The sequence below is a fragment of the Ochlerotatus camptorhynchus genome, unplaced genomic scaffold (genome assembly GCF_037179485.1).
Source record: "Ochlerotatus camptorhynchus isolate MF236.1 unplaced genomic scaffold, CSIRO-AGI_Acam_v1.1 ptg000222l, whole genome shotgun sequence".
NCBI classification, from domain to species: Eukaryota; Metazoa; Arthropoda; class Insecta; order Diptera; family Culicidae; genus Ochlerotatus; species Ochlerotatus camptorhynchus.
The window spans coordinates 885140-2018535 of NW_027040712.1; the positions used below are offsets into that span (position 1 = coordinate 885140).

At 39.5% G+C, this 1133396-nt stretch overlaps 38 protein-coding genes and 1 pseudogene across 43 annotated transcripts; 18 read left to right on the forward strand and 21 right to left on the reverse strand.

The window, feature by feature from the left end:
* Positions 1 to 11808: 11808 nt before the first annotated feature.
* LOC135703862 (uncharacterized) lies at positions 11809 to 21686 on the reverse strand. Its single transcript, XM_065225213.1, has 2 exons — positions 21650 to 21686; positions 11809 to 14474 (listed from the first exon to the last, which is right to left on the reverse strand). The coding sequence occupies exons 1-2, from the start codon at positions 21659 to 21661 to the stop codon at positions 12468 to 12470; spliced, it is 2019 nt and encodes a 672-aa protein (XP_065081285.1). The 5' UTR covers positions 21662 to 21686; the 3' UTR covers positions 11809 to 12467.
* A 5373-nt stretch (positions 21687 to 27059) lies between these two features.
* On the reverse strand, positions 27060 to 31177 carry LOC135703784 (uncharacterized; annotated as a pseudogene).
* Positions 31178 to 41258: 10081 nt separating this feature from the next.
* Positions 41259 to 66332, reverse strand: LOC135703874 (uncharacterized). Of its 4 annotated transcripts, none has more exons than XM_065225229.1 (9): positions 66061 to 66332; positions 52907 to 53098; positions 52612 to 52720; positions 52451 to 52550; positions 52163 to 52385; positions 51680 to 52062; positions 42939 to 43053; positions 42668 to 42880; positions 41259 to 42602 (listed from the first exon to the last, which is right to left on the reverse strand). In XM_065225229.1, the coding sequence occupies exons 2-9, from the start codon at positions 53000 to 53002 to the stop codon at positions 42378 to 42380; spliced, it is 1464 nt and encodes a 487-aa protein (XP_065081301.1). In that variant the 5' UTR covers positions 53003 to 53098; positions 66061 to 66332; the 3' UTR covers positions 41259 to 42377. The 4 variants fall into 4 exon arrangements, with proteins under 4 accessions (XP_065081301.1, XP_065081305.1, XP_065081302.1 ...); XM_065225233.1 differs by having other exon boundaries at positions 52645 to 52720; positions 52919 to 53098; positions 66061 to 66331; XM_065225230.1 differs by having other exon boundaries at positions 52919 to 53098; positions 66061 to 66331.
* A 53715-nt stretch (positions 66333 to 120047) lies between these two features.
* On the reverse strand, positions 120048 to 707837 carry Dpp10 (Dipeptidyl peptidase 10). Of its 3 annotated transcripts, none has more exons than XR_010517761.1 (17): positions 458993 to 459357; positions 277138 to 277233; positions 264485 to 264599; positions 264243 to 264337; positions 240019 to 240146; positions 208771 to 208982; positions 198580 to 198739; positions 153634 to 153747; positions 141891 to 142014; positions 140374 to 140488; positions 127547 to 127661; positions 126852 to 127472; positions 126428 to 126780; positions 126210 to 126328; positions 125207 to 125392; positions 121347 to 125131; positions 120048 to 120712 (listed from the first exon to the last, which is right to left on the reverse strand). XR_010517761.1 is itself a non-coding variant. In XM_065225206.1 (17 exons), the coding sequence occupies exons 2-17, from the start codon at positions 563007 to 563009 to the stop codon at positions 125081 to 125083; spliced, it is 2634 nt and encodes an 877-aa protein (XP_065081278.1). In that variant the 5' UTR covers positions 563010 to 563941; positions 706687 to 707837; the 3' UTR covers positions 120048 to 125080. The 3 variants fall into 3 exon arrangements, 2 of the variants coding, with proteins under 2 accessions (XP_065081278.1, XP_065081277.1); XM_065225206.1 differs by lacking the exon at positions 458993 to 459357 and adding exons at positions 562980 to 563941; positions 706687 to 707837 and having other exon boundaries at positions 120048 to 125131; XM_065225205.1 differs by having other exon boundaries at positions 120048 to 125131.
* Positions 143319 to 259265, reverse strand: LOC135703887 (putative uncharacterized protein DDB_G0286901). Its single transcript, XM_065225254.1, has 2 exons — positions 258221 to 259265; positions 143319 to 143550 (listed from the first exon to the last, which is right to left on the reverse strand). Exon 1 carries the CDS (start codon positions 259237 to 259239, stop codon positions 258316 to 258318), a length of 924 nt encoding a protein of 307 aa, XP_065081326.1. The 5' UTR covers positions 259240 to 259265; the 3' UTR covers positions 143319 to 143550; positions 258221 to 258315.
* Positions 265584 to 276812, forward strand: LOC135703778 (testis-specific serine/threonine-protein kinase 3-like). The gene is made up of 2 exons (XM_065225105.1): positions 265584 to 265640; positions 275972 to 276812. The coding sequence occupies exons 1-2, from the start codon at positions 265584 to 265586 to the stop codon at positions 276797 to 276799; spliced, it is 885 nt and encodes a 294-aa protein (XP_065081177.1). The 3' UTR covers positions 276800 to 276812.
* On the reverse strand, positions 696969 to 702284 carry LOC135703786 (uncharacterized). The gene has a single exon (XM_065225110.1). The coding sequence runs from the start codon at positions 702282 to 702284 to the stop codon at positions 696969 to 696971; it is 5316 nt and encodes a 1771-aa protein (XP_065081182.1).
* LOC135703787 (serine/threonine-protein phosphatase 6 regulatory ankyrin repeat subunit B-like) lies at positions 703603 to 739073 on the reverse strand. The gene is made up of 2 exons (XM_065225111.1): positions 735256 to 739073; positions 703603 to 703763 (listed from the first exon to the last, which is right to left on the reverse strand). The coding sequence occupies exons 1-2, from the start codon at positions 738866 to 738868 to the stop codon at positions 703603 to 703605; spliced, it is 3774 nt and encodes a 1257-aa protein (XP_065081183.1). The 5' UTR covers positions 738869 to 739073.
* Positions 739074 to 797199: 58126 nt separating this feature from the next.
* LOC135703804 (histone H2B-like) lies at positions 797200 to 797632 on the reverse strand. The gene has a single exon (XM_065225128.1). It carries the CDS (start codon positions 797612 to 797614, stop codon positions 797240 to 797242), a length of 375 nt encoding a protein of 124 aa, XP_065081200.1. The 5' UTR covers positions 797615 to 797632; the 3' UTR covers positions 797200 to 797239.
* Positions 797633 to 797998: 366 nt separating this feature from the next.
* On the forward strand, positions 797999 to 798471 carry LOC135703837 (histone H2A). Its single transcript, XM_065225163.1, has one exon. It carries the CDS (start codon positions 798054 to 798056, stop codon positions 798426 to 798428), a length of 375 nt encoding a protein of 124 aa, XP_065081235.1. The 5' UTR covers positions 797999 to 798053; the 3' UTR covers positions 798429 to 798471.
* A 1541-nt stretch (positions 798472 to 800012) lies between these two features.
* LOC135703788 (uncharacterized) lies at positions 800013 to 829333 on the reverse strand. The gene is made up of 2 exons (XM_065225112.1): positions 828897 to 829333; positions 800013 to 800521 (listed from the first exon to the last, which is right to left on the reverse strand). Exons 1-2 carry the CDS (start codon positions 829303 to 829305, stop codon positions 800058 to 800060), a joined length of 873 nt encoding a protein of 290 aa, XP_065081184.1. The 5' UTR covers positions 829306 to 829333; the 3' UTR covers positions 800013 to 800057.
* On the forward strand, positions 800653 to 801021 carry LOC135703916 (histone H4). The gene has a single exon (XM_065225285.1). The coding sequence runs from the start codon at positions 800684 to 800686 to the stop codon at positions 800993 to 800995; it is 312 nt and encodes a 103-aa protein (XP_065081357.1). The 5' UTR covers positions 800653 to 800683; the 3' UTR covers positions 800996 to 801021.
* LOC135703906 (histone H2B-like) lies at positions 811998 to 812380 on the reverse strand. The gene has a single exon (XM_065225275.1). The coding sequence runs from the start codon at positions 812374 to 812376 to the stop codon at positions 812002 to 812004; it is 375 nt and encodes a 124-aa protein (XP_065081347.1). The 5' UTR covers positions 812377 to 812380; the 3' UTR covers positions 811998 to 812001.
* On the reverse strand, positions 815144 to 815506 carry LOC135703918 (histone H4). Its single transcript, XM_065225288.1, has one exon. It carries the CDS (start codon positions 815480 to 815482, stop codon positions 815171 to 815173), a length of 312 nt encoding a protein of 103 aa, XP_065081360.1. The 5' UTR covers positions 815483 to 815506; the 3' UTR covers positions 815144 to 815170.
* On the forward strand, positions 815700 to 816147 carry LOC135703896 (histone H3). Its single transcript, XM_065225264.1, has one exon. The coding sequence runs from the start codon at positions 815729 to 815731 to the stop codon at positions 816137 to 816139; it is 411 nt and encodes a 136-aa protein (XP_065081336.1). The 5' UTR covers positions 815700 to 815728; the 3' UTR covers positions 816140 to 816147.
* Positions 817557 to 818035, reverse strand: LOC135703903 (histone H2A). The gene has a single exon (XM_065225272.1). The coding sequence runs from the start codon at positions 817980 to 817982 to the stop codon at positions 817608 to 817610; it is 375 nt and encodes a 124-aa protein (XP_065081344.1). The 5' UTR covers positions 817983 to 818035; the 3' UTR covers positions 817557 to 817607.
* LOC135703909 (histone H2B-like) lies at positions 818234 to 818629 on the forward strand. The gene has a single exon (XM_065225277.1). It carries the CDS (start codon positions 818253 to 818255, stop codon positions 818625 to 818627), a length of 375 nt encoding a protein of 124 aa, XP_065081349.1. The 5' UTR covers positions 818234 to 818252; the 3' UTR covers positions 818628 to 818629.
* LOC135703905 (histone H2B-like) lies at positions 824724 to 825103 on the reverse strand. The gene has a single exon (XM_065225274.1). It carries the CDS (start codon positions 825101 to 825103, stop codon positions 824729 to 824731), a length of 375 nt encoding a protein of 124 aa, XP_065081346.1. The 3' UTR covers positions 824724 to 824728.
* LOC135703897 (histone H2A) lies at positions 826136 to 826647 on the forward strand. The gene has a single exon (XM_065225265.1). The coding sequence runs from the start codon at positions 826189 to 826191 to the stop codon at positions 826561 to 826563; it is 375 nt and encodes a 124-aa protein (XP_065081337.1). The 5' UTR covers positions 826136 to 826188; the 3' UTR covers positions 826564 to 826647.
* Positions 829334 to 829522: 189 nt separating the features above from the next.
* On the forward strand, positions 829523 to 829881 carry LOC135703919 (histone H4). The gene has a single exon (XM_065225289.1). It carries the CDS (start codon positions 829552 to 829554, stop codon positions 829861 to 829863), a length of 312 nt encoding a protein of 103 aa, XP_065081361.1. The 5' UTR covers positions 829523 to 829551; the 3' UTR covers positions 829864 to 829881.
* A 2451-nt stretch (positions 829882 to 832332) lies between these two features.
* On the forward strand, positions 832333 to 832729 carry LOC135703904 (histone H2B-like). Its single transcript, XM_065225273.1, has one exon. The coding sequence runs from the start codon at positions 832347 to 832349 to the stop codon at positions 832719 to 832721; it is 375 nt and encodes a 124-aa protein (XP_065081345.1). The 5' UTR covers positions 832333 to 832346; the 3' UTR covers positions 832722 to 832729.
* Positions 832730 to 838024: 5295 nt separating this feature from the next.
* LOC135703917 (histone H4) lies at positions 838025 to 838410 on the reverse strand. The gene has a single exon (XM_065225286.1). It carries the CDS (start codon positions 838358 to 838360, stop codon positions 838049 to 838051), a length of 312 nt encoding a protein of 103 aa, XP_065081358.1. The 5' UTR covers positions 838361 to 838410; the 3' UTR covers positions 838025 to 838048.
* A 108-nt stretch (positions 838411 to 838518) lies between these two features.
* LOC135703789 (uncharacterized) lies at positions 838519 to 886098 on the forward strand. The gene is made up of 3 exons (XM_065225114.1): positions 838519 to 838980; positions 885113 to 885448; positions 885614 to 886098. The coding sequence occupies exons 1-3, from the start codon at positions 838576 to 838578 to the stop codon at positions 886058 to 886060; spliced, it is 1188 nt and encodes a 395-aa protein (XP_065081186.1). The 5' UTR covers positions 838519 to 838575; the 3' UTR covers positions 886061 to 886098.
* On the reverse strand, positions 840628 to 841095 carry LOC135703898 (histone H2A). Its single transcript, XM_065225266.1, has one exon. It carries the CDS (start codon positions 841038 to 841040, stop codon positions 840666 to 840668), a length of 375 nt encoding a protein of 124 aa, XP_065081338.1. The 5' UTR covers positions 841041 to 841095; the 3' UTR covers positions 840628 to 840665.
* On the forward strand, positions 841461 to 841891 carry LOC135703899 (histone H2B-like). The gene has a single exon (XM_065225267.1). It carries the CDS (start codon positions 841480 to 841482, stop codon positions 841852 to 841854), a length of 375 nt encoding a protein of 124 aa, XP_065081339.1. The 5' UTR covers positions 841461 to 841479; the 3' UTR covers positions 841855 to 841891.
* Positions 859777 to 860507, reverse strand: LOC135703888 (histone H1-like). The gene has a single exon (XM_065225255.1). The coding sequence runs from the start codon at positions 860481 to 860483 to the stop codon at positions 859806 to 859808; it is 678 nt and encodes a 225-aa protein (XP_065081327.1). The 5' UTR covers positions 860484 to 860507; the 3' UTR covers positions 859777 to 859805.
* LOC135703908 (histone H2B) lies at positions 882845 to 883228 on the reverse strand. Its single transcript, XM_065225276.1, has one exon. It carries the CDS (start codon positions 883219 to 883221, stop codon positions 882847 to 882849), a length of 375 nt encoding a protein of 124 aa, XP_065081348.1. The 5' UTR covers positions 883222 to 883228; the 3' UTR covers positions 882845 to 882846.
* Positions 886099 to 887470: 1372 nt separating the features above from the next.
* On the reverse strand, positions 887471 to 887983 carry LOC135703901 (histone H2A). Its single transcript, XM_065225270.1, has one exon. It carries the CDS (start codon positions 887930 to 887932, stop codon positions 887558 to 887560), a length of 375 nt encoding a protein of 124 aa, XP_065081342.1. The 5' UTR covers positions 887933 to 887983; the 3' UTR covers positions 887471 to 887557.
* A 219-nt stretch (positions 887984 to 888202) lies between these two features.
* On the forward strand, positions 888203 to 888577 carry LOC135703912 (histone H2B-like). The gene has a single exon (XM_065225281.1). The coding sequence runs from the start codon at positions 888203 to 888205 to the stop codon at positions 888575 to 888577; it is 375 nt and encodes a 124-aa protein (XP_065081353.1).
* A 12545-nt stretch (positions 888578 to 901122) lies between these two features.
* On the reverse strand, positions 901123 to 917624 carry LOC135703790 (uncharacterized). Its single transcript, XM_065225115.1, has 2 exons — positions 914442 to 917624; positions 901123 to 901188 (listed from the first exon to the last, which is right to left on the reverse strand). The coding sequence occupies exons 1-2, from the start codon at positions 917622 to 917624 to the stop codon at positions 901123 to 901125; spliced, it is 3249 nt and encodes a 1082-aa protein (XP_065081187.1).
* Positions 917625 to 921183: 3559 nt separating this feature from the next.
* Positions 921184 to 921572, reverse strand: LOC135703910 (histone H2B-like). Its single transcript, XM_065225278.1, has one exon. The coding sequence runs from the start codon at positions 921558 to 921560 to the stop codon at positions 921186 to 921188; it is 375 nt and encodes a 124-aa protein (XP_065081350.1). The 5' UTR covers positions 921561 to 921572; the 3' UTR covers positions 921184 to 921185.
* Positions 921573 to 921779: 207 nt separating this feature from the next.
* On the forward strand, positions 921780 to 922268 carry LOC135703902 (histone H2A). Its single transcript, XM_065225271.1, has one exon. The coding sequence runs from the start codon at positions 921831 to 921833 to the stop codon at positions 922203 to 922205; it is 375 nt and encodes a 124-aa protein (XP_065081343.1). The 5' UTR covers positions 921780 to 921830; the 3' UTR covers positions 922206 to 922268.
* A 2047-nt stretch (positions 922269 to 924315) lies between these two features.
* Positions 924316 to 924678, forward strand: LOC135703920 (histone H4). Its single transcript, XM_065225290.1, has one exon. The coding sequence runs from the start codon at positions 924344 to 924346 to the stop codon at positions 924653 to 924655; it is 312 nt and encodes a 103-aa protein (XP_065081362.1). The 5' UTR covers positions 924316 to 924343; the 3' UTR covers positions 924656 to 924678.
* A 6013-nt stretch (positions 924679 to 930691) lies between these two features.
* LOC135703911 (histone H2B) lies at positions 930692 to 931080 on the forward strand. The gene has a single exon (XM_065225280.1). It carries the CDS (start codon positions 930706 to 930708, stop codon positions 931078 to 931080), a length of 375 nt encoding a protein of 124 aa, XP_065081352.1. The 5' UTR covers positions 930692 to 930705.
* A 15521-nt stretch (positions 931081 to 946601) lies between these two features.
* On the reverse strand, positions 946602 to 947018 carry LOC135703913 (histone H2B-like). The gene has a single exon (XM_065225282.1). It carries the CDS (start codon positions 947016 to 947018, stop codon positions 946644 to 946646), a length of 375 nt encoding a protein of 124 aa, XP_065081354.1. The 3' UTR covers positions 946602 to 946643.
* Positions 947019 to 947235: 217 nt separating this feature from the next.
* LOC135703900 (histone H2A) lies at positions 947236 to 947750 on the forward strand. The gene has a single exon (XM_065225269.1). The coding sequence runs from the start codon at positions 947289 to 947291 to the stop codon at positions 947661 to 947663; it is 375 nt and encodes a 124-aa protein (XP_065081341.1). The 5' UTR covers positions 947236 to 947288; the 3' UTR covers positions 947664 to 947750.
* A 2000-nt stretch (positions 947751 to 949750) lies between these two features.
* On the forward strand, positions 949751 to 950129 carry LOC135703838 (histone H4). The gene has a single exon (XM_065225164.1). It carries the CDS (start codon positions 949775 to 949777, stop codon positions 950084 to 950086), a length of 312 nt encoding a protein of 103 aa, XP_065081236.1. The 5' UTR covers positions 949751 to 949774; the 3' UTR covers positions 950087 to 950129.
* A 2290-nt stretch (positions 950130 to 952419) lies between these two features.
* On the forward strand, positions 952420 to 952813 carry LOC135703805 (histone H2B-like). Its single transcript, XM_065225129.1, has one exon. It carries the CDS (start codon positions 952432 to 952434, stop codon positions 952804 to 952806), a length of 375 nt encoding a protein of 124 aa, XP_065081201.1. The 5' UTR covers positions 952420 to 952431; the 3' UTR covers positions 952807 to 952813.
* Positions 952814 to 1045356: 92543 nt separating this feature from the next.
* bib (big brain) lies at positions 1045357 to 1126234 on the forward strand. Its single transcript, XM_065225218.1, has 6 exons — positions 1045357 to 1045940; positions 1050960 to 1051126; positions 1064081 to 1064207; positions 1114994 to 1115201; positions 1124234 to 1124997; positions 1125082 to 1126234. The coding sequence occupies exons 1-6, from the start codon at positions 1045768 to 1045770 to the stop codon at positions 1125521 to 1125523; spliced, it is 1881 nt and encodes a 626-aa protein (XP_065081290.1). The 5' UTR covers positions 1045357 to 1045767; the 3' UTR covers positions 1125524 to 1126234.
* The last annotated feature ends 7162 nt before the right edge of the window (positions 1126235 to 1133396 follow it).

Genomic DNA, 1133396 nt, shown 5'->3' on the forward strand with positions numbered 1-1133396 from the left:
GATCGAGACACGTGAGTGGAGAGACTGATTTCCCAGGCAGTCTAACCTGGCGTACAAGAACATCAACACAAAAAAGTAGAACGACGCGAAATGTGAGAATTCTCGAAACCAAAAAATAAGTTACATGGGAAACTTAACATTGAACGGAAAAACATATATTGGGGTAAACTACTATAAAACATTTAAGTAAGTTTATTTAATTGCATAACCTAGGTTTTCATTATTCGCGTTTCTTTCTCTCTAGTTTCCCTACTGTGTGCGGATTTTGATCTAGTGATCGCTAGCTAGTTTTTCTCATCGAGCTCTTCTTCGTGGTGTGTGTGTGATGTCGTTAACGCATGCGCATGGTTAGATTAATTGTTGGGTTTACTCACGGTACCGAAATAGCTGCCTGATGAATTGGTCGGCAAAGCAGATACCGGCTGGTTTGCGGCGGTATTGTGGCTATCGCCCGAAATGCGGCGATTGGCGATGATGCTGCGGAAATTCCCAGTCGATGGATGGTCTCGAAGCTGGTACTGAACTCACGCCGAAATGGATTGGCGCTGTAGACGACGTTGGGGCGTCGATGTTTTACACGTGGCGGAAATGGAAAAATGGCCGCTCTGTCGAAACGGTTTGTTTCCTTCCGGCTTTCCCCTCAAACCGGGACTTTTGACGCAAAATCGTGGGGTCGAGAGTCGCGCTTTATCTCGAGATGCGGTGTGCCGAGCTTCGGCCGTATATCGCTAGAAGCGAATCCTAGATAAAAAGCCGTCGAACGGCTGTTCGACGCGTTAACAATAAAATTTCCACACAAACAATTATCCACGAATTACCTTTTCTCTACGTACGCACACACAAAAATTTACCGCACGTCAACTTTGACCTAACTGTTGAACTTTAGGCTACACGAAGGAAACAAAAAATAACATTAAATTCGATCACTAGACTTCTCACATTTTTATAGATACCAATTAAAACACACCGCGACACAAGAAAACTATTTCACGTACTCTCGCCTCTTCCACGGTCCAGGTCAAAACCCAACAAACAATGTGTGCTGATTAAAGGCTGAATAAGCATTTTTTTTATCTGAAGAAGCATATTTTTGACTGAATAAGCTCTTATTCCACTTACAATGTTTGTTGGGAATGGACGAGTGGACGTTCCGAAAACCCTCAGATCAAATCGTGATCATAGTCTTCGTGGCCGGAAGTACGTCAATTACCGAAGTAATTAACGACCTTTTCAAACGACAACTATCCAAGGATCCAAGGAAACGACTTCCAGCCAACCCTTTACTAATGCAAGGCTTTTGCCACAATTTCCACGTATTAGTCATTTATACCTGTATTCCGCACGCGAGGCTCATGACAGTCTCCATACAAAATAATCCGTTAGAGATAACTTCGTCAAGATACATGATTCATCCATTCATAAAAAAATAACTGCTCAATAAACAGCTGTTACATGTGAAATGCAGCGTCTCTCAAATTCTGTAAGTGTAGTTGCACGCTTGATGTGTCTAGGCATCGAATTGAAAACATTTATACCTTTGAAAAAGAATGAATTTTGTGAAGCATTATTCAAAAGATGTGGTGTTCTTACTTCATCCACGTTTCTAACAAGCAAACCGTTAACTACTTTAAAAATGAACACCATAGTCAAAAACACAATTCTTTGCTTCACTGACATGCAAAGCGTCAAGCATAAAAGTTGAGGAAGTGAATCTATTACATCTTAAAATCAAACGGATTATTTTACTCTGCAAACGCTGTAATCTCGATATTTGTATTTCATTGGCCGAAAATAAAATGGAAGGGCAAAAGTCTAGATAAGGGGAGATGATTAATTTGTATAACTGTATGTACCAATAGTTAAATCGTTTTTCAAGCGACATAGAATTCCATACTTCTTGGTAATTTTCTTGATGACATTGTCAACATGAGAATTGAACTTCATTTGTCATCAATAATCACGCAAAGATATTTAATTTCCTGAACGCGATCAATTGTCTCATCATCAATAACAACAGAGACATCATCATCTACACGATTCCGCGAAATTACCATGAATTTAGTTTTACTTACATTCGATTTCAATTGTTTATACTTCAACCATCTACTTAGAGAACGCAAATCTTCATTCAAGCGTGAAACGGCTTCTTCTAAATCTTTAGCTGCAATGAATAACACAGTATCGTCAGCAAAAAGATTAATATCACAAAACCATAAAACTCGTCGCATGTCATTAATATACATAATAAATAAAAAGGGCACTAATACACTTCCCTGAGGCACTCCAAGGTTATTGTCAACGAGACAAGATACAAAATCATTAAAAACATTCCTTTGTGTACTGTCAGATAAATAGCTTTCAAACCATTTGTATGCAGCGCCCGAAATTCCAAAGCGCTTGATTGTTCTCAACAATAAGGGCCTAGAAATTGTCTCAAAAGCAACAATCGTATCTTAATGCTCCAATTTTTTTTCTATTTAGCTAACACTAAGTTTAACGCGGTTTCACAAGAATGGCCTTCCCGGTATCCCGATTGCTCCGGTATCAACAAACAGTTACTGATTGATGTTGAACTAATTTAATCCTAAATGAACTTAAACCTACTTAACCTAAATGAACTAACTAAATCCTATAGCTAAACTTAAAGTTAAATCATAATTCTATAAATTGAAACGAATCTAAAACTAAAACGGTATCACCCTAATCCTAAACCAGAGATGATAAGAGAAATGAATAGGATGCTGCGCGCATGCGCAATACACGATAATGTCCACTTTTTTTTTCCTTGATTTGTTTTCCTTAGATCTTGTTTTCCGTGCTGAGCACCAATGCTACCGACGCCAGGGAGGCAACTCTCACACCTGGACCCTACCTATCGACCCATCAACTCATGAACCGGGGACCAACGGCTTCACTTCCCTTCCGAAGGAAGGCGTGATCAGAGATGTTATGCCTCATAACATCCCGGTGGCGCCGACTGGGATTGAACCCAGGCCTGCTGGGGTGAGAAGCAATCACGCTTACCACTACACCACCGGCGTCGCTATAGTGTCCACTTGTAGTGGTCATTTTGCTGTTTTGTATATAGATAGGAGATGAAACACATTGTAAATATAGGGTAGTACAAAATATACCGTCGGAAGCGATACTTCTCTTTTTTCTGTCCTGTTGTTCTGTCGTGGAAGAAAAAGCAAAGAAATACAATAGTTCAATTACTTAACGAATTCCTTTGTGGTCCGAAAGTGTTCCTTGGCGATTTATTAGCTTAAGTGGCTAATCAGCATAAAGCAATCCTCGAATCGCGCGCAGTGTGCACAGTGCAAACGTGCATCAGGAGCAATTTGTGTGACAAAGTGTCCGAGCAATGTGGAAGAAACGCAATCAGAATCTTCTGGGCCGTCGATATTTCACGACGGTGGAAAATCCTTCGAAAAGGAACGCGTAAGTCCCATCATTTGGTCCTTCGAACCGGATCGAAGGCAAGGTTGCAAAGACTCATTTCAGCTAAAACAATGTTTTTCTAAATTATGAAATAATTAGATGCCATGATCAAATTTTGAATTGGTAGGATACAAGAAGAGGTTGCAAAGAATGTGTTTGACATATTAAACCTGTTTATTTCACTTCATTAGAGTCACAATCAGCGATTTTTCACAAACTCACTCACTCACTCACTCACTCACTCAGCGATCAGCAAATCGCTGATTGTGACTCATAGAAAGCAAAATTTACAAGTTTTATGTTTCCAACGCATACTTTGTAACCTCTTCTTGTAAGTTACAAGTAAAACATGCCATCATACCATCTTTTGGTTTTATTATTCCGAAAAACATTATTTTAGCTGAAATGAGTCTTTGCAACCTTGATCGAAGGTTTCCCCTGACCAGAAGGGCAGGTGCGGTGAGTACACCATTTTCGTTTCTTCCATGCGCTGGCAATTGTTCGACCTGTAGTTGAGGTCAATAGCTTTGTACGGCTGACCAAAGCCAAGCTATTTGATGCCACTTGAATAGCGCAAATTGAAATACTGTGCTCCACACAGTAGCAAGTTTTTTCGACCCGTTTGCTTGGGCGAAGCAACGGTGTGTTCGACTGGAGAGATCCCAAAGAAAAATAAAGGTTGGATTGGAAATCCTAGTATCGCAAATTGATTTAGTCTTTCATTTTGCATGTGTGTATTTGGTGGTGGTGGGTGGCAAGTTGAGTCGCGTGGGTGGTACGCCCGTGTCGGGAAGGAGGTTTTACGTTCGATTTGCGTACCATCCTCGGGTATTTCGTCCGTGTAGAAAGTGGCACACCGCGACGGGAAGGAGTACACGTTCGATTTGTGTCAGTTTCCGATTCTCGCGTCGTGTAGAAAACGGTACGACGCGCCGGGAAGGAGTCCGTTAACCGATTTACGTACCGATTTTCCGATTCCGTTTCCGCGTTTTCCGAACTGTGGTGGTAGTAAAGTGGTGATTGTACAGTGAATAAGGATGTCCAGACCAGAGAAGAAGTTGGCCGAATGCTTGATGAAGCGGAAGGCACTACTCGTCGTTCATGATTCCGTTGAGGCGTTCAACAAAAAATACGACAACGAGAACGATGTGTACCAGATTCCGATCCGTCTTGAGGCGTTGGACCGTGTCTATAGTGAGTTCCAGGAGCTGCAAGCGGAGATTGAAAAGTACGATGACGCTGAGAAGTTTGAGGAGCATCTGCAAGAGCGAGCAGCGTTCGAAGCGAGATTCTGCATGGCCAAAGGATTTCTGCTGATGAAGCGTTCGACAGATCCCAACCAGACAGTGTTGAATACTTCAGTAACGGCCAATCATCACCCAATTTCATCCAGTTTCCACCTACGGTTGCCCAAGGTCGATTACCCTAGATTCGATGGAGACTTTTCTAGATGGCTTTCCTTCCGGCATACGTTCACCTCCATGATCCATTCCAACGCGGACATTCCGACTGTCGCGAAGCTGCAGTACCTTCTGCAGTCCCTGGAAGGAGAAGCTCACAAGCCATTTGAGTCGATCGACATAGTCGTGGATAATTATGCGTTAACTTGGGACGCTCTACTGAAACGCTACGATATTTATTTATTTATTTATTTGTCGTCAATCAGTGTAGACCGTTTTACAATTGTTGTCTTAAGAGCTATTAGCGGTAAATAAGCTGTATCTGAAGCGTCAACTGTTCCGAGCCCTGTATGACCTCCTGCCACTGAAGAAAGAGTCACCCCAAGAGCTGCACGACCTGGTTGATGACTACCAACGGCATGTCAAGGCCTTAGCGAAGCTGAACGAACCTGTAGTCCACTGGGACACGCCGTTGATTAACATGTTATGCTACAAACTGGATCCAGGAGTTTCACCATGTGATTCAGGCGTTCGTAATCTCCCATGAAGCGACAGTAGGTCTCTTTGGTGTCGTTTTTCGAGGTTTAGGAAACGGCGCTCGGCGATTGAAAGTGATTCACCGAGAGTGACGAGCGGGTCGTGGGTGACTGGCAAGCAGCGTTGCCAGGTCATTTTCACAAAAATCTGGACCAGTTAAAATACAAAATCTGGAAAAATCTGGAATGCTACAAAATATCCTGTTTTTAACATAATGCTATTGAAATCGAAGTGATGTGTCAATCTTCCGTAAAAATTGGTCAGTATGATCATCTGGAATTTATTTAAAGTACTAGAATGGCTATGAATTACATGTTAAAATAAATTATATATAGCAAATAACTTGTTAGCATTGCTGAATCATCCAAAAGTTGAAAAGTATTAATACAGTGTGTATTACGCAGCAGTTCAAAAATAGAATTAAATGTGGGTAAAATACTGCAGAAAATATTTTTAGAATCGTTTTTTTTTTAAATATAACTTTTTTAAAAGGAATGAGAAGCAAGAAATTAAGCAAATTTGGAGGATGGATTTTTTAAAACTAATAGTCATGTAGTCCTTACTATTTGATGCAGTACCAGAATATAAAGATTTTATTAGTTCTAAATAATTCTAATATTACCCTGAGTTTGATCAGATTTACAATTTAATTACATACAACACACAACACCCAATAGACCAGTAGGCAATTTTATTATGAAGCAAAATTCACCTGGCTGAAGTGAGAATCAAAGCCCAACATCGTGGTACTCACACAAACTTTACCTAAACTACGGGAAACTGCACTATTCGCGCATGACCATTACGAATAATTTGATGCCAATAAATAATTTTATGCCAAAACATAATTTTATTATATTACTACAATGAAATTCTGATAGCGTCATTTTTAAAGTCTCAGGATCTTAAAATGATTTTAAATTCCGGAATTTCTATTTTCCCTGGGTCCCAGATCATGAAATTTGTTGTTAGTCTGAATTTACTTGGAACTCTTCACAGGATATCTTCGCCCTTTTTTTGAGTTCCATTTGAATGATCCTAAAATTTAATCATACTTATTTTCTGGAATCCTCTAAAATAATCTTTTCCAGTAACATTCAAAGCAGAATTCATAGCATTACCTCTTTTAATATCTTATACATTACTCTACAATTCCACAATTCCCTGGACTCCCTGTGTCCAGTTTTCCCTATGAAATTCTTAAAATATTCTTAATAATTTCCTTGATGCACTCTTTAGAATTACCGTCACACTCTTCTCAGACCTATCCGATAATTCCCTTTGAACTGCTTCGTAGGTAAGGTCAGAATTATTTTGAAATCCTCTTCAGTATTTCCTAAGTACTCAAGTACTTTGCCAAAATGACCTTGAAAGTCTCCCAGAATTTGCGCATAATTCCGTTAAAATGTCTTCAAATTTTATTCAAATGAATCTCCATAGAAACATTGGACAGAAATCAATTGAAATTATTCTTACGATTCGTATCAGCATACTCCTTAAGTTGCATCATTAGAATTTTCTATGATTTTTCTTCCGGATTGTATTTCCTATATTCACAAAATCTCCATGCAATTGTCATCAGAGTTGACAAGACAATTGACACCGTCTTCAACCAGAGGTTGCACAGACTGAATATTTAACACTAAACAACGGACAACACACCACACCCAGTAGATCAGTAGAGAAATATTCTGGTTGTCTAATTTTGCACCGGCTGGAGCGGGAGTCGAGCCCTTACTTCGTGGCACTCACAATACGCCTAAACGACGGGTGACGCCGCACGACCACGAAGGCTAAAAAGATGGATGGAACTCTTCTCAGAATTAGCTTGAAGTTCTCCTTTGATTACACAAAGAAATCGCCTCACACTTCACTGTGAATTACCTACAAATTCCATTAATGTCCAACGTTGATGGCCTTTAATAATTAAAGTAGCAAGTTTGGATTTTTATTTTTTTATTAGAGGGTAAATCAATTGTAGTGATATTTTTAAAGCAACATGTTTAAAAAATCTGGGAAAATCTGGAACATATTTAAAAAATCTGGAAACATACGTGGTCTGTCTGTGTATCTGGCAAGACGACTAAAAATCTGGAAAATCCAGATAAATCTGGAATACTGGCAACGCTGCTGGCAAGGAAACGATATAACGACCCGACGAATCGCGAGTGGTGTTAGTGGCATACAGTTCTTCACAGAGATTTTCTTCTGCCGTAAACTTGGAACAGCATTCAACTGCTTCTAACTCCCAGACCTTCTGGAGGGCTTGTTCCAGATTACGGTCCACAGTGGTGAGGTGACAAACACGGGGAACTTCAGGTGATTTGATGGATACCTTTCCCGAAACAGTCCATTCGAAAGAGGTCTCGACGAATACTGGCTGCCCTTCACCGAAAGAAATCTTACTGCCAGTGTGCATTTCGTGGTACACTTCTCCACCGATAATCAGGTCGATGTCGGCTGGAATGTGAAAACTTGGATCAGCTAACGGAACATCAGGAAACTTCCACGAGGAAACATGAATCAACATTGTCGGCACCAGACAGGAAGTCATCTACATAAAAATCCTTCTGGGCTACCGTGGCTGCGGCTGGATAGTTCTCGACTGCGTCTTGCGCAATCTGGACGATAGTGCGGGTTGCCAGGAATGGAGAGGATGCAAAACCATACGTTACTGTTTGCAGCTCGTACGTAGCGATTGGTTGGTCTGGACTGGGACGCCAGAGGATCAGTTAATACCGGCGGCCACATCGGCCACGAATGCGATTTGGTGGATGCGGAATCTAATGTGGATTGACAGTAGGTCTTCCTGGACGACGGGTCCAACTAGTTGCAGGTCGTTCACGGAGAATCCAGATGACGTCTTGCACGACGCATCGAACACAACTCGAACCTTCGTGGTGGTGCTGGATTCTTTGAACACCGGATGGTGTGGGAGGTTGGCTTTCGTCTACTGGATCCAGGAGTTTCACCATGTGATTCGTCCGTTCGCCAGCGATGAGAGCTGGTATCCCAGAAGCGCCTATGCTGGAATTGCTTCCGCTCTGGACACCAAAGTAGGAATTGTACATCCAAGTACGATTGCCAAAACTGTCACCAGAAACACCATACCCTGCTGCACGAAACTTCAACCCTGAAGATACAATCCAGTCCAGTAACTATATCTGGTCAGCTGTCCCAACAACCGAATCCATCCACGTTGATTGCCGTCGAAACTTCCGGATCAGTGAATCCGAACCCCCAAGTGAGCTTGTCGGTACAGTCGTGCCAATCCTCCAGCACTTCAATTTTACAAAATTATCGTTATCGTTAACATGGTCTAAGACATTAATCACTAAACTTCCATGATCGGTTATTTTCAAATCAGCTTGAGTAACTGAACTGATAGAATCAAAATTAGAATAAACATGGTCAATCAAAGTTCTACTGTGCCGGGAAATACGCATATATTCACTTACTAATTGTTTTAAATTAAAGAAATCAGCTAATTGCTTCAGATGATTCGAATTGCTAGTATCATGCCAATTAATGTTAAAATCACCCGCAAGTATATTTAATTTACTAGAATCTAAAAATGTCTCGAGCCAGTCGAGCCCGCAATCTGATGCTATCGTAATTTTCAGCAACGTCAGGAATGCATTGAATATTACATTCGAAAAGCTGCACGTTGGTCGTTCCGCTTGTACTGTGCTATTATTTACCAACAGATCAATTTCATGAGTGTTATATTGTATCCACCTTTACCATCAATGACTTCAATACATCATAATGAATAACATTGATTGATACATATTATATTTGTTTGCTGTGTGCATATTAAAGTGATGGGCGGTTGTAGAAAGGTGATACATTATCACGTTTAAAAGCGTGTTTCCAGCAACATAAAAATCATTCAAAACAAATCCTTAAAAATAGACTGAGCTTCTGTCCTACGGATCAGTTTTTCTGCTAAATTCAATCAATACTGAACGTTTCGTAGAACCGGCATCACTGACTTGCCTTTGTTTTGTTTTTATTCTAAGAGAAGAGGTGACAATACGGGGGTGAAAATGAACCACTTTTCTGTTAAACGTGAACCAGCTCCTGATTGGCCGATTTCATGTGTGTAAGATAGAGATAGAGATAGATAAAGATAGAGATAGAGATAGAAATTAAAGAGGAAGAAGCCCACTGTCACCTCTTCCTCTTAGTTTTTATTCAACACAGCTGACGCGTTGACAGACCGAGGGAAAAGCAAGTAGTGAAAAAAATGCATAGGCGAGGGATGCTCCGGTTGCAAATCAATGCTTCGGAATGTGCAAGATAGAGGGTGCTAGTGTGTATACAAAATACGATTGACGATATTTTATGAAAAAAAAAAATCTTCTAAGAGTTGTGTATGTTTGTCTGTGGTAATATTACAATACCAGCGAAATGACCTCTGTGCTGTTTCGATGTAATATTCAACCACTTTTTTTTCTGTGTACCAACCTTGTTGAAGATCCGATTCTACCATCTTTGTTGTATTCAAAGGTTATGATTCTGAATCATCTTGGACTAGCACTTTTTTATACCAGTTGCACCAAAAACTAGATTGTGCTATTTCGTAGTTTTAGCACACAAATTATTGATTTCATATTGTCAAATTAATTATATTAAATTTAATCTTCAGGTGCAATCAGGCATGGCAAATCATTTGCATTCATTTTATACATTCATTTACATTCATTTGCCTCTAACTTTTTTCATCAACAGCATTTCGTAAAATGATGTAGGGAGCTTTTGTAGCTTTTGTTATTAGCTATAAGTTTTGATCATAACTCAAATCTGTTTCTCTTATGCATCACGAACTAGAGCATCAACACATGTCAAGCTACCTTGCTGAGCTCGTTCCTTTTTGTCCATTTTTGGTAGATAACCTTTTCGTGGTTCGTTACTGGTATAAGATCTATCGCCAAACCCTAGTCCTGACAACTTCAAACTAGGGGAACAGAATTTTGCAGTAATCAAGGGAATACATTTTGGTCGTTGTTACGAGGTTACAAGACTCGGGTAGTGGCCACCTTCGTTTATGTTCATAGAGTGCATATAAACATAATCCCTTTGTCCTTCTCCTTTTCCTTACCTTTTACTTTCCTCTTATCTTTCAGAAAGTGAGTAATGGCGCTATAACCAATGGTTATAGCGCCATTACTCACTTTCTGAAAGATTTACCATAAGCCATATAAGGCTATATATTAACCATAAGCCATATAAGGCTAGGACAACCTTTCTAGCTTACATACTTCCAACCACTAACCAATCATATAATTTCCAAAAACGGAACGTACGATACGAGATGTCCACGTTTCATCTATTGGATTCTAAAGCATCGTGTCACGATGCCAGACCCGATGTTTTCTCGATTAAACCGGCCCGATGTTTTCTCGATTAAACCGGCCCGATGTTTTCTGAATCATCTTGCCCCTTAAATGCTGCACAGGCCTGGCCGTTTTGGTATGTGTGACGCATCTTCGATGTGAAACATAGGGGAAATGGATGTAATGTCGGCCAAAGCGCCCCTAATTTGGGCCCATACATAAATTCAGCAATCAACTAAATTTTCAATAGCGACCAAAAATATCCACAAGTACCGTCCCAATGACATGTTCATCTACACACTTAGAAATACCTAATTTTACACGTGACGGAATCCATCTTTGACATAAAGGAAGAGACGTAAACAAACATGTCATGTAAAATTAGGTGCTCCGAGACTGAACAGTTCGTTACTCGACGAAAAGTACGTTTGATTGAGCTTAATTTCACGTCTATTATGACACAATTTTATGTCAAATTTGACGCTCGTATATGTCAGTCTCAGAGCACCTAAATTTACATGATTTTTTCTAAGTGTGTAGATAAAATTGATAAATAGCAGATTTTTAGCGATGGGCCCAATCTTTGATCCATAGGCCAACATTAGAGCCATTTCCCCTATATAAAATAGACAAGAAAAAATTATGCAAGTATATCAATCATTTTCCAGGATGATTTCAAGAACTACACACTTAGAAATACTTAATCTTACACGTGACGAAATCCATCTTTGACATGTAGGATGAAACGTAAACAAACATGTCATGTAAAGTTAAGTTCTCCGAGAGTGAAAAGTTCGAAAGTACGTTTGATTGAGCTGAATTTCGCGTCTATTATGACTCAAATTTATGTCAAAATTGACGCTCGTATATGTCAGTCTCAGAGCACCTAAATTTACATCAATTTTTCTAAGTGTGTAGATGTGTTGGTGTTATATAAGATTAGATGCGATAAACTGATATAGAACTGTAAATGATTATTCGGTAGGCTCCAAAATAAATACAAAGAACCTGAAGGTGGATTAAACATACTTACCACAAGGACTTCTTCTGCAGTAATGAGACAACACAAAGATCAACTACTTTCGATTTTCGTATGTATTTGCAACGATTAGCATCAATCTGCCTTACCACAAACAGTTTCTTCAATAGAAGGAAGTATAATATGTACACAAAGATTTGCTATTCGTAAGTTCTCTTTTCAAGGCGATATTCTCCTTTCCGAATGCTGCCGAAACATAAATGTGTATAAATGATGTTCAGATCTAGCTTAGATTGTTTTGCGTGTCTAATGTTTAAACGGGTATTTCTATGTGATTCCTTTTTTGATTTTTTTTGGCAGGAAAATAACGCAGCCGAGAAAAGAAAATTATCTTAATATCACGCTTACATTGATAATGAGCTTTGGTATGATTTTATCAATATTAAAACCAGCACAAGGTCAGCCAACTAGTGCCAGTCATCATCATCCGTTGGTCACTATTTAGCCTGCGGTTCTGAAGTTCAGCCGACCTTGCTAAAGAACTTAATCACTAGGGGCACTAGAAAACGATTCAACAAAAATACTATTTTACAAAAATAGATGTCCACAGACAGAGCTTAAGTTTTACAAAATACGCTAGTCAATGCCTATAAATAGTTCATAATGACGGAGGGATTCCTTCCGAATTGGTAACCGTGCAGAGGAATGGGGGTTGATTTGCAGTCTTTTTTTCACGAAGCATTCTACCACGTTGCGCGGCGGTCGAATCTATTATCTAGCGGTTGGCAGGGAGAATCCGGTGGGAGATTGGAACTGGAACGGCGAAAACTGGACGAGTTGGAAGGGCTGAGGTTGGGATTCAAGCTGCAGCGTTCCACCCGGATTGGAAGGGGCTGTGAGGGCGAATGCTTGCGGCATAGATTGGTGTGACATATCGAAGGTCAGCTGACCGGTGGCCGCCGGTGGGGTCACGATCACTTCCTGCTGAGTAGTGCCCGATCCGTAGTGATCGGCATGATTGTAGTGGTTCTCTTGGCTAGCCGCCTGCGATTGGTAGTCGTTTTGCTGAGGGAACGTCGATGGTCCGTATTTGGGCTGTTGGCTGTATTGAAGAAGCTGTTGGTTGAAGTAGTTGGTACTTTCCTGACTATTGTATTGCTGTTGTTGTTGTTGTTGTTGTTGTTGTTGTTGATGCTGTTCATGTTGTTGTTGTTGTTGTTGTTGTTGCTGTTCATGTTGTTGCTGTTGTTGTTGTTGTTGTTGTTGTTGTTGTTGTTGCTGTTCATGTTGGTACTGTTGCTGGTGTTGATAGTGTTGTTGTTGGTGCTGCTGATGATGTTGTTGCTGTTGCTGCGTGTGGGCAGGCGATGGCGGATGAGTGAAGATGGTGGTGTGCGAATAGTGGGCACCGTTCTGATGTAGCTGAGAGTTTTCCGAGCTTCCGCTAGTAGCATAAGAGCTGGACAGTCCAGAATGATTATCATTATGATCTTCAGTCACTGGTGCAGTTTGTTGCTGGGAATGTTGATGTTGTTGTTGCTGTTGCCGGTTGTCCTCATTTTTCTTGTTCTTTTTTGCCTTGTTCTTCTTGTAAGTAGTTTTGGTAGTTCTTCTATAGCCTTCCTCTCCGTTGGAGTATTCGTCGCCGTAATGCTTTACTTCATGCTGCTGCGATTCGAACGGATGCAGTTTGGTTGAAGCATATCCCATGTCCTTGTCGAATTGAAATTGGTACGAGGATGAGGACGATGCCTTCACTGGGACTGGATAGGGAACCTTCTTTTCATACGGTACATAAACCTTCACAGGGACATGAATCTTTTTCTCGACTTCCACTTTCACTGGGACAGGCACCTTTCTCTCGACTTCATATGGTACTTTCACTTCCACGGGATAGGGAACCTTCTTTTCGACAGGGTAGGGAACCGGTTTGGGTACTTCGTATGGCACCTTCACCTCGTATGGAACGTGAACCTGTTTGTAAACGGGGTACGGCTTTGGAACGTGAACTATTTTCTCTACGATCTTCTCAACCGGGTACGGTTTGTCGACGTGAACGATTTTTTCAACTGGATACGGAACCTTAACTTCTACCGGGTAGGGCTTTGCGATGTGAACTGGCTTTTCGACGATTTTCTCTACTGGGTATGGCTTGGGCACGTGAACTATCTTTTCGACAATTTTCTCCACCGGATATGGTTTTGGTACGTGGACAATCTTTTCGACCGGTACGTGAACGACCTTTTCTACAATTTTTTCCACTGGGTACGGTTTGGGGACGTGAACGATTTTTTCGACCGGCACCTGAATCACCTTTTCCACAGGATAAGGTTCCTTCTTGACAACCGTCTTCACATGATTGTGATGATGATGGTGGTGGTGGTGCTTGATCTTGATCTTCTCCTTCACGATGTTGTGCTCAGGTACCTCGTAGTGTTGGCTTTCGCCAACGGCAGCGTCTGGCGCGTCGGAAGTGGCCGATGCGGCCAGGTCTTCAGCCTTGTCCGATCGGGTTGTCAACTCTGGAGTCTTACGCGTTTGCGTTTCCGCTCCATCGCTGTCCGCGTGCTTTTTGCTGCCGGACTTTTTGCTCTTTCCACCCGATTTTCCGAGGAAAATATGAATCTTTTTTCCGGTGTGAGGCTTCTCCCGTACCTTCCATTGCCGATCTTCGGCCGGGGTCTGTTCAAGTTGCCCGTCTCGGACGGCGTAACCTGCCGGTTTGGACTCTAGTGCAAGTGTGGCCGTACAAACCACGGCCAGGGAGGCGGCTAGTATCTGCGAAGGAAGGATGGGAAAAGGTTAGCGATTCCTACAACGTGGTTATCGGAAAATGCAAATTGCAACAGTTCAAATTGTCGTATCTTCGTTGTTAGTTTGTGATATTTTATTTGGAATCTATGAAAGTACAATTTACTAATACGTTTGCCATTTATCTGTATGGGTCTATATAAGGTTAGCGTCCTATACTGATTCGAAGACCCATGCTCACCAAAAACTTTAAAGAAGTGTAGATGCCGAAAAAAAACTGACGAATGTACCAAAATGGCCTCAAAATGACGTTAATTCCCTTTAGAATCTTAAAATAGCGTTGTAAATAGGCTGATATTAACAAGCTTACGGCGTAAAATCTCATTAATGAAGAATAAAAAAAAAAACGTTTCAAATAGGGGTGAACAAATATCGATAGTATCGACATTATCGGATCATATCTATCGATACGACATCCGACCCAAACTGAAATAATGGGAACTTTCCAATTGCTTAGCAAGTTTCTGAGATTTTTACGAATTTGTGATCCAAATTGTACCAACTTTTATAAGCGCTGGAATAGGCTTTTGAAGTTTTTTTTTTATTTTGTTAGCTTCCAAAACATGGGTCTTATTTCGAAACATTATTTTAGATTTTTTTTTCTCAGGGCAGATAATCGATTAAAAATTGTTTTTGTAAATTTCACCAGATAACTCTCATGACAGGAGCGCGTGTTCTTTGATAATGCCGCCTACGGACATTTTCCAGACGGATCAAGAGCTTAAGATCGTCGTATATTATAATTGAATCGAAATTAACCTCGTATTTTGGTACTGAGACAGCTCTTGCTTCAATTATAGAAGTAGTCAAAGAATTAATTTCATCTTTGATTTGCAAAGGAATGTTTGGATCAAAGTTATATTCCATAACTGGAGGTACTGGAAGGTGATCAGAACCGAAGTCAGCATGGGTAACCAATTGGCTAAACAGTTAACATGAATCAGTTAAGACCAAATCAATAGTTGAGGGATTTTTTCCTGAAGAAATGCATGTTGAGCTGTTTGGATATTGAATAGTGTAATAACCTGCAGAACAATCATCAAACAGAATTTTGCGATTGGGATTGCTTTGAGCATTATTCCATGATCGGTGTTTTGCATTAAAAATCACCAATAATGAAGAATTTAGACCTATGACGGGTAATTTTCTGAAGGTCATCCTTGAGGAAAATCTTTTGTTGGACTACGCATTGGAATAGCAAATAGGCAGCTATAAACGTACGTTGTCCAAATTTTGTTTCGACAGATACTCCCAAAGTTTCAACAACTTTGATTTCAAATGAAGAAGGAATTTTGATATGTCTATGAACAATGATGGCATCGCCACCGCCCACTCCATCAGGACGCTAATTTCGATAAATGAAATAATTTGAATCCCTTTTAACCTTAAGGTCAGGTTCTAGGAAAGTTTCAGTTATAACGGCGGTATGCACTTAAAAAATTTAATAGCTCATCTTGATTATCTTTAAGAGGACGAGCATTCCAATTAAAAATATTTAATGATTTAAAATCTATTCATGTATTTCAAATTCATTACGATATTATTCGCAAATTTAACTCCATATTGTGTAGCGTCAAACATGATGAGCATATCAGTAATCATGTCGATACATGATTTCTCACGTAACATTTGAAAAGGGCGTATCCTTGTTGATCGATTCTCTACATCGACTTTCTCTTTGGTTTACCACACAGAAGATGATGTTAGATTGCGCCTGAAACAACACACTCAAAGTAAAATTCGTAAAAGAGAAAATCTATGAAGAGAATCGATCAACAATGATAGGCCCTTTTCTCGTGTTGCACGAGATTCCCGCCAAAATTACATTTTTGGAGAAGTAACGCTACCTAAGTCAAAATCATCAAAATTTCCGCCAGAATTTTGTTGGCTAGAATGTTGATTTCGATTTCTACCAGCTCCATTTACTTGGGGGCTGTTCATTAGCTACGTAGACCCCCCCTAAGCTGTCTACGTAGTTTATGAACAGCCCCTTGCTGAACATTGTTAGCGCCGGTGTAGATGAAGAATTTATAGTTTGTGAGCTGTTTGTATCTACGGGTACGGATATAGAATTTGTTCCTCGCTGACCGATGTTAACAGCAGAGAAATTAGTGCCTGTTTGGGAACGTGGAGCGTTTCCTACCTGTCGCTTAGAACGATATTGTAAGATCGCTTTGCGAGTCTTACATTTCCAAAAAATGGATTTGTGGTTTTCACCTTGAACAATTATATTTGTTAGGTTCTTCCTTCACAGAACATTCGTCCTTTGCGTGAGGGGAACCACCGCAATTCATGTATTTAGCTGGCATGTTCAGTGCCATCCCTGGCACTTGCGGCACTGGGTGTTGTTTAGAAAATTTTCTCCTGTCTTTCTGAAGTGTTCCCACTTCACTCGGCCATGGAGCATAAGGCTAGCATTTTCTAAGGCTTTAAGGTTGTCTAGTTCACTAGATTTGAAAATCATTAGAAATCCCATTGCGTGAATCGACAGGGCGGGATTTCATTTTTATTTTGATTACTTGGAGTGGCACAACTCCAACTAATTTTGCCAGCTAATCTTTGATCTGATCCAGGGATTCACCACTGACCAGACCTTTCAAGACAGCCTTGAACGTTCAGTTTTGGTGTCGTAAGTGAAACAATTGTGTTGCTTCTCAGTAAGATACTTGAGAAGACGTTTGAAGCCGTCCAAGGTTTCAGCCAATACACGAATTTCATCCCGACGGTCAATTCTGTAGTCAAACTTGAATTTAACGAAGTTCAAAAGTTCCGTGCGAAGAGCATGGAAATCAGAAGTGGATACCACAATAGGGGGGACCTTTTTTATTTTTGGCACTAAGCTGGGAAAGTTTATTAGAATTTATCTTGGATGATGGATCATTCTCATCATCCGTGAACATATCAAATTGATTGCTCAAATTATTTTTAATCAAATGGGGGATCAATAGATTGCCCTTTTCTTTCGCATTTAGGTGTTATGGTGGCAGAAGAAAGTTTCCAAGCAGATTACTACAAGAATCCGATGGATCGAAGACTTATTTTCCAAATCGATATACAAGGAGGATTACCTCGGGTAGGGTCCAAACAAGGTTCAAAGAGGAATAAAGATCGAAGGTAGAACATTAGCAGGTAATATTTAGTACAGAAAATTGCTGTTTAATTTTTTGTAGCTTTAGGTAGCAGCAACACTTCCTTCAGTAAAATATAAACAAGACAACAGATCTGCATAAAACATAGTAGGGCAAGTAGGCCATCGTATTACAATGCAGATGTTAGAAGAAGTGTCGAAAATGTGGAACAAAGACATGAGAAAATTCCTATTACTCATCCATTCAGTAAAATTTAACCACCTTGTTAACATTTGCGTTCCTAGAAGGGGCGACTCGTCTAAATCGAAATTCTAGATGCTCAAAAAATAATCTTCGAAAAATCAAAATCATTTCTAGCATCTACTTGCATCGCGCATCATCTTTTTGCAGGAAATCTTCAGAATCATCATCAATCTTCTTTCGATCTACTCAGCGTGCGCGCAGCTTGCCACAGCAAAACACTGTCTTTCCTGCATCGTGGATAAAGTCACCCCCAAGCTGTTTCACGTAAATAATAAGATATTGATCTTATTACGGTTTTTCACCTAAAATTACTTGACATTTTTTACCACGTAGATTTTTTCTGAAAAAAAAAAATACTTTTTCCTACAACTTTGTCATTTCGATTGGAAGTGACGTTTTTCGCGTTATGGTTTTATGAAAAATTTCGAATACACCAAGTTAATTACGAGATTAAAATGTGAATGATTGACCATAACAAAGTTTAATGCAAATCGGAGTAGGTCGAGTTTGAAATTCTCATATTTTTTTAATGTTTGTCTGTAAAAGTGCAAAAAATGTGTTCAGTGATTTTCAGTAAAATTGATAAAAAAAAACTACAAGGAACAGCCCTTGTAGCCCTATGGGGTTGTGCGTAATGGTGACGTAGGACTACGTGGTCTTACATAATAAATGTTATTTGTTAACTGCAGCAGGAGCTTGTGTTTTGTGTAGGAATAGGAATTTGAGCGGGGTTCTCTCAGTTTATACTCTTTAGTATGAGTATGATTGCCCTGAAAAGAACCTTTAGATTTGAATTTAAGTTGGGCAGTTGGGGGCAGCCTTGATAGTTAGCTGCTTGGCGGGGAGCCTTTCGTTGTGTACTGGAGAACACCACCACCCACCTCGTGGCGATTGAATAAACACCGTTCGATGAGACCGGATGGAATTCAACTTTGAAATGTTAGGGAAATCGCTTTTCGCAGGCAATCGGTGATAATTTTAATTATCATAGCAACAGTTGTACAGTCGTGCAATTTTCAGTATTGACATATTGTAAAATTATTAGGTCTTAATTTCATCAGATGAGTATATTTCTGATCGATTGCTGATAAAATTATTGAAATTGGTCCAGGGGCAGCTGAGTTATTAACGTTCAAAATCTTTCATAATTTTGTTACATGTTCCATTTTCGGTTTTCACAAAGTGTACCCCCATTTAGAAATCACAGACGTAGTCCTACGTCAAAATACTTTTATCAGAAAGAAAACTCTATGGTACGGACACTTTAACTGATTTTTTTTTAAATTTATGCCTATGTTTTCTATTAAATTTAATTTTTAGCTGATAAAGTTTTATTGAAAATTAACATTTTGTGAATAGAGGGTGGGCTCTTCTCCCCACTCATTGGGGCATCTTTGTGTTGGATAGCCTGTTAATTGACAGGTTGACAACCCGTTTTTGGTCCTTCATACAATATGAGGTTGAGTACAATGGATCAATGAAAATGCTTAGGTTTTGACAGAACTAGTGGCTACCACAGTATTTTACATTTGATCGTCCATACAGTATTTTACATCGTGGACTCAAAACTTGACCATCTAAATTGATCAATTAGAGGTTATTAAAGTTGATCAAGTCGAACAGCGAGGATAGCCCACAGTCTACCGACAGTTGTCTTGCTACAGTAAGTGGTAGTTCCATATTATCATCATCATAGTGTAGAGAACTACTTCGGCCTAATCGCCCATTTTGGGCCTATCGAGCAGAAAATTTCAAATAACTCCATGATTTCAGAGTTCACAAGTCAATTATGCGTTTGATACGATACTTTAGTTAATAAGCTACCAAACGAAGTCAATGGGAACGCGTGATATGAAGGTTTGCATCCATTATTCCCAAAAACAAAAGAAGCGCTCCGATCGAATCAATTTTTATCTTCATCCGATAGGCCGAGGTGAATTCATTGGCGTTTCAATAGCATTTCAATGCGTTAGGCCGAGTTTAGAATCCGTAGGCCGAGTTTGGCGTCAAGAAGCAGTGTTAGACTTTTGACAATATCTCAACGATTGGTTTCTCTTTATCAAATCTTACGGTACATACGGAAAGGTAAATAAATTTGGAAGCCATCAGTAATAATAACATTCTATTTGATGCTAAGCTGCGCTAGATTAAGAAGGACTAAGTGTGGGTTTTGCTTAATAGGCCGGAAATGGGGTAGTTAACCCTATCACCATTAGGTTTTATTGAAAATCATGCAATCGGTTTTGAGAAAATAGAAACAAATTAATTTTATTTAAACTGCTCTAAAAAAAGCTCAATTGATCTAGATCAAAATTATGCTTTCCATTTTCACATATTTACTTCAGGTCCTTTCGAAAGAATGTTGGGCTGTAGAGGGCTAATTAACTTAATTTTCAATTAGATTTGTCAACTCAATTTAATCAGTAATAACACATTAAGTTAAGGTAGTGTACTTACGATCATATCAAAATTAATTTTACTACTGTGCGATACAAAATTGCTTTGAAGCTTTGTATTTGATTCCAATTTAAGATCATGCGATGAATTTCATTCTCATATACGATTTAACTAAATCTGTGGTAATAAACGATTCAGACTCTGCATGCATTGTTATAAGATTTGTGATTGTGATTGTGAACGTGTAATCCAATAGAGAAAATACGTTTAATGTGCTGGAAATGACTGTTCAGTCTTTAAAAAATTAGAGCACTAGCAGAGATCCAAAAGTGTTGGCTTATGGTCGTGCTTTGTAATTTATTAGAATATATGAGGTAATATTAGCGTTGTTAGATCGTTTTCCGCAATTTTGAATTTTGCTTCTAAAACAATGCTTTTAACTAATCATCATGAATAATAAAGATAATATTTTCAAATCTGTGAAATAATAGCAATATCATGCAGTTACTTTCAATGGATAATGTTCAAGCTCATTCGATCATAAAATGAGACTCAATTTAGAAATTCAAATCGTGTATTGTCATTTAAGAAATTCTATTTGGATGATTCAGGACCCAATTTTTGCATCAGTCTATTGGGAATATATTAATTATTTCAGTAGCACTCTTTTCATCATATGCTTAACAAATTCACAATCTACGACTCAATACTGATTAGTTTATTATTATGGTTCCTGAATGGATTTGGTTTCTAACAACTGGAAGTAAATGGGAAGCGTTGCAGGCATGCATAATGAAAATACATCTTTACTATACTGCCCTACGTTTCGAATTTTCGATGAAGGCCCCAGTGAAGAGTTATAGTTATCAGATTTTGTTATATTATGTTTGACTAATGATAGTTTTGTGTCAATCTGATTTGAAATCATCGGTATGTTTTTTTTTAATTGTCCGTATGAAACCTTTCCAGGATGCTTTCTGATCCTTAATTTTCGACCAAATATATATATGTATATATCAATCAACGCGCTGAGTATCCCTTTGGTACTCAGCCCAGTCATTGCACTTGTTTAGCAAAAAACTTCACATTTTTCAATAACGTTTTTTGGTGCCAAATGTTTAGTTTTTCACTCTTTTGCGGCTACTGTTGCTTTCACTATTTTTCAACACTCTGCTGCTCAACGCTGCTATTCAATAATATAATAAACTAATGAAGTCCGTTCAGTTTTTGGTACCGATGCTCATATCGCCAAAACAGTTCACAATTGTCCTTGAACATTCACATATTTGCCCACAAAATGTCCATGAATTTCAATAACTGGCAACTCTTAATATTCTTCACCGACAGCACTGCAGAATTATTCACAGCCCACATTCTATCACCATAAAAAGCACAATCCAATCCTCAGCTTACCGTAAACTTCATTGCGATACACGTATAGATGGTTTGAGAGAAGAAAGTTTACTGGTTGCAATTTTCCAGGGCCCATATCTATTTATATATTAATTAAACAATCCAAGCATAGCGAGCGGAAATTTGTCCAGTTGCCTCCTTTTGGGCGGTGGGGTAGTTTTTCCAGCAAGGAATCAAGTTTTCGGACGATCGTTGTTCGATGGTGTGCGTGTGTGAATTCGCAATGTTGGTGTGCGTGAAAGACTTGACTGGGCGATCTGCTGGTAAAAGGTTTTAATTTTAACAAACTAATTAAGCTCTGAAGCCTCACGGGTGTACTTTCGCTTTTCTTCGGGCTTAACTACTCCGATAATTTTCTTTTTCCGGCTGAACCACGCGAGGAAACGAAATGGAAGTATGCGGATAACAGTCAGCGCAGGTTGGTTGCGAGTGGTTGGAGCCTTTCGCGTGACGACTTTGTTTTTAGTTGGTTCGGTATCTACCGTGTGTAGGTAAACAAACAATCGACCAAACTAGCTGGAAAAAAAGAGGTGCATTTTCGATTATGATGATGGCGATGATGATGCACCGATGATGTTGTTGCTGCTTTATTTTTCTTTCCACTCACGCTAGCACGTGAGGTTTGGTTGCTCATGGCGTTGAAGGGTTCGGTGTGCCTTTGGGCACCCAATAATGCTGGAGAAAAACCAGTAGCCTAGTATAAGAGGACCGTATTTTCCGACTATAATCGCTGCTTACTGTGGGGGCTAGGGATGTCACTGCGGATGAAACGTGCAGCTGGATATCAGAATTTAGGCCATCATGATTATTTTTTTCCGGTGAGCTAGAAGTAGGAACTAGATCTTCATACAGTTCCACACTTTTCATATGTTTTAGATTTCGTTATTATATCTCACCTCATACTATAATTTTCAAACTCGCTAGAAGGAGATCTGGAAAAGTTTAGAAAGTTACACCAAGTTTCCTACTACGAAATTGTTCCCCGAAAAATGTCCAAGTCCATGATAATTTATTTACTGATAAGGTAATAGCGTGACTGTTTTCTCAACCCAGTGGGTCTGTATTAAATCCCAGACGAACGGATTTGGACCTTAGGATTTTCTGAGGCGAAAACACTTCTTGTTGTATAGAGCATTCCCTATGAATTTGCAAATCGGTTTATTTTTGTATTTTTTGATTTGGTTGAAAATTTGCGGAAACGTTCCTTATGACCGACAATGCCATTTTGTATCTTCATATCACCATTTTGAAACCAGTTTTATTTTTGAAAAGGGCATATAGTTTTTTTTCATTTTTACTATTGAAGGTAATAGATGAGACTATTTGAAAAAATGTGCACTCTAAAAAAATACCCAACTTTTTTTTTAATTTCAAATAAAGTCTTGAAAACAATTTCTCTCATAAAAGCATTTTTTGTATTTTTTTTTATTTGTTGATATGTTTTAGGGAACAAAAAATACCACCTATTGCACTATAGGTCAAGATGAAGAGATGATGGACAAAAAAGTTCTGATTTTTTTAAAATACTCATTTTGGAAAAAAAAATATCTAGAACATGGTTACATTACTGTTTCGACTTTGTATAATGAAAGGACACCAAATTTACAATATACAAGCGCCTAAGTAAAATTTTGCTAAGTCACACCGTTTTCGAGATGTGGCGGTTTGAAAGTAGATATTTTTAAAATGTTGGTAGTTTTTGGCCATTTCTAAATGTATTTCGCGGTTCTCTAGTTCCGAAAATATATTTATTTTCCGAAAGATCAGAAAATTTTACAATGAAAATGCTCTTGGTGGCTCATCAATATGATCTTAATTATCCGGAATGTGTATGTTTTAAAACAATTTATTGTCTTGCAAATACATATTTCGCTCGTTAGCATATGCAAAGAACTTATAATTGCGGTTTTTCGAGAATGATTTAATTTATTTTTACATTGTTAGATTGCTATAGTTGTAATAGAAATCCATACTTTAATTCTTAGTCATATTGAAAAGTGACTGACTTCTATTTGTCTTTCAGAAATTGGAATAAATGAGTGGTATTTTTGAGTTCCTTGAATGGTTATAGCCCTTGAGTATTGTTCGTTGAGCTCGTGCTTATGAGTTTCATATTCTGCAGTATTTGCACAACAAAAGAACATTTGAGTCAGCTGATTCTCGTTTCGCTTCTGAGCCCAATCGTATAACGGGTGTTCAAATAAAAATGAGAATTTTTTCAGTCATATAGCTTAAAATTTTTTTTTTCAACGAATTCAGTATTTTTTATTAAAAACATAATGTTTATTCTTCAAAAAAAAAAAAACGTCAATGAATATGACTAAAATATATACGTACCCTAATTAACAAAGCACAAGCAATGAAAAATCTCAAATTGGTCACTAAATACTACAGGGGTGCACCAATAAAAAAAAAAAAATTTCAATAGAAATTAAGAAAAAGGCAATAAAAAAATAAAAAGCTTCTTTTAATAATTTGAATGTGAGCGGTGAAATTATTAGATCATCACATTCACATCACATTCACATCACATTCACATCACATTCACATCACATTCACATCACATTCACATCACATTCACATCACATTCACATCACATTCACATCACATTCACATCACATTCACATCACATTCACATCACATTCACATCACATTCACATCACATTCACATCACATTCACATCACATTCACATCACATTCACATCACATTCACATCACATTCACATCACATTCACATCACATTCACATCACATTCACATCACATTCACATCACATTCACATCACATTCACATCACATTCACATCACATTCACATCACATTCACATCACATTCACATCACATTCACATCACATTCACATCACATTCACATCACATTCACATCACATTCACATCACATTCACATCACATTCACATCACATTCACATCACATTCACATCACATTCACATCACATTCACATCACATTCACATCACATTCACATCACATTCACATCACATTCACATCACATTCACATCACATTCACATCACATTCACATCACATTCACATCACATTCACATCACATTCACATCACATTCACATCACATTCACATCACATTCACATCACATTCACATCACATTCACATCACATTCACATCACATTCACATCACATTCACATCACATTCACATCACATTCACATCACATTCACATCACATTCACATCACATTCACATCACATTCACATCACATTCACATCACATTCACATCACATTCACATCACATTCACATCACATTCACATCACATTCACATCACATTCACATCACATTCACATCACATTCACATCACATTCACATCACATTCACATCACATTCACATCACATTCACATCACATTCACATCACATTCACATCACATTCACATCACATTCACATCACATTCACATCACATTCACATCACATTCACATCACATTCACATCACATTCACATCACATTCACATCACATTCACATCACATTCACATCACATTCACTTCACATTCAAATTATTAAAAGAAGCTTTTTATTTGTTTATTGCTTTTTTCTTCATTTCTATTGCAACTTTTTTTTTTAGCCCTTTAGTATTTAGTGGCTGATTTGAGATTTTTTATTGCTCGTTTTGCTTTTTTATTGATGATTAATTGTGTTGCCAATGAATATTGGAGAAGGGGTCCTGGTCAGCCGTACGACGGAACTTAGTCGCGATGCTCTCACAAGAGCGCTGGACGGCACTGAAATCATTCTCATTTTTTATTGAGCACCCGTTAGGTCCCTTGCATTTTTTTCTATCGGATGTTCACGTTCTCTAGCTAGACTAGCTTCTAAAGCATCACATGGACCTTTTCCATGCGATGTTGCGAAGAAATGCCATTCAACGACGGAGTTCCATATTTATTCTTAAATTGGCAAAGACTAGATTTTTTTCCGATTTTTATACTGGAATGTGAACGATAAAATTAACATTTTCATGAAGAGTACACACACACACATTATGTGTCCCTGAACTAGTTAACAATTTACAGTTCTTAGGCCTGAGATTCGCAATGGTTGAAAACCCAACTTGTACTTCACTATTTAATTCTTTGAATCGGTTGTAGGACTCCTGTAAAGTGGTCGTCGTTAACCTTTTTTGAACTAACTGCACAACAAACAATTGCCTATATTGAAGAAATTACTTCTTGACGATTTTATTCAGCTGCATGCTTAATAATACTTGTACTATTTTTAATTATAACATCTGTTCAGGCTTTGTTCCCACAAATCTGCAGAATTTATTCAACCACAAAATCGAAATATTTGGTGTTGAATAAGGTATGTCGAGAAGCTTTTATTCTACTTACAAGTTGTAACAGAGCTTATTCGATCAAATTTTTGATTATTCAGTGTATATTAGACTTCATTACTTCCTTCCTTAAACAGTGATGGTATAAAGGTGTATTATATAGACGCTTGATTCTCATGTGAAATAGTGTTTAATTAGACGCCATTATACATTTATTAAACGATTATACAACTATGGGATAATTAATCCGAAAATAAGAACGGCCAGAGCAAGGTTGTTCTCGTTAGTGATTCTTGTGTCATTATTTCTGTCAAAACACGCATCCACCCACCACACATATACTAGAAAATTTATTACATACATACATACACACAATGTCGTTAGATGGGATTCGAACCATGACCTTCCGATCACCAGCCGCTTGCCTTGCCATCTGAGCTATCCTAGAATACATCATAAATATGCGTAGCTAAATAAGCAATAACAGCTTGAATCTGAATACCTATCAGCACTCCCAGCCGTAACTCTAGCTTATTCAAGTCATTCATAGTTGTTTTACATGAGATAAATGTTACCTCTCCATCTCTCTAATTTCGATGGAAAGGATGCTGAGCTATTCTTTTCGATAGATTGATGAATTGGTTGTTGTGAGCGATTTAAATTAATTAGGCGTAGAAAATAAATAAAAATGGATTGAGGTTGGGATCGAACTCGCGACCTTCTACTTGGCAAGCAGAAACGGTAACCACTATGCTACCAATTTAGTTTTGTTGTTAGTCGAATTAAAGCGTCAATGTATGTGCAAATTACACTTATTCAGTATGTTATTAGATCAAACTTCTGGTGTTGAATCAGGAAGACAGTCATCGTTTGTATAGCTTTTAATAAGTATAATTATCAAATCAGAGCAAACAGCGGAATAATGGCGCATCTATCGACTTCAACGAGGTTTTTTCAGCACATAATTTGACAACCCGTTTTATTCAGCAGTGTACACTGTTATAAAGCAGTTATTCAATATATATGCTTATTTGTGACTCTGAATTGTTTGTTGGGTAGGCTCTGTGGATCTCATTCGACAGTTGACTTACATCCTAATTTATTTGCTTCAGTCGGATCAGTTATGATGATTCAGGAACCGCCGGACAATACTACAGGTTCCAAGAATCACTGTTCAGTTATCTTTATAGTTCCTACTCTTCAAGGGAACTTATAAGGGTACGAGGAACAATTCCGGTCGCCGAGATTACTACCGAAACTATACGCACATCCTCCAGGTGCCACATCTGCTTCAACTCCTCCGCCAAATCGTGGTGAGGGTTACCCGCTTCATCCTTTTTCTCGTAAACCACAATGTCAGGGCGAATGGCACGAATGTGGACATCCGTAATGATCACGCGATCCCAGTACAGTTTTATGCAACTAGTTTCCAGTACCGGGTCTGGCAGGTACTTGTAGTAGGCTACGTACTGGTTAACCAAGTTGTGCTTCAGTGCAAGTTGATGGTGCACAATCTTAGCGACATCGTTGTTACGATACGCGAGATACGCTACTTCTGCCAACGCTTGGCAACCAGCAACAACATGTTCGATCGTCATTGTACTTTCTACACCGGTCTTCTACTTCTCCGTGCAATATGAACCTACGGTAGTTCTTCGTCGCAATAATCCGATCCTGGATGGCTACCATGAAACCTTCAGTCTCTGAGAAGAGTTCACCTCGCACCAGCCACGTATTCGACGCCCCTTTGTCGACATGCGCTTGTTCCAACTGATGGGGATGCGTCCCATGCAGCTCCTTCAACTTCCACGATGTGACTTTATCTTCGACAGTTTTTAGGTCGCAATTCAACTGGTAGTCTTCCTGCGCCAGATGCAGGGTGCTGAACCCGTGGTCTGCCTCACAAACAGCACGGTAGACTGGCTTTCTATGAAGTAGCTTCGCAACTGCTGAATCTGGGCAGCAAAAAGCGCTTGGATATCAGTGATGCCTCTTCTTCCTTCATTACGTGGCAAGGTGACTCTCTCGACGGCCGACTTCGGGTGATGCATGCGATGCTTAGTGAACGCCACTCGTACTGTTCGTTCTATCGCCTCCAAGTCTGTTTTGGTCCACTTGATCACCCCAAAGCTGTAGGTCAACAGGGGCACGGCAAACGTGTTTATCGTCTGTTTATCGTTGCCGGCCGACAGGAACGACCTCAGAACACGATTGATTCGATACAAGAACTTGTAGGTTTTGCCTTTAACCATATTCCGAATCTCCTCCTGTTTGTTGATGCGGAAACTGCCAGTATCCACTACTTGACCCCGACGGATATTGACTGTTCGACATTTATCGACTCCAAACTCCATCAGAATGTCATTACTGGACACCGTTACAAGCTGCAAGAGACGGTGCAGCTTCTCCACTGTTTCCGCAAACAGCTTCAAGTCATCCATGTAGAAGGTGTGGGTAACATTTGTGCTTCTTCCTCCACTTTTAAAATGGTAGCCATAGTTGCATTGATTGAGTGCTCTGCTGAGGGGGTTCATCGCAAGGCAGAACCATAGTGGACTAAAGGTATCGCCTTGGAAAATCCCCCTTCTTATGCTGATAGTTCTGGACCGTAACACCACTGCTCCGTCAGTAACGTGGAGAGATGTGCTCCACATTCCCATTGCGTACTGCATAAGCCTGATGACTCCACCGTCTACCTTGTACAACTGCAATACCTTGGGGGGTTTTCTAGTACCATATTGAAGCATTCCGTCATCCGCCCATGGATTGAGGTGAAGTTATGGTGCAGCCCAATTCCTGGTATACCGGGTAGCCTCCCGAATATCCTGAGCGGTTACAATACTTACTTACAATTCCATTACTCCTATCCTCTTCCTCTATAGTTGGATTTGTTGTTACGGATGTGGTTATAGAACTCCCTTTCGTTAGTGTTGAACATTCGATTTTCCTTCTTCCGCTTCGAACTTTCTCCATAACGTCGCATCTGTCGCATTAGCAAGAGCACTTAACCGCTGTACATGGGTGTCGAGCACCTCAGTAATGTCGGCTTCAATGAGGTCATGGAGCTCTGCGGGCTTGACAATTTCAGCATCGTGACGAACTAGCCTCGATGGCGGTTTCCCCTCTTGTACTGTGTCAACCGACCAATCTTTGCGATGATTCAGCCCTCCAGGTGTCGCATCCATGCGGGTTTTTGTGCGTTGGGACGTGTACGACTTTCGCCGTTTCCTTGCGGGTACGTCCGCAATCCCAACGTTTTTACCACGGCCATAGCTGCACAGTACACTATGAACTGCAGGTCCTCAAGGTTCTAAACGGCTTCCAAGTGCTGTGGCAAATTATCCTCGTTGAGAATGCTTACTGCACTCGTTAGTCGGTAGGAATACTGCAGTTTTGGTATCCTGTGCCGGGACATGGGGTCCGTCCCTTGGAACTGTGTAGCCGCTGCGTCAATTCGGGAAGTTTTTTTTTTTTTAAATATCTTTATTAAGGAGACTTTCTGGGCTGGTTCGTCTCCGGAACTCGGGAAGTTAACTCATCCCGTAGTTGCTGTCGTTGCTGGTCTACTACTTGTCCAGGAGCGGTTGGCTCCTCCGTTGACGTGTTTACCACTGCAATCGACTCACGTTTCTCACTTGCAAGTGATGCATCCAGCCCAACAGAACTCCTTCTCAACGTATCGCTCGATCCATTCCCTCCCCTCCATAGTTCCCTCCGCACTTCCAGCTTGATGCACTCTACCTCGGCCGGTGCGAGCAAGTTGTGTGACATGACTGCTCGTTGCATAGTATACAACTTGTTCCGGTCAAGCTGGTTGGAAAATCGAGGGAACCGCTTATTGAACATATCCAGCATCCTTGATCTGCCGGACATATCCGTCTCCAACCTCGTGCAAACGTAGTAGCAGCGCATCACGTACTGGTTCATCTCCCGTTATCCTGTTCATCTCATATAACTATTGAGTGAAGCATTTTGTTGTCTTCTAGAATAATTCTTAATTTGTTTAGTACCGTAAACAGGGGGTAAATTGATTACTGGGTGAAATTGATCGAACAAACTGCTGAAAATATTTTTTTTTTGAAAATTTAATATGACAAGGTGATTCAAATGCCCGTTTTATCAAAATTTCTCATTAAGCATGTTTTATTATTACTCATAATTCTACATTAATATTAGTTTATTTTTTGTTCTCACATATATAGTTAAAAAAAAACATTTTTTTCAAATATATGAATCATATATTTGACCTGTAATCACATCAACTAACATTTTGTAGACATACTCTAAGCCACAGTGATAATAAAATAACTGTATAAACTTTTGGAACAAGTCTCAACAATTAATAAAAAAAAATTTTTGATTAATTTCACGCACAGCAGTATTTTAGTATTTTCAAATTTCTGAACAATAATTATTCAAACTAAATCGTACGTAAATAATTTTAAAAATCAAGCTACTAGGTTTTGTTACCTGTGCACTAGTACTGAAATGAAAATAAACTACCGTGGACCCCCTGTAATCTGAACCACATTTCATACATATTAGCGGGATTTATTTTTAATTTGGATTTCTAGTAATCACATCAGTATCAGAAATGCATATTTCTGGTAGCCTTATTTGCTGTTTTGTTGTTCGGCTTGCAGATTAGCGGGGTTCAAACAAAAAAGTGTGCAGAAAAAAATGGTCAGATAACTGAGCGTCCATGGTACAAGCTAAGAGGAAGAGAAGACAACTGACTTCTTATCTAATATTATCTAATCTAATCTAACACCAACACAGCCTGTTCATGTAAGCATCCTGGAAAATGATAGATATACCTCCATCCTTTTTCTTATCTATTTGGTATATTTTGTACATCACAGATGCGCAAAATATATCAAAACGGCCTGGCCTACTGTGCAGCATTTAAGGGGCAAGGTGATTCAGAAATATCGGGCCTGTTGTTATAAATGATTGGTCGTTGGGAGCATCTAATCTAAAATAGTTAAATTATGCTCCATTTTCCTCGAGTGGTTGGGACATGAGCACTAGCTCTTATCTTAGCCCTGTATGGCTTAAGGCCCAAGCGCAATGACAGTGGAAGCGGAACGGCAGCGGCAGCGGAAAAGCCCGATCTGAGTAAGCGTATTTATCGGATTGAAAGCTAGTTAGTATCAAATTGACTTCAGTTAGACATCTTGATGTCATTTGTGACAACTGTCAAACTTTCCGTTTCCGTTCCGCTTCGGCCCACATTGCGTTTGGGTCTTTATGGTTACAGCGCCATTACTCGCTTTCTGAAAAGAAAAAAAAAAAAAATGGAATAAAAGGCCGTAGGAAAAAAGAAAAGGAGGAAGGAACCCTAGTTCTATATTCGCTTGTGTAAAAACTGAACAAAACGGGTCTCTTATCAATCTACAGGGAAAGTTCGCCAGAACTCACAATGACTCTCGAACTTTTCCTTTTGTGTGCTTCATAAAGCCTCGCAAAATTTACCAACGCTGAACACGAACAGGTGAGAGATACATTTCAGTAGAGAGCAATAGAACGAAAATGTATTATAAATTTAAAAAGCATTTAAATGAAAATAAAGGGAAGATCTCAGCAAGTGTCATTAATTTTGTACTCTTACTGTCCTGCTGCACTACTGGCACTTCCAAGACTTTTCCGCGTTATTGTGAAACTAGTTCAAAAATTCTTCAGGCAATCATGATCACAAAATGGAACTTTAAGGTACAAAACATCAAACGTCTAAAACCAGAAAAAGCACTAGGACGATTCTCTTGCCGAATGAGCCAATTGGCAAATCTATGTTGGAACTTGGCCATACCCACTCGTTCCCAACCTTTGACAATAGCGCACTCGACATTGGATTTCTCATCTAAGACAAAGTTGTAGAAACCGAAACAGATGAATATATAAACAGGAACGATCTCACCAAATGAACGATGGTTTGTCGGTGAAGCAAAAACATGGAAGACTGTTGCATCTCCTAGTTCTACCTCAATACTTCAAACCACTCTATCGGATCTTCAAAGAAAAGAGAAGACAACTGGCTTCTTACTCTTTTAGCTCTATCTCTATCTATTTCTATATCCATTAGACCAGTTCATTTTAACAGAAATGTTCGGAATGCAACGGGTCAACCAAGGTTACTGTTTGTCATGTTAATTTGAACTTCTGTGGAAATTTTCAGCAAAATCGGTGATGATTTAGAGGTGCTTCAAGTTAATTTTATGTTTTTAAGGTAACTTACGGCTTATAACATTTGTATCTCGAGACTGAAACAACAAAAACTGCTGTAACAACTTTCATTGCAAAGCTTAGTGTGTTATCTACCAACTTTGTCGCTAAAGGTTGACTATTCAAAGTGGTTTTATTGAAGTTTGACTTAGTTTCATGCTCGAAGATATCTTAAAAAGTGAAGAATTTTAAAGTATTTGTTCTACGAACTTTCCACCCATATGATATAAAAATGTGTAGTCTACGGCATATTGTTTCTCATACTGTTCTATAAATTTCGTCCATGCATAGTTTTCGTGTAGATTTCATAAATTGAGAGTTAAAAAGCAGAAAAGAGGCCGCTAAAATTCATAAGACTACAGAGCCAATAAAAGTTTCAGTTAGATTGACGGAACATAGTTGCATTGCTTTTCAACGACGACCGATGACTGTTTCATTGATAGATGACTTTTTTAGAAATATGAATCCTCAGTAGACGTGTTTTTTTTTTTATCAAAGACGAGTAAACTCGAGCCATCCAAAATGTTCGATATTTTATAAATTGCTGTTATGGCTTCATGACTTCATTAGCGAGATTTTCAATAAAAGTTTTGTTTGGATTTTTCCATTTTTTGAATGTTAAACAAAGTTGTACTTTTTTGCAGGATAAAGCAAATCGCTATACCTTCATTTTATGTCTTTACGTCCGTTTTTATATTTTTAGCACTATCTTTAAGGGGGTGTATCTTTCAGGTTAGCAGGTATTAGCAGCTAATCTCAACGTAATTTCGTTCACCAACTTAAACCCTTACTGTTACATATACAATTGATATGGATGCCTATTAAATTTCAAATAAAGTATCTCAATGTTTTGTTATGTAAAGACTGGAACGCGCAAAAATTGGTCGACAAAAAAAAGAAAGTTTTTTCAGTCAAAATTCATATCACAAAAATCAGTAGTTCAATTCATATATTTAATGGAAAAAATGTTCGTTTATTATTTATTAGTTTTTTTTTTAGATTCTGTATGACCAAGGCCCAATACCGTTCGATAGGGCGGAGTTCTGGGCTGTTGGGAGGGTTGTGGTCTTTGGGTACCACAACCATGTTGTTCGCATTGTACCACTCGATTGCCTTTTTCCCAATAGTGGCAGCTCGCCAAGTCCGGCCAAAACAGCACAGGTCTATTATGTTGCTTAATAATGGTAGCAACCGCTTTTCCAGGCACTCCTGGCCGTAGATCTCTTGATTGATGGTTCCCATAGTAATAAAAATGCCGCTTTTTAGACCACACGTGCATATGGCCTGCCCGATGAGATATTTTTTTCGGGAACTTCGATAGTTTGATGGTTTTGAAAATTTCAGCCACCTTCCTTTTTCCTGATGCGGTATAAAACTTCTACTGCTTGAAATCCGCCTTCACATAAATTTCGTCGTCCATGACGACACAGTCGAACCAACAATCAATACGAAACTAACGATTTTAAATTGGCTCACTGCTTGACTAGCCTATTGGTCCCAAGCAAACGATTAACGTAACCCATTCCAGTCGAAATTCTAGTACTACACAATATTTGTTTTGATTCGCTATGAAAGTTTGACAGATAAAATGAGGGGTTAGTGGATTTTTCTATGTTTCGAGGGGTAAATCGATTAGCTTGGGACCGAAGAGAGTACCAGAGCTGAGCCAAAAAGTTGAGCATGTTTCTTCGGGACCTTTTAGTCTTAGAGTTACCTCTATGGTCGAACTTTGTGAGCAGATTCGTATACAGCTATCGGGATCGCTGCGACGTGTTTTGCTTGTAATCTCCGTTCGCCACCTTCACCTTCTTAATCGTCGACAACCCGGTTCGTTTCTTGGCCTACTGCACAGTAGTATGGGTGAGCTTGTCAGCGACGTCACGGATGGAGAGGTTAGGATTCCAATTATATTTCACCGCCACCTTCTTCGTCGTCGCTGCCACGTTCGGATTACGATTGCCACCGCTTCCAGGCTTCCTGGTGGTCGTCAGACGCTCCCCGAACACTTTTAAAACATTTGTTACGGTCGATTTGGCCACATCCAGGAATTTTGCCAACTTGGCGTGTGAGAACGAAGGATTCTCTTGCTGCGTGAGCAAAATTTTGACACGCTGTTCCTCTTGCTTGGACGTCATTTTGAAAACTGGAGAGCAAACGGTGAAAACTCATCATAGCAACCATTGTACACTCAACTTGCAGCATTTCAGGTTTTTTTTATGCATTTTCAACAGAAATACACCAATTTTTGCGCGTTCCAGACTTTATGGGTGTTTTCATGACCATCCTCCAAGTATGTATTAAGGTGGGTCACCTGTATAACCCCCTGTTCCCCACTACTCTTTCAATGCGCATTGTGCTTTCGAACAACTGTTCAAAATTTGAACAAATTTGTTTATAATTTTTATTTGCGGGGAATTTAAAATTTTGTATGATTCGCATAATTGTTCACTAGGGGCAATGAACCAAGTTTTTGCTGGAATTCATCCATTTTGACCCACGCCTAATTTTTCAATATGGCTTATGCGATATTTTCCAATAAATTATAGCACAAAAACGGCTAATCTAATCGAAATGACGTTTTGAGACAAAGTTGTAGCAAACAGGATTTCCTTTTCTGAAAAAAATATGGATTTTATTGAAAATATTTAAATGTAGACAATTAACATCAGTTTTTCACATAACATAATTTTTATAATACGTAATCGTTCATTTAGCAAAATCTGATTTCACGGATTCTGCAACCCTAAATTAAGTAGAAATAGTATTTTCATCAAACACAGCACCAGAATAAATGCTGATTCTGATAGGATGTTTAGGAACAGTCAAAAGTTGAATATTTCCACAAAATTGTGCATTTAGAGTGGTAGTTTCAAAAGTGCTATTTAAAATTAGGTAGAAATACTAAACAAATTATCTAACAAAAATATCATGAAAAATGGATTATCGAGAAACGAAAATTTAGCGGTATAGTGATCAACTTTACCTCGTGTTACGGTACTTATCTCTTTTCCCATGTTTATTTAGAGTTTTTAAAAACATATTTTGGGGTTCTGTGATGCCTCGGAAAAATCATACCGTTTTGAACATCTCCACGGATCGTCAGCTGGTTCGTTATCATCCTGATAGCACTGAATCACATTGGATATGTAACGCTACACCTATCGCTCACAGCGATAGCCGACTATTTCTTTCTGATAATGCTTCTTCTTTCGCTATCATAATGCATCGAAACTGAACATTGCATTGTTTTTTTTCTTCTCTTCCCCCATATGGAACGGTATTGGTGCTGACGGTTTGGATGCATAATATCTCCACATATATCATAATCCGTTTCAAAACGGCTCCCCGATGTGTCTAGCTATGCCTTCTGTTACTCCGTAAAAAATAATTCAGTCAACATTTGGATAGGTTCGTTCAACTGTTTGTCGGTGAACTATACTTGAATTTACGCGCTCACTTGCATACCTTATTGTCCTCAATTTCCTTGCATTATGTTGGGGCGCACGCCGCCGAACCGTGCGTCGTGGTGAAGGTGGTACCAATGAACAAGTTTTTCAAATTTCCGTCATGTTTTGGATGGTATTGGCGCTGTAACCTACTGCTGCTGCCGCCCATCGTCGACGAACTGGCTGGCTGGCGGGCAGCAGAAACGGTTTATGTTACGTCGTTAGGTTTAGTTCCTTGTGTTTTCTGAGTGATTGTTTGTATTGTTGAATCGTTATAAGTCATTACTTTTGACGGAATTGTAGCGGAGTACTTTGTTTCATAGGCTGTTATACTTAAAGTCATCATTATTTTAGGAGTCATTTAATTTTCTGCGACAGATCGCATCGAATTCCAACTTCTCCCTTACTTTGCTATCACAAACGATTTTAACCCTATAGTAATCAACGGTATCACAATGAGAGCCAGTTTTTTTTTTATCCGAGCCGTATTAAATATGCTTCCTGCTAATTATGCTCGTACAAATGATGTAATCGAGTTAATGTGAGAAAACATGCCTCACAATTCAAATGTATGTTTCTAAGATAACATCTATGTGAGCACTTGCGCACTCGGCGTCGGTGTTTCTTCCCAGACATTACCATTCATCAATCTACCTTTCACTGTGGCTCGTTATCATGGTTTGGCATGTTCGGAATCTAGAGCAAAGAAAAGCCATGCTAAATTATACCCCATATGAAGGTTTACGGCAGCTAGGTTTACAGCTGTAATCGGTGTCTTTATCAGTAACTCAAAAACTACGCTTGTTGTTGTGGGTGGTTTAAAGGAATTGAAAGTTATGTTTCGATGATTTAAGTTTTACGGCATGAATTGACAGTCGAAATATTAATGTTTTCGAGCAACGTTCACGGCAATATAAATGTTTAGAATTTCCATGATAAATAACAGTGGAAATGCTAAAAAACACAAAGCTGAGGGTTAGTGCAAAGTTCGAGTTGAGATATGAATTACAAAATTAATGTTTATACTTAAAATGACTCCTGAATCCTGATTCATTTGCCTTTTCATAAGTACCGTAATCCGGGGGCAAATTGATCACCGGTGTGAAATTTATCACTATGGGTTGCGTTTTTAGTTGGACCGAAGAAAATGTTCAGTAATAGATATTAAGATAAATCTTGATTGCATTTCATTGTGAGACTCCAATGATTGGTTTGACAAGTTTTTCATGACAAAAAAGTTTATTTATTTTATATGTACAGTCAACAGGTGAAAACAACCCCAATGACTAACTTAAATCAAGTAACATATAAATGAAACATCAAACAGATCGTGCATTCCATAATGAGTCCTAAATCTAGCTATGTATATTGAGAAACGTATGGGAACGAACGAATGGCACGTCTGCGGATGTTCATGTTAGTAAGTCGCTAACAAAACAAGCTTTGGCTACATCTTTTTTTTATAATGCGTTTGTTTTTCTAGGCTCATTTACTGTAGCTTTGCGGAGCCGAGCTACATCTTTCTTAACGTTGAGTGAATCAAGATGAATCAACCTGCTACAATCAGCATAGTTACTTATATGATAGGGGAAATGGATGCAATGTCGGCCTAAATGGCTCTAATTTGGGCCCATAGATGAATTCAACAATCGACTAAATTTCCAATAGCGACCAAAAATATCCATTAATACCGTCCCAATGACGCGTTCATCTAGATAAAATTGATAAATAGCAGATTTTTAACGATGGGCATAATCTTAGATCCATAAGCCAACATTAGAGCAATTTCCTCTATATGACGCTTATTTTATGTGCATCATTTAGAACAGAAATTTACACTACTTTTTCGAACGGTGTAAGGTTGCAATGATTGTTGTCATTAACTTGAAAACGGTATTTTTCATTAAACAAAGTGTCGATGAATCTGAGCTATTAAAAATATATAATATATATGGTAAAATGTTTTCAAGACTAGTGTAATCTTTGAGCAAATATTCCTTTTTCGTCGATTTTTCCTTTTAATTCTACTACTTTTGTATCACTTTCACTAATTCACTATCACTAGTTCACTTTCACTATCACTTTGAACTATAACAGATGCGTATTTCGTTTACTACTTGCAAACTTCTTCAGTGTCTAGTCATAGAGTTAAAGATAAAGCATTGCTTCTATTCCTTATAAACGTGTATAGGTAGTGTGAATAAATGTGTGTTGTGTTTTCAGGTATGGTGTTTGTCATTAGGGATGTTATATATAGGACGCATTTCGCGCCAAATCGTATTCGGAGCTGGCAGCTCCCTCTCAGATTTCAATGAAACTTTTTGGATGTGTGGACCTTGACTAAATATGCCACTAGTTTTTCCAAAATTTATCTAGACTAACATTTGAGAAGGGCCAAACTTTTTCTGCCGATTTTTTTTCAAAAAAATATTATGGAAAAATGACAACTCCTACAAAAATGTGTTGTATGGATGACTTTTAGGAAATTGACCAAATTATCGAAAAAAAAAAATACTGGAAAAAATTTAATTTGTGACCTACACTGAAAATTAAAAATCGATTTTTAAAATTTAAAGTCGATTTAAAAAAAAATGGCTATGTTTGATTTGGAAGAAACTTTGCCTCAAGATAGGTAATTATGTTTACTACCAACCGTCCATGCATAGCGAGATGGGCACTATTAAGGAAAAAAAGTTTTTCTTACAAAAACTTTTTCATGTCTGAACTGAATTTTGTTTTTTGATTTGCCATTTTTACACAAAACTAAACCAGTGAAGCTCAAAATCATCTCAGAATCCAATGAAGCTCAATTTGCGATTCAATTTTGTCTAATCAGCACTTAAGTTCACTTTGATTAATCGAGAATTTCATATGAAAAGGGCTCATGATGCATTTCTCGCCAAATCGTATTTGGAATTGGCAGCACCCTCTCAGAGTTCAATAAAACTATTTGGATATGTAGACCTTGTCAAAAAATATCATTCCCTTATTCTGTTGTCTACTGCTGATGCAAAATTTGATAATATGTGAGAGAAAAAAGGCAAGATTTTTCATATATCATTTATTTATATATTTTCAATGTTTTAAACCTATTTTCATACGTGCTATTTTTTTTTACTTTTTCCAATCAAGTTAAATATGTTTGGTTCATCTTCTGAATTAGAATACCTTTTTGCCGCTACTTTGTCACCAGTTATAGGCACAAAACTGTGGAATTTCTGTGTGCCAGATATTGTCTTTGTGCTGTTATATAGTTCTTCGAGTTCTTCTGACATTTCGATGTACTGTTCAGTGGATATGTACTCGAAACGTAGTTTTGTGATATTTTTATCTGTTTGCCCAGTTATATAATTCTCGTGGAGCTGTTATGGTGTTTCCATAATCTCGAGCAAGACTAGCTCTCTTTGCCATTCACTTGAGAGTGCCACGTTGTGACCTTCCATGTGACCTTCTGAAAGCAAAATTGACAAATTTTATATGTCTTATACAAACTTTACCACCTCTTCTTGTATCTAACAAATAAAAATTGTCATTATATGTAGTATCCAATTGTTTCATAATAACGAAAAATAGCATTTTAGCTGTAATGAGCTATTGCAAGCCTGTCATTGGGTTCTGAGATGATTTTGAGCTTCACTGGTTTAGTTTTGTGTAAAAATGGTACGTTAAAAAAAACAGTTCAAACATGAAAATGTTTTTGTAAGAAAAACTTCTTTTCCTTAAAAGTGCCGCCCATCTCGCGATGTATGGACGGATGGTAGTAAACATAATTACCTATCTTGAGGCAAAGTTTCATCCAAATCAAACATGGCCATTTTTTTAAATCGACTTTAAATTTAAAAAATCGACTTTTTCAGTGTAGGTCTCACATGAAATTTTTTTCAGTGTTTTTTTTCGATAATTTGGTCAACTTCCTAAAAGTCATCCATACAACATATTTTTGTAGGAATTGTCATTTTTTTGAAAAAAATCGGCAGAAAAAGTTTGGCCCTTCTCAAATATTAGTCTAGATAAATTTTGGAAAAACTGAGTATGCAAAAGTGCTTATTTAGTCAAAGTCTACACATCCAGAAAATATTATTGAAATCTGAGAGGGTGCTGCCAGCTTCCATTCGATTTGGCGCGAAATGCGTCTAATATGTTGAACAATAATATGGGTCATAACAAATAAATAAATTTGCGGGTCATGTGTATTAAATCGTGGGAAATTCATGCCTTAAGGGGGTATTCCCGATCTTTTTTTTTCAAAAAATCAAATTTTTTTTTTCACGTTTTTTTGTACTTTAGACTATATACTTTCATCCCCCCAAGCCGTTTTCCGATCAGCGAATTCGGTGTCCAGGCATAGCTGACTAATGGTAAGAACCCCCAAATGGTTTTAACTAAAGTCAAAACTTTAAACGCGTTTTTCTCGAAACCACATTTTTTTTATCGGGCGAAGATTTTTCTCAGAAACTATAAGAGATATTGACTTGAATCTTTGCGCATTTTGTTCCTTATTAAATTCTTTGGAGCTTCTCCCACTTTCAGCCAAAAATATTAACATTTAACATTGTTTGAAGCACCTTAAAGCTGCAAAAAAGCGGGCTAAAAATCGCCTGTTTTTTCATATGGCTGCCATTTTGTTAATTTGCTAGATTTTTTGCTGCCAACGGGAGAAGCTCCAGAGAATCTTATGCAGATTATTATTTCATCACGAAATCTGTTTCAGATGAAGCCGTTCCAGAGAAAAGTCTTCGCCCGTCCAGGCGTTTGCGGCGAACAGGGGTCTGTTTGCCGCCATTTTGTGACGTCAATAATGTCTTTTTTTATGTCGAAAAAAATTTATTTGTAAACTTTAATGTTAAATAAACAAGAATCCCAAAGAGTTAGGCGCATTACTATTCATTTTCCTTGAAAAAAAAAATAATTGAAAAACAGGCCGAAAAAAGGCAAAAGATTGGGAATACCCCCTTAAAAGTGAATCAAACTTAGGTTTATCAAAGAACAACAATTATTTTGTGTGGATAAAATTTGTTTATTTAACGTTCATTTTTCAACGTTTTATGGCTCATTCTTCAAATATTTGTGGATTATTCGATAATAATTATTGCACCTTTTTTAAACAATTAAAAGTTTCTTTTTTTTATCTTTTTGTTGCTATTTTTTGACTGATGTATGGCTGGTTTTGATATTATTTATGGATTATATTCACTTTTTTTAGGGATATCCATTTGTGCATCGTGGATCATTGGGATGTTTTTTATGGATCATTTTTCATAATTTTAGGGTTAAATAAAGGATTTTAATATGCAAAACTATGTTTGCCTTCTATAAATATTTAAAAACATTTTATTAAACCATGAAACTTTTCATTTGATGTTTGTTGCATCCTATTTCGATACTAGCCTAGGCGAGCTTAAGCTTCCGTTAGGTGGCTTTTTCAACGATGGTGAATTATTATTTTTTTTATAATAAGGGTTTTTTTTTAAGAGATACCTTTACACAGACATTTTTCGAGCTCATAGAGCTGAGTCGATTGGTATAATATTATAATAATATTGGTATAGAAAATAAAGCTTTAGGATGCTAAGTATGAAATTTTCCGACTGACAAACACAGGAAAAAATCATGATGGTCATCAAATAATAAATACAGTTTTTACTTAATAGATCACGTAACTATTTATTTCCTAGAAAAAAATCTCATTATGACACATAGATGCACAAACTGCACTTAAAATACATCCACTGATTGGTTCAGAGCCCATTAAGCACATACCTACTGTGCCATTCATCATTCCTAATTGTTTTTATTTTTTTCTTCGTTAAATGACAGTGCATAGTTTCCTTCCTTTCACAGCATGTACAACCAAGTTTCTCACGTAATTATGAAATTAGTATTTCTGCTGTCTACCTTTTCCATTGTCATCAATTTTCAATCTAATTTGCTAAACCATGCATCTGAATAATAAGTTAAATAATTTAACTACCCTGAGGGCCTTTCTTATCATCACCGGCGAGGGGCCGAAGGGTTACATTACATTATAGACATGCCTTGTACAAGTGCACTGGTACCACAACACGGTACCTACATATCTAGAGCTTTCGCGGTGCGTTTTCTGATGCATAATGAAATTATCAAGTAGTGATGCAACACGAGGATGTTAGTCAGTCATTGTTTGTTTTTCATGAATTTTTAAACGTTATTTTCTATCTAATTTATGTAACAGATTCAATATTTGGGTACTCTAAACAATATAATACAGAAATGACTAGTTCATTACATTTAGATTTTTTTCCAGAGATTAGTTCCGTAATTTTCATTTTTGTTAATGTATCTAAATTTCTAAAATCGTTTCGTTTAAACACAACAGGATTAATTTCGTTTTTTTTTTAAGAAAATAATTTTCAGTTTCAGGAGTTCGTAAAAATCAATGTCCCTTAAAGCTAAAAGTTGACCATTGTTGCATTCTGTTCAAAAAGGTTAACATGACAATTACTAACTTTTCCTTTGCCTTCAAAATGTTAGTGTTTTGATGGAATGTAGTCTGATCGTGTCGTTTTTGTTTTGTAGCTTCACTTCCAGTGTGTTTCGTTCTCTTTTTCTACTGTTCGATATATTTTTTGTTCGTTTGGTTCGACGTTTTCTCCATTCTCCAACACCTGCGTCGATGCCATGGTTAGTAGATTTCAATGAATTTTGGTAGGAAACTTCGCGTGCGAAAATCAACCAGACTGGCAGTCCATCAATCCATTCGTTATCCGGTGTACACGCGCAGGTGCCATCTATTTTGATGATGGATAGTAGTACAGTACGGTGTTGCCTGGCAGTTGCCATCTGGACGCTTGAAGTTCGATCAGCTGCAACAACGTACGGCGGATGGCCGGAGCCGATGCGGATGAGTTCAGGAAAGCGTCGCGAACTCCGGCCAGCAGGGTTTCCAGTTGCTGTGGAAGATGTGTCTCCAGGTCGCGTCCAATGCAGGTCAGCACGAAGAAGAGGCATTCGATCTGAAATTTTCGGAAACAACTTTTAAGTCAGATTTGTTAAAGACATAATAAGTAATTTTCAATACCTCCGAAAGTGATCGAACAGGTGGTTTGACGCAATCCTCACAGCATTTACCTAGAACGGTCAGCAGCACGATCGGTGGTGGTACACCGTCGCATTCCGTACGAAGTTGCAGCTGACGACGCTTCAGCTGACAGAACATCTCCGTCAGGAAGGCCATAAATGCCGTGAAACGTGGTCGAGATGGATTTTTAAGATTCATCGGTGGGCCTAGGACCTACAAGCAAAGTACTTGAAACATTGAGGAACGGTTTACAGTCTGTTGTTGCAGTTACCTTGTCACGTTCTTGGTACCACTGGCGGCACGTGTTCAGCAAAGCTTCCAAAAGTGTTTCCTTTTGTTCTTTAGCAATAATCGAAATGCACAGTCGAGAAATTGGAAGTGCGTATCTATAAAGAATGGACATAAGTTTGCATAAAAATTACAAAACTGATGAGTTTGTGTTTGTGATTATGTTACAGGATGTTTTGATAAATATGGTGGCATCGTAATACAGCTGTAGCCCGTAAAAGCCCGAGACAAACTTTTTATTTTCAAAAATGTGTATCTCAGAAATGCCAAGGCCGATTAAATTGAAATTTTTTAAACATCATTTTGGTAAGTGGTTCTCACATCTGTTGTGTGGTACTTCTCCTCAGGCCCCTCCCTCATTGTTGTATATTTATGAATGCGTTAGCACGGGGGTGTTTTTTTTCAATCTTTACTTATCATTGCGACAACATATTGATTTTTTACTTGGAAATAATAGAGAACAACCATAAGAACCCATGACTACCTTAGAATCGATTCCGGATGATCCAGAATATGGTTCCATATGATCAAATTTATTATCTATCATAAATATATCGTGCGACATACCAAATCACGTCTATTCGTTGAAATATGATCAATGGCACTCCAAACTCCATCATAAATGAGAATCATATGGCTATGCCGCTTGATATGGTTAATAGAGATGTCAAATTTGACCACGTGGAACCATAATCCAGAACATCTGGAACTGGTTCTACGATGGTAATATCTATGTATGACGTTTTGCATGCCATTTATCATATTTCGTCGAGTAGATGTGATTTGATATATCGCTTGATCTGCATGGTTATGAGAGTTATCGAATTTTACCATGTAGAACCATGATCCGGAATATATAGAACTGGTTCTACGGTGACCATATGGCTCCACAGTTGTTAATTGAGTGCTTTCTAAGCCTGTGCCATTTTTGCATTCGTATAATTGTGTGGCAAGTACAATCATATTCTATGCCCAGGGAGGTTGCGAAATTGTTTCAAACGAAAAAATTCTAGGTCATACTGGGAACCGAAAACAAGCTACCTCCAGAATGGTCTTGCTTTATAACTGCGCATTTACCAACTGAGCTAATGTAGGTACCTAGGATATAATCTATTTATTTATTTATTTGGAGGGAAAAGCCCACACTAACGGGTGTTCAATAAAAATGAGAATTTTTTCAGTCATAAAGCTAGTAAAAACAAATTTTTTTCAACGAATTCAGTATTTTTTATTAAAAAAAATAATGTTTATTCTTCAAAAAACGTCAATGGATATTGGAGAAGGGGCCCTGGTCGGCCGTACGACGCAACTTAGTCGCGATGCTCTCACAAGAGCGCTGGACGGCACTGAAATCATTCTCATTTTTTATTGAACACCCGTTAGTGGGCACAAAACCTAATCATTTCAGTACCAACAGATAACATGGAATCCTACAGATTCATTTGCTTGAACTAAGTCCTAAACATATAAAAAGATATTAATGATAACTTAATTAAAATACAGAAAACAGAAACCGTCAGGAAGTTAAAAGTACATTATAAAACAGATTCTTGAGCCTAACACGGGAGATATTAAAATAAAAGCAGTTATAACATTTGCTGAAAATTTTGCTCATGCTAGTTAACGGCTCATTAGCGCCGTAGTTTATGCGAGAAGCCGGGATGTAGAAAAAATAATAAGAACGTAAATTTACGCGTCTGATATTGACATTGAACTACTGCAGAAGTGAACCGCAATTAATGTCCGATCGCAGGAGATCAGCGATAAAGGTAGCCTTAGAGACGCCTCGGCGAACACTAAGTAAGGACATCTAATAACAGTTTTTTTTACAACTAGGGAGATTGAAAGGATCACTCCAGGGTAGCCAACGAAGGGCGAAACGTACAAATCTTCGCTGAATGGCCTCAATACGAATACTACGGAACAGTACTCTAATGTGGAGCGGACTAGCGAACAATAGAGTGTTTTTAAACAGAAAATGTCCCTAAAGTCTTTGGCGAAACGAAAAATAAAACCTAGTTGAGAAGATGCCTTAGCGGAAACATAAGCCACATGATCCTTGAAGGTGAGTTGTGAATCAAGTAGTCTTTAATGGTAGATTCGCGGCTTAATATTTGTTCCTGCAGGCTGTAAGCATAACAGATAGATGATTTTTTCCTGGAAAACGTTATAATGGAACATTTAGAAGCATTTAATACCATCCTGTTATTGTCACACCAAACAGTAAAATCGTCCAGCTGCTGCTGAAGAAACAATGCATCTTTTCGATATTTGATGACAAAGTATAGTTTGAAATCGTCAGCATAAGACAGCGTCAGGCAACGGATCGAAAAGTGAACGTCATTCAGATACAATACAAATATGAACGATCGCAGATGACTGCCTTGAGGTACACCAGAAGAAACAGCGAACGGTTGAGAAAAATGATCTCCAATCTTCACTGACATATGTCGACCGGTGAGGTATGAGCGAAGACAATCAAGAAGGGAACCGTGAAAACCAAGTCGCTCTAGTTTGGCCACTGCAATCTCGTGATTGATTTTATCAAAAGCAGCAGAAAGATCGGTGTAGATAGCATCCACTTGATGACCTCTTCAATCTCGCGTATGATTGATGATGTGTATTGAACGAGATTTGTAGCGGTCGACCTCTTCGGCATAAATCCGTGTTGTTCAGTCGCGATGTAACTAGGGCATGTGTGTTTTAAATAATCTAGCACCAATAGTTCAAAAAGTTTTGAGACTGCACATAAAGCAACTGCTTATAGAGTATTTCAAAGGTACACCATAGAACTACAAGTAGTGGAGTTTTTCGCTATCCAGGTACAGTTCAGTTCAAATTTCTCACGTCACATCGCGGGAGTGTGAACACTTTTTAACTGACATGATTTGATACACTGCCTAAATAGATGGTTGTAGCAACGATGAATACTAAGATGAAACTGTCGGAAGAAAAACTTTCTATTTTAGTGTCCTCTTTCACGGTCCCTTTCATCCAATGAATACCCCCCGTATTCAAGGTAATTTGGTGGTTTTGCTGCCCCCTCGGTAGAGATGAAATTTTGCGCTCATTTTTATCAAAACAAACACACCAAAATCAGAGATGTCCCATTTTTTAATTACTCGATTAACAACTAATAGATTATTTTTTGTTCGCTGAGCTGCCATTTTTCCACCAATGAGAGTGCAGCACATGTTTGAAACGATCGGTGATGATCATCTTGAAACCGTAATGCTTATATCGGCATGATATAACCGATTACAAATATTTTACTTTTCGGTTCGTTAATCGATTTATCAATTATTCGAATGAAAATCGGCCATGACTACACAGAAACAAAATCCATTGGCAAAAATACTATATTGATGGTTTAAATTAAATACTCCCACCAATGGATTTTTGCAGAAACGAAATTCATTTAATTTTACTATTTTTTCTATCAAAACTACTATGCCGTTTGAGTAAGCATAGTAGTTTTGACAGAATGGTAGTAAATTTGATTATATTTATAGTCAACTATACTGAAATCATGGTAGATTTAACGGTTTTAAACGTAGTTATTCTGAAAATAAGTGTTTTCTGCAAAATAGTATTCCTAACTATTATCTTTGTTTCAGTGTAGATGAATGTGAAACGTCATTTCAAATATAAGGACCGTACATAAATAATGATACAATTTGAAAGGGACCGGGGCTAATCACAAATTACGTCCCCACGGTAACTGAAATAAACACGAGTGTTCACCGGTTGGTTGTAGTTTCCAACAAAGATGTCTCCAGGTGCCTATTGAATGGTGAAAAGTTTAATTCTAAGTTAATTTTTTTTTGTTATAGTCACTTTAACACTCTTGGGTCATTCGTGACTTGTCCGGGGGTGAGATTTGAACTCGTGACTTTGGCGGGAGAGGTATGGATGTTAACCACTACGCCGGGGTCGCCCCCTACTAAATTAATTAAAAAAAAAAAAAGCTGGCACTAGCCTTCTATTTAATTTCTTGTATTGTACTTTATATTGAGATCCCGATGAAATGCATGGTTATAGTCTTTAGTCAAGATACTCAGATGAACAAGAACTATTGGATGATTTAGTTGCATGTGTCACCATTTTTTTATTAGGTCTTCATTCCTTTATTTAACGTCTCTCTCTGTTCCGCAATCTAGTGCCAATCACCGACGGACATCGACTACCATCCATTGACGGCAACCGAATGTGCTGGAAGGTAGCTTCCACATCTGCCTAGGATATCGCACCCATTCAAACACACATGGGCCGGGACCAACGACTTTACTTCCCTTTCGAAGGAAGACGTGACCAGAGATTTTTATGCCTCAGAAAAATCCCACCGACCTCGACTGGGATTGAACCCAGACCCATTGGGATGAGAAAGCAGTCACGCTTACCACTACATCACCGGCGCCGGCTTTTTTTATTAGGTATTTTACTTAAGTGTCACGTGGTCCAGAATTGACAATCAATCGGATGTCATGTTTTATCAACTAAATCGTAAATCTTGAAGCATTTAGAAATGGAACAACCTTCTTCTTATTTGCATTTAAAGCTTATTGCATGCTCTCAACTTGGTGTTCTAAATGCACTTCCACAGTTATTAATTAAGAAATTTCGATGCCAATTTGTATATTGTGTGGCAAGCACAATGATACTCTATGCCCAGGGAAGTCGAGAAAATTTCCAACCCGCAAGATTCCCTCGACCGGACGGGGAATAGAACTCGTCGCCTCCAGCTTAATAATACCGTGCCTTTACTAACTAGGCTATTGTCGGTTATTACAGCGCTCCTAGTGGACGGATTCGGAAAGTTTTGACGTCTACATGTTAAGAGTAGATTTTTTTGACGTATGACTACGTCTGTGATTTCTATATGGGGGTATACTTTGTGAAAGCCGAAAATGGAACATGTAACAAAATTATGAAAGATTTTTGACGTTAATAACTCAGCTGCCCCTGGACCAATTTAAATAATTTTATCACCAATCGATCAGAAATATTTCTACGCATCTGTTAAATTTAAGGGTTTATCGCATCTGTTAAATTTAAGGCTTTCAAAATGACACTACTGCAAAATTGCACGAATGTGTAACTGTTGTTATGATAGTAAAAATTATCACCGATTGCCTGCGAAAAGCGATTTCTCTAACTCAGATTTCAAATTTAAATTCCAACCGGTCTCACCAAACGGTGTTTATTCAATCACCGCGTGGTGAGTAGTGGTGTTCTCCAGTACACAACAAAAGGCTGCCTGCAAGCAGCGAGCTGCAGCCCACATGAGAATCCATACAAGGAGGAAGAAGCCACACCGCTGTTGATCGGAATCAGTAGCTCTTCGTGAGTCGTTGTGGGCCATCTATGTCTTACTAAAGAGTATAAACAGAGAGAACCACCGACAAACCGACATGAAACTTAAACTTAACTCTTGATCGAGAATCCATAACGGCCGATTCAAATATGCAGCGATTCTATCTGTCAAAACCATAGAATTATTTTATCTAGATAAAAATAAATTGTCCGCGATAGATTAGACACGAACAAACTCATACATTTTGTACGCGTGCTCGTGGCTAGGATACACATTTTTCTTGAACACGGCGGCAGATGTCAGTTTTGTGCATTGATCAGAAATGTCATGGTAGATGAATCGAAGTATGCTTTGACCGCGAGAAGGCCGGAAATGTATCGGAAACACCACGCCGTGCCGCCGCCGGTCAGGACTCGCACAACCGTCTGCTCGGCGAAGTGGACCGCCCGTACACACCGGCAAAGAACCACATGGCGAGCAATCTGCCCATCGGAAGCGACGCCACGGATTCGGGAAAACCCAACGGTCATTCATGTCGGTTTGTCAGTGAGAGAACGCCGCTCAAATTCCTATTCCTATATAAAACACAAGCTCCTGCTGCAGTTAACATTATTTATTAGAGATTTGATTGGATGTTTCTTCTTTTCTTAAATCTTGGGTTATTATTAGTTTGGTAGGTTCCGATTCTACACGTTGTAGTTTCATGTTTATACCTGTGATCTTGACATTTTTACCTAGGGGATGAGTAATTAAGGGGGTTAGGTCTTTAGTGGGAATGACACTGACTGCACATTATAGTCGAAATACGTATCTGTCATGGATTAGCTGCGCTTTGGTCAGAGAGCGTATAGGGCGTCGTTGTGCCAATTAATCATTTTGTACAACCATTTTCCACAGAGATGGCGCTGTTCCGCTGGTAGGAAGTGATAAAAATCCCCATATAAAAATTGAGAGAAGTGGGAATAATTCGCTTTCGGTGCATATTCAGGTCAAAAAAAGTGAACGACAACCTAAATAAATGAAGCAGGGACTTTGTCGTTCAGTTTTTTTTCCCGGAAATTATTGTTAAACGAGCTACAATTAAATAAAAATGATTTTTCCCCATACAATTTTACCTGCTTTACTACCAGTCCCCAGAGAGCCAAAAAAAATTCAAATTTGAGAGAGAAATTCTCTCTCACGGCCTCAATTTCTCAACATGCCATGTATTTTGTTGACACTCTATTTGTGATTTCCCTTTCACAGATTACAAAATAGAGTACCTGACACTACACAACATGTCTGGTACCTCTATATATGCATTTGCTTTAACATTTGAAGTCCCTCCTTTTTTACATATTTTGCGCAAAAGATACTTTGTGCCCCGCCCCATACATAAAATTCGGCGAGAAATTCTGTGAGAGGTGAGCTAATTTGTGTGCAGAATGTGTAAAAAAGGAGGGACTTCGAATAATAATCTAAATGCATATATAGAGGCACCAGACATGTTTTGTACTGCAGTGTCCTCTGTGAACAATTATAGGAAAATAGATTGTGGCTAGTTTCCGATAGATGTCACAGCAAACAACAGCTGGAACATAAATGCAGAAGCTTGACAAAATGATAAATTTGGTCGTGGCACATTTCGAGTATGAGAGTATTGCAGTTTGCAGTGCCTGAGTAAAATGCAAGTATTTTCGATGATTACCAGTAGTTGTTATAGTGAAGATATACACCCATATTTTCGTTTATTTCTGGACGTGTTTGCCATACAGAAACATTTTTATTTGATTTTGTGTGGTGGATGGGTTTCGGGCGTGGACGGGCATATGGGAAAAACATTAGAAATGTATCGCTTCAGTTTGAGCACTTCACTTGGCAACCGATGAACCATTCTGACGGCCCACATTACCGTGCAGGCGTCATGTGTTGGCAGGGTCCAATATTGGACAGTTTAATGTTTATAAAGTACCATCAGTTAAAATTGTAATTTTGGGCTTTATCTCTATACATTCTTAGGTGTTTCTCAGTAGATTATCATGTTGGTGTACGCTGATTCAAAGAGTAAATGGTATTTACATTGAGCTGTCCATAGTTTGGCGTTGTTGAACTTATGGTACTTGCACAACATTTCATGTGAGTAACAAAGTAACCATATAATCACAAAAAAACTTTAAATGTAGGTTCAGAGTGAGACAATGTCACTGAGATATGGTTGGTTGGGTATTTAGATGAAACTATTACTTTAAAAAACTAATCCTTCCTGTACCTCTTTTTCGTTTGCATATAACACTATTTGATATTACTAACCACACTCAATGTTCATTCCGAGTGGTGAGCGAACCTGAAGAAGAAGAAGATGACTATACAGGGTGAGTGGTACCATGACCCCCTTCTCGGAACGAGAATATTGTTGATGGACATGGTCTGTCAGTGGGATTCTGTGATTATAAGTATCACATATAAGGTAAAATAGGTAGCATCATCTTTATCGAAATGTAAGTATTATTGACAATAACCATAACTAGATGATATGCAAATTTATACGATAGGTACATGGATCAACGTTTTTTAAACATGCGCGTTCAATCGTGACGGCATCTAATTCTGCATTACAGGTTTTTTAGAACAATTTGAATTTCTTTGACCTCATGAAATTTTAGCATATTCTACTGTAACAGAAGGTCACAACTTGTTATCAAAAGGAACCTCGCGGAATCGAATGGATTACAGTAATTCAAGGCCAACAATTGAAATTACCTTAACTTTATTTTGTAAACAAACCTTGTTTGCAAACCTAAACCACAAACGGGTAGAAGAGAATTTCCCCTACCTGTTCATTATGTTGGTTTACCTTTGCGGACTTCGGTTCGCGAGAAAATGGCCTTACAAGGTTTGTTTACAAAATGGAGTTAAGGCCATTTCAATTGTTGGTCTTGAATTACTGTAATCCATTCGATTCCGCGAGGTTCCTTTTGATAATAAGTTGCGACCTGCTGTTACAGTAGAATATGCTAAAATTTCATGAGGTCAAAGAAATTCAAATTTTTCTAAAAAACCTCACCCAACCCAAATGTCCCCAGTTTAGGCAGTTTGAGAAATGTTGTGCAGTTATGATTATGATGCTGAAGGTACATAGGTAATTCGTAAAGTGATCAAAAGCACAAGTTAGATGAAAATATAATAGTCTAGAATTAGCAATACAATCAACGAAGAAAGAGTTTTTTTTTAATTTTTCCATTGTAATTTACATCAAATCCAACATTTGAGGGAAAACAGACTCCTTAATATGTTAATTAAAATTTGATATACACGAAATTGTTGAAATCGGTATATCCAAAAAGATTCAGCAGGAAATAATCTCATTTTAAAGAGTTTGCCATAATTTAAATTAGCAAAATCTATAAATTAATCAAATCTAGTAATCTTACCTTCGCCCATCCACCGCACGATGCATCAGCTGCATGGCCAGCTCCATCAGGCAGCGAGCGTTCAACTGGTTCGGATCTTCGACCGCTTTGGCAAGGATTAGCTGTATCTCCGGCGAAAACTGACCAATGTCGTTGGCTTCCGGTCCCACGGCAAGTCCCAACCCAGCCAATCCACGCGTCAACGTGTCCGCGGACGAGAGTGACTTGGAACGCTGTAAAGGTGCAAGGTTCATGGGATTGTTGTTGTTGTTGTTGCTCTGTTGTTGATACATGGCGGATGGTGATAGTTGTTGGTTGGTGGATGTGTTGCTGTTGTTTTGTGCTTGGAAGCTGTTGTTTGCGTGTACCATAGGCTCCGGAGCGAATTTAACTCGTGGTCCAGACTGCGAACGACACAAAAGCGAAAGATAAGCAACAACGTTTTACTCTATTGGTTGATGAATGCTTGAATAAGCTGATTTGGGTTTGAATCGATTAACTCACGTGCAGAATGTTTCCGCTGGACGGCGAGTTAACCAATGGCATATGGGAGGACTGCAGCTGTACTCCGGCGTGCTGCATCGGATGGGTAGACATCATGATCGGTCCCCGTTGAGGACTGCCGATGTTGCCCAGTTGCATTTGATGTGCTCGAGGATGCATGTTCAGCGGCATGCTGGCGTTCGATTTCGAGTGCTGCAAGGAGCTGCTGTAAATGTTGAGAGATCTGGAATGGATTCAAGTAGATGAAAACACTCATTCGCGGAAGTGGTGCAGATCAAACGGACAAACCTGGAATTGTGCAACGGTATGCGACCGTCGGGTAGGTTGTTCATCTGAAACTCCTGCGCATGCACGTTGAGCTTGTTCTGAAGTCCATCCATGCGAACATCTACGGGCGGTAGAAGTTACAGATTTTTCATGAAAAGGTTACGGTTAGTAGCAAGTGTTACTTGGTGGACGATAGATTTCCATCGGTGGCTTACCACGCAACTGTTGTTGTTGGGCATGTTGCATCGCCTGGCTCTGGGTGAAGGCCAGGCTGCGTCTCTTGTTGGCGTTCTGTTAAAAATAAGCAAAGATTTACAACTAGTAGTTTGTTGTTTAAAACTTTGTGACTACATGCAGGAATAAGAATTTTAAAACAAAAATACCTCCACCAATTGCTTTTGAAGATTACGTTTTAGAAGAAAAGACGATGAATTAGTAAATATAGATGCATCTTGATAGGACAGAAAGGATTATTACCATGTCCATTACCTGCTGGTTTGAAGTTCGGATAAAGCTTCGTTCCCTGGAGATTCCCGGAGAAATGTATGTATGTTTTTGGTCGTGGTCAGCCATCTTTGGATTTTTTTTTAGTTTCCTTCAATCACACGTATTGTCTAGATTCGCATTAGTCCAGTACATGTGGATTGATGTCTATACTGAGTCTCAAATCTGGAAAAAATAATAAAATTGCATACACCGTTAGGGGAGGCTTAAACAAATTTAATGTGAAATTTAATTATCTTTTTCTTTTATGAATTTCAGTCAATAAATTATGTATTTGTATCATTTTGTATATTTCTAGCTGAGTGTGCCCGGCCTTGCTCGGGATTCAATATTAGCTTGAGTTTATACGCCGATTCCAAAAAAGCATGCTATATTTTTCAGTTTCATTTGTATGGGAGTCCCCCCTTACAGAGAAGGGAGGGGTCTCGAACCATCATAAGAACCTTTCCCGGCCCCAAAAACCCCTGCATACAAAATTTCACGCCGATCGGTTCAGTAGTTTCCGAGTCTATAAGGGTCAGGCAGACAGACAGAAATTCATTTACACATATTTAGATAACGTGCTGTTGTTTAGTAATTCCACTGACTCAAGTAGAATCTAAATAAAAGAAAGCAAATTAATAAATCAATTGTTTCATTCATACAGTAACATCCCTTATACAGTGTTTGCTTACGGTTTGCCAAGCTCCATAGCACAGATCAATCATCGCAAAATCTAAATATGTATACGATTGAACGCGTGGGCTCATCAATGCACAAAACGGAGAGCACGCTTGTCGGAAACCTCCGCCGCCGCCACCGCCTTCGCCACTCATTTGTAGTGCATTTATCAATGCATGGGCGGACTGGCCCATTATCATATGTGTCAAGTCAACCTTGAAAGTGCTTACGTCCGTCCGATTGGTGTGTTTCGAAATTGCTTCGACCACCATGTCATGGCAGAAGATAGATTCTGTTTACACACACTTGATCTGAGTCAAACAGCTGTGGAATCGGGTATTTTTCAATAACAGCTCTATCTTTCGAGGAATTACATCATGTCTTCGCTGGTTCATGAACTTCTCTAAGCAAACGGGCTTTTGGCGATGCGATGAAAAGCTAATTAATTGCTATTTACAGATAAAGATATTGTTGTGGGGAGCACTGTGTTACAGTTACTGTTGAAACCGATGTCGGTTGTTGTCCAGCTCACCCGCAATGCTTTGACTTATCTGTTTCAAGTGCGTGTCTTGATGATCAGCGAAGAATGCACTCAAATAGGGAGAAGAACAGCTTCTGCCCCCCGAGACCCTAACTATTACAAGCATGGGATAATGAATTACTTTCAATTCTCATTTTCTGATACTTCACTTTTCATAGAGCATCTTTCATTTCCGATTAACTTTCTTTGGAAAAACTCCGTGCTTAAAAAAGGGTCTCGGGGAGGCTGAAGCCGTGGTACTCACTGATTCAATTGTGAACATATGTAGAGGCATGTGTTTTGCGGTTGCTAGTGAGCTAGTCACCACGAAAGGGGTTGGAATAAGCACATTATTCGAGTGTACCCCATTAGGCATAAATACGTTAGGCATACTAGAGTGTTTCAGCTTCATATGGAAAACCGTTTGTAAGTTATGATTTGATTTAAGTAAAATAAGTAAGCGTGACTGCTTTCTCACCCCAATGGGTTTGAGTTCAATCCCAGCCGAGGTCGGTGGGATTTTTCTGAGGCATAAAAATCTCTGGTCTTCCTTCGGAAAGGAAGTAAAGCCGTTGGTCCCGACCCATGTGTGTTTGAATGGGTGCGATATCCTACGCAGGTGTGGAAGCTGCCTTCCTGCACATTCGATTGCCGTCAATGGATGGCAATCGATGTCCGTCGGTGATTGGCACTAGATTGCCGAACAGAGACCGACGTTAAATAAAGGAAAGGTAGATTTAAGTAAAATTTCCATTTGGTGCATCCTATAATGTGTAATATATGTTGTTTTTTTTGGTAATATTCTAGTGAGAAATGCCTAGTATTTTAAGACCAAATATACGATATTATCAATTTTACAGATGTTCCATGTCCTCCAGTGGTTCACGCAGTTATCACTCAGAGTCTATCATCACCCTTTGTTGTACTTGATATAGTTCTAGAGAAAATTCCATAGATTCCCTCAAACACACATTTGATGCAATTCATCTAACGGACGTTTAAGGTCTACCGGACGCACCCTCAGAGTCTATGGCCATCTAATTTCTCAAAAGCACCGTTTTGATACCTTCAATATTGTTGCAGAGTAAAATCACTCCATTCTTCAACCAAACATACAAAGCAATTAATGTTATTGCTGTTCACAATTTTGTGGAAGACTATTAGGTGAAAACCTAGAGTTTATGATATGCATTTATATCACAAAGAACAATTTTGCTATATTTCTGATGGAGTGAAATAATTATCAGCTAAAAAATTTAATGTTGCATTGAAATGTTTTAAATCGTGCCATATTGTTGTGGTTATATCACAGCCTTGCTAATAATATATATATATTTATATCTTTTCCGATACCATGGAGTCAACAAAGTAAAAGTTAATGGAGATCAGCAAAATAGAGCACATGCGATATGACAATGGAATGATGATCGGTAAGAAAATACCCGGAGATGGACACTGTCTATTTTCCGCGCTGGTGTAACTAGGCTACGCGACTAGGAACTCAAGATCATCATTCAAAGTTAATGGACTTACGTTGAAATGTCGTGGAACACATCAGTGCCAGGTTTGAAAAGAATATGTTCGAACCTGGAAGTGTGTCTTTAATACCAATATCCATTTGATAATGGTGATGCATACATGTGAGGCTTATTGTGAATAGAAGTGACCTCGCAACGGCTCTCAACTGATTGTTATAGATGCACTTCCACCTAAGCGGGAAATAGAAAGGTGACACAGTAGGAAGAAGTGTTAGTTTGTTTACTAAAATGAACTATGCCCATTTTGTTACGGCAAGTTTTGCTTTAAGAAATGCTCCTCGTGTTTATTAGCGAAATTCACATCAAAGGTTGATTAATTGCGTAGGAAATCAGTTTGGCACGGCATTTGTGACCAGCATACACCTTCCGGTCATATGAAACAGGTAAAAAACTGTTCTAATTCGTCCATAAAATTTTCTGTTTTGATTTTCTGTATGGCAAAATAGTGAACTTTCCGTGAACATTAACGGCAAAGAACTCACCAGCACTGGGAGACCGTGAGTTCCTGCCCACCTGTCATTTTCCATCTCGCACTTCCAAAGTTATTAATTGAGAGGTGACTAAGCCAACCAATGCTTAACATTGTATTTTGTGTGGCACGCACAATGATACTATTTAACCCAGGGAAGTCTGAAAATTTCCAACCCGAAATATTTCCTCGACCAGACTGGGAATTGAACAACCTGCCTCCAGCTTGGTCGTACCGTGCCTTTACTGACTAGGCAGGCCCCTGTAAATATAGCAATGCATACATTGATCAAATTTACACAGCAATCAATTTTATGGATCTTACGGGTCTTCCGGTGGGTCATTTGATGACCACTCAGAACCAATTACAAACATTTATGTAACAAAAATCACAATTTACTACATTCCATATAGTTGCATAGAAAAGTCATGGCCTACTTGGATGAAATTTACGTAGCAATTAATTTTACTTATGTTCGGGAGCTTCCGGTGGGCCATCTGGTGACCACCCGGCGCTAATGACCAGCTAATATATCAAAAATCGCAAATTTACTACATTCCATATAGTATCAGAACAAATCTAAGCATACTGTGCACAGCAAAAAAATAATTTTGATATCAATTCAATGCATGAACTGACATTAAGCTGCTTTTACTGCATTTGTTTATTTATGTGGTCATAAAAATTACATGAAATTTTCGACATGATTGTAGTGCATCCACTTTGATGTGATATCAAAATTATTTTTTTGCTGTGTGATCAAATTTACGTAGCAATCAATTTTACGGATGTTTCGGATCTTCCGGCGGTCTATCTGTTGATCACTTAGATCCAATGACCTAATATATAATATATAATAAATCACATTTTAACTGCATTTCATATATGTAGTTGCAGACACAAATAAAGGCATACTTTGATCAAATTAACACAGCAATCAATTTGACAGATTTTACGAATCTTCTGGTGAACCATTTGATGACCACTAGAAGCCAATGACCAGCTTAAAACTCAAAAATCACCATTTTACTTCATTCCATATAGTGGCAAAAAAGCAAGGTCTACTTTGATCAAATTTGCGCAACAATCAATTTTACGGATGTTCCGAATCTTTCAGCGGGTCGGGATGACCACTCAGAGCCAATGACAAGCTGATATATAAAAAATCACCATTTTACTTAATTTCATATAGCTGCAGAAGAATAATCATCGTTGATCAAAAATACACCTTAATACAAATAAATATTAAGGTTGATCCGGGTCACCAAATGGCCTTCCAGTGGGCACTCAGTATTTAGAACAAGTTTTTTTTTTCGTTGATTTGTTTTCCGTCGATCTTGTTTTCCAATGCTACAGGCGCCAGGGAGGTAGTTTCCACACCTGTACCAGGTTGTTTTGTTAAAATATTAATCAGCACTACCCATAGATGCCTGTTGCTGTGCATTTCCAGCATCACCTTGCTCTAGACGACTGGTACCTTTTCTCCCCCCGATGGCCTCTCGGAAACCCGGAATAAAACCTGAACCACTTGGCCAATCTGTTTCGATTTTCAGTAGACCATAATTTCGAACATCTTTCTACTTACTGTGAAAATTTCAGTCAATTTAATTATGAAACAAAAAAGTTATACCCATGCAAACATTGTTATTCAAATGCCTGTTCGTAAAACTAAAAACCGCACAAAATGCATTATGGTACGTTCAGACTATCATACTATAGCTGATATCATGTAATATAGGCTATCTTGATATCGAAACTCATACAAATGATTTCCAGTGAAAATTTGACGTTTGAGTGCTCATTGCAAGACAGCCTATATTACATGATATCAGCCATTGTCTGAACGTACTATTATACCTCGTTCATATTACAGCGTATATCACGTGATATACGGTGTCTTGCAATGAGTACTCATACATCTAGTTTCCACTGGAAATCCTTTGTATGAGTGCTCATTGCAAGACAGCCTATATTACATGATATCAACCATGGCCCTCCCCAAAAGTAAAGCAGGTGGTGTTCATTTGAAACGCTAATAACTTTTCGGGATTAACTCGGATTTTGAGCCAAGATGTTCCCAATACTTCAAAGATTCTACATTTTCTACACGAAGAAAATCGACCAACTACAGCGCCACCTAGAGTCACGAATGTGAAAGTGGCTTGTTCCCCACATACATTTTGTCGACGTTCCCAATACAAACTTCAAGCCCTTTGAGCGAGGGGTTCCCGTAAATCAAATAACTTCAAATTTTGGCAGGATGTTTTTGACCTAGACTAGAATTAGTTTCTTGAGCTCCTGGAGTAAAGTGTAGATAACATTAATCAGTTTAATTGTGCTGTAAAGTTCAGTGTCATAAATAGCAGCAAAAACACGTTTTAAAAAGTTTCCATAGGCAAACAAAAGTTTGAACACGCTTTTATACGGATAGACGAGGGTTATACGCGATCTTCAACCATACATACGAAGTAAATTGTGATCAAAACCAAGTGTACTTCTAATAGATATGTTACATTTGCATATTTTAATAAAATTTATGTCACCCTCCATAAGGTTTTACATTGGTCTATTTTTTATTTAATTTTAGTAAAATGAGATAACAATTTCAATCAACCATTTACATGACAGTCGTAACTATATCATTGATGAATAAATTCCCATGCTTAAAATTGTTTTATACACTAAAATGTAAAGGTTGTAAGTTAGGGCCCATTGTCACCCCCACTTATGGTACCGTAAAACGAGGTCAAATTGATCAGCGAATTGTATTTGATCACTGTTATATCTCATTAATTTTCTTGAAGAGCAATATTTTTGTTGTTTCAGAGCGTGCGAATGCATCTTTTTCTAACACCATTCGTCATTAAAACTAATATAGGGGAAATGGATGTAATGTCATCCTAAAAGCCCTTAATTTGGGCCCATAAATAAATTCAGCAATCGACTAAATTTTCAATTGAGACCAAATATATCCATTAGTACCGTCCCAACTACATAAAATTGATAAATAGCAGAACAACATCATTTGGGTCTATTTTGTATTTGAATTAACGGATTTGAAAACGGTTTTCACTCAAGTACATACTATAGGGTGTCCCAGAATGTCTAAGCACGACTTTGGAACACCCCTGCTTGTTTCAGATGACGTTTAAGCAGCTGATTATCACGCTGAATCATTGTTTACATTTCGGCCCACAGTTTCGTGTATCGCAAGTGTCGGTTCTTTACATTTCCGTGATAATGTAATGGTGCACTATCCCGAACATTTCTCTGAGTCAATTAGCGAAATTGTAAGGTGTAAGCATCGGAGCCGTTCGAAACGCGATGCGGAAGAACGGTGATGAAGCAACTTTCCAGCACAAGCAAAAATCTGGACGTAAACCGAACCCTGTTAACCGAAATCCGGACTGGAAAATCGTGCATGCTTTCACTCGCGAGAAAAGTGCTTCGGTTCGAGACGTGGCTAAAAAAGAGGGATCCTCGAAGAGTAACGTCCAGCAGGCAAAGGCAAGAATGGGTCTAAAGACGTATAAGAACGTGAAAAACAAGCCGTATCTGTCAAACCGAGGGTTCGGAAGTTATGCGACCAATTTCTGTGCGGAAAATCGGTGTGTGTGATTATGGACGATGAATCATAGGGTAAATGTTGGCTTCGGCACCCATTGACTGTTTTCGGCAACCAAAATTTAAACGTTAATTTCACTATGTTTTCCCATCAACGCACTTCCCTGAATGTGTCCAAACGATTGTTTAGCCTTTCAGCTTTAATCTGATTATATTTGAACGATCGAGCACAATCCAGTAATGCTACATTTTTCTTCAAATAAAGCATACGCACTACAAAATGGGGTTGATTTCGAGTTGCCAATAATAGAACAGCTGGTTAACACGCAGTTCTAATGGGAAGGTTGCCGAAGAAAAAGAGGCTGCCGACAATAGTCACACTCACCTGAGAAGTTTGGAGCGTTGTAAAAACGCTTTCAAAACGTTTTGAAAAATTCTGTCGATTGGAATGGATAGAGAAGCAAGCAGCAGATGAATGTAAACAAACAGACACATCATATATGTGTGTGACGCTTTGAAAATGCTAGTAGAAGTGCAGACGCAGCTTAGATTGACGAGAATACGTAAATTCCCCTACGTTAAATTTGATTACAAAACTCTTTCGGGTGATCAGTACTATACCGTTCGTGGTGGCCGCAGTGTTGACGACTCAGACAAGTCGATTTTTACCGAAAAATTATGGCTAAGGCTATAAGGCTATGGTGAGTGTGGTATGCTTTCCAAACCGTTTGTGACAACGGAGACAATGACAACCGACGTTCACGTGCGTGAGTGTTTAATCATGCGACGCACAACGGTCTCGTCCACTGTTTTGGCGATTTTATCCGACCAATTTTTCATCTGAGCTGCCATTTTGATGAGTGTACCTTTTACCTTCAGTTTCCTCTTCATAATTACCCAGTAGTTTTCAATAGGCATGAACTGGGGACAATTGGGCGGATTGAGGGTTTTCGGAACAAACTGGACTCCGTTGTAATTGTACCATTGTTGTATTTTCCAGCTGTAGTGACAAATCGCAAGATCTGGCCATCTGGATGAAGGGCAGAATTTGCTTCTGGAGACATTTGGTTTTGTAAACCTCCGAGTTCATCATTTTCTCAGTGACGCAGCTGCAAATTCCTTGCCAGATTATAGGTTTGCGTGCGAATTTATCCACAAAAACAAATTTGAATCTCCCAGGGACACGTCCTCAAGCAATCACCTTGTAAAATGTTGGTCCTGAAAACTGTCCGAAGTCAGCCTTTACATAGGTTTCATCATCCATAAGTATGCACCCACCCGACTTGGTCAGCAGGTTGTCATACAGCTTTAGAACACGGGTTATACTTACGGTATTCTGCCTGTTTGGTTGCCTACTGGCGCGGTATGCCTGTAAATCTTTGCGGTAGCGAATTCGCTGCACTGTACTACAGGCGGCATCATGCATTTTACTCAAATCGCGATCGGACATACCTGGGTTGCTTCTGATGGACCTTGCGACCTTTCCATGGAGCTGACGGTTGGCAGTTCCACTTCGGCGTTTACTTTGAGGGTTCCGATTTGTCGTCAAGGTTTCCCTGTACGTATTGAGCACGCGTCATACGGTGTTTCTACCCGACCAAAGTCTGAGATCATATTGAAATCTAAATTTGATGTTGTGATTTCGCTGATAATGATTGCTCAGGTTGCTGTCGGTTAAAATATCAAAATTGAGAGCAAAAATTTTTCCTGTGACATCACATTGAAAACTATTTCTGCTATCAGTGAGAGCAAACTGAAAACTGAATTTGATATCCATTTTTCCTGTTGATAACAAAACAAGTATTCAATTTGAAGTTATGCTAAGGCCATGAAAACAAAACCGCAACATCATATTTCTGAAAAACAAATGTACAGCAAGATGTACGTAGTAGTGTAATGCTTCACAGATTGCTTGCGGTTGCTCCACCTGATCGATAGTTTTGAAGAGTGCTGCTTTAAGAATTTTCTTTCCTTGAGTGTTCAAAAATGCAATATCATCACTTTCTAAAACCTATTGCATTCAATTATATGATCGATAGCCAACGTTTGCAGCGTGTGGACAACGTTTGTGATCTAGGAATTACACTTGATTGTGCTTCGACATTTAAGCTACGATCGATCTTGGAATTAGGTAGTAGTATGATGTCCGTATAAAATAGTTTGGATAGCGAGAATCGAGTCTGTTCAGAGGAAATTCGTTCGTTACGCTCTTTGCCACCTTCCTTGGAATGATTCAACGAACCTTCCACCCTACGAAGATCGTTGTCAACTCCTGGGTATTGAAACTCTTGAACGTAGGCGGAAGATTAACCATGCATATTTTGCAGCAAAAATGCTGATAAACTGAATCGACTATCCCAGGATTTTGACTAAATTCAAAATCTATGTACCTGAACGAGCTATACGATCGGGGAGTTTCAACTGCACACCGGAAACCTTTCGTGACCGGATTCAGCGTAGTCTGTTGGATAGATGACGATACGGTTCGACACATGCAACTGCTTTCAATCAGCAAATTGTTGCAAGACGGTGAGTAGCTGTCCATTTAATGTACATCTGCTCATTTTTGCTTCCTGTTTCTTTTTTTGTTCCCAATCATCTCTGCGATGACGCTCTCGACTTGGCTGATCCAAGGACAACTCCATGCCATAGGACGAGATAAATTTTTATGCTGAAGATTATATTATCATTATTATTTGGTGTTTATTTTTATATTTGTTCTGTTTTTGCGTCCTTTTTATATTGTTCCTTGTATGTCGAAAATATATGGGGTTTTTACGCCTATTTGCGCAAATATTTGTAAAATAGGCTTTTCCCCATCAATCTTCATTTAGACAACAAAAGTCAGATGAAGAGAATAATAAATATATAAATAAATAAATACTGGTGACAACGCTCTGATGAGAAAATGAAACCCCACCCCCAAGCTCCTCCCCTGATCATATCCTATAACTATGTACCCTTTTAACCTCGGGTAAGCCGCAAGTATTCGGCCCAACTCCTGGACATAGAATGAAGTGAATTTTGTTACAAACAATGAACAATTAATTATCGGCACCGTAAATCTAACGTGATTGAGTGAGAATAAACGAACTAGATTAAAAAAAAATATGACAGTATATTTCTTTAGTGATAATCTGTAATCCAGTATTTAATAAAAATAATTACATTGAAAATACCACATTCTGATTTATTTGTCAATCACATTGTGGTCATATCGTTGGGAATTAAGGCTGAGTGAATTGGTGCGCATAAAAACACCTGTAATTCGTGATTCAATGCGTTTAAAAAGTCCATTTATGGTTGCTTTACAATACTTTCATTAAAACTTCAAAGTTACAGCATTAGATGGTTACATTTTTCCAGTTCGAACGAAATCTCGAACCCTCCTCTCGTTGGAGCCCATCAGCGTCTGCATAGTGGAAACGGACACGGAATCAGCGCATTTCTTCCATTTTTCCCGCATTTGCTTGATGTCCTTGACTTCCCCATCGCTTCGTCGAAGCCGCCGCTTTGAAATTGCCGCGTATTTTTTGATTGGTTTAAATTCCGGGCAATTCGGAGTAGTGGCAGCTGGCCAAATCGGGCCAAAAGATGACTTTGCTTCTATGCTCGCGGATGAACGGCAATACACGCTTTTTCAGGCATTCTTCGATGTAAACTTGGGATGTTATCGTCGAGGATGTGACGAATGTTTTCGTTTTCAGGCCACAACTACAAATCGCTTGCCAAATCATGGCCTGCTTCGTGAACTTGTCAGCAAACACGAACTTGATTCTTCCCGGCCCATCCCCACGTCCAGTCGCGATGTAAAATTTTTGACCGGGAAGCTGCTTAAAATCGAGTTTGACGTATGTTTCGTCATCGATCAAAGTGCAGCCCTTGTGTTTCGTCAAAACACGGTCGTACAAAAGAACGGGGTTGGCTTTAACGCACCTCAACACCTTGCTGCGCAGCTGACGATACCTGGTTCCAGTTTTTTCGTAGGTCCGCTGATTCCTTTCCACACTCAGGGTTTCCTTGTAGGTTTTGAGCACTCGACAAACTGTTGATTTTGGCATCTTCAGCACTTTAGCCAGCTTGGAACCGAACCACTCCGGATTTTCCAGGTGTTTGTGCACAATATTTTTTCTTCTTTCGGATTCCATTTGACGTTATTTCTGAACGCTATCGACTGCTTTGATCAAACTTGCACCAGTTGTTCTTTATAGAAATGCAAACAAACCACTGTCAAAGATTTTCGATTCCCAACACTAGAAGCGTGCTAGTGGTGTGCGAGGGGCGTACCAATTTACTTTTAGTCAACCTTTATCCGTTTCGGAGCCATGCCCGGTGGCCCAAAAAGGTTGAAAATGGTTTTTGGCCTCCATACTGATCAAAAGAAACTATATAGGTATATGTGATAATTTCGGAATTTTGTCCGGGTTTTGTATGGAGTCGCCCCACAGTGGCATGCTGTGAACAACGTTTAGGGGTGCTAGTGCGTTTGAGAAAATATCATCATGTTATCAGTTTTTTTTTTGTCTTCGCGATTCTCTCTCATAGGGCTCTAGATCTGGTGATATCTAACCCTTCTCACTTAAACATAGTTCGAGCAACAGGTGGTGGCCAATATGTTCTTGGTTTCTTAATATGACAAGTAATTAGCTTGTTTTATAGTTCTAATGTTGGTTTATATGTCACATAATGGGTTTTGGCTCAAGAGTGGATCTAACCAATGTAGCCTGGGAAACTCGAAATCACTAATTCTCAACGGAAGTTCTTAAGAATACTGTTTTTGTCACCCCCTCACTATGTCCGTGTATCGGAGAACGCAGCTTTTCAAAAATCTAATTCATACCACAGGACCACAGATAGAGATCATACTTGTTTACACCATGATGGTGTTTTCCGAAACTTGACATGGGTGGCATATTAGCTATATCTTCGTTTATTGGCAAAGCTTAAGCTAGATTGAAGTCACTCAATACAATTGAGGTCACGCTCTCCATTACGGTAAAAACAGAACGACAATGGGTGTCGTTGATTTCATAGTCACGAACCCGGTCAGGAGTGATGTAAAAGTGTGTGATCACTTAGTTTGGCAGCTAATATAAATTATAGCTTTAACTTAGTCCATTTTACGAAATGGCAGGAGCCAGTTGACTATACAGAACGATGACTTTGATGGTGGTGTTTCTAATGTTTGATAATTGCCTGTTAAATTTATTGGTGATATCGATTTAATATAAGTGATTATGATAAATTGACGACAGTTTTCAGAATACTAGTTTCTCGTCTGTTAGTTAATTCCAGCATTTATTACATCGCGTAGATCATCTTTTTTAACAGTTTTATTATTTTCTCATCGTCAAAAAGTTCCACATTTCGTCACTGAAACCGTGCACCAGTTACTTTTCACCTAGTTCTACACCGCAGATTCAGTTTTCGTGTCATGCCAGCTTGCCTTCGATTCGCGTAAATTACGTTTTGTTGTTCGATCTCATCTTACATGTTGATCTTTCGAGGAGGCGGCGGTCGGAAACACACACACATACACAACATTGCCTGCGGTTTTACGGAGTTCACTGGTGCGCAGCGCTAAAATTTTGACTTCCGCTTAGTTGACTCACAAGATGAGTCATAAGAATTTTCGATTTCAAAAAACTGTCGGTGAGAATTTTGTGAAATTTCTCATTTTTCATAACTCACGCATACCGAGGGTACCACATGCATGCCATTTTCACTATTTCTCTCGCTCTCCCGATCGAACAAGTAATCACAACAATATAAATTCACCTCACGTTGCACAGATGTTTGATTTAAAAATACCGTCGAATTTCTTCCACTGCTGCCTGAGAACCAAGCGTAAATAGACTTTTATTATTAGACTGGTAGACGCACACCAGAAGAAACTAAGCTCTTCGCATTTTGCACCCAACAGCTGAAAACAGTCACATTTTTTTGGTAATTGATTTTCTCGAAAATGACATTTCGAAAACATCACTTTTTTCTCACCACACCCGGCTTTTAGTATGTTTCCGTTTTCGTAAGCGATGGTGGTAGTAGTGGTAGTGAACTTGGTGTAATTGAGATAAATCAACATGTCACTGAGCTTCGTGTGCTCTCTGTTTGCAATTTCGCTCCGCGACACTTAAACAATCGCTAATTTACGGACGACAATTCGCACAGCTTCCGCCCACCACCCTAGCGAATCACGAACCAAAGCAACGGCGGATGGAGGCGGGTGGTGAATCGTTTTTATTTTCTCACCACCTGCTCACTTCCAGTGCTAGCAACGATTTGACTTTCTTCCATTCACTTTGGTCATATTTTCTCTCAATATTACATAAATTAGCAATCATTTTGCGGGCAAATTTTCTCGAGCACACTTTACCTTTGTAACGCTTTCGTCAGAATCAGTGTTCTATTTTCTCTCTGTTTTCGTCACTCTGCAAATGGCACTCAAAACGATCGAATCTTATCTCATATATCTCATCTACTAACGAATACTACCGAGCTCGGAAACTATTTTCACCAGTATTTTGGAGAAACAATTTTCTTTTGCCAGCACAATTAAAATATTATATAAAAATCCCGTGCGTATCTGGCTCGCGAGATACACACAGCAGTGTCGTGTCGGAGTGGAGTCGAGTTACTGGCAAACGGATTCCTTCGCGAACGACGATTTGGCTCTCGTTTATTTAAAGAACGTTAGATATTTTCCACAGAAACTCAGTGACGTCTGCGGAAAGGGAGGGGCTTCTTTACCGTCAACCAACACCTCTAGAAAATCTCTGACAGTTCTATTCTGTCACCCAGGTGACATCATCCGCTACAATCGTGAAAAATTGTCACCAGAATGTGATAATCAACTCAAACGACGCCACTGGAAGCGTGATCTGCTAAGTCGATCGTCGTCGTCATAGCGCGGCTGTATCTACTCCGGCCGAAAACTGTGTGTGATGTGTGTTCTCTCAGCTCTGTTGGCTCTGTTCGGCAGGCGAGTCATTGGACTATCCGACAACTTTACGCGAACCCTCGCGATGCGCGACACTCTCACGCGGCAGCGCTTGTTCTCGAGTAAGTGTGTCGACTAATAAACTGCCATCGGGAATAGAAACACGCTATTTCAAGACTACCCACATTGGAGTGGGATCTACTCATATCGCTCAAAAGTGAAGCGACTCAAAAACGAGTAAACTAAGTTGGGATTGACAAGTTGACAAATGAACATCATCGATCGGATTCATGTTGATGTTGTCCATTTGTCAAATTGTCAATACCAACTTAGTTTACTCATTTTGACCGAAATGAGCAAATCCTACTCAAATGTGGGTAGTTTTGCAATAGCGTGACATTCGTTTACCTCATTGCATTTTTTGTGTACCTATTCAGTGGTGTGTGCTGTCGAGATCAGAAATTGCATCCACCGGGTGGTGACTTCTTTTGCTCATTCTCATATGCTTGTTTGTTGTCACAGTGCGGTTGTGTGCTGTACGGGAAGAAGCTGTTTAGATAGCAAATTATAGGTATGACTAATCATGCGAAGACTCGGCGGCAGGGTTGAATTCAATGGTGTTGTTTTAAAACGCGGTGCGGTTGAGCGGCAACCTGAGAATTTCTAAATGTTTTCAGTTGTATTTTTTTGTAATTTTGAATTAACCAGAACCTTCAAGACGTGAACCAAATAATCCTCCAAGGTCGTAGTAAGTAGTCAGAACCTTGTTGGCCGCATCCGAGGAAGTGGTCACATTCTTCTTGAACCAACACCCTCACGCGACACATCAAACTTCATCAGAATTCAAAAATAAGATCATTAGTGGCCATATTAAGTACGCAGGATTACGATGGCCACATCCAGGCATGTTCCGGGTATCCCCATGGAAGTGGTTATATTCTTCTTGAACCTACAGCCTCATGCGACTCATCAAATTACATGAGAATTAAAAAAAATATGATGATTGGTGGCCATATTAAGTACCGAAGACCACGTTAGCCAGATCCGGACATGTTCCGGGTACCCCCGGGGAAGTGGCCACATTTTTCTTGAACCTACACCCTCATGTCACACATAAATAAGATCATTGGTGACCATATTAAGTACTCAGCACCACGTTGGCCATACATGTTCCGGGTGCTCCCGGGGAGTTTAATAAATTTTCCGAAACTTTCCTGAGGCCAATGGTACGAGATGAACTAGCTAAAGAACTCAAAATCTCGCTAATAAAGCTCTAAAAAAAAAGAAATGAGGCTCATGGAACTTCTCTGGAGTTCTCGGAACATCCCTGAAATTCTATTTAGAACTACTCTGAAGGTCTCCTCAGAACTACTTTGAAGATCTCCTCAGGCTTACTCTGAAACTCTCCACAGAAATACTCTTAAGTTCTACTCAGAACTACACACTTAGTTTATTTTACCGAAATCTCAACAGCTGAACGTTCGGTAAACAGTTCGGTGAGTTTTCACAGATTTCCTGTAATTTTTCACAGATATTCGGTCAAAAATTACAGGAAATCTGTGAAAAATCGCCGAACTGTTTACCGAACGTTCAGCTGTAGAGATTTCGATAAAATTTCACAGATTTCGGTAAAATAATCTAAGTGTGTACTTTGAACTTCTCCTCCGAACTGCTCTGAAGGTCTCCTCAGAATTACTTTAAACTTCTCCTCAGAATTACTTTGAGCTTCTCCTCAGAACTACTCTGAAATTCTCCTCAGAAATACTCTGAAGTTCTCCTCAGAACTAATCTGAAATTCTCCTAAGAATTACTCTGAAGTTCTCCTCAGAACTACTTTGAAAATCTCATAAGAACTACTTTGAACTTCTCATCAGAATTGCTCTGAAGGACCCCTCAGAATTACTTTGAACTTCTCATCAGAATTACTTTCAGATTCTCCTCAGAACTACTCTGAAGTTCTCCTCAGAACTACTTTGAAGTTCTCCTCAGAACTACTTTGAACTTCTCCTCGGAACTGCTCTGAAGGTCTCCTCAGAATTACTTTAAACTTCTCCTCAGAATTACTTTGAGCTTCTCCTCAGAACTACTCTGAAGTTCTCATCAGAACTACTCTAAAATTCTCCTCAGAATTACTCTGAAGTTTTCCTCAGAACTACTTTGAAAATCTCATCAGAACTACTTTGAACTTCTCCTCAGAATTATTTTGAGCTTCTCCTTAGAACTAGTCTGAAGTTCTCATCAGAACTACTCTGAAATTCTTCTCAGAATTACTCTGAAGTTTTCCTCAGAACTACTTTGAAAGTCTCATCATAACTACTTTGAACTTCTCCTCAGAACTGTTCTGAAGGACCCTTCAGAATTACTTTGAACTTCTCCACAGAATTACTTTGAGATTCTCGTCAGAACTACTCTGAAGTTCTCCTCAGAACTAAGTTCTCGTTAGAACTACTCGTTCTGAAATGTACAAAGTTGTTGGAATATTCTCTTGAAGATCTTTAAACTTGCCCGATAGTCGAGACATCCCTTAAGATATCTTTACTCTCCAGAAGTTCTTTGAACTTCTCAATAAATTAGAGTTCTCTGGACTTCCCTAAAACTCTAGGTAATTTTCTTAAGCTCTCACAGTTTTCCTGATAATCATAACTCTTCGTGAAGCTCTCGATATTTCTCCACGGTTCATGGTACTTCTTCAATTTTTTTAATGTAGTTAATGCAAATTGAGAGATGATCACTGAATTTCGGAGAATTTCAAAGCCCGTTGGATATTTTTACAAGGATTCAGATTGATTAATTATTCAGAAGACCTTCAACTATTTAATCAGATAATCCGTCACATATTTTTTCACTATGCCAGCTGAATCAGAAATTGTACAAGTATCTAGAAAAAAGTTTAAATTTCGTGTTTTACTAGCCTTTGTCAATTTTTTAAATGTATAACTTGCACATTTGTTTGAGTTTCCGAATCAGATTGAAGTTAGATTCATTATTTCAGAAAACTCGAAAAAATACAACAATAATTTTTTGCTTGATAATTACTGACTACGAAAATTTTCATGATGCTTGATTTTTGTTGAAGGACTGAGAATTATTATTTAGATTTTAAAATTTTAAAGTATTTTGTTCTTTAAATCCCATTTGTAACTTTGATTTTTTTTTCTCTTCCATGAAACTTCAATGACTCTTAAACTTTCCCAAGAATCTGAAAATTAGCTTGTTTTCCAACAGTTTGGAACTTCAAAGATTGATAATGTTGGCTAGAATTCTAAAGAAATTTTTTGCTCGAGAGATAATTTCAATGGGTTCTTAGGGAATTTTAAAGAGAACCCTTGCAACATTCCAAGAAGAATTTTAACAAAGTTCTGAGGAAAATTTCAAGAGTGTTCTGAGGAAGGTTTCAAGAAAATTATTAGCAAACTTCAATAGCAGGTCGGAGGTGAATTTCAAAAGGTTTCTGAAAAATGCTAATTGGTAAATCTGAAGAAATTACCAAAGGAATTGTAATGAATATAACAAGAGTATTTTATACATAGAATAAACTGAAGTGCAAGGTTTCATGAGAATACCAACAATACTGTAGAGTGAAATTCAAAAAACTTCAGCAGATGGTGAAATTTGAAGAGAACTACAATTTGAATCCAAATGGTTTCTAGTGTGTCAGAAATTTTTACTTGTGAATATATATTTTTTAAATCATCACACTTGGGTGGAAAACAAAATAAAATTGTTTTTCCGACTTTCGCATTTAACTTTATTCCAGGATGGCCTAAAAACAATCATAAGTGCCATTTTTTTATATCTAACAAGCTGAGTGTGCCCGGCCTTGCTCGGGATTCAATATTAGCTTTGTGCGCCAATTGAAAACAAAAAGCATGCTATATTGTATATAGTCCCCCCCCCCCCTTTGATCTAGAGGGTACCCCATATGACCTCCACATGCCAAATTTGGTTCCATTTTCTTGATTAGTTCTCGAGTTATGCATCTCGAGACAGACAGACAGACAGACAGACAGACAGACAGACAGACAGACAGATAGACAGACAGACAGACAGACAGACAGACATACAGACAGACAGACAGACAGACAGACAGACAGACAGACAGACAGACAGACAGACAGACAGACAGGGCTACAAATGGTGAGTTGACAACCTAGCTCTGGTTCTCACAAGTTCCTACCTCACGCCTCCCCGTGGTGTAGCCTGGGCAATGTTGTCCTTCTGACAATAGCAAAGTGAGGGGGTGCGACGCGAACACTGGCGCGGTAACCATAACACGGCGATAGAGGAAATGCTTCGTCAACCCGCAGGAGTGCCAACCGGCACATTAGGATCGACGCCAGTAAGATCCTTATTACGGCATACTGGATACGGCATGGAACTATGGACACGACACGGTACAATGGATTGGATACCACGCTACAGGGCTGACAGTCGTGCTATTCTGCTCCCTAAGTAAAGAAGGGTGACACCTTCTTGAAATGGCGAGTGGGCTAATAGTGCGGCTGCCCCCGTCCCGGTAAAACCTTGGCAGGCCTCCGGATACGTTCAAAACTCGTCACCAATTGGTGATTGGTGAGTAGTAGGCTCAGGTGTAACATTCCTGACTTACGCCGATCTGGCTCTGAACACGGCCCCCATGAAGGACCGTGTCAACCCTAGCATGGCCTCCCTGCTTGCATAGATAACCATGGGATCACGATAGGAGACTACATACAACGAGTGGAGATAGCGGCCCGAAGGGGGGACCCATCAGAATGGATAAAATTGGAGAAAAAAATAAAAATGAAGAAAAAGAAAAAACCAAAAAAAATATGAAGAACGACGGCAATACGCCAGACAGTGAAAACGGAGGAGCAAACGTGTTCGCAAGGAGTGGGATATTGCAGAGATCACCAGTGTCGAACCTGGGGGTCACTGCGAGTTCCAGCAGCAGCAGTAAGTTTCAAGAAGAGCAGCCAGGCGTTGGGCTAAGCCAGATATTCACACCAATATCCAGTAGTAGCAAATCCCAAGAACTGCAGCTCGGGAGAACCAAAATGACGGAGGTCAGGAGGAAGATCGATGATCTCTATGTGTTCGTGAAGGATAAAAACAACGTACACAAAGAGATCAAGCAACTTGTGACCGGTATCAAATCCGGCATAACAGTGGCAGATCGGGAATGTCAAGAGTGGAGAAAAAGGGCCGAAAATGCCGAAAAGGCTCTGCTGGAGGCCAAGGAGAGCATAAGACTGGCTCAAGCACATGAGACTCCGAAGGGACCCACAAATCCACGTCCTGAAAAGAGAGATAGGGACACGCCAGGAGATGAGGAGGAGCCCAAAAAAACGCAGGGACGACGAGGAAGGCATCAAGGAGATGGGAGAAAATGGTGCGTTGCGTAAAGTCGAGAACCAGAAGGAGAGGAAGAAAAAACAGAAGGAAGATGAAGTGAGGAAGAAGGAAGAGGAAGCGAGGAGGAAGGAAGAAGAAGCGAGGAAGAAGGAAGAGAAGAAGAAGGAAGACAGGAAGAATAAGGAGAAGCCTAGGCCTCGTAGGGAGAGAAGCAAGGGTGACGCTCTGGTTGTTGAGGCGAAGGACAAAACGTCCTACGCAGCACTCCTCCGGAAAGTGAGAGAGGATCCGGAGTTGAAACAACTAGGCGAGAATGTGGTGAAAACCAGGCGAACCCAGAAAGGCGAGATGCTATTCGAGCTGAAAAGGGACCCTACGGTTAAGAGCTCAGCTTTTAAGGAGCTCGTCGAAAAATCTCTTGGCGAGACGGCGAACGTAAGAGCCTTATCCCAGGAGTCAGTGGTCGAGTGCAGGGATCTGGACGAGATCACAACAGAAGACGAGTTGAAAAGTGCGCTGAAGGTGCAATGCAACCTGGGAGACGTACCGATGGCAATTCGGTTGAGAAAGGCGTATGGTGGCACGCAGACGGCGTCGATACGACTTTCTTCGGACGCAGCTAACGAGCTGCTGAAGACTGGCCGAATCAAGGTTGGGTGGTCAGTGTGCCCGTTGAAAGCTATTCCTCGGGTATCTAAGAAAATGGAGAGATGCTACAAATGCATGGGCTTCGGTCACCAGGCGAGACACTGCAAAGGCCCTGACAGATCTGATCTGTGCAGGAAATGCGGAGAGAAGGGGCACGTTGCAAAAGACTGTACAAAGCAACCGAGGTGCATGCTCTGCAAAAAGGAGGACGGAAATGGCCATGTGACGGGAAGTTTCAGGTGCCCTGAGTTCAAGAAGGCGATGGTGGGCCAGCAATAATGAAGGTAACCCAAATAAATCTCAATCATTGTAACACAGCACAGCAACTGTTGTGGCAGTCAACAACGGAAACAAAGTGCGACGTTGCAATCATTGCAGAGCCATACCGAGTCCCTCTCGATAATGGTAACTGGGTGGCGGATAGAGCAGGAATGGTGGCCATACAAGTCATGGGCAGGTATCCCATACAACAAGTGGTGGCAAGCTCATATGAAGGTTTCGTGATCGCCAAAATCAATGGAATCTTTGTATGTAGTTGCTACGCACCCCCGAGATGGACAATTGAGTAGTTCCACCAGATGCTAGATGGGCTCACCGAAGAGCTCATTGGACGGAGACCAGTCGTCATCGCAGGAGACTTCAATGCTTGGGCAGTGGATTGGGGGAGCAGATGTACCAACGCAAGAGGGTATAGCCTGCTGGAAGCTCTGGCAAAGTTGAACGTCAGTCTGGCCAACGAAGGAACCATCAGCACCTTCCGCAAAGATGGTAGGGAATCCATTATCGACGTTACTTTCTGCAGTAAGTCGCTAATGGCAAATATGAACTGGACAGTGTGCGAGGAGTACACCCATAGTGACCATCAGGCGATCCGGTACAGTATCGGCGAACGAACACCGGTGGAAATGCGGAGGACGAAAGTAAGCGAGCGGAAGTGGAAGACGAAGGCATTCAATAAGGATCTCTTCATCGAAGCTCTAAGGGTAGACAACAGCGTCCCGGGCCTAAGCGCGAATGAGTTGACCGAATTATTAGCAAGGGCATGTGACACAACTAAGCCGAGAAAACTGGAGCCAACGAACAGGCGGCGTCCAGCCTACTGGTGGAACGAGGAAATTAGCACCCTCCGTGCTACTTGTCTTCTAGCCAGAAGGCGTGCTCAGAGAGCAAGAACAGAAGCAGACAGAGAGGAGCGCAGGGTGGTGTTCCGAGAGGCCAGGGCTGCACTGAAACGAAAGATAAAGCTGAGCAAGTCAAATAGTTTCAAGGAGTTGTGCCGCGATGCCGATGCCAACCCCTGGGGCAACGCATACCGAGTTGCGATGGCGAAGATCAGAGGCCCAACGATGCCGGTTGAAATGTGTCACAACAAGCTGAAAGTCATCGTGGAGGGACTTTTCCCACAGCATGACCCAACGAACTGGCCACCTACACCATATGGCGAGGTAGATGAAGACAACGTTGAACAAGTCTCCAACGAGGAACTCATAGCAGCAGCGAAAGGGTTGAAAGCGAATAAAGCTCCCGGCCCGGATGGAATTCCCAACGTGGCGTTGAAGGCGGCGATCCAGACGTTCCCGGACATGTTCAGGATGGTGCTGCAGAAATGTCTGGACGATGGTCAGTTCCCTGATAGGTGGAAGGTACAAAAGCTTGTGCTGTTGCCGAAGCCCGGAAAACCGCCGGGGGATCCTGCATCGTATAGGCCAATATGCTTGCTGGATACTGTAGGAAAGCTCTTAGAGAGGATCATCCTCAACAGGCTGACGAAATGCACGGAGAGTGTACACGGATTGTCGGAGAGACAGTTTGGATTCCGGAAAGGGAGATCGACGGTGGATGCAATTCGGACAGTGATTGACAGAGCCGAGAAAGCTTCCAAACAGAAGCGGAGAGGAAATCGATACTGCGCCGTGATTACGATCGATGTCAAGAATGCATTCAATAGCGCCAGCTGGGAGGCCATCGCCAAGGCGCTCCATAGAATGAGGGTTCCAGGCTACCTCTGCAGGATTCTAAGTAGTTATTTCCAGAACCGGGTCCTTGTCTACGTGACAGACACGGGGCAGAAATCGCTTAGAATCACGGCGGGGGTTCCCCAAGGCTCCATTCTAGGTCCCACGCTGTGGAACGGAATGTACAATGGCGTGCTGACGCTCAAGCTGCCCAAAGGAGTTGAGATCGTTGGCTTTGCGGACGATGTCGTCTTGACGGTAACCGGTGAGACGCTGGAAGAAGTGGAAATGTTGGCGGCTGAGGCGATAGATACGATTGGTAACTGGATGCAAGGAGCGAAGCTGCAGATAGCCCACCACAAAACAGAAGTGATGTTGGTCAGTAACTGCAAAGCAGTGCAGCGGGCAGAAATTACCGTTGGAGAGCACACCATTGCTTCGAAGCGCATGCTTAAGTATCTGGGAGTGATGATCGACGACCGGCTAAACTTTAATAGCCACATCGAATATGCTTGCGAGAAGGCGACGAAGGTCATCAACGCAATAGCCAGAATCATGCCGAACAATTCTGGTCCAAGCAGCAGCAAGAGACGTCTTCTGGCTAGTGTATCCTCATCAATACTAAGGTATGGAGGTCCAGCCTGGATTGAAGCGCTGAAAACGAAGCAGAACCAAAGGAAATTGAGCAGTACGTTCCGGCTCATGGCCATGCGAGTCGTGAGTGCGTACAGAACCATTTCGATGGAGGCAGTATGCGTTATCGCCGGTATGATCCCAATCGGCATCACCTTGGCGGAGGACTACGAGTGCTATATGACGAGAGAAACCAGAGGAGTACGAAAAATGGTGAGAACGGAGTCGATGGCTAAGTGGCAGCAGGAGTGGGATGCAGCAGAGAACGGTAGATGGACACACAGGCTAATACCGACTCTTTCGACCTGGGTGAACAGGAAGCATGGAGAAGTCAACTTCCACTTGACGCAGTTCCTGTCTGGTCATGGCTGCTTCAGGAAGTACCTGCATCGGTTCGGACACACAACGTCACCCTTCTGTCCGGAGTGTGGGAATGTGGAAGAATCACCAGAGCACGTGGTCTTCGAATGTCCTAGATTTGATGATGTGCGAGAGGATATGCTCGCCCTTAGCACGGAGAATGTCGTCGAAGAAATATGTCGAGAGGAGGGCACCTTTAACGCCGTCAGCAGAGCAGTAACGCAGATCATGTCAGCGCTGCAGCGAAAATGGCGGGAAGACCAACTAGAAAGTAGCAGTGATGGAATTCTCACCAAAATATCATTTTCGCTTGCGATACGTTTTCTCTTGGGAACTTTCCCTCACTAGTTTCACACTCCAATATTTCCTGAGCGAACTTTCTGGGATGAGAGAATGAGATATCGCGAACTTTTTTAACTCGAATCACCAACGTGAGGATACGAAAAATATCAGATCATTTTTTCTCTCTATCTCTTTACACCACATTCGTTCTTGAAAATTGCACTGCACATTTCACAAGGGAAAGATTATAGACAGAAAGCTATCCCGAGTAAATCAATACAATCTCTAAAGACTGATAAGTCTGGTACCTGGCTGTCTACTGGCGCCTGTTGTTTAAAATAGCCGTTATCAGGATGATGTGAACAGTTTTGTGCAACTGATTGATTGGTGCATTGGTTTCTGACAAAAAATGAATGAATCAGCACAAGTGTCAACGCGACATTAACGAGGAACGGGGAGGGTAGTGTAAGATTTTGTGACTAGCAATTTTTATATTAAAACCGTTCCTCAGGATAGGGGGTTGCGGAAGGAGGAGCGCCTAATGTATCCTCATTTTCACGAAATACAGTTAATGCATGGCTCCTCTCATCACTAGTGTTCGTAATATCGTTCCTGTAAGCTCTTATGCAATAATTATATGCAGGGGGATGGTTGGGAATATAGGTGGTGGTGAACTTTTTCACTGTGCTATTACCAGTGCTGTAAATTCTCAAAATCATGAGAAAATGAGAAAAGTAGCTATTCGCTATCAAAGGGGACCTCCTCCGAATGGGTGATATCAGTTGCTTAGTCATTTGCATGGATCATTCTCATTTGAGAAACGCTATATATCATTCGATTGAGTGTAACCTACACACAAACGGAGCTCTGGTCGACATTCCGGCGAAAAAGCTAAGCCAACCCGACACCAACCTGACTTCTATCAAACCCCAACCCGATGTTGACCCGACATTGACCCGACATAAACCCAAAATTGACCCGACATTAACACGACATTGGGTCGACATCGACCTTAAATTAGCCTTACATTGATCCGACATCGGGTCGACTTGTCTGTTCGGGACCATTTTCCTGGATTTCTTCCATACTCCACTGTCGTATATCAAATGATACTGAGTGACTCAATTGACAGTGACAATGAGCTTCGAATGAGAAAGGGGCTCTTCAAATTATGGTCATGTGAGAATTCGTTTACACAGAATTGATTGAATGGTTGTAGTGGTTCATCTTCAATCGAATGATATGAAAATTTACAGCACTGGCTATTACTGTCCTCTCCCATGACTGGGAATCCTGTAAAACAATGTAAAACTAGAAAGGGTCTAGACCCTCCCTATGTAAAACCATAAGGTATGCGGGACTGCTGCACTGCTGAACTTCAAAACGCTTTATTTGCTGACCAAGGATCTGACAAAAACATCTTTTTAGTGTGCAATTTAGGATGATAAAAAATTTAAACAGGTTATTCAATGTCCATTAAAACTGTAAAAAATATAGGCAGAAAAAAAAGAAAACAAAAAATTATTACCAGTTGGCTGGAAATGAACACAAAATTAATCAAAGTACCATGTACCTTGAGCTTTTGATATAGTGACAGATTGAGAACGATCTAAATTTTCCATTCACAAGTATTGCAAGACTTGAAATTAACAGACAATCTCAAAATACTTTCAACTTGCGAAGTGATAGATTCCCAAGTGAATACACCTGCTGAATAAAAATTATCAAGTAAACTATTTTTGTTAGAATCGATGTTTAATAGATTTTTTTTGCAGTTTGGGATCCATGAAAAAAGGTACAGTAGCTTTATGGCACCAGTGACCAGCAAATTTAATATTTTCATTCAAGGTTGTGTGGAAATTCAAGCTACCGGGCGAGCTACTGGGTTACATTGTTGCCCTCTACCTAATGCAGTCAGAAAGTTAGCAGATTAGAAATCAATTAATAACTAATTTCCTCAACGTTCAATTAAAAAGTGGTCTTTAGAAAAAAAATGTAGCTGAGAAAATTTCCTATGAGTACACAAGGCTAATTTATTGGTAGATCATTATGGCGAAATTTAAAGACGAGGTGAACAAAATAATCACTTATAAATTTTAGATGGCTATTGCAGAATGAGATCACAACCCAATAAGCTCAAATTTTGGGAGAATTATCTGGACCTGATTAAAAATCGATTGAAATTAGTGAAGCAAAGCCGATATTTTGAACCACCCTAATAAGCATGTTCTCAATGCAGTAAGACTAATCAACAGAATGCTTGCTAGCTAACACTAAACATTTCTAAGCGCCAATCTCAGTGGTCTAACTGTACTTCGCACTAATAGCATAGTTCTTCTTGTCGAAGAGTACAGCCACAAATGAAGATTTGGTCAGCAAAGATTAGACTCTTGGTGAATAGTTACAAGTATCTACTATTAGCTGGTTGCATTGAGAACTAAAACTATAAATAAATCCGGAAAACTTTGAGATTAGGGCGTAATTTCTTTTGTAAACACACACTTAATTCGCCGATTTCTCGTGAATTAAAGTTCAATCTAAAAAACTAACAACACAGACAGGTAGAGGAATGATTCATTTGGTATAGTATAGATCGCTAGATTGTGCTTTGATTCGTGAGAAATCGCTGAATGACGTGTTTGTTTACAAAAGCAATTACGCCCAAATCTCAAAGTTCTCTGGAAATGGTATTTAATGTAAAGGATGCAAAAAATATCGGAGAACGAGAAGAAAACAAACATACACTCTCGCGTGATCATCGCCTACCTTTACTCGCTGGAAAAAAAGAACAAAGCTGAGAGGATATTTGGTTGGTTCGAATCACGAGTACGAGTGAAATGATGTGAGATGGAGAGACGAAAGATCTTTCGCGATACGAAATGAAAATTTCTCTCGCTCTACGCTTTCATGAACTTTTTATCATCTCTCGTTCGCGAACTTTTTGTGAGAAGTTCCTTTGGGATTTATCTCTGCAATGAGCTGTGATAGAACTTTTTTTGAAAATGATTTTTCCAACACTGGAAAGTAGTAATGTGCTCACACAAGTGCGAACTAAAAGCCGAAGCCGGGAGAACTCTCCGTCAGAGTAGGCTGTATCCACCACCAGGGATAACCGAGTAGAACGTGACGCTGGGAGATAAATGGCTCACAAATTGGAGAGACGATCAGCGAACTGGAAGCGCCAATTAGCTGAGGTAAAGTGAGGTGCGTAATGCACGGCCCCCTCCGAAGTAATACGACAAGTGGTTCCGGGGGAAAAGGGCAAGGCGTCTAAGGAGGTTTTAGTGCGGTAAGAATCCCACACACCGTGTCACCGCGACTGTGCGCCCAGTCGTCAAGCGGTGGCACGATGGCCTTTTTGAAGGTTTCCTCCTTGCCAAAAAAAAAAAAAAAAAAAAAAAAACAGACAGACAGACAGACAGACAGACAGACAGACAGACAGACAGACAGACAGACAGACAGACAGACAGACAGACAGACAGACAGACAGACAGACAGACAGACAGACAGACAGACAGACAGACAGACAGACAGACAGACAGACAGACAGACAGACAGACAGACAGACAGACAGACAGACAGACAGACAGACAGACAGACAGACAGACAGACAGACAGACAGACAGACAGACAGACAGACAGACAGACAGACAGACAGACAGACAGACAGACAGACAGACAGACAGACAGACAGACAGACAGACAGACAGACAGACAGACAGACAGACAGACAGACAGACAGACAGACAGACAGACAGACAGACAGACAGACAGACAGACAGACAGACAGACAGACAGACAGACAGACAGACAGACAGACAGACAGACAGACAGACAGACAGACAGACAGACAGACAGACAGACAGACAGACAGACAGACAGACAGACAGACAGACAGACAGACAGACAGACAGACAGACAGACAGACAGACAGACAGACAGACAGACAGACAGACAGACAGACAGACAGACAGACAGACAGACAGACAGACAGACAGACAGACAGACAGACAGACAGACAGACAGACAGACAGACAGACAGACAGACAGACAGACAGACAGACAGACAGACAGACAGACAGACAGACAGACAGACAGACAGACAGACAGACAGACAGACAGACAGACAGACAGACAGACAGACAGACAGACAGACAGACAGACAGACAGACAGACAGACAGACAGACAGACAGACAGACAGACAGACAGACAGACAGACAGACAGACAGACAGACAGACAGACAGACAGACAGACAGACAGACAGACAGACAGACAGACAGACAGACAGACAGACAGACAGACAGACAGACAGACAGACAGACAGACAGACAGACAGACAGACAGACAGACAGACAGACAGACAGACAGACAGACAGACAGACAGACAGACAGACAGACAGACAGACAGACAGACAGACAGACAGACAGACAGACAGACAGACAGACAGACAGACAGACAGACAGACAGACAGACAGACAGACAGACAGACAGACAGACAGACAGACAGACAGACAGACAGACAGACAGACAGACAGACAGACAGACAGACAGACAGACAGACAGACAGACAGACAGACAGACAGACAGACAGACAGACAGACAGACAGACAGACAGACAGACAGACAGACAGACAGACAGACAGACAGACAGACAGACAGACAGACAGACAGACAGACAGACAGACAGACAGACAGACAGACAGACAGACAGACAGACAGACAGACAGACAGACAGACAGACAGACAGACAGACAGACAGACAGACAGACAGACAGACAGACAGACAGACAGACAGACAGACAGACAGACAGACAGACAGACAGACAGACAGACAGACAGACAGACAGACAGACAGACAGACAGACAGACAGACAGACAGACAGACAGACAGACAGACAGACAGACAGACAGACAGACAGACAGACAGACAGACAGACAGACAGACAGACAGACAGACAGACAGACAGACAGACAGACAGACAGACAGACAGACAGACAGACAGACAGACAGACAGACAGACAGACAGACAGACAGACAGACAGACAGACAGACAGACAGACAGACAGACAGACAGACAGACAGACAGACAGACAGACAGACAGACAGACAGACAGACAGACAGACAGACAGACAGACAGACAGACAGACAGACAGACAGACAGACAGACAGACAGACAGACAGACAGACAGACAGACAGACAGACAGACAGACAGACAGACAGACAGACAGACAGACAGACAGACAGACAGACAGACAGACAGACAGACAGACAGACAGACAGACAGACAGACAGACAGACAGACAGACAGACAGACAGACAGACAGACAGACAGACAGACAGACAGACAGACAGACAGACAGACAGACAGACAGACAGACAGACAGACAGACAGACAGACAGACAGACAGACAGACAGACAGACAGACAGACAGACAGACAGACAGACAGACAGACAGACAGACAGACAGACAGACAGACAGACAGACAGACAGACAGACAGACAGACAGACAGACAGACAGACAGACAGACAGACAGACAGACAGACAGACAGACAGACAGACAGACAGACAGACAGACAGACAGACAGACAGACAGACAGACAGACAGACAGACAGACAGACAGACAGACAGACAGACAGACAGACAGACAGACAGACAGACAGACAGACAGACAGACAGACAGACAGACAGACAGACAGACAGACAGACAGACAGACAGACAGACAGACAGACAGACAGACAGACAGACAGACAGACAGACAGACAGACAGACAGACAGACAGACAGACAGACAGACAGACAGACAGACAGACAGACAGACAGACAGACAGACAGACAGACAGACAGACAGACAGACAGACAGACAGACAGACAGACAGACAGACAGACAGACAGACAGACAGACAGACAGACAGACAGACAGACAGACAGACAGACAGACAGACAGACAGACAGACAGACAGACAGACAGACAGACAGACAGACAGACAGACAGACAGACAGACAGACAGACAGACAGACAGACAGACAGACAGACAGACAGACAGACAGACAGACAGACAGACAGACAGACAGACAGACAGACAGACAGACAGACAGACAGACAGACAGACAGACAGACAGACAGACAGACAGACAGACAGACAGACAGACAGACAGACAGACAGACAGACAGACAGACAGACAGACAGACAGACAGACAGACAGACAGACAGACGGACAGACCTGGTCCGACATGCCTCAGGATTGCACCTGCATCACAATGTTACGCCAATTCACTCGGTCCGTGGCTGCTTGTCTCCAATTTCTTGACCGTCCCACACTTCCTAGATCCAGCTCCACTTGGTCTAACCACCTTGCTTGCTGTGCTCCTCTTCGTCTTGTACCGGCCGGATTCGAGGCAAACACCATTTCTGCGGGATTGTTGTCCGGCATTCTTAGAACGTGTCCCGCCCATCGTACCCGTCCAGCTTTTGCAACTTTCTGGATACAGGGTTCGCCATAGAGTTGCGCCAGGTTCCAGGTCCTCCTCGACCATCGTCCACGTCTCGTGCCCGTAGAGAACTACCGGTCTTATCAGCGTCTTGTACATGGTACATTTAGTACGGAGGTGAAGTTGAGTCCAGAGTAAGCACGACTTCCGGCAATAATACGCTGACGAATTTCTCTGCTGCAATGATCCGAGGTACACAAATTCATCCACCATCTCGAACTCATCTCCGTCGATTGTCACGCTTCTGCCTATGCGAGCCCTATCCCGCTCGGTTCCTCCAGCTAACAGATACTTTGTCTTCGACGTATTCACCTTTAATCCAACCTTCTCTGCTTCACGTTTCAGCCTGGTGTACTGCTCCGCCACGGCCTGAAGCTTTCTTCCGACAATGTCCACGTCGTCAGCGAGGCAGATGAACTGGCTGGCCTTATTGAAGATCGTGCCCCGCATGTTAAAGCCCGCACGTTTCATAGCACCTTCTAGCGCAATGTTGAACAGGAGGCTGGAAAGACCATCGCCTTGTCGAAGTCCTTTGCGAGTTTCAAACGAGTCCGATAACGAACCCGATATCTTCACGCAGCACTGTGCACCATCCATCCACCATCCAGCTTCCCAGGAAAACCGTTCTCGTCAATATGTTTCCATTGCTCTTCACGGTCAATAGTATCATAAGCGGCGTTGAAATCGATGAATAGGTGGTACGTAGGGACTAGATATTCACGACACTTTTGGAGGATCTGCCGCAACTTAAAGATTTGGTCCGTTGTCGATCGCTCGTCCGCAAAACCGGCTTGATAACTTCCCACAAATCTGCTTGCTAGCGGCGATAAACGGCGAAAGATGATCTGGTAAAGCACTTTGTTAAGAATAGTGATCGCTCGATAGTTCTCACATTCTACTTTGTCGCCTTTTTTATATATTGGGCATATTACTCCATCTTTCCACTCCTCCGGTAGCTGTTCTGTATCCTAGATCCTGACTATCAGTCGGTGCAGACAAGTGGCCAACTTATCCGGGCCCATTTTGATAAGTTCCGCTCCGATACCATCCTTCCCAGCTGCTTTGTTGTTCTTAAGCTGTCGGATAGCACCTTTAACTTCACCTGGCATGTCCCCCTCATCCGCTGTACCGACGAAGCCATTCCTCCTGCCGCCTTGGTCCTCCGCCTCTGCGCCGTTCAGATGTTCATCGTAGGGCTGCTTCCACCTTTCAATCACCTCACGTTCGTCCGTTAAAATACCCCCTTCGTTATCCCGACACATTTCGGCTCGCGGCACAAAGCCTTGTCGGGATGCGTTGAGTTTCTTGTAGAACTTGTGTGTTTCTTGAGAACGATACAGCTGCTCCATTTCGTCACACTCCAGCTCTTCCAGGCGGCGCTTCTTATCCCGGAAAAGATGGGTTTCGCTTCTGTTTATATCGCTCCACACCAAATTATGACGGGTTCCTTGCTGCAGCATCGCCGCCCGTGCTGCGTTCTTCTCGTCCAAAACCGTCTGACACTTTTCGTCGATCCAATAGTTCCGTCGATTCCGCTCCACGAACCCAATGACGCCTTCAGCAGCGCTGTTAATGGCTGCTTTCACGTTGCTTCAGCAGTCCTCAATAGGAGCTTTGGTGAGCTCTCCCTAATCCGGCAACGCTGCGTCGAGGGATTGCACGTACTCAGTTGCGACTTCGGGCAGCTTCAGTCGCTCCAGATTGTATCGTGGTGGCCGTCGGTACCGAATGTTGTTGGCAACGGAAAGTTTTTGGCGCACCTTGACCATTAGGAGGTCAAATCTGAGGAAGACATGAAGAAAAAGTGGGTTTCCGTACAGAAGAAGTTAAGTGGAGTTAATAGTAATATCCATATAAACTTCAAATGGTTTGTGCCAAGTCAGTTTCTTATCAAATGAGTTTAAACTTTCGGAGGCTTATCAGGACCCGATTTGAAACCGTTTGAACACTGTGGAGCGAAAATTTCAAATTTTGCATCAGTCTAATGGTTATGGTATTGAAGTTGAATGAAATAAATATGCCAAAAGCTTACTAATGGGTTATATTTTATTGTGTGGAAGTTTGAAAAGGATCCTAGCTGACCAATCCTTTTCAAACTTCCATCGTAATTTTCTACAGCGTTTTATCGTGATACAATTTGATGTGGGACACCCTTTCAGACGTCTATAAGCGGTTAAAAAAAAACACGGTGCTCTAGGATTAGCTTCATGAATTGACTTGACTACGGATTTTCGGGGTTTTCCGGTGGACCATCCCGTGCTCCCCAGGGTCCATATTCAGGTCACAACTCCAAACTAATTCTAATATGACGTCTATGAGTGTTTTCGAAATGAAAACAGGGAGCTATAGGGTCAGTCCAGGTCTTCCGGAGGATCAGACTTGTGACTTTCAGGATGTTCAATTTTCCCATCTATCTTGTTAATAACTTTTCAGAAGATACCATCCTAATAAACAAATACCATAAACGAACGGTAACCCGGATGGTAGAACTATCCCACAAATGGTGTGGATGATACCCCAAATACGTCGTTAAGCTCTTTCTCATGGTAATTTTTATTAGGGCAGGAAGTTATCTCTTCAAATTACTCTACAATAAGAGCTTGTGTCCAATTAGCTCTAATCCCATATGGTGCGTGTATTCATTATCGCCGATTCCTATAGTACGGTCCCTATTAACCGTACTATAGGAATCCTGTCTGTATAAGTATTTCACCAGAAAATAACAACCATGCTTATTTTTGGATACCATGGATATTTTTGAAAAATCGCTTACATTTCTTTTAAGTGTACCACTCATACTGCAAAGTTACAACATTCTCACAAGTGTATTTCCCTAAACAAATAGGAACCGGTGCTAAATTCTATGATTGTATGATATGTCGCAAAATTCACGTCTCTGATGCTGGTGCTATGTATTGTTTGTTGTTTGAATTGCAGATTCTGCTATTTGCTGGATATTCAAGAAATGTGAAATTGCATTTCGTTTTGATGTTTGCTTTTCAATGAAAGTTTGAATTCATCTCTGGTGAGAACGCAAAAGCAAATTTAGTAATTTAAATTCATAACACGATTTTAAAGCCATGCCATCTCACTTCCAGCACAATAAATCGACACAATGCGTTTAATTGATATAACGATTAAACCGATTATTCCTGCTGCCATCAGTTGTGCATTGTATGTATTGTACGGCAAAGAATTATTATACGTCTTAACAGAGTGTGTAAGTCCGAGTTCATGCTGTCCGTCATCAGTTGAGTCAACAAAAAGACATTCATGGTTAAGAGTCGGGCGATTAATTTATGTGGAAAACATTTCAGACGCTTCGGAAGAGTTCGTCATTGTTTCTGCCTGCAGCTGGTCGACTTTGTAGGTGTATGAATGTGCGCGGAAGAAAAAGAAGAAAAGAGTCAGACAAAGAAAGAGAACCCTGCTCTCTGGAAGTATCCGACAATGTCCAAATTTGGAACACTTCCAATTTGGAGCCGTGCGTCGTGCGGGGGACGGATGAGCCACGCGACGCTATGGGCACCAAATAGGTAGTGGCCGGTAAGGTGAGTATAAATTGTATGTAAATTAACTATCGAATTTGGCTTTAATGCTACTATCGATGGACAGTCATTATGACGCGAGGTAAAGTAGTCGGCTGTCGGAATTGTCAAGGATTTGATTTATTCGTAAAAGTTGGAATGAAAAATGTTAATGATAGATATTTCGCAATGATTTATTATGTTAACTTATGTTACAGTTAAAGATACTAAATTGAACCAATAGTCGACTGCACATGCCAAATGAAATTTTGAGGAAATTTCACATTTATGCAGTACAATGAAATGCAACTATTCGAATCGAATTTATTTTTCTTAGCCTGCAAATCAAGCTGAACGTTGCATTAGGTCCTAAGCATGCTTGGCTTGCACGGTTGCACACACCAACTGCTATTTTGTTGAAATCAGTTTATCTTTAAACTAATTGATAGATTAGGATCATAGCGAAGACAACAAATCAAAAAGACTGGCAATTTTGCCAGAATCCTAGCGACAGATACAGTGGCGCTGCGCTTGAGTGAAGGTGGAAGCAACGCATAGAAAAATGAGCAAATACACACACTCTTCTTCTGAGGAAGTAATCTTTGCTATCAAATTCGTTCGAAGCATTTACCTTTGAGCGGCAGATGACGCGATTGTACCTGTCTCATAGCGTTCGTATGAGAAAATGGAGGAGTTGGCAGTCTTTTTGATTTGTTATTATCGATCATAGTTTACTATAGATACACAAAGAGTTGATAAATCTTAACATTTGAATCAACACCAATGAATGTTTACACTTTAAGTCCGAGATGTGTAGTGAGCATTCCTCTCTTCATTTTTGCAACGCAAAATCAAATACAGTTTATTACTTGAATTAAAATCTACTTGTTACGTACCTATAACAAGCTTAAACTTTATTCTATCTACTACTTCGTCAACTGTGTGCAAAGTTACTAGGAAATGAGCAGTTCGTGACCAAAACTGTGTATGGCAAGCATAAGTAAAATTGACATATTCTCTTAGTCGGCTTTCTCTTTGTATCCTCACGGCCAAGTAAAGACATTCCCAGATATTTTCAGCACACAGATCGACAAAACAAACTTTTGCCTAGCATCTATTACAACAAACACAACAAGAAAGGGTCATGTGCTCAAGTTATTAACGAAAGATAAAGTCGACGAAGAGAATCGATCAATGTTACTTAGGACCTAATGCAATGTTCTGCTTGAAATCTATTGAATCTCTGAATTTAACTCGGCAATTGAAACACATCCTAAATTGATTAAAAGGTTTCTGTAAGAAAGGCATTTATATTTGAAGATCCTCACGTCTTCACATTTAGTATAGAGCAGACTCTGCTTTTGAACGAACATGACGTTCGTTTTCTCATCGGAATTTTGTTTCACGTATATTTTCGGTTGCTGATCCGGTCAAAGCTACTGAAGGTTTTATTACGATTAATCTCTCTTGCTCCATTAGTCCGTCTGTGTCTATCTCGTGCTCCCGGAGCTCCTTTCAAGTGTAAAAATATATACCCAGACCCTTCTTCCTCGTGTGTGCGTTTTGTTTTTTTTTTGTTACAAGACATATAAAAACCTACATAGTTTTGCAAGTCCGTGTCATTTATAGCTCCTCACGAATTCCACGTGTCCAGAAAAAACGCAAAGTGTAGTGTATGTAGTAACCCAACTAACATTTTCAGCTTTATAAGCCACCTTTTCCAGTATTATGCTGCAAAGTAGCTGAAACAAAGCTGCAGATACAGCTACAAGCAGAAGCTTGCGAAATAGTTTTGGAGAGCGTTAACTCAACTTTTTCACAACCATTATTCAATTTGTCGGACGCACTGAATAACTTCACCCAATAAACACTAATGTAACTTCTATGCAAATATTAATCAACTTTCAAGTTGTTTCAACTCTTAGCTTCAAACAAAGCTAATAAAGCGAATATATTACTTACTTGATGGCTTCTACACAACCAACAACTCTTACTGAATAACATAAACATCAAAAGTGCTTTTTCAACAACTAAACAACCTGTACTCAACTAATTCACTGTGTTAGCACCACTTAGGAAGCTATTTTACAGTCAACTAGTGTTATTTTTAGACTTGTGCAGTTTTACAGCTTTTACTCTGCTTCTTTACAAAGCTGAATTAACTAGTCGAGAAAAGTGATTCATATGCACTATTATAAAGCCTTTTCTTCTTCTTTTCCTTTATTTAACGTCGGTCTCTGTTCCGCAAATTAGTGCCAATCACCGACGGACATCGATTGCCATCCATTGACGGCAACCGAATGTGGAGGAAGGCAGCTTCCACACCTGCGTAGGATATCGCACCCATTCACAACACACATGGGCCTCAGTAAAATCCCACCGACCTCGGCTGGAATTGAACCCAGACCCATTGGGGTGTTAGAAAACAGTCACGCGTACCACTACACCACCAGCGCTGGCATTATAAAGCATCTACTCAGCAATCTTGTTGTAGAAGGGCATGTAAATTTGTTTACGTCAGTTCAAAGTGTTGGCGTAACAAAGTTGGTAGTATCAAGGTTCGCCAATGCGGTCGTCTTGAGTTCGATTCCTGGTTCCGGTACAGTGAAAATAATTTGGAAGTGTGCTTATAAATAATTTCGATAAATTAACTCGCAGTAAAATAAACATGATATATTCCACCAACAAAAAAAAAAAAAAACTTAACAATATTTAACCTGGCATCAAGAGAAAGCTGTGTAGTGATTATTGGATAATCGGGTAAAGGTTGAGTAAGCGCCTTTCAAGTTCACACACAACTAAACAGCAGGATAATAGCTGTATAGAAGCGTAAATAGATATGCAATAAGAGCTTGTCCCAACCGTCACAACAGCCATAAGTAGCTGACTAAGTTCGCCAGATTTGCTTGTAAAGAGGTTGAGTAAAGGTTTCCTCATATTGTATAACATTTTAATACAGCTTGAGGCTGTATAAATGAAATGAGCAAAGCGTTTACATTGCGAACATTGTTAGTTGGGAAGGGGAATGGCTCTAATGTTGGCCTATGGGTCTTAGATTGGGCCCATCGCTAAAAATCTGCTATTTATCAATTTTATCTAAATGAACGCGTCATTGGTACGGTATTATGGATATTTTGGTCGCTATTTAATATTTAGTCGATTGCTGAATTTATGTATGGGTCCAAATGAGGGGCATTTAGACCGACATTACATCCATTTCCCCTATGTACCGATTGTGATATCGGGAATGACCAGAAATCGTTTGTCCATGATAAAAATTGGTGAAGATATGACGTTTTGTTAGTGTTATTTTTTAATCATTTCGGTAACGCCTGTGCGGCCGAAAGAAAATGAAATGGACAACTGTAGTTCTTTTTGTGATTTGTGGTAGTTGTTTTTTAAGTATTATCAAAGGATTTTTATAACGCTGCTGTTGGAACAAATTAAACCATTCGGCTCAAAATTTGGTGAGATCAATCCATTTAATAAAAATTAAATTTAGTCCAGTACATAACATAACCAGTACATAACATAACCAGTACATAACCAATGCTAGGGAAGCAGCTCCAACATCTGGACCCTACCTATCGATCCATAAACTCATGAACCGGGGACCAACGGCTTTACTTCCCTTCCAAAGGAAGACGTGATCAGAGATGTTATGCCTCAGAAAATCCCGGAGGCGCCGACTGGGATTGCATCCAGGCCTGCTGAGGTGAGAGGTAATCACACTTACCACTACACCACCGGCGCCGCTGCTGCGGTGGCTCTTATATTCCTTCTATCTCTAAAGTGCGAATAAGGGTGTTTTGTGTGATGATTTGCTGTACCTGTTGTGGACATTAGTACACCCTTTTCCTTAAACTTGTTGAAGACGCCTTATCTGTCCTCAAAAGTTATCCCTTTTAAAGTACTGATCGTCACAGCTTAAAGGCCACTATTACGGCGCATTAGATTTGATCAGAATAATCGCGGTTCTATTTGTCCTACGATTTGTCCCGCGTCTTCAAATCTGGCATTCTGAATTTTAGCTTAGTATAGGAAACATTTTCTTTTCTAATTCTGAATTCTCGATAAAATGTTCCAGAGTTCATCCAGCATCTTTAAGATTTTGATTCTAAATGTGTTTTGTTAGAATCAGAATCTTTAATCGTGTAGCTGTCAGCTGTGGTGCAGCTGTCAGTCTGGACAATGATTGACTGCATAGGTACAGGATCTTCCAAACCCTGTAAGCAGCTTCTAGCTTGCTACAGAAATATTTCTGCAGTAATTGTTTCAATAAGTTTAGGATAAATCATAAAATAGCTGAAGTTATTTTACCTGATTGATACCGGAGTTCATGTCCAGGGCATCTGATCGTTCTTTTTTTCTAGCGAACGGCAGCAGCAGTATGAATTCAATTTCACCACTCCATTATGTGCGGTACTTTGTATACCATTCAATACCCCCACACTACGCTTTGCATTCATACATACCGATGCACAGTAAAGCGAATAGATACCAAAAAGCATTCCCACTTTCTCTTCTTCAAAATCCTCTCCCGTACAGTCGCTCCCTTTCGCTCTGATTTCATTCCCATTTTGATTTCATTCAGGTTCCTTTTTTCGTTTTGGGTTGGGAATGTCCGAAAAAACAGCAATGAACGGCATTCATCGAGCAAAGTGGTTGGTGTGTTAGATGCTAAAAAATAATATGTTGGTTTGAAAGAACAATGTTTGGTTTTTGAATAACAACATTCAAGAATCAATATGATTTTTGTTTATCAGAATGAGAGTATTTGAATGAATCTATAGTGCCTTTTCATATAGGATTGTTTAATAAATTTTATTTTTATTAAATTGTCAACCAATTAACTTCTACCTTTTAGAAATTCATCATAAATACATTCGCACGGATTTCAGACCTTGCACTGGACAGTTTTTTAGCGGACATGTTTGGAGGCTGTCTAGCAGGTTCAAGCGGAGACCCGAAATGTATCCCAAACAAAACGCTTCCAGAACAGTTAAGTGTGTTGGATGTTGGATTGCGACAACCACACCATGTCAACGTTTGGGAGTACTGGGTACAGAAGAAAATCATGCAAAAGGATCTCTTTGAAGCAGCTGCTGTAATTTAGGCCGTTCCATCGATGCAAGTATCAGTGGAACGTGCTTTCAATGCTCTGGCGTTAACGATTTTAGATCAGCGCACATCCTTGGGTGAAAACACCCTAGAATATTTGCTCACTATCAAAATAAACCAACCAACTCAAATAATAGAAGTAATGGAATGGTGATGATTTAATGAACTTCAAGGCAACGTGCAATCATTTTTTAACAAGCAGAGACATAAAAACCTAAGTCTACTCTACTTAGGTTTTTTTATTTCTATGCTTGTTAAAAATGATTGCACGTTGCCTTGAAGTTCATTAAATCATCACCCTTCCATTACTTCTATTATTTGAGTTCAACAAGTAGTAGAGTAGATGTTTGGGGCCTCCCTTAGCTCAGTCGATAAGGAGCAGCTACAATGCAAGATCATGCTGGAAATGGCTGGGTTCGATTCCCGGTCTGGTCTAGGAATTATTCGGGTTGGAAAATTTCTCGACTTTCCTGGGCATAGAGTATGATTGGACTTGCCACATAATTATACTACTGCAAAAATGGTACAGGCATCGGAAGCGCTCAATTAATAACTGTGGAAGTGCATCTAGAACACTAAGTTGAGAGCACGAAATAAGCTAATATGCGATAAGCAATAAGCTTGAAATGCGAAGAAGAAGAAGAGTAGATGTTTGTATATTTTTTGACTTATTAATGTCATGCCGAGTTCTTATATATCATCATCGTATGACATTTGACGAGTTTAGTCACGTTAGCTCCGTAAATATTAATATTTTAATAGATTTCTTGAGTTCTAAAATGGTATCAAACATCCATTTCCGACTTCTACAAGTTACGCTGTTTCCGGAAATATCCATGTTGTATGGTATTTGCAGATTCATAGTGTTCTAGTACATCGGAAGTCGTTATCTTGTATTCCAAAATGGCGTCGAAGATCCATTTCTGGCATCTACATTCTGCACCGGTTCCAAAAATATCCATATTGTATGGTATTTGACGAGTATTCATAGTGTTCTAGCATATCGGATGTCATCATCTTGGATTTCAAAATGGCATCGAACATCCATTTCTGGTATCTACATTCCACACCGGTTCCGGAAATATCCATATTGTAAGGTTTTTGACGAGTATTTATAGTATTCTAGCATACCTGAAGTCACCATCTTGGATTCCAAAATGGCGTCAAACACCCATTTCTGGCATCTAAATTCCGCACCGGTTCCGGAAATATCCATATTGTATGGTATTTATCCAGTATTCATAGTATTCTAGAATATCGGAAGTCACCATCTTGAATTCCAAAATGGCGTCGAACATACATTTCTGGCATCTACATTCCGCACCAGTTCCGGAAATACCCATATTGCAGAATGTTTGACGAGTTTTCACAGTTTTATAGCAAACATAGGTCGCCATCTTTGATTCCAAAATGGCGTCAAACTTCCATTTCCTGCATCTACATGTCACACCGGTTCCAAAAATATTAATATTATTATTCCAATTATTCCAATACTCATATATTGTGTGGTATTTGACAAGTTTAATTGTTTGCCTAATCGTGCGGGAGTCCTTCATTTACGCGAAATCCGCGTCGCGGATCGCTGTTTTCCAACACTTAACCCGCTTAATATGACAGCCGATGTATATAAAAAAGATATCATCGAGATGAATCGTATCATACGTATATATTCCAAGCGCTGCTATTTCACACTGGAAAGGAAAATAATGTGTGTGCGAAATGCTTCCGTGCGGTAGCCGATAGGTAATCCGTCTGAATTTACAGCTCCCGCAGTTGGCGATCAACTTGACCAAAGCAGAAGGAATGAATTTAAAAATCGGCATCTGCAAAGAAACTGCACAAAGCACAATGCAGCGTAGAAAGGAAATCTGACTGTTTTTAGATCCCATTCAGTGCGACTGTTTTTTCATCAGGTTCAGTGAATGCCGATCACTGCGAATGATGAATGCGGAAAATGTACAAGTTCATGCAGTCACAGGCAGAATGCGTTCCCTCTTCAAGCCCTGTTCATGTCTGCTGGTTGACGTTGCCTTGGATGTTTTTTTCTGCAGAAACAAACAAGTGTTGCCAGTTTTTTTTTTAATTTGACATAAATTTCTGAATAGGGTGCCAACAGTACCAATGCGTCTGCCAGAGCTGTGAAAAACCTGTTGTTGGCACACTGTGTAGAGTGACCACCCCCTTAGAATAGCATAAAAAATAAAAACATTTTTGAAGCTAGTTACTGGCTTACACTCTTCATCAAATTTTAAGGCATTACTTCAGCTTACTTAACAAAAAAATAATATAAAAATAAAAAGGGTGTGTTTTGAGGAAATGGACGTTTTTTCAATTTTTATTAATTTACTGAGTTTTTTCTATCAGTGCATTTATTCTCAAAGATTAAAAAAAAAGAAGTTGTAGGTAATTTTATATTACCTACAACTTCTTTCTTTTTTCCTTGATTTTTTTTCCGTCGATCTTGTTTTCCGTGCTGGGCACTAATGTTACCGTCGCCAGGGAGGCAGCTCCCACACCTGGACCCTACCTATCGACCCATCAACTCATGAACCGAGGACCAACGGCTTTACTTCCCTTCCGAAGAGCTTTACTTCCCTTTCGAAGACCTACAACTTCTTGTCAGATGTCATTTTGATCAAATCAATAATTTTCACGTAATATATTTTCATAAATATAAATATAATTCATAACACGTCTTTTTCAAAAGCTTCTCTGGAGAAAAAAAAAAAGAATAAAAAATGCAACCATTGTTAGCAACATGCGTATGAGTAATGTTTTGTTGAAATTAGATACACTCGTGTCCAACAGGTTTGCGTTTTGGGCTGGAAATTTCCTACGCAAGTGATCAATCTGTGATTTTCGCGAATACACACGAGGAGAATTTCTTATAGAAAAGCTTGCCATACGAAACCCTCATGGTCCATTTTAGTAAACAAGCTAACATTTTTTATTTGTATGTCACCTTTGTATAAAGTGCCTCGCTCTATGTTATCCTTTGCATACTCAAGCGTTTACCTCTAAAACGCTGTACAGACTGGAGAGTTATAACATGTTATAACGGTTGTCAAATAATTGCAACACAGAAACCACCATCAAGACCATCTGTAGTCTGAACGTACTATAATAGTACGTTCAGACTACAGAGTTATAACATGTTATAGCGCTATCTTGATGGTGGTTTCTGTGTTGCAATAAGTTGACAACCGTTATAACATGTTATAACTCTCCAGTCTGGACAGCGTTTATAACGTAGAAACTACTCCCGTTTAGGTAGTTATTTATTGATCGATTTTGATAAAAAAAACCTCAAATCGATCAGGAATTTGATTTTTACTTTGGAAATTTACAACGGCCTAGTATGATTTCTGATATAATTCTAAAATATTATAAAGCGTGAGGTCAAACGTTTTTGATTAAACCGTGTTGATTGCATTAACTTTCCGCATTATTTTAACGCATCCATTACGGTCAAACTTCATCTAATGCCTTGTTCAGACTACAGAGTTATAACATGTTATAATTTTTTTTTTCCTATGGTTTGTTTTTTCCGTCGATCTTGTTTTCCGTGCTGAGCACCAATGCTACCGACGTGCCGGGAAGGCAGCTCCCACACCTGGACCCTACCTATCGACCCATCAACTCATGAACCGGGGACCAACGGCTTTACTTCCCATCCGAAGGAAGGCGTGATCAGAGATGTTATGCCTCAGAACATCCCGGCGGCGCCGACTGGGATTGAACCCAGGCCTGCTGGGGTGAGAGGTAATCACGCTTACCACTACACCACCGGCGCCGTTGACATGTTATAATGATTGTCAAATAATTGCAACAAAGAAACCATCATCACGATAGCGCTATAACATGTTATAACTCTGTAGTCTGAACGTACTATAAAACATGATTTTTTCTATCTATTGAATGCTGTTTCATAAAAATAGGTTACGAAATTACGTAATGGGATCAATATCTCATTCTTTATGTGAAAAAACTTGGGTACGCAAAAATGATCAAGGCGTTTAAATTTTATTGAATGAATAAGTTATAGGAATTTTCTAATGTCTTTATTCCACCTTCCCGGCACTTCTTCTGACATCTGCATTGTCATACGATGGCCTAATCGCCTACTATGTTCTCTTCAGCGCTGTTGTCTAGTTTTTACAAAAAAATACATCTATTCTAAAAAGAACTTGAATTTCTCAGAATTGTCCACGGATTATATGCTCCAAGGAGTTCCGACCAGTGTTGCTTCCACTCGCTTGATATAAAATATTGTTTTTCTGAATTATGAAATCATTAAATGTTATAATGATAATTAGTACTTGTAAGTTACATTAAGAGGTCTTGAAGTATGTGTTGGACTCTTAAAACCTGTCAATTTCGCTTTCTGAGCGTCGAATCAGCGATCATATGATTCGTGAGCGTTCACTCAGAGTGAGTGCTCACGATTCGTAAAATTGCTGATTGTGACGCACTGACAGGCAGGCTGTATACTACCCATAATCGCATATCAGTACCATCTTTGCTTGATTTCCTATCCAACACATACTTCACGGCCTCTTCTTGTAACATACAAGTACTAATTATCATTATAACATCTAATGATTTCATAATTCAGAAAAAAAAACAATGCTTTATAGCAAGTGAGTGGAAGCAACCCTGGTTCTGACGTATAATTTCTTCTACATATAGGGGAAATGTAGGTAATGTCGGCCTACATGTCCCTAATTTGGGCCCATCGCTAAAAGTCTGCTATTTATCAATTTTATCTAGATGAACGCGTTATTGGGACGTTACTAATGGATATTTTTGGTTGCTATTGAAAATTTAGTTGATTGCTGAATTTATGTATGGGCCCAAATTAGGGACACTTAGGCCGACATTACCTGCATTTCCCCTATCTAATATAGAATGGTGTCAGCCCTAAAACTTCTACGGTGCGATTTTGTGCGATTACGTAGACCTGATTTTTGAAAGATATGATGAATATAATGATTTTTATATAATATCTTTAAAACAAACAGAACGGAAAACAGGATGGTATTTTCAGCAAAGATTTGAATTTAAATAATAATGCTTTCGAAAAACATAAAAACTAACGCTTTTCCAGGTAAAAAACAAAGTTATGTTTGACAAAGCTGATTTGTTTACCTATTTATCTAAAAATATCAATATCCTAATCAATCAATCAATACTAATAAACACTTTTGTCTACGACACCAACTCTCTAGAATGAAAATTTAAAAACATACATTTTGAGTTGCAGTTTAGTACAAGTTTAGTACCATTCTTTTATTACTGAAAGACGGTGCTTTTTATTTCAGAAAACATTTCTCAAGATTTAAAGTAATTTAAATCACTCGTTTTGGGGTTATTAATTTTGTTCCGCCAGATTGCATCGCTGGAAAACCGTACATTGCTTACAAAACGCATGAAAACTAAGAAACAGTATATTTCCAAAATAGTATTCTTATGCACAAAACTGGTTTACTTACCCTACTGGTTAAAGTACATGGGATAGCCTGAAAGACCTCCATTTGATGCGACATGGATCTGGGAGATATTTTTATGGTATTCAAGAAATTTTAAACTTTTCTGTCATTAGTAAGTTTTGAAATGAAGATGTGATATTTCCGAAAAAAAAAGCACTAACATAATTTAATTCAGATGAAATTAATTTTATTGAACTCTTAGAATCCCCTGTCAATGCAGTATATGAACTTGAATGATATTTTTACAGTGTAAATACCATACCCGTTACGGGTATTCGTGGTTCCTCTTATTACCTCCTAGTATTTTTTATTTTCTCTTCGATCCGCATCCGCGTAGGATCTTAATTGGTAATACATACTCAAATTAACGTTATTCGCAAATGTTGTGATGCTTATTTTGATTGATTTTGTTTTAGTGTTTTATCAACTAGAAGTTTTGACCTTTCCGATCGTTGAATGGTACTTATCCGATAATGATGTGTTTTCAGGTGATAGTGTGTCTCTTTGGATTTAATTTTCTACAATAGGGATCAACGTTTGCTTTAACTTTCTTCGCTTTTGATCTGATCTTGAACTCTAGGTATGTCCTTAAAGTGCTAAAAAAATTGAAACTTTCCTGTCATTAAAGTCATTTAAATTCACTTCACTTCACAGTATTCCCGCATCTATCTGAATAATTTCTACACACATATTGGTAAATGATCATCGCTTTGGAAGTGAAGGCATTAACAGTATATTGTTGATTTTTATCAAACTTGTTTTTAGTTATTGCTAGTGTGATACTCTTTTGCTGCTAAAGAAGAATCAATTCATTATTTAATCTCTTACATTTTCGATTGTTGAGGCGATTTGATCAACACGGCCACGTGCTCTTTTCGCCTTGATTGTAACCGTCGTCGTCTCTGTTTGTGCGGTCGACGAGCAGCGAAAAGCTGATAGGTAGTTGGTTTTTGCCGAGTGAAAACGGCGAACGAAAGCTTTTTGCTTGCTTAAAAGCTTTGCTTGCATTGGAAAGGAGGCCTAATGGGTGTTTGGGGCACGATGAGCAAAGTCGGTGAAAGTTCGTTTTCAATAGTGATTTGATTGTTGAGGATGGGTAATTTTCGATTAATTTTTGAACATGTCAAAAACTAATTCGAAATTTGAATGTTAAGACAATAATGTTGTTGTTTCTGTTGTCATGTATAACTTTTAGTAATTTTCATTATGGAAAGCGATAAAGTAAACAAGGACTGTTCATAAACGACTTATACCGTTTTTGAGAGGTTTAAGACGCCATCCACGCGGACAATCATCCATACACATTTTTGAAAATTTGTATGGACTGTAGACAATAGGAAAAGTAGCAAATTTAATTAACGAACCTCTGAATTATGTCGCATTTCTGGTGTTCATTCTAGACGAAAAAAGAGGAAGGTTCTTTAAAAACGGCTGGTTGATTGCAGCTACATGAAGATTTAACATCGGATTGAACACACCGAGAGTTGAAGCGCAAATAAGATCAATCTTTTAAATTTGTCGAACCTCTTAACGGAATCCCTTCATGAAGAGCTTTGAGTGTGTTGGTTTATTTCCTTTAAATTCCGTTATAATTGCTTATCTTTTGACAGATAAGCGTATTTTGTCTACTACTTCCAGACTTCATCAGTGCCAAGTGGTGTTGAGTACTTGGCACTGATGAAGTCTGCAAGTAATAGACGAAATACCCGTATCTGTTAAAAGATAAGCAATTATAACGGAATTTAAAGGAAATAAACCAACCAAATAAAGCTTTTCAGAAAATAAGATCTTCAAATTACACAGGACCATTTGATAGCAGTCCCTCTAATTCGTTCGATGAAGGTTTGTATATATTTCATTTATATTATAACTCCCAGAATAACACAATCTATTGTCTTTCAGCCGAACAAGAAAACCGAATATGCACACGGAACATTTAAGCACCTACGGTGATGATCCGCTGCATCTTACCTTAACTAATGCTGCCCCGAGAGCTGCTGGCAGTGAATAGTCCAGTGAGGCATCTAAAATTATTAAATTTTGCGGTGAAATTTTCCGGTTTACTATGATTTTTTCTTGAACTGATCTTTTGTTGTGGAAATCTGAAGCACCTTGTCGGACCGCGACCGACACGGAAGTCTGTGTCTTTTACCGTCAATGCGGTGCGTAGTGCCCACATTAAGATAAAACATGATGTGTTTTAATTATGTTGAATTTTGTAATTTAACACACACCAAAATTTGTGTTCCCAAGAATGCTAATAGAAAGATCAATGAATGGATCACACCATTCGTGCAGTTTAAAATGACGTTTCTTACCTCTCGAATTTTGCCTTGTTTGAGTTACTTTCACTCACTTGGAATGGAAACTTGTTTTTCTGAGTTTTGAAATCATTGGAATTGATGATTAGTTCTTGTGAGTTGCGGGAAGAGGTTAAAAGCATGTGTTAGACACATCAAAACTTGTCAATGTTGCTTTCAGAGCGTCGCAATCATCGATTCTACGATTCATGAGCGCTCACTCTGAGTAAACGCTCACGAGTAGTGCAGAAACTGATTGTGACGCTCTGAAACCGAAGTTGACAAGTTCTGTGAGCCGGGCACATGGTTTGCAGCCTTTTCTTGTAACTTGCAATTACAAAGTGTCATTATGGCATCCGATGGTTTCATAATTCCGCTAATTTTTTTTTATTACAAGTGAGTGGAAGCAATCCTGATGCTCAGCTTGAAAAAAATGAATTTAATGCGTGATTTTCTTAAAATCACTGGTAGAAGGTCGTCTCAAAACTGCTCGACTATAAAATTAAAAGAATAATGTTTTCATTGAAAGTGTGGCTTCAAACCACTTAAAATGTGACCCACTTAGAATGGATCAATGAAAATGCTGAGATTTTGACAGAACTATGCTGTGGCTACCACAGTATTTTACATTTGATCGTCCATATACAGTAGCGCCAAAAGCATGTTGTGGTGGTTTCAAAACTGGATCATCAAAATTGATCAATTGGACCACACATTTTTTATTCTTACAACGACCCTAGTGGTCGGATTTGGAAGCTTTAGATGTCTATGTGTTCCCTATAACAATAACAACATCAGAAGATTTTATTCGTAGCGCAGTTCGAACGTGCTTCATAGAAATCCAACATGGAAGAAGAAAGAAGAAAACTCATTTGAAAAACTCTTCACAGTCTCCACTAGAAATACTCAGAGGGAGAGATGGGCGGAGAAAACAAATCAATTCGGCAGCAGGGATTTGTACCTAAATTATCTGCCAACCCTTGCTAGAAGCTTGCATTTCACATGACTTTTACTTTTGATTCGATTTACGTGCAAAATAATAAATGAGTGCATATTTCTTGTTGCCATTTATTAACCAAATAAGATCAATTTATCAATAGAATCGGAATATTGTTTTTGATTCCAAAAACTAGTTGAATTTGAGCAGCACACGAAACATAAAATTGATTGAATTTCTGTTCGATTGCAATACTCTCAAATTTTATGTAGTAAGAATAAGAAATCCAACGCAAAATTCTAATGGAAATGTTCGATTGGCTCAGATTTTGCCAGTTCATTTGGCTCAAAACATTCTCTCTGAGTATTTCTAGTCAAGACCTAAGCTTGCAAAAGTGTTAGATTTTCCCGGGACGGGACTTGACAATCCAGCTTCTCACTCTTCTTAATGTTTTTGATGAATGACAGTCGAAAATTAGTGCATTGTGTTTGACGGAGTTGACCAATGATGCCAGGATTGCAGAATGATTTTTCTATTTGAATTTGAATTTGATTCGGAGCTTCTACCGCAGTTTAGCACCTTGTACATCATTTTTGATTAACACAATAAAAACAACCATAAAAACAATAATATCGATCGCTTAAATCACGCGGTGGACCTTATTATCCAACTTTACTTTCACAAATATAAACAATTAACAACGCCATTGACGTCAACATTGATTCCGGCATCACTTCCAGTCAGATTGATGTGATCCCTCTGTCCTTTTTATTCCACGATTGCTACTGTCAAATCGACCAATCAGCAACTGGCTCGGATTTGACAGCAATTTGGCTCGGATTTGACAAAAAATTGGCTCGAAGTTGCTACCCGATTGTCAAGTCCCGTCCCAGGATTTTTCCAGAAATACCGTGTGGCGTGTACTGAAAAATGGATCGATGGATCGCACGCCACAAAGCAAGCGTCGGGTGGGTACTATCAACCGTCAACTGTGGAATAATGTCATCAAGACTAATAAGTCTAACCCAAACAACTCGTACCGTGATTTGGCCAAAAATATTGGTGCCGCATGCCCTACCGTGCAACGGATTCATCTCCGGGAAGGCTTCAAGTCATTCCGTGCCTGCCGACATCCAAATAGGGATCAAAAGCATAACAATGTGGCCAGAATCCGTGCCAGAAAGTTGTATGATCAGGTGTCAACGGCTGTCTCCTTCATGTCGATGATGAAACCTACGTGAAGACCGATTTCACATATTTTACTTGGCTACGGCTCGGGGAGATTTTCCTGCCAAATTCAAGTTTGTGTTGCAGATAAATTTTCACGAAAATACATGATCTGGCCGGGCATCTGTAGCTCCAGTAGGAAGACAAAGGTTTTCATCACGAAATTCAATTCAGAGCTTTACATGACTTTGCTGAAACCAACGGGATTCGATTTATTCTGAAAGAACTCAACCCAAGGGGTAATCAATTCTGCACATTGTGCCGAAACACATCGTGGCACACTGATCGTTGGGTCATGGCACACAATGACAAGTATGACGCAAAATATAATATAAAATGGCATCACTGTTTTGTGTTGACATTTTGCCAATCGTTGCTAAGGTTTAGTTCTTCGTTTACTTCAAAGTAAGGGAGAAACGGATTTTTTTGTCAGTGCCATTTTCCAGCGAAATTGTCCCTAATCATAATAAGCGATTGTATAATTGACGAGACTCTCTTTGTCCTTATGCCTTCTGGGGGATGAACCTCTACAGAAAGTCCACATGGCTTTTAAGAGATGTCCATAGTTTCAGGGAAGTCCAAACGAACTAGACAGGGTCACCACGTCCCGCAGAATAGGCCAGAATTAACTAGAATCAAGTATTAACTCGATGGCCATAGGACCCGGACTGAGAGTCAATTGTAAGGGTAAGGAGTATTGCAGCGATAATGTACGGTGTTAAAAACACCCCGGTGCCGAATGATCCTACCATTCTTCAGATGTATCTGCAATCGCAGCTGTTTCTCCCGCAGAAGACCCCGGTTCGATTGATGGTTCACTAATCAGTCAGCCGTACAGCTCATTCTATGAACTGAACTCGGATTCGAATGACTGTGGAGGACTCTCTACGATCTTTCGCAACTGTTCGTATCACCGACGGCAACAGCAACATTAAGAAAGATGCTGCTAACAGCACACCGGAGGTAACAGAGCCAATCTGAATCGCGGTCTTATTTTTTATCTAGATCGTTTATTTGTAAGGCTCAATCGCGTTAGCTTTACGAAGCCGATAATTCAATGTTCTTTGTTTGTAACAAAATTCACTTAATTCTATGTCTAGTAGGAGTTGGGCCGAATACTCGCAGCTTACCCGAGGTTAGAGGGGAACATTGTCGAAGGTTTCGTTGTCTCATCAGAGTGATGTCGCCAGTATGAACGGTAGTGTGGTTCTAGATTCGTCTGGAGTTCGATAGGCTATGATGACCAGTGGGCGACGATGAGACTCATCGAGACGGGTATATCGCGGTTTTAATGAAATCAATCGGAACTTGCAGCAGTTCCAGGGATATTAATAAGCGATTAAGGCATGACCAAGGATAGAAAAAATGAAGGAACAACAAGGTAGTCATCAAACGACTGCAACCAGTATTGAGTCAGACAAATTTAGTACCTAACTACGACTGCTGACACTGGGAAGCTGCTGCAGATCTATTGCTGCTACTACTACCGCCGGTGGGCAGTTTAGGTCGAGTCATTCCTATTTTTCAGATTGTAGCAGTGCCTGAATAGCAGTGATGGCATGATCATAAGAAAATTGATATTTTTCCGCTGTCATACGCTCTCATATATCACGCGTGATATTGAAGCAAAATATCATGCTTGATATTGATTTTACATGCTCCTTTGATATTGCGAGACTATTCACAACGTGTAAAGTTAAAGCTGAGAGTTGAATCGACGCAAACATGATTCTGTTGCACCTCGTTTTCTTAGAAAGAGAAGGTATAATAATGCTATCTCTTTTTTCTCTTCACCGATGGCAGACACGAACCGACTGCTGTCAGTCTAATGGAAGTTTTGGCTGCGTTCGGGTGTAAAGCGAAAATCATGAAACTCAATCTCACCACAGTTTGGAGAGATTTCTCGCGTCACTTTTCAAATAGACCAATGTAACATATCCACCATTTTGAGAAAATCGAAGTTGAAGTTTGACACATTATTATTTTAACTGTTTAAAAACAATACATTTTGCATTACTATTTTTAATGTAGTCAGCATATAATAACGTTGAAAATTCAGAAGAAACGGTAAAATCACAATTTTACTTTGAATTTCATGCTACAACATAGAAAAAATCACATAGGACGTTTTGACAAGTCAAGTTGTACATCGGACATGTTACATTGGACGATTTTTCTCAATGACATAATCAATGAGTGTTACATTGGACGTTTTGTCTACATGATACTGGATTCCCTTTCACAGATTTCAGAGTATAGTACCTAACTTTAGATTGGCCCCGCCTTTGGAAAATGAGCACCAATCATGTTAGGCAGTCCGAATGACCGAAGTAACAATCATTCACCCATCATTTCAAACTGTACATTGGACAATTTTTGATCAATGATTATCTTAAATAAATGAAAGTAAATTTGGATGGATGTTTTTGTATCACATACAATGGCAGAAGAGCAATAGTTTATATCGCTTAACTCGATTTGTTTATATTTGTTACATTGGTCTATTTGAAAAGTGACGCGAGATTTGCAGCTGGTGAGTTTTGTTCAGGGGCCTGGCTGGCGGTCATGTTTTTGATGCTTTCATCTGCTCTTGTCTTTCTGCTTACAACACGATTTTGCGTCCCTTTCCTTCATGTATACGTCAGGCGGGCCGTATTTAAATAAGGCCCGTGATCTTGCCTACTGTCAAACGTTTAGGATTGATATGGGGTTGCCAGTCCCCTGGTTTTGTTAGCTTTATATTTCGAGCTGCAATATCAAAGCTTATGATATCAACCGCAGTTGTTTGCTTGTTGATTTTTAGCTACGAAAATCAAGCGTGATATTGCGCTCTGGTGAGATTTGCTTTTTTGATATTTTTCCAACACTGCCGAATAGCATGATGATATTGCAGACAAGATTGATCTTCCACTTGCCGGTGGGGTACTTGGCTTTGGAAAACGTCTGCCAGAATGACGCACGGTAGAGAACTGTCTTCTCCTGGATGGAGAACTTCTGCCATCAGTCACTCTTCTCCTTCTCGCGGAGGGGCGAATCTTCGAGAGCCACTTCCTTGAAGCGGATGCCCGACAACCAGCTCGTTGAATATTATCTTGGGATTAAGTTTCACGACTTTTTTCCGTCCTTGACTTGGAAATGTAAATACACAATCACAAAAGTCATAAGTGCAGGGTTGCCAAACTCATCGGTTACTGAGACCGATAGCTTGATTGCCACACTTCGCCACGTTCGGTACAACGCTTGGGCTAGCTTTGAACACCCCTTGCTCAACCCACCTAATTGTCTCCAGCTTAGACCGATAGAGAGATTAAATGGTGGAGGTGAATGGCAGTGTCGTCAAAAACATCAATGGATTGAAAACTAAGTGGAATAAGAATGGATGCCCTTGCCAAGAAGCTCGCGTCCTCTAGAGCTGATCCACAGCGACGTCAGCGGATCGATGTCACCGGTCGAATGAAAGGGTAAGCGACAATTTATTAGACCATTATACGCATTTTATCGCTCTGTACTTGCTTCTTTGGCTACGGTGTGAACGGATACTGCTTATTGGATGGTTGAAGGATCGTAGTTGCTAGAGATGTGACCGAGGCGGTAGCATGGAATTCTTCCGCAGGTGATAGAAACTGTACTCCTAAAGCAGATCATCAGAATGTAGAGTGTCATCAGCTAACTCTATGCCTTCTTGAAAAACCAGAGCCAGATTCTCTGGAGGATGCTCCGGAATTGGAAATCGAGGACCAAGATGATCCGGTAGACCCGGCAGTACCAGTAGTAACTCGGCGTAGTCAACGAGTTTAGAAATCACCGTTACGGAGGATGTGTGCAGGATGTTTCAGGTAGTATGGAAGAGTAGCAGAAGTTGGAGGACTGACATCGACTGCATCGAAGAGGAGCGAAAAATAACACCTGATAATTAATTGCCAGATTATGGATTTGCTGATATGTACAAATTGGGCAAAGGATGTGGATGAATGCCTTACGAACCACACGAAAACAGAAGGCATTCGCTTTTTTGTCGAAGGAAACCTTAGCGGGTGGTATTTGTGAACCCATCTAGATAAGTAAGCTATTGAATGAATTAGGAATACGTGATAGGATGTCACCGGAAATCTTTGAGGTTAACCATTGCTATAGCTAAGCCCAATACACCGAAGAAGTAACTGAAGCATTGTTGCGCCATTAGGCCGAAAGGTATTAGGTTGAATTGGTCAATTTTTGAAACGTGACAGATTAACTTTAGGGATTTCTTTGTAACAATTGTCAACAATCTGAGACTTTGTAAAGCTTACAAAAATTTTATCTCTGAAGGAACATTGCCGACATAACAAAATACAATCCCAATCATAACCCTAATTTTAAGATAGTCATCTTGAAAAAAAAATCAAGATTCTGTCACTTCGATACATTTTAAGCTCCTTTGCGTGGCACATGTTTTTGGAACTCTAAAAGATCTATTAGTTCTCGCACATAGTTACATTTTCAGCTGAGAAATTTACTGTCTATGATTTTTCATAGCAAATTGTTCCTTCTTCAGGAGCAGCTTTTTGAGTTATAAAATTTGAAGATATTTGCAAATTCAATTTTTTCATAGTAGATTTATCTACTGAGCTTTCATAATACAAAGCCTTCTGCAGACCTTCTCTCTGTCCTAAAAGGCAACGTCATTTATGCCGGAGGAAGGTTGATGAAAAGAGATCAGCTATTAATATTTCAGCCTAATGACCTATTCGGCCTAATGGTATTTCCTGCGGCTGAAAATCTCCTAAATAAAGAAAATCAATCAACCCTAACGGGTTTCAGCCTAATGACCAGTCATGACTTCGCTAGGTATTCGGAGGATTCTTCCTACATCTTAGTCTTAGAATATGAACCATCACTCGATTACTGCATAAAACCACCCATCTGCTGTTTCGCTGTTTCTCAATCATAATAAATAACTTATTTCTCTTTGGCTTATTTTTTTTAAATGCATCGCATTTTTGTTCCATTTGCTTTAGAATAATTCTGTTGTGCTCCTCGTGCGCTGGATTGAACGGGTAGGGGCAGGAGCTTTTCACCCTCTCGCTTTGCTTCACAATCCAACCATTCTGTCCCTGTCGGTTGTGTAATCTCTCTCTTTGTTTTACTGAATTTCCGGGTCAAGATAATTATTTACGACCAATCGTTTTGAAAAAGTTTAAAATATATTGTCAATCAAAACGTTTGTAAATATGTAGACATTCTGCTGCACACGGTCTCCTTAGCTGACAGTGGTTTTTGCTTCTTTCGACTTTGGAGGGATGCATTATTAGTAGATATACTGTCCCCTTTCATATAAGGGAATTAGGTGTGGATAATGAACACGAGTTGTATAACAAATTATATAGATATCTCTCTTGCTGTATAGCGCTAACAAAACGAATCACAGTTTAACATTCAACTGAAAGAATCACAGTTTCGAACGAATTCATCATATTTTTTTGTAACGAGTTTCAATGTCCTGCCATTGTGAGAGTTGTTGTTATTGGTAAGATCAACACGGTTAGATCTGTTTCAATATTTACAAATTATTTCTATGTACAATATCTTCAATCCTATCGATCTATTTCCGCTAAGGAACGATGTAAAACACACACCAATCATTCGAGTTACGAACATCTAAATTGTGTAAGCATTTTTTTTCATTGCTAGCAATACAACATCTACTTATTCGGCGATGACGACATTCAGAGAACCGGTTTCTTTGCTTTCTACTTAAGTCTTGACCTAGAATTTGTTTTGGACCCCTTAATTTAGTTATTCTACTAATCTTGTGTAACTGTAAACACTACTTAGCGGTTAATGAAACTTCCTCGTTATAGCCAGACACGTTGCTTTCTTCAAATTTTGGTTGAGATTTTTGTTTTCCAGATTCATGTTCTACGTTATGTTTCACTCTATTTGGTTTTGGGTTCAATGTCTCCTCGTTTTTTTTACAAATGTACACATCTTTCGTGTGCCGGATGAACAATTTCTAAATATTGCAGCATATGCTAGCGTTTTTTTTTCAATGCATCGATTTGATATGGTGTAAACAGACTTCCGTTGAACTATTTACATTATGCGATCGAACATTCTCCATCGAAAGTAAAACATTTATCGATGTTGGATGGTTGACGAAGCTTGTTTGCTTGGACGTTTTGGGTTTCGAAGTGCTTTTGGTTGGTAGCATGAGAATTGAGCTTCAGTGTTGAGGTGAATGATGAATCGATGGGGATATGTTGTGTTTGGGAAAAATTGGAATTTTTGACACAGTCTTGTAAAAACCACAGCGTTTTGCGAAATACAAAGGTGGTAGGGTGATACGGTTCTTACATTTGTTCTGGGTTCGAGGTAGGGGAGGCAACACTAAATCAAGGTCTCATAATCATGGTTTTGTTTTCCAAATCCTGGATCTCAGGCTTGTTAAAAAATTCAAAAATCGGACAGGGATCAAAATATTTGAGTTTTTTACATTTTCACTTAAAATAATTTAAAATATTTCTGGATTATTTTTCCCAGAAAGATAATAATTTTGTTTCAGACATCATGTCGACCGGTAATTCCGTTTCCGGAATTAAAATTGAATCATTGCTCATTACAAGCAATTATGCAAAGTTTCATTAAAATCGGAGGATGTCTATGCAAAAATTCATTTCTTATTCGCTATTTGGCCTGGAGCTGCTCAATGGTAAAAAGAAGGAAATTTTCAAGCTGAACAAGTTTACAGAAGATACTACACGATAAATGCACTAGGATGTAGGCCTTGCTAAATTCCCACTGTGATATTGTGGACTCTATACAGGATGTCCTTGAAGACTTTAAATTGCCATTTGAATTCCCAAATAAATGTTGAAACTCAATGTTCAATCAAATATAAATTCCATTCAATGTTCAATCAAAGACACATTTCAGAATCACAGCATTTCGTACGGGCATATATTTTGCGACGAGATAAACTCATGACGCTCATCACTCGTAAAATTTCCTTAAATTAATCTTTGCCGTGCATATTGATGGGCTGAAAATCCATAGCCGGGCAATCAAATGCAATAACTTATCGTTTTACGACGATAAATCATACCCGTACCGACTGCTACCACAATTCAGCTGGGCCGTGGGCCCGGGACAAATGATTAAAGTTAAATGCCTCTGGTAATTCAATTTGGATCGTGAACTGAGACTGCACCGTGCTGAATGATGTTGTTTATGATTAATATTAAATTTTCTGAGCTCTGAAATCGATATTCTACCAACAAATCCTGGCTCACACAATGTGTACCAGTTAAATTGAAAATTTATTTCAAGCTTCAGAATCTTCCCTTGAAAATAAGATGTAAACTGGAAGTTAGAAATTATCGTTTTTCCCAAGTGCTGATATCGTCCCAAGGGTAAATTCTAGAGTCACCACTCTTCGGTTCTTTGGTCGTTGTTGTGCCATGTTCTTCACATCCACAGTCACAGTCTGCCATGGTTGGTTGTTCTATATTGAGAAAGAAATAAGTGCTTGGTGCTTTTTAGAGCGTGGGCGGTAATGGCTGAATGGTAGATCAACATTTAAAATAGGCGGAACAACCAAACGTAAACAATGGCTATAAACACAAATTTCTCGAGAATCAAAACATATCCAAGCAATCCAACACCAGCATCTGATCGAGCAAACTTCCTTTATCGAATGGCGTGAGTGTGTGAGTGATTCTAGAGATATTTGCATTTAAAGCCATTGTTTGCGTTTGGTTGTTCCGCCTAATTCAATTGTTGAATGGTTGGAAGCACTGTGCCTCTTACTGGTGTTGTTGTTAATTTAATGTAAAGAAGTGAATTAAAACAGTTCGAGCGAACACGCAAAGTGGTTGGCCACATTGGGTGAGCCTCGTGGATGTTGAAAGAAACTCGTTTACTTGGTCTTTCGTCGCAAAGCATGTCTGAAATAAACATTTGTTGATATTTAAGATGGCAGTTCACACGCCAATCAAGAAAAAAAAAACTCTCACTTTGGTAGAAAGGAATTCTAATAACGTTACCAAATTACAACTTCATGTTGAAAAATAAAGTCCAATGCCTTTTCCGTCAACTAACTATAAGGTACACCGGGGCAAGTGTTGTCCCATGCAGTGGGTTAGGTTTTTTTTTTCATTGATTTGTTTTCCGTTCTGAGTACCAATGCTATCGATGCCAGGTATGCAGTTACCACACCTGGACTCTACTTATCGTCCCTTTACTTTATGTACCGGGGCTTTACCACCGACGAACCGACGTGCCAGCTCATAGAAGCTACATTCGAATTCTTGCCTAAAACGCCATATTTAAAATACGTTAAACACTACCGCCATCTACTCATCCGATCGCGTCATATCGTGAGCAAGGACACGAACACACGTATAATTTATATTGACTTAGTTTGCATCTCGCCTCGTTTGACAGATCTGATCGCCCGTTTGACAGATCGAATCGCTCATTTGAGAAATATAATTGTGCTTGAAAACGAAATGCTCAAGTGGCATGTCGGTTCGTCGGTGACTTTACTTCCGAAGCAAGGCGTGATCTGACATTTTATGCCTCAGAAAATCCCAATGTCACCGACTGGGATTGAACCTTTCGAGCGAGAGGCAGTCATGCTTACCACTACACCACTGGTGCCACTACACTACTGACGCCACTACATAGAAAAAATTCTGAATTTTAACTATCGCGAAAATCTCCCTTCGTTTAATTTTGAGCTATACTTGGCATAAACAGCGAAATCGCTTGCAAGCTTGCATACAAAATTGCTAATTTATACGATATTGCGATATTATGTGCGATGTATCTCGTAGAAATTTACATGAATTTTTCGAACGGTGTAGTGATGTAAGTTGAAACACATTTATTACAAATGTTTACGATGAAAATTCTCATAAATTTTCTTCTATACCATGTATAGTCGTGTATAAAATAATCATTCGTAGAATTTATCAACCCTCGGCCGGAATAAAAGTAGCTCACGAAGAACGCCATGGGTAGTGCAGTTCATCCAGAAAAATAACCACAGCAAAAAAATCTGAATTTAAATTGTGATGTAAACATTCATTCACGTAAATTTATAATTCATTTCACGCAAAGGAACAACTTGTAACCAATGTTGTTTGCAAATATTGGCTTTTGCATACAATATTTGCAACCTTTCAATAAATGTCTCAGAACTTTCCACCATTTAGAATGTGTACATGATATGTGACGCTCCATTTATGTGCACCATTTTGAGCAGAAATTTACACTACTTGTTCGAACCTGCATGATTTTTTTTTAAATATGGCTAGACGATGAAAGGGTTTTGCTTTTCTATTTAATACCATGACAAACTTAGTGGCAAATAGGATTGCTTGTTGTTCATTTTCCTGAAAATCCAGCAAACTAAACGAATACAGTGATTATTTTTCTAGCACCACGTGACTTTGATACCTTACGAAGTTTTAAACTACTGGCAATTTAACCAAATGTACCTCAGCAAATAACACAGAAGACGGTTAGAATGACTCATAATTAAATCTTCAAATGCTATGGTCAACTTCCACTGATAACAGGTTGCATTAGATTCGGATGAAAAAGGCCTACAAAGGATTGGCACGAACACGAAGTACATAGTATGTATGATGGTCATTGGATTAAAGTATGGTGATCCAGAATAAACCACCGTTGGATAATGGGAAGCAGCGGAATTTAGAAATATTTATCACCGTTAAGTGTCTTTGTTTTATACTGGGGGAATAAACACACATGCTGTGTTATCGTGGATTGCATATTGAGCAACAAGATGTACTCAGAGTTACTCAAAATTAACTCAAATATTACTCATGATCAAAAGCTGTCTTGCCCTTAGGAATACAATAGGTGTACCGCAGAGTGTCTGTGGGTTAACATTTCATTTCTTTGTCATCATAAACTTCATATTAAAATATTAAAAACTTTCATAAACAGCTCAATCATCGCCTTTTTTTAGCTGCAGAACAGCTTAATCAGCATTTAACCAGTTGCATTGTTTTCTCGGTTAGTATGTTGGAAATAGGATTATCCACACAGTTCGAAAAAGTAGTGTAAATTTCTGTTCAGTATGATGCACATAAATAGAGCGCAAATATTCTATACAAAAGCCCATTGTTGTAAACACCATTGTTAACAAGTTACTCGGTTGCGTGAAATGAAATTCAAGTTTACGTAAATTAATGCTTACATCACTATTAAAATTCAGAATTTTTATCTGTGTATAGTTAGGATGAGTTTCTGTTTTTAACAATAACCATCACACGCAATGACTACCCAACAAACAATTTTAGCTGCAGATTAGCTTATACAGCCAAAATTTGCCTTATGCAGCTAATTTTTGCCTGTATAAGCTAAGCTGCAGCTAAAATTGTTTGTTGGGTACCGCTTCGACACAGCGTAGATGGATTGCATTTGTTTTGAAAATCTTTGTGACAGAGTGAAATGAACAAATGAGGTTCATCAACGCTTGCATTTCTAACCCAGAATTGTTGAAATCGGAAGCGGTGCTCAAATGCAATAATGTCAATGATTATTTTGAATATTGTCGATCCCAGAGCCTAATACCTCGATATTATCTATTATCATCAATTCTGCATGAGGCAATACTTTTTCATCGAGCTAAGAGTGAAAAGTAACTCAAAACGATCTGGGGCTGTTCATAAACTACGTAGACAGTTTTTTGGGATTCTCCCTCTCCCATGCGTAGACAATTGTCCATACAAAATTTTTAAAATTTGTATGGACCGTGGATAATTGCCCACCCCCTCTAAACTGTCTACGTAGTTTATGAACAGCCATTATACAACGTTAATGAACTTACTCAAAAATGGGTAAAACTGCATTTACCCAAATCTGGGTAGTCGTACTTGAGACAGAAACTGGGTAACGGTTACTCAGATGTTGATATTTGATAACTGGGAAAACTCTCTGGCGTGCACAGGAATCTTGTTGAGAAGGCGCAATTTTTTTTCTCTGGTGCATTTGATCTGGAAATGGGGAGTGCTCTAAAGTGCGTGGGAGATGGTGCTGTCCATCCATCTCTGTTTCCCTACTGTTTAATTTAGCTAATTTTATTTATTTTTCGCTCCGATGGTGATTTATCTTCTTCAATGCACACTGCTTTCAGACAGCCAATGGAAATTGACAATTTAATCCCATCGACGATGTCGAGGATGAACCGTCCCAAAGTACCGCCAGTCGGGGTGACAGAAAATGATGCCGAACATTCAACATGTTTTAAAGATGATATAAAGGACAAACCCGAATTTATTACAACGCACATAATCAGCTGTAATTTTTTAACCACGGTAACAAATGACTTGAACTTTTCAGAGAAGATTCTTAGACGAATTTTTAGTATAACAACAATAGACCAAGGTTCAATGGCAAACTAACCCACTTTTCAATTAGGGAATCCAACTTTGTACAGTTGCGAAAAAGTTCATCATCAGAATTCCTTGAGGTTCTTTTCGAAATTTTTAGAACTATATGAGCTCTTTTGAAATTCTTCTCAGAAGTCCTCTGGAACTATTTTTAGAACTCTTGTTGACTTTTATTCAGAACACATTGGAACTGAAATTCCCCTAGAGTTTCAGAAGAATTACCTAAAAAAATCCCGTAATAAGCTAGAAATTATCGGTACTCCCTTGAAATTTTCCTCAAAACCCCTTTGGAATTTAACTCAAAATTTAATTTTCTCGGTATTCTGTTCGGAGTTATCTTGGAACTATCTGCAGGATTCACTAGAAATTATACGCAGTATTTTCTTGGAATACTCCCCAGAAATCCTTTGGAACTGTCCTCAGAATTTAAAATTCTTGAGGATCATCTCGATTTTTTCTAGAACTCTCCTAAGAGCTCTTTTGAAATTCTTATCAGAAGTCCACTGGAATTATATTTAGAGCTCTTCGTGATTTTTTTTTCTCAGAACACCTTGAAACCTAGAAATTATCCTCAGAATTCGCTTAAAATTTTACTTAAAATCCCTTTGGAATTTCACTCAAAATTTGATTTTCTCGGTCTTCTTTTCGAAATTAAATATCTTGGAACTGGAATCTGCAGGAAAACTAGAAATTATTCGCAGAATTTTCATAGAATCATCCCCAGGAATCTTTTCTATAGAACTGTCCTCAGAATTCAATACCCTTGAGGTTCTTCTCGGAAGTCAACGCCAATTCACCAAAATGTTGTAATTTTTCTACCATAAATGCTCAAAAAAGCTTGCCCCACCATTCACCAGAACTGTGGAATTTTTACATCAAGAATTTTCATTTTAGCTTGCCTCTCCATGTAGCAGATTGTTGGAAATCTTACACCAGAAATTTTCAATACAAACTTGCCCCTAGAAAAAATTTACACCAGAAAATTTCAATTGATCAGAATAATGCAAATTTTCCACCGTTAATGTTCAATTAAAAATGCTTCTTCAATCTTCTGATTGGTGCAGATTTCCTTTTTTCCATTTTTCACCAGACATTTTCCAGATAGCTTGCTTCTCCTATCATCAGACTGCTGCAGGTTTTCCAACAAATATAGCTTGCCCCTATTTTCAGATTTTCCATCATCAATTTTCTGTAAAGCAGCTTTCCTTAAATCATCAGAATGGTGTAAATTTTACACCAGAAATTATTTTTAAAGTTTGTTTCTCTATTCAGCAGAAGGATGCAAATTTAATACCAAAAAATTTCCAAAAATCTTGCCCATCCGTTCACCAGAACAGTGCAGATTTTCCACCAGAAATCTTCAATATAGCTTAATTTTAAATAAAGCTTGCGCCTTCATTTACCAGACCAGTGCAAGTTTTCCACCAGAAATGTTCCGTTCATTTATTTTATCAGAGTGATGAAAATTTTGCACCCGAAATTTTCAATAAAGCATGCTCCTCCATTCACCAGAACGGTGCACCCCAAAAATTTTCAGTGAAGTTTGTTTCACCATGCACTTTTGTGGTGCAGTTTTCAGGCTTTGCTTCTTCATGCACCAGAATGCTGCAAATTTTCCACCATACATTTTCAATAAAGCTTGTATTCATCAGAACGATGCAAATTATGCACAACTCCTTACTGGCTGCAAGACTGGGTGCCATCTACTCAGTTACTGGGTATATTCGAAATAGCGTGAACAACACAGGCGATAATGATCATCCATCCACGAATGAACTAAAAAAAATGTTGAGCAGCGTTGCCAGATTGTTTTCATGATTATCGGTGTAATTGGTTTAAAAATCGGTATTTATCAGTATTTATTTAATTAATTGAAGGTGAAAATTAAAAATTTTGGGCTAAGAACGGAAAATTAATTTTCGGGGATTCTTTGAATGAGCCTTTGAAGGAAGCCGAAACTTACGAAGCTTACGGAACAATCGTAAGAAACTTCAAGGAGAAGTTGGAGAAAAATTCCGAATTGAAACAGTATGACGTCAAAGCTGCTTATTTGAACGGCACTGTGGATGAAGAACTATACACGCGCCAGCAACCGGGTTTTGCGGCAAGCGGACAGGAGGAGTTAGTGTGCAGGCTTACGAAGAGTATCTACGGTATGCGTCATCCCGCGAGCTGCTGGAACAAAGCTTTGGACAGTGTACTTCGTGATCTTCGGTTCCAGCAGTGTGATTCGGACTACTGTCTTTATGTTCGGCGTAGTGGAACGGTCACAGTGTATATATTGGTGTATGTAGACGATTTGATAATAGGTTGCACGGACGAGGACGAAATCAACCGAGTGTACAGTGATCTCCAAGGCAAATTCGACTTTACTGACCTCGGTCCAGTGCGATTTTTCTTGGGTTTTGAAGTAGAGCAAGAAGATGGCTTCTATTCGTTGCGGCTTACTTCGTATATCGAGCAGTTAGTTTCCAAGTTCGGGATGAACTATGCGGCACCAGTGAAAACTCCAATGAACCCCGGTTACATCTGTGAGGGACTGTTGGGAAGAAAAGTGAATGAGCCGAACCAAAGCGACTGGGCAGCTGCTAAACGGTTTCTCCAGTACTTGAGTTCAGTCCGGGGGAGGCCTGGAAACTGATCGGGTACTTGGACTCAGATTGGGCGGGTGACCAGCGATATTTTTTCGGATATTAGCACAATATTGTTTGAAGTCCCTTACCTATTCTAATGATCTAGCAGTTTTCATGATATTAATAAAATATCCCTGACTTTTCTGAAGATTTCGGAACTCCTCTAGCAGAACAAAAATCGCAAAACGGTTCCGGCAACTTTCATGCGACTTAATTCAGTCACAATCCAGTTGCTGCAACTTTCTGCCACAGCATTGTGCTGCTTGGGTTTTTAAGTGCTCTCACAATTTTCTTGAAATTAGTGGAACATGAGAATTGAAAGTTTGGGATCTTCCCGATTTTCTATTTTATAAAAGTTCTCGGAACTGTCATTTAAAAATTCACGGAGCTTCCTTAAATTGTTTTCTCAATTTTCTTATAACTCATGTTATTTGACCTACGTTTTATTTTCAGTTATATCCTTGTAATTAACTGATCTGTACTGATGTTCGCTGAGCTTCCCTGAATTTCTATAAATTCTCCTGAATCAAATGGAACTGTCCTGAAAACCATTAAATTTCCCTGAAATACTTTGGACTTGTGAAGTTTCCAAAATATGTCTGATGTTTTCTATAGTTTACTAGAGTTTTCTGGACTTTTCTTTAATTTCCGGGTTCACGGATTTTAACAGAAATTAATGTAACTTAGAAACTTAGAAACTTACGCTTACATATCTTAAAAATTAAAAATTTCTGAAGTATTAGGATTTTTTTTTTAAGATCCTGTGTGTTTCCTGAAGCTAATGGAACTGAAATAAAGCTCTAGAAGCATCCCTGAAATTCCGCTGAAAAAAGCTGACGAGAGAAGACGGAATTTAAATATTCAATATATATTCCGAAATTCAAAAGGATTAAAGTCTCTCGCAATAGTTTCCCCTTTCTACTAGGTAATACAAATTTCGATCATTTAAAAATATCAGTATAAATCGGTATAAAATCTAAAAAATCGGTATTCTGAGAAACCTTATCTGTGTATCGATATAAAGTTTGAAAATCGGTATATCTGGCAGCGCTGATGATGATTTCGAAATTCAGCGGTTGTCTTGATTAGAGCTGGGGGGGACGTGCTGTCAAATCAGCCTACTGATCATCTTGTATGAAACTGGTTCCAAACGTAAACAAACGCTGTAGGTTTCTTATGGCTTGTTTACGTTTAGAACCAGTTATGCGAGGTAGGCGACGATTGTTCGTATTTGACAGCCACCTCCCCCCCTTGGATTAGAGTCGGTGTATAATGAGTCACGCCAAGAGTGAAGCCAAGTCTACCTATTGAGCTGTCAAACCGGTTACCTATCGTGCAAAGTAAACAAGCATTACGATGCTATGAAAGGTCCACGAAAGGTATTGCAAAAGTGAGCATTACATTTGTCATGCGATACGTTTTTTAATGATCAGTAATGACAATTTCTACTATTTTTATTTAAGATAATTCGACAAAATCACTGATATAATGATTTACTACAGCCGTTAATTTTTTTCCTCGCTAAAAGTCATTTGAAGTTGATGCAGAAGTCTTTCGAAAACCGTGATGCGAGTTCAACTGTTTTTCTCTTGGCGTGACTCATTATACACCGACTCTAGTCTTGATCAAGAGAATGTTGTCATGTCAAAATTCAAATTCATACAGGTAGGTGGTTTATCTTTCAAGATTGCCTCGATTTTCAGCTACTTTGAGCACCGACAAACCGATATGAAACTTGAACTTAACTTTTGCTCAAAAATCTCTAACGGCTCATTCAAATGTGCAGCAAACAATACACCGGGGGACGTAAGATTTGCTTACAATTATGTGGGATTAAGCGGCGCCGGTGGTGTAGTGGTAAGCCTGATTACCTCTCACTCCAGCAGGCCTGGGTTCAATCCCAGTCGGCGCCGCCGGGATGTTCTGAAGCATAACATCTCTGATCACGCCTTCCTTCGGAAGGGAAGTGAAGCCGTTGGTCCCCGGTTCATGATTTGATGGGTCGATAGGTAGGGTCCAGGTGTGGACCATCGCAGGATGTTAGTGGAGACCACATGAATGGAGGATGGGATATACCGAGCTGTGGTCCAATGTAATCAAATTGGAGACCGAAAAATGAGCACTGTATAGTGAGAGAAATTGATTATGACGAAAAAAAGGGTGTCGACTGAACTCGAACAACGGTATTTGCTGCGGAGTGTGATAGGAAATGCAACAAACATTGACTGTAATAAATTTTTTGTTTGCGTGTAGAAATTTTTATTTAGATACAAATAATGGGTGCCGGCGCCGGTGGTGTAGTGGTAAGTGTGACTGCTTTCTCACCCCAATAGGCCTGGGTTCAATCCCAGCCGAGGTCGGTGGGATTTTTCTGAGGCATAAAAATCTCTGGTCAAGCCGTTGGTCCTGGCCCATGTGTGTTTGAATAGGTGCGATATCCTACGCAGGTATGGAAGCTGCCTTCCTACACATTCGATTGCCGTCAATGCATGGCAATCAATGTCCGTCGGTGATTGGCACTAGATTGTGGAACAGAGACCGACATTAAATAAAGGAATTTCGATCGAACAAATAATTGGTCCAGAATAGATCAAACGCCGCGTGGAATTTGGGCCAACGTGCACTGCGGTGTTTCCTGATACGCCGTGGGGCATACTTGATTCAGCCAATCTATCAGTAATGCATTTATAAAATTGCACTTAAATGATAAATGTTTGTGTTTTCAATGACATATTATCCTACCCCATGCCACATCTATATAGCCTTCCATTTAATGACCCGGTCATAAGCCACCCTTGAGGGGGTTAGCGAAAAGGGATCAGATTGCCATTTCGATTCGTATTTGGGGACCGAAAGGCGAAAGGATTTAATTGAATTTTTTACAAACCATTTCAACCACCACGGGTAACCGTCCAATTATCGGGCTGGCTACGGCGTCATGTATATACCGAAAGCATCAAACCGCGCCGATCTTAACGATCTGTGAAAAATTAGGGAAAGGTGCAAATGGGCCTCTGCCATTTTGGAAAACCGCCAATTTTATTTTATCGTTCTTCCAACGCCTCCGGCTCCGGTAACAAACCTACGACTGCGAACCCAGAAAAAAACGTGAAACACTAATTATGCACAGAATTTTCCCGGCATCACACATCAGAAACCCCCCCCCCCCACCCACGCAGGTGCGCGCCAGTTTGGCAGCAATTTCATACCCGCAGACTTAATTTGGCGTTAATGATTACGTGAAAATGGATCGAGTGATGAATGGATTTAATCTTTTGGGTGCTTATTAGAAGTCGAGTAAAAGGATATTGTCTTCGGTTAGTCGGTTCTGCCATTCGTTTGTTTGTTTTCTTCAGATAACAGTTTCCGTGGGAGACTCTATCTTCCCTCGTCACCATGTGGCGCTGCATAAGAAACGGGATTATTCATGTTTTCAAATTTACATCTCCTCCGAACCAATTTACTTAAAATTAGAATTTACAATACTTTACCATTCTTCAGCTCAGTACGATGTGGTTTGGTTGAGATTTGAGTTTTCTGTGAGGATGAAGTTTGGTATTTTTTTAGCATTCAGTTTCGACGATCTCCAGCTTCATGGTTTAGGGCCAGAGCCGTTAATTTTTTATATGTTTATTTTCATTATTCTAATGCTTTCCGTGTTCGCCGCTCGCTTCATTCATCGTTCTCTCTGTCGCCGGCTGATTTGCTTTTGCTCTTCATTCACTTGCAGATAGCCTATATCACATTTCTATTTACAATTTAAATACTTCTACGTGCTACGATTGGGTGGGAGGGAAAATTTGATCCGGCTGCTGTATATGATTAGGAATGGGGAGTTGAAAGGATTAAAATATTTTACGAGCAAATAAAATCAGAATTATCACCTCACACCCGTTCCCGTTACTACGTGCGGAATTATAATTCCAATTATTCCACTTAGGTGGGCTGTAAAATCGTTATGATTTGTGGGTATCAAATCCTATATTTTATACGGATGGTTTAGTGGTGTTCGAAACTGATGCCAAGCTTTAGCTGCGAAGAGGAGTTTGGCGTGAATACTTAAGTTTAACAGTGTTTTTTTTTACTCTGCAGTTGCTTGAATACGGATTAATGGCGTATGGCTTTAATTAATATACTTAGATTACAACAGATTTATTTTTTATGGCTTTCTCAGTCTAGGGAAATCCAAACGATCAGTTATGCATTGCCCGACGTTTCGGTCGGTTTTTGTTTCCTTTTTTTAAGAGTAAAACCATAGAGGTAAAACTGTCTACCGTCTGTCGTTAAATTGTGTTTGTTGCCACGATAAGCGTATTTAGTTTGGAGGAACTTCCTGTATGGTTCATTGAGTTGGATTTTAATTAACATGGGACACTATACGACACTTCACTATACAACGGTCCTTCCTCAAAATAACTGGCCACAATAAACGGCTGAAACAACGGGCAATGCATAATTGACCGTTTGGATTACCATAGACTGCGAAAGCCATAAAAAATAAATCTCCCTACTTACCAGTCGAACAACATATTAAAATTAGATTACAACTTATAAAATACATATTGTTTCACTAAATATATGCTTTCATTTATATTTGCATCACCAGCTTGAAAAGTATACATATGGTTCAAAGAAGACAGGTACCTATATTTCCGGTTTCGAGGTGAACAAATATTGATATTAGGTATATTAATATCAGAAAAAAAATGCGGTAGCCTTGAATAACGTAGAACTACGGAGAAGTTCCAAGATCTGTTAGGCTAAGTTCTGATAGTTTTAGGGCAGTTCTATAGGTTTCTGGAAAATTTCTAGAAGTGCAGAAAAGCTCGGGAAGTTTAGAGATCTTTACGGTAGTTTAATCAATTTCAGGCTAAATCAAGAAACACCATCAGGCGCCGCTGGGATTTTCTGAGGCATAAAATCACTGATCACACCTTCCTTCGCACAGAATTACCCAATTAACCGCCAAGCCCGATAGTAGCCTTCTAATCGCCCTTTTTGCAATATAACGTTGCTATAGGGTTTTAAAACTTTATATCAGCCTATATCAGCATTATATTGCAAAAAGGGCGATTAGCGGGCTTGTTGGTTACTTGGGTAAAGCCGTTGGTCCCCGGTCCATGAGTTGATGAGTTCATAGGTAGGGTCCTGGTGTGGGAGCTGCCTTCTTGACGTCGGTAACCATTGGTACGGAAAACAAGATTGACGGATAACAAATTAAGGAAAAAAGGGACACTATCAAAAGAGTAGGAAGAATTTCAGGAAAGATTGCTGGTTCTCAAAAATGTAGGAAGAAGTTCCAAGGAATGGAAGAACATACTGTGGATTGCGGGTAAGTTTTATGAACAGGCTGCAGGATAGTAAGGGTCTGATGTTCGAGTTTGATGTGACCATCCCCTCCTTTCCAAACAATTTCCAGCTGTGTCCCAGTTTTATTATCCTCCTGTTTCTGTGCTACTTGAGTAACTTCAGTAATGTCCAGACTTTCTGGGAAATTTAAAGATCAGTTAAGGTTAGTTTCTATAAATTAAAGACAGCACCATGAGATTCAGGATAAATTAAGAAGTTTCGAGAATATCTGGGATGTCCAAAGAATTCCTTAAAAATGTTAAAAAATCTTTCGTCATATTTTGGAACAAAGATCCAGAGATTTTTTTTTCCCTTGATTTGTTTTCCGTCGATCTTGTTTTCCGTGCTGAGCACCGACGCCAGGAAGACAGCTCCCACATCTCGACCCTATCTATCGACCCATCAACTCATGAACCGGGGACCAACGACTTTACTTCCCACGTGATCAGAGATGTTATGCTTCAGAACATCCCAGCGGCGCCGACTGGGATTGAACTGAGGCCTGCTGGGGTGAGAGGTAATCACGCTTACTACTACACCACCGGCACCGCTAAATCCAGAGATTTTCAAAGGAGTTTTAAGGTTTTTTTTGACATTTATTTCAGGGCAGTACCAAAAACCTCAGGTGACCTGCGAGAACTTCAGAATAGCATGTCAGGGAAGATCAGTTAACCTCAGGGTAGTTAAATTTACTTCAAAGAAATCGTAGAAACTTTAAAGACAGTGAATTTCCAAAAACTTTAGCCAATTTTCGAGATTTTCAGAGCAGTCCAGGGAGCTTCAAATAAATTAAAGATTTTTAGGAAGCAGTCAGGGATGTTCCGAGTATTCTTAGGAAGATCAGAAAACTTCAGAGCAGTTCCGTTAATTGAATTGAGGATTTTTCAAGAGGTGTTTAGGAATTATGGACTATTCCGAGAATTTCAGGAATGTACTAAACATTTATTGTGAGTTATTAGTTTCAGAGGAAGAAAATTGGTGGAACGTAAGAGAAGTTCAAGGAGTTCATTGAAAATTTAGGGAACTAATGAAAGAACGGAAGCTCTGAGCAAGTCTAAAGAAGCTCATGGAAGATTTGAGTTTTGGAAGTAAGTATAGAAAACTTCAGATAAATTGCGGGAGCTTCAGGATATTCAGACAAAAGAATTTGAAGGCATTATGCAAATATGCGGGAGCGTATTTCCTTGAGAAAAATCAAGGAAGCCTAGAGAACTTCGTTGAAGGTCAAAGGTCTTCAGGACAAGTCTTATTACTTCAGAAAACTCCAGGAAAGCCTAGGCTTTCGAGGATGTTGTAAAATCTTGAAGAATTAGTAATTTCATAAAAAAGTGCTGATTACAGTTTTATCGTCCAGAAATTTAGTTTTCCATCAGGTCTAGAAGTTTAAGATTGTAAAGTTTTATGCGCTGAACAAAAGACGGTTAAGGTTTATGTCTCCTGAAGCAGGCCAAGTCCAAAGAACCCAACATCGGACACAAAAGATCGTAACGTTTTGACCAGGGTGCTCTGCGAATTTATTTTGCAGACATTAAAGGAAAGACGTTTTCGAGCTATCGATTAACAAGCCTGATTTTGACCCATCGTTAAACTGAAAAGCCAGTATCCTGAAAAAGAAAAACAGTGCCTTTTTGTAAATTTTATGGCGAGCTCATTGCAGACCAGTTTTACCCGTACCTAGTTTTTATTAGAGAGAACTAAATTGTGTATACATTCTTTACTAACAAGTGTGGCCGCTCCTTAGAGCAGAGCATTGATTTGAGGAGGGTGGGGGTGCACATTTGAAATATCATTAAGCAACCAGCTCTAATTTTACCATGACAGCACTGAGCAGTATGTTCACAGACAAGTGTTCTGCATTTTAAAATTATTTCAGTTTATGGACTTTCAATTATCATACTTTTTTCCGTGTTGAGTATATTCATCAATGCTTCTTCTTCACATTTCAAGCTTATTGCATATCACATATTAGCTTATTGCGTGTTCTCAACTTAGTGTTCTAGATGCACTTCCACAATAATTAATTGAGAGCTTTCGATGCCTGTACCATTTTTGCATTGGTATAATTGTAAAGCAAGTCCAATCATGCTTATATGCTCAGGGATTGCGATAAATTTTCCAACCCGAAAAATTCCTTGAGCGGACCGGCCACCTCCAGCATGGTCTTGCTTTGTAGCTGCGCCTTTACCGACTGAGCTAAGGGAGAGCTTATGCGAACATTACTTTGATCTTTTGTGATAAATTCCCTGTTTTAATATTGATCTAGGTTTTCGTAACAGTCGAATTAGTTTGAAGTGATACGAGGGACTTGGTGGCCTAGTGGTGACCGTTTTTGCTTACTAGCCAGTAGAGTACTAGATGGTTAGTTCTGATTAGTTAGCAATTTGCTTTTAACGCAGCGGTAGTCTGAACATCCTAGAGAAAATACCTTGAAATTCTGACCAGTAACTTTCTAGACAGCTTCAGGGTGGCTTTCACTCACTTGTTATAAAAAAAATGTATTTTGATAACTAGTTCTTGTAAGTTACAAAAAGAGGTTGTAAAGTATGTGTTTAACTCATAAAACCTGTCAATATAACTTTCAGAGCGTCACAATTGCCGATTTTACGATTCGTGAGCGCTCACTCTGAGTAAACGCTCACGAATCATAAAAACGCTAATTGTCGGGCTCTGAAAGCCAAATTGACAGATTTTAAGAGTCAGATTAATACTTTACAACCCTTTCGTGTAACTTACAAGTACAACATATTATTATAAAATCTAATGATTTCATTATTCCGAAAAACATTTTTTTTTATAGCAAGTGAGTGGAAGCACGGGTTGAAACAGTTGACATTTTTTACTACACTCGCTTCGTTGTCGTGCGCGACAGTCTGTTTGTATTCGTACTCTCATGCTCTACCATCGTCTCTCTTACACAACACAAACGGTACAACAACATTCGAGAAAAAATAAAATTATCAAATAACTATCACATGACATGTGTGATTTTGTTCTAATTACTCAATTTAGTGTAAATTAAATCATTTCTGATCAGAAATGTTATAACTAGGGCATCGTTGCTTGCTATTTTCAGAATTCACACAAGCACAACATCAGCAGCTCTTATTATGAGAACAACTAAAATGCATACATTCGTGACGGTCCTCGGCGACAGTGTCGTATGACAAAACCTGTCAGATAACATTTTAGTTTGGTATTTTAATTTGATAGCTGGTTTTGCAAATGTCGGAAGCAATGGCAGTCAATTATCATGGAAAATGCGTCGACTAATGTGACCGCTTACAATACTGAATGGAAGCAACCCTGGATAGCTCTGGCGAAATTATTTGAGTAGTCATGGCCTTCCAGATGATTGGCAGTAGAGTTTGGTATTCTTTCACTACGTGACGCTGTTGTGTATTTATATATAAAAAAAAAATACTATTTTGGGTAAAGTTGTTTGAGAGACCATGCCCTTCCGTTTGGTGAACAATTTAGTTAGAATGTATGTGAACTGCTTGAGTATTTTTTTCTCTAAACCTTGGAGACCTGCTACGGATTCGGTAATTGCAAACCAAAATATTCAAGCTGTCAAAAATACCGTGTTGCCAAATATACCATAACATACGTATTTTACAAACAATCGCAGCTTGTTCTATAACCGTCAATACCAGCACAATCGTCACAGCTGTGGCACACTGCAGCACACCGAGAAAAAAGTACACCCAAGGTTGGTGTGCGGGGTGACCTACCTCTTGGGTAAACCCAATCTTGATAACCGATCCAGGTTGGAACTGAAACAAAAACAAATTCGGCAAAAGTCTTAATCATTTTTGCATTTGTAAATTGAGTGGCAAGCACAATAATAATCCAGTGAAGTCAATTAAATAATCCAAACGAACTCGCTGGCACGGAATGGCTGCACCTTAACACATAAGGCTATTATTAGGCCAAATGTCAACTCTCAAAACTTATCTTTCTCTAAAAGTATCACAGCTCTTAAGATCTCATTCAAATGTGTCGCCCTTCGGTTTTCTACTAGATTTGACGGTTTATAGTTTATAGTACACTCTAACTAAAAGAAAACGCCCAATTTGGTGCCGTTTGTCATCAGTTTCGAACACCACCATCCATTTTCTGCCATATTTTTGAGCAATAGTCGTATGAACGATGCTTACCACCTGTACAGTCCGGACAGATCGATTTTTACCGTAGCGAGGACGAACCGTGGCGGATCGATTTTCCGCGTAATCCTCTCCGAATGTGTCACAACCATGTTTTGTTCTTGATTTTCTTGTCGCTTTTGCATGCATGTTCAATAGTAATTGCTTAGTGTTATTATACTATAGATGGCTACTTCTGGTAACACTACGTGACTATCTTTGAATCCTATGTTCAAAACGGCTACAAGTTTACTGATAAAGTTTCCTACGTATTCTTTCTATTTTCCCTCAAGGCTGTTTTTCCTCTAATGGACGAGTTTTCGTTTTTGGTCTACCGACTCTTCATTTAAGATAACGTCTGCAAAAACACTACCCCACGGTTCCCATGGTTTATCCTCTGCCGCTTGTCCATCCGCCTAAGCCCACGTTCGGATAACGATAACGAGATAGAGCTCGAAAAGACATGGAACCGTGGCTATTATGAAGAAACGCCTACCATCAGAGCTCGAAAGTTGATGTTGCTACACTGCGAGTTCTAAGTCGATCGAAGAAGTAGGAAGAAACTTTTACATGAAACTTGATGCTGAGTCAGTGTTACCGAAGTAGTCGAGCAAATATTAATCACTCGAGCCACCGTTGCCGAGTCCTGCTTTCACGTCCTGGGGCACCTGGGTGGAAGAATTTCAAATAATTAATGCAAATGAGTTCGACCTATGTTGGCAAACTCCTATCCCTTTACTCACCAGCTTGCGGAAGCACTCCTCGAAGAATATCGTCATTGATCGATAGAGATGCTTTTTCACACCGAGCAGGTTGTGACCCTCATCCGGGTAGATCAGTTGCTTATACAGGGCTCCCTTCGCCGATAGTTCTTTCGAGAAAATCATCGTCTGCTGGAAGTGCACATTATCGTCCGCAGTGCCGTGAACCTTTTTCCGGGCGAAACCCAAAAGGAAGAGATATAATTTAATTTCCAACGCGCGGCTTGATAGCACTCGTATCCCTTCTTAAATGTTTTCGGGCGGCCCGAACACAACCACGCACGCATTATAGGTCAGAAGGTTTGACTGCCACGGGAGATGGGAAGCAAAGGGCAGTAGACGCCTTTTTTCGGCCGAGGGATTTTCGACTAGACTACCCCCGGACGGTGAATAATTAAATGATTTATGACTTAATATGCCCTATCCGGTGGGGTTGGTCGAGGAAGGTGTTCCGTTTCATGATTGGATTCAGTTTAGAGAGTGCGCTAGTGTGTGTGTCATTGGTGGAGCTTGAATACATTACCGGATGATTCGAAGTTTTTGTCAAGTTAGCAAAACTAAAAATAAGTAGGGTAAAAATTCAGAATCGAGTCTAACGAATTTTCGTAGAGAATTGGTGTTCAATCTACAGAAAAAATCTTGGAAGTAACTTCGGTAAAGTTCATCAACAGCGAACTGGATTTCAAATGACAAAATAAAACAGATTTTAAGAAGGAATCGCTTCTAACTACGCCTATATGATGACATCCTCACAGCATAATAATAATAAAAACCTGGTAACAAACATTCATCGCATCCCCAGCATAGGAAGTGTTGTTTTTCTTCCCACGGACGATTTGTGGTTCTCACTCCTCAGTAGAGGAAGAATCCCTCCAGCAAAATACGGCCACTCAGCATCAGTAGGGGGCTACCGGCGGCGGCCCGGGCGTACGTGCGCGTATGTGTGAGAGTGTTTAGTCGATGAAAAGCTCGCTAATGGACTCACCATAAGAAATTGCTTATCACGCAGCTTTTCAGCGTGTTTTGATAAATCGCTATCCTCGTAGCCCTTGTAATTGTCGGTCACGTTCGGTAGACCCATGTAGCGCTCCGTGTACGTTGAGTCTAGGGTGAAATGAATATATATATATATATGTTCCAGTCGGAATTAATTACGCCATGCCAGACAGTCACTCTATGGGGAATATCCGCGCGCCAACCTACCGTAAAGTTTCCAATTAGTAACGGGCGCAACACTGATACCACACTGGAACAGCGAGGTTGGGCTGGCCATTGCCTGAGCAGCTGCGTAACCACCATAGCTCCAGCCCCAAATGCCCACACGTCGTTTATCAACAAAGTGCAAACTGTCCCGCAGATACTCGGCGACCTCTAGCTGGTCGGAGACCTCAACCGTACCGAGCCTGCGGTACACCTCATGAAGAAGTTGATAGCCCTGACCGCTGGAACCCCGACCGTCGATCTGGGTAACGATATAGTCTTTCGATCCAGCCAGATAGGTGTTCCAATCGATGCGCCACTTGTCGGTCACTAGCTGTGTTCCCGGAGCGGAGTAGCTGAAATGCAAATTGATAAAGATCCACCATGTGAGATTATCTTCATGTTATTGAAATAGACTGGCACTTACACATGTACAACCATCGGGTACCGCGTGATTTCATCTTCCCGCAATCCCGGTGGCAAAAACAGACGCACCTGGGCGTGATATCCTCCGGAAATCATGACCGGAAACGATTTCACCTGTGGCAGTGCCACTTTTGAAATCCTTTCCGCTAGTGCGGTGTTGTTTTGCAAGAAGAACAAGACCTGCGTTGGACTCTTGGTCGGATCTATCAAAATCCGATATATGGCACTGAATGGCACCACTGGTCCGAGACACTCGATCAAAGCAAATTCGTTACTGTTGGGCGCAAAGATGGCCGTAAAAAATTGACACGGTGTCGGTGGGCTTGGCGGTTCTTCTGTTGGCTGTCGTTTTTTCTTCGGTGATGGAGTTGTGACGGGAATTTCAATGTACTCCTCCTCTTCCTCCTCCTCGTCACCATGCTCTTCTTCCCAATCGTCGTTCCACTGCTGTTGCACTCGGTTGGAAGCTTTCACTTTGGTCACGTGAGCATGGCCGCTGTGCTGATGGCTACAGGTCAGGCATCGAGGGGCACGTGGTGGTGTGCCCTGTTTCGGTGGCAGTGATGAGGCACGATACAGATGTTGCTGTCCGGGCGAGTGCTCGGGGATGCCCAGATAATATCTGAAGGAATACGAAAATACAAAAAATCCAATAATGATAATCCTTCTGGCAGAACTGTGCCGCAAAATACCCACACAAAATTGTTGGTCTGATCCCAGTGGAGTATTTTGTTCACCTCGAAGTGGCCATGTGTCAATGGAATAATTCGTTTTTTGCCGATGTGTACATGGACGAGATGTCGAAAATGTCCTGTAGGATAAATACAGCGAGAACAAAGAGCTCAATGAAAACAAATGGCATATATGTGTTGGCTGTCAGCTTGTGGTTGATTCGGTTCTCGCAGACTCGTTCGGGTTTATGGATACGAAAAATCATAGAGCAAACTTGTAATGGTGGGCAATACATTTGGTATGTAAAAAAACAAGTTGTATGTTCAGCAAAGATAGAGATATAGACTATTCTGAACACCTCGTCCCACCCAGAAGTTTGAACGCTGTGTTCACACCCGCTAAATTGATGGTCTGCATCGAAAAAACATGAATTTGGAATGGATAACAGACGATGCCCTGGGCACATAATGTCATTTCATAATTTTTTTTTTTTTTTTTTTCATTATAGTCACTTTAACGCTCTTGGGTCATTCGTGACTTGTCCGGGGGTGAGATTTGAACTCGTGACTTTGGCGTGAGAGGTATGGATGACCACTTCGCCGGGGTCGCCCCCATTTCATAATAATAAATAAACTTGAAATAAAAAAAGAAGGGTAGGGTAATGAATTTTGATTAAACCTATCCTATCCAATTAATTTTAAGGAATGTAGGAAATGTCGAAATTGGTATAGACGTGTTCTACAAAATTTTAACAGAAATAATTTCGGAAGAAATACCTTTGAAGAAAAAAAGACGTAACAGAAACACTCAAAATCCAGTCTGGTTTAACAGACAAATAAAAAAACTTGAAAAATCGGAAGCAAAAAGCACATAAAATTTATAAAAAACACAATAGTAGTAATAATTTATTAATTTATTTGGATCTATGCGATCAACTGAATTTAGCTATCAGTACTGCATTTGAAGAATATAATGCAAAAACTGAACGTAAAATAAAGTCCTGTCCGAAGAACTTCTTTAATTACGTAAAAACGAAATTAAAATCTGACAATTTTCCTTCAATAATGCATCTAGACGAAAATGTCGGCGATAGTTCGGAAAAAAAAACTGTAATCTATTCGCAAATTTTTTTCAAGAAATTTATACGACATTTTCTGAAGAAGATCGTGACCGCGATTATTTTGCATTTTATCCAGAATTTTCAAGGGACATTGGCCTCAATCAACTTCAAGTGCAGGACATTTTGCAGGCTTTAAAAAATTTAGATGCCTCAAAAGGTTCTGGACCTGACGGAATTCCTCCAGTATTTATTAAATGTCTAGCAATGGAACTCAATGCTCCATTGTTTTGGCTTTTTAATATGTCCCTGGAATCCGGAACCTTCCCTAAAATTTGGAAAAGCTCATTTCTAGTACCTATCTTTAAATCTGGTCGAAAATCTGACGTACGTAATTATCGTGGTATAGCCATTATCTCTTGCATTCCTAAGCTTTTCGAGTCAATTATCAACGAAAAATTATTTCTCCAAATCAAAAATAGAATTACTGACATGCAACACGGCTTTTTCAAGGGTAGTTCGACCTCGACCAACTTACTTGAATTTATAGACTATTCATTGAATGCAATGGATAATGGAAACCACGTAGAAGCTCTCTATACAGACTTTAGCAAGGCATTTGACCGCATTGACATACCAATGTTACTCTTTAAACTGCAAAACATTGGAATTAAGTCAGGGCTCCTGAAATGGCTTCAATCATATTTAACTAACCGCCAACAAATGATTAAATTCAACGGAAAGAAATCAAGCCCAATTCATGTCACTTCAGGAGTCCCCCAAGGCTCTCATTTGGGACCTCTCCTTTTTATTCTATACGTAAACGACATATCTTACATTCTCAAAAAACTTAAATTGCTTAAATTATGCCGACGACATGAAGCTGTTTTTGGAAATAAGAAATGAAGAAGACATCAATATATTCCGGAATGAAATACACATATTCTACATATGGTGCAAAAAAAGTCTACTAGAATTGAATGTAAAAAAATGTAACTTAATATCATTTAGTAGAAAAAGAACAACTTCAAACATTTCAATTGCATTAGGAAATCAAACTGTAGACAAATGTGAAAGAGTTAGGGATTTAGGAATTATCTTAGACTCTAAGCTAACTTTCATAGACCATTACAATACAATTATTCACAGGGCAAATATCAAGCGCTTTTGCTATAACTTTCAGGACCCTTACACAATTAAAACACTATATATTGCCTATGTGAGGTCAATACTGGAATATTGCAGCATTTTATGGTCTCCATTTTCAATCACGCACGAAGAAAGATTAGAATCAGTACAAAAACAATTTCTATTATACGCTCTTCGTAAATTAGGTTGGACTTCATTTCCTCTTCCATCATATGAAGCACGCTGCATGCTTATAAACATACAAACATTAAAAGAGCGTCGTGAATATGCAATGGTTTCATTTGTAAATGATATCGTTTCGCAGCGAATTGACTCAACAGAACTTTTATCAAAATTAAATTTCCATGCACCCACTCGGCAACTCCGAAATCGAAATTTATTTGCCATTTAACATCATCGCACAAATTATGCAAAATATGGGCCATTAAACCGCATGATGGCCTCTTACAATAAACACTGCGAAACCATCGACTTTACAATGTCTCGGCATAAACTAAAGCAATATTTTTATTCCATAAGAAATAACAACTCATAAAAGAAAAGACAAGAAAGCTGACACTACTTTTTTATATAAATATATATTTAAGAAAACAAAACTGTATTAGTTGTACTAGTCTACGTTGGTTGGCGAAATAAATAAATAAATAAATAAAAAAAATGAATCATGGATAGACCTATTTTTACCGGAGCTTATTTATTCCATTTATTTATTAGTAAACTTTTTCTTAAAGCTCAGAACTATAAAGAAAAAAAAATGATTTTAACGTTTAACATATATTTTATAAGAATAATTCAAATAATTTTGGTTTAAAAATAGATCATTTTAACTCATTTTCTCAACAACATGGCTCACTTTAGAGCGTTTACAAGAGGAATGTTTTATTTACATATGGGTCATTCCAGCTCAAGTGGGTACATAATTTTGAAATGTTGTGGTCGATGTCACCGATTTGAGCCAAACGATTTTATACTAAAGTGCCTAGATCCTTCTGGGCTACAACCCTGGATTTTCGAGATTTAAAAAAAAATAAATTTCAGTAGAGATTATTCCACAACCAAATAAGCTATTCGTTATAGTAGAACGTGAATTCGAATGTTTTTTTTTTTAATTTGGATTTACATAGGTGTACTCACATTTTGTTTTTGTTATAGTAACTACAGTAAACAGACTGATTACCAGCAGGTATCCAAATTGTTAAAAAATGGCCTATTTTAACCATGGGCGGGATTTTTTTATTTTTAATATTTTTGGCTAAAATTATCACCACACTTTGGAAAACTTCTGGACTGGAAATAAATAAAAATATATTAAATAGCATTGATTTTCCACCAGAAAAGCTCAAAACTACCACTCACTCATCTCGTCATATCTCAAAAACTATTTGTCCAAATCATTCGCCCTTGGAAACACATCAAGTAGAAGAGTTTTCCAATGTGTGGTGAAAATTTGAGCCCAAAATATTAAGAAATTAAAAATCCCGCCTATTGAGAAAATATGCCATTTTTTGACAATTTGGATACCTACCGGTAATCAGCTTGTTTACTGTTGCTACTACAACAAAAACAAACTGTGGGTACATTTATAAGAATCTACATTAAAAAACCTTCCAATGAACGATCTAAGATCACGAATAGCTTATTTGGTTGTGGAGTAATCTCTTCTGAAAGATAAAATTTTAAAAAATCTCAAAAAATCCAGGGTTGTAGCCGAGAGGGATCTAGGCACTTTAGAGCAAAATCAAAAATGGCGTTTGTTCAGAATGCCAAAATAAGCGTTTTGGCCAAGTTTGACTCAAATCGGTGACATCGACCACAGGTGGTGTACCCACTTGAGCTGGAATGACCCAAATTCAAAAATTTTGTTCATTATAGTACTATCAAAAGTTGTAAACTTCATGTTAGCAGACTTTTAATGCATTAATTATACTAAAAAGTTTGAATAATTGACAAAATTCCTAATTTTTATTTGTATCATGGTTGGACCTAGTTGTTTCCTGCATTGGCTGCCAGGGGCGCTTCGGTTCGTTTACAATTTCCTTCGCGCGCAGCAGATTTGAATCGATGTTATCTCGTCACGGTAGCCGTTAGCCGTTGGTCAATTGTTAAAAAGGTCTAAGGAAACAAGATATTCGAACGAATTATCTTTTCAAATCTAATGTGATTTGAGGTGTCACATAATGAGTTTTATTCGTTTGAGGTCGGAATTAGGCTCATGCCTCATATAAACCGGATCATGTTCTGGCCATATTTGTGGAACCGGTTGACCGATTACAAAAAAAACAAATCAAAAGTGACCATATTACCTTTCATTTGGTAAGCTGTTGCGTTCATTTCGGTTTAGTAGTTGCCGAGAAACATGTCACAATAAAGTTTTCCTTACACACATACATTCACACACACACATTAGCCTGATTGAACATTTGAAATTTTCACTCCACAGTGTTCAAACAGGTCCAAATCAGGTCCTGATAAGCCTCCCAAACTTTGAAATTTTTTCGTAAGGAACTGACTGGGTATAAACCATTTCAGTGCCAACATTTCAAAGGGGCGTAATTGCTTTTGTAAGCAATGGTTCCAGCTATCGATTTCTCGCAAATAAAAGCCCAGCCCTTTAAATTAATACTGCTAGCTGTTAAAGGAAACATTTATCTACCTGCTGGTGTTATTAATCTTCATGAGTAAGCTTTTATTCGCGAGAAATGGATGGCTAAAGCCATTGTTTACAAATGCAATTACGCCCCTTTGAAATGTTGATTTGAAGTTTATATGAAAATTACTAAAGGCTGACTAAAAGTAAATTGGTACGCTAGCACGCCTCTACACGGGAAAAAAGAGTTCCCATATTCGTGAACCACAGCCGTGAACCATAGTTCACGGTGTATATTTGAGACAATTTTGTTCTGGATAGCTGGCCGTGATTTTTAGTTCACGGTCCGTTCCCGTTTTCGGGAACGGATTTTTTTCCGAGTAGTGTTGGGAATTGAACATCTTGGACAGTGGTTTGTTTACACTTCTATATAAACCAACTGATGCAAGTTTGATCAAAGTAGTCGATCGCGCTTATAAATAACGTCAAATGGAACTCGAAAGAAGAAAAATAAAATACCTGGAAAATCCGGACTGTTCCGGTTTCAAGCTGGCTAAAGTGCTGAAGATGCCGAAAACAACAGTTTTTCGAGTGCCCAAAACCTACAAGAAAACCTTGGGTGTGGAAAGGAATCAGTGGACCTACGGAAAAACAGGAATCAGGGATCGTCAGCTGCGCAGCAAGGTGTTGAGGTGGGTTAAAGCTGACCCCGGTCTTTCGATCCGAGATGTGGCCAGAAGGTACAACGCCAACTTTCAAACGGTACGGAACATCCTTGCCAAGGAAGGATACAAGTCGTACAAAGCAAGTAAACATCGGAACTGGCACATGAAGCAGAATTTCGTGGCCAAAAAGCGTACAAGGCTCTTGTATGACAGTGTTTTGACGAAACACAAGGGCTGCACTTTGATCGATGACGAAACATATGATTTTAAGCAGCTTCCCGGTCAAAAGTTTTTCATCGCAAATGGACGTGGGGATGTGCCGGGAAGATTCAAGTTCGTGTTTGCCGACAAGTTTGCGAAGAAGATTATGATTTGGCAAGCGCTTTGCAGTTGAGGCCTGAAAACGGATCCATTCGTCATTCAAGTTTACATCGAAGAATTCCTGAAAAAGCGTTCATCAGCAAGGATAGGAAAAATTTACCTCCCTCTCCCCTATCGTCATGTTTTCCCTATACCTAATGCATTGCTTGTCATAAAATCTTAGACACCCCCTACCCCTTAGAGCGTGAAATAATATATGCATCAAAATTGGGGGTTATATGCTTGTTGATTAGGACATATTCAAAGATTTTCCAGCTGATTGATACTTTCGGAAAAGACTATTGGATATGTTCTCAACATTTCGTAGATTTTTTCTATTATCTTTGAACTTCCCCGAAGTACTCTGAAGTACGAAGGATTAGTTTCTGAAGTTAACAAAACTTTTCTGAAGCACGTTGAACTTCCCCGAAGTACGCAGAAGTTCTCTTCTTCCTATTTTATTTTTTATCATAAAAATGACTGATCAGCAAACAAAGCAGTCAGAGAACAGATACCACGCTTTTTCAGCAATGCAAGTCATCAAAAATATCAGAACGGATACCGCACTTCTTCGGCGGCAAAAACACTGCAGACAGCGAATCGAAAGCGAACGCAATTAAAACGGTGCAAAAACTAACGAACATCGTCGTTGGTTTGAGCACGCCCATAAGCCGCCATGCAGCTAAAATGCGGTAAATTTTCCGCCGTGAATAAATCGCGCCAGTATGGAGGAGCCTTAATACGCCGATGCACACCGCCGCCGCCGATCAAAGTCAACGGCGTCACGCAACTACGCCACCGCCGCCGAGGCAAAAATGGTTTCCACGCCGCCGCCGCCGATGTCCGGCGCACAGGTCAATTTTGTTTTGTTTATTAATTTATTTGATAAGGCTCAACCGAATTAACTTTACAGGGCCAGGGATTCTACAATACAATACATCTTAAAACTATAGTCAAAAGGTACAACACAATAAACATTTTATCTTCCGCTATCCAATAAGCCTCCTCCACTAGAACGAGAGCCGCTTCCAGTGGTTTCATTGTATGGCAGATTCGCCAATGAGGGTCAGACAGAGCGCTTCCATTGCAACAATGAACGCAAAACGTGGTCAGCACTCAATCATTCATCACGAAACGGTTGCTTTCCAAAGTCGACGCCGCATCGACTGAAAGAACTGCTGATAAAGAACAATGAGGAGAACCACACAATGGTTGCTGCCGAGTAAACAGACGATCGAGAGTGGCCTGCTTTTGTCGACAGCCGAGTGAACACTGAGGCGTACAGGTCTAGTTTTAAATATTTTATTTTTAATACAAAAAAGCGTGCTAACAAAAAGTTCGAAAATTTTACCAAAAATTCTTGTTCCACAATTTGTGTATGTTTTCAAGTGTGTATGGTTTTTTTTTAATTTTTCAAAGTTTGCATTTTTCATAGGCTTTTTAAAAAAAAGTTTTTTTTAAACCAGGCATGGAAATTTTGAGATATTTCGATTTTTTTACATTTATTTTTGAACTTTTCTTAAAATTAATAATCGAACAGTTTTTGTTTATTTGTCTCAGAAACATTTTTTCCTATGCAACTTTGTTTCAGACGTTAATTGGATCAAAAATGCCATTTCCGTGCTAATTATACGTAAAAAATGGCATTGGCGCCATTTTAAAAATTCAAAAGATCCAAGATGGCTGAATTTTTGCAAAAATGTGAATCCATAAAAACAATAGCGCAAAATTTCAGACAAATCGGAGATGGTCGATTAAAAAACATTTTTGACGTAGGACTACGTCTGTGATTTCTATATGGGGGTACACTTTGTGAAAACCAAAAATGGAACATGTAACAAAATAATTAATAACGTTAATAACTCAGCTGCCCCTGGACCAATTTCAATCATTTTATCACCAATCGATTAGATATGTTTCTGCGCATCGACAGAGAAAGAAGTTAGATTGTGACACCATCTTTGCGGAAGAGTTTTGAACTATTTGTTTATGTCAATAGATGGTCCTTTTTATGATGAGAAATTTTGCCGAAGACACCAAGTCGCGGAAATGCTTCGTTTCGGAGTTATTAATTTTGATCCGCTAGGTTGCATTCCTGACTCAGTGTGCAATGTAAGCATTAGACATTTTAAGAAATTGCGCTTGGTGTTTTTCTTGCCTGCTGTCCTCTGTCGCCATATTGTCATTATGAAAATGTCATTAGCCTTGGAATAAAATCCAAGAAATTTCAATAAAATAATGGCTAAATAAGAGATCCGAAATGATTTCCAGTGTGCATTGGTATGAATTTATGTATTTAGATCAATTTTCTGTAAAATTAAGGTGATTCCATCAAATTCATTTGATTTCTGAAACAATCTTTTTTGTTAACTTGAATTATTTTGGAGGCGCATTTATTTAACGCTCATATTATCTCAATATACACGATAACATTTCAAGCGCATATGTTTTGGAACTTCTAAAAAGTAATATATTTTCTTTAAAATTTTCACTAATGTCGCCATGAAACAAAATTGATTGCATGGTGATCTTGACACCAACACTCAAACCTATTTTTACCGCTAAAGATTTCCATTTGGAAAAAAAGTTTCAGCAGAACAGAACAACAACAAGCTAATTTATGGCGGTTGCTTTGAAGCCAATAAAAATTAAATTGGCTTTATAACTGATTTTCACCAAAGCGTAATAAAACTGCTTGGATACAATATTACTCTTATAGAGGCTATGAGAACCTTTTGTAGAGTATGAGGCTTCCTGACAAAAGGTTTTAAGACAGCTTTATTGTGATTCTCAAACATGCTTTATAAACCTTATCAAGAGTGGTCCACTAAGCTGTATGACGATCTTATAGCGGTTATCAAAAGGTTGTGCTGGAGCTATTAATTTTATTGGCGGTTTTATGAAATTGATCTCAATAACCACTAATAGAGTGCAATAAAACAAGAAATGCTACTTGGGCGGTCTCTGCTGCCTGCAAACAGCGAGCTGCAGCCCACATGAGCATCCATAGAAAGAGGAAGAAACTGCACTGCTATTGATCGGAATCAGTAGCTCTTCGTGAGTTGCTGTCGGTCATCTACATATGTCAAGCGCGTCATTCTAATGAGTATAAACAGAGAGAACCCCACGTAGTCCTACGTCACCATTGCGTATAACCCTATAGGGCTGTCCCTTGTAGTTTTCTTTTTCGCTATTTTGCCTGGAATTGCTCAGACCATCATAAAAAATGTGTGCACATGGAAAAAACATTATTCATTGAACGTTTTAAGTAATTTGGTGTAATAGATAAAAGGTTACAGCTTTTTATGTGTGTGCCTTTTATATCGAATACACCCTTTATGTAAAAAAAACATATTTTTTTAGTTAACGGAAATCGGAACCTGCTGTTTCACAAAAAGTGGTAGCAGGTTGGTTACTTCAGCAAAAACATGCGTAATTAAATTTTCTTAAAGGGTCTTTAACCCATAATTAACAACAACAACAAAAAAACATGTTGGAGAACGTTAGCTTATTTTTTTATAAGGCATTCATTTTTTCTAGGCTCATTTGCTGTAGCATTGCGGAGCCAATATTCATTGTTTAGATCACAAAATTACTTAAAACTATCATAGGTAAAGCGGGGGCAATTACTCGCGGCTATCTCGAGATTAAGGATAACAAATTGTAACAATTGGATGGCAGGGTAGAGATTGAGAACACAAGGTTTGAAGATAAATTGCTCTTGATCTCGAACTAAGCGACTTACTCCTTTTGGTTTGTTTTTTCCGTCGATCTTGTTTTCCGTGCTGAGCACCAATGCTACCGACGTGCCAGGAAGGCAGCTCCCCCACCTGGACCCTACCTATCGACCCATCAACTCATGAACCGGGGACCAACGGCTTTACTTCCCATCCGAAGGAAGGCATGATCAGAGATGTTATGCCTCAGAACATCCCGGCGGCGCCGACTGGGATTGAACCCAGGCCTGCTGGGGTGAGAGGTAATCACGCTTACCACTACACCACCGGCGCCGCTAACTAAGCGACTTACTGATGAAAAAGATAAACACGGGGGTGCACCGATGGGCAGCTAACAACTTGGGAGAACACAAGATGACACTAACTACTAAATCCTCAGATCTATACGTTTTAATAACACATAAATTAAATTCAAATAGTCGAGATCTCAGCTAGCCAAGACACAGGTGTAGGGTAAATGACCAAACAACATGCTCGTTATCGTGATTACCACGCACATAAGTTGCTGCCTGAGAGCCCAAAACGTTAGCTTAATAAAACCTATTTTCAGGAATCACTTATCAAAACTTGGCTTCAGCTTTGAAAGAGTCACAATGAGCGATTTTTAGATCGCACTTACGCGAAGAGTGAAGAATGAAGAGTGGGTGAGATAAATGACAAAGTTGCTTATTGCGGCTCTCATGTGGCAAAATTGGCAGGTATTATGTGCCAAACACAAACTTTACATCTTTTCTTGTTGTTTACATTCGGAAACTTTTTCACTAAGATGTTACATGAAAACATACATAGATTTTTTCCATCTAGTTTTTCACGTAAATTTTACGTTTTTCATATGTAGATCGATTCAAAATTTTTGAAGCCAATTCACTTTATTTTCATGTAATATCTAAGTGAAAATTACTCAAAGCAAGAAGATCTCTGCCCAATCCAATAGAAAGCAACATAGATTTTATGGTACTTTCTCAGTGAATTTCATTATATTTTCACTTGAATTTTAGTAATTTTTTTGTAGCATGCACATTGTTCTTAGGTGTTCTAAAATTATGTTTCTAAACCATACAAATAACTGGAAAGCAGATTTTATGTGGTGACGAAATCGAGGTGGTCGATGAGTTCGTGTATTTGGGCTCACTGGTGACCGCCGAAAATGATACCAGCAGAGAAATTCAAAGACGCATTATGGCAGGGAATCGTGCCTACTTTGGACTCGGGAGAACGCTCCGGTCGAATAAAAATCGCCACCGCGCGAAGCTGACTGTCTACAAGACGCTCATTAGACCGGTGGTCCTCTACGGCCACGAGACCTGGACTATGCTCGTGGAGGACCAACGCGCCTTTGGTGTTTTCGAACAGAAGGTGTTGCGTACCATCTACGGTGGAGTGCAGATGGATGACGGAATGTGGAGAAGGCGAATGAACCACGAACTGCACCAGCTGCTTTGAGAACCATCCATCATCAACATTGCAAAAATTGGGCGACTACGGTGGGCTGGGCACGTCGTAAGAATGCCGCACGATAACTAAGTGAGAATGGTTCTAGAAAGCGACCCAACAGGAACAAGAAGAAAAAGCGCGCAGCGGGCAAGGTGGATCGACCAAGTAGAAGGCGACCTGCGGACCCTTCGCAGACTACGAGGCTGGCGAAGTGTGGCTATGGATCGAGTAGAGTGGAGATGACTTCTTCGGACAGCAGAGGACAACAAGGCCTTAGCCTGATTGGTAAGGTAAGTAAGATTTTATGTCAAAAATATTTTTGTATTTATTTTATTGTTTATTAGAATACATATTATGCCTTATATATTTAAGCTATTTCTACACAGAAATAAAACTTATTGTCAATGCACCCGGGAAGCTATCAACCATTTGAATATCCATATCTGTTTTGTAGATAGTACCTTTAAATTATAGCATATTATTAATAAATTATGTATCATGTCATGTATTACTTGTCAGAAAATTTAATAATTCCAATGGAATTTGCAAATTCAGCAGCAACTTGTTAGCAAAGCACCGTTCGGACGCCATGTGAGATTTTGTTTGTGCCATCACCATTTAAAAAATTTCACACTATAAATTCATGTAAAATGTAAGTGAATTTATGTCACTTGAAATTTATCTATATTTCATCTAAATTTCAAAGCTTATCACATTGCGTTTAATATGATTTGTAATGAATGATATTAGCGTAATGTACATTACAGATTATATTTATTATCTGAAGGTTACGTGTTTTTTTTTCAGTGAAATTAATGTGACTAATTTTTGGAGTGCACACAAACAAAATTTTATCATAATGTGGATGTAATGTCGGCCTAAATGCTCCTAATTTGGGCCCATACAAAAATTCAGCAATCGACTAAATTTTCAATAGCGACCAAAAATATCCCTTAGTACAGTCCCAATGACGCGTTCATCTAGATAAAATTGATAAATAGCAGATTTTTAGCCATGGGCCCAATCTTGGATCCATAGGCCAACATTAGAGCCATTTTCCCTATCTTATTATTCCATAATTTCATAAAACATTGTTTAGCCAAAATTAATGGAAGGCACCCTGATTTCAACTGTAAATATGATATTAATATCAAAAATCATCCCAAGTGCTGGCCACATCCCTTTGAACCTAACGACTGAATACAGAAAAACAAACCGTTCTACCCTTGCCTGAGAGTTGAGTTATATGTTAAGTGTAATGGCGGCATCAGTAATTTTTCACACTGGCTCCTGTTGTTCTGACAGTTACGTTAGTACCTTTTTCAGCTCTACTTTCATGGAGCACCGTTTCGATTTTTTTCAGCGATACAAAGCAATTACCATTTATCTCAAAAAAACGGGATGTTCGACACGATGTTGGAGTATGTCCAATTAGGGCTCCCCTTCTGTGGTTGGGTAAGGTGGAAAGGTTACACCACAGACAAACGGATATAATACTCGACATACTGTTCATCGTTCAAACATTTAAGGGTTGATTTCAAATTTATTAGTTGCCCTAGTTGCCATTGGTGGCCTCGCTTTGCCAAGCGCTAGAGCGTTTGACATTTGAAAACATTGCTCGATGCAGAATGATCAACAGATGGCGGAAGAACGCATTTTTACAATAAGAACTATTCATAAGTGTTATGTTGCCTTATCTGTGGTTTCACGCTTGGTATAAATAGGTCCATTACAATCAATATACCCGTACCCGTACGTTGCACCGTAGTGGTTGTAACGAAATGTGAACCAGAGCATCGAGCACCGATAAAATTAACATTCATACGCAAACAATCCCGCGGCTACGACTACCTGCTACGTACCTGATGTTCCGTCTCGCAGCGGTGAAATGGCAATATAGGAGCTTCCGTTTTGGCTGAAGAACGGCACTGACATTTCGTCGACCCATCCTCGTCCGTCGCCACTGATGCGGTGAGTCTGGGAATGGAAAGATAACAGGAAAATCGAAATTGGGAATCGGTAGGTAAGTAGGTAGATACATGTGTGTAATTGAAACCGAAAGAGAAGCAAAAGTTGAATTGATAATCATCTTCCGAAAAATTTATTTTTACGAGTCAGTGGTGTTCACGGTCGTTTTATGAAGATGGGTTATGGAGGGTAGCATTTGGGGGGTTATACGGATCTACTTCCCTTCCGAAGAAAAACGTGATGATAAAAGATTTTTCACCTCACGATTTCGGTTGGGAGTGAACCCAATCCTACGTTCCAATGTTTGTATATTTTTAAATTTAGGGCAGCATAAAAGTGTCCAACTTCTATAAACTTCCAATCCATGAAACAAAGGGAATTTTCGGTTCCCCCATTTTCAAGTTTCATCTGTTGAATGAGCACCGACCAAGTCTTACGATTCTCAAGCTTAATGTTTCGTACGAATCTTTCCCATGCCAGCTAATGCATTGCTAGGGAATGGAGATTTATTGTTTCAATTTCACAGTTGAAAGCTCCAACGACTCCGTTTCGGTAATCTATTCCGTTGGTTTGGATTTTTGTCCACGTCCTCCATCCTAGGTCTAGAATCAAGTTCACTAGTGGCAAAAACCAGTAGACCTGCTTGCAGCACCGTTCTATACCAGTGTTGATTGGGGATGGAGAAAGTAAACTGCTAATGGATGGCGACACGTGCTAGCTACCACAACCCGGGCGAAGGGGTTGGAAGATCTCGTTGGATTTCTGACTAACTGAGATTTAATAGATGCATGGGTAATCAGTGTGCTCGTGTGACACGGGATTTCGACTGTGTGGGATTGAGTTACTTGGGACATTTTTAGTCAGTTGCAGACAGTTGTGCTGACGTTGGGAGGTCCATTTGCAAAAATGACCATTGAAATCCAGGGTTGAAATTTTTAATCCACAGTTTTGAGTCACCACATGTAACCAAGGTAATCTACTTTAATATTTCCAAATGTTTTATTGAAAATTACACAGAAAAAGATTCTGAATTTTAACTGAAATCTTCTATCGTTGAAAATTGCGATATAGTTGGCATGAACAATAAAATTGTTTGCAAGCTTGTATTCAACACTGCTGGTTTATGTGATATTGCACTTAAATTCACAAAAAATATCGTGTAAATTTACGCCAAATCTAGCGTTAACTACGTGTGCGCCACGTGACGCAGAAATTTACATGAATTTTTCAAACGGTGTATGATAAATCCCTAGAAATTAGCATGAGTGCATCCCAAGAAACATTACAAAAACTCAATTGTTATTTACAACGTTACATTTGTGTGACCTGTGACCGTCGGTTTAGCTAGCACCAGTAGCATATATCAGCTCTACTTCAACATTAAATAAAGAAGGAAAACAAGACAAATTACCTCTTGACAGTACCACATCGGACTCTTGCACAGCGTAACGACCGAGAGGTTTTGCGGTCGGTTCATCCAGACGACACTGACCTCGGTCTGGGACACCCAGGCTGCACTGGTGAAGTAGTGTTCCCTGTAACGGCAAAAAAAATAGACACAGCATAGGTAAGAAGCAATTGTGAACCTGGTACTCGTGAAAGGATATAAATTAGTTTCCCGGATCCTAACTACTGGGGTCGATCGAGTTGTAACTATTGATGAAATAAAATTGGCACCTAGGGGAGACGTTAGTTGTCGAAAGCATTCAACAACTTGTTTCCGACCAACAACAACACCGACGACATCGACATCGCTGACAAAAACGATCGGAACCAATGCGGAAAGTTTTTCCTTCGTCGGAACGGTCGATAATTGGGAACTCGGTTCGTTTGTTGTCGCACTGCATTCTCTCTTATTGCCGTCGCGTTGGGTTATAGAATTAGTTCGGTTCGGTGGAAACTTTTTAATTGTATTTTAGTTAGACATTTGCCTAGCGAGTTAAGTGATACTGTTTGGAGGGGTGGAATTTTCTGTGCAATATTTTGACGAAAAGTTTTGTTGCAAAGTTGTGAGTATCAATTTGCACAACGTGAAGTTCAGTGGAAAGTTGTTGGTTGGATGTCAGTGCTTTGGTTGGAGTTGACTAATTTCTGAACATTTTGAAACAGAAAAAAAACAGTGCTGTTATGACCAGGGATGCAATAGCACTTTGGAGCATCTTATATTTAATATAGACATTTTACGTTACATTCAGTTAAGTTGTTAGTCAATCTATCTGAAAATTGCTATTATTTACTTGTACTAGATTCGTAATTTATAAGAAGTTAGTTTCTTTTGTATTTCTTACGTCGAAAATGGTTTCTCAGCTGTTTCTGCGATCTTATTTAAACTCATTTAAACTGAAAATACATTGGCACACTCTAAACATGTATTTTGAGTCAGTTTTATTAAAATATGTTCATTGATATAAGGCATAGGTTCCCAAACTGTGTATTTCCGATTGTTCGTGAAAAAATGACACCTTCCGTATTTTTCGCTTCTATGTTAAAACATTTTTTACCCTTCTTACAAAGAAGGGTATAGATATCACTTGAAAAACCGACTATCGATCCGAGGCCCGGAGGGCCGAGTGTCATATACCATTCGACTCAGCTCGACGAGATCGGAACATGTCTGTGTGTGTGTGTGTGTATGTGTGTATGTGTGTATGTGTGTATGTGTGTGTGTATGTAACGAAATGAATGCGCTCACGTTTCTCAGCAACCGCTCAACCGATTTGGACAAACTTGGCCCCAAATGATATGTCTTGGGGTCCCATTGAATGCTATTGAACGGTTTTGGAATCGGTGAACCGGTTCCGAAGATATGGCCGGAATAAGATCCGGTGAATATGGGCCTTCACGCTGGATTTAACGGAAAACGTATTAAAACCATCATGCGACACATCAAATTACTACAAAATTCAAAAATAAGATCAATGCAAGTCGTGTTAAGTGTTCCAGACCACATTGGACACACTTGGACATGTTCCGGGTACCCCGGGGAAGTTGCTTGAATATGAATTGAATTAAAACCCATTAAATCACATTAAAATACGATGATAAGGTGATTGGTAGCCTCACCAAATAGACTACACCCGGATATATTCCGGGTACCCCCAGGCAGTGGCATAGCGTCACTGGATGACACGGGGGTGGGGGGCTTGGTCACTGATAATGACAATAAAATAAATAAACTTGAATAAGTAAGAAGGGTCTGATCACACCATAGGTGGATAAATTCGGGTTTTTAAAATTTGGTTTTTGTGAATCTTATTCTATCGAATGAGAATGCAGGATGCATTTCAATCATGTCGAAAATCTCATGTAATTTGTATGGCCACAACAATAAACAAATGCAGTAAAAGCAGCGTAATGTCCTTTCATTCGATAATTTTGTTCCTTTTGGCAAATAATTATTACACCATATTTTCGACACGATTGAAGAGTATCCACTTTGATGTGATATTAAATTATTTTTTGCTGTGTAGTTAATTCAAAAGCGGGACAATCGGAATCAAGAATAGACAGTGATTCTACAGCTTCTTCAATCTGGAATCGAGAGAGTGTTGCTTCATTCATCAAAACGAAATCCAAGATTCGCATGTTCTGATTAGGAATATAGTTTACTTGAGACAGACCATGCAAACGCCAAAATCGCGATTTTAACCTTATAACCTTTGTTACTACCGTAACATAGGTATTAGAAACGATTTTTACACGTCCTGCCGTCTGTGACCGATAGCCATCCACACAAGCTATCTCACCTGTATAAAACATTCCCAATCTATAGAACTCGGCTCGATCTGGCTCCACAGTTTGATTACGACATCGTAGAATCAAATTGAACATAAAAAAAAGACCCGGCAAGATGAAATTTGCTGATGTATGTGTGTGCGTATGTGGACGCGTTTCATCTAGGCAAGATTTTTTCGAGATGGCTTATCCGATCAACATGGTTGATACGTGCATGTCGTTTAACTCCGTTTTTTTTAAGTCAGGGGAAAGCTTAATGTTTAGTTTGGGCGTTATCATCAGAAGAAGAAATCGTACGCAAAATCGTGGAATGTACGTATTCCAATAGACCTTTTCGATGCTTAATCGTCTTTCTCTATCTATCACACATGTATAAATGTATGTGTATTTTCCCACTAATCTGTTTGCCTCTTGCTCGCACTCGTTGGATTTAAATGGTACACGGTTAGAAAAAAGTACCCAAAAGTAAGTTCTTTTCACTCATCTCGGCACTATAGTGCAGGAACCCAAAAATAGGTAAAGCGGGTCAAAGTAGTTTTCATTTACTTGTGTGCAATTCGTATGGAATTTTCCACTAGCTTTCAACGCAAAAGTAAGTTAGTTGTACCCAACAGTAGGTAAATATTATTATACTCAACGTTGGGTTCCCACACGTTACTACCCCTGTTGGGTGGTTTTGCTCCTCCGTTTTTGACAACATTAGAAGGAGAAAAGGAGACAAACTAGTCAAAAGTAGGTAAAAGTGAACTGGCCGTTGGGTACTTTTTTCTTACCGTGTACAGTAGTGTGCGCCGATTAGACGTCAAAAAGCTCTATACGACCAGTCAGATGTTGTCCCTTCAAATTTGTGCACAGCCGATAAGATCAACCCAAATAAAAACCTCAATAATCTGCTGGAAATGAGGAAAATTTACGAAAAATTTACTCAGTCTAGTAGTAGTACCAATAGTTAGAGAAATTCCAATCGTTACTGTTATCATATTCTGGAATTTTTTCCTTGAAAAAGTGCCAAAAACGCTGCAAAACATAAATCAAATTTACTCATTGCTGAATTTCTGCACTTTTTGCGATGAGTGAAGTAAAATCAAATTTGGGTTGATCTCGTTGGCCGTGTACAGCGAGTTGTTTCACCTTTCTGCACACGTTATTTCAGGCATAACATTTGATAACGGCACAAAAGCTTTTGTAAACAAACTTTCTAAGGCCCTTTACACGCGAACCAAAGTACGCCTTCGCAAACCAATACCACTTTCGGAAAGGTGAGAGTTGCCCCTATCCGATGATGTTGTTGGTTTGCGTGAGCATACTTCGATTCGCGTGTAAAGGGCCTTAAAAAGTTTGTTTACAAAAGCTTTTGTGCCGTTATCAAATGTTATGCCTGATTTCTAAACAGTCCAAATTTCAGTTAGGATCTTCTTATTTCCATTAGAAGTAGGGCTAAACAAGGTTGCAAATGCTCATTACAGCTTAAATGCTATTTTTCGGATTTACTAAGCTATGAAATATTTTAATGGTAATTCTTATTTACAAGATGCAAGAAGAGAAGGTAAAGTATTTGTATGATACATAAAACATGTTATACCCCGTTTACATTACAGTCTATATCACGTAATATAGGCTGTCTTGCAAAGAGCACTCATACATAGGATTTCCAGTGAAAACAAGATGTATGAGTGCTCATTGCAAGACAGAGGATATCACGTGATATACGCTCAAATGTGAACGGGGTATTAATTCAACTTTCAGAGGGTCACAATAGCGATTAGTTGTAACGATGAGCAACGCGATAAGCGAGCAATCAGAGATCATAAAATCGCTAGTTGTGACCTTCTGAAAGCAAAATTGATAAATTGTGTATGGCATACACAAATTTTACCACCCAGTCTTGCTTCTTACGAATAAAAATTATCATTATAGTATCATATAGTTTCATAATTCTAAAAATTGGCATTTTAGCTGTAATGAGCAATTGCAAGCCTGGGGCTAAACCCAACAAACAATCGTCTATTGAAGAAACGACTTCTTAGCCATTTTATTCAACTGCATGCTTAATAATACTTGTACTATTTTTAATAATAACTTCTGTTCAGACTTTGTTCACACAAATCTGGAGAATTTATTCAACCACAACATTGAACTACTGGGTGTTGTATAAGGTATGTCGAGAAGCTTTTATTCGACTTATATGAGTTGTAACAGAAGTTTATACGATTAAATTTTTGACTATTCAACGTTTATTAGACATCACTGCTTCTCCTTAAAAACAGTGATGCTCTGTATACGCTTGATTCTCATGTGAAGTAACGTTTAATTAGACATTATTATACATTTATTAAACGATTATTCAACTGTGGAAAAATTAACCCGAAAATAAGATGGACGGAGACAGGGAAGGGTGTGTTTCTTAAGTGTATTGTATTTCATGATTTCTGACGTGGCTCGCACCACACAGATATTAGAAAATTTATTAAATACATGTCGTTGTATGGTATGTGATTCGAACCATGTACCTTCCGATCACCAGCCGCTTGCCTTGTCATCTGAGCTATCCTAGAATTCATCATATGGGCAACTCAATAATCTATAAAAGCTTGCATGAAAGTAAATACTTATCAGCACTCCCGATTGCAACTCTAGCTCCTTCAAGGCCCTGTGGGAATGATTAATTCATTAACTGTTGTTTTAAATGAGACCAATGTTGTCTCTTCACATCTCCAAGTCGAAAGAAAGGATGCTCGGTTATATTTTAAACTAGATCAATGCATTCATTATCGTGAGTCATGTCATCGATGATTACTATTTAAATTAATTATGTTCTACACAAATAAAAAAATTGTTGAGCTTGGGATTGAACTCATGACCTTCTAATTGGAAAGCGGAAACGGTAACCACTACTCTACTGATTTCGCCTAGGTGTAAGACTGTATCAGTGTTGTCGAATAATGAATCTAATACGTCGTTTATAAAGCATTTACAAATCATGTGATTACAACATGGACGCATAGTGCTATAAGAGCAATTATGCTGACTGTATTCACCTTTATTCGACAATATTGTAAAGTAATGCAATGATATCTAATAAAGGAGCCGGAGAACATTTATTAGACGTCTAATAAAGCATGTTAATAAATCAATTAAAAAAAGTCGAATTAAACAGTCAATGTATGTAAAAATTACACTAATTCAGTTTGTTATTAGATCGAACTTCTGGTGTTGAATTGGGAAGACATTTAACACTTTTACAGCTGTTCATAAGTAAATTAATCAGATCAGAGCAAACAGTGGAATAAATGTGCATCTATCGATCTCAATGAGCTTTTTCAGCACATAATTTTACAACTCTTTTTATTCAGCATTGCACACTGTTATACAGCATTTATTCAATATATATGCTTATTTGTGACTTTGAATTGTTTGTTGGGTGGTATAAGAGCTATTTTGCTGAGTGTATTCACCTTTATACAGCAATATTGTAAAGCAATGCAATGAAATCTAATAATAGAGCTAGAAAACATTTATAAGACGTTTAATAAAGCATTTTATTCAATCAATTGAAAACAGTCGAATAAAAGCGACTATGTATATGCAAATTACACTTATTCAGTTTGTTATTAGATCAAACTTCTGGTTCTGAATAAGAAAGACAGTCAACGTTTATAAAGCTTTTAATAAGGAAATTAATCATATCAGAGCAAACGGCGGAATAAAGGCGCATCTATCGATCTCAATGAGCTTTTTTCAGCACATAATTCGACATCCTGTTTTATTCAGCATTGTACACTGTTATACAGCATTTATTCAATATGTATGCTTATTTGTGACTTTGAATTGTTTGTTGGGAAGAATATAAAGCAAACTTGATTGTAACTGACAAGATATCAAATTAACATTTGGATTTAGGTCGATGTTATTCATTCGTCATCTTGTCAGTCCCAACTTTGTTTACTCAATTTTGGTGGATATGAGTAGATCCTACTCAAATTTGGGTTGCTTGGAAATAGCGTGCATCCTGCGCTATTTTTGCCCATAGCTTTTTGACGTTTAATTGTCATAAGCACACATGGAGAACTGAGTGTTTGTTTTCCCATTATTTTGTTTCCCTCTTAAGGCCTGTATAGAGATCCAAGCGAAGCGAAAATCTCATACAAAATGCTACATTTTTCACCTGCGCGAAAAACGCAATTGGCAAATTGATTTACCACGGCAACAGAAACGAATTTCTCGCTAAGCTCACAGGACAGTTCGATAGAAGATGATATTAGCTGTATAGTCGCTATATTCATAGCCTGGGGGAGCGAATCTCGGGAACCAATTGAGCTGTCAAATAACTGTTTGACCAATTGAGCTGTCAAATCACGACCAACAACAGAAAAGAGTACATCAGCTATTGCGAACAAAACTTCCGGAACCCGTTTTCTCGTGACTTAAGGCACGCCTACGCAAACTAACACCATCTTTGGGCTGGGGAAAATTTCCCCTCTCCGATGATGTCGGTAATTTGCGTTCGATTGACGAGGAAAGATTAATCAACGTTTTGTTTATAAAACTTGATAGTACCCAACCGGGGGATGTAAGATTCGTTTACAATTATGTGGGATTCATCATCAGAGGATGTTAGTGGAGACCGCATGAACCGAGGATGCGATATACCTAGCTGCGGTCCAATGCAAGAAAATTGGAGACCGAAAAATGTAGAGTGTATTAGTGAGGTAAATTAGTTGTGTCGAAAAAAATAGGAAACATATTGCCGACTGGACTCGAACCACGAACGTTCACACTAAGATTTTGTTTTCGTGTTCGGTAAATTTTACCGAAATCAGAACAGCTGAACGTTCGGTAAAACTTTGACCTTCATTTTTAAGTCCATTGAATTAAAAAAATAATTTCAAAACATGTTAAAGGTTGACAAACGATCAAATCTTGTCATTTTAGTGTAGATTTAGTTTCAAAGTAACTGAAAAGCAATTGAATTAAATTGCATAAATTTTACCGATCAGTTCAGCTGTTCAGATTTCGGTAAAAATTACCGAAGTCGGCGAAAATTTCTAAGTGTGTTGCGATAATCAGACCTGTGCTTTCTCCACTGCTCTCTCCATGCTTCTGAATATGAATAGCCTAAAAGCAAACATGAAGCGCTCATTTTCTCGGATACTCGACTTCTCATGCTTTTTCTGCTGGAGAGATGGGAGGCAAGTGTGTGTCGTTCTACAATGTTCTACAATGTGCGTCGTTCTACAAGCTTACTGGTATAGTCGAAAGCGTAGATAGAACACGAAATAAAAAAGACAAAAAACCATTACATCGCCTGCATGGTCAATTTCTAACATTCGTTGCGATGTTCATGAACAGAGGATGATAGGAAACGGAACTAACGTTCATTGTAATAGATTTTGGTTTTCGTGTACCATTTCAATGGTTGGTCTACAATGTATTGAATTGGTTCCGCTTTTTGATAGATCGAAATTCTATCCGCCAGACTATAAAGGTAAAAAGGTAAATGAATCATAACAATGGCGATGTTCCTTAATAAGTAAACAAAATCTCCTTAAAATAGATCGGGTTGCTCCTTAAATGATTGATCAAAATGCGTTAAAAATCTTAAAATGCTCAGTAAATATTTAAAGTACGCTCCTTAAAATAGAGAAAACTGTACATTAAGCATTTGAAAATGCTCCTTAGTATGCACCGCTTTGCACCATTTTGAAGTGTAATTGTACCATATATATATCATCGGAAAAGCTGCTGTAGAAAGGTTAATAGGTACCATGAAATCAGCTGAAATGATCAGTAAAAATGCACAAATGCACACAATGATTTACTGAACATTTCAGCTGATTTCATGGTACTTATTCACCTTTCTACAGCAGCTTTTCCGATGATATATGGTACAATTACACTTCAAAATGGTGCAAAGCGGTGCACGTGAAGACATAAATCAATTGCTTATTGAATTATGATTTGAACTCCAATTCAAACTAGCGATTGCTGTTCAATTGAGCAGTGCAGAAACTGAGACCAATAAAAATAAAAATATCCATTAAGACCTCGTGCATCTATGGATAATAGAGTGATGCAAAATTTGAAATTTTTGCTCCACAGTGCTTAAACGGTTTATAATGATAAGTATCCCAAAATTTGAACTACATTAGTAAGAAACTGACTTGGCACAAACCATTTCAAGTTTTACTATGGGAAAACTTATGTTTTTGTTCATATCTTTCTAACAATTTACCACACCACTATACTTTTAAAAATGATAGCAGAGATTGTAGCAAATTTTCTCAGCTACAACTGTGTTCAAAACTGCTTTTCAATCAAATGTAAGGAACAAAAGTTATTAACGATTCATGTCACTGATGTATTATGATTATGCTCATTCAACTGTTCAGCAGGCAACATTGGTGTTTCTGGTGCGAAGAATATAGCCCAAATATCATGGCTACTATGTCACACTGCCTACAAAACAGCTGCTTGATCATGCCATAAGTTTATCAATCTCTTAAACAATTAATAACATCCTGATGAATGTGGGCGTCTTAGTGGAATACCTGTATAATGAGAGAGAGAAGGATTAGTATTTTCCATTTAATTCCACTACTTTATTTGCTTATCCTTGACAGATACGCGTATTTCGTCTACAATGTGCAGACTTCTTCAGTGTCTTGTACTAATACTCGACTGAGTTAGTACAAGACACTGAAGAAGTCTGCACATTGTAGACGAAATATGCGTATCTGTCAAGGATAAGCAAATAAAGTAGTGGAATTAAATGGAAAATACTAATCCTTCTCTCTCTCATTATTAATTAATAACAATTTAATTTGACATTTGGTAGAAAAACTATATTGGGCAAAGTTGTAGCTTAGAAAATTTCCCATAAGAATAGTTATAGAAATTTTCGAAAAAGCAATATTGAACATTTGTAGAAGACAATGAACAAAAAGTTTAGTTTTCCCATAGTAATTTCAGTATAAACTTCGAATAGTTTGTGCCAAGTCAGTTACTTATCCAATGGGTTTGAATTTTGGGAGGCTTATCAGGACCTGATTTGAAACCGTTTGAGCACTGTGGAGCGAAAATTTCAAATTTTGCATCAGTTTAATGGATAATATCAAAAACGAGATTATACTGTGTAACAAAGGTTCTATTCACCTGCCCGGTGGAAAACCAACATAACAGCAATTTATAAAATAACGAACATTTTGAATGGCTCGAGTGACACTTGCCTTTGATAAAAAAAAACACGTCTACTGAGGATTCATATTTATGAAAAAATCATATATCAATGAAACAGTCATCGGTCGTCATTGAAAAGCAATGCAACTATGTTCTGTCAATCTAATTGACTTTTATTGGTTCTGTTGTCTTGTGAATTTTAGCTAAACGGCCTCTTTTCTGATTTTTATTTCTCAATCTATGAAATATACACGAAAACTATGTTGGAACGAAACTTCTAGAACAATATGAGGAACATTATGCCGTAGACTACACATTTTATATCATATGGGTGGAAAATTTGTAGAACAAATACTTTAAAATTCTTCACTTTTTAAGATATCTTCGAGCATGAAACTAAGTCAAACTTCAATAAAATCACTTCGAATAGTCAACCTTTGGTTAAAAAGTTGATACATGACACATTAAACTTTGCTATGAAAGTTGTTACAGCAGTTTTCGTTATTTCAGTCTCGAGATACAAATATTGTAAACCGTAAATTACCTTAAAAACATAAAATTAACTTGAAGCACCTCTAAATCATCATCGATTTTGCTGAAAATTTACACAGAAGTACAAATTAACATGACGAACAGTAATCACGGTTGACCCGTTACATTCGGAACATTTCGTTTAAAATGAACAGGTCTAGTGTACACCCAGATGTTGACGAAGCCTCAGTGTCTCATCATGGATGATGATACTTACGTCAAGGCGGACTTCCGGCAGCTTCCGTGGCTATTGTTATTCATCGCCCAGCACAAGTGTGATGTTCCGGAGGAAGTAAAGAAGCAGAAACTTTTAAAGTTTGCCAAGAAATACATCATTTGGCAAGCGATCTGCTCATGTGGCAAACGGAATGCGCCGTTCGTGACTACCGGGACTGAAAACGGGGAGATCTACCTCACGGAGTGTCTGTATAAGCGTCTGCTTTCTCTGTTGAAGCAACACGAGGGCCCTACGATCTTCTGGGCGGATCTTGCTTCGTGCCGCTATTCAAATATTATCCTGGAGGGGTATGAAGCCAACGGGGTCACTTTCGTACCCAAGCACATGAACCCCCCCAACGCACCGGAGATAAGGCCCATCGAAAAAAAGAATGAAGCAGGCTCTACGGAAGCATCCCAAGGAGGTCAAATCTGAGAAAGACATGAAGAAAAAGTGGGTTTCCGCACAAAAGCAGCTGCAGCCAGATGTTGTACAGAACCTAATGAGTGGAGTTAAGCATAAGGTGCGAGCGTACGGTTATCGTATTGAAATTGTATGTAATAAATATGCCAAAAGCTTACTTATGGGTTATATTTTATTGTCTGGAAGTTTGAAAAGGATCGGTAAACTAGGTAATTTTCAACACCGTTTTTTTTCCATGATGCAATTTTATGTGAGACACCCTTTATAAAATTCAAGTCTAGCTATCAAAGGACGAAGCAGAAATCCAATTTGGCAGAACAGGTAAACCAAATTTGCAAACAAAATACATTCTTTTGTAAATTTAAACCTGGTTTTCTCAAAACTCCACGTGTTTCAAAAAAATCTGAATCATATTTGGATTCAGCGAGGCAAAATACATACATTAAATTCATTGCATTTGATCGAAGGGCGTAAAACACTGCCAACTTGTGTTATCTAACAATGTCCGGGGTGCTCTGAATTTCATTAAATATTTTAAATTCAGATATTTGTATGTAATTTTCAACGTGGTGTGAACTTTAAGATTTATTGCAAAACTATTTGATTCTTTACTTAGTTTCCACGGCCTTCACCTTCTTCATTGGCCTATTGCCATAAATCACTTTTTGCTTAAAAGATTTTCCCCATTATGCCATGATATAAATATACATGAAGTATGTATTCAACTTTGATTTCCCGCTTCTACTACTGCAGAGCCGCATCCATTATCTAACCTGAAGCATGAACCACAGTCCTTTCTACGAGTGCAAAGTGGCTCCCGGGCCCACCTCACTCTGACCTAGACACCTGGTCAGTGCAGATTAAATCTATTCAGTCCAGCAAAACTTTTACTAAATCACTTGGGAGCTTCTTGATTCTAATGTATACGTTTCACAGCAAGGAGGCACCGTCCCCGTCTATTCAACGGCTAGTGTCTTCTTCCTATAGCACAAAGCAAGGCGATACTCCGAGTGAGTCAAATAGGAAAGATCCAACCATGCAGACAAAAAAAAAAATCGTAAAAATCACTTACTGATTCACGAGGATTGGCGGTGGCGTTAGATCCCGGGTTCGTATGCTCTTGGGGTCTGCCAAATCGGCGACTTTCAGCGTGATTGTAGGATTCCTCGTTCCCGGCTTGGGATATCTGCAAGAAAACAAAAAGAAGGAATAAACGGGTTAGTGCTCAGAGAAACAGAGAAAATAAGACATCCCGGATTGGGAATTACGATTTGGATCGGTTCTGGGTAGGGGTAGTGGAGCGAGGAGCTGGGAGCGGAAAAATGCTCCGATGTCGTTTTCTGATGTCGAAGCCAGTAATAGAAGATGGTCTCATCCAATGGGTAGATTATATTGCAGTTTGCAGATGAAAGGGTTGGATAGTTTTTTGTTCAGTTTCTTTAAAGAGGACATTGGATCATCGGTGCGCGGCAAGGAGTGGTTTGTCTTGTAGAACTTTTATTTTTTTTTGAGGAACAATGGTTCTTTTGTTGGACGAGTTGAATTAACTTTTATGGGAAATTTGTCGGGCAATCTTGTTTCGCTGTATTTTATTCGAAGAAAATTGACGCTAGGATGATTCTAATAAAATACTACTGTAAAAATAACTAAGCGACGATTGATTAGGGTTCTGAACTACTTCGTTGGGTGGAGCGCAGCTTATATCATAGCGCAGCTAATTTTTTGCTGGTAAGTTGTGCTGGATCATGAAATGGCACATCTCATGGCTAAATTTAGAATGCTGGAAGGACTCGACTATCGGTAACTTAATTTTATCACTTCCATCTTCGGTTTCTCGCTAATAACAGCTTCATAATACAAATCAACACTTCCAGTTTGCTTTCAGCTATTGGCACAGCAGAAGTTGTATCTCTCGGTATCAATCGCGCTATCGACAGTTTGTTCACCCGGTCAGGCTTGTTCAGTGCATGTGCATTAGACTGATGCAAAATTTTAAATTTTTACTCCACAGTTCTCAAACGGTCCCAAATCGGGTTCTGATTAGCCTCCCAATATTTGAACACATTTGGTAAAAAAAAACTGACTTTAAACATACTATTTGAAGTCTATATGGAAATCACTATAGGAAAATAAAACTTTTTGTCCATTGTTAAAAAGCTCTATAGCAATTTTTATGGAAAATACACAGCAAAAAAATAATTTTGATATCACGTCAAAGTGGATGCACTACAATCATGTCGAAAATATGGTGTAATATTACTTGCTAAAAAGGAAAAAATTATCATTAATACAATGCATGAACTGACATTACGCTGCTTTTACTGCATTTGTTTATTTATGTGGTCATAAAAATTACATGAAATTTTCGACATGATTGTAGTGCATCCACTTTGATGTGATATCAAAAATAATTTTTTTGCTGTGTATACTCAGCTAAAACTTTGCGTAAGATCGTTTTTTATTTAAACGTCAATTTAAATAGTTATTAATTGTTTAAGAGATTGATAATCATATGGCATGATCAAGCAGCTGGGCAACACTGTACTCTACAGTGTGACATATTAGCCTTGATTTTTGTACATCAATGTTGCATTTCATGAACATTTCAGTGCCAAAATTTCAAAGGGACGTAATTGCATTTGTAAATTATTTCTCGCTAATAAAATCTCACTCATTGAAAATAATAACACCAGCGTAGAGGAATGTTTTCTCTACCAGCTAGTATTGTTATTTTTGAGAGGTATGATTTCATTCGCGAGAAATTGACGGCTAAAGCCATTGTTTACTATTATTTATTATTATAGTCTCAATAAAACACTTAAATCTAAATGTAGTCACTCATTAAAAATTAAAAATTGGCCGACAGCAAACGATGACGAAACCTGGAGGCATTGATGTCAAAGTCAAATAGGTTAGAGGCTTCGTTGAATTGATGAATCATGGCGACAAAGGAACTGTTTGCAGCATACTTTGTTGCATGTACTACTTCATGTAGCAAGGTTCTCGGACGGAGTGTTCGGGCAGGACCATACAGATTAATTTTGGTCAGTAACTCAGGAACATCATATTCAGCAAAACTTTAGCAACGTCCAATCGTCCACTCCATACTGCTTTGTAGGGATTTCAGACAACACACGCGAATTCCAGTAGTGAGCGTACCAATGAACAGTAAAGGGCTTTAAAACACAGAGGATCACGAAATTCCTTAGATATGTTGAACATGAATCCAAGCTGACGATTAGCTTTGTCGATCGTGGTTGAGAAGTGGCGAGTGTATGTGAGCTTTTCATCCAACATGACACCGAGGTCTTTAACGTGATCGCCCCTTTGAAATGTTGGCACTCATTTGATTGAGCATAATCATAAGACACCATCAACTTGAATCATAAATACCAATTCTTTACATTTGATCGAAAAGTGGTCTCCAACAAAGTTGTAGCAGTTACCATTTTTTTTTAAGTAGAGCGATATAGAGCGATATTGCAGATAGATATGATCAAAACATTTGGTTTCCCAAAGTAATTTCCATGTAAATTTCAAATAGTTTTGTGCCAAGTGAGTTTCTTGCTTAATGACATGCTTGGCATACACAGTTTTGGTCACGAACTGCTCATTTGCTAATAATTTTGCACACAGTTGACGGAACATAGTTCTTTTTGAAGCAATAGATTGAATAGAGTGTAAACTTGAAATAGATATGTAAAAAAAAAGTAGATTTTAATGCTAGTAGTAAACTGTATTTGTTTTTGCGTTGTAAAAATGAGGTGAGAAATGCTCACTACACATCTCTGAATTTAAGTTTTAAACTGATTAGTGTTGATTCAAATGTTAAGCTTTACCTGATCTTCGCATATCTATAGTAAACTATGAGTCTAATCTATCAATTACTTTAAAGAAAAATATATTTCAAAATATGAGTGAAAAGTTATTACCAAATGAGCAGTTGGTGTGTACGACTGTGCATGCCAAGCATGCTTAATGATTTTTAAATTTGAGGAGGCTAATCAGAATGTTTGAGCTCTGTGGAGGGAAAATTTCAAATTTTGCTGCTGTCTAATGTGCATTGTTCTTTGCCTGTAACTTGGTCGTTTTGTGGTTGCAATTGAAAACAAAAATTGGATGATGAGGGGTGGTGTTGAAAGTAAGAATACCTTCAAGCTTTAGTAATGAAAGTGCAAAACCCACCATGGACAAAATTGGTAATTTTTCTAAGGATGCGGATCAAGTCCAAGCAACATAAATGACAGCTCAGTAAAAATCCCTTTTCAAAAAATTTAAGTCCAAAGAATTGATGTTCCATACATTACTACTTAACACTATGTAGCAAATTTTCCATTACGGTGATGGAAAGGCAGTTGAGGTACGCTTGTCGAATGCGAGGGATTACGTTCAATATGTGCGAGTGTATGATCTGTCTCCTGAGATTCCAGACAGATAGAGATATAGCGTTGGAGCTTTGGAAATACGGAAAAATAAAGGGTGTCATCCGGGAGAAATTCCCAGCCAAGCAGGTGTACGTGATGTATATATGGATGTGAAAAAGGAAAAATCTATCGAGGGAACAAAAACATGTATTTTCTATGTAAGATAGAGGGGTACCGAATGAATTCCTACCCCAAATGGAAGACTCGGAAGCAGCCAGAGAAGCAACAACTGGACGAAAACAGGACGAAGAAAAACACGGCCAGGATGAAGAATGGGGTGAAAGCAGTTTAGTAGTTCTTAGACAGGTGTGGTAGCCAGAATCGCCAAGGTCTATTTTTTTCAAGCCCGAGAATTTCAGAGATGTACAGAGACCTTCAGAGAATTTATGAAAACTTCTGAAATATTTCAGGAATTTCTCAGAAGCCCAGAGATTTTCAGGGAAGTTTATTGGTGTTTAGTTCAGAAACGAGATCTTCAATAGAATTTAGAGTGTCATGTAAGATCCGAGAACATCACGACATATCACAGAGGGGAGTTCAATTAATTTCAAGGAATTTGCAGAAACCTTAAAGAAGTTTCAAGAATCTCAGGAAATTTCCAGAAACTTCAGCAAAGCTCCTAGAGAATCTCTGGAACGCAATAAATATTATATGCACATCCGGAAAATGTGAGAATATTTAGGGAGTGTTATATCATGTAATCTCGAAAAAAATTAAAAAAAAAAATTACGGAAATTTGGCTTACTAAGTTCCATCAATTTAAAAAAAAAAGCGAGAGTTTTTAGCCGCCACTGATATCTTTAAGTGCAGCGACTTACAAAGAGTTCCGTAGAATTATGGGATATTCAGAGAATTCTATGGTTGATCCAACATCTTCAGAAGCAAGTTTACCGAAACATTAAACAAATTTAGAGAACTTAAGCATAGAAAACATCAGCGATGTCCAGATAAGTTCAAGAGAAATTAGTGATTAAAGGCAAAGTTCCGTGAGCGTAGTTTATAAAACATTTAAGGAAAATTGTGGAAATTTCAAGGCAACACCACTAATTTCAGAAAATTGTGGGTTTATATTAAAAATACTGAGAGATTCATGGCAGTCTAGAGAACATTCTGGAAATTCAGAAATCTTTTGGGCAGTTTTAATAACATGAGGAAAGTCTAGACCAGCGCTGTTAATTTTCATATCATTCGATTGAAGATGAACCAATACAACCATTCAATCAATTCTGTGAAAGCGAATTCTCAGATGACCAAAATTTGGAAATCCCCTTTCTCAGTCGAAGCTCATCGTCACTGTCAATTGAGTCACTTTCTATCATATGATATACGACAGTGGAGTATGGAAGAAACCCAGCAAAATGGTCTCGAACGGACAAGTCGACCCGATGTCGGATCAATGTAAGACAAATTTGTCGACCCAATGTCCTGTTGTGTCAACATCGGGCTGGGGTTTGGTAGAAGTCAGCCGAGCTCCGTTTATGTGTAGGTTACACTCAATGGAATGATATCCATCGTTTCTCAAATGAGAATGATCCATGCCTTCGTCAAATGACTATGCAACTGATATCACCCATTCGAAGGAGGTACTCTTTGATAGCGGATAGCTGCTTTACTCATTTTCATCAAAAATGTTCAATTCTTCTTTCCTTTATTTGACGTCGGTCTCTGTTCCGCAATCTAGTGTCAATCACCGACGGACATCGATTGCCATCCATTGAAGGCAATCGAATGTGCAGGAAAGCAGCTTCCACACCTGCGTAGGATGTCGCACCCATTCAACACACATGGGCCGGGACCAACGGCTTAAAAATGTTCAATTGATTTTGAGAATTTACAGCACTGGCCTAGACTATTGAAGAAGCTATAAATAAACCTAAAAAAAAAAATTGAGAACTTCAATGAAAATCATTAAACTTTATTAATTATTTCTTGGGGAACCCCCTTCAGGAGTTCCCGGAGACGGACCAGCGTTCGGCTGAAAGTTCCCTTAATAAAGATAACTAACTATTAATTATTTCGTGATGGTTCCAAGAAAATTGCGGTAGCTTGAAAAAATTCCAGAAATTTCAGAAAACATCGAAAATTTCACAGAAGTGCAAACATTTCCAGAACTTCATAGAAGCCTATGGAACATAATGAGATATTCAGGAACTTACATGAACATTAGCAAAATGCGGGAGTGGATTAGTTAGTTCCAAAAATAGGGGGAATTTCCAGGGGAGTTCAGTTCAATAAGTTTCAAAAAATAAGCGGGAAATCTTAGGAAATTCCCAGATTTTCAGAGAACTTCAGAGATGTTAATAAACATTAATGAGGTCTTCACATAAGTTCAGAAGTTAACGAAAGCTTAAGCATTTTTTATGATAGTTCTATTAGGTTAAGGACAGTTCAACAAGCTTCATGAGAACTGCGATAACTTTAGAGAATTTTCGAGAACTTCAGGAAAGAACAGAGATCTTCAGAGCAGTTCCGACAACATTAGGAAAATCGCATACGTTTTAAAGAAGTATGGAGAGCTTACCCGAAGTATTAAAACTTTAGAGAAGATCCATGATCGTTAGGAATATTGAGCAAACTCCCTAAATAGTTCAGGGAATTTTAAAATGTTTATTCTTCTTCTTTTTCGCATTTCAAGCTTATTGCATATTAGCTTATTGAGTGCTCTCAACTTAGTGTTATAGATACAAATCCACATTTAATAATTGAGAGCTTTCGATGCCTGTACAATTTTTGCATCAGTATAATTATGTGGCAAGTACAATCATACACTATGCCCAGGAAAGTCGAGAAATTTTCCAACCTGAAAAAATCCAAGACTGGACCGGGAATCGAACCCTCCAGCATGGTCTTGTTTTGTAGCTACACCTTTTCCGACTGAGCTGAGTAAGGCTCCTTAAAAAATTGACCGGACTAATTTCTTTAACTTCCAAAAGAACTTCAAGGTAGTTTTATTAACTTCAGGAAAATTTTGGGAACTTTTCAGTAGTTCTGAAGAGCTCAGAATAATCCATTCCATATTCAACGGAGATGGCTTATAAAATTTCACAGCATATGCTTTGTATTCTTTCAAAACTATCATGGTGTAATTCTTAAAATTCACCTGGAATATTATATAATTAGAATACTTCTCGCAAATTCCATTGAAATATTCCTCAAAATTGAGTAGGAACTATCCTCCGAGTTCAATTTTCTTTGAAATTTCCTCGGGATTATCTTGAAGTTCTGCTCATTAAAAAACCCTTTGAAAATATAAACAGAATTTCCATAGAATTCATTTCAGGTTTCCTTTTGAATCTCTTTCCCGTGGAATTCACATTGAAAGTCTCATATGAATTCATTTGCATTTCTCCTCACAAATGCTTAAGATTTCTGCTCATAATTTGTTTGGCAAACTCTCCTGATTTTTTTTCCGAATTCTTTTGAAGATATCCTGGAGATATTCTCAGATTTAATTGAAATGCTCCTTTTAGCATTCCCCTCACCATTAAAAAAATCCAAAGACCAATGCTTCGGATTCCTTTTCTCCCACAAACTTCGTAAAATTAAAGGATGAACACGAAAAATATCCGAGCACATTTGAAACGCAGCCATTAGGTCCTATAGAAGGTTCCAGAAAGTATAAGCATACTTTCAAAATAACAAAAAAGTAATGTTTTTTAAGTTTTAATAATTTTATTTGGCAAATCATATTTGTATTTGTATTTCAAATGATATTTTACTCTCGTTTAATCAACATATTAAATCAAAGCCAAGACTCCTAACTTTTCCTCGAACATGACCCATTAGCTTCTGCACAGTGGTACTTCCCACCATTTTGACCACTTTTGGCCAATCTTTTTTGAATTTTTGGATGTCGTCCGCTGGTTTTATAAATTTTCAAAAATTTGCTTTGGTTAAAGCCCAAACAGTCTCGATTGGCCGTGCCTCCGGGCAGTTCGGCGGATTCATGTCTTTCGGCACGAAATTTTTTGACTTTTGTACCATTCTAAAGTGTCCTTTGCGTAATGACATGACGCCAAATCAGGCCAAAATACTACTTGACCTTCGTGCTGCCTGATCATCGGTAACAATCGCTTCTGGAAACATTCCTTAACGTATTTCTGAGTGTTCATCGTCTCCGTTGTGATGTACGGACTAGATGTTTTACCACACTCGCATATTGCCTGCCAAACCATAACCTTCTTACCGAATTTTTCGGTAAAAATTTCCTTCTCCGTTTCGGGGATGTCCTTGCCTTCGCTTACAGTATAGAATTGTGGTCCGGGAAGCGTTTTGTAATCTAGTTTCACGTACGTTTCGTCGTCCATTATTATACACCCAGAATTTCGACACAATAATGAATCGTAGAGTTTGCGGGCCCGTGGTTTCACGGACGCGGCCTGTTTTGGGTTCCTTTTGGGTTTTTTCTGCTTTCGGTATGTTTTTAGGAAAAGTCTTTCTTTGGCACGCATGACGTTACTCGACGAGGTCCCTAGTTTTTTCGCAACATCCCGAACGGAAGTCGCTGGTTTTTGTTTGTAGGCATCCTTGATCTTTTATCGATATCCGGACTTACAGGACCGGATTTCCGGCCACTCTTCGGCGCATCTTCAAACGTACACTGTTCTCGCAGTTCGTACCGCTCCGGCGCTTACACCCTCTTCCTTGGCCAATTTTCTCAAGGAGAGTCCGCTCACAGTGCACCATTTGTGCACGATACTTTTTCGTTCTTCCGGAATAAGACCACGCATTTTGACAGGAAACACAAAACTAAGCACTTTTTTGATGCTATGTCATTCAGAAATGAGCAAACAAAAGGACGCAGCCAAAACATGTTGAAATATTTCATTATATTCAAAGTGACCGTTAAAATAAGGTGTGCTTATACTTTATGGAACAGTCGTTATAAATAAAAGCGTTTACTTCAGGGGGAACGACACTTCAGGATCATCCCATTTTTACCCAAACCTCTCATATAATTTTCAACGTGCACAAAATTTCAATCCATCCTATCTATTCTTTCTATTCCCAACTTATCCCTTCTGCATGCACACAAATTGTCAAGCAAGCCGTGCAGTTTTTCGAAGTTTTCAGGTCGACCGCGAAGCACTCTGCCAGACTCACTGTCAATTTACAACACTCTCCACAACAAACACCACGTATGTCAGCTGGCCATGCCGGAAAACTAAAAAAAGATGACGGACCACTCGTATATAATCGGTCTCGGGGGCCAAAAACATCAAGTGCATCACGGAAGAGACGGCAACGCACATCCCGGACTCAAACCGATCGAATTCGACGGATAAGAGCCCGGGTCTCTGTGTGTTGTAGCATGGAAGTTGCCGAACAGGCGCGAAGCAACTGTTGATTTCGTTCAGCTGATTCTAGCCCCGGGAAAAGCCTTACCAATGAAACCCCCTACGACAAGCAGGTGGAAAAGAAATTCAGGTCATTTTTTCCACTCGGCCCAAGTTTTACTCGTCTCTGCTGCTGGTCAAGGGTTAATGGTGAAGTAAGACACCCACCGGCTGATGTATTTCTGTGCGAGAATATTGCGAATCAAATTCCCGTCCAAATGCAGCTGGGAATATTAACCGGAACCTTGTAATCCATCGCCATCACCCGTTCCTCCTAGTTTGCAGTTTCGACCTATTCGGTGCGGAACCATTTTCTGCACTTGAGCTGTGAGCTTTGGTTATTATAGTTGGGCGGTGTCCCGAGCGGTGTCCATTAATTCCGTTTTGCTAAAAATGAATATTTTTACCCCCCCCCCCGGTTGGAACAAAACTTTACACTGAAAATGACCCCTCTCTATTTATTACGTAACGCTCTATAAGCCCCCACCCCCGCCTTTTCATTTAATTAATTTTTGATTTCGTTTTGTAGCAAAAATCACAATTTATAAAATTAAAACAGATCCATTGCAAGATTTAGTGATGACAGCCTTCGTTGTTGTACCAAAAACGTCAAAAAGACCTGTATTTTCAAACTGTACATCAAGAAACGAAAAAAAAACAAAATGTTCTTTTTGTTACGTAACGCAAAGCTTTACTACTCCTCCCCTATGCATAATTCGTAACGATATAGGTGACCCCTCTCCCCTATAAGCGTTACGTAATTCATGGACGCTTCATTGCAGCAAATTTTTCTTCTTTTTACACCTATCCTCTTCGCGTTCAGACTCGCATCCCTCTGAAATTTTTTAACACCCCTCACATCACATCAATTGCTTGATCTATTCCCATCTATTTTTTCTATCCCTGCTCTATTTTCGTCATCACGACACACTCAAAAAAATCCCATCAATTATGTTTTTCCCCGAAAATCCCAAGTAATTACTAGACTGAAAAAATACATCCAAATGAGTGTCGTTCCCCCTGGTTTACTTTACTTTTCCCGTAAGGAAAGCTCGGGAAAGTAAAGTAAACTCTTTTTATTCAAACGGCCCATTATGATATTTTTTGAGTGACATTTTAAAAAATTCACTGAATCAAACTAAGAGTATATAGAATCACAGTAGGCATTGGTTTTCAGCTAAGAGGAAGACTGGCTTCTTACTCTTTAATCTCTATCTCTATCTCTACCTTACGCACTTCGAATCGGCCAATCACGAGCTGATTCGCGTTTGACAGAAAAGTGGTTCGTTTTCGCCCCCGTATTGTCTCCTCTTCCTCTTAGGTTTTCAGGATAAGTTCATTTGTTTACATCATTACTTCACCGGAGCAAGCACGTCGCGAATCGATCCAGCACGGTTTGTCCACTTGAGAGTTAGCAAAACTTTAGAATTTGTCGAAATCCACGGTGTGTGACGTTCTGAAACGGTTCGGGGAAAGTCTGATCGTCGCCTGGAAAACCGGAAGTGGCAGATTGGCAAAGCCAGCGGACCCTAAAACACATGCGAAAGTGGTGGAACTTTTCAAGCCGAACCCGAAGCTGTCATCGAAGGAAGCGGTGAAAAAGGAAAATGTTTCCACCACTATGTCCACAAAGTAAACAAGAAGGCTGGATTAAGAAGTTTTAATGCCCAGATTGTGCCAAACCGGAATGCCACGCGGAATATGGAGGCAAAGAAGCGCTCGAGGACACTGTACAAAAACGTGTTGACATAATGCGATTGCGTGGTTATGGATGACGAAACGTACTTCCTGGCAGTTTTCGATCAAATTCCTGGGCAGGAATTTTATACCTTGGTTGACTGGAAGAATGTAAAATTAAGTCGAAATTTCCCAAAAATTTCCTTGTCTGGCAAGCAATTTGCAATTAATCATTTTGTCAAGCTTCTGCATTCATGTTCCATCAGATGTCACAGCTGTTGTTTGCGGTGACATCTATCGGAAACTACACACAATCTGTTTTCCTATAATTGTTCACAGAGGACACTGCAGTGCAAAACATGTCTGGTACTTCTATATATGCATTTAGATTATTATTCGAAGTCCCTCCTTTTTTACGCATTCTGCACTCAAAATAGATCACCCCTCACAGAATTTCCCGTCGAATTTTATGTATGGGGCGGGGCATAAAGTATCTTTTGCGCAAAATATGTAAAAAAGGAGGGACTTCAAATGTTAAAGCAAATGCATATATAGAGGTACCAGACATGTTTTGTAGTGTCAGATACTCTGTTTTGTAATCTGTGAAAGGGAAATCACAAATCGAGTGTCAACAAAATACATGGCATGTTGAGAGATTGAGCTCGTGAGAGAGAATTTCTCTCTCAAATTTGATTTTTTTTGGCTCTCTGGGGACTGGTAGTAAAGCAGGTAAAATTGTATGGGGAAAAATCATTTTTATTTAATTGTAGCTTGTTTAGCATTAATTTCCGGGAAAAAAACTGAACGACAAAGCCTCTGACTAATTTCTTTAGGTTGCCGTTCACTTTTTTTTTGACCTGAATATGCACCGGAAGCAAATTATTCGCACTTCTCTCAATTTCTATATGGGGATTTTTATCACTTCCTACCAGCGGAACAGCGCCATCTCTGTGGACAATGGTCGAACAAAATGGTTAATTGTGGACTGAAAAGCGAACACACTTAGATTTTTTTGCCGAGATGGGCACCACCGAGCAGCTCGGCATTTTATTTTGCTGGAAATTCAGCAAAAAATATGTTTATTAGCTGAGATCTCGGCAAAATTCCCGTTTGTTAGCTGAATCTCGGCAAGTTTGTCACTGAGATCCAGCAAAATAGAATGCCGAGCTGCTCGGTGGTGCCCATCTCGGCGAAAAAATCTAAGTGTGAACCTTTCGTTACTTCTGGGACTTTGAACTAGCAAATTTACCAGGATGAGTGCCTACGGAAGAGACTACTGTCTTTTTCTGGCCTATGCTAAGAAGGGAGACTGAAACAAAGGTCTTACAATAAGCAAAAAAAAAACCTACTAATGTGTAACTGTTACATTGAACTATGAAAAATAAAAGGCATTTTTGAACCCCTACAAAATTTTCGTGCCCGGATTTTTTCGCGTCCAACCTTTATCATCAGAATGCTTTTGGAATTTCTCTCTGAAGTTCACAGGAGTTCTGCTACCAAGATTTTTTTTGAGTTTTCAATAACATTTACTTTGAATGAAATTCACGGCTTTCACGAAATTCTACTCAACAGTATCTTAGAAATCTTAAATTCTTCTGAACTAAAGATTGAGTCATTTAATACCTGGACGAAAAAAAAAATTGATGTATCTCGGAACCATCTTAATGAAATAAAAATGTCAAATACTCAAAATGAAGATCATTCATTTCACTTTAAAGAAAAAATAGCGAAAAAAAAATTATTCCGATTTGGTTTTAATGAAAACTCGAACTTTTCTTCGAATACCACTCATCATATTGTGGACAATCTGTTGACTAACTTGAGCGGTTATTTTGTTCCACCATCTCTTCATCTCTGTCGCATCCCGAGTCACCTTCCACTCTTCTTCAACTTTTGTTTGACAATTGCTTAATATTTCTCCATTGGGAAATTGAGGGCAGTTGGGTGGATTGATGTCCCTTTCACTACGTCGCTTGCTAGGATCCTGCCGATCGATAGTATACCGCTCACGGAAACGTTTGAGAACACTGCACACGGTCGATTTAGCCAAATTCAACGACTTCGCGATTTTTTAACTAGGCCACGTCGGATTTTCCAAGTGGGTGTCCAAAATTAATTTTCGGTTCGCGGCTTCCATTAAGTATAATTTCTTTTAAAACAAAATAAATGACGAACTTTTTAGCACTGAAAGAGAAAATATTTCAAAACAAATTGCTGTCAAAACATAACACATCTGACCGCTAGGAGCACTGCAGTAAAATAAACAGCGCGGCCAGATATTAAATGACTCAAGATTTATCTTGAAAGCAGATTGCATTTGATGTTTTTTTTCAAAGGTTTTTTACCCGAGGGAGTAAATGAGGTCCATAGAAACTGTAATAAAATTGAATGAGGCTTTAAAACTTGACTTGTCCGGAGATGCAGCAGCCTGCGGCTAAAAATCTCTTAAATAAAGGAAATCAAGCAATCAATTAAAACTTGACTCCAAGCCCGGAATTTAAAAAAAAAACTTGTTCAAATTTAAAATTTGTGCGAAATATGCATACTCCAGAACCAATACAAAAGCATTTCAATTTAGTAAATTTATTTGTTACTAAAAATTATTCCACTCTGGATCTACTAAGTTCAATATGTGAATGAAAATGCATTATTTTCATTATAATATCCTTTGTATTAAACTTTTTAAATTCCCTGAGTTTTCCAGGTACTTTAAGATCAAATAAAATTCCCAAATGATTCCCCATTTTCCAAGACTTTTTCAGGTAGTACACTTCTTGGCTAAAACTATGGGTTTGGACAAGTAACTTTCTATTGAATCTTTCGCTTTAACGGTTCATATTGTATATAAGTGTTTATGAGATACTAATTGAATAAGTCTAAAAAATCAACCATTTATTTGATGTGCCATCAGAATGACTATTTTTCTTCTCTTAGGTCACTTTTTAGTAACTTTTGTTACAACTATAAGTCATGGTCACCAAAATCACAGTTTTTGACTGCATTGTTCGCTACCAGGTCTGTGATTGATGCACTTCTACGTTTCTTGATTTTCCCCGAAGTTCCACGAAGTTTCTTTAACTTGTACGGATTTTCCTGAACAATTCAAAGTGCAATAAACATCATCGAAGTGCCCTGTTCTTTAAAGCTGTACGAAAATCCCGGAATTAATATGATGTTACCTGATTTTCTACAAAGTTACCTTTAAAGTAATCCATAATGTTCCCTGAACTTCAAAGAATTTTACTTAATTTCTCTAAAGTTTGCTAATTTTTTACAAAGTACTACATAGTTAACTAAACTTCTTCGAACATCGCAGATCTTCTACAGAACTGCTACATCATTTGCTCCACTTCTAGAAAGTTTCCTGAACTTCTACACACTTTTCAAATCTTCTTCTGGACGTAGACAAAGTTTACAGAAGATCTACGACGTTCGTTGAAGTTCTACAACGCTCCTTAAACAGCTTAGCTTAACGACTTTCTCAATCTTAAATACTCTAACGACTACGATGTAATCTGCCGGAGGTTTTGACAATGGCTTATGGCCTTTTTCAATGGGCAATATTGTCTGTCGTTATCGTCAATAGTTTAGTCGTTGTTGTGGTTGATTCTATTTTTTTTAAATTATCGTTGTCCAATAACAACAACGATAGAACATATTTTCCCTTGAAAAAGGTAACAACCCATGGCCAAAACATCGGGCAGATTACATCGTAGTCGAAAGAGAAAACCGTTAAACGAATTTCCCTCAAGTCCCAGTCGTCATTAGTTTTACGAAGTTTCCGGAACTACTACGAAGTTTTCTGAAAGCATGATGTTATGGGCCTTTCCTTAACTTCTGTAAAGGCTCAATTTTATAAATCTGATCAAACCCATCGATAAAGCCATATGTGAAGAATCAGTGAAGTCATGTGAAGACATGACATTGCATCTTCAGTTCATTGCAAATTTACGATGGTCCCAAGTAACCACCAAATCCCTCAATAGCCCGATAAGGGCCCCTTTTTGCAATATAAGGTCGATATAAGGCTTTACATTTCTATATTAGCCTTACATCAGTATTATATTCCACTTTTTGCATTAGTGCGCTTGATGGTTATTTGGGATCTTTCATAGAGTTTTGTCTTTCAAGATCCATTATGAAAACACTCAATTTCTTTTGCGTGTATGCATCTGTAATACGACTGTCGGCTACATACCGCTCATTATAGATTGTATAATGGTTACACACCAACTAGCAACATCTCGTCAAGCACAACAACCACTCGAGCGGATGGGTTGCCGTGTGTGACTACCATCGAATTAAACCCCAGAATTTCCAACAGCTGCACGCTGAGGTTACCAAAATGGCAAAAGTTTTAATAATCCTGTTGCGGACCAAATGGGAGACGAAAAGGAAGTCGTTACGAAAGTTTTCGATTCATATCTGCAGCAACGACGGAATAGAATTTTGCCCTTTAAAATTTTCCATCGGATGCGACTAGCATCTGCATGGCGGAGCAGTGGCGGTATCCGGCTCTCCGATGGAAAATAGTTTTAACTTCCGGTGCCTCGGTTGAAGGGAGCTAGATGATTGGGTGAAAGGTTTTGCATCGTTAACAGGGATGAATCGGTTGAACCTCGGCAGATCCGGAAAGATAAGGCCATAAATCTATTCATTATGCAGGCATACTGAAAGCAGTAAGTGCTGTGGACTCTGCTAATTATGCGACTAGTGGAAGTGAAGACAGATAGGTGGAGGTGTGTGGGAGTATTGTTTAAATTAAATTCTCCAAACTTTACCGACTAAGTAGAGTGGGCGGGAAGGAATTTGTATGAATAGTACATGTAGGATGAACTCTGGTTTTGCGATAACCTAAATAATGAATTAGCCTACGATTTATCGTCCGGTGGCGTTGTAGCAATGGGTAGAAAATTTGTTTACAACGAGGTCCAATTAGGGCTGGACAAAATTAAACAGCCATAAGCATTTTGAAGATTCCAATGATGAAAGAGATATGAGAGCAATAATTAAGTGTGCGATTTGTTTTGCTTGTATTAGGTTTAGTGTTTCGTAAAGACGTTTGAAATAAACACTGCCTAGCATAATTTGAGAGTTATTCTCCGTTGATGGATTTTGTAAACTTGCAATAAACTAAATAACAATATTTAATAGAGAACCTCCATCCAGATGCCATCGTTCTAAAGGTAAACATCAAATAGCCAGCATCAATGTAATTTATTGACCTCTTGCCGGGATCTTTTCACTTTCAGGAATCTTTCTCGTGCATTGCATAGCAGCTTCAAAGGAATAATTTTTCACTCGATAGCATCCAGGCTAACGGAAAGGAATGACTTTTCTCTCTCTCTACAATTTCATTTCTTGGACTGGATTTTTTTCACGATGGCCGGCCACGAGATCATTTTTAAGAGCATTCGTAAATAAAAACTCATCAAAATGAAGCCCTTGGATTTAAGAGATTCATTTCCAGTTCACGATACGGATTTTGATTGCGATTCCATTTGACCATTGGATCGTATGCAAAGATTCCATTCAATGGAAAACATGAAAATTCTGCGGATCCCATCATTATCCCAGGGCGCAACAACACTTCGGTATGAATAAATAAACAGCTAAGGGGTCTCAGATAACTTTGTCGGTAATGGAACGGTCTTACCAAGCCGCAGTCGAAGTTTTTCGTGTTGGGTTTTGTTTTGACTTGGCATAGATGATCATTGTGCTTGCCACATTGAAATTGACCTAGAATGCTCTCAACTAATAACTGTGGAAGTGCATCTAGAACACTAAGTTGAGAGCCAGCAAAAACGCTCGTAAAAGAAGTGCAAAAAGTGTAGAAGAAGAAAAAGGTAGGTTATTATTAGGGTGGCCCAAAAAAACACTTTGTCTGGAAACTCTCCGAATGATAGCCAAGGATGTTACAAACCGGTTTTGTATGGTGGCAACTCTGTAAAACGTGATTTAGAGGTGTATTGATGAGTTTTGAAAAAAGTCGTGTTTTCATATTCATAGCTGAACAAATATATCTAATTTATTTATTTATTTGGTAATACTATCAACAAACCACACAGGGCCCTAATGATAAAAATAATCTAGCATAACTTACTCAAATCGTCTGAAAGCAGTCACAAACTTATTCTTCAACGTTTCACGGGAAAAAAAGAAATCAAAAATACAGGTTACTCTAACTCGCAGAAACCCTTGAATTCCACAGTTTGCCCTATTATTGGTCGACGAAAAGGCAATCTTATGAATGAGTTATTTCTCAATCTACGCGCTCTTGCCTGAAGAGGTAGATGTGCCAGTAGAGTGGGACAGTCAATACGCGCACAGAGCACATCAGAAACACCGAGAGCACTGGATGTATTTCTTCTGACGCTGAGAGTGTCCAGACCTATCAGCTGATACCGATTTTCATAAGGTGGCAGCTCAAAACGATTGCGCCATAGAAGATGACGCAGGGCTCAGCGAAGAAACCTGCGTTGAACGCTTTCTATCCTGTCGGATCCATTTTGGTAGAAAGGATTCCTAACTGCTAATCCATATTCCAGAACCGATCGAACTAGTGCACAGTATAGTGATTTCAAACAGTACACGTCTTTGAAATCTTTGGTTACGCGGAAAATCAGTCCTAGGTTTCTCGAAGCTTTATCTGTTATATAAGAGACGTGTCTACTGAATGTCATTTTGGAATCCAAGATCACCATATGATCTTTTACCAGACTCTCTCTACTAATACGAACACCTGACAATAAATAGTCGAAGATAGGGTTTTTGTTCTAATTTCCGTCCTGCTAACCGCAACCTGCGCTTTACCTCTCTTTTCTGAACGAGTTTATACAAAAAATGGAATATTTCTCTCATTCAGCTTTCCATACGTACCGTTAGATTTGATAAAGAGTCACAAATTGTTAAGATATTGTTCAAAATCTAATACTGCTTCTAGGATCTAAATTCGTCCTATGAGTTTCAATTCCGTCCTATCGCATTGAAACGCCATTAGATTTTCTTCGTCCTACGGATAAACGTAGAAAAAGGGGATTCGCTAAGAGCGCTTATTTTGTTTTGAGAACAATGAGCATAAATATTCATACAATGCGCTTGATTTGTGCACGGTGAAATCATCGATATTATGGATCTTTTCTGATCGGTAGAACGGAAATGGGCGATTACGACGAAGTAGTGCTCTACCCTATGCGGACTCTGGATTCTTGTGAATAAAGTTACAGCGCATTTATTCAGGTTTACCACCATTCTGTTCAAGTTGCACCAGTTTTTTTATCTAGTTCGTTTAATTGTAAGGCTCAATCGCGTTAGCTTTATGGAGCCGATAATTCATTGTTCTTTGTTTGTAACAAAATTCACTTAATTCTATGTCTAGTAGGAGTTGGGCCGAATATTCGCGACTTACCCGAGGTTAGAGGGGTACATTGTCGAAGGATAGGAATAGGGGAGGAGCTTGGGGGTAGAGTTTCGTTGTCTCATCAGAGCGATGTCGCCAGTATGAACGGTATGCGGTTCTAGATTCGTCTGGAGTTCGACCGGCTATAAGTCGCACCAGTCGGAGGATATATGTAGCCGCCTTTGTAAGAAATTCACATCGTGTGGTTTAGATATATTCCAAAAATATTTCGAAATCGTCTACATGGGATAAACGAGGTCTTAATAGCTGCCTTGAGCAACTCCAGAAGAGGCGTTAGAGAGGCAGTCTTCAATCTTGACGTTTTAAGACACCGATCGGACAAGTAAGATTGGAACCAATCAAGAAGACAGTCGGTGAAACCAAATCTGGCGAATTTAGCAAAAGCAATTTCGTGGTTGATTTTTTTAGAAAGCTCATGACAGATCTGTGTAGATAGCGTCGGTCTGCAGTCCTTCAGACATTCCGTCAACAACGTACGTAGTGAAGCAGAGGAGATTCATAGTAGTTGATCTTTTCGGCATAAAACCATGCTGATCTTCGGAGATCAGCTGCTTGCATTTGACAAAAATAGGGTCCAGCACCACTAGTTCAAATAACTTCGATACTGCACACAGCACAGAAATACCCCGGTAATTGTTAACGTTAGTTTTGTCACCCTTTTTTGTGGACAGGGAACATATGTAGTGAGAGTTGAAACATGTGACGTAGAGGTGTGAGTAAATTATCGATGCACTTCTTCGTCAGAATAGCAGGAATTCCATTGGGTCCAAGTGAAGTCGAAGATTTCAATTTAGAAGCAGCATCGAGCTTCATGGAGTCATGTTTGAAGCAGCTTCGGTAATCTGTTGTGGCTGCAGCAACTCGTTTGAAAAAACACCTGCGAATTTCGTAGATTTCCGGTTCACTCGAAGCTCCAGCGTCATTCAACTTCATCGTCGATGGCAAACCATTCTCTTTCCTCTGACTTCGAACATAGTTCCAAAAGGACTTCGGATTAGACTTCATGGATGCTTAAATGTTACCCTTGTAAGCAGAAAAGCAAGCTTTACTCATTTTTGGTAACGGTGGTTGATTCGCAAATAGTGCTGTTTCAGAAGAAGTTTTTTGTGCTTCGAAAATGTCCGAAAAGCAGATCTTTTATTTGTTTTTAGATGGCGCAATTCGCGTGATAGCCATAGCGGGTACTTAGATGATTTAGCAGTCTTCTGCATCGATAATTAATGCAACCCAACCCTTGATATTTTTTTTACACTTTCCTTGAGTCCCTATTATATGAGAAAATATTGTCACGGTCTGCTAGATGCTCCATTCTTTCATGACAATTTAGTCAATTCTCTGAAGTCGTGATTTTTTTGGTGCATAATGTCATTCGATCATCAAAAGTGAGAATCAACATAAGATGTATAGTTGATTTAATACTGTTGAAAGATAGGAAATTTCATGGCAAAATCTTTTCCGAAGAAGGTTTAGCCTCTTGTTGATCGTTATAAAGGAGAAAGGGGACATCATTGATTTTCACAAACTCAAAATCTATTTTTTTATCAAAATCAAATTACGTTCATGAACATGAACACTGCATTCAACTTGCCTTTTCATTAACAGAATTTCGGTTTAGTCGATAAAACTGGTTTTGAAATTAGGAAAAAAAATATTCACGTGTTTTTTGGAAAGGATTTTCATATTTTTGCTATTTGCTTTAAAATCTTTATATAGGGGCTGTAATGTTGGCCTATGGATCAAAGATTGAGCCCAACGCTAAAAATCTGCTGTTTATCAATTGTATCTAGATGAACGCGTCATTGGAACGATACTAAAGGATATTTTTGGTCGCTATAGAAAATTTAGTCGATTGCTGAATTTATGTATTGGCCCAAATTAGGGGCATTAAGGCCGACATAACATCCATTTCCCCTATTTGAAATGTCATACGAAAACGCTCAATAAATAATTTTCATTTGGAAAAATAATCGTTTAACAATCAAAATAGAATTTTTCTAAGAGTTATTCAAATGTATGGTGCATATAAATATCAGTGTGTATATCAATCTCATTCAAGAGTAGTTCGTCTTCTCGTGGTGTGCCCTGGAAACGCTAATTATCGAACCCAAGGGAGATATATTGCGGCTAAACGAACTACTGCAGAGTAGGGACGCTGAAACCCCATCCAGCTCGTCCCAGGAGGTTGAGAAGCCCTGCACAAACCCTCGTTGTGCAAAGGCAGGAGTGACGCCGGGTTCTTAGAGTGCTTAGCACACGCAGCTGGTAAGCGGTCACATCTGTCCTAAGCTGCCCTGTTGGACAGTTGGCTGGCTATCACGTCTGCTCTAGAACTCGGGCGAACAACGAACAGCGAACAACAAGAGGAAGGCCCTGCACAGCTGCTCACTGTGCAGTAGCGAGTGTCACGTCGGACACAACACCAAGTGATGCGCCATAGCGCAACCGGCCCCCTCCCATGACGTAATGCTTTCGGGCGGTTCCGGGGAGGGCAAGGGCCTAGAGCACAGGGTAAGGTTTAGTGGGTCGGGAGAGCTATTTCTCCCATCCCCACACCCTGAGTTATCTTCTTAGGAGTCTGGGAGCAGATTCCACTCTGTATATAAAAAAAGAGAGTCTAGCTTATCCAAAGTACAAAAAAAAATCATGTTCGCCCCCCACTTGCTTTATTCAGATCTTTAAAGTATAGAAATTTGCAATCAAAAATGTTATATAAGAGATAATGCTATGATAGAAAGATAATAGTAATAGTTAGTAGATTATTGTAAGTTTAGGGGTTGTGCAATAGTTTAATTTAAAGTTATCTAAGATATTTCGACGAATCACAAGTGGCAAACAATACTTTTCAAAAACACCACCAAATCATCGATAGTGGATCATCTTTTTACGTATACAATGTTTGTATACACACTTAGAAATACCTAATTTTACACGTGACGGAATCCATCTTTGACATAAAGGATGAGACGTAAACAAACATGTCATGTAAAATTAAGTGCTCCGAGACTGAAAAGTTCGTTACTCGACGAAAAGTACGTTTGATTGAGCTGAGTTTTACGTCTATTACGACTCAATTTTGTGTCAAAAATGACGCTCGTATATGTCAGTCTCAGAGCACCTAAATTTACATGATTTTTTTTAAGTGTGTACTTTTAAAGGGTGTATGGCCATTCGGCTGAATGCCATGAGGTCGAATTTGGAATAGCGATAGGTTGAACGCAGAATCTTTTTTATAACACTCTTGAATACTCTGGCTGTGGGACTTCTCGAATTTTATCAAGATCTCTATTCTAGAAGGGATATGTAAGACATTACCATATCTTGAACTTTGAAACAAATTTCTAGCATCTGAATTCTCATCATCAATCAATGTATTAAAAAACTTCAAAATCAAGGAAAAAATGATCGTATACTCGATTCAAAATACAAATTAATCTCCTTATTTACATAGTAAGCACAAAATATACTTTCTAAGTCGCGCCTCATTCATAAAAACGGCGCGAAATCCATTTAGGGGTGGGGCTTAGAAAGTATTTTTTGTGCAGAATATACAAATAGGAGGGACTTCGAATGTTTGTTTGTGTATGTACCTACCCTACCAGCCATACTGATGTACACTACACAAACAGGTGCCGCTGGTAGTGGAATAAATGTATCGTTTTCAGTGTATTGTATCCATTTTCATTGTCCATAAAAGCAATAGTTCGTATGCCTCTGCCATGGCAGGACGGCCAGACAATCGTCCGTCTTTTGATTTATAAAATAACACAACGTACACACTTAGAAATACATAATCTTACATGTGAGGGAATCCATCTTTGGCATAAAGACGTAAACAAACATGTCATGTAAAATTAAGTGCTCCGAGACTGAAAAGATCGAAAGTACGTTTGATTGAGCTGAATTTCGCGTCTATTATGACTCAATTTTATGTCAAAATTGAAGCTCGTATATGTCAGTCTCAGAACACTCAGTGTGTAGGAAAAGGTCCTGCCCGCGCGCGATCATAATAACTAATCATGTGCTAATTTATTAGCTAGAGAATGGCCTGAAGAGAGTAGGTTGGTAGTTCCACTAGAGTAAAGGGCGAACACGAAATTATTGCGACACATTCAACAGGGCATAACTTTTTTACCATTGGGTAAAAATCAACCAAATTTTGCACACTTTCTCATTGATGTGTATTGTGTACATGCTGTCAAACTCGAAGTCGTGTTTTTCGATTCAACGAAAATGGAGGTGAACCAACGCGAGTTGAGAGAACAAATTCTTTCCAAACACCTGGAATTTCCTGACCTGTCGCACCGGCAGTTGGGAAAAATGTTGAACATTCACCATTCAACCGTCTCCAGAGTGTTGAAGCGGTTCCAGGAGCGGTTGACGTTGGACCACGGCAAAGGAGCTGGAAGAAAACCGGGACCGGAGAACAAAAAGACGGAGGGAAAGGTGAAGCGGATGATTAAAGCAAATCCCAACGTCTCAAGCCGTGATTTGGCTAAAAAGATCGGCATGTCGCAGAGCTACGTCCAGAATGCAAAGCAGAGAGCTGGACTACATACATACAAGGTACAGAACTTCCCAAACCGCGATGAGCGGCAACAATCGACGGCTAAAACTCGGGCACGGAAGCTCTACGGGAAGATGCTGACAAAATATGGCTGCTGTGTGATGGACGAAGAAACGTATATAAAAGCCGATTTTAAGCAAATTCCGGGGTTGGAGTTTTTCACCGGCAAGAGCAAGTTCGATGTGGACGACAAATTTAAGAAGAAGAAAATGTCGAAGTTCGCCTCCAAATATCTCATTTGGCAGGCCATCTGCTCTTGCGGACTGAGAAGTGAGCCTTTCGTGACAAAGGGCACAGTAAATGGCGAGATCTACAAATCTGAGTGCCTCGAGAAGCGCCTTTTGCCGTTCTTGCAGCAGCACGACGAAGCTCCGCTATTTTGGCCAGATTTGGCATCATGCCACTATTCTAAAAGTGTCCTGGAGTGGTATGAGGCCAATTCTGTCCATTTTGTTCCAAAGGACATGAATCCACCAAACTGTCCGGAGCTGCACCCGGTGGAGCAGTACTGGGCAATAATGATGCGGGAACTTCGGAAGAGCAAGAAGACAGTCAAAAACGAGAAGGACATGTTAAGAAAATGGAAAAAAAAAACTGAGAAACTGGTACCGGATGACACTGTAAAGACTTTGATGGAGGGCATCAAGCGAAAATGCGTTCAATTTTGCACTCAAGGCTCCATCGATTAACTTTTCTTTTGATTTTTGAAGTAAATATATGTATAAAACTACCCTAAAATTTTGGTTTGATTCTAAACATTATAAGAAAATTGGCATGACATTTTCGGTGTCGCAATAATTTCGTGTTCGCCCTTTACGGCAATATGAAAATTGAATAGAAGTTCTTCTTATTTTCTTTATTTAACGTCGGTCTCTGTTCCGCAATCTAGTGCCAATCACCGACGAACATCGATTGCCATCCATTGACGGAAATCGAATGTGCAAGAAGGCAGCTTCCACACCTGCGTAGGATATCGCACTCATTCAACACACATGGGCCGCTACCAACGGCTTTACTTCCCTTCTGAAGGAAGACGTGGCCAGAGATTTTTATGCCTCAGAAAAGTCCCACCGACCTCGGCTGGGATTGAACCCAGACCCAGTCACGCTTACCACTACACCACCGGCACCGACCGTTGAATAGAAGTTGAACAAGAGAAAATAGTTCTAGCGACGTGTCATCACTACCCTAAGCAGTGATGAAACGTCGCTAGAACTATTCCACAGCCGCAGTCAAACGCACACTTTTTTGCCTGTAGATTTGAAGAAATACTTCAAGTCTCCTCATCCATTTATGTATGAGTTAGGTAAAGAAGTGTACGTTTAACTAGTACTGTCGCATTAATAGCCCTTCGCTCATTTTTAACTTCTATTCAATTTGCATACTGCCGTACTCTAGCGGAACTATCAACTTACTCTCTACAGACCTTTCTCTAGCTAATAAATTATCACTCTAAAGCTTCATCACAGAAAAACAGACATCACTCTTAGAAGAAAATTGTACAAAAAATATCGTCAAGCGTATTAGCACCCTCTATCATAGACACACGGAGAACAAATTATAGCAGACGCAATTATTTTTCCGGTCAAAATAACTATATTGTTCAATTGTTTTAGAGATAACCCGAAACTATAGTTGATTAGACTATATATAGAGGACAACAACTATAATCCATTGTTGGCTCCTCGGTTGGCTCAACTATATTTTTCAGTAGATGAACAAACGTCAAACTTCAAATACAAGTATGCTTTAGTTGATTCAAGAAAACTATTGTTAGGGATGCAAAATTTTACAATGTTTATTAAACGAACTGCTCTTCATTACTGACATATTAAGGAAGTTTGTTTTGCTTCTTTATCGACCTCTAAAACACAACTGCAAAATCATTAAAAAAGTGGACAAGAACATTCAACTTAGATTTGAACCGTGTTCATCTGCGTGATAGCCAGCTTCTTATCGCCTGCTTTACGCATCACAAGTTAAAAGTATGTGGATTTATGATGATCACTTGAAACCAAATAATATAAATAAATTACATTTGATGGTTGATATAATTGATCAAAGTTATAGTTGAATTGAGTATAAGATGAACAGTTGAATCTATTAGGTAGATATGATTGAGTTGACGATAAAATTAATGTTGGAATAACTATGGGTTTCTTTCAAACAACAATATTTTTCCATGTGAAAGTAAATATTAGGATTGTTACCTTAACTTAACGAATTTGTTCTCCGTGCATTCCCAAGCATTGATTTGAAACCCTCGTTAATGCATTTTTGTTTTCACTAGTTGCTGTTCCCTCGTTCTGTCAACACGTCAGCTGTGTTGAATACAAACAAAATAGATGCAAGTTAATGATGTCAGATCCGTAGCAGATATTCACAGAATCTCAGTCATTTTTGAAGGGATTTGTTTTATTTGCTTGGTGTAATTTTTCTTTTGCTGGAAACAAGTTTTTAAACGTGGTAATGCATGACTAATGAGTGCTCTTTCTACAACCGCTAATCATTTTAAAGTGTACAGAGTAAACAAATATAATATGTATCAATCAATGTTATTCATGATGATGTACTGGTAAAAGTAGATACAATATTACACTCATCAAAATGATTTGTACTCAAATTCTGTGTGCATCGTACAGCGTAATGTTACGCAATAAACGAATTTCCCAATATGCTGCTGTTTGGATCTAAAATTCAACAACTTTTTTCTGTATTCTTAAGATTAGTATGTGGTACGTGTCTCCAGTGCCTTGGCCCCCCTTATCATTTTCAAGAGCTGACTAATAAATTGACCTGAAAAAGAACTGGCACCACTGATAAGTTAGAAATGTGCTGGCTTGCTTAACGCTTCAGTGAGGTCACCATGACAAATGCGAGTACATTCCCAGCGTGTTTTAGATTCTAAACAAACAGCAACAATTGGGAATAAATGCAGCGCCTAACAGGTGAACATTTTCCGCATATATAGTAATGTGTAAACACTATATTGGGGTTGGGTTGGGCAGCACTAAATTTTGATGCATTAGAAATATTTCTTCAGCTATGACTATGATAAATCAGCTCTTTTTTTTAAATTCTATGATATCATGTTTTTCAGAGTTGCCGCCAAACAAAAGTTTATTTTTCATCTGAAGGGTGAGTTCCCAAATGACAAAATGTTATTTTGAGCTACCCTAATAACTTTTTTTTTATCCTAAGATTTTCCTGAAATCATTGATTACGATGGGTTGTTGATAGAATGTAACATTTTTCGATGAATTTACTTGCGACGACGACGAAGATGCTGTTGACGTTCGACGGTAGTGCTCTGCTCAATGTTCAGCCAAGCGTGGGACTGACGTTGAAAACACAAAGTGCTTACGGTACTTTCATAGTCAGCAACGACAGCAGCTGGAGATTTGAATATGAAAGGAAAATCATAATGCGGAAAGTGATTCCCTTTTTGTGCTATGGATATTTTTGCTGATCCACCGGTGGTGGATCAGAAAAAAGAACAAGAATGAATTGAGCGCATGTTTTTGGGGAGTGATCACAATCCGGGTGGATTCAAAAGGCAATATATTATAATCGACGTCAAAGGCATGGGCTTTACTTCGAAAGGTTGGATAGGATTTGATGCTCAAAAACTTCTTTGTATTTTTATGACGAGGGTTGTCTGTTTTCATTTCATGTATTATTTTTATAGCAATAGCAATGAACAATACAAAATGTCGTATTTTATAAATTCCTTTATTTATAAATGAATCGTATACATTCATCACCGTACTAAGTTGATGCTGGTCGGCTCTTCCCAACCAATTGCATACATTGGAGGAAAAATTGCATATTTTCACAAATTAAAGTATAGTTTCTGATAAGATACGCATCAACACGCAATGAAATTAATTTGCATGTGCTTTGCCAATTCGGTTTGGTACTGAAGCGACAATATTTAAATATTTCTTAACAGTACCAAAATAAATAAGTTTGATCAAAGCTCAATGAAGCTGATTCACCCTGCTGCAACAAACCATCAGGCAGAACTTTACAACCGGTAAAGTATCTGCAGACATTGGTAATCCTTGCACTGATGGTGGGTTCCATTCGCATCACATCACATCACATCACATCACATCACAACAAGAGAGTAAGTGAGAGGCATCAACTTAAAAGTAAGTTTAAAGAACTCAACCGTTGGGTAGTTTTGGTTCTCCGTGTAGTGCCAATCACCGACGGACATCGATTGCCATTGACGGCAATCGCAGCTTCCACACCTGCGTAGGAATATCGCACCCATTCAAACACACATGGGCCGGGACCAACAGCTTTACTTCCTGTTTATGCCTCAGAAAAATCCCACCGACTTCGGCTGAGATTGAACCCAGGCCCATTGGGGTGAAAAAGCAGTCACGCTTACCACTACACCACCGGCGCTGGCAGCCAACAAACGGGGGGTCGTGTACATGTACAATCAAAACAAACGGCGGAGATAGAGAATGGGAAAAATGTCGCAACCCATTATTTTTCAAATAGTTTGTTATAACTAAATTTTAGCTGCAAGCTTATGTGTGACAGTAAATTATCCACTTCCTTATTAAGGCATAATTAGTACCCGGACCACCACTGCCCAGTAGAATAGGAAACCAAGCAAAGATGTGACTGTTATGCTCTTATGAGCAGTGTATTAATCTAACCCAAGTATCAACTCAAGCTGAACAGTAAGAACAGAAGCTGATTATCTGTTGATTTAAGGTGTACAAAGCTGATTAACAGCAGGCTGAATGTATAGCCTGCTGAATGTCTTTAGCTGATCTAAAGATTGAACAAGCCTTATTTTAGCTTAACAATACTCCACAAATCAGCAATGCACTACAAATATTTTGATAACTTGATTTGTCCAGTAAGTGTCACTCGTTGCATTTCCGGCATTTTAGTTCTTCTAAATTCACTACCTATTTTTTATAATCCCAAGCACCGACAGCAGTAGATCGTCTATAGGTCTCAGCTCAACGGCCATTTATGGATGGCTCAGAGCACCGTCACTCAATCATAAGTCACAGTTATATTTTTCACAAAATCAAAGCGATATGCCTTCAATCAACGCGCTTCCAGTTCACATTCATTAGCAGCAATTAAAGTGATGACATTTCATCGTTTGACCATTCCGCATCATCGCATTTGAACTTTTTACCCTTCTTCACCTCCAATAGTCGAGGTTAATTTACGTTTGCGCTCATTTTGTTTTTTGCCAACTCTCATCGAAAAAAATGATTTGGTTTCAGTTTAATTAGCATCCAACCCGGCATCGCCCTCTCTCGACCGTGACCGGTCACCGGAATGTCCGAAATTCTTCACATTCGTTCTGATTGAGATTGATGGTTTTTCCCACATTTATTCTCGGCCCTTCATTCAATAAAGTTCGGTGGTTCGTGAAAAGTTGATGAACAATTTGCAATTTAATTTATTTTTTATCCTGCCAGAGCCAGCCAGAGGGGGTACAAATCGAGGCCCGTATTCTAGCGCGTACTTTTCACTTCCCATGTGAAAAATGCATACTTGCTGTATTTCGGTTGATGAAATGCGCACCCACAGCAGCAGGGATCAGCTCGGAAAATATCAGGTGTACAGAAAAAATTAATCACCTTTCGTAAATTGAATGCAGTGATTGGAAAAAAATCCATATCAGTGGACCCGTTGGAAAGTGGTATTGACAATTTTCACTGTGACAGAAATTGACAAACACGCCTTTCATTTATAGCAACAATTTGCGGAAATATTTTGCTGCTGATTCCATCGGAATACAAATATCAATCGTTTTGTCGTTATTGGCATAGCTATTTGCTTTTATATCGTATGTTTCAAGCGGGTATGAAAAAAAAAAAAAAAAAAATTAATGATTCTACTGCAAATTATTTCTTTCCAAATTCAACTACCTTTCCATATGTACCATGGGATTTCATAAACGTCACACATTTTTGAGATATTGTTAAAAATCTAACACTGCTTCATGATTCCAAATGCGTTCTACGTGTTTCAATTCCGTTCTAACGCATTAAAACCAATGCGCAAAACAGTCAAGTTCAATGAGTCATTTTCATATGAATATGAACTGCCATCTGCCTCATCATTCACTGCCTCGTGAGAATCTAAATGATTGAGAAGTAAACGAGTCACTGACAGTCGAGCACTCAGTCAGTAGCTCAGTCAGCACATTTATTCTTCCGGGATGGTACCCAATACTTGTTTTGAATGGCTGAGCATACATTTTCTATGGAAAAATGCCTCAATTACATGCTGTGTGAGCGAAGGGAAGTGGTGTGAGTCACCTGTTCGTGAGTGACTGAATGTTTTTGTTGGCTCTTTCCTTGCCTCGTCCTTTAAGCTGGGTTTAGACAGGGCAAGTCAATTTATCAAGTCAGTTGAATTCAACTGACTTGAACGCGAATTGAACGTGTAAACCATGCCATTCGACTGACTTAATCAACTCACTTGAATTCAAAAAAGTTGAACCAGGCTCAACTTTTCAAGCCAATTGAATTCAACTGAGATGATCATTTGACTTGCCTAGTCTAAACCAAGCTTTACCGTTTGGTACCAACGGTCTGCATAGAGCAATGGTTTGAATAGTGCAGTGCTTTCACACTCAGCCTAGGCAGTCGAAAAATTTTCGCTCTGAACGCCATAGCGCACGCCGGTTTCCTTCGTTCTTTTGTTTTGGGAACAATGATTGTAAAAATTAATACAAAGCGTTCGTACAGGCTTTGTTTGGTAGTTTATCAGCTAATGCATCGATGCATTCGTATTATTGATTTGTGCACGATGAAATAATTAATATTATTGTTGTTTTCTGCACGATAGAGCGGAAATAGGCAATTTTGAATAAATAGTGTTTTACAACACCCAACTGGGTAATGAAAGATTTGATTACAATTATGTAGGATTTATCATCACAGAATGTTAGTGGAGACCGCATGAACGGAGGATGAGATTTAAAATTGGAGACCGAAAAATGTAGAGTGTATAGGGTGGGTGAGCCAGTAGTGGAGGTACTAAGTCATTTTATTAATAAAAAATAAATATACGATGTACACACAATTGCTATACGTCGATCTATAGTAGCTGTGGTAGTTGCTAACTTTGGTTCCTATAATAGTGGAATGCTGTAACAAGTATGCCAAGCGTACGTTACATTCTTGGTTGTAAATAGCAAATCAATTAAATTCAAACATTAGTAGGAAAGGTTTCGATTTGAACAGATCATCATCACTGTCATACCAAACTGGATCGGGATAAAACCATAGAGGTAACTCTAAGGCTAGAAGGTCCCAAAAAAACGTGCTCAACTTTTTGGCTCAGCTCTGGTACTCTCTTCGGTCCCAAGCTAATCGATTCACCCCTCGAAACATAGGAAAAACCAATAACCCCTCATTTTATCTGTCAAACTTTCATAGCGAATCAAAACAAACATTGCGTAGTACTAGAATTTCGACTAGAATGGAGTACGTTAATCGCTTGCTTGGGACCAATAGGCTAGTCAAGTAGTGAGCCAATTTAAAATCGTTACTTTCGTATTGATTGTTGATAAAACCCTTAAAAGTATTTGCACCATTAACTAGGCAACACCACAGGACAGGACGTTACGCACTACGTTTCGCGAGGTCAAGTATAGAAATGCTCTCACGCAATTATTTCGGATCAAAATTCGTAATTCTTCGTGTCCGTGAAAATCGTGGGAAAGTGGAAGGGCAAGATCTAATGCAGCCTGTAAAAGCGAGATACATGACACTCGAACGAATCAAGTTCAACGGCTTTGTCAAGGCATTCGGGTGTGACGTATTTCCTGTAGCCAGATTCCTTATGTTATTTATCGGAGGACTCGAGTTTTTCTCGTCCATTTACCTGGAAACTCGATATAGTGTAGGAAGTATGGCTGTGCCTGTTTTTCGCGGTAATCGAAGTACGAATTTGAAGCCTCAGAAATCTTTCATGTGCTAATTAGTTGTGTTTAATTACAGTGATCTGAAAACAGTAAATTTAGTGCTAGGATTTTTACGGTAGAGAGTGAGAAAGACATAAAAGAAAGGTAAAAGATTCGATTGTGCGTGAGGTGCGTTGTCTAACTGTCCGTTGTCAAACAGCCGTTCGATGGCTTTCTATTCCCAGTTTTTTAAAAGTCAGTCGATCAGCCGTCGCCGCATTTTTCCTTCGGGTTATCCGTTGGCAAATTCATTGGCCAACCGTCAAACCGGCCAGCAGGGACCGCACCATACACATCGCGGCCACAAGACACCATTCGGCGAAGTAGTCGAAGTAGAAGGTGAAGCAAGTAATTCCACCGTTCCCGGGATTGTTTTCGCCCTGCTAGGTGGCTTAGTACAGCACTAGCAGCGGCAACGCGCGCAGTAGTGAGTAGCAAACTCGACATCACCACTTCATCACTTCACCAACTCATCACCTCATCACCTCACCTCCGAGCTTTCGGATCGCCTAAGTTCACCTCGTTGAGTCACCGTAAGCAAAAACCAGGCCTTTTGTCCTTGTGCACATGTGACCGCCCAAGCAACATTGCTAGTTTTATCGAGGTTTTAAAGCATTCTTCAAGCCTAAATCATTGTCAACAGAACCCTCATAAAACCAGAAATGTTACTTGGGCGGCGACCGATAATTGGCGTCCTCGATGTACGCTCCAATTTAAGTTGGTGTCATCGACTTGCCTGTGGGCTATTTGCAAGCGCTTTTGTTTTTTTGTTGACAATGGTCCGGACCGAACAGAGTTAGACACGCACAGAAGATAGAGATAACCAAATAGAAATTAGAATAATTAAAATGCATTTGTGTAATGGAAAACCTTTCGGAATTTTGAATATAAACCTTATTAGATTCCCCAGTCACTGATAATGATTCATGGTAATTAGTTCCCTAAAAGATTTCCCTTTGCGCGCGCTGTTTTAAAATTGGCATCGATGCAGTCTTGTGCTTGTGCTTCCAATAATAATAATAATAATAATAATAATAATAATAATAGTTTACTGTATGAAGGCAAAGTCCCCTTTCGTGACGGTGTCGCTTTCTAGCGTGAATAGCGGAAACTTCCAATGATGATAAGTGAAAGCTTTGAAGGAGAACTTTGCTGGCCGTATGCTTAGGGTAGAGTTTGAGATGTTGGTTGTTCGGGAGTGATGAGATCTATGAGACTGGAGCGGGTGAAGTTGGGGATAGCCGGACCGTTTTCCGACCCTTTTCCAGGAACAAACTGAGCCTACCTGTAGTAAGGGCAAACTAAACATTGACGATCGGTCCTCATTAGAGGTGGCGCATAAGCCGTTCGTTTAACAAAATCGGATGCGAAACGGTAGTCCCTGGTGGTTTCTTTGTGGATAAGTCCTTTATTTTGGAAGAAGAACGCCAATCATCTCTGGACGATTTTGGGCGTGCTACAATGCGTTGGCTTCTTATGGGTTCCACTATTAAAGGAACACTACCGCAACTATAGGTGCAAAGGAGTGAAAATCTTAAGGAAAATTAATGATTTTCCGTTATTTTTGGGTTAATTTTAAGTTTGAAATATGCAAATATGCTTTATTTTAGGACAGCTACCGATAAAAAATAATCTTATCCGGGTCCTCCTCACTATTCCGGCACAACCTCCATACTAAAGGTACACCACTATTACTGGAACACCTACCCTAAAGGCCCACGCACATTAGATCCGGATCGGACGCGTTGCGGCAAAGTGACAGCTAAATCTATTGTCTAACTGTCAAATTTACGTCAACGCAACGCAAACGGATCTAATGTGGGTGGCCCTTAAGTGCGAGAAACGAAATATGGCGAAAAATAAAAACGGTGCCGCGACTGAACTGGAACGACAAACATAGGAGTGAAAATTTATCTGAGGTATACCTGGGAGTCATTGATGAAAAAGACTATGATTGGTGTTTACCTGTCATGTTTAGTGTACAAGATGGCGACGAATGAAAAACACTTGCGTGAGCGGATTTTGAACGGACGTAATTCAAATCCTGACTTGTCAATACGGGAACTTGCAAAAAAGTTGGATTTACCTAAATTCACTATTCACGGCGTGCTCAAATCATTTTCAGAACGTTTGAAGGTCGAGAGGAAACCGAGAAGTGATACAAACATTCGGCGTGCTGATCCTGTCATGGACCGATAGGTTCGGACGGAGACTCTTAAAATAGGAATGAAATAAATAGATAAAATAAATAAAATGAATTTTTGGCGACCATTATTGTGTATCTCACTTTGCTCGAATACAGTCTTTATTTAGTTATCAAACCTCGATATCCGGGTATCAGAACTTGTTATCAATTTGGAATAAAACTTTACTCGGGTAAACGGTTAAAATACTTTGGCTGAGCAAATAGCTGCGAACACACACATACGTGATAAAAATCATTGACATCTAATGCCCAAAGCCTCGATTCGAATACTAATGTAACCCATTTATCGTACATGCATCCAACCAATCCGGATGTTGAGAGTGGTCCCCATGCTACATATTCCGTTGAATCAAACAGGTCTCAAAAATCGCACACCCTCGTTTGTGTAGCTAAGCCTCTACAAACGATGAAATGTGGCCTGCAAAAAAAAAGCAAACCAAAATCCAATGGATACCGCAAAATGTTTTTCCTTTTTGCAGCTTCCACCAGCAACAATAACAGCGAGGGATGAAGGGACGTGCTTCAGAAGGGAAATGGTTTTTCGGTCCAATACCGCACACAATCAATTCGCGCTCGCGCGTCCGGTGGGCGGAAGTGGGAATAAGCGACCCATTTTTTGCCCAGTTCGATGACTTCCTGAAAAGGTCAATTTCACCATACGGCCAGCGGGAATAAGAAATTAGAAAACATTAGCCGCAATATTGAGGAGGTCCTACTGGGCTGAGATCAGGCCACTAAATATTTAGCCACAAGGCAATCAAAGGTGTACCGCTGGCACAAGTGTGGGTTCGTTGTAGCCGCACACTAAAGGAAGGATTTTTGGAAACTGAAGTCAAAAAATGAATAAATACTGTAAACATTCCAAAAATGGCCACGAAAGGCAGAAATGAGTTTTCAAAACGTCCTGGCATCCGTCAAAATAATATTGAAATTGTGCAATTACTGTATTGACATCAAAACACACAAAAATAGCCACACAATCGTGAAATTCTAGCAGCGCCGGTGGTGTAGTGGTAAGCGTGATTACCTCTCACGCCAGCAGGCCTAGGTTCAATTTCAGTTGGCGCCGCCGGGATGTTCTGAGGCATAACATCTCTGATCACGCCTTCCTTCGGAAGGGAAGTAAAGCCGTTGGTCCCCGGTTCATGAGTTGATGGGTCGATAGGTAGGATCCAGGTGTGGGAGCTGCCTCCATGGCGTCGGTAGCATTGGTGCTCAGCACGGAAAACAAAATCGATGGAAAAAAAAGGTGTGATTCGTGTTTAAGGGTTCGCTTTGGCTCAGTTTCTCTTCACTGATGTCAGTCTCCGGGGTCGTTACGTCAATTTCTGTCATTTCTTCTTCAAGCACTTCTTCTGAAGATTTTTGTTTTCCGACGATGCACCTCCGGTTACTACAGCTGCTTAAGTACGCTACCGCTCTATTCTTAATCCTGTCGATGCTTCTCTGGTTGCTTCTAAGCCTTCCGTTTAGGACAAGAAATCAACTGGTGCCCGTCCGCCTTGCCAAAAAAAAAAATTGTCCTTATTACCGACATAAAATATATTCCCCTTCTGATGTGGCCATGTGGGAATTTTCTTTTTCACACCCATGTACACCCCACGTACATGTGTATACATGCCGATGCACAGCTCAGCTGGAAATTTCTCCCACTTCAATTCCCATATTTCCACAGCACTAGCGCTAGCTCATGGTTAGGAGTGTCACCTTCGTGGAACCGGAGGAAGGACAGCAGGCGCTTCTGGAGACATTCTTCTTTATATATTTGGCCGTTGATGGTCGTTATGTACGGCTTGCTGAATTTGCCGCACCAACAGATCGCCTGCCACACTAACTACTTCTTGGCAAATTTGTCAACTTCTTCTTCCGGAACTTCTCCGGAAAATCCACGCGGGACTTGTCGACGAAAAAATCCAGGCCAGGGATCTGCTTGGCGTCCGCTTTAATGTACGTCTCGTCGTCCATTACGATGCATTTTGCCAACCACTCGCGGTACAGCTTCCTGGCGCGGGATTTGGCCACCGTATTATGTTCATCGGTTCGGTTAGGTGCCTTCCATATCTTGAAGACATGAAGACCGGCCCGTTTAACTGACTGCTGAACGAACCAGACGGAAGAATTGATCTTCTTGGCCACGTCCCGAATCGAAAGGTTCGGATTGCGTTCAAGGGGTCGGTCGCCTTCGCTTTTCTTCCACTGCCAGCTCACCGCTGGGTCGTGTGGGTCTCTTTGAATGATTTTACCACACGGGACACGGTCGAATTGTCGATTCAAAACTGTTTCGCGATTCACTTGTGGGACTGGCCTGGATTTTTCACGACCGTTCCCATAATTTTTTGTCGAAGCACTTCTTGCTTGGAAGCCATTTCGATAACCACTTGACAGATTGTGAAGAGATTTTTAACAAGTAAAAATTGCACTCTAAACAGGTTTTACTCAAAATTTCATCAAGTTTTAACCATGCAACTTAAAAAGCTATACACAAAAGAATGCGTTGCATTTTTTTCGAGTACAATCTTTATACGAAAATATAGGATGATTGACCAATTTCATGGGGGACTAAACTCAGACCATAGACGATTTCAATACAAACAAGTTGCAGAAAATCATCGGCCCTTTGCCACGAAAGTAATTAACAATTCTGGATAAGCAAACATAATCAAATTCCAGTAGCAGTAGTTTCTGGAACATAGGATCACCAAATACAAATATTTGCTTAGATACATTCTCCTACCTCAACTCTGCTCTAGCCAAATATGCCCATTCCCACAATCATTGTATGTTTCAATTTCAAACCATTTGGGTAAATCGACGCCACACAGGAGGAAGACGAGATTGTTACAAGGAATGCAATACACCCCCGTTATTCATTTCCGCTATACAAAGCAACCTCCGAAATTGTTGCAACAATGTCCGGGTAATCATTTGGATAGCTTCGAATACAGCGCGTGAAAAGGGCTTCTCTGTTTCCCTAAAGCGGTCAAATAAAGAACCAGATTGTATCCTTTGAATGGCATCGTATTGTAGTTTGTGCTATGCATTTACATAGTTTCAATTGGGCTGTGATTGCCCTATAGCTACCCGTATGTAGTAGAACGACTACTTCTATCGCGGCTAGCATTGCCGCCCGTTTGTGGTTGCGGCATATGAATGAAAATTTTAACCAAACCACAAAAGACGAATCCACTGACTGGATTGTGAAGGTTCCCTCTGCGCAAACAAGTCGGCAATATCGCTGTTGTTGTTTGCTATTGTTGCTTGTTTCGGTACACAAAATATCCCCATTCACACAAAACCGGGTGGTTTGCTGCTGCACACAAAACACGGGAAAAGGGCTCCAGAAAATAGTAGGTTGCCCATTTCCCGCTCCTTCTCGAAGCCACTTACAGCCTTACTCGTATTAAGCAGAGACTTGGCTTGCGGGTACGCTTTGTGGTGTAGGTCAAGCAGAAGAAGATTCTTGAATAATCATTTGGAGAAGGACACACAGAGCATCAACACTCCAGGGGAGGGGAAGATTGTTCTCTGTTATGTAAATAAGTGGGCTTTAGTCGAGCTGGAGCCTCTGATGTAAGGTATGTGTATTTGCGTATTATCTATACCTAACTTATCTGCCTTGAAATTGTGCCCTCAGAGGGATGTGAATATTTAATGCTTGAGAGGGAGTGTAATCTCTTGAGTCGATAAGATCATACCGTTCGATAAGGTCAACTTATCTCTTGTACTGGCATTTGTAGTAATTATACACCGATTAAAATGGGGTGAACTACATTACCTAAATGTATGGACTAAAATTGAAAGTCGTGATTCTATCGATGCTGCTGTGACTGTAACTCGGTAAAACATAAATCTTCGGATAACATTTGCTAGGATCGTAGAAGGTTGATAAGGTCCATCTGGTTAGAACTGTATTTCTTTGTAGTACAGATCTAATTGAAGATTACGCGTATGCTTCCTCGATGGAGTTGTGATACTAACATAATCTCGAATAAACTGAAATGCGATGCCGTCTTCCACCCGAGACAAACACTGTTGGACCGCAACTAGCGTCAAGAACAAAATTAGCATATTACATTTTTGCAAAGGGTCAGACATCTTAAGTCAACATAATCAGACATCTTAGTCCTACATTCTCATTATGCATTAACATTACCAACAATAGAAGTGTTTGAAGGACACCAGGTTGACATAAGTAATTTTAAAATTATTTGTGTCCCCCTAGAGTTATAAATCGATTTAGGTTCAAATTAATATAGCGGAAAATCAACCTCACACAGCCAGACAGTGGCAGGCCCGCGCTGAGCGTAGCTGGTCAGCATTTATTTTTTCATGGCTTATTGCATATATAACATTTTTGTCAGATTTTCAGATAAATTTTTGCTTCAAATGCAAAATTTCAGGATAATTTGACATGAATTGATTTTTTTTTGCATAAAGTTGATGATGAAAATTCGTTGAAAAACTAAGTATGATTGACCATGGGATGACACTCGAATAACAAAACATTCAAAAATTATGTTGGTTGTGATATAAAACAAATAATTTTATTATGACCGGTTTTTACAAGGAGTCACCCTAGTGTGAAGCGGTTGGGTTTTATTTTTTCCTTGATTTGTTTTCAGTCTATCTTGTTTTCCGTGCTGAGCACCAATGCTATCGACGCCAGGGAGGCAGCTCCCACACCTGGACCCTACCTATCGATCCATCAACTCATGATCCGGGGACCAACGTCTTTACTTTTCTTCCGAAGGAAGACGTGATCAGAGATGTTATGTCTCAGAACATCCCGGCGGCGCCGAATGGGATTGAACCCAGGCCTGCTGGGGTGAGAGGTAATCACGCTTACCACTAAATCACCGGTGCCGCTAAGCGGTTGGCTGACATTACATAAGTACTTCCCAACCGGAATTATCCCGCCATACAGCGGGATTTATTCTATTTTTTAATTTTTTAAATGATGATTAGGGATACACTGAAAAGTCACGGGCTGCCCTCAGTTTGGTCGCTAAAATTCTCACAACTTGGGGATATATAGCCTCGAAGTAAATTAACACCATCTGAATTGTATATAAGTTCGCATAAATAATTGTTCATTAGAAGCAATAAACCAAGTTTGTGCTGGAATTCGGCCATTTTGACTCTAGCCTAAATTTTCAAAAATCTAATCCAAATGACGTTTGAGACAAAGGCGTACGAAAATTAATTTCCTTTTTAGAAACAAATCCACTTTGAATTAAATCATAAATTTTCATCCAAAAAAATATATCAAGCGTAACTATTCAGATCGACGTATCTGCTTTTGTAAACAATCAATTTAATCTACGATAGGGGAATCTTTCCCCTACTAGCTGGTGTTGTTAGTTTCTGTGAGCAAGCTTGCTTACTTACCTTATTAATCAGGCTAAGGCCTTGTTGTCCTCTGCTGTCCGAAGAAGTCGTCTCCACTCTACTCGATCTATGGCCACACTTCGCCAGCCTTGTAGTCTGCGAAGGGTCCGCATGTCGCCTTCTACTTGGTCGATCCACCTTTCCCGCTGAACGCCTCTTCTTCTTGTTCCTGTTAGGTCGCTTTCTAGAACCATTTTCACTGGGTCATCGTGCGGCATTCTTACAACGTGCCTAGCCCACCGTAGTCGCCCAATTTTTGCAATGTGGACGATGGATGGTTCTCCCAGCAGCTAGTGCAATTCGTGGTTCATTCGCCTCCTCCACATTCCGTCATCCATCTGCACTCCACCGTAGATAGTACGCAACACCTTCCGTTCGAAAACATCACAAGCATAGTCCAGGTCTCGTGGCCGTAGAGGACCACCGGCCTAATCAGAGTCTTGTAGACAGTCAACTTCGTGCGGTGGCGAATTTTATTCGACCGGAGCGTCCTCCGGAGTCCAAAGTAGGCATGATTCCCTGCCATAATGCGTCTTTGAATTTCTCTGCTGGTATCATTTTCGGCGGTCGCCAGTGAGTCCAAATACACGAACTCATCGACCACCTCGATTTCGTCACCGTCAATATGAACTCGGGGTGGGAGGCTAACATTGTCTTCCCTAGAACCACTTCCTTTCATGTATTTTGTCTTTGATGCGTTGATGGCAAGTCCAATCCGCCAAGCATCAGCATTCAATCTGATGTACGTTTCCGCCATCGTCTCAAAGTTCCGTGCCATGATGTCAATGTCATCGGCGAAGCCAAGAAGCTAGATGGACTTCCTGAAGATCGTGCCACTCGTGCCACACCTTCTAACGCGATGTTGAATAGCAGACACGAAAGTCCATCACCTTGCCGTAACCGTGAGATTCAAAGGGACTCGAGAGTGTCCCCGATACTCGAACAACGCACATCACTCGATCCATCGTCGCCTTGACCAATCGCGTTAGTTTATCCGGAAATCCGTACTCGTGCATAATCTGCCATGGCTGATCTCGATCGATTGTGTCGTATGCGGATTTGAAATCGATGAACAAATGATGTGTGGGTACGTTGTATTCGCGGCATTTCTACAGAACCTGCCGAATCGCGAAAATTTGGTCCGTGGTAGTGCGGGCACCCATGAATCTCGCCTGGTATTGCCCCACGAACTCTCTTGCAAATGGTGACAGGCGGTGGCATAGAATTTGGGAGAGTACCTTGTAGGTGGCGCTCAGCAGTGTGATCGCGCGGTAGTAGCAGCATTCCAACTTATCGCCCTTTTTGTAGATTGGGCATACGACACCTTCCATACACTCCTCCGGTAATATCTCCTCCTCTCAAATCTTGGCAATTACCCAGTGCAGCGCTCTAGCCAGTGCTTCACCACCGTATTTTAATAGCTCACTTGGTAGTTGATCTACACCAGTTGCTTTGTTGTTCTTCAGCTGATCGATCTCCTCCTCAACTTCTTGAAGATCAGGGGCCGGTAGGCTGTTGTCTGTTCTGCGCTTGTCTGTATCGCTCCACATTCAATCTCGTGCGGTGTTGCAGCATTCTCGCCCGTACTGCATTCTTCTCCTCTACTAACAGTTTGCATTCGCCGTCAAACCAGTCATTTCATTGACGTCCCGTTGCGAACAGCCGTCGTACACCTGCTCCAGCTGCGCATATAACGCTTCTTTCTCGTCATCGGGTCTCCCTTCGTGTGGGCAGTGCACCTTGATGATGCTGTAGTTGAAGTAACGGCCCTTAATCCTCAACTTGCACATCCTCGCGTTGATCGGCTGCCAACCAATCACGCATTGGCGCATCTTACTCAGCACTACAAAACCTGTTCCCAGCTCGTTGGTGGTGCCACAGCTCTGGTAGAAAGTAGCCGCTCGATGCCCGCTTTTCCATACCTTTTGTCCCGTCCAGCAAAGTTCCTGCAGTGCTACGACTTCGAAGTTGCGTGGTTGAAGTTCGTCATAGATTAACGTATCGCAGCCCGGGAAGCCGAGCGATTTGCAGTTCCATGTTCCGAGTTTCCAATCGTAGTCCTTATTTCGTCGCGTAGGTCTGTGCCGATTGTTCCGGTCCGTATTTCTTTCTTCAGTATTTGCAACTTTATGTTTTTTCCAGGGCGGCTTGTTGGGCCTGCCCCAACCCCTGTCTCACCGGGGGACCCATCGTGCACAATTCTGTTTAGAGTCCCACACTGGCACTAGGACGGTGATCAGCCGCTCCTAACATGGAGAACAGACGCCGTTTTGAGCCGCCCCTCCATGGTGAACAGACGCTCGGGTTTGGTGAAGCATTTCCTCTATCACCGTACTATGGTTACCGCGCCAGTGTTCGCGTAAAATTCACCTCCTAGCTGGAATTCAGACATTAGAAGACCTGAGAGCAGTGCGCAAAACAGTCAGGTTCATTGAGTCATTTTGATATGAATATGAACTGCCATTTGCCTCATCATTCACTGCCTCGTGAGAGTCTGAATGATTGAGAGATAAACGAGTCACTGACAGCCGAGCACTCAGTCAGTAGCTCAGTCAACACGTTTATTCTGCCGTGATGGTACCCAATATTTGATTTGAATGACTGAGCGTATATTTTCTATGGAAAAATGACTCATCACATGCTGTGTGAGCGAAGGCAAGCGGTGTGCGTCGCCTGCTCGTGAGTGACTGAATGTTTTTGTTGGCTCTTTCATTGCCTCGTCCTTTACCGTTTGGTACAAACGGTCTGCACAGAGAAATGGATTGAATAGTGCAGTGCTTTCACACTCAGCCTAGGCAGTCAATAATTTTACGCTCTGCCTGAGAGTATTCATCCTGGAAAGGTTCAGAGACACCTGTCTGCGATCAAATAATCAGATCATACGTGATCTAGCACGTTAGGTTAAGTTATACTCGTAGTTAGGTAGGTTTTCACTTTATCAATTCAAACATAACACATCCCCCAAGGGGTATTTTGTAGACTAGTAGAAAAACGTGAATACGTAAATTAGAATAACAAATGAAACAAAGATGAAAAGCCTGATATGCTAATCAATTAAAATGTTAAAACAATGTAAAATCATAATTATCAGAAATAAACGTAATTTTACTACTTACTACTACAAATAATGAAAGATCGATGTGTAGCCATCGCTCCCACGGCTCCGACGCAAATTCTTCTTTGTTATGTACTTCTACACCTCCTATGCATGCAGTCGTGGTAAGCGAAGTCTGCAAAGAACTCAAAGAAGACATGAGCGCTTCTTGTATTATATTTGCTCCCTGCGCCGCACGGAGTGTACCGCTCATTTTGTGCATCGCTTTCTCAAAGATTAGTTGGAAAAGAGTGTTAAAAGCAAATGAGAGAACCACACACTGTTTGTCGGGTGTTGTGAGATGCATGCACAATAGACTGATGCAAAATTTGAAATTTTCGCTCCACAGTGCTTAAACGGTTCCAAATTGGGTCCTGCTTAGTCTCCCAAAATTTGAACTAGTTTAGTAAGAAACTGACTTGGCACAAACCATTTCATGTTTATATGGGAACTACTATGGGAAAACTTATGTTTTTGTTCGTATCTATCTAACAATTCACCACATCACTATGCTTTTAAAAAATGATAGTTGTGATTGTAGCAAATTTTCCCAGCTACAACTTTGTTAAAAACCACTTTTCAATCAAATGTAAGTAACAAAAGTTATTAATGATTTAAGTCACTGATGTCTTATGATTATGCTCATTCAACTGTTCATCAGGCAACATTGGTGTTTCTGGTGCGAAGAATAGAGCACAAATCACGGGGGCAACAATCACGAATTTCGGCGGAGCTCACATCAATGTGATTAATATAGTGGGTAAGAAGGATGACTGCAACAGACTACTCTTTCTAGCATTCAGCACTGCAATGCGAGTGTGAAAGAGTAAGCTGTCTTGTTCTGTCGTGCCTCCGTCAGTATGTCCAAAAGTGTCAGATTTTCCAAAAATGTCAAGATCATGTGAGCTATGGTGCATCTATATGCGGTTGACAGGGATAGGGTCCCCCTGGCACAAATATCATGGCTACTATGTCACACTGCAGAATACAGTGTTGCCTACAGAACAGCTACTTGATCATGCCATAAGATTATCAATCTCTTAAACAATTAATAACAATTTAATTTGACATTTGGCTGAAAAACGATATTGCGCAAAGTTGTAGCTTAGAAAATTTTCCGTTATAATAGTTATAGAAATTTTCGAAAAAGTTATATGGAAAATGGGCAGAAGACAACGAACAAAAAGCTTTGTTTTTCCATAGTAATTCCATATAAACTTCGAATGATTTGTGCCAAGTCAGTTTCTAACCAAATGAGTTTAAATTTTGGTAGGCTAATCAGGACCTGATTTGAAACCGTTTTTGCATCAGTCTTATGCACAATGTTGCTATGCAAACGCTTTCCAGCTCTTGTGACAAATATCGCAAAGCAATGGCGACAATTTTTATATAAAGAATTCTGAAATAAATTTCAAAAAAAAAGTGTGATAAGAATTCGAAAGGAATCTGAATCTGAAGTTAATTCGATTCCAAAGGAGTTTTAGGGAAAATTTAATATTCTCGATATCGCCAAGCTGCAAGAAGTTCAAACTCACAACATCGGAGGACAGTGTCATGGGAGTATCGAGAAGAATTTAACAGAAGTATAACATATTTGTAACGGAGCTTTGGGATAATGCGATCGAAATTTTGGGACAATTATAACGATTATAATGTGGAGATACGAGGGGAATTAAAAAAAAACATGCGGCAATAATTCTGAGAATGGAAAAGAAAAAAAAGTTTTTATGAGAATTTCAGGGAAATCCTGACAAAAATCCAAGGGCATCCTAAAGAGAGTATCCAAGCAAATATTAAAGAGGATTTAAGGACAAGCGAGCCCCGTAACGTGGGTAGATCACCTTTTCGTAGTACGTTACGGGATGTAAGATCTACCACCGAATCTTAGTCTTGACTACTTCAAACTAGGGGTACAGGATTTTTCAGTAATCAAAGGAACACATCTTAGTCCTTGTTACTTTTTATGCCTTGTTGATAGTGATAAGTCCTCGGGTTGCCTGTACCGAGGATGATCTTGAAACAAGGAAAAAATGAGTTAGTTAGTCTTCAAGTCTTCATCTATGTGATTCCTAATCTTCTATTCATTGTTCTCTAGTTTGAAGTGGTTAAGACTAGGGTTCTGATGCATGGTCATTATCGGTGTCATTGCTTATTTTTATTGCTAAGGAATCCCATTTAGACTGACAAAGGGGCGCGCCTTTGGAGGGTATTCCAACACTCCGAAGGGTATAAATAGCGGGACCTTTCATTTAGAATCGATTCCTTGCGATGAAGGCAAGAATGACAACTGTATCAACACCGAATACTTCATCATTTCTCAATAGTGATGGAGTAATACGACATGCACTAAACTAAGGACACGGGCTATACTACAATAGATCAAATTACTGGTCGCAGTAGTGTTATGTCCCGAACAAAGGAAAAAAAAAAGGACAAGCGAGGTGTTCCTAGGCAATAAACAGGAAAATTCTGTGGAAAATTCAAAGTTCATTTTAGGTATAATGACTTTTAAATTTCAAAACACATTAAGTACCAAACATTTCACGGTTCGTCTGCGGCTATACATTTCACAATCTGAAAGCTATCCGCGGGACATCCAGAAGACAGGCCGTAAGATGAGCAACACTGTTTCAGATGAATCCTAAGCAGAATCAAATATTTGAGCTCAATGCTTAGGAGTCTATAATGTGACTTTGAACATATAAACACCACCATATTATAGCTTGGATTCAACTGAGCTGAGTTATTTTCAACGCACTTAATTGTATGCCACACAAATTCAAATCAGAACATATTTTCTGATTCTAATCATAAATCATTCCCACTAGTCCACGGTTCGCTCTACGGTTTAGTTTGCAATTGAAAAACTAGTAAAACCCCGCTATATTTGTTTCCCCACTTTCAACGATCGTATGCATAGAAAATTGGTCCAGGTGTATGCACCTAAGGCAGGTTCATTTTGCATAATTATGCAAATATTTACCACGACATATGTATGGAAGCTATGTCAACACCGATTCGTTGATACCCTTAATACTACCACACCATAGTCCGCGTGCGGGTATGGTAATAATTTAAAATAAATTCTGATTAATACATGACGTTCAAACAAATAAGCAATTTCCGTTGCACTCCATTCAACGTGTTCATATAATAGCATATAATCAGGTAACTAATTGCTGTATGATTATTTGGAGCACACGCATTGCTTCAGTATTGTTTCACCATTGATTTAATAGAATCCGTTCTCTCTTGAATGCCTAGCTTCATCATCATCAGTTTTGCGGTTTCGAAGAATTGAAACAATAATAAATTCCATTTTATGAAGAGTTTTTCGGAATATAGTGTTTATTCAACGGAGAAAAAGTTCCGCTTGTTTTATCGAGACAAAATACAAAATTGTTTACCAAGCCTTGTTAAGGACAAGGTTGATAGAATCCAAAAATGGCCGTTGTCTTGGCTGATTTGCCTTATAGCACCCATTTGCGGATTTTTTTTTAAGGGGAACGTTATTATTATTTGGAAATTCATACGCAGTTTTTTCGTTTAAAACCGAAATTTTTCCATGAAAATGTGCTCACAGCGTTCCGGTAGGAAAGTAGAATGTAGTGAACACAATTTCATGGACGGCAGCGAATAAACTTCTTTTGAATTTTTGAATAATCTTCACCTTACACACTTCCTCTTTCTGCTGACGGCATATTCTGATTCAAGCTATCACGTTGTCCGCATTGGAGAGCTTTCCAAAACGCTACCCATCGGCCAACGGAACGGAAAGCAAAACTTTCATGTGTGTTTAATCGACCCGAGGGAAGTTTTGTCATCCTACAGCCAGATCCACAAGATGTTATGCCACAATGAACGGGGATACTTTATCGTTCTCATTAGGAGAAGACCAAAGTTTACTCCATCGTCAAAACCAGCGAACAGTGGTGGTAGATATACTTACCTTAACGAGCGGATCTCTGGGTAGAGATTGATATCACCGTTGGTCATGCCGTACCAGGAGAACTGTTGCTCCTGCACCAGCGAGTCGTTGAAGGTGCTGTACAGCATCAGGTGGCCGTCATTCGATAGCCAAATCGCCTTGTTGCTCTGCAGAATTTCCTCTGATGGGAGGTGCAGAATCACCGCGGCGGATAGAGTTGAGCCAGCATGGCACGCGATGATCCATATGTGAGCGAGAGGTTTGCGGTCCCGTTTCCAATGGGTGTTGGTAGATGGAGCAAAAAAGGGGAGAAATGTGAAAGGAAAACGTTAATTAATTGAAAAATAATTAAAATGTTCGGCATGCAGCGCAGCTGGCACGGCATTCAATTGCGGTAAGAATATAAATAAGTGACCAACGTACACGATGCACAGATTGCACGTTAAGCAGAATGTTTTAATTGCAAGAAATTGATTTCAGCGCTTCGATGTCTTGTTTAGCATTGTAGTGCATAACCTCGAGTATGCCACGAGTATTCGGTCTCGGTTCTACCAACTTTAGGTATACGAAATTTTGATAATTTATATTAAATTACGGCTCCGCAAAGTTATCAGAATTGAGCCTTAAAAATTAATGATTTATAATGGATTATTAAAAAAAAGTTTCGCAAAAAATGTCGTTATTGTAATTAATGCATTTTTCTGGTATTATCCGTACAGTTAAATACCGGAATAACCCTCTAGCGACAATTAATTTTACTCTCGTTCTGTACATTGGACATAGTGTCGGAAATAGTGCGCTGTATAGCGTATCATTGTGAGATTACAGCGCACTACTTCTGGCACTATGTTTCATGTACAGAACGAGAGTAAAATCAATTGTTGCTAGCGCGGTTAGTTCGGTTTTCAACTGTACCGATAACAGCTAACTCACAAAAGATCAATATATTGTTCTAGAGATAATCTGGATTTGCAGTGAAAGTGGGCTTGTCATGTAAACTGACTAGTATACTAACATTGTTTTGACCATTTTATGAAGCACCAGGTTAATTATTTAAAGTAGTGGCCATAAACTAATCCTCTAGATAACATCTGGAACGGTCGATAATGTGACCATGTTCTGGCAAAATTATGTATCGAGAAAATGGTTTTTGCAATATTAAAACATAGAAATTTTAAACCTTTGAAAATGCTCTTTATTACTGCGTAGCTCATCAGATTCACTGTCCCGCCCGCCGTGTCATACGATTACGTCTTTCGGCAATATATTGCGGGTACAATTTCAAAAAACAAAAATCAACCCCGTTGCGAAAAGTGGTTAGGTTTCGACCACTTATAACTCTGTCAATAGAGGATGGATTTTATTTCTAAACAAGCCAATCGATTGGAAATTTTTCTACAAATCTACTGAAATGAACACTTCATCAATTTTCAATAGGTCACTATTGAAAATTACACAAATATGCAACTGTTGCAATGGTGATCAAATTTATCACCGATCGCCTGCAAAAAGCGCTTTCACTACCACAGTTTTCAAAATTGAGATTATCGGGTCTCGCCGAACGGTGCTTATTCAATCACCGTCCGTGGTGATGTCCGGTCGGTTGTCATCAGTAGTACTTTCGGCGCGTGGCGTTGAACATTGTTCTCCAGTACACATCGAAAGGCTGCCCGCAAGTAGCGAGCTGCAGCCCACATGAGCGTCCATTCACCGAAGAAGGCGGAAGAAGCCGCACCGCTACTGATCGGATTCAGTAGCTCTTGGTGAGTCGATGTGAGCCATCTATGCCAAGTGCGTCACCCTCGTTCCAAACAACATACAGCTCGCCAGCCTCATCCGTGTTGAACACCCTAATAGCTCAGCATTACTCAACCATCACGACAACACGGTTCTTTTCAGGGCCACTACAAATTATTGTTGATTAAATTTTCGAATTTTTTTATCATCTATTGAATAAACCAAAACATCCGTGCGTTTTGTAAATGCCATATTTTGTCATCAGAAAACGAGGCGTTTCCGTGATGGGTTAAGTGGATTCCCTAACACAATCGCCTAATATTGATCCCAAGCACGTAGTCCTATGGTCTATGGTATCTATGGTCGTGCCTTGGATATATATTTTTTTTTTAGTCAGGGGAGCAGAGCGATGGGCTAGAATCTAGAATAAGCTTCATCATCCAGATTGCCATTGGTACATTTACCAGTTTGCAATGCACACTGAACCAGGAACCGAAATTAGCGAGACAAAACCTCTAGCGCATTGGGTTCGCATTATATTGAATTGGTGTCTTTGGCAAAGTTTCTCGCTTTAACAAAAAATTACTTCCAATTTTCTCCGCATAGATGGTGCTGCGATATTAACTTTCTTATTTCACATGGTAGAGGTTAGCTTAAAAGTTAAAAATGACGCAGGGCTCAAACTTCTAGGTCTTCAAATAACAAAGATATAGTGAATATTGTAAAATTTAACTGAAATTTACGTTTGTTGTACTATTTTCAATACAAACGACAAATCCTTCATTTTTAACGCCGTGTATCTTTTAAGTCGGATAATTTGTAAGTTTTAAGGAAGAGTTCCCAATGTTTTGGGTCGATACAAGCGAAATTTTAGTCAAAATAGTGAAAATTACTTTCCGGTTTCTCGAAAAGTAGCAAGTATTAGCAAAAAGTCATCTACTTTCTGAAATGTACCATTTATCATCAATCAAAGGTGAAAGTTTGCAGGACATAATGTTATATATTTGAGATATCTGAATTCATAGACTACAATGTTTATTCAAGCAGCGTTCGCCAAATGATGAGACATCTTTGAGTGATTTCGGAAAATCAGAAGAGCTCTAGGATCAGTTTCATCAATTTACCCCTTTTAGGGATGATTTTGATCCTCTGGAGCGCCATTCCGTAGACCTAAGAATAAATTTACCGAACACAACTCCGAGTTCCTATTGATAAGATGTCAATGAGCTGTTAAAAAAAAGTGGAGCTCTAGTATCAGTTTCAAGAATTGACCACTTTAACAGATGTCCCGGATCTTCCGGTGAACCATCCCGTGATTCATATTCCGGTCACAATTATGAATTCATTCTGATAAGATGTCTTTAAGAGGTTTCGAAAAAAACCCACGGAGATCTAGGACCAGTTTCATGCATTGACTTTTACGGATGCTCCGGATCTACCGGTGAACCATCCCATAGTCCTAAGGGTTTATATTCTGGTCACAACTCCGAATTAATTCTAATAAGACGTCTATGAGTGGTTTTACTCAATCCACGGAGCTCTAGGATCAGTTTCACGAATTGACCACTTTTTCAGATGTTCCGGATCTACCAGCAAATCATCCTGTGGTCCCACAGGTTTATATTCCGACGTCTTTGAGCGGTTGAAAAAAAAAAAAAACCCCAGAGCTACAGGTCGACCATTACGTGATCCCCAGGGTCCATATTCCGATCACAACTCCGAATTATTTCTAATAAAACGTTTATGAGTTGTTTTGAAAAAACATGGAGCTCTAGAATCAGTTTCATGAATTGACCACTTTTAAAGATGTTCCGGATCTACCGGTGAACCATCCCATGCTCCACAGGATTCATATTGCGGTCACAAATCTGAATTCATTCTGATAAGACGTATATAACGATAAAACGTATACCAACTTAGTGGTTTAGAAAAAAAACTACGGAGCTACAGGATCAGTTTCATCAATTTGCCACTTTTACGGATGTCCCGGATCTTCTATTGGACCATCCCATAGTTCCCAGCGTCCATATTTCGTTCACAACATCGAATTCATTCTGATAAGACGTCGATGAGTGGTTGCGGTAGTCCTCAGAGTCCTAATTCAGGACTCCAAGTTAATTGCAATAAGACGTACACGCAAACCAAAAATTTATTACAATGAATGTTAGTTCCATTTCCTATCATCCTCTGTTCATGAACATCGCAGCGAATGTTAGAAGTTGACCTTGCAGGCGATGTAATGGTTTTTTGCCTTTTTTATTTCGTGTTCTGTCTGTGCTTTCATCTACACAAGCAAGCATTTGCCTTGATTTTTATGTATAAGATGGCAGAACGACGCACACACTTGCCTCGAATCTCTCCAGCAGAAAAAGCATACGAAGTCAAGTGTGAGATGAAATGAGTGCTTCTTGTTTGCTTTTAGTACATGGAGAGATCAGTGGAGAAAGCACAGGTCTGATAATCACAACGTTCGTGGTTCGAGTCCCAGTCGGCAACCTTTTTCCAATTTTTTTCGACATAATTCATTTCACTCACTAATACACTCCACATTTTTCGGTCTTCAATTCTCTTGCATTGGGCCACAGCTAGGTATATTGCATCCTCAGTTCATGCGGTCTCCACTAACATCCTCTGATAATGAATCCCACATAATTGTAAGCGAATCTTACATCCACCGGTTGGGTGTATGTGAGCGGTTTCGATAAAAACCATGGAGCTCTAGGATTAGTTTCATGAATTGACCACTTTTACGGATGTTCTAGATCTTCTAGTGGACCATTCCGTAGCTTTCATCGTCCATATTCCGTCCACAACTTCTAATTTTCTTATAAGACGTCTATGAGTAATTTAAAAAAAAATTCACGGAGTTTTAGGATCAGTTTTATGAATTGACCACTTTTACCGATGTTCCGGATCTTCCGGTGGACCGTCCTGTAGTTCCCTGAGTCCAAATTCCGGTCATAGCTCCGAATTAATTGTAATAAGAAGTCTATGAACGGTCTCGAAAAAAAAAAAAACTGCAAGGGGCAGCCCAATGGGGTTGTACGCAATGGTGACGTAGGACTACGTGGTCTTATATAATAAATGTTATTTTTTTAACTGCAGCAGCCGCTTGTGTTTTGTGTAGGAATAGGAATTTGAGCGGGGTTCTCTCTGTTTATACTCTTTAGTATGACGCACTTCACATAGATGGCTCACAGCGACTCACGAAGAGCTACTGATTCCGATCAATAGCGGTGCGGCTTCTTCCTCCTTCCATGAATGCTCATTAGACTGATGCAAAATTTGACTTTTTCGCTAAACAGTGCTTAAATGGTTTCAAATTGGGTCCTGATAAGCCTCCCAAAGTTACAACTCATTTGGTTAGAAACAGACTTCGCACAAGCCATTTGAAGTTTACATGTAAATTACTATGGGAAATCTCAACTTTTTGTTTATTACCTTCTAGTCTTTTTACATATTGAGCAGCGAAACAGTTCGAAAGCTATTATTATAGAAAATTTTCTCAGCAACAACTTTGCTGAAGATCGTTTCTATGTAAAAAGAGACAGGAAAAAGTTAATAATTATTTAAGAGATTGGTAAACTTATGACATGATCAAGCAGCTGCTCTGTAGGCAACAGTGTATTTTGCAGTGTGACATAGTAGCAATGATTTTTGTGTCCTATTCAACGCCCCATAAACACCAATGTTGCCTGCTGAGCAGTTGTTTGAGCATGATCATAAGACATCAGCGCATTGAACCATTGATAACTTTCGATCCTTGCATTTAATCAAAAAGTGATCTTCAACAAAGTTGTAGCATGGAAAATTTCCTACCAGTACAACTGAAAGTTTTAGAAGCAGACCGATATGGTGAATTATTAGATAGACATGAACAAAAATCTTGGTTTTCCCATAGTTATTCCCATACAAACTTCAAATGGTTTGTGCCATCTCAGTTTCTCACCAAAGGGGTTAAAATTTTGAGAGGTTAGTCAGGATCTGATTTGGAATCGTTAAAGTATTGTGGAGCGAAAATTTCAAATTTTGCATCACTCTAATGCTCATGTGGGCTGCAGCTCGCTGCTTGCGGGGAGCTTTTCGTTGTGTACTGGAGAACACCACCACTCACCACGCGGTGATTTAATAAACACCTTTTGGGGAGACCGGATGAATTCAACTTTGAAATCTGTGTTAGGGAAATCGCTTTTCACAGGCAATCGGTTATAATTTTAACTATCATAGCAACAGTTGCACATTCGTGCAATTTTCAGTAGAGTCATTTTGAAAAATGACAGTCTTAATCCAGATTCGTAGAAAATATTCCTATCGATTGGCGTATTAAGAATTAAAATACATCATCTCTGGATCAAAATCTGACCACTTTAATGCCACAACCGCCTTTGGTTTTTGAAATTGCACCCCCAATGTTAACTTCAAGAACATGGCATGTTAGATTTAAACATATCTAGATAGAGCTGGAATTAGGAGTAGCAACTTTTGTAAACAATGACTTCTCTCGATGATTTTTAGGAATTCAAGACTCGCTCACGCAAACCATTATCACCGTCGGATAGGGGAAGTCTGACCCTACCTGTGATATTGTTTTGTGTGGGCGAGCCTTGACTTTCAAGACATCATCGAAAGAAGTCATTGTTTACAAAAGCTGTTACGCCCTAATTCCAGCTCTATCTTGATATGGGAACTGCCATTCGATTGATGACCTTGACAAATGTCCAAAAATACTCTTTTACAAATTTATGGTGATCCTCAACAGGACCATTTTGTCGTGATGGTTGAGTAATGCTGAGCTATTTGGGTGTTAAACACATATGAGGCTGGTGAGCTGTATGTTGTTTGGCATAAGGCTGACGCACTTGGCATAGATGGCCCACAGCGACTCACGAAGAGCTACTGATTCCAATCAATAGCGGTGTGGCTTCTCCCTCCTTCTATGGATGATCATGTGGGCTGCAGCTCGCCGAAAGCACTGCTGCTGCTGCAGCTGGCATCAGCCAACGACCGGACACCGTGTGTGGTGGTGATTGGAACTGAATCCGATCAGCGGTTGAGGGCAGACTTGATAGCTAGCTGCTTGCGGGGAGCCTTTCGTTGTGTACTGGAGAACACCACCACTCACCACGCGGTGATTGAATAAACACCGTTTGGTGAGACCGGATAGAATTCAACTTTGAAATCTGTGTTGGAGAAATCGTTTTTAGCAGGCAATCGGTGATAGCAACAGTTGCACATTCGTGCAATTTTCAATGGTAACATATTGAAAAATGATAAATTCTTAGAAATATTTCTGATCGATTGGTGATAAAATTATTGAAATTGGTCCAGGGGCAGCTGAGTTAATAATGATCAAAATCTTTCATAATTACGTTACATGTTCCATTTTCGGTTTTCACAAAGTGTACCCCCATATAGAAATCACAGACGTAGTCCTACATCAAAAAACGGAGCTCTAGGAACAGTTTCATGTTTCAGTCTTCCAGAGAACCAAACATTTGAATTTCTTGATGCAAAATTTTCACAAAAGGAGGTCATATATCTTGTTAACAACTTTTCAGAAGACACCAGGAAGTTATCTCTTCAAGTTACCCTACAATAAGTGTTGGTCCGCAATTAGCTCTAATCCCATATGCTACGTGTATTCGTTAATGCCGGTTCTTATTGTGCGGTTCCTATTAACCTACTATAGGAATCTTGACTGTATATATAAATAAAGTTCTTTGAGGTGATATTGAGATATTGAGGTGTTGATCATATTTATCTTATCTTATACCTTATGGAACAGTTTTCATACAAGCGTTCAATCGAGAAAAAACAACGCTTCTTTTCGACTTCACCAATGCGGTCTTTGAACTCCATACCCATCACTATCCCTCCTCAACGGTGGTGTTTGGTAAAGGGGATGATCAACCCAATTCTTAACTTCCACAAACTTTTCCTTTGCGACTTTCTATCAACAATATTCACACTGCTGTACTATAACGGAACTATGAACTCTGTACTTTCATTTGACGTTAAGCATCTCCAACTAATTAATAACTTGATGAATAGAACCATTGTTGAAAAGTATTCATGAGCAGGGTCTTCGGTCTGGGTCAATGTCTGCGTTAACGTCGGAAATGCAAATTAACCATTTCAGACGTTTACGACGATTATCGATTAACAACCCTGTTCATAAACAGTTAATTTTGTGAATCAATAAATGCTTTTCGTTGAAATCAGATCACATTTCCAGTACAGTCAAGTCTCATTCTCTTCAACATGATGTTCTCCCTAACTGGGTGGAAATCTAAGCCTTTTCAACAAAATTTCCCATGCAAAATTATAAAATTTACCTTTATTTCGCTTTTTTTTTGCCTTTCTTTCTCTTTCTCTCCATTTTCTCTCTCATTCTCTCTTGTTTTATCTCATTTTCATATTTGGTTACTGCATCTATCACCATAAGGATGCTGATTGCGATACAATATGTAAGCGTAATCCTATACACGGAAATATCTCTATGCCATATACCTCAAGAAAGAGTGAAAATATCGTAAAAGGAAAGAAGAAATTCGACCTTTAGGATTACAAAATCACAAGTTTACTTATAGATTCAAATGTTTTATTTGAAAAAGCTTATCGTTTGACGTTTTAGACATCTTGCGCCATCTCTAAATGTCAACGTGAAATGCTCAATTTTTTTACTTTAGTTACTTAATTAGTCCCAATAATCATTTTCCACTTGGAAAAACATGTCCCCGAACGATTTTTAAAAATAAGTCCCACCACCCTAATGTACCTTAAGAAAATTTCAAAGATTGTTTGTATGTGTCCCACATATGATTTTTTGTAATGTGATCAACAAATGATATCTATGTGTCCGACACATACTTAATATGTGTACACATAAAAGCCATGTGTGACCGCTCATACTATTCATTTGACACACAAATTTCATGTGTACTTCTGTTTATGTGTGGTCACATGAAAATAATGCTTAATTTCACATGGAAATTCGTCAATAAAAATGTGGTAAATTTTTTGAGTGTCGGTTTTAATGGAAGCATCAGTGTCTGTCTTTATCAATTACCATCGCAAGCCATGACTAGCGCTTCAACCCAGTTTGGATGAATTGCGTTTGTTAAAAAAATCTTCATTTTTTTTTTATATATCAACGCTCGAGTAACATTGTCGAAATTTAAAGTGATTCTCAAGTGATGCTCAATAGCAAAAAAAAAAAGAATCTAGATGAAATGGCTCTAATGTTGGCCTATGGATCTAAGATTGAGCCCATCGCTTAAAATCTGCTTTTTATCAATTTTATCTATGAACGCGTCATTGGGACGGTACTAATGGATATTTTTGGTCGCTATTGAAAATGTAGTCGGTTGCTGAATATATAGGGGAATTTAGGCCGACATTACATCCATTTCCCCTATTTCGTTTTGGGAAAAATTATTTTGAATAATCAAAATCCTCAATATTATCATCAATTCAGCATGAGGTAATAATTATCCATCGATCTGAGTGTGAAAAACAACACATCACGTTTGATAGCGCTATATTTGTGTGAAATGATAATAATGATTTTGATATTGACTACAACACAGGCGATAATGAACATCCCTCCACGATTGAACAAAAACAGATGTTGGCTTCAAAACTCAGCGGTTGCCTTGATCAAGAGAATGATGTCATGTCAAAATTCAAATTAATGCAGGTAGTTGGTCCATCTTTTAGGGTAGTCTTCATTATTAGATAATTTGAGTGTGGAAGAAATGATTTTTATCAGCACTGGAGAGCATCACTGACGCAAGGTGGAGTATGGAACACAATTCAAATTTGGCTTGTCGTCACATTTGACCAAGTGACTCATTCGGTCTTATGAGATTCTCTTCTAATCCGCTCTTTTCTTAAGTTGATTTGACATTTAATAAATTTTCTTAAAACTAAACCGATATGAAACCAATGTGACGTGTGCAAACATTCAGTCAACGTAACAATAACATAACTTTTCATCATTCCAACAAATAGCACCCTTTTCGTTTATTGCCCCAAAGCAGTGGGTATCCAACTTGGGTCAAACACGTGCGAATTTCGATCCCTTTTCTTCTTTCCCAACCTAGGGGTGATGCATATATTATGGCACGCTCTAATGGGGAGAGGGTGGTGGGTTGCATAATTTTTTGACAAGCAATGCATTAGGCATTGGAAAAACGTGACAACAGGTGGGAGGGGGGTAATTTTGTCCTCAATTTAGCATGACGTAATTAATGGGTGGCCCAAAATGGGCGCTCATCGCCCGTAGGTATTTAATAGTAGCCACCCGTCTGGCACCGCAACGGAACGTGCCAGATTGAATTGTAATTCTTCGGTTATGGCTGGCGGTTGTTGTATTCCGCGGTATGTAGGTAACGACGACAGTACGTGCCTCAACCATTCTCTCCCATATACATGCATGCCACTACACAGCAGGACTGGTTCATTTTTAATTACCCTCATAAAGCCAATCCGGAACGCCATTGTAGATGATGCCCGGGATTGCGGTTCTCGTGAGCCGATACGTTTGGGTGGCTCGTGCCGACGGTTTGTAGTAGATGTCGTACGTGTGCACCAGTACTATCGCCTGGCCCTTGGGGGTGAACTCGGCGTGCAGCAGAAATGGCCACTCGTCACTGTCCGCCTTCAGGGTTAGCTGGATCGTTTCGCTGAAATGGAATACGGAGAGAGAAAAAGTGAAGAAGGAAACAATCAATGCTATGCTAAAATGAATGGTAATTTGGTGGGGAACGGATTTATGATTATGTGGTTAGCTGTAATGTGGACGTTTGCAGGACACAATATACAAGTGTTGCGCTCATGTTTCATTTCGTCCATTAGTTGGAAAATCACAGTTATTTTTTGCCAGGGAAAATGGCTTTCAATGGTATTGTGATCAACCCTTTGAAGTCGGTTCTCTCTAATTGACGATTAATCGAAATTGATATCTTTTCTAAGTTGTCTGGAAGTCCTCTAACAGCCGATCATTCTCCGGGCCATCAAGTTCCGCTGACCAAACCCATTCAAAACCGTTTAAGACTGGAGGCATTATCGTATCGTTTTACGAGCCTCTTTAGCCCATCAAACCATTATCCTTGAATTGAGAAACTGTCCACCGTGTCTCCTGCCTGCTGTGCGAAGCATTGTGATCAATGCTTTCGCAAACAATGAGCGGGAGAGCTCGGTAAATGCCTGTCATTACTATTTTAATGGTTTCATAATTGTACCATGCTGCGGAACGGTGCGAACCGTGAGTGTCTAGGATTCGCTTCGTTGGAAAGTCATTTTCATCCCTCCAAAGTTGGGTGCCATTTGGTCGTCTGACTGTTCACCAGCAAATGGTTCGAATAATGATGAAAACCTACCGCCGGAAATGTTGCTCAGTTGTGATTGAATACGGGTAGGTTCGGGCCCAACTTTGCTTAGCGTTTAGTGGTCCCATTTGCAGCTCCAGGTTCCCCTATAAACTAGGCTTTGTTTTCCTTTTTAATGAGTCATTAAATCTCAAATGTCTGCCCAGCGGTTTTCCTTTGCTTTGTGCGGTTGAGCATTTTCTAGCTCACGTGGATCGCTGAGCGTTTCCTCAGTGGAAGATGGAGAGTATTCAGCGTTAAGACCGATTGGAGTAAGAGAACGGCGGTGGTGAGTAAGCTTCCACGGAGCCCTAATCATTGTCTGTCATCCTGCTAGCCGGGGAGTACCATGGAAACATGGAAGACGGCAGTGGTGAGATTTGTCAGGATTACGATATTATTTACATTATTGGCGGGCTTTTTGTGTCCATCTGGCGTTGTGAGCTTCTTAGAAATGAAACTTTTTGCCGTTCCCTGGTTGGCTGGTTGCGGTGCTCATTGAGCCATGAAGAAAGTTGAGGCCAAGGTCAAGGTTGAAGCAAACCTTGAAACTGCTGTGCTGTCGCCAGTGAGTATTGGTAGCGCCCCTGACAAACCATGAAATTACTCCCCTTGGCAAATGTTTTTTTTTTGACGTAAGAGTGTTTCATATAAGGCCGGAACAAATATCAAGCTTTTCTTTTGTCAACCTCCCCCCCCCCCCTTCAAAATTTTAAAATATCACCAAGGGGGAAATAAAATAAAACGTGCAGTGTATATTTATTTTTTGCAAATTAAAAAAAAAATGGGTATGGATACTCGCTTTGCTAGATTTTATTATGTTGTTGTTGTTGTTGTTGTATCACCTTGTTCTTTTAAAGAATTTTCACAAAAATTGGCACTTGACCAGTACGGCATGACAGGTCCTTGAAATCGGATCAGCCGGTTCCAGTTGTTGAAAACGGATTTCATCGAACATCATTCCTAATCTTGTTTGGCAACTCACTAGGTAAGCCACCTTCAATCTGATCGATCCCTTTTGTTCGTTGCGCACATCTTCGTCTTGTTCCAGTCAGATCACTACCAAGCACCATTTTCATTGGGTCGTTATCCGACATTATTACGATGTGCCCAGCCCACCGTATTCGCCAGATTTTTGCATTCGATCTAAATTTCTCAACTTACAAACTTTCTTCAAAGAAACTTAGTGATTCACTTCTTTTCTACAGTGATTCAACAATTTCCGAGCTAATTCGAATCTTTTCAAAATTGGTTTAAAATTTTTAGAAGTGAGAAATCAGAAACTATTCAGGAAATTCCTAACTTCCTAAATTCGAATAAGTTATCAATATTTTTCTAACTGAGTCAAAACTTTTCTGTTATGTTATTCAACCCTTTTTTAAGTTGTCAAAGCTTTCCTGAAGTGATTCAACATATACCGAATCCAAGCATTAAATAATTAGTTTTGCTTTTTCTGAAGTGAGGCAACATTAGCTGATTAATCCTTTTCCTAAATAAATCCAAGGTTTCCTGTATTGATTCAACTTTTTCCGAACTGAAACCAAACTTGTCAGAGCGGGTTTGACATTTTCCTAAGTGAGCTCCAGATTTTTGTTAACTGCTTTGACATTTGGCAATCTTGCTTAGTGAAAGTGTAGAAATTTTTCTGAAGTGAACCGACAATTTGTTTAGCTTAAATTTTCCAAATGGTGTCCAACCTTTTCTGAAGTGGTTCAAAACCTTCCTTAGGGAGTCCAAACTTTTCTGTTGAGTGATTGAATTATAATGAATGTTAGTCTGAGCTTTCCTGAAGTGATTTTAACATAGCTTCCGCTCCCTAAGATCCCTTCCTCGTTCTTGTGAGATTGAAATCCTTTGAAAATTAGGCTGAGATTTTAAAGAATGGACCTTCGTGTGTTCATACCTGATGGTAGATTTTTTTTTAAGCAAGCACAATTGTTGAGAAAACTGGCTTTACATCATCAACAGTACGTATTTTTATAGAAATTTGGGTTTCTTGATCAGCCAAGTTGGATTTTGGCTCCATCCTTTGAAAAACAGGCTTGGATGTTATAGAATAGACCTTTGAGTTCATACGTGATGGTAGATTTTTTGAATCCATTTGTCTGTTTTGCCGAACTGAATTTTGGCTTCTATATTTGAAAAATAAGCTTGTATTTTAATAGATGTTGCTGAATCCATTAGTGAGGGTTGAATTTCTTCAATTTTTGAGAATACCGAGTTTAAATTCACGAAATTACGTATTTTCACAAAAACTTTGATTTTCTGTTCTGCCAAGTTGAATTTCGACTCCGATCTTTGAAAATTGACTTGAAATACGTGATGGTAAATTTTTTGAAGCATTCACAATTTTGTAGAAAACTGGGTTTGAATTCTCAAAAGTACGTATTTTTATTGAGGGGGAGAGGTAGCTCATCGATTCTTCCGGTTCGCCTCCTAGCATCGTGCTATAAGGTACCAGGCGATAACCAGGGTAGTTGATCGATAGCTCGATGACGTCATTTCGTTGGCGTCTGCAATGGGGAATTCTCATAGCAGGCGTTGACGATGGGACGTTGTCGAGTTGTTGAATAGCAACTATCGTGGTAACTCACCGATTACCTGTCGATCTGCCAAATTTGGAAAGACGTCTGCATTGAATTGTCTCATATAATAATATTCCGCCCACTATATCACAAGAAATTGCGAGTAGCTGAGTGGAATGTAGATAAGTTAAGCATTGGGTACAGGACCAAGTTTCCCCTGGGTGGTGCCAAAAGATGAGCGCAATAGAATCATCAAGTTGCCATAAGGCACGGAATGAGACTATTGCATGGCTGGGTAGTCACAGTCTGCCATTCGTTAGTCATTTCAGGTGGATTAGAACAGGTTTAGGTGGGCGTTGGCCAGATTTGGATTTTTCAGATGTGATCCTGGATAGGACCCTGTCATTGAACGTCGCGTGAAAGTGGAACTTAATGAAGGCCTAAGTACTTTTTCGTAGTTTTTAGTTTTCGGATTTGAAAGATCGTCGGTTACAGTGGCCTGCTTACTGAGCAGAAAAACGCGGTCCCAGGTCCTTACATATCAAAGAGATTTATGGTAAAATCGCTTGTGTATCGTGTATTTTGCGAAACTCGTTGTTGTCGTTGGTTCCGGGTTTGAATGGATACACAAATTTGACCAACGGTATTATGTGATATGAGGGGCTCGGTGGCCTTAGAGCAACCGTTTTTGCTTACTGAGCAGAACATCATGAGTCTAATCTCAGGCCAATCCACATTCAAGATTCGTCAATCGTTTTATTTGTTAATATGACTACATGGTAATAACAGCAACTCGGTGATTAAAAAGGTGCTCGTCTGCCTAGTGGCAAACGTTTTTGCTTACTGAGCAGAAGACCGTGGGTTTAGTCCAAGCTCCTTCGCGTTATATGATCGTTAGGACATCAATTCAGCTTATCGTTTACCAAAACGAACCCTGCTGCAAACCCAACCCTCTTATCCAACATCCCAGTGATTCCTCGTGGAAGTGCAGAGGTGTTCTCGGCTTCCATCAAAGCGAGTGTCATGTCAACACAATCCTTCCCATTCCTTTCTTGACCTGTGTTCGGGCGCGGCCGGCGCTGGTATTGCCTAATTTAAGATCACCAGTTTTTACACATTGAGGATGATTGCTAGTCCCAAGCATCGTCTATTGGTTCTCTGTGTAATTACAGCTGATCTGGCAGTAACAGAGTAGCAACCGTGGGCGGTCAATCAAGCTCAAGCTCAAGCTCAAGCTCAAAAGTACGTATTTTTATTGAAATTTGGGTTTCTCGTTTAGCCAAGTTGAATTTCGGCTCCTTCCTTTGAAAAATAGGAGTGGATTTTACTGAATTGCTGAATCCATCCGTATTTTCATAGAAATTTGATTTTTCGGTTCTGCCAAATTGCATTATCTGCTTGCTCATATCTTTGAAGAATAGGCTTGTATTTTTTAGAATGGAGCTTGCTGAATCCATACGTGAAGGTTGAACCGGGTTTGTAATTCGAAAAGATTTTTGTTTTGTTTTTCTTTTTTGTTAAGTTGGATTTTGATACTGTCCTTTGAAAGTTATGCTTAGATTTTATAGAATTGACCTTGCTGGATTCATATGTGATGATTTTTTAAGCACACACAATGCCAGGTTTAAGTTGACAAAACTACGTATTTTTGATGAAATTTGGTTTTTATGTTCAGCCAAGATGGATTTTGGCTCCTTCCTTTAAATATTACGCTTGGATTTGGTTGAATAGACCTTCCTGAATCCATACGTTAAGTTAGATTTTTTGAAGCACGCACAATTGTTGAGAAAACTGAGTTATATTTGGATAGGGATGAACTATCAAATACAGAAGAACTGTTACGTTTGTGGTATTCCGCTTGGTGAATAATCCGGAATTTATCAATACCCAAAAATCAATTGCTTTGATCCTATTCATCTACATTATTACCAATGTTCTTCCTTGAAAGGATACAAAAACTTATGCGCGAAATGTCTTGTTGATAACTCGAGTGTTAAACATAATAAAGTCAACATTTGTGGCATTAGTGTCAAAAATCACGGCTTCAAAGATGTATAAGGCTAAAGCGAAGGCTAAGAAAAATGTTAGCGTTTGAAATATACGGTTTAGATATAATGTAAAACGAATTTCAAATGTTTTATTTTTTTTATCCCCCCCTCCCCCCTCGACTGGTAAGAGCATCTAGTAACAAAAGAAAAACTTGTGATTTGTTCCGGCCTAACTAATTAAAAAAATATTTAATCTACATCAATGAATGTTTATTATTTCGCATATAAGTTTGTGATATGTCGACATGTCATCAAAATCAATTCAAAATATAGCCGCCATGGTATCCAAATCAAGTTTTCGAAGCGATTCCTTTACTATCGAAAAAACAGCTAAGCCAGAAACTCTGTCTTGACTCATTTTGGAATGTAGGTATTTAAAAAAAAATATTTTCAGCTTAATGAAGCAACATTCACACAATGCCACTGTAACTGGAAGCGTCAACAAAAAAAAAATCGTAGAGCTGTTTCGATGTTAGGACAAACTGCTTCGGAAGATTATCCAAGGATACAGTTAAAGATGTCTAAAGGAGTCGAAGAGCTCGGTCAGGTAATAGCTCTTTAGTCTGTGTTTTAAATGCTTGCACCTCAGATACAAGCTCCACTGTATCAATGTCAGAATAATACTTTAGCCTGAAGTCTGCCGTGATCTTCTTCAATTCTTCCATAGTCATAGATGTCAGTCCGTGTCCTGTTAAAAATTGAAAACTTCGACGCTATATCCGCCATTGCTTCTCCACACTGTTACATCTGTTGGAGTATTTTGTCAAATATGGAACTTATATCCTGTTGAAAGCTGTCTTCACTCGATCTTTAAAGTTGCTGTCAACACCAAGCTCAATGGATCTGTTCGGTAAGAACGGAAAAGAAGGAGCAAATTGATCTTTTTAGAGCTGAAACTGCTTGTTGACCATCATCTTTTCTTACCTTCTTGTGTGTGTGTTTCTTGAAAATGTGTTCATTGCATTGTACTTGCCTACCGGATAGCTGTCTTCCACACATTTTCATTGACAGAAATTCGGTTTTAAACGAAACAACAGTTGTTGAATTTCCAAAAAACTAAAGATGCCCCGAACACTCAAACACGTAGTTGAACAATTGAAATATTTGAACATTTTTTTTACAGTTCCAAAGAAGGTAATCATTGTAGGTGAAGTATGATTTGGACTCAGTGCAATCCACCTTCTGCAGCGAATCATCATGGAAAAACTCTGGTTCCTTCCAGTTGGCTTAGAGGCGTTTTATTCGTCGGTAGAAGGAATCCTTATCGAGCACTATATTAGAAATTTTCGGAGCCGTTCAATTATCGCATCCAACGGTTTTCGTAGCGGGGACACTTCCGGTTGCTCTCCGGCTTTATTTCTTTGTTGTGTCATGTTGGGCGGCTGAGACCGCTCATGGCCCATCTCGCCAACATGTCTCCTCGGTTTTCGCTAGACCAGGCCAGTGACAAGACCTACACACTTAGAAATAACTACTTTTACCCGAGACGTAATCCATAGAATAAATCATAGAACGTAAACAAACATTTCATGTAAAATTAAGCGTTCTCAAACCGAAACATCAGCTAGCCGACGAAGAGAACGTTTGATTGAATTGATTTTCACGTTTCTTTCAACTAATTCTTATGTCAGAGGGCCCTTTTACATGTTTCGGTCTCAGGGAACCGAAATTTACATGATTTTTTCTAAGTGTGTATACTAACAGCATGTCTCGGGTTCAAATAATTTATTTTGCAGTGCTGGGCCCACTGTCACTGTATAACATGTTGCCTACGCGCCTGCCACTGGGTTGCGCTTGACCGATGTTATCCTTGCGATTGCAAACCAAAACATTCAAGCTGTCAGAAATACCGGGTTGCCAAATATACCATAATATTCGTATTTTACAAAAAAACTCAGCTTGCTCTATGACCGGCACTGCCGGCACAATCGGCAAACTTGAATGTACACTGAGAAAAATGTTGGCCCAAGATTGGTGTGCGGAGTGACCTACCCCTTGTTTTGACTATGGGCAGCGCCGAGGGCAGCGCAAAGAACAAAACGGGTTAGATTGTTAATTTGGTCAATCTTGGCCAGTGCTCTATTTTTTACAATTCTTACTTAAACGCTAGTGGTTACAATTTACTCCCAGTGCTTGCATAACATCTATATTTTATTATTCATGCCTAGCTAACCTTGTGAAGAAAGTTTTTTCAAGCGTACTTTTATTCATTGTTATGTCAATTGATTCACACTATGTATTATACCCATGGAATCAAAAATATCTCCAAATGACAATATGACAAGCGATCAACGAACCGAATGATAACGCTATGTAGTGGAAAGCAATAATGATATAATCTTCTTCCTTTTTTTCATGACAAGCAGCCCGTGTGACACAGCTCACTCAGGGCGGTAGAAGGAAACGAGCAAATTGTTGGCAAGCTGTTTCACGAAATAAAGCCGAAGATGATACACGTGTGTTAATGGGATTTTTTTTGTTTTGTCTTTTCTCGATTCAGATCAAGCTATGTCTTCATCAATGTATATTGCAACAAAGCAGGCAAGCAATATATCATTATCCTTCTACCGCTCCGATCGAGTTGTGTTACAGAGCGAGTTTGTCATGGTAGTCGTAGCAACCGTTTTGTCTGTATCGTTGGTTGCTTTATGTGTTTGGATTCGCTGATTATACCAATACATCATCGTATTCAAGCGGAAATCTGTCGTTTTTCAGTTTTCGCAAAATATCTTTAGAAAAGGAGGTTCCAGTGTTCTCGGCTGTGTTGATAAAATTGATGGAGCATTATTTGATCTGGCATTTACCTTCGGATCAGTGATGGCATAATCATTGGCAAATTCTGTGATATTGACATGTTTAACTAGGGGATGAGTACTTAAGAGGGTTAGATTTTGATAAGTTCTTTAGTGGGAATGACGCTGATGCTGCATTCCCGGCCGATGCAATGATTATTTCACGCCGACCAACCTATCCATCGGATAGAGGAAGTCTTTCCCTACCCGATGAGGATGTTGGTTCGCGTGGGCGAGCCTTGAATTTCTAGAAATCATCCAGAGAAGTCATTGTTTACAAAAGCTGTTAGGCCCTAACTCGAGCTCTATCTAGAAATAGTATCACAGTAAAAATGGGAACCCAGTTTGGCACGGGTTCGCTTTTATCGACTCTATTCTTGTTAGCACATCAACTACTCTATCTGAAAATACTATTGATGCCCATCTCGCTTTTTTGACTGGACGAGGGTTCGTGGATTTGGCAGTCCCTTGTCACGTGATTACAGATGGCCTTCTGGTTGTTTTTTCTTCCAAAGGTCTTCAATGAAGCTGACAACAAACCATCAGGCAGAACTTTACATAATCCAAAAATAACTACTTTCAAACCGCTACATATCATTCCTCGCCGATAGCTTGAAGTAGCCGGACGTAGTTTGTTCGTGTCTCCGTTGCGGGTATTGGTTTCGTAGCCGGTGGAGTTTTTTTTCCCACCATAGTGGTTTTTTTATATCGCGCGTTTTACCTACCGTGGACGAAGTTCAGTGCCCAAGGCAACCGCAGTCAGCAGAGGAAGTAGCCACCTTTAGCGACGCTATAGGTGGACTATCATCTCACCGTCATCGTCTCATCACCACTCCAAAGCAGCAAGCAACAACAACAAAGCAGCAAACGGAGTGGCTGCACCAGCTCACACAGCCGGCAACGGCCGGTGTTAAGTATACTATACAATAGTCTTCTCTAGCCCATTGCCGCGCTTTTGTTATAGAATTTTGCGCGTGGCTTTGCCCTCTCCCCTGATAGGGTTGTGAGGGCTATAGTGGTGCAACTTCTTGCAACTAGTAAAAAGTTTTTTTTTTTTTTTTTGGTAATTTTGTTTTTGTTTTGCTTGGTTGTTCATACACTGGGCAACAAAATATTAACAACTAGTAGTTAAGTAGATTAATTGGTGAAGGTTTTTTGAAGTATTTTTTTTTTCCTTTTTAAGCGGTTGTGCACCGCGTTTGCGCAACACTTATGGCGTCTTCAGATACCTACGTTGCGCGAACTAGATACTATCAACCGTCTTCAAAAGGACCATGGGTTGTCTTTTTTCGGCCTAAAAATAAACCTTTGAAAACTCTCGACATTTCAAGAGACTTGCTGCGTAAGTATCCGGGAATCTTGGTACACAAAGAAAGATTCAATAAACTGCGTGTAGAAGCACCGACTTATGATGTGGCAAATAAAATTGCTGAACATGAGCTGTTTAGTGTTGAGTACAACATCTACATCCCTTCTCGAGATGTGGAGATAGAAGGTGTGGTCTCCGACGCGAGTCTGAGTGTCGCGGACTTAAAACGAGCATCGGGTTGCTTCAAAAACTCGAAAATCGGAGATCAGGTACAGATACTGGATGTCAGGCAACTGCATTCAGTATCTTTGCAAGATGGCATAAAAGTTTATCAGCATTCAGACTCGTTTCGGGTGACTTTCGCTGGTTCAGTTCTCCCAAACTTTGTTAAAGTTGATGGTGCTTTTTTTCCGGTGCGGTTGTTTGTACAGAGGGTATATAATTGTACCAACTGCAAAAGGCTGGGACACTCGGCCAGCCATTGCGGCAACAAAACTCGTTGTGGCAAATGTGGTGAAAACCACAAAGAGGATTCTTGCCACAAAGAATCAGTAAAATGCGCTTATTGTGGCGAGAATCCTCACCCCTTGCAGGAGTGCCCGATGTACAAGCAGCACTCCGATAAAGTGCAGCGTTCAATCTCTGGACGCTCCAAGCAGTCATATGCACAAATGGTGAAGGCTGCATCAGCCGTCCAAGATGAAAATCAATTTTCGATTTTGTCAGCTGAAGAATCGGACTCTGACTCATCCGATGAGGGTGACTCTACGGTGGTACACGCACCTTTGAAAACGAACGGATCCTCAAAACGAAAATGCTCCTCCCCGAAAGTGCGCCGTAAGAAAACTAAAGTCACTCCCAGAGGATTGCAAAATTCCCAGGGTAATGGGGATGAAAAAATTAAATCGAAGGCTCCTACTGCTCCACTTCTTGGCTGCAGTAAGGATTTTCCGCCATTACCCAACAAAGATAAGAAAAACAAAAAAGCTGCTCCTCAAACTTCTCAAAAGAAATCCAAGTCCGAACGCGGTTTGCTAGCTTTTTCGGACATTGTGGAATTCATAATAAATATGTTCAACATACAAGACCCTCTTAGAAGCTTAGTTTCTGCCTTGCTTCCAACACTAGAATCATATCTTAAGCAATTGACTGTTTCATGGCCCCTCCTTGCATCAATCATATCTTTCGATGGATAATTCGTCGAACGAGGTTGAAGATATGATCACTGTGCTACAGTGGAACTGCCGTAGTCTAGTGCCTAAGCTAGACTCGTTCAAATTTTTACTTCACAATTCTGATTGTGATATATTTGCTCTCTGTGAAACATGGCTTTCTTCCGATAAAGAACTCAACTTCCACGATTTTAACATTATACGCCTGGATAGAGACGATTCTTATGGAGGAGTACTTTTAGGGATCAAAAAGTGCTACCCTTTCTACAAAATTTCCCTTCCTGCTCTATCCGGCGTCGAAATCGTTGTTGCCAAATAAATGTGAAGAACAAAGATCTTTGCATAGCTTCAGTATACGCTCCACCAAGAACCTCCGTTAGCCGTAGTCAACTCTGGAATCTAGTTTCGATTCTTCCATCCCCAGTATTATTTCTGGGTGATATGAACTCCCATGGTACTGGGTGGGGCGATCTATATGATGACAATAGAGCGGCTATTTTTTACGATTTATGCGACGATTTCAACTTGACTATTTTGAACACTGGTGAAGCGACACGTATAGCAAAACCTCCGGCTCGAGAAAGTCGACTCGACTTATCTTTGTGTTCAAGATCGCTATCACTGGATTGTCTGTGGAAGGTTATCAATGATCCCCATGGTAGCGATCATTTGCCAATCATCATTTCAATTAAGTGTGCCCCTCACTCTGCAGAACCATCTCGAGTTCCATTTGATCTTACAAGGAACATAGATTGGCATAAATATGCAACGGCGGTGACAATCGGTGTCGAATCAATAGATACGCTTCCACCATTGGAAGAATATCGATTCCTCGCCGATTTGATATACAAAAGTTCACTGGAAGCACAAAAAAGAAAAGTTCCAAGTGCGCCCTTCAAAAGGAGACCAGCCACACCTGGATGGGACGAAGAATGCACAAAATTGTATGTAGAAAAATCTGATGCTTTCAAAGCTTTTCGTAGACACAAAACTTCCACATATTTCGAGGAATATTCAAAGCTTGAGACAAAGCTGAAACAATTAGTCAAAGAAAAGAAACGCGGTTATTGGCGCAATTTCGTCGAGGGACTCTCACGAGAAACCTCAATGAACACCTTGTGGAGGGTGGCTCGGAACATGCGTAACCGCTCATCTTCTAATGAGAGTGAAGAATACTCCAACCGATGGATATTCGATTTCGCTAAAAAGGTCTGTCCGGACTCAGCTCCAGCACAACACATTCTTCGAGAAGCGTCTCCGAGCGGCAGCTCTCTGGATAGACCATTCACAATGCTGGAATTCTCTATGGCTCTTCTTTCATCGAACAACTCCTCACCGGGAAGCGATATGATTAAATTCAATCTTCTGAAAAATCTCCCAGATATCGCTAAAAGACGCTTGCTAGACTTATTCAATTCCTTACTAGAAAACAACATTATACCGCCTGAATGGAGACAGGTCAAAGTAATAGCCATTCGAAAACCTGGCAAACCAGCGTCTGACCATAACTCATACCGTCCGATTGCGATGCTTTCGTGCATTAGGAAATTGTTGGAGAAAATGATCCTTCGGAGACTCGATCGCTGGGTCGAATCAAATAACTTGCTATCAAATACACAGTTTGGGTTCCGCAAGAGCAAAGGAACAAACGATTGTCTAGCGCTGCTTTCCTCAGATATTCAACTGGCCTTTGCGCACAAGGAGCAATTGGCTTCAGTATTCTTGGACATTAAGGGGGCTTTTGATTCAGTTTCCATTGAAATTCTGTCAGACAATCTGCACAGATGTGGACTTTCTGGAATTTTAAATAATTTCTTGTACAATTTGTTGTCAGAAAAGCAAATGAACTTTTCCCTTGGACAACTGACAACTTCCAGAATTAGCTACATGGGCCTACCCCAAGGCTCATGTCTCAGCCCTCTTCTTTATAACTTTTATGTCAAAGATATCGACAACTGTTTGGCAGAACAATGCACGCTAAGACAACTTGCAGATGACGGTGTGGTTTCCGTAAGAGGTCCACATGCCATGGACTTGCAAGGACCATTGCAAAGTTCCTTAGATAACTTGTCTTCTTGGGCTAGGAATCTAGGGATCGAATTCTCGCCGCAGAAAACTGAACTGGTAGTGTTTACTCGAAAGCGGTACCCAGCCCAAATGCAACTTAATCTTTTGGGCAGAAACATTACTCAATCATTGTCTTTCAAGTACCTTGGGGTCTGGTTTGATTCAAAGTGCACTTGGAATACCCATATTACGTATTTGAAGCAAAAATGTCAGCAGAGGATCAACTTTCTCCGTTCAATTTGCGGCACATGGTGGGGTGCTCATCCGGGAGACCTCATAACGCTTTATAAAACAACAATTCTCTCTGTTCTAGAGTACGGCTCTTTCTGCTTTCTCTCGGCAAGAAAATGCCACCTTATAAAATTGGAACGAATTCAATATCGTTGTCTGCGTATTGCTCTTGGCTGTATGCATTCAACGCATAACATGAGTCTCGAGGTTCTGGCAGGAGTAAAACCCCTCCAGAACCGTTTCTGGGAGCTCTCTCTCAGAATACTAATCAAATGCGGAGTGACGAACACACTTATAATTGCAAATTTTGAAGAAATTTTTGAGCTGAACACACAATCTCGATTTATGAGAATCTACCACCACTACATATCCTCGGATATGTGTCTTCCTTGTTATACTCCAGACCGTGCTCACTTCACCAATCGCAGTTCCTCAATTGACTATGATCTATCCATGAAACAAGTGATTCACGGGATTCCAGATCAACTTCGAACTATTATTATCCCACGTATTTTTACTGAAAAGTACCAACACGTCAATTGCGTGAACAGATATTTTACAGACGGGTCTCGTCTCAGTGGATCCACTGGCTTCGGTGTCTTCAATGAAAACTCTAGCGCCTTCCGCAAACTTCAGGAACCTTGTTCCGTTTATGTTGCTGAGCTGGCAGCAACCAACTTCGCTTTGGGGATGATTTCCAACATGCCCGCAGACCATTACTTCATCTTCTCGGATAGTCTCAGTTCTATTGAGGCTATTCGGTCGATGAAACCAAGTAGGCACTCATCTTATTTCCTTTCAAAGGTAAGGGAGCAGATGAGTGTGCTGGTCGAAAGATCATATATGATTACCTTTGTATGGGTCCCCTCACATTGCTCAATCCCAGGCAATGAGAAGGCGGACTCTCTCGCAAAGGTGGGCGCGCAGGAAGGCGAATTTTATGACAGGCAAATTTCACACGATGAATTTTACCATTTAGTGCGTCAGAGTACCCTTTCGAGTTGGCAAACCGATTGGGACAATGGAAATCTTGGACGGTGGTTACATTCAATTATTCCTAATGTTTCTTCGAGAGCGTGGTTTAAAGGCTTGGGCTTAAGTCGTGACTTCATTCGCGTGATGAGTAGACTTATGTCCAACCACTACTCGCTAGATGCGCATCTCAATAGAATAAACCTCGTGGACAGCAACATATGTCGGTGTGGAAACGGTTACGACGACATCGATCACGTAGTTTGGCAATGTACGGATAATGACGCCGCCAGAGAGCGACTTTTGAATACCCTCGAGGCCCAAGGAAGACAACCCTATATTCCTATCAGAGACGTGTTGGGTACCCGCGATCTCTGCTATATGCAGTCGATTTATGTGTTTCTGCAAATGTCTAGTATAAGAATTTAATTCGTTTGTCTTTTGTCTCTCTTTATTAGTTTTTGTTTGTCTTGTCCCCCGTCTCGATGAGTCTCATCGTCGCCCACTGGTCACCATAGCCGGTCGAACTCCAGACGAATCTAGAACCACACTACCGTTCATACTGGCGACATCACTCTGATGAGACAACGAAACCCTACCCAAGCTCCTCCCCTTTTCCTATCCTTCGACAATGTACCCCTCTAACCTCGAGTAAGCCGCGAGTAATCGGCCCAACTCCTACTAGACATAGAATTAAGTGAATTTTGTTACAAACAAAGAACAATGAATTATCGGCTCCGTAAAGCTAACGCGATTGAGCCTTACAAATAAACGAACTAGATAAAAAAAAAAAAAAAAACCGCTACATATCGACAACGGTGTGACTGAGAAAAAAATAACTTGAGTGTTTTTTTTTTATTGTGGATTTGATGAACTTTCATTACATAAAGTCGAAAAAGTAATTGGACCAAGTTTTGAATATTTTCCAAAAATTGGAGTTTTTTTTTTAATATTACTACTTTTTTGTCCATCATTTCTCCATCTTGACCTATAGTGCAATAGATGTCATTTTTTGTCCTATAAAACACATCAAAAAAAAAAAAAAAAATAAATCCTTTTTGAGAAAAAAAATGTTTCTAAGATTTCATTTGAAATTAATAAAAGAGATGGGTAATTTTCCCTCCCCTTGGCTAGTTTTTGCACCTTGCTGTTGGTGGGCGGGCTTAATTTCATGCTTTATAGTGGAGTGTTGGAGACGGTAGGTTTGGAGCTGGCGTTGCTGGCTCATGCCGCGATAGAATGGCGTCATGGGCTGGCAATGGGGATTACTCAGCTTCCCCTCTCTGATAAACCACTGCATGAGAGAACCAAAGATCTAGTCTAGCAGTGATAGTATCACACTTGTTACTCCTTTAATTAAGAGCTGCGTCGTAGTACGCTTACGTATAGGCACTGACGTTGGTTGTGATAAAGGGTGTCCACGATGAAATTGCCACACTATGAAATTGCTCTAACTTTTTAACCGTTGGGTAGAATTTAATGAAAATTTGGGTGAATTTAGTTCATAGTGCATTATTTACATCCTGCAAGTTTTAAAGTCCTGTGATCAAAACTCGCGGAAATGGAGTCGAAAGAACAGCTCGTGCGTGATAAAATCTTGCGCATTCATCACGAGAACAAGGATCTCTCGCATCGTTCCATCGTTAAAACGTTGGGAATCGCGAATTCCACGGTGTCGCGAGTGATTAAGCGGTTCGAGGAACGGTTGACCACCGATCGGAAGCCCAGAAGTGAAGGAAAAAGTATTCCGTACAACACCAAAAATCACAACCGCGTAGTTGGGGCCTTCAACCGAAATCCAAACGCCTCCGTTGGGGATGTGGCTAAGAAGCTGCACCTAAGCCGAAGTTTTGTCCAGAAGGCCAAAACTAAGGCTGGGCTTCGAACGTTCAAGGTACAAAAGGCCCCTAATCGCGACGAGAAGCAGAACAAGTCCGCCAAAACTGGCAGGTTTTGCCGCAAATCACTCTTATTTTATTTATTTTTACGCAGATAGATTTATTTGGGTTTGCAAGGGAATTATACTATTGAAATATTTCAGAAAGTGCCGAACGGTGCTTCTTCTATTTGCGTGACAAGCTTTCATTGTTGTTTTCATTGAAGTATTACTCAGGAAACAATGTTAAACACCATTTTTGTACATGGTATTGTAACTAATCTTATATGTGCTTCATTTTGATTTGGGATAAGTGTGGCGTGCTTCTATTGTGACATATCCATACGTCATTTTGTGGGACGACATAGTGGAAGCGTGTGAGCATAGTTGGAGCATATACCCTATATAATTTAAAAATCAGCTTGGAAACTAACTTCAAAATGAAGCATTTTAGTCACATGAAGGTGTTACCTGGGTCGAACTAAGATATAATAAATAGGTATAGGTCAAAATCAAAAGTACTTGATACACGTTTAATTTTAGATTACAAGCACAAGTGCAGGTACTTCATAAAGCATGGGCTATGATTGATTAGGTGAATTAGAGCTTTTAATAATTTATTAAATTAGACTAATGAGATATCATAATCATCAAATGAACTTAAAGAAGAAATTTCAGAAAGTCTAATGAAATTAAGTAAATTAACGAAAGAATTAGGATGCGGGGGTTCCGCTTAGGAAGGCAACTAACCTTTAAAGTTGTAGAATAAATCTTCTTATTTAGTCTTGAACTTTAAAAAGAAAACGCAGGCAGACCAATAGCATTAAGCAGGAGAGGAATAGTTTAGGAAATAAGTAAAAGTAGAGGTATGTGACAATTAATAGCTTTTAAACATTTGGAAGTATTGTATTCCCTTGAGTTTGTTGTACTCGATTACTATATAATTCTCTCAATACGCGAAATCTCTTATATATGCGGTTAAAGCATTTGAGTTAACTTATTTCTTAGTGTTCAAGTACTTACATTTGTAAACAGCAGTCAATGTTAATCAATGAACTAAACCATACGTAAAATTGATCTTTCCTTATGTGGTATTGATGCATGTTTAACTTTTCGCGGCTGTCGGAATCAACGCGCCTACGTCTACGGAGCTTACGCAGAAGTGATTCGCAATGCGGTAGAGCTCACCAAAAGTTTTTTTTGAGCTTATGTAGTATAGAATTTGTTCGGTACGGTCGCGAAATCTTGAAATGATTGATACGTGCGGTAAAATAACTAAATTGAAACAAAGCTCAACAGTAAAATAAGTAGAATATTTAGGGAGGAAACCAAAATTAATCAACTTGCCAACATAGGCTATCACATTTATTTTGGTGGCACTCTTTAAATGATAATAAGCCTTTTTTCTCGCTTCGGTTGTCTCGCACGGCTTTCGGAATTCGCGCGGTTTTCGTAACTTACACAATTTAGATATTTCGTTCGAAACGGATTTACTTATTCAATCGGTTTACTACGCGGATGTATCTACGCGCACCCGTCACTGCATTATTTCTATAACTATCTTGAAACTATACATACGGAATCCAGTGTTCAAGTGGCCAACAAAGGCTAGTCCTTCTGCTGTATTGTCAAAGATAGAAGCAAAATTTATTCAAATGGGTCAAGTCTTGAAAATTAAGCTGTCACGCAGCTCCAGCTTGATACCCAATAAAAAAAAAATAAATAAAAGAGATGGGTAATTTTTTTAGAGTGCATATTTTGACAAATAATCTCATCCATTATCTGCAATATTGACGAAGACACCAAACTGATCGGGCAAATAGTTTTCGAGTAAAAATTTTCTGAAGATAAACTTGATATATTTCTATATGCCCTATTCAAAAATAAGGCTGGATTCAAAATGGCGATATGAAGATGCAAAATGGCATTTTCGGTCATAAGGAACGTTTCTGCAAATTTTCAACCAAATAAAAAAAAAAATACAAACTATTAACAACGTGTAAAGTTGAAGCTGAAAGTTGAATCGACGGAAAAATGATTCCGTTGCACCTCGTTTTCTTAGAAAGAGAAGGTATAATAATGCTTTCTCGTTTTCCTCTCCACCGATGGCAGACCCAAAGCGACTGCTGTCAGCCGGTATGGAAGTTTCGGTAGCGTCCAGGTGTAAAGCAAATTGGAAACTCAATTGGAAGATTGCCTCAAAAGCTCAACGCAGATGTCGCCACTGCATGATGATGATAATGTTGACAGACTGCATATACAATTCGTGAAAATTAGCATTAAATCATAATTTTCATCAAGCCTGCGTGAAATCCTTCCAATATAACATTCGAATTGAAGAAGAAAACGTTTTTACGATCAGACTGAATGGCAGCTTTGACTTTTCCAGGTGAACTTTCATAAGATATATTCATTTCATTTCACGGCTCCATCAATGCTGTATCGTAAATATGATGGTAAACAGAAGTAAATTGCTCAATTACTCAAAATAAAGATGATTTGTCATCTTGTTATCACTTTGAAGACCATCTAGCACCATTGCATAGTATGGTGCGTGTTGAGTAAATCAAGCTCCGGTTCGTTTTTCGTCAAAAATTGTGAGTATCAATATGTTTGCTTAAAAAAGGCCAAAATGGGCATTTATTGAATTTTGGCGTCCTATACAACCAATTCTCTATTACCACCAGCATGATACAACCTCTCCTAAGTAAATTCACTTAATTTCCACTTTAATCTTAGTGAAAATCGCACATGTTTACCATTTTCTGAAAAATGCAGCTGCGCAGGAGATAACCTCTCCCTGTGGGTGCCAACTTGTTATGTATAATTTGCCATGAAAACATCTCCGATCCATACCGAAATAATAACAAATAGTTTTCAAACACATTTTCTTACGCGATTCAAGCAAAAGTTTCCACGGGAAATTATTAGTTTTTCTTTATGGACCGATTTGCCCCAAAAAGCGTCTGTTTTACTTGGAAAATTTGGAAACTATCCTCTTTCTAGTAGTTCTCACTTCGAAATGTAGGTGGCGAAAGCTTGGAAAAGTTTCACTGCAAGACGCCAATCTCTCCAACGTTTGGTGAGATTTGCAGCTGGTGAGTTTTGTCAGTTTGATATTCCGAGCTGCGATATCACAGCTTATAATATAAAACGCAGATGTTTGCTTTTTGATTTTTGAAGCACAGGAGCACAATAAAAAAAAATTGAAAAATATTTGACTCGTTTCACTTTTTGCAATACGTACCCATTATGAGGATAAGCTTGTTTTGTAAAGTTTATCACAAAAAATCTTGGATTTTGGTGCCCCTGTAGCTCGTTGCCCCTGGTGGAGGTCACTTTAACCCCCCCCCCCCCTCACTACGCCTCTGGCTGTCGCACCGCGATTGACGATGGAAGGAGCGAAACGGCTATAGAATGTAATGAGTGCTAATGAGAATTTGACCGGCGGGAGGTTTTGGTTCCGCTACCCACTGGGAACAATGTGGGTAAGTTGAAATAAATGACGTAAATTATCGCTTCGAGGAAAGTTGGATCGATACTGTGGGAATGTAACAAGTGAGTGAAATATAGCTTTGATGTGAATTTGATAGATGTTTTATAATTACAGAATGGCAAAACATTGGCTTAATTTTTCTGTTTATTCTGCGATTATATGGTAGTTACGTTGGCAACATACAGGAAGATTTTTTTTGTAAGCTTTAAGCATGCCAAAAGTGGCAAATTACGTCTAATTTGAAGCATTTCGATTGAATTGAATCTAAACTATAATTGAATTGGATTCGACAGCGCATTTATTTTCGATAATTATCAAGCTAAGAGTGTACACAGTAGGCATTGGTTGTCAGCGTTTCCTGGCAGTTACAATGCCAATGGTAATTTTCAGTTTGTTAATTTTCCTGCAAGTTTTGACATTATTCAAGATCCAAACAGCCCCACATCTTCATCAAGAAATCCTACAACTATTGATATAGTCTTAACTGATTCATGCCTTCTTTGTAGCCAATTGGTTACCCATGCTGACTTCGGTTCATATCACCTTCCAGTAACTTTAAAAATATCCCCAGAAATAATTTCAAATTCCAACAGCTCTACTTTCCATTACCATAGAGCTGATTAGGAACAACAGCGAACATTTATGGAATCCAAATATTCCTTTGCAAACCAAAGATGAAATTAATAATGCTTTTGAATCTCTGACTACTTATATAGTTGAAGCAAGAGTAGCCTCAGCACCAAAATGCGAGATTAAATTCGATTCATTCGATTATAATAGACGACGATCGTCAGCTCTTGATCCGTCTGAAAAATGTCCTTAGGCGGCAATATCAAAGAATACGCGATCCTGCCATGAAACTTATCTGGCGGGATTTGCAGAAACAAATTAAAAACGATTCTCTGTCCTGAGGAACAAAACTTTTGAAAATAAGGTTGCGATATTAGACCCGAGTTCCACACCCTTTTGGAAGCTCACAACATTTTTGAAAAATGCTCAAAAGTCTATTCCAGTGCTTAAAAAAGGTGGTAAAATTTTGATCACAAATTCGGAAAAAGCCCAGAAACTTGCTAAGCAATTCGAGAGTTCCTATAATTTCAGTTTGGGTCTTACTAGTCCTACTGAGACTCAGGTTGCTCGGGATTATCTGAATATCTTCTCTCGGGAAAACATGTTTGATGATTCCTGGGGGACTGATTTGGACGAAGTAAGATCTTTAACTTTAAATATGAAAGCACCAGGGGATGATGGAATTTTCTCCCACGCTGTTTCGAGTGCTTAAAAATAGGCATTTTTGTTGGAGACCAATGCTTTGTCCACTTTATTGTCCAAGTAACATCACAAATCTGGTTTAGATCGGGAGAGTGAAGAGATCATTTGAGTGTTCTGAACCGGTAAGATTTGAAGAACGCAGTTGTTTTCTTGGCTTTATATTTAGGATCGTTGTCCTGTTGAAAAATGTTGTTGGATTCCAGGCTAGTTTTCAAAACTCCCGAACGCTCCCCAAATCGTCTTTTGAATGTTTCTTAAGTGCGTCACCGGTACTGCGTCATACTCTTGATCGCCGTTTCTGTCCAAACGACTCATCCGTCCACAGAACTCTTTTACAGAAGTTTACAGAAGCGGTCGGTGGTGTAGTGGTAAGCGTGATTATCTCTCACCCCAGCAGGCCTGGGTTCAACCCCAGTCGATGTCCCCGGTTCATGAGTTGATGGGTAGGGTCCAGGTGTTGAAGCTGCCTCCCTGGCATCGGTAGCATTGGTGATCAGCACGGAAAACAAATCAAATAAACAAATGGTTCCGCTTGCTGAAAGGACGCTTCGATGTCAAACAGCTCTTTAAACCTCTGTAATTGAGCTGCCAGCGAACAGTACGTCGACTTACATTGAGATCTATCGATTTCACAATATCGCTCAATGAAAACTTTGGATTTTGTTTAGCCATTCGAATAATCCTGACGTCATCATACGATGGCTCGTCACACGATGACGTCCTTGTCCGGATACATTTTTCATTATTCCTTACGTTTCGTATTTGTTCCATATGTTCTGTACAGCTCCAATTGAAATCGAGTAATTTCCTTTCTGGAAAGGAATTCCCTTTTCACGATCGCGAATCACAAAATTTCTCACATCGAGCGAAATCTGTTTTCCTTTTCAAATGAGGCAAACAAAAGACAATGGTAAGATGCGTTAGCTCCTCGACGTAAGAACTGTCAAAGGTGATGCAGTGATGCCAGATTTTCAGAGATGATCTCATTGGCATGGTCATTAAATGTGATATTTGGCGTGTATCTCATCAAAAATCAACTGATGTAGATTTTATTTTCTAACCGAAATATCGCACAATGAAAGCACTTGAACTTTTTCGAATAGACCATTTGCAATTATTTGAAATATAACGAAAATATCATCCAAAATGCATTTTTGGTGTGAGCGCATTATTTATTTTTGTCTAGTACTGTATTAAATCTTTCTTTCTTTTATACATGCTCTGTTCTTTAGAAAGCATTCGAAAAACTGAGCTAAGATCATAGATTCTCATATTTTTTGGATTTTTTTTTATTAGGGCAGAGCTTGAATGTTTTAAATATTAATACAATTTAATCTTCCTTAAATAACACTCATCCTTCCAAAAAATAAATAATTTAGTTTGGGGATTTTGACCTTTTGTATTGATGAAATGGTTGTAGTGGAAAAAGGTTATCTTCCATTTAATTCCACTCAATTAATTTTGGTATCGATGACAGATACTTATTGCGACTACAATGTGCAGTAGAGTGATGCAAAATTTAAAATTTTCGCTCCACAATACTTAAACGACTTCAAATCGGATCCTGACTAACCTCTCAAAACTTGAAACTGAGATGGCACAAACTATTTGAAGTTTGTATGGGAATTACTATGGTAAAACCAAGATTTTTGTTCATGTCTATCTAATAATTCACCATATCGGTCTGCTTCAAAAACTTTCAACTGTTCTTGTAGGAAATTTTCCCAGCTACAACATTGCTGAGGACCACTTTTTGATTAAATGCAAGAATCGAAAGTTATCAATGGCTCAATGCGCTGATGTCTTATGATCATGCTCAATCAACTGCTCAGCAGGCAACATTGGTGTTTCTGGGGCGTTGAATAGGACACCAAAATCATGGCTACTATGTCACACTGCAAAATACAGTGTTGCCTACAGAGCAGCTGCTTGATCATGTCATAAGTTTACCAATCTCTTAAATAATTAATAATTAATAAATTAATAACTTTTTCCTGTCTCATTTTACATAGAAATAATCTTCAGCAGAAGAAAATTTTCTATAAGAATGGCTATCGAACTGTTTCGCAGCTCAATATGGAAAAAGACTAGAAGGCAATGAACAAAAAGTTGAGATTTCCCATAGTAATTTACATGTAAACTTCAAATGGCTTGTGCGAAGTCTGTTTCTAACCAAATAAGTTGTAACTTTGGGAGGCTAATCAGGACCCGATTTGAAACCATTCAAGCACTGTGGAGCGAAAAAAGTCAAATTTTGCATCAGTCTAATGTGCAGTCTTCATCATTGTTATTCCCACTAAAGACTAATCAAAAACTAACCCCCTTAAGTACGTATCATCTCGATAAAAATGTCAAGATCACAGGTATAAAAATGAAACTACAACGTGTAGAATCGGAACCTACCTAACTAATAATAACCAAAGATTTAGTTAAAGTAAAGGAGTCAAATCTATTCAAATCTCTAATAATGAAAAATTCCCAAAGGCTTGGTAGCCATCATAATGAAGTTGTCGGGGACCGTCCCGACCGATTGATGGTGACTTCTACTTGCCCTTGAACTTTCCTTTCGAGTCCGTATCCTTCCTTGCTCCAACCAAATCCCGAGCCAAATCCTTCGTCATCCGTAGACCAATCCCTTTTTCTCGCATGCAGAACACAACACGTCTTATCCACAAAATACCGTTTATTACAAGAACACTCCATTGATTTTGTTAACAACAACACTACATTTATTCTTACTAAAACTAAACATAAATTTCGTACGGGGTTCGTCCCCGGTCGACTACTCGCGACGGTGTACCTTTTAGACTAATTTTAATTTCCTAATGTTTACATTTCTATTACTTATTCCTACTCCAACACTGTACGAAGACGATCTCTCTCCCTCTCCGTGCAGCTCGTGCGTAGTAGTGAGTGACCGCAGCGAATCGGTTCACTACCACTAGCCACCACACTCAACCGATTGGTAGCACCGTGGAGTACCTAAATCCCAGTCAGGGCGTTTACAACTGGCTGCATCCGCTGTTATTCTAGTTGCTCGCAAACAGAAGTAATAAATTTGGTTGTTAGCGGAATGCTTAAATAAAACAGTAAAAAAAAGGACGAATACGGGCCTAGCGTAAATGGTTAACAGCCATGCTTCTAACGCTGAAAGACTTGAGCTCAAATCTCACCTCAGGCATGTCGTGAATTACCTGAAATGTGTTAAACAAAACAATTAACGATTATTAGTTCAACTTCAGATGAATTTAAATTTAATTTTAAACAAGACGTTAACAGCAGAACTTCACGTTATGTTGCTTTTATTTAAAATGTCTTGACTGCATCATGGAAGCACAATATGATAACAGACTTCTGTCGCGACAATGAAAATTAAAATAAGTTTTCATTATGATAGGAACTGCAAACTTTAATATCGATTTGCTTTCATTTTGTTAACCGACTTTGCTCGGGAAGTGCATGTTAGGTAGTTTCGTCTATAGTCGCTATATTCATAGCCTGGCGGATAAAATCTCGGGAACCAATTGAGCTGTCAAATAGCGGAGCCAATCAAGCAAATCACGACCAACTACAGAAAAGAGCTCATCAGCTATTGCGGACAAAACTTCGGAAACCCTTTTCTCGTGACTCAAGGCTGGCCTACGCAAACTAACACCATCTTTGCGTTGGGGAAAGTCTCCTCCATCCGATGATGCTGGTAATTTGCGTTCGATTGACAACGGCGAAAGAATAATCAACGTTGTGTTTATAAAAGTTGATAGTAGCTTTTAAATTGTTGGTCTACAATACATTGAATTGGTTCCGCTTTTTTATGGATCGAAATTCTGTACGCCAGACTATAAATATAGCGATTATCAAGCTTTCCATGCTCGGTAAAAGCGGTCTGTTTGTATGAATAAATGTATCCTTCACTGTGCTTTTTGACACTATCTGGATTTTCGGATTTTGCAAGGGGGGGGGGGGAGATGGCTGTCAAATACGAACACCCGTCGCCTACCTCGCTTAACTGGTTCCAAACGTAAACAAGCCATAAGAAACCTACAGGGTTTGTTTACATTTGGAACCAATTTCATACAAGAATGATCAGTAGGCTGATTTGACAGCACATCCCACCCCAGGGATTTTGACCACTCCGTTTCCCTCTCCCAGGAACAGAAGAAAATGGAACAACATACTAATGTCATAAAGCACAGTGCTTTTAACATTTATTCATACAAACAGGCCGCCATTACCGAGCATGGAAAGCTGGATAGTTTCGCCTCGTGCTGTTTTCTCATTATCAAATGACGGCCGTGACATTTACCAAGTCATTAGCCAAATTTCCCGTGGCATAATTGGGTTTTAATACATCATCTGAAAGAATTTCGTTTTCAGAGCATATCGATATTTTTTTCGATCCCATAGACTTTCACCTCGATTTTTGAATCAAGATTTGTTGGCGGTCAAGTTGGACACTGGAAAACCTCACCCATTGCATTCGGTTTCACCAACAATCAATACGAAAATAACGATTTGAAATTGGCTCACCACTTTAGTAGCCTATTGGTCCCAAGCAAACGATTAACGTACCCTATTCTAGTTGAAATTCTATTACTACACTATGTTTGTTTTGATTCGCTATGAAAGTTTGACAGATAACATCAGGGGTGTGTGGATTCATGCAGAACATGCAGGGGTGAGTGAAATAACTTGGGACTGCTTGGGACCGTTGTTCTGGTACTGAGTGAGTCAAAAATAATAATGATTTTCTTCGGGACCCAGTGGTCTTAGAGTTACCTCTATGGTTTTACCATAGAGGTAACTCTAAGACCAGAAGGTCCCGAAGAAACGTACTCAACTTTTTGGCTCAGCTCTGGTACCCTCTTCGGTCCCAAGCTAATCGATTCACCCCTCGAAACAAAGGAAAATCCACTAACCCCTCATTTTATCTGTCAAACTTTCATAGCGAATCAAAACAAACATTGTGTAGTACTAGAATTTCGACTAGAATGGGGTACGTTAATCGTTTGCTTGGGGCCAATAGGCTAGGCAAGTAGAGAGCCAATTTAAAATCGTTAGTTTCGTATTGATTGTTGGTTTCACTTTCGTTCTGTACGTTAAACATGGCCATGGCTGACACTATGTTTAACATAAAGGGTGATACGGTCAAAATTTGGTCAATATCAACTTGACGTATTTCTTTCAATTTTGCATTTAAAAAACCTGAACACCCCTCATTTTGAAGGTGTGTGTGTGTTGATTTTGGAATTCACTCTTCAGTTGTCAAAATGCCGTCCAAGCAAGAAGAGCAGCGTATCAAAATTATGCTCGCGCATCGCGAAAATCCGAGCTACTCGCACGCAAAGTTGGCAAAATCGCTAAAAGTTGCCAAATCAACCGTTACAAATGTAATTAAAGTGTTTGGGGAACGTTTGTCGACAGCCAGGAAGTCTGGATCGGGGGGAAATCGAAAACCGGAAGCCGCTGAGACGACAAAGAGAGTTGCTGGTAGTTTCAAGCGAAACCCTAACCTCTCTCTCCGAGATGCCGCAAATAAGCTGGGTGTATCGTCTACAACCGTGCATCGAGCCAAAAAACGAGCCGGACTATCGACTTACAAGAAGGTAGTGACTCCAAATCGCGATGATAAACAAAATACGACGGCCAAAGCGCGATCCCGGAGGCTGTACACGACGATGCTGACGAAGTTTGACTGCGTGGTAATGGACGACGAAACCTACGTCAAAGCCGACTACAAGCAGCTTCCGGGACAGGAGTTTTATACGGCAAAAGGAAGGGGAAAGGTAGCAGATGTTTTCAAGCACATGAAACTGTCAAAGTTCGCAAAGAAATATCTGGTTTGGCAAGCCATCTGTACCTGTGGCTTGAAAAGCAGCATTTTCATAGCTTCCGGGACTGTCAACCAAGAAATTTACGTGAAAGAGTGTTTGAATAAACGTCTGCTGCCTTTCCTGAAGAAACACGGTTGTTCCGTACTGTTTTGGCCGGATTTGGCATCTTGCCATTACGGTAAAAAGGCCATGGAGTGGTACGCCGCCAACAACGTGCAGGTGGTTCCCAAGGACAAGAACCCTCCCAACACGCCAGAGCTCCGCCCAATTGAGAAATACTGGGCTATTGTCAAGCGGAACCTAAAGAAGACCAAAAAACTGCTAAGGGCGAGCAGCAGTTCAAGGCAAACTGGCTTTCTGCGGCGAAGAAGGTGGACAAGGTGGCTGTACAAAATCTGATGGCAGGGGTCAAGCGTAAGGCCCGGCAATTCGGATTTGGAAAAGCGGAAGCCTAACTGAATATTTTTCCTGAATTTTATACTAATTGAACTTGAAAAAGAAATTTAATTTGATTTTTTAAATAAACGATTTCACCGATTTACACGCGTTTTCCCTTGACCAAATTTTGACCGTATCACCCTTTACAGAACAAGAGTAAAATAAATTTTCGCGTGTGGGGTTTTCTGGTTTTCAACTATACCCTTAATATTTTGACCCTAAATTTGTTAGTTGACAGCTTGCTCCCATACAAAGTCGCAACGAGGAGCGCTAGGATGGTTATTTTTGCTAATGTAATTGCACTGATTTAAAATAGTTCCAGTGCACAAAAATTGATGAAATTTTGTTTAAAATTCATACATCGCACTATATGTTGATAGAAGGATAAGGAACTCCATTTGTTTTCAATTTAAAGCAGCCATGGACGTGAAAATGGAGGTTGGTAACATAAATGAGTATATATTCTTGTGTTACCATTTAGGAGCTGAAATCTCTCCGAGCTAATGAAACATTTATTTTTCGCTATATTATAGAGGTACAAAGGAACAATGTCAGGGCTTAAAAGCATCACTTGGTCTCCAGAAGAGCTGGAACTAAAAGTTGCGTGTCAGCTGTGATTAATTTTTGTGACAAATGTAAGGTTAAGGTAAAGGGAGAGATATTTCAATTTAAGTCAGCTAAGTTGAAGGATATAAATATAAACATATTTTTTTTTTATAATTACTTTATTTTACTAGGCACAATTGAATAAATTTTACAGTGCCAAGATTTCTAGTTCACTATACAATTCATCTTAAAACTATAGTCATGAGCAGGCATGGAAAATCATTTGCATTCATTTCATACATTCATTTAGATTCATTTGCCTCTAACTTTTTTCATCAACAGCATTCCGCAAAACGATGCATAGAGCTTTTGTAGGTTTTGTTATTGGTACAATATAAAAAAAAAACAATTTATCTTCAGAAATTCAAAAATCATCCTCCATCATAACAGGATTCACTTCTAGTGGTTTCAAGGTATGGCAACATCGCCAAAGGGGGACATAGCGCTTCCACTGCAAAAATGGATCCAAATCGTGGTCTTCACTCACACACTCATCAAGAAACAGTTGCTTTTCAAGGTCGACGACCCATCGACCGAAAGAACAGCAGATAAAGAACAATGAGCACCATGATGATGATGATGGTCCGATCTCTTACCCCTACAAAAGGTTTGAGCTGGACGATTTATCTTTAAGATAATTAAATATGACATTTTAACCAGGTTGGCACACAATGGTTGCTGCCGAGTATACACACGACCGCGTGATACACGATCGTGCTCGTCTCGAAAGCTTAGAGAACACTGAAGGTTATAAATATATGTAGTACTGTAAAGTTCCGATTTTGTCAGCCCCCATGTTGCAAATCTTTTCTAATGTTCTACGAAATCCATGCGCTGTTTCAGTGGCCTTATTATTGCTTTTGAATTACGGTTATGTGAAATTATTGAAATACAAAAATCTGATGCTTGGAGGGGCTGACAAAATCGGATCATTACTCTCTATCTATAACATACTGATCTCAACGATTCATGCAAGCGTTCAAGCGTACTGACCACTTTCTTAAATGACAGTTACTACGAATCACCAATTAAATGTGTTGTGTTTCAAAGATTTTCTTTTAAACATATTTAAGAGAAAATAATTTTTATTTATACTAGTATACTTTGGTTGACGAAATTAATCTGAATTTGAATCTGAAACCGCAGGGGATTACTGGATTCAAGCTGGATGACAGATTTTTCATTCTCTTTCTAAAATTTTGTCAGTAGTTTTGTAAAATTGGCTTACGCAAACAAAATTGTAGCAATATTATTTACAAAGCACAACATCTAAACGTTTTTTAAAGGTTTGAGTGACGTAGTGAATAAAATCCAAATTTCAAAAATGGTTTTCTCTGAGACATCAGTTCATATTGAAAAAAAAAAGCTCTAGTTGTTTTGTGTGAAATAATAAAAGGAAAACATCGACGAGAGCTTTTTGCAATCTGAAGTGATGTCTCATAGAAAACCATGTTTGAAATTTTTATCTACTCACTATGTCGCTTTCATCTTTAAAAAAAACGTTTTGACGCGGCCGGTGTTGTCATGCTTGGCATACACAGGTTTCTTCACGAACTGCTCATTTGCTAATAACTTTGCACACAGTTGACAAAACCTATTTCTATTTGAAGCAGTAGTTAGAATAAAGTTTAAGCTTGTCATAGGTACGTAAAAAAAAAGAAGATTTCAATTCTAGTAATCAGTGTTGGCAAAATCAGAAATCAATTGATATTTTTTTCCGCTCTCATGCGCTCGCAATATCGCGCGTGATATTGGAACAAAATATCATGCTTGATATTGATTTTACAAGCTCCTTTGATATTGCGAGATTATTCACAACGTGCAAAAATCAACCTGAGAGTTGACTCGACACAAAAATGATTCCATTGCACATCGTTTTTTTAGAAAGAAAAAGCATACTTCGCTATCTCTTTTTAATCGTCACCGATGGCAAACGCGAAGGGACTGCTGCAAGCCGTTATGGAAGTTTCGGTTGCATTTGGGTGTACACACAAAATCACGGCCTCCCTGTTCGGTAATTTTTTACTGGGTTTTTGAACAGCTGAAAAAGTCAGTAAACTTAAAAAAATAGTAAAAAATTGTATAAAAGTGATTTTTTCTTGAAATTTATACAGACTGTGTTCTTATTACATTTATTTGATGATAAAAATAAAATATGTTAAAATTGTTCGTTGCATTACGTGTGACCGTTATTTTTAGTTTACTGACTTTTTCAGCTGTTTGAAAACCCAGTAAAAAATTACTGACCCCAGTAAAATAATCTCTGTGTGTAAAGCAAAAATCATTAAACTCAATCTCACCACAGTTTGGTGAGATTTGCAGTTGGTGAGTTTTGTTAGCTTGATATTCCGAGCTGCGATATCCCAGCTTACAAAATCAACCGCAGTTGTTTCCCAGACAACCAGTAGTCGTATAACAATGTGCAGACAGTATCGTAAATTGCTACAGTTTAAGTCAAAATCGCATATAAGAATGGCATACATCGCATTATGTTTAATTTAAATCGTATAGAATGCAAATTTCCGACCTATATGCGATGATTCATTTTTCCGTCGTACTGTATCACAAATCAAATCGGGTTACATCGTAAGACTTTTCAAAGTGAATTTGTTATTACAGATTAAATCGTATATGATGTTAAATCAACTCGTTTAAAATTAAATTTAAATTTGCACGTATATGGCCTCCACTTTTGTACGTATGAGCCATTTCTTTGCATTCTATACGATTTGTCGGTTTGTATATATGTTTGTATATCACGAAAACAACTTTGAATATACGTGCATTCTGGTTGTCTGGGTTGCTTGTTGATTTTTGGCTACGAAAATAAAGCGTGATCTTGGGCGTTGGTGAGAATTGATTTTTTGATATTTTCCCAACACTGCTAGTAATCTAGTAATATTTGTTTTTGCGTTGTAAAAATCAAGTGAGCAATGCTCGCTGCACATCTCGGACTTTAAACATAAAAATTCATTGGTGTTGATTCAAATGTTAAGATTTACATACTCTTTGCATATCTATAGTAAGCTATGATCCTAATCTATCAATTACTTTAAAGAAAAACAAATTTCAACAACCGAGTGAAAAGTTATTAACAAATGAGCAGTTGGTGTGTACAACTGTGCATGTCAAGCATGGGTGTTGTAGTGGAAAGCGTGACTGCTTTCTCACTCAGTGTGTCTGGGAACAATCTAAAGCGAAACATCTCTGGGCTCGTCTTCCTTCAGAAGGGAAGCAAACCCGTTGGTCCCGGACCATATGTTGATAGTGTGGAAGCCGGCTCCCTGGCCATTCGATTAGCGTTAATGGATGGTAATCGATGTCCGTCGGTTATTGCCTCTAATTGTGAAACAGAGAACAACTTTAAATAATGGATTCAAGAAGAAGGAAAAGAAGGAGGACAACGTTGATAGAAGCCTGCAATATCCGTTGCCATAGCTGATTTAACTTGTAAAATCTTCTCATTATTATTTTTTCGTTTCATTATCAGCTACCATCAAGCAAAACATACTCACCAAATAGAACTCATGAATTCAAGATTTATTTGATCAGACATCCCTGTTTTGCTCAACAAAGAGAAAGTTGCGTAATTATTCAATTTTTCCACAAGTCATTCCTTTGGCAAAGATTGGGATCGTTCGGACTTGGAATTGATAGCACCCATTAATCGTACACACCTGCGAAACGAACTCGGAGAAATATTTACATAGAACTCACCTGGTTGTTACATCGTAGATGGTGTACTGCGCAAGAAAGGAGTGACGAAAAAGTTTCTTCACGTTCTGTGCCAGTAGCAGAAACTTCCGGTCCGCCGAGATGGAAAATTTGGTCGGTGCCAGTGTTTTCTGTAACGAAATTAGGATGGAAATAATTATTTGTGTTAAACGGGTGGTGGCTAGATTTTATTGCTGATTATGAATGTCGTATAAGTGACAAGGAAACTCATAATATCCTTCTCATCTATCTTGCAAATTAAACCCTAGCGTGATTGTTTTTTTTTTCGCGTCAACGCTCATGAGTATTTTGTGCTTAACGATATATATCTCATGCTTGGCAGGAAAAAGTAATATAAAACCAATATGAACGTCATAAATTCCTTATCGTTTTCCATTTAACCAGTGGCAGCAGCCAAGGCCCAATAAAACTCCTGTTGAACAAGAAACATAATCATGATACTGCCATGTGCACGGGTCCTCCCAGTTCCAAACATAGGAATAGAACAAGACCACAGCTACCAAGCAGGATGGCGATGAGGGGCTAACGAATTATGGTAGTCATAAATTAGTGACCGAACAAATTGCACCCGGGTTGCAGAAGGGGTGTTTTTAAGACGAAAGATGACGGCGAAATAGAGAGGTGGGTACGGCAAATTAAGTCTACTGTAGTTGGGAGGCCTTATTCAATGCAAGGATTTTCTTCATAAAAGTCAATTCAGTTAAAATATGCTCTTAGACGTGGAGATTACAAGCCTAGCCGGTATAGACGCTGGAAATATTCTAAATTTCCCTGGGCAGGCATAAATTCCAGTTGGATCACTATCAACCAAGAAGAAGATGTGATTAATACTGCTACAGTAAGCGACGAAAGACATTGTTTTCCCCCCGCTTGGGATACGATCCTTTCACTGATTAAGACGTAAATCACCCCACGTTGTATGCCACCTAGTAGAAGGTGCAAAAGTTGTCGCTGCTAGGTGGTTTGCTTAGTGTTGTGTACACCTTGAAATGAATTAGTTTATGCATTTTACACTCTGAAACCCAGCTTTCCTGATTACTCGGTCGTTGATTGTCGGTTCCGGATGACTTCTTGGTTTGTTATATCAGATGTATCAAGAGAGTTTTAATGCCTTTTTAGAGACAATAGAAAGACTGTGATCTCAGCCTGAATGGTCGGGAGTGGTTTTCAGGCTGAAAAGTCAAAACTCATGTCACAGTAAGAAGATTTTTTTGATTTTTAATTAAACTCGTTTACAATGCAATGCAATAGACAGAAGAAATAAAATTCCAGATTACATAACATTCGGTGCATAAAATTAGCGGAAAATTCAAAACAAAATGCCAACGGTTACATAGCTTTGTACAGTCAACTCTCCCTAACACGATATTGAAGGGATATCGAGTTGCAGAGGTACATTTTCGAAATTTGTATGCGAAAAGTATTCGACGTAGCCTGGATTTCCATCGAGTTAGGGAAAGATCGAGTAAGGGAGAGTTCACTGTGCGCCTTCTGATAGAGTTTGGCATGACCCTTCCCAACAGAACGCCGTAGCCCGTGAAATCCACTTCTGCTTGCCTGAGCGTTGTTTACTATATAATTGAGAAAGTTATTAAATTCGCTTCTCGTTCGCCTCCAAGGGCACTTTCCCAGGCAGTGTACTAACTGAGTCCAAGTTCATCACGTTACCACCCTTCGTACTTTGTTTTACCGCATGGACCTTTCGTTGCTTGCATCCAGACAAAACTTACCATCGTTGTATCAGCACCAGGTCTTGTTCGTGGTCCGTAGGTTCATTAGTGTTGATGATCCGTCATTTGTTCCCGTTGATTTTCTCTAATCGCAATTAGTTAAAATCTCAAGTTTTTTTTTTTATTTCGACGAGATAAGGGAATTTTTTTTTTGATTCGGATCATCAAAACTGAATTTTACCTTCCGAGTAGAGGGCACAGGAAAGCGACGATGGAACAAATATTTTAACCGAAGCACCCTCAACTGTGCCACCTGTTCAAATCTGAGCCGTTGTCTGATGGGATTTAGATTATTTTGAATCTAATTATTGCTGATGTTCCGCATTAACACCTCATACACTCAATCACCATGGGTGGAAATCTTCATTTTCCAGTAGGGTGCCGTATTGGGGTGAGCGGTGCTATAAGATATCATGGGATTGTCGGTCTGCTGGAGTATTTTGAGCAATTGTAAAATTGATCTATTTTATCCTAAAACGCATAATCTTAACTGACCAGCATACAGCCAAAGCATGTTTTTTAATACTTTATTAAAGCTATTTTTTATCCTGAGGTTAGTTCATCACTAGAAAAAAAGATTTATGTCTTAATTAATATTAATTTTAAAAAACCAAAGGTAATATTTCATACTTCATTAGACATATTATAGATGAATCTATGTCAAGGATAAAAGGTCGAAAAACAAAAGGTCGAAAGGGACACACGCTATGTCTAAAGGCACTATTTTTGCAACATTCATGTACCTCAGATTTTTCTTCACAGGATGTTAGTGTTGATCCTAACAAACAAATCTGAGATGGTTTCAAAATATTTCATCTTGGGTTTTTTGAGAAAACGTTTTTTGAAGTTTACAGAGCCGATTATGAAGACGCATATGGAATTAAAAAAAGCAGGTAAATAAGGTTAAAAAATTGATTGAATTGATCTAAATGGCAAAAAAAAGAAGTTCTCTTTGTAAGTAATATCCATATTGATTATGACGACGTTGCGCAAAATCATTTTATATTTATTGGTAGCACAACATCTTATTTAATTTCTCTTTCCTCATGAGAGTAAAAGAAAAAGAAACGAGCAGGACAGTCCGTGACAGCCACGTATTAATAGTAGGCATTGGTTTTCGTCCTGTTTCGAGTGTTTTTTTTTATATAGATGTATCGTGTAGAAAGTCTGGAAGAGCTATAAAACCTCATGAAGAAAATAGATAGTTCGCTTGATGTGCTTCGAAAAAGCGACTCTGTAAAAACAAAAAAATCATAACAGACAATAGCGACGATCGTGGAAAGATTTATACCGGAGTTTAATAAAGGATATGTCAGGTATCTGGAAGTTTTGTGTCCCATGCAGGTGGCGAAGGTGGCACTTGTCACTAACACATCCTGAAGGGTGGAAAATTTTCTTGGTTTTTTAAAAACAAATAGAGTTGTTTGACTCAACGGTGAGATCGAAAATAAATTCTGGCAACCATGACGAATTTGTTTGAAAATCGTTTATCCGATAATGACATAATACAGGAATGAAACTCACATGAGATTGGATACTCTTGCTCCGTGAGTTTAGGTAACCGTTGGTCCCCGGTTCATGAGTTGATGGGTCGATAGGTAGGGTCCAGGTGTGGGAGCTGCCTTCCTGGCACGTCGGTAGCATTGGTGCTCAGCACGGAAAACAAGATCGACAGAAAAAACAAACCAAAGGAAAAAAAAAACAACTTTCCGAGAAGTTTATTGAGCTTCAGGGAAGCTCTACAAACTTCTGGAAAATTCTTCAAACTTGAAAGATGTGCTTCGATCTTCAGAGGAGAAGTTCTATAAACTTCAAGAAAATTATGCGTGAGCTTCAGGGGAGTTCAATGTCCTCCTGATAAGTTTAACGAACTTTAAGACAGTTCTGTGAACTATTGCAACATATATACTTCATATACATACAACATATGAACTTCAATAATGCTCTGCAAAAAGTTCTATAAACATGAGGAAAATTTTGCAAACTTTAAGATGGTCTGTGAACAACAGGGAACATTTAATAACATTAAGAAAGGTCCGTTAACTTTAAGAAATATCTGAGAATTTCAAGAAAAAAAAAATTCCAACTCAGAGACGTTCAAAGAACATCAGGAACGTTTGAAGAATTTCATCGAAGTTCAACGAAATCAAGGAAAAACTTATGAACAGGGCATTGGATTTGAATGTAACTTCCATTAGCTGTCTCATCAGGTCGTTGGTGAAACAACTCTCACTTCATGTCTTAGAAACCAGGTATAATAGAGAGAATTTCGTGCGATACCTATTTCTCTTTTACGCTTTCCTTGAGAAATGTGATCGAGGGCATGAGCAAAACAATCAATGTTTTTCATTTTTTTTAGTATCTTTAAATGTTTTCTAACAGTCTTTTCTTTTAACATTTCATTTAGTATTTTGATCTTTGAAATCGGATTAGTGGTTCAAAAGTTATAATTTTTTGAAAAAAGTCATTTTTGAAAAAATAAAGTCGATTTTTTGGACGTTGAAATAGTCCCCCTAATGACAAAATAAATAAAAATTGTGATGAGAAACAAAACTAAAATTTTAACCATATTCTGAGAACCACAATGTCGTTTTGCTATGGAATGGCGGAATAATAGTAAATTTTGGGACTAAAAAATTGTTTAATTGTTATTTAATTTAAACATTATGAGATCCTGACTAAGCTACGATATCTGACGGTACCGAAGAAGAAATCTTACTGTATCATTGAAACTTAACTATTTCAATTCCCCTTGTGAATCATTTTCTGCTGAGTTTATTTCGATACGTAACAGTTTTGTATCGTCAATAGTCCATATACGCCTTCATAAACGGCTAAATGTACTTCGAAATACTTTTTCTCAAAAAACCCAAGATGAACTATTTTAAAACCTTCACAGATTTGATTGTTAGGATCAATACTAACTTCCTGGGAAGATAAAACTGAGGTACATGAAAGTTGCAAAACAAGTGCCTTCAGACAAAGCGTGGGACAAAGGTCGAATGTACAAAAGGTGCTAACGTGAACAAGAACCACATAGATTTTTCGAAGACGAGTTATCCAACGACCTGCTGAAGCTAGGTAAATATAAACGAAAGATGAAGTTCATTCAAAAATAGCTTTCTTTCCATGAGTTATAAACTGGTTAAAACTGATATAAAAGAGTTATATCGTAAAAACTGGTATAGACGACTGCACCGATGGATTTGAGTCCATGCACTAATGGAAATTTGACAGGAGAGTGGGGAAATGTTCCTTAATAATGAACATTTAGTGAACATTGCCGCGGTCTCCTGTCAAATTTTCGTCAGTGCATGAACTCAAATTCATCGGTGCACTCGTCCATGAAGCCAACGTTATCGGATGCTATAGGGTGTCCTAGAAAGTATAAGCACACTTTCAATTCGCCACCATTTCTACCCCGATGAAGTTTAACGCTTGTCAAACCATGGCCTTCTTACCAAATTTTTCGGTAAAAATTGACCTATCGGCACCGTCAACTTCCTGACCATCACGGACTGTGTAGTATTGACCAATGCACGGAATCAACTCACGAAAAAATTTGACGCTTGAGCGGTGCCGTGTTTACTAAAAATGAACACATGACTTAGTGCGCGCGAAAGTTTCGAAATGGTCTATCAACATTTATAAACAACTTGTTAAGCCATTTTCATGCGAAAAGAAGGTCGCCCACGCAAACCAACAACACCATCGGGTAGGGTAAATGTTTTCCCCTTCCCGATAGTGCTCTGGGTTTGCGTGGCCCTTTTCTAATGTTACGCAAGCATTACGTAGCACCGCTCAAACGTCAAGTTTTTTTCTTGAGTTCATTACGTGCATTGGTCAATCAGTCCGTGATGGTCAGGAAGTTGACGGTGCCGATAAGTCAATTTTTACCGAACAATTTTGGTAAGAAGGCCATGGTTTGGCAAGCGATATGTGAATGTGGCAAGTTGTCAAAGCCATTTGTGACGAAGGAGACGATGAACACTGAAATTTATGTTCGGGAATGTGTGAATCGGCGTCTGCCGCCCATGATCTGTCAACATGATGGCCCAGTACTATTTTGGTCCGATTAGGTGTCAATGCACTACTCGAAAGACACGGTAACTTGGTACGAAGTAAACAATGTAAGGGCAGTGCCAAAGATATGAAATTTCTGAATTGTCCGGAGGCCCGGTCAATTGAAACTTTTTGGCTCCTTTCAAGGAATAACTCCGGAAATACTTTAAGGTACCGAATTCAATCGAATAATTTGAAAAAAAGAAGACTGAAAAAGTGGCCAACATTATCGCCAAGGAATCTGTGCTGAAGCTCATGGGCAGCGGCAAATCAAAAGTTCGCTCCTTGGCACACGATTAAAGGAACCGCGGATTATTTTTATCCAATTGAAAGATAATACTATAGAGAAAATACCTATATCAAATAAAAATTTGAGCTCATTAACATAATGTTGTTTGATTCCAATAATAAACTGTGCTTATACTTTTTGGGACACCCTATAGGAGAGTTTATTTGATCACATTTCTCGATCATTTGCTCTAAAATTACATCATCTCTCTCCGATAAAAGCAAAAATCTTATTTTAAGAAAACTGGCTACTAAGGCTGACATTTGTCAAATTTTTAGTATTAATACTTTTCTCAAGCTTCAATATTGCATCAAAGCATTATTTTTTGGAATTAAATATGTTTTAAGCAACTTGCAATTTTTTCCGGGATTTTTCCAGACCCAGTAAACACGACCCTCTAATTACTACTACTAAATTTAGGCTAAGAACGGAGTGTCCTATGCTGTAGAGCTGGGCGATCTACTCCCGAGCTGTTCTAAAGACCCGATTTACTAAAGTGAGCTGATGGCCTGTGGTTCATTTTTGAGGAATGTGATCTCATGTCGGCATCTTATTGCATGCACTCAGACAAAGCTCTTGCGCGTGGCATCGTACAGAAAGTATCTGGGATATTGGAACGCTAGTGGCGCTGCTCAACATCAATATATGATTTCGATACCTGAGACCTCCTACCAGATTTGCCAGTATTCCAGATTTATCTTCATTTTCCAGATTTTTAGTCGTCTTGCCAAATACACAGACAGACCACGGATATTTCCAGATTTTTTAAATATGTTCCAGATTTTCCCAGATTTTTTGAACATGTTGCTTTAAAATATCACTGCAATTGATTTACTCTCCAATAAAAAAAATAAAAAGCCAAACTTGCTACTTTAATTATTAAAGGCCATCTACGTTGGACATTATTGGAATTTTAAGGTAATTCTGAAAATAGTTCATAGTTAAGTGTTAGGCGAATTCTTTCTGAAATCATAGGAACATTTCTTTGATGAAACTTAAGGAGTATGTTGATATGAACCGTGAGAATAATTTCAATGGAATTCTGTCCAATGTTTCTATGGAGATTAATTTTAATAAAATTTTAAGCGCAATTCCTGGGAGACTTTCAAAACCATTTTGGCAAAGTACTTGAGTACTTAGGTAAGGTCAAACAAATTCTAACCTTACCTACAAAGTAGTATAATAAGTCTGAGAAGAGTGTGATGGTCATTCTGAAGAGTGTTCCAAGGAAATTGTTAAGAATATTTTAAGAATTTCATAGAGAAAAATGGACACAAAATTGAGCTAATTCTTGGGAATTATTACCAATTTAAGGGATTTGTGGAATTGGAGAGTGATTTATAAGAGATTTCAAGATGTAATGCTAAGAACTCTTAGAATTTTACAGGAAAAGTTTAGATATTTTCAAGATTATTTTAGGGGAAATATAGAAAAGAAATATGATGGAATTCTAGGATGATTCAAATTGAACTAAAAAAGAAGCGAAGATATCCTGTGGGGCCTCCCTTAGCTCAGTTGGTAAAGGCGCAGCTCAAAGCAAGACCATGCTGGAGGTGGCTGGGTTCAATTCCTGGTCCGGTCTAGGAATTTTTCGGGTTGGACAATTTCTCGACTTTCCTGGGCATAGAAGTATGATTGGACTTGCCACATAATCATATCAATGCAAAAATGGTACAGGCATCGAAAGCTCTCAATTAATAACTATGGAAATGCATCTAGAAAACTAAGTTGAGAGCACGCAATAAGCTAATATGCGAAATGCAATAAGCTTGAAATGAGAAGAAGAAGAAGAAGAAGAAGAAGAAGAAGAAGAAGAAGAAGAAGAAGAAGAAGATATCCTGTAAAGAGTTCCCAGTAAATTCAGACTAAAAAAAATAATAATAATAATGCCGGCGCCGGTGGTGTAGTGGAAGCGTGACTGCTTTCTAACACCCCAATTGGTCTGGGTTCAATCCCAGCCGAGGTCGGTGGGATTTTTCTGAGGCATAAAAATCTCTGGTCACGTCTTCCTTCGGAAGGGAAGTAAAGCCGTTGGTCCCGGCCCATGTGTGTTGTTGTGAATGGGTGCGATATCCTACGCAGGTGTGGAAGCTGCCTTCCTGCACATTCGGTTGCCGTCAATGGATGGCAATCGATGTCCTTCTGTGATTGGCACTAGATTGCGGAACAGAGACCGACGTTAAATAAAGGAAAAGAAAAAAAAATAAAGGGTTGTGTCTTAGACACGACCGCAGAACCACGACCGCAGCGGGGCAGAACGTTACTTTTGTACAGAATATGAAAAAAGGATGGACTTTGTATGTTAATATAATTTCATGTATAGAGGTACCAGATATGTTTTACAGTCAGTTGTGTGTAATTCACCAACATAATATCATCGAATATGTCTTGTTTTTACTAATAATTGTGGTTTGTTTAAAATTTATTTCCCGTATAAAAGTGATCGTCAAAGTCCATGTCGGGTTATTGTGGAGGGAGGCGGGGGAGAGGTTGTTGTGAAGGGAGGAGGGGGTTTACATACATTGCTTTTCCTTATTCCTCATTGCGTCGCATTCTTCATTGTGGTCACGCCGTGATCCACCTTTAGCCACTGACTTGGTCCTACTTGCTGATGTTACACAATGAGCAAAAGCACGACAGCAGCGCTGTTTTATATCTTTTCAGGTTCAAGCAGAACGATGTGCAACCGAACCTGATAGGATTTCCCGTCGTTTTTTATGAATGGGGTGTAGCAAAAAGTTTCTTTTGTGCAGAATATGTAAAAAAGGATGGACTTTGGATGTTAATGTAATAGGATATACAGAGATACCAGATATGTTTTACAGTCAGTTGTTGGTAATTCATCGAGTGTATGTCTCCTGTTAAGCAATTTTTTTTTTTAAATTTTGGCTCTGCATGTAAAAAATTAATTGTTTATACATAATTGTGGTTTGCTTAAAATTTATTTCCGGGAAAAAAATGATCGTCAAAGTCCATGTCTTTTTCGGGCTATGTTAAGGGGGGAGGGGGAGAGGTTGTTAAGAAGGAGGGGGTTTTACATGTACGTTTTTTCAAGTCTCATTCCTCATTGTGGTGGACACACCGTGATCCACCTTTGGCAGTTGACATGGTCTTGCTTGCTGCAGGGCCTAGTGTCACGCCGTTCGAAGCGGTAATGAGCAGAGGCAGGAGAGCAGCGCTGATTTATATCTTTTCAGGTTCAAGTAGAATGATGTGCAACCAAATGGTATTCGTTTATGATGGTTGGGTTTGGGAAAAAGGCTTATTTCATGAAAACAGTGATAAAATTATCATTTGTACATTTTCAAAAGTTTAATTACAGAAAAATTGAAAAAAAAATTATTTCAGCAGGTTTGTAATGTAATATTCTATCGATTGGCGTATTTGGATTTAAATTTCATCTATAAATGACAAAGTTACAAGCGTTCAAAACCTAACACTCCTTTACCACAGATATTTTTTGATTTGCACCCCAGTATAGTCGACAAAGACGTAGTTCTACGCCAAAAACATGATCTGTGACCTTTGGCGGCGAACCAGCCCAAGGCTGAAAGCCTCCCTAATAAAGATAAATTAATTAATTAATGATCTGGGACGCAGGATAAATATAAATTCCGGAATTTAGAATCATTGCAAGATCCTGAGATTTCAAAAATGAAACTATCTGACTTTCATTTTAGTAATATAATAAAATTATTCTTTGACATAATAGTCATGCGAATAGTGGAGTTATCCATAGCTTAGGTAAACTGTGTGTGAGGTCCACGATGTTAGGCTATGATTCCCACTTCAGCCAGGTGAGTTTTGCTTCAAAATAAAATTGCCTACTGGTCTGCTGGGTGTTGTGTGTTGTATGATGTCAATAATTAAACTGTAAATCTGATCAACCTCAGAATAATATTACAATTATTTAGAACTAATAAAATCTTTAAATTCTGGTACTGCATCAAATAGTAAGCGCTACATCGACCATTAGTTCAAAAAATCCATCCCACCAAATTTCCTTGATTCTTTGCTTCTCGTTCTTTTTAAAAAAATTAAAGTTCTCTCTCGATCTCGTGCGTATACAAACTTTGGTCAGAAACGGTTTACTTTTATAGGTCCAGACAAATTTAACAACCTACCCAGAGATATTCAGATGCTAACAAATCGTTCATCATTTAAATCTAACATTAAAAGTTATTTACGATCGCAAATACCACAACTATTAATTTAAGCTTAATTATATTTTCTTTCTTTTTATTATTATATTTTAACCGTCATCAAACATTTAAGTATTAATTATTTGTGCATCTTTCCTTAGTATGCATATAAATATTAATTTTGTAATGTTTTAAATACATGCGCTTCTTTAAAAGGATACTTTATCCACTAGAAGCGCATAAATTGTTTTGTTCGTAATAGTATCTCCTTTTTGTAGAATTGTAAATTAAAATATGCTCAGCCATTTTATATGTAGTGTTTTGTATTTATGATGTTGCCTATGGCTGAGTTTTTGAGTGTCCACTACCAGGGGGCTCAAAATGGAGCTTTTTGGTGTGGGGGAGAGTGGAGGGTACTCAAAAAAAAAAAGTTGAAAAAAGAATTCTGAAGTTTCAGTTTCAAAACAATTCTTTTCTGCTGGTTTTTACCCACATTTAACTCAATTTTTGAAATGCTGCGTGATAGATATTTGAACTTTTTGGGCACACTGTGTCAATACTTTTCAACTTCTGGATGATTTTAGCAATGCTAACAAGTTATTTGCTTTATATAATTTATTCAAACATTTAATTTATAACCATTCTAGTACTTTAAATAAGTTCCAGATGATCATACTGACCTTTTTACGGGAGATTGGCACATCGCTTTGATTTCAATAGCATTATGGCGCGCGTTCGTCAAACAGTGTGTATATACAGAGAGCGAGAGAAGTCCCCATCATGGCCACATAGGCCTAGGTGTGTGGGCTTCTCTTTTCTGCATTAAGTCGCCTGGCGCCTAAAAGTATGCAATGTGTACCAATAGCACAACAATAGTCAATAGTCAAACAGGTAGTCTTGGAACAAAATTCACCCATCAGTCAATCTCTTTTTTCCTTTATATAACGTCGGTCTCTGTTCCGCAATCAAGTGCCAATCACAGACAGACATCGATTGCCATCCATTAACGGCAATCGAATGTGCAGGAAGGCAGCTTCCACACCTGCGTAGGATATCGCACCCATTTAACACACATTACTTCCCTGACGAAGAAAGTCATGACGAGAGATTTTTATGCCTCAGAAAAATCGCACCGGCCTCGACTGGGATTGAACCTAGACCCCATTGGAGTGAGAAAGCAATCCCGTTTACCACTACACTGCCACTGGAAGCATAATTGTCCCATGTGTATATGAAACTCCATAGCACATGGGACAATTATGCTTCCACCGGCACCGGCTTTACCATCTCTCAATTTTAATATTGGCCGTCAAGTGCCACACAGACAGCAGCAGTCAATCGGTCGGGAGGAATGGAAATAAAAAAATATACACAAAAAGCTGCTCGATATGTCATCAATAAACAACCTTTATCCCACATAAAAGAAATTAATTTAAACTTATGCAAACCAACAGAAATTGAGCAACAGTAGACATAATACTTTAATGCATGTTCGAAGACGAGCCAGCCAACGGCTGAAAGTCTCCTTAATAAAGATATATATATAAAAAAAAACTTTAATGCATTTTTAAAATCTGTAATAAGTGTGATAAGTGTATTATTTAGTTTTTTGCAAACGTATCTTGCTATAATAATAATTATTTTTATCCAAATACCTATGTTGACTGAAGTAAATTAAAAATTTTATCTTGTAAAATACCAATTTTAGTCAGTTGAAGCAAATACAATTTAAAAAAATTAAGTATTCTAGAAATTGTTTTGAAAAATTACACATAGAAACTCTATGAAATATATATTTTGATTTTTAAATACAATTTAGAGCTATCGAAATATCATAAAATTGACACATGAAGATCTAATAGCAAAATAAGCTATTGCTATTTTATTGAGTTGATTTGCTGAAGAAGATACCAATAACTTAATAAGATATGATATTTTCTTCCTTGCATTTGAAGCTTACCCAAGTAACCACAAGTTCTGATTAAAGGCTATTTGTGGCTTAAACAACTTGGTTGAAGGTGGTGTATAGAATTACAAACAGCCTCATTTTTAAGTCGTTATAAGAACTTGAACGGGACTTTTTGAAAATAAGAAAAAGTTAATGTTAAAGAATGGTTTTTGTCCTCTTTCATCAATTTATTTTTAGTTCGCACTTTTATGAAAGTTAATTCTAAAGTCAGGTCTTATGAAAGTTATTTTTAAATGCAGGTTTGAACGTGTATTGATTTATCAGAATTAGTAGTAGTATCGGAGCAGCTTGAAGAATTTAACCCAGTCCTTCTGCGTGAGAGCCCCAGGACGAACCGCTACGTCATCTGAAATATATTCAAGTGAGCTGTTGTTCCGCCTACTGTATTCAGTGCCAGCTGACTGACTTGAGTACGAAACACAACACCTTGATGAATTTTAAATTGATGCTTGTCTACTTGGTATTCCAACACACTTGTTGTGCAGTGGTTAGCTTTCGTAGTTCGCATGCTGAATACACGGGTTTGAATCAAAGAAATTCTTTTTTAATTTTTTTTATGTTAGGATAGAATATTGATGCACTGCATAAATATAAAAATTATGATTTGTTTTATCCACTGATCATTTCACATAAACGTACATAAAATTTTGTTTCCAATTGCTTCATGTGGGCTATGACGGACCTTTTTATAAACTTTCAGGTTGCTATGAAGTACCGTAGTGAAATTTTAAGGTACTTTAAAGTTGCTAAGAACTTCCGCTGGAAATTTGTTCGGAACTTTGTTGTGGCCATGTTTTCAGCCTTGCTTGAAGGTCCTATGAAGTGCTTAGGACTGCTTTTCGGATTTTTTTTGAACTTCAAGTTGATAGGAGTACGCATCGGAACTTTTTGGAGCCTTACTTCCGCGTGTGCTTTCTATAGCTTCTAAAGTAGCCAGAAAGTTCTGTGGGAACTTTATATGTACTTTATGGAACTTGCAAGTGAGTTTCATCGTTGAATGCGGAACTTTTGGTTGCGAGGATATTGCTTATCGCATATTAGTTTATTGATACTAGATGTATTTCCACAGTTATTAATTGAGAGCATTCGATGTCTGTATCATTTTTGTGTGGCAAGTACAATCATACTCTATGCCCAGGGAAGTCGAGAAATTTTCCAACCCGAAAACTTCCTAGATGGTACTAGGAATCAACCCAGCCATCTCCAGCATGGTCTTACTTTGTAGCTGCACCTTTGCCGGCTGATCTAAGGGAGGACCCACTTTTTACAGCTGATGAAATATTGTAACGGTTGTTGTTAATATTTGTAACTTAGATTTTATATAAATTTAAATGTATATAACTCTCCTGCTAAGGGTTATACAATTTCCCGGGATCGGGAAGGTCAAGTTCATAGGACGGTCTTGAGAAATGGGGAGGAGAATGTGAAGGTCGCCTTAACGAGTACTGGTGGGAGCGAAGGGTTACAGTCAGAAAAACAATATGAAAATCCGACTCGCTTGATCTTGCCGGTGCGAAAACTGAGTTAGGGTAGGGTTGAGGTGAGTTGGATCGTTCTGCAAACCGTTCGTCAGGACCTTCATATGACCTTTCTTCGACGAGTCTCATCCCAGGCAATCCATGATCTGAGCGAGTGGTACCCAACCGTTGTTCTTTGGGGACTTGAATGAGGTTTTTTTTGAAGCGCCTCAGCAATCCTTGGAAGGATATACCGTGCTGCTACCATATGCTAAAATTTGCATTTGAATTTATTGGTTTTAACATTTCAGCTAATAAACTGTGTTAGCGCTGTTTTGTAAGCACAGCGGCGCCGGTGGTGTAGTGGTAAGCGTAATTGCCTCTCACCCCAAAATGCCTGGGTTCAATTCCAATCGGCGCCACCGGGATTTTCTGAATCATAACATCTCTGATCACGCCTTCCTTAGGAAGGGAAGTAAAGCCGGTTCATGAGTTGATCTGATCGGTCGATGGGTGGTATGGTTCAGGTGTATAGCTGGAAGCATTTTTACAGTCAACTATGGTTAATTTTAGATGTGTGTAATTTTACAGCTTTTATTTTGCTTCTTTACAAAGCTGAAGTAATAAGTCGAGAAAAGTGATTCATGTGCACTATTATAAAGCCTCTACTCAGCGATCTTGTAATCTGCGTAGCCAGGGGCAGCTCTGCCACAATTTTTTTTAGATTTCATGAGTGTAACGGGTGTTAAATAAAAAATGAGAATTTTTTCAACAAATTCCGAATTTTCAATTAAAAACATAATTTTTTTTCTTCAAAACACGTTAATGAATATTGGAGAAGGGGCCCTGGTCAGCCGTACGACGCAACTTAGTCGCGATGCTCCCACAAGGGCGCTGGACGGCTTTGAAATCATTCTCATTTTTTATTAAACACCCGTTAGAAAAAAATTTAAATTTTTAGTTTAACTAGCTTTTGCCAACTTTTTTCTAATGTTTATCTTACACATTTGTTTGAGTTTCCGAATCAGATTGAAGTTAAATTAATTTTTTCAGTGAACTCGAAAAAAACAACATTTTTTTTCTTGATAATTACACGCTCGAAAATTCTTATAATTCTTGGTGTTTGTTGAAGGACGGAATATTATTATTCAGATTTTAAAATTTTAAAATATTTTGTTATTTAAATCCAATTTGTAGCTTTGAATTTTTTCTCTTGTATGAAACTCCAATGACTCTAAAACTTTCCCAAGAATCTGACATATTGGAATATTTTAAAAGTTCTTATAATAAGCTTGTTTTTCAACAGTCTGACACTTCAAAGATTGACAATGTTCACTAGAATTCTAAAGAAATGTTTAGCCCTAGAGATAATTTCAATTCTTAAAACCAATTTATCGCTTTTCCACTCTGGTTAATAATTAATTCTGGTTTTATTCCTAATGTTATTTATTTATTTATTTATTAGTCGTCAATCAGTGTAGACCGTTTTACAGTTTTACTTAAACGCTAATTGTTACAATTTTACTTCAATTACTTGCATAGCATTTATATTTTATTATTGATGCCTAGCTAACCTCGTGAAGAAAGTTTTTTTAAGCGTACTTTTATTCATTGTTATGTCAATATATTCACAGTATGTATTATAGCAAGACATCATTCTATTCAATGGGCTTTTTTTGGCATAGTCTGTTCTTTGATTGTTGATGCTAAACAAATTTCTATTCCGCAGTGAGCGAGTGGGAGCATAAAAATTGATATTTTCCAAAATCTCTGGACTGTTAACTCTTTGCGAAATCACATCGTTTATAAAAGCAATCATTGCGAACTCTCTTCGCTTTTTGAGCTCATCTAAATTAATTAGCATACAACGCGATTCATAAGATGGAAGTGGAAAACTCGTCCAACCCAACTTTCTTAGAGCGAACAACAAGAACTGCTTTTGAACTGATTCAATGCGGTTTACATGTGTATCATGATATGGAGCCCAAACTATGCTACAATATTCGAGAAGAGGCCTCACATATGCTACGTAAAGTGTTTTGATTGTGTAGGGATCATTGAAGTGCAAACTAAATCTTTTAATGAACCCGAGCATGTTGCTTGCTTTGTAGATAATGTTATTGTAGTGATCAGCAAAAGTTAACTTGGAGTCGAGGATAACACCTAAGTCTCTGACTTGATAGGATCTTTGGATTGTTTTCTGGCCAAGAGTAATTGTGTCGTGTATTACAGCTTGCTTTCTTGTGAACGATATAGAATTGCATTTATTAATATTTAGTTCTAATAAATTTTTCTTACACCATGTGTAAAAAACGTCAATTTCTTGTTGAAATATTTGAAGATCAGGTGCTTTAGATATCTCCATGAAAAGTTTCATGTCATCAGCATATATAGAAACATGAAGAAATTTAAAAATATGTTCTATATCGTTGACAAATAAAATAAACAGTAATGGACCAAGATGTGAACCTTGTGGCACACCAGATGTTACATTAACTATGGTGGACAGATTTCCTTCAAATCTTACCTTTTGCGTCTGCCTTGATAAGTACGACTCGATCCATTTCAGTAGCCTAGGACTGAAGCCTAATTTGGATAGCTTAAAAAGCAAGAGTGGTATATCAACTCTGTCAAATGCTTTACTGAAATCAGTATATAGCGTTTCTACATAATTTCCTTTATCCATTGAGTTTAAACAGTATGACACAAAATGTATCAAGTTGGTAGTTGTAGATCGTCCTTTAACAAATCCGTGCTGTTTGCTAGTAATTACCGACCTAATCTGTAAGAATACATTGTCATTAATGATGGATTCGAATAATTTAGGAATGCTTGATAATATAGCAACTCCACGGTAATTTTTTACATCAGACTTTTTACCACTTTTAAAAATTGGAATTAAAAATGATTCCTTCCAAATCGGAGGAAGTACACTCGACTCCAAGGATAAATTAAACAGCCAGAACAAAGGTTTTGCTAGCTCCTTCGAAAGTGACTTTAAAAAAATAGGTGGTAAACCATCCGGTCCAGCACCTTTTGAAGCATCCAAGGTTTCAAGACCACGTATAATTTCCTTGAGAGTTAAATTATCCACTGCGATGTTCTTCATTGGCTCGGGGAGATACGAAAAATATTGATAATCTCGCTCATTCTCATCATGAATTGTATAAACGTCCTGAAAGAAGTCAGCAAATAAGTTACTAATCTGACTAGGAGTATTGCCCAACTTACTGTCTAATTGCATTTTGGATGGAAAGCTCTTGGATTTTTGCCTTTCTTTAACATAGTTAAAAAAGGATTTTGGGTCTGACTTAATGTTAGTTTCAATCTTTCTATTGTGCTCTTCATATGCATTTTCAATTTCTAAATTAAGTTGGTCACAAATAGTAAGATAATAGGTAAAATTTTCATCATTTTTGTTTCTCTTGTACGCTTTATGAGCTTTCTGCTTTCTGTTTCTAAGATTTATTATCTGTCTATTGTACCATATTGGTGTTTTTGCATTGGCTTTTTTCTTTTGCTTCATGGGCACTGTCTGTTCTAGAATAGAATAAATAATCTGATAGAATACATCAACTGCATGTTCTGTATCATGACTACGGATTACAAGTTGCCAATCTATACTGTTCAATTTATTTTTGATAGCTCCATAGTCTGCCTTACTGAAATCGAAATAGGGGTCTGACAAATTATTATCCACCATTGCGGTTTTTTCAAGTATCATTATGGAATATTCAATAGCAGTGTGGAACACTTCATTTTTCCAAAGAGGAGAAGGTGACTCTGATACGCAAAAATCGTCAGTCATGGTAGTAAATAGCAAATCTAAATAGCAGTTATTTTGATTTTTTATATGATTTACTTGATTCAATCCAATTTCTGCGCATTTTTCAATCAAAGTATGAAGTGTTTCATTTTCCCCCATAATCGGAATCAAAATGGATTCATTTTCGTCATCTACAATAAAATTAGCTACCCGTTGATTAAAATCTCCGTATATGTGAACGTTTGCTTCAGCCTCGAATTCCGACATAATACTGCTAGCAAGACCAAAAAATTTTTCAAATGTTTTTTTTTTAGCATGTTCTGGTGGAAAATACACAACCGCGAAAATATGAACACGATCACCAATAATTAATTTGACCCATACATGGTCAAACTCCTTGTTCTTGCAAGATGAAATTTGCTCAGATTCATACTCCACGCTAACTGCTATTAACACACCTCCACCGCATTTTTTGTTGGATAATAATTTATCGCGATCATCTCTATAAACATTAAAACGATCGCCAAAAACTTCTTCGTTATTAATACTAGAATCCCAACTTGTTTCTGTTCCTAAAATCACAGGAAAAGTGCAAGCATTAACTTTCTTGTAAATCTCATTCACTTTGGTGGCGCTTCTCATTCTATTAAAATTCTGACAGTAAATGACCAACTCCTTACTTTCATCATTACTGAACTGGCATTCGATGCAATTCCAAATTTTGTGCTTCAGTACTAGGCGGCAAACTAAAACTATTTAAATTAATTACCTCTCCTTCCTGCTGTCGAGAGGTCGTCAAATCGTGAAAGTTGTCCAGTTCTTCAAAAACATTGTCATCGTTGGGACTTTCCTCTAGATGACTCGTCAATTTAGTCGAAAACACGAATGCCTGCATGAACTTGAACATGCCTCACATGCAGTAGCTGAAATCATCCGGTTAGGCGCAGGAATGGTACATGGAGATTCGCTCTCCGGATATGGGTTTAGAATTTCACCTCGATGAAATTGCATCGTTGGACGATAATTAGTCGGTGGCCTGGAGAAGCGATCTTTCGCTACTGCAAGAAGCTCTCTATCAGACGGAAGTAAGTGGGCGCGATTCAGTCCAATGTTTCTGCGATTGATGTCACTATTATCCCTGTTACGACTGTTGTTGTAGAAGTAAACATCGTAGTTGTCGTTTCTGCTTTGATTTTGGTGCTGGTTGTTGATTTTGTTATTGTTGTAGTTGTTGTTGTTGTTGCTGTTGTTGTTGTTGTTGTTGTTGTTGTTGTTGTTGTTGTTGTTGTTGTTGTTGTTGTTGTTGTTGTTGTTGTTGTTGTTGTTGTTGTTGTTGTTATTACGGATGTTGTTGTTACGGATGTTGTAGCCTAAATTTTGACGTGATGTGTTCTGCTTCCTCCATTTTTTAGCCTTGTCAGCCAATTTTTGCTGACTCAAGCGGCGCGATACACGAGCGTCGTAGTCCGTCCAATCTGGTCTCCACACCTTCCGGGTACCAAGAAGTCTCCATCCTGAGTCAGTGGCATCATTATTGTTGTTATTTTTATTTGTATTGTTTATTTCTGAGTCCAGGCTGGGACACAAATCCGGAGACAGAGTCAAAGGTGCAGTACTATGTACTGTCATAATGTTTGCTGATAATGACTTCAGCTCGTCCAGAATGTCCAACTCTAACATTGGATTATTGCGCATTGGAGCACTAGTTGTCAGGTCCATAGTGAGACTTGAGATTTTATTAACTTCATCGCTTAAACATCTCAAGTCACTTGATATACCTAACGTCATCGCTTGTAATGACGTCGATATGCTTTTATTGGATGCCTGCATTGCCATATCATTTAGAGATGTCATATGGTTCTTAATGGCAATAACATTTCCAGTAGAACCGCTGCTTTTATTCGCTGCCAGCTCTTTTTTATGTTGGTGAGCAGAGTGTCGAGGTGATCGATCGCTTTATGCACAACATCAACATTATTTTGCTGAGCGGAGCGATGTGTGACTTCTGAGTTATTATTTATTATTTCGGTTAGTTTCGCCTGCTGATCGATTAGCAATTTGAAGTCAAAGTTCATTGTAACTAGCACTTGACACGAACTGCAGCACGGTATGACATAAGATTGAGTGTCAATCTTTTTGTCATTTTTACGAAGCGAACCACGTTTTACAGGCACTCCCACGCAGGCGGCATGAAATGTGCGCGTACATCCGACGCATTCCCACATTACCGTTTCGACGGAGGAATCAAGTGAGCAAATTTCACAACTCATTTTGAACAAAAACAGTACACAAGACTAAAAGCGTAGCGTATGCAAAAATAAATACCACGAAAACGCACGTGGTTAAGAGCGAATTGAAAACGCGACTGCACTGATTGACGACACGATATACAGCCTGAGCATGATTCCCGTCATCTTTATCAATAATTTGAATGAGATAACTTTAAACTTGATACTAAGAAAATTCTTGGAAAAATTAAAAAAAAATGTTGTTAGGGGTTTCTAGGGAAATTAAATAGATCCAAGAGTGGAAAATCAGATGATGTAAGACTTAAAATTAACTTAATTTAAAAACGACTAGAAAAAAAAACTTGAAACTTGAAGGCAAATTTGAAAGGTTCTGGCACCCTCGATACTTTATTTATAAACATGTTGTATTGTTATACAAATTTCAAAAATACCGATGACATATGCCGAACTATGTCTGAAAATGCAGTTTCGGTTAAACGACAATCGACCTAATAATCGATACGGTATAATGGTGTTCAGCTAATCAGCGTTTAACCTAATTCTAGTTAATTATTTTTTTTATTATTTGTTTTTCGTCGATTTTGTTTTCCATACTGAGTACCAATGCTACCGACGCCAGGACACCTGGACCCTCCCTACCTATCGACCCATCAACTCATGAACCGAGGACCAACGGCTTTACTAGGTGCTTAGGCGTGATCAGAGATTTTATGCCTCAGAAAATCCTTGCAGCGCCGACTGGGGTGAGAGGCAATCACGCTCACCACTACACCACCGGCATCACTACACTCAAAAAATTCCAAACGTCATCATCATGTGTCTCATACTTAATTTTGCGCTTATTGAGATACACCTCCATTTCATGTGTGAATCTTATGCTATGAATCATGCCTGAACACTATGAATTTGAATTGTGACACACTTGGATTCTATGTGTCTCATTTGGTGATATCAATAGCTTTGCACATCATAGTTCAATATTCTACAACTTTATTGACTTCTACTTTACCGACTCTAAAAATGAATCGACAAATGGGGGGAGGGGGGGGGGAGAGGTAGCTCATCGATTCTTCCGGTTCGCCTCCTAGCATCGTGCTATAAGGTACCAGGTGATAACCAGGGTAGTTAATCGATAGCTCGATGACGTCATTTCGTTGGCGTCTGCAATGGGAAATTCTCATAGCAGGCGTTGCCGATGGGACGTTGTCGAGTTGTTGAATAGCAACTATCGTGGTAACTCACCGATTACCTGTCGATCTGCCAAATTTGGAAAGACGTCTGCATTGAATTGTCTCATATAATAATATTCCGCCCACTATATCACAAGAAATTGCGAGTAGCTGAGTGGAATGGAGATAAGTTAAGCATTGGGTAGAGGACCAAGTCACCTCTGGGTGGTGCCAAAAGATGAGCGCAATAGAATCATCAAGTTGCCATAAGGCACGGAATCAGACTATTGCATGGCTGGGTAGTCAAAGTCTTCCATTCGTTAGTCATTTCAGGTGGATTAGAACAGGTTTAGGTTTCGGGTGGGCGTTGGCCAGATTTGGATTTTTCAGATGTAATCCTGGATAGGACCCTGTAATTGAACGTCGCGTGAAAGTGGAACTTAATGAAGGCCTAAGTACTTTTTCGTAGTTTTTAGTTTTCGGATTTGCAAGATCGTCGGTTACAGTGGCCTGCTTACTGAGCAGAAAAAGGCGGTCCCAGGTCCTTACATATCAAAGAGATTTATGGTAAAATCGCTTGTGTATCGTGTATTTTGCGAAACTCGTTGTTGTCGTTGGTTTCGGGCTTGAATGGATACACAAATTTGAGCAACGGTATTATGTGATATGAGGGACTCGGTGGCCTTAGAGCAACCGTTTTTGCTTACTGAGCAGAACATCATGAGTCTAATCTCAGGCCCATCCACATACAAGATTCGTCAATTGTTTTATTTGTTAATATGACTACATGGTAATAACAGCAACTCGGTGATTAAAAAGGAGCTCGTCTGCCTAGTGGCAAACGTTTTTGCTTACTGAGCAGAAGACCGTGGGTTTAGTCCCAAGCTCCTTCGCGTTATATGATTGTTAGGACATCAATTCAGCTTATCGTTTACCAAAACGAACCCTGCTGCAAACCCAACCCTCTTATCCAACATCCCAGTGATTCCTCGTGGAAGTGCAGAGGTGTTCTCGGCTTCCATCAAAGCGAGTGTCATGTCAACACAATCTTTCCCATTCCTTTCTTGACCTGTGTTCGGGCGCGGCCGGCGCTGGTATTGCCTAATTTAAGATCACCAGTTTTTACACATTGAGGATGATTGCTAGTCCCAAGCATCGTCTATTGGTTCGCTGTGTAATTACAGCTGATCTGGCAGTAACAGAGTAGCAACCCTGGGCGGTCAATCAAGCTCAAGCTCAAGCTCAAGCTCTAAAAATGAATCGACAAATCAGTGTCAACATTTCAAAGAGGCGTAATTGTATTTGTAAACAATGACTTTAGCCGTCGATTTCTCGTGAACTAAAACATACTCATGAAGATTACTGACACCAGCAGGTAGATGAATGTTTCCTTTACTAGCTAGCATTGTTAATTTGGAGGAATGGACTTTTATTTGCGAGAAATCGATAGCTAAAGCCATTGTTTACAAAACCAATTACGCCACTTTAAAATGTTGCCACTGAAATATATAAACAAAACTGCCAGAGGCCAGAGCTTTGATATATTTTTTTAATGGTTCTGATTTGGGATTCGATCAAGGATAGTTGGGATGTGCTGCTGCCGGAGTCTTCGTTCGATCTCACTGTGCCACGGTTGTTTGCATATATGAGGCGGGTTGATAGGATAAAGTCACAAGTCTTGTTTTCAACGTTTACCTTTCTGAGCAAGCATTTCACATCGTATTGAAATGCAAAACACTTTAAATCCATCTGTTTTTAACAGTAGTGTGATTCAATGTGCAATACACTTGAATAGATAGTGAAAGATTTTCAACATTTCAAAGTTTGAAACACTACATTAACGTGTGTAACACATTGAACCAAGGTGAAATACACTTAAAGTAAACGAGATTGTGCATTTAAAAAATCAAGTGTTTGAACATTTCGATCAAAGGTGTGGAATTTTTTGAGTGTATACTGTAAATAGTATTTCTAGACTAACATTTGAAAAGGGCGTAATCCAAAATGTAAACAAACCATATCATGCCACATATAGAGAGAACAGTTCACAAACCACTCGATAAACACGAAAAAGTAGAAGAAAATATCACTTCAAATCATCAAAAACGATTCTTCTTACATGGCGTATTTCCAACTTTGGGCCTGTTCATAAACTACGTAGACAGTTTATTTAGATTCTTGACCCCCCTCCCCCTGCGTAGACAATTGTCCATAAAAAAAAAAATTAAAATTTGTATGGGCCGTCCCCCCCCCTCCTGTCTACGTAGTTCATGGACAGCCTTTTTCAACTCTATGATGCCTTGCACCAGAACTAGGAATTATATTGTTTTAATATGCCAAACGTACTGATTCTGTAGTATCTAGTCACGTCCGATTAATTTGCATCTGATTGATATTTCACGTGTAAACAACGACCAAAAAGAAGACCAAAAAAAAAATCTCCGGACGTTATTCCACTCTCACAAATTTTGCGAACGAAGAACCAAGACGAAACGCTTGACAAAGACAAAAAATCCCAAGGGTGTATTTCCACGGCGTATCACCAGTGTTGGTAGTTCAAACGATGAAAGATCCGGAGGTAACAACATGTATGAAATTCTCAGGGCGTACTGACTCTTGTTTTGAGTTTTTAGTGATGCATGATGATAGATTACACTATTAACTATATGTCAAGCTTATAAACTCATCCAGACAATGGATTAATGTTTAGGTCATCAAAATTCGGAAGCGATTTTCTCGATATGGTCATTTTGGAGTTACGCCCTTTTCAAATGTTAGTCTAGATTCACCCGGCTTCAAGAGAAAGCTGTGTAGTGGTTATTGAATAACCGGAAAAAGGTTGAATAAGTGCCTTTCAAGTTAAGTTCACTCACAACTAAACAACAGAATGACAGCTGTATAGAGGCATAAATGGATATGCAATAAGAGCTTATCCCAACCGTTCCAACAGCCATAAGTACTAAGTTCGCCAGGTTTGCTTGTATAAAGGTTGAGTGAAGGTTGCCTCTTATCGTATACCGTTTGAATACAGCTTGAGGCTAAATAAATGAAATGAGTAAAGCGTTTACATTGCGAAAATTGTTAGTTGGAATGTGTAAAAATTCGAAACTATGATGTGAGACGATGCTGTACGTAGGGATTTACAGTTATAAGAAATTGTTTGGATGAAAAATTCTACGTTCCTCCATCGATTCGCAACCTAGGGATCGCGAAGCTCCATCAAGCAAAAAGCACGAGAAAAGAAGCTATGTATAATGAGCGAGCTTGGCCGTGGGATCGATGATGTAATCTATTAATGTTTCGGTTTAAAAGTTTTGAATATTTGATAGATTGCAACGAACTCAAAACTATCACTAGCTCGAGCTTCACTCACCAGTGTCGTATTGGACATCAGTATTCGCTCGGAAAGATTGTTCATGTTGAGCAAACTGATTTCTCCCCAGTGGTTTTGGTACAGGAACTCGTCCGCTGCAAGAGAAATGAAAATAAAATATAACGGTAAGTAGGAACAAACTCCAAGTTAAGATAGCATCGGATTATGTCTGATGATGCTATGAGGTGGTACGTTTGCAGCGAGAAAGTACAAATAGGTACATGTGTACCATCAAAACTTACGCCCAATCCAGCTTCCGTTAAGCTTCTTGGGAACATATTCCCCGTCGATGATATCCTGCAGTTTGATTCGTTGTCCTTTCACCCGGGGACCTTCGTCTGGCGGAGTGAGCAGAACCTGGAAAGAAAGAGGTGGGTTTTGAGTTTTGCTGTATTCAATTTTATCATGCTCGAAAATCTCTAATTAAATACAGTTCGAGCTTCGTAGCTTCTAATTTTGTGAAATGATCTATAAAGTGAACAATTCTGCAGTCATAAAAGTGCCATATAGCCAAATTGCGACAAAGTTGAAGCAACACTTTATTATTTCCCATCTGCAGCACAGCGTCATAAAAGAATACTTGAGTCAAAAAGTGCTGAATGCTGGTAGAGTTGGAAATTTTATTTCGTTTCCCCCGAAGCCACATGCCTTGAGCGACATTCACAAAAGTTTCCCCCGGAAAAAAAACCGCACACTCTTCAAAGCGGAAATTAAACGTTTCCTGGTGGGCGACACTTCTTCGCAGACTGCCAGAGTAGCGTGACAATCTACACCACAGGCAACAGAAGAAAACTACGGGAGTCACTAGGGCTGCAAAAAAAAAAAAGTGTCAAGTCTAGAATCAAATTTCCCTAACGAACTTCTGTCAAAAGAAATTGGGAAGAACAGTCGTACTCGGCACAAGAAAATATTAAAATGTTTGCTATCCTTTAGCCGACATCTTCCACTTGGTTCTAGCCAGTTTAGGTCGCGTTTTATTATTTCGTTAATTGAGCTCGTATGATTTTCATTAACTCAGTGTAGATACCCAGTAGAGTCATGAACAAGACACGATTTTTATTTCAATGATCTTATCAAACGGAGCGTGCGATGGAAACCGATGAAATCGCATGGTTAGAGCCAGTAAAGGCAGTGCCAACGATTGTGACGGGAGGGTGGGTTAAAATTAAATTTTCAACCACATTTGCCAGAAAACTTTCGCAACACGTTGGAACCGCCAACTGGTGCGATGGCTCTTTCTTCGCCCGTTTTCAAGTCACGTGTCGCTTGTTGATCGTTAGATGGTGAACATTTTCTTAACTGAAGATACTACGGCAGCTAATAATTGCTCTTTTGGTGCTAATGAGGATATTTTTCAGACATATCGGTTGTATTACTTCCGTACCGGAGGAAGAGGATGTAAGTTTTACGAGAAGAATTTGACAAAAAGGTGTTCATCTTATATGACGACACACCATAAGCCATTTATATGTTAGGCATACACCCAACCGGGGGATGTAAGATTCGCTAACAATTATGTGGGATTCATCATCAGGATGTTAGTGGAGACCGCATGAACCGAGGATGCGATATACCTAGCTGTGGTCCAATGCAAGAAAATTTGTGACCGAAAAATGTAGAGTGTATTAGTGAGTGAAATTAGTTATGTCGAAAAAAAAAATAGGAAACAGATTGCCGACTTTCTCCACTGCTCTCTCCATGCTTCTGAATATGAATAGCTGTTGGCAAGACGGGCCAGCACTTTCCCGCAGGAATCAATGCGACCAAAGTGACATTCCTTGACAGACAACGACAATGACATAGTAGGGTAACGATAGAACGAAACACAAAACAGTACAAGTGAACCAGCTAACACGTTAAAATCTTATGTCGTTTTCGTTTTTGCGGTGTAGCTACACCGGTGCTACACTGCCGAACACCGAAAAAATTTAGGGTGTAGCTATCGGTTGCACCTTTGTTTACAAACAAATGATGATGAACTGTCAATGACTCGCACTTATTGCTGCTTACACTACACCGGTGTAGTGTAGTAAAAACGAAAACGACATTAAGCACATATTATTCGTAGTGAAATTATACGTTTATTTCTTTCTTTCCACATAATTGTAAGTACAATAATTGAATTAATCCTAATAAACAAGGGAAACATAAAATATACTCATTATAGCTACTACAAAGACACATTTGTTACGATACGACGGAGAACGTACACGTGGAAAACTTGTATTGTAAGTAAACACCCTTGTAAAACATTTAAAACATGCACCTCTATTCCCGTTTTCGTACGAACCGGATTCGTTCGAAACGAAAGCATTTTCCCATTCCCGTTTTCGTTCCAAGCAATTCTAACTTTCGAACATCGTTCGTTCGAACGATGTTGTGCTATTCTCATTTTCGTACGAATGCGTTTTTTTGTCCGCTTGTCAAACGTCACTCCAAACTCGCGAATCGCGAGACAGCCAGGGGATAAAAACTTTGAATTTTTTTGTTAATAAATAAAAATGTTATGGTTAATTTGCTTAACGAGGGGTATCATCCAAACTGTTTGCGGAATAGTTCAATCATTTGGGTTATCGTTCGTGTATGGTATTTTTTTTTTTAATTTGGGATGGCCTTAGTGTACAAAAAAATCTACAACTCAATTTTTGGTGTTTGATTGTAATAATTTTACTTAAAATTACGTGAAGTTAAAGATCTCATATGGAAATTGAATGAAAAATCATTGAGATGAAAAATCTAATTTAGAAATAAAAATTTTAAAACTTATTTTTATTATTAGAAAATTTTGGACAAAGGCATTTCTGTAACAGATTACATAACAAATATGTATGTATTTAATTATGACTCCAAAACATTGCCATAGCCATATACAGTCAAGATTCCTATAGTGCGGATTCGTTCTTGCCGGATTCCTATAGTACTGATGCCACTGGATTCCTATCCAGCATTTTACGAGCGCTGATGGCCACCACAATCTGGCTGAGTTTTTGCTAGGGAACGTATGATTTGACGTTTGGGTTGTGTCTTTTGACGTGTAAACCTTCAAATTTGGTCGTTTACACGTCAAACGACACAAGTCAAACTTCAAATCTTATGTTCCCTATCAGAAACTCAGCCAGATTGTGGCGGCCATTAGCGATCGTAAAATACTGGATAGTACGGTCGATCCCGCATTAACGAATACGCTTAGCATATGGGATTAGAGCTAATTGGGACCGGGAAGATCCGGAACATCCGTAAAAGTAGTCAATTCATGAAATTAATCCTAGAATTCCGCGGATTTCTTGAAACCACTCATAGACGTCTTATCACAATAAATTCGGAGTTTTGTTTGGAAAATGTACTCTGGGGACCATGAGATGGTTCACCGGAAGATCCGGAACATCCTGAAAAGTGGTTAATTCATTAAACATCCGCCGTGGCCATTGAGCTCCGTGTTTTTTTCGAAACCGCTCATGGACGTCTTATCACAATTAATTCGGAGTTTTGACTGGAATATGGACTCTGGGGACTACAAGATGGTCCACGGGAAGATCCGGAACATCCGTAAAAGTGGTAAAGTCATGAAACTCATCCTAGAACTCCGTGAATTTTCCGAAAACACTCTTATTAATTCAGAGTTGTGACCTGAATATTGACTGTGGGGACCACAGGATGGTTCAAAAGAAAATCCGGAACATCCGTAAAAGTGGTCAATTCATGTATCTGATCCTAGAGCTCGACTAGAATTTGGACTCTGGGGACTACAGGATGGTTCACCGAAAGATCCGGAACATCCGCAAAAGTTGTCAATTCATGAGACTGATTCTATAGCTCCATGAGTTTGCAAAACCACTCATAAAAGTTTTATCAGAATGAATTTGGAGTTGTGACCGGAATATGAACGCTTAGACGGAAAATGGACCTTTGGGACCATGAGATGGTTCTCCAGGAAGATCCTGAACATTCATAAAAGCCGTATTTATGAAGACAAAATATTAGCGCCAAAACCATCACTTTTTGGTATCTGGTGTCTTGGGGAAAGCTTATTCGTATTTTTTAGCCGATTTGAAATTAGGGTGGTCCTTAAAATTGGTGAATTGAAAATTCAACCTTTTTTTATTACTTGAGATAGACTAATGCAGTTTTTTAAAAAGTTGTAGAACAATCAATTTGAACCAACTTTGCTCATGGCCTCAATTTTTTATCTCTTATTTCATGACTTATGGTTATTTTAAACAAGTAGGTTGGAGTGGCCCCTAGAAAATCTTTCTTTAAATCTTTTTTTTATTGGTGATCAACGTTTAAACAATATTTAAAGAAAACCGATTTTCTAGGGGTCACCCTAACCTCTCGTAAAAACATTGTTCTAAATACTTTTAGAACTTTTTATGACGCATATTTTCGCAAAAGTCACTAATTTGAATCTCCTGTATTTAAAAGTTATGGCTAGTTTTTGATAAAAAAAAGATTTTTTAAATTAAATTAAATACTTTAAACAAAAAACGCTCTCACAGTTTTTCCACAAATACTGAAAAAAAAACACGATTTTTTAATTGAAATCGAAAGTTTGAAAATCGGTTTGCTCCATTTAGAGACATTGTCATTTTAATAGAACCATTTTTTCGAAGAAAATCTCCATTAGTTTTCTAATAATAAAAAAAGATAGCAGCCTGGTTGCTTCAGCAAAAATATGCGTCATCATAAGTTCTTAATGTAACCAAAACAAGGTTTTTAAGAGAAATGAACTTATGCAAAGATATTCGAAGAAATCTGTTTTTTATGGGCCATTCTAACCTGCTTGTTTCAAAAATCATAACTCATGAACCATAAGAGAAAGAAATTTGCTTCGAATTGATTATTCTACAACTTTTAGAACATTGCATTGGTCTTTCTCAAATAATTAAAAAAAGTATGTATTTTCAAATCTCCAATTTTATGGACCACCCTAATTTCACTAACATAAAAAGATCGGCCAAACAATATGAAGAAACTTTCCCGAAGACACTTTATACCTTAAGCTGACGGTTTGGGCGCAAACATTTTTGTCTTCCTAAATACGGCTTTGGGACTATTGTGCAGTGGATGGTCCTCCGAAAGATCAGAAACATCGGTAAAAAGGCTCAATCCATGGAACTGATCCAAGAACTCCGTTTTTTTTCGTAATCTCTCATAGACGTCTTATAATTATGACTTCGGAGTTATGATCGGAAAACAGACCCTGGAGACCATGAACGCTCCTCTAGAAAATAATAGACAACTCATCAGAATGAACTCGGAGTTGTGACTGGAAAATGGACCCCAGGGTCCATTGGATGGTTCTTCGGAATATCCGGAACATCCATTAAAGTGGATAGGTCAAGAAAACTGATCTAAGCACTCTATGTTTTTTTTAGAACTGCTCATAGACACATTTTTGTTATTTATTATCATGGATGATTTCTAGGTGGTATTTAAGTAATTAATAATTTCTAGACACTTTAAATGGAAGTTTTGAATATTATTCCTTGGACTTAATGGACTTATTTCCTTCGACTTCTTGGAAAAGTTTCATTTGAATTTCAAGTTAACGAGGGACTAGCTTCAACGTTTATATTTTCAATCCATCACATCAAAATTTAATCAATAAGCCATTTGAAAACATCGTCTTATTGAGTTATTATTAATATTAATTTATGAGTGGTTTTGAAAAAAAAAAAAACAACCGTGGAGCTCTAGGATCAGTTTCATGAATTAAACATTTGCAATGATCTTCCGGATCTTTTAATGGACCATCCCGTGGTCTCCAGTATAAACTGTCTGGTCAAAACTCCGATTTTATTGTTATAAGATGTCTATGAGTGTTTTCTAAAAAATCGTGGAGCTTAAGGATCAATTTCATGAATTGAGCACTTTTAGGGATGTTCCGGATCTTCCAGTGGACCATCCTGTAGTCTCCATATTCTTTATTCTGAACACAACTCCGCATACATTCCGACAAGACGTATATGACTGGTTTTGAAAAAAACCGCGTAGCTCTATGATCAGTTTTATGCATTGACCACTTTTACGGATGTTCCAGATCTTCCGGTGGACCAGCATGTAGTCCCCAGAGTCCAAATTAGGGTCATAACTCCAAATACATTCTGATAAGACGTCTATAAGTGGTTTGAAAAATCCGCGGGGCTCTAGGATCAGTTTCATGAATTGACCACTTTTTCTGATGTTCCGGTTCTTTTAGTGTACCATCCTGTAGTCCCCAGTGTCCATATTTCGGTCACAACTCCGAATTAATTCTGATTAGACGTTTATGAGTGGTTTCTAAAAAACGCGGAGTTCTAGGATCAGTTTCATGAATTGAAACTGAATCGTCCCAAAAGGTGGCCAACTTTTTGCTTAACAACTTCTCAGAAGACATCAGGAAGTTATCTCTTCAAATTGCCCGACAATCAGTGTTTGGTCCCAATAAGCTCTAATCCCATATGCTACGTGTATTCGTTAATGCCGGTTCCCATAGTGCGGTTCCTATTAACCGTACTATAGCAATATATGTGGACGTAGGTAATTCAAAACCAACCCACTTGGTACCATGAATTGCTTAGCAATAGGTAGCATGCTAGCATTTTAGCAACAAGTGTATACCTATGAGGTGCATGAAAAAAGGTCGCATTGTTTTATTTTTAATTTAATATATTGATGAGCCACCAAGAGCATTTTGAATGTAAAATTTTCTGTTCTTTCCGAAACAAATATTGTCAGAACTATAGAACCGTGAAATACGTTTCAAAATGGCCAAAACTACCAACATATAATATCTACTTTTAAACCGCTACATTTCGAAAACGGTGTGACTTAGATTTTTTTTACTTTGGTGCTTTTTTATTGTAAATTTGGTGTAATTGGACCAATTTTTGGAAAACTTGAGTTTTTTTTTAAATCAGAACTTTTTTGTCCATTATTTCTCAACCTTGACATTTAGTGCAGAAGATGACATTTTTTGTCCCCTAAAACATTTCAACAAATAAAAAAAATAAAAAAATCCGTTTTTGAGAAAAAATGTTTTCAAAATTTTATTAGAAATTAAAAAAAAAATTGGGTATTTTTTAGAGTGCATATTTTTTTTTCAAATAGTCTCATCCATTATCTGCAATATTGCCCAGTAACCAACCAGTAATTAAGTAAGTAATTAACAGTAGTTAACCGGTAATCAACCAAAAAATTTCAACAATGTTATTGTTTTGTTGACATCGTTTGACAGTCCACTTGACCGAAAAATGTCAATTTCGTGCGCGGTCTATGCTTCGAATTGTTAAGAAATGTCAAAGGGCATCTGGTACCACAAACACTGTTTATTTTCGAAAAAGCTTGCGTTACGAACAGTGGTGGCACGAATCCTGGAGTTTAACATTTTTTCCTTAACATTTGATACTTTTTGCGATAACCATTTTGACGACACACAAAAACAAACTGGCAAGCGGCAAAAATGTCATGACATTTCTAAACTGTTTTTTGCCAGCGACAGAACATTTTCGCACAAAAAAGCAGACAAGACCGGCGGCACGCGCGACATAAATTTATGTCGTGTAGAATTTTGCTGATTTCTGGCTAAATACTGCATTTATTTGATGTTTATTGCATGGAATTAAAAGATAAGAATGAAGACTAACCAGTCATAAGCATTGATGTTAAAATTATGCGTAAATAAGGGAGTTGGTAATTTACTGTCACACGCAAGCCTGCAGCTAAAATTTCATTACAATAAACTGTTTGGAAAAATCAAGCTGCGAGATTTTATTTATTCTCTATCTCCGCTGTTCGCTTGGAATGTAGTTATAAACGGCCGCCCGTGTGCTGGCTGTTTTGTTTCGCTCTGGACGATAGCTTTTCAAAAAATGTACTGTTGCCACCTCTGGTTACGAAAACCAGAATGCCGTTTTCGAACTCGTTCGAATCGAGTCGTTCGTACGAACGAACGATTCGTACGAAAACGGGAATAGAGGTGATGAGCTATATGCTATTAAATTATAGCTTAAAGCCATACTCAACCACAGTACAACGAGTTCGCTGCAGGAAAGTCCGAAACAACTCCGCTCCCGTAACAATAGCCTAAAAGCAAACACCAAGAGCTCATTTTCCCGCATACTCGACTTCGTATGCTTTTTCTGCTGGAGAGATTCGAGGCAAGTGTGTGCGTCGTTCTAAAATGTTCTACAATGTGCGTCGTTCTACAAGCTTACTGGTATCGTCAAAAGCGTAGATAGAACACGAAATAAAAAAGACAAAAAACCATTACATCGCCTGCATGGTCAATTTCTAACATTCGTTGCGATGTTCATGAACAGAGGATGATAGGAAACGGAACTAACATTCATTGTAATAGATTTTTGGTTTGCGTGTACGATGCTAGGATTTTTCTTCTCGTCTGTAGAGCCAACTGCGTCTATTACTTAGGAATATTGTTGTTTGATCCATATTTAATGTGGTGCTAGTCGCATATCTTGTCACAATTAAGATGTGATAGACATTGGTTGACGTAGCATGCAGTACAACCTAGGCTCAACTCGTTTTATAAAGTCTTATACCCTGACTAGACTCTAGACCTTTTTCAAATATTGACATTCGTTGATTAAACAGTGCTCCGCAATTGCAGAGTATATGTTCAGCTTTTTCGTTTTCAAAATGACAAAAACGAAAAACGCTAAACTGAATTTCTCCAATTTCATTTAAGTGATATTTAGTGGTACCGGTAAGCGTGATTACCCCTCAATCCCAGTCGGCGCCGCCGGGATGTTCTGAGGCATAACATCTCCGATTCGGAAGGGCCGTTAGTCCCCGTTTTATGAATTGATGGGTTGATATGTAGGGTCCAGGTGTGGGAGCTGCCTCCGTGGCGTTGGTAGCATTGGTGCTCAATACGGAAAACAAGATCGACGGAAAACAAAACCAAGGAAATTTTGTTGTAGTGGTCAGTGACCAGTCATTAGACCAGTTATTACCCGAAAATCTGCTTTCCTAAGATCAAGTAAGATCAGAGCTTTGGCAGCACTCGGTGTTATAAATCTTGTGGCTTGTCTGGATGTATCCGTGGCATTCCAATTATATTCTACCATAGACGTTTCCAAAGTTCTTAGTTCCATCATCAGAACTCCACAAAATGATTCTAGACCGAAGAAGCTCGATGCAGAAGCTTGTCTTGCTAGACTGTCGGCATTTTCATTTCCTTCAATGTCACAATGACCGGACACTCAGTATAATGTATCTTCGTTCCTTCGGTCAATTGTTTTAAAGAAAGAATGCATTCCTACACTACCTTTGATCGACATGTGCCTTAAGCGCATTAAGAGCTGAATGGCGATACTTTCAAAGTTTGGATGGGAGTAGGCTGTGGGCTTTGCCGTTTTTGAAAATTGGGAAAAAAATAAATTAATATTTTATGTGTGCTAATCTGTCTCGTAATTGGAGCACATTTTCCGCGATTCAAAATTCCAGTGATTAACTGTTTAAATTAAATGGCGTTGTTCGGTGTTATATTTATACTTGGGTGCTGATCCAGTCAACAACTATCCTAAATGATCCTGGATTTGATTGCCCGGTTCTAGGTCGCCACCAAAGCCGAAATTCAAGATGTTATTTTCACGTGCAGATCAATTCCTACACCCAACCGGGGGATGTAAGATTCGCTTACAATTATGTGGAATTCGTCATATGAGGATGTTAGTGGAGACCGCATTAACCGAGGATGCGATATACCTAGCTGCGGTCCAATGCAAGAAAATTGGAGACCGAAAAATGTGGAGTGTATTAGTGAGAGAAATTAGTTATGTCGAAAAAAATAGAAAACAGGTTGCGAGAACTGGACTCGAACCACGAACGTTGCGCGGTTATCAGACCTGTGCGTTCTCCATTGCTTCCTCCATGCTTCTGAATACAAGAAGCGCTCATTTCCTCCAGGCTTGATGGAGCCTCACTCGCGAAGTTGAAATGAGCCGAGCGTAGCATTTTTCTGAGGAGTAGAATGCCTATTGCCAAATCATTCCACTGAGCTTCAGAGCTTGTGAGTGAGGTTTGCTGCCATTCATGATCATGTTTTCAATCACACGCTCTTACTCTCACTCTGGGTGAAAACTGAGCTTCTTGCGTCGAACAAAAAAGTCATCCGGAGTCTCGAAAAGCGCCCCTCGCGTCAAATCATCCTCTTGCTGAAGTTCACTCTCCCTTTCTCTCGAGGAGTTTTTGTTTACTTCTTCCATATTCCAGCCGCCACTCACTCGACGTGAGGGCTGGCTAAACTCGCACGACGAGAGTGTTTTAAAACCTGCAGTAAGTTTGAGGAGTTTCAGCAAGCCTGATTTCCTCCCATACTCTACGTGTGTGCGTCGTTCTACAATGTTATAAAAAAAGCTTACTGGTGTAGTCGAAAGCGTAGATAGAACACGAAAAAAAAGGTCTGCAAGGTCAAGTTCTAACATTCGTTGCGATGTTCATGAACAGAGGATGATAGGAAACGGAACTAACATTCATTGTAATAGATTTTTGGTTTGCGTGTTCATAGGATTGTCCAATTAAATATTGTCAACAAATAGTGGTGGTGTAGTGGTGAGCGTGATTACCTCTCATCCCAGCATGCCTGGGTTCATTCCCAGTCAGCGCCGCTAGGATGTTCTGAGGCATAACAACTCTGATCGCGCCTTCTTTCTGAAGGAAAGTAAAGCCGTTGGTCCCCGGTTCATGAGTGGATGGGTTGATATGTAGGGTCCCAGGTGTGTGGGAGCTGCCTTCCTGGCGTCGGTGGCATTGGTACTCAGCACGGAAAACAAGATCGACGGAAAACAAATCAAGTAAAAAAAAATAATACATTTCTCGAACATAATAGAACACAAATACAGCTCCACCTAGCAGCATTTTCTATAAACTAGATATGCTAGATATTTGAACCAGAGTTGATAATAGAATAGTTAAGCACTGAGCAGTTATAACATGTTATAACGGTTGTCAAATAATTGCAGCACAGAAACCACCATCAACATAGCGCGATAACATGTTATAACTGATCCTACTATTACGCAGAGTAAAGCTTGCAACACTGGTGTCGATAAATAGGGTTTTTTTGTGTTGGCAACCTTTGTTTTTGTTTACACTTCGGATGACTTCACCTGGGATGTGAAAGTTTCCTCTAGGTTCGATAACAATACTTCCCACGCAACAGAGTCAGTTTGTCTACTATGGACGATAGGGGACTGTTCTATAAGTAAATTTTGGTTTCAGTCTGCGTAATGCCGTGGATACACTTGTATGACAAACTATGAACATAACCATGATGTTGTTGTTTTCTATTATCAATTCTGATTTGAACTATATACATACACAACCAAAACAGCACGGCAGCACACAGTTGTTTCGAGGTTAACATTAAAAATAAATGAAGAGAAATCGGCAATTGACGTGTTTGTTTCAAAAGCAATTACGCCCAAATCTCAAATCACTCCGGATTTGTCTTCGAAGCACATGCAGTAGGCCACGTTGGAGCAATGACAGTCCATTTTAAATAAACAAAATCCCAAAACTCGTAAAAAAAATTCCAAATCATCCCGTGTCATTTGAAGAAAAAATGGAAAGTCCTCAAAAACAGTCTTCAAAAGTCTCAATTTCTCTGGGAAAAGCCTTAGTTACGGATAGCGGATGGAATCGCAAAGAGGTATTCGGTGTGGCAGTTATATTTAAGACAGTCACGTGTTCTTCATAAACTTAATCCCATTTTTCGTGCTTCAAAGGTGAAAAAGCAACTCTTGGAGCGAGGTTATCTTATCGGCCAAGCCATCGGAGAAGGATCCTACTCGAAGGTTTACTACTCGGAGTTTCGTAAACCCGGTCATCAGTTCCCGGAACGAAGAGCCTGTAAAATCATCAACCGGAAGCAAAGTTCAATGGAGTATTCGCAGTTCCTTCCGAGAGAGATCAAAACGATGATAGCCCTGTCGCATCCCAATATTGTTTCGGTTTATGCGGTGTTTAAATTTGGTCCGTATGTTTGTATCTTCATGGATTACTGTCAGTGCGGAGATTTGCTGCAGAGAATCCAGACTCGAGGTAAGCTGTCCGAGGCAAAAGGTCGTCTGTTGTTCCGGCAGTTGGCCTCGGCCGTGTGCTACATGCACTCCAGGGGCTTTTGTCACCGGGACATAAAGTGCGAGAACGTCCTGCTCTCGAGTGCAACGCATGTCAAGCTGTCAGATTTCACATTTGCCAAGAAGTGTTCCTGCGAGAAAGCTTCCCAACAGCTCAGTGCGACTTTCTGCGGATCGGTAGCATATGCGGCACCCGAAATTCTCAAGGGAATCCGCTACGACCCGAAACGGTACGACATGTGGTCGCTGGGCTGTGTGCTGTTCATTATGGTAACCGGGACGATGCCATTCGATGAGAGCAACATTCCGGAAACGATTGAGCGACAGGAACGGAAGCTCTACTTCTACCCGGAAGGGGTGAAGCCGAATCCGACAATTATCGAACTGATTGACAGCCTGATCGAACCGGACGTAAACGTGAGAGCTAGCATCGAACAGGTCGTTGATTGTCCATGGCTGCAGGAGGTGGAGTAGTTGAAGGGCAAGGTGCTGTTGTTGATGGGTTTCATCCCGAGCGTTTGAGGCGGACATTTTCGATTGAGCTACGCGATGGATTATTTTTTATTATATCACAATAAAATCAAAATGTATTGAAAATGGTAGGATTTCATTCTTATCCGGAGGCTCAATATTCAAGTTTATAGGTTATACGGTCTTCAGAAAATAGGACAGGGATATTCTAACCAATGGTTCAATTGAAAGTGGGGACTTGGGTGATGTCTCCGGAATTCTTTGCTACTGTCATACTTTAAATGTGCTGTACCTAAACAAAATTGCAAACATTTCGCTTTATTCATCTAGTAGATACTTACGACAGATGTCACAATCAGCGCGAGGACGATGATGATTACAAACAGAGCGATGAAAATTCCTCGCCAGTTGCGTTGATTCGGATTTGCCGAAACCAGCTGGAAAAAATGGAGACAGAAAAAGAAAAGAAAAAGAATGTCAATCATTGTGCAAACATTCTGGTTTGGTTGTTTTGTCTTCTGACTGCGACAGTAAGTTGTCGAATAATTTGAAGCTTTTGTTTGCCTGTTGTCGTTTGAAAATGGTCTACATAAAAGTATAACTGTCCCATCTTTGCTTGATTTCCTATTCGTATGGAACAGTTAAGCTTTCATAGGTTGGGTATCGGGACGTTTTGAAGAAAAACATTGCACATCTATTGTATTCCTTATTTTACATAACACATTGTGAGGTTAATATTTTCGAAAACTAATTTCAAATGAAAAGTAAAAGTTGGGCTTCGTGTCAGAGTTTCCGATTTGTTCATGCTGTTATATTTGTTCATTATCAACAAACTTTATATCAAAGATTAATGCCCATTTCAAGTTTACAAACCTTTTTTTATCTCATTTCGGCGGGACGTCTTTTAACCCAAACTTCATCATTCAAAACAAATTGCTTGTAAGTCTAATCTGTCAACAGACTACCCGAACCCTCGTTTATTGAACCAATGTTATCGCATTAGGGGATCGCTCTCTCTCTCTTTCTCTCTCTATGTGCCTCTTCAATGCAGCAGCGGAGGAGGTGTTTTCCGCGAAAACAAGATGTGCTTTTGAATTCCATTACATCTGGCCATGTCACGAGCCAGATGATTTTTTTGGCTTTCCTTGACGCGGTGAGCGATGTCTCCGTTATTCTTTTTATGTCTTTATTCTCTTTGGATCGGAGAAAAGAGACATTTGGATGGAAAATTGAAACACACACGCTCAGTAGAGCCATTCAGTGATGAAGAACAGCGGAAAATAAAAGGTGACGCATTTCATCTTTTCAAAACATTTGCAAAACACGGAGCTTTGTTGGAAATTTTGGCGAGTTGTTTGTGATAAAAAAAAGTCCAACTAAACATCTATCAGTACGAGGATGAAAGCGAAGATGGTAGGTGGTTGGGTGGAGCACCCATTTCAGAAATTATTCAACATTTAATCCTTCTCACTGCACGATTTCTATAAATGCAACATTAATCATTTTTTTTGTTCTTATGTTAATAATTGTCATTATTCTTTTTTTCATACTGCCAATGCGTTATCAAAAGACTCGTTGATTGTTTGTTGTTTTGTTGTGTTGAAATATAGGGGAAATGGATGTAATGGGTGGGGTGAAAAGTAACCTCCTTAGGCATGTTTTTTTTTAAATGTTTTTATTTTATTTTATTCAATATAGTCCCTTTTTAGCTCGATATACTTATTCCAGCGATTTTCCAATTTCATGATTCCGTCCGAAAAGTAATTTCCAGAAGGTCTGCAAAATACTCCTCCGCAGCGTCGATAATTTCCTTATGCAAGCTGATTTTTTTTTATTGATTAGCCATCTTTTGAGGTTTGGGAAGAGATAATAGTCTGAGGAAGCCAAATCGGGCGAATACGGTGGGTGCAGAAGCAATTGGAGTCGTTAGTCGTTGATTTTAGCCGTGGTTGCGATGCTCTTGTGCGCCGGTGCATTATCTTGCAAAAACAAATTTTCGCTTCATGTGAGGCCGTTTTGCAGCGATTTCGGCCTTCAATCGCTCCAATAATGCACAGTAATACCATAGAGGTAACTCTAAGACCACTGGGTCCCGAAGAAAATCATTATTATTTTTGGCTCACTCAGTACCAGAACAACGGTCCCAAGCAGTCCCAAGCTATTTCACTCACCCCTGCATGTTCTGCATGAATCCACATACCCCTGATGTTATCTGTCAAACTTTCATAGTGAATCAAAACAAACATAGTGTAGTAATAGAATTTCAACTAGAATAGGGTACGTTAATCGTTTGCTTGGGACCAATAGGCTACTAAAGTGGTGAGCCAATTTAAAATCGTTAGTTTCGTATTGATTGTTGGTATAACCAACAATCAATACGAAACTAACGATTTTAAATTGGCTCACTACTTGACTAGCCTATTGGTCCCAAGCAAACGATTAACGTACCCCATTCTAGTCGAAATTCTAGTACTACTCAATGTTTGTTTTGATTCGCTATGAAAGTTTGGCAGATAAAATGAGGGGTTATTGGTTTTTCCTATGTTTCGAGAGGTGATTCGACAAGCTTGGGACCGAAGATAGTACCAGAGGTGAGCCAAAAAGTTGAGCACGTTTCTTCGGGACCTACTTGTCTTAGAGTTACCTCTATGGTAATACCAACCGGTGGAAACTAACGATTTTAAATTGGCTCACTACTTAACTAGCCTATTGGTCCCAAGAAAATCGATTAACGTACCCCATTCTAGTCGAGATTCTAGTACTACACTATGTTTGTTTTGATTTTTTATGAGAGTTTGACAGATAAAATGAGGGGTTCGTGGATTTTCCTATGTTTCGAGGGGTGCATTGATTAGCTTGGGACCGAAGATAGTACCAGAGCTGAGCCAAAAAGTTGAGCTCGTTTCTTCGGGACCTTCTAGTCTTAGAGTTACCTCTATGGTAATACCATAGAGGTAACTCTAAGACCACTGGGTCCCGAAGAAAATCATTATTATTTTTGGCTCACTCAGTACCAGAACAACGGTCCTAAGCAGTCCCAAGCTATTTCACTTACCCCTGCATGTTCTGCATGAATCCACACACCCCTGATGTTATCTGTCAAACTTTCATAGCGAATCAAAACAAACATAGTGTAGTAATAGAATTTCAACTAGAATAGGGTACGTTAATCGTTTGCTTGGGACCAATAGGCTACTAAAGTGGTGAGCCAATTTAAAATCGTTAGTTTCGTATTGATTGTTGGTAATACTCGTTGTTGATGGTTTTTCCTTTTTCGAGCTAGTCCACGAAGAGTATGCCATGACAATCCCAGAAAACCGACGCCATAACCTTTCCGACCCATCGAGCCTCCCTCGGCTGCTTCGGAGCACTCGTGGCGGCTTCAGTCCATTGTCGGGCGCTCATTTTGTTCTCTGAAAAAATAAACTAGTATTGAGCCATTGGTTCGTAGCTGTGCTTCCATCTATTAACGTCCTTTTAAACAATCCACCTTGAAAAGGTGGATATAGTTCATTCAGGACGGCCAAGTCGTAACCAGACCGAGCCGGTTAGCATCCCCAGGTAGCGATAATCTTGGGCTACTTCGAGAGTTGGCAATAACCTTATTGCTCTGTCATCGTCATCACGGGCACTACCGATAATTGACAGAAGTGCTTTGGTGACAACGATGATCCCCCGTTCTTGTTCGCATTACTGACGGCAAATATCACCGCCAGCAATCCCACCGGGCACCGCGTGGAGGTAAGAATCGGAGTTCAGGTGCACAGAGGTCGCAAATCGCCGGTCAGGGCAGAACCCAACAACCATTGATAGGCGTTCTTATGCACCTGCTTTACCCGGCTTCGTAGCTGTGGTTCCTCTCGTACTGCACAGCAATTCCGTTAAGATAGCACAGTCGATCCAGGTTTCATCAACAGTTACCAATCGACGCCAAAAGTCCGCCCGATTCCGCACCAGCAAGTCCAAACACTCTTTCGAAGTGTTCTCGTGTTTGTGTTTTTGGTCAGTAGTGACCTTGCGCGGCACCCAGCGGCAGGATAACTTTTTCATATGCAGAATCTCACCCAAAATATGGCGTGTGCGCTCAGTACTAATCTTTGCGGCATCTACTAGCTCGCGCACCTTCACTTTCCGGTCAGCCAACACCATTTCATGTATTTTGTTGACATTGTCCTCTGTAACCGCATTGGAGGGCCTGCCGCTGCGGACTTAGTCGGTAGTGGAGTTGCAGGCAAGCACGAAACTCTCGAAACCAATATTTGACGGTGTAATCTGGCGGAGAATTAGCCCCATAATATTTATCCAACTTTCCTTTTGTTTCCTTCGCCGATTTGCCTCTAAAAATAATATTTTATGAGAGAACGAAAATCGTTTTTATCCATACAACATGATGGTAAACACGTTAACAAGTTGTTGTAAGTTGTCAGAACAAAACTAAGGACAGTATCGCACTGAAATTTGGCATGTTTAGCTAAATATGAACGAACTACAAGGCACTTTAACCTTTTTTGCAGAAGCAGCGTATTCTGGCGGTCAAGGAGGTTACTACCTAGTACATAAATCCAGCAATCGACTAAATTTTCAATAGCGACCAAAAATATCCATTAGTACCGTCCCAATGGCGCGTTCATATAGATAAAATTGATAAATATCAGATTTTTAGCGATGGGCCCAATCCATAGTAGACTGGCCCTCAAAAATAAAAGTTCTAATTTTTCACCAACCATATGTCGTTTTCGTTTTTGCGGTGTAGCACTGGTGTAGTGTAAGCAGGAATAAGCGCAAGTCTTTGACAGCTCACCATCATTTATTTGTAAACAAAGGTGCATCCTATATCTACACCCTAAAATATTTCGGTGTACGGCAGTGTAGCACCGGTGTAGCTACACCGCAAAAACGAAAACGACAATAGATTTGTGTCATTAGGTGAGAAAACCACTCTCTGAAAATTCAAACTCATTCGGATGTCTTGCATGTCGCGAGCTGGCGCTTTTAGTTTGAATTTTGTATGGGGAATTTGGATAAAATACATGAAAAATGACTTTTCAGATCAATAAATCGTCATCTGTCCGAATGTCTAGTTGCATTTTTTTTTATTAAGTATTCTTGGATTTTCATAATAATTAAAACTTTTCTTTTTGGGCTGGTTGTTATAAGTATATTGAAAACTGCGAAAATCTAAAAATAATTTGATCAGTGGCGTCGCGTCCACATGTGCAACCAGTGCACGACACAGGTGTAAATGCGTTTAGATTTTTACAGATTTTATGGCCACATTATAGCTGTACTTCTTTACTCCAGACTACAAGTGACCATGAATACACTATTTTATAGTGCTCAATTGAATCTTCGACTTTGGTTTGCTTCAAAAAGGATTAAATTCAGTTCGGATGGTCTGCCCAATCCCTAATGCATTGATTTCTAAGCATGTCGATATCACTACCATGACAAAACTCGTTAAATAGTGCTCCTAAAAGCGAGCTTTTTTGGGTGGCGGGTGGCAAGTTTGTGAATGGTCAAATGCCTGATGTAAGCCAAGCAGACCTTCTATCACCTCTTGAAATATACCACAAATTTTCCACAAGACATGGTGGTTTGCACCAATAGTTGTAATTGAATCTTTCAGCAGTCACGTGTCAAACGGAAGCAACACGGAAACAGCAGTCTGGTACGCTTTGGACGTGTATCATACTTGCAGACCGGTATGAATGTGTGAGTTTAAATTAGATGAACATTTGTGATGTATGGGTGCCTAAAGCGTGCATTTCTTGCTGAGCACTTGGATATCTGATTGTAGGCAAAGAGAGTAATGGAGAAAGAGAACGCAAAAGCTTGATCTCACTCTCTTGTCAGTTGTAAATCTCTCAATCAATCTCTCCGATGGTTGCGCCGGTGAACCTGTCAAAGCTTATAAGCTTCCCTGGTCCATTCTGATAGTGTTGTTCTGATGAATAAAGAGTTGATTAATTCAAGTTTGATACCCAGGGGACTTCATGAGTTTTCTCTAGATTTTGACACTGTTTTGTATCAAAAAATGTTTTCGGAAGTGTTTGACGGATATTCTTCATTATGCTTCAGTCGAAAGATAACTAAGACTTCCTTGCAGAGTTGCGACCTATCACAATCACGATCGTCAAACAGCTGATGGTAGTAACGTTTTGTACATTCCTATCAATGTGCTCGTCGATCTCGGCGCCTAATACATAGGTGCCACAGTCGGAAGAAGTGTTAGTTTGTTTACTAAAATGAACCATGCCCATTTTGTTATGGCATGTTTGCTATAAGAAATGCGCCTCGTGTTTATTAGCGAATTACACATCAAAGATTGATTAATTGAGTAGGAAATCAGTTTGGCACGGCATTTGTGACCAGCATACACCTTCCGGTAGTATGAAACAAGTCAAAAACTGTTCAAATCCGCAGATAAAAATTTTTGTTTTGAATTTCTGTATAGCAAAATAGTGAACTTTTCGTGAACATTAACGGCAAAGAACTCACCAACACTTGGAGACCGTGAGTTCCTGCCAACCTGTCATAAAACCGTCTTGCTCGTCGATGCTCTCTCCATGACCACGATGGAAAATGAACAGGTGGGCAGGAACTCACAGTCTCCCAGTGTTGGTGAGTTCTTTGCCGTTAATGTTCACGAAAAGTTCACTATTTTGCTATACAGAAATTCAAAACAAAAATTTTATCTGCGGATTTGAACAGTTTTTGACCTGTTTCATACTACCGGAAGGTGTATGCTGGTCACAAATGCCGTGCCAAACTGATTTCCTACTCAATTAATCAATCTTTGATGTGAAATTCGCTAATAAACACGAGGCGCATTTCTTATAGCAAACATGCCATAAGAAAATGGGCATGGTTCATTTAAGTAAACAAACTAACACTTCTTCCGACTGTTACACCTATGTATTAGCCGTCTCGCTCCATGACCATCCATCAAGTTGACGAAAGAAGTAAAAAGCAACATGTGAATGTCGTCTTCGGTTGTGATCCATCACCGATCTGGTCATTCCCGACCAGTGTTGCCAGTATTCCAAATTTATCTGGATTTTCCAGATTTTCGGGCATCCGGTCAGATACACAGACAGATCACGTATATTTCCAGATTTTTAAAATATGTTCCAGATTTTTCCAGATTTTTCAAACATGTTGCTTTAAAAATATAATTTGAATTGATTTACAATCTAATAAAAAAAAAATTAAAACTGCTTCTTTAATTGTTGAAGGCCATCAACATTGGAAATTATTGCAACATGAAATTGTACACGAACTTGTTGCAACATTTTTGCAAGTTATTGGGTTGCATAATCATGAAAATGGAGAAATTTTTTAAAGATTATTTGCGGAAAAAATCTTCAAACTTTAAAAAATATCGGGCCTTAATGTTTGTTTGAATTTTAATTTAGATTTGTTCTATATTTAAAATAACAATCAAAGTTTTAGCATGGAGGAATTTTCATAATATTTTAATTTAGAGAAATCGAAAACTTTTCAGGTTTGAAAACAATAAATTGAGCCTTGGAAAATTTGGCTTTTGAATCTAGACAACCACCAGGACTTTGAAGTATGTTTGTGAGATTTTTGAGGATAATTCATAAGGAAAATTTGAAAGGCATCTGGTAATTTTTAGCATTTTTTTAAGTACCTGTGAATATTGAGTTACAGCAGTCTGAATTTCTTCAGCATTCTAAATTACCGTAGAATTTCAGAATTGTACGGTTATTTTGAAAATAGTTTACAGTGAAGTGTGCGAATTCTTTGCGAAACCAAAGGAGTGAAGGTTCGATTCCCGCTCCAACCAGTGGAACTTTTCGCAACCTAAAAATTTCCCTACTGGTCTACTGCGTGTGGTGTGTTGCATGGACATTTTGTGAAGAATAGAAATAGAATTCGGAAGAGAAATCAAAGAAAATTCTTAAGATGAAACTAAGGAGTATACGAATCCTGAGAATATTTTCAATGGAATTTTAATCGGAATTATGCCAAATGGCAATTTCTGGGAGACTTTCAATGCCATTTTGGCGAAGTATTTGAGTACTTATCAAATACTGAAGAGGATTTCAAAACAATTATGACCTTACCTACAAAGCAGCTCAAAGGAAATTATTGGATAAATCTGAAAATAGTGTGAGGGTCATTCTGAAGAGTGTGCCAAGGAAATTATTAAGAATATTCTAATGGAATTTCACAAAGAAAAATGAAAACAACATTGTGCCAATGCTTGGAAATTATTGCTAGTTCGAGGGAATTATGGAATCGGAGAGTGATTTATAAGAGATTTCAAGAGAACTCTTAGAATATTACTGAAAAAGTTTGGAAATTATCAAGATTATTGCAGCGAAATTCAGAAAATGTATAATTGGATTCTAGGATGATTCAAATGGAACTCTGAAAAAAGAATGAAGATATCCTGTAAAGAGTTCCAAGTAAAATCAGACTAACAAACAATTTCATGATCTGAGACCCAGGAAATATATAAATTCCGCTTTCAGACTTTCATTTTAGTTATATAATTTAAAAAATCTATATGGTAATGCAAACTGTTGAGTTACCTGTAGTTTAGGTAAACTGTGTGTGAGTACCACGATGTTAGGCTTTGATTACCACTGCAGCCTGGTGAATTTTACTTTAAAATAAAATTGCCTACTGCCTACTATGATGTCAAGAATTACAATGAAAATCTGACCAACCTCAGGGTAATAATAGAATTAACTAGAACTATTAAAATTTTTAAGGCATATTTTGGCACTGCATCAAAAAGTAACGACTAAATCGAATATTAGTTTTAAAAATCCATCCCATCAAAGTTGCTTGATTCTTTGCTTCTCATTCTTCTTTAAAAAAAGATACAGCTTAAAAAGCAATTCTAAAAATATTTTCTGAAGTATTTTAACAACGATTTAATTCAATTTTTGAAATGCTGTGTAATGGATATTTAAACTTTTTGTCACACTGTGCCAATACTTTTCTTAATTTTTGGATGATTTAAGCAATGCCAACAAGTTATATGTGTTTTTTTTTTATAATTTATTTAAACGTGTAATTAATAAACATTTTGGTACTTTGAATAAATTTCAGATGATCATATTGACCGATTTTTAGGGAAGATTGGCACATCACTTTGATTTCAATAGCATTATTTTAAAAACAGGATTTTTTGGAGCCTTCCAGATTTTTCCAGATTTTATATTTCAACTGGTCCAGATTTTTCTCAAAATGACCTGGCACGCTGTTCCCGACAATCACGACATTCATCTGTGCTCGTTTTGAAGCAGTTCCTGCGTTGCTTACATATGTGAGTGTGTTGGTGAGTGAGCCCATCAGCTTCCGTTTAATGTTGCCTGCTTTGTTTGAAACTCACACAGTCGCGCCTGCCGAGACGAACTTGGAATGCGTAGGCATTGTTTTCATTTTCTTCTGTCGTTTCGCTTTTTCTGATGATCGTACTGCAGAAGCCTTCACTGGTTTCGTTGTGCTTTTCATCATCAGCAGCAAGTGTAACATTTTGCTTGTGAGCAGCGACCAGTACTGGTGATTGTTGTTTGCCATGGCTCTACCTGTCACTTCGTGACAAAACGTTCTGTCAGCGATAGTCGGTTGATGCGTAGACGAGTGTCACGATATTTTGCATCACTGCTTCCTTGTGATAACAACGAGAACTAGTTAAGTTTTGCTATTCCTCCTACTTCGGTTATCGCGAAAAAGGCCAAACGTTTTGTTTACACTAGATGGGCCAAATGTTACCTTAGGTAGTGATTAATATAGTAATAGAAAAAAACAAAAACTAATATGTGGTGGTAAACTATAACGAACAAAGTTTGGTGCACAGGTAAATAAATGAGGCACGCGACGCCTCTGAATTTGATACCTTGTATTGTATAAATGAATTAAAGAATACTTAATTAAAACGTAGACAACCGTGGTGTAGTGGTAAGCGTGACTGATTTCTCACCCCAATGGGTCTGAGTTCAATCCCAGCCGAGGTAGGTGGGATATTTCTGAGATATAACAATCTCTGGTCACGTCTTCCTTCGGAAGGGAAGTAAAGCCGTTGGTCCCGGCCCATGTGTGTTGTTGAATGGGTGCGATATCCTATGCAGGTGTGGAAGCTGCCATCCTGCACATTCGATTGCCGTCAATGGATGGCAATCGATGTCCGTCGGTGATTGGCACTAGATTGCGGAACAGACGTTAAATAAAGGAAAAAAGAATCCACATAGACAGCTTTGGCATACATAACAATCATTCTAGTTTTGGCGGAGGTAATGCCTTGTTCAGACTTGAGAGTTATAACATGTTATAACGGTTGTCAAATAATTGCAACACAGAATATAGCACAGATAGCGCTATAACGTGTTATAACTCTGTGGTCTGAACGTACTATAACTCGTAGCCGAGGTTCATAGCCTACACAGCATAAACTTCTGAATTTTAATTGAGATGTAAACATTCAATCACGTAAACTTTTAATTCATTTCACGCAAAGGAATAATTTGTAAGCAATGTTGTTTGCAAAGATTGGCTTTTGCATACAATAATTGCAACCTTTCATGAAACGTCACAGAACTTTACACGATTTAGAATGTAAACTTATATGATATGTGACGCTCCATTTATGTGCATCATTTTGAACAGAAATTTTCACTACTTTTTCGAAACCGTATATTTATTCTCTGCAAGATTCCCAATTCATATGGGACAGTCATGGACAGTTAATTTTATGTTTGGTTTACTTAAACATGCTCTGCTTAAACATTCTTTTGATAAAATTTTACTGGACATTATGCAAAGGTTAAAAAAGAGGACAAGCCCGCCAAAAGCGTACCACAGCAGTCGTCACCCTACCTAGGATGGATTTTGCTATTATCACAGCATTTACAGTATCCATGTATGAGGACATTTTTCATTCTAATCCCATCTGGCAAATGACATGGTGCATGTGCAAAATATTTTCCAAATCCTCATGAGTATACCGCTGAAACTTGTTGTCAGTAGTTAAATGGGAAGCTTGTTTACAATTTTCATCGCTAAAAACTTTTACGACGGGTTTACCCAAAAGGCATATCATACTCCAGACACGAGCATTGCATTGCCCGAATGGTAGGAACGAGCGAACGGGTGGAGGATGCTTTTTGTGGTCTCCATCAATCGTCGGCTTCGAAACAACACAACAACCCGTTACGACGACGGCGAATGCGACAGATTTTGTAAAAAATAAACTTTTCATTGCAGATCGCTCAAATGGAAGAATGTTGTAAATCTGGGAAAGTTTTGCAATCATTCCGGGTGACGGCAGTCGGGTCTACCGATAGGTTGTTGCGTCTTGCATCGGGCTATGTACAAAAGTACAGGAACCTCATGAAAAAAATGTAAATTTCTGCACACACTTTATTTTTTGCTCTTTGGTTTGATTGGCTGGATTCCACCAAATACCATTGGAAAATAGCTCAAGAAAATATACAGCCTTCTCTTCTCCATCTGGACATTTCAATTTTAAGAGACTGCCTTTAGGGCTCAATCTGATGAACATTGCAATGGCTGGGTTAGCCCCAGAATGTGCTTTTGTGTACACTGACGACATCGTAGTGGTCGTATGTTCAGTCAATCACCATTTGCAAAATTTATCAAAAGTTTTTGAGACACTACAATCTCAAACTTAACCCCATGAAGTGCAGTTTTTTAAACTGAAGTAACATGTCATGACATATCTGGGACACAAAATAAGCGATCGCTTTTTTTTTAATTTATGGTGATTTGTAGCATTCTGTAATTATTATCGCAAGTTTATACCGAAATTTGCAGAAATTACTAAACCCCTTAATGATTATTTAAATAAACAATCTTAGTTTACTTGGGTTGCTCTACATAATAAACGTTTTAACAACTTAAAAAAATTCTAATGGCTTCAATAATCATGCGCTACCTAGATTTTTCAAAAGAATTTATTTTGACAACAGACGCGTCAAATGTAGCATGTGGAGCTGTTCTTTCACAACATTATCAAAATGGTGATTTTCCTATTGCATTCGCCAGTAGAACTTTTTCAAAGGGTAAAGAAGAAAAATAAACCTGTAATTGAGAAAGAGCTAACTGCCATGCATTGGGCAATTAACTATTTTAAATCATATCTTTATGGTCGAATGTTCAAGGTTCGTACAGACCATCGACCACTAGTCTTTTTATTTGGTATGAAGAATCCTACCTCTAAATTGACTAAAATGAGACTTGAATTGGAAGAATTTGACTTTGACATCGAATTTGTTCGTGATAAAGACAACGTATGTTACAAAATAATCAACAACATTTGACACCCAAAGAATTATCGGAACCAGAAAGTAAGACTGATCACCTTACAATTGGGAAGCCGATAGTCCTTCAGAAGTAAGAAAACTCCTTAAAGTTAACACACTTTGGCTTAAAGTTTTTAATATAATTACAAGAAAATTTTGGGACCGACAAGTATCCCTATTTCGAACAAAAATGGAGGTCAAGCATTCGAGTTTGCACTCCAACAACTATCAACACTCATGAGTAATTACAAAACAGATAAGCTAGCAATGTCAAGGGAGGATAACATTTTCAATCATATCTCTTTACATACATAGAAGGAAATCGCTAATATTGCCGTTTCCAAATACCACATAATACTTTTCAAACCCCCCAAAATTTTAACAAACGAAGAAGAAATCCAGGATATCCTAAAGCAATATCATATTTGCAGAATGCATCGCTAGATTTGGCGCACATTTACCCGATACTTCATCTAAATTTGAAGCGCTATACTGCATTAATCAGCAATGTTCGAGGGGTTTCTACCAGCGGTAATTACCGGCCAGTACCAGTCAGATTACCAAAAATTACTCTGATTACTTTTCAATAAAATAAAATTACTTTATTGCTTTGAAATTACTTTCACTATCCTCGATCACCGAAATTACTACGATTACTTGATTAATTTTTGAATTACTTTGGAATTACTCAATTATTCAATGACTTACAATGTTTTTAACGATGGCATTGTTAGAGAAATGCGACGACATCCAAGCTCGATTAATGAAAATGAGCTGCATTGCAAAAAACAAAATTGGAATCATGTTAAACTCATATTTCAATTTAAGTTGAAAAAAAGTTTCATTGAAAAATCGGAATTTTGAAGTTTTACTATAAATACTGTAATTTAATATAGCGAGGCTCGTCTGTTGCTATTGCTTTCATTTGGATTTAGACATTTATGCGCGCTGATGCAAATGTCAACAAAATTGGCAAACAAATCTCCATAGACCTTTTTGACGTTTAATCGTCTTTCTCTATCTAGAACACAAGGATGAATGGATGGGTTGTTTTCCCACTAATCTGTTTCCCTCTTGCTCGCACTCCTTCAATTTAAATCATGCATTAGTGTGCGCCGATTAAACGTCAAAAAGCTCTATTAGAACGTTGTCGAAATCAACAATTTCAGATTTTTCGTGATTTTCGTAGTTTAGATTCACGTGCTTTCGTGTACTTAAGTGACTCGAAGTTTGTTGTGGTAAGGGAAATCAAATTATTATAACTAAAATGGTAAGTTCTGATTACTACAAGGATTACGACGCTTGGCAGATTCATAACTCTTCTCTGAAATCGTCACCTCAAGCTGCACTTGGTGACGTCGAAACCTGATCGTCCACTGATTTCATTCTGGAATGTCCTGGAAACTCACGGTCCAATACCTTATCCAGTACAAAAGTTCCTGCGTGATACCGGTTATGACAGCTAGCGAATTCGTTTATTATTCTGTTCCAACCTGGATCGGGTATCAAGGTTGGGTCTTCTTGTTTTCTAACAAACGTCAGTTTGCTCTTTTGTTTTCAAAACCCAGCTCAGGTTGAGGTTCGCACTGACAAAAGGTTCGGTTTCGCTATTTATCAGATGATGATTTAAAAGAAGTCTACACAGTTTCTCCCAGGCCACCGAGCTGCTTTGATTGGCTATTGGAATCTTGTACAGTCCAGTGACTGGGGAAGTCTTGTCCGAAAAGCAAGTAAAATTTCTTACATTTTCAGAATCCGATCATCCGCAGGGGAATAGAAAGGAGGATCGCAAATTGAGCATGCAAATCTCTGAATAGAAAAGCCCCAAATAATTTTCAAAGACAACGATTTGAAAAACGCCTTTCCCGACTCAACAGCACAATCGATGTGAAGCAACCCTTTATATACCGATATCTCGAAAACTTACCTGCAACGTGCTCTGTGACAAATCCAGGGGGGGGGGGGGGTGGTTTGAGTTTTGATGAGTTGCGCCTACCGATCGTCATCGCCAAGTCAAACGTCAATCTCGTTTGTTTATCTCTTCTGTTGCGTTTGTTTTGATCGGCAGTTCGGTCAGTTCGGTTGATATTTTGTGAAATTCAGTATTTTTATACGTAATTGTTAACGTTACAATGCATTGTCCGTTTGATTCGCCTGATAAAACTTATCATGCGATGCTCAATTTTCTCGTACTTAACTGATATGCATTGGCGGAAAGAGTTAACTGGCACATCTTCACATAGGTACGATAAAAAGATTTCGGTTTTACCTTACGAAATGTTTCGTTGTAGATTTCCCAAGAAACCTGAGCATATCAACGGTGGATAGAAGCTCTTTCACGGGCGGGTTCCAATTATATCAGTTTTAGCAATGCAAGGATCTGCTCACTGCACTTCAAAGAAAGCGATTTTCGGAAAAACAACGGAAAGTGAACATTAAAGAAAAATGCTGTGCCATGTTTGAACCTGGTAGAAGAAACAGGAAAAGCATCCGCTAACCAAACAAACATAACTGGAGATGCCCACACAGTTGGAAGCAGAGTACCGTTTGGCGAAATCCATAACACAATTCCTGAACGCCTTCAAGTCGTGTCTTCATCAACTGCATTACACAAAAGACATCAAATTGCGGTGATCGACATTAACTTCGTTTCACAAGCCGTCGATAATGTGATGACTAACCAACAAACATAACTGGTGATGCCCGCACAGTTGGAAGCAGAGTTTCGTTTGGCGAAATCCATAACACAACGCCCGAACGCCGCTAAATCGTGTCTTCATCAACTGCATTAAACACACGCCGTCCATAATGTGATGAATACTTCCCGACATCTATTCGAATTGCCTAAGATTCCTGTCGAGCTTCCTGAGAAGTCCAATGCTCAAACTCAAACCGAAAATGAACAAGTAATTGAAAGCATCTATGTACGTGAACCAGCCTCCTCGATAGACTCTTCATCGGCGGTAACTAGTACATCTTCCAAAGAAAAGCGGTTAGTTTGCGATACGACTTAATTTCTCTTATTGCTGATTGCATCTGAAACTGAACTACCCCAAAAATGTAAAAAGTGTGATAAAAGTGCCCGTTTCCATCAAATCGTTTTGGTGTCTTCGGAGAACTTATTGCTTGCATCATAAGGAATAAGTGCACTGAATACAGCAAGACTATTAGACGGAAACTCAAACTTTTTATCATGCTTTTTGATAAATTAAAACGAGCCTATTTGTTCAGTTTGGTGTGAAATGTGCGATACTGAACTATTTTTTTTTTCATCTTGTAGAATAAGATATGCTGGTGACATCAAGGATGTTTCCTCATTGTCCACGAAGGCCTCAAAAGAAGCACTACCAAAGGTTTTACTACAATTACAACGATCACAGAAACGTACGCAACGATTGAAACAACAACACATGTTGCACCGCAAAAATGCTAGACATTTTACTAATATTATGACTGAGCTGAAGGAAAAAAAAACTAATCACTTCAAAAGGGGAAGTGCTACTTCAGGTAAGCAATTCAACAGATAACTACGTTTACCACCAGCTTACAATGTATTTATTGAAGTTTTTTGTTCATTGATATTTTAATAAATACAGAAATACGAAACACATTCTGAACTTATAAAAGAACTGAGGAACGTGCATCATAGAGGGCGGTATAGTGAGACGGTGCGTACCTTTCCTACAACGCTGCACTTTTATTCTCACGAAGCATATCGGTTTGTTCGATATGCTTTTAATAATGCCCTTCCTAATGATAAGACGGTAACCAAATGGTACCGAGGGCTAGATGGTGAGCCGGGAATCACTGCTGAAGCTTTGAGCGTCCTGGAATCAAAATCAAAAGCTATGGCTTCTGAAGGACGGCTGTTGATGGTAGGCTTATCAATTTATGAAGTAGCGATCCGGCAACTCGTTGAATGGAATCCTCATAAGAAAAAAGTCGATGGAGTTGTAAGCTATGGAGATTCGTTGTCATTTTTGTGCTAGAAAGATAAGCTGGTACCTGCTAAGGAAGCAATTGTTTTCATGGTGTCGTCAGTTGAAGAAGACTGGAAAATACCAGTAGCATATTTTTTGATCTGCGGACTGAAAACATACGAAAAAAAGCTAATAATTGAATTGCTTTGGAAGACGTTGGCGTTGAAGTTGTCGGTTACACATTCGACGGTACTTCAACCAATTTTTCTGTTACTAATGACCTTGGCTGTAACTTGAAAATTAATGCTGCACCGATCGTATTGCATTTCCAGCATCCTTCTGGCACGCATCTATTTATATGTTTTACTTGATGCGTTTCAAATGCTGAAGTTGGTTAGAAACATATTGGAATCTCAGTATGTTCTACGCACCATGAATGGAGAGGCAAAATGGGAGTACATAAAAAAGCTGAACGACTTTCAGAACCTTACCGGTTTGGAATTAGCTCCAAAATTATCAGACCATCATATTAACTTTCAAAACCAAAAAATGAAGGTTGTGCTGGCTACACAAACACTAAGCAAAAGTGTTTCCGACGCTTTGAGATTGCTAAAGCAACAGGATCCTGCCTTCAGTGGTTCAGACGCTACCGCAGAGTTAGTAGGTCTGATCAATAATTTGTTCGAGATAATGAACAGCAAGGATATCCAAGCTACAGGTTTCAAGAAACCGGTTAGCAAAGACAATTTTGATGAAATTGAAGCAGTTTTTCGGTACGCCGATACATTTATCAGATCAATCCAACTGTTGACTGGCCAATCAATTGTCCTAGAAAAAAAAATGTCCGAGCAAAAGGTGGCTCTAACAACAATCCTAGTGCAGGCCAATTTAAAGCAGCATACAAACGTCTACTCACTTACAATAATGTAACTACTCCTCCTAAATCGAACTGTCAACATTTTGGTGATTCCACAATCCTTACTGTGGCCTCAGATAGCAGCCGAACTAGAGATACTTCAGTAACGGAACACTGTGAAGTTTTTGAAGACATTGAACAAATGCTGGCAGACGAAATAGAACCGGTGGATGATTTTGTGGACGAGAGCGTAAAAGATTCAGCATTGCAGCAAACTGTGGAATTTATTCGAAAGGAGGTTGTGCGAACTGTCAAATGTAAGAACAGTCTAAATTTCATGAAGTATTACTATACATGTACTAGTATGATTCGTGCATTTTATGAAGTATTTGAACTACAGTTTAACACGTTGGTAAATTACAAAAAAGATTTTAATGTTGCAAAATATTACAGTTTACTTGTTGATTCAAGCGTTCAAAAGCTTCAAACCTCATTTGTTTTGAATGAATTAAAAAAGCATTCTTGTAATGACGGCGATGTTTTAACTGATCATAAATCCGTTTTCATCAAGCATATTGTGGAAATATGTTTGAACATGCGCCTCAAAATATATTGTAAAACTTTTCGCCCATTTAAGGAATCTACGCGCAGTAAGTATACAAAGCTGTTTTGTTTGAAGGTCATTAGAAAAGAAAATCTCAGTTTGTATACGAGGGCTAGAATCATTGAGGGCAGTTAAGAAAGTCTGTATTTGTGAAAAACTCTGTTATCCATTAAAATAAATATTTCAATAAATCAAATGTATGTTACTCATTTATAACGACTTACTGGAAAATCACTTGTGGCCTTTAGACTGATTTAAATAAATTCAAGAAAATCAAAACTATTTGACGAACATCAATACTGATGCTAAAAAATTAATGAATTTATTCGACATATTTGCTACATTCGTTACATTAGTTTCACGTTCAAGTGATACCTTTTACTTAATTATGATTTATTAACACTTGTTTCGTCCATCGTGAACATCTGAAATTGTAAAATTCATATAACACTCTCAACTAGTCCAAGATAGTCTAAAGGGAAGTAAGAACTTGCAGCAATCTGAAATATGTGGTTCATAATTGCTACGGCGTGTACATTTTACCAATTGGCTCTATATTACTAAATCCGAATGTTTTATCAAATTAATAACTAGGTACCATTGTTTTGCCGTAAGATTTGAGCACTTTCGAAAGAGTTATTTGGTGGAAAAGTGTAAATAATGGTTGGAAAATTATACTAGTAATCAAACTTACCCAGCAATTAAATATTTTTTCGTTGATTTTTCCATCTTAGCTTTGTTTTTTTTTATTTCCAAATCGCGATCAGAACACTGTTTCTTCGGTAAGAACGATGATCAATGTTTACAAATGGAACCAATTTTCATTGCTTGCAACGCTTGCAATGTTTACGAATGGATTCAATTGTACATCCAAGAAGGGCGAGCGAAAGCTGTTCGTATTTGACAGTCACCTCCCCCCCCAGGACAAATCAGCTTAGACCTACTTCATCGACCGATGTTCAAAACCAATCTGAGTTAGAGGAAGCTCGAGATGAAAGCAACTTGCACTAAAATCGTGATGATGATGCTTTATTTAAAAAAAATGATTGGAAATAGGGTAGAGCGCTACTTCGTCGTAATCGCCCATTTCCGTTCTATCGATCAGAAAAGATCAATAATATCAATGATCTCACCGTGCACAAATCAATAATAGGTATGTGCCGATGCGTTAGTTCATTAGCTACAACATAAATCCTATTAGAGCGCATTGTATGAATATTTACGCTCATTGTTTTCAAAACAAAAGAAACGCTCCTAGCGAATTCCCTTTTTCTACGTTTATCCGTAGGACGAAGAAAATCTAATGGCATTTCAATGCGTTAGGACGGATTTGAAACTCGTAGAACGGATTTAGAATCAAGAAGCAGTGTTAGATTTTAGACAATATCTCAATAATTTGTGACTCTTTATCAAATCCAATGGTACGTATGGAAAGGTGAATAAATTTGCAAGTCATCTTTGACAGAAATATTCCCCTTTTTGTTTAAACTCGTTCAGAAAAGAGAGATAAAGCGTGGGTTGTGCTTAGTACGACGGAAATTAGATCAAAAACCCTACATAAGATGAAGCAAGAAGGCAAGAAAATTGACAATGTCAAACGATATTCAATGCGCGTTTTCATAACCGGAGCTAGGTCGAACTACATGCAGTTCATGAAGTGCCCGCCATTACCCAAACCATCGACTTGATTATCACAATATCCGTGGTTCGAATCCGGTTTGTACCTATTTTTAATTTTTTTTTACATTATTTATTGCTTCCAACGATCATCATTGTTTTTTTATCAAACATCACGGAACGGCTGACTAAAACGTGAAGTTTTTAATCATCTCCGAGTAACCGACAGATCTGAGAGAGAGAGAGAACGTACTGAGATAGTTTTTTTTTACGACGCAAATGAAATATGCCTGTCTTCATACGGAATTTGTCATGGTGTGTTTGGCGTGCGACGAAGATAGTAACACAATAATTCTCATCACTGACTTTACTCTCTCTACAATGATGCAAGACAGCCCTGCTACCAATTACTAATTAAACAAGCTATCCGTCTAGCAGGCTTGCAATTGGTCATTAGAGCTAAAATTGTATTAGTTGGAGTACTATGAGATATTATAATAATAATTTTGATATGTAATACCCCGTTCACATTGCAGCCTATATCACGTAATATAGGCTGTCTTGCATTGTGCACTCATACATAGGATTTCCAGTGAAAACTAGATGTATGAGTGCATCGGTTTTTTGTCAGTGGTGGCGGGGGGGGGGGGGGGGGGGGGACACCCCTCACCATCCCTCTCCAAAGGGGGAGTTTGGTAAAGAGAGATGAAAAAACCGATTTGTACCTTCCTTAAAAGTTGTCCTAGCTCGCTTGTCTAATATCTATATACAATCTTCACACTGCCGTACTCTAACGGAACTATCAACTCTATGCTTTCATCTACTCCATCTATCGTATAAAAATTACCACTACAGTCTGTTATTTGAAATTAGCATCTTCAACTAAATTTTTTTGTTTTATGAAGGTTCTGTAGATCGTGTTTTAGACTTGTAGCATGCGAGGTTTTACGATAAAACTTGCAATGTTACTTGGGATAACACCTGTCAATTTTGCTTCTGAGAGTCATAATTAACGATTTTAGCTGTAATGAACAATCACGATGAGTGAGTGCTCATTGTTATATCTAAACGCTAATTGTGGCACTCTGGAAGCAAAAATGAAAGATTTAATGTGTGATATACAGCGGCGCCGGTGGTGTAGTGGTAAACGTGATTAACTCTCACACCAGCAGGTCTGGGTTCAATCCCAGTCGGCGCCGCCGGGATGTTCTCAGGCATAACATCTCTGATCACGGCTTCCTTTGGAAGGGAAGTAAAGTCGTTGGTCCCCGGTTCATGAGTTGATGGGTCGATAGGTAGAGTCCAGGTGTGGGAGCTGCCTCCCTGGCGTTGGTAGCATTGGTGCTCAGCACGGAAAACAAGATCGGCGGAAAACAAATCAAGGAAAAAAAATGTGTAATACACAAACTTCATCTCCTCTTCCTACATCTTATAAATAAATAATATCGTTTTAATATCTCATAGTTTTATAAAGAGTGTCCACAGTTAAATTGCATCACTTTCAAATAGCTGTAGCATTTGCACATTTTGTTGGAAATCCCACAATCTCCTGATTCTCGTGTCATACGTTTCGGAGAACGTTTAACTGTCGATCGGAAGCAAGTAAGTGCAAGAAAACGCGTTCCGAACTGCGTTGCAGATCACAAGCGAGTGGTTGCTGCCTTCAAACGCAAACCCAACTATTCCGTTCGGGATATCGCGAAAAAACTGCACCTGGCAAAAAGTTTCGTGCAGAAAGCCAAGAAACGAGTAGGACTACGTTCATTCCAGGTTCAGAAAGCACCAAACCGCAATGAACGACATAATAGGACAGCTAGAACGCGGGCACCTAAGCTGTACACACAAATGTTGACAAAACCACACTGCTGTATCGGACGATGAAACATAGCGGACTTCAAACAAATTTCGGGAAACCAGTATGTGATTACGAAAGACAAGTCCCTTTGGTAACAGCAAGTGTCGAAGTTTCCCAAAAAAATTTTCGTGGGGAAAACGGAGCAAGCCTTTCGTAACAACTACAACCGTAAATTGGCCGGATCTAGTCTCTTGTTACTACTCATAGGACGTTCTAGAGTGGTACAAGACGAATGGGGTCAATTTCGTGTCGAAGGAGCTCAATCCCCCAAACACACCGGAGTTGCAGTCAATCGAAAGATACTGGGTGAATCACAAGCTTCGTAAGCATCCTAAAGTTGTCACTATGGAGCAGGAAGTGTTGAAATTAACCGTTGTACAAAACCTTATGATTGAAATTAAGAAGGAAGTTCGGGCATTTGGATTTGGTAAAAAAATAGAGTAAAATAAAGATACATAAACCAAGTTTATGGACATTTGTTGGCAATCAGTTAGGAGACTTATTTTTGGCGAGTACTGCTAAGTGATGCAATTTATCTGTGGACACCCTTTACAGAAAAAAAAGCAGCTGGTGATGTTGACCAGCAGCTTGTGCAGAAATTGATGGCACGTATTAAACCCAAAGTTCGCAAAACCCATATTGTATCTTTAAACTACAATAAATACATAACATTTTCTACTACTAACGTTTTATTCTTAAACAAACAGATTGTGAGATACATTCGATTGAAAGCGTACCGATTCTTAATTGGCAGGGCATTAGTTCAAAAGTTGAAATTTTCGCCTTCAAATACGGCAAAAATATAAAATTAATTGAAATAGTAAATACCGATAAATATCGATTTTTATAAGCTTTGATACCGATAAGCTTGAAAACAATCTGACAACACTCCCTAGCAGCGCACTTGGCACTGAACAATTGTGGTTACTTGTGTGCAACTTATTCCAGTCCCAATCAAGTTGCAACAACTTGTTTCGATGGGAGTGTGCTACTCGGGCTGACTCTAGAACCCAACTAAGCCACATACACACTCACCCAACTGCACTCACCAAACACATTCGACACACGATGGTAATAAACATGGAAAACTTTGCACGTATCAGAACTTTCCAGCTGAATAGCTTCCAGCCCGATTATAAACACGACTCGGTGCAGAGGAAAACTGGAGGAAATGAAGATAGACAGTTGTTGCAGTTTCATTCGATCCATTTGTTACGATTTTGTGGGTGGTATGGTGGTAAGACACGAAAAGATAACTTTTGCCATCTTTCGACGCGTTCCGTTGTCTATTGACTGTGAGAACAGAAATTGGACAAATGTCAAGAAAACTATGTTTTTGTCTTCATTCAGTGTGTGTGGTTCGGGCGATCAATCGATTGAGTCTACCGATAGGACATAGGATGGTAGCGATGGAAGAGCTTCCTTTCCAATATCCTTGATGGTGGTTTCTTCGCCATTGGAGAAAAAGCTTGAATGGGTAAAAGATTGCTCAAATTACTGTTTGATTAGGATAGGGACGATATTGAACTCGGGAAATTTATCGTTACGGTCGGCCAGCTACTCTAATGGCTTTGCTTGATTTTGATTGGTTGTCGGCTGAGGATGCCTACCGGGAATATCCTCACGAGGATGGTGATGATGATTTAATATATTGACAAATTTTAGAGGTTATCAAGCGGTTATCACATGGAGGTGGAATGAGGCAATTTGGGTTTTTGAATCATTTGAGTGAACATAAAATTGCTTAAGCTGCTTCATAAGATTTGCATAGCTAATTCAATTGCAAACAACCACTTCCGAAGCTATCGAAAGCATCTGTCTAGTTGTTGATTCTATCCCAGAAAAGTAAAGACACCAAAAGTGATGAATGCGATTATATGAGTGCTCCGCTGCTCCTCTTCACTTCCCGTTGCTCAAGCATCCCGATGCCGATGTAGTTGATGGATTGTGTGAGCAATTTTTCATCTTATGATCTATCCGGTGGTGTGCACAACCGAACAAAAGATGATGGATTGAGTACACCGAAAATTAAGAGAATGCTTTTATTTTATATGGCTTGATTGTTTCGCAAAACTTTCATAACTCAATCAAAAAGTTTTCGTGTTAACAGATATTGTGCGTATGTATGAGATGATGTGGGATAATTATGGTTAAAAGGAAAGTACGGTAAAATTTAATAAGTAATGCTGTGTTATTATGTGGATTCTAGTTCCTCTTTTCTCTTATATAATGATTAAAAAAAACTTTTCTCAATTATCTAGAATCTAGGTCTAGTAGAAGTAAGACCATACGTTGTGGCTAACGCCAATTTGTCAGCTTAAAGGATCTTTTACTTGCTAGGGACATCTTCTCGTGCCGTTGTGATTTTTTTTTTGTTTCGCCAATTTTTACATTTTTTCGATTTTTGGAGCTTCGAAATGAATTTTCTTCTCACGTCTTCCACCCGACTTAGCTTTTTAAAATCGGCACTAATCGTAATGAAACATTCTGCACTGCAAGAGGAACTTTTTCAAAACAAACTGCTGTCAAAGTATTCCAGAACAACCACTTGGAGCACTGCTATGAAACAAATCCGGCGTCCAGATTCTAAGCTTTATTTGAATTATACTAGTTGATTTGAATTCGTTTGTTTAGTAAAGCTTATATCTCGCGTAAAATTTGAAAACGACACAAAAGCTTTTGTAAACAATAGTTCAATCATTTGGGTTATCGTTCGGGTATGGCCATAAAAAATTAATATTATTTTCAAAAATTCCATTATTCCGAAGGCACATCAAAGAAAAGCTGATCAGATATCATTCAGAAAATATTCCTGGATATCCCTTGAACGCTTTCTGGTTGGTCATGACCAACGTACCAAACTGAAATTTACTTTTAGGTAGAACTTACCAATGATTAAAATTAAAATTAATGTTGTTTAAAAAAATCCATTTTAACGAAGGTACATTAGAGAAAACCTGATCAAATTATCAGATATCATTCTGGAAATATTTCTGAATGTCCCTGAACACTTTATTATCGATCATTACCAATGTACTTAACTGAAATTTACTTTCTAGCCAAGCTTACCAATGATTAAAAAAAAAAATTAATATTGCTTTCATAAATTCCATGAAATCGAAGGTATATGAAATAAAACTTGATCAAATGTATGACCAACCATATCTCGTTAGGATAACATTAATTTTTATTTAAATCACTGGTAAGTTCTATCAAAAAGAGAATTACAGTTAGGTTCATTACACGCTATTTCGAGGCTACTCAGTGACTGGGTAGATCGCACTCATTTTTGCAAGCTGTATGGAGTTGTCAAAAATGAGTTAACTGGTTTTGCTCCGATGAGTGGAATTAACCCAGATTCTGGGTAAATGGTTCTGATATCATTTTTTCCTAAATTAAAAATGGCGCACTTAGTTGTGAACAAACGATTTTTGCGCAGTGAGTTTAAAATTAGTTTTTAGAAGTGAAGCAGTTACGTCATTACCTGGATGGGGAAAGCTATAAGCAGCTTGTTGGTAAGATATATAACTCTAACAAATAGTTCGTTGGTATCAATAAATACAGAATTATCATTTACATAAGGTTTTTTTTTTTAATATTATTCCTGGACGAAACAATTGATATATAAAGCATTCATGGGGAATTCATTCGTTTTTACCGAAATGGGTAAGGTTAACTCAGTTGACAAATGTCATAACCTGAGTAATCGTTACCCACGTGCCCATATACGTTTACTCAAATTTGAGTAAAAGCATGTTTACTCATTTTTGAGTGACTCTTCTTTTGGCTGGGCTGAGGGATTTTCGTCTCAAAAATGATTAGCCTCAAAATAGCGTGTTGTCATGACCTATCAGAAAGTGTTGCAAGAATGTCCAGTAATATTTTTTGAAAGATATCTGATTATTTGATCAGGTTTTCACTAATCTACCTTGGATGGAATATTTGAAAATAATATTTTTTTTTAAATCACTGGTAAGTTCTATCAGAAAGTGAATTTCATTTGAGTACGTTGGCATGACCGATAAAAAAGTGTTCAACGGATACCTTACAAATTGTTACAATGGAGCTTCCAAAAAGCACCATGTGCCTCCATAATGATTTACAATTGATCAGCTTCTGCATTCATGTTCCATCAGATGTCACAGCTGTTGTTTGCGGTGACATATATCGGAAACTAGACACAATCTGTTTTCCTATAATTGTTCACAGAGGACACTGCAGTGCAAAACATGTCTGGTACCTCTATATATGCATTTAAATTATTATTCAAAGTCCCTCCTTTTTAACACATTCTGCAAAAAAATAGCTCACCCCTCACAGAATTTTATGTATTGGGAGGGGCATAAAGTATCTTTTGTGCGCAGAATATGTGAAAAAGGAGGGACTTCAAATATTAAAGTAAATGCATATATAGGGGTACCAGACATGTTTTGTAGTGTCAGGTACTCTATTTTGTAATCTGTGAAAGGGAAATCACAAATCGAGTGCCATCAATATACATGACATGTTGAGAGATTGAGCTCGTGAGAGAGAATTTTCTCTCTCAAATTTGAATTTTTTGGCTCTCTGGGGACTGGTAGTAAATCAGGTTAAACTGTATGGGGAAAAATCATTTTATTTAATTGTAGCTTATTTAATAATAATTTCCGAGAAAAATCTGAACAAAGTCCCTGATTAATTTCTTTAGGTTGTCGTTCACTTTTTTTGACCAGAATATGCACCGGAAGCGAATTATTCCCACTTCTCTCAATTTCTATAAGGGATTTTTATCACTTCCTGCCAGCGGAACAGCGCTATCTCTGTGGAAAATGGTCGCACAAAATGATTTATTTTAAAGTTTTTGCTCGAAATGAGCATATTTTTAAGGGATTTAAAGATTAAAAGAAAATGTTTTTGGTTTTCAAATGTGGTAGCATGCAAGGTTAATGTTTTTGTTTTTTTTTTATATGAAATCGGGCAAAAAATTTCTGAGGAATCAAATTCCGTGGTAAGAATTTATTTATAAACTGGTTTGAAAAGTTTACTATAAGTATTTTAATGAAAAAAGAGGTACGTTAAAAACTTATTATATTTTGCTGGAAATCTGGTCGATCCACGCGGTCATTGCCGAAATCGTATGTCTATCCAGCGGGACACGGGTTTTCGAGGAAGCATTGAGGTATGTCATTCAATAGCAAAACGATATAGTGGTTCTCAGAATTTCGCAACAATTGGTAGTTTTGTTCCCGATTTTTTTTTATTTTCTCATTAGGGTGGTCCAAAATATCGATTAATTTTTTTTTCTATTTTTTTCTAAAAATGGCTTTTTTTCAAATCATAACTGTTGAACTATTGAATCGATTTGAATGATCAAAATATCAAGAGAAAGGTTATTAAAAATACTTTTCAGAAAAAAAAATATGTATTTTTTTTTAAATTTGAGTTTTGTATAGAAGAATTTTGATTGTATTTGTTTTTTATGGTTTCCATGGTTTGTAGATAATGGGCGTAGCATGTTATTATATATATTTTTTTTTTAAATTTAGGCTTTTCTATCGATGTATTTTTTTTTCAACGGCGCCGGTGGTGTAGTGGTAAGCGTGATTACCTCTCACCCCAGCAGGCCTGGGTTCAATCCCAGTCGGCGCCGTCGGGATGTTCTGAGGCATAACATCTCTGATCACGCCTTCCTTCGGATGGGAAGTCGATAGGTAGGGTCCAGGTGTGGGAGCTGCCTTCCTGGCACGTCGGTAGCATTGGTGCTCAGCACGGAAAACAAGATCGACGGAAAAACAAACCAAAGGAAAAAAAATCGATGTATTTTTCTTCGTTTTTGAGTTACGATTTTTTTAAATTATCATGTTTAGAAATACCCTGCGTCTCCATTGATACATATCGAATGTAACATGGTTACATTACTTACTTATTTCAATTTCTGATCCTAGACTACCATGACATTCATAGAAACTTGAATCAAATTTATTGGGTTATGTGTAAATAATAATTACTACAGTAATTCGTAGCATAGAAATTCAAATAGACTATTTTTATATTAAATTTGGGTAGTACATCTTTCACGGACTGGTTGGAACTCCATATCTAGTCCATATTCGGACTAGAATCAATGCTTTGATAAGCCAATCTTCTGTTTTTTTTTTTAAATTCTTTGCAAAAAAAAAAATTCTTTGCACCAACCCCACAGAACAGTGTTGGTTAAAAATGTGTGAACATTGCCCAGGTATACAAAATTTGACTTCAGAAATGGTTACTATCCTGACCGATGAAATTGTGGAATCCTTACAATTTGAACAATGGTGGCAAGCTTACCGTTGTATCATGGATTTAGTGGAGTTGGAAACTCAAGAGTTTATAGACATGTTTTTGGAAAAGTTATCCGATTTATCACCACATAATTTCATAGCTGAACAACAAGGTAAATACTTGAAATATGTCAAAAGTAATTTGAAAGTAACGGAATATATATATATATATATTGAATAAATGCTGTACAACAGTGTATAATGCTGAATAAAACGGGTTGTCGAATTATGTGCTGAAAAAAGCTCATTGAGATCGATAGATGCACCTTTATTCTGCTGTTTGCTCCTATCTGATTAATTAACTTTTTAAAAGCTTGATAAAAGTTGCTGTCTTCTCGATTCAACACCAGAAGTTCGATCTAATAATAAACTTAATAAAGGTAATTTTCACATACATTGACGCTTTAATTCGACTGTATTCAATTGATTTTATAACAAGAATTATTACACGTATAATTAATGATTTATAGCTCCATTATTAGATTTCATTGCATTGCTTTACAATATTGCTGAATAAAGGTAGATACAGTCAGCATAATAGCTGTTATAGCACTATGCGTCTTTGCTGTTATCGTATGCTTCGTAAATGCTTTATAAACAAAGTATTAGATTCATTATTCCACAACACTGGTTCAGTCTAACAACAAGGAGAAATCAGTACAGTAGTGGTTACCGTTTCTGATTTCCAAGTAGAAGGTCGTGAGTTCAATCCCCAGCTCAACTCTTTTTATTTTGCGTTATTCGTCAATTAATTTAAATCTTAATCGTCATCATCGATGAGTGATGTGTCACGACATTGAATTAATTGATCTAGTTTAAAACATAGCCGAGAATCATTTCCTTGGAAATGGATCAATTTAGATAGTCAAGTTTTGAACCCACCCCGGCATGCTTTAGGCGCTACTGTATATGGACGATCTAATGTAAAATACTGTGGTAGCCACAGCATAGTTCTGTCAAAACCTCAGCATTTTCATTGATCGATTGGAAGGTGAAGTGGTAACGTTTGACTCATGTGAAACAACGTTAAATCGTTCCCACATGACCTTGATGTAGCTAGAGTTGCAATCGGGAGAGCTGATAGATATTCAGTTCCAAGCAAGCTTTTATTGATTATCGAGCTGCCCATATGATGTATTCTAGCATAGCTCAGATGGCAAGGCAAGTGGATTGTGATCGGAAGGTACATGGTTCGAATCCCCATTCAACGACCATGTATCAAACACATTTTCTAATATTCTGTGTGGTGCGTGCTTCGTTATGAAAATAATCATCACTAAAGGGGAAACCAATCCAACCACAAATGCCATCCTGTCTGTCTATCGTTCATAATTTCATGTTAAATTTCCCGCAGTTTGATTAATCGTTTGATAAATGTATAATAGTGTCTAATTAAACGTAACTTCACATGGGAATCAAGTAATATATACAGCATCGCTGTTGAAGGAAGCAATGATGTATAGATATGATGTCTAATAAACGCTGAATAATCAAAAAAGTGATTGAATATGCTCTTTTACAACTCATGCAATTCGAATAAAAGCTTCTGGAAATACTTAATACAACTACAACACCATAGTAGTTGTTCAATGTTGTGGTTGACTAAATTCTCCAGATTTGTATGAACAAAGCAGAAGTTATTGTTAAAAATAGTACAAGTATTAATAAAGTATTATAAAGTTATAAAAATTGTTGTTGAGAAAATCGATTTTTAAGTTTTTATTTTAATTTAAAAAAAAAAATTGTGACATTTGTATTAGAGTACATTTTTTTCCAAATAGATGAATTAGAGCGAAAAGAATGATTTCCCATGCCTGGTTGATGTTCCCTAAAACCAGGCATGGTAAATCATTCTGTTCGTTCTGGTTCATCATGCATAAGAGATGCAGATTTGATTTGAGAGAGATGATTTTGCGGAATTATGTTCATGATTAAAGTTACAGGCGAATGAATGTAAATGAATGCACGAAATGAATGTACATGATTTTCCATGCCTGCCTACAACATTGTCGAAGGTACCAAACCCATTGGACAAACATTTTTCGCGTTACAGTTTTCTGAAGATAAGCTGAACATTTTTCGATAGGTCCTTTTCAAAATTAAGGCTCGATTGAGAATGGTGATTTGAAGATGAAAAATGGCATCATGAAGAACGTTTCTGAAAATTTTCAGCCAAATAAAAAATACGAATATTAATGGATCTGCGAATTAGTCTGGAATAACTCTATAACTTCACAAGGGATGCACATAGCCACATACTGTTTTGATCAAAAACATGTAGTTTTACTTTTTTAAATTTTTCCAGATCATTAATTGCTTAAAAAATATAATGTAAAAACTTTATGATTAAAAATTAAATTTAAAGGGGTAACCATAGAAAACGGTCCATATATCCAAAACTATTAGACTTAGAAAATTGTTATCTTCAACATTGTTTCATTTCGATATTGTTGACAATATTTAACTGAACAATTCCTATGAATACACTTTTTTGATTAAGTCAATAGTTTATACACAATTCAATTATGTTCCTAATTTTTTCCATCTCCGACCACTGTGCCTTGGTACCCCGTCACGCGCATGACGGTTAAATTGGTATAGAGCTAAACTAGCAAAACGCTAAAGCCTGAAAGTCTCTTAAATAAAGAAACCAACTAACTGACCAACTAGCAAAACGCCTTTTTTTTACAATGCATGAGAAGCAATAACATGTTTTTGTGATAACCTTTTTTGCTGATTAATTCCCGATTATGAGGTAGTTTCTCTTCTACACTTTTTATATTTAGCTACTGGAGCGCAAAACACTTGCTCATAACAGGATCATCATAATATGAGGCAGCTTTCCGAGCAGCTTTCCGATGTATGGCATCGCTTGGGAGATATCCAATGCCTATTCTCTCATTCTCATCCGATTAATCGCCAGTAGGAAGCACAGCAGCATTCATTATGGATACCCACAAGTTGAAGATAACCCATAAAACGAGATCCCCTATCAAATTATTATCCCATAACAAAAATCCAATGGCTTCCGCTTTCCGTAGTTTCGCATCGACGCGATGGAATTTCTCATCTCTTGCTATTGTGGTAGATAGGTAGGGCAAGTGTACCAGTTATGACACTAGCGGTCCTTTGGTTGGCCTGAAACCTCAACATTTCTCGATTAGTTTTTCGAAGGGACGTATCAGATTTTGTAAACAATGCACTAAATTTTCCCCTTCCTGATAGTGTGTTAGTGTGCGAGTGCGAGGTACCAGTTACGCCAAACTAACGATCAAATGCATTGTTTACAAAAACTTATCAGCGTCCTTTCGAAAAACTAATCGAGATTTTAACTCAAAATTTCCTTAACAGGATGTTAATTTCAATGCTGTTCTGCATGCCTACGATGAAAACATTGGAAGACCTTAATTTGAATTTGATTGAGGCCGTATGGCCAATTAGGGGGCACTAGTTCCTTAACTGGCGCACTTCCCCTATATCTAGTGATAGTTTGCGGTGGCCATTGGAGAGGAGAAGGAAAACAACAGAAAACTATCGGAAAAACTTTTGCTCGACGATATTCTTTTCAATGGCAATCGTGATGCTTGTCAAGAGGAACCGGGAGGCTAGCTAGCCCGGGAAAAGATAAAGTTTGACAGCAATAAATTGTTATCACAATTCACGTCGAATCAAGGTCTGGTCGAGTGCGGCAAACTTGTCAAATTATGGTTATAGCCAATTGCTTCGCTATTTTGTCAGTGCATAGTAAACTTGTTAAATTTGTTTGTTAGCGCTTGTGATGATGGTGGCTCAATGTTTTTTTTTGTAAACTGCTAGTAATGTTTACTAAAGAGGGGGGCTAACCTGAACACTATTGCTATGGTCACCAAAATGTGACCTTATTTGGATTAAAACTGACTTTGCATCATTCCAATTTCAGATGGAAATTACTATGGGAAAACAAACTTCTCGTTCCTGTTCTCTACCCTTCACCTCATCATATTGATCTTGACAAACAATTCCGTCGGATGATGATCGCGGGGAGTACAACCGATGGGTTCGATGTGTAGGGCCCCCCTAGCATCGGAGATTGGCACACAGCAAAAAAAAAGTAATATGCCTCAACGTAATGATGCTAACGTATCAAGAAACTAGATGTAATTGTGATAAATATATGCAAATTAACACCAATTCGATGTAATATCATATCGCGCTTCGAATTACGCAGAAACAAAATTACTATTTTTCATTCCGTCACATGTGTGTATTCACATATAAATAACATAACTATTACACAGAAACAGCTGCACATAGGTCATTCAACAAATAGTTGTGTAATATTACACTAATATTATGCGATATGACATATAATTACTATGCGATATTAAATCTCGCACACTGCCAAGTTTATCGCTCTGATGCGGATCTACCTGACGTTTGAGACGACAAACCGCCATTGTACTCTCCAACCTCCTTCAGCTATTCAGGTACTTTAGGTTTCTATCCTAGTCCATTAGCGGTACAGTCTGTATTCAAATTTCCAAGTAGGTTTATTTTATGATTTATTAATTTTAATTCCATTGGAACGTTTATCATATTTCTAGAACCCATAGAAGAACCTCCTAGGCATACGACACCAGCACCTGTGCCTTATTGTCCATTGGAAGTCAACACCGATGAACCACATTCGCCAAAGAAACTGGATTCCAAGTTTGCATATATCAATGTCCTGAATAGCCCTCGCAAGCGGATACGAACTGAATCGATAACTTCCAAAAAAACCATCTCGGATGTCGGTTTAAAGTCTCGCAAAAATATCAAACAGGAGGAATCACAGAAAACATCGGACGCAAAACGGGATCTTCGGAAAGTTTGAACAACATTCAGAACATCGACAAAAAATCTCTTACTATGTTCGACATGATCTACTACAATCCGGTTAAGAATCCGATGAACAGTTCTGCACTCAGCAAGAAAGGTTCGTTGGAAAACATTCCGCGCATGGTTGATCGGGTAGCACGAAGCGTGAGTTAATCTCGTTCACCGACTCCGGCTCCGATGATGCCGCCATCGGAAACCTCGAGTGTATCGTCAACGCAGCCGACACCGCAGATCAAGATGGGACCCAACGGAGAAATGATCTTGGTGATTGAAAACGAACGCGAGATGCACTCATGGTATCCATATATTGAATAAAAGTCCTGTCTTTTGAACATTTTTATCGTCACTTTTGCCTTTGCAAGGTCGTTGAATCCAGCTGGGTGGCATGCCGCCATGTTATTGAAACCAACATCTGAAACGTCACAATTCCAGTGTGAACTGCAAAAATGGCGTGACTGAATTGTCTTATTTTTATCAAATGAAATTATTTTCCCTTTTATGCCATATAAATGGTTGACTTCGTGGTAGAAAATCAGAAAATAATATTTTATGAGTCCTAAGTTTATTTTTCACAAAATGTAAGCAAAAATATTAAGAATATCCATAATATCAGTCACGCCTTTTTTGAAATTCTGGCTTGAATCTTCTATTTGTTTACAAATTATGAGCTGTCAGTGGGGCCCGCAATTCGCGGGTCCGCAGCGATGTTAGCTCTTTTCAAGGCAAGGCAAACAAGATAGGGATGCCACCTAGCTGGTTGAATCTTGCTCAGTGACTGTGATTTCTGTGAGAGAAAGAGATTGCTATTAATTTTTGCTCAGCCAGTGAGTAACATTGAACGGCCGTGTACATCGTTTTGGCATTACATCCAATTGTATACATCGCTTCGTGTACGTCAAATTTATTACATCGGGAAAATTACATCGGTTTTGTATATTGTATCAAAGGCCCTCGAGTACATCGCTCATCGTAATATTACACTGCCGATGGATTGACCTATGTGCAGCTGTTTCGATGTAATATTCAACAACTTTTTTTGCTGTGCACTTTCGTGTGGAACCACGGGGGCAGCAATCCAGAAATTTCGTCGTAGCCAGGGTTGTGAAAATCACTTGTATCACAAATATCACGCAAACCAAATATCAGCTCTGATTAAAACTCATTTAATATTTTTAAATATGCCACTCATTTGAGTTATTGACAACCCAAGTAATGCAACATTACAACACAGCACTCGCTTATTCTTGTCTTTTTTCACTCTCGAAGGATGACCATGCACTTTCCATTCAATGAAACGAAATACACAAACGTTTCGTTTTAAGTACACTGTGCGCCAGCTACCACTCAGCCAATAGTACATTCTATATGCGCGAGTATTGCTGTTCCAAAAGTGAGGATAAAAATAACAATAACAAACCACCCGCATAATCAAAAACTATTTATGAAGTGGTTCATACTATAGAAATGATTTAAGTCATGCCGTTACTTCTTGAGTTATCATTCATTTATACTTTTACTGTAAGCTCTTATCGGTAACGTATGGTAAAACATTTTATGTTGTCAATACTACATATTCTTAAAATATGGTATACCATCCAATGATAAGTATTTATTTTCCCTTTGACAAAACCCTCATTCAAAAAATGCTATAATATTCTAACTGAACTGTCACAGGCATGGTTATGATACGGTATATAATCCAAATACTATCATTAATCATCTTCCATTAATCACAATAGATCGAAATTACACGCACACTGGGATCTATTGAATCCTAATATGATGATAAAATGATAAGTGGAATAATTTATGTACTTGTATTAGTGAACAAGTTTACCCTATTTTAGTTTTGCTCCAGTTGCTTCACGCCATGTTGATTTGAAAATCTAGAGTGTAAAACAAAAGTGTTTTACTTAATTCAATTATGAACAAATTATTATCTTCAATAAATTATGTTGTCTTCAGTATGAAGTGACTCCCGGGAAGATCAACCAAGGCTGGTGAATAAATGTACAAGGTAAAAAGCTATTCTATCATAAGCATACATTTTTCTTACGCAAAATTGATCCTTTGCAGTTACTGTGAATTGCTTTACCGGAAGACCTCATTGGTGGCAGCTACTGCTGCTGGATGGCAACCGTGAGATATTCGGCACCCGTTTGGCGCTGTTCGGTGACTTCTTGGGACCTTACTCGTTTTTTTTTGTGGTGGCCGTTTCAAGTTGAGTAAATAGTACTGGCAGTGCTTGCAGCTGATTGACGCAGTTGCGGCCGTGACCCGGTAATACCGGTGTGAAACCACTAGCGATGGTCCGTTAAGATCGGCACGGACCGAGTATACTTATATTATGTTATGTTTTATATAGCGTGTTCTGTGCACAATAGTGCCATTTGATATGTTATATGAAAATGAATTGCTATTGTTTGTTGCGTTTAATGTAAAGCTTGTTACTTTTGTTTTGTTTTATTGAAGGTAGATTTTTCTTAAGAATAAATTAGTTTTTACACAAAACTGAATCGTTAGCCTAAGGCTGAATTCGATCTCACATCTACTGTCAACATGGTACCACTATACTAGCAGTTCATTTAAATAATGGTATCATGCTGTCAGTACTTGTAAGATTAAGGTCAGTCATAATCCCTGTTCTTGGATCATACTAATGAATACTAACTATATGGAATATAGTAAGTGCTTATCGAATTTAATCGTTTGAATATACCACGAAAATACACCATAATGTTAAATTACCTAAATGAACTATTAACACAGTATAACGTTTACTTTCCTTTTTAAAACCAAATTTAATAATCCAAATATTCCAGAATGTTATGACTTATAGTTTTATGATTTTAAAATTGATTATACAAAAGCTATATGTCTTGTATTACACCTGAAATTTTGTTCTGAAATATCGACCTTATTGAATGGTAATTATACTTAACCGCCTTTATCCCATATAGTTGTTTTGCATAATACAATATATGGTATCCTAAGGACAATTTATGGTATTGTATGCTTATCATTTTTATACACGCCGACTAGAATCGTACATATATACTTATTTATGGTACATAATGATACTGTGAATCATCCCTTTATTGTTTACGATTATGCGGGCAATATATTTGACTGGAGCGAAAGTGAGGATAACAAACTTCTTACTTGAAAATGGGATTACTCAAGGTTGCATTTGAAAAAAAAAACTGCCAAAACGACCGACCAGCAGACTGTTTTGACGTTTAATGATCTTTCTCTATCTAGCACACGGATATTAATGGATTCATTGTTTTCCCACTAATCTGTTCCCCTCTTGCTTGCACTTTTTCGATTTAGATGGTTGATTAAACGTCAAAATGCTCCATAATCGGAACCTAGCGCCTATGTTCATATAAACAGGTCGTGCGTTCTAAATTTACCGCCTCTTTGTTTCCAAAGTTGTTCTTATGGAACGTTTGCGTGACATCACAACAACATTCTATAAGAGTAAAAAGAAAAAAAAAATACATTTCAAATTCATGTTGCACCACTTTTTTTTCCGCTATTCCTTGCAAGATGACACTAATTTTCCTCTTAGCCTCTTAGATCTCTGCGTTGCGCGTTGCTCCATTTTAAAGATTTTTTCATAAAAGTAGCAGACCAGTAGATTAAGACATTTGAGAACACTGAAAATATCATAATGACAGAAAGCATAGCCAATGAACTCACGGTTGATTCAAAAGCCGTGCGGGTGAGAGTGTTATAAGTAGAGTGACAGAAAATCTCACGTGAGTTTTTATTATGACTCAAGCAAGTTTTTTTTTATCATTTGAGATTGTAAGGATTGATGTGTTGAGTGAGTTACCATTGCATATCACAAGTGATAGCGGATCTATTGTAAGAGAAAATTGATATTTTTTGAATCATGAGTGGAACAACACTGATCGTAGCTCACATCAATGTGATGAAAATAGGGGTTAAGCAAACCCCACACGCATCAATATATTGACGCGAAGGGGAATTATTGACAATAAAATTGATGATGTGAATTTAGAAATATTGTCAATCTCGATGTGTTGACGTCGATATAGAATGTATTGACAATACGATTATTGTCATTAAAAGCAATCGTGAAGGGTCCACTTTAGGATGACTGCAACTGACTACTCTGTTAAACATTCAGCACTGCGATCAGCGTTGCCAGAATGTGTTAAAGCTTATCGGTATCAAAGGTTTAACTATTTTAATTAATTTTATTTTTTTTTGCCGTTTTTTAAAGCGAAAGCTTAAACTTTTGGACTATGATCGGAAAATTCCAGAAGAAAACTTCGGGAAATGTTTGAGCTAGCTTCTGGAGGAAGCTGAAAACAACATCCAGAGAAATAAGAAAGACGCTCTCTTGAAGGAAATTTAAGGAAGTTCTGAGAAAAGTCGGAAAAACATCCGCGGAACTTCCAAGACATAAATTGAGGAACTTCTGGCAAAAATTTAAACCAGTTTTCAGAAAAAAAATCGGATTTCACATTCAAAGGAAGGCAGAAAAGTTTCGGAAATCAGAAGTAAATTCCAGAAGTAGCCATTTCTAGGGGAAGCCATAAGAAGCTCGGAAAAACCTTCCAATAGAAGTAAAAAAAAGAATTGGGCAAAATTCCAGAACTAGACGAAAGAAATTTCTGGGAGAAGTTTAATTGAACTTCCTGGAGACGCTGGCAGAAACTTCCAAAAGTAGATTGGAAAAAAAATTCAGGAGGAAGTCGGATTCCAGAGCGCTAACGGAACAGTCGAAAGAAACAAGGACATAATTCCGGAAGAAAGAGCTCTTGGAGGATGTTTTATATAATGAGTTTTTAATGAGCGAAAATTCACTAAATGGTCATAAAACATCCCTGAAGACCCCGCAATGCCCCTGAAGTTTTCGGAACATTCCTGATATGCAATTTTCCTTAAGTTATTTTCCTTAAGTTAATAGGGCTGTCTTGGAGTAATCTGATCATTTTTGAAATACTTGGAACTTCCCTGATTATAATGAGAATACCGGAATATCTCTAATCAACTTTGAAGGTCTCTAGACTTTCTTGAAGATTACGAAATTTCTTAAGGGTTCTCACAATTTTCTTTCTTTCTATTGTAACATCAGCATTGAAGTTCTATGATCTTTCCGATTTTTCTAATTTTTAAAAGTTATCAACACTGCTATTAATAAGCACGGAACTTCCCATAAAATTTTCTCACAATGTGCTAATGTTCATGTAACTTCCCTTAAGTTTCTTAAATTTGCATGAGCCTTTCGGAACATTGTTGAAGTTTTTGAAAATTGCCTGAATTTCTCGGAAGTCCTTTAAAATTTCAGCGATTTCATTGAAATTTATTGATCTGCCCTGATGTTCTCGGAGCTTCCTAAAATTCTCTCAATTCTCCTGAAACTGAACTGTCCTGAAAACCAATAAATTTTCCAGAAGTTCTTTGGACTTGTGAAGTATCCAAAATATTTATGATGTTTCCTTAAGTTCACTGGAGTTTCCTCGACAGGGTTTTAGAATTTTAGAAGAAATTATTGAAACATTATTTAGTTTATCGAAACTTACTCATAAGTCTGGATTTTTCTGAAGTTTCAGAACTTTTTAAAAGTGTGGATCCGCAATCCAAATCTGGTTGCATCGCTGAAGTTCCGGGAAAGTTGAAAAAACTGGCGGGAGAAGTCGAATTAAGTTTCCGAGAGGAATTGAAAAATAATTTACGATGTAAGGTCAATGAAAATTCCAGGGGAAAGTTAGAAGAAGGAAGTTAAATAATGTTTTAAAAGTATTTCCCGATTCCCCTGGAATCACCAGAAAGAGCCATCGACAGTTTATCGATTCATGGGTAGCCAAAAATGGTGAGGAAATTGAAACATTAATCGACCGATGAATCCATAAGACATTTTTGAGGATGATTTTTTTTAGAATTTTAAGGGCTCAAAAAAATTGAGATGTTCAAAAAGATACATGTCTCTCATAATAATTTTCTCCGAAATTCTGAGCACGGGCAGGCAATATTCATTTTAAATATTTAAAAAAAAAAAAATCGGTATAAATCGGTATAAAACCTCAAAAATCGGTATTCTGAGGAACCTTATCTGTATATCGGTATCTAGTTCGGAAATCGGTATAAATACCGATAAATCGGTATATCTGGCAACGCTGACTGCGATGCAAGGGTGAAAGTGTAAGCTATTTTGTTCTGTCATACCTTCGTCAGTTTGCCCAAAAATGTCAAAATCATGTGAGCTACAGTGCATCTATATGTTGTTGACAGGGATAGAGTTCCCCTGTGTGGAACAGATACCGGCGAAAAATAACCGAATAACAGTCTTTTACTGTATGACAAACAATAAATTGCTTCAGAGCGACTTATGAATTCCCCTTCCGTGAACTTTTAACCTTTAAGCTCAATCAATCTCATCTTACTCAAGTAGAACATTTTAATAAATCTTTTCTAATCGCATCCGCTCATCGAACCCAAGAAAATGATTGCATTATTTTGTTTTGCCTTTTGACGATGTATTTATAGAACATGCCGCCAATCAAAAAAACGAACCTTTCCGTAAAAGGACAACTTCGTCCTGCTTCCACGTACAGCGACAGCGAGCGAATTGACAAAAACACGAGAGAGGAATCACGCTCAATCGCTTTTGCCACAAATTGATGCCTAGGCGTACGGAAACGACCTGCTTCCCTGGATCACTGTAACCTGGAGAAAAAGACGACAGGATCTAATCGTCAATCCGCACGTCATCGTCTTCGTCGTCGTTGGTGGATTTCCTAATTCGTTTTGGTCTGGCGCTACAGTAGAGATCCAAGTTGGCAGGAAAAAAGTCTTTAATTATTCATAACCCTCACGGTTCCCCAGACCAGAAGCTTGTGGCAGCAGTGGCACTACCACGTGGAACGTTTACCTTCTCTAAATGGTTTTGGAGTTTTATGATGCATGGACTTTATAAACTCAACCTTGGTTCGAGTCGAGGTAACCGACCGTCGTCGTGGGAAGTCAGTGCAACGAAAAGAGGGCATTGAGAACTTTCCCTGTTACGACAGTCACTCATTAATTTTTCATGGCACATTCGCTTGGACTGGATTCACTTGTTGAGTTTAGCTGGTCCAAACGGTTCCTTGCTTCAATGCACCGTATATTATGGCCTAGTTCTTGCTGCTGCTTGCCTATATTCAATATCATGGCAAAACGCAATTTTCAACTCTCATCACTTATTCATCGCTCATGCAGAGTTGCTATATAAATCAATACTTGCTACCTGAGAGCATCATACAAGCACATTTATGTATACCTACATACATAAAACTTACGCAAGCAGACCACATTTTCGTTAGCGTACCTGTAAAAGCACATATGTGCACTCTGGTGTGAGCAGTCCGGTGGAAAGGGGGCGAATACATACTGATCAGCTATAAAACCACCGATAAACCGACATGAATGAACATAGAAATTACCATGAAACTTCTGTCTCCGTATTGGTGGAAAACGTTTATCCAAGCCACGAACATGGGTGCAAAACTTATGAGATGGTTGATATCTGATCTATTCTGGTCAAGTTATAGATTTTCGTTAGTTCAAATCTCATCCCCGAATAATTTAAGTGTTTGAGTGACAATGATAAAATGAAAGTTGAATATTTTCTCAATTTCTCTGGGCATTGCCTTGCCCAGCTCTTGATTAATAACTGTTCTTCTACTTTGGCAAGATTACGTCCACACAGGGATTTTACGCCGATTCTCAACTTAGTGTTCTTTGACCACTTCCAAAGTTGTCAATTGAGAGCTTTCTAAGCCCGTACCATTTTAGTGTTATTGTGTGATAAGTACAATCATACTCTATGCCCAGGGAAGTCGAGAATTGTTTCGACTCGAAAAATTCCAAGACCGATCGTGAATCGAACCCAGCTGCCTTCTGCATTATCTTGCTTTATAGCTGCGCCTGTATCGATTGAGCTAAGGGAGGCCCCTAATTTAAACAACTGTGTAAATGCGCAATAGTTTAGAGCAGGCATGCGTTCTGACAAGACAAAAACAAGACGATTCTATTTTTTGCTAATATTCTATCCACCTATATGGGCACCATATGAACTTGTGATCATATGGAATTCATTCCCGTATAAAGAGCTACAAAATTCTCATAATACATTTGACAATTTCAATGTCAATCTTGTAAAACTATTTTTGTTTTATTTTTTTTTTGTAATTACTTTATTTGTACAGGCTAAATTGAATAAACTTCACAGAGCCGAGTTATCCTTTGCGTTATACATTATTGCTGTCTTATATTTAAAGGTAAAGGAACTGGGCCGAGTACTCGCGGTCGTCTCGAGGTTAGTGGAGATTTACAATTTTTTGGATGGGAAAAGGGAAGAAGGAGGTTTTAAATGTGGTTTACGATATAACTATTTAATTAATCCTAAAGCATGAAATTATTTCTATTCATCTTGAAAACAAACATTGAAAAAAAATAAACCCCAGACGTACAAAACACAAACTAAACACAAGGTTAATCAAACTTACAATCTAAGGTTAATATCCTTAAAGTAAACATATATGAGTTGCATAAACTCCAGATCGCGTCTAGCCAAAATATCCCGAACTGGAACATTAGGTTGTCTACCTCGAGCCCGAAGGGAATCATAAAAATGTGATCTGACTCCACGATACTCCGCACAAGACCAAAGGATGTGATCAGCGTCCTGGTAACCTTGTCCACATTCACAGAGATTGCTGTCTCCCAACCCCACACGGAACAAGTGAGCGTTTAGACAATAGTGATTGGACATGAGACGAGACATCACGCGTATGAAGTCTCGACTCAAGTCCAACCCTTTGAACCATGCAAACTTCGACACCTTAGGGATAATTAAATGTAGCTCCCTTCACTCCATTGATGTTGCCAGCTAACGAGCGACTGCTGACGATAAATAGAGAAAAAATCACTATAGGCGATCTGTCGCTCATAAATGTCGCCTTCCATAGCGCCCACCTTCGCAAGTGAATCCGCCTTCTCATTGCCCAAAATTGAGCAATGCGAAGGAACCCACGCGAAGGTGATGATGAAAGAGCGCACGGATAAAGCACTAAGCAGTTCTCGTATTTTCAAGAGAAAATACGAGAAGTGCTTTACCGACCTAATGGAACGGATAGCCTCGACAGAACTGAGACTATCCTTAAAAATTAAGTAGTGGTCTGGAAGAAGTGAAGCAATAGTTTCCAAAGTGCCACATGCACAGAACAAGGAGCTTCAAGTTTTCGAGAGGTGCTATGAAATTCATTAAATACACCAAAACCAGCGGACTCCTCTATTAGAGATCCATCTGTGAAAAACGTTCTTGCAGAATCAACATGGCCAAACTTTGCAGAGTATAATGGCGGAGCAATCATAGGACGATGATGCTCTGGAATTCCGCGGATTTCCTGCGTCATTTGGGAATATTTCTTGAAGGGCTGACATCCTGTGTTAAATATAGGTAGTACAAAGTCATAAAACATGTTTGAGGATTTAGCTCCAGAAGCTTCTCAAAATTTTCGATCACCAGTGGGTTCATTACTTCGCAACGGGTGAGGAGCCTCAGAGATAACTCTGAAAAACGGACGGATAGTGGCAACATGCCCACCAGCACTTCGAGACTCATAGTATGAGTCGAGTGCATGCATCCTAACGCGATACGAAGACAACGATACTGGATCCGTTCCAGCTTGATGATGTGCGTTTTAGCTGCCGACTGGAAGCAAAAACTACCGTACTCTAAACCCGATAAAATCGTTGTCCGGTACAACGTCAGAAGATCTTGTGGATGGGCTCCTATTTTTGTTTTATGATATAATGCGATTCGTCACGGAGCTCCACATTTTTTTGCAGATTGACGTGATATAGAAGCATGCATAGAACACATAGCCTTCCATGACTCTATGGGGAATCTTAGATATGTGATGTGATAAGCTTTCGCGGAACTCTCCGAACTCTTTCTAAGAGTCTCTCTAACAAATAAAAAAAAAAATCTCTTCGGACTCGTACTAGTTTTTTAAGGATTGTCCAGGATAAAAATTAAATAAAGGCAAACAGCTGTGACTTTTAACCTTGAAACCATGGCTTAAAATTCTTGAGTTCTGGTCAAGAAAAAAATATTTAAAGATCATGAAACTTTAAATTGTGATTAAAATTCCTATTTTTGCATAGTTTGAAAGGATTTCATTTTCATGTGCTTTGAGAGTGTTTGAAAACGAAATCAATTGCACCACCGAAGTGCATTCCACTACGAAAGCGCCTTGGTCACTCATCATTTGATGACCTAATAATGAAGATAGCAAATAATAAAGGTCTAGTTAATAACCAATCAAACTAACATTGCTCAATGTGGGGGCGACCCCGGCGTAGTGGTTAACATCTATTCCTCTCACGCCAAAGTCACGAGTTAAAATCTTACCCTCGGACAAGTCACGAATGACCCAAGAGTGTTAAAGTGACTATAATAAAAAAAACATTGCTCAACAGCTTTATCCCTCAATTGGAATTGAATTCTTCTTTAAAACATTAGCAGTAGATTGATCAAAAATTTGAAATTTCCGCTTCACAATGCTCAAACGGCTGCAAATCGGGTTCTGATTAGCTTCCTAAAATTTGAACTCAAAACTAATGGCCTTCCGACCACAATCAAATGGTGAGCCTGGCATTGAGAACTGTACCCAGAGATGTATTGGAGATTGGAAATTTAGCTTTCACTGAACAAAACGTCTTTGATGCTATTCAGAAACTGAAATCTTCCCCAGCTGCTGGACCTGATGGAATTCCATTAATTGACCCAGAAGAGATGTGCTAACTCCATTGTTGTTCCGTTGACAATTATTATAAATAAGTCACTATCGCAGACAAAGTTTCCAGAGCTGTGGAAAGAATGCATAATGCTACCTTTCCACAAAAAAGGGGACAAGCGTGATGTCACTGGGCGGTTGCTTTTTGGTACAGTGAAATCTAGAGAGGGTCTAGTATAAGAGAGGAGCGGATTCAAAACAAACTCTCTTGGCAACCTATGTCTAGATTATATCTAGCAACACTGCCAATGCAATCAAGATAGGCTCTGCTGGCTTTGACAGTTCGTTTGGCTCAAAACCAGCCAGGAAGGTCAATCGACACTAATCTCGTAGAGTTTTCGTCAAACTGCATCAAGGCTATTGAGGATGGGGATCAAATTGACACAGTCTACACAGACCTTAAAGCAGCTTTTGACCGTGTAGATTATCATCTACTGCTAGCTAAGATCAGGCGGCTAGGAGCTTCTTCACTCTTCACTGGTTGGCTGCAGTCTTATTTGCTGAACAGACAACTCACTGTCAAGCTTGGATTATCGCAGCCCTACATCTTCTCTAACAGTTTAGGCGTTCCCCAAGGAAGTAATATAGGCCTATTACTAATCTCAATATTTTTCAACGATGTTTGTCTACTCATACCACCAGGGTGTAAACTTGTATATGTGAACGACCTTAAGTTATTTACTATCGTTAAATCAACTGACGATCAGCGTACAAAAGTGTAGTGTCATCTCCTTCACACGAAAGAAATCTCCAATTCACTGGATTTATTAGATTTGTGGTTTCATGATCAAGAGAGTTAGCGTGATGAAGGATCTTGGAGTTCTGCTAGACTCGCAGCTTTCAATCAGAGATCATCACTCGAGCATTATTGCCAAAGTTAACAGGAATTTGGGCTTTATAAAGATTGTACTCGAAAAAAATGCAACACTTGCTTTTGTGTATAGCGCTTTGATGCATGGGTAAAAATTGATGTAATTTTAATTATAACTAGTTTAGAGTGAAATGTTTAAATGTGAAAAATCTCATCACAATCTTTAAAAAAAAATATTGGATCGGTCGTGAAAAATCCAGGCCAGTCCTAGGTGTATCGCGCAACAGTTTGGAATGGACAATTCGACGTGTGGTAAAATCAAAGATGAATACTAAGATGAAACTGTCGGAAGAAAAACTTTTTATTTTAGTGTCCTCTTTCACGGTCCCTTTCATCCAATGAATACCCCCCGTATTCAAGGTAATTTTGTGGTTTTGCTGCCCCCTCGGTAGAGATGAAATTTTGCGCTCATTTTTATCAAAACAATCACACCAAAATCAGAGATGTCCCATTTTTTAATTACTCGATTAACAACTAATCGATTATTTTTTGTTAGCTGTGCTGCCATTTTTCCACCAATGAGAGTACAGCACATGTTTTAAACGATCGGTGATGATCCTCTGGAGATGTTAATGCTTATATCGGCATGATATAACCGATTACAAATATTTTACTTTTCGGTTCGTTTATCGATTAACCGATTATTCGAATGAAAATTGGTCATCACTAGATGAACGTGAAATGTCATTTCAAATATAAGGGCCGTACGCAAATAATGATACAATTTGAAAGGGACCGGGGTTAATCACAAATTACGTCCCATGGTAACTGAAATAAACACGAGTGTTCACCGGTTGGTAAAATCGTTCAAGGAGACCCAGACAACCCAGCGGATAGCTAACAGTGGAAGAAAAGCGAAGACGACCGACCCCGTGAACGCAAGGAAGGTGAGCGATTACTTCAAGTGCAATCCGAACCTTTCAATTCGGGACGTGGCCAAGAAGGGCTATTCTTTCGTCTGGTTCATCCAGCAGACAATTAAGCGGGCCGGACTTCATGTCTTCAACGTAAGGAAGGTGCCTATCCGAACCGATAAACAGAATACATTAAAGCGGACGTCAAGTAGTTCCCTGGCCTGGAGTTTTTCGTCGGGAAGTCCTGCCTAGATGTTCCGGAAGAAGACGGTCGACAAATTTGCCAAGAAGCGCCTGCTGTACTTCCTCCGGTCCCACGATGGTGACACTTTGTTTTGGCCGGATCTGGCATCGTGCCATTACGCGAAACAGGTGATGGAGTGGTGCGAAACAAATGATGTTGTTTTTGTGCCGATGGAACCAAATCCACCAAACTCACCAGAACTTCGCCCAAGCTCGCAAGCTCCAGAAAACAGGGAAGGCCTTCAAAAACTACAAGGATTTCAAGAAAGAGTTGATGAAAGTGAGTAAGAAAGATGGCGTAAGTGTTGCACAGGATTTGATGGGTACCGTTAAGTCCAAGGTGCGGGCATTTAGCTTAGAAGAGGAGGTTTTTAATTAAAACAACTTTGGGGCTGTTCATAAACTACGTAGACAGTTTTTTAGGATTCTTAACCCCTCCCCCTGCGTAAACAATTGCCCATAACTTTTTTTAAAATTTGTATGGGCTGGGGATAATTGTCAACCCCTCCCCCCCCCAACCAAACTGTCTACGTAGTTTATGAACAGTTCCTTTGCAAAAACATAGCTAATATGTGTTTTTTTCCCTGAGAGTTTAAAAACTATCCGACTTAAAATGAATTCCCGGTGATCATTTTTGCCTGTTGAATTTTTTTCGAGTACAGTCTTTATAAAGAGCTGCCAACGGTTTTCGAGATCCCTACTGCCTTCGATCACTGTATTACCATAGAGGTAATTCTAAGACTAGTAGGTCCCGAAGAAACGTGCTCAACTTTTTGGCTCAGCTCAGGTACTTTCTTCGATCATAAGCTAATCGATGCACCCCTCGAAACAGAGGAAAATCCACGAACCCCTCATTTTATGTGTCAAACTTTCATAGCGAATCAAAACAAATATGGTTTAGTACTAGAATTTCGACTGGAAAGGGGTACGTTAATCGATTTGTTGGGACCAATAGGCTAGTCAAGTAGTGAGCCAATTTAAAATCGTTAGTTTCCACCGGTTGGTATTACGCTCTAGTTCGTTCGGCTCTGGAAGCTGTTTCAATCGTATGGAGATGTACACACCTAGATTAACAGGCTTGAAGCAATCCATTGCCGGTTTATTAAATTTGCGCTGAGATATCTTCTTTGGTGCCATATAAAGATTGTTGTAGGTTACTCGCAATGGAAACGCTTCAACAACGACGAGAATCCGCCAGAGCTTTGTTTGTTGCTAAGCTGCTACTTGAATATGTGGATTCATCCCAAACTCTTGGACAGGTCAATCTGAACGTGCTAGCAGTTTTTTTTATAAGAGCGAGAGAATTTTTAAGACTTTGTTTTAGGAGAACGGACTACGGGCATAATGAGCCGGTTCAAGCAATGAGTCGGGAATTCAACTTTAGGTATCATACACACCAAAAAATTATGAATTTTAATGTTGATGTAAATATCCATGCATGCTAAAATTGATGCATGTAAACTTCCTTTTTACGTAAACTAGCAACTTGCAAGAATTATTGCTTACAAAGACCGATGGTTGAATACAATATTTAGAATATTTCATTAAATGACTCATAAATTTTCACGATATGTATGATATGTGTGCATCATAGTGACAGAAATTTATGTGCATCATAGTGACAGAAATTTACACTACTTTTTCGAACTGTGTATGTTTGATTTTTGGCATTCTGCTAGTGTTTTTAAAAAGCGTTTGAAAGTCTTAAACTTGTCTGTGTAAGATGTATTTTGTTTGTTAACTGTTTGGGATTAGTTAAGTTTAAAATAGATAAATAAATAAATAAAGCTCATGGAGTTGACTACTTCTATCATGAGCAGTACTTAGACAGATAAAAACGAATGAATAAACCAACTTGCATACTCAACAGTAATTTTTCGCTCATGAAATTGATACCTTATTTAAATCATGAGCAGTTCTTTGACCAAAAAAAGTCTTTCAAATCTGAAGATTTTCAGTTCTACACAGAAAAAAATCTGAATTTTAACTATCGCGTAAAATCTCCCTTCGTTTAATGTTGAGCTATACTTGGCATAAACAGCGAAATCGTTTACAAACTTGCATACAATATTGCTAATTTATACGATATTGCGCTTAAATCTACACAAAATATCGCGTTATGCCAAATCTTGCGTTAATTTTATGTGCGCTATATTTCGCAGAAATTTACATGAATTTTTCGAACGGTGTATTGTTAAATAGCTTTTATCGGTAAAAACAGCTCATGTCTTAAACAAGCAGTCAACTCCAAAAAAAATACATTTCATTTGGATTGGCTAAAGGCTTTTATCTAACAAAGAACTGTTCATGTTTTAAAGAAGGAGTGAACTGAATTCGACAGTGAGCTTGCATAAGGGCGTAACCGCGATGATCGATTCTCTTTGTCGATTTACTCTTTTGTTATTAAATCGCTTGAACTAATAGTTTTGGGTGCGGTTTTCGGGTTTTGTTGCTTTTGAAAGCAAATACAACCTGTTACAGCACAAAATTCAGGAAATTGCTTTCCTAAGCTCTAGAAATTAAAAGAGAAAATCGACGAAGAGAATCGATCATCGCAGTTAGGCTTTTATGCATGCTCACTGTACATTTTTTTTTTTTTTTTTTTTTTTTATTTTCATTAAGGAGACTTTCAGCCGTTGGCTGGCTCCCTGTCCAATTGAAATGTTCAATCGATGTTATCTGTCTGAGAACCGCTCATGATTAAAAGAAGGAGTAATCCTCAAGAGAGAGAAATGTCTTTCGAGGATTTCCAGTTCAGCTTTAGACTACATTATTTTACTTGACAACTTGATGAAACGTTGTTAAAAATTTATTTAAAATTGATTCCATTTTAAAAACTTATTGGAGTGACAGGGCTGTCATCTGATCACTCAATGCGCACAATGTACTGATTTTCTGAAATATACAAAGTGAGAATCAAGCAAACACAAAATTGGCTTGTTTTTCACCCTGCGCAAGTGTAAAGCAGTGGAGAAGAGAAGACGGACACACACCCAGAAATAACGAAAGCTCAATGTGTAGCCATCGCTTGCAAATGGGTTGCAAATGGGAAACACAGCAAAAAGACAAAATTCTTTCTGTTATGCCTTTTTTCATCTTCTATGCATGCAGTCGTGGTAAGCAAAGTCTGCAAAGAATTCACAGAAAACATTAGCGCTTGTTGTATTATATTCGCTCCCTGCGCCGCACGGAGTGTACCGCTCATTGTGTGGATCGCTTTCTCACAGATTAGTTGGAAAAGAGTTTGCGAAGTAAATGGGAACAATAATAACAATAATGTGGACATTTTGTCTTTTTTTTAATATTTTAGGGCCATTTTGGTGACCATATTAGCTTTTAAAATTGTTTGGAATTCTTAGACATATCTTTGGTATTCTTATGGTTGTTTTGACACTTTTAAGGTTAGTTTGGAGTTTCAAGGTTATTTTGAGTAGTCTGACATTTGAATGCTTGATGTTATTTTTTCAATTTCGTTGGTAATTTTGGCATTTTTTAAACCATATTAACAGCATTCCCCGGTTTATGACTTTTTCCGTACCAAGATGACCCGGAATTAGCTGCTTTTCAAACATTTTATAGTTTTATGACAACGATATAACCAACATGAAATCATTGGTGATCTTTTTAATAAGACATCCAAATGCCTTTGGCAAACCTTCCGCGCGTGAAACAAGACCCAACATCTTCTCCCTGTACATGCCAGTGTGGACCTAGAGAAAAGTGCAGGAAGCAATGGTTTTCAGGACCGTTTTAACGCCCGTTCTCGGTTGTGAATCCACATGAGAGAAAGCAAACGTTGCACGTTTAAATAATAAATTTTGCTGAATTTATGATTTTTCGATTCGGTCTGAAGATTATTATTAAATAAATATTCCGCTCCCCATGGGATTTCGCTTTTTTCAGTAATGATGATGAACGGACGCTGGAGAAGCTCGGAAAATGTGGAACTACCTAACATTCTCAATGATAAAGGTTTGGGGAATTTTACCCATCATACCATCGCGTGGATTCCTATCACCCGTTTCGTGTAATACCGTCATGTACCGAATACCAGATGGTCGTTAATCCGGTCATTTCAATTTTATTATATAATACGTCTTTTTAGCCACCTAATTGAAATGTGTGATGATTCAGAACGATACATTATACAAATACATACATACATGGCATTGATTATAAATTTTTAAATGCATCTGGATTTGTGCACCATATATCCGGATTTCAACGCTTTACGGTATCCCGGATAGATGTTTTCACCCAATATTAGATTTCCCGCTGAAATAATTTTAAACGAAAATTTGCAAGTGACAGAAGCCAACAGAAGAGTCTAGGTAGCTGCGCAGGATAAAAGTCTGTTTCCAAACTAAAAAGATGGAAATTCCCATCCCATCACCGAAGGATATTATATTAGAAGTTCAAGTTGCGTTTTTTTACAAGCGGCGTTCTCTGTCTTCACATTTTCTGCTTCTTACACAGGATCTAGATAGGTATCTACCTATCTTAGGGAATCTTGTTATTAAAATAGCACAACGGAGCGCGCGTTTCAAGTGGGATGTTGTTTTCCAACGCAGTGGATATTTATGTCTTTGTCCGTATTTTGATCATCATCTTCATTCTGTTCAACAGAGCAGCCGTACCTACATTGCTGGATTTATGTTGTGATACTGATGCCATCAGGAAAAGCAACAATACAGATCATCGTACACGAAGCAAGATGATACCCCTTTGTTTATTTTGATACCGACATTTGTTATTTAAAAATCTAGTTATTGAAAAAGGAATCCTGTTTGCTAATGTATTGCTATTGGAAATACAAAAGGGTCTCAAGGGATGCCACATGGGCCATCGTGTTGATGAGGTGAAACGGAAAAGTGCGTGCCATGTAAAGGACATCTGACAAATGTCAGAGGTGAGGAGTCAAAGTAAAGCAAATCATAGTCATTCTTTGCTGAAATTGTATTGTCCGTGTCTCCTTGGGGGAGCTTTTGCTATTGTTCTAACCTATCGGTAGAATTACCCATGGCATTGCTGTCCAATAACGGAAAGATTGGCCGTTTTGGACAACCTGTCACCATGGTGGAACGTGCTGCCAGTGTTTGCGATTTTCGAAAGAAAAGGAAATGTTTTGTTCCAATGAATTCTTGTTAATAAGCATCAGCTATGCGGACAGCCGTTTAAGAATTAACGTATATTCAAAGAAGTGACAGCAATGATAGGTTACGGTGGAAAAATAAGTCTTGGTTTGAAACGACTATTCCTCTTTCCTGCCACCCACAATCTTTTAACTGAGTATCATGAAAGACTGCACTCGACCGTGCGTGTAAATGGGCCTATTATTTAAGAATACAATTAACATCGTCTTCAACCAGAGGTTTTCGCAGACTAAACACTAGGGTGCTTAATTTTGAAAAAAAAAAAGTTCAATTCATAGCCCGGAAATAAGGGGTGTAATGATCAAAATTTTGTCGGCCTAAACTTGTCGTATTTCTTTTAATCGAACATTTAAAAAAAACCTTAATGTTGTAGGTGAGTGCTCGTCAGTTATCAAAATGGCGTCCAAGCAAGAGGAGCAACGCATCAAAATTTTGCATGCAAATCACAAAAATCCCAACCACTCGCACGCCGAGTTAGCGAAATCTTTAAATGTGGCCAAATCAACTGTCACCAACGTAATAAAAGTGTTTCAGAGTTGGTTGGAAATGCTATCTAACATGAAGCTTTAGTGTGATAATTTATTAGCTAGAGAATGGTCTTAGAAGAGAGTATGTAGATAGTTCCGCTAGAGTACGGCAGTATGGACATTGAATAGAAGTTGAAAATGAGCGAAGGGCCGTTAATGCGACAGTACTAGTCAAATGCACACTTCCTTACCTAACTAATACACGAATGGATGGGGAGACTTGAACTATTTCTTCAAATCTAACCAACCAACCAACTCTGAAAATCGTAAACTTCACGTAGTAATATAAAAACATGAAATAAATGCGTTCGGGGAACGTTTGTTCACGATCCAGGAAGCCTGGATCGTGGGAAAATCGAAAGCCAGAAGCCGCAGCGACGACAAAAAGAGTGGTCAGCGGTTTAAAGCGGAACCTCATCATCTCTACAACCGTGCATGGAACTAAAAACGCACCGGACTTATAAGAAGGTAATGACTCCAAATCGTGACGATAAACAAAACAAGACGGTCAAAACAAGATCCCGGGAACTGTACACGACGATACTGACGAAGTTCGATTGCGTGGTAATGGACGACGAAACCTTCGTCAAGGCAGACTTCAAACAGCTTCCTGGACAAGAGTTTTATACGTCAACCGGAAAGGGGAAAGGTGGCAGACAGTTTCAAACATATGAATCTGTCGAACAGCGTTGCCAGATATACCGATTTATCGGTATTTCTACCGATTTATCGGTATTTCTACCGATTTCCGAACTAGATACCGATATACAGATAAGGTTTTTCAGAATACCGATTTTTTAAGATTTTATACCGATTTATACCGATTTTTTGTAAGTAATAAAAATTATTATTGCCTGCCCGCGCTCGAACTTCGGAGAAAATTTTTGTGAGAGACTTGTATCTTTTTGAATACCTCATATTTTTTGAGCCTACAAAATTCTAAAAAATCATCTCTAAAGATGCCTTATGCTTGATACTCTTTTGACTAATGTTTGCATTTCCTTCTGTTGATTGACTACTCATCAATCGAGAAATAGTCGATGGCTCTTTCCGGTAATCTCGAGGGAATCGAGAAAAATTTTTTAAAAATCATTTAACTTCCGGAAGTTTTATTCATTTTTTTACTTCCTGAAGATTCATCCAACTTTCCCTGAAATTTTCTTCCACCTTACATTGGAAGCTTCTTCAGCCTTCGCTCGAATGATTCTTTCATCTTCTCCCACCAGTTTTTCAACTTTCCCTGAACTTTAAGGATGCTATCAGATTTTTATTATGGATCCACACTAGCTGCAGGAACATTTAAGAAGTTCTGAAGCATCAGAAAAGTCCAGACTTAGGTGTAAGTTTCGATAAATTAATGACAGTTTCATAAACTTCTGTTAAAATTCGAAAACCCGGAAATTTCAGAAAAGTCCAGCTAACTCCAGTGAACTTAAGGAAACATCATAAATATTTTGGAAACTTCACAAGTTCAAAGAACTTCAGGGAAATTTAAGGGTTTTCAGGAACTTTAGTGAAGCTCAGAGAACATCAGGACAGATCAATGAATTTCAGTGAAATTGTTGAAATTATAAAGGAGTTCCGAAAACTTTAGCAATGTCCTGAGGGGCTCATGAAAATTTAGGAAACGTGAGGGAAGTTACATGAACATTAGATCATTGTGAGATATATGGGAAGTTCTATGCTTTTTAATGGCATAACTGTAGATAACTATAAAAAATTAAAAACATCGGGAAGATCAGAGAACTTCAATGCTGATGTTACAATAAATTCAAGAAAATTGTGAGAGCACCTAAGAGATTTTGTAACCTCCAAGAAAGTCCAGATACCTTCGAAGATGATTAGAGATATTCCGGTAGTCTTATTATAAATTATAATATATTATAATTATAATAAATTATAATCAGGGAAGTTCCAAGCGAGAGAACTCCAAAATAGCCCCCAATTTCAGGAAAATTACAAGAACTTTTAAGGAATTTCGAACAATTATGGAATATTCCAAAGTGAATTTCAGGAATGTTCCAAAATCTTCAGGGATGTTTTATGAATATCAGGAAATTTTTCTGGATCATTAGAACATCCCCCAGGAATCTCTTTCTTCCGGAATTATGTCCTTGTCACTAGCGTGCAAAGGAATCTTGTGAAGGAGGGGCAATTGTTTTTTTTTCCTACGGTGCATTTAATCTTGGGATGGAGAGTACTCCAAAGTGCGTGGGAGATGGTGATGTTCACCCACCACTGATACCCTACTGTTCAATTTAGCTAATTTTATTTAATTTTTACTGCGGCGGTGGTTTATCTCCTTCAATGGAAACTGGTTTCAGACAGCCAATGGAATTGGCAATTTAATCCCATCGACAATGTTGATGATGATCAGTTCGTCAACTGGTTGCAATAGTAGGGCTTTAACCGAAATGATACATTTGCTGCAATGTTGTTGCCTTGGTGGTTGGATTCAGCTGAAGTCACTTCAGATGGAGGTGATAGCACCGACAAACCGACATGAATGACCAATAAGAATCGCATTCTTCTTTCGCATGCACACTACGTCGACAAGTACAAGGTTCAAACAGTTCGCATAGCAGTGAACAAACAGTATATTGCTCTTGATCAATCCAATCTTGATCAGTGGTGATAAGTACTTGGCACTGTTGAAGTCTGCAAGTAGTAGACAAAATACGCGTATCTGTCAAAAGAAAATAAACCAACACACTCAAAGCTCTTCATAAAAGTATATTGCTATTTTCGTCCTTGCACTTGGCTTGTACTGCAGCAGTGCTGCCAGCCATTAGGCTGGCCCCGTCAAAATATACTGCCAACACCTGCTCCTAAAAAATTTGCATCGCTGTCAGGACCTAAGCAATCGTATTGAAGATGGTCGTCGCGTCTGTTTTCAATGTTTGCGTCGGCCGATCATTATCAATATACCTGATGACAATCGCCAACTGCTCATGGTGCCCACAATCGCTCGTCTCATCTGTAATGATTACCACTGGTTTTCCTCGCAAGGATTTCGCAATGTTCCGCAATATTACATTGTGCAACGATGTAATCATGTCATTTTGAATGCGGTTACTTGTGTACTGGCAATTTTTGGTACCTTCCGCCAAGTGTTTTTCCAGCACAGGATCGTAGTTAGCCACCAACTGGGTGGCACACTTTCCGCTCCTTCCGAATGTTCACGAAGTGGTCGGCCACCTTTGCAAAGTATGCGCATAATATCGATGAAACGTTCCATTATATAGCGATTTTGTAGCCGCTTTGCCTTACTAGCAGTAATCATACCTCTTTTTTTGGTGGTCCAGTTCTTCATACTACCAACATGGGTATCACTGCGATTGTGTTTGCCCAGCATCTCGGTCCCTTTCTTCAAATTTCTGAACCCTGAAGGAATCGTTGTAATAATGTTTTGCGGCATGTTCTTCTTTACAGGTTAAAATTATAAACCAAAGAAAATATATTCTTCAAGGTACTGGTATCATCTTTTATGCAGTTACCTTTCTGAAATTTTGTGCAGTACGTTTTTGTATATTTTGAAGGTGTCGTTACGGTTTATGTTTGACTATTTCAAGGTTTTGTAAGCCCTTATATGCTGTTGTAGTTACACTTTACTATTACCGTTGCGAGTACGTTGCACTTGGTCATTTTCAGTGAAAATTGTAGCTCTAGTTTTTTTTTCCAAATTTTGAACTTAATATCAAGGCTAATACGATCATTGAAGAGGTTTAACAAATATGTAACGACTGGAACAAACGCGCACAAAACTATTTTGACAAGCGAGTACATGATTCTTAGCGGTATGACGACTTGTGCGAAGGATTAAGCATGTCAACCCTGTCCCAAAGTAGCCAGTCGGGGTGACAAAAAATGATGCCGAACATTCAACATGTTTTAAAGATGATATAAAGGACAAACAAAAAATTATTGCAACCGCACATAAACAGCTGTAACTTTTTAACCACGGTAACAAATAAGGGAATCCAAAAGCTGCCTTTAGAATTTGTACAGTTGCGAAAACGTCCATCCTCAGAATTCCTTGAGGTTCTTTTCGAAATTTTTAGAACTATATGAGCTTTTTTGAAATTCTTCTCAGAAGTCCTCTGGAATTATTTTTAGAACTCTTCTTGACTTTTACTCAGAACACCCTGGAACTAAAATTCCCTTGGAGTTTCAGAAGAATTTCCTCAGTATAATCCAGAGATTATTCTCGGAATGAGCTTGAAATTATCGTTACTCTCTTGAAATTTTCCTCAAAATCCCTTTAGAATTTCATTCAAAATTTAATTTTCTCGGTATTCTTTTCGGAATTATGTTGGAACTATCTGCAGGATTCACTAGAAATTGTGCACAGAGTTTTCTTGAAACACTCCCCAGAAATCCTTTGGAACTGTCCTCAGAATTCAATATCCTTGAGGTTCTTTGCGGATTTTTTTAGAGCTCTTTTGATATTCTTCTCAGAAGTCCACTGGAATGATGCTTAGAACTCTTCATGATTTTTTCTCAGAACACCTTGGAACTCAAAAAACTTTAGAGTTTCAGAATTTTTTCCCGGAATAAGCTAGAAATTTTGTTTGAAATCCCTTTGGAATTTTACTCAAAATTTGATTTTCTCGGTATTCTTTTCGAAATTATCTTGGAACTATCTGCAGGGCGCACTAGAAATTATCCGTAGAATTTTCTTGGAATTCTTCCCAGAAATATTTTGGAACTGTTTTAAGAATTCAATATATATTAGGTTCTTCTCGGAATATTTTAGAGCTTTTTTTTTCTCAGAACACTTCGGAGCTGAAATTCCCCTTAAGTTTCAGAAGAATTTCCTCTGTATTCTCCATAAATTCTTCCCAAAATTAGCTTGAAATTATCCTCAGAATTCTCTTGAAATTTTCCTCAACATCTCTTTGGAATTTCATTCAAAATTTGATTCTCTCGGTATTCTTTTCGAAATTATCTTGGATCTATCTGTAGGATTCATTAGAAATTATTCGTACAATTTTCATGAAATCATTCCCAGAAATTTTTTCTTTTGGAACTGTCCTCAGAATGCAATACCCTTTAGGTTCTTCTCGGAAATCAAGTTTAATTTGTCCGTTCATTCACCAAAACGTTGTAGTTTTTCTACCAGAAATGTTCAATAAAGCTTGCCCCTCCATTCACCAGAACTGTGCAATTTTTAGATCAGGAATTTTCAATTCAGCTTGCCCCTCCATGCAGCAGAATGTTACAAATCATACATCAGAAATTTTCAATACAAACTTGCCCCAGATAATTTTACACCAGAAAATTTGAATTGACCAGAACTATGCAAATTTTCCACCGTTAATTCAATTAAAATTGATTAGCGGCGCCGGTGGTGTAGTGGTAAGCGTGATTACCTCTCACCCCAGCAGGCCTGGGTTCAATTCCAGTCAGCGCCGCCGGGATGTTCTGAGGCATAACATCTCTGATCACACCTTCCTTCGGAAGGGAAGTAAAGCCGTTGGTCCCCGGTTCATGAGTTGATGGGTCGATAGGTAAAGTCCAGGTGTGGAAGCTGCCTTTCTGGCGTCGGTAGCATTGGTGCTCAGCACGGAAAACAAGATAGACGGAAAACAAATCCAAGGAAAAAAAAATTAAATTGCTTCTCCAATCTTCTACTTGGTGCCGATTTCCTTTTTCCATTTTCCACCAGATATTTTCAAATAAAGCTTGCCCCTATTTCCATATTTTTCATCATAAATTTTCACTAGAGCAGCTTCCCTACAATCAACAGAATGTGCACCTCCAAATTTTTAGCGCGATTCAATTTTAGAACCAGAGTTATTCATTTTGATTAGTTCCTCCATGCACCACCAGATGATATTGTTACACCAGAAATATTAAATAAAAAGCTTTTGCTTCGATTTACCACCACGAAGGTGAATTTTTTTAACCTTAAATTCAACCTTGAAAAAAAAAATCACACCAGAAATTTTTTGTATTTACCAATGTGGTGCAATTTTTTGACCGAAAAATTTAATTGAAGTTTGTCCCTTCATGCACCTTTGGTGCAATTTTCAGAAGGGTTTCAATTTTACCTTCAAATCAAGTTATCAAGAATTCTAGATATTTTTTATCATAGCTTTGTAAACGTCGGAATAAAAATCTTATTTATAAAAGGTGGGGCAATTGCTCCACCTTGCCCCACCCTGTGTACGCCAGTGGTCCTTGTTTCTGTCGACTTATTTTTTTGCGTTGATTAACGGCTTTCTCAGTCTTAAAACACTTCAACGACTACGATGTAATTTGCCCGACATTTCGTCCATGGGTTGTGGCCTTTTTCAAGGGAAAATATTGTTTGTCATTACTGTCAATAGTTTAGTCGTTGTTGTGGCTGATTTTCCATATTTTGGTTTCATTTAAAGAAATTTAATTGAAAAAACTACTTAGTCACCATTTTGATCACCACTTGAAGACAACGATAATTTTAAAAGTCGTAACCATCGTTAGAATTTTCGCTTTCAAAAACGGCAAAAATATAAAATTAAATAAATAGTTACTACCGATAAATACCGTAAGTAATGAAATTAGGTTGTTAGCGGTAGCCACAACTTGAATGCCTTTTCCGATTGAAAGTTGTTGGGTTTCATGCTTGAATCGAAAGTACCTGATGACGGCCAACTCCGACGGCAAACGGTTTCTAGTCTTGTCTAGTCTAGTCTACACATTCACAGTCAGTACTTGAAAACTCCGACGGCAAACGGTTTCTGGGCAAAAACTTCCTCGCAATACCGGTGATGAGATTCGATTTGAGCTTGGTTTTTGGTGACATGATTTTATTTTTTGGTTCTGCTTGCTACGGCAATCAAATTGAAACTAATAAATTGTGTGATCTCTCTCCGCTCATATACCCAAGTAACAATTTCGGTTTTATAAGGGTTCTGTAAACCATGATTTACACTTGTAGCATGCTTTAAAACCTCCATAAAACTTGCAAAGTCCTATTGAATTCTAGAAACTTCGAAACAAATGTTATCAAGTGATTTGCAACAAAGTAGGTGATTTGTATTTATCGATTTCAATGATAGTTTGATTTGCTTGTGGACATACTGCAAGTTTTGAAATTCTGAACTTTTCTTTCCACAGTAAATCACGAATAACTTTTTAACGGTTAAAAATGAGGTTAAAGTGTCTTCGGCAAAGTTTGCTTATAAAATTTCCCATATTTCTGTTGCATTTGATTGATAATAGCGCTATGTTTGATACCCACTTTTGATGATTGAATGCAGTGATGTACAACAAAAAACATCATTTAAGAGGATTTGAAAAATTGTAACTAACAAATTGGACACAGAACATGCCGTAGCAATTTTTTCTCTTTTAGTTTTGACCCTTGGAAATCTGCGAAAAATATAAAAGGGTGAGTTTCACTGAAATTTAAAGAACAAAAAATATTTATTGGATAATAGCTATGAAAAATGGACTTTTTTCAAAAATCTCGCCAGGGCGACCTCTAAACAACATTTCCCAGAGTTGCCGCCATACAAAAGTTTGTTTGTAACACTTTTAGCTATCATTTTGAGGGTGAGTCCCCAGATTTCCAGACATAGTGCAATTTTGGGACACCCTAGTCTATATCCACAATAATTCAGACACATCAAATCTTAATTAAAACACAATTTTGCATTATATTTCAATTGTAGTTGTATATTGCAAATTCATGGGATATGAATTGAAAATTCACGAAGTCTAAACATAGTTATTCGGTATGTGCATAAACTTTTCGAGCTTTGCGTTTAACTTCATCCATTAGGGTTTGTACCCCAGATACCGTGGTGACCGTCGTTGTCCAAATGTGTTGAAAGTCACACACCACTGCGTCCTAGCAAGAAGTACGGTCGACTTGTTACGCGCTCCGTTAATTTGGAAGTTTTCTCGCTATTATCTGACGTAAATAATCAGTTTTTCTCGCTCAGTGATTCCTGGCATAATTCCCGATAAATTTATCAAAAAGTGAGTTTTTTTTCTGAGAAGAAAGTGTGTTTTCGGCATCATCGAAAATTGTTTTTGCGATTGGCAATTCGCCAATCATTTTGCGCACCATCGGTGCGTGGTCACGCATATCTGTGCACACGGATCATCGTCATCGAGTGTCAGCATCTGCCTCCACATTCAAACCGCTCATCCATCATCGTGTGTGCAGCTGAGTGCCGAGCTTCATACAAGCACACATCAACGAAGACCGCCCGCACACGCGGATCGAAGATCATCAAAGCTGCGCATCGCTCCGCTGCTGCTGTGTAAACGCTCGGTGATAGTAGTATAGGATTATCAGATAAGTTTTTGTTCTTGTTTCTTTCTTTCTTTCTTTCTTTCTTTCTTTCTTTCTGTTAAATTTTAAGTTTGTGTTTCTGTGTTAGTATTTTTTTTTCTTCGTGTATTGTGTCCGAGTAATTTTGATTATCGTTGCAGTGGTAGAGCGTTTTTCGCTCCCACTAGTACGGCAAAATGGACATTTTGTCGGAAGATGACACCACTTTGCCACGCGATAGCAAGAAGGGTCGAAAACGTCTGTCATCCCAGAAATCAGATGATGCCATCCCTGCTTCGTCATCTCAGTCTGGTAATGGACAGGGACAGATAAGCCCCCGATCGCGAGCCTACCCAGAAGACTCGACTGGCCCATGGGTTGTTTACTTTCAGCCCCAAAAGAAACCTTTGAATGTAATGCGAATTACTAATGATCTGACGAAGCGGTTCTCGGCCGTTACCGAAATCTCGAAGGTGAGGTACAATAAACTTCGCGTTGTCGTCTCTAACCTGAAACAAGCTAACGAGATTGCTGCCTCCCAGCTCTTTACACTCGAGTATAGAGTGTACATCCCAGCTCGTAATGTGGAGATCGAAGGTGTGGTCACCGAAGCGAGTCTGACCCCCGAGATCTTGGCGAAGCAAGCGGTTGGCCGTTTCAAGAACCCCTTGCTTCCCACGGTTGAGATACTGGAAGTCCAGAAGCTGAACTCAGTATCTTTCAGCGAGGGTAAAAAGAGCTTTACCCCCACAGACTCGTTTCGGGTGACCTTTTCTGGTTCAGCCCTTCCTCACTACATCGAGTTGGGAAAACTTCGGCTACCTGTGCGTTTGTTTGTTCCTCGGGTCATGAACTGCCAAAACTGCAAACAGTTGGGACATACGGCCTCTCACTGTGGCAGCAAGGCACGCTGTTCCAAATGCGGGGAGAAGCACGAGGATGGCGCCTGCACAGTCACTGCACCAAAATGCGTGTACTGTAAGGGAACTCCTCATGGTCTCTCGTCGTGCCCGGCGTACAAACAACGCGGGGAGAAACTAGAACGCTCTCTTAAGGAGCGTTCCAGGCAGTCTTTTGCAGCAATGCTAAAGACAGCCACACCATCAACCAACGACAAAAATCCCTTTGCTGTTTTGTCTGATGACGAGTCTGACTCTGACTTGGCTGAGGAGGGAGTTTCTTTCAGTTTTCCGGAAGGTTCTGCACGGAAACGAAAACGCATCCGTTCGCGGAAAGTTGCAGATAAGGAACTCCAAATCAGCTTGCCCAATTCAAGGAGTGATGGAAAAAAGGAAGTTTCAACTCCTCCTGGTTTCCGCAGAACTGACTATAACCAGAACTTTCCATCTCTCCCGGGGACATCAAAAACCTTTGATGGCCCATTTTTAAGAACAGAAGCCCCTTCTTCATCCGGGTTGTTCTCATTTGATAAAATTGTGGACGATATTCTCAAGTACCTCAATATTTCTGATCCTCTCAAGAGCATTGTTCTGGCAATGCTTCCTTCTGTGAAGACCCTCTTGAAGCAATTGACATTGAAGTGGCCCCTCATTGCAGCAATCATTTCCTTCGATGGATAATTTTACAAACGAGGTCGGGGATTTGATCACTGTTCTACAGTGGAATTGTCGAAGTCTCATTCCTAAATTAGATTCTTTTAAGTTTTTAGTTCACAATAATGATTGTGATGCATTTGCTGTTTGTGAAACTTGGCTCTCTTCAGATATCGATCTTCCTTTTTATGATTTTAACATTATTCGACTGGATCGTGAGGATTCGCGTGGAGGAGGAGTACTTTTGGGGATCAAAAAGTGCCATTCCTTCTATAGAGTGAATCTTCCACAATTTCCAGGTATTGAAGTTGTCGCATGTCAGGCTATTATTAAAGGTAAGAGCCTTTGTATTGCTTCTGTTTATATTCCTCCTAGAGCCGTTGTTAATCGAAAACAACTTTCAGATATCTGTTCGGTACTTCCTGCTCCACGGTTGATTATGAAAGATTTTAATTCCCACGGTACAGGCTGGGGGGAACTGTATGATGACAACCGTTCTACTTTGATATATGACCTCTGCGACAGCTTTAATATGACAATTCTTAACAATGGAGAAGTAATACGTTTGGCTGACCCATCCTCGAATGGAAGTAGATTAGACCTCACACTTTGCTCTAACTCATTATCGTTGGATTGCACGTGGAATGTGATCCAGCATCCCCACGGTAGTGATCACTTGCCGATCAAAATTTCGATTGCCAGTGGGTTCAATCCGTCAGAATCCGTTAACGTCGCGTACGACCTCACCCGTAATATCGATTGGACAACGTTCAAGACCGCGATAGAGAAAGCCGTGTCGTCGGTAGAAGGGCTTCCACCGTTGGAGGAATATAACTTCCTCTCCAATCTGATCTTGGACAGCGCGCTTCGAGCTCAAACTCGGCCGGTTTCAGGAACGTCTTTCCGTACGAAACCTCCTTCCCCTTGGTGGGACCAGCAATGCGTTGAGATTTATCGTAAAAAGTCCGACGCGTTTAAGCTTTTCCGGAAACGTGGAACACCCGTACATTTCGAAGCGTACTCGGCTCTTGAACGCGAACTCAAGAGCCTCATCAAAGCCAAGAAACGCGGATACTGGCGGCAATTCGTGGACGGATTATCGCGCGAAACGTCGATGAATACGCTTTGGAATGCGGCGCGAAGGATGCGTAACCGGTCTTCGAACAACGAGAGCGAGGAGTACTCAGATCGTTGGATTCTCAAGTTCGCGCGAAAAATATGTCCTGATTCTGTGCCGGCACAGATGATTCCTCGCGAAACGACGAATTCGGTAGACGAGATCAGCCAGCCTTTTTCAATGCTGGAGCTCTCACTCGCGCTCCTTTCGTGTGGCAATTCGGCTCCGGGGGCTGATAGAATCAAGTTCAACTTGTTGATGAACCTCCCAGACGTCGCTAAGAGGCGCATGTTGAACTTGTTTGGTCAGTTCTTGGAGCTTAATATTGTTCCGGATGATTGGAGGCGGGTGAGAGTTATAGCCATTAAAAAGCCTGGAAAACCCGCGTCAGATCACAACTCGTATCGTCCCATTGCGATGTTATCGTGTATTCGAAAATTGTTGGAGAAAATGATCCTTTTTCGCTTGGACAAATGGGTTGAGTTGAACCACCTACTCTCAGATACTCAATTTGGTTTCCGTAGGGGCAAGGGAACGAACGACTGTCTCGCGTTGCTTTCCACTGAAATTCAGTTGGCTTTTGCTAATAAAGAGCAAATGGCTTCTGTCTTCTTGGATATTAAGGGGGCTTTTGATTCAGTATCGGTTGAAGTCCTTTCAGACAAACTCCACGCTTGTGGCCTTTCTCCATTAATTAATAACTTTTTGTACAATTTGCTGTCAGAGAAACATATGAGCTTTTCTCATGGAAACTCTACAGCTTCACGATTTAGCTACATGGGTCTCCCCCAGGGCTCATGTTTAAGCCCCCTTCTGTATAATTTCTACGTCAGAGAAATTGACAATTGTCTAAGGGACAACTGCACGTTGAGACAACTTGCAGATGACGGAGTAGTGTCTATGACAGGACCCAGAGAGGCCGACCTGCAAGGACCCTTACAGGATACCTTAGACAATTTGTCTACTTGGGCTATCCAGCTAGGTATCGAATTCTCCACGGAGAAAACTGAGTTGGTCGTTTTTTCTAGGAAGCATAGCCCAGCACAACCGAAGCTTCAACTTTTGGGTAAGCCGATCACTCATTCCATGTCTTTCAAATATCTTGGGGTCTGGTTCGATTCAAAATGCACCTGGATATCCCACATTGAGTATCTGAAGCGGAAATGCCAACAAAGGATCAATTTTCTCCGAACAATTACCGGAACGTGGTGGGGAGCCCATCCGCAAGATCTTCTAACGTAGTACCGGACAACGATTTTATCGGTTTTAGAGTACGGTAGTTTTTGCTTCCAGTCGGCGGCTAAAACGCACATCATCAAACTGGAACGTATCCAGTATCGCTGTCTTCGTATCGCGTTAGGATGCATGCACTCGACTCATACGATGAGTCTCGAAGTGTTAGCGGGCATGTTGCCACTCTCTGATCGGTTTTCGGAATTATCCCTCAGGCTCCTCACCCGTTGTGAAATTATGAACCCACTGGTAATCGAAAACTTTGAGAAGCTTCTTGAGCTAAACCCTCAAACTCGTTTTATGTCATTGTACTACGTGTACATAACACAGGATGTCAGCCCTTCGCAGCATAATCCCTATCGTGTTTGCTTCTCCGACTTCGACAGTTCTGTTCATTTTGAATTATCAATGACGCAAGAGATTCGCGGAATCCCAGAGCATCATCGTTCCATGATTGCTCCGTCAATTTTCGCTGCAAAGTTTGGCCAAGTTGATTCCGCAAGATCGTTCTTCACAGATGGATCACTAATAGAGGCGTCCGCTGGTTTTGGTATTTATAACGAATTTCATAGCGCCTCTCGAATGCTTCAAGCTCCTTGTTCCGTATATGTTGCTGAGCTGGCGGCAATACATTGTACGCTAGAAACGATCGCCTCACTTGCATCAGATCATTATTTTATTTTTACGGATAGTCTCAGTTCTGTCGAGGCTATTCGCTCCATGAGGCCGGTAAAGCACTCCTCGTATTTTCTCATGAAAATACGAGAGCTTCTAAGTGCTTTATCTTTAAGATCTTTTGTCATCACCTTTGCATGGGTCCCATCTCATTGCTCGATTCCGGGCAATGAGAAGGCGGACTCGCTTGCAAAGGTGGGCGCTATGGAAGGCGATATTTACGATCGACAAATCGCCTACGACGAATTTTTCTTCATTTATCGTCAACAGTCCTTCGCCAGCTGGCAAAGTAAATGGAGTGAAGGGAGTTTGGGACGATGGTTATATTCAATCATCCCTAAGGTGTCGAAGTGTCCTTGGTTCAAGGGGTTGGATGTGGGTCGAGACTTCATTCGTATGATGTCTCGCCTTATGTCCAATCACTACTCGTTAAACGCTCACTTGTTCCGTGTTGGGCTGGGGGACAGTAATCTCTGTGAATGTGGACAAGGTTACCAGGACGCAGATCACATTATTTGGTCATGTGCTGAGCACCGTGGAGTCAGATCCGAGTTGTACGATTCCCTTCGGGCTCGAGGTAGACAACCTAATGTTCCAGTTCGGGATATTTTGGCTAGACGCGATCTGGAGTTTATGCAACTCATATATGTTTTCTTGAAGAATATTAACCATAGATTGTAAGTTTAATTAACCTTGTGTTTAGTTTGTGTTTTGTATGTGTGTGTGTATTTTTTTTTGTAGATTTGTTTCTGTAATAATTGTATAATTACAGAGTTGATATAACGTCGATAGGATTAAGTATTTGTTTTAGAAATAGTGAAATTTTTGAAACATAAATCATATTCCAAATCTCCTTTTCCCTCTCCCGATCCAAACAATTGTCATCCACTAACCTCGAGAAGACCGCGAGTAATCGGTTCCAATCCTTTAATTTTAGATTTAAGACATTTATAATGTATAAAGAAAATGATAACTTGGCTCTGTAAAGTTTATTCGAATGAGCCTGTACAAATAAAGTAATTAACAAAAAAAAAAAAAACTAACGTGCTCATGTGCTCTACTTGTCCATGTGTGTGACGTCACTTTATCGGCAACTCAGCTCCAAACGAGTCTGCGCTCCTGGTGACAACGACGTTGGCATTGAAAAACGTTACGTTTCAAAGGCGGGAATGCCACATCACGAGTTCCGGAAAAGCGTGTCACGGAAACTCGGCGCTACTCGCTCATCAGTCTTAGACTGGCAAAAAATCACTCCGTTGCGCCCTCGCCGGACGCCACACTCCAAAAATAGAAAAAGGCTTGACTCACCAGATGATGTTAACTTACGTGATGTTCTCAGTCGATGACCTATCGACGGGTTCTACGCACTCTTTAGTGATCGTCGATGGTGATCCGATGAATGGAGGTGCTTCGCTGACAATGGCGTTTCACACGCCGATGCGATGGCAGTTACTTAGCCGTGCCGGTAGGTTGACGAACCGGCGGGTGGACCGTGTCCACGTGGAGATCCCCTGAGTCTCCTCAGACCGATTATGTAACGGATCCGTCCGCTTCCGGCCGGTTGGCGATTGCCGGGAAATTCCGTCCGTTGGGGAGAAGTTGCTGCGTTTGGGCACGGTGAATTGCTGCGAACGATTTAACAACACGACTACACCAGAACAGTGAGCACAAGCACGAGCACGGACATGGACAGCGCATCAAAAATTACCTGTATTTCGCTAGCCTTTCTCCTGATCGCACACAATTTTCTACACGCACACTTATTCTACTAGCTAAAGGAACGAACAAAAATCTTTAATTAATTTTAAACACTAGACATCACTTTAAATTAATACTTTAACTAGGAAAAACGACCACGAACAAACGCGCACACTTCAAGAACGTTGGGAAGTCACGGACAAAATGATCGAGACCGTGAATCCTCATATAAAGAAAAGTAAAACTCGGACGAACCGGAAGTCCATCATTTCCCGAAACCCTTCGTGTCCTATCGTGAATCTAAAGACACGAAAGATAACTTGACTCGTTTAATTGTGCGACTGTCCCTTTCCTACCTTGTCCATAAATTAAATGGACCCGCCTTAGGAAAGATTTCAGCAAAAATGCTTGTGTCTTCCTACTGCCTATCCTAAGGAATTTCATTCAAACAATTTAACCTTATCAAATTTTATACAAATTTATACAAAATTCCTGATCGTTACAACACTTCAACGACTACGATGTAATCTGCCCGACATTTCGGCCATGGGTTGTGGCCTTTTTCAAGGGAAAATATTGTTTGTCGTTACTTTCAATAGTTTAGTCGTTTTTGTGGCTGATTTTCCATATTTTGGTTTAATTTAAAGATATTTAATTGAAAAAACTACTTAGTCACAATTTTGATCACCACTTGAGGACAACGATTATTAAAAAAAAAACGTAACCATCGTTAGAATTTTCGCTTTCAAAAACGGCAAAAATATAAAATTAAATAAATAGTTACTACTGATAAATACCGATTTTTAATACCTTCGATACCGATAAGCTTTAAAACAATCTGGCAACGCTGTAGTAGTATGCCACCAACAACGTGCACGTGGTACCCAAGGACATGAACCCTCCCAACACGCCAGAGCTCCACCTAATCGACAAATATTGGGCCATCGTCAAGCGGAACCTTAAGAAGTCCCAACTAACTGTTGGAAGCGAGAAGCAGTTTAAGGTGGCTGTACAGAATCTGATGGCTGGAGTTAAACGACAAGCCCGGCAATTCGGTTTCGGTCAACCAGAAGTTTAGCTGAATATTTTTTTTCTGTATTTTATACCACTTGTGAAGAACCGCAATTTTATTTAAAAAAAAATAATAAAAAATAATCAATTAACACGCATTCTTGTTTGACCAAATTTTAATCCCTTTAACATTACATGTTTATGATTGATTTATATTCACTAGTTGGATGTATAGAAACCTTTAAGAAATTCTTCCTTGTTTTGAACATGAGTAGTTCTTTCGAATTTTAAGGGTTTCATCCTTTTTGACACTGGAATGTAATTGTTATCATCAGATTCGGTATTGTTGTTGATTCGGTATTTTCCCAACTTTTGATAATAAGCTGTTCTTTCATGCTTTTAACCAGAACATGATCAAAAAGCAGTTATAAGGTCTTTATCCACAATAATTCAGACACATCAAATCTTAATTAAAACACAATTTTGCATTATATGTCAATTGTAGTTATATATTGCAAATTCTTGGGATATGATTAAAAAATTCACGAAATCTAGACATAGTTATTCGATATTTGTATAAAATTTTCGAGCTTTGCGTTTAACTTCATCAATTAGGGTTGGTACGACACCCCAGATACCATGGTGGCCGTCCTTGTCCAAATTTGTTGAAAGTGTTTGATATCGTCGATTCTTTGTTTCGTTCCAGAAAGCTTCCGCTTCATCAGAGCCCAATATCTCTCGATTGGACGTAACTCTGGACGGTTTTTGGTACAATATTCACTTGATTTGCTTCGTACTTCTCCATCACAGTTTTAGCATAATGGCATGATGCCAAATCGGGCCAGAACAAGGGGTTTTCTTTGTGGCTTTTGATGAAGGGTAGCAAATGCTTTTGCAGGCACTCTTTCTGGTAAATCTCCTTGTTGATTGTGCCTGTAGTGACGAAAGATTTACTCTTTCGACTACACGTGCAAATTGCTTGTCAAGTAAGGTATTTTTTGGGAAATTTTGATGCCTTCTTCGCCCTGAAATACTGAGCTGTAACATTTTTGGCCATAGCAGAACAGAAAGCCAGCCCTGGAAGCTGCTTGAAATCTTCCAGGACATACATTTCATCGTCCATAACAACGCATGAAAACTTCGTCAAATATTCGCAGTACAAACGTCGAGCCCGTGATTTTGCTGTCAAATTCTGTTTGTCGTTGCGATTTGGAACTATTTTAACATTATACGACATCAGTCCTAAACGCTGTTTTGATTTTTGGACAAAACTAGGTGACATTCTTATTTTACGAGCCACCGTTCGAACAGAGAGATTCGGGTTTTCCTTCAATATCCTCTTCACCTTTCGGTCCATGACAGGATCAGCACGTCCAACGCTTTTATCACTTCTCGCTTACCTCTCAACCACAAAAAACGTCCCGAAAATGATTTGAGCACACCATGCACAGTGGACTTAGGTAAATCCAATTTTTTTGTAAGTTCTCGTATTGACAGGATTTGATTTACGTCCGTAGAAAATCCGCACGCGCATGTGGTTTTTTGTTCGACGTCATCTCGAACACCAAATATGGAATGTAAACACCAATCATAATCTTTTTCATCAATGATTCCCAGCTATATCTCAGCGAAACTTTTATCTTTTACGTGTAATATTTCAAAAGTTACAATGATTTGAAGTACGACCAAACATCATTTAATTGGGAAAATTGCATTGAAAACCATAAATATAAATAATAGGAATGCTTCCATGCAAACGGGTTCTTGTAGTTTAGAATTTAACGACACGTAGGAAATGCTCTAACGGCCAGTAAGGTTCAATTTCTACATACATACATGCTGAAATCAACATTCAAGAGCCAGAAATATTCACATTTATCATTTATATCTGCTGGTAGCAATATTCAACAAAGCTCCGGATCTAAAACAATAAACATTTTTCGGAAATGGATTATTTCGAGGTAATGACTTTCGAGGTAGTGTACCATTCCGGGTAGTGCCATTCCGGGTAATCTCGTAGAGTCATATTATCGTGACATACTGGATAGTTGAAGTCCTAGCCCAAGTAGCATTTCTTGTTTTATTGCACTCTATTAGTGGTTATTGAGATCAATTTCATGAAACCGCCAATAAAATTAATAGCTCCAGCACAACCTTTTGATAACCGCTATAAGATCGTCATACAGCTTAGTGGACCACTCTGATAAGGTTTATAAAGCATGTTTGAGAATCACAATAAAGCTGTCTTAAAAGAACACCAAAATATACCTCTCTCAAATTTTGATATTTTGTTTATCGAGTATTGCTTAATTTTTGCTGAAAATCTCAGGTTGCAATTTTTTGCGCTTTGGGAGATGTTAATGTTCAAAAATTGTGTTTTTTTCTCGTTTTTTCAACAATATCTTTGAAATTTGAAGCTTAATCCAGTATGTTTCTTCACAAAAGCTATTTATTTAATGTATTTGCATAAGAGAAAAATATAACATTATAAAGCTGTAAGCAAAAAAACTGAAACAGAAAAAAAACCATATTTTCGACATTTTTTTATTTAACTCCATATAACTTGAAACCAGTAGACTGTGGAAATTTTACGTCTTTGAAAGAGCTGTTCATTTTGTCAAGATAAACAACTTTGCCCAAGACATCAAGTTTCCAAAACGTCAGAGAAAGAAGTTAGATTGTGACACCATCTTTGCGGAAGAGTTTTGAACTATTTGTTTATGTCAATAGATGGTCCTTATTATGACGAGAAATTTTGCCGAAGACACCAAGTCGCGGAAATGCTTCGTTTCGGAGTTATTAATTTTGCTTAGCTAGGTTGCATTCCTGACCCAGTGTGCATGGGATGAAAGCAGAACAGAAAAGCATAATGCATGATTTTATTACGAGAACTATTTTCTTTTTACAAGAGCAATTCAAGCTGAACTTTGCATTAGGTCCTAAGTAACATTGATCGATTCTCTTCGTCGACTTTCTCTTTCGTTAATAACTTATTCATAGAACCGTTTCTTGATGTGTTTGTCGTATTGGATGCTAGATAAAAGCTTCTTTTATCGATTTATGTGCTGAAAATACCTGGGAATGTCTTTACATGACCGTGGGGATCCAAAGAGAAAGTTGACGAAGCGAATCTGTCAATAATACTTAGGACCTAATGCAATGTTCAGCTTGAATTATTTTTTTTATTTGAGGGCAAATGTATATTCCTATTCTATGGGTGCAACCGATGAATTTTACAAACATTTAGAAAAGTTTTGAATGGTACATTAACCTTTATGAAAAGTTATGCGTGATTTCAACCTTTTTGCCCTAGGACTGTCACCATTCCATGTATTTTGACCAAGATTCGACCGTGTCACCCCATGTATATGCGAGCGAGAACGGAAGAATCATAGAGATTGCTGACGTTTTTCTTACGCACACTACGTCGCGTATACGTATACACGAAATGTTTTCATGCTCATGCTAACAATTTTGTTGTTTTTCTTTGCGCTCCGCTTGGAAGTACCGGAAAGTTTTGATTCTTTTCTATGTTGTAAAAATAAACCACCTATTTACATTTCTGACAAGTTGCAACTGAATGCTTATAATTGTTTTAAAATAACTGTTTCATGGCCAACTAGTTTATTTGCGCTTACTTATAAAGCAACGAAAGGATTTATTTTTTGGTTTTATAAGGGCAATTCATATTACTGTTGCATATCTAGATATAATAATATCGATCATATCGTTTATACCGAATCCCTACTGTTGGGCTTGGCAAAGGTCAAATCTGACAATCCTCTATACATGTAAAACAGTGCACTATATAAGAGCTCCCCACTATTGTTAAACCCTCTTTTATCGTTCAACTATCGAGCTATCAAGAACTGTAAGTAATTTTAATAAAGTATAAACCTAACCTCTGTGTTAATTTAGTGCCCACGCAATCCGAAAACGATAACAATTACTTTTTTGTATACTTCAAAGCAATCATAAAACCTTTCATAAGTGAAAATAGCATAAACATAAGTTGGTTTTTAAATTAGCTTTATAGGGGTTTTGTAGATAGCTATAAGAATGTTTCATTGTATATCACCGTGATAAAGCTGTAGGTAATGGTTGCAGCTGCAATAAAACCTTTATAAGTTTTGAATATAGCCAAGCAGCTCTAGATTTGTTACTTGGGAGATGTTGTTATTTTCAGTAAAGTTCACGTACCCAAAGCCTTCCAAGTAATTGTGATGTTGATTAAATTGCCTGTTCCTGCCTGGGCATTTAAGATGGTGACCCTAGGTGACCATTTTAGTACGAAGGGCTCACTTAACATAGCTCTAGTGTGCATGTGACCTTGCTCCACACAGTAATATGTAGGTTCCATGATTAGAGTGGCCTCCGGAGTGTGAACACCCTTCAATCCCCTATGGCGCATGTAACCCTACATGCTAAAAACCTGATCCACGATACTGTCTTCAGATTTGAGAACATGTGCTTCCGAAACCCTACCACATACAAGTCCGTAAGTCGATATCAGGTAGCCAATGTAAAACAATGCAATAAAGAAAGATTTCATTACCCGAAGATTAAATTTTCTTGAATCCAATTTCCATTGGATATCCCATCTGCCGGAGAGGTGTGTTGGAAATTATTCAAGCTCTTCTTCAAACAGAATCACAATTACCATTCTTAGCCACTTCTCGAAGGGTCCAATTTGGCTCCGACCGAACCGTAGGTAGGCTAGCAGGGTGAGCGGATGGATTTTAATTTCAATATCCTTCCGCAGTCTAACTTTCCCATCCGCTTTTGCGATACCTGTCTGCAGGCGTCCTAGCCAGAAGGCACGATGGAAAGCCATAGATTATCGATGCATTTCCCTATTTCATCGATGCACTTTTCTGCTGCTGCTATCTTCCTCTACCGATCGGAATCGAGAGCACGCCACTTACCTATAAGACGTCACGTACAAACCGACCCGAAAGGGCTTGAAAGCCGGGTCTGCACCAGCAACAGCCTTGGGTGTGAACGTGGTGAGATTTATTGACTTCAAATGTGTTTTAAATTCACTCAAATCGGAATTGCTCTCAAATGGTACCTTCTGAATGCAAATGAGGAATCGTGTGGAATGCGGTAACTCTTCCCAATTGGTATTCAATTTATTCTCGCATTATTGATTCCGGTGTGGTTTAACTTGGCTGGCGTCAGGGCAGGTTCCATTTATTTGAGTTGTGTAACCGACATCCTGGCCGGTGCAGAGTGGGAGAGTGTTTTCAATTGCTTCCTGAAGAACGGTAATAAATTCCCGGAATTGAAAACCGAAAAATTGAAAACAAATGCACCACAGTTGCCAGACGTAAACCGAAGGTGGTTATTTTGATGACACTACGCTACGATTCCTGCAAGCCAAATGGCCATCCGGTAATCTTACTGTGCAAACAAACAAAACCGTGCAGCGCCACAATTTACAGCGTCGTTAAATTCCACCAAGAAAGAACTTTAATTTAAAGAGCTGTGCCTCTTGCGGAGAATCCTATTTTGGAAGCATCTTTTGAAACATGGATGGTGATGACATTTTATGTTGCTGCTGCTGCTGCTGCTGGAATGAAAAGCATGTCCCATCCATGCCCTCTGTCTGTCTGAGAGAAAGCGTGCAGCTGCAGGCTATTTGTGTGCGATAAAGATCCATTTTGCTAATTTGGGTAAAATTAATCAGCTCTGTTACCAAGGCAGAGATTTCTCGTGAATGTTAAGGATATTCCCTGCGGGAGTTTTGTAACGGAAAAAATAAACTTTTTGTGTAGCTACTAATGCTGGTGATGGAAGCAGCTTTTGGGGTTTTGCCATCGTTTGGGCATCGTTTCTGAATATCTCCGGGAGGGATTGTTATGTTTAAATGAGTTTCAGATGACATTGTTGCCGACTAGAGTTTATGAGAGGGTTTATCAAGACAGAAACAGAAGTAATTGCAATCTTCCTGGAAGGAAGTTTGAATGTTAAATGTATGCTAACTAGTGTTTCAAAATATCCTTTGGGAACATTCATGAATGACGTAGCATTTGGGGGGAGAGTGGGGGGGGGGGGTCAAAAGTTGTGACCAGCAATGTTGTTGATATAGCAGGGGGATGGGAGGGGCCTGAAATTGGTAAACAATATGCTACGTCATTTACGGATCGTTGTGGACATCGTCATCATTGTGGAAATGTTTTCTGCGAAGGTTTATCTTATCTAATAGCTGGGTTGGTATCGATACTGTCAAAATAGCTGTTTTGGTGACCATTTTGAAGAAATAAGTGACCAAATTGCGACTTATAGTTGTAAAAAAGTGGCTAGAAAGTGACCATAGAGAAGAAAAATTGTCGTTCAGATGGCACACCAAATAAATGTTTGATGTTCTAGACTTATTCAAGTAGTATCTCATAAACACTTTTTTACTATATGATCCTTTAAAGCAAAAGATTCAATAGAAAGTGTATGACCAAACCCACGGTATAAGCCAGGGTGTCTACTAGCTGGAAAAACCTGAAAAACTGGTTATACCGGGAATCCTCTAAGAATTTCTATCGCACTGAAAATACCTGGATGTCTCAGGAGATCTAATAATTACTCAGGAAATTTAATAATTATCTTACAAGGGATATATTAAACAAAATAAAGCATTTAAAAAACAATAATTTAATTTACCTCGTTATTTTAATTCACACATAGCACTTTATAGATTCAGAATGGATTAATCTTCAGTAAAACATAATTTTTTTGGTCCTAGAATTTGCATGTTTCTCAAAAAATTTTAAATCAAATAATTCTTCAAAGAATTTTCTTGAATCTGAAGTCAAATTCCTGGAAAAGTTTCAAATGCCTACGTAATTTAATTATTATTTCTAAGGACCCCAGGTAATTCATTCAAAACATCAAGTGAAATCTCCAAGGTAGTTCTGAAGAATTTTAGATTTTTTTTATAGTCACTTTAACACTCTTAGGTCATTTGTGACTTGTCCGGGGGTGAGATTTGAACTCGTGACTTTAGCGTGAGAGGTAAGGATGTGAACCACTATGCCGGGGTCGCCCCCAAAAGAATTTTAGCTTTTATGTGAAACCTGAGATAATTTTGAGTAGAATTTAATGAAAACCCTGAAATGAAAATAAAGTATATTTTAATGAAAACTCATAGGAATTTCAGCGGAGCAGAACTCTTGTGAACTTTAGGGGGAAATTCCAAGGGCATTCTGAGGATAATTTAATGATGTTTGTTAGAGAAAACGAATAATGCGCATTTTTTTTTTTCAATACTTAGGAGGTGAGAGGGATGCTAAAAGAAGGATTAAAAATAAATCTTAGAATAACTCCAGGCGATCTTTAAAGGAATTCGGAAAACAATTCCAAGAGAGTTTTCCAAACAAATTATGAAGATAAATCAAAGGACTTTGTGAGGAGAAATGCAAATAAATTTTCATGATAATTTCAATTTGAGTAGAATTCCAAGCAAAGGAGTGACATTCAAATGGAAATCTGAAACTAATTCATTGAAAATCCAAAGGGCTGCTTATAGAGGATAATTTCACGCCAATTCAAATGAAAATTCAAAGAGAATTGTATTGTTACATGTTCTAACGAATAAATATTCCAAGTATATTCGGGTGATATTTTTTAGAGAATTCAGAGAAACGTTAAACGTGAATTCCTAGAATCATGAGAGTTTCAGGAGAATACAAAGCGAATACTGGAGAGAACTTCATGTGAATTTTCATGAGAATTGTTGAATATGGAATGGACTCGCATGGGGTCTTTAGAGGTCCCGGTCCATGTGGTTGATGGGTGCGATATCTACCCAGGTTTGGAAGCTGCCTTCCAGGCTATTCTCTGCCGTCATTGATAGCAATCGGTGTTCGTCGATTATTGGCACTCGATTGCGGAACAAAAACCGACGATAAATAAAGTAATTAATAAGAAGAAGTCTTTAGAACTACTTGAAAGTTCCCATATTTTTTTCTGAAGTTATTGAAACTGCCTTGAAGATCTTTTGTAGTTTGAGAAACTAGCCTGACGCTCACAATGCTTCTCATCAAATTTTTAAACTTCCTTGAATTTTTCCGGACTTCTTAAAGTTTCCTCAACTTTCCTAACAATCTCTATTTAAAAAAAATCGCTAAGCTTCTCGAATCTTCTCTAAAACTAATGTGATGCCTCTCATGCCGATGGAACTGCTCTGAGGTTCTCAGTATTTTCCTGAAATTCGTGAAACTTCTCTAAAGTTGTTGCAGTTCTCATGAAACCTGTTGAACAGTCCTAAATTTAATTGAAATGTTCTAAACATGTTTAAGCTTCTGTCAACTTCTGAACGTATGTTAAGACCTCAATAATTTTGCTAACATATCTGAAGTTATCTGAAAATCTGCGAACTTCTTAAATTTTCCCGCTAATTTTCTGAAACTGATGGAACTGAACTCTCCCTGAGAATTTTTTTAGCTTACTTAACTTCTTAGAAATGCTCCCGCATTTTGCAAATTTTGATGAGAGTTCTAGCAATTCCCGAATCTTTTCTTTAAGCTCGATTCAAAGTAAATCTGGACGCACGGTTTAATACACCACCGCGCCCCTGGTGGTTGGAACAAAAAACGTTTGACAGGCATTTGTTGACGTTTCATTGACGAAAAAATTGGTGAAAGTTTTTCTCGATTGATCGACGCATCCCGAAATTACGGATCATGGAACTAGAGAAAAGAAAATTAATTGTGCACAAATATCTAGAGAACCCTTCCTGGTCTGCCTCAAAAAAAGCAAAAAGGTTAAAATTCCTAAAGTCAACGGTGAGTCTTATAATCAAACGTTATAAGGATACTCTGAGTGTGGATAGAGCACAGCGCATCTATCTAAAAATGGCACTAGGGACAAAGAGCTGAGGAGAAAGGTGTTGAGGTACGTGAAAAGCAACCCAGGTGTCTCCATACGTGATTTGGCAAAGAAATACGATTCCAACTTTTTCATCGCGCGTAACATCCTTTCAAGAGAAGGATATAAGTCTTTTTGTGCCAGTAAACAACCGAATCGCTCCCTGAAACAAAATTTGGTCGCCAAAAAGCGAACACGATTACTATACGAACGAGTTTTGATGAAATTTGATGGCTGTATTTTAATGGATGACGAAACATATGTCAAAATGGATTATAAACAAATCCCCGGACGAAAATTTTACCTGGGTCGTGGGGATGTCCCTTCCGGTTATAAATTTATTTGATTTGGCAAGGAATTTGCAGTTGTTGCCTTAAAACCAAGGTTTTCATCACATCTCGCACAATGACGTCTAAAGAGTGTCGGAAAAAGTGGATTTTACCCTTCATTCGGCAACGCAAGACCAACGTTATGTTTGGCCGGATCTAGCCAGCTGCCACTACTCTAAGGAGGTACTAGAATGGTATGCTGCAAACAATGTTAATTTCGTCGCCAAAGAGGTTAATCCTCCGAATTGCCCTGAGTTCAGACCGATTGAAAAATATTGGGCAATTGTCGAGCGAAAACTTCGAGGATGCGGTAAAGAAGTGACAAATGCACAACAAATGCGTTTAAAGTGGAATAAGTTCGCCGGTACAGTGTCACCAGCGACTGTGCAGATCATGATGGCATCGATCACAAGTAAACGTAGACAGTTCGTTCGAAAAGGTGAAAAGTAATAACTTGTTATATATCGTTTGATAGCTGAATAAATACCCTTTTGTTTGACGTTTTGATCAACCGTGTATGTTGTTTAATTCTTGAGTTAGGATCACTTGAATGCGTCCAAATTTACTTTGAATCGGGCTTTAAGTTCCATATACTTTTGTTATGCACTTGAAATATTTCTGAATATCTCTGCACTTCTGCGAAGTTTTTGAAGTTTTCTGAAATATCTGGAGCTTATTTAATTAATTAATAATGAGTTGGTTGGATATGCTATCTCATATGAAGATTTTAGTGTGATAATTTATTAGCTAGAGAATGATCTTTGGAAGAGGGTATGTGGATAGTTCCGTTAGAGTACGGCAGTATGAAAATTGAATAGAAGTTGAAAATGAGCAAAGGGCCATTAATGCGACAGTACAAAGTCAAACGCACACCTTTTTCCTAACCCGTACGGTGTACGCGGAGATTTGAAGTATGTCTTCAAATCTACAGGCAAAAAGTGTGCACCCGCCTTTGCTCATTACTGTCTGCGGCTGTGGAATAGTTCTAGCGACATTTCATCACTACCTAAAGCCCCACGTTGCGAGAGCATTTTCAGTCGATGGTGTGTTATAATGCAATTCTTCTTTACCCAACTATTGTGATGCTCCTCTCGTCATGACCAACGTGGTCATCTCGGAGGGAAAGCAATAGGGTGGTTGTTGCGTGCTGTACCATCATCAGCATTGTTGACGGCCACTCCCACCTTAAGTTGTTGCATTCAAAGTGTTTTTATGTTACTAACGGAACTATCCACCTACTCCCTTCTAAAGATCATTCTCTAGCTAATAAATTATCACAGTAAAAGCTTCATATTAGATAGGATTTCCAACCAACTCTGAAAATCGCAAACTTTGCGTATGAAGTAACAGAAAAACATTTTTTTTTAATAATCCATTTATTTGTCAAGGCTCAAATGCGTTAGCTTTGCGGAGCCGAATATTTTTTACATTATTGTGTGTGAATATCATTTTCTTACAACTAATGTTAGTAGAACGGGGGCCGATTACTCGCGGTTTACTCGAGATTAGGGATTACATTTATTGATCATTTGGAGGGAGGACAAGGGAAAGCATTTTGAACTAATTTAAAACTTAAACGTAAAGGATGACTAAACACAAAACACTAAACACATACATCAACAGCTTTAAGAAAGTCGTAAATAAGCTTCATAATGTCGATATCACGGCAAGCCAAGACGTCTCTAATTGGCTTAAAGGGTTGTTTTCCTCGGACCCTAAGGGAATCACACAGAACGGATCTCGCCTCATAATGCAAGGAGCAGGACCAAACAACATGCTCGATGTCGTGATAACCGTTTCCACAGGTACACAAATTGCTGTCGGCGAGCGTAATACGGAAGAGGTGGGCGTTTAACGAACAGTGATTGGACATGAGCCTGGACATTACACGAATAAAATCACGACTCATATCCAACCCTTTGAACCAGGGTTTGATCGACACCTGTGGGACAATAGAATGTAGCCATCTTCCCAGATCACCATCATTCCACTTTTGTTGCCAGTTGGCGAGGACTTGCTGACGAGAAATCGTGAAAAATTCGTGGTAGGCGATTTGTCGCTCGTAAATATCGCCTTCCATAGCGCCCACCTTGGCCAGCGAGTCCGCTTTCTCATTGCCCGGGATAGAGCAATGAGAAGGGACCCATACCAAGGTGATGACATGTGAGCTGTTTGATAAAGCACTCAATGACGATCGTATTTCCTGGAGGAAATACGCCGAGTGCTTCATCGGCCTCATTGAACGCATAGCCTCCAGGGAGCTTAGGCTATCCGTAAAAATGAAATAATGGTCAGGTGGAAGTGAGGCAATACGCAACGTATACCGAACACGGCTTTTGAAGCTTGTATGAGGCGCTATGAAGATCGTGGAATACTCCAAAACCAGTGGACGCATTTATCACCGACCCATCTGTGAAAAATCTCTTCTCGGTGGGGACGTGGCGGTATTTGTTCGCAAAAATAGTAGGGACAATCAGGGCACGGTGAGGCTCTGGAATTCCTTGAATCTCCTGCCTCATTGTGAGATCGAATCTCACGGAAGAACCACTGAAATGATGGGAGACAGCGCGATTGGGGTTGAACGAGGAGGGGCCGATGTCCAGAGTCATGTACTCGTAGTACAAGCTCATGAATCGTGTTTGAGGATTCCGCTCTAGCAGCTTCTCAAAGTTTTCGATCACCAGCGGGTTCATGACTTCACAGCGGATGAGGAACCGGAACGATAAATCCGCAAAACGATTTGTTAAGGGGAGGACGCCCGCAAGAACTTCAAGACTCATGGTATGCGTCGATTGCATACAACCTAGTGCGATTCGAATGCAACGATATTGAATCCTTTGGAGCTTCAATATGTGCGTCCTCGCCGCCGATTGAAAGCAAAAGCTACCGTACTCCAAAATCGAGAGAATGGTGGTCTTGTAGAGTCTTATCAGATCTTCCGGATGGGCTCCCCATGAAGTGCCGGTAATGGAACGAAGGCAATTGATTCGCTGTTGGCATCTCTGACTCAGATACGCTATGTGTTTTCCCCAAGTGCACTTGGAATCGAACCAGACACCTAAATACTTAAACGACATGCTGTGAGTGATTGTTCTACCCATAAGTTGAAGCTGAAACTGTGCTGGATAAAGCTTCCTAGAAAAAACAACCATCTCTGTTTTCTCCGGAGAGAATTCGATACCCAGATTCATTGCCCAAGTAGACAAATTATCCAAGGTATCTTGCAATGGTCCTTGCAGGTCCGGTGCTGTTGGTCCAACCATGGAAACCACGCCGTCATCTGCAAGCTGCCTTAGCGTGCAATTTTCGGCCAGACATTCATCAATGTCTTTGACATAGAAGTTGTACAGGAGGGGACTTAAACATGAGCCTTGTGGAAGACCCAAGTAGCTGATTCGTGCAATTTCCGTGTTGCCATGAGAGAAGCTCATTCGTTTCTCGGACAACAAATTAAACAGGAAATTGTTAATAATCGGAGAAAGCCCACTCGCATGGAGTTTTTCCGAAAGGATGTCGATGCAAACAGAATCAAACGCCATTTTAATGTCCAACAAAACTGAACCCATCTGCTGTTTTTCAGCATAGGCTAATTGGATTTCAGTTGAAAGCAACGCAAGGCAGTCGTTCTTCCCTTTGCCCCTACGGAATCCAAATTGCGTATCTGAGAGTAAGCCATTCGCCTCGACCCACTTGTCCAGACGAAGAAGAATCATTTTTTCTAACAGCTTCCGAATACACGACAGCATCGCGATGGGACGGTACGAATTATGATCCGAAGCGGGTTTACCGGGCTTCTGGATGGCGATAACTCTCACTTGTCTCCAATCATCCGGAACAACGTTGAGCTCAAGTAATCGATTGAACAAGTTCAACATTCGCCTCTTTGTGACTTCTGGGAGGTTCTTGAGCAGGTTGAACTTGATTCGATCAATTCCCGGAGCTGAGTTATTGCATGAAAGAAGAGCAATTGAGAATTCTACCATCGAAAACGGGGAGTCCATGTCATCGTTTTCCAGCGGCGGATCGCGAGTGTTGCATCGGACCGGAACCGAATCGGGACAAACCTTACGCGCGAAGTCAAAAATCCACTTGTTAGAGTAGTCCTTGCCCTCGTTGACCGACGATGCCGCGTTACGCATTCTCCTGCCGACATTCCGGAGCGTTTGCATGGAAGTCTCTCGCGATAGCCCTTCGACGAACCGACACCAGTAACCTCTTAAACTTTTCCTCTAGCTCCGTATAGCGCTCAACGTATTCGCGGGAACCGTATTTACGAAACTGTTTAAACGCGGTAGACTTCTCGTTATTCACGTCGGTGCATTCCTGGTCCCACCACACAGTGGGAGGACGTTTGCGAATGGTAGTGCCAGGAACAGGCTTCGTTTGTGTTTGAAGCACGCAATCCACTATGAGCCGCGATAGGAAGGAGTACTCATCCAACGGAGAGAGAACGTCGACCGATTATGAGCCGTCATGGACCGCGTTCGCTTATTCTTCCCAATTGATGTTTCTCGTGAGATCGTACGCGATGTTGATTGGACACTGTGAAGATGAACCGTTGGAAATCGAAATTTTGATAGGCAAATGATCACTACCATAGGGGTCTTGGATTACCTCCCACACGCAACCCAATGATAGTGAGTTCGAACAGAGTGATAAGTCTAGTCTGCTCTCTAGAAAAACATTTTGAATGTAATTAATATAGTTCTATGATTTTCTCAAAAATTCTCATAATTTTTCTGAAGTTCATGGAGCTGTCCTTGAAATATCGACACTGATACATAACTTCTTAAACTGCCCAACATATTTCTGAATTTCTAGACTGCCCTGATTTTTTTCAGTATTTTCTAGACAAGCCGTCAATTTTACTGAAATTATTTGAATTTCTTTGAAGATTCCACAATTTTAATTACGTTTATAAAGTTTATAAAAGCACACGGAACTTTGCCTTAGATCACTAATTTTCCCTGTACTGCTGGATATCCCCGAGGTTTTCTATGCTTACCTGAAGTTCTCTAAATTTGTTTATTGTTCCGGAAAATTTTTTGATATTCATAATTCTCAAACGTTTCTGAAGCTTTTGGATCAATCATAGCATTCTGGGCCATAATTCCACGGAACTCCTTGTAAGTCACTGAAAATTTCCTAAAATTAATGGGATTGGTTTGAAGTTATCTGATCGTCCTCGCAGTACTCGGAACTTTGCTGATGAAACTATCCAAAAATATCTAAATTTCTTAGAAGTCTCTAGAATATATTGAAGCAAGCCTTGCTTGCTGAAAGTTCTCGTATTTTATTAACTCTAATAAACTTAGCTATATTTTCGTATTTTTTTTTAAACATCTTGAAATTTCCATGAGAAAACATCCTTAACTCTGTGGTTTGTGTGCCTCCTGTATCATTTCATGAAGACCTTTCTGAGCGTGACTTTTTCGTCGAGGGGATTATGATAACTTGAATGAACTGCTGTCGCAAGTTGATTGGTCTGAAGTATACCAAGCATAGGTGCTACTTGGACCTGTAACATCTTTTTGTAAGAGAGAATGACAAAAATGTTATACAATGATAACATAAAAGTAACAGTGAAATATATGCATTTACATATCAAGTCAACATGAAGTTACTTCATGACTTTCTAAGTAACAGGTCATTGGTAACTTCATAGTCAGATTGTCACAATGTTGAGATAAAATGCAACTTATCTGGTCTCAATGATGACTTGACACCAGTATCGACTATGCCGTCCACCCGAAAGCGACCGACGACATCCACCGGTGTCTGCGCTCTATCGATGAAGCGATTTCCCGAGCCAGGGAGTAACATATTCCAGTATCCAGACAGGTGAGTAATACTCTGAACCTTGACAGGCCCACTAAAAACCTCATTAGACTCCGCAACACGATTCGTAGGCAGTACCAGCGTACTGGGCTGCCTAACCTGAAGACCAATTGCAACCGTTTGAACAAAATCATCCAAGCCAGGATGGTAGTTCTCAGAAATTTCGATTTTGCAAACACGATTTGCTATCTCCCAGATTATGCTAAGCCATTCTGGAAAATGGCAAAGATTTTAAAAACTAAGCCGAGGCCCATCCCTTCCCTTTCCTCTCCTAATCAGAATTCGGATCCATCCTTACTCATAACCCCAGTGGAAAAAGCCAATGCTCTTGGTCAACACTTTGTGAATTCGCATAACCTTGGCCAAGCCATGTTGAGTCCCTACGAGCCTGCAGTATTGGAGGCAATGTCTAGAGTCGCTGACACCCCCGTAGTTGTCCGTGACGAAAGTAGAATATCGGCTGATGAGCAGCGACTAAATCAATCAAGAACATGAAGGTCGCCCTGTGTCGATGGAGTGGTCAACCTCGAGTTGAAAAACTTGAGTGTTGACTTCTTCGAGCACCTTGCAGCGGTCTTCAATAAGTGTTTGGTGCTTGGCTACTTCCCTGCATGCTGGAAGCTAGCCAAAGTCATTCCAATCCACAAGCCTGGCAAAGACCCTACCAGTGCCAAAAGTGCTCCATCTCGAAGCTTTTCGAAAAGATGATACTCAGCCGCCTGCTGGTGTTTTCAAATGATAATAACATCTTTCTCAAAGAGCAATGCGGGTTTAGGAATGGCCACTCTACCATCCACCAACTCGCCCAGGTTACTTTCGTGGACATCGTGGACGTTCGTGGTCGAGTCCCGTCGGCACTATTTTTTTTTTCGACATAATTCATTTCACTCCACATTTTTCAGTCTCCAATTTTCATGCATTGGACCGCAGCTCGGTGTATCGCATCCTCTGTTCATGCGGTCTCCACTAACATCCTGCGATGATGAATCCCACATAATTGTAAGCAAATCTTTCATCTCCCGGTTGGGTTTACAGTCATATTTACAATTCCAATGCGCCGTTAATTTGCAAATCCAAATTAATCCAATCAGCTGAATTTTCCAATTCCAATTTCCATCACCAGCGCAAACTAGTCTTTCTCTGCAACATCAAATTGGAATTCATAATCGTGCAATTTCAGCCAAACACGTAAGCGAAGGTTCTGCATTCGATAGCTTTTGATCCGTTGCCATTCCGCGCTTAAAAATTGATCCAATCAGCATCAAAGCATATCCAAGAGAATGACATTCCATCCGTCGAAGATACGAACTTGAATGAATATTCAAACATGATCTGAAAGCTTATTTGCACAGTCACAACGCATCGTAACCAGTTTCTCTGTTTGATGGAATCACCGGGCGCTTTTCTCCCGTTTCAAAATAACATCATCATCGTCATCGCTTTGGCCCGACACGCCAAACAATAGCAATATCGTCAGCAGCAGCTAGCTAGCACATCAAACAGAGTTTGCATTAGTTATGTAGATCTGGAGTCGTACCTTTGCCGATATTGTTGCTTTGTAACATAATAATAACACACCTTGAGGAGCATTTTGTCCTGCCACCCCCATCATACGTGATTCCATTTCCATCCATCAGAGCATTGGAAGGGTATAAATTCTGCGTGGCTCATTAGCATACGTCGATGATGGACGGCGAACGAGGGTGCTCGTGCAATGCTCTAAGTTTAGAATAAGCCTATTTTGTCGCCTCAAGCTCCCAAACACTCACATCCAGTCACTCGATCGTAGTTGAGTCAAGTCAAATTCTTCACTCTGAAGACTCGAATGGACGATATGGTAAAACAGCACTCACCACGTTCGATTGAGACCAACGACGACGACGACGACGGGGTGGCTCATGCAAATAACCTTCTCGGAAGAACGCTTTAGATCTTTAGAACAACAACTCATACAATTGAAATGCGGCTGAAATCGGTGTCGGTCGGCACGTTGAGTGTATTGTAGAGTAGCCGGAAAAGCATCAACATGATGCTGTCAGGGATGGGATTCAACATGATTCCCCGGTATTTGTGTATATTTTGCATCTTCTTCATCCAAGATTACTACATTTCTTTTGCGAGCATTTTGCCGGCTCTCAGCTTAGTGTTGGGAGCATTGTATTCCAACCAATGCATTAATTTGTAATGGGGGAATCGAACCCACCGCTTCCGGCTTGTTAATGCCGTGCCTTGACAGACTAGGCAATCTGAGACCTCATGTATATTTGGCTGCGAGCGATGAATTCCAATCGACGATGGTTGCCAAAGGTGATAAGGGTGATCGTGAAGTGTGTTATTTAAGCTTGATTCTGCCCGTTTGCTGTCACGTTTGATAAAAGGGATTTATACAATGAAGACTGGAATTCAGGATAGAGCTCGTAAAAGTTCGATATATACGAAATATTTTCGTACATAAATCGATAGCCAACTGCGATTATATTTTCATACTCTTTATATTGTTGTTATTACCATGTATGTATGTTATTTCATGGATATTCTAATCTATTTCGTTGCTGCAAAGAACTAGATGGTTTTAGAAAATTTCTGCAATTTAATTGAAAAAAAAAAAATGTCTTCATCGTCACTTTTTAACTTGATGAGTTGGGGTGGGACCCACATTCCCTCCACGATTATCCAGGTTTTTTAAGATATCACTAGATCCTGATTATTGACCAATAGGCTGTCCATAAACTACGTAGACAGCTTAGGGGGAGAGCTTTGTAAAGGCCGACTAAAAGTAAATTGGTACGCCCCTCGCGCGTCGCTAGCACGTCTGTAGTCTTGGGAATCGAAAATCTTTGACAATTGTTTGTTTACGCTTCTATAGAGAACAACTGGAGCAAGTTTTATCAAAGTAGTCGATCGCGTTCAGAAATAACGTCAAATGGAACTCGAAAGAAGAAAAATATTGTGCACAAACAGCTGGAAAATCTGGAGTGGTCCGGTTCGAAGCTGGCTAAAGAACTGAAGATGCCGAAAATAACAGTTTGTCGAGTGCTCAAAACCTACAAGGAAACCCTGAGTGTGGAAAGGAAACAGCGGACCTACGGAAAAACTGGAACCAGGGTTCATCAGCTGCTCAGCAAGGTGTTGAGGTGCGTTAAAGCCAACCCCGGTCTTTTGATCCGAGATGTGGCTAGAAGGTACAACGGAAATTTTCAAACGGTGTGGAACATCCTTGTCAGGGAAGGACACTAGTCGTACAAAGCCAGTAAACATCCGAACCGGCATATGAAGCAGTATACCGTGGCCAAGAAGCGTGCAAGGCTTTTGTACAGGGCTGCACTTTGATCGATGACGAAACATGCGTCAAACTCGATTTTAAGCAGCTTTCCGGTACGTTTGGGGATGTGCAGGGAAGATTCAAGTTCGTGTTTGACGACAAGTTCACGAAGGAGGCCATGATTTGGCAAGCGATTTGCAGTTGTGGCCTGAAAACGAAGCATTTCCTCGACGATGACATCCCAAGATTACATCAAAGAATGCCTGAAAAAGCGTGTATTGCCGTTCATCCGCAAGCATAGGGGCAAAGCAATCTTTTGGTCCGATTTAGCCAGCTGTCACTACTCCAAAGTGATTCTGGATCGATTTTGTCCCCAAGCTAATGAATCCTCCGAATTGCCCGGAATTTAGACCAATCGAAAAATACTGGGCAATTTCAAAGCAGCGACTTCAACGAAGCGGCGGGGCAGTCAAGAACATCCAGCAAGTGCGGGCAAAATGGAAGAAATGCGCTGATTCCGTGTCCGTGTCTACTGTGCAGGCGCTGATGCGCAAGAGGAAGGTTCGAGATTTCGTTCGAACTGGAGAAGTGTAACCATCTAATGCTGTAACTTTGAAATTTAAATAAAAGTTCTGTAAAACAACCATTAATGGACTGTTTAAACTTATTGAATCACGAACTACAGGCCTTTTTGTGCGTTTCAATTTACTTTTAGTTAGCCTTTTTTTCTATGCAGGGGTAAGGTTTGAACTCTCTTAGAAACTGTCTACGTACTATATGGACTTAAGATCACAGTAAATTGTCTTAAGCTAGTTATTCTCATTTTTTAGAATCATTTTTATGCTATAACGTGACCTAAATGGGTGATTAAGCAGATTTTATTGGTCAAAATGGATTCGCAATTATTTTAGAAAATTTGAACAAACAGGGCTACGGGATGTAATGTCAGCCTATCACCTCGCTTAGGCCTATTAACTCATTTATTCAGGAATAATTCACAATAGTAATGCAAAACTAATACCTCATCTGCTATGGAATTGTAATCCTCAGATGAATTGCTTAATTTGTCTCCAGAATTGGGGACATTGATCTTTTTTTATAGAAAAAGTTGAATGGAATTTTCATATTTATCGATTTATAGGTGCCATGATCTGGCAGTATTATTGAACTAACAAAAATACACTGCGGTAGTCATCAAAATACCTGATACTTTAATGAATTGAAAGAACTTTCCGTTTTGTAGCATGCTAGCCCAATGAATCAATATGACAGCTTTCATTGTAAAATTCATTGGAAGTGCATGTCAACGCGCCAAAACTGTCCATGTTTCATAAATATCAACTGGTATGGTGAGGAAAGTTTAACCATCTATTTTCTTCCTTCATTTCACTACAACAGTAAATGTGACCTCACACTACCTAGTGCACAAGGACAGGTAGACAAAAATCATATTACTAGACCTCGCTGTATGAAATTATGTTCACACCCCTGATGGTGGTAAGCTCCAACCGGTATTATCCTCGGGTCAAATCCTGATCACGAATGTCAAGCTGCTATGGTGTCGATGTTGATGTTAATCAATACGACCCTTAACAAACATTTGGCACATCCTTCAATCAGGACCGGTATGAAATGTTGATCCGAGCTATGGATGTTGATTGGAAAGCGAATTACAGGTTACGTGCACTGCTGCCATCTGTCCTGTTAGTGTTTAATTCAATCTTCTGTGACTTTTTTAATTGAACCGGTAAAATGTCTAAAATGGTCGTTTATGTATTATTTATTCAGTTTTTGATAGTTATGCACCATTAAATACATTCACTCATCTATGTTAATTTCGCAATAACTTGTTTTAATAAACGTTAATTCATTGCTAGAGGTAAAACATCTGTTTCAATGATAATTTCACGATTGCTAGCAAAGCATTAAGGTAGAAATGGTTTTCTTTGTGATAAATTTTATTCACCAAGAGTTTTGGGGCTTCCCTTAGCTCAGTCGGTAAAGGCGCAGCTACAAAGCAAAACCATGCTGGAGGTGGCTGGGTTCGATTCCCGGTCCGGTCAAGGAATTTTTCGGGTTGGAAAATTTCTCGACTTCCCTGGGCATAGAAGTATGATTGGACTTGCCACACATTAATACCAATGCAAAAATGGTACAGGCATCGAAAGCTCTCAATTAATAACTGTGGAAGTGCATCTAGAACACTAAGTTGAGAGCACGCAATAAGCTAATATGCGATATGCAATAAGCTTGAAATGCGAAGAACAAGAAGAAGAAGAAGAAGAGTTTTGTGAAGCAGTCATTTTGAGTTTCGTGTATTCGACTACGTTTAATTGTGCTATACTACTGTGCTATAACACAAGTAAGTAAATACAGTGAATGTGTTTTACCCAGGAAATTTTCGATCTAAAATCATGAAATACATGTTTAAAGCTTTCGTATTCCTTATGTTTGCATGTATGTGTAAACTAATGATGATGATTTAATTATATTTAAAAAAGAAGAAGAACACAAAATTACTTACCCTTTGTAGAACATTAAAGCATTTTTTGAACATTTTTTTCAAAGTTCCACTGACTCAAACTAAGAGTAGAAATAGTCACAGTAGGCATTGGTTGTCAGGATAAGTTCATTTGTTTACATCATGGCTTCTCCGGAGTAAGCTTGTAGCGATTCGATCCTGCACGCTCGAAACAAAAATGCCGGTCTATCCGCTCCTACCAGTTCTCGATCCCGGGTTTTTTCCGTTGATCTTGTTTTCCGTGCTGAGCACCAATGCTACCGACGTGCCAGGAAGGCAGCTCTCACACCTGGACCCTACCTATCGACCCATCAACTCATGAACCGGGGACCAACGGCTTTACTTCCCATCCGAAAGAAGGTGTGATCAGAGATGTTATGCCTCAGAACATCCCGGCGGCGCCGACTGGGATTGAACCCAGGCCTGCTGGGGTGAGAGGTAATCACGCTTACCACTACACCACCGGCGCCGTTGTAAAGTGCAAAAGATGATGGGCCATGTACGAAGAAAAGTTCGAGCAACGGCCTATGGTACTAAGGAAGACTGAAACAATGGCCTTAAGCTAAGCATAATACCTATTAATGTATAACTGTTACATGGAACTATGAAAAATAAAATTCATTTTTAAACCCCAACTAGATTTTCTTTGATTAAAAAATGATGTCTGGCATCGATATTTGGCCTCTACACGTCGTTCCGTTTCCGAAAATACGCATATTGTAGGGTATTTGACAGCTTTCTTGAATCAATGGTCGCCATCTTAGATTCTAAAATGGCCCCTGGAATCGATATCTTCTTGAACTGATGGTCGCCATCTTGGATTCCAAAATGTCGTCCGAAATAGATTTCCGGCCTCTACACATCATCCCATCTCACATTGCACAGCAACATCTTATATGGATAAGCTTTCGAGACATAACGTATTAAGGAAGTTCATATGCACACTAGCGCGGCGTAGTGACAGAGTTCTGAATTAATATGACCACCTTTCGAAAGGACTTGGTCACCTACACAACTTTGCTAAAGACAGCAACTTTCTACGTATCGCCCTTGGCTGTATGCATTCAACACATAATATGAGCCTAGAGGTTCTAGCGGGAGTAAAACCTCTGCAGAACCGTTTCTGGGAGCTCTCATTAAGAATATTGATTAAATGTAGTGTCAGTAACAACCTTGTGATTGAAAACTTCGAAGAAATGCTCGAATTGAGCATCCAGTCTAGATTCTTGCGAATCTATCCTAATTATATGTCATCGGATATTAGCCTTCGGTGCTATAGCCCCCCTCGTGTATGCTTTACTAACTACAGTTCCCCCATTGACTATGATCTCTCTATGAAACAGGCTATTCAAGGAGTTCCAGATCAACTTCGACCTATCTCAATTCCCCGTATTTTCACTGAAAAGTACCAACAAGTCAATTGCAATAGAAGATTTTTCACTGATGGATCACGCATTGATGGATCCACTGGCTTCGACGTCTTCAATGAAAACTCAACCGCCTTTCGGTAACTTCAGGAATCTTGTTCCGTTTATGTTGCTGAGCTAGCAGCAATCAACTTCGCATTGGGGATGATTTCCGACATGCCCATAGACCATTACTCTATCTTCTCGGATAGTCTCAGTTCGATTGAGGCTATTCGGTCGATGGAACAAGGTAGGCACAGCTTATTTCCTTTCAAAGGTAAGGGAGCAGTTTTGTTTGCTGGTCGAAAAATCATATATGATTACCTTTGTATGGGTCCTCTCACATTGCTCAATCCCAGACAAATAGGATAGTCTCAGTTCGATTGAGGCTATTCGGTCGATGGAACAAGGTAGGCACTCAGCTTATTTCCTTTCAAAGGTAAGGGAGCAGTTTTGTTTGCTGGTCGAAAAATCATATATGATTACCTTTGTATGGGTCCTCTCACATTGCTCAATCCCAGACAAAGAGAAGGCAGACTCTCTCGCAAAGGTGGGCGCACAACAAGGCGAGATTTATGATAGAAGAATTTCACATGATGATTTTTTTCCATTAGTACATCAGAGTTCCTTAAGTTGGCAAAACGATTGGACAAGTAATTCCAGTTACATTCCAGACAGTTACATTCCATTATTCCAAATGTTTCTTCGAGAGCGTGGTTCAAAGGTCTGGACGTAAGTCGGGGATTCATTCGCGTGATGTCAAGACTTATGTTCAACCACTACTCGCTAGACGCACATCTCTACAGAATAAACCTCGTTGACAGCAATGTATGTAGGTGCAAAACCGGCTATGATGACATCGATCACGCAGTTAGGTATTGCCCGGGTAATGACGCCTCCAGAGCGCGACTGTTGGATACCCTTGTTACCCGAGGTAGACAACCCTTCCGTGAAGTAAGAGATGTATTGGGTACCCGTGATCTTACCAACATGCAGGTGATCTACGAATTCCTTTGTTTGTCTGATGTTAAAGTTTGATGTGACCACCCCCTCCTTTCCAAACAATTTTCAGCCATTGTGTCTAAGTCTTATTATCCTTCTGTTTCTGTGCTACTTGACCCTGCCCAGCCAGGTTTTGGTCAACCATACAAGAGTTCTGAAGGGGGCTTCAGAAACCAGTTTCCTACCTAGCTCCTTCCAATCGAAATTGTTACCCATTTACCTCGAGTCCGCCACGAGTAATTGGTACCCAATACTAACCTAGAACTACTGCTGTTTAAAATGTTAATTCAAGCATTACTGATTTTTGGCTCCGCAAAGTGTCACACACGACTGAGCCTAGTAAATTAACGAACTAGTTTAAAAAAAAGTTTCTTTATGGCCAGGCTCCCGAGATACAGTTTATATAGGAAGTTCACATGCACACAAGCGCTGCGTGGTGAGAGAGTTCTGAACTAATATGACCACTATCCAAAAGGACATGATCCCTGAACAACTATGCTGAAGACAGTAACCTTCTATATGGTCAGAATTTTGAGATACAAGAAACTCAAGTGCACACTAGCGCTGCCTAATGAAAGAGTTCTGAGCTAATATGGTCACATGAACAACTTTGCTGAAGACAGCAACATTCTGAATGGCCAGGATCACGAAATATTGTATGTTGAACCCAAGCTCCATATATTATAGCGCCCGTCATAAGTAACATAAAAGTTCCCGATTAAGCTTGAACCCAATGACGACACAGGCTTGTTAGTACAACAACTTTGTAGAAGACAGTATAGCTTCATATATTGAAACAAATGAGATAATGCACCTCAGCCCCAATTAGTGAAAATCCCATAAACTGTGGATATCCTTATTCGCGGATAGCCCGGAAATAAGGGATACCGGCAATAAGGGACACCGGCAATAAGGATTCCTGACTGTATATTAATTTTGGGTACCGTAGTCGCGCTTTCAGGAAACGCCCGTCTCCATCAGCTGATTGCTGCGTCAAGCTTACGATGGGTGGGCGCTTAGGGTGTTGAATTTGGCTGCAGAAGTGTTGACGGAGCGGTGTTTTCTGTTGGTGGCGATTCCGTCTTGTTGTTGTGTTGTGCCTGCTTTTCTGTTCGGTATTGGTTGATGTTTTCACCCTTCCTGAAGTTGATGAATGTTGGGACCCGTGAGGGCAGCAATTGGGTTGTCGGTGGCTGATGGTGGGCCGGCAAATTGTACTTTTGCTGTGGCTAGTAGTTGCTTGTCCGATCCCTTGGTGCGGCTGTATTCATTGGCTTGGATGATGTTTTTGGCTTTGTTGGCAAAGTGTTCACTACTAGTGTAGATTTGCTGTTGTTTTCGTCGTGTTCTGCTGCGTTTGGCTTTTAAAATCAACTTTTTTCCAGCAGCCTACGAGTTCGTTGTTTGGCGTCAAATTGAAACCAGTCTTGTATCCAGTTCCACAGTTGTTGACTGGAGGACTTTCAGACAATTCTTCCTCCAAGGTCTTCTAATGAGGTGTTATGTTTGCTGCAGCATTTATCTGAAGGCTAGAAACAGCCACAGGCATAAATTTCACTTCTTAGAGAATTTCCAGAAGTTTTGAATCTGGACGGATTATTCGTCAGATATTATAATTTATCGAAATTATTTATTAATTCTTTATTTGTAGAACATTTTTGAGGTATTATTTGTGGTATTTTAGCTCTTATGTCAGATTCGTCAATACGATATTTAGGTTGCCAGTTATGCTGTAATCACAGACAAACAGACATAACACTTGCATGCCCAAGGCAGTATATTCAACAGACATCGGTAGTGTTTTAATGACGATTTTTTACAGTGAAATGTATACAATGCGTTATGTCTGTTTGTCTGTGCTGTAATCATACCTAAATTTGGTATTCTTAAGTTATTTGCTCCTGGCCGGGTACTCCATCCTCCCGTATCGTTCAAGCATAAAATCCATCTGAATAGACAAAAAGAAACGCTACCTCACCGATCAGTCTCTCTAATTTGATAAAATATCATCACGTCAACGATTCCCATCTTGAGCCTTAAAAAGAATACAAACAAAAAACCCTCAATCAGCATCATTTTTCTTCCCACAGGCATGAACAACGGAAGACTGTAATTGAGAAAATGCGAACAATAAATCACTGTGCTTCCGAAGCCCACCCGTCCGCTGTTATGCCACCGCGACAACATCATTCTAGTGAACTTGACAAACAATGTGTCTTGCAGCCTGTAACAATAATGTAGCAGCACTTTTAGGCTTGATTCTTCTCCCGGAAGACCTCTAAGGACAATACAAGCAATGTCTTGTCTTGAGCGTCAATATTTATTGGAAAAATCATCTCTCATTCCCTGCAGCACACTTGAGACAAGGTTGAGTGTAGCAGTAGCAACTGAAAGATTCTGCCTGTGTGGTTGTTTTGGGGAACGTCTCGCTCTTCATCAGCTCCCAAAAGCCTCGCTCTTGTCCTGAATGGTCCTTCTGCAATATCCTTGAAGTAATTTTCTATCCCTCACTCATGAAATACGCGCGTTTCGATGATATTCAATGATGGTTGATGGGCTGAGTAAGTGCGGCCACAATGTGTGCGTGTGTGTGTGGGTGTTTAGTAAAGCACAAACGGCTGAATTGAAGCCATATTTGGAAAACTTATACTATGGAGCTCGATTTCGTCAGGTCTCAACTCAACTCTGACATACGGACATGTGTGTGTGTGGGCATGGAATGAATTAGCACCATGATGATCCTTAACGCAATCAAAGTGAACTCTACTTTAGTGAAGGGGCTCAGGGAAACTGTTTGCCATAAGGGATGCTTTTTATGAGCGGTAGGTGTGCACATGGGAGTGGATACGGAGGAAATAAGGTTGTGTGAAGTTAGTTGTAGAGAGGAAGCTCTCGGAAAAAAAAGAGATAAAGGGAATAAATGAGAGGTGGCACACGATGATGTATTTTGTGTCAGCGAAAAAAGTACGTTAGGATTGTCAATTGAGAATGCGCCATCTTGACCCGAAAAGCCATGTGAAGTAACAGTTCTGTTTGTAGGAAAATAAAGAATAGCAAATGATTTGTTAATGCATGATGATTCCACTCATATAGGAAACGAGAAATTCTAGTTTTATCAGTTTGTTTACCACATGTCTTAATTTTATGGTTAAGCTTTAGGCTTGATGGCACACATTTCCTGCAATTAATATTATATTCTATGCAGCAATCTAACGATTGTGTGTCAGTTGATGCAATAGAACAATGACCATATTTCCGGGTTGCAACGAGTCGTTGATGGAACACAACGTTGATGTCTTCTGCCTTCCTCATCTGTATTCACCATCCAAAGGATGTCATCTTAGAACAACCCGATTGCCCTACTGACACTTCAGACGGAAGAAGCTAAGTATATTTACTCATTCATCATTGCCCAACACCACCATCAAGATCTGTGCGACGTCGTTTGGGAGGAGATTTTCCTTGATTGGACTTGTGTTTCTACCCATTGCATTCAACTTGCATTCACTCAACAAGTGGCCTACGTCAAGATAGTGTGAGTGGGCAAAGTTTGACTTACGGAAGAATCATGACGTTGTTTCACAAGCAAATCGTTCGCTCCCCTCAGTAGCATCAATACGTGACATGAATCAGCACAATTGGCTAAAGTAAAAAAATATTGCGCCGTTTGTCTCGCACTCCTCGAGGGAACCCGCAATAAAGCAATCAAATGTATGGCTGGCTCTGACATTATTGGATTAATTTTTAAAATTTATGATCCCTCCAATGTGGAAAACGTGACCCGAACGAGTCTGCAGAATTTTTCTTGCATGTCGTTGCTATTTTAAGGATATTTGCTTAAGAAAGGGTAATCAAAAAACGAGATGATGGTGTTCTAGATACCAACACAAAAATATTGTTTATGATAATTTTGAGTAGTGTTTTTCATTTATTCTTTATTAAAATTTGTAATAATTTGATTTTTTTTGTTTGAAGTTCAACAACTACATACTCTTCATGACATTATGAGTGCCTCAAAATCGTAGTCATAACATCGCGCATTACTTCATTGAATCTGTAGAACATCTAAACTTCAGGATGATTTTGAGAAGCAACGATATTTTGTTATCGCTTCTTTATTTAAGTTCTTTTTTTTCAAATCCTACTCTATTTGGGCTTCCATCAATTTAATGTCCGTTAAACGATTTAATTTGATTGCTACCGATTTTGCTTACATCTCGATTCTCGCTTCTCGCTTCTCGCTTCTCGCTTCTCGCTTCTCGCTTCTCGCTTCTCGCTTCTCGCTTCTCGCTTCTCGCTTCTCGCTTCTCGCTTCTCGCTTCTCGCTTCTCGCTTCTCGCTTCTCGATTCTCGATTCTCGATTCTCGATTCTCGATTCTCGATTCTCGATTCTCGATTCCCGCTTCTCGCTTCTCGCTTCTCGCTTCTCGCTTCTCGCTTCTCGCTTCTCGCTTCTCGCTTCTCGCTTCTCGCTTCTCGCTTCTCGCTTCTCGCTTCTCGCTTCTCGCTTCTCGCTTCTCGCTTCTCGCTTCTCGCTTCTCGCTTCTCGCTTCTCGCTTCTCGCTTCTCGCTTCTCGCTTCTCGCTTCTCGCTTCTCGCTTCTCGCTTCTCGCTTCTCGCTTCTCGCTTCTCGCTTCTCGCTTCTCGCTTCTCGCTTCTCGCTTCTCGCTTCTCGCTTCTCGCTTCTCGCTTCTCGCTTCTCGCTTCTCGCTTCTCGCTTCTCGCTTCTCGCTTCTCGCTTCTCGCTTCTCGCTTCTCGCTTCTCGCTTCTCGCTTCTCGCTTCTCGCTTCTCGCTTCTCGCTTCTCGCTTCTCGCTTCTCGCTTCTCGCTTCTCGCTTCTCGCTTCTCGCTTCTCGCTTCTCGCTTCTCGCTTCTCGCTTCTCGCTTCTCGCTTCTCGCTTCTCGCTTCTCGCTTCTCGCTTCTCGTTTCTCGCTTCTCGCTTCTCGCTTCTCGCTTCTCGCTTCTCGCTTCTCGCTTCTCGCTTCTCGCTTCTCGCTTCTCGCTTCTCGCTTCTCGCTTCTCGCTTCTCGCTTCTCGCTTCTCGCTTCTCGCTTCTCGATTCTCGATTCTCGATTCTCGATTCTCGATTCTCGATTCTCGATTCTCGATTCTCGATTCTCAATTGTCGATTCTCAATTGTCGATACTCAATTCATAATTCTCCATTCTCAATAATCAATTCTTGATTCACGATTCTCGATTCAGGATTCGTGATACCCAATTTACGATTCTAGATTGATTTTTAATTTGTGATTCTCGGTGAATGATTCTCAATTTCAGATTCTTGATTCACGATCATTGAGCTCTCGATTTGTTAATCAATTTTTGATTTTCCCCAGACGAGTCATATAGCATTGTACAGATATAATCGTAAATTGCTTCTAATAAAATAAACATCGCATATAAGAATGTGATACGTTCTTTTATATTTCATTTTTGAATCATACTAGAAGGAATGCTTTTCCCCTCAAGGGAGAAATATTCTGGTTTGAGCTCACTAGACTTAAGTATGATTCGTAGAAGATTTGATTTAGGTACTCTAATTGTCTCTTTTCTCTCTTAATTTATCTCTTCCTCTCTTCTCCACTTGCTCCGTAAATTTAAGAGTTCATTGAGAAGGTGCTCAAAAGGTTGAATGACAAATGGTCGAAGGCCAATAGGTCGAATGTACAAAAGATCGAAGTTACAAGAGGTTGAAGGAACGAAAGGTCGAATCATTTAAAAAAATAGTACAAAAGGTCGAAAGGAAATTGAATCAAAAATAAACTAATTGGATAATAGGTCAAAAGGGCAAAAGGTCGAAGGGACAAAAGGTCAAAGCGACAAAAGGTCGAAGGGACAAAAGGTCAAAGAGACAAATGCTCTTAGGAACAAAAGGTCGAAGGGAAAAAAGGTAGAATCATGAAAAACAATAGAACAAAAGGTCGATAGAACAAATGGTCCAAGGGATAAAACGGTCAAATCATCAAAAAACTAATAGGATAATATGTTGAAAGGTCAAAAGGTCAAGGAGTTGAAGAGACAAAAGGTCGAATGGACAAAAGGTCGAAAGTAAAAGTGGTCGAAGGGAGAAAAGGTCAAAGGGGAAAATGGTTTAAACTGTAAAGAATTATCGCGAAATTTTAGCAATCAATCCGACCCGTAATATATGTTTCTCCCTTTTGGAGTTGACTTCTTTTTTGAAACATAAGCCTTTGATAGATAAAATAAAATGATCAATTCAACCGATAAAGCTCAAATTCCATTGGGCCTTCAAGAAAATAACTCCTTATTTCAAACATGAGCAGTTCTTTGATAGATGAAATCAAATGAAAAATCCAATTGAAAATGCTTAAAATCCCTTGAGTCTTTAAGGAGTTGACTCCTTCTTTCAAACACGAACAGTTCTTTGATAAATCATTCATCCCTTCGACCTTTTGTCCTATTTTTTTTACTATTGATTCGACCTTTTGTCTCTTCGACCGTTTCCCTTCGACCTTATGTTATTTCGACCATTTCTGCTATTAATTTTTACAAGATTTGACCATTTGTCTCTTCGATCATTTGTCTCTTCGATCTTCTGTTTTATTGTTTTTAACATAATTCGACCTTTTCTCTCTTCGACCTTTTATCCATCCGATCTTTTGTCCATCCTACCTTTTGTCCTTTAGTCCTTTTGGTCTGTTGGTTTTTTGATGATTCGACCATTTGCCCTCTCGACCTTTTGTTCTATTGTTTTTTTTTTTCATGATTTTACCTTTTGTATTTTCGGCCTTTTATCCATCCGATCTTTTGCCCATCCGACCTTTTGTCCTTTGTCCTTTTGTCCTATTGTTTTTTTTTTATGATTCGACCTTTTGTCTTTCGACCTTTTGTCCTTCGACACATACATTCATAATACATACACATACACAAAAGCATTATATTCAGTTAACATCGTTTACCAAACGTATCGTATCCTATGGTTTTACCTTCCGCACTAAACTCCTGTAACACTTATGAGAGATCGTTGGAATCTACACAAAAGGTCGAAGGACAAAAAGTCGAATAGGCAAAAGGCTGAAGGGACAAAATTTCGAATGAAAATAACGCTGGGACAAAAGGTCGAATTGCATATAGAAGGAAAAAAGGTCGAATGGATAAGAGGTCGAAATGTTTAAATGGTCGAAACAGACAAAACATCAAAAGGGACAAATGGTCAAATGGATAAAAGCTCGAATAGACAAATGGTCGAAATGGAAAAAAGGTCAAAATGAACAAAAGGTTAAAATGGACAAAAGGTCGAAATGGTTAATAAAGCGAAGTCAGCAAAAGTGAAAAAAAAAATCAAAATTAACAAAGTTTGATAAGAAAACTTTCGCTAAGAGTTTACAAGATCTTTTGAAAAAAAAACTCCCAAAGAACAGCTCATGATTAAAGAAGGACTATATTCTAGACAAAAGCAGTTAATTGTCTCTTAAATTTCTGAGAGATGCACAGTAACTATTTGTGTAATTTTCCAATGAACTGCTCTTGATTTGAAGAAGGAAACATAGTTGAGGGAGAGCCACCGATTTTATTCTCCATCAATTTGATTTTTGTCCATTTCGACCTTTTGTCCATTTTGATTTTTTGTCCACTTCAATGATTCCAAGCAACACAACTTGTCATAAATGTGTTTACATAATGAGTTTCAATTCGATTTGAAAATTCTTCCTTTCATACTTTTATACAACTGAAAGAGCGCAAGTTTCAAAGCGTTATAACACATATATTTTTATTTGTGATCTCTGTGGATAGCATGCATTTATTTTGTGTCCATTGTCGAATGCCCAATGACTTATGTCCAAATGTACATTCACCTCGTTATCGCTCTAGGCACAAAGTTTACAAGTACCCTCTCCGAAAACCTACTCATCAAAGAAGAATGAAAACAGGGGATGAACGATGTGTAAAATTTTTATGAGTTTCTTGATAATGCTTTTCCCATTACTCGGATCTTTGCGTAGTTTCCGAAACCAACGGCAACGAACGACGACGACGACGACGACGTATGCCATGTAAAAGAGCTTCCGTATTTGCAACTCATCGTCGTCATCCTTTTCAGTTCATGGTGCTAAGTGACACCGCGCAAAAAATATAGTTGTAACAGGAACTTAAAATGTCTTCCTCGCATTTTCTTTCTACCCCTTGTACCTATGCCCTACATCGACAAGACCCGTTGAACTGGGAATAAATCAATTCCTTTGTGAGCCATGTGTCGGGATTCGCAGCAGCAGCATCAGGGGAAAAAAACTGCCAATCTCATCCAGGTCGCGGTGATTGTTCGCTGATACCATGTAGGGCGAAAAAAAAACCTGACAGAAGCCAGAAAAGATTTTCCAACCCATTGTTACCGGTTGACAGGTTGGCCGACGAAACTCGAGCGTGAAAAACCAGCAGCTATCGCATGTCAGCCGGAAGACGAAACGAAAATCTCGAAAAGCTTTTCTCCTCCCGTTTGTTGGCTTCAATTGAAATAGGTGTCATCATCTTTCACCAGGATGGAGTGACAGGAGATGCTTCTTTTTCTATTAGGTACCCACCTTCGGCATACTAATGGTTTTCTGATCATTCCACTCACCTGAAACAAGAGAAATAAGAGGAAAAATCGGTTAATGATCTGACGCACGGACTACAATCGCATAGTGCTTTGGATGTACATAATGTTATCATAAAGCTACTCCAACTGCATCCATCTACCCTTGAGCGTAATCTGTGCTAGCCTAATGATTCTTTTCTGCTTGTCTTTGAATGTAGAATCTCCAAGGAAAACTTTCCTTTCTGAGAGAACTCTTGTCCACTCGGCTACTCAACGTGCAGCGTTTTTCTTTCAACTCTGGCAAGCGGAAAATTAAAGCAATTAAACTACCGCCACACGAGAAGGGAGCAATGTATACGGAACGAGACGACGAGAAGGACTTTCTAGCACGGTTGAAGAGCTGGAAAGGTGAACTATTGCCCATTAGCCTTGCTAAATGGGCTTTCATCTCGACCAGTGCCTTTCCAGTGCCAGGTAGCGGAGAAGTCCATGCGTTTGAACTTTTGCTCCGGTTGCACGGTGCATGGAAATGCACCTTGTTTCATAGAGTGACATCCTTCGTTCCAGTACTGGCGATGAATACTACGGTTGATGGTGCCTCTAGCTTTGATTAGAGCGCGGGGATGTCATGTATGAGCAAGTGATTCACGGTCGACGTGACGATGCAGGAAATTATCCAAGCTTCGGTTTGGAGTCATGAGTACATAACATCATTAGCATTTTTTTTTATAGTTTTATGTTCATCTTCGTTAAATTGTTCAAGCAATGGATAAAATTACGTTGAAGTAGAGGAAAAACGTAAACAGCAATAATCTACACTAGAATGATCTCTGAATGCTTCGTAGAGCTGCTGGACGAAGTTTTGATGCCATTGACGTGGGCAAGGAGTCAAAACCATATTTTTTATTGCAAAATGTCCAGTTTTTGAACTAGGCAGCATCACATAACATATGTGGAACTCTATCATCAAACATTGATCCTATTTCAGTGATTTCAAATGATATTTATAGGGGAAAATGACGGCTTCGGCATGACAGACTATTTTCGGCAACCCAAATTGAATCGCTAATTTCATTGGATTTTCTCACATTAACACTTCCCTGAATGCATTCAAACGATTATTTAGGCTTTCAGCTTCAATTTGATTATATGTTTACCACTGAGAAGAAGCAATCTAGCAGGGTTTTCTTGAAATGAAACACACGCACTACAAAATGCTGCTGATTTCAAATTGCCGATAAAAGCACAGATGTTTAACACGTAGCTCAAATAGAAAGGTTGCCGAATAAAAAGGTGTAGCCCACAATAGTCGCTCTCACTAGAGAAGTGTGGAGCTTTGTAAAAGCGTTTCAAAACTGTTTTTGATAATTATTTCGGCTAAAATTGTTAAAGCAGCTGACAGCAAAAGATTGTAAACAAACCAATACTGCATATGTGTGCGTTCCTAAAAAGGCTATAGAAAGATGGTTGCTGCTTAGGTTGTCGAGAATACGTAAATTCCCCTAGTAGGACATGGATCTGTAAAACTGATAATGCCAGCTGTTAAATGAGAAGGGGGATCAAGGGAGTAGTCAATTCTATTAAAATAATTCTAACGTGATTTATATTTCAGTGTCTTCTTAGCACTCATGAGTTCAGGAGTTTGTATTTCCTCCTTTTCTATGCAATCTTCTTTTAGAAGCTTATTCTAGTAGCTCTGCGCATCTGAATAAAAAAAGGGCATGACAGTAAATTTAAACGTCGTCCCGTTCTGAAAATAGCCATATGTGGGGTATAACTTCCTGAGTCTCCCTTAGCTCGGACGGTAAAAGTTCAGCTTTCAAGCAAAAATTTTTCAGGTTGGAAATTTCTGGACTTCCCTGGGAATAGGGTATGATTGTACTTGCCACACAATCATACTAATGCCAAAATGGTACTGGCATCGAAAGCTCTCAATTAATAACTGTGGAAGTGCTTCTTGAACACAAATTGAAAGCATTCAATAAGCTAATACATATGTGATAAACAAAAAGCTTGAAATGCGAAGACCCACACAACCAGACTGCACGTATATTCAAAGTTGTTTTGTGATATACAAACATATATACAAACCAACAAATCGTATAGAATGCAAAGAAATGGCTTATACGTACAAAAGTGGAGGCCATATACGTGCAAATTTTAATTTAATTTTAAACAAGTAGATTTAACATCATATACGATTTAATCTGCAATAACAAGTTCACTTTGAAAAGTCTTACGATGGAATCCGATTTGATTTGTGATACAGTACGACGGAAAATTGAATCATCGCAAATAGGTCGGAAATTTACATTCTATACGATTTAACTTAAACATAATGCGATGCATGCCATTCTTATATGCGATTTTGACTTTAACTGTAGCAATTTACGATACTGTCTGCACATTGTTATACGACTGGTTGTCTGGGGAAGAAGGGGTATGACACTTTTCTAAAATCCATTATATTAGATTTAAAATGGCGTCAACAATCGACACCGACCTCTACACCTCTATGACCCAGTTCCGAAAATACCCATACTGTGGGGTATTTGACAGTGTTTCATAAGCCAGAAGCCACCATCTTGGATTCCAAACTGGCGTTAATCATCGATTTCCAGCTCCTGCCGGTAAATGAATAACCGTTCCATATCTGCTAGATTTCCTATTCATAAAAAGAATAGTTATGCTTTAATGGGCAGTACACGTCCATACTCCAAAGGGCATTGGAAAGTTTTTCCAAGCAAGAAATTGGAAGCTGCCATCTGGAGTCAAAAAATGGCGTCAACCATCGTTTTTTTTTTCGGAACAGTAAACGACCAGTAATTTGATCTATTGTAGCATATCCCGTGTCCTTAGGTTACCCAAGTAACCAACAAACCTGATAATTCACCTTTTTGCAATATAAGGCTAATATGCGGCTAATACAAAGCTTAGCATGCCCTATGTCCGCCGTGTATCAGGTTTACATTGCAAAAAGCCGAATTAGCGGGCTTGTTGGTTACTTGGGTAGTGCGTGTCATATTACTCCATGACTGTTGAGAAATGATGAAGTATTAGGTTTAGATACAGTTGTCATTCTTATCTTCGTCGCAAGGAATCGATTCTAATTGAAAGGTCCCGGTATAAATAATACCTTTCGAAGAGTGAGAAGACTCTTCAAATGCGCGCCCCTGTGCCAGTCAAAATTGGATTCCTTAGCAACAAAAATAAGCAATCACACCGATTATTACCATGAGTTATAACCCTAATCTTAACCACTTAAAACTAGAGAACAACGAATTGAATACACAGAAAAAATATTAATTTTAACTGTTGCGTAAAATGTCTTCTTGTTTAATTTGGAGCTATAGTTAGCATAAACAAGGAAATTGTTTACAAGCTTGCATACACAATTGATGATTTATGCGATATTTCACATAAATTTACATTACATATCGTGTAAATTTACGCCAAATCTAGCGTTAAAACTTGCGCGCTTTATATATTTTCATACGGTGTAGATAATGTTTTATTTATTAATTTATTTGAAAAGGCTCAATCAAATTAACTTTACAGAGCGGACAATTCTTGTTCACTTACAATAAAGACATCTTAAAATTATAGTCAATAGGTACAACATAACAAACACTTTATCTTCCGCTATCCAATAAGCTTCCTTCACCAGAACGGGAGCCGCTTCCAGTGGTTTCGTTGTATTGCAGTATCGCAAACGGGGAGCAGGGCGCTTCCTTTGCAGCAATGGACGCAAAACGTGGTCAGCACTCACACACTCATCACGAAACGGTTTCTTACCAAAGTCGACGACGCATCAACCGAAAGGACTGCTGATGAAGAACAATGAAGAGGACCACTACTACCTCTTCTTCCAGGATCTCAATCGCTTCCTCGTTTGGCGATGCACCTCCAGTATACGCAAAGGTTTCAAAGGTCATTCCGTTGTTGGTTTTCTTCTTCCATTCGTTGTTGTACTGGCTGGTTTCAATCCTTCCGCTTGGGGCAGGAATTCATCCGATGCCCCACGGTCTTACAAAGGAAACATGATTTTTTGTTCCCTTGGTAGAATATGTTCCCCTTCCGATTGAGGAAATGTAGCGAGACCGGAATCTCCTTTTTCACATCCTTGCAAACCTGTAAGCACATTGTGGTCAGGTTGTTTAGCAAACAATAAAGCATCGAATCCTCTGCTTGGAACTTGATGCACATACAATTTTCCTTCGCTATGCGATATGTAGCGATCATATGAGTAGGATCCGCATCAAGTGATTTAAAAAAAAATCGTAATGTCTTCCATTGATGGTTTCCCCGATCCATGTGGGAAGCTGAATCTGATCGTCAGTTTTACTTCCACCGACATCTCCACTAGTTGTTTGCTTCCAGCGAAGTAACAGCAAAAACAAACAAACTTCAAACAATGAGCAAGCACCGCAACCACACAGCTTAAAGAGCGAACACGAAATTATTGCAACACTTACAACTGACTGTATCTTTATTCGTATCACTGTGTTACCTGACTTATAACGAATATACGTTGTACACGAGTACCCCAAATACAACGTATGACTCGTCTAATTTTGCATAGCATTTGCAATGTAAAATTAGACGAGCTATACGTTGTATTAGGGGTACTCGTATATAACGTATATTCGTTGTAAGTCAGGCGGAAATTAAGGCGCAGTAGGCGGAAATTAATCAAACATTGCATAGTTTTTTTTTCTTTTAAGTGAATAGTTTACATCCTGTAAATTGCGTTATTGTCTGTTTTGATGTGGCTAAGATGGAAGCGAGTCAAGTGAAGACGCGTGAAAATATTGTGTACGCTCACATAGAAAATCCGGAGCTGTCCCATCGTGCTTTAGGGAAAATACTGTATATCAATAATTCATCCGTATCAATAGTTACCTTAGTTACGTGCAGAAGGTCAAGGCAAGAGTTGGATTACATGCATTCAAGGTTCAAAACTTCCCAAACCACGATTGACGCCAGTAAACTGTTGCCAAAACCCACACGGAAATGTTAACCAGATACAGTTGCTGTGTGATGGATGATGAAACATACGTCAAAGCTGACTTCCAACACATACCAGGACAGGAGTTTTATACCGGAAAAGATAAGTTCAAAGTAGATGATCGTTTCAAGAAAAATAAAATGTCGAAATAGGGGAATTTACGTATTCTCGGCAATCTAATACCCCGTATAGACTATGGCTTATATCATGTCTTGCAATGAGCACTCATACATAGGATTTCCAGTGAAAACTAGATGTTTGAGTGCTCATTGCAAAACAGCCATATAAGACATGGTCTGTACGGGGTATAAGGAATGGTTTGAATACATTCAGCGAAGTGTTTTGGCGAAAAAATACAGCGAAATTAACGTTTAAATTTTGGTTGCCGAAAACAGTCAATGGGTACCAAAGCCGACAGTTACCCTACCTTATTAAGCAGGCTTTCTGTACCTGTGGAAACAGTAGTTGAATATTCTTCACAGAGGGCACCATCAATGGTGAAATTTACAAAAATGAACGCCTCCAACAACGTCTGCTGCCATTTTTGAGGCAGCATAGTGAAAAAACATTGTTTTGGCTGGACTTAGCTTCATGTTCCTATTCTAAAAGCATGCTGGAATTGTATGAGGCTAATTCAGTGCATTTTCCCCCAAAGGACATGAATTCACGAAACACTCTAGAACTACGCCCAATCGAATCCTATTGGACCATGCTGAAGCGGGAACTCAGAAAGACCACGAAGAAAGTAAAGGATGCAAATGACATGCACAGCAAAAAAATAAATTTTAATATTACATCCAAGAGGATACACTTCAATCATGTCGAAAATCTCATGTAATATTTATGGCCACAGAAATAATCAAAAGCAGTAAAAGCAACGTAATGTCAGTTCATGCACTGTATTCATGATAATTTTGTCCTTTTTGGCAAGTAATATGTCACCACATTTTTGTCACGATTGAAGTGCATCCACTTTGATGTGATATTAAAATTAATTTTTTGCTGTGTGGAGGAAATGGGTAAAAAATGAGAAAAGGGTACCAGATACAACTGTACAAGCTCTTATGGATGGCGTGAAGCAAAAGTGTCGGGCATTTTACCAAAAATCTATCCAATTTATGTACAGTGTATCTCAAAATTGATCGTTCAGCTGTATTTAAATTTTAGAAAAAACGGTTTTAGAGCACAAGTTAAAAAGATACCTCCCTGAATTTTTGGTAGCTGAATCAGCATACATTTATCAATTATTGTCTCAGTATTAGGCATATTTGGTTAATTTTACAAAAAGTTAGAGCAATTTAAGAAAAATGCCTTTTTCTTGAAAAACCTTATTTTTTTTAAATAAAATGATCATAACTTCTCGAAACTTTGTTAATTTTTAATCGTAGTAAAGATCACTCTTATACTACTAGTTTTACTAAAATTTGTCCACTAGGTAAAAAGTTGAAAAACGAGCGTTTTACTAAAATACATCTATTCACCATCTTTCAAAAACATGTCCTCTAAGGTACACTGTATACTGAGTTTAATACATGTATAGAACCACCCTACAAATTTGGTTTTTTATCTGATAAATACGTGACATTTGGGAGCAAATCAAATGTGGTGCAATAATTTCGTATTCGCCCATTACATACTTGAACCTAATCATTGTGCTGTTTATTGTAAGGGTTCGAATTTTCAGAAATGATTCAACCAATTCAAGAAACAAAAAAAAAACGAGTATTCATACTCAAAATGGGTTACCGCAAAATATTATCTCAGAAAGACGTTATTTAATAACCACCACAAGCTTTCACGAAACCGCTCACCCCTAGGATGTAAGAAGAAATGGTAATCCAATTTCCACCCAGTAAACAAACAAATAAATTCAATCTAGAAATATTTTCGTTTCTGCTCATTGCAACCTTTTGCCGTAGGGTTAGTGACCCAATAGTGGAGGAACAAACTTGTATTATTGATATACCATTAAGAAATCATTCCTCCTAGCATAGCAATCCAACTATTTATTTTTGTTCTCTATTTAACGGGGAAAATGTTCATTTTAAAGTTGAACTTACCATTTTTGATATAAATGCACCTATATTTGCATCACTTTTTTACCTTGATTTGTGTTTGAAACTTATAGTAAGTTTTGTTTTACTTATATATATATTGAATTACTTATTATTAGTTTTAAGCTGGACACCCTAGCATAACTATTATACATTCAACACTGATAAGAGGCACTCACCATCTACGTATACACGACTATCACAAATAAATACAGAATACCAATGCATAAAGAACACATAATATGTCCACACAATAGCCAAAGAGATAACAAGAGGTTGTTGATCAGTAGCCAATATATAGCCGAGGAATAAAGTTAAAAAATCGATCCGCGCGGGTTCGTAAAAAACATAAAAATAAAAGTTTAATCTAGGAACAGGAATAAAGCGTTATTACTAACGTGAATTGATATTTGGTGAAATTTAGAGGAAGAACGACCAGGATTCGGAAAGGACAAAAAGGAAAGAAATACAACGAAATACTATATGGAACTGGAAAGAACACCCTTGCACAGTTTATCATCACGGATAAACCACAAACGAAACAAAACAATACACAACGTAGGTCCTAAATAGTAGGTAATTTGCTCAACCCGCGAACCGCCACACCCCAACATTAGTGACCAGGATTCGCGGTTGAGTTGGAAAGGTCGTTTGCCCAGAGGACAATCGGGCTATTGAAGCATTGTTCTGGGAAATTGGATGGCGCCAAGCCCATTTTTGCTGGCAGTTTCTCATATGCGTGGATAAGTGCAGCGAAATATTTCAACGACATTTAATACTGATCGCCATCGTACCACCCAACAAATCTCAGCGCGCAATTTTAGAGGAGGTTGGATGCAACATTTTTTGAGTTGCGCTTCTGGCAGACGTCGATGTAGCAGTAGTCATATAAAATACAAGGCCTAATCGAATTAGGCCACAGGTGAGTGGTATTCCTATTCGATTAGCTTCTTTGTACGGTGCTACGTGGGTCGTTTTTGTCCATTCCTATGAAAGGTACGATCGATTGAACTTGCTTCAACGAGTGATATTTGAATCCTGCATTACCTCTGGAAACGTAGAGCGGTAAACGACAGTCGTTACAGTCATAACGGTGTCTATCGGATTTGGCTGGTGTCAGTTTTGGCTACGCTAAGGATTTGTAAAACGATCACGGAGGATCGGCAGGTGCAATCGCATAGTAGCACGGCTGTTGATTTGGTAGATCCTGCATTACTTATGATTTAAGGCCTATTGTTGACAAGCCTCAGGTGAGTGCCCGTCTAATCCATTACATCTCTCTGTTTGGTGCTATTTGGTTCTTTTTATCCTTCTAAAGGGTTATACGGTCAAAATGTGGTCAAGGGAAAACGCGTGTAAATCGGTGAAATCGTTTATTTAAAAAATCAAATTAAATTTCTTTTTCAAGTTCAATTAGTATAAAATTCAGGAAAAATATTCAGTTAGGCTTCCGCTTTTCCAAATCCGAATTGCCGGGCCTTACGCTTGACCCCTGCCATCAGATTTTGTACAGCCACCTTGTCCACCTTCTTCGCCGCAGAAAGCTAGTTTGCCTTGAACTGCTGCTCGCCCTTAGCAGTTTTTTTGGTCTTCTTTAGGTTCCGCTTGACAATAGCCCAGTATTTCTCAATTGGGTGGAGCTCTGGCGTGTAGGGAGGGTTCTTGTCCTTGGGAACCACCTGCACGTTGTTGGCGGCGTACCACTCCATGGCCTTTTTACCGTAATGGCAAGATGCCAAATCCGGCCAAAACAGTACGGAACAACCGTGTTTCTTCAGGAAAGGCAGCAGACGTTTATTCAAACACTCTTTCACGTAAATTTCTTGGTTGACAGTCCCGGAAGCTATGAAAATGCTGCTTTTCAAGCCACAGGTACAGATGGCTTGCCAAACCAGATATTTCTTTGCGAACTTTGACAGTTTCATGTGCTTGAAAACATCTGCTACCTTTCCCCTTCCTTTTGCCGTATAAAACTCCTGTCCCGGAAGCTGCTTGTAGTCGGCTTTGACGTAGGTTTCGTCGTCCATTACCACGCAGTCAAACTTCGTCAGCATCGTCGTGTACAGCCTCCGGGATCGCGCTTTGGCCGTCGTATTTTGTTTATCATCGCGATTTGGAGTCACTACCTTCTTGTAAGTCGATAGTCCGGCTCGTTTTTTGGCTCGATGCACGGTTGTAGACGATACACCCAGCTTATTTGCGGCATCTCGGAGAGAGAGGTTAGGGTTTCGCTTGAAACTACCGGCAACTCTCTTTGTCGTCTCAGCGGCTTCCGGTTTTCGATTTCCCCCCGATCCAGACTTCCTGGCTGTCGACAAACGTTCCCCAAACACTTTAATTACATTGGTAACGGTTGATTTGGCAACTTTTAGCGATTTTGCCAACTTTGCGTGCGAGTAGCTCGGATTTTCGCGATGCGCGAGCAAAATTTTGATACGCTGCTCTTCTTGCTTGGACGGCATTTTGACAACTGAAGAGTGAATTCCAAAATCAAAATAGGAGCAACATTCTACACACACACACCTTCAAAATGAGGGGTGTTCAGGTTTTTGACGTAGGACTACGTCTTTGATTTCTATATGGGGGTACACTTTGTGAAAACCGAAAATGGAACATGTAACAAATTAAGAAAGATTTTGAACGTTAATAACTCAGCTGCCCCTGGTCCAATTTCAATAACTTTATCACCAATCGATCAGTAATATGGCTACGCATTGATAAAAATGCTTCCGAATGTTGATTTTCAACAAGAAACTATTGAAAAACTGGTAAATGTTCAGCATTGTCCAAAAGCGTCGAATTAACTAACAAATCCACCAATTACCTACATGCATATGCTGCTTCCCCAGCACAGTCGTCAGAGAGTAGTAAGTAGACGAAACAAGTCGAAGTGGCATTCGCCTCCGATCCTCGGGCGCGTGCGAATAGGGAGGATGGAAATGCATAATATTTTGCGCACTCATCGCCATATTCAGAAACAAACGCAAATTCTTCGAGATAACCACCATCCGTCGTCTGGCTCGCCGTGGCGGTGTCTGACATATCTCCGGTCTGATTTACGAGGTGTGCTGAAGGTGTTCCTGAAAAATTAGATCCGTGATGCTGTCACCTACACTAAATACGCCAAGCGTAAGCGACCATGAATGTCATCTACGTTTTGAAGTGACAGAGACGCACTCTGTTTGGTTTCGGAGGTTAAATCATCACCAACTTTGGAAACAAAACGGCTCTTTTCAGGGCCACCAAGCTTATTACAGTAAAGAGTAGGAATAGAATTCATCTGCCTGTTTGTCCATATTCAGAACCAACGATCACACAAAATGCTCATGTAATCAAACTGGAAGCAGGGGTACAAATTATTTTGATCAACCTTGATCAACTTTGAATCGCCACGGCCGGATATTTTCGATGGAAGAAGCAACAATCTAGCATCTAATTCGACGAAGACGGCAGGAAACATTTCTGGATCAACAATAGAATAGGGCCCATCAGCATTTGTAAACAAACCGTTCCAAAGCCTCACAAATCGAAGGCCGCTCACACAAACCAACACCAACATCTTGTAGGTAGAAGTTTCCCCTATCCGATGATGGTGTTGGTTCGTGTGGGTGGCCTTCGCTTTGTGAGTAAAGGGCTTTGGAACGGTTTGTTTACAAATGCTGATGGGCTCTTTTCTATTGTTGATCCACATTTGTGAAGCCGAATATTTACGAAAGAGAGTGTCGATGAAGAGAATCGATCAATGTAGATAGGACCTATTGAAAAGTGACGCGAGATTAGTTTTCCGTACTGAGCTCTAATGCTACCGACGCCAGGGAGGCAGCTCTCAGAGATGTTATGCCTTAGAACATGCCGGTGGCGCCGACTGAGATTGGACCCAGGCCTGCTAGGGTGAGAGGTAATCACGCTAACCACAGACGCCGATATCTATCACGGCGAATAAGAACGACCCAAATTTGAGTTTAGTTATCTCATAATCGCCAAAAGTGCAGGAACTCAGCGATGAGTAAGTTTGGCCTATTTTTCCCCAGGTTTTTCCAGGATTTTACAGGGAAAAATTCCCGAATTTGAGAAAAGTAAAGATTGGATTCACTCAGTCTATTGGTACTACTCCGAGACTGAATAAAATTTTCGTCAATTTCCTCATTTTCTGGCAGATTTCTTAGGTTTCCACACGAAATCATGAGACAAATTTACTCATCGCTGAGTTCCTACACTTTTGGCGATTATGAGTGAACTAAACTCAAATTTGGGTCGTTCTCATTCGCCGTGTACGCAAAAAGAAAATAGCCAGTGTCGCTACTTGATAGCAAACTACTCATAATGGGAGGAGTCTTTGTAGCTTTTATACCACTTGGTTGCACATCATTCTGCTTTAACCTAAAAAGATATAAAGCAGCGCTGCTGTCTGGTATCAGCTCAAAACATCATTCGCTGCCAGACTGTTGAGCAGTTCAGTCGATTTGAATTCTCTCTAGTTTCGTTCGTTCGTTCGCAAGTCGAATTAGCTCCGCGTTGTATAGTGACGCTCTCGCTGACCCAGCCATGGGTAAGAAATCGCGCGGTAACGCGAGTGCCGGCTTACCGGGAAAACAGACTCTCCCAGGAGACGGCGCGACCACCGAGCCAGCTCAGAAGAAGCAGAAGAAAACCCCATTGCCCGTCCCGACAGGCGTTGCGGACCCGCAGCCGGGGCCTCCCGGAACTAAACGACCCAGACCTGAAGACATCAGCGCCACCGCATCGGCAGCAAAAAAGCTGCTGAGCAACAATCCGTTCTCCGCCCTGCAGAACGGAGCCCAGCCGCAGTCGGACCCTGAGACGGTGCCGAAAAAAGTTAAGTTGCCACCCTTCTATGTGAAGGGCTTCCCTCCCGGGCTATGGGAGCAGCTGGATTTCTACATTAAGCAGGGCCTTCGCTGCACCATTCAACGGTGCACGGAAGGCTACAAACTGATGGTCTCGGCCGAAAATCACTACAACGCAGTCCAGGCCCTCTTGGACAGGATGAAGCTGGAGTACTTCTCCCACGACGTCGAGGCCACCAAGCCGCTGAAAGTGGTGCTGCGCGGGCTCCACGACATGGACACCACCACCTTAATGGACGAGATTAAGGCGAACGGCCTCAAGCCGGTCGAAATCCACAAGATGACCCGCAGCAAGGCCATCAAGTATCGTGACCAGCTCTACTTGGTCCATCTGCAGAAGAACTCCACAACCGTGAAGGATCTCCATACGACACGCACACTGTTCCACATCGTAGTGAAGTGGGAGCGGTATAAGCCAACCCACCGTGGCGTCACTCAGTGCTCGAACTGCCTATTGTTCGGGCACGGCACCAGGAACTGCCGCATGGCCAGCCGCTGCATCAAATGCGGCAAAAACCACAAGATCGACGACTGCGACAGCATCGAGGAAGCCGCTCCCACATGCGCCAACTGCGGTGCTGCCCACAAGGCCACGAGTAAGGCCTGTCCGAAGCGGGCCGAATACGCCGAGATCCGGAAGAAGGCCTCGTCCAACAACCAGCCCGGTCGCAAGAAGGTCCCGGAAAACAACGCGCAGAACTTTCCTCCGTTATCACCGGTCCAACCACGGCCAATTCCAGTGTTGGCGCCGCTCCCGCTCAACCAACAGTTGGCTGCTGCCCAGTCGGCTGCCGCTGCAGTACCCAGTCAAGCCTCCGGCCCATCGACGGATCCCCCTGCTCCGGGATTGGCCGGTACAACCGGTGAAGCTACAGACGATTCTCCGCTGTCAACGGATGAGATCGTCACACTGTTGGCCCAGGCCATCATCATCAAGCGCACCTGCGCAACAAGAACACAACAGCTCCAAGCTATCATCTCCTTCGTCGCTAATTATGGACCGTGAACCCATAAAGATCGCCAACTGGAACGCTCGCTCCGTAGGGGCGAAAAACATTGAGCTTGCAGACTTCCTCCGCAAGCACGACATCGACGTGGGCCTCCTCACCGAGACCCACCTCAAGACCGGTGACAGCTTCTGGCTGCCTGACCACAGCATTGTCCGGCTTGATCGCACCAGCTCCAGGGGGGGCGGTGTCGCGGTCATCATCAAGAAAGGCATCAAGTACTGCACCCTACCCCACTACCGCACTTCCATCATCGAGGCCGTCGGCGTAGAGGTGGAAACATCGACCGGAAACATCCGGTTCATCGCCGCCTACTGTCCCCGGCAATGTACCGTTAGCAATGGTACAGCACAGCAGTTCAAGAACGACCTTGCCATCATAACCCGCACCAATGCCCGCTTCGTAATCGGAGGGGACCTGAACGCCCGGCACGAGGCCTGGCGGAACTACCAGCAGAACCAGAACGGCCGCCTGCTATTCGACCATTCCCAGCATGGTCTCTATTCCGTCTGGTTTCCGGACGAACCAACCTTCACATCACCGACGGGCAACCCATCGACGCTGGACCTGTTCTTGGCAAACACCAGATTAGCCAAGCCGGTTGCCGTCAACGACCTGAGTTCGGACCACCAACCGGTGCTGACCGAGCTGGGCTACAACGTGGCCCCTGCACCGTGCCAGCGGAAGGACTACCAACGAGTCAACTGGGTCCAGTTTCGACGCGTGGTCGACCGCCACATCGACGACAACCCACCGCTCGACACAGTGGAGGACATCGACCGGGCCCTGGAGGGTCTCCATCAAGCCATATCCGTGGCTGACGAAGAGTGCGTTCGACGAGTTCCTGTGAGGGGTAAGTTTCAAGCAATTGATTCCCACACCAAACTCTTGATTCGGCTCAGAAATGTTCGTAGACGCCAGTTTCAGCGGACTGGGGATCTGCAGCGTAAATACGAAATGGTCGATCTGAATCGGCAGATCGCTTCCAGAATGGTCTCAATCCGGAACGAGAGTTTCGGGCGGCTCGTTCAGAACCTGGACGACCGTTCCAGACCATTCTGGAAGGTTGCCAAGGTGCTGAAGTCTCACCCCAAGCCCATTCCACCACTTAGAGTCAATGACGAACGGCTTATCACCAACGAAGAGAAGGCCAATGCGATTGGGGAGCACATTGCCCAGTCGCATTTGCTTGGCTCTAAAATCCCAAGTCCACTCGAGAACCAGGTTGCGCAGTGCGTCCTGACGTTAGATGCCTCCCCTTGTGCCGTCCCTCCAGAAGAACGGATTACAGAGGAACAAATTTGCTCAGCGCTGAAATACAGTAAGAACATGAAGGCTCCCGGGTTTGACGGAATATTCAACCTAGCGTTGAAAAATCTCAGCCCGAGGGTGCACTCGCTGCTAGCTGCCACCTTCAACAGATGCTTGGAGCTGCACTACTTTCCAAGCATCTGGAAGGTGGCAAAAATCATCCCGATCCGCAAACCTGGGAAAGACCCTTCACTACCGTCAAGCTACAGACCGATTAGCCTGCTCTCAGCGCTGAGCAAGCTGTTCGAAAAATTGATCCTCAGCCGACTAAACAAGTTTGTGGAGGAACATGACATTCTTCTTCCGGAACAGTTCGGGTTCCGTAAGGGGCATTCCACCAATCATCAGCTAGTGCGGGTGATGAATAACATCCGGAGTAACAAAGCTGTATCCAAGTCCACAGCCATGGCCTTGTTAGACGTCGAAAAGGCGTTTGACAATGTCTGGCACGACGGACTTATATACAAGCTTTGTAACTCCAACTTTCCACCATACCTTGTGAAAATCACCCGTAACTATCTCCAGCAAAGGTCGTTCAGGGTGTCGTTGAATAGTTCCCTTTCGGGACAATTTCCGATCCCAGCAGGTGTTCCGCAAGGGAGTCTGCTGGGACCACTGCTTTACAGCATCTACACGTCGGACATCCCTCCTCTAGGAGACGGTTGCGTGTTCTTTCTGTTTGCAGATGACACCGCGATAGCCGTCAAAGGTAGGATGCCTCGTGAAATTACGAACAAGCTCCAACGATGCCTTGACACCTTTACTGATTATGCCACCACGTGGAAAATCAAAATCAACGCCTCGAAAACCCAAGCGATCATGTTCCTTCACAGACAATCATTAAAACTTAAACCGTCTCCCTCCTGTACCGTAATAATGGATGGTACAAGGGTCGAGTGGTCCACTGATGTTACTTATCTCGGGATGTTGTTCGATGAGAAGCTCCTGTTCCGCTCGCACATAGAGAAAACCCTAGTTAAGTGCTCCGCCTTGGTTAGGTGTTTGTATCCGCTCATTTGCCGCAGATCCCGCCTCTCAAGGCAAAACAAACTGGCTGTTTACAAACAGATCATAGCCCCCGCGATCTTCTATGCCGCCCCGGTGTGGGAATCGTGCGCTCAGACCCACAGGAACAAAATCCAGGTTGCACAGAATAGAGTGTTGAGGATGATCCTAGATCGTCCATTCGACACAAGAATAGCAGACCTCCATCAAGAGGCAGAAATTCCCAAAGTAGATTCCAAAATTGATGATATGACAACTAAATTTATTCAAAAATGCAATCTTTCTGAACATGCTTTAATAAGCAATTTGTACATAGTAGGTTAAGTGTATATAGTAGAGTAGGTTTTAAGCTGTAAATAGTAGTATTAAGTAGTTTCTCTTTAAATTCTAAAATTCTTTTTTTGCTGTTTTATTAAAACAAACCAATCCCACCAAGGTGGTCGACCGTGTACTAAGTCTAGGACTAATTCTGTAAAACAAATTTTGAATTTTGCCCATACCTAAAGATGAAGAAAGCAATTGAATCACTTAGTAAAAAATTTATATGGTAATCGTCCAAGTTAAACTAAAATAAAGATCATTTAAACAACCAAATAAACTGGTATCAGCTCATTTTCGCTTCGGACGGCGTGGTAAGCAATAGCAGCAGTAGGTCGTGGCAAAGGAGGTGCCAATCGTCATCGCAAATTCTTCGAGATAACCACCATCCGTCGTCTGGCTCGCCGTGGCAGTGCCTGACGTATCTCCGGTCTGATCTACGAGGTGTGCTGAAGGTGTTCGTGGAAAATGAGGTCCGTGATGCTGTCACCTACTCTAAACACGCCAAGCGTAAGTGGCCATGGATGTCCTCTTCAATAAAACGGCCCTTTTCAGGGCCATCAAGCTTACTCAGTAAAGAGTTGGAATAGAATTTATCTGTGCTTGTTTGTCCATATTCAGAACCACAAGCCCCCAACGACCACACAAACTTGGAAGCAGGGGTGCAATTGATTTGGATTGATTCTCGTAATCAACTTTCTTTTTGAAAAAGATCACTACAAATTTGGATCGCCTACAATTCAAAAACGGAAAGAGTTGAGATAATAGATATTTCAGGCATAACATATGATAACGGCACAAAAGCATTTGTAAACAAACCTTCTAAGGCCCTTTACACGCAAACCAAAGTACGCCCACGCAAACCAACAACATCATTCGCGTGTAAAGGGCCTAAGAATGTTTGTTTACAAATGCTTTTGTGCCGTTATCAAATGTTATGCCTGATTTGATCAATTAAAAGAACTTAATGCTCTTCACATTTATTCCGTCCACTAGCGGTCCTACGTCAAGCTTCCGTTCGTGCCCCTAGGCACAGACCCTTCTACTTTTTAAATGCAAAATTGAAAGAAATACGTCAAGTTGATATTGACCAAATTTTGACCGTATCACCCTTTATGTGACAACTGGACGGAGTCACAGGTGAATAGTCCACACTTCGGACTGTTTACAGCGGATCGGACACAGACGAGAACGTACAATTTCGTCTAGGAGGATTAATCTATACACGGCTGTTTACTTTCTACATCCACTCACGTAGAAAGGGTTTGGCTCGGACGAGAGGCGGTAAGCGATATCTTGGAAGATTTTGTAAGTTTGAAGTTCGTTTAGTATTGCGCATTGTCATACTTAATATTGGGGCGGTGTGAGGAGAAAATTAAATCGAATTCAAGGCCTGTTGTTGACAGGCTACAGGTTAGTAGCTGTCCAACATTTCCATATATGATTTGGAGGTGCTGGGTTAGATTTCTTGTTCTTTTGTTGCTTCATCGATCGGCCGCGTTGCATTTCTGAGAAGGAGCTTGATAGATTGGTTGGATTTACGCACTTGAAGGCAGACAGCACAGCAAAGGAAACGATTTGGTTATGGTGGCCGGAGTCTAGCAGTCTTAAAATTATATACAAAGCCTGAACTAGACAAGTCACAGGTGAGTGACTGTCCATTGACTTGCTAGTGTTGTTGGCTGTACTTCCTGGGTCGCTTTTGTTTCTCGTTTCCGATATTTTGCTGCAGCGTAGGGTATGGCTGGAGGGATCAAACACAAAATTAAGAAACGCGAGCGTCTGTTTGCAGCTATGCGTCGGCAAATACTGTTTCTGGAAATCTTCGATCCTGAAACAAAAAAGGGGCAAGTTCAACCAAGTTGAACTTGCCAGAGGAAATCTGGGATGATTTTGGGGCGTTGTACGATGAAATAGTTGAGCTTGGTATAAAATCTGAATTCGAGGAGGAAACGGACGATGCATACGCAGCATTCGAACAGCAGTATTATGAGCTTCGTGCTGCTTTGTTGGGAAAATTAATACCGGTTCAGGAGGCGCCTAATCTGGATACTACCATGGGACGGAACAACAGTGCGTTAGGAATGCACACGGGAGTTCGTCTACCGCAAATCTCATTACCGGAGTTTGACGGAGACTACAAGGCTTGGCTACACACTCAATTTTGAAATCAAGTTCCAGCAAAACAAATTGCTGAACAGCTTCCAGCAAAAACATGTTCTGCTGTATGTTCAGTAATTTGTAATATTTTGCTGGATGCTCAGTAACGTGTGTGCTCTCAAGCTCTTAAGCTCTCAAACTATCACCCTTCACTTTCCCGCGTATTCTGTTTTGCAATTTCAACAGTGCCAGCTATCATTAATTACAGGTAAAAACAATGAGAATAATTGCAAATTTATTGTGAACTCTACATTTAATTTAAAATCTTATTCGTAATATTTCTATTCTCTGCTTTAATGTAGCTGCAACAATTGCCGGATAAGACAGTCAATGAGTATCGTCCAGTGTACGATAGATCAAAGCGGATCAAAGGAAAATATTTACCTTTTTTTTAATTATGAACAACAGTTATCTAAAGGGTGATACGGTCAAAATTTGGTCAAGGGAAAACGCGTGTAAATAGGTGAAATCGTTTATTTAAAAAATCAAATTAAATTTCTTTTTCAAGTTCAATTAGTATAAAATTCAGGAAAAATATTCAGTTAGGCTTCCGCTTTTCCAAATCCGAATTGCCGGGCCTTACGCTTGACCCCTGCCATCAGATTTTGTATAGCCACCTTGTCCACCTTCTTCGCCGCAGAAAGCCAGTTTGCCTTGAACTGCTGCTCGCCCTTAGCAGTTTTTTTGGTCTTCTTTAGGTTCCGCTTGACAATAGCCCAGTATTTCTCAATTGGGCGGAGCTCTGGCGTGTTGGGAGGGTTCTTGTCCTTGGGAACCACCTGCACGTTGTTGGCGGCGTACCACTCCATGGCCTTTTTACCGTAATGGCAAGATGCCAAATCCGGCCAAAACAGTACGGAACAACCGTGTTTCTTCAGGAAAGGCAGCAGACGTTTATTCAAACACTCTTTCACGTAAATTTCTTGGTTGACAGTCCCGGAAGCTATGAAAATGCTGCTTTTCAAGCCACAGGTACAGATGGCTTGCCAAACCAGATATTTCTTTGCGAACTTTGACAGTTTCATGTGCTTGAAAACATCTGCTACCTTTCCCCTTCCTTTTGCCGTATAAAACTCCTGTCCCGGAAGCTGCTTGTAGTCGGCTTTGACGTAGGTTTCGTCGTCCATTACCACGCAGTCAAACTTCGTCAGCATCGTCGTGTACAGCCTCCGGGATCGCGCTTTGGCCGTCGTATTTTGTTTATCATCCCGATTTGGAGTCACTACCTTCTTGTAAGTCGATAGTCCGGCTCGTTTTTTGGCTCGATGCACGGTTGTAGACGATACACCCAGCTTATTTGCGGCATCTCGGAGAGAGAGGTTAGGGTTTCGCTTGAAACTACCGGCAACTCTCTTTGTCGTCTCAGCGGCTTCCGGTTTTCGATTTCCCCCCGATCCAGACTTCCTGGCTGTCGACAAATGTTCCCCAAACACTTTAATTACATTTGTAACGGTTGATTTGGCAACTTTTAGCGATTTTGCCAACTTTGCGTGCGAGTAGCTCGGATTTTCGCGATGCGCGAGCAAAATTTTGATACGCTGCTCTTCTTGCTTGGACGGCATTTCGACAACTGAAGAGTGAATTCCAAAATCAAAATAGGAGCAACATTCTACACACACACACACCTTCAAAATGAGGGGTGTTCAGGTTTTTTAAATGCAAAATTGAAAGAAATACGTCAAGTTGATATTGACCAAATTTTGACCGTATCACCCTTTAGCTAGTTAGTCTATGTGTAATTTTTATGCGAAATTTAAAAGTGCGTAGGATAATACCACATTAGATTGTGTTTTATTTCATTTTAAATGCAATTCCAATTCAATCGTATTACAACAAATTACTGATCTTTTAGCAAAATCATTGCCTCTCGGGTTTGTTGGATATCCAGTAAATATTGCTGATGTTTCAGTAACCAGCTGTCACTTTTACGTCGGGTCATTTTGCTGGTCGTTCAGCAATAATATTTTGCTGGAAGAATTGTTGATTTTACAGCTCGGCAAAATCCAGCAAAACTTTGCTGGTTTCCAGCAAAATAAAAATAGTGTGTATCCTTCAAGTCAACGTTCGTTTCACTGATTCATGCGTCCACTGAACTCAGTGAAGTACAAAAGTTTCATTAGGGGAAACGCTCCTATAGTTGCGGTACGATAGAAGCGTTAGGTTCCTATAGTTGTGTATGGAGTCTCCATACACAACTATAGGAACCTAACGCTTCTAACGTACCGCAACTATAGGAGCGTTTACCCTACCTAAAATCAGCATTGAAAGGGGAGACAGCTAAGTTGATAGAATCTTTAACGATCACCAACGAGAACTATGCGATAGCGGCTGATAGGAGACCATCACGAGGCGATCGTCGACAGCAAGCGGCTGTGCAGCGACGTGCGAACCGTCACACCCATATTGTTTTCAGTCGATCTTGTTTTCCGTACTAAGTAACAATGTTTCCTTGGTTTTCTTTGCAAGCACGTAACCTATAGCTCATACCGTAGTAGGCTGTGTATAAAATAAAATGATTTACTTAGTTTGACAGTTGCACCATGACAAAGTGGCAGCGTATTCGTGATTTGTCCCACGCGCAAATGTCGCAAAAAGGCATTTCAATCACCGTGGGAGTGTCCCGGTGGACCGTCACAAGGGTTTTAAACCGAGAAAAGAAAGGACAACTATCCGCGAAGGTGGCCACAGGTCGTCTGAGGTCAGCTCGTGTTCCGAGGGTTATATCACTGCTATCAAATTCGGGTGAATACAGTGCGCTCAATAAGGAAAATGGCAAAGGGATCAGTGACTTTACGGCACGGAAGATCGTAAAGGAAGATTGCGGGGCGAAGTCGAGAGTACGGAAAAAAAACTCATATGATTACCAACCGCATCCGGGAGCTACGAGTCGAACGATGGAAGAAAATCTTGAACTTCCTTAAACGAAAAAATCCGGTAATCCTGTTCACCGATAAGAGCATATTTACCGTCGATCCCGTATCAAATTCCGACCGGTATATTAGTTCTCTTTTGTAAAAGACGTGGCCGACCCAAGGTGGTCATACTTTAAAATAGGCCTGATAGGACTAGAAACTGTAAATAATAATTAAAATCTCACTGTACTAAAGTTGAAAAGACGCATCTGTGTCACTTGAAAAATGCATACATGTAAACCACACAAACACAAGAAATAAAGATCATTTAACTGCAACAAAGACGTGGCCGACGAGCACAAGAACGTGTATCTGACCAAGCATCCTGATAGCGTTATGGCGTTTGGATTGGTGGCTTCCGATGGCAAAAAAATGGACCCGGTGTTCATTCCAGAAGGCGACAAGGTCAACACGGAGGTCTACATCGGGATTTTAAGTAAGTATGTTCTTCCGTGGATCAAAGAACAGTACGGTCCGAAACCAAATGTTGTATTTCAACAAGATGGGGCTCCATGCCACACCTCGAACCGCACTCAGAAGTGGCTGCAGGAACATCTTCCGTTCTGGGCGAAGGATATGTGGCCGCCATCCAGCCCCGATCTTAATTCGCTGGGTTACTCAATATGGCGCGTCATGAAGGCCAAAGCGTTTTATAAACGCCACCCGAGTACAGCAAGTCTCAGACAAACATTGACCCGTACCTGGAGAGAAATGGATCCAGACTATACTATTAGAACCTGCATTCCGGAAGCGTTTGGAGCCGTAATTGTAGCAAGTGGAAACTCGATCGATCATTAACATAGTTTAAGACTCTGATCCCCTCTTTGAATAAATAAAAAAAAGAAAACGAAATTTTTGAGAATTTTTTTTTAATTTGGCATTGCTCAATGGTGCAAACATTATCACGCATACGGTAGGTGCAAAGGCAACGAAGTTTTGAGGAAATCCCTTTATTATTAATTTATTTTAAATAATTTAACGACTGGGATAAGTAACGGATCAAAAATGCCTGTTACGCCATTCATATAAGAAATCAGCATTAATCCCAGTACCAAACCTATAGGAGCACGTGCAACTAAGCGAGCGTTTACCCTTTCTCAATCTCGTATGTGTGTTTTTTTGAAACCTTTTTTGGAACGTACAAGAAATCTATGGCATTTACTTTTGCAGTGTATGAAGCCAAAATTGAAATCCACCATATAGACAGTGAACGAAGAATCTTGCCGAAGAATCTTCTTGTGTTTACCGGTCGAGATTTATCGATGGAAGACGCCTTTGTGTTTCTGCTTGAAGGCCAATAGAGCCACAAAGCAGACAACGAAAATGTAGAGCACCTTGATTCTTCATTTGTTAGCTGCGGGTGGAAAGATATGCTAAATAAAACTTATGTTGCTCTAGGCTCAACCGAGCACATATGATTCCAGGAGAGGGGTAGGAAACATTCAACTTATTAAAAAACGTTGCCGAAAACCCAAGACTGAACGTGAAAGCGAAGACACCCTACATGCCAATTTTGTTTTTAACCTGAAGCAGAAGAAACTATGCAGCGGAAGCATTTCCTTACGCTATCTTTCGGAGGGGAGTTTGTCTTTCCCCTTCCGGTCAGAGGAACGGGTACTGCTAGGTTGGCATATTTTTGCATAAATTTTCGCTTGAGGAGTGAAAGCGGTTCGCTGGTCGGACGGTAACTGACCAAAGTGTGTCGTCATCTTTGACCAAAGTGAGGTTGATGTTTTCGGTTTACCACATTTCGCAAAGCGTAGTAGGATGTTGGTAGATTTGCCATTCGATTTGGTTCATGATTTGGGCGAAATCTGTTGTGACGTTAGCAGTTTTAGTTTGATTGCAGTTTAGGTAATCTCTGATATTTTCTAGAGTCAACGGAAAAAATGTTCAGCATTCCAAGCAACTTGTTAATCATGCTGGGCAAACTTGTGTCATTCTTTGAAACAGATAGTTTTTTTTTTCTGTATCAATCTTAATCTGCTATCTATGTACCGTGCCACACCGAAATCCAAATCCGTACATCTCATACAATTTTCGATTCACGGTGTTCAACGTCGTTAACAATAAATCCGGTGTGAAATGAGATCAGAGAAAACTGCTTTTGTTTACAATGACTAATACTAACTAATAACAAAATCAGATAGGCAAATGACTCCTCTACAATTTTTTATAGTTTTTGTTTACTCGGGTGAGCTTTTGTTCACGAAAAATCAGCGATTGAAATCACAGTATACAAAAGCAGTGTCACCCTTATACTCCGGAATCCGTGGCAAAGTTGCCTCCGCTGACCAAAGAAAGAGGCAATTGCAAATTTATCCACGCTCCTAACTTAATTACTGTGCTTAATGTACCATGAAACAAATTACATTTTGCAGCATAACGAATAAAATCGTACTTTCATGCTCGAACAAAGGGACGAACGAACAGCCAGAGTGAACCTAGCTTCCAATGCCATCGTACAGAGGCATGCCGTATTCCAGCGAAATTAATTGCAAAATTAGACCAAATTAGATAATTAACTGTGCCAATCTTAAAATCTGCCTCACCCGATTTGGGTCCTCGACTGGACCCCGTCTGCCTGCCTTGCCTGGATGTTTGTTCAGAAGGGCTGCATGTGAAATCCATTGAGAGGTTATTATCATCACACCAGGCGGTCGCCACCGACAAGATTTTTACACTTAAACACCCTCCGAAGAAAATTGGCTTTTCCTTGAATGGTTGAATGCTTGAAAGATCTTATCCCTAGTAAAACCAAATACTCGGGATGCTTTTTTATTCGACCGTTGTGAGCTGAAAAAGTCTGCGGGAAGCGCTAGTACAAATTGTATTTGCAAACAACTCACCAACTCCATGCCGCCTGTTGAAAGCTTCACAATCTTCAAGAGGACAGGTCTCTGAATCTCGTCTCCATCTGGATGCAACCCCAGTTCAGAGTAAATTTAATTCCACCTAACACCCGTTCAATAGAACCAGTTTGATGTCATTTTAACATTCAATCCAATTTCAAACCAACTCTGGAATTCCGTACGGTGGTTGGTAAGTGTATAAAGCTTCCTGTGTGGATAGCATTTTATTTTGAGGTGATGTAGTAGAGATGGAGATGTGTTTCTTTTGGGCTTACTATGTGAAGTAAACTTGCTTGTGGATGGTTGGCAGATTTAGGTAAAGAAAGAGGCACTATCTCGGAATAGGGTTATCATGCTGTTTGTAGGGTAAACTTTGTACGCTTCCATTCCCGATTGGCTTTGCCTAAAGTTTTCGATTTATTTCAGGGTTTAAATAAAGGGTTTTTCATTAAGTGTTTCCTATCTTCAAAGTAGACAAAACAAACTGTGTGTGAGATATTGACGAGATTCTTTTACGATTGAAAGTCGATATTCTAGTACTACACTATGTTCGTTTTGATTTGCTATGGAAGTTTGACAGATAAAATAAGGGGTTAGTGGATTTTCCTATGTTTCGAGGGGTGTATCGATTAGCTTGGGACTGAAGATAGTACCAGAGCTGAGTCAAAGAGTTGAGCACGATTCTTCAGAACCTGCTGGTCTTAGAGTAACCTCTATGATATGATATTTGTTCAAATGGCCGCCTCGGCTCCGCTTGGTGGCGTGCATCCGAGAGGTCCAATTTTCCATTACTCTGGCTCACAAATCGGGCTGAATCTCGTTGATGGCTTGAGTAATGTTGGCTTTGAGAGCATCGGTGGTTTGCGGCTTATTGGCATAGACCTGCGACTTAACATAACCTCTCTATAAAAAGTCTAGCGGGGTTAAACCATAGAGGTAACTCTAAGACTAGTAGGTCCCGAAGAAACGTGCTCAATTTTTTGGCTCTGCTCTGGTACTTTCTTCGGGAGCTTGGGAGCTAATCGATTCACCCCTCGAAACATAGGAAAATCCACTGAGCCCTCGTTTATCTGTCAAACTTTCATAGCGAATCAAAACATACATTGCGTGGTACTAGAATTTCGACTAGAATGGGATACGTTAATCGTTTGTTTGGAACCAATAGGCTAGTCAAGTAGTGAGCCAAGTTAAAATCGTTAGTTTCGTATTGATTGTTGGATCAACCACACGATCTTGGTGCCCAGTTGACATCGCCTCCGCGCGAAATAACCATGCCCGGAAATCGCTCATGCAGACTATCGATTGTTTCGTGCGTCCGTTCTGTTGGAACCACATATCGTTCACATTCATATCGTCCACTTTAGGCCAGAAGAAGTCGATAATTATCGATGCTCTCCGATGACGGTGAATGCCTCGTCAGCGTCGTTTTCGAATAATTACGGACCGACGAAGCCTCTGGCCCAAAATACACACCAAACAGTGACTTTCTGGGGATGCATTGCCATTTGGTGGACCTCGTGTGGATTGGCCTTGTCCCAAATTCAACAATTCTGCTTGTTCGCATACCCGTTCATCCAGAAAAGGGCCTCGTCGCTGAAGAAGATTTTTCGGGTAAAATCGGGGTCTGTTTCCAACTGCTCCAAAACCTAATCAGCGAACACACGACGCTGTCTATGATCGTTAAGCTTGAGCTCCTGGGTCAATTGGATCTTGTATGGGTGCAGACCCGAGTCTCGACGCAGAATTCACCAAGTTGAAGCCTGCGAGAGGCCCAGTTCTTGTGCGCGGAACGGAAACGACTGCCGCGGGTTCTCCTGCACCCTTTCACGTACAGCGGCGATATTCCCGGCAAAATTAGCGTTCCGTTGACGTGCGGGAGGTGATTTAGCGTTCACCTAACCAGTTTTATTGAATTTGTTCACCACATTGCGAATAGTCCTCTCGGTGTCGGTAGGACCATAGAGGTAAGACTAGAAGGTCCCGAAATAACGTGCTCAACTTTTTGGCTCAGCTCTGGTACTCTTTTCGGTCCCAAGCTAATCGATTCACTGCTCGAAACATAGGAAAATCCACTAATCGCTCATTTTATCTGTCAAACTTTCATAGCGAATCAAAACAAACATTGTGTAGTAATAGAATTTAGACTAGAATGGGGTAAGTTAATCGTTTGTTTGGGACCAATACGCTTGTCAAGTAGTGAGCCAATTTAAAATCGTTAGTTTCGTATTGATTATTGGTAGGACGATTATTGCGACCCTAAAATGGGCCAAGCGCTTGGAACATTGCTCGCAAAGAACACTTACTTTGATACAACAATTTGATCATTTGCACGTGCTGATGGGCGCTATAACTCTCCATAGTAATTTTACAAGACACACTGAATAAATGACGTCAAATTGACACTTGCAGCTTCAACAATATGGCCGCAATGAGCTGTCAAAGTTAGGAAATCCCTTTTCCACAAAAGATTCGTTTGCAAATAAAAAAAAAACATAGGATGAGTTCTACCCAAGTAACCACAAAGCCCAATTAGCCCGATTTTATATCAGCCGTATATCAGCTTTATATTGAAAAAGGACCCATATCGGACCTGTCGATTACTTAGGTGGGATACCCTGAGCGAAACTTTACCTTATGCGAATCTAGATTTTTCAATCTTCTCTCAAACAATTTGTCACATTAATTTTATTGAAAAAAAACACGTAACCTTCGGATATTAAAAAATATCTGAAAAGTATATGACGTTAATAAAATTCATAACTAATCATATAAGGAGCAATGTGATAAGCTTTGAAACTTAGATGAAATATATATAAATTTGAAGGGAGTTTCACGTAAGTTAATTCCACTTAGATTCTACTTGAATTTATAGTTTGAAAATTTCTGAGTGGTGATGGCAAAAACAAAACCTAGCATGGAGTCCGAACGGTACATTGCTGACGACCTTTTGTTAGATTTGCAAATACCATTGGATTTGTTTAATTTTCTGACAAGCAAGGTTGCAAAGACTCATTTCAGCTAAAACAATGTTTTTCTAAATTATGAAATAATTAGATGCCATGATCAAATTTTGAATTGGTAGGATACAAGAAGAGGTTGCAAAGAATGTGTTTGACATATTAAACCTTTTTTATTTCACTTCATGAGAGTCACAATCAGAGATTTTTCACAAACTCACTCACTCACTCACTCACTCACTCAGCGATCAGCAAATCGCTGATTGTGACTCATAGAAAGCAAAATTTACAGGTTTTATATTTCCAACGCATACTTTGTAACCTCTTCTTGTAAGTTACAAGTAAAACATGCCATCATACCATCTTTTGGTTTTATTATTCCGAAAAACATTATTTTAGCTGAAATGAGTCTTCCCAACAAACAATTTGAGTTGTTCAACAGCAGATTAAGCTTGTTTTTGCCTGAATAAGCTCTTGTTCAACATTCAATGTATGTTGGGTTTGCAACCTTGCTGACAAGTAAGTTGTTTTATTTTCGTCATCATACGCAATTTACTAATCATATATCCATCATATATACCATCTCACGCGAAAAATTGGCAGAGGAAGTGCAGCTGGCGGCTGGAATACGCAAAAAATTTACAGTCAGCTTTCTGCCTGGAGAGCTTCCCAGTTGCATAACATTGGATTGACAATAAATTTTTTTTTTCTTGTGAAAAAGATGTAAATAGTGCAAATAGAAAGAAACCATCTGTATTAAGCTGAACAATAAAATAAGTAAACAAATATCTATCCAGTTATGTTTGTTATTCCGAAAAATAATTTAAGAGTACCTAACAACAGTTTGGATGCTACGATGAAATTTACTAAAATTTAAGTGAAATTATAATAAAATTCACTAAGAAAGTACTATAAAATCTATGTTGCTTTCTAGTTGAAGATCTTTTTATTTAAATGTTACATAAAATTAAAGTGAAATTTACTTCAAAAGCCGATATTACAGTTTTATTTGAGACACGAATGTCACAGAAGTGATAAAGTGTCACTAATAAATAATAATAATATTAATAATAACAGTTTTATTTGGATTGAAATTAAAACTTTCAAACCGATCTACATATGAAAAACGTAAAATTTACGTGAAAAACTAGATGGAAAAATCTTTATATGTTTTCATGTAACATCTAAGCGAAAAAAATTTCTGAGTGTACTTAAGGGGTTACGCCACCCTAGGATTTTCAAAAAATCGATTTTTATTACATAAAAAGATACTCTGAAGTGTCAAGAATAAGAGACAATTGGTTCCATGTCGAACAAATTAAAATTCCGAAAGTTATAAGCAAAATCACAAAACTTTGCATCACGCACCTGAATCTGTACCTCAAACTTCAACCGCGTTTTTTTCGATACAACATTTCTCTCCGCGGCCCACATGATAGCATCTGCAGCATATCATTTTGACTCAATTTGATCTAGACTTTGACGATTGCATTCTCTGATTAATTATCTAGAGAAGTACATACGAACTTTTCAATTGATCAAAAAATGCAATTGTGGTTAACAATTTTAGAAACAAATTTCAGGCGAAAAAACTGATTTTTTGCAAAAACAAGTCCCATTTGCGTAAAATTCAAAAAAATTTCATCTCCGTATGTACTTCTGTAGGTATTCTTATATAAAATAAGAAAAACCACTCGTTTTTGTTCTAGGTTCATATTTACGACGAAGAAAGTGTGGGCCGCGTAACACTACACGGGAAGCAGTGCCAGGAACTCGCAGTGCTGCCAACTGCCACACATGGTATCCCCTTATGAAAAAAATACTGTAAGCACCCCTAATTATGTGTACTATAAGCCCATATAAGATAATTTAGTATGTGACTTTATTAAATAACAAAAAAAAAATTAATGAAGTTGGTGCATTTTTCTGTATTCTAGGGTGGCGTAACCCCTTAAGACCTCTTTGGCACAATGGTCCCAAAGTCGTATTTAGTAAGACAGAAAGGTTTGCGCTTCAACCGTTTGTTTTAGATGTTTTGTGTCTTGGGAAAAGTTGTCATATATTTTTTCGACAATATTTTTTTAGTTAAGTGACATTAGGGTGGTCCCTATGGTTAAGGAGTTTGTAATATATTTTTATTAATAATTTGAGGTAGACCATCGTAATGCTCTACAAAGATGTAGAACATTTGATTTGAAGAAACTTTGCTGAATATATTTATTCAACTTAAACAGGTAGAAAATAAATTGCATCAGCAAAAATGCGCACCATTCATAACTCTTAAAGCGTTTGGAATAAATAATTTGCGAGAAATCAATGTAAAAAAGTTCTTTGACTATATGTTCAGTATTACTTCTGCTTGAAGTCAACGATTTACATAGTTGAAGATGCTAATTTCGAATAACTGATTGAAGTGGTAATTTTTAAACGATAGATGAGGAGGAGATGAAAGTATAGAATTGATAGTTCCGTTTAGATTACGGCAGTGTGAAAATTGCATATAGAGAGTAGATAGCGAGCTAGGACAACTTTTAATGAAGGTTCAAATCGGTTTTATCATCTCTTTTTACCAAACTCCCCCTTTGGAGAGGGATGGTGAGGGGTGTCCCCCCCGCCACCATTTAGCATCTTCAACTATGTTAAAAAGTTATTTATGAAATCCTGATTTTTTAGGGAACACTCTAAATTATTTATAAAAATCAGTATAAAATGTGTACCGAAATAGATACAATATTTCTTTCTTGAGAAAAGTTGCTTAAAACAAACAGTTCTACAACTTTTTCCAACATTAATGGCGCTGGTTGTGTAGTGGTAAGCGTGACTACCTCTCACTTTAAAGGGTCTGATTTCAATCCCAGTCAGCGCCGCCGGGATGTTCTGAGCAGGCTTGCCAAAAGCTCCATCAAGAGTCATCAATAAGCTGATCTCCAGCATATTTTGATGATGATATATTTTGCTCTCACAGAGCTATACTTGATGCTCAAGCTGGGCTCTTGCAAACCCGCATCGCTGAGAGGGATGCGGAGCTCGTTCTCGAGTGTACATCGACAGTGTACATAGCGGATCATCTCTTGTGTTGAAAACTAAAATCGCAATTGAGATGCAAGAGATATTGGGCTATGCCGGGAATACATACATAGAGACGGAGATAGAAACTTCTACGCGTCTTATGAGTTGCACATTGCAAATTTAATGTTATGCTGAATTTATAGGTAGAGTAAATGCATTTTTAACCCAGATGATTATTTAAAATGTTAATCGATGAACGTGTGATAATTATATTACCTATAATTATCACGCGTTCATTGAATAACGTTTCAATTAACATTGATTTAAATTTCTTTTCAAATTAAAGTTTTGTTTTATTTTTTTTTATTTTTTTCACAAGATTTACACTCAAATTCACCATCTACTGAATCTCCTAACTTGTTGAAGAGCAGAACCGTACCAAAATTTGATTTGCGTTTCTGTGACATCAACAACGACATGCGACAACGCTAACCAACAATTGAAATAGGCGGAACAACCAAACGTAAATAATAGTTTTTAACACAAATTCCTCGAAAATCAAAGCACATCCAAACAATCTAATACCATCATCTGATAGAGCAAACTTCCTATATCGAATGTCAATTTTAGTTTACGTGGTATTGTTTTGATTCTCGAGAATTATTTGTTTAAAACCATTGCTTACGTTGGGTTGTTCAGCCTATTTCAATTGTTGGTTCAGAAAGATTTCCGAGCTACCGTGCGTGCAGCGAGAGTAGCGAATTAAATGAATGAACATGTTAAAAGGCAACAGGAGAATACGAAAACACCACCAAGGGATAATCCATAAACGTAGTAATTAGTACTTTTACTAGTTTTTCCCTCGTACATTCTAAGTCAGAAATATAATTTCGTTTATCCTCTCATAAAGCACTTAGCGGACAAAACGATCAAAGATTTTTGTGACTGAGTTTGAGTAACCCAAAAAGAGGTCCCCAAGTTTAAAAAACATCAATCTCTCAAAATGTTACGTTCTCTGGGAATGGTCCATAGGACCATGGGTTCTTTGAATTTATTGTTGTGTTGTTGTGTAGGGTAATTGATTCTGGTTGGACCTATCGAAAAACTGATGATGGTTGGACCTATTTTTCAATCGCTAGTTTAGTCAATCTTCGCTATTTTTTTTTTCAAAGACCATTTTACTATCATATAAAAACTCTTTTTCTTCAATTTGCATGAGTGTTTTATAGAAAAAAAAATCAAAACAATTGAGTTTCAATGTGTTTTCAAAACAGTTCACTTTCCACGCCTTTGCTCGTCATCATGCCTTACTTTCAAACATACATAAATAGAATATTTTTTACATTTATTTTTATTTTCATGCAGTAAAACACTGCTTTAAGGTATAAACAACACGTTAGTAGGCCATTTATCCATTGGTTTAACTAAAATGTTTGAATAATTGACGAAATTCGAATAGATAAATATGATCATGGTTGGACCTACGCATGATGATGGTTGGACCTATGTGTTTCCTAAGACGGCCGCTAGGTGCGCTTCGGTTTATCTACATCCTTCATGCGCAGCTGATTTGAAATTCGATTTCGTTTTGGCCGAGTGATCAGTTTCTTCGATTGAAAAAAAATGGCTAAAGAAAAGAGTTCTATGGTCGAAAATTTTCAAGAGGCTGTTCTTTTAGTGAGAAATAAAGCACTTACCGCGTACTAGGCACATAAAAGGTACAATATTCCGAAAACGACACTTCACGCAAAAATTAAGGGAAGCCACGGCAAGAAATATGGAAGGGAAATAGTGTTGAGTGTTGATTTGGGGATTGGGTTTGTATGTGCGCTCCTACTGGCTGTGCCAAGACGGCCAAAAATATCTGGGAAGCTGCTAGTTGGGCGTAAATTTAAAGGAGGAATTCCATCATCAGGTTGGCTGAAAGGGTAACCACCGATTTCCGAACTACCACGAAAGCGCCGAAAGAATCTGTTAATATGAATTTACATTAAGCACTTCTCATACACATTCTATGTGTGAATTAATTTGAAATAAAATGTTAACAAACTAAAAATTGCTAACTGAAACATATTTCTGGAAAAAAAAAACTCATAGGAGAAAAAAGAACTATAAAACCGGAATTAAGTTCTGATATTCTGTCATTTTAAGCCCCTAAATTCCCCGGGGGCACCCAAAAAATGCCCGGAAGTGGCCAATGTGGTCCAAGGCACTCAATTTTGTTATTGATATTGTTATCGAATGATAGGTTTTATTCCTTCCTCGTCAAAATTAGGTCCATGTTCCATATACCCTGGAACTTGTTTCGGCCATATCTCCGGAACCAGTTGACCGATTCCAAAAATATTCGATAGCTTTCAATGGGACCACAATACCTATAGTTTGACGCTTAAAATTTTCAAAATCGCGTCAATGATTTTCCGAGAACATGAGCCATGATGAATAGCTAATGCGAGGAAAGTGAACTTTTTGAAAAACCAAGTTAAACTCAAATTTCTTGATTTTTTTAAATAGCAAATTCATAAAAACTGTATAAAAAGGGTTTTTTTTTTATGATACCAATAAGCTCTAAACAAAGTTTTTGAACAAATATGGGCTAAACTAGCATTTGCAAAAGTAGGTCCAACCATCATCATTTTTTAGGTCCAACCAAGATCAGTATAGGTCCAACCAACATCATAATTCTTTGCTGAATAAAAACCTTTTATAAAATCATTTGTTCATAATATTTAACTTTTTATGTTATTATTAGAAACAAGAAAAGTAGATCTTTCCCCTAATCACGCATTTTTTATAATTAAATGTTGAATTCATAAAACAAATACGACATGAATGTTGACGTTGTGTGAAACCGGCCTAAATAGGTCCAACCATCATCAGTTACCCTATCATAATATTGAATGGAAGAACCGTGCATCAATCAAAGGCCGTGCGTGCTCTCTCCGAAAGCATAACGAAGCTCACCGTTTCACCGAGTCCATCCCGAAGTTCAAAATGTTGTTTGGTGAGCGGAGCCGATGTAAATCATTCCTCATCCAAGAACGACCCCGCATCACTCATCGTGATGCGTGTTTGTGAAAGTCCAGCTTGAGCATCAATCTGAGCTCGAGCTCCTTTGCGCTCTTTGGATTTGACATCATTGCTCTTTATATGTGAGGGATGAAATAGCTCACGATAAATGAGCATCTATACGGCATAATCTGAGTTCGAGGAGTTTAGGCAAGCCTGAGAAGTTCTGAAGGCATAACATCTCTGATCACGCCTTCCTTCGGAAGGGAAGTAAAGCCGTTGGTAGCCGGTCCATGAGTTTATGAGTCGATAGGTAGGGTCCAGGTAATAAGAGAGATGCCACCCTGGTGTCGGTAGCGTTGGTGCTCATCACGGAAAACAAATCATGAAAAAAAGTAAAAGGTTGTATCCAAGACAAGACACGACTGTAGATTTGACGTAGGATTACGTTCTCGGTATTAATATTCGGCGACTGTGTTAGGGAAACCACTCTTTCCCATCACGGAAACGCCTCGTTTTCTGATGATAAAATTGCGCATTTTCGTGCACAAAACGAACGAAAGTTTAGGTTTATTCAATAGATAATAAAAAAAAACCAAAAATTGATTCGAGGAATTTCTTGCTAAAATTTTCCAGTCGCGAGATATTCGCGATCAATCGTATACATTTGAGATTTGTTTTCGCTTTTTTGTAACGTCGTGAAGAAAACCCTATCTTAATTTGAAGTGTTTTTGATTAATTGACAAAGTCATGTGGATTCGGTCCTTGCGAGAATTTTTATGTACTACTTCAATAATGTTACGCATTTGACCACAAACGTTTGGTTGCTGGGTACATTATCAAAGAGCTTTGAGAGTGATGTGGCTGGCAGCAAGGCGAGGGAACGTTCAATGAAAATTAACTCTTAAACAACAATAATCTATGGTTATCCATAGATTAACCGTTTTGTCATGTTGGTTGAGTAATGCTGAGCTATTAGGGTGTTCAACACGGATGAGGCTGGCGAGTTGTATGTTGTTTGGAACTAGGGTGACGCGTTTAGCATAGATTGCATATAGTGGGTGCCGACGGGCACCTGAATCCGATCAGTAGCGGTGCGGCTTCTTCCTCCTTCTTCGGTGAATCGAGGGATCTTGAGGGCAGCCCTGATAGCTAGCTGCTTGCGGGGAACCTTTCGTTGTGTACTGGAGAAAAACACCGACCGGGCACCACCACTCACCACACGCGGTAATTAAAAAAAAAACACCGTTCGGCGAGACCGGATGGAATTTAATTTTAAAATCTGTGTTAGGGAAAGCGCATTTATCAGGCAATCGGCGATAATTTTATTTATCACAGCAACAGTTGCACATTCGTGAAATTTTCAATAGTGACCAATAGTGGTCTTAATTTTAACAGATTCGTAGCAACATTAACAATCGATTGGCGTATTAATTATTAAAATCCATCATCTCTGGATCAAAAGCAAACCACTTTCATGCCGCGACCGACTTCGGTTTTTGAAATTGCACCCCCAATGTTGCCATAAAAATACATGGTATGTGAGATTTAAACTTATGGGAACTGACATCCGATTGATGACCTAGACAAATGTCCAGAAAATACTCTTTAGCAAATTTATGGTGGTCCTGAAAAGGACCATTTTGTCGTGAAGGTTGAGTGATGCTGAGCTATAAGGATGTTCAAGACAGATGAGGCTGGTGATCTGTATGTTGTTTGGAACGAGGGTGTCGCACTTGGCATAGATGGTCCACAGCGACTTACAAAGAGCTACTGAATCCGATCAGTAGCGGTGCGGCTTCTTCCTCCTTCTTCGGTGAATGGACGATTGTGTGGGCTGTAGCTCACTGCTTGCGGGCAACCTTTCGTTATGTACTGGAGAACAATCTTCAACGCCACGTGCCGAAAGCACTGCTGCTGGTGCTGCTGATGATTATGACCCTGGCTGTGATGCCACATTTTTTTTTAATTTCAATTTGTGTTTTCTTCGCCAAAAATCTTTTTAATCTGTATCAGGCTGACAAAAATCTGTATAACTTCTTTATTACGGTCTCAGTGCGGATATGCGTAAATCTCCAATGAGTACGTTCATAGATCAGAAGGAGTTTGTACAATGTTAAGAATCTTGAAAAATGACTACATTTTGCTTTCTAAAGATTTTTTTAAATCTTGATATCCTACAATCTTGATTTTTTTGAGAGATTGGTATCGTTTCTACAAGTCTGAAAATAAAAAAACATTATGTTCCAGTAGTGAGAGAAAAATCTGGTTTCGCCTGAAACTTTCCTGGGTTTACTAAAATGGCTATAACTAAAATACTAAAATAACCATCGTAGCTATCACCATGTGACATGGTTAATTAAACAAAAAGAAAAGGAAACTAATATCAACGATCAATAGGAAACTATCGATTTTAAATTGGCTCACTACTTGACTAGCCTATTGGTCCCAAGCAAATCGATTGACGTACACCATTCTAGTCGAAATTCTAGTACCATGTTTGTTTTGATTTGCTATGAAAGTTTGACAGATAAAATGAGGAGTTCGTGGATTTTCTTATGTTTCGAGGGGTGCATCGATTAGCTTGGGACCGAAGACAGTACCAGAGTTGAGTTGGAAAGTTGAGCACGTTTTTTCGGGACCTACTAGTCTTAGAGTTACCTCTATGCTAATATCCCTTCCAACGAAAAATTTGAACATCTGAACATCAGAAGTCAATTCAAATTTGAAGTCCATTCAAAGATAAAACAATAATATTTTATTTAGCGTAAAATAAGATTTGGGTTTGATGCTGAAAGATTGCATTCAAACTGCTCAAAAGGAAAAAAAAAGCGACTGCATCACTGCCCACCGGATACAACCACACGTTGATTGAATAAGCACCGTTCGGCGAGACCGTATGGCATTCGATTTTGAAATCGGTGTTAGTTAGGGAAAGCGCTTTTTGTAGGCGGTGATAATTTTGATCACCATTGCAACAGTTGGAAATTTGTCTAATTTTCAATAGTAACCTTTTGAAAATTGATAAAGTGTTAATTTATGCAAATTCGTATAAAAATTTCCAATCGATTGGCTGGTTAGAATGAAAGCCCATCCGATATTGTCAGAGTTATAAGTGGTCAAAACCTGACCACTTTTCGAAACGCGGTGGATTTGGGTTTTTTTGAAAATGTACCCCCAATATGCGGCTGAAAGACGTAATCCTATGTCAAAACCTTGTCAAACATTCTGTTGGTCTATCTCAAATATATGAAAAGTTGATATTTTGAACTTAACAATCTGTTTGTGCAAACGTCCACTACCTGTGTTCCTACCCTACCAGATGTGTGTTGTATTGTATCCCTATACACTATCAATAAATAGAGTAGTATCATGAATACCTCCGCCATGGCAGGACGGTGAAGCAAACTGTGTCTTTTATTCATACATCCCTAAATAAACACAACGTAGGAAAAGTTCTGCCCGTGCGCGATCATAATGGTGCCGAGACCAGCCGTTCGATACCCGCGGGCAACGTTTTATCGAATTTCGATGTGATTGTCCTTTCCGTTGCAATTCCGGAGAAACACTTCTTAGTGCATCAGCATCAACTCTGAGGATTCTGCTTCCCTCCCGGCTACGATGGTGTGGCCACCAAGGTAGCCATCTAGCAGAGCATGTTCGCTCTTGGCTCATCGTGAACCGCAGGATTCTTGGCCGAGAAACATGCTCAATTCAACGGCAAGTGCGTTTTCCGGATTCTTGAGCAGTTATATGTGATCACTATAGTGTCATCAGTTTATTGTACGGACGAACAATACATCGAACCAGCAAAAGAAAGATCACAACAGAAGCCGTTTCACGCAGGTTGCTTACGCTGTGGCAATATTGATGATTTATTGCCCCCGACAATGCATTGACAAATGTTTTAGAATAATTGAAGTCATTTTTTTAATATCATGTGTACAGTATAAAACCGTTGGTTTTGGGGGGGAGTATGTTTGTGCAAACGTCCACTACCTGTGTTCCTACCCTACCAGCTGTGTGTTGTATTGTATCCCTATACACTATCAATAAATAGAGTAGTATCTTGAATACCTCCGCCATGGCAGGACTGTGAAGCAAACTGTGTCTTTTATTCATACATCCCTAAATAAACACAACGTAGGAAAGGTTCTGCCCGTGCGCGATCACAATCATTAGGCCCACCCTAGTATTTATTTAAAATTTCAATTTAGGTTAGCGACTGAAAGTCAATTTTTATTTTGTTATATGCGACAGTTAGAAGATACTGAGAGGTTAGCACATATCATCGGCAAGAGACGTGCGTGTGAGAAAATTTGCGAAAAAATCTAAGGGCACCGGTAGGATTCGAACCCACAATTCCCATTCAGTACACGGGTGCATTGCCAATTATACAACGGTGGACCTATGGTCTACGGATGTATTTGGTTAATGACATATGAGTTTCGAATCCGTTTCCCTCCCTTAGTCTTTTTGCGCAAGCGTTCTCAATACACAACAATCGTCTATTACCGACGATATGTGCTTGTACCGCAACCACTCAGTATCGGTTTAAAATTTCAGATAGACCAACACAATGTTTTACTAACCATGTGACCATCAAAAAAGGTAGTTTCTGTTAGCATTATTTGCTGTTTTGTTTTGATTCTGCGTTTCGTTTCACATCGTTTCATTTCGCTTTTCTCCATTCCATGTGCTAAATGTCGCATGAGCAATAATTTGCACGGCGTGCAGATCAGTGCTCAGATTAAAACCGGTCAGATTACCGGGAGTCCATGGTATTATTTTTTTGAAGATTTGACCTTGTTTGTGTTTTATTATGAGCAATGGTTGGCGAGAAATGCGTCTTTCAAAATTTTAAAGTATAAAAAATATTACATGACGGTGTCTCAAAAATCATCATGGCGGCACGTCGACTCATAATTGTCGGCGGTGGTGCGGCGCAGCGGCACACAGGACTAAATTCACAGTGCTGAGACCAAAGAGACCCTAGTTTTTTTTTTATATATGTTTTATGAAAACTTATACTTTTTTACTTAACATACCAAAAGGAAGGCTTTTTTTCTGTTTTTGAGATATTGTTTTTTTTTTATATTAAGTCTTATGTTTTTGCTTCAAAGCATTTCAACGCTGGGTATAAAAGCAAACATGTCGAAAGGGTGAAATAAAAAATACGAATCAAAAATTATTTGATAAGGAACAAATTTACAAGGTTGGAGCAAAATTGGAGCAAGATTTTATCGCTAGTTTTTTTTTCTGATCAAAATATAGAATACTGCTATTTAATATTGCACGTAAAAGGCAATTGACAACGGTAGGTAGATTAATCAGGGCTTTGGACATATCTTCGGATCCGGACGCTTAACTGGGTAGAAATTCAATACGGTTCTATGGTAGATTAAAACAAACAAAATGGAAATAGAAAATCAAGTGAGAATTATTGTTTTATCGCAAAATATCAATATTTTGGGTATATATCTGGAACAGAACGTCCAATCGAGATGAATTTCAAGGAACATAAAGAACAACTATTCAAGGTTTGAGTGCAATTGGTGCAATTTTTTTAGATAGTCCTTTTTTCATAGAGTAACTGGAAACTATTACATGGCAATTCAATATAACTCAAGACATGTGTGACTTTTGAGTAACGTTGTGTAGAACTTTTATTAATTAGTTTGACGTTAACGTTGGGTCAAAAAAGTTCAAGAATAGGTTCATTGTTTACGGGGCTTATTACGGATGTCACTTCACGGTGAAAACTTGTCACTTGTTGTCACGGTGAAGTGATTCCCATTTGGTTTGTACGGCAATCACGGCTCTTATTCTGAGTATCACTTCCTTATCACCGTGTAGTGACACCCCTAATAAAGCCCTACATGTGGGGCGATGTATGAATTATGTCACGCTAAATTTATGCAACATTAACCACCCCTCCCCCTATCGACACGTTTTTTTCTATATGAATTGCTTGTCACAAAATCTGAAAATATCCCCCTCTTATGGCGTTACATGATATATGCATCACCCCTGAGATCGAATTGTAAATTCTTATACTCTTGAGGTCCCACACGCAACCTGAAGGTTGGCAAATCTTTCCTAACCTAATGTTGATGTTAGTTAACGTGAGGGCAGATAGTATGTTTCAAAAATGTGACGTTTACAGGAGCAGTTATGGGTTTACAGGAGCAGTTATGGGTATATGACGGTTGCATTTGACCTAATTTACTTCTAGGTTACAATCTATTCATATGTATTCATTTCTTTTCACCAAGAAATGGATACCCCTAGAGAACATATATTGTGTGTCGCATATTGGCAACACGCTGACATGCCACAGGTACACCTGCAATGGACACCAGAATATTTACAATACGAATCATTGTATTTTAAATGAATAAATGTTTTCAGTGATTTTTCTTTTATAAATTGACCAATTATAAGTTATCTCTATCGTTTTATTTTGTATAAATAGCTGTCATTACGGCTTTTTAATAATTATTGTAACACTGCAAAAACTATTTTATTCGCTACGATGGTGATGATAGATTTTTTATGTTTGATTTAATAGTAGTAGTTTAAAATGTTTTTTGTTTTATTTCAAAGGCATGCTTGGCATACACAGTTTTGGTCAGCATCTGCACATTTAATAACATTGTACACAGTTGACGGAACATAGTTCTTTTTGAAGTAGTAGATAGAATAGAGTGTAAGCTTGTTATAGATATGTGAAAAAAAAGTAGATTTTAATGCTAGTAGTAAACTGTATTTGTTTTTGCGTTGTTAAATGAGGTGAGAAATGCTCACTACACATCTCGGAATTTAAGTGTTAAATTGATTAGTGTTGATTCAAATGTTAAACTTTACCTCATCTTCGCATATCTATAGTAAACTATGAGTCTAATCTATCAATTACCTTAAAGAAAAATAAATTTCAACATCTGAGTGAAAAGTTATTTCTAAATGAGCAGTTGGTGTGTACAACTGTGCATGCCAAGCATGTTCAAAGGTTTGAGCCTCGCGTGCGTATTACGGATATAGAGAACTGAATTTAACATTTGATAAATATTTGATTTTTCACATTTATATCGCTGTGAAGCAATTGTTAACTCTAAAGGGAATTTATATGTATTTGTAATTGTAACCAGCTCGTTTTTGTGCAATACAAATCGGAAGGGCAGTGGATAAGAGGGCGTTGTGATCCACCATACAAGCTTAACCCACCCTAATAATGTACATATCAGGAGTTCTAATCATTGCTTAAATAACATAAACATGCGCTGTTAATAGAAAAAAAAAAATCATTTGTCCTAAATGCCCATAAGTGTATAGTTGTTGAGTCGCACTCTCCTTGCTAGAAGTACTTTCGTATTCAAATAAATACACTTTCTAGCGACAATGCTCTCGCTGAGATACCCCCGCGATATGCTAATGCAAAGGAAATTTATGGGCCCTGACATCCGCCCCCCAAACAGAGTCTCGAGTCAGCAGTTGTAATGCATGAAGTGCACTCCGTTTCCTTCCTACAATGGTCAACGATAGTCAGTGCAAATATGCTGTGTAATGTGCTTTCCGCTGCTCGGAAGCTCCATAAAATGAGTGTTCTTAGGAAAGTAATGTAGTGCAACGTAATGTTTACGGTGTCAGGAAACAATTTAAAGAATGCACTCTCTTGATCGCGTATTTAGCAACCGAGTAATGTTGTTACGGCCAGGCACAATGTAATAATTGCATTGCATCTTTTGAATGCCATTTTTCTCTATGAGAACATGCTTATTATACACACATAATAAGACGGTTGCAAGATTGTCTGGACTGTTTTCAACAATGTCCGGAACAACTAGTATCGCATTCTTGCTTTCCTTGTCCATTTACCAACCATCATGCTATAACTAAACTCAACAGTTTCATTACATCGTGATGGTCGTGCTTCAAACGGGAATATGCATCCGGTTGTCATGTGAAGTCGTGAGGAGAATTGTATTACACTGCTGCTTTCGACCTCCTACTGTGTGATCTAGCATGTTCACTGTCTCTGAGATGGAATGCTTCGAGCAGAATTGGACTCTCCCGACAGAAAAAGATCTGCCAGGGTGGTCTGTGATTCAATTTAAAATACATTAAATAGATATGATTTATGTGCTTCCCACCCATTAATACTTTAAATACAAAATCAGGTCTAATTCCTATGGAATCGCTTTCAACTACCTTTGTATGCTAGCAGCAGAGTGCGCCAATATAAATTAAATTGATTTCCTAATGGCATATTTGTGATTTATTCCGCGGAAAGATCTATTCAAGAGTGTAGCTTTGTGCTGATTCTGTTATTGCGATTGGAATGGCACGTGCGGTGACTGAATATCAAAAGCAATTTCGATTTAAATATTTTTCGATGGAGGTTTCCTTTAACACGTTTGATTATTTTCCAAGGTGGAAGACAAGTTTCAACATCATTAACATCAAAATTTTAGGATTTCTTACATCCGTTGAATATGTTGCTTATAACTAATGGTAGTACTTACAAGACAATACTTACGCTAATCTAATCTAAACTAATTTTATCTAATCTCATACTAACGCAGCTAATTCTTGAAAGTATCCTGGAAAACAGTGATGGCATGATCATTAGCAAATTGATATTTTTCCAGTCTCATACGCTCTCAATATCACGCGTGATATTGGACCAACATATAATGCTTGATATTGATTTGACAAGCTCCTTTGATATTGCGGGACTATTCACAATGTGCAAAGTTGATGCTGTGAGATGGATCGAGGCAAAAATGATTCCGTGCCCCTCGTTTTCTTAGAAAGAGAAGGTATAATAATGCTACATCTTTTTTTCTCTTCACCGATAACAGATACGAAACGACTGCTGCTAGCCGTTGGGGAAGTTTCGGTTGCGTTCTGGTGTAAAGCAAAAATCATGAAACTCAATCTCACCACAGTTTGGAGAGATTTGCAGCTGGTGAGTTTTGTTAGTTTGATATTTCGAGCTGCGACATCACAGTTTTCAGTATCAACCGCAGTTGAGTGCTTGTTGATATTTGTCTTCGATGATCTTGAGCTTTGGTGAGCTTCAAAATGGGTTTGGAACTCGGGTCTTGTTTTGAAGCAATATTTTCTAAAGTTTTATTCTTCAGGGCAGAGAATCGCTTTTAATTTGTTTTTGCAAATCCCACCAGATAAATTTCATGACAGGATCACGTGTTCTTTGATATTGCCTCCTACGATAATTTTTCAGACCGATTTAGAGCTGAAGTTCCTCGTCCATTATGATTGAATCGAATTTAGCCTTCCATTTTGGTCCTGAGGTTGTTCTTTCTTCAACTATAGATGTAGTCAGAGATTCAAGAGCATTAATAATGTCATCTTTGGTTTGCAAAATTTATATTCCACCTTTGTTCGAATTTTCCCAATCAGGTTATCGGAAGTAAAATTGTTGGGATTAGAAATTATTTCTTAGAATCTTTAAAAAGTTACGGGAAGGTGATCAGAACCGAAGTCAGCATTGGTAGCCAATTGACTACAAAGTTGACATGAATCAGTTAAGACCAAATCAATAGTTGAGGGATTTTTTGCTGAAGAACAGCATGGATAATGAATAGTGTAAAAACCTACAGAACAATCATCAAACTGAATATTCCATGAGTGATGTTGTGCATTAAAATCACCAATAATAACGAATTTAGACCTATGATGGGTAAGTTTCTGAAGGTCACGCTTGAGAAAATTCTTATGCTGGCCTATGCATTGGAATGGCAAATAGGCAAAATATATACGTAAGTTGTCCAAATATTGTTTCGACAGAAAATCCAAGAGTTCCAAAACCTTTGGATTCAAATGAAAATAACTGAAATAATTTGCGTCCCTCCAAACCTTATAGTCAGGTTTGAGAGACGTTTCAGTTATAACGGCGATATGCACGTTATGAACTTACAAAAAGTTAAATAGCTCGTCTTCATTATCGGTTCGAGCTTTCCAATTGAAAATATTTAATGATTAAAATCCATTTTTGAATTTTTAAGCCATGACAATATTGTTATCAAAAATTATTCCAAATAATTAAAATTTCCGTTAGAATTGTGTTTGCAAGAATTTTGATTTCGATTTATACCTGCTGCAAAACCAGCATAGGCAGCTCCATTTACTTGCATAAAATTATAAGCAGTAGATATAGATGAAGAATTTGAAGCAGGGGATCTGTTTGTACCTACTGGTACGAATGTAGAATTTTTTCCTCGTTGGCCGTTGTTAACAGCAGAAGAATTATTACCTGGTCGAAAATGAGGAGCGTATCCTGAGCAAAGTCTGAGATCAAATTGAAATCCAAATTAGATGTTGGTGTTTCGCTGATAATGATTACTCAGGTCGCTGTCGTTATAACGGTTAAATAATCAAAATTCAGAGCAAAAAAAAATCTTCCTGTGACATCACATAGAAAACTTTTTCTGCTATCAGTGAGAGTAAACTGAAAATTCAATTTGATATCAATTTTTCCTGTTGATAACAAAACAAGTATTTAATTTGATGTAATGCTAAGGCAATGAAAACAAACCCGCAACAACATATTTCTGAAGAGCAAATGTTTGGTATCAAATTTGTCAATTGCGTAAACTGAAATCAATTTGATTTGAGTTTGATGTTGATATCAAAACTTGATTTCGATTTGCTGTCAGTTTGATGCTGGGCTTTGCTCGGGTTCTTTCCTGTCGCAATCCTAACGAGATTGCAGGATTGCTTTGCATGTCTTACATCCTCAAAACTGGCTTTGCGGTTTCCACCAAAATTTGAACATTTAAATTTCTAGCTAGCTTTTACTAAGACCTTAAGGTTGTTTAGTTCACTACACTTGAAGTGAGCTAAATAAAAATCATTAGAAATCCCGTTGCGCGAATCGCCAAGACAGGATTTCGTTTTGATTACTTGGACTGGCGCAACTTTAAGTAATTTTGATAATTCATACTTGATCTGATCCAGAGATTCACCATTGAGCAGACCTTTCAAGTTTGGTGTCGTTATTGAAGAATTTGTGATACTTGAGAAGACGTTTGAATCCGTCCAAGGTTTCAGCCGATACACGCTACTCACCCTGACGGCCAATTTGCAGTGAAAACTTAAATTTCACGAAGTTCAAAAGATCCGTGCTCTTCGGAAATCGGAAGTGGTCACCACAATTGGGGGAATCTTTTCATTTTTGGCATTAAGCCGGGAATGTTTAATGGTATTTTGCCTGGATGATGAATCATTCTCATCATCCGTGAGCATATAAACTTGATTGTTCAATTGAATTTCATCAGAAGGAGGATCAAGTGAATGCACTTTTTTGCGCTTAGGCGCCATGGCTCCAAATCGACTTCCTAACAGATTACTATAAGATCGAAGAGGAATATTCCAAATCGTTGACCAAGCAGGATTCCCTCGGGTAGAGTTTAAACAAGGTTTGAAGAAGAATAAGAGTCAAACAAGTTAGAAATGTTACTGGTAAATTGAGTACTGAAAAGTGCTGTTTAAATGTTTTGTAGCTTTACGTAGCAATAACACTTCCTTCAGCAAAAAGCACATAGATCAGCACGGCAAGAGAGCACGATGCGGACTGATGGGAAAACTTTTCTATTATACACCCGTATTCTCGTTTTCCTTTGAGCCGGTTTTCACATAAAAAAGTTTCATAGCGTTTATCTCCTTATATGCGGCCTAAATCGTGATTTGAGGGATTGGGTGTTTGAAATCTTTAACCGCGTTTATCTATTTAATTAGAGCCTATCAAAGAAGAGGTGTTCAGGGGTTCGAAACCTTAAATCGTGTATATCTCCATAATTATGGTCTTAATTGCGATTTGTACATCGAGTCAATGAAGGGTGTAAGTTTTAATGCCTGAATTTTTGAAATTTAAACTTTTTTTTTTAAATTTGTTTATATATATTTTAAGCGGTGAACTCTGAAGAGTGATTGATTTTAAGCTTATGGAGCATGGAGAGCGGCTTATTACAGATCATTCGGATGATATCCTTTCCAGTTATTTGTTCCAAAAAATAATTAAGGAACACGGCTAGCTGGATGAATGGAAGATCATATGTTTAAGACGTATTTATCGGAAATCTCAAATCCTTCTTAAGAGCAGTTGTTGTCGTCGTTTGTGAGGTCACTGACAGAAACGCAATCTAGTAACAGCAAGATGAACGAGAACTCGTAATTTGTTTGTGATATATGGAGCTCGGTGGCCTAGTGGTAAACAATTTTGATTATTGAGCACAAAATAATGGGTTCAATCTCAAACTCCTTCACATGATAGAATTTCAATGTGAATCAGATTTCATCTTAATATGAGACAAAGCGTATTGAAATTCGGTTGGAGGTACGAGTCCGTAATAGAAATAATATTCGAGTCTTAGGAAAGACATTTTCGTTGAAAATCTATGACAAATCCCTCTCAAGAGTAGTTTTCATCGTAGTAACAGCAAGTTGAACAGAAACTACGTCGTAAATAAGGAGCTCGGTAGCCGTTTGGCGACAAATTTTGCTTACTGAGCAGAAAATCATGGGTTCATGCCCGAGCTCCTTCACATTATAGAGTTATACTTTAAATCGACTTTGTTTCATAATATGATGTAAAGCGTAACGAAATTCGGTTGGAGGGTCCGGTACGTAAAAGAAGAAAAATGTGACTTTTAGGAAAAACGTGTTGATTGGAGATCCATATCGAATCCTTCTCAAGAGCAGTTGTTGTCATCGTCGGTAAGGTCGCCACCGGGATGATAAAAATATGAACGGAAACTTTTTCGAATTGTTTTGTAATATAAGGAGCTCGGTGGCCTTGTGGCGACTGATTTTGCTTACTGAGCAGAAAACCACGCTATTGAATCATTAGGGCATCTATTCAGTATTCGTTTACCAAAATGAATTCTGCTGCAATCCTAGCCATTTTATCCAACATCCCAGTGATTTCTCGTGGAAGTGCAGAGGTGTTCTCGACTATCATTAAACCGAGTATTACGTCAACATATTCCTACCCATTTCTTTCTTGACCTGCATTCGGACGTAGCCGGCGATCATTATTAACAACTAGTTTTAGATCACTAGTATTTACACATTGAGGATGATTGCTAGTCCCAAGTAACGTCTATTGGTTCTCTGTGTAATCACAGCTAATCTGGCAGTAACGGAGTTGCATCCACGAGCCGGCAATCATGCTCATCATGCTATATGGATCGTGAAAGTTATAGTCAGCGCTGCCGGGATTTTCTGAGGTATAAAATCTCTGATCACGCCTTCCCGAGCAGGAGAAAATAACTAATGAATACCTAATTCTGACGTTATACCAAAGATTGGTATGGATCAGCATCCCGAGCAGGAAAAAATAGCTAACGAATACCCAATTCTGGCCTGATACAAAAATTTGGTATTGGCCAGCATGACATAAGAGGTAAAATATGAAAGAATAATACCAAAAACATTCATGCAAAATACTTTGCGAATAACAAAAATTGATATCTGGATACCAAAATAATACCTCTGTGGTATTGTTTTGGTATTGTATTATCATAATATGGTATTGCTATGGTAGTGTGCAATAATTTCTTTGGTATTATTTTTGGTATTTTACCTCTTATGTCAGGCTCATCCATACCAATTAAAGGTATCGAGATATTCGTTCCTGCTGGGGAACAACCACAACCACATATTCAACAGGTCTTTTAATACTAATCCAATAACTCTTTTCAGTGTTAGTGTCTCGAAACTGAAAGATCACGTTATGTTATTTTAGCATTTATTTGATATTTAACAAAATATTTCGATAACTGACAGCAAAACAGGGCTTTTTTGAGGTAAAATAATGTATCATACCTAATTAAGAAATTCATATGTTATCGGTTGGCTCCCCGAGCAGGAACCAATATCTCGATACCTTAATAAATTGGTATGCATGAGCCTGACATAAGAGGTAAAATACCAAAAAGTAATACCAAAAAAGAATGTTTCCACAATACCATCCCAATACTAAATTATGATAATGCAATACCAAAACAATACCACACAGGTATTCTTTTGGTAGCCAAATATCAATTTTTGTTATTTAAAAAGTATTTTGCATGCTATTTTTTGGTATTATGCTTTGGTATTTTACCTCTTATGTCATGCTGGTCAATACAAATGTTGTTATCAGGTCAGAATTAGGTATTCATTAGTTTTGTTCTCCTGCTCGGGTCTCGGTTCTTGCTCGGGTAGGAATCTTTTCAAATTAGTTTTCAGTATAATTATCATCGCCCATTTCTTCCAGAATGCTAAAAATAAGTCCAAACTGCATCACAAATTTCCTCATCCCTCTGCTGCACCAAACCCGTGTTAAGGTCAACTCAGCCAGCACACAGTGGCGGATGAAGCAGGGTAATTTAAAATTCATAGAATTTTCAATTCACTTGAAATTACTCTCCTCGGTGTTCGCACTATACTCCAGCGGGCTCTGCCATACGGCTACAGATTCGAATAGTCCATACATAGGTCCTACTGTTTGAGTGTTGTAGGTACGTGTAGCTTTTCCATTTCCTTTCCAATCATGAATGGCCTTCCGACGACCGACGACCGACGACGATGGTTGAAAAGCTGTCGATAATGAGAGAGACAGAGAACGTCTAACCATTTCCGGTCATTTGTAGGCAGCTGTGTCTTTGCGCTCAGCCTATCTTTTCTCATCCCGAAAAAGAACAGAAAAGTAGTTGAACGGAACAACGTTAAGCCTACTTACCGAGGAGACTTTTTCGGGAAAGCATTGGTACGTAATTGGGTTGTGGAGGAGGGATCCCCTCCTGGCCAGGGTGTTAAATTCGGAAAGGAAAAGGAAGGGCGAAATGAATTTCATCTTCCTCATCCGGTGTCGGAAATAGAAATCTCTTCCTGCTTTCCTTTTGTGATTTTTGTGTGTGTGAGTGTTTTATGGCAGCAATTTCGATCTTTGTTCTAACACTGAAAAGCACTGGACGACCGTGTGAAACAATAAGATTGCACGCCTAATGACATTAATGGCAATGGCGAAATTGTTCTTCATTCCACTAGGTTTCGTTTGAATGGGAATGAAAGGATGAATTTTTCCTGTGCAGTTAGCGAAGGTTGAGCGATTCTCTTTAAGTGGTGGCGAGGGTTTAATTTATTTGCCGTTGTATTGTTTTAAGCCTTTCGGAATTGTATTGCTTGGTTTGATTGGATGACGATCAACGCGTGTGGTAAGTTGCTAATAAATCAACACGGCCATTAACGCTTTTAACGATTGCACAAAAATAGCAAACCGAAAAACGAGCTCATCCACAACATAAATGGTCACCAACCGAAAGACAAACCATTAAATTAATTACTGTCGTGCCCACTGGAGTCTGCAATTAAATTAAGCCTTCCGTAAATCCAATCAATTAAGCTTCACGTGAAATTCGATTACGCGATAGATTGATCGAGACGTGGGTGAATGAATGAATGGAAAACTTCGAGCAAAATCCACGGAAACCGTTGTTTACATTTAATTTATCACTCATGTTATTGAATTTTGCTACCGGTGACGGGGATTTTGTTTTTGCGGGTTTCAATTATCGGGGCTGATAGCAGTGTTAAGCAATAAAAATGGCTTTTTCAGCACTCATTACTGAAAAGTGGCACTTTTCAACACTGTTTTAATTAATATAATGGCCTACTTTTCATAACTAAAATAAAAGTGTCGAAAAGTATTACTTTTCAGCATACAGTGTCGAACATTTCTACTTTTCGACACACTTTTTAGTGCAAAAAATGTTGAATGCAACTCGTTGCAAAATTTTATTTTGTCTAGACTCGTCGTAACTATCCAACGAGGCTTGCCTATTTTTTCATCATGCGGCAAAGTACCGTAACGGCCTACTTTTCCTAACTATAATAAGTGTGCGAAAATAACTATTTATGCAACAAGTAACAAAAAGAAGATTTATTTAACAAGAGTCGCAACGAGGATTGCCGAGTTGGATAATTACGACGAGTGTTGAAAAAATCGGTTGTTAATGAATTATCCATGAATTTCTAGAAATTTTGACCTGCTCAATGACTAGTTTTTGATGAAATTTGAGGTTGGCCACAACCTAGTGGGCTTGCAGAACCTGTTCCAGGGACATTAGGTGGACATTATAAATCCAGATAATTGACATGGTCTCTAAAGCCATGTCCATTAAATTCTGAGAATTTTGATATGCCGCACGCCTGGTTTTCTTAAAATCATTGATTGGCCACATCCTCTGGGGCATCCGGAACCTGTTGCAGGGAAATTGGGTGATCATTCTCTCTCTTGTCAATTCGTATGATCTTTGATGACACGTCCATAACATTCTGAAAATATTGATATGCCGCATGACTAGTTTTTGTTGAAATTAGAGGTTGGCCACATCCTCCAGGGCTTCCGCAACCTGTTCCAGGGACATTGGATGGTCATTGTTACTCTTTTCAATTGGCATGGTCTCTGATGACATGTCCATATATTTTTTTTTATTTTACTTTATTCGTACAGGCTCAAACGAATAAACTTTACAGAGCCAAGTTATCATTTGCGTTATACATAATTAATGTCTTAAATCTAGAGTTAAAGGAATTGAACCGATTACTTGCGGTCGTCTCGGACACACGAACAAAACAAAAAATAATCACAAGATTAGTCAAACTTATAATCTAAGACTAATAATATTTAAAAAATGTCCACATAATTTTGAAAATGTTGATGGATTCGAAAATCTTTCACAGTGGTTTGTTTACACTTCTATAGAGAACAACTGGTGCATGTTTGATCGAAGTAGTCGATCGTGTTCAGAAATAACGTCAAATGGAACTCGAAGGTAGAAAAAATATTGTGCACAAACACCTGGAAAATTCGGAGTGGTCCGGATCCAAGCTGGCGAAAGTGCTGAAGATGCCGAAAACAACAATTTGTCGAGTGCTCAAAACCAACAAGGAAACCCTGAGTGTGGAATGAAATCAGTGGACCTACGAAAAACTGGAACCAGGTATCGTCAGCTGCGTAGCAAGGTGTTGAGGAGCGTTAAAAGCAACCCCGGTCTTTCGATCCGAGATGTGGCCAGAAGGTACAACGCCAACTTTCAAACAGTGCGGAACGTCCTTGCCAGGGAAAGAAACAAGTCGTGCAAGGTTCTTGTACGACCGTGTTTTGACGAAACACAAAGGCTGCACTTTGATCGATGACGAAACATATGTCAAACTCGATTTTAAGCAGCTTCCCGGTGAAAAGTTTAACATCGCGCCTGGACGTGGGGATTTGCCGCGAAGATTCAAGTTCGTGTTTGCCGACAAGTCCGCAAAGAAAGCCATGATTTTGCAAGCGATTTGCAGTTGTGGCATGAAAACGGAATCATTCGTCACATCCTCGACGATGACATCGCAAGTTTACAACGAAGGATATCTGAAAAAGCGTGTATTGCCGTTCATCCGCAAGCATAGGGGCCAGCTGCCACTACTCCAAGATGGTTCTGGAGTGATATGCTGCGAACAAGATCGATTTTGTCCCCAAGCTAATGAATCCTCCGAATTGCCTGGAATCTCGACCATTCGAAAATTACTGGGCAATATCAAAGCAGCGACTTTGACGAAGCGGCGGAGCAGTCAAGGACATCCAGCAAATGCGGGGAAAATGGAAGAAATGCGCTGATTCCGTTTCCGTTTCCACTGTGCGGACGCTGATGGGCTCCATTAATGCTGTAACAGTGAAGTTTTAATAAAATTACTGTAATACCCAATTCAGTGTATATCATGTGATATACGCTGTCTTGCAATGAGCACTCATACATCTAGTTTTCACTGTAAATCCTATGTATGAGTGCTCATTGCAAGACAGCCTATATTACGTGATATAGGCTGCAATGTGAACGGGGTATAAAGCAACCATTAACGACTTATTGAATCATGAATTACAGTTCTTTTTGTGCGTACGAATTTACTTTTAGTCAGCCTTTATGCCACATGACTAGCTTTTGGTGAAATTAGAGGTTGTCCACATCCTTCAGGGCTTCCGGAAACTGTTCCAGGGACATTGGGTGGCCATTGTCACTCTAGTAAATTAGCATGGTGTCTAATGGCAGGTTCATCTGGTTCTGTTGAAATCAAAGTTTGGCCACTTCCTCCTAGGTTTCTGGAACCTGTACCAGGGACTTTGGGTGGTCAATTCTGGAATTCATGTACGCCATATTTCAGTTCTTATCTAAACCTACAACTTTGCAGAACATTGCTTGGATCTCTCTTATTGACTGATCTTCGTAAAAAGAATGGGTACCTGGGTACTTGGGTACCCCGTAACCCGTTTAAGGGGTAAAAATAGTATATAGCCCCTGATAAGCCCCTTCTTCACCCAAATTTCTTGAAATTTCACCAGATCGTTTGTGTTAGCATTTTACAAGATGTCAGAAAGCTTCATAGCGGTAAACATCACGTACATGATAATTTCTATTCAAACATCAAAATGGGCACCCGGGTACCCCGTCATCCACATTAGGGTTAAGGAGCAAACGACATTTTCAGCTGCCGCTGCCGTTTCGCTTTCGTTGTCATTGAGCTTGTACCATTTAGTCTTGAATCTGCGTTCTATACAGATAAACATTAGTGTATTTTTTAAAATTGCAAAAATTGTTGTATGCATCTCGTTGCAAAACTAGATTTTGTTAGCACTCGTCAAAATTATCCAAATCTGCAAGCCTCGTTGGATAAATGTACGACTCGGGCAGACAAAACTTCATTTTGCAACCTGTTGCATACATAACTTTTTCTTATGATAAATCTAAAGGCACATTTTAGTCACTTTTCAGTTCTTTCTTAAATTGATTTTGGACACTGAAATCAAAATCAAAAGTAAGTCATGAAAACGGATTTGGTTTAAGCAGGGGGTTTGAATCTAGGATTATCCGATGCACTTTTCAGTAAAAAAGGCTAAACATAGATTTTCTATCTGTACGCATCTGTGATGCCAGATTTGAAGACATTTGGAATACTGTGAATACATCTTATGTTTTGTTTGATTGAAGAAGACGTTTGAAGAATTTTTTTAAATTTTACGCTTTTACTCCTTTTTGATAATATTGATTACTAATAATGTTATCAAAATTGTTTTTTTTATAATACTAGAACGAATGTATATGTTAAGGTTAAGGTTAGATTGATCAAAAATTGATTAAACATACAAAGCACTCAGCTGTAGGTGTCATTAGAAAAAGCCAGGTTTTATGAGTCAAACATATGCTTTACATTCTCTTCTTGTTACTTATAAGTACAACACATTATTATATCATCTAGTGATTGTATAATTCCGAAAAACATTTTTTTATAGCTAGTAAGTGGAAGCAACCCTGGAAACAGCACTTTTCAGGAGAAAAGGCTAAACATTGATTTTACTATCTGTACGCATCAGTGATGCCAGATTTTAAGACATTTGGAGTTCTGTGAATACATCTTACTCAGAAAAAAATTCTGAATTTTACTGGTGATGTAAACATCCATGTATTCAAACATTCATGCATGTAAACATCCTTTCCCAATAAACTAGAAGCTTGCAAGAAATGTTGCTTGCAAAGAAAGGCATTTGCATACAATATTCGGAATATTTCATGAAATGTCTCATAACTTCTATAATATAAATATCAATGATGTATGACGCTCCATTTATGTGCATCATAGTGAGAGAAATTTACATTACTTTTTCGAACTGTGTATGTTTTGTTGAATTGAAGAATACGTTTGAAGGCCTATTTTTAATTTGACGCAGACATGATATGATAGAAAAAAAAAAATGATTTTGAATACACTTTACTTTACTAAATATTGATTACGAATAATGTAATCAAAATCGTATTTTTTAATAATACTAGAATGAATAAATATGTTAAAGTTAAGGTTCGATCAAGGGGTTGGCTACTCTACACAGTGTGCCAATATCAAACTTGGACACATCCGAGCGCAGTCAATCTTTTGTAACGTTGGCGGAATTCAGTAGCAAAAATACCTTCCTCTCCACAGGCATGGGCACGTTACTGATCTCGAGGATTCGAGAAGAATACCCGGAGCGCATCATGAACCCGTTCTACGTCGTTCAAAGTCTCTCCCACCGTTTTTTTTTACCGTCCTCAAAAACTTCCGGAAATCACCCAACCAACGCTCAATATAATTTAATACCTTGAATTTCACCCTCACCTTGCTTAGCATCTCTTCCACCTGCAGACGGAACAGATTTGAGTGGTAGAAATATTCCGTTTCCTTCAACCGATTGATTTACTCTACCGTCGGCGGTTTGTACAGCTGCTTCATGGCTTTGAACTTCCGTTGGTGTTCTTCGTCTGTTCGTCGCTTGGAATGGCTTTGCGCTTAGCGCCTTTCGATTCCGAAGATCCGACAGTCGTAACTAGCACAAAGTATCCACCACTTTCTTGACCGCTGTCACTTTTCGGCTCCGGTCGCCCAAAATCGTTATCGTAAATTGAGTTCTCAGGTTTCGAAAAACAAAACAAAATCAAGAGTTGTCAAAATACCGGGCAAACAAAAGTCAGTTCAATTACTTCTTGGCACTGCCGTACCAGCTGCGGCACAGTGAGGTACACTGAGAAAAAAGTTGGCGCAAAACAAGTGTGTAGAGTGACCATCCTTTGGGTTAGATTGATCAAAAAATTGATGAAACATCCAAGGCACTCAGCTGTAGATGGCATTTATAACTTGTTATTTTTCTTTCTTTCTTTTTTTTTATTATAAAATCACATGAAAATCTTGCAATCATAGAATACAAAAAACATGATTAATGCCTTGAGGAGTACAAGCATAGAGGTAACTAAGACTAGAAGGTCCCGAAGAAACGTGCTCAATTTTTGGCTCAGCTCCGGTTCTCTCTTCAGTCCCAAGCTAATCGATGCACCCCTCGAAACATAGGAAAATTCACGAACCCCTTATTTTATCTGTCAAACTTTCACAGCGAATCAAAACAAACATAGGGTAGTACTAGAAATTCGACTAGAATAGGGTGCGTTAATCGATTTGCTTGGGACCAATAGGCTAGTCAAGTAGAGAGCCAATTTGAAATCATTAGTTTCCACTGGTTGGTACAAGTTTGAGATGTAAGGGATTTTAGTTAATTTTGCACTAGATACAAATATTGAAAAAAAAACTGCTGCTGGGTGCTTCTTGCCCAATCAATAAAAACTATATCGGGCTTGCGGATGAATGGCAATTCACGCTTTTTCAGGCATCCTTCGATGTAAACTTGCGATGTCATCGTCGAGGATGTGACGAATGGTTCCGTTTTCAGGTCAAAACTGCACATCGCTTGCCAAATCATAGCCTTCTTCGCAAACTTTTCGGCAAACATGAACTTGAATCTTCGCGACACGTTCAGTCACATTGTAAAACTTTTGACCGGGAAGCTGCTTAAAATCGAGTTTGACATATGTTTCGTCGTCAATCAAAGTGCAGCCCTTGTGTTTCGTCAAAACACGGTCGTACAGGAGCCTTGCCGGTCCGGATGTTTTCTGGCTTTGTACGACTTTTATCCTTCCCTGGCAAGGATGTTCCGCACTATTCGAAAGCTGGCGTAGTACCATCTGACCACATCTCGGATCGAAAGACCGGGGTTGGCTTTAACGAACCTCAACACCTTGCTGCACAGCTGACGACCCAAGGTTCCAGTTTTTTTTTCGTAGGTCCGCTGATTCCTTTCCATACTCAGGGTTTTCTTGTAGGTTTTGAGCACTCGACAAACTGTTGTTTTCGGCATCTTCAGCACTTTAGCCAGCTTGAAACCGGACCACTCCGGAATTTGCAGGTGTTTGTGCGTTATTTAGGAACGCGATCGACTACTTTGATCAAAAGTGCACCAGTTATTCTCTATAGAAGTGTAAACAAACCTTTAGTCTGCATCTATGTGATTCTTAATCTTCTATTCGATCTTCCTTAGTTTGAAGTGGTTAAGACTAGAGTTCTGATGCATCGGCATTATTGGTGTCATTGCTTAATTTTGTTGCGAAGGAATCCAATTTTGACTGACAAAGGGAATAACAACTGATTCCTTGCGATGAAGGAAAAAATAAGAACTGTATCAAAACCGAATACTTCATCATTTCTACGATTAATGCACCATGCACTAACTAAAAAAAGGACACGGGATGTACTATAATAGATAAAATTACTGGTCACAGAGGTTTTATGTCCCATACAGAGAAAAAATACTACATCACTTTTTAATCCATTATGTTTATAAAGTAATTCAATGAAAATCAGCAAACAGACTCCCGCTTTTCTAAATAAATCAACACAACTTGAAGTCGCTGTTGCGAGAAAATGCAGGAAATGATATAAAATTTTCATAAACCCAAAGACATAAATTCTCCCTTGATTATAATTACTCATTTCCAGCTGATTCGCCTGCTACCAGCAATCATTTGCCTGGACCGCCCAGATCCATGCTCCAGCAGAGAAAGCAATAAACCTTAGTAATGCAATGTGGCCCCCAACTGGGATACAGCTTCAGCCAGCAGCCTTTCGCAGGACTTTAAACAGTTACCAGGATCGGTCAGGATGCTGCTGCTGCTGCAACTACTGTTCGCTTGCTGGTCGATGATGATAATTTTTATCGTTCGTCCTTATCTCGTGTCTGCATGACATTTTCATTCGCTCGTCGCCATTACCGCCGCCAACTGCTGAAATAGGACACCGGGGGCCGTTCAATAATTACGTAGGGTGTTAGAAATGTCCAAACGTTCACTCCGTGTAGGAAGGCGGACTCAGGTATATCTTACTTAAGCATGAACAAGTGATACACACGGGAACAAAGTATGGTTTTATTGATCCCGAGTTTCTTGGTTTGAATCCAGTCTGATAGTCTGATGCCTTATGCTATTTCTTTACATGTTTGGTTTAAAATCTAAAAGTTAAATTCATGTATTTCATTCCCGATTTCTACATGGATGATTCATAATTTTGAGAATCTTGGCTGCGTTACGCAAAAATTGCTGGCTATAATAGCCGGCATGGTGTATTTTCAAAACATGAAAACACACTATCTTCATGAAATGAGTAATTTTTCTCATTTTGGAGATTGGATTTGTTCCCATGTACAGATCATACAAAGATAGGTCCCCTTACCTAATATTATATATTCTTTAGTCTTACAATGTAAGATAGGGGGGGTTCAGAATCCCAAATAGAAGTGAATACGTAACTATCGCATGACCCCCCGGCTGATGTACATTTCAGAAAGGCATTATAGCCGGCTTGGGTGCTTTCATTTTTCCTATGGACCGGAGCTTCCGGGGCTCACAACAGCCTTGGCCAGATTTATCAATCACTCAGATGATGGTACTGCTTGGGTACTATATATAGGGGACTTGTGTTTCGCAACGTCACTAGGACTGGGCTAAGTGAATCGATGAATAAAAACCCTTACTTGGAGGCACGTAAATGGCTTTGTGATGGATCTTATTGTAGTGATTGCGGTTTAAGCAGGATTTAAGGTTTTCTTCTTAATTGGAGTGCCGTAAAAAGCTCTCTTAACCAGTGGAGAAATATATCTTCCGGTGTCTCTGGTAGGATAACATTATTAAAAAAAAAATCAGTATCGCTGTGACACCCACCATACAAAATCTTAAATGTCCTTCTTTCGTTTGAGGCTAGCTTGAGGCTTGAAAAATTTCTATCGGGGTTCATTTTCCATCAATTTTTTTTTTGGGCTTCTATTTTGTTTCCTTTGGTTTGTTTTCCGTCGATCTTGTTTTTCGTGCTGAGCACCAATGCTACCGACGCCAGGAAGGTAGCTCCCACACCTGGACCCTACCTATCGACCCATCAACTCATGAACCGGGGACCAACGGCTTTACTTCCCATCCGAGGGAAGGCGTGATCAGAGATGTTATGCCTCAGAACATCCCGCGCCCACTGGGATTGAACCCAGGCGCGCTTACCACTAAACTACCGGCGCCATTTTGGGCTTCAATTGTCGAGAGAGTTAATTTATGGACGTTTATCGTTATAATGCTTTCTGACACCTTGTAAAAAAAATAGGGGGCGACCCCGGTGTAGTGGTTAGCATCCATACCTCTCACGCCAAAGTCACGAGTTCAAATCTCACCCCCGGACAAGTCACGAATGACCCAAGAGCGTTAAAGTGACTATAATAAAAAAAAAAAAACCTTGTAAAATACTAAGATAAACAATCTAGTGAAATTTAAATTTGATCGTAACACCCTTCATGTCATTATATTCCATGCCAATGCAACGAATTGAAAATGTCTACCCAAATAGGGAAGTCCCGGAGGAAGTGGCAAATCTCTGATTTCTTCAAAAATTGACAGTCACTCACTCTGAGTGAACGTTCACGAATCATAACATCGCTTATTGTGATACTCTGAAAGCAAAATTAACAATTTTCATGTGTCAAACAAATACTTTACTACCTCTTATTTTAACTAACAATATCATAATAACAACTAATGAATTTAATAATTCCAAAAACCATTTTTTTATACCAAGTGAGTGGAAGCAACCGTGGTCATAAGGCATATCAAAGATTTTAGAAATTTGTAGACAATTCATTGGACTCTCTAACAATTGAGCAGCCACCCTGTGTCCCTGGAATAGGTTCCAGATGCACTCGAGAAAGTGGTCAATCTATGTTTTTAACAAAAACTAGTCATTCGTGACTATGCCAATTGAGTCGAGAGACAATGGCCTCCCAATGGCAGTGGATCTGGAACAGGTTCCGGAATATCAAAATATTCAAAATTGTATAGACTTGTCATGAGAAGTCATGCCAATTGAGCAGAGTTACATTTTATTTAACGATCCTGCGCACCTCCAGGGGTGCAAAGGGCCTTTGTGAAAGATTTCCATCCTGGGCGATTACGAGCTTTGGCCTTGACCTGTGCCCAAGCCAAATTTCGGTCAACGTTCTTAATTTCACTGTTTAGGCTCCGCCGCAACGAGCCTCTGGGTCTGCCTCTGCTGCGATGTCCTGCTGGATTCCAGTCCAGTGCTTGCTTGCAGATTTCATTTCCGCTCTGTCGTAGTGTGTGGCCGAACCACCTCCACTTCCGTTAACGAATTCCTGTCGCTATCGGCTTCTGATGGCACAAACGATGAAGCTCGGAATTTGAGATTCAATTGTGGGGCCACCAGGCACGAATTATGTACCGCATTCATCGCTCTTGGTGCCGCCGTCCGACACTATCTGGCTGCCAAGATATTGGAAGCTTTCGAATTTCTCCACTGCCTGCCCAGCTACCGTGAAATTGGAACGGTTTTCCGTGTTGACATCCAATGATTTGGTCTTGTTGACATTGATGGTTAGACCTGCTTCAGAGGAGCGTTCCACAAGGTCGTCGAGCTTACTCTGCATGTCAGAGCGCCGTTGTGCTAATAACGCAACATCATCAGCCAAATTGAAGTCGTTGAGATGCTCCATAGTAATAGGCCGACCCCCGGGGCTTCGTTGGACTTCATACTTGGTTGACCGTTGAAACTTCGAGAAGTTGTTCTAAGTGCTCAAACCAACGTTTCAACTGGTCAGTGGGGTCGGTGAGTAACTGTCCACTCTCGTTTTTCACAGGCATCCTTGGGTTCATCCTTGTCCCGCTCAGGCGCGTCGTGAAACATCATAGTGGAGGCGGATATCGCCAGTTGCTGCGGCTTTCTCCTCTTCATCAGCCAGGGAATCCACCCACGCTCGCTTGTCCCGTATACAGGAACGCTTAACTTCCCTCTCTAGAGCCGAACACCGCTGACGGGCCTCGTTCTTGGCTCCTCGGGTCCTTGCTCGCACTATCGCGGCTTTTGCTTCTATCCGCGGAGCATCGTTTCATGCAGTTTGCGCCAAAGTTGATGAACCATCCGATGGATGCACGAAGCTTTTTTAGAGTGCACACTTTCGGTGCATGATAACTGGATTTGACGAGAATATTTCAGTCATGACAACAGCCATACAATCTGTGCCGGCTGAAATCGAAAAGCTTCATTCAAGTCTGAACACATTATCGGCGAAAGTGGATGCCTACCGCTAATCGTATCAACCGTTCTGCTAAGTCAGCCAAACGCCTCCGTGATACTGATGGTAATTTAATCCATATTGATGATGGTTCTACCAAGACGGGTACGAAATTAGCTAATGCGAGTTCCACCATTCGCCTCGTTCCCCGCTCCAATAATGATTCAGCATGGATCTACCTGTCTGCCTTCCATCCGTCTACGTCTGAAAGTCAAATTGCTTCGTTTGTCATCGAATGCCTGGAACTTGTTGCCGACGTGGATCTTAAAGTGGTAAAATTGGTCCGTAGAGGGAAGACTTAATTACGTGTCGTTTAAAATCGGTATGAGCAAGCAGTATATGGATAAAGCGCTTTCCTGTTAATCATGGCCCGAACACGTTCATTTTATGCAGCAAAAAACTTTACCGAGAGTCGCCAGCATGTCCTCTACTACAGCAAGGGAAAATCTGGAACCGTCTAATATGGATGTATAGGGAATTAGCATTATGGGGACTCTTTCGACCCCGTAGATGTTGAGTCAATCTCCATAGCTGTTTCCGATAATGCAACCTTATCTGTTTCCTGTCATCTTCGCCGTCCTGGTTCTGTTCACGGTGGTTTGGAAGGGGTCTCTCAGCCTGCATTTTGAGGTAAGTATGCGTGCTTTATCAGACCTTCCCTCTGTGATGAGTTTCAAAATTACAGCCCACTCTTCGCCGGGAGCTCCTGTGACGTGAAATCAGCGTCTACTGAATGCAACAAATCTAAATATTCATCTGCTTCATCACCGGGCTGCACCGAAGAAAGTCTCGTGGAAGCTCCCAGCCTACATTGAGACGAAATCAAAAAATAGTGGTACATTGCTATTTGATGGTCATCTATGGAAACATTGTAGATTAAGTCATTTTAAGAAACTTTGTCCAAGGCGTTAATTTTCTATCTCTCAAGTGGACAAGATTATAGAGTGAAAATGGAGGACAAACGGTAGTAACCACCTTAAAAATTAGTTTGAATTTTTCAATTTTTTCAATGTTCTACAAAGTTGTAAGTGCTCTAAAAATGCACATTTTTGTACAATGAAACAAATCGCTATCTCTTCATGTAAAGCATTTACATCCGTATTTATAATGTTTCAACACTAACTTTAAAGGGATGTATCTTGCAGGTTAGTAAGTATTAGCAGCTAAATTAAACGTAATTTTTTTCGTCAACTTATACCCTACTGTAACATACACGGTAACCAGCGTAAACACATTAATATGTAAAATTTCACACATTTCGTGAAAAAGGGGCCTACTCATAAAATGTGTAAACCCAGTAAACGTCAATAGAAATGTATTTTTTACACATTTTTCAAGAACGGTTTTCACAGCAAAATCTGTAAAAAGTAATCATTTCTAGAACTTAAATATAATGGGTGCGCATGGTTTTTTATTAACTTCGGAATTTTTTTTATTTGTGTCAATGATAAAATTAAGATTGCTCGAAGGGAAGTAAAGCCATTGGTCCCCGGTTCATGAGTTGATGGATCGATAGAAAGGATCCAGGTGTTGGAGCTGCCTTCCTTTCGTCAGTAGCATTGGTGCTCAGCACAGAAAAACAAATCAAGGAAAAAAACAAAAATCAGTATGAAGCAAGCTAGCGAGACACCGGACATTGAATGATTTTTTTTTCTAAAACTTAATTATGAAAATAATATAAATCACCTACCGTCTAGTATGTCCATCGATGCACTGTCCAGCTTGGACCATTTTCCGTTCAACAGGAAATATATACAAATGGCGTCTTGTTTACGCAGGATACAGCAAAGTTTGAAGTTTTTTTTTACCCATTAATGAGTATAAAAATACACATTTTTTGACTTGTACTTCATTCTTAAAATGTGTATTATTTTACACATTTTAAGATCTCCAAATTCACACATTTTTTGACAGCTGCATATAAATATAAAATATGTGTATTTTTTTACTCATTAATGTGTTTACGCTGGTTACAATGTACACCATCCAAACCGGCACATGAAGCAGAATTCCGTGGCCAAAAAGCGTGCAAGGCTCTTGTACAACCGTGTTTTGACGAAACACGAGGGCTGCACTTTGATCGTTGACGAAACATGCGTCAAACTCGATTTTAAGCAGCTTCCTGGTCAAAAGTTTTACATTTACTGGACGTGGGTTTTTTCAGAATCAAGTTCATGTTTGCCGACAAGTTCGCGAAGAAGTTGGACTGAAAACGAAACCATTCGACGATGCAGCATCGACGATGACATCCCAAGTTTACATCGAAGAATGCCTGAAAAAACGTGTATTGCCGTTCATCCGCAAGCAGATGGGCAAAGTCATCTTTTGGCACGATTTGACCATCTGCCACTACTCCAATGTAGTAAAGATCTAAGCAGACCGCACTGCGAAAATGACGTGTTTTTGTTTTGCTGCGTCGTTTTTGTTCTAGTGAAAATGTTATATATTTACAATTTTCATTTAAAAAAGTGTTAATTTGAAAGTAAAGAGTTGATGTTGAAAAGTGCATTAAGTGAAAATTTTCAAATTCCTATCCGTTGCAAGTGGTGCCGACTGTTCTAACCTACGCTCAACTAAGCTTATTTACCTTTTCGTTCCTCTGTCCTCGATAGGAAGTATCCATCTAATTCATGACGATTGTTTCAAAACTTTCTGAATACGTCTCAATCAAGTATTGCACTACTGATTGATTGAAAGTTTCAGTACATTATCAATGGAGTATATTTGCATCGATAATGTATTGGAACGGGGCTTAACATGTGTGAAGATAGCTTCGGGATGCTTGCGTTCTTAAAATGGGCTATTGTAGCTGCGGTAGAGCTGTCACCTTCTAACTCCCGGGTTCAAGCTTCTTTGCATTCATAAGAAATTATTGCAGGCAGATTTTATCCATAATACCATAATAAGTATTGCACTACTGATTGATTGAAAGTTTCAGTACATTATCAATGGAGTATATTTGCATCGATAATGTATTGGAACGGGGCTTAACATGTGTGAAGATAGCTTCGGGATGCTTGCGTTCTTAAAATGGGCTATTGTAGCTGCGGTAGAGCTGTCACCTTCTAACTCCCGGGTTCAAGCTTCTTTGCATTCATAAGAAATTATTGCAGGCAGATTTTATCCATAATACCACTGCCAGACAGTGGGAGTTAAGCAACCCCTTAAGCAAAAAAAATTACCAGTGCAATAAAGTATTTAAAAATTGAAGAAACATTCTAGAAGTCACCAAATGCTACACTCAATAGTTTCTTCGCAAATGGCCATGTCACTCTTTTTTTATTTTGTCCCACTGTGCGGCCCTTCGGACCCAGTCGAGCCATTCGCAGCCGCCGTTCTTCTTAGCTGTCCTGGTCCTACAGACCGTTGTGGTGCGGGGGTCTTCCAATCTGTTACCCCAAGCGAGTATTCCTGCTGTACTAGTGACGATCCCTCGTTACCTTTTTCATCAAATTCCAGTAATTCCATCTTTCGGACGAATACTACCCTGTCCAGTCAGGTTTTTGGACCCGAATACGGTGGTCCTAGGAATAGCCGTAAGTCTACGGGTGGCGGTGTTCTTGTCGCAGTGAAGTTTTCTGAAGGCCGAAGATATTGCAACGACGCATGAGGTAGCGTCGAACAGGTGTGGGTGCTTGTCCAGTTTGACAACCACAGCCTGCTCCTGTGTCGAATTTACATACCTTTCGGTCCATTAATCGAAATCTATTCACAGTCAATTATGTCTGCGATCGAATTGGCTACGGCTACGGATGAAATTATCGTTATGGATGATTTGAACTTGCCTGGAATAAGTGGCTATAAGTCACTCTAATAAAGAAAAAAATAACTTGCCAGGAATCTCATGGAAACAATCCAGTAATGGCTGTTCTTTACCCCGATCTTGATCGGTCTCTATTGCATGGCGGTGCTTTCCGGCTTCTCGATTGCTACAGTACGGCTACATTGCGATAAATCAATCATGTGACTAACGAGTACTGTCGCAGTTTAGATCTCTGCTTCGTTAGCACCAAGGATTCTGCTTTATCGTATCGAATGCTTCTTCGCCACTAGTCAACCACATTAGGCATCACCCTCCGCTAGTGCTTACAATCAACGATCATCAGATTACGATGTATTTAGTTGAGTCGACCACCTCTGTGTCATACGATTTTCGGAATGCCGATCAACAAAGCATTATCGAATTACTCTCTGCCATTGACTGGGACGATGATGAACATGATGTTGACATCGCTGCAATGACTCTCTCGCACATTCTCGGGCATGTGATTGAAAGACATATTCCTAAGAAAGCCTATGCATCACTCAACCAACCGTGGCAGACACGTGAGCTTTGTAAATTGAAGACCGTCGAATATGAAGGAGTGACAGCTGCAACACCTAGTGAATCTGCAACTCTATTCGCTGACTTTCTCAAAAGTGTGTTCAGTACTTCTCCACCGATTCCTCTTCCCGGAAGTTTCCAGCGAGTGCCATCGTACGACGTGAACCTGCCTACTGTATGTATCTCTCCAGAGGAGGTACTGAAATTATTGAACGACCTGGATGTTTCGAAGGGAGCAGGTGTAGACGGATTGCCTCCTTCCATTATCAAAGCTTGTGCATTAAAACTAGTGACGCCCGTAACCTTGATATTTAACCAATCGCTATCAAAAGGTGAATTTCCAACCATGTGGAAAACTGCTAAAATGGTGCCAATCCACAAAACTGGCAATCTAAATCGAGTAGAAAATTACAGAGGCATTTCGATACTTTGCTGCCTCGGTAAGGTTTTCGAGAAACTGGTGCACCAGTTTTTGTACAATGCATCTAGACCGTTAATATGCGAGTTCCAGCATGGTTTCGTGGAACGGCGATCAACAACGACCAATTTGATGTGCTACACAAACACTCTGTTCCACGAAGTCGAGGCTCGTAGTCAGGTTGACTCAGTCTACGTGGACTTCTCTAAAGCATTTGACACCGTACCACACATCCATATCACTGAGAAACTTCTGCACATGGGCTTCCCGATTTGGATCATTGAGTGGCTCAAATCTTATCTAACAAATCGCAAAGCTTTTGTTCAAATCGAGACTGAAGAGTCATCAGTTTTCGACGTAACCTCTGGAGTACCTCAAGGAAGTGTGCTAGGACCACTTATTTTCATTCTGTACATCAATGACCTTGGTCCCCGCTTATCGTCTGGCAAATCTTTCTTCGCAGACGATTTTAAACTATTCAGGGTAATTGCATCGGTCTTGGACTGTGCTGCCATACAAAACGACATTGACGAATTGTTGAAATGGTGCGAAGAGAACGGGATGAACGTTAACATAAAAAAATGTAAAGCGATTTCATTCACACGTTGCCGCACTGTGTTGAAATACAGCTATAAGATCGGGCCCTCTACCCTGGAACGTGTAGATTCTATTCGTGACTTAGGTGTTATATTTGACAGCAAACTGAGATTCAACGAACAAATCTCTACAACAGCTGCAAAGGCCTTTGCTGTCCTAGGATACATTCGACGCCATGCAGCCTTCATCACCGACGCTTATGCTTTGAAGGCGTTATTTTGCTCATTGGTACGAAGCATACTTGAATACGCCGCACCTGTTTGGACACCGTATCAATCTACACTAGCCAGCAAATTAGAACGAGTTCAGAAATACTTCGTTCGGTTTGCTCTCCGCCACCTACCATGGAACAATGAAACACACCTGCATCCATATACCTCACGCTGCTTATTACTTGACTTGGAAACGCTGTCTGCCAGACGCCTGAAATTGCAGCGTATCTTCATCTTCGACATTCTTACGGATCGCATCGACTGCCCTGCGCTGCGTCAGCTTGTCAACTTCAACGCTCCATCTCGTTCACTTCGAACTCACGCTGCGCTTTACGTACCTCATCACAGAACAAGCTATGGACATAACAACCCTCTGAGTACCTGTATACGTGCTTTCAACACTGTTTATGATCAGTTTGACTTTAACATTAGCAAAAATGTGTTTAGTACTAGAATTAGAAATTTAGATTAAGTTGCAGTCTGAACGAGTATATCGAAGACGAAGGAATAAATAAATAAATAAATAAAAGAGCTGCTCTTAGACGTTATTACAAATATCGTCCGTTTTCGTAACGTGAGCATTATAAGAGGTTGAACACCGTTATCAACGTTAGGCTTCAGCCGGTATCACCGACGCATCCAACAAAATTTGAAGATGAGACCGAAATCATTTTGGAGGTACGTGAACGAACAAAGGAAGAAGTCCGGCGTCCCTTCGACCATGATTTCGAATGGCGAAGCTTTTTGCCGAGAAGTTCACGAACACTTTCTGGTGGAAGATACTTGGGTCACTCTCGTCGTCGATGATGCTATGATCTCCAGCGTCGCCTCTCAGTTGAAATCATCGATGAAATCGGGTCCAGATGGCATTCCGTCAGCTTTTTTGAAGAGGCATACTGAACATCTGCTCACTACTATTCGGCATGTGTTTGACTTGTCACTGACTAGGGGAGTGTTTCCGTCCATATGGAAAACTGCCGTTATGTTTCCCGTATATAAGAAAGGCGATCAGAAAGACGTTAACATCTATCGTGGAATCACGTGTGCCATCTCTAAACTGTTCGAGCTAGTGGTTGCTATCTCAGTGTAAGCAACACTATGCCTTACGTCATACGTTACTGATAGTCTAACTGTATGTATGCTATATATGATAATTGTCTATAACTCATTGTAGCACGAAAACTAAGTCCGATAGCAGTGGGCGATGTATGAAAGGTTTAGTCGATCGATAGGTAAATTCACCTGTACGTCTCCACGAGATGGTAGAGAATCTCCTTCCAGCCACATGATCATACAATTCAAGCACAACATGCGAAAAGGGCATAGAAGCTTTTTGTAAACAAACCTTCTTATGCCCTTTTTTCGCCACCCATATGACACCAATGCAATCCTTTAACATCACCGGGTAGGGGAAACTTTCCCCTTTTCGATGAAATTGCTGGTTTGCGTGGGCGACCCTCGGTTGGCGAGAAAAGGGCCTACAAAGGTTTGTTTACAAAAAGCTTGTTTGCCCTTTTCACATGTGGCTCTTGAATTGGTAAAAAACCGAGCCATCCGACAGAAGGATACCACAATGAGTGTGGAGAAGAGCCAGCCTTTTTTCCACGAGATGTTAACAACAGGGAGTTGACAATTTCACTCTCCTCATTCAAATCGCTTCAATCAGGGCCCTGATGGTCCCTTTAAATCGCAGTATTGTTTTGTATTTATGAGCAAGTCCTTCTCGACATCACTGCAAGTCGCTACTAGTCTCCCATGTTATTTCTGATGTGTTCTATGTTATTTAGACGTCCATTATCTTTGTACGATGATCTTGATTTCCTAGTTGCATCTTATAAAACCGTAAAACATATGCGGAAAATAGACAGGGTCTCTGGGTTTTTTCTTTCTTAACGAGCATCACTCCATTTTCGTATCGCATGTGGTCCATTTTGCAGATCTTCTTTCACTTTTACTTTGTTGACTCTATGGAACCAGAAAAAATAAAGATTTATAAATTATTAGCAATGATGTGATATAACCACCACGGGGCGGCCGTTCAGAATAATTCAACGGATGTGAAATGAGGGAACATTTACATTTAATACGACTTAAAGTATTTCAATGCAACAATACAACTATCCACTAACAATCAACACATTTTTCAATATGTTATCTTAACTTATTTCTGGTTGAGTTTACTTGTATTTAATACAATTATTACACTAGTTTACAAAACAACATAAAAAGTGTGAACTTTAGTGGTTGACCAACGTTTCTAATGCAAAATCCTACGCTGAATTCAATGCCGTGGTCAGAAAAAATTATAGTAGAGCCATTTTTGAGATATACAAAAATTTTGATTTTTTGAATTTTGGACAAAAGTACGATTGCTAAAATGTCAATATCTTTGGAACTAGTGCACCAATTTTAAATCTTTTTTTATAAAAGTGAAGCTCAATAAATTTGCTATTGTTCACTTGAATATTATGTCTTAATTAAAAATTTAATTTTGAAGTCATTTAAAAATTTACAGCATGTTTTTTTTTATTTTTCCTGTGAATTTTCCATAAAAATCTTGTTTTAATCAACATTTTTAATGGGATTAAAAGATTCAAAAAATCATTCCATAATTTATTCTTAAAGTCCATTAAAAACTGGAGAAAATGAGCCTTTAATGGATGAAATCGGTTGGAAATTGTCGAAGTTATGAAATTTTTTGTAAAATCAAATTGAATGTTCCAAGATTGGCCGTTGTCCCGCTCCTAGGTTCATGCACCACTTCCAGTAAGCCTTTCTGCGGACGTGTACGCATACGGTGCATTTCACTAACTCTACCAGCTGTCACGCAAAATTAAATTGGATATTTTCAACAATATAATAATTTACGCTAGTGTTTGTGAGACCGCTCGCCGAGAACCTAACGCAACCAACTCAATTTGACAGCTTTCTTTCTTTAACATTGCTTAACGATGTATACGACAAAACGTGAATTCAAGTGTAAAAATGATCCTCAAAAGTTTTGTTACGCGTGGCAACTATGTATTTACAAAATCGGTCAATTTCACTGCTTCGTTGCAAACTGCATACAGGCTTTATTTTAAAATTGATCCTGGAGACTTTGACGAACCGTGGATTCCAAAAGTATTATGTAGTTCGTGCAAAACGTGCTTGACTAGGTGGATGTCAGGCGCAAGGTAAATTGATTTTTTGAATAACTTTCATATAAACAATTTATGTACAGCTTTGTTCTTTCCTGATCGACATTATCTTACTTTGATAAATGTTAATGTCTTACTTACTAACTCACTTATTTGTTATCTGTCAGTCGCTATTTGTCCTTTGACATGCCCACCATATGGCGTCGACCGTTTTGTCATGCAACGGATTGTTATTTCTGCTTGACAAAAGTTAAGCAACAAGGACGTCACAAAACAGTTGAGTATCCACAAGTGGCTTCTATGACAAAACCTGTTCCACATTCAAGTTCGGTCCCGTATCATGTTTATCCAAAGCGGAAACGAGCGCTCTCTGTTGAATCGACCGTTATAAAAAGTGAGGAGGAATTCAAGGAGGAATGCGAGGAAGACTTCGAGGTGGAATTGGAAAGAAACCCATAACTGTTTACACAATCCGAATTTAATGATTTGGTGCGAGATCTCGACTTATCGAAGGAGAAATCCGAATTGCTGGCATCACGCTTGAAAGAACACAACATGCTGAGCAAGGAGGTCAAAATTTCTTGTCACAGGAATCGTCACAAGAAATTTGACAAATATTATTCTACAAAGGACAAGGCATGTTTTTGCCATGAAGTGAACGGCTTGTTTGAAGAGTTTGGTGAGCCATATGATCCAGCTGAATGGCGTTTATTCATCGATAGCAGCAAGTTGAGCTTGAAAGCCGTTTTACTGCATCAAGGGAATGAGAAACCTTCTATTCCATTAGCTCATGCCGTTAATATGAAGGAAATGTATGAATCAATGGCTCTATTGCTCAATTTGATAAATTACAATTGGAAAATTTGTTCCGATCTTAAAGTGGTTGCCATGTTGACTGGATTGCAACAGGGATACACAAAATATATGAGTTTTTGTGTAAATGGGACAGTCGTAAGGAACACTACGTCCGAAAAGATTGGCCAAAACGGGATAATTTCACAATTGGTAAAGACAACGTTAAAAATGATCCTCTTGTGGTAAAAGAACGAATAATACTTCCACCACTACATATAAAACTTGGGCTATTCAAAAATTTTGTCAAAGCGTTGCAAAAAGAAGGGCCGGCATTCCAGTACTTGAAATCAGTATTTCCAAATTTATCTGACGCAAAGATGAAGGAAGGTGTATTTGTTGGCCCACAGATCAAAAAACTGCTCAATGATTCCGCATTCAATACAGTTTTGGCACCAGATGAGGAAGAAGCGTGGAAATCGTTCCAGCGTGTTGTCACAACCTTTTTAGGAAATTTCAGAAGCCCAGATTATGAGGAAGCCGTCGATGAATTGCTCAAAAATTATGAGAAAATAGGTATAAATCAAAAATATTGTGTTTGTTACATATGATTAATTTCAAATCCTTTTATTCCACTGAACACAGGTGTGAATATGTCTTTGAAGATACATTTCCTACATTCTCACATGGATTTTTTCCCGGAAAATCTTGTTGACGAGAGCGATGAGCACGGCGAACGTTTTCACCAACAAATGAAGATGATGGAACGTCGTTACCAAGGGTTTTGGGATGAAGCAATGATGGGTGACTATTGTTGGTTTCTGATTCGAGAAACAAGTTCAAAACATCGAAGACATAGTCACTCGATTCTCAATCATTTTTAATAAAACCTAAATAAATTTCTTTTGTATCAACTCGGTTTTAAATCCTGATATGCCTTAATCAAATTGATATGTAAAGAAAAGAATCTCGCATGAAAACTTTACATGCGATTTGGATGCTTACAACGACACCTAGAAAAGGAACTCTAAAGCTGTTGTATTTTAGCAACATTTTTAAGTGTTTTACAAAAATGCTCATAACTTCGACAATTTCCAACCGATTTCATCCATTAAAGGCTCATTTTCTCCGGTTTTGACTTTAAGAATAAATTATGGAATGATTTTTTGAATCTTTTTGTCCCATTAAAAATGTTGATTAAAACAAGATTTTTTGGAAAATTCGCAGGAAAAATAAAAAAAAATGCGGTAAATTTTTAAATGACTTCAAAATTAAATTTTTAATTAAGACATAATATTTTAGTGAACAATAGCAAATTGATTTAGCTTCATTTTCATAAAAAAGATTTAAAATTGGTGCACTAGTTCCAAAGATATTGACATTTTAGTAATCGTACTTTTGTCCAAAATTCAAAAAATCAAAATTTTTGTATATCTCAAAAATGGCTCTACTTTATTTTTTTCTGACCACGGAATTGAATTCAGCGTAGGATTTTGCATTGGAAATGATCATCACCTTACCGAGTTCAAAAATGCTGTAAACTAGTGTTATCAATGTTCCGTCATATCGTATCTTCAAGTGATCTTCGCAAGCGTCACATTTTTTTCAGGCTCTTTGGAACTATATGTGATGAAATATGTGACGAACCTTTCAAAGCGCATTGCACATAACAATATTCATTACATTCAAAGTGTTTTAATGTTACTTCATACGCAAAGTTTGCGATTTTCAGAGTTGGTTGGTCATGTGCTATCTAACATGAAGCTTTAGTGTGATTATTTATTAGCTAGAGAATGGTCTTAGAAGAGGGTAGGTAGATAGTTCCGTTAGAGTACGGCAGTATGAAAATTGAATAGATGTTGAAAATGAGCGAAGGGCCATTAATACGACAGTGCAAGTGTGAGTTTGATTTGCACTGTCGCATTAATGTCCCTTCGCTCATTTTCAACTTCTTTTCAATTTTCATACTGTCGTTAAAAAGGAATAATGTCAGTTAAAAAGGAATATCACAAGGGCCATGGTTGTAGTGGACACTTTCCAGGGAAGAATCGACTGTCCTGCTATTCTTGAGTCGGTTGACTTGAACGTTCGTCTGATGCTGAGGCTACTTTTTCGTTCGCGATGCTGAGGCTACTTTTCCGACGAACAAATGGCGGACAACATAGTGCTTTGATCGGTGTACAATGAGTGTTCAACAGGATACCCAAGTAACCAAAAGTTCTGATAAAAGGCTATTTGTTGCTTAAGCAGCTTGGTTGATGGTGGTCTTTAGAATTCTAAGCAGCCTCATTTTTAAGTCGTTATAAGAACTTGAAAGTTCCGGTACCATAATTGGAGAACATTCTAAGCAGCTTCTGGTGGAACTTGAACGGAACTTTTAGAAAATAAATTAAAATAGGTTTTTGTACTCTACACCAATTCTATATTTAGTTCGCACTTTTATGAAAGTTATTTCTAAAGGCAGGTATTAATGTGTATTGATTGATTTATCAGCATTACTAGTAGAATTGGAGCTGTTTGAAGAATTAAACCCAGTTTTTCTGCGTGAGAGCCACAGTATGAACCGCTACGTAATCTGAGATATATTAAAGTGAGCTGTTGTCCCGCCTACTGTTGGAGCTTTCAGTGGCAGCTGACTGACTTGAATATGAAACACAACATCTTGATGAATTTTAAATTGGTGTTTGCCTGCATGGTATCTCAATACACTTGTGGCGCAGTGGTTAGCAATCGTAGATCGTATGCCGAATACACGGGTTCGAATCCAGAAAATTACTCTTAGTTTTTTTTTTTATGTTTGGATAGAATGTTGATGCACTTCATAAATATAAAAATTATGATTTATTCGGGCCACTGATCATTTCATATTTACGTGCATTAAATTTTGTAACTAATAAAGACTTGTGCGGATTGCTTCATGTGGCTTAAAAGTTCTGTCGGAACTTTATTGGAAGTTTATGGAACTTGAAAGTCCTATCAGAACTTTATTCGAACTTTATGGAACTTGAAAGTTCTGTCAAAGCTTGATTTGAACTTTATGGAACTTGAAAGTGCTGTCGGAACTTTATTTGAACTTTATGGAACTTGAAAGTTCTGTCGAGACTTTGTTCAAACTTTATGGAACTTGATAGTTCTGTCAGAATTTTATTTGAACTTTATGGAACTTGGAAGTGATTTTAATCGTTGAATGTGGAACTTTTGGTTACTTGGGTGGCTCCCGTTTTCGAATTCCACCTATCCTAACAAACGGTTCGCTGAAAGTTTCCGGAAATTTTAGTTTAGACGATTGATTAGTATTTAAAAGTATTTGTGAATGACTATTGTTTTTATTTTTGTACATTTCACTTAAATCGACTGCTTCTTTATTAAGTTAATTTAAACATAATTAAGGTTCTTTGTTGTCTGTTGGTGTTCTGTTTTAATAAATAAATAAATAAACACTGTACAGTACACAATGTTTTGCTGAAATCTATCCTGCATAGAATACAGGACAAGATCGTCGTGACTCTTCGATGGTTGCAGGCATTTATTCCATGCGGGACCTCGTGTGAACCATATTCAGCAGTTCCACGCCAAATGATGAATCGATCTGACGCGACCTTATCCGATTTGCATGAAACTTTGCATAATTGCAAAAATCGAAATGACGTGTGAGGCAAAGTTGTTGGAAAAAATATTCTTTTTCAGGAAAGATACACATGCGAAAAATAACAAATAATTTGGCAAACATATCCATAAAATCGACTAAAATTTAAATAACAATAAATTTCCCTCTTAAGTATTATTTCAATAGATTTATTTGAAAAGCTTATGCAAAATGCTCATTCTGTGAAGTTTTCAAGCAAAAATCATAGAACAACTACACATCTGGACATATTTTTTTAACTGTTTCTTTATACAATTTTTTTTTTTTAATTTTGCTCTATTATATTTTTTTGCACTCAATGTTGAAAAATGTACCTTTTCGATACTGTTTTCAATAACATAATGGCATACTTTTCCTAACTTAAATAACAGTGCCGAAAACTTCAAAACAACGCAACTGAGCTTGTTTACTTCTAAAGGGCGAATACGAAGCTATTGCAACACATTTAATTTGCTGTCAAACTTTATGTATTTATCAGATAAAAACCATATTTGCAAGGTGGTTCTATACATGTATTTAGCTCGGTATACATATATTGGATACATTTTTAGGGGTTGTTTGGTAAAATGCCCGACAATTTTGCTTCACGTCATCCATCAGAGCTTGTACAGTCGTATCTGGTACCTTTTTCTCATTTTTTATCCACTTCCTCCGCATGTCATTTGCATCCTTTACTTTCTCCTTGGCATTTCTCTGAGTTCCCGCTTCATCATGGCCTAATGGATTACGATTGGGCGTAGTTCTGGACAGTTCGGTTTATTCATGTCCTTGGAGACAAATTGCACCGAATTAGTCTCATCCCATTCCAGCACGCTTTTAGAATAGTGACATGAAGCTAGTTTGGCCAATACAATGGTTTTTTACTGTGCTGCCAAAAAATGGCAGCAGATGTTTTTTGGAGGCATTAATTTTTGTAAATTTCACCTTTGATGGTGGCCTTTGTGACGAATATTGTACTTCATTTTCCACAGGTGCAGATAGCCTGCCAAATAAGGTATTGTGATGCAAATTTCGACATTTTATTTTTCTTGAAGCGATCATCCAATTGAAACTTATCTTTTCTGGTGTAAACCTCCTGTCCTGGTATTTGTTGGCAGTCAGCTTTGACGTATGTTTCATCATCCATCACACAGTAACTGCATCTGGTCAACATTTCCGTGTAGATTTTGTTGGGATTTCGGGTGAAATTACCCTACACCTTTCCCCTCCGTATTCCTACATGTTGCGTTCCTTTCTGCTCCGTGCTTGGTATCCAATGTCACCCGGTCCTTGAACTTGTTTAGTGTTGCAATAATTTCGTGTTCGCCCTTTATCATTCATAATCGTTGATGTTGACCTTTCTATACGTTCATCAATAATCGAGTTTTTTGGAGGTAACCCTATTCTTAAAAAGATCGACATTGCAAGGAAATCAGGAAGTACAATTTATTATGAATCTTTGCTAAGGGATACGCCACTCGAAAAACGTTGAGAACCGCTGCATTACCACGATCGTTTTACACCACCACTATGGCATTAGATGGATCCAGTTAATCTAATCTGCCATCATGTGTTAACTCTGTCAATCACTTGTAGGTAGAGCTGGAATTAGGGCGAAACAGCTTTTGTAAGAAATGACTTCTCTCAATGATTTCTAGAGAATCAAGGCTTCCTTACACTAATCAACATTACCATCGGGTAGGGGAATACTTCCCCTACACGGTGGCTATGTTGAGTTGTGCGGGCGTGCCTTAAATTCCTAGAAATCACAGAGAGAAGTCATTGTTAATAATAGCTGTTACGCTCTAATTCCAGCTCTATCTAGACTTGGTAATTTATGATAACGACACTCATCACAGTTACCACCGCCAATAGAACCGGTAACAATGTTCCACAACTGTCAGCTCATAGGTTTTACACCTATTTGAAACTAATTTGACCGCAATGTCGTGGCTATGACTGCTCTCATATTAGAAAGCCGCACATTCACCGAACGGTCTTATTCATCTGCACGTAAAGCAAACTATTCGTAATCCAACCCTCCGCTCAACATAATAGTCACGTAAGTAGGGTAGAGAACTATTTCGGCCTAATCGCCCATTTTGGGCCTATCGAGCAGAAAACATCAAATAAATCCATGATTTCAGAGTTAACAAATCAATTATGCGTTTGGTACGATACTTTAGTTAATAAGCTACCGAACGAAGTCAATGAGAATGCGTGGTATGAAGGTTTGCACCTATTATTCCCAAAAACAAAAGAAGCGCTCCGACCGGATCAATTTTTAGCATCATCCGATAGGCCGAAGTGAATTCAGTGGCGTTTCAATGCGTTAGGCCGAGTTTAGAATCCGTAGGCCGAGTTTGACGTCAAGAAGCAGTGTTAGACTTTTGACAATATCTCAACGATTGGTTTCTTTCAAATTTTACGGTACGAACGGAAAGGTAAATAAATTTGGAAGACATCAGTGATAATAACATTCCGTTTGGTGCTAAACTGGGCTAGATTAAGAAAGACTAAGAGCGGGTTGTGTTTGATAGGTTAGAAATGGGGTAGTTAACCCTATATATATATTTTCTCTAACAACCAACCTGTGCTTGCACTCACACACTTTACCTCTGTTTACCATTTTATGAAGCAGAAAACGTGATGCACACGAAAATCGGATCAACACCACTACTGGCCTACCTAATCCACCCAGAAGCTCATAGAGCACAATGTACTATGGGTCAAAAGCCGTATTTATGTAGGTGGAATAAATTATTTGTTCCTAAATCATTAGTTTTTGATAGGAGATGTGTGACAGTTGTGTCACTAGTGCTCCCCTAATTGTCCACACGGCCTAAGTCAACTTTAAACTTTGTCGTACATTATGCTGATATATCTTGAATATCTAAAAAGTTGATATTTAGTACTCATCAACCCTATGCACCAATATTACCGAAATCTTAACAGCTGAATGTTTGGCAAACAGTTCGGGGATATTTCACAGATTTTCTGTAATTTTTCACAGGTATCAAAAAAAGTTGTAGAAGATGTTCTTTGAAACAACCTTTTTTGAAGAAAGCTATGACCTATCTCTCATTGTTGTCTAACCACAAATAAAAGCAAGTACTAGCTTCCAAATACAACCAATAGCATAATAATCCATTTGCGCCATTTTTATACATGGTCATATGAAAATTACGTAGGGGAAATGACATCTTCGGCATGCCAGACTATTTTCGGCAACCCAAATTGCAACACTATTTTCACTGGATTTTCTTCCGAAAACACTTCGCTGAATGCATGCAAACGATTCTTTATGCTTTCAGCTTCAATTTGACTATACTTTTACCACTGGTTAAGGTTTTCTTGAAATGAAACACACGCACTACAAATTGTAGCTGATTTCGAGTTGCCGATAATAGAACAGCAGATTTACATGCAGTTCAAATGGAACGGTTGCCGAAGAAAAACTGGTTGCCGACAATACTCGCTCTCACTAGAGAAGATTGGAGCTTTGTAAAAGCGTTTCAAAACAGTTTTTGACAATTCTTTCGACTGAAATTGTTAGAGAAGCTGACAGCAAAAGATTGTAAACAAACCAATACTACATATGTGCGCGTTTCATAGAGAAAAAGGCTATAGAAAGAAGGTCGCTGCTTAGGTTGCCGAGAATACGTAAATTCCCCTATTTTGAAATTAAAATCGTTTTAACTATCCAATATGAATATGATTTCCCTGCCATTGACGAGAACATCACAGATAGTAAGCCTAAAGCTATGCCCAAGCAAACAAGATGTTCCGCATTCCACGATAAAAACCACTTTCAAGTTCGATAAAGTGCATATAGATTCCAACAGAACTTTCTGGCTGGTTTAGAAGCTAAAGAAAGCATACGAGGAACTACGTGCTCCAAAAAGTTCCGATGCGTACTCTTAGCAAGTTTAAGTTGAAAAAAAGTTACAAAAAGCATCCCTACACGGAGAACAAATTCGTTAAGTTAAGATAACAATCCTAATAGCTACTTTCACATGGAAAAATATTGTTGTTTGAAAGAAACCTATAGTTATTCCAACATTCATTTGACCGTCAACTCAATCATATCTACCTAATAGATTCAACTGTTCATCTTATCCTCAATTCAACTATAACTTTGATCAATTATAACAACCGTCAAATGTAATTTATTGATATAATTTGGTTTCAAGTGATCGTCATAAATCCACATACTTTTAACTTGTGATGCGTAGAGCAGGCGATAAGATAGCTGGCTCTCACGCAGATGAACACGATTCAAATCTAAGTTCTTGTTCTTGTTCACCTTTTAATGATTTTGCAGTTGTGTTTTTGAGATCGATAAAGAAGCAAAACAAACTTCCTTAATATGTCGATAATGAAGAGCAGTTCGTTTAATGAACATTGTAAAATTTCGCTTTCCTAACAATAGTTTTCTTGAATCAACTAAAACATAGTTGTATTTTGAAGTTTAACGTTTGTTCATCTACTCAAAAATATAGTTGAGCCAACCGAGGAGCCAACTGTGGACTATAGTTGTTGCCCTCTATATATAGTCAAATCAACTATAGTTTCGGGTTATCTCTAAAACAATTGAACTATATAGTTATTTTTACCGGAAAAAATAATTGCGTCTGCTATAATTTATTCTCCGTGTAAGCCCTTCATAGGAACTTCAGGTAGGGTTGAAAACATGGTCACAGCAAAGTTCCGACCAAGTTCCCAGCGCAGCGGCACCAGTGGTGTAGTGGTAAGCGTGATTACCTCTCACCCCAGCAGGCCTGGGTTCAATCCCAGTCGGCGCCGCCGGGATGTTCTGAGGCATAACATCTCTGATCACGCCTTCCTTCGGAAGGGAAGTAAAGCCGTTGATCCCCGGTTCATGAGTTGATGGGTCGATAGGGAGCTGCCTTCCTGGCGTCGGTAGCATTGCTGCTCAGCACGGAAAACAAGATCCGACGGAAAACAATCCAAGAAAAAAAAAATCATTCTTTCCATCGCCAACGCCTGTTTGCTGCACTTGAATACGAACGATGTTTTTTAAACGCTGAAGCAAACGATGTGCGGACAAAACCGTTGTTGAGGTGTGTGTATGAGAGAATGCTTACGAAATGCACATCAGTGAAGTTGGTGAAGTGGTTGAGACAGGGTACTGATGCATGGTCAATATCGGTGTCATTTTTTTTTTGATTTTGTTACTCAGGAATCCGATTTTAACTGACAAACGAGCGTGCCTTTAGAGGGTGCTCTAACTCTTTGAATGGTCATTTCAATTAAAATCGGTTCCTTGCTATGAAAACAAGAATGACCGTAGCAAAACCGAATGATCCATTATTTTTTAATAGTAATGAAGTTAAACGATATGCAGAGGGAACAAAAAGTGGGGAGGGGCCTTACATGATAAGTATGAAAAAATGCGTGACATAAGAGGGGGGTTAACAATTTGAAAATATTGTGCACGACATATTTGAAACGTCCTCTGTACTAAACGTCAAAGTTCGTCCACTTCTTTTTGCAATGTTTAGTAGAAAATTATTTATTGAATTATTTAATGAACCAAATTACCCAATTCATATAATTGTGAAACACAACATGAAATAACCAGTACGAGAATTATTTAGGGGTTTTGTTGAAATTTACTTATGGCAGCTGATAGCTGCACAGTTCGAAAAAGTAAGTATAAATTTCTGTTCGATATGATGCACATAAATAGAGCGTCACATATCATATACGTTTACATTAGATATCATGTAAATTTCTGACACTTCCTTCCAATAATAGATGTTCGGATAAAAATTTGTTTTACACCACGCTGAAAATTTATCGCGTTTGCCAGTCACACAATAACAACGGAAAGCAAAGCTGAGTCCAAAAACTAGCGGCGGGTTGCTGCGCTTGAGTACGAACGATATTTTTCAAACGCTGAAGCAAGCGATGTTGAACGTAAACATTGCACTCATGCTGAGGTGCAAGATCATTTTCCTGAGGTAAGTGCAAAAACCTTGAAGACTGCTTAAAAATGAGGCTGCTTAGAATTCTATCTTCAACCAAGCTGCTTAAGCCTCAAATAACCTGTTATCAGAACTTTTGATTACTTTGGTGATCAGACTAGCCAGTTTCTCTGTCTCAGTTTATCTGCCACTGTCAATACTGTTTGATAAATTTCTGGCAACGTGATGACCTACAGTTTATGTGACTCAAATTTGACTGTCCTCATTCCTTCATTCCTTTTGTTTAACGTCGGTCTCTGTTCCGCAATCTAGTGCCGATCACCGACGGACATCGATTGCCACCCATTGACGGCAATCGAATGTGCAGGAAGGCAACTTCCACACCTGCGCAAGACATCGCACCCATTCATCAACACACATGGTCCGGGACCAACGGCTTTACTTCCCTTCCGAAGGAAGACATGACCAGGGGTGAAAAAGCAGTCACGCTTACCACTACACCACTGTGACTGTGACATACTTTGTAAGCCTTTCTGTATGGTGATTACACTGCACACTGGGCCAGGAATGCAATCTAGCGGATCAAAATTAACAACTCCGAAACGAAGGAAAGTTTCTCATCATAATAAGGACCATCACAAAGATGGCACCACAATCTAACTTCTTTCTCTGTCTTGTTGTTGTCTTGTCAAAGTTGTTTATCTGGAAAAATAAACAACTCTTTTGAAGACTTAATATTTCCACAGCTTTGAAGAAAACAAAAAAAAAAAATGCAAAAATTTGAATGTTCCTTCTATTGCGGTTTTTTGCTGACAAACAAATAATGTTATGTTTATCTCTTATGCAGATGCATTAAATAAAGAATTTTTTGAAGAAACTCACTGATTTAAGCTTCAAATTTTAAAGATATTGTTGAAAAAAAAAACATCAGCTGACAGCAGATTTCTGAACGTTAATATCTATCAAAGCGCAGAAAGGCACAACCTGACATTTTCAGCAAAAATTAAGCAATGCTTGATAAACAAAATATCAACATTTGAAAGAGGTATATTTTGATGTTTTTGAGATTTCTTCATTTTAGTGGAACATGTGTTTTTTCTGACGTCCTAGACAAAGTTGTTTATCTTGATAAAATAAACAACTCTTCTGAAGACGTCAAACCTCCACCGCCTACTGTTTTCGAATTATTTGGAATTACAGAAAAAAAAAATGTGAAAAGTATTTAAATTTTAAATATATTGTTTAAATGCATTTAACTCGAAAACAGTATGCTGTGGAGTTTTGACGTCTTCAGAAGATAAACAACTTTGCCTTAGACGTCATGTCTTCAAATCGCAATTTCAATTAATGCATTGAAAATGCAAAAGTTTTAGAAAAAAAAAACATGTTCCACTAAAATGAAGAAATTTCAAAATTACCTAAATATATTTAGCGGCGCCGGTGGTGTAGTGGTAAACGTAATTGCCCCTCACCCCAGCAGGCCTGGGTTCAATCCCAGTCGGCGCCGCCGGGATGTTCTGAGGCATAACATCTCTGATCACGTCTTCCTTCGGATGGGAAGTAAAGCCGTTGGTCCCCGGTTCATGAGTTGATGGGTCGATAAGTAGGGTCCAGGTGCGGGAGCTGCTTCCCTGGCGTCGGTAGCATTGGTGCTCAGCACGGAAAACAAGATCGACGGAAAACAAATAAAGAAAAAAAAAAACCTTAATATACTACTCTTAAATTTTTATATTTTGTTTATGGAGTATTGCATAATTTTTGCTTGAACCAGAATGTTTTTAGACAACAGTTTTTTATTTAATGCATTTTCATAAGAGAATAATATAACATTATTTGGTTGTAAGCAAAAAAACCGAAACAGAAGGAAAAAAAAAAAGTAAGAGGTTGCATCCAAGACTCGACCATAGATTTGACGTAGGATTACGTGCTCGGTATCAATATTTGGCGACTAAGTTAGGGAAACCACATATTGCAGGCAATCGGCGATAATTTTGATCAGTTGGACATTTGTAAAATTGTTAAAGTATTCATTTTCGTTGCTTTGCAGTAAAATTACCAATCGATTTGCTTGTTTAGAATTAAAATCCATCCGTTATTGACAGAGTTATATGTGGTCAAAACCTGACCACTTTTCGCAACGCGGTCGATTTTGATTTTTTTAAATAGCACTCCCAATATGTTGCCAAAAGACGTAATCCTACGTTAAAATATATATTCTATATTTTATCTTTAACTCTATATAACTTGGATTCCTTAGGCTGTGGAAATTTGACGTCTTCAAAAGAATTGTTTATTTTGTCAAGATAAACAACTTTTCTGAAGACATTAAGTCTCCAATAGTAGCATGCAGAAGTAGCTAAGCTGCACACTCTTTCATCTAAATAGCACTGCAGCTGAGCTGCGCGTGCAATGAATTAAAAGGGATATCGACTTATTACAACTACCTACTTCTCTCCCTTCCGCACTCAGGATTCGCCGATTCGGTGTCTTTCGTTGGGTGTTCTACTAAAATTACGCCTAAATCACGAATCACTCCGGCAGTCTTGCAGTATCTACCTATTTTGTATGTTGTCAATTAATCATTTTCCCAAGCTTCTGCATTCATGTTCCATCAGATGGCACTGCTGTTGTTTGCGGTGACATCTATCGAAAACTACGCACAATATGTTTTTCGTTAATTGTTCACAGAGGACACTGCAGTGCAAAACATGTCTGGTACCTCTGCATTTAGATTAACATTCGAAGTCCCTCCTTTTTTACACATTCTGCACACAAAATAGCTCACTCCTTACAGAATTTCCCACCGAATTTCATGTATGGGGCGGGACATAAAGTATCTTTTGCGCAGAATATGTAAAAAAGGAGGGATTTCAAATGTTAAAGTAATTGCATTTATAGAGGTACCAGACATGTTTTGTAGTGTCAGGTACTCTATTTTGTAATCTGTGAAAGGGAAATCACAAATCGACTGTCAAAAAATACATGGCATGTTGAGTGATTGAGGTCGTGAGAGCAAATTTTCTTTCTCAAATTTGAATTTTTTGGCTCTCTGGGAACTGGTAGTAAAGCAGGTAAAACTGTATGGGGAAATATCATTTTTAATTAATTGTAGCTTGTTTAACAATAATTTCCGGGCGAAAACTGAACGACAAAGTCCCTGATTAATTTCTTTAGGTTGTCGTTCACTTTTTTTCACCTGAATATGCACCGAAAGCGAATTATTCCCACTTCTCTCAATTTCTATATGGGGATTTTTATCACTTCCTACCAGCGGAACAGCGCCATCTCTGTGAAAAATTGTCGAACAAAATGATTAATTCTCGTTCTCTTCGGCCGATGCTATGCAGAGATAGTGAGAGAGCAAGTATTTCCGCCAAGCGGAGCTAGAAAAATATCGTCAAGAACGTATTTTTTGAAGCCCGCTGTGGAGTGGTACACTGAACCAAAACATCCGCAATACTTTGAATGATTATTGCATTGCTCGAGCCCTTTAACAATATGCATTCGAATTTCGGATGATTTTCTTATGGTTGAATTCGTCGTCAGATGATAAACATCCATATGACTGTCATCCAAATACAGGATGATTTTCGTTTGAAAATAAGCTATAAAACATACGGCACTCAGAGGACAAACGTTTAAGAATAGTGTGACATGCAAGTGCTTTTAATTAGATTTATAATTTGATTATGTACAATTCCATACTGAATAGCCACAATAAGCCATTCCATCATGGATAAAAAAAAGTCGTGGTGGAGAAAACCTCCTCTACCACGAATTAGCCAAACATTGGTTTTCATCCTTTACCTTTGTTCGTAAAAGCTCTGATAGCGATGCATATGCTTCCATCTCGTTTGTCAGCTCAGATCAGCAAATGACGTTCGATAGAATTATTTACATCATCGTTTTGAATGATTTGCGTTATGGGGCTGAACCAATACCATATGCATTTCCATTTAGTATGACAGTCATTCTACAAAGATCATTACGCATTTCAACTGAAGGCCCTATCCCTTCTCATAACAAGTTTCATTCAGTATTCGAGAGGAAAATCATTTGATTTCAAAACAACCGTCATCCGGTTGCAGCTATCATTCGAAAAAGCGATTTCGGTCTTTTGTTTGGAATGGTCTGAGGTTTCATTCGATCAGAAGATGATGTTTGTGTACAGTGTAGCAAAAAATCCATCTTTATAGAGCCGAGCGCAACCCGAATACCCGAAGTCCGCTCCGCTACTCTCGCTCTCGCTCAAGTATGAATACACCTTGAAGCAACCAACGATACAGACAAAACGGTTGCTACGACTCGCTCTGTTAGGACAATGATATATTGCTTGCCTGCTTTGTTGCAATATACACGGTTGAGGGCATAGCTTGATCTGAATCGAGAAAAGGCAATGTAAAAAAATTCCCATTAACACACGTGTATCATCTTCGACTTCGCAAAGTGAAGCAGCTTGATAACAATTTGCTCGTTTCCTTCTACCGAGTGAGATGTGTGGCACGGGCTGCTTGTCATGAAAAAAAAAGAAGAAGATTATATCATTATTGCTTTCTACTTCTTTATCATTCGGTTCGTTAATCGCTTGTCATTTTGTCATTTGGAGATATTTTTGATTCCTTACTCATCGCAAAAACCAAATAATGTGGTTGAGTCACACTGGCAGCAAAGGGATGTGAGAGCGCACCAAAGAAATACATAGGTAAAACATCTGCACAAATCTTTCCAATTCAAATTATCGTGCCCGGGACACAAAACTAATGAAATGCGACCACCGATAAACTCCATGCCAGCAGAAAAAACTGCCCAAACTCAAAATAAAAAAAAATATCAAATTATGTAGCATAGCAAAAAAACACAACCGTTCTCGACCGACTTTCAAAGCGAACTTCATAAATAATTTTTCAAAATGCTGGTAAGATGATGGTGAGATGTTTAATTTTGACTATTTTTTTTTATTTTGTGAACTTGTATTTGGTATTTGGTATACAACTTAACAGAAAAAAAATCTGAATATTCCTGGTGATGTTAACATCCATGCGCAAAAACTTGTAGTTCTTTACACGTAGCAATGGCCTCCCTTAGCTCAGTTGGTAAAGACGCAACTATAAAGCAAAACCATGCTGGAGGCGGCTGAGTTCAATTTCTGGTACGGTCTGGGAATTTTTCTAGTTTCTAGTCGACCCTGGGCAAAGAACATGATTATTCCTACACAGATAAAAAAAGTGTAAACTTCCGTTACTATGATCCACATAAATGGAGCGTTTTTTTTTTCTTTTTTATAGAGATTTTTAGCCATCTCTTATAAATAAATGGAGCGTCATATATCATACATATTTACATTTTAGATCGTGTAAAAGTATGAGACATGTCATGCAGTATTCCATATATTGTATGCAACTGCCCATCTTTGCTTGCAACATTTCTTGCAAGCTGCTAGTTTACGTGAAAAGGAAGTTTACTTGCAGGAATGTTTTCATGCATGGATGTTTACATCACCAGTAAAATTCAGATTTTTTTCTGTGATGCCAAAAAATTGTACTAATGCACAAAGAACTCAATTAGCAACTCTGGAAGTGCTCAAAGAACACTAAGTTGGGAGCAAGCACAAAGTTCCAGTAGTGACGTAATGATGCCAAACAAGTAGAAAAAGCAATGTGAATGATGAATTCGTTTGAAACATTTCGTCTAAATCTTTTTTTTTGTGAATCTCCACGAACCCGTAAACACGAAGTGTGCGAACGGTTCTACATTAATAATTCCTCCAATTTACCAATTCGCTGTTGCGGTGTCTATCATGAACCTAACATTCGATTCGGTGCGGGGTACGGTGGCACTAGAGCCTTAACCATTCATCGTCATCCATTGGCCACCCGACGTGACGCCCAATAGGTGTCGGGCGTAGGTACTTCTGAAACGTTCACTACGTGGAATCACCAACCAACGACGGCGCTAGCTGACTGGCTGCCCGAGCAAAGCAAATCGAAATCAAATTTTGATGTTAACTTCAAATTGAAATCATAATTTGATTTCAGTTCACGATTGACAAATATGATATCAACTTTTGTTTTCATTTTGCAGTTCTTTTGATCTACATCTTATTTTTTGTTTTGTTTTCAGTAGTGTCTTTTGACAGAACTGAGAATGAACATCAAAATGGATACTCAACAGGAAAAATGTACAACATATTGAATTTTCAGTTTGCCTTCACTAATTGAGAGCACTATCAAAATGAAAGCAACCTGAGTAATCATTGTCAGCATCATCACAACATCAAATTTATTTTTCACTTTGATCTCAGACTTTGCTCGGGTGGCGTGCGGGATGCTTATGATAACGAATGTAAATGAGTTTTCCGAATTGATCACAATTCATGTACTACCAACAAACACACCTGGGGACTTGAGCTGTAGCAACACGCGGCAAGTGGTTTTGATATTCATTCTTCGAGCAATCACATTGAAACCATTTTCGGTTAGTTCAAATTTGCTTGCCATGTAAATTTTCTCTCTATTCAAAATAATTAGCGACATAATTGACACGGTAAACATACCTGTAAATCCAGCTGATGTTGAACTCTAAAATAGTCCATACCTTCAGACTACTAATACACACCACTTAATCCCTTTAGCATTGCATTCACCGCATCCACAAAACGATTTGGGTTATATTTGCGCTTCCTGACAACTGTTGAAACATTCAAAACACTACATTGACCATGGTCCTTAAATTGACATTAATTGCAGCTCACATCAGCCGAATTTTGTTTTCCCTCATGAATTGTACCGTTATTACAGGAGTTATAGGTTTTCGAGAGGAAACGTGGACGGGAAAGCAGCCACTTTCCTCCTGAATGCGATAGTTTCCTTTTGCAAAAACGGATGCTTTTCGACTGAATGGACGATGCAACAAAAAACTAACATGCAGTCGAATGAGCTGGTGGGAAACAAAAATGCAAATTGCAGTGTGGGAGGATTAGAACAGCACATGGAACTGCTGCTGCCGACCACCATCGTTCCATCGTTGGCGCGATACATTTGTCGTACTTTCACCATAATGTGGGATTTTTTTTCTCGTTATGCTTTGTCTGCTTAGTAGGGAAAATTTACCCACATGAGTGCAAAATGCAGTTTTCAGAAATAGCTCAAGCACGCGAGCTACAGGTATTCACGTGCAACAATTATCGACCATGGGTAGCAGCTACAAGTGCTACACCAGCGCAATATGCGGAGGATGAGAAAGTACGTGCAGGGAGTTTCAAGGTTGATGTGCAATGCTTTCTAGGCTGAGGGATGCGTTTTCGCTTCGAGTTATGTTGATGTGTTTGTAGGCAAATTATTTATTTTTATGAAGTTAAATTTTGCCTAGGAAACAAGATCAACGGATCATTATAATATGTGGAAGATTTCAAAGCAAACTCTTCATCCAGAATAACCGAATTGATTGTTTACCTATCTAAATGAAAGCAATTTTTTGCAAAGAATAATTAAGGTTTGCTCATGCGAACTCAAAAAAAAAAAATACGCTACCAAGTTTGTACGGCATTGAAGGAACGATTCCTCACAATGATGAAGTTCCCCGAGGGAATTCTTCTTCATTTTTCATTCAAGCATCTTATCCTTTGGAAGCAAGCATCACAAACGTTGCTACTGTTACGTTACGGTTTACCGTGCTTAAAATTATTTCATTCATCTCTTTTATTCCCATACGTACAGACATTTCCGAAAGCAATCTGCTACTCCAATGGATTCTTTTAAGCGAAATATTGGGTTGGTGAATGAAAAGATTTTTTTTTTTGGGGTTTTCGTTAATTCGTTTTTTGTTATTTGCCAAGGCTTAATTGCTTTAGCTTTGCGGAGCCGTAGTTCAATGTACATTAACAAGATTTCTTATGACTAAAGCTAGTAGAACGCCGATCGAATACTCGTGGCTTACACGAGGTGAAGGAATACCATTTTTTGAAACAAGTTGGTCGTTAAATACGGAAAAGTTGCATGGAGCTAAATTATTGTCATTTTAAACTCCGTCGCCACTGTATCGATGAATGAACGTGAGAGCAGCGCCGTGTCCTAAGTGGCGGATTATTTAACATTCATGTACCTCGGATTTTTCTTCACCAAAGCCAGTTTGGATGCTTTCATTAAAAAATCGGTAGCCAGTTGCCAAGAAGCGTGCTTGTTCAAAACATTTTCCAAGAACTTAGCACCCTTAGAGTTCTGTCTGTTTAAGATTAAACTTGTTATGTTTATTGATGTCCTACCTTCTAGTTCCTACCTCCTAGTTCTTACTCCGATCTAGCAGTCCACTAAATAGTCAAGCAAATTGACAAAGTAGGATATTGATGTGTTGCGCCGAATTTTAATCATGAAGCCATATAGAATTAAAATTAATTTGGAGCGCATTTAAATAATAGATATTTGTGGATTATTTAGAAAATTCCAAAATCAGTACTTTTCGATAGAACTACTCATTTAAACAGGACGAATTCGTTTAAATCATAAATATCTATTATTTAGATAATAACAAAATCAGCACAACTCGTAAGAACCAGACATGTTTGAAAGAAGGAAACATTTCTACAAATACATTGATTATTTAAAAAAAAATTCAAAAAAAAAATTGTTCAAAAGAAGGAAGCATTACATATGAATAGCGTGCCAGGTTGAAAAAATCGAACCTTCTTATTCGAGACTGGTTTCAAAATTTACTGAGCTTTGAGAAAAGTTCAAAACCGTAGCAAATGGCTTGCTCTTCGATGAAATGACCCATTCGGTGCAATGACCTTCGGCAAAATAACCAATTCGGCAAAACGTTCTTTGCCGAAACGTCCTTTGGAGAAATGTCCAGCTCCTGTTGCTAATACTGATTTTATGTAGGGTTCAAGATGTAAGGAACAGGTATAAGAATATTGCTTTTACATAGTTTTACCAAGACAGACAAGCTACTCTCTGGGAGTTTTTTTCGATGAACATAAAAAAAAAATCCGCCATAACATTGAGCTTTCATATTTTGAATTTTTTTAGCTATAGATTTTAGATGATTTTAGCAGTAATCATCAACAATATTTTCCCGATAGAACCTGATAATCAATAGGACTAGTAAGACCCAAACTGAAATTTAGGTAATTCTCGAATTGCTTAGCAAGTTTATGAGCTTTTTCCGAATTTGTGATCAAAATTATTCCACATTTTTTAAGCGCTGGAAAGGCTTTTGAGCTTTAACTACACTCAGGTCTTTTTTTAAAGGGAGATACGTACCGTGTGAAAAAAAAACGTGTAAAAAAACCTACGAGATTTTAACATTTCACATGTTTAAATGTTTTTTTAAAAATCGGATTTTGATGCCATTTGTAATTATAGCATGCTATGGTCCATATAGACCAATTCCACGCCAAATCGGTTAGTCACCAAACTTGACCATCTTTGATCTGGATGATACATGGCACATATTTTCAGTATGATAGACCAAGTATTTTCCGCAGGAGAGGAGACCCTTTTGACTCAAGGGTAATTTTTGAAAAGGGCCTATGTGTTTTTGCACACATACTTTAAAAAAATGTAGTTCGAAAACAGTTGGTTGTAGAAAAAAAAATTACTAAGAAGGAGCTGTAGGAAACTAATAAGGCTTTATAAAAAAAAATATACACGGAATTTTATTTTCGTTTTTTTACAAAAAAAAAATTTAAATAAACCTCAAAATTCAAAAAACAAAAAAAAACGTATGTTTGATTTTTTTATATATATTGTATAAAAACTTTAATAGAAAGCAGAAGTCTTGAAAACAACTCTAGGATGAACAAACTTTTAATAAAAAAGTTTTTCAAAGAGAAACTTTTAAGGCATTTTTGAAACTTGCATTATTTACGGCAAAATGCTCAGTTTGATGTCAGTATATAATTATAAAAATCATTTCAAACGATAATGCTCATGCCAATAAACTTCCTATATGTAACAGTTTTCGAGATATTTCAAATTTACTTTCATCATAATCAATTTTTTTTAGAAAATATGCCCTTTTCATAAGTTATATGTGATTGTCCATCAAATATGATAAGTTTTGCAAGATATGCATGTACTTACCTTCAGCTTACCCTCGCACCAATAGACTATTGGAAAATTGGTTTTAAACTTATAAGATAAATAAGATAAATAAATGAAATACCCATGCGTTTTTATTTGCATCTTACATTTATTACTTTCGATCGTCTTTAATAATAATAATTTGTACATAAACCTTTTCATTGGATATATTTTTATTTGATGAATTTTTGATTGGCATGTTTTACCCTTCTTACAAAGAAGGGTATAGATATCACTTGAAAAACCGACTATCGATCCGAGGCCCGGAGGGCCGAGTGTCATATACCATTCGACTCAGCTCAACGAGATCGGAACATGTCTGTGTGTGTGTGTGTATGTGTGTATGTGTGTATGTGTGTATGTAACGAAATGAATGCGCTCACGTTTCTCAGCAACCGCTCAACCGATTTGGACAAACTTGGCGCCAAATGATAGGTCTTGGGGTCCCATTGAATGCTATTGAACGGTGTTGGAATTGGTGAACCGGTTTCGGAGATATGGCCGGAATAAGATCCGGTGAATATGGGCCTTCACGCTGGATTTAACGGAAAAGGTATTAAATCCATCATGCGACACATCAAATTACTACAGAATTCAAATATAAGATCAATGCAAGTCGTGTTAAGTGTTCCAGACCACATTGGACACACTTGGACATGTTCCCCGGGAAGTTGCTTGAATATGAATTGAATTGAAACCCATTAAATCACATTCAAATACGGTGATAAGGTGATTGGTAGCCTCGCCAAATAGACTACACCCGGATATATTCCGGGTACCCCCAGGCAGTGGCGTAGCGTCACTGGATGACATGGGGGTGGGGGGCTTGGTCACTGATAATGACAATAAAATAAATAAACTTGAATAAGTAAGAAGGGTCTGATCACACCATAGGTGGATAAATTCGGGTTTTTATATGTTATGAATGGTGCGTTCTTCGTCATTTGAAAATAGTTTCGCTGATATTTTATTTTCGGAAATCGGAACAATACAGTGATATTTTCTTGTACCTGGGATCGTTTTGGCCTTTTCAAACATGCTTTTCCATTCTGCAGCCCCCTGTTCGTATTCCTTTTGTGGCACAAAACAAAATGACATTTTTGTTAAATAATCATTCTTCTGGTTAGCCCATGCATATAACTCTGCTGCACTTGTGATTGGATGTTCGTGTTCTGCAGCCACACTTGCGTTCCTTGTCATTCGTTTTAATGTGCCACCAATCGCGTCACATGGTCCCTTGCCATGCGAAGTTGCAAAAAAGTGCCATTCAACATCAATATTGTACTTCGTTTTAAATTTACAAAGACTTGCAAAATTTTTGCAATTTTTATATTGGGATGCAGCTCCATCAGACATAAACATCGCTTTTTTTACTTGTATTTTTGTAATTAATTTTGAAATAAATACTTGCACCGCAATTGTATCGTGTTTTAAAACTTCAGAGATTACGTTCAAACTTAAATTTTTAATTATACCTGATTCTGAATAATAAATGCAAAAAGGATGAATAGTAGTTTTTTGATTATTCCAGTAACTACTTTGGGCAGCATCTTGAAGAACAAATGAATAATTTTCGGAAAAATCACAAATTATGTCAACTTCTCCATTTTAAGAGTATTTTTTGTATTTCTCAAGAAACTAGACTGCTGAGTTTTAATATAATCATGGGATACCAGTTTATCCAACTTTTCGCAAAAATAACGAACAAATCCATCTACTGGTTTTACAAGTTTCTCTAAACTACATCGATCAGTTGAAACCCATTGTTCAAAACATATTTCAGACATACCCTGTTCCTTGCAATGCTTTGGTTTTAGTGCTGCAAATGAACTAAATCCAAAGCTATTTTTACTAACTTCTTGAAATTTAATAAAAGCTTCTCGCAATGTACAAACTAAAAGTTGCTTTTGAATATGAATCTTCTTACCTTCCTTCTTCACTGAAACGTAATCGTTTAGTCCTGGCGTGGCTCTGCTTATCTGGTCGCTTTCGAAGAACTGCAATACCTCGTTTTTAATTTCGGGATCCAAACCGTGTCCTAACCTTTTGTTGGGGGTGGCCAATACTCCTTTCCCGTTTGCCAAGCATCGAGCTTGCAATAGAATGTATTTCTTTGTTTCAAACTCGTCCATTACCGTTTGCGTTGACCAAGATTTCGGCAAAATCGTCAGAATCCTTATTTGATCGTCTCTCGATGAACCTGGATCAGAAAATCTCTCCTTCAGTTGTCCGATCATCTCATTGTGTTCCGCAGCTTTCAATTTTAGTTGCTCCAGGTCATCTTCTTCCGCTTGAAAACCGAAGATGCGTTTCTTAATGCCATTGGTAATGTCCATATACTTTCTCCGGGGATAGTTAACATTCTGGAATTCTTTTGTCGATATTGGCGATACGTTGATACCAGCTATGCCCTTGTTGAATAGCTCAATATTATGCGTCCTGGAAAATTGTTGCTCTTCACTATCCTGAGATGATGCTGTTGTTATTGACGTAGTTGATAGTATTTCTTCGAGGCCATGTCGAGATTTAGATGGCTGCGGCTCCGCGATGTCCATGACTGACGGTTGCACTACTAGTTCCAGATTTTCAGCACATGGTTCGATTCTATTTAAATTCAAGCGACACGTATCACAGATTGATAGAGATGTATCCAAATTAAATTTCCACTCTAGGAACTTATGTTTTTCAATCAAATTTTCGGATAATTTACGAAGCTTTGACGAACACCGGCTTAGGAAACGGCTTGCAACACTCGACCTTCTTGAATTCCATATTCAAATTATACTTGTTCACTCAAAAAGATTTTTTTAGTGATGTCTGTTTTCAAAAGGATGGTCATGCTTATATACAAACGTAGGTACCATTTTGGATATTCAGGTATAAATATTGTTTTGGTATTGAAGCTACTCTAACAGAGAAGCTTTTTTGGAATGCCATGGAAGACATTATAATGTACCTAAAATAATAAGATGGATAGGTACATCAATATTACCAACTTAAATAGGATGAAACTACGCTTGATAATGAAAATAAGTGCAACTTAACTTGTGTTGGTTTCTATATTTAAAATAATAGTGTTTTCATTTCACCTGTAAATTCTAAACGGGTTGTCTGATCGTTCAATCGTCAAAAGACAAATTGAAGGTAAATATATGTGTATCTTGCTAAACTTATCAATGCTGATGGAGAATCATGATTAACTTATGGAAATGGCTTATTTTCTACAAAAAAATGATTTTGATGAAAGTAAATTTGAAATATCTCGAAAACGGTTATATTTAGGAAGTTTATCGATATGAGCACTATCTTTTGAAATGATTTTTATAATCATATACTAAACACAAAAACACATAGGCCCCTTTCAAAAATTATCCTTGAGTCAAAAGGGTCTCCTCTCCTGCGGAAAATACTTGGTCTATCATACTAAAAATATGGGCAAAGTATCATTCAAATCGAAGAGGGTCGAGCACGATTTAAGGTTTTTTCAGCTCATTCTGGATGGAATCCCTCATATGCGTCTTCATAATCGGCTCTGTAAACTTCAAAACACGTTTTCTCAAAAAACCCAAGATAAAATATTTTAAAACCATCTCAGATTTGTTTGTTCGGATCAACACTAACATCCTGTGAAGAAAAATCTGAGGTACATGAATGTTGCAAAAAACTGCCTTTAGACATAGCGTGGGATGCTTCCGTAGTGCCTGATTCATAATAGCCCAGTATTTTTTCGATGGGCTTTACTTGCGGTGCGTTGGGCAGATTCATGTCCTTGGGTACGAAAGTTGGCTACGTACCACTCCAGGACAACATTTGAATAGTGACACGAAGCTAGATCCGGCCAGAAGATCGTAAGGCCCTCGTGTTGCTTCAACAGAGAAAGTAGACGCTTCTGTATACACTTCTTGAGGTAGATCTCCCCGTTTACAGTCCCGGTAGTAACAAACAGTGCACTCCGTTTGCCACATGAGCAGATCGCTTGCCAAATCATGTATTTCTTGGCAAACTTTGAAACTTTCTGCTTATATTACATTTTACCAGCATGTGGTTTAGTATACTAACAAAGATAAATACGAGAAAACTCATTGAATATCATGGTGACAAATTTTATATTAAATTATTATTAAATTATTTCCAAAAATTCAGCATCTCTGTATATGAACTATGAGATTTTCCATAGGAGTATAGAGCAATAGTAATACCGTCAACAACAATAACTTGAGAATGCTACTGTTCGCTGCTAGCATTTTGCTTGCAAACTGTCTGCAAGGCTCTTGCAATTCACATTTCGAAAAAAAAAATCAATTGAATACTGCATCACTTTGAAAAGTTTAGCATCACCCAAAGAGAATACTAATACGTGGGGTGTCTTTTCAAGGTAATGCCAATATTCAATATGAGTTTTGCAATACTATTTTAATCGATTCCATACTTTTGACGGGTAGTGTAAGTCACACATAACTGATGTTATAAATAAAAACCCTGTTTTTGAACGCTGGATAAATGTGACAGGCAAACATTAATCACATTTTTGTAACATGACAAATCTGTTCAAAACTCAAATTGCGTCAATGCCATACAATGCCAGTAGCATATCATACAAATAGCATTTACCCATTCGGCAAACATCAACCTTCTTCTCATGGGCGGAATTGTCCTCTGAGAATGTATGTTTGAGCTAAGTGTAAACACCCTTGAAGTGGATGAATTATTATGCCAGCCAGGTAGGTAGCTATTCTCATTCAGTCTGAGTGGGTGTCGCTTTTGAATCAGCGAGTGAAAGGCGAGATTCTTCCCGTGGTTGCCGCGGGCTGGATCGTCTCGCGTAGCATTAGGTGGCCGCATGGAACCGGTATTCCACCGAGATTTCCCGGAATGTAAGAGAATCGTACGTGTGACCCTTGGTATGTAGACAGGTCGACTCTATGGCCTCTTGTGCCCACGTGTATATTCTAATAACGGTATTTCATTTTGTTTATCACTGCAAAGAAAGGAAGAGGGTAGCTTGTTTTGCTGCTTCGTGAAAGCTTTTGTTCCGCATATGCCATCAATCAGAGTAAATGGAGGATTACAGTCGGGTTTCCTACCGAGCGTATTCTGCTCTTGAAAAATGACGTCTGCTTAGGAATGGTCGGCAATACATTGCTTCAGTTTCGTACGTATATTTTTATCCGATTCCGTTTACTTTGGAATCATTCAAGGCTGACAACTTGAACACACACACCGACTGTTTGTCTTTTTGTACGTACGGAAGTGATGTATTGATCTTTCCTTTACGAATAGAAACATATTTAGTAGAAGTGGCAGCGGACGGTATCGATTTTACCGTCTGCCTGTCAGCACACGTCAAGTTCAATGCGAATCGTTTCTTTGGTTCTTCCTTTAGCTCAATAATACGTTTGCGAGGTTTCCTTCATCCTACTGGTGCAGTTATGTTTCGTTTATTTCATTTTTAGCAATCTACTTTACTTTTATCTGTTGCCATAATCGGGATATTTATTTTTGCCAACATTTATTTCAAATGTCAAGATATAGGGTAGGAGTGTATAAAACGCCCCACCAGGGCAAAACACTCGCCTTGAATATAACGTTTATTGAAATGGTACAATGATGGACAATCCTAGTAATTAGTGAGAGAACTCTACTATGCAAGTTTGACAGGTGTCAAGTGTCTAGAATTTATAATTAATAAATAAGTTTGTCGTTGCGATAAGCATTAACGCGATTATAAAGCTAGTCGGTGAGGAATTGTAGGCCTGAATGTATTGGAGCACATCGTTTTTCACTCGGCCCTCCGCTTCGCACGAATCGTTTCTTTCGCTCACTCAATCACCCTTGTAGTGACGTCATAACGATTGTTTCGATCGGCGCTTGCATAGGAAATTCAATATGGATTATAGAATTTATATATGTTTCCAAAATTTATGAATGGTCTGCCACTAAATGTTTAGATAATTGATTGATTATTTAATTATCACACTGTATGCCATGAAACATCAACCTGATTTTGAGTTTTTCCCTGTTTTCAAGTAAGGAGGTATCATACAAAAACAAATCGGTAGCTGATATTTCCCAGCAACTAACAAAAGAATACTATCAAGCAATATCATCATGCAAATTAGCTAGGATTTGTTTTACTTCTTATTTCGCAATTTTGCTTTCGAGTGTTATAACGTCGTCACCATCGTCTCCCGAAAAGTTATTTTTCCCTCTACCAACACATACAACAGGGCTTTCTTCACCTTGTATATACCAGGGTGAGTCGGACCGGGTTGTTCTATTTATTGTAATGCATAAAGTGAAGTTAAAAAAAAATGGCACGAAATGTTAAATGTGCTATAAAACTATTAATTTCTTATTTTGGTTCACCCACGGGTAATTTGCCCCACTTGCAACGAGGCGATATGTCCCATTGTTTAGTAAAGAGCATACGGTTGATGCTGTTTCTCAACTTGATGCTTTTTGTAACTTCTATGTTAACTGCCGCCTCAGGAAGAAATGATTACAAGTTATTCCTAAAATCGAAAGCGAATAATCAATTTTATCCCCCTTCAACATAAATAGATACAAATTCAGTTACTTTATCAAAAACATGCGCCAGCAAAAGTTCTTAATTAGCTTAATTATTTGCGGGATATTTATGTAAAAAAACTGATTATATATTGGTCACCTTTAGTGACCTTTTGAAAACCAGTATTAAACGAGAACCATTCGACATACAGGATGTTCAATAAGTTCGAATACACTTTGTGTAAATATGAGTAAAAAAATGAAATTAAAAGATATTCTTTTCATAGTCAATTTTTATTGAAGAAATGTTTATTAAGAACCTTTTCGACATATTAGCTGGGAGCACAACCTCCTCCCCTCCCCTTTGTGCTATATGACGAGCTTGAGACGTTTTTCAAAAGAATCGCACATGGTACGCACCTGGTCGATCGGCATCTCGTCCCAGATCTTGGAAATTAGCTTCTTAAATTGGTCCATAGTGCTCACTTGATGTTCGTTCTGCTTGGCCATCATATACGACCATAGATAAAAGTCCAGGAGAATAAGGTCCGGAGTGCTGCGAGGCCACAAAGTCTTATCGAGAAAATCAGTCAAATTCTCCCGACACCACGCTTGGACGATATTCGCCGTGTGGACCGCAGCGCCGTCCTGTTGAAAGACGTAATGATCCTTCCCATAGAGGTCCCGAAGTATCGGGGCCACAACATTCTCCAGAACCTCGGTCTAATAGTACACGGCGTTGATTTTCATGTTTTCTCGCCTTCCCACGCCTGGATACCCCCCCCCCCCCCCGACGGGGGGATGCAGGCCAACGTCGGCGCTCACAGCCGATCATTTTGGATATTGTGCGGCTGTTACAAGACAAAGAGTTTCTCATCAGAAAACACGAACTCTGAGCTGCGTGCCGCGAAAGTATCAGTTTGGCTCTGTCCAGCCTCTTCTTCGTTGTAGCCTCCGCTACCCCGTGAACCTTGCGTTTTTTTTGTACGGCTTGTATCCCACGTCCTTCGTCATGATGGTGTGGGCAGTCTCGATCGACACATCCAGGTCAGCAGCGGTCTTCCGGATCGAGCGGTTCATTTTTCGTCGAACCCGCTCCCTCACCACCTTGATGACCTCGCCGAACGCGGCCGCCCGGATCTCGCACGGTCCTTGGTCGAGCCCGTCTCCTGGTACTGACAGATGGTGGTATCGATGAAATTCAGCTTCACCCCGTGGGATTTCAACCGCCGGGATATATCGCCGGGTCGTTTACTCTCGCAAACAACTTTACTACGACGTCGCGGTACTCCTTCATCGTGCGTGGTAAATAAACCACAAATGACAGCAAGTCGACACCGTGCGCGTTGGTTAGCCTATATATGAGGCTAAAGCTGACACCAATACCAATACTCAGACTGCACATGGTGCGCACCTACACAACGATGAAAAGTTGTAATCGAACTTATTGAACACCCTTTAGAACACTTCAACAACGTTACTTTAAATAACATCGAACATCAAAAGATGGCCAACAAATATACAAAAACCTTCTCGAAGACTCCATTTACCTAAATCTTATGACTTAAGCTCAAACATTTTTATCTAGCCAAATACGCCTTTTTGACCATACGAGGCTTCCCGGAACCGGTTCAGGATATTAGGAAAATGGCCGAATCTGCCATTTTGGATTTTTTCATACTTCTTGCGTTCAGTCTAAGTAGTAAGTAGTTCCATAATTTTTATTGTATTGTCATGCTCAGCAACAAGGATCCATTTGGATTATTAATTATCCAAAATACACGGCTGAATAATCCCAACCACTTCTGACGACAATGCAAATGAGGATCAGTTACAGTTATGGTGATTCCTTGTAGCGTTCACAAATGGCCACCACGTAGGCTATAAATACACTTCCACCTGTAATTTTCAATTACACAAATCACCTGAAATTGCTACTGCATGTATGCTGTAGCGCAGCAAACGGGAGTAACATTGTGGTACGTGTCGTGGAAGCTGATATGTATGCACTTAAAGGTTCGAAGTGGTAGCGAGAATAAGGATCTCACAGCGAAAGAAAACTGATTTTTTCGCTTTGAACAAATATCCGGTGGCCACTTGGGTTCAATCTGGACCGCTTCAGAGCAAATCAAAGAAGATTAGTAGGGTAGGATAGAGCACATCGCACCGTTTGAGCAAGAAAAAAGTAATTGAGTAATGGAACAAACTATTTTGCTTATAACATAGCTCCTAGTGGTCGTTTTCGGAATCTTTTGACGTATATTTATTGAAAACAAAGATAATAATAACATTGTATTCATAAAACGTTCTTATTTTGGAGATGGACATCATGCAAGAGGAGCGTCACCTGGAAAATCCATCGTGGTCCGCGTCCAAGCTGGCTAAAGTGTTGAATTTTCCTAAAAACACCATATGGAGCGTGCTCAACACGTACAGGGAAACCTTGATGACTAATCGGAAGCCTCAAAGCAAACGCTGGAGTGGAACTGCCAAACGGCTGCTCCATGGAAAGGTCGTGAGGCAACCCGGGTATGACCGATCGCGATTTGAGTAAAAAGTATGATACCGCCCGCAAAGGCTTACAGGCATATCGCGCCAGTAGGCAACCAAATCGATCACTCAAGCAGACTACCGTAGATAGAACCCGTGCTCTAAAGCTGTATGACAACCTGCTGACCAAGTCCGGTGGGTGCATACTTATGGATGATGAAACCTATGTAAAGGCTGACTTCGGACAGCTTTCAGGACCAACATTTTACAAGGCGAAGGCTCGAGGAGGTGTCCTTGGCAGATTCAAACTTGTTTTTGTGGATAAATTCACACTCAAATATATGATCTGTTAGGGAATTTGCAGCTGCGGCCAGAAGACAAAGATTTTCGTTACTGAGAAAATTATGAACTCAGAGGTTTACAAAATCACAAGTGTATTCAGAAGCCAATTCTGCCCTTCATCCAGTCTGGCCCGGTGACATTTTGGCCGGATCTTGCGAGTTGTCACTACAGCCGGGAAGTTTGTTCCGAAAATCTTCAATCCACCCAATTGTCCCCAGCTGCGTCCGTTGAAAACTACTATGCAATGATGAAGAGGAAACTGAAGTTGACAGGTACAGTCATCAGCAGCTCAGATGAAAAATTGATGGGATAAAATCGCCAAAACAGTGGACGAGACCGTTGTGCGTTGATGGGTCGTATAAAGGGAAAAGTTCGAGAATTCTTTCGAAATTGCAACGAATAATTCGTTTCGTTTTTTTTTTTCTTAAAATATTATTTTCGAAACGGGGACGCTCAACAAACAATTTGTGCTGATTAAAGGCTGAATAAGTAATTTATTAGCTGAAGAAGTATATTTTTGCCTGAATAAGCTCATATTCTGCTTCCAATGTTTGTTGGGCGACGTGTAGATGTCAAAAATTAATGTCCGACGTCATTTTGAAATCCAATATGGCAGTCATTGGGTTCAGATAAAGTAGTAAATACCCTAATATATGGGTATTTTTGGAACGGGGACGGCATGTAGATACCAGTAATTGATATCTAAAGCCATTTTGGAATCATTGAGTTCAGAAAAAGTGGTATACCCTACAATATGGGTATTTTCGACATTTACACGTCGTCTTTGTTCTGAAAACACATTTTGATGAGTATTTGTCAGTTTTTCCCACTTTTATGAAACTGGAAGCCATCATCTTGGATTTCAAAATTGCGTCGGATATATATTTCCAGGCTCTTGACATCAACATAATTTCAAAAATACCCATATTTATGGATGTTTGACAGTATTTTCCACTTTTTATGAAACCGGAAGCCACCATTTTGGATTTCAAAATGGCGTTGGATATCAAAATCCAGACTCTAGATATCACCCGATTTCAAAAATACCCATATTGATAGGTATTTGACAGTATTTTCCAATTTTTATGACACCGGAAGCCTGGTAAAAGAGGTACGGTCTGCGGCGGAACGGCGGAGAAAACTGGAAAACATCTTCAACATCTCGCACTTTTTGAGTACCTACTACCGACGACGCATATGCATAACACACAACATTATTCCTCCATCATCATCTACACCTACCAGAAGTAAAGGGGCATCTCTCGGACATATTCGCATTTGCGTGCTAACGAGTGAGAAAGACAAGGAACAAGGCAAATAGTTCAGTGTTTAAAGGGACATAAACGAGTTCCGTACATGTGAAAATAAATTTGGTGCTGGAAATTGAGATTGTTTGCGATTCTGGCGGAAGAGTTTAACCAGCGGAAAATGGAAGCCGATTACGATAACATCTATCTTAACAAGCTGCCGATCACGGCGGCCACGGGGGACAGCGCCTGGAACCATTATGCACTGGTGGAAAGTAAATTCTGCTCAAGATTATAGTGTTTAGCCCGATCTACAACACTCCGTTGAGTTTCCTGAGTGAGATCGAACACGAAGTTCTCCAGCAAACGGCGATTCGACTGGTGAAGATTATGGAAGACTTTCTAACCGAGACAAAGGTGGCTCTCTGCACCGATTGAGGTTCATCGGGATTCAGCTACTCGGTAGAGGATAACAATTTCGTCTGGCGAAAGTTGGGTGGCTCACTGACCGTTACCTACGACTCGGTGATTCTACTTAGATCGCCCTGCCTGCTGTCGGATGTCCTCCAGAACTCGATCAACGTCCAGAGTCATCTTCGAGGTGTCATTCAACTGAGGAACCAGATACTGCTGGAGCTGAAAGAGGAACATGAAGAACTTCTCGAATTTCAACGCCAACAATAAGAAGATAACCGCTTGTACGAAATCGAACTTATCACAAAGTGTATCACTATTCTAAACGAACAGAAGGATGTCATAAATCACATGAAGAAACAGCTGGCCGATAACGATTATAAAGACATGGATCAGTTACTGCGTCAATCAGCTGCTACAAAACGGTAATGTAATTTCTTTAAAAAGTTTTCCGAATATTCTGGATTTAAACACGGCTTCGGATATCAATTTCCGGCCTCCAACCATATCCTTGATTAAAAAAAATACCCATTTTGGTGGGCATTTGACAGTATTTCCCACTTTTAATGAAACTGGAAGCTTCCAACTTGGATTTCAAAATGGCTTCGGGTATCAATTTTTGGCCTTTAAACATCACTACGATTTAAAAAAATATCCATATTTACTTTCCACTTTTATGAAATCGGAAGCTGCCATCTTGGATTTCAAAATGGCTTCGGATATCAATTTTCGGCCTCTAGGCCATTACCCCGATTCCAAAAATACTCATATTGATATTTGATACATACATACATATATGATATCAAACATCCCTACTCTAAACATAAACTGTGCGGTATACAGCAGGTACTAACTGGATTGAAAAATAATGGATAGGGGAAATAGATGTAATTTCGGCCTAAATGACCCTAATTGTGGCCCATACATAAACTCAGCAATCAACTAAATTATCAATAGCGACCAAAACTATCCATAAGTATCGTCCCAATGGCGCGTTCATCTAGATAAAATTGATGAATAGCAGATTTTTAGCGATGGGCCCTAACTTAGATCCATATGCCAATATTAGAGCCATTTCCCCTATTATCCTTATCCACTTTTTTGTCTAAAGGGTGTCCTGCATTAAATTGCATCACGGAAAAAACGCTGTTACCTAATTGACAACATCTGGTCTTAGCTTGTTCTGAACGGAAACCCACATTTTCTTCATGTCTTCCTCAGATTTGACCTCCTTGTGATGCTTCCGTAGTGCCTGCTTCATATTAGCCCAGTATTTTTCAATGTACCTTAGTTCCTTGGGTATGAAAATGACTCCGTTGGCTTTTTACTACTCCAGGACAACATTTGAATTGTGGCACGAAGCTAGATCCGGCCAAAAGGTCGTAGGGCCCTCATGTTGCTTCAATAGGAGACGCTTCTGTAGATACTCTTTGAGATAGATCTCCCCGTTTACAGTCCCGGTAGTCACGAACGTGATCCCTTAGCTCAGTCGGTAAAGGCGCAGCTACAGCTGGGTTCGATTCCCGGGCCGGTCTAGGAATTTTTCGGGTTGGAAAATGTCTCGACTTCCCTGGGTATAGAAGTATGATTGGGCTTGCCACACAATTATACACCCAACCGGTGGATGTAAGATTCGCTTACAATTATGTGGGATTCATCATCAGAGGATGTAAGTGGAGACCGCATGAACCGAGGATGCGATATACCTAGCTGCGGTCCGATGTAAGAAAATTGGAGACCGAAAAATGTGGAGTGTATTAGTGAGTGAAATTAATTATGTCGAAAAAAATAGCAAAAAGGTTGCCGACTGGACTCGAACCACGGACGTTGCGACTATCAGACCTGTGCTTTCTCCACTGCTCTCTCTATGCTTCTGAATATGGTCAGCCTTAAAGCAAACATGAAGCGCTCATTTTCTCGCATGCTCGACTTCGTATGCTTTTTCTGCTGGAGAGATTCGAGTTAAGTGTGTGCGTCGTTCTACAATGTTCTACAATGTGCGTTGTTCTACAAGCTTACTGGTATCGTCGAAAGCGTATAGATTGAACCCGAAATAAAAATGCTCGACTTCGTATGCTTTTTCTGCTGGAGAGATTCGAGACAAGTGTGTGCGTCGTTCTACAATGTTCTACAATGTACGTCGTTCTACAAGCTTACTGGTATAGTCGAAAGCGTACATGGAACACGAAATAAAAAAAGACAAAAAACCATTACATCGCCTGCATGGTCAATTTCTAACATTCTTTGCGATGTTCATGAACAGAGGATGATAGGAAACGGAACTAACATTCATTGTAATAGATTTTTGGTTTGCGTGTACCAATGCAAAAATGGTACAGGCATCGAAAGCTCTCAATTAATAACTGTGGAAGTGCACCTAGAACACTAAGTTGAGAGCACGCAATAAGATAATATGCGATATGCAATAAGCTTGAAATGCGAAGAAGAAGAAGAAGTCACGAACGGCGCACTCCGTTTGCCACATGAGCAGATCGCTTACCAAATCATGTATTTCTTGGCAAACTTTGAAAGTTTCTGCTTCCTTACTTCCTCTGGAACAACAAACTTGTGCTGGGCGGTGTAGAACAGTAGCCCGGAAAGCTTCAGGAAGTCCGCCAATGAGCCTTCGTCAGCATCGGGGTGTACAGTTTCCAGGCCCACAACTTTCCCACCACATTTTGTCGTTCGTCACGATTTGGAGTCTTATGCACTGTGTACGTTATGCAGTCCCTCACGGTCCTTGTCTCTCTGAACGAAATACTTGGACAGATTCAACTTTTTGGCCACATCCCTGACCGAAGCATTGGGATTCCGCTTAAACGCTTTCACGACACGCTTGTGATCCTGGTCACTAATAGAACATCCATTCTGACCGCATTTCTCCTTCCGTTTGATGCTCAGAGTTTCGTAGTAACGTTTAATCACACGACTCACCATTGACACGATTTCGAGTTGTTTTCCGATGTCCTGATGAGAGAGTTGAGGATTTTCCAGGTGCTTGCGCAAAATTAGTTCGCGACGTTGCTTTTTGGGTGACTCCATTTTTTTTCAACTTTCGAAAAACTGATAGCGATAAAAAATACAATGTAAACAATACACTCTAAACTACTTCTACCCAAATTTTCTACAGCGTTTTTTCTGTGATATCAACACTTATCCGGATAATTTTAAATTTGTAAAACTATCCGGATACGGATAGGGATTATATCCAACTGTGTTGTTAAATTACACAAATTACATTTTTTTTTATTGAATCAGTATGTCAATATATGATTGCATAATCAGGAATTATTTGTGAAATCTAATTTGAGGAAAAGCTATAGTTGTTTTTTTTTATAAGCGGAAATTTTACCCCAGGGGTGCATTATGGCCTGTTCTCTCCTATAGTAGTTGTAACTAGTTTCATCAAATTTGGATATGAATTGGATTTTTGAGGAGCAAAACAAAACACGTGTTACCTATCCCAAGCAACATTGCAAGTTTTGTCGAGGTTTTAGAAGTCTAAATCATGGTCTTCAGGCCTGTCACAAAACCAGAAATTTTTCTTGGGATTGGCGCTGGAGGAATAAACAGTTTTTTAGATTATATACAACAAATAACTTCAATATCTTTCCTGAAAAGGAATGAGTGTTCTTACAACTTTGTCTCAGAAGTCATTTCGATAAGAAGTTTTCGAGTTATGATTTCTCGCCTCACTTTCCAAATAAACCAATCAACATAGATCGATCCTCTTCATCGACTCTCTCTTTCGTTAATAACTCGGCTCCAAAAACATGTTCAGATGTTCCTATCGTCCAATACGCTTAAAAATACTTCATTTTAACAGACTAAAGAAAAATTAGCCCAAAATATGAAAGCAACAAATGTGAATGATTGCAAATAGGAGAAGGTCGACCTTCAAATTCAATTCATGTTTGCTATTTGACCTGGTAATGCTCCCCACGAGTGCATTTTGGACTGTTTATCCCAACCACAAGGATCGAAACAGATCCTAGATAGCATTTGCTTCTTAAAAGAGCAAGGCAACAGAACATGAAAACCGAAATGGTTTACCATGTTGTGCCACTACTGTGCTGTGTATGAGTAGAAATTCAGTTCACAGCACCATGTATTATTAAGAAGTGCTTTTATTCCGTTCGATTTCATGCAGAGATGCACTTTGGTTTTGGGGGAAAACTCATATCCTCGTTTTGCAATATAAGGCACACAAGCATACAGTGTCATCATGTAGTGCCTTGACATCCAGTTTTCAAATAATCATTGCAAACATGCATTGCTGAGGCTAAGGGAGAAATGCTGGTTGCAGGTTCCTATGCATGGTGAGTTGTAGATCTAGGATATTTTCCTGTGAATAAAATTGTCTTCACCCTGCCATACCAACCAAGTACCTACGAACTAGAAACTCTTTCAAATTTCGTCATTACCCCAATGGCTGTCAAAAGCGAAGCTATGCAAGACGGCTGCTATAAAGCAAGAACTGCACATACAACTCTCGCCCGAAGTGGGAATTCCGTTCGGATCAATACACAATTAACACAGCTGGGGAAGATTGGTTACTGTTTAGTCGTGTCCCTCGAGGCTCGCTATGTATTTTCGCTTCCAAAAAATATTGCAATCTATTCGTGCTTTTATTTGGTGGATGCCGAAGCGGGTTCAGTCCAGCCCAAACGAGCTCTTTGGTACTTCCATTAAAATCGAATATCTTGTTATTTTACTCTTTGTTTCTCTGTTTTCGACGGTCCTATTTGCTCCGGACCAATATTCCTCCTACCTACATATCTACTGTTACGTTGTGAGCAAAGTGAAAGACAAGCACCATGTTGCCGTCAAGCAAGCATTTCAAACCAGATGAGCTGGCATCTACAGCAGTAGCCAAAGCAACTTGGGTATGCTCTAAATTGCATAGCCAATGAAAAACATCCAATCGCAACGGATTTGATTGCTGAACGCTCCAGGCAGGGGTGTACCTTGGAACCCTGGATTCAAACCAAGCGTAACATTCATTGAATGTTATGTGTTATTTTGTTTGAAATTAGCGAATACTTTTCTATTCGCAATGTGTATGGTATTGTGGGTTGCATTGGCGAAAGTTGGCGATAATTCAGGAAACTTACGCAGAATGCACCCATTTCGTAAGACGGTAGAAGACCGTCGATTTCTGTTTTCTACAAGACCTCCTACAAATCATGCGGAACGTGAGGAAGAACCTTTGGATCGTTCACCTTTTTATCGAATTTAATGCAGTCGGCTTCAAAATATTCGCCAGCTCGTTGCTTACTGCAGTCTTGCCACATATTTTTTGACCAAAAGACGACTGCACCGATGAATTTGAGTTCATGCACTGACGAAAATTTGAGAGTAGAGGGGCTCAAAGTTTACAAAAAATTAACACTAAATGTTCATTATTAATGAACATTGTTCCGCTTTCCTATCAAATTTCAATCAGTACATGAACTCAAATCATCGGTGCAGTCGTCTTTTGGTCAATACCGCTCACAAATAGGTGCCTTTTTTCCAGAGCAAAATTGAAAATCGTTCGTGGCTTTCTCATAATTGAATTACAATTACTTGATTGAGCCATTATTTTGTAAAATTCGAAATAAGCTTCAGAATATTGATCAAGTAAGAAACTGATCAATATCAAGTCACACTGTCGAATATGCTTTTGCTGCATTCCCTTAGACCCGTTTTTAAATTTTAAGTTTTCTTTGTTGAGGATGCTTATTGTAAGTAATGTCTATTGCAATGAATTTATCGTACTTTCTCACTGGTATGAATAAATTTGGCTAGGCTTGTTTTATTACCTTACGATTGATTTTAAGGATAAAATTGTGAGTGTTGATCCTAATACTTAATCTTTCTAACTAATATGTTTAAGAGGCGTAAGAGTTGGTGTTGGTCCTGATAGTTGTATTTTGACAACCATTTCAAGTGACTTCGCACCACTCAGATACTCATGGCCTTCATGCCATTTGTTTGAATGAACACACATTCATCCGATCCGCTAGTCATGTTGTTCATTGAGCTCTTCTTTTTTCAGATGAACAGGACAGTCTTTCAATTGAACTAGTGACCAGGGCTCAATTGAACTTCTCGTAGAGCTAATCGGAACCCAAAATGGAAGGAGAAAAACGGAAAAGTGAAAACACTGAAGGGCCACCCACATTAGATCCGTTTGCGTTGCGTTGACGTAAATTTGACAATTAGACAATAGATTTAGCTGTCACTCTGATCCGGATCTAATGTGCGTGGGCCTTAACAGCGGTAAGCTCCATCGAGGATAATACGCCAATCTCGAATTATCTTCGATTTTGCTAAGCACCTTGCTAAGTATTAATTAAAATCAATTATAATCTCGCATGTAACTTTAATACGCTGATATCAGCGTATTAGAGGAAATCTCGGATTTTCAAAAAGCTGCTTTCTCCGCTCTCACACACACATATACACGAGCATCAAGTATATTTTTTCTGCTTAAGGTCTTTTACACAATTTTCCGGGCACATCAAAATTTAAGTTGAACACTTATTTCGCTTTTGATTTAAATTGTAGTTATTTATTTCAGATTCATTGGAAATGATTAAAAATTCAAGAAGTCAAGAATAGTCATTCGGTATTTGCATAAAATGTTCGAACCTTGCACTTAACTCCATTCAATAGGGTTTGTACATACTCCACAGATACCATGGTGGCCGCCTTTGTTCAAATTTGTTGGAAGTGTTTGATATCTTTGATTCCTTGTTTCTTTCCAGAAAGCTTCCGCTTCATCAGAGCGCAATATCTCTCGATTGGACGTAGCTCTGGACAATTTGGTGGATTTCAGGTTTTTGGTTTATTTGCTTCGTACTACTTTATCACAGTTTTAGAATAATGGCATGATGCGGAATCGGACCAGAAAAAAGAGTTTTCTTTGTGGCTTTCGATGAAGGGTAGCAATCGCATCTGCAGGCACTCTTTCGGGTTAATCTCCCTGTTGATTGTGCTTGTAGTGACGAAAGATTTACTCACACACGTTTAAATTGCTGCCAAAAACGGGTTTTTTGTTAGAAATTTTTATGCCTTTTCGTCCTGATATACTCAACTGTAGCATTTTTGGCCATAGCATAATAGAAAGCCAGCCCTCGAAGCTGCTTGAAATCCTCCAGGATATAAGTTTCATCGTCCATGAAATCTTCGACAAATATTCGCAGTACAAACGTCGAGTCCGTTATTTTGCTGTCAAATTCTGTTTGTCGTTGCGATTTGAAACTGATTTTACATTATACGACTTGAGCCCAAACGCTGTTTTTATTTTTGGACAAAACCAGGTGACATTCCGATTTTACGAGCACAGAGATTCGGGTTTTCCTTCAATATCCTCTTCACCTTTCGGTCCATGACAGGATCAGCACGTCCAATGTTTTTATAACTTCTCGGTTTCCTCTCAACCGTCGACGTTCCGAAAATGATTTGAGCATACCGTGAACAGTGGATTTAGTTAAATTAATTTTTTTTTGTAAGTTTCCGTGTTGAAAATTCAGGATTTGCATTACGTCCGTACAAAATCCGCTCGCACACGTGTTTTTCATTCGTCGCCATCTTGAACACTAAGCATGGAATGTAAACACTTATCATAGTCTTTTTCATCAATGGCTCCCAGCGAAATTTTTCACTCTTACGTGCAATATTTCAAAAGTTACAGTGATTTGAAGGTGTCTGTATTAATGTGGATACAGACCTTATGTTTGCGGAATACGATTCGTTGCATCTGTTCTGGCCGCAGCTACCAACAATTTTGTTACGGCTTGGTCCCAAAAGAAACGTTCTTACGTGGGTCACATTTCTTTTTATCTTCTTGATCATATTCCTGCACTATCCGATCGGATGTAGCAAATGAATTTGGATAAGCTATAGGGGAAAAGTTGGCTTCGGCAATACCTTAACCTATTATCGTCAAGGGGGTAAACAACGTCCTTAAGAGCTCAATTTTGGCATGCGGATACATTGTGTTTCAGAGCAAGTATTGGTCAAATTTGAGTGCTCTTTTTTTGTTTACCCCCCTGACGATAATAGGTTAAGGTATTGCCGAAGCCAACTTTTCCCCTACGCATTTTGTTTAGAAGGAAGCAGCAAGATTGAAAGTTTTGGCAAGAACATGGAATCCCACAACGGACTTTTCCGCAACATCATATTACTCCTATTTCATGTTCCATGTTTGCCAAGAAACTTGTTGTTTATTCGGGATGGATTATGCTTCTGGTTATGCTGCTCTTCTGGATTAACTTCTCGTTGGAAGTACTGTGAATTTCTAATAGGAAGTTCTCGGAATTTATCGTCGGAAGTTCGCTGCATTTCTCCTCGGAAGTTCTCTGATCTTCTTGTCGGAAGTTATGTGAAGTTCACATCGGCGGATGTTCTCAGAAGTTCTCTGAACTTCTCCTCGGATGTTCACTGAATTTCTTCTCGGAAGCTTTGAACTTCTCCATGGAAGATCTTTGAATTTCTCACCGGAAGTTCTCTGATCTTCTCCTAGGGAGTTCTCTGAACCTCTACTTGACAGTTCTCTGAACTTCTAATCGGAAGTCTTCTGGACTTCTTGTTGAAAGTTCTGTGAAATTCTCCTCGGAAATTTTTTTGAACTTCTGCTCGCAAGTTCTATGAACTTCTCGTTGGACGTACTATGAACATCTGGTCAGAAGTACTACAAGCTTATTTTCGGACATTCCCTGAATTCTTCGTCAGAAGTTCTCATAACCTCTCATCAGATAATCTCAGAATATTTCTCATCGGAAGTTTTTGGACTTCTCCTCGGAAATTTTATGAACTTCTCGTCGGAAGATCTCTGAACTTAGTGTTGTAAAATTTTCGTCGGAAGTTCTCTGCATTTTTCTGTGAACTTTTCGTCGGAAGTTCAATGAACATCTCGTCGGAAATTCGCTGAACTTATTATCGAAATATCTTTAAACTTCTCGACGGCAATACTCTGAATTTCTCGTTGGAACTTCAGGCAGCTTTAATAAAGTTCTGTGAAATTTTCTTCAAAAGTTCTGGAGTATTCTGAACTTTTCGTTGGAAGTTATCTAAACTTTTCGTAGGAAAATTCAAGGAAATTCTTTGAACCTTTCATCGGAAGTTTTCTGAGCTTCTGATTGAAAATTTCTTGCACTTCTCGTTGGAAGATCTCTGAACTTCTCATCAGTAGTTCTCTGAACTGATTGTTGGAAGATTTCTGAACTTCTGTTCGGAAGTTCTCTAAACTTCTTGTCAGAACTTCAAGGAAATTCTCTGAAGTTCTCGTCGAAGTGTGATTGACTTAAGGATGAGAACATGTTAGTGACTTAAGGGTGAGTGTTTTGGACTGATTGCTAAATTGCTGAGGCTCGTTGAAGAGTACGCAAGGGAGGTGCCACATGACAATGCAAGTCTGTTTGATTAATAAGACGTCGATGTTTTATAGATGATTGGAAATGTCGGGACTATGATGGTCCGGGAGAGCTTATCCTGCTTAATAATGAAACAGCCCTACTTTGTCAGGTGGCACCTCTCCTGCGTGGTCTTCAACAAGACCCAGTGATTTGCCGACATTCGCGATTCGTCGGATTATGCTGACGATGAGAAGCGTGATCCTTGATCAATCCGCAGTACAGTATCTTTGAAATAATCTTCTTACAGGACGTCACAAGATCCAGCTGCCTCGGAAATTTATTATACTTTATCCAGCAACCTAAAATACATCGCCATGATCAAAGTTAATCACCTGTTGGACCAGTCACCAGTCACTCCAGAGTTTTACACAGATAGAAATTCTGAATTTTAATTGTGATGTAAACATTCATTCACGTAGACTTGTATTTCATTTCACGCAACCGAGCAACTTGCAAACAATGTTGTTTACAAAGATGGGCTTTTGTATACAATATTTACTACATTGCATGAAATGTGTCAGAACTTTACATGATATAATGTAAACGTATATGATATGTGACGCTCCATTTATGTGCATCATATTGAACAGAAATTTACACTACTTTTTCGAACTGTGTATATTTCTTGGATAGCATCATCGTCCTGGAATGCATTGGCTTCAAATTGCACAGCCTTCGTTGATGGGGTGTTTACATCTGTGTGGATTTGCTAGCGTTAGTGTATTAACCAACTAACACGAATTTCAGCTGCTCCTGAAATCTCATGCTGGTAGACGCTGATGCCCTGTTTACATTATGCTGGCTACTTTTTTGCACAGTGCTAGTACACTACCATTAGCAAATCCACACAAATGTTAACACACCATGCACAAGATAGCAGTATAACCATAGAGGTAACTCTAAGACCACTGGGTCCCGAAGAAAATCATTATTATTTTTGGCTCACTCAGTACCAGAACAACGGTCCCAAGCAGTCCCAAGCTATTTCACTCACCCCTGCATGTTCTGCATGAATCCACACACCCCTGATGTTATCTGTCAAACTTTCATAGCGAATCAAAACAAACATAGTGAAGTAATAGAATTTCAACTAGAATAGGGTACGTTAATCGTTTGCTTGGGACCAATAGGCTATTAAAGTGGTGAGCCAATTTAAAATCGTTAGTTTCGTATTGATTGTTGGTATAACTATAGATTTTTGAAGACGACTTCCAACGTCGATGGCAGATCCGGACAGAGCAAAAAAAAACCGTATGAAATGGCTTTAAACGCAAATTTCTCGAGAATTAAGACACATCCATGCAATCTTACACCAGTATCTGAGAGAATAGACTTCCTTCATCCGAAGTCATTGTTAGTTTGCGTAGGTGTGTTTTTATTATTGAGAATTTAGCGTTCAAAGCTATCTATGTTTATGTTTGGTTGTTCCACTTATTTCCATTGTTGGTCTAGTACTCTTCTTTCACCTTGACGCTCTTTCTTTTGCGAGAGAGAATGGCTGCGTGCTTTATTTGTTTTATCCAGAGACTTTGATAGAGACGCGCAAGGAAAATTTCTTTCAAAAAAGCAGCACGGTTTTTGAGGAATCTTTTGGCAATGTCACTGGCAACCATGTTTCTTCGAGTGGCTTCAAATGACTTTTACACAGTGCCGCAATGCTGTTGAGAAAATTTGAACGTTCGACCGGAACTTAATAAAAATGAAGTGCGCGGCAACATTTTGCAAAAACAAAGCGAAGACGAGAGATGACAGTCGCTCCATGAAAGTATAACTTTTGTCATTTTTTTCTGTTTTGCTTGCAGCGCAATCATTTGTATTACCATAAAACTAAATGAAACGTTTCGATTCGAATTTTTTTTATCACTAATAAATGTTGTATTTAAGTGAATCAACAATAAATAAATAAATAAAATATTTCGTGAAAATAATTAAACACTTTTTTCATCATTCAGAACAATACTCCTTTCGGATGAATTGAGCGAACAGTAATGTTTATTTACTTTGCTCGTTTGGTTCAGCGTTTGATGGTTCGTTTGGTTCTTCTTGCTTCAGTCTATCCGTGTCTCTATTCAACGTCTCTGGTTTTATCCTCTCTTGGTGCTTGCCAAATGGAATATTGAAATTAAATCTAGATTGTTTAAAATCTGAATTTAACCACACCGGTGCCGTTGGTGTAGTGGTAAGCGTGACTACTTTTTCACCCCAATGGGTCTGGGTTCAATCCCAGCTAAGGTCGGTGGGATTTTTCTGAGGCATAAAAATCTCTGGTCACGTCTTCCTTCGGAAGGGAAGTAAAGCCGTTGGTCCCGGCCCATGTCATGTGTGTTGAATGGGTGCGATATCCTACGCAGGTGTGGAAGCTGCCTTCCTGCACATTCGATTGCCGTCAATGGATGGCAATCGATGTCCGTCGGTGATTGGCACTAGATTGCGGAAAAGAGACCGACGTTAAATAAAGGAAAGAAGAAGACGAATTTAACCACGTATTATTTTCGATGGAGCTTACCGCCATAAATGTGTTTACGAAATCGTAGCACAATTTGTGCGTAAGGAAGGAGCATTCTGCCGGATTGAAGAAAACGATGATTGCACATTCATTCAAATCGAAGTATTAAAAATTTCATCTTTTTTTTTCAAGAAAAGGCATTCAATTCAATATCTCATAATTCCGTTGGGCCTCATAGCCTACACAGATAAAAATTCTGAATTTTAATAATGATGTACATTCATTCACGTAAACTTTCATTTCATTTCACGCAACTGATCAACTTGTAAACAATGTTGTTTACAACAATGGGCTTTTTTATGCAATATTTGCTACATTGCATGAAATGTCTCAGAAATTTACATGATATATATGGAGACAAACCAGCCCAAGGCTGAAAGTCTCTTTAATAAAGAAAAAAAAATTACATGATATATAATGTAAACTTATATGATATGTGAGGCGGCGGGTTCGATTCCCGGTCCGGTCGAGGAAATCTTTCGGATTGGAAATTTTCTCGACTTCCCCGGGCATAGAGTATCATTATGCTTGCCACACAATATACAAATTCATGCATTGGTAATGCAACAATTAAGGCTGGTAAGTAAGTGTAGTAACTGGAGCACCTAGGTTAAAAATGAAATGTAATTTATTTTGAATTTGGAACAAATAAAGAGTTAAAAGAAATAAAAAAAAAAATGCATTGGTAATTGGCATAGAAAGCTCTCAATTAATAACAGAGGAAGTGCATTTAGATCAGTAAGTTGAGAGCATGCAATTAGCTAATAAACATTAAGCAATAAGCTTGAAATGCGAGTAATAATAAGAAGAAGATGATGGCATATTATACATCAAAAGATTTTTGACGAAAAATCGAATGCCTAGATGTTTGGTCAAGGCACGAATAAATATTTTTACCATATTTTTAGAGCTTTTAAATTGTGTTATGGTTGATTACTTTGTGAAATGCCAATCGATTTTTACAAAACCAGTTTAATTTGAAAGTTAAGATCATTCTTCATAATCGTATGTATGCGTCTCCTTAATAAAGATAAAAAAAAAAATTATCGTATGTATCAAATTGAAAATGATACAAATTAAACATATATGAAAAAAAAATAGATTTGGTTAGGTATTCCAATTTTAAACTAAATAAACCATTCCTAAACAAAGGAATCGAATGAAAGAGGTTTAATATAGTTTAAAATACGGGAAGTTGGGCTTTTAATGGATTTGTCCCTGAAGTCCCCTAACAGTAAATAACTAAAAGAATGTTAAGTCCTCTTTTCAATTTGATGCATACTATTATGAAAAAACGATCTAAGCTTTTAAATGAAACTAATTTTGCAAAAATCGATTTTCATTTCACATAGTAATCAACCGTAAAATGAACAATAGGGTAAAAATCTATGTTTCCCCAAAACTTGTATTGTACTGGTAACAAAAATACCACTGTGCAATGTACGAATTTGAATATTTTGTCACACAATGATACTATAAACCCAGAGAAGTCGAGAAAATTTCCAAACCGAAAAAATGTTGGCTTGGTAATCCGTGCCTTTACTGACTGAACAATCTCAGGGCCAAATTGCCAGACAATGCTTCGTCCATATTGAAAACGTTGAGGATTACCTTCGTACCGAAGGGGCTTCGATGATCCTCATCTCATCTTTAGCACATGGGTTGCGAGATAAGGTGCACAATGGATGGATACACTTAGGTATTCTCTCCGCATAACGTATATCATGGAATCCTCCAGTTGATAACGATTCCGAGAAAGGAAGGCTGCCCGATTGGGCGGACAAACAAAACATCAAAAAGCTACAGTTGAGAACTCCCTTCCCCTAGGATAAACCAGTTCCAAGTTCTTAGTACCGTTTTGAAGCTCATTTCATCACAAATAAACCGTAAAATCCATTACTAAATTCCTCCACGTTCCCCAAAAACCTCAGATATCAATTTTCAAACCCATCATCAGTAACAACTGGCTTTCGATATGGCAAACTGTAGAAATCAATCATCGTCTCACAAATCAACTCGCTCGCTCCATCCCAGCACAAACAACGGAAATGGAACCACTCGATGGGTGGTTCATTTTTAAGTACTCTCTTCTCGAAATGCAATATGCTGCTTTCCTTGTACGACTAGCCTTCTGTTTACTATTCCCCTGCAAGTCCTGCCTCATGAAAGGAAACCAATCGCTCCGACCCGTTGGAATCATCATTTTTCAAACCAGACGTTCCCGTTTGCTGCGCGTTGATGAATGTTTGGCAATATTTCAGCTGAACTGGAATGGTGCACTCTTTCCTTTCACGTCATAGAAGGGAAAAAGCAGATTAGATACACCATTATGGCAAGCTTTCACGAGCCACTTTCGCCCTCTCGATGCCTCTGATGGACAATGATCAATTGCTGTTTACTGTGCTTCATCAAGGAAAAGTGATTTGTTTTTCATTTTGCCACGATTTTTTTTTCGGATGAAAAAATTTATTGATAAATGCCACTAAATCCGTTTTACGTTGTTTGAAGTGAGTGACTTTGGACAGGTAGACGTATTTAGATATGATGGTGGCCGGTAAGCATCAATCCAAAAGCAATAGCCCTAATCAATCATCATCACCCGTCTCACGCGCACAAACGCACACCCGATAGGCATTAGGAAGCCCCTTAAGCGAATGCTATCGATCAGTAATTTCCTGGGAAAGTTGAGTTTTTTAGCATAATTTTTTTCATATCGTTTTCATTTAAGGTGGTTTGCTGTGAGATCCTTATTCTCGCTACCACTTCGAAACTTTAAGTGCACAAATATCAGCTTCCACGACACGTACTACAATGAAACTGTTACTCTACGTTTGCTGCGCTGCAACATACATGCAGTAGCAATTTCAGGTGAAATGGAACTCTAATTTCCGAGATGTGTGTAATTGAAAATTCGAGGTGGAAATGCATTTATAGCCTACGTGGTGGCCATTTGTGGACTCTACAAGGAATCACCTTAAACGGTTGATCTGTAACCTCAATTGAATTTCGAGCAACGAAATAATTTATCGCAGTGCGGGTTTTGTGTGTTTACTGAACCTGAATCCATCATAACATTATTTAGCGTCCAATAAAAATACAACCAACGAATTAAAAAAAAACTATCAAACGAGTATGGTGACGAGTATGGAATAAAAAAAAGTAGAAGGGTCTGTGCCTAGGGGCACGAACGGAAGCTTGACGTAGGACCGCTAGTGGACGGAAAAAATGTGAACATTTAGTTCTTTTAATTGATCAATCATCAATTATCTTAACTCTTTCTGTTTTTTATTTGTAAGCGTATCAAATTTGTAGTATTTATTTCAAAGAGAAAGTTGATGAAGAGAATCCAAGAGACTTGAGTATTTTCGATTCATCTACCCGTCTTTAAAAGGTGTATTTTGATTTTTTGTTATTTATGAATTTTTAAGTTTTGTGCATTTTGGTATTAAAGTGTATTCAATTCACCCCTCACAGGATTTCTTTCCGAATTATATAATGGGGCGGGGCGGAAAGTATCGTTTGTGCAGAATATGTAAAAATGGAGGGACTTCGAGAGATTGAACTCGTGAGAGCTAATTTTCTCACAAATTTGATTTTATTGGCTTACTGGGGACTGAATATACACCCAAAGCGAATTATTCCCACTTCTCTCAAATTCTATATGGATTTTTAACGCTTCCTACCAGCGTGTTCTGGAAAATGGTCGGACAATAATTAATCTCACCAGTACATTCGGGCCTACAATTACACACCTTATATAGAGGCCAGGTTGAGCCTTGATAGCTAGCTGCTTGCGGGAACTGATGACCTTGACAAATGTCCAAATAATACTCTTAACAAATTTATGGTGGTCCTGAAGAGGACCATTTTGTAGTGATGGTTGAGTAATGCTGAGCTGAGCATGACGAGCTATTGATTCCGATCCTAGCCTAGCGGTGGGACTTCTTCCTACTTCTCTATGGTTGCTCATATGAGCTCTGCAGCTCGCTGCTTGCAGGCAGCCTTTCGTTGTTGTTGTTGTTGAAAGCACTCCTGCTGCTGCTACTGCTGCTGCTGGACTGGACACCACTACTTACGGTGATTGAACTGGGACCGCATCGAATCCGATTTTTAAGTCTGTGTTAGGGAATGCGCTGTTTTCAGACATTCGGTGATAATTGTGATCACCATTGCTAGAGTTGGACATTTGGTATTTTTCAATAGTGACCAATTGAAAAATATCTAAGTGTTCATTTTAGCAGATTGGTAGATACATTTCCAATCGTTTGGATTGTTTAGAATTAAAATCTATCTGCTATTGGTCGAAACCTGACCTCTTCTCGTAATGATGTGCATTTTGGTTTTTTGAAATTGCGTGGATTCGATCCTGTGGAGATCTATATACCCGAGCAAAGCTGGAGATCATACTGAAATCAAAATTTTCTGTTACAATGTAAATTATTTTGAATACTCCAGTTGATCTTATTTTGGTTGACTTAACGGTTAACACAGCAAAAATGAGAGTAAAATTTTACACTGTTAAATCAAACGGACAACTAATCCTGCTTTCAATGAAATCAATTTGGTATGCATGGTAAGCATCCATGCTTCTCACACTGAAAGACTTGAGTTCAAATCTCACCCCGGGCAAATTACGAATTACCTAAAATGTATGAAACAAAATAAATGAACAATAATTGTTCGTCGTTGACAGATGAACTTAAATTGAATTTTAAAACAAGATTTTAACAGCAGAAATTCATGTTAAGTTGCTTTAATTTAAAAAGTCTTGACTGCAAAATGCAAGCACAGTGTGATATTAGACTTCTGTCGCAAACATTGAAATCAAAATTAGTTTTTTTTTTTTTTTTTTTTTTTTTTTTTTTTTTTTTTTTTAACGGCGCCGGTGGTGTAGTGGTAAGCGTGATTACCTCGCACCCCAGCAGGCCTGTGTTCAATCCCAGTCGGCGCCGCCGGGATGTTCTGAGGCATAACATCTCTGATCACGCCTTCCTTCGGATGGGAAGTAAAGCCGTTGGTCCCCGGTTCATGAGTTGATGGGTCGATAGGTAGGGTCCAGGTGTGGGAGCTGCCTTTCTGGCACGTCGGTAGTATTGGTGCTCAGCACGGAAAACAAGATCGACGGAAAAAACAAACCAAAAGAAAAAAAAAAAAAAAAAAAAAAAAAAATTAGTTTTCATTATGATATGAACTTCAAACTTTAATATCGATTTGCTTTCATTTTGTTAACCGACTTTGGTCGGGTAGCCCTGATGTATGTGTTGGTAGAGGGAAAAATGTAAACTTTGCGGGAGACGATGTCTTAACACTCGAAAGCAATTTTGTGAAATATGAAGTAAAACAAATCCTAGCTAGTTCTGCATGATGATTTTGTTTGATTTTATTTAATTGTAAAGTCGCCGGGAAATACCAGCTGGCGATTTGTTTTTTATGATAACTCCTTATTTGAAAACAGAAAAAAACTAACAGGCTGCTTTTTCATGGTATACAGTGTGATAATTCAATAATCAATAAATTATCTCTACATGTATCGGCAAACCATTCATACATTTTGGTAACATACAAAAAATTCTATAATCCACATTAAATTTCATGTGTAAGCGCCGATTGAAACAATCTTTTCGACGGCACTACAAGGGTGATTTATTAAACGAAGGAAACAAATCGTGCGGAATGAAAGCCGAGGAAAAACTAATTGCACCAATATATTCTCCGAGTAGCACACTTCCGTTAAGAAAAGTTGTAGCAACTTGTTTATGACTGAAATAAGTCGTAAAGAAGTTTCTACAACCGATATGTGACAAGCGTGCTACTAGGGTCAAGCCTACAATTCCACACCTTCTATAGACAGGTTGCGCCTTGATAGCTAGCTGCTTGCGGGAACTGATGACCTTGACAAATGTCCAAATAATACTCTTAACAAATTTTTGGTGGCCCTGAAAAGGACCGTTTTGTAGTGATGGTTGAGTTCTGAGCTGGGTGCTCAACACGGATGAGGCTGTCGAGCTGTATGTCGTTTGGAGCGAGGGTGACACGCTTGGCATAGATGACCGACCCGCAGCGACTCACGAAGAGCTACTGATTCCTATCCATAGCATAGCGGTGCAGCTTCCTCCTCCTTTGATGGTTGCTTATGTGGGCTCTGCAGCTCGCTGCTTGCAGACAGCCTTTCGTTGTTACTGGAGAACAATTTTCAACGCCACACGCCGAAAGCAATGCTACTGCTGCTACTGCTGCTACTAATTTCGACGACCGAAAACCACCACACAGTGGTGTGGTCGTTGGGAGCGTGTGGTTCTGAGTATGGCGATGAGTGTGCAAAATATTACGCAATTCCATCCTCCCTATTCGCACGCGCCCGAGGATCGGAATCGAATGCCACTTCGACTTGTTTCGTCTACTTACTACTCTCTGACGACTGTGCTGGGGAAGCAGCATATGCATGAAGCAAATTGGTGGATTTGTTAGTTAATTCGACGCTTTTGGACAATGCTGGACATTTACCAGTTTTTCAATAGTTTCTTGTTGAAAATCAACATTGTTATCGATGCGTAGCCATATTTCTGATCGATTGGTGATAAAATTATTGAAATTGGACCAGGGGCAGCTGAGTTTTTAACGTTCAAAATCTTTCTTAATTTGTTACATCTTCCATTTTCGGTTTTTACAAAGTGTACCCCCATATAGAAATCAAAGACGTAGTCCTACGTCAAAAGAACGGTTTAAAGATTGGCCTGTGTGTTAAGATAGCCATAAATATTGCACGTATCATCGTAATTTTGAATGTTTGAAACCAATAAACTTTTTATTTCAAAGGATTATCTGCCAAATTTACAAATTTGCTACTTTGTTAAGCTCCGTCGATCTTGTTTTCCGTGCTGAGCACCAATGCTACCGACGCCAGGGAAGCAGCTTCCATACCTGGACCCCACAAATCGACCCATCAACCCATGGACCGGGGACCAACGGCTTTACTTCACTTCCGAAGGAAGGCGTGATCAGAGATGTTACTCCGAAGCATCATCTGTTGGTTCTCTGGGTAATTACAGCTGATCTGGCAATAATGGAGTAGCAACCGCAGGCGGTCTATCATGCTCTTGCTCATGCTCTAGCTATGGTTGTTCTTTCTCTTTTCATTAGTTGCATTACGCTGTGACCATTCCTGTATACCAGACATACTAAATCCACCAAGCTGACGTTCTCTTTCCACAGAACACAGCAGTGACTGATGGATAGCCAGTATTGATAATCCTAGGTTCGCTGAGATGTGGCACTTGCTCCATCTGTTCAGATATACCACCCATCATTCATCTATTCCATCCATTCGGTGGTTGCAAAAGCTTTTCCAATCACAACAATGCCACCACTGTACTCGATGTATGAGGGCAAAAAATAGATGATTTAGTGAAACTTCAATTCTCGCTCTCTATGTACAGCGGAGAATAGAACGATTCTGCTGACATTGGTCATTTTTGAAGCACAACAGAACCACGGAAAATATCAGCTGCAAAAAAAAAGAAGCACGTCCCATGATCCTCCATGGATGCGTTGGTGATGATAATTGAGCGATTAGGTCCTTGTTCAGCCATGATTGGATGGGATACATTCCAGTATAGAACGAAAACTAACATTCATTTACTGCACACAGCTTGCTATCAACATGAGTAATTTAAATTTTACTCTGGAAAGCAGTATTTCACAATCTCTCGTTGCTTTTGATCAAAGGACAGAAGTCCTACTGTTTATTTTTCTTTCCATCATTATAATCCTCTTTCAATATGCATAATGTGTTGATTTTCTACCGATCTCCACTGGGCACTTTGGATTGGGAATGCGCGTTCTGTTTCCAACCGATCCTACCTCCATGGGATCCTGGTGCAGGGTTGTTTGTAGTGATGACGTAAATCATTTGCAATTATTTTTTCTGCAGGTTTAACATTCACTTTAAACATGCTTTACGATAAACACTCTCATTAATGTTCATGGAATAATTAAATACACGTCCACCCTACCCTCTCGTACTCCTGAGTCGCATTGTTTGATCTGACAGGTACTGTGCACGGGTTATGCTGAAGTGTGAAAGCAGTGCACGCACATGTAACATACATTAAAGCAGGGTGTAAATTCTACTACCCCTCTGACGACAAGCGTCAATAGCACGCAACGTACGTTTTGAAAAAGCGTTCTCCCCGCAGGTAGTCTGATGTTGTAGAATGGAGACATCTTTTTGATGGTAAACGAAACGAGAAACTGGAACTGTTTTTTTTTCTCCCGCTAACGAGCTTTCTGTAAAGGGCGTCAACGGAAAGCATCGTGTCGTGTGCAATATAATCCACTTCAGTTTGTCGCTAGAATCAACGTATGGCAGGAATCTGCTGCACTTTGCTCGGCTGAAGACGGGAGTATAATGCACGCTGAATAATTCATACCTGGATGGCGCACGACTGGGGGGAGGAAACTATATTAATTTAAAATTTATAACGTTTGCAATTTGGCTGTGGCCTCTGTTGTGACTGTGTAGAGCATTCGGCACTCTGGAGGTAGTGTTGCGAACTGCTGTTTGGTGCAGTTTTACAGCTGAGCTTTTCCCTCGTCGTTCCGAGATACGAAAGGGTAACATTAATGGAGATTTGCTGGCTGTTTACTGAGGTTGGCTCTGAGGATTTCGATTTATGGCAAGTAAATTGAATTTTGATGCAAGTTGTGATGGAATTTTACCGTTGCTGATTTTGGCCGTAAAAATCTAAAAAACTATTCAGTTGAGAATTACTGTCAAAGTAAGGTGATATAGTTTGATCTATTGGGTTGGTCATCTGTTGTTGTGAAGCTTTGGAGTGTCGGCATGCGTTCAGGTTTACCTGCAATGAAAAGAGAATTTATGCATTAGAAAACCAATATTTCTGTAATATGCTACTGAAGGTTTCTTACAACCTCTGTTTATGATTCATATGATAAATGTAATGGCAGTACTTCAGAACGCAGGCTCAGGTGACACGTTCCACTACAGATGGGTAATGTGTGCCTCATAATAATTTAAGGTAACCAGCTCTGTTAAATAATTAAGCTAACAAGAAGCCAATCATGTCATACATGCACGTTCTATTTGACTAAAATAGAGTAACTTCTAGTCAGTTTCGTAATATCATGCTAAATGTCAAAAACTGAGTAGCATTAAATAAGAAAAGTGAGTAACTTCTCCTCTGTTTTTCTTAAATTAATTCTTACTCACTTTTGAGTAATCTCACACACATTTTGCTCACCGTATTTTGTCAGGCTTGCAAACTCTACACTTCCTTTGCGTCCTGTTTACACTGTATTTTGAAATATTTAGTTAAAAGTGCACTTGTGAATCAAATTACCTGAAAATTAAGCTGAAATTCCATTACAACAAATCCAGAAACCTACGATTGAAAGCTGGCAGCCGAACAAAATCCAGAGCCGTGACATACCCTGGAATTTACAGTTGAAGGTGGCTTGGGATTTGTCACATCCGAGGAGAAGGTTGGAGTCTAGCGGATGAAGATGGCAAATGATTTTCGACTAAACCGAGCTACCGATACACCCCAAACCGTTGCACCGTTTCGTGTTCTCTAATTAACTGATGGCTGTAGGGCGGATCTATCTCTCTAATTTGGTAGTCATTATATGGAATACTACCAAATTAGAGAGATAACCATCCTACAGCCATCGATTAATTTCTTGGAACTATTCCATCCCATCGCCAATTAACAAGCACAATGTAAGTATGTCTCTCAACTGATTCCGTGGAAGTGTAGATAGATCAAATTCCCTTCCATTTCAGGAGTACCAATTTCCAGTCTGCGGGAGGGTTTTAACAAGATGTTTTTCAATCCGGAAAGTGGACATATTACATTTAATTTGCATTACCATGATAAATGCTATAGCGTGATTAGTTTTGAATAAAACTCGTTTGATATATTTATGTTCCTAACATTGTATTAAATGACAAACCCAAGTACACATTTTCAAATATATTAATTTTACAAGAACTGAGTAACATTAATTCAGTTTTGCTTGTTTTTCCAAATACAGAACTGAGTAGCCGTTACTCTAAATTTGACAAATTCATTAATTACTCAAAAGTGAGTACCTATGGGTTTTCTCACTTTAGATAAGTTCCACTTTTAACGGAAGCAAGTGGATTTTTACTCATTTTTGAGTTTCATTTATTTTATTTTATATTATTTTATTTTTATTTAATACATCCATCTCACAATAAGTCTTAATGAACCAGAAGCCATAACAAATACTAAATGTATCTGGAGTTAATAATACGTCTCTGGAATTGAGCAGCAGGTTCCCCAAACTCGAACAACTCTTCAACTGTAGAAAACGTGCGAATCATACTCGTAACAGGTTCATGTTGTCCAAAAGAAGAGCGGTGTGAGTCTTGACGCAATAGGAACGTTGAGCGTAGAAATCTGCTTGGCGCACGAAAGTTCAAGCAAGAGAGTAAGTGGGTAGAGTCAATTTCACCACTTAATAACTTCGCGACGAATGTTGCCTGTTGAATTTGTCGCTGTCGTTGTAACGTGTCCATGCTTAGCAAGCGACATCTCTCAGCATACGGAGGTAAGTTTAGTGGATCTCTCCAAGGAAGTTGTCTTAATGCTCGACGAATGAATGTTTTTTGGATACGTTCTATTCTGATGTTCCAGGAAAGTTGGTAGGGAGTCCAAACAACAGATGCAGCCTCGATAATCGGACGAACGAGTGAACAGTACAGTGCTTTTAAACAGTACGGATCCGAAAAATCTCTTGAGATTCTTGATATAAAACCAAGCTGACGATTAGCCTTAGTGATTACCATTGAACGGTGTAAGTCAAACGTAAGTTTAGGGTCCAGCATTACACCTAGGTCGCTTACTTGTTCTACTCTTTCTAGTACAAATCCCTCAATTGAGTAATCGAATACGATTGGCGTTCTTGTGCGATTAAATGTCATGACCACACATTTTGATATACTGACGGAAAGCTTGTTTAAGCGGCACCAATCAACAAATTGGTCTAACATTGCTTGGAGCTGACGGCAATCCTCGACGTTCTTGACAACAATGTATAGTTTGAGATCATCGGCGTATATGAGCACACAACCACTCGGCAAGAGGAGCGTCACATCGTTGAAGAAGATTGTGAACAGCAATGGTCCTAAATTGCTGCCCTGGGGAACACCGGAGGTTGCAGCAAATGGTGATGAAGTGCACGAACCCAGCTTGACACGAAGTGTTCTGTTGGAAAGATATGATTTCAGCCAATCAACCAAACCATCCGAAATTCCCAGGCGAGACATTTTCCATGATCGATGCACTCGAATGCCGCTTTCAGATCGGTATAAACGGTATCTACTTGAGCCCTATTTTCCAAGTGATTTATACATGTTGAGGTGAACTCCAGCAAATTTGATGTAACTGAGCGTCCTGGCATAAATCCGTGTTGCGTTGCTGAAATGTAGCTCTTGACATGAAAGAAGATAGCATCGTTCACAATGATCTCGAATAATTTTGAAGCTGCAGATAGACTTGTTATGCCACGATAATTTGTCACGTCACGTTTGTCGCCCTTCTTATGGACAGGGAACATAGAGGAATGTCTCCATATTTCGGGGAAAACTCCTTGGTGCAACGAAGCGGTAAAGATGCGAGCTAGGGGATCAGCTAAAACAGCAACACAGCGGCAAAATATGATTGCAGGTACACCATCAGGACCCGGTGAAACAGATTTCTTCAACTTCCTAACAGCTTTAACGACATACATATTGCTAACCACAAATGTACGCAAATCGATGAGACCCTCAGGAACATTGCAAGCCGCTCTTTCTACTTCATCTGCGTTGGCGGCTGAATCCGAAAAAACAGAACTGAAGTGGCGGGAAAATAGATCACACGATTCGAGCATAGAAGTAGACTCCAAATCGCCAAAAAATACGGATGAAGGAATACTCGACGATTTTCGCTTGGAGTTCACAAACTTCCAGAAGCTCTTGGGATTTCTACGTAAATTGGTCTGGACACGCAAGACATATGACTTGTATAGGGTTGAATTAAGCTTACGATAGGCGTTGCAAGCGCGATGAAAGTTGCGTTTCGTTTCAGAAGTTCGATGTCGGCGAAGTTTACGCTGCCAGGAATTTTTATCACTTTTCAAAAGCCGCAGGAGAGGAGAACTCCAAGCAGGAGATATAGGAGGTTTTCGTCTTGGAGTGTTATCGGTGAGCCAATTGCAAATTATGTTGCAAAATTGTGCTGCCATATCGTTGACGTCATTTGTTGCCAGAATACTGCTCCAATCACAGCTCATCAGGAACTCGTTGAGCATGACGAAGTCGATTTTTGAGTAGTCGAGCGTATGTTCACCAGCATCAAGGGATTCCACACGGTCAACACAATCGGATTGAGTTGGTAAGGAGAATAAAATCGGTGGATGATGCAAATCAATAGCCAGCAATGGGGACACCGCTTCGTTAACTACAATGTTGCAATCGGAATCACAGAAAACCAAATCTAGGATGCGCCCCAGGTGATTGCGAATAGAGTTGTATTGCCGGATATTCAGGAAGCTCGTTCCATCCATCAGAGCAGCACTGGCAGCAGACGTCGTGGAAGGATCAAGGTTTAAGATTCCATCATCAAGACAATCCCATGCTATGTGTGGTTGATTGTAGTCACCACAAGGAAGCAAAAGGTCACCATCTGGAGTTGCATCACGTAATTCACGAAGAGTAGCTAAATGGGCATCGATAACACCTACGTCCCGACTACGATCTGGAGGAATATATACAGCGCAAAGCACGAACCGCTTTCCGCGAATACAGGCAGACACACTTACTTGTTCCAGGTTACTACCATTAATAGTCTTTATCTCAACAGACTTGTAAACGCTGGCCACGGCAATAAGCACTCCTCCAAACTTCGCTTTCTGGCTATTACGAGCACTGCGATCGCAGCGAAATACATTAAAGTCAGTACCAAAAAGTTGCAGTGAGTTGATGCTGTCGTCAAGGCCCGTTTCTATCAATATGATGACATCGTAATTGCAATCACATACCGCTACAACCAGGTCGTCAATTTTGGTTCTTAGACCACGTACGTTTTCTTTGGAAGTAAAGCCAAACATCGTTGTCACCAGCAATTCCACAACTGTTGTCACGAGATGCCGGCGTGTAGGAATTTTCGGCGCGTCTCGACATAGGTAGGGGACGTTCAAGGCGTTGTCCATGTTGGCTGGAGGTACTCCCGGCAGAACAAGTTGGTGATCTGAGGAGGGAATCATCATCAGGCAGGAAATTATGAAAATTATGTTGATACTTGCCTAGACAAGCAAGCTGGAAGACCTCTTCTCGCACATCAGACACAGGGCCGGGACGACTTCGACTGCATTCACCATTTATCGGCGCGACTGTGCTGAGTGGATAAGAGGCTTCCAAAATGCTTATTTTGACGAGTGTATAGGTCTTGTCCAGGTGAATCTGAATTCACTGAACACAGAAACCTGCTTTCTGGTCGTGCTGTCCCTAACACAGATTTCTCAAATCGAATTCTCTCCGGTCTGGCCGAACGGTGCTTATTCAATCACCGTTCGTGGTGGTGTCCGGTCGGTCATTATTTCGGTGCGTGGCGTTGCACATTGTTCTATAGTACACAACGAAGCAAGCAGCAAGCTGTAGCCCACATGAGCGTCCATTGGCGTTTCCGTGATGGAAAAAAGTGATTTTCCTAACACAGTCGCCGAATATACCAAGCACGTACTCCTACGTCAAATCTACGGTCGTGTCTAGGATACAACCTCTTACTTTTTACTAGCTGAGATGGATAACTACACTGATGAAGAATCTTACTTTCGCTGAAGTTGACACTCTTTGAGATAGATCTCCCCGTTTACAGTCCCGGTAGTCACGAACGACGCACTTCGTTTGCCACATGAGCAGATCGCTTGCCAAATCATGTATTTCTTGGCAAGCTTCGAAAGTTTCTGCTTCCTTACTTCCTACCGGACATCAAACTTGTGCTGGGCGGTGAAGAACAGTAGCTTGGAAGCTGCCGGAAGTCCGCCATGACGTAAGTATCATCATCCATGATGAGACAATGAGGCTTCGTCAGCATCTGGGTGTACAGTTTCCGGGCCCGTGACTTTCTCACCGTATTTTGCCGTTTGTCACGATTTGGAGCCTTCTGCACTTTGTATGTATGCAGTCCCTCCGGGTCCTTGGCTCTTTGAATGAAAGACTTGGACAGATTCAACTTTTTGCCACATCCCTTAAACGCTTACACGAAACGCTTGTGTTCCTAGTCACTAATAGAACATCAATTCTGACCGCATTTCTCCTTCCGCTCTATGCTCAGAGTTTCGTAGTAACGTTTTATCACACGACTCACCATTTACTGCACGATTTCGAGTTGTTGAGGGTTGTCCAGGTGGTTACGCAAAATCAATACGCGACGTTGCTTATCGGGTGACGCCATTTTTTTCCAACTTTCGAAAAACTGACAGCGATAAAAATACAGTGTAAAAAATACACTCTAAACTACTTCCACCCAAATTTTCAAGAGAAAATACCCTATGGGTAATTTTTTACTACGTTTTTTTTGCGTGATGCAATTTGATGTGGGACACCTTTATTCCCTCTTTGGACCATTCGTCCTTTTGTTACCATTCGAGGTTTTAGTCTATTTGACTTTTGTTAGTCTTTGGGCCTTTAGTTAGTTCAGTTTTAGGTAGTGACCAGCGTTTTGTTGAAGTTTTAGAGAACTGGCTCGAGACATTCCTTGATATCGGGTTTATACTATTTAATCCGACTGGCAATACTAAAAATCAAAACAAACTGACAGCATGCTGTAGTAGAGTTAGTGTTGAATAAATAATGAGTAGAATCAAGTGAGCGTGAAGCGTGATAGTTCGTATGTAAACAGAATCTCATTGGTTAGAGAATGTTGATAGGTTAGCAGGTATAAATATGAAGTACCTAAGCTCGTTGAAGTGATCATTCTTTGCTCGACTGTCGAGCTGTTCAGTCCGTATTTTCACTCGAGTTCTCGATTCGATTTTGTTTCGTTTTGTGCTGTCGCGTTGCGCCGTGGAAGTGTCGCCACCTTCTCGCGTTCTGGCAAGTTTAATTGAACTTGCAAACACGAAACAAATGGTGCGTAAACGTGCCAATGAGCCAGCAGCGGGCCCTTCAAAGAAGGTGCTAATCAAGCCCAGCGCGTCGCAGGATGACGCCGGAAAACGAGTACTGCAAGCCAACCAGTATGCAGTACTCCCGGAAGAAAATGGCGATGGTGACGCTGTTCTCATTGCAAGACGAGAGCGGATTCCCCCGCTTTTCACGCCGGTGAAGGATGTTGCCAAGCTGGGTGCCGAACTGGCAAAACACAAGCTGCTGCCTCGCTTCAAGCTTTGCAGCATCGGTACAAAAATCATGTGCTCCAGCTTGGAGGAGTACAAACAAATAGGAAGTTTCCTGAAGAACAACAACGTGGACTTATTCACGCATGATCTGCCATCGAGCAAGCCACTGAAGGTGGTTTTGCGTGGATTACCGTCGTTCGAGGCTGCTGCGGTGAAGTCCGAGCTGGAGCGGCTTGGGCTCCAACCTGAAGCCGTGTTCCAGATGAACCGGCGTCCCAACCAAAACACCAGCTTCCGTGATCAGTTGTTCCTGGTGCATTTCACGAAGGGATGTCGCTCGTGGCCGATGTCATCATCATCATGCGTACCTGCAAGACTCGATCTGAACAGCTTCATGCTGCCTTGTCACTCGTCACCAAGTATGGACCGTGAAGCTATAAAAAATGCAAATTGGAACGCTTGCTCACTGACGAACAAGCATAGAGAGCTACTCGATTTCCTCAACGCCAAGGAGGTCGACATTGCTATCATCACCGAGACGCATCTGAAGCCCGAACTGAACGTATTCCTTCCCGACTTCCGGCTCGTCAGACTTGATCGCACCTGCTCTGGAGGTGGATGAGTGGCCATCGCTGCAAGACGGAACATCAGTTGCCGGCTGCTACCAAACTTCCAGCTGAAAACAATTGAAGCCATCGGAGTGGAGGTGAGCACATCACTTGGCCCAATCACCATCATCGCGGCCTACTGCCCCAAGCAAACCAACATCAGGGACGGGTCGTCAGTGGCCCTCCGCAAAGACACCATCAAACTCACCCGGAGGAGCGGGAACTTTATCATCGCTGGCGATCTGAGCGCAAAACATCAAGCTAGGGGGAAACGGTCGGAGCAATAGAAACGGCATCATCCTCAATGAAGACCTGCAAGAGGGTCACTATACCATCTTGGCCCCGGACTCTCCCACCCGGTTGAGTCGGTCTGGGGTCCATGCGACCATCGACATCTTCGTAAGCAACATGGGACACAACGTCTCGCAACCTGTGGCATTCCAGGAGCTGAGCTCGGACCACTACCCGGTGGTGGCTGAAGTTGGATCCTCGGTAAACCGATTCGAAGCTTCCCGGCGCAACTACCATCGAGTCAACTGGGCGCAATATCAACACTGCGTCGACACAACCATCGACTACGATGACCAACCGGGGACATTGGAAGATGTTGACCGGTGTCTACAAACCATCGAGGAGGCGATTTCCCGGGCCAGGGAACAACACGTGCCAGTATCCAGACAGGTGAGTAACACTCTGAACCTTGACAGCCCTACCAAAGATCTCATTAGACTCTGTAACACCATTCGTAGGCAGTACCAGCGTACTGGCCTGCCTAACTTGAAGACCAATTGTAATCGATTAACAAAGATCATTCAGGCCAGAATGGTGGATCTCAGAAATAACGATTTTGCAAGTAAGATCCGCTCTCTCCCAGATTGTGCTAAGCCCTTCTGGAAACTTACAAAAATTCTTTAAAACAAGCCTAGGCCCATTCCCCCACTGACCCCACTGGATCGTCCCGGCGACCCAGTGGTTCATCTGATAACTCCTGAAGAGAAGGCTGCCGCGATAGGTCAACACTTCGTCAGCTCCCATAATCTCGGACAAAACATCGTCAGCCCTCATGAATCTGAGGTTGCTGAAAATGCAACCAATCTTCTTCAGATTCCTAACATTTTTCCAGAGGAATCCGAGATTACGGCTGACGAACTGTTGGCCTATATCAAATCATCTAAAAACATGAAGGCCCCAGGTTTTGACAACATCCTGAATCTGGAACTCAAACACTTGAGTTCCAGATTCTACAACCATCTGGCACTGATTTTTAATCAGTGCCTCAGACTTGGCTACTTCCCCTCGTGTTGGAAGTCAGCTAAAGTCATACCCATCCGGAAACCTGGGAAGGATCCGTCCTCTCCTTCAAGTTATCGACCAATCAGCCTTCTCTCAGGGTTATCAAAACTGTTCGAAAGAGCACTGTACCACCGGCTCCTAACATCTGCCGATGAAAACAACTTGTTACTCGAGGAACAGTTTGGTTTTCGGAAAGGTCGTTCGACCGTCCACCAGCTGACTCGAGTAACAAACATTCTCAGACGGAACAAGTCTGTTTCGAAAACATCTGCCATGGCGTTGTTGGACGTTTAAAAAGCATTCGACAATGTCTGGCATGATGGCCTGGTGTTCAAATTGCAGCAGTACGGTCTTCCAATCTTCCTAGTGAAGATTATAAAAAACTATCTATCAGACAGGACGTTCCGAGTCTCTCTGAATGGCATCTCATCGGATGCTTTCAACATCGGTGCCGGGGTTCCACAAGGAAGCATTCTTGGCCCCATCCTATTCAACCTGTTCACCTCCGATATGCCGGCTCTCCCTGATGGTGGATCGTTGTCTCTGTTCGCAGATGACACATCCATCGTCTACAAGGGTAGGGTCATCGGAGCTCTGACTGCCAAACTTCAGAGAGGCCTGGACGTTCTGTCTGAATACTTCAACAGCTGGAAGATCCGTATCAACGCGGCAAAGACCCAGGTCATTATCATTCTACATTCTAAATCTCCTAGACTTGTTCAGTCGGAGAATAACAAGAAATGCCTGAACGGCACAGTGGTGGAATGGTCCAAAGAGGTCGTGTGCCTCGGGCTAACACTACACACTAAGATTTTTTTACAGGGGTCAGTATTTTTTTAACTGGGTTTTTGAATTGCTGAAAAAGTCGGTAAAAATTCAAATGACCGTTATCCGTAAGGAATCAATGAAATCGACCAATTTTATTTTCTATCATGAAATGGGGTTAACAGAACTAAGTAGGTACAAGTTCAGAACAAATTTTCTCATTAATAAATTTTACACAGATTTTTAAACTTTTACCGAACAGTTCCGCAATTCAAAAACTCAGTAAAACCGTACTGACTCGATTAGTGTGTAGACAGCAAGCTTCTTTTCAGGGAGCACGTTGACAAAACAAAAACCAAGTGCAACATCTTGATAAGATCGTTGTATCCACTTACCAACAGGAAGTCAACCCTGTCCCTGAAAAATAAGCTTGCTGTCTACAAACAAATCATCCTTCCTGTAATCGAGTACAGTATGCCAATCTGGGAGAGTTGCGCAAAATGCCATCACCTTAAACTCCAAAGGATCCAGAACAAGATCCTTAGGATGGTCCTAAACAGTCCCCCACGGACTAGAAATTCTGAGATCCACTTCCTGGCTGGAATTCAAACATTAGAAGAACGGAGAGTATTCATCCTGGAAAGGTTCAGAGACACCTGTCTGAGATCAAATCATCAGATCATACGTGATCTAGCACGTTAGGTTAAGTTATACTCGTAGTTAGGTAGGTTACCACTTTTTTCAATTCAAATAAAACACATCCCCAAAGGGATATTCTGTAAACTAGTTGAAAAACGCAAATATTAAATAAGAATATCAAATTAAACAAAGATGAAGAGCCAAGTAGGCTAATCAATTAAAATGATAAATCAATGTACTACCATAATCAACAGAAATAAACATAATTTTACTACTACTACTCGTTGAAGTGATTCTTGTAACGAATTTTGGAGGTGACGGACCACCAGCAGCAGCAGAAACAGCAGCAACAGAAACCTCAGTAGCAGAAACAGCAGCAGCAGCAGCAATAGAAGCATCCGCACCCGTGGGAGCTGCATCGCTAATTCGTGTTGCCGTGGCCGAGGCTGGAAACCTCGGTCCGGTCACGACACATGCTTACAGCATAAATCTGAAAACTGAAGGCAGATTGCATTCCAATGTGGGTTAATATTTTTCAATCCGGCATTTTCCGGATTACCGGGGTACATATTTTCGAGATGTCGGATTGTCGAGTGTCGAATAAGCTATCGTTGGATCGTTAGGATTTAGGATTCTAGTAGAATTGGAAGTATTTGGCCACTCGGCATTCTACCAAACGACCCGTCCTGGCACTGCGGAAGCTTATATACGTGTAAATCCCAGGTCACGTGTAAATGGAAGTATTGTCGAGGAGTATACTTGGACTCTTGATAACTGGTTACACCTGTGAATTGATTTTGCCAATAGCATATTTAACAGGGAATTTATAACTGTAATTGTAACCAACTCAATTTTGTTTGCAAACCTGGTTAAAATGTTGATATTTAATTATCTTAGAGATAACTCGTCCACCTCAAACCGTTGTAGGGGTAAGAGGTGAAACCATCATCATCAACAACTGCTTCCACGAACTGGCAGAGTCCCTCTGAGCAAATAATTCGTTGACCAGCACACTCTGACTCAGTCTTTGAGATTAATACAGCATGGAACTGGACGATTCGGCTGCCGGCGCCGGTGATATAGTGGTAAGCGTGACTTCTTTCTCATCCCAATGGGTCTGGGTTCGATCCCAACCGAGGTCGGAGGGATTTTTCTGAGGCATAAAAATCTCTGGTCACGTCTTACTTCGGAAGGGAAGTAAAGCAGTTGGTCCTGGCCCATGTATGTGTTTTAATGGGTGCGATATCCTACGCAGGTGTGGAGGCTGCTTTCCTGCACATTCGATTGCCGTCAATGAATGGCAATCGATGTCCGTCGGTGATTGACACTAGATTGTGGAACACGTGGAACGACGTTCAATAAAGGAAAGAAGATGGTCGATTCGGCTCAATGATTGTGAGAAAGAGAGCAGAATTAAATATTCTTATTCTTAGCATTAGCGCTCTGAGTTTAGTCGCCTTATCGTTGATATCACCACAGTCCTACTCGTACTGAGAGGCTAGTAGGGAAATACGCAAAGTTTCATACAAATCGGAGAAGGGCGAAAAAATTTTTTCGCTGTATTGCCTGGAACTACTCTACAGCAAGCGACCAGCAACGTTGAAATAAAACCAAACCACACGCTCGACCGAACCCTTTTGGAAACGTGATAGTCACAACATTTTAAACCACACTGTCTGATGTCATAGAAAGAAAAAAACTTCACCCGGTCTGTCGTGACAGGTAACATTGTATCTCATAAATATACAGCATAAAAATCCCCTCCGGAGCATCCCGCGCCGGCAAGACCCATCAAAAGCAGCCATCCGTTTCCGATTCCCTCGACAACGTACCTATGTACGTATGAGTCGCAAGCTCGTGCCCGAAAACGTGAGAAAAGCACCGCTCCCAGAACGTGATTTCGGTCATGCAGCATGAATCCTTCTGATAATCGGATGATCCAATATACATTGTACTTTATTCGATATTCCTATATATCTATGTTTGCAATATTTCACCGTCAGTGATTTTCCTTTTTTTTTTGTTCGTATATTCTCAGATGTCGCATCACTTTATCTGCACGTTGTGCCTCTTCTGCTTTGCCTGACTGCTGGAAGCACCACCGGGCACGCATCCAGTTTTGTCAGTTTATAACGATAAATGTATGAATGCTTCGATCTTGGCAACCAGCAGAGAAATAAAAATGCGATAAGGCCACTCGAAACGAGTCGGTCACAGACAAAAGCTTTCATTCAGTTGACGACCGATTCACTGTGATTGACGAATATTGGCAATTTTCTATAATTCTATTAGCATTCACTAAGGTGGGGGATGATTTAATTTTTTCCTTTTTTTCTTATCAAATCTGAAGATGGATGCACTTTAGAAAATCGAAAAAAAAAAAAATATCACAGGGCAAGAAAAAAAATCTACTATCATCAATCATGTTTGATTAAACTTCCGCTGAAGTAAAGGATCCACTTAGCCGAATGAAACATATAAATCGCAACCCCCGAGTACAGCCAGCGTCGTAAAGATGGATTCAATCACTCTCGAAGCGAAATCGTGTACACAATAGTAGATATGTAGATCGTTTATGAAAATTGATTGCAATCAGTTTGATCTCAAAAAGGGCAAACATTTGCTCCGTTTTGGTGAATGCGGTAATCTTACTCGGAACAAGCTTCCATTATGCTGTCGGAGCTCATCCCTCACTCTGCGATACCCAGTCGAAAATAGTGAAGTGAAGGAGGACATCTAGACGATATGATTGCGATAAGACATCGGAAAAGTGCTTCTGGTTTATCCACACAGCCATAGACGGAAATGGGATAGATATGTAGGAGACGTTTTACAGCGTCGTAAAAGTTTCCATGGAGACGATGACGACGTCCGACAGTTTCATGCTGCAGGGGAAAGGTGCACGGGAGAAATGAAATTTGGTAATTTATTCCTCCCTGGCAAAAGGGTAATATTACGCTTGGGTTGGCTTATGCAGCATTTCTGGCTCAATTCATTACTTGGGTAATTGGTTTGGCCTGAACTTATGGCATTGAGTAAAGTAATGGTCGTTGGATTAACTTATTGATTTAAGGATGAGGGCCTTAAATTTTGAAGGTTTACGCGATTCAGAGATCCGTGTTGGAAACTTATAAAACAATTTTGCTCATATTTAGATCCCAGCGCAAGCAAAAAATAAAATCGATGACGTGTTACGATTAGCAATGAGCGATCTTGGATCAACACACGAAAGATCGATTCTTTTGGTTCGATTAATCAATCTTTTGAATCAATCTCAACTCAAGCACGACAAAAATCGACTGGATCGATCCATTTCATTCGATTTTTGTTCCGATTAAAAAAAATCAGTGCATTTGCACTTGCACTTTAATGTTGATTTATTTTTGTCTTCACCTTTGCATAACGCTTCCATTGTGTGTTACATTCGCGTTAACATTGTGTCCGCTAAAAGTTATTTTTAATTCGTTTGACTGTAGTTTTTAATCATTTTTTCAACGTTGACGTATCATCTGGACCTGCTTTCATCGCTAAATTGTGGGGTTGATTTGTGAATTTGCTGTTTTGGACGATTCCGAAGGATTTAATTTTCAACCACATTCCTGTATTCGGGCTAACGCTATCATTTGTTGCTGTTCACTGAGTTTTGTTTTGTTCGCTGTAAGGATGGAGAAAAAACAATGCGGAGAATGCCAGTTGGAAATCAACGAAATCGAGCCGTTGCACTGCGGCTTTTGTGAGGTTTACTTCCACATCAGCATGCAATGTTGTGGTTTCAACCTCAGTCGTGCGAGCAAAGACCTATTCTCGCAAGGCAAGGCTGTATTCGTTTGTTCAAATTGCCGGGATAAAATGAATGGCAGAAGTGTGAAACAGTATTTTACTGATGAGCTCACACACGACACGACTCCGTCACCTGATGGCTTACCGGCTTAGGTTCAACAACTATTCAACTTGGTGGAATCGCTGAGTGATAAAGTTGACAAGTGCATTTCCATGGATATTCCTGCTGAGCGACCATCGAATCGATCAAGGAAGGGAAATGCCTGGCCCAGACTTGGTGTTAAACGTCGTCGTGGTAATGAAGGTGGACCGATTGGCACTTCTTCTGTGCGTGGGATCAATGCAATTGATCTCAGTGACTTGTCTGTACCGTGTCTAACACCACCGATCTCCCCTCCATAGTTCTGGCTCTACCTGTCCGGATTACACCCGTTAATAACTGCTGAGGACATTCAAAAAATTACTTCTCACTGCTTGGATCTAACAACACCTGCTGACGTCGTGCGTCTCGTTCAAGGAAGTGGATATGACGAAGCTGACTTTCATTTCCTTCAAAGTTGGCTTGGATCCATCGCTGAAAGAACTAGCTCTCGACGCTTCTACGTGGCCTGATGGGATATTATTCCGTGAATTCACCGACTACTAAAAAAACCAGTCTGGATCCAACGGCAATCCACTGACAAATACTTAAGGCTCTATCATGTGGACGGTGGAAACCCTAGGGTTAGCACCATTATCAATAATCATTCTTTGCGACATTCTGTGGACGGTGGATACCCTAGGGTTTCCACCAGAGGTGAGTATCTGTACCATTCACCAAATATTCCCGCGCCAAATATTTCCATGTTGCAGAACACGACCCGTGACGCTAGTCGTTTATGGGTTTATTACCAAAACGTACGTGGACTGCGCACCAAGATCAACGACTTTTACTGCAACGTCCTGGAGTGCAATTTTGACGTCATCATTTTAATCGAGACGGGGCTTAACGAGGCTATCAATTCGACGCAGCTTTTCGGAAGCAACTACAATGTGTACCGATGTGACCAAAGCCATATAAATAGCAGCAAATCTCGTTTCGGAGGGGTTCTAATTGCCGTACATCATCGTTTCATCAGTAGCAGTGTCGTTGCAACGAGCGGAGAAACGATAGAACAAGTGTGTGTATCGACGAGGATTGGATCCAAGCGACTATTGCTGTGTGCAATTTGCGTTCCTCCAGACAAGAGCAAGGATCTCAGCGTTTTGAGTGGGCATATTGAATCGATCCAAGAGCTTTGTAACAGTGGCTCTGACAGCGATTGCTTGCTGGTATGCGGTGACTACAATCAACCTGGGATATCCTGGAGTTGGGCTGATGGCGAGATTCGACCTGTGAACTCTGTTCCTTTACCAGTTGCTAGCTCATTCTTGATTGATGGCATGGATTTCCACAACCTGCATCAGAGAAATCTCGAGCGCAACCACTTAGGACGCATCCTGGATTTGTTCTTTTGCCATACGGACTTTCCTGTGGAAATCTCGAGATCTGTTTCACCACTCTTGCCAGTTGATCTTCGTCATCCGCCACTAGTCGTCTGCTTACCATCTCTAGTTGATGACGGTGCACTGCTGCTGAATGCGAGTGATGAGCTTGCGTTAGACTATAGCAAGATTGATTTTGATGTTCTAATGGACTTCCTTTCCGTCACTGACTGGGATCTTCTTTTCGATGGACTGAATGCTGATGAAATGGCTGAAACGTTGTGTGCTGTGCTAAATAATTGGATGGATACAAACGTACCGATTCGTCGGCCTGCTGTTTCTCCTGCGTGGAGCACCGTTTTGCTACGAAAACTAAAACGAAAAAGAAATGCTTCGCAACGTAGACTTCGGCGATACCGTTCCCTGGCAAATAAGCGTAGTTTTCACTTGGCGTGTAACGAGAACCGTAATCTAAACTCTTCGCTCTACAAATCTTACGTTTTACGAGTGCAAACTAATTTAAGGCGAAACCCCAAGAGCTTTTGGAGCTATGTAAACTCGAAGAGGAAAAATTCAACAATGCCTGCAAGCGTTTTTTTTCAATGACGTTGAATCGTCGATAGGCGGGGTGAAATGTGAGCTTTTTGCTGCTCATTTTTCGTCGGTTTTTGCCGCAGCATCCATCACCTCGACTGAACTTGTCTCGGCTGTTTCGGATGTGCCTTCAAACCTTGTTGACATAAACACTTTTGAAATAACGCCCGTTATGGTAACTAATGTCGCCAAGAAAATGAAATGTACCTTTTCGCCTGGACCAGATGGCATTTCTTCTGCAGTGTATTGTCGTACCATTGGAGCGCTTGTTGAACCGCTTTGCAGAATCTTCAACAAATCTTTTGTAGAGTCGAAATTTCCTGCAATCTGGAAAGAGTCATTTATGGTTCCAGTACACAAGAAAGGAGATAAACGTGACGTTAAAAACTACAGAGGAATTACTAATCTCTCTGCAGCATCAAAACTGTTTGAGATAATTGTGAGTGGTTTCATTCTTGAGCACACCAAATACTATATCTCTAGTGACCAACATGGCTTCATGCCTGGACGATCGGTTACCACCAATCTTCTAGATTTTACCACGACATGTTTTGAGCAACTGGAAAATGGGGCACAAATAGACGTCATCTACACTGATCTAAAAGCAGCGTTTGATACGATCAACCATTACATTATGTTGGCAAAGCTATCCAAACTCGGTGCGTCGGACCTTTTTGACTTCGTGGTTGTGCTCTACTTGACTGACAGGTCTCTGCGAGTGAAACTCGATTCCAGTACTTCCTCGTATTTCACGAACTCGTCAGGTGTACCACAGGGTAGCAATCTTGGCCCGTTGCTTTTTTGTTGTACATCAGCGACGCACTTCTTCTACTTGGAGATGGCTGTAAGCTTGCGTATGCCGATGACCTAAAGCAGTACTTCGTGGTGCGGACTGCTGAGGATTGCATTCGTCTTCAATCGGTATTGGATCTGTTCGTTGATTGGTGTCGTCGGAATAAGCTTACCCTCAGCATTCCTAAATGTATGGTAATGTCGTATTACAGCATCAGGCAGCCGATTGTTTTTGACTATGCCATCAACGGTGTGGTTCTTCAAAGAACCGACCAGTTCAGCGAACTTGGTGTTCTACTGGACCATAAGTTGACGTTCAACCTCCACCGCTCTGCTCTGATCACAAAGGCGAATCGCCAGCTAGGTTTTGTGTCGAAAATATCGAAGGAATTCATTGACCCACACTGCCTGAAAGCTCTCTATTGCTCACTTGTGCGACCAATCCTGGAAAATGCCTCCTTGGTCTGGTTTCCTCATCAGTTGACTTGGAGCTTGAGGATCGAAAGTGTTCAGCGCAAGTTTATCAGGATAGCATTACGTAATCTACCATGCCGTGATCCGCAAAATCTCCCGCCGTATTCTGATCGCTGCAATCCGCTGAGCTAGGATACTCTGGAATGCCGACGGAAAAATCAGCAAGCAGTTTTTGTTGCCAAGCTATTGAATGGTGAGGTCAACTGCTCGAGGCTTCTCTCGCTGTTGGATATCCGAGTACCACCGAGAACATTACGAAGTGGTACCCTTCTCCAACCGCGGTACCATCGAACGGCGTTCGGTTACAACGAACCACTAACAACTATGATGCGTACGTTAACGGATGTCGAAGAATTATTCGAATTTGGGGAATCTTCATCTCGCTTTTTGGCACGGATTAGAAATACTTGAATTGTTTTAGCTTTAAGGTTGTTTCTTGTAGACAGTAGTCCGATGAATAAAATTAAATAATAATAATGATAATAATAATATCACTTGCCTTGAACATGGATTCTGAAAACAACCAGTGTGACATTTCAGTACGCAAGAACGAGAAAGAGAATTTTCACATTTTCAAAGGAGTTTTCACTGTCGACGGTAAATTCATCCTTGATTTAAAGTTTGGAAATGGCAATATCAGGATATAGTTCCAAAATATAAATCTTCATGATGGTAGTGAAAGACCAGGACAAGGGGATGATGGCAACTATCGAAAGACCCATGTAGGCACTGGCGATGACAAGATGATCGTAGCATTGACGAAATCCCAGGACCAAGTGGTGAAAAAAAAACGTAATGCTTCTGGCCACACAACAAATAGGGTTAACTACCCCATTTCCGGCCTATTAAGCACAAACCGCACTTAGTCTTTCTTGATCTGGCGTAGTTTAGCACCAAACGGAAGGTTATTATTACTTATGGCTTTCAAATTTACCAAAATACCTTTACGTACATACCGTAAGATTTGATAAAAAGAAACACATTGTTGAGATGTTGATAAAAGTCTAACATTGCTTCTTGACGCCAAACTCGGCCTACGGATTCAAAACTCGGCCTAACGTATTGAAACGCCATTGAAACACCAATGAATTCACTTCGGTCTATCGAATGAAGATAAAGATTGATTCGGTCGGAGCGCTTCATTTGTATTTGAGAATATTGGGTGTAAACATTCATATCACGCGTTCTTATTGACTTCGTTCGGTAGCATTTGAACTAAAGTATAGGCCTAAAATAGGCGCCTAGGCCGCAGTAGTTTTCTACCCTATAGTCGGTGACAAAAGAAAAGAAAAAAAAAAATACACCACAAAAACGTGGATAGAAGCCAGGATACAGAATTATAACGCCCAAGCAGAAAATAATCCAAATAAGGGGAACCGCAAAACCAATGTTGGGGAACGCATGCGAGTGGCGAACAACAACAAGGAGATCGAAGTAGGTCGCGCTGGAAAGTTGACACGTTTTTAATTTTGCTGCTGATTTTCATTTAGTGATTTTAATCATTTTAATCATGTTAATCTAGTGGTTAAACAAACTTCCGATTGTTCAATTGTTCATGAGTGGATGAGTGGATGACAAGTTAAAAAAGAAAAAGGAAAAAAAGGAAGATCCAGGAGCGGTGTTTGTTGGGAGCTGTCTTAGCTGATGGGCAACGAAGATCCCAAGATGATCACGATGGTGTGAATCCAGCAGGCTTATAGTGGTACCGAGAGATGCTGGACTGTTGCATTTGAGGCATCCCATTCCGAGGGCTGGCAACGAGTAGCGGTTTTCCTTAATCAAGATCCAAGAAACATTTCTGAACTGTACTCGGGAGCTTCAAGGATTATTCGGGTGAGATCCTTCCTTTTTTATTTATTAAGTTCGTAACATTATGCTCCATATAAATTTCACTAATACAGTACTAAGAAAACAAATTGAGGAATTCGGCTAGCTTAGCGGCTGCTGCGTTTGCTTACTGTGCATAAGATCGTGGGTTTATTATCAAATTCCTCAAAATAAAAAATCAATCATGTGCTTTTGGTTGTTTCACCTGGTGGGAGCGTATCCTGACTTAATACCGTACCGAATACTCCAACTCCGTAGTACTAATGAGGGTGTCACTAATTTGGTGACCTCTCGTTGAGTATGTACTACATCAACATTTCCTTTCATATCCCTAGTTACGGTAAATATAGAATATAGGCACACAAAAGGAAAAGTTCGCGAGTCATTGTGAGTTTCGCGAACTTTTCCTGTAGATTGATTAGATACCCGTTTTTTCAGTTATAAACAAGGGAAGATAGAACTAGGGTTCCTTCCTCCTTTTACTTTCTACTACGGCCTTTTATTCCATTTTTCAGAAAGCGAGTAATTGCGCTATAACTACAAGCCATATAGGGCCAAGACAAGTGCTAGTGCTCATGTCCCAACCACTCGAGGAAAATGGAGCATCATTTAACTTTTTAGGATTAGATTCTCCCAACGACCAATCATTTATATCAACGGAACGTACGGTACGAGATGTCCACGTTTCATCCATTTATTGGATTCTGAACCATCGTGTTTAAATCTTTGATTTAAACAGGCCCGATGTTTCTGAATCATCTTGCCCCTTAAATGCTGCACAGTAGGCCTGGCCGTTTTGATATATTTTGCGCATCTCTGATGTACAAAATATACCAAATAGACAAGAAAAAGGATGGAGGTATATCTATCATTTTCCAGGATGCTTTCATGAACTGGCTGTGTTGGTGTTAGATTAGATTAGATTAGCATGCGAGCGGCGAACAACAACAACTTCAACAACACTAAAATCAAATTTGTGTATGTGAACTTTCACCATGTGAAGGGAGCAACTTAAAGGTTCACAGAGAGAAAACTGGACATTGCTCTTATCCAGGAGCCATGGACAAATAAAATTAGAACATTAGGAGTTCCTACGACATCTTGTAAGTTAATTTACGATGAAGAGCAATTAGCTCCAAGAGCAGCAATTTTAGTAAATGAAGTAGTAAATTTAGTTCCTATTACAGAATTTAAAAAAAAGATACATTGTTGCAGTCATGACGGAGGTTTCAACAACTTGTAGCCGTCACTGGTCGATCTCGGGTAAGCATGCGACTTAAGCGCCACTCCGGTAAAAGAGACCGCATGCCATGTTAAGTTAGTCCGGATGAGACTGCCGAGTCCAAGTGTAATCTTCCTAAAAAGGAAAGATCGAGCAAGCTTCAATACCACCGAAATCGATCGGGTAGAAACCCTTATTGCAAAAATAGCACAACCTCTCACAACCCCGAAATATTTTCACGAAGATCACGGTAAGAGAGCACACAAAAAACGTAACACGTCAAGTTTTCCTCATCGGTAGTTCCACTTGTTTCCGTCAGAGGCGCAGCTACAGCAAAAGAGGTACGCAACATAAAAGTCAAATTCAGGCCACGCGGAAGACAACAACAGAATTACACGGACCCGAAACAACGCACAGTGGTTCTGTTGATTACATATTTTCCCTAAGAAACCATTTATCTAAAACTGAAGGCTTGGGCACAAACATTTTTGTCTTCCTAAATACGGCTTTGGGACCATTGTGCATTAGTTTTGGTTCTACTACATGTACTCCTTTTTGTGACGTATTGACTGTCAAGTTTTCCTCATGCATCTAAAAAACATATATTTCAACTGTTTTTTGCCTATTTGCATCAATTTTGAGGTTTTGGCCAACTTTTGTTCTAAGGGGAACCACTGTGCATTATTTGGACTGATCAACAACATTATATCGAAGGCAAATCAACTTTTTATAACTTATTTCAGTAACAGAAAACGGTTTTAGGTTTATTGAAAACTAAATCATGCTTTTATGGATTTGTATTCGATTGCTTGTATATTCTGCTCCTCTTTTTCTATTTCTCTACGTAGTCCAACACTGAAAAAAGTTTTCACTTAGTTTCTATTAGGAACGCATTTAATATTTTTCCCATAGCAAAAATAATGAGTTTTATCTGAATATCACATAGCATAAGAAATTCTCATATATAATATGGGTCATTCCAGCTCAAGTGGGTACACCACCTGTGATTGATGTCTCTTATTTGAGCCAAACTTGGCCAAAACGCTTATTTTGGCATTCTGAACAAACACCTTTTTTGATTTTGATCTCAGCTACAACCTTGGATTTTCGAGATTTAAAAAAAAATCTTTCAGAACAGATTACTCCTTATTAAAATAGGGGAAATGACGGCTTCGGCATGACAGACTATTTTGGCAACCCAAATTGAAACGCAAATTTCACAAGATTTTCTTACGAAAACACTTCGCTGAATGCATTCAAACGATTATTTAGGCTTTCAGCTTCAATGTGCTAATATTTGTACCACTGAGAAAAAGCAATCTAGCAAGGTTTTCTTAAAATGAAACACACGCTCTACAAAATGCTACTGATTTCGAGTTGCCGATGAAAGCACAGCTGTTTAACACGCAGCTTATATAGAGAGGTTGCCGAATAAAAAGATGTTACCCACAATAGTCGCTCTCACTAGAGTAGATTGGAGCTTTGTAAAAGCGTTTCAAAACAGTGTTTGACAATTATTTCGACTGAAATTGTTAGAGCAGCTGGCAGCAAAAGATTGTAAACAAACCAATACTGCAAATGTGTGCGTTCCTTAGAGAAAAAGGTTATAGAAAGATGGTCGCTGCTTAGGTTGCCGAGAATACGTAAATTCCCTTAAGCTATTTGTGATCTTAGAACGTCAATTTGATTAGATTCTTATAGGTGTATCCACATTTTGTTTTTGGTATAGTAACTAAAGTAAACAGACTGATTACCGGCAGGTGTCCAAATTGTCAAAAAATAGCCAATTTTCACCATGGACGGAATTTTTTTATTTTTAATATTTTGGGCTCAAATTTTCACCACATTTTGGAAAACTCTTCAACTTGATGTGTTTCTAAGGGTAAATGATTTGGATAAATAGTTTTAAGATATGAGCATATGAGTGAGTGGTTGTTTTCAGCTTTTCTGATGGAAAATCAAGCCTTTTTTAATGAATTCCTTCATAAGTGCAGGATCGCCGAAATTTTTCCCCTGCTTTCAAATATCTGATGACATCGACGATGGAGCTCGGCATTCGAGATCCAGTTGTGACGCCACCATGCACGAATTATATATCGCAGGCATCGGTTGATGAAGACCTGCAGCTTTTGAGTGTTCTCCGCTGATACACACCACATCTTGCTTGCGTATAACAACACAGATTTCACGTTCGAGTTGAAAATTAGGATTTTGGTGCCTTGACTTATCTGGTTGGATCTCCATACGTTTCGTAAACTCGCAAAGGCAGCCCTAGCCTTCTTGATTCGTGCACCTATGTCGCTCTTGGTCCCGCCGTCCGACGCTATTTGGCTGCCAAGATATTGGAAACTTTCGACCTTCTCCACTGCTTGCCCCGCTACCGTAAAGTTGAAAGGGTTGCCCGTGTTGATATCCAACGATTTGGTCTTGTTGACGTTGATGGTGAGACCCGCTGCAGAGGAGCGTTCGGTTAGGTCATTGAGCTTACTCTGCATATCAGAGCGCCGTTGTGCTAGTAGAGCAACATCATCAGCCATATCGAAGTCGTTGAGATGCTCCATGGTGATAGGCTGCCAAAGCAGCCCACGGTTCGGTACACGGTCAATTGCACCTACCATGATCTCGTCGATAACGATGAGAAATAGTAGCGGTGATAGTATACATCCTTGTCTCACACCAGCGACTACCCGGATAGGGTCGGACAAGGCTCCGTTTTGCAGAACTCTGCACGTGAAAGCCTCATACTGCGCTTCGATCCGGGACTCTCTTGCGTCTCAGGGCGCCCCACAGATTATCGTGATTGAGACGGTCGAAAGTTTTTTCGTAGTCAATGAATACCAAATAAAGGGACTCTTGGAATTCATTGACCTGCTCCAGGATGATGCGGAGCGTGACAATATGGCCCACACAAGATCTTCCGGCACGGAATCCTGCCTGCTGCCGTCGGAGAGTCGCGTCGATCTTCTCCTGTATCCGATTCAGGATAACTTTGCACAGAAATTTGAGAACAATACACAGTAACATGATGCCTCGCCAATTGTCACACACAGTCAGATCCCTCTTCTTTGGGACCTTCACTAAGATGCCCTGCATCCAGTCGGCCGGAAAAGTCGCGGTGTCCCAGATATTACAGAATAGTTGATGCAACATATGTGCGGATAGCATGGGGTCAGCTTTGAGCATCTCTGCTGATATGCGATCGACCCCTGGATCCTTGTTGGATTTCATGCTTCGGATAGCTGCTTCAATCTCCTGCAGTGATGGGGCCTCGGAATTGACGCGAGTGGTGCGCCGCACCCTAGGCGGATCATGCCGAGATGTTGATGGCTGGTTGGCCATCGAAACTTGAAGAAGTTGTTCGAAGTGCTCAAACCAGCGTTTCAGCTGGTCAGTGGGGTCGGTAAGCAATTGTCCAGTCGTGTCCTTCACTGGCATCCTCGGGTTCATCCTTGCTCCACTCAGGCGTCGTGAGATATCGTAGAGGAGGCGTATATCGCCAGTGTTTGCGGCTTTCTCCCCTTCGTCGGCCAGGGAGTTCACCCACGCTCGCTTGTCCCGTCTGCAAGAGCGCTTGACTTCCTTCTCTAGAGTCGAGTACCGTTGACGGGCTTCGTTCTTGGCTCCTCTGGTTCTCGCCCGCTCTATCGCGGCTTTTCCTTATCTACGCTCCTCAATCTTCCGCCAGGTTTCATCTGTGATCCACTCTTTCCTCTGGGTGCGCAGCTCACCCAAGTTGTTCTCGCTTGTTTATATAAAGGCATTCTTGATGGCCGTCTATTGTTCTTCTACGCTGCCACTTTCTGGAATGTCCGCAGATCGGGTCTCAAGTTCTTCAACAAAAGACCTTTTTACCGCTGGATCTTCAAGTCGGCGTGTGTTGAACCACCACCCGAGTCTCTCCTGCCGTCGCTGGATCCACGCCATGCGTAGACGGATTTCACCGATTAGAAGGTGATGGTCGCTGCGTTTATTCCGGACATCAAGAAGGCTCCGTCTCCATTTTTGGCTGATGCAGATGTGGTCGATCTGATTTTCGGTATGTCCATCACGGGAAACCCACGTGACTTTGTGCACTGGCCTATGGGGGAAGAGCGAGCCCCCGATCACCATGTCGTTATTGCCACAACATTCTGCGAACAACTCACCGTTCTCGCTCATTTCGCCGAGACCATGGCGTCCCATGACACGTTCATAGTCCGTGTTGTCGGAGCCGATCTTCGCATTGAAGTCGCCAGTGTAGATCTTGATGTCACTCTTTGGAACCTTACCCACGACGGCATTCAGTTGACTGTAAAAATTCTCCTTGTCCTGTAGCTCGGCAGCATCGGTTGGCGCATAACATTGGATTATGGTAAGGTTACGACCCCGTGTTCTAAAGCTGGCAACGATTATCTTCTCATTAACAGGCTTCCACTTGATGAGCGCAGCACTTGCCTGGACGCTAAGTAGGAGACCAACTCCACGATGGCGGTTTGATATCCTTGGATATCCTACAATTTGGCGCGCGCAAACACTAGACTTTTTTATCGAGTTAAAGGATTAACGCGCGCACATACCGAATCACATACGGGACTTTCTCAACTTTAGTGAGCCTAGCTGGGAGAACCAGTAGTAGGGTCGCAAAGAGAATACTAGCTTCTTATTTTGTGAAGTTATTCGATAAGCCTACAGTGAAGTCGGGTCGAGCTTCAGACTAAGCTGAATTTGAAATGCATTTTCCTTTTATACAGTTTTAGTTACATTGATTCATGAATGTTGAAAAGAGTCATTTGGGAAAAAGAGTGAGACGAATGGAGTGAAACCAAAAATGCGCATCCTAGCAATATCGGAAATAATGGTTATATTTTGGTTGAGCGCCTGGCGTTGTCATTCGAAACCTTTCTTGCTGCGCCAACAACATTGGCCCACCCAGGAAGGGTGGAAGAGGACGAGGGAGCGCTGCAGTTCTAGTGACGAGTGACAAACATATGGGTCGTGTAATGCATAATTGCATTCTTGCCCGAGCGATGGCTCGGTGCCTGGAGTGGATAATTTATTAGCATGGTTCATATTGATTGGGGTTTTGTTAGCTATGTGAGAATGGTATACAGCGGAGAGCGTTTTCACCTCGAATACCAGAGTATAGTAGTACCTGTCCCGACGGCAGTTTGTGTTCTTCAAAGTTTGGCCAACGAACTTCACTCAGTCCCAGGATTTCTAGCTTCAATGCTGGGCTAACGTCAATACATTCCATGATCCAATTGTCTTTCTCTGTTGGTTTCTGTAACAATTGTAAAGGTTTCAGAGACAGTAGGTGGTTGGCCTAAGGTCTCCTATCGGCCGTGATGGGGCTGCCATCTTAGGTGTAGCTTCCGGGGAAGAGCATTTCTTATTCAGCCGCTGGATGCCAGTCAGACACTGTTTGAGCCGCACCTCCATGGTGAACAGACGTTCGGGTTGGCGAAGCATTTTCTCTATCACCGTGTTATGACTACCGCGCCAGTGTTCGCGTCGCACCTCCTCACTCTGCTATTGTCGGATTGACAACATTGCCCAGGCTACGCCAACCAGCAGTGTCCATGTTTCAGCTGGTAGTCTTTTGTGATCATATGACTCGTGGAGGCGTGAGGTAGGAATTTGTGAGGACCGGAGCTAGGTATATCGCTCCTTCCAGATTGTCACTCATCATTTTGTAACCCGAACATTTTATCTCGAAGGACCAAAATGGGTGATTAGGCCGAAGTAATGCTCTACTCTACTCTTAGATCGTTTGAAAACCATTCTGACCAAGGCCTGGGATGATATATCTGTAGAGGAACGAATGTCCATCGCCGATCAACCTACCTTAACGGATGAAGGCGTGTGTGGCAGCCAAATGAGGACGCTACGTGACATCCTTGTAGATTTTACGAAGTACGTTAGTGTATTCACTGTTCCCTAAATATATTAAGATGTAATAATACTAGTAATAAAATTTATAAAATTATGATTGGAGGCGGATTATTGTTTCTCACTGCGACAAGCATATACATAGGGATGGTATCGAGGTACAGAGAACATGATGTATGACACTAGGAACGGACCGCCAATTTCATCGAGATAGGAAGGATTGTCACGATTCAGATTACGGAGAGTTTCCTGTGAAATTAATTCAATATTAATTAGTAATTTAATTACTGACCCCCGATGTTGGTTATGTGGTTTAACCATACGCACAAATGAACACACACATCCTTGTATGTAGGCAAACATTTCACTGTAATGGATTGTGAGTGCTTTTACCAATTAGCATTGTTGGGAAAGGAGAAATCGCCATGGGTTTAAATTATAAATAGATACATATATAGAAGAGGTAATTGCTGCTTGTCACGATATGTATCATTTCGCTTACCGTGCATTCGAACGTAAACCGATCATTATCGAACACGAACCTTCATGATAAACGCAAACCGACAACGAAATTTATCGCTACTCATCATGCCCAGCTGAATGTAACGATCCGAACCATGATGAATGGGTAGGATGTACCACTGACCATTCCCCAAGATTGGTGACAAGGCGGAGTCAAATTAATCAAATGTATCGCTTTTCCCCATAGCGAACCATCCTGCGTCGTTATCTGCTTATCGGTCACACTTAGCTCCACGCAACACAAAGAACCACCTCAGCAATTTTCCCGTGCTCTTTCCATCCCATTAGGCATTTCGATGGGAAAGTCGGTGCAAGCGATTGAAAAACTTTTCAATTGCTTTCTATACTCCGCAGTCAAGTGTCAACTGGGAAAAAGAGCAACAGAGATAGGGAAAGTGAACATCTTGCAAGAAGAGTCTCAAGCCGTAGCAGAAAAGAGTACTATAAACATGCTCCACTGCTGGATGATAAATTGATTCGTAATTAATTTTACCCGTGACAGCAACCACTCGCAGCACGAGTGGAAAAGTTTTGCTCCTTGTGCTGAAGCTAGCAAGCACCCTTTTCACCATCCAACAGAGTGAAGAAGTATGGTGCTGCTTATGTTGCTGTTTAAGAGATCCTCATAATCACGTTCTCAAATTCGTTGACAGCAACGATGTTTGCTTACTGTCACCATTTAAGCTTAATTTTGTCAAAGTATGTTGCAACTTTTGTAAACGAATCGGTTACGATAACCAGATTTTTTTAAAACAAATTAATTACTCTGGCACCGTTTAACAAAATGTCATAATCAGTCATATGCTAGCATTGCTTTTGATGACCAAGATCCCTATGTGGAAGTCTCGAAAATAACACGACAATCAGGTAGCTACCAAACAATGACTTAAATTTAAATACTCTAAAATGAATAAGGTCTAATTTAACCTACTGGCTAGATAGAAGTGCAGCTAAACAGCAAGATCGTGGGCTCGATTCCAGGTCCAAGTTGTACACATTTATCGACTTAATGGAGCATTATTGGCTTACAGAGATTTCGATACAGCTGTTCAGACAAGTGTAAACTTCCAGCCAAGAAATAAAAAAAAAATCTATAGAACGCTTCGTAGGTACTTTCTGATGGCGCCACCCATTCGAACTTCAACACACCTTGACACGTTATCTTAACAATACTCAGACATTTGAGTGGGGTGGCGAAGCAAGTGCTAAAAGGCAAACCACCTGTGTGAATAAATTTTCAGTGCGCCTTCGTTTCACGGGTCACTTCCATTGGCACTTTGTTTTTCAGCTTGGTCGTATTTTCCGCTTTGGTAAGTACACACTTAAACCATTTGACTTCAATTCTGAGGGAAACGTTTTCGATAAGTTTTAACGACATAAATCAGTATGTAACCGTTCGATTTTTCTTTCAGCGGGGTGATTAAAAGATCTTTTAAAAATACCATCAACTAAAGTTGAGAAACAAGCAAATTGACTGTGTACACCGTTTTTGGTACGTGCCGGAGAAGCAGAAGAAAATCTTACATGTAAGTAAATATAGCAATCATTGGCACCCCGCATCCGAGTGGCAGTGAACTAGCCGAGCTGTAGACCAATGGTATATGGATAATGCTAATTTAAGAGCGATAATGGTATTTATTTACAAACGGATCCATCGCTTTCCTGCACACGATGACTGTTTATTTACGAAAGAATAATCGTAAATTTGAGGGGTGTTTGTGTGAACATGGGGCTGGATTGAATTAAACTCCCCTAAGCTCAGCACGGTTGCACTCATTAACGAAATGGCTAGCTGGCGGCTGTGTATGGTTCTATTCAATGTCGATTTTCGATTGATTGTTCACATTTATCAGCGGGAGGTGGGAGCACAGATGCCCGGAATTGAAGACATAAAGTGCTCTGCACAGTTGAGCTCAATTAGCTGCTACTGCTCAGTAGCACTCACGAGGCAATGAAAGCTGTACTGACGAACAGTTTATCTTAAAAATGATGATTGACTTTCGGGGCCATTGTTATCTACAATTGCTCAAAGCATTCTAAGTCTGCAAAGCTAATGGGTTAATGACAGGAAAATTGATTTTGAAACCATTTTTTTCTCTATTATTCAACTACGAAGATCACATGGCCCCAAAGCCGTATTTAGGAAAAAAAAAATGTTTGCACTCAAACCGTCAGTTTAAGTTATATAGTGTCTTCGGGAAAGTTTCATTTTTATGTTTGTGAAATTAGGGTGGTCTATAACATTTTTCATTCCTTTATTGAACGTCGATCTCTGTTCCACAATCTAGTGCCAATCACCGACGGACATCGATTGCCATCCATTGACGGCAATCGAATGTGCAGGAAGGCAGCTTCCACACTTGCGTAGGATATCGCACCCATTCATCAACACACATGGGCCGGGACCAACGGCTTTACTTTTCTACCGAAGGAAAACGTGAACAGAGATTTTTATGCCCCAGAAAAATTCCACCGAACACGGCTGGGATTGAACCCAATCCCAACGCAGTTACACTTTCCACTACACCACCGGCGCCGGCTATCTATAAAATTAATTAATTGAAAATACAAACTTTATTATTATTTGAGGACTGTCCATTAAAGATAGTGGACACCTTTTTATCAATGGTTTAGGGTTAAAACGTAACGAAAAGTTGTGAATTATAGCTCAGCGTGTAAAAACATTGTTTATTTGCCACACTTAAAAAAATAAAAAAAGTGAGAAATTTCGAACGACGGGTTGGATCAGCTTATCAACTCGCAGACTAGTTCTGCAAAAATGGTTTTCCGAAAAGTTGCCGTTTCGAGAATTGGCAAAAAGCGTGAAGTGCAGTAAACCTACAGTGTTCAAGATTGTTAAAAAGTTTGGAAAAACGTGTTTTCTTGAAGATTTACTGAAATCTGGGAATTTTTACAGAAATCATTTATGACATGATTTCTGATATGCTTAAATCTAACTTAATGTTTTATGCTATTCAACATGTAAATTTTGCAAACAATATTGTCTTGACTTTGAATTTCAGTAGTGGATTTTAAAGCAATAGATATTTTAAATTGGAATGCTCGATCTATTAAAGATAATGAAGACGAGCTATTTAAATTTTTGAGAGTTCATAACGTGCATATTGCCGTTATAACTGAAACGTTCCTTAAACCTGACCATAAGGTTAAGAGGGATGCAAATTATTTCATTCATAGAAATGATCGTCTTGATGGACCCTGTGGTGGCGTTGCCATAATTTTTCATAGACGAAACAAACATAAAATTCTTTCTTTTCGGAAACCAAAGTTTTTGAAACTTTCCCTATTTGCCATTCCAATGCGTAAGCTAGCAAAAAAATTTGCTCAAGGGTGACCTTCAGAAACTTACCCGTCATAGGTCTAAATTATTCACTATTTGTGTTTTTAATGCAAAACACCGCTCATGGAATAATGCTCAAAGCAATCCCAATGGTAATATTCTGTTTGATGATTGTTCTGCAGGTTATTACACTATTCAATATCCAAACAGCCCAACATGCTTTTCTTCAGCAAGAAATCCCTCAACTTAACTGATTCATGCCAACTTTGTAGCCAATTGGTTACTCATACTGACTTCGGTTCTGATCATCTTCCAGTAACTTTTGAAATATCCCAAGAAATAATTTCTTATCCCAACAGCTCTACTTTCAATTACCATAGAGCTGATTGGGAGCAATATCGAACATTTATGGAATATAACTTCGATTCAAACATTCCTTTGCAAACCAAATATGAAATTAATTATGCTCTTGAATCTCTTACTACTTCTATAGTTGAAGCAAGAGCTGCCTCAGTTCCAGAATGCGAGGTTAAATTCGATTCAATTATAATACACGACGATCTTCAGCTCTTGATCCGTCTTAAAAATGTCCGTAGGAGACAATGTCAAGGAAAACGCGATCCTGCCATGAAAGTTATCTGGCGGGATTTGCAAAAACAAATTAAAAAGCGATTCTCTGCCCTGAGGAACAAAACTTTTGAAAATAATGTTTCAAAATTAGACCCGAGTTCCAAATCCTTTTGGAAACTCACAAAAATTTTGAAAAAACCTCAAAAGCCTATTCCAGCGCTTAAAGAAGGTGGTAAAATTTTGATCACAAATTAGGAAAAAAGCTCAGAAACTTGCTGAGCCATTCCAGAGTTCTCATAATTTCAGTTTTGTGTCTAACTAGTCCTATTGAGAATCAGGTTGCTCGGGATTTTCTGAATATTTTCTCTTGGGAAAATATTTTTGATGATTCCTGGGGGACTGATTTGGACGAAGTAAGGTCTATAACTAAAAAGTTTCAAAATATGAAAGCTCCAGGTGAGGATGGAATTTTCTATATCCTCATCAAAAAACTACCAGAGAGTACCTTGTCTTTCTTGGTAAAATTATTTAACAGATGTTTCCATTTGGCATACTTTCCTGATAAATGGAAAAATGCAAAAGTTGTTCCAATTTTGAAGCCGGATAAAAATCCGGCTGAAGCCTCTAACTACCGTTCAATAAGTTTGCTTTCTTGACTGATGGGCAATGGAACCAACCGGTGCGCACCGTGTGCTGGTTCGTGCAACAAAATACACCCGGGGTTTTGTAAGCGTGTACCTTGGTTCGGTTGAGTTTTCGTGTACCAGTGTGTTCTAAATCAAAACCGACTGCCGGTTTTCAAGTTGATGTTCAAAACCGTAGCTTGGAAACAGAAACCCGGTGTGCTAGAATTTTGGTTTTGGTTCACGAAATCTGAACCGTATGCATGGTTCAATTACATGTAACCAAAACCGGGTTTACCGTTCTTGGTTCAGAACATTGGCAAGCATTAAATAGCAGTGCTCCCAAAAAGGCGAGTAAAATGTTTGTACCAGGCGACAGTTGTTAATTTCAATTGTCAAATATTTTGATAGACAATATTGGTAGCGAAGGAACTGGAAATCATGTTGAAGTCTGACAAATACCCTTAGATATGGGTATGTTTGGATTCCGGGTGACGCCTATAGTCTGGAAGTCTACCTTCTTGAAATCCAATTTGGTGCACATTTAAACAGAGACCCTGAGTTCGGTAAAAAAAATACCGTCTTAGATCGGTAATTCTAAAAATTACAGATGTTTCGCTAGTTTCTCGCTTTATTGCTGAAAACTGTAAATGAATTGACCGAATTTAGGTAGGGGAATTTACGTATTCTCGGCAACCTAAGCAGCGACCTTCTTTCTATTGCCTTTTTCTCTAAAGAACGCACACATATGCAGTATTGGTTTGTTTACAATCTTTTGCTGCCAGCTGCTCTAACAATTTCAGTCGAAAGAATTGCCAAAAACTGTTTTGAAACGCTTTTACAAAGCTCCAATCTTCTCTAGTGAGAGCGAGTATTGTCGGCAACCAGTTTTTCTTCGGCAACCGTTCCATTTGAACTGCATGTAAATCTGCTGTTCTATTATCGGCAACTCGAAATCAGCTACAATTTGTAGCACGTGTATTTCATTTCAAGAAAACCTTGCTAGATTGCTTTTTCTCAGTGGTAAAAATATAGTCAAATTGAAGCTGAAAGCATAAAGAATCGTTTGCATGCATTCAGCGAAGTGTTTTCGTAAGAAAATCTAGTGAAAATAGTGTTTCAATTTGGGTTGCCGAAAATAGTCCGGCATGCCGAAGCCGTCATTTCCCCTAATTTCATTTTAATTTAACGAAAACGGTAAACATTTTTACCGGCAGGTCTGTAAATCAACTTCATCACTGACTTCGGTGAAATATTTTACTGAAGTTTCGGTAAACATTACTGAGATTGGTAACGGTCTCGGTAAACGTCAAATCCACAATATTGTGATTTATGATCGACTTTAAAAACGTTCGTGTTTGTGAAAAATAAAAAGGTGAAATTATGGAGGCGAATCGTAGATATTTTCCGTAAGTAATTAATTTTCGTTATCTACATAAATACCAATTACAGATGGTCGATGTTGTCGCTTGTTTTTTTTTTTCTGTCGGTCCATGTTCCATTTCCGTCTGCGACGATCTGAAAACAGCATTTGGAATTTTCATCCAATGCCTCCCTGTTTTCAGTGTAGCGCCGAATCCTTCCGACAAAAACTTGTTTTTGTTCTTTGGTGCAGCAATTTACAACACTAACACATTGATCACGACTGCAGCCAAATGTTTGCATGGGTTGCAGTGCCACCTTTTTACAATATTAAAGCAAACTACAGTTGAGTCGGCTACCTTCTTAAAAAATTACAGATCTCTCGGTAATTTTCGATTTGCATATGATAATCAAAATTACAGATCTCCGGTAAAGTCGACTACAAATCAAGCAACGCACATCGGTAAACGTTACCGATCGTTCGGTAAATTTGACAGCTAATTTTGCTGATCCAGTTTATAGATTTTTCGGTAATGTTCTCGATTACCGACCGTTCAGCTGTTGAGAATTCGGTAAATGAATTACCGAAGTCGGTGATTTTTTCTAAGTGTGTGGCTTCCGGTTGCAAATAAACTGAGAAATACTGTCAAATACTCTTCAATATGGGTATTTTTGGAATCGGGATGACGTATGAAGACCGGAAATCAATGTCTGACGCCATCTTGAAATCCAATATGGCGGCTTCTGGTTGAAGAAAACTGGGAAATTCTGTCAAATACTCTTCGATATGGGTATTACCGGAATCGGGGTGACGTCTAGAGACCAGAAATCAATGTCTAACGCCATTTTGAAAACCAAGATGGTGGCTTCCGGTTGTTGGAAAACTAGGAAATACTAGGAAATAACCTTCAATAACCATATTTTCGGAATCAGGATGATGTATATAGACCGGATATCAATGCCAGACACCATATTGAAATCCAATATGGTGGCTTCCGGTTATAAAAAAAAAACTGGGAAATAATGTCAAATATCCTTCAAAATGGGAATTTTTGGAATCGGGATGACGTATAAAGACCGGAAATCAATGTCAGATGCCATCTTGAAATCCAATATGGCAGCTTTCGGTTTCAAAATGGCGTCATACATTGATTTCCAGTGTCATCCTGATTAAAAAAATACCCATTTTGGAGGATATTTAACATTATTTCCTAGTTTTTTTCTTTACAAGAATCCGCCATCTTTGATTTCAAAATGACGTCAGTTATTGATTACCGGTATATATACGTCATCCTGATTCCAAAACTACCTCTATTGAAGGATATTGGCATTATTTCCCTGTTTTCCTATAACCGGAAGCCGCCATCTTGCATTTGAAAATGGCGTCAGATATTGATTTCCGGTATACATACGTCATCCTGATTCTAAAAATACCCATTTTGAAGGATATTTGGCATTATTTTTCAGTTTTCCTATAACCTGAAGCAGCAATCTTGGATTTCAAAATGGTGTCAGACATTGATTTCCGGTATTAATACATCATCCTGATTCCAAAAATACGCATATTGAAAGGTATTTGACAGTGTTTCAATTTTTTTCTATAACCGGAAACCGCCATCTTGGATTTCAAGATGGCGTTGGTCGACGATTTCCGGTCTCCACGTCACCCCGATTCTGGAAATACCCACATTGCATAGTACATCTTTTTAATTCACAGTTTTTCTGTATTCAAAAACCGCTATTTCGACTACTTCGAACCGACAGCAGCACCAAACACTTGGTACAACAGATCAGCACATTGGTTATGATTTAGAAATCCGTACCGGTGCTGTACCGGTGTTTTGCCCATCACTGCTTTCTTCAATAAGTAAACTTTTTGAAAAGATAATTTTGAATAGAATAATGCTTCACATCAATACGAACTCAGTTTTTGCTGACGAGCAGTTTGGATTTCGCCATGGGCATTCAACTACTCATCAATTCTTAAAAGTTACCAATTTAATTCGTTCATACAAATCTGAAGGCCACTCAACTGGAGTTGCTCTTCTAGACATAGAAAAAGCATTCGACAGTGTTTGGCATGAAGGTTTGATTGCTAAATTGAAAAAGTTTAATTTTCCACTTTATATTATGAAATTAGTTCAAAATTATTTAACTGACAGAGCTCTGCAGGTAAATTATCAAAATTCAAAATTTAATCGACTACCTGTTAGAGCAGGAGTTCCTCAGGGTAGCATTCTTGGGCCTATATTGTATAACATTTTCACTTCGGACCTTCCTGATTTGCCTCAGGGATGCCACAAATCTTTGTTCGCCGATGGCACAGGCATTCCCGCTAAAGGAAGAAGTCTTCGTATTATTTGCAGCAGACTGCAGAAAAGTTTAGATATTTTCTCTTCTTATTTACAAAAATGGAAGATTTCTCCCAACGCTTCCAAAATTCAACTTATATTATTTCCACATAAGCCTAGAGCTTCGTTTTTGAAACCTAGTAATAGTTACATAGTCACTATGAACGGAGTTCCAATTCCCTGGTCAAACCAAGTGAAATATTTTGAATTAGTACTTGACCAAAAATTAACTTTTAAAGATCACATTGAGGGCATTCAAGCCAAATGTAACAAATATATTAAAAGTTTGTATCCTCTTATAAACAGGAAATCCAAACTTTGCCTAAGAAAAGAACTTCTAATATTTAAACAAGTTTTTAGACCGTCCATGCTTTACGCTGTGCCAATATGGTCTAGTTGTTGCACTACCAGAAAAAAGCACTTCAAAGGATTCAGAACAAAGCTCTGAAGATGATTTTGAAGTGGCCTCCCTGGTACAGTACTACCGAGGTACATAGAATTTCGAGTGTTGAGACTTTAGAACAAATTTCCAACAAAATAATTAATAATTTCAGGCAAAAATCGTTGCAATCGTCAATTGCAACGAATAACTCCCTTTGTCGTACTCTAACGGAACTATCAACTCTATTCTTTCATCTCCTCATCCATCGTATAAAAATTACCGCTGTAGTCGGTTATTCAAAATTTGCATTTTCAACTATGCCAACGATGTTGTTTTTGTATCGAAGGAGGCACATCCGCGAAACTAAACCCAATACACAAATTCTGGGCGATTATGAAGGGCAATTTCTGGAAATTAGGGAAGGTTTTCAAAAACGAAAAGGATTTGAAAAAAGAGTGGATGAAAGATGGCGCAAGTGTTGCACAGGATTTGATTGGTAGCGTTAAGTCCACGGTGCGGGCATTTAGCCTAGAAGAAGAGGTTGAAGTAACAAACTTTGCAAATACATAACTAGCATGTGTTTATTTATTCCCTGAGAGTCAAATGAATTTTTGGTGATCATTTTTGTCTGTTGTATGTTTTTAGTACAGTCTTTAATATAACATATAACAATACTTTGCTTTTTAAATTAAAAATAATTTGTAAATAAACGGTCTTCCGAAGCACATATCACATTAGATTTAATGTGTCACTTTAAAATCGACCACAATATGAGAACTGTTTCGATAATTTTGGTACCCTAATAGCACGCTTGTTACAAATCAATTGTAGAAACTTATATACGACTTATTTCAGTCATAAACAAGTTGCTGTAACTTATTGTGATGAAAGTGTGCTACTCGGGTAATTCTTTCACTTTAATGATGAGGACATTCCTGAAGATTTTTGACAGACTCATTTTCGAACATTGAATTTGGCAAGATCAGATAATATTTTTGTATCCCTTTTCATCTTGATTGATGCTTTATTTTTAGTGCGTTTAGCAAGCGTCAAAGGCAAATGGCACAAGTATTGATGCCAAATGGATTTTTTGTAGTTTTAATAAGCATTTCAAATGGTTCTCTCTCTTTTTGCAGCAAATCACCCAAGTAACAATTTAGCAGCCTTTTGGCTTTCACACTGATTTTGTTGTTGTTTTGTAATGGCAATAAGCAATCTGTTTTAGTTTAAATACAGCATTTAAAAGTGCAACACATTCTTGGTCAGTAGTTCAGCATTTTGCTGTTTTGAAAACCTTTTAAAGGAGTAGAGGCTCGGTGCAATGATCGCGCATCAAAACTATCGAAATGTAAACGAATTTTAACGTTTAACTTTTTCTAGGCACTATTAATGCCATCATAAAGCTAAACGGAATAAGATCAAGGAAAATGAGCTCAGTTAAATATAATTCAGACTGCAAATTATCTTCATTAAAGCCAAATTAATACGTTTTGCATTTGTTAGCGATTTCATGAAAGCAAAATAACTTTTTCACAATTGGCCTATGGAAAATCAAATTTAATGCCACCGCCATATTGCTATTATAACATTTGTTCTTTATTCTATTATCTTCGTTTTTCAAATAACTTGAAAATAACTTTAATCTCATAAATTCAACGATGTGAAGTAATAGAGATTACGAAAATCATTAAATTATCTCGGCTGGACGCAATGATTGATATAAAACATAAAAAATAAAAATAATAAGTAAAATCAACGATTTCCGAAGGCAGACTTATTTTTTTTTTTGAGCTTCCAAAGCGCATTTCACATAAGATTTATTCTGTCACCGCAAAATAGGCCACAATATTCATTTTTGAACAATTAATTTGGCAAGATCTGAGGATATTTGTGTATCCCTTCTTATCTTGATTGATACTTTATTTTCAGTGCGGTTAGCAAGCGTCAAAAACAAATGGCACAAGTATTGATGCCAAATGGCTTTTATTGTAGTTTTGATAAGGATTCAAAAAAAAAAAAATCAAATGGTTTTCAATGCTTTAGTCGGATAACCTTTTTGCAGTAAATCAATTTTTTTTTTTCGTGGACGATGACAGGAGCACATATCGTGGTAGGGGTAAACAATAGTTGCAATTTCCAAACCTACGACTGGATGCCTTCCTTCAAATAACAACTGAAGTGCGGTAAAAATCGGTAGAACTGTTCCAAACACAGCGGGTCGGTTTTCATCTCTTTTTGCCAGTGGTGGCGGGGGGGGGGGGACACCCCTCACCATCCCTCTCCAAAGGGGGAGTTTGGTAAAGAGAGATGAAAAAACCGATTTGTACCTTCCTTAAAAGTTGTTCTAGCTCGCTATTCTAATATCTATATGCAATCTTCACACTGCCGTACTCTAACGGAACTATCAACTCTATGCTTTCATCTACTCCATCTATCGTTTAAAAAATACCACTACAGTCTGTTATTTGAAAATTAGCATCTTCAACTAAGTAAATCAATCTTTGGAAATATTTCCTTCAAAACCTTCTTCGGGGTGGGCGAACTAGACATATTCTAGTCTTAATAAGGTTTTAGTGGATGTAAAAAAGGCAGAGCCGTCTTGACCAGGGTTTTATGAATGTTGTTTTATAGCAGCCTTGCAGTATTTTATAAAAACGTAAACTGTTACTTGGGCAATCTTGAAGTGCCTTAAAACCTTCTCCAGCGTGGACCAACTAGAATCTGTCTAGTCTTAAAGAGGTTATGGTGGATGTAATCAAGGCAAAAGTGTCTTGACCGGGGTTTTATGAATGTTGTTTTATAATAGCCTTGTAGTGCTTCATAAAAAGTTAACTGTTACTTGGGAAGATTAGTCAAGGTTTGAGGACTGAATATCAATAACCTTCAAAATTGTCATTTCAGATAATTGATCAAAATGTCAGCAAAAATGGGACGTCTAGCATTTTTCATTAGTGTATGTGATTAGGAATCCAAGGAATGTGCAACAAATATTGAAGATGTGGGTTTCAGTAAGTTTCAATGAATTATAAAATTTAGATTTTAGCCATGACTTTGGAAAAAATACTCAATCGTACCTGTAAATCATGTTCTCCAGAATGACCACCATACAAAAACATTTTTTTGTAACACCCTTAGAAACCATTTGGAGAGTTTTCTGACAAAGTGTAATTTTATGCTTCGCTAATGCTTTGTTACCATATGATGCTTCTACATATTTTCATAATGCGTGTCATCAAAATACATGTGAAGGTAGCCCAGTTTCTAAGAACATATAGTCCCCGGGTTTGGAAGTGCAACACAATTGAACACAGTAGGGAAAAAAACATTAAAGTATGAAATAATACAGTTCACTGAAAAGGACAGCATATCCAGACAGAGTTCTACCTGGTGAAGCTCAAGCATCTAGGAATCCGATTAAAGGAATACGAACAAAAAAAACATCTGGGAAAATGGATAGCCGACTGCACCTCTCACTTGATAGTATAATAGAATAAAACCTCTGGTAAAAATCCGTAAATCCAAAAACTCACAACACTTTCTGCATCCCTTTTCCAACAATGTCCACATAAGCGGGGTTTTCATCTTATTTTGCTTGACCAGTCATGCATGAAATAGCAGCATCAGCATTGGCATCATCTTCCTACCTCATGTTGGCCAAAGCTTATGCTATTCTGCAGGACTAGCGTTGCACCATGCTGCACCGCACTCACACACAAACATACACACACCCACAAAAGAGGTAGAAGCTTTTCCATCGTAGAAAGAACACGGTCCAATGCTTTATTTACGACCTGCAAATATGCGTTGGAGAGCGTCACGTCCGTTCAATCGCCGCACCTACCGTCACGGAGCGCACCGATTGGTTCGGAATTTATTGTCATGGCTGTCGAAGAGGACTCTGCGCTCTGGTCAACTGCAACGTGATAGCATCAAGAGCAGCCGGATGACTCCCTTGGTATCAATTTCAGAAATTTTTGGCTACGTTGTTCTGCACGTGACCACCGACCGGTCATGAACGGTGTGCTATACAAAGGCGGTAGTGGATTCTCTGACCTGCAACCGTCGATGTGCGAACCATATGCTTCGAGTGTTTTATAGGTGTTTGTAGGATTTTAAGCGGACTATAATGGATGTTTATTGAGCGGTCTTCCCAGGAAATTCTATTTTTTACACTGGTTTCTGGATTTGCGGATTAGATGCTGTTGTATCTAGATTTGATTTTTAACACCTATAGTGGGGTACCCGAGCAAAGCCTAGCATCCAAATAAGCCCGGGCTCTACTGGAAGATGCGGAATATCTGTAAAAGTGGTAAATTCATGACACAAGGTTTGGTCTCCTTCTTCAATCACACCCAAAGAAAGAATAGAGTCCGTTCAAAATCAGAATCTGTTGTATGCACTCCGCAAGTTAGCTGTCATCTTACACAGCTCAATGTATGCTCATAAATATCCAAGCATTAAAAGAGCGTCGTGAATTTGCTATCATTTTATTTGTAAACGCTATCATCACATTGATTCAAGGAACTATTGTCATCCTTAAATTTGGAGACACCATCTAGGCATTTATGAAATAGAAATATATTTGCTACAAACCGCCATCGTACCAATTATGCCAAATTTGCACCCTTGAACCAAATGATGGACTATGTGTTTGTGATGGAGTGAGTTGATCAAGTCAGTTTAATTGAATGGTTTACACGTTCAATTCGCGTTCAAGTCAGATCAATTCAACTGACTTGATCAATTGACGTGCCCTGTCTAAACCCAGCTGTATAAAATTTGCTTGAGGACAGGTTCGGTCGAGGTTGTAAATTTCCCCGACTTCGCATACGCCATATGCCAGAAGCGAAAAAAGACTTAATGAAGAATGGGAAGAAGGAGCAGTCAGCATGCATCCAAGTCAATCGGTTGTTTCATCTGAAGAGAAATGCTAGGTGCTACTTCATACTACACTTACTCTGACAGGGATGGCTTGAGTGCTTATATTATGATCATCGCAAAGGCTCATAGGTATGAGCAGAGGAAGAAAGTCAACACACACTTTAAGCGTTAATCATAAAAATGTTCTGACAAGCATGACAAAATGAATTTTATTGGTTAATAAAATCAAGTCATAATCATGTACAGTTTCATCATCGTCATCACTGTTGTCGCCGTTCTGCTCGTGCTTTTGAAATCAATGATAGACGCACAGATTCTCCATCACTCAAGCACCGTATCGTACAACACCAATTGCCATCCACCTCCATCGAGCCAGCAACACACCATTCCCTGTGGAGTAAGATAAAACTGCCGTCAGAGTGGTTGGCATGGTCCTCGAAAACCCCCTCTCTCACTGTGTAGTTTTACAGCAGTTTTAAATAAATTGGATTATCGCAACTATGATGGGCAGTGGAGTGGTGGCGAGTACTGTTGCAGTTTGAAACACTTGCCGCTGCTTTTCAACGTTTCTCTTTCGCCACCACACAAAGTAGTTCTGTATAAGTGGAAACAGGCATCCTCTCAGAAAATGCTGTCCACAACTACTGTGCTGCTGTGCAGTGTACACGTATTTTGCATTTTCCTGAGCACTATGATTTCCAGTAATATCAGCCTCTGGTAAACTGTTGGAACGGAACAGCTGCGCTCAATCGGGCGTCGTCCCGATGGTTCCTTTTCTATGGCCATGGCACAGTCAGTAGAACAAAAATGCCGCAGCAAAATCAGCAAAAGTGAATAACTAGCTCAGCACGGATGAAAATTAAATAGTTGAAAGTAAATATGCATATTATGATTATCACCACTATGAAGATGAGCAGTATTATCCGAAGGAGGAAGGATCAGTTAATCCAATAGAATTTTCCATCGGATAATCGACGAAGAGGATAATCTGGAAAAGCTCCAGTTAAAGAAGTTCAAATTGATAATAATCATCAATTACATTTTCTTTCATCCATTCAAAGTTTTACGTGTCTTACTTGCTTGCTTACTAGCGCCAACCAAACAGTAATGTAAGCAACATTTTTGTTGTTGTGCGACAGCAAGATTTGGCAGACTTCCAGAATACATTTCTTTCCTCGACACCAGGAAGAAAAGAAAAAAACGGGGTTGAACTTCTGACGTGTTTTGGACACAAGTGTGCTTAGGAGTTGTTGACTCAGATTGGATGGATTTATGGAAGATTGTGCCGCTCGAGATCATCATGTTGTCAATGTCACTTTTATGATTTAAACATTTAGCACAATGGTCTACAACCACTGATGATCGGTTGTTATGAATTGTTCATTCAGTATGACATGTACTCGTAATAAAACAATCACGATAGACTCTGTCGCAAAGCGAGGATGGCCTGAGGTTGAATAATTGTTGGTGTTCCCTGAAGAAGAAAGGTTTGTGGCGACCAAGCCCCCAGTTAGTGATATCCGTTTCCATGCCACCAGGCTTTAGCGATCGTAAGTCGTAATGGTGTGTTGTGATGAAAGTAGCTCGATGGCTTAGCATCGACCGATTTTGCTTACTGAGCATAATATTTTGGATTCAATCCCATTTTTTGGATCATTCCTATAATTTTTAAAGCGTAAACTTGATTTTCTATTGATCTTTTTCATTAGTTTAAGGTTGTTGAACGTTCTATGGATCATTTGCAATATATTTATAGGTAATTGGTACAATTTCAATGCTCAATATTTGGAAATTAGGAGGTACATTTTAACAATTGTCTTGCTAAATTTTACCAAACATTATAAATTAACAATATCGTACACTTCCCGTATTCCCATTTGTTTCTGAAAAAAAAGTAACAGGTGGGAAAGATTTTTTATATTTATATTCAAGAGCAAAGGTGAGAAAGGCGATTTAAACCATTCGTGACAATATTATTTAAGCGTATAATCAATTCATAAGTTTAGTAAAATAAAAGCTGTGGTAGACAGTATTAGTTTTCTCATGCATTTACGTGATATCAGCTATAGTCTGAATTACAATGAGCTTAAAAGTTGCTCTCTTACCGTGCGGATCTATTTGCTTTATTATGAAGGAAGTGTTACTGCTATCTAAAGCTACAACAAATTTAATCAGCTCTTTCAGTGCTCAACCTGTAAAATTTCTAACTTGTTTGACTCTTATTCCTCTTCGATCCATGTTTGGACCCTACCCGAGGTAATTCTGCTTGGCCATCGACTTGGGAAATTCCTCTTCGATCCTTCGGATTCTTATAGTACCCTGCTTAGAAGTCGATTTGGGGAAACTTGGTTCTGCCCAGGGATGGAAAATCATTTACATTCATTTCGTGCATTCATTTACATTCATTTGCAACTTTTTTCATCAACAGAATTCCGTAAAATAATGTTTTAAGTTTTTGTAGGCTTTTATATTAGCTACATTTTTTTTGTAAACAACTCAAATCTGTATCTCTTATGCATGCTGAATCAGTGCGATAAGAACCCACCATTGTTTTTCAGTGAATGTAAATTGCATTCACTGAAAAACAACAACATGTTCTGCCAGCTCTATTTCATCATGCAAAAGAAATTCAGATTTTAGTTATTTACAAATGTTGTAGTTAATATCAAAAGCTACAAAAATTTCATACATCATTTAACGGTATTCTGTTGATGAAAAAAGTTAGAGGCAAATGAATGTAAATGAATGCACGAAATGAATGTAAATGATTTTCCATCCCTGTCTGCCCCCGGCACCTAAGCGCAAAAGAAAAGGGTAATCGCTTGATCCATTTTCAGATGAAATTCAATTGAGCAATCAATTTGATATGCGTACGGATGATGAAAATAATCCATCATCCAGGCCAAAATCCATTAAACATTCCCGGCTTAATGCCAAAAAGGAAAAGATTCCCCCTATTGTTGTAACCACTTCCGATTTCCATGCTCTTTTTGAACTTTTGAACTTCATTAAATTTAAGTTTTCACTTCAGATTGGCCGTCGGGGTGAATGCCGTGTATTGGCTGAAACCTTGGACGGATTCAAACGTACCTTACAGAGAAGCAACACACACTTTTTACTTATGACACCAACACTGAACGTCTGTTCAAGGTTATCTTGAAAGGTCTGCCCAGTGATGAATCCTTGGATCAGATCAAAGATGAAATGAGAAAATTACTTGGAGTTGAGCCTTTCCAAGTGCTCAAAATGACAATGAAATCCCGTTCTGGCGATTCACGAAACAGGATTTCGAATGAGTTTTATTTAGTTCACTTTAAGTTTAGTGAACTAAACAACCTTAAGGCCTTATAGCTAGTCTTACGCTTCATGTCTGGACTGGAGGAAATTTCCAAAACCTCTCCCAGTGCCGTAAAGGCCGACCCACATTAGATCCGGTTAGCAATGCGGATTTTTGACAGCTGATTTAAATACATGGGATTATATGGGATAACGTACATTGCATCCGGAGCGACTTTGCGGCTCAGTACTAAAAAGTACTAAACGCAAACTCGACCGCAAGCCTTTCGCGAGATTTGACACCGCTCAAATTTTGCGGATGACTTTGCGGGAAAGAGTATGAAAACACCGTCATTTCTCATTTTTTTTTTTTTTTTTTCCTTTGGTTTGTTTTTTCCGTCGATTTTGTTTTCCGTGCTGAGTACCAATGCTACCGACGTGCCAGGAAGGCAGCTCCCACACCTGGACCCTACCTATCGACCCATCAACTCATGAACCGGGGACCAACGGCTTTACTTCCCATCCGAAGGAAGGCGTGATCAGAGATGTTATGCCTCAGAACATCCCGGCGGCGCCGACTGGTATTGAACCCAGGCCTGCTGGGGTGAGAGGAAATCACGCTTACCACTACACCAGTCATTTCTCATTTGTTGTCATTCGTTCAGACACCGGTTTTCTTTAATTTAGTGTTTTTTCAATTATTTATAATTGTTTATTTGTAAATTTAGCTTCCAATACAGAAGCATCAACTGCTGCGTGTGAAGTGTTTTCACCTGGAAGATTATTCAGGTGAGTTTTAGCAAAGCCTTCAGCAAAAAGTCTCGCTTTTTCTGCAGGGGAGACGACAAGGGTTTTTCCAGCTTTGAGGAAGTCAAGAAATTTGGTTATGTTTCATATTCCAGATAAATTCCAGAATCTAGATGTTTCACCGAATTTCTATGTTCGGCAACTTCCGGACCTTTTATTGTGGCCAAAAACAATACTCCCGGTTGGACAGGAACCTGAAGCTTTATAAAATTTCATCGTTTTTGAAAGTTGATGCTACCATTCCAATGCGTGAGGTTTAATAGCCTTCGTTATTGATTCTTTGGTCTTTTCAGTTCATCCACTAGGATCGAAAATTTTGTTTTGTTTCTAAATGAACCATGCCTAACATATTTAAAGCATGATTATCTTCCAGGTAACCTCTAAAGTCCGACAGTCATAAGTTGGAAGATACCCAGAATAATGTGATTAAAATCCTGTCAATACATTTATGAATTAATAATGTTTATTTATGTTTATTTTTATAGCAGGAGGAATTAAGAAATGTCAACGAACAGATTATTAAGTTTTGTTTGACAAAAGTATGCGAGCCTACAAGAACAGCAATGCTCGCCATAAGCTTTGGGTGGAGCTGGCATTGCAATTGAATATGGATGGTAAGTTTTTTTTATTAACTAACATAGCTTAACTTAAGGTAAATCGCTGTGAAAACTTTATCTCTGATTAACAGATAACATCAAGCCAGATTTAACCACTTGATATGTTATCTCTACTTTCTAGTGAAATCCGTTATCACACGGTGGAAATCCTTGAGGGATCGATATGTAAAGGAACCTAAAATCCAAGATCTAGTCCAACTGTCAGGAGCAGAGGCAGTAGAAGAAGACGTTTGGGAGTTCCTGGATGAAATGAGTTTTATAAGACAACATCTCATTAAAATAAAGTGAGTACTTTTCATTTCATTTTGACCATATGATCACAAATTTATAAGCCTGTTAACTCTTTTCTCACTCACTTCGTATACCATCCTAAGCGTCATGCACCCCACTTGCTCCAGAATATTTAAAAATAAATAAATAAGTCTGATATCTTGAAAAGGTGTAACACTAAACTAAACTTTTGTGTAAAAAAAAGCTTTTGTGCCGTTATCAAATGTTACGCCTGATGATTAAATTATGCATTAACGCTCCACGTTCCCAAACAGGTACAATTTGTTTTGCTGCATCAAATTTTTCATCTATACCTGCTCCCCTCGCTACTAACAATGTTCAGAGAGCAAATGGAGCTACCTATGATGCTATTCCAGCTGGTAAAAATCATAATTCTAGCCAACATAATTCAAACGGAAATTTTGATAATTTTGACTTTGGAAGCATGACTGCTGCTAAAATGGATTTTTAGAGAAATCATTAATTGACATGATTGCTGATAAGCTGAAAAAGAAATTCTGGTTTGATCCTATTCAAACTATAGTTAAATTTGCAAACAATATTGTAGTGACTTTGCAATTTAGTTATGGATTTTATATCATTAAATATTTTGAATTGGAATGCTCGATCTCTTAAAGAAAATGAATTCGAGCTATTTATCTGTTTGAGGGTTCAAAACGTGCATATTACCGCTATAACTGAAACGTTTCTTAAACCTGACCATAACGTTAAAAGATACGCAAATTATTTTACTTATCGAGATGATCGTCTTGATGGAGCCTGTGGTGGCGTAGCCATCAATGTTCATAGACTTATCATCAAATTCGTTCCTCATTTGAAACCAAAGTTTTTGAAACTTTGGGAGTTTCTGCCGAAACAAAATTTGGACAACTTACTTTCAAAGCTGATTATTTGCCATTCCAATGCGTAGGTCAGCACAAAACATTTTTCAAGGGTGACCTTCAGAAAATTTCCCGTCATAGGTCTAAATTCTTCATTATTGGTGGTTTTAATGCAAAACACCGCCCATGGAATAAGGCTCATAAAATTCCAATGGTAATATTCTGGTTTATGATTGTTTTGCAGGTTATTACAATATTCAATATCCAAATAGCGCAACATGCTTTTCTTCAGCCAGAAATCCCTCAACTATTGATTTGATCTGAACTGATTCATGTTAAATTTGTAGACAATTGGTCACTGTTGAAGAACTTAATAAGTAGGTGAACACTATTGAAATTTGTATCCCGAATTAGAACCCCATTAAAAAATTGTATTGTTATACCTCCAATCCATAATGAGCCAAACGATAAGATACAAGAGTAGGTAGACTAGCTTATCACTCTATATCATTATCTTCTTTAGATCCGATCGCTTCACGATCGTACCTAATAAACCCCGAACACAAGCTAGGGAAGATAATGATCGGTTGGCTTCGATCCAAACATCCCTTTGCAAACCAAATATGATGTTAATTATACTCTTTAATATCTGACTACTTCTATAGTTGAAGTAAGAGCTTCTACCAAAATGCGAAGTTAAATTCGATTCAATTATAATAGACGACGATCTCCAGCTCTTGATCCGTCTGAAAAATGTCCATAGCAGGCAATATCAAAGAACACGTGATCCTGCCATGAAAGTTATCTAGCGGGATTTGCAAAAACAAATCAAGCGATTCTCTGCCCTGAGGAACAAAACTTTTGAAAATAATGTTTCGAAATTAGACCCGAGTTCCAAACCCTTTTGGAAACTCACAAAATTTTTGAAAAAAAAACCTCAAAAGCCTATTCCAGCGCTTAAAGAAGGTGGTAAAATTTTGATCACAAATTCGGTAAAAGGTCAGAAGGTTGCTAAGAAATTCTAGAATTCACATAATTTCAGTTTGAGTCTTACTAGTCCTATTGAGAATCAGGTTGCTCAGGATTATCTGAATGTTTTCTCTCGGGAAAATATTTTTGATGATTCCTGGGGGACTGATTTGGATGAAGTAAGATTTATAACTAAAAAGTTTCGAAATATGAAAACACCTTTCTTGGTAAAATTATTAAACAGATGTTTCCATTTCGCATATTTTCCTAATAAATGGGAAAATGCAAAAAATGTTCCAATTTTTAAGTAGGATAAAAAATTCAGCTGAAGCTTTCAGCTACCGTCCAATAAATTTGCTTTTTTCAATAAGTAAACTTTTTGAATAGATAACTTTGAAAAGAATAATGCTTCACAACAATACGAACTCCATTTTTGCAGATGAGCAGTTTGCATTTCGCTATGGGCATTCAACTACTCATCAACTCCTAAGAGTTGTCAATTTAATTCGTTCAAACAAATTTGAAGGCTGCTCAACTGGAGTTGCTCTTCTTAATATAGAAATGCATTCGACAGTGTTTGGCATGAAGGTTTTATTGTAAAATTGATAAAGTTTTATTTTTACTCTATATTATGAAATTAGTTCAAAATTATGTAAAGACTGTACTCGAAAAAAAAAATCCCACAGACCAATATGATCATCAAAAATTCATTTGAAATCGGATATTTTTAAACTCTGACGGAATAAATAAACACATATTAGCTATGTTTTTGCAAAGTTGGTTTATTCAACCCCTTTCCTAGGCTAAATGCCCGCACCTTGAACTTAACGCTACCCATCAAGCCTTGTGCAGCACTTGCGTCATCTTTTTTACACACTTACATCCACTCTTTCTTCAAGGTTAGGTTAGGTTATCTTTATTAGCGATACTTTCAGCCAGAGGCTGGTTCATCTCTTTTCTTTCTTCAAATCCTTCTCATTTTTGAAGACCTTCCCTGTTTTCCGGAGCTTGTTCTTTATAATCGCTCAGAATTTTTCTATTTTTTTTTCCTTTGATTTGTTTTCCGTCGATCTTGTTTTCCGTGCTGAGCACCAATGCTACCGACGCCAGGAAGGCAACTCCCACACCTGGACCCTACCTATCGATCCATCAACTCATGAACCGGGGACCAACGGCTTTGCTTCCCTTCCGAAGGAAGACGTGACCAGAGATATTATGCCTCAGAACATCCCGGCGGTGCCGACTGGGATTGAGCCCAGGCCTACTGGATTGAGAGGTAATCACGCTTACCACTACACTACCGGCGCCGCTTGGAATTTTTCTATTGGGCGAAGTTCTGGCGAGTTCGGTGGATTTGCCTCCTTCGGCACGAAAACAACATCGTTGGCTTCGTACCACTCCATCACCGGTTTCATGTAATGGCACGATGCCAGATCCGGCCAAAACAGAGTGTCACCTTCGTGGGACCGGAGGAAGGATAGCAGGCGCTTCTGGAGGCATTCTTATTTATATATTTGGCCGTTGGTAGTGCCGGTCGTTATGTACGGCTTGCTGAATTTGTCGCACTCACAGATCGCCTACCACACTTAGTAAATCTTCTTCTTCCGGAACTTCTCCGGAACATCCAAGCGGGACTTGCCGACGAAAAACTGCTTGGCGTCCACTTTAATGTACGTCTCATCGTCCATTACGTTGCATTCCAGCTGCACCAACCACTCGCGGCAAAGCTTCCTGGCGCGGGATTTGGGTACCGTATTCAGTTTATCGGTTCGGTTAGGCGCCTTCCTTACCTTAAAGACATGAAGTCCGGCCCGCTTCATTGTCTGCTGGACGAACCAGACGGAAGAAGTGACCATCTTGGCCACGTCCCGAATCGAAAGGTTCGGATTGCGCTCGAATTAATCCCTCACCTTCTTTGCGTTCACGGGGTCGTTTGTCTTCGCTTTTCTTCCGCTGCCTCTGGGTCTTCTTGAACGATTTTATCACTCCGAATACGGTGGGTAAAATACTTACTTATACTACGAAACCTACGAAAAGCGTGTAACAACAAGTTTGCAATGACATAAATTAGCCATTTTTTGATGAATTTCAAAAAATTGTGGTACCTCTAGATTTCCTAGGCTCTGAAGATTATTTTAATTGCAGAAAGATTGAAAATAGGGTCGTCTACTTTTTTTTAAAGGCGAAAAGAGTCGTTACACTTTTTTTTTAAAGAAGTGATTATGGGTTTTGCAAGTGGCTTAAGATCCATAATTAAGATTAATCGGCACAAATGTTCATAATTATGGAGGCCTTAAAGCTTAGTTAGTACACACAAAAAATATCGTTAATAGAATTGAAAAAAAAAAAACATTGTTAGAATTAAAAGTTATCATTGGTTCTTTTTGGTAGAAAGTACAGAGCTTTCAAAATAAAAAGCTGAAACTTGTAAAAAAAAGTCTCCCTCATTGTTAATTTTAAAAGTTGCAGCTTTTAAATCAAATTGTAGAACCGTCAAAATAAAAACCAAGGTTTTTAAAAAGACATATGAATTGTTTCACTTCAAAAGATGCCGTTTTCATAGTAGTAATATTTATTTTTTATCATAAAATGAAATTCTTTTCAAATTTAGAGTTCTTAAACTTAAAAATAAAGTATTGAATACTCATACTCACAACTCATATTCTTATCATTTCTAATTATTATGTATATTCATCATATAAATCAATAAATAAAAATCACTATTTTATTCGTTTGCCATTCATCGCATCGTCAAATGCCATTTATGATATAAAGGAAGTGACACTTTGACAAACGGAGCCTTTTCAACAAATTCCCAGCACCACTCCAGGGTAGCGTAGTACATGTTCCGTGTGAATCTGGCGCCCTACTAGGGAAATTCAATTTTGAATCGAGGATCGTTTGAAGTCCAAATTAGGCTTTTCCGGCGGAACAACCACAGCTGATGCAGTGAGCTTACTCCATCAGATCCGCCGGTTGTGGACGATGGGATGGAGGAAACTGTTTCGGGAAAACAGTGATGACCTTCAGTGTTTTCCCAATAAAGAGATTCATTAAACCAACAATAACTTCAACGATTCACAAATTGACTTACTTTTAAAAATGTGTTGTCCCAAATTTCTGCAGCAGACCGCTGACCAAATTTCCACTATCGGAAATGGCGGCAAGTGAGAGTTCAGTGCTGCCAGTAAAAACGACCTCTAAAGATGTATTTTTGACAGTTGTACAACTTTACTTTCAAAAAATGAACTTTTAAATTTACTAGTCGGAAGTGAAAGAAAAACTTTTAAGGCGAAAAGATAAATGTTATGTTCAATATTTTCGCAGTTGAAACTATGGATTTTGGGAAACTTTTAATTTGAAAATGCATTATATTTATTGATACAATTTTAGTTTTTTGTGTGTAAAGGCACGGTATAACCAAGCTGGAGGCGGCGGGTTCGATTCCCGATCCGGTCGAGGGAATCTTTCAGGTTGGAAATTTTCTCGACTTCCCTGGAAATAGAATTTCATTGAGCTTGCCACACAATATACAAATTCATACATTGGTATTGGCATCAAAAGCACTCAATTAATAACTGTGGAAGTGCATTTAGCATACTAAGTTGAGAGCACGCAATAGGCTAATATGCGCTAAGCAATAAGCTTGAAAATGCGAGCAAGAAGAAGAAGAAGATGTTTATAATTTTGCCAAAATACAGTCATGGTTCCTATTTATGGAACCTGGAGATAACGGAACGGTCCTCAAAAGATCCGGAAATTCCGTAAAAGTGGTCTATCCATAAACCCCTCATGGAACTCCGCGTTTTTTTCGAAACCATTAGGAACTGTTATATAAGAAAGAATTTGGGTTCATGACATAAACATGGACCTGTATGGCCATAAGACCGTCCTCCGGAAGATCCGAAACATCCGTAAAAGTGATCAATTCATGAAACTGATCCTAGAGCTCCGCAGTTTTAGAAAAAAAAACTAGGGGCTGTGACGATAGAATGAATTTGGGGTCGTGACAAACATGGACCCTGATAGCTATGAGACTGTCCTCCGAAAGAAGGGATTAAAAAAACTGCTGAGCTCTTTAATCAGTGTCATGGATAAACCAATTTTACCGATGCTCCGAATCTTTTGAAGGACGGTTTCATAGCCATCCGGGTCCATGTTAATGTCACGACTCCAAATTCTTTCTTATATCACAGTTCCAAGTTTTTTCGAAAAAAAAAAAAAAACCGGGGGGCTCTAGGATTAGTTTCATGGATTGACCACTTTTACAGATGTTTCGTTTCGTCCTGAGCACGCTCTTATGGCCATCCAGGTCCGTGTTTATGTCATGTACCCAAATTCTTTTTTATATCACAGCTCCTAGTGTTTTCGAAAAAAACCGCGGAGCTCTAGGATCAGTTTCGTGGATTGACCAATTTTACGGATGTTCCGAATCTTCCGAAGGACCGTTCCGTTGTCTCCGGGATCCATATTTAGGAACCATGACTGTATTCTGGCTAATTATGAACAGTTGTGCCCATTAATCTAATTTATAGATCTTAGGCCACTTGCAAAACCCATAAACACTCCCTAAAACAAAAAAAAAAGTGTAACGGCTCTTTTCAATAAATTACACGACCCTATTTTTAATCTTCTACAATCAAAATAATCTACAGAACCTAGAAATTCTAGAAGTACTATATTTTTTTTTAATTATTCAAGAAATGGCTAAGTTATGCTATTGCAAACTTGCCGTTACACGTTTTTCGGAGGCATCGTATTCGGAGTGTTAACACACGGGACACGGTCGAATTGTCGATGAAAAACTGTTTCGTGATCCACCTGTGGGACTGGCCACGACCGCTCGCATAATGTTTTGTCGAAGCACACATTGATAACCACTTGACAGATTGTTTCGAGATTTTTCACATGCAAACATTACACTCTAAACTAGTTTTACTCAAAACTTCATAAATTTTAACCCATGCAATAAAAAGCTATACACAAAAGAAAGTGTTGCATTTTTTTTCGAGTACAATCTTTAACTGACAGAACTCTGCAGGTAAATTATCAAAATTTCAAATCTTAACTACCTGTCGTGTCATAATATTTCCACATAAGCCTAGAGCTTCCTTTCTGAAACCTTGTAGTATTCACATAGTCACTGTGAACGGAGTTCCAATTTCCTGGTCAAACCAAGTGAAATATCTTGGATTAGTACTGGATCAAACCTTAGCTTTTAAAGATCACATTTAGGACATTCAAGCCTAATGTAACTAATGCATCAAATTAGGGTATCCTCTTATAAACAGGAAATTAATTTTTGCCTGAAGAATATACTACTAATAAATCAGTAAAAAAGATATCTTACATTTAATTCAACTTAATTAGTTTTGGTTTGCATGACAATGAATAGATTTTTCTCCTTTAGTTTACTTAAATCTTTGTTTTTTTTTTATTTAGGTAGGTTCCAATTCTACACGTTGTAGTTTCATTTTTAAACAAGTGATCTTGACATTTTTTACATAGAGGATGAGTACTTAAGGTGGTTGGATTTTGATAAGTTCATTAGAGGGAATGACACTGATGAAGACTGCACATTGTAGTCGAAATACGTATCTGCCATGGATACCAAAACCAATTAAGTGAAATTAAATGGAAGCTGTTTTATTTAAGCTTACAACCCAATTTCATTATTTCAAACTTCTAATGTTTATACAACTTTTTAGACCGGCCATGCTTCACGCTGTCCCAATATGGTCTAGTTGTTGCACTACCAGGAAAATAGCACTTCAAAGGATTCAGAACAAAGTTCTGAAGACGATTTTGAAGTTTCCCCGTTGCAATCCTCAATTGCAACGATTAATTCCCTTTATACGTAGTTAAGATTTAGTTTTAGTTTCAAGATGTCAATTGTTATACTGACATGCAGGTTTAGAAAACCTGCTTAAAATACTGAATTTCTAAGGCAGAAGCAATGTAGAAACACTTAGTTATATATCATAACAATTAAGGCTGACAAGTTACTGTAGTAGCTGGAGCAGGGTTAAATGATATGTAATTTAGTTTAAAAGTGGAACAAATTAAGAGTTAAAAAATTATATATTGAATGACAAACACAATGATACTCTATGTCCAAGAAAGTCGAGAATATTTCCAAGGTGAAAGATGAGCTAAACACGAACCTTCCCCGGACTTATCCTCTGGAGGGCCGCCTGACGCAGCTAAAGGAGTATGCGCCCGCATTGAGATAGCACAGTCAGCACCAACGCAGCAGGATGACATCGGACACCTTGCCAGGCCCAGGAATTCCAGCCAGTCGGACAACGTGACGATCGGACCATCGTTGCTAGGTGCCAAGTTAGCACTTTTAGGGCAAAAGGCAGGGCAGTTAGGTCTTTGATTAAAACTGAATAAATCAGTTCGTATCCAGTAGTCAGACCGTGTAGTTCGTGTGTTCTTTTTTAAAAAGAACCTCCCGATAGATGAAAACTTAAGTGATGTATGTACCATCTTCTCCTGATTATTTGCCCTCCACGGTGCACGTCAGTGTAGCGTTGCTACTGTTGGCATCGAAACTAATTGAACTGGAAAATGAACAAAGTTCTACACGAGACATAAAAATAACATTTTTTTGAGGACAGTAGGGGAAAAAGTTGCATGCCTTCCTGGAAGGAAGTGAGTCAAGAGGATGCTATTTTATCGTGATGTGGTATGTTGTGTGTTTAGTAGAGGTGTTTTTTATTCCGAAAAAAACTAAATGTTCAAGGAGGTTTGTTTTAAGGAAACGAAAGAGGCATTCGAAATTTCCGGGGTAAGATAACGAATTCAAACGGGTTATTCAGTGCAAGACTTCACACAGTCGGACAAAATATACCAAGTTTTTATTTTTTCTTTCCAAGAATTCCCATAAATCTTCAAACGAAACTATGTAATTCAAGAAGTCAAAAGCTTATCCAAGATGATGCCACTTGTTCGGTTTTGAAATAGCAATTGATTGAGCTTAGCGATAAAATCGATGAATCAATCTAGCTAACAACCTTCTTTTTACAGCTGACAAAAGCGGTTCATCAATCGAACGTGATGAAAGTCCTCATTCTAAAACACCAACCACCCCTCATCTATCAAGCGGTAATCCATTAAATCGCTTTCAACAAGATGTAAAATAAATATCGGAAAACCTTCACCAGCACGTAAATCCATCAACAGAGCCGACGACGAAGTCCGCGTCAATTTTTGATCGCTTCGTCAAGTGGCCATCTCTCTGTTGCGTGTAGGATTTTCTTCTCGCCTTTTTGAAGTTCTCCATCCATACGAATACGAGCTGACCGTTCGTTGTTTGCTAGGTCAATGTTCTATAAATATTTTCATGGCAAATAAAATTGTTTGAAATTAGATGGAATGACATGCCGGATTAACCACAACTGGTTGCCGTTTAAGAGTATGGGAATAGAAGGTGAGAACTGTATCATTGAATTTATTTTGCCCTTGGTTAGTTGGAGATTTGCCTTTATCGATGAGTTTGGTATTGTAGAAACTAAGGACTTATTCAGTGGTCACAACCTTTCTGTATTCTCAAATCGAAGAAACATTCCGTCCAAAAACAGCCATCGTATGAAGACTATCATCGCATAAACCCTCAAACTTTGCAGATGCAAAACACCTTCTTCAATTCCCATGATAATATTGCTTAGCATAATGAAGACTGAGCAAGTGGTGAGAAAACATTCGAAATTTACCTCCGAAAGATCAAATTTACCACCACAGCACACACGCTTGACAAACCCCAACGAACGCAAGCTGCTTTCAGAAGGACTGATTAATCCTTTTATTCAAATTTCTTGCCATGCTTCCAAGGCAAAATATCAACTTAGTACGACATGTTAATTAGAAGCCCAGGTACGGAGAACCAAACGATATTTTTAGCAGCAATAATTCCCCTTGGTTTATTTTCGGGCCAATTTAAATTCTTAACGACGATTTGTTATTAATTCTAATTTTCAAACATAGCCCACAATTTTACTCCCAAAAAACCCTTATCCCGTACTGGTTCAAGAAATCCAAAGCTCACCAAAATTGCAATTTAATATTCACCATGAGTCGGAGGTTCTGTTTATCGAACCGAAATGAGTGCGGGTATTATAAATTGATTAAATCGCGATGACACGAAGCCGGCGTTTGGTCAGCTTTGGCATTTGAGAGCGTGACTGGGCCGATTTTTCACCACCTTCAAACAAACGCCGTGGGCCAGTTCGAGCCGAGCGCTGGGCGTATATTTCACTAATCAAAAGGCATTTTCTCCGCCTGAAAGGCAGTCTCTGGGTTGATCCAGACTAGGCTTCCGATATGCGAGAAAAGCAGACAAAAGAAACAATGTTGATGATCAAAGTGGATTTTCCAAGTTTCAATCAAGTCACGCTTCGCTCATTTAGATGAAAGCATATAGAGCTGGAAACGAACACTGTTGCTGATGCCTGCTATTAAGTTTTGATGAGTTCCTTTCGCCTACTGCTGGCAAGTGAGTAGGTAGAAAGAACGGTTCAAAGAGTGTATCAAAACGGAACTTTTGGATAGAGATGGGCGAACGCTCACGAGCCGATTATTTGATCCGGGTCGTCAAAAAGAACGAACGAGCCACGGCGCTATGAAATTGAGCCGTGGCTCTCAAATGAACGTTCGCTTTCGGCGGCTCACTACGAAAATGACGCACGAACACGAATCACAAACAGCTCTAGCAAATTGAGCTGCCGAAACTTTGTTTTTCCAGAAAAATGTCACTATGTCCTGACATTGTATTCCCATATAATTTCAATGAAATTTACCAACTCTGGCGTAGTCACGGAGTGTGTAAGGAGGAACTTTATATAACTATAAATAAGCATCGCTTAATCTTTCACCGCTTGAAAAAATAGCTTTTTACCTTTCATTTGGCATCTGTTTGAAAAAAAAATCCACCGAGGGAACTCAGGCGATAAAGTAAAGAAAAAAACATATGTAGGGTAACTGGGTAGGGTAACTGATGGTTGGACCTATTTAGGCCGGTTTCAAACGACGTTAACATTCATGTCGTATTTTTATGAATTCAACATATAATTATAAAAATGCCTGATTAGGGGAAAGATCTACCTTTCTTGTTTCTAATAATAACATAAAAAGTTAAATATTATGAACCAATGATTTTATAAAACGTTTTTATTCAGCAAAGAATTATGATGTTGGTTGGACCTAAACTGATCTTGGTTGGACCTGAAAATGATGATGGTAGGACTTTTGCAAATGCATATATATTAGACTGATCAGTGCAAAATTTGAAATTTTCGCTCCACAGTGCTCAAACGGTCCCAAAATTTGAACTCATTTAGTGAAAAACTGACTTGACACAAACCATTTAAAGTTTATATGGGTGAAGCGCCATACTCCGTTGCGCATCCATGTTTCACTCCCGTGTTGAAGCGCCCAACGGAGAGCAACAACTCGCGTGGTCTTTCTTTTTTCATAAAATGAAAGACAGTGCAATTCCATTTCTACTGTATGGAAAAAGCTCTTTGATGAAACAGTTATCCTGAGGTTGGAACTGTGCTTGTCCGCACCAAGCAAACCTCGGATAATAAACTCATCAGAACAACTGCCCCGATTCAAATGATATTGGAATTTGAGGCCTTTGCATGGGAATTACTATGGAGAAACTATAATTTTGGTTCATATCGATCTCAAAATTCACCAGTTCACTCTACTTTAGAAAATGATAGCTGAGCTTGTTGAAAATTTTCTCAGCTACAACTTTGACCACTTTTAGGTCAAATGTAAGGAACAACAATTATTAATGATTCAAGTCACTGATGTCTTATGATTGTGCTCAATCAACTGTTCAGCAGGTAACATTGGTGTTTATGGCGCGTAGAATAGAGGATAAAAATCATGGCTACTTTGTCATACTGCAGAATACAGTGTTGCCCACAATACAGTTGCTTAATCTTGCCATAAGATTATCAATCTCTTAAACAATTAATAACTATTTAATTTGACGTTTGGCAGAAAAACGAGTTGTAGCTGATAAAAAATCCATATGAATAGTAATTGAATTTTTTAACAGTACAATATGTGAAAAGAATAGAAGACAATGAACAAAAAAATTTGTTTTCCCATAGTAATTTACATATAAACTTCAAATGGTTTGTGCCAAGTCAGTTTTTTATCAAATGAGTTTAAACTTTCGGAGGCTAATCAGGACCCGATTTAAAACCATTTGAACACTGTGGAGCGAAAATTTTAAAATTTTGCATCAGTCTAATATATATGCCCATAAATGTTCAAAAACTTTGTTTAGAGCTTATTGGTATCATGAAAAAACCCTTTTTATACAATTTTTATGAATTTGCTATTAAAAAAAAAATCAAGACATTTGAGTTTAACTTCGTTTTTAAAAAAAGTTCACTTTCCACGCATTAGCTATTCATCATGGCTCATTTTCTCGGAAATCATTTGGAAATTTTTTAACGTCAAACTATAGGTATTGTGGTCCCATTGAAAGCTACCGAATATTTTTGGAATCGGTCAACTGGTTCCGAAGATATGGCCGGAACAAGTTCCAGGGTATATGGAACATGGGCCTAATTTTGACATGGAAGGAATAAAACTTATCATGCGACACTTCACAATACTTCCAAATTCTATAACAAGATTAATAACAAAATTGAGTGCCTTGGACCACATTAGCCACTTCCGGGCATGTTCTGGGTGCTCCGGGGAATTTAGGCGCTTAAAATGACCGAATATCATTCTGGTGTTATAGTTCTTTTTCTCCTAGTTAAGCTTCAATTAGCAATTTTTAGTTTGTTAACATTTTATTCCAAGTTAATTCACACACAGAAAATGTATGAGAAGTGCTTAATGTAAATTCATATTAACAGATTCGGTGGTTACACTTTCAGCCAAACTGACGATGGAATTCCTCCTTTAAATTTACGCCCAACTAGTGAGGCAAGATCTTTAGCAGCTGCCAGAAGCAGCTGGTTCTCCAAATCAACACTCAACACTATTTCCCTTCCATATTTCTTGCCGTGGCTTCCCTTAATTTTTGCGTGAAGTTTCGTTTTCGGAACATGGTACCTTTTCTGTGCCTGATACGCGGTAAGTGATTTATTTCTTACTGAAAGAACAGCCTCTTGAAGATTTTCGACCCTATAACTCTTTTCTTTAGCCATTTCTTCAATCGAAGAAACTCATCACTCGGCCAAAACGAAACCGAATTTCAAATCAGCTGCGCTTGAAGGATGTAGACAAACCGAACCGCACCTAGCGGCCGTCTTAGGAAACACATAGGTCCAAGCATCATCATGCGTAGGTCCAGCCATGATCATATTTATCTATTCGAATTTCGTCAATTATTCAAACATTTTAGTGAAACCAATGGATAAATGGCGTACTTACGTGTTGTTTACACCTTAAAGCAGTATTTTACTGCATGAAAATAAAAATAATTTCAAAACCATTCCTTTTTTGTCTGTTTGAAAGTAAGGCATGATGACTAGCTAATGCGTGCAAAGTGAACTGATTTGAAAACACATTGAAACTCAATTGTTTCGCTGTTTTTTTTTTTTCAATAAAACACCCATGCGAATTAAAGAAAAAGAGTTTTTATATGATAGTAAAGTCACAGACAAACAGACGTAAACCTTCATTGTGTATCTTCGTTCACGCATTTAACGGTTGATTTGAATATTATCAGTTCCGCAAACTACTCTTCGCAGCGCTGGCATCGGATCACTTTGACGTTTCTATACATTCTTTAAAACTTTTATGCAATATTTTTTGCAAGTTAGCGAGCTTGTTTTCCGCGAGAAGCCCGAGAGATGTCGTTACTGAAGTCCAATGTTTTGAGATACTATGTTTTCAAGAAAAACCTTTTCAAAGAGTTACTTCTGTTTGTCTGTGGTAAAGTGATTTGAAAAAAAAAATAACGAGGATTGACTAAACTAGCGATTGAAAAAATAGTCCAACCATCATCAGTTTTTGGATAGGTCCAACCAGAATCAATTACCCTACAACCATTCCATAGCAAAACGATATAGTGGTTTTCAGAATTTCGTAAAAATTGGTAGTTTTGATCCTTATCGCAAAACATTAGAACCGTTTTTTTTGTCATTAGGGTGACCATTCTCATGGTTCCATTCCACTCGGCTGATTTATTTATTTACTATACAATACATCTTAAAACCAAGGTTACTGATACTCGCATCGTACGACTCAAAAGCGCTTACCGTCTCCGAACACGTTTGGAACAACGAAAGCAAAGCATGCATTCTGAACGAACCGAACGGTGTCATTAACGTGAGTCTCCGTGAGTGACCTGTGTGCGAAGAGTATTCGTGCTGCCTGTCATTCATTCTCGTTCTATTCTCATCGTTCTTTACGAACTGGTGTGATCGGATAAGGGTAGGCCTCAATGAACGTTCACGGCGAGTCAGTTTAATACTCGCTTCGAGTGCTACGAGTTTCCGATATGAGCATGACGAATCATGGAAATTTCAAAAGAAAGATAAGTGACGCTGACACCACTAGGGTTGATGTGTTCCTGGGTACGTTTCACATGGAAACAAAGCACAACCTTCCCCTATAATGGGATGGTTCCAATTTGCTTTGGGAGCCCCTGTGGAAGGCGTGCGGTCTGAAAATCTCCCGGAATACTCTGCCTCCGTTAGTTCACAGAGGCGTTGAAATAATGCGGCAAATTGTGTCCGCAAAATTTTGGCAGAAGGTGATTTGCCTAAAAGTTGATGAAGTTTTTTAGTTGTTACCGCGAGGATTACCGAAAAACTAATGGCCAGTCAAAGACACCACTCTGAAATTATCACCATTGAAAGGTAAGAAGTTCTCAATGACAAAAATCATTTGAAAAAAAATTCATCACTTTATCTTTGCTATCCAAAAGGCCTCCTCCATCAGAACTGGAGTCGCTTCCAGAGGTTTCATTGGATGGAAGTTAGCCATCGTGGGGCAAAGCGCTTCCATTGCAGCAATGGACGCAAAACGTGGTCAATACTCACATACTCATCACGAAACGTTTGCTTTCCAAAGTCGACGACGCATCGACCGAAAGAACTGCTGATGAAGAACAATGAGGAGGACCACACAATGGTTGCTGCTGAGTAAACAGACGATCGCGTGGTATACATCGAGAGTGGCTTGCTTTTGTCGACAGTCGAGTGAACACTCACTCGGCCGATTTCAAAGATCAAAAAATCAAATGAATGGTTATTATAATTACTTTTAAGGAAAAATATTATTATTTAAATTGTGATTTTGTATTGAAAACCATTGATTGTATTTGTTTTTTTTAGGGTTTTGATGGTTTGCAGATAGAAGCCGCAATATGTTTTTACCCTTTTTACAAAGAAGGGTATAGATATCACTTGAAAAACCGACTATCGATCCGAGGCCCCGAGGGCTGAGTGTCATATACCATTCGACTCAGCTCGACGAGATCGGAATATGTGTGTGTGTGTGTGTGTGTGTGTGTGTGTGTGTGTGTGTGTGTGTGTGTGTGTGTGTGTGTGTGTGTGTGTGTGTGTACGTGTGTATGTGTGTATGTGTGTGTGTATGTAACGAAATGAATGCGCTCACGTTTCTCAGCAACCGCTCAACCGATTTCGACAAACTCGGCGCCAAATGATAGGTCTTAGGGTCCCATTAAACGCTATTGAACGGTTTTGGAATCGGTGAACTGGTTCCGGAGATATGGCCGGAATAAAATCCGGTGAATATGGGCCTTCACGCTGGATTTAACGGAAAACGTATCAAAACCATCATGCGACACATCAAATTACTACAGAATTCAAAAATAAGATCAATGCAAGTCGTGTTAAGTGTTCCAGACCACATTGGACACACTTGGCCATGTTCCGGGTACCCCTGGGAAGTTGCTTGAATATAAATTGAATTAAAACCCATTAAATCACATTAAAATACGATGATAAGGTGATTGGTAGCCTCACCAAATAGACTACACCCGGATATATTCCGGGTACCCCCAGGCAGTGGCGTAGCGTCACTGGATGACACGGGGGTGGGGGGCTTGGACACTGATAATGACAATAAAATAAATAAACTTGAATAAGTAAGAAGGGTCTGATCACACCATAGGTGGATAAATTCGGGTTTTTTTTTATATATTTTTCCTTGTAAATTGAGACTTTTTTACACATTATATCACAAGATCGTCCAAAGAGAGATTTTTTGGAACTTTAACTAATAAAGCAATCAAAGGTCCCAGTGTTGAACTTCATCTTCTAAAATTGATATCAGACCTCTTAAAATTAAGCAAAATATAATTCAATAATAATGTCGGCCTAAATGCCCCTAATTCTGCATGCATGCATAAATTTAGCAATTGACTAAATATTCAATAGCGACCAAAAATATCCATTAGTACCGTCCCAATGACGCGTTCGTCTAGATAAAATTGATAAATAGCAGATTTTTAGCGATGGGCCCAATCTTAGATCTGAGGAGTATGTACAGCCCAAGGTTCGCACATTTTATACAAATACCAAATAACTTTGTTTTGACTTCGTGAATTTTTAAATCAATTCCTATGAATCTGAAATAAACAACTACAATTGAAATATAATGTTTTGATGTGTCCGGATTATCGTGGATACAGATCTTATATTGTACTACATTTCTTTTTCAATTCGTTTATTTACCGGAGCTTTACGAAGCCGATAATTCTACTTGAAAGCATTACAAATATCACATAAATCTACGTCTCTACTGATGGGACCGATTATTACTGACAATTCATTCGAGGTTTACATTGGTCAAGCTCTGAAATTGGGATTTTTTGTCTTATCAGAAAATTGTCGCAAGTCATTGTTGCGGTTCTGATTTCTGATACTGATCCAGATTCCAACCACGACGTGTAACCATGTTCCTTCTGGCCAGGCCTGAGTCAGTTTAGGCCAGTTTCATGTTAAATATTAACGTTGAGGTATTGTAAGGACTGTATTTGCCTGTAGATTATGTATGTATTATGTATTTATTGCTTTTTTCCTTAAATACTGCTTGTATTGATTTTCGCAACCGAATTCACTATTTCTTAAAAAGTGTCATTGGGCCACTTAAATGAGCTGGTTCGTTCAATTCAACACAAGGCTCTGAGCAGCTTACTGAAATGAACCGTTTTGCTCATCTCTACTTTTGGATGATGAGTGAAGGAAGAAGCTGCTGGAAATATATGTTTGTCATTAATCAACGCATCGCTCTCTGCTTTTGGATGACATTGCAATCATTGAACTTTTTAAACGGATGATCAATTTTAGTGACAGAGAAAACTGACTGTACGGTGGAAATCTGAAAGTCGAAACAAAAGCTGCCGCACATCCTCGGTTATGCTACATTCTATGGAGACGCATGGTTAATCTTTCGAGATTGAGGCTCTAAAATCCTAACAGCTGAGTACACTGAACGCAAACATCCGCAATACTTCGAATGATTATTGCATTGCTCGAGCCCTTCAACAATAGGCTTTCGAATTTCGGATGATTGCGTTATAGTTGAATTCGCCATAAGCTAATGAGCATTCATATGACTGTCAGCCAAACAAAGGATGATATTTATTTGAATATTGGCTGTAAAACATGCAGCGCTCAGAGAACAACAATTTATTATAAGATAACTTGCAAACGCTTTAAATAAGACTTATAATTCGATTTTTTACATTTCCATAATGAATAGCCATGAACAGCAATTTCTCCATGGATACAAAAATCGTTTGTTGGTAGAGGAAACTTCCTCCACCACGAAATTGACATTATTCGGTTTCCACGCTTTACCAATGTAAGTACCACCTCTGATAGCGATGGCTATGTTTCCACCTCGTTTGACAGTTCAGATCAGGAAATGACGTTCGATAGAATTATTTACATCATCGTTTTGGATGATTATGGACTGAAAAAATACCACACATTTAGAATAATTAATTTTACACGTGACGGAATCCATTTTTGACATAAATGATGAGACGTAAATAATCATTTCATGTAAAATTAAGCGCTCCAAGATTGGAAAAAAATCATTACTCCTCGAAAAGAACGATTGATTGAGCTGAATTTTGCGTCTGCTATTACTGAATTCTACGTCAAAATTGTATTCGTATATGTCAGTCTCAGAGCACCTAAATTTACCAGAATTTTTCTAAGGGTGCATAATAGGATGGGTCATAATGATCATTTTATCAGAAAAATGTATTTTTGGTTCTATTTGGAGTCCACATCACATCACCATATCGCATCCCGCTGGAGTACCGCACCTACATACCGTTTAATCAGCCAAATTCATCGATTTACCGTCTCAACGTACACTACGTGTGATCCGCCATAGTAACAATTAAAACTGTGTGTTTCTCTTGTGCCAGAAGTCAAGCCAAAGCTGATGAAATTATGTGCAATGGATTTTGCAAGTCGTCGTTCCATCTGAAATGCGTTCATCAGACCCCGGCTACTCGTGATAACATTGCAGCTTGTTCCCAACTATTTTGGATGTGCAAAGCTTGCACCAAAATGATGGCGAACGCTTCCTTTCGACAAGCAATTGCGTCCACCAATACTGCAATGCATGTTTGGTTGAAGATCAAAACAAGGTATTGAATGAACTGAGGAACGAGATCGCTCAAAACACTACCATAATCAACACAATTCTCGAACAATCAGCAACGCGTAACGAACAAACCCAGCGAACACCGATAACTTCTGGCAACGACACACGACAACAAACAGAGTCTACTGGGATGATACAAATAGAACCCGGGGTTACCATCCCACTTGTAACAGCTAAAAAGCAAAAGAAGTTTTGGCTGTACTTGTCCGGTTTCGACCCTTCAGCATCAGCAACTCAAATCGAAAAGCTCGCCAAGGATAATCTCGACACTGATGATGACATTGAAGTAACTAAGTTAGTTCCCAAAGGCAAAAATCTTAACGAACTTACTTTTGTTTCCTTCAAAGTCGAAATTGGTTTGCAGCTGCAGGAACAAGCCCTCTTTGGATCGACGTGGCAACAAGGAATAGTATTTCGTCCATTCGATTCCAAGCAATCATCGTCGGATCGGCCTATTTTTCGCTTCGGACCCACAACACAGTAGTTCACTGGGCGCCCTAGATATCGGTGCAGACTCACAGATGATCAGCTGTTCAACTGATATGGCAATAACCACAACAACATAGTCCCGAAACACAACCACTCCTTTACATCCAGACTCCACTGATAGACAGCAGCAATTCACTAACAATATAGATTGTACGTCCACGCTGTACTACCAGAATGTACGTGGGTTACGCACCAAAACAAACCAAGTACTGCAAGCACTATCCCAATCTGACTACGATGTGATAACTTTCACCGAAACCTGGCTCGGTGCTGATATTTCAAATTCTGAATTATCACACAACTATACAATCTATCGCTGTGATCGCAACACCACAACAAGCCAATTTCGACAAGATGGTGGTGTTTTGGTCGGCATCCGTAATGCATTGAACAGTGCCGCTGTTTCGATTGCTCGTACCGAGTGTCTGGAGCAAATAATCGTTCGGATCAAGCTGCCTACATTTGAACTCTTCGTCTGTTGTATTTATCTCCCTCCCAACAGCGACAATGCATTGTATGAACAGCACTGTTCATGTGTTCAAAGACTGATGGATCAAGCAGGTGATCGTGGTTTGGTTGTTGTTGTTGGTGACTACAATCTACCCTTCTTGAATTGGGACCATGATGATGAATTGCGATGTTTGCTACCTACAAATACGTCTTATGAGCAGGAGTTCACTGTGGTTGAATCGTTCATCGCTAATGGTCTGCATCAGTTGAATCATTATGGTATTGCGAATGGAAGGATACTAGATTTGGTTTTCTCTACTGATATCAATGTACTCGAGCTTGTGGAGCCTCCGTCGACGCTACTGCGTGTTGATGAACATCATAAGCCATTGGTGCTTGTGAGCAGTTTTGAGCTCAATGATTTCGGACGTTGGATGGGTGAATCTTCTAATTGGTTGCAGTGTCGACGAAGCGGTATCGATATTCTACGACAAGCTTTATGGAATCATCAGTGAAGTTGTGCCTCTAAAACAACGGATCGACACCCACAGGAAGAAACAACCATGGTGGAACAAAATGAACTGCAACGGCTGCGAAATCGTCTCCGCAGGGCAAGGAAGCGTTACTTTCGGTCTAGGAATGAACAGCATAAGGCTGAGCTGCGTGACTTAGAGAGCGAATATAACTCTTTGTATGCACAATGCTTTCGCTGCTACATTCATCGTACTGAAGCAAGTTTGAAACAGGACCCCCAACATTCTGGCAATATGTGAAGACCCGTAAGCGATCCAAAGGAATGCCTCGACATCTTCGTTACCAAGGTGAGGCAGCTGAATCTCCATCAGAATCTGCAAATCTGTTCTCGGCGTTCTTTCGAAGTGTGCAAAGTAATAACCAACCACCTTTGACTGAATCGTACCTGAGCAATTAGCCGCCCTACAACTTGAACGTGACCGTCTACAACTTCTCTCGGCAAGATGTTTTTGCTAAGCTGGTTTCTATCGACACTTCGAAAGGAGCAGGTCCAGATCGTCTATCACCTTTCTTCATCAATCGGTGTGCGGAGTCAATCGCTTTGACTGTGAGTCTACTCTTCAACAGATCTCTTTCGGAGGGCATATTTCCCAACAAATGGAAAACTGCAGCCATCACTCCCATTCATAAAAGTAGTAATGTTAATGACGTCGAAAATTATCGTGCAATTTCGATTTTGAGTTGCTTTCCTAAAGTCTTGGAGAGTCTTGTCCATGATTCTTTGTATCGTAACGTTCAACATGTGATATCAGAGAGTCAGCATGGATTTGTCAGGAAGCGGTCAACAACAACCAACCTGATGTGCTAAGTTTCTTCTCTTGTGGACAGCCTTGAAAAGCGACAACAGGTCGATGCAGTTTATGTCGACTTTTCTAAAGCATTCGACAAAGTGCCGCATGCACTGGCAGTGGAAAAACTCAAACGCATGGGATTCCCTCAGTGGCTTACTCAATGGATTGAATCGTACTTGTCTGAGCGTTGGGCTTTTGTACGCCTCGGTGGAACCTCATCTGAAACGTTCTCAATTACTTCCGGGGTTCCCCAAGGAATTCATTTGGGACCATTACTTTTCGTGCTGTTTGTTAACGATCTGTGCGGATTCATCAGATCACCGAAGTACATGTTCGCTGATGACCTGAAATTCTTCCGCCTGATAACCTCCATGGTCGATTGTTGCGCTCTTCAGATGGATATCGACTCGCTTCTTGAATGGTGCTCATTAAACGGAATGGAAGTGAATATTCGTAAATGTAACATCATCTCGTTCAACCGATCTAGGAAAACTGCCATTTTCGATTATAAGATGAACGCTTCAAGTGTCAACCGTGTGTCATCAATCAAGGATCTTGGATTAATACTCGACAGTAAGCTGAAATTCACCGAGCACATTGCAACAACCACCGCCAAAGCATATGCGATACTAAAGTTCATCAAGCGCAACACGCAGCAATTTGAGAATGTATACTGTCTAAAAACATAGTATTGTTCGCTAGTGCGTAGCGTACTGGAATATGGCGTTCTAGTATGGGCACCGTATCACGTCACGCTTTGCTTTCGCATTGAAAAGATTCAACGTAACTTTGTCCGCTACGCTCTACGACTGTTACCATGGAACGATCCGGTTGTTCTTCCGCCGTACTAGGATCGCTGTGCTTTAATTCGTCTTTCAACATTGGCTGATAGAAGGATTCTTCTGCAACGGCTGTTCATATTCGACATTCTGGACAACAATGTAGATTGTGCTGAACTTCTAGGGAAAATCCAGTTCAATGCACCGGCTAGGCAGACGCGACAAAATGACCTTCTCCGTATTCCTCAGCATCGTACAGTCTACGTTCAAAACAATCCACTGGATGTTTGCTGCCGTCGTTTCAACGAATCGCGTGAAGATTATGATTTTAATATTTCGAAAACCAGGAATAAAAATAGGATTAGTTCTTTAACTAGACATTAATAATTCTGTCTGTGCATTTTTATTATACGAAGTCAAGTAAATAAATAAATAAATAAATAAACAACTGCGCAAAATTTGGGGACGATTGATTGAAACCCGGTTTTCCGCATTGCGTTTGAAATTTGTATGGAAATTAGTATGGGAAAACCTACTTTTTTGCTTTTTTATTACTAGGGACCACAACTCTGAACAAACCACGCATCTAAATACGTTAAAGTATAGCCCAAGAAGTGCCTAATAACTTTGCTAAAGAATGTACGGTGCTAGAATGTATCTAAAAACAGTTATAGCTGTTCAAAGATCAATGGTTCGAACTAAATGCCGAAAATCCCTTTTTCTGCCAACACTGCCGGTGTACCAATGAAAGTCTGACTCCAAACTGAAATAGCTGCGGAGTTTCTTATCTTATCGATTTGGAATGATCAGATGAATTATTCAAAAACAATTTTTCAATATCATATGCATATTAAGAGATGGGAGGGCTAACTATACCCCCGCCCCTCACTCATTTAAATGGAAGGAAAGCTTCAAACTGCAATAAATCCGGTGTTTCTGATCAAAAACAAAAACATGTGCTCCATTTAATAGGCGTAGTTCGATAAGGGGGGGGAGGGGGGTTACTGTTTGCTTTCTGGTCCTCACTTAAAACAATGAAAGTAAAGATAAAGACTAACATAACTTCGGAGTTTCCCATCTCTCGAGTTGTTCGGATGGGTTATTAAAAACATTTGCTCAATCTCATAAGAGTAGTTGTAAAGCGAGTACCCCCAGTCCCTTGCTGTTGAACTAGGTCTCGAGTGGATTTCTTTATAAGTCAAAAATTAGCTACACCCCTCATTCACCCATATCGTTGACGACCATCAAGGAAGCAACTCGTTGTACCGCATGTACTTAATCTGTATCATTACTCCGCTCGTTTGCCGGTTTTTGCATGAAGCCGGTCGAAATTTCGAAAAGGAATCAGCACTGTTAGAAATGACATTTGACTTGGCAGCCCAACTGAAACGTAGCTCACTTAGAGATAGCCCAACAAGTGAAATTCGACTGTACCTGTGTTTGAGACGAAACTGGTGAAGACAGTTTTCGTTTTCTCCTGTTTTATGTTTTATTTTTGATGTTCGACTACTTCTGTGTTTTCTATATGCGGGTGGCCCTAATGGCAGTTTAATATTTCAAATAAAAGCTTAATATAGAAATTTAAAATTTTCCAACTGCTTATAATTCAAACAACATCTCCTCACTAACAAATGAACGGACAAGTGGATATTAAATATTTACACTACAACGTGATTTTTGAATAATTCATCTGAACATGCCAAATCAGTAGGATAAGAAACTCCAAAATTATTTCAGTTTGGAATCTGACTCCCATTGGTACACCGGCAGTGTTGGCAGAAAATGGGATTTTTGGTGTTTAATTCAAACCATAAATATTTGAATTGTTATAACTTTTTTTAGATACATTCTAGCACCGTAATTCTTTTGGCAAAGTTGTTAAGCACTTCCTCGACTACATTTGTGCTTACTTAGTTGCACTGGTCATGCTAAATTGTGGTATCTAGGGATACAAATGCAAAAAAGTATTCCCATACTAATTTACATAGAAATTTCAAACGTATTGCGGAAAGCCGAGTTACAACCAATCGTCCCTAAATTTTACACTGTTGTTTGAGACTCCAAATGGAACCAAAAAAGGGTTGTTCTCGATTGATGAGGTAAAGTTTGCGTTTTTTGGGAAGACAATCATTCTACAGTGAGCATTACGTAGTTCAACTATGGTACGTTCGCTTCTCGTATGAATGTTCATCCTGCATTTGAGTGGAGCATCATCTGATTATAAAACAACCGGTTGCAGCTATCATTCGAAAAAAGCGATTTCGATTTTTTTGATTTGAATGGTCACAGGTTTTCGTTTCAACAGAGGTTGGGCTAGAGCGATTTTTATTTTATTTTGATGATTCTATCAAAATCCGCTTAGGACCAAATCATAATATTGTCGTAGTCCCAATTCATAATAAACTTACCTCATCATCATAGTTGTCGGCCTCCGTCATTTTGTCGTCGGTGGTCGTAATCTTGCAGCAGTTACTCCTCGAACACCAGCCAACGGTGGTGAACTACTAACAACAAACGCGTGACGCACCGCTTCTTTCTTCCCTAAAAAACACGTTATTTTCCACTCACAAATGGAAAGCCTTAATTTGGTCACCGAATATTTTCCACTCTTCTATTTACATTTTCAGGCATCGGACGTAAAACCTAAACAGCACTCCCGTTTATATCGCACTAAACAGCCGCTTTTTGAAACCGCTCTTCCCGACGCACAAAAATCACGAGAAAAACGACGATCCAAAATTAGTTCCACACAGTCAATCAATCGCGAGTGCGGGTGCCCTTCGATGACCACTGAGTTAACTTTGCTGCTCACTCGGTGACCGGTCACCGTCGATTTCTTCGTCGTCTCTTGGCCTTGGTCGTTGTCGAACACGCGTCGATATCGAACTTAATGTGTTTGGCTATTAATATGGTTTTGTTTGTATTCTCCGCTGCTGGTCACTTTTCCGTCGCTCCCCAATGAGAGCGAGAGAGATGAACAGACGCTACCGTTCGGAGCAAACAAAAGCCAATTGATGGGGTAAGGAAAAACGCTTCCAGCTCCGGTGTCTTCTTGTTTCGATTCTGTTTTGCTTCCGTCGCTTTAACGAATTAGGGAGCTTTTGTTGAGGATGGTCAGAGCTGGAAAAGCAATCTCGAACTTCCTGCTTTTTGTCCGTTTTCACTTCCCGCCAAGTGTCGAGTTTCAAGTTCGCTTCAAATGTGATAAGAAGCTCCGTCGTGTCCGTTTTCGGAGGGGAGTGCCCAGATTTGTTTGCCACTTTCGATGGGATGTATCGTTTTATTGTGCTCTGGTCAGGGTTTGTGTGGAAACAGAGATCCACTATCTAGACTTGGGCGATATTAGACGACAGATGTTTTTCATCTGTAGCTGTAAAGGAAAATGAAAATAAATAACGGGGTTAATTATTTGGACTCTCAAATGCTCGTTCAGCTGTGTAATTAACGGGAAACTAGCCGCCAAAAAAATGTTTCATGACCGTTTAAATTTTTTTTTAACCGGTTCGATTTTACCCCAAGCAACATTTCTGGTCACATTCATTCTCAGCCTTATACACCTCTTTAAAACCATGGTAAAACCAAACTTGTAACTTGATGCGGGGTCATATATAGCCCTTACTCAAAATAGGCTGTCCAAAATCACTGTTTGAAGATAATCATATAGCAACATTGTTCAAAACTACTTCAGCTATTAAAAAAAAAACTATAATCTGGGATATTCATGAACACTTTGACGGCCTGGAAAAATAATAAATCATCATAAATTTGCAGATTTTTCTTAAAATAACGAGCAAATATGTTGTAGCAGTAAGATCAGAAAGATATATCAATATTGGAGACATAATCAGAATCGTGGTAATATAAGTTATCCAGATCATCTTGAAGATTCGATCTTGAAGTGCTACAGGTTCAAACGAGTATTATACGTGAACGCTCGCGAATCATAAAAACGCTGATTGTGACGCACTGAAAGCAAAATTGACAGGTTTTATGTGTCAAATACATATTTTCGAACCTCTTCATGTATCTGACAAGTTCAAAATATCATTATAGCATCCAATGATTCCATAAAATCGAAACACATTTTTTATAGCGAAGTGAGTGGAAGTAACCCTGGTTGTGAACTCTCCCAAATTGGCATACCGTACTCGACTACGGGAAGGATGATTTGCTTGTAGACAGTAAGCTTGTTTTTCAGGGACAGGGTTCCTGTTGATGAGCGAATACAGGGATCTCATCAGGATGATGCATTTGGTTTTTGTTTTGTCAACGTGTTCCCGGAAAAGTAGCCTGCTGTCGAGTGTAAGGCCGAGGTAGACTACCTCTTTGGACCATTCCACCACTGTGCCGTTCAAGTTGATCTTATTATTCTCAAACGGAACAAGTCTGGGAGATTTGGAATGAGGCAAAATGATGACCTGGGTCTTTGCCACGTCTATGTGGATCTACCAGCTGTTGAAATAATCAGACAGGATATCCAGTCCTCTCTGAAGTTTGCCAGTCAGAGCTCCGATGATCCTACCCTTATAGATGATGGATGTGTCATCTGCAAACAGGAACTACGATCCACCATCAGAGAGAGCCGGTATATCGGAGGTTTACAGGTTGAATAAGGATGGGTCCGAGGATGCTTCCTTGTGGAACACCCGCACCCGAATTAGAGGCCATTCAGAGAGACTTGGAATGTCCTGTCCGAGAGATAGTTTTTTATGATCTTCACAAGGAAGATTGGAAGACCGTATTGCTGCAATTTGTAGATCTGGTCATCGTACCATACATTATCGATCGCTTTTTCAACGTCCAAGAATGCCATGGCAGATGTTTTGGATACAGACTTGTTTCGTCTGAGAATGTTTGTCACCCGAGTCAGTTGTTGAACAGTCGAGCGATCTTTACGGATGCCAAACTGTTCTTCGAGCAGAAAGTTGATTTCATCGGCAGATGCTAGGAACCGGTGGTAGACTGCCCTTTCAAACAACTTAGATAACGGTAACTTAAAGGAGAGGACGGATCCTACCCAGGTTTCCAGATGGGGATGACCTTAGCTTACTTCCAGCACGAAGGGAAGTAGCCAAGTCTAAGGCACTGATTTTAAATCATATAGTTGGTTGAAGAATCTGGAACTCAAGTGTTTGAGTTCTAGATTCAGAATTTGGTCGAAACATGGGGCCTTCATGTTTTTAGATGATTTGATATAGGCCAATAGCTCGTCAGCCATAATCTCGGATTCCACAAGAAAATTGTTGGGAATTTGATGTAGTTTGGCTGAATTTTAAGCAACTGCAGTATGAACTTGCAATGTTCAGTCCGAGATTATTAAAATTAAAAAATAGGTATAGTAGTAAGGCTGTACATGTTAGTAGAAATGTGTAAACTGTCAATCAAACATGTTATTAGGTTAGTAGACAATTTGAATTTTATACAAAACAAGTGAGCTGAATCGCATGCAAGCCAGTGGATGCAACAACTAAAGGATAACGGCCGAATAGGAGAGTAGACCAGCAGACGAAGTGAACCAAAATCCAAAGATGGTGATAACAAACCCCTCCCCCCCCCCCCCCAACCCAACAAGCATCAACAAAGAAGCTACAATGGGGTCCAAGCGAATAAGGAGGAGCGCCATTGCTCATAAAGTTACGCATAAAATCCAACTAAATCTAGCTTACTACTAATGCATAGAAGATTAGTACGGCTTTTATAATACCTCCCACTACCCTTACAGGGCCTTTTGTATTAACCTATTAATTCGACGGTAAGTCGCCATTTTGTCTGGTCAGGGGCTCCAGCCGTAGTAGACTTCGGTTTGCTACGTCTATCTTTTTTTTTATATTAATTTATTTGTACAGGCTCAATCGAATAAACTTTACAGAGCCGAGTTATCATTTGCATTATACATGATTAATGTCTTAAATCTAGAGTTAAAGGAATTGAACCGATTACTCGCGGTCGTCTCGAGGTTAGTGGAGATTTACAATTTTTTGGATGGGAAAAGGGAGAAGGAGGTTTGAAATATGATTTATTATACAAATATTTAATTAATCCTAAAACATGAACTTATTTCTATTCATCTTGAAAACAAACATTAAAAAAAAACTACACGCACAATACACAAACTAAACACAAGGTTAATCAAAAAATTCATTGTAGGCGATTTGTTGATCGTAAATATCGCCTTGCATAGCGCCCACCTTAGCAAGTGAGTCCGCCTTCTCATTGCCCGGAATCGAGCAATGAGATGGGACCCATGCAAAGGTGATGACAAATGATCTTAAAGATAAAGCACTCAGAAGCTCTCGTATTTTCATGAGAAAATACGAGGAGTGCTTTACCGGCCTCATGGATCGAATAGCCTCGACAGAACTGAGACTATCCGTAAAAATAAAATAGTGATCTGGTGCAAGTGAGGCGATCGTTTCTAGCGTAAAGTGTATTGCCGCCAGTTTAGCAACATATACGGAACAAGGAGCTTGAAACATTCGAGAGGCGCTATGAAATTCGTTAAAAATACCAAAACCAGCGGACGACTCTATTAGTGATCCATCTGTGAAGAACGATCTTGCGGAATCAACTTGGCCAAACTTTGCAGCGTAAATTGACGGAACAATCATGGAACGATGATGTTCTGGGATTCCACGAATCTCCCGCGTCATAGATAAATCAAAACTAACTGAATTGCCGAAGTCGGAGAAGCAATACTACGTCTATCTGTAAAGGACCATTTCCAACATCTGGTTCTCGAACCGTATAAGAGCATTTCCCTCTTGACACGGTCACTCCGGTATCTTCATGGGCCGTGCCAATCTCCGTCAACGAGGGTGGATGCCTGAAAGACTAACACAGCCATACACGATCGACAATCCTCGCAAACCATTGCATCGTGCGGTTTAATGATCATTCGCCTTTTTTGTGGCACCGCCCTATTGGTTATCGTATATGTATAGTGTTTATAGTACTACATATCTTTCATTATTGACTTTACATCATTTAATATTATTTTAAATTACATTTTATTATGCTTAATTCTTAATGTTAGCTGTTATGAGCGGCTCCAGGGAAGCATAGTGCCAGCTTGAAAAGAAATCTGAATCGTTCATTATCTGTTTTGTAAAAATCTTGTGTTTATTGTATCTTGTTACATGGCATTATACGCATTTTCCATATTACATTACATTTAAATGAGTATTAACCCGGTTACACACATTTCAGGTCATCCAGGTCTTAAATAAGATGGGATCCGTTCCTTTTATCAACAGTTGTGATATTACATCATATGCTGAAAATATATGAATTATCCCGTATTTCTGTTGTTAATTAAATACCAGGTGAGGGCTTAATCATGTTTTGCCGTGGATTGTTTTGGTTTTGAGATGCTCGATAACCTTAGAGGTATCGGTTTTGCTTAATGAGCAGAATATCATGGGTTTAATCCCAAGCTCTCCCACAACATAACACAACACAAACATATCAAGTATCATTCTAGCTAAAAATATTTATTTGCATAATATAACCGGGAAATTTCAGGGTTATATCTTCCTTATTGGGAGCTGAGGAGACATAGAGCTGCATCATATTCTATGTAAAATAATTATTATTTTCATTGCGGAATACCAGTTTTATTTTATCCATATAAATGTATTTTCATTATTACGTATTTTAATGTTCTGATATATTTCATTTCTCCATTACATAGGGGAAATGACGGCTTCGGCATGCCAGACTATTTTCGGCAACCCAAATTGAAACACTATTTTCACTGGATTTTCCCACGAAAACACTTCGCTGAATGCATGCAAACGATTCTTTATGCTTTCAGCTTCAATTTGACTATACTTTTACCACTGAGAAAAAGCAATCTAGCAAGGTTTTCTTGAAATGAAACACACGTACTACAAATTGTAGCTGATTTCGAGTTGCTGATAATAGAACAGCAGATTTACATGCAGTTCAAATGGAACGGTTGCCGAAGAAAAACTGGTTGCCGACAATACTCGCTCTCACTAGAGAAGATTGGAGCTTTGTATAAGCGTTTCAAAACAGTTTTTGACAATTCTTTCGACTGAAACTGTTAGAGCAGCTGGCAGCAAAATATTGTAAACAAACCAATACTGCATATGTGTGCGTTCCTTAGAGAAAAGGGCTATAGAAAGAAGGTCTCTGCTTAGGTTGCCGAGAATACGTAAATTCCCCTATGTTTACTATATATATATAAATAAATACTGGGTTGGGAGGGAGCATCAGGGTATCATTTGACCTGTAACTGGACGATTGGAGTGGTATGACAACCGGAGTCTAGGAGGGAATAAGCACTATCATTTTCTTTATCTTACCGATTCGATTGTGATGGTGTGAATTCTACTCCAACAGTTTCATGGAGATTGACGCGCCTTCTTAACAAACCATCCTGTAGGAAGCTTAATAAGTATTGCGAATTGTGTTATTCGATTTGTTGGATCGTATCATTGGAACGAGATTCTTAAATTCCCGTGGATTTCGCGTAAGTGCCTCTGCTTACGGGTTCACCCCACCGTTTTTGGCCCTTCATACAGCGATATTGTGAATTCAAATCGGTAGCTCAAATTGATCTTGCTATTAAGTGGAGCTGCATACAAGACAAGATCTTCGAAGGGATGGTGGCTACATTACATACATACATTCGCCTTTTTTGTGGCACCGCCAGCCACTATTATTCATCAGCAACAGCAGCATCAATCGTTCGCAGGCCGTTTTCAGATCGTCGACGTAAGCAGCAAAGAGCAGTGGTACGTACCGATGGAAATAGTTAATTTTACCCACACCCACAAACAGAACAATAGACTGAAGTTAACTAACCCAATCCCACCAATATACCAATTAGCTAAATAAAAAACCATTGTTTCTCGTCTAGTCTTTCTAGTCAGGTGACCGTACGCTGCAAATCTTATCCGCGAAGCTTCTCGTGATTATCTAGTAGTAAGCCGACCCTGAGACCCAGCTCTAAGGGTCTCTTGCTACTGAACTTGCCGGGAAAAACAAACAGTTACACCTGTCTAGATACTGGTACGCGTTGTTTACTGGCCCTCCTCGATAGATTGTAGACACCGGTCAACGTCTTCGGACGTCTCCGGTTGGACATCGTAGTCGATGGTTGTGTCGGCGCAGTGTTGATATTGGTCCCAGTTGACACGATGCTAGTTGCGCCGGGAAGTTTCGGAACCAACTTCGGCCACCACCGGATAGTGGTTCGAGCTGAGTTCCTGGTAGGTGATAGGTTGCGAGATGTTGTTGCCCATGTTGTTGATGAAAATATCAATGGTAGCGTGATCACCAGACCGACTCAACCGGGTGAGAGTGTCCAGACTGAAGATGTTGTACTGCGCTTCCTGCAGGTCGTTGTTTAGGATGGTGCGGTTTTGATTGCACCGACTGTTGCCCCAAGCTTGATGTTTGGTGTTCAGGTCTGCTGCCGATCCGTCCCTGATGTTGACTTGTTTGGGGTAGTAAGCCGCAACGATGGTGATAGGGCCGACAGAAGTAGAAACTTCCACCCCTACGGCTTTGATGGGCTACAGCTGAAAGCTCGGCAGCAGCCGACAGCATATGTTTCTCCTTAGAGGGACGGCCACTTCTACTCCCCCAGAACACTGGTTCGATCTAGCCTCACGAGCCGGAAATCGGGAAGGTAGACGTTAATTCAGGGCTTCAGGTGGGTTTCAGTTATTACGGCAATGTCGATGTTTCGTTCATTGAGAAACTCAACGAACTCGTTGCTCTTGCTCTTGAGCGAGCAAGCGCTTTACTTGACTAGCTTCAATACTTCAGAGGTCATACTCGATGACAAAAAGGCCCAGAGTGTAAATCTGGTCGTAACGGGTTTTGCAACTGCGCAAACGTGTGGCAAGCTGGGTGAATACGAAGATCAGTTGCTCCGCTGTGTTTTCGTTCGATGATGATGGTGCATCATCCTGACGCCTGAATAGGGAGGGATCCTGACGCCTGGAGGGGGGGAGGTACTGTGGGATGCAACGGTTACCGCATACGTTTGACGATTCGTGTATACCGGAGAGTTGTGGACCCTAGCAGTTGACGAGATTGATGCAGCAGCAGCGGTTGTCGATTGGAAGCACCGGAATTTAACGCCATTGGTGAATGGCAGAAAACTTCAGCCCATTGTTCTACGGTACCTTTTTGCGGCCTGGTTGGTTCTGCGTGGAGGACCTTTTGCGGATTACAATGAACTCCGCACGTTTTGGGCACGACTTGTTAGTTGCCCGATGAACAGCCTCACAATTGGTGCATGTTGCGTCGGCGTTCTCCATCATCTCACAGGCATCGAGCGAGTGCTGCTTACCGCAATCGTTGCAACGGTAGGCCATATGTCAATTGTTCGTGCCATGCCCGAACAGGAGGCAGTTGGAGCATTGGGTGGGGCTTGGGAAGGCACGGCGGACGGGCTTGTACAGATCCCATTTCACCACGATGCGGAACAGGGCTCGAATATTGTGTAGATCCTTGAGGCACGTGGAATTTTTCTCAAGGTGGACCAGATACAGCTGGTCACAATACATGGCAACACTGTCGATTCATCTTGAAAACATGGATTGGCTTGAGTCTGTTCACCTTCAATTCATCCGACAGTGGGTTGGTTGTCATGTCCGGAAGTCCATGCAGGACCACCTTGAACGGCTTACTCACCTCAATATTGTGGGATAAGTACTCCACGTTTTCTTTTTTCAGCAGTGTATCAACGGCCTTGTAGTGTTTCAACGCTGGAACCATCAGCTTGAAGCTTTAAGTGCAAAGGCGGATGGTACAGTTGAAACCTTTACCGATGTAATAGTCTATTTTCTCCACTGGGCAGGAACCCCTTCACGAAGAAAGGCGAAAGTTTCTCTTTATTTTCCAATGCCATTTTCCAGAACGGTGCAGCGGTTGTTCGCCAGCAGCTTCTTCGATGCCAACTGAATGTCGGCGATGTCTGATTGGGTTCGTTTTCCGGTCGTAATGGTAGCCGCGTCACCACGCGGCGGTTTCCCCATGCTTCACTAAACATCGTGAAAGAAAAGCGCGAACACTATCACAACCAACTATGCGAATAACTCGAAAGATCGGGCAAAAACCGAACTGAATTGCTTGAAGATCAAGCTGGGAACGGGCCACAATGGTCGATATTTCCGGGGCAAGATGGTAGAAACTTTCAGAGAAAGTTTAGAGAATGTTTCACAAGGATTCAGCAGACACTTCCAGGGCAAGTCAGCAAGTCTTCGTAAGAATTGTCCGGTATCAGGCTGAAAAAAAAAAAATCAGAACAAGTATGGAAAACAACCCGAAATTTCCAGGAGAAGTTGCAGGAATCTTCCAGTAGAAGTTAGAATAAATTTCCAGGAGTAGTTAGAAAAACCTTCCAGAGAGTCGCAAAAATCATTCTAATAAACCTGGATCAAGCTTCAACGGAAAGAAGGAAAAATATTCCGGGGAAAATTCCAAGAAAATTCCGGATTTATTTTCGAATCTCCGGGAGTAGTTTTAAGACACTTTGAGGGGATTACAGAAACAAACTTAAGTTGGTAGAATCTTCTGGAGGAAGCTTAGAAAAAACTTCCGGGGATGTCTAGAGGATATTTAAAAAGAAATGAAACGAAACTTCCGGAGGTAGTTAATTTAAACTCCTGAAGGAAGTCAGAAGAAATCAGGTAGAATTATGGAAAAGTCGGATGACGCTTCCTGGAGCAGTTAGATGCAAATTTGGGAACACATAGAAAAGAAAAACTACAAGGAGGACAGCCCTATGGGGTTGTACCCAATGGTGACGTAGAACTACGTGGTCTTATATAATAAATCTTATTTGTTAACTACAACAGGAGCTTGTATTTTGTGTAGGAATAGGAATTTGAATGGGGTTCTCTCTGTTTATACTCTTTAGTATGACGCGCTTGACGTAAATGGTCCACAGCGACTCACGAAGAGCTACTGATTCCGATCAATAACGGTGCGGCTGCTTCCTCCTTCTATGGATGCTCTTGTGGGCAGCAGCTCACTGCTTGCAGGCAGTCTTTTGTTGTGTACTGGAGAACACTACCACTCACCACGTGGTGGTTTAATAAACGTGAGACCAGATGGAATTCAACTTTGAAATCTGAGTTAGGGAAATCGCTTTTCGCAGGTGATAATTTTAACTATCATAGCAACAGTTGCAGATTCGTGCAATTTTCAATAGTGACATTTTTAAAAATAATAAAGTCTTAAATTCATCAGATGCGTAGAAATATTTCTGATCGATTGGTGATAAAATTATTGGAATTTAACCAGGGACAGCGGAGTTATAAACGTTTAAAATATTTCATAATTTTGTTGCATGTTCCATTTTCGGTTTTCACAAAGTGTACCCCCATATAGAAATCACAGACGTAGTCCTACGTCAAAACTTGCAGAAATATCGGAAGAAATGTATGGGGAGAATTCAAAAACATCATCCCGGGTTGATCGATGTATCAATATTGAATTGCTAAATTTATTAATTGCGCATCTTGCTCCAAAGTAGACTCCTGTGCTGAAAATAATCCCTCGGATTTTGTTTGATTAAGGCCAGTAAACATTAAAATATGCAATTCTCAATGCATTTTTGTTGTTGTTGATTACTTACTTGATCAGACTCAATTGAATGAGCCAAGTTCTCTTGTTCACTATACAATACAATACAATATAATCTAAAAATTATAGTCAAGAAGCTCAATTCCATGAACACCTTATTCTCATCAAATATCCAATTTCAACCATCAGAACGAAATAACTTCCAATGGTTTCACAAATATGCCATACTCATCAAAGGGGGCATAGCGCTTCTGTTGGAGGAATGGACGCAAACCATGTTCTTCATTTGTACACTCATCGCGAAATGTTTGATTCCAAGGTCGACAACAATAGGATTGGCCGAACAAAGCACATCAAACAGTAGCTGCTATCGAGTGTACAAATGATCGTGTGATACACATCGAGAGTGATACACACTAGAATATCAACATACTACCGGTGATGGGGGCCTCCCTTAGCTCAGTCGGTAAAGGCGCAGCTACAAAGCAAGACCATGCTGGAGGTTGCTGGGTTCGATTCCCGGTCCGGTCTAGGAATTTTTCGGGTTGGAAAATTTCTCGGCTTCCCTGGGCATAGAAGTATGATTAGACTTGCCACACAATCATATCAATGCAAAAATGGTACAGGCATCGAAAGCTCTTAATTAATAACTGTGGAAATGCATCAAGAACACTAAGTTGAGAGCAAGCCATAAGCTAATATGCGATATGCAATAAGCTTGAAATGCGAAGAAGAAGAAGAAGACCGGTGATGGAACTTTGAAAATTGATTGATTGATTGGTACACATTTTTCATGGGTATTTTTCATACAGTAGGATTGAACAAAAAAAAAAAACACTTAAATTGATCCGCATCAACTACTTATGAGTGAGTGTTAAAGTTGACCCATATCTTGCATAAAAACTACAAGGGACAGCCCTATGGGGTTGTATGCAATGGTGATGTAGAACTACGTGGTCTTATATAATAAATCGTATTTGTTAACTGCAGCAGGAGCTTGTGTTTTGTGTAAGAATAGGAATATGTTTACACTCTTCAGTATGACGCACTTGACATAGATGGCCCACAAAGACTCACGAAGAGCTACTGATTCCGATCAATAGTGGTGCGGCTTCTTCCTCCTTCTATGGATGATCATGTGGGCTGCAGCTCGCTGCTTGCAGGCAGCCTTCCATTGTGTACTGGAGAACAATGTTCAATGCCACGTGCCGAAAGCACTGCTACTGCTGCTGATGCCGACGACCAGCCACCACCAATCACGGTGATTGGAACTGAATCCGATCTGCGGTTGAGGCCAGCCTTGATAGCTAGCTGCTTGCGGGGAGCCTTTCGTTGTGTACCGGAGAACACCACCCCTCACCTCGTGGTGATTGAATAAACATCGTTTGGTAATACCGGATGGAATTCAACTTTGAAATTTGTGTTAGGGAAATCGATTTTTACCGGCAATCGGTGAAAATCTTATGTGAATTTTTTTCAATAGTGACATTTTAAAAAATGATAAAGTCTCAAATTTAACAGATACGAAGGAATATTTCTAATCGATTGATGATAAATTATTGAAATTGGTCCAGGGACAGCTGAGTTATTAACGTTCAAAATCTTTCATAATTTTGTTACACATTCAATTTTCGGTTTTCACAAAGTGTACCCCCATATAGAAACCACAGACGTAGTCCTACGTCAAAACTAAATTTTATATTTGCCTCAAGACTCAGGGGGGATGTTGACCCCCGTCCCTTTGATGTGTCAGTGGTTCTTATTACTGCTCAGTTTTTGCTTCTACGAACCATAGGAGGTCATTTCACGACCATTGAAAAGTCGGGCGTAAGAGAAAATTGCTATAGAATGTTTAATTTATTGCAATGATTGTGAGAGCTGATTAAAAGAAATATATTTAAATCGTTTACTGCACCTCAAAATAAATAAGTCTGTCTTGTTCCTGTGGATGAAACAAAATGAGAATAAAAGGAATAGTTCAAAAGTCATCCACTCTATGGTGCCCCAAATGCACCACAGTATTTATACTGAACAAACTACAATATGAACGTGTATGCGACCAAATAAATCACACTAGAAACCTAGCGCAGGGTTGCTGAAAACAAAACGAATCCACGAACAAATGATTTTCATTAAATGATTTATGGCTATATCCCAGCCTGGTTTGCATGATCATGAAAAGCTCGCATTGTCCTCTCGACAATTTATCGGGTTTTCGGAACACTATTAAAATTAATATATTGATACCTTTATAGAATCCAAATTATTCTCATGACCAAACTGACTTCAAAAGCTGATCGAGAATTGAGCAATCGTTCAATACCTCCGCATTGAACGGAATGGAAATAATTTTGAACAAGATTGAATTTTGTGTTCGGATGGGGCAGGAAGAACTCTTCCATATTCCAATTTTGGCATGCATTTATTGAACGCCGCTGCACAAAGCACAGAGAAAACCACAGTCTGCTGCATTCTCCATGTTGGGACTGTTGATTGGAGAGACGGAAGCAGGACAACCAGGGTAACAAGGCAAACTCATAGGGTTTTGTTTCCAAACCATATCTGCAAACATGCAGTCCCGGCAGCTGAGCGCACTAGAGCGATGAGATAGACTCACATGCTCCTCGGTGGTAATCATAAATAACATTTTGAGGGAAAGCATCACTAATTCTCGACTGGCAGGCTAATCACAGTATATGATTGTATACGTATAGTAGAAACATCAAACCACACTGCACAAACAGCGTCGAGGCACAAACTGGTGACAAATTGCTCCGGTCTTGGTTGAAGCGGTTATCCTCCTATCAGCTGGAGACATAACCGAGTGCGACCGAAAATAAATGTTTGTTCTTGAACAAGGTGCACTGGTGTACCATAGGTTAGTGCTTATTGCTACAATCCTTTGCTAGCACGTGTGGGACCGGTGCTCAAAGCTGCACCGATTTGTTAATTCGTAAAAGCAGTGGAGTTGCATGGTTTTTGACAATTTGAGGCGCATCTGAAAATTCCAAACACTCAAAATGACACCAGGAAGCTTCCGACATTACCATTATTGCTCGTTATTTGTCAGAATACATTTAGCCTATAGAGGAGCTTCCCTTTTGTCACTGCATCGACTTCCTTTCATCCTCATATAGGTGTTTTATCACGATTCCCATCTCTTGGCAGAAATCCACCATTAGGTACTAGCAGTGGCAGCCAGCAAGCAAATATCGGTACAGTTTTGACATGTCACCTACTTTCCTTCCTTTTATTGCTGCGCTGTTTTACGGTCATACTGTTGAATTTTATCACACTGCTATCTTCCTTCAGTACAAACATTGTTCGTATAGGTACATCCAGGTCACTGGCTGTGCTAGTTTGGAGAAAATGTTCTTCAAATAGCCTGTGTTGGAGATTGGACAAAAACAATAGCAATGCTTCCTTTGTTTTGAAATACAATTATTTTCTATTGTTCTATGCCTATCAAGATGGAAGAATTCAGGCATCAGTTTGTACTTTGGAAGGTGAAGGAATTGTGTTGTACATGGCATAATTTGCAATATAGTTGAAAGATGATTATATCGATTACTGTAGGTATACTATAAATGCAGCGTTGCTTTAATCACTGGTCATGACCTGCAGGTCTTCATTAACCGATGCCTGCGCTTTATAATTCATGCCTGGTGACTAGACTGGCCAAAAAAAAAAAAAGTTCCAATATTCCACGAGGCAACCCCTTGGATTGTGCTTTTGGGTGAGAAAACTACTCTCTGAAAGTTTCAGCTCATTTTGTTGCAAGATGAGCTGGCATTTTTAGTTTAAATTTGGTAGGGAAAGTTTGGTTAAAATACTTGAAGAAGTAACACCCCTTTACTCTTTACTTTTTTCATAAAAAAGTTTTCATATTCTCGAATTGACTCGGATTTTCAAAACTTGTAGTTCAAAGAATGACTAACAAATCTATTGAAGACTGCACCATGAATCCAGTGAATTTTATTGAGATATTCGCATTTGAATGTATATGAGCATTTTATATATGAAAATTTCATCAAAATCCCATGTATAAACATTAAACCTAAATCTCCAGCCTGTGTTACGTCAAAAACAGCTGAAACTTTCAGAGAGTGGTTATCTCACCTACTGACACGAGTCAGGATGTTGGTCTGTAGAAAATATGAACTTTTTAGTTTTTAGTGGTCATCTAGTTGCCTGAATGTTATTACAATATACATACAAAATGCACATATAAATTTTTAAAAAATATCTCAATAACTAACTTAAATCGTGATGCTGCCTTCAGCAAAGTTGTTCCTAATAGCTTAAGCACCATGTGCTAAAATTATGAGCTTAATCTAGTTTACTGAACCAGTTCAATGCAGGAAAGAGTGTTATGTCTGTTTGTCTGTGGTTCACTATTCGTGTTTTCGTTTCTAGGATAGAGAAAACTGAATGAACACACTCTGGATTCAGTTGGGACGGGTAGAAATTCCGATTTATCGGTATTTATACCGATTTCCAAACTAGATACCGATATACAGATAAGGTTCCTCAGAATACCGATTTTTAAGATTTTATGCCGATTTATACCGTTTTTTAATAATCAAAATTATTATTGCCTGCTCGTGCTCGAATTTCGGAGAAATTTTTTGTGATAGACTTGTATCTCTTTGAATACCTCATATTTTTTGAGCCTTCAAAATTCTAAAGAATCATCTCTAAAGATGCCTTATGCTTGATACTCTTTCGACTAATGTTTGCATTTCCTCGCCGTTTTCGGCTACCCATCAATCGAGTAATAGTCGATGGATCTTTCCGGTAATTCCTAGGGAATCGAGAAATATTTTTTTAAACATTGTTCTACATATTTCCGGAAATTGGTATTCATTTTTTACTTCCTGAAGTTTTATCCAACTTTCCCTGGAATTTTCTTCCACCTTACCTTGGAATCATCTTCAGCCTTCACTCGAATGATTTTTTCATCTTCTCCCGTCAGTTTTTTCAACTTTCCCGGAACATCAAGGATGCTATCAGATTTTTATTGCGGATCCACACTAGATGCAGGCACATTTAAGAAGTTCTGAAACTTCAGAAAAGTCCAGAATTTTGTATAAGTTTCGATTAATTAAAGACAGTTCATTAACTTCTGTTAAAATTCGAAAACCCGGGAGTTTCAGAAAAGTCCAGCGAACTCCAGTGAACTTAAGGAAATATCATAAATATTTTGGAAACTTCACAAGTCCAAAAACTTTCAGGGAATTTAATGGTTTTCAGGAACTTTAGTAAAGCTCAGAGAATTCCGAGAGACTCAGGCAATTTACGAAAACTCCAGCAATGTCCTGAGGAGCTCATGAAATTTAGGAAACGTAAGGGAAGTTACATGAACATTAGAACATTGGTAGAACATTTTATGGGAAGTTCTATGCTTTTAAATGGCAGTGTCGATAACTTTTAAAAATTAAAAAAATCGAGAAGATCAGAGAACTTCAATCAACAATCAATACGAAACTATCGATTTTAAATTGGCTCACTACTTGACTAGCCTATTGGTCCCAAGCAAATCGATTAACGTACCCCATAATAGTCGAAATTCTAGTACTACACTATGTTTGTTTTGATTCGCTTTGAAAGTTTGACAGATAAAATGAGGGGTACGTGGGTTTTCCTATGTTTCGAGGGATGCACCGATTAGCTTGGGACCGAAGATAGTACCAGAGCTGAGCCAAACAGTTTCATCGGGACCTTCTGGTCTTAGAGTTACTTTTATGTTTCAATGCTGTTACAATCAATTTAAGAAAATTGTGAGAGCACTTAAGAGATTTCGTAATCTTAAGGAAAGTCCAGAGACCTTCAAAGATGATTAGAGATATTCTAGAAGTATTATTATAATCAGGGAAGTTCCGAGCACTTTGAGGATGACCGGAGAACTCCTAAACAGTCCCTAATTTCAGGAAAATTACAAAAACTTTTATGGAATTTCGATGAGTTATGGAATATTCCTAAGTTCATTTCAAGAATGTTCCGAAAACTTCAGGCATATTGCGTAGTCTTCAGGGATGTTTTATGAATATCAGGAAAATTCTCTGGATCATTAGAACATCCCCCAGGAATCTCTTTTTTCCGGAATTAAGTTCCATTTTCTTTCCACCGTTCCGTAAGCACTCTGGCTTCCGACTTTCTTAAGATGTTTCTTCCAATTTACCTTAGGAAGTTTCTGCCAGCGTCTCCAGGAAGTTTCTTTCGTCTTCTTCAGGAAGTTCAATTTATTCTCCCAGAAATTTATTTCGTCTTCTTCTGGAAGTTTGACCATACGCCAAAAGTTTTTTTTTTGTTCTACTTCTATTGGAAGGTTTTTCCAAGCTTCTTCGGGCTTTCCCTGGAAATGGCTACTCCTGTTTACTTCCAGTTTCCGAAACTTTTTCTGGCTTCCTTTAAATGTGACATCCGATTTTTTACCGATAGTTTATTTAAATTTTCGCCACAAGTTTCTCAATTCGTGTCTTGGAAGTTTCCCGGATGTTTTTCCAACTTTTCTTAGAACTTTCCTCGAACTTCATCCAAGAGAGTTTCTTTCGGCTTTCTCTGGATGTTTTTTGACTTGGTTCAGAAGCTAATTCAAACATTCCCCCGAGTTTTCTTCCGGAATTTTCCGATGATTGCATTTGATGATATTTAAATGAAAAACTAATTTCGCACAATTTTGATCACCACTTGAGAACAACGATAATTTAAAAAAAAAAATTAAAAAAAATTAAAGACTGTTTTAAGACTGAGAAAGCCGATAAACAAAGCAATTTCCCTCAAGTCCCCGTCGTCACCATCGTTAAATTTTCGCTTTCAGAAACGGCAAAAATATAAAACTAATTGAAAATAGTAAATACCGATAAATACCGATTTTTTAATACCTTTGATACCGATAAGCTTTAAAACAGTCTGGCAACGCTGGGGCAGACTGCGATCGACTGAAGAGGGAAGGAGATACTTTTATCATATCGGTAGGGAGTTGCCACGTCACCAGTGCACTCCGGCTAGCATCCACCAAGCCATCATCCACTGACTGAGTCGGCTAACCGTCACCAGGATCGGTTTACGTGCGTGAACTTAATACGCCCGTGCACGAATCGCAAACACAAGCTCCGATGGAGACAGCTACCACCGCCGGCCGTTGCATCGACCAGATAGAAGTCCGCAAAAGCACAACGTAAGCTTGGAAGCCAACCGTGAGTAGCGAACACCACTTGCATGCAAGACCGTCTGCACGGACACACTTCGTGCAGACACAATAGGCGAATAGTAGTATCGATCGCACAAGATAAGAAGCTAGAGGGGAACAAAGGTAGACCGGCCAAGCTTAAAAACATTTATAATAAAATCTAGGTTATCAAAAATTACTGAATAAATGTAGCTAGTGAACTTTTCCGTCCCCAAAGTCAATCGGGTCCAGTGTTAGAAAGTTTTGTTTAAGAGTCTGAAGGTCTATATTATGTCTATTTGTCAGTTCATTGGATTGGTTGTGTGTTCGTCTTCTAGATCAGCAAAGGATTAATGATTAAGATGAATTGCTGCCAGTGATGATAAGGCCTGTACTCGAAAAAAAAAATGCACCAGACAAAAGTGTTCGCCAAAAATTAATTTTAATTCAGATTTTCTTAAAACTTTCAGGGAATGAACTAATACATATGGATTATGTTTCGGCATAATTACTTTATTCAACTTCCTTTCCATCGCTGAAAGCCCGCACCTTTCCCTTAAGACCCCTCATTACATTGTGTGCAATGGTGGAGCCGACCTTTTTGGTCACTTTCAACAATTCTTTCTTCAACTCCAGCTCGTTCTTAAACACCTTGGACGATTTTCGAACTTTGGCCTTCATTTTGGCCCAAAATCTTTCCATCTTTCCATCTCTGGTGAATTTGAGGGGTTGGAGGTTTTTGGTACAAAAACAACGTTATTGTCTCTATACCAACCAACGTCGATCGCGTGTACTGGCATGATGCCAGGTCCGGCCAAAATAATGTCTCGCCTCCGTGGGACCGCAGGAAGGGCAACAGACGCTTCTGGAGGCACTCGGTGCGGTAAATTTCGCTGTTGATGGTACCCATTGTGATTTACGGTTTACTCAGTTTACCGCATTGGCATATGGCCTGCCAGAGCAAGTATTTTTTGGCGAATTTGTCCACTTTCTTCTTCCTTATGTCTTCCGGAACATCAAACCGTGATTTGGCAACGTAGAACTCCAGCCCCGGTATCTGCTTTGCGTCTGCCTTGATGTAGGTTTCGTCATCCATAACCACATACATCGGTTTCGTTAACCACTATCGATACAGCTTCCTTGCGCGGGATTTGGCCGCCGTGTTTTGTTGATCACGCCGGTTCGGTGTCTTCCGGACCTTGAATACACGAAGCCCAGCTCGTTTCATGGTTTGCTGAACCAAGCGGAACACTTTGCCTTCAGAGCCGCATCGCGAATCAAAAGGTTTGGATTACGCTTGAAAGAATCCAACACCTTCCGGGCCTTCACAGGGTCAGCTGTCTTCGATTTTCTACTTCCAGCCCGCCGCTCGGTCGTCTAGGACTCCTTAAACGATTTTACCACCCGAAACACAGTTGTATGGGTGATTCCTAGTTGTCTTCCGATCCATCTCATGGTCGCAGTCGGATTTTCCATGACGGCGCGCAAAATTCTCCGGCGATTTTCTTCTTGTTTCGATGACATCTCATTAACCACTGAACCGATTGTTATGAAATTTTGCACATGTAAACAATTCACTCCAAACTAGTTATACTCAGATCTTCATCAATTTTTACCCACGGATAAAAAAGTTACACACGGATAAAAATGGTGCATTTTGTTCGAGTACAAGCAAGTGGATCAGTTTGTGGGGTTTCAGATTTTGGGGTTTCAGTGGGTATGTTAGCTTTCTTTTTGAGTCGCTCGAGTCTGTTAGGGTACGGCCAGGGTAGACGCGATTCGCGACGCGACGCGACCAATTCAAAAGAATCTTGTTATTTATTATTATTCCTTGCGTGAGTCGCATCGCGTCGCGTCGCGTGTCGCGTCTACCCTGGCCACGGCCTTAGTCTTATTCCCGACGCTGGTAACTAATTTCAGAGCTGGCTCATTTGGCCAGTGTCAAGCCGGGCATCGTGAAGCAGGATGGGTGGTCATCTTCGGAGGTGGTGCATAAGCTACCCGTTTAATAAAACCAACCGGGAAAAAGCAGCAAAACCGTTGCTGCCGCGGGGCCGCTACAACACTGCTTAGATTGACGAGAATACGTAAAATCCCCTACTTCGAAATTGAACGAGCGCTACATTATGATAATGGGAAACCATGGCCGCTGAATTGAGACGTCCGGGTATTCATGGCGTAGCTTTTATGACAAATGGGTGACTGGGCCCAGCCTTGCGGTGAGTATTTCCATTCGTTGACCGCGAATTTTCTGGGGAATTTAGAGAAGCTCATTAACTTGTGTTCAAATCTTGGAAGAGGAAGCGTGAATGTAAAATTTACCTATTTTATCGTAATTTGTGAATCTGCTTGATCCTGTAATTTTCATGTTCGTGCACATTTTAAGCTAGTTGGATGAATGATTGAGACTCACAAGTGAAGCTAGTAGAGGGCACAGTTATAATGCTTTTGGTGGTACGCATTATTAATGCACCCTTTACAGGCTTTGCTAACGGGAAAGAGTCTCAATCGGATATTCAACTGGCTTAAAATGTGCACGAACAACAAAATTACGAAATCAACAAGATATTAACTCCTCGAATAATCCAGCAGCTGCACCCACTCAAAACGATTGTCGCGTTGGTTCTTTGAAAAGAATACAGAGTTCATTACAACTTTGAAGCCCCGTAACGTGGGTAGATCACCTTTTCATGGTACGTTACGGGATGTAAGATCTACCACCGATTTCTAGTCCTGACTACTTCAAACTAAGGGAACAGGATTTTTCAGAAATTGCGCTTGGTGTTTTTCTTGCCTGCTGTCCTCTGTCGCCATATTGTCATTATGAAAATGCCATTAGCCTTGGAATAAAATCCAAGAAATTTCAATAAAATAATGGCTTTATTAGATATCCGAAATGATTTCCTGTGTGCATTGGTATGAATTTATTTATTGAGATCTATTTTCTGTAAAATTAAGATAATTCCATCAAATTAATTTGATTTCTGAAACAATATTTTTTGATTACTTGAATTATTTTGGAGGCGCATTTATTTAACGCTCATATTATCCCAATATACACTATAAAATTTCAAGCGCATATGTTTTGGAACTTCTAAAAAGTCACATATTTTCTTTAAGATTTTCACTAATGTCGCCATAAAACAAAATTGATTGCATGGTGATCTTGACACCAACACTCAAACCTATTTTTACCGCTAAAGATTTCCATTTGGAAAAAAAAAAGTTTCAGCAGAACAGAACAACAACAAGCTAATTTATGGCGGTTGCTTTGAAGCAAATATAAATTAAATTGGTTATCAAAAGGTTGTCCTGGAGCTATTAATTTTATTGATGGTTTTATAAAATTGATCTCAAAAACCACTAATAGAGTGCAATAAAACAAGAAATGCTACTTGGGTTGGGCATTTAAAATTGTAAAAATACTAGCGGCAAAAAAACCGTGGAAGAAAACCGAGTCGTTGATGGAGAACTTTCTATATCTATCGTTGCATGACTTTGTAAATTTTGTGACGGTGCCTTGTTTGTATACCCAAGAAAGACGAGAAAATTTCCCATCCTCGGTACAGTCGTAACTTTATTCACGCTGATGAGCCGACCAAACTTTAAGAAGATGTAAAAAAAGCAGTAAAAAGCTTTCCAAACGCGTCTGCTTTCGTCCACGTGGACATGACTATGCACCTCTTGGCCTCTGAGGTTTAAATTTGAACAAAACCTCTCAGAAAGCCAGGGATGGATCGCTCTTTGGAGCATCGTTCATTACTTTGAATACAGAATGCTAAGGTTAAGTCCAAGTAAATGTTCAGTTCAGCCCTCTTAAAATAGATAGATTAAAGCTAACCCTCAAAATTTCGCACCTTTGAGCCACACTCCGTGTTTTCACTGATGATTCACTAGGATGCACCATTAATGAAAATACGAAGTGGTGCGAAAGTTTTGATATTTTGATCGGATGAATACTAGCATTAACCTATCTATTTTGGATAAGCTATGATGGACTAGCCGAAATTTCAATTGAAAGACTGTTTTTGATATTAAAAAAGTAATGAACGATGCTCCAAAGAGAAATACCTCCCTGCGAGAAAGCTTTTCTTACCAGATGTGCCCCTAAGGATTCGTTGCAAAATGAAAAAATAAAAACAAATCTCGCTGATGGAGTGTGCTGAAAAATGTTATGCATAAGCTTCGCAATGCGAAGACTTTTTTCCTCGTCTAAAAGAAGTAGGTTCGCCAGATTTTAATGAAATTTACAGTTTACTGTTTATTTGCAGCTTGAAGAAGAAATACTGCTGCCCAAATGCTTAAGGACGACGATGGGGTGGGAGGGTGTCGTTAAATTCACTATCCCCTCGACCGTTTCTCTTATTAGCGATGGACGAACCGAATTTCGATGTTCATATGGGGTCGTAAAACCGGATTCGCGATACACGCGAGCCTGCAGCGGAGGAATATTGATCGGCACATGGAAGCCGTGAAAAAGTTTATCGCCCAATAAATGTAATAACGTCGGTGGGAATTATTTTGATGGGTACTCTTTTTGGCAAACGTGAGATGAATGTGCCAAGGAAAGCAATGGGGATATGATAACAATACTTTGCAGCTTAAGTAGGGATGGTGGGGGTTAAACGGGAAACTTAAGGAGATTGATGTTTTTTTTAATGCGTTTATTTTTTCAGGCTCATTTGCCGTACCTTTGCGGAGCCGATATTCATCGTTTGGGTTACAAAATTACTTAAAACTAACGTTAGTAAAGCGGGGGCCGATTACTCGCGGCTATCTCGAGGTTAGGGGTAACATATTGTAACAAATGGATGGCAGGGTACACGGCTAAAAAAAAATTAGTGTAAATTTCCGTTACTATGATGCACATAAATGGAGCGTCATATATCATACAAGATTATAGATAGTGTAAATTTATGAGACATGTCATGCAATATCCCATATATTGTATGCAACTGTCCACTTTTGTTTGCAACATTTCTTGCAAGCTGCTAGTTTACGTGAAAAGAAAGTTTACATGTTTGAATGTTTGCATGCTTGGAAGTCTACATCGCCATTAAAATTCAGAATTTTTTGGTGTGTAGGGATTGAGAACACAAGGTTTTTTTTCGAGCAATGTGCTCTTAATCTAGAACTAAGCGACATACTGGAGCAAAAGACGAACATGGGTGTACACCGATGGGGACCTTGTAACTTGAGAGAACACAAGATAACACTAACTACTAAATCCTCAGATCGATCAGTTTTAAAAACACATAAATTATAATGCAATAGTCAAGATCTCGGCTCGCCAAGATGTCTCGAACGGGCCGCATAGGTTGTTTTCCACTGGCCCTGAGGGATGCGGATAACTCGGAGCTAGCAACACAATGGAGGGTGCATGACCAAAGCACGTGGTCGATATCGTGATAACCACTACCACAAGCGCACAAATTGCTGCCTGCGAGCCCGATTCGGAAGAAATGCGAGTCTAACGAGTAGTGATTGGACATGAGCCTTGACATGACACGTATAAAGTCACGGCTCATGTTCAATCCTTTGAACCATGACTTGTTCGATACCTGTGGGAGAATAGAATGTAACCATCTTCCCAGATCACTCTCATTCCATTTTTGTTGCCAGTTGGTGAGGACTTACTGACGGGTAATTGAGAAAAATTCCGCAAAGGTCATTTTTCGATCAAAAATATCGCCTTCCATAGCACCCATCTTAGCTAGCGAGTCCGCTTTCTCATTACCTGGAATTGAGCAATGAGATGGGACCCAAACTAAGGTGATAGTATAGGAGCAGTTAGATAAAGTACTCAATTTAGCTCGGATTTCGATCAGGAAATACGAGGAGTGCTTCATCGGCCTCATTGATCGAATAGCCTCCAACGAGCTAAGGCTATCAGTAAATATAGAATAGTGATCAGATGGTAGTGAGGCAATTTGCTCTACTGCGAAGAATATGGCTGCTAGTACCGCAACGTATACGGAACAGGGTTTTTGCAGTTGATATGAGGCGCTATGAAATTCGTTGAATACTCCAAATCCAGTGGAAGCGTTTATAGTTGACCCATCTGTGAAAAAACTCCAATTGTTACTGACATGGTGGTACTTGTTTGCAAAAATTAAGGGAACAACCATCGACCGATGGTGATCTGGTATTCCGTGGATTTCTTGCAACATGGTCAGATCAAAATTTACAGAGGAACTATAAAAGTCTTGGAGGCAAACACGAGAGGAATTGAATGAAGAAGGGCCAATCTCCAGCGTCATGTACTCGTAATAGAGACTCATGAATCTTGTTTGAGGATTTCTGTCGAGCAGCTTCTCAAAGTTTTCTATTACTAATGGGTTCATTACTTCACAACGGATAAGAAACCGGAAGGACAGTTCCGCGAAACGATCTGTCAGTGGGAGAACACCCGCGAGTACTTCGAGGCTTATCGTATGTGTCGAGTGCAAACAGCCAAGCGCGATTCGGAGGCAACGGTATTGAACCCGTTGCAGCTGCAGGATATGTGTGTTTGCCGCGGATTGAAAGCAGAAGCTACCTTACTCTAGAACCGACAAGATGGTTGTTCGATACAACCTGATCAGATCTTCCGGGTGTGCTCCCCACCAAGTTCCAGTAATTGTATGAAGAAAATTGATTCTTTGCTGGCATTTTTGTTTCACATACGCAATATGTATTCCCACGTGCTTTTGGAATCGAACCAGACACCTAAATACTTGAAAGATATACTTTGAGTGATTGTTCTACCCTTTAGTTGAAGCTGTAACTGTGCAGGATGATGCTTCCTTAAGATTGATGTTGTTTATATTAAAAATAAGTGTATTCTCAGTGTCTAGTTACACACTAAGATTATTTTACCGAAATCTGTTAAATTTTACCAAAATCTCAACGACTGAATGTTCGGTGATTTTCATAGATTTTCTGTGATTTTTTACAGATATTCGTTGCTATTTACCAAGCGTTCGGTTGTTGAGATTTTGGTTAAATTTCACTGATTTCGGTAAAATAATCTTAGTATGTAGACAAAATGCTAATTTAAGTGTTCTTTGGTAGCAAATACAGCTATTAACTTAAAAATATTATATTGCTCATTTTTAAATAAAAATAAAAATCGCTTACTTGTTAAATTTTATTTTGGAGGTGGGTGCAAAACCTGTTAAACGGATAAGCGTAACCAGATGCTATGGGAAGTTGAAGTTACAAAGTTTGTACACAAGACCGTCATGCCAGACAACGTTTTTCCGTCGAAACAAATAACCTCTTTAATAGCCACGTGAGCGTTAAATTCTTCTTGCTAGCTGTTGTACTCTTGCTGGCTTCTTCGGCCCGAAATTTATCGATGCTGAAATCAGGGACCGGTACAAGCTGACCCCAAGTGCCGTCTATCGGATGACAAGAAGAGAAGGGAACACTTCCAGAAGGGAACGGTAACGCTCAACGCGCTGAAAGCCATCCGCACCATCAATTCCATCATCGTCCGCTGGGAGCCATACCGTGGCGGCCTTCGCGATCTGACTCAGTGCTAACGGTGTCTGAACTTCGGACACGGCACCCGCAACTGCAACATTAAACCACGCTGCGGCAATTGCGCTCAAGACCACCCTACTTCCGACAGCCCTGCGGATGGCGCCGTGGCGTTTAAATGCGGCAACTGTGGTGGTGCACACCAAGGATCCGACAAGCAGTGCCTTAAACGCGTCGATTTCAAGCGCATCCGAAAACAGGCGTCCACCAACAATCAATCAGGAAGACTTTCCGCCTCTTCATGGACAAGCGAATCCAAGGGTGCGAACCGCCCCCCTCTGGATCTTCTGCTGGACAAAGCTCTCCATCCCCCCTGGATTCTGGAGACAACCAACAGCTCAACCAAATAATCCCGATCTGTTCACAGCGGATGACATTTTCGTCAACATGACCGGTGCTCTTCGTAAGTGCCGCAATAAGCCCGAACAGATCCAAGTGCTCGGTAAGTTCATCATCCAGTATGGTGTCTAAACCGTAAACCATAGCTACCTGGAATGCTTGCTCTGTAAGAGCTAAACAGTGTAGCGAGTACCATATTTTTAATTGCATTTTGAACAATATTTTCATTTGTCACAAGTTTTAAATAAACCTAATAAATAATTATTGAACGGCCCCTCAACAGGCGCGTGAATTCCATTACTATGCAATGAATTGATCATTTTGTCAAGCTTCTGCATTCTTGTTCCATCAGATGTCACAGCTGTTGTTTGCGGTGACATCTATCGGAAAGTAGACACAATCTGTTTTCCTATAATTGTTCACAGAGGACACTGCAGTGCAAAACATGTCTGGTACCTCAATATACGCATTTAGATTAATATTCGAAGTCCCTCCTTTTTATCACATTCTGCACACAAAATAGCTCACCCCTCACAGAATTTCCCGCCGATATTTATGTATGGGGCGGGGCATAAAGTATGTTTTGCGCAGCATAAAGGGTGATACGGTCAAAATTTGGTCAAGGGAAAACGCGTGTAAATCGGTGAAATCGTTTATTTAAAAAATCAAATTAAATTTCTTTTTCAAGTTCAATTAGTATAAAATTCAGGAAAAATATTCAGTTAGGCTTCCGCTTTTCCAAATCCGAATTGCCGGGCCTTACGCTTGACCCCTGCCATCAGATTTTGTACAGCCACCTTGTCCACCTTCTTCGCCGCAGAAAGCCAGTTTGCCTTGAACTGCTGCTCGCCCTTAGCAGTTTTTTTGGTCTTCTTTAGGTTCCGCTTGACAATAGCCCAGTATTTCTCAATTGGGCGGAGCTCTGGCGTGTTGGGAGGGTTCTTGTCCTTGGGAACCACCTGCACGTTGTTGGCGGCGTACCACTCCATGGCCTTTTTACCGTAATGGCAAGATGCCAAATCCGGCCAAAACAGTACGGAACAACCGTGTTTCTTCAGGAAAGGCAGCAGACGTTTATTCAAACACTCTTTCACGTAAATTTCTTGGTTGACAGTCCCGGAAGCTATGAAAATGCTGCTTTTCAAGCCACAGGTACAGATGGCTTGCCAAACCAGATATTTCTTTGCGAACTTTGACAGTTTCATGTGCTTGAAAACATCTGCTGCCTTTCCCCTTCCTTTTGCCGTATAAAACTCCTGTCCCGGAAGCTGCTTGTAGTCGGCTTTGACGTAGGTTTCGTCGTCCATTACCACGCAGTCAAACTTCCTCAGCATCGTCGTGTACAGCCTCCGGGATCGCGCTTTGGCCGTCGTATTTTGTTTATCATCGCGATTTGGAGTCACTACCTTCTTGTAAGTCGATAGTCCGGCTCGTTTTTTGGCTCGATGCACGGTTGTAGACGATACACCCAGCTTATTTGCGGCATCTCGGAGAGAGAGGTTAGGGTTTCGCTTGAAACTACCGGCAACTCTCTTTGTCGTCTCAGCGGCTTCCGGTTTTCGATTTCCCCCCGATCCAGACTTCCTGGCTGTCGACAAACGTTCCCCAAACACTTTAATTACATTTGTAACGGTTGATTTGGCAACTTTTAGCGATTTTGCCAACTTTGCGTGCGAGTAGCTCGGATTTTCGCGATGCGCGAGCAAAATTTTGACACGCTGCTCTTCTTGCTTGGACGGCATTTTGACAACTGAAGAGTGAATTCCAAAATCAAAATAGGAGCAACATTCTACACACACACACCTTCAAAATGAGGGGTGTTCAGGTTTTTTAAATGCAAAATTGAAAGAAATACGTCAAGTTGATATTGACCAAATTTTGACCGTATCACCCTTTATGTAAAAAAGGAGGGACTTCAAATGTTTAAGCAAATGCATATATAGAGGTACCAGACATGTTTTGTACTGTCAGGTACTCTATTTTGTAATCTGTGAAAGGGAAATCACAAATCGAGTGTCAACAAAATACATGGCATGTTGAGAGATTGAGGTCGTGAGAGCAAATTTTCTCTCTTAAATTTGATTTTTTTGGCTCTCTGGGAACTGGTAGTAAAGCAGGTAAAACTGTATGGGGAAAAATTATTTTTAATTAATTGTAGCTTGTTTAACAATAATTTCCGGGAAAAAACTGAACGACAAAGTCCCTGATTAATTTCTTTAGGTTGTCGTTCACTTTTTTTTGACCTGAATATGCACCGAAAGCGAATTATTCCCACTTCTCTCAATTTCTATATGGGGATTTTTATCACTTCCTACCAGCGGAACAGCGCCATCTCTGTGGAAAATGGTCGAACAAAATGATTAATTCAAGAGTGAATTAGTAGCCTACCACTTGGCATAATAAACAATAAATGAGTCTAATTCAGTAGTGAGTGCCTGGGTGGTATTCATCCCCGTTTTGCTGCAAATAGGCGGTAGGTTGCTCGATCGTGGCGTTAGCGTGACGTACATCGACCCGGTACAAATCCTTTGAAGATTTGTTGACCTTTTCCGATTTTCTTTCCTTAACTGCTTGGGCCGAACAGTCAGTTGTATGATTAAACCTGTTCGTTAAAATGAGATGCCGATAGCGAAAGATGCAATTGACGAGAGAGTGAGGATAATTTTCGGAATATCACGAAAATCTAACTTCGTTTGATTTACTTGATTTTCAGTGCTGCAAATTGCGATAATGCGTTTAATCTGAGGATTTGCAAGACTGTCTCGTTTACTTTGGTCAGATCAGTGGAAGAGGCAGGAGTGGTCCACCCGTAGTCTTGCGCCGTGGTGTGTTTTCCTAGGTACAAGTGACATGAGGTTTCCTAATTAGTGCAGCATTTTAAAAACCCTTTCCCGCTAGTTTTCGTTAGGCAATAGTGGATCTTTTCCGAGCGATGTGTAAGCGTGTAAAGTGATTTGGAGAAGCAGGTAAAGAATGTGTTAGATTCTAGTGTGTGCGATAGTAGAGTAACGCGTGCATGTGCAACGGTTTCTTTCTGTACAGATTCTTGGCAAAGGCTGTACATGCCCGACACACCATCCGAACCATTAGTGACCATTTCTGATCCCACGGTCAGTTTCCAAGGAGACCCGGAGTACGCCGGACGAGGGCCGCGAGCGTTACAAACGCGCCCTAGGCAGAGCAATACGGCCGCGATAGCGCTAAATCAGCAATCAACATTTTGGGGACGACCAAAACGCGATCGACGATCGTACCGCGTCACGCAAGCCACGTGTCGACACTACATTCATCAGCTCATTCAGCAAGTCATCTGTAGCATTTTCTGCCTATTTCCGCCGAGGAAAGGCAACCGGATGGTTCACCGCCACCCCGTTCTGTTCATCCACCACATCATCTTCATCCGAACAACAGCATAAAAGGTCGTGAGTAGAAAATGAATCCCTGTTAGTAATTTGTCCATGCGCATGTTGACTTGAGAACCCGCTGCCGTAGCACTTTCCCGGTTTTGCGAGGCGTATAGAACCATTTGAACCGTTTGCACGGAAACCCAATACGCTTACGGAGCAAGCGTGAGACCCATGCAGCACGCACAATGAAGACGAACTACACCAGAACATAACCACACACACTCGATAGACAGGTAGATAGGAGGGGAAAGGTAAAAGGCAATGAAGAAGCTATGTAGATGAAGCTGTTGTGAACATGAACTGTCGCGCCTATAGGTAGACTAGACAATAAACCAATATGGAATAAAGACTTTTCTTTTGGAATTTCAAAGGCAATGTTTGAATAAAACCGTATAATAGTTTACACAAATGTTTGTTTTAGATTTGCCTTGATGAGTAGAAAGTGAATCTGGTTGGGGAATGTTCATGTCACCCGGTTTTCCGTTTTAACTTTTCTTTTGTGGATGTTTTACTGGTGAGTTTGGCCCCGAAACCAACTGGAAAACTGCCGAATCAGACACGGGTCGGTTCGAGGTGAATGGAACGTCTTGGCCAGTGATGATAACCGTTCGCGTTGGTTAATCTTAGTACTGACCGTCAATTGCGTTCATTCACTCATCTTTTACATCTTTTTCGCTATTTTGTTGCATTTTTTTTTTGTAATTGGATAGCTCTAGTCAGCCAACTCGCTTCCCGCCTAAACATTTGGGAAAAATAGGAACCTCAAACCTGGAAGGTCTCATACGGTCGGGCAACCTCAACCTTGGTAAATGGTCTCCCTCGGGAGTGGTGCTTAAGCCATTGTACTTGCAACGGGAAACTCGTGAGGCTGACGGGTTACAACAGATTGAGCTTTCTGACTTCCTCCGCAAGCACAGCATCGACGTGGGTCTTTTAACCGAGACCCATCTAAAGTCCGGTGACAGCTTCTGGTTGCCTGACCACAACATTATCCGGCATGATTGCACCAGCTCCAGGGGTGGTGTAGCGGTCATCGTCAGAAAGGGAATCAAGTTTTGCACTCTGCCCCACATCCGAACTTCTATCATCGAGGCCGTTAGTGTGGAGGTGGAATCACCAACTGGAAACGTCCGGTTTATCGCTGTTTACTGCCCACGCCAGTGTACCGCAAGCAACGGACTAGGAATCCAATTCAAGAAAGACCTGACCACCATTACTCATACTAGCTCCCCATTCATCAATGAGGGCGACCGGAATGCCCGCCATGAAGCTTGGCGGAACTACCAGCGGAACCGGAACGGATGGCTATTGTTCGACCACGCACAACATGGACTATACACTGTGGAGTTTCCGGACGATCCAACTTTTATCTCTCTGGTGGGAAATCCCTCCATCCTGCACTTTTTCCTGTCGAACATCGGACTATCCTAGCCGGAGGCGCACAACGATCTCAGCTCCGACCACCAACCGGTGGTGACTGAAGTCGGTGTCAACGTGGTTCCTGCTAGAAGCTGTCTGCGTAAAGACTACCACCATGTCGACTGGATGCAGTACGGACTAATGATGGACAGATGACATCAACCGGGTATTAGAAGGTCTCCAACAGGCCATAGCCGTGATCAACGAGGCATGCGTTCGACAAGTTCCTGTGAGGGGTAAGTTTGTTGGCATTGATTCCCACACCCAACTCTTGATTCGCCTGAGAAATGTTCGTAGACGCCAGTTTAAGAGGACAGGAGAACAGGTAGATTGCTTCCAGAATGGACTCACTCCGAAATGAAAGTTTCGGGCGTGTTGTCCAGAATCTGGACGACCGCTCCAGACCATTCTGGAAGGTAGCCAAGGTCCTGAAAACTCATCCCAAACCCGTTCCACCTCGTAGAATCGAAAATTACGACGATCGGCTTTTAATCACTCCACACGAGACAGCAAATGCGATCGGTGAGCATGTCGCTTCATCGCATTTGCTTGGCTCGACTATCCAAAGTCCGCTCGATGATCAGGTTGCGCAATGCGTTCAAAACCTAGATGTCTCCCCTTGTGTCGTGCCTCCGGTGGATATGATTACAGTACAACAGATTTGTTCAGCGCTATGCACCAAGAACATGAAGGCTCCCGGGTTTGACGGTATATTCAACTTGATTTTGAAGAGACTCAACATGAATGTGCAGAATCTTTTTTTTAACTAGTTAGTTTATGTTTAAGCCTCAATCGTGATAGCTTTACGGAGCCGATAATTCATTGTTCTTTGTTTGTAACAAAATTCACTTAATTCTATGTCTAGTAGGAGATGGGCCGAATACTCGCGGCTTACTCGAGGTTAGAGAGGTACATTGTTGAAGGATAGGAAAAGGGGAGGAGCTTGAGGGTAGGGTTTTGTTGTCTCATCAGAGCGATGTCGCCAGTATGAACGGTAGTGTGGTTCTAGATTCGTCTGGAATTCGACCGGCAGTGGGCAACGATGAGACCCATCGAGACGGGGTACAAGACAAACAAAAACTAATAAAGAGATACAGTGCAGTATCTTCTGACCACTATCTTTCAGATGTTTGGAACTGCACTACTTTTCAAGCGTCTGGAAGGTAGCAAAAATCATACCTATCCACAAACCTGGTAAGGATCCAACATTGCCTTCAAGTTTAAGCTACAGACCAATCAGCCTCCTTTCAGCGCTGAGCAAATTGATCGAGAAACTCATTCTCAATCGTTTGCTCAAATTTGTCAAGGAAATCAACATCTCCTTCCGGAACAGTATAACATCTGGTTAAAATCACCCGTAACTACCTCCAGCAAAGGTCGTTTAAGGTATCGTTGAATGGTTGTCTTTCAGACACGTTTTCCATCCCAACAGGAGTCCCGCAAGGCAGTCTGCTGGGCCCCTTGCTTTACAGCCTTCACACTTGCGACATTCCTCCCTTGGAGACGGTTGCGTGTTTGTCCTGTTCGCAGATGATACCGCCAAAGAACTAAAGTTGAAAAGACGCATCTGTGTCATTTGATAAGTAATACATGTAAACCACACAAATTGAAGAAATAGAGATCATTTAAAATAAAAAAAAATAAAAAAGAAACAAGTACCTGCCCATTTTAGCCCAACTTTCCATTTTGCCCCCACCTTCCCCCACTATATATGAAATGGTAATGATCCATTTGGAAGATCCATAGTCCATGATTACTCGCGCCACTTTTCAAATAGACCAATGTAACAAATGTAAACAATTCCATTTACTCGATACAAACAATTGCTCTTCTGTTATTGTATGTGATACAAAAACACCCATTCAAATTAACTTTCATTTATTTAAGATAATCATAGGTCAAAAAATGTCCAATGTATAGTGTGAAATGGTTTGTACGTGATTGTTTCTTCGAACTTTTGGACTGCCTTAAATATTTGGTGCTCATTTTATAAAGGCAGGGCATGGAAAGGTTGAAATCTGTGAAAGAGAATCTAGTATCATGTAGAACAAAACATCCAATGTAACACTCATTGATTATGTCATTGTGAAAAATCGTCTAATGTAACATGTCCGATGTTAAACTTGACTAGTCAAAACGACCTATTGGATTTTTTTTTCTAGCATTAAATGCAAAGTAAAATTGAGATTTCACCGTTTCTACTGAATTTTCAACGTTATTATTCACTGCATGCAGTAAAAATAGTATTGCAAAATGTATTGTTTCTAAATAGTTAAAATAATAATCTGCCGAACTTCAACTACGGTTTTCTCTAAACGGTGGATATTTGAAAAGTGACGCGAAATTTTCTTCCGTTGTTTCAGTCATTAAAAAGAACATATAATATATATTATGGTACTGTTTATTTTAGTGTTCGTTGAGCTTGTTGGACAAATCAGTAAAATTCGGAAGAATTCCGAACATGGAGAAATTCGCAACACCTAGATGGACTCGATCAACCAACACTGAATTGCTTCCACTAAATTCGATATCTATAGCAAATAAGAAGTTCCCGGCACATTCCGACAAGATTGACATCATTTGCCCACTTTCACTAATTACTCACACGTGATTCAATGAGCTTCCATCCGTGCTTGGCTAGGTGCCTCTTTTCAGTAGCTCGGTCGCATCCACTTAAGCGACTTCCACTCATATATGATAACTGCTGCAGCCCCATGAGCGACGAGTCCTCCTACACATTCTACGTGTGCTGCGCTGCTTTGGTGCCACGATAAGACAAAAGCAAACGTTCGAGCTACATGTTTACATTCTGGATCAGAAGTAGGGAGCGGGGATGGGGGAGATGTGGAGCAGGAATCATTCGCACAGGATGGCAACCGTTTGTCTTCAGTATCTCGTCGTCGGTAACGATGACGATGATGATGGTGGCCAGAAACAGACATGGCATGGTGCTGCTGAGAAAGCAAAGGAAAATGTCAACCTCGTCCTGGTGGCTGGCAATCGTCGTGATGACGACTGAGCTATGGTGCACTGGAATTTTAATGAATTGCCGACGCTCGAGTGCTGACAGAATGATAAGGTGACCTGTGGAGAAGAGGTTTCGGGAGGGGTTGTATGACTTGTTTGAGTGAGTTCTAGTAGTGCCAGTGGGCAGAATGTGGAAGATCAGGAAACAGAACGACATACCTGCGCCGGCACTTACGCTGTAGGAAGAGGTACAAGGTTGGTGTTCCTATTTTGGATCTGTCATTCTATTATGGACCTGTTGGCAAATCTTTACCAACCAGCATAAAAGCTACGGACAAAAGTAGGAACGGTCTCTCTACATCAGCATGCATCCGTTGTGCTGTCCACGGGAAAGGATATTTATATATAACCTACTTCTGTTTACTCCCCCCGGCGGATGTTGACCCAGATGGAGATCACGATAGTCTAGGCAGGGAAGTAAACGGAACAGGTGAATTTATTTTTCGCGAAGTGCAAATTTACCAAATGGATTATAGGATTTGTGCATTGTAGACAATTATGCTTCAATAACTGCGGCTACAGGGCAACAACGATGTTAACTGCATAAAGCTATGTTCACTTCTAGCGAATTCGTTTATTATTAAGCTCCAACTTGGATGGGGTATTAAGATTGGGTCTGTTTGTTTTCTGGTGGTGGTGCTGCTCCAAAAGCAGCCAAAACTTCACACGGCTTCAGACCCCAAGTGTCTAGCGGAATATTAAGGGGTTACATGTATGCAAAAAAAAAAACGATTTTTCAAAAATGGTGCAATTCGATTAGTACACGTATTCGCATTATTAAACACGTGTTGAGGTGAAATGTTGCTGTTTGTAAATAATTGAGGTCTAAAGTTGGATCGGCATAAAGGTATTCGACTTTGATTTACGGGTCCCACGATATTTCAGGACTGGATTAACCAAATTGGCTGAAATTTGAGGTAAAGACTTACATACAAGATGTATCCCGTGTGCATGACGAAGCCGGGTTTTTTAAATTTCTTTTTTTTTAATCCAAATAAATAAAAACAAACGATTTTCTATATGAAAAACATACAAATAATTTCCTCTCTTTTTTTAAATTCACTTTCCAAACATCAGCCTTCGTTATGCACACGGGGCCTGTTTTTTAACGAGTGTACCCCATTAGGCATAAAAACTTTAGGCATACGGACGTTAGGCATAATGGACGTTAGGCATAAAGCCATTAGGCATAATGGACGTTAGGCATAAAATAACTTGCTGCTATGCAACTCTAGAAACCTGTTTCGAGCATGGTAAACAATACTTAAATTCGGCTAAGCGTTGAATAAAAGATGATACAAGTTATACAAACATAGTTTATTTAATAAGCACAGTTTGGAATCCATTATTTATCATATCATAAGTGACGTAGCTACATATTTACTTAGATCCAAGATTAGTAGTGGTAGCAGTTAAGTAATCTGGCAATAAATGCTCAGCATAGTTTTGAACTATATTTTGAAATCAATCGCATCAAGAAATAAAATATCAATTGTTGTAATATATTCTTACAAACAACTTGCAATTGTCAAAGAAGAAAAGGTTTTCCGCAAAGAACAGCTCATAAAATAAAGAATAGAGAATTCTGTGATTTTTCATTCAATAACAACAAACAGCTAAGGTTGAATAAAATATGATGCCAAAAAACAGTGCCGGAAATGAAAAATGGTGAATTCTGTGGTTTTTCATTCAATAACAAAAAACATACCTGCTGTTTGAAGGATTTACTCTCATACTTTTCGATACAACGTTTTCGTTGTCATCAAAATGAAAACTAGCTGGAACCGTCTGCGGATGTGAGAGAGCGATCCTTCCATGAACAAACAAGGAACTGTGGCAAAGGTACCATCTGCAACCAAATACTTTGCCTGTCCAAGACGTCACAAGTTTTCATGAGTCCCAAAACTTAAGGCTCTTTCATTATTGTCACCGATGTCAGCAATCAATAGACGGTCCCCATTATCATGCTTCTGGAATTCATCAGGTAGATTATGCCTAGCGTCTTTTATGCCGAACGTCCACTATGCCTATCGTACATTATGCCAAACGTCCGTATGCCTAACGTCCGTATGCCTAACGTACGTATGCCTAACGTCGTGTACCCCTGTTTAACGAGTCTTTGCCCCAATAATGAGCCGATTTGGTCAAAGCAGTGAAGAGATATCGTTGGACCCGTTTTTTTTTAAAACCACTAACTTCAAATAAGAATATCTCAGCAATTTTGTTTCCAAATATCTTTATATGAATTTTGTGTACAGTTGAAAATGTATATTTTAATGCCCTGAAAACAAGTTCAAAAAATAAAATAAAATGGGTGCTTATACCGGGAGCCACACATTATACATTACACGTCCTACACGTTTTACGATTTTTCCAGCGATCCAGCTCCAGTTGTTGCCTTGGTGAACTTGTGCATACACCTTGTCCTGCACATTAAAGTTCTTCTCCTTCGAACTATGTTTTGTGTTGCATTGACGGTCTTGCTTGCTGTTTTCATGCTTGGTGAACTTGCTGGGTGGACGAAGGAGTTCCAAAGAGGTGCGCATGAGGATTTCAGCAGGTGATTTCCCACCAGGCGTATTACCACAGAGTGTTGATGCTTCGTCCAGGTCTTCCCCTCCAGCCTGATTTTTTTTTTGACTTTAAATGATCTTTATTTCTTGAATTTGTGTGTTTTACTTGTTTTACTTATTAAGTGACACAGATGCGTCTTTTCAACTTTAGTTCTATTGAATTTAAATTTTTATTAATTACAGTTCCTAGTCCTATCAGGCCTGTTTTAAGAATGACCACCTTGGTGGGATTGGTTTGATTTAAATATGAAAAATGAGACTTCTTAAAACTCTTACTTACAACTACAACTAACCTACAATTACTATATACACCTAATCTACTGTATACAAATTGCTTATCAAAGCATGCTCTGATAAAATACATTTTTGTGCTAATTTAATCTAAATTTCGTTAATTCTGCAATCTATTTTGGCAATGTGTAAATTTGTTATTCAAGTGTCGAAAGGACGATCAAGTACCATCCTCAGCACTCTATTCTAAGTGACCTGGATTTTGTTCCTGTGAGTCTGTGCACATGATTCCCACACCGGAGCTGTGTAGAGGATCGCAGGTGCTATGATTTGTTTGTAGACAGCCAGTTTGCTCACCCTTGAGAGGCAGGATCTGCGGCAAATCAGCGGATACAGACACCTAACCAAGACAGAACACTTGACTACTGTTTTCTCTACATGCGAACGGAATAGGAGCTTTTCATTAAACAACAACTCGAGATAGTTTACTTCGGCAGACCACTCAACCCTAACGGCGCCGGTGGTGTAGTGGTAAGCGTGATTACCTCTCACCCCAACAGGCCTGGGTTCAATCCCAGTCGGCGCCGCCGGGATGTTCTGAGGCATAACATCTCTGATCAAACCTTCCTTCGGATGGGAAGTAAAGCCGTTGGTCCCCAGTTCATGAGTTGATGGGTCGATAGGAGTAGGGCCCAGGTGTGGGAGCTGCCTTCCTGGCACGTCGGTAGCATTGGTGCTCAGCACGGAAAACAAGATCGACGGAAAAAACAACCCAAAGGAAAAAAAAGACCACTCAACCCTTGTGCCAACCATGATTACAGTACAAGATGGAGCCGGTTTCAGTTTGGGCGATTGCCGATGGAGGAACATGATCGCTTGTGTTTTGGAGGGATTGATTTTAACACTACTTTTTCGAACTGTGTGGACTTGGATACAGCTTTGTTACTTCGGATGTTATTCATCACCCGTACTAGCTGGTGATTGGTGGAGTGCCCCCCTTTCTGAACCCAAACTGTTCCGGAAGGAGAATGTTATTTTCCTCGACAAACTTGAGCAAACGATTGAGAATGAGATTCTCGAACAATTTGCTCAGTGCTGAAAGGAGGCTGATTGGTCTGTAGCTTGAAGGCAATGTTGGATCCTTACCGGGCTTGCGGATTCTGGACAACACGTTCTGGAGTTCATTCTGGAAGCAATTTGCCAGTTCAGATCGGCCATTTCACGTTTTTTGCCCAGATCTTCAGTCCTCTGAAACTGGCGTATACGAACATTTCTCAGGCGAATCAAGAGTTGGGTGTGGGAATCAATGGCAACAAACTTATCCCTCACAGGAACTCGTCGGACACACGCCTCGTTAGCCACGGTTATGGCTTGGTGGAGTCCCTCCAACGCTCGGTCGATGTCCTCCACGGTGCGGTGTCAAGCGGCGGGTTATCGATGATGTGCCTGTCTACCACGCGTTCAAACTGAGCCCAGTTTACGCGGTGGTAGTCCTTGTGCAGACTTGTAGCAGGGGCCACGTTGTAGCCCAGTTCAGCCACCACCGGTTGGTGGTCAGAGCTAAGTTCGTTTAAGGCTACCGGCTTGGATAAGCCGGAATTTGTTAGGAACAGGTCCAGCGTCGATGAATTGCCCGCCGGTGAGATGAATGTTGGCTCATTAGAAAACCAAACGGAGTACAGCCCATGTTGCGAATGGCCGAACAGCAGACGACCGTTCTGGTTCTTCTGGTAGTTCCACCAGGCCGCATGGCGAGCATTTAGATCTCCTCCAACTACGAAGCGGGAACCGTTACGGGTGATGGTTGGCAGGTCCATCTTGAATTTAGCCACTAGTTCACTGCTGGCGGCACACTGTCTAGGGCAGTAGACGGCGATGAACTGGACGTATCCAGTCGACGACTCCACCTCCACACCAAGGGTCTCGATGATAGAGGTGCGGATATGGGACAGAGTGTGGTATTTTATTCCTTTCTTGACGACGACCGCAACAACCCCCCCCCCCCCCCCCCTGGAGCTGGTGCGATCAAGCCGAATAATAATGTGGTCAGGCAACCAGAAGCTGTCGCCGGACTTTAGATGGGTCTCGGTTAGAAGGCCCACGTCGGTGTGTGCTTGGAAGTCGGCAAGCTCAATCTCTTTTGCTCTTACAGAGCAAGCATTCCAGGTGACGATAGATAGCGGTTTAGACGCCATACTAGATGCTGAACTTACCGAGAACTTGGATCTGTTCGGGCTTATTGCGGCACTTACGAAGAGCACCGGACATGTTGACGAAAATTTCCATCAGTTCGTCCGCTGAGAACAGATCGGTGTTGTTCGTGGAGAATTTTCTGCTGCAACTTCTTCGGGACTACGATCTGGTCACTGTACATCAGGACTTTGTGGGTAGCATGCAGTAAATCTTGATGTGCAAAGATCTGCTGGACTGGAGAGAGACTTTTGTACGAAATCCATGACTTTCTGCAATTTCCGATCCTGGCAGGTCTTATTCGCTATCGTCTTGTATGAGATGGGAAGATGCTCGATGGACTGGCTGACGATGTTGCAGATGACAGTTTTAAACTCAATCCACGCAATGATGTAGTCCTCGTCTGGCTTATGTGAGTTGATTAGGCGGATAAGGATGTCTGCATGTCCGAAATGGTCAGTGCAAATATACTCGATCCGGAAGTCATACAGAAGCATAGTGAGGGCCCACCTTTGATGCCGGTTAGCTGTGTACGGAGGTACTCGACGCTTTAAACCGAAAATCGCTAGCAGCGGTTTTGGTCGGTCTGAAGAACAAACTGTCTTCCGTAGATCATTCTGTTGAATTTTGTGACCGCATACACCAGAACCAAGGCTTCCTTCTCTATCTGGCTGTACCGGGACTCAACTGGCGTCGGTTTCGGGAGCATGATAAATAGCCTTCTCTGATCCGTCTGGAAATCGGTGTGCAGTGCAAACACCAATGCTCACATTCGACGCATCTGCAGACACAACTATTTCAAGGCGAGGATTACAGTGCGTCAGCATGAGCAGTGACCGAAAGATTTCCTTGAAACGATCAAATGAAATTCGGACCACTGGTAGTTGGAACCCTCCTTGAGCAGCTCATCCAGTGGTTGGCGTAGTGTAAGCATTTTCCGAATGTATTCGGGTCCCAAATATGTTTATCGCATCTAAGAAAGAACGAGGCATGTTGATGATTGCTTTCAATTTGTCCGGGTCCAGACGAATGCCCTCCGTATCTAGAAGCTGGTCCAAGTATTTCACCTGGTGCATGAAGAATCGGTACTTTTCGTATTTTACCATGAATCTGTAATTTTGAAGACGCTGTAGAACGACCATCGACAAGAATGTCGTCGAGATATGGAGATGTACACGGGAGTCCATTTAGCATGGCATCCATGATCTGCTGGAAAGCGCCGGGTGCACACTTGACACCGGGGGAAAGCCGATTGAAACGGTAAAGCCCCTAGCGGGTGTTGATGGTTGAAGCTTCCTGCTTTCCTCGTCGATCTCAACTTGTAGATAAGCATCCGAAAAATCTATGTGGCTAAACATCGTGCAATTTGCTATCCAATTGAATATGTCTTCTGGGAGTGGAAGCGGGTAGCTGTTTGATTCGAGCGCATTTTTCAATCCGGTGGAGAAATCCGCACAAATGCGCACGGAGCGATCTGGTTTGCGGACCACTACGATGGGAGCTGCCCAATCTGCACAAGTCACTGGTGTGATGATACCCAAATATTCAAGCCACTTCAGCTCGTCTTCAACTGTAGCCTTATTTTTGTACGAAACTGGCCGCATGGGCTTCAATACTGACTGAGCATCCGACCTGAAAGTGAGATGCACTTGTGTTTTAGACTGTGGACACATCGGGGAAATTGGCCTTCAATTCGACTACTTGCTGATCTGGTTGTTGGCTACCAACCAACTTCTTCTTCTTCTTCTTCTTCTTCTTCTTCTTCTTCTTCTTCTTCTTCTTCTTCTTCTTCTTCTTCGCATTTCAAGCTTATTGCATATCGCATACTAGCTTATTACGTGCTCTCAACTTAGTGTTCTAGATGCACTTCCACAGTTATTAATTGAGAGCTTTCGATGCCTGTACCATTTTTGCATTGGTATAATTGTGTGGCAAGTCCAATCATACTTCTATGCCCAGGGAAGTCGAGAAATTTTCCAACCCGAAAAATTCCTAGACCGGACCGGGAATCGAACCCAGCCACCTCCAGCATGGTCTTGCTTTGTAGCTGCGCCTTTACCGACTGAGCTAAGGGAGGCTCCCAACTAGCTTGCAGAATGATGAAAATGGTACGTCCCAGAGCCCAAACACATCCATTAGATTACCTTCCTTATGAGTTCCGCCGATAGTGTAAGTTGCTCGGAACATGCCCTCGATGTTTAGTCTGTCTCTGGAAGCTGTTTGCACTTGACAGTCCGGTGGAGATGTTTGAGGTGCCCCGACATTGATCCAGTTCTGCCTGGATATAATGTTTATGTCCGAACCCAAGTCCAGCCGCATTTCAACCGAAACTCCGTTGATCGCCGTCTCCACATAATGCCGGCTGTGCATCACGTTCTTTGCGGCTACAATCTTGGATGGCGTGGTGGTTTTTGTTTTTCTGCTTCCCCTTGAACTCGGCTTGGATGCGAAACAGGAACAGTAGCCCTCTTTATGACCGGTGCGGCCACAATCACGGCCCTTGTGATTCTCGAAATTGCATTGGCTAGAGAAATGCATGCCGCCGCAAGACCAACATGGTGTCTTCTGTGTGTCGGATTTGTTACCGCCAAACTTCTTCTTGTGACGGTTGTCGTGGGGGGATTATGCTCGAACGGCTTGCGAAGCAACAGTGCCAGCAGCGGTGGCAAACTGACTGCCGATTAGCGAAGCGTCTTTGTTCAAGCTAATCATGCTTTTGCACTCCTCCACTATCTCTTCCAGTGTGAAGTCCTGCGTTTCGTTAATCTTCTACAGCAAGCGCATCCGGATGTCCTTAGATGATCTTAATCCACACACGAAAGTAAGGGACTTAAACTGGTCCTCTTTGAGCTCCTGCAGCTTGAAATTGACGCAAGCTCTGTTAACCCTACAGGAGTAGGTAGTTAAATCTTAATTTTCCTCCTTCGCTGTCTGGAGGCACTGACACCGACGATGGAAGGTGGAAACCGGACTGCCAAAAATGGTTTTCAATTGGGCAATTGTCTGCTCGAAGGTGAATTCCTTGGAGAGTTTGGGTCTCTCCGGCCTTTAGGTCTTAAGCCTTAGGAAGAATGAATAAAGTGTACCTTTCGTGTGCTGCGGGGTTGCGTTTTCGAAGCAGTAGCCGTACCTTCGCGCCGTCGTCCAATTTGAAAGCGTCCTTTGTGAGTGTAGGGCAATAGAGTCGCACTCCAACGATAAGTAGCAGCACGATGCAGTCATTCGCAACCCGTGAATTTCATGATAGCACCAACACCCGGAAAAAAAGACGCAGAATTAGCAGTGGAATCAACACGACAATATTGGCGACGACGGTAACTTAACACCACTTAGAAACAGAGTAGCAAGCACCAAGCGTTAGGCATTGCATATAAGTAATTCTGATCTGATCTGATGTAAGCACCTTTGATTATATACAGCTCTTTAGTAAAATGAGGCAATAAAAATCATTCTAGTGTCAATCATAATAGTGAGAAGTTCGTATTAAAAAAAAAGGTTTTCATGAAGGCCCAAGGGAAAAATAGGCGAGGTGATTAGTTCCATAAACCTACAATTTTTGCGCCGAAACGGATCTCAGCTTATACATATTACGCCACAGCATTCTCTGAATTTACAAAAGGAAATCTTGATCATCTTTCCTTAATTAGAACTTATTCGGGTGCAAAAATTAAAACTGGCCCTTTGAAGTTTGTATGAACATAACTATGAGATAACGCATATTTAAGTTCAACTCGTAGAGACATTTCACCTTGGTGCTGTTTCTCAGCTTAAAAATAATAAAAAAAATTCGAGCCACTCTTATATCTCATCTCCTAGGCAACCACGTCCCCATTCAATTAGTCCAGTAGACAAACAGCAAGAGTAGAACATTTTCTCGCGAATATCGCATTTCCCTTCTCAGCTGTGTATCTATTTCAACGATATTTTAATTATAAATGTTCACTCTCTTCAATTCTTTCGCTCGGCTAGGACAACTTTGCCAACCAGTTTGCTACCAAACAGTCAGTGGGGATGTACGGTGACGGCCGGTTCAAATACAAAACACTTCTACTCCTCTAGCTAGCAGTGCCTTTACGGCTCGCTACCCGAGCAAAGTCGGTTAACAAAATTAAAGCAAACCGATATTAAAGTTTGTTGTTCCTATCATAATGAAAGCTTTATTTTGATTTCAATGGTTCAGCGCCCAACTGAACAATATTAACTTAACTTCAAGTTTTTCTGTTAATGACTTGTTGACAATTGAATTAAATTGAATTGAATTAAATTCACGCTGATAGACGCAAAACTTTTTCCGTTAATCCATACAAAACGAGATCAACTAGAGTAATAAAAAAAAAACACAAAGTTTCATCATAACGGAAAATTTTGATTTCAATTTGTACTCCAGCTTTACTCGGGTAGCCACCCACAACGTTGGAGATATTTTTGCGCTCTCATCTTTCAACTGGTGCAAAGTGTGGCAAAAGCTGGCGGTTTGGCATAATTCAACTGATTCCTCCAACCTCCGGACAGATCCCGACTATCTCACAACCGGCTGGCGGGGCTGGTTCAGCATAAACACTTTTACTCGCACAACGATTTCTTTTGCAATGCTAATGGTCCCATGCTATGTGCATTTATTTTGCAACAGCGAAATGCAAAGACTTTTCAAAACTTGAATGAAGTTTCGAAGTGTGCTACGAGGTGGGAGAGCGAAAGATTCAGGACGGGTGAAATTATTCAGCAAACTCTACGGTGAACGGGAAGTTTCTTCTTTCAATTTTCCAAGAACACTAAGAGAAACTTTTGGATGGTTTCAGTTCAGGAGGGAGAAAAGGAGTAAAAAACTGAATAACTGACCACTTTAATTTTGCATTCAATCATCATCATTTTGTTTATTCACTCTTGTGCAAAGGGGTTTCTGTTCATGAAAATGCTGGGTCAAGTTTTTCAATTTGTTTGCTGAATAGGACAAGGCCTATCTGCGAACCATTGCCATTTTAGTGAATAATTATCTCCTTCTGATCCATCACGTGCGGAGATCGATTTTTCTTCCGCCTCGCTAAATGTCCTAATCTGGTTTGTGGAAGTAGACCTTCTATGCCATAAAGATGTTAATCTATATCATTTCTCATCCACCACTACCAGCACTCTACAGCATGGTGTTGGCAGTTGGAAGCTGTATGGAGAATTCAGAACTACGACGAAAGCTTGACGTGCGATACGGGAATATTCCGAAGTTGTCACTCCTTATCACGTTGGCATCTGGCAATGTTGTAGCACATTCTTTCTCCGGTAACACACATCACATTTCCATGCGAATGGCTGTGGGACGGTGGTAGCGCTTTTGATGGAAGCAATGAACGGCAGATTCCATTTTTGTCATTCTGAAAAACCGTAGGCTTTTGCTTGTGACAAGGATAAACAACAGCAGATCATATACAAACACACACCATCGAGTTCTTCTTGTTTTCATCCTTGATTAATGTGAATGTGCGTGCTCGGCGTGGAAAGAAGAAAGATCCGCTTGGAGAATTTCAGTGCCAAAGTGGATACCTATGGTGGGGATTAAGGATTTTATACTCAAAACATTAATTTCAACTGAAACTGAACTGAGTTTTCATTCCAACGTGTGACAGTTTACAACATATGTGTCATTTCATCATCTGAAATGATGGCTTCGGCAACCGGAATAAGTATGTCAATTTTGTTGGATACTGTAACTGAATTAATTCTAACGATTTATTTGCATGTATCAGTTTATAATAATAATTATTGTTATTGAGATTAAACATAAGTACCTTGGATTAACGAGAATCAGTGGATGCACGAGTACTGGTTTTTATCATTTGTTATTTAAAATATGATGCTTTTCGCAATGACCATAGTGAAGACACACACAAAACTCAGGCAAGCGGCAAAAATGTCGTGACATTTCTGAACTGATTTTTACCAGCGACAGAATATTTTCGCACAAAGAAACAGACAAGACCAGTGGCCATAAATTTATCTCATGTAGAATTCTGCTGACTTCTGGCTTATTACTGCATATATTTGAAGTTTATAGAATTAATACATACATAAACATAGATGTTGAAATCAGGCGTGAAAAAGAAAGTTGATAATTTACTGTCACATGCAAGCTAACAGCTCTGAGGTAAAAATACTTAAGAATTTCATAATGCTCGACTTATGAACAATACAATTGAGCTTCATAAGCGTGACTTATAAATGATTTTCGGGCAACATGAGCAGGGTGGCCAGACCTACCGATTTTTCACTTTTCCTACCGAGAATCACAGATTTTAAGGCTGTGTTCCATTTGGTGAATTTTCACTTAAGCTTTACACTTCGAAAATAAATTATAGGTCTCGACAATCCTTCTGTTGTTGATCGTCCGATTTTTGAGAAGGTGTTTGCCAAGATTGATTCCTGATCGGTCAGAAATAAGTCTGCTGGAATAGCAGGTTTATTTGGAATTTTTACATCTGTCAAATTTAGGTGAAAATTTACCATTGGAGCACAACCTTAGTAATCTTGAAAAATGTTCAAACCCTACCTATGTTTTGTTTTCCATGTAGTTTGATCGAACGCGATGTGTTTTGCAACATCAATCCAAGGGTAAGAAAAAAAAGCACCCAAAAGTAAGTTCTTTTCACTCATCTCGGCAATAAGGTGCAGGAACCAAAAAGTAGGTACAGCGGGTCAAAGGAATGAAGTAATGAAATTGGGTTGAAAGCGGAATGCCTAAATAAAACAGCAAAAGAGGTTATCTTCCATTTAATTCTACTTAATTAATGTTGGTATCCATGACATACGTATTTCGACTACAATGCAATGTAATTAATGGGGTTAGGTTTTTGATAAGTCTTTAGTGGGAAACGACACTGATGAAGAATTCTCATTGAAGTTGAAATACGTATCTATCATGGATACCCTACACACTAAGAAAAAATTATGTAAATTTAGGTGCTCTAAGAGTGACATATAGGGGAAATGCAGGTAATGTTCGGCCAAAGTGTCCCTAATTTGGGCCCATACATAAATTCAGCAATCGACTAAATTTTCAATAGCAACCAAAAATATCCATTAGTAACGTCCCAATAACGCGTTTATCTAGATAACATTGATAAATAGCAGATTTTTAAGGGTGGGCCCAATATTAGATGCATAGGCCAACAATTAGAGACATTTCCCCTACGAGCGTCAATTTGGACATAAATTTGAGTCATAACAGACGCGAAATATAGCTCAATCTAACGTACTTGTCGTCGAACAACAAACTTTTCAGTCTCGTAGCACTTAATATTACATGACATGTTTCATTTACTTGTGTAGAATTCGTATGGAATTTTACACTAGATTTCAACCCAAAAGTAAGTTAGTTGTACCCAAAAGTATGGTTGCCCCTATACCCACTCTAAACTTTATATTTCTCGCTTTATACTCAGAAAGTTCTTACAAATACCTAAGATACTTGGAAATACTTAAAAATAATTAACCTATATTTTACATAAGCTTGTTGACAACGTTGCTAAACACATTTCAGTTGTTTTTTTTATCGGATGTCGTCAAGGATTTTGTGTGAATATTTGAAAACTGCAGTGTTAATATTTTAAGCTTTAACACCTATCTTAAATGTTTCTCTTTGTTGTGTACCAAGATTTGATCTTTGAATAAGAGAAGAATCGTCAACGGTGGAAAAAAACAGCCGCTGATTATTTCTCCACTTTAGAAACGAATTGCATCATTTCCGCATTATACTGCACTATTACATACGTCTCACTTTGATGCGCATTTAGCATGATCCGTTCGACATGTTACAGGAAGAAGTCAGGTTGATAATCATGGAACCTTCCCCTCGTTGTTTGTTTGGTTTTATCGATCGTTGCGTTATAAGATTAGGTACATTTAGACCGTTATGATTTGGCCATATAACACTAACTTAAGACTCTTAGGACTATCGAAGAAGTTGTGAAGGTTTTTCACACCATTCGTATTGTACATTTTGCCGAGCTTGTGGCATCTGGAGAGTCGCATCTTGTAGCTTCCCACCGAACGTGTTTATTCTGCCGTAAAGTGTCATAATTAAATAATTCCGGGCTTTTTTGAAAATTTCTAAATTAATTAGAAATGGTATATAATTTGAATTTAATTGAACATGATGGTAGTAGGTATAATCTTCTTGTGCATGGTAAAAATATAAATTTAGATACAACTGTAAAATACTGCAAAATTTTGGCGAAATGCATGGAATTAGGTGCTCCGCAGAATTATGACACTTCGCTGTACATAGTCAGCATGTTGTAAATATGAACTACATTTTCTCGGATTTGGAACCGTCAATTCTCATCTGTTAAACTTATATTAAAGCTGGACATGATTCATAAACCATATATTCTATGTGTTGATGTCGAATCCATTTTTTAATTGATTCTATCAGCTGACAGCAACAATTGTTAAACTTAAATTTAATCAATTTATTTTGACACATAACATGTGGATAAATAAGTATTGATTGTTCAAACTTTTTACTAAAAATAACCAACCAATCAACTTATTTTACGTCTCGCGTTCTGGAACGATCGATTCGAGAAACGAGCTGTATAAGTCTCTCTCAACAGGGATAATCTAATTGCCACTACTTATCAGAATGATAACGATGCTAGTGTTTTTGCAATCCTCAATCACCAGCACCTTGTCGTTGGTGATTCTAATTACTAAAACTGGGAAATTTATGTTCAAATGAAAACATCGACTACTAGCAAAATGTTAATTAAACTACTTTATCAGCCTAAAGTAACTTCGTTTTCCGTTGTATGTTCCCCGAAAAGCTTATTGCAATCAGAACAATTTCCTATTGTAAAAGGTTCGTCGTAGTTTGACAGGCAAATGCGCAGCGTAGTCCTGGTATCCTTGACCTTGGTATAGCCAAGAGCTTATTCTTCTTCATACTTGCACAGCTTGTGCTAACACTCTTGGTTACATTCTTGAGTCTGCCATGTCAATCGATGGTTCCTTATTTTTATGGGAATCTGGAACAGCTCTGTAAAGGAGTGCAAATTCATGATAGTGCACTGGAAAGTCTGCTCAAAACTAGAGGTGTTCTAGAACCTCTGTACTTTCGACCATCAGTAATTCGAACAACGAACGATTTTTACACTATTAGATAACGGAACCAAACACCCTGTATATATATACCAATTATCATGATTTTATTGCAATTAAAATTGATTAAAACAAAATTAATTTGATTTCAAACGCTACGAAAACTATCAAATTGATGGGGCTCCACAACAAACAATATCACTAGCAACCGGTAACCACGATGGAAATTATGCAAGATTAAAAATACTTTAAATTAAAAATTTAAGCATATTTAATGTATAATAGTACTAAAATGTGGAGTGGGATGCCTCTAGATTAACACCTAGGAAATCGTACATGGGAAGTACACCAGTATTAAACAGTTTATGTACACCGATGATTATGATTTTTTTTTAATCTAGTTCGTTTATTTGTAAGGCTCAATCGCGTTAGCTTTACGGAGCCGATAATTCATTGTTCACTGTGTGTAACAAACTTCACTTAATTCTATGTCTAGTAGGAGTTGGGCCGATTACTCGCGGCTTACTCGAGGTTAGAAGGGTACATTTTCGAAGGATAGGATCAGGGGAGGAGCTTGGGGTAGGGTTTCGTTGTCTCATCAGAGCGTTGTCGCCAGTATGAACGGTAGTGCTGTTCTAGCTTCGTCCGGAGTTCGACCGGCTATGGTGGGTGACCAGTGGGCGACGATGAGACTCATCGAGACGGGGGGACAAGACAAAAAAAAAAACTAATAAAGAGAGACAAAAGACAAAAGGAATTAAATTCTTATACTAGACATTTGAAGAAAAACATAAACGGACTGCATATAGCAAAGATCACGGGTTGCCAACACGTCTCTGATAGGAACATAGGGTTGCCTTCCTTGGGCCTCGAGGGTATTCAAAAGTCGCTCTCTGGCGGCGTCATTATCCGTACATTGCCAAACTGCGTGTTCGATGTCATCGTAACCGTTTCCACACCGACAGATGTTGCTGTCCCTGAGGTTTATTCTATTGAGATGAGCATCTAGCAAGTAATGGTTGGACATAAGTCTACTCATCACGCGAATGAAGTCACGACTTAAGCCCAAGCCTTTAAACCACGCTCTCGAAGAAACATTAGGAATAATTGAATGTAACCACCGTCCAAGATTTCCAGTGTCCCAATCGGTTTGCCAACTCGAAAAGGTACTCTGACGCACTAAATGGTAAAATTCATCGTGTGAAATTTGCCTGTCATACAATTCGCCTTCCTGCGCGCCCACCTTTGCGAGAGAGTCCGCCTTCTCATTGCCTGGGATTGAGCAATGTGAGGGGACCCATACAAAGGTAATCATATATGATCTTTCGACCAGCACACACATCTGCTCCCTTACCTTTGAAAGGAAATAAGATGAGTGCCTACCTTGTTTCATCGACCGAATAGCCTCAATCGAACTGAGACTATCCGTGAAGATGAAGTAATGGTCTGCGGGCATGTTGGAAATCATCCCCAATGCGAAGTTGATTGCTGCCAGCTCAGCAACAAAAACGGAACAAGGTTCCTGAAGTTTGCGGAAGGCGCTAGAGTTTTCATTGAAGACACCGAAGCCAGTGGATCCATTGAGACGGGACCCGTCTGTAAAATATCTTTTCATGCAATTGACTTGTTGGTACTTTTCAGTAAAAATACGCGGAATAATAATAGGTCGAAGTTGATCGGGAATCCCATGAGTTGCTTGTTTCATGGTCAGATCATATTCAATTGAGGAACTGCGATTGGTGAAGTGAACACGGTCTGGAGTATAACAAGGAAGACACATATCTGATGATATGTAGTGGTGGTAGATTCTCATAAATCGAGATTGTGTGTTCAGCCCAAGAATTTCTTCAAAATTTGCAATTATAAGTGTGTTCGTCACTTCGCATTTGATTAGTATTCTGAGAGAGAGCTCCCAGAAACGGTTCTGGAGAGGTGTTACTCCTGCCAGAACCTCGAGACTCATGTTATGCGTTGAGTGCATACAGCCTAGAGCAATACACAGACAACGATATTGAATTCGTTCCAATTTTATTAGGTAATATGGGCATTCCAAGTGCACTTTGAATCAAACCAGACCCCAAGGTACTTGAAAGACAATGATTGGGTAATGTTTCTGCCCAAAAGATTAAGCTGCATTTGGGCTGGGTACCGCTTTCGAGTAAACACTACCAGTTCAGTTTTCTGCGGCGAGAATTCGATCCCTAGATTCATAGCCCAAGAAGACAAGTTATCTAAGGAATTTTGCAATGGTCCTTGCAAGTCCACGGCATGTGGACCTCTTACGGAAACCACACCGTCATCTGCAAGTTGTCTTAGCGTGCATTGTTCTGCCAAACAGTTGTCGATATCTTTGACATAAAAGTTATAAAGAAGAGGGCTGAGACATGAGCCTTGGGGCAGGCCCATGTAACTAATTCTGGAAGTTGTCAGTTGTCCAAGAGAAAAGTTCATTTGCTTTTCTGACAACAAATTGTACAAGAAATTATTTAAAATTCCAGAAAGTCCACATCTGTGCAGATTGTCTGACAGAATTTCGATGGAAACTGAATCAAAAGCCCCCTTAATGTCCAAGAATACTGAAGCCAAATGCTCCTTGTGCGCAAAGGCCAGTTGAATATCTGTGGAAAGCAGCGCTAGACAATCGTTTGTTCCTTTGCTCTTGCGGAACCCAAACTGTGTATTTGATAGCAAGTTTTTTGATTCGACCCAGTGATCGAGTCTCCGAAGGATCATTTTCTCCAACAATTTCCTAATGCACGAAAGTATAGCAATCGGACGGTATGAGTTATGGTCGGACGCTGATTTGCCAGGTTTTTTAATGGCTATTACTTTGACCTGTCTCCATTCAGGCGGTACAATGTTGTTTTCTATCAAGGAATTGAATAAATCTAGCAAGCGTCTTTTAGCGATATCTGGGAGATTTTTCAGAAGATTGAATTTAATCATATCGCTTCCCGGTGAGGAGTTGTTCGATGAAAGAAGAGCCATAGAGAAATCCAGCATTGAGATTATGATTTGTACCAACAAACTGAGCGCAACTTAACATCTCAAAATTGTAAACAACGTGAAATATCGTCAAAAGGTGGCCAAAATAGGAACATACCAATACTGGTGCGTTCACCCTATTCAAAAAACATCGGTTCGAAAGTCCGAAATTGCACGCCCCCCCCCCCCTCCGCTCACAAAGGTTTGAAGTTTCGGGAAAGCCTTCGGCCTATCGATAACTACCGATAAAAGTTTTGAGAACCTACCGATAATTTAAAAAAAAATAATCTGGCCACCCTGAACAATGTTCAGGCAGACAAAAAAATTCCACGCGTTTGATCGAAGTGTTCGAACGCTTGATTTTTCAAATGTCCAATCACATTTACTTTAAGTGTATTTCACCTTGGTGCAAATACACGTTATTTCATAGTGTTTCAAACTTTGGAATGTTGAAAATTTTTCACTATATGTTCAAGTGTATTGCACATTTAATCACAATACTATTGAAAACAGATGGATTTAAAGTATTTTGCACTTCAATTCGATGTGAATTGCTTGCTCAGAAAGGTAAACATCGAAAACAAGACTGGTGACTTAATCCTATCAACCCACCTCATATATGAGAACAACCGTGGCACAGTGAGATCGAACGAAAACTCCGGCAGCAGCACTCCCCAACAGTCCATGATCGAATCCCAAATCAGACCCATTAAACAGATATGTGAAAGCTCTGGCCTCTGGCAAATTTGTTTATATATTTATCGATTCATTTTTAGAGTCTTTAAAGTAGAAGTCGATAAAGTAGAATATTGTAGAATATTAAACTATGATGATGATATATCACCAAATGAGGCACATATAATCCAAGTGTGTCACAATCCTAATCCATAGTGTTTAGGCATGATTCATAGCATAAGATTCATACATGAAATGGATGTGTTTCACAATTAACGCAAAATTAAGTGTGAGACACATGATGATGTTGTGTGGAATTTTTTGAGTGTAGCTTTTATACGCCATTGCATTTTCTCAAGCGTTGAAAAACGAGTGGTCAACACGCGGTCCCCGTAATATCTTGGTTATGTTCCAGTCTGCTACGGTTTATTATTTTTTTTACCAACATTATTTTTCATAAGGCAAATCAATGAAATTCATTCGGATTTATTTTGGTTAAAATTCATAAGTGTTTCTTATGGACTTCTTAAGTTCTTTTGCCTCAGCGTAATAAACTGTTTGAAAAATAATTGGCTGTAACAATTTTCCTATTCTCTATCTCCATCGCACTATCAGATATCAGGCGGTTAAAAATCAAAAAATCGACTTTCACTAATCCTTATTTTGTTATTTTTGGTCGATAGTAAACATTTCAACTAAGAGAATCTGAATGTTTCAAGCTTCTAGCAGTTTTAGTTTCTGAGATATCGGATGTCGAATTCAAAAAAGAGTAAGAAAAGTACAAATTTTGCCGCAAAAATACACTACCACTCAAATAAAATTTCATCCACTATTTATCATATAACTACCACATCATTATACATCGTTGGAAAGATAATTTAATAAGCTTTCCGAAAATAAAATCCATTTGGAAATTTGATGCAGACAAAAAAAATAATTGAAAATTAATGAAAATTTAACTTTATTGATCACAAACTTTCGAGTCTCGCACATTCCCAGGCTAATTCTCAGCTCTGAATGAAGTTTTGAGCGTACTCTAACAAGTACTGAAGAGTTTGCCTGCCCCAACCTACCCCATTGGAAATATAAGCGATTTGAAGATTTTCGGTTATTATGGGAGATTTCAAATTGTACAAGAGTCGGCTTGGAAACAAACTTTTTCAACAATTATTTTGCAACTTTTGGAGTTATATTCGGTTAGTATAGTCGAAATATATTGTTAAAGAACATTTTCTAATATTTCATGACCAACTTTTAAAAAGGGCTTAAGCTTTTGTACAAAAAGAAGTCATCATTATCATAAAGTTCACTGTTGGATGAACGTAAAACTACATTCGTTTATGCTTTATTCTAAAGTAAGTACCTGGATTATGACGATTATAGAAGAATATGCGTAAGTATATACCTACGCATATGCGCGGATGAGTTTAATTTATACCTAAGTCTGTACTCAACCTACTTTAGTGTCAATTTGAAGCCATAGTGTATTTTGTGTAGCTTTTATTTAAACTACTACAGTGTAATTCAAATTTACGGTTGAGACCAAGTGTGAGCATGGATAATAGAACCATTATAAATCTATTAGACGCAAAATTAAGCCATAGTGACAATGTTCACAGAGCCATTGAATTCATTTGTGAAAATTATAACATCTCGGTGGAAAAACGTAAACGTCTCGATGAAAAGATCCATAAAATCGTTACTAAATACATCAACAAATGGCATGAAGCTAATCGCACGAAAGAGCGATTTGAGTCGTATTTTCAGAATTGGCTTGATGGAGAATTTGGCATCGAGGAATTCATCGAACAGGAGCAATGTGAACGCCAGTGAAAATTGAACTCTCAAACGACAAGTTTATACTTGTTGATTTTGATTTTGTCCTCAGTATGATAGACGGAAAAGTCTTAAATTATATCACTGGAAATTCGTCGATGCAGAATTGTCCAATATGTGGGGCAACACCAAGTGTAATGAATGATGCAGAGAAATTCGAGGAAGGATTTATATCAAACGAAGAAGCCTTGCATTACGGCATATCTCCACTTCATGCTTGGATAAGATTTTTCGAATGCCTTTTGCATATTGCATACAGAATGGATATCAAAAAATGGAAGGTAACGAAACCGTTCAAAGAACTATATGAACAAAGAAAAAAACATGTGACGACACACCCTAATAAAAAAATACCATAAACGAACGATAACCCAAATTGTCGAACTTTTCCACAAATGGTTTGGATGATACCCCAAACACGTCAATAAGCAAAATAACCATACAAATTTTATTAGGGCAGCTTTACGAAAAAATTGGAGTAAGAGTAGATCAACCACGATCGGGTGGAGCAGGTACCAGTACTACAGGAAACGTTTGTCGAAGAGCATTTGGAAATCCCAAGCTTTTAAGCTCCGTGCTGAACATTGATGAAGAGTTAATTTTCAGATTCCGGAATATATTAATTGCTATTAACTGACAAGAGCCAATAAACCCGGAAAAAATTGATGCATATTGCAAGGAAACATATATGCTCTATCTTAAATTGTATGATTGGTACAAAATTCCTGCAACCATGCATAAAGTTCACGCTCATGCCGGAGAAATAATCATACATTCACCAGCACCACTTGGTTCATTAGCGGAAGAGGCAGCAGAAAGTCAACATAAACAATTGAAAAAATATCGAACCCATCATGCAAGAAAACGATCAAGAGTAGAAAATTTACATGATGTCTTTATTCGTGCCATTAATGAATCGGACCCACTGATCAGTTCCATTTGGATGGCAAAAAGACGACAGAAAAAAGTATCCCTGGATTATCCCGACATCGTGAAAAGTTTCATGATATTTGAAAATTCTGTAAGTGATTCAGTAGTCGATACTAATAACTTCAATGCCTTGGAGGAACTTATGAAAGCAGTCGATGAAATTGAAGAAGAATTTGTTCATGATGATATTGTAACAGAGGAATAAAAAGAAATTCGTTGAAACATGTTTGATTTTGATTATTGTATCATGGCTTTTTGTATTTTTTTTACAGAAGATTTGTTGAAAAAAATAAACATATTCCAAAAAAAAAGGTTTATTTTTTTATTTTTACGGTGTTCCTCCCAATAAAACCATGGTAGGTTGTCTTTGTTCAATAGATTTTATTCTCTGAAAACAAGCTTGAAACTGTAACCGTTATAAAATCGTAAAAATTAAATTTTAATTAATCAAAAGTTAGACCCTTTTCAAAAGTTGGTCGTGAAAATGTTGAAAAGTGATAACGCACACCTTATATTGATGAAACAAAGCAAGAATAATAGCAGAAATTGTGAAAAAATGATAGAAATATTTTTGACCACCTGGTTGTATGAAAATGCCCCATAGTGCACCGTTCGCTTCAAATGTGCATACATACACGACCACCCGTGTGCTGGCTGTTCTATTTCGCTCTGGACGATGGTTTTTCAAAAAAAAAAATGTACATTTTCCACCACTGCCGATAATACGTAAAATATTCTATTTAATGAGGAAAAAAAATCAATTCGTAGCTACCCTTCAAGTTCCAGCAATCAAAGAATCTGCAGCCAAATAATAAATTCAAACTTATTGCCCACATATAAAGCTGCTGCTTAGGATCGAGGTTTTACTCTTCGAACCGGAATGAAACTTTATTGCAAATAACACACGACATCCTTGTCATAGGCAGTGAATAGGGAAATACGCCACGTTCCTCATAAGCTTTAAGGTACACCGGGGCAACTGAGAATACGGGGTAAGTGAGGACGGTGGATGTAACTCTTTCAAACAGGAATTTCTAGAGCCAACCCAAGTTTAGTTAAGGCTACAATTGAATGGATAGAAATAATTCTTTCATAAAAAGTTCCCGATGGCATGAAATCTGTTCATCCTCCAAAAACTGCGAATACGAAGTTTGGTAAAAATTGTCTGAAATTCACGATTAGTATTATGTTTTGTTAAATCGTTCACATGAGCACTTTTATAATTTTTAATCGATTGGTTTCGGTACCTCTTCCCTGCTCTCCACCCATACGAAGAAGAAACCGTACCGAAGAGCCGTACTGTTTTGGTTGGTGCCATGTTAAAGTTGTTCGGTGCCAAGGTACCGTGCCTGATGATTTTGTTTGAGCTTTTACGTGAGAAAGTGAAGGATGGAATATGTTTTGCTTTTTTTTTTCACACACACGTAAATGAAAAACATCGTTGGAGTACCGATAGTTTCCTGGCTGAGAGATAATCGTATACGCCAATGGGGGTAGGATGGATGTCTCTCTCTTTCTCTAACTCTTGACTACCAAGCATTGGTAAAAAAGAGACTTTCGTCATATACGGGTAAATTGGCCCACAAACAAAAAAGTTCTAATTTTCCACGAGCCAACCTCTAGATTTGTGCCTTTAGGTGAGAAAACCATTCTCTGAAAGCTTTACCATATACGTGATAATGTTTGCACCATCGTACAAATAAGGTTCCCGTTTCACCTGTGCATAGAATGCCTTGGTTTTCTTTGCATGCTCGTAACCTATAGCTCATACCGTAGTAGGCTGTGTATAAAAGAAAATGATTTACTTAGTTTGACAGTTGCACCATGACGAAGTGGCAGCGTATTCGTGATTTTTCCCACGCGCAAATGTCGCAAAAAGCCATTTCAATCGCCGTGGGAGTGTCCCGGTGGACCATCAAAAGGGTTTTAGACCGAAAAAAGAAAGGACAACTATCCGCGAAGGTGGCCACAGGTCGTCCGAGGTCAGCTCGGGTTCCGAGGGATATCGCTGCTATCAAAAGGAAGATTCGGGTGAATCCAGTGCGTTCAATAAGGAAAATAAGGAACACGGGATCAGTGACTTTACGGCAAGGAAGATCTTAAAGGAATATTGTGGAGCGAAGTCGAGGGCACGGAAAAAAAACTCACATGATTACCAACCGCATCCGGGAGCTACGAGTCGAACGATGCAAGAAAATCTTGAACTTCCTTGAGCGAAAAAATCCGGTAATCCTGTTCACCAACGAGAGCACGTTTACCGTCGATCCCGTATCAAATTCCAGAACCGACCAGTATATTAGTTCTCTTCCAGTACAAGACGTGGCCGACGAGCGCAAGAACGTGTATCTGTCCAAGCATCCTACTAGCGTTATAGAGTTTGGATTGGTGGCTTCCGATGGCAAAAAATGGACCCGGTGTTCATTCCAGAAGGCGACAAGGTCAACACGGAGGTCTACATCGGGATTTTAAGTAAGTATGTTCTTCCATGGATCAAAGAACAGTACGGTCCGAAGCCAAATGTTGTATTTCAAAAAGATGGGGCTCCGTGCCACTTCTCGAACCGCACTCAGAAGTGGTTGCAGGAACATCTTCCGTTCTGGGCGAAGGATATGTAGCCGCCATCCAGCCCCGATCTTAATCCGCTGGATTACTCAATATGGCGCGTCATGAAGGCCAAAGCGTTTTATAAAACGCCACCCGAGTACAGCAAGCCTCAGACAAACATTGACCCGTACCTGGAGAGAAATGGATCCAAACTACATTATTAGAACCTGCCGTGCATTCCGGAAGCGTGTGGAGATCATAATTGCAGTAAGTGGAAACTCGATCGATGATTAACATAGTTTAAGACTCTGAGAAACATCCCCCCTTTGAAAAAATAAAAAAAAACTCGAAAAAGAAATTTTTGAGAATTTTTTAATTTTGGCATTGGTGGTACAAACATTATCACGCATACGGTAGATCATTTGGTTGTAAAGTGAGCTGGTGGTTTTAGTTTGAATTTTGTATGGGGATTTTGGATCAAATACATGAAAACATGACACTCATACACGCCATCATTAATGATCGAAAGTTTCCTTATTCTCGATTTGATTCAGATTTTCAAAACTTGTAGTTCAATTAATAAGTAAAAACTTTGCTGAAGATTGTATCATGAATCTAGTTTGAGTTTCTGGCAGTTGAATCATCATAAAATTATCAATTATTGGTACAGTGTTGGGCTTATTTGGTTGCGTTTATTAAAAGTAAGAGCTAATTAAGAAAAACCTTAATAGCTTGAAATATAATGAACTAAACTTTTAAAATTTTTGCTCATTTTTAGTCATAATTAAATTGATTCATGTTCCACTAATTTTACTACGTCCACTATGTAAAAAGTTGAAAATCGTGCGTTTTACCAAAATAAATCTAACTTCATATAGGTTATTCCAATAAAGTCCAAAACTTAAACGATAAATCAATGAACATTTGTTTAACCACCAGCCAAGATTTAAAACAAATATATCTATTCAGAATGTTTTAAAATATGTTCTACTAGGGTGTACGCTCAATTTTGCGATACACTGTATATTATCCGATGAACCCACTCAAAGTATATTTCCAAGTTTGTTGTTGGCTTAGTCCGTTCCTCAGAAAACACTTATAAGTTTTTAGCTCTTTGATCGTGTTATTTTAAAAGTCGTCGTGGAAAAAAACGTGTAAAATGACTTGAGTTTATTTGGGTTTTTATGTGCGCACGCTTGTGCAGGGATGCCAATAATTACTTTGATTTTGAAAATAGAAAATATTGGCTATTGTAGATTGAACAATCACATAAAATGTTTGGAGCCCACACGCCCCGGTGTAAAAGGCGAACACGAAATTATTGCGACACATTCAACAGGGCATAACTTTTTTACCATTGGGTAAAAATCAACCAAATTTTGCACACTTTCTCATTGATGTGTATTGTGTACATGCTGTCAAACTCGAAGTCGTGTTTTTCGATTCAACGAAAATGGAGGTGAACCAACGCGAGTTGAGAGAACAAATTCTTTCCAAACACCTGGAATTTCCTGACCTGTCGCACCGGCAGTTGGGAAAAATGTTGAACATTCACCATTCAACCGTCTCCAGAGTGTTGAAGCGGTTCCAGGAGCGGTTGACGTTGGACCACGGCAAAAGAGCTGGAAGAAAACCGGGACCGGAGAACAAAAAGACGGAGGGAAAGGTGAAGCGGATGATTAAAGCAAATCCCAACGTCTCAAGCCGTGATTTGGCTAAAAAGATCGGCATGTCACAGAGCTACGTCCAGAATGCAAAGAAGAGAGCTGGACTACATACATACAAGGTACAGAACTTCCCAAACCGCGATGAGCGACAACAATCGACGGCTAAAACTCGGGCACGGAAGCTCTACGAGAAGGTGCTGACAAAATATGGTTGCTGTGTGATGGACGACGAAACGTATATAAAAGCCGATTTTAAGCAAATTCCGGGGTTGGAGTTTTTCACCGGCAGGAGCAAGTTCGATGTGGACGACAAATTTAAGAAGAAGAAAATGTCGAAGTTCGCCTCCAAATATCTCATTTGGCAAGCCATTTGCTCTTGCGGACTGATGAGTGAGCCTTTCGTGACAAAGGGCACAGTAAATGGCGAGATCTACAAATCTGAGTGCCTCGAGAAGCGCCTTTTGCCGTTCTTGCAGCAGCACGACGAAGCTCCGCTATTTTGGCCAGATTTGGTATCATGCCATTATTCTAAAAGTGTCCTGGAGTGGTATGAGGCCAATTCTGTCCATTTTGTTCCAAAGGACATGAATCCGCCAAACTGTCCGGAGCTGCGCTCGGTGGAGCAGTACTGGGCAATAATGAAGCGGGAACTTTGGAAGAGCAAGAAGACAGTCAAAGACGAGAAGGACATGTTAAGAAAATGGAAAAAAAACTGAGAAACTGGTACCGGATGACACTGTAAAGACTTTGATGGAGGGCATCAAGCGAAAATGCGTTCAATTTTACACTCAAGGCTCCATCGATTAACTTTTCTTTTGATTTTTGAAGTAAATATATGTATAAAACTACCCTAAAATTTTGGTTTGATTCTAAACATTATAAGAAAATTGGCATGACATTTTCGGTGTCGCAATAATTTCGTGTTCGCCCTTTACCTTACCTCAACTACGTGCGGTATTTCAGACAAAGTCCACCGTTACCGTACTCGGTAATTGTGTATGTCATCCATACAAGTAGGTACGAGTCGCTCCAGATTAAATTTATTTTTGCAACGGAATACTTCCCAGTGGATTTCCGTTTCGTCATTGATGCCTCTGTACAAACGTCCTTCCTCAGTGACTCCCAAACTAGTTTCGGAAATGCTGTATGAACCAGCGAGCTTTCGTCAAGTTGGGGGAACACTGTTCCCACCTTGCATTGTTATGCGGGCATTTGGCAGTCATTTGTTGTCGGTACAGAGTGTGCGTGGTAGGCAGGGTTGCCTCCACTCACTTTGCTATTAGAAATGTTTTTTTGATAATATGAAATCATTTGATGTTATAATGATATTTTGTACTTCTTGTATGTTAGAAGAAGGGGCTGTGGAAAACGCAGGTTCATTCTTCCAATTTTCTTTTTCTGTGATGAAGTTAGAATGTTTTTGTTCATTCCGTATTGTTGTTGGATTTTTATTTCTGATTTATGACACTAGTTCCATCAAGCTTGGTTTTATTTGAACATCGGAAAAATTAAATACGACCGCGTAGAAATGAGTTGAGTGCAGGACTCTCATATAATCTCTCAATGCACGCTGATTTTCTGCAACCCAGTAAGTTCGAATCAATCAAACACAAAGTTTGTTAGCCTTTCACCCACCGTAAGTGAAGCAGCAGAGAAGAAAAGAAAGCCACACACTCCGAAATAACAAAAACTCAATGTGTAGTCATCGCTCCGTCGGCTCCGACGCAACATTCTTCTTTGTTGTGCACTTCTGCATCTGCTATGCATACTATCGTGGTAAGCCAAGAACGAAAAGAACTCAAGGAAGACGTTAGCTGCTTTTTGTATTACTTTCGTCACTCCCTGCGCCGCACGGAGTATACCGCTCATTGTGTGGATGGCTTTCTCAAAGATAAGTTGGAATAGATTGTGCGAAGCAAATGAGAAATCTACACACTTTTTGTCGAATGTTGTACGATGCATGCACAAAGTTGCTTTGCAATCGCTTTGAGGCACTTTCCAGCCTGGTTGAGTATACGCGTTCAGAAAGTCACAATCAGCGATTTCACGTTTCGTGAGCGTTGACGCAAAGTGCGAGAAACACTAACTTCTCAACCTCGTTTTATAACTTGCGAGAACAAAACATCATTATAACATCGAATGATTTCATAATTCCGGAAAACATTTTCTATAGCGAAGTGAGTCGAAGCAACCTTGAAGGAAAGGAATAGAAAGACGGTGCGGGACCGTCATAAAATCTTTTGATCGAAATCATCACCATTGCCACGTCAATAAACAATGGTACAATATGTTGCATTGTCCCGAAATTCGTTCGAAGATGGTTGAATGTTTCACACTTGTTCGTTTGCTTGTATTAATATTTCGCCAGTTGTAATGCGTGCTTTTGATGGCTGGGAACCTTTGTGTCGTTATCGTTTGTCATCGTTTGAAAATTCATATGGAAAACTTGACCTGAATGTTACCTGCAGACCCCACAATAGACGATGTGCTCTTAATGGATCATTCCGCTCCAATATGGTGCACAAAGAATAGATCAATTTTTTTAATTCCAGAACAACATGTGAAAAGGGCATACAAGCTTTTTGTAAACAAACCTTCTTATGCCCTTTTCTCGCCACCCATATGACACCAACGCAAACCTTTAACATCATCGGGTAGGGGACACTTTCCCCTTCTCGATGATATTGCTAGTTTGCGTGGGCGACCCTCGGTTGGTGAGAAAAGGGCCTACAAAGGTTTGTTTACAAAAAGCTTGTATGCCCTTTTCACATGTTGTTCTGGAATTGTCCTCCATAGAGTCACGGACAGAAATGAGTGTCGAGTTTAAAACAACCAAAAATATCGATGAAGTTCAAACTGAATTCTTTGTTGACTACACGTCATTGTTGGTTGTTATGATTCCGGAATTTTGATTGAAACGAACGGCTTTTTAAATTATATTATAACCCACAAAGCCATATTGCTTCGAAATGAAGTTAGGCTGAGTCAAGCTAACATTTTAGGTATTTCAAACCAAATACAACTTTGTTTTAACTAAATCTTATGTCGTTAGAATCGGCTCATGCAAAATAAAATCAAATGGAAAATTTACACTCATAAAATAAAACACACAAACAGTGGAAAATATGCATGGGAATTTCACATAACTTTCATATGATCCAATAAAGGGTGTTCCACATCAAATTGCATCACGGAAAAAAACGATATAGAAAATTACCCATTGGGTATTTTCTCTTGAAAATTTGGGTAGAAGTAGTTGAGAGTGTATTGTTAACACTGTATTTTTATCGCTGTCAGTTTTTCGAAAGTTGGAAAAAATGGCGTCACCTGTAAAGTAACGCCGCGAATTGATTTTGCGCAAGCACCTGGAAAATCCTCAACTCTCTCATCGGGACATCGGAAAATAACTCGGAATCGTGCAGTCAACGGTGAGTCGTGTGATTAAACATTACTACTAAACTCTGAGCATCGAACGGAAGGAGAAATGCGGTCAGAATGGATGTTCTATTAGTGATCAGGATCACAAGCGTGCCGTGAAAGCGTTTAAGCGGAATTCCAATGCTTCGGTCAGGGATGTGACCAAAATGATGAATCTGTCCACGTCGTTCGTTCAGAGAGCCAAGGACCAGGAGGGACTGCATTTCATCTACTTTGGTTTTAACGCTTTTGCAGACATTTTTGAAAATTCCCAGACACTTCAAATTTTTTACCGCAGACTTTGAAACCAGTCATATGGCATCCTAGTACTTGTTCTGAGTAAAAAGTGTTGAACTTTGAACGTTTGCTAATCTGACACCAAAAAAACAAAAATATTTAACATCATCAAATATCCAAATGACTCAAACGGCAATGCTGGCCATCAAAGCGAAGCAAAGCTATCGTCGAACCGAAAAGAAAAAGTTTTCCTTTAATCCCCACATGGAAACCAAAAGCCCGAAGGTTAAGCTTTCGATCCACGTGAGTGTTCTCTGTTTACCTGCTTTATCAAAATTCAGAGAGAAGGAGAGTGAAAAACATTCCCTAGACGAACGTTAGCAACACACATATAAGCATCAGGGCGTAGCTAGGGCCATTGCCGTCGAATGACTATATCAAAACTTTCCATTTTGTATGATACTCCCTCCAATCACAAAGTGGGTTCATACGTCGGAAATGAAGGGCTGTAATCTCTGGTCACGGAAGGAATGCAAAGCATGAAATGTATAAAATTGTTGTACTATAGTAGCTATACATTTATGAATGCTGTTCAACCGGAGAATTGGACATACTGCGATGAAGAACCACTTCAGTCGAAAGTCACCAAGCACCAATGACGACGACGACGACCGGTTTGATGGACGAAAACGAGTTGAAAGGGTATACCCATTCTTGTAATGCGGCTCATAAAAATAAGGAAAACTTTTCATCAGGCAAAAGTTTTTGCATCCGTGGGTTCGTTTGCTTTTGGAGAGCAAGTCCTGGGAAGCGAAATGGAGTGGCAATATACACACAGTGATGAGATATTGTGCCATTCGCTGTGCTTAGACAAAACCTGAGAATCGGTAATGGAACAACTTTTCAGCACCCCACATCAGTATCGGGCAATTTGACTCTTTCGGCAATAAGGCTTGATGCCGAGACTTTTCCACGATTTTATCGATTGCATGCTCGCACGTTATACCCGGTGTTCAATACCGCATACTGTAATTTGTTGCCCGGGACAAAAGGTAGTTGCGTAATAATTTATTGTGTTGCGAGTGATTTGTTGCTGTGAGTTAAGTTTTTGCTGAGATTGAGTAAGCACGATACTAAAGGTCATTGGAACGCTTGAAGGGATTTGTTTTCAATTTGAGAACGCTGATACGATCAGTAGGGCTTGAAATGGTAAATTGGCCGTAGTTTCACGAGAATTAACAAAGCAGAATTGATTCCATTCATATCTTTTGAACAGTGCTATTCTTTATTCTCAGAATATCAATATTTCATTTTCTGATGACAGAGAATTTCCTATTGTTCCTTATTTATTCTTTGCTCAAGCAATAGGTCCAATATATAGCACACAAATGGAAAGAATGCAGAACTGCAGTTTTTGGAAGTCGTCTTAACCTTATATTTATTAGAGCATGATTTATATTCTTCAGAAATTGAACGTGTAATGCTCCAATGGGTCCACTTAAGAACATCAAATGTGAAATTCCACTTTTTTATCGAATCATATTGTTACGTGTGTCTGCATAGCGGAAAACTTCAGGCATACTTGGCAGGAAGCATGTGCCAACGGAAAATAAAAATGATTTCATATAGACATACAAACGGAGCAAAGCAGTGATTCATGCTAGCCAGCATAACAGCTCTGAAACGATACATCATCATTAAAATTGTAGGCAATTTATGCTTGTAGGCTGATCCACTGTTCCATGAAGGAACATCTACCTAGTTACTGTACCGAAGCTTCCTAAATTGCGTGATAGAGCTCATGAAGTCAAATTTCATATTATTTATACGTTTTCGACCTTCCCGGCAAAATCGCGTGCACGGTATGAACATACTGTATGCCAAATTATATTCCCTCTGCTGCTGTCTGGTTTGGTTCAATTTCCATCGTTCTTTAAAAAGGGTTCTGAATAATCAAATACAGGAGTCCTTCGAAAAATGCGGTTGGTGGTAGAGGAAGACGGATCCGCTTAGTTGAGCACTTATTTTTCGTTTTTTCGGATCCAGCTCAGACATTTTACTTTCACCTACATCATCCTGGACCTACTTTGCACAGTGGTCCAAACGGCGAAAAACATGATCGTGTGAGATTACGCAAAATCCTTTGACTTTAGGTATAGTGTCTTCAGAGAAGTTTTAAGGCATAATTGGCGCCATCTTTTGACGGTAGCCATTTTGTGATCAATCCCCCTAAAAGTGGGAACCAACACTCATTTTTTTTATAAAGTTGAGATAGAAGGTTTGTGTATTCAGCAAAGTTGTACATTATGTAAATACAAACAACTTTGCTGAAGACATGAACCTTCATCTTTTTGCTCAATTGATCTATTAAGCGTTTTTTGTGGACGTGCCCCTTAAATCATATTTTTTTACCATAACTTTTTCTATGTAATTTTTACAGGTTTGCAATGTTCTAAGGACTTCTTTGAATTGTTAAAATGTTTTTGTAGAGCATTGTTTCTCGCTATTTCCTAAATACTTGGAGATATTTGGGATTTTTCAATAAAATTTGCCTATTTTTTCAAATAATTCATAAGGTGGCAAATAGTGGCAGATCAAACAACTTACATTTGAAAGTACAACAAAAATGCTGCAAAATCATGCCAGAGTTGTCTACATCGGACTACATCCGGAAAAGTTACAGCTGTTTTAAGAAGGGATCAAAATCAAATGTCTCCTATTAAATATTTGATCTCATTCGAATGGCAACATTCAGCTATTAAATTTTCTTTCCCGTAAGGATTGCCATGAATACAAAAAAGAAAAAGAAAAATACATCTCTTGAGTTAATGAAATACGAAACCAAATGTGATGCCATGTTTGCAAAAAGTTAAATAGAGTTTGCTGCACCCATTGTAAAAAGCTATGACAGAAGCATGTCGCCATACTTTTTCTGGTCGGTCTGTCAGTTTCTAAGATGATCACAAAACTGAGCGAAGATTTCCCAGTTGGAAAAAGTGCTCATTACCGAACCGCCATGTACTGGCAAGTTCACATCAACCCGACAGCACCTTCGGTGGCTCGTTTATGAGCAATATTTCTGCAGGGAAAGTGTTTTAGGTTGATCACAAACCACGTGTCGGCTACGTTTGTGGTGGTAAGAGAGCTGTCAGCAATCTCTATTGTTTAGATTTTTATTGGTTTAGTTTGATGTGTATAAAAAGCATCTCACGCACACTTGTTCGATTATCACGGCTTGAAGGTCACTTTGGAAGGAGCTTTCATCCGTAGTGCTCGGAAGTGTTTTTTGTGAAGTGCTCTAAGTTAACTTAAATTCAGCCGAAATAACTTTTTAACTATCCGGTAAATATATTATAATGATTCTTCAGATATTTTCTTCTATTCTGGCGTTCAGCATAATTTGAATGCTTTCCAATAACATTAATATGGTAACACATTATTTACTTATATTATACTAAAATGTTCTATCAGTATCTGCAGGAGAAATGGATTATCGTCAGGTGTTTCTGCTTTGGAAAAATGCGGAAGGTGACAAAAAAACCAAATTGGGTTTTTTGGTTAAAGAAATAACACGATGTCTTGAAATAGATGCAGAACTTGTTGATGTTATGTCAGAGATTGAAAATTACTTCGATAACATTTGCAAATATTTCAGCCAGCTGTGGCAGAGGCATAACCGCACAATGGCTAGAGTTCTGGAAAATAAAGTTGCTTATTTTGACAAACCATTTTGTTTATCGCAACATATCCTTAAAAACATTCCATCAACGTCCAATGTTAAACACAAAATAATTAAAGCGTTTGTCGAAACCTCAGACTGTGTGAAAAGACGTAGAACAGCGGTGCTTCGCTCAGCTCATAATGCTGATGAGTTGACCTATGCTGCACAAATGTCATTGCGTTCAACTGGGCAAAATGATGCTGCTTCTATTGTCAAAGAAACCACACAAACTTCCCCAACTCGAGCGACAAAAATTTTAAAATCCTGGAAAACATCGAAACTTTTGGAAATAGTTCCATTCTCTAACTCGGGAGGATTTGACAAAATCTCAATACATCAACATTCGAAAGGGTGCAAGATTGAGAAATGCGCAATTGTGATCGTGAAATAGCAGATCTCGTTCCATTCAAAACGAGCATAAATGGGAAAACTGTGATTGTGGAATACAGCATGGTTTTAACAATGATTGACGGGAAAGTTTGTAATGCTATCACATCTACAGCTTCCTCTCAAAGATGTTACGTTTGTGGTGCAACTCCGAAACAGATGAACCAAATTGAAGATGTTCAAAAGCGCGTTGGTGATGAAACAACGTTCCAATTCGGACTATCGACTCTTCACGCCTGGATTCAATTTATGGAATTTTTTCTACATGTTTCGTATAAGCTTGATATAGAAAAATGGCGAATTCAAGGAGTTGAAATTGAAAAGATGAAAGAACGGAAGAAGACAATACAGAATCGGTTCAAAAGGGAACTTGGATTAATAATCGACAAACCGCGTTAGACTGGGGCAGGAACGTCAAACGACGGTAACACAGCTCGTCAATTTTTCAGAGATACAGAAAAGTCTGCAGAAATCTTAGGTAAATATACATCAGTTTATGCTTTTCTTTATTCCAGCACGCATTTTTCATTATCTAGGTCTAGACTTACATGTGATTCAGCGATACAGTGGTACAATTTTGCAAGTTCTGGCTTCTGATCGTACAGTAAATGTGGAAAAATTCAATATTTACTGTATAGAAACAGCACAAAAACTAGTTCACCTGTATCCGTGGTTCTACTTGCCTGCCTCTGTGCAAAAAATCCTGTTACATGGTTCGAGAATCATCAACCAATTTATGGTGCCCATTGGTCAACTTTCCGAGGATGCACAAGAATCGATGAATAAAGTCATCCGACAGGCACGAGTGTTCCATTCAGGAAAATTTCTCAGGTGGCAACGAATTCCGATCTGCTGCATCGATTGCTTGAGTTGTCTGATCCGTTCATTACAATGAATAGGATTAGTACGTGCAAGCCAAATATGTTATTTTCTAATGATGCTCGATTTCTTCTAGATATGAACGACTCAAGTACTGGGTCTGATTCTGACGATACTGATAGCGAATAAAGCAACATAAAAAGCGGGTTTTATTTTTTTATTTTAATTCAAAAGAGAGTGTCATTAACGCAATATACAAGAATGTTCATAAAGCTTTGGAAAATGATCTAACGAAGAATTAAGATCTTTATAAACATACCGGACAGATAGTCACAGTATCTCGATTGTCGCCTTTTGAATGAGATCAAATATTTAATAGGAGACATTTGATTTTGATCCCTTCTTAAAACAGCTGTAACTTTTCCGGATGTAGTCCGATGTAGACAACTCCGGCATGATTTTGCAGCATTTTTATTGTACTTTCAAATGTAAGTTGTTTGATCTGCCACCATTTGCTACCTTATGAAATATTTGAGTTCAAAAATAGGCCAATTTTATTGAAAATCCCAAATATCTCCAAGTATATAGGAAATAGCGAGAAACAATGTTCTACAATAACATGTATTTTAACAATACAAAGAAGTCCTTAGAACATTGCAAACCTGTAAAAATTACATAGAAAAAGTTATGGTAAAAAAATATGATATAAGGGGCACGTCCACAAAAAACACTTTATAGATCATTTGAGCAAAAATATAGAAGGTTCATGTCTTCAGCAAAGTTGTTTGTATTTACATAATGTACAACTTTGCTGAATACACAAACCTTCTATCTCAACTTAAAAAAAAAAATGAATTTTGGATCCCACTTTTAGGGAGATTGATCACAAAATGGCTGCCGTCAAAAGATTGCGCCAAGTATGCCTTAAAACTTCTCTGAAGACACTATATACCTCAAGTCAAAGGATTTTGCGTAATCTCACACGATCACGTTTTTCGCCGTTTGGACCACTGTGCTTTGGACTCCGGAGGACGCTCCGGTCGAATAAAATTCGCCGCCGCACAAAGTTGACTGTATACAAGACGATGATTAAACCGGCCACGAGACCTGGACTATGCCCGTGGAGGACCAACGCGCCCTTGGTGTTTTCGAACGGAAGGTGTTGCGTACCATCTACGGTGGAGTGCAGATGGATGACAGAACGTGGAGGAGGCGAGTGAACCACGAATTGCACCAGCTGCTGGGAGAACCATCCATCGTCCACATTGCAAAAATTGGGCGACTACGGTGGGCTGGGCACGTCGTAAGAATGCCACACGGCGACCCAGTGAAAATGGTTCTAGAAAGTGACCCAACAGGAACAAGAAGAAGAGGCGCGCAGCGGGCAAGGTGGATCGACCAAGTAGAAGACGACCCTTCGCAGACTACGAGGCTGGCGAAGTGTGGCCATGGATCGAGTAGAGTGGAGACGACTTCTTTGGACAGCAGAGGACAACAAGGCCTTAGCCTGATTGATAAGGTAAGGTACATCATCCTGGAGACCAGCGAAAACGTTACTCACCGCGATATCCGTTCTCTTACTCCCTGAAGCTGCTTGGATCATTCTCACGTCCCGCTCACTGCTCTGAGAAATACCAGCGTCGGATGAACCCTTGCTCACGACCGACGTACCATTCTTGTTGAATTTCGGTGAAACGTTCACCCAGCCACTACTACCAGCAGACACAGCATCTCCGCTTGCATCCGTTTGCACATCATCGATCTTAATTCCGTTCTCCGTATCTGCGTTCGACATTTCGTGATCACCACTATATTGTTCAGGCGTGCTATTGTTGCCCCCCACCTCTGGCTGACTTGTCTTCGGTTTCAACAGATCGTTGAGGTTAGTAAAGTTAAGACTATCCTCCGCCTTCTTGACCCTTTCCCTAGGACAAAGTTTCTTATCAGAGCCTGCAGCACTATGTGGGCAATCAGGCTTCAAATGGTCCGTTGCTTTGCACACTAAGCACTTTTCCTGCATACCAGAGTAAAACACGCGACATCTGTAATTACAAATGTACACCTGTGGTGGTATTTCCTTGGTCACATCCCCTGAGAAGCAATTGAAACCCGCCGCCATAGATCGTTTTTCGTGCACAATTTTTTCCACCAATCCGAATTTCTTGAAAAACTCCGCGATCTCCCACTCTGGAACCTCTGGTGGAAGGTAAAACAGTCTCAGATATTTTATCTCTTCATTCCCGTCCGTAATCATGACCTTCGTATACTGTCCATTCGAATAACCGAATGACTTTTCACCCACGTGCTGTTCGAGACACATCTTCATCAATGTTTCACTGGCAAACTTCACAACTATGCACTTTTCGTATGGATCATGATACAAATAAGACACTTGTTCTGGTTTAACTCCCATATTTCTGACAACAAACGTGACCATTTCGCCATCGGATGGAGATCTGGTTTGATCTCACAATTGAACTTTGACCGTATTTTTCCTTGCGTACTCCATTGCACTGATGATAATTCCCTTTCAAATAATAGAAGCTATTGTTTCCGCAGAAACAAAATAACGAGGAAAAACTCTGACTGCGCCTCAGAAACACATCCGACTACCTCGAGTTTCAAGTCAAAACTGGTTTGAAAGTGTTTCGATCACTTCTGACTTGTAGTTTTTAAATTGATTTTTTTTTTAATAAAAGTTGTTCAGTTATCAAAAATACCTCTTCATAGTAAATCAAAAAATATATGTGGTGAAGTAATGTTAGGTTTTGAACGCTTGTAACTTTGTCATTTATAGATGAAATTAAAATCCAAATACGCCAATCGATAGGTTTGCATTACAAACCTGCTGAAATAAAAACTTTTCCAATTTTTCTGTAATAAAACTTTTGAAAAATGTACAAATGATAATTTTATCACTGTTTATGAAATAAGCGCTTTTCCCAAACCCAGTCATCGAGTTACCCTTGGTTGCACATCGTTCTGAAAAGATATAAAACAGCACTGCTTTCACGCTTCTGCTCATTACCGCTTCGGACGGCTTGGCGCTTGGTCCTGCAGTGAGCAGGAGCAAGTCAGTGGTTAAAGGTGGCTTGGGTCCCGTTCAACTAAGGGGCTGTTCATTAACTACTAGGGGGTTTGGGAGGGAGGGGGCAAGAATCCCAAAAAAATGGCTGCGTAGTTAATGAACAGCCCTCCCCTTTAACGACGGGAAATAATTGTTAAGCAAACTAAAAAAAGTTTAATTCCGTTAATCTTTTTACCCAACTACTGCCCAGAGAGCTTCGAATTTGAATTGATAAATTGGAGCACTGGAACTATTTTCGATAAGTGCGATTACATGAGCAAATATCACCATCTTAGCCCCCTCAGTGGGACTTTGTATGGGAGTGAGCTGTCAATTTGTTAGTTTGGTGTCAAACAGTGAAGTTAATATTTTGCTTTAAACTTTGATTTAAAAATCGAGATGAAAGTCTACGACTTCGAAAAAAATCGTTGAGCTCACAAAACGAAGCTCTTTCAGATGATGTATCAAAATCGACACACTTTTTTATTAAATTAATGCACCCAATTAGCGCAATTACTCAGGAATGCTTGTGTGATTACGAGCCCGCGTTTCAATCAAATCCTATTTTGAGAACATTGATCATTTTTTAGTATTATTAGAAACTAGAAAGTTAGACTTTTTCACCAAACACACATTTTTCATGTCGATATGTAATATTCATAGAAAAAAAACATGGCATACATTTAAACGCAGTGCGAAAATGACATGAATAGTTCCAACCAAAATCCATTACCCTACACCGGGGCAAGTAGAAACGCGTGGGAAAGTTGAAACGGCAGATGTAGCTCTTAGCGGAAGTGAATAATCACTTAGATTATTTCTAATAGTTGTTTGCGGTAGTACACAATGCCTCTCAAAAATAATTACAGTGAATATTTACTTCCTAAAAGATATACGTACTGTTTCAACTTGCACCGGTGTACCTTAATTATGATGTTTACTATCAAAATATTAAACAAGTGGAGAACCTGTATACAAGCTTTTGCTCTGACTTTGAAATTAAATAGCTGAATCCCCTAATTTTCAATTAATGTTGTAGTAAGCACCTACTTATTGGAAACCAAACGTTTAATTTGAGGACAGTCACAGTATTCTATTTTGCAAACATTCTACGAACACGCTGTAAAGTACATTATGATGATGCATGGTAATTTTATGTTAGGGTTGTCCTCCAAATCGGAGAACAAAGAGGTGCTTAAACCCCATATGATTGTTATACCCCTTCCTCCCTTACTTCGTTGACATATGAACCAACATTTTGTTCAATATTTAAAGTACCGTCTTCTGACAGGTAAAACAACTGCCTGTTGCGTTATCATAAAATTCAATCTTCACTTTCTTCTCTGCTTCAGAAACCTAACTTAAGCCGAAGACAACAAATCAAGAAGACTGGCAACTTTGCCAGAATCCAAGTGACAGAAACAATGGCACTGCGCTTGAGTGAAGGTGGAAGCAACGCATAGAAAAAGGAGCAAATACACAAACCCTTCTTCTGATCAAATTTGTTCGAAGAATTTAACTTTGAGCGGCAGATTACGCAATTGTACCTGTCTCATAGCGTTCGTATGAGAAAATGTAAGAGTTGGCAGTCTTCTCGATTTGTTGTCTTCGCTTAAACCTAATGATGGACCTACTGAAGCAAATTAATGTAGTTTTTTGGCAATTGTTTTATCCCACAACATGCATGGCATTTTTGTGTACTATACTGAGGTGCAAATCAATAAAAAATGTGTGACGAAATAATGTCAGTTCATATTGTAGTCGATGTCGATGTAAAATTTAGTGTACATTGATCACAGCAAAATAACTCAACATTGATCAACTCAAGGTAGTTATGTAGGTGAAATTCTGTCAATTCTTAACCATTACATTATCTCATGCGTAAGATGAACCGTGGTCTGATTATGCTAACATGAATTGTCGCGAGTTTTGAACCATAACCGAAACATTGAAATACTTTAAAAATTTAAGATAAAGTATAATAATCAAACATTCATGACATACATCAATTTTGCGTAGTTCTACGTCATACTGCGGTCGTGTCTAGGACACAACCCTTTTTTTTTAGAAATGATGATTTTGTGTGTGTAGTGAATTTGTTTGAAACTTAAAATTATGTTTTTCCAGATCAAGTATTAAGTGACATTTCTACTTGTTTCGTCTAGAAATTATTCTCTGATGATTGTGTTTGGGAAGCAGCATATGCATGCACGTAATTGGTGGCTTTGCTAGTTATTTCGAAGCTTCTGGACAATGCTTGACATTTACCACTTTTTCAATAGTTTGTTGTTGAAAATCAACAGTCAAGGCGTGCATTGCTATCAATGCGTAGATATATTTCTGATCGATTGGTGATATTTTTTTTGATTTTTTTTTTCATAATTTCGTTACATGTTCCATTGTTGGTTTTCACAAGGTGTACTTCAATATAGAAATCCCAGACGTAGGTCCTACGTCGAAAACCGCTTCAAAATAATTTCGCCTACTAGTGTAACATAAAAATGTTCGGCACTCATTAGATATAAAATGTGTGGCACTGAGCAGATACAAACAGATTTATATGGGCCACCTTATGCATGCTCACATGCTCATGGGAAGAAGACATGTATCTTTACTACCCATAATCGCATATCAGTCCTATCTTTCCTTGATTTCCTATCCATATGGGACTGATATGCGATTATGGGTAGTATATCTACAAATGAGTTCAGAAATTTATGGATGCCAATTATAACTAGGCGCTTAGTTTGTCATGAAAAATGTTCCACAAAGGTCGATTGAACTGGTCGGATGTTATACGTTTGTTTTTGTGCTACACAGCAAGATAAATTGTAATGTTGATCAATTCAAACTGGAATATTGATGTAATTATCAAAAATTAGATAGAATATCGAGGGATGCGAGTGAGTTTGTTCGCAAATTATGTGTGTGTATTAGACTGATGCAAAATTTGAAATTTTCGCTCCACAGTGCTCAAACGGTGCCAAATCGGGTCCTGATTAGCCTCCAAAAGTGAAAACTCATGGCTACTATGTCACACTGCAGAATACAGTGTTGCCCACAATACAGTTGCTTAATCTTGCCATAAGATTATCAATCTCTTAAAAAATTTATAACTATTTAATTTGACGTTTGGTTGAAAAATGATCTTCTGCAAAGTTGTAGCTGATAAATTTGTTAACAGTACAATATGTAAAAAGGCTAGAAGACAATGAACAAAAAGTTTTATTTTCCCATAGCAATTCAAATGGTTTGTGCCAAGTCAGTTTCTAACTAAATGAGTTCAAATTTTGGGAGGCTAATCAGGGCCCAATTTGGAACCATGTGAGCACTGTGGAGCGAAAATTTCAAATTTTGCATCAGTCTAGTGTGTATCTTCCATAGGACCTTCCAGTGAACCCCATGGCCCAGCTTCTGCTCACATCTCAGAGTTCATATTGAAATAGACTTCCATAAATAGTTTCTAAAAAATCATTATATAATGTTTAATGAATTTACCACTTTAACGGATGTTCAGGATCTTCCGGTGGACCATTAGGTGGTCCCCAGAGTCTATATTCTGGTGAAAACTCCAAATGCATTCTGATAAGACGTTTACGAGAGGTTTCGAAACAAATGTGGAGTTCTAGGATTAGTTTAATGAATTGTCCACTTGACAGATGCTCTGGATCTTCCAAAGGACCATCCTGTTGTCCCGTACGTTCATATTGCGGTCCTTGACTCTGAATTCATTCTGATAGGCCTTCTTTAAGAGGTATCGCCAAAACACGAAGCTCTTGGATCAGTTTCATGAATTGACCACTTTTACGGAAGTCCCGGATCTTCCAGAGGTACATTACGTGATCCTCATGGTCCATATTCCAGTCTCAACTCCGAATTCATGCCGATAAGACGTCTATGAGTGGTTTCAAAAAACCGCGGAGTTCTAGGATCAGTTTCATGAACTGACCACTTTTACGGATATTCCGGATCTTTCGGTGAACCATTACGTGGTCCCCAGAGTCTATATTCTGGTCAAACCATCTCTGGTGGACCATCCCGTAGTCCGCAGAGTATATATTCCCATCACATCTCCGTACTCATTCTGATAAGACGTTTATGAGTGGTTTCAAAAAAACCGCGGAGTTGTAACATCCGTTTCATGAATTGACCACTTTTTGGATATTCCGGATCTTCCGGAGAACCATCATGTTGTCCCGAGCGTTCATACTCCGGTCATAAACTCTAAATTCATTCTGATAAGACATCTTCAAGATTTTCATGAATGGACCACTTTTATCACTAGAGATCCATTCCGTGATCAATATTCCGTTAACAACTCCAAATTCATTCCAATAAGACTTCTAAAGGGTGATACGGTCGAAATTTGGTCAAGGGAAAACGCGTGTAAATCGGTGAAATCGTTTATTTAAAAAATCAAATTAAATTTCTTTTTCAAGTTCAATTAGTATAAAATTCAGGAAAAATATTCAGTTAGGCTTCCGCTTTTCCAAATCCGAATTGCCGGGCCTTACGCTTGACCCCTGCCATCAGATTTTGTACAGCCACCTTGTCCACCTTCTTCGCCGCAGAAAGCCAGTTTGCCTTGAACTGCTGCTCGCCCTTAGCAGTTTTTTTGGTCTTCTTTAGGTTCCGCTTGACAATAGTCCAGTATTTCTCAATTGGGCGGAGCTCTGGCGTGTTGGGAGGGTTCTTGTCCTTGGGAACCACCTGTACGTTGTTGGCGGCGTACCACTCCATGGCCTTTTTACCGTAATGGCAAGATGCCAAATCCGGCCAAAACAGTACGGAACAACCGTGTTTCTTCAGGAAAGCCAGCAGACGTTTATTCAAACACTCTTTCACGTAAATTTCTTGGTTGACAGTCCCGGAAGCTATGAAAATGCTGCTTTTCAAGCCACAGGTACAGATGGCTTGCCAAACCAGATATTTCTTTGCGAACTTTGACAGTTTCATGTGCTTGAAAACATCTGCTACCTTTCCCCTTTTGCCGTATAAAACTCCTGTCCTGGAAGCTGCTTGTAGTCGGCTTTGACGTAGGTTTCGTCGTCCATTACCACGCAGTCAAACTTCGTCAGCATCGTCGTGTACAGCCTCCGGGATCGCGCTTTGGCCGTCGTATTTTGTTTATCATCGCGATTTGGAGTCACTACCTTCTTGTAAGTCCATAGTCCGGCTCGTTTTTTGGCTCGATGCACGGTTGTAGACGATACACCCAGCTTATTTGCGGCATCTCGAAGAGAGAGGTTAGGGTTTCGCTTGAAACTACCGGCAACTCTCTTTGTCGTCTCAGCGGCTTCCGGTTTTCGATTTCCCCCGATCCAGACTTCCTGGCTGTCGACAAACGTTCCCCAAACACTTTAATTACATTTGTAACGGTTGATTTGGCAACTTTTAGCGATTTTGCCAACTTTGCGTGCGAGTAGCTCGGATTTTCGCGATGCGCGAGCAAAATTTTGATACGCTGCTCTTCTTGCTTGGACGGCATTTTGACAACTGAAGAGTGAATTCCAAAATCAAAATAGGAGCAACATTCTACACACACACACCTTCAAAATGAGGGGTGGTCAGGTTTTTTAAATGCAAAATTGAAAGAAATACGTCAAGTTGATATTGACCAAATTTTGACCGTATCACCCTTTATGTCGGATCGTGCTCATACGGATGTCATTTATACTGACTTATCTGCTGCCTTCGATAAATTTAATCACCGCATATCAATCGTTAAACTGGACAGGCTTGGTATCCACAGCTGCCTTTTGCAATGGTTTCAGTCGTACCTCACCGATCGCTATCTTACTGTTGTCATTGGTGATCACCAGTCCCGTACGTTCACTGCCACATCCGGCATACCTCAGGGTAGTCACCTGGGACCGCTGATTTTCCTGATTTATTTCAACGACGTGAATCTGGTAATTGAGGGACCACAATTATCTTACGCAGATGACCTTTAACTCTACATCCGAATTCACTCAATTGAAGACTGTTGCTTCCTTCAACGTCAGCTGAATTATTTTGCTGATTGGTGTATTCTGAATCGTATGGAGGTTAACCCGTCCAAATGCTCGGTTATCTCTTTTTCGCGCAAGAAAGAGGCTATTATGTTCAAGCATGTTTTGTTAGGCACTGAAATTAAGTGCGTCAGCCAAATTAAGGACCTAGGCGTGATTCTGGATACAAAACTCTCTTTCAAGCAGCACATCTCGCACGCCGTCGACAAAGCTTCCAGAATTCTAGGGTTTATCTTCAGGATTGCCAAAGACTTCACGGATATTTACTGCTCCTTGTCTCGCTCCATATTAGAATACTGCTCGGTTGTCTGGACTCCTCACTGCAACAACGGTGTCGAAAGAGTTGAGTCTGTTCAGCGACGGTTCCTGAGATATGCGCTACGTAAACTGCCGTGGACGGATCCCTTCCGATTGCCTAGCTACGAAAGTCGTTTGCAACTGATCCATCTGGAGCGCCTGTCGGTCCGAAGAGATACAGCAAGGGCATTTCTAATTGTGGATATTTTGCAAGGACGCACTGATTGCCCTGTCCTCCTTGAGCAAATTGACATCAATGCTCAACCCCGAGCCCTACGGAATAATTCAATGCTGCGCCTGCCCGTCAGAACTGGAATCGCTTCCAGTGGTTTCATTGTATGGCAGTTACGCCATCGTGAGGCAAATCGCTTCCATTGCAGCAATGAACGCAACATGTGGTCAACACTCACACACTCATCACGAAACGGTTGCTTTACAAAGTCGACGACGCATCGACCGAAAGAACTGCTGATGAAGAACAATGAGGAAGACCACACAATGGATGCTGCCGAGAAAACAGACGGGGGCACGCAATACAAAGAACCGGTGCGTTGAAGTTAAAATGCAATCAAAAGTACTTTATGTAATTAATGCGTTTTGAAGTAGTACTGACGTGGCACACATCGAGAGTGGCCTGCGTGGCACACATCGAGAGTGGCCTGCTTTTGTCGACAGCTGAGTGAACACTGATGATTTTGCATTTGAGTTGAAAATTTTGATTTTGATGAGTTGATTCGTCTGGTTTGATCTCCGGACATCCTTCACTTTCGATTTTAACGAGTATTCCATGAGATTTCAACATTTATGCGGATTGATAAATGAGCAATTTTTCTGGAGAAGGGTAGCTTGTTGATTCGATTTTTTGTTGGATGAGTTGCCTTGTAAATAGTATGCGTACCTGAAATTAGAGATAAAAAAGTTTCTTAATGAACCTTTCTAAAGGCGTCGACGAAAGATATTGTAATTTTTTCTAATTATTGTTGTGGCTTTAATTGATGGATGGAGTCTGAATAATGAGCTTAAATGATGGAAGGAATCGAAACAAAAAAATCGTTGTTGGATGAAATCAATTATGAAGTGTTCTGCCTATAATCCCATATCAGACCAATAGGGTAGAGCGCTACTTCGTCGTAATCGCCCATTTCCATTCTATCAATCAGAAAAGGTCAATAACATCAATGATTTAACCGTGCAGAAATCAATGATAGGTTTGTTCCGATGCGTTAGTTCATTAGCTACAACATGTACCATGTCAGAGCGCATTTTATGAATATTTACGCTCATTGTTCTCAAAACAAAAGAAGCGCTCCTAACGAATCCTCTTTTTCTATGTTTATCCGTAGGACGAAAAAAATCTAATTGCGTTTCAATGCGTTAGGACGAAATTGAATCTCGTAGAACTAATTTAGAATCAAGAAGCAGTATTAGATTTTAAACAATATCTCAACAACTTGTGGCTCTTTATCAAATCCAACAGTACGTATGGAAAGGTGAATAAATTTAGAAGTGATCTTTGATAGAAATAAAATATTCCATTTTTTGTTTAAACTCATTCAGAAAAGATAGGTAAAGCGCGAGTTATGCTTAGTAGGACGAAAATTAGATCAAAAACCCTATGGAAAAAAGAAGGCATTAAAAACATGGCAGTCGAAGTTACGGAGTATGATTTTCATGTAAATATATGTAAAATCATACTAAATTTATTAATAATGCTTTGTTATATAAGCGAAAAATATGGTGATTCAAAAAACAGATCTGTGACTTGACCCCTGGACGATTGAATTTCAGGATGTGACTGATATGCGATTAATGTCTGTCCACGTTAAATTTCTGACCCTTTTCTTGAAATATTTTACAAACCGCTGAAACGTTTCACTTATATGACAGCTGAAGCTTTTCACTTTATTTCGTGGAACAACATGTTTACATTCTGGATCAGTTTGGTAAAATGGCGTCGAATCAAGTGAAAGTACGCAAACACATTTTGTACGAACGGCAGCAAAATCCATCGTTGTCGGTACGCGATCTCGCCAAAAAGCTAAAACTGCCGAAGAGTACCGTGTTTAGTGTGTGTAAATCGTTTGATCAGGGCTCAACTTTGGATCGGAAGGTTGGAAGTGGAACAGATCAAAAAGTATGCTCTCAACAGATGGACCAGAAGGTGGAAGCCATTATTAAGGGGTTACGCCACCCTAGGATTTTCAAAAATTCGATTTTTTTTTTCATAAAAAGGTACTCTGAAGTGTCAAGAATAAGAGACAATTGGTTTCATGTCGAACAAATTAAAATCCCGAAAGTTATAATCGAAATTACAAAACTGCATCACGCACCTGAACGGTTCGGGCCGCCAGGGCCGAGTTTTTTTTTCGATACAACATTTCTCCCGCGGCCCACACGATAGCATCTGCAATTTTGACTCAATTTGATCTAGACTTTGACGATTGCATTCTCTGATTAATTATCTAGATAAGTACATACGAACTTTTCAATTGATCAAAAAATGCAATTGTGGTAAACAATTTTAGAAACAAATTTCAGGCGAAAAAACTGATTATTTGCAAAAACAAGTCCCATTTGCGTAAAATTCAAAAAAATTTCATCTCCGTATGTACTTCTCTAGGTATTCTTATATAAAATAAGAAAAACCACTCGTTTTTGTTCTAGGTTCATATTTACGACGAAGAAAGTGTGGACCGCGTAACACTACACGGGAAGCAGTGCCAGGAACTCGCAGTGCTGCCAACTGCCACACATGGTTTCCCCTTATGAAAAAATACTGTAAGCACCCCTTATTATGTGTACTATAAGCCCATATAAGTTAATTTAGTATGTGACTTTATTAAATAACAAAAAAAAAATTTAATGAAGTTGGTGCATTTTTCTGTATTCTAGGGTGGCGTAACCCCTTAAGAAACATCCAAACGTCCAAAAGTGAGGCAGAGGCATGGGTTGGAGGGGTACTACGTGAAAAAAAGCTTAAACGTAATGATAAGCAAAGTTTCATAATGGACGACGAAACATACGTGCTCCAAGACTTTCATCAGCTTCCGGGCTTGGCTTTTTCTACTGCAATGCAAAGGAATGCCGTTGTCGAGTGTCGAGATTCCCCGAAAAGTATTTGGTTTGGCAGGCCATATGTAGTTGCGGTTGGAAATTCAAAAGTTTCATCTCTATCGGCACTATCAACAAAGATCATTTTCGGGCTGTATGTTCACCCATCAATATGGGTATTTTTACAATCGGGGTGTCGTCTAAAGATTGACTATCGATATACAACACCATTTTAAAATCCAAGATGGTGGCTTACAGTCAGTGTCTGTTTTTATCATTTATCATCACATGCAAGGAGTATCGCTTCAACCCAGTGTCGATGAATTGCGTTTGTTTTGAACATATTCGTAGTTACGAAACGAGCGAAATGAACAAATGAGTTTATTATACATCAGCGAATACGCGTTTGTTGATATCCACCAGTGCTCGATTATCAAACCCAAAATTGTCAAAATCAGAAGTGATCCTCAAAAGCAAAATAATCAACGACATTTTGGGCAAAATGATTATTTTGAATATTGTCGACCACACTGCCTAAATCATCGATATTACACTAGTTTACAAAACAACATAAAAAGTGTGAACTTTAGTGGTTGACCAACGTTTCTAATGCAAAATCCTACGCTGAATTCAATGCCGTGGTCAGAAAAAATTAAAGTAGAGCCATTTTTGAGATATACAAAAATTTTGATTTTTTGAATTTTGGACAAAAGTACGATTACTAAAATGTCAATATCTTTGGAACTAGTGCACCAATTTTAAATCTTTTTTTATGAAAGTGAAGCTAAATAAATTTGCTATCGTTCACTAGAATACTATGTCTTAATTAAAAATTTAGTTTTGAAGTCATTTAAAAATTTACAGCATTTTTTTTTATTTTTCCTGCGAATTTTCCATAAAAATCTTGTTTTAATCAACATTTTTAATGGGATCATAAGATTCAAAAAATCATTCCATAATTTATTCTTAAAGTCCATTAAAAACTGGAGAAAATGAGCCTTGAATGGATGAAATCGGTTGGAAATTGTCGAAGTTATGAAATTTTTTGTAAAATCATGGAAATTGAATGTTCCAAGATTGGCCGTTGTCCCGCTCCTAGGTTCATGCACCACTTCCAGTAAGCCTTTCTGCGGACGTGTACGCATACGGTGCATTTCACTAACACTACCAGCTGTCACGCAAAATTAAATAGGATATTTTCAACAATATAATTTACGCTAGTGTTTGTGAGACCGCTCGGCGAGAACCTAACGCAACCAACTCAATTTGACAGCTTTCTTTCTTTAACATTGCTTAACGATGTATACGACAAAACGTGAATTCAAGTGTAAAAATGATCCTCAAAAGTTTTGTTACGCGTGTGGCAACTATATATTTACAAAATCGGTCAATTTCACTGCTTCGTTGCAAACTGCATACAGGCTTTATTTTAAAATTGATCCTGGAGGCTTTGACGAACCGTGGATTCCAAAAGTATTATGTAGTTCGTGCAAAACGTGCTTGGCTAGGTCGATGTCAGGCGCAAGATAAATTGATTTTTTGAATAACTTTCATATAAACAATTTATGTACAGCATGGTAGTGCTTTGTTCTTTCCTGATCGACATTATCTTACTTCATCTATTTTTGATAAGTGTTAAAGTGATAAATTACAATCAACACAATTGGAAAATTTGTTCCGATCTTAAAGTGGTTGCCATGTTGACTGGATTGCAACAGGGATACACAAAATATATGTGTTTTTTGTGTAAATGGGACAGTCGAGCTCGTAAGGAACACTACGTCCGAAAAGATTGGCCAAAACGGGATAATTTCACAATTGGTAAAGACAACGTTAAAAATGATCCTCTTGTGGTAAAAGAACGCATAATACTTCCACCACTACATATAAAACTTGGGCTATTCAAAAATTTCGTCAAAGCGTTGCAAAAAGAAGGGCCGGCATTCCAGTACTTGAAATCAGTATTTCCAAATTTATCTGACACAAAGATAAAGGAAGGTGTATTTGTTGGCCCACAGATCAAAAAACTGCTCAATGATTCCGCATTCAATACAGTTTTGACACCAGATGAGGAAGAAGCGTGGAAATCGTTCCAGCGTGTTGTCACAACCTTTTTAGGAAATTTCAGAAGCCCAGATTATGAGGAAGCCGTCGATGCATTGCTCAAAAATTATGAGAAAATAGGTTTGAATCAAACATATTGTGTTTGTTACATATAATTAATTTAAAATCCTTTTATTTCACTGAACACAGGTGTGAATATGTCTTTGAAGATACATTTCCTACATTCTCACATGGATTTTTTCCCGGAAAATCTTGGTGACGAGAGTGATGAGCACGGCGAACGTTTTCACCAACAAATGAAGATGATGGAACGTCGTAACCAAGGGTTTTGGGATGAAGCAATGATAGGTGACTATTGTTGGTTCCTGATTCGAGAAACAAGTTCAAAACATCGAAGACAAAGTCATTCGATTCTCAATCATTTTTAATAAAACCTAAATAAATTTCTTTTGTATCAACTCGGTTTTAAATCCTGATATGCCTTAATCAAATTGATATGTAGAGAAAAGAATCTCCCATGAAAACTTTACATGCGATTTGGATGCTTACAACGACACCTAGAAAAGGAACTCTAAAGCTGTTGTATTTCAGCAACATTTTTAAGTGTTTTACAAAAATGCTCATAACTTCGACAATTTCCAACCGATGTCATCCATTAAAGGCTCATTTTCTCCGGTTTTGAATGGACTTTAAGAATAAATTATGGAATGATTTTTTGAATCTTTTAATCCCATTAAAAATGTTGATTAAAACAAGATTTTTATGGAAAATTCGCAGGAAAAATAAAAAATAAATGCTGTAAATTTTTAATTGACTTCAAAATTAAATTTTTAATTAAGACATAATATTCTAGTGAACGATAGTAAATTTATTTAGCTTCATTTTCATAAAAAAAAGGTTTAAAATTGGTGCACTAGTTCCAAAGATATTGACATTTTAGTAATCGTACTTTTGTCCAAAATTCAAAAAATCAAAATTTTTGTATATCTCAAAAATGGCTCTACTTTAATTTTTTCTGACCACGGCATTGAATTCAGCGTAGGATTTTGCATTGGAAATGATCATCACCTTACCGAGTTCAAAAATGCTGTAAACTAGTGTTATCATCAGTTCAGCTTGAGGCAATAATTTTCCGTCGACTTTTGTCTAAAAACCACTTTCTTCAGCGCTATATTTGTTTAAAATGAAAATAATCATTTTGCATTTGATCCTCAATATCATCCCGACCAAGATGAAGACGAATATCAATATTTACAACAACAGAGGCGATAATGAGAATCCAGTTACGAATGAGAAAAACAAATGTTATTTTTGATACTCAGAGGTTGCCTAGATCAAGGGAATTTTATTTATATCAAAATTCAAATTCATGCAGGTAGTTGGTCTATCTGTTAAGGTTTTCTTCATTTTCAGCTAAATTGAGTGTAGAAGAAAGGATTTTTATCAGCACTGCTTACAGTTAAAAAAGTGGAAAATACTGTCAAATACCCATTCATATAGGTATTTTTGGAATCGCGATGACATCTGGAGGATGAAAATCGATATTCGACGCCATTTTTAAATCCAAGGTGGTGCATTCCGATTTCAGAAAAGGTGGAAATACTGTAAAAACCCATCAATATTGGCACTTTTTCTGAAGCCTGATGGTCACCACCTTGGACTTCAAAATAGAGTCGAATATCAAGTTTTCATCTATGTGTCGTCTACGTTCCGAAAATAACTTTTGAAAACGTGGAAAATACTGTAAAATAATCAACAATATTGACACGTTTCTCAAACCAAATGGCCTGTTCCGAAAATACCCATGTGTAAGATATGGATATTTGACATTTTTTACCACCTTGGATTAAAAAATGGCGTCGAAAATCGATTGCCATATTGATTTTCTGCATCTATGCGTCGTTCCGTTGTGAAAATACCCATATCTTAGGGTATTTAACACTTTTCTGAAACCCGATGGCCACCATATTGGTTTCCAAAATGGCGTCGAATGTCGAGCTTCAGCATCTAGGCGTCGTCTAGGTTCCAAAAATATCTATATCTTAGGGTATTTTACACCTTTTTTTTCTGAAAACCGATGACCGCCATCTTGGATTTCAAAATGGCGTCCAATATCGATTATCGACATCTTGCGTCGTCTACATTCCAAAAAATACCCATATCTTAGGGTATTTGTCTCGTTTTCTGAAAACCGATATCCGCCATCTTGGATTTCAAAATGGCGTCGAATATCGATCTTTGACCTCTACGCGTCGTTCACGCTTTGAAAATATCCAGCTGAGACAAATGGCCGCCATCTTTAATTCCAAAATAGCGTCGGACATCAATTTTTGGCACCTTCGCGTCGATCCCGTTCCAAAAATACCCATATTTTAGGATATTTGAGATTAATGGCCGCCATCTTGGACTTCAGAATGGCCTCGTTGATTTAATTTTTGTTCAATATAAAATAACAATTTATTACTACATATAATGCCAGGATGCCATCCCTATCGGCAACCGATATTGTGCGGATACCATCCGGATACTATATGATGATGCCTGACAACGTGATGCGCGACAGGTCGAATGAGTCCCGAATTGAAGTGACAGTGGAAGAAACGAAGGGAGCACTTTTCGAGTCTTTCATTGCGTCAATTAAAACAAGTATTTGCTTCAAATGAAATGAACCGATGATCTTGACGAACGAAACAAGCGATAGCCAAGTTATGTTTGACAGGAGGCATTTTCATCGTGACTCGATAACAAAAAATACAGTGACTTACACGAAAATGATATTGCTCGAAATGAAGCGATTCTGCGGAAAGTTCATTTTCTCTCCTTTGTTTCGTAAATGTAAAACCCAGCTCTGTTTTGACCTAATTTGTCCTCTTGTCACAATGAAAAATTCGTCCTGGAATGGTATAATGCACAAGAGGTTAAATACGTGCAAAAAACAGCCAATCCGCCAAACTGTCCAAAATTTCGCCCAATAGAAAGGTAGAAACTAATCGAAACAAAGAGGAAAGCAAATGGCATCAATGATTTCAAGAGAAGATGGAGGCATGCCGCCATTAAGATGTCTGAGGATACTGTACGGACTCTGATGGCGGGAATCCCACAGAAAGTTCGAGAATTTTACAGACAAAAGTATCAACATTCAAATAAGCTACGTTTGGAATCGATAACAGTCAACATTACTGAAATAAATAATCGGTTTTGCTGTAAGTAGGTAGGTAGTAGGTAGTTTTATCGATGAAAGTAGGTGCCAATGAAAGTAGGTGCCAATTATTGATAGTGGAAAGCGTTGTTATCTCAAAATTGACGTAAATCCATATGGGACTGATATGCGATTATAGACAGTGTAGGTTACACTCCAAACGTAACATATCTTCATTATGTAAATTCAAACTAAGGGCAACCAATTAATGAAATCGATGGCTGTTTTGAGGCAAATTTACCAGCAGAAGGGGGAAAATTCCTTCTATGAAATTGGGGATAATAATAAATATTCGGGGGAATGGGTTTTTAGAGGTCATGTTTAAGGTATTCAAAAATACTTCCGGGGGGACCTGCATTGTTCAAAAATATGCTACGACATTTTAGTATTCCATCTAACGCTTTTCTTAACCATTTCTCTTAAAAACTCAAATTATAATCATTGGTTCTAGTTCTTTGGAACATAAACGTGCAATGAAGAAGTTTCATATCCCTCAGCAGTCATATTCCTATTCCAAAAGCACTCCAACCCTCAAAAGTTTAAAATCCACAGCGGTTTTATCGTTCCCTTCAGGCACCAGTCCCCGGTTTCCTTTTCCTTGCCATTGATTCACTCCAAGATTGGCATGAATTTTCAGCTTCAGCTTCAGTTATAATAAATACCAGGCAGCTTGGAAACTGCCACCGGAATTCAGTAGTCACTCTTATCTTGTTCGTCCCACTCCTCACCCTAAGCTGCCTAGCATAAAAAGGGGGGAAGCCAAAGTTTCTTCGAGTCCTCATCCTACCTGAGAATGAAGGAAGACTTGTTTTTTTTATAGTTTAGCACTTCTTTATGACTTCGTCTTATTGTTGGGAGGTCCGCTGTTGCTTATCTTTGGCACGTTCGCACTTTTAGCCAACCCGAAACGGGAGATCTCATACACATGCATGATCTACGACACGATTAAATAAGTTTTATTTTTTGTCAGTTGCCCCACACCATTCAAGGAGAGCCACTTCCTTCAAGTTTGTCTTACGAAATGGGTGAAACACTTGAATGAAAGAAAACTAACGCAAAGCTTTTCGCTTATAGTGTTCTCACCCCCAATAGAGGAGCCTTCAAGCGGTCGATCACACAAATCGGACTGTCATGGCTTTTGATGGAAATGGAACCGTTTCACGCAATCTGCCATCTCTAGCCGACGCAAACGGGAGTGAAGTGAATATCGTCTTTGTTGGGCTATCAAAAGCAGCCATTCACTTGTGCCTACCACGGTCCCCATTCTATGCTGGAAATGATATGCCATTTATTAGGTGTAGTAAATACGAGCCATTAGACGCGTGTCTAGAGAATTATGGCAAACGATTAGTGCAACTGACTTGGCTATTAAAGTCGGCCATTGACCGTTTCCCTAATATCAGGACCAGAGGTAGTAGGGGAAGGTCTGAACGATTACTATCAGAACAATTGAGCAGTTAATGACTGGATGGCATGCTAGGGTATGGTCGTTCCGGAAGTAATTTTGGTGTGTGAATTTACTTCTTTTGCGTTGGAAGATCATTGTTAACTACGCTTAAGTATCATAATGTAAATAGCACTTATCAGCTTAGGCTTGAAAAAACCTTCATAAACAAGTCACGATGTTGACCGACACAACACGCCACCCTTGCTCAATCAGAAGAACAACATCCAACAAGTAATTTGTGTCACCAACTCGTGGAGAGCACTGCCCTTTTGGTATAATTCTCCAATTTCTACTCAGGACAACAAATCTTGACCAGTGGTCACCCGGTCGTCGTCTAGCGACAAGCTGTAAAGGGAGTACATCATCATTGGAGCAATGTACTTTGGTCACACGTGTACGCAAATTTCGGAAAGGAAAGAAACTGTAGGTTGGTTGTCAAGTGCCTGCCGTTCGAACTTAATTCTCTCACTATAGTCTTTATGGCCAACCAACTTCGAATGGTGGTCAGAAAAATAAAACGAATGCGGAAACTAAATTGACCCATGAATATGGAACGTCAAGCGATTTTAGTTTCTTGTGAATTTTGTTTTCCCTGATTAGGAATTTCCAAGCACTGCTTAGAAATGTGGGTGGATTGGGGGAAACTTGATGTTGCTTCGTCACTTTGTGTTTGAAATACATGATGTTTCTTGAGTTACAGAGCCTGGATCCGGTCCCATTTAAGGTTCCATGAAAGAATCATGAGGTACCGTTGTTTGCGGATGGTGTTTTAGTCGGTATTTTTTTTCTGTCTGGAATGCTTGATATCAGGTTTTTGGTTATAAAGATAACATTTGCGGTCAGTATTCTTACTTCCGAAGATTAAGCAGCTAGGCATTGGGCAAAAGAAATACCAACTAAAACTCCATTCGCATACAACGGCTGTCAACAACTCTAGGAGTGGACGTCATTTTTGGCAGAACTGGGAAACCAAATTTCTATGTAAAACCCATATTGATCCATCGGGCAGGAGTATAGAACCATTGTTACCGAGGACAATTTCGTTTTCGATATTATCTAGAAAAACATTAGGCCCTTAGGCCGGAACAAATCACAAGTTTTTCTTTTGTCACTCGATGCTCTTACCTGTCGAGGGGGGGGATAAAAAATAAACAAAAAAAAATAAAACATTTGAAATTCGTTTTACATTATATGTAAACCGTATATTTCAAACGCTAAAAACGAAGTATTTGAAGTATATAATGTTCTGAATAATCTTAAAACAGTAAAAACACATGTATTTGTAGAAGACCGTTAGTCTCTACAATAATGCATTGCAAAGTTATAGCTTATTTTAACTTTATTTTGCTTTATTTTTTTGTTTATATGGGAGAATGTGGCAATGGGAACACAACATCATCTAGCCTTCTTGAAGCCCAAGTACCAAAAAGCTATACAGATTCAACTTCACCCTCCCCTCCTCCTATTTGAGTACGACAAGTTTACGCTGTTGCATATTTTCTTGTTTTTATAGAAAACTTAATATATTGAACATTCGCTGCAATAAAATTAAAGCTCAAAAATAATACACCATGTATTATTTTTGAGCTATACGCGAATAGCATAACAGTTTGTGTTGCTGATATTTAGGTAACCCTAATTTTTGAGGTATAATTTTATTGCAGCGAATGTTCAATATATTAAGATTTCTATAAAAAACAAGAAAATATGTAACAGCGTAAAATTGTCACACTCAAATAGGAGGAGGGGAGGGTGAAGTTGAATCTGTATAGCTTTTTGGTACTTGGGCTTCAAGAAGGCTAGATGATGTTGTGTTCCCATTGCCACATTCTCCCATATAAACAAAAAAATAAAGCTAAATAAAGAAAGAATAAGCTATAACTTTGCAATGCATTATTGTAGAGACTAACGGTCTTCTACAAATACACGTGTTTTTACTGTTTTAAGATTATTTAGAACATTATATACTTCAAATATTAAAGATTAAAAAATTATGTATAAAAAACCTAAAAAAGAAAGTGAAAAATATATGAAAAACCATAAATAATAAGGTTATTGTACTCAAATTTGGGAAGGGAGCGACAAATGAAACCTTCTCAACTTTATAGTACTTGAGCTAAGCTTCAAGAAAAAAAAGTTGGTTTTGTGTCCTCACTTGCCCCATTCTCTCCTAAAAGCTTATGAAGAAATGGAAAAATAAAGATAAAAGTTGTTATAACTTTACAAGGAGTAATTGTAATGATTCATGATCTTCAGCAAAAATGTGTATTTTGATTGTTTGAATAATTGTCTCGAACATTGTATACCGTTCCGATTCAAATTTCGGACGATTCAAATTTCGGACACTTTCATTTTTAATTAAATATTACATCCAGTTAGAAACAAAGTAATAATGTTAGATGATCGTGGAGGGCACTAGTCAAAAAAATTTAAAATTTACAAGACATGTGGATCATATTCGACCGAGATAATCAACTTTTAAAAGTGTCCGAAATTCGAGTTTAAGTGTCCGAAATTTGAATCGGCACGGTACTTGAAAAATGAAATTTAAAGAAGTTAAGTATGAAAAACTAAATTTAAGGGAACTTCCATAGAAAAAGCTCCATAACTCTGAAAATACAGGATTTAGAATTTTGACGTATTGAATGAAGTTGCTTGTTTTTACATTGTCTACAACTTTGCTGGAGACATCGTTCCCCTATATCCTCAAAGAAAAAAGTTAGAGTTTTTATTTTTTGCATAGTAAGACATGACTAATTTTTGACAGTTTTATATTATGTAAGATATTTATACAAACATTTTTTTCCGAAGACACTATATGGCTAAAATGTAAAGGCTAGGCTCTAGGAATAAAGTTCCACTTTTTGCCGTTTTGGACCACAGTGCGATGTTGGGAATACCAACCCAGTCCCGGTGAAGCGGACGAAAAAGAGGAAGAAGAATCAAGGACAGTCCGATGGTACGAGCGGACGCGACGATGTTACCGCGACGAACGCCAGCGACATTGGTGATTTCGGCGACGCCGTCGAAACCGAGAATTCTGCCGGCCCGAGTGCGGCGTAAGTCAAGCTTCCTCCACTGGTGGTGAAGGTAGTGCCTCTCAAGACGCTCATTGGCGATTTCGCATCGCTAGGCGTTGCAGCTGAGTTTAAGCTCGGCAGGATCGACACCAAGGTGATGCTCCGTACGAAAGTGGAGTACGAGGTAGCCGTGAAATAACTGAAGGATTCCAAGGCGGAATTCTTCACGCATGACATCCCCGGTGAGAAGCCCTTCAAGGTAGTCATCAGGGGTCTACCGGATGTTGATCCCAAGGCGATCGAAGAAGAACTCAAGGACCGGTACAAGCTGGCCCCAACCGCTGTCTTGCGGATGACGAGGAGAGACGAAAACGTGAAGACGTACCCGGATTGTCTTTTCCTGGTGCACTTCCAGAAGGGATCGGTGACGCTGAATGCGCTGCAGGCTATTCGCTCAATGTACTCCATCATCGTACGATGGGAGCCGTACCGTGGAGACCATCGCGATGTGACCCAGTGCCAACGATGTCTGAACTTTGGACACGGCACTCGCAACTGCAACATCAAGCCACGCTGCAGCAACTGCGCTCACGAACACGCCACTTCTGACTGCCCTGCGGATGGAGCCGTGGCGTTAAAATGCGCCAACTGTGGTGGTGCACATCAAGGTTCTGACAGACAGTGCTCCAAACGCGAGGACTTCAAACGCATCCGAAAACAGGCGGCAACTAATAACCAACCAGGACGCAAGAAGGATAAAGTCCCGGCATTTCGGACGGAGGATTTCCCGCCTCTTCGTGCTCCTCAGAAAAGGCAAGCGAATCCGCGGGTGCATCCCACTCAAGCAACTTCCGGTGATTCTGCTGGCCAAAGCTCTCCATCCCCCCCTGGATTCTGGAGACAACCAACAGCGCAAAACAACAACCCCGATCTGTTCTCAGCGGATGTACTGATGGAAATTTTCGTCAACATGCCCCGGTGCTCTTCGTAAGTGCCGCAATAAGCCCGAACAGATCCAAGTGCTCGGTAAGTTCATCATCCAGTATAGCGTCTAAACCGCTAACTATCGTCACCTGGAATGCTTGCTCTGTAAGAGCAAAAAAGATTGAGCTTGCCGACTTCCTCCGCAAGCACAGCATCGACGTGGTTCTTCTAACCGAGACCCATCTAAAGTCCGACGACAGCTTCTGGTTGCCTGACCACATCATTATCCGGCTTGATTGCACCAGCTCCAGGGGGGGGGGGGGTGGTGTTGCGGTCGTCGTCAAGAAAGGAATAAAATACCACACTCTGTCCCATATCCGCACCTCTATCATCGAGGCCCTTGGGGTGGAGGTGGAGTCGTCGACTGGATACATCCAGTTCATTGCCGTCTACTGCCCTCGACAGTGTGCCGCCAGCAGTGGACTAGCGGCTAAATTCAAGAAGGACTTGACCACCATCACCCGTACCGGTTCCCGCTTCGTAATCGGAGGAGATCTAAATGCTCGCCATGAGGCCTGGCGGAACTACCAGCAGAACCAGAACGGTCGTCTGCTGTTCGACCACTCGCAGCATGGGCTGTACTCCGTTTGGTTTTCGAATGAGCCAACATTCATCTCTCTGGCGGGCAACCCATCAACGCTAGACCTGCTCCTGTCAAATACCAGCTTGTCCAACCCGGTAGCCCTAAACGAACTCAGCTCCGACCACCAACCGGTGGTGGCTGAACTGGGCTACAATGTGGGCCCTGCTCCAAGTCTGCACAAGGACTACCACCGCGTAAACTGGGCCCAGTTTGGACCGTGGTAGACAGACACATCATCGACAACCCGCCGCTTAACACCGTGGAGGGCATCAACCGAGCGTTGGAGGGACTCCACCAAGCCATAACCGTAGCTGACGAGACGTGCTTCCGACGAGTTCCTGTGAGGGGTAAGTTTATTGCTATTGATTCCCACACCCAACTTTTGATTCGCCTGAGAAATGTTCGTAGACGCCAGTTTCAGAGGACTGGAGATCTGGGCAAAAAACGTGAAATGGCCGATCTGAACAAGCAGATTGCTTCTAGAATGGACTCACTCCGAAATGAAAGTTTCGGGCGTGTTGTCCAGAATCTGGACGACCGCTCCAGACCATTCTGGAAGGTAGCCAAGGTCCTGAAAAATCGTCCCAAACCCATTCCACCTCTCAGAGTCGAAAATGATGACGATCGGCTTTTAATCACCCCACAGGAGAAAGCAAATGCGGTCGGGAAGCATGTTGCTTCATCGCATTTGCTTGGCTCGACTATCCAAAGTCCGCTCGAAAACCAGGTTGCGCAATGCGTTCAAAACCTAGATGCCTCCCCTTGTGTCGTGCCTCCGGCGGATATGATTACAGTACATCAAATTTGCTCAGCGCTGAAATGCACCAAGAACATGAAGGCTCCCGGGTTTGACGGTATATTCAATTTGATCTTGAAGAGACTCAGCATGAAAGTGCAGTCTCTTCTAACCGCTATCTTCAACAGATGTTTGGAACTGCACTACTTTCCAAGCATCTGGAAAGTAGCTAAAATCATACCAATCCGCAAACCCGGTAAGGATCCAACATTGCCTTCAAGCTACAGACCCATCAGCCTCCTTTCAGCGCTGAGCAAATTGTTCGAGAAACTCATTCTCAATCGTTAGCTCAAGTTTGTGGAGGAAAGCAACATTCTCCTTCCGAAACAGTTTGGATTCAGAAAGGGGCACTCCACCAATCACCAGCTAGTACGGGTGATGAATAACATCCGAAGTAACAAAGCTGTATCCAAGTCCACAGCCATGGCATTGTTAGACGTTGAAAAGGCGTTTGACAATGTTTGGCATGATGGACTTGTGCACAAGCTTTGTAACTTCAACTTTTCTTTACATCTTATTAAAATCACCCGTAACTACCTCCAGCAAAGGTCGTTTAAGGTATCGTTGAATGGTTGTCTTTGAGACACGTTTTCCATCCCAGCAGGTGTCCCATCTGCAATCGCCCAAACTGAAACCGGCTCCATCTTGTACTGTAATGATGGATGGCACAAGGGTTGAGTGGTCTGCCGAAGTTACCTATCTCGGGATGTTGTTAGATGAAAAGCTCCTCTTCCGTTCGCATGTGGAGAAAACTGTAGTCAAGTGTTCTGCCTTGCCGCCTCTCAAGGGTGAACAAACTGGCCGTCTACAAACAAATCATAGCACCTGCGATCCTCTACGCAGTTCCGGTGTGGGAATCATGTGCACAGACTCACAGGAACACAATTCAGGTCACTCAGAATAGAGTGCTGAGGATGGTTCTTGATCGTCCTTTCGACACTAGAATAACAAATTTACACGAAGAGGCAGGCATTGCCAAAATAGATTCCAAAATTAACGAAATTAGCACTAAATTTACACAAAAATGTATTTTATCAGAACATGCCTTGATAAGCAATTTGTATATAGTAGATTAGGTGTATATAGTAGTTGTAGTTGTAAATAGTAGTTATAAGTAGTCTCCTTTTTTTCAAATTTTAAACAAACCAATCCCACCAAGGTGATCATTCTTAAAACAGGCCTGATAGGACTAGGAACTGTAATTAATAATAATTTAAATTGAAAAAGAACTAAAGCTGAAAAGACGCATCTGTGTCACTTGATAAGTTATACATGTAAACCACACAACACAAGAAATAAAGATCATTTAAGTCAAAAAAAAAAAGTCAATCCCTCTTGGCTGAACATAAAAACCAAATTTCAAAAAAATACGTAGTTTTGTCATCTTAAACCTGGCTTTGTGTGTGCATAAAAAATAATCATCACATATGAATTCAGCAAGGTCAATTCTATAAAATCTAAGCATAACTTTCAAAGGACAGTATCAAAATACAACTTAGCAGAAAAGGAAAACAAAAAAAAAAAAACCTTTTCGAATTACAAACCCGGTTCAACCTTCACGTATGGATTCAGCAAGGTCCATTCTAAAAAAAATACAATCCTATTCTTCAAAGATATGAGCCAAAATGCAATTTGGCAGAACCGAAAAACCAAATTTCTTTGAAAATACGTATGGATTCAACAATTCGGTAAAATCCACTCCTATTCTTCAAAGGAAGGAGCCGAAATTCAACTTGGCTAAACAAGAAACCCAAATTTCTATAAAAATACGTACTTTTGATAATTCAAACCCAGTTTTCTAAAAAATTGTGCATGCTTCAATAAATTTACCATCACGAATTGATTCAGCAAAGTTCATTTTATAAAACTCAAGTCTATTTTCAAAGATCTAAGCCGAAATTCAACTTGGCAGAACAGAAAATCAAAGTTTTTGTGAAAATAAGTAATTTCGTGAATTTAAACTCGGTATTCTCAAAAATTGAAGAAATTCAACCCTCACTTATGGATTCAGCAACATCTATTAAAATACAAGCTTATTTTTCAAAGAAAGAAGCCAAAATTCAGTTCGGCAAAACAGAAAAATGGCTTCAAAAAAATCTACCATCACGTATGAACTCACTAAGGTCTATTCTATAACATCCAAGCCTGTTTTTCAAAGGACGGAACCAAAATCCAACTTGGCTGATCAAAAAACCCAAATTTCTATAAAAATACGTACTTTTTGTGGATGTAAACCCAGTTTTCTCAACAATTGTGCTTACTTAAAAAATCTACCATCAGGTATGAACACACGTAAGTCCATTCTTTAAAATCTCAGCCTAATTTTCAACGGATGTGAATCTCACAAGAACGAGGAAGGGATCTAAGGGAGCGGAATCTACGTTAAAAGTTAAGTAAATCACTTCAGGAAAGCTCAGACTAACATTCAATATAATTCAATCACTCAACAGAAAAGTTTGGACTCCCTAAGGAAGGTTTTGAACCACTTCAGAAAAGGTTGGACACCATTTGGATCATTTTCACTAAGCAAGATTGTGTCCTTGCCAAATGCCAAAGCAGTTAACAAAAATCTGGAGCTCACTTAGGAAAATGTCAAACCCGCTCTGACACGTTTGGTTTCAGTTCGGAAAAAGTTGAATCAATGCAGGAAACCTAGGATTCATTTAGGAAAAGGATTAATCAGCTAATGTTGCCTCACTTCAGAAAAAAAGCAAAACTAATTATTTAAAGCTTGGATTCGGTACATGTTGAATCACTTCCTGAAAGCTTTGACAACTTAAAAAAGGATTGAATAACATAACAGAAAAGTTTAGACTCAGTTACAATAATATTGATGACTTATTCGAAAGTTTGAACTTACTTCAAAAAAGTTTAGACTCAGTTTTGAATCTGTTTTAAAAAGTGTCACCTCAGTTAGGAATTTCCTGAATCGTTTCTGATTTGGTCTCACTTCTAAAAATTTTAAACTAATTTTGAAAAGATTCGGTTTAGCTCGGAAATTGTTGAATCACTGTAGAAAAGAAGTGAATCACTAAGTTTCATTGCAGAAGGTTTGTAAGTTGATCGGTTTATTTGTTTAGATCGGATGCAAAAATCTGGCGAATACGGTGGGCTGGGCACATCGTAATAATGTCGGATACCGACCCAATGAAAATGGTTCTTGGTAGTGATCTGACTGGAACCAGGCGAAGATGTGGCTTACCTAGTGAGTTGTCAAACAAGATTAGGAATGATGTTCGATGAAATCCGTTTTCAACAACTGAAACCGGCTGATCCGATTTCAAGGACCTGTCATGCCGTACTAGTCAAGTACCAATTTATGTGAAAATTCTTTAAAAGAACAAGGTGATACAACAACAACAACAACATAATAAAATCTAGCAAAGCGAGTATCCATACCCAAATGAATTTGCGAAAAATAAATATAAAATGAGAGTTTTATTTTATTTCCCCCTTGGTGATATTCCAAAATTTTGAAGGGGGGGTTGACAAAAGAAAAAACTTGATATTTGTTCCGGCCTTATTGTTTTTTTTTTTTTGTCTCACAGGACAATCTCGTTTGTGATATTATCTTGAAAACAAAATTAGGCATTTATTTTTTAGGGAATTGTTTTATCTCTGAATATTCATGGCGGAGAAGTTCAAAAATGAAGGTAGGGAACATTTTTATATTTCGTCACATATAGTCCTATTTTAACATATATATCTGATTGCAATTTAAGAATCAAATGTAAAAGACTATGTTTTCGCATTCTTATGAGTTCCTAAATTTGGTCTAGTTTTACTAACTATGAAATCTAAAATATTTACATAAGACCGATTTGGTTACTTCCGAGGGGTTTCTACCAAGCTTTCAATCAAAAATTACCACAAATTATTATAATAATTTATAAATTTTGAATTACTTAGTAATTTCAAAGAAAAAAAATTATTGTGGGTACACACTACTAAAAAGTCATGTAAATTTCGGTTCCCTGTGATCGACACATGTAAGCAGGCCTTTTGGCATAAGATTCAGTTGAAAGAAACGTGAAAATCAATTCAATCAAACGTTCTCTTCGTCGACTAGCTGATGTTTCGGTTTGAGAACACTTAATTTTACATGAAATTTTTGTTTACGTTCTATGATTTACGTCCAATATGGATTACGTCTCGTGTAAAAGTAGTTATTTCTAAGTGTGTAGCTTATGGGTAATTCACACTACTTGGGATAAAATTTGGTAATTTAAAGGTAATTAAACAAAAATTCGAATAATTTCATAAATATGTGGACTCTGGATTTACGGTAGAGAACTACTTCAACCTAATCGTCCGTTTTGGGCCTAACGAGCAGCAAACTTCAAATAAATCAATGATTTCGGCGTTAACAAGTCAATTATGCGTTTGGTACGATACTATAGCTAATAAGCTACCGAACAAAGATTTGCAAAGTGAAAGATTTGCACCCATTATTCCTAAAAAAAAAAAGGAGCGCTAAAACCGAATCAATTTTTATCTTCATCCGATAGGCCGAAGTAAATTCAATGGCTTCAATGGCGTTTCAATGCATTAGGCCGAGTTTAGAATCCGTAGGCGGAGTTTGGCGTCAAGAATTAGTGTTAGACTTTTGACAATATCTCAACCATTGGTTTTTCTTTATCAAATCTTACGGTACGTACGGAAAGGTAAATAAATTTGAAAGCTATCAGTAATAATAACATTCCGTTTCGTGCTTAACTGCGCTAGATTAAGAAAGACTAAGTGCGGGTTGTGCATAATAGGCTGGAAATGGGATAGTAAACCCTAATACATAATTGAAAATTTAAAAAAAAACCTGGTCTGAAATGAAACATTCCTCGATCATCATGAAAAACGAAACCCACATTTCCATCCAGTGCTCTGTCTGGCATACTATGCATAAGCGCCAAAGCAGGAGCTCGCAAAATCACACAAGTAGTATTGCTTTCCTCGCCATTCCATAAACAACTGTGGAGAAGGAAATATTTATGGCCTCATGAAGCTTATTAGTATACATTTAATCTGATCGATATATGCAAATCCAATCGAGATTTCGGCCAGCCGTGGAACTCCCCTACTAGACAGGGACTGGCGCAAGGACCAAACTCGACTGTAGACGACTGCCAAAGTTGTGCGAACGGAAGGAATGTGACTTTTATGAAAATGAACAAAATCAAGAGCAAGGCCTGAATTTCGAAGGGTAATGCCATGAAAATTGCCTTCGGTCTTTTTTTTTCATTTAAACGCTGGTAGCTGGTGGGAAAAATGGGCGAGCCGCTATTTCTCTGCCGTCTCCATTTTCTCGTTATTTCAATGGTTCATGTTCGGTTTTGGTGGTTGATCAGATTTGCCTTTTTCCCATTGGGTCCTGCTAACTAAAGCGACAACCAACGATGGAAAAAGGCGAGAAAAAACTAGAAAGAAAAAGTGTAAATATTGTTGTATGTGAATCTATGCCCTGCGGGAGATATCATAAAATTGGAACTAGTCGACCAGCAGCGACATCTAGATGGCGATACCATAACTCCATGTTTAACGAGCAAATATAATGCCTTTGTTTGGCCATAGTCGGACAGTTACGCATGTTTTCGGCTGGCGTGTATTTGTTTGGTGAGGTCGGATAAATATATTTGGCTTTTGCGCTCGTGCTGTGATCTGATGAGCACAGTTCAACAAAGATTTTCAAAAAATTTTGGTGGTATGTACGTAAGGGGTCAAGTCTACCTTCGAGGCAAAAAAAATCAGTTTTCACACATTTATTGTTCTTACATTCGTCTTCGAAAATCACTATAGTAGGGGAAATGTCTCTTATGTTAGCCTATGGATCTAAGATTGGGCCCATCGCTAAAAATCTGCTATTTATCAATTTTATCTAGATGAACGCGTTATTGGGACGTTACTAATGGATATTTTTGGTTGCTATTGAAAAATTAGTCGATTGCTGAATCTATGTATGGGCCCAAATTAGGGACTCTAAGGCCGACATTACCTGCATTTCCTCTATATGTTTGTTGGTGGTGGCGCTCTCAGGAGGAAGCCTTTTTAAAAAGACGTTATTACGAAATTATCTGAAATCAAAAATTTCAAATAACGGCACCGATGGTAAATGTGACTGCCTCTCATTCCAAAAAGCCTGGGGTCAATACCAGTCGGCGCCGTCAGGATTTTCTGAGGTATAAAATCTCTGATCACGCCTCCCTTCGGAACGGAAGGTCCCCGGTCTATGAGTTGATGGGTCGATGGGTCCAGGTGTGGGAGTTGGCTCTCTGGCGTCGCACAGTGGGGCGATATGAAAAATAGTGGGACATGGGATTCAAAGAAAATTGTAATGAAAGTTCAATGGCAATTCAGCGATGAGGAAATTCAAATGCAAATCCATTGAAAGTCTCAGAATCTTTACCATTTTTGATAATCTTGGGTCTTAAATTTCTATGCATGGAATCAAAAACTTCCAGGAAATGCATGGAAACTTATTCCAGGATATATTTGCACATTAATCAAGGATTTGCTGGGATCATTTAAAAATGTCTTCATAGTAACTTTCAGGATTCCAATAAAAAATCTAATGGGTTTAACTGGTAGTCGATAAAAATTTTCTTCATTAAAGTCTGAATTTTGTGCAGAGCACTTTAGGAATTCCTCCAGAAACTCTTGAAATTATCTCTCCATTTATCTTTCTATTCTTCAATCTCGTGAGAAATTGTTTTAATGCATCATATCGTCAGGCCATTTTCCACGGAGATTTCCACGCTGCTGTGAAGTAATATGAATCGCATTATAGAAATTGAGTGCAGTGGGAATAATTCGCGTTCGATGCCTATTTAGGATAAAAATACTGAAGAAATCATGCATAGACTTTGTCGTTCTTATATTTCCCGGAAAGTATTGTTAAACAAGCTAGTAGTAGTAACATTTACGTTCATTTTCTGGATTTTTTAAGTTTCAACATTTGGTTAGCCTTTGGCTCTTGAATTTTTTTCTAGTTAATTGGTTATTCTAATGTGATTTGTAATTTAGCGCTAATTTACAGGATACTCTTTTATGGGATTGATTTCGTTTGAATTTAAAAATTTGATAACCTACCTACTTTAGTACAGGAGTCTACATAACTACTTAAACTAGGCGCACAGGCAGATAAGCTACTCTGAACCTTTCCAGCGTGGAAGTCTTTCGCTCATCGAGTGTTTGAAGACCGGCCAGGTGGTGAATATCAGAATTACAAGTTCGCGGCGGACTGTTAAGGATCATTATAATGATCTTGTTTTGGATTCTCTTAAGCTTTAGGTGGTGGCAATTAGCATAACTCTCCCAGATTGGCATACCATACTAAATAGCCGACAGAATGATCTGCTTGTGGATAGCAAGCTTGTTTTTGAGGGACAGGGTGGACTTTCTGTTTATCAGAGGGTAGAACGACCTGATCAAGATGTTACACTTGGTGGATGCATTGTCCACATGGGATAGGAAAAGCAATGTGCTATCGAGGGTGTGAGCAAGGTAGATTACTTCACTCGACCATTCAATGGGATTGCTATCAAGATGGACCTTGACGTTAGCAGGTGAAACAAGCCGAGGTGAATTCGAGTGTGGAAACAGGATGGTTTGTGTTTTAGCTGCATTGATTCAAATCTTCCAGCTCTTGACTTGAAATAGTCGGACAGAAAATCCAGGCCTGATTGTAGTTTACTCGCCAGAGCACGGATCACTCGACCCTTATAGAAGGAGGTGACATCTGCGAACATTGACAGGATACCACCACCCGGCAGAGGAGGAACGTCTGACGTGAAAATGTTGAATAGGATAGGTCCAAACAAGCTGCAATTAATTTATCTCTTTATTAGTTTTTGAGTCACATCGTCGCTCACTGATCACCATAGCCGGTCGAACTCCAGACAAATCTAGAACCGGACTACCGTTCATAAATACTGGCGACAGCGCTCTGATGAGACAAGGAAACCTTACCACCAAGCTCCTCTCCTTATCTTATCCTTCGAAAATGGACGCATTTTAGGAATGTGAATCATTGCCCATAAACAATTATGCACAAGTTTCATGAAAATCGAAGAAGTGGAATTGCTGTATACTGTTTTTATGAAACCTGAAAAAAAAGGGAATATAATTTCTTAAATTCAATGGCCACCCTGTGCCACGAGCTAAGGAGGATCGCGATTATGTGGAGAATTGAGATTATGTGGAGAATTCCAGATGAACTTTTTAATGAGAACTCCAAGGTACCTGTGAGTAGAATTCCAAGAAAAAGAAGATAATTCAAGGAGAATTATGATAAAAAATCATAATAAAGAAAAATAAATTATTTTATAAAGAATTCTTAAGAGTTTTCCCAAAGAATTTTAAGAAGAGTTTTAAAGTAATGTCGAAGAAAATTTCAATTAAATTAAATTCCGTGAAGATTTTCTACAAATTTTTGAAAACAAAAAGTAATAATGGGAATACATCGGAGAGTTCAAGGAAACTGTGAGGTGCATTTCAAAGTTATACAAGAGAATTTTAAGCAGAATTGATTTGCAAATTATATGCAAATACCACAGATAGATAAATCTTAATTCTTTTTTTTCCTTTGTTTAGTTTTTTCCGTCGATCTTGTTTTCCGTGCTGAGCACCAATGCTACCGACGTGCCAGGAAGGCAGCTCCCACACCTGGCAGCTCCCACACCTGGACCCTACCTATCGACCCATCAACTCATGAACCGGGGACCAACGGCTTTACTTCCCATCCGAAGGAAGGCGTGATCAGAGATGTTATGCCTCAGAACATCCCGGCGGCGCCGACTGGGATTGAACCCAGGCCTGCTGAGGTGAGAGGTAATCACGCTTACCACTACACCACTGCTGCCGTCAAATCTTAATTCTTGAGAGGAAATATTAATGAAATCATGTGACGAGTTTCTATTGATTCAATATGATTCATAGCTAATGATAAGGCAAAGGCCGAACATGAACACTATTTCGTGGAAATTATGTTGACCACCGCGGATAACCCACTCCCCCTCCCTCCCCTCCCCTCACCATAGTCAAAATGCAGAGTCCCTTTCACTATCTATATAGGCTATATTTGGCTTCTGCACACAGCTGATCAACATCCAGACGGTGCGAAACAATAGTTTTACCGTTCTGAGACGTTTCCACAGTTCACAAATCAGGGTACAGCTGGTAGATCAAGACACTGTACTCCTCACATGCTACCCCCAATTCCACCACATCAGTAGAGCAGCAGCAGCAGCGGCAGCAGAAATTGAAAAGTAATTGGAATAGTTCGATAGTTGACCGCCGAACCAAACGGTCCACCGTCTGCACAGACGGGCTCTGTGCAGATTGCACGCGCTCGCTCGCTCGTCGCACCCCTAGCCCACAGATCGGGAATGGGTGCAGTAATTTGTATAGGGTAGAGCGCTACTTCGTCGTAATCGCCCATTTCCGTTCTATTGTTCAGAAAAGATAAATAATATCAATGATTTCACCGTGCACAAATCTATAATAGGTTTGTTTCGATGCGTTAGTTCATTAGCTACAACATAAATCCTATTAGAGCGCATACTATGAATATGTACGCTCACTGTCCTCAAAACAAAAGAAGCGCTCCTAGCGAATCCCCCTTTTCTACGTTTATCCGTAGGACGAAGAAAATCTAATGGCGTTTCAATGCGTTAAGATGGAATTGAAACTCGTAGGACGAATTTAGAATCAAGAAGCAGTATTAGATTTTGGACAATATCTCATCAATGTGTGGTTCTTTATCAAATCCAACAGTACGTATTGAAAGGTGAATACATTTAGAAGTCATCTTTGACAGAAACATTCCATTTTTTGTTCAAACCCGTTCAAAAAAGAGAGGTTAAGCGGGGGTTGTGCTTAGTAAGACGGAAATTAGATCAAAAACCCTATACGTTGTAAATAAAGTCAGGACAATTTGTACTGTAAATTTGTCTCTTTTTTGCACCCCGGCCCTGAGTGTCGGCCAGTCTATCACGGCGTCAACAGTAGTCATATCATCATGAAGTTGGAGGTATGGAGAAATTTCTTAAAACTGCAGGAACTCAGCGCTGAGTATCTGCAGTTTTTATAAATGTATCATACAACTGATTAGAAGTGTCTCTCGCTCTTAGTTATTCTCATAGTCCTCTCCAGGCGGGTTAGTATTGATGCGATTTGCGTGTGTTAGTGAGATGAAATTTTTTATTAGCTGTGAGAAATTTTTTGTTGGCTGTAAGAACTGTCATTCTAAAGTAAAAATAAACAACAAAACGAAAACAAACCCTACGCTTGCACGGTAACAGTCAAATACTCTTTTATGAGTAAAAGTTAACCCATTTTTAATAAAAGTGGCTTTACTCATTAATGAGTAAATTATTTTAACAACAATGGGTTTCTGCTAACAGTAGCTAACTAGTAACTACTTAATTGGCATAATAAATTACTCATTAATTAGTAGTGCCACTTTAAATGACAATGGGTTCACTTTTACTCATAAATGGTTGTTTGATTCTTACCGTGCACATGACAATATACGCTAGTGTGTGTAAAATTTTGTTATTATTGTAGTGTTCGTGAGATCCTGCTTGGAGAACTCAATTGACCATGTTGACTTTATCGACCGCAGGGTTGGCATGTAGAATTTTTCACACAACTTGCTCATTTGTTGATAACTTTGCACTCACTTGACGCAACATTGAAGCAGTCGATAAAAAAAGTGTTCGAGGTTTTTAAAGGTACGTAAAACACAGACTGAAAGCTGTTCTTATATATCTATCATCTGTTTAAAGTAAAACCACAGACAAACAGACATAACACATTGAATATGTCTCACTGAAAACCATCGTCGCTAAAACATTACCGCCATCTGTTGAGTACACTGTGGTGGGTAGTACGCTGAACAGATGGCGATAGTGTGTAAACGTCAAACCCAAGTGAAATGACTATGCGCGCCACAGGTGGCGGTACTACCAACTACTATACTTTTAAATTGACAATTTGCGAGTTTATGTCTGTTTGTCTGTGGTAAAACCAAATTTCATGAAGTGAACTCAGTGAACAGTTATTAACAAAAGAGCAATTAAAAAAAATGAGCATGCCAACCCTGATGGTTACTTACTTTACCAATCAGGCTAAGGGCTTGTTGCCCTCTGCTGTCCAAACAAGTCGTCTCCACTCCACTCGATCCATGGCCACAGCCTCGTAGTCTACGAAGGGTCCGCAGGTCGCCTTCCACTTGACCGATCCACCTGGCCCGCTGCACGCCTCTTCTTCTTGTTACTGTTGGGTCACTTTCTAGAACCATTTTCACTGGGTCGTCGTGCGGCATTCTTACGACGTGCCCAGCCCACCGTAGTCGCATCATTTTTGCAATGTGGACGATGGATGGTTCTCCCAGCAGCTGGTGCAATTCGTGATTCATTCGCCTCCTTCACGTTCCGTCATCCATCTGCACTCCACCGTAGATGGTACGCAACACCTTCCGTTCGAAAACACCAAGCGTTGGTCCTCCAGCATAGTCCAGGTCTCGTAGCCGTAGATGACCACAAGTCTAATCAGCGTCTAGTAGATAGTCAACTTCGTGCGGTGGGGAATTATATTCGACCGGAGCGTCCTCCGGAGTCCAAAGTACGCACGATTTCCTGCCATAATGCGTCTTTGATGGTATCATTTTCGGCAATCACCAGTGTACCCAAATACACGAACTCGTCAACCACCTCAATTTCGGCACTGTTAATCTGAACTCGGGGTGCGAGGCTAACATTGTCTTCCCTAGAACCTCTTCCTCTCATGTATGTCTTCGATGTGTCCAATCCGCCTTCAGTCTGATGTACGTTTTCGCCATCGTCTCAAAGTTCCGTGCCATGATGTCGATGTGGTCGGTGAAGCCAAGAAGCTGGATGGACTTCCTGAAGATCGTGCCACTCGTGTCAATCCCACCTCTTCAGATCACACCTTCTAATGGGATGTTGAATAGCAGACACGAAAGTTCGTCACCTTGCCGTAGCTCTTTTCGCGATTCAAAGGACTCGAGAGTGTCCCCGATACTCGAACAACGCACATCACTCGATCCATCGTCGCCTTGATCAATCGCGTCAGTTTATCAGAAAATCCTTACTCGTGCATAATCTGCCATAGCTGATCTCGATCGATTGTATCGTATGCGGATTTGAAATCGATGAACAAATGATGTGTGGGCACGTTGTATTCGCAGCATTTCTGCAGAACCTGCCGAATCGCGAAAATTTGATCCGTGGTAGCGAAGGCACCCATGAATCCCGCCTGGTATTGCCTCTGGTACTTTCTTGCAAATGGGGACAGGCGGCGGCATAGCATTTGCGAGAGTATCTTGTAGGTGGCGCTCAGTAGTGTGATCGTGCGGTAGTTGCAGCAATCCAATTTGTCGCTCTTTTTGTAGAGTGGGCATACGACACCTTCCATCCACTCCTCCGGTAATATCTCCTCCTCTCAAATCTTGGCAATTACCCAGTGCTTCACCACCGTATTTTAATAGCTCACTTGGTAGTTGATCTACACCAGTTGCTTTGTTGTTCTTCAGCCGACCGATCTCCTCCTCAACTTCTTGAAGATCAGGCGCTGATACCCTGTCGTCTTCTGCGCGTGCTCCAAGGTCTGTTGCCGTGCCACCTTCGTTTTCTGCTGCATCACCGTTTAGGTGCTCGTCATAGTACTGCTTCCACCTCTCAATCACCTCAGACTCGTTCGTGAGAAGGTTATCGTCCAAGTCCTTGCACATATCGGCTTGCGGCACGTAGCCTTTGCGCGAACTATTTAGCTTCTCGTAGAACTTCCGTGTGTCGTTTACGCGGTACAGATTTTCCATCGCCTCGCGATCTCGGTCTTCCTGCTGACACTTCTTCTTTCGGAAAACCGAGTTTTGTCTGTTCCGCGCTTGTCTGTATGGCTCCACATTCAATCTCGTGCGGTGTTGCAGCATTCTCGCCCGTGTTGCATTCTTCTCCTCTACTAACAGTTTGCATTCGCCGTCAAACCAGTCATTTCTTCGGTTCAGGATCTTAGTGACAGTACCTAGTGCCGCTGGAGCAGTGTTACCAACAATCAATACAAAACTAACGATTTCAAATTGGCTCACTACTTGACTAGCCTATTGGTCCCAAGCAAATCGATTAATGTACCCCATTCTAGTATAAATTCCAGTGTGTGTTTTCATTTGCTATGAAAGTTTGACAGATAAAATGAGAGGTGCGTGGATTTTCCTATGTTTTTAGGGGTGCATCGATTAGCCTGGACCAAAGATAGTACCTGAGCTGAGCCAAAAAGTTGAGCACATTTCTTCGAGAGTTTCTAGTCTTAGCGTTACCTCTGTAGTATCATAGACTGATGCAAATTTGAAATTCTCGCTCCACGGTGCTCAAGCGTTTCCAAATTGGATACTGATTAGCCTCCCAAAATTTTAACTAGTTTATTACGAAACTGACTTGGTACAAACCTTACGAAGTTTATATGGAAATTACTATAAGAAAACCAAATGTTTTGTTCATACTTCTAAAAATGCACAATGTCACGCTGCTTTAAAAAATAATAGCTTTGCTTATACAAAATTTTCTCAGCTACAACTTTGTGCAATGTCACTTTTCGATCAAATGTAAGCAACAAAAGATATTCATGATTCAAGTCACTGATGTATTATGATTATGCTCAATGAACTGTTTAGCAGGCAAAATTGGTCTCTCTGTAGCGTAGAATAGAGCACAAAAATCATGGCTTCTATGTCACACTGCACAATACAGTGTTGCACACAAAACAGCTGCTTGATCTTGCCATAAGATCATCAATCTCTTAAACAATTAATGAATATTTAATTTGCGCCAAGCTACTCTTCCGTGGGTTGTACAGCTTCCAGCTGCTGCGCATAATCCTGGGCAGCTCCGGCTTCCCGTAATTGCTCAATGTTGGGTTGCGGTGTTCGACTTCGACGGGTGTTATGCACCTTCGAGAGTTTTGAGCGCATGAATACTGCAACTAAGTAGTGATCGGAATCTCTGTTCGCACTGCGGTACGTGCGGATGTTTATAATGTCGGAGACGAATTTCCCGTCGATTAGAACGTGATCGATTTGGTTTTCTATGTGTTGGTCAGGTGATCTCCAGGTGGTTTTGTGGATATCCTTGCGAGGGAAAAGGTACTTCGGACTATCATACCACGGGAGGCTGCAAAGTTCACGCATCGATGGCCGTTGTCGTTCTGTACATTGCCTCCCGTCCTACCTGAACGTTCATGTCGCCGATGACCATTTTGACGTCCCGTTGTTACACCTGCTCCAGCTGCGCATAGAACGCTATTTTCTCCTGATGGACGGTTATCTATTAACAACCCCGGTCAATGGACTTCTTCGATTGCAAAAACATTCATTCCTGCCATGTTTTCTTCGCTTCCTTCGTTTTTGTATGGCTACCAATGGTACGTCACCGAAAGGGTTAATCAAATAACATTGAGTTTTTTTTTGTTTTTCTCATGAACCAACTCGGAAAAGGAAATTCCATGCATAATTCAATGGACGGATTTGAATAACACGTTTCTTTTTTGTTCATGAACTTACGGAAGGGTAAAATTTCATCTGTTTATGTTCGTATCACAATGCACACCAGTGCCAGTGGCAGGGTCAATCTACTTTTTGTTTTTATGGAAAATTGTAGGTTCCTCGTATCGATATACGCATAAATATGTTTAGGCGATTTAAGGAGCAAAGCACGAAATTTTCTCACAGCCCAGGCAGGATGCGAAACTAACCCTGAAATAGAAACAAAGTGATGAATGTTTGTTTATATTTCAGGGATACCATAGACACGAGATTGAAAAAATGTCTTCCCGTGTCTTCAATAGAACTTTCAGCTTGGTGTAATAGGGTTTCCGTCCTACTAATAACAATCCGCGTTTTACCTCTCTTTTCTGAACGAGTTTAAACAAAAAAGTGGAATTTTCCAAGTTTCCAAATAGACCCTTCGAAAAACTATCAAGCCGAGCAATGCATTAGGTCCTAAGTATCATTGATCGATTCTCAACGTCGACTTTCTTTTTCGTTAATAACTTGGCTACAAAACCGTTTCTTACCTTGTTTGCAGAATTAGAAAAGGGCTCAACTTTTTGGCTCAGCTCTGGTACTCTCTTCGGTTCCAAGCTAATCAATGCACACCTCGAAACATAGGAAAATACACGAACCCCTAGTTTTAACGGTCAAACTTTCATATCGAATCAAAACAAACATAATGTAGTACTAGAATGTCGACTAGAATTGGGTACGTTCATCGATGTACTTGGGACCGATAGACTAGGAAGTCCAGTGTGAGCCAATTTAAAATCGTTATTTTCCACCGGTTGATAATAGTGTGTGTGGCAGGATAATTTCTCAAAATGGGATTGTACCATCTGTTTTCTTTTTATGGCGCCTTCGAAAATTAAACAAAAATCGATGTACTTCAGAGTGCCACCTATCGGTAGAAATTACGCTTTTATTTAAATATTGATAGTATTATATCAGTTTTAATGACAGGTACAAGTACAGCTTGACTGCTGACGCATTTCACGCCAAATCGTAATAGGAATTAGCAGTAAACTTTCAGAATTAAATTAAACTTTCAGGACATGTAGACCTGAGGCAAAATCTGATAATATGTGAGAGAAGAAAGGCAAGATTTTCCATATTTCATTTATTTATATACGTATACATATCTAATATAATACACAAAATGTGTTGAACCTATTTTCAAACATGCCATTCTTTTCCCTTTTCCAATCAAGGTAAATATTTTTCGTTCATCTTCTGAAATAGAAAAGCAAAAAGTTAGCTTACTACACTTCAAAAGTAGTAAAATTCTTCTTCATTTGTTATTTGTTACGTGGTTTATAATTGCTAATATAAGGCAAGAGGTTACTGGTGTAATGTTTTACAATTCTCTTCTTGTGAAGAATGTTTGATTTAAATGTTTCAATTTACTATTCTACCTACTTAACCTAACTTAGCTTAACCTAACTTAGCTTAACCTAACCTAACGTGCCAGATCCCTGATGATATGTTGATCTACAGCAATCTCTGAACCTTACGATGGAGTCAGCTCTCCGTAGCTCCAGTGTCTGAATACCAGGTAGACTGTGGACTCAGAGTTTCTAGTCCGTGACGATCATTCTCAGGATATTAATCTGGATCTTTTGTAATTTGAGATGGTGGCTTTTTGCGCAACTCTCCCAGATTGGCATCCCGTAGCAAGCTTATATTTCAGGCACAGGGTATACCTCCTGTTGATGAGTGGATGCAATGATCTTATCAAGATTTTGCACATGTTTTTGGTTTTGTGAACGTGCTCCCTGAAAATCAGCTTGCTGTCTAATGTTAGGCCCAGGTAGATTTCCTCTTTCCACTATTGTGCCGTTCAGGCAGACATTATTATTTTCCGACGAAACAAGTCTGGGAGATTTAGAGTGTGGAAAGATGATGACCTGGGTCTTTGCCACGTTGATACGGATCTTCCTGCTGTTAAAATATTCAGACAGAGCGCCCAGGCCTCTCTGAAGTTTGGCAGAGCTCCGATGACCCTACCCATGTAGACGATGGATGTGTAATCAGCGAACAGAGACAACAATCAGGGAGACCCGGCATATCAGAGGTAAACAGGTTGAATAGAATGGGGCCAAGGATGCTTCCTTGTGAAACCCCGGCTCCGATGTTGAAAGCATCCGATGTGATACTATTCAGAGAGACGTTCCTATCTTGCCAATAGATAGTTGTTTATTATCTTCACTAGGAAGATTGGAAGACCGTAGTGCTGCAATTTGAACACCAAGCCATCATGTCAGACATTGTCGAACGCTTTTTCAACGTCCAATAACGCCATGGCAGATGTTTTCGAAACAGACTTGTTCCGTCTGTGAATATTTGTTACTCGAGTCAGCTGGTGGACGGTCGAACGACCTTTCCGAAAACCAAACTGTTCCTCGAGTAACAAGTTGTTTTCATCAGCAGATGTTAGGAGCCGGTGGTACAGTGCTCTTTCGAACAGTTTTGATAACCCTGAGAGAAGGCTGATTGGTCGATAACTTGAAGGAGCAGCCCCGAGCAACACACTTCCATCAAATAAGTTTCTGCAACTTGATTCTGACGGGAATAAGTTGCATACAAGCTACCACGACTTTTCAGTGACAAGTGTGCTGCTAGGGACGGATTCTTCCCAGGTTTCCGGATGGGTATGACTTAAGCTGACTTCCACCACGAGGGGAAGTAGCCAAGTCTGAGGCACAGATTAAAAATCAGTGCCAGATGGTTGTAGAGTCTAGAACTCAAGTCTTGAGATCCAGATTCAGGATGTTGTCAAAACCTGGTGCCTTCATGTTTTTAGATGATTTGATAAAGGCCAACAGTTCGTCAGCCGTAATCTTGGATTCCTGTGGAAAAAATGTTAGGAATCTGATGAAGGTTGGTTGCATTTTCAGCAACCTCAGATTCATGAGGGCTGACGATGTTTTGTCCGAGATTATGGTAGCTGATGAAGTGTTGACCTATCGCGGCAGCCTTCTCTTCAGGGATTATCAGATGAACCACTGGGTTGCCGTAACAATCCAGTGGGGTCAGTGGTGGAATGGGTCTGGGCTTATTTTTTAAGAATTTTGGTTAGTTTCCAAAAGGGCTTTGTACAATCTGGGAGAGAGCGGATCCTGTTAGCAAAGTCCTGGTTTATGAGGTCCACCATCCTGGCTTGGATGGTTTTTGTTAGACTATTACAGTGGGCCTTAAGGACAGGCAGACCAGAGCGTTGGTACTGCCTTCGGATGGTGTTACGGAGTCTTATAAGGTCTTTGGTAGATCTGTCAAGGTTCAGAGTATTGCTCACCTGTCTGGATACTGGCACGTGTTGTTCCCTGGCCCGGGATATCCCCTCCTCAATGGAACGCAGACACCGGTCAACGTCTTCGGGCGTCTCCGGAAGGACACCGTAGTCGACAGTGGAGTCAACACAGTGTTGGAACTGCTTCCAGCTGATACGATGGTAGTTGCGTCGGGAAGCTTGGAATCGGTTGACGGATGAGCCCACATCGGCCACCGCCAGATAGTGGTCCAAACTCAGCTCCTGGTGGGTCACAGGTAGCTAGATGTTGTCTCCCATGTTTCTGATGAGTATGTCGATGTTGTTCAGGATTGTACCGTTACATATACTGCGACCGTGCCCCAAGCCTGGTGTTTGGCGTTCAAGTCGCCCGCGAAGATGTACTTTTCGCGCCGTCGAGTTATTTTGATAATGACCTTCCGTACGTCTGCTGCCCACCCGTCCCTGATGGTGACTTGCTTGGGGCAGTAGGTCGCAATGATGGTGATAGGGCCGACAGGAGCGGAGACTTCTACCCCTAAAGCTTTGATGGTTTTCAACTGAATGCTCGGCAGAAGCCGACAGCAGATGTTTCTCCTTACAGCAATAGCCACTCCTCCTCCCTCGAAGCTGGTTCGATCAAGTCTTAGAAGCCGGAGGTCAGGAAGGTAGACGTTTATCTCCGGTTTCAGGTGGGTTTCAGCACATAACATATGTGGAACTGCATGCAAAATAACCTTCTAAAAGTTGACCCCTTTTTTGTGTTGCCTCAGTAGTATAACTGGTATAGTTGGCCATCGATCTGTCAAAACAAAATTGTCGGGATATCGACACTGTGCGTTCAAAAAGACAAATGTCGGAAAATGTAAACAATGGCTTCTTTCGCATATTTCTTGTAGTTCAAAGTCATTCCATGCAGTGATGGCATAATTCTCACTCAAATGATTTTGTTTCGCTCTCAAGGGCTCCCAATATCACGCATGATATTGGAATAAAATATCAAGCACGATATTGTTTTTACAAGCTCCTTTGATATTGCGAGACTATTCAGAACATGAACAAATTGCAGCCACGAGTTGACTTACCACAAAATTGATTCCTTTGCACATCGTTTTCTTAGAAAGAGAAAGCATAGTTTGCTATCTTTCTTTACGCTTCACAGATGGCAGACACGAAGTTACTGCTGCCAGCAGTGATGGAAGTTTCGTTTCGTGTTCGGATGTACAGCAAAAATCTTGAAGCTCAAACTCAACACAGTTTGGTGAGAATTGTAGCCGGGGAGTTTTGCTAGCATGATATCATAGCAACCGTATCACAGCTTGTAATATCATCGGCTGTTGTTTGCGTGTTGAGTTTTTGGTCTACGATACTCAAATGAGATTATGCACATTGGTGAGATTAGATCTTTTGATATTTTCACAACCCTGATTCCATGTAAGCCATCAATTCCATCGGATAGGGGGAGTCTCCCTCTATACAGTTTACATTTAGTTGACTTGAATGTTTTTTTATTCTCGGGAAATTCGCAGAAAAAGTTTACGTTTGCGACATTAACTCTTATGAAAGAAAAGCAGATACATGGTTGCATGCTCAGTAAGCATTGACGTTGACAATGACCCTGCAACTCTTTACTCGTTGGTAAAATCCCATATGCATTTGAAAATATGTGCATGAAATCTAGCGGACTTTGTCTTATCTCTTCATTCCACCATAGAACCAGCGAGCCACACAAAGCTTGATAGTATCTTATGCGATTTTCATAGGAGTGCCAGCTTTCACGAACAGACTGACGATTGCGGATGGGATTTTACCATAAGAGTAAAGAGATATAGAATGAAGGTGAATTGTAAATTGCCAGGGTAATGCGCGATGTCAATCATACAAGGTCTGGCCCAACTGACTTATTGGTATTACACAGTTGAATGTGGAAGGTGGTGTTCGTATTTCACCTAAGAGTCTATCTTTTTACACGAAACAGCTGTTGCCTATGATGTCACGTCTGCTGTTCGCAGTATGGAATTTTGTGCTGACGTAACGTCGTCATTCGCATTCGTTTACAACATTTCTGTTTCTAACACCAGCAAGCTACCTGCTGTTATAGACCTTGTATGATTGACATCGGATAATGCGGCCTTTCTTTTTTCGACCAGCTCTACAGGGGGCTTATCAATGGTTTTTTAACTAGCATTTTCAAGCCGGTCAGAAGCCAATCAAAAGCGTTATTAACCAGTAAAATTGCATATTTACAGATGCAATATTTCGTAGTCTCTTTGACCTGATTGAATTCCATTCGATTCATTGCGTAATTTACGATAGTTGAAAGTAATTAATTATATGATTTGAGTAGTAGCTATACTGAAGATCCGAGAGATGACGCCCCTTCAGTGGTAGGAAAATCATTTTTGCAGTATGGAGAATATCAGAGAATCCACGATTTGTGACTAACATGCTTTCACAGAAGGAAACAAATAAACGAGTGTTTACCTTATCACTATAGTAATGTACTCGTGCAATTTTTGAAAATGTTCATGCATTTTCAAATGGTTTCCTACCATTCCCATACATTCGAAAGTGACTGGCCCTCTGGATGTGGAAGATGTCAAAAACAATAAAACATGATTAATGGAATGCATAAAATTCGAAGATTTTATGTTTGCGTTGAATAGGTGTAATTAAACATTTTATATGAATAATATTGTTCACTGTGCTATTAGTAAGTCAACTTATGAGTGTCATGAAATATTCGGTTGACATTTATAAAAAGTTGAAATTTTTCTAACAAATCTAGAAACATGACTAGGTTATGTGTTCCAGTTTTAGGCCCTCAAAACATTTTCAATTGGCCGCAGCCTCGGCCGCAGCTGAGAAGCATATGGAAGGATGAGTACTTGGGTATTACAGGTATCGATAAGCACTCGATTTGATTTATCGGTCTGCTTACGAAATTCTTGCGAATGGAACGATGGTCAGTTCAAAACAGTGCATAATTTCCGCATAAACCGGGACACTTAATGCAAAATGATACTGCTTCTCTTTGGACTTCAAAATGTATACAGTTAACTCCTAATTTTCAGGGTCGTATTTTTCCTCCTACGAATCCAAAATGAAATCAAAGGTTGATGCAATTGGCTCCAAACATTTAAAAAAAAAAGTTTAACGAAAAAAGAGGTACATACATTTTTCTTCTAAGTATACAAAAATATTTAAGATAAGAAGAAGTATTGGCGTGGAGTTTCCCCACTTTTTGCCATAACAGAAAAACAATACGTATGGTTTACAATGACATTTCAGGATTAATCGTTGGTTGGCAGGTCATTGCACACAAAATCGGTGAAAAATTTATACTTTTTTGATTGCAAACGTCAATATATTTGTTCGCTGCGTGACGCGAGGTGAGGAGCTAGCTATATGGTTATAAATAAAGGACGTAAATAGTTAAGAAAAAACCAAGACCTAAGTTCAAAAGTTCTAAGAAGACAGAGAATTATAAAACACGCTATAATTATTTTAATGGATTTGACTACCCCCTTGATCCCCTTTCTCATTTTACAACTGGTATAATCAATTTGACAGATCGATGTCTTTCTATACCACTTGAAATCACTGAAATGGGGTCGATTTTTGATTATCGAGTTTCACATATGTTATGTGGTTTCAGTGACGACGGCAGTGTCGATGTTTCATTCGTTGAGGAAGTCAACGAACTCGATGTTCTTGCTCTTGAGCGAGCAAGCGTTCCAGTTGGCGATCTTGATGGCTTCACGGTCCATAATTGTCGATGAAACGTGATGCAGTAATAATCTGCTCGGTTCTGGTTCTGCAGGAGCGCTTGATGACGCAGAAGCAATTGCCATGATGGTTATGAGTTCCTCTGTTGTGAGCAGCTCTTCATTTTCGTTCAATGGTGGGGCGTCATCTCGACGCCACGATAGTCTCGGGGGAGGGGACAAAACCATTACCGCATAGGACTGACGGCTCGGACTAGCCGAAGGGTTTGTCACCTCAGCAGATGGCGGGACCGATGCAGCAGCAGCAGCCAAACTGTTGTTGAGCGGAAGTTGCCGTTGGCTAATGGCGGGGAAATTCTGCTCATTGCGTGCCGGAACCTTTTTCCGACCCGACTGGTTTTGCGTGGAGGCCCTTTTGCAGATTTCCATGAATTCCGCACGCTTTGTACAAGGCTTGCTGGTAGCTCGATATGCTGGACCACAGTTGGCACAATGTGGATCGGCATTCTCCATCCTGTCGCATGCTTCAGGTCCGTGCTGCTTGCCACATTCGTTGCAGCGAGGCAGTTTGTTTTGGTTGGTAGCGTTCCCACTTAACACACTGTAGGTCCTTCAAACACGTTGTGTTTCGTTCGAGGTGGACCAAATACAACTGGTCACGGTACTTACGGGAGGCGTCGTGCCGATTCATCTTAAAGACTTGCGAAGGCTTTAGGCCGTTCTTCTTCAGCTCATCCGACAGCGTGGCGATTTACATGTCTGGCAGACCACGTAGGACAACCTTAAGCGGCTAGTCTTCCTCGACATCGTGAGAGAAATATTCCTATTTTTCCCGCTTCAGCAGCTCTTCGACGGCCTTGTAGTACTTCCTTGCTGGTACCATCAGCATGATGCCTTCAGTGCACTTGAGCATGGTACACTTCAAGCCTTGCTCGATGCAGTATTCGATGTTTTCCCGAAGCTCAGGCGGAAATCCTTTGACGAAGAAGGGTGGTAGCTTCTCCTTTTTTTATTTCCGGTTCATTACCATTTTCGAGAATAGCGTACCGGTTGTTTGGCAGCAGCTTTTTCAGAGCCGACTGAGCGTTGCCGATTTCCTACTGGGGACGCTTCCCGGACGGTCTTGCGACCGCATCACCACGCGGCCGTGTTTGCATGCTGGGATCGAACGATGTTTCGCTTAATGTGGTGTTTACACTTATGCTATTTCACTAGCGCTAATGAGCTAGCTGCTAGCAAAAAAGCTAACTAGCACAATGAAAACAGGGCATCAGCGTCTACCAGCATGAAATTTCAGGGGCAATTGAAATTCATGCTAGTTGGCGAGTACACTTGCGCGAGTAAATCCGCACAGATGTAAACCCAAGTAACAAGTTTGGTTTTATGGGGGTTCTGTAGACAATGATTTAGACTTGTAGCATGCATTAAAACCACGTTAAAACTTGCAATGTTACTTGGGAACACCCCATAACACCGCGAAAGGGAGACGCGGACATTATCGGACAAAAACGAATGCTCTACAGAGAGAGAGCGGACGAAACCGGACTGCCCAAGTAAAATTGCAAGATTTATTATAGTTTTAAAGCATTCTACAAGTTTAATTCATGGTCTTCAGAACCCTCATAAAACTCAAATTGTTACTTGGGTGTTTGACGATCAATCAAAGAATGTTGTATAACTTTTTGTCTCTCCTCTGTCACTAGTTATAGGCACAGAATTGTAGAATTTGTGTGTACCAGATATTATTTTTGTGCAAATATAAAGTTCTTATCGATCTTCTGACATTTAGATGTACTGTTCAGTGGATATGTTACCAATATGAAGTTTTGTGATATTTTTATCTGTTTGTTCACCTGCCCAGTTACATAATTCTCGTGGAGTTGTTATGGTGATTCCATAATCTTGAGCAAAACTAGCTCTCTTAGCACCACCAATGGCATCATAGGGACCTTTTCCATGAGACGTTGCAACGAAAAATGTCATTCTGTTTTTAATCCATGCTTTGACAGAAATCTACACAGACTAGCAAAGTTTGTTTTATTTTTGTATTGTGATCTTGTCCCATCTGACATAAAAAGTATTTTAATTGAACAACTGAGCTGCAACTGCAACGTGATTGATTACTTTTGATGTGATAATGAAGCTAACCTTTTCAAATTTATTGCTTTACTTATAATAAACTTCAAATGGATGTATTGTTGCTTGAGGTTTGATTAATTTTTGGAAAAATTACAAATTGCTAGAATTTCGCTTTCCTTTAATGATTCTTTTTTATTTCATAGAAAGGATGACTTGATTATTAATAAAGTCATGAGTTATAAGTTTGTGAATGTTATCAACGAGATACGGAACAAGCTCTTCAATATGCTCAATAATCGTTTCCAAATCACACAAATGCTCACCGTTTCATCAATTTCGTGGTTAAATCCCATAAAATGTATTTTTTTATACAATCGTTGACGATTTGGCCCGTTACTTATTTCGGTTGCATATTTCTTTTTTATTATTTGTTTTCCGTCGATCTTGTTTTCCGTGCTGAGCACCAATTCTACCGACGTCAGGGAGGCAGCTACTTCCCTTCCGAAGGAAGGCGTGATCAGAGATGTTATGCCTCAGAACATCCCGGCGGCGCCAACTGAGATTGAACCCAGGCCTGCTGGGGTGAGAGGTTATCATGCTTACCACTACACCACCAACACCGCTTTCGGTTGCATCTCGTATTGTTTATATTTTCTCAGCATTTCAGTGCTATGAGCCTTGATTTACTACTTTGGTCCATTATAAAAAATTTACTGAAACTTGTCTTCACAACTTTCGTTGCTGCTGCTAGTACGAATTCAACCTTAGTTTTATAGTGCCCATAGGTAAAATGAAACAGTAGGTGTATAATGTAAATGGTTTTGGTATAAATAACAGAAGGACATATAGAAATATGACGCCATAGGTTGACTTCCCACATTGTTGTTGATACGAAGGAAGATCTCCAATTAAATTTTATTCATACCTAATTCCTTATGGATACTTTTAGCAAAGAATGTTAAGTTGCTATAGTAGTATCGAATAAGCCTTTTTCATATGTTATTCTCGGTTATTTAACGTGAACTTAGCTGCTGATCAGGTAACATTGACACGAAAATTGAGCTTCATTGGATTCTTTGATGATTATAATTGACTAGGGGGCGACCCCGGCGTAGTGGTTAACATCCATACCTCTCATGCCAAAGTCACGAGTTCAAATCCCACCCTCAGACAAGTCACGAATGACCCAAGAGTGTTAAAGTGACTATAATTAAAAAAAAAAAATGATTATGACTTTCACTGGTTTAGTTTTGGATGAAAATGGCACCTTTCAACAATTTCAGTTCAGACGTGAACAACTATCTAAACATGCAAGTTGACAGTGAAATACCGGTTGCAGCTCAACTATTAAATAAAATATGACAAAAAATGTAATTGATGGCTTCATATTAAACCGCCCTGCCGATCATATTGGCTTTCATAGGGAATGTAATTTCCAAACCGTTCTACTTTTGCACTGTAATGAAGAAATCAATTGTCCCGTGTTTTGCGAAAGGGCTTCCTCCAAACTTAACCCTAATGAACGCTTAGCTCTCTCTAAGCCAAGCCAAGTTCAAAGCCATCAATGTTTTCCAATTTCTTAATTAACTTGGGTTCCCAATCTGTACCTTGTAAATATGATGCTCGCTTCACCACTTGATGATGAAAACGTGCCGAAACAACACGTATTTACAAACGAAAGAGGCCTATAAACTCACCTATGGAGGGAAATGTCGGCACACATGAGAAAGCCTCCGGCTACTGAAAGCAACCGAATGCCTTCTGATGTTTGCTGAGGAAATTATAATTCTTCCATTCTGCTTTGGGAGGTTCATGGAAGGTTGTTCCAAACACGTTTACGGTTACCCTGAAACGATGTTCGTTTCAACGTAGATGAAAATGCTTTCAGGGTGAGATATAAACTTTGTTACTTAACATTTTCCTTTTTATTTGCTCCAATAAAGGTTCAGGTACTAATCATTGCTTTCAAATCCAAATAAGTATCAAACGAATACATTCACTAATCATAACTGGACACATTGTCACGTGCCGGAGCACCCCAAAAAATCTATCTAAAAGAATGAAAGTAGCCGAAAAAGCAACAACGGAATCAGCCGTAGTCCAATCATCATCCAAGTCAGACTTATCAGAGCATACTCAATGCATCCTTGTCTGCCTGGCGAGTCCTTGACGGTCCGATAATGCTAATTTAGTGCCCTTGGGATGTTTCGCCCGGATGGTTGGCAAAAGGACAGTCATCCTTGTGTTGAGTATCAGTAATGGTGGAAGTAGAACTCATCATGGTGGGACACATTTTTCTGAGACGCTATGCACACTGGGCCAGGAACCGAAATTAGCAAGACAAAACCTCTAGCGCATTGGGTTTGCATTATATTGAAATGGTGTCTTTGGCAAAGTTTCTCAGTTTAACATGCGCCTTCATCTGGTAATGCAAATTAGTTCCAAATTTATCCGCATAGATGGTGCTGCGGTACTAACTTTCTTATCTCACATGCTAGAGGTTTTGTGTCTTGGGCAAAGTTGTATAACATTGAAAAATATAAAAAAAATACTCAAGAACTCAAAGCTCTAGGTCTTCAAACAACAAAGATATAGTGAATATTGTAAAATTTAACTGAAATTTACGTTTTTTGTACTTTTTTCCATACAAACGACAAATCCTTCATTTTTAACGCAGTGTATCGTTTAAGTCGGATAATTTGCAAGTTTCAAGGAAGAGTTCTCAATGTTTTGGGTCGATGCAAGCGAAATATTAGCCAAAATAGTGAAAATTACCATGATTTTCATAATCTGGTTTCTCGAAAAGTAGCAAGTTTCAGCAAAAAGTCATTTACTTTCTAAAATGTACCATTTATCATCAATCAAAGGTAAAAGTTTGCCGGACATATAATTTTATATATTTGAGATATCTGAATTCATAGACTACAATGTTTATTCAAGCAGCGTTCGCCAACGCACGGCTTGCTGGCTGCATGCGATGGAAACGATGGAATATGTCTCTTATGCTTCGCTAGCTGCACGTTGGCGAACGCTGTACTAATGTATGCATAAAGCTTCTTCATGTATATTCTCGAACATGTGTGCTTGTGTGATGAGATATTTTTTTTTAACTCTAACAACTACCTTTTATCTTGCATTGTCGATTATTGCAACAGCATTTGCACGGGTCCTGGAAATTGCTTTTTCTTGGTCTGAGGAAACTGTTTCTGCACTGTCATCACCGGGTCAGAGGTCAGCAAAAGTCGATGGAATACATCCTCGATTTTTGCAAGACGACTGAATTGTCGAGAATGGTACTCCCGATATTTTCTGATGGATTTGTTTAGTCGCTCTTGCGCCTCTTCGTATAATAAACCAACCGGAATATCACAATGGCTTATAATTGTCGAGCCATGCACCAAGACCCTGTGTACCGTAGGTGGCAAAGTGTAAAAACTATAATAATGGACAAGCTTCTAGTCTCTTCTGCGTAGGTTTCGAATGCCTTTACGTCGATTTCAAGCTTGCTAGATAGCGCACACAGAATTGTAACAAATCAACGAAGGATATCCTTCTCAATTCCTGTAATTCTTGCCGTTATTTCTGGATTCTGAAATAATCTTCTGGCGGTGTTGCCATCATCTTATCTTTCTTTTTTAAAGAGACTTTCAGCCATCGGCTGGTTCATCTCTGGTTGCCATCATTACTATTACCTGATGAAATGAAAATGTGTTCGTAATGTAAGGTAACAAGACGATAAAATGAAATTACCTCCAGATGGTAAAGGTACACTTATTCTCAGTCGTATTTTCCTGATGAATGTGGGCGTCTTAGTGGAATACCTGTATAATGAGAGAGAGAAGGATTAGTATTTTCCATTTAATTCCACTACTTTATTTGCTTATCCTTGACAGATTCTGATAAGCAAATAAAGTAGTGGAATTAAATGGAAAATACTAATCCTTCTCTCTCTCATAATAGTCGTATTTTCTTGAACTCTTCTTTTATTGTAAGATCATTTTCGCACAAAAAATCGCAAAGCATCGTCAGTTGTAAATCGTTCGATCTCTGGTTTGGCACTTGATTGGGCTTTTAACCTTGTTCTTTGGTTATCTTCACAAAAAGATTTTTTTTGGTCTTCCACCTACATTTTTCTTTTGGCTATCATCCTGAGCTTTGAAGTGGGAATCCAGTCATTTTGTATATTTTGGGAAAAACAAACGCTTGTGTCGGCAGGACTTGGCATAACGTGAATCAAAGTCTGCTTTTAGAAATCGAAGCGATTTGTGAAAGGACTGTTCAAAGGCTTCACTTTCGGGACAAATAATTTTTTTTTTCACATGCGATGCCAGATCAACGAGCGATATTTTTTTGAAAAATAATGTTACGATTTCCCGAACACTCACGCTGCATACTTTTATTTTCAATAATGAAATTAATACCTTCTGAACAATTAAAAATAACCTACCTTCTGCCATAATTATCAGTTATATACTTCAAAATAACACAAATTATAATCCACCGGAAGAGTCAACATTACTTCAAAATAACAGAGCTTCCGTTTTCGTACTTACATTTTCAGTTAGTCAATCAGTAAGTAGTACATGTGTATTCTCATTTCAACATTAGATCAGTGCACGAAGATTTGCTTGCACTCTTCTCTCATCCGTAAATGTTGACAGTTTTGGGTGGTTTGTTTTGGCTTCCATTCGTTGCCATCTCTTCTACTCAGAGACAAAATTTTTGTAACTAAAAAGTGAGGTTAGGGACCGTGCACTGCTCTATCAACTATCATCATCGACTTTTGTCACACGCACGCATGTTCTAGAATGAACATGAACATGAAGAAACTTTGTGCATACATTAGTACAGCGTTAGCCAACGTGCAGCTAGCGAAGCATAAGAGACATATTCTATCGTTTCCATCGCATGCAGCCAGCAAGCCGTGCGTTGGCAAACGCTGCTTGAATAAACATTGTAGTCTATGAATTCAGATATCTCAAATCTGTCCGGCAAACTTTCACCTTTGATTGATGATAAATGGTACATTTCAGAAAGTAAATGACTCTGAGAACTCTTCCTTGAAACTTGCAAATTATCCGACTTAATAGATACACGGCGTTAAAAATGAAGGATTTGTCGTTTGTATGGAAAATAGTACAAAAAACGTAAATTTCAGTTAAATTTTACAATATTCACTATATCTTTGTTGTTTGAAGACATAGAGCTTTGAGTTCTTGAGCATTTTTTTTTTTATATTTTTCAATGTTCTACAACTTTGCCCAAGACACAAAACCTCTAGCATGTGAGATAAGAAAGTTAGTATCGCAGCACCATCTATGCGGATAAATTTGGAACTAATTTGCATTACCAGATGAAGGCGTATGTTAAACTGAGAAACTTTGCCAAAGACACCATTTCAATATAATGCAAACCCAATGAGCTAGAGGTTTTGTCTTGCTAATTACGGTTCCTGGCCCAGTGTGCAATGGTACCATTGAACGAGAACATCGGTGAATGGCAACGGTGGCAAATAAGATGGAAAGTGTCAAGTCAGTAATGGCTGGAACGGTGTTGTTTGTCACAGGGGGGAACTTGGTTGCGACAAGGAATGCGGCACACGCACATAGTGAATGTAGGCCAACGATGGATTTGCATCTTTGGGAGTCTGAGATTTTATGTTTAGAAGTGATCTCCGTCCAGATTACCGCTCAGACGAGAAAGCGTTCTATCCTTCTTTAAGTAAAATTTTTCAAAATTTCATTGGATCAAGCTAAGAGTGTAGAGTGTGAATTACAGTAGGCATTGGTTTGCATGATAAGTTAATTTGTTTCAGCAAATTCATCAGGAGGAGTTCCTACGAAAAAGACTACTGCCTTTTCTTGATCAGCATGAGGTGGATTGCTTATTTTAGCCGGTCTTGGAAAGCTGTCACTACTCAAATTCCACCAAACAGTGGTACAGCGAAAATGATGTCACAGTGCCAGGAGATGAATCCGGCCAACAATCCGAAACTAAGGCCAATTGAGGAATACTGGTTAATTGCGAAGCATATACTGAAGAAAAGGGTGAAACTGCAATTGACCTGAAGGATTTCAAGCGGGAATGGAATTTGGCAGCCAAACAAGGGGAACAGGGCTCGTGCAAAAGATGATGGGCTGCACGGTGTCCAAATCACGATTATTATCGAACTTGCATGCACTTCGGATTTTCTTTTACAGAAAGATAGTCAAAAGCATTGGAAAGCTATAAAATATTTTATCAGCAACTCTCGTTTTAGAGTAAGTTTTCGGAGTTGACTTAGGGTGTTCGTGGAAAAAAATAGTTTTTTATCACTACCTTTTTTATTTCAAATTTCTCATGAAAGTCCTTTTCTAGAGACTTTTAAAGCTCTTTAAAAAAAATGTTTAATCTAACTTTTTCATATTATTGAGAGTAACATACGTCCTTTCTAATGCCGTTAAAACTTTTTTTTTATTGCTCCAACCAGAGATATTAACATTTAAAAAGGGCATATTTTTAGTAGAAAAACGACAATAACTCTTTATCGGCGAAAGATATTGAAAAGCTCCGTGAAGCAAAAATTTGCGCCTTCTAAAGATCTAAAAGTTATATCAGAACATCTTTGCTGAGAAATTTGAAATAAGAAAACTTGAACAAAACAACTGTTTTTTTTTTCAGAAACACCCTAACTCAATTCAAGAAAATAGCTCTATATCGGTCAAATTAAGAGATACAAAAAAGTTTTATGTAACAAAGTTGCTTGCAATTAGCACAGCTACAACTTTGCACTAAAATGTATACCTTAATTTCTACAAACAAAAAAGTTAGATTTTTGATTTCAATGAAAATAAGAACCACCCAGTAAGAATTCATCGTCATACGAATGAGGGCTCAACTATAACGAACAACTTTGTAGAAGAAACTTTTAGTCTAACGTTTCAATTCCAGGCTCAAAATATATCCTTCCACCTAAATCTGCATTCTGGACCACTGTGCGCTGCACGGGGTATCGGAAAATTAATATTATCGAACTTGCATGAATCTTCATCAATAGTTGGTCAATAGGGTTAAAAACAATCTGTGCAAGTTTGAAACAAGGTTGCAAAGACTCATTTCAGCTAAAATAATGTTTTTCGGAATAATAAAACCAAAATATGGTATGATGGCATGTTTTACTTGTAACTTACAAGAAGAGGTTACAATTACAATTACAGGTTAAATTTTGCTTTCTATGAGTCACAATCAGTGATTTGCTGATCGCTGAGTGAGTGAGTGAGTTTGTGAAAAATCGCTGATTGTGACTCTCATGAAGTGAAATAAACAGGTTTAATATGTCAAACACATTCTTTGCAACCTCTTCTTGTATCCTACCAATTCAAAATTTGATCATGGCATCTAATTATTTCATAATTTAGAAAAACATTGTTTTAGCTGAAATGAGTCTTTGCAACCTTGGTTTGAAAATATTTCATCGGTGAAAACTTGAAAAAAAAAGGATTTGAGTATTTCACCCTGTTGGAGCAGGTTCGTGATTTCTAATGAACGGTAATAATTCTGTTAAAAAATTAACCGGCGGGAAAATCCAATGTGCACTGTAACTATATGTGAATATCGGTTAACACTCCAGTTGATTCTTGCACCGAACTTTAGGGTTTGCGCCTAACCGCCACTAGGAGTCACTTCTTCTGTTTAAACGAAACACTTTGCAACCTTGGATTTGGATTTATAGCGTTAGCGTTGTTATGATATGTACTTCGTAGATTGGATACTAGCGACACTCACGTCTCTTCTGAAATTCTCAGTTAGACTACTTTCAGGAATAATGCTGAGGAGTAAACATTGGTTCCAATCTAAACAAGAGTAACAGAAGCATGACTGTCGCTATTCCCGGCCACGCCCATCTTTACCATAACTAGGGATAGGGAAGGAAATGTTGATGTAGTACTTACTTAACGAGAAGCCACCGACTTAGCGACACCCTCATAAGTGCTACGGAGTTGGAGGGTTCGGTAGGGTATTCGGTTAGGATTCACTTCAAGTTGGCGATGCAACCAAAAGTATGTATTGTTTATTTGTTGTTTATTTAATCTCTCGATAGCCGGCTATCGAAAGAACATATTAATTTTGTTTAGTGATAATGAATTTTAAGAGTCATGATGGAGAGCTTGGGATTAAACCCATGATTTTCTGCTCAGTAAACAAAAACGATCCCTTCAGGGTCATCGAGCATCTCAGAATCATAACGCTTCGCGACAATACAGGGCTACGTTTTCGCTTGATATGCAAATAGTTTCCGAGGTTAATATTCAATATCAAATCTACAAATAATGGTGGCGATTTATTGTGCTGTGAAAGAGGTTGGGGTTAAATCCATAATTTTCTGCTTAGTAAGCAAAATCGATCCCTCCAGGGTCATCGAGCATCTCATAATCCACAGCGCTTCGCGTCAAAGTACGAATATATGGATGAACTATCTATTATTGAATAACTATTATTTACGTGAATTACATGAAAGAAATAAAATAGAAACTACAAACAAAACGTGACTACTAAAATCTCAAAAAGATATTCTCACAAATATATTTCACGCAACCAGGAATTTTAAAACCATAAGACACTATAATGATACTCTGTACATGTTAGACACAAGAAGAGGCCAAAAAGCAAGCGGCCGACACATAAAACCCGCCAAATCCACTTGCAGTCACAATCAATGATTCTACGAATCGCGAGCGCTCACGAATGATAAAACCACTGACTGTGACACTCTGAAAGCGAAATTGACAGGCTCTATGCGTTAAACACCCGCTCTCCAATCTCCTCCCGCATCCAACAACACAAATCTCCATTACAACATCTAACGAATTCAAAACTCCGAAAATCACTCATCTATAGCAAGTGAGTGGAAGCAACCCTGCATGCAACCATTCTTCATGATACACTTTTTCTGCCTATCTTTCTATTGGGCCTGTGGACATGCGTTAGCTTAGAAACTTCCAACCAAACTGGGAAAATTTTCAGATCACAAAAAAAAACTTGAAAAAAACTTTCAAAGGTAATTACAAGTAAAATAAATATTGATTATTTAACGCAAAAACGAGCAAGTAATATTAAATCTCTTGTATCGTATGCTAATTCTAATTGACTGTGACAAAAATAATATGCTTAAATAAAATAAAATATTAATAAAATTATATGCAAAATTTACTAGAAGATCATTTCTTTATTGGTGAGAAGTTTATAATAAGCCCTCCCAGTTCCTCTGTAAACAGAACAAATCTGATACTATAATCAGAATTGCTCAGTCTGCATGAAGCAGCCGATTTCATCTAGGAAGTTCTATTAACAACCAAGAATTAATCGTTTGAGGCATACTGAAGCATTAAGAAGGTGATATGTGTCACTATAGGAAATCATCATCGTTGCAAATATAAAGAAATTAAACTTAACCCCTTGCTTCAGTACCTCCAGTAACCTCCATGTCCATGGGGAGGGAGAAACACTCATCTCGGCACTATAGTGCAGGAGCCCAACAGTAGGTAAAGCGGGTCAAAGTAGCTTTCATTTACTTGTGTGCAATTCGTATGGAATCTTCCACTAGCTTTCTACCCAAAAGTAAGTTAGTTGTATATATAAATATGATTATACTCAACGGTTGGGTTCCCATAATTTACTATCCCTGGTGGGTGGTTTTGTTCCTCCGTCTTTGACAACATTAGAAGGAGAAAAGGAGACAAACTAGTCAAAACTAGGTAAAAGTAAACTGGCCGTTGGGCACTTTTTTCTTACCGTGCAGTGTTTGAGCAGGGCGGGTGTGAAGGGAAGGTTATATCACAGAACAGAAGTGGAGCTTCGAATCAGAAAGTGGCTCTACTTTTCATTGGCGAACTGCCTGCAGTTAAGATGCAGTTTGATGATAATTTTGTCGGATGCAATGTGCGAATGCGTTCACACTTTTTCGACATGATGATTAGATTTGACGTTAGATTTGTCGAACGTGATAGGTTTGTGGTTTATTTTTTGATTCCACTCATTCAGTTAAATAGGCGCAAGTGAAATGAAAATATTGATTTTTTTCTTCTAAAATTTCATGGATTTGATTTTTGTTTTGATGACATCCAGCAGCAAGGTAAACCAATTCCACTATTCAAAGTGTATAATTTGACTATTTTTTTTTTATTTTCCAGTGTGTTTGGCCGTCAACAAAATAGTTTTTATATAATACGAATAAACTGGGAAAAAGGCAATGGTACGATGCGAATAACGTGGTTGTGGTACCCAAAGGCCACAACTCTCCCAACAGCCCAGAACTCCGCCCTATCGAACGGTATTGGGCCTTGGTCAAACGGAATCTCAAAAAAAAAAAACTAATAAATCCATGAAAAACGAGCAGCAGTTTAAATCTAACTGGCGTTCGGCGGTGAATAAGGTCGATGAGACCACTGCGCAAAATTTAATGGAAGGGGTTAAGCGGAAGGCACGGCAGTTCGGATTTGGCAAACCAAAAGAATAAACGAACAGTTTTTCCTTTAAAAATAAGAAGATTTTTGTGATATGAATTTTGACTGAAAGAAACGATTTTTGCCGACCAATTTTTGCGCGTTCCAGTCATTATAACATGCTTGCTAAGCTCTACACCACTTCGCTTTACAAAATTGGAAAAGTGTTGTCTCTAACAATAATAAGGGCCCTAGTTACTTATTGCGCAGTAGTTTACATCAAAGGCAGTGTGTGCGGTGAGATCGATTTAAAGTTAGGTAGGGAATATTTTCAGGTTTTGTTTCTGACCCACTGTAAAATTGACAGTTATGACGTATTTCCCAACATACGAATAAACTTTCAACAGCGTTTTACTCAACTTGCTGTTTTTTTTTCGGATGGGACTGATATGCTTTTAGGGACAGAGCAACTGCCTGATCATACTGGGGGAGAGGTAGCTTATCGATTCTTCCGGTTCGCCTCCTAGCATCGTGCTATAAGGTACCAGGCGATAACCAGGGTAGTTGATGACGATGACGTCATTTCGTTGACGTATGCAATGGGAAATTCTCATAGCAGGCGTTGACGATGGGACGTTGTCGAGTTGTTGAATAGCAACTATCGTGGTAACTCACCAATTACCTGTCGATCTGCCAAATTTGGAAAGACGTCTGCATTGAATTGTCTCATATAATAAAATTCCGCCCACTATATCACAAGAAATTGCGAGTAGCTGAGTGGAATGGAGATAAGTTAAGCATTGGGTACAGGACCAAGTCTCCCCTGGGTGGTGCCAAAGGATGAGCGCAATAGAATCATCAAGTTGCCATAAGGCACGGAATGGGACTATTGCATGGCTGGGTAGTCAAAGTCTTCCATTCGTTAGTCATTTCAGGTGGATTAGAACAGTTTTAGGTGGGCGTTGGCCAGATTTGGATTTTTCAGATGTAATCCTGGATAGGACCCTGTTATTGAACGTCGCGTGAAAGTGGAACTTAATGAGGGCCTAAGTACTTTTTCGTAGTTTTTAGTTTTCGGATTTGAAAGATCGTCGGTTACAGTGGCCTGCTTACTGAGCAGAAACACGCTGTCCCAGGTCCTTACATATCAAAGAGATTTATGGTAAAATCGCTTGTGTGTCGTGTATTTTGCGAAACTCGTTGTTGTTTTTGGTTCCGGGTTTGAATGGATACACAACGGTATTATGTGATATGAGGGGCTCGGTGGCCTTAGAGCAACCGTTTTTGCTTACTGAGCAGAACATCATGAGTCTAATCTCAGGCCCATCCACATTCAAGATTCGTCAATCGTTTTATTTGTTAATATGACTACATGGTAATAACAGCAACTCGATGATTAAAAAGGTGCTCGTCTGCCTAGTGGCAAACGTTTTTGCTTACTGAGCAGAAGACCGTGGGTTTAGTCCCAAGCTCCTTCGCGTTATATGACCGTTAGGACATCAATTCAGCTTATCGTTTACCAAAACGAACCCTGCTGCAAACCCAACCCTCTTATCCAACATCCCAGTGATTTCTCGTGGAAGTGCAGAGGTGTTCTTTGCTTCCATCAAAGCGAGTGTCATGTCAACACAATCCTTCCCATTCCTTTCTTGACCTGTGTTCGGGCGCGGCCGGCGCTGGTATTGCCTAATTTAAGATCACCAGTTTTTACACATTGAGGATGATTGCTAGTCCCAAGCATCGTCTATTGGTTCTCTGTGTAATTACAGCTGATCTGGCAGTAACAGAGTAGCAACCGTGGGCAGTCAATCAAGCTCAAGCTCAAGCTCAAGCAAGCTCAAGCAATACGAAGTATGTATTATATAAGAATAAGCATGCCGTACAGCAGGTCTGAGAGCCTACTAAGATTTGTTTAGAGCTTCAGAGAGATTTGGAGATCTACTGAGAAATGTGTTGAGCTTCAGGGTAGTTCGTAGATCTTGAGAGCGGATGGAATTTAACTTTGAAATCTGAGCTAGGGGAATTGCTTTTCACAAGCAATCGGTGATAATTTTAACTATAACAGCAACAGTTGCACATGCGTGCAAATATCAATAGTGACAAAGTCTTAAATTAAACAAATGCGTTGAAATATTTCTGATCGATTGGTGATAAAATTATTGAAATTGGTCCAGGGGCAGCTGAGTTATTAGCGTTCAAAATCTTTCATAATTTTGTTACATGTTCCATTCTCGGTTTTCACAAAGTGTACCCCCATATATAATTCACAGAGTTTATCAGGTGCTCCTGCTTGCATTTGAATAGTTTTGTGTCGCGATAATTTTATTTATGATGGTTTGTGCTGATGTTTCCCCCCCTGTTGCTTAGGTACCTGGTGTGCTCTCGCTTCTCTTTGTTGACGGTGTGACTCGACCGCGGAGGAATTGTTTAAAAATGACTAGAGAAAACTATTACTATTATTATTTAGCTTTATTTAGGAGGCTTTCATTCTTAGGCTGGTTCGCCTCCAAAGTTAGAGAAAACTAAGCATCGGGAATGCGCTCCCGGGTATATTGATTTGGTGAGTACGTTCAGTAGTAGCAGTAAAATTATGTTTATTTCTGTTGATAATGGTAGTACATTGATCTATCATATTAATTGATTAGCCTACCTGGCTCTTCATCTTTGTTTAATTTGATATTCTAATTTAATATTCGCATTTTACAACTACTTTACAGAATATTGTGTTTGGGATGTGTTTTATTAGGTGAGTATGTTCTAGTTGAAGATTGTTTTTAAACATTTCTCGATTGCATTTTCGAGGGAACGTGTCTGCTTTTGTGGGCAGCGTGTTTGATGGTCGGTTTGGTGTGGTTGGTGGCTCGTCGGATTGGGGATCGGATGCATTGTTTGCGGGAGCGGATGCGTCCCTTCGGGGGAGTAATCGTGAGCTATTTTAATCGTTCCTATTTGTCAGAGGGATGACCTCGATCGCATGAAGCATGCTCTCGGGTTTTTTTTACGGTGATGTGTCTACGAATAATGCATTATGATTTATTTTTTACATGTTGAAGCATGATTCGTTAAGAAAATAAATGTTGTGATCGAACATGCAAGCTTGGCACTTGCCCGTTCAGTTTTTGTTGTGTTGTTAGGTGTGTCTGATCATGAGGTACGTGGTTGAAGACTGACGGTAGTCACGGCAGGTCGTGTTTGATTGTGGGGTTGGTGGTGACGACGAATTATGAAAGAAAAACAGTCGTTTTAAAACGCAATAGAGTTCTGTCGAGATCCAGATTTAAAAGATCATCGGTAGTAGACGCTTATCCTTGTATAAAGGGCACCACCGTGGAGTTTTAGTTTGAATAAATCCCAGGTCATATTATATTATTATTATATATTCAATCATACATATTTAAAACAGGATCAAAACACATCTGGAAGAAGCAACGTAACATCATTTGATTTTCTCTAATGTATGTTTAACGTTTATATGGCAGTGCAATTAACCATTTTATTTTTCCTTTCAAGGAGAGAAAAATACATTACTTGTTGATATATTTATTTATATACCTGTAAAACTTATTTAATATTAGTTATGAGGGAGCTTATTGTGTTCGCGAGTCCTTCGTTTTGCTGGATTAATTGATTTAAATCTTTAAGTTTACTTAAAACTCTTCGATGATGGAACATTTTAATATTAATATTATATTGATTCACTATGTTCATGACTTTTGATTTATTATTAAAGTTTACCAATATTTTTAAAACCATTCCATATTGAGTTAAGCCATTCCAAGGTGCATAATAAAGTATTTGTTTCAATCAAATAAAATAACAAAAATTGAAATCAGTGAATTGTATTTTAACAAAAATCGAGCTTATTTGTATTTTGTAATGCTTGTTATACATTACTTATAGGGGAAATGTTGGCCTATAGATCTAAGATTGGGCCCATCGCTAAAAATCTGCTATTTATCAATTTTATCTAGATGAACGCGTTATTGGGACGTTACTAATGGATATTTTTGGTTGCGATTGAAAATTTAGTCGATTGCTGAATTTATGTATGGGCCCAAATTAGGGACACTTAGGCCGAAATTATCTGCATTTCTCCTATTTTATATATTGCATGACTTGTAAATTATATTATCATTATATCATTATATTTAAAATTTTCATTTAAAGAAAAAAGTTTTCCTGCAGATCCTGAATGACCAGAAGGTGTATCAAATAGCATATCATTGGTATTTTATTATATTATAATATGATCTATAGTTTTCAGAATTTGGATTACCCAGAAAATCAATTGGATATTATCATACGTTAGGTCAATGTTATACCTTTGCAGATTTTTCTATTTCAAAAATTATTCATGGATACTTATTGATACTTTAGCAAATTGATTCTTAACTTAAATTGCGGATTCATTATAATATATGCAAAGTTGAGTTCAATCATACCATACCAGCGAATCCAAACACATAAACCAACAACGATACAGACAAAACGGTTGCTACGACTACCATGACAAACTCGCTCTGTAACATAGCTCGATCCGAGTGGTAGAAGGAAAATGATATATTGCTTGCCTGCTTTGTTGCAATATACACGGATGAGTACGTAGCTTGATCTGAATCGAGAAAATACATAACAAAAAAATTCCCATTAACACTTCGGCTTTACTTCGTGAAGCAGCGTGCCAACAATTTGCTAGTTTCCTTCTACCGCCCCGAGTGAGTTGTGTCGCACGGGCTGCTTGTCATGAAAAAGAAGGAAGAAGATTATATCGTTATTGCTTTCCACTTCTGACATAGCGTTATCATTCGGTTCGTTGATCGTTTGTCATTTTGTCATTTAAAGATATTTTTGATTCGTTGTACCATACAATTAAAATATTCATATATAGCATGACTTGTATTTTGTTATACACTCAAAGTAATCGACACGTTATAGTTACGTGAAAAATCACGTAGAGTATCTCTTTTTGGTTTGCCGTCAATTTTACATGACCCAGGTAGAATCTACATTTAGAGTGGTATAAGTGATGAGACAATTCAATTTATGTTAATTAAACCTAGAGATGTGCAAAATGTTTTATCATATTGAACTGTTCTAGATCTTCTGCTGAACATCTCTTCCCGGCGCTAGTTGTTTATTTTTATTTATTTATTTATTTGTCTGCATCAACAGGCTGTGTATAGCTTCAATGATGATTTAAGTAACTTATATAGGTAAATCAAAAAATAAAAACTAAGAATAAAATACATAAATAAAACACACAATCATTCACGGTTAACTGTGCCAGAAAAGAACGATGAGAAGTATCTTCGTAGCAGCTGTCGAGGCATATGGAAATCGAAGATGTCCGAGACTCGATTGAACACTCGTTGCAGCCCACCTATTGCACCGTTCATGCCATAGTTTGTGCGTTGAAGTGGCAATCTCAGCATAACGTTGTTACGTAGCGCACGGGGTTGGACGTTAATGTTGACTTGCCCCAAGATTGCACTGCAATCAATTCTACCTTGTAAAGTGTCCGCAATGAACAGGGCCCTAGAGGTGTCTCTTCTAGTTCGGAGAGGCTCCAGATCAATCAGCTGGCAACGACTTTCATAGCTGGGCAGATGAAATGGGTCTCTCCAAGGCAGCTTCCGCAGAGCGAATCGAAGAAAACGGCGTTGAACGGACTCAACTCTCTCAGCACCATTGTTGTAGTTGGGACTCCAGACCACAGAACAATATTCCAGAATGGATCGCACCAAGGAACAGTACAGTGACTTCAAACAGTAGATATCGGAGAAATGTTTTGCTATCCTGAAGATAAATCCCAATGTCCTAGACGCCTTGTCGACAACGTACGAGATGTGCTGCTTGTACGTAAGTTGAGAATCCAGAATAACACCCAGATCTTTCACATGGTTCACACGGTCGATTACAGTGCCGATAAGTTTGTATTCAAATGTGATTGGTTCTTTCTTCAGAGTAAAAGTGATCACTGAACACTTAGTGGGGTTTACCACCATTCGGTTCAAATTACACCAGCTGGCAAAAGCTTCGAACTGACGTTGAAGGAAGTGACAGTCATCAATCAAGCGGATTCGTAGGTAGATTTTAAGATCGTCTGCATACGATAGTCGTGGGCCTTCGATGACCAAGTTCACGTCATTGAAGTAGAGTAAGAAAATCAAAGGTCCCAGGTGACTTCCTTGAGGTATTCCTGACGTAGCTAGATAGATATTGGACCGGTTGTCACCAATGGCAACCATCAGTTGCCGATCAGTGAGATATGAACGAAACCATCGCAAGAGGTTGCCGCTGACCCCAAGTCTATGCAACTTGGCAATCGCGATGGCATGGTTTAGCTTATCGAAGGCAGCTGACAAGTCGGTGTATATGACGTCTGTTTGAGTCCTCTCTGCCATGCTTTCCGTAAGATACGATGTCAAACACAGCAGATTTGTGGAAGTAGAACGACCGGAAGTGAAGCCGTCTTGATCACCACTTAGATACTGCTTACAATGAGAGAGTAGAGGCTCCATGATGACTAACTCGAATAACTTCGAAACTGCACTCAACGACGTAATTCCACGATAATTGTCCACATCCCGTTTGCTGCCCTTTTTGTGGATAGGAAACATATGGAAATGTACCACTCGAGATGGACAATCGAAATAGGTGAAGCATGGGCATCAGCAAGCTGGCGATATGCTTTTTCAGGAATACGGATGGAACGCCATCGGGTCATGGATTGAAGGACGACTTGAGTTGTGATGCGGCAGTGAAAATCATCTCGACGTTGACATCCATCGCACCCAGTGTTTGACCGTACAGTGGAACATTACTAGCTGCTAGGGTAACGTGTTCGTCAGTTAATCTCTCATTCGTGAAAACACTGGCGAACTTCTCAGAAAACAAGCGACAGATCTGCTGAGGAGTGGAAGCAACTGCTCCATTCAACACCATTGAAGAAGGTATGCCGGATTCCTTGCGCTGCTCATTTCCGTAATTCCAGAATGACTTCGGGTGCGACTTGAGTTTCCTCTGAATCCTTCGTTGATATCGCGAATAGCATCGACGGCTAACTCGCTTGAACTCATAATTGAGCCTAACGTAGTGACGTTTCAGCGAAAGCGTACGATACTTAGTGAATTTTCTTAATGCGGCTCTCTTGGTCGACTTCAACCTACGCAGTTCACTCGTCTGCCAGGGAGGATGAGAAATTTTACGGTGAACTCTTTTAGGAACGTGCCTGTCAATGACATAAGCCAAGACATGTGAAAATGTTTGCGCAGCGGTTTCAACATTATCAGGATCGAGGATGCTCTCCCAATCTATACTAGATAGCAAGTTGACGATACTACGGTGATCGGCTTTCCGGAAATCGTACGTGTCGGTCGTGGAAATGTCGTCAAAGACCCGATCGTGATTGTCAGCAACAGTGACAACCAAGGGAGGGTGATGATGTACTTGCTTTACTAGTGGAGAAGGTGCCGTGGAGATGAAAGGAGCGGTGTCCTGAACGCTAACGAAGCAGAGGTCCAGGCTACGGTTGTTTTCGTTGACTACGTGGTTTATTTGAGATAGTGTTGCTGTACTATAGCAGTCGAGAAGGCTAACTGATCCTGTATGAAATACAGAGTGTACAGGGTCTGGGTAGAGAAAGCCGCTGTAAGATGGTTTCCAGGAAACACCGGGTAGATTGAAGTCACCCAGAACGATTATCTCATCAGTTGGTGTTGCACTCTCCATTATGGTGAAAACGGACCGGCTATGGGTATCGATAAGTTCGTTGTCACGAACCCGGTCAGGTGCAATATACACCGCACATAGGTACAGTGTGCGATCGCTCAGTTCTACGGCCACCCAAACTTGTTCCACACAGTTCCACAAGACGTTTTCAATAGCTCTCGCCTTTAACCCGGAACGAACCGCCACGAGAACACCACCTCCAGTAGACAACCTACATGACACCACTTATATATGAGGGGAAATTCCATTTGCCCATGCACAGATTCTATGTGCGTTTCACGTAAGCCCTAAGTTATTTTCAGGTCTGAAAAAATAAATGAGTGACACTCAATATGGCGCTAGTTCAGTGGACATATTTTAGATGTAACTATTTTGTAGGTCAATTTAATATGGTAAGTATAATGAATTAAACATTTACATAGAGAACTGTTTCTTTTTTCGTGTGACGGCATCATTCATGGTGTAAGATAAAGTGCAGGAGAGCCATTTGTATTACATGTATATTTTCCCATTTCCGATCCTTGGCCCGATCGAATCTAATTGCAATATGTGTTTGTTGCCGATGTATATATTTTATGACAAAATAAAGGTATATGCATAAAATAATACTAGATATTTGCCTAATGCGAAATCAAGAATACATTCTATTCAAATCGTAGCAAGAATTAACATCAATAGAAACCACCATGAGCTGTACTTGTTGGATAGCCGGCTTACCTCCTTCGATATATGGTGGTAGTGGAGCATCCGTGCCGACTCCAACACTGGTGGGGGACTCTGTTGTTGTTGGTGTTTCGGGGAATCCAAAAATGTAGCTCGTATGCGAGTATTCTTCCTTCCAAACACAACACTCGCGAATTGGTAAAACACAGTTTACAAAAACTACATTTATTTACAATTACTACACAATTTACTTTTCACAAAACTTAAGCTAATCATTTCTATATTCATCCCCGATGGGATATCCAACCGTCCTATCCGGTGTCCGAAACCAACTAACTCCCGTCTCTCGATCTGGTCATCGCTTGACCTATGGTCGCCTAGCCCAAATCTCCCTCTCGCGCTGTACAGAAGTCTACAAACGATCGGCGACTCGTATGGACATCTCATCTGGCGCTCTCCCGACCGATCGTAGGTAATGGTGATGCTGTAGAATAGCCGTTGTTTGTTTCCTCATTCTGGGTATTGTTTCCCTCAGCTATGCAGCAGAACAGGGTTGTAGTTTCTGGGTGGTTCAGTCCCAAACATCCTCACCCACCCAGAGATTCGCAAAATATCTGAAAATAAAATAAGAAATCCTCTTCGACGGGATGGGAGTTTGGAAAGGTATAGGATCTTGTTTTACGGCAACATTGCATCGGATTGATTTTCATCGTGGCTGTTTGGAAGTGGCAGAATGCAAATTTTCTCCACCGGACGTTTAAGTTCTCCAGTGGCAGTCTTTAACGTTACAACTCTTACTACCGTATCTGCTCCCGGGTGTACAGCGACGATTCTTCCCATTTTCCAACGCATAGGCGGAAGGTTATCATCCTTGATGACAACGAGCTTGCCTATCTCCACATGAACTGCCGGTTTCCATCGCTTGGTCCTAGCTTGCAGTTGACTCAGGTATTCGCGGCGCCACCTAATCCAGAAATGCTGTAATTTTTGCTGCATCAACTGGTAATGATTCAGTCGATTCGGTGGAATGGTCGTGAATTCAGGGTCGGGGAGGGCCTGCAGCGAAGAACCGACTAAAAAGTGTGCTGGTGTCAAAGGTTCCAAATCGTTTGGATCATCCGACATCGGTGTCAACGGACGGGAATTTAGACAGGCCTCAACCTGTATTAGTAGTGTAGCGAAATCTTCCGATGATGCTGGGGTCTCTCCTATCACTTTGATGAGATGGTTCTTAGCCGACCGGACTGCTGCCTCCCAGAGTCCTCCGAAATGTGGCGCGCTAGGTGGGTTAAAGTGCCACTGAATTCCGTCCTTAGCCAGTTCACTAGTGACTCGGTCACGATGGGTACGATCGCTCAGCAAACTGTATAGTTCTGCTAGCTTGTTCCGGGCACCAACGAAGTTCGTGCCGTTGTCGGAATAGATGTCCGAACACTTTCCTCTCCGTGAAACGAACCGTCGCAAGGCTTGCAAAAACCGATCCGTCGAAAGATCGGATACCAGTTCCAGGTGTACTGCTTTGGTACAGAGGCAAATGAACACCGATACGTAGGCCTTCACTGCAGCTCGTCTAGGGGCTGGTCGGATATAGACAGGGCCGAAGTAATCTACTCCTGTTTTCGTGAACGGACGCGAAACATTGACGCGGGATGACGGCAATTCACCCATGAACTGCTGCATTGTGGACGGTTTCGTTCGGAAGCATTTCACGCAACGGTGAACTATCTCCCTGGCTACATTTCTTCCACCGAGTGGCCAGAATTGCAACCGGACTGCTCCCAGTAGCAGTTGTGGACCAGCATGTAGTAATCGCTCGTGAAAGCAACGGAGAATCAACCGGGTTAACTGGTGCCGTGCTGGTAGAACTGGAGGATGCTTGGTGCTCTCCAATTCCTTGGAATTCTTCAGTCGACCTCCTACTCTGATTAGTCCATCCTTGCAGACGAACGGGTGAAACCACCTCAAAGGGGACTTCCTCGATACAAACTCTCCCTTCGATAAAGCCTTCCATTCCTCTGCGAAGACCTCTCGTTGGACGTTCCGGAGCACTGCGTTTTCAGCAGCTTTGAGTTCTGCAGCGTTGAGAAATTCATTTGCGGGACGACTTGCTGCTGGTATTCGTAGGAGTTTCATGAGTCGAAGCCAGTATGCTGTTCGTCGAACCAAGTCAGAATACGATCCGAACTTGCTGAGATACACTTCGTTGAATTCTGCTACGGGTGATACAGTACACGCAACTACGGTGCGACGCCTCTCTTCCTCTCCTGCTTCTGGGATTTCTTCGACCGCACCAGGCCATGCTTCTGGAGCCTCCTTCAGCCAATTCGGACCTTCCCACCAAAGTTCATTGTCGACGATATCTTCGGGTGACACTCCACGTGATATTAGGTCCGCTGGGTTGTCTGTACCAGGCACGTGTCTCCATTGCCATCCCTCCGTTAGCGTTTGAATTTTTGCCACCCTGTTGGCAACGAACGTGGTCCATGTTGCTGGCGTAGATTCGATCCAACGCAGCACACATGTTGAATCTGTCCAGAAGAAAGTCTGAACCGCTAACCGAGTAGAATCCCTGACCTTTTCGTATAACTGGGCCGATAAGAGCGCACCACAGAGCTCTAATCGTGGGATAGACTGGCAACGGAGTGGAGCCACCTTTGATCGGGATGATAAGAGTCGAACCTTGATTATCCCGCTGGAATCCTGACTTCTTATGTAGACGCAACCACCATACGCCTTATTCGAAGCGTCTGAAAAGCAGTGTATTTCCACTAGTACTGCCTTGGGAATGATGACACAGCGATCGACTCGAATTTCATTCAACAATGGGAGTTTTTCGTGAAATTTCCGCCAATTCTCACCCACCATCAAAGGTACTGGTTGATCCCAGTCCAACCGATTGCCGGTCTCGTCTTGCAACGTCCAAAGCTGCTGCATGAAGATCTTGGCAGACGAAGTCGTGGCACCAATCAATCCAAGCGGGTCGAACAGCGTTGCGATTAGTGACAATATTCGACGCTTCGTCAACGGGACACCAGGTTCTATCGGAGGAACTGTGAACTGGAATCGAAGGGTATCGGTAATAGGCATCCACGTTAGTCCTAACGTTTTGACGGATTGATCAGAATCCAGGTTGATTCCTTTAGGGTCTCGAAGAGCCAGGTTTTCTTCGGGTACGCCTTCCAGAACTTCGGGAACATTGCAAGCCCACTTTCGGAGCTTGAAACCACCACACAGCATCATCTCAATCAACTGGTTTCTGAGACTGATAGCTGTATCCACCTCGTCCGTACCGGTGATGACGTCATCCATATAAACGTCTTCACGAATTTCTCTTGCCGCGAGCGGAAATCGGTCTTCTTCGTCAGCAGCCAGCTGTCGGAGAGTTCGTGTTGCCAGAAATGGTGCGGGTTTGGTTCCATACGTAACGGTGTTCAGTTCGTACACTGCGACTTCCTCGTCCGGAGAAAAGCGAAATAATACGGACTGGAGTGGTCGATCCTTGAGCCACGTAAGGATTTGTCGGAACATCTTCTCGACGTCCGATACGAGGAGAATCTGATTCATCCGACTGCGTAGGATAATTGACCTCAAATCTTCCTGCACAACTGGCCCTACCAGAAGCACATCGTTTAAGGACACTCCGGATGACGTTTTACACGAGGCGTCGAAGACTACTCTGACCTTGGTGGTGGTACTCGCCTCCTTGACCACCGGATGATGGGGAAGATAACACCGTTTGACCGGTCCCTCTGTAGTTTCTTCGACCTTGCGCATGTGTCCCAGTTTCAGGTACTCGTCCATGAATCCGATGTATTGTTCCCGTAAGTTGGCGTCCCTTGCCAATCTCCGTTCCGTTCCGAGAAGACGTCGGAATGCGATGTCCCGTGACTCGCCCAGGTTTGGAAGAACGTCTTCATTTTTGGGTAGGGGAACAGTATAACGACCTTCTGGACCTCTTTGAACTCCACGTTGAAATAATTCTTCACACTTTTTCTCCTCCAGAGAATAAACGTCCGTGAATTCCACCTCCTCGCACGACCAGAAACGTGCCATCAACTTTTCCAAGTCCTCGGACGTTGAGAAATGGCAGTTGACTTGTAGGGATTTGATAGGAGTTGAACAGCCACCACATACTACCCAACCGAACACCGAGTCTGTAAGGCTTGGTAGATGTTTGCCGATTGTAATCCTTCGCCCCGATTCGAAGAATTCGAAGAAAGCCTCGATGCCTAGCACCATGTCGACTTCCTTGGACGTGAAGAATGCAGGATCCGCTAGCTCAATTCCATTCGGTAGAATCCACCCTTCCGTGTTGATTGAGGTTGTAGGGAGATTCGCAGTCACCTTGGGTAGCACCAAAAACCTCATATCTCGCGAGAAATCCGAGGTTCGCGAACGTATGACCGCTTGGACTGTATGTTTGACCTTGGTAGCCCCTTGTCCTATACCAAGGACCGAGACGTCGACCTTATTCCTGATTACCTTCATCCTTTGGGTTAACCGTTCCGATACGAAGTTGCTCTCTGAACCGGAATCAAGAAGAGCACGGGCGTGGTACCTTGAACCAACGTCGTCCTCGACGATGACTACCGCTGTCGCTAAAAGGACTTGCGACGTGAGTTGATTAGACGTACCGCATAACGAAACGTCAGTGGCTGCCACGTTAGCCAGTTGGATTGAATTGGAACCTGAGGAGCCTTGGGATTCCTTGGAATTTGAAGGATGATTGCCCCCAGCAATCGCTGCGACCGTTACAGTGTGATCCTTCTCCGACTTGAAGCAAACCAGGGTGTGATGACGGTTCTTGCAGATCCGACAGGAAAATTTGGATTGGCAATCCTTTGCCTGATGCCCCGATCGAAAGCAATTCCGGCAAAGTCCTTGAGATTTCAGTAGAGAATCCCGATCCACCACAGAAAGTCTTTGGAATGCGGAACATTGGTATAGAAGGTGGTTGTCCTTACAAGCCACACATCTTCCTCCTGACGATTGAATCGAATTGTAGCTTGCCTTGATTGCTGAAGCTTTCGGTTTCGGTGGTGGTTGTTGCTGATGGATGATCTTGTTGTCCGTCTGCCTAGATGGAAGGGATTCCAGTACTTGCATTCGCTGACGCAGAAATTCGGTGAGGTCTGTCAGTAAATCCATCTCCTTGTTGGCCGAATATTCTTCCCATGCTCGACGAGTTGATGGATCGAGTCGCATCGTGAGCAGATTCACCAATAGGAGATCCTTGTACTCAGCAGGTTCCACGATTTGATCAAGTGTTTGGACAACTCGGTCAAAACCTTCCACCAGATATCGTAACTCAACAACAGATTCCTTGGAGAGGGCTGGAAGTTTGAAGAAAGATTGGACCTGCTTCTTCTTCAACAGCTTGTTGTTGTTGTACCTCTTTACCAGAATATCCCAAGCTATCTGGTAATTCGCCTTGGTAATTTTCAGTGGATCGATTAGGCTTTTAGGTTCACCTTGAAGACACCCTTTCAAATAATGAAATTTCTCCACCTCTGGTAAATCAGTCCTCCAGTGGATGAGCGAGGTGAACAGGTCTCGGAAGCTCAACCAGTCATCGATGTCACCGTTGAATGATTGGAGGTTGATCTGCGGTAACCGGACATGACCGACAACACCTGACATTGATTGTTCATGGGCGGACTGTTCCAACTCAGAAGAAACGCGAAGGGCCTTGCTTTTGTCCAACAGGAAGGTTTTGGCTTCATAATAGCGATCGCTCAAGTGCTTGCGTAACTTACTATAATAACTCTCCTCATCCTCGAAGTCTTCATGAGATTTTAGCTCGACCAAATTCTCACTAAATCTCTCCCACAAATCATCGATCCGTTCTAATCGAACTTCGACTTGAGTACCGGTGGTTTCATCAGAAAACTTCTGAATGAAAGACCAAATATCATCGAACGAGGATTTCAAATCGTCCAATTGAACCCTCAGTTGCTTCAGGGATGACAATCCTTTCCGGGTGGTGGGTGGCATTTTGATGTGATGTCGAACAATCGGTAAAGAAATTGGAGGTGTAGTATTCCGCGTGTAGTCTCCACTTCGGCGGACATATACTGCTCGCTATTACTGACCTGGCAGAACAGGTAACTGTTCTGAATCCAAATTCGAACCAAATTAGCAAAAGGTCCGATGACGTCACATCAATCTTGCCTCGATAGGGATCACTCAATTTTAGGTTGAAGTTCACAGAAGAGAAGAATTTGGGGTGTAATATCCAGAGAAACCTAAGCCTCGGCTGGGCATATACTGTGGCAACCTACCTGGAGGTACCAACAGCAGTACCAATCCAAAGTTATCCAATTTCGACACCAAATTGGTATAAATGTTGCTTTGATCGCAGACAATGTGAACTCCAGAACGTGTGTGTATGCTGGATGCAGTGCGAAGAGGAATAATGGCTATGTAGCAATCGTATGGCTAGCTTCGGTAGGACATATACCGTGCAACTAACCTGGAGGACTAACAGCTTCACCAACCAGAACGAAAAACCAGTCGAGGATGCAAATTGGGGTTTATCAGCAGACTTGCTCTAACGAACAATTCAATTGCAGGGCTTGCGTGGTGGTAATTGAAGAGGATGTACGGGAATTTCAATTAAAATCGTGTATTTCTGTATGCCTAGCTCGGCAGTGACATATACAATAAAGTTCACTCACCGGGAAGGGAGTAAATGGCCGCTCCCTCTTCTGCCACCGTCCGTTGCAATCGTCCTTCACAGCGAAAACCAGGGTCGCCGACTTATGCGGGATGCACAATCGTTCCTTCGCTGAGCCGTCTGCTGTAATCAGCTTGAATGCCGTCCTCAGTTCTCCGTATCACCGAAGATTCTCCGTTCCATGCAACGAATCCAATAGCATGCATCGAAAGGATGGCGTTAGTGTAATGTAAGAAATGCTTCGGCTAGACATACACCGAACTTATGAATATTTACCTGGTCAAAGCAGATATTTCTGCTGATTCGATGCTCTGCGTAGCTACGGATGACCAAGGTTTGATCCAAATTCAGCCAAATTTCTCTGCATGCACTAATGGTCCTCGAAAGTCTCCACAGCATTCACAGGTATCCACCGGTTTCACTCCTCAAAGGATTCCAAATTCCAAAATGGGTCCAATATTCGTCCACTTTCCTAAGCGGCGATGGCGCAATTTGTCCACAAACAAAAACCAGTGATTGTCCTATTATTCGCCTATTTGGTGATGGCGATCCACCAAAGTCTCCTTGGATCCGCGATGGCGACTAGCCAATTATGTCCTATCTCGCGATGGCGATTTCGCGCGAGTACGATGGCGCTCACTTGGCACTGTTGGTTTCGGTGTGGCGCAATTCCGTCCAACTGGTCCCCGGGTTAGGCATCCGGTTCGAAGGACCAAAATGTTGGATAGCCGGCTTACCTCCTTCGATATATGGTGGTAGTGGAGCATCCGTGCCGACTCCAACACTGGTGGGGGACTCTGTTGTTGTTGGTGTTTCGGGGAATCCAAAAATGTAGCTCGTATGCGAGTATTCTTCCTTCCAAACACAACACTCGCGAATTGGTAAAACACAGTTTACAAAAACTACATTTATTTACAATTACTACACAATTTACTTTTCACAAAACTTAAGCTAATCATTTCTATATTCATCCCCGATGGGATATCCAACCGTCCTATCCGGTGTCCGAAACCAACTAACTCCCGTCTCTCGATCTGGTCATCGCTTGACCTATGGTCGCCTAGCCCAAATCTCCCTCTCGCGCTGTACAGAAGTCTACAAACGATCGGCGACTCGTATGGACATCTCATCTGGCGCTCTCCCGACCGATCGTAGGTAATGGTGATGCTGTAGAATAGCCGTGGTTTGTTTCCTCATTCTGGGTATTGTTTCCCTCAGCTATGCAGCAGAACAGGGTTGTAGTTTCTGGGTGGTTCAGTCCCAAACAGTACTGAAAGAATCACCTAACTTCTATGTGATAATCCATTGACGTTGATGCTCACGGAAATTAGTGCTTCCATATGAGAATCACGTAACGTCTACGTGAATAGTGCTATGAAAAAAATCTATGTATGTTTTCACGTAGCATTAACGTGAAGATTATTTTGAGTGTATTTTATTAATTATATATCTACGAGATGAATCCGGAATTTCGACGTCTGCACACTAATCCAGGCCTCCGTCGTTCGGTAAATTTTGAACTACAGAACTGTTCGGTAAAAGTTTAAAAATCAGTGAAAACCCCAATTATAAGAAAATTTATTCTGAACTTGTTGAGAATTTGATCATTTATTGATGAAAAATAAAATTTAGAAATTTTCTTGATTTCTAACGTGTAACGGTCATTTGAAAATTTTACCGACTTGTTCTGCTGTTCAAAAAACCGGTAAAATCCTACCGACTTCGGTGATCTGAATTAAGTGTGTGTGTTTGAAGGAGATACCTGCGATAGGTCGAAGAAAGTCTACGAGGAGGCCGGTTGCTGTTAGTGCAGCTCAAAATGTTTATTTGGGTGCGATCATTCCTTTTTATTTATTTATACAGTAACCCCTCCCTATCGTTAGGACATCACCTGCAATCCCTACCCTCTGATCCAACATCCCAGTGATTCCTCGTGAAAGTGCAGAGGATTTCTCGGCTTCCATCAATGGGAGTGTCACGTCAACACATTCCTAACCATTCCTTTCTTGAACTGCGTTCGGGCGCGGCCGGCGCTGGTATTGCCTAGTTTGAGATCACCAGTTTTTACACATTGAAGATGATTGCTAGTCCCAAGCATCGTTTATTGGTTTTTTGTGTAATTACAGCTGATCTGGCAATAACAGAGTAGCAACCGTGGGCGGTCAATCATGCTCATGCTCATCATGTGATACATCAAATCACATTACAATTCAAAACAAAGATATAACGTCATACCGAGTGTCTAGGACCAAATTGACCATAACTTGACATGTTTCGGATGCCCCCGGGGAAGTGGTCAGTGGTTTCATCATATGAGACCTAAAATGTCATGAAAATTCAAAACTAAGGTCGTAGATGGTAATATTGAGTTTCTTGAACCGAATTGGCCACACCCAGATAGCATCAATGTGAAAACTACACAGGTTGCTTAGATATTCCATTTCAGGTTCGTTTCCAAACGCGTGCTAAGCAACACGAGTGAATAAGTAAATATTGACATGACATTTGTGCATTTATGGTTAGTCGCGACTGGTTGCTCGTTCAAAAATGAAGCTTGATCACGAGAAGTGCCGTAATTTAGTTTGTGCTTTTTGTTTCCAAAAGGCCAAATCGCCAAGGAAAATACGTTTTAAGACCACAAGGTACAAAATTTAAAAAAAAGGTTTATTAAAGGAACTTGGACTCACATTAAAACTGATCATAAAATTATTATTGTAGGGCTTATACTAGACAAAAATAATATAAAACAATATTCATAAAAACACAACGCTACTAAAATTAACAGAGAGTTATTAAAGGTACAGGGAATTAAAAAAAATCAAGATGAGATGAGAATGATAGCACCAAAAACTGATACCATTAGGAACACAGTAGAAGAGTGTTACGAAGACTTAGCTAATAGGATGAAGAAGGCAGCTTCAATAAATTTGATCTTATACAAACAATTCAAATCACATCTGCCAGATATGCTCTTATGATACCAGTTGAGTCAGAAAATACTCCAAAGATCTTCAGGTGATCAAAGATTTCCAAAAACTTCTCATGATATTTTTTCAAGTCTTCAGATTGATTAAGTAAAATTCTGAAGATCTTCAATTGTCCAACAATTTAAATCACTTCTGTCATATATTCACTTTCAGAATTTATTTCAAAGACCATCCGGTGATCAGATAACTCCATATAGTAATCTCGTCCATCATCAAATCGCATTTCACAAATAACTTTCAATACATATTTCGACTGAAGAATTGTCCGGAACCTCATCGAACTCGTTACCTGACACTGGATTGGGTTGATGTAATCATCTTGTGCCAGGAAACATGTTCTTGAATCAGAATCACCTTGTCCGTTAGTGCTAAAACCATCAAAGCAAAAAAAAAAATTGCACTCGCTCACATATTTAGGGATAAATAACAAACAATTTTTAAAACAGTGCGTTGCACTGATCGTGTTGCAGTTTCATTTTTGACAGTTTTAAATTTTAGAACTGTTGAGTAGTTTGAAACAATTTTGAAACTCAGACCGCAGAACCGCAGAATCCATCGAGTTATAGAATATCGAGTTTTGGAGAGTTGACGGTATTTTGATCAATTATAATATCCTGCACTTTTTATTTCAGAAAAACGAGAAAACAATGAATGGCATAGCAAATCAATGTTGGTGCTTTAGATCAATACTTTGTATCGGATAAAAATACAAAGTGATACGTTTCTTACTCACCTTGATTTCAGCCAGCAGGACAACGATTTTTCCAAAACAACAGCAACTGGAGAAAGGGTCACAACGCGTTTCTTCTACCACCTTCACACTCCGTCACAGTTTAACAGTGACATGAAAAACCACTAAAATTTAATTTTCCTCCCAACCGTAAGTAATAACCCCACTCCCACACCAGCAGTAAATGGTTGCAAAATAAAAACAGTGTTCACATTTCGCACACACTACTCTCGCTGCCACCGACGGGTGAACCTGTTTCTACGTCAGCAGCCAAGTAAAGTAAAACTCTGTTTCTCAGGTAAATAGAACAAAAACACGAGACTAAATCACGCTTTTTTTTCGTAAGAACACAATATTTTCCCCTATTTGTTTGTTGCTTCGTACGGCTCTCCTGGGTTTTTTTTTTTGCGATTTGATTTCCCTCCTAGACAATAAATTCACGACCAGCACCAACACAACCGCACCTCAGTGAGAAAAATCACTCACCAAACCAACCAACACCGAAATAAAAGCAAAACACCACACTGCTACGTGTCTGCACGGGATGCTGGGAAATACTTCCCAAGTTGACAGCTGATTAGGTCCTCGCCAACGTCTCACGTGGGACGGAGATATCGAGCTGCTTTCTTTCTTCCTATACCATGTTGCGATGATCGTCTCGCTCGCCACAACAAGGGATTTTCGTTTGTCTTTGCCTGTCCACTGGCAAGGATAAGCAGAAAGCTTTCAAAACTTTTCACTGTCGCACGTCTTTAAAGCGGAACCACTGAACGAATCGGATCAATATCCTAGTTAACTGCAGCGAAATTAATTCCAGCAATGCTAGGAATATCCTTTTTCTCTCATAAAATATTAATCCGAATCACCGATCGTAACATACACACACACGCACGCTTGATACGTAGAGAATCAGGAAATTCAACTTCTCTTTCGCTATGTATTTCGTCGAAGCACGTCCGCTTTGTTGGCCAACAACAGTATCCACCTGTCTGCCTCAACAACACAAAAAACAAGGATCAAAGGACCCTCACCACTTCTATTTAGAACAGGAGGCAGACACAAAGTGAAACACACTGAAGATTTTCTCAATTGACTTTTCGGTTCGAATCACCGAGCTCCTGCGGATGATGGGAGACTTTTCCGATTTATCGACCGCTTGCTGATACGGCTGAAGAGAAACTGACCGACCGACCGACCGTCCGACCGGTTCTATCCGAGAGATCTGTTCATGCTGGCGCTCTGGTTAGGGTTGCTTTGGGATGAAGGTGCGAGTTTTGGTTTGGCTCACCTATCGAAGGCCCGTAACTCCCCGCACGTATCGCAGAGTGGGTGGCGAAGTGAGAAGCGCACTGTTCGTGGTGAATTTGATTTTGGAGTTTGAATTTCACAGTCTCACTTTTGGATCAGTAACGGATTGCTTCAATTTTGGTGACGGAGGTTGAGATTAGGATGAGATGTAGCATTAAATTTAGATTTTTCCATTAATTAAATATAATCGATAAAGGTAATGATTAATGATTTGAAATGTCAACACTCTGTAACACTGACTGTCTGCATTTCAATTTTGGCGGCGTTGCCGTGATGTCGTTGGGCAGCATTGTTTGAGCGCTGGACGTGGATCCTGTTCACAAGGAAGCCATTTACAGAATAACTGAGTAGTAGTAAAATTTACTTTTATTTGCTTGTTTTTTCATGTTTCAACATTTGGTTTTACAATTCAATTGGTTAGCCTTTGGCTCTTCAACTTTGTTCTAGTAAGCCACGTAACATGGGTAGATCACCTTTTCGTGGTACGTTACGGAATGTAAGACCTACCACCGATTCCTAGTCCTGACTACTTAAAACTAGGGTAACATGACTTTTCAGTAATCCAAGGAATGCATCTTAGTCCTTGTTACTTTGTATGCCTTGCTGATAGTGACAAGACTCGGCTTTGTCCACCGAGGATGATCTTGAAACAAGGAAAAAATGAGTTAGTTAGTCTTTATCTATGTGATCTTCTATTCGTTATTGTTTAGGTTGAAGTAGTTAAGACTTAAATGCTTCCGCAAACACGGTAAGGTCGAGGATTTCGAGCGGTACACCGACCTCGAGAAAACTTTTAAGAGCTTGATTAAAGCCAAAAAACGCGGTTACTGGCGTCGGTTCGTCGATGGTTTGTCGAGAGAGACTTCCATGAGAACACTCTGGAATGTCGGCAGGAGAATGCGCAACGCGTCGTCACCGGTCAACGAAGACAAGGAGTACTCAGACAGTTGGATATTCAGCTTCGCGCAGAAAGTTTGCCCGGATTCGGTGTCGGTTCAAACCAACGTTCGTGATAGTCCGTCGGGTAGTAACGAAATAGATTCTCCGTTTTCGATGGTGGAATTCTCACTTGCTCTCCTCTCATGTAACAACTCAGCTCCAGGAATGGATAGAATCAAGTTCAACTTGCTCAAAAATCTCCCAGACGTCGCGAAGAGACGCTTGTTGAACTTATTCAATCAATTTCTGGAGCACAACATTGTTCCGGATGATTGGAGGCAAGTAAGAGTTATCGCCATTCGAAAACCCGGTAAACCCGCGTCGGATTATAACTCGTACCGTCCCATCGCGATGCTGTCCTGTATACGGAAATTGTTGGAGAAAATGATTCTTTTTCGTCTAGACAAATGGGTCGAGTCGAATGGTTTACTTTCAGATACGCAATATGGATTTCGGAGAGGCAAGGGAACGAGCGACTGTCTTGCGTTGCTTTCAACTGAAATTCAACTGGCCTATGCGCAAAAACAGCAAATGGGTTCAGTTTTCTTGGATATTAAGGGGGCTTTTGATTCTATTTGTATCGATGTCCTTTCGGATAAACTCCACGATAGTGGGCTTTCACCAATTATGAACAACTATTTGAGCAACTTGTTGTCTGAGAAATATATGAGCTTTTCTCATGGAAACTCGATAACTTCACGAATTAGTTACATGGGTCTCCCCCAGGGCTCATGTTTAAGCCCCCTTCTTTATAATTTTTACGTTAAAGACATTGATGGTTGTCTTGATGAAAATTGCTCGCTAAGGCAGCTTGCAGATGACGGCGTTGTGTCCGTTATAGGGCCAAGTGCACCGGACCTGCAAGGACCATTGCAAGATACCTTAGACAATTTGTCTACTTGGGCTATGAAGCTGGGTATCGAATTCTCTCCGGAGAAAACTGAGTTGGTTGTTTTTTCTAGGAAGCATCATCCTGCACAGTTACAGCTTCAACTAAAGGGTAGAACAATCACTCAAAGTATATCTTTCAAGTATTTAGGTGTCTGGTTCGATTCCAAATGCACATGGGGAAAACATATTGCGTATCTAAAACAATATGTTTTCAAAGAATCAATTTTCTTCATACAATTACCGGAACTTGGTGGGGAGCACACACGGAAGATCTTATCAGGTTGTATCGAACAACCATCTTGTCGGTTCTAGAGTACGGTAGCTTCTGCTTTCAATCCACGGCGAAAACACATATCTTGAAGCTGCAACGAGTTCAATACCGTTGCCTCCGAATCGCGCTTGGCTGTATGCACTCGACGCATACGATGAGCCTCGAAGTACTCGCGGGTGTTCTCCCACTGACAGATCGTTTCGCTGAGCTGTCTTTCCGGTTCCTCATCCGTTGTGAAGTATTGAATCCTTTGGTAATAGAACACTTTGAGAAGCTGCTCGACCAAAATTCTCAAACAAGATTCATGAGTTTGTACTATGAGTACATGACGCTGGAGGTTGGTCCTTCTTCATTAATCTCCAATCGTGATTGCTTCCAAGCCTTCTATAGTTCCTCTGTAAATTTTGATCTGACCATGATGCAAGAAATCCATGGAATACCAGATCACCATCGGTCGATGGTTGTTCCCTCAATTTTTGCAATCAAGTACCACCATGTTAGTAACGATAAAAGATTTTTCACAGATGGGTCAACCATAAATGCTTCCACTGGATTTGGTGTATTTAATCAATTTCATAGCGCCTCCTATAAACTGCAGAAACCATGCTCCGTATACGTTGCGGAACTCGCAGCTACATTTTACGCAGTAGAGCGAATTGCCTCACTACCTTCTGACCATTATTTCATTTTTACGGATAGTCTTAGCTCATTGGAGGCTATTCGTTCAATGAGGCCGATGAAGCACTCCTCGTATTTCCTGCCTGAAATACGATCTAAACTGAGTGCTTTATCTAACTGCTCCTATACTATCACCTTAGCTTGGGTCCCATCTCATTGCTCAATTCCGGGTAATGAGAAAGCGGACTCATTGGCTAAGGTGGGCGCTATGGAAGGCGATATTTTTGAGCGACAAATCGCCTTCAACGAATTTTTCTCCATTGCTCGCCAGCAAGTCCTCATCAGTTGGCAACAAAAATGGAATGATGGTGAATTGGGAAGATGGTTACACTCTATTCTCCCACAGGTGTCGAACAAACCATGGTTCAAAGGGTTGGACATGAGCCGCGACTTTATACGCGTTATATCAAGGCTTATGTCCAATCACTGCTCGTTAGACTCGCACTTCTATCGAATTGGGCTCTCAGGCAGCAATTTATGTGCGTGTGGCAGTGGTTATCACGATATCGAGCATGTTGTTTGGTCGTGTACCTTACACCGTGTTGCCAGATCTGAGTTATCCACATCCCTCAGGGCCCGTGGAAAACAACCCGCGATACCCGTTAGAGATGTCTTGGCGAGCCGAGACCTTGACTATTTGAATTTAATTTATGTGTTTTTAAAACGGATAGACTTGAGGATTTAGAAGTTAGTGTCATCTTGTGTTCTTCCAAGTTGTTAGCTACCTATCGGTGTACCCCCATGTTTGTTTTTTTCATCAGAGTGTCGCCTAGTTCGAGATCAAGAGCACATTGCTCTCCAAACCTTGTGTTCACAATCCCTACCCTGCCATCCATTTGTTACAATTTGTTACCCCTAACCTCGAGATAGCCGCGAGTAATCGGCCCCCGCTTTACTAACGTTAGTTTTAAGTAATTTTGTTATCTAAACAATGAATATCGGCTCCGCAAAGCTACAGCAAATGAGCCTGGAAAAATAAACGAATAATTAAAAAAAAAGAAAAGAAAAAGTAGTTAAGACTAGGGTTCTGATGCATGGTCATTATCGGTGTCATTGCATGTTTTTGTTGCTAAGGAATCCAATTTTGACTGACATCGTTTTGTTTGTTTAGATATAACTAATACTAATACCTCTTTGTTTCCTCTCTGAAGTTTCGTGTCTAATTTGTCTGCTATATCCCACCATCACGACGGGGATGAGCTACCCTACATAGTACACGCCTATATGGGCGCCCAAAATAGTATGCCGCAAGTAAGTATATCACCAAAACAACTCAAGATCCAAAAATAAAAACCGATGGCGCTGCAAAATTATGAGGTAGCTTCTCCAATTATTGTAATTTGTACAATAATACTCATATTACTCATATTACTTTAAACAATCGTCACGTCGGTCATAGCTTGTTATGATTGCCTGAACAATGAATAAAGAGCAAATCGAAACATTGAACGTCGCGTGATAGTGGAATTTAATCAAGGCCTAAATACTTTTTCGTAGCCTTTTGTTTTTGGATTTGAAAGATTGTCGGTTGCAGTGGCTTGCTTACTGAGCAGAAAAACGCGGTCCCAGGTCATTTCATATTAAAAATGTATGGTAAGATCGCTTGTTTATCGTGTATTTTGCTAAACCTTTCGTTGTCGTCGGTGCCGGGTTTGAATAGTTATAACAACTTGAGTAAAGGCCCAAACGCAATGGGGGCGGAAGCGGAACGGAAAGTTTGACAGTTGTCACAAATGACATCAAGATGCCTAACCGAAGTCGATTTGGTTCTAACTTTTCAATCCGACAAGTAGGCTAACTCAGATCGGGCTTCTCCGCTGCCGCTGCCACTGCCGTTCCGCTTCCGCTTCCGCTATCATTGCGCTTGGGCCTTAACGGTATGATGTGATATGAGGGACTCGGTGGCCTTAGAGCAACCGTTTCTGCTTACTGAGCAGAACATCCTGAGCCTAATCTCAAGCCCATCGATATCAAGATTCGTCAATCATTTTATTTGTTAATATGATTACATGGTAATAACAGCAACTCGATGATTAAAAAGGAGCTCATTTGCCAAGTAGCAAGCGTTTTTGCTTACCGAACAGAAGACCGTGGGTTCAATCCCAAGCTCCATTGCGTTATACGATCGTTAAGACATCAATTCAACTTACCGTTTACCAAAACGAACCCTGCTGCAAACCCAACCCTCTTACCCAACATCTCTGTGATTCCTCGTGGAAGTGCAGAGGACTCCTCAGCTTCCATCAAAGCGAGTGTCACGTCAACACATTCCTACCCATTCTTTTCTTGACCTGCGTTCAGGCGCGGCTGGCGCTGGTATTGCCTACTTCGAGATCACCAGTTTTTACACATTGAAGATGATTGCTAGACCCAAGCATCGTCTATTGGTTCTCTGTGTAATTACAGCTGGTCTGGCAATAACAGAGTAGCAACCGTGGGCGGTCAATCATGCTCATGCTCATCCTCAACTTTGTTCTAGTTTATTTGTTATTCTAATGTGATGATTGCGTTTAGCGCTAATTTACAAAATACCCTTATATGGGATTGTTTTCGTTTGAATTTAAAAAAAAATTGATAACCTACCTACCTGAGCACAGGAACTTACTTAACTACTTAAACTAGGCGCACAGGCAGATAAGCGACTCTGAACCTTTCCAGCGTGGAAGTCTTTTGCTCCTCGAGTGTTTGAAGACCGGCCAGGTGGTGAATCTCAGAATTACGAGTTCGCGGTGGACTGTTAAGGATCATCCTGAGGATCTTGTTTGGCATACCAGTCTCAATAGCCGGCAGAATGATTTGCTCGTGGACAGCAAGTTTGTTTTTGAGGGACAGGGTGGACTTCCTGTTTATCAGACGGTAGAGCGACCTGATCAAGATGTTACACTTGGTGGATGTCTTGTCCACATGGGATCGGAATAGTAATGTGCTATCAAGGGTGAGACCAAAATAGACTACTTCACTCAACCATTCAATGGGAGTGCTATTAAGATGGATCTTGACGTTATCAGGCGGAACAAGCCGAGGTGAATTCGAGTGTGGAAACAGAATGATACAAATCTTCCAGCTCTTGACTTGAAATAGTCGGACAGAACATCCAGGCCTTATTGTAGTTTATTCACCAGAGCACGGATCACTCGGCTCTTATAGATAATGGAGGTGTCATCTGCGAACATTGACAGGATACCACCACCCGGCAGGGGAGGACCCAAGTAACCAAAAGTTCTTATAAAAGGCAATTTGTGGCTTAAGCAGCTTGGTTGAAGGTGGTCTATAGAATTCTAAGCAGCCTCATTTTTAAGTCGTTGTAAGAACTTGAAAGATCCGGTACCATAATTGAAGAGCATTCTAAGCAGCTTCTGGCGGAACTTGAACGGAACTTTTAGGGAATAAATTAAAAAAGGTTTTGGTCCTCTACACCAATTCTATATTTATAGTTCGCACTTTTATGAAAGATATTTCTAAAGGCAGGTTTTAATGTGTATTGATTTATCAGCATTAGTAGTTGTATTGGAGCTGTTTGAAGAATTAAACCCAGTTCTTCTGCGTGAGAGCCCCAGCACGAACCGCTGCGTCATCTGAGATATAATAAAGTGAGTTGTTGTACCGCCTACTGTTGGAGTTTTCAGTGCCAGCTTGACTCGATTAAATTGGTGTTTGCCCGCATGGTATTCCAACACATTTGTGGCGCAGTGGTTAGCGTTCGTAGATCGCATGCAGAATACACGGGTTCGAATCCAGGAAATTACTTTTTAATTTTTTTTTATGTTGGGATAGAATGTTGATGCACATTAAATTTTGTTACTAATAAAGACTTGTGCGGATTGCTTCATGTGGCTGGAAAGCTCTGTCAGAACTTTATTTGAATTTTATGGAACTTGAAAGTTCTGTCGGAAATTTATTTGAACTTTATGGAACTTGACAGTTCTGTCGGAACTTTATTCGAACTTTATGGAACTTGAAAGTTCTGTCGGAAATTTATTCGAACTTTATGGAACTTGAAAGTTCTGTCGGAACTTTATTTGACCTTTATGGAACTTGAAAGTTATGTCGGAGCTTTATTTGAACTTAATGGAACTTGAAAGTTCGGTCGGAACTTTATATGAACTTTATGGAACTTGCAAGTTTTGTCGGAACTTTATTCAAACTTTATGGAACTTGAAAGTTCTGTCGGAGCTTTATTTGAATGTTATGGAACTTGAAGGTTAGGTCGGAGCTTTATTTGAACTGTACGGAACTTGGAAGTGATTTTAATCGTTGAATGCGGAACTTTTGGTTAATCCAGGCCTGCGAAACTTTAACTTTAACGTCTAACATGAAGATGTTGAATAGGATAGGCCCAAGCAGACTACCATGAGCGACCCCTGCATCAACGTTGAACGTATCAGAGGGAACATTGTTCAAGTAGACCTGGAATGATCTGTCCTGGAATGATGTAGTTTGTGATGATCTTCACGAGGTAGATCGGAAAGTTGTATCGATGCAGCTTGTACACTAGGCCAGACATTGTCGAACGCCTCCTCGACGTCCAACAATGCCATGGCAGATGTATTGGAAACGGACTTGTTCCGCTTGATGATGTTAGTAACCCGTGTGAGTAGGTGGATGGTAGAGTGGCCTTTCCTAAATCCGAATCGCTCTTTGAGAAAGATGTTATTATCATTTGAAAACACCAGCAGACGGCCGAGTATCATATTTTCGAATAGCTTCGAGATGGAGGACAAGAGGCTAATGGGGCGATAACTTTTGGCACTAGTACACACTAAGATTTTTTTGCCGAGATGGGCACCACCGAGCAGCTCGGCATTTTATTTTGCTGGAAATTCAGCAAAAAATATGTTTGTTAGCTGAGATCTCGGCAAAATTCCCGTTTGTTAGCTGAATCTCGGCAAGTTTTTCACTGAGATCCAGCAAAATAAAATGCCGAGCTGCTCGGTGGTGCCCATCTCGGCAAAAAAATCTAAGTGTGTAGGATCTTTGCCAGGTTTGTGTATTGGAATCACTTTGGCCAACTTCCAGCATGCAGGGAAGTAGCCAAGCTCCAAACAATTGTTGAAGATAACGGTAAGATGGTTGAAGAAGTCAATACTCAAGTTTTTCAACTCTAGGTTGACTACACTATCCATACCCGTGGCCTTCATGTTTTTAGTGCTTCTTTTAGCTGCTTTCACCTCATCAGGCGATATTGTACTATCATCATGCACTACTACGGGGGTGTCTCTTATGCATGACGAACCAGAGCGAACAGAATCCACTACTGTTTTTCAATGCTGGTTGTTAATGCTAAGTTAATGCTGGTAGTTACTGTAGTAGCTGGAGCACCTAGATTAAATTGAAATGTAATTTTATTTGAATTTGGAACAAAAAATATTTAATCAAAAAAACTTGGTTTGCAATGGATGATTTCCGATAATTACATATATAACAATAATTTAGCAAATCACATAAACAAAACTCGTGCAATAGCTTGATCAATGGCAGTTAAATTCCTTTCTAGCATCCGGATCTCCTCCAAGAAAATTCATATAATAGCTTTGACAATTGCTCAAAGAACACTACATTGAAGACAGACGCAATATTCAAGATAAGGCGTAACAACCAAAAGAAATAAGGCGATAATCAAATCAAAAAATTTACTCAAAGTTCAAGTCAATTCATACGAATAGATGTTTCTCACAGCTCTCACTGCTCATTTCACCACTATCATGTCTCACTAGGGCAGACATGCGCAGAGGCCCGTGGTGTGCTCCCCAGGATTCTCACTAATCTTGACGGCAATGCTTCGTATAATCAAGCAATAAGGTATCCTTGGCATTCAAAATTCCACCGAAGAGAAAGAAAGAGCGAATACGTATGGAGCAACCATCTGTCAGAATCAAAAACCCACACTAACCCAGTTTTTCCAGCCAACATCGTATTACCAACACCAACGTGCTGCACAACGTGGTGGAAATTGTATTTCCCGTTTCAGTAACGCTTTTCCTCGTTTTCTTTGTAGAGGATCACAAGCTACGGGCAGCATGGATACGAGTGAGGAATCCGTGGGAACACTTACCTGTTGTCTATGTTTTCTCGCATGACTTGTTTTTGAGAAGCGTAAAGTGTCACTGCGGAAAGTGTATTCCAGCCAAACCCTCAGGGCTGTCCTAGCGGGTGATGTGTGTGAGGACGAACGTGTAGGTTTCCCGACACTCAACCGAGGACGGACTGTTGTCTGTAGTGAAGGAGCTAGTTTAGGCGAACACTGGTGCAATCCAGATCAAACGACCAGCTAAAGGGCGTTCGTTCATGCTTGGCTGCCTATGCAAGCTTCGTCACTTGGGATGAGATTGAATGAACGCATGATGTAGAAGTAAGTAACAGTAAAAGTTTTTTTTTATGGATGATTTTTTAGCATGTCAACAACTAGATGAGGTGACGTTACAATCAGAATACAGGCAAGATTCCTATAATACGGTTAATAGGGACCGCACAATAGGAACCGGCATTAACGAATACACGTAGCATATTGCGATTAGAGCTAATTGGGACCAAACACTGATTGTAGCCATATAATTTGAAGAGATAACTTCCTGATTTCTTGGAAAAAGTTGTTTAACAGATAATGCAGTTCGCGTTTGGCTTTCAACGTTAGCAGTTCAGCTCGTGCCGTCCCAACAAACAATTTAAGCTACAGACTAGCTAATAAAGGCAAAAATTAGCTGTATATGCCAATTTTTGGCTGTATAAGCTATTCTGCAGTCAAATTTGTTTGTTGGGCATGTTCTGTGTGTGCATTTTGTCTTCCCTTTGTTTGTGTGTGCTGGCGTTCCGCCTACCGGACGAATGTTGTCATCGTCGTGTTTGTGTGTTGAGGTTGTGTTTCAGAAATGCAATCGAAGTGTGCCGTGGCCGCTATTGGACGCGTAGGTTTTCGGTCGCTGGAGTTTTTGGTTCTGATTTCGGCGTTGGCCGCGAGTTGATTCGGCCGGTGAGGAGCTGGCGTTGCGAGTGATTGGTGATGGAAAGTGGATGCAGTCCTTTTTTTTCTCTGCTAGTTGGGGCAGCTAGAGTGTATTTCGTGGTTGATGGGGTTTGCGCTGCTATGTGAGAGCCGAAGGGCGAGAGTGCTGTTTTTGACGCCGGTTGAGGAGGTGGCAGCAGCATATCTATTGGAGCTCTTCGAAATCATCGTGATGTCATGGATACCTTTGCATCATATCGGGTGAGATCTTTCCTTTATTGTTCTCGTAGTCCCATTTTATTGTTAGTCATGTTAGTTATACATCGCACTTTACATTTATATCCTTACATTGTTAGTGGTTAGAGATAAAAATATAAATTTGCTTAATATAACATTGAAATTTCAATGTTACATCCACTTGATATGGTGAGCTGAGGAACCCAGACAACCAGAAGTCGTATTACAATGTACAGACAGTATCGTAAATTGCTACAGTTTAAGTCAATATCGTATTTAAGAATGCCGTACCTCGCATTATGTTTAAGTTAAATCGTATAGAATGCAAATCTCCGACCCATATGCGATGACTCATTTTTCCGTCATACTGTATCACAAATTAAATCGGATTACATCGTAAGACTTTTCAAAATGTATTTGTTATTACAGATTAAATTGTATATAATGTTAAATCAACTCGTTTAAATTTAAATTAAAATATGCACGTATATGGCCTCCACTTGTGTACGTATAAGCCATTTATTTGCATTCTATACGAATTGTTTGTGTGTATATGTGTTTATATATCACGAAAACAACTTTGAATATAAGTGCATTCTGGTTTTCTGGGAAGCATAGAGCTGCATCTTATTATATGTAAAATAATTATTATTTTTATTGCAGAATATCAACTATTTTATCTATATAAATTTTTATTCATTATTTCATATTTAATGTTCTGATATATTTCATTTCGAGGTGGCTGCGTTCGATTCCCGGTCCGGTCTAGGAATTTTTTGGGTAGGAAAATTTCTCGACTTCCCTGGGCATAGAAGTATGATTGGACTTGCCACACAATTATACCAATGCAAAAATGGTACAGGCATCGAAAGCTCTCAATTAATAAGTGTGGAAGTGCATCTAGAACACTAAGTTGAGAGCACTCAATAAGCTAATATGCGATACACAATAAGCTTAAAATGCGAAGAAGAAGAAGAAGAAGAATAAGAAGAATAAGAAGAATATATTTCATTTCTCCATTACATATATTTTCATTATATAAATAAATACTGGGTTTGGAGGGAGCATCAGGGTATCATTTGACCTGGAACTGGACGATGGAGTGGTATGACAACCGGAGTCTAGGAGGGAATAAACACTATCATTTTCTTTATCCTACCGATTCGATTGTGGTGGTGTGAATTCTACTTCAACAGTTTCAGTGAGATTGACGCGCCCTTCTTAACAAACCATCCTGTAGGAAGCTTAATAAGTATTGCGAATTGTGTTATTCGATTTGTTGGGTCGTATCGTTGGAAGGAGATTCTTAAATTTCCCTGGATTTCGTGTAAGTGTCTCTGCTTAAGGGTCCGCACCTCCGTTTTTGGCCCTTCATACAGCGATATTGTGAATTCAGATCGGTAGCTCAAATTGATCTTGATATTAAGTGAAGCTGCATACAAGACAAGATCTTTGAAGAGTTGGTGGCTACCGTACAGAAGTTGTTCAGCAGATAATTGGCCACCTTTTGGGAAGAGTAATTTTCCGGTAGGAGACAAGTCTGGTCCTGTGGAAGATCCGGAATATCCTCAAAAGTGGTCAATTCATGAAACTGATCCTAGAGCTCCTCCTTTTTTTTCTAAACCACTCATAGACGTCTTATCAGAATTAATTCGGATTTGTAACCGGAAATGAACCCTGAGGGCCACGGGAAGATCCAGAAAATCCGTTAAAACGATCAATTCATTGAACTTATCCTAGAGCTCCTCATTTTTTCGAAACCACTCATAAACGTCTTGCCAGAATGAATCCGAGGTTGTGTTCGGAATTTGAGCGCTGTGGACTACGGAATGGTCCTCTAGAAGATTCGGAACGTCCGTAGAACTGGTCACTTCATTCAACTGATCCTCGTGCCCCACTTTGTTACCACATATAAATACCTTATCAGAATGGATTCAGAGTTTTGCCCGGAATATGGACACTGGGAACAACGGAAAGGTCAACTAGAAAATCCGGATCATCCGTAAAAGAGGTGAATGCATGAAACTGATCCTTAAGCTCCGCGTATTTTTCGAAACCACACATAGACGTCTTATCAGAATGAATTCGAAGTTTTCCCGGAATATAGATCCTGGAAACCATGTGATTGTTCACCGTAAAATCCGGAACATCCGTAAAACTGGTCAATTCATAAAACTGATCCTTAGAATCCACGGTTATTTTCGAAACCTCTCATAGAAGTCTTATCATAATTGGTGAATTAAAAATACAATTTATTTAACTATTTGAGATAGACCAATGCAGTGTTTTGAAAAGTTGTAGAACAATCAATTTGACTGAAAATATAAATTTTTTATCTCGTATGGTTAATGATTTGTGATTATTTTAAACTAGAAGATTAGGGTGGTCCCTAGTAAATCGGTTTTATTTATATATCTTTTTATACGTTCATTTCTCGTAGAAACTTTGTTCTACATGCTCTTAGATTTTTTTATGACGCATATTTTTTCTCGAGTATCTAAGTTGATATCTCCTTTATATAAAAATTTATGGTGAGTTTTTGCTAAAAAAATGTGACATTTTTAAATTAGATTAAAAATTTTCAACAAAAAACGCTCGCACAGTTTTTTACCAAAAATGAAGAAAACACGATGTTTCAAAATCGGTTTACTTCATTTAGAGATATTGACATTAAAAAAAAAACAATTTTTCGAACAAAATCTCCATAAACTTTCTAATAGAAAAAGATAGGAACCTGCTTGCTCAAGCAAAAAAAAAAAGCGCCATCATTAGTTCTTAATGTGTCTTAAGCAACGGTTTTACGAGAGATTAACGTTTGAAAAGGTTTTTAAATGAAATCTGTTTTTAGGGGCCACCCTAACCTGCTTGTTTTAAAAAAATATATAACTCATGAACCATAAGAGATAAAAATTTGGTGTCATACGCCAAGTTGATTCGAATTGATTGATCTAAACCTTTTTAGAACATTGCATTGGTCTATCTCTAATAATAAAAATGTTTGTATATTCAATTCACCAATTTTGGAAGAATATCGATTCCTCGCCGATTTGATTCACAAACGTTCACTGGAAGCACAAAAAAGAAACGTTCCAAGTGCGCCCTTCAAAATGAGACCAGCCACACCTGGATGGGACGAAGAATGCACAACATTGTATGTAGAAAAATCTGATGCTTTCAAAGCTTTTCGTAGACACAAAACCTCGAAGGCGGACGCTCTCGCAAAGGTGGACGCGCAGGAAGGCGAATTTTATGACAGGCAAATTTCACACGATGAATTTTACCATTTAGTGCGTTAGAGTACCCTTTCGAGTTGGCAAACCGATTGGGACAATGGAAATCCTGGACGGTGGTTACATTCAATTTCTCCTAATGTTTCTTCGAGAGCGTGGTTTAAAGGCTTGGACTTAAGTCGTGACTTCATTCGCGTGATGAGTAGGCTTATGTCCAACCACTACTCGCTAGATGCTCATCTCAATAGAATAAACCTCGTGGACAGCAACATATGTCGGTGTGGAAACGGTTACGATGACATCGATCACGCAGTTTGGCAATGTACGGATAATGACGCCGCCAGAGAGCGACTTTTGAATACCCTTGAGGCCCAAGGAATACATCCCTATGTTTCAATCAGAGACGTGTTGGGAACTCGCGATATCTGCTATATGCAGTCGGTTTATGTGTTTCTTCAAATGTCTAGAATAAGAATTTAATTCCTTTGTCTTTTGTCTCTCTTTAATAGTTTTTGTTTATCTTGTCCCCCCTCCCCTCCCGATGAGTCTCATCGTCACCCACTGGTCACCATAGACGCTCTGATGAGACAACAAAACCTTACCCCCTAGCTCATCCCCTGATCCTATCCTTTGACAATGTACCTCTCTAACCTCGAGTAAGCCGCGAGTATTCGGCCCAAGTCCTACTAGACATAAAATTAATTGAATTTTGTTACAAACAAAGAACAATGAACTATCGGCTCCGTAAAGCTAACGCAATTGAGCCTTCCAAATAAACGAACTAGTTAAAAAAAAAAATCACCAATTTTGTCGACCACCCTGATTCCACTAACATAAAAAGATTGGCTGAAAAATACGAAGAAAGTTTTCCAATGATTCTATATACCTAAAACTGACGGTTTGGGCGCAAACATTTTTGTCTTCCTAGATACGGCTTTGTGACCTTTGTGCAGTGAATGGTCCTCCGAAAGATGCGAAACATCCATAAAAGTGGTCAATTCATGAAACTGATCCAAAAACTCCGTATTTTTTTTTCGAAAACTCTCATAGACGCAGTGATGGAAAAGTTCGCGAAAACTCACTATGTGTCACGAACTTTTCCCTTGGTGAACTTCATGAAATATCGCGAACTTTTCCAACACTGCATAGACGTTTTATAATTATGAATTCGGAGTTTTTATCGGAAAATAGACCCTGAAGCCCATGAATGCTCCTCTGAAAGATCATAGACACTCCTCTGGAAGATAATATACATCACTTTAGAATGAGCTCGGAGTTGTGACTGGAAAATGAACCCCGGAATATCCGGCGCATCCGGTTAAGTGGATAGTTCAAGAAAACGGATCTCAGCACTCTGTGGTTTTTAAGAACTGGTCATAAAAACTATTTTTCTATTTGTTATCAGGATTAGTTTCTGAATTTACCTTTTATACGGATGTTCCAGATCTGCTTGTGGACTATCCTGTGGTCCCCATATAAATTTTCTCGTCAATTCTCTGAATTTAATGTGATAAGACGTCAATTAGTGGTTTTGAAAAAAAAAAAACACGGCGCTCTAGGATCAGTTTCATGAATTGTCCACTTTTAAGAATGTTCTGGATCTACAAGTAGACTATCTCGTGGTCCCTAGCATCCATTGTCTGGTCAAAACTCCGAATTGGTTGTAATACAACGTCTATTGGTGGTTTAGAATAAACCGCGGAGCTCTAGGATCAGTTTCATGAATTGATCACTTTAACAAATGTTCCGGATCTATAGGCGGACCATTCCGTAGTCTCCAGAGTTCATATTCCGAACACAGCTCCGAATTCATTTTGATGAGATGTCTATGAGTGGCTCCTTAGAGCTCTAGGATGAGTTTCATGAATTGATCACTTTTAAGGATGCTCCCGATCTTTTAGATGACCAACCCGAGGCCCCGGTATAAATTTTCTGGTCACAACTCCGAATTTATTGTGATAAGACGTCTATGAGTGGTTTTGAAAAAAAAAACACGGAGCTCTAGGATCAGTTTCGTGAATTGACCACTTTTACCGATGTTCCGGATCTTTTAGTGGACCATCCCATGGTCTCCTGCATCCGTTGTCTCGTCAGAACTCCGGATTTATTGTGATAAGACGTCTATTAGTAGTTTCGACAAAGCCGCGGAGCTCTAGGATCAGTTTAATGAATTTACCACTTTTACGGATGTTCCGGATCTCCCACAGGACCAGACTTGTCTCCTAGAGGAAATTGACTCTCCCCAAAAAGGTGGCTGCTTAACAACTTCTTCAAAGACATCAGGAAGTTATCTCTTCAAATTTCCGCACAATCAGTGTGTTCGGGAGCAGCGTGAATACCACCCACCCAACGATACAACCCTGGATATACAAACTCTCTACGACGGACACCAAGAGAAGATACACATCATCGATCGGTTTGGAGAGATCGGTGGCGTCATGGATTCATGATTACTGGTGATCAGGTAGATGTAGGAAATTCTGAAAAGTAGTTGTAATCTGCCTGGTATGGAAAACGGATCCTAGGGCCCTACTTGGGCGCCAATATCAAATGTTTTATGTATAAATGTAAATACGTTGTGCGTTAAATAAAGTAGTTTTATTGTGAAGTGTCAGTGTTTTTGTAACCAACGATGGCCAAAACATTCCTGTAAGACACCATGAAGGACAGGATATTGGATGGACCCTATTTTCACCGGGCAAATATATGTCAACTAGAGGCTTTTACTCCCTTTCGATGTTGTGGGTTGGATGGAAAAGGCCCCAACACAATGTTTGGTCCCAATTAGCTGAAATCCCATATGATACGTGTATTTGTTAATGCCGGATCGACTGTACTATAGGAATCCAGTGGCATCAGTACTATAGAAATCCAGCAAGAACGAATCCGCACTATAGGAACCTATACTGCATTCAGGTGTGTAAGCCACGGTACACAAATTACGTATCGCAAAAAATCCAAATTTTGGACCATTTATTGTTTTACTAAAAATAATGCAATTTCATAGACTTTAAAAATTATCAAAAAATTAAAATATGGATTTTTTTTAAAACAAGTAACCAGCCTTCTCTTTCCAACAAGTTTTAAATATTTCTCCAGTTTTCTCGAAAAATAAAAATTATTATGATAGAAGGGTGAATGTTTTGAGATAATCAACGTTTAACGTTTTTTTTTTAATTAATTTTTATTTTATTTCAATGTATTTTTTACATAAAGTTAATTTAACTACCTACAACTTCTTTTCAAAAGCGGCGCCGGTGGTGTAGTGGTAAGCGTGAGTCTCACCGCAGGTCTGGGTTCAATCCTTTGGAAGGGAAGTAAAGCCGTTGGTCCCCGGTTCATGAGTTGATGGGTCGATATGTAGGGTCCAGGTGTGAGAGCTGCCTCCCTAGTGTCGGTAGCATTGGTTCTCAGCATGGAAAACAAGATCGACGGAAAACAAACCAAAAGGAAAAAAAACTTCTCTCAGATGTCATCTTGATCAGATCAATAGTTTTCGTGTTATGATTTTTTGAAAATATATAATCGCCCTTTTCAAAAAATACTGCGAAGAAAAAATTATATTTAAATGAAAAATGCAACCATTGGTAGCAGCAAACATATGAGTAATATTTCATTCAAATCGGAAATACTGCGTTTTGGTCTGGAAATGCTCAACGGTTACCCCTGTAGTGCGACCGGCACTACTGACGATGCGAATAAACGCATAGTAAATCTGCGAATGTTTGGAACAAACTAGAAGCAGCAGTAGAAGCCATCACATCAACAACAACAGCAACAGTGCACTCAACTGATCTAATTCCACAATTAATTATGGAAATTAAGAACGACTTAGCGGACTCAAATGCTATTCTAGCTTCCGATGTAAAGGCACATATGGAAGAAATGGCAAAAACCTTTTCTGAAGCAGCACATACTGGCAATCCAATTGCATGTAACAACATAGAAATTGAACAGCAGAACGTCGGTGACGGACCAGCCCCCAGCTGGCGAATGCTAGGAAATAAAAAAAATATGGAAACGCGACTGGACTGCATTTGACACCAAACAGCGTTCCCGTCGCCTTCAGGAAAAAGAAAAGGAAAAAGCCAGACGGAGGCGAAAGCAACGAAAGGAACATCATCAGGAAAATTCATATCAGTACAACAACAACAACAACAACAACAACAACAACAACAACAACAACAACAACAACAACAACAACAACAACAACAACAACAACAACAACAACAACAACAACAACAACAACAACAACAACAACAACAACAACAACAACAACAACAACAACAACAACAACAACAACAACAACAACAACAACAACAACAACAACAACAACAACAACAACAACAACAACAACAACAACAACAACAACAACAACAACAACAACAACAACAACAACAACAACAACAACAACAACAACAACAACAACAACAACAACAACAACAACAACAACAACAACAACAACAACAACAACAACAACAACAACAACAACAACAACAACAACAACAACAACAACAACAACAACAACAACAACAACAACAACAACAACAACAACAACAACAACAACAACAACAACAACAACAACAACAACAACAACAACAACAACAACAACAACAACAACAACAACAACAACAACAACAACAACAACAACAACAACAACAACAACAACAACAACAACAACAACAACAACAACAACAACAACAACAACAACAACAACAACAACAACAACAACAACAACAACAACAACAACAACAACAACAACAACAACAACAACAACAACAACAACAACAACAACAACAACAACAACAACAACAACAACAACAACAACAACAACAACAACAACAACAACAACAACAACAACAACAACAACAACAACAACAACAACAACAACAACAACAACAACAACAACAACAACAACAACAACAACAACAACAACAACAACAACAACAACAACAACAACAACAACAACAACAAAAACATAAACATTACCTCTGGACAAAGAGCTTTTGGCTGCTGCACGTATACAATTTTCTCGTCCACCAAGCACAGACAATGGACTAAAATTCATTAACTTCGAAAAAGGGGAAACTATTCACCCTTATCGCGCCGAAAGGCCAACCGGACATCAACACCCTCCAATGCTGGATCCAATGCGTCCGCCTATAGTCAGACTCACGGAACAGTCTGCAATTGGCGACCGACGCTTTTTGAAGGCACGCCTGCGGGACCCCAACATTATGGACATTGTGCGGACTTATCTTTCATACTTGCACGACCAGCCACCTTCAGTATGCATTCGCGGAATCACTAAAACTAGTGCAACTTTAATGCTGGCAGCAGAAGGACTACCAACGGAAACAGCCCTTTTCCGCGAAATTTTCCTGGACGATCACGAAGAACTCGGAATTCCACGCACCGACACTTTGGCAGACCTGAATTCACACCGCGCGTTCCTACTTAGTGAACGCACACAACGACTGCAGCAAACTACTGACCCTCCAAAAATCTCTTCACTTCCTCAACAGAATGCGACTGAAATTTTGGTGTATTGCCAAAATTTCAATCGCATGAAAAGCCCAGCTAAAATGAACGAAATCCACCAGAACATTCTATCTTCTTCTTTTCAAATAATTCTTGGAACTGAAACAAGCTGGGACGAAAGCGTCAGAAGCGAAGAAATTGTTGGAAACAATTTTAATGTATTCCGGCACGACAGGAATTTTCAAATCTGTAATAAAAAGTCTGGGGGTGGAGTGCTCATTGCCATCAATGCTGACTTTACTTCTGAAGAAATCATAACAAATAAGCACAAGGAATTTGAAAATGTCTGGGTTAAAGCACTTATTGCCGGTTCAATACACATTTTTTCTTCTGTGTATTTTCCACCTAAACATGCCCACAAGCAGTCTTTTGAACTATTTTTTTCAAATTGTTGAAACTATAATGTCAAATATGGAACCAGAAGTAAAACTGCATATTTATGGCGACTTCAATCAACGAAACGCAGACTTTATTACAGACATTGAAAATGAATCATTTTTACTCCCGGTCGTAGGTGAAGACGAAACATTACAATTATTATTTGACAAAATATCTTATTTTGGTCTTAATCAAATAAACCATGTAAAAAATCAACAAAACTCATATTTAGACCTTTTATTTACAAATTGTACTGAAGACTTCTGTGTGGATACATCATTAGCACCTTTATGGAAAAATGAAGTATTTCACACAGCAATTGAATACTCAATTTTCGTACAAAATTCTTCTTCCTCCAGCGACTGGGAATACGAGGAAGTGCCGGAATACCATAAAGTAAATTACGAAGAAGCCAAACGTAGACTATGTACAATAAATTGGCAAAATTTAATAAGTATTGAAGGAAATGTCGATACTGAAGTAGAAAAATTTCACTCAATTCTTCAAAGCCTAATTGTAGAAACTGTACCATCAAAAAAAGAAGACGAACACATAACAATAAACTACCCGCATGGTTTAATCCACAACTGAAATTTTTTAAGAATAAAAAACAGAAAGCTCATAAACTATACAAAAAAGAAAAAACTGAAACCAATTTGCGAAACTATCACAACTTATGCAACCAATTAAATACAGCCATTAACTCTGCATATGAGGACTATAACCGCAAAGTCGAAAATGAAGTCAAATCATGTCCTAAGAACTTTTTTAATTATGTACACACGAAAATAAAAAGCAGCAATTTTCCTTCGCGAATGAATTTGGATGCAAATGTAGGTGAGAATTCTTCTGAAATTTGCAATCTTTGCAAATTTCTTCCAAGAAGTATACACCACATTTTCCGAAGAAGATCGTGACCGCGATTTCTTTGCATTCATTCCTGAAATTTCTAAAAACATCTCTGTCAACCAACTTTCTCAACATGAAGTCCTCAATGCACTAAAAAACTTAAACGCGTCGAAAGGGTCTGGACCTGACGGCATCGCACCCATATTTTTGAAAAACCTTTCTGAAGAACTCGCATTTCCTCTAGAGCGTCTTTTCAACATGTCTCTGAAAAATGGAAAATTCCCTGAAATTTGGAAATCATCTTATTTGGTACCTATTTTCAAATCAGGTGCAAAATCAGACATTCGAAATTATCGTGGAATTGCTATTATTTCTTGCATTCCAAAACTTTTTGAATCAATCGTAAACGGCAATATTTTTCAGCAGGTGAAAAATCTAATTACAAGTAAACAGCACAGCTTTTTTAAAGGTCGCTCAACTACCTCTAATCTTCTAGAATATGTATCTTTCATTATTAAAGCGTTGGACAGCACGTTGAAGCGCTATACACCAACTTCAGTAAAGCATTTGACCGCATCGAATACCATTATTACCATTGCAGAAAATAGAAATGGAGCCTGGACTTTTGAATTGGCTTCAATCATACCTAACACATCGTAAACAAATAGTTCCCTTTCAACATAAACTTTCAGAACCAATTTCAGTCACCTCTGGGGTACCCCAGGGTTCTCATTTAGGCCCACTTCTTTTTATTTTGTACATAAACGACATTTCCTACATACTTAAAAAAATAAAATTGCTTGTATATGCAGACGACATGAAGCTCTTTATGGAAATAAGTAATTTTAGCGATGCAGAAGAATTCCAGAATGAAATCAATATATTCCACACCTGGTGTAGTAAAAGTCTACTTCAACTTAACGTAAAAAATGTACTGCAATAGCATTTAGCAGAAAAATTGAAACACCGCATATTGAATTATCATTAGGCAACCAAATAGTAGAAAAAAAGCAAAATTGTAAGAGATCTAGGTGTAATCCTAGACTCCAAACTAACTTTTATAGAACATTATAATACTATTATTAGTAAAGCAGTTCGGATCGTGGTTTTGCCGCGAGTGGAGGTGCATAAGTTTTCTCCCGGTATATCTGCATTTTTATATATGTGTCGGCGAGTTTATTAGTTCGGCTGCATGGAGGAGTGATTAAATTGTCATTCAAGACATTATTACAATAATGACTGATAATGACTCTATTCAGAGGATGTGCAGTGAACGGAAGTTAAAAGAAAAAAGTCCAATGCCATCATAGTGAAATGGGCTTGAAGAAATGGCGGATGCAAAATTTTTGTTTTGTGTTAGTGAATGTGGAAAAGATGAAAAAAAACGAAGTCATTTGTGAATTCCGAAAAGCTAAAAGCATTCGATTTTGGGCAAACTTATGTGTGTGCAAAAAGGCTCGTGTTGTGTTTGTTGAAGATGCAGCAGAATCGGTGGAACCGGCGTACGATGCTAGGCAAATACATACACAACTATGAGTACGAGCGTGTCCGTGCGGCTAATACGGAACACAGACGCATATCAATATTGGTGAGATCTCTCCATTCTACCATCTACCTATTTCTATCTTTCTCTTTCACTAAGGGAGCATCCATGAACTGTATCACGTAAAATTTTGGAAAGGATAGCTTCTCCTCCTGCCCTTAGTTATGTTTTTCGGATACCATTGCATTTTCACAGGCTTCCTGTGAGTGTGCTGAGTTGCAAGAGATGGTCCATCCACGGGTGTCATTTGTCTTGCTTTTATGACTTGGAATCCATGACAGGGACAGGAGATCGAGTAATGTGAAACTGATCGTCTCTTTCGTTGGCTCGCTTTTGGATCTGACGAACTACTCGCTTGCAGGGGAACAGCGTTGAAATCGAATTCGATTCTCATCTGCATAGAGCTTTATAACGTTTTATCGTCTTTCTCTATATAGCACACGGAAATGGAGGGATTCATTGTTTTCCAATCAATGCGTTTCTCTCTGGCTCGCACTTCTTCGATGGATCTCGATTTAGTTGTATAGCATAGGCGTGTACGTGTGTATTAGAATATACAGACAACGAAGTTGCAGCGCATCGGAAATTGGAGCTTGCTACCAGTGCTACCAAAAATACGGATTTGTATTACTTATGTACAGTAATTACTATTTAGCATTGCTAGCTTTTACGCTGGTAAAGCGTCAAGCGTGAAGTAAGGGGCACGGTAGCTCAAAAATGTTTATGTTTTATGGATTCTGTACCCGTCTTAGGCCGCGGCCGGAGTGGACGCGACGCGACGCGACCCATTCAAGAGAATCTTATTATTTTTTATTAACATCGCGTATGACTAGGCATAAGCGCTTTTTCGTAGCTTTTTTGTTTCCTGGTTTAAAAGACCATCGGCAGTAGAGGCTTATTCTTGTGTAAAGGGCACCACCGTGGAGTTTGAGTTTTAATAAATCCCAGGTCCTATTATATTATTATTATACATTCATTGACAAATATTTAAAACAGGATCAAAACACAACTGGAAGAAGCAACGTAACATTGATTGATTTTCTCTAATGTATGTTCAACGTTTATATGACAGAGCAATTAACCATTTTATTTATCCATTCCCGGAGAGAACATTCCATTACTTGTTGATACATTTAATTGTATACTTGTAAATACTCATTTAATAATCATATTTGGAATATGAGTGACGGGGGAGCTTATTGTGTTCGTGAGTCCTCCGTTTAGGCTGGATTTAATGATTTAAATCTTTAAGTAGATTCTCAGCTCTTCGATGATGGAAATTTTTTTGAATAATACCATACCACTTTTTCAGCCTTCGTTCACATCATTGTAATGCATGATAACAAGTGCATGAAAACTGTTAACTGTCCAAATACCTCGATTTTTCTGACTATTGATTCATTATTAAAGTTTACCAATAATTATAAAAGCATTCCATATTGCGTTTAAAGATTCCATGGTGCATAATAAAGATTTTGTTTCAATTCCAATAATATATGATAAATCAGTTAAATGTACGGAGGTTAATAAAAATCGAGCTTATTTGTATTTTGTAGTACCGTAAAACGAGGTATCTTTGATAATGTGGTTAACTTTGATAGTATAATATAAAGAATAAATTTACTCGCTGTGCGTTTTCCAAATAAGAAACATTGATTCCATATTGTAGCTAAGGGTATTTCCGTTGATATTGTATATAGTTTTATATAGTATGTGTTACATATTTTACAAAAATATTAAAAAAACAATTTCGTGTTTTTCGCACTTTTGAAAAAGCACGCAAACCATCACTTATGAAATGTTTTTCCGATGCAGCCATCACAAATTCAATGTTGAATTATTATTGCTTTTAAAGTTTTCTGATTATATACTCATTCAAAGTTTCATATTTAAAGAACTAAATTGTTTGAGTTTTAACCCTTTTTTTTTTAGATTCATCGAGCATTATCAAAGTAACCCCAAATCAAAATGCAGAAGTTAGGTCACAAAACTAAAAAAAAAAAGTGCAAATGCTTTAATTTTCGTTCAACATATTACTAACGAATTAACTCTTGGATCCTCAGTACTTGTTTTAAAAATATAAAATTTGAAAAACATTCATTGTTTTACGGTACATGTTTATTTTACATTAATTATATATTATGTATTGCATGACTAGTAAATTATTTTTATTTCACATATTTAAAATCTCATTATATCATTGTAACTATAATTTTCATTTACAGAAGGTGTATCAAACATCAAATCATTGTTATTTACATTTATTTTATAATAATATAATATGATATCTATGGTTTTCAGAATTTGGATTACCCAGAGAATAAATTGAATATCACCATATGTTATTTAATTGTTTTACCTTTGCAGAGTTTTGCTATTTCAAGAATTAATCATTGATGCTTATTTTTATAACTCTTGTATGCTCAAACAACCTCGATTATTTGGCAAATTGATTCTTTACTTAAATTGTGGATTCATTAAATAGGCAAAGTTGAGTTCAATCATACCATGCAATTAAAATATTCATATATAGCTTGAGTGTAAAGAATGTGAGTGACTAAAATCGAGGTTTTCTGTATTTTCCAGTGGCGTTTCCTTAACCTCGATCTACCTGTGCACCAACTCTCAAAACATAAATAATAATTAATATATTGCTTGCAATAGATAGATATCGAGTAAACTAGAAGATTGAGTGTATTTTCAACCGATTCGAATATGAATATGGCATTAAATCTGGTTTTGAAAGTTAATGCACAGGTAAATAGTGAGGTTACGGGACGCCACTGGTATTTTGTTATATTTTCTGTGTTTTAAGGAAATACCTGCATACATACATACATTTTGCATTTCACTACATATATTATATAAATTATACATTGCATGATATACTATTACCTTTAGCTTATTATTTCAGTTTACCCAAGCAAGTCATCGAAATTAATATGAAACAGAAGCATTAAATAATATTATATGTTTATAATTATTAAGCAGGTTATTTCTCGTCATGTTAGTTATGCATCACAATTTTTAGCATTATTGTTAGTATCATTCGAGCAAAATATATATAATTGCTTAATATATCCTATACATTACAGTGTTGCATCCACCTGTTGTGAGCTGAGGAGGTGTAGAGCTGCATCTTATTATATGTAAAATACTTCTTCATTGCAGTAGCAACTATATTATCCATATAAATGTATTTCATTATGTCATATTTTAATGTTCTGATATATTTCATTTCTCCATTGCATACATTTTCATTATATAAATAAATACTGGGTTGGGAGGGAGCATCAGGGTATCATTCAAACTGAAACTGGACGATGGTATGATTGACAGCCGGAGTCTAGGAGGGAATAAACACTATCATTTTCTTTATCCTACCGATTCGATTGTGGTGGTGTGAATTCTACTCCAACAGTTTCAGGGCGATTGACGCGCCCTTCTTAACAAACCATCCAGTAGGAAGCTTAATAAGTATTGCGAATTGTGTTATTCGATTTGTTGGAGCGTATCGTTGGAAGGAGATTCTTAAATTCCCGTGGATTTCGCGTAAGTGTCTCTGCTTACGGGTCCACCCCTCCGTTTTTGGCCCTTCATACAGCGATATAGTGAATTCAGATCGGTAGCTCAAATTGATCTTGCTATTAAGTGGAGCTGCATACAAGACAAGTCTTGAAAGGATGGTGGCTACCTTACATACATACATTATAATACTATCATTAGTAAAGCAAACAGAATGCTAGGCTTCATCAAAAGGTTCAGTCATAATTTCGAAGACCCATACACTATTAAGCTTTTATATACCACATATGTAAGGCCAATTCTGGAATACTGCCACCTAGTATGGAATCCATACATTTCCATACACGAAGAACGCATAGAATCTGTCCAAAAACAATTCCTTTTATATGCTTTACGTAAATTGAATTGGACTGCATTTCCATTACCATCTTATGAAGCGCGCTGCATGCTCATCAATATACAAACACTTAAGGAGCGCCGCCAATTTGCAATGCTTTTCTTCATCAACGACATTATTTCAATGCGCATAGATTCGGGCAGAAATTCTCGCACAATTAAACTTTTACACACCTTGTCGATATCTTAGAACACGGAATTTATTTTCAGAAAAATCGTACAGAACAAACTATGCAAAAAATAGCCCAATCAATCGAATGATGCGCCTATATAATTTGCATTGCGGAACTATTGACATCACTATGTCCAAGCAGCAAATAAAACCTAAGCTAAAACAGAATAGAATTAATGCATAGTATGTAAGTAAACATTGTAATAATCATTGTATGTAGTCTACACTGGCTTGACGAAATGGAAAATAAATTATCGAACGACTCGACAGAGAGAGCAAAACCCGAACTGTACTACGTGACGGTCAATGATGGCTAACGTTCATACTGGCGACAACTCTATGATGTTACACCCTCAAGCTTCTCCCCAGAACGTATCATTCAGCAATGTACACCAAAATAAATTATTAGCTCCGTAAAGCTAACGCTTCGAATTAAACGGACTAGATAACAAAAACTCATTATTTGTTCCAAATTGAAATTGAATTACACTTCATGTTAATCTAGGTGGTTGGAAATACGCTTACGTTAATTTGGTTCTTATGTATTTATTTTTTAATGAAGTGTATTTGATAAGTACAGGAGCTTTTCCCAATCCCGAATTCACTATTCAATACTCGTGAACGCTACAAAGTGCACGAGGAACAATTTCACTATTAGTCTCTGGATATTTTCGGACTTCGATTAGATTCAAGCAAACAGATGTATTAAAGTGTACTGTACTAATGACTGAACAAGACTGATTTATTTACGAAAATCGTTGCATACTCAAAGTGACGTTTGTGACAGGCTTAGCTTACCAATTATGGGTTTGTATCATCGTTGTAAAAATGATAGAATTAATTGTCTTTGTGTTAAGCTAAGCTCAGGTTTAAAGTATAAAGCTAATGCATGTAAAATGTGGAAATAATTCATTATTGCAAGTTGTGTTCAATAGAATTGATTCTGGGTATGCTATCTGCCCTAATCATCCTGTTGTTATTCACCTCTTCTTTGTATTAATGTTTCTGTTTTACAATTTAGAATGATATTTTATAAGGCAATTAAATGCTTGGTGCATCAATATAACAAACGATCTAAAAATCATAAAATCCATATACCTAGGGCCTGGGGGAAATGGCTCTAATGTTGGTCTATGAATCTAAGATTGGGCCCATCGCTAAAAATCTGCTATTTATCAATTTTATCAAGATGAACGCGTTATTGGGACGTACTAATAGGTATTTTTGGACGCTATTGAAAATTTAATCGATTACTGAATTTATGTATGGGCCCAAATTACGGGCATTTAGGCCGAAATTACATCCATTTCCCCTATCTTGTGGAACTGCAGAAATATTCCACTCAATCATCGTCATCCGATGAGCCATCGCTGCTGTCAGCTTCATCATCATCATCGCTTACCACATTTTCGACTGAGGACATTCTATCACCATCTACTGCTGTACCGATATCGGCCAATAGTCGTGCAAACCCTAAGCTTGGATCTGCAATGTCTCGTGCAGTTCGACCTTCATAGTCCTGTGCTTCAAGGTTGGCTCCGTTTGCAAGTAGGACTTTTAAAATATTTGTTTGTTCTTTGTGGGAAGCAAAGTGGAGCGCTGTCCAACCATCTTCATCCTCAGCTTCAATATCAGCTTTATTTTTAATTAAAAGTTGGACAATTTCCATGTAACCTTTCGACGCGGCTATGTGAAGAGCTGTAGTTTGGTTTTTCGTTTTGGCTTCCAAATTGGCATGTTTTTGAATAAGCACATCAATCACCTTCACATGTCCATTTTGTGCTGCAAAATGTAATGGCGTCCATTGGTCTTTTTCTTTGACTTCCAAATCAGCTTTATTATCGGCCAGAAGCTGAACTATATCTGCATTCCCCTTCATAGCTGCAATGTGAAGCGCAGTTGATCGTTTATTTGTTTGGGCATTAAGATTTGCGCCACCCTCGATCAGTTTCTGCACTGTGCTCGTATGCCCGTTCTGAGATGCTAAATGAAGAGCAGTCCAACGCATGTCATCCACCGCTTCTAAATTGGCCTTGTTAACCTTGTTGGTGATAAGAGTTTTTACAATATCTGGATTACCTTTGGCTGCCGCGATATGTAGTGCAGTTTTTCCGGAACCAGTTCGAAGCTCAGCGTTTTTGCATTTTTCTATTAACATCCCAACCACCTGCGCGTGATTATTCTGCGAAGAAATGTGAAGAGGTGTCCAGCCATCTTTTTCAGCTGCACTGACGTTGGCCTTATTCAGTAGCAGCAATTCCACAACAGCAGTGTGACCATTTTGTGCAGCAAAATGTAATGCTGTCCATCTGTCTTCCTCTTCAACCTCCAAATCGGCACCTTTAGTTATCAACAGACGTGCTATATCTGTGAATCCTTTCGCTGCTGCTGCATGTAAGGAGGTCTTTCCTTTACTGGTCTGAACGTTCAAATTTACATCCGCTGATATTAACAATTCTACTATTTTGTGATGCTCGTTATCAACTGCGAAATAGAGTGCATTCCATCGATCTTCCTCTAAATGTTCCAAGTTGACTTGTTTGGACATTAAAAATTTTAGTATGTCTTCGTGACCATTTGAGGCGGCAATTATGGCTGCATTTCTTCCGTCTCTTGTTAGAGCATGCAAATCTGCTTTTTCTTCAAGAAGCTTGACAATGTTTAGGTGCCCATTTTGGGCTGCCAGATGCAATGTCGTCCATCCTCTATTATCCCGAATTTCTAGATTGATATTATGTTCCATTAGCAATTTCAAGGTATTCTCATGGCCGCGGGCTCCAGCGTGATGAAGAGCCGTCCACCCTCTGGCAGTCCGAGCGTCAGTTTCAATTCCAAAATTTTCTATTAACATCTTCAACGTGTCCAATTGGTTATTTTCAGCTGCTAAATGCAAAACCGTGTATCCTTTATCATCTGAAATAGTCAAATCATCCATCACGGGAACGATTAGCTGTACAATTTCTGTTTGGCCTCGAGCTGCTGCAATATGGAGGGCTGTTTTCCCGGTATCGGAGCAAATGCTCGCATTTGCCTTGTTTCTCAACAGCTCTTGAACAACTGGCACGTGACCATTTTGGGATGCAATGTGTAGGGCAGTCCACCCATCATTTTCCCTAGCATTCGCAACTGCTTGGTTTAACAGTAATAACTTTACAATTTCTACGTAACCTTTTTGAGCAGCAAAGTGCAGCGGCGTCCATTTTTTATTGTCTGTAATCATTATGTCCGCTAATTGTATGAGCAAAAGTTCGACCACTTCTAGGTGCCCATTATTACAGGCAAAATGAAGTGCATTCCATCCTGTATCATCTGAAGCGTCCTTATTTGCATTATATTGTAACAGTAGTTTTACGATGGCAGTGTGACCTGCTTGAGCTGCATAGCAGAGAGGACTTCTAAGGTTGTTTTCTTGAGCATCAACATCAGCACCATGATCTAGTAAAAGTTGCACAACATCTTCATTTCCTTTTGCGACGGCAACATGAAGTGGAGTTTTTCCGCTGTGTTCCTTAACATTGCACTTAGATTTATGCTTCAATAGTAGTTTTGTAACTTCTACGGAACATTTCTGGGTCGCAAAATGCAGTGCAGTCCAGCCATCTTTTTCCATAAGCTCCAGGTTAGCATCATTAGAGACCAATATTTCAACAACTTCAGTATGACCTTTCGACGCAGCTATATGTAGTGCGGTGTATCCGTCTTCTTCTGGGATATTCAAATCAATTTTTTCATTGATCAACAATTGCACAACGCTCTTGTGGCCGTTTTGTGCTGCAAAATGTAAAGCTGTCCAGCCTTTGTTTTCACGTGCATCAATTTGAACTTTGTTCGAAATCATACATTTCACAGCCTCAATATGACCCTCAGCAGCAGCCATGTGTAGAGCAGTCCATCCTTTACTGTCTCGAAGTTCCAAGTTTGCGTCATTAGCAATTAGTTCTTTCATAACTTCCACGTGGTTATGTTCAGCTGCTTTGTGAAATGCTGTCCATCCTTTGAGTGTCTGAATGTTAACATTTGCCTTTTCATTCAGTAGCATTTTTAAAATGTCCTTGTGTCCCTGATTAGCAGCGAGGTGTAACGGAGTTGTTCCAATGTTTGTTTTGGCATATATACAAGATTTGTTCTCCACTAACACGGCCACTACTTCTGTGTGGCCGTTTCGAACTGCAAAGTGCATTGCTGTCCATAGTTTGCTGTCCTGAGCTTCACGGTTAACATTCTTGGATATCAGTTGTTTTACAACTTTCACATGGCCACCATCAGCAGCGTAATGTAAAGCCGTTAAAAATTTGTTTGCCTTGGCTTCAAGGTTAGCCTTTTCAACAATCAATGATTCCACCACACTCGAATGACCCTTGCCAGCCGCAATGTGAAGTGGCGTTCGACCGTCCTTTTCCATTGCCTCCAGATTGACCTTGCATTTCAGTAGTAGCTTAACAGTTTCAATGTGGTTACCGAGGACTGCAAAATGAAGAGCTGTCCAATTCCTATTCTCCAAAGCCTCCAAGTTGGCTTGTTTTCGAATTAAAAGCTTTACAATTTCAAAATTGCCAATCTGAGCGGCAAAATGAAGTGCAGTCCAACCTTTATCTTCCTGATGCTCAAAATCAATATCTGTTGCAAGCAATAACTCAACGCACCTTGTGTGACCATTTGACACTGCGATGTGTAGCGCCGTTCGACCATTTTCCTCCAGGGCATTCAAATTCACATTTTGTCTTATTAAGAAATTCAGCATTTCATAATGTCCATTTTGTGCTGCAAAATGTAAGGCAGTCCAATTTCTGTTCTCCAAAGCATTTATGTCGAAGTCTTTATCAATCAAGTATTGAACAATATCTGTATGATTATTGTATGCTGCGTAATGAAGGACCGACCATCCTCGACTGCTTTGAATATTTAGGTTTGCTTCTTTTCTCAAAAACAGATCCACTACATCCAGATGTCCTTGGTCAACTGCCAGATGAATTGGAGCGAGTCCATTGCGCAATCGATTAATTTCTACCTTGTGATCGTCGATAAGGAAGGAACATATCTCAGGGCAACCATTCTCTGCCGCAGCATGCAGCATTGTTCGATATTTTGGATGGTAAAGTAATTTCACATCACGTCCTCGTATAACAAACTTAAGCAACTCAATACAATTGCTTTCGCATGCCCAAAAAAGGACATCACTTTTAGTACGAGATAGAAGAATATTCAAAACACCATAATCATCCTCTTCCAAAGCGAGAGGTATGTTTGGGTTTTGCTCCTCAACATTATGTTGCTCTATAATCATCATGACAAACTTTCTTATAACATTATGGCGAGATAAAATTTGCAAAATGTTTTCTTTATGGTCATGAATATGGTCAAACAAATATTTTGCAACAAAATATTCTCCGATAGAAAAATGGGTAAATTGAATCTTTCCATCAACTATTTTAATGAGAAGAGATTTTTCCAAACCATCTTGACATCGTTTCTTGAAAACTTTTAGATCTTTCTTAACACAGGGATTTTTCAATTTTTCTCTTAGTTCTTCGACATCGACAATTTCCATTGCCAAATATTGATGTTCTTGATAGAATCCTATCATCAATGAATCAAGCAATTTTTGGTTATCGTCCTGCATGTTCATCTTCATCTGTAAACTTTTCACGACGAAACGTTTCATAATGTGCACGATGCTAAATGTTTCCTTGTTTATCCTGTCTTTCTCTTCGTCTTGCTCTTTTTCTGAACAATTTGAAAAGTGTACAAACCGATCCTTAAAAATATCTGCCAACATTTTGGACATAAGTGGTACGCCGGTTATGTCTTGAAGATTACGGTGAATGCTCGAGCGAAACTTTGCCAGCAAAAGCTCAGAGTATTCGTGGAAGAGATTTACATTTTTATCAGAAACATTCCAATGTTTTTTCAGAAACTCGTAGTGGTCTTTTTCGTCAAATGGAACCAAAGACATTAACTTGCAACTTTCTCTGTTCAATCCCTTCATAAGTGAGTCTTCAACATGTTTTCTTCCACTGATCACAACTTGTATGCATTTGTGTGCAAGCAACAGATTAAACATTTTGATCACCTTGTCTATGTATTTGCTATGCACTTCGTCGAAGGCGTCAAACAGTATAATAATACGGTTATTTGCTCTATCGTTACATTCGAAAGCTTTTTGAATAATGCTACAGCTCCTTTCCGATAGTGCCGATTTGAGAACACGGAACACGTCTTTTATCTCAGCAATCTCCTCATCTAGCTGCGGCATCAATCTGTTGAGGTATACCAGAAACACCGAGCTGTCATTGAGCTTTTGCTTTTCCAGTGCAACGTACTGCAGAAGATTGGTTTTGCCCATCCCAGGCTCCGCTGTCAACACAAAGCATTGGCAGTTGTCAAATTTTCCTGTCAGTTCCACAGCTAGCTGCTGGTCACTTATTGTTGCTCTGTTGTGTAACTTTGTGTCATCTGTTTCGTTCGATTGTTCGTTTATCACCGTTTCAAAATATTTAAAGGGTAAGTTTTCCTCCAATTGCATTGTTACATTGTTATCGTGAAAACCATTAGTAATCTGCAAAAGAGCTTTCGTTTCATCTGCAGTTTTTAAATCTCCGTCGATTGCAGCTGGCTTGTTCCTCGCCATTTCCTCAGCATAACGATCGCTGGATTTGGGTTCTGCTTGTTTTCTTTGCTGACTGATGTCAAGCGGATTGCTTTCTGATAGCTCTTCGGATATTGTGCTATTAATATAGAAAATTTTCCTATTGATGTAAAAATTCTCCTGTTCTTCGAGCTCAGGGTATCGACATTTCAATCCGCTCCAAATTTGTTGGAGACATTCATCCCCAGATGACCTATGGATAAATTTAGCGTTCTTGGCGGTTGAATCCTGGTTTCGTGATGCATCGAAAGAGGCATCCAATATGTTGAATGCCTTGTCTTCGTCAGATTTGTCGAGTTTACCGAAAACATCAGCTTGCATCCTAGTTCTCAGCCATGATTGCAGTTCACTGTCGATTATGAGACGTAAATCATCTGGTTGTCGAATGGAAAGCGTTAGATCGTTAAAAAAATGTTGCACGCTATCTTGATTTATCAGCATTGGAAGGCATTCATTTTTAGAAGGTTTTCCATCAAATAAAATCTTATTTGGATTCGCTAGTGCATTCATATCGCTCAACTCATTTCTTAATTCTTTAAATAGCTGAGCCAAAGCGGGATCTTCACTGTCTTCTTTAAATGTGTCTGCAAATTTTAGCTGTGTGTTGACTTGTTTCAAAACGTTCTTTAATGGGTCTTTGTAGTCGATTAGTATGTTTGACACAGTTTTCTTCGTGAATAGCTCCTTGATGGCATTCTTGAGTGCATCAAAGTCCTTGTTAATATATTTCACCATCTCGTCGATCGTTTGTTCAGTCGGTTTCAGCCCCACATGTCTTGCTAATTCGGTTGAAAATTGTTGTATTGGATGTACTTGACGATCTTCGAGTGAAACCCACTGCTCCAATTGTTCCGTAACATCAAGCTCTCGATTTGTGAAAAGGTAGAACTTTTTCACACCTTTGAATTTTGGTTGCACGAGTAAGTATGACTTGAAGTATTTGAACATATTGAAATCTTTTTGTTTCTCTCGGTCTTTCGTGTTCGGGAATAGCTGTTCTAACGAAATGCATGGCTGACTAGCATTACTTTTAACAGCGGCATGTTTGACCTGAATAAGAATCCAACGGTTTTCATTTTCACCGTGCAGCACGACGTCATCATATTTGTCCGCTTTCGTCATTTCGAACGCTAATTTAAAGTCATATTCCTCTCGTGTCATCCGAAGCCATAAAATGAGACCTAGATTCTTTTGGTACTCAAAGCCATGCGTGGATGTTTCAATGCTACTTTCATATTTCATTACTTCATCTTGGTTCTTGATTGACATGATGATTCTGGGAAGAAAATTGTTGAGAAAAAGATTTATGAATAAGTTTTTTAATTTATTAAGGCTTGGATTGTTAATATGCCATTAGTGCACTAGCGCAACGAGGGGAGGGGGGTTGTGGTTCAACTTTTACACTTTTTAATACGCACATAATGGGAATAGATTTTTGAGATTTTTGCTATGACCCACTTTTCCTTCAATCTTATTATATGAAAAATATCGATGACATGTTCAAGATCCCCATGTTGTGTAGAAGTAACAAAATGCAGGAACAGTGTTTTCTTTTAACTTTCAGTTACTCGGGCTGTTGTACTTTGTACGATATAGAAATATTTGTTATTATTCAATTGTATGCAACAAGTCAAAACAAATCATTTTTCAGTAAGGCTTGTATCCACATTAATCCGGACACCATCAAATCACCGACAAGCCGACATGGATGATCTTACAAATTACTGACATCTGCCGCCGTGTTCGCGGAAAATATTTATCCTAGCCACGAACACGTGTACAAAATGTATGAGTTTGTACGTGTCTAATTTATGTCGGACAAATTATTTTTATCTCAAATAATTTTCGGAACGTTTGAAGGTCCAGATGAAACCGATAAGTGATAAAAACATTGGACGTGCTGATCCTTCTTCTTCTTTTTCGCATTTCAAGCTTATTGCTTATGGCATATTAGTTTATTGGGTGCTCTCAACTTAGTGTTCAAGATGCACTTCCTCACCCAAGCAACACGGATTGTTATGCAAAAGTTGAAAATACATCTTCAAGACTAACTGTAGGTATTATTTCCAAAAGGAATAACTTAAATACTTACATCTACACAACCAAAAAAGCGCAAGGGATTGCGTCATATAAAAAAAGTTTTGGTAATATAAGATGTTATTTAAAAACATTTATAGCACCACTGGATAAGTTCTGTAAATATTATTAGCTACATCGTTAAAACTTATGAGCTTCAACTATCTCTAATACTCATAAAAGGTTTAAAAATCTGTCAGAAACACATTTATAAAACTGAATGTATGTTGGCTACAGCTGAAAAGAATCATACCCTCAATATTTTTAATAACAGAACAAAAAATATGTTGTTGATTTTTATTTTCAACTGATCATAAATTAGTGCTGATAAGTTCTTAAATTTCTGAATCGTTAAGAGCTGTCTTCTATGTGATAATTACATTTTAAATAATTATATATGTTTTTATCTTGACATTTATGCCCGAATCTTAGATGCACTTCGAAATTCATCGTGAAATGTGTTGTTTTGCGTCCAAAACTAAAGTGGGCCTGCAGAATTTTACAATATTTAAGAAATTTTCTTTGTGAATCATCTGGAAATAACGGTCAATATGAAAAATTAAAAAAAAAAAAGATCGACGGGAGCAAAAATGACACATGGCGTCATGGAAATAAAAAATAAACTGCCGATTGAAAATATTTATCATACCCCAAAAACACAACAGTCTTTCATATAAAAAAGATTTAAATTAAATGGCTTTTAATTTTCAGAATTACACTAAATGTACTGCATATGTCTTTCCAAAACTCACGAATTGTTACGGAAGCAAATGTCCCCTTATTTGGTGTTCTCGTTAGAGCCATTTAAAAAAAACTATGAAATTGCATTTGTTATATTAATTATACAATTTTACCACGAATTACATTACCCTGAATAAGAGATGACCCAGACAACCAGAAGTCGTATAACAATGTACACACAGTATCGTAAATTGCTACAGTTTAAATCAAAATCACATAAAATAATGGCATACCTCGCATTATGTTTAAGTTAAATCGTATAGAATGCAAATTTCCGACCTATATGCGATGACTCATTTTTCTGTCGTACTGTATCACATATTAAATCGAATTACATCGTAAGACTTCTCAAAATGAATTTGTTATTACAGATTAAATCGTATATGATGTTAAATCAACTCGTTTAAAATTAAATTAAAATTTGCACGTATATGGCCTCCACTTTTGTACGTATAAGCCATTTATTGGCATTCTATACGAGTTGTGTGTTTGTATATATGTTTGCATATCACTAAAACAACATTGAATATACGTGCACTCTGGTTGTCTGGGGAAGAAGCCTTCGGCTAAAAACCTCTCAAATAAAGATTTAAACAAAAATACCCTAAATGACCCATTACCACGAATACTCAATTTCTTTGAAAATCATAACTGAAATTGACTAGCATTTTGAGTGCACTTGATAACCGTACAACACAGTATTAAAAAGTTATCAGCCATGAATTCCATAATCTCTGATTTACTTTCTGATGGACATTTTCTCAACTTTCCTAAGAAAATACTACTATTGTGCTTGCTATGCAATATACAAATTCATGCGTTGGTGGGTATAGAAAGCTCTTAATTAATAAAAGTGGGAAAAAAAATGGACAAGCCAACAGATGAGCAATTTTAAGACAAACTTGTCGAAGACAATATATTATTGTTTTACCGTTCATTATTGAGCTATTCACATGATTTACTGAGGAATTAATACAGATATTTTAATAATTTGAAGCTGATGAAGTTTGGTTGTGTATTGTAACTTAGTTTTTTCTACCGAGCTCGGCTGTGAAAATGTCGGCAAAAAAAGTTTCACTGAGATCTCAGCAAAAGTGACATTTGATTGCTGAGTCCCGGGTAATGCTTAGCTGAATCTCAACAAACAAATGAAATGTTTGCTGAGATCTCAGTAAAACTTTTTTGCCGAGATTTGCACAGCTGAGCTCGGTAGAAAAAAATTAAGTGTGTAGGATTGAATTTCTTAGTATACATTTAAATACTATGAACAACAAATTGAGTTATTTCCCTTTAATTCCGATATCATTAATTATATTTGACAGATAGGCGTATTTCGTCCACTACTTGTAGACTTCCTCAGTTCCAAATATTCAAGTAGTACAATGAGCGGTGCTTGAGTACTTGGCACTGAGGAAGTGGATGAAATACGCATATCTGACAAAAGATAAACAATTTTAACTCAACCCACTCAAAAACTCCTCATCGTTTCATTAATCATATTACGCATCATACGAAAGATTGATTAAGACTCTTTGATATCTTTTTGGGGCACACACATACTGAGACAAAGCGACCTTCCCTTGGAATTGTTTAGTGCGATACAATTTTACATTAATCAGAACGGTACATTGTAGAGCGCGAAAACACTTTAATAAATCCTGCTCTCTACTGCATAATCATACATATATACATATAGCGTATGCATCCCTCCATTTTATGTTAAAAAAATTATGAATTCGTTGGATTCCTTAAAAGTATTAAAAATTATTTAGCCGGCAATGTGAACGGCTGTTCCGACATCCTTCAAGCGAAACTTTTCAATTCGACGCAACTGCTTAATGACTTCGTACATCGATTTTTCGTAACTCGTAACACACCTACGCAAAATAACACCACGGTCTTGTAGGGGAAATTTTTAAAGAACCGTTGGTGGTGTTAGTTGAGCGTTTGCGTGAGAAGTAACGACAAATTTACGTTCGACACTAGTGTTAACAAAAGCAGTTGCATCTATTTGAAATGTTGCACTTGAAATACTGTATGAGTAGGAAGTTCTGATTTGGTACTATGCCATTGAAAAAACATTTGGATTGGACAACACCGAATTGAAATACAAAATCCACCAATAGGAACAGTTCTGTCAGCATGAAGTATTAAGGGTGTGAAATAAACATGTATAATACTTCCATACAACTTACAATAGAAAACACCTATGCGTAGTTATGGTTTGGTATTTACGACATCATTATAACCTTTTAAGAACATTCGAATCAGACAGTACAAAATCATAAATGAACAATTTCATAAGTTTGCTTGAAGAGTTCACGGTTAGCAGTAAAGTGTAGCTTCTTTGCTCGTGTTGTTTTATAAAATAACAAAAATGACCTTTGATGTCGTCCAAACAAGGAAAACAAAAAAATCGAAACCTATTCTCACAATTGTCCCGTCAAGATGGGTAAAAGATGGCCATGTTCTGTGGCCACCAAACAATTTTATTTCCCTTTCAACGGATGCGGATAGTGCTCCAAATGTGGTTACGTGGAAAAATCAGAACTGTAAAGTTGTCGGTCGAGCCGGAAGCTATCGTGAAGCAGAAGACGTGGTATCCAGACTCGAAACAATAACGGATTCCGAAGATGCTGTTCAGCTACAACTAGGAACTCGCGGACGGCCTTCAAAAAAGAAAGCGAAATTTGAAGTAAAGACGTACAGCTTAACATCTCCTCAAAAACAGCTAATCGTGGTAAGTTGAGTACGACTGCTTTTGTAAACAATAACTTCAATCGCCGATTTCTTGCGAATAAACGCCCTAGCAAACAAACTATACCAACAGGTAGATGCATCCTTCCCTACCTGTACTCGTTATTTTGATAGGAGCTTTTATTCGCAAGAAACTGGCAATTGAAGCCATTGGCTACAAAAGCACTTTCACCCTAATATCGAATCGTACTCAACTTTCTTTTCTCAACACTTTTTCCATACCTAGGGGAGAATAGTATACAACGCACCCCCTGGGCAGAACGCACCAACTGACTTTCATTTGTGTTTTTCATAGCTTTTACGTAACTTTTTTGTTGTCTTATCAAGCAGCACTTCTAGCATAGCATCTGAACTCAAAATCCTGCATGATAAATCCTTGAATTGGATTAAAAATTCCAAGAAAAACTCAAAATATAATGAAAAAGTGCGTCTTACCCCGGGGGTGCGTTATGTACTGTCCTCCCCTACAGCCTGCAGACCCCATCGTGAATACTGAAAACATTCTACCTGAGCACAACATGATCCAACCAGCACCCAACACATCCAATTCGCAGAAAATACAATCGCCAATCTTGGTTGAAATTCCTAATCAGGTTGAGCAAACGTCTTTGGAAGCTCAGCAACCTCCGCTTGGTCATACGGATGATGTCAACCCGTCAATTACAGATTCTGCTAGCGTTCTGCTTCCTTCACCGACTCACCTACAATTACCAAAAACGCCGATGTCTTCGTTGCACCAGCCGGGTACTACGTTACCAGCTGCTACGCCGCTTATAGATGACGAACAAACTGTACAACAGGAATAGCCCATGCAATCAAATGTAAGTGATATCATTCTCATGCTTCCAAATTTGCATGGATTTATTCGTTTGAACAGATGAGCTCAAAATATTGTTGATAAAATAGTTGTTTGAGCTGCACAAGGCACACTTTAACTCAAAACTACACGGACGATGAAATGTACGAAGTTCCGATCGAACTGTCAAAATTCGTTCGAACCAAAGCTCGAGCAGACATTGAAATCGACGTAGGTAAGTTCATTTGTAAACATTGGCTTCATAATGCTGACGCAAACTAACACCGCCATCACATCAGATAGAGGAACATTTCAAGCGCTACTTTTTAAATAGGCGCAACTGCTATTGTAAACAATAGGACTGTTCGCGTACTTGCTTGTATGCTTGACTTCGGTAAATTGTTGTCACAGCAGTTGATTTTTACCATTTTACATGTGACTTGAGCTGGCGTGTAAAGCTTGGGGACATTTTGATCTAAGTTAGAAGCAAATACGTATAACATAGATGATCGTACAGGTTTTTTGAAGAAATCATGTATATTGCGGAGTGGACTGCCATACAATTGGATACAATTGTTTAGGGTCTCATGTACTTTGTAGTGCACAATCACTATTTCACGTTTGTCTGTCAAAATCCATCGGGCTGATTAAGAATTTGTATCCACACAGAAAGTTCCAAAATCAATGAACGAATAAACATCTGACGAGCTGGATACTAAAGATGAAACAAGTGGTTGATTTGATATCTTTCTTTTTGGCACAGGATCGATTGCTCTTGGTGGCATGGATTTTCTGCGGCTAAAACTGTCTGATTGAATTTCACCAAGGTTGCAAAGACTCATTTCAGCTAAAACAATGTTTTTCTAAATTATGAAATAATTAGATGCCATGATCAAATTTTAAATTGGTAGGATACAAGAAGAGGTTGCAAAGAATGTGTTTGACATATTAAACCTGTTTATTTCACTTCATGAGAGTCACAATCAGCGATTTTTCACAAACTCACTCACTCACTCACTCACTCACTCAGCGATCAGCAAATCGCTGATTGTGACTCATAGAAAGCAACATTTACAGGTTTTATGTTTCCAACGCATACTTTGTAACCTCTTCTTGTAAGTTACAAGTAAAACATGCCATCATACCATCTTTTGGTTTTATTATTCCGAAAAACATTATTTTAGCTGAAATGAGTCTTTGCAACCTTGAATTTCACAAATTCTTCTGGAAACTTGTGACAGTGGTAAATTACCACTACGAATCAATCGTTTCAAACCATACAATTTGGACTCAAAGGGATATGCATCGAATGTATCTAGTGGACCAAACCTTTCGACGTCGTCAACTAAATGACACAAATTATGCATGTTACTACAAAACAATTGCGGGCCATAGAAGTTTTTTGTACCATCTAGAAAGTCCTTTATAAGGTTTCTGGCAACAGAATAGTTCTCAAAAGATTGATGCCATATATGTATGGCACAAAAAAGGTTAGGAAATGATCTGATATCTCTTTGTTCATAAAGAACTTTGATACGATTATAGGGCTTAGATATAGCAAGAATGTTCTAAACTCTGTCCCCTTCCATCGTGCTATTTGATCCAATCCTCGTACGGGTCGTTTTATTTCTCGAGGTAATTTGCAATTTTGGAGATACGTTGACACACTGCTGATCTGTTGCGCTGACCATTTTGAGTCGTGATTATTCAATGTCCCGGATTTCCAACCATTCAAAAACCGTTTTGTTATTCCTAGGTCAATGAGATGTAGAGCATTACCAATAGGAAAATCCTGTACCATATCTAAGCCGATAATGGACTCCAAGATGATGTCATTTTTATGATGACCTTCATATACACGTGATCTAAAATCTTTATCATTCCTCAATGGTGCATCTATGTCAGGATAGATCATGGTCCTAAAGGCATAGGAATATTCTCCTTCCGTTACACATTTCAGGCATGAGTTATATCCATTGTGACCAATCACACCTATACAGAATGGAATGAAGTAATATATATACAAAAGCATTCATTTCCATAATTTACCTCTAAGCATTGATCTTGCAGGAGTATCACAAATAAAGCATCTCAGATTAATTTTTATGATAGTTTCTGCAATTGATATCCCTTGCTGCAAAACATCATTCAGTTCACTGACAAACGATTCTAGAAATGCATTGACATCCTTAGGTTTGTCTGCAACACGATAAGTTTTTTATTAGTTTATAAAATTGTCAGACTAGCAAATCAATATTACTTGCACCACAAAATATTCCAACAGGCAGCGGAGACTGGATTTCTCTCAGCTCATGAATATTCACCAAGATTGGCCAAAATGATGTTGAAGAACTTTTGAACGCTGGTAATCCGTCAATGTTAACGTTTATAGACAAGCTTTCTGGAACGTTGTTTATGTTGGATAAACTTTCGACAAGAACTTTGTTTAGGCCATAATGCCAGTATTGTCCTCCAAGACGATCATCAGTAGAAATTTCAGTGCAGCGTGGCGTTTGCAATAATGTTCTTGCACATTTTAGCAACACATTGGCTGGTATATGACTCTTTAATATTAGTAAGAGACCATTAATGGCAGAATGCTTAATTTGATTTTCTACAGCCCACTTTCTGATTTCGTTACAAAATTCGTGCGCATCTGGCTTCAAAAAAGATCCATCAGATTCATCTTCACTGTCATCACTTTCAATGTACTCGTTTAAAGTATCACGTTGATTAGTAAACTTTTCATGTTCACTGAATATCAGCACAGGTTCTGTTTGAGAAACAACATTCGTTGGCTGAGTGTAGGAAAACATTGGAATCGCGTTATCAGCACTTCTTGTGGTGTCCTGACAAATATTTTTTAATAATTCTTTTTTGCGCTTAGAAAAATTGCCGTTTCTTTTGATTTTTTTTCCACAATAATTTATCAGCATCGGAAAATCCACTTGTTGAATCCATCTTTACAGTTCAAATTAAAAGTGTACTGTCATTAAATGATAAAAACACATCAGTATGACAGAAATATTTGAAAACAAGTTTTTACATTAGTAAAACATTAATAAAACATCATTTGCCGTACAAGTTTTTAATTTGTACCAACGAAAATGCATAATTTTCTAGATAAAACAGCTGATTATATAAATCATTTCAAAACCTCTTTAACAACCTTCTTATTGTGATGTTTTTATTTAAGATTCATGAAAGTCAATAAGGAATGAAACCAAACATTTATACGACATTAATAAAACATGATTCGTCCAGTAATTTCAGAAGATTAGGTGAAGAAATGTTGTTTTTAAAAAACATCGTTATAGCTTTTACAATACCAAAGAAGTTTTTGTTACTTCTATATAACTTTTATACAACATGAGTTTTTATTTTTATTCGAAAACATGTTTTCTGTGTTACTTGTGTTACGCTTTACCTACTTTTTGGTTCCTGCACCATAGTGTCGAGATGAGTGAAATGAACTTACTTTTGTATTCTTTTTTTACCGTATACGTTGGATTTGACCTACAAAACACATCGCGTTCGATCAAACCAGAGTTACATTTTCCTCGTGCGTACAAAAATGTGCTGCCGAGACTCTCAACAAACCGTCTCCCATCGCAACGAAAACAACATGTGACGAGAGAGAAAGAGACACGCGAGAATAAGATACGAGCGAGAAACAAATGCGACACTCAAAAATTCTGGCGTGCGCGAGGCTTGCGCTGATCTCATGTGCCTCATCTCATGTGCTACGATTAATGCTAGAACAGCAGAGCTCTAAGTTCTGGTAGGCGTAGGTAAACGAAATACAGGCTGTTGAAACTTGGTTGCTTTGACCGACATTTTATATGCGTTACCACAAACCATTCCTATTTTAGAGGAAAGGTAGCATATATTTGCAGTGCTTGAATTCTTAAAATCCTCTAACAGCCAATGCCATTAATTTGCCGGTTAATTCAAGACCAACAATTGAAATGGCCTTACCTGCATTTTGTAAACAAACCTTGTAAGGCCATTTTCTCGCAAACCGAAACCTTCATTCGCAAACCTAAACCACAATCGGGTAGAGGAGAATTTCCCCTACCTGTTCATTATGTTGGTTTGCCTTTGCGGACTTCGGTTCGCGAGAAAATGGCCTTACAAGGTTTGTTTACAAAATGGAGCTAAGGCCATTTAAATTTTTGGTCTTGAATTAGAATATTCTTTGTTTATTTTTTCCGGTTCAACACTTAAATGCACTTGCATGACTAACATCTTTTGACACGTTATTTTCAAAATATGTAATGGACAAAAATTCTACATAAAGTGTATCGGTATTGTTTAGTACGGGGATTTGACCGTGGCAAGACGTTCACAAATTGTCAACGTAATTTAACCATTCATCGGCAACACAACTGGTATGCATTGTTAGAAGGGATGTTACGTATTTTGAATAGATTATATCGGAATGCTACAAATGCAGCAATGTTATGATAAGTCAATGGGTCGAAGAATTTTATGCAGAACATTTTTTTTCTTGGCGTATTACCTTTACGCTTTCACTTTTACTTTGTTACCATTACGTTAAAAATGTTCAGATTTTTTTAACGTGCTTCATGTGATCGAGTATTCAGATAATTATATTGCCTTTGCATACCAACAGTGAGTATCGGTACCAATTCCACAAAACGACCACTAAGCGCCACCATATACAACAAACGGTTGACCCGAAAGTCGTACAGCCATCGCTACAACCTGCATCAGATAAACCAATCAAATCCAAGGGGGGCGGAGGTGTCTGTCAAATACGAACAATCGTCGCCTACCTCGCATAACTGATTCCAAACGTAAACAAGCCATAAGAAACCTACAGGGTTTATTTACGTTTGGAAACAATTTCATACAAGAATGATCAGTAAGTTGATTTGACAGCACGTCTCCCCCCAGATCAAATCACCATGTTTCCAACAGCATCGGCGCAGCACCGGAATATGATTCAAAATCTCGTCGCATCCGCTCGCTGAATTTCCTGATTGTATAGTTTAAATTTGGAAAATACCGTGTTGAAAGTTGATCTATCCATTTGAAACAATATGATATTCAAAAACTTAAGCACATTCTTAAGTCATCCTTCTTTTTAGCAACTCTCTAATTCAGATCAGAAGAACATCAGCCAATGCACAATGGGGAAAAATGAACGAAAAACTACATTTTATTTTGTAGCATTTCCGAAACTCGCTGAAACAAAAATATGGTTCATATCATTTCTGTAGGTAAACAACTTGCGGGATCGAATGGTAATGGTTTGATCCTGGGGAGAATACAGGAAGTGTGAGTTTTTTGCTTTTTTATTCTCAAGGGAATTTTTTTTTTAGGATGAAAAAGCAAAAACACAAACTTCCTGTATTCTCCCAGGATGAAACCATTTCCATTCGATCCCGCAAGTTGTTTACCTACAGAAATGATAAAAACTATATTTTTGATCCAGCGAATTTCAGTGATATACAATTAAATGTATTTTGACGTCCATTTTTCCCCATTGTGCAATGCTGGTCTTTTTATACTTCCTGGCTGTCTAGGGAGTATATCTGAAAGAATATCTTGTTACTTATGCATCAATAAAACAACAAAAAAAGGTTATCTTCCATTTAATTCCACTTTATTAATTTTGGTATCCATTTTTTTTTTTCCTTCGGTTTGTTTTTTTTTTTTTTCGTCGATCTTGTTTTCCGTGCTGAGCACCAATGCTACCGACGTGCCAGGAAGGCAGCTCCCACACCTGGACCCTACACCTATCGACCCATCAACTCATGAACCGGGGACCAACGGCTTTACTTCCCATCCGAAGGAAGGTGTGATCAGAGATGTTATGCCTCAGAACATCCCGGCGGCGCCGACTGGTATTGAACCCAGGCCTGCTGGGGTGAGAGGTAATCACGCTTACCACTACACCACCGGCGCCGTTAATTTTGGTATCCATGACAGATACGTGTTTTGACTACAATGTGCAGTCTTCATCAGTGTCATTCCCACTAAAGAACTTATCAATATCTAACCCCTTAAGTACTCATCCCATAGGTAAAAAAGTCAATATCACAGGTATAACTACCAAAATTAATAAAGTGGAATTAAATGGAAGATAACCTTTTTTGCTCTTTTATTTAAGCATTCCGCTAACAACCCGATTTCATTACTTCATTACTTATGCATCGTTTCCTGAACATCTACAAAATTACCATAGGTTTGAGAAAATTTACTCATATTTCAAAGTTCCTTGAAATATAAAGATGATCCAAAATCTTCATCTTCAGGAAAACTTCATGAAAGTTTGATGCACGTCTACGTTTTTCGTTGATTTTCTCTGAACTATTTCAAGTCCATGAGATTTCATCAAAGTGCTCCGAAGTTATAAAAAAGGTCCCTGAAAAATAAAGAGGTTCCCTGACATTAAACAATTAACTTCAACGGAGATCGCTAAACTAGTTCCCACTTCCACGAAGTTTTCTGAACTTCTCCATGATCTCAGAACTTTAAATAATTTCACTAAATTTTGCTCATGCATCAATCTTGGTATTAATGCATAAAACAAAATATAATAGTTATACCATAGAAACATTCAAAATCAGGATAGTGTTCTAGTGAAAACAGTTAACGGAACATTAGTGTCAAACGAAGCATAAGCGTTATTAATCACATTAGTGACAGTATAACAGTATTCAGCCCATACTGTCAATTACGAGCTGTGTATGAAATGTAGTTGTCATATAAATTTTTCAGGTGCGTAGAAAAAAAGTTACCGAAGTAGTTCGATAAAACTCTACACGGGAAAAAATCCAATTCCATTTTCATGAATAAAAAATCAAAAAAAAAAATTGTTATCCTATGAAATCATAACAATGATTCATGATTTTGTTATGAAAATTCATGATTTCATAATGCAGCGGAATCATGACCGCTTTAAGCGTTACCTAGAAAACCGTGTTCACCGCACTACATAGATATCTCTTATACGCCTTTTGCTTTCCATTTTTTACAAGTACTGATAGTCTAGTGGTCAAAACTCACACTTAATGATGGTAAGGTTCTTGGTTTGAATCCAGTCTATTGCTTTATTTTTTTTTTTTATACGTTTCAGTTTAAAAACTAAAAGTTAAAATCATAAATTTAGTTCATGATTTTAACTCGGTTAATTCTTATCATAGCATTCTTACCTTAGCTCATGATATCATAAATATTATTCATGGTGTATTTTCATAACATGAAAATACGCTATGTTCATGAAATCATGAGTATTTTTTTTTTTTCATTTCGGATTTTTGATTTGTTCCCATGTACGAAGTTCACTGAAATTCGGTGAGCTTCTACAAAGTTTGGTGAACTTTAAAAAAAAAATCTGCTCTTCAAGAAAGCTTCCTGAACTTTAAAAAAGTTCTCTTAAGTTCCGCGAAGTTTCTTGAAGAACTACAAAATTCCTTGCAACTAGGATAGCAGTTCGTACCCTGTACAGCAAAAAAATTAATTTTGGTATCACATCAAAGTGGATGCACTTCAATCGTGTTAAAAATATGGTGTAATATTACTTGCCAAAACGAAAAAAAAATCATCCATACAGTGCATGAACTGACAGTACGCTGCTTTTACTGCATTTGTTTATTTTTGTGGCCATAAAAATTATATGAGATTTTCGACAAGATTGAAGTGTATCCTCTTGGATGTAATATGAAAATTTATTTTTTGCTGTGTGGTGTAGTGGCTGTAGATGCATTGTCAGACAGCACTAGTAAATCAACAGAGAAAGTGGTAGAGGTCCAGCATGAAGAGGTGGTGATAATGGACATGCACTCAGGAGGCCGATAAAGCATGCAAAAACGAAGCCCAGCATCCTTGGCAGAAACGGTTTGCGGACCTGTCGAGATTCGATGCGTTACAAACAAAAAAAAAGAAGGAAATTGATTTAGATCTCCATTTTAATATTTGTTTAGTCCTTCGGCTCCGCAGAGCTTTCAAAGATATTGAGCCTACTAAAAAAACCTTTTGGAAAACATGGTTTTCAATTCAGAGTGTGACAAATATCCTAAAATTTACAATCCAGTTTTCTTATTTCTCATCATATTTTCAGGTTGACTACTACTTGGGATTAACACACCGTGCTTTTTTTCTAAATATATTAGAAACATTATTAGATATATATTTTAGATAAATATTAGATTAAAAATATATTTGAACAGTTCTCAAATTTAAGTACATGTTTAAATTAACTAATGATGTTATCGGCTACATCTTGAAAGGCTGAAATTACAGCTGGATGAAGTCACACGAAAAAATTTCAACAGCGAAGACATTTTTTTTAAAGGGCCCTCCGAATTATTGATGCTCCGCCAGCTGCAAAATACCTATTATATTATGATGGTTTCAATTTGATCCACCAAGATCAATCGGTTTCAAATCAGGCTGATCAATCTCCCAAAATGTTAGCAAATTTTGTGGCGAACTAATTCTGCACTGGCTCTTTGAAGTTTATGTGGGAATTACTATAAGAAAATAGTATTTTTTGTCCTCATTGTTCTAGCACTACACCATAATGATTTACGGAAAAGTTGCCCAAAAGGTCCCCTCCCCTTACGTGAAACTTTCCCAGCTACAACTTTGTTCGATACCACTGTTTAATTGAATGTCTAGAAAATTAGTTATTGATTTATTTCTAAGTTGATAACTTTCAGGTAGGACTAATCGGCTGCTTTCAGGGCAACACTGCATCTTGCCCTTATGACATAATAGCTTGGATTGTTTTTCCTATTATTCCAACGTTGTCTGCTGAGTAGTAAATGGAGCATGTCAGGAGAACATCATCTTCCTAATCAATTAATAACTAATTATCCTAACGTTCAATTTTTCAACTCCCACATAAACTTCAAAGGGCCAAGCTCACATCCTAATGAGATCAAATTTTGTGAGAATGATCAGGAGCTGATTTTAAATTATTTCTCGATAACTTTTTCAAAGGGACGTATCAGCTTTTGTAAACAATGCATTTGATCGTCTATTTGGCGTAACTGGTAGCTCGCCCACGCATGATAACACTACCATCAGATAGAGGACATTTTCCCCTACCTGCTAGTGGTGTTAGTAAGCGAGTGCGAGCTACCCGTTACGCCAAATCGACGATCAAATGCATTATTTACAAAAGCTGATAGATCCCTTTGCAGAAGTTATCGAGATTTGAACTTGGTCGAGCAAAATCATAAACCATGAAAACTCCATGCGCATGGATCGGTAACAAATAACCCCGCCGGTAATTGATGTGTAATCGTGTGTAATCCCACAATCTCTCAACCCTCAAAAACTGAATACCATCTGGTTCAAATCAATCAGCTGTACCAGCAACACTAGAGTGTGACAGGACTACTCGATCAACAGTTCTACGTTCTTTTCTTTATCACCAACCAGCCTCTTTTAGCATGCACGCAGTACGTAGGTACGCTGCCGATCTCCCTGGAGCTCGCCGAACTTAGCTCATGAGACACATCACATGTGACACGAATGAGACACGTAGGAATAAAAAGAGACGCGAAATAATTTGTCTCGAAATGTACCAGGCACCTACGATCTGATTGAAAGCGTGTCTCTATCACGCGGGATGGATGCACGTGTACATTAACTCTGGATCAAACTGACTGACTACACGGAAAACAAAACATAGGTTTTGAACATATTTCAAGATTCCAATGGTGAATTTTTACTTAAATTTGACAGATGTAAAATGTTCAAGTAAACTTGCTACACACTTAGAAATAACTAATTTTACGCGTGACGGAATCCGTCTTTGACATAAAAGATGAGACGTAAACAAACATTTCATGTAATATTAAGTCCTCCAATACTGCGTTGCTCGACGAAAAGTACGATTGATTGAGCTATTGGCGTTCTAACGATAGCGCTCGTGGCGAATAGGAGAAATAGAAAAATTATGATGGTGTCAACATTTTGCACATTGAAGTATAAGACAGAAATCTTGAAAAGGATTTATTATCCGAAAGAAATATTTGTCATATTTTGAAAAGCTGCTACAGGGAGCTACCCGATAGACGTATAATTTTAAATTTTAATATTGTTTTTTCTTAGTTTTCGTTTAGACCTTAAGATTTAAACTTTTCTATCCTCGTATGCACAACCAAATTTATAGAAAATACTTTATTCGTTAAATAAAAGCGTTTTTAAAATATTCTTCCATACCTCGCCGTGCCATACCATACCATCATCATTTTTCTAGTTCTCCTATTTGCCAAAAGTGGTGCTTTATGCTATCGTTAGATTGCCAATATTTTGCGTCTGTTATGACTCAAATTTATGTCAAAATTGACGCTCGCATATGTCACTCTCAGGGCACCTAAATTTACATGATTTTTTCTAAGTGTGTATTCCAGCAGACTTATTTCTGACCGATCAGAAATCAATCTTGACAAACACCCTCTGAAATATCGGAAGATCAACAACCGAGGGATTTTCGAACATTATAATTTATTTTCGAAGTGTAAAGTTTAAGTGAAAACCCACCAAATGGAACACAGCCTTAAAATCTGTGATTCTCGGTAGGAAAAGTGAAAATCGGTAGCTTTTAACCTTTCGTCTGGGAATCGGTAGGCTTCCCAAAAATCGGTAGGACAACTGATAAATCGGTATGTCTGGCCACCCTGCATGCAAGTGCAATTCAGTGCCAACATTTCAAAGGGGCGTAATTGCTTTTGTAAACAACCCAACTAACATTTTCAGCTTCATACGCCAACTTTTCCAACGTTGTGCTGTAAAGTAGCTGAAAAGAAGCTGCAGATACAGCTATAAGCAGAAGCTAGCAAAATAGTTTTGATGAGCGTTTACTCAACTTTTTCACAACCATTATTCAATTTGTCAGTCGCACTGAATAACAACAGCCAAAAAACGCTAATGTCTCTTTTATACACATACTAATCAACTTTCAACTTGCTACTGCAAAACAAAGCTAATAACGTGAATATATTATTCTTTTGATGGCTTCTATACAACCAACAAATCTTACTGAATAACATAAACATCAAAAGTGCTTTTCATCAACTAAACATCCTGTAGTCAGCTTATAAACTGTGTTAGAGCTACTTTGGAAGCATTTTCACAGTCAACTAGGTGAAGTAACTAGTCGAGAAAAGTGATTCATGTGCACTATTATAAAGCCTCTACTCAGCGATTTTGTTGTAGAAGGGCATGTTGATTTATTTACATCAGTTCAAAGTGTTGGTGTAGCACAGTTGGTAGTGTCAAGGTTTGCCAATGCGTCGTCTCAAGTTCGATTCCAGGTTCCGGTGCAGGGTAAATAATTTGGTGATGACTTGTGTAACTAATTTCGAATAATTTGATTCACAGCAAAAACTCAATAAATTCCTCCATAAAAACAGCGTAAACAGTATTTAACCAGGCTTCAAGAGAAAGCTGTGTAGTGATTATTGGATAACCGGGAAAATATTGAATAAGCGCCTTTCAATTTGACACACAACTAAACAGCAGGATAACAGCTGTATAGAAGCGTTAATGAATATGCAATAAGAGCTAGTCCCAACCGTCCCAACAACCATAATTAGCTGACTAATTTCGCCACATTTGCTTGTATAGAGGTTGAGTAAAGGTTTCCTCATATCTTATAACGTTTGAATACAGCTTGAGGCTGTATAAATAAATTAAGTAAAGCGTTTACATTGTGAAAATTGTTAGTTGGGAATGGCTTTAGCTGTCGATTTCTCGTATCTTAAAGCTCACTCCTTCAAAATAACAATGCTAGATGGTAGAGGAAACATTCTCTACCTATTCATGAGTGAGCTTTTATTCGCGAGAAATCGACGGCTAAAGCCATTGTTTACAAATTCAATAACGCTTCTTTGAAATCAAGAGCAAATTTTCATTATGTCGTAAGTAACATTCGCACCAATCCGAGAAAAATAAAGTTTTGTTTTGATGACCGAAAAGTTATTCCTAAAGGGTGTCCACGATGAAATTGCCACACACAAAATTGATTCGCAAAATTCGAGTTTTCATCCGATTGCCATCAAATTTTCAGGGATTGAGAAATAACTATTAAACTTCATTTTACCATTTTACTCGTATTTTATTTACAGTCCATACGCAAATGCCCGCACCTTGGCCTTAACCCCAGCCATAAGATTCTGCACAACCTGTGAATCAACCGTTTTTTGCATGTAAACCCATACTTTCTTCAGTTCCTCGACTGTCTTCACTACCTTAGGTCGTTTAAGAAGGTGCTGCTTCATAATCGCCCAGTACTTCTCGATGGGGCGGAGCTCCGGAGTGTTGGGAGGGTTGAACATTTTCGGCACGAAATTGACCTTATTGTCCGCATACCACTTCAGCACGTCCTTGGAGTAGTGGCATGAGGCCAAATCCGTCCAGAAGATTGTTGGGACGTTGTGGGCCTTCAGGAGAGGAAGCAGCCGCTTCTGGAGGCACTCTTTTATGTACACCTGTCCGTTCATCGTGTCCTGGGTCACGAAAGGTGCATTCCGCTTCCCGCACGTGCAGATGCCTTGCCAAACCAGGAATTTCTTCGCAAATTTGGACATCTTCTGAGTGCGGACATGCTCCGGAACGCTGAACTTATCCTTGGCCGTGAAAAACAGGTTTCCGGGGATCTGTTTGAAGTCGGCCTTCACATATGTTTCGTCGTCCATGATGCAACATTCAACTTTCGTCAGCATGTTGAGGTACAACTTCCTGGCACGGGTTTTGGCGGAGTTGTTCTGCTTCTCGTCGCGATTAGGGGCCTTTTGTACCTTGAACGTTCGAAGCCCAGCCTTAGTTTTGGCCTTCTGGACAAAACTTCGGCTTAGGTGCAGCTTCTTAGCCACATCCCTAACGGAGGCGTTCGGATTTCGGTTGAAGGCCCCAACTACGCGGTTGTGATTTTTGGTGTTGTACGGAATACCTTTTCCTTCACTTCTGGGCTTCCGATCGGTGGTCAACCGTTCCTCGAACCGCTTAATCACTCGCGACACCGTGGAATTCGCGATTCCCAACGTTTTAGCGATGGAACGATGCGAGAGATCCTTGTTCTCGTGATAAATGCGCAAGATTTTATCACGCACGAGCTGTTCTTTCGACTCCATTTCCGCGAGTTTTGATCACAGGACTTTAAAACTTGCAGGATGTAAATAATGCACTATGAACTAAATCCACCCAAATTTTCATTAAATTCTACCCAACGGTTAAAAAGTTAGAGCAATTTCATAGTGTGGCAATTTCATCGTGGACACCCTTTATTTCCAATTAAACACATATAAAAGTGATAGCAATGTTTAACATATTTAGCAGGGTTTTAATCATACAAATGCAAATCGCTAGCTTTCATGCTAAAAAATACTGGTTTTAGAGTCAAAAGTTACTATACGTCGATGGTGGCCCCTATTGTTACTTAAGTCAAAGTTTATTTACCAGGATATTCGGGAGATCTATCAATTAAGTCTCCTTACGTGCAGCCCATTTATCATTTTAGGACCACCGAAATCATCTTAGCAACAAACAGTTCGATTTATTCACTTTAATAATGAGAACGTACACTTTTCACGGGTTTCTCAGCGCTGTTACTTAAGGCAAACGGCATCTCCATAGAAATCGGGTGACTTAAGTAACATCGAAAACTATTTTGATCGGAAGGTGATTACGTCAAAAAGCAATTTGCCTGGTAAATAAATTTAAAAATGGGATGTGATCCTACATTCAGACAGTATAAGTGTAATAGCAGGAGTATCGATTGACACTGATAGCTGTTACTTTCGACGTAATAAAAATCTGAGTACTGCGGAGTAAATCGATTTTATTGTGCAAGCCAATGGAAAACTGCTTGAAAATTTGTTCAAGTTTAAAATTGTTTTGTTCTTTCTCAGTTGATTCCCGCCAAAAGCTCTGAGCCATTGTCTCTAAACAGACGTGCTTCCGTGCGATTAGCCCTCGGTGGTTATTAAAATAATTAGTGAATTTTGAAAATGTGTAATAAAAATGGGTGTGGGTAATTTATGGATAATTTCAGTAATTCCTACTGCGCGAAAAATAATTTGGTAATTTTAAAGATAATTAAACAGCAATTCGAGTAATCCCATAAATATTTGTACTTTGGAATAAACGTATTGTTTATTATTCAATGTAAATTTTATGATTTAAGTTGTTTCAGGTATACTTTATTATTGAATTGTGGAAATCGAAAAAAAAAGAAAATCTGAAAAAATATAACCCTTGATGCAACCAAATCAAATCAACTTTTTCATATTAGCGCTGTTACGACGAATGCTTTGTTTCGACATCTGCAATGAGGCTTCAGTTCTTTGTGAAGGAAAAATACGAATAATTTTTATCTATTAGCGAATTCGTTTATTATTTAGTTCCAACCTGGTTCGGGTTGTGGTGGATACCCCTAGCTACGCTTATGTCAGAGCATAAGTCGTTCGTTTACGCGACGGTGCAGTTGTTTATACTACGAAAGCATAAGCGAACTGTACCCGTTATCGAACGTGGGACTGTGGCTGACTCAGCTGATAAGCTGCGAGCCGACACCAACTGGTGTTAACCCCGATAATAAACGAATTCGCTATATGACATCATGACATCAGCACGCGTAAATGTCCAATCCTAATCCAAATCGAAACAAAAGCAACAGAGAAGTCTCGCTACATTGAAATACAGTATTTAAAGTAAAGCTTTCAAATTCCGATTTTTCAATGAAACTTCTTTTTAACTCAGTTTTTGAAATATGAGTTAAACATGATTCCAGTTTTGTTTTTTACTGTGCAGCTCATTTTAATTAATCGAAGTTGGATGTCGTCGTATTTCCCTACCAATTCCTTCGTTGGAAACATTGTTAATAATTGAATAATTGAGTAATTCTAAAGTAATTCCTTAAATTATTCAAGTAATCGTGGTAATTTCGATTAACGAGAGTAATAAAAGTAATTTCAAAGTAATAAAGTAATTTTATTAATTGAGAAGTAATCTGAGCAATTTCGGTTATTTGACTGGCACTGACCGGTAATTAACGCTGGTAGAAATCCCTCGGTTGGTATAGCCGTGGTTATCACGAGAAAGTCGATCTAGAGAATCGATCAAAGTAGGTAGAACCATTTGAAATGTTCATCGAGATTTATTTAAGCTCGAATCATTTCACAGAATCGGCAAACGCAACGCTGTAGGCTGATGTTTGTGTCATATCAAAGATATGCTGGAAACATCAATGTTGACAAGAAAAATGATTGGGCCTTATCTAATCAAATCATTCCCAGTAACACTGTTTTATCTCATTTTCGTGGTGCGTTTCTGGTATATGATCTACCACATCAAACTCTGGCACTAAGCTCTTCTTTTTGACGGTTTTGAGATTTGAAACAATACAATTTTCGGGCTAGGGTTCTGCTGCATGGTCAAAAATCAGTATATCGCTTGCTTTTGATCCTCCGCGGTTTTCGCTCCCAGTTTACTCGATCCTTAGTTGGAATAAAATGTCGCCCTTCACTGTGCGTTTCTTGCTCTCTGTGTGTTGATTTGCTGTTTTTATGTGATTTGTCTCGACCCTAAACTATTTACCCGCAAAAACTCAGATCGATTTATTAGAAAAGAACTTGTAAACCACCGTGCTCTTAGAAAGATTACTGTAAAACGTGAACCATTGGAGATAGAAAACTGGGTTTCTGTTCAAAGGGGCTTCAAATAAATAACTTTTAAAGTTGATCGAGAATTGAATCGGCCTATCTCAAATAACTGAAATTTTATTATGCATAACTCACTTACCACAGGGGCTGTCCCGATTTCACTAACATCAAAAAATTGGAAATGTGTTTTTTTTTTTTTTTTTTTTTTATTTCCAAATATACTACAAATTTTCCTAATATTGCCAACTTTTTTTTCTTCCAAAATATGGATTTAAGAGCACAGTTCTCTGATATCCGAAGATGCAGGAGCAGGATCAAAGCCTACTGTCTTACTGTCTACTAATCTTGACGTTTGAACCAAACTAAATCCACTTCTCGATTATATTTAAACTTCTAAACATGTACGTAATTGCTGCAGCAGTTTAGGCAACCAAGCTCGTTTACTTCCAAATCAATACTGAACTCTGGTTTTTGAAATGTTTTTTTATTCACAGCTAAGTAAAGATAACGATGAACACGTTGTGCTATTAATGTTCGATGCCTTATTCTTAGTAAACTGTTATCGCAGCAATGACGGGTTTTAAAGTGGATTTTGGTGGATGGTGACGTTACCCGTAACAAATTTCGAGGAAACCATACAACGATAAGATATGGTGAATTGTCATGAACTGGAGCAATGAATAGTAATATAAACTTGCTCCGCGAAACAGCTGCTAATCTCAATTCCGAAGAAAAAAGTTTACATGCACTTCCAGCCTCAGGAGAGCAAGAGGCAATGCCCCTCTATTTAGGTTAGTCAATAGCTACATGGTTGGAAATCACTAAAGAGGCTTAATTGGGTAAAGAAGCGACATCTTATCCATTTGGCATCTCGATTGGAATAGCTTTTCACAGACGATGAAGAATTCGTGGAAATTAATCCCTGGGAATGGCCGATTATGTGCACTGAGAACAGCTACCAAAAAATGCCGAATTTATGAGAACAAGGGGCGGATTTTGGTTTGCCTCTCGTGTGAAATACATTTTTGATTAAACAAATGTCAAATGTACACTTAAAACCAAAATAGTCAAAAACAATCAAAAAACAACTATCAGACTAAGTATAAGATTCGCAAATATCACACATATTAAAATACTTAATATTTCCACCATTGGTATTGATACTGATACTTGGAGCTGTCCTTCCCCTAGTCCCTGGTCCTAATTCTTCGCAATGTGACCAAATCTCTCACACCGCTGGCATTTCGGTTCTTTGCCTTTCGAATTTGTGTTCGCGGTGCTTTGGTAACCATTTGAATTTTTTTCTTGCATAAATAAACGGCGGTCCCGTAGTAGGCGCTGACAAATCCGGCTCCTGGAGCAACTTGGTTTTGATGATGTCGCCCGTGATTTCGATTCCCGAATTTTCAAGGCCCATCACCATCGGACGATACTCCTGGGGAAAGCCAGCCAGCAGCAGCATTCCGATCCATTTGTCATCCAACGGGAATTCGATTCCAATTAGCTGATGCGCTGTTGAAACCATGTGCGATTCACGTACGCTTCCATTGTACCGCAATTGTTCAAATTCGTCGTTATGACCTTGTGTAGAAGTGCCCACTGGCGTGTCAGTCCCGTGTCTACGAAGGTATTGATCAGCTTTTTCCACACTTCCGCTGCCGTTTTCACCTCCTCGACGTGAATATAATTCACCGGATCAGCAAAATAATTTTACCTCGTGCAATCCTGTCCTTTCGCGCATCCACCTGAGGGAAAGTTCCGTCGTCATTTGGGGTAGGCAGCACCACGTCCCAAAGGTCTTCCACTTCCAGAAAAGTCTTCACTGCAAACTTCCAAGTTCTCCAGTTTTCACGACCAACCAACCGCCCAACTGCTGTGTGACTGCACGCCGGGTCTCCGGATCCATTTCCTCCAGGGTTCGCTTGAGGATTCTGCATTTTTCTGGCTTCACAAAACTATCTGGGCCCATAACCTAATGGGCTGCAGAGTAAAAGTAAAACGCGTGTGTTATTTTGAACGGTTAAATCACAAGTGAAGGAATTTAATTTCCCTTCGTAGTAACAGACAGTCATGGGTTGCTTCAATTTATTTCATCAGTTTCTTATCGAAAAACGACAGTTATAGATTTCTTTGATAGTAATGATATAAGCAGGCCGAACGATTACGTGTCTGAACTCCGAAATGGCCTAAAAGAACAGGTTTAGAAGCGACTTCTTATGATGTCTCTCAAAGAGGCATATACAATATTTGAAGAAACGTATGCGAGTATTAATATTTGCTTCACCTTATTTACAACGTTGAGACCTAAGCATTGTAAGCTTCTTGATAGTAAAGGTACTCATAATGTATGTGTGTGCACAATCCACGAAAATGTAAAATTAATGCTAAATAGTTTAGGAATCGTATCCCAGGAAGAAATAATGGATAAACTGCTTTGTAATTTTCCTATTAGGACGACAGAGTGTTATTTTCGAGCTTGCAAGAAATGTGCCACCAATGAAGAAGTTGCAGACGAACTTGCTGCACTATTAGAAGAAAGTGGTAAAGAAGTTGTAATTTTTCAATAGTGGGTAACTACGGATCGTTGTTACATGGAGAACATTATGAAACCTGCAGATGAGTTTGCCACGTACTTCGTAGATAAAATTGATAAGTTAATCACTCATGACTTTATTTGTTAAGAAAAGTCATTATTTCTACGGAACAAAAAAGATTCTCTAAAAGAAGATGAATTAATTGTACTTTACGATTTCTCTGGGAACTATTCATGTATTATTCAGAACGCTGCTCAGGGTTACCATTATTCACCCTTTTTGTGGTTTATTATATGAAGGACAGTAAAATAGAAAACATTAGTTTTATAATAACATCAGAGGTATTGGCCCATGATACAAAAGCAGTTCAATTGTTCATTTCAAATCTGATAGAATTCTTGAAACTATCAATAAATTTCTCCAAAATTACATTTATGTCAGATGGAGCAGCTGTTCATTATAAGAACAGTAATTTTTTTGCCAGCTATGTAACTTCAAATCAATGCACAAATTGGAAATAGATTGGCTATTCTTTGCAACATCTCATGGCAAAGGTCCCTGTGATGCTATTAGTGGAACTTTAAAACGAATGGCAAAAAGAGAAAGCCTTGCCCAAGAATACGGAAATAATATTACAATCCCACGAAAGCTCTATGACTGGGCAGTTAAACAAACAGAGAAAAGCATCACAAAATTGAATTTCTGTAATATATCTACTGAGCAATACGAAAAATGTCAGAAGAACTAGAGGATTTGTTTCACCGGGCAAAGACGATATCTGATACACAAAAATTTCACAGTTTTCAGCTTATTTCCGATAATCAAATTGCAGCTAAAAATATTCTAATTCAACGGAGAATCCAAAAAAAAAATTACTTTGTTTGACAATGTTAAGAAATAATATATATGTATAAGTTATTCTCTAAATAAGATAAAATAAAAATTTATGAAATAAGAACACCATTTTTTCATACTCTGCCAATTAAACATAACATTAAAATTAAATTTTCTATATCATTCACATTAGGATTGAATACGTCTTAATATCTTTTTTGGTGTACCTTTCATTTGGAGCTTGTGGAGTGAAATCCGATTGAGTGGTAGCTTTCACATCAGTCTCAACATTTCAATATTTTTTATGTCTACACTAAAAAAAATCATTGATTTTATTCAGTGCGAACACGAAAAAGTTTTTGTTAAATATCTTTTTTTCTTTAAAAGTGCTCATCTTGAGATATATCAACGAGTTATAGATAAATGGTCTAAACATCTGTAGAAAAAATTTCCGATTTTTAATAATTGTATTATTTGAGAAATCTTAATTATAAATTTTAAAAAAATTTTCTTCAGTGTAGCAATAAATTTTTTAATATTTTGGCAATTTATAATGCGAGCTCATTTATTTATCTACAAATCATTTTTAGGCAACATTTTTGTAGGACTTGATATTATTGAGCTATATTTTTTTGAAGAAAGTATTGATAAAAAAAAATTCCGCCCTTTTTAAATGTTGGTCTAGCGTTTAAAAAAAAAAGTATGCAAAGTTGCTTAAGTAGACGAAATCTACACACCCACAAAGTTTCATTGAAAACTGAGAGGGTGCTGCCGATTCCTTTATCGAGTTAGCGTGAAATTCGTCTATTTTGAATTTAAGTATCAACATATCCATAATCTCGCCCTTATCTACCCTCGCATTTGCATTTGATACTTAAGAAGGGTGACCATGTGCCTAGGAGAAGCAAAAATTCACTGCACCATTGCTTCGGTTAATATGCAACCCAACGGAAAACTGTTTGATTTTTGACGTAGAACTACGTCTTTGTCGACTATACTGGGGTGCAAATCAAAAAATATGTGTGGTGAAATAGTGTTAGGTTTTGAACGCTTGTAACTTTGTCATTTATAAATAAAATTAAAATCCAAATACGCCAATCGATGGGATATTACTTAACGAACCTGCTAAAATAAATACTTTTCCAATTTTTAATCAAAAAAACTTTTGAAAAATGCACAAATGCTAATTTTATCACTGTTTTCATGAACCCAACGTTTTTCCCAAGCCCAGTCATCATAAACGAATACCGATTGGTTGCACATCATTCTGCTTGAACCTGAAAAGATATAAAACAGCGCTGCTGTCGTGCCTTTTCTCATTAGCGCATCGGAAGGCGTGGCACTCGGTCCTGTAGGACAAAGTCAGCGGATAAAAAGGTGGATCACGGCGTGGGAAATTATGTATGTACCCAGACATTGGTTGACATAGCATGTAGTCCCACCTAAGCTCAACTCGTTTTATAAAGTCTAAGGGTTCTAATAACCCTTTTCCAAATATTGACATTTTGACGTAGGGCTACGTCTGTGAATCCTATATGGGGTACACTTTGTGAAAAACGAAAATGGAACATGTAGCAAAATTATGAAAGATTTTGAACGTTAATTACTCAGCCACCCCTAGACCAATTTCAATAATTTTATCTCCAATCGACCAGAAATATTTCGACGCTTCTGTTAAATTTAAAACTTTATACACATATATATTTTTTTTCAAAATATTGCTATTGAAAATTGTACAAATGCGCAACTGTTGCTATGATACTTAAAATTATCACCGATTGCCTGTGAAAACCGATTTCCCTAACACAGATTTCAAATTTGAATTCCAGCCAGTCTCACCAAACGGTGTTTATTCAATCACCGCGTGGTGAGTGGTGGTGTTCTCCAGTTCACAACGAAAGGCTGCCTTCAAGCAGCGAGCTGCAGCCCACATGGCCATCCACAGAAGGTGGAAGAAGCCGCACAGCTTTTAATCGGAATCAGCAGCTCTTCGTGAGTCGCTGTGGACCATCTATGCCAAGCGCGTCATACTAAAGAGTATGAACAGAGTGAACCCCGCTCAAATTCCTATTCCTACACAAAACACAAGCTCCTTCTGCAGTTAACAAATAAGATTTATTATATAAGACCACGTAGTCCTACGTCACCATTGCGTACAACCCCATAGGGCTGTCCCTTGTAGTTTTTTATTCAAGTTTAAAACTGTTTTGCTCTAAAATTAAATCTTTCCTGTTCCGTGCCGTTTGTTATTGATAACACTTTGGAACGCTCAGCTTAGTTTATTTACCATCCACGTAATTATTTATATTTATCCATATACATTGCAACTTTAATTTTATTACTAAATCAAAGAAGTATTCTTTGATTATGGAAGTGTGATGGATATCTTAACCATTTGATATGTGAATGTGTTCATGGCTTATTGTATATGAAGATGACGTAAAAATATACGTATTTACACAGGTATAGTTGAAATGGATTATTGAATTTACAGTAGAGCTATCATCTTTCATCTCCAGGGCTAAAAATGTTCGCATCTATCGGTAAAATAGTTTTATCAACAAATAAGCGCAGGTTAGTTTCTTCCATGAAAGCGGATTGTATCCCCACACTACACACACCTGGTCAGTAGTGTTATTCTTAGTTGGTCTTAATGACCATTATTCACATTAATTGAAAGGATTTCATAGAAGTTTCACCAAAATTGTGGAAGCTCAGTGATTTTGGTAAAAGTTCTAGGAATTTGATAGAAACTCAGCTAACTTATAACTGGGAACGAGGTTTTGCCCACGAATTTTTTAGAAATGTTTCAATGCTTTCCTGAAATTTGAAGAAAGTCAAGCATAATTTAAAATAAATAAGAATGGAATGGTGCTTGGAAATTCAAGAAGTAAGGATCAAGGGACTTTGTAGATGTTCAGAGAACATTAGAGCGATTTTCCTCCCCTCACGGATTTGTTGTGTTAAAAATACACCCTTCGCCTCCTGTAGAGTACGGTACTGCTCATTTTGCAGTATTGATAAAGTGCAAATGTTTTACAACGTACCATATCAACTAGATAATGCACTATTTGAAACAACGTCATGAACATCAGGGGCGGGAGAATCGTTAGTTTAGGCAAATTTATATTTTATAGGGAGCAGGTCAATTGGGTGCGACTACTTAGCTCAAATTTTAGGAACAGAGCACTGCTTTTAAGAGTTGATGAGTAGTTGAATGCCCATGGCGAAATCCAAACTGCTCATCTGCAAAAATTGAGTTCGTATTGATGTCAAGTATCATTCTTTTTTAAATTATCTTTTCAAAAAGCAAACTTATTGGGCTAGAAGCTTAAGCTGGATTTCTATCTAGCTTAAAAATTGGAATAACTTTTGAATTTTTACATTTATCAGGAAAGTATGCCAAATGGAAACATCTATCAATATAAATTTACCAAGAAAGACAAGGTACTCTCTGGGAGTTTTTTGATGAGGATATAGAAAATTCCATCATCACCTGGAGTTATCTGTTTAGTTACAGATCTTTATTCGTCCAAATCAGTCCCTCAGGAATCATTAAACATATTTTCCCGAGAGAAAATATTCAGATAATCCCGAGCAACCTGATTCTCAATAGTAAGATTCAAACTGAAATTATGGGAACTGTTGAATGGCTCAGCTAGTTTCTGAGCTTTTTCCGAGTTTTTTATGATGATGCATAGTCGATATTTTGATCAACCATAACACCGTGCCTTTTCTGACTACACACTTAGAAAAAATCATGTAAATTTAGGTGCTCTGAGACTGACATATACGAGCGTCAATTTTGACATAAATTTTAATCATAACAGACGCTAAAGACGTACTTTTCATCGAGTAACGAACTTTTCAGTCTCGGAGCACTTAAAATTACAAGGTCTACACGTTTAAGTTTCATATTTTATGGATGGATTCCGTCACGTATAAAATTAGTGTTTTCTAAGTGTGTAGACTATCTTAGGCTCCCTGATGAAATTTGATCCTTTAGGTTTAGGTACATGATAGAAATAAATTAAATCTATACTGAATACAAAAGAACTCTCAGAGTTTCCTGGAATTGATCACGATGAAGGTGATTTTTAAAATTTTGTCCGAACGAAAACTCTCCACAAATTGTGTTAAACATTAAATAGCAGAAAAATGCTTTTGGGACGCCCAACATAAATATTCATGATGGTTGAGTTGACGTTCAACTCAACCAATCAAAACGTAATCACCACATAATTAGCACCGTTGTTTTTTTCTGCAATAGAAGCTTTAATTCAATGAGCAGTTTCACATAATGCTGTGAAATTATTCCATTCACGAGGCCAGTCACCATAATGCGGGCTGAGTTATGAACCAAGGGAGTGAGGTATCTCGGGTTGAAGTGACATCTGCCCCAAGCGCATTATTCTGGATTATGGCTCTATTTCAACGGAAAGCTTGCGAGATAAAAAAAATGCACACACTGTATTCCCAAACCGATGGCTGATATAAGATACGGGCAAACAAACTGAACTGAAAAAACCATACTAATTTGAGACACAAATCCTTAACACCCCATGGGAGTAAGTTCTGACATAGAGCAGTTTGTATTATGGGAGATTATCTTTTGACTAATTCTCAGCTTGGTGTGCACAAACCGAAAAAATACGACGTAATCGGATGATGAAAGCTGTGTGGACGGTCATCCGAAAGCGTTGCATCCGGAGTGCATTGAAAAATTGAAGTAATTTTAGATACATTCGTAAGCTCCTTATTTTCAGGTTAATGAAATAAACTCTCCACCGAGCTAATGTGTGCATAACATGTTAAGTTTTCTCTCGTGTGATCAATGAACCATGAACTTAGCCATTTGGGTCGTAATAATGCACCATGCATAGGGATTTTCTTATTATATACACACTAGAGTGAACAAAAACACGCGGAAAACAAGTGCGATACTCCTCAGACATACTGGTTAGACTGGCCCACAAAAATAAAAGTTCTAATTTTCCACGGGCCAACCTCTAGATTTGTGCCTTTAGGTGAGAAAACCATTCTCTGAAAGTTTTAGCTCATTTGGTTGTAGGATGAGCTGGCGCTTTTAGTTTGAATTTTGTATTGGGAATTTGGATAAAATCGATCATAAACAAGTTTCCTTATTCTCGATTTGATTCAGATTTTCAAAACTTGTAGTTCAGTTAATGAATAACAACTTTGCTGAAGATTTCATCATAAATATAGTTAGCTTTATTGAGATATTCGCCAGCCCATGTAATGTCAAAAAGAGCTAAAACATTTTTTTTTATATTGTTACAGGGAAGATCGGCAGGGGGAGGAATATTTTGGGCGAGAAGGGACTGATAATGAACCCATTGGTAATAGAAAACATTGAGAAGCTGCTCGACAGAAATCCTCAAACAAGATTCATGAGTCTCTATTACGAGTACATGACGCTGGAGATTGGCCCTTCTTCATTCAATACCTCTCGTGACTTTAAATGATCTATATTTCTTGAATTTGTGCGTTTTACATGTATAAATTATCAAGTGACACAGATGCGTCTTTTCAACTTTAGTTCCTTTGAAATTTCAATTTTTATTAATTACAGTTCCTAGTCCTATCAGGGCTGTTTTAAGAATGACCACCTTGGTGGGATTTGTTTTTTTTTTTTATATTTGAAAAAGGAGACTACTTATAACTACTATTTACAACCTACAACTACTATATACACCTAATCTACTATATACAAATTGCTTATCAAAGCATGTTCTGATAAATTACATTTTTGTGCAAATTTATTCTTAATTTCGTTAATTCTTGAATCTATTTTGGCAATGCCTGCCTCTTCGTGTAAATTTGTTATTCTAGTGTCAAAAGGACGATCAAGTACCATCCTCAGCACTCTATTCTGAGCGACCTGAATTTTGTTCCTGTGAGTCTGTGCACATGATTCCCACACCGGAGCTGCGTAGAGGATCGCAGGTGCTATGATTTGTTTGTAGACGGCCAGTTTGTTCACCCTTGAGAGGCGGGATCTGCGGCAAATCAGCGGATACAGACACCTAACGAAGACAGTTTTCTCTACATGCGAACGGAAGAGGAGCTTTTAATCGAACAACATCCCGAGATAGGTTACTTCGGCAGACCACTCAACCCTTGTGCCATTCATGATTACAGTACAAGATGGAGCCAGTTTCAGTTTGGGCGATTGCCGATGGAGGAACATGATCCCTTGTGTTTTGGAGGCATTGATTTTGATTTTCCACGTGGTGGCATAATCAGCAAAGGCGTTAAAGCATCGTTGAAGTTTGTTCGTTATTTCGCGAGGCAGCCTTCCTTTGACGGCTATTGCGGTATCATCTGCGAACAGGAAAAACACGCAACCGTAACCGAGGGGAGGAATGTCGGAAGTATAAATGCTGTAAAGCAAGGGGCCCAGCAGACTGCCTTGCGGGACACCTGTTGGGATGGATAACGTGTCTGAAAGACAACCATTCAACGATACCTTAAACGAACTTTGCTGGAGGTAGCTACGGGTGATTTTAACTAGATGTAAAGGAAAGTTGAAGTTACAAAGCTTGTACACAAGTCCATTATGCCAAACATTGTCAAACGCTTTCTCAACGTCTAACAAGGTCATGGCTGTGGACTTGGATACAGCTTTGTTACTTCGGATGTTATTCATCACCCGCACTAGCTGGTGATTGGTGGAGTGCCACTTTCTGAACCCAAACTGTTCCGGAAGGAGAATGTTATTTTCCTCGACAAACTTGAGCAAACGATTGAAAATGAGTTTCTCGAACAATTTCCTCAGCGCTGAAAGGAGGCTGATTGGTCTGTAGCTTGAAGACAATGTTGGATCCTTACCGGGTTTGCGGATTGGTATGATTTTTGCTATTTTCCAGATGCTTGGAAAGTAGTGCAGTTCCAAACATCTGTTGAAGATAGCGGTTAGAAGAGACTGCACTTTCATGCTGAGTCTCTTCAAGATCAAGTTAAATATACCGTCAAACCCGGGAGCCTTCATGTTCTTGGTGCATTTCAGCGCTGAGCAAATTTGTTGTACTGTAATCATATCCGCCGGAGGCACGACACAAGGGGAGACATCTAGGTTTTGAACGCATTGCGCAACCTGATCATCGAGCGGACTTTGGATAGTCGAGCCAAGCAAATGCGATGAAGCGACATGCTCGCCGATCGCATTTGCTTTCTCCTGTGGGGTGATTAAAAGCCGATCGTCATCATATTCGACTCTGAGAGGTGGAATGGGTTTGGAATGAGTTTTCAGGACCTTGGCTACCTTCCAGAATGGTCTGGAGCGGTCGTCCAGATTCTGGACAACACGCCCGAAACTTTAATTTCGGAGTGAGTCCATTCTGGAAGAAATCTGTCTGTCTGTTCAGATCAGCCATTTCACGTTTTTTGCCCAGATCTCCAGTCCTATGAAACTGGCGTCTACGAGCATTTCTCAGGCTAATCAAAAGTTGGGTGTGGGAATCAATGGCAATAAACTTACCCCTCACAGGAACTCGTCGGACGCACGCCTCGTCAGCCACGGTTATGGCATGGTGAAGTCCCTCCAACGCTCGGTCGATGTCCTCCACGGTGTCAAGCGGCGGGTTGTCGATGATGTGCCTGTCTACCACGAGTCCAAACTGGGCCCAGTTTACGCGATGGTAGTCCTTGCGCAGGCTTGAAGCAGGAGCCACGTTGCAGCCCAGTTCAGCGACCACCGGTTGGGTTCCCCGCCGGTGAGATGAATGTTGGCTCATCCGAAAACCAAACGGAGTACAGCCCATGCTGTGAGTGGTCGAACAGGAGACGAACGTTCTGGTTCTGCTGGTAGTTCCACCAGGCCTCATGGCGAGCATTCAGATCTCCTCCAACTACGAAGCGGGAACCGGTACGGGTGATGGTGGACAGTTCCTTCTTGAATTTAGCCGCTAGTCCACTGCTGGCGGCACACTGTCGAGGGCAGTAGACGGCGATGAACTGGACGTATCCAGTCGACGACTCCACCTCCACACCAAGGGCTTCGATGATAGAGGTGCGTACAGAGTGTGGTATTTTATTCCTTTCTTGACGACGACCGCAACACCACCCCCCCCCCCCCCCCCCCCCTGGAGCTGGAGCGATCAAGTCGGATAATATTGTGGTCAGGCAACCAGAAGCTGTCACCGGACTTTAGATGGGTCTCGGTTAGAAGGCCCACGTCGATGCTGTGCTTGCGGAGGAAGTCGGCAACCTCAATCTTTTTGGCTCTTACAGTAAGCATTCCAGGTGACGATGGTTAGTGGTTTAGACGCCATACTGAATGATGAACTTACCGAGCACTTGGATCTGTTCGGGCTTATTGCGGCACTTACGAAGAGCACCGGACATGTTGACGAAAATTTCCATCAGTTCATCCGCTGAGAACAGATCGGGGTTGTTGTTTTGCGCTGTGGTTGTCTCCAGAATCCAGGGGGGATGGAGAGCTTTGGCCAGCAGAATCACCGGAAGTTGCTTGAGCGGGATGCACCCGCGAATTCGCTTGCTTTTGCTGAGGAGCACGAAGAGGCGGAAAATCCTCCGTCCGAAATGCCGGGACTTTGTCCTTCTTGCGTCCTGGTTGGTTGTTAGTTGCCACCTGTTTTCGGACCCATTGGTAATAGAAAACTTTGAGAAGCTGCTCGACAGAAATCCTCAAACAAGATTAATGAGTCCCTATTACGAGTACATGACGCTAGAGATTGGCCTTTCTTCATTCAATTCCTCTCGTGTTTGCCTCCAAGACTTTTATAGTTCCTCTGTAAATTTTGATCTGACCATGTTGCAAGAAATCCGTGGAATACCAGATCACCATCGGTCGATGGTTGTTCCCTTAATTTTTGCAACCAAGTACCACCATGTTAGTAACAATAAGAGTTTTTTCACAGATGGGTCAACTATAAACGCTTCCACTGGATTTGGAGTATTCAACGAATTTCATAGCGCCTCATATCAACTGCAAAAACCCTGTTCCGTATACGGTGCGGTACTAGCAGCCATATTCTTCGCAGTAGAGCAAATTGCCTCACTACCATCTGATCACTATTCTATATTTACTGATAGCCTTAGCTCGTTGGAGGCTATTCGATCAATGAGGCCGATGAAGCACTCCTCGTATTTCCTGACCAAAATCCGAGCTAAATTGAGTACTTTATCTAACTGCTCCTATACTATCACCTTAGTTTGGGTCCCATCTCATTGCTCAATTCCGGGTAATGAGAGAGCGGACTGTCTAGCTAAGGTGGGCGCTATCAGTCCGCATCGTGCTCAAGAGCCGTGCGGATCTATTTGCTTTTTGCTGAAGGAAGTGTTACTACTACCTAAAGCTACAACAAATTTAAACAGCACTTTTCAGTGCTCAACCTAAAAAAAATTTCTACCTTGTTCAACTCTTATTCCTCTTCGATCCTTTGATCCCGAGGTAATCCTTCTTGGATATCGATTTGTAAAATTCCTCTTCGATCCTTCAGATTCTTATAGTAATCTGCTTGGAAGTCGATTTGGATAAAAATTTATTGCCGCCATGGCGCCTAAACGCAAAAGAAATGGGCAAACATTTGATCCCCCTTCTGATGAAATTATTTTGAGTAATCAATTTGATTTGCTCACGGATGATGAGAATGATCCATCATTTAAGAAAAATTCTAGTAAACTTTCCCGGCTTACTGCCAAGAAGGAAAAGATTTCCCCTATTGTGATAATCACTTCCGATTTCCATGCTCTTCGCATGGAACTTTTGAGCATCGTGAAAGTTAAGTTTTCACTACAAATTGGACGTCGGGGCGAATGCCGTGTATTGGCTGAAACCTTGGACGGATTTAAATGTCTTCTCAAGTATCTTACTGAGAAGAAACACAAATTTTTTACTTACGACACCAAAACTGAACGTGTGTTCAAGGTTGTCATGAAAGGACTGCCCAGTGGTGAATCCCTGGATCAGATCAAAGATGAACTGGCAAAATTACTTGGAATTGTGCCACTCCAATAATCAAAATGAAAATGAAATCCCGTCCTGGCGATTCGCGCAACGGGATTTCTAATGATTTTTATTTAGTTCACTTCATGTCTAGTGAACTAAACAACCTTAAGGCCTTAGAAAAAGCTAGCCTTATGCTCCATGTCCGAGTGAAGTGGGAACACTTCAGGAAGACTGGAGGAAATTTCCAAAACCTCACTCAGTGCCGTAAGTGCCAGGGATGGGGTCACGGAACTAAAAATTGCTACATGCCAGCTAAATGCATGAATTGTGGTGATTCCTCTCACGCAAAGGACGACTGTCCTGTGAAGGAAGATCCTAAGAAATTTAAATGTTCAAATTGTGGTGAAAACCACAAATCCAATTTTTGGGAATGTAAGACTCGCAAAGCGATCCTACAATCTCGTTCTAAGCGACAGGTAGGAAACGCTCAACGTTCCCGGCCAGGTACAAATTCCTCTGCTGTTAACAACGGCCAGCGAGGAACAAATTCTACATTCGTACCCTGTTGGGTAATTCCCCGTTTTGCACTACGTGCGCACCCGCGAATAGCTAGTTCGGATTAACACCGGTGTGATACGATCACTAATTAACAATTTTATTTTAAGCACTACTAAACGCATTTATTATTCTAAGAAAGTGGACTGTATTTAAACAACGTGATCGAACTGAATCGATACCGGTACCGTCGGCGGTCGGGAGCTAACTGGCTATTCTCTTTTCTCTACTTGCAAGTGATGCTCATCACTGATAGCCTATCGTGCCTATCTCTCGTGTAGGTACATGCAGACGATCGTGGTCACTCATTTCTCTTGGATTCCCTAATCTACAGTGGTGCACACAATTATGTATCCTAGTTTCCCTAACATACCCGTAGGTACAAATATCACCCCTGCTTCAAATTTTTCATCTGTACCTACTCCCATCGCTGCTAACAATGTTCAGCGAGCTAATGGAGCTACCTATGCTGCTATTGCAGCGGGTAGAAATCAAAATACTAACCAACGTAATTCTAACGGAAATTTTGACAATTTTGACTGAGGCTGCATTACTGCCCCTAAAATGGAATTTTTACAGAAATCATTGATTGACATGATTTCTGATATGCTTAAATCTAACTCCATGTTTGATGCTATTCAAACTGGGGTGAAATTTGCAAATAATATTGTCATGACTTTAAAATTCAGTAATGGTTTTTAAAGCATTACATATTTTAAATTGGAATGCTCGATCTCCTAAAGATAATGAAGACGAGCTATTTAACTTTTTGAGAGTTCATAACGTGCATATTGCCGTTATAACTGAAACGTTCCTTAAACCTGACCATAAGGTTAAAAAGGACGCAAATTATTTGATTTATAGAAATGATCGTCTTGATGGACCCTGTGGTGGCGTTGTCATCATTATTCATAGACGAATCAAACATAAAATTCTTTCTTCATTTGGAACCAAAGTTTTTTAAACTTTGGGAGTTTCTGTTGAAACAAACTCTTACGTTTATAGCTGCCTATTTGCCATTCCAATGCGTAGGCCAGCAAAAGAATGTTCTCAAGGGTGCCCTTCAGAAACTTACCCGTCATAGGTCTAAATTCTTCATTATTGGTCATTTTAATGCAAAACACTGATTGTTCTGCAGGTTATTACACTATTCAATATCCAAACAGCTCAACATGCTTTTCTTCTGCAAGAAATTCCTCAACTATTGATTTGGTCTTAACTGATTCATGTCAACTTTGTAGCCAATTGGTTACCTATGTTGACTTCGGTTCTAATCACCTTCCAGTAACTTTTGAAATATCCCAAGAAATAATTTCTAATCCCAACAGCTCTATTTTCAATTACCATAGAGCGATTGGGAGCAATATCGAACATGAATGGAACATAACTTCGATCCAAATATTTCTTTGCAAACCAAAGATGAAATTAATTATGCTCTTGAATCTCTGACTACTTCTTTAGTTGAAGCAAGAGCTGCTTTAGTACCAAAATGCGAGGTTAAATTCGATTCAATTATAATAGACGACGATCTTCAGCTCTGGATCCGTCTTAAAAATGTCCGTAGGAGACAATTTCAAAGAATACGCGATCCTGCCATGAAAGTTATCTGGCGGGATTTGCAAAAACAAATTAAAAAGCGATTCTCTGCCCTGAGGAACAAAACTTTTGAAAATAATGTTTCTAAATTAGACTCAAGTTTCAAACCCTTTTGGAAACTCACAAAAATTTTGAAAAAACCTCAACAACCTATTCCAGCGCTTAAAGAAGGTGGTAAAATTTTGATCACAGATTTGGAAAAAGCTCAGTAATGGCTTGCTAAGCAATTCGAGAGTTCCCATAATTTCAGTTTGGGTCTGACTAGTCCTATTGAGAATCAGGTTGCTCAGGGTTATCTGAATATTTTCTCCCTGGAAAATATTTTTGATGATTCCTGGGGGACTGATTTGGACGAAGTAAGGTCTATAACTAAAAAGTTTCATAATATGAAAGCTCCAGGTGATGATGGAATTTTCTATATCCTCATCAAAAAACTCCCAGAGAGTACCTTGTCTTTCTTGGTAAAATTATTGAACAGATGTTTCAATTTGGCATACTTTTCTGATAAATGGAATAATGCAAAAGTTGTTCCAATTTTGAAGCCGGATAAAAATCCAGCTGAAGCTTCTAGCTTCCGTCCAATAGGTAAGCTTTTTGAAAAGATGATTTTAAATAGAATGATGCTTCACATCAATACGAACTCAATTTTTGCAGATGAGCAGTTTGGATTTCGCCATGGGCATTCAACTACTCATCAACTCTTAAGAGTTACCAATTTAATCGTTCAAACAAATCTGAAGGCCACTCAACTGGAGTTGCTCTGCTAGACATAGTAAAAGCATTCGACAGTTTAATTGCTAGATTGAAAAAGTTGAATTTTCCACTTTATATTATGAAATTAGTCCAAAATTATTTATCAAAATTCCAAATCTAATCGACTACCTGTTAGAGCAGGAGTTCCTCAGGGTAGCATTCTTGGGCCTATATTGTATAACATTTTCACTTCGGACCTCCCTGATTTGCCTCAGGGTTGCCACAAATCTTTGTTCGCTGATGTCACAGGCATTTCCGCTAAAGGAAGAAGTCTTCGTGTTATTTGCAGCAGACTGCAGAAAAGTTTAGATATCTTCTCTTCTTATTTACAAAAATGGAAGATTTCTCCCAACGCTTCCAAAACTCAACTTATAATATTTCCACATAAGCCTAGAGCTTCGTTTTTGAAACCTAGTAGTCACATAGTCACTATGAACGTAGTTCCAATTTCCTGGTCAAACCAAGTGAAATATCTTGGATTAATACTTGACCAAAAATTAACTTTTAAAGATCACATTGAGGGCATTGAAGCTAAATGTAACAAATATTTTAAATGTTTGTATCCTCTTATAAACAGGAAATCCAAATTTTGCCTGACGAATAAACTTCTAATATTTAAACAAGTTTTTAGACCGGCCATGATTTACGCTGTGCCAATATGGTCTAGTTGTTGCACTACCAGGAAAAAAGCACTTCAAAGGATTCAGAACAAAGTTCTGAAAATGATTTTGAAGTTGCCTCCCTGGTACAATACTACCGAAGTACATAGAATTTCGAATGTTGAGACTTTAGAAGAAATGTCCAACAAAATTATTAATAATTTCAGGCAAAAATCGTTGCAATCCTCAATTGCAACGATTCATTCCCTTTATACTTAGATAAGATATAGATTTAGTTTTCAGTTTTAAGATTTCAATTATTATACTGACATGCAGGTTTAAAAAAAACCTGTTTAAAATACTGAATTGCCAAGGCAAGAACAATGTAAAAACACTTAGCTATATATCATAACAATTAAGGCTGGTAAGTTACTGTAGTAACTGGAGCACCTAGGTTAAAATGAAATGTAATTTATTTTGAATTTGGAATAAATAAAGAGTTAAAAAAAGGGGTTGAGGAGGAGTTATGAAATAAATCGAAGCAACCCATGACTGTCTGTTACTACGAAGGGAAAATAAATTCCTTCACTTGTGATTAAATCTAAAATTTTAAATTTTAACCGTTCAAAATAACATACGCGTTTAACTTTAACTCTGCTACCCATTAGAAACAAATACACAGTAGTACCGTTTCTCATGGAATTGCTGGTATACAATATTTAGACAGATGTTTATACTAGTTGAAAGACCGAAAATAAACAGTAACTAGTTAATTCGAGAATTTGCAGATCTTTCATGGAGTTTTGGGGTAGAATAGGCTCAAAAATTTACATAAAATCGTGCGAAAAAGATTTCTTTAATCTAAATGAAAAAAAAAATATTTAGATTTCAACGGCAAACAATTTTAAACCTTTCTGACGCTAAAATCCACGCTTTGCAGCACTACAGTAATTACGTAACTCAATTAGCATGGAGTGCATGGTGCAGGTTTGCATCTTCATTAGAACTATACTACACCTCACTTTCAGTCATACTGGTGGTGTATCACCGGTGTATGCTGCCCAAGACCTAGACCTCTATTTGGATTACGGCAGTTGTTCCTTTCCGGGGTAAAGAGACAATCAAAAGTACCTGTTCACCACCAACCCACCACACCCCTCCCGTCGGTTAGGTTACTGTCTTTTTTGCTGCCGACAATGTCTTCAACACCATGGCATCGAGAGTGTGATGGCTCAACTTCTGACCCGATTGTTTGTTTCGTACTCAGTGCACACTAGGTGGTCTTGAACATACATAAGTGCAAGTTTGAATTAAGCAAGAACTCATACAGAAAACATCTGTTATACGATGTGGAAAGCTCTGAAGCAGTGCTTTAAAAATTAAACAATTCATCAGCATTTGGCATGAATTTTAAGACATTTCTCGCGTCACTTTTCAAAAGTTGCATATTAACAATTCCTCCATTTGAGCAAAATTAAGTTGAAGATTGGCGGATTGTTTTAAAATAAAACTTTTTCCATTCATTTGATTACCGTAGTTAGTTAATAATAATGATCTTAATTCAATGGTATGGATAAAAACCAATTTGATTTCATGAATTATAGCATAACGTACAGAAACTAACATAGGACTACACTCAAGTTTTTTTTTTACACGGGGGATATGTACTGTGTAAAAAACCGTGTTAAAAAACCTACCAAGTTTTCAATTTTCCACATGCATAAATGTTTTTTTTTTTTTTTTTTATGCCATTCGTAATTAGAGCATGATATGGTCCATATAGAAATATTTTAAAAATTTCTGTATGCACTGCATTTTTGGTGTTGTGATGTTTTTTAATGTATGCCCTTCGATTACCTATGGCAGGCTTGCAATTGCTCATTACAGCTAAAAAGCTATTTTTCGATATTATGAAACAATAGGATACTATAATGATAATTTTTATTTGTAAGATGCAAGAAGAGGTGGTAAAGATTGTATATGACATATAAAATTTGTCAATTTTGCTTTCAGAAGGTCACAACTAGCGATTAGTTGCAACGATGAGCAACGCGATGAGCGAGCAATCAGCGATCATAACATCGCTAGTTGTGACCTTCTGAAAGCAAAATTGACAAATTCTATATGTCATATACAATCTTTACCACCTCTTCTTGCATCTTACAAATAAAAATTATCATTATAGTATCCCATTGTTTCATAATAACGAAAAATAGCATTTTAGCTGTAATGAGCAATTGCAAGCCTGACCTATGGTTTGAAACGGATAATGTGGTTCAAATCAAGTCGATTGGTGTGAAAAACCACGTATAAAAAGACTTGAGTGTTTTTGGCAAGTCATGCTGTACTTTGGATAAATTACATTGAACGGTTTGTCTTTCCTAGGATTTATGATATTTTGATGTTTAATTAGTTGATAAAATCATATATGTGAATCAGAAAAGCGTTTTAAGTATGCTCCACAAGTAAGTGTTTACTCAATCGGGACAAAGCATAATTTCACAGACAAACAGACGGAACTCTTCATTATGGATCATCGTTTACGCATATAACGCTTGGTTAGAATGTTATCGTTAGCGTTAGCGTTAGCGTTGTTATGATATACTTCGTAGATTGGATACTAGCGACACTCACGTCTCTTCTGAAATTCTCAGTTAGACTACTTTCAGGAATAATGCTGAGGAGTAAACATTGGTTCCAATCTAAACAAGAGTAACAGAAGCATGACTGTCGCTATTCCCGGCCACGCCCATCTTTACCATAACTAGGGATAGGGAAGGAAATGTTGATGTAGTACTTACTTAACGAGAGGCCACTGACTTAGCGACACCCTCATAAGTGCTACGGAGTTGGAGGGTTGGGTAGGGTATTCGGTTAGGATTCACCTCAAGTTGGCGATGCAACCAAAAGTATGTATTGTTTATTTGTTGTTTATTTAATCTCTCGATAGCCGGCTATCGAAAGAACATATTAATTTTGTTTAGTGATAATGAATTTTAAGAGTCATGACGGAGAGCTTGGGATTAAACCCATAATTTTCTGCTCAGTAAGCAAAAACGATCCCTCCAGGGTCATCGAGCATCTCAGAACCATAACGCTTCGCGACAATACAGGACTACGTTTTCGCTTGATATGCAAATAGTTTCCAAGGTTAATGTTTAATATCAAATATACACATGATGGTGGCGATTTATTGTGCTGTTGAAGAGCTTGGGGTTAAATCTATGATTTTCTGCTCAGTAAGCAAAATCGATCCCTCCAGGGTCATCGAGCATCTCATAATCCACAGCGCTTCGCGTCAAAGTACGAATATATGGATGAACTATCTATTATTGAATAACTATTATTTACGATAATTACATGAATAAATAAAATATAAACTACAAACAAAACGTGACTGTTAAAATCTCAAAAAGATATTCTCACAAATATATTTCACGCCACCATGAATCTCAAAACCAGTAGACGTTATAATGATACTCTGCACATGTTAGACACAAGAAAAGGCCAAAAACAAGCGTCCGAAACACAAAACCCGTCAAATCCACTTGCAGTCACAATCAACGATTCTACGAATCGCGAGCGCTCACGAATCATAAAACCGCTGACTGCGACACTCTGAAAGCGAAATTGACAGGCTCTATGCATCAAACACCCGCCCTCCAATCTCCACCCGCATCCAACAGCACAAATCTCCATTACAACATCTAACGAATTCAAAACTCCGAAAATCACTCATCTATAGCAAGTGAGTGGAAGCAACCCTGCATGCAACCATTCTTAATTATACACTTGTTCTGCCTATCTTTCTATTAGGCCTGTGGACATGCGTTAGCTTCGAAACTTCTAACCAAACTGGGTAAATTTTCAGATCACAAAAAAAAAACTTAAAAAAAAAACTTTCAAAGGTAATTACAAGTAAGATAAATATTGATTATTTTACGCGAAAACGAGCAAGTGATATTAAATCTCTTGTATCATATGCTAATGCAAATTGACTGTAACAAAAATAATATGCTTAAATAAAATAAAATATTAATAAAATTAAATGCAAAATTTACTAGAAGATCATTATTTTATTGGTGATAAGTTTCTAATAAGCCCTCCCAGTTCCTCTGTATACAGAACAAATCTGACACTATAATCAGAATTGCTCAGTCTGCATGAAGCAGCCGATTTCATCAAGGAAGTTCTATTAACAACTAAGAATTAATCGTTTGAGGCATACTGAAGCATTAAGAAGGTGATATGTGTCACTATAGGAAATCATCAACGTTGCAATGATCAGTGAACGGGCACCATATGGTACATTTTCTCACCATGAACCTATCATTTCCCGCCTATCTGAACTATTTAATAAATGGAAGCCATAACATGGGTTACGCTCCCCCTAAGCGGGCCCTCCGCATCCTGTCTCTGTCTTTATCTCAAATACCAAATGCCAATGGTATGAATGTATCTTATATCTGAAAAATCCAAACCTGTTCTAATCCACCTGAAATGACTAACGAATGGAAGACTTTGACTACCCAGCCATGCAATAGTCTCATTCCGTGCCTTATGGCAACTTGATGATTCTATTGCGCTCATCTTTTGGCACCACCCAGGGGAGACTTGGTCCTGTACCCAATGCTTAACTTATCTCCATTCCACTCAGCTACTCGCAATTTCTTGTGCTATAGTGGGCGGAAGATTATTATATGAGACAATTCAATGCAGACGTCTTTCCAAATTTGGCAGATCGACAGGTAATCGGTGAGGTACCACGATAGTTGCTATTCAACAACTCGCAACGTCCCATCGTCAACGCCTGCTATGAGAATTTCCCATTGCAGACGCCAACGAAATGATGTCATCGAGCTATCGATCAACTACCCTGGTTATCGCCTGGTACCTTATAGCACGATGCTAGGAGGCGAACCGGAAGAATCGATGAGCTACCTCCCCCGCTTGGTTAGAATGTTATCGTTTCCGCAAACTATTCGCCGCAGCGCTGGCATCGGATCACTTTGACGTTTCTATATATTCGGTTTTTCTCGCATGCAACATTGTGAATCAGCGAGCAAGCTTGTTTTCCGCGAGAAGCCCGCTAGATGTCGATACTGCAGTTCAATGTTTGGCAGTACTATGTTTTGAAGATAATTTGATTCAAAGAGTAACGTCCGTTTGTCTGTGATAATTTACTTCATCTCTGTTGTCTTCATAGATTTCCGCTACTCGGACAATAGATTCAGCGACGGATCCAGTTTACTGGTCGGGGCTCCGATTATGCCCACCAAGTGAAGTGCCATATGCAGTCTTCATTTTAAACCTACCGATTCTGAGGATTGCGTGTACAGGTTTGCCATTCGAAGTCTTTCCCTTACACGCTGCTTGAAAACTACCCAAAAATGGGTAGAGTCCACCCAGTTCGTTAAAACTGAACCTTCCCAAAAATAGGTAAACATGCATTTACCCAAATCTGGGTAAACGTACTTGCGACAAAAACTGAGTAACGGTTGCTCAGATGTTGACATTTGATAACTGGGTTAACCTTACCCATTTAACAGAAATTTGTTGATATGACCGCTGCAGCAGCTCTATCAAACATAAACTCATGTGCCGACCTGTACTCTGCACACGCTAACGCAGTGCAGCATATTGCAAACTGTGCTTCCGCCGCTGACATAATTGTATCTCTGAGTGACTTCAACCTCCCCAATTTGCGTTGGCAATTGAACAAGGATGTAAATGGTTTCATTCCCTTGAACGCTTCTTCCGAGCATGAACAGGCAATCACTGAAACTATGTTTGCTACTGGTTTGCAGCAAGTTAACCGATATGTGAATGCGAACGGAAGGCTTCTCGACCTTATATTCGTCAGTCTTCCAGAGCGACTAGACCTCATTGAACCCACCACGCCTCTGTTGCCCCTAGACAATCACCACGTGCCTTTTGTTATGATGTTCGATGAGACTATCGACGATTTAGTAGTACAGAACGAGTCGGACGATAATCTTTACTACGATTTCCGCTCGTGTGCCAGTTGAAAACGGCTCTAGCTGCCATTGACTGGGATTCCTTACCGCTAACCGGGCCATTGGATAGAACATTATCAGCATTCTATGACAAGCTTTATGCAGTTGACTATAATCCCCGGAAAAGACGATCGTTCAATTCAGTTTTCAGCAAGCCAAGGTGGACCTCCGAACTACGGCATCTTCGTAACATCCTAAGGAAAGCACGTCACCGTTTATTCCTTTCGAAGTCTGAGAGCGACCGTAATTACCTTCGCGAAGTAGAGCTGCAGTACACAACAATTTTATTATCCACGTACGATAACTACTTACTCAGGATCCAGGACAGCGTAAGACAAAACCCATCGTGCTTCTGGGATTTCGTGAAAAAACGGCAAGCATCTTCTCGCATCCCATGCAACGTTAACTTCAATGATGCCCAGGCTAATACAAATGTGGATGCTGCAAACCTTTTCGCCATGTTCTTCGAGAGCGTTTTTAGTAAAGTGTCACCTGTACCAAGGCGCGATTATGTTTGCTCACGTTCCTTCGCACAACATCAACCTACCCGTTATTCAGTTTTCCGCAAATGAACTAGTAGAAGTCATCGATGAGCTTGACATCAAAAAAGGACCTGGGACGGACGGAATACCACCCCTGTTGCTGAAAAACTGTTCAAGAGAACTAGCGAACCCAATTGCTCGCTTATTCAACCGATCACTTCACGAAAGAACCTTTCCCACAGGTTGGAAAGCTGCTTGCATCGTTCCTATTCACAAATCTGGCAACTGTAATCAGGTGACAAATTATCGCGGCGTATCTATACTTTGCTGTCTCAGCAAAGTGTTTGAAAGACTGGAGCACAACGTTCAGCATGGCTTTATGAAGCATCGTTCTACAACAACGAACCTCATGTGTTACGTCACAGCACTGTCTCGCGAAGTAGAAGAGAGGCGGCAAGTTGACGCGGTGTATGTTGACTTTGCGAAAGCCTTCGACACTGTACCGCACATTCTAGCCGTGGAAAAACTGAAGCACATAGGTTTTCCAGATTGGTTTACAGAGTGGATATATTCGTACTGCATATGTTGCGGTCAGCTCGACTCGATCCCGCACTTTCAAAATCACGTCTGGTGTACCCCAAGGAAGCGTTCTGGGACCATTAATATTCAACATTTTTATAAATGACCTGTGTCTGCTGCTTTCTTCGTTTAAGCTTTCATTCGCTGATGACCTAAAAATGTATCGTATCATAGCTTCTCTTCCGGATTGTAATGCCCTACAAGAAGATATTGATACTATACTGGTATGGTGTGGCGATAACGGCATGTGGGTCAATAGCATGAAGTGCAAAGTTATTACCTTCGGTCGCTGCAATAAACCCATTCTTCATCAATACAGAATGGAAACTGCATCATTGGAACGTGTGTCGTTCATCTGTGACCTTGGCGTTACCATCGATTCGAAGCTCAGATTCAACGAACACGTGAGCATTTCCACTGCCAAAGCTTTTTCTGTGATGGGATTCATCCGTCGCCACGCTTCCGAGTTCACCGACATCCACGCTTTAAAAACTCTCTATTGCTCGTTGGTTCGTAGCATTCTGGAGTACGCTGCTCCGATTTGGTCCCCTTATTATGTAGCTCATGTTCTCATGATTGAACGGGTACAGAAAAGGTTCTTACGGTTTGCACTGAGACAACTTCCTTGGAACGATCCGACCAATCTTCCTCCTTATTCTGACCGATGCAAGCTCATAGGATTGGAACCATTATCTATCAGACGAGTAACGATGCAGCGGCTATTTATTTTCGATGTCATTGGAGGATCTGATGCCCTGAACTTCTCGCACAGATCCCGCTCAACATTCCTCCTCGACGGTTTCGGAACTCAGCTTTAATAGCAGTCCCATACCACAGAACAAACTACGGCTACAACAACCCTTTCGATTCGTGTCTTCGCTTGTTCAATGTTGTCTGTAACGAATTCGATTTTAACTTGACTAAAACGTTTTTAGAAATAGGATTAGTAGTAATTTCTAGTGTATAAGTAAAATAGTTCAGTATGTACAACTAGTCGAAGACGGTGATAAATAAATAAATAAATAACCTCACCCGACACACTCAATTTTGAAATCAAGTTCCAGCAAAACAAATTGCTGAACAGCTTCCAGCAAAACAATGTTCTGCTGTATGGTCAGTAGAGTGTTTCAGCGTTATATGGAAAAAAGTCAAAGTCTGGAATTTCAAACGCTACCCTCTGGAATGGTAGTTTGGGGGGTCAGAATCACCCTGCCAAAATTTGAAGTCATTTGGTTCACGGGAACCACTCGCTCAAACGGCTTGAAGTTTGTATGGGGAAAATCGACAAAATGTATGGGGGAGCGAGCCACTTTCACATTCGCGGCTCTAGGTGGCGCTGTAGTGGGTCGATTTTCTTCGTGTACAAAATGTAGCACCTTTGGAGTATTGGGAACATCTTGGCTCAAGACCTGATGTGAATCCGAGTTACCCCCGAAAAGTTATTAGCGTTTCAAACGAACACCACCTGCTTTACTTCTGGGGAGGGCCTAACGCGTTTGTGCAGTTTTTATTTTTACGAACAGGTTTACGAATAGCAATGTTTGCATAGGTATAACTTTTGGTTGAAATTTTCACAGTGAGTAGAAAAATATTCCAAATTATGGTCTACTAAAAATTGGAACAGATTGGCCAAGTGGTTCCGGTTTTATTTCGGGTTTCCGAGAGGCCATCGGGGGGAGAAAAGGTACCAGTCGTCTACAACAAGGTGGTGCTGAAAATCCACAGCAACAGGCATCTATGGGTAGTACTGATTAATATTTTAACAAAATCAACCCATAACCTGGTTCTAAATACTGAGCGTTCACCGGAAGGCCTTCCGATGACTCAGATCACCCTTAATCTGGATTATTATGTATTTTTTTTTATCAAAGTAGGCCTTGATTATTCTCTGAAACTATATGAAATGTAGTAAATTAATGATTTTAGATATATAAGCGTTTCAATGGCTCCAAGTGGTCACCAGATGACCCACCGGAAGATCCGGAACATCCGTAAAATTTATTGCTGCGCAAATTTGATTAAAGTAGGCCTTGATTTTGCTCTGCAACAATGTGAAATGTAGTAGAATGCTGATTTTTGATATGTTAGCTGTTCAATGGCTCTGAGTTATCACCAGATGGTCCGCTGGTAGATACGGAACATCCGTAAAATTGATTGCTGTGTAAATTTGATCAAAGTAGGCCTTGATTTTTCATTGCAACTGTATATAATGTAGTAAACTTATGATTTTTTATATATAAGCTGTTCACTGGCTCCAAGTGGCTCGCCGGAAGATCCGAAACATCCGTAAAATTTAGTGCTACATAAATTCGATCAAAGTAGGCCTTGATTTTTCTCTGCAACGATGAGAAATGTTGTAAAATGGTGATTTTTTATATGTTAGCTGTTCAATGGCTCCGAGTTATCACCAGATGGTCCACTGGTAGATACGGAACATCCGTAAAATTGATTACTGTGTAAATTTGATCAAAGTAGGCCTTGATTTTGCTCTGCAACTACGTGAAATGTAGTAAAATGGTGATTTTTGTTATATTAGCTGTTCAATTGCTCTGAGTAGTCACCAGATGGTCCGTGAGAAGATCCGGAACATCCGTAAAATTGATATATGCGTAAATTTTATCAAAGCAGGCCTTGCTTGTTCCCTGCAACTAAATGGAATGTAGTAAAATGGTGATTTTTTATATATTCGCTGGTCATTGGCTTCGAATTATCACCAGGTGGTCCAGAAAATACGGAAAATCCGTAAAATTTATTGCTGCGTAGATTTGATCAAAGCAGGCCTTGTAAAATGTAGTAAAACGATGCTATTGATGTTGCTTCTTACAGTCGTTAGTTAACTGCCTCCTGTCAAAGTTCATTCATCAGTAAATATTCATCTTAGCTTTCTTCAAATTGAATTCAACATTTCAAAACAGCGAAAAAAAATTTGGTAAGTATAGAGTTTAACATATCATCATACACCAATCGATCTCTTTGTCTCGTATCAACTAAAAATACACAGCTACCACATTGCTTTACGCTGGAATGCATGCAATGCGATTGTATCTTCAAATATTATTACTGCCGCACGGCCGTAGAATTCAAATCAAATTTGCATTCCGCTCACTCAAATTCGCTAAAACACAGGATATTCATAGACTGAGTAAAATTTTTCTCGGTTTTCCTCAAATGATGATTTTTCTCGATTTTGAGGAAAATCGAGGGAACTTTTGCTCAATCTAGGAGTATACCTGAAGACTGTTTTCATTGTTATTATAATTATTAATCAGTCTATAAGTAACCTGCTTTCTAGAGAATATGAGTAAATGGAACTCAAATTTGAGTATATCAATAAAGCAGTACACCATAGTTTTACAAGCACCTATTTAAAATATCCTTCTGATACGGATATGAACTTAGTTTAACAGAATAATTAGTATTCCTTAAGTAAAATCGCAGCAGTAGCGTCGAAATACACTGCTCGGGCAGAAACACCATGAAGCTCAAGTAGTGGTAAAGAAACGGTGGACGGAAAACGGCGAAAGTAAACAGTAAGTTCACTATGCTTTCAAGTACTGTGGTCGTAAGAATTCGAAGGTTCGAAGCAGCAGCATCAACACAATGCGAGGTACCTGACCTGCTAAACTGGTGTAGTGTGTAACCAGTATCCTGATTCACTGGTTCAGAAGTTATTAGTTAGAAAGTTTTTGATGATAAGGCCCAGTTAGGTCCAGGGGGATTGCCACCGTTTATTAGAACCCTAACCGATGAGTTTAGTTTCCGTCGGCGGGCACTCTCTAAAACTCATCGAGCCGGTACCCCATACACGGAACCCTTGGAGTCTTCATTCCTTGAAGGACGACACCCAACAAACCATCCGCGAACCTATGTAGGATGAGCCAAAGAAGCTAAGTCACACACAAAAACTGTGAGCCCAGTACCCACGATTCAGACTACGAAATATCCATCATCTTAGGTATAAGTTTGATAATTTATTCCCTTCTCCTCGTATGTACTAGCGAAGCTCTTACCCTCATTTATGTATTTACCTGAATAAACGTAACCCTAGCAGCCAGGCATGGAAAATCATTTGCATTCATTTCATACATTCATTTACATTCATTTGCCTCTAACTTTTTTCATCAACAGCATTTTGCAAAATGATGTATATAGCTTTTGTAGGTTTTGTTATTAGCTACAACTTTTGTTCATTTTTCAAATCTGTATCTCTTATGCATCACGAACTAGAGCGGGCAGAACTTGTTACTGTTTTTCAGTGAATGTAAAATACATTCACTGAAAATCAGTAGTGGCTTCTGTTCGCTCTGGTTCGTCATGCATAAGAGATACGAATTTGACTTGTTAACATAAGTTGTAGTTAATAACAAAACCTACAAAAGTTTTATGCATCATTTTGCGAAATGCTTTTCAAGAAAAAAGTTATAGGCAAATGAATGTAAATGAATGCATGAAATGAATGCAAATGATTTTCCATGCCTGCTAGCAGCACACTTGTCGCAAACGGCAACTCCTATGTGATTTATTCCGGTTACAACAAGTTGCCTCAATCTTTAGAGACGGAAGTGTATTGCGTGGGAAATTATGCTTAGTGGGACTAATACACATTACAACCTGATTGTAAAACTCAATTTTGTGACTGTTTTTGGACACGGTATCTCTGTTCGAAACATAATTAACAGTCAGAGTACTAAGGATGCAAAGTGCGTGACGATGCTGTGAACAAGCATGGTTCTCAATAACGGGACAGTCATGCAGTGTTGCAGCATCGTCATGCATTTTGCTCCCTTGATCTTCTGACTGATTAAATAAATAGTACCGTAAGACGGGGTGACATTGAAACTAGGAAGGCACATTGGGCCAAAATTGAAAAATGTTTATTGATGCAAATATCTTGAATACATTTACAGAAAATGATGTCTAGTATATGTTTCTTGAGCTTCTGGAGTAAAGTGGCAGCACAACAAGCTCCGCCATGTCTATGTTTGGGAAAATTTCACTTAGAACAATTTTCCCAGAATCTGGGTAGATTCTACTCATCAGAACAAAGCTACACACTACCAAAAAGTCATGTAAATTTCAGTGCCCTGAGACCGACACATGCAAGCGGCCCAAATGACAAGAATCAGTTGAAAGAAACGAGAAAATAAATTCAATCAATCGTACTGTTCGTCGAGTTGCGTATGTTTCGGTTTGGGAACACTTAATTTTACATATCATGTTTGTTTACGTTCCATAATTTACGTCAAAGATGGATTACGTCTCGTGTAGAAATAGTTATTTTTAAGTGTGTAGTTTACGCAGATTTTGACAACTCCAAGACTGGGTGTCATTTACCCAGTTACTGGGTAGATTCAAAATAGCGTGTACAAATATTTTAAATGAACGTTCACTTTTAGGGAAAAAAAAAATCAACACAGCAGTTCCATCGATTCGAGTGAGGCACCAAGCACCGACAGTTTTCTAAATAGGACACTGACCAGGAAGATCTCTACGGAGGAGAAGAACCCAATCTTCTAGAGGATTGTGTGGAATTGTTTTAACCAAACGGTAACAAGCAACGTCCAATATATTTTGTCTGGTTCTGTCTGGTTGACTACAGGGAACATTCAACAGGTGATCCAAGCACCGTAAGAACAAAAAACATTGATGAACATTAAGGAAGAAGCCGGGGATTCTAGTTAGAGACGTGCATTCAGAAGCTCCGGAGAGCACTCTTATAATCAAGAATCCTATTACCACCAATGCTATTCAACAACCAATCGCATGAAGGTCACTACTCGAAGCAACATGCATCCGCCAATCGTGGACATTACGAGTGCTACTATTTTGGGATAACGGTATCTTCGGTGGCAAATTGCAGTTAAAACGGAAAGCACTGCTGAGTCGTACGAGGACTACAAATACTATTCAAGCTATTACCAAGACTTCCAATCCGGTTTGGACACCAAGCGTATGACAACAAGGACGAGACTTTTCCACACTTGCCCGGGTGGAACCTATAAGCCTAATAGAGTCATATTTCTTGAGACTGCAGTCAACTGGAAATGAGAACCAGTTTCTTGAAAGGGAACAGCTCTAGGTCGGTATTGTCATAAATAGATATAACGTGTTGAAACTTCTGAAGTAAAGAGAGTAGTGTATTGTTTAATTGTGTTCTACGTGACCAGCCACTGGCTAAAAGTCAATTTATTAAAGAAAAAATGTGTTCAAGACCCAAATCATGTTCTTCAAAATCTATGATTTTAAACAAATAAAAACAGTTAATAATTTACTTTACATTCTTCTCCAGTTTAACTTCTCCAACAACAACAATAGCGGCCCTGGTAGTGTAGTGGTAAGTGTGTTTGCCTCTCACCCAAAAGGCCTGGGTTCAATCCCAGTTGGCACCGCCGGGATGGTCTGAGGCATAACATCACTCATCAAGCCTTCTTTCTAAAGGGAAGTAAAGCCGTTGGTCCCCGGTTCATGAGTTGATGGGTCGATAGGCAGGGTACAGGTGTGGGAGTTGGCTCTCTGGCGTCGGTAGAATTGGTATTCAGTACGGAAAACAAGATCGACGGAACCAAAAATCAGTCCGCATCGTGCTCTCTTGTCGTGCTGATCTATTTGCTTTTTTCTGAATGAGTGTTACTGCTACCTAAAGCTACAACAAATTTAAACAGCACTTTTCAGTGCTCAACCTGTAAAATTTCTACCTTGTTTGACTCTCATTTCTCTTCGATTCTTGTTTGAAGCCTACCAGAAGTAATCCTGCTTGGATATTGATTTTGAAAATTCCTCTTCGATCCTTCTGATTCTTATAGTAATCTGCTTGGAAGTCGAGGGCAATCTCTTGATCCCCCATCTGATGAAATTCAATTGAGCAATCAATTTGATACGTTTACGGATGACGAGAATGATCCATCATTCGAGCAAAATTCCACTAATACCCGGGTTAATGCCAAGAAGGTTTTCTGTTTGCGGTTGTCTTGAAAGGTCTACCCAGTGGTGAATCACTGGATCAGATCAAAGATGAAATGAGAAAATTACTTGGAGTTGAGCCTGTCCAAGTGATCAAAATGAAAATGAAATCTCGTCCTGGCGATTTACACAACGGGATTTCTAATGATTATTATTTAGTTCACTTCAAATCTAGTGAACTAAACAACCTTAAGGCCTTAGAAAAAGCTAGCCTTATGCTCCGAGTAAAGGGGGAACACTTCAGGAAAAATGGAGGAAATTTCTAAAACCTTACCCAGTGCCGTAAATGCCAGGGATGGGGCACTGAGCCAACATTACTACCTTTTTGCCGATGATAAAGTATAATGGATTGAAAGATGTCACTTTATCTATTGTAAAATGTTGTAATATACTGGTGTGATCAGAGATGTTATGCCTCAGAACATCCTGGCGGTGCCGTCTGGGATTGAACCCAGGCCTGCTGGGGTGAGAGGTAATCACGCTTACCATTACACCACTGGCGCCGCTATGATTAGATTTATGGATTACTAGGATTTTGTATGTAGGGGAAATGGATGTGATGTCAGCCTAAATGTTCCTAATTTGGGCCCATATATAATTTCAGCAATCGACTAAATTTTCAATAGCGACCAAACATATCCATTACTACTGTCCCAATGACGCGTTCATCTAGATATAATTGATAAATAGCAGATTTTCAGCGATGGGTCCAATCTTAGATCCTGAGGTCATTATTAGAGCCATTCCAATTATATATATATTTTTTTTAAATTTTGTCTGAAAATAACATTTGTTTTTTTAATGATCTCGAAATGCCTTTCCTGAAACTGATGGGTCTCATGACAAAAGCCGCCCAATAACGATCGATCCAACGGCTTTCGAAAATCTTCATATATCTGCAATTCAAGCAATATAAGCCTGCACATTAATCAACTATAATGTGATGTAAACTTATGCATATCCAACTTCCTAAAATTAATTGTATGCAATCTTGCACACAACGAAATCACATGTAGACGTCACTGCTGATGGGAAGCTTTTTATTGCTCATTTCAACTTTCCGTCTTGCACAGTTGAATCAAACTCATATTGGAGTTCCATTTACTCCACTTCGCAAAAACGTAGGTCACTCATAGACTGAGTAAATTTATACTCAAATTTGAGTAAATTTCACTCAAACATGAATGAAATTTGCTCATGTTTGAGTAAAGTATTACTCAGTCCACGTTTTTGCGAATTAGATTAAACGGATCTCAAATATGAGTTAGACTCAACGGCCGTGTGAATATATGATAAAACTTTGGATAAATGAAAAGAAAATGCTTGTGGTTATTAAGTTTCGTAAAGGATGCACTGTAAACAAAACTAACTCAGTTTCTGAAAATTAAACTAACAGAGTAGCAATTATGAAAATGCCTCAAAGACTCTACAACTTGGGTATCTGTGGAACGAGCTTGACGAGTAGATGTCAAAAATATATTTCCGGTCACAATTTTGGGATCCAATATAGTGGACCAAAGTCCCAGATGGCGACTTCCAGTTTATGAAAATGCCTAGAAGACCCTACAATATGGGTATCTATGGAAAGGGCTTAACATAAATGAGATGAAAATGCTTCTGGCTTTAAAGCTTCTTAAAGGATACACTGAAAACGAAACTAACTAAACAATGCAGTGCTGTGAAAAGCAGTAGGTATTGCCGTGTAAAATCAACAACAATCACACCTAGAACCAGTAGTGTTCGGGGAAAACTCAAAAACTCAAAACTCATGCATGAGTTTATGTGCCTATGAGTTTTGCCTTGCAAAATTCAACGTCGCAAAAATCACCGATGAATTTCAGGTTCAAAAATTCATTTTTTTTTATATATTGCCGCTATTTATTGTTATTACTATTTTGTTGTATTAGGGGTTGGAGAACTAACAAAACATGCATAACCATGGTATCAATTGACGTTTGAGTGGTTTTTATGAGTTTAAAGTTGGAATGATTTTTCGACGTTGTGAGTGTGAGTGCGTGAATATACACGAGAATCTCAAGTATGAATTTTGTTTAACACATTTGCACGTGAGTTTATTCTCGCAAGGAGACTAAATGAATGAGATTTGAGAATGATTTTCCGAACACTGCCTAGATCTAATAATCCAGCTGAGTTATTAATTTGAATTTGAAAACCTATGAAGATCGTTTCCATTTCAGATAGGCCCTTATGATTGTGAACGAAATTGAAGGTATACTTGAAGACCCTACAATATGGGTATCTATGAAATGGGCTTGACGAAAAGATGTCAAAAATCAATATCCGGTGTAGTTTTGAGATCCAATATGGCAGACCGAAAGTCAAGGTGGCGACTTCCGGTTTGTGAAAATGCTTTGAAGACTCTGCAATATGGGTATCTACGGAACGGGCTTGACGAGTAGATGTCAAAAATCGATATCGATGGCGACTAACGGTTTAAGGAAATGCCTTCCCCACAATATGAGTATCTACAGAAGTATCTTGACGAATAGATGCCAAAAATCTTTATCCGGTCAAACTTTGAGATCCAATATGGCGAACCGAAATCCAAGATGGCGGCTTCCGGTACATGAAAATACTTAGAATACCCTACAATATGAATATCTACAGAACAGACTTGACGCGTAGAAGTCAAAAACCGATGTCCGGTGTAGTTTTGAGATCCAATATGGCGGAACGAAATCCAAGATGGCGACTTTAGGTTTCTGAAAATGCCTCAAATACCCTACAATATGGGTATCTACGGAACGGGCTCGAAGAGTAGATGTCCAAAATCTATATCCAGTGAAATTTTTAGATCCAAAATGGCAGACCGAAATCCAAGATGGTGACAATATGGATACCTACGGAACAGGCTTGACGAGTTGATGTCATAAATCGATATCCGGTGCAATTTTGGATCCAATATAGCGGACCAAAATACAAGATGGCGAGTTTCGGTATGGTAAATTGCTTCTGACACTTAACAATCTAAGTAACAATACAACAAATATATTTTCGAAGCTGATTACTTATGGAATAACCATTATCTTCCACTCTGACTGAAGCTCACTATGTCTAAATTATATTAAACATTTTGAATGATCATTTTGTGGGGTAAGAAGTTGAAACTGTAATATATTCAAATGCTGATTGAACTTAATTTTTGAGATCCGTCCAAGCACTCTTTATATCAAGAGCAAATTTTCATTATGTCGTAAGTAACATTCGCACCAATCCGAGAAAAATAAAGTTTAGTTTTGATGACCGAAAAGTTATTCCTATTTTCAATTAAACTCGTATAATATCATAGTGATAGCAATGTTTAACATATTTAGCAGGGTTTTAATCATACAATTGCAAATCGCTAGCTTTCATGCTAAAAAACACTGGTTTTTGAGTCAAAAGTTATTATACGTCGTTTGGTGGCCCCTATTGTCAACTTAAGTCAAAGTTTATTTACCAGGATATTCGGGAGAATTATCAATTACGTCTCCTTACGTGCAGCCCATTCATCATTTTAGGACCACCGAAATCATCTTAGCAACAAACAGTTCGATTTATTCACTTTAATAATGAGAAAGCGAAACGACGAACGTACACTTTTCACGGGTTTCTCAGCGCTGTTACTTAAGGCAAACGGCATCTCCATAGAAATCGGGTGACTTGAGTAACATCGAAAACTATTTTGATCGGAAGGTGATTACGTCAAATAAATTTAAAAATGGGAATTGGTCCAATATTCGGACAGTATATAGTGTAATAGCAGGAGAATCGATTGACACTGATAGCTCGACTTTGTTTACCTTTGTTGCATTCGACGTAATGAAAACTTGCTCTTGATATACTCTTCTTTCAAATCGATTATTATCATTTCCCTTGTAATTTTTATCAGTCATTAAATTCTAACCTACACTTTTCGCATCTAGCTACATTGCACTGTTTCATTATAATTGTATCGTGGTCAAAGGAATTATGCATAAACCGTGAACTTGGAATGCCACAGCTATTACAAAAAAGCACCAATTTCAGACGCGGTATTCAGTAAATCGTGTACATTTAGAGAAGAAATTGTTTTCAAAATTAAACTCTTTTACATTTAAAATTGCTTTGTGGCCCTGAAAAGGGCCGATTGTTTGAATAGGTGATGCGAATCTACTTGGAGCTGGTGTACTTGGTGACGGCCTTGGTTCCTTCTGAGACGGCGTGCTTGGCCAACTCACCCGGCAACAGCAGACGGACAGCGGTTTGGATTTCACGGGAGGTGATCGTCGACCGTTTGTTGTACTGAGCCAGACGGGACGACTCAGCAGCGATACGCTCGAAGATGTCATTGACAAAGCTGTTCATGATGCTCATGGCCTTCGACGAGACTCCGGTGTCCGGGTGGACCTGCTTCAACACCTTGTAGATGTAGATGGCATAGCTTTCCTTCCTGCGTGTCTTCCTCTTCTTCTTGTCTCCCTTGACGATGACCTTCTGAGCCTTGCCGGACTTCTTTGCGGCCTTTCCACTGGTTTTCGGTGCCATTGTAGGTAAAGCTGTATGCTTGGGTAGAGAAAAAAAACTAATATTTTTCGACACAGACTGTCGTATCATTTCATACTCGTTGAACAGCAACCAACACTCCTCCCTTTTCAAGTATTTTGCTTTATATAGTGACAAAGGCGTAGCCAGGAGAGGGCAGGGGCAGCAACATTAAAGCATTCGGCAAAATGGCGTTCGGTCTATTGGCATTCGTCCAAATTCTCCTCAGTAAAAACAAATATCGACTCCCCCCCCAACCCCCTAGTTCAAATCCTGGCTACAGCCTTGTATTGTAAGGGTAGATCCCTCCTTGTATACATCAAATGCTACTCGACGCAGGTATAAGAAACCCCTGTGTCGTCTAAACGGCATAAGTACGATTTCAGCTTTCAGCTACTCGTTTCATTTTCACAGATCGTAGCCTACCCTACTACATCGAACCATGTCTGGCCGTGGCAAAGGAGGAAAAGTTAAGGGAAAGGCAAAGTCTCGCTCAAGCCGCGCCGGATTGCAGTTCCCAGTCGGTCGTATTCACCGTCTGCTCAGGAAGGGCAACTACGCCGAGCGCGTTGGTGCTGGTGCTCCCGTCTACTTGGCTGCCGTGATGGAATATCTGGCCGCTGAAGTTCTGGAGTTGGCAGGAAACGCCGCCCGTGACAACAAGAAGACCAGAATTATTCCACGTCACCTGCAGTTGGCCATTCGGAACGACGAGGAGTTGAACAAACTGCTGTCCGGAGTGACCATCGCTCAGGGTGGTGTCCTGCCAAACATCCAGGCCGTCCTGTTGCCCAAAAAGACCGAAAAGAAGGCTTAAATTAGATCGAAAACCAGCCCCAACATACAAAACCGTCCTTTTCAGGGCGACCACAACAGTTCGAAAAAGAGTTTATTTTATTGAAGCTTCATCCGGATATTAGATTTAATCACAGATTGCCCTGATTTCGAGATATTGGGATACAATTTCGAGGCTTATGCTAAAAAAGGAGTCGAAATAAGTGCAAAATGAATTCCTTATACTTAATCTGGCAATTTATAAGCATGATTGAAGATCAAAGAATATTTATTTAATAATCATTGATGCTGTAGAATGGCTACAATGCTGCTAGACTTCGTTTTGATTAGGTCTAATGTGAAACATTTATTGAAACTATTTGACAGTTTGAAGAGGAAATCTATTAATCTGACTCTAACTCTGAACCGTAGTTATGTTTTAAAGACTATCTGTTTACTACATTTCCATTTAATTTTCCAATATTAACGACCTACCCGGAATCAATGAATGTATATATCATTTTGTTATTAAACCAACGAGGGTTCAGCTATTGCGCCAGAAACACCTAAAAGCGTGTCATCGCGTTCAAACCAACATCCATGTGGTGATTATAATAATGATGGTGGTTCTTAGTTTGTATAAGTGAGTCAGTTTTCATATGGCATCTATTTGTATACTCTCAACCGTCGAATTCGAAAACTCGTTAACTGTATTCGTTTGCTTCAGCTGTTCATGTATTCGAGAAAGAAAATTTCAAACAAAGTGGTTTAGTTACCGTAAAGCGGGAGCAATTGATCGAACGAACAGTTGAAAATCGACTTGCTATTCGAAAATTAATTACTACATGATGATTTAAAGGCACGTTCTACCTACATTGCTCAAAGCGTTGGTCATACAAACGTTAATTAATCATACAATGCTTTGAAATGATCTTTAATAACTTTGAATGGAAGATAATAATCATATTTTATGCAGACATTATGTGAGTTGAAATGGTAATAAAATAACTGCAATAAATTTTGAATAACACCTATCAATCAAAATATTAAAAATTAAATTCGCCCCAAAGTGATATCATGAATTGTTTGATAAACATTAATTATAATAAAAGTTACGACAATTATTTGATAAAACATTCTATAAGGCAAAGTGGTAGAGGTAAGTTTACTTTTAAAACCAGTACTGGTGCACAGTTAGTTAGGATAAGTCTCTATAATAAAACTAAACTAACTAACTATGGCATCAATAAGAAATAAGCTGCAAACAAAGAAAATATTCTCATTGTTCTGTAAAACGTGTTCAATCTGTCCCCAGTTTACGGTACTGCATGAATAATAATGATAAGCATAGAAAATAACTGAACATCTCTTTTCTGAAAAATACGGTTTGTGACCCTCGTGAATCAATTTAGCGACGAGTATCTTTTCCTACTAAATATACAGTTAACCGTCGTTTCTCGTTTTCTGTATTCGTTTACTCTAGGCTATTCATGTATTCGTGAAAGAAAAATGGCACTACTTTCAAACAAAGCGATATATCTCCCGCACTAATGATGATCATGGGAATTCGCCGAAAATATAAACTCAACTCTTTTCTTTAAAATATGATTTGTGGCCCTGAAAAGGGCCGATTTTTTTTAAACAGTTGCGATCACTTTACACCAGATATAATTTAAGCACGTTCACCACGGATACGACGAGCCAGCTGGATGTCCTTTGGCATGATCGTGACACGCTTGGCATGGATGGCGCACAGATTCGTATCTTCGAACAGACCGACCAGATAGGCCTCGCTGGCTTCCTGCAGGGCCATGACGGCCGAGCTCTGGAAGCGCAAATCGGTCTTGAAGTCCTGAGCGATTTCACGGACCAGACGTTGAAAAGGCAACTTGCGGATAAGCAGTTCGGTTGACTTCTGGTAACGGCGGATCTCACGCAGAGCGACGGTTCCTGGCCGGTACCGATGAGGCTTCTTCACACCTCCGGTGGCTGGAGCACTCTTTCGAGCAGCCTTGGTGGCCAGCTGCTTGCGAGGAGCCTTTCCTCCGGTGGATTTACGAGCGGTCTGCTTGGTACGAGCCATTGCAAGTGTTGTTTGAAAGTCGGCAAGATACTGTCTATGAGGGGTCGACCTCGCTGACGGTTGCTTTTATAGTGTGCTCCTGCCTGTGTATAGTCAATTGTTACTGAGCACAAAAGGATGCTGCAAGAGCCTGGAAGGTATATAAGAGCAGTCGAGCTGGGGTAGAGATAAGTTTCATTTCATCTGTTCAGCACAGTTCAACCTATCAAGCTACAATGACTGGTCGCGGCAAGGGAGGCAAAGGTCTTGGAAAAGGAGGCGCCAAGCGTCATCGTAAGGTTCTTCGTGATAACATTCAGGGCATCACCAAGCCTGCCATCCGTCGACTGGCTCGCCGTGGAGGTGTCAAGCGAATCTCTGGCCTGATATATGAGGAAACCCGAGGTGTGCTGAAGGTGTTCCTAGAAAACGTGATCCGGGATGCCGTCACCTACACAGAACACGCCAAGCGCAAGACCGTTACGGCTATGGATGTCGTCTACGCTTTGAAGCGACAAGGACGCACTCTGTACGGTTTTGGAGGTTAAAAACCAACATCATCAACTCTGGCGAAAAACCGGCCCTTTTCAGGGCCACCAAGAATTTTACTAAAAGAGTTATGAATAGACATTTTGGATCAAACTTTGCCTCAAATTCTTATACAAACTTGACGCATAAGTGCTTCGTTTTTTGAGTGCACATCGACGAGATGCTTCATGTTTACCGGTAGTTTTCTATCAAGTTGTAAATAATTCACTTTAAGGGATTTACTTGCATTTTATTAAAAAAAAAACAGGGTAATTCGACACATCATTTCATATTGCAAATAGTTTACAGTATGTTCTTTTATAGGTCGATTATAATTCCATCGAAGTCAATTGTTTGCAAACTGAAGTGTTGTGTAGATTAAGCATTTGGTTCATTTTATGTAAAGGAATGTGCCCCCAAATCATCACGGCAGTGAATTTCTGAAGAAATGAGAGTTAAAAGTTAGTTAACTATTTTCTTGATGGCCAGAAACCATGACCAGCAGAGAACGTGTAGAATTTGAAAATTTCATTTCAACTCAAGATTGTCAACCTGAAGATGTATTTCAGTTTGTATACACTCAGCTACGTTTTGCTTGTTCGGTAATTTTTTACCGGAAATAATCGGTAAATTTAGTATATTACAGATTTTTCGGTAAACAAAAATTATTTCACCAATATTCGGTAAAATTTTAACGGAGTTTCGGTAGTTTGATTATAAATTTGATGAACTCTGTAAAACAAATACCGAACGAACTGTAAAATAAGCCAAAACGCCGAATTCGGTAAAAAAATACCGAACAAACCGTAAATCACAAGTAATTTTACCGAAATTTTGTACTATCAAACTTTCAAATCTGGAGAGGTTTTATTTACTTGTGAATAGTAAATAGTGCATCCGGAATCAAGTGCAAATAAAGTTTACAAAAATTACGATGGAGCAGGTAAGGATAAAAATTCTTGACCACGATCAATGGATCACCGACATATTTCGTGAGTAATTGTTTATTTAGCAAATCCAATTATTTTCCAGGCATTGTCAGCGATAGCGTGATTTGATTGCAGGTTATTTATCTAGACTGCATCACATAACATCGGGCTCTTACACATTTTGGCGTCAAATACATTTTTTATTGCACGTATCACAAGTGCAGTGACAATTTTCAAATTAAATAAAAACTGATAAATATTATTTCAAGACTTTTTGATTCAAATTAACTGAAAACGGTAGTAAAATTAAAAAAAAATAGTGGGAAAATCAGTTTTACAGAACAGTTTGGTAAAAAAATTACCAAATCACTCCGCAAAAAAGTACCGAATCGTTCGGTAATTTTGACAGCTCATCAAAAAATTGGTTTACCGAACGTTCGGTAGGCATTTCGTTTACCGAACTGATTACCGAACGTTCAGCTGTTGAAAGTTCGGTAAAAAATTACCGAGTACGGTAATAATTTCTGAGTGTGTATGGGTATGCAGCACAGAAGTTTGAATGTGTTAGTGGGAGTATGTTTTATATCATGGAAGATTCACATTTTGCTGGGTAGAGGAAGAGTGTTTTCCGTTTCATCGTAAATAGCAAATACAGTAAGGGCCTGATTTTGTCACTCTCTGCTTTGAAAATCTTGTCTAATATTCTACAAAACTCATGCGCTTTTTCAGTGGTCTTATTGCACCAAAGTATACCTTTAACATCCATCTTGAAGATGGATGAGAAAGATGTGGAATTATGGTTATGTGAAATTATTGAAATATAAAAGTCTGATGCACGAAGTAGGTGAATTGGTGCATTAATCAGGCTATCCACTGCCTGGAAAAACTTGGAAAAGCTCTACTAGGAGTATTATTTTACATTGGAAAACCTGGATTTCGCAAGAATCAAATTGCATTATCAGGTAATTTTTTAAGAAAATAATATAATGAAGCACGTCAGAGAACCTTCTCAGGAATTTTAAAATATTTCATCACTCGACCAAATTTATCTTCCTCGTTAGTTACTCTTATTGTTTGAGCATAATGATTATGGAGTGGATTTATCTTCCGTAGCAACATAAATTCATAGGCTGGAATAGTGTTTTTAAGGTACTAGGACATAGAAAATTTCTACAGATTTTAAACGTAGACAAGTTTTATTTCATTTTGGACCTAATGAATGCAAACTTGGCGACATTTTCAATAACCTGGTACAAAATTAAATATTCAAGACTACGGACATATAATGAATTGCAAGAACCCAGAATTCAAATAAATTAAGGGCGTTGCAAACGTTTAAAAGCGAATGAACTTTAGTGAACAGACTTTATTGAGAATTCAAATGATCTCTAGAAAAAAATTCAAGGGAATTCAGAGGATGAATTTTTAATAAAGTGAAATCTTTTAAAGAACTCCAGACTCCAGGAGAAACGTAAAGAGAATTCAAAGGTTGTTCTTAGTAGAATTTCTAAGGAAATCTTGAGTATGATTCATAGCAAATGTTCAAGACAATTCTTTGGAGTAGTTCAAGTCAATTACAAAGAGCATTTAAAGAGAGTTCTGACTAAAACTGCAAAGTAATTTTGAGGAGATTTTTCTTAGATTTTTTTTGATTTACATTTTAAATAGCAGTATTTCTAGGTTAGTATTGGGTACCAATTACTCGTGGCGGGCTCGAGGTTAATAGGTAACAATTTCAATTGGAAGGATCTAGGTAGGAAACTGGTTTCTGAAGCCTCCTTCAGATACTACTCTTGGACGGTTGACCAAATCCTGGCTGGGCAGGGGCAAGTAGCACATGAACAGGAGGATAATAAGACTGGGACACAATGGCGGGAAATTGTTTGGAAAGGAGGGGATAGTCACATCAAACTCTAACATCAGACAAACAAAGGAATTCGTAGATCGCTTGCATGTAGGGAAGATCACGTGTTCCCAATACATCTCTTACTTCACGGAAGGGTTGTCTACCTCGGGCCACTAGGGTATCCAATAGTCGTGCTCTGGAGGCGTCATTACCCGGGCAATACCAAACTGCGTGATCGATGTCATCATAACCGGTTCTGCACCTACATATATTGCTGTCAACGAGGTTTATTCTATAGAGATGTGCGTCTAGCGAGTAGTGGTTGGACATAAGTCTTGACATCACTCGAATGAATCCCCGACTTACATCCAGACCTTTGAACCACGCTCTCGAAGAAACATTTTAATAATGGAATGTAACCACCGCCCAAGAGAATTATTTGTCCAATCGTTTTGCCAACTTAAAAGAGAAATTCTAAGGAAACTAAAGATTATTCTGAAATTCAATGAAAATTCTGAGGATCATTCCAAAAGTACTATTAGGAGTATTTCAAAGAAGTTTTGAGAAAAGCGTATAAGAAATTTCTAATAAGTGTTCAAAGGAATACTATGGAGAGTTTCAAGGTTGTTCCTGTAATCATCTTTAGTAAACGCGATCCTACGGAATTCTGAAGACCATTTGAAGGAATTCACGAAACAACACAAAGATAATTCCAACCGGAATATAGAGGGAATACCAAAGATTGTTCCATGGGAATTTTAAAAGAATATTTAGTGAATACTGAGGAGCAATATGTTCAGGAGAATTATTTGGGGAATTCCACAACAAGTTTCGATGTTTTCGATGTTCAGGACTTATAAAATGTGAGTTCTCAGACCAATATTCTGGACATTAAGAAACATCCAAGATTCTGGCTTATAAAAACGCGATGATTCAAAACTTTGACTAACATGCAAAATGCCGTATTGCAGAGTGAAATGAAAATAAATAAATTATCCAGGATTCCATTTGTTTTAAAATTTCTGGCACTTTAAAAGTTTCTAAGGTCTTTAGCATGGACAAAATTTCAACACATTTAGTTTTTGCAATTTGTTGTATCTAAAACAATGTAAAATTTGCGATAATTCGAACTTACTGGCATAACTTATAGACTCTTCGAAATATATTTCTTTTGTATGAAATATTACAACCTTACTCAAGATTTTGTGCTTCTCTATTTCGATAAAAACCCACGTAAAATGATGTTATGATAAATAAATATGACATTGAAAAACATTATACAGTATTTCTAAGAAGAATTATACTATTAAAAATTCAGTGATAAATTAATTAAACACTATACTACTATCGCGCTTCCACTAAACAGAAATTTGTGAGTCTGAGTGGAGACTTCCGATGTCAAAATCTCCGCTGATGTCCTGGAAAAGTAAGAAACTCAAGTGATACCAGTGAAAACATCAGCATCAGCATTCAGTCACATGCAGTTTACAAAACAGTCAGGTTCAATGAGTCATTTCCATATGAATATGAACATGAACAATTCACTACCTCGTGAGAGTCTGAATGATTAGGAAGTAAACGAGTCACTCACAGTAGAGCACTCATTCAGTAGCTCAGTTAAAATGTTTATTCTTCCATGATGGTACCCAAGCCTTATTTTGAGTGACTGAGCCTACATTTTCTATGGAAAAATTCCTCAATTACATACTGTGTGAGCGAAGGCAAGCGGCGTGAGTCACCTGTTCGTGAGTGACTGAATGTGTTTGAAAGTTCTTTCATTGCCTTGTTCTTAACCGTTTGATACATACGGTCAGGATAGAGCGATGAATTGAATAGAACAGTGCTTTCACACTCAGCCTAAGTAGTAAATAATTTTACACTCTGGCAGTTGAGTTTTTGACATAGGTACCAAAAAACATACAGCTTTCCCCGAAGAACGCGTTACCCACTGAGTTGCACCAACCGCTTTGTCTCGGTGGGTTTTCAACCAAGCGCTCTGATCGGAGACGAACCAGCCCAGGGCTGAAAGTCTCCTTAATAAAGATATAAAAAAGCGCTTTGTTTTTCTGCGAGTGACTACCCGAGCAGAGAATGAAAACAAAGTGAAAAGTAAATTTGATATTTTTAGATAAGCGATCGTGATCACATGTTTTGCCTACCGTGTGATCGAGTTAACAATAATCATAACAAAAATGAGATCAAAATGGTATATGAAGAATATTAAAGAGATAACAAATCATATTTTTTTGATAACAAATCCATGTGTACGTTTTGATATTAGTAATTTAGGTAATAATAAACAAAATAAGCAATCAATATGTTATTATAACTATGGTAGGAAAAATAAAAATAAGACTTAATTAGTTATTATTTTGATATCATGATATCATATGTAGTAATCTGAATGTATTTAAATCTATTGGTTGATTTCTAGATTCAAAATCAAAAAATGTTTTCAATAAAGTGCAAATGTATATTAAAGATCAAACTGGAATTAATCATCCAGTGGTACAAATTACAAAAAAGTATATAATGAATCGCTTTTGTCATTATAGACCAATAACAAAAGTTAAAATATGACGAACGATTGAAGTTTATTAGGTCCAATAGCATAGAAATAGACGATGTAAAGTTTTTTAATTTAGAGTTTCGTTTTCAAGACAAATTAAAGTGAAATTATATTCAATATAGGGCATACAAATCATGTAAAAATTAGTCCACGATGACTCTTGTATTATTATTTATGATGAGTTCCTTCGCATCGAACAATTTCTAACAGACATGAATGACGATTTTTATTTTGTTGGGAGAGAACTGATACTTAATGAGATTTATGACAATATCTTCAAATATGCGCTAAGAAATCGACTAAGCCTACGAAAGTTAAAGAACAATATTCGACAATGTATTAGTATAAGTATTACAGACGAACAGGACGAAATCAATTTTATATCGATTTGTAAATTCAATTCGCAGGTAGATTAATTTTAATAAATGATGTAAAACAAGAATGTTAAAATCATATTGTCTTTGTGATGTTCATAAAGAAAACAGCAAGCGTCCTGATTAACTCGTAAGAAGAATAAAATAAAAATAAATGTAGATTTCAGTGATAAATGTGGATGATCTTTTTATAAAATATCAAATTCTGTTTTTAATTATAAATATTTTTTTAAATATCAAAATAATATAAAATTATGAATTCCACCTAAATTGAAACATAGCATATCAAAATATGCTATCAACATGATTTCAAAAACAAAATAAGATATCATTTTGATAGTATTTTGAACTCCAACTTTGCTCAGGTAGTTCTCCATTGACCCTACTCACATACAAAAGATCAGACCGACTGGTTGAAACCCCGCCGAGAAAAAGCGGTGGGTGCAACTCAGTGGGTAACGCGTTCTTCGGGGATAGCGATAACGTTTTATAAAAAAAAAATTGGTTTTGGCACTTGAGCTATTGTTTTACCAATAATAGCCTGTCTTTGAAAATTTTATAAAAAATGATTCTTCAAACCCCTGGAAATTGTCCATGAAAAACCTGGAAAACTCAGGGAAAATTATTTATAAAAGTAGAGACCCTGATTTGGCACCAGGTTTCAAACATTGGCGTAACCACCGGGTGGCTAAGGGGAGCTGTAGGATTAATGTAGCCCCCTCTAAAAGTGCTAATATAATTAATTATTTTCCTTATATGGGTCACTCCAGCTCAAGCGGGTACAGAATTTAAAAGAGTTGTTGTCGATGTCGCCGATTTTAGCCAAACTTGGCCAAAACGCTTGTTTTGGCTTTCGGACAAAGCGTCTTTTTTATTTTGCTCTAAAGTGCCTAGATCGTTCTGGGTTACAACCATGGATATCCGAGATTTTTAAAAATTTCAAATTTCAGAAGAGATTACTCCACAACCAAATAAGCTATTCGTTATATTGGAACGTCAATTTTAAGGTTTTTTTAATATAATTTTTATAAGTGTACCCATATTTTGGTTTTGTTTAAGTTACTACAGTAAACAGACTGATTACCAGCAGGTATCCAAACTGTCAAAAAGTTGTCTATTTTCACCATGAACGGGATTTTTTATTTCTTTATATTTTGGGCTCAAATTTTCACCACACTTTGGAAAACTCTTCTACTAGATGTGTTTTCGAGGGCAAATGATTTGGACTAATAGTTTTTGAGACATGTGTCCAGATGAGTGAGTGGTAGTTTTGAGCTTTTGTGGTGGAAAAGCAATGCTATTTAATATTTTGAATTCCTTCCCGCCGATGGCACTAAAATATTTAAATTATCATAACTAGCTCGTCATTTATTTACTTCTGTAAATAATTCAATTGTGGTGTTAGAAGTGAAAAATACGTTCCAATGGGAAACAGCCAAAATGTTGTGCTTTAGAAGTACGCTGAAATCAGATAGATTAGCAGGTATATAAAATTTAAATATGGATGACAGCTGGTACTTGAATTATCTCAAAAAAACTCTTAATTGAATTTTTTTTTTTATTTTTTTCGATACACTCTCACGAGCATGAATGCTTTTTTATTATAGTGATAAAGAAAAATTAACCTGTATTTTTAGTTTATTTTTTAAATACACTTGCCATTTATGAACGTAACTGTCATATTTTTCTGCTACGCATTTGAAATAGCTGCAGACTTATATTTATGTCTAAGTATTAGTATTTATTTTTAGGCTTGCACGCATACAAGTGGACGAACCTGCACTTATTCGTGTTCATTTAGAGAAATAAAAACAAAACAAGTAGTAAGTTGTGTTAGTGCTCAGAAGACAAAATTTGCCTGGGACATAAGAAGCGGTGTATTTTCAACGTTCAACGGGAGCACTTTAAAACATATTTCACTACACTTGGCTGGTAGCAAACAGATGTTTATGTTAAACCGAATCGCAAGTATCTAAAATAAGAACCATCCTCTGGTAGTGAAAATAGGCCATTTTTTGACAATTTGGATACCTGACGGTAAACAGTCTGTTTACTGTAGTTACTTTAACAAAAACAAAATGTGGGTACACTTATAAGAATCTACATTAAGTTGTCGAGAGAGTATTTTCTCCTACCGTATGGGGGTATATTACTGGTTAATTTCCAATTAGGTTTGATATTGGAATTTGAGGGCTTTGCATCTCCCCTTACTTAACCAGCTTGATAATAATATCGAAAAATTCTACTCAAGGATATGCGCTGGTAACTATTCTCTATTCTCAAACTTTTTTACTGGATCTCCCTATTATGGTTTTTACTCCTACTATGCCTTTCTCAAGGCCCTACTTTGTACTATTAATAAACTTATTCAGTCGATCATACTTAAACTATTTTTTTTTTGAATATTGTCGACTCCAGTGCCTAAAACCGGGATTTTATCATAAATTAAGCATGAGGCAAAAATTTTCAATTGCTTTAGGTGTAAAAACTAACACGACGCGTCCTTCAGCGCTATAGTTGTGTAACATGAAAATAATCATTTTGCATTTAATCCTCAAAATCATCCACACCAAGATGAAGACAAGTATTACTATTGGCAACAATGTTCGGAGGCGAACCAGCCTCAGGCTGAAAGCCGCCCTAATAAAGAAAACTTAACGTATTGCAACAAAGGAGGCAATAATGAACATACAGCCACGAATGAAGCAAAATAATGCATGAAAATACTCCTTTTGCTACAAGGTCAATCATTGACCTGTCATTGACGAAAAATGAATGAGATTTTGACGAAGGCCTGCCGGTGATAATCTACGCAGCTCCGGTGTGGGAATCATGTGCACAGACTCATAAGAACAAAATTCAGGTCGCTCAGAATAAAGTGCTGAGGATGTTCCTTGATATTTCCTTCTACACAAGAATTTCAGACCTCCACCGAACGTTGCAAAATTAGGTTTGATTTTTTCTACATAAAGTCTAGATTTGTGCAGGCATGCAACACACCAGAACTGCTTTGATAAACAATTTGTATATATGTAGTTAGTTCTGCGTATATTGCAAACATACGTAAGTTGTAATTTTAAATTGTATTTTTATGTCTCCTTTTATCCAATTTGAAACAAATCCATCAAGATGTTCATTCTCTACACAGGCCTCAGGAAGGCCATAGGGTACTTGAGTGAACCCAAGTCAGCTGATGCCTCTATATTGACCTAGAGGTAAATTGATCCGATCGCTATTGAAGAAATCCCTGAAAGCAACAGACGTCACCCACTGTCTACCCTAGCTTCGGTGGGAGGGGGAGAGTAAAGGATAATTAGCCTCAATACTTAGCCGGCATTCAACTAAAATCACTAATTACTATATCACGATTTTTCTTCATTATTGGGTTCGTCACTTCCCCGAGTTGAAGTCATTTCGCTCTGTTTCGCCCAACAGACTTGCTTTTTTTTTCTTGATTTGTTTTCCGTTCGGAGTACCAATGCTACCGACGCCAAGGAGGCAGCTTTCACACCTGGACCCTACCTATCAATCCATTAACTCATAGACCGGTGACTAACGGCATTACTTCCTTTCCGAAGGAAGGCGTGGTCATACAACTGGCTTGAAGTTCCTATTTGAATTTTAAAAATCCGATGGAGACGCACGGTGCATCGTACAATTGGCTTGTTGTTTGAGTTTGAATTTTCAAATCCGATGGAGACGCACGGTTGACACTGGGACCTCCACTTACGAATCAAACCGGGGGTTCAAAAATCGAAGCAGTACAGAAAACAAGTCTCGTTATTTGAGATTTACTTCGTAACCACATTTAAAAAATGTTGTCACCCACAATATGGGTATTTGCAGAATCGGGGACTGGATTTTTTTTTAATTCTTTATTAAAGAGATTTTTAGCCTTAGGCTAGTTCATCTCTAATCGGGGACTGGAAATTTATGTCTGAATTCATTTTCAAATCCAATATGGCGGCTTCACGTTACATAAAAACTGAAAAAATACTATCAAATTAAGGTATTCTAGGAATCGGGAGGCGTGTAGGGACTGGACATTCCAGCAACTTCCGGTTACAGAAAAACTGAAACATAGAAAATGTCCCCATACAAATAAGATATTGCACTGGTAAAACGGAAAACAAACCCCTTTAAAATAAACGATTGTACCATTAACAAAGGAATTTTGTCCATAAAAAAGGAATTTGTATCCGTAAATAAAAAAAAAAATGTGTACCCATAAATAAATCATCGCCCAACAAACAATTTGAGCTGAATAAAAACTGAATAAGCTATTTTTTAGCTGAAGAAGCATATGATTGCCTGAATAGGTACTTATTCAGCTTGCAATGTTTGATAGGTATGCACCCAGAAACATTGGGAAAATGAATTCTGAACTAATCTGTTCTACAACCAAACGACCATAGTTACATGAAGATTTTTTCCGAAGACGGAAAGTTCAAAGCTAGGCAGGATCTCGTGATATAATACATCAGATTCAATATGTATACTTACGCTGCGTGGTGAGTGAATTCTGAACTATTAAGTTCACCAGTTAATTCACCTTAACTACTATGGACAATCTCTCAAACTGATACAGTATATTTAAACGTACACTAGCGCCACAGTACGGAAAAATTCTGAACTAATGCGTCCACCAACCATAACGTCTTGATATCTTGAATAACTTTGCTGAAGACTGCACGTTTGTATATGGCCATGGTCTGGAGATATTCTATGTTAAAGACTGTAAACCCAAATCCCCCCAAACGCATATGTTATTCTAGCACCTTACCACCCACCGTTCCGATTAAACAATCTCACCACCCATCTTCACACAGTGTTCCCAAATAAACAGATGTGAAATCATACAAAATAAATAAGCATGAGTTTTAAATTGACTGGCTTTCTTATTTTAAGTTGAATTGGAGTACTTGCTTCAACATTTCAAGAATAGAAGTTTGATAAGCTCCATAAGTATAGAGTTGTTTACTCTACGTAAAAGTAGCCTTCTTCTCTTCTTCGCATTTCAAGCTTATTGCTTATCGGATGTTGCGTGCTATCAACATAGTGTTCTAGATGCACAGTCATACACTATGCCCAGCGAAGTTGAGAAATGTTTCAACCCAAAAAATGCCTAGAACGGACCCGGAATCGAACTCGAAATAAGTTTTCTAGACGATACAAGTATCTGCCCATTTTCCCCCCACCGCCCCTACATTCAAACTAAAAAAGTTATTATCTAAATTGAACTCTTTTGCACTGAAAATTGATTTGTGGCCCTGAAAAGGGCCGATTGATTGTTTAGTTTGGTACGAATCTACTTGGAGCTGGTATATTTGGTGACGGCCTTGGTTCCTTCTGAGACGGCGTGCTTGGCCAACTCACCCGGCAGCAGCAGACGGACAGCGGTTTGGATTTCGCGGGAGGTGATCGTCGACCGTTTGTTGTACTGAGCCAGACGGGACGACTCAGCAGCGATACGTTCGAAGATGTCATTGACGAAGCTGTTCATGATGCTCATGGCCTTCGACGAGACTCCGGTGTCCGGGTGGACCTGCTTCAACACCTTGTAGATGTAGATGGCATAGCTTTCCTTCCTGCGCGACTTCCTCTTCTTCTTGTCTCCCTTGACGATGGCCTTCTGAGCCTTGCCGGACTTCTTTGCGGCCTTTCCACTGGTTTTTGGTGCCATAGTAAAGCTGTTGAGTTGGGTAGAGAAACACTAATAATTTCGCTTAGACGATGGTGTCTCGTTTTATACCCGTAGCATAACAACCGAAGCTCGTCCCCTTTTATGTATTTTGCTACCCACTGTATGCATTGTACCCTCCTTGTATTTGTAACATGCTGCAAGGCACAGGCAAAAAGAACCCTAGTTTTGTGTAGCTGAAAAGGCATTATATCAAACTACACACTTTATGTACATTTAGGTGCTCTGAGAGTGGCATATACGAGCGTCAATTTTGATATAAATTTTAATCATAACCAACGCAAAATATAGCTCAATCAAACGTACTTTTCATCGAGCAACGAACTTTTCAGTCTCGGAGCACTTAATATTACATTACATGTTTGTTTTCGTTTCATCTTTCATGTCGAAAATTGATTCCAAATTAGTTATTTATGTGTGTATGAATAAAAATGTCTCAAAAAGATAGACATTCTTCAAAACAGGCCTGATAGGACTAGAAACTTTGAATAATAATTAAATATTTCAAATGAACCAAAGTTTTCTGCGTTACTTAAACCACATAAATTTAAAAATAATTGAATGTAAAAAAAATACACAAACGTGTTACAATCAAACAATTTCTGCCATTGAAAAAGATCACTGTGCCATTTCTAGGATAAACCAACCAGCTAAAAAGAAAGACTAATTGTAGGATTATACAGAAATGTAAATAAAGATTTATTTATCCGATATGCAAACGTGCAAAACATAGAACCATCAATAACGAAACAAATATTGAAGATGAACAGCAAGTAGGCTTAATCCCTTTAAATGTAAAAACAGTCTATACACAATGGAATTTTATCATCATTTTACTCCTAATCCTGCTGAAGTGGCTTCATTTTATCATTGAGCTCATTTTCTACACCAACTTTTGGCACGAGACTGCAAAAAAAAAACAATACTATGGCATTTTTGTGTTAATATGCTATTTGGGAGTATGCGACTATAAAAACCATCACCCACAAATTTATAGTAAAATAAATCACTCAACACTAGGTCGGGCCTTGAAAAGTTAAATATGAACTAATCGTAAGTTATACGTATTAAGTTGAAAAAATCGTCGATTTGATTCGAAAAGCAAGGCTGTTCGATTGAAACACAAAAGCTTAAACCAAATTTCTTTACCTTGATCTTCGTCGACATATGTACAATACGAGAATAACTTATCGTAAAGAAACATATCAGTAAACCAAAACGACAGCTGCGAATCAGTACGAAGCTCACTATCAGAGAAGGGCCAACTTGAAGATAGTAAAAAGAAGGACCTTCAACAACGTATAAAAGCAGTTTGATTTCAATAAGCCATTTTTAAAATTTATAGTTTTGTCGATGTTGAAGACAGTTCACAATCTCGAATCAAAAAAAAAAAAAATAAATAAATATTTAAGAGTCGAAAATCAACCATAGCTAGTCTGTATCCAGTGTGCAAAACGCATGTCAAAAGAAATATGCAAAAATTATGGAATGGATAATTGTATTCGCCTGATTTTTGAAACAATGTATACATATTTTAAACCCAAGAATCTGGAAAACGGAACAGTAGGATTTTAAAAGAATATAAAGTGGTAATGGAATTTTTTAAATCGAAATTTCAAAAGCCTATTCGTAATACGTGTGGTTCTTTTTTTGTGGTAGCTTTTCAAATGTATGCATTTTTTTGAATTTAACCAAGAATATAGGTGTTTGTCTTGTCTTGTTCGGTATGTTTATTTTCGATCTTTATCATCATAAAATTGCTGAAAAAATATCCCTTTTTATTTGCATAACATTAAAGTTTATTTAGTCGTTTTTGTTTAATACTGCTTTTCAGTGTTCGGGTTAATTTTGCTATTCCCTCTTATCGGTTGGTTTAACAGTTCGAACAATATCATGTTGTTCTGTTTATTTTAATTTGTTTACTTTTCTTCCGAACCCAATTTAAACTTACTATTTATACTATATACATCCTATATTGACCAAATCTAGCAATAGGTATTCCTAATCGTAAGTCATGCTTAAACTAGGGCTCGGTGGCATCTTTCGTAATCATGCTCATTTTTTTTCAAAAAGTTAGCACTTAAATATCGAATTCTACTTATCATTCTGATCAATGCTTCTTTTCCTAAGACCAACTTTACTTGCCGGGATCCCGATTGACCATCTCTTCTACCAGTTTTCGCTTGATTCCATCGGATTTACATTTGCGATTCGTTAGCTTTGTTTTTCATCAAGGATGCCAGAGACGAAACGGTTTCCGTTCGGTTATATTCCTGGTGATCAGGCAAACTATCCAATGCCGTCTGTGACACAGGTACATTTGGTACTACCTTTGTTATCCCGTTCGTCTGAACCTACCAAACGAGGCGTGATTTCAACTCTGCGGATGGAACAATATATTACCGCAAAATTAATTGATTTAATTCAATCTCCGACGGTATGATCCTGTTGGATTTCATTTTCAGTTTGAATCTAGTAAAAACATTGTTAAAATTACTTGGAAACATTAGGGGAATACGGATTTACTTACCATTCTTACCGGTGCTACATTTCTGTTCATATTTGCTATTTGTTATTGAATAAAGCCATTACTTCAACAACACGTAAAGCATAGTTTTCTTATCACAAACTTGAAAATATATGCAATTTGACAGATCTCAAGTTTATCACCACTACTGCTACAGCACAATTTAAAGTTGCAAATTAAAGCTCTCTTTTAATGCATTTAGTGGCCCTGAAAAGGGCCGGTTTTGTTGCCAGAGTTGATGATGCTGATTTAACCTCCGAAACCATACAGAGTGCGTCCTTGACGCTTCAGAGCGTAGACAACGTCCATGGCCGTGACGGTTTTACGCTTGGCATGTTCAGTGTAGGTGACGGCATCCCGGATCACATTTTCAAGGAAAACCTTCAGAACACCTCGGGTTTCCTCGTAAATCAGACCCGAGATACGCTTGACACCACCACGACGAGCCAGACGACGGATGGCGGGCTTGGTAATACCCTGGATGTTATCACGCAGAACCTTGCGATGACGCTTGGCACCTCCTTTACCGAGTCCTTTGCCTCCCTTGCCACGTCCAGTCATTGTTTATGCTGTTTGATGCTGTCTTCGGATACGGTTGAAACGAATGTGATGCTTATTTCCGACCATGAATGCCTCTTTTATACCCACCCGAGGGTTAAATTCTTCTTGCTAGTTATTGTACTCTTGTTCTTCCATGATTTGTGATTGGTTGAACATAGAAAAGTATGCTATAAAATAGAGGGGAAGACGGTTCACATTTTTATTCAACAGCATCGACTCATCGTTTTCGCATCGAAGATAAGCATAATGGCTCGTACTAAGCAGACCGCTCGTAAGTCCACCGGAGGCAAGGCTCCTCGCAAACAGCTGGCCACCAAAGCCGCTCGCAAGAGCGCTCCAGCCACCGGAGGAGTGAAGAAGCCTCATCGCTACCGGCCAGGAACCGTCGCTCTGCGTGAGATCCGCCGTTACCAAAAATCGACCGAACTGCTGATCCGCAAGTTACCTTTCCAACGTCTGGTCCGTGAAATCGCTCAGGACTTCAAGACCGATCTGCGCTTCCAGAGCTCGGCCGTCATGGCCCTGCAGGAAGCCAGCGAGGCTTATCTGGTCGGTCTGTTCGAAGATACGAATCTGTGCGCCATCCATGCCAAGCGTGTCACGATCATGCCAAAGGACATCCAGCTGGCTCGTCGTATCCGTGGTGAACGCGCTTAAATCTCTCCGTCGCAACCTCACAAAACGGCCCTTTTCAGGGCCACTACAAACATTCCACAAGAGAGTTGAGAATGCTTTCAGCAAGCCAGGTAGGGCTGCAGGACACATGAACACCAACAAGTTGAACGCTTATTGCACATCGTACAGCAGTTGACCGAACTTGATGATTTAGAAAAAAAAAAAGTTAAAGTCATAACAAAGTTTCCGTAGGAGAACCTGCAGAAGGATCATTACTGTATGATTCACCCATCAATAGGTATTGAATTCGAGTACCCAACAAACAATTTGATTTGATCAACAGCTGAATAAACCATTTTTGGGTGAAGAAGCTAGTTTTTGCCTGAATTAGCTCTTGTCAATTCAATGTTTGTTGGGTAGTTCAGATTGAACGTGTGTCCTTGTGGGACGACTTCCCAGCCGCTGGCTCAGGCCAACCGAGCACGCTAGCCTGTGCGTGTTTTTTGTGGACTCTGTACCACGAGGAGCTGCACCGGTGTTACTCGTATGGTGTCGCAGCGCTCGCTCGCTGTATACGAACGTACCGTACCGTGCGCCAGTGGTGTGCAGTGCCAGTCTGCGATGATTTGCCAACCCGACCTATATGCAGCAATACCTTGATTGCAACTCTACATGAGATATACCCAAACCAGTGTTTTATGTTTGTTGCTCTCGAAATCTTGAAACCAAACCCTAGGCAGGAGATCAATTGGCTCGTGGATCGATGAAGACTGTAACTAAATGCGCGTAAGAAAGTGAACTACAGGACACATGAACACCGACAAATTGAACGCATATTGCATATCGTATAACAGTAAGATAAAAACATTTTTGATGCCTATACAATACATAGCTTCTTCAGAACTAGCGGTTCGAGGAAAACCTCCTTTGATGTTACAAGTCAGAAAATTACTCAATTTATTGCACTTTTTTTCACTTCCAATGTGAAGATTAATGTACACTTACCGGGATCCAGTTAACCGATGTCAAGGAGTTCCAGGGTTACTACTGTTGTTTTTTTTATCTGGTTGTCAGGTATTTTAGCCGTAACGATCATTCACTTCAGTCGGGTTACTACTGCCTGATCAATCGTTATAAATATCACACCACACTTCAAACTGAACATTACACACACCACTCTTTATCACAAAATCTCAGCCGTCATCTGCTCTTTTTCTATTAATTAATTTCTTTCCACTGCATCAATTCACGCCAATGGTCCAAGGATAACTGAACAGAGCAATCTAATCGTGGGTGCTATTTATATGCAATAGTCAACAAAGAAAACATGTTTCATCTCTAATTTTGCTGTCTTTCATAGAAATGAAAGATAGAAATAATTTTGATAAGGTAGATATGCTTCATTTCGATCATAAGAAATGCCAATACAACAAACTCTTTAGTTAGGAAAATCAAATTGGTCGTCCTGAAAAGGACGGTTTTGTATGTTGGGTGCGGTCTCCGATAAAATTTAAGCCTTCTTTTCGGTCTTCTTGGGCAACAGAACGGCCTGGATGTTTGGCAGGACACCACCCTGAGCAATGGTCACTCCGGACAGCAGCTTGTTCAACTCCTCGTCGTTGCGAATGGCCAACTGCAGGTGACGTGGAATAATTCTGGTCTTCTTGTTGTCACGGGCGGCGTTTCCTGCCAACTCCAGAACTTCAGCGGCCAGATATTCCATCACGGCAGCCAAGTAGACGGGAGCACCGGCACCAACGCGCTCGGCGTAGTTGCCCTTCCTGAGCAGACGGTGAATACGACCGACTGGGAACTGCAATCCAGCGCGGCTCGAGCGGGACTTTGCCTTTCCCTTAACTTTTCCTCCTTTGCCACGGCCAGACATGGTTCGATGTAGTAGGGTAGATTACGATGTGAAAATGAAACGAACAGCTAAATGCTGAGCTTGTACTGATGTCGTAGTTGCTCGTCGACGGTGATTTTATACCTGCGTCGAGCAGCATATTATAAGTATAAGGTGGGTAGCATAAAACTGGTTTTGAGTAAAATACATAAAAGGGGACGAGTGTCGTTTATACCCGTAGCATATAAAACGAGACACCATCGTCTTAACGAAATTATTAGCGTTTTCTGTACTCAAGTCAACAGCTTTACTATGGCACCGAAAACCAGTGGAAAGGCCGCCAAGAAGTCCGGCAAGGCCCAGAAAGTCATCGTCAAGGGCGACAAGAAGAAGAGGAGGCAACGCAGGAAGGAAAGCTATGCCATCTACATCTACAAGGTGTTGAAGCAGGTCCACCCGGACACCGGAGTCTCGTCGAAGGCCATGAGCATCATGAACAGCTTCGTCAATGACATCTTCGAACGTATCGCTGCTGAGTCGTCCCGTCTGGCTCAGTACAACAAACGGTCGACGATCACCTCCCGCGAAATCCAAACCGCTGTCCGTCTGCTGCTGCCGGGTGAGTTGGCCAAGCACGCCGTCTCAGAAGGAACCAAGGCCGTCACCAAATATACCAGCTCCAAGTAGATTCGTACCAAACTAAACAATCAATCGGCCCTTTTCAGGGCCACAAATCAATTTCTAGTGTGAAAGAGTTGAATTTTGAATGCAATTTTTAATTTGAGTACATTTTATATTGTATAGAGCAATTTAGGTAGGTGCTGTTGTGTTTGTCATTGAGATTTCATACTGATGTTTTTGTTGAAGATGGAGTACTGTCTTAAAATAAGAAAGTTATTCAATTTAGTATCCAAGCTAATTTATTTTCCATTATTTCCCAGCTGTTCATTTGGTAAAAACTGGGAAATACTGTCAAATATCCCACCATATAGGTATTTATGGATTCGGCGTGATGTGTAGGGACCGGATATCGATGTATTACGACATTTTGAAATTCAATTTGGCGGTGTCCGGTTACGGAAAACTGCAAAGTACCCCACAATATGCGTATTTATGGAATCGGTATGACGGGTAGGGACTGAAATCGATGTATTACGCAATTTTTGATTAAATATGGTCGCTTCAGGTTAGCTAAAAACTGAAAACCAAGCTGGTGGCTTCCGGTTACTAGAAATCTTAGGAATACTTTAAATACCCCACAATATTAGTATTTTTTGGAATCAGGCTGACGTTCGAAAATCGATGTAGAACGCTATTTTCAAATCCAAGATCACGACTTCCAGCTCGATAAAACCTGGGAAACACTGTCAAACTCCACAATATGAGTATTTTTGGAATCAGGGTGACATTAAGGACAGAAAATCAATGTCCGTCGCATTTTGAAATCCAATATGATTGTTACCGGTTACAGAAAAACTGGGAAGTTTTGTCAATTACCCTTCTTTATGTGTATTTATGGAATCGTATGTATTACGCCATTCTGGAATCCAAAATGGTGGCTACAGGTTAGATAAAATTGGTAAATAGTGCTAAACACTCTAATATATGGGTATTTATAAAATCGAGGTGGCGTGTAGGGACCGGAAATCGATGCACTATGCCATTTTAAGTTCCAAGATGGCAGCATACGGTTAAAGAAAAACTAGGAAACACTGTTGAATACCCCACAATATGAATAATTTTAGAATCAGGGAGGCGTGTAGAGAGTGGAAACCGATATCTAACGACATTTTGAAATCCAAGATGGCGGCTTCTGATTACAGAATAACTGGAAAATACTTTCAAACACCCCACAATATGGGTATTTATGGAAGCGGAGTGACGTGTAGGGAGATACTGCCGCCTTTCTTTGTTAATGGATTCCTAGCTGGAAATATGACATCTTTATTATTGATCAGCTTTTGTTGGAAATGCTATCTAACATGAAACTTAAGTGTGATAATTGTCTAGAGAATGGTCTTAGAAGAGGGTAGGTAGATAGTTCCGGTACACAGCAAAAAAAAAATAGTGTAAATTTCCGTTACTAAATATGATGCACATAAATGGAGCGTTTAGATTATAGATCGTGTAAATTTATGAGACATGTCATGCAATATCCCATATATTGAATGCAACTGTCCACTTTTGTTTGCAACATTTCTTGCAAACTGCTAGTTTACGTGAAAAGAAAGTTTACATGGTTGAATGTTTGCATGCATGGATGTTTACATCGGCAGTAAAATTCAGAATTTTTTGGTGTGTAGAGTACTAGAGTATGAAAATTGAATTGTAGCTTAAAATGAGCAAAGTGCCATTAATGCGACAGTACAAGTCAAACACGCACTTCTTCACCTAACTCGTACGATGTACGAGGAAATTTGAAGTATGTCTTAGATGCTTAGTCTTATTTAAAGCTATCTACTAACCTTCCAATTTCATTACTTCATCATGATCATGAAATTTGTATCGAATTTTCTCCTTTAGTTTACTTAATTCTTTGATTTTTTAGTTAGGTAGGTTCCGATTCTACACATTGTAGTTTCATTTTTATACCTGAAATTTTGACCTAGGGATGAGTACTTAAGGGAGTTAGGTTTTGATAAGTATTTAGTGGGAATGACACTGAAGTTGCGATCACAGCTTTTGGATACGGTTGTGTATTAAGTGTGTTCTCTGTTTTGTGCGTGCATTCGCTTCCATAGTTTTCGGCTGCATTTGCCAGATTAGCGCTGGCACTCTGCCTCCCGGACGGTTATACGTGTGTGAGTGGTGGTTTTCTCGCTTTCCGAGAAGTTTTAGAATCGAGAAAGAAAACATGATTCATCATGTTTGCAAGCAACAGAAGATTTGACGCTATCTGCGTTGTTTGATTTTTTCTCCCAGTCCAGAAATTTGTGGCATCGCGAGTATAATTTTAATTTTAGTTTATTTACGCGGTGATGGTGTTGGTTCACTCCCAATTATTTTTGAAAAAAAATTAAGTGTTTTCGAACGAAAGTGTAACAAAAGTGCTTCTGAACGTGTTTCGTAGTTGGGTGTGGTGAAATTCGTACATTCCCGGTTGATTTTGGAAATCCATATCACAAAATTGCCCACCGATTCCTTTTTTTGCCGTTCGACGACGACGGGTGTGCTTTCGCAAGAGTAACGTTTATTGGATCCGTTTCTTTGCACGGGAGTGTTTTTTGTAACTAGCGTAAGTGTGCCTGAGATTTGCATCGAGTGACGGAGATTGTAAGTAAGCTGAAGGATGTCTCGCTGGATACGCCCAAGACTGGACGGGCAGTAGCTGGTGGCCGTGAACGGTTCCTGGGGAAAGCACTAGATGCGAACCTCCTCCCAGATTACCATGGCAATGCAGGAAGTATTGGTATTGGAAGATAATTGCTATTAGATATTTTGCAAACAGTGACAGATAGCGGACATGAAGAACCAGTGGAGGTGCCGGGCAAAGGTGTTTATCCTAGACAAATAGTAAGTTACAAATTCTCTGTTGTCTTTGTCGTAGGCGCCGTCGTAGTCGCTATCGTAATCTCCGTCGTAGTCGTAGGCAGTACCGTTGGTATATTTAAAATTAAACATCAACCGCTGAAAATATGAATTCTCGCGTACTTCTGTTGTTCACTACATTCCAAGTGAAACTCTAGAACGTAATTTCATTTGAATAGCTTGTTTAACCAGGTCTTAACCAATCGTCATGACAGTCATAGCTTTTTATGATTGTCTGAACCATGCGTAAAGAGAAAATCGAAAAATTGAACGTCGCGTGAAAGTGGATCTTAATGAAGGCCTAAGTACTCTTTCGTAGCTTTTAGTTTTAGGATTTCAAAGATCGTCGGTTGCAGTGGCTTGCTAACTGAAGAGAAAAACGCGGTCCCAGATCATTTCATATTAAAAATGCATGGTAAGATCGCTTGTTTATCGTGTATTTTGTAAAACTTTTCGTTTTCGTCGGTGCCGGGTTTGAATAGTTATAAAAACTTGAGTAACGCTATAATGTGATATGAGAGGCTCGGTGACCTTAGAGCAACCGTTTTTGCTTACTGAGCAGAACATCATGAGTCTAATCTCAAGCCCAGCCACATTCAAGATACGTCAATGATTAAAAAGGAGCTCATCTGCCTAGTAGCAAACGTGAGCAGAAGACCGTGGGTTCAATCCCAAGCTCCTTCGCGTTATACGATCATTAGGACATCAATTCAGCTTATCGTTTACCAAAACGAACCCTGCTGCAAACCCAACCCTCTTACCCAACATCCCTGTGATTCCTCGTGGAAGTGCAGAGGACTCCTCGGCTTCCATCAAAGCGAGTGTCACGTCAACACATTCCTACCCATTCCTTTCTTGACCTGCGTTCAGGCGCGGCTGGCGCTGGTATTGCCTAATTCGAGATCACCAGTTTTTACACATTGAGGATGATTGCTAGTCCCAAGCATCGTCTTTTGGTTCTCTGTGTAATTACAGCTGGTCTGGCAATAACAGAGTAGTAACCGTGGGCGGTCAATCATGCTCATGCTCATGCTCATTTAGTGGGAACGACACTGATGAAGACTGCACATTGTAGACGAAATACGTATCTGCCATAGATACCAAAAATTATTAACTGGGATTAAATTGAAGATAACATTTTTGGTGTTTATTTAAAACATTCCGCTAACAACCCAATATCATTACTTCACACTTTGAATGTTAATTTTTCATATTATTTAATACATTTATCACTAAGGTCTCATGATCGGTTATTTTTTTTTTTTATTATTTTTGACTTTAAATGATCTTTATTTCTTGTATTTGTTTGGTTAACATGTTTGAATTATAAAGTGACACAGATGCGACTTTTCAACTTTAGTACATTTGAAATCAGGCCTGTTTTAGAGTATGACCACCTTGGTGGGATTGATTTGTTTTGAATTGAAAAAGGAGACTACTTATAACTACTATCTACAACTACAACTAACCTACAACTACTATATACACCTAATCTGCTATATACAAATTGCTTATCAAAGCATGTTCTGATGTATTGCATTTTTGCACAAAACTAGTCTTAATGTCATCAATTTTGGAACGTTCGCCTCTTCGTGTAAATTTGTTATTCTAGTGTCAAAGGGACGATCAAAGATCATCCTAAGCACTCTGTTCTGAGCGACCTGGATTTTGTTCCTATGAATCTGTAGACATGATTCCCTTACCGAAGCTGTGTAGAGGATCTCCATTGCCATCCATTGACGACAATCGAATGTGCAGGAAGGCAGCTTCCACACCTGCGTAGGATATCGCACCCATTCAATTCAACACACACATGGGCCGGGACCAACGGCTTTACTTCCCTTCCGAAGGAAGACGTGACCAGAGATTTTTTATGCCTCAGAAAAATCCCACCGACCTCGGCTGGGATTGAACCCAGACCCATTGGGGTGTTAGAAAGCAGTCACGCTTACAACTACGCCACCGGCGCCGGCTGTGTGTAGAGGATCGCAAGTGCTATAATTTGTTTGTAGACAGCCAGTTTGTTCACCCTTGAGGGGCGGGATTTGCGGCAAATTAGTGGATACATACATCTAACAAAGGCGGAACGCTTGACTACGGTATTCTCTACATGAGAGTGGAATAGGAGCTTTTCGTGAAACAACATCCCGAGATAGGTTACTTCGGCGGACCACTGAACCCTTGTGCCATCCATGATTACAGTACAAGAGGAAGCCGGTTTTAGTTTGGGCGATTGCCGATGAAGGAAGATGATTGTTTGTGTTTTGGAGGCATTGATTTTGATTTTCCACGTGGTGGCATAATCAGTAAAGGCGTCAAGGCATCGTTGGGGCTTGTTTGTTATTTCGCGAGGCATCCTACCCTTGACGGTTATTGCGCTATCATCTGTGAACAGCAATCGTCTCCGAGGGGAGGAATGTAATGCTGTAAAGCAAAGGGCAAAGGGAGCGGTCATCCAGATTCTTGACGAGCCGCCCTAAGCTTTCGTTCCGAAGTAAGACCATTCAAGAAGCAATCACCTCGTTCTTTGGAACTGGCGTCTCCGTACATTTTTCAGGCGAATCAAGAGTTGGGTGTGAGAATCAATCGCAATAAATTTACCCCTCACAGGAACTCGTCTGGAGATATTCTATGGAGTCAGTAAAGAGAAATCCCTCCCAAACGCATATGTTAATTTAGCACTATACCACCCATCGTTCCGATTTTACCATCCCAACCCCCAACATTTTTTCCGTCGATCTTGTTTTCCGTGCTGAGCACCAATGCTACCGACGTGCCAGGAAGGCAGCTCCCACACCTGGACCCTACCTATCGACCCATCAACTCATGAACCGGGGACCAACGGCTTTACTTCCCATCCGAAGGAAGGCGTGATCAGAGATGTTATGCCTCAGAACATCCCGGCGGCGCCGACTGGGATTGAACCCAGGCCTGTTGGGGTGAGAGGTAATCATGCTTACCCCTACACCACCGGGGCCGTTAGCTGGGAAATAATGGAAAATAAATTAGCTTGGATACTAAATTGAATAACTTTCTTATTTCAAGACAGTACTCCATCTTCAACAAAAACATCATGAAATGTTGTTAGTCTCCATAAGTATGAAATCTTAATGACAAATACAACAGCACCTACCTAAATTGCTCTATACAATATAAAATGTACTCAAATTAAAAATTGCATTCAAAATTCAACTCTTTCACACTAGAAATAGATTTGTGGCCCTGAAAAGGGCCGATTGATTGTTTAGTTTGGTACGAATCTACTTGGAGCTGGTATATTTGGTGACGGCCTTGGTTCCTTCTGAGACGGCGTGCTTGGCCAACTCACCCGGCAGCAGCAGACGGACAGCGGTTTGGATTTCGCGGGAAGTGATCGTCGAGCGTTTGTTGTACTGAGCCAGACGGGACGACTCAGCAGCGATACGTTCGAAGATGTCATTGACGAAGCTGTTCATGATGCTCATGGCCTTCGACGAGACTCCGGTGTCCGGGTGGACCTGCTTCAACACCTTGTAGATGTAGATGGCATAGCTTTCCTTCCTGCGCGACTTCCTCTTCTTCTTGTCTCCCTTGACGATGGCCTTCTGAGCCTTGCCGGACTTCTTTGCGGCCTTTCCACTGGTTTTTGGTGCCATAGTAAAGCTGTTGAGTTGGGTAGAGAAACACTAATAATTTCGCTTAGACGATGGTGTCTCGTTTTATATGCTACGGGTATAAACGACGGTATGTATTTTAATCAAAAACCAGTGTTATGCTACCCAGTGTTATGCTACCCAGTGTTATGCTACCCAGTAGACTGATGCAAAATTTTACTTTTTCGCTCCACAGTGCTTAAATGGTTTCAAATCGGGTCCTAATTAGCCTCCCAAAGTTACAACTCATTTGGTTAGAAACAGACTTCGCACAAGCCATTTGAAGTTTGCATGTAAATTCCTATGGGAAATCTCAAATTTTTGTTTATTGCCTGTTAGTCTTTTTCCATATAGGGCTGCGAAACAGTTCGATAGTCATTCTTATAGAAAATTTTCTCAGCTACAACTTTGGTGAAGATCGTTTCTGTGTAAAACGGGACAGGAAAAAGTTATTAATTATTTAAGAGATTGGTAAACTTATGACATGATCAAGCAGCTGCTCTGTAGGCAACACTGTATTTTGCAGTGTGACATAGTAGCCATGATTTTTGTGTCCTATTCAACGCCCCAGAAACACCAATGTTGCCTGCTGAGCAGTTGATTGAGCATGATCATAAGACATCAGCGCATTGAACCATTGATAACTTTCGATCCTTGCATTTAATCAAAAAGTGATTTTCAGTAAAGTTGTAGCTGGGAAAATTTCCTACAAGTACAGTTGAAAGTTTTTGAAACAGACAGATAAAGTGAATTATTAGATAGACATGAACAAAAATCTTGGTTTTACCATAGTAATTCCAATACAAAGTTCAAATGGTTTGTGCCATCTCAGTTTCTCACCAAATGGGTTCAAATTTTGAGAGGTTTACCAAGATCCGATTTGGAATCGTTTAAGTATTGTGGAGCGAAAATTTCAAATTTTGCATCAGTCTACTACCCAGTGTTATGCTACCCGCCTTATACTCATAATATGCTGCTCGACGCAGGTATAAGAGCACCATCCAAGAGCTAAAACGACATCAGTATACGTTCAGCATTGAGTTGCTCATTTTATTTTCACATCGTTATCTACCCTACTACATCGAACCATGTCTGGCCGTGGCAAAGGAGGAAAAGTTAAGGGAAAGGCAAAGTCCCGCTCGAGCCGCGCTGGATTGCAGTTCCCAGTCGGTCGTATTCACCGTCTGCTCAGGAAGGGCAACTACGCCGAGCGCGTTGGTGCCGGTGCTCCCGTCTACCTGGCTGCCGTGATGGAATATCTGGCCGCTGAAGTTCTGGAGTTGGCAGGAAACGCCGCCCGTGACAACAAGAAGACCAGAATTATTCCACGTCACCTGCAGTTGGCCATTCGCAACGACGAGGAGTTGAACAAACTGCTGTCCGGAGTGACCATCGCTCAGGGTGGTGTCCTGCCAAACATCCAGGCCGTCCTGTTGCCCAAAAAGACCGAAAAGAAGGCTTAAATTTGGTCAGAGACCACACCCATCATACAAAACCGTCCTTTTCAGGACGACCAATTTGATTTTCCTATCTAAAGAGTTTGTTGTATTGGCATTTCTTATGATCGAAATGAGGGAATATTTTCATTGTCAAAATTATTTCAGTCTTTCATTCCTATGAAAGACAGTAAAATTAGAGATGAAACATGTTTTCTTTGTTGACTATTGCATATAAATACCACCCGTGATTTAATAACTCTGGACAGCTATTCTAGGACCTCTGGTGTGAATTGATGCAGTGGAAAGAAATTAATTCTCTCGTCATTTTTCAAATAGACCAATGTAATATATCCACCATTTTGAGAAAATCGAAGTTGAAGTTCGACAGATTATTATTTTAACTGTTTAGAAACAATACATTTTGCAAAACTATTTTTAATGTACTGACATTGAAAATTCAGTAGAAACAGTACACACTAAGATTTTTTTACAGGAGTCAGTATTTTTTACTGGGTTTTTGAATTGCTGAAAAAGTCGGTAAAATTCAAATGACCGTTATCAGTAAAGAATCAATGAAATTGACCAATTTTATTTTCTATCATTAAATGGAGTTAACAAAACTAAGTATGTACAAGTTCAGAACAAATTTTCTAATTAATAAATTATCCACAGATTTTTAAACTTTTACCGAACAGTTCCGCAATTCAAAAACTCGGTAAAACCGTACTGACTCGATTAGTGTGTATACAATATAGCAAAAACCATATAGGAAGTTTTGATTAGTCAAGTTGTACATCGGACATGTTACATTGGACGATTTTTCTCAATGACATAATCAATTAGTATTACATTTGACGATTTGTTCTACATGATACTAGATTCCCATTCACAGATGTCATAGTAGAGTATCTAACTTTAGATTGGCCCCACCTTTAGAAAATGAGCACCATTCATGTAAGGTAGTCCGAATGACCGAAGTTACAAACATGTACCCATCATTTCAAACTGTACATTGGACAATTTTTGAACAACGATTATCTTAAATAAATGAAAGTAAATTTGAATGGATGTTTTTGTATCGCATACAATGAAAGAAGAGCAATAGTTTGTATCGCTTAACTCGATTTGTTTACATTTGTTACATTGGTCTATTTGAAAAGTGACGCGAGAATTAACAGAAAAAGAGCAGATGACGGCTGAGATTAAAGTTCAAGTGAGGCGATAAATAGTGCTGTGCGTAATGTTCAATTTGAAGTGTGGTGTGATATTTATAATGATTGATTAGGCAGTAGTAACCCGACTGGAATGAATGATCGTTATGTTTAAAATCCCATAAAAAAAACAAAGACATCAACAGTAGTAACCATGGAACTGAAATAACTCCTTGACATAGGTTAACTGGATCCCGGTAAGTGTTCATTAATCTCCGCTTTGGAAGTGAACTGTTTGCCTGCAATAAATTGAGTAATTTTCTGACTTGTAACATCAAAAGAGGTTTTCCTCGAACAGCTAGTTCTGAAGAAGCTATGTATTGTATAGGCACTCCAAAATGGTTTTATCTTACTGTTATACGATATGCAATATGCGTTCAATTTGTCGGGGTTCATGTGTCCTGTAGTTCACTTTCTGACGCGCATATAGTTACGGTCTTCTGACGCGTATTTAGTTACGGTCAAATCCTGCCTAGGGTTTGGTTTCCTGATTTCGAGAGCAACAAACATAAAACACTGGTTCGGGTATATCTCATGTAGAGCAGCAAGCATATGGGTCGGGTTGGCAAATCATCGCAGACTGGCCCTGCACACCACTGGTGCACAGTACGGTACGTTCGTAGACAGCGAGCGAGCGCTGCGACACCATACGAGTGCACCTCCTCGTGGTACAGAGTCCACAAAAAACACACACAGGCTAACGTGCTCGGTTGGCCTGAGCCAGCGGCTGGGAAGTCGTCCCACAAGGACACACGTTCGATCTGAACTACCCAACAAACATTGAATGTAAGACAAGAGCTAATTCAGGCAAAAACAAGCTTCTTCACCCAAAAATGGTTTATTCAGCTGTTGATCAAATCAAATTGTTTGTTGGGTACTCGAATTCAATACCTATTGATGGGTGAATCATACAGTAATGATCCTTCTGCAGGTTCTCCTACGGAAACTTTGTTATGACTTTAACTTTTTTTTCTAAATCATCAAGTTCGGTCAACTGCTGTACGATGTGTAATATGCGTTCAACTTGTTGGTGTTCATGTGTCCTGCAGCCTTAACTGGCTTGCTGAAAGCATTCTCAACTCTCTTGTGGAATGTTTGTAGTGGCCCTGAAAAGGGCCGTTTTGTAAGGTTGCGACGGAGAGATTTAAGCGCGTTCACCACGGATACGACGAGCCAGCTGGATGTCCTTTGGCATGATCGTGACACGCTTGGCGTGGATGGCGCACAGGTTGGTATCTTCAAACAGACCGACCAGATAGGCCTCGCTGGCTTCCTGTAGGGCCATGACGGCCGAACTTTGGAAGCGCAGATCGGTCTTGAAGTCCTGAGCGATTTCACGGACCAGACGTTGGAAAGGTAACTTGCGGATCAGCAGTTCGGTCGATTTTTGGTAACGGCGGATCTCACGCAGAGCGACGGTTCCTGGCCGGTAGCGATGAGGCTTCTTCACTCCTCCGGTGGCTGGAGCGCTCTTGCGAGCGGCTTTGGTGGCCAGCTGTTTGCGAGGAGCCTTGCCTCCGGTGGACTTACGAGCGGTCTGCTTAGTACGAGCCATTATGCTTATATTCGATGCGAAAACGATGAGTCGATGCTGTTGAATAAAAATGTGAACCGTCTTCCCCTCTATTTTATAGCATACTTTTTCTATGTTCAACCAATCACAAATCATGGAAGAACAAGAGTACAACGACTAACAAGAAGAAATTAACCCCCGAGTGGGTATAAAAGAGGCACTCATTGTCGGAGAAAGCATCACATTCGTTTCAACCGTATCCGAAGACAGCATCAAACAGCATAAACAATGACTGGACGTGGCAAGGGAGGCAAAGGACTCGGTAAAGGAGGTGCCAAGCGTCATCGCAAGGTTCTGCGTGATAACATCCAGGGAATCACCAAGCCCGCCATCCGTCGTCTGGCTCGTCGTGGTGGTGTCAAGCGTATCTCTGGTCTGATCTATGAGGAAACCCGAGGTGTGCTGAAGGTTTTCCTTGAAAATGTGATCCGGGATGCCGTCACCTACACTGAACATGCCAAGCGTAAAACCGTCACGGCCATGGACGTTGTCTACGCTCTGAAGCGTCAGGGACGCACTCTGTATGGCTTCGGAGGTTAAATCAGCATCATCAACTCTGGCAAAAAACGGCCCTTTTCAGGGCCACAAAATGCATTAAAAGAGAGCTTTAATTTGCAACTTTAAATTGTGCTGTAGCAGTAGTGGTGATAAACTTGAGATCTGTCAAATTGCATATATTTTCAAGTTTGTGATAAGAAAACTATGCTTTACGTGTTGTTGAAGTAATGGCTTTATTCAATAACAAATAGCAAATATGAACAGAAATGTAGCACCGGTAAGAATGGTAAGTAAATCCTTATTCCCCTAATGTTTCCAAGTAATTTTAACAATGTTTTTACAAGATTCAAACTGAAAATGAAATCCAACAGGATCATACCATCGGAGATTTTGCGGTAATATATTGTTCCATCCGCAGAGCTGAAATCACGCCTGGTTTGGTAGGTTCAGACGAACGGGATAACAAAGGTAGTACCAAATGTACCTGTGTCACAGACGGCATTGGATAGTTTGCCTGATCACCAGGAATATAACCGAACGGAAACCGTTTCGTCTCTGGCATCCTTGATGAAAAACAAAGCTAACGGATTGCAAATGTAAATCCGATGGAATCAAGCGAAAACTGGTAGAAGAGATGGTCAATCGGGATCCCGGCAAGTAAAGTTGGTCTTAGGAAAAGAAGCATTGATCAGAATGATAAGTAGAATTCGATATTTAAGTGCTAACTTTTTGAAAAAAAAATGAGCATGATTACGAAAGATGCCACCGAGCCCTAGTTTGAGCATGACTTACGATTAGGAATACCTATTGCTAGATTTGGTCAATATAGGATGTATATAGTATAAATAGTAAGTTTAAATTGGGTTCGGAAGAAAAGTAAACAAATTAAAATAAACAGAACAACATGATATTGTTCGAACTGTTAAACCAACCGATAAGAGGGAATAATTTGTAACATTTACAATAGCAAAATTAACCCGAACACTAAAAAGCAGTATTAAACAAAAACGACTAAATAAACTTTAATGTAATGCAAATAAAAAGGGATATTTTTTTCAGCAATTTTATGATAACGATCGAAAATAAACATACCGAACAAGACAAGACAAACACCTATATTCTTGGTTAAATTCAATACATGCATACATTTAATAAGCTACCACAAAAAAAACCACACATATTACGAATAGGCTTTTGAAATTTCGATTTAAAAAATTCCATTGCCACTTTATATTCTTTTAAAATCCTACTGTTCCGTTTTCCAGATTCTTGGGTGTAAAATATGTATACATTGTTTCAAAAATCAGGCGAATACAATTATCCATTCCATAATTTTTGCATATTTCTTTTGACATGCGTTTTGCACACTGGATACAGACTAGCTATGGTTGATTTTCGACTCTTAAATATTTATTTATTATTTTTATTTTGAATTCGAGATTGTGAACTGTCTTCAACATCGACAAAACTATAAATTTTCAAATGGCTTATTGAAATCAAACTGCTTTTATACGTTGTTGAAGGTCCTTCTTTTTACTATCTTCAAGTTGGCCCTTCTCGATAGTGAGCTTCGTACTGATTCGCAACTGTCGTTTTGGTTTACTGATATGTTTCTTTACGATAAGTTATTCTCGTATTGTACATATGTCGACGACCATCAAGGTAAAGAAATTTGGTTTAAGCTTTTGTGTTTCAAGCGAACAGCCTTGCGTTTCGAATCAAATCGACGATTTTTTCAACTTAATACGTATAACTTACGATTAGTTCATATTTAACTTTTCAAGGCCCGACCTAGTGTTGAGTGATTTATTTTACTATAAATTTGTGGGTGATGGTTTTTATAGTCGCATACTCCCAAATAGCATATTAACACAAAAATGTCATAGTATTGTTTTTTTTGCAGTCTCGTGCCAAAAGTTGGTGTAGAAAATGAGCTCAATGATAAAATGAAGCCACTTCAGCAGGATTAGGAGTAAAATGATGATAAAATTCCATTGTGTATAGACTGTTTGTGCATTTCAAGGGATTAATATTATATCAGGCCTGTTTTGAATAATCCCCATCTTTTTGAATTCATACACACTTAAATAACTAATTTTACACGTGACGGAATCAATTTTGGACATGAAAGGTGAAACGAAAACAAACATGTAATGTAATATTAAGTGCTCCGAGACTGAAAAGTTCGTTGCTCGATGAAAAGTACGTTTGATTGAGCTATATTTTGCGTTGGTTATGACTAAAATTTATATCAAAATTGACGCTCGTACATGCCACTCTCAGAGCACCTAAATGTTCAAAAGTGCGTAGTTTGATATAATGCCTTTTCAGCTACACAAAACTAGGGTTCTTTTTGCCTGTGCCTTGCAGCATGTTACAAATACAAGGAGGGTACAATGCATACAGTGGGTAGCAAAATACATAAAAGGGTACGAGCTTCGGTTGTTATGCTACGGGTATAAAACGAGACACCATCGTCTAAGCGAAATTATTAGTGTTTCTCTACCCAACTCAACAGCTTTACTATGGCACCGAAAACCAGTGGAAAGGCCGCAAAGAAGTCCGGCAAGGCTCAGAAGGCCATCGTCAAGGGAGACAAGAAGAAGAGGAAGTCGCGCAGGAAGGAAAGCTATGCCATCTACATCTACAAGGTGTTGAAGCAGGTCCACCCGGACACCGGAGTCTCGTCGAAGGCCATGAGCATCATGAACAGCTTCGTCAATGACATCTTCGAACGTATCGCTGCTGAGTCGTCCCGTCTGGCTCAGTACAACAAACGCTCGACGATCACTTCCCGCGAAATCCAAACCGCTGTCCGTCTGCTGCTGCCGGGTGAGTTGGCCAAGCACGCCGTCTCAGAAGGAACCAAGGCCGTCACCAAATATACCAGCTCCAAGTAGATTCGTACCAAACTAAACAATCAATCGGCCCTTTTCAGGGCCACAAATCAATTTCCAGTGTAAAAGAGTTTAATTTTGAATGCAATTTTTTAGTTTGAATGTAGGAGAGGTTAGGGTTAAATGGGCAGATACTTTTATCGTCGGGAAAACGTTAAATATCACGGTTCTGATCATGTGCCTCTTATTTTAAGACAATATAATCATTCAGTGAGTTTCTTAACGTTGCAATTGATGCAAACATAACAAGGTCCATCAGCTCAACATGCATTTTGAAGTTATTTTTATATAGTCGTTTTTAAGAATTCTAAAAGCAAAAAGTGCAAAAACTGAAAATAATCACTATCTAATTTTAAAAGTGCACAGTCGGTAAAGATGCAGCTCTAAAGCAAGACCATGCTAGAGGCGGCTGAGTTCAATTCCTGGTCCGTTCTAGGCATTTTTTGGGTTGAAACCTTTCTCAACTTCGCTGCGCATAGTGTATGACTGTACTAGCCACTCAATTATACTAATGCAAATGTTGTACAGGTACCTAAAGCTATCAACTAATAACTGTGGAAGTGCATCTAGAACACCTAAGTTAAGAGGACACAACATCCGATAAGCAATAAGCTTGAAATGCGAAGAAGAGAACAAGGCTACTTTTACGTAGAGTAAACAACTCTATACTTATGGAGCTTATCAAACTTCTATCCTTGAAATGTTGAAGCAAGTACTACAATTCAACTTAAAATAAGAAAGCCAGTCGATTTAAAACTCATGATAATTTATTTTGCATGATTTCACATCTGTTTATTTGGGAACACTGTGTGAAGATAGGTGGTGAGATTGTTTAATCGGAACGGTGGGTGGTAAGGTGCTAGAATAACATATGCGTTTGGGGGGATTTGGGTTTACAGTCTTTAACATAGAATATCTCCAGACCATGGCCATATACAAACGTGCAGTCTTCAGCAAAGTTATTCAAGATATCAAGACGTTATGGTTGGTGGACGCATTAGTTCAGAATTTTTCCGTACTGTGGCGCTAGTGTACGTTTAAATATACTGTATCAGTTTGAGAGATTGTCCATAGTAGTTAAGGTGAATTAACTGGTGAACTTAATAGTTCAGAATTCACTCACCACGCAGCGTAAGTATACATATTGAATCTGATGTATTATATCACGAGATCCTGCCTAGCTTTGAACTTTCCGTCTTCGGAAAAAATCTTCATGTAACTATGGTCGTTTGGTTGTAGAACAGATTAGTTCAGAATTCATTTTCCCAATGTTTCTGGGTGCATACCTATCAAACATTGCAAGCTGAATAAGTACCTATTCAGGCAATCATATGCTTCTTCAGCTAAAAAATAGCTTATTCAGTTTTTATTCAGCTCAAATTGTTTGTTGGGCGATGATTTATTTATGGGTACACATTTTTTTTTACTTACGGATACTTTGTAATTCCTTTGTTAATGGTACAATCGTTTATTTTAAAGGGGTTTGTTTACCGTTTTACCAGTGCAATATCTAATTTGTATGGGGACATTTTCTATGTTTCAGTTTTTCTGTAACCGGAAGTTGCTGGAATGTCCAGTCCCTACACGCCTCCCGATTCCTAGAATACCTTAATTTGATAGTATTTTTCAGTTTTTATGTAACGTGAAGCCGCCATATTGGATTTGAAAATGAATTCAGACATAAATTTCCAGTCCCCGATTAGAGATGAACTAGCCTAAGCCTAAAAATCTCTTTAATAAAGAATTTAAAAAAAAAATCCAGTCCCCGATTCTGCAAATACCCATATTGTGGGTGACAACATTTTTTAAATGTGGTTACGAAGTAAATCTCAAATAACGAGACTTGTTTTCTGTACTGCTTCGATTTTTGAACCCCCGGTTTGATTCGTAAGTGGAGGTTCCAGTGTCAACCGTGCGTCTCCATCGGATTTGAAAATTCAAACTCAAACAGCAAGCCAATTGTACGATGCACCGTGCGTCTCCATCGGATTTTTAAAATTCAAATAGGAACTTCAAGCCAGTTGTATGACCACGCCTTCCTTCGGAAAGGAAGTAATGCCGTTAGTCACCGGTCTATGAGTTAATGGATTGATAGGTAGGGTCCAGGTGTGAAAGCTGCCTCCTTGGCGTCGGTAGCATTGGTACTCCGAACGGAAAACAAATCAAGAAAAAAAAAGCAAGTCTGTTGGGCGAAACAGAGCGAAATGACTTCAACTCGGGGAAGTGACGAACCCAATAATGAAGAAAAATCGTGATATAGTAATTAGTGATTTTAGTTGAATGCCGGCTAAGTATTGAGGCTAATTATCCTTTACTCTCCCCCTCCCACCGAAGCTAGGGTAGACAGTGGGTGACGTCTGTTGCTTTCAGGGATTTCTTCAATAGCGATCGGATCAATTTACCTCTAGGTCAATATAGAGGCATCAGCTGACTTGGGTTCACTCAAGTACCCTATGGCCTTCCTGAGGCCTGTGTAGAGAATGAACATCTTGATGGATTTGTTTCAAATTGGATAAAAGGAGACATAAAAACACAATTTAAAATTACAACTTACGTATGTTTGCAATATACGCACAACTAACTATATATATACAAATTGTTTATCAAAGCATGTTCTGGTGTGTTGCATGCCTGCACAAATCTAGACTTTATGTAGAAAAAATCAAACCTAATTTTGCAACGTTCGGTGGAGGTCTGAAATTCTTGTGTAGAAGGAAATATCAAGGAACATCCTCATCACTTTATTCTGAGCGACCTGAATTTTCTTCTTATGAGTCTGTGCACATGATTCCCACACCGGAGCTGCGTAGATTATCACCGGCAGACCTTCGTCAAAATCTCATTCATTTTTCGTCAATGACAGGTCAATGGACATGAATACTTGTTCACTTTAACGGCTCCATGTAACTGTGTTACGCTAGTCATTTAATTTTGTTACAAATTTATTTAAAAGAAAACTGTACACATGCTTTTCCCTGAACACCAGGGCTGATAAAAATCATTTCTTCTACACTCAGCTTAGCTGAAAATAAAGTCAACCTTAACATATAGACCAACTACTTACATGAATCTGAATTTTTGACATAACAACATTTGTCAACATTTGGATTAAATGCAAAATGATTATTTTCATGTTACACAACTATAGCGCTGAAGGACGCGTCGTGTTAGTTTTTACACCTAAAGCAATGGAAAATGTTTGCCTCATGCTTAATTTATGATAAAATCCCGGTTTTAGGCACTGGAGTCGACAATATTCAAAAGACTCATTTTGCCCTAAATGAATTTGATTGTTTTCTTTAGAGGTTCATTTCTGATTTTGAAAATTTTGGGTTGGATAATCAAGCACTGGAGAATATCAACAACATTTAAATTTAAATTTTTATATCAGCAAGACATGTTTTTTTCGAATCAAACAATTGTTGCATAACGTGACATGATAAAACTTGTTAACACAGATGATTGAGCCAAATGACAAAATTTAGTTTAAGTATGATCGACTGAATAAGTTTATTAATAGTACAAAGTAGGGCCTTGAGAAAGGCATAGTAGGAGTAAAAACCATAATAGGGAGATCCAGTAAAAAAGTTTGAGAATAGAGAATAGTTACCAGCGCATATCCTTGAGTAGAATTTTTCGATATTATTCTCAAGCTGGTTAAGTAAGGGGAGATGCAAAGCCCTCAAATTCCAATATCAAACCGAATTGGAAATTAACCAGTAATATACCCCCATACGGTAGGAGAAAATACTCTCTTGACAACCTAATGTAGATTCTTATAAGTGTACCCACATTTTGTTTGTGTTAAAGTAGCTACAGTAAACAGACTTTTTACCGTCAGGTATCCAAATTGTCAAAAAATGGCCTATTTTCACCACCGGGGGATGGTACTTATTTTACATACTTGCGATTCGGTTTTACATAAACATCTGTTTGCTACCAGCCAAGTGAGGTAAAATATTTTTTAAATTGCTCCCAATGTTGAAAATATACCGCTTTTTATGTCCCAGGCAAATTTTGTCTTCTGAGCACAAATACAACTTACTACTTGTTTTGTTTTTTAATTCTCTAAATGCACACGTATAAGTGCAGGTTCGTCCACTTGTATTCGTGCAAGCCTAAAAATCAATACTAATACTTAGACATAAATATAAGTCTGCAACTGTTTCCGATGAGTAGTTTCAAATGCATATAAGAAGAACATGACAGTTACGTTCATAAATGGAAAGTGTGTTTTAAAAATAGGTTAATTTTCTTTATAACTATAATAAACAAAAAGCATTCTTTCTCATGAGAGTGTATCTAAAAAATAAAAAATAAATACTCAATTAAGAGTTTTTTTAGATTATTCAAGTAGCAGCTGTCATCCACATTTAAATTTTATATACCTGCTAATCTATCTGATTTCAGCGTACTTCTAAAGCACAACATTTTGGCTGTTTTCCATTGGAACGTATTTTTCACTTCTAACACCACAATTGAATTATTAACAGAAGTAAATAAATGACGAGCTAGTTATGATAATTTAAATATTTTAGTGCCATCGGTGGGAAGGAATTCAAAATTCTAAATAGCATTGCTTTTCCACCAGAAAAGCTCAAAACTACCACTCACTCATCTGGACACATATCTCAAAAACTATAAGTCCAAATCATTTGCCCTTGAAAACACATCTAGTAGAACAGTTTTCCAAAGTGTGGTGAAAAATTGAGCCCAAAATATAAAGAAATAAAAAATCCCGCTAAATTATATAAGGAAAATAATTAATTATATTGACACTTTTAGAGCGGGCTACATTAATTCTACAGCTCCCCGTAGCCACCCGGTGAATACGCCAATGTTTGAAACATGATGCAAAAACAGGGTCTCTACTTTTATAAATAATTTTCCCTGAGTTTTTCAGCTTTTTAATGGACAACTTCCAGGGTTTTGGAAAATCATTTTTTATAAAACTTTTAAAGATTAATTATGGGTAAAACAATAGCTCAAGTGCCATAACCCATATTTTTCATAAAACGTTTAAAGATACAGCTAAACAGCAGATCAAAGTATAAATAACATACTGTAAGTTATTTGCAATATGAAATGATGTGTCGAAATAACAACTAGTTTTGTTTTTGTTATAAAATGCACGTAAATGATATAAAAACCGCGAAACATGAAGTATATTGTCGATGTGCACTCAAAAAACGAAGCACTTATGCTTCAAGTTTGTATAATAATTATAGGCAAAATTTGATCCACAAAACTTCCAATCATTACTCTTTTAGAAAAATTCTTGGTGGCCCTGAAAAGGGCCGGTTTTTTGCCAGAGTTGATGATGTTGGTTTTTAACCTCCAAAACCGTACAGAGTGCGTCCTTGTCGCTTCAAAGCGTAGACGACATCCATAGCCGTAACGGTCTTGCGCTTTGCGTGTTCTGTGTAGGTGACGGCATCCCGGATCACGTTTTCTAGGAACACCTTCAGCACACCTCGGGTTTCCTCGTATATCAGCCCAGAGATTCGCTTTACACCTCCACGGCGAGCCAGACGACGGATGGCAGGCTTGGTGATGCCCTGAATGTTATCACGCAGAACCTTACGATGACGCTTGGCGCCTCCTTTTCCAAGACCTTTGCCTCCCTTGCCGCGACCAGTCATTGTAGCTTGATAGGTTGAACTGTGCTGAACAGATGAAATGAAACTTATCTCTACCCCAGCTCGATTGCTCTTATATACCTTCCAGGCTCTTGCAGCATCCTTTTGTGCTCAGTAACAATTGACTATACACAGGCAGGAGCACACTATAAAAGCAACCGTCAGCGAGGTCGACCCCTCATAGACAGTATCTTGCCGACTTTCAAACAACACTTGCAATGGCTCGTACCAAGCAGACCGCTCGTAAATCCACCGGAGGAAAGGCTCCTCGCAAGCAGCTGGCCACCAAGGCTGCTCGAAAGAGTGCTCCAGCCACCGGAGGTGTGAAGAAGCCTCATCGGTACCGGCCAGGAACCGTCGCTCTGCGTGAGATCCGCCGTTACCAGAAGTCAACCGAACTGCTGATCCGCAAGTTGCCTTTCCAACGTCTGGTCCGTGAAATCGCTCAGGACTTCAAGACCGATTTGCGCTTCCAGAGCTCGGCCGTCATGGCCCTGCAGGAAGCCAGCGAGGCCTATCTGGTCGGTCTGTTCGAAGATACGAATCTGTGCGCCATCCATGCCAAGCGTGTCACAATCATGCCAAAGGACATCCAGCTGGCTCGTCGTATCCGTGGTGAACGTGCTTAAATTATATCTGGTGTAAAGTGATCGCAAGTGTTTAAAAAAACGGCCCTTTTCAGGGCCACAAACCATATTTTAAAGAAAAGAGTTGAGTTTTATATTTTCGGTGATTTCCCATGATCATCATTAGTGCGGGAGATATATCGCTCTGTTTAAAAGTACTGCCATTATTCTCTCACGAATACATGAATAGCCTAGCGTTAACGAATACCGAAAACGAGAAACGACGGTTAACTGTGTATTTAGTAGGAAAAGATACTCGTCGCTAAATTGATTCCCAAGGGTCACAAACCGTATTTTTCAGAAAAGAGATGTTCAGTTATTTTCTATGCTTATCATTATTATTCATGCAGTACCGTAAACTGGGGACAGATTGAACACGTTCTACAGAACAATGAGAATATTTTCTTTGTTTGCAGCTTATTTCTTATTGATGCCACAGTTAGTTAGTTTAGCCTTATTATAGATACTTTACCTAACTAACTGTGTACCAGTACTGATTATAATAGTAAACTTACCTTTACCACTTTGCCTTATAGAATGTTTTATCAAATAATTGTCGTAACTTTTATTGTAATAAATGTTTATCAAACAATTCATGACATCACTTTGGGGCGAATTTAATTGTTAGTATTTTGATTGATATGTGTTGTTCATAATTTATTGCAGTTATTTTATTACCATTTAATCTTCTATAATGTCTGCAGAATGTGAGTTGATGTTCTTAAATGTCGTTAATATTGTTTATATGTGTGAAAATATGATTATTATCTTCCATTCGAAGTGGAACGAAAGATCAGTTCAAAGGATTGTAAGATTATTAACGTTTGTATGACCAACGCTTTGAGCAATGTAGGTAGAACGTGCCTTAAAATCATCATGTATTAATTAATTTTCGAATAGCAAGTCGATTTTCAACTGTTCGTTCGATCAATTGCTCCCGCTTTACGGTAACTAAACCACTCTGTTTGAAATTTTCTTTCTCGAATACATGAACAGCAGAAGCAAACGAATACAGTTAACGAGTTTTCGAATTCGACGGTTGAGAGTATACAAATAGATGCCATATAAAAACTGACTCACTTATACAAACTAAGAACCACCATCATTATTATAATCACCACATGGATGTTGGTTTGAACGCGATGACGCGCTTTTAGGTGTTTTTGGCGCAATAGCTGAACCCTCGTTGGTTTAATAACAAAATGATATATACACTGGTTGATGCCGGGTAGGTCGTTAATATTGGAAAATTAAATGGAAATGTAGTAAACAGATAGTCTTTAATCCATAGCTACGGTTCAGATTTAGAGTCAAATAGATAGATTTCCTCTTCAAACTGTCAAATAGTTTCAATAAATGTTTCACATTAGACCTAATCAAAACGAAATAAAGCAGCTTTGTAGCCACACCACTACAGCATCAATGATTATTAAATAAATATTCTTTGATCTTCAATCATGTTTATAAATTGCCAGATTAAGTATAAGAAATTCATTTTGCCCTAATTACGACTCCTTTTTCAGCGTAAGCCTCGAAATAGTATCCCAATATCTCAAAATCAGGGCAATCTGTGATTAAATCTAATATCCGGTGAAGCTTCAATAAAATAAACTCTTTTTCGAACTGTTGTGGTCGCCCTGAAAAGGACGGTTTTGTATGTTGGGGCTGGTTTTCGATCAAATTTAAGCCTTCTTTTCGGTCTTTTTGGGCAACAGGACGGCCTGGATGTTTGGCAGGACACCACCCTGAGCAATGGTCACTCCGGACAGCAGTTTGTTCAACTCCTCGTCGTTGCGAATGGCCAACTGCAGGTGACGTGGAATAATTCTGGTCTTCTTGTTGTCACGGGCGGCGTTTCCTGCCAACTCCAGAACTTCAGCGGCCAGATATTCCATCACGGCAGCCAAGTAGACGGGAGCACCAGCACCAACGCGCTCGGCATAGTTGCCCTTCCTGAGCAAACGGTGAATACGACCGACTGGGAACTGCAATCCGGCGCGGCTTGAGCGAGACTTTGCCTTTCCCTTAACTTTTCCTCCTTTGCCACGGCCAGACATGGTTCGATGTAGTAGGGTAGGCTACGATTTTTGAAAATGAAATGAGTAGCTGAAAGCTGAAATCGTACTTATGCCGTTTAGACGACACAGGGGTTTCTTATACCTGCGTCGAGTAGCATTTGATGTATACAAGGAGGGATCTACCCTAACAATGCAAGGCTGTAGCCAGGATTTGAACTAGGGGGTTGGGGGGGGGGGGGTTGAAATTTGTTTTACTGAGGAGAATTTGGGCGAATGCCAATAGACCGAACGCCATTTGGCCGAATGCTTTAATGTTGCTGCCCCTGCCCTCTCCTGGCTACGCCTTTGTCACTATATAAAGCAAAATACATGAAAAGGGAGGAGCGTTGGTTGCTGTTCAACGAGTATGAAATGATACGACCGTCTGTGTTGAAAAATATTAGTTTTTTCTCTACCCAAGCAAACAGCTTAACCTACAATGGCACCGAAAACCAGTGGAAAGGCCGCTAAGAAGTCCGGCAAGGCTCAAAAGGCCATCGTTAAGGGAGACAAGAAGAAGAGGAGACAGCGCAGGAAGGAAAGCTATGCCATCTACATCTACAAGGTGTTGAAGCAGGTCCACCCGGACACCGGAGTCTCGTCGAAGGCCATGAGCATCATGAACAGCTTCGTCAATGACATCTTCGAACGTATCGCTGCTGAGTCGTCCCGTCTGGCTCAGTACAACAAACGCTCGACGATCACCTCCCGCGAAATCCAAACCGCTGTCCGTCTGCTGCTGCCGGGTGAGTTGGCCAAGCACGCCGTCTCAGAAGGAACCAAGGCCGTCACCAAGTACACCAGCTCCAAGTAAAGTCGTGTCACCTTTTCAAACAATCGGCCCTTTTCAGGGCCACAAATCATTTTTAAATGTAAAAGAGTTTAATTTTGAAAACAATTTCTTCTTGATATGTACATGATTTAATGCATACCGCTGCTGAAATTGGTGTTTGTGTTCTGTTTTTGCAAATTGTTCATGCAAATTTCTTTGGCCACGGTACAATTATAATGAAATGGTGCAAACGCATGGTAGCTAGATGCGAAAAGCGTATGTTGGAATTCAATGACTGATATAATTACATGGGAAACGATAATAATCAATCCACCGTACACACTTAAAAATAACTAATTTTACACGTGATGGAATCCATCTTTGGCATATAGAATGAAACGTAAACAAGCATGTCATGTTATATTAAGTGCTCTGAGACCGAAATGTTTGTTACTCGACGAAAAACATTTTTGATTGAGATGAATGTTGAGTCTGTTATGGCTCAATTTTATGTTAAAATTGACGCTCGTATATATCAGTCTCTCTCTGGTCACGTCTCCCTTCGGAAGGGAAGTAAAGCCGTTGGTCCCGGCCCATGTGTGTTGTGAATGGGTGCAATATCCTACGCAGGTGTGGAAGCTGCCTTCCTGCAAATTCGGTTGCCGTCAATGGATGACAACCGATGTCCGTCGGTGATTGGCACTAGATTGCGGAACAGAGACCGACGTTAAATAAAGGAAAAAAAAAGATATATCAGTCTCAGAGCACATAAATTTACATGATTTGTTCTAAGTTTGTACCGTTTGAAAGAAGGACTGATCTCAAAAGTCGTTAATCTACCAAAAATTTAAAATAACTTAGCCATAGTAAGCTACAGTCACAGTGGTAGCTCACGGTTACTCCAAAAATATCTTTGTATTATTATTTACAGGAAAAACATTTTCAAGGAAATTACAGGAAAAACATATTTTCTTGTATGTTTTATAACTTTTTCCAATATGTTTAGAAAAATCATAACGTGTCAAAATCTTTTTTTTTTTCGTGGAGGCTAATTTTACGTTCAGATTTGAAATGTCTCGAGGAGCTTCCATATTTTAGTTAGTAACGGCATAGCTACAAAACAAAACCAAAAATTGCACATGCTTAAAAAATCACCTTTCAACAACTGTGCTAAAAACGGATAAGTTAAGTTTAAGCGTAAAACTTCACTTGGGACTTTATAGTCGTCATCTCTCAAAATTTCGCAGAAGATCATCATGCCACATCGATCTCAAAAGACCAGTTCGTGGCCAGCAGACCCAAGTAACAATTTCGGTTTTATAAGGGTTCTGTAGACCATGATTTAGACTTGAAGTATGCTTTAAAACCTCCATAAAACTTGCAATGTTACTTGGGGAGTGAGCATTAGACTGCTGCAAAATTTGAAATTTTCACTCCACATTGCTCAAACGGTTCCAAATTGGGCCCTGATTAGCCTCCCAAAATTTGAATTCATTTAGTGAGAAACTGACTTGGCACAAACCATTTGAAGTTTATGTGGGAATTACTATGGGAAAACCATAATTTCGGCTCATATCAATCACAAAATTCATCAGTTCACTCTACTACAGAGCTTGTTGAAAATTTTCTCAGCAACAACTTTGTTCAAGACCACTTTTCGATCAAATGTAAGGAACAAAAAATATTAATGATTCAAGTCACTGATGTCTTATGATATTATGCTCTATCAACTGTACAGCAGGCAACATTGGTGTTTATGGCGCGTAGAATAGAGGACAAAAATCATGGCTACTATGTTACACTGCAGAATACAGTGTTGCCCACAATACAGTTGCTTAATCTTGCCATAAGATTATCAATCTCTTATACAATTAATAACTATTTAATTTGACGTTTGGCTGAAGAACGATTTTCTGCAAAGTTGTAGCTGATAAAAAAAATCGCATAAGAATAGCAATAGAATTTGTTAACAGTACAATATGTAAAAAAGCTAAAACACAATGAACAAAAGGTTTTGTTTTCCCATAGTAATTTCCATATAAACTTCAAATGGTTTGTGCCAAGTCAGTTTCTAATCAAATGAGTTTAAACTTTCGAAGGCTACTCAGGACCCGATTTAAAACCGTTTGAACACCCAGGGGTAAACCCGTAGGTCCCCGGTTCATGAGTTGATGGGTCGATAGGTAGGGTCCAGGTGTGTGAGCTGCCTCCCTGGCGTCGGTAGCATTGGTGCTCAGCACGGAAAACAAGATCGACGGAAAACAAATCAAGGTAAAAAATAATAGCCCCCTGTACGGCTATGGCGTCATGGTGGAGACTGCTAGAATAGCTTTAGTAATGCATTGCACATTGGGCAAAAATTGACATAACCGCGACTAAATGGAATATCTCTGTTGCCAAACGGTTTCAGCCAACATGTTATACATATTCTCAAAGGAAAGACTCTGCTGAATCGATTGGTGGTGGTCTCATTGGCCGAAGACTTTTGCGTACCGAGAAAGAGGGCCGGAATCAACCCGAGTTCCCGGTAAAATAGGAAATGCCCCTATCTATCGACATAATTTTACACTTTACTTAACGTTTATTGCTGGAAAGTGATAGTTCTAAGTGTATATTGTATAAAGACACCATATTCACCCTCAAGGAAACTCTATTGACCTAAAGAAGGATCCGGAATGACCGATAAAGTGGCCACATTATAAAATTTATCCTAGAACCTTGCGATTTTTTCTATGTTTGTTCAGAATCATGAGATCAAAGAGAATTTAATATGGAAACTATATTTTGGGGTAAAATGGCCATATTCTGGTTCTCCGGTTAATCTGGATTGACCAATAAAGTGGCCGCATTTTAAAAGTTGTCCAGTTGATATGGCCACTTTACACTAAAAATTAAATTCTTTATTAAATTCGCTTTGATCTCATGATTCTGAACAAACATAGAAAAAATCGCAAGGTTCTAGGACAATTTTTATAATGTGGTCAACATGCTTGGCATGCACAGTTGTACACACCAACTGCTCATTTTTTAATAACTTTTCACTCAGTTGTTGACATTTGTTTTTATTTAAAGTAATTGATAGATTAAGATCATAGCTTGCTATAGATATGCAAAGAGTAGGTAAAACTTAACTTTTGAATCAACACTAATGAATTTTAACACTTAATGTCCGGATGTGCTGTAAGCATTTCTCACTTGATTTTTAGCGTTAGCCCCAAGTAACAATTCAGTAATCATTTGGCATCCACTCTGATTTATGATGGTTTTATGACGGAAATGAACAATCCATTTAGTATTAATACAGCATTTCAAAGTGTAAAACATTCCTGCTTAGTAATTCAGCTTTTTACTGTTTCAAAAACCTTTTATAGTATGGGAAGAAAGTCAAAAACTGTCTTGTTATAAAAATAAATTTGAAACAGTTCTCAATCCCTCCTTAAAACTGCTCTGTAATTCAAGCATAAACGTCATTAGCAATTTCTTAATAAAGTCGTGAGAAAATACTTTATAAACGTGTTCTATCATTATAAAAGCAACCATTAAACTATTAGGTTTTGCATTAGAGCAAAAAGCATTTATTGTTGCTTTTTAGGCTTTTTAAAGTGCATCATAAACTCCCCAATTACTCTGATTCCAACTTGAGCTTAAAAGATGGTTCCTCATAGTTAATAAAAGCCAAATTTATGACAAGGAAATCTCGAAGGATAGACGAAGTAGGATGAAAAATTCAAGTCGATTTAAGCAAAATTTACTTCTTTAGAAGAAGCAGCACATCATCAACGACTGACCATCTGGCGGAGAAGAGTAAAGTGAGCGGGCCCTCGCATTCATAAAACATTGTCGAAATTTGTAAAACATACCAGCCTTCTCCAGATCTTGCGAATAGATGACAACCGAAAAAACAACCGACAGCAAACCACTGAAACTGTTAGTTAGCGGAAATTAGCTGGTCTCCGATCCAAAGCAGCGATTTTATTCGGCGTTATCGTTAAATCGACGTTTTACGAGGCCGACGATTTTTTTTTCGATGTTTTCACATACATTTCACTTAAAATTTAATAAGGCACTTAAAATTAGGTCACGTAATGAGAACTATTGCAATAAATTTGAATATTCAACAAGATTTTTATACCATCAGTTTGTATTTTAATTATTTTGATACGATCGGATTCATAAATCCTTTTCCATCTTGATTAATGCTTTCCTAGTGGATTTAGCAAGCGGCGAGGGGAAATGGCTTGGAAAGGGTTTTTATTGTTGCTAAATAGCTTTTGTTGTAGCCAGGCTGGCAATTGCTCATTACAGCTAAAATGCTATTTTTCGTAATTATGAAACAATGAGTTACTAAAATGATCATTTTTATCTGTAAGATGCAAGAAAAGGTGGTAAAGTTTGTGTATGACATATAAAATTTGTCATTCCTCATACAAATCCAAATGAAATCAAAGGTGGATGCAATTGGTTTCAATCAATTAGAAAAAGTTTAATAAAAAAAAGCATGGTACATACATTCTTCTTGTAAGTTTACAGTTAAAATATGGCAGCTTACAATGACATTTCAGGATTAATCGTCGAGTGACAGGTCATTGCATAAAATATCAACGAAAAATGTCGATTTTTTTAAATGCAAACGTTAATATATTTTTGCTGTGTGAAGCAAGTTGCTTTATAGTTATAAATAAAGGACAATAATAGTTAACGATAAATAAAGACATAAACTCAGAAGTACTAAGAAATCATAAACCAGGTTATAAATATTTTAATAGAATTGACTGTCCCCTTGATTCCTTTTCTCATTTTACAACGGCTATAATCAATTTGACAGATCGATATCTTTCTATACCACTTGAAATCACTGAAATGGGGTCGATTTTTGATGATCGAGTTCCGCATATGTTACGTGCGCGAATCCTTACTGCGTGCAAAAGCCTGATGTCGCTGGTAAATAAGGATTAACTGGCCTTTAAAAATGCACCGCCGCAATCTGCCAGCTTGCATTTGGCATGCATGAACACATCAATATGACAGAGACAACAGCGCTGAAATCTCTTGTGGTGTTTTGTGAAACCACTGTTCCTATTTACGGCCCCAAGTACCTATGCTATACGACACCTGACGATGTGGAGAGGTTGTAGCGTCTTGGAAAGAATCGTGGATTTCCGGGAATGCTAGAATCCTTGGACTGCTGCCGTTGCGTTTCTGCTTTCTAATTTGTTCCTATGATGGGGTCCTGGGGCACATCCAACCACGCAGGAAAAAGCGCCGTATCTTCTTCGGATGTCCAGCTTTCATCTCTTGCATTGGTATTCATCCTCACAAAACGCAATTAAATGCACTGAACCACAAAATGTAATCCGAAAAGGTGTGAACCAAAGCAGCAGGGTCACAAGCAAACAAAATAGCGACCCAGAGCAGAGTTTTAGTGGGGCGCCAACGCGGATCTAATTGCTTTTTGCTGAAGGAAGTGTTACTACTACCTAAAGCTACAACAAATTTAAACAGCACTTTTCAGTGCTCAACCTGTTAAAAAATTTCTACCTTGTTTAACTCTTATTCCTCTTAGATCCTTGTTCCTTCTTGGATATCGATTTGGAAAATTCCTCTTCCATCGTCCAGATTCTTATAGTAATCTGCTTGGAAGTCGATTTGGATAAAAATTTACTGCCGCCATGGCGCCTAAACGCAAAAGAAAGGGGCAAACTCTTGACCCCCCTTCTGATGAAATTAATTTGAGTAATCAATTTGATTTACTCACGGATGATGAGAATGATCCATCATCCAAGAAAAAATTCTAGTAAACTTTCCCGGCTTACTGCCAAGAAGGAAAAGATTCCCCCTATTGTGATAACCACTTCTGAAACTTTTAAATTTGGTGAAATTTAAATTTTCACTACAAAATGGACGTCGGTGTGAATGTCGTGTATTGGCTGAAACCTTGGACGGATTTAAATGTCTTCTCCAAGTATCTTACTGAGAAGCAGCATAATTTTTTTTACTTACGACACCAAAACTGAACGTGTGTTCAAGGTTGTCATGAAAGGACTGCCCAGTGGTGAATCCCTGGATCAGATCAAAGATGAACTGGCAAAATTACTTGGAGTTGTGCCACTCCAATAATCAAAATGAAAATGAAATCCCGTCCTAGCGATTCGCGCAACGGGATTTCTAATGATGTTTTATTTAGTTCACTTCAAGTCTAGTGAACTAAACAACCTTAAGGCCTTAGAAAAAGCTAGCCTTATGCTCCATGTCCGAGTGAAGTGGGAAAACTTCAGGAAGACTGGAGGAAATTTCCAAAACCTCACTCAGTGCCGTAAGTGCTAGGGATGGGGTCACGGAACTAAACATTGCTACATGCCAGCTAAATGCATGAATAGTGGTGATTCCTCTCACGAAAAGGACAACTGTCCTGTATAGGAAGATCTTAAAAAATTTAAATGTTCAAATTGTGGTGAAAACCACAAATCCAATTTTTGGGAATGTAAGACTCGCAAAGCGATCCTACAATCTCGTTCTAAGCGACAGGTAGGAAACGCTCCACGTTTCCGACCAGGTACAAATTCCTCTGCTGTTAACAACGGTCAGCGAGGAACAAATTCTACATTCGTACCCGTAAGTACAAATATCACCCCTGCTTCACAAGAGATGAACTAGCCTATGGCTAAAAATCTCTCAAATAAAGAAAAAGAAAAAAAAACCCCCCTGCTTCAAATTTTTCATCTTTACCTACTCCTCTCGCTGCTAACAATGTTCAGCAAGTTAATGGAGCTTCAAACTAATAACCAACGTAATTCAAACGCAAATTTTGACAATTTTGACTTAGGTAGCATTACTGCCCCTAAAATTGAATTTTTACAGAAATCATTAATTGACATGATTTCTGATATGCTTAAATCTTACTCCATGTTTGATGCTATTCAAAAAATAATAAGTTTTTGAAACTTTGGGAGTTTCTGTTGAATCAAAATTTGGACAACTTACGTTTATAGCTGCCTATTTGCCATTCCAATGCGTAGGCCAGAAAAAGAATTTTCTCAAGGGTGACCTGCAGAAACTTACCCGTCATAGGTCTAAATTCTTCATTATTGGTGATTTTAATGCAAAAGACCGCTCATGGAATAATGCTCAAAGCAATTCCAATGGTAATATTCTGTTTGATGATTGTTCTGCAGGTTATTACACTATTCAATATCCAATCAGCCCAACATGCTTTTCTTCTGCAAGAAATCCCTCCACTATTGATTTGGTCTTAACTGATTCATGTCAACTTTGTAGCCGATTGGTTACCCATGCTGACTTCGGTTCTGATCACCTTCCAGTAACTTTTGAAATATCCCAAGAAATAATTTGTAATCCCAACAGATCTACTTTCAATTACCATAGAGCTGATTGGGAGCAGTATCGTACATTTATGGAATATAACTTCGATCCAAACATTCCTTTGCAAACCAAAGATGAAATTAATTATGCTCTTGAATCTCTGACTACTTCTATAGTTTCAGCAAGAGCTGCCTCAGTACCAAAATGTGAGGTTAAATTCGATTCAATTATAATAGACGACAATCTTCAGCTCTTGATCAGTCTTAAAAATGTCCGTAGGAGACAATATCAAAGAACACGCGATCCTGCCATTAAACTATGTCCGGTTTGCATAATTTTAACGGACTAGGTTGTCATCGAGTAAGTGGTATCTGGGTGCCGGAACGAGTCCGGGCCAGAGCACTGGGAATCTTTGAGGTTTCGGAATGTGGTGTCCTTTCGGAGCACATTGAAAGTCACGCCTCGATGGTTGTCGAAAGACTCTCTTTTAATTCATTGTTCAGATACTCTTTATAGCTAATTAATGATGATGTTTGCAATTTTACAAAATCGATTCTCTATGATGGATAGAAACGCCTGGGACGGCGGTGACAATATTTGATAATATTAAACGATAATAATAAACTACCTTCGGTACGCAACGTTGTTTTGAAATATGATTCTTTACTCGCCGTGGAACGAACGACCGCCAGTAGGTAAAAGAGGAAAGTCAGCAAAACATACCGTATGCACTTTTGCAATACTATTCGTTCGTAACTGACCTACCTTCTCTACTTTATCTGAATTGGTGATTCATCCCGGCTGTTTAGGCAAATGTAAATATGTATAATTTAATATGTTTTACGGTGAGAGATGTTCTAGACAACTTGGGTACAGCACACCTCCCCCCTTTTTTTGAATGATGTAATAGAATGAAATCATTCACCTATTGCCTGTCCCAGATGCTTTTACATAAAAATTAAAATTTTGGTTTCTAAAATCTATGCGATCAAATTGATTTAAATCTAGGGTAACCGAATTATTCACTCCTCAGCTCAAGGCTGGGAAATTTCACCTACCTCAAGTTTTACTATTTTTTGAATTTATTATTTTTTTTTGAGGTTTAGGCTCGGTGGCTTTTCTTAAATTAACACTGTTTTCTTCCAAATATCTTTTTTATAAAGGTTTTTCGTTATTTTGCATACATGTTTTATGCTTTTATCAGTCTATTTTTGTGTACAATGATTGTTTTTCCTGAATTTAGATGCTTGATTTCACAATTTGGGTTGTTAATTGACACTATTTCATATGGTCCAATGTAGTATGAGTCTAGTTTTTTCCTGTTTTCGTTTTTAAGGTATACAATATCTTTGAACTTTATGGAAATTGGGTTTATATTGTTATCAAATTGTTCCTTTCTCTGTAACTTGTGTTCTAGCAATTTTTGTTTAACTATTTCATGGGATCTTTGAAGTTTATATTTAAGTTCATTTTTGTAACTATCGAAATTGTAGATTGGTTCGTTGTTATTACTGATAGCATCTTGCGGAAGATTTGCTTTCCTACCGAAAACTAATTCGAATGGAGTGAAACTGTGATCTGAATGTGGAGTAGTATTATACGAAAATTCATAATATTTTATCCAATCATCCCAGTCTACTTGATGTTCGTTAGTGAAAGATCTCAGGTATTCGTTAAGACACCTGTGATTTCTCTCCAATGAACCAATTGACTGTGGGTGATATGGTGTTGAAAATGTTTGTTTTATTTGTAATAATTTACATATCTGTTCAAGTACTTCGTTGTTATATTCAGTTCCTTGATCAGATCTCATTTCCAAAAAGTGTCCATAAATCAAAATAAAATTCTCAACTAGTGCTCTTGCAATGGTGTTTGCTTCTTTGTTTTGTATCGGGATTATTGTTATATATTTTGTTAAATCGCACTGTATCGTAATGCAATAGCGATTATTATTATGCGTTCTAGGTAATGGACCTACTGTGTCTATGGAAATAATTTCTAATGCTTTCGACGGTGTTGTTGTTATAACCATCGGTTCTTTTGTATGCTTGATAATCTTGTTTCTTTTGCACAATTCGCAGGCCTTTACGAATTTTGCAATAGTACTTTTCATATCTCGCCATCTATATTTTTCTCGGAGTCTTAGGTACAATCGATGTTGACCAACGTGACCTCCGGTGGGTGTATTATGATGATTGATTAGTATGGTTTGAATATCGTTAATATTACTTATAAAAATTGGTTCTTTATAAATTACAATTTTTAGTGTTTTCAATGCATCATTTGCAATCATCTTGAATAAATTTATTGGCATTATTTTGAAAATATTATCGTCTGCAGATATTGCCAATTGCTTTGTATTATATCTTTTTGTAATCATTTCAATTTCTGGAAGAGCAAGTTCTAGAGCTTGACATCCATTACTAACGTCTTGATGCACTTGTGCAACAAGCGTTTTATTGTTTTTCTTTAAAATCATAAATTTCCTTTTATTGTTCTCTACGGCTGTCGACAGTTTCATTAATTTATTTGTTTCCGTAGGATTATTCGTTTCATAAGCTGAGAGGTGATCAATCTCTGGTTTTTCATTATTATCTTTTATTTTTTCTTTGTGTCTTTGTGCATTTTTCCGGGTCATTGACCTCGTATTAACTAATAAAATGCTTATTTAATTATCTGAAGTAGTAACTATTCGCGATAACGCGTCAGCTGCTACATTCTCCTTACCTTTAATATATACAACATCGTAATCAAATTCCTCTAAATCTATCCGTATTCTGGTTAGTTTAGATGTAGGATTTTTCATCCCAAAAAGATATACAAGTGGTCTATGATCGGTTCTTACTGTGAATCGTCTACCATACAAATACGGCTTAAAATAATTTATTGCCCAGTGTATGGCAGTTAATTCTTTGAGTATGGTCGGTTTGTTTTTCTCTGCTGGATTGAAAGTTTTACTTGCAAACGCAACAGGTCGATCACCTTCGTTGGTGACCTGAGACAATACAGCACCGCATCCAATATCTGATGCGTCTGTAGTCAGGATAAATTTGTTTGTGAAGTCAGGGTATTGTAATAGTCGAGGTGACATTAAATTAAGACGTAAGCAATCGAAAGCGCGTTGGCATTCTGTTGTCCAACGAAAAGTAACATTTTTCTTTAGAAGTTGATTCAAAGGATGTGCAATAATTGCAAAGTTTTCAACGAATTTACGGTAATAGTTGCAGAAAGCAACGAATCTCCGTACTTCATCGGCATTTTTCGGTACCGGGTAATTCTTGATTGTCTCAAATTTAGAGTCATCAGGTAATATTCCCTTGTCCGTTATTTTATGTCCAAGGTACGTAACCTCTGTTCTAAAAAATTTACATTTTGATAAATTCAATTTTAGATTATATCTCCTTAAACGTTCAAAAACTGTGTTCAGATTATTCAAATGATGTTTCAAGGAACATCCAATTACGACTATATCGTCGATGTAAATAAATGCTTTTTCTGGTGTTAATCCTGCCATAGCAATTGTCATCATTCTTTGGAAACTATTTGGACTAACGTTCAATCCAAATGGTAATCTTTTAAATTGATAATGGCCTGAATTTGTCGAAAATGCTGTGAATTTTCGAGAGTGTTCTTCTAACGGGATTTGATGAAATCCGGACATCAAATCCAGGGTGGTAAAATATTTTGCTCTACCGAGTTGGTCTAAAATACTATCAATTCTCGGTAAGGGGAATTTGTCGGGTAAAATTTTCTTATTTAGTTGTCGAAAATCTACAACTAAACGCCATTTTTTCTCGGAATTGGCGGATTTTTTTGGAACTAAAAGTATTGGTGAGTTGTATGATGAAATTGAAGGTTCGATTATTTTTTCTTTGAGCATATTTTGCACTTGTCTTTCTATTTCATCACCTTGCGAATGGATCGTCTTGTAGTTGGGTATGTATACTGGAACGTTGTCGTTTAGGGAAATATTTTGTGTATAAAAGTTATTAGTGGTCAATTTTTCATTTTCTAGGTTAAAAATATCTTCAAATTTTATGATTAAGTTTTCAAGTTCTTTGCGTGCATGAGGTGACATATTTTTCGTATCTATTTGTTTTAAAATTTTTTTCCTTCTTTCTATATTAGTCTTGTGGTTACCTTTTGGAGAAAAAACTTGAAAGTTTTGAAGTGGTTCCATTTTCGGTTTAAATTCCGAATATGCCAGATAAACATGCTTGTTTGTCGTGTTAATAAATTTCAAAATTGGTTGATTTGCTGATATGATGGTGTTCCCACAAAAGATTCCTGGTTGGATCTCTTGAGATTGCACCACCATATCTTCGTTTAATGTTAAGTATGGTACATAACGAGTTACCTCGTGTCTAGCTGGTAAAAATAAAGTTTGTTGAAAGTTGTCTTCTATGGGTATTGAAATTTCATTTTGGTTTACTACAAACGTTAGTAACCATGGTTCGTAATCAATTTTGCATTTAAATTTTGTAAAGAAATCTCTTCCCAATATTCCATCTGTGGGAATTGGGAAATCGTAATCTACTATGTGAAATTTGTGTTCTATTGCTATATTTTCAATGTTAATATTTGTTATTGTGGTGCCTTGGGAGTGTATTCCCTCGTGCCCGATTCCTGTAATAATGCATTTTTCATTAGGGTAATACAATTGTGAGCCCTTTACTTTATTTATTTTGATAATAGATATGTCTGACCCTGTGTCTACTATAAAAGTACTTTTTGAGTCCGACAGATCTACATCCAAGTTTACAAAATTGGATATGGACGCATTTATCGTAAATGCGGTCCATGGCTTTAACCTAAAAAATTTTGATTAACTCGTTGTGGTTGTACTGTTTGTTGTGGTTGAAATTGTTGGATTGGTTGTATTGTCTGTGGGTTACTTTGAGCGTAGTATGACGCTTGTCTTTGTTGAGGGTTGAAAGGTCTGGGTGTTCCATACCCTCCTCTTCGATTTCCTGATCCTCTCTGATCTTGAAATCTATTCTGTTGTCTGTAGTTGAAGTTTTGATATCCTTGAGATTGGTTGTTTCTCCAATCTTTCCTTATGTGCTGGTTATAGTGTCCACGCACGCCATTAAATTTTCCACGACCACGATAATTTTTTCTGGTCATAAATATGTATTTGTGCTTGTAAGTTGTTCGTAGTTCTATCTTGGTTACATTCTTGAACCTTTTGTGTTGCATCAGTTATCTTGTCGAACTTTCCAGCTCGAAGAATAATTTTTGTATCGTTATTATTGATACCATTAATTAGAGTATCAACGCCAGTTTTAGTTGCCATTTGATTAGCTTTATCAACTGGTATAGTTTCTTCTATGTAGGTTGTTGCAAGTCGTAGAGTCAATTGTTCTACTTCGTTGCAAAATTCGTCTAAATTTGAGTTTTTCTGCTTTAAAGCTTTAAGCTTAGACTCTAAGTTGCCAGAATTTATTTTAGAGGAACAATTTGTTTTAAATTTTTCCAATATTTCCTCTAGATTTTGCGCTCCTGTAATGGCTTGGCGGGCTATTCCCGTCAGCCGTGTCTTAATAAATTTAAACATTGTAGTATTGGCAGCTGCCTTTTGTGCTGGAGTTGCTCCATCAAATTCTCCTTCCACATCATCCTTGAAGAGTGCTACAGCATCCAAGAATGTGTTCAAATTTTCTGGTTTGCCATCATAGGCTTGCACCAGTGCTGTGCCAAGTTTTATATCAACCTTAGGCATTTTTGTAATAATTGATGAAGAAAGTCGTTTGCAAAGTATTGTTGTTTTTGCGAGAGTTCTAAACTTAATTATAGGCCTTTTTGGCTCCAGGATAATTGAATTTTCCAGAATATTAATTGCTGCTTTATATTTTATTTTTACAATCTCGTAAGTTTCACATTCGTAATTCCAATTCTGTGTACTGAGTCTAAATTCTAGGTTCCTCAGAATTTCTTTATATTTTTTTATAGATTCATCTAGTGTTTTTGTTTTTATGAGAATATTATCCAAAGATCTTGCTCTATTTTTATTTTTATATAAATTGGTGTATTCTTTGGTTATTATTTCAGCTAGTTCTAATAGTTGTTTCGACATGAATATATAATATTTTTAGTGTGTATAGAGCATAACTCTGATATAATTTTTGGTGTAATTATTTATGAAAAATGGTTTCATCATTGGGTAAATTCTCTCTTTTTGTATAATAATAACTTTTTATGAGTTGTTTTTTTCTAATGTTTCAAATAAAAACTATTTAGTAATTTCATAAGGCATTACCTTTTTCACCAGGCAGGCAGTATAGTTGCTTTCGTCGTCTTCGTTGTCTCTCGGAATTGCTGTTGATGCTTGATGGATCAATCGTATTATTTCTCCTCTGTAGAAACTCTTGATGACTTTTACCATTTCAAACTTCACTGGTTGCAGCTTAAACGGTCGTGCTCACTACTGAATTTAGTACTGTGTTCCTTCTTATCAGCTCCGCTGTTCTCATCCGTTCGTATTTAGTTATTATACGATGAGCTGCGTATAACAGAGCAGCGATTAAGAAAATAACACCTACGTATGCGAGAACTGTTATTGCACTTGCTGTTCTTTGAACGTGAGCTGTTTGTTGCACGTTCGCGTTAATAATGCGCACAACGTCTTCATGCACTGTCGGCGGCTTCGGTGTTGTCTGTTCGTTACCCATTTTTGTATCACTTATTTCTTTACTATTACGATATTTTATTAAATATGGTTTATTATTTTTAGGTGTTAGTACACAAGGCCAACAATCTGTCCACCTATATTGCTTTTTAGTGCCGAGTGGTGGGTTTGTATTCCCATTCTTGTTACCATGATCAAACTACCGGTCACTGTGGGCAAAAGTAAAGAAGCCCATTTTAGTATATCATTCTTCTTAGCTGACACGATGCCAGGTATTTCACTAATTTCCACCGTTTCTCTGCTTATCATGATGGTGATAACTTCATTGTCTTCTTTGATCACTTTTATGGCATTGATTTCTTTTAGCACATTTATGAGCCTCTTCGCTGGCTTCAAATTGTTAACTGTAGCTGTTTTATTGTTATTTTTCGCGGTTTTTTAAAGTTTTCAACGTCAATTTTAAGTTGTTCACCGTGGCCATTTTTCCACCTTTACACATTGCACGATGATCGAAATTCACATATACTTTTACGCGGCACTTTTTTGACTTTGTACGCGGTCTGACTCGCGGGCTACTCAGGTTCACAGTTGGGAAAATTTTTCACACAACTGGCCAAACGGTCGCCATAAACTATGTCCGGTTTGCATAATTTTAACGGACTAGGTTGTCATCGAGTAAGTGGTATCTGGGTGCCGGAACGAGTCCGGGCCAGAGCACTGGGAATCTTTGAGGTTTCGGAATGTGGTGTCCTTTCGGAGCACATTGAAAGTCACGCCTCGATGGTTGTCGAAAGACTCTCTTTTAATTCATTGTTCAGATACTCTTTATAGCTAATTAATGATGATGTTTGCAATTTTACAAAATCGATTCTCTATGATGGATAGAAACGCCTGGGACGGCGGTGACAATATTTGATAATATTAAACGATAATAATAAACTACCTTCGGTACGCAACGTTGTTTTGAAATATGATTCTTTACTCGCCGTGGAACGAACGACCGCCAGTAGGTAAAAGAGGAAAGTCAGCAAAACATACCGTATGCACTTTTGCAATACTATTCGTTCGTAACTGACCTACCTTCTCTACTTTATCTGAATTGGTGATTCATCCCGGCTGTTTAGGCAAATGTAAATATAATTTAATATGTTTTACGGTGAGAGATGTTCTAGACAACTTGGGTACAGCACACCATGAAGGTTATCTGGAGGGATTTGCAAAAACAAATTAAAAAGCGATTCTCTGCCCTGAGGAACAAAACTTTTGAAAATAATATTTCTAAATTAAACTCGAGTTCCAAACCCTTTTGGAAACTCACAAAAATTTTGAAAAAACCCCCAAAAACCTTTTCCAGCGCTTAAAGAAGGTGGTAAAATTTTGATCACAAATTTGGAAAAAGCTCAGAAACTTGCTAAGCAATTCGAGAGTTCCCATAATTTCAGTTTAGGTCTTACTAGTCCTATTGAGAATCAGGTTGCTCGGGATTATCTGAATATTTTCTCTCGGGAAAATATTTTTGATGATTCCTGGGGGACTGATTTGGACGAAGTAAGGTCTACAACTAAAAAGTTTCAAAATATGAAAGCTCCAGGTGATGATGGAATTTTCTATATCCTCATAAAAAAAACTCCCAGATAGTACCTTGTCTTTCTTGGTAAAATTATTCAACAGATGTTTCAATTTGGCATACTTTCCTGATAAATGGAAAAATGCAAAAGTTGTTCTAATTTTGAAGCCGGATAAAAATCCAGCTGAAGCTTCTAGCTACCGCCCAATAAGTTTGCTTTCTTCAATAAGTAAACTTTTTGAAAAGATAATTTTGAATAGAATGATGCTTCACATCAATACGAACTCAATTTTTGCAGATGAGCAGTTTGGATTTCGCCATGGGCATTCAACTACTCATCAACTATTAAGAGTTACCAATTTAATTCGTTCAAACAAATCTGAAGGCCACTCAACTGGAGTTGCTCTTCTAGACATAGAAAAAGCATTCGACAGTGTTTGACAAGAAGGTTTGATTGCTAAATTGAAAAAGTTTAATTTTCCACACTATATATTTTGAAATTAGTTCAAAATTATTTAACTGACAGAACTCTGCAGGTAAATTATCAAAATTTTAAATCTAATCGACTACCTGTTAGAGCAGGAGTTCCTCAGGGTAGCATTCTTGGGCCTATATTGTATAACATTTTCACTTCGGACCTCCCTGATTTGCTTCAGGGTTGTTACAAATCTTTGTTCGCTAATGACACAGGCATTTCCGCTAAAGGAAGAAGTTTTCGTGTTATTTGCAGCAGACTGCAGAAAAGTTTAGATATTTTCTCTTCTTATTTACAAAAATGGAAGATTTCTCCCAACGCTTCCAAAACTCAACTTATAATATTTCCACATAAACCTAGAGCTTCGTTTTTGAAACCTAGTAGTCACATAGTCACTATGAACGGAGTTCCAATTTCCTGGTCAAACCAAGTGAAATATCTTGGATTAATACTTGACCAAAAATTAACTTTTAAAGATCACATTGAGGGCATTCAAGCCAAATGTAACAAATATATAAAATGTTTGTATCCTCTTATAAACAGGAAATCCAAACTTTGCCTGACGAATAAACTTCTAATATTTAAACAAGTTTTTAGACCGGCCATGCTTTACGCTGTACCAATATGGTCTAGTTGCTGCACTACCAGGAAAAAAGCACTTCAAAGGATTCAGAACAAAATTCTGAAAATGATTTTGAAGTTGCCTCCCTGGTACAGTACTACCGAGGTACATAGAGTATCGAATGTTGAGACTTTAGAACAAATATCCAACAAAATAATTAATAATTTCAGGCAAAAATCGTTGCAATCCTCAATTGCAACGATTAATTCCCTTTATACTTAGATAAGATTTAGTTTTAGTTTTTAGTTTTAAGATATCAATACTGACATGCAGGTTAAAAAATCTGTTTAAAATACTGAATTGCCAAGACATGAACAATGTTAAAACACTTGGATATATATCATAACAATTAAGGCTGGTACGTTACTGCAGTAACTGGAGCACCTAGGTTAAAATAAAATGTAATTTATTTTGAATTTGGAACAAATAAAGAGTTAAAAAAAAAATTAAAAAAAAAAAGTGGGGCGCCAAATACGAAAACTTATGATTTATTTTCTGTTGCGTTCTCATTTCCCAACCCCATTTAGCTACTACCGGTGCGGGCATAAGTTGCTATATGGCGCTCTGAAATAGAGATAGGAACCCGTATGGGGACTCCCGTGGCGGTGCTCTAACACACTATCGACTGGAAATGCTTTCGGCAACGTGGGGCTATAGGTAGTGATGAAACGTTGCTTCGAGAACTATTCCACATATATGAGCACTTTTCTCCTATAAAGCCTATAAATCTCTTACACACATCATTGTACGAGTTAGGTAAAAAAAAGTGTGCGTTTGACTAATACTGTCGCATTATTGGCCTTTCGCTCATTTTCAACTTTTATTCAATTTTCATACTGCCGTACTCTAGCAGAACTATCTACCTACCCGCTATCTAATAAATTATCACACTATAGCTTCATATTAGATAACATTTCCAACCAACTCTGGAAATCTTTGCTTGGAAAGTAGCATTTATTTATTGAAATAACCGTGCATAAAGCAGAATTATATTAATACTACCCACCCATCAACATTTTATATCATTGCAACATTTTATAGAAAGACAAACCGTTATTCCAATTTGAATCCTGTTTCAAAGGCAATTTCAAATGTGGCGGATTGAATCTTTAATTGCTTAATAATGTATTGTTTCTAAACAGTTTAAATAATAATCGACCTTCAACTTCGATTTTCTCAAAAGGGTGGATATGCTAAATTGGTCTATTTGAAAATCTGGCAATGGCTAGTCTCATTGAAAGCAACGGTTTCAGTTAATCTGATTCCATCAATGTATCTACCCTGTAAGATCATTCAAAATATCAACTCTTGATTGAAATCAATATTGGTAGTCCTGAAAAGGACTGATTTTGGTGGTTTTTGTTGGTGTTGGATTTTAACTTTACTTCTTGGCGGCGGCTTTCTTTGGAGCAGCTTTCTTGGCCGGGGCAGCCTTCTTTGGTTTCGGGGTCTTCGGCTTCTTGGCAGCGACCTTAGAGGGCTTGGTGGCCTTCTGCTTGGGAGCAGCAGCCTTCTTCACTGTTCCGGCCTTCTTGGCTACCTTGGCACTGGCAGCTTTGGCTTTCTTCTCAACGGCAGGCTTCTTGGCTGCGGGTTTTTTGGCCTTCTTCTCGCCAGCGGGTTTCTTGGCGGCGGGCTTCTTGGCGACCTTTTTCTTCTCTCCGGCAGGCTTCTTTGCCTTCTTCTCTCCGGCGGCCTTCTTGGGTTTCTTTTCGTCGGCCTTGAGCTTGAATGATCCCGAAGCACCGGTTCCCTTGGTCTGGACTAGAGTTCCCTTCTCGACACCGGTCTTCAGAGCCTTCCTGATGAAGGCCGACAGCTTGGCGACATCGCACTTGTAGTTGGCAGCGATGTACTTCTTGATGGCCTGCAGGGACGATCCTTTACGTTCCTTCAGGGTCTTGATAGCAGCTACGACCATCTCATTCACTGGTGGATGAGTGGATGGCTTCTTCGGCTTCTTGGCGTCCCCCTTGGTGGCCTTGGCCTTCTTGGAGGTCTTGGCAGGCGAGGAAGCAGCAGGAGCCGCAGCAGAAACTTCGGTGGCGGTTTCAGTCATGATGATTCACTGGGTTTCACTTGATACGAGTTGTTCGTTGGATTGAGAAATGATTGACCGACTGTGGTTCACCTTTGATGACTGTGTTAGGGAGGTAGAAGGAAACGGAAAACACGAGCCCATGTAAGATATTTTGATTTCTACCAGACATAGTATTTTAAACAACGGTTTCTACCAGATTCAGGTAAATTATATCGAATGAAATTACTTTGAAGAGCGAATAGATTAATACATTTCCCCAAACCGCAACTGCATTTTGGACTATGTTGGAAGGAAATGGCTTAACATTGCATTCATTTGAGCAATGTTTGAAACAACTTGCAACTGCCAATTAAAAAACAATCAAAATCACATATTGAAACAATATTGATTATTGTGAAGGTTATTTATTACGAAAGTTCAATATATTGTGTACACTCTGGTATCCATTAGTTTTGGCTAGTCGGTGCTAGTTCCGCTTGAAATCGATTTAAATCTGGATGGCTAATGCAGATGTAATTTTACAACCTGAGTTAAGGCATAATCATTACTGCAAGACTCATAGTGTTTAATAAAGAATCTTAACTATTTTTGCTGCTCATATTATCAGTCATAGTAACGGAAATATTATTTAGCGTCTGATGCAATAAATTATCTCTTGACTTCTTTCGCAGCACGACATTTGCTGTCATATCGGGAGTTGTATTTATGTGGTAAGATATTGATCCATTTCTTACAATGGCGCATCAGAGTACTTGTGCTTGGATTGAATTTTCTATTTAATTTTTACATTATTTCAATTCGAAATTCCGGTTGATGTATTGCTAATTCAGAGAAAAATTAGTATTTGGCGTCAGATTATCAGCTTTAATAGCATGCTGTGGCTGTCAGATACTTCGAATAATTTTCACTGAAACGGCAATATTTGCAGTACAAATTTTCGTGCTCTCATTTTATCGCATTCATGGATGCATTTTATTGTAAGACAGTTCAATTGTGATCTGAAAATATTAAACCTTTATTTCATTTCAAATTAATAATCAGTTATTCAAACACCAGTATATGAAAAACAAAACAAAAAAAATTATTTTAAAATACAGATAATCTCGATTTTTGCAAATTTTTGGTAAAAGAAATAAAAAAAATAAAGTATTCTAAAATTATATGTTTCAACAATTATGCTACTTTTGATGAAATAATCCATTTGCGAGTAAATTATATTATGTCACTTGTGTAAAATCTTGTTTGGCACCTTCGTTTATTGGCAACACGAAAATTTGAAGTTTCTAATCTAGCATTATTTTAAAACTTATTCTGCACGATTCTTTGAGTGCATTAATGTGCACAGACTCACAGGAACAAAATCCAGGTCGCTCTGAACAGAGTGCTGAGAATGATCCTTGATCATCCCTTTGACACAAAAATTTCAAACCTCCACCAAGAGGCAAACGTTCCAAAATTAGATTTCAGAATTGATGACATTAAGACTAGTTTTGTGCAGAATAGCAATACATCAGAGCATGCTTTGATAAGCAATTTGTATATAGTAGGTTAGGTGTATAAAGTAGTTATAGGTTAGTTGTAGTTGTTAATAGTAGTTATAAGTAGTCTCCTTTTTCGAATTCAAAACAAGCCAATCCCACCAAGGTGGTCATACTCTAAAACATGCCTGACAGGACTAGGAATTGTGAATAATAATAAAAATTTCAAACTGTAGTACACAGTTGAAAAGACGCATTTGTGTCACTTAATAATTCATACATGTAAACCAACAAAAGAACAAAAGATCATTACAAGTAAAAAAAAAAGAGTATTAATTCTTATTGTTAGGTCAATTTAGCACTCAATTAAGACATGTTAAAAGAGGACTCTATTTTGGTATTTTATATGATTTTCGATTTTATTCGCTTTTTTTGTGCAAAGATTGCTGAAATTCGCAGTCCTTATATGAAGCTATCAGATTTTTTATGGATTTCATGTATGGTCTGTTCCATGGAATTGTATACAAAATTTGAGATTCCTCACACTTCCTTAAACTATTCTATTTTTTTAAGAAGTGCTAAGAACAAAATAAGTTTCCGGAAGTTTTAATAGAGTTTCCTGCAGTAAAACAAATTTTCATCAACTTCATTGAACGTTCCCAAGCTTGTATATGTTTCCCACTTTAACAAAAAATTCAAAAAAAATAAGCTCTCCAAAGTTATATTTGATTCCAAGCATTTTACAACTTCACAAGAACATCTCCAAAGTCACTAAAGTTTAAAGAAGAATGCCAACACTTTAAAGAGCTTTCCCAAATTTCTACAAAATGCTTTAAAGTTTGACGAAGTACTTCTTAATAATTTGCATTCCTACAAAGTTCATTGAAGTTTTGTGAAGTTCGTTGAGCTTGGACAATAAAAGCTGAACTCCTATACAATTTGATCCACTTCTAGAAAATCTCCAAAACTTCCACGCAGCTCCTGAAATACTAAAAAGTTTTCTTTTTTATTTATTTATTTTTTTTCTTCATCAATAGGCTTCTTGGCCCCAATGATGGATAAGTTGTTGCCAATGAACTAAATTAACATACATTAAAACTACACATATGTTTCAAATTATCTAAAAACATTAAGAAATCTAGCAGATAGCAAGTCAAGCGAAACGTTAAAATCAAATTGACTGGCAACCCGGTTGAAAACTATCTGTATCCCAGTAATGGCACTGTTCATTCCGTAATCGGTGCGGTGAGGTTGAGGTCGTAGCATCGCATTGTTCCGTAGAGATCTTGGTCGCACATACAAGTTGATTCGTTGTTGGATTTCAGGACAATCAACTCGACCCAGCAAGACATCAGAAATCAGCATAGCCTTAGCAACGTCTCTTCGTATACTAAGTGTATCCAGACGAATTAGCTGACATCGGTACTCGTAGTTTGGGAGACCGCCATGGTAGTCGACGAAGTGCGAATCGAACAAACCGCCGTTGTACTGATTCTATTCTCTCAATTCCATTTTGGTAGTGAGGGCTCCAAACAGTCGAACAGTACTCCAATGTCGACCGAACTAATACACAGTAGAGCGCCTCTAGACAGTAAATGTCCGTGAACTCTTCTGTTAACCGGAAGATAAAGCCTAGAGATTTTAAAGCTTTATTCACTACGAACGACACGTGCTGCTTGAAGGTCAACTGGGAGTCGAGGATAATTTCCAAGTCCTTGATTTCGTTCACTCTTACCAGTGGTACTCCAGAAAATGAATAATCGTGGACTTTTGGATCTTTCAGTCGAGAAAACGTAATAACTGAGCATTTTGCAGGATTTACAATGAGCGAATGCATCAAGTTGTTGTTGTAGAAACTGAGCGTCAGCCTCAGAACGAATCTTGAAATATAGCTTGAAGTCATCAGCAAACGAAAGCCTTGGTCCATCCAGCACTGCATTGACATCGTTGAAGCATAAAAGGAAGATGAGTGGTCCAAGATGACTTCCCTGCGGAGTCCCTGACGTGATTGGAAATGAAGCTGAAGTGGATTCGCCGATGACTATTTGCGAGCGACGACCGTTCAAGTAGGACTGGAACCAATCCAAAAGAGTTTCATGAATTCCAAGCTTTTCAAGCTTCGCTACAGCAATACCATGCTTGTCTGGGCTTAAAAATTGCTTGCAATGAAAGAACAATTGGTCCATCACAACAAGCTTAAAGAGTTTGGAAACAGTGCATAACGAGGATATTCCTCGATAACTATCAACATTCTTCCTATCGCCGTTTTTGTGTACAGGGAACATGTATGCGCGTTTCCAGCAGGACGGAAACACTCCGGATGAAAGCGACAAGCTGAAGATCACTTGAAGTGGCTCGAGCAAGCTGTCAATGCAGTTCTTCAAAAACACCGACGGAATTCAATTGGGACCTAAGCACGCTGACACTTTTAGTTTACGTACAGCTGCCATAATCGCATCATTGTTGACAGTAACTTCAGGCATAGCTAGCCCCGACAGCTGTGTGTTACTATATGCTGATGATATCTGTCTATCGGATAGCAATTCGTTGGAGAAAATCCTAGAAAACTTCGAGGCAAACATGTCACATATGGCTTGTGGTTTAGAGGCCTATTCCACTTCATTGAAGAAGGCAGGTCACACTCGTTACGTTGCTGTTTTACATAATCCCAGAAAAATTGTGAGTGGGATTTGAGTCGTCGTTGAAAGCTCGTCTGATATCGAATATAACGTATAACGTATGGTCATGTTATAATAATGTTTTTTTTTTGAAAACTTGTAAGTCGTTATATATTTTTCGGATTTAGTTACCGTCAAAGGATGAAATGTTGGGAACTAATAATACTTTAAATAAAAAAATATATAAATACACTTACATCTGCGGTCAATAAAAAAGCACGAAAGGCCGAACTTTGTTTACAAACTTGCCGAATTTGACATGTTATAACTTTGTTCTGTTATGATCAATTGAGCTGAAATTTTGACACAGAACCACAAATATGTTGAATTTTCCGTGAACAAAAGGCCAAACTTTTTTAAACTCCTGAAGAAATTGGCGATATGGTTATAAATGTTTAAATGATCTTCAGGTGTCTTATATTAAATTATTTTTCATACACGTAAATTCACCATAGTTTGGTTCTGCATAACAATATTAGCTTAATTGAATATGACAAAACAAAATTACTTAAAAGTAGGCTAAGTATTTATTGACGTTGTACAATCAGTCATTGTAAAATAAGTTCAGCTAAAAAAGAACAAGATATTTATATTTAGATTTGAGATTTAAGGTGAAAGTCGATGGAATCCACAAATGGCCGCTATTTTATTTATTTTGCCTTGCCACTTCGAATTTTTGGCGGCACAGATCTCAGAAACTAAAAGAATTTCGTGTGTCAAATTATAATCACTGTTTTGCTGAACTGCAGCATACATGTCGTTACAGTTTCATGCACGGAAACTTTGTAGTTTCTGAGATTCGAGGCGCCAAAAATTCGAAGTGGTAAGGCAAAATAAACAAAATAGCGGCCATTTGGGGATTCCATCAACTTTCACCTTAAGAAAGTAATTATATTACCCCGAATAGTACACAGAACAACATATTTAACAATTCAAAAACAAAACAACAAGTAAAAAAACAAATGAAATTTAACGGAAAAAAACCTCGTTCCGAATTTGAGAAGACATTGTCTTGTTCATTAGAAACGCCTGTTTCATATGTTTCTTTCATCTTTAATTTTTTTTCCAGCCGATCTTCGCTTTCTTGCATGAAAACCTCTGAGAGTAACATTTGCAATGTTTCTGTCGTCAAAACCCTTGACTTTTTTCGCGGGATTTTTATTAATCCTAAAAGCATATTTATTTACTTTCACGTATGATAATAATAACGTTGTTTACCTGTGATTTCAGGATCAGAACTAAGCAGCAGTCTATTCAGTACATCCATGTTGTATAGCTTCTCCTGACAACTACCCTATTGGTAGCAGTGCATGTTCTATAACTGTGGATTAAAATTTTATGCAGAATGGGAGTCATCGGAAACCGTGGATACAGTCGAACGTATGTCTGCGCTGTTACTTGAGTAAATGTTTCAATTTTTTCCGTATCAATTTTAAAACCACTAGCTAGTGTCTCCAATGTAACTTTAAGACGGTAGAGCAAATTAAAATCAAACCTATTATTTGAGCAGTGATTTCCGGATAAGCAAAGAATCTTAGACTAGTATTGCCATCCGAATTTCCATAGCCTGGTTTTGGAAAATCCACAAGGAGCTCCAATTTTTTCTGAAGTTTTCTTGAATGTGTTCTTTTCTTTCTTTGACGATGTGCTTTTCATTGCCAGTTAACCGCCATTTTTTGATCGACAACTTGTAAGAAAGGTGTAAAATTGTCTCGAAAATACGAATCCTGGCATGAGAAATGGAAAATCCGAATTTAAGAGAATCTGTGTTAATTTCCTTTTTAACACCAAGATTATTGAATACCTCTGAACTTGCGCCACATACATAACATTTCATCGTTGGTGTTTCAGCTGCTACATTACACACTTTCCCATCAACCTTAGCGAGCATAAAAGTATGTCTAATAGTGAACTGCTTGCCATTTAATGTAAATTTTGTTGACCGTAGCGAATAAATTGTATTTTTAATATATCTGATCTCTTCATTAATTACCTCAGATGATTCCTTGATAAACCTTATGCGGATTGGGCGACAGTAGCGAGGTGAAGATACAGAATCACGATACATTTATTTTATAGTTTAAATAGCACTTGAAGACAAGATTTTCAGAAACTGCTTCTTCGAAGTCAAAACTAAGTGAAATCAGCTGATGTCATGTGGAAAACATATTTCAATACCTGCTTGATCACTATCCATTTTTGCAAAATAATGTGATTATCCGAACAACAAGTTGAGCCACGAAAACAATGGCACTGCGGAACGATTTTTCTAACAAACCAGCACGATTCAACAACAGGCAAGTTTGAACTGATGTCACATCGCGATCAGTTTAGAAAAATAAATAATGAGTACAGGGCAATGTTACCCTATCTCTGAAGTAAACAATGCATGCATTCTGAATCTATTTTGGCTTATTTTGAGAAATTGACTTTTGGCCAGCTAGCGTAGAACAAATACCCCTCCGTGGGACGGCTCTCTTTTGTCTTCTCAGCCTTCGGAGTTCGGGAGTGAGCCCTGGGGTACGACCAACGCCTACCGTCTTCTTGGGAACATGTCGGTCGATCGCACATGAAAGAATATGACAGAATGTCTGTGCAGCTATGTTCACATTGGTTCCGTCAAGAATGTTCTCCCAGTCTAGCGTCTCAAGAAGAAGAATGATGCTGTGATGGTCTGCATTCCTGAAATCGTAAATGACAGGAGATGGATTGACAGTGTCTACCTTTACATTTCTTCTTTTTATATTGAGATGTAATGGTGGATGAGGTGGATGATGAGGTACGAACTTCACCAGCGGCGCTGGAGCCAACGTTATCGACGGGGCATTGTCACAGTAGCTAACAAAACATAAATCAAGGCTTCTGTTGTTCTCGTTTACAGCATGATTAATCTGCTGGAGTGTGGCAGTTCTGTAGCTGTCGAGGATCCTAGTCGTGCACCGGTAAAACGTCGAGTGTGTAGCATCAAGGTAGAGGAGTCCGTTGCTTGATGACTGCCAACAAATTCCTGGCAAGTTGAAATCACCAATAATTAGAATGTCGTCCGTTATTGAAGCTCTGTCTAAGATGCTATGAAATTTCTGAAGATTTATAAGGTTTCTTGAAGTTATTATTTTTGCCAGTGGTGGCAGAGGGGGGGGGGGATACCCCTCACCATCCCTCTCCAACTGAGGAGCTCGGTAAAGAGAGATGATCAACCTGAGTCGTACTTTCATCAAAGTTGTCCTTGCTCGCTTTCTACAAATTTCACACTGCCGTACTCTAATGGAACTATCAACTCTATACTTTCATCTTCTCATCTATCATATAAAATGACCACTTTAGTCTGTTATTTGAAATTAGCATCTTCAACTATGAGTCACAGTAATTATTTTACTGAGTATTGCAAAAATAATCTGCAGAACTGGTCAGCTGGTGAAATCTCGGAAATACAAATTTAGTGTGTCGATTTTGTCGATCCCTCGTACTACCGATGGTAGTTGCCTTGTCAACGTCATGATGATTCGTAGAGATGAACCGGCTTGAGTCCGTTTGACGTTAGCTCCACTGGCAAGGCGTCAGTTTCCATGTCCGGAAGTCTAAGCAGGACCACCTTGAGCGGCTTGCTCGCCTCAATATCGTGGCAGAAGTACTCCACCTTTTATTTCTGCAGCAGCGTATCAACGGCCTTGTATTGGTTAATTGCGGGTTGCTTGGTTAATCAGCTTTACCGTTGTAATAGCCGATGTTCTCCATCAATCCGGGTGAGAATCTATTCACGAAGAAAGGCGGAAGTTTTTCCTTCTTTTCCACCATCGGTTCTACACCATTTTGTAGGATAGCGTTTTTTTTTTTTTCTTTATTAGAATGATTTTCAGCCAGTGACTGGTTTGCCACATATACCAGGATAGCGTAGCAATTGTTCGCCCATCATCATTCGCTGCCAGACTGTTGAGCAGTTCAGTCGATTTGAATTCTCTCTAGTTTCGTTCGTTCGTTCGCAAGTCGAATTAGCTCCGCGTTGTGTAGTGACGCTCTCGCTGACCCAGCCATGGGTAAGAAATCGCGCGGTAACGCGAGTGCCGGTTTACCGGGAAAACAGACTCTCCCAGGAGACGGCGCGACCACCGAGCCAGCCCAGAAGAAGCAGAAGAAAACCCCATTGCCCATTCCGACAGGCGTTGCGGACCCGCAGCCGGGGCCTCCCGGAACTAAACGACCCAGACCTGAAGACAGCAGCGCCACCGTATCAGCAGCAAAAAAGCTGCTGAGCAACAATCCGTTCTCCGCCCTGCAGAACGGAGCCCAGCCGCAGTCGGACCCTGAGACGGTGCCGAAAAAAGTTAAGTTGCCACCCTTCTATGTGAAGGGCTTCCCTCCCGGGCTATGGTGCACGGAAGGCTACAAACTGATGGTCCCGGCCGAAAAACACTTCAACGCAGTTCAGGCCCTCTTGGACAGAATGAAGCTGGAGTACTTCTCCCACGACATCGAGGCCACCAAGCCGCTGAAAGTGGTGCTGCGCGGGCTCCACGACATGGACACCACCACCTTAATGGACGAGATTAAGGCGAACGGCCTCAAGCCGGTCGAAGTCCACAAGATGACCCGCAGCAAGGCCATCAAGTATCGTGACCAGCTCTACCTGGTCCATCTGGAGAAGAACTCCACAACCGTGAAGGATCTCCAGACGACACGCACACTGTTCCACATCGTAGTGAAGTGGGAGCGGTATAAACCCACCCACCGTGGCGTCACTCAGTGCTCGAACTGCCTATTGTTCGGGCACGGCACCAGGAATTGCCGCATGGCCAGCCGCTGCATCAAATGCGGCAAAAACCACAAGATCGACAACTGCGACAGCATCGAGGAAGCCACTCCCACATGCGCCAACTGCGGTGCCGCCCACAAGGCCACGAGTAAGGCCTGTCCGAAGCGGGCCGAATACGCCGAGATCCGGAAGAAGGCCTCGTCCAACAGCCAGCCCGGTCGCAAGAAGGTTCCAGAAAACAACGCGCAGAACTTTCCTCCGTTATCACCGGTCCAATCACGGCCAATTCCAGTGTTGCCGCCGCTCCCGCTCAACCAACAGTTGGCTGCCGCTGCAGTACCCGGTCAAGCCTCCGGGCCATCGACGGATCCCCCTGCTCCGGGATTGGCCGGTACAACCGGTGAAGCTACAGACGATTCTCCGCTGTCAACGGATGAGATCGTCACACTGTTGGCCCAGGCCATCATCATCAAGCGCACCTGCGCAACAAGAACACAACAGCTCCAAGCTATCGTCTCCTTCGTCGCTAATTATGGACCGTGAACCCATAAAGATCGCCAACTGGAACGCTCGCTCCGTAGGGGCGAAAAACATTGAGCTTGCAGACTTCCTCCGCAAGCACGACATCGACGTGGGCCTTCTCACCGAGACCCACCTCAAGACCGGTGACAGCTTCTGGCTGCCCAACCACAGCATTGTCCGGCTTGATCGCACCAGCTCCAGGGGGGGCGGTGTCGCGGTCATCATCAAGAAAGGCATCAAGTACTGCACCCTACCCCACTACCGCACTTCCATCATCGAGGCCGTCGGCGTTGAGGTGGAAACATCGACCGGAAACGTCCGGTTCATCGTTGTCTACTGCCCCCGGCAATGTACCGTTAGCAATGGTACAGCACAGCAGTTCAAGAACGACCTTGCCATCATAACCCACACCAATGCCCGCTTTGTAATCGGAGGGGACCTGAACGCCCGGCACGAGGCCTGGCGGAACTACCAGCAGAACCAGAACGGCCGCCTGCTATTCGACCATTCCCAGCATGGTCTCTATTCCGTCTGGTTTCCGGACGAACCAACCTTCACATCACCGACGGGCAACCCATCGACGCTGGACCTGTTCTTGGCAAACACCAGATTAGCCAAGCCGGTTGCCGTCAACGACCTGAGTTCGGACCACCAACCGGTGCTGACCGAGCTGGGCTACAACGTGGCCCCTGCACCGTGCCAGCGGAAGGACTACCATCGAGTCAACTGGGTCCAGTTTCGACGCGTGGTCGACCGCCACATCGACGACAACCCACCGCTCGACACAGTGGAGGACATCGACCGGGCCCTGGAGGGTCTCCATCAAGCCATATCCGTGGCTGACGAAGAGTGCGTTCGACGAGTTCCTGTGAGGGGTAAGTTTCAAGCAATTGATTCCCACACCAAACTTTTGATTCAGCTCAGAAATGTTCGTAGACGCCAGTTTCAGCGGACTGGGGATCTGCAGCGTAAATACGAAATGGTCGATCTGAATCGGCAGATCGCTTCCAGAATGGTCTCAATCCGGAACGAGAGTTTCGGGCGGCTCGTTCAGAACCTGGACGACCGTTCCAGACCATTCTGGAAGGTTGCCAAGGTGCTGAAGTCTCACCTCAAGCCCATTCCACCACTTAGAGTCAATGACGAACGGCTTATCACTAACGAAGAGAAGGCCAATGCAATTGGGGAGCACATTGCCCAGTCGCATTTGCTTGGCTCTACCATCCCAAGTCCACTCGAGAACCAGGTTGTGCAGTGCGTCCAGACGTTAGATGCCTCCCCTTGTGCCGTCCCTCCAGAAGAACGGATTACAGAGGAACAAATTTGCTCAGCGCTGAAACACAGTACGAACATGAAGGCTCCCGGGTTTGACGGAATATTCAACCTAGAGTTGAAAAATCTCAGCGCGAGGGTGCACTCGCTGCTGGCTGCCATCCTCAACAGATGCTTGGAGCTGCACTACTTTCCAAGCATCTGGAAGGTGGCAAAAATCATCCCGATCCGCAAACCTGGGAAAGACCCTTCACTACCGTCAAGCTACAGACCGATTAGCCTGCTCTCAGCGCTGAGCAAGCTGTTCGAAAAATTGATCCTCAGCCGACTAAACAAGTTTGTGGAGGAACATGACATTCTTCTTCCGGAACAGTTCGGGTTCCGCAAGGGGCATTCCACCAATCATCAGCTAGTGCGGGTGATGAATAACATCCGAAGTAACAAAGCTGTATCCAAGTCCACAGCCATGGCCTTGTTAGACGTCGAAAAGGCGTTTGACAATGTCTGGCACGACGGACTTATATACAAGCTTTGTAACTCCAACTTTCCACCATACCTTGTGAAAATCACCCGTAACTATCTCCAGCAAAGGTCGTTCAGGGTGTCGTTGAATAGTTCCCTTTCGGGACAATTTCCGATCCCAGCAGGTGTTCCGCAAGGGAGTCTGCTGGGACCACTGCTTTACAGCATCTACACGTCGGACATCCCTCCTCTAGGAGACGGTTGCGTGTTCTTTCTGTTTGCAGATGACACCGCGATAGCCGTCAAGGGTAGGATGCCTCGTGAAATTACGAACAAGCTCCAACGATGCCTTGACACCTTTACTGATTATGCCACCACGTGGAAAATCAAAATCAACGCCTCGAAAACCCAAGCGATCATGTTCCTTCACAGACAATCATTAAAACTTAAACCGTCTCCCTCCTGTACCGTTATAATGGATGGTACAAGGGTCGAGTGGTCCACTGATGTTACTTATCTCGGGATGTTGTTCGATGAGAAGCTCCTGTTCCGCTCGCACATAGAGAAAACCCTAGTTAAGTGCTCCGCCTTGGTTAGGTGTTTGTATCCGCTCATTTGCCGCAGATCCCGCCTCTCAAGGCAAAACAAACTGGCTGTTTACAAACAGATCATAGCCCCCGCGATCTTCTATGCCGCCCCGGTGTGGGAATCGTGCGCTCAGACCCACAGGAACAAAATCCAGGTTGCACAGAATAGAGTGTTGAGGATGATCCTAGATCGTCCATTCGACACAAGAATAGCAGACCTCCATCAAGAGGCAGAAATTCCCAAAGTAGATTCCAAAATTGATGATATGACAACTAAATTTATTCAAAAATGCAATCTTTCTGAACATGCTTTAATAAGCAATTTGTACATAGTAGGTTAAGTGTATATAGTAGAGTAGGTTAGTTTTAAGCTGTAAATAGTAGTATTAAGTAGTTTCTCTTCAAATTCTAAAAACAAAACAAACCAATCCCACGAAGGTGGTCGACCGTGTACTAAGTCTAGGACTAATTCTGTAAAACAAATTTTGAATTTTGCCCATACCTAAAGATGAAGAAAGCAATTAAATCACTTAGTAAAAATTTATATGGTAATCGTCCAAGTTAAACAAAAATAAAGATCATTTAAACTAAAAAAAAAAAAAAAAAACTAAGCAATTGTTCGCCAGTAACTATTTTGATGCCAACTTAGCGTTGGCAGCGTCCGATGGGGTCATTTCCCGGTTGGAATAGCAATCGCGTCAACACCAAACACCGCGCCCAGATAACCAGAAGTCGTTTAACAATGTACAGACAGTATCGTAAATTGCTACAGTTCAAGTAAAAATCGCATATAAGAATGGCATACCTCGCATTAAGTTAAATCGTATAGAATGCAAATTTCCAACTTATATGCGATGACTCATTTTTCCGTCGTACTGTATCACAAATTAAATCAGATTACATCGTGACACTTTTCAAAATGAATTTGTTATTACAGATTGAAGCGTATATGATGTTAAATCAACTCGTTTAAAATTAAATTAAAATATGCACGTATATGACCTCCACTTTTGTACATATAAGCCATTTATTTGCATTCTAAAAGAATTGTTTGTATGTATATATGTTTGTTTATCACAAAAACAATTCTGAATATACGTGCATTCTGGTTGTCTGGGCGAACACTATTGCAACAAGCTATGCGAACAACTCGAGAGAGCGAGCGAAAACCGAAGTGAACTGTTTGATGGATCTCAAAATGGCGTCAGACTTGGATTTCCGGTTCTTAAAAGTCACCCCGATTCCAAAAATACTCATCTTCTGGGGTATTTGGCAGTATTCCCAATTTTTTTTTCTAACCAGAATCCGCCATCTTGGATTTAAAAATGGCGTCAGACTTTGATTTCCGGTTCCTACACGTCATCCCAATTTTAAAAAAATACCCATACTGTGGGGTATTCGATCGATTTCTACTTGATTTTTGGTCCCTAACCGGAACCCTACTTAAACATACGGAGTATTTGACAGTATTTTCTAGTTCTTCTGTGACTGGATGCCACCATCCTGAATTGTTTAATGACGTCAGAAATCGATGTTCAGTCCCTACACGCCCCCCGATTCCAAAAATTCCCATGTTGTGGGAAATTTGACAGTATTCCCGAGTTTTTCTATAACTGAAAGTCGCCATCTTTGATTTTAAAATGACGTAAGACATCGATGTCCAGTTCCAACACGTAAACCCGATTAAAAAATACTCATATTGTAGGGAATTTGACAGTATTTTCGAATTTTTCTTTAACCACCCAGGGCTGGAAAACACCTGAGAGCGTTAGCAAAGAAACTTTGTGCATGCATCTAACAACACTCGACAAAGAGTGTGTGGTTCGCCCATTTACTTCGCACACTTTTTTCCAACTAATCTGTGAGAAAGCGATCCACACAATGAGCGGTACACTCCGTGAGGCGCAGGGAGCGAATATAATATAACAAGCGCTAATGTCTTCTTTGAATTCTTTGCAGACTTTGCTTACCACGACTGTATGCATAGGAGATGAAGAAGAGCATAACGAAGAATAATTTTGTCTTTCTGTTGAAGTTTCCCATTTGATCACTTTTTTTATTTCAGAAAATCAGTACATTGCGCACATTGAGTGATCAAAGGACAGCCCTGACCGCCATCTTGGAATTAAAAATTGCGTCAGATATCGTTTTCAGGTCCCTACACATCACCGCATTTCCACAAATATCCATATTGTGAGGTATTTGACGCTATATCCAAGTTTTTCTTAATCCAAAAGCCACCATATTGGATTTAAAAAGGTCGTGAGGCATCGATCTTCGGTTCCTTCACGTCACTCCGATTCCGAAAATATCAATATGGTGGGGTATTAGAAGAATTTCTCAGTTTTTCTGTTACCGGAAGCCGGAGCTTGGATTTAAAAATGGCTTAAGAAATCCATTTCTACTCCCTACAAGTCACCCTGATTCCTAAGATCATCCATATTGTGGGGTACTTGATACTATTTTTCAGATTTTATCCATCCATAAGCCACCATATTGGATTTCAAAATGACATCACACATCAATTTTCAATCTCTACACGTCACCCGATTTAAAAAAATACCCATATTGTTGGGTATTTTACAGTATTTCGTAGTTTGTACGAAACCGGATTTTGGATCTCAAAAAGGGCGTAAGAGTTCGATTTCCGGTTCCGACACGTCACCCGATTTCAAAAAATACTCATATTTTGGGATATTTGAAGTATTTCCCAGCTTTCCTGTAACCGGAAGCTGCCATCTTGAATATCAGAATGGCGAAATACATCAATTTCCAGACACAAATTCTTTAAAAAAAATAATATGGAGTATTTGACAGTACTTTCCAGTTGTTATCTAACCGGAAGCCGCCTTCTCGGATTTCAAAATGGCACCAGACACCGATTTCCAGTCCCAACACGTCATCCCGATTAAAAAAAAAACATATTGTGGGGTATTTGACAGTATTTCCCAAGTTTTTCTGCAACCAGTAGCCCTCATCTTGGATTTCAAAATGGCGTAATACATCGATATCCGGTCCCTTAACGTCACCTCGATTCCATAAATACCCATATTGCGGGGTATTTGACAGTATTTACCAGTTTTTATCAAATCGAACCATAACGCATATGCTATTTCAGAACCATACCACTCACCGTTCCGATTATACAATCTCACCACCCAACATCGCAGTGTTCCCAAATTAACAGCTGGGAAATAATGCAAAATACATAAGTATAGATTCTAAATTGAATAACTTTCTTATTTTAAGTTCAATTGGAGTACTGTCTTCAACAAAAAAATTAAGGAAAAGTTGTTAAGCTCCATAAGTATGAAATCTCAATGACAAACACAGCAGCACCTACTTAAATTGCTCTATCCAATATAAAATGTACAGGGGGAGAGGTAGCTCATCGATTCTTCCGGTTCGCCTCCTAGCATCGTGCTATAAGGTACCAGGCGATAACCAGGGTAGTTGATCGATAGCTCGATGACGTCATTTTGTTGACGTCTGCAATGGTAAATTCTCATAGCAGGCGTTGACGATGGGACGTTGTCGATTTGTTGAATAGCAACTATCGTGGTAACTCACCGATTACCTGTCGATCTGCCAAATTTGGAAAGACGTCTGCATTGAATTGTCTCATATAATAATATTCCGCCCACTATATCACAAGAAATTGCGAGTAGCTGAGTGGAATGGAGATAAGTTAAGCATTGGGTACAGGACCAAGTCTCCCCTGGGTGGTGCCAAAAGATGAGCGCAATAGAATCATAAAGTTGCCATAAGGCACGGAATGAGACTATTGCATGGCTGGGTAGTCAAAGTCTTCCATTCGTTAGTCATTTCAGGTGAATTAGAACAGGTATAGGTGGGCGTTGGCCAGATTTGGATTTTTCAGATGTAATCCTGGATAGGACACTGTCATTGAACGTCGCGTGAAAGTGTAAACTCGTTGTTGTCGTTGGTTCCGGGTTTGAATGGAATCACAAATTTGAGCAACGGTATTATGTGATATGAGGGGCTCGGTGGCCTTAGAGCAACCGTTTTTGCTTACTGAGCGGAACATCATGAGTCTAATCTCAGGCCCATCCACATTCAAGATTCGTCAATCGTTTTATTTGTTAATATGACTACATGGTAATAACAGCAACTCGGTGATTAAAAAGGTGCTCGTCTGCCTAGTGGCAAACGTTTTTACTTACTGAGCAGAAGACCGTGGGTTTAGTCCCAAGCTCCTTCGCGTTAAATGATCGTTAGGACATCAATTCAGCTTATCGTTTACCAAAACGAACCCTGCTGCAAACCCAACCCTCTTATCCAACATCCCAGTGATTCCTGGTGGAAGTGCAGAGGTGTTCTCGGCTTCCATCAAAGCGAATGTCATGACAACACAATCCTACCCATTCCTTTCTTGACCTGTGTTCGGGCGCGGCCGGCGCTGGTATTGCCTAATTTAAGATCACCAGTTTATACACATTGAGGATGATTGCTAGTCCCAAGCATCGTCTATTGGTTCTCTGTGTAATTACAGCTGATCTGGCAGTAACAGAGTAGCAACCGTGGGCGGTCAATCAAGCTCAAGCTCAAGCTCTATCCGATATAAAATTTACACTCAAATTAAGAAATTGCTTTCAAAGTTAAACTCTTTTACATCGGAAATTATATAGGGGAAATGTATGTTATGTCGGCCTAAGTGTCCCTTATTTGGGCCCATACATAAATTCAGCAATCGACTAAATTTTCAAAAGCAACCAAAAATATCCATTAGTACCGTCCCAATGACGCGTTCATCTAGATACATTTGATAAATAGCAGATTTTTAGCGATGGGCCCAATCTTAGATCCATAGACCAACATTAGAGCCATTTCCCCTATATATATTTTTTTTTGTTCATTAATTTATTTGATAAGGCTCAACCGAATTAACTTTACAGAGCCGAGGATTCTTGGTCACTATACAATACATCCTAAAACTATAGTCAAAAGGTACAACCCAATAAACACTTTATCTTCCGCTATCCAAAAAGCCTCCTCCATCAGAACTGGAGATGCTTCCAGTGGTTTCATTGTATGGCAGTTACGCCATCGTGGGGCAAAGCGCTTCCATTGCAGCAATGGACGCAAAACGTGGTCAACACTCACACACTCATCACGAAAAGGTTGCTTTCTAAAGTCGACGACGCATCGACCGAAAGAACTGCTGTTGAAGAACAATGAGGAGCACCACACAATGGAGAAAACAGACGATCGCGTGGCACACATCGAGAGTGACCTGCTTTTGTCGGTGACAGCCGAGTGAACACTGGAAATTATATAGTGGCCCTGAAAAAAATGTCGAAGAGACAAAAGGTTCAATTTGTCGTAAGCGTAATTTCCTCTCGTAAAACCCCAGCAGGCCTGGGTTCAAAATTAACAAATTTAAAGCCAAAATGTGTTCAATTCGGTTATGAAAAATACACAGCAAAAGAAAAACACGTCAGCTTTCAAGCACGGCCTACTGCGATCTCCAATGAATTTTAAAATGGGATGTGAACCTATATTCAAAAAGTATATAGTGTAATAGCAGGAGCATCGATACTTGGATATCTGAAATGTATTCATACTTCTAGAATCAAAGAATACTTCTTTGATTTGTTAAAAAAAATATAGTTGCAGTTTATATTGATAGACAGAAATAATTATATGGATGTTAAATAAGCTTAGCTGAGCGTTCCAAAGCGTTAGTAAGAACAATCGGCACTTCATATCACGAAACAGGAAAGATTTGATTTGAGAATAAAACAGTTTTAAACTTTAAAAAAATCAAGCCAATGGAAAGAACATTAAAATTGTTCAACTCCGTAGTACCCAGGTTACGGAGGTAAAACAAAAACCTAATCGCTAACGGAGCCTGTGGAGTAGCAGGCCGCTCTCCACATTATAAAGCCCTTACTGCGCTAACCGAAGCAAGAGCGCAGTGGACTTTTACTTCTCCGAGGCACTCGGTTGCCTTTCTTAAATTTCAAGTTCGAGGCTAAATAAGGGCGGGATTAGGGATATAATTATACTTAAATTCAAAAAATTAAAATTACCCATATGGATTCGCTTTATGCGTTTATTGTTATTCAGCCATTCCATAGCAAAACGATATAGTGGTTCTCAAATCATTTTTTTTTTCAAAAAATTAAAAAAAACGATTTTTTCAAATTTTTTTCCAAAAAAAGAAATTTTTTCTAGACTAGGATCAGAAATTGAAACAAGTAAGTTATGTAACCATGCTACATTCGATATATTTCAATGGAAACGCAGGGTAATCTAGTCGTATTGGAGTAATGAGCGAATTTAAAAAAAAAATCGTAGCTCAAAAACGAAGAAAAACACAACGCTGATTTTTTAATATGTTATGTGGAAAAGCTTAAATTTTCAAAGAAAAATATAAAAACCTGTTAAAAACCATGCAAACTATTAAAACAGATCCAATCAAAGTTCTTCTATACAATCAACTCCAATTTTCAAAACTTTATAATTTTTTTCTGAAAAGTATTTAACCTTTCATTTGATATTTTGATCATTCAAATCGGTTTAGTGGTAAAAGAGTTATGATTTTAAAAAAAATCATTTTTGGAACAAAAAATAAAAAAAAATCGATTTTTGGACCACCTTAACATGGAAATGGTCACCCTTATGAAAAAAAATACGGGTCTAATATTTTTCAATAAGAAAAAAAACTACCCATTGTTACGAAATTCTGAGAATCACTATTTCGTTTTGCTATGGAATGGATGATTATTATTACTTGTATTATTATTATTTTTATTATTATTATTGTGAAGTAATGAAATTGGGTTGTTAGCGGAATGCTAAATAAAACAGCAAAAAAGGTTATCTTCCATTTAATTCCACTTAATTAATTTTGGTATCCATGACAGATACGTATTTCGACTACAATGTGCAGTCTTCATCAGTGTCATTCCCACTAAAGAACTTATCAAAATCTAACCCCCTTAAGTACTCATCCCCTAGGTAAAGAAAGTCAAGATCATAGCTATAAAAATGAAACTACAATGTGTTGAATCGGAACCTACCTAACTAATAAAAACCAAAGTAGTCGAAATACGTATCTGTCATGGATACCAAAATTAATTAAGTGGAATTAAATGGAAGATAACCTTTTTTGCTGTTTTATTTAGCATTCCGCTAACAACCCAATTTCATTACTTCATTATGATGGCTACCAAGCCTTTGGGGATTTTCCTTATTAGAGAGTTGTATAGATTTTTCTCCTTTAGCTTACTTAAATCTTTGGTTTTTATTAGTTAGGTAGGTTCCGATTCAACACATTGTAGTTTCATTTTTATACCTATGATCTTGACTTTCTTTACCTAAGGGATGAGTACTTAAGGGGGTTAGATTTTGATAAGTTCTTTAGTGGGAATGACACTGATGAAGACTGCACATTGTAGTCGAAATACGTATCTGTCATGGATACCAAAATTAATTAAGTGGAATTAAATGGAAGATAACATTTTTTGCTGTTTTATTTAGCATTCCGCTAACAACCCAATTTCATTACTTCATTATGATGGCTACCAAGCCTTTGGGGATTTTCCTTATTAGAGAGTTGTATAGATTTTTCTCCTTTAGCTTACTTAAATCTTTGGTTTTTATTAGTTAGGTAGGTTCCGATTCAACACATTGTAGTTTCATTTTTATACCTATGATCTTGACTTTCTTTACCTAGGGGATGAGTACTTAAGGGGGTTAGATTTTGATAAGTTCTTTAGTGGGAATGACACTGATGAAGACTGCACATTGTAGTCGAAATACGTATCTGTCATGGATACCAAAATTAATTAAGTGGAATTAAATGGAAGATAACCTTTTTTGCTGTTTTATTTAGCATTCCGCTAACAACCCAATTTCATTACTTCATTATGATGGCTACCAAGCCTTTGGGGATTTTCCTTATTAGAGAGTTGTATAGATTTTTCTCCTTTAGCTTACTTAAATCTTTGGTTTTTATTAGTTAGGTAGGTTCCGATTCAACACATTGTAGTTTCATTTTTATACCTATGATCTTGACTTTCTTTACCTAGGGGATGAGTACTTAAGGGGGTTAGATTTTGATAAGTTCTTTAGTGGGAATGACACTGATGAAGACTGCACATTGTAGTCGAAATACGTATCTGTCATGGATACCAAAATTAATTAAGTGGAATTAAATGGAAGATAACCTTTTTTGCTGTTTTATTTAGCATTCCGCTAACAACCCAATTTCATTACTTCATTATGATGGCTACCAAGCCTTTGGGGATTTTCCTTATTAGAGAGTTGTATAGATTTTTCTCCTTTAGCTTACTTAAATCTTTGGTTTTTATTAGTTAGGTAGGTTCCGATTCAACACATTGTAGTTTCATTTTTATACCTATGATCTTGACTTTCTTTACCTAGGGGATGAGTACTTAAGGGGGTTAGATTTTGATAAGTTCTTTAGTGGGAATGACACTGATGAAGACTGCACATTGTAGTCGAAATACGTATCTGTCATGGATACCAAAATTAATTAAGTGGAATTAAATGGAAGATAACCTTTTTTGCTGTTTTATTTTATTATTATTATTATTATTATTATTATTATAATTGTCACTTCGACACTCTTGGTTTGGCAGTACTGCCGAAAGTGTTAAATCAACCCAGAAAATTTACCACTCTCGGAAGTTAGAGATTCAACATTTTCCCTACTGAACTCAAGCTTTCTTAAGTGATTAAGTATTTTATGAGCTGAATACACGGATTCAGTGTTTCCATTTTTTACCGAAATGATTCTAAACTTTTGCAAAGTTCAGTACTGTTTGAAGTAAATCTGTAATTTCTAAAGTGATCCAAAGATTTTCTCAAGTTATTCAGTACTTTCTGAAGTGATTCTGAACTTTTCTAAAGCGATTCCAAACTTTCCTAATGTAGTTCAGTGCAAATAGATCTCGTTTTTGAAAACATAACTACAGTGCAATCTCTACAACAAGTTATTCAAGGGACCATCGAGTTATAGAATTATCGAGCTCTAGAATATCAATCCCATACAAATTCGCTATCACAGTAGCCACGACATTATTATTTCTATGGTCCTATACTTCAATCTCGAGCTAGAGGACATCGAATTTTGCAGGGTTGACTGCACTTCGTATATGTTGCCAAACCGGGGCCTTGAGTACAATTGAGTGGCTTAACGATAAGAATCAATACTCCATTAAGTAAATTCTGTTGAAAAGCTATTGATAAATTCATGGAAGTCAGGTTAATTTTTCGGTTTCCCACAACTCATTCCTCTCCATTCCCTAACTGACCTACATTCCGGACGTGACCGGAGCTGTTATTGCCTATAGCAAAATATGCAATTAACTTCTACACTAGCGCTGCGTAGTGAATGAATTCTCAGCTAATTTGTCCACTGTTTCAAAGGGCTTGGTCATCTGAACAACTTCGCCGAAGACAGAAAACTTCTAAATGGCTAGGATCTCCAGATATAGCATAAGCTAGAAGTACAAATGCACACTAGCGCCACGTAGTAAATAAAATCTCAACTTGTCTGCCCACCATCTCAAAGGTTTTGGTCAAATGAAGAACATTGTCCAAGACAGCAATTCTCTAGGTGGCCAAGATCTCAATATATAGCTTATACAAATATTGCCTTGTACACTAGTGCCACGCTGAGAATAAATTCGTTACTAATCTGCCCACCGTCAGAATGATCTTATTGACTTGAACAACTTTATCCAAGACAACAACTTTCTAGATAGCTCGGATCTCAAGATATAGCTTATACAAATATGCTCTTGCGCACTAGCGCCACGTAGTGAATGAATTCTCAACTAATCTATCCACCGTCCAAAAGGTCTTAGTAACTTGAACAACTTTGCCGAAAACAAAAACTTTCTAGATGGCCAGGATCTCAAGATATAGCTTAAGCAGTTAATACACATTCACACTAGCGCCGCGTAGTGAGAGAATTCAAAACAACTGTCCACAAACCATAAGGCCTTGATCCAATAAACAATTTTGCCCAAAACAGTAACCTTCTATATGTCCAGGATCGCGAGATATTCCATGTTGGAACCAATTAGGCCAAATCCCGTCTGTTACGTGGACGCCATATATGTATGTATGTATGTATTCTAGCACTTTACCACCCACCGCTCCGATTATACAATCGCACCACCCAACTTCACACAGTGTTCCCAAATGAACAGCTGGGAAATATTGCAAAATAATTTAGCATGACTTCTAAATCGAATAACTTTCGATTGAGATTTTTTTTTTAAGTTAAGTTCAAATAGAGTGCTATCTTCAGCATTAATTTTCAGGAATAGTTATTCTATATGCTCCATAAGTATGAGTTTGTTTGCTCTACTTAAAAGTACCCATTATGTTTAACATTTAGAAAAGTGATTTTCCCCATATTAAGAAAGTAGAATTTTCATTTAAAAATGTCAAATCGATGTTGAATTTTACTATAGAGGTGGGGGTAAAATAAAAAAAAATTAAAAAATAAAAGGTCCTCCACCTCCCCTACAATTCAAACTAAAAAGTTATTATCTAAATTGAACTCTTTTGCACTGAAAATTGATTTGTGGCCCTGAAAAGGGCCGATTGATTGTTTAGTTTGGTACGAATCTACTTGGAGCTGGTATATTTGGTGACGGCCTTGGTTCCTTCCGATACGGCGTGCTTGGCCAACTCACCCGGCAGCAGCAGACGGACGGCGGTTTGGATTTCGCGAGAGGTGATCGTCGAGCGTTTGTTGTAGTGAGCCAGACGGGACGACTCAGCAGCGATACGTTCGAAGATGTCATTGACGAAGCTGTTCATGATGCTCATGGCCTTTGACGAGACTCCGGTGTCCGGGTGGACTTGCTTCAACACCTTGTAGATGTAGATGGCATAGCTTTCCTTCCTGCGCGTCTTCCTCTTCTTCTTATCTCCCTTGACGATGGCCTTCTGAGCCTTGCCGGACTTCTTTGCGGCCTTTCCACTGGTTTTCGGTGCCATAGTAAAGCTGTTGAGTTGGGTAGAGAAACACTAATAATTTCGCTTAGACGATGGTGTCTCGTTTTATACCCGTAGCATAACAACCGACACTCGTCCCCTTTTATGTATTTTGCTACCCACTGTATGAATTGAACCCTCCTTGTATTCGTAACATGCTGCAAGGCACAGGCAAAAAGAACTCTAGTGTTGTGTAGTTGAAACGGTATTATATTAAACTAGGTATACAAACGTTTCACAAAGGTGGGAATTCTTCGAAACAGGCCTCATAGGACTATGAAATTTATATAATAATTAAAAATTTCAAAAGAACTAAAGTTGAAAGACACATCTGTGTAACTTAAATATTCATACATGTAAACCACACATATTTAAAAATCATTTATTGTCAAAAAATACACAAACGTGTTAAAATCAAACATTTTCTGTCAATACACAAAAAAACATTGCGTCATTGTTAAAATAATGTAATGTTAATCTCCCTGTAATGCACAATTGCTTGAGAAGTTTGATATAAACTTATCAAAGGTTATATTTGTTAACTTGACAAACTCGTCGATTTGGTTCGATATTCAATTGACACCCAAAAGCTTTAATCAAAGTTCCTAACCGACGATGAAAACTTTAAGAAAACAGTTGCAAACGAAAATGTCAAATTCAGCGAGATAATAGGCATTCGGATGGCGTAGGAAAACTCTGACATAATGAACACGAGAATGACTTATGGTAAAGAAACATTTCAGCTGCGAATCAGTAAGAAGCTCATCTCACTATCAGAAAAGGGCCAACTTGAAGATATTAAAAAGAAGGACCTTCATCAACAACGTATAAAAGCAGTTTGATTTCAAAAAGCCATTTGAAAATGTATAGTTTTATCGATGTTCAAGTCAGGTCACAATCTTGTATCCAAAATAAAAATAATACATATATATCTAAAATCATAGAATGGACGTACATTCGGTATGTTTATTTTCAATCATTCTAAGCATCATGAAATGCAAAAGATATCTTTTTTGTATAAGCATTGAATTAAATTTAATTTAGTCGTTTTTGTTTAGTACCGTTAATTTTGTTATTCTAAATGTAGCAAATTGTTCCAATTGGTTTAACAGCTCAAACAATATCATTTTGTTCTGTTTAATTTTAATTTTTTACCTTTCTTCCGAACACAATTAAAACTTACTATTTATACTATATACATCCTATATTGACCAAATCTAGCAAAGCTTCTTTGTTTTAAGTTCGGCTTTTCTTGCCTGGATCCGTGGTCAGTATCTCTACTACCAGTTATTTTCGCTTGATTCCATCGAATTGACATTTGCTTTGTTTTTCATCGAGGATGCCAGAGATCAAACGGTTTCCGTTCGGTTATATTCCTGGTGATCAGGCAAACTATCCAATGCCGTCTGTGACACAGGTACATTTACCTTTGTTCTCCCGTTCATCTGAACCTACCAAACCAGGCGTGATTTCAGCTATGCGGATGGAACAATATATTACCGCAAAATTAATTGATTCAATTCAATCTCCGATGGTATGATCCTGTAGGATTTCATTCTCAGTTTGAATCTTGTAAAAACATTGTTAACATTACTTGGAAACATTAGGGGGATAAGGATTTACTTACTATTCTTACCGGTGCTAAATTTCTGTTCATATTTGCTATTTGTTATTGAATAAAGCCATTACTTCAACAACACGTAAAGCATAGTTTTCTTATCACAAACTTGAAAATATATGCAATTTGACAGATCTCAAGTTTATCACCACTACTGCTACAGCGCCATTTAAAGTTGCAAATTAAATCTCTCTTTTAATTCATTTTGTGGCCCTGAAAAGGGCCGGTTTTGTTGCCAGAGTTGATGATGCTGATTTAACCTCCGAAACCATACAGAGTGCGCCCCTGACGCTTCAGAGCGTAGACAACGTCCATGGCCGTGACGGTTTTACGCTTGGCATGTTCAGTGTAGGTGACGGCATCCCGGATCACATTTTCAAGGAAAACCTTCAGAACACCTCGGGTTTCCTCGTAAATCAGACCCGAGATACGCTTGACACCACCACGACGAGCCAGACGACGGATGGCGGGCTTGGTAATACCCTGGATGTTATCACGCAGAACCTTGCGATGACGCTTGGCACCTCCTTTACCGAGTCCTTTGCCTCCCTTGCCACGTCCAGTCATTTTTTATGCTGTTTGATACTGTCTTCGGATACGGTTGAAACGAATGTGATGCTTTCTCCGACCATGAATGCCTCTTTTATACCCACTCGGGGGTTAATTTCTTCTTGCTAGTCATTGTACTCTTGTTCTTCCATGATTTGTGATTGGTTGAACATAAAAAAGGTATGCTATAAAATAGAGGGGAAGACGGTTCACATTTTTATTCAACAGCATCGACTCATCGTTTTCGCATCGAAAATAAGCATAATGGCTCGTACTAAGCAGACCGCTCGTAAGTCCACCGGAGGCAAGGCTCCTCGCAAACAACTGGCCACCAAAGCCGCTCGCAAGAGCGCTCCAGCCACCGGAGGAGTGAAGAAGCCTCATCGGTACCGGCCAGGAACCGTCGCCCTGCGTGAGATCCGCCGTTACCAAAAATCAACCGAACTGCTGATCCGCAAGTTACCTTTCCAACGTCTGGTCCGTGAAATCGCTCAGGACTTCAAGACCGATCTGCGATTCCAGAGCTCGGCCGTCATGGCCCTGCAGGAAGCCAGCGAGGCCTATCTGGTCGGTCTGTTCGAAGATACCAACCTGTGCGCCATCCACGCCAAGCGTGTCACGATCATGCCAAAGGACATCCAGCTGGCTCGTCGTATCCGTGGTGAACGCGCTTAAATCTCTCCGTCGCAACCTTAAAAAACGGCCCTTTTCAGGGCCACTACAAACATTCCACAAGAGAGTTGAGAATGCTTTCAGCAAGCCAGGTAGGGCTGCAGGACACATGAACACCAACAAGTTGAACGCTTATTGCACATCGTACAGCAGTTGACCGAACTTGATGATTTAGAAAAAAAAGTTAAAGTCATAACAAAGTTTCCGTAGGAGAACCTGCGGAAGGATTTTTACTGTATGACATACCATACACCCCTCAATAGATATTGAATTCGAGTACCCAACAAACAATTTGATTTGATCAACAGCTGAATAAGCCATTTTTAGGTGAAGAAGCTTGTTTTTGTATTCAGGCAAACATTCAATGTTTGTTTGGTAGTTCAGACCGAACGTGTGTCCTGGTGGGAAGACTTCCCAGCCGCTGACTCAGGCCAACCGAGCACGTTAGCCTGTGTGTTTTTTTAGGACTCTGTACCACGAGGAGGTGCACCGGTGTTACTCGTATGGTGTCGCAGCGCTCGCTCGCTCGACCCGTATACGAACGTACCGTACCGTGCGCCAGTGGTGTGCAGGGCCAGTCTGCGATGATTTACCAACCCGACCCATACGCAGCAGTATCATGCTTGCTGTTCTACATAAGATATACCCAAACCAGTGTTTTATGTTTGTTGCTCTCGAAATCTTCAAACCAAACCCTAGGAAGGAGATCACTCGGCTCGTTGATCGATGAAGACCGTAACTAAATGCGCGTAAGAAAGTGAACTACAGGACACATGAACACCGACAAATTGAACGCATATTGTATATCGTACAACAGTAAGATAAAAACATTTTTGATGCCTATACAATACATAGCTTCTTCAGAACTAGCGGTTCGAGGAAAACCTCTTTTGATGTTAGTCAGAAAATTACTCAATTTATTATAAGCAAACAGTTCACTTCCAAAGTGAAGATTAATGTACACTTACCGGGATCCAGTTAACCGATGTCAAGGAGTTATTTCAGTTCCAGTTGATGTTGTTGATGTCTTTGTATTTAATGGGACTTTAACCGTAACGGTCATCCATTCCAGTCGGGTTACTGCTGCCTAATCAATCGTTCTAAATATCACACCACACTTCAAATTGAACATTACGCTCACCACTATTGATCACCACTCTTGAACTTTAATCTCAGCCGTCATCTGCTCTTTTCCTGTTAATTAATTTCTTTCCACTGCATCACTTCACGCCAAAGGTCCAATAATAACTGACCAGAGCAATCTAATCTTTGGTGGTATTTATATGAATTAGTCAACAAAGAAAACATGTTTCATCTTTTATTTTACTGTACAGAGGCGGACCTCATAGGAATGAAAGATTGAAAAAAATTTCACAACGATAATATGACTTCATTTCGATCATAAGAAATGCCAATACAACAAACTCTTTAGTTGGGAAAATCAAATTGGTCGTCCTGAAAAGGACGGTTTTGTATGTTGGGTGCGGTCTCCGATTAAATTTAAGCCTTCTTCTCAGTCTTCTTGGGCAACAGGACGGCCTGGATGTTTGGCAGGACACCACCCTGGGCGATGGTCACTCCGGACAGCAGCTTGTTCAACTCCTCGTCGTTGCGAATGGCCAACTGCAGGTGACGTGGAATAATTCTGGTCTTCTTGTTGTCACGGGCGGCGTTTCCTGCCAACTCCAGAACTTCAGCGGCCAGATATTCCATCACGGCAGCCAGATAGACGGGAGCACCGGCACCAACGCGCTCGGCGTAGTTGCCCTTCCTGAGCAGACGGTGAATACGACCGACTGGGAACTGCAATCCAGCGCGGCTCGAGCGGGACTTTGCCTTTCCCTTAACTTTTCCTCCTTTGCCACGGCCAGACATGGTTCGATGTAGTAGGGTAGATTACAATGTGAAAATGAAACGAACAGCTAAATGCTGAACTTGTACTGATGTCGTTGTTGCTCGTCGATGGTGCTCTTATACCTGCGTCGAGCAGCATATTATGAGTATAAGGCGGGTAGCATAACACTGGTTTTGAGTAAAATACATAAAAGGGGACGAGTTTCGTTTATACCCGTAGCATATAAAACGAGACACAATCGTCTAAACGAAATTATTAGCGTTTTCTCTACTCAACTCAACAGCTTTACTATGGCACCAAAAACCAGTGGAAAGGCCGCCAAGAAGTCCGGCAAGGCCCAGAAAGTCATCGTCAAGGGCGACAAGAAGAAGAGGAGGCAACGCAGGAAGGAAAGCTATGCCATCTACATCTACAAGGTGTTGAAGCAGGTCCACCCGGACACCGGAGTCTCGTCGAAGGCCATGAGCATCATGAACAGCTTCGTCAATGACATCTTCGAACGTATCGCTGCTGAGTCGTCCCGTCTGGCTCAGTACAACAAACGCTCGACAATCACTTCCCGCGAAATCCAAACCGCCGTCCGTCTGCTGCTGCCGGGTGAGTTGGCCAAGCACGCCGTCTCAGAAGGAACCAAAGCCGTCACCAAATATACCAGCTCCAAGTAGATTTGTACCAAACTAAACAATCAATCGGCCCTTTTCAGGGCCACAAATCAATTTCCAGTGTGAAAGAGTTGAATTTTGAATGCAATTTTTGTAATTTTGGGTGTATATTTTATATTATCTAGAGCAATTTAGGTAGGTGCTGTTGTGTTTGTCATTGAGATTTCATACTTACGGAGTTTAAGAACATTTCATGAAAATTTTTGTTCTAGACAGTATTCCAATTGAACTTGAAATAAGAAAGTTATTCAAGTTAGAATCCAAGCTAATTTATTTTGCATTATTTCACAGCTGTTCATTTTGAAACACTGCGATGTTGGGGGGTGAGATGGCAAAATCGGATCGATGGGTGGTACGGTGCTACAATAACATATACGTTTGAGAGGGATTTCTGTTTACTGACTTTAACATAGAATATCTACAGGGTCAGGTTACAGAAAAACGATAATATGGGTATTTGTGGAATCGGAGGGACGCGTAGAGACTGGAAATCGATGTATTACGCCATTTTGAAATCCAAGATGGTGACTACCGGTTGCAGAAAAACTGGGAAATACTATCAAATACCCTTCAATAAGGGTATTTTTGGGATTAGGCTGACGAATAGCGACTGGAAATCTATGTCTGATGCCATTTTGAAATCCAAAATGGTGGTCATCAAGAAAATTTCCAAGAAGTATAGAATTCTATGTCGACTGAAAAACGATTTAACTATTGCCAGTTAAATACAGCTATGCAAATCAATCATCGCTCCTCATCTAGACTTTTATTTTTGGCCAAATCGTCTCAAATACCTATCGAGATTACAGCACTTGTAGAATAAAATAATGCGTTTGATTTTGAGATGTAATAGATTCACTTCCTCAACTTTGATGCTAGACGCCTTACAATGGTTGTTGGTGAAGCAAAGAATTGTACATCTGACTATGGTGTTCATTTTTTAAGTAGTTAACGGGTCTGCTGCCTCGATATTTGTGTGGTCGAATTGAAAGAGGAAGTGACTTTCATAGATATAATACTAGAAACGCTGTTGAAATCAGAACACCACATTTCTTGACTTGTGCTTCACAGAATTCATTATTTTTTAAAGGAATAAATGTTTTCAATTCGATGCCTAGACACATTAAACGTGCAACAACATTAGCAGAATTTAAGAGACACTGCATCGTTTGAACAGTTATCCAGTGATTTTTTAATGAATTGACAAATGATGTATCTTGACGAAGTTATCTCTAACGGATTATTTTATATGGATAGCTGTCTTGCGACTTTTTTAATATTTATTGTAGCACTGCAAAAACTATTTCTGTTCACCACGATGGTGATGATGGAATTTTAATATTTGATTTAATAGTAGATTAATTTAAAAAAAAGTAATCTACAAAGGTTTGAGCCTCGCGCGCGTATTACGGATATAGAAAACTAAATTTAAAATTTGATTAAAAAAAAAATGCAATTTTGAAGCTTATTTGGAAGATACCTTGAGTTAGTAATAAGTTTTCTGGCAAATTTTGGGGGTACCTGACATTGCCGAAAATTATGATAGCATCAAATTGCGGGGTTGCTAGTGTAATAGGATCATTTGTTGATTGTTCATTAACTCTTGATTGCTTGTAATACTTATGAATATTTTAGGTGGACAAAAAGGCGAACTAAGAGGTGGACTTCTGAGATTTTCCACATTTATATCGCTGTGAAGCAACTGTAAACTCTTGAGGGAATTTATATCTGTAACTGACACCAGTTCTATTTTGTTTGCTAACCTGGTTAAAATGTCATATTTAATTATCTTAAAGATAAATCGTCTAGCTCAAACCTTTGTAGGGTGAGAGGTGGGACCATCATCATCTATCTATCATCTATACACAAACTGGGAAGATTGTACGACTTTTCCCCGAAAACCAGTTCCCCGGAAACACTTTCCTCGAAAGTTTTATCTCCGAAATACGATTCCCCGAATGAACCAGTTCCCCGAAAGGAACGTTTACCCGAAAACTATTTCCCCGAAAGAACTAGTTCCCCGAAAATAACAATTTACACTGTGCGATCTATTTAAATATGATCCTTGGGTTTGTTACAACTTATCCATATGAAATTGAGAAAAATATCTTTGCTGAATATTGATAAAGTCGTTCAACACCCTAGATAAAGTTTGTGGTTATGACTTGTTATGACATTTGGCGGTTTATCAATTTGATATCTGATTGTAATGAGCATAAAGACTGAGCTTTAATATAAAGAAGGGAAAATTGTGTCAGTTTCATCAAATCTTTCGCTGGTTAACTACTTGTATCGAACAATACCACAATACACATATCAATGTGTGTCGAATTAAAGTGGACTCTACACGACTGTTTGTATTGACAATAATCGTATTGTCAATGCATTTTATATTGACGTCAATACATCGGTATTGACAATATATCTGTATTCACATCATCAATATTATTGTCAATACTTTTAAGTATTAACAATATTTCTTACCGTGTGGGATTCGCTTAACACAATAGTTTGACTTTCGTTAAAACTACATGTTAAGGTCACACACTAAGATTGTTTCACCGAAATCTGTGAAATTTTACCGAAATCTCAACAGCTGAACGTTCGGTAAACAGTTTGGTGATTTTTCACAGATTTCCTGTAATTTTTTACCGAATATTCTGAAATCGGTGTATGGTGTTTTCTTCTTGCTCCATACAATTTTCGATTCGGCCTATAAGGAGTCGCAAAGTGACTATAGCATGTATTGCATGGGGACGCATGGTATCTTTTATTTATTAGTATGGAGTTTTTAACGTTCGTACCTATCCAACACACACACACACACACACACACACACACACACACACACACACACACGCATACATTGTATGCAATTAGCTCCATGGAACATACCAAATTATACGTCAAATAATCAACTAAGATCTTCTTCTTTCCTTTATTTAACGTCGGTCTCTGTTCCGCAATCTAGTGCCAATTGACGGCAATCGAATGTGCTAAGATAAAAAGAAGGAAAAATTCTTGCAACAAACAAAATTGTCCCTTCTTTGTATCACAGCTCGTTCTTTAACGTTTTGAAGAATAAATATCTTACTTATTTATAAAACTGATATCTAATCGTAATCAAATTAAAAAAAAACGAGCCGTTAGGGGCCATACATTAATTATTTCACGCGAAATTGAGGCAAAATGAATCAATCACAGATTTCTACTCGTCCCTCCTTAGGGCGTGACATAATTTGTACATCACCCCTTATACAAAGAAGAAAAATCGTTGTTTGTTTCAAGAAATGTTCCTTCTTTGTAGCACAGCTCGTTTCTTAACGTATCGCATAATATCTACCCTAATAAAAATGTTATGGTTAATTTGCTTAACGACGTGTTCTGGGTATCATCCAAACCATGTGTGGAATAGTTCACACATTTGGGTTATCGTTCGTTTATGTTAATTTTTTATTAGGGTATCTAATTGGTTTTATCAAAGAGATATCATTTTCCTTTCTTTGTATCACGGCTCGTTCTTCAATTTTATTACAATGAGATATCGCTTTGATAAATTAGTAAGATATTTATTCTTCAAAACGTTAAAGAACGAGCTGTGATACAAATAAGGGAAAATTTTGCTTGTCGCAAGAAATTTTCCTTCTTTGAATCATAGTTCATTCTTTGACGTATAATATGGTATGATCCATGGAGCTAATTGCATACAATGTGTGTGTTTGTTTGATAGGTACGACCGTTAAAAAAAAACTCCATACAAACAAAGAAAAGATATCATGCGTCCCCATGCCATACATATTAGTCGCATGGCGACTCCTTATAGGGTGAATCAAAAATTGTATGGAGCACGAAGAAATCAATATGTGTTGAATAAAGACAAAAGTTTGACTTTCGTTAAAACTACATGGAAAGGTCAAAAGCTGCTGAAATAGGATTACACTGGAACCTCCATTTACGAACCAAAACGGGGGTTCGTAAATCGAATTAGTGCGTAAAAAAAAACCTCGTTATTTGGGATTTACTTCGTAAAAAGAAAACTCGTTATTTGGGATTTACTTCGTAAAAAGAAAACTCGTTATTTGGGATTTACTTCGTAAAAAGAGGTTTTTGAAAATATTGTCAAATACCCCACAATATGGGTATTTTTGGAATCAGGGTGACGTGTATGGACCGGAAATCGATGTCTGACGCCATTTTGAAATCCAAGATGGCGGCTTCCGGTTACAGGAAAACATGTAAATTCTATCAAATACCACACAATATGGGTATTTTTGGAATCGGAGTGACGTGTATGGACCGGAAATCGATGTCTGACGCCATTTTAAAATCCAAGATGGCGGCTTCCGGTTACAGGAAAACATGTAAATTCTGTCAAATACCCCACAATATGGGTATTTTCGGAATCGGAGTGACGTGTAGGGACCGGAAATCGATGTCTGACGCCATTTTTAAATCAAAGATGGTGGCTTCCGGTTACAGGAAAACAGAAAAATACCGTTAAATACACAACAATATGGATATATTTGGAATCGGGGTGAACTGTGAGAACCGAGAATCCATGTCTGACGCCATTTCGAAATCCAAGATGGTGACATCCGGTTACAGAAACACTGGGAAATACTGTCAAATACTCAACAATATGGGTTGTTTGGAATCGGGGTGACCTATTAGGACTGAAAACCCATGTCTGACGCCATTTTGAAATTCAATATTGCAACTTCCGGTTACATAAAAACATAAAAGTAAAATTACATAACCTACAATATGGGTATCTTAAGAATCGGGGTGACGTGGTGGTATTTACCATTTTTCTGTAACCGGAAGCCGCCATCTTGGATTTCGAAATGACTTCAGACATCGATTTCCGGTTCTTAGACGTCACTCCATTTCCAAAAATACCCATATTGTGGGGTGTATGACAGAATTTCCAAGCTTTTCTGTTACCGGAAGTCACCATATTGGATTTCAAAATGGCGTCAGACATCGATTTCCGGTCCCTAAACGTCACTCCGATTTCAAAAATACCCATATTGTTTGGTATTTCGCAGAATTTCCATGTTTTATGTAACCGGAAGTTGCATCTAGGATTTCAATATGGCGTCAGACATTGATTTCCGGTCCCTACACATCACTCCGATTCCAAAAATACCCATATTGTGGGGGTATTTGGCAGAATTTCCAAATTTTTCTGTAACCGGAAGTCGCCATCTTTGATTTCAAAATGGTGTCAGACATTGATTTTCGGTCCCTACACGTCACTCCGATTCCAAAAATACCCATATTGTGGGGGTATTTGGCAGAATTTCCAAATTTTTCTGTAACCGGAAGTCGCCATCTTTGATTTCAAAATGGTGTCAGACATTGATTTTCGGTCCCTACACGTCACTCCGATTCCAAAAATACCCATATTGTGGGGGTATTTGGCAGAATGACCAAGTTTTCCTGTAACCGGAAGTCGCCATCTTGGATTTCAAAATGGCGTCAGACATTGATTTCACTCACTCACTTCACATCACTCCGATTCCAAAAATACCCATATTGTGGGGGTATTTGGCAGAATTTCCAAATTTTTCTGTAACCGGAAGTCGCCATCTTTGATTTCAAAATGGTGTCAGGCATTGATTTTCGGTCCCTACACGTCACTCCGATTCCAAAAATACCCATATTGTGGGGGTATTTGGCAGAATGACCAAGTTTTCCTGTAACCGGAAGTCGCCATCTTGGATTTCAAAATGGCATCAGACATTGATTTCCGGTCCCTACACATCACTCCGATTCCAAAAATACCCATATTGTGGGGGTATTTGGCAGAATTTCCAAATTTTTCTGTAACCGGAAGTCGCCATCTTTGATTTCAAAATGGTGTCAGACATTGATTTTCGGTCCCTACACGTCACTCCGATTCCAAAAATACCCATATTGTGGGGGTATTTGGCAGAATGACCAAGTTTTCCTGTAACCGGAAGTCGCCATCTTGGATTTCAAAATGGCGTCAGACATTGATTTCCGGTCCCTACACATCACTCCGATTCCAAAAATACCCATATTGTGGGGGTATTTGGCAGAATTTCCAAATTTTTCTGTAACCGGAAGTCGCCATCTTTGATTTCAAAATGGTGTCAGACATTGATTTTCGGTCCCTACACGTCACTCCGATTCCAAAAATACCCATATTGTGGGGGTATTTGGCAGAATGACCAAGTTTTCCTGTAACCGGAAGTCGCCATCTTGGATTTCAAAATGGCATCAGACATTGATTTCCGGTCCCTACACATCACTCCGATTCCAAAAATACCCATATTGTGGGGGTATTTGGCAGAATTTCCAAATTTTTCTGTAACCGGAAGTCGCCATCTTTGATTTCAAAATGGTGTCAGACATTGATTTTCGGTCCCTACACGTCACTCCGATTCCAAAAATACCCATATTATGGGGGTATTTGGCAGAATTTCCAAATTTTTCTGTAACCGGAAGTCGCCATCTTTGATTTCAAAATGGTGTCAGACATTGATTTTCGGTCCCTACACGTCACTCCGATTCCAAAAATACCCATATTGTGGGGGTATTTGGCAGAATTTCCAAATTTTTCTGTAACCGGAAGCGAGGGGCAATTCACTGCTCTCAAAAATGAATCGAAAATACGTGAATGAAAAAAATACACAAAAATTCATCATAACTCGTCATTACTCAAAAAAATGCAAAAAAATACAAAATTCGGAAAAAAATACACAAATATTCGACGAACAATAAAAATACACGATAATTCGCCATTTGCACGAAAAATTCGAAATATGTACAATCAAAATGCTGAATTCGGACAAAATGCGTAAATTTATTATTTTATATTTTAATCCGAGCTCGAATCACAAAACAATGCATTAATGAGTAGGATTTCACCCATTTTTAAGAAAAGTGCCTTAAATCGTTTATTAAATAAAAAAACATTAATGAGTAGTTGTGACCCAAATATAAGTAACGAAGGCGTAACAGACTTGGTAACAGATGCTTATTTATGCGTAATGAGCGAGGTAAGGGGCTGTTCATGAACTACGGGGGGGGGAGGGGTTAGCTGGCAATTATCCACGGCCCATACACATTTTTAATGTTTTGTATGGACAATTGTCAACGTAGATGGGTGGGGTGGCTCAAGAATCCCAAAAATCTGTCTACGTAACTAATGTCAAGCCCCTAATGAGTTTATGAGTTAAACCTATTTTCTTTAAATTGGGTGAAATTCTACTCATCAGTGGGTATTTCAGAGTTAGCGTGTGCTGTGCATTTGTCAAACAAAACGTCAACATTGTGAGTTTGATCCGTTTGATTATGTTTATGTTTACCACTCGAATTTTTCGAGTGGTAAACATAAACACTGAATTGACAGAATACACTTATAACTGATTTTCAATACATTAATGCATAAAAATACACTTTTATTTTTCTAATACACAGAAAATTACATATATTCAAAAAGTGCAAAATAATACATTAATACGCAAAATACACGTTTATTCGATAAAAAATACTTCAATACGTTCATCAATACGTTGGCCTGTATCAAAAATACACAAGTGAATCGCCCCTCGACCGGAAGTCGCCATCTTTGATTTCAAAATGGTGTCAGACATTGATTTTCGGTCCCTACACGTCACTCCGATTCCAAAAATACCCATATTGTGGGGGTATTTGGCAGAATGACCAAGTTTTCCTGTAACCGGAAGTCGCCATCTTGGATTTCAAAATGGCGTCAGACATTGATTTCCGGTCCCTACACATCACTCCGATTCCAAAAATACCCATATTGTGGGGGTATTTGGCAGAATGACCAAGTTTTCCTGTAACCGGAAGCCGCCATCTTAGATTTTAAAATGGCGTCAGACATCGATTTCCGGTCCCTACACGTCACTCCGATTCCAACAATACCCATATTGTGAGGTATTTCACAGTATATCCCAGTTTCCCAAAATCACAAAAAAAACTCGTTATTTGGAATTTACTTCGTAAAAAGAAAACTCGTTATTTGGGATTTACTTCGTAAAAAAAAACCTCGTTATTTGGGATTTACTTCGTAAAAAGAGGGACGTAAATTGAATACTGCGTAAAAAAAGACTTCGTAAACGGAGGTTTCAGTGTACACCAATTTCAGGAGCTTGACCTTTACATTTTGTTTTAACGAAAGTCAAACTATTGTCTTTATTCGACGCACATTAATATGTTTACTGTGGTATTGTTCGATACAAGTAGTTAACCAGCAAAGATGCGCAGATTCGGGGAAATGGTACATCCGGGGAAATTATTTTCTGGGAACTGTGCCATTCGGGGGATTGTATTTGTATTGTATTTCGGGGAATTGTATTTCGGGGAATTGTATTTCGGGGAAAAGTTACATTCGGGGCAATAACTTTCGGGGAAAGTGTTTTCGGGGGACTGGTTTTCGGGGAAAAGTCGTACAATCACTGGGAAATACTGTGAAATATACCACACTATGGATATTTTTTAAGCATCGGGTGACGTCAGAAAATCGATGAGTTCGCGTTTGTCTGTCAACGTTAGCGTTCAACTCGAGCTGTCTTTGCATTTTTTTTTTTCTTCTCTCCTTCGCTTGCTGTGTGCTGGCGTTCCGCCTCCCGGACGAAAGGCGCTTGCTTTGTCGTCATCGTGTTTGTGTGTTGAGGTTGTGTTTCAGTAATACAATCGAAGGGTGCCATGGCGTTTGTTTCGGTCACTCGCGAGTTTATTCTGCCGGTGAGGTGCTGGCGCTGCGTTTCACAGACTGCTGGCGAACTAAAGCCATTGTGTCGCGAGTGATTGGTGATGGAAAGTGGATGCAGTCTATTTTTTCTCTGCTGAGATCCCTCCAGTTGGAGCAGCTAGTGTGAGTTTCGGAGTTTTTGAGGGTTTCCGCTGCTGTGTGAGGAAGGAAAGGCGAGAGTGCTGTTTTTAATACCGGTTGAAGAAGTAGCGGCAGCATATCTATGGGAGCTCTTCGAAAACATCGTGATGTAATGGATCCTTTTGCAACATATCGGGTGAGATCTTTCCTTTATTTTTCTCTTAACATTCATTCCATTATTATATGAAACATTATATACCGGGTACGGTAGGGTTCACCAGGGCACCCGATTGAGGCGAGGTGGGTGGGGGAGTGGTGGTGCCGACTCCCTGTTTGTGGCGTTTCGTGAGGGGAGGGCGGGCTCTTCTCTCCACTCACGTCCCTTTGTTGGAAGGCCTGTTTTATGGCCGGTTGTGTGATCCTGTTGTTGGAGGGAGATTATCGTTTGTCCCATGGATGCGCGTGGGCGATGTTGCCCACGGATTCACCCAAATCGTTTTTGGCCTTTCATGTAGTGGCGGGTGGAGTGCAATTGGAGGTTGTTGGACTTGATCAGGTCGAGCAGTGAGGATGGTCCACAGTCTGTCGTCAGTTATCTTGCTACAGTGAGTGGTAGTTCCATGTCATCATCATCATCCATAGAAATTAGCTTAGGTGAATGGAAAACAACATAGTTAATCATAAGATAAAAAAAAACTCACATTTATTTTTCCTGTAATTTTTTTTTTAGGTATTTTAAAGTTTGACGTTTGCATAAAGTTTACCACCTGTTTGTCACATTTGATGTATTGTGTTATTATTGGATTGGCACAATGGGCCGATTTTCGTATTTTGGTTTGTATGAGAGTCAGCTTGTTGTGCTGATTTAAGGGCCACCAATGTATGTTCATATAAAGTAGTTTTTATCATTTATTACATTTGTTTTAGACATGCTTGTACTTCTCTTTATTGATACCAATATTTTTTTTTTTTAAATTGGTTTATTTTTCTGGCTCAATTGTTACAATTTTTTATTGTTTTATTACAGTACTTGTTTTTAGAAGAAGCGGTCAATATTTCTCAGGTCATAACTGACGTCTCTGGAATGGGATTATATTCATGCTTATCGGTGGAGGCCTGACGCTGAACATACTATTTTGTGATATTAATTTCTTCCTTTATATTATACATTTTATATCATTATGTTATTTTTTATCCACCAGGATCTTGGAAGTAAATATACAGTCTTCGTGTAATGTATTTTCAAGGATTGATATTTTACTGCATGTAGTATTACATCAATTAATTTTATTTTATACTTCATATTATTATGTTTTCAAACAGAATTATAATTATTTTTTGTTTCAGATCATCAATATTTAAAAGATCAAATTTTAATATGATTTTCATGGGCATCAATCGAGCAATATTCACGCAACGTTTTAATATAATTAGTATAACACTCTTATTAAATTCTTTTGTAGCATACAGCCTGTCTGATAGTCCAATTAATTCAAGAATACATATTATTATAATTTAATATCTTATACATTACATGAATTTATATTAGTACAGAATTTACTAATTAAATAGTTGCTTACATATTAACAGACAGCTGAAAAAACGCAGTACATCATTAGAGATAATTTCAATTATTCTTTAATATAACCATTGCATTACAGATTAACTACATATATCTATACTTTTGTAAAGTGTTCAATATTTACAATCATAGATAACCTAGTTTTTTTCTTTTTTTCCATTCATTACTTCAAATATTCATACGTTACACATAGTTACGTTACGGCACAGTATCAATCTATGGCACATGTATAATTTTTATGCATATGTACCATTAAAATATAATGAGTTATGGGAAGATGAATCACAAAAAAAATAGGTTTTTAAATTGTCATACTTATTTATTATCATATATTGTATTTCACTTTATATTTTATACACATTACATTTGTTTACTTTTACATTTAACAAGAATAATCCATCCATTCAGAAAAAAAAAATCCCAATCATATCTGAAACATAAATTTATGTTGTATCGCATTTCCCATCGAAATTAAAATTAAGCTGATGAAGCAGAGGAAGCAACAGTAATGCATAACATTATATGCAAAATATTTATTATACAGGTTATTTCTCGTCATGCATGACATCATTTAGATGAGATTCGTTTTTTTATTTTTTGTTTTGTTAGTTAAACATTACACTTTTTTCATTATTGTAAGGAGAGTACTGAGAATGATTCGAGCTAAAAATGTGTATTTGCTTAATATAACATTGATATTTCAGTGTTACATCCACCTGATGCTGTGAGCTGAGGAGACATAAAGCTGTACCTGTCTTATTATATGTAAAATATGTATTAGTTGCATTGCAGAATATCAGCTATTTTATCCGCATAAATGTATTTTCTACATTACATATATTTACTTCATATAAATAAATACTGGGTTTGGAGGGAGCATCAGGGTATCATTTGACCTGGAACTGGACGATGGAGTGGTATGACAACCGGAGTCTAGGAGGGAGTAAACACTATCATTTTCTTTATCCTACCGATTCGATTGTGGTGGTGTGAATTCTACTTCAACAATTTCAGTGAGATTGACGCGCCCTTCTTAACAAACCATCCTGTAGGAAGCTTAATAAGTATTGCGAATTGCGTTATTCGATTTGTTGGATCGTATCGTTGGAAGGAGATTCTTAAATTTCCGTGGACTTCGCGTAAGTGTCTCTACTTACGGGTCCGCCCCTCCGTTTTGGCCCTTCATACAGCGATATTGTGAATTCAGATCGGTAGCTCAAATTGATCTTGCTATTAAGTGGAGCTGCATACAAGACAAGATCTTTGAAGGGATGGTGGCTACCTTACATACATACATACATCGGGTGACGTCAGAAAATCGATATCTTGCACCATTTTGAAATCCAGAATGGCGGCTTCCGGTTACAGAAAAACTGAGAAATACTGTCAAAAACCCCAAAATATGAGTTTTTTTTAAATTGGAGCGACGTGTAGGAACTGGAAATCGATGTCTGGTGCAATTTTTAAACTCAAGATCGCCATCTTTCGTTTACAGAAAAACTTAGAAATACTGTCAAATACCTCACAATATGGTTAGTTTTTGGAATCGGAGTGATGTGTAGAGACTGAAAATCGATATCTGACGCCATTCTTAAGTATAAGATGGGATGTGTAGGGACCCGAAATCAATACATCGATTTCAAAATCCAAGATGGCGGCTTACGGTTACAGCAAAACTGGGAAATACTGTCAAATACCCCACAATATATGTAGGTATGTATGAAATCGGGGTGACGTGAAGAGACCGGAAATCGACTCATTCTGCCATTTTAAAATCCTATATGGTGGCTTTCGGTTACAGAAAAACTGAGAAATAATGTCAAATTTCATAATATATGAGTATTTTTGGAATCAGGGTAACGTAAAGAGACTGGAAATCGATTTCTGACTCCTTTTTGAAATACAGTATGGTGGCTTCTGGTTACAGAAAAACTGGGAAATACTTTAAAATGCCCCACTATATGGGGTTTTACTGTAATCGGAGTGACTTCCGAAAATCGATGTCTTAAACTTTTTTGAAATCCAAGATGGTGGCTTCCGGTTAGAAAAAAAACTGGGAAATACTGCCAATTACCCCCACAATATGGGTATTTATGGAATCGAAGTGATGTGTACGGACCGGAAATTGATGTACAGTCAGGAATCCTTATTGCCGGATTCCTTATTGCCGGTATCCCTTATTGCCGAATCCTTATTACCGGGCTATCCGCGAATAAGGATACCCACAGCTTATGGGATTTTCAGTAATGGGGGCTGTAGTGGATAATCTCATTTGTTTCAATACATAAAGCTATACTGTCTTCGACAAAGTTGCTGTACTGGGTTAGACCAACAAGCTTGTGCCATTAGATTCAGGTTAAATTGGGAACTACGCCGCTAGAGGCGCTTCACTTTTATGCTACTTATGACAGGCGCTATAATATATGGATCATATTTCCAACATAGAATATTTCGTGATCCTGGCCATATAGAAAGTTACTGTCTTCAGCAAAGTTTTTCAGGTGACCAAGTCCTTTCGGGTGGTGGCCATATTAGTTCAGAACTCTCTCACTACGCAGCGCTAGTGTGCATGTGCAGTTCCTATATAAACTGTATCTCTAGCGCCTGGCCATATAGAAAGTTGCTGTTTTCAGCAAAGTTGTGCAGGTGATCAAGTCCATTCGGATGAAGGTCATATTAGTTCAGAACACGCTCACTACGCGGCACTAGTGTGCAAGTGAATTTCCTGTATAAGCTGTATCTCGAGAACCTGGCCATATAGAAGGTTACTGTCTTCAGCAAAAATTTTCAGATGACTAAGTCCTTTCGGATGATCGTCATATTATTTCAGAACTCTCACACTACGCGGCGCTAGTGTACACATGAACTTCCTTAATATGTAATGTCTCCAAAGCTTGTCCATATAAGATGTTGCTGTGTAATGTTAGAACAGGAACCGGAAAAGGGATGACGTGTAGAGGCCGGAAATCGATGTCAGATGCCATTTTGGCATCCAAGATGGCGGCCATCGGTTCAAGAAAAACTGTCAAATACCCAACAACATGGGTATTCTCGAATAGGAGATGACGTGTAGAGGCCGGAAATCGATGCCAGACGTCATTTTGGAATCCAAGATGGCGACCATAGGTTCAAGAAAAACTGTCAAATACCCTATAATACGGGTATTTCCAGAGAGGGAACGACGTGTAGAGGCCAGAAATCGATGCCAGACGCCATTTTGGAATCCAATATGGCGACCATCGTGTCAAGAAAAACTGTCAAATATACTACAATGTGGGAATTTCCGAAAATGGACGACGTGTAAAGGCCAGATATAGATCCCAGACGCTATTTTGGAATCCAATATGGCGGCAACATGTTTTCCATGGTCATTATAGCCGATCGAACTCCAGACGAAACTAGAACCGCACTACCGTTCATACTGGTGACAAATCTCTGATGAGACAACGAAACCTTGCCCCCAAGCTCCTCCCCTGATCCTATCCTTCGACAATGTACCTCTCTTACCTCGAGTAAGCCGCGAGTATTCGGCCCAACTCCTACTAGACATAGAATTAAGTGAATGTTGTTACAAACAAAGAACAATGAACTATCGGCTCCGTAAAGCTAACGTCATTGAGCCTTCCAAATATACGAACTAGTTAAAAAAAACATGTTTTCCATATATAAGGCTTACCAAGAATATTGCGTATAATTTATTGTGTATAGCGTATCACTGAGCAAGATCGCAACATAACGTGGAAAATTCGTCAAAACAATAAAACGCTTTTAATTGTTTTGTTTTTTCTATCGTAAACTACAGATTTATTCCTGGACCCCTCTACAGTGAATATGGTTAATATTTTCATCCACCACCTGGTGCGGCAGAAATCGAGTTAAAACTAAATCAACTATCCGAGGTCGAAAGTTTCTGCACATTGGACAGCAATGTTGAACGGAGTGCAAAAATGCACGATTTGCTAAAGGAAGTCGAGACCCATCTCACGGTGTGAAAGACCGAGAGTGAGTAGAATGCATAAAACATGACAGCGCTGGTTGGTTCTTTGTTATCGAAAGAGAAAATAAAATGTGGAATAAATCTGTAGCTTACGATAGAAAAAACAAAACAAATCAAAGCATTTTATTGTTTTGCGGAATTTTCCACGTTATGTTGCGATCTTGCTCAATGATACGCTATACACAATAAATTATACGCAATATGCTTGGTAAGCCTTATTTATGGAAAACATGTTGCCGCCATATTGGATTCCAAAATAGCGTCTGGAATGTATATCTGACCTTTACACGTCGTTTCTTTTCGGAAATTCCCACATTCCCACTATATTTGACAGTTTTTCTTAAAACCGATGGCCGCCATCTTGGTTTTTAAAATGGCGTCTGGTATCGGTTTCCGGCCTCTACACGTCCGGAAATACCCGTATTATAGGGTATTTGACAGTTTTTCTTGACCCGATGACCGCCATCTTGGATTCCAAAATGACGTCTGGCAACGATTTCCGGCCTCTACACGTCATCCCCTTTCCAAAAATATCCATATTGTACGGTATTTGACAGTTTTTCTTGAACCGATGGCCGCCATCTTGGATGCCAAAATGGCATCTGACATCGATTTCCGGTTCTTGTTCTCACATTGCACAGCAACATCTTATATGGACAATTTTTGGAGTCATAACATATTAAGGAAGTTCATGTGCACACTAGCGCCGCGTAGTGTGAGAGTTCTGAAATAACATGACCATCATCCGAAAGGACTTAGTCACCTGAACAACTTTGCTCAAAACAGTAACCTTCTATATGGCCAGGTGCTCGAGATACAGCTTATACAGGAAATTCACTTGCACACTAGCGCCTCGTAGTGAGAGAGTTCTGAACTAATAAGGCCACCATTCAAAAGGACTTGATCACCTGCACAACTTTGCTGAAAACAGCAACTTTCTGTATGGCCAGGCTCTCGAGATACAGTTTATATAGGAATTGCACATGCACACTAGCGCTGCGTAGTGAGAGAGTTCTGAACTAATAAGCCCACTATTCAAAAGAACTTGATCACCTGCACAACTTTGCTTAAAACAGCAACTTTCTATATGGCCAGGCTCTCGAGATACAGTTTATATAGGAATTGCACATGCACACTAGCGCTGCGTAGTGAGAGAGTTCTGAACTAATATGGCCACCATCCAAAAGGACTTGATCACCTGCACAACTTTGCTGAAAACAGCAACTTTTTATATGGCCAGGCTCTCGAGATACAGTTTATATAGGAATTTCACATGCACACTAGCGCTGCGTAGTGAGAGAGTTCTGAACTAATATGGCCACCATCCGAAAGGACTTGGTCACCTGAACAACTTTGCTGAAGACAGTAACTTTCTATATGGTCAGGATCACGAAATATTCTATGTTGGAAATATGATCCATATATTATAGCGCCCGTCATAAGTAACATAAAAGTGAAGCGCCTCTAGCGGCGTAGTTCCCAATTTAACCTGAATCCAATGGCACAGGCTTGTTGGTCTAACCCAGTACAGCAACTTTGTCGAAGACAGTATAGCTTTATGTATTGAAACAAATGAGATAATCCACTACAGCCCCCATTAGTGAAAATCCCATAAGCTGTGGGTATCCTTATTCGCGGTTCCTTATTCACGCCCCCGTTACCCCGGCAATAAGGATTCCTGACTGTATTACGCCATTTTTAATTAAAGTTTGACAGATAAAATGAGGGGTTCGTGGATGGATTTTCTAGTCCTAGAGTTACCTCTATGATTAAACTGCGAATGTTTGGAACAAATTAGAAACTTCCGTATAATTCAACAGAGCGAGCAAAAACCAAACTGTACTGCTTGACGTTCAGCCAAATAATGACCTGACATTAGACTAGGTTATTTTAAAATCAGTATTAGAATGAAAATTGAAAAAAAAAACTGGTCAGTTAAGATACTACTGTGCTTGGAAATACGCGTAGATTCATCTACCGTTTGCTTTAAATTGAAACAAAATCATCTAGATGGTTCAAATAATTCGAATTATAATTGTCACGCCAATTAATATTAAAATTACTTATATATTTAATTTACTAGAGTCAAGGAATGTCTCGTGCCAGTTCTCTGAAACTTCAACAAAATGCTGGTCACTAGAACTGGGAGAATGATACAAAACACTATAATTACCCATCTTCATGCCACGTACAACTGTAATCCCCAAGAACTAGTTACCATCGATAATTTCTATGCTAAGGTCGAATTGAACTGATTCTTTGACATAAATACCGACACCGCCAGCATGTCTAGAATGTGATAAACAAGCAGCAACAATAACGAACCACCTTTGCGTTCGGACGCGCTTTAGCAGCGCTCTTGTATATACTTTTAAATATCCAACAATTTTTTATCATATTTTAAAAACTGACCCGCGCGAACTCCGTGTTTATTTTATTTTAAACGTTTTTTTTATCATCCGACGCGAGTGCAATGAAGTGCGGAATAGTGAATTGCGTGCAAAAAGACAATCGCTTTCTATGGCGCTGCCATGGCACCTGCAACCGGACCTTTCACGCAGGTTGTGTTGGTGCACAGCGAAATCATGAAGACATTCTTCGGACCTTCATGCTGCCTTTGTGCCAAGACTGCCAGGATAAGTTCATAAAGTAACTTAATCTGAAGGAACTGTCTACAACATTGAATGGCATCAAAGAAAACATTGGCAATACTTTGGAAGCAAATCACAAATTGCTTACTAACTTCAAAAACCTCAGTGCGACGCATGACGCAGTGCTTGAACACATTGAAGAAATGCTTGACAATATTAAGCGTAGCATGTCGACCGTCACCAGCAGCAACAAACTTATTGCGGTTGAAATGAAAAATGCAATTTCATCAATTCTGGACACACCTTCGGCGGACACCTGCACAGCTGTAAAAGCGGCAGCCAAATCAGCGGCAACAGCAGCAGTAGCGGCAATAACAACAACAACAACGCACTCAATTAACCAACTACCTGCAATAATTTCCACACTCAAGAATGAGTTAGCGGACTCCCAAAGTACTCTAGCATGTGAAATAAAATCTCACATAGAAGAAATGGCAAAATCTCTTTCAACACCAGCCGTCATCATTTCCAAGAATTACACAATTGACGAACCAGCCCCCAGCTGGCGAATCTTGGGAAATAAAAAAGTATGGAAGCGTGACTGGACAGAATATGACGCCAAGCAACATTCCCGCCGTCTCCAGGAAAAAAACGAGGAAAAAGCCAGACTTAGGCGCAAAAAACGAGAAAAGAAACCAGGTAACAACCCCCACAACAATACCAACAAAAACAGCGGCAGTAACAACTACACTATTGGCAATAACAACAACAACAACAACAACAACAACAACAACAACAACAACAACAACAACAACAACAACAACAACAACAACAAAAACAACAACAACAACAACAACAGCAACAACAACAACTACAACTACAACAATAACAACAACAACAGCAATAACAACAACATCAACAACAACAGGACCCGAAGCAGCCATCTCTACAACAGCACTGCATTACCTTTGGATAAAGAACTTTTGGCTGCTGCACGAATACAATTTTCTCGGCCACCCAAAGAAAGCGGACTAAATTTCATTAATTTCGAAAAAGGGGAAACTATTAACCCTTATCGAACTGAAAAACCAACTGAGCGAGAACACCCTCCTCTTCTCGACCCCATGCGTCCGCCAATAGTGAGACTTACTGAACAGTCCGTAACTGGCGACCAACGCTTCCTGAAGGCGCGTCTAAGGGACCCGAAAATTATGGACATTGTTCGGACCTACCTCTCCTTCCTGCATGACCAGCCATCATCAACATGTATTCGCGGAATCACCAAAACCAGTGCTATTCTAATGCTAGCAGCTGAAGGACTACCAAAAGACAGAAATCTCCTGCACGAAATTTTCCTGGACGTCCATGAAGAACTTGGAATTACTCGAAACGACGCCTTGGCAGACCTGCAATGCTACCGTACATTCCTGTCCAGTGAACGCACGCAACGGCTACAATCTACTAGGGAGGCCGCCCTCAAATTTTACAATCCTGTAAATTTTCAACGCCGCTGACGCACCTTGAGGAAGACTCATTATTTCTATATAACGATGCTCGGCATGAGACTGAGGTAACTAATAATAACAATGACCATACTTTATCAACCGACGTATTTCCAACAATTTCTTCACACAGAAAGAATGCGACTGAAATTTTGATTTACTGTCAAAATTTCAATCGCATGAAAAGCCCAGCTAAAATGAAGGAAATTTATCAACATTTATTATGCTCATCCTTTTCGGTCATTTTGGCAACTGAAACAAGCTGGGACGAAAGCGTAAAAAGTGAAGAAATCTTTGGAAATGCTTTTAATGTATTCAGAGATGACAGAAATGTTCATGCAACACAGAAGAAGTCAGGTGGTGGAGTTCTTATAGCTCTTTCGGCCAATTTTAACTCAGAAATTATCTTTACACCAAAATTTACAGAATTTGAGCATATTTGGGTGAAATCACACATAGCCGGTGAAACGCACGTGTTCGCCTCAGTGTATTTTCCACCAGACCATGCTCATAAAAGCACTTATGAAGCCTTCTTTCAAAGTGCTGAACAAATTCTATCTGACCTTCCTCCTGAGGTTAAAGTTCACATCTATGGAGACTTTAATCAACGCCATGCTGACTTCATTCTGGACTCTGAAAATGAATGTATCTTACTCCCAGTCGTTGGGGATAATGAAACATTGCAGTTCATTTTTGACAAAACTGCTAATTTAGGACTGAACCAAATTAACCACATCAAAAACCAACAAAATTGCTATTTGGACTTTTTACTAACGAATATTTATGAAGATTTCTGTGTGACCGAATCATTAAATCCACTGTGGAAAAATGAAGCGTTTCACACAGCAATCGAATATTCTTTATTTATGCATGAAAACCAAAGACCCAACGACTGCGAATACGAAGAAGTCTTTGAATACAAATTAGCAGACTACGAAAAAATAAAATTTAAATTAAACAGTGTCAATTGGCAATTGATTTTAAGGAATGTAGGAAATGTCGAAATTGGTATAGACGTGTTCTACAAAATTTTAACAGAAATAATTTCGGAAGAAATACCTTTGAAGAAAAAAAGACGTAACAGAAACACACAAAATCCAGTCTGGTTTAACAGACAAATAAAAAACTTGAAAAATCGGAAGCAAAAAGCACATAAAATTTATAAAAAACACAATAGTAGTAATAATTTATTAATTTATTTGGATCTATGCGATCAACTGAATTTAGCTATCAGTACTGCATTTGAAGAATATAATGCAAAAACTGAACGTGAAATAAAGTCCTGTCCGAAGAACTTCTTTAATTACGTAAAAACGAAATTAAAATCTGACAATTTTCCTTCAATAATGCATCTAGACGAAAATGTCGGTGATAGTTCGGAAAAAAACTGTAATCTATTCGCAAAATTTTTTCAAGAAATTTATACGACATTTTCTGAAGAAGATCGTGACCGCGATTATTTTGCATTTTATCCAGAATTTTCAAGGGACATTGGCCTCAATCAACTTCAAGTGCAGGACATTTTGCAGGCTTTAAAAAATTTAGATGCCTCAAAAGGTTCTGGACCTGACGGAATTCCTCCAGTATTTATTAAATGTCTAGCAATGGAACTCACTGCTCCATTGTTTTGGCTTTTTAATATGTCCCTAGAATCCGGAACCTTCCCTAAAATTTGGAAAAGCTCATTTCTAGTACCTATCTTTAAATCTGGTCGAAAATCTGACGTACGTAATTATCGTGGTATAGCCATTATCTCTTGCATTCCTAAGCTTTTCGAGTCAATTATCAACGAAAAATTATTTCTCCAAATCAAAAATAGAATTACTGACATGCAACACGGCTTTTTCAAGGGTCGTTCGACCTCGACCAACTTACTTGAATTTATAGACTATTCATTGAATGCAATGGATAATGGAAACCACGTAGAAGCTCTCTATACAGACTTTAGCAAGGCATTTGACCGCATTGACATACCAATGTTACTCTTTAAACTGCAAAAAATTGGAATTAAGTCAGGGCTCCTGAAATGGCTTGAATCATATTTAACTAACCGCCAACAAATAATTAAATTCAACGGAAAGAAATCGAGCCCAATTCAAGTCACTTCAGGCGTCCCCCAAGGCTCTCATTTGGGACCTCTCCTTTTTATTCTATACGTAAACGACATTTCTTTCATTCTCAAAAAACTTAAATGTCTTATTTATGCCGACGACATGAAGCTCTTTTTAGAAATAAGAAATGAAGAAGACATCAATATATTCCGGAATGAAATACACATATTCTACATATGGTGCAAAAAAAGTCTACTAGAATTGAATGTAAAAAAATGTAACTTAATATCATTTAGCAGGAAAAGAACAACTTCAAATATTTCAATTGCACTAGGAAATCAAAATGTAGAAAAATGTGAAAGAGTTAGGGATTTAGGAATTATCTTAGACTCTAAGCTAACTTTCATAGACCATTACAACACAATTATTCACAGGGCAAATAACATGCTAGGCTTTATCAAGCGCTTTTGCTATAACTTTCAGGACCCTTACACAATTAAAACACTATATATTGCCTATGTGAGGTCAATACTGGAATATTGCAGTATTGTATGGTCTCCATTTTCAATCACGCACGAAGAAAGATTAGAATCAGTACAAAAACAATTTCTATTATACGCTCTTCGTAAATTAGGTTGGACTTCATTTCCTCTTCCATCATATGAAGCACGCTGCATGCTTATAAACATACAAACATTAAAAGAGCGTCGTGAATATGCAATGGTTTCATTTGTAAATGATATCGTTTCGCAGCGAATTGACTCAACAGAACTTTTATCAAAATTAAACTTCCATGCACCCACTCGGCAACTCCGAAATCGAAATTTATTTGCCATAAAACATCATCGCACAAATTATGCAAAATATGGGCCATTAAACCGCATGATGGCCTCTTACAATAAACACTGCGAAACCATTGACTTTACAATGTCTCGGCATAAACTAAAGCAATATTTTTATTCCATAAGAAATAACAACTCATAAAAGAAAAGACAAGAAAGCTGACACTACTTTTTTATATAAATATATATTTAAGAAAACAAAACTGTATTAATTGTACTAGTCTACGTTGGTTGACGAAATAAATAAATAAAATAAATAAAATAAATACATCCCGGAATACTAAACTGATCAAAAGCTTATATTTCTACAATATGAGTTTCAGCTAATAACCCTAAAAGAGTACGTTTTTCCTCAACAATCTGACGAAATCCCACGTTGTTTGTTGACAACCCCGCAATATTCAAAGACAAAAAATCGAATTGATTCGTATTGCTGAAACTTGGTTGCTATATATTTAAACGCAAGTAACTTTTTTACTGATGAAAATATTTTTCATAGAGTAAACATTCAGAGCTAAATGTGACATGGTTGACGTCCAAGTTCATTTTACGTTCTTTATTCATTTTCAAACAACTAACACATTTCAATCAAGTTTACGTACACTCTGACATTTTGTGTTCTTGGCTGCACCTAGAGCATCTCTCACAATTTTTACAATCTATGCTCTTATGCCCAAATTCTCCACATTTGAAGCATCTCAACACATTAATCGCGGAAGCTATCGAGCACTGATCAAACCCTACTTTTTTGCGCACAAAACAAACATTTATTCGTATCGACATCGACTTCAATCACAACCCTAAGCTTGTTGTACTTACTTTTACATCATAAATAGTGATGTCTTCATTTTGACTTTTTAAGTAGACATCGATCATGCCCATTATTTTCAATCTTGGCACCGAAGTGGGAACAGCAGCACTATATTTTTCACCCAGATTGCTTTCAATACCATTTTTCACATCATTTAGATTAGCTCCTGTTGCACACTCAACAATAATAGTGTCATCTCTACCATTCCTAAAATAACTGATTTTGTGTGTTTTTGGATCTAACTGTGTTTTCAAAAAGTTACGAGTATCTTCGCAAGCTTGTTTGGACTCTTTTGGTTTAATAACAATGACCGGACGAGTCTAACGGGTTGTAACTGTTGCTGATTTTCTGATTACTAAAACAACTATATATTTTTTCAACATCCGCAAAATTCGCATTATCTTGAAAAATATCATCATCATTATCACTATTTTGTATTTTCATTTTTTGCGTCTGGTAGTTTGGTTCGATTCCGACTGAATCGTCTTAGATACACTACGCTGATCATCCGTTGCAGCTTATTGTTTTTCCGTATTAATTTTAAAAATTGAACTTGTCATAGTGTCCAATTTCTTACAAATAGGGGAGATGTCGGCTTCGGCAATACCTTAACCTATTATCGTCAGGGGTAAACAAAGTCGTAGAGCATGTTACAAACAAAGAACAATGAATTATCGGCTTCGTAAAGCTAACGCGTTTGAGCCTTACAAATAAACGAACTAGATAAAAAAATCCTAGAGCACTCAAATTTGGCCAAAAGATGATCTGAAACACAATGTATCCAAATGCCGAAATTGAGCTCTCATGACGATAATAGATTAAGGTATTGCCAAAGCCAACATTTCCCCTATGTGTTTTAAGTAGACAATTTACATTTTGCTTAATTTCTTCCTTCCCGCCTTTTAACATGATGTCCATCTGAACCGCAACGTCGTTTCGTATGGCAGTGATTGTTTGGGCCTAGGCTTGGCCCTTGATGATGGAAGAATGCAGCTTGCTGTCTTGTGGCTGGATTTGCGATTTGTTTGTCCGCAGACAAACGGCTCATGGGTGGACCACTCAAACAAACTACAGACAACTGATGTGGACTGTATTTGTAAAACCACTTGCTTCTGGATGTGATCGGATGGATGAGAAAAACACTGATTTACACTAAACTAAAACTATATTTGCGCATTTAGAACTTGTGTATAAACATCAATGGTTGAAATGAAACTGATCTCTCTAGTTGGGTTTGCGTCGGTTTTTGTAGGTATTCCTCCTTCTATGTACTTTACGTAGACGATGCCTCATATTTACTTTTGTGCCGTGTGCAATGATGAGCAGCGCATTGTGTACAAAAGCAGGTACATAACAGATTCTCTCTGATTCATCCCGTTCGTTCGTCGCACTGTTGCCACGATGTGTGATTTCTACCTGCTACAGAAGACTTCGTTTGTGTTTGGGGATAGGGTTACGAATTTATTTTGCTGAGCGTTATTGGTGCTGGACTGAAGCGCTAACATACTCCCCCGGGCTGGGATGAATTCCCAGAGTCTTTCGGATGTCCTGAAGTATTGGTAGATCCGTTGTCCTCAATCGGAAGAACTGATAGCTTGCATGTGGGACGTCTTAGAATTGAATCTCCTACCTTGATATCTGCTGTTCTCACTAATCCATCAGGTCCAGGATAGGTGTGCACAACACGTCCCAGTTTCCAGGATTGTGGCGGAGAATCCTTATCTTCTAAGATTATCATCATTCCGGGTTGGATGTTCGGAGATACCATACGATTCTTTCCTCTCGGTTGAAGACCTAGAAGGTAGTCTCGCTTCCATACCTTCCAGAATTGATCTCGTAGATGTTGCAGGTATTGCCATCGTGAAAGTCTATTGATGGCTACTTCCTCGGAAGAAGGCTGTGGGACTGCAGTCAGTGGACGACCAATCAAAAAATGTCCCGGTGTAAGGACCTCTGGATCAGCTGGATTAGTTGACTGTGTGAACAATGGTCTAGAGTTTAGCACAGCTTCTACTTGACTTAGGACCGTTGCATACTCCTCAAAAGTAAGCAAAGAGTGTTTCAGGATGCGCTTAAGATGGAACTTGGTGCTCTTTACTGCAGCTTCCCATAAACCACCGAAGTTGGGAGCCTCAGGAGGAATGAAACTCCAGGAAATCTCTCTCGGTTGACAGTATTCAGCTATCTGGCTGGTGGTGTTCCGGTCATTGAATAGCAGGAACAACTCGTGAAGTTCGGACTTCGCTCCTTTAAAGTTGGATCCATTGTCGGAGTGGATCTCTCGTGGTAGTCCTCGTCGGCTGACGAAACGATGAAGTGCTGCCAAAAATGCCTCGGTTGTCATATTTGACACAAGCTCCAGATGAATGGCCTTAGTTGTCATGCACACAAATACTGCAAAATATGCTTTAATGGATTGAGGCTTACGGATACCTTGCTTCACCAGAACTGGTCCTGCATAATCCACACCAGTAACCTCGAATGGGTGCGATGGTGAAACTCTACAGGATGGAAGTTGACCCATCAGTTGGCTTGATCCTTTCGGTCTTGTACGGAAACAGGTGACACAAGTCCTAGTTATCTTGCGTACAGAAGATCGCCCATCAAGCAACCAAAACTTCGCCCGTAAGCTTGCAAGTAGCAAAGATGGTCCAGCATGAAGATTCTCATAGTGGTAGGCTCGAATTATCATGTCAGTGATGGGATGCTTTGGGAGAACCATTTGATGCTGACTATCAATTGGAAGTTTGGATTGTTGCAGTCTGCCTCCTACTCGTAGAAGACCGCCCTCGTAAAAAGGTAACAACATGCTCATCCGTTTGCTTGGTTCGTCGTTTTGGATATGCACAATTTCATCAGCGAGAACCTCGTGTTGCACTACCTTGACGATGAGGTTTAATGCCAATCGAAGCTCGTCGATAGTGGGATGAGGCTGATACTTCCGCTGAATGGTGTTCTTTTTTCTGCAGTTGTTGATGAAGCGTAGAACGTATGCAACAACTCGTTGCAATTTGCGGAACGAGCTGAACTTGGAAAACAATTGAAGCTCATCTTGGTTGTAAGCGACGGCTGCTACTATCTTGATCTGCTTCAATTCAGGAATGTTGCTTTCTGGTAACTCATCGGGTGTGTCAACTTGATAGTCCACGACTCGTAGAAATTCTGGACCATTCCACCATAAATCATTGTTTTTCAATGCTGCTGGAAGCTGGCCACGTGATACAGTGTCAGCCGGGTTGTCCTTGGATGGCACGTAATTCCATGTAAAATTGCCCGTCTCTTGGAGAATACCAGCTACTCGGTTTCGAACAAACACTTGAAGCGTGCCCAAAGGCCTTTTGAGCCACGCCAAAACAATTTGGTTGTCTGACCAAAGTATAACCTCTCGGAATTGGAGCTTGGATGAACAGAGAACTTTGATGATGAGCTTGGACAGTAGCCTGGCAGCGAGTAGTTCCTTGCGTGGAATACTCAATTCTTTAATCGGAGCAACTTTGGATTTGCTACACCAAAGCCTCAGCATGGCAGTGTTATCCGAATAGATATTTCGGACGTAAACAGCAGCGCCATACGCAACGGTAGAAGCGTCACAAAATCCGTGAAGTTCAATAGCAACAGAATCTGAGAGAAAAACGTTACGTGGTATTCTAATCTCACTCACCTGAGGCAGAGATTGATGGAATCGTTGCCAGGAAATAAGTAGATCTCCGTCGAGGTTTTCATCCCAAGAAATACCAGCAACCCAGAGCTGTTGCATCAACAATTTCGCAATTACTACCACCGGTGAAAGGAGTCCGAGTGGGTCAAAAAGTTTCCCTATTTCGGATAGCACTCGACGCTTGGTGATAATTTCCTCAGCAGATTGGATAGTATGGAAGCGGAACTCATCTTCTCCGGGACTCCAAATCATTCCCAGGGCTTTAACTACTCCATCGTTGGATGAGGGGTCGAGATGCACCAACTTTTCCCGATCGCAATCAGGAATATGTTTTAACACAGTTGGATCGTTGGAACACCACTTATGGACGGGAAATCCTCCGTGTTGCAGCAGGCCTTGGATTTGGTTGATGCAATCAATCGCTTCTTCTGCGCTGTCAGTGCCAGATAGGATGTCGTCGACGTAACAATCTTCCAGGATTATTTGAGCTGCCATTGGGAATGCGGCACCTTCATCCTTACACAGCTGAACCAGGCACCGGGTGGCCAGAAATGGAGCGGATGCAGTACCATACGTGACTGTCGTCAATTCAAATACGCGCAGAGGATCAGCTGAGTTGGTTCTCCAAAAAATGCGAAGGAAGCACGTCTGGAACGGAACAATCCAAATTTGCCGATACATTTTCGTCACGTCGGCCGTGAAGACGATTTTGTGCTGGCGGAATCGGATGTGGATCTCGAGCAGGTCACTTTGCACAGTCGGTCCGACTTGCAATGATTCATTCAGCGAAATTTGCGATGGATGTGATTTCGCCGAGGCATCGAATACCACTCTCAGTTTGGTACTGGTACTCAATGGACGTATGATAGCATGGTGAGGCATGTAGTAACGACGTTGATCGGGTAAATCGTCCATCTCGTTGATTTCTTTGCAATGTCCCATGGATTCGTACTCTTCAATGAACTTGGTGTACTCCGACTTTAACTCTGGATCTCTTTTCAGGCGCTTTTCCAGTGACAGAAATCGTCGGAGAGCAAGCGAACGGTTGTCATCAAGCTCGGCTACTGCTTCACGAAAGGGAAGCTGGACGATATACTTCCCTGATTTGTCTCTGCTATAGGTGGAAAGGAACAATGCTTCGCACTCTTCCTGTTCGCTTCCAGGAGACGATTCCGACTGGACTTCCTCCAGCTCCCAGAACCGTTGGATCGTTTCGTGGACTTGGTCAACCGTTGCAGAATGTGCATACTGCTGACCGGTAATGGAATCTCCTACATCTCCCGCGACTACCCATCCAAAGTGGGTCTCTCGAAGATCTGGCAGGTCATCGGCCATTTGGAAGAATCCCGACTTTAGTAAACGGAAGAACTTTGATACACCGATAAGCATGTCAATATGGTTTGGCGTATGAAACTGCGGATCGGCCATTTGGAAACCAGCTGGTATTGGCCACGATGATGTATCGATCTTTGTTGACGGAATCACTCCTGTTACCTTGGGAACGACCAAGCATTCGATCTCCATGGTGAAATTGTTTATCCTGGATTGAACTTCGGCGAGGATGATGTCTCTGGCGTACGTTTTTGATGCTCCTATGCCAGTGATAGGGATACACACCGGCTTTCGTTCCAGACCTAAACGGTTAACCATTGATTCGGAAATTAAATTTACCTGGGAACCGTTGTCCAGAAGGGTGCGACATGGAATAACTCCTCCGTTGCGATCTCGCACATTGACAACGGCTGTAAGAAGCATGACAGTCTTTACTGCCTGGGAATGGTTGCACGCTGGCAGCTTACTGCCGGATGGTTCACTACTGGACGAGGAAGATACTTCACTAGATCCGGATGCCATCGGCGGCGTGATGGCTGGTTGACTTGCAGAATTTCTTTGTGCTGCTACATCCTGCATCGGAGACTCTTCGTGCAACATGGTATGATGTTTCTTCTGGCACTTGAAACACGTCTTATTGGAGTTGCATTCTGTCGATCGGTGTCCAACTCGGAGGCAGTTAAAGCAGATGTTTTTCTCTCTCACCAGCGCAAACCTCTGGCTGATCGATAAATTCTTGAACGATGGACACTTGTAGGTGAAGTGATTGCTGCTGCAGAAGTCACACCGAAGTTCTTGTTGCGTCGGTGTTGTAGCTGCGTTGGCTTTTTGGAACGATGGCTTGTACGTTATTGGCTTAAGATTGACACGTTGTTGCTTGGGTTGAGCCTCGCTGTGTGGTGCTTGGATTTGGCACCGCTCTAGGACGGAGACACGGTGCTTCAGGAATGTAATGGTTTCGTCGTAGGTAGGCATCACTCCTCGCTTGACTGTAGACTCCCAATGCATCTTGGTTTCGTCATCCAGCGCTCCAGCCAGAATGTACACCAAAATCTGCTCTGAAACTCCAGTAAGTTCTTGACCCAGGAACTTGAGATTCTCCACATGGCTGATAAAAGACTCGACGAGCATTCGTAAATCGTCGTAGTTCTCCTTGAACAGTTTCTTCACGTTGATGAGGCCTCCAATGTGTAGATGAACAATACGCCTCTTGTCTTCGAAGCGTTCCTCGAGCAGTTGCCATGCCCGTTCGTAATTACCGTCACTGATAGTCTTCGCATCTATTATGTCCGTGGCGTCTCCGATCAATGCTTTTTCGAGGTGGTACAGCTTTATGCGACTGGATTCGTTCGTTCGGTCCACTACATCCCGGAACATAATCTTGAATCTCTCCCAGTGTTCATATTTTCCATCGAACGTAGGTATGACACGTGGAAGTGGCTGCTGGACAATCAACGGCTGCTGATTGACAATGTGCTGTGGCGGATCAACTGGTGGTTTGGAGATTTTTTCAAGCCAGGTTTCGAGAAAAATTGAAACTCCGTCGTGAAGGTCCTCGAATTGTAGGTAGCAATGGTCGTGTTCCTTTCTTTTGGATGCAGAAATATTCTCGATGATTCGCTGATGATTGGTGGTGAACTCGGCGTATGCGGCTTCTAACTTCTTTATATACATTTTCACTTGCGGAAGAGTGAGCTCGATTTGCTCCACTCTGGCATTTTGCAAAACGGAGTTAATCCTGGTGACCTTTGCTTGCGCCATATCACGGAGGTGGATAAGCGCATCGACGTCTTCATCACTATCGTTATCATTGTTGTTATTTTGATTTTTCACTGGGGTTCTTTTCGGTGGCATTTTGTCTGTTTATCACTTATTAAGGCCTCACACGCAGAATAGGCCTGATTGTCTTATTCTTTCGTGTTCACTTTTCACTCTTTCACAACCAATAATCTCACCAGAAGCGACGGTGGCAGCAGGAACGATCCGGCTCGAAGGACCAATGTTTGGGCCTAGGCTTGGCCCTTGATGATGGAAGAATGCAGCTTGCTGTCTTGTGGCTGGATTTGCGATTTGTTTGTCCGCAGACAAACGGCTCATGGGTGGACCACTCAAACAAACTACAGACAACTGATGTGGACTGTATTTGTAAAACCACTTGCTTCTGGATGTGATCGGATGGATGAGAAAAACACTGATTTACACTAAACTAAAACTATATTTGCGCATTTAGAACTTGTGTATAAACATCAATGGTTGAAATGAAACTGATCTCTCTAGTTGGGTTTGCGTCGGTTTTTGTAGGTATTCCTCCTTCTATGTACTTTACGTAGACGATGCCTCATATTTACTTTTGTGCCGTGTGCAATGATGAGCAGCGCATTGTGTACAAAAGCAGGTACATAACAGATTCTCTCTGATTCATCCCGTTCGTTCGTCGCACTGTTGCCACGATGTGTGATTTCTACCTGCTACAGAAGACTTCGTTTGTGTTTGGGGATAGGGTTACGAATTTATTTTGCTGAGCGTTATTGGTGCTGGACTGAAGCGCTAACAGTGATTGAGTCTGCAACAGAAGACAATTGCTTTATTGCTTTGCCAATCATTTGAGCATCCAAAACCCCAACGTTCTGCACGTTACAACACTAACCTGATAGACAGTTATCACACTTGAAAAAAAAACATTTGTGCTCTTTGCTATTAGTATCGCTGCAGTCTTAGTGAGTGTTGCACAATTGTTGCCATATTACAAGGCCAAATTAAAAGCGAACACTATTAGGAGCAAACATGTACATAGGAGAATAACACAAAATATATTTTTCACGCCATACCTCACTATACAAAATCAAAGCGCCCCGGGAAAAATGTAAAATCAAGCGAGAACGAGCTGCTGGGGCAACCGTTCTCCTACTTAACCTGTTGAAAAAACACACGGCACTATTTCACGCGAAATTGTGTGTTTATTATCACAGCACATACAATGAATTATCGGCTCCGTAAAGCTATCGTGATTGAGCCTTCCAAATAAAGAAACTAGATAAAAAAAATTATCATAGCACAACTCAACAAAAAATACTACTTGTCATTGCCATCAGAAGTGACGTTTTCGATCTACAATTTATTAAAAATGAGAAAGTCGCCATTTTGAAAAAAATGCAAAATGATGAATCTACCATTGTGGAGATTTTTAAGGGAGTCAAAATGGCCGAATTTTAGCAATTTTGCAAAGTTTCATGCAAATCAGAGAAGGTCGAGTCTGAAATTCAATTTTGGTTTTGCTGTTTGGGCTGAAAGTGTTCTATGTGTTCCTATTGTGGTGTGTTCCAACAATTCCAACATATTCTCCTCAGAGGGGGAAAGAGAGCTATAAGGAATTTGGCCCATCAGGAGCTCCCCCCACTCTTGAGTTGCTCTAAGGCCACGCACAGTGGTCCAGAACTGTAAAAAACGGGCAAAAGTCAATATCTCGAGAATCTTGCATTTTAGACTAGCATCTGGATATGAAAAGCTTCTTGGTTTTACATCGACAGATTAATGATTAATCACATAGAATTGATTGAATACTATAGCACACTGCTGCTTAAAATATATAATGTTTTGTCCTTTAATTACGCTTTACTACCACATCTCACGACAAAACCAATAGGAATAGAACTGGTTAAGCGTGTTTTCTTCAAAACAATCAAAATTTCTTGCAGAAACATGCAAAAACATGAATAAGATGTGAATTAATGCATGATATGGGTTGTTTGTTTTTATGGAAAACACCTTAAAAGTAATTGTTTCTTGCATACAATATTCTCATAAAATAATCTGATTCAAACTGCATGATAAACTGAAACCCGAGAATAGAATAGCATTTTTTAAATATCAAAGATATTTAACAAAATTGCGCTGAAAAAGAAAAAAACAGTTCAAAATCAGACTAAAATTTTGAAATAGAAGTGAAAACCTTGAAAAAGTAATTGAAATGCTAAACTAGGAAGATTTATAGGTAGATTCATACTGACGAAGTAATAACAAAAAATAAATAGAAATGCACCTCAAACGATGCCATAAAACATCAATTTTCAGTCCCTACACGTCACACCGATTTCAAAAATATCCATATTGTTGGGTATTCAACAGTATTTCCAAGTTTTCCTGTAACCAGAAGTCACCATCTGTGATTTCAAAATGACGTCAGAAAACGAATTCCAGTCCCTACACGTCACCCGGATTCGAAAAATACACATATTGTGAGGTATTTGACAGTATTCCCCAGTTTTATATCTAACCGGAAGCCACCATCTTGGATTTCAAAATGGCGACAGACATAGATTTACGGTCCCTACTCGACACCCCAATTACAAAAATACCCATGTTGTGGAGTATTTGACAGAATTCTCCAGATTTTCTGTTACCGGAGCCGCCATATTGGATTTCAAAATGGCGCAATACATCAATTTTCGGTCCCTACACGTCACCTCGATTCCATGAACACCCATACGGTGGGGAATTCGTCAGTATTACCCTGTTTTTATCTAACCGGAAGCCGCCATCTTGGATTTTACAATGGCGAAAGACATCGATTTCCGGTCCCTACACGACACCCCGATTCCATAAATACCCATGTTGTGGAGTATTTGACAGTTTTCCAGATTTTCTGTGATCGTAAGCCGCCATCTTGAATTTCAAAATGGTGTAAAACATCGATTTCCTGACCCAACACGTCACGCCGATTCCATAAATACCCATATTGTGGTGTATTAAGCAGTGTTCTGTAACCGGAAGCCGCCATATTGGATTTCAAAATGACGTAATACATCGATTTCCGGTCCCTACACGGCACCACGATTCCACAAATACCTATATTGTGGGGTATTTTACAGTATTTTCCAGTTTTCTGTAACCAAAAGCCGCCATCTTGGGTTTCAAAATGGCGTAATACATCGATTTCCGGTCCCTATACGTCCCCTTGATTCCACAAATACCCTTATTATCGTTTTTCTGTAACCTGAACCTGGTGATATTCTATGTTTAAGTCAGTAAACAGATATCCCTCCCAAATGCATGTTATTGTAGCACCGTACCACCCATCGTTCTGATTTTGCCATCCCACCTCCCAATATGTACGCAGTGTTCCCAAATGAACAGCTGTGAAATAATGTAAAATAAATTAGCTTGGATACTAAATTGAATAACTTTCTTATTTCAAGTTCAATTGGAGTACAGTCTTCAACAAAAAAATCAGGAAATGTTGTTAAAATCCATAAGTATGAAATCTCAATGACAAACACAACAGCACTTACTTAAATTGCACATTATAAAATGTACACCCAAAATTACAAAAATTGCATTCAAAATTCAACTCTTTTACACTAGAAATTGATTTGTGGCCCTGAAAAGGGCCGTTTGATTGTTTCGTTTGGTACGAATCTACTTGGAGCTGGTATATTTGGTGACGGCCTTGGTTCCTTCTGAGACGGCGTGCTTGGCCAACTCGCCCGGCAACAGCAGACGGACAGCGGTTTGGATTTCGCGGGAAGTGATCGTCGAGCGTTTGTTGTACTGAGCCAGACGGGACGACTCAGCAGCGATACGTTCGAAGATGTCATTGACAAAGCTGTTCATGATGCTCATGGCCTTCGACGAGACTCCGGTGTCCGGGTGGACTTGCTTCAACACCTTGTAGATGTAGATGGCATAGCTTTCCTTCCTGCGTTGCCTCCTCTTCTTCTTGTCGCCCTTGACGATGACTTTCTGGGCCTTGCCGGACTTCTTGGCGGCCTTTCCACTGGTTTTCGGTGCCATAGTAAAGCTGTTGAGTTGAGTAGAGAAAACGCTAATAATTTCGTTTAGACGATGGTGTCTCGTTTTATATGCTACGGGTATAAACGACACTCGTCCCCTTTTATGTATTTTACTCAAAACCAGTGTTATGCTACCCGCCTTATACTCATGATATGCTGCTCGACGCAGGTATAAAAGCATTGTCAACGAGCTAAAACGACATCAGTACAAGTTCAGCATTTAACTGTTCGTTTCATTTTCACATCGTAATCTACCCTACTACATCGAACCATGTCTGGCCGTGGCAAAGGAGGAAAAGTTAAGGGAAAGGCAAAGTCCCGCTCGAGCCGCGCTGGATTGCAGTTCCCAGTCGGTCGTATTCACCGTCTGCTCAGGAAGGGCAACTACGCCGAGCGCGTTGGTGCCGGTGCTCCCGTCTATCTGGCTGCCGTGATGGAATATCTGGCCGCTGAAGTTCTGGAGTTGGCAGGAAACGCCGCCCGTGACAACAAGAAGACCAGAATTATTCCACGTCACCTGCAGTTGGCCATTCGCAACGACGAGGAGTTGAACAAGCTGCTGTCCGGAGTGACCATCGCTCAGGGTGGTGTCCTGCCAAACATCCAGGCCGTCCTGTTGCCCAAGAAGACTGAGAAGAAGGCTTAAATTTAATCGGAGACCGCACCCAACATACAAAACCGTCCTTTTCAGGACGACCAATTTGATTTTCCCAACTAAAGAGTTTGTTGTATTGGCATTTCTTATGATCGAAATGAAGTCATATTATCATTGTGAATTTTTTTGTCCTATGAGGTCCGCCTCTGCACAGTAAAATTAGAGATGAAACGTGTTTTCTTTGTTGACTAATTCATATAAATACCACCAAAGATTAGATTGCTCTGGGCAGTTATTATTGGACCTTTGGCGTGAATTGATGCAGTGGAAAGAAATTAATTAACAGGAAAAGAGCAGATGACGGCTGAGATTAAAGTTCAAGAGTGGTGATCAATAGTGGTGAGCGTAATGTTCAATTTGAAGTGTGGTGTGATATTTAGAACGATTGATTAGGCAGTAGTAACCCGACTGGAATGAATGATCGTTACGTTTAGGTCCCATTAAATACAAAAACATCAACAGTAGTAACCCTGGAACTGAAATAACTCCTTGACATCGGTTAACTGGATCCCGGTAAGTGTATATTAATCTTCACTTTGGAAGTGAACTGTTTGCTTATAATAAATTGAGTAATTTTCTGACTAACATCAAAAGAGGTTTTCCTCGAACCGCTAGTTCTGAAGAAGCTATGTATTGTATAGGCATCAAAAATGTTTTTATCTTACTGTTGTACGATATACAATATGCGTTCAATTTGTCGGTGTTCATGTGTCCTGTAGTTCACTTTCTTACGCGCATTTAGTTACGGTCTTCATCGATCAACGAGCCGAGTGATCTCCTTCCTAGGGTTTGGTTTGAAGATTTCGAGAGCAACAAACATAAAACACTGGTTTGGGTATATCTTATGTAGAACAGCAAGCATGATACTGCTGCGTATGGGTCGGGTTGGTAAATCATCGCAGACTGGCCCTGCACACCACTGGCGCACGGTACGGTACGTTCGTATACGGGTCGAGCGAGCGAGCGCTGCGACACCATACGAGTAACACCGGTGCACCTCCTCGTGGTACAGAGTCCTAAAAAAACACACAGGCTAACGTGCTCGGTTGGCCTGAGTCAGCGGCTGGGAAGTCGTCCCACCAGGACACACGTTCGGTCTGAACTACCAAACAAACATTGAATGTTTGCCTGAATACAAAAACAAGCTTCTTCACCTAAAAATGGCTTATTCAGCTGTTGATCAAATCAAATTGTTTGTTGGGTACTCGAATTCAATATCTATTGAGGGGTGAATCATACAGTAAAAATCCTTCCGCAGGTTCTCCTACGGAAACTTTGTTATGACTTTAACTTTTTTTTTCTAAATCATCAAGTTCGGTCAACTGCTGTACGATGTGCAATATGCGTTCATCTTGTTGGTGTTCATGTGTCCTGCAGCCCTACCTGGCTTGCTGAAAGCATTCTTAACTCTCTTGTGGAATGTTTGTAGTGGCCCTGAAAAGGGCCGTTTTGTGAGGTTGTGACGGAGAGATTTAAGCGCGTTCACCACGGATACGACGAGCCAGCTGGATGTCCTTTGGCATGATCGTGACACGCTTGGCGTGGATGGCGCACAGGTTGGTATCTTCGAACAGACCGACCAGATAGGCCTCGCTGGCTTCCTGCAGGGCCATGACGGCCGAGCTCTGGAATCGCAGATCGGTCTTGAAGTCCTGAGCGATTTCACGGACCAGACGCTGGAAAGGCAACTTGCGGATCAGCAGTTCGGTTGATTTTTGGTAACGGCGGATCTCACGCAGGGCGACGGTTCCTGGCCGGTAGCGATGAGGCTTCTTCACTCCTCCGGTGGCTGGAGCGCTCTTGCGAGCGGCTTTGGTGGCCAGCTGTTTGCGAGGAGCCTTGCCTCCGGTGGATTTACGAGCAGTCTGCTTAGTACGAGCCATTATGCTTATCTTCGATGCGAAAACGATGAGTCGATGTTGTTGAATAAAAATGTGAACCGTCTTCCCCTCTATTTTATAGCATACCTTTTCTATGTTCAACCAATCACAAATCATGGAAGAACAAGAGAACAATGACTAGCAAGAAGAAATTAACCCCCGAGTGGGTATAAAAGAGGCATTCATGGTCGGAAAAAGCATCACATTCGTTTCAACCGTATCCGAAGACAGCATCAAACAGCATAAACAATGACTGGACGTGGCAAGGGAGGCAAAGGACTCGGTAAAGGAGGTGCCAAGCGTCATCGCAAGGTTCTGCGTGATAACATCCAGGGTATTACCAAGCCCGCCATCCGTCGTCTGGCTCGTCGTGGTGGTGTAAAGCGTATCTCGGGTCTGATTTACGAGGAAACCCGAGGTGTTCTGAAGGTTTTCCTTGAAAATGTGATCCGGGATGCCGTCACCTACACTGAACATGCTAAGCGTAAAACCGTCACGGCCATGGACGTTGTCTACGCTCTGAAGCGTCAGGGACGCACTCTGTATGGTTTCGGAGGTTAAATCAGCATCATCAACTCTGGCAACAAAACCGGCCCTTTTCAGGGCCACAAAATGAATTAAAAGAGAGATTTCAATTTGCAACTTTAAATGGTGCTGCAGCAGTAGTGGTGAATAAATTGAGATTATCTGTCAAATTGCATATATTTTCAAGTTTGTGATAAGAAAACTATGTTTTACGTGTTGTTGAAGTAATGGCTTTATTCCAGGGGGAACGACACTCATTTGGATGTATTTTTTCAGTCTAGTAATTACTTGGGATTTTCGGGGAAAAACATAATTGATGGGATTTTTTTGAGTGTGCCGTGTTGACGAAAATAGAGCAGGGATAGAAAAAATAGATGGGAATAGATCAGGCAATTGATGTGATGTGAGGGATGTTAAAAAATTTCAGAGGGATACGAGTCTGAACGCGAAGAGGATAGGTGTAAAAAGAAGAAAAATTTGCTGCAATGAAGCGTCCATGAATTACGTAACGCTTATAGGGGGAGAGGGGGTCACCTATATCGTTACGAATTATACATAGGGGAGGAGTAGTAAAGCTTTGCGTTGCGTAAAAAAGAGAACATTTTGTTTTTTTTTCGTTTCTTGATGTAAAGTTTGAAAATACAGGTCTTTTTTGACGCTTTTGGCAACGACAACGAAGGCTATCATCAGTAAATCTTGCTTTACAAAATGGATCTGTTTTAATTTTATAAATTGAGATTTTTGCTATCTTGAACTTTTGAAAAGGAGGTACACGATGGTACGCTGATCTTTTGTTTTTGTTTTGAATATTAATAATATAATTAATTAACTAAAAATAAAAAAATACAAAACGAAATCATACATTAATTAAATGAAAAGGCGGGGGAGGGGGGTTTATAGAGCGTTGCGTAATAAATAGAGGGGGGTCATTTTCAGTGTACCGTTTTGTTCCAAAGGGGGGGGGGTCAAACATATTGATTTTTAGCGAAACGGAATTAATGGACACCGCTCGGGACACCGCCCAACTATAATAATCAAAGCTCACAGCTCAAGTGCAGAAAACGGTTCTGCACCGAAAAGGTCGAAACTGCACAGTAGGATGAACGGGTAATGGCGATGGATTACAAGGTTCCAGTTAATATTCCCAGCTGTATTTGGACGGGAATTTGATCCGCAATATTCTCGCACAGAAATACATCACCCGGTGGGTGTCTTACTTCACCATTAGCTCTTTCTTATCCGAACCCTTGACCAGCAGCAGAGACGAGTAAAACTTGGGCCGAGTGGAAAAAACGACCTGAATTCCTTTTCCACCTGCTTGTCGTAGGGGGTTCCATTGGTAAGGCTTTTCCCGGGGCTAGAATCAGCAGTTCAAACGAAATCAACAGTTGCTTCGCGCCTGTTCGGTAACTTCCATGCTACAACACACAGAGACCCGGGCTCTTATCCGTCGAATTCGATCGGTTTGAGTCCGGGAAATGGATGTGCGTTGCCGTCTCCTCCGTGATGCACTTGATGTTTTTTGCCCCCGAGACCGATTATAGACGAATGGTCCGTCATCTTTTTTTAGTTATCGCACCGATTTTTTACCGGCATGGTCAGCTAACATACGTGGTGTTTGTTGTGGAGAGGGTTGTAAACTGACAGTGAGTATGGCAGAGTGCTTCGCGGTCGACCTGAAAACTTCGAGAAACTGCACGGCTTGCTTGACAATTTGTGTGCATGCAGAAGGGATAAGTTGGGAATAGAAAGAATAGATAGGATGGATTGAAATTTTGTGCACGTTGAAAATTATATGAGAGGTTTGGATAAAATGGGATAATCCTGAAGTGTCGTTCCCCCTGCTTTATTCAATAACAAATAGCAAATATGAACAGAAATGTAGCACCGGTAAGAATGGTAAGTAAATCCTTATTCTCCTGATGTTCCTAAATAATGTTTACAATGTTTTTATAAGATTCAAACTGAGAATGAAATCCTACAGGATCATACCATCGGAGATTGAATTAAATCAATTAATTTTGCTGTAATATACTGTTCCATCCGCATAGCTGAAATCACGCCTGGTTTGGTAGGTTCAGACAAACGGGATAACAAAGGTAGTACCAAATGTACCTGTGTCACTGACGGCATTGGATAGTTTGCCTGATCACCAGGAATATAACCGAACGGAAACCGTTTCTTCTCTGGCATCCTCGAAGAAAAACAAAGCTAACGGATTGTAAATGTAAATTCGATGGAACCAAGCGAAAAGAACTGGTAGTAGAGATACTGACCACGGATGGACAATCGGGATCCAGGTAAGAGAAGCCAATCTTTAAAAAAAGGAAGCTTTGCTAGATTTGGTCAATATAGGATGTATATAGTATAAATAGTAAGTTTAAATTGGAATCGGAAGAAAAGTAAATAAATTAAAATAAACGGAACAACATGATATTGTTCGATAAGAGGGAATAATTTGCTACATTCAGAATAACAAAATGAACCCGAACAATGAAAAGCGGTTTTATACAAAAGCGATTGAATTAAATTTAATGTAACGCAATTAAAAAAAATGATCTTTTTGCAGCAATTTTATCATGATAATAATCAAAAATAAACATACCGAATAAGAAAAGACATACTCCTTTATGCTTAGTGACATTCAATACAAACATAAATAAATAATTTGAAATGCTTCTACAATAAAAAAAAAAACATTTACGATGCTCGGGTGTGTAATCGAAAATCAGGCGAATACAATTATCCATTCTATGATTTTTACATATTTCTTTCGGCAGGCGTTTTGTAAAATAGCATACTGGAAACTATCTAGCTATGGTTGATTTTCGACTCTTTAATATATATTTATTATTTTTATTTTGGATTCGAGATTGTGAACTGTCTTCAACATCGGCAAAACTATAAATTTTCAAATGGCTTATTGAAATCAAACTGCTTTTATACGTTGTTGAAGGCCCTTCTTTTTACTATCTTCAAGTTGGTCCTTCTCTGATAGTGAGATGAGATTCTTACTGATTCGCAGCTGAAATGTTTCTTTACCATAAGTTATTCTCGTGTTCATTATGTCAGAGTTTTCCAACGCCATCCGAATGCCTATTATCTCGCTGAATTTGACATTTTCGTTTGCAACTGTTTTCTTAAAGTTTTTATCGTTGGTTAGGAACTTTGATTAAAGCTTTTGGGTGTCAATTGAATTTCGAACCAAATCGACAAGTTTGTCAAGTTAATACATATAACCTTTGATAATTTCATATTTAACTACTCAAGCAATAAGACACTACAAGGAGTTTAACATTACATTATCCTAAAAATGGCGCAATGTTTTTTTGCATTGACAGAAAATGTTTGATGTTAACACGTTTGTGTATTTTTTTTTTGACATTAAATAATTTTTAAATGTGTGTGGTTTACATGTATAAATGTTTAAACAACACAGATGCGTCTTTTCAACTTTAGTTCATTTGAACTGTTTAATTATTATTTTAAGTTCCTAATACTATCAGGCCAGTTTTGAAGAATTCCCACCTTTGTGAAACGTTTGCATACCTAGTTTAATATAATGCCGTTTCAGCTACACAACACTAGGGTTCTTTTTGCCTGTGTCTTGCAGCATGTTACGAATACAAGGAGGGTACAATGCATACAGTGGGTAGCAAAATACAGAAAAGGGGACGAGCTTCGGTTGTTATGCTACGGGTATAAAACGAGACACCATCGTCTAAGTGAAATTATAAGCCGGTTGCCGTCAACGACCTGAGTTCGGACCACCAACCGGTGCTGACCGAGCTGGGCTACAACGTGGCCCCTGCACCGTGCCAGCGGAAGGACTACCATCGAGTCAACTGGGTTCAGTTTCGACGCGTGGTCGACCGCCACATCGACGACAACCCACCGCTCGACACAGTGGATGACATCGACCGGGCCCTGGAGGGTCTCCATCAAGCCATATCCGTGGCTGACGAAGAGTGCGTTCGACGAGTTCCTGTGAGGGGTAAGTTTCAAGCAATTGATTCCCACACCAAACTCTTGATTCGGCTCAGAAATGTTCGTAGACGCCAGTTTCAGCGGACTGGGGATCTGCAGCGTAAATACGAAATGGTCGATCTGAATCGGCAGATCGCTTCCAGAATGGTCTCAATCCGGAACGAGAGTTTCGGGCGGCTCGTTCAGAACCTGGACGACCGTTCCAGACCATTCTGGAAGGTTGCCAAGGTGCTGAAGTCTCACCCCAAGCCCATTCCACCACTTAGAGTCAATGACGAACGGCTTATCACCAACGAAGAGAAGGCCAATGCGATTGGGGAGCACATTGCCCAGTCGCATTTGCTTGGCTCTAAAATCCCAAGTCCACTCGAGAACCAGGTTGCGCAGTGCGTCCTGACGTTAGATGCCTCCCCTTGTGCCGTCGCTCCAGAAGAACGGATTACAGAGGAACAAATTTGCTCAGCGCTGAAATACAGTAAGAACATGAAGGCTCCCGGGTTTGACGGAATATTCAACCTAGCGTTGAAAAATCTCAGCCCGAGGGTGTACTCGCTGCTAGCTGCCACCTTCAACAGATGCTTGGAGCTGCACTACTTTCCAAGCATCTGGAAGGTGGCAAAAATCATCCCGATCCGCAAACCTGGGAAAGACCCTTCACTACCGTCAAGCTACAGACCGATTAGCCTGCTCTCAGCGCTGAGCAAGCTGTTCGAAAAATTGATCCTCAGCCGACTAAACAAGTTTGTGGAGGAACATGACATTCTTCTTCCGGAACAGTTCGGGTTCCGCAAGGGGCATTCCACCAATCATCAGCTAGTGCGGGTGATGAATAACATCCGAAGTAACAAAGCTGTATCCAAGTCCACAGCCATGGCCTTGTTAGACGTCGAAAAGGCGTTTGACAATGTCTGGCACGACGGACTTATATACAAGCTTTGTAACTCTAACTTTCCACCATACCTTGTGAAAATCACCCGTAACTATCTCCAGCAAAGGTCGTTCAGGGTGTCGTTGAATAGTTCCCTTTCGGGACAATTTCCGATCCCAGCAGGTGTTCCGCAAGGGAGTCTGCTGGGACCACTGCTTTACAGCATCTACACGTCGGACATCCCTCCTCTAGGAGACGGTTGCGTGTTCTTTCTGTTTGCAGATGACACCGCGATAGCTGTCAAGGGTAGGATGCCTCGTGAAATTACGAACAAGCTCCAACGATGCCTTGACACCTTTACTGATTATGCCACCACGTGGAAAATCAAAATCAACGCCTCGAAAACCCAAGCGATCATGTTCCTTCACAGACAATCATTAAAACTTAAACCGTCTCCCTCCTGTACCGTAATAATGGATGGTACAAGGGTCGAGTGGTCCACTGATGTTACTTATCTCGGGATGTTGTTCGATGAGAAGCTCCTGTTCCGCTCGCACATAGAGAAAACCCTAGTTAAGTGCTCCGCCTTGGTTAGGTGTTTGTATCCGCTCATTTGCCGCAGATCCCGCCTCTCAAGGCAAAACAAACTGGCTGTTTACAAACAGATCATAGCCCCCGCGATCTTCTATGCCGCCCCGGTGTGGGAATCGTGCGCTCAGACCCACAGGAACAAAATCCAGGTTGCACAGAATAGAGTGTTGAGGATGATCCTAGATCGTCCATTCGACACAAGAATAGCAGACCTCCATCAAGAGGCAGAAATTCCCAAAGTAGATTCCAAAATTGATGATATGACAACTAAATTTATTCAAAAATGCAATCTTTCTGAACATGCTTTAATAAGCAATTTGTACATAGTAGGTTAAGTGTATATAGTAGAGTAGGTTAGTTTTAAGCTGTAAATAGTAGTATTAAGTAGTTTCTCTTCAAATTCTAAAAACAAAACAAACCAATCCCACCAAGGTGGTCGACCGTGTACTAAGTCTAGGACTAATTCTGTAAAACAAATTTTGAATTTTGCCCATACCTAAAGATGAAGAAATCATTAAATCACTTAGTAAAAAATTTATATGGTAATCGTCCAAGTTAAACTAAAATAAAGATCATTTAAACTAACTAACTAACTAAGTGAAATTATTAGTGTTTCTCTACCCAACTCAACAGCTTTACTATGGCACCGAAAACCAGTGGAAAGGCCGCAAAGAAGTCCGGCAAGGCTCAGAAGGCCATCGTCAAGGGAGATAAGAAGAAGAGGAAGACGCGCAGGAAGGAAAGCTATGCCATCTACATCTACAAGGTGTTGAAGCAAGTCCACCCGGACACCGGAGTCTCGTCGAAAGCCATGAGCATCATGAACAGCTTCGTCAATGACATCTTCGAACGTATCGCTGCTGAGTCGTCCCGTCTGGCTCACTACAACAAACGGTCGACAATCACCTCCCGCGAAATCCAAACCGCTGTCCGTCTGCTGCTGCCGGGTGAGTTGGCCAAGCACGCCGTCTCGGAAGGAACCAAGGCTGTCACCAAATATACCAGCTCCAAGTAGATTCGTACCAAACTAAACAATCAATCGGCCCTTTTCAGGGCCACAAATCAATTTTCAGTGCAAAAGAGTTCAATTTAGATAATAACTTTTTTAGTTTGAATGTAGGGGCGGTGGGGGGAAAATGGGCAGATACTTGTATCGTCTAGAAAACTTATTTCAAGTTAATACAACCGTGACATCCTCTTGGAGCCACCTGTGCTAATAATCCATTCAGCGGAACGTACCGGCCTAATGACCCAACACCTGACCATTGAATGTGCATTTTACCCCAACCCTAGTCCATTTTACCCCCACCTCTAAAGTAAAATTCAACATCGATTTGACATTTTTATATGAAAATTCTACTTTCTCAATATGGGAAAAACCACTTTTCTAAATGCTGAACATAATGGGTACTTTTAAGAAGAGTAAGCAAGTCCATACCTAATGTTCCATAGAACAACTATTCCTGAAAATTAATGCTGAAGGCAGCACTCCAATTGAACTTAAAATAAGAAAGTTATTCGATTTAGAAGTCATGCTAAATTATTTTGCAATATTTCCCAGCTGTTCATTTGGGAACACTGTGTGAAGTTGGGTGGTGCGATTGTATAATCGGAACGGTGGGTGGTAAAGTGCTAGAATACATACATACATACATATATGGCGTCCACGTAACAGACGGGATTTGGCCTAATTGGTTCCAACATGGAATATCTCGCGATCCTGGACATATAGAAGGTTACTGTCTTGGGAAAAGTTATTTATTGGATCAAGGCCTTATGGTTGGTGGACAGCTGTTTGGAATTCTCTCTCTACGCGGCGCTAGTGTGCATGTGTATTTTCTGCTTAAGCTATATCTTGGGATCCTGGCCATCTAGAAAGTTTCTGTTTTCGGCAAAGTTGTTCAAGTGACTAAGACCTTTTGAACGGTCGATAGATTAATTGAGAATTCATTCATTACGCGGCGCTAGTGTGCAAGCCAATATTTGTATAAGCTATATCTTGAGATCCGAGCTATCTAGAAAGTTGTTATCTTGGATAAAGTTGTTCCAGTCACTAAGATCATCCGGACGGTGGGCAGATTAGTAACGAATTTATTCCCAGCGTGGCGCTAGTGTACATAGCAATATTTGTATAAGCTATATATTGAGATCTCGGCCACCTAGAGAATTGCTGTCTGGAACAAAGTTCTTCATTTGATAGTGGGCAGACAAGTTGAGAATTTATTTACCACGTGGCACTAATGCGCATTTGTACCTCTAGCTTATGCTATATCTTGAGATCCTAGCCATTTAGAAGTTTTCTGTTTTCGGCGATGTTGGTCAGATGACCAAGACCGTATGAACGATGAGCAGATTAGTTGAGAGTTCATTCAATACGTGGCGCTAGTGCATAAGTGAATGTTTGTATCCATCTATTAATTATAATTAAAGACCAGCGTCTGTATGTAACGCTCCTAGACATAGAACCGACGACCACAGATCACAGACCATGAAATTAGCCTTATTTTTAAAATTAATTATTTAGATTTTTTATTTTTATTTTATTTTTCGTTTTTTTTTTTATTATATAGTTATTATTTTTTTTATTTTCTTTATGATAACTTTTTGTTATTGTTATATTTGTATTGTATCAAATATTAATGTTATAGTTATCACATTTTTAAATTCATTTAAATTCGGAAAAGTTTCTGGGCACCTCAATACTAATCAAAAGCGATATGGGGAGTCGGGGGTTGTGATCTACCATATAAGCTTGACCGGTCCTAATGAACATAGTAATCAGTGCCGTATTAATGGTTAGGCGATGGGGCTCCAATTAGAAAGAGGCCTGGCTCGGCGACATATCCTTCGCAATAGTTAGTTTTGAATTTATATCGAACACTAAAGCTTTGAAAACTTGAAGCAATAAATCATACAAGCTGAGTCTTAAAAATAGAGCATTATAGGGAGAGGGTTTCACGGGTAATGTTTTGCATTTCATAATATTGAGAAATGCTGCCCAAGAAATCAATGACCAATGTTTTACAAACAAACAGGCCTACATAAAAAAAAGCATTAAAGACGTTTTAACACTTTTTTACGCATATAGGTGAGTGTCTAAGATTGCGATACTTTGGGATTGGGATACGAATCCCCTCTACAATTATCACGAAACTTCAATTATGTTCGCCTCCATAGATCTCCGAAAAATTCTCACAGGATTTTCAATAGAATTTTATTGGTAAACTCTTCAGGATTACCTTGGAATAATCTCTAGAAAGTGTCTTGAATTCTCTTCTCAGAACTGCTTTTGAAGTTCCTCGTCAGAATTCCCATGGACATAATCTCAGACATTCCAGGAAATTCTCATCTCATAATTCCTTGGCTCACTGGTAGCCGCCGATGATGACACCAGCAGGGAAATTCAAAGACGCATTATGACAGGGAATCGGAGGGATTCCGATGAACAAAGTTAACCGCACCACTAAGTTGAATATCTACAAAACGCTGATTAGTGTATTGCGTATCATCTACGGTGCAGTGCATATGAAAGACGGAACGTGGGGAAGGCGAATGAAGCACGAATCGCAGCAGCGGCTGAAAGTACCATGTATCCTCCATATCGCTAAAATCGGGTGACAACGGTGGGCTGGGCACGTCGTAAGATATCAGCCCGGTGAAAATGGTTTTTTCAGCTACTTCACAGCACAACGCTGGAAAAGTTCTCATATAAAGCTGAAAATGTTAGTTGGGTAGACTTGTGGAAAATATCGACTTATGGAGAGTGTGATGCATGGAAAAATTAAGGGACCCCTGAATCCATCGAATTATAGAAAATCCGATTTATGAAATATCAAGTTGTGGAGAGTTGAATGTACTTCAGAAAGCACTGAATCACATCAAAACTGGTTTCGGACGTACATAATCGCTACAAAAAAGTTCAGGAAAGTACTCAATCATTTCAGAAAGTAATGAATCACTTCAGTAAAACTCGGAATTACTTCTAAAAGTACTGAATCACTTCAGAAAAGATTGGAATCCCTCCGGAAAGCACTGAATTAATCCAGAAAGTTTTTAATCAGTTCCGCAAGAGCTAGATCGCGTCAGAAATGTTCGGAAGAACTGAATCGCTTCAGAAAAAGTCACAATAATTTCGAAAAGTTCTGATACATTTCATAAAAGTATTGAATCATTCCAGAAAGTACTGAATCACTTTAAAAAACCGAAATTCCTTGAAAAAAATTCCGATTCATTTCAGAAAAGTTTGGAATAACAGAAAATGAAGATGAAAGTTTCGAAACGGCATATACGAAATTTTTCAACAAATCATAACTCTAAAACCAAAGCAAATCAAGGCGGTCTTACAATTTTAAACGCTCCACGTATCCGACCAGGTACTAATTCCTTTGCTGTTAACAACGGTTAGCGAGGAACAAATTTTATATTCATACCCGTAGGTACCTCAGCGCACAAACTCAAAATTCTTCATCCATACTCCTGTTAACGTTAACAAGTAAATGGGGCTACCTATGCAGATAGAAATCAAATTCCAACCAACAAATTTATGATTTCGACTAATGTAGCGTATCCTTAATACCTAGATAATTTTGATTTAGGTAGCTCCAGGGTTGCTTGCTATAAAAAATTGATTTTCTGAATTATTAAATCATTAGATGTTATAATGAAAATAAAGTAACAAGAAAAGGTTGTGAAGTATGTGCTGGACACATACAATCTGTCAATTTCGCTTTCAGTGTGTCAAAATCAGCGATGTGTGGTTCCTGCTTGCTTACCGGTTCGCCCTTTCCTTCAATAGCGGCGTTGAGCGAGGCAGCCAAACCAACATCGAGCAGTAGAGGTGACTTCCGACGAACAAGGGGAAGTAGGCATGCATAGTCCACATTCAATCGTGGTAGCAGAACTTCAACGCCATCGAATTTCTTCACCGAACGGCCACTCTTTAAAAATGCGAAGCAATGGGCACTTATAAAAAACTCTACACTTTATTACACGCAAACAACGACATTTAATTCTACGGACACTACATGGGTTTATTCTTAACTTAAATGAACTTATACTAAACACATTAAAAATTGGTTTCCGACGTGCGGGTCGAGCACCCGTTCTTCACCGTGACCTAGGCGATACTGATCCGACCTACATCCAGGCAGTTCATCCGAAGGCCTTCAACAGCCGACAATCCTGCGATGTTTTCCTCTCCCGTGCGAGAATATCCCACGATCAGCTTTCCTTCTTATCACGCCACAACGGTTGATAAGAGCGATCGTGATATCGTACCTAATGTCTTCTCTTTCGTTCCAGTCCTTGTTTCGGTGATGGTGTGATGATCATGAGTGGATGAGAGCGAGAGTGGTCCAGCTCAGGGTTGACGCTTCGGGGGGCCGTACTCTTCAACATTCTCACCCACCCAGAAAGTTCTGAAATTTCTGCAAATAAAAAGAAAAAAACCTCTTCGCGGGATAGGGATAGGAAGGATGTTCATTTGTTCCGGATTGTTGATTCCGGATCATCGTTGTCGTCCTGGATCGGTAGAAGACAAATTTTCTCCACCGGACGAATTAGTAGTCCTGTAGCGGTTTTCAAGGTGACCACTCTTACGATTCCGTCTTCACCGGGGTGTACCTTGACTATCCGCCCCATCTTCCAGTGCATAGGAGGTTGATTCTCATCCCTAATGATGACTAGCGTTCCGACATCGATGGGAACAGCTGGTTTCCATCGTTTTGCTCGTCCTTGAAGCTGGCACAAGTACTCTCTTCGCCAGCGCTTCCAGAAGTCTTGCAGCCTTCGCTGGGTCAGCTGCCATTGATTGAGTCGATTGAGAGGTACGTCCGTAAAGTCTGGCTCGGGAAACGCTTGCAGTGATTCTCCAACCAGAAAGTGAGCAGGCGTTAATGGCTGTAGATCATTCGGGTCATCTGACATGGGAGTGAGAGGGCGAGAGTTGAGGCATGCTTCAACTTGAGTGAGCAGTGTACTCATGTCTTCCGGGGATACTGGTGCTTCTCCTACGACTTTCAGTAAATGGGTTTTAGCCGACCGAACTGCAGCCTCCCATAGGCCACCGAAGTGTGGCGCGCTCGGAGGGTTGAAGTGCCACTGTATTCCTTCCTTGGCTAATTCCCTGGTGACAACTTCACGGTGTTCATTGTTCTTGAGCAACTTGAGGAAGTCCTGCAACTTATTCCGTGCACCGACAAAGTTGGTGCCATTGTCGGAGAAAATATCGGTACACCGCCCTCGCCTGGCGATAAACCGTCTCAGAGCCTGAAGAAATCTGTCGGTTGACAAATCCGAGACAAATTCCATGTGCACAGCCTTGGTACACATACAAATGAAAATCGCTACATAGGCTTTGACTGCCGGACGCCTTGGAGCGAGCCTTACATAGATTGGACCAAAGTAGTCCACACCCGTCCGTGAAAAGGGTCGAGATACCGTGACTCGTGACGATGGTAGATCCCCCATCTGTTGTTGGACTGACGATGGTTTCGAGCGGAAGCACGTCTGACATCTGTGGATTATGTTCCTCACCGCACTCCTTCCTCCTAACGGCCAGAAGCGAAGTCTTACAACACTTAACAGTAGTTGTGGTCCAGCGTGTAGCAGTCGCTCGTGGTAGTGTCGTAGCAGCATGTGAGTGAATAGATGCCGTGCTGGCAGTACAACCGGATGCTTGGTTTCTTCCGTTTCCATGGAATGCTTCAAACGGCCGCCAAGCCGAATTAGTTGATCCGTCGATATGAATGGATTGAACCACCGCAACGCCGATCCTCTCGCAACTGCCTCCCCTTTGGACAACGCCTTCCATTCTGTCTCGAAAACTTCCTTCTGTACCAAGCGGACCAGGGTGTTTTCCGCCTCCTTCAGCTCTGCCGACGACAGGTACGCTGGGTAATTCCTCTCCATTCGCGGTGTTCGTAGAAGCTTCATATAACGCAGCCAATATGCTGTACAACGAGCAAGATCTGTGTAGGACGAGAACTTGCTGAAGTACGTTTGGTTGAATTCGGCGAATACAGAAGCTGGTGCAGCAACTACAGTCCGCCTTTTTTCTTCATCTCCTTCTCCAGTTGGTGAATTATGTGGCAGGCTTGGCCATTGACCTTCTTCTTCCTCTAGCCAGCTCGGTCCTTGCCACCAGAACGAATTGTTCACGATATCTTCCGGTGAAATCCCTCTGGAGATAAGATCTGCGGGATTTTGAATTCCTGGAACGTGTCGCCATTGAGATTCCTGGGTAATGGACTGTATTTTTGAAACTCTGTTTGCAACGAAGGTGGTCCAGGTCATTGGAGGAGCTTCTATCCAACGCAGAACGCAGGTGGAATCTGTCCAGAAAAACGACTTTCCCTTGAACCGAATCGATTGTGCAACCTTTTCAAAGAGCTCTGACGCAAGGAGCGCCCCGCACAATTCCAGTCGGGGAATTGTTTGACATTTCAACGGCGCTACCCTTGATTTGGAGGTAAGAAGACGAATTTTCACTTCTCCGTTGACATTCTGGCTCCTCATGTACAGACATGCTCCATACGCCTTCTCCGAGGCATCCGAGAAACAGTGGATCTCCGTCGAGACAGCATTCGAAGTGATGACACAACGGTCAATGCGTATTTCATTGAACAGTGGTAGCTGTTCGTGGAATTTTCTCCAGGGCTCACCCACCGTCGATGGTAGCGACTGGTCCCAATCAAGCCTTTGACCTTGTCCGTCACGTAATGCCCATAACTGTTGCATAAATATCTTGGCCGATGTTATGGCAGCTCCCAACAGCCCCAGAGGGTCAAACAGTGTGGCAATTACTGACAGCACGTATCGTTTAGTGAGCGGTGTATCAGGGTTCAGACTAGGAACTGAAAACTGGTACTTGAGAGTATCGGAGACTGGCATCCAAGTTAGCCCCAGTGTTTTGATTGAGGGATCTGGATCCAAAACAATCCCTTCTGACGACCGAATCGCCAGGTCTTCCTCCGGAATGCCTTCCAGCACCGCTGGGCAATTCGAAGCCCATTTCCGCAGCTTGAATCCACCACTTGACATCATTGTGTTTAGCTGTACCCGCAATGTGGTTGCTGTTTCTTCGTCGTCCGCCCCTGTAATGACATCGTCCATGTAGGTGTCATCGAGAACCGCTCTCGCTGCGAGTGGATATTGTGCCTCTTCATCCAAGGCTAGCTGTTTGAGCGTTCTTGTCGCCAGGAAAGGTGCCGATTTAGTACCATATGTCACGGTGTTGAGCTCGTACAGATGAACACATTCCGCAGGTGAAAAGCGCCACAGAATGCACTGCAATGCACGTTCCAGTAGGTGAACAAGAATTTGTCGGAACATTTTCTCAACGTCCGACACAAGCATGATTTGTTTTGTCCGACTGCGGAGTGTAATGGATCGAAGGTCCTCCTGAATGACTGCCCCTGTCATTAGCACGTCGTTGAGTGATACTCCGTTGGATGTCTTGCACGACGCGTCGAAAACCACCCTCACCTTGGTGGTGGTACTTGCCTCCTTGATGACTGGATGGTGTGGGAGGAAGCACCGTTTATCCAACTCCGTATCCGCTTCAACCACCTCACGCATGTGACCGAGCTTGATGTAGTCCTCCATAAACGCATTGTATTGTTTCCGAAGCGATGAATCCTTAGCCAGTCTGCGTTCCGTTCCTTGGAGACGCCGGTATGCGATGTCCCTTGACTCGCCCAACCGTGAGACGGCGTCTTCATTCATCGGTAGTGAGACGGTGTACCGACCGTCCGAACCTCGTTGTACTGTGCTGACAAAGATGTCTTCACACCGTGTTTCCTCCGGCGAGTGAGCCTTGCCTGACTCAACCTCCTCACAGGACCAGAAACGAGAGATCAATGCATCTAACTCATCCAGTGTCGATACATTGCATGTGATTTGGAGAGAGCGAGATGGAACAGAGACACCACCGCTTACTATCCATCCAAATACGGACTCATCGAGAGCTGGATTACCTTCTCCCAGGGACATTCTTCGACCAGTTTCGAAGAAATCGAAAAAGTGTTCGATACCGAGAACGAGATCCACTGCGTTCGGTTCAAAAAATGCGGGATCAGCCAGTTTAATTCCGCTTGGAAGCGACCATCCATTCGTATCCACTCTGATTGTTGGCAGGTTCACCGTCACCTTCGGGAGAACCAGAAAGTCTAGTTCACGTGAGAACTGAGACACTCGTGAGCGCACCAATGCGTGTACCCTTTGTTTGACCTTGATGGTCGCTTGTCCGATCCCGAGCACCGATATATCCACTCGGTCGCGAGTTACCTTCATCAGCTGACTCAATCGCTCAGTGATAAAATTGCTCTCCGACCCTGAGTCCAGAAGAGCGCGAGCGTGATGGCGACAGCCATTGTCATCCTCAATTATAACGACAGCCGTTGCCAACAGTACCTGTGATGCATGCTGGTGGACCGTACCAGACACCAATGCATTCGTAGCTGTCATGCTAGCTACTTGGCTGGAACGAGATTTCGATGGATCTTCAGGAGGAAAAGGTTTGTTGCATCCAGCAGCAGCCAATACCCGTTTATCACCATCTCCTTTTGGGTTGAAACACACCAGTGAGTGGTGGCGACCCTTACAGTGCCGACAAGAATATTTGGATTGGCATTCCCTAGCCAAGTGTCCGGCCTTGAAACAATTCCGGCAGAGCGAGTGTGTCTTCAGAAGAGCATCTCTGTCTGAAACCTCCAGCCGTTGGAAAGCGTTGCACTGATAAAGCGGATGATTTGTTGAGCAGACCACGCAGCGTCCCCCAGACGTTTGGGTTGAACCATAGCTAGCCTTCACCGATGATGATTTCTGCTTCTGTTGTGATTGTGTCTGCTGAACACCCCTAGTGTCAACAGACCTCGATGGTAGACAGTCCAATACCTGGATTCTACGATGCAGAAATTCAGTCAGATCCGCTAGCAAATCTTGCTCCTTCGTTGCAGATAGCTCCTCCCACCCCCTTCGTGTAACAGGGTCCAGTCGAGCAGTGAGGATATTCAGCAGCAGAAGATCCTTATAATCGGCTGGCTGGATAATCTGATCGAGAGTCTGCACTATCCTCTCAAAGCCTTCCACAAGAGTGTGCAGTTCAGTTCCAGATTCTTTGGAGAGCGTAGGCAGCTTAAACAACGACTGTACCTGCCGCTTTTTCAAGTGCTTGCTGTTATTGTACCGGCGCAATAATGATTCCCAGGCCACCTGGTAGTTGGCCTTCGTGATGGGTAGAGAATCGATCAGGTTCCTTGGTTCCCCTTGCAGACACCCTTTAAGGTAGTGGAACTTTTCCACATCTGGTAGATCCACCTTCCAATGGATGAGTGACGTGTATAAATCACGGAAGCTAAGCCATTCATCGATGTCACCGTTGAAAGTTTGCAGTTTGATCTGTGGAAGACGAACGTGATCAACGGATCCGTGCACCGAAGCATCCCTTGTTCGCATGGACTGTTCCAATGCCTGTGCTCCCTGGAAATCCTTGGCTTTGTCCATTAAAAACGACTTCGCTTCATAGTAGCGATCGCTGAACTCCGTACGCTCCTTCTCTAGCGTGGCACTTTCCGGTTTGTAGTCATCGTGGGCGAAGATTTCCACTAAGACCTCACTGTAACTTTCCCAAAGTTGATCCAACTTACCCAGGCGTACCTCAACCTCAGTAGCGGTGTTGGTTTCTCTAAACGCTTGCACAAACCGCAAAATATCGTTGAAGGACAGGTTGATTTCCTTCAAACGAGCCGTCAATGCCCTCATCGACGGTGGCTTCTTGGTAGCGGTAGGTAGCATGGTAATATGTCACGATAATCGGGAACCAAAGAGAGAAGCGTTGTGTAGTATGCTGCGAGTTGACCTAGCTTCGCTAGGCATATACTGCATTAATTTACCCGAGAAAACGAATAGTGGTGCTCCAGTTCAATCGAGTAAAGATGATCAACCCAAACAAGTCGTATGACGTCACACAATTCACCGAAATGCCGCAATAACTCAGGTGGCGAAGCGGAGATGCAAGCGAGGAGAGAGAATATGGTGTAGTAACCGAATAAGTCGGCTTCGGCCGGGCATATACTGAGGCAACTTACTCGTATAACCAACAGCAGTACAATCCCGGTTAAGTCCGAATATCCAAAACCAGAACGTAAATGATTCGCAAATAGATCGTTCAACGATCTTTCAGGGCTCAGCAAGTGGATGGAAAAGCGAAGAGGATAGGTGCCATTCAAAATTGTGTATTTATCTATTTCTAGCTTCGGCAGTACACTAAAAAAGTTCACTCACCCGAGAAAACTAAAGATGATGACGCCTCTTCGTTCCAAAATGCCGACGCAGTTGAGTTGCCATACGAGTCCTATCGTGATGGCTTGATGAATGGATGCAACCCCACTGATACCACAGTGGCTACTGGTGAAACTTGCCGTTCCAGGTAATCGGTAGACGAAAAACCAGTACTTCGTAGGCTCCGATGTGTGGTTGGAAGGACGGCTTCCCTTGCCGTCGGTTGATGATCGCAGGTCCAGAAAACACGTCGAAAAATTGCGTTAGTATGTTGTAGGGTCCGATTCGACTGGACATATACTGCACTATCTTAGCTTACCTGAGCAAGAAGGCGTTGTGCCAGTCCAGCGATCCAAAAAACGATTTCCAATTCCGGGTATTCGTCAGCACAGACCGTCCGTGCTTTGGCTATCATGCAGTGGCCTATCAATTTCGTTGCATGCAAAACTCGTTTCCAGTAATTCAATTCCAAATGGCTGTCCCAAGCCAAATCGAGCCTAAGAAACCGCGATGGCGCTCCAATCCATGCGACGCTAAATCCCAAGCGATCAGGCTTTGTGCAAAGTGCGATGGCTCCCATGCAATTGTTGCAGAGTGCGGTGACCTCTGATGGTGTAGTGTGTGGTGATGCAATGGCGTTCGAAAGCGATGGCCGAAACCAGCGTCGACCCAGTGCCGACGGAGTATTCCAGAGCACGCAGATGGTCCACCATCCGGCTCGAAGGACCAAAATGTGTGGTTCCTGCTTGCTTACCGGTTCGCCCTTTCCTTCAATAGCGGCGTTGAGCGAGGCAGCCAAACCAACATCGAGCAGTAGAGGTGACTTCCGACGAACAAGGGGAAGTAGGCATGCATAGTCCACATTCAATCGTGGTAGCAGAACTTCAACGCCATCGAATTTCTTCACCGAACGGCCACTCTTTAAAAATGCGAAGCAATGGGCACTTATAAAAAACTCTACACTTTATTACACGCAAACAACGACATTTAATTCTACGGACACTACATGGGTTTATTCTTAACTTAAATGAACTTATACTAAACACATTAAAAATTGGTTTCCGACGTGCGGGTCGAGCACCCGTTCTTCACCGTGACCTAGGCGATACTGATCCGACCTACATCCAGGCAGTTCATCCGAAGGCCTTCAACAGCCGACAATCCTGCGATGTTTTCCTCTCCCGTGCGAGAATATCCCACGATCAGCTTTCCTTCTTATCACGCCACAACGGTTGATAAGAGCGATCGTGATATCGTACCTAATGTCTTCTCTTTCGTTCCAGTCCTTGTTTCGGTGATGGTGTGATGATCATGAGTGGATGAGAGCGAGAGTGGTCCAGCTCAGGGTTGACGCTTCGGGGGGCCGTACTCTTCAACAAGCGATATTACGATTCGTGAGCGCTCACTCTGAATGAACACTCAGGAATCGTGAAATCACTTATTGGAACGCACTGTATGTGAAATTGCAGAATTTATCATTAAAACACACGCTTTACAACTTCTTCTTGTAACTAACATGATCAAAATATCATTATGACAGTATTTGAGGCTGTAAGGTGACAGCTCTCCTGGCTCTTCACGAAGACGACAACAAGTCCAAAATGAATAACACAAAACTGAACGAGACGACACCGTGACGAGGTCCAAAGGCTCATCCCGTGCGGTGCCGTCCCGACAGTCAGAAGAAATTAAACATATAAACAAATGAACGAGTATACAAACGAATATAACAGCTATGGCTTTCCTAGATCTCATGGTATAGGTTAGCTTCCCTGAGGAAAACTAGCAGGGCGTCTGCAGCGGCTGAATCCTCTCCGAGTAGGTTCCGGATGCTGGAGGTGATCCCATAGGATTCCCTGAGGTCCTGGAATTCAGGACAGATGCAGAGGACGTGTTCAACGGTGGCCGGGAGAGGGCAGATGGCACAGCTTTTGCGGAAGGGACCTCCGCCGCCGAAGTTATAGTAAAACCGACAGTGGCCAGTCCTCAGCCTTGAGAGCACTCTCTGATCCCGGAGGTTCGGGAGGTCCGTCCATGCCTCCGTGGTTCCTTTGATCTTCCGGATGAAAGGCTCTCGAGTGCTGAACCACTGGTCGGCCCAGGCTTTCTGTACGGTTGTTTTGATCCATCGCCGGAGATCTGGAAGGGGGACTTTGTCCGTGAATCTCGGACCCGCCGGTCCAGTTCCAGCGAGTTTGTCTGCTGCTTCATTACCAGGTATTCCGCAATGACTGGGGATCCATGTAAAAATGGTGCTGCTCGGGGCGTATTCGATGGTAGGTTGAATCCACGGGTGGGTGGGAACTGCTGAAGCTAGCTCTTGGATAGCACTGAAGGAATCAGTTAGTATTACGATTGGCTGGTTTGCTGGTGACGTGGCCGCATGGAAGATTGCGGCCGCTTCGGCCGAGTAAACGGAGTATTGTTGTGGTAAGCTGCTGCTAGCGAGTATGCCACTTCCGGATACTCCGATGCCAACGCCCGTGTTGGATCGGGAACCATCGGTGTACCGGTGAGTGTGTTCGGCGTAATGGGTTCGGAGGCGTTCGATTACTGTGCGACGGAGGGCCGCGGAGTTGTCTCCTGCTTTAAATCGATTTTTTATGTGATAGTCAATATGAATGCTGGAAGAGAGCCAGTTCTTCTCTCCGTTCCAGTGGGTCCTAGCCACTGGGGGGAGGTCAATGCTGGCGATCGTCTGCAGGATTCTGTCCCCCTCGTCGAGGAGGAAGATTCTGCCGTTTCCTGCTGTCTTGGCGGCGAAGGATGCAGCTTTGAAGATGGTAGCGTTAATGATGCGGTACCGAAAGGGTAGAACCCCTGCTTCAACACAAGCGGAATCAGCGGGGGTGGAAGGTAGAAGGCCAGAGATTATCCTGATGCTGCTGTTGAAGGTTGGACCGAGGATCTCAACCTGCTTCTCAGAGTTGATACACGTGAGCTCTGTTCCATACAGCAGCCTGCTATCGATGATAGCTTGCGCTACCCGGAAGCGAACTGCCCGATTATTAGTGCGATGGGGCCTGGAGATGGTCCGGATCAGGTTAACTCTGCTTCGGCAGTCTTTTTTGACCTGGTTGAAGTGCGGCACGAAGGAGAGGGTGCGGTCCACAAGTACCCCCAGGATACGAATGGATTTCTTGATGGGGATAGCCTGGTCGCCAATCTTAATGGCGGTCCCGTTGACCCGGTGTCTTGAAGGGCAGACGTGGCATCTGATGCTTTTTTTGGCAGAGAGCTGATAACCGGCAGTTTGGGCCCATTTTACTACGGCTGAGACCGCGGCTTGCGTGAGGTTCCGGGTGCGTGTTGTGGTGGGCCCCGTTACCACGATGAGGACATCGTCGGCGTACACGAAGATGCGGATGTTCTTTGGTAACTGGCGGAAGATTCCGTTCATCGCGATAAGGAAGAGTGTGACGGAGATCACTGATCCCTGGGGGACCCCCGTTTCCTCCTGGAAGCTCCTGGATTTTTCATTTCCGATAGCAACATGGAAAATACGGTCAGTGAGGAAGTTCCGAACGAAGTGGACCATGTGTCCGTTAAGTCCCCAGCTGACGAGTTTGGCAAGTACAGCCGGAGTCCAGGTCCTGTTAAAAGCCTTAGAGATGTCTAGTGAGACCATTTCAGTGTGGTGTCCCTGGTCGAAGGCGTCTTTCAGCACGTCTCCCAGTGTGGCGAAATAGGTAGAGGTGCCGAATCCTGACCTAAAGGCGTGTTGTCGATGGTCGAGAAGATTGTTGGTCTCCAGGAATGTCCTGAGTCTGCGATTAACCATCCGCTCGAAGACCTTGCTCATGCAGGAAGTGAGTGCGATGGGCCGGAACTTCGTCGTGTCCTTCGTGTTTTCACTCGTCTTCGGGATTGGAATAACCAGGCTCTCCCTCCAGGATGCTGGATAGGAGTCGGTGGTCCAGAGCTTGTTGAACAGGTCGAGCATCAGGACTTGCCCTTCGATCGGTAGGTGTGATAGTAGAGGGTACCCGAGTTCGTCGGGACCCACTGATTTCCCCTTGCTCTTGCTGAGTGCAAATTTCAGCTCCTCCCATGAGAAAACCCCATTTATCCTGGTGTTATTGTTATCATTCGGAACGTTGAAGTTACCTATGGAGGTCGGTGTGGCGTTGTTGCGGCGACGGAAGTTCTCGCTGTATCCGGGAATAGCCGAAAGCTCCGCGAAGTATTTGCCTAACTCATCGGCTACGGCTGTTGGCTCTGATACGGTGATGCCACCGGACTGCACTTGCAGTGGGGCTGAACGTCTCTTTCCGCTTAGCGCATTTACCCGGTTCCAAATGTCTGCCGAGGACTGGGAAGCGTCGATGCTGTCGAGAAAGTTCGTCCAGCTCTCTTGCTTGGCACTTCGAATCGTTTTCCGGCATTGGATGTGAAGTTCACGGTAACGTTCGAGGATGCCGTCTCTGTCAGGGTCGTCTGGTCTAGTCTTTCTCACCTTACGGAGGGCCTTTCGTCGGGCCTTCACCGCTGCCTTGGTTTCGTCGGACCACCATCTGAGAGCCTTCCGTCCGGGGATGCTGCTGGTTTTGGGTATTGAGGCGACGGCTGCTTCGAGGATTAGTTTCGTAAGGTCGGGGATATTGCCTGGATTCTGCTCCTGGATACCGGTGAGAATGGCGTTCCTGTACACCTCCCATTCGGCTTTGTCATACATCCAGCGTGGTCTACGGGTGGTTTCTGGGGCTGTGGAAGATGAGAGTTGGATCTGGATCGGGTAGTGATCGCTGCCGTACAGGTCAGCGTTGGTACACCACGTAACCTTTCCAGCCATGGAACGGCTGACCGTAGAAACATCGATAGCGGTGGCGTGTCTCCCATTAAAGAACGTCGGGTAATTGGAAGCTGCCATATTGGATTTCAAAACATGAGAACCTGCAGATTTTCTATGTTAAAGTCAGTAAACAGAAATCCCTCCCAAACACATATGTTATTGCAGCACCATACCACCCATCGTTCCGATTTTGCCATTTAACCACCCAACATCGCAGTGTTCCCAAATAAACAGCTGGGAAATAATGCAAAATGTATTAGCAAGGATTCTAAATTAAATAACTTTCTTATTTCAAGTTCATGTCTTGAATAAAACATTTAAGGAATTGTTGTTAACTTCATAAGTATGAAATCTTAATGACAAACACAACAGCCTCTGCTTACATTGCTCTATACAATATAAAATGTACTCATATTAAAAAATGCATTCTAAATTGAACTCTTTCACACTAGAAATTGATTTGTGGCCCTGAAAAGGGCCGTTTGATTGTTTCGTTTGGTACGAATCTACTTGGAGCTGGTATATTTGGTGACGGCCTTGGTTCCTTCTGAGACGGCGTGCTTGGCCAATTCACCCGGCAGCAGCAGACGGACAGCGGTTTGGATTTCGCGAGAGGTGATCGTCGACCTTTTGTTGTACTGAGCCAGACGGGACGACTCAGCAGCGATACGCTCGAAGATGTCATTGACGAAGCTGTTCATGATGCTCATGGCCTTCGACGAGACTCCGGTGTCCGGGTGGACCTGCTTCAACACCTTGTAGATGTAGATAGCATAGCTTTCCTTCCTGCGTTGCCTCCTCTTCTTCTTGTCGCCCTTGACGATGACTTTCTGGGCCTTGCCGGACTTCTTGGCGGCCTTTCCACTGGTTTTCGGTGCCATAGTAAAGCTGTTAACTTGAGTACAGAAAACGCGAATAATTTCGTTTAGACGATGGTGTCTCGTTTTATATGCTACGGGTATAAACGACACTCGTCCCCTTCTATGTATTTTAGTCAAAACAAGTTTTATGCTACCCGCCTTATACTCATAATATGCTGCTCGACGCAGGTATAAAAGCACCGTCGACGAGCTAAAACGACATCAGTACAAGCTCAGCATTTAGCTGTTCGTTTCATTTTCACATCGTAATCTACCCTACTACATCGAACCATGTCTGGCCGTGGCAAAGGAGGAAAAGTTAAGGGAAAGGCAAAGTCCCGCTCGAGCCGCGCTGGATTGCAGTTCCCAGTCGGTCGTATTCACCGTCTGCTCAGGAAGGGCAACTACGCCGAGCGCGTTGGTGCCGGTGCTCCCGTCTACTTGGCTGCCGTGATGGAATATCTGGCCGCTGAAGTTCTGGAGTTGGCAGGAAACGCCGCTCGTGACAACAAGAAGACCAGAATTATTCCACGTCACCTGCAGTTGGCCATTCGCAACGATGAGGAGTTGAACAAACTGCTGTCCGGAGTGACCATCGCCCAGGGTGGTGTCCTGCCAAACATCCAGGCCGTCCTGTTGCCCAAGAAGACCGAAAAGAAGGCTTAAATTTTATCGGAGACCGCACCCAACATACAAAACCGTCCTTTTCAGGACGACCAATTTGATTTTCCCAACTAAAGAGTTTGTTGTATTGGCATTTCTTATGATCGAAATGAAGTCATATTATCATTGTGAATTTTTTTTCCGATGAGGTCCACCTCTGTACAGTAAAATAAGAGACGAAACATGTTTTCTTTGTTGACTATTTCATATAAATACCACCAAAGATTAGATTGCTCTGGGCAGTTATTATTGGACCTTTGGCGTGAATTGATGCAGTGGAAAGAAATTAATTAACAGGAAAAGAGCAGATGACGGCTGAGATTAAAGTTCAAGTGTGGTGATCAATAGTGGTGAGCGTAATGTTCAATTTGAAGTGTGGTGTGATATTTAGAATGATTGATTAGGCAGCAGTAACCCGAGTGGAATGAGTAACCATTACGGTTAAAGTCCCACAAAGACATCAACAGTAGTAACCCTGGAACTAAAATAACTCCTTGACTGAATCCCGGTAAGCGTACATTAATCTTCACTTTGGAAGTGAACTGTTTACCTGCAATAAATTGAGTAATTTTCTGACTTGTAACATCAAAAGAGGTTTTCCTCGAACCGCTAGTTCTGAAGAAGCTATGTATTGTATAGGCATCAAAAATGGTTTTATCTTACTGTTATACGATATGCAATATGCGTTCAATTTGTCGGTGTTCATGTGTCCTGTAGTTCACTTTCTGACGCGCATTTAGTTACGGTCTTCATCGATCAACGAGCCGAGTGATCTCCTTCCTAGGGTTTGGTTTGAAGATTTCGAGAGCAACAAACATAAAACACTGGTTTGGGTATATCTTATGTAGAGCAGCAAGCATGGTATTGCTGCATATGGGTCGGGTTTGGCAATTCATCGCAGAATGGCCCTGCACACCACTGGCGCACGGTACGGTACGTTCGTATACGGGTCGAGCGAGCGAGCGCCACCGAGTAACACCGGTGCACCTCCTCGTGGTACAGAGTCCTAAAAAAACACACAGGCTAACGTGCTCGGTTGGCCTGAGTCAGCGGCTGGGAAGTCTTACCACCAGGACACACGTTCTACTACCAAACAAACATTGAATGTAAAGCTTATTCAGGCAAAAACAAGCTTCTTCACCTAAAAATGGCTTATTCAGCTGTTGATCAAATCAAATTGTTTGTTGGGTACTCGAATTCAATATCTATTGAGGGGTGAATCATACAGTAAAAATCCTTCCGCAGGTTCTCCTACGGAAAATTTGTTATGACTTTAACTTTTTTTTCTAAATCATCAAGTTCGGTCAACTGCTGTACGATGTGCAATAAGCGTTCAACTTGTTGGTGTTCATGTGTCCTGTAGCCCTACCTGGCTTGCTGAAAGCATTCTCAACTCTCTTGTGGAATGTTTGTAGTGGCCCTGAAAAGGGCCGTTTTGTGAGGTTGCGACGGAGAGATTTAAGCGCGTTCACCACGGATACGACGAGCCAGCTGGATGTCCTTTGGCATGATCGTGACACGCTTGGCGTGGATGGCGCACAGGTTGGTATCTTCGAACAGACCGACCAGATAGGCCTCGCTGGCTTCCTGCAGGGCCATGACGGCTGAGCTCTGGAAGCGCAGATCAGTCTTGAAGTCCTGAGCGATTTCACGGACCAGACGTTGGAAAGGCAACTTGCGGATCAGCAGTTCGGTCGATTTTTGGTAACGGCGGATCTCACGCAGGGCGACGGTTCCTGGCCGGTACCGATGAGGCTTCTTCACTCCTCCGGTGGCTGGAGCGCTCTTGCGAGCGGCTTTGGTGGCCAGCTGTTTGCGAGGAGCCTTGCCTCCGGTGGACTTACGAGCGGTCTGCTTAGTACGAGCCATTATGCTTATTTTCGATGCGAAAACGATGAGTCGATGCTGTTGAATAAAAATGTGAACCGTCTTCCCCTCTATTTTATAGCATACCTTTTCTATTTTCAACCAATCACAAATCATGGAAGAACAAGAGTACAACACTAGCAAGAAGAATTCAACCCTCGAGTGGGTATAAAAGAGGCATTCATGGTCGGAGAAAGCATCACATTCGTTTCAACCGTATCCGAAGACAGTATCAAACAGCATAAACAATGACTGGACGTGGCAAGGGAGGCAAAGGACTCGGTAAAGGAGGTGCCAAGCGTCATCGCAAGGTTCTGCGTGATAACATCCAGGGTATTACCAAGCCCGCTATCCGTCGTCTGGCTCGTCGTGGTGGTGTCAAGCGTATCTCGGGTCTGATTTACGAGGAAACCCGAGGTGTTCTGAAGGTTTTCCTTGAAAATGTGATCCGGGATGCCGTCACCTACACTGAACATGCCAAGCGTAAAACCGTCACGGCTATGGACGTTGTCTACGCTCTGAAGCGTCAAGGACGCACTCTGTATGGTTTCGGAGGTTAAATCAGCATCATCAACTCTGGCAACAAAAACGGCCCTTTTCAGGGCCACAAAATGAATTAAAAGAGATTTAATTTGCAACTTTAAATTGTGCTGTAGCAGTAGTGGAGATAAACTTGAGATCATCTGTCAAATTGCACATATTTTCAAGTTTGGGATAAGAAAAATGTGTGGTACGTGTTGTTGTAGTAATTTCTTTATTCAATAACAAATAGCAAATATGAACAGAAATGTAGCACCGGTAAGAATGGAAAGTAAATCCTAATTTCCTTAATGTTTCCAAGTAATGTTAACAATGTTTTTACAAGATTCAAACTGAGAATGAAATCCTACAGGATCATACCATCGGAGATTGAATTAAATCAATTAATTTTGCGGTAATTATTGTTCCATCCGCATAGCTGAAATCACGCCTGCTTTGGTAGCTTCAGACGAACGGGATAACAAAGGCAGTACCAAATGTACCGGTGTCACTGACGGCAGCTTTGGATAGTTTGCCTGATCACCAGGAATATAACCGAACGGAAACCGTTTCGTCTCTGGCATCCTTGATGAAAAACAAAGCCAACGGATTGAAAATGTAAATTCGATGGAATCAAGCGAAAACTGGTAGAAGAGATGGTCAATCGGGATCCCGGCAAGAAAAGCCGGTCTTAGGAAAAGAAGCGTTGATCAGAATGATAAGTATCATTGGATATTTAAGTGCTTACTTATAGAAAAAAAATCGTGCATGATTACGAAAGATGCCACCGAGCCCAAGTTTTAGCATGACTTTCGATTAGAAATATCTATTGCTAGATTTGGTCAATATAGGATGTATATAGTATAAATAGTAAGTTTAAATTGGAAGACAAGTAAAAAATTAAAATTAAACCGAACAAAATGATATTGTTCAAACTGTTAAACAAACCGATAAGAAGGAACAATTTGAAACATTAAGAATATTAAAATAACCCGAACACCGAAAAGTGGTATCAAACAAAAACGAATAAATAAAATTCAATTGAATGCAAATACAAAAAGAGATCTCTTTGCATTTTATGATGATAATGATCGAAAACAAACAAATCGAATACGACAAGACAGACACTTATATTCTTGGTTATATTCAATACATACATCCATTGGAAATACTACCACAAAAAAAAAGCGTTTTACGAAATAGCGTTTGAAAATTTAGAATTAATAAATTCCAGGATCACTTTATTTTTATTTTATTTTGCTGTTCCCTTTTCCAGATGCTGTGTAAACATTGTATCGAAAATCAGGCGAATACAATTATCCATTCTATGATTTTCAATATTTATTTATTACTTTTATTTTGGATTCGAGATTTTGAACTGACTTCAACATCGACAAAACTATACATTTTCAAATGGCTTTTTGAAATCAAGCTGCTTTTATAAGTTGTTGAACTTTCTTATTTGTACTATCTTCAAGTTGGCCTCTGATAGTGAGCTTCTTACTAATTTGCAGCTGTAGATCTCCTGAAGTGTTTTTTTTTTTTTTCAATAAGTAATTCTCGTATTTAACATATGTCAGAGTTTTCCTGAGTCATCCTGGTGTAGAAAATGAACTCAAGGATAAAAAGAAGCCACTTCAGCAGTATTAGGAGTAAAATAATGATAAATTTCCATTGATTATTGACTGTTTTTACATTTCAAGAGATTTAGCCTACTTGCTGTTCATCTTCAATATTTATTGAACTAGCCAACGGCTAAAAATCTCTCTAATAAAGTTAAAAAAAAAAACAATGTTTATTTCACTATTGATGGTTCTATGTTTTGCATGTTTGAATATCGGTTAAGTAAACCCATTTTTAGATTTCTGTACATTCTTACAATTTAAGTGATGTGGTTATAACTACTTTTCATTTTTGTTTTTGTTTTTCGTTGGTGGCACAGTTTTCTTTTGGATTGACAGAAATCGTTTGATTTTAACACGTTTGTGTATTTTTTTGGACATTAAATAATTTTTAAATGTGTGTGGTTTACATGTATAAATGATAAAGTAACACAGATGCGTCTTTTCAACTTTAGTTCATTTGAAATGTTTAATTATTATTTAACGTTCCTAATCCTATCAGGCCAGTTTTGAAGAATTCCCACCTTTGTGAAACGTTTGCATACCTTGTTTAATATAATGCCGTTTCAGCTACACAACACTAGGGTTCTTTTTGCCTGTGTCTTGCAGCATGTTACGAATACAAGGAGGGTACAATGCATACAGTGGGTAGCAAAATACAGAAAAGAGGACGAGCTTCGGTTGTTATGCTACGGGTATAAAACGAGACACCATCGTCTAAGCGTAATTATTAGTGTTTCTCTACCCAACTCAACAGCTTTACTATGGCACCGAAAACCAGTGGAAAGGCCGCAAAGAAGTCCGGCAAGGCTCAGAAGGCCATCGTCAAGGGAGACAAGAAGAAGAGGAAGTCGCGCAGGAAGGAAAGCTATGCCATCTACATCTACAAGGTGTTGAAGCAAGTCCACCCGGACACCGGAGTCTCGTCGAAAGCCATGAGCATCATGAACAGCTTCGTCAATGACATCTTCGAACGTATTGCCAATGAGTCATCCCGTCTGGCTCACTACAACAAACGGTCGACAATCACTTCCCGCGAAATTCAAACCGCCGTCCGTCTGCTGCTACCGGGTGAGTTGGCCAAGCACGCCGTCTCGGAAGGAACCAAGGCCGTCACCAAATATACCAGCTCCAAGTAGATTCGTACCAAACTAAACAATCAATCGGCCCTTTTCAGGGCCACAAATCAATTTTCAGTGCAAAAGAGTTCAAAAATAATAACTTTTTAGTTTGAATGTAGGGGATGGGGGGAGGGGGCAAAATGCGCAAATACTTGTATCGTTGGAAAAACGTTAAATATCACTGTGCTGATCATGTACCTCTTATTTCTACCTTAATTTATGACAATACCCCCGTGGCATCTTCTTGAAGCCTATGCTAATAATTCAATCTACGTAACGTTCTTTGGCAGAATGACCTAACACCTGACCATTGAGTGTACATTTTACCCCAACCCTAGTCCATTTTAACCCCACATTTGACATTTTTAAAAGAAAATTTTTCTCTCTCAGTAAGGCGAAAATCAATTTTCTAAATGCTGAACATAATAGGTACTTTTAAGAAGAGCAAGCAAGTCCATACCTAATGTTCCATAGAACAACTATTCCTGAAAATTAATGCTGAAGGCAGCACTCCAATTGAACTTAAAATAAGAAAGTTATTCGATTTAGAAGTCATGCTAAATTATTTTGCAATATTTCCCAGCTGTTCATTTGGGAACACTGTGTGAAGTTGGGTGGTGCGATTGTATAATCGGAACGGTGGGTGGTAAAGTGCTAGAATACATACATACATACATATATGGCGTCCACGTAACAGACGGGATTTGGCCTAATTGGTTCCAACATGGAATATCTCGCGATCCTGGACATATAGAAGGTTACTGTCTTGGGAAAAGTTATTTATTGGATCAAGGCCTTATGGTTGGTGGACAGCTGTTTGGAATTCTCTCTCTACGCGGCGCTAGTGTGCATGTGTATTTTCTGCTTAAGCTATATCTTGGGATCCTGGCCATCTAGAAAGTTTCTGTTTTCGGCAAAGTTGTTCAAGTGACTAAGACCTTTTGGACGGTGGATAGATTAATTGAGAATTCATTCACTACGCAGCGCTAGTGCGCAAGTGAATATTTGTATAAGCTATATCTTGAGATCCGAGCTATCTAGAAAGTTTTTGTCTTGGATAAAGTTGTGCAAGTCACTAAGATCATTCGGACGGTGGGCAGATTAGTAAAGAATTTATTCCCAGCGTGGCGCTAGTGTACAAGGCAATATTTGTATAAGCTATATATTGAGATCTTGGCCACCTAGAGAATTGCTGTCTTGGACAAAGTTCTTCATTTGACCAAAACCTTCTAGATGGTGGGCAAACAAGTTGAGAATTTATTTACTACGTGGCGCTAGTGTGCATTTGTACTTCCAGCTTATGCTATATCTTGAGATCCTAGCCATTTAGAAGTTTTCTGTCTTGGGCGAAGTTGTTCAGATGACCAAGCCCTTTGGAAAGGTGGGAAGATTAGCTGAGAATTCATTCACTACGCGGCGCTAGTGTACAAGTTAATGTTTGTATATATCTATTAATTATAATAACAGACCGGCGTCTGTATGTAACGCTCCTAGACACAGGACCGACAGCCACAGATTGCATATTTTTTATTTTCCATATAGGGTTTTTATTTTTTTTTATATATTTTTATTGTTTCAAATATTGATATAAAAATTATCAAATTTTTAAATTAATTTGAATTCGGAACAGTTTCTGTTGATGTTTATGTTGATTGACATGATCCCCGTAGCACTAATTATAAAAAAAAAACTATTAAATAGGTATTGCGAATTTTATTCCAAACTGAGATTCCCGGTGTTGTGCGGGAATTAAAATATAATTAAGTGTGAATTAAGATGTTAATGTTATCGATCGCTTTGAAATGCGAATTAATTCTGTATAGCATTCGGGATATTTATGGGAAAAATGGTAGAAAACATAGCAGCTCAGCAACAGGGAAGCGAGAAAATTTTATTTATTGCATGCCCGTTGATCTGCTCTTCTGACTAAAACAAAAACCCGGGCAGGGCATTAAACCTAAGTAGCTACGCGTATTTTATGGCAATACTTTTTCGAAAGATGTACAAACGTCATTTCCGTGCTGAGAATACCCATATTATTGAATATTTAATCATTTTTTTATTCTAGGACCGGAAATCGATATCTCAATTTTTATGTTTGCTATAAAAAATTTACTTTTAGCAAAAATCTCTTGAGGTGACCTCTAAACAACATTTCCCAAAGTTTCCGTCATACAAAAGTTATCATTTGGAGGATGATTCCTGGCAAAGTGCAATTTTGGGCCAACCTAATGTATATCCAACTTCTTATACGAAGTTGTATGCAATCTTGTATACAATGATGTATCGCTAATGAAATTCCGCAAATCACATGTAGACGTCACGGCTGATGGGCAGCTTTTCATTGACCGTCACAACTTTCAGTCCACACAGCCGATTAATCGAACTCATATTTGAGTTCCGTTTACTCATATTCGTAAGATCGTTAATCACTTACAACCTGAGTACCTCATAGATGAGAAAATTTCAGGACATTATTTTTTTTCTATTGCGTTTATTTGGAAGGCTCAATTGCATTAGCCGGAAATTCATTGTACATTGTTTGTAACCAAATATACTTAATTCTATTTCTAATCGGAGTTGAGTTGAAGGCCATTACGAAGGGGAATTAAAGATATAAAGTTGCTTTTATGGCACAACTACGGCATAAGCGCATATTTACTATCCCCCTTCTTGTGTGAACTTTTCATGGCCAACTAGGAGACAATCCTGAAGGAGAAAGGACTATTACCAAACCGTTGGTGGAGGTTTGTTGACGATATCTTCAGCGTAGTTAAACGGGAAGCCCTTCCACAAATTTTAGATGAGATCAACAGAATTCATAAGGATATCAAATTCACTCACGAGGTAGAAAAAGACGGGAAACTCGCATTTCTCGATCTTCTAGTCATCAGGGAATCGTCATCATCTTCCTCGCTTGAATACGAAATTTACAGGAAACCAACAAGCACCAAAATAGTTATCCTTTATACTTCCAACCATTCGTTCCAGCTGAAAATGGCCGCCTTTCACCACATGATTCACCGAATGCAGACTCTTCCACTCTTCCAAAGGTTAAGGAATTACAGAACATCTTCGAAACAGCAAGACTCAACGGATACAAGGTGACCACAATCCAGGCAATCATCGATAAAAAAAGCGAGAATTCTACAAAGGAGATTATTTACAACCCTCACCACAGCACCTGAACCATTGAAACGAGTGTCCGTTCCATTTGATCAAGATATTACTTGTAAGCTAAGACCACAGTTAAAACAATTCGGATTAGATTTAGTTTTCACCAGTAGACATAACCAGTTGAAATCATTGTTAGGATCCACTAAAGACCCAGTTAATGTTTTAGGTAAAGCAGGTGTATATAAAATAAGCTGTAATCATTGTAACAAAGTATATGTAGGACAAACCAAGAGAACTTTAGCAACTAGTTTTAAAGAACATATAGCGGAGGTTAATAAGGCCAAAAAGCAAGAGGAAAAAGGCCTAACATATGATTTCAAATCAAAGGTTGCAGAACACATCTTCACAGAGGACCACCAACTATCGACGGAGGACATCACGATTTTACGAACCGTATCTACACCATGGAAATTGGATGTTGCAGAAAGCCTCGAGATCAACAAACAACGTAATTCAACTTTACTCAACAGGGATCAAGGAAACGGACACACATGGCTTTTCAAGTTACTACAAGTTCCTATAGAAAAATAAATTTAAGTTTACCTAGTTTCTAAGTGAAAATGTACCTGTGTTAATATATATTCGGTAAATGCGATGTTTTTCTTCAGTCGAGTATTAGTACAAGACACTGAAGCAGTCTGCACATTGTAGACGAAATACGCGTATCTGTCAAGGATAAGCAAATAAAGTAGTGGAATTAAATGGAAAATACTAATCCTTCTCTCTCTCATTATATAGGTATTCCACTAAGACGCCCACATTCATCAGGATTCATTGTACGACTTATTGTTTCAAATTTTCAAAGCTTTAGTGTTCGATTCAAAAACCACATTAACCGTCGATTAATTTCTATTACACTATTGAGAAGGATATGATTGATCTCTCTGAACTGTGGGGGGTAGGGGGGGGGGGGCTTCAAATTGGGGGCCCTTGCTTTAGCTCACCATCACCCTACCGTTAATACGCTACAGCTCTCCTCCTTAACTGTCGGAACGGAACTCATCCAAAACCTTATGAAGTTGCACAAACATTTTCAGATTCCCAACGCTTCAGGAGAAGATCACTTAAAATCTTAAAATCGTGATAGCTCACGAAACCCTCGATGGTCAATTGTCACAGGGAATAAGTAGAAAGAAGAATTGATGCAAATTTTACCTGATACATGTGGGTGTTTAATTTTTGGAATTGTGTTTTCATCATAAAGGGCCACCCACATTTGATCTGTATCTGACGCGTTGCGGCAAAGTGACAGCTAAGTCAACTGTCTAACTGTAAAAATTTTCGTCACCGCAACGCAAACTTTTAACGGTCACAAATGTTGATTGAGCTTGGTGGAGTTAAATCGATGTTTTGAACCACACTATTGATGCCCACAGTCATACATTCAAAGTATTGATAAAATTTTATATTATGATTGGCACATAGGCAATTATTGCAACACTGATTTGAATATTGCTTCACCTTGAAAAAAAAATGTTTCAAAATGTTTGGAAACCTCAGAAAGAACTGACTGACTTCAAAAGTGTTTTGAATCACTTTGGAAAATACTTAATCACATAGTCAAATATCAAACTTGAACTGGACATTTTATACGATAAATGATGAGATGATACAATCGATAGAACTGTTTCCGCACACTGTTTACTTTTGCCAGTGGTATTGGAGCGAGGGGGGCGACACATCTAAATCTCAAGTTTAGATGCTTAACAAATCTCCAACTAGCGAATCAATCTTCGAAAAATCTTCTTCCATTTCTCGCATCTACTTGCATCGCGCATCATCTTTTTGCAGGAAATCTTCAGAATCATCATCAATCTTCTTTCTATCTACTCAGCGTGCACGCAGCTAGCCACAGCAAAACACAATCTTTCCTGCATCGTAGATAGAGTCGTCCCCCTCGTGGTGGAGGGACACCCCTTACCATCACTCCTCAACGGGGGAGTTTTGTAAAGGGAATGATCAACCCGATTTATACCGCCCTCAAAGTTTCAAGTATCTTAATGAGAAACAACACACATTTTTTTAATTAAGACACCACACCTGAACGTCTGTTCAAGGTTGTCCCAGTGGTGAATCTTTGGATCAGATCAAATATCAATCGCCTAAATTACTTAGAGTCAGCCCAAGTAATCAAAATGAAAATTAAATCTCGTCCTGGCGATTCACGGAACGCAAATTATTTTTATTTAGTTGACTTCAAGTCAAGTGAACTAAATAACCTTGATGAGGGATGAGGGATGGGATCAAGGTACCAAAATCTGCTACATGCCAGTTAAATATATGAATTATGGGGGTTTCTCTCATGCAAAGGACGACTGTCCTCTGAAGAAAAATCCTTCAAATTGTGGTGAAAACCTCAAATTCCAATTCGATCCAAGTGACAGGTAGGAAACGCTCCACGTTACCGACGAGGTACAAATTATTCTACTGTTAACGACATTCGACATTCGTACCCGTAGGTACAAATATCACCCTTTCTGCTAACAATGTTCAGAGTGTAAATGAGTTCCCTATGCTGCTATTGCAGCTAGTAGAAATCAAAATACTAGCAAACGTAGTTCTAACGGAAACTTTTAAAATTTCGACTTAGGAATCATTACTGCTCCTAAAATGGAATTTTTACAGATATTATTAATTGAAATGATTACTGATATGCTTAAATATAATTCCATGTTTGATGCTATTCAAACTGGAGTAAATTTGCGAACAATATTGTCCTGACCTCGGTTTTGACTTTGAAATTCAGTAATAGATTTTAAAGCATTCAATATTTTAAATTGGAATGGTCGATCTCTTAAAGATAATGAAGACGAGCTATTTAACTTTATGAGAGTTCATAACGTGCATGTTGCCGTTATAACTGAAACGTTTTTCAAACCTGACCATAAGGTTAAAAGAGACGCAAACTATTTTATTTATCGAGATGATCGTCTTATAGGAGCCAGTGATGGCGTAGCCATCATTTTTCATAGATTTATCATCAAATTCTTTCCTCATTTGAAATCAAAGTTTTTGAAACTTTCTGTTGAAACAAAATTTGGACCACTTACGTATAGCTGCCTATTTTATCAAGGATGTCCTTCAGAAACCTACCCCTCATAGGTCTAAATTCTTCATTATTGGTGATTTTAATGCAAAACACCGCTCATGGAATAATGCTCAAAGCAATTCCAATGGTAATATTCTGTTTGTTGATTGTTCTGCAGGTTATTACACTATTCAATATCCAAACAGTCCAACATGCTTTTCTTCTGCAAGAAATCCCTCAACTGTTGATTTGGTCTTAACTGATTCATGTCAACTTTGTAGCCAATTGGTTACCCATGCTGACTTCGGTTCTGATCACCTTCCAGTAACTTTTGAAATATCCCAGGAAATAATTTCTAATCCCAAAAGCTCTATTTTCAATTAATATAGAGCTTTGATCCAAACATTCCTTTGCAAACCAAAGATGAAATTAATTATGCTCTTGAATCTCTGACAACTTCTATAGTTGAAGCAAGAGTTGCCTCAGTTCCAGAATGCGAGTTTAAATTCGATTCAATTATAATAGACGACGATCTTCAGCTCTTGATCCGTCTAAAAAATGTCCGTAGGAGGTAATATCAAAGAACACGCGATCCTGTCATGAAAGTTATCTGGCGGGATTTGCAAAAACAAATTTAAAAGCGATTTTCTGCCCTGAGGAACAAAACTTTTGAAAATAATGTTTCGAAATTAGACCCGAGTTACAAACCCTTTTGGAAACTCACAAATTTTTTGAAAAAATCTCAAAAACCTATCCCAGCGCTTAAAAAAAGTAGAAAAATTTTGATCACAAATTCGGGAACAGCTCAGAAACTTGCTAAGCAGCTCCCATAATTTTAGTTTGGGTCTTACAAGTTCTATTGAGAATAAGGTTGCTCGGGATTATCTGAATATTTTTTCCCGGGAAAAAATGTTTGATGATTCCTGGGGGACTGATTTGGACGAAGGAAGATCTATAACTAAAAAGTTTCTTAATATGAAAGCTCCAGGTGATTATGGAATTTTCTATTTCCTCATCGAAAAACTTCCAGAGAGTACCTTGTCTTTATTGGTAAAATTATTTAACAAATGTTTCCAGCCATACTTTCCTGATATATGGAAAAATGCAAAAGTTGTTCCAACTATGAGGCCGGATAAAAATACAGCTGAAGCTTCTAGCTACCGTCCAATAAATTTGATTTCTTCAATAAGTAAACTTTTTGAAAAGATAATTTTTAATAGTTCTTAATTTCCTGGTTTCCTAGTTCCAATTTCCTGGTCAAACTAACTTTTTTATTTCAAATTTTTCATGAAAGTCATCTCACAAAAACTTTCAAAACTTTTTAAGATGTATGGTTTATATGGAGAGGAGAGTGGTTGTCTGTATCTCTTATAATAAAAAAGATACACAACTGATAGTAAAAAAATTAATAAACTCATATTCTTGAGAATAACATACGTCCGTTCAAATACCGTAAATTTTTATTTTGTTTTTGTTTGCCCCAACCAGAGATATTAGCATTTGAAAAAGGCCTATAAGTTGCAAAACGTCAATAATTCTTGATCGGCAAAAGATATATACAAGCTCTGTGGAGCAAAATTTTGCGCCTTCAAAAGATCTAAAATTTATTTGAAGACACATTTGCTGAGAAATTTAAAATAAGAAAACTTGATAAAACCACCTTTACTCAATTTAAGAAAATTGGTCTAAATCGGTCAATTCATGAGATACAATTGTTTTTATACTAGGTTGCTTTAAATTAGCACAGCTAAAACTTTGCCGGAGAATGTATACCTTAATTTCTTCAAACAAAAAAGTTAGATTTTTGATTTCAACGATATTAAGAACCACCCTAGAATTCATTGTCATAAAAATGAGGGTCTAACTATAAAGAACACTGTGCACTTATTCTTTCGCACTTTCATTTCTGTTCTGTGCAGAGAAGCTCAATGAGCGATATTTGAGAATGATTTTCTGAACACTGATGAAAAGTGTGTTGGTCATAAATCTCTATTAAACCCTTCCAGAGAGGTCATCCATTCAGCATGGCTTCTTTGGTGTCGTTTTCCTGCAGAATAGTAATAACAGTAACTCAATCAGGGACGCGATATAAGGGTTCAGATCACTACTAATCTGTGTCAATGGTTCATTCCCAAGCTCCTTCATATTATAGGGTTATTAGAGTCGTTATGCAAACCAATGATCACATAACTTACCATGGTGAATCCTGATCTGTTACCTTTTCCATTATCATAAATTCCCTCTTCCCCAATGACCGTAAGGACGTGGCCAGCGCCGTTGTTGGTCGTTTGAAAACTGATTCACCAGAAGTTGCTTACTCTATGGAATAGTAATAAAGATATTAAATGCAATTATGGATGAGGTGATTAAGATTCCAAGAAAGATTTAGGAACTTTTTCAGATGTAAATTTTATCGAACTCTCACCTAGGCAATGAATATCATTTCGCTTGCTACACAATATTCAAATTCATGAAGTTAGTGCTAAAAAAGACCACTTTTGCGGGTATACAACAGTATCAGTTAGATGTTTCATTCATAAGCCAAGAAGATTAAGGTCTTTGGCCAAATTATCAAAGCATAATAACAACCGTGAATTTGATGAGTGCAGTTTCGAACGCCTTTGGATACGGTTCGCGTTCGCGTTCATAGTTTTCGGCTGCATTTGCCGGATTAGCGCTGGCGCTCTGCCTCCCGGACGTTTATACGTGTGTCATTGGTAGTTTTCTCGCTTTCCGGGAAGTTTTAGAATATAGAAAGAAAACGTGATTCAACATGTTAGCAAGCATCAGAAGAGATGTCGTAATCTGCGTTATTTGATTTTCTCCCGGACCAGAAATTCGTGGCATCGCGAGTGATAATTTTTAATTTCAGTTTATTTACGCGCTGCAAGGTGCGTGAAAGAGTTCGCACAATCGGTGTTGATGTTGGCTCGATTGCAACTTTTATATCGAAAGTGTACCAAAAGTGCTTCTGAACGTGTTTCGCAGTTGGGAGTGGTGAAATTCGTAAATTCGCGGTTTATGTTCAGTGAAAATTCCGTTCAGTGAAAAATCACAAAATTGCTCACCAAGTTCCCTTTTTTGCCGTTCGACGACGACGGGCATGCGAGACAAAAATAAGCATCGTGAATGTACTCCCGGATGTATTGATTTGGTGAGTACGTTCCAGTTGAAGATTGTTCTTATACATATCTCGATTGCATTTTCGAGGGGACGTCCAAAGAGCTTTGAGATTTAGGCGTTGTTGCTTTTGCGGGCAGACGAGTTGGTCGCCGGTAAGGGTCAGTAAGTGCTGTCAGCAGATGAATCAAGAGGTATTGGAAACAAAATTGGTAAGAAATGTCCATTCAAATCGATTTATTACAGTGGAACAAATTTGAAAACTATATACGTGCCAGATTTGGAAATAAATTTTTTTGGATCTGGAAGTGTGTTTATTATACCATTATCCATTTGATAAAGGTAAAGTGAACATGCGGGGCTTATTGTAAGTAAAAGTGACCTCGGAGTGGTCGTGAATTACCAGGCATTCTGAAATGGGTCACTGGAGCTGCAATAGAGCTAACACCTTCTAACTCCCGGACTTAACCTGCTTTAATTTAAGGGTAATAAAAAGCAGTTTTCTTCCATAATAACACTGCCGGACAGTGGGGGTTAGATTGTACACACACACACACACACATAATAACAACCGTGAATTTGATGTTTTGAGTTGCAATTGAATTACTTAATGGATATTAAATTACAGATCCATAACAAAAGTAATATTTATGGTCAAATTTATTGAGATTCTGTACAATCATCCGTCATAAAGCTAATTACCAAAATGGCTCATTTGATCAAACGTTTAATCCATTGTAGCATCATGCCGTGATAAAAGATCATTAAGGCAGATAAAAAAGCCAGAGCATTTGGAAGCCCAAATGAAAAGCCGCTTTGGATGCAGCTTCTTCTGAGCATTGAGGCATCTTTTTGATGTTTCTGTTTAGGGATGGTCAAAATACTTAGTGTGTAATTTTTCATTCTATTATACTTGTTCAGTTCTTAATATACTTATTGCAGCCAGGGCGATGCGAAGGACATTTTTTTTGCTTATACATCATAGATTCAACATAGTGCAATGGTTTGGATTTGATCATCATAAAACACCAGTAAATAAATTGATTAGGCTTCCAATTGATCAGTTTATTGTAGCACAGTACTAACTGTCTTGTAAAAATATTTAAAACAGATCGAAACTTTGAATTTAGTATCGAAATTTCAAAACTAGCTCATTGATCTCAACGAGCCCTCTGCCCCATTCCACCAGTTTTGGGGCACACCAACCAGAAACTGGGTACCAAAATCAACGTGAGCTAGACGGACTATATACAGCATGCCCTTGATGGCAGCTTTTTCTATCTAATTCATCACATTTCTATAACGTCTGTTCTGCTCATCTCTACATTCGACATAATCATTTTATTCTTCGAAAATCCCAAATCGAAAAAATGCTCACCATTTGGCGCGCTTGCCGGATTCTTCCGCACACTGAACGCCTTCGGAAGTATGCGCACAGTGCGTGTGCATGTGCATCGAAACGAATTGGCGCATGTTTCGAGATTTTTGTTCACCATCATCTTTGCATCCCCTTGCCAACCCATCATCCCGACCAACACCCAGGATGCTACTACAGGTACAATTGGCACTGGCAGCTTCTGCATCATGCTCGGATATTCGAGACCCCGATCAATCTGCTCGGCCTTTCCTTTCCTTTCCTTTTTGTCGATACCAGAAGAGTGATATGAAAGCAATTTAACCACGGGCAGGTGTTTTCTGAACTGGTTTTCGACATTTTTCGGGTGATTCCTTCGTGCGTCGAGTGTAAGTGCTGCCACTGCGTGTGCCTTCTGTTGTTCGGGCATCGTGCTGCCGGTAGGCATACATCCTGAATCAATTGGAAGGAAATCTGGAATTTTTGTTTGAAATTTTGCGCTTTGTTTCTCGTGAAGAAGAGGATCTGTTCTAGATTTGGGAGCGGAAGAGGACGGAACGGTTGCTCGTTCTGAATTTTTTTAGTCATTGCACTTTTGAATATCATCGAACGAATTAGGAAGAATGCGGAACTGCAGCTGGTGTCAACATTTGGAAAGGGAGGGCAATGTATAATGTCTTTGGGAGATTTCAAGGGGCCCTGACTTGGTGCAGCTCACGCGATGGTATGGTACACCGGTCATTTGTAAAGGTATCAAACATATAGCCACTTCTGGAAACGAATATAACAGGCTTATGTATGGAACATTGTTTGAAACCATGTTTCAAAAAAATCTTTTAGCATTACTAACCAGAGCTCATTTGCACACTCCTACGCAAAACGTAAACAAGCTGTAAGATGTATTCACGGTTAAAAATAAATTTTCACCGGTTTATCGATATAGGAACCACGGTGGTTTGCCGGTGCTTTAACTTTTTTTTTCGGTGGTTACGCTCAAAAATCGATAAAATACTGCACAGTTAAAATTATTTTTTAATTTTACACGAATTTCCATGCACATAAAAACAGCATGAATATTTATGTAAAATGAAATTGGTTTTTGAAATTTACATACATGTTAAATTAAACGTCACTTGAATTTTACATTAATGGCTCTAGATGGACCAGAGATGCCAGATTTACAGACATTCCTAGTAGCACGCTTGTCACAAATCAATTGTAGAAACTTATATACGACTTATTTCAGTCATAAACAAGTTGCTGTAACTTATTGTGATGAAAGTGTGCTGCTCGGGATGTCTGTGAAAGACTGTTAAAGACTTTTATTTTTTTAACAGACGTTTTTTTCATTACAGACACACTTAGAAAAAATCATGTAAATTTAGGTGCTCTGAGAGTGACATATACGAGCGTCAATTTTGACATAAAGTTGAGTCATAACAGACGCGAAATATACCTCAATCAAACGTACGTTTCGTCGAGCAACGAACTTTTCAGTCTCGGAGCACTTAATATTACATGACATGTTTGTTTACGTCTCATTCTTTATGTCAAAGACGGATTCCGTCACGTGTAAAATTAGTTATTTCTAAGTGTGGAGATTTACAGACTTTTTAGTTTTTTCGCAGATATTAAGAGTCTTTTGTAATCAAATGGAAATTTTAAATTTTATTTGTATACACTGTTTTACATCTTTAATCAAAATACACGTGCGATGCATTTTGCAACAGGTATTAGAAATCCACACGTTTTCAAATCCACCACACGAACGAACTGTCACTGTTATAGACGGTCATACTAGCGGTCATAGTTATAGACCATGTTGTATCCAAAACGAACATTTTCCATACAATTTAACGGTTTGTTTGGATACGTCAACTCACGTTGACCGGTCTATAACTTGACTGTCTATAGTCACTGTCACTGAAAAAGTGAATGAAACGGACAAAGTGTTTCCATAATATTCCATCTTTTTATTCGAGAACACCCACCCCTGGATGCAGTTTCGGAACCATAATTCCAATCGGGAAAAAAATCAATAGCGATCTATGGGAACCTGAAACACATTTTCTGAAACTTGTTCCACTCAAATTGATCCAGAAACATTTTCTGATCCCGTTGAGATGAGTCTATTTGTATAGCCATTCGTTTCTCCGGGTCTTGGAACGAAATTGTGTTTTTCAAATGATATCATAGCCTTTCGGTACATCTTGGTGTACGAGAAAGGCAAAAAGGTTGGTATCAGCAAATTGTGTTATATTTAGCCAAGTTTTTCTCCCACAGGTGTGTAATTATTTTGCAAAATATAATGAATATGTTGCTTAATATGTCTTATTTAAAAACTGTAATTGTAAATCGTTACAACACTAGGCTTGGTACTTGGCTTCGTTGTACAGTACTCTCCATTTCTCGATGATCTTTATTTCGATATTCTTTTCAGCAACCCTGATCCTGATTCATCGACACTTTTTGGGCACTAAGTGTTTAGAATCGTATTAATAAGCTTATAAATTGCTCTTTTGATTGTCGATTTCACCATATTTAGGTGCTGGAAAGTTAAATCTCTCACTAAGATGTGCTCGTTCCCCTCCTGCTGGTGTGCAAAAGGACCTGTACTAAGTAAATAACGGATGTCCACACTACATCGCATATAAGATCAAATCGACGAAAAATCTACTCATTTTAGAAGAATACACTCAAAGAATAAAACACATATCTAATGGAAAATATTCATTCGAATTTCACATAACTTCCATAAGATATCATAATTCGGAATTGCACCACAAAATCACATCATGTAGAACTCATGTGATCACATGAAAACTATGTGAAATTCAGATAGATATAATTGGTTTTGAAATGGAAAAATATTATGTGCATTCCCATTGAAGCTACATAAAAACTTTTTTACGTGTACTAATTTAATATGTACATCGATATGTTGCTCATATTGGAAATCAAATTCCTGTAAAAGATCGGAAAGTTTTACTCAGTCTATGAGTTAACTACCTTATGCGTGATAATGTTTGCACCATTGAGCAATGTCAAAATTAAAAAAAAAATCAAAAATTTTGTTTTCGTGTTTTTTTTATTTATTCAAAGGGGGATGTTTCTCAGAGTTTTAAACTATGTCGAGTTTCCACTTGCTGCAATTACGGCCTCCAACGGCGCCGGTGGTGTAGTGGTAAGCGTGATTACCTCTCACCCCAGCAGGCCTGGGTTCAATCCCAGTTGGCGCCGCCGGGATGTTCTAAGGCATAACATCTCTGATCACACCTTCCTTCGGATGGGAAGTAAAGCCGTTGGTCCCCGGTTCATGAGTTGATGGGTCGATAGGTAGGGTCCAGGTGTGGGAGCTGCCTTCCTGGCACGTCGGTAGCATTGGTGCTCAGCACGGAAAACAAGATCGACGGAAAAAAACAAACCAAAGTAAAAAAAAAAAATTACGGCCTCCACACGCTTCCGGTATGCACGACAGGTTCTAATAATGTAGTCTGGATCAATTTCTCTCCAGGTACGGGTCAATGTTTGTCTGAGGCTTGCTGTACTCGGGTGGCGTTTAGAACAGGCCTTGGCCTTTATGACGCGCCATATTGAGTAATCCAGCGGATTAAGATCGGGGCTGGATGGCGGCCACATATCCTTCGCCCAGAACGGAAGATGTTCCTGCAACCACTTCTGAGTGCGGTTCGAAGTGTGGCACGGAGCCCCATCTTGTTGAAATACAACATTTGGCCTCTTATCGTACTGTTCTTTGGTCCACGGAAGAACATACTTACTTAAAAACCCGATGTAGACCTCCGTGTTGATAGGGGATTTGAATACGGGATCGATGATAAACATGCTCTCGTCGGTGAACAGGATTACCGGATTTTTTCGCTTAAGGAAGTTCAAGATTTTCTTGCATCGTTCGACTCGTAACTCCCGGATGCGGTTGGTAATCATGTGAGTTTTTTTCCGCGCCCTCGACTTCGCCCCGCAATCTTCCTTTACGATCTTCCGTGCCGTAAAGTCACTGATCCCGTGTTACTTTGCCATTTTCCTTATTGAACGCACTGGATTCACCCGAATCTTCCTTATGATAGCAGCGATAACCCTCGGAACCCAAGCTGACATGGGACGAACTGTGGCCACCTTCGCAGATAGTTTTCCTTTCTTTTCTCGGTCTAAAATCCTTTTGACGGTCCACCGGGACACTCCCACTGCGATTGAAATGTCTTTTTGTGACATTTGCGCGTGGGACAAATCACGAATACGCTGCCACTTCGTCATGGTGCAACTGTCAAACTAAGTAAATCATGTTCTTTTATACACAACCTACTACGGTATGAGCTATAGGTTACGTGTATGCAAAGAAAACCAAGGCATGGTATGCACAGGTGAAACGGGAATCTTATTTGTGCGATGGTGCAAACATTATCACGCATACGGTACGTTTTCAAGAATATGAGTGAACTTATCCAAACTTTGGGTCTACCTCATTTGCCGTGTAATCAAGATTTGTCTTTTTATTAATTGCTTCTAATGTATACATGGATGCATTCCCAACTCCAATTAAGTTCAATTCGTTAAAAGTAAGTGTTTTTTGCTCGAGCATGACTTTTGCTGACATTTCAAATTTCGCATCTATTTCATGACCCCTATAGTCGCTTTCTTTAGAGTATGGCAGATAGAAATTTGATTTGAAGCATAACTTTTCAAAAGGACGTAAGTCTAAGAAATAAACAAATCGATATTTTTCTTCTAACCAAACATAAAATACATGCTTTTCCTACGAGTTAATGAAAAACAAGGTTGGCAATTTTAATGAATTATGGAAAATATATTTATTGAACACGCTATGTGATCTTATTTCACTGTTTTTTTTTAATGGTGTTGATACACTCTTTTGTTGTCAACATGACTTAACTGTTAAAATTTGATGATAATACAAAAACTGCAGATACGCTCACAGTGAAGCGTCGTATGTGTAAAAACAAAGCAACCCTTATCAATCAGCAGATGCGTCAAGTTGTGTCTAAGTAGATACAAAATAGATTTCAACGGGATTCAGCTACTGCTAGATACGTTTTGTTGAATATTCTTGACTAAAACATAAATATATACATAAATATATACTATAAATATTTTTTTTTTTAGATGTAGCCACGCAGAGATGATGCTGAGAAGGAAGAATTAAAACGACAACACGAACAAGATCAGATGTTAGCCAAGGTAGTGTACGACGAAAAGAACAAAGAAAAAGTGCTTGCCAAAGAAGATCTCACTGTTCGGACCGCAAGTTTCGAGAAAAATATCACTGCAAAACAAAAACCATTGTATCTGATTTGACGTATGTGAAAACCGTTCTATCAAATAGACGAATTATGCAGGGTGTATGTAACAATCAAGTTGACGAATCAATCAAGGTGTATGTGAGTAGTAAACAAGTTAAAGGTATATCATTTTGTTTTATAAAAAGTATTGTCCGTGTTTGCGAAAACTCAACATTTTTCACAATTCCCTCAAACGCAATCCCGTTATCCAACTAATAGCTACAACAGATTAAAAAAATAGCATTAACTTTTAAATAGGATTTAATAATCTCATATGGACATTGGTATCCATTGTTTCTTATTCCTTATCCAATATTACATACGTCCTTTTGAAAAGTTATACTTGATTTATCAAAAAGCGGAACCAATTCAATATATTGTTGACCAACAATTGAAAAGGTATTATCAACTTTTAAAAAACAAAACTGTGATAGTTCTTTCTTAGCCAACCGAATGCAAATGAACAGAAAACATAACAACATAAAAAACCCACTCGAACAAAATACAAACTAAAAACAAAGTTAATCAATCTTACAATATAAGGTTAATGTTCTTAAAGTAAACATTTATGAGTTTCATAAACTCCAGATCGCGTCTAGCCAAAATATCCCGAACTGGAACATTAGGTTGTCTACCTCGAGCCCGAAGGGAATCGTACAGCTCAGATCTGACTCCACGAATCATTGTATGTAGTCTACACTGGCTTGACGAAATGGAAATAAAGAAATGACTCCACGATGCTCAGTACAAGACCAAATAATGTGATCTGCGTCCTGGTAACCTTGTCCACATTCACAGAGATTGCTGTCCCCCAGCCAAACACGAAACAAGTGACCGTTTAACGAATAGTGATTGGACATGAGGCGAGACATCATACGAATGAAGTCTCGACCCACATCCAACCCCTTGAACCGAGGACTCTTCGACACCTTAGGGATGATCGAATAAAGCCATCGTCCCAAACACCCTTCACTCCATTTATTCTGCCAGCTGACGAGTGACTGTTGACGGTAAATGAAGAAAAATTCATCGCAGGCGATTTGTCGATCGTAAATATCGCCTTCTATAGCGCCCACCTTAGCAGATGAGTCCGCTTTCTAATTTCCCGGATTCGAGCAATGAGATGGGACCCACACAGCTAAAAAAAAAGTAGTATAAATTTCCTTTACTATGATGCACATAAATGGAGCGTCATAAATCATACAAATTTACATTATAAATCGTTTAAATTTATGAGACATGTCATGCAATATGCAACTTTCCACCTTTGTTTGCAATATTTCTTGTAAGCTGCTAGTTTACGTGAAAAGGAAATTTACATGCATGAATGTTTGCATGCATGGATGTTTACATCACCAGTAAAATTCAGATTTTTTAGTGTGCATGCAAAGATGACAAAAGATTTTAAAGATAAAGCACTTAGAAACTCTCGTATTTTCATGAGAAAATACGAGGAGTGCTTTACCGGCCTCATGGAGCGAATAGCCTCGACAGAACTGAGACTATCCGTAAAAATAGAGTAGTGATCTGGTGCGAGTGAGGCGATCGTTTCCAGCGTTTAGTATATAGCCGCCAGCTCAGCAACATATACGGAACAAGGAGCTTGAGCATTCGAGAGGCGTTATGGAATTCGTTAAAAATACCAAAACCAGCTTACTCCTCTATTAACGATCCATCTGTGAAGAACGATCTTGCGGAATCAACTTGGCCAAAGTTTGCAGCATAAATTTACGGAACAATCATGGAACGATGATGTTCTGGGATTCCGCGAATCTCTTGCGTCATAGATAAATCAAAACTGACTGATTCTCCGAAGTCGGAGAAGCATACATGATGAGGATTATGCTGTGAAGGGCTGACATCCTGTGTTATGTACACGTAGTACAATGTCATAAAACGAGTTTGAGGGTTTAGCTCAAAAAGCTTCTCAAAGTTTACAATCACCAGTGGGTTCATAATTTCACAACGGGTGATGAGCCTGAGGGATAATTCCGAAAACAGATCAGAGAGTGGCAACATGCCCACTAACACTTCGAGACTCATCGTTTGAGTCGAGTGCATGCATCCTAACGCGATACGAAGACAGCGATACTGGATCCGTTCCAGTTTGATAATGTGAGTTTTAGCCGCCGGCTGGAAGGAAAAACTACCGTACTCTAAAACCGATAAAATCGTTGTCGTAAACGTAAGAAGATCTTGTGGATGAGCTGCCCAGCACGTTCTGGTAATTGTTCAGAGAAAATTGATCCTTTGTTCAAAACAAAACAAAACAAAACAAGTTCAACATGCGCCTCTTAGCGACGTCTGGGAGGTTTGAAGACCGGCTACGCATCCTTCGCGCCGCGTTCCAAAGCGTATTCATCGATGTTTCGCGCGATAATCCGTCCACGAATTCCCGCCAGTATCCGCGTTTCTTAGCTTTCATGAGTCTCTTGAGTTCACGTTCAAGAGCCGAGTACGCTTCGAAATGCATGGAAATATGTTTGATTGAGCTGAATTTCACGTCTATTATGACTCAATTTTATGTCAAAATTGACGCTCGTATATGTCAGTCTCAGAGTACCTAAATTTACATCAATTTTTCTTATCACCCACGCGGAATAATCCGCTTTCACGGCACAGTACATACCCTACACAGTAAAATATTCTGAATTTTAACTATTGCGTAAAATCTCCCTTCGTTTAATTTTAAGCTATACTTGGCATAAACAGCGAAATCGTTTACAAGCTTGCATACCGTTCCGATTCAAATTTCGGACGATTCAAATTTCGGACACTTTCATTTTTAATTAAATATTACATCCAGTTAGAAACAAAGTAATAATGTTAGATGATCGTGGAGGGCACTAGTCAAAAAAATTTAAAATTTACAAGACATGTGGATCATATTCGACCGAGATAATCAACTTTTAAAAGTGTCCGAAATTCGAGTTTAAGTGTCCGAAATTTGAATCGGCAAGGTACAATATTGCTATTTTTTGCGAAATTGCGCTTAAATTTACACGAAATATCGCATAAATTTATGCCAAATCTAGGGTTAATTTTATGTGCGCTATATCTCGCATAAATTTTCATGATTTTTTTGAACGTTGTATACTTCCACTGCATCAACACGATCAGTCAGTAGAAATTTTTCTATATTTCCATATCCAAATGTTTGATTTTCTTCACGAATTAAAGTGCTTTCTGTATGAAACCGCTTGAAACAATATTTTGTCTGTCATCAATTTTTTATTTGTGGACACGCTTATGCACAATAAATCGTTCCACATAACCGAAACTGAGCGCACAAAACTTACAATACACTTTTTTCCGACATTCCACAATAAAGAAGTGAATTGAGCTTAACACAGCGGAGAAAAAAACTGATGGAATAATCGGTTCGTCCGCCATATCAGCTTTCTCAATATTTGTTGATTTAAATTTACACGGGCATGTAAATTTATATGTTTTATCGTTGAAAATGTGATGTTCTTCGATAAATTTTTACATCACGTGGAAAATAATACACAACAAGAGAAAATTAATCGAAAAAACGTGTAATGAGTTTTACCAAACGGGCTTGCTATTTGTCATACAATGCCTTAACATACGCATGTAGGTAGTCAATGAAATCTTTCGAAATTCGCTTAAAATTGTATAAGTTTATTTTTCGGACGTTTCCAAATAAAAAACGTATAGCATCCCGAGTAGACGACAATATCAAATCAATAGCAAGTTTTTCTATTAAAATTGGGGAGCAGAACATCATAATTAGTTTGATTGATGTAAGAGGTCAGGTATCAGAAATAATATTAAAAAATCTATGGGACCATAACCGAGTAATAACAAAGTTAGTTTTTTTTCACCTTGATTTGTTTTCCGTCGATCTTGTTATCCGTGCTGAGCACCAATGCTACCGATGCCAGGGAGGCAGCTCCCACACCTGGACCCTACCTATCGACCCATCAACTCATGAACCGGGGACCAACGGCTTTACTTCCCGTTCGAAGGAAGGCGTGATCAGAAATGTTATGTCTCAGAACACCCCGGTGGCGCTGACTGGGATTGAACCCAGGCCTGCTGGGGTGAGAGGCAATCACGACACCACCTGCGCCGCTAGCAAAGTTAGTTGTTGCCATATCTACACGCAAACCACAAATGTATTACATTCAATGTTAGTTGCATTTCCTGTCATCCTCCGCAGCTAATACCACAGAGAATGATATAGGTTGGCCATTAGACTGATGCAAAATTTTAAATTTTCGCTCCACAGTGCCCAAATGGCTCCAGATTGGGTTCTGATTAGCCTCCCAAAATTCGAACTCATTTGGTAAGAAACTGACTTGGTACTAATCATTTGAAGTTCATATGGACATTACTGTGGGAAAACCAAACTATTTGTTCATTGAATTCTTGTATTTCTCCATATTCCTTTGTTAAAAAGTTTAAAAACTATTCTTATGGAAAATTTTTTCATCTACAACTTTGCAGAAGATCAAGTTTTAGCCAACCGTCAATTCAAATAGTTATTAATTGTTTAATAGACTGATAATCTTATGACATTATCAAGCAGCCGTTTTATGAGCAATACAGTATTTTGCAGTGTGACATACACAGTTCGAAAAAGTAGTGTAAATTTGTGTTCAATATGATGACACATTTCATAGCAAATATTGTATACAAAAGGCCATCTTTGTAAACAACATTGTTTACAAGTTGCTCGGTTGCGTGAAATTAAATACAAGTTTACGTGAATGAATGTTTACATCACAATTAAAATTCAGAATTTTTATCTGTGTAGTAGCCATGCATGTTGTGCTCCATTCTACGCGCCACAAACGCCAATGCACACTGCACAGTGGTCCAGAATGCAGATATAGGTGGAATCAGAGACGTAGTTAAGGTTGGCAGCGTCCCTGGCAAACCATGAAAATTACGCCCCTCTTCAAAACGATTTTTTTTGGCTTAGGTATTTGCATTGTTTGTATTTCACATTTAAAAGGTACATAAATGTATTCACATTATTACACATGCAAGTTTATGATATGTTGAGTCAAATAAATACATACAGCAATACAATTAGTTTTATGAGTTTATTCTATTTCGTATTATTCGGGGTGCTAAGTAAGAACATTTTATGACACAAACCATACAAACTGATAAATATCGAGTCCTGATGATCCCAACCACTGGTTTCGATCCCTGGTTGGCGCAATAAAACTGTAATCAGCGTTTTTTCTTAAAGACTGAAAAGCCGATCAAAATTATCCAATCATCACTCCAGTCGAATATCCCTAACATCACTTAAAATAAATTCAAAATTTTGCCATACATGCCTTAGCTGCACAAAACTGATTCAAAATGTCATTCAAGTCAAGTTCTGAAGCGATTCCTTTTTTGTTGCAAGAATAGCCCGTGGAAAGTAATTTTTTACAAGTTTGGAATAGCTGAAGCAGCTCATACGTGTCACTGTAACAGGAAGCAACAACACCAAAATCGAAGAGCCGTTTCGATACTAGGATAACTGTTTTCAAGACCTTTTTCAAGGATCCAATTCAAAGTGTCTAAAGGAGTCGAAGAGCTCAGGTCAGGTTACAGCTCTTTCATCTGTGTTTTAAATACCTATCTCTGATACATGCTGCACCATATCAATATAAGAATAATACTTTAGTCTATCAAGACCTTCTTCAATTGATGCATGGGAATAACTGTCAGCCTAGCTGTCAGCCCATCCTGTCAAAAAAAAAATAAACGATTGCTTCTCTACGCTGTTCCATCTGTTATGAAATGTTGTCAAATATGGGGAGCTCTTTGAGTTGTTGTTTACGCCGACGCTCAATGGATTTTTCAGTTGAGTACTGGATAGCAAAATCAGCTCCATCCATTTTTATTTCCTCAAAGATGTTTGCTAGCCTCTGATAAGTAAGTAAATCATGTCTATGGTGATGGTTCTTGATTCCAACGATTCGTTTACTTTGTTAATTATATTGAGGTTGCTCTCCCATAGATCGAGCAGAAAATGAAATTTAATTTGCTGTAATGAAACTTGATTCCCGTACACCTTGGCACTATTATAAGTTGTCAGATCTGTTAAATGGGTAAGAAGAAAGAAATTTATCTTTTTAAAGCTGGAACTACTTGTCGTTCTTACGGCCATCTTGTATCGAAATGTCCTTTTAACGTTACTCCCAAATATGAATTAAGAACACTCCAACGCGTAGTTGAACAATTTGAACAGTTGAACATCTCTTGTACAGTTCCAAAGAAAGTAATCACTGTATACTGGCTGCGAAATCTCTGATAAGATTTTACCTATGAGAAGTACAAGTGCAGCAGTGTAAATTTCTGAAATATTACCATTTGAAAAGTGCATATTTTTATTATAAAAACGTCAATAACTCTTGATCGACGAAAGATATTGACAAGCTTTCTGCAACCTTCTAAGGATCTAAAAGTCATTTGAAGATACCTTTGCTGAGAAATTTGAAATAAGAAAACTAGAGCAAAATAACTGTTTTTTTAGCGCCACCCTAACTCAATTCAAGAAAATAGCTCTTAATCGACCAATTTAAGAGATACTAAAAAGTTGTTTTCAACAAAGTTGCTTGAAATTACCTCAGCTATAACTTTACCGAAGATTGTATACCTTAATTTATTCAAACAAAAAAGTTAGATTTTTTATTTTAATGATAATAAGAACCACCCTAGAATTCATTGCCATAAAAAGGAAAGCCTTACTATAAGGAACAACTTTGTACAAGAGACTTTTAGTCTAAAGTTTCAATTTCAGGCTCAAAACATATCATTCCACCTATATCTGCATTCTGGACCACTGTGCAGTGTGCATTGGCGTTTGTGGCGCGTAGAATGGAGCACAACATGCTCCTTTCAAATGCCTTAAAAAAACTTTTTTTTGTTTGCCCCAACCAGAGAGATTAACATTTGAAAAGTGCACATTTTTATTATAAAAACGTCAATAACTCTTGGTCGGTGAAAGATATTGACTAGTTTTCTGCAGCAAAAATTTGCGCCTTCTAGAAATCTAAAAGTCATTTGAAAATACCTTTGCTGAGAAAATATAAATAAGGAAACAAGAGCAAAATAACTGTTTTTTTAGCGCCACCCTAACTAAATTCAAGAAAATAGCTCTTAATTCGCCAATTTAAGAGATACAAAAAGCTTGTTTTCAACAAAGTTGCTTGAAATTAGCTCAGCTATATTTTTTTCGAAGAATGTATAGCTTAATTTATTCAAACAAAAAAGTTAGATTTTTGATTTTAATGATAATAAGAGCCACCCTAGAATTCATTGCCATAAAAATGAGAGCCTAACTATAAGGAACAACTTTGTAGAAGAGACTTTTAGTCTAAAGTTTCGATTTCAGGCTCAAAACATATCATTCCACCTAAATCTGCATTCTGGACCACTGTGCACTGGGTCAGGAATGCAATCTAGTGGAGCAAAATTAATAACTTCTAAACGAAGCATTTCCGCGACTTGGTGTCTTCGACAAAGTTTCTTAACATAATAAAGACCATCTGTTGACATTAACAAATAGTTCAAAACTCTTCCTCAACAACATTCATTCAATTAAAAGCAGTTGATTGATTTTTATATCATGTCTAAAAATGTCCAGCATAGTTCATCTTTATGCAGGTGCTTATGGGATTATGAACTTATTTTGAATTCTACGTCCTCATTCTTCTCAGTAGGATTATGTATTGGTACCCAAAAAGGGAAATGGAAACATCTGGTGGTGTAGGAGGATCGATAAATGCAACTAGCTGATCATCGCGAATTGGCAAAGGTGGTAGACATGTGCATCGTATTTTGTTAGGTAAAACATACACCTGGAGGAAGTAGCTGCAAGGTAGGAAGAACTTTTGGAATCCATTTCAATGATTACTTTTGTTACTTTTTTGATAACTCGAGTATCTGTGTGAATGATCTAATATGCAATTATTAAAATGAATGTTCACATATGTTATTTGTAAACATATTCTCAAGAACTATGTTACGTTTCTCCACACGAAATAGTATCGTGAAATTCTAAATTCTAAATTCTTTAATGTGCTTCTATTACGACACGTTTGTGTAGATCACAACATATTCGCTTTTAAAATCGAAAACATCTGTTATCTTTTTGTCGAATGATCTCTCTTTTTGAAACCGATAAAAATAATTCGCTGATTGGATCCTTTTTCATACAAAAAAACTCAAACATATCCTCAACTGCAAGATTTGAATCGCACGCCCTCGAATTGACACCATATGCAGATGATTATACGACATTCACTAGCCCATTGGCAACACTCGACCACCAGATCAATACGATACCATTCTACGCACTCCCCCTTTCCACAATTAAGCCAATTTATTATTTATTTGCATACGCCGGCGGCATCGAGCAACACGGTTCTCACCCTTCCCACTAGCTGTGAGTTACAACCCAGATGCATCCTTGCCTTCCCAAGGACGCACTGCACCGCACACCGGAAAACACTCGACAAGCAGAAAAGGGGTTTTCCATTCCGATTCGTTGATGCCAGTGAGACATAGCCAACTTTATCATAAACGGATCATCTGCACATAAAGCACTCTATTGTGTTTACATTAACCAACCCGATTACGATTTCACTTGTTTCGGACAGGATTTATGGTTTCGCTGGCATGGGAGGGGACGACAGGAGGAACAGAATCAAATTGTTATTTTATCATCGTTTTTATCCTCCTGGACGGAAAAAAAATCATTTTCAATCCCCTTGTGGCATTTGTTTCCTTCCGCTTTTTCTCTTTCTCTCGTAGAATCTAGATCGGAAACATGCTGCGGTCGTTTGCGGTAAGGCTTGTCGTAAAAAGTCTAGCAGTGCGCGCACGTTACTTCCTAAACAAGTGCACAAATTTCCACTTCTGTTCGATAAACAGCAGGCCAAATGTTAATATTTTAATCAGAGCTCGTTTTTCCAAGAAAGGGTACACGATGGTCGGAACAGCTTGCATATCGGAAGAGAGGCAGATGATCAATCATGTAGGAAGAAAGTTATGACTCGGATTCGCTGTGTGAACTAATTTTGATTGATGCGCCTAGCTTGGGAAACCCTTACGTAGCTAAAAATCGACAATCAGTATGTTCACACCCCATGCGGTGAGTGATGGAGCCATTTGCATATATTTTGCATTATTTGAATATTTAATTTGCAAAGGGTATGCCAAATTTTATGCAAATTACCCAGATGGAAGTGTTATTGTCATTATAACATAATTTGCTAAGTTTATAAATTTGTCGAATCCGTCGTTAGAAGTTGAAAAGTTTGGATTTATACAGTAATTAGCAAAATACAGTATCGGAGATGAACTAGCCTTAAATCTCGTAAATAAGAATTAAAAAAAAAAACAAAATACACACAATTTTGAGTCGGCACGCCGTCTTGATAAGTTTTGATAATGTAATAAGGAAAATATCTCTAATGTTGGCCTATGGATCTAAGATTGAGCCCATCGCTAAAAATCGGCTATTTCTCAATTTTATCTAGATGAACGCGTCATTGAGACGGTACTAAAGTATATTTTTGGTTGCTATTGAAAATTTAGTCGATTTCTGAATTTATGTATGGGCCTAAATTAGGGACACTTAGGTCGACATTATCTGCATTTCCCCTATTTTTTAAACTTTAAAATTTTGAAAGAATTGTTTCTCGACAAACGTAGCACATTTAATCGACTGCTTCAAACAGAACTATGTTTCGTCAACTGTGTGCAAAGTTATTAGCAAATGAGCAGTTCGTGACCAAAACTGTGTATGCCAAGCATGGAGGAAAGTATAGAGTTGATAGTTCCGTTAGAGAACGGCAGTGTGAAACTGTTATATAGAGTAGAAAGTGAGCAAAGATAACTTAGACGAAGGTCCGAATCGGTTGATCATCTCTTTTTACCAAACTCCCCAGTTGGAGAGGAATGGTGAGGGGTATCCCTCTCCTCACCACCACTGGCAAAAAGAGATGACCACCGATTTGCTCATGTACCGACGATGTGTTTGAAACAGTTCTATCGATTCTACCGCACTGTTATTTTATTTGCCAACACGCATGGCTCTACCCGGATGCATCAATGACACATTAAGGTGCTTCATCTGTAAAAAAAAAAAAGAGATTGATTTCTATTAGGCAACCCTCTATTTCGTTTCATAGCCCCAAAACATAAACCTGTGCAAAAATTGGTAAATATTGATGAAGGCTTAGGCAATGATTTGAAATTTGTATGGAAGAATTTAAAAAATGACTTAACTCAGAGTTGGTTGGAAATGCTAACATGAAGCTTTAGTGTGATAATTTATTAGCTAGAAAATGATCTTTAGAAGAGGGTAGGTGGATAGAGTGCGGCAGTATGAAAATTGAATAGAAGTTGAAAATGAGCAAAGGGCCATTAATGCGACAGTTTTTAAAGTTAGACGCGCATCTTTTGCCTAACCCGTACGATGTACGCGGAGACTTGAAGTATGTCTCCAAGTCTACAGGCAAAAAATGTGTGTCCTTCTTTTGCTCATAAACTGACTGCGGCTGTGGAATAGTTCTAGCGACGTTTACATCACTACCTAAAGCCCCACGTTGCGAGAGCATTTCCAGTCGATGGTGTGCTATAATCAGAGTTAATGTACACGTGCATCCATCCCGCGTGATAGAGACACGCTTTCAATAAGATCGTAGGTGCCTGGTACATTTCGAGACGAATTATTTCGCGTCTCTTTTTTATTCCTACGTGCCTCATTCGTGTAACATGTGCTGTGTCTCATGAGCTCAGCTCGGCGAGCTCCAGGGAGATCAGCAGCGTACCTACGTCCTGCGTGCATGCTAAAAGTGGCTGGTTGGTGATAAAGAAAACAACGAAGATCTGTTGATCGAGTAGTCCTGTCACACTCTAGTGTTGCTGGTACAGCTGATTGATTTGAACCAGATGGTATTCAGTTTTTGAGGGTTGAGAGATTGTGGTTTTATAGAAGTATTTCAAGCGGAAGATGAGTTAAACGATTACAAATCAATTACCGGCGGGGTTATTTGTTACCGATCCATGCGCATGGAATTTTCATGGTTCATGAGTTTGCACCACCAAGTTCAAGCGATTTAAAATCAGCTCCTGATCATTCTCACAAAATTTGATCTCATTAGGATGTGAGCTCATACTGCACTTGGCCCTTTGAAGTTTATGTGGGATTTAGGATAATTAGTTATTAATTGATTAGGAAGATGATGTTCTTCTGACATGCTCCATTTACTACTCAGCAGACAACGTTGTAATAATAGGAAAAACAATCCTGGCTATTAAAGGGTGATACGGTCAAAATTTGGTCAAGGGAAAACGCGTGTAAATCGGTGAAATCGTTTATTTAAAAAATCAAATTAAATTTCTTTTTCAAGTTCAATTAGTATAAAATTCAGGAAAAATATTCAGTTAGGCTTCCGCTTTTCCAAATCCGAATTGCCGGGCCTTACGCTTGACCCCTGCCATCAGATTTTGTACAGCCACCTTGTCCACCTTCTTCGCCGCAGAAAGCCAGTTTGCCTTGAACTGCTGCTCGCCCTTAGCAGTTTTTTTGGTCTTCTTTAGGTTCCGCTTGACAATAGCCCATTATTTCTCAATTGGGCGGAGCTCTGGCGTGTTGGGAGGGTTCTTGTCCTTGGGAACCACCTGCACGTTGTTGGCGGTGTACCACTCCATGGCCTTTTTACCGTAATGGCAAGATGCCAAATCCGGCCAAAACAGTACGGAACAACCGTGTTTCTTCAGGAAAGGCAGCAGACGTTTATTCAAACACTCTTTCACGTAAATTTCTTGGTTGACAGTCCCGGAAGCTAACGGCACCGGTGGTGTAGTGGTAAGCGTGATTACCTCTCACCCCAGCAGGCCTGGGTTCAATCCCAGTCGGCGCCGCCGGGATGTTCTGAGGCATAACATCTCTGATCACGCCGGAAGTAAAGCCGTTGGTCCCCGGTTCATGAGTTGATGGGTCGATAGGTAGGGTCCAGGTGTGGGAGCTGCCTTCCTGGCACGTCGGTAGCATTGGTGCTCAGCACGGAAAACAAGATCGACGGAAAAAACAAACCAAAGGAAAAAAAAAAAGTCCCGGAAGCTATGAAAATGCTGCTTTTCAAGCCACAGGTACAGATGGCTTGCCAAACCAGATATTTCTTTGCGAACTTTGACAGTTTCATGTGCTTGAAAACATCTGCTACCTTTCCCCTTCCTTTTGCCGTATAAAACTCCTGTCCCGGAAGCTGCTTGTAGTCGGCTTTGACGTAGGTTTCGTCGTCCATTACCACGCAGTCAAACTTCGTCAGCATCGTCGTGTACAGCCTCCGGGATCGCGCTTTGGCCGTCGTATTTTGTTTATCATCGCGATTTGGAGTCACTACCTTCTTGTAAGTCGATAGTCCGGCTCGTTTTTTGGCTCGATGCACGGTTGTAGACGATACACCCAGCTTATTTGCGGCATCTCGGAGAGAGAGGTTAGGGTTTCGCTTGAAACTACCGGCAACTCTCTTTGTCGTCTCAGCGGCTTCCGGTTTTCGATTTCCCCCCGATCCAGACTTCCTGGCTGTCGACAAACGTTCCCCAAACACTTTAATTACATTTGTAACGGTTGATTTGGCAACTTTTAGCGATTTTGCCAACTTTGCGTGTGAGTAGCTCGGATTTTCGCGATGCGCGAGCAAAATTTTGATACGCTGCTCTTCTTGCTTGGACGGCATTTTGACAACTGAAGAGTGAATTCCAAAATTAAAATAGGAGCAACATTCTACACACACACACCTTCAAAATGAGGGGTGTTCAGGTTTTTAAATGCAAAATTGAAAGAAATACGTCAAGTTGATATTGACCAAATTTTGACCGTATCACCCTTTATGTCATAAGGGCAAGATGCAGTGTTGCCCTGAAAGCAGCCGATCAACTTATAGTTATCAACTTAGAAATAAATTAATAACTAATTTTCTAGACATTCAACTAAAACGTGGTTTTGAACAAAGTTGTTGCTGGGAAAATTTAAGTGGGGGGGGGGCTCCGATGGACAACTTTCTACGTACATCATTATGGTGTAGGGCTAGAACGTTGAGGACAAAAAGTACACTTCATAGAGCAATTCCCATATTAACTTCTAAGAGCCAGTGCAGAATGGGTTCGCCATCAAATTAGCTCAATTTTTGGGAAATTGATCAGCCTGATTTGGAACCAATTGAGCTTGGTTGATCAAATTGAAACCATCATAATATAATAGGTACTTTCCATCTGGCAGAGAACTAATAGTTCAGAAAGCCCTTTAAAAAAATGTCTTCGCTGTTGAAATTGATTCGTGTGACTTCATCCAGCTGTAATTTCAGCCTTTCAAGATGTAGCCGATAACATCACTAGTTAATTCAAACATGTACTTAAATTTGAGAACTGTCCAAATATATTTCGAATCTAATATTTATCTAATATGTATATCTAATCATATTTCTAATATATCTAGAAAAAAGCATGGTGTGTTCATCCCAAGTAGTAGTCATGCTGAAAATATGATGAGAAAGAAGAAAATTGGATTGTAAATTTTAGGATGAATCCAACATATTTGTCACACTCTGAATTGAAAACCATGTTTTCCAGCATGTTTTTTTAGTAGGCTCAATATCTTTGAAAGCTGTGTGGAGTCAAAGGACTAAACAAATATTAAAATGGAGATCTAAATCAATTTCCTTCTTTTTTTTCTTTGCAACGCATTGAATCTCGACAGATACGCAAACCGTTTCTGCCGAGGATGCTGGGCTTCGTTTTTGCATGCTTTATCGGCCTCCTGAGTGCACGTCCATTATCACCACCTCTTCATGCTGGACCTCTACCACTTTCTCTGTTGATTTACTGGTGCTGTCTGACAATGCATCTACAGCCACTACACCACACAGCAAAAAATAAATTTTCATATTACATCCAAGAGGATGCACTTCAATCTTGTCAAAAATCGCATATAATTTTTATGGCCACAAAAATAAACAAATGCAGTAAAAGCAGCGTATGCATATTTTTTTATTTTTTTTCATTTTGGCAAGTAATATTACACCATACTTTTAACACGATTGAAGTGCATCCACTTTGATGTGATACCAAACCCAGACAACCAGAAGTCGTATAACAATGTACAGAGAGTATCGTAAATTGCTACAGTTTAAGTCAAAATCGCATATAAGAATGGCATATGTTTAAGTTAAATCGTATAGAATGCAAATTTCCGACCTATATGCGATGACTCATTTTTCCGTCGTACTGTATCACAAATTAAATCGGATTACATCGTAAGACGTTTCAAAATGAATTTGTTATTACAGATTAAATCGTATATGATGTTAAATCAACACGTTTAAAATTAAATTAAAATATGCACGTATATGGCCTCCACTTTTGTACGTATAAGCCATTTATTTGCATTCTATACGAATTGTTTGTTTGTATATATGTTTGTATATCACGAAAACAATTCTGAATATACGTGCATTCTGGTTGTCTGGGAAATTAATATTTTGCTGTGCAGGGTACGAACTGCTATCCTTGTTGCAAGGAATTTTGTAGTTCTTCTACGGAAATCAAGAGAACTTTTTTAAAGTTCAGGAAGCTTTCTTGAAGTGCAGATTTTTTTTTTAAAGTTCACCAAACTTTGTAGAAGCTCACCGAACTTCAGTGAAGTTCGTAAATGGAAAAAAATCAAAAATCCGAAATGAAAAAAAAAAATGCTCATGATTTCATGAACATAGCGTATTTTCATGTTATGAAAATACACCATGAATAATATTTATGATATCATGAGCTAAGATAAGAATGCTATGATAAGAATTAACCGAAATAAAATCATGAACTAAATTCATGATTTTAGCATTAAGTTTTTAAACCGAAACATATAAAACATAAAATAAAGCAATAGACTGGATTCATACCAAGAACCTTACCATAAATAAACTCACACTTTGACCACTAGAATATCAGTACTTGTATAAAATGGAAGGCAAAAGGCGTATAAGAGATATCTTTGTAGTGCGGTGAACACGGTTTTCTAGGTAACGCTTAAAGCGGTCATGATTCTGCTGCATTATGAAATCATGAATTTCCATAACAAAATCATGAATTATTTTTATGATTTCATGGGATGGAAATTTTTTAGATTTCATGATTTTTTATTCCTGAAAATGGAATCGGATTTTTTTTCCCGTGTAGAGTTTCATCGAACTACTTCGGTAACTTTTTTTCTACGCACATGAAAAAGTTATATGACAACTACATTTCATACACCTCGCAGCTCGTAATTGACAGTAGGGCTGAACACTGTCATACTGTCGCTAATGTGATTAATAAAGCTTATGCTTCGTTTGACACTAATGTTCCGTTAACTGTTTTCACTAGAACACTGTCCTGATTTTGAATGTTTCTTTGGTATTATTATTATATTTTGTTTTATGCGTTAATACCAATACTTTATTAATTTTGGTAGTTATACCTGTGATCTTGACTTTTTTTTTACCTATGGGATGAGTACTTAAGGGGTTAGATTTTGATAAGTTCTTTAGTGGGAATGACACTGATGAAGACTGCACATTGTAGTCGAAATACGTATCTGTCATGGATACCAAAATTAATAAAGTTGAATTAAATGGAAGATAACCTTTTTTCGCTGTTTTATTGATGCATAAGTAACAAGATATTCTTTCAGATATGCTCCCTAGACAGCCAGGAAGTATAAAAATACCAGCATTGGCTGATGTTCTTCTGATCTGAATTAGAGAGTTGCTAAAAAAAAAGGATGACTTAAGAATGTGCTTAAGTTTTTGAATATCATATTGTTTCAAATGGATAGATCAGCTTTCAACACGGTATTTTCCAAATTTAAACCATACAATCTGGAAATCCAGCGAGCGGATGCGACGAGATTTTGAATCATATTCCGGTGCTGCGCCTACCTAGGTGCTCCAGTTACTACAGTAACTTACCAGCCTTAATTGTTATGATATATATCTAAGTGTTTTTACATTGTTCCTGTCTTGGCAATTCAGTATTTTAAACAGGTTTTTTAAACCTGCATGTCAGTATAACAATTGATAGCATAAAACTAAATAACTAAAACTAAATCTTATCTAAGTATAAAGGGAATTAATCGTTGCAATTGAGGATTGTAACGATTTTTGCCGGAAATTATTAATTATTTTGTTGGACATTTGTGCTAAAGTCTCAACATTCGAAATTCTATGTACTTCGGTCGTACTGTACCAGGGAGGCAACTTCAAAATCATCTTCAGAATTTTGTTCTGAATCCTTTGAAGTGCTTTTTTCCTGGTAGTGCAACAACTAGACCATATTGGCACAGCGTAAAGCATGGCCGGTCAAAAAACTTGTTTAAATATTAGAAGTTTATTCGTCAGGCAAAGTTTGGATTTCCTGTTTATAAGAGGATACCAACATTTTATATATTTGTTACATTTGGCTTGAATGCCCTCAATGTGATCTTTAAAAGTTAATTTATGGTCAAGTATTAATCCAAGATATTTCACTTGGTTTCACCAGGAAATTGGAACTCCGTTCATAGTGACTATGTGACTACTACTAGGTTTCAAAAAGGAAGCCCTGGGCTTATGTGGAAATATTATAAGTTGAGTTTTGGAAGCGTTGGGAGAAATCTTCCATTTTTGTAAATAAGAAGAGAAAATATCTAAACTTTTCTGAAGTCTGCTGCAAATAACACGAAGACTTCTTCCTTTAGCGGAAATGCCTGTGTCATCAGCGAACAAAGATTTGTGGCAACCCTGAGGCAAATCAGGGAGGTCCGAAGTGAAAATGTTACACAATATAGGCCCAAGAATGCTACCCTGAGGAACTCCTGCTCTAACAGGTAGTCGATTAGATTTGGAATTTTGATAATTTACCTGCAGAGTTCTGTCAGTTAAATAATTTTGAACTAATTTCATAATGTAAAGTGGAAAATTAAACTTTTTCAATTTAGCAATCAAACCTTCATGCCAAACACTGTCGAATGCTTTTTCTATGTCTAGAAGAGCAACTCCAGTTGAGTGGCCTTCAGATTTGTTTGAACGAATTAAATTGGTAACTCTCAAGAGTTGATGAGTAGTTGAATGCCCATGGCGAAATCCAAACTGCTCATCTGCAAAAATTGAGTTCGTATTGATGTGAAGCATCATTCTATTCAAAATTATTTTTTCAAAAAGTTTACTTATTGAAGAAAGCAAACTTATTGGACGGTAGCTAGAAGCTTCAGCTGGATTTTTATCCGGCTTCAAAATTGGAACAACTTTTGCATTTTTCCATTTATCAGGAAAGTATGCCAAATGGAAACATCTGTTAAATAATTTTACCAAGAAAGACAAGGTACTCTCTGGGAGTTTTTTGATGAGGATATAGAAAATTCCATCATCACCTGGAGCTTTCATATTTTGAAACTTTTTAGTTATAGACCTTACTTCGTCCAAATCAGTCCCCCAGGAATCATCAAAAATATTTTCCCGAGAGAAAATATTCAGAAAATCCCGAGCAACCTGATTCTCAATAGGACTAGTTAGACCCAAACTGAAATTATGGGAACTCTCGAATTGCTTAGCAAGTTTCTGAGCTTTTTCCAAATTTGTGATCAAAATTTTACCACCTTCTTTAAGCGCTGGAATTGGCTTTTGAGGTTTTTTCAAAATTTTTGTGAGTTTCCAAAAGGGTTTGGAACTCGGGTCTAATTTAGAAACATTATTTTCAAAAGTTTTGTTCCTCAGGGCAGAGAATCGCTTTTTAATTTGTTTTTGCAAATCCCGCCAGATAACTTTCATGGCAGGATTGCGTGTTCTTTGAAATTGTCTCCTACGGACATTTTTAAGACGGATCAAGAGCTGAAGATCATCGTCTATTATAATTGAATCGAATTTAACCTCGCATTTTGGTACTGAGGCAGCTCTTGCTTCAACTATAGAAGTAGTCAGAGATTCAAGAGCATAATTAATTTCATCTTTGGTTTGCAAAGGAATGTTTGGATCGAAGTTATATTCCATAATGTTCGATATTGCTCCCAATCAGCCCTATGGTAATTGAAAGTAAAGCTGTTGGGATTAGAAATTATTTCTTGGGATATTTCAAAAGTTACTGGAAGGTGATCAGAACCGAAGTCAGCATGGGTAACCAATTGGCTACAAAGATGACATGAATCAGTTAAGACCAAATCAATAGTTGAGGGATTTCTTGCAGAAGAAAAGCATGTTGGGCTGTTTGGATATTGAATAGTGTAATAACCTGCAGAACAATCATCAAACAGAATATTACCATTGGAATTGCTTTGAGCATTATTCCATGAGCGGTGTTTTGCATTAAAATCACCAATAATGAAGAATTTAGACCTATGACGGGTAAGTTTCTGGAGGTCACCCTTGAGAAAATTCTTTTGCTGGCCTACGCATTGGAATGGCAAATAGGCAGCTATAAACGTAAGTTGTCCAAATTTTGTTTCAACAGAAACTCCCAAAGTTTCAAAAACTTTGGTTTCAAATGAAGAAAGAATTTTATGCTTGATTCGTCTATGAATAATGATGGCAACGCCACCACAGGGTCCATCAAGACGATCATTTCTATAAATCAAGTAATTTGCGTCCTTCTTAACCTTATGGTCAGGTTTAAGGAACGTTTCAGTTATAACGGCAATATGCACGTTATGAACTCTCAAAAAATTAAATAGCTCGTCTTCATTATCTTTAAGAGATCGAGCATTCCAATTTAAAATGTTTAATGCTTTAAAATCCATTACTGAATTTTAAAGTCATGACAATATTATTAGCAAATTTTACTCCAGTTTGAATAGCATCAAACATGGAGTTAGATTTAAGCATATCAGAAATCATGTCAATTAATGATTTCTGTAAAAATTCCATTTTAGGAGCAGTAATGCTTCCTAAGTCAAAATTGTCAAAATTTCCGTTAGAACGTTGGTTAGTATTTTGATTTCTACCCGCTGCAATAGCAGCATAGGTAGCTCCATTAACTCGCTGAACATTGTTAGCAGCGAGGGGAGTAGGTACAGATGAAACATTTGAAGCAGGGGTGATATTTGTACCTACGGGTACGAATGTAGAATTTGTTCCTCGCTGACCGTTGTTAACAGCAGAGGAATTTGTACCTGGTCGGAAACGTGGAGCGTTTCCTACCTGACGGTTAGAACGAGATTGTAGGATCGCTTTGCGAGTCTTACATTCCCAAAAATTGGATTTGTGGTTTTCACCACAATTTGAACATTTAAATTTCTTAGGATCTTTCTTCACAGGACAGTCGTCCTTTGCGTGAGAGGAATCACCACAATTCATGCATTTAGCTGGCATGTAGCAATTTTTAGTTCCGTGACCCCATCCCTGGCACTTACGGCACTGAGTGAGGTTTTGAAAATTTCCTCCAGTCTTCCTGAAGTGTTCCCACTTCACTCGGACATGGAGCATAAGGCTAGCTTTTTCTAAGGCCTTAAGGTTGTTTAGTTCACTAGACTTGAAGTGAACTAAATAAAAATCATTAGAAATCCCGTTGCGCGAATCGCCAGGACGGGATTTCATTTTCATTTTGATTACTTGGAGTGGCACAACTCCAAGTAATTTTCCCAGTTCATCTTTGATCTGATCCAGGGATTCACCACTGGGCAGTCCTTTCATGACAACCTTGAACACACGTTCAGTTTTGGTGTCGTAAGTAAAAAATTTGTGCTTCTTCTCAGTAAGATACTTAGCCGGCGCCGGTGGTGTAGTGGTAAGCGTGACTGCTTTCTAACACCCCAATGGGTCTGGGTTCAATCCCAGCCGAGGTCGGTGGGATTTTTCTGAGGCATAAAAATCTCTGGTCACGTCTTCCTTCGGAAGGGAAGTAAAGCCGTTGGTCCCGGCCCATGTGTGTTGTGAATGGGTGCGATATCCTACGCAGGTGTGGAAGCTGCCTTCCTGCACATTCGATTGCCGTCAATGGATGGCAATCGATGTCCGTCGGTGATTGGCACTAGATTGCGGAACAGAGACCGACGTTAAATAAAGGAAAAGAGACAGTAAGATACTTGAGAAGACATTTAAATCCGTCCAAGGTTTCAGCCAATACACGGCATTCACCCCGACGTCCAATTTGTAGTGAAAACTTAACTTTCACGAAATTCAAAAGTTCCATGCGAAGAGCATGGAAATCGGTAGTGGTTATCACAATAGGGGGAATCTTTTCCTTCTTGGCATTAAGCCGGGAAAGTTTACTAGAATTTTTCTTGGATGATGGATCATTCTCATCATCCGTGAGCAAATCAAATTGATTACTCAAATTAATTTCTTCAGAAGGGGGGTCAAGAGTTTGCCCCTTTCTTTTGCGTTTAGGCGCCATGGCGGCAGTAAATTTTTTATCCAAATCGACTTCCAAGCAGATTACTATAAGAATCTGAAGGATCGAAGAGGAATTTTCCAAATCGATATCCAAGAAGGATTACCTCGGGTAGGGTCCAAACAAGGATCGAAGAGGAATAAGAGGAGTTGAACAAGGTAGAAAATTTTTACAGGTTGAGCACTGAAAAGTGCTGTTTAAATTTGTTGTAGCTTTAGGTAGTAGTAACACTTCCTTAAGCAAAAAGCAAATAGATCCGCACGGCAAGAGAGCACGATGCGGACTGTGGAAACATGGTGATTTAATCTGGGGGGAGACGTGTTGTCAAATCTACGTACTGATCATTCTTGTATGAAATTGGTTCCAAACGTAAATAAACCCTGTAGGTTTCTTATGGCTTGTTTACGTTTGAAATCAGTTATGCGAGGTAGGCGACGATTGTTTGTATTTGACAGCCACCTACCCCCCTTGAATTTGATTGGTTTATCTGATGCAGGTTGTAGCGATGGCTGTACGACTTTCGGGTCAACCGTTTGTTGTATATGGTGGCGCTTGGTGGTCGCTTTGTGGAATTGGTACCGATACTCACTGTTGGTATGCAAAGGCAATATAATTATCTGAATACTCGACCACATGAGGCACGTTAAAAAAATCTGAACATTTTTAACGTAATGGTAACAAAGTAAAAGTGAAAGCGCAATGGTAATACGCCAAGAAAAAAAATGTTCTGCATAAAATTCTTCGACCCATTGACGTATCATTGCTGCATTCGTAGCATTTCGATATAATCTATTCAAAATACGTAACATCCCTTCTAACAATGCATACCAGTTGTGTTGCCGATGAATGGTTAAATTACGTTGAAAATTTGTGAACGTCTTGCCACGGTCAAATCCCCGTACTAAACAATACCGATACACTTTTTGTAGAATTTTTTCCGTTACATATTTTGAAAATAACGTGTCAAAAGATGTCAGTCATGCAAGTGCAGTTCAGTGTTGAACCGGAAAAAATAAACAAAGAATATTCTAATTGACCGGCAAATTAATGGCTTTGGCTGTTAGAGGATTTCAAGAATTCAAGCACTGCAAATATATGCTATCTTTCCTCGAAAATAGGAATGGTTTGTGGTAACGCATAAGAAATGTCGGTCAAAGCAACCAAGTTTCAACAGCCTGTATTTCGTTTACCTACACCTTCCAGAACTTAGAGCTCTGTTGCGTGCTGTACCATCATGAGCATTGTTGACGGCTACTCCCGCCTTGAGTTGTTACATTCAAAGTCGCTAGAACTATTCCACAGCCGCAGTCAGTTTATGAGCAAAAGAAGGACGCACATTTTTTTCCTGTAGACTTGGAGACATACTTGGTCAAAATTTATCACAGTAATTCACCGAAATATCGATACAAAATTCAAATCATTGGCACAATCTCTAAACCTTCATCAATCTTTACCAATTTTGAGGTTATGCATCGAACTGGAGGGTAGTCACTTTTCTAAAATGAAGCACCCTAATGACACATCCCTCTACGTGTGACCATCATCGTATAATTACACGGACGTGAACAACCCAGTCTTGGTCTACGAATAGATTAGATTGAAGAAGAGCAGCATGAAACATGCGTTTGATTGTTATGCATCGATAAGGAGTCCACGATCATTAGGGTCCGTTTGCTGCACCTAGAAAGGACGCCTCGAATAAAGTAATAAGAGGCACGATCACGATGGCACCTGCAGTCCTTCGGCACAAGGCTATCATTAGTTTTAATCAAATTGTGAGTTTTGGCTCCTTTTAGGATCCAAACATAAGGAAACGTAAACATTGTTGTTCGTTTGTAGGTTTTTCGTCGGTTTAGAGCAGGAGCAGGGTAACCCTTTTCCATTCGCCAGACAGCAGCTTTCTTAACTAGAATGCTGGTTGGTAATTATCTGAACCCGAAATATTATTGCAACCTAATTGCACGTGCGCTGCATAACAAGTATAATTTTGGTAGTCTACTAGGGACTACGATTAATTTCTTCTTTTTATTTTTAGCATGATCAGCTGCTCCGTATTGATGGTCGATTTCATTTTAATTGTAAACATGGTCAAGACCTAGGCCACGTGCATATGATTAAAACAGGTAAACAAGTCTAAAACAAAGAACAGCTGTTGGACTTCTTTGGGCTTCGTCAAATGTTGAACCCGGAAACACCCAGCGTATGGCAGCGCGTGTTGAAATTTGATCGACCCTTTCGGCGTGCGACCGAAGTTCGTTTCCTAAATGATCATGAGACCTTACGGAAAGCAGCTTTCACAGCCTCATCAAAAAACGCGGCACCATCAGGCATATAGCACCATTTGTTTTATTAATTTCATGTGTTGTACCGAGCAAATGGATGCGCATCAAGCACAAATATGTCGCCCAGCTGAAGATGGCCATCCATATGCTCCAAATTTTTAAGAACATTCCGGCACCGTGAGAGCGGACAGTTTTGGAATAATAAACGAAGGAATTGTGCGCACCAGTGAGAAATGAAGTATTAAAGAGAAATTTACTTTCGGGGATTTTATGGAAGCAGGATGGGAGTTAATTACTCTCCACGAGAAGACGTTAATAACAACAGAATTTATGATGTTTAAGATCGGGAGCAAACCATAATGGATCGCTTGGTCCTCTGCGCAAAGCATGTTACTTTAAGAAATGTTGCATTTTGGCTGTTGAGACAATTGGGCCTGGTGGACTGAGATCCGTTTTTTTTTCTAATCATTCATGCATGCCTCATAATACCTTGTTATGAAAAAGCCTAAACTTGTTTAGGGCAGCTGTATGTTTTAAATTTACACTCAAAATATATGGATCTTTATCAGAACCGTACTCACCCGGGTCTCATAGCCTAGTTAGTAAAGGCACGGTATTGCCAAGCCGGAGGCGGCGGGTTCGATTCCCGGTCCGTTTGAGGGAATCTTTCGTGTTGGAAATTTTCTTGACTTCCAAGCATCATTGTGCTTGCCACACAATATACAAATTCATGCATTGGTATTGACATCGAAAGCTCTCAATTGATAACTGTGGAAGTGCATTTAGAACTCTAATTTGAGAGCACGCAATAAACTAATATGCACTAAACAATAAGCTTGAAATTCGAATAAGTAGAAGAAGACTCACCCGAAGACAAAACAGAGCGAAATATTATCAAATTTTACTATCAATCTCTTCTCATGTTATTGGTAAGTCATGCGCTATAATAAGTTACTAGCTTACTCTGGCATCAAACATAATTTTCCACTGTTATGATATTTTGGAATCATGAATTCAAGAGCTAATTTTGATATGATAGCAGGAAAGAGATATGATAGCAAAATGATTAAAGGGTGTCCACGATGAAATTGCCACACTATGAAATTGCTCTAACTTTTTAACCGTTGGGTAGAATTTAATGAAAATTTGGGTGCATTTAGTTCATAGTGCATTATTTACATCCTGCAAGTTTTAAAGTCCTGTGATCAAAACTCGCGGAAATGGAGTCGAAAGAACAGCTCGTGCGTGATAAAATCTTGCGCTTTCATCACGAGAACAAGGATCTCTCGCATCGTTCCATCGCTAAAACGTTGGGAATCGCGAATTCCACGGTGTCGCGAGTGATTAAGCGGTTCGAGGGACGGTTGACCATCGATCGGAAGCCCAGAAGTGAAGGAAAAAGTATTCCGTACAACACCAAAAATCACAACCGCGTAGTTGGGGCCTTCAACCGAAATCCGAACGCCTCCGTTAGGGATGTGGCTAAGAAGCTGCAACTAAGCCGAAGTTTTGTCCAGAAGGCCAAAACTAAGGCTGGGCTTCGAACGTTCAAGGTACAAAAGGCCCCTAATCGCAACGAGAAGCAGAACAAGTCCGCCAAAACCCGTGCCAGGAAGTTGTACCTCAACATGCTGACGAAAGTTGAATGCTGCATCATGGACGACGAAACATATGTGAAGGCCGACTTCAAACAGATCCCCGGCAACCTGTTTTTCACGGCCAAGGATAAGTTCAGCGTTCCGGAGCATGTCCGCACTCAGAAGATGTCCAAATTTGCGAAGAAATTCCTGGTTTGGCAAGCCATCTGCACGTGCGGGAAGCGGAGTGCACCTTTCGTGACCCAGGACACGATGAACGGACAGGTGTACATAAAAGAGTGCCTCCAGAAGCGGATGCTTCCTCTCCTGAAGGCCCACAACGTCCCAACAATCTTCTGGCCGGATTTGGCCTCATGCCACTACTCCAAGGACGTGCTGAAGTGGTATGCGGACAATAAGGTCAATTTCGTGCCGAAAATGTTCAACCCTCCCAACACTCCGGAGCTCCGCCCCATCGAGAAGTACTGGGCGATTATGAAGCAGCACCTTCTTAAACGACCTAAGGTAGTGAAGACAGGCGGGGAACTGAAGAAAGTATGGGCTTACATGCAAAAAACGGTTGATTCACAGGTTGTGCAGAATCTTATGGCCGGGGTTAAGGCCAAGGTGCGGGCATTTGCGTATGGACTGTAAATAAAATACGAGTAAAATGGTAAAATGAAGTTTAATAGTTATTTCTCAATCCCTGAAAATTTGATGGCAATCGGATGAAAACTCGAATTTTGCGAATCAATTTTGTGTGTGGCAATTTCATCGTGGACACCCTTTATATTATTTTGATATGATTTTTGCTATTCTTTAAATATGGCAACCAACTCAGTTATGGTATCATGGATTTTGTGATATTTTACCTCTTATATCAATCAAATTAATGACCCGTAACGTGGGTAGATCACCTTTTCGTGGTACGTTACGGGATGTAAGATCTACCACCGGTTCCTAGTCTTGACTACTTCAAACTAGAGGAACAGAATTTTTCAGTAATCAAAGGAACACATCTTAGTCCTTGTTACTTTTTATGCCTTGTTGATAATGATAAGTTCTCGGGTTGCTTGGACCGAGGGTTATCTTGAAACAAGGAAAAAAATAGTTTGTCTTCATCTATGTGATTCCTAATCTTCTATTCGTTGTTCCATAGTTTGAAGTGGTTAAGACTAGGGTTCTGATGCATGGTCATTATCGGTGTCATTACTTAATTTTGTTGCTTAGGAATCCACTTTTGACTGACAAAGGTGCACGCTTTTGGAGGGTGTTTCAACACCCCGAAGGGTATAAATAGTGGAACCTTTCAATTAGAGTCGGATCCTTGCGATAAATGCATGAGTGACAACTTTAAAAAACCTTATACTTCATAATTTCTCAATAGTGATGGAGTAATACGACATGCACCAAACTAAGGCCACGGGATATACTGTAATTGATAAAATTACAGGTCGTAGTGGTGTTAGGTCCCGAACAAAGAGGGGGGGAATCAAACTAGTAGCAGTTTTTGATGTTCTGTTCTTCAATTTTGTTAGTAAAATTTGATATTGATTTGAAATTCTCGTCTACTCGGGCAGGATTTCTTTTTAGGTGTTTTTTAATTTTAATTTTAACACGCTCCCCCACCCCTCCTTGCTCTTTCATGTTTACGATGCCATTCACGATCACATTCCAGGAAAAAGACCCGGGCAGGAGGAAATAACTTATGAATACTAAATTCTGACCTGATATCAAAATTTGGTGTTGACCAGCCTGACATACGCGGTAAACTTCCACAGAATAATAGCAAAAAATTACATGCAAAATACTTTGTAAAAATTGATATTTGTATACCGAAAGAATACTTGTGAGGTATTGTTTTGATATTGCATTTGCATAATTTTGTATTGGAATGGTATGGTAGGAAAATGTTTTGGTATTACTTTTATGGTATTTTACTTCTTATGTCCGGCTAATCCATACCAATTTAAGGTATCAAGATATTGGTTCCTGCTCGGGGATTCTCACTATCATACCTATCTTCTCTTACATGGAGTGGGAGTGGTTCAGCCTCTTAGGTTGTGTTCGATTTGGTGAATTTACACTTAAAATTGACACTTCAAAACTAAATTAAATGTTCTAAAATCCCTCTGTAGTCTTTCTCTTCTTTCCTTTATTTAACGTCGGTCTCTGTTCCGCAATCTAGTGCCAATCACCGACGGACATCGATTGCCATCCATTGACGGCGATCGAATGTGCAGGAAGGCAGCTTCCACACCTGTGTAGGATATCGCACCCATTCAACACACATGGGTCGGGACCAACGGCTTTACTTTCCTTCCGAAGGAAGACGTGACCAGAGATTTTTATGCCTCAGAAAAATTCCACCGACCTCGGCTGGGATTGAACCCAGACCCATTGGGGTGAGAAAGTAGTCACGCTTACCACTACACCACCGACGCCGGCCACCCCCCTCTGTAGTCGATCGACCGATTTTTGCCTAGGTATTTGTCAAAATGTTTCCTTGTATGATAGAATTAAATACGAACTTGGTAAAATTGTCTATCCGTCAAATTTAAGTAAAAATTCATTCAATTTCAATTTTCGAGTTCTAAGAGGTCTTAAGAGTGCATACAAATTTAGTTGAGAGAGTATTACTGCATTACTATGCGATGAGAAATAATGTAATTGATAAAGAAAAGCATTGCAAATTCACGCCGTTCCTTTAGTGTTTGTATATTGGTGAGCATGCAGCGTGCTTCATAGGATGGTAGAGGAAATGCAGTCCAATTTAGTCATCGAAAAGCATACAAATGAAATTGCTTTTGGATAGATTCAATGCGTTCTTCGTGTAAGGCAGTGTACGGGCTCCATACTTTGTGGCAGATTCCAGAATACGTCTTACATATGAAGCGTACAGTAATTTTATAGTCTATGGGTCCTAAAAATGGTTAGCGAACCTCTTAATAAAGCTCAGGATGCTATTTGATTTGCTTATGATAGTATTATAATGTTCTACAGTATAACACCTAAGCCCCTTTTAATTTTGCATTTGCCTGCTATTTCGTTTCCTAAATGTATGTTTATGCAAAGGGATCCAATTGTCCTACTAATTGTTATTGCGTTTCATTTTTTTAGTTGAGTTGGAGTACACTTTTGCTACCCAGGTGTAGATTAGAAGTATGTGATTCTGGAATATTTCTGCGACGGAGGCATTTCTTATTTCTATGAAGATCTTTATGTTGTCTGCATACACAAATACTTTAAAGTTCTTAAGTATGAAGGAAATGTCTTTACGTACAAAATAAAAAGAAGTGGACCCAAACGAGACCCTGGGAGGTGAACCCAGAGGTGACTAGAATTGGATCGGAAAGTAGTCGCGTCCTCTTCGGAGAATGCAGTGTATACTTCTAAGAAGAAATTTTCAAAGAGATACAGATTTCTAAAGAGTTATTTCCTACATGTCTGTCGAAGTGCATTCGTGACGAAAAGATGATACTTTCCAATTTTATGTTCACGTAATCGAAGAAGTTCTTGGGACATGATTTGACTTCAGTTTCGACTTTACGATTGTATTCTTCATGTGTTGATGCAATGGCTGTGTTGAGTTCATTGCATATGTTGTGATAGTACTGCCATTACAAATTCTCAGCTGCACACTTAGAAATACCTAATCTTACAGGTAACGGAATTAATTTTTGACATAAAGGTTGAGACGTAAACCAACATGTCATGTAAAATTAAGTGCTCCGAAACTGAAAAGCTCGAAAGTACGTGAATTTCACGTCTATTATGACCCAATTTTATGTCGAAATTGACGCTCGTATATGTAGTGTAATTTTTCTAAGTGTGTGTGTTTTCCTTTTTGTATAATTTATGCGCTTTCTGTTTTCTGTTCTCTAAATGTTTCAGTTCAGCGGGTTGAACCACACTGGTAATTTACTGCTATAAGTCTTTCGTCAGCTTTTTACTGGTACAGTTTCAGAAATTAGGTTTTTCATAATTGCATGAAATTTGTCAACTTCAGTGTTGACATTTCCTTCAATACTTATTTAATGCTTCCACGTAATTGTATTAAGCCTACTTTTTACTGCTTAATAATTTGTATTATTATAGTCCAGTACTTCTTCGTATTCCCAGTCGTCGGGGGAGGATACATATTTCACTTTGATTATACTTCTTGGACTGCAAGCGGCTACTCGATACCCAGGAGCGTAGCGTGACTTAGTGACACCCGGGATGGCTGGTTTGGTGTTACGTTGCGTTTGTAACGGACTGATTCATAGGTTGCATACTGGCAACTGTCATGTATCTCAAACTTTCTTATTCTAATTGCTTAAGAAAAACTATTTGGGAATGTACACGCCCTTCTTCTCTGTTACAGAGAATGCAAGGATATTGTTGATGTAACATAAAATAAAATAAAATATTGACTACAGACAAACGTGATTACACCTAAGTAACATTGCAAGTTTTATGGAGGCTTTAAAGCATTCTACAAATCCTAATCATGGCCTCAACAAGATATTCTCACAAAGGTATTTCACGCAGCTATTCTTCAGGATACACTTTTTTCTATCTATCTTTTTATTATGCCTATGGACATGCGTTAGCTTCGAAACTTCTAACCAAACTGGAAAATCTATCAGATCACAAAAAAAACAAAACCAAAAACTTAATGAATGAATTATTGAAAATAAAATATATACTAATGGTGGTTTCGACTGGTTGATTGGAATCACTTTATGGGGTGGCTTTCTCAGTCTTTTAGTAGAAACGATTATTTTTTTTATTTACCAATATTAGAAATGTGTCACATAGCACACACATCTAACACAGTTAACCACCGTACAGATGTACAAGGACTTAACAGCACATATGCAGGTCTGTTACACACAATCAAAAAGTCAACAACACGCAGAAGAAACACAACTGAGTTACTATCAGATCAGACACTTCAATATCAATTGGCTCACAATGATGATCATGACCCACCGTAAATAAATAATGACGATGACCCCCCCCCCCCCCCTTTTGTTGATGGTCCCACCATCTTATTTAAAACAAACGTTGCAGTGCTGTGCAAAAGATTATTTTAAAAATTTCCTAAAAATTAACAGTAAGTACAGTATGATCAACGAACAAAATGCCATTTCAACACACCGATTATTTATCCAAATTAAATTAGACAGGTCATGAAAAATCTACATTTACGCTGTCCTCGATTTGTAAAAGTTTGTAACGGGAAACGATAGACATTAGTGAGTTAATTATTTGTGTAATTATGTTTAATTTATATGTTATATATGTGCAATACATTTTTTAGCAACCCTTGAGAAAGACCACAACCAAACGGTCGAAACGTCGGGAACGTAAAAAAAATAATCGTTTCTACTAAAAACTGAGAAAGCCACCCCATAAAGTGAATAATATATATATATATATATATATATATATATATTTAACGCGAAAATGCATCGTATGCTACTTTCCTGCAGTAAAAATAATATGCAAAAATAAAATAAAATTTTAATAAAATAGTAGGGGAATTTACGTATTCTCGTCAATCTAAGCAGCGTCCGAACTTCTATTAGCGATTTCTCAGCGTCACACACATACATGACAGGTTTGTTTGTTGACATTTATCTGCTGCTTGCTGTTCTACCAATTCCAATCGACAGAATTGATCAAAACGGGTTGAACATGTTTTTACAACGCTCCAAACTTCTCAAGTGAGAGTGACTATTGTCGGCAGTCTCTTTTTCTTCGGCACCCTTTCCATTTGAAATGCGTGTTAACCAGCTGTTCTATTATCGGCAACTCGAAATCAGCCGTATTTTGTAGTATGTATATTTCATTTAAAGAAAAATATGGTATAACAGGAATTCACAGTCGTAAAAATGTAATCAGATTGAAACTGAAAAGGTAAGGAATCGGCTTAATACATTCAGCGAAGAGTTTTGATGGGAAAATACAGTGAAATAAACGTTTAAATTTCGGTTGCCGAAAACAGTCAATGGGTGCCGAAGCCATAATTTACCCTATGTACAATTTTTACTAGAAGATCACTAATTGATCGGTAAGCTTCATCAGCTTCATAGCTTCAGATATATCGTTTATTATCGGTGCGAATAGTGCGAAACCGAACTTTGTGTCAGTGCGAACCTCAACCTGAGCTATGTTTTAAAAACAAACGAGCAAACTGACGTTTGTCAGAAAACAACCAGATCCAGGTTGGAACTGAATAATAAACGAATTCGCTATAAGCATAACCCTTTGCTGCAGTATCGTCAACCTCCATGTCCATGGGGAAGGTATCCCTTTGCTAGCTGCGTGCTGGTGTTCTGCCTCCCGGACGAAAGGTGCTGACAAATGTTGTCTTCGCCGTGTTTGTGCGTTGAGGTTGTGTTTCAGTAATGCAATCGAAGTGTGCCGTGGCCGCTTTAGACGCGTTTTTTTTTCGTTCACTGGAGTTGTCAGTTCTGCGTCTTACAGACTATTGATGCTATAGATTTCAAAGGCACAAAAAGTTGTTTTGGCAACCATGAAAAATAAATGATCTTACTGACATCAGTGTGCAGTTTTGTTTTGTTTCGTGCGTAAAAGTTCAAAATGAAGTGCAAAGCAAATCTTTGCAACAATGAATCGAGGAATAGTTTGCTTTATCTTTCCTTCTTCCGTTGTCCGCGAAATAAATCGTAATGTGGAGTGTGGAAAGCGTTTTGTTCTCATAATATTACAATACTTCTCCCTCAAACAACACCATGATGACGTCATGCTCGTTTGGCTACACTAACTGACAGTTCGTTTGGCCACATTATACTTTGCCTCCGCTTATCTATGGAATCAATTGTATCTATATAACAAACTGGTGAACTGGGGAAACTTTCCCCAACTCAAAGATATTAGTTTGCGTAGGCGAGCCTTTTTTGTTTATTAATTTATTTGATAAGGCTCAACCGAATTAACTTAACAGAGCCGAGGATTCTTGGTCACTATACAATACATCTTAAAACTATAGTCAAAAGGTACAACACAATAAACACTTTATCTTCCGCTATCCAAAAAGCCTCCTCCATCAGAACTGGAGCCGCTTCCAGTAGTTTCATTGTATGGCAAATTGTTGTACGCCAACGAGGGTCAGAGCGCGTCCATTGCAGCAATGGACGCAAAACGTGGTCAGCACTCATACACTCATCACGAAACGGTTGCTTTCCAAAGTCGACGACGCATCGACCGAAAGAACTGCTGATGAAGAACAATGAGGAGGACCACACAATGGTTGCTGCCGAGAAAACAGACGATCGCGTAGCACACATCGAGAGTGGCCTGCTTTTGTCGACAGCCGAGTGAACACTGTAGGCGAGCCTTGAATAACGAGAAAACGGTTTCCGAAGTTTTGTTCGCAATAGCTGATGTGCTCTTTTCTGTTGTTGGTCGAGATTTACTCGATTGGTTCCGTTATTTGACAGCTCAATTGGTTCCCGAGATTCTATCCCCCAGACTAAGAATATAGCGACTATAATGGAAAGTGATCGCAGTCCATTTTCTCTCTGCTGAGATCCTTCAAGTCGGAGCAGGTAGAGTATGTTTCTTGGTTGTTGGTGGTTTCCGCTGCTGTGTGACGAAGGAACGGCGAGAGAGCTGTATTTAACACCGGTTGTAGAAGTAACGGTATATCTATGAGAGCTCTTCGAAATCATCGTGATGTCATTAGATTCCTCATATCATATCAGGTAAGATCTTTCTTTATTTTTCTCTTATTATACGAAACATTAAATGCTGGGTACGGGAAGGTCCTCCCAATTGAAGCGAAATAGCTGGGGAGAGTGAAAATTCCAACTTCCTGTATTTAACATTTCGAGAATAGAGGGCGATTCTTCTCCCCACTCTTTGAGACATCCTCCTATTGGATAGCCTGTTTTTTGACCGGCTGTATGATCCTGTTGTTGGAAGGAGATTCTCATTTATACCGTGGATGCACGTAGGCGATGTTTTTGGCCCTTCATACAATTTCAGTTACAATTAGAGGGAGTGTTGTGTGGGGAGCCGATCGATACGGTCATATTTTGTGTTAGTTCCGGGTCTGGCTTGTGTTAATTTAATTGAATTCGTTTTTGACTTTACGTTTTGATCTTGGTTGTGTTATTGTGGATCGGTGAGCGCATTATATTGGTTTTGTGTCCTGTGTCCAGGTTTTTTTACCTTTTGTCGGTTTGACCTCTATTGGTGATTGGTGATGAAATTTCCGGTAGCAAAAAAGCTCGGTTGCTGGTCTCTCGCCGGTGTCGGAGATTGCGAGCAATCTGAAGGATGCCACACTGGATGCGCCCAAGACTGGACGGGCGGTAGCTGGTGCCTGCGAACGGTTTCTAGGGAAAGCACTAGACGCGAACCTCCTCCCAGATGACAATGAAATGTAAGAAAATTTGTTTTCGGTAAAGGAAGTATTACGACAAAGGTAATTGCTATTAGATTTTGTTTCGCAAACAGTGACAGATAGCGAACATGAAGATCCAGTAGAAATGCAGAGCAAAGGTGTTATATCCTAGACATTTGGTAAGTTCCAAATTCACAGTTGTCATCATAATGTTTTTGCATACGTTAAACACTAGCGTGCACAAGGATCTTGTTAAGGAGGGGCAATGGGGAGATGGGGATGGGAAGTACTCCAAAGTGCGTGGTGGATGGTGCTATCGACCCACCACTGTTTCCCTACTGTTCAATTTAGCTAATTTTATTTATGTTTTGCTTCGGTGGTGGTTCATCTTCTTCAATGCAAACTGCTTTCAGACAGCCAATGGAATTGTCAATTTAATCTCATCATTTTCAATATACCTGATGACAATCAACAACTGCTCGTGATGGCCACAATCTCATCTGCAATTATTACCACTGGTTTTCCTCGCAAGGTTTTCGCAATGTTCCGGAACACTTTATTGTGCAACGACGCAATCATGTCATTTTGAATACGGTTACTTGTGTTCTGGCAATTTTTGACACCTTCCGCCAAGTGTTTTTCCAGCACATGATTGTAGTTAGCCACCAACTGGGTGGCACACTTTCCGCTCTTTCCAAATGTCCTCTGGAATTATTTTCTTAACTTTTACTCAGAGCACCTTGGAACTGAAATTCCCTTAAAGTTTCAAAAGAGTTTCCTCAGTATTATCCAGAAATTATTCCCGGAATGAGCTAGAAATTATCTGTACTCCCTAGAAATTTTCCTCAAAATCCCTTTGAAATTTCACTCAAAATTTAATTTTCTCGGTATTCTTATCGGAATTATCTTGGAACTATCTGCAGGATTTACTAGAAATTATTCGCAGAATTTTCTTGGAATACTCCCCAGAAATCCTTTGGAACATTTCTCAGAATTCAATATATGATTTTCTCGGTATTCTTTTCGAAATTATCTTGGACCTATCTGCGGGATGCAGAAATTATCCGTAGAATTTTCGTTGAATTCTTCCCAGAAATATTTTGGAACTGTCCTAAGAAATATCCTTGAAATATTTTAGAACTTTTTTTTGTCAGAACACATTGGAACTGAAATTTCCCTAAGGGTTCAAAAGACTTTCCTCTGTATTCTCCAGAAATTTTTCATAGAATGAGCTTGAAATTATCCTCAGAATTCCCTTGAAATTTTTCTCAACATCTCTTTGGAATTTCATTTAAAATTTGATTCTCTCGGTATTCTTTTCGAAATTATCTTGGAACTATCTGGAGGATTCACTAGAAATTATTTGCAGATTAATTATGAAACCATCCCCCAGAAATCTTTTCTTTTGGAACAGTCCTCAGAAATCAATACCCTAGAATTTCTTCTCGGAAGTCAAGTTTAAGTTGTCCGTCCATTCACCAAAACGTTGTAGTTTTTCTACCAGAAATGTTCAATAAAGCTTGGCCCTACATTCACCACAACTGTGCAATTTTTACATCAGGAATTTTCAATTCAGCTTGCCCCTCCATGTAGTAGATTGTTGCAAATCTTAGACCAGAAATTTTCAATACAAACTTGCCCCCAGGTAAACTTAGACCAGAAAATTTCAATTGACCAGAATGGTGTAAATTTTCCACCGTTAATGTTCAATAAAAATAGCTTCTCCAAACTTCTGATTCGTTCAGATTTCCTTTTTCCATTTTCTACAAGACATTTTTAATATAGCTGGCTTCCCAACAAACAATTTTAGTTGCAGACTAGCTTATACAGGCAAAAATTAACTGTATAAGCCAATTTTTGGCTGTATAAGCTAATCTGCAGCTAAAATTGTTAGTTGGGTTCTCCTATCATCAGAATGTTGCAAGTTTTCCACCAAATAAAGCTTGCCCCTATTTTTGGATTTTTCATCATAAATTTTCAGTAAAGTAGCTTCACTCCAATCACCAGAAATTATTATTAAAATTTGTTCCTCTATTCAGCAGAAGAATGCAAATTTGAGAACAAAATTTTTCCGAAAAGTTTGCCCATCCGTTCACCAGAATGGTGCAGATTTTCCACCAGCATAAAGCTTGTACCTTCATTTACCATATCAGTGCAAGTTTTCCACCAGAAATTTTCTGTTCATTTCGTTTATCAGAGCGATGCAGGATTCGAGTTTCCGGTGGATACGGTTCTGTTTTAAGTTTGCTCTCTGTTTTGTGCGTGCATTCGCTTTAATCGTTTTCGGCTGCATTTGGCTGATTAGCGCTAGCACTTTGCCTCCCGGACGGTGTGTGATTTTGGTGGTTTTCTCGCCTTGTGGGAAGTTATCCAAATCGAGAAGGAAACGTGATTCATCGTGTTTGCAAGCATCAGAAGAGATGTCACTATCTGCGTACTTGTTTTGTGTTGCTGTGTTGTTGCGTACTTGTTCGCGTGTGTTCCCGGACCAGTGTGTGCCATAGTGAAGCGATCAAAGCCTGCGTAGGAGGTGTTGGGTTTTTAATCGCTCTATGATGGTGTTGGTGATCAGATGCACTGAAGAGTCTGCGAATTCTGCTGTTAATCCTGCGGTTTGCTTCCAATACAGGAACGCAGACGAAAGAGTGGTGAATGGTCTCAATGATTCGGTGTGAAAAGAAAATGCGTGCAGTACTGCTGGCAAGGATGATGCATGAAACAGCTTCGAAAACATGGAAAGACAGGATTTATGCAGATAGTTTTAGTGAGATCTTTTCTTTTGGATTTATTTAATTTTGTTTACATTTTCACACAGTCTTTACTTTATATTGCCGAATAGAGATTCCTAAATATATTCCATTTCCTACTTACACAAATGTTCCCTCCCGTGGCATCTATGAAGGTAGTATGGGTTCCCTGCACCTTCTTAAGTAGATGTTAGACTAATTTTCCTTCCTAACCCCTGCGATTGTAAGGATGTGGCCAGGTGTATAATGCGATGCTTGATTCGCAGATTTTGATGTGCGAGAAAAACCAATAGTTCCAAGTTTTTTTTTACGGCAACACACGATATTTCCTACAAAATGTATTGGTTGACCAGCCATATATAGCCAATCACGATTTGTGCAATTGCTTATGCCACAGACAAACAGACGTAGCTCTTTGAAAAAGTTTTTCTTGAAAACATAGTATCTCAAAACATATGACCTCAGTAACGACATCTCTCGGGCTTCGCGCGGAAAACAAGCTTGCTCGCTTACTCGCAAACAATATTGCTTAAAAGTTCTATAGAATGTGTAGAAACGTCAAAGTGATCCGATGCCAGCGCTGCGGCGAGTAATTCGCGGAACTGATAATATTCAAATCAACCGTTAAATTCGTGAACGAAGATACACAATGAAGTGTTACGTCTGTTTGTCTGTGCTTATGCTATGCTATGCTTTTTCATTTATTAGTGGGATGCAAATTTTTACCATTTTTTTTCAATAAATCATGGTCCTCCATTCACCAGAACGGTGCACCAAAAATTGTCAGTGAAGTTTGTATCATCATGCACCTTTTCACTCTTCATGCACCAGAATGGTGCAGGTTTTCCATCATAAATTTTCAATGAAGCTTGCATTCATCAGAACGATGCAAATTACGCACCCGAAAAATGAATAAACATTGCTTCTACATTCACCACAGTGTTGCGAACTTTCCACCAGAAATGTTTAGTTAAATGTGCACCTCCAAATTTTTAGCGTGATTCAATTTTTCCACCAGAGTTATTCATTTTGAATAGTCCCTCCATGCACCACCACCTTGATGATATTTTAACACCAGAAATATTTAGTAAGAAGCTTTTTCTTCGATTTACCACCACGAAGGTAAATTTTTTCAACCTTAAATTTACCCTCTTCTTTTAACCATCCATGAACCACCTTGAAAAAAAAATTACACCAGGATTTTTTTGTATGCACCACTGTGGTTCAATTTTTTGACCAAAAAATGTCATTGAAGTTTGTCCCTTCATGTACCTTTGTGGTGCAATTTTCAGGCACCATCTCAAATGAATTGACGCAATGAATGGTTTTCAGTGCCTTTATATTATGAAATGAAGTTATTCTACCTTCAAATCAAGTTATTAAGAAATCAAGTTATTTCATATTCTAATTTTGAAAATGTGAAAATTAAAATCTTATTTATAAAAGAGGGGGCAATTGCCCCACCTTGCCCCACCCTGTGCACGCTAGTGACGTTAAACCACTTCTTTTGATGTAGACGGTTTGGCGATTAATCCACCAAAAAGTGAGATCAAAAAATTATTTTTTTTATGTGATTTAGATAGAGACTTAACGTCTCCAAAAACGATCTGAATAGATCTAGAAAGTAGAAAGAAAATCTACGAAAAAAAGTTATACTCAAAACAATTATTTGAAGAAGTATTAAATTTAACTTTATCTTGATTTTTTTTTCTTTATTTTTGTGATTTTTAGCCGTAGGCTAGTTCATCACATGACTTTATCTCGAGTAAACAAATCTATGCGTTTTATTGATAGAACATAAGCTGTAAAATTCTATAAAAGAACCAACGGAAGAGGTGAACTGCTGCAAACCGTTAAAAAATCATCAACTACAGGTATGCGAATGTGATTATTTCAAGAACCGGAATGCAAAGAAGTGATTTCCTTTGTTAAATTTATATGCTAATAATAATGTTTTGTTTCCTGATGTTCTTTACCATAGAGTTTGATAAACTTTGTCTCTTCTCACTTTGGATTAAAGGGCATGCCAACGGTGAAATTTCAAAATGTTCGCAAGCACGTTCTCAAAGCGTACGCAATCAATTCCGATGTCTCTAAGATTGTTGCATCTAAAATAAAAAAAAATAAATATGTTGGAAATATTTGTGTCTACTTTAAAAATAAAAATGGAATGCACATGGTTGCTCAAAGCAGAGGGTTTTAAGACGTTGCTGCGAATACTTCAAAAAATCTTTCAAATTACCCGAAAATGTTTTATCAGCTCCGAAAGATGCAAGTATCGGTCAAAGAACAGTTCCTTTCGAAGATTGCAAAGCAACGAAAAGGGAAAAAACAGCTTGTATTAGAAATCGCTACCAACCGAATCAGCTGGCATTTGCAACGCATATGAAGCTTCGAGAGACAAAGCAAAAGGATGCGACAGAAATTATTAACGAAGCTACTCAAACAACCCCTTCGCAAGCAACCAGAATCAGAGATTTTTGGAAAAAAAATCAGAGAGTATTCTCCTTCAAAACATTGTTTTAAGTATACATTTTTTCCTAGATTTTCAATATATTTAACATATTCTACAAAGTTTGTTATCAAAAAACACATAAAAGATCGCGTGCTGACACATGTTTGTATAACTTTTCGGCAATCAAATAAGAATAGATTCAGAATCCTATATTTGCATGGTTCAAAGGGTTGGACTTGGGTCGAGACTTCATACGCGTGATGTCTCGTCTCATGTCCAATCACTATTGTCTAAACGCTCACTTGTTCCGTGTGGGGTTGGGAGACAGCAATCTCTGTGAATGTGGACAAGGTTACCAGGACGTTGATCACATCCTTTGGTCTTGTGCGGAGTATCGTGGAGTCAGATCACATTTTTATGATTCCCTTCGGGCTCGAGGTAGACAACCTAATGTTCCAGTTCGGGATATTTTGGCTAGACGCGATCTGGAGTTTATGAAACTCATATATGTTTACTTTAAGGATATTAACCTTAGATTGTAAGTTTGATTAACCTTGTGTTTAGTTTGTATTTTGTACGTGTGGGGTTTTTTTTTCAATGTTTGTTTTCAAGATGAAAAGAAATAATTTCATGCTTTAGGATTTATTAAATAGTTGTATCATAAACCACATTTCAAACCTCCTTCTTCCCTTTTCCCATCCAAAAAATTGTAAATCTCCACTAACCTCGAGACAACCGCGAGTACTCGGTCCAGTTCCTTTAACTTTAAATTTAAGACAGTAATAATGTATAACGCAAAGGATAACTCGGCTCTGTAAAGTTTATTCGATTGAGCCTGTACAAATAAAGTAATTATAAAAAAAGAATCCTATATAGATTTTTGCACCAATTTACGCCGGAAATAGTTATTTGAGGAGCAAATGCCCCTAAAAACATCGATAATTTAAGAATAACATTTTTGTTTCAAGAGATAATGAGTTACAATGCTCAGCGAAAGCATGTGTTTTAACATGTAAAATATAGTTGTAAAAGGAACCAAAATTGTAGGATGTCTAGAAAATTAATTAATTAATTTAGCTTTATTTAGGATGTCTAGAAAATTAGTTATACAAAAAAAACATGATTTAAAGGGGCCTTTCACGAAAAATGATTTATACCTCACAATTTATAAGAGCTAGCAATTTTGTGTTTTGAGCCAAGTTTCTTAAAATAACATTTGCCTTTTTTTGGAAACGTTAAGTCTATATCTAAATCAAATAAAAAAATTATTTTTTTTTCTCACTTTAAGGTGGATTAATGACCAAACCGTCTTCATCAAAAAAAGCGAATTTACATATGCAAAAATATCTTTGAACAAACTATACCCCTAAAATCAATGTTTGCGAAGCTATTAAAAAAGCGCACGAAAACGGCAAAAAGCAACACTGTACGTCGTAGTCGCCATAGGCAGTACCATTCGTATATTTAAAATTAACCTTCAACCGCTGGAACTTTATGAATTATCGCGTATTTATGTTCATTACATACGAAACGAAAACTTCATCATATTTTGTTTTAATAACTAAAAGTTGAATATTTTAAACCATGAATTTCGAAAACGGTACCTGCGTGATCCAGTTTGGAAGACATTTTACGTTGCTTTCGGGGACGTCACTTCATTTGAATAGCTTTTTGTTAAGTCGGTCGTAGATTGTGGTAATGTAAGGGGCACGGTGGCTATAGAGCAACTGGTTTTGCTTATTGAGTAGAATATCATGGGTTAAAACCCAAGCCTTGTTACATAACTGAGTTGATCTATCCAGGCCTCCATTGTAGAAAATCGTTAATAATACAAATCGGTGGAACTATTCGGAAAAGTAATACGCATATTTACACAAATGTGACGTAAGCCTGATCCGGTTCGGAAAACATTGTTGACTATTTTCGGGGATTTCATTTCATTTAAATAGCTGCACAATTGTCGGTCGTAGTTTGTTGTGATGTAAGGTGGCTTTATAGCGACTGTTTTTGAAGATCGTAGGTAAAAACCCAAGCACCTTACAGTATTGACCGTAATGAATTTCGGTTAAAGGGACGGGTACGTAAAAGAAGATATATTTGAGATTTAGGAATGACGTGTTGCTTGTAAATCCATATCAAATTCTTCTCAAGAGCAATTGTTGTCGTCGTCGGTGAGGTCGTCGTTGGAATCGAGTCATATTAACAAGAGATTGAATGGACACTTGATTGTAATTGTTCAGTAATATAAGAAGCTCGGTGATCTAGTGGTGACTAATTTTGCTTACTGCGCAGTAGACCCCAGTTCCTTTGCGCTGCTGAATCGTTAGGACATCAATTCAGCATATCGTTTATTAAAACGAATCCTACTGCAATCCCAACCCTTTTATCCAACATCCCAGTGATTTCTCGTGGAAGTGCAAAGGTGTTCTTGGCTACCCATTCCTTTCTTGACCAGCATTCGAACTGGTATCCGTGTAATTACAGCTGATCTGGCAATAACGGAGTTGCATCCACGGGCGGTCAATCATGCTCATGCTCAATCGGGTGCTGTCAAATTTACACTTTGCTCTGAATTCTATACTAAATTGCTTTTAAACGCAGAACCCTAGGTCTATTTCCCGAAAATGTCCACTTTTCCGATAAGTCTGAATACCAGAATGACTGTTTTTTATCCAACCAGTAGCAGAATTGGTCTGGTGATAACACCCTTCGTCAATGCCAAAGATAGCTTGCAGTTAAACAAATTGTGGATCTATATGACCATATAAATGTCCCGATGAATCTGAATATTTGAAAAGGCGTTTTAATAGGGAGCGGAACATTTCGCCGAAGGATGTTTCGCCTTTTAGCTAAAGGACGTTTCGCCGAATGGTTCATTTCGCCCAAGGTCATTTTACCCAAGGTCATTTCGCGAAGAGTAAGCCATTTACTATGGTTTTGAACTTTTCTCAAAGCTCAGTAAATTTTGAAATCAGTCTCGAAAAAAGATTAAGAAGGTTCGATTTTTTCAACCTGGCAAGTTGTTCAAATGTAATGCTTCCTTCTTTTTAACATGAGCAGTTCTGCCGAGTTGTACTGAATTCAGAAATTTTTCAATAATCAATATTTTTGATTTACAGGAATGCTTCCTTTTCAAGTTCCTTGTTGCGTATATGTTGCTGAGCTGGCGGCAATACATTATACGCTAGAAACCATCGCCTCACTTTCACCAGATCACTTCTTTATTTTTACGGATAGTCTCAGTTCTGTCGAGGCTATTTGCTCTATGAGGCCGGTAAAGCACTCCTCGTATTTTCTCATGAAAATAAGAGAGCTTCTTAGTGCTTTATCTTTAAGATCTTTTGTCATCACTTTTGCATGGGTCCCATCTCATTGCTCGATTCCGGGCAATGAGATGGCGGACTCACTTGCTAAGGTGGACGCTATGCAAGGCGATATTTACGATCGGCAAATCGCCTACTACGAGTTTTTCTTCATTTATCGTCAACAGTTACTCGCCAGCTGGCAAAATAAAGGGAGTGAAGGGTGTTTGGGACGATGGCTATATTCGATCATTCGTAAGGTGGTTCAAAGGTTTGGAAGTGGGTCGAGACTTCATTCGTGTGATGTCTCGCCTCATGTCCAATCACTATTCGCTATTCGGGAGAGCAATCTCTGTGAATGTGGACAAGGATACCAAGACGCTGGTCTTGTGCTGATCATCGTGAAGTCAGATCTGAGCTGTACGATTCCCTTTGGGCTAGAGGTAGGCAACCTAATGTTCCAGTTCGGGATGTTTTTGTTAGACGCGATCTGGAGTTTATGAAACTAATATATGTTTTCCTGAAGAATATTAACCTTAGATTGTAAGTTTGATTAACTTTGTGTTTAGTTTGTATTTTGTGTGTTTGGTTTGTTTTTTAATAATTGTTAATTATACAACTGATAACAAGTTGAATAGAAATAAGTTCATGTTTAAGAAAAAAAGGTAATTTCCTCCTCCCTCTACCCATCCATAAAATTGTAAATCTCCACTAACCTCGAGACGACCGCGAGTATTCGGTTCAATCCCTGTAACTCTAGATTTATGATTAGGATTAAGTATGTATAACGAAAATGATAACTTGGCTCTGTAAAGTTTATTCGATTGAGCCTGTACAAATAAATCAATACATAGACAAAGGAATGCTTCCTTCTTTTGAATATGACCAGTTCTTTCGAGTTATACTGATTTCGGATTTTTTTTAAATAATCAATGTTTACATTTGTAGTAATGTTTTCTTTTTTTAAAACATGAACAGTTGTGATGATTTCAGAAATTAAAAAAAAAACAATATTTTTGATTTAAAGGAATGCTTCTTTTTTTTTTCAAATATGAGCAGTTCATTCGAGTTGTACTGATTTTCTTAAAAATCAAGATTTATAGGAATTCTTCTTTCTTTTAAACATGAGCAGTTATTTCGAGTTGTTTTCTAAATAATCAATATTTTCTAAATAATCAATAATCCAATTCATATTCTAAGTCATATTCCTTTTCTATCAATAGCATTAATAAACATCAATAAGGTTGCTCTACATGGGAATATCTATTATTTAAATGCGCTCCAAATTAATTTTAGCTGTATATTGATCCATGATTAAAATTCGGCGAAATGACTCTTTCGGAGAAATGACCCATTTGGTGTAATGACCCATCCGACGATGTGTCCTTCGGCGAAACGTTCTTCGGCGAAATGACACAGCCCCGTTTTCAGGTCGCTTGGAAGCATAACCCAAGTAACATTGAAAGTTTTATAGAGGTTTTATAGCATTCTACAAGTCGGAACCGTGGGTCTACATAACCCTTATAAAACCAAAATTGTTACTTGGGAATCTATATATATGGCAGATTTCCTCTTTGCTGAAGGTTTTATGCAATTTAGAAAAAAAAACTTGGGTCACCAGGTCTTCTTTCAGGAATTGACCATCGTGGATATCTAGGTGTACTTTCAAGAACTGATAATTTTGCCGGGGAATCTGAATTTCCGCAGAGCCACCTCTAACGAGTTTTCCCGTTCCGACGCGCCAACCACAGGTGGGTTATCTGTCTGTTCCGTTCGAAAATAGATAGTCATACCATTCAAATAGTGGCCCAATCTTAAAATTTGGTAATCAAACCTGGTCCAATCTGGTTTCTACTTATTTCAAACAAAAGTAGATAGCCACACTATTTGAATAGACGATAGATCATGTCATTACCGAGAACCAGCCTTGTCAACATACATCGACACGCGGTTTGCAGCCTTGGGGTTTTCAATGTTAAGGCGGTAAATGTCACTTGCCCGAACATACGGTTTGTGCCATATCAATTTAAACCAAATGAGAAAAGCTTGAAACCGCTTGAGCACTGTGGAGCAAGCATGTTAAAATTTGCAACAGCCATTCCATCGCAAAACGATATAGTGGTTTTCAGAATTTCGTAAAAAATTGTAGTTTTGTTCTTTATCGCAAAATATTAGACCCGTATTCTCTTATATTGTCATTAGGGTGACCATTTCCATGTAAAGGTGGTTCAAAAAATTGACTTTTTCAAAATTAAATCAAAGAAGATGCATGGTAGTCCAGTCGCTTAGGAGTATTGAGCGAAAACCCAAAACTTGATAACGCCAAAAAAATATAATGCATAAACGAAAAAAACACATCGATGATTTTTTATAGGTTGAATAAAAAAGCTTAAATTTTTAAAGGAAAAATATAAACACCATTGCTCTGTCTACACACCATGAAACCCATAAAAATAAATGCAAACAATGTTTTTTTTTTTGTTTATTTCAAAATCTCATTTTTTTTTAATATGATTACATTTTTATTGAAAATTATATCTAATTAACTTTTACTTGATAGGAAAAATGGATCTTATGTTGGCCTATGGATTTAAGATTGGGCCCATAGCTAAAAATCTGCTATTTGTCAATTTTATCTAGATTAACGCGTCATTGGGACGGTACTAATGGATATTTTTGGTTGCTATTGAAAATTTAGTCGATTGCTGAATTAAGGGGAATTAAGGCCAACATTTCATCCATTTCCCCTATTTTGATCTTTGAAATCGGTTCTGTGGTTCAAAAGTTATGATATTTTGAAAATAGTCATTTTTGAAAAAAAAAACGATTTTTTGGTTCACCCTAACCCTACTGACAAAATATATAAAAAAAAACAGATGTAATATTTTGCGACAAGGAACAAAGTTACCAATTTTTACGAAATTCTTTTAACCATTATATCCCGAGCAGAAACCGATAACATATGAATATCTTATTTTGGTATGCTTGTGGTATGAAACCTTGTTTTGATATTATTCAGTTATCGAAATATTTTGTAAAATATCAAATGAATACCAACATAACAAAATATGATCTTTCTTTTTTTAGACAATAATAAGAGTTATTGAATTGGTTTTAGAAGACCTTCAAAATAACAAACTTTGGTATTCTGACATCAAAATGTTCCCGAGCAGAAGAAAATAACTAATGAATACCTAATTATAACCGGATACCAAAATTTGGTATTGACTAGCATGACATAAGACGTAAAATACCAAAGAATAATAGTAAAAAATTAAATGCAACATACTTTGTACATAACAAAAATTGATATTTGGATACCAAAAGAATACCTGTGTGGTATTGTTTTGAAATTGGATTTGCATAATTTGGTATTGGAATAGCATTTTGGGAATCTTTTTTTGGTATTATTTTTTGGTATTTTACCTCTTATGTCAGGCTCATCCATACCAATCTAAGGTATCGATATATTCGTTCCTGCTCGGGTTATCCGTCTATTATTGTAATAACTAAATTATTGATTAGTTCGTTATTCGTAGAACATTAACACCTAAATTATTTTTGGTATTTTACCTCTTATGTCAGCCTGGTCAATACCATATTTAGGTTGTCAGTTATGCTGTTTTCATACCTGAATTTGGTATCCATAAGGTATTTTCTCCTGCTCGGGATCGTTTTGCTATGGAATGGCTTATACGCACACAAAACGTTGTGTAATCCAGATTATGGCTTTTAAAATTCACATATTTTGCACCTGACAGGAATAATTTCTCCCCGCATATTGAAAAATGAGCAACACTTTACGAGAGAAAGGAAACAACACCTTCCTGCTTTGAAACAAAAAGTCCAGAAGGTAAATTCTCAGCACTGATCGTAAAACTGAAAACCGTAAAATCATCAACAATCAGCCAAAACTACTTCATTTACCGTGGACAATAAAGAAATAATTTCAAAGCATTAAATAAATCGCAAAATTGCCGCATCGTAAAACTTTCAACGTTTTAAAATTTATCGCCTTTCATTGGCCGAAGACTGTAACAGATTTTAGTTCATACACAAAAAAAAAAACACATAATCGAAACTGATAGCCAATCAACCCACCAATCATTCCGCACACTTGATCTACAATAACTGCACCTCTTTCCCACACAAAAAAAAAACAATCCCTCCCGTGCATGTCCACAACGGATGGAACAAACTGCTTTGACCCGGATGACTTCCATCGACCTTTTTTGGACCCTTCTTTCCCGCAAAACAAATTCCTGTTCGAAAGATCCCTTTCCCTTTATGCAGTGCGCTTCGGGTGCGGTAAAACTCGCATTTGCCGCGACCATGGACCACTTCAAATGGCCCTTCGCGAGATGTGAAACGATGCCCAGCATGGTCGGTAGGTAGGTAGGACTGCATCATAAAAAAAGAAACAAACAACTGTTCCATTTTCCCACCTCGGGCTCTCACTCTCACTATTGGTTGGTTGGTTGGTTTATTGGCCGCGGTCGTGGCGTAAAGAATCGAGAGATGCAACATCTGAGCGGATATCTCACCCCTCTTTTGTAGAACTTTAAAAATTCGCTGCATTCCGGTTTGCTTTTTGGCACTCGCACCGGCAATCGGAACGTGACCCGAGGAGGCGCATATATTTGTTGAATCTATGCAATTCAAATTTTGTCCGTTTCCTGATTTTTTGCTGATTTCCGCAAATCTTGCCCTGAATTAACTGTTCTTTGAGCACTTACACGCTTGGCAGTGGAAAGGTCCAGTGCATGTATTTGATTCATTCCACCAATCGGGTTGCATTCAAGGTCTGGTAACCTACTTGGCATCGTGCTCCGTGCCTGCCGCAGTATAATCCTCCCCAGCCTGTTTTTTTTTCGCAACTCACAAACAGGAAGCAAAATCATAGCCGTACGTTCGTAAGGGAAGCGGAACAATTTTCCAGCTGATGAACCGAGATTACAACATTTACGATTCCGTGGGCAACATCATTGGCTTTAAAATCAACTTCTCGTCAAGGTTTCAATTACACCGCATCCCCTACGGTTTTAATTTTCATTGCGTTCGAACCACCGAAGTGTTACGTTTGCTGTCAAACAATTACACCCGACTTACCGCACAGAGATAACACTTGTGCTGGCCGTGTGTCTCGATTTGAAAATCTACTCGTTTCCCCTCGCTGTAGATTTTCAAGTTTGATTTTTTTATTTCACGACAATTATGGTGTTTTGTAGTTGAGTGGATTGTCTGGGCAGCCCTCATCGTTTAATGTGCGAAAAGGAAGTTAATTTTTAAAAACTGGTAGGGGAATGAACTGCACTTTAAACCCGGTGAGGTGCGTTCTTTCGGAGTTTGCAGGCGAATCGAGATTCACTTGTCCTGCTTCCCACAGTCAGTGGCGTTTTGAAGGAGTATTTGATGTGTGTGTGTGTTTTTTTTTTATTCCTGCGTTAGGACAAGTGGTCAGAGATGATTAATGATAACATGTTTGATCGGATGAATAACGGTTAATTGCTCAGATGCTTCTTTTAAAATTACCCTTGCTCGAACAACGCGCGACATGTGTCAAGTGCACGTGGCTTCTGTTACTGTTATCAAGTTTTCCCAACCATGATAGAGAGGAAGCGAACTGCAGCTGGAAGTGCTGAAGGAAGCTGTTTGCCAAAATTTAATTACCGTTGTATAAGGATGTAATTTGAAACAAACGGGAGCGAGCGGGTTAGCTTTGTACGACTTTTCGGCGCCCCGAAACAAAGAACCAATTGGGTTTCGAAAGTTCAGCTGGAAGGTGCAGCTGATGAAATTGAATTATTTCGTATGTTTATTAATTCGTGTGGTTTGGAAAGTTTGCGACTAAGTGTTTATTGCAAGAAGAGCTAAAGTAACCAAAAGTGCATTTTTAACTTTTTATTTGATTCAAATTCAAACTAAATTACTTTTCATTTTAACCTAGGTGCTCCAGTTACTACAGTTACTTGCCAGCCTTAATTGTTACGATATACATCTAAATGTTGTAACATTGTTCCTGCCTTGGCAATTCAGTATTTTTTAAACAGGTTTATACCTGCATGACAGTACAACAATTTAAATCTTAAAACTAAAAACTAAAACTAAATCTTACCTAATTATAAAGGGAATTAATCGTTGCAAATGAGGACTGATCGGCTCCGACAACACGGACTATGAGCGTGTCATGGGACGCCATGGTCTCGGCGAAATGAGCGAGAACGGTGAGCTGTTTGCAGAATTTTGTGGCAATAACGACAAGGTGATCGGGGGCTCGCTCTTCCCCCATCGGCCAGGGCACAAAGTCACGTGGGTTTCCCGTGATGGACATACCGAAAATCAGGGTGCCTTCCATTCATTTTGACTAAAAAAATGTTTTAAGAAATTATGGAATAATAAGATATTATGAAAATATTTTGATTTTGTAAACCACAAGAAAAGATTGTTAAGTTTATGTTTGACACATAATACCTGCCAATTTTGCTACATGAGAGTCGCAATAAGCGGTTTTGTAATTTATCTCACCCACTCTTCGCTCTTCACTCTTCGCGAAGAGGCGATCATAAAAACGCTCATTGTGACTCTGTGACAGTCTCTGTCAAAGCTAAATTTGCAGGTTTGATGTGTGAAACACAAACTTTACAATCTTTTCTTATTACTTACACATACAAAATATCATCATAATATCCTATTATTCCATAATTTCATAAAACATTTTTTTAGTCAAAATGAATGGAAGGCACCCTGCCGAAAATCAGATCGACCACATCTGCATCAGCCGAAAATGGAGACGGAGCCTTCTTGATGTCCGGAATAAACGCAGCGCCGACATCGCGTCTGACCATCACCTTCTAATCGGTGAAATCCGCCTACGCATGGCGCGGATCCAGCGACGGGAGGAGAGACTCGGGCGGCGGTTCAACACACGCCGACTTGAAGATCCAGCGGTAAAAAGGTCTTTTGTTGAAGAACTTGAGACTCGAGCTGCGGACGTTCCAGAAGGTGGCAGCGTAGAAGAACAATGGACGGCCATCAAGAATGCCTCTATAGAAACAAGCGAGAACAACTTGGGCGAGCTGCGCACCCAGAGGAAAGAGTGGATCACAGATGAAACCTGGCGGAAGATTGAGGAGCGTAGAGAAGCAAAAGCCGCGATAGAGCGGGCGAGAACCAGAGGAGCCAAGAACGAAGCCCGTCAACGGTACTCGGCTCTAGAGAAGGAAGTCAAGCGCTCTTGCAGACGGGACAAGCGAGCGTGGGTGAACTCCCTGGCCGACGAAGGGGAGAAAGCCGCAAACACTGGTGATATACGCCTCCTCTACGATATCTCACGATGCCTGAGTGGAGCAAGGATGAAACCGAGGATTCCAGTGAAGGACACGACTGGACAATTGCTTACCGACCCCACTGACCAGCTGAAACGCTGGTTTGAGCACTTCGAACAACTTCTTCAAGTTTCGACGGCCAACCAGCCATCAACATCTCGGCATGATCCGCCTAGGGTGCGGCGCATCACTCGCGTCAATTCCGAGGCCCCATCACTGCAGGAGATTGAAGCAGCTATCCGAAGCATGAAATCCAACAAGGCTCCAGGGGTCGATCGCATATCAGCAGAGATGCTCAAAGCTGACCCCATGCTATCTGCACAAATGTTGCATCAACTATTCTGTAACATCTGGGACACCGCGACTTTTCCGGCCGACTGGATGCAGGGCATCTTAATGAAGGTCCCAAAGAAGGGGGATCTGACTGTGTGCGACAATTGGCGAGGCATCATGTTACTGTGTATTGTTCTCAAAGTTCTGTGAAAAGTTATCCTGAATCGGATACAGGAGAAGATCGACGCGACTCTCCGACGGAAGCAGGCAGGATTCCGTGCCGGAAGATCTTGTGTGGACCATATTGTCACGCTCCGCATCATCCTGGAGCAGGTCAATGAATTATAAGAGTCCCTTTATTTGGTATTCATTGACTACGAAAAAGCTTTCAACCGTCTCAATCACGAGAATCTGTGGGGCGCCCTGAGACGCAAAGGAGTCCCGGATAAAATCGTTAACCTCATCGAAGCGCAGAATGAGGCTTTCACGTGCAGAGTTCTGCATAACGGAGCCTTGTCCGACCCTATCCGGGTAGTCGCTGGTGTGAGACAAGGATGTATACTATCACCGCTACTGTTTCTCATCGTAATCGACGAGATCATGGTAGGTGCAATTGACGGTGTACCGAACCGTGGGCTGCTTTGGCAGCCTATCACCATGGAGCATCTCAACGACTTCGATTTGGCTGATGATGTTGCTCTACTAGCACAACGGGGCTCTGATATGTAGAGTAAGCTCAATGACCTAGCCGAACGCTCCTCTGCGGCGGGTCTCACCATCAACGTCAACAAGACCAAATCGTTGGATATCAACACGGGTAACCCTTCCAATTTTACGGTAGCGGGGCAAGCAGTGGAGAAGGTCGAAAGTTTCCCATATCTTGCCAGCCAAATAGCGTCGGACGGCGGGACCAAGAGCGACATATGGAGAAACGTATGGAGATCCAACCAGATAAGTCAACGCACCAAAATCCGAATTTTCAACTCGAACGTGAAATCTGTGTTGTTATACGCCAGCGAGACGTGGTGTGTATCAGCGGAGAACACTCAAAAGCTGCAGGTCTTCATCAACCGATGCCTGGTGGCGTCACAACTGGATCTCGAATGCCGAGCTCCATCGTCGATGTCATCAGAAGCCGATAGCAACAGAAATTCGAGAGCGAAAGTGGAGGTGGGTCAGCCACACACTTCGACAGAGCGGAAACGAAATCTGCAAGCAAGCGCTGGATTGGAATCCGGCAGGACATCGCAGCAGAGGCAGACCCAGGGGCTCATGGCGGCGAAGCCTCAATAAGGAAATTAAGCAAGTCGATAGAAATCTGACCTGGGCCCAGGTCAAGGCAAAAGCGAGCAGCCGCCCAGGATGGAAGTCTTTCACGTTGGCCCTTTGCACCGCTGGTGGTGCACAGGACCCTTAAGTAAGTAAGTAAACATTGAGGACTGCAACGATTTTTGCCTGAAACTATTAATTATTTTGTTGGACATTTGTTCTAAAGTCTCAACATGCGAAATTCTATGTACCTCGGTAGTACTGTACCAGGGAGGCAACTTCAAAACCTAACGGCGCCGGTGGTGTAGTCGTAAGCGTGATTACCTCACACCCCAGCAGGCCTGGGTTCAATACCAGTCGGCGCCGCCGGGATGTTCTGAGGCATAACATCTCTGATCACGCCTTCCTTCGGATGGGAAGTAAAGCCGTTGGTCCCCGGTTCATGAGTTGATGGGTCGATAGGTAGGGTCCAGGTGTGGGAGCTGCCTTCCTGGCACGTCGGTAGCATTGGTGCTCAGCACGGAAAACAAGATCGACGGAAAAAAACAAACCAAAGGAAAAAAAAAAAAAACTTCAAAACCATCATCAGAATTTTGTTCTAAAACCTTTGAAGTGCTTTTTTCCTGGTATTGCAACAACTAGACCATATTGGCACAGCGTTAAGCATGGCCGGTCTAAAAACTTGTTTAAATATTATAAGTTCAATTTTTAGGCAAAGTTTGGATTTCCTGTTTATACGAGTATGCAAACATTATATATATTTGTTGCATTTGGCTTGAATGCCCTTCATGTGATCTGTAAAAGTTAGCGAAATATTGACGATGGAAGTAAACTGCAAGGTTTCAAAAAGGAAGCTCTAGGCTTATGTGGAAATATTATAAATTGAGTTTTGTTAGCGTTGGGAGCAATCTTCCATTTTTTGTAAATAAGAAGAGAAAATATCTAAACTTTTCTGTAGTCTGCTGAAAATAACACGAAGACTTCTTCCTTTAGCGGAAATGCCTGTGTCCTCAGCGAACAAAGATTTGTGACAACCCTGAGGCAAATCAGGGAGGTCCGAAGTGAAAATGTTATACAATATAGGCCCAAGAATACTACCCTGAGGAACTCCTGCTCTAACATGTAGTCGTTCGGATTTGGAATTTTTATAATTTATCTGCAGAGTTCTGTCAGTTAAATAATTTTGAACTGATGTGAAGCATCATTCTATTCAAAATTATTTTTTCAAAAAGTTTACTTCTTGAAGAAAGCAAACTTATTGGACGATAGCTAGATGCTTCAGCTGGATTTTTATGCGGCTTCAAAATTGGAACAACTTTTGTATTTTTCCATTTATCAGGAAAGTATGCCAAATGCAAACATCTGTTAAGGAGTTTTTGGTGAGAATATAGAAAATTCCATCATCACCTGGAGCTTTCATATTTTGAAACTTTTTAGTTTTAGGTTTTAATTCATTTATTTATGTCGTCAATCAATCGTAGACCAAATACAATGAATGCTTATTAACTATGTCTTAAATATTATTGCCTGGCTAACCTTGAAAAGAACGCTTTTTTTAGTGTTTTTTTATTCATTGTTACATCAATTGATTGGGAATATGCGTTATAGCAGGTCATAATTCTATTCAAAGGCCCATTTTTAGCATAGTTTGTTCTTTGATTGTTAATGTAAAACAAATTCCTAATCCTCAGAGAGCGAGTGGGAGCATAAAAATTTATATTTTCTAAAATTTCCGGAACATTAACTCTTTGAGCAATAACATCGTTTATAAATGTTACCATGGCAAAGTCTCTTCGTTTTTTCAGTCCATCTAAACTTATTAACAAACATCGCGATTCATAAGATGGAAGTGGTAATCTCGTCCAACTTATTTTCGAAGGGCAAACAACAAAAACTGTTTTTGAACAGACTCAATGCGGTTTATATATGTATCCTGATACGGAGCCCACACTACGCTACAGTATTCAAGAAGAGGTCTCACATAGGCCACATACAATGTTTTAATAGTGTAAGGATCATTGAAGGGCAGACTAAATCTTTTGATAAACCCTAGCATGTTACTTGCTTTATATATAATGTTATTGTAGTGATCAACAAATGACAACTTAGAGTCGAGAATAATGCCTAAGTCCCTTACTTGATTACACCTTTCAACTGTTTTCTCACCAAGGGAAATTGTGTCATTTACTATGGCATGCTTTCTTGTAAACGATATAGAATTACATTTACTAACGTTAATCTCTAACAAATTCTTCTTACACCAAGTGTAAAAAATGTCAACTTCTTGCTGAAATAGCTGCATATCAGCATATCAGATGCTTTAGATGTTTCCATGAAAAGTTTCATGTCGTCTGCATATATTGAAACATGAAGCAGCTTCAAAATGTATTCTATATCATTGACAAATAAGATGATTACTAACCTCGAGACAACCGCGAGTACTCGGTCCAGTTCCTTTAACTTTAAATTTAAGACAGTAATAATGTATAACGCAAAGGATAAATCGGCTCTGTAAAGTTTATTCGATTGAGCCTGTACAAATAAAGTAAATAAAAAAAATAAGATGAATAGTAGTGGACCAAGATGCGAACCTAGGCACCTCCTTGACAAGTATGACTCGATCCATTGCAGTAGCCTGGTATTAAAACCTAACTTGGACAACTTGAAAATCAACAGTGGTATATCCACTCTATCGAATGCTTTACTAAAATCAGTATATAATGTTTCTACGTAATTTCCCTTATCCATTACATTTAAAGCATATGTTACAAAATGTATCAAATTAGTGGCTGTAGATCGACCTTTAACAAATCCATGTTGTTTACTAGTAATGAGAGATTTAACTTGGGAAAATATGTTGGCATTAATGATGGACTCGAAAAGTTTAGGAATAGTAGATAATATAGCAATCCCGCGATAGTTTGTGATATCCGATTTTTTCCCGTTTTTAAAAATAGGGATTAAGAAAGATTCCTTCCAAATTGGAGGCAGCATACTGGCGTTTAACGATGAATTAAACAACCAAAATAAAGGCTTTACTAATTCATTTGAAAGTGTTTTTAAAAGAATAGGTGGTAAACCATCTGGACCAGCGCCTTTTGACGTATCCAAGGACTCAAGAGCATGCAAGATTTCTTTGAGGGATAAATTGTTAACTGTAATATCCATCATTGGCTCCGGAAGGTATGAAAAATATTCATAATCGCGATCATTTTCGTCATGAGTTGTGTAAATGTTCTGAAAAAAGTCCGCAAATAAATTACTGATCTCACCAGATGTGTTCCCGGTTCTGTTATCTAACTGCATTTTAGAAGGAAAGTTCTTCGATTTTTGTCTCTCTTTAACATAGTTAAAAAATGATTTTGGATCTGTTTAAATATTATTTGGTATTATGTTCTTCATATGCATTTTTCATTTCTTCATTCAGTTGATCGCAGACTTAGATAAAATGTAAGATTTTCTTCACTATGATTTCTTTTATAAATCTTATGTGCTTTCTGTTTCCTATTTTTAAGATTGATAACCTTTTTATTGTACCAAACTGGTGTCTTGGACTTTGTGGGTTTCCTCTGTTTCAAGGGTATCGTCTGTTGCAGAATTTTAAAAATAATTTGATAAAATGTGTCCACTGCCTGTTCTATGTCAAGATTACGTATTGTAGTTTGCCAGTCAATACAGGCTAATTTTTCTTTGAGAAGTACATAGTTTGCTTTATGAAAGTCGAAGTATGTTTCAGATAAATTGTTATCTAACGTTACCGTTTTTTCATGTATGAATATGGAGTATTCAATAGCAGTGTGGAACACTTCGTTTTCCAAAGAGGGGTGGGTGACTCTGATACCCAGAAATCATCAGTCATATTAGTGAATAACAAATCTAAGTAGCAGTTATTTTGATTTTTTATGTGATTTATTTGGTTGAGTCCAATTTCTGCACACCAAATCATTCCCCCACGAATCATCAAAATTATTTTCCCGAGCAACCTGATTCTCAATAGGACTAGTAAGACTCAAACTGAAATTATGGAAACTCTCGAATTGCTTAGCAAGTTTCTGAGTTTTTCCAGATTTTTGATCAAAATATGACCACCTTCTTTTAGCGCTGGAATAGGCTTTTGAGTTTTTTTTTCAAAAATTTGTGAGCTTCCAAAAAGGTTTGGAACTTGGGTTTAATCTAACATTATTTTCAAAAGTTGTGTTCCTCATGGCAGAGAATCGCTTTTTAAATTGTTTTTGCAAATCTGATATTGCCTCCTACCGACATTTTTCAGACGAATCAAGAGCTGAAGATCGTCGTCTATTTTAATTGAATCGAATTTAACCTCGCTTTTTGGTACTGAGACAGCTCTTGCTTAAACTATAGAAGTAGTCAGAGATATAAAAGGAAATTAAATTTCATCTGTGGTTTGCAAAGGAATTGTTCGATCAAAGCTATATTCCATAAATGTTCGATATTGCTCCCAATCAGCTATATGGTAATTGACGAATTTCACGCTAACTCGACAAAGGAATTGGCAGCACCCTCTCAGATTTCAATGAAACTTTGTCAGTGTGTAGATTTCGTCTACTTGAGCAACTTTGCATACTTTTTTTAAACGCTTGAGAATTTTACATGATCGAAAAAGGCTGAATTTTCGCAAAAATGTGAATCGTTGCCAAGTATTATGCAAATCGGAGAAGGTCGAGTTTTTCGGCCGATCAACAACAAAGGGATTTTCGAACATCTTAATTTATTTTTTTTAAGTGTAAATTTTCCAAATGGAACACAGCCCTAATCTTCTATTCGTTGTTCCCTAGTTTGAAGTGGTTAAGGCTAGGGTTCTGATGCATGGTCACTATCGGTGTCATTCTTTAATTTTGTTGCTAAGGAATCCAATTTTGACTGACAAAGGGGCGTGCCTTTGCTTTGGAGGGTGTTCCAACACTCCGAAGGGTATAAATAGCGGGACCTTTCAATTAGAAGGCAAGAAAGACAACTGTATCCAAACCGAATACTTCATCATTTTTCAATAGTGATGAAGTAATACGACATGCACTAAACTAAGGACACGGTAAATTACTGGTCGCAGTAGTTTTATGTCCCGAACAGAGGAGAAAAAAAATCTGGCCGGTTGGTTCAGTGCATCCAGACAATTTATGAACTAATCACTCCAGCGATTGAATCATTATTCAATTTGACAAACTGATTTGCGAAAGTCATCTGTAATTTAAATACCCACCCGAAACATCGACCCAAATTATTAATTACCCGTAATCTGCAAAACATGCAAACCGAACAAAAAAGAAATGCAACATGTTTATCGCAAAGCCATCCACGCAATCACGTTTTCCACTTAATTCGCCCAAGCCGGACCTCAAAACTTGTTCCCACTGCAACAATGTTGCATATAAATTGATAATGCCAAATTAACGAACCTTCGGAGTAGATCCCGAGAATTGTAACGAAAACTGTCCCCTCATTATTCCATCAATAGAGCGATGTGAACGTCGGGTGTGGAATGGAATTAATGAAGACGCATGGAAATGGAATTTCAAATTTTAATGCTCCCGACCGAACGTTGTTTTCAGTCAATATAGGTATTTCCTCGAATTTTTCCAAAATTTGTGAACGGTTTTTCGACAATCATAGTCAAAGGATTTTTTTTAATTTCAATTACGTTTGGCTGCGCAAAACGATTAACGTCAAGCTACTTGAAGTTTGAAAAACGTCATGCAAGTAAAAAATCTATTTCAATGCACTTAATCCTGTTTTACGCGATTTGTTTTTCGCCTCCATTTTTGTTCGTGCGATTTCAATTTTCAACCAAATTTAACGCAACTTAATTAAAATAATCTCAAGACGAAGAAAAATCAAGTGATATTAGAAATGCTGTATTCAGTACAGTTAAGCGTTAGTCACTGATTTCTTAGATGCGTAAGCCCCGCTCACAAAAAAAAACATGTGCGGCCATGCAGCTGCCCCCTTAATTCTATTATATATTTGAATTGTATATCTGCATTAGAGTGGTTCAAAATATCGATTTTGCTCCACCAGGATAAATTGATTCTAAATCAGGCCCCGATCATTCTCCCAAAACATGAGTTTATTCGGATGCGAACTCATACTGCACTGACGCTTTGATGTTTATATGGAAATGACTAAGTGAAAAACGAATTTTACGTTCTGAACGTCCACGACTTTTGTCAGAATGATTTACGGGAGCTGGCTGTCCGCTTTTATTTTCGCTTGATTTGTTTTCCTTCGATCTTGTTTTCCGTGCTGAGCACCAATGCTACCGACGTGCCAGGAAGGCAGCTCCCACACCTGGACCCTACCTATCGACCCATCAATTCATGAACCGGGGACCAACGGCTTTACTTCCCATCCGAAGGAAGGCATGATCAGAGATGTTATGCCTCAGAACATCCCGGTGGCGCCGACTGGGATTGAACCTGCTGGGGTGATAGGTAATCAAGCTTATATTGACACTACCGGCGCCGTTTGGATTCAAATAAGGGATGATTTTTATTTGAAAATTTGTTGTAAACATACAGCGCTCAGAGGATAAAAATCTAAGGGTTTTTTTTCTCCTCTGTTCGGGACATAAAACTACTGCGACCAGTAATTTGAGCTATTGTAGTATATCCCGTGTCCTTATTTTAGTGCATGTTGTATTACTTCATCACTATTAAGAAATGATGAAGTATTCGGTTTTGATACAGTTGCCATTCTTGCCTTCATCGCAAGGAATCGATTCTAATTGAAATCGATTCTAATTAAATATACCTAGATGGCCATGGTACCGTCCTCTGGAAAATCCAGAACATTTGTAAAAGTGGTCAATCCACGAAACTGATCCTAGAGCTCAACGGTTTTTCTTTTTTTTTTTTTAAACATTAGTAACTGTGATATAAGATAGAATTTGAGGTCGTGACATAAACATGGACACATGGTCATCGAACCATCCTCCGGAAGATCTGGAAACTCCACAAAAGTGGTCAATCTATGAAACTGATCCTGATCCAAGAACTGTGATATTAGAAAGAATTTGGGGTTGTGGCATAAACAATGACCTGGATGACCTTGGGACTGTCTTCCGGAAGATACATAAAAGTGGTCCATCCATAGAGCCCCGCAGTTTTTTTTTTTTTTCAAACATATAAAGAACTGTGATTTTGTAAACAAAGTGTTCAGCATCAGCTGAGGACTTCAAAATGGCTGAAGCTTAGTCAAAAATCTTAAATTGAATCAGCTAACTTTAACTGCGTATATGTGTCCATGCACATTTAGCAATTCAGTTGAATTTGTGCAACCTGGTGGTGTGGAGATCTAGCCCTTACGTATGTGTTGGTAGAGGGAAAAATGTAAACATTTCAGAAGACGATTAAAAAAAACACGGAGCTCTAGTATCAGTTTCATGGAATTAGCACTCCTATGGATATTCCGGATCTCGCGGAGGATGGTGCATAGCCATCTTGGTCCATGTTTATGTCATGACCCCAATTAATTATTTCTTAAATCACAGTTCTTAATATTTTTTGAAAAAAAAACTGCGGAGCTCTAGGATCAGTTTTATGGATTTACCACTTTTACAGATGTTCCGGATCTTTCAGAGGATGGTCCCATGGCCATCCAGGTCCATGTTTACGTCACGACCTATTTTGGCGTAGGACTACGTCTGTGATTTCTATATGGGGGTGCACTTTGTGAAAACCAGAAATGGAACATGTAACACAATTATGAAAGATTTTGAACGTTAATAACTCAGCTGCCCCTGGACCAATTCCAATAATCGAATCACCGATCGATCATAAATATTTCTACGCATCTGTCAAATTTAAGACTTCATCATTTTTCAAAATGTCACTATTGAAAATTGCACGAATGTGCAACTGTTGCTATGATAGTTAAAATTATCACCGATTGCCTGCGAAAAGCAATTTCCCTAACACAGATTTCAAAGTTGAATTCCATCCGGTCTCACCAAACGGTGTTTATTCAATCCCCGCGTGGTGAGTGGTGAGTGGTGGTGCTCTCCAGTACACAACGAAAGGCTCCCCTTAAGCAGCGAGCTGCAGTCCACATGAGCATCCATAGAGGGAGGAAGAAGCCGCACCACTATTAATAGGAATCAGTAGCTCTTCGTGAGTCACTGTGGGCCATCTATGTCAAGCGCGTCATACTAAAGAGTATAAACAGAGAGAACCCGCTCAAATTCCTATTCCTACACAAAACACAAGCTCCTGCTGCAGTTAACAGATAAGATTTATTATATAAGACCACGTAGTCTTACGTCACCATAGCGTACAACCCCATAGGGCTGTCCCTTGTAGTTTTTTTTACTTATTTCACAGTTCCAAGTGTTTAAAAAAAAAAACCCGTGGAGCTCTAGAATCAGTTTCATGGATTGACCACTTTTACGGATGCTCAGGATCTTCCGGAGGACGGTCCCATGGCCATCCAGGTCCATGTTTATGTCACGACCCCAAATTTTATTATATCACAGTTCCATGTGTTTTCGAAAAAAAACTGCGGAGCCCTAGTATCAGTTTCATGGATGGACCACTTTTACGGATGTTCCGGATCTTCCAGAGGATGGTCGCATGGCCATCCAGGTCCATGTTTATGTCACGACCTAATTTGTTTTCTTATATCACAGTTGCACGTGTTTTCGAAAAAAAAAACTAATCTAATCTAATCTAATCTAATCTAATCTAATCTAATCTAATCTAATCTAATCTAATCTAATCTAATCTAATCTAATCTAATCTAATCTAATCTAATCTAATCTAATCTAATCTAATCTAATCTAATCTAATCTAATCTAATCTAATCTAATCTAATCTAATCTAATCTAATCTAATCTAATCTAATCTAATCTAATCTAATCTAATCTAATCTAATCTAATCTAATCTAATCTAATCTAATCTAATCTAATCTAATCTAATCTAATCTAATCTAATCTAATCTAATCTAATCTAATCTAATCTAATCTAATCTAATCTAATCTAATCTAATCTAATCTAATCTAATCTAATCTAATCTAATCTAATCTAATCTAATCTAATCTAATCTAATCTAATCTAATCTAATCTAATCTAATCTAATCTAATCTAATCTAATCTAATCTAATCTAATCTAATCTAATCTAATCTAATCTAATCTAATCTAATCTAATCTAATCTAATCTAATCTAATCTAATCTAATCTAATCTAATCTAATCTAATCTAATCTAATCTAATCTAATCTAATCTAATCTAATCTAATCTAATCTAATCTAATCTAATCTAATCTAATCTAATCTAATCTAATCTAATCTAATCTAATCTAATCTAATCTAATCTAATCTAATCTAATCTAATCTAATCTAATCTAATCTAATCTAATCTAATCTAATCTAATCTAATCTAATCTAATCTAATCTAATCTAATCTAATCTAATCTAATCTAATCTAATCTAATCTAATCTAATCTAATCTAATCTAATCTAATCTAATCTAATCTAATCTAATCTAATCTAATCTAACGCCATAGCAGCCAGTGGTCCCATGGCCATGTTTTTGTCACGACCCCATTCTTTCTTAAATCACAGTTCCAAATGTTTTCGAAAAACCCACGGAGCTTTAGGATCAGTTTCATAGATTGACCACTTTTACGATTGTTCCGGATCTTCCGGAAGACCGTTCCGTTGTCTCCTGGATCCATATGTAGGAACCATGTTTGTATTCTGGCTAATTATGAACATTTGCGCTAGTTAATTTAAATTATAGATATTAAGCCACACAGCAAAAAAAAATAATTTTAATATCACATCAAAGTGGATGCACTTCAATCGTGCCGAAAATATGGTGTAATATTTCTTCCGAAAAAATGCAAAATTATCATAAATACAGTGCATGAATTGCGATTTGTTGCTTTCACTGCATTTGTTTATTTGTGTGCACTTTTTTTTTGCTGTGCACTTGCAAAGCCCATAAACACACCCTTAAAAAACGTATAATGACTTTTTTCACTTTTCCAAAAAGTAGACGACCCTATTTTCAATCCTTTTTAGATCAAAATTATCTACAGACCCTAGAAATTCTACAGGTATCGCAATTTTTGAAATTCCTCAATAAATGCTATTCAATTGCAGACTTGCCGTTACACGCTTTTCGAAGGCATCGTCTTCGGAGTGTTAGGGGGCCGGGCTTACTCCCAGTTCCCCTACATCATCGTTTTGAATGATTTGCGTTTTGGAGCTGAACTAAGACCATAGGCATTTCACTTTAGAATGAAAATCATTTTGCAGAGAGTATTACGCATTTCAACTGAAGGCCCTATCCCTTCTCATAACAATGTTCATCCTGTATTCGAGAAGAAAATCATCTGATTTCAAAGCAACCGTCATTCGGTTGCAGTTATCATTCGAAAAAGTGATTTCGATGTTTCGATTTCAATGGTCTGAGGTTTCATTTGATCAGAGGATGATAATTGCGTACAGTGAAGAAATAACATACACGGACAAAACAAAACTACTTGCTATTGAGTTGTGCCTTTCATTTGTTCTCATGTGTGTTTTCAAAAAAGGAGAGCAAAACCGCCCAATAGGGGTCCTCGCAATCGGAAAGTTAACGTTAAATAAGTAATGCACAACTTAATATTGGCTGATTTGAAGTTGACGTTGGATGAAAACAACTTAGTAGTAAGTAGTGTGTTTACATGCGCGCGAATGACAACTGCTTCAAGCCTTTTAACTCAAAATTAAATTAGCACACGCAACCTTCGAGCTGGATGGATTGAACTCAATATTAGGTACTTTTTTTTTAAATTTACCTACATTGCTAAATTTTGATAAAATATTTATCATCTTACGTTCAATTTCGTCAGTAATTCACATTCGGCAAAACGACTCATCGCACCAATTCGATTATGAGGAAAATCCATCAATGCTACTTAATTCTGATTGCTTGCGGAGGCTTCGAATGGAGTTCTCAGCTGAACTGTGAACCCGAAAAGCAATCCACAGCAGCCGGTCCTGAATAACATGTGTCGTGTCTAACAACCATACGCAGTCTATTGAAAATCTAAAGAAGAGAGAGAGAAAACTGTGCATCAACATGTGAAGACAGCAGACCCGCCAAATATATCAGCAACCACACCAACAAACAACGGCAAACAAGAGGCACAAAAAATTGGTTGAAATTTGAATCTGGTTACACACCTGCCGATCTGCTTCGAGAGAGCCGACTCCATGTACCTACCGTCTGACGGACGGATGCCCGACCGTTGGTATATGTAGGGACAAACGAACGGATGAGTCTGTGTACTCTCTTTAAAAAGACAAAACATCATAGCAGGAGGAGGGTTGCAGTTTTTCGTTCGTCTTTCTTCGAGGTTTTTTCTCCGCTTATGTTTTGCCAGCCCAATTTTCAGGGTCTTTTCCACATGAGAGGATACTCGGCGTATCGGGCTTTGTTTCAAGTTTTGTTTTCTCTGCTATGCGTTCGTTTTATAAACATGCTTTGCTTTATGGAGTTTTCTGTTTTTGCTCGTTCAATATTTTGTGATATTCTTTTTTTTGAATGAAGACACTTTGATGATTTTCTTCTCCAAAGGAATTGCTTTCGGGATGCTTCAAAGCGTGAGCTAAGCCCCCCAAGCAATTATTTCTGCAGTTCACAGTCGTAAACTTTCTTTTGCAATGAATTATGTCTTGTTGAGGTACGTCTCTTGAACAATCTTTAAAATTTAGATTTTTTCGGCTGTCGAACTACTCAATATTTGCATTATATTTCTTATTTTCATATCATATGTGAAGAACAAAACTGCATCTGCAAGACTTCAACTTTGATGAATCAACACTTGAATTCACCGAAACTTATCTGATTGGGTTGAGTGGCTTCGAGTTACAGTTAGGCCGAATGCATAATTTGATCAAATGATAGAACATTTAAAAAGGCCTATGGGTGATCCATTGAGTACATCATGCTCTAATCAGGGACGGGGAAGAGTTGAGAAATCTGTGACAAGTAATGCATAAGGTATTAGAAAAACGCGACGAAAAGCGGAGGGAGTATTTAATTGGTGATCCCTATATCTAGATAGGACAGTCAATGAATATCACGCCAAAAGCAGCTCAATTTTTTGTTATTTGCTTACTTGGAAAAGCTCAATGTTAAAGCAAAGCTTTGCGGAGCCGTGCTTTTATCAATCGTGAACCATCAAATGGCACAACTTCTTACTAGCAGGCAAGACCACCTCTAAGCCAAACAAAACAGTCATCGGATACATTAATCGAAAGATGACTGCATGCAAATTATTCTGCAAAATGTTTTTTTACTAATATCTTCGTAATTATTTTTCTGCATACTTTCTGCCGGTGGCGCTCATTTGAATACTAGCAACTTAATTGACCATCACTCCTTAGCTGTTGCTTCAGTCACAGTCGGCAAATGTTCTTGTCCGGACTTCAATATAGCAGTAAACAAACGGGTAGGTTTTTTAAGTTGTATGCCAAAAAGCAAATGGAAAAAAGGAGCAAACATTCAAAAGGAATTAATTGAATTAGGTAAAAATATTGTCGGAAAAGCGGAACACACTGGGAACCAGAAGCAGTACTCGAATGAATGAAATTTGAATTTTTATGCCCACTTCGGAGATCTTTTTTCTTCACTTTGCTTCCTGCAGACTGTCGAAATGCATTGCATGTGCCGGTCGGTGTATGTACGAGGGCAAACAACTGGTTCGGCACTACTGACAGTGCAGAGCGAACATGAACAAACTGCACTTTAAAGTGGCGTTTTTGTTTTATGTTTTGTTGGTGTATATGTTTCGTATATTTTATATGGAGCATGCTTCTTGAAAAAAAGCATCTCTATTTGTTTCTTGTTATGAGCTATGATGGTGGAATTCATAATGCCAATCAAATTGATATCCAAAAAATTAAAATGAACGTGGTTGGCAGAATCTTGTCATAAAATCTTTCAAAACTTTATCAAAAAAAATCTTTCCATTGTTACTCCCGTAGTGATAAAAAAAAAATTGGACGAATTCCATCTGCAAATGAAAAATGTTTTGCTTCCTTCAGGTACCTCCAAACAGTTTGATTTTATTCATAAATGCTCATGCAGGTAGCAGAAGGTCATGAGTTCAATATCAGGTCCCGCCTACTTGGAAAAATTGTAACTCTGAAATATTGACACTAACGGTTACCGTTCGTTTCCTATGGCTTATCCTGCCCACTGACGTCCAACTATCCTGTGGCACTTATGAGGGGCTGTAGGAGCAGTTACAAATACTTAATAGAAGTTCATAGAAATTGAGGGTAGTCCAGATAGAATCAGGGAAATTCAGAGATATGCAGGGATGTTTAATAAAATTAAGAGTAGTTTTACAAACTTCAGAGCAGAATTTTCCATGAATATCAGGAAAATTTAAAAAAAAGTTTAGGACAGTTCCACTTATTTTAGGAAAACAGTGGTAACCTTCAGAAAATTTCGAAAATGTCAGCAAAGCCTAAGAATTTCAGGAAAGTTTAGAGAACTTCAGAAAAATTTCGGAAATATAACATAAGTTCAAACAAATTAAAATAATATCTAGAGAACTCCTATTACAAATCCATTAGTTTCAAGGCAGATTCATGAATGACATCACCCTAGTGGCACGCTTGTCATATATCGGTTGTAGAAACTTCTTTACGACTTATTTCAGTCATAAAAAAGTTGTTGCAACTTTTATTAACGGAAGTGTGCTACTTGGGCAGGAGAATTGTGAAAACTTATGCGAGGTTCTTAAAACTTCAGGGAAGAAGGTAGAACTTCAAAGCAGTCGCATTAATTGTAGGACTTTAATAAATCGCTTAATAGAAGTTACGATAATCGAAATTAAATCCCGAGAAGTTTCATCAACAGATAGATTTTCTTTTTGGAACATATGTGGCGGAAATTTCAGGTCATATTCTTGAAAAACAACAAAAGCCGAACGAAATTGAAAAAAAAACCCCTTTGTGATGATTTAGAAACTTTCCAATAATTGTTTGAATTACACAGATCAAATCTTGATAAATCTTTCAAATAACATCTTCAAATCCTTTAAAAATGGTGGGTCAAGAACACAAACAACTTGATTGGATGCGAAGTAATATCTATTTAAAGATATAAAACTTGAGTCATTTAATATCTGGACGCATCTCGGATCCATCTTAATGGAATAAAAATGATGAGTACTCAAAATGAAGGTCATATTCCAATTTGGTTTTGATGAAATCTCGAACTTTTGGACGCTCTGTTGGCTAACATCCGCGGCCGTTTTGTTCCACCATCTCTTCATTTCTGTTGCATCCCGCGTCACCTTTCCACTCTTCTTCAACTTCTGTTTGACGATTGCCCAATTTTTCTCAATTGGGCGGAATAGAGGGCAGTTACAACAACCATGAAGGCAACAGCAATGCAACCAAAAAAAACGCAAGATGTGAGTTGATATGTAACCAATTCAATGTTACAAAACTAGTTACACAGTAGTGACGATTACATGGATTACATACAATCATAAATAAGTTAAATTTAAGTTTAATTTCAACGATGAATATTGTTTTACAGAGTATCTTTATGGCATAAAAATTTTGAATCGTATAAAAATCATAAGATATATTTGTAACGAAAACACGTATCAGGAAAAATATGCAGTTTCATATTAACGGTGAAGTTGGTAGTATAATTCATAAAATAAATGCACCATCGTATAATTTAATTTAATTATTATCATATTTCTGGTCATGTAGAGTTTGAAGAAAAACAATCTTCTGTGTACACTCGATTTGAGAGTTACACTTCTAACAAAAAGTTTCATGATATGAAAAATTTCTTGAGATAAGAATAAAAACTCCTTTCAATTAATGTGTCCTTAATATTTGCCATTTAGATAAAAAGGAACAAACAATTAGATTGTGATTGGTGATACATTTTAGAGCGACAGTGTAGCTTTCATTTGTGCAGATCATAGAGATTTAATTTGTGTTACCATCTGGAGACATGCGACTATTAGGGTCACGCTGAAATGAAAAAGCAACTGTAATGCGGCATACAATAGTTGCCATGTTACATATTTGTCATAAAAATAAAGTTTCAGCGTAACGAATATGACAGGTCAAGATATTCGTAAATTTTCGGTCATTATTGTGTGGCAACTTAGTTACAGTTCAACCGATCGATAGTATTCCACTCACGGAAACGTTTGAAAATACTGCACACGGTCGATTTAGCCAATTTCAACGACTTCGCGATGTTTGAACCTGACCACGTCGGATTTTCCAAGTGAGTATCCAACATTAATTTCCGTGACGAACTTTTCGGCACTTCACTTATTTCAAAGCAAACTGCTGTCAAAATAGTGCGTTCAGACATTAAATGACTCAAGTTTTAGTGTAGTGATTATCCAGTAGTAAAGCTCAAAATAGCTTTAGAAATAATTTTCTTTTCGGATTTCAAATCATTTTTTTTTTTTAAGTTCTTGTGGATAGGTTTTTCAATATTTTGAATGATTTTGACGTAAAAATTCTGAAAAACAACAAAACTCGCGTGGTATGAAAAGGGTCCTTTTTCGATCATTTGGAGACCTTCCAAAAATTAGTCGCTATATTGTTTGTTCAATGACACCATAATAAACCACCATCGTTGGGTTCCGAGAGCATAAAGTGCAGTTAATAACCAAAAGTTGAATCGTTTAAACCATGAGTTTCGGAAAGGGTGTATGCGTGATCTAGTTTAGAAGACACTGTTGGCTGCTTTCAGAGACGTCGCTTCATTTGAATAGCTTTTTGTTACGTCGGTCATAGATTGTGGTAATGTAAGGGCCACGGTGGCCAAAGAGCAACCGTTTTTGCTTAATGAGTAGAATATCATGGGTTAAAACACAAGCCTCATTACATTACTGAATTAATCTATCATCCAGGGCACTATTGTAGAAAATAATTAATTGGAGGAACGATTCAGAAAAGTAATAAGTATATTTAGACCACGCCTGATCCGGTTCGGAAGACATTCTTAACTACTTTGGAGGATTTCATTTCATTGTAATAGCTTCTTGTAACCGATAATGAACGATCGTCGGTTGTCGCTTGTTGTGATGTAAGGGGCACGGTGGCCTTAAAGCGACCGTTTTTGCGTACTGAGCAGAATTTTGTGGGGTAGAACCCAAGCTCCTTTACATTACTGAGTTGATAGGGTCGCATCAATACGGTGCCCTGGTGATCCCATCTCTACCTCCTGAATTTAATGTACAGCCTAACAATAGCAAAACGATATAGTGGTTTTCAGAATCTCGTGAATCTCGTTTTAATTGGTAGTTTTGTTTCTTATCGCAAAACTATCAGATCTGTTTTTTTTTTTTTTTTTGTCATTAGGGTAACCATTTCCATGTTAGGGTGGCCCATAAAATCGATTTTTTTTTCAATTCAAAACTTCCGAACCACTGGATCGGTTTCTAAGATCAAAATATCAAATAAGAGGTAATTAATTTTTTTTTAATGTTTTGTAGACAGAGGGCACAAAATGTTTTAATATTTGTCCGTGAAAATTAAGCCTTTTTTACACGACATATGAAAAAACCAGCAATGTGTTTTTTATTCGTTTTTGAGTTATATTTTTTGAAATTATAAAGTTTTGGGGTTTTGCTCAATACCCCTATGCGTCTCAATTGATCTATAGTGACTGTAACATGGTCATCATGGCTATGGTAGTTATGATTTATGGTAATAGCGCCATTACTCACTTTTTGAAAAGATAAGAGGGACAGCAAAAAGATAATATATACTCTAATAACGTAACTTACCTTACCATTCAGGCTAAGACCTTGTTGTCATCTGCTGCCCTAAGAAGTCGTTTCCACTCTACTCGATCCATGGCTACACTTCGCCAGCCTCGTAGTCTGCGAAGGGTCCGCAGGTCGCCTTCTACTCGGTCGATCCAACTTGCCCGCTGCGCGCCTCTTCTTCTTGTTCCTGTTGGTTCACTTTCTAGAACCATTTTCACGCGCCCACCGTAGTCGCCCAATTTTCGCAATGTGGACGATGGATAATTCTCCCAGCAGCTGATGCACTTGAGTTGCTGAACTTTGAAAAATATTCCGATTTTTATCATCATCATCTGATTGAGCTTGGTTTTCTGAGCACAACGATATTTTTATCGATCCCGTAGACATTCATCTCGATTTTTAAATCAAGATTTATATGTTTGATCATTGACACTAAATCTATCCGTTGACAGCTCGCTCCCATACAAAGTCCCACCAAGGGGCGCTAAGATGGTGATTTTTGCTAATGTAATCGTAATTATTTAAAATAGTTATAGTGTACCGAAATTGATAAAATTTCGGATTTCGGTTCCATTTTTAATGCAGATAACGAAGATGTATTAACCTCAATACCCCTACACCACCCAATTCGTGGTTCATTCGCCTCCTCCACTTTCCATCATCCATCTGCACTCCACCGTAGATGGTACGCAACACCTTCCGTTCGAAAACACCAAGGGCGCGTTGGTTCTCCACGAGCATAGTCCAGGTCTCGTGGCCGTAAAGGACCACCGGTCTAATCAGCGTCTTGTAGACAGTCAACTTCGTGCGGCGGCGAATTTTATTCGGCCGGAGAGTCCTCCGGAGTCCAAAGTGGGCACAATACCCTGCTATAATGCGTCTTTGAATTTCTCTGCTGGTATCATTTTCGGCGGTCACCAGTGAGCCCAAATACACGAACTCATCGACCACCTCGATTTCGTCACCGTCAATCTGAACTCGGGGTGGGAGGCTAACATTGTCTTCCCTAGAACTTCTTCCTTTCATGTATTTTGTCTTTAATGCGTTGATAGCAAGTCCAATTCGCCTAGCTTCAGCCTTCAGTCTGATGTACGTTCCCGCCATCGTCTCAAAGTTCCGTGGCATGATGGCAATGTCATCGGCGAAGCTGGGTGAAGCTGGATGGACTTCCTGAAGATCGTGCCACTCGTGTCTATGCCAGCTCTTCTGATCACACCTTCTAACGCGATGTTGAATAGCAGACACGAAAGTCCATCACCTTGCCGTAAAGCGCCCATTACAGATATCAATATATTGACAATAAATTGACATACTGACAATATTATTGAAAAGGTAATATTGAAGACAATGATTGATGACAAGTATTGACTAAAAGCTGATTTTAATTTCACTTTGTCTATACTCAGAATGTATTGACAAAAAACCGTCAATTTCGCCATCAATATCACCGATAGACAAATATTGACAACATTAATGGCAATACGTTATAAGCCTTTTTTACCTCAATGTATTGAAGTAAATATTACTTGTCTCAATTTCACCACAGTTCAGAGCTCATGTTTGCATTCGGGCCCAAACAGAAACGATTGCTGAACCTGTATGTATTGAAAATACTAGCTACACACTGAATTCGGTACAGTTTGAAAGGTTTTTGAACAGATGAAAAAATTGGAAAAATTTCAAATGACCGTTACTCGACGGAAATCAATAAAATCGACAAATTCGTTTTGTATCGTTCAAATTTCCATTTTTTTTTTAATTTTTCACTGATTTGTAAACTTTTACCGAACAGTTCCGTAATTCAGAAATTACTAAACAGTGGAGGTTTAGTGGATATACATAGAAACCAACTTTCACCCAACATTTTCTTATACTTGCTCATTTCAATTAAATTTTCAGAATTTTTAGAATAAAAAGTGTTAAATTATGATCTATTCCAGGCCTACTTTAAAGTTCTCAGAATGATGTAAGAACTAGGTGATTAATTATAGTATCCAATCTTATTTTCGATATCACTGAACTCTCCTGTTTCGTTAGAACAATAATGTTTACCTAATGTTACCCATATATACCGCAATATATATCAAAAAAAGATTGAAGTGGGCCCAGGACCACATGGTGACCCAAAAAGCATTACTTTCGTCTCGTCTGACCAGATCACCTTATTCCAGTCATCATTGGTCCATGAAATGTGGTCCTGGGCCCACTTCAATCTTTTTTTTTTATTTTTTTGCGGGCAACCATGGCTTGTTAAGAGTTACTCTGCCCTTAAAACTTTTCTTATGTAGACGATTTTGTACGAATTGTGATGTCAGTTGAATGGAAAACTCGCTTTCAATCTGTTTCGCAATTTCCGGAGCTGATAGTCCCCGGTTCAGCTCCGTCTTCTTCAGGATACCTCTGTCAATTCGGCCAGTTGTCTTTGAAGGATGCCCCGATCGCTTAGCTGGTGAGATAGAAGCACGCTTTTTGTATATCTGCAAAATTCTAGCGAACGTTTCTTTGTGAAGCTGGACAATATCGGCAATATCACAGTAGCTTTTGCCAGTTTTGTGATGTTCAATAATCAAATTTCGGATTCTGATCGAAATTTGGTCTTTTTTGGGCATTTTGAAACAAATAACTTCCAATTTTGAACACAAAACTGAAATTTTGAGCACAAAAACTTCAAGAGCACTAAATGATAGATAGACACAATGTTTACATTCGATAAAGTTGCAGAATACACACTAAAACTCTCAAAAACACACTTAAATCAAAGCATCCGTTTTTTTGTGTAATTTTTATCCATTTTCATAATTTATCACATGAAATCTCAAGAAAAGATATAAACGCCGTATTTTCAATGGCAATGTGATAAATAAACATAAATTGATAAATCATGGAGGAACACTTATAAAATTAAACTGATTTTAACCAGAAAAACAAAAACAAATGTAAATTGGTAGGGGGGTGGATAAACTTTTTTTGCATACTGTACATATAGGGGGTTATTCCGAGAGTCGAAGTGATTTTTGTCACTAGCGAAGTGAGAAAAGTCACGTCGTGGTGTCGTGACTCTCACGTTACCACGACGTGACTTTTCTTACTTCACTAGAGACACATCTTATCTTATCTTTCTTTATTAAAGAGACTTTGAGTCATCGGCTGGTTCATCTCTGGCACAAGAGACAATAGTCACTTCGACTCTCGGAATAACCCCCATAATGCTTAGTTTTATCATAATGAAGCATTAGTTTTATTATGATGAAAATCTTCTTATAGTTTCTGGCAAATTACTATTGATGATTATTAAAGTCAACAAATGTGATATGTGATATAAACTGCATTAATGAGCACATATATAGTTTATTAATTAACATAGGATGTAACGTGCACGTGGGTTATTCTGCGTGAGCTGTAAATCCGCGGATTTGTCATTCAAATACAAAATTCGTATACCAAATGTTGTTAATTTTTGCCAGGACACAGAAAATACACAGGACATGTACTTCCAAATTGATTGAATTTAATCAAATCGATTGTCGAGTGTACGGAACTACTACACGTGGGAAATACCCCACGTTAACGGTACGCAGGTTCCCAAATAGAAACTATCAAGCTGATGTTTTGGTAAACATTCATAAATGAAAATAATGCATATAATAATTAATTTACGTTACATCAAAGATGTCTAATTAACAAGATATCCCACTAATCAATTCCTCGTACAAGGCATATAGTTACCACCCTTATGTGATCGCAGTGCTATCTGTTGAGTGCGCATTGAAACTGTTGAGAGTTCCCCACCAAATTTACCACCAGGACCCAATAACTGACAGGTGTCAGCATGACAGATGTCAACGCGGACGCTGATGATCAGCCGAAGGAAGAGGACGATATCATCCTCGAAGTCATCATCATTATATTGCGATAGCAAGATTCTTACTTGTTTGTGATTGCTTCGATTTTCAATCATTACCACTTTAAACGCAACAGAAACACTTGAGAAGACAATCACACATCCAAGCGCGCATCATGATGTGCTTGTAATTAGTTTTGCTTTCGAGCGAAAGAGTTTCCAATATACCACCGGTATCAGTAAGATGCAAATCTCTAATAGTAATTGATGATTTGTGGAGCTGTTGTTCAACATAATCTTTATAAGCATAGTAGTAAACAAAAACTACGTTGGAATAAACATTACTTTTCTATTTTTTAACGTATGAAGTATTTGACAAAGCCGCTGAAAACAAACGCAAACGGCAGTAGCTGAAGCTGAATAATGACGGGTTCGTACATGTATAGATGTTGGTGTGCGTGTTTTCTTCCAACGCAGTAGTTCAACGTTGTTTCGTCACAAACCGATTGGCGCTGTTATCTGTCTCTATAAGTTCCAAAGAGTAAAGGGGGTCTGGTTACATGTAGGTATGTGAAACGCTGATAGTATTTATTTTATTTAAAGTAAAAAAATAACATGATTATGCTTGTGATTTTGTAGAAAATGTACATCCATATAAACGAAGCCTGGGTGATTGGTGACTGTAAAAAGATACATTTTTACTTTGACTATATGTTTTTAGTATTACTTCTACGTGTAATCAACTACGATTTACATAGTTGAAGATGCTAATTTCAAATAACAGACTGTAGTGGTAATTTTTATACGATAGATGGAGTAGATGAACGCATAGAGTTGATAGTTCCGTTAAAGTACGGCACTACAGTCTGTTTTACATTTTTATTTAGTTTGAAATCGATTGCATATCACACACGAAAATTTAAATAAATGGCAACACTACATGCCTCGCTGCCTGCGCGAAGGTGCTTTGTGAGTCAGTCGATCTAAATGACGTACGTTCTCCCTCCTCTTGGGTAGGGGAAGTATATTGACAAAGTAAAATGAAAATCAGTTGTTCAACAATACTCGTCATTAATCCATCGTCATCAATATTACCTTTTCAATAATATTGTCAGGGACTCGAAAGTGTCCCCGATACTCGAACAACGCACATAACTCGATCCATCGTCGCCTTGACCAATCGCGTCAGTTTATCGGGAAATCCGTGCTCGTGCATAATCGGCCATAGCTGATCTCGATCGATTGTGTCGTATGCGGATTTGAAATCGATGAACAAACGTTGTATTCGTGGCATTTCTGTAGAACCAGCTGAATCGCGAAAATTTGGTCCGTGGTAGCGCGGGCACCCATGAATCCCGCCTGGTATTGCCCTAATAACATAAACAATACTTATTATTTGAAATATACCTTATAACAATTTATAACGGAGGTGGTCACTACCCGAGTCTTGTCACTATTAACAAGTCATAAAAAGTAACAAGGACTAAAATGTGTTTCTTTAATTACTCAAAAATCCTGGTCCCCTAGTTTGAAGTTGTCAGGACTAGGATTCGATGGCAGAGTTTATACTACTAACACACCACGAAAAGGTAAACTACAAGCGTTACTGGCTTGACAAGTTATAACAGGAGAAAAAGGAACGAAATCATCAAGTTTAGCTAATTGAACCTAAATACAGCTTCACATGTATTGAAGTAGAAGTCGAAATTGTAGACCGTTCGTTTGACGAAGACCTCTGTGAGCTAGTCTGGTTTGTGGTAGAGCTTGCACGGAATGTCTTCCCTCGATTTGAGATTGTATGATGATGATGATGGTCCCACCTCTTACCCCTACAAAGGTTTGAGCTGGACGATTTATCTTTAAGATAATTAAATATGACATTTTAACCAGGTTGGCAAACAAAATCGAACTGGTTTCAGTTACAGATATAAATTCCCTCTAGAGTTTACAGTTGCTTCACAGCGATATAAATGTTGAAAAGCTCAGGCGTCCACCTCTTAGTTCGCCTTTTTGTCCACCTAAAATATTCATAAGTATTACAAGCAATCAAGAGTTAATGAACAATCAACAAAGCATCCTATTACACTAGTAACCCCGCAATCTGATGCTATCATAATTTTCAGCAATGTCAGGAATGCTCACGAACCCCCAACATTTGCCAGAAAACTTACTACTAACTCAAGGTATCTTCCAAATAAGCTTCAAAATTGCATTTTTTTTTATCAAATGTTAAATTCAGTCCTCTCTATCCGTAATACGCGCGCGAGGCTCAAACCTTTGTAGACTACTATTTTTTTTTTACTACTACTATTAAATCATATATCAAAAATCCATCATCACCATCGTGGCGAACAAAATAGTTTTTGCAGTGCTACAATAATTATTAAAAAGTCGTTATAACAGCTATCCATACAAAGTAATCCGTTAAAAATAACTTCGTCAAGATACATAATTTGTCAATTCATAAAAAAAAAATCACTGGATAACCGTTCAAAAGACAGTTTTAACGTGTGAAATGCAATGTCTCTTAAATTCTGCTAATGTTGTTGAACGTTTAATGTGTCTAGGCATCGAATTGAAAACATTTATTCCTTTAAAAAATAATGAAATCAGTGAAGCACAAGTCAAGAAATGTGGTGCTCTCATTTCATCCGCGTTTCTAGTATTATATCTATGATAGTCACTTCCTCTTTCAATTCGATCACACAAATATCGAGGCAGCAAACCATTAACTAATTTAAAAATGAACACCATAGTCAAATATACAATTCTTTGCTTCACCGACAACCATTGTTAGGCGTCTAGCATCAAAGTTGAGGAAGTGAATCTATTACATCTCAAAATCAAACGCATTATTTTATTCTACAAGCGCTGTAATCTCGATTTTTGTGTTGCATTGGACAGAAATAAAATGGATGGGCAAAAGTCTAGATGAGGAGAGATGATTGATTTGTATAGCTGTATTTTACTGGCAATAGTTAAATCGTTTTTCAATCGACATAGAATTCCATACTTCTTGGCAATTTTCTTGATGACATTGTCAATGTGAGAGTTGAACTTAAGTTTTTCATCAATAATCACGCCAAGATATTTAATCTCCTGAACGCGATCAATAGTCTCATCATCAATTACAACAGAGACGTTCTCATTTAATCGATTCCGCGAAATTACCATAAATTTAGTTTTACTTGTATTCAATTTTAACTGCTTACACTTCAACCATCTACTTAGATACTGCAAATCTTCATTCAAGTGTGAGACGGCAACTTCTAAATCCTTAGCTGCAATGAATAACACAGTATCATCTGCAAAAAGGTTAATGTCGCAAAACCGTAAAACACGTCGCAAGTCATTAATATACATAATAAATAAAAGGGGCCCTAATACACTTCCCTGGGGCACTCCAAGGTTATTCCCCACGGGACTGGAAACAGAATCATTAAAAACAGTCCGTTGAGTTCTGTCAGACAAATAGCTTTCAAACCATTTATATGCAGTACTCGTAATTCCAAAGCGCTTGATTGTACTTAACAGTAAGGGCCTAGAAATTGTTTCAAAAGCGCGTTTCAGATCCAAAAAAACAGCAACAATCGTATCTTTACGCTCCAAGTTGTCTTTCCACTTTGCTAACACCAAATTCAATGCAGTTTCACAAGAATGACCTTCCCGATATCCCGATTGTTCTGGTATCAACAAAGAGTTGCTATTCAAATACTCCAACAGCTGGCCTTTAACAACAAGTTCTAAGATTTTCTCTAATGTGTGCAACATGTTGATGGGACGAAACTCTTCGGCTTTAATCGTTCCAGCAACTTTTTGAATAGGAATCACTAAGGATTCCTTCCAAATTTGTGGCACATGTCCATTCTGCAATGATTCATTTATAAGGTCCAGAAAAATGTGGCCAATGACATGAAAGCAATCTTGAATAACTCTAGCATTAACATTATCTACTCCAGCCGATTTTCCTAATGAAAAACAAATAACTCTAAGTTCATCTAATGTAATTGGGTGAAAAACTTCAAATCTGCAATTACTATTAACTGGCTGTTTTATTTCGTCAGGTTCATCGACCAATTCAATATATTGATTAATCAATGAAACACTGTCTACGAAATAATCATTAAACTTAGATGCAATTACTTGTTCTGACTGTTCTAATGTGCCATTAAAAGTTATGGACCGCGGTTTGCAATTGCTAGGTTTTAATAAAGATTTCAAAATTTTCCATAACTCTTTGCTGTTGTTTTGATGCTGATCAATCTTCCTTTGAACATATTCACAACGAGTTTTCTTTATCGATTGTGAATACTTATTACGCGCGATTGTGTACCTAGTCCAATGATTGTCATTATTAGATCTACAGAACTTTTTGTGCAATTTGTCCCTTTTCCGTTTAAGACGCAAAAGATCCAAATTGTACCAGCTGTTCGAGTTTTTCAAAGAAACAAACTTTTGCTCAACTAGTTGATTGGTACACGTTTTCAAAGCGTTATTAAGAACAGCTGTAGATTCATCTAAGTTACCGGCCGCGAATTAAAGAAGTTCGGATGTAGTCGATTCTTGATGTGCACTGGCAAACCTTTTCGTGGTCAACAGTTAGGATCAGCTGTGCGACTCAACGATGAGTTGAATGATGGGACAACGAGGGCCCATGGAGGTTCGAAAAGCTTGTCAGCGGCATATAACAGGGACGTATAACTAGCTAAAATGTGATGCAGTTGCATGCAGTGTCTTTCTTGTGGTGAACTCGCTGAATAACTATAACTCGTATCCTGGGCCTGGTTTTGATCAGATCAGCAACCCATTATGAACAAAAAAAACTTCACGGACAAAAACAGATGTCACGTTCGATCACACGCACAGCCTACTCATCCGTTTGGGTGGAAATGCTCTAAAACTTTGAATTTCAAAAGCACAAAATAGCAACCAGAGCTCGCCGTCATGCTCAATGTTTATTTTGTCTTGTTGTTTATTTTGACGTTTGTCATGTTATTAAGCGAAATGTGTTTCACATTAATATTAGTAATTTCAATTTAATTTAATTGTTTTAATAAAGGGTGGTCGTCTTCCCCCGTCCTTCCCTAAAAATATTTTTTTTAGATAAATGTCTTGATTCGGAATACTTAAATAATCCTAAAATCACGATCCAGAGTTTGAACCCATGACCTTCAGCCACTTGTTGAACAAAAAAGACCCGTCCATCTAAAATGTTCACCTAATTTCAATTCAATCAAATTACCAAATTCGTCTGTGCTATCTTTTCCCAATTTTTTTTTTTTCAAAATGAATCTTACTTCTCATAACATTTGTTTAAAATTTCAAAACGATAATTCCCATAATTCCCGACAATTAACCTTTTTCCACTGACAAACAGACATAACACATTGAATATTTCTCACTGTAAAATATTACCGCCATCTGTTGAGTTCATTGTGCCAATTACCAACTAAGAAACATTTGAATTAACAGTTTAATGCGTTTCCAATCAACAACTCAGGAGAATTGTGCCTGTTTGTTTGTGGTTTTTCTGCCCAAAAATCCAAGAGTCACCCTAGCCTGAACAACAGATCAGCAATCAGCAAGCACATATTCACAATCAAGCAACAGACGACCGCATCAGCATCGAGCAACAGGAGCACAGTCTGAAAATGCTAAGAAAAAAAAAGTATAAAAAACAACAAACCACATGCGACCCTTCGGTTTCGGGCAGGCATCCTGACACCTACCGCCGCTGCTCAGTTCGGTAACCTTCGGCTGTCTTCGGTTCTTATGCTCACAGCTAGGAGGGCACGACACACTGCACTGTAGTAGGCATGCGGGGTGGCGGCGGTCGTCGAACGAGCATATGATTTTATGCATCTTCCCCCTTCTTTTCGTTGCATCCTCCCTCTTCCGCCTAGCTTCGCGCGCTCGCACTTGGTTGGATTGGAACTGCACCAGCAGCAGCATAAAATCTTACTCTACTTTTTCCGTTTATTCTCGTCTGTGTCGTCTCCCGGTAAGGACGTGCTTTTCGGCGTTTTCTTCTCGTTCCGGTACGTGAGGTCGGTGGTTCGCGTGTTGTGGCAATTTTAATCGGAAAAGTGTGTGGTTTCTCGACATGCGTATGTAGTTAAGCGATTGATGTTTGTTCTTGGATAATCGGAGTGCAATTGCGACAAGTGCTCTTACATTCGCAGTGGGATCAAATTCAAGCATGTGGAGGGCTGCAGTGTTTGGAAAGCTGAGATATATGAATTGTGCTACAGTTGTACAATTGAATTGCTGACCGTTTGGACCGATCGCCGTGACCTTTGCGCTAATTGAGATCGAAGCATTAAATTGAACTTAATTGACCCAATCGAGCTGTGGTGAATTTGTGTTATAGTGTCTTAGTCAGGCTGGATAAAAGTGATAAGAGCAGAATGGCCGAGGAAAGCCTTCGCGTTCCGGATTTGAACATCGACTTCCACATCGTGCAGCTGTTCGAACGGTTGGAGAACCTTCGTCGGGAGCCAGGGGGTGCCAAGCTCTCCAGCTCCCTGCAGGGTCGTTCCACCAATATGCACAACGAGCTGCGTAGTCTGGAGTTTTGGAGGTGAGATGGAATTGCATGATAAATTATTAAAATTCAATCCTGGCCTCGGCGAGGCAGATGCGAGTAGGCGGAAATCGATTCCAAACATTCGTCGCCAGGAATGCAATGGAAGCAATAACTGTTTGTTCTAGATTAGATGCGAAGGTTTTAATATTTACCCAAGAGTCAGCGCAAATTTCTTCTTAATCTTCGTCGTCGTCGTTCTTGGCATCAGAAACGAGTTGAGCTGTGCTCACCGGCGTTGTTTAGTGGAACAAATTGAAATATATTACTTGGAAATCAAAATGTCAACATAGTGTAGAGCGCAAATAAACGGGGCGCGACAGCCGGAATGCGTGGTATTTTTGAATAGGACTGTTTCGCCGCATTGGATGGCAGGGTGAAAGACGAGCGCGATTCTTTCGAATCAAGCAATCAAGACGATAGTGTGTAATCCGACCTGACTCATGCCGGTCACCACGGGCCTGGGATCAAAGTGTATTGTACATACACACATGCGTCCCCGGTCAGATACGTTCGTAGATAGTGTCGTCAACATGTTATGAATTATGATTGGATTGTTACGCGAACAAGTCTTGAATGATCAGAAGATCGCTGTTGGGGATTCCAGCACCTCCCGTTTGCGAATTTCAAGACTTACCAAATAAAAACCTAGGAGTCCTAAATGAAAAAGTGTAGACTTTCCAATTATGGTTGAGAGTTCCAAGACCGATAATTAAGGAACGTAAATTGGGAATTAGATATAAGCTGGATTAGGGACTCCCGATTGAGGATTATAAAGTATCCCCAATTGTCATTGCCAAGATATCTCGATTGAAGATTTCAAAGTTTATATTAAATGCATGGCATTTCTAATGGAAAATCTGTCAATGTGGCGTTCAGACTATAGCCCATAATATTTAACCTTTTGTCTGTACCTCAATAATATAGCTAAGTTCATTGCAGAAATCGTTCAAATCATGTATTGAATCAAATTCGAAATATGTCTCAACTCAAATACAAACCAGTTATCCAATAATACTACAACTACAACTACAATTAATTTATAAATCTTTTTAAGCAGCCTTAACTGTAAGCCTGCAAGCCCTCCGAAGTTAGCTTAACTTAGCTTAGCACATATCAATGGGGTTGGGAGTGACCTTCCATTCTCATTGTACGTGTTTCAGTGACTCCAAATTTTAAACAACAATAACGGCACTGGTCACGTGCTTGCAATCAGCAATATTGAAGTGATCTTAGATGTTTTGGGGGCCGTTTTTAATTCTGTGCTTCATCAAAGGTCACAGGAGGGATAGTTTGTTAGTAGGTTGGGTTCGTTGAATCAGGATTCACCTTAATAAGTGATGCAATCGTAGTTTTGATAAAATGTATTTATTTTCGAAATTGATGCGAATAAGACTTGAGATCTTTGGAATGGCTGGAAGGCAAATGGAACGTCCCTATCAATTCAGTAATGTTATGGGGCCTGAGATAAAACCCACGGTTTTCTGCTCAGTAATCAAAAACGGTTGGACTAGACAACCAAGCTCCTTTGATCCATAAAACGTTCAACAATGAACAAATGAAGCTAACGAAATTAATCCATAGAAAATCAAGCTTGCACACTAACAAATATAGGTATGCACGTATATTAAAAGTTTTTTTTTTCCGTGATAAATAAACATGTATACAAACAAATAAAGTGTATAGAATGCAATTTTTTTTTTATTTTTAGTACTGCACTATGTTTGTTTAGATTCGCTATGAAACTTTGGCAGATAAAATGAGGGGTTCGTGGATTTTCATATGTTTAGAGGGGTGCATCGATTAGCTTGGGACCGAAGAGAGTACCAGAGCTGAGCCAAAAAGTTGAGCACGTTTCTTCAGGACCTTCTGGTCTTAGAGTTACCTCTATGTGGGTACTGCGGACTCACTCAATATGCTTGCTAACTGGGAGCCAATGTGAACTGTCAAACGGGAACCAAACATTCCGAAGCCTTACAAGCAGTTAGTATTCTTAACTATCGTCAAGTATCTACGTTGCATAGACATGAACAGCACATTTTCACAACACATTATTTATTGATTGCAAGCTCAACGGCAGAACTAAAAAGGCGAAATAAGGTTAAATATCAGCACAGATTTGATGACTCAATTAGTTTGAAATTCCAGCAAAACATACTCTGGTGAAAAAATAATGTAAACAAACTTTATGAGAATCATGGGGGCTCGGAAACTCCTGCTTCAGAGTTTTTGGCGGGATTCAACTGAAGAAGAGCCAATCAATTTGGTGCTAGTGAAAATTGTCAAACAGTTAACAATTGGTTTGCAAAATAAAATCGAATAACTTTACAGTACCCAGCTTGGGACCAATAGGCTAGTCAAGTAATGAGCCATTTAAAAATCTTCAGTTTCCACCGGCTGTTTACTCTACACTCAAAAAATTCCACACGTCATCATCATGTGTCTCACTCTTAATTTTGCACTTATTGTGAAACACATCCATTTCATGTGCGATTCTTATGCTTTGAACCATGCCTCAACACTATTGGTACGAATTGTGACACACTTGGAGTCTACGTGCCTCACATGGTGATGTTAATAGCTTTGCAAATCATAGTTCAATGTTCAACAATATTCTGCATTATCGAATTCTACATTACCGACTGCAAAATTTAATCGACAAACATATAAACAAAGGTGCCTTTTTTAATGGATCTGATTTGGGAATTGATCCTGGACTGTTGGGGTGTACTGCTGCCGTTGTTTTTGTTTGAACTCACTAGGCCACGGTTGTTCTCATATACTTATAAGGCTGATTGATAAGAATGAAGTCACAACCAGTGCTGCAAATTTTCATATCATTCGATTGAAGATGAACCACTACAACCATTCAATCAATTCTGTGTAAACGAATTCTCACATGACCATAATTTGAAGAGCCCCTTTCTCATTCGAAGCTCATTGTCACTGTCAATTGAGTCACTCAGTATCATTTGATATACGACAGTGGAGTATGGAAGAAATCCAGCAAAATGGTCCCGAACAGACAAGTCGACCCGATGTCGGATCAATGTAAGGCTAATTTAAGGTCGATGTCGACCCAATGTCGTGTTAATGTCGGGTCAATTTTGGGTTTATGTCGGGTCAATGTCGGGTCAACATCGGGTTGGGGTTTGATAGAAGTCAGCTTGGTGTCGGGTTGGCTTAGCTTTTTCGCCGGAATGTCGACCAGAGCTCCGTTTGTGTGTAGGTTACACTCAATCGAATGATATATAGCGTTTCTCAAATGAGAATGATCCATGCCTTCGTCAAATGACTAAGCAACTGATATCACCCATTTGGAGGAGGTCCTCTTTGATAGCGAATAGCTACTTTTCTCATTTTCATCAAAAATGTTCAAATGATTTTGAGAATTTACAGCACTGGTCACAACTCTTGTTTTCGATGTATACCTTTCTGAGCATGCAATTCACATCACATTGAAAGGCAAAACACTTTAAATCCATCTGTTTTGAACAGTAGTGTGATTCAATGTGCAATAAACTTGAATAGATAGTGAAAGTTTTCAATATTTCAAAGATTGAAACATTATAAACCAAGGTGAAATACACTTAAGATAAATGTGATTGACTTGAATCCCTTTCTACAGCGATCTGAGCGGTGGATTTGCAATATTGATGGAAACAATTAATAGTTCGAATATTCAATTGAAGAGTGTACTATCATTAAACTACGAAAATACGGCTGGTGCTGATCGCGGGAGAAAGCGAATCAAGTTAATCGATTTATTTGTATCTACAAATGGACATAGGACTTATCTAAAACTAATCGAATCTTCACACTTTATATGTCTGATCTGGACAATAAGGCTGCCCACGAGACAGTTCAAGAGCCACATCAAGACCAACAATTGAAATGGCCTTAACTCCATTTTGTAAACAAATCTTGTAAGGCCATTTTCTCGCGAACCGAAGTTCGCAAAGGCAAACCAACATAATGATCAGGTAGGGAAAATTCTCCTCTACCCGATTGTGGTTTAGATTTGCGAATGAAGGTTTCGGTTCGCGAGAAAATGGCCGTACAAAGTTTGTTTACAAAATGGAGTTAAGGCCATTTCAATTGTTGGTCTTGACATGTGAAAAGGGCATACAAGCTTTTTGCAAACAAACCTTTGTATGTTCTTTTCTTGCCAATCAAGGCTCGCCTACGCAAACCAACCTCATCATCGGGAAGGGGAAAGTTTCTTCTACCCGGTGATGTTGATGGTTTACGTTGATGTCATATATATACATGTTGTTCTTGAGTTGCGATCAGCTGACTTTTTTATTTACCATGAATTTTTGACAGATCACAGTAGAACTGGCAGTATATTCTCATATGAATTTCTGCTTTGTTTATGTTTACATTCAGCACCATTAACACCAGATCACCCACACACTCAAGATTTCCAGCAGTCAGTTCCACTGAAAAACGTCTCTTGGATCACCTTATGTCCCAAGATTTGCACAGCCAACCGGCAAATTTTCCAAAGATCTCAGCAAAAGTGAGGTTTGCCTACCGAGTCTCGGAAAATGTTTCGAAGAATCCTAACAAGCAAATGTTATTTTTGCTAGGACTGCCCAACCTTTCAAAATTTGATTTTTTAAATGGCTGTATCTATTTTCGATGAACATGTTTCAAGCTGCATTTTGTTTCTTTCTCATTCATGCTGGGTTGGAATTAAGAATGATGAATAAAATTGGACTGGAATGATGCCATTGCTGAGATCCAGAGACCACGGGTGGCCCGCGGGCCGCACGTTGGGCAGCGCTATCCTAAACACTCGGCTGTGCAAATCTCGACAAAAAAAAACTGCCGAGATGAGCAAAAAAAAAGGCTAAGTGTGTTCGACATCAACTCCAGCTCACTAGGCAAAAATAGATTTACTTTCGCTCGCCAGATCATAAATTAAATTTTATAAATTCATATTAATTTACTCCCACATCTCGTCCGTCCTTCCTAGACTCATGCTGCCGTTCATCTGTTCTTATTTTCCAGATCGATAACCTCCGAGTGTTTGGCATCCTTCTTCTACGTATTCATCGTGTGCGGAGCCGCGGCCGGTGCCGGCGTCGGAGCCAGCGTATCTTCGGTGCTGCTTGCGACCGCTCTTTCGTCCGGATTTGCCGTGACGGCGCTGACCCAGTGCTTCCTGCACGTTTCAGGTAAGATGCGAATGATGGATAGGGGTTTTGGAAAATCCTTCCAAATGCTCCGCCGCTCTAGGGTTGTATTTGCTTATGGATAATTGGTCTTATGGGGGGGGGGGGGGGGGGTTTTCGGGTGGGGAATTCCGGCGTGTAAGCCTATTAGGTTTTATTGCACTACCTTCGTTCGTTCAGTGCCGGCTCGGAAAATTGGCTTCGTTTTTGCCTTTGCAAGGATTTACCATGGGCAGTAAATATTTGTTTGTGCACGCCGCCGGTTCCAATGATCCGTCCTAAGGGAAGAAAGTTTATGGAATTTACTGAATTATTTATCGCCGGAGGAATGCAATCGCATTCGGAGGCCAATCCGGTGGTGGAGAATAATTAGGCCTTGGCAAATATTAAGCATTTCGGATGGGTTTGGTCTTTTACGACCATCATCGCTCGACGGTGTCTCGTATGCGTGAAAAGTAATGTCTGTTTAATTGCTGGATCCACAGCGACAACGGAAACGACCGGTTATCTTCTGCTGGCGGGGGAAGGGGGGCTCAAAAACGGGTGACCACTGGACAGCTGCAAAATTAATGGATTGCATTAATTTTCGACGTGCCATTTCGATGGGTCATTAAGTTACACAAGAAGGAATAGCTTATGCTACTTTCATCAAAATTGTAGTGAATTTTTGGGCGGCAGTGGATTGCTACTGCATGTTTTTGTTTTGACAGCCAGGGTTGCATTCGGAGGGTGGAGGTTGGTTAAATGGATGGTATAGTAGAATTCAAAATATAGTTAAAAAAGAAACTTTGTTAAGGCAAAGTACAACAATAGAAAATTTGTACTGGAATAAAAAAAAACTAAATGCTTGAGATTTGCACCTTTTGGTGATTTTGCAAGTACATGTACACCCAACCAGGAAATTTAAGATTCATTTACAGATTTGCATGAAAAATATGCAGAATTTGCTATGTTTCATGACATGAACAGATTCTGTAGTGTGATCGCCGGAATATTTTTAAAATAATTTTGTAAATTTTATGATAACTTATTTCTTGAAAAAAACAGTTTAACACTTTATTTGTTTCAAATTATAGATGCTGCAGCTACTACAGTAACTTACCATTTGAATAAAGATTGTTTTCCCACATGCATTGCGTCTGGAAAATCATCTTGTGAAGGTATACACAACAACAAAGATATGTCATTACATTTGTTGTATGATACATATACAGAGGATGTAATAAATCCAACCTTACATTGCACAGTGATGCAGGATGGGAATTTATCAAAACAAAAGTCCTAGTACATTTATCTTAAGTTTTAGAGATGTTATGTGTTCTGCAAATTTCTACCTACATTATGCATTAAGAAAAAGTTGCACGTAGTGCATTAACGGGTCTATTTGACCCAGATTTTACCTTGTTCTCAAACAATTATTTCGAGACCGATTTTTGCAAAATTGGGCTTTTCGAAAGCAACAGGTTTACAGTGTATATGTGGATCATGTATGACCTGTTGTCATGTCAATCATATTTGTTTTGCAAGATCATCCCAGACTCGGACAATGTTTGCTGCATCGAAATATGTCCAAACAGGTTCATATTTAGTGTCTATGTAGATCATGTATGACCTATTGTCATGAACAGTCATCCCAGCCCAAGTAGCAATTAGGGTTCTGCAGACTATGTTTCAGACTTGTAGAATGCTTTAAAACCGTGATAAAACTTGCAATGTTACTTGGGCAGTATTATGGGCCAGCTAGTCACTATTTTGGGTCAGTCGGTTCTGCGTGTTAATCTAATGGAAGTGGCCCATAAATGTGGGTGATCCATAATACTGGAGTAACTGTATATTAGCTGTTCTGGGTTCTCCAAATCGTTCTGGAGTCCGGATAATTTGTTCTACAAGATCAAGTAAGGCTCAGACAATATCTGCTGCATCCAAATATGTCCATAAACATTCATAGTGTCTATGTGGATTCCACTTGACCTACTGTCATGAATATCAGATGTTTTATGTTCTCCAAATCATGGAGTGTACGAATCATTTGTTAAGCAAGATAAATAAATAAATTATATTCATGATATTCAGTGCCTATGTGGACCACGCCTGACTTATTGCCATGTATATGAGATGTTATACAAGGCAAACCAAGGCTCGGACAATGTCTGCTGCACTGAATTATATCAAAATGAATTCAAACTGTCTTTGTGGATCATACATGACCCATTGTCATGTATATATTTCGTTCTATGTCCTTCAAATCTTCCTGGAGTCCTGATAAATTGTTCTGCAAGATCAACCAAGACTCGAACAATATCGGTTGCATCGAAATATATCCAAATATATTCAAAGTGTGTATGCAGATCACGCATGACATATTTGCATGTACATATATGAGATCTTCTAGGTTCTCCAAATCGACTTGGAGTTCAGAGTATTTGCTCTGCTAGATCAACCAAGACTAGTACAATGCCTGATGTATCGAAATATATCCAAACAAAATCATTGTTTGTTTGTGGATCATGCCAGACTTACTGTCATGTATACCTGATGTTCTATGTTCTCCAAATCGTCCTGGAGTCCAAATAATGTGTGTAACAAAACAAATTTAAACTCGGATAATGTCTGCTGCATTGAAATATATCAAATTGGATTCAAAGTGTCTAACTATGTGGATCATGCAATACCTATTTGCCTGTACTTTGGATGTTCTTTGTTATCCAAGTCGTTCTGTAGTCCGAATAATTTGTTATGCAAGATCAACCCAGACTCGGACAATGGCTGCTAAACCGAAATATGTCCAAACAGGTTTATGTGCCTATGTGGATTCTCCAAATCGTCCTGGAGTCCAGATATTTCCGTCGATTATGTTGCTGAGTAACAACGCTACCGATGCGATGCCAGAAAAGCAGCTCACACACCTGGACCCAACCTATCGACCGGGTACCAGAGGTTGCATGCCTCAGAAAATCCCAGCGGTGCCGACTGGGATTGAACCCAGACCTTTGGGGGTGAGAAGGAGTGATTGCTTACAACTACACCACCGGTACCGCTAAGTTTATTCCGGTTGCAAAATGTTTGTTTCAGAAAGTAAGGAAAGACACCAAAATTCTGTAGTTTGTCCCTAACGCAATAGGAAGTACAAAAAGCACCTTTTGGAGCTTTTTAAAATGAGGGTGGTCCTTAAGTTATTGTTATATAAAAACAAACTTGTTTGTATTGAAAAATAAAAACGCATCTTCTTCAGCAAAGCTTTTGTTGAGATGATTTTAAGCTACTTTTCTCAAGAGACATTTCTTCTATCTCTTTCCATTCTCTGACATTTTTTTATATCTACTTCAGTAGGTCTTAAAAAATCCAGTTTTTTGCTCTATCTTTATTATTTTTATTATTTCGTAAAAGTCATCTTGACATGATTTTAAGGGCATGTTGAAGCACACATTTTTGTAGAGAAAAGCAAATTCATATTGCTCATAACTTACGAGATACCACCTGTTAACTGAAGTACAAGAATTAAATTTTCTTTAAATGCATAAGTCCTAGTGATTTTCTCTTAAGTGTGATAGGATTTGTGTCTTTTATAAACTATTTAAACTAAAAAATGTCCATTTTTATGATAACAGATATAAAAATGTGTTATCAGCAAAGTGCATTGAAATTAGACCTGTGCGCCGATCAAATTATTTTCGGCGGCGGCGTGATATGTTATTTTCTGCCGGCGGCGGCGGCGTGGCGGCGTCACGCCGTTTGCTTTCGGCGGCGGCGGCGTGGCGGCGTGGGTCAGCGTGAGATTATTCCAACTGATTTAGAAAAAAAATTGCTTTCCAAACCAATCGCACATGGAATAAAAATGCTACCCATATTTGATTTCAGATTACTGAAAATCACTAAAACGTAGGTCACTCATAGTTTGAGTAAATTTTTCGACACTTTCCTGGGGAAAACTTCTCGGATATGGGAAAAATTAAGAAAATTGTACACAGGTTAGAACTGTACTAGAAGACCGATTAAAACCACAATCAGTTTTCCTCATATGTAGTTTCATATGAAGTTTTCCACGGAAAAGCGTCAGAAAATTTACTCAATCTATGAGTGTCCTACGATTTCGCGAAACGACACGTTCGGATTGGGAAACTGGTGGTCCTAACGTTCGTCAAGGCTCAATCATATTTTTCACAGATGGAATACGAACAGATGCAGGAATCTTTGACCCCGGGACAAATATTTCAGTTGCGATGGGACATTTTCCAAAGGTGTTTCAAGCGAACCATACTGTGGAATATCATACTGTACGGTAAAAATGGAGCTCAAATGCTGGGGAGAGCAAAGGGTGATGGCCAATTGCACATGCACAAACTGCAACCAGTCGAAAAGATTTATAACTCCTAATATAACATACACCAAAAAGCTTTTAGAGCTCAATAAAAGAGCTCTTAGTATATACACTAGCTTAGTAACTGGGCACTGTCCTAATAGATATAGCATTAAGAACATTGGTCGGGTTCAGAGTAATATCTGTCGTTTCTGTAATTTGGAACATGAAACCTCGGAACATCTGTTCTGCAGTTGTGGTGCTTTACACAAGCGTAAATCCAAATTTCTTGGATGTATTGGCTTACAAACCTAGCGATATTTAGTCTGCAAATCATGGAAATGTAGTTGGTTTTATAAACCATATTATACCGGACTGAGAAAAGATGTGTCCAGGCAATTAGCTGTCTACTCGTTAAATAGTGGTCGATTTGCATGATACAAACAGCAAATACGGGTACCACAAAAGTTCAAATAATGCACGGAGTGGTTTTTACTTCACTCCCCAACAAAAAAATAAATAAATAACTGAACTTAAATATGAATAACTCTTACTCAATTTTGAGTCGTTATCATTGGCCGTACATGCGGAATTTGTTTAGGAAAGTATGTCAAGTGCTGGTTGGTGAAGTCGTATTGCAAAGTGTTACAACCCTTCTATTAAGTATAAGAAAAGTACGTTATGTAGGGGTGGATAGTATTTAAAAGCAATCGGTTTCATTACGTGACATTTTAATGGGCCCTAGGAATTCTTTCATTTGTTGAGCATTACACGTTTTTAATATGTTAATAGCGATAACTGATATGCTTGTACTACTCTGATACATATTTGAATGTTCACGCATTGTAGTCATACAACTTTTGGTTTATGTATTTGAAGCACAGCTTGGACTTGTAAGAGATTAAAAAAAAAAGCTCAAATATCAACGTGTTGTTAGTAATCTAGGGTTTTGCAGAATGTCTAAGCACAATTTAAAAAAAAAAAACGATGACTTAACTTTGTTTACAGCAAAAACGATTTTTATTTCGTTTTCATGTTCTTTATAGTATTCTCTTACAGTTAAACGTAGCTTCAGTCCAACGATTTTGGATAAGTCCCAAGCATCGTCTATTGGTTCTCTGTGTAATTACAGCTGATCTGGCAATAACAGAGTAGCAACCATGGGCGGTCAATCAAGCTCAAGCTTCAGTCCAACAATTTTGGATACTTTTTCCCAGTTTTCACAAACTCTGTAACGGAATCCGCTGCCTTAACATGTGTCCGCAAATATGTTTTGGTCAGGACCCAAAAAGTTTTGATTGGCCTGACCTGGGGAAAGTTTGGTGGATTCATCTCCTTGGGTACGAATTGGACTTTTTTGGCTTTATACCAGGCTATCGTGTCCTTGGAGTAATGCACCGACGCCAAATCCTGCCAAAACAGTACTGAGGCGTCATGTTTGCGGATCGTGGGTAACACACGCTTGATTGAACACTCACGCACTTAAACATCGGTTGTCATTGTCTCCGTTGTCACAAACGGTTTGGAAAGCATACTACACTTACAAATGGCTTGCCCATAGCATTTGTTCCGTTTTTTTTTTCGGAAAAAATCGACTTATCCGCGTCGTCAACACTACGGCCATCACGAACGGCGTAGTACTGATCACTAGGAAGAGTTTTGTAATCAAATTTAACGTATGATTCAACGTTCATAATCTCGAACACCGATTTTCCGCACAGCAACTGGTCGTATAAACCTTTTTGACGTTCAAAAGTCTTTCTCTATCTAGCATACATGGATGAATGAACGGTTTGTTTTACCACTAATCTGTTTCCCTCTTGCTCGTACTCGTTCGATTTAAATGGTGTAGTAGTGTGCGCCGATTAAACGTCAAAAAGCTCTATAACTTCCGAGCCGGGTGGCCGGACCTACCGATTTATCGTTAGTCTTATCGATTTTCGATATGACTACCGATTCACAGACAAAAGGTTAAAAACTACCGATTTTTCACTTTTCCTACCGAGAATCACAGATTTTTAGTAATCTTGAAAAATATTCATATTGATTTCGACACTTTTAAAGCAAAAGAGCTGATTGACAGTTACACCCGGAGGGAACCCCCCCCCCTCGGCTAACAAAGGTTTCAAGTATCGGGAAAGCCTTCTTCAGACGGCCTACCGATAACTACCGATAAAAGTTTTGAGAAGCTACCGATAATGAAATAAACAATCTGGCCACCCTGCTTCCGAGCGTTCGGTTTGACGGATGCGGCTTGTTTTTACCTTCGCTTTGGCTTCTTCTGCTTCTTAAACGTCTTTATACCCATTCTTGCCTTGGCCCGCTGGACGTTACTTTTCAAGAATCTCACTTTTCTAGCCACGTCTTGAACCGAAGGCCTTTTCTTGCGAGTGAAAGCTTGCACGATTTTCCGGTTCAGATTTTGGTCAGCAGGGTTCGGTTTACCTCCAGGTTTTTGCTTGTTCTGGAAAGTTGCTTCATCACCATACTCCGATGCTTACACCTTCCAATTTCACTAATTTACTCAAAGAAATGTTGGAGATTGGGCTGAAAGTCTCCTTAATAATGATATTTAAAAGAAAATGGGTATAGTTCACTATTTGTGCACGATCTGTTTTTCCAGAGAAATGCTTCGCATTGTCACGGAAATGTAAAGAACTGCAACTTACGATACACGAAACTGTTGGTCGAAATGTAAACAATGATTCAGCGTGATAATCAGCTGTTTAAACGGCATCTGAAACAAACAGGGGTGTTCGAAAGTCGTGCTTAGACATTCTGGGACACCCTATATTCACTTATTCTTTATGTAAATCCGACCAGAATGATTTATTATTGTGTGCTAGATCGAGAAAGTGCGAACAAACGTTAAAAAACTAAATGATAATCGCTGCACTACACGCTAATTTCAACGCGTTCAAGATGCATTTTACCTAAAAGGTGCTACGAATTTTTCATCGGCGTGACATGAATTTATTCGGCGGCGTGGAAGATTTGACTTCCGCGGCGCGCCGGCTTATTTTCATCGGCGGCGGCGGCGTACGAAAATCGACGGCGGCGGCGGCGTGGCGCGGCGGCGCACAGGTCTAATTGAAATCATCACAACTACAATTTTGCTCTAGAGATGCGTCTTTACTTTCAAAAATTAAAAAGTTAGTTTATCTATACAGCCATTCCATAGCAAAACGATATAGTCGTTCTCAGAATTTCGTAAAAATTGGTAGTTTGTTCCTCATCGCAAAATATTAAAACCTTTTTTTTATTTGTCATAAGGGTGACTATTTGCATGTAAGGGTAGCCCAAAAAACCGATTTTTTCGAATATGACTTTTTTTTTTTAATTCAAAAGATTTGAACCAAAAGATCAACATATCAGATGAAAGGTAATTAAAAATACTTGTTTTTTCATGCTTTTCATGTTTTTTTTATTTGTAGACATAGGGCATAATATGTTTTAATATTCTTCCTTGCAAAAAAAGGATTTTTGGCACAACCTAAAAAAAATCTGCTATGTGTTTTTTTAGCTATATTTTTCTTGACGTTATCAAGTTTTAGGTTTGCACTCAATACTCCTAAGCGACTTCCCAAGTAACAAGTCAAGCTGAACATTAAGAACAGAAGCTGATTATTGGTTGATTTAAGGTGTACAAAGCTGATTATCACCAGGCTGAATATATAGGGGCCTCATAGCATAGTCAGTAAAGGCACGGTATTACCAAGCCGGAGGCGGCGGGTTTGATTCCCGGTGCCGTCGATGGAATCTTTCGGGTTGGAAATTTTCTCGAATCCCCTGGGCATAGAGTATCATTGTGCTTGCCACACAATATACAAATCATGCATTGGTATTGGCAACGAAAGCTCTCAATTAATAGCTGAGGAAGTGCATTTAGAACACTACGTTGAGAACACGCATTAAGCTCATATGCACTTAGAAATAAGCTTGAAATGCGAATAAGAAGAAAAAGAAGAAGAAGAATATATAGTTGGTTAGTAGTGCATAAAGCGGATTGTATCCCCATAATTCAACCTCAGTAAATAAGCTGATCTAAAGGGGGAACAAGACTTATTTAAGCTTAACACTACTCGATAAATCAGCAATGCGAATAATATGAATCTACTGCACAATAGTGTTAAGTGTCGTCTGTGACACTTGTTGCATTTCCGACATTTAAGTTCTTCTAAATTCACTGCATACCTTTCTAATCCCAAGCAGCGCCAGCAGTGGAGACAAGGAAGAGGAGTTTTTTTTAGGAAAAGTTGCAGGTAGAAGTGGACTGCGATGACGTCGGAAGTATTGAAATTCGTATTCCTGTGTTTTGTCTGTTCACCACTTCATATTGCACTTTGTTTTCAGACCGCATTTCAACAATATAACTTAATTATGGCATTAAAATAGCATCATACTCTTCCGGTTGCTATTAATCAACTTAAATTTGACGTGTTTCAAGTTAATGATCATACCTTTTGCCACACATATGCTTAAGTGGTCCAGTAGGTATAGTTTACGCCTGTGAATCAGTGACTGCCGGTTCGGATCCCGAAATGCAAAGGTAATTTTTAGACTTATATTAACAATATAGTCAGCAAGCAGTCTCATAAAAATATAAGATATGAAGTAGCGGTCTTCCATTTTTTTTTTATTTTTTTTTTTTCAATAAACTAGAAAGCTGAATAAAGGTTGGAAAAGACTGTTATGTAATGCCTTAAAAAGCATAATATTTATTACTGTTAAGCTTAACGCTGATTAAAATCACCAGATTTAGATGTTTAAAAGCTGGACAAAGGTTAACGTGGTCTAGGTACAACAATTATTCAAACAAAGGCTGAATTAAAATCGTTTAAACAACACTTCTAGATAGAGCTGGAATTAGGGCGTAACAGCTTTTGTAAATGATGACTTCTCTCGATGATTTCTCGGAAGTCATGGCTCTCCCTGGCAAATCGATATTACCATCAAGTAGAGGAAGACTTCTCTTACCCGATGGATATGTTGGTTTGTGTAGGCGTGACTTGAATTCCGAGTAATCAACAAGAGAAGTCATTGTTTACAAAGGCTGTTACGTCCTAATTCCAGCTCTATCAAGACTTGTTAAGCATCAAATCGTTACCTGAGTTATCTAGGGGATAAGTACTTAAGGGGGTTAGATTTTGATAAGTCTTTAGTGGGAATGACACTGACAAAGTCTGTACATTGTAGTTGAAATACGTATCAAAGAACCCAAAATTGCTGTTTTATATTTACCTTTCTGTCTACAAACTATCAAAACCATAAAAAAACAAACACAATAATGGTTTTTCAATACAACACCCCTTTTTTCAATATCATTATATTTTTACTAAAAAATGTTTTTAATTACCTTTTATTTGATATTCTGATCTAAGAAATAGTTTTAGGGGTTCAAAATAACAAAGCATTTTTGAAAAAAAAACGATTTTTTGTTTACCACCCTAACATGGAAATGGTCACCCTAATATAAAAAAATAAGGTTCTAGTATTTTGTGACAAAGAACAGAACTACAAATTTTTACGAAATTCTGAGAACCACTATATCGTTTTGCTATGGAACGGCTGTATATTAATAATTTGAAAACCACACATATTTTAAAAACATCCGTAAGAAGGAGCTTTTTAGCTGACAAAGTTCACAGAAGTCACTTTACCTATAAAACTAGCACTAGGTCTTTTGTATTGCTAAATTTTCATTCAAAAGAAAAATATTTATATTTTAATTTATAATTGCTTAAAATTCTACCTTTACTATAATCGCTGCCAAGTAGATAACCAAATTATTTCATTAGCAAAAATAATCTACAAAAAATTTCTTTAAAAAAGAACCTTTTTCAGTCAATGGAAAAGTTAGAAACTCCTTTTTTATTCAACCTTTTTTAAATTTATTATGAGTTTTACCGTTTATTTTTTTTATAATTCAAAATAAAAGAAATCCACTTGTTGGCGCATATAAAGACAAAGTTTGGTATTTTTGGCTTCAGATTGTTTTTAGTATAGCTTTTTTCTTAGATTTACTAGTATCCTCAACAAAAAATTTTGAGACAGATGAACATTGCAACCTGCTATCTCCTGAAATAAAAAAAAAAATATAAAAAATTGCATTTGTTGGAGTTAGGTAGTGATGAACATAACACATGTAAAATCTCATATCGACAAAAGTTTATTTAATTTTTGAACAGCAAAATAATTATAGTTTCAGAATCATACCCTGTTATCTGCGCCATTTTGCGCCGGAAATAGCTATTTAAGGTGAAAATACTCCTAAAGAATCGATTATTTTAACATAACTTTCTTTTTTGGAAAGATAGCGAGTTACAATGTTCCATAAAAATATTTGTATAGAAGGTACAAAAAATGTATCTAACAATTATGATTGTAAGGAGCTTTTTACAAAAAAAAACGGTATATGTATATCTCGTAAAGTATAAGAGCTAGGAATCTGATGTCAAAGTTTCATTAAATATAACTTACTACACCTTTTGCCAAGACTCTAAGTGTCTATTTGAATCAGATAAAAACACATGGTAAAGGTACTCGACAATCGATTCCAATGTATAACTCATGTTCACCAAAAATGCTAATGGGATTATTATGCTACACAGGGGAAAGTATAGGGCTTGGAACGATCCATTTGGCTAAAAATCATTCGAATTTTTCACTGAATTCGGTATCATTTGTGACGATTTTCATCAGGAGGCCAAACTGCCCCCACTTTCCCTTATCTATGATTTCGACGTTATTGCTTAAATTATTCGTTTGGTACGATCCTTTAGTGCAAATGCTACAATACAAAGCCTTTAAGAACGCAAACTATGAATATTTACGCCCTTTGTTCTCAAAAACAAAAGAAGCACTCCAAGCGAATCCATTTTTCCATATAAATGTTTGCCTACATTCGTATGACAAAGTAAGTTCAATGACGTTCCTATGTGTTTGCACAAAAGTGGAATTCGTAGGCCGAATTTGGAATCAAGAGACAGTGTTGTATTGGCGTTAACGAGAACTCTGTAACTCTTTACTCCTATGGAGAAATCTCATATGTAACTGTCAGTCTATGTGTGAAACATGGCTGACTTTTTCTTATTCTCTCACTCCAACGCAAAACCTCATAAGGAACTGTCAAAATGTGTGTGAAGAAACGTCACTTCGGGACTGGTGTCAAGGCGAATTTTGATCAAAATATAGACAATTTGGGACTCTTTATCAAATCAAATGGTACATATGAATGGGTAAATAAATTTAGAAGTCATCTGTAGTAGGAACAATCCATTCGTAAAAAAAAAAAATCCGCGACACACACAAAAACGACACGTTAAGTGCAGCACAACCTTAGAGGCCGAAAATCAGATCCAATCCCTAAATCCAAAAAGACTATTTGCACACGCACAAAATTCATACCCAACTGATCCAACTTCATCCCTGACAAAATTCTTCCTTCCTAAAAGAAAAGGAGTCATGCACATAATGATAGACCGAAACCGTAAAACAATGATGGAAAACTTTCCAAAAACCAGGTCAACCACCTTTTAACATGTTTCCCTCTCCCCGGTCCCTTTGTCTCCTTCACACCGTCTTTTGATGAGAAAGAGAACAAACTGCAATGCCTTCTCGTTCGACTGCCGTTCGACCCTGCAATTACATCCAGTAGGTGCTCTTCTTGCTCGAAGCTCGCTGAACTTCAAGAGTGCCTTGCTGGTGGTGGTGCTGGTATGGACCAAAATGGCATCGGACGCTTTCCCCTTTTTCAACCTTCGAGGACCGTTTCGGGTGAAGAAACTTATCAGAGTCATTATCATAAGCATCGCCACACATTGCCTGAACAACGTTACTCTCTCAATTTCACTTTTTTTTTTCTTGGAGGGTACGCATTGCAATGCACCACTGACGGGAACACGTCCAAGGATTAGAGCGAAAAATAATCCTCCCGAAAAAGGAAGACAGCTGCTTCTTGAAGCTTTGCTACTGCACCAAACTATATAGACTCCACCACGAACGGCGGAATCAGAAGTTTCTGAGGGAAAACTTTACGAGGCAAAGATAAATCTTCAATTTTCTTGTCTGTTTATACATGAGTTTTCCGCAGACGATGATGGTTGCGGCTAGCTTGGGATTAGCTCGCTCTGGTGGAGGTGAGCTGTCGTAGATTACCGACGAGGGGGGTTTTTAACACCAAGTTGATTGATATCTTGAGAGTGGGAGCTTTTAGTGTTGAAAGGAACTAAGTGCAAGGGATTTTCACCCTTGAGACCGGGGGGATTTACAACGGAGAGCATGCACGGCCGACGAGATCGACTCGAAATGGAGTGGTTTTTCACTCAAAATTGCAAAAACGTAGATTGCTCTGAGTTGAATATTGTGCGCTTTACCTCAACAATTTGCTCGAATTTGAGGAAAATTAACGGAAATTTTACTCAGCCTAGAAGTATACTGATATGCTGAGTGAAACCTCTCTCGATTTCCTCACATTCAAAAAGCAAAATTTTACTCTGTCTATGTTTATGCAAATTTGAGTGAACGAAACTCAAATTTGAGTTGGTTCATTCGGCCGTTTGGATTGGAGAAGTTTGCGGGGACGAATTGAGAAACCAAGTGAAACTTCTGGGATACGACGGTGGCTTATCAATTCATCAAATATCACTTTCTCTTTCCAGGAGCCCACATCAACCCGGCTGTGACGATCTCACTGGCCATAACCCGCATGATATCTCCCCTGCGAGCTATCCTCTATATGATAGCACAGTGCGGAGGTTCGATAGCCGGTGCAGCTTTGCTTTATGGGTAAGTTTTCGCATCAAAAAAATAACACGGAAGAAAAGATTTTCTTTACACTCCAGCGACTTTCCAAGTCTAACCTAGATTTAAGCCCCTCGTGTTAACCCAACAACAACAGTAGCAAACGGAGGAACCCAATCAAGAACCGAAGAAGTTGATGAAAATTTATGCTCCAAAATAAGCGAAAAGCAGAACGTTGAAAACCAAGACTAAGACAGCAAAAAAATGCACCATTCGAAACAAGAAACCTGGGCAGGTGATGGCCAATTTCGACTGCGAATGAGACGTGTGCCGTTGCGCTGCCGTGGTGCGTCGAAGGTACCATCATCTCGGTATCCATCAGTCGGTACGATGAAATTATAGACAATTTTTGTCGATGCTCGGGGCTTCAGGCGGCTGACATTTTGGGCGAGCTTGATGTGGTTCTCGTTTTTAAAATTTAGCTTCAAGGCTCGTTGGAGAAATTTTAAAAGTTAATTTAACGAACTCGGAGCGAAGAAGATACACGGCCTAGAATGACAACAGTCAGCGTCAGGCTGCAACAGGATGCGATAATAACAGGATTCTTCGCCTTAGGAAAGTGCGGCTTTCAAATGATTCCATGAGATTTTTAAAGAGTTTTCTGGGTGCAAAAAGACAATGAAGAAAGTCAAGTACCTATTCAAGACTGTTATTGTTTAAATGCCTTCCAAACAGGGTTGAAAAATTTCGAAAAATTTCACATAATCTCGAGTCATATTGAACTTATATGAACTGTTCCATCACTGCCATCAATTAAGATGACAAACCCAATATCTCTTAAGGGTAAGTCCACGGCTCCGAAAAAAAAGCATTACGTTTCGATTTTTAAGCACGCGCTTTACCTCTCTATTTTGAACGGGTTTGAAAAAGGAACATTTTTGTCAAAGATGACTTCTAAATTTATTCACCTTCCCATACGTACCGTTGGATTTGATAAAGCGTTATAAATTGTTGAGATATTGTTTTAAATCTAATACTGCTTCTTGATTCTAAATTCGCCCAACGAGTTTCAATTCCGTCCTAACCCATTGAAACGTCATAAGATTTACTTCGTTCTACGGATGAACGTAGAAAAAGGGGTTCACAATGAGCGCTTTTTTTGTTTTGAGAACAATGAGCGAAAATATTCATACAATGCACTTCAATAGAATTTATGTTGTAGCTAATGAACTAACGCATCGGAACAAACCTATTATTGATTTGTGCACGGTGAAATCATTGATATTATTGATCTTTTCTTATTGATAGAACGGAAATGGGCGATTAAGACGAAGTAGCGCTCTACCCTATTGGAAAATATCAAAAATCTAAAAACATCACTTTTTTCTATTTTTATAAAGAAAATTCACGTGCAAAAACATTCTTCGTAAATCATTATGGCATAAAGTTGGACTCCAAAAATCACAGCGACTTTTCGGTTTTGCTGAGGATCCAATTTTTTAACTATGAGGTAGAAATAAAATATTACATTTAAATTTTCTCAGAAATCTAAAGAAAACTGATTTTCTTTGATTTTTTATACTTTTTCCCAATATCTTTATAAAAATAAAAATGTGCCGAAAAAAAAATATTTTCGGGGCGGAAAACTTCACCTTCAACAAAACATACCTGAGGATTGGTACCTTCGAAGAAGTTTTTCGTTATAATCAAATCTATTTACACAAACAGATAGTTCGCTAGCCATCCGCAAAGAGGGTGCCACTATCTAACTTTTTGCCTTGATATTGTAGAAACTTTATGTCTTCAGAAAAGTGGTTTATCTTAAAAAATGAACCACTCTTTTGAAGACACCAAAGTTCCACAGCATGCCGTTCCCGAGTTTTTTGGAAAATTAATTCAAAATTGGTTAAAACCTGGTGAAATTGTTCACAAATGTTCTACGTTATATTTTAATATTTGCATTAACAACCATGCATGACTTAATTTTTTGGATTATGTAGATGCATCAAAATCTGAACTATTTCTAAGGAATAATATGGTTAAAATAACAAACTTTCGAGAGAATGTTAAAAAACTTCAAAATATATGCTTGATTGAATCCTGAGCGGTGCGGACTCGATCACTTTCAATTTTCAAGTCAAATTTCTTGAACAATAGAAACTTTCCTTTGTTTACATCCTTTCACTACCACTCACAGGTTGGCGCATTTTTTCCGGGTTTACTCCATTAGGAATACCGACGTTAGACATAATGGACGTTAGGTGTAACTACATTAGGCAAAATGGAGGGTAGGCGTTAAAAACTCATGCTGTTAACTAAGGGAAAGGGATCTAATGTCGGCCTAAATACCCCTTATTTGGACCCATACATAAATTCAGCAATCGACTAAATTTTCAATAGCGATCAAAAATATCCATTAGTACCGTCCCAATGACGCCTTCATCTAGATAAAATTCATAAATAGCAGATTTTTAACGATGGGCCCAATATTAGATCCATAGGCCAACATTAGAGCCATTTCCCCGATGTTTTTAATATAAGTTCTGCAACTTAAATCTTGGATCTGAAAATTCAGCCTCTATATATATTGATACTATAAGTGTCTATAGGGGCATATGAGGTGCCAGTTTCCCTAATAAACATACAATTCAAGATCCACATGGGTAAAGTACGTACAAGCTTTTTGTAAACAAACCTTTGTAGACCCTTCTCTCGCCAACCGAGGGTTGCCCACGCAAACCAACAATATCATCAAGAAGGGGAAAGTTTTTCCTACCCGGTGATGTTTAAGGTTTGCGTTTGTGTCATATGGGTGTCGAGAAAAGGGCATAAGAAGGTTTGTTTACAAAAAGCTTGAACACCCTTTTCACATGTTGTTTTTGAAAAAAGAAATCAATTTTTTAGCAGAATGAGGTTGTCCACATATTAAGCAAATAGCCGTTTTAGCGATTTTGTTTTTCATTGTAAGAACTTTAAAAAAAACGCCAACACCTCTCCCCATATTTAGCTATGTACGTAGTTCATGGATAGAATCTATCTAAAAATATTCGCAAATCTTGAGCTCTGATGAGTGCAGTTTCGAACCCCTTTGGATACGATTGTGTTTTATGTTTGCTCTCTGTTTTTTGCGTGCGTTCGCTTTCATAGTTTTCGGCTGCATTTGCGCTGGCACTCAGCCTCCCGAACGGTTATAAGTGTGTGGTGGTTTTCTCGCTTCCCGGGAAGTTTTAGAATCGAGAAAGAAAACGTGAATCATCATGTTTGCAAGCATCAGAAGAGATGTCGCCATCTGCGTTGTTTGATTTTTTTCTCCCGGGCCAGAAATTAGTGGCATCGCAAGTGATAATTTGTAATTTCAGTTTATGTACGCGCTATAAGGTACGATAAACGGTATTCCGCTCATTGAATCTGTGACTCAGTTTTCCGTTGCTTTTGATTCCATCGGAAGTTAAGTATTTTCTCCAGCAGGAACGCAAAAGACGGTGAATATTCTTGTTGTGTGGCAGATGATGTTCTGTGTATGATTTGAAGTAAAAGTGGTATATCAGAAATAGCTTGGTGCGATCCTTGAGATGATTCGTCAGCTGTTCAAAGGAGTATTTAGATGCCACAATCGTTCCAATACCACTAGCTTGCAACCAACAAGACGGGATAACTGGAAACATTGGATTTATATGGTGAAACCTTTGCATTATTAACATTTTATGTACCATTTAATAGATGACATATTATAATCTGTTAACTTTATTGCTTCCATTTGAATAATGATTTATTGTTGAAATTTGTAATTGATTATGATTCAAGTGGAAAGGACAAAGAGGTTTTGTGCTTACGGGAAAAGATCTTCATTTTATTTTAGCAACCTTATCTTCCAGCAGACGCAATTCCAACATTTATTAAAAAAAATCTGCATTTCCCAGCAACACTCACTGGGTGTATCCTATGGCAGCCCTAAGTATGAAGCTATAGAATTGATAAAACTATCAATAAAATATTGAAAAACATTCCATTAAAAACATCCAAATGATCCATAAAACGTCGCAGAAAATCCTTAAATAAGTGTGGATGATCCTTAAAAAATATCAATATTATCAATATTTTATGTGAAATTTAGCAACACAATTGTAAAAATGTACCGCTAAGTTTCTAAAGAATGAGCATTGAAATTGATTCATCCATAAAACATTCAGCAATGAACCTTAAACTAAATAAAGTGATCCATGAAAATCAAGTTTGCGCACTTAAAAATATAGGGATGATCCATAAATTAGACGTATATTATTCATGTTTAGGACACAATTTTTTTTTTTTATTTCGATCCATAAACCTTGAAAAATTGCTCCACTGCATATCTACTTAGATTTACTGTCCTGTCCGTGTATTTTAGGTAGAGGTGCGAAACGACGGGCTAGCGTCTAGAATTAGCTTCCAAAGAAGATTCTATAATAATATTCTTAAGAAACTTCCTATGGAAGCTTCAGTTAGAAACTTCTTTGAGAAGCTCGCCCTTCGTTCCACTCTTCTGACAGAAAAAAACACCTGCAAAACAGTAAACCTGAGTAGCTACGCAGTAATGTAGCAATTTTCCAAGGTTTATTGATCAAATATAAAAAAAGGGTCCAAAACATGAAAAACATATGTAAATCCCATAGACTATAATTGGAACACAGCATAATAGGAACGTCTACCAATAACTAGAACACCTTCTCTAGGTATGATCCATATAATTAACATTTATTCTTCATATTTTCTTAAGAAGATTATTGGAAAAGCTTCTTTTGGAAGTTAATTCTAGACGCTTGACCATTGCCCCTCTACCTAAAAAAAAACACGGCAGGACAGTAAATCTAAGTACCGTGCCGATTCAAATTTCGGACACTTAAACTCGAATTTCGGACACTTTTAAAAGTTGATTATCTCGGTCGAATATGATCCACATGTCTTGTAAATTTTAATTTTTTTTGACTAGTGCCCTCCACGATCATCTAACATTATTACTTTGTTTCTAACTGGATGTAATATTTAATTAAAAATGAAAGTGTCCGAAATTTGAATCGTCCGAAATTTGAATCGGAACGGTAGTTACGCAGTAATGGAACAATTTTTCATGGTTTATGGATCAATTGATATAGTGTCCAAAACGTGAATAATATACGTCTAATTTATGAATCATGGCTGTTCGGAATATCGGGATAACCAAGAACCGCCAAGCCCAGCGACAACCCTGTGGGAGATTTGGAGAGCTACGGTAACGGTCGCTGTTAGAAATGACAGACGTCAGGTTAGGTTCAACGGAACTGTGAGTTTAGATAAGTCGGAGTTAGAACTAGAAAAAAAAGAGGAAAAGAAGGTGCAATCCCAAACCATCTAGAACACGTTTTACAACTAAATTAAATTAATTGCCTAAATTTGTTACTATACCTATCGTTTAATTAAATTGTATTGATTTGTAGTGAACTAGCTACTGAAGTAGGTTAGTTGGAGGTGGAATTCGTGAAAATATTGAATTTAATAACCCTATATTTGCTTAATCTAGATTCTACAATTTGATCCTAACATCTGGTAACCTACAATTTGTTCCTAAACGCTATATACCCTAAGTAACTAGTAATTAGCTTATTCTAAATCTAAAGAGTGACGGAAGATAACTCTCGGTTTAAAAAATCTCCCGCTCAGCCTCCTATCGCTTTTCATGGAGGAATTTCTCATCCTCCAGCGTTTTCTCCTTTGCGCTTTTCTCCTGCTGCATCAGGTCTAGGGATTCCTCCAGGCTGACCTCATTGGTACTTCCTTTTCCAAATTCACATCCGGCATCACTCCTCGCACTATTCTTTCTGATAGGTGGTTTCTTTGGGACAATCTTCTTGGTTTCTTTCGGCACCTTCAGCATATTTGTGCATTTCAAGCACGTCTACGGAACCTCCTTTACAGCTGTTGTCTTACCAGCACAACTATAATGGGTGCAGAAATCGCAGACATCACACTGGACCATATCATCTACGTGGTCATGGCCTTAACAAAGCGTACAGTTTCGATCGCTGTTCTGTTCTTCACTCAACGGTGGTGTTGATCCTTCTGACATTTTGAGGTTATATACGATGTTCACGTTTTGGACATTGGATTGAAGCTGAAATAGGTTTTATTATAAGTATTACGATTAGTTTAGATTTTATATTAGTTTAATAAAACCTATTTCAGCTTCTAGCTGTCAAAAACGAGGAAGTTGCTTTCATTAGTCCGAACATGGCTATATTTTTAAGTGCGCAAACTTGATTTTATATGGATCACTTTCTTTAGTTTAAGGTTCACTGCTGAATGTGTTATGGATCAATTGCAATATCTTTACAGGAAATGCGTACAATTTGAATGCTCATTATTTAAAAATTTAGCGATACATTTTTACAATTGTGTTTCTAAATTTTACATCAAATATGGATCATATTGATATTTTTTTATTGATCATTCACACTTTTTAAAGGATTTTCTCAGATGTTTTATGCATCATTTGGATGTTTTTTATGGAATGTTTTCCAATATTTTATGGATCATTTATTGTTTTAATATTCAAAAGTATGTTTGCCGTATCCTATGGTTTACCTTCCCTACTAACATAATTCCTAAATTCCCGAGATGTTTATAAGGGGTCGTAGAGTTCTCTGCATCCCTCTTAAGTAAATGTTGGGCTAACATACCTTTCCTATCCCTACCAGTTGTACGGACATGGCCAGGACAATCCTTAACTGTTGGAGCGGAATATGTCTTTATCTGGGAGTAATAGATATCCATCTTGCTTTTAATAGTTTTGAATTCGTACCACCTACGATATTGTGCAACTTGTTCGATGCTAATGCTTATGCTAAAATCTTGAGTTCTGATAACTTTTTAAGTCCAAGATCTCCAAAGGTCTTCCAAGCCCAGGAAATTGAGGCCTTGAAAATTGAGTAATAATTCAGGTTTCATGGGTGCTTAAGATCCCAGACGTAATGACATTTTCAACATCCCTGACACAGAAATAGTCATGACTCAAGGCTTGATGATTTAAAGATTCTAGAACTGAAAAATTATAACGAGATCTCATGCTCAGACCAGTCTTCCTGAACACGGTTTAAAAAAAAAACTTCTTTTGAATCATGAAAAAATAAATAAACATTCTTAGACATAAAATAAAATGCGAGATCTCAGATTGATAAAATTTGTCATACAGTGGGTACAGAAAAAATATCAAGAACCACATCTTTTCAAAAAGATGACTCAAAACTCACAAAAATATTCAACTCATCGGGTTGCTCTCTATAACTTTGTTCAAAGCATTTGAGACTTGGAGTTAAGACTCTCTTAAAGTTCGTTACTATGGAAATTTGTCAAGATCGATAATTGAACAAGTGAATATAAATTTTAAGACCAGATTTGTTTTCCTCTGTTCGGGACATAAAACCACTGCGACCAGTACTTTGATCTATTTTAGTGATAGAGTAATACGACATGCACTAAACTAAGAACACGGGATATGTCCTTAGTTTAGTTCATGTTGTACTACTCTATCACTATTGAGAAATGATTCGTATTGATGTGGCCATCCCGTCTTCTGGTCCTTTGGCCAGCATGGACCCTCCCACCACAAACTGCTTTCTCGGATTGCGTTCGGCTGGATTGCACGCGAAACTAAATCTGCAGGGTTGCTGACACCCGGTACGTGTCCCCATGAATGGTTTTCAGTGATTTTTTGTATTTTTGTGACTCGATTTGCTACAAATGTGGTTCATGTGTTTGGGGCGGAGCGGATCCATTGCAGGACGCATGTGGAGTCCGTCCAGAAGAAGACGTGAAATGGTCCCTTGATCGCTTGCGTTGCCTTTTCGAACAGCTGTGCTGCTAGCAGCGCTCCACACAGCTCCAGTTGAGGTAAGGATTGTACCTTTAACGGTGCCACCTTAGATTTGGCCGTGAAGAGGTGAACAGACACCGCGCCTTGGTCGTTCACACTTCGAATGTACCAGGCGCTCGAAGCTCCGAGGTGTCTGAGAAGCAATGTATCTCGATGGATGTCGCCCTTGGTGTGATCACAAAGCGTGGTACTCGTAGACCGTTTAGGCATGCCAGTTGCCCGTGAAAATCGCACCACTCCTCACCCACTGTGTTGGATAGTGGTACGACCCAATCCAACCGTTCCCACCGTCCATCTTGCACACTCCATAGACGTTGCTTGGTTATCTTTGCCAGTGTTATAGCCGCTTCAAGCAGTCCAAGAGGGTCGAATAGCATCGCTATTGCGGGTAAAACCTTCCGTTGGGTAAGAATTTCATCTGGCTTGAAATTTGGTATTTGAAATTGGTACTTAAAACAGTCGGTTTTCGGCAACCAAGTCAAGCTTAAAAGTTTTAACTGTTTAATCCTGGTCCCCGTTAACTTCCTCCGAGATAGGGAGTTCCAGATTTTCTCTAGGTATACCTTCCATAGCCGCTGCGCTATTTGAAGCCCGTTTCCTCATTTTAAACCCACCACTTGCCATCATGGCGTTGAACTGTTTTTGTAGTATTTGGTTTTGATACAGTTTTCATTCCGGGGCCTCCCTTAGCTCAGACGGTAAAGGCGCAGCTACAAAGCAAGACCATGCTGGAGGTGACTGGGTTCGATTCCCGGTCCGGTCTAGGAATTTTTTGGGTTGGAAAATTTCTCGACTTTCCTGGGCATAGAAGTATGATTGGATTTGCCACACAATCATATCAATGCAAAAATGGTACAGGCATCGAAAGCTCTCAATTAATAACTGTGGAAGTGCATCTGGAACACTAAGTTGAGAGCACGCAATAAGCTAATATGCAATATGCAATAAGCTTGAAATGCTAAGAAGAAGATGAAGACAGTTGTCATTCTTGCCTCGTCGCAAGGAATCGATTCTAATTGAAAGGTCCCACTATTTATACCCTTCAAAGAGTAAGACCACCCTCCACGCCCCTTTGACAGTCAAAATTGGATTCCTTAACAACAAAATTAAGCACTGACATCGATGATAACCATGCATCAGAACCCTAGTCTTAACCATTTCAAACTAAGGAACAACGAATTGAAGATTAGAAATCACATAGATGAAGACTAACTAACTAATTTTTTCCCTTGTTCCAAGGTCGTCCTCGGTCCGGGCAACCCGAGGACTTATCACTATATAAAGTAACAAGGACTAAGATGTGTTTCTTTGATTACTGAAAAATCCTGTTCCCCTAGTTCGAAGTAATCAGGACTAGGAATCTATGGTAGATCTTACATCACGTAACGTACCACGAAAAGGTGATCTACTCGCGTTACGGGGCACCTGATGATATTCTTATGATTCTGATTATGATTATGATTATAGACATATTTGAACATTATTGGCGTCGTAGAGTAATGCTTTACTTGCCCCGTAACGTGGGTAGATCACCTTTTCGTGGTACGTTACGGGATGTAAGATCTACCACCGATTCCTAGTCTTGACTACTTCAAACTAGGGGAACAGGATTTTACAGTAATCAAAGGAACACATCTTAGTCTTTGTTACTTTTTATGCCTTGTTGATAGTGATAAGTCCTCGGGTTGCGTGGACCGAGGATGATCTTGAAACAAGGAAAAAATGAGTTAGTTAGTCTTCACCTATGTGATTCCTAATCTTCTATTCGTTGTTTCCTAGTTTGAAGTGGTTAAGACTAGGGTTCTGATGCATGGTCATTATCGGTGTCATGTCTTGTTTTTTTTGCTAAGGAATCCAATTTTGACTGACAAAGGGGCGCGCCTTTGGAGGGTGTTTCAACACTCCGAAGGGTATAAATAGCGGGACCTTTCAATTAGAATCGATTCCTTGCGATAAAGGCAAGAATGACAACTGTATCAAAACCGAATACTTCATCATTTCTCAATAGTGATGGAGTAATACGACATGCACTAAACTAAGGACACGGGATATACTACAATAGATCAAATTACTGGTCGCAGTGGTTTTATGTCCCGAACAGAGGAGAAAAAAAATGCTTTACTTATCCTTGTAACCCGTACAATCTAACCACTTTCAGCCTAATGGCTTTAAACATAATTACATTAGGCCCTACTACGCAATTTAGTTAAAATTTAAGAAGAAGATTATTCTCAAAGAGCAGCTCACGATAAAAAAAATTTTGAGATTCGGCTAAATGACCCACCATAAAAAACTGCTCACAGCAAAACCCAGCTTACGGCTCTCATCTGAAAATTATAGAATATCAGAAATGTACAAAGAAGATTATGATTGTTCTCTGTTCTTTGAGATGTCACCAATTTGATCCAAACTTTGCCAAAACGCTTATTTTGGCATTATGGAAAAAATGCCTTTTTTGATTTTGTTCTGAAGTGGCTAGATCCCTCTCGGATACAACCCTGGATTTTCGAGATTTTTAAAAATGTCATCTTTCAGAAGCGATTACTCCACAACCAAATAAGATATTTGTGATCTTAGAACGTCAATTTGAATTATTTTTAATATAGATTCAAATAGGTGTACCCACATTTTGTTTTTGTTATAGTAACTACAGTAAATAGGCTGATTACCGGCAGGTATCCAAATTTTCAAAAAATTGCCGATTTTCCCAATGCGCTAGATTTTTTATTTCGTAATATTTTGGGCTCAAATTTTCACCAAACTTTGGAAAAATCTTCTAATAGATGTGTTTTCAAAGGCAAATGATTTGGACAAATAGTTTTTGAGATATGACCAGATGAGTGAGTGGTAGTTTTGAGTTTTTCTGGTGGAAAATCAATGCTATTTAATATTTTTATTTTGTCTTGAACTCCTACAATTAGAAGAGTTTTCCAAAGTGTGCTGATAATTTGAGAACAAAATATTCGAAAATAAAAAATCCCGCCCAATTTTGATACCTGCCGGTAATCAGTCTGTTTACTGTAGTTACTATTACGAAAACAAAATGTAAGTACACCTATGTGAATCTACATTTACATTCTAAGATCACGAATAGCTTATTTGATTGTGAAGTAATCTCTTCTGAAAGTTGAATTTTTTTTAAATCTCGACAATCCAGGGTTGTAGCCCAGAAGGACTAGGCACTTTAGGGTAAAATAAAAAAGGCGTTTGTTCAGAATGCCAAAATAAGCGTTTTGGCCAAGTTTGGCCCCCTGAAATACACTTGTATTAGAGTAAAGTGGGGCAAAAGTTTTGACCTTAGTTGATAAAAACAAATTTTCTCAAAACTCCAAGCATTTGGAATCAAACTTATTTCATACACAGGATCCCTCATTCAAGGTTACAGAACATTGATCAGTTTTCAGTCCATTCGTAGATTTTTTTTCTGAATAATGTTCAAAACGAAGTTCGTTTCAGCAATGTAGCAAAACTTCGCAACTTAATGGCAGTTTTTGATAAGTTTTGCCACCATAAATTATTATATACTCATGGTGGTTAGAAGGACATAAAAATAAAACCGTATCATTGTGCCCAGATATTGTCAGAATTTGGCGAGCATCGTAATCCACTTAAAATAGTATTAATAAGGCAATAGCTTCGCAATATTTCCGGTGTTTTTGCCACATTATGCTCCGGTTGTTTGATTATTTAGAGTAAATAAATGCATTTAAGACATTTATGAGTAATTACATGGGTTTGGTACACGACTCGAACTTTTGTCCTGCTATGATTTTCATGTACGGTTGTATTGGTGTGATACTCCCACATATGTGTTAGTGAAAATCCGAGGAAAATACATAACAAATCGAGAGTGTTATATCTACTTGTCTGTTATCATATCATCACTATCGCAACTTCGAGTAATCCGCGAAAATACTTGCACTTTGAGCAGGCACTTTTGATCTAACTAATGAAAATTTACTGGCCACCCTGACTGCTTCCAAATAGATCTGACAAATATTTTCGCATTGAAATTTTTTCTCATTCTTCGTGGGCATAGACAATCATGGTTCCACCATTGCATAGGTAAGTTTATAGTACAATGTTCTGAATCAGCGACTGTCATTCTAGTGACCCAGTTTCTCAGACAAATCCTACCCATTCTACTTATTTTTAGGATAATAACTGCAGCAGCATACAGATTCATAGTACATATCTTCTATTGTAATGTACCTTCCCAGTGCGTCAGCGTGACAGGTCATCCATCCGACTTCTAATCACATCTTGGAAATCATACATTGCTAAAAGTTCCCACACATCTCTGGCCAAACCCCCTCGCTTATTCCACTCTTAATCAAACATAGAAGCAACAGCAACAGGAAACAGAGACCTTGCGGTGAAATCATCACCGAACGGCAGCATCCAGCGTGATAGTTTTTACGCGTACCATCTGCGGATCCCCCGTCTTCTTACACAGTACAGACAGTGCAATAACTCTCCACACGTCCAGGAGCAGCAAATGTGATCTCTTCACAGACTCGCATTGTTCGCCGCAGCCAGAGCGTGTTTGATGCATTGCCAACATTTGAAAGACGCACAATCGAGAACGATGCTACTGGCGCGCAAGGAAATGTTCTTTTTAATTCTCAGACCGGTGGACGGGAGAGGTGCGGAGCGGGAAAGATTGAAATCGGATGGATCTTCCTCCTCGGTTGGCACTTATGGTTCTTTCCCGCGTCCGTGTCTTGCATTGGAAGAAACCGCAGCAGAAAGAGGACTTTGAAAGCTCCGCTCGGTAGCCTTATGCCCGATGGACCCCTCGCGCAGATGTTCCTGAATTCCATATATCTTCCTTTTTTGTCCCACGTTCCGCAGAATCGGATTTGAAGAGTACAATAGCGCTTCTAGGTAACCCAGAACGGAATCGGTATTATTTGCGCAGTATGAGAAATCATAGAATCGGACTTGCATCAGGCCGTAGCAATGACGAGGATGAATAGCCTAGTCGTCGTTTTGATAAACAAATAGAAAAAAAAACACAAAAGCCATTTGGGAAGGATTCTGTCGAGAGAAAAGTGTGGAAAGTGAAATCTGTCATGTCACTCGATTACGACACGACATTTCGAACGTGCTCGCAAACCGAACGATGCAGCTGGGCTGGGGCATTTAATCGCTTCCCTTGTCCCGCATTGCGCTCCGTCCGTCCGTCCTCAAGTCACGCTTGATCCCGGCCTTCTCGCTGCCGACCAACTGCAACTGATTAATTTCTTATTATATGAAATCCCTCGAAGGCGATCCTCACCGCGAGCGTTTCGATGATCGGAAAGCATCATGTCAGTAGTTATGGCAAGAGTCTCAGTTTGCACCTGGCGTCCATCCGCGCGCACACACAATCAATCCGGCTTCAACCCGTACAACAACAGCAGCAGCGGGCCCATTAAGTCGAAAAATGAAAAGGAAAAATTATCATATCGTGAAAAAAAAAAACCTCTACACCGAAAGCAACTGTATTCGGTAGGGTGGAGAACGAGATTCAAAACGGAGGATTTCTTGATCGACAGCGGTGTGTTCAGGGTTTAAAGAAAGAACATGACTGTAGCGGAAACTATAGGGTCTTTAAAATCAAAAACGCATTGACTTTTTGATAAATAAACCAATTTGGATGAAACCGGATCTATTTGACGGAAAATTTATCGCAGTTTTAACAAATCATTTGGAAATTTGTGGTGGTCGGTGGCCACCGGATATGTTCTGGATTTTTGGGGGTCTGACAATTCATTTGAATTTATATGTTTTCCTAATACTAGAAGCAATTATGAATTCAATGCTGGCCACAGATCTAAGTTTGCAATCCAGTGCATTGATATGTTTTTGGTCACTTCTTAAATTGACCACTTCCCTCGAGGCCACTTGTCTTGCAAAATCTTGAAGTTTTACACCCATATTGATATGGTTCTGGTCATGTCTCAAATTGGCCACTTTCCCTGGGGAATTCAGAATCTGCTCCAGGGTTACCATGGCAAGCTGTGGACGTGCAAAAACTATTTGAAAAAAATCTTGAAGTTTGACACCCATATTGATATCGTTGCGGTCATGTTCGAATTTGGCGAATACTGTCCTGTTGCCGAGAAGCGAGCCTGCTCACAGCATCGACAACAGGCTTGGTACTCTGAGAGTTAATTCAGAACTTTTTGACTTCTATGTCCTGCATATCAGTAAAACAATTTGCATATTAAAACTTAAAACTAAATCATATCTAAATATATAAAGATAATTAGTCGGAGATTCTATCAAACTTTCTTGCCAAACAATGTCGAATGCTTTTTCTATGTCTAGAAGAGCAACTCCAGTTGAGAAACCTTCAGATTTGTTTGAAAGAATTAAATTGGTAACCCTTAAGAGTTGATGAGTGCTTGCATGCCCATGGCGCAATCCAAACTGCTCATCTGCAAAAATTGAGTTCGTATTGATGTGAAACATCATTCTATTCAAAATCATCTTTTCAAAAATTTTACTTATTGAAGAAAGCAAACTTATTGGACGGTAGCTAGAAGCTTCAGCTGGATGGAACAACTTTTGCATTTTTCCATTTACCAGGAAAGTATGACAAATGGAAATATTTGTTAAACAGTTTTACCAAGAAAGACGAAGTACTCTACTCTATGATGATATAGGAAATTCCATCGTCACCTGGAGCTTACATAGTATCAAACTTTTTAGTTATAGACCTTATTTCGTTCAAATCAGTCCCCCAGGAATCATCAAACATGTTTTCCCGAGAGAAAATATTCAGATAATCCCGAGAAACCTGATTCTCAATAGGACTAGTAAGACCCAAACTGAAATTATGGGAACTCTCAAATTGCTTAGCAAGTTTCTGAGCTTTTTCCGAATTTTTGATCAAAATTTTACCTTCTTCTTTAAGCGCTGGAAAGGTTTTTGAGGTTTTTCCAAAAAAATTGTGAGCTTTCAAAAAGGTTTGTAACTCGGGTCTAATTTAGAAACATTATTTTCAAAGGTTTGGTTGCTCAAGGCAGAGATTCGCTGTTTAATTTGTTTTTGTAAATCTCGCCAGATAACTTTCATGGTAGGATCGTGGGTTCGTTGATATTGCCTTTTACGGACATTTTTCAGACGGATCAAGAGCTGAAGATCGTTGTCTATTATAATTGAATCGAATTTAACCTCGCATTTTGGTACTGAGGCAGCTCTTGCTTCAACTGTAGAAGTAGTCAGAGATTCAAGAGCATAAAAAAATTTCATCTGTGGTTTGCAAAGGAATCCAGTACTATCCCGATTTTGTCAAACCCATCTGAAATTTAAGGCTGACAAAAACGGGAAGCTGTCAAAACCGAGAAATTTTTACTGATAAATGTTTACTATTCTTACAACAAAGGGTACACCAATCCTTACATCCAATTTCCAATCATGTCGATTGCCTCGGTCGCCAACGTTTCCATCTCTTTCAGCGTCATGCCTGTTAACGTCAAGACGACATCGTCCGCAAACCCAACGATCTCAACTCCTTTGGGCAGCTTCAGTGTTAGCATGCCGTTGTATATCACGTTCCAGAGCGTTGGACCAAATATGCAGCCCTAACGAATTTCCACTGTGAAGCTAATCGATTTCTATCCCATATCTGTCTCGTAGACCAGAACCTGGTTCTCGAAGTAACTCCTTAGCATCCTACGCAGGTAGTCAGGGACCATCGTTATATGCAGCGCTTAGGCGATGGCCTCCCAGGTGGCGCTGTTGAACGCCTTCTTGACGTCGAACGTTATCACGGGGTAATATCGATCTCCTCTCCACTTATGTTTGGATGCCTTCCCGGCTCTCTCGCCCACTGTCCGAATTGCATCCACTGTTGCTCTCCCTTTTCGGAATCCGAACTGCCTCTCCGACAAGCCGTGCTCACTGTCCGTGCATTTGGTCAGCCTGTTTAGGATGATGCTCTTCAAGAGCTTTCCGAGTATATTCAGCAGGTATAGGCTCATACGGTGCTGGAATCAACTGGTGGTTTTCATGGCATCGGCAGCAATACTAGCTTCTATATCTGCCATATGTCAAGAAAGTGACCCTCGTCCAGGAATTTCTACAGTACCATCCTGAACGTGTCCAAGGACGTCTGGATTGCCGTTTTCAACGCCACGTTGGGGATTCCATCTGGACCAGGAGCTTTCTTCACCTTCCATCCTTTCGCCACTGCTACGAATTAGTGACTTCGACGTTATCAACCTCTCCCTCTCCATACGGTATACGTGGCCAGGTCGTTGGGTTGTGCTTCGGGAAAAGTCCTTCCGCGATGACTTTCAGCTTCTCTGGGCGCATTTCAGCTTGCATCGTTTGTCCTCTGATCTTTGCCATCACGACACGGTATGCGTCGTCCCCGAGGTTGCTATCAGCGTCTTGAAACAACTCCTTGAAACAGTTTGACTTTTTCTGCATTATCTCTCGTTTATGTGCGGCCCTGGCCGCTTGGAACATTCCTCTATGTTCCTCTCTGTCTGCTTCTGTTCTTGCTCTCTGAACTGCTAAGTGCCACCAGTAAGCTGAACATCGTCTGTTAGAAAAGACCCTGGTAAAAAGCCTTCGTCTTTCACTTCAGGTTGCAGGTTCTCGTTTCCCGTGCTGCCGAATCGCCTGATGGTCGCAATGGGTATATCCTTCGTACACTCTCCAATTTATGTTTTCCAACAGCGACGGACTGGGGGAAGCTTTGCCAGAGCTTCCAGCAGAATGTGCCCTCTTGCATTGGTACATCTGCTTCCCCACTCCACTGTCCAAGCATTGAAGTCTCCTCCGATGACTACCGGTCTTCGTCCGATCAGCTCTTCGGTAAGTACATTCAGCATCTCGTGAAACTGCTCCATCGTCCATCTAGCGGGTGCGTAGCAACTGCATATTCGTTAATTTTGGCGATCACGATACCTTCGTATGAGCTCGCAGTCATTTCTTGAATGGAGTATCCACCCTGTATTGCAGCCAACCCAGCACTATCCGCCACCCAGTTACCGTTATCGGGAGAGACTCCATACGGTCCGTCGCACTTTGTTTCCGTTGTCGACTGCCACAACAGCTGTGCAGTATAGCAATGGTTGAGGTTTAATTGGATTACCACTGTTACTGTTGTGACAAAACAATTTATTTATTAATATAATATCTGCATCAACAGGCTCGTGACTCCAATGATGGTTAGTTAAAACTACTGACTGTCATGTATATAATAAAACATATAATAATTCTAAAAACTACTCGTTACGATTAGTTAAGTCACAGTAACTCACGGGACATGAAAGTCAAACACATATGCAACTCGGTTGAATAATCTTTGAAGACCGACGATAGCGCTATGCAAGCCGTAGTTAGTTCCTATAAGTGACAATCGAAGCATCTGGTTGTTCAATCGATTTTAATTCAGCCTTAGTTTGAATAATTGCTGTACATAGTCCACGTTAACCTTTGTTCAGCTTTTAATCATCTAAATCTGGTGATTTTAATCAGCCAAAAGCTTAGCAGTTCCATAAATTCCAAAAATAATGCCTTAATTAAATAGCAGTCTTTTCCAACCCTTGTTCAGCCTTCTAGTTTTATTTAAAAAAAACAATGGAAGACCGCTTCATATCTTATATATTTTTATGGGACTACAAGGTGCTGACTAATTTGATTTACATATTTATATTGTTATTATAAGTCTAAAAATTACATTTGCATGTTGGGATTCGAACCGGAAGACACTTATTCACAAGCATCAATCATACCTACTGGACCACTTAAGCATATGTGTGGCAAAAGGTATGATCATTAACGTGAAACACGTCAAATTTAAGTGGAATAACAGCAACCGGAAGAGTATTGTACAGCAATACAAAATTGTAAACAACAACTGGTGACAATAAAACATTCCTCTCATTTTCAAGTGCAGTAAACACAATGTGGCCACAAGTGCGCGATTTATTTCGATGCTCATGTGGAAGCTATTTTAGTGACATAATTGAGTTATATTTTTGGAATTCTGTCTGAAAAGTCAGTGCAATATAGCAGTCAAAACACAGAAATACAAATGTAAATACTTCCGACGTCGTCGCAGCTCACGTTTACCTGGAGATATTCCTAAAAAAAACTCCTCTAACCTTGTCTCTACTGCTTCCACTGCTTGGGATTAGACATGTAGGCAGTGAGTTTAGAAGAACTAAAATGCCGGAAATGCAACGAGTGACACTAACTACATTTAGCATGCTGTTAATCAGCTTGGCACACTTCATATCAACTAATAATCAGTTTCTGTTCTTACTGTTCAGCTTGAATTGTTACGTGGGTTGTTTCTCAAGGACCTAGGCTGCACATTGATGTTCATTTGTTCCAATACATCTAGATAATTAACTCGATTCTGCAGAACATCAGCGACAAAACTAGCTCTTAGAGTGTCACGACGAGTGTTGAGAGGTTCTAGGTGTATTAATGTACATCGTTCCTCAATGGGGGGGATCGCCTTGATGAAAAGGGTTCCAAACAGCTGCACCATATTCTAATTTAGATCGTACTAGGGAACAGTATTAAGATTTAAGGCAGTACAACTAAGCTTCTCGTAGCAGGTTAGTAGTCGTTGATCGGTTGGAAACGAATCCGTGTTGTCTTCCTGGAGATACTGCTTACAGTGCGATAATAGTGGCTCCATAACAACTAATTCGAAGAGTTTTGAGATATCGCACAGCGAAGTGATTCCACGGGAGTTGTCTACATCCTTCCTGTCCCCTTTCTTATGAACTGGATACATTTGTGCGTTCTTCCAGCAGATCGGGATTCCAGTGAACAAAGACAATCCGAAGAGATGACACAGAGGCTTCAGTAAACACGTTAAGTGTACCTTCAAGAAAACGGACGGTATTCCGTCTGGTCCGAGATTGTGAGACGATTTCAACCTGGGTGCAACCGATGCGATGAGAACTTCATCGACCGGGAAATCGTTCAGTACGTTATTGAAGACGGGTACCTTGGAAGCAGCTATAGCACCTTGTTGGGACGATATACTCTCGTTGGCAAACACGCTGGAAAATCTATTTGCAACGAGCTGGTCAATTTGCTTCAAGGCTAGATGCAACGTTAACTCCTAACTTCATGGTAGAAGGGATACCGGACTCTTCACGTTGGTAATTCACGTACTTCCAAAAACTCCATGGATTGTACTTGAACTCGCGCTGCAGGTTCTGCTGGTAGTGGGAAGAGCTATCCAGTGTTGCCTTTTTGTACGCCAAGTTTAGCCTAACGTAATAGTCTCGAAGTGATCTAGTGCGGTAAAGCTGACAAAATCGGGAGAGCGCTGTATTTGGATCAAAGTTATATTCCATCAATGTTTGATATTGTTGACTTCCACAGTTATTAATTAAGATCTTTCAACGCCAATCAATTCATTTACAAGCTTCCCAAGTAACAATTTTGGTTTTGTGACGGTTATGTAGACCATGATTTAGACTTGTAGAATGCTTTAAAACTTTGTTAAAACTTGCAATGTTGCTTGAGCTTAAATTAGGTCTTATCAAATTGTAAAGGGAACTGATCGTTGCAATTGAAGATATGCCTGAAGTCATGAATTATTTTGTTAGGCATTTGTATGATTCTCGTTAGCGCAGCAAAATGTTTTCTACCGGGACATGCCGGAAATCCATTCCCGGGAAATTGAACCAAAAGTCCTATTCCTCGATTCCCGGGAATCGGGTTTGTTATTTTTTTCTTTAGTCTGGAGACACTTCCAGAAAATTCCATAGTACCTTCTGGGAGAAGTCAGAATATTTTTTCGCAGTAATTTCAAAAAAAAAAATCCGGATGAAATTGTAACTTCCAAGATAAATTGTACACCATTTATTGGAGAAATTGGAGGAAATTTGAAAAAAAAAATCGTGAGGAAGTTGAGAGACAATTCCAGGGGATGCATTAAAAGACTTTTAGTGGAAGTCAGATGATTCCTAAGGCAAAAATCTAATGCAATTTCCGGGGTAGTCTGGAGAAACTTCCCTTAATCTTCCGGGAGATCTCAAAAGAAATATGCAGGGCAGTAAGAAAGTCGGAAGACACTTTCGGTGGAAGTTGAAAGAATAAAGGGTGATACGGTCAAAATTTGGTCAAGGGAAAACGCGTGTAAATCGGTGAAATCGTTTATTTAAAAAATCAAATTAAATTTCTTTTTCAAGTTCAATTAGTATAAAATTCAGGAAAAATATTCAGTTAGGCTTCCGCTTTTCCAAATCCGAATTTCCGGGCCTTACGCTTGACCCCTGCCATCAGATTTTGTACAGCCACCTTGTCCACCTTCTTCGCCGCAGAAAGCCAGTTTGCCTTGAACTGCTGCTCGCCCTTAGCAGTTTTTTTTTTGGTCTTCTTCTATTGGTTCCGCTTGACAATAGCCCAGTATTTCTCAATTGGGCGGAGCTCTGGCGTGTTGGGAGGGTTCTTGTCCTTGGGAACCACCTGCACGTTGTTGGCGGCGTACCACTCCATGGCCTTTTTACCGTAATGGCAAGATGCAAATTCGGCCAAAACAGTACGGAACAACCGTGTTTCTTCAGGAAAGGCAGCAGACGTTTATTCAAACACTCTTCCACGTAAATTTCTTGGTTGACAGTCCCGGAAGCTATGAAAATGCTGCTTTTCAAGCCACAGGTACAGATGGCTTGCCAAACCAGATATTTCTTTGCGAACTTTGACAGTTTCATGTGCTCATCTGCTACCTTTCCCCTTCCTTTTGCCGTATAAAACTCCTGTCCCGGAAGCTGCTTGTAGTCGGCTTTGACGTAGGTTTCGTCGTCCATTACCACGCAGTCAAACTTCGTCAGCATCGTCGTGTACAGCCTCCGGGATCACGCTTTGGCCGTCGTATTTTGTTTATCATCGCGATTTGGAGTCACTACCTTCTTGTAAGTCGATAGTCCGGCTCGTTTTTTGGCTCGATGCACGGTTGTAGACGATACACCCAGCTTATTTGCGGCATCTCGGAGAGAGAGGTTAGGGTTTCGCTTGAAACTACCGGCAACTCTCTTTGTCGTCTCAGCGGCTTCCGGTTTTCGATTTCCCCCCGATCCAGACTTCCTGGCTGTCGACCAACGTTCCCCAAACACTTTAATTACATTTGTAACGGTTGATTTGGCAACTTTTAGCGATTTTGCCAACTTTGCGTGCGAGTAGCTCGGATTTTCGCGATGCGCGAGCAAAATTTTGATACGCTGCTCTTCTTGCTTGGACGGCATTTTGACAACTGAAGAGTGAATTCCAAAATCAAAATAGGAGCAACATTCTACACACACACACCTTCAAAATGAGGGGTGTTCAGGTTTTTTAAATGCAAAATTGAAAGAAATACGTCAAGTTGATATTGACCAAATTTTGACCGTATCACCCTTTATTTCGGGGAAGTTGGAATATACTTCTGAGAAAGTTGGAAAATGTGACCTCATGGAACTTTCAGGGATACAATTTATGCTTGAAGTGGGAGCTTATATAAAATGCTTCTTTAATCGCTAGTACAGCTATTTAATGCTTCAGTAATCGGTCAAGAGATTTTAAAAAATGACCATGATGAATATCTATAAGATCATGAACATATTACTATTTGATAATTGAATGAACTAATTCCCAATTCCCAGGCATTCCCGCGAAAAGTCATCAGCTGTTTCTCAATTTTCGAGCAGTCAAAAATGATCGGGAAATGGAAATAGTCAAATCATCCACTGAAAACTAAACTAACTCAGATAGTAACCCAACAAACAATTTTAGCTGCAGTTTAGCTTATACAGCCAAAATTTGCTTTATGCAGCTAATTTTTGCCTGTATAAGCTAAGCGGCAGCTAAAATTGTTTGTTGGGAAGCCACTGTACGAACCAGTTGGCTGTAATTGCCGGACCGAATCTTTTTCTTCGCCTTAGAAACAGCTGCCAAGACTAGCTCACATCGCTAGAGCGCAAGACTAGCACACATCGATCGCGCACCGTTGGGGGAATTAAAGATTCTTCGACATTCCTACTTTTCACTAAAGTCGCGGACAAGCACTTAACTACTTTCGGACCATGGATCCTGATCATTAAACAGTACGACTTAGCAAACTAAGCCCCGACATCCAAGCACCAATCTAGCGAATCTAGCCCTCAACTGCACACATCATTGACCATCGCCTCTGCACTCCTGACGCTCACGTGTGTTGAGCGTCGTCTTTGAGGAAGCCTCAGCAAAAGGCACATATCATAATTGCCGGGTGGCAGTCATCAGTTTGGCTCATCGCGCCTCGCGGGGGAAGAATCCTTCCATATTTTTTTTGTAGCGTGATTCGAAACGCGCGCGTTCAACAGCTGGCGTCAAATTCCAAGCAGACGGCAACAAAGTCGTCCTCCTGGGGTAGTTTATTCAAAAAGCCAAACTACAAAAAACGACCGATCTAGTGCAAGCTGCTTTGCTTTTTTCCGATCTTGGGATCGAAGGAAAATTGACCTGCTTCTCGGAGGATGGACGAAAAGGAGACTGCGTAAAAGATTTGTTCTGATTTCTAAACCTATAGGGAGAGAGAGAGAGAGAGTCAAAAAAAATACATCTGCGTGGGTCTGCTACTAGGAAGATAAACGACAACTGTTGCTTTCGAGGGTGCAACAGCAGCAGCAACAGGCATTTCTGTAAATTTGGCCTGACTCTAAGCTGCTAAGAAAAGTACAGTTCTCTGGGATGCTTGATGATTGAGCTGAACTTGACAAATATTCCTGCTCGACTCGATCAGCATCTTCAGATGGGATCAAAATCATTAGCATCGCCACTTAATGCTGATGCTGTGACTAACCGCACAGTGCAACCAAGTGATTTACGACTATTTCGTCACAAACTGAAGATCCACTTTCTCCCGTTTAAGATCCCAAAACACAAAAATTAAAAGTCCCACTAATTCTAGCCTATCAAAACAACCGCCGACGTTAATTTCCTCCGGAATGAGCCATTAAGATCACCGCAAAGAGTGTCACCCCGGGGCCGCCGCTAAACTGCTAGCGCAACTTCACGTGAGGAGGCGACGACGATGACGCCGAATCTACACGTGAGAATGTGCGTGACTTACTCCGCGCTTCGGGAAACGGATCTATTAATCTTCATTAAGTTCTGAACTTTGGATAATTGCTCGGCACACCACACCAGTTTAGGTGCCAGTGTAGATCAGACACACCAACCAAATCAAAACAATCAACAATTTACAGCCGTCTTCACGGCGTGAGGTCTCTCCGCTGCAAGTTCGTCTTTGTAAACATCTCTCTTTCCCGGCTATTGTCGTCGAGCAGCGTGGGTTGAATACCGAGTTGCACTTTTTATGCTTGGCAGAGCAAAACCACTGCTGCTGCTGCTAGTTACCACGTGCTTTGACGAGCGACGACCACCTGCCATTCCGGTTTGACGTCCATTTGGACTCATTGAAATGCAATCCGCTCCCAGCACCGCGTGGCTGTAGTAGTAGTAGTACCTATATATGATCAAGCTAAGGCGCCAGCAGCAGTGCATTGCTGTTTTGGTTGGATGAGTTAACTGCCCGGCTCGTCGCGAGCTGCAAGGATTATTGAAAGTTGTGGCATATATTTTTTTGTTCCATCTGCCCGAAGACGGCCGCTCAGCGCAGTCAACCTTACGCGTGGATTCGTTATTTTGCGGTCACCATGACGGACGATAACCAGTGTTTATGATGGCTTCATCGTTCCTACAGGATTTGCTGGATGATTCGAACATCGTTTTGTACGGCTTCGGCAATGAAACGGATTCGCTGTTTCGACTTTAAGACTAAAGGGTACTGATTTTGATGTTGATCTATAATTTCTTTAAACAGTGCCCGAGCAAGAACCGATAGCTAATCGATAACATATGAATATCTTAATAAGGTATGATGCCTTATTTTGACCTCCCTTAGCTCAGTCGTTAAAGGTGCAGCTACAAAGCAATACCATGCTGGAGGTGACTGGGTTCAATTCCCGGTCCGGTCTAGGAATTATTCGGGTTAGAAAATTTCTCGACATCCCTGGGCATAGAGTATGATTGTACTTGGCAAACAATTATACTAATGCAAAAAAAGGTACAGGCATCGAAATCTCTCAATTAATAACTGTGGAAGTGCATCTAAAACATTAAGTTGAGAGCACTTCTTCTTCTTCTTCTTCTTCTTCTTCTTCACATTTCAAGCTTATTGCTTTGTGCATATTAGCTTATTGCGTGCTCTCAACTTAGTGTTCTAAATGCACTTCCACAGTTATTAATTGAGAACTTTCGATGCCAATACCAATGCATGAATATGTATATTGTGTGGCAAGCACAATGATATTCTATGCCCAGGGAAGTCGAGAAAATTTCCAACACGAAAGATTCCCTCGATCATACCGGGAATCGAACCAGCCGCCTCCGGCTTGGTAATACCGTGCCAAGTTTAGAGCACGCAATAAGCAATAAGTTTGACATGTGAGGAAGAAGAAGAAGATGCCTTATTTTGGTATGCTTGTGGTATAATACCTAGTTTTGATATTGTTCAGTTATCGAAATATTTTGTAAAATATCAAAATAACAAACCGTTACCTTTCAGCTTTAAGACAATAACACATAAACAAGCTATTAGATTGGTATTAGAAGACCTTTTAAATGACAATGTATGGTATTCTATGGTATTAATAACTAAATTATTTATTAGTTTGTTATTCGTAAAACATTGTTGAGGTATTATTTTTCACTTTAGCTATTTGTTTGTATTAGTTCTGCGTGAAGTTAACGATTTACATAGTCGAAGATGCTAATTTCGAATAACAGACTAAAGTGGTAATTTTCATACGATAGACGAGGAGATGAAAGTATAGAGTTGATAGTTCCGTTAGAGTACGGCAGTATGAAAATTGTATTTAGAGAGTAGAAAGCGAGCAAGGACAACTTTTTACCCCGTTGGAGAGGGATGGTGAGGGGTATCCACCCCACCTCCGGCGCCACTGGCCAGTGAAACATGACAGCGCATTATCGACGAACGGCTCCAGTCGGAAGGTATTTGTGGCTGCTAAAATGTTTGATTTTAACCATTGACCATTGACCTTCCGGACATATGTCCACAGCCGCTACACATAAAGAGCACATTGTTATGCATGCGATGATGACCATTTTCAGCACAGTAGCAAGTCCCCTTATTGTGGAATGCGCAGTTATCCGAATGTAAGAACGCAGAGTCTTACGTGGAATAATGTGCTGCTTCAGACAGACATTAGAATGTGCTCTAAGCTAACTGTCCTTTGTGGACTAGGTGAAACTATGTGAAAATTCACGGTTTTTGCGGTTTCCAAAAATTCTAACAATCAACAACAATGATTGAATCAAATTTGACACAAGTTCACTGTGCAAGTGTAGAGATAGTGCAGTGTTGCCAGACACTTTAAATAACATAAAAATTCCAACTATGGGTGAAAATTAGTGTGCCCAGGTGTGCCCAAATCTGTTTTTGACACAATTTGCGGAGTGACCAACCCCTTGATAAAAGTCTGATGCACGGAGAGGCTGACAACATCGAGTCATTAATGTATTGTAAAACCAGAATTGCTACTACACTGTACGAAAACATCCGCAATACTACGAATGATTATTGCATTGCTCGAGCCCGTTAACAGTATGCATTTGAATTTTGGATGATTGCCTTATGGTTGAATTTGCCATTAGCTGATGAACATCCATTTGACCTCTAAATGAAGAATGATATTTATTTGAATATTGACTGTAGAACATGCCGTGTTCAGAAGACAATTATTTAAGAATAGGATGACCTGCAAATACTTTAAATTAGATTTATAATTCGATTCCTTAAATTTCCATTCTGAAACGGCCATTCCTTCATGGATACAAAAATTGTTTGTTGGTAGAGGAAACTTCCTCCTTCATGGTGACCATAGTAGTAGTAAAATAATGTTTATTTCTGTTGATTATGGTAGTACATTGATTTAACATTTGAATTTATTAGCCTACCTGGCTCTTCATCTTTGTTTTATTTGATATTCTAATTTAATATTTGCGTTTTTCAACTAGTTTACAGAATAACCTTTTGGGGGTGTGTTTTGTTTGAATTGAAAAAGTGAAAACCTACCTAACTACGAGTATAACTTAACCTAACGTGCTAGATCACGTATGATCTGATGATTTGATCTCATACAGGCTCAGAGAAGGCTGGTTGGTCGATAACTTGAAGGAGAGGACGGATCCTTCCCAGGTTTCCGGAGGGGTTGACTTAAGCTGACTTCCAGCACGATGGGGAAGTAGCCAAGCCGGAGACACAGATTAAAAATCAGTGCCAGATGGTTGTAGAATCTGGAACTCAAGTGTTTGAGTTCCAGATTCAGGATGCTGTCGAAATCTGGGGCCTTCATGTTTTTAGATGATTTGATACAGGCCAACAGTTCGTCAGCCGTAATCTCAGATTCTTCGGAAAAAATATTGGGAATCTGATGGAGGTTGGTTACGTTTGCAGCAATCTCAGCTACGTGATGGCTGACGATGTTTTGTCCGAGATTATGGGAGCTGACGAAGTGTTGACGTTGACCTATCGCGGCAGCCTTCTCTTCAGGAGTTATCAGATGAACCACTGGTTCCCCGGGACTATCCAGTGGGGTCAGTGGTGTAATGGGTCTTGACTTATTTAAAAAAATTTTGGTTAGTTTCCAAAAGGGCTTTGCACAATCTGGAAGAGAGCGGATCCTGTTAGTAAAGTCCTGATTTCTGAGGTGAGGTCCACCATCCTGGCTTGGATGGTTTTTGTTAGGGGTTACAGTGGCGAAATAGACAATCTTTGGTTTCCACGCTTTACCAATGTTCGCACCAACTCTGATAGCGATGACTATATTTCCATCTCGTTTGTCAGTTCAGATAAGCAAATGACGTTCGATAGAATTATTTACATCTTCGATATGAATGATTTGTATTATGGGACTGAAAAAATACCATAGGTATGCATTTCAATTTGGGATGACAATCATTCTACAGAGAACATTATGTATTTCAACTGAGTTCCGCTCACTTCTAGTATAAATGTTCATCCTGCATTCGAGAGGAGTATCATCTGATTGCAAAACAACCGTCATCCGGTGGCAGCAATCATCCGAAAAAGCGATTTCGAAGTTTCAATTTGTATGATCTGAAGCTTCATTCGAACAGAGGATGATGTTTTGGTACAGTGTACCTGCAGTGACACTTCAAGTTTTATCGAGATCTAAAAGCATTCTTATTAAATCATGCTCTACAAGACTATGATAAACCCTGCTACTGCTACTTGAGTAGGGCAATAATCTCCGCTTAAAAGTATCTTGTTCACATCCTAACAGAACAGACACATCTTCCAAACAGTCCCCCGAACTGCAGACACTTGCTATCAATCTCTCTTTCGAATGACCCCAATCAAGATCTCGTATCGTTCCTTAATTAGTGTAACAGCAAATTTTGTGAGACACATGTTCCGAAGGCGAAACACAGTCGGTCAAATCCCTCTTGAATTATATGACTTGTCTTCAGTCATATGAGAACAGTCAGTCAAAGCCGGTCGCAGTTTGGTGGTTTGGTGTTGAATGAGGTCCCTTCTTTCCCGATGCGTAAAGTGAAGCAAAAGCTGACTCATTCCGACTCTGAAGCATGTCAAACCGTCTCGCACTCCAGAGGTTGTGCCTGGTCGGTATCCATCATATGTGCCTGTGATGTTTGATATCTCGTTCTGGGAATTTTTCTCATTTTCCACACGGCATTGTTTGGTTTTTCCCAGCATCCTCGTCTCGTCTGTTCGGTGGTGTCTGTACCTACATATTGATGATGAGTTTTTCTTGTTGTTTGGAGAACAAAATGCCACCGTCCAATGAGAGAAAGACGTTCACTTGCTCCTCAGAACTAATGCCCATGGGTGCAGTTCCAAACTCTCCCCCACTTGACGGTTAGAACAAATTGTGGGAGCTAATTCCATAAACCGTTCGGCGGCTGTGTGACATATTTGGGTGCTTTATTAACTGCTCGTTGGTTGTTTTCATGTGAGAGAAACACAGCGCCGCGAAGAGGGGTTGTCATACTACATTGTTGATGAGGTTAAGTAACTTCATTTTTTTTTCCTTGTTCACTCAGAGCTGCTGTCACGCCTTGCAACAACTATTAATTATTACTGACGAAAGATTGTTTCCGAGTGGCACAGATAAGCAGCATGGTTGCATTCCAAGAACACGACCGGCAAGTCGAACTAATGTCAAGTTGGATGATGTCGTTTGTTGAAAACAGTAGTCCTACACATAACCCCTACAGTCTGTCGTTACTGGGTCCAGCCAAGAGACTGCGGAACGCTTCCAACCGGAGGTGGGGAATGTCATTTTCACTCGAGAATTTCGACAAAATTTACGGCCAATAAATTGTGGCGGTCGGTGGTTCTCGGACGCAGTTTCCCCTCCGTGTTACAACAAGTGGACGACCCCCTTGGATTTTCCGAAATGTTGGTTGGTGCTTGCCAAGAGGACAACAACAACAAGCACCATTATTAGAAGAATTCTTTCCACTCCACTCAGTTCTGCTGTTTTGATTTCCATTCCAACTGAGAGGAAGGATGACCGCTCCATTTCTCATAGCCAGCCACTGGTCCAACTTTCGAAAACTGGATTAAAATTTATGAAACCACAAACCGATTTCAATGTGTCTAATACGGCTGGCGAATGTGTGGAACGATGAACTAATAGAGAATTGAGTGTCACTCTGTTGGCGACCAAACATGCTTCAAAAGTGGTTGTCTTCGGTCAGGATGGCTATATATCTACTTTTCGTTCTATGTGCAAATTTATATATTGAGAGTTCGGCCGTGAATGAAAATATGGCAGCATTTCCGGGAACAGGAAAATTCATATTGAGACCGGTTGAAGTATTGCGAATTTAGAATGAACTTTTCGGAGGAATGTTTACATGAGCGTTTTGAATTGTTGAGTTGATTTACGTAAAACGGGTCACAGAATTTTTCAATTAGAGCAAGTGGTTTTAAGGACGCGACAACAACTGTGTGGATGTAAACTTTCGGAAAACAAAGTTTACTGTCAGCAGTGTGGTCATGTTAAATGAGTTCTCTGTACCATTTTGGGCGCCAAAGCGTGATTCCATAGCCAGCCATTCGAGTCAAAGCAAACCACACGTAAACGCACCAACATCGACCTGCACAATACTGCTTTCTGCTTGTTTCGTTCGTCAAGATCATCAGTTTATTTCATTTGAAGCAAAGACTTGTTTCAATTGACGCAATGAATGACTCGAAAACTGCTTCCTTCGTTCTGTCCCACTTTCACTTCCATTCGGCGTTGCGTCATCAGGCATCAAAATATATTATCCACAATATCACAATAGCACAATATCGGTTGCCGATAGGGATGGCATCCGGATTATGTGTGGTAATAAATTGTTGTTTTATATTAAACGAAAATTAAATTGATGAGACCATTAAATTGCCAGTCCACGATGGCAGCCCTCGGGCTCAGAAAAAGTCTCACATACCCTACAATATGGGTATTTTCGGAACGGGGAGTGCGCGTTCATGACAAAAATCGATACTCGACGTCATTTTGGAATCCAAGATAGTGGCCATTGGTTTTCAGAAGTGTCAAATACCCTAATGGGGTATGGAGTACCCTATGGGTATTTTCGGAACTGGGACGACGCGTAGATGCTGAAAATCGATATTTGACTAAAAATAAAACAGCAAGAAAGGATATCTTCCATTTAATACCTCTTCCAGTGATATTTAACGCCACACCATTTGAAAAATTCTTGTAAATTTCTACGATATATAGCAGTCATAAAATTAACGCTAGATTTGGCTTAAATTTACACGATATTTCGTGTAAATTTAAGCGCAATATCGCTCAAATATTTTTTTCTTGTGTTAACGTTTGCTGACTTGAGCTCTCCATAAACATCAAGAGCAACGTGAAGTTCAGTGCAAACACTAGTTGTCCCGTGTGAATTCGTGTGGTTTTGTTTCACGCTGTTGTGATCCAAAATTTATTGACGTAACTCATCGACCACCCACGTCACTGATTTTGCCGCTTTAGTCGACATTGGTTGTGGCGCCTGTTCTCCTGCAACCAGCGTTCCAATTATCTTTCATCGAAGGACAGCGAAGAGTACATCATTAGGCGCATTCAGACGTGATCAACATCGAGATGGAGAAAAACTGCTCGAAATGTGACTCTGCCATCGTTGGCATTGAGCAGGTTGCTTGTCGCGGATTTTGCGGTGGATCGTTCCACATGGGCTGCGCCGGAGTGTCTCGTGCGCTATTGGGATACTTCACCACACACCGAAGCAACCTTTATTGGATGTGCGACAAATGCGTGGAATTATTCGAAAATTCTCACCTTCGATCTATTGCAATCAAACCCATCGATACTGCTCCGCTCGTGTCTCTCACTCAGGCCATCAGTGAGTTGCGCACCGAAATCAAGCAGTTGGCGTCTAATTCTACCAGTACCGCTTCGTCGCCTGCGCCTAGGCCGATTCCGCAAGTTGAGAAGCCTCGCATCGTTGACAACTGTTTGTCTGGATCCAAAGCATCGTGCCAGGATGTCGTATGCGTCCCAACGTACTCAGAGCCGAAGAAATTCTGGCTTTACCTGTCACGAATCAGGCCTGACGTGGCAAACGAGTCAGTTCTGGGGATGGTGAAGGCAAACCTGAATCTCAGTGAAAATCCTGACATAGTCAAACTAGTGCCCAAAGGAAAAGACGTATCGAACCTAACGTTTATTTCCTTCAAAATTGGTTTGGACCCTGGATTGAAATCCCAAGCGCTGGACCCTTCAACGTGGCCGGAAGGTATCATGTTTCGAGAGTTCAACGGTTCCCAAAAATTTCGAAAGCCCGTCAACCCGTCTCCTACTGGCTGATCCCGGGATGCAACGTCGATAGCCTAATGGAAGCCCCCAAGCCACCTGAAACAGTCGTGCCCATTCCTGCATCCTGCCAACCGAGTCGTCCCGGGCCTGTTAGGGTAGGGGAGGGGGTCTTCCAACCGGAATTATCAGGCAAGTACTTTCCACTATCGACTTATGCTTCGCCTGATGTACCTTCGACTTATAGCACTGTGACTTCTGTTTGTTCAAACACCAATGACGAGATCGAAACCGAGACTGCTAATACTGCATCAACTACTTCATCGATACAAACCAACTACACTTCGACACCGAGACGCCCGCTATACAGCATCATGGAAGCCCCCGATCCTCCCGACATGGTCCAGTTTGCATCCCGTATCAACTTAGTATCCTGCCATCAGAGTCTCGGTCCCGTTGTCGGGAGTGGAGAGGGGGTCTTCCAAACAGTGAACACCGGCAAGTACTCAAGCTTAACAACCTGCTCGCTCCCTGATGATCATTCACTTTCTAGTGCACCCGATTACCAGCGTTGCGTGACCTCGTTCGACGACTGTGGGGGCAGTAGTGGAACCCCATCAAGACATCGATTTCTGTCGGTTTATTACCAAAACGTCAGAGGTCTACGAACGAAAACATCTGACTTGAAGTTAGGATTATCCAGCTGCGATTACGATGTGGTCGTTCTCACCGAAACGTGGCTCCGGCCCGATATAATCGATGCGGAGCTAACATCGGATTACTCGCTGTTTCGATGTGATCGTAGTGAATCAACAAGCAACTTGTCGAGAGGCGGGGGTGTGCTCGTTGCAGTAAAATTGAGTCTGCACTGTACCGAGGTATCTTTAACCGACTGTAGACAGCTTGAGCAAGTCGCTGTGTGCGTGAAACTACCAAACCGGTCTCTGCACATTTTCGGTATTTACCTTCGTCCGAATTCTGATCCTGCGTTATATTCCACCCACTCTTCCGCTGTTCAGTATGTTGCTGATCGATCGGCGGCCAGCGACATAGTCTTACTTCTTGGGGATTACAATCTCCCTCAGCTGCAATGGACCTTCGATGAAGATGTCAATGGATACCTGCCTGCGAATGCCTCCAGCGAACAAGAACTCGTACTTACCGAATCCATTTCTACATGTGGTTTGGTTCAACTAAACTCAATCTCAAACCCGAATGGCAGGCTACTCGATCTGGCTTTTACGAACGCTCCTGACGATTTTGAAATATCGCATCCTGTTTTACCACTCTTGCCTATCGATCCTCACCATCCGCCGTTAGAACTTCAAGTTGATGTACATAGATGTGTGCACGTTCCAGCAAACGCTCAGTCGGACTCTATTGATCTGGATCTTAGGCGCTGCGACTTCGAATCTCTCAATGCAGAATTTTCATCGGTTGACTGGGAGCAGCTTCTTCAGGGGCACTCTGTCGATGATATTGTTCTTCTGTTTTACGACAAGCTTTACGAAATTCTCCACTTGAAGGTCTCTCGACGCCGCCCTGCTATTAGTGGAGCCAACAGGAAGCCCTGGTGGTCCATTGAGTTAAGAAACCTGCGCAACAGACTGCGTAAAGCACGTAAACGATTCTTCGCTAACAAAACCATTGAAAACCGAGAATCGCTTCACCTTGCGGAACTGTCCTACAAAGAGCTCGTAGCATCAAGCTACCATGAATACATGCAGAGGCTGCAATCGAATTTGAAACAAAACCCATCAATGTTCTGGAGGTTCGTGAAGCAACAAAGGGCAAGCAATCGTGTTCCGGACAATGTCAAGTACGGTGACGCTTTGGCCTGCTCTTCTGAAGAGGCAGCTAATCTTTTTTCGACCTTCTTTCAAAGTGTGTTTAATGCGGAGTCGCCCCAACCTCACCCGGGTTGTTTTCAAAATGTGCCATCCCATGATATCCACCTTCCTTTTTTCAATTTTTCTCGTGAGGAAGTGTTAAGAGCGTTAGCCAAACTAGATGCGTCGAAAGGAGCCGGAGTCGACGGTTTAACTCCAACACTGCTGAAGAATTGCGCCGAGTCTATAGTTAAACCTTTGACGATACTGTTCAATCGATCGTTAAATGAAAAAACATTCCCAGGTTTATGGAAAACTGCCAAAATGATTCCCATCCACAAATCGGGTAGCGTGCGGCACGTTGAAAATTACCGCGGGATCTCGATTCTCTGTTGCCTGGGAAAGCTCTTTGAATCCTTGGTCCACGAGGTCTTACTGTCTGCAGCAAAACCGATAATTTCGGAATACCAGCATGGATTCGTTCCCCATCGCTCTGCAACAACCAACTTATTATGCTACACCAACGTTTTGTTTCGTGAGATTGAAAGCCGGAATCAAGTGGACTCTGTATACATTGATTTTTCGAAAGCATTTGATACTGTTCCGCATAGCTATGCCGTGGAAAAGCTGAGACATATGGGTTTTCCCGATTGGATAGCCGACTGGCTAATGTCTTACCTGACTGGTAGGAAAGCATTCGTCCAGGTGAACTCAGCACGATCCAGGACCTTCTACATTCCATCTGGAGTTCCACAAGGGAGTGTGTTAGGTCCATTGATCTTTGTGCTCTTCATCAATGACTTGTGCCTGCAAATATCTTCTGGAAAGTTGTTTTTTGCCGACGACCTCAAAATCTTCAGAGTCATCAAGTCTGTTTTGGACTGTGTTGCTCTGCAGATTGACATCGATGCCCTTTCACGATGGTGCAAGGAAAATGGAATGTGCGTGAACATCAATAAGTGCAAGGTGATCACTTTTAGCCGTTGTTGGATTCCCATCAATCATCTTTACAATATTGACACTGCTCCGCTGGAACGTGTGCAGTCTATCCGTGATTTAGGAGTTATCATGGATTGTAAGCTTCGATTCAACGAACATATATCCACCGTTACTGCCAAAGCCTTCTCCGTTCTTGGGTTCATTCGCCGCAATGCATCTCAATTCACCGACGTGCACACATTAAAAGCCTTGTTCTGTGCTTTAGTGCGAAGTATCCTGGAATATGCTGCTCCCATTTGGGCACCGTACCATACATCTCAGGTGATCCGCATCGAACGTGTGCAGAAATCATTCATTCGCTTTGCTCTTCGGCACCTACCGTGGAATGATCCTGTCCATCTACCTGCATATCCAGAACGATGTCAACTAATTGATCTGGAACTGCTATCGGCAAGACGGCTGAAATTGCAGCGGCTGGTTATATTCGATATCGTCCAGAATAACGTCGACTGTTCGGATCTTCTCCTGCAAGTATCACTGAACGTTCCACAGCGTCAGCTGCGGTACTCAGCACTTATCGCAGTTCCCGCACATAGAACATGTTATGGTCATAACAACCTGCTCAGTTCTTGCCTCAGAGCTTTCAACAATGTTAGTGATTTGTTTGATTTTAATGTGTCCAAAAATTGTTTTAAAAATAGGATTAAAAACATAGCATAAGTTAAACTAGTCTGTACGACACTGTCGAAGACGAAGAACAAATAAATAAATAAGACACCAAATAAATAAATAAATATTGTATGCAAGCTTGTAAACGATTTCGCTGTTTATGCCATTTGTAGCTCAAAATTAAACTAGGGGAGATTTTACGCGATAGTTAAAATTCAGATTTTTTTTTTCTGTGCATATGTAGGGTATTTGACACTTCTTCAGCCACCATCTTGAATTCCAAGATGGCGTTGGACATCGATTTCCGACATTTAAATGTCACCCCGACTCTAAAAATACCCAGATTGATCGGTATTAGTCAGTATTTCACACTTTTTCTGAACCAAAGCAGCCTTCTTAGCTTTTTAAAATGGCGTCAAACATTGGTTTCTGGCCTCTAGACGTTACTGGGATTTCGAAAATACCCATATTGATGGGTATTATACAGTATTTCCCACTTTTTCTTTAAGGTTCAATTTACTTTGATGCATTTTCGAAAAATTCAAAAGCAGTTTTTTCCGACGCATTATTTCAGATTGCTAAAAGCTCGCGTCATTATGTGTATAATATCAAAAGGAATAGAATAGTGCGAGCATTTTGCAATCTGAACTAATGCATCGAAAAAAACTGCTCTTCAATTTTTCGAAAAAGCATCAAAGTAAATTGAACCTTAACTGGAAGCCACCTTCTTTGATTTCAAAATTGCGTCGAAAACCTATTTCCAATCTCTAGACGTCACCCCGATTCCAAAATACCCACATTGATGGCAATTTTACAGTATTTCCAACTTTTTCTTAAATTGGACGCCACCATCTTGGATTTTAAAATGTCATCGGACATTGATTTCCAGCCTCTAGACGACATACCGATTTCAAAAATACATATATTGATAGGTATTTGACAGTATTCCCCATTTTTTCATAAACTGGAAGCCGCCATCTTGGATTGCAAAATGGCGTCGGATATCGATTTTCATTCTCTAGACATCATATCCATTCCAAAAATACCTATATTGATGGGTATTTGACAGTATTTCCCATTTTGTCTTAAGCTGGAAGCCGCTATCCTGGATTTTAAAAAGGCGTTGCATATCTATTTTCGATCTCTAGACGTCAACCCAATTCCAAAAATACCCATCAGTATTTCCCACTTTTGCTGAAATCGGAAGCCGCCATCTTGGATTTCAAAATGTCGTCGGATATCGATTTCCAGCTTCTAGACGTCAACACGATTTAAAAAAATACCCATATTGATAGGCAAACGAACCACCCGGCAATGATAAATTTGACATTTATGCGCATGCGCTGCAATGAACCATGTGAACGATCAAAAAAAGTCAGAAAAACTGTGCGAATTTGGATCGAACAGCTTTGACTCAATGCGAAAGCAAGTTCATTTGACAATGAAAGACGTAACTAACGAGTCAAACCAAAACAAACAGCATGAAAACTGATCGAAAGTGGTTCTGTTGATGTTGAAGGTGATCTGCTCGAAGAGAAGACAGAATGACTTTCAATTGAAAGTGATGGTTGACAGCTTCGTCGTCACTTGCCGATTTTCGAGTGTCAGTGACTTTGTTGGGCCCTGGTCTTTAGACCTATACGGCTAAAGAATAATGCTCTAAAATGGAAGCGAAAAAAATCCGATCGATACACGTGCTGCAGAACTACTAACACCTGTTTCAAGGAGTGGCGCCGGTGGTGTAGTGGTAAGCATGATTACCTCTCACCCCAGCAGGCCTGGGTTCAATCCCAGTGGGCGCCGCCAGGATGTTCTGAGGCATAACATCTCTGATCACGTAAAGCCGTTGGTCCCCGGTTCATGAGTTGATGGGTCGATAGGCAGTGTCCAGGTCTGGGAACTGCCTCCCTGGCGTCGGTAGCATTGGCACTCAGCACGGAAAACAAGATCGACGGAAAACAAACCAAGGAAAAAAACTACAAGAGACATCCCTATGGGGTTGCACACAATGGTGACGTAGGGACTACGTGGTCTTATATTATAAATCTTATTTGTTAACTGCAGCAGTAGCTTGAGTTTTGCGTAGGAATAGGAATTTGAGCGTGATTATACTTTATAGTATGACGCGCTTGACATAGATGCCCCACAGCGACTCACGAAGAGCTACTGATTCCGATCAATAGCGGTGCGGCTACTTCCTCCTTCTATGGCTGCTCATGTGGGCGCAGCTCGTTGTTTGCAGGCAGCCTTTCGTTGTGTACTGGATAACAATACTCAATGCCACGCCCGAAAGCACTGCTGTTGATGCCGATGACCGGACACCACCACACACGGTGATTGGAACTGAATGCGATCAGCGGTTTAGGGCAGCCTTGATAGCTAGCTGCTTGCGGGGAGCCTTTTGGTGTGTACTGGAGAACACCATTACTCACCGCGCGGTTATTGAATTAACATAATGTGGTGAGACCGAATGGGATTCAACTTTGAAATCTGTGTTTCCCAGGCAATCGGTGATAATTTTACTTATCATAGCAGCAACATTTGCACATTCGTGCAAGTTTCTTTAGTGACATTTTGCAAAATGATAAAGTCTTAAATTAAGTAGATGCTTTAGAATATTTCTGATCGATTGAAGATAAAAAAATTTAAAATTGGTCCAGAGGCAGCTGAGTTATTAACGTTCAAAATCTTTCATAATTTTGTTACATGTTCCATTTTCGGTTTTCACAAATTGTACCCCCATACAGAAATCGCAGACGTAGTCCTACCATAGAGGTAACTCTAAGACCACTGGGTCCCGAAGAAAATCATTATTATTTTTGGCTCACTCAGTACCAGAACAACGGTCCCAAGCAGTCCCAAGCTATTTCACTCACCCCTGCATGTTCTGCATGAATCCACACACCCCTGATGTTATCTGTCAAACTTTCATAGCGAATCAAAACAAACATAGTGTAGTAATAGAATTTCAACTAGAATAGGGTACGTTAATCGTTTGCTTGGGACCAATAGGCTACTAAAGTGGTGAGCCAATTTAAAATCTTTAGTTTCGTATTGATTGTTGGTCCTACGTTAAAACCGTTTCAAGGATGCTGCAAGAAAGGAAAGCAAAAGTCAAGCAAGAATATTATGAACGGATGTTAAGGTGATTCCTTGTAGATTCCAAAGATGTCCGTCATGATGGCTGATATGCTCCATCATTTCAAGTTTACTAGAGCACAAATCTCGGACACTGCTACGACATCGCTCATAAAATTGGAACTCCCTGTTTGCTGCACTGCAGCAAATGTTAAGTTTCAGTTTCCGTGTTGTATGTGTTATGAGAGCCGATATTTGTGTTCTTGAAATTTCGAGGTGAAATTGAGATCAGGGGTTGAAACGGTTGACGTGTTTTACTACACTTGCTTCGTTGTCGTGCGTGACAGTCTGTTTGAATTTGAACAATCATAATCTACCGTCGTCTCTCTCACACAACACAAACGGTAGAACAACATTCGAGCAAAACGGAAATTATCAAATAACTATCATATGACCATGTGTGATTTCGTTCTAGTTTCTCAATTTTGTGTAAATTAAGCCATTTCTGATCAGAAATGTTATTACTAAGACATCGTTGCTTGCTATTTGCAGAATTCACATAAGCACAACATTAGCAGCTCTTATTATGAGAAAAAAATAAAATACATAAATACGTGACGGTCTTCGACGACAGCGTCATATAACAGAGACTGTCATATGTCACGTTAGTTTAGTACTGTAATTCCATAGCTTGTTTTGCTAGTGTCAAGCAAAGGCAGTCGATTTTCACAGAAAATGTATCGACTACGGTGACCGCTTACAGTACTGATTGAGATTAATCGGAAATAAGGATTCTACAGCGATTGATATAGCAAGGGGTCGTCCATTAATTATGTCACACATTTAGTGGGAGGGAGGTTTTGAAAACTGTGACGAGCCTTACAAAAAAATTAAGGTTCATACAAATAATGTGTCATAGGGGGGATGGGGGGGGGGTTAAAAATGGGCCAAATTTGCGTGACATAATTAATGGACCATCCCCAATCAAAATTGTTTGGCATTTAAGGGGCATTATTTTACAAATCCGTCTATTTTTATTAGAATTCATAGAGAGTTTATAATATTGTCTCACCTCCTTGTTGCGCCAACACAAGCTGATACATAATCACATGAATTAATTATGAGCCAATTTATTGTAAATGCACCAACTTTTGGGACGTTCAAGGTTGAAATTATTTTCCATAGAGGGCAACCCAAATTTGATCCGTTTGCATTGCGTTGACATAAATTTGACAGCTGAACAAAAAAAATCTGTTTTCACTCGGCTGTCAACAGAAGCAGGCTACTCTCGATCAGAGACGATTTTTAATAAGAGACGCGCGAAGACTAAAGCCAAAACTTCCAATCGAACCGTCAAACGCGATTCCAATCGAGCAATGTTAATAAACACGAGCGCTTAACGAGGAAAAGCGTGAGGAGTGTTGAGATGGCGGTTGAAATTAAATTTTTGAGATTTAAATAAATAAGTTTCCCTAAAAATATAATTAAGTAGTTAAGTTTTTAAAAATACCATAAACGAATGATATCCCAAATTATTTAACTATTCTACAAATGATTTGAATGATACCCGAAACACGTCGTTAGTCAACATAACCATAACAATTTCATTTTGATTGCGTATTAAAAGTGCAATTGGATACTATTTGACATTTGGAATACAAATAAAACACAAGTAAAATCTTTTGCGATTATTTTTTTATATTTACATCAATGCCAAAAAACAAATATTTATTAAAAATTACAAAACCGCTGATCGATTGTCAAGTTTTCAATCACAAGTGAATTTGGTGAAAGACTTAAAAAAGGGACTTCTCGATTACTTTTTTAAATGGACGTATCTGCTTTTGTAAACAATGCAGTTGATCGTCGGTCGGCGTAGCTGGTAGCTCGCCCACGCATACTAACACCACTATCAGGTAGTGTTTACGAGCTACCAGTTAAGCCAAATCGACGAGCAAATGCATTGTTTACAAAAGTAGATAAATTCCTTCGAAAAAATAATCGAGATTTCATTCATACAGTGTAGGAAGCATGAACCGCAGATTGCATAATTTTGAACAACGCTTTGTAAAATATCCACTCCAATATGGTATATTTGATTTCACTCTGTGTTGCCAAAAATTGATTGTTCAAATACTTCGTTTGAATAACGATGCTACCGAAACGATCAAAAAAGTATTCGCTCAAATTAAAAGTTACTCGAAGTAGACACAAAATTGTGGGCTGCCAAACTTAGATGGCCGTGCAACCAGATTTACTTTTATTCTCTCTGCGCGTCTCTTATTAAACATCGTCTCTGCTCTGGATGTGTGTCACGCAGCTTGGTGGCAACTCTATCTTGTTTGCCTTGTCTTGACAAGAGCTAACATCACTGCGGGCCCGCGAATTGTGGGCCCCACTGACAGTATTTGTAAACAAATAGACCTACAACAAATTTGTAAACAAATAGAATATTTAAGCCAAAATTTCAAAAAAGGCGTGACTGCTATTTCCGATATTCTTAATATGTTTGCTTACATTTTGTGAAACAGAAACATTGAACTCATAGAGCATTATTTTCTGATTTTCTACCACGAAGTCAACCATTTATATGGCATAAAAGGGGAAATAATTACATTTGATATAAATAAGACAATCCAGTCACGCCATTTTTGCAGTTCACACTTGGATTGTGACGTTTCAGATGTTGGTTTCAATAACATGGTGGCATATCAGCCAGCTGGTGTCACGCGATCGTCTGTTTTCTACAATGGGCTGGACTACCAAGGTAAAGCAATCGGTTAAGTTGTGTGAGTGAAGCCCCTATACGATACAAGCAATAATTGACGTCACGACTTGCGTTTACGTTGATTTTTTGGTTTACTAATACAACAATAGTTCACGATCTGCTTCTCCTCTCTCTGTACCTCATTGTGTTTACTCGGCAGCAACCATTGTTCTTTCGGTCGATGCATCGTCGACTTTGGAAAGCAATTGTTTCGTGATGAGTGTGTGAGTGCTGAACATGTTTGGCGTCCATTGCTGCGTTTTTTTTTTAACTAGTTCGTTTATTTGGTAGGCTCAATCGCGTTAGCTTTACGGAGCCGATAATTCATTGTTCTTTGTTTGTAACAAAATTCACTTAATTCTATGTCTAGTTGGAGTTAAATGGAATCGTTGCCCCCCGTTGGTGAATAAGAAACCACGGTTCTGTAAAGTTAATTCGATTAAGCCTTATCAAATAAATTAATAAACAACAATAAATGGAGCTGTCACTTTGCCGCAACGCTTCTGATCCGGATCTAATGAAGTGGCCATTAGCAGTCGGAATCGGAGTTGGTACTTTTTTCCGACTCTGACTTCGACTCCTCTTTTTTTCGAAAGCGATGAACCTATAATCAGAATGATTTTTTTTTGTTATTCCTGCGAATAAACTTTAAACTTTTATTGCCTAGTGACATTATTCAATATTCAAATAGGTTTATCAGTTCTGAATTGTCATTCGAAACTGTCCACTGAATCGTCTTTAGATGTCATGCTCAATTAATTTCAATGACCTATTTCGTAGTGTTTCAGTTTCCACTCGGATCCAACGCCCCTCGGACCAAGTGTGAAATCTAGCAGCAGTTATTTGCCCAGCTCTGAAGGGTAGAAGGTTAGAAATCACCCTTAATTGCAGTGCAGTTCGTTTTGATTTTTTGTTGAAGGGTCACTAGCTTTTTTTACATCGCTATCGGCAATAAATATGAGCAACATTTTGGTTTATCATTCCCTAGGGACGGTGACTGCTGCGTTTCTGTGACATTCACAGGTCAAATTTATTTGTAACCGTCTGTTTCGTATAAACGCGATACAAACAAATGCCTCTCGTGTTCACTCAGTTAGTTCAAGAAGATTTCATCATTCACATTCTATCAACTGGGATCTCTCAACTGGAACTGCTATAAACAACGAAGCCAAACGATGTCACCATGTTAGAAGCAGTGCGTGAAATACTCCCAAGCTGGGGTAGATTGCCTTTGGCTAAACACTTCAAGAACATCAAAGACATCAATTTCCCCCCGGGTTCGAAAATCTGTGCCGCATGTTCGAGTGAGTGAAAGTTTCCCAGGAATTTGATGTGAGAGTCTGTCACGTTGTGGAATGAATGGGTTACAAACGGAGGGGTAGGCAGCCCGCGTGCGGATGGGGGTAATTAACCGAAACTCCACGCCCTCCAGTCCGAAGAGTAATTGTTATTGAGTGTTGATAATGGAGAATTAATTTCCCACATCCCCTGTAGGGATGCTGGGAAGGATTGTGCGGTGTAGAAGTTTTGTTTACGCAGCAAGATCGGAGCGAATGCAAATTTCGCTAGAGACACATTCAATTTGCATGCAAATTCCGATTTAAATTTAGCGATACGAGTTGTACGGCAATCGAGGCTTGAATCATGGTAAATCGAGGAAAGCAGACGCAGTCCCTTGCGTATGCTCATAGGACGACGGCTTTAGATGGCACAAAGTTTTCGCATGATTGAGAGATGATGGTCCGGAAAAAGGTTTATTGCTAATTTATGCACGCTCCTCGCTGTGTGAACAGCGCGACGAATAAGCGATGAAACTGAAAGCTGTTTCCAAACATGAGGAAAACGAGTCTTGCTGAGTGCAGAGTTCTGTTCTGACCACACCATTTGCGTTCCCTTCCCACTATGCTGCCCATGGATGGATTCCTGATTGCTCTATTTGTGGATGACTTCTCTTCAGAGAAAAAACTATCACATTGATTCTATATTCAATTTGCATTTTGAAATTCGTTGCCACCGCCGCCGCCGCCATCGTCGTGCAGCCAGTGCAAGTGGCAGTGTCCGTTTTCCGGTTGATTGATCCGAGGGATCCACTCTTCCGACTGTGTCGGGATAATTTACGACCGGATCGTGCCAGAACATTTCTGTTCGCTCCGTCAGGTGGTTGAAGCAGACTGAGCCAGGGCCCATAAAGATTGATTACACGTGACCGGAATGAAGAACTTTGAGCTCTCCGGCGCTTCTTGAGTCGTGCATTGATTAGAATGTGCTCTACCGCCATTTGATGCAGTCTTCGCTCCATCGGCACTGTAGTCATCGAACAGAGGAAGCTCGCCCTATGATCTACTCCGTAATCGGAGGGGAAAGAAGCCATAACTCATGCACTCGTTTCGAGTTGGGCTCTTCCATTCACAAACATGGAAAGAAAGGCGTTCCATTATCGTAGGAGAACAATGCACCCGCCGAACGTGTGTGGGTTGTGCGCGGAAAACATCGGTGGATTCCAGTGACAATGATGGTACGGATTTTCCCGAATAAATAAAAACAACATCATGAACGCAAAACAGCAATTTCCTGTACGTGGCGGAAAGATGCTACATATGGAACGAGGGTTTAATACAAAAGTGATTTGATTAAGGGTAGCCATAAATTTTATCGAAAACAAGTGGATTCGTGATCTGGGTGTTAATAAAAATCAACATAATAGTGTGGCACTTTGCGTGATCCCATCATGAACATGGCTAAGTGAAACCAACCACTTTTTTGTGGTTGGTTGTCAAGTGTAATTACACCATATCGCCACCACGGGATAGTACAGGATAGAACTGAAGGGAGAAACCCCTTTTCATGAGAGCATGGGAAATATGCAAATAAATACTGAAAGGAGGGAGACGGTTGCGTTCTGGAAAATGGGCTGATGAAGAGCTGACAGATTTAACCATTGAATAAGAGGATAAGATTGGGTAATAATTGTCCGCATATGGCGTTTCTTTCGATCACCGTTGGTGTCGTTTTCTCCAAGCGTACACCTTTCTCAATCAACTTTGAACATTGATTAAACAAAAGTCGATAATTTATGGCCCCGAAATTTCCCTTAGCAAACCAGCAGCATGTAATTACTTTCACAACAATGTTTCGCCTGTATCAGCCATCAATTTCAATCAACACAGGAAAGGGACGCAGAGTGCAGAAGGATGAACAAGAAAGCAGGTGCTTTCTACAAGTTTACAGAAAGCGAGCAAGTTTTTCCTGTTTGACACCAACTTTTCTGCTGCTGCGTTCAATTCCCATTTCACTTTCCTGCTAGGCCGAAAAATGTTGATCCTGATGCCCAGAATAATGGAAACGGAAGAGCGAACAAAAAATCAACAACTAAAAACTCCATTCCTTCTGTTTGATCCTTTTCCGGGACATATTACTTGGTACACTTTGGAGGAGCAAATGAAAGGTGTTAGGTTACCCTTATTGCTCTGGCTGAAATAAAGCATCCACACACTCACATCCCGGAGCAACTTGTCCTGTTTCTGAAGGCACAGCACCTGGAGCGCGTCAGCACGAAAAGAATTGATATTTCCTGTATGATGAATGTGTGTCATGCATTCCGTGATCTCAATTCTATTCTTAATTATTTATCTGAATGCGAAGCAGTCGTCCCATCGTCGTCCTGTTGAGGAGCACAATTTACTATATAGGTAGGCATCTCGAATTCTGTTAGTTCACAGGAAGCAACCTTTACCAACTCGGAGTAATTGATTCTCAGTATATATGTTGGCATGGTTCTGTCAGAGCTTGGCAACACAGAGCAGACGACCATTAACATTCGTTTGGAAACATTTCCATCAACATAACATCATAACCTGTAGCTTGAGGTGTAGGAGTAGCAATCAGGAAATTGGATTTGCTTCACTGGCATCGCAGAAAACAGTGGATAATATGATTCATGGAAGCCTTTTTTACCACTTCGCATTTTCTCTGTCACACAACTGACGATCTATAGCACACCTGGCCAACCTTTCTTAACTTGCTGTTTCAAATGGCTGTAGCTATTCTATATATTCGATGAACATGTTACAAGCTGCATTTTGTTTACTCCTCATTAGGGTTGTCAGTACCGGCAAATTTATTTATTTATTTGTCGTCAATCAGTGTGGACCGTTTTACTAACTGTTAAGTGCTATTTTTACAATTTTGTCTTTGTTTATATTTTTATAATATGTCTTGAGGTCAAGTTAAAATAAAATACTTCTAGCAGACGTTATGCGAGGAATTAAAATATTGCTTTAATTTGGTTTTTGTCATTGTAAAGTCAATGTATCGCAGTGCAATGTGGACGATGGATGGTTCTCCCAGCAGCTGGTGCAATTCGTGGTTCATTTGCCTCCTCCACGTTCCGTCATCCATCTGCACTCCACCGTAGATGGTACGCAACACCTTCCGTTCGAAAACACCAAGGGCGCGTTGGTCCTCCACGAGCATAGTCCAGGTCTCGTGGCCGTAGAGGACCACCGGTCTAATCAGCGTCTTGTAGACAGTCAACTTCGTGCAGCGGCGAATTTTATTCGACCGGAGCGTCCCCCGGAGTCCAAAGTAGGCTCGATTTCCTGCCATAATGCGTCTTTGAATTTCTCTGCTGGTATCATTTTTGGCGGTCACCAGTGAGCCCAAAAACACGAACTCATCGACCACCTCGATTTCGTCACCGTCAATCTGAACTCGGTGTGGGAGGCTAACATTGTCTTCCCTAGAACCTCTTCCTTTCATGTATTTTGTGTTTGATACGTTGATGGCAAGTCCAATCTGCCTAGTTTCAGCCTTCAGTCTGATGTACGTTTCCGCCATGGTCTCAAAGTTCCGTGTCATGATATCAATGTCATCGGCGAAGCCAAGAAGCTGGATGGACTTCCTGAAGATCGTGCCACTCGTGTCTATCCCAGCTCTTCTGATCACACCTTCAAACGCGATGTTGAATAGCAGACACGAAAGTCCATCACCTTGCCGTAACCCCCTTCGAGATTCAAAGGGACTCGAGAGTGTCCCCGATACTCGAGCAACGCACATCACTCGATCCATCGTAGACTTGACCAATCGCGTCAGTTTATCGGGAAATCCGTACTCGTGCATAATCTGCCATAGCTGATCTCGATCGATTGTGTCGTATGTGAATTTGAAATCGATGAACAAATTTGTATTTGTTTTTGTATTTGTATTTAAAATAATTCATCTGACAATTTAGTCTTAATGCAAAACGTTCGGTTGGTTCATTGAACTCGAAAAACTCTTCGACAGCCGTAAACGCACGAATACACGCTGAGATTGGTTCGTTGTTCCCAAACATGGTTCGGTGAAAACTTGGTTGCAGTAGCGTTTTATTCCGAAGAGATCTGCTCGGCACACGAAAGTTCAACATCGCAAGCAGGTCGGGGCATCAGTTTCACCATTCAACAGCTTAGCAATAAGCAACGATTGCTGTACTTTCCGTCGTTGTTTCAGTGTGTCTAAGCCCAACAGTCGGCATCTATCAGGATACGGCGGCAAATTGTCAGGATCACTCCACGGCAAGTTTCTCAGTGCCAGACGAATGAACCGTTTCTGAACCCGTTCGATCCTTAGGCACCACGTGACATGGTGAGGATGCCATGAGTGTGAGTGCACAGTACAATGACTTCCAACAATGTGAATCCGAAAAATCCTTCGCAACTTTGGAAATAAAGCCCAACTGTCGCGTTGCTTTCGATATGAGCGCTGAACGGTGTAAATCAAAAGTCATTGTTGTGTCTAGTTGAACCCCTAGATCAGTCACACTGGTAACTCTGGTAAGAGTATCGCCGTCGATATGATAGTCAAACAAAATTGGATGTACCATGCGGTTAAACGTGATTATCTGACATTTTTCCACACTAATAGTCAGTTTGTTTCTCTGTCACCAATCGGCAAACAAAGTCAACGAGTTTTGCAGAAGCCAACAATCTTCTTGTGTGCGCACCACAATGTACAGCTTTAAATCATCTGCATAGACCAGTTTGAATCCTTCGCCCAAAACCAAAACAGCATCGTTGAAGAACAGAATAAACAGCAACGGTCCGAGATTACTACCTTGTGGAACTCCAGACTTGTTTGAAAACGGCGAAGATACAAAACCCTCAACCTACACTCGAAGTACACGCTCTGTAAGGTAGGATTCCAACCAAAAAACCAATTGCATAGAAACTCCAAGACGAGATAACTTGTGTAGCAGTATGTTATGATCAATTTTATCGAACGCCGCCTTCAGGTCGGTATAAATTACATCGACTTGCGCTTTTTCCTCCATACTTTTTATGCACTTCGACGTAAAATTCAACAAATTGGTGGTAACCGATCGTCCGGGCATGAATCCGTGTTGATCAGTGGATATGTAGCTTTTTGTGGCATCGAGAATAACTCCACCCACTATAATCTCAAACAATTTTGAGACAGCTGAGAGACTCGTGATTCCCCGATAGTTAACAACATTGTAACGATCACCACGTTTGAAATGATGTGTGGGCACGTTGTATTCGCGGCATTTCTGCAGAACCTGCCGCATCGCGAAAATTTGGTCCGTGGTAGCGCGGGCACCCATGAATCCCGCCTGGTATTGCCCCACGAACTCTCTTGCAAATAGTGACAGGCGGCGGCATAGAATTTGGGAGAGTACCTTGTAAACGGTGCTTTTTGTAAATTGAGCATACGACACCTTCCATCCACTCCTCCGGTAATATCTCCTCCTCCCAAATCTTGGTAATTACCCAGTGCAGCGCTCTAGCCAGTGCTTCACCACCGCATTTTAATAGCTCACTTGGTAGTTGAGGTACTCGTCATAGTACTGCTTCCTCCTCTCAATCACCTCAGACTCGTTCGTGAGAAGGTTACCGTCCAAGTCCTTGCACATATCGGCTTGCGGCACGTTGCGCGAACTATTTAGCTTCTCGTAGAGCTTCCGTGTGTCGTTTACGCCGTACAGATTTTCCATCGCCTCGCGATCTCGGTCTTCCTACTGACGCTTCTTCCTTCGGAAAACCGAGTTTTGTCTGTTCCGCGCTTGTCTGTATCGGTCGATATTCAATCTCGTGCGGTGTTGCAGCATTCTCGCCCTTGCTGCATTCTTCTCCTCTACTAACAGTTTGCATTCGCCGTCAAACCAGTCATTTCTTCGGCCCAGGATTGCAGTACCTAGTGCCGCTGCAGCAGTACTACCATAGAGGTAACTCTAAGACTAGTAGGTCCCGAAGAAAATCATTATTATTTTTGGCTCACTCAGTACCAGAACAACGGTCCCAAGCAGTCCCAAGCTATTTCACTCACCCCTGCATGTTCTGCATGAATCCACACACCCCTGAAGTTTTCTGTCAAACTTTCATAGCGAATCAAAACAAACATAGTGTAGTAATAGAATTTCAACTAGAATAGGGTACGTTAATCGTTTGCTTGGGACCAATAGGCTACTAAAGTGGTGAGCCAATTTAAAATCGTTAGTTTCGTATTGATTGTTGGTACTACCTATGGCGGAACGGATGTCCCTCAAGCCATCTTCAAGAGAAGCTACGCCAAGCTGCTCTTCCGTGGGTATTGCAACTTCCAGCTGCTGCTCGTAGTCCTGGTCAACTCCGGCGTCCCGTAGTTGCTCAATGTTGGGTCGCGGCGGCGTTCGACTTCGACGGGTGTTATGCACCGTCGAGAGTTTTGAGCGCATGCATACTGCAACTAGGTAGTGGTCCGAATCTATGTTCGCACTGCGGTACGTGCGGACGTTGATAATGTCGGAGAAGAATTTCCCGTCGATTAAAACGTGATCGATTTGGTTTTCTGTGTGTTGGTCAGGTGATCTTCAGGTGGCTTTGTGGATATCCTTGCGGGGGAAAAAGGTACTTTGAACTATCATACCCCGAGACGCTGCAAAGTTCACGCATCGTTGGTCGTTGTCGTTCGATATGGCATGCAGGCTGTTTGGCCCGATTGCCGGTCTATACATTGCCTCCCGTCCTACCTGAGCATTCATGTCGCCGATGACGCTTTTGACGTCCTGTTGCGGCAGTATGGGCTACAAAATAGTGAGTTGACAACCTGGAAGGAGCGGAATACCTAGCCCTGGTCCTCACAAGTTCCTACTTCACGCCTCCCCGAGTCATATGATAACAAAAGACTACCAACTGAAACATGGACACAGCTGGGTGGCATAGCCTGGGCAATGTTGCCAGTCCAGCATAAGCAAAGTGAAGAGATGCGACGCGAACCCTGGCGCGGTAGCCATAGTACGGTGATAAAGGAAATGCTTCACCAAACCCGAGCGTCTTTTCGCCTTGGAGTTGCGGCTCAAAACGGCGTCTGTTCTCCATGTTAGGAGCCGCCCTGGAAAAAACATAAAGTTGCAAATACTAAAAAAAGAAATACGGATCGGAACAATCGGCACAGACCTACGCGACGAAATTTGGACTACGATTGGTTAATCTATGACGAACTTCAACCACACAACTTCGAAGTCGTAGCACTGCAGGAACAAAAGGTGTGGAAAAGCGGGCATCGAGCGGCTACTTTCTACCAGCGCTGTGGCACCACCAACGAGCTGGGAACTGGCTTTGTAGTGCTGGGTAAGATGCGCCAACGCGTGATTGGTTGGCAGCCGATCAACGCGAGTATGTGCAAGTTGAGGATTAAGGGCCGTTTCTTCAACTACAACTACAACACACGAAGGGAGACCCGACGACGAGAAGGAAGCGTTCTATGCGCAGCTGGAGCAGGTGTACGACAGGTGTTGCGGCAAGTTTTTCACTGAGATCCAGTAAAAAAAAATGCTGTGCTGCTCGGTGGTGCCCATCTCGGCAAAAAAATCGTAGTGTGTAAATCTCAATTTTAAATGGCCGGACAATCTCACGCTAGTGAATCAATCTAGGGAGAATCTTGTTTCATATCTTGCATCTAAATCCATCTACTCGCATCACTCTCCATCTTTTTTTGCAGAAAATCTTCAAAATCTTCATCAATCTTCTCTCTATCTACTAGGCGTGCGCGCATCTCACAACAGACTAGCAGATTTTTTTTCCTGCATCTTAGATAGAGTCGCGTAAACAAACGTCAAAGTCAAACGTAAACAAACGTTTTACGTTTGTTTATGTTTTATGAAGTACCAAATTTGGTCCTCCTGCCCCTGGTAGCGTATTTTCACCATGACTGGACACTCTAAACTGCTACGTCATGTATGCATCTTCCATCATTCCATCAAAATTTGGGTTTAAGTTTGAGATTCACGCATTTTTTGTCTACATTCATTGAGAAAATCGAGGGGTGCGACACATCTAAATCTCGATTTTAAATGGTCGAAAAATCTCACACTAGCGAATCAATCTACGAAAAATCTTTTTTCATCTCTTGCATCTAAACCCATCTTCTCGCATCACTCTCCACCTTTTTGCAGCAAATCTTCAAAATCATAATCAATCGTGTTTCTATCTATTAAGCGCGAGTGCATCTCACAACAGCAAAGCAAAAAATTTCCTGCATCTTAGATTGAGTCGCCCCCCTCGGAGAAAATACTATCAAAGTAACTTCTGAACAAAAAGCTGATGTACGGTCACAAGATAAAAGAAAAATAGTGCAAATGCAATAATTTCCGTTAAATATATTACTAACGAATTGACTCTAGGATCCTACTTATTTAAAAAAAAATCGAAAAACATTAATTGGTGTAAACAATATTTAGCATGGTTGACTTTTTTTTCGGATGCCTCGCTACATGCTCGTGTTAGTAAAGAAAACTAAATGTGAAATCCATGAAACAGCTCAGACGAGAGATTGATAAGTGCTCAATTCATCATATGGAAAACGAATCTCATAAATCCAACATTTTGCGTCCCTATTTGCTTTTCCGATGGGACACTTCAAACAGCTCATTAGCTTCTTTTTTATTCGAACATAATGGATATACAAAAACGCCCATCACCGCACCTAATTTCCGATCCATTGATCCGATTAATCAAACCATTCACGGGAGTTACCAATCGGTTTTGGTGTAGTTTTGTAAATGCAAATCACTACCCTTGCTACCACCAATGCATGACTGAATAAAAAAAATATCGACAGTAAAAAAAAACGACATCAGAACCGATTGTAGCCACTTTCGGCACAGGGAAAAAGCGGCCATCAGCGGACAGCAGAATAAAATTACACACACTTGTTCTTGTGGTGACAAGCAATTTTCACCCTCTTTAGCAATGTTTGCATTCAAAGTCGTACGGAGTTTGAGAGGGCTAGTTGTGGTCAAGCATTTTAGTGGTTTTGTGTTTATTTATGACTTTTTTTTTACCATAACACAACATGGGTAAAGCATTTTGAATTGTGATTTTTCGAAATAAATTGCATTAAATTTAGTTGCAGATTGAGATCACCCAATCGAAAATAGAGGTGAAACAAAATCCGGTTAAAACAGATTTGAGTGTAATATTAAAAACATAAATATTACCATATGGAACAAAAGTAAAATCAACCCATAGATACCACTTTCTCACAGTTGAACCTGGCAGTGTCCTGTGTCTTCACAACCAGTCTGCTTATTGTTAAAAGCGTAAAAACCACAAAAACGAATCTTCCAAAAGCCGCCGCCTTATAGTTCAACCATTTAGCATATCACATCACTTTACTACCTCTGCGTAAGCGTTCTCCACTTCTCACACCCTAATTATCCTTTTCACATTTACGTTTTTGTTCATCGTCCATTCCAGTTTCGGCAGGCCTAATCTAAATAAAAGAAAGAAGAAAAAGAAGAAGAAGAAGAAGAAAAACCTCCTAACCATAGTCCCTTTCTCTTGTTCCTCTTTCAGCGTGACGGTCCCGGGCTATCAGGGCAACCTGCAGGCAGCGGTGTCACACACCTCGAACCTAGCGGCCTGGGAACGATTCGGTGTCGAGTTCATCCTGACCTTCGTCGTGGTGCTGTCCTACCTGATCTCGACCAATTCGTACAAAAAGTACTTTGGCTCGTCGGCGATCGCCATCGGTGCGGCCTACAGTGCATGCAGTTTCGTCTCGGTAAGGATCTTTTATTTTCTTTACTTTTTTTTATCCGACCGATCGAACCCGTAAAGTTCCGAGAAAATTGAACTTAATAACGGGCGGTTGATCATCGACCGATCGATTTCACCGTTGAGTCTGGAAAAGGTTTCTTCACATTGTGCATTCGCGCAACGATTAAGTTCATCGAAATCCATTAGATGCGACCATTTAAAGTCGAGTCAGGTTTGAAAGATTTGAACGAGTTTGTAAAATTACTGAAACCTAAATGATCTGTTTCCTGTCGAAGTACGACGAACATCATGCCTGCGTGAGACTTTTTTTCCGAAGCTGACATCATGCGTGAAAATTTTGAATGCCAAGTACGAGCCGTATTCATAACTCATGTCGATTGCATGATGTCGTCAACCGCGGGAGCAACTTGCTGAACCTATTGGAAATCTTGCGAAAGAATTTTTGCACCAAATACACACACAAACATACGCTGCCACAAGGCAACGTGGTGGGCTATAGACAGGCGGGCCAGGAAGGAAGGACCAGTCCAAAGCCGAGTGCAAAACACCTGCCGTTTTGGTATTTCGCTTTGCGCAGTTGCTTCGCCATGTTTCAGTTTCAGCTGGAGGCCACCCAGCTGATTCGAATGGATTCGGAGGTCTGGAACGGGATGCTGCAGAATTGGAGATGTGAATTCAATGGGATTTAGATTGTTGGTTTGATGATATGAGGTCGATTTTTTTAAATCGTTGTAATTGAAGCTAACATTATTATCTGAGTGGTGCGAAGTCACTCGAAATGGTGGTAAAAAAAACCAACTAGTGATGTCAAAAAAAAAATCAACGCTCAGGACCAACGCCAAGGCTTACGTCTCTTAAACAGATGCGTTCGAAAGATAAAGTGTTAGGATCAAGGAAAATGTAAAGTAATAAAACAAGTGTAACTTAAAGCATATAATATATGTGGAACTCGATCATCAAAAATCGACCCCATTTCAGTGATTTCAAGTAGTATAGAAGGACATCGATCTGTCAAATTGATTATACCAGCTGTAAAATGAGAACGGGGATCAAGAGGCTTGTCAATTATTTTGAATGATTGTACCGTGGTTTATAATTCTATGTGTTCCTAGCACTACTGAACTCATGTCTTACTATTTCCTTAACCATTTATGTGCTTAATTTATAATTGTATAGCTAACTTTAACAAATTCATCACCTTGATTCACTCAACAAATCTGTGGTAAACTTCATTCGCAAGAATTTTGTAAGCAGAACGATAAATGAAATCGAGTGCTTATCTATACCTGCAATATCCAAGATTTCCGTATGTTTCTCAATTGCTGTCAAATGAAAATTTCCTCAAAAATCCAAACACAAATAACTACTCCAATTACTTTTTAACAAAAAAAAAACTTCAAGGGACAGCCCTATGGGGTTGTACGCAATGGTGACGTAGGACTACGTGGTCTTATATAATAAATCATATTTGTTAACTGCAGCAGGAGCTTGTGTTTTGTGTAGGAATAGGAACTTGAGCGGAGTTCTCTCTGTTTTTTTTTTTTTTTTTTTTTTCTTTATTAAAGAGACTTTCAGCCTTGGGCTGGTTCGTCTCTGAGTAGTTCTCTCTGTTTGTATTCTTTAGTATGACGCGCTTGACGGCCCACAGCAACTCACGAAGAGCTACTAATTCCGATCAATAGCTGTGTGGCTTCTTCCTCCATCTATGGATGGTCATGTGGACTGCAGCTCGCTGCTTGCAAGCAGTCTTTAGTTGTGTACTGGAGAATCCCACCACTCACCACGCGGTGATTGAATAAACACCGTTTGGTGAGACGGGATGGAATTCAACTTTGAAATCTGTGTTAGGGAATCGTTTTTTCCCGGCACTCCGTGATTATTTTAATTACCATACCAACAGTTGCATATTCGTGCAATTTTCAATAGTGACATTTTGAAAAATGAAAAAATCTTAACTTTAGCACATGCGTAGAAATATTTCTGATCGATTGGTGAAAGAATTATTGAAATTTGTCCAGGGGCAGCTGAGTTATTAACGTTCAAAATCTCATAATTTTGTTACATGTTCTAGTTTTGGTTTTTACAAAGTGTACCCTCATATAGAAATCACAGACGTAGTCCTACGTCAAAAAACATGGTAAGTTTGATCCTTGTAGATTGAAAAGGTAAAAGAAGAGCTACACACAATCATAACAAAAAAAAATCGACCACAATGGCTAAGGTGCCAGGGTGGGGCTCCTAGCTATCTGTATCAAAGTAAAGCACTATTTATTAACGAAAATAATCGTTAATACGCATCAACTCAATGTTTCGTGATGTAATCATAAGTTGGCTCACTAAAAGCACAGTTAACAATATTTCATCATACCACGGACAAAATGATAGTTTTACACCTATTCACGTAATCCTCAAATCTTCGAATTGTTTGCATTAAATTATATGCAATTGACATAATTTCCGTCATGAATTCAATGCAAACCAATAAGACGAAGAAATAATGCAACTGTAAATAGGAAATATTACTGAATAACAACGCTCTTGATTGGCTTCTGACCGACTTGAAAACACTAGCTAAAAATCCTTTGAAAAGCCCCTGTCGAGCTAGTCGAAAAAAGAATGCTCACACGTCAAACTTATAGTCGCTATATTCATAGTCTGGCGGATAGAATCTCAGGAACCAATCGAACAAATCACGACCAACAACAGAAAAGAGCACATCAGCTATTGCGAACAAAACTTAGGAAACCCTTTTCTCGTGACTCAAGGCTCGTCTACGCAAACTAACACCATCTTTGGGTTGGGGAAAGTTTCCCTTATCCAATGATGCTGGTAATTTGCATTCGATTGGCGAAGAAAGAATAATCAACGTTTTGTTTATAAAAGTTAATAGTACCTTTTCAATTGTGGGTCTAAAATATATTGAATTGGTGCCGCTTTTTGATAGATCAAAATTCTATCCGCCAGACTATGAATATAGCGACTATAGTCAAACTCAGTCAAGCATTTAAACAGCGGACGAACACCATCTCTTGATTTTACGGTTTAGCGACTTTGCAGTCAATTTAATTGTTTATAGGAAAGTTTGAACATACTGAGAGGTAAGCACATATCATCGGTAAGAGACATGTGTGTGAGAAAATTTGCGAAAAAAAATTCTCATCTCATTACGCATAACCGTGACTATTGACAATTCGCCTCTTAGGTCACTCTGTAACTCTTCACTCCTATGGAAAAAATCCATAAGCAAACAACAGTCTATGCGTAAAACTTGGTGAACATTTCCTTACCCTTTAACTCCTATGAAAATCCCATATGATTCTGTCAATCTTTGCATGAATAAAGAGCGGTTTGCTGGAGGAATGAAGAGATAAGACAAAGTCTGCTAGATTTCATGCACAGATTGTCAGATGCTTATGGGATTTTACCAGGAGTAAAGAGTTGCAGAGTCGCCGTCAACGCCAATGCTTACTTTCGTAAGGGCCAATCCTGCAAACGTAAACAATTACTTTTTGTGTGAAATTTCTCGAAAATGAAAACTCCTTCAAGAAAACCAACACCATGATTGTGTAGAGAAAGAGTCCTCCTATACGATAAAATTAGTGACTTACGTGGATTGACTTTGACCTAGGAGACATTTACGAAAAAAGCCATTATTTATGTTTTCGACATTAATCTTTATGATAGCTTTAAGCTGGGTTTTGAATAGGCTAGTCAAATGATCAACTCAGTAGAATTCAATTGGCTTGAAAGTTTGAGCCTGGTTCAACTTTTTTCAATTCAAGTGAGTTGATGAAGTCAGTTGAATGGCATGGTTTACACGTTCAATTCGCATTCAAGTCAGTTGAATTTAACTGACTTGATCAATTGACTTGCCCTGTCTAAATCCATCTTTATTAAATATCGTCTCTGGTGTTGAGTATAGTCGCTGCACACTTAGAAATTATTACCGACTTCGCTAATTTTTTACCGCACTTTCAACAGCTGAACGTTCGGTAAAACTTTGACCCTCATTTTAAAAGCTGTTACACTAAATTTTAATTTCTTGTTCAAATGATCGAGTCCTGCCATTATGGTGAAGCTTTCCTTGTTTTGAAGCCCTTTTTTTCCTTGATTTGTTTTCCGTGCTGAGCACCAATGCTACCGACGCCAGAGAGGCAGCTCCCACACCTGGGACCAACGGCTTTACTTCCCTTCCGTGCGTGATCAGAGATGTTATGCCTCAGAACATCCCGGCGGCGCCGACTGGGGTTGAACCCAGGCCTGCTGGGGTGAGAGGTAATCACGCTTACCACTATACCACCGGCGCCGCTGTTTTGAAGCCCAAAATAATGAATTAATCATTTTGTTCGACCATTTTCCACTGAGATGGCGCTATTCCGCTGGTAGGAAGTGATAAAAATCCCCATATAGAAATTGAGAGAAGTGAGAATAATTCGCTTTCGGTGCATAAAAAGTGAAAAAAAAAAGTGAACGACAACCTAAAGAAATTAATCAGGGACTTTGTCGTTCAGTTTTTTCCCGGAAATTATTGTTAAACAAGCTACAATTAATTAAAAATGATTTTTCCCCATACAATTTTACCTGCTTAACTACCAGTCCCCAGAGAGCCAAAAAAATTCAAATTTGAGAGAGAAATTCTCTCTCACGAGCTCAATCTCTCAACATGCCATGTATTTTGTTGACACTCGATTTGTGATTTCCCTTTCACAGATTACAAAATAGAGTACCTGACACTACAAAACATGTCTGGTACCTATATATATGCATTTGCTTTAACATTTGAAATCCCTCATTTTTTACATATTCTGCGCAAAAGATACTTTATGCCCCACCCCATACATAAAATTCGGCGGGAAATTCAGTGAGGGGTGAGCTAATTTGTGTGCAGAATGTGTAAAAAAGGAGGAACTTCGAATAATAATCTAAATGCATATATAGAGGTACCAGACATGTTTTGCACTGCAGTGTCCTCTGTGAACAATTATAGGAAAACAGATTATGTCTAGTTTCCGATAGATGTCACCGCAAACAACAGCTGTGACATCTGATGGAACATGAATGCAGAAGCTTGACAAAATGATCAATTGAAATGACTGATTTTTAGCGAACAGTTCAGCTGTTGAAAGTTCGGTAAAAATTACCGAACTTGGTAATCATTTCTAAGTGTGTAAATTCATTGTCTGGCGGATATAATCTCGGGAGCCAATTGAGCTGTCAAATAGCCGAACCAATCGAGCAAATCACGACCAACAGAAAAGAGCACATCAGCTGTTGCAAACAAAACTTCGGAAACCCTTTTCTCGTGACTCAAGGCTCGCCTATGCAAACTAACACCATCTTTGGGTTGAGGAAAGTTTCCACTATCCGACGACGCTGGTAATTTGCGTTCGATTAGCGAGGAAAGAATAATCAACGTTTTGTTTATAAAAGTTCATAGTACATTTTCAATTGTTGGTCTACAATATATTGAATTGGTTCCGCTTTTTGATAAATCGAAATTCTATCCGCCAGACTATGAATATAGCGACTATACTCGAGCCACCAGCAACCTCCGATACTTTTTCCAGCATGAACACAAGAAATACATAAATATAATAAATTCAAGCTGAACATTGCATTAGGTCCTAACTAACATTGACAGATTCTCTTCGTCGATTTTCTTCACTTTCTATACCAGACAGAACAATTCAGTCTTCAGCAACGTTGTTCAGCTGGACAATTTCCGTCTGGCAGTGGATAGTTTAGTTCCGAATCGATTCGCTTGGTGGCGCCAGAGTACACGTACATTTCTTCCTTTGATAATTAACCCAGGATCGAGACCAGATAGAAGTTTCCTGTCTTCAGCAAAGTTGTTCAAATGGACTACACCCGTTAATAGGGAATTGACTCACACTACACATAAAGTTCTTCAAAATATTAAATTGATATGAACGTTGACGGCGTTGCTGTAATTATTTGCTCATATGGCAAAATCCCACAAATAACTGTCATTCTGTACGTGAAACATGGCGAACTGATTTGCTTTCGTTCCACCAAATCCCACTAGAAACTGTCACCACTGCCGGATTTAGGATCCAGGGGCCCGGGGCTGCTATAATTAGTAAGGGGCCCCATATTATCTGAATCCGAAGTTTTAATTTCAAATGTAAGATGGTAGTTTTCCTCTTACCATCTTAATATGAAAAAAAAACTTGTTTTAAAAACTAAGAAGAAAATCATTAATTACTGTGTCCGGGGGCAAATTGATCACCGGGGTGAAATTGGTTGGTTGGTTATAGAGAAATCTTGATAGCATTACATTATGAGACACCAACAAGGAGTAAGTCACTCAACACATTGTGCCGAAATTAGATTCGACACAACTTGGGCACATCCATCGGCACACCTTCGGCACAATCTAGTAGGCGTTGGATTGATGTAATTAAAAAGGGAGCACTACTCGACAACTGTTATTGAAATTGTTCACATCATTACTTCCTGTTTGACTGTATATTCAGGAACATCCTCAAATTTAATATACCAGAGGAACTCAGATCAGCAGTTCACTTATAAAAATTATCTAAATACGAAATGGAGGTTTTAGAGTGGGCTTAAGAGAAAGAAGCAGTTAATCAGACCCCATTCGTACCCTTAATCCAAATAATGCTGCAAATCACACAAAACAATCTAAAGAAGTCCATTCATCATCCTCTATAGTCAGTTTCCAACAATGCTCCCCACCGGTTCCAACTCTTTCCTGCCACTGATAGACCGATGCTTTCCACATCACGCAAGGCTAGGTTTCTAGTCTGCCTTTGAGGGCATTATAGAAGACTAAAACACAGGACTTTTATCATCCTATGAACATAAAACACCAACACCAGCCACTTCCCGCGTCATCCTCAATCCGATTTATCCTTGCGATTTCAAACCAAAACATTCAAGGTGTCAGAAATACCGGGTTGCCGGGAAGGGTATTTTACAAACAATCGCAGCTTGCTCTATGACCGGCACAATCGGCACACCTGCGGCACACTGACAAAAAAGATGACCCAAGATTGGTGCACTTGAACTCCGATTGTAGTTTTGACGAGTTTCTCTATACAAAAAGTAGATTTTTCTGCATAATTTACAATTTTATTTAATTGATGTTCAATACCATTCAATATCAGTTTTCAATCATACGAATCATAGGATTGCAACGATTGTTGTCCTTTACTTAAAAATAACATTTTTCATTGAACTAACTGTCAATACGTCTATTATTTTTTTTTAAATCTATGAAATTACCAGTAAAGTAAGTGTGCTAGTTTTTAACCCTAATATGCCTATCTTAAATTTAGTTTTTTGTTTCATTCTTTCCTAAATTTATCTCCATACAAACTTAGAGCATAAACTAGGATGACCTTTTTCATGTTAAGGTGGTCCGAAAAATTAAAAACAAAAATGTCTTGCATCGCTTTTGTTTTTATTCAACACAACTTGTGTGTTGACAGATCGAGGGAAAAGCAACTATTGAAAACATTGCATGACCAAGGGATGCTCCTTTTGCAAACCAATGCTTGGGAATGTACATGATAGAGGATGCTAGTATGCATGCAAAATACGCTTGACGATATTTTTGAAGAAATTCCTTTTAAGAGTTATGTCTGTTTGTCTGTAGTTATGCTATGGAATTCCTGTACAAACTACACTCCTTTTACCATAGAAAGTCACTCGAGAGCTAATTGAGGGGTTTATCAATTTCACCCAATATCTATATCTTCCAATTTAAGTTTTCAAAATGTCCAAAACTAAACAAAACACTAAATTTAACAAATCAATCTTATTAAGAACATCAATTTCGATGTTCAGTAAACAACAAGAACTCAGTCATTGATGCCCTCAATGGCCTTAATTTGCAATTAATCAATTACTGAAAGATCTTTTACCTCAACTAAACAATTGGTGAACAACAAGCTCAGATACATTGGCAGACCAACGTATGGAATTAAATCGGAAGTTCGGAGCTAAACTTTATGATTGAACAAACAATGGAAATAATTTGCTTTAGCAAAAAAAATATGATAAATTATAAAATCCATGAACGGCTTCCTTTCCTAGACGGGGGGGGTCCTGAGGCGATAGCCCTCCTTGCCCTCCCTCAAATTTGCGATCGAAAAAATTACATTGTTTTCTAAAAACTATATCTTTCAGCTGATGTATTGCCCATTGCGCACATTGTAAGTGCGGATACGCTTATAAAAGTGCGCTCTTACGTTAAATCGTTTCGGTGTCTTGGGTGCACTTATTCCTTGATTCATAAGGAATACGTTCGCACAAGACACCAAGACGACACAACGTAAAAGAGCGTAAAAGTGCACTTTTATTAGCAATTCCAATCTTTTGAGGAGTTCAGCATTATACTCAAAATACAATCACATTTCGAAAATTAAATAACTCCGTTGCCATAAAATTAAATTGTGCGTATATTTGAATAACTAATTTGAGTAAAACATGATCCTGGAAAAACCCGTAAAAACGTGCTGCGTTAGAATTTTCATAACCAATCAAATTCCATCATAATAGGCATCCTGGAAAAGGATATCCTTTTCTCGCCCTCTGCAACCTTAATTGTACTGTTCACAGGTAGAATTCCTTCTGATGATGCCATTGTCAAAAATTTCCCCTGTTTCTTTTACTTCGGTTATGCATGTGCACTGCATCCTTAAACATCCATACATTATGGTTTTGTGCCTCATGGTGTCCCACTTTTTTTTATTACGAATGTCTTTGTCGTTTTCCTTCTGCCATGCCTCCTTCCAAACCAACAAACCGATTGCTCTCTCGAGGGCGAATTTAATGCACACACAATAAACTGTGCTGGTTGCATAGATATTTACACATAGGAACCGACTATCGCTTTTTGCTTGACGACCCATGCAGGTCAATTTCGAATTTAGGTCCCGCATCCTTCCACTTTCAGATCGAGATTCTTAGATAAGCCCATGGCAAAGGCGAAAAAACTGAAACATTAACAATTTTTCCCTCTCTCTCTCTATCTTTCTCATATTTCAGATGCCTTACCTGAACCCAGCACGTTCGCTAGGGCCATCCTTCGTTCTGAACAAATGGGACAACCACTGGGTCTACTGGGTCGGTCCACTGATAGGAGGTGTGGTGTCCGGGCTGCTGCATGAGTTCATCTTCAGCACCAAGAAGACTACCAAGAAATCCAAGGAAGACGTAGATTCCAGCGTAAACTCCGACGAGGATATCAACTACGATATGGACATGGACAAACCGCAACAGACTGGGAAATATCATACCTACCGACCGGCAAGTGGAACCTTAGTCAACCAACAGCGGTTCTGCCAGAGCATCTACACTGCCGAACCCACCTCGAAGACGGATCGCGTCGAATCCATCTACGGCGGTACCAAATCCATGTACTGCAAGTCACCCCCATTGACCCGTGCCAACCTGAACCGATCGCAGTCCGTTTACACCAAGAGCAACACCGCTCTCAACCGTGACATGAGCATTCGACCAGGACCTCTCGTACCAGCGCAGAGTTTGTACCCGCTACGGGTCACTCAACCTCAAAGCTCCCACCTGCAAAACCAAAATGTACAGAACCAACTGCAACAGCGTTCGGAAAGCATCTACGGAATTCGAAGCTCCATGCGGCAGCAAGGACCTCCAGAACGAATGCCCCAACAGCTACCTCCACACCCCCAAGCTGGCGATCCGCAGAGCTTTCAGCCTATCTACGGCACCCGGAACAATCCAAACTGTTCGTCTGACGCCCTCAAGTTTGACCGAGAACCACGAGAAAATAGGTAAGCACGGACACAATTATTCTGCATTTTCACCGGTAATATTAACAGTATCTATACTAACAGGTCACTTCTCTAAAATTCTAGCCGCGATGATTCGATGTCGTCCAAGTTTTCCCGTTCCGCTCGACCGGAATCCATGTACGGTCAACGCCGGGTGCAGTCGGCTCAATCGGATGACAGTTCCTACGGATCGTATCACGGACCAGGCCCTGCCATAACTCCACCGACACGGAACGGCAGCAATGGTAGCAGCAACTATAACGTTGCCATGATGATGCCGAACTACGGTCCGGGTCCCGTACCCGGAATAACTCAGATGCAATCGGAGCGCAAGGCATCTACTTCCTCTTCGCAACAACAGCAACAACAGCTTCAACAACAACACCAACAACAACAACAACAACTACAGACCATGGGACAACGAACTCCCTCAACCATACAGAATAGTAACCTCCCACCTCCACCCCCACAACTTCAAAACCATCCCGTTGGATACCCCATGCAGCATCCAGTGCGGCAGAACTAGAACCCCACGGTAGTGGACCTTGTGCCAGAACTAGAACGTGTAAAAAATGTGTGGTTTTCTTGTTTATTAGTTAAGATCAGATTTTAAAACGAATAGTTAGTCCCTTTTTGCCGGTTAAGCCATATTCTAGAGATTTTATTTATTGCCATTCTTCGTCTACAGATTAATTTTAAGACCCCTGATGCATCGAAACACAACGTAATAACAAACAAATCTGATTGAAATGTTACAAGTTATTGACTTTTAAGACTGATGAGACCCACTTTTGTATGTAGAAGATTTATGTATACCCAAGCGATAGTTGTTGATACTTTTTGGATAGGTTTCAATGTGAAATAAATATCCTCTCTCTTATTTCCCTTTTGCGAAGATCAATGACATTCTAAAGTGGCTATCAAAACTATACTCTCCTGATGAAAGATGTAGCAATTTTCATTCGTATTAAATATTGACTTAGTACAAATGTATATAACTGGTTAGAATGTTATCCAAAGTAGCTAGGCTTGATCAGAAGCGTACAATCATATATAAATCGATCATGATCTTTCACAGGCATTACCTTCCTATATTTAGAATTTTGGATAGCGATCATTAGCGAAACAGCGAAAGTTTCGGCAGGATTGTTGTATTTTAGAGCATTGTACATACTTACCATGTAGAATAGGAACATATGAAATGAATGATAATAATAAAGAACTAACCTTTGAAAAATTGTGTGTCCTCGTTTGAATAAGTTGAATTACATGTCCTGTTCATAGAGGGTGAGTCGGGTTACTTGTTGTGTTTTGAATAAATATAATAATTCTAACCTGTCCGGTATACTGGACAAGTGGGGTGCTTCATTTTGAAAAAAAAGTATATTGCAATCATGGCAGTCACCCTCGAGTTTGATCCATAAACCCAAAATATGTGCTTTAAAATATTATCAAAGAAAGGAAGCTCATGTCTGCTTCGAAAAGTGAAAAAAAAATCGATGTACTTCAGAGTGCCACCTAGCGGTGGAAAGTACGATTTTTACACGGAAAATGTTGGTACACTGTACCAAACCACCGTCCTCTGTTCGAATGAAACCTCAGACCATTCAAATCAAAACATCTAAATCGCCTTTTCGAATGATAGCTGCAACCGGAGGACGGTTGTTTTGAAATCAGATGATTTTCCTCTCGAATACAGGATGAACATTGTTATGAAAAGGGATAGGGCCTTCAGTTGGAATGCGTTATGCTCTCTGCAGAATGGGAGTCATTTTAAACAAGGTTGCAAATACTCATTTCAGCTAAAATAATGTTTTTCGCAAGGTTGCAAATTCTCATTTTAGCTAAAACAATGTTTTTTTTTCAATTATGAAATAATTGGATGTCATGATCATATTTTTAAATGGTAGGATACAAGAAGAGGTTGCAAAGAATGTGTTTGACATATTAAACCTGTTTATTTCACTTCATGAGAGTCACATTCAGCTATTTTTAACACACTCACTCACTCACTCACTCACTTAGCGATCAGAAAATCGCTGATTGTGACTCATAGAAAGCAAAATTGACAGGTTTTAGGTTTCAAATGCATACTTTGTATCCTCTTCTTGTAAGTTACAAGTAAAACATGCCATCATACCATCTTTTGGTTTTATTATCCCGAAAAACATTATTTAAGCTGAAATGAATATTTGCAATCCTTTTTTTCGGAATAATAAAACCAAAAGATGGTATGATGACATGTTTTACTTGTAACTTACAAGAAGAGGTTACACAGTATGCGTTTGAAACATAAAACCTGTAATTTTTGCTTTCTATGAGTCACAATCAGTGATTTGCTGATCGCTGAGTGAGTGAGTGAGTGAGTGTGTGAAAAATCGCTGATTGTGACTCTCATGAAGTGAAATAAACAGGTTTAATATGTCAAACACATTCTTTGCAACCTCTTCTTGTATCTTACTTATTCAAAATATGATAATAGCATCTAATTATTTCATAATTAAAAAAAAACATTGCTTTAGGTGAAATGAGTATTTGGAACCTTGAAATTGAAATTAATTTGGTATTGGCTCAGCCCCTTAACGCAAATCATTCCAAACGATGATGTAAATAATATTTTCGGACGTCATTTGTTGCTCTGAGCAGACAAACGAGGTGGAAGCATAGCCATCGCTATCAGAGGTAGTACGAGCTTTGGGAAAGCGTGGAAACTGTGGTGGAGGAAGTTTCCTCTACCAACCAAAAAGAAATTTTTGTATCCATTATGAATGGCTGTTCGTGGCTATTCACGGGAAATTTAAACAATCGAATTAATAATCTAATCTAAAGCATTTTCAAGTCATCCTATCCTTAAATTGTAGTCCTCTGATCCCTGTATGTTTTACAGCCAATTTTCAAATAAATATCATCCTTTATTTGGAGGACAGTCATATGGCTGCTCGTCAGTTGATGACGAATTCAACCATAAGAAAATCTCGCGTCACTTTTCAAATAGACCAATGTAACATATCCACCATTTTGAGAAAATACTAGATTCCCTTTCACAGATGTCATAGTAGAGTACCTAACTTTAGATTGCCCCCGTCCGAATGACCGAAGTAACGAACATGTACCCATCATTTCAAACTATACATTGGACATTTTTTTACCTATGATTATCTTAAATAAATGAAAGTAAATTTGGATGGATGTTTTTGTATCACATACAATGATAGAAGAGCAATAGTTTGTATCGCTTAACTCGATTTTTTTACATTTGTTACATTGGTCTATTTGAAAAGTGACGCGAGAAATCATCTGAAATTCGATAGCATATACGTTAAACCTAAGTTAACCAATATGGCATCTGTTGGTAAGGTCTGAAGAAAACATAGAGGGGAAATGGATGTAATGTCAGCATAAATGTCGACTAAATTTTCAATATCGACCAAAAACATCCATTAGTACCGTTCCAATGAAACGTTCATCTAGATAAAATGGATAACTAGCAGATTTTTAGCGATGAGCCCAATCTTAGATCCATAGGCCAACATTAGAGCCATTTCCCTTATGCTCCGAAAATCTGATGGTATCTTAGATTTGTGGATAAACAAGCACAGCTAAAATTAAGACCATGCTGGAGATGGCTGTGTTCTCATTCCGGTCCAGTCAAGAAATTTTCGGGTTGAAAAACTTCTCGACTTCTTTGGGAATAGGGTATGATTTGGTATGATTGTGCTGTCATTTTCAATACGGTTACTTGTGTACACTGGCAATTTTAGGCAGCTTCTGCCAAGTGTTTTCCCAACACAGGATCGCAGTTATCCACAAACTATCATAGCAGTTTTTTGGTGATCCAGTTCTTGGTCGATACCCTTCCTGGCTTTGAAATTCTTCCAAGCTTCCATACTACCAACATGGGTATCACTGCGATTGTGTTTGCCCAGCAGCTCGGTCGCTTTCTTCCAATTTCTGAACCCTGTAGGAATCGTTGTAATAAAGTTTTGCGTCATACTCTTCTTTATAGATTAAAAACACAGACAAACAGATATAACACTCGCAAGTTGTTCATCGAACAAGCATTTAACGGTCAATTTGAAAGTATCGTAGTTGGTAGTACCGCCACTTGTGGCGCGCATAGTCAATTCCCTTGCGTTTGACGTTTACACACTACCGCCATCTGTTCAGCGTACTACCCACCACAGTGTACTCAACAGATGGCGGTAATGTTTTAGTGACGATGTTTTACAGTGAGAAATATTCAATGTGTTATGTCTGTTTGTCTGTGTTAAAAATATAAACCAAAGAAAGTATATTCTTCAATGTACTGGTAGGTATCATCTTTTATTCAGTTACCTTTCTGAAATTTTGTGCAGTACGTTTTTGTATATTTTAAAGGCATCGTTTCCTCAAAATCCCTTTGGAATGTCACTCAAACTTTAATTTTCTTTTAATTTTTAATCAGGATTCACTAGAAATTATTCGCAGAATTTTCTTGGAACACTCCCCAGAAATCCTTTGGAACTGTCCTCAGAATTCCTTGAGGTTCTTCTCGGATTTTGTTAGAACTTTTTTTTTCTCAGAATACCTTGGAACTGAAGTTCCCCTAAAGTTTCAGAAGAATTTCCTCTGTATTCTCCAGAAATTCTTCCCAGAATGAGCTTGAAATTATCCTCGGAATTCCCTTGAAATTTTCCTCAGCATACTTTTGGAATTTCATTCAAAATTTGATTCTATCGGTATTCTTTTCGAAATTATCTTGGAACTATCTACAGGATTCACTAAAAATTATTCGAAGAATTTTCATGGATTCATCCCCAGAAATCTGTTCTTTTGGAACTGTCCTCAGAATTCAATACCCTTGAGGTTCTTCTCGAAAGTCAAGTTTAAGTTGTCCGTCCATTCACCAAAACGTTGTAGTTTTTCTACCAGAAATGTTCAATAAAGCTTGCCCCTGCATTCACCAGAACTGTGCAATTTTTACATCAGGAATTTTCAATTCAGCTTTGCCCCTCCGTGCAGTAGATTGTTGTGAATCTTACACCAGAAATTTTCAATACAAACTTGCCCCCAGGAAATTTTACACCAGAAAATTTCAATTGACCAGAACGATGCAAATTTTCCACCGTTAATGTTCAATAAAAATTGCTTCTCCAATCTTCTGATTTTTTTTTTCATATTCCACCAGACATTTTCAAGCTGGCTTCCCTATCATCAGAATGTTGCAGGTTTTCCACCAAATAAAGCTTGCCCCTATTTTCGGATTTTTCATCATAAATTTTCAGTAAAGCAGCTTCCCTCCAATCATCAGAATGGTGCAACTTTTACAACAGAAATTTTCAAGAAAGCTTAATTTTAAATAAAGCTTATACGTACCTTCATTTACCAGACAAGTGCAAGTTTTCCACCAGAAATTTCTGTTCATTTCATTTATCTGAGCGATGACATTTTCAATGAAGCATGCTCCTCCATTCACCAGAACAGTGCACCAAAAATTGTCAGTGAAGTTTGTTTCACCATGCACCTTTGTGGTGCAATTTTCAGGCTTTGCTTCTTCATGCACCATAATGGTGCAAATTTTCCACCATAAATTCTCAATGAAGCTTGCATTCATCAGAACGATACAAATTATGCACCAGAAAATGAAGAATCATTGTTTCTACATTCCCCACAGTGTTGCGAACTTTCCACCAGAAATTTTCAGTCAAATGTGCACCTTCAAATTTTTAGCGAGATTCAATTTTTCCACCAGAGTTATTCATTTTGTTTAGTCCCTCCATGCACCACCTTGATGATATTTTTACACCAGAAATATTAAATAAAAAGCTTTTTCTTCGATTTACTACCACGAGGTAAGTTTTTTCAACCTTAAATTTACCCTCTTCTTTTAACCCTTGAAAAAAAAATTACTTTAGAAAATTTTTGTATGCACCACTGTGCAATTTGTTGAACAAAAAATTCCATTGAAGTTTGTTCCTTCACTCGTTCCTTCATGCATCTTTGTGGTGCAATTTTCAGGCACCATCCGAGGCACCATCTGAAGCACCATCTCTAAGGAATTGACGCAATAAAAGTTTTTAGTTCCATTATATTATGAAGAGAATTTATTTTACCTTCAAATCAAGTTATCAAGAAATCAAGTTATTTTACATTCTAATTTTGTAAATGTGAAAATAAAAATCTAATTAATAAAAGGGGGCAATTGGCCCTCCACACCCCCACCTTGCCCCACGCTGTACACGCCAGTGATGTGTGGTCACACATGGCTTTTATGTGTACACATAGAGACTTCTATGAATGTATGAAATTAGATCTGACAAAAAAAAGTTAGACAGAGTTTTGTTATGTATTTTCCTCGGATTTTCGCAAACACGCTCTCAAATATCGCACCAATTGAGTTCTCCAAACAGGATCTCACGAACACTACACTAATAATATTATTTTACACACACTAGCGTATCCCGACCAACCATTTCGTTAGTTTTCTTTAATTTTTTATGCATCGATCTTCAAAGCCATTCATAAGAAAAATCGATAGCGATCGTCACCATTTCATGAATAATTGTAAAGATGCTAAAAGTATAACCGTGAATCGTTTATAAAGATCTTTCTCAAAATATTGCTACCAATCGTTACCAATGTTAAAATATCGATTGTGTTGCCAGATCAAAATATCGATTTCTGTTGTAAAATCAAAATATCGATACACAACTGCTGATTTTATTTGTGATTTTTTTATCTGCATGATTTCTAGTTTCGATCCCATGCTGGGGTGTACTGATTTCGTTGTTGGTGGCTAATCCTCGGATCCACAGCTGCTGTTGATGAGCTTATCAACGACAGGCAAACACACTCTAGTATGTGGTGTATTGAAATTTCTGTACATGAATTCAATATTTATATAAATTTATTTGTCATAACCATCAACCAGTCAGCCATGTAATAGTCTCAAAAATGCAATAGAGGTCAACAAGGTATCAATTTTTCTCATTGGGTTCCAAATGCCGAGAATCCCACCACGCATGCTATAACGGGTTATTAAACATATAGACGTAAACTTGAAGAACTACAATTATTGTAAACATTTGCTGCGTCGCGGCCATCGGTCTTCTCGTTCATTTACCGGCAGATTGCTTCTTCCGATGAAATGCCGAATATGTCGATAAATAATATAAACATTGCCATTTGTCACCTGGTGTGTCTCGAACTCTCTTTAAAAAGCGGTGCAAATCGATAACAAGGAGATTATAAATGTGCATCGATAGCAATCTTTGTTGCTCTTTGTCAAAGTTCAAAGTTACGATGATATCAGTATTTAAATATTTATTGATGAATATTTGCAAAGAATACTAAAGTACATGTGACATATCGAAATTAAAAAAAAAAATTAGTATGGCACCTTTATAGATTACTATCATATGACCGATGAAGAAATAATCTATAATGTAAGTATCGATCAATAAAGATTTTTAAATGTGTACATCGAAATCATAGAAAATTTAAAGTAAAGAATTGCCGACATAAATCTTTATTTCTGTATAAAGAACTTTGAAGAAGTTTCACGAATGGTTGGTCGGGATACAGTCATGTGCACGGTAAGAATCAAACTTCCATTTATGAGTAAAAGTGAACCCATTGTCAATAAAAATGGCACTACTAATTAATGAATAACTTATTATACCAGTTAAGTAGTAAAGGCCGGCGCACAATATAGCAATGAAGTACGAAGTGCTATAATTTTGAAAATATTTTACCATATCGTCAGTACTTCAAAAATGTGTTACTTCGTAGGCGTTTTGTAGCCTCAAAATCTCAACCCATTTGATCAAAATAGAGCAACGTTACAACAAGTCACGAACGCTTGTTTCTATCAAAAATGGTCTGTATTTTTTCGCAAAATGGCAAATTCTACGATGATTTTCAGTGCCATCTCCTTGTTGTCCTGCAATCACAGAACAGATAGGTAACATGGGAATCAGAAACGGAGGCATTTAAATTTCAATTGGTAGTGACACCTAGCGGTGGAGAGAACGCTTTTTACACTCAAAATTTATTTACACTTATACCACCTTTTACCATTTATACCAGCTTTACTTGTATATAAAATTCAAACATACCCAAGATTCATATATTGAAAGGTGTGTACACTTCTGTTAGTGCTTATGTATGTAGGAAAGATAAGAACATCTTAATATTTTTTTAGATTATATGCTTGTTTTGAATTCTTCTTCTTCTTCTTCTACTTCGCATTTAAACTTATTGCTTATCGCATATCAGCTTATTGCGTGCTCTAAGCTTAGTTTTCTAGATACACTTCCACAGTTATTTATTGAGAGCTTTCAATGCCGGTATCATTTTACATTAGCATAATTGTGTGGCAAGTACAATTCTACCGAAGACATCATATCAAGAAGACTGGC

Coding starts and splice junctions, on each gene's coding strand:
- LOC135703897 (XM_065225265.1), top strand. CDS start 826,189: ATGTCTGGCCGTGGCAAAGGAGGAAAAGTTAAGGGAAAGGCAAAGTCC.
- LOC135703900 (XM_065225269.1), top strand. CDS start 947,289: ATGTCTGGCCGTGGCAAAGGAGGAAAAGTTAAGGGAAAGGCAAAGTCC.
- LOC135703778 (XM_065225105.1), top strand. CDS start 265,584: ATGAGGATATTTTTCAGACATATCGGTTGTATTACTTCCGTACCGGAG. Junction 265,641..275,971: donor CCGTACCGGAGGAAGAGGAT/GTAAGTTTTACG, acceptor CGTGCTTCAAAG/GTGAAAAAGCAACTCTTGGA.
- LOC135703898 (XM_065225266.1), bottom strand. CDS start 841,040: ATGTCTGGCCGTGGCAAAGGAGGAAAAGTTAAGGGAAAGGCAAAGTCT.
- LOC135703888 (XM_065225255.1), bottom strand. CDS start 860,483: ATGACTGAAACCGCCACCGAAGTTTCTGCTGCGGCTCCTGCTGCTTCC.
- LOC135703901 (XM_065225270.1), bottom strand. CDS start 887,932: ATGTCTGGCCGTGGCAAAGGAGGAAAAGTTAAGGGAAAGGCAAAGTCC.
- LOC135703805 (XM_065225129.1), top strand. CDS start 952,432: ATGGCACCGAAAACCAGTGGAAAGGCCGCAAAGAAGTCCGGCAAGGCT.
- LOC135703904 (XM_065225273.1), top strand. CDS start 832,347: ATGGCACCGAAAACCAGTGGAAAGGCCGCAAAGAAGTCCGGCAAGGCT.
- Dpp10 (XM_065225205.1), bottom strand. CDS start 459,031: ATGGACTATTTTAGAGTTCAACATCAGCTGGATTTACAG. Junction 142,015..153,633: donor CCGCCAATCCTCGTGAATCA/GTAAGTGATTTT, acceptor TTGCCGTTACAG/GGAACACTACTTCACCAGTG. Junction 125,393..126,209: donor GTGATAAGCAATTTCTTATG/GTGAGTCCATTA, acceptor GCCCGGAAAAAG/GTTCACGGCACTGCGGACGA.
- LOC135703909 (XM_065225277.1), top strand. CDS start 818,253: ATGGCACCGAAAACCAGTGGAAAGGCCGCCAAGAAGTCCGGCAAGGCC.
- LOC135703910 (XM_065225278.1), bottom strand. CDS start 921,560: ATGGCACCGAAAACCAGTGGAAAGGCCGCCAAGAAGTCCGGCAAGGCC.
- LOC135703788 (XM_065225112.1), bottom strand. CDS start 829,305: ATGGCTCGTACTAAGCAGACCGCTCGTAAGTCCACCGGAGGCAAGGCT. Junction 800,522..828,896: donor TATCCGTGGTGAACGCGCTT/AAATCTCTCCGT, acceptor AGCAACCGTCAG/CGAGGTCGACCCCTCATAGA.
- LOC135703906 (XM_065225275.1), bottom strand. CDS start 812,376: ATGGCACCAAAAACCAGTGGAAAGGCCGCAAAGAAGTCCGGCAAGGCT.
- LOC135703896 (XM_065225264.1), top strand. CDS start 815,729: ATGGCTCGTACTAAGCAGACCGCTCGTAAGTCCACCGGAGGCAAGGCT.
- LOC135703913 (XM_065225282.1), bottom strand. CDS start 947,018: ATGGCACCGAAAACCAGTGGAAAGGCCGCCAAGAAGTCCGGCAAGGCC.
- LOC135703837 (XM_065225163.1), top strand. CDS start 798,054: ATGTCTGGCCGTGGCAAAGGAGGAAAAGTTAAGGGAAAGGCAAAGTCT.
- LOC135703902 (XM_065225271.1), top strand. CDS start 921,831: ATGTCTGGCCGTGGCAAAGGAGGAAAAGTTAAGGGAAAGGCAAAGTCC.
- LOC135703918 (XM_065225288.1), bottom strand. CDS start 815,482: ATGACTGGACGTGGCAAGGGAGGCAAAGGACTCGGTAAAGGAGGTGCC.
- LOC135703919 (XM_065225289.1), top strand. CDS start 829,552: ATGACTGGACGTGGCAAGGGAGGCAAAGGACTCGGTAAAGGAGGTGCC.
- bib (XM_065225218.1), top strand. CDS start 1,045,768: ATGGCCGAGGAAAGCCTTCGCGTTCCGGATTTGAACATCGACTTCCAC. Junction 1,045,941..1,050,959: donor CGTAGTCTGGAGTTTTGGAG/GTGAGATGGAAT, acceptor CTTATTTTCCAG/ATCGATAACCTCCGAGTGTT. Junction 1,124,998..1,125,081: donor CGAGAACCACGAGAAAATAG/GTAAGCACGGAC, acceptor CTAAAATTCTAG/CCGCGATGATTCGATGTCGT.
- LOC135703874 (XM_065225229.1), bottom strand. CDS start 53,002: ATGGCTGACCACGACCAAAAACATACATACATTTCTCCGGGAATCTCC. Junction 52,386..52,450: donor ATACCGTTGCACAATTCCAG/GTTTGTCCGTTT, acceptor AATCCATTCCAG/ATCTCTCAACATTTACAGCA. Junction 42,603..42,667: donor CTGTTCGATCACTTTCGGAG/GTATTGAAAATT, acceptor CGAAAATTTCAG/ATCGAATGCCTCTTCTTCGT.
- LOC135703916 (XM_065225285.1), top strand. CDS start 800,684: ATGACTGGTCGCGGCAAGGGAGGCAAAGGTCTTGGAAAAGGAGGCGCC.
- LOC135703838 (XM_065225164.1), top strand. CDS start 949,775: ATGACTGGACGTGGCAAGGGAGGCAAAGGACTCGGTAAAGGAGGTGCC.
- LOC135703899 (XM_065225267.1), top strand. CDS start 841,480: ATGGCACCGAAAACCAGTGGAAAGGCCGCTAAGAAGTCCGGCAAGGCT.
- LOC135703917 (XM_065225286.1), bottom strand. CDS start 838,360: ATGACTGGTCGCGGCAAGGGAGGCAAAGGTCTTGGAAAAGGAGGCGCC.
- LOC135703804 (XM_065225128.1), bottom strand. CDS start 797,614: ATGGCACCGAAAACCAGTGGAAAGGCCGCAAAGAAGTCCGGCAAGGCT.
- LOC135703903 (XM_065225272.1), bottom strand. CDS start 817,982: ATGTCTGGCCGTGGCAAAGGAGGAAAAGTTAAGGGAAAGGCAAAGTCC.
- LOC135703905 (XM_065225274.1), bottom strand. CDS start 825,103: ATGGCACCAAAAACCAGTGGAAAGGCCGCAAAGAAGTCCGGCAAGGCT.
- LOC135703908 (XM_065225276.1), bottom strand. CDS start 883,221: ATGGCACCGAAAACCAGTGGAAAGGCCGCAAAGAAGTCCGGCAAGGCT.
- LOC135703789 (XM_065225114.1), top strand. CDS start 838,576: ATGGCTCGTACCAAGCAGACCGCTCGTAAATCCACCGGAGGAAAGGCT. Junction 838,981..885,112: donor GTCGTATCCGTGGTGAACGT/GCTTAAATTATA, acceptor GAAACCATACAG/AGTGCGCCCCTGACGCTTCA. Junction 885,449..885,613: donor CGGATACGGTTGAAACGAAT/GTGATGCTTTCT, acceptor TTTATTCAACAG/CATCGACTCATCGTTTTCGC.
- LOC135703911 (XM_065225280.1), top strand. CDS start 930,706: ATGGCACCGAAAACCAGTGGAAAGGCCGCAAAGAAGTCCGGCAAGGCT.
- LOC135703887 (XM_065225254.1), bottom strand. CDS start 259,239: ATGACGTTAGGTATATCAAGTGACTTGAGATGTTTAAGCGATGAAGTT.
- LOC135703790 (XM_065225115.1), bottom strand. CDS start 917,624: ATGCCACCGAAAAGAACCCCAGTGAAAAATCAAAATAACAACAATGAT. Junction 901,189..914,441: donor TCCATCAATCTCTGCCTCAG/GTGAGTGAGATT, acceptor ATTCGCGGATAG/CCCGGTAATAAGGATTCGGC.
- LOC135703912 (XM_065225281.1), top strand. CDS start 888,203: ATGGCACCAAAAACCAGTGGAAAGGCCGCCAAGAAGTCCGGCAAGGCC.
- LOC135703920 (XM_065225290.1), top strand. CDS start 924,344: ATGACTGGACGTGGCAAGGGAGGCAAAGGACTCGGTAAAGGAGGTGCC.
- LOC135703787 (XM_065225111.1), bottom strand. CDS start 738,868: ATGATGATTATAGAGCAACATAATGTTGAGGAGCAAAACCCAAACATA. Junction 703,764..735,255: donor TCACATAGCCGCGTCGAAAG/GTTACATGGAAA, acceptor CAACAACAACAG/AGTCCCCCACCAGTGTTGGA.
- LOC135703786 (XM_065225110.1), bottom strand. CDS start 702,284: ATGCCACCCACCACCCGGAAAGGATTGTCATCCCTGAAGCAACTGAGG.